At 44.6% G+C, this 1,153,433-nt stretch overlaps 1 protein-coding gene and 2 long non-coding RNA genes across 6 annotated transcripts; 2 read left to right on the forward strand and 1 right to left on the reverse strand.

Moving 5' to 3' along the window:
* Positions 1-157,174: 157,174 nt before the first annotated feature.
* Positions 157,175-879,505, reverse strand: NCK1 (NCK adaptor protein 1). Of its 4 annotated transcripts, XM_078665865.1 has the most exons (7): positions 879,245-879,505; positions 737,192-737,311; positions 622,664-622,741; positions 520,416-520,461; positions 405,748-405,994; positions 206,172-206,881; positions 157,175-157,801 (listed from the first exon to the last, which is right to left on the reverse strand). In XM_078665865.1, the coding sequence occupies exons 5-7, from the start codon at positions 405,974-405,976 to the stop codon at positions 157,607-157,609; spliced, it is 1,134 nt and encodes a 377-aa protein (XP_078521991.1). In that variant the 5' UTR covers positions 405,977-405,994; positions 520,416-520,461; positions 622,664-622,741; positions 737,192-737,311; positions 879,245-879,505; the 3' UTR covers positions 157,175-157,606. The 4 variants fall into 4 exon arrangements, with proteins under 4 accessions (XP_078521991.1, XP_078521992.1, XP_078521993.1 ...); XM_078665866.1 differs by lacking the exons at positions 737,192-737,311; positions 879,245-879,505 and adding an exon at positions 687,431-687,697; XM_078665867.1 differs by lacking the exons at positions 622,664-622,741; positions 879,245-879,505 and having other exon boundaries at positions 737,192-737,250.
* On the forward strand, positions 836,966-856,141 carry LOC144792724 (uncharacterized). Its single transcript, XR_013602615.1, has 3 exons — positions 836,966-837,049; positions 845,275-845,404; positions 855,927-856,141. It is a non-coding gene; the product is annotated as an uncharacterized LOC144792724 (long non-coding RNA).
* Positions 879,506-1,142,499: 262,994 nt separating the features above from the next.
* LOC144792727 (uncharacterized) lies at positions 1,142,500-1,142,909 on the forward strand. Its single transcript, XR_013602616.1, has 3 exons — positions 1,142,500-1,142,576; positions 1,142,665-1,142,754; positions 1,142,847-1,142,909. It is a non-coding gene; the product is annotated as an uncharacterized LOC144792727 (long non-coding RNA).
* The last annotated feature ends 10,524 nt before the right edge of the window (positions 1,142,910-1,153,433 follow it).

Consider the following 1,153,433-nt stretch of genomic DNA (forward strand, 5'->3'; position numbering starts at 1 on the left):
ATATATATATATATATATATATATATATATTTATTTATATATATATTTATATACATATATATTTGTTTAAGCAAATTCCTTCATTCTAAGTAGAAGACCAGCACTCTAGAGGTTTGTTCCCCTCAAATGTTTTATATTTTTTCAGTGATGGCATTTATTTACGCATTTCAGCTGCCGCCCGCAGCCTTGGTCACGATATTGAGCCACATTTTTTTCTTTTTGGAAATACATACATCTTTACCCGACAAAGGAAGGGCAAAGAGCAGGAAATTAACATAGACAGCGGACATTTCCCAGTGTGAACGTGAGGTATTTGAGTTTAAATATTCGGGCGCCATTTTGGAACATGTTTACTTTGTTTACAGCGCTGCTAAATAGTAAAATACTTCCACATTCCTTTTACATATACTTAAAACTTTTCACAAAGGATTTTTTTTATCATACTTTGTAAACAGATTTTAAAAGGAAGTGCATTATTACACTGTTGATATGATATTTTAAAAAACAAATTTAAAACTTGTAATTAATAAATAAATAAATAGACATGGGACAGTTACCCTTTCCCCATAAGGTGCTTTAGTGCTTCGGATTCAGAAACATATTTATTGCACATATTACAGACATATTTTATATTTAATATCATATCATTCCAATCATTCTCCCTTATCTATGTTTAATGTATCAAAAAACATCAGGAGTGTGAGCTTATATTGTTAGGAGCAGGACGGGAAGAGAAAAATATCAAATCCTGTTCTCAATAAAGTGCGTTAGCGCTGATTGTTCCTTAAGCTGCCTTAGTTTTTATACTCATTTTCTTATAGTGTTAACCTCATTTTCATACCTCTCGTATATAAAGTGCTACTGACTAATTAATGTATTTATTTCATACATATGTATCTCTTTTTGTTTTTTCTTTTATATGAATGTTTTTTCCTTTTTCCTATTGTAAGTGCTACTGCTTTCTAAAATACTAATATTAATAAAGTGCACGTGCTGTGCTAAGTATATATGTATATATACATGTATGTATTAACAAAATAAATGACACCTAGATGCACAATAATACAATTAAGTCCAATTGTGACAATTGTCCACAAAGTTACACTTACTGTTTGTTATCATTAAACAGTTGCACGTGCAATGTGCAATGGTGTTCACAAATGAAAAGAACACAGGGGATGGCAATATTGCCAATCCTAAACCACTGGTCGTGATCCCTAATTAATCGTAAGCACTGGAAAACATATAGCAACCTCAGAATATTAAGGGCGGATGCTGAAAAAACATAAAACAAATTTCTAGCTCAGTAATAATAAGTGTTTCAGGTAAAGGACTGGAAAATATGCAATGATTATTGGTGTATGATTAGGGTTTGATGGACCCTAGAAAAAAGGATCTCTCTTTAGGTGGTAGAACGACTATAAGTAGAGTGATCAGATTTTGAGAAGCAAAAACTGGGACAGATCAGACATAAAGTTAGGACTAAAGCCTTTAGTCTAGGGTGACCAGATGTCCCGGATTTGACCCGGACAGTCCCGGAGTTTCGATGACTGTCCTAGCATCTGGACACTTACTGCGAAAATAACCAAATGTCGTGGGTTAGAGAGAGGGTCTGGTGATCGTGCACATTTATCACTGTGCTGTGAAGACTCATGTTCACACTGGCCTTTTAATAACATCAGTGACAGATTTTTGTTAAACAGTGTCTCCTACTGTGCTGCATGACTTAATGCAGGTGGTACAGCAGGATTTAATGAGGGGTGAATGAACCCCTGCAGAACTCTTCACCAGGATCACAAGCTACCCTTGCAACACACTCCACCATGGCCAAGGAAGTCTTTCATTTTCATGCTACAGAGGTCATCAGGGCTGTAAAAGTAAAAAAAACATAATAATAAAATCCAATGCATTCTCAAATATGACAATAAACATTATACATCATGAAATATGATTAGGCCAATTTTGACTGATAAACCAATCATGTATTTACACCTTCCTATTTAACAATCTGTAATCTCAGAAAGATCTGCCTACATAACCCAGTGCATGTATAATACACCCAAAAAAATGTGTAAAACGAACCCCCACAAGTTATTGAACGTACCTCTTATAGTTTGAAAATCCAAATTTGTAGTGAATACTCTACTTTTTTAAACGATCCTTTCTAGGTGGCAACATTTCCTTCCTCCCAAAGTATTGTGTAAAATCTACGAGAAAATATACATTTACATCAGGGACCTGTATTGGAATTATATTTATATGTTAATTCTTGCTGCCTGCCTTGCTTTCTCAATTATCTAATGGTTAAGCCTCTCACCTCAAATGATTAATCGTGGTTCATTCTTCATCTTAACCTCCCTTATCTCTGACAATATTACGTAATCTCCAAAAATATTCCTATCTGCAAAAACCAGCTAAACAAATAAATATGATATATATTTATTATATCACAAAAGTTATCTCCTAAGGGGGGCTTGGGGGAGGGCAGCCGACCCCTGGGAGGTCTCCTCCCCCGGGCTGTTTGGGAGGTTTGGGTGGGGGCCATTTTGGAGCAGTCTCCAATTTTGGGCTCCTTTTGGGCTTGTTTTGGTGTTTTGGAGCCCAGCCTATAAATGTGCTGGGCTCCTTTTTCCGGCCACCATTTTAGGCATAGGTGACCTGGTGGCTGGTTGGTTTGCAGCTAGTTTTTGTCAGTAGTTCTTGTAGGACAATTTGTTAACATTTTGTCTAGTTGTTTGTGTATTTGGAGTTTGTGATGGCTGGCGAGGATTATCGCGTGCTGGAAGCGATACGCTTGCTTAGCAAAGCGGGACGCTTAGATTTGGTCCCGGGTGTGAGGGCTCGGCGGGGGAGTGGTTCGGGGCCCTCTGAGTCTGTGGGTGCGGTAGGGCTTGCTGTGGGCGGTCCTGGGATGGTTGGAGAGCTTCAGGCTGCGCCGGTTGAAGTACCGGTAGCAGCCTTGCGTGACAGGGCGGCTTCTGCTCCAGTTTTGCGAGGTCGTCGTGCATCTAGGCAGCGCGGTTGCACGCGACGCTCTGCCTCGGCCTCCGTGGTGACGGTTGGTGATGTCACTGGCGGGGGAGGGGCGGAGGCCGTTTTAGAGCGCGAGGCAGTGTTTTTTAGGCCAGTGCACAGCGGGCAAGTTACTCCTATGTCTGAAGGGTTTTCACAGCAGGGTGGTCATAGGCAGGCTGATTTTTCGGCGCCTGTGGCTTTACAGGGTGAAAGTTTTCTTACGCCTAGGCGCATACATAGAGAGTCTTTGCCTGTAGGTCATGAGATGTCTGATTTATCTGGGGATTTTGGGGGTGCTGGTGCAGACATGGGTCATTTTAGCCCCTTATTGTTTTCTCCTCCGGTTTCAGCGAGGGGTGAGGTGTTTTCAGTGTGCAGTGGTTCTGTGGGGGAGGGTGAGTGGGCTCAGATGGGGGGTCATGAAGGTTCTTCTTTGTTGCATTCAGGCCTTGGGGAGGAGGTGTTGCTATTTTCACAGGTTCCTTCTGTTCCTAGGGCAGTGGACAAGGGTGTGGAGGGGTCTTCTTCTGTAAGGGGTCAGTTTAGTGAGCCTCCCTCAGGGGTTCGGGTTCGGTCCTGGGGGGGTCTGGATATTTTTCCATCTTGGGAGGAAGGGCTGAGGGACGCTGCTAACTTTCAGAAGAGGGGGGGTCATGGGGGTCTGGTTGCAATGTCTGGTGCGGTGACTTTTCCTGGTTTACAGGTAGGAGGGAAGGGTAGGGTTTCAGGTGCTTTGGAGGAGAGTGTGGTTCAGGGTTCACAGGTACAGGGCCCGGCATCCAAGTTTCTTCAAGAGTTGTTGGATTGTAGTACTGATGAGGAGGTGTGCGGCCCTTCCCCCTCTCCCCCTCAGTTGAGGGCTGTTCTTGAAGGGAAAGACCCTGTTGGTTCAGTTGTTTTCCGGGAGAGTGGTCAGGGTTTTAGTAGGGCAACAGGTGAATTGTCTTCAGCTTCTGGTGTTTTATGTAGTGAGGGACCCGGCACATCAGTCCGGCCTTTTTCTTTGCAGGTTAGAGAGCGGTCTGGAGCAGCGGACTTGGTAGGGCGGCATGCAGCCCAGTCGCGCCAAGGTGAAGGGAGGGTGGAGCCTTGGGCGGCACGTCCCGTACCATCGAGGGATCCCGTCGTGGCTACCACAAGCAGGTTCAGTGCGACCTCGGTGGCCCCAACGAGGGAAGTCACCACAGGCAGTGTAAGTAGGTCAAGCGCGACCTTACTGGCCTCATCGAGGGATTACAGCGCTGTTCATAGGAGCAGGTCCGGCACGACTTCTCTGGTGCCTCAAGTTCTTCAAGGTCATAATTTGGTTTTGCCCATTGACAAAGGTTTTGTGGTTGGTAATAGTGGAGGAGGGTACCGGCGAGTACAGTCGGCCTCCCCGCCACGGTCACAGTTAAGGGTTGGTAAGGCCCGTGGACGTTCACATACATTGGAAAAGGTTCAAAAGAATGTGGTGTTACATGCTCCTCCCCAGTTAGAGGAGTTGTTAATTCTGGATTATGATGAGGATAGCCCGGAGGAGGGCGAATTGCGGGACGTGGCGTCTGGGGGGGGGCATTCTCATGTCTCTTGTAGTTCGTTACAGGCACCGGTGGTGCAGAGTCATGCGGAGTTGTCCAGACCACGAGTGCTCGGCCCCTTGGTGAGGGCTCCTCGGACGGCAGATGATGTTTCACATGTGGCATGGAGAGCGGAGCCGAGTCGGCCTCCTTTGTTACGTCCAGGTGAGATTGTGGTGCCTCGGGCTAAAATGGTATCTGTTGGGATTGGGGAGGATGTCGTTTCTAAGGGGTCTGACGGTAGGTTATACAAGGGTCGCTATGTGAAGGATCAGAGTGTGGGTACTGACGGGGTTGATACGGGGGTGGCTGCTAAGGTCGACAGTGGGACTTCTACAGGCGGGGTGGAAACGGGAAAGGTTTTACATAGTAAAGAGCTGAAAATTAAAAAGTTGCCCTATATGGGCGTCACTAAGCCATTGGGGGCTCATTTAATGTTGAGCACTAAGGAAAAAATATGGAATGGTGAGTATGTGGAACTTTTAAAGTTATTGCATAGGGAGGTGCGTGCTAAAGAGGGTTCCAAAGAGGAGGAGTACGAATTAGCTAAGCGCCCTAAAGTCCCTTTGACCATCGAAAATTGGACAGCGGCCTTTTTGATATATGCCAGTGTATACTGTGAGAAGTTCCCTGAGTGCTGTGTTTCACTGTTTAAGTACATGGATGTGGTCGTAAAGCGCAAATCACAAGGAATGACTTTGCATGGGCGCAATATGATGAAGAGTTTAGGGCGCGTATGGCTTGGGATCCTGAGGCGAAATGGGGGGAATTGGACACAGACCTTTGGCAACACACTATGGGTGCTTCAGCGAGTGGTAAAACAATCTTTACAGCAAGCGGTTTGCCTTTACTTTATCGCCCCTTTCAGGCGCGACCCACCCGGGGGGGGTGGGGTCAGTTACATCAGCGCAGCCTAGTGTGGGGACCTGTTGGGATTTTAATCGAGGGACATGCAATAGGGAGTTCTGTAAGTTTCGGCATGAATGTTCCCAGTGTGGGAAGAAGAGCCACCCTTTGTCGAGATGTTGGGGGCTTAGGCCTCCGGGTGGGCAACAATGGTCACAGCAGGGTTCGGGACATCACGCCACAACACAGCCACCGCAAGCTCCCAGGGGAGGAAAATCTTCATCAGGTGTTGGGCCCAAAGTCTCATTAGTGTTATTCATTTGTCCGAAGCATTACAAGGTTATGGGTCAGCTGAGTTGCGAGAGTTTTTGGTGTCTGGTTTTAGAGACGGTTTTCATCTAGGTTATGTGGGGCCTCGTGTGAGGCGGTGGTCGAAGAATCTTAAATCAGCAGGTGAGCATAAGGCTGTCGTCCAGGAAAAGTTGAATAAGGAGGTGTGTGAAGGCAGAATGGCAGGTCCGTTTGATGATTGGCCTTTGGAGAACTTAATAATTTCACCCATTGGAGTGGTCCCCAAAAAAGAACCGGGGCAGTTTAGGCTCATACAACACTTGTCGTGGCCAGAGGGTGGGTCAGTGAATGACTTTATCGATGATGAAGCGGCTTCTGTTTCCTATTCTTCTGTTGATGTGGCTATGTCATTGGTAGTTGCTGCGGGCCCTTCTGCGTTAATGGCAAAATGCGATATTAAATCCGCATTCAGATTGCTTCCAGTTCATCCTGAAGATTGGCCTCTTCTGGGTATCCATTTCCTTGGGAAGTGGTACGTGGACAAAGCATTGCCAATGGGCTGCTCCATGTCATGTGCGTTGTTCGAAACGTTCAGTACGTTTTTACAATGGTTCTTCACTCAGAAATCTGGTCACACTTTGGTCACACACTATCTGGACGATTTCTTTTTTGTGGGCGCTGCTGATTCTTTGGACTGCCAGAATGCTTTGGTTACGTTTCAAAAACGTATGGTTCATTTGGGTGTACCATTGGCTCCGGAGAAGTCCATGGGTCCTTGCGCGACCATGTCTTTTTTGGGCATTGAAATTGACTCTCAGTCCATGCAAGCTCGTTTACCCCTTGACAAGAAAAGGAACATGTTGGAGTTGGTGGAAAAGATGTTACCTAAAGAGAAAGTCATGGTGCGGGAGGTTCAAGTCTTGCTGGGTCACCTTAATTTCGCATGCAGGGTGGTCAGGGCGGGCAGGACTTTCTGTAGGCGTCTGGGCAGGGCTCTGTCTGGTCGTTACTTGCCACATCACCGGATTCGTTTGTCTGCGGGAGTTAAGGAGGATTTGCGTATGTGGGTCACCTTTTTGCATTCCTTCAATGGTGTTCCACTGTACAGGGAAGTTGATTGGACCTGGGATGTGCAGATTTTTTCTGATGCGGCTGGTAGCGAGGGTTTTGGTTTGTATTGGCAAGGGAAATGGTGCGCTCAACAGTGGCCTGAGGCTTGGAAGAATGGTGGCCGGAGCATTGCCTTTTTGGAACTGTTTCCAGTTGTTGTGGCAGTTACGTTGTGGGGCAGGGATTTGGCTCACAAAAAAGTTCTTTTCAGGATTGATAATCTGGCTGTGGTGCAGGTCATCAATAGACAATCTGCGAAGGATGTGCAAGTTCTGAAATTGCTCAGGGTCTTTGTGTTGGGATGCCTTAGATTTGACATCTGCTTTAGGGCCCTGCACATTCCTGGTGTGGACAATGACATTGCGGATGCTTTGTCTCGTTCGCAGTGGGAGAGATTCCGTGGGCTCGCTTTGGAGGCAGACGAGGAGCCGACTCCCATGCCGGAGCATCTGTGGACGGTAGGCAACACAGGGTTGTTCAACTGGTTTTAGGTTCTTTGGCCCCCTCTACTAGGGTGGCATATGAGTTGGCTTGGAAATATTTTTTGTATTCAGGAGCTTGTAAGAGGGAGACTCTTGGGCAGAGGTCTGAAGATGTGGTTCAGTTCATGTTGGGTTTAATGGATAAAGGTTTATCCAGAGTCACAATTGCTGGGAAGTTAGCGGGTGTTTCTTTTATGGGTAAGTTGTTATGGGGCTATGCTCTGTCGGCTGGGGAGTTGGGTAGAAGAATGTTGGAAGGGTGGTCTCGGGAGCGGGGCAGTGTCCATGCGCTGAGGTCCCCTTTGTCTTGGCAGAAGCTGTTCAATATCATATCAGTGTTGCCTTTGGTGTGTACTGATAGGGTGGAAGCTTGTCTTTTTGCCACTTTGATGGTTTGGATGTTTTTTGGGGCGTTCCGGGTGTCTGAGTTGTTGGGAAATAAATTTTCGAAAGGTATTTTGTGGGGGGATGTTCAGTTGTCAGTTAGGGGAGTTCATATTTGGCTGTCTCATTCTAAGACGGATCAGAGGAATAAAGGCAAAGGTTTTTGGTTGGAGGCGGTTTCCCCCCCGGAGACTTGTCCTTTGAGGTGGGCCAGATGCTGGTGGGAGGTTTCGGGTGGTGTTGCTGAGCATCCCGTTTTTCAACATCTGGATGGTTCTGTGGTGACCAATTATCAGTTGGGCATGGTACTGCGTAAAGCGCTGCGTCATCTTGGCCTTGATGAGTCTTTATATGGCACTCACTCTTTTAGAATTGGGGCCGCAACTGAGGCTTTTAACAGGGGTTGGTCGAGGGAAGACATTATGAGCTTGGGGCGCTGGACTTCCAATTGCTTTCAGCGCTATATCAGACGAGAGGGAGTGCCTGCGTCTTCTTCTGTTTTGCCTCTCTGATACTTCTTTCTTTTTCAGGTTCCGTGGCTGGTCCTCGCGCTGAGTTCTTGACTATTTGGATCGTGGGGCATTCATTCATAAAGAGAGCGCAACTTCAAGCTCGCCTGCTTATTTTGGCTCGATGTTGGGATTTAATGAACGTTTATTTAATATTGTTTGGAAGGAAAAGGGGGGTATGTTGTGGAAAGACTTGATTCCAGCCCTTAATTCTTGGTTGGTAGGTGGGGTTTGTCCAGATGTTTTGGTTCTGCATCTTGGGGAAAATGATTTGGGTCTGGTTAAGGGTGTTGTTCTTCTTCGAGCTATGAAAAAAGATCTTTCTTTGTTGCATCAGCATTGGTCTGGGTGTCACGTCCTGTGGACTGAATTGGTTCCTAGGAGGGTTTGGAGGAATGCGTTGAAACCTAAAGCCATTGATAAGTCTCGTAGGAAGGTCAATCTGGAAGTTTCTAGGTTTTGTAGAGATTTAGGGGCAGATTTATGTCGGACTTGCGCCACGTTTACGCCGCCGTTGCGTCACGCAACGGCGCGGAAACGTGGCGCATCCCTGCGACCTATTTACAATGTGACGCATCTAGGCAGATGCGTCACGTTGTAAAGCCCTGCGCCACATGAAACCTGCGTCAGGTTTCATGTGGGCGTTCTGTCGCAGGGTGGGCGTTCCCTCGTAGGAAAGCCCCGTAAAACTGACGCAGTGAAATCTACAAGATTTCACTGAGTCAGTTTTACGACGCTGCTGGGTCAAATCCTTACGCCTGCTTGAAGCAGGTGTAAGGAGTGACGCACCACGTTATGTATGGGTGGCCTCTGTACATTGCAGGAGTTGCGTCGCACTTGCGACGCTACTCCAGCAATACGCCGCCCGTACACCACAAGATGCGTCACGCATCTGCCCTTCCTTGCACCATGGTGCGCCGCATTGTAAATGCGGCGCATCTGTGGTGCCGCAAGGAGGGAATTGCATGACGCATCAGTTCCGGCGCATCCCTGCTGATTTGCAGAGATGCGCCAGAACTCATAAATCTGCCCCTTAGGCTTTGGTCGTATTGTCCATAGTGACATTCGTTACGATGCTGTGGAATTCTTTAAGAGTGATGGGGTACATTTGTCTGGAATGGGGATGGATTTATATCTCTTGGAGCTGCGAGAGGTACTGTCTCGCTGTTTGACGATTCAAAGTTTCTTGGGTGAGTAGTGTTTCGTTTGGTGGTTTTTCTGCTTCGATCTTAACCCTTTCCCCCCCCCCCCCTGTGGTTTGGTTTCTTTGTGGGGGGCAGAAAGGTGGGGGTTTTCGGTCTTATCCCCCACTGCTTTCTGGGTGGCGGATTATTTTGGTTTGCCAGTTTTGGGCCATGATGGGAGCTTATAGTTTTTGAATTTGGATTTTGTTGGGGGAAGTTGTGCAGGTTGAATTTGTGTTCGGAGACATGGGTTGGGGGATCTGGATTGGCTTGAGATGTAATTGGGGTTTTGAGTTATGGCTTTGGGAAATGTGGAAGTTATAATGTTGTTGTGGGATTGTTGTATGGTTTATTATGTGATTGGGTATGTACGGGTGGGGGCGGGTTTGATGAAGGGTGAGGGGCGGGGCGGGTTTTTGGGGGGTTGAAAACTATACAATCATTTGGTAAGGTTTAGATTGTTAGGCATTTGCCGAGGTTATGTTGTGTAAATGTGCACCTGTTTCATTAAAGCGGCCTTTTTCACACTCTAACTGGTTTCTTGGTCTGCTCACTCTCCCCCACCCCTCCCTCCCAATCCGTATTGTTGCTCCTCCTCACTTAAAATAAAGCACGCAATCTTCACCTCTATCCGGCTTATTCCTTCTCATCTATTCCAATCCTCTCAATCAGCAAAATATTACACTTTTCTTGTGCGTAATCCAAATCTAAATCCAAAAAAGTATATTAAAAAAACGGGTAAGATACCCTTAATATATATCTTTCGAATACTCACACTCTAATTACCCCTAGTAGTATGCCTGCTTCCTAACTTACCTTGCACAAAGGCTATGGTCTGCCCCCAAAGTGACGCCACATCAACAGCCAGTCCAATAAATCCACTGCGAGGCGAAACTCCTGCCACTGCCACTTTTAAATCCTACACCCACCAATCCAGTCAGTGTGTTTTAAACCACACCATTTGCATATGTAATTACCTGTCTCCTATTCAGTCCACTGTCTGCTTTCCTGTCAGAAACCATGACTACATGACCGTATCGCAAACAACCAGAAGTCACATGTGAGAGTCAATCCAATCACAAGACAGACAAGTATGGATACCCTTTTCCTTTACAGTCCGCTCCCTGTTTTCCTGTTACTGTACTAACGACCCATTTATACCCAGCCAAACCGGAAATACTATGATGGCCTACCATCCAATCATATTGTAGACCTACTCAAGCGGTTACTGTTTTTTCCAATCAAAGAACGTGTGTTAGGATAACAGTTTCCTTTTCAGTCCGCTAACCAATTTCGTATCAGCAACAACTTAACATCCTGTCTTTGCCTTTCGAAAAACGGATGTTCTACGACAGTATTGTCAACTGATCTTATGCAAATCATCAAACTAATAGCACCAGCACGAAAAATAATTATATCAATAGCTAGCCGCTATCAGTAGTATTCTAACCATGTTTTATTACCTCTCAGACTTATGCCATTGTGTGCCCGAAACCAATCACCGAACCTGCATCTAAGAATGCCCGTTTCCCTTTTCCGTCCACTATCTGTTTATCCGATTGGAACACCTAGCTTCCCAGTCCATGCCCTGTGAAAAACGGAAATACTATGATGGCGTGCCACCTAATCATTATGAGAGTTTTCACGCTGTCTATATTTCTTCCAATTACTAAACTTATATGTACCGATAACAGTTTCCTTTTCCCTGTTCTTCGCTTACGAGAACCTAATATACTTAGATGGAGTTACCAACCACTCATATTAAACCTTTCAAGATATTAGTGCAAACGTACGCAAATCACTGTATACATTACAGTCCACTATCCATTGCTAGACAATATTTTGCTACCTCTCAAACACCTAACATCTTGTGTCTATCCTTGATACGTATTTATTCCACAAGGTTCCTCACATGCTAATCGTTGTACCAAGAACACCAACATAAAATAGCCCCAATTCGGATTTCTTAATTTACTGAATCCATATTTACCAATCTCAGTTTCTTACTCCTATTACCTACAATCATTATAGTGCTCCGGAGTGACTATCACTGTTGAACCCATATCCATAGTTTTACGATGCTATGTTCATCAAACAATAATCCAACATACATCCAAACTAAAATATATTAAAAGTTTAGGTAAAAATACCATATCCTCACATGAAATAATGAAGGTGTTTCTATAACTCAACTTCAAAACGAAATTGTTTTAAGAAGTGATGGAGTTCCGTGTCTCTGTGCAACCCTAGAGCAACCCCTCTACACCTACATATCCATCTAGCTTCTTGTTGTCTGATCATCAGTTCCCAATCCCCTCCTCTGGTGGTTCTGGGAATAATCCTTTGGATACCATGGAACCTGATATCTTTCTGCATGATATGCTTTTCCTTGATATGATGATATAAAGGTGATCTGATGTCCTGATTTGTGATAGAACGTTTTTGTTCTTGAATTCTAAGTTTTAGATTTTGTTTTGTGCTTCCAATATAGATTTTTTTGCAATCACAAAAAATAACATACATTTTTCCAATACTGTTACAATTAATAAATTCATTAATGGAGTAACGCTTATTCGTGTTGTATGTGAAATCTTTTCTTCTGTTCATACCCAAATTACAAACATTGCATGAACCACACACATAGAATCCTTTTGGCGGTTGTGGTAACCAACTAGAATCCCCTGTTCTCATGGGTTCTATGTAATTCCTTGTTACCATGTCTCCTATTGTGGGACTTCTTCTAGAAATCACCCCTGGTTTATCACCAATCAGGTCCACCAAACCTGGTACTCCTTTCAGTAAGTTCCAAATTTTGCCTCAAGCTTTGATAATGTTGTCCTTCTGTAAACAATGTGTAGTCACAAATGCCAATCATTCTATGGAATGAATTTTGTCCTTCTGCACCAGAGTGGTTTCTCTCTTTACCCTCATTACTCTACATCTGGCCTTTTCCAAATCTCTCTTCCTATATCCCCTACACTGTAACCTGTGTTGAAGATTATCTAGTTCAGTTCTAAAGTCCTTTTCTGTGCTACAGTTCCTACAAATTCTAATCATCTCCCCAAAGGGGATTCCTCTAATCACCGACTCAGGGTGAGCGCTGTCAGCCCTTAATATGGAGTTAGTTGCAGTGCTTTTTCTAAATAGCCTACTCTTGATGGAATCACCGTCTATAAACAATTCCACATCTAGAAAATCAATCCTTTCAGTATTATGATTCATGGTAAAAGTCACATTAAAATCATTCTGATTTAAGTAACCGAAGTATTCAATCAATTCTGTATTGGAGCCTTTTCATATCATTAAAATATCATCGATGAAGCGACCCCAAAATAAAATAAGGTCCGTCCACTTCGATGCCCCTCGGCTCCAGGCATGCTCCCTCTCAAACCACCCTATAAAGAGGTTGGTATAAGAGGGAGAAAATCTGGAGCCCATTGCTGTTCCCCTAATTTGATGGAGCCATTCATCCTAAAAGGGGAAGAAATTATTTTTCAAAACCAGTGCACTCATTTCCACAATCATTTTCGAATGGTCCCGTAGGCTGGCACTGCAACTCCCCAAAAAATGGTTCAAAGGCTGTTCTCCTTTCTCATTATTGATACACGTCTACAATCCAACCACATCTAGTGTGACAAGACTCATCCAATGCTCCCATTTACCATCTTGCAGTTTGTTCAAAACATCCATGGTATCCCTTATGTAGGATGGCAAATTAGTCACCAATGGTTTTAAAAATATATCGACAAATTCTGATAAATGTTCAGTTGCACTTCCAATACTAGAACTATGGGTCTCCCGGAGGGTCAGACCTAGACTTATGAACTTTAGGCAAAGTGTAAATGAAGGGAAAAGTGGGATTAATGACATTTAAATATTTGAATTCTGCCTCATCCAACAATCCTTCTTCTTTCCATGAAAAAAGTCTCTGAGTTATTAGTCTAGTAGCCTCCCTGATAGGATTCCCCTGTCACATAACAGTTTGTGTCACTAAGCTGCCTGGAATTTCATTACAGTAATCAGATCTATTCATTACAACAATATTCCCGCCTTTGTTGGCTTCTCTAATTACTATGTTGTCGTCCGTTCTCAAATTATTCAATGCTCCCTGCTCTTCCTGTGGCAAATTATCCATCTCTCTAAAGCTCTACTGCCCCTTACGTCCTTGATCCTCTAATCTATAGAATTCTTCCATAGTTTTTTGGACATATACATCAATGGCTGCAAACTGTGCCCCCTGTGGTGTAAATTTTGATTTAGCTCTTAACCCACTCGTGCAACTGTAATCAGTTGGAACATTCAACATAGTAGCAATATCATCAACCCCAAACCTTTCACCCTCAGTCAAAGACATAAGTAATTGTACATCACATATTTCTGATATAGTAATTTCTGAACCTTTTATGGCTGTTTTTACATTCACAATGTTATCCATTGTAGAAAAAAAACTTCTCAATTTCAATTTCCTAGAGAATCTAAACAAATCAATTTCCAAATCTGTGAAGTTACAAAATTTTCTAGGTCAAAAAGATAATCCTTATTTAAAACTGTTAACTCATGTTAATTCAACTCTCTGTTTCAAAGATTAATCATCTCCAATTTCTCATCTAGCACACCACCCATGAGCCTAGTGTCTTCTCTTCCCCATCTATTTCCTGACTTTGTCTTGGATGCGTGTCCCCATTCTGATATTTCCTGTGGTTCCGCCTCCATCTTGTTCTCCTGTAACTTTTTTCCTGCCTCTTTTTACCCTCAAAATCTCCTCAGAAAAAGACAAGCTTTTAGCTGATTTTCCTCCCACTGCTCCCAATGTTGGTGGTTCATCCCTAGATGAAATGCTAGAACTACTATAATTCACTGAGCTCAATTCCCCCTGTCCTTCTGTACCTGCTGATTGTTTAAGTTTGGGAACCTCATCAAAGCCTTTCGCGAATGTGAAAACTCTTACTTGGTTATAATCTCTCTCGTCCCTTCTGATTTTACTAAATGTTTTATCTTTAATCTGCAACTGATGTCTATTGATGGCTTCCTTTAAAATACCATAATGTTTATCTGTTAACTCTGTCAAATTCATATCTTTTATTTCCCTTTCCAAATCTGCAATCTGACTTTTAAGTTTCTCCACTTTATATGCATCATCGTGAAAGAAGACGCATACAAGTTCTCTTCCCACCTCATCGAGGTCATCAAAGGTGGGAAAAATCAATATTCTGAGTCCTCTTGGTACTCTTTTGGTCAATATAATTCTTGAGTCACCCCTTCCCACCATTTAGATAATTCTAATTTTTTTAAATTTTTCAAATTTCAAGAATTTATCCCTCAAACTGTTATTTGGTCAATCTTTCCTAGCAACTGCACTAATTGTCTTACTCTGCTGGAATAATTCTGCTGCCAGTTTCTCTCGATCAACCTCCATTATAACTCCAAAGTATATAGACTGTACACCACTCCTGTGCCACACACCTCTTAGGAACTAAATACCAAATAACGATGAGGGTCAAACCTTGGTGTGCACTGGTGAGTGTTCTTAAAAGTCTGATACTGTTACTATTTCTAGATTGAAACGCTTGACTTCCTATGGCCCACCGTCAGGACCACTGGCATATCAAAGAATGTAAATATTAAATGGCCTGTTCCAACTTTTGCATAGCCTTATAAATAAAACAGAGAAGAAAGAAACAGTGAAGAAAGAAAAAAACTTTTCCCTTTTTATAGATCTGATTTTAAGTATAATGGAGTTTTTTTAATGCAAACAAATGTTTTTTTATATGCTTTTTAATAGTACTTTCCCTCAGGGGAATTTTACTGTTATTAATATAATTGTTTTTAATGTTTGCACTATAATTATACTACAACTGATCTATTTGTATATATTTCGTATTGCACTTTATATTTGCCTTTTTTGCACAATATGCACTATGTTGCACAAGAAATAATTTATGGATTTTTTTGCTGCTCATCACATATGCACTTTAATTCAATGTCACATATTGGATTTATACTAAAAAAAAGTCTTTGACAAGTAACGTCAACTATTGCATGTACTATGTGGATTTGTCCAGCAATATTCATGTATCTGAAGAATATATTGTCTATTTTTAGATTTAGCAATTTTTGCACATATTTAAGACATTAACATGCATTAAATCTAAATCTGTGTCTTACTTAAAATATACAAATGAATGCCTCACAGATGTTTTCGGCTTTTTTTTAGATGAACTGCCGGTCAAATCGAGTCTTTTTTCTATGACTATGGGCATGTGACTTGCAATGGTGAAGGGGGTGGTCACTAGAGATACTAAAAAATGCACTGGCGATTAACTAAGACTGCATGAAGTAGTGTGGCTCACTGGTTAGAGGCGGCAGACCCGAGAGCAGAGGACGGCCCGGGACCAGGGTTCGATTCCCGGCGCGGCAGGTTTCTGGACCAGGGTCAGCGGACTCGATAATTCTCTCGCCTCGGTGCCCACTCTGATCAGCGTTCACACTCGGCAACTCTGGGCATTAGCTTGCCTCATCTTCACTAACGGCCCCACCAGACCGCCGGGGATGCCTGGTCTCACCCTGGAGATACCCATTAAGGGACCATCTCTCAGGGAAGCCAGGAAGGGTTTCGCAGCGGTCGAAGCGCCTTGGGACCCTACGGGTAAGTAGTGCGCTATATAAATGCCTATACAAAATGCCTATACATGTGAATAAGGGCTCCTGTGGCCCGAAACGCGTTTTGCGTGAGGTTGTTTTTTACAAAATAAAACATCCTGCCTGAAGTCCTGTGGGGTCCGAGTCTCCTTCTTCACCGCCGCCGCTGAGTGGGGTTGGAAGTAGCGGGAGCCGAACTATATATGTATGTATATATATATATTGTGATCAAGGCTTGGAGAAGCCGAAACGCGTCATGTCGGACTGGTGTTGGGTCTCTGAATAAATAGAAATTCTGCACTACTTATGGTCTTGCCTCGTCTTTCCAGGTACTGGTTTTTGACGTCTCTTCATACCGCATATATATATATATATATATATATATATATATATATATATATATATATATATATATATATATATATATATATATTCACTGAAAAAACCATAGGTTTCACACATGGTATAGTTAGCTGGACATTTCACTCATACAAGACCTTTGAAATTCCCCCGTTATAGTTAGTTCAGCTAACTATAACTCGCGCGCCCGCAATGCACTGCTGATGACGTCACATATTACATCACTCATGACATGGTCAGTGACATCACTCATGACATCACTGATGACATCATCCAGTGAATGTGTGTTTTCCTGAAAATTTAATATGTTTTATATATGTATATCTCAAGGTCGATGGAAGAATAAATGGGTATATAAGTGTCTAAACAGATGAGTATATCCTTAATGTAGGGATGCCTAATGGAAGATGAACTACATTTGCCTAATAGAAAAGCGAATTTAATGGCATGTTCGATTTGTCAACTACATTTCCCAAGTAGCTAAGCAATTGAGGCAGTCACGTGATACACTTGACATGATTTGCCGTGACCGTGCTAACACTCGATTAATGTTGTGATAACTGAAAAATTAATGTAGTGAAAACTGAACAATACATCCAACATTACCTTGGGCTCCAATTGAGATAAATACTAATTTTCGATTTCGATTACATCGATAAGCATGCAGCCGTTTGAAGGTTACAAACTACAATTCCCAAACAGCTAAGCGATAGTCACGTGATACGCTTGACACGTTCTGACAACAAAAATGGCTCCCGTGCACAGCGTTTCACCTCCCCAGACAGCACGGAGGGACGCTAAGGAGAACCGACGGACAGGTTGGTTCTCGTACAGATGTTATTGTAATGCATTTAGCAGACAACGGCATGCGCGATGGTTTGTGCTGTTGCGCTGTGCACTCTACTGTTCAAACATTGAGAGGAACATGCGTGTGCCAGCGCGAATCACGAGCAATTAGAAGCCAGACATTGTTTCTCTTGCCTCTTTTGAATTGGCACTGGTTTTGAATTGGAACAAGTAATCTGAATGCGGTGTAACTCATTGCAGATGGCATTGTTCATTTTTGCGATGACTGCATTTTATGCTAAATAGAGTGGACACTAACTTTATCCTTTTTTTAGCATAGGAACCTAATTTAAAAATAATACCACAGCGCGAGGTACTGTGTCAAGCATAAATTAGGCAGTGACACACGTACGGTCGGGAATGGAAGGTTTTGGAGATACACTTTACTTTCCTTTGAAAACTGGAGCGCAATGAAATTAAGCACGACCATAATTATCATCGAGAGTGTGCTTGTGACTAAAATGCCTGGTTTCAAAGGACATTAAAGAATATGGGACCCATACTATGAACAATAGAGTTGTTTTGTCCATAGGATACATGACTTACTCATAAAATAAGCATACAACACCATCTTCTTATGCTCTGATTTGTCATCCCTATTGTTTTTAATAGAGCGGTGCTCCACTTACCTGAGCTGCAGCCAGGTGGGGTGATGCGCTATCCTTCTACTAATTAGGTAAGCGGTTTCTTTTGACGAAGTAATGGGTCTTTGCCCATACTTTATTTTGTGACAATCACGTGATAACAAAATGTACAATTATCTTGTTGACATTTTCGTTTTGTTTGTCCCTTTCTTGTCTTTTCCTTATTTACTGTCTCTGGTACGACAACTCTTCTGATCTGAATATTCATCTCTCTGGAGGATTTCATACATGATCAGGTGACATGGTTTAAATTTACTTAGTTTCACAAATTTGCAGTAGCAATTATATGGTCCTGAAAAAAGCAGTGGAAAAGATTTGTCCACAAATGCTGAAACATGTCGACCGTTAACCTTTAATTAGCAGATATATAGTTACTCTGCTTAATGTTTGCACTGTTTTTAGATCTTGGAAGAACTGAGAGATACTAATAAATCCTTTTTCTACTCTCTGCTCTCCAATTTTAAACATTTCACTTTTTCACTCACACTCACTTATGCACTGCAAAACAGTTACCCTTACACATATATCTAGGTACTCCCTACAAATACATATGACTATCAATGGTTTGGCGACAGCCTCTATAACATCTTGAGGCTGCCAGCATACTCTCCTAGGTATGAGGAGAACCCATATGATGACTAGGGCGGTACCGAATGGGAACTGATGGGTACTTTTTATACCCTGGTGATGCCATGCTGTATTTTGTAGTCCACACTAATACACGCATACTTTTTCTTATCACTCACGAGTCTTGTTTTGATAGTTGTGTCATGAACAGGAAATACAGTTGAATCATTAGACCCATAGACATTCTTTGTTGTTACAAGATAATGGTCCACCAGCCCGATGGTGGACCGTAGGATTGGCTACGGCGGTGACTACTCTGTCACTGCCATAGCCGAAGCTCTCCGATGGCCCTTAGTCCATCGGGAGAAATGGCTATTTGCCCGCACACCTGATTAGGTTGGGAGGATATATAGCCATTTTTTACTGTTCGTCACTGCCAGGCAAAACTTAGCAGTAATGGACAGTAACAAAGGAATAATACCCCCCACCATGGGAGATTACTCTTATTGCGAGGGGGCATTCTATTCTTTATTTTCAAAAAAAATTATTTAAAAAATGTTTTAAGTAAAAGAGAAAACTGTTTGAGGCAGGTTCTGTCATTTAGCCAGAGCCCTACACCAAATAACGAAGAGCACTGACAGGAACTGCCATGACGGTTCCTTCCAATGCTTTATACATGACCTCCAGTTTGAGAAATGTGCTAATTTATACAGAAATGTCTCCGGTTCTCTTCCTTATGTGGCAATTTTATAATAGCTGCCTAATCAGATGTACTTAAAATTAAAAAAATGTGTACATTGGGTTTTAACACTTTAAATACAGTGAAGCATAAAATGTTTCATTCTTGTGTTACATGCACAGGTGTAGTTATAAATGTCCTGGATAATACTTGTTTGTTATTGATGTGCCTAACATTTTAAACAATGTTAGAATATAAACTATTCCTGTAGGTCGGGTTAAATATTTTTATAAGTACTACTAACCAGCAGGCCCCTAGTGAAAACATTAAACCTCAAACTATTGCTCTGTTATCAAAGGAAAACACTACTGAGCTAAGGTACTCTTCCAGGTCTCTAAGTCACCACTCAATTTTTGCATGTTAACTAGGCCTGGGCTGGGTTCTCGGATTCACGCTACGTGGATCTCCGTGAAGTGCCAGAAAAACTCCAGAGTTTTGCAAGTGGCGGAGTCCGGTACATAGGCCTGTTCGTGCTGTTTTTAGTGCCAGGAGTTTCTCCCGCTCTATATAATCAGCTCAAACTGCATCACACGGAACGCTAGAGGCCGCTGCTTCTTTCTGCCACTCAAGTAGATGTTCTACTCAAGCGGATGCTTCCTCAATGAGAGTCGCAGCTTCCTCAACGCAAGTGGCAGCTTTCTCAGCGCAAGTGGGAGCTTTCTCTATGCAAGCGCTTGCGACCTGCTGTGACCGCCCGCGTTTAGAAATCTCTCTGGAGGTGGTCTAGCTTGCAATTTTCTCACTCGCCAACTTAACATTGACGAGCCACGCGAGAAAAAGAAATCTGTTCTGCATCTCTTCGCTGAGTTTTTCGTGCAGAGTGGGCAAAACTCCACTACTTATGAAGGCAGAGCAGAACTCTTCGCCCACCCCGACTGTTAACTGCACTATTCCATTCATTTCTGTACCCAGGACAGGCTCTGAAGAATAGTAATTTTTTCACTACTGACCAACATTATTGAACGAGTACGGTTCTGTTAGATTCACTTTGCTTTGGTTCTTAAGATATTAGTTAATTAACCTTACAGGGCTTCCGGGGGCGTGGCTTGGAGCTCGGCGAAAATGGCTGCACTGTAGTGCTGCTCCACCAGCCATCGAATTAAATCCGTCATTATCCTTGCTCATATCTCCCTAAGTGGAGGAATTACACGTAGGAGTGCACTACCGGAGCCCTGCAGACGCCGGAGAACTGTGCAGCGCTGCAAAAGGTGTCGGGAGCGGAGGTTGCTGATCTGCGCCGGGGACTGCGGAGACCTGCTGAAAATGGCGGCGTGCGAGGTGACGGAGTGATGGACCGGAGCAGGGGCGACTTGAAAAACGGCGCTTGCTGGTGAGCGGATGACTGGTTGCCACACATACCTCCTGACCGGCGCTCACCTCGCTAGTGCGTTAGAAGCTGGGAAGTGAGGTATCGAGAGAGGAGACAACGAAGCCGGAGATCAGCGGCGGCTGCTGAGGTGAGCTGGGGACAGATTAACGCGAGGTCCTGGCGCAAGGGACAACATTAGGCCGCAACTGGAGGTGAGGCTCCGTGCGGACGGGAAAGCGTGCATAAGACAGGCGCGCTATAGAGACACCTGCCCGTTGTCTTCTGTGACCTTACGGCGAGGGTACTGCCCCCCCCATGCGAGACGAGAACGAACGCACAATTAATAGAGGGTAACTGGAGGGCCTATCATCAGACTGGCACGGAGCGGCCTAGCAGCGGCATATACGAGGGGCTACAAGACACACGAGAGGGCTAGCTGGGGATACAGAGGACGCTGCACTTTAAAAGATCTGCTGGCATTGCACGTGATACCGCACAGATACTGACACGGCAGGGCGCAGGGCGGAGGTCAGTTGAGTAAAAAATAAAAAGAAAGTGCGACGGTGCATTACATGGACTCCCCACATTAGCCACAAGTATCAGGCCAATTTGGAACCGAGTAGGCGTATCATAGGATATGTGAGCCGCTTGAGTGCGCCACGTGACAGCGACACCAAGATAGCGGCGAGGGTGATATGAGAAGCGACTGGTAGACACGTTGGCTGGCGTTTGCAGGGCACCTGCTAATAAAGTCTGCTTGGCTGCCACGAGGTGTCTGTCCTGCTTAGTAAGCGAGATATACTATCGGGGCCCCTGGTGCACTCTGGAGGCGGCTGGCGGTGAGTGGAAGTGAGAGATCTTCGGCACTACACAAGGAGTAGACACCTGTTTTACTACTGCAGCCCCCCCACAAATTGCCCCCATGGGGAAGCCGGATAAAACTCAACCCAAGCTCACGTTTGAGCTGCGGAAGGGGGGGCGCCCAGGGCACATCTCGACGTCGGACGTCGGACACAGAACAAGATGCAGCCACGACGCCAACCACTGCTCTTGAAAAAACTCTAGCTGCCATACAAAATAGCCTGCAGTCCATAGATGGAAAAATCGAGGTGTTAACAGGGAGGATGGACCAGTTCTCCTCGAAACTTGACAAACATACAGCTCGATTAAATGAGGCGGTACAGCGAATATCAGATGCGGAAGATGGTCTGCAGCAAATTGCGGATAAAACGGAGGTATTCGCCAGGCTATTGGAGGTCATACAATCTAGGAGTAAGGATAGTGAAGCGAGATCCCGCAGGAACAACATTCGCATAATAGGGCTGCCAGAATCCACGAATGTAGGAAAGATGGAGGATTATGTTGAGACCTTATTACAGGAAATATGTGGTAAGGACAAACTATCCCCATTATTTGCAGTCGAACGAGCACACAGATCACTGGCGGCACGTCCTCCACCGGTTGCACCTCCGAGGCCCATAATCGCCAGGCTGCTAAATTTTCGAGACAGGGATACAGTACTGCGCATCTCTCAGCAAAGAGGCTCCATTACCCACCAAGGGAACATGTTATCGTTCTACCCGGACTTCACTCCCACGGTGCAGGCGGCGCGTAAGGAGTTCCGAAATGTCAAGAAATTCCTGCAGAAAGAGCACATACCGTATGCAATGTTGTATACGGCGAGACTGCGTATTGGAACATTTGAGAAAGGTAAAATTTGCACGACGCCAAAGCAGGCCATGGATCATGCAAAGTCACTACGGCGCCAACAGCAGCAGTCCTCTGCCTCTCCGACATCGGAGATTGACGAATGACCAGTAAGGAAGGTATATTGCTCGATTGTAATGCCTTTACAATGTAAAGCTGCATGCACAGACTGGTCTGGCGTATAACACGAACCATATGTTACGGCAGGCAGACTTGATTATGGGTGGGTACACATCTGCCACCATGGGTGAGATATACGGGAACAAAATGGACTCGATGGCTCCCCTCCCTCTGGATAACTGGGAGTGGTGGAAGCCACCATGACCCCCAATGGGTGATCCCCACCTTGATTTTTGGGTACTGAAGTTGTTGTATGTTAGGGAGTTAAATGGGGGACTTGTCTTTAGCGATTGGGGTGTGCTGAAGTGGGTGGGTGGGGGGAAGGAGGGGGATTGTTTATTGTTCTTTTCGATCAAGGGCACTTGAACCTCGAAACGATGCCACTCATTCACTATGTGGAAAGCTGCACTCACACACTGACACTACTGATAGACTCATTGCCATGTCACTGATATCACCATGATGGGCACCACGTATAAGGCTATATCGTGGAATGTACGTGGGCTTAACACACCGCAGAAGATACGACAGGTATTGGCGCATCTGGATAGACACAATGTCACACTAGCATTGCTGCAGGAGACCCACCTCACCAAGATATCGGAGGAAAAAGTAGCTAAAAAATGGGCAGCATATAGACTTGCCACTTCCTATTCCTCATATGCAAGGGGTGTTCTAATTTTAATAAAGAAAGGGGTACATTTCCAGATGTTAGACTCTGCTATAGATGGAGAGGGTAGATGGGCAATGGTATTGGGGAAACTGGGGCATGTATCGGTGACGATTATAAGTTTTTATGGCCCAGTGGTGGATGATACGTCGGCGTATGGAAACATGTATAGAACATTACGCACATGGCCAGACACAGCGATAATCTGGGGGGGAGGACTTAAATACTCACCTTGATCCTAAGATGGATAAATCGAACCCGCATGGGGCTAGGATGGTCAAAGTTGCTGCCTGCGTTAAAGATGGCATGATGGAATTCGGGCTGGTAGATGCCTGGCGACACAGACACTCAGAGGCACTAGAGGGCACGCACATCACGCCAGCGACAAAAGGATGGTCTAGATTAGATTACTGGCTGGTTAGTGACGAGGTCAACGCTTGGGTGACAGATGTCAGAACGCTGCCGAGAACACTCTCCGATCACAACCCGATCTTGCTTACAATGCCTGTCCCTCAGAATCAGAGACCGCCGTTTACATGGAGGTTCAGAGCAGAGGCACTGTTAGATCCCACGTATGCAAACACGATAAAGGTTGCCGTTGTGCGATACTTTGAGGAGAATGTTGGCTCGGTGGACAGTCCGGGAGTTTTATGGGAGGCCGTCAAGGCCACGATCAGAGGCACATGCATTAGCACGTCAGCGGGAATATTAAAGGATATGCGAAACAGACTGCACATACTAGAAGGCAAACTGAAGGAACTTGAGACTCAGTATGACACTGGACACGACACAGAGATATTAGCAAGCATACACGAGCTCGTTGATGAATACAATGAGTTGGCAGAATCGGAAGTCAAGTACATCTCCAAAAGACATGTGGCTAGGAGATATGGAGAGGGCGGGAGGCCGAGCAGATCATTGGCAGCTAAGCTCTCATGTAGGGCTATGCAGCCTCCCATTGACCGTATAGTAGACAGTAATGGAGGAATACACCATCCCCCAAGGACATTGTAGAGCAATTTCGTACCTTCTATAGTACACTGTACACTTCTAGTGGGGAGACCGACAGGAAGGCTTTACATGAGTATCTAGACGATATCGCATGTGCGTGGCTCACTGATGTCCATAGGAAATTCCTTAGCTTGCCGATAGATGTAGATGATATAGTGATGGCTGTCAAGTCGCTCCCAAATGGGAAGGCACCGGGGCCTGAGGGGCTGACAGCAGAATTTTACAAGGCACACGCTACGATCCTTGCACCTCACATACTGGAGATGTATGCAGAGGCTTATGAGGCAGGCAAACTTCCCCCGTCGCTACGCCAGGCCATGATTATCACACTACTAAAAAAAGACAAACCCCCAGAAGAATGTGAATCCTATCGCCCCCTATCCCTTTTCAACCTAGATGCCAAAATATTGTCGAAGATTTTGGCCAAGAAGCTGCAGCCGTTAATGCCCCTCCTGGTCCTGCCAGACCAAGCGGGGTTTATCCCAGACCGTTCTACGTCTCTGAACTTACAGACCATATTCGCAATGTTGCATGTCTTAAATCCAGACCTACAGGCCGTTGCGGTGTTATTGGACGCCGCAAAGGCTTTTGATTCCATAGAATGGTGTTACATGATACAGATACTGCATAGAATGGGCTTCCCTCCCATGTTTATCAACTGGGTTCAATTGCTGTACACAGAGCCTTCTGCCAGAGTGCGGATTGGTGGGGACACGTCTGAACCACTTCAAATAGAACGAGGCACAAGGCAGGGATGCCCGTTATCCCCGTTATTATTCGCCATTGTGCTGGAACCTCTGGCGTGCAAACTGTCAGATTCATAGGGCGGCGGCGCTCAATTTTCATAATAGACCGGTGGGGATTTCGCTTTATGCGGATGATATGGTTTTGTACGTCCGTGAACCATCAACGCATCTGTCTCCCCTGCTTCGGGAATATGTAAAGTTCAGTCTACACTCAGGCCTACATATTAACTGGCAGAAGTCGGTGATAATTCCGCTGACTGCTGTCACCAAGCCCCCAATAGTGGAATACCCGCTTGTTTGGTCCGCCGACCCGGAGAAATACCTAGGAGTGTGGCTACACAGAGACCCGGAAGTGGCCATTGCTGAAAACTTTGGGGCGGCCTATGCCTCCCTAGTCGCCCAAGTTGACAAATGGCTGTGCCTGCCACTATCAATTACGGACCGGATAGCGGTTATAAAGATGGTGATATTGCCAAAGTTTTTATACTTGTTCTGCAATGTCCCTGTTCCCCTGAGAGTTCACTTTTTCAAAACAGTCCAAACACAATTACTACTGCTTGTATGGGGAACCAAACAGCCGAGAATAAGCTGGTGCACACTGACACTTCCGTACGATCGAGGTGGCTTCAAGGCGCCTGATCTATACATGTACTATCTATGCTGCCAAGCACAGTACGCTTACTTCTGGTTTAAACATCATGCGTTCACGCCACATGTGGCGGTGGAACAGGGCGACGCTGATCCTATACCATTGAAGGGCATTATAGCACATTCCCGTAGGCACACTCCAAGAACAGAGATTAACACAATTGATGTCACCACTGCGGCATGGCAGGCGATTGGGCGGAAGACTCACAAACTCCCCCTTTATGCCCCGTCGCTGCCCATTGAAAGACATGCTGCTCTATCGGTTGCGCAGGACCAGGGATCAATAAAGGCCCTCAGGGAGGTCGGGATCGTGACTATGGGTGACCTATATGTAGAGGGAACGTATATCTCTGGGGAGGACCTATCTTATATTACGAACCCATCGCAGTTGTTTAATTTTACCTGTTATAGACTGAGACGGGCGGTAAGAGCTCACTATACTGATTTCCCAGCAGAGCCTGAAATATCGCTGCCCCTCCAATTGGTAATAACGGCCCCTACAAAGAAGAAACTGGTCACTAAGCTATAAAAAGCTGTCCAAGCTGATGTGCCACAGACGGTAGACGCCAGCCTAGTGAAATGGAATACTGTACTTGATCCTCCGTTGACGGAGGCAGACTGGGAGTGCATCTGCTCGGTTACTGGGCGACTGACCCCCAACAGTAATTTAAGGATTATACATCTAAAGTTTTTACATCAGACATACCACACACCTTACAAGCTGTGGAAAATAGGGTTACGCGAGGAGGGGAAGTGCAGAAGATGTGGATTGGATTCTGCTGGGTTTTTACATCTGGCATGGGAATGTGGTCATGTGCATGCATATTGGGATGGTGTGTTGTCGAGTATTGGAAAAATGACAGGGGTTACGCTGCAAAATACTTCGGCATTATGTTTGTTAGGACATGCTCCACAACTGAAAGGTGTCACGAGTAGACTAATACAGGTGGCCTTACTTTTGGCGAAAAGACGTACTCTGTTTACATGGGACAGCAAGAAACGCCCCAAAATCGAGGGATGGTTGAAGGATATGGTATACTGCAGGGACCAACTGAAGACATATGCAGAAGAGTTACCCATTACATCGAAACCCAGAGACATTTGGGCCCCCTTGAGAGAATACTTACTGGCATGCAGTGAAGGGCACTCTGAGAATGAGTCATAAATTGATGTGTAGGGAGGGTGTGGAGTCAAGTCTCCTTTAATAGTGTGCTGCTGCAGTGTTAAAGCCAGGTGTCCGATTTACATTGAGGCGACAGGCTTAGGAGTCGTTTAATATGTGTGAGGCACTATTTGAAATGGAGATTTTCTGCCCTTTGATTGCGTTTATGTTACAGTTACTTGGTTGTTATTATTTCTGGGAGAGTACAATCATAATGACTCGCAAATGCGATCAACACAGCTCGAGAGTATGATAATTGTATAAGGCATATTGACATGAAACGCGGCCGGCCCATAGAGGTTGTAGGCGGCATGCTGTGTTAAACTGTGATACTTATGCGAAGTCATCTGCTGCTAGATGCCAGAAATAAGGAGCGGCCGGCCAATCTTTGGTTGTAGGCGATAAGCTGTGTTAATCAATGTCAATCGCAAATAAAGGGTTTTTTTTTTAAAGAAAAAAAAACCTTACAGGGCTTCCACATATGCAAGGTCAGCAGCAGAGGGATTTCAGGTTTGCAGAGTTTCAGCACTGCATCAGGTTTATTCATAGCCTTGAGGAAGCACACAAAATGCAGCTCCACATTCAAAAACCTCCACAGCAGCACACATGCACTTATTCAGTGTAGATCTCCGATACGCCAGGGAGTAGCTTTACCTTAATACACTGTCCTTGACTGTTGGACAATAGCCTGATGCCTATTAATCTAAGTGCAAACTAAGAGTTTGAAATTCAAACCAACCAGGTTGCGCATAATTTTCCACCTCAAGGGGGATTTGGGGTAGAGCAAGCCTTGGTTGTTTGATCATAATATTGAATCAAAAATATCTTGGGACACAAATATTGTAGAACGGAATATAGAAGGTAAGAACATATTTATTTAGGCACTTTGTATCGTTTTTTTAAACAATCGTAACTATTTTATGTTAATTGTGTGTAATTCTTTGGTGATTGCATTTCTCATTTAGAAATATAGTGATCGATTTTTTTTATTGTATTTGAATGTATTTCTTGGCAGCGTGTTGAGTTTAGGGGAATATTGTGGAAAGTTATTAATAATATTGATTGTTTGTTTATAAATATTTGTTTTATTTTTTGGTTTGTTAAATTAAATATGCAAAATATTGTATCTGCAAATTATATAGTAGATAATGTTGAATGAAATAGTAAATAATTGTTTTTAATTTGTTAATTATATTATTGATTTCATGGATTTTAATAATTTGTATATTTTTTCATTAACTTTTTTTAGTATTATTTATTAAATAATGTCTGTTCATTTATTTCAGGTATTATTTGAATTTGGTTTGCGGTTGTTGGATTTTTGAGGTAGTAGTTTGGAAAGGGTTTTAAATATGTATATTTTACAATGTTTTTAATGAGTGGGCATTTTAAGTTTAATTTTTCTAATCTTAATTGTTAATGTAGGCTGATATATGCTATTTAGGGGTGGGAATAGTAAATGTAAGCTTTCCAATGAACAGCACTTTCCGTACTGTTGCTTACATTAGAGTGGGACTAGCAAATCTGACTGCCTCCGAAGTGCAATGGTTTCAATATTATTGCATATGTTGGAAAAGGAATAATAAATCTGCCCGGCCAAAGTCCAACATTTTCCCAACTATTGCTTAGGTTAGAGTAGGGATAGTAAATCTCAACATTGCAATGTCCAACAATTTTCCTAAAGATTCTCAGATTGGAGTCGGGATAGTAAATCTCAACCCTCCAATTTCGAAGAATTCCTCTTCTATTGTTGATGTTGAAGTAGGAATAATAAATCAGAGCGCTCCAAAGTCCCAAATTTGTCCTACTGTTGCTTACTTTGGTGTGGGAATGGTAAAATTCAACACTGCAAGTTTAATATTTTCAAATGGTTTTTTGTTTTAATTATTTAAAGTGTTCTATTTGTGATTTTATTTAAAAGGTATTGAAAAGTATTTTTAAATGATAAATATTTTTATGTTTGAAGTAATGTTTTTATAATGTTATTGTGGATGTATTGTTAATAAATCAAAATTAAGGAGGAGCATGCTAATACAAAGCTCTGTGTTATAATTCAAAATATCATATTTACAAATGAGATCCCAAAAACGATCTTCCAGGCGAATGTTGTGTGATTCTTTTTCTTTATTTCAAACCATGTGTTGCTGTCAGTCAGCTCAATGTATGTTTAATACAAAGTTAACAGCCGAGTCGTTTTGTCCCCTCCTGGGACATCATCAGGGCTGTAAACAAGGAAAAAACAAACGATCACCATTTGGTAGTACATTATGTGCATCCTAGACCCTTATTATAAAAAAAAATTACATTTTTCAATAGAGGCAACATCGTGGTGATGAATACGACGAATTATGTTGAGGAAATTCAAAGACAACTTAGCGACTCCAGTTGCTATGTCAAAATACTGGGGAATCTGATTAAAGATGTAACTAGACGGATTTCTGAGAGACTTTTCACATGGAAGGAGGAGGGTTTGATAGATGAAGCGGAATATAAATATCTGAATGTGACTCATCCTACCTCCCCTTTCATTTACATGTTACCCAAAATACACAAATGCAAATTGAACCCCCCTGGAAGACCAATTGTCTCTAGCATTGGAAGCCCGACAGAACATTTGTCGGAATTTGAGGACGGCTTTTTAAAACCACTAGTGGTGAATCTTCCATCCTATGTCCGTGAAACCATGGATGTTCTGAATAAATTACAGGACTTTAAATGGGAAGAAGGAATGTTATTGGTTACTTTAGACGGGGTGGGACTATATACTTGTATCAACAATAACAGGGGTGAAGAGGCATTGAACCACTTTTTAAGTAGTCGGAGTGCAAGTTTACGGCATCACTCGAAAATGTTGGTTGATATGAGTAATTTAATTATGACCAACAATTTTTTTTTATTTGAGGATGAATTGTACCACCAGGTGAAGGGCACAGCGATGGGTTCCAGGTTTGCTCCCTCTTACGCCAACCTATTTATGGGTTGGTTCGAGAGGGAGCATGGCTCTGGTTGGACGGATCTGGTCTTATTTTGGGCTAGGTTTTTAGATGATATTTTAATGATTTGGAGAGGCTCAGTGACAGAATTGCTGGAGTATTTTAATTATCTAAATTCAAATGACTTCAATGTAAGGTTCACCATTAGTTTCAGTACTAAACAAATCGAATGTGGAACTAGTAGTTGAAGGTGATGGGATCATTAGTAAACTATTTAGGAAAACTACTGCCACTAATTCAATACTACGGGCAGACAGTTTCCTCCCGGTCGCAGTGATTTCAGGAATTTCTTATGGGGAGATGGTCCGGGCTCGTAGGAACTGCAGTCGGGATTGAGATTTCAGTGATGAATTGGAGAACTTACAAAATAGATTGAGCCGTAGGGGTTATACGATCAGTAATCTCGCAAGAGCCAGAGAGAGGCTTTTAAAAATCAAAAGAGAGTCCACCTTAGTTCAGAAAACCAGATCAGAACCAGGTAGAAGGATAACTTTTGTTACCACTTACTGTGCTCAGAAAGATTAAATCAGGAAAGCACTAGGAAAAAATTGGAATTTGCTTAAGGGGGTACCTGGTTTGTTTGAACTGGTAGGCGACAAACCAGTGGTGACTTACAAAAAGAGTGTGACAATTAAAGAAAACGTTTCTAGAAACTACGTTTATCCAGATAGTCCTGCAACCTTGAATTTGTTGCCACCTCCTCCAAAAGGTTTTTTATGTTTGTGGGTCATGTAATGTGTGTGCTCTTGGTGTTAATAAGATCAAAAAATGTGTGTACAATAGTAGCAAACGTTATTGGATTAATTAATTCATTAATTGCAACAGTGTGGGAGTCATTTATCCTATTATTTGTGTTTGTGCAAAGGTATATATTGGTAGCACCAGGAGGTGCCTGAAAATAAGGATTCAGGAGCACAGACGAACTGAAGCCAACTGAGACATTAGATCACCTCTGTTTGTACATATAGCACAGTACACATAAAGAGTTCAGATTCCATGGAATCAAGAAGGTGAACCAAAACAATAAAGGTGGAGATTGGGATCTCAGAATTAGGCAAGCGGAGGCCAGGTGGATTTGTAAATGCAGGTCGTTGACTAAGGGTTTGAACATTGATTCGGACAGTGATATGGTTTAGCGCAATATATAGAGTTACCCTTAATGTTAAGGTGGCAAGTATATGAGTGCCATACACAGAATTTCTGAAGCTCTTTTTATTGTTTTTTTTGGTGTTGGTTGGTAGGCAAATTTATTGATCAGGAAATGTTATGTTTCGGTCTGAAGCTAGATGAATGAAGGGCTTTCAGGCAATAATCTACTCCAAAAAAAAAGGGGTTTGATGTTTTTGAATGGGCAGCTGCACTGGACTTAATGTTTAATACCCTGAAGCAGATGCAGGTGGAGGCCAGGGCAGAGAGTCGGAGAACCAGACAAGGCACGAAAAAGATCCAAGCATCGCTCAGAAAATTGAACAAGAAATACGAAGAAGTGGAGGAAAGAGTGGCTCAAGTGGAGGAAAGAACTGGCAGACTTGAGGATGAGGTGACGGACTGGCAGACCTTTAAAATGGAGCAAGGGAAGGTTGTGGAAGACCTTCAGTGGAAAATCGAAGACTTTGAAAATCACCAGAGACGAAACAATGTGAGACTGCTGGGACTGTAAAAGGGGGTGGAAGGGCAGGACGCAAGAGGGTATGTTATTAAGTTACTAAAAGGCGCTTTTCCTGAGGCTCAGTGGCAATGGGAGACGGAGGTCCAAAGGGCGCACAGATTCCCATTGACATTGAAGAAAAATCGGGGGAGAAATCAAGACACTTTGACTAGGGCAATGCTTGTGTTCCTAGGGAACTATTTGGCAAGACAAGAAATAATGGAGAGAGCCAGACCAGATGCAAAAAAATCATGTGACGGGGTTACCTTCTTCGCAAGACCGGACTTCTGTCATGTGACAGTTGAAAGGAGATGGAAACTCAGACAACTAATCACTCCTTTCCAGCGCCAAGGCTCAGGGGCATACCTAATGTTTCCAGCAAGATTAAAAGTTATCACTGGGGGACAGACTAGGATGTTCTTTTCAGAGATTAAGGCAGGAGAATTCCTAGCAGAGCTTACTGAGAATCGCAGGGGGAAACACAACAGAGGGAAAGGCCCTTCCAATATCCCATAGGGGTAGCTTTATGGCAGGTACATAGCTGACATACAGGATAGATCATTATTGGGTAAGGGAAGGAGAGGGAGGCGACTCTACAACATATAGCAGTCACACATAGGTCATGCATGACCTATTTGCCTGTAAAAGGGGGGTGTGAGAAGGCAGGGGGAGGGAGGGGGGTACGAGGGGTTGGTGATGGTTGTTTGGTAACTACAGCACAAAAGAAGAGGATACACAGACACATTTTTGCACTAGTTACATTAGCAGAGGGGAGGACCAATTGGGTATATAGTAAGGAAACTTTCAACAAGTATAGATGGCTTTAAGGATCGCCTCTATAAATATTTGTGGCCTAAATGATAGAGGGAAAAGGCAGAAGGTGGCTGCTATGCTAAGACTATTGAAACTAGATGTAATCTACCTACAGGAGACCCATATTGAGGGAAATAACAAATTTTTGCAGGATCAAATGGGGTTCGAGGTCCTCGCACACACAAAGCAAGGAACTAAGACAAGAGGGGTTGCCATATTAGCAAAGAAGGGTCTTTTGAGAATTAAAAAGAGAAAAGAAGATCAGTGGGGGAGATGGGCAATGATTGAAGGAGAAACAGCGACTGGCGGTTGCACAATCGTCTCTGTGTATGGGTCTACTGATGATGAACCAGATGTTTTCGAATTTCTAGACTTGGAACTACCTCTATGGACAGAACCCGTAATTTGCTGCGGGGATTTTAACATCAACGGTCTGGCGGGCTTGGGTATGACTTGAGGGGGTGTTTACGGGGGGGCGGAAGAAAAGAACATGTAAGGCTATCTGCAATTTAGCGCAACATAATGCATTAGTGGATGTGTGGGCCCAGAACAATCCATCAGGGACAGGTAGTACCTTTTACTCCGCGCCTTATAGGTCGCTGGCCAGGCTAGACTATTTCTTGATTTCGAGCTCCTTGCTAAGTGGCAGTCAGGTCGAAAGGCTCCCAAGGATACTCTCGGACCATAACTCGCTTGTGCTAACCCTGCCACAGGTTAGCAGGGGGGAAAGAAAGACCTATACATGGACCTTTGAGAGAGGGCTTTTAAGGGAAGAAGGCTATATCAATCAGATGCAGGATTGGATTGGGCAATTCTGGGAGATTAACAGGGGAACAGCTTCTGCGGGAATGGTCTGGGACGCATTCAAGGCCGGAATTCGGGGAGAAACTCTGAGCTACACGCTTCAGAGGGCTAAAAAGGAGAAAACTGCACTGGATAAAAGGTTCAGGGACTTGACAGAGCTAGAAGACCACTTAATCCACGCCATTTCTAATCAAGATTCAATAGAGGAGATTCTAGTAAAAATAGAACTAAACAAAGCAGAGGCTAGTGAAAGTATGGTAGGAAGAGCGGCAGGAAACTACCTGGCTAAAAAAGAAAAATGCTATGAGTATAATGAGAGGGTAGGCCACCTTCTAGCAATCCGCACCAGACAGAACATGGCGGCAGGGAAAGTAAAGGAAATTAATGACGGTGCGGGTGGGGTTGTAAACAAGGTAGAAGAAGTATGGGAAGTTTTTAGGAAATTTTACGCAGCCCTATATGATCACAAACCTCTTAACAAAGACTTAGAAATTGGGGTATTCTTGGCGGACATAACACACGTAACGCTAAACGAAGAAGGGAAAGAGGCACTAGACCTTCCACTGACTTTGCAGGAAATACAGGATGCAGTTGTTAATCTCCCTTCTGGGAAAGCTACAGGGCCTGATCAAATCCCGGCAGAATTCTATAAAATCTTCTGGGGCGCACTGGGGAAGGACATGCTGGAGACTCTTAGACAGGCGCAGTTAAGGAACTCAGTTCCACATTCCTGGGCGGGGGCAGATATTATAGTGATTCTCAAAAAGCATAAAACTCCGTTAGAACCTGGGTCCTACAGACCAATTGCGCTCATGAATGCAGACGCTAAAAAAAATTCTAAAACACTGGCACAGAGGTTAAGTAAGGTAATTGAGAGCTTAGTTAGCATTTCACAGCACGGATTTATTCCAGGGAAAGGGACCACACAGCACACAAGGCAAATGATCACCATTTTAGATGCCACAGAGGTTGCAGGAGACCCTGTCGCGGCTGTATTCCTGGATGCGGAGAAAGCCTTCGACAGGGTTTCCTGGGACTATATGTGGAAGGTACTGGAGTGGTTTGGCATTGGCCCAGGGTTTATTAAAGCAATCCAGGCCCTATATGTTGACCCGACCGCGAGAATAATGATTAATAAAGGCTATACAGATGTAGTGCAGATAAGACGCGGGACAAGACAGGGCTGCCCGGCCTCGCCCCTCCTGTTCGCATTGTATTTAGACCGTATTTTACGAAGGTTCGAGGGGAATGATAACATCCTTCCGGTTAAACTGCATGAAAAAGAACATAAAATATTTGCGTATGCGGACGACATAGCTATTATTACACCAAATCCAGGGAGAGCTATAGCAGAAATTGAGCAGGAAGCAACAAACTTTGGGGCAGTATCCGGATATCTGATAAACAAGGGGAAGACACAGATCGTCAAAAATAGATTTGTAAGATATCATGACATCAGAGTGGTAACGGAAGCAGTATATCTGGGGATAAAGGTTACAGCTGATTTAGATAGACTGGTGGAGCTAAATATGGGACCCTTATTAGCAAAAGTAAAGGAAAATACTGAAAGGATTCACAATTTACACCTGACTCTGATGGGCCGTATAAACGTGATTAAGATGATAACGTTCACAAAATTCCTTTACATCTTTAGAGCTATTCCGTTGTTTTTTGACCACTCATGGTTCAACAAATTAGAAGCAATACTTAATAGACTCATCTGGGCACAGGGGAAGACTAGAAGAGCTTATCGATATCTCACGCTACCAGGAGAAAAGGGGGGCTGGGGGGCCCCAGACTTCAGGCTCTACTACTGGGCAGCAGCTTTGCAGTATTTTCAGGGGCTGATAGGGGGCGGAGGAACGGAACAAATGGATGGCAGATTTGGTTTCACTAATGTATATACTGCACTGTTAGGGGATCAGGCTGAGAATAGCTTCCTAAACACAATTGATTTCAGTTATTTTAAACATACAAAGTTTAAGACACTAGGAGCGGCTTATAATATCTGGAAGGCGCTCTCAAAACAAGCATTTGCAATGCAATAGGTCTCGCATTATGAAAGTTTGAGCTATTGGTCTTGTAAATGACAATTTTTTTATTTATGTGTTGATTTTGAAAATAGCTAAATTAATAGCTTTGTCATTTTCAATGCCAATAGTTATAATTTTCGCACATGTGACGACTATAGCATTTGTAATGCAACATGTTTTGTATTTACGTGACTTAGATGTATTGATATTACAAATAGCAACAGCTTTTAATTTTTTTTAATAATTAATACTTAAATAAAAGTGATTGTAATTTATATTGGCAATAGCTTAAACTTTTGTAAATAATGTTTGTGAAGATTATGTTCAGTGTATTTTATTGTGATGAAAATCCAAGAACAGAAGTGAAATAACATCTTTTTGTGACATTTGTAATAAAGCTTGAAACATTGAGAGAACATAATTGAACCAGTTGTTGTTGAATGGTTGCACAGATTGATGCTGTGGTGGTGCTGAGTGATGCTGTGGTGGTGCTGAGTGATGCTGTGGTGGTGCTGAGTGATGCTGGGATTGCGCTGAGTGGTGCTGTGGTGGTGCTGAGTGGTGCTGTGGTGGTGCTGAGTGATGCTTTGGTGGTGCTGAGTGATGCTGTGGTGGTGCTGAGTGATGCTGTGGTGGTGCTGAGTGATGCTGTGGTGGTGCTGAGTGATGCTGTGGTGCTGCTGAGTGATGCTGTGGTGGTGCTGAGTGATGCTGTGGTGCTGCTGAGTGATGCTGTGGTGGTGCTGCTGAGTTCTCTCTGCAACTGCACTCTGTAACTGCACTCTGCAACTGCACTCTGCAACTGCACTCTGCAACTGCACTCTGAATCTGCACTCTGAATCTGCACTCTGAATCTGCACTCTGAATCTGCACTCTGCACTTTGAATCTGCACTCTGAATCTGCACTCTGAATCTGCACTCTGAATCTGCACTCTGCACTCCTCACTCTGAATCTGCACTCTGCACTCTGAATCTGCACTCTGCACTCTGAATCTGCACTCTGCACTCTGAATCTGCACTCTGAATCTGCACTCTGAATCTGCACTCTGAATCTGCAATCTGCACTCTGAATCTACACTCTGAATCTGAATCTGCACTCTGAATCTGCACTCTGCACTCTGAATCTGAATCTGCACTCTGAATCTGCACTCTGCACTCTGAATCTGCACTCTGAATCTGCACTCTGAATCTGCACTCTTAATCTGCACTCTGCACTCTGAATCTGCACTCTGAATCTGCACTCTGAATCTGCACTCTGAATCTGCACTCTGAATCTGCACTCTGCACTCTGAATCTGCACTCTGCACTCTGAATCTGCACTCTGCACTCTGAATCTGCACTCTGAATCTGCACTCTGAATCTGCACTCTGCACTCTGAATCTGCACTCTGCACTCTGAATCTGCACTCTGAATCTGCACTCTGAATCTGCACTCTGCACTCTGAATCTGCACTCTGAATCTGCACTCTGAATCTGAATCTGCACTCTGAATCTGCACTCTGCACTCTGAATCTGCACTCTGAATCTGCACTCTGCACTCTGAATCTGCACTCTGAATCTTGAATCTGCACTCTGAATCTGCACTCTGAATCTGCACTCTGAATCTGCACTCTGAATCTGCACTCTGAATCTGCACTCTGCACTCTGAATCTGCACTCTGAATCTGCACTCTGCACTCTGAATCTGCACTCTGAATCTGCACTCTGAATCTGCACTCTGAATCTGCACTCTGCACTCTGAATCTGCACTCTGAATCTGCACTCTGAATCTGCACTCTGAATCTGCACTCTGAATCTGCACTCTGCACTCTGCACTCTGAATCTGCACTCTGCACTCTGAATCTGCACTCTGAATCTGCACTCTGCACTCTGAATCTGCACTCTGCACTCTGAATCTGCACTCTGCACTCTGAATCTGCACTCTGCACTCTGAATCTGCACTCTGCACTCTGAATCTGCACTCTGCACTCTGCACTCTGAATCTGCACTCTGCACTTTGAATCTGCACTCTGCACTCTGAATCTGCACTCTGCACTCTGAATCTGCACTCTGAATCTGCACTCTGAATCTGCACTCTGCACTCTGAATCTGCACTCTGAATCTGCACTCTGCACTCTGAATCTGCACTCTGCCCTCTGAATCTGCACTCTGCACTCTGAATCTGCACTCTGAATCTGCACTCTGCACTCTGAATCTGCACTCTGAATCTGCACTCTGCACTCTGAATCTGCACTCTGAATCTGCACTCTGCACTCTGAATCTGCACTCTGAATCTGCACTCTGAATCTGCACTCTGCACTCTGAATCTGCACTCTGAATCTGCACTCTGAATCTGCACCCTGCACTCTGAATCTGCACTCTGAATCTGCACTCTGCACTCTGAATCTGCACTCTGCACTCTGAATCTGCACTCTGCACTCTGAATCTGAATCTACACTCTGAATCTGAATCTGCACTCTGAATCTGCACTCTGCACTCTGAATCTGAATCTGCACTCTGAATCTGCACTCTGCACTCTGAATCTGCACTCTGAATCTGCACTCTGCACTCTGAATCTGCACTCTGAATCTGCACTCTGCACTCTGAATCTGCACTCTGCACTCTGAATCTGCACTCTGCACTCTGAATCTGCACTCTGCACTCTGCACTCTGAATCTGCACTCTGCACTCTGCACTCTGAATCTGCACTCTGCACTTTGAATCTGCACTCTGAATCTGCACTCTGCACTCTGAATCTGCACTCTGCACTCTGAATCTGCACTCTGCACTCTGAATCTGCACTCCGAATCTGCACTCTGAATCTGCACTCTGCACTCTGAATCTGCAGTCTGCACTCTGAATCTGCACTCTGCACTCTGAATCTGCACTCTGAATCTGCACTCTGCACTCTGAATCTGCACTCTGAATCTGCACTCTGAATCTGCACTCTGCACTCTGAATCTGCACTCTGAATCTGCACTCTGAATCTGCACTCTGCACTCTGAATCTGCACTCTGAATCTGCACTCTGCACTCTGAATCTGCACTCTGAATCTGCACTCTGAATCTGCACTCTGAATCTGCACTCTGAATCTGAATCTGAATCTGCACTCTGAATCTGCACTCTGCACTCTGAATCTGCACTCTGCACTCTGAATCTGCACTCTGCACTCTGAATCTGCACTCTGCACTCTGAATCTGCACTCTGAATCTGCACTCTGCACTCTGAATCTGCACTCTGCACTCTGAATCTGCACTCTGAATCTGCACTCTGCACTCTGAATCTGCACTCTGAATCTGCACTCTGAATCTGCACTCTGCACTCTGAATCTGCACTCTGAATCTGCACTCTGAATCTGCACTCTGCATCTGCACTCTGCACTCTGAATCTGCACTCTGCACTCTGAATCTGCACTCTGCACTCTGCACTCTGAATCTGCACTCTGCACTCTGCACTCTGAATCTGCACTCTGCACTCTGAATCTGAATCTACACTCTGAATCTGCACTCTGAATCTGCACTCTGAATCTGCACTCTGAATCTGAACTCTGCACTCTGAATCTGAATCTGCACTCTGAATCTGCACTCTGCACTCTGGATCTGCACTCTGAATCTGCACTCTGCACTCTGAATCTGCACTCTGAATCTGCACTCTGAATCTGCACTCTGAATCTGCACTCTGCACTCTGAATCTGCACTCTGAATCTGCACTCTGCACTCTGAATCTGCACTCTGCCCTCTGAATCTGCACTCTGCACTCTGAATCTGCACTCTGCACTCTGAATCTGCACTCTGCACTCTGAATCTGCACTCTGCACTCTGAATCTGCACTCTGAATCTGCACTCTGAATCTGCACTCTGAATCTGCACTCTGAATCTGCAATCTGCACTCTGAATCTGCACTCTGAATCTGCACTCTGAATCTGCACTCTGCACCTGCACTCTGCACTCTGAATCTGCACTCTGCACTCTGAATCTGCACTCTGCACTCTGAATCTGAATCTGCACTCTGAATCTGAATCTGCACTCTGAATCTGCACTCCGCACTCTGAATCTGAATATGCACTCTGAATCTGCACTCTGCACTCTGAATCTGCACTCTGAATCTGCACTCTGAATCTGCACTCTGCATCTGCACTCTGCACTCTGAATCTGCACTCTGCACTCTGAATCTGCACTCTGCACTCTGCACTCTGAATCTGCACTCTGCACTCTGCACTCTGAATCTGCACTCTGCACTCTGCACTCTGAATCTGAATCTACACTCTGAATCTGCACTCTGAATCTGCACTCTGAATCTGCACTCTGAATCTGCACTCTGCACTCTGAATCTGAATCTGCACTCTGAATCTGCACACTGCACTCTGAATCTGCACTCTGAATCTGCACTCTGCACTCTGAATCTGCACTCTGAATCTGCACTCTGCACCTGCACTCTGAATCTGTACTCTGCACTCTGAATCTGCACTCTGCACTCTGAATCTGCACTCTGCACTCTGAATCTGCACTCTGCACTCTGAATCTGCACTCTGCACTCTGCACTCTGAATCTGCACTCTGAATCTGCACTCTGCACTCTGAATCTGCACTCTGAATCTGCACTCTGAATCTGCACTCTGAATCTGCACTCTGAATCTGCACTCTGCACTCTGAATCTGCACTCTGCATTCTGAATCTGCACTCTGCACTCTGAATCTGCACTCTGAATCTGCACTCTGAATCTGAATCTGCACTCTGAATCTGCACTCTGAATCTGCACTCTGAATCTGCACTCTGCACTCTGAATCTGCACTCTGAATCTGCACTCTGCACTCTGAATCTGAATCTGCACTCTGCACTCAGAATCTGCACTCTGCATTCTGAATCTGCACTCTGCACTCTGAATCTGCACTCTGAATCTGCACTCTGAATCTGAATCTGCACTCTGAATCTGCACTCTGAATCTGCACTCTGAATCTGCACTCTGCACTCTGAATCTGAATCTGCACTCTGAATCTGAATCTGCACTCTGAATCTGCACTCTGCACTCTGGATCTGCACTCTGAATCTGCACTCTGCACTCTGAATCTGCACTCTGAATCTGCACTCTGCACTCTGAATCTGCACTCTGAATCTGCACTCTGCACTCTGAATCTGCACTCTGCACTCTGAATCTGCACTCTGCACTCTGAATCTGCACTCTGAATCTGCACTCTGAATCTGCACTCTGAATCTGCACTCTGAATCTGCACTCTGAATCTGCAATCTGCACTCTGAATCTGCACTCTGAATCTGCACTCTGCACCTGCACTCTGCACTCTGCACTCTGAATCTGCACTCTGCACTCTGAATCTGCACTCTGAATCTGAATCTGCACTCTGAATCTGAATCTGCACTCTGAATCTGCACTCTGCACTCTGAATCTGAATCTGCACTCTGAATCTGCACTCTGCACTCTGAATCTGCACTCTGAATCTGCACTCTGCACTCTGAATCTGCACTCTGCACTCTGAATCTGCACTCTGCACTCTGAATCTGCACTCTGCACTCTGAATCTGCACTCTGCACTCTGCACTCTGAATCTGCACTCTGAATCTGCACTCTGAATCTGCACTCTGCACTCTGAATCTGCACTCTGCACTCTGAATCTGCACTCTGCACTCTGAATCTGCACTCTGCACTCTGAATCTGCACTCTGAATCTGCACTCTGAATCTGCACTCTGAATCTGCACTCTGAATCTGCAATCTGCACTCTGAATCTGCACTCTGAATCTGCACTCTGAATCTGCACTCTGCACCTGCACTCTGCACTCTGCACTCTGAATCTGCACTCTGCACTCTGAATCTGCATCTGCACTCTGAATCTGAATCTGCACTCTGAATCTGCACTCTGCACTCTGAATCTGAATCTGCACTCTGAATCTGCACTCTGCACTCTGAATCTGCACTCTGAATCTGCACTCTGCACTCTGAATCTGCACTCTGCACTCTGAATCTGCACTCTGCACTCTGAATCTGCACTCTGCACTCTGAATCTGCACTCTGCACTCTGCACTCTGAATCTGCACTCTGAATCTGCACTCTGAATCTGCACTCTGCACTCTGAATCTGCACTCTGCACTCTGAATCTGCACTCTGAATCTGCACTCTGAATCTGCACTCTGCACTCTGAATCTGCACTCTGAATCTGCACTCTGAATCTGCACTCTGCACTCTGAATCTGTACTCTGAATCTGCACTCTGCACTCTGAATCTGCACTCTGCACTCTGAATCTGCACTCTGAATCTGCACTCTGAATCTGAATCTGCACTCTGAATCTGCACTCTGCACTCTGAATCTGCACTCTGAATCTGCACTCTGAATCTGCACTCTGCACTCTGAATCTGCACTCTGAATCTGCACTCTGCACTCTGAATCTGCACTCTGAATCTGCACTCTGAATCTGCACTCTGCACTCTGAATCTGCACTCTGAATCTGCACTCTGCACTCTGAATCTGCACTCTGCACTCTGAATCTGCACTCTGAATCTGCACTCTGAATCTGCACACTGCACTCTGAATCTGCACTCTGAATCTGCACTCTGCACTCTGAATCTGCACTCTGAATCTGCACTCTGCACTCTGAATCTGCACTCTGCACTCTGAATCTGCACTCTGCACTCTAAATCTGCACTCTGCACTCTGAATCTGCACTCTGAATCTGCACTCTGCACTCTGAATCTGCACTCTGAATCTGCACTTTGAATCTGCACTCTGAATCTGCACTCTGCACTCTGAATCTGCACTCTGCATTCTGAATCTGCACTCTGCACTCTGAATCTGCACTCTGAATCTGCACTCTGAATCTGCACTCTGCACTTTGAATCTGCACTCTGCACTCTGAATCTGCACTCTGCACTCTGAATCTGCACTCTGCACTCTGAATCTGCACTCTGAATCTGCACTCTGAATCTGCACTCTGCACTCTGAATCTGCACTCTGAATCTGCACTCTGCACTCTGAATCTGCACTCTGCCCTCTGAATCTGCACTCTGCACTCTGAATCTGCACTCTGCACTCTGAATCTGCACTCTGAATCTGCACTCTGCACTCTGAATCTGCACTCTGAATCTGCACTCTGCACTCTGAATCTGCACTCTGCACTCTGAATCTGCACTCTGAATCTGCACTCTGCACTCTGAATCTGCACTCTGAATCTGCACTCTGAATCTGCACCCTGCACTCTGAATCTGCACTCTGAATCTGCACTCTGCACTCTGAATCTGCACTCTGCACTCTGAATCTGCACTCTGCACTCTGAATCTGAATCTACACTCTGAATCTGAATCTGCACTCTGAATCTGCACTCTGCACTCTGAATCTGCACTCTGCACTCTGAATCTGAATCTGCACTCTGAATCTGCACTCTGCACTCTGAATCTGCACTCTGAATCTGCACTCTGCACTCTGAATCTGCACTCTGAATCTGCACTCTGCACTCTGAATCTGCACTCTGCACTCTGAATCTGCACTCTGCACTCTGAATCTGCACTCTGCACTCTGAATCTGCACTCTGCACTATGCACTCTGAATCTGCACTCTGCACTTTGAATCTGCACTCTGCACTCTGAATCTGCACTCTGCACTCTGAATCTGCACTCTGCACTCTGAATCTGCACTCTGCACTCTGAATCTGCACTCCGAATCTGCACTCTGAATCTGCACTCTGCACTCTGAATCTGCAGTCTGCACTCTGAATCTGCACTCTGCACTCTGAATCTGCACTCTGAATCTGCACTCTGCACTCTGAATCTGCACTCCGAATCTGCACTCTGAATCTGCACTCTGCACTCTGAATCTGCACTCTGAATCTGCACTCTGAATCTGCACTCTGAATCTGCACTCTGAATCTGCACTCTGAATCTGCACTCTGAATCTGAATCTGAATCTGCACTCTGAATCTGCACTCTGCACTCTGAATCTGCACTCTGCACTCTGAATCTGCACTCTGCACTCTGAATCTGCACTCTGAATCTGCACTCTGCACTCTGAATCTGCACTCTGAATCTGCACTCTGCACTCTGAATCTGCACTCTGCACTCTGAATCTGCATTCTGAATCTGAATCTGCACTCAGAATCTGCACTCTGAATCTGCACTCTGAATCTGCACTCTGAATCTGCACTCTGCACTCTGAATCTGAATCTGCACTCTGAATCTGCACTCTGCACTCTGGATCTGCACTCTGAATCTGCACTCTGCACTCTGAATCTGCACTCTGAATCTGCACTCTGAATCTGCACTCTGAATCTGCACTCTGAATCTGCACTCTTCACTCTGAATCTGCACTCTGCACTCTGAATCTGCACTCTGCCCTCTGAATCTGCACTCTGCACTCTGAATCTGCACTCTGAATCTGCACTCTGCACTCTGAATCTGCACTCTGAATCTGCACTCTGAATCTGCACTCTGAATCTGCACTCTGAATCTGCACTCTGCACTCTGAATCTGCACTCTGAATCTGCACTCTGCACCTGCACTCTGCACTCTGCCCTCTGAATCTGCACTCTGCACTCTGAATCTGCACTCTGCACTCTGAATCTGAATCTGCACTCTGAATCTGAATCTGCACTCTGAATCTGCACTCTGCACTCTGAATCTGAATCTGCACTCTGAATCTGCACTCTGCACTCTGAATCTGCACTCTGAATCTGCACTCTGAATCTGCACTCTGCATCTGCACTCTGCACTCTGAATCTGCACTCTGCACTCTGAATCTGCACTCTGCACTCTGCACTCTGAATCTGCACTCTGCACTCTGCACTCTGAATCTGCACTCTGCACTCTGAATCTGAATCTACACTCTGAATCTGCACTCTGAATCTGCACTCTGAATCTGCACTCTGAATCTGCACTCTGAATCTGAACTCTGCACTCTGAATCTGAATCTGCACTCTGAATCTGCACTCTGCACTCTGGATCTGCACTCTGAATCTGCACTCTGCACTCTGAATCTGCACTCTGAATCTGCACTCTGAATCTGCACTCTGCACTCTGAATCTGCACTCTGAATCTGCACTCTGCACTCTGAATCTGCACTCTGCCCTCTGAATCTGCACTCTGCACTCTGAATCTGCACTCTGCACTCTGAATCTGCACTCTGCACTCTGAATCTGCACTCTGCACTCTGAATCTGCACTCTGCACTCTGAATCTGCACTCTGCACTCTGAATCTGCACTCTGAATCTGCACTCTGAATCTGCACTCTGAATCTGCAATCTGCACTCTGAATCTGCACTCTGAATCTGCACTCTGCACCTGCACTCTGCACTCTGCACTCTGAATCTGCACTCTGCACTCTGAATCTGCACTCTGCACTCTGAATCTGAATCTGCACTCTGAATCTGAATCTGCACTCTGAATCTGCACTCGGCACTCTGAATCTGAATCTGCACTCTGAATCTGCACTCTGCACTCTGAATCTGCACTCTGAATCTGCACTCTGAATCTGCACTCTGCATCTGCACTCTGCACTCTGAATCTGCACTCTGCACTCTGAATCTGCACTCTGCACTCTGCACTCTGAATCTGCACTCTGCACTCTGCACTCTGAATCTGCACTCTGCACTCTGCACTCTGAATCTGAATCTACACTCTGAATCTGCACTCTGAATCTGCACTCTGAATCTGCACTCTGAATCTGAATCTGCACTCTGAATCTGCACACTGCACTCTGAATCTGCACTCTGAATCTGCACTCTGCACTCTGAATCTGCACTCTGAATCTGCACTCTGCACTCTGAATCTGCACTCTGAATCTGTACTCTGCACTCTGAATCTGCACTCTGCACTCTGAATCTGCACTCTGCACTCTGAATCTGCACTCTGCACTCTGCACTCTGAATCTGCACTCTGAATCTGCACTCTGCACTCTGAATCTGCACTCTGAATCTGCACTCTGAATCTGCACTCTGAATCTGCACTCTGAATCTGCACTCTGCACTCTGAATCTGCACTCTGCATTCTGAATCTGCACTCTGAATCTGCACTCTGAATCTGCACTCTGAATCTGCACTCTGAATCTGAATCTGCACTCTGAATCTGCACTCTGAATCTGCACTCTGCACTCTGAATCTGCACTCTGAATCTGCACTCTGCACTCTGAATCTGCACTCTGAATCTGCACTCTGCACTCTGAATCTGAATCTGCACTCTGCACTCAGAATCTGCACTCTGCATTCTGAATCTGCACTCTGCACTCTGAATCTGCACTCTGAATCTGCACTCTGAATCTGAATCTGCACTCTGAATCTGCACTCTGAATCTGCACTCTGAATCTGCACTCTGCACTCTGAATCTGAATCTGCACTCTGAATCTGCACTCTGCACTCTGGATCTGCACTCTGAATCTGCACTCTGCACTCTGAATCTGCACTCTGAATCTGCACTCTGCACTCTGAATCTGCACTCTGAATCTGCACTCTGCACTCTGAATCTGCACTCTGCACTCTGAATCTGCACTCTGCACTCTGAATCTGCACTCTGAATCTGCACTCTGAATCTGCACTCTGAATCTGCACTCTGAATCTGCACTCTGAATCTGCAATCTGCACTCTGAATCTGCACTCTGAATCTGCACTCTGCACCTGCACTCTGCACTCTGCACTCTGAATCTGAATCTGCACTCTGCACTCTGAATCTGCACTCTGCACTCTGAATCTGCACTCTGCACTCTGAATCTGAATCTGCACTCTGAATCTGCACTCTGAATCTGAATCTGCACTCTGAATCTGCACTCTGCACTCTGAATCTGCACTCTGAATCTGCACTCTGCACTCTGAATCTGCACTCTGCACTCTGAATCTGCACTCTGCACTCTGAATCTGCACTCTGCACTCTGAATCTGCACTCTGCACTCTGCACTCTGAATCTGCACTCTGAATCTGCACTCTGAATCTGCACTCTGCACTCTGAATCTGCACTCTGCACTCTGAATCTGCACTCTGAATCTGCACTCTGAATCTGCACTCTGCACTCTGAATCTGCACTCTGAATCTGCACTCTGAATCTGCACTCTGCACTCTGAATCTGTACTCTGAATCTGCACTCTGCACTCTGAATCTGCACTCTGCACTCTGAATCTGCACTCTGAATCTGCACTCTGAATCTGAATCTGCACTCTGAATCTGCACTCTGCACTCTGAATCTGCACTCTGAATCTGCACTCTGAATCTGCACTCTGAATCTGCACTCTGCACTCTGAATCTGCACTCTGCACTCTGAATCTGCACTCTGCACTCTGAATCTGCACTCTGAATCTGCACTCTGAATCTGCACTCTGCACTCTGAATCTGCACTCTGAATCTGCACTCTGCACTCTGAATCTGCACTCTGCACTCTGAATCTGCACTCTGAATCTGCACTCTGAATCTGCACACTGCACTCTGAATCTGCACTCTGAATCTGCACTCTGAATCTGCACTCTGCACTCTGAATCTGCACTCTGAATCTGCACTCTGCACTCTGAATCTGCACTCTGAATCTGTACTCTGCACTCTGAATCTGCACTCTGCACTCTAAATCTGCACTCTGCACTCTGAATCTGCACTCTGCACTCTGAATCTGCACTCTGCACTCTGAATCTGCACTCTGCACTCTGAATCTGCACTCTGAATCTGCACTCTGAATCTGCACTCTGAATCTGCACTCTGCACTCTGAATCTGCACTCTGCATTCTGAATCTGCACTCTGCACTCTGAATCTGCACTCTGAATCTGCACTCTGCACTCTGAATCTGCACTCTGAATCTGCACTCTGAATCTGCACTCTGAATCTGCACTCTGCACTCTGAATCTGCACTCTGAATCTGCACTCTGCACCTGCACTCTGAATCTGCACTCTGCACTCTGAATCTGCACTCTGAATCTGCACTCTGAATCTGCGCTCTGAATCTGCGCTCTGAATCTGCACTCTGCACTCTGAATCTGCACTCTGAATCTGCACTCTGAATCTGCACTCTGAATCTGCACTCTGAATCTACACTCTGAATCTGCACTCTGAACTCTGAATCTGCACTCTGCACTCTGAATCTGCACTCTGCACTCACAATCTGCACTCTGCACTCACAATCTGCACTCTGCACTCACAATCTGCACTCACAATCTGCACCTACACTCACAATCTGCACTCTAAATCTGCACTCTGCACTCTGAATCTGCACTCTCAATCTGCACTCTCAATCTGCACTCTCAATCTGCACTCTCAATCTGCACTCTCAATCTGCACTCACAATCTGCACTCACAATCTGCACTCTGCACACTGCACTCTGAATCTGCACTCTGCACTCTACATATGGTATGTTATGCTTACATACGTTCCATGTATATGCCACATTTAGTTAAGAATATATGTTCTGTTAGTTACATTACTTTGTTTGTATACCCTTTTATGCTCCAGTTGAGGTGCACGTAACCTCCACTACCAGTATGCACTGTTAATAAAAACAAACTTTTTATCAGAACATGGTGTCTCTAATGATGTGGACTCACCTGGTAATGTGTATGCCTTCCGGATGCTTTTAATTCTGTTTGTGAAAATCCAGGTTAGTTCGGGTAATGAAAGGTCTCACTAAAGTTTCAACAAACCGATTGCGCAGTTTAAAAAAAAGACAAGTTTGATGCATGAAAGGAGCCGAGGCATCGAGCGACCATATGGAGAGGGAGGGGGTGGTGATTAGCGAGCGAGAAGAAAAGCCAGAAACACCAGGGGGGCGGAGAAGCCGAACCCTTTGAAGTAGTTCACGGCCTGGCGCCCGTGAAAAAAAAAAGCAAATAGGGGGGAGGAGAAGGGAGGCCAGCACACTGCGCACGCCAGGTAAGCCCTTTGATGTGCTGGGCTGGCCGTGAATGCGCGTGCTTGTTTGCTCACGTGATTCACGTAAACTCTAAGAAAACCGCAGTGCAAGAAGCCCTTAGTTTGACGAGGATTTCGAGCACTTGAATTCTCGATCCCTCAATGCGCTTGCGCGCATTGTAGGTCACGAGACCTAAAAACTGGGCTTAGGCAGGTACAATAGCTATACACGACTCTACACGAATCTCTCACTACCGGAGGATATTTTTAGGGACACGGTTTTGAGGGACTGGGATAAGAAGGGGATTATCAAGCTTGGGAACCTTATGGATCACCAGGGGGGTATCCTACAGTTTTATGAATTACAAACAAAGTACAAACTAGAAGGTAGTAGTTTCTTCAAGTACCTGCAGGTAAGAAGCTACTTTGCAAATAAACAGGGCGGCCCACTAGGTTTTGGTCATTGACGAGTAATGGAATATATAGAACGTTGTACTCACTGCACAATCAGGCAGCTATATGCAGAACTTTGCGCAGTTAAATGTGACGACAGGGGGAAATATGCAACAAAGTGGGCAGAGAAAGTGGGTACACAGCTAGAGGGCCTCCAGTCATCTCTGGATCTGGAACGTACTGTTTTATGCTCAGCGACACTACAATCGCAGCATTATAAAACACTCTACTCATTGTATCATACTCCGGCCAGAATCGCTCAATGGGGCGGGGTCTCGGGAATAACCTGTCCGCGTTGTGACTCAGGAAATGCAGATAGTGTCCATATGTTTGCAGAATGCCCTCAATTGTACTCTTTAAAGGTCGCTATCAAAAAGTTTATGGAGGGCTCACTAAGAATTGTGGTCAAACTCTCAGATGAATTAATAATCTTGGGGGTGGTGGAAGGGGTAGAGGGACTACCCACGGAGTTCTTGTTCATGGCGGCCGCAGTTTATCGAATATGTATAGCTAGGGCGTGGCTGGATAGGGCTCCGCCAACGTTCCAAATTTGGATTGCAAGATTACTCGCTACTTATAATTTGGAGAAAGCAATTTACAATAGAAAGGGGCGAAGAGCTAGAGCATTGGGGGGGAAGATTTGGCGACCTATAGATAAATGGAAAAAGGCAATGGATACGGGAGGTATGTCGGGTAATGGGCCCGGGGAAGTATCTTTGACACAAATGTCTATGTGCTGATGTTTATGCGCTAATTTTTGTTTATGTCGCTCTCTCTCCCCTCTGTGTACTGTACTGCTTGTTTGAAAATAATTGTGTCATAGCATAATATTGGTATAATCTGATTGAATGTGCTGTAACAGTCATCGGAACTTTTTGGAAAAATACAAACTTTTTAATAAAAAAATAAAAAAGAAGCGAGAGCTTATTTTGTGATATATGAGTGAACTTGGATTTACTAGTCATTGTTCAGAGGTGACAGCCTTACTCGGGAGTGCGGTATGGTGACCGAGTGGTTTTTATTTAGTAGGTCGTGAAAGTCTTGGGTACTCGAGAGTATGCCGTTAACAGTCATGTTAGTTAGGTTATTGTGTGTGAATGAATATTAACTCTGGTGGGAGACTATTGGGCATTAAATGGAATACTTAGGAGGATACGCCTCCATTCGGGTCGTTCACATTTAAATAACTTCTTCCTTTCACAACTGGTAAGGGCAGGTTTTATTTAATACTACCTTCAGGAAACGGTGTAGGGTTTTCATACTTGCGTTAATTGGTATCGATACATTTTTCGCCCGGCCGTTTGCTAGCTAATTAGATTGACTAATGAGTGATCATGTCAATACTTGAGCGTCAGGCTGGTATTGTGCCGAATCTATATAACACTTAACTTTGACTTAAACTCACTATTTTCCGTGACGCAACTTTTTCCGGTCACGTCTTCGACATAGGTTTTATTGACTACACGGCGCAAGCATATGATGCAATCATTGGGTCTCAACATGTATTGGGCTTTAAAAGACAGGAGGGACGCTTACTGATTTAGCAGGGGCCCGTTGCTACACCGAAGGTGGATTAAACCAACGACGAATAGGATGCTTTGATTGCCATCGCACAACCAATGGGCCGTAATAACATGTGCGGACCAGAGAGGGAACTAGGATTGGAACTGATCACACAGGAAGTTGCGCAACTTACCGGATGCCGGACCAGATAGGAAGCTCTCGGGTTAGGCGTAGGGCGTGGTTGTAGTGAGGATGAAGATAGGCTTCGCCTCCTTTGATTGGTGGACGTGGAGTTTAAAAGTACAGGTATACGGTACACCCTCACATTCCGGATTTATCGGACCGGAAGCGAGGGACATGGCGCTGTTCATGAAACATTGAGACGGTAAGAGATAGATTTACCATGGAGGGGAATACTCGGTTTGTGATTAACCGACTTGTGATAGAGGGGTATTTAAGCATGCTCTTGATTTTCTGTTGCAGCCTAACATAGGTGGAATGGAAGCACTGTGAGCACTTTTGACTTTGGAGCGATAAGATGACTGACTATGGGGGTATTCATTTGGGCAAATTGGCGGCAGGTCGTTTTTTGTAAATACTGTTCACTTTATTGTTGATTACAGGGGTGAAATAGCGTGGATAGAAGGAATCTGAATCGTTGTAAAGTTAATGAAAACCGGTGGGGCTATACTGTGGGCAGGGACTACTTGAGAGTTTTTTTTAGGTGAGTAAGGACACAAACTATTTTAATTTGGCCTCTGGGTACAGAGTGATTAGACTTTGTGTTTTTTAATAAGCATTTTCCCCGATCTAATGCATACCCTCTGGGGGAGTTGGGGGAGAAGTTCTTAATAACACTTGTTGGGGAAGGGGCTTCACTCGTCTGACCTGGTTGAGGGGCTGACCGTTAGTAAATTGATTTCCTTCTTCTTATTATTTGTATAAACAGGACGCATTAGGTTTAAAATATACCCCTTTCATTATATAGATTGAGGTGTGGACCGGGCCGAGGTGATACACAGTTTTGGTCACCTGCTGGATACTCGTGGAGTTTATAATACTTCTTTTTTATGTTGAACTACAACCATTTTTGATAAAGGTGAGCCATTCAATTAAGGAATATTCTTCCTGAGGGTTGGTAGCTCATCGGGACTCCTCATTTGATTGCAGTACTAATGTATACTGAATTATTGGGGTTTTGGGGATAGCAGACCTTGAAGCATGAATGACTGTTTTATTTAAAATTAATAATTGTTTTCCTTGCTGTGGAAATTGTCGGTTTTCTCCACCCGTTATCATGAACATTATGGCATGCTCTGAAATTGATGATTAGATTGTTCAATAGGCAGAAGGTGATCTGTTGTATTTCAAATATTGATTGGGTTGTATATCCCTAACTGATTACATCACCTTTAAGGATTTTTTCACTTTGACTGGAATTAAACAATTAAATAGTTTTTTGATAATAAGGGTCTAGGATGCACATAATGTATTACCAAATGGTGATCATGATGTCCCAGGCTGGGATGAAACGTGTTGGCTGTTGACTTTGTATTAAACATATATTGAGCTGACTGACAGCAACACATGATTTGAAAGAAAGAAAAAGAATCACACAACATTCGCCTGGAAGATCGTTTTTGGGATCTCATTTGTAAATGTGATATTTTGATTTATAAAACAACTGCTGAGGTCTTTTAGTGTTCCAGAGTAACTAGGCGCAACACCTGGATAACCGCTAGGTAATACATACAGAAAGTGAACAGTGTAGGCAATGGGGCGAGCGGTAATCCCTCACAACCACTCAAAAATGGACCAGGAAGCTGGTCCACAATTTAGAATATGAACAACTGTGCCCCTGCACTAAACACAATATATAATATTTCGATAGTATAAACTGAGTTATTCAAATACAATAGTATAGCTTAGTACAGCAATCTAAACATTTGGTAGAACTCCGAGACTCAGTATACATGAACAAAATTGAAAACGTCGGTAGATAAATAGTCTGTTCTTGGAGTATTCACTTCTGTTTATTGTTCCATTTCATAAGCCAACACGTGTTTCATCGCAGGGAACAAACTGCGAATCTTCAGGGCTAGATAGAAACATAAATTGGATCTTTACAAACATGTTCTATTTAGTCACATGTCAAGCAAGTGACTCATAGTGTTCACCGGAGTGACATGAGGCATGCCAAATGGGTGACTTGGTGTGTATGTGGTGAAAAGTCATTCGTTTGGTGACATATGTGACAAAGTGATTTGGATTGAGAAACGAAAGATGAAAAATATATACTGTATATACTGATATTAGGGACATAAAAACACTGGCCGGTTTGAGAGGTGAAGTAGTGAAGTGAAAAGTGTTTATTCTTGTAGAAAGGACGACATCCCATGTGACTTGTGTGTGATATTTAGAAAAACAAGGCATCAACGCAGCAAGAAATGGTAGTACCCTTTAACATAGACAAATATTTTATGCGTCTGACATAGTACACATTTCCTGTGTAATTAGTTAATAGACTGGCGTGAAGCGGTGATATTCTAATGTCTCACACTTGCAAAGAGGAAAGCATCAAAGAGAAATATAGATTTTTCTCCTTGTTAGGCCAAGGTCCGGTAGATACACCATTTTGGTGTAAACTTTGGTTTACATCATTATACATGGGTATATGCACGAGAACACCCATGCATCGCCCATCCTCCTCCTACCCAACAGTGAATAACGCAAGGCAGTGCAAGGAGGCACCCTGCATTACTTTGCAGGTGGAAAGTGACACAAGGGCACACAAATATCGAATTGCATGGCTTTGTACATAATTTGTGCAAGGACAATGCAAGTGTTTGTTAAATATGGCCCACTGTCATTAGTATACTTGTGACCGGGGGTGAATGTTTGCATTGTCCAGAATTCTGTCCATCAATTGTTTCTTTTGCATATGTTGCCCTAAGTGGGAAGGGTATGCCCAGACGTGGGTCCGGTGCTCAGTACACCACTGGATTCAAGCTAGCCTGGCTGAAGAAGGGTGATGCCCTGAAACCGGTCCCAGGATGCTTGTTTCCGGTCCAGGGAGGATCTGGCTTGGAAGTTCGGCTGGACTGTTCCCACAAGGAACAGGGTCAAAACTGATTTGCATATGGCTGGGTCTAAACTGGGGTGGTGTGGTGAGCAAAAGAAAGATGCATTTAACCCAGATCCTTGTGACTCCGGGTGAATGTTTGCATTGTCCAGCATTAGTGAATTACATGGTCTTTCTGGAAAGGCAACTTTAAAGTTATAACTCAAGCCTTAGAGGACCTCCACTATTAGTTAATGGAACTACAGCAACTCTTAGGGGTTGAGAGTGTGTGCTAACTTGAGGACCAGTGTAGACTGAGGCAACTGAACTGTCCATCCTCACCAACACATTGGAAAGAATCCAATGTTGTCTAAAGTGGAGAAAACCTTTAAATACTGCTGTTAACTCTCTCCAGTTCGATATCTTCAGTGACTGTACCAAAGTCCATCTTGCCTGATGTGACTATTTCTCTAAAGCTGCACCTTATTCCACAGCACTGGCATCTGTTGTTAGCACCAATAGGGGAAAATATCAGGAATGGCATGCCCTGGGAAAGATTGTCTGGCACCAGCCACCACTGAAGCTTCTTTCTTATATCCTGAGATACTGGTACCAAATGAAAAGCTGGTGTCCAGTGTTTCTGAAGGTGCCATAGTAAAGGTCTGTGATGCAAACTCACCCACTGAACCGTGAACACAAAGGCTGCCTTGAGGTCCTCCTCTCCAACCAATCGAAAGCAGTTGCTTCTGCCTTCTGAGGCATCTGTTGCAACAAAATATGTAGCCAATATACGGCTCCGTTGATGGTTGGCTCTGTTGAGGAGAAATCTGTGTAAGTCTAGAATAGTTATGCTCTGACATATTTTGTAGCCAATTGATGGGCTAATGATGCTAGCAACAACCAGTCATCCACGTACAGAAATAATGCTATCCCCTGCACTGCTGAAGAAGTAGAGCAATTAAGGGTACCACCATCTTTGTGAAGATTCTCGATGGTGACTTCAGCATAAAACAAAGGAATGATTCTCTACACAAAATCTCAGATGCGTCTGATGGGATTTCTCCTTCAGTACATGCAGACATTTCTCCACCATGTCCACATTTGCTAGGTAATGATCCTTCTGAATTAAAGGGACTACGTGGTGTAAGGTCTCCATCTTCAAGGAAATCTTTCTTGCAAAGTTGTTGAGATGTTTCAAATCTATAATCAATTGAAAACCTACACACAATTTTGGAAATCAGAAAGACTACTGAATATACTCCTTTCCTCATTTCTATCTCGAAGAATAGGATTATATCTTTCTTCAACCACAATGCTTGAATCCCTTCCTCTAAGGGTGCTTGCATCACTCATGAGCTCAGAACAGGAGTAGGTATGATTCCGGAGTCTAATGGTGCTGCTATGAACTCTAGCTGATATCCTCTCTTAATTACTGTTAGCTCCCATTTCTCTGAGACAGACCTGCCCAATATCGACAAAGTGATGGATGCTTCTGTTAAAGATTGCAGGGATTTGTTAGCATGAGCTGAAAGCCATTTTGTATTTGGCAGCCATTTTAGGTAGCCATGTGCTCGCCATGTGCTGTTTCCCTCTTCAGAGCCTTGCGCATGCTCAGAAGGGCCTAGCTAGTAGAATGCACCTGCTCCTCTAGTATAACTGTCAGGCAAATTTTTGCTGCTGTATGGAAAAGTAACTCTCCTCCCACTCTGAGCAAGCAGATCTTGTATACCCATATTAGGCATTTTGCATGCTTACATGTGCCTGGACCTCCCCTTGGTCTTATGCTGACTATGTAACCCTAAGCATATATAAGGCCTCTGTTTTCTGTACTCCTTAGACTGCCTCATACAGTTGCTAAGACTTCTGTGTGACGTAGTCTCCCTCATCTGAGGTGAATAAATGCATTCTTTTTATATTTCAGGTTCTGTGCCAATTTCTTCTTTGTTGGTTTAAACGGATCAAGTATCAGTGAGACCCCTCAGAAGGTTTCTATGCTCTTCACTTACACCAACCTCTAATCACTGACCATCTTTTAGGTGACTCCCGTCATAGTAAGGATCATTGATCTTTAGTCAGAATGTCTTGTCTCTGCTTCATCTTGTACTTGTGAGGAATGGAAGGAAGAATTGTGTTTAATAAATTATGATTTTGACTGCTTCCTAAAGGAGAAGTGTTTTTTCTCTGCTTGTCTTCCAACTCAGACCCAAAATAACTGCCACCTCCAAATAAAATTCTTAAAGAGCAGATATATGTACCCCCCCTCATCACAAAGTAATGATTGAGATGAGGAGAAGTTGGGCATAGAGTTATGAAGATTATCTGTAAGTAATTGGGCCATTTCCCATAAGACCGTACCTCCTGACCTTTTGGTGTGTACATTTTGGGTTTGCAAAACCAGTGATTGAATACAATTTAACAGTTTGCAACTGCAAAAGAAAGTTTTGAAATGTACTAAACCCTCTTAATGAGTATGAAAAGCCTTTTCCAACATCTGAAAGGAGTTCTGTGATTTATTCTGAATTGCAATTAGAAGAGGGAGTGAAAGGAGCGTGCTGCTTGGTTGCAGGCACCCAAGTTGGGGAAGTATCTGATTGGCAACTGTGAAGCTGTCCCCCTGGAATACACCCCAGAGTAGATGACTCTGTGTCAATCAGTGGATGTTTGCAAGGGATCTGCGCCTGTCCTCCGACTGCAGGATGCTCATGTACTGGGGGTAAAAACCAGAGAAATCAATTTCAAGCTACCTTGTGAAGACACAGAGAGTCAGTCTCACAGGATAATCATTGTGGGTGCACATCGTGTTCCTGATTATTGCTGATCAGAAAATACTGTAGATGTATTTCCATTCCTAGAGTCAAACACCCTCATTTGTTTCTATGACTAGATAAAATATAAGTGTACATATTCTTATGTTATGTTATGTTGCAGGTTCTTATAGAGCACACATCCCCCAAACGGTCTCTTGGCGATACTGATAAAACTTGTATTAATCAGCATAACTTTTCACTCATCACTTGCTCCAACATTCCAATGATGACATCACTGGTGGTATCAGCGCTGGTTGGCACTGGAACATTCTGAACAACAACATTCACTATTAAACGCTGTACAGATAAATAAACTCAGTCAAATGTGCCGCTAATCAGTAAACACAGAACATGTTGTTTGAATCCTGTTGTGGGTGACTGACACTAGGAACACTGTACATGCCAATACTGTTCTGTACATCCCTCCTCCAACAATCTACAGTACATGACTACTGCTAAATAATAATTCTGAGGCAAGCGCTTGAATTGTTGTCCTCGTTGGCACCGAATTGCTAAACTAGGGCCCTCATTTATGGGGACTTGGCATAGGGCAGAGAGCAAGTCATCTTGCTGTGCTGCTCTATGTCAAAGTGAAAGGGCAGGAATGGCCTGAATTTATCTAATACGGTGCATTCCTGTCATTTCCCCCAGCACTGGTTCCATTTCGCCAGCCTAGCGACATTGCAAGCAGGCTTGCACCATGGTGCAAGGGTGCCTGTGTTGTCAGCAGGGTTGTTTTTGTGCAAGAAGGGGCACCTTGCTGCACAAAACAATCTTGAGAGGTGCTTTCCTCTTTCTGTGTGTGCTGCAGAATGCAACACACATGGAAAGAGGAAACAACAAGGAGAAATAAAGTTATTTCTCCTTGTCACGCCTCCCCTGAGGAGGCATAATGTTTAGGCGCATTCCCAGGTTTACATGGTTTTGTAAATCTGGGGAAGCATCAAAATCCATGGGTGTTGCGTGGGAACACCCACCACAATGCCCATGGAATGCCTCCCTAACACAGAGTAAGGCAATGCAGCGATTTACGCAGCTTTGCCTTACTCAATATCTACGAGGTCATGAAAAGCCACACAAAGTAGCTTCGCATGACCTCATACATTTGATTTTGTGATTTGCGCCACTGGAGACTCACAAAAAGTGACGCTATGGTGGTGCAAGGGACTCATAAATATGCCCCTAAGATCATGCCAATAAACACCTTGTATGTTGTTAATCATGGCACAGTAGATCAGGGAAATAAGTAGGTAACTTTGGATAAGCACTTCAGGTGAGCTGACGCTGTCTTAAGAGTGTTTTAGATTATTACATTGCACAAACATGGATAATTTCTAAAATGCATAGTATTACATGGATGTCATATCTCTAAAACTCAAGTTGTCACAAATGTTGTTGACATCTCGCACATAAGCACACTGAATGGATGGTAATATCACATGTGAGCATACTTAATATTCCTCACCTATGAGACCTGTCTGGTAACTGTTGGTGGTGGCAGTTGTATAACTATTATGCACAGTTACAGCCTTGTCAAACCCCAAGCGCTAGCTCGAAGAAATCCATGCATTATCCTTTTACCCCCAGAGCGTACAGACGCTGAAAGTTTGTAATGTAAAGGGCGCAGGAAGTTCTATAATCCTTCAAGCAGGATCTCTCCCAGTTTAGACCTATTTATGCTGTTAAAGGCTATGTAGAGATCCATAAATGCCATGTAAATTGAACTACATTTAGCAACCATATAGTTGTATAAAACGAGATTTAAGTTCAAGTACTGCTCGTGAGTCTCTAAGCCACTCCTAAAACCATACTAAGCTCCCGTAAGTAAGTCACACTTTAAGTACCTTAACAAAAGCCTCTCCAGGACTACTCTCCTGATGATCTTTACTATTGAGTCCAGTAGGAATATTGGGTGACAGTAGCGTGGATCCCTACGGCAACACTTTTTGAAGACCTGTAGAATTATTGCAGCGTGCCAGAAATGGAGAAGTCCTGTCTTATATGTAGCATTTATAGCATTTGTCAGTAATGGGGCCCAAAGCCCTACATTATCTTTATACCCATTTTTACAGCATGCTTGGCTCAGCTCAGCCTCCTTTGGTCATAGACAGGCGCAGACAGCCCCATTAATGGCTATGTTTTTGCCAGGGCTGGACTGGCCGTAGTGGGCACCGGGCATTTTCCCGATAGACCAGAAGGGTAGGGGACAGTTCTGGACCAGTGGAAGCCAGTTTTGCAGCAGTGCTGCAATATCGGCCACCCAGTTTTGTAGCAGTGCTGCAATATCAGCCCCCGGTAACAAAAGCGCAGCAGCAGTGTTTCCATGTTTCCTATCAGCAACCCCTCCCCCTCCCCCTCCCCAAGCCGATTTGATGTCATTGAATTGCCCAGTCCGGCCCTGGTTTTTATCTCGGTGCACTCCATGCACGTCCTGGTCTCAGGAATGCTCTGAATGGTGCACAGACATAATATCGACTCCAAAATATCGTTTGGACAGAATATCGAGTTTGAAATATCGTTTGGACAAAATATCGACAGGACAGAATATAGACAGCCAAAATATCGTTTTTAAGGTAAGTGAAGTAATATCGACTGTAAATAATATAGAAAGTGAAAATATCCAAGTATATAATCTAGATAGTAAAAAATATCGTTTTTTAAATAATATTTAATTATTTATAGTGTTTTTTATGTTATAATATGTGTGAAAAGTGTCATTTTATGTTATAATTATTTTTAATTAATGGTTTTTTTTAAATTATTGTGTAATTTTATTCTGTTGTGGGTTTATAGGGGAATAGGGTGGGAAGTAATTTAATTATAATTAATTAAATATGTAAATGTATTAATTGGTAGTAATATTTAATTAATTGGTAATTAAATAATATTTGTTAATTATTTAAAATTTAATTGGTAATTAATTTAATTTAATTGATCAATTGCTAATTGTGTAAATTTAAATAATGTATTTCCTGTTGTGGGTTTATAGGGGAATAGGGTGGGAAGTAATTTACTTATAATTAATTAAATATGTAAATTTAATAATTGGTAGTAATATTTAATTAATTGTTAATTTAAAAATATTTGTTAGTTAATTAAAATGTAATTGGTAATTAATTTAATTGATTGCTAATTGTGTTAAATTAAAGGGGTATTTTTAGGGTTCAGGGTCAGTTTTTGGTTTTTGGGTAAAGGGGTATTTTTAGGGTTCAGGGTCAGTTTTTGGTTTTTGGGTAAAGGGGTATTTTTAGGGTTCAGGGTCAGTTTTTAGTTTTTGGGTAAAGGGGTATTTTTAGGGTTCAGGGTCAGTTTTTAGTTTTTGGGTAAAGGGGTATTTTTAGGGTTCAGGGTCAGTTTTTAGTTTTTGGGTAAAGGGGTATTTTTAGGGTTCAGGGTCAGTTTTTAGTTTTTGGGTAAAGGGGTATTTTTAGGGTTCAGGGTCAGTTTTTAGTTTTTGGGTAAAGGGGAATTTTTAGGGTTCAGGGTCAGTTTTGGGTTTTTGGGTAAAGGGGAATTTTTAGGGTTCAGGGTCAGTTTTGGGTTTTTGGGGTACAGGGGTACAGTGTAAAATCAAATTTACATTAAATTAATTTAATGAAATTTAATTAAATTATATTAAATTATTTTTAAATAATTTAAATTAAAAAAATTATTATATACTTACCAATACTTATGTTGTAATGGTAGTGCGTTGTAAAAGTTGCGTTGTAACGTCATATACCCACTGTTGCACTCTTTGGAGTGGGAATAGTAATTTTAACCCCTACGCTATCCAACGCTTTCCCTACTGTTGCACCCACTGGAGTGGGAATAGTAATTTTTACTCTTTTGTATTTGTACGTTAATAATATTGGCTATTATTTAATTACATTTTGTTACTATATATATATATATATATATATGTTTTAAGAAATATGATTAAAAAAATATTATTTTTTACTTTCATTAATTATTTAATTATTACAAGTTATTTTAAGTATTGTTAAGTATATTTTAGTAATTCATTTTTTATATTAATGTAATTAAACATTGTTTTTATTAAAGTCGATATTTTTTTACAACTATATTTTTGTAAACGATATTTTTAACTCGATATTTTTGTACTTACCTGTTTGTAGATAGAAACTCGATATTTTGTCTCTCGATATTTTGTCAACTATATTTTTGTTGGTCGATATTCTGTCCCTCGATATTATTTCAGTGATCCGCTCTGAATAGTGTTGCAGATAGGGTGCCACCTCCTCCCCTACCTCCTGGCACAAGGATATGGTCTTTGTAGTTTTCCAAGCCCCACAGAGTCCTTTTCTCCTGCTTTCAGTCAGTTTTGCCTAAAATACCAAGATTAGATATTTAAACTGTTTACCTTCTCAATTGAGGCATGCCTAGCTAAAACTGTTCCTTTTCTGTGGTTGCGCTTGTAAGGCTCCACTCAATTACCTTTCTTTCTCACATCTCTATTTAAGTTTCATTGGGTCTCCAGTGCGTATCTGTCATCACAATGAACTGCTAGAGTACATTGAAAGTTCTTGTGAGCAATGATGACCGGTTACTTATCGGTAATAATCATTACTCCAAGTCGTAGACCTCCCCGTCACAGTCCATACCGCATGAGCATAGCTCATCCCCCAGAACTTCTAAGCAAAACTCTTTAGCCCGATCCCTACCCTCCAGGCCACCCCCACGTCCTGTGGCATATAACTCATGACCCCCATATTCACATCCTGTAACCCCAAGCACAAGAAGCCAAATAGCGATGGAGGGATGGGAACCAGGACTGTGATGGGGAGGTCTACGACTCGGAGTAATGAATATTACCAGTAAGCAACCGGTCATCACCTAATCGTCAGACCTCCCCATCACAGTCCATACCACATGAGCAGATACCAAGGCAAGAATCGGCTTCACCCGGCAGCAGAAACAGTCTTTATTAGCACAAGCAGAAAGCCACACCACATGAACAGAATGCAACACTGGGTCCCCAAACACCGCAGACCCAGCCCCACCCACCACCAAACGATAATGTGACATAAAGGTGTGAGAACTCCAAGTAGCAGCCATGCAGATCTCAGCCATGGAAGCCCCCTGAAAACAAGCCCAGGAAGCAGCCACCCCTGAGTCGACCTCCCCTGCACCGACCCAGGCGCCAGAACCCCACAAGCATCATACACAGTCCCAACAGCCTACTTCAGCCACTGGCTGAGAGTAGCCCCAGAAGGCTTCAGTCCATGACCAGCCAGCCCAAAGGTCACAAAAAGTGAATCCACCTAACGAAAAGGTTTAGTACGCAGCAAGTACACCTCCAGAGCCCGCAGAACATCCTAACATTGCAGCCGCAACTCAACGTCTGAAAGAGGATTCGGACAGAACACAGGCAAAACCAGATCCTCCGAGCAGTAAAACGAGGAAAGGACCTTGGGCACAAAGGAAGGATCAGGTCGTAGAACAACCCGATCCGGAAAAAAATGCAAAAAGGGCTCCGAACAAAGCAAGGAGCCCTACTTCCCAATTCTGCGAGCCAAGTTAACAGCAACAAGAAAAAGTACCTTGATCGGCAAAGACACCCCAGAGGCTCAAAAGGAGCCTCCTGCACGACCCCCAACACCAAAGGAAGATCCCAACTAGGAGCAAAGGACTTAATTACGGGTTTCTGAACAAAACAACTCCTCAACAACCGGTACACCAAGGGAACCACAGGCCAAACCCATAAAGGACCTCACAGCCGCCCACTGAGCCCTTAGGGAGGACACAGCCAGCCATAAGTTGAAGCCATCCTTTAGGAAATCCAAGATAGGCACAGGGTCCACCTCCAAAGCAGACCAACCCGAGCGGTACACCAATCCAAAAATGATACCCAATGCCTGGCATGGGACTTGAGAGTAGAAGGGAGTCAGGACCCCTGGACAAATTCAGCCACAGAAGGAGATCACCACAAAACCACCAGATTCAGCCTTTCAATAGCCAACCCGCCAGCCACAAGTGGACCAGACAATCCCGGGACAGAGGGGGAAAACGACAACGGACAAGGAACCACCGGCAACCACCAGCAAGGACCTACCGCCAATCTCAACAGCAGAGAGAACCAAGGCCAACAGGAGCAAGCAGGACCCACCAGGACAATCGCGACCTGATCCAACTTGACCTTCAGCAGGACCCGCGGAATCAGGGCAATCAGGGGAAAGGCATACATCAGGTCCCTCTTCCACCGGAAGGACAGTGCATCCACCCTCCAAACTGACTCTGACCGAACCAGAGTACAAAACTTCTCCGGCAAGGCATTCCCCAGAGCCGCAAACAGGTCCACCACAGGGACCCCGAACAGGTCCATCAGATGCCCAAACACTTCCTGCATCAGGCACACGTTAGACAGGGGGAAAACACCAGCTCGGGCAATCCGCTTGCAAGTTTAAAACCCCCGGCAGATGCAAAGCTTTCAGAGATAACAAGTTCAACTCTGCCCTCTGGCAGATCTGCTGAGCCAACAAGTGAGGGAAGCCACCTTTGCACTCCCCTGGCGGTTGACATACCACACCAACACTGTGTTTTCTGACCGCACCATCACATCCCGCTGCAGGACCCAAGGAAGAAAATGAGTCAAGGACAACTGAACCACCTTCAACTCCCTCCAATTGGAAGACATCTCTTCCGCCTGAACTGATCAAATCCCTTGTACAGATTCATAAGCCAACACCACCCCCCACCCTAGTTCACTGGCATCGGTCATCAGTACCAACCTCTCCTGGGACACAAAGGGAGAGCCCTGCAAGAGGTTCCGCTCCTCCAGCACCAGAACAACTCCTCGGCGATGGCCACACCCCCCCGGAATCAACAGCTCGTAATCCTGAGATTTCAATGCCCCAGAACATGATTCACCAGGGGGTATAAGTGCAAACGGGCCCAAGGAACAATAATTACAGTAGCAGACATCAACCTCTGAACACGTAACTACTGCTTAGCCATACCAGACTGAGCACCCAACACCTCTTGCAGCTCGCGCACTAGAGTAAGTCTGGGGGGTTCTGACAGGAAAACCTTCCCCAACTTGGTGTTGAAAACCCCCTCAATGAACAGCAGTTCCTGAGCGGGGCAAAGATGGGACTTCTCCAAGTTCAGAATCCACCCGAACTGCTGAAGGAGCCTACAAACCTCCTGGGTATGCGCTTGAGCCTGAAGGAAAGAAGAGGAAGAGATCAACCAGTCATCAAAGTAAGGAAACGCCTGGATCCCCTGAGCATGCAACAACACCACCAAGGGTGCCAACATCTTAGTAAACACCAGAAGAGAGGCTGACAGGCTTGAACTGGTAATGCTCGACGCCCATACAGAACCGCAGGAACCTCCGAGAAGGCACATGAAAGTAAGCGTCCCTGAGATCCAGAGAAGCCAGGAAATCCCCCACCGACAGGAAAGGTATAATCAACTGCAGAGACACCATTTTGAAGGACCGATGAGGGATACACAAGTTTACCACCTTCATATCCAGGACAGGACGGAAGTCTCCATTTGGTTTCTGGATCAGAAACAGGATCGAGTAAACACCCAGACCCTGTTGACTTACAGGCATCCTCACCACAGCCCCTTTGGAAACCAGGTCCTGAACCCCATCCAACAGAGCCCGACACTTGACCCTAGTTCTGGGAACAGGGGTAGCTCTGAAAACATACACCGGAGGAACACCAAATTTGATCCGGTAACCCAGTTCGATAATCCGCAGGACCCACTGATCCCAACGAATTCCTCCCAGACTGGGAAAAAAAACACAGAGGTGAACCCCAACCGGTGCCACCGCCGAACCCCTTACATAGTCACGACTTGGAGGGCCCTGAAAAAGAGGAGGCACCCTATATTTGTATTTGAAAAAATATATATATTTATCATTTTTCATCATGCTAAATTCACTACAATTACAAATTTAAAAAAAGGAATTTGCACAAATAAATTGTGTTCAGTCATATGTCGCTCATTTGGAAAGGGTAGCATCTATTGTGAACATTGTAATATACTCTATGATCAAGCCCGGTCACAAGGCTATCCCTTATGCTCCAACTCCCATCCCCCTCAGCTCGGCGAATACCCTTATTTAAGCAAGCTAAGTGGACCTAACTCAACCCACCCTGGATGAGACCATGCCTGTAGGCTGCTGTGTGGAGGGGGGAGAACCTATGCTAAGCAGATATTCTTTGAGCGGCTCCCAAATATCTTTTGGCCGGGAGGCCTGGGGCTGTTTAGTAGCATAGAGTTCACTATTTGTGATACAAAATGTGAGCCTACAAAGCCAAGCTTTCACTGTGGGGGAGGCTCTACTGCCCCATTTGAGTGATATTTCTCTCTAACAGGAGGGCAATGGCAATGAATCTATGCACCTTCTTCAGCATATTATAAAAGTATCCCAGCAAGGTGACCTCGGGCATGGGATCAATCTCAAGGTGTGCCATCTGGGATACTAATCTAAAAATGGCTCTCCTATAGTCCCCAATCTTAGCGCAGTTCCAAGTCAGATGGGCAAAATCCGCCTGTGGGCCCCCGCATTTTAAACAGCTGTTTGAGCGGTTGGGGTCGATAGAAAGAAGTTTTGCCAGGGACATGTAGACCCTCCATAAATATTTCAAATGTATTTATGTCTGCTGTTCAGAGAGACCTCTCGAATCAGAGTACGACAAAACAACCAGTAGGAGTCTTGAATCGGGTGCCCCAGATCACGCTCTAACGCCTCTTGAATCTTGGTGTCATGACAAGGGACCATGGCCATGCAAGCCTTGTACAGCTTTGAAATCAAATGATCCCCCCTTTACTAGTACTAGTACTAGTAATTATTCAATTTTCAGAACATTAAATAAAATATATTGTGGGTAGCCACAGTATCCAGTAGGACCAGGGTTAGTTATGGGTGCATGATACAACTGTTTTGTTGAATTTAAACATCATTGAGGCCATGAATGGGCTGGGATTGTGCTGAATTTTGTGTTTTTTGTCGATTTTTTGGGGGGCTGCTGTTGTGACCTTTTGCCCAGGGGTAGTGAGTGGTGCATGGACTGAGTCTGCTTGTGGGGTCTCTTTAATGTAAACATCCTGGATGGCATTGGATTGTGGTGATTTTTGTGTGTTTTTCGTTTTTTTTGGGGTGTACTGTTGATGTGGACTGGCCATGTGGGTGGTGGTGGCCATTTTGAGTGCTTGTACAGGCAGGCCCTCCACATGTGCTTGGGGTGCAAGGGGCCATTTTGAAGACAGGCAGTGTCTGAGGCCTGCACCCATTTTGCCTAGCTTTCATCCATTATGCCCAGGGGTAGTGAGTGGTGCATGGGCCTAGTCTTTCTGTGGGGTGTCTTCTTGAATTTAAACATCATTGAGGGCATGGGTGGGCTGGGATTGTGCTGAATTTTGTGGTTTTTGTCGATTTTTTGGGGCTGCTGGTGGGGCCTTTTGCCCAGGGGTAGTGAGTGGTGCATGGACTGAGTCTGCCTGTGGGCTCTCACTCTCTTTAATGTAAACATCCTGGATGGCATTGGATTGTGGTGATTTTTGTGTGTTTTTCGTTTTTTTTGGGGTGTACTGTTGATGTGGACTGGCCATGTGGGTGGTAGTGGCCATCTTGAGTGCTGGTACAGGCAACATGTGCTTGGGGTGCACCCATTTTGCATAGCTTTCATCCATTATGCCCAGGGGTAGTGAGTGGTGCATGGGCCTAGTCTTTCTGTGGGGTGTCTTCTTGAATTTAAACATCATTGAGGGCATGGGTGGGCTGGGATTGTGCTGAATTTTGTGGTTTGTCGATTTTTTTGGGGTGTATAACTGATGTTCCTCTGTCTTCCATTGCTTTTAGGTGCACAAGAGAACCACCAGTGCCAGGAAGAAGTCCTGCTGCGGTGTGTGCAGCACAACGTCACGTGTGGCCACAGACAACTCTGCAACTTGTGCAACTGCGGCCTGCTGTTCTGAGTGACATCTGAAGAAGATGGCCCCAAAAAAAGTTCCCCGTAGCTCCTCTAGCAAGAAAGATGCCAGAAAGGAGCAGAAGAAGCAAGTTACCAAGCAAACTGGTGTGCCGCCCGCCACATTTTTTGGGAATAAAAAAAAAAGTACGCCTGCAGCAGCAGCGGGATCTGCTGGGGACCAAGCTGGGAGCAGCACCCCCGCTCCATTGGGCTCAGTGCCACCACCCCCACGCCAACTTAAGTCGAAGCCCTTGAGTGCTGCAGAGGCAGCCAGTCTACTTGTTCAATCACCATCGACCAGTGATGTTGGCTCATCGCAAGAAAGTAGCAGCAATGTCCCTCAATCAACACAGGTTGTTGTAACTCATCTGACGAGTGTTGAACAACCACAGCCGCAACAACAACCACATGTGCAAGTACAAGCCCAAGTACATGTGGAAGGAGAGGCGGCGCAAGGAGAGGAGCAAGCAGAGGTGCATGGAGGGGCACAACAAGTGCCCACAGTAGTTGTTCCTCCAGAAGTAGGGGCACATCTGGAAATCGACAATCAAGCCGAGGTATCATTCGAGGAAGCCACTCCTCCTGATGATCATTCATTGTCTTCCACATCCCGAGCAAGGAAAAGATCAAGGGTGGTGGTGTCTACATCTTCTTCAAGCCCACCTCATTCTGATGATATGGATCTTACTTGGGAACCAGCACCACTGCCGTCTGAGAGTGAGGCTGAGGCACACCATGATCTGACAAAGGTAGCTAAGCGTAAAAGGAAGGTCGTCGAAACTCTCATAGTTATGGAGTGTGATGACGCTCAACAAGAAGTGGCGTATACTCCTGCTGCTGAAGAGACTCACGACGACGACGCAGTCATCACTAACGTCACTGAAGCCCCAGCGGGCATGGAGCAAACAGACATTTTGACCCTAGCCCGACAAGCTGCTGAGCGTGATGATGAAGTCGACGAGGAGGCAACGGGAACACCACAATCATTGAAGTTAACTAGTACTCCACCACCTACCGCTTCCATATTTCTTCCTCGCCAGAAGGGACCTCCATCCACCTCGACCTCAATTAGTGGTGGGCAAAGTGCACAACGTAGTAAAGTTCAGCAATACACATCCTCCACTTCATCTGGCATTAGCAGCATGACCACCACCAGTATCGCCTCCTCCGGCCCCCACATACATTTCAAGTCCGCAGTTTGGGACTTCTTTAGTGTTTGCACAAAAAAGGAAAACCGAGCAATTTGTAGCATTGGTAAGCTTGCAGTTAGTCGTGGTAAGCTTGGTACCAACTATGGGACTGGAGGCCAGAGAGGTCATCTTGAGGGACAGCACACTGTCCAATGGTTTGCGCACCTAAAGGAGATGAAGGAAGCCCGAATTGCAAGTCGAGAAAACGTTTATGTTCCATCTGATGATGACGAGAAGGAAGAAGCGTCACACGCTTCACTTACACCCAGTACCCCTGTCAGCACACCCCCTGTGAGCCACACTAAGAGTGTGGGACAGAGTGAGACACCAATGCGAAAAAGTTCAACAGCGAGCGTAACTGGGTCGAAGAAGTCATCGTCATTATCATCCTGTAAAATGGTCCAGGGCAACATTAGAACATGTTGTTTTCAGACGCGCCATATGAACGCAACCACCCAAAGGCGCGTCTGTATAACACTAAGCTGGCTAAAATGCTAGCGCTGGATCTTCTCCCTTTTTCTAGCCGGTTCTATTTTGCCCGAGTTGTGGTTCCAGCACTACATGAAGATGTGCTGGAGGTGATTGGGGCAGCTTTGCAGAAGAGTGCTGTTCACACTATACATCTGACAACAGACATGTGGACCAGTGGCGCAGGCACTGATTACATGTGCATCACTGCACACTGGGTTTCTTTTTCAGGGGTTAAAGCAAAGCTAAACGCAGGTGCTGACCTGGACCAAGTTTTTAAAGCTGCTCGGAAACATGCAACACTAGCCATGTTTGGCTTGGAGAAACGTCATACAGCAGAAAACATTTTGAATGAGTTTAACACAAAGGTCTTTCACTGGCTGTCCCCAAAAAAATGCGAGATTGGTTATGTTTCCACGGATAATGGCGCCAATGTAGTTAAGGCCATGGATCTGGGTAACTATTTCAGAGTGCCGTGTTTGGCGCACTGTATAAACCTGGTTGTTAAAATCTTCTTGGATAAAGACAGTCCAGCATGCGAGTTAGTGGTCACCTGCCGAAAAATGTGCAACCATTTCAGCCATTCTTTTAAGGCCTGGAAGCATCTGAGGCGCCTGCTACATGAACGTCGAATGCCAGTGAAAGCACTCATCCAGGAGGTGCCAACACGTTGGAACTCAACCTTCTACATGCTTGAGCGTCTGTATGAGCAGTTTACGGTACTCAATCAGTATTTCTTAACACTGGGTACAGCTCAGAAAGCCCTTAGGCTAGATGCGGCGGAATGGGAGCTAGTTAAAAGCCTGACAGACATGCTTCGTCCTTTTGAGGTCTTCATGCGTGCAGTCAGCAGGGAGGACTGTAATTTGGGAAAAGCTATCCCATTGTTGAGCATGCTGGAGCACAAACTGAAGGCGGTGTCTAAGTTTCAAAAAGATGAAGAAAAGCAAGAAGCTTTTGTTTTGGCGGAGAAATTATTAGAGCGCCTACTTAGCGATGAACGTCTTCAAAATATCCACTCAGAACAGCATTACATTTGTGCTATTATTCTGCATCCACGCTACAAAAAGGCGCTGGCAGGCAGTGCATTATTTCCTTTTGGTGATGAAGATGTTACAAAGTACAAACATTGGCTAGCCTTGTCCGCCATGAGGTTTGAAAGAGAACGGCAGCAAATTCAAGGAAGAGACAGTACATCACCATCAGCAGGCCATCCCCAGTCAAAAGACTCCACTTCTGCACCTGTGGCTGTGGCAGAAGTGACCTCTCAGCCGTTAAAGACACCGGCAACCGGATCATCTGCACCAGACACAACAGAAATATCGGGTGATGATAGTGAAGAGGATTGGCTAGCTGAGATTGGGTTTGGTTCTCAAAAGGTCCGAGCAAAAAGTAAGCAAAGTGGAGGAAACGTGGAGAACCTTGAGTCGATGGTGCAGGACTATCTGAATGACTCAACAGAGGTCTATGTTAATGCTGACCCATTGGCGTAATGGCATGGGAAAAAAGAATTGTGGCCAGAGATCACCAACCTGGCTATACATTACTTGTCTTGCCCACTCGCAAGCGTGTCTTCTGAAAGTGTTTTCAGTGCTGCTGGTGGCATTGTAACTTGCAAACGGACCCGCCTCTCGCCCAAAAATGTGGAGAGGTTAACAATGATCAAGATGAATGAGCACCTCATACCACCAGATTACAAAGTACCAGATTGCACGACGGAAGAAGACGAGGAGGACAGCAACTTAGATGAGGGAATTTCTTCTGCGTTAGGTGACACTGACCTACTCCTGCCTGAATTCGCAGTGTATGAGGACGAACTCTTCTTCCCTGACACCGAGCCCTGAAAATGAGCCAATGAATCAAAAACTTTATTTTTCGTACTTATTCACTTTTATTCCTGTGTTTCTGTCTTTCTATGTTTTGCACAGTTAATATAATTAAAACTTTAATCACCTGTACTTTTGCTTTTTGGCTGTTTGGGGGTCTTCTACTTGTTTTCGCCTGGGTTGACGGCTCCGGGGCCATTGCTGGGAAGGTCTAATACCGGATAAAACTGGTTTGGACAACATCCATGAGGAAAAAGTTTTTGCATTTTCTGACATTTTGCTCAATGTAGCGTTTTTGGGGGCCTGTTTGGGGGGCTTCCTGGTGTTTGTGGGTGGGTTTCGGGGTCTGGGAGCACTGCTGGGTATGGATAGTTTTGATAGCAAGAGGTTTGAAGGAAATCCATGGAGGCAGAGGGGAGTTAGGGCCTAGCTGCAGAGCGCGCACTGAGTGATTTTGGAAATTTTCAGGAAAGTGACAAAGTCCCCATTTTTGTACTTTTGCTTTTTGGCTGTTTGGGGTTCTTCTACTTGTTTTCGCCTGGGTTGACGGCTCTGGGGCCATTGCTGGGAAGGTCTAATACCGGATAAAACTGGTTTGGACAACATCCATGCGGAAAAGCCTTTTGGCACTTTTTGTAACTTAGGGTTCGTTAGGGTTAGCCCTAGCAGCAGGATTGCATATGTTTCGGAATGTTCTTGATTTTTGCAACTGAGTTCTGGGGTCTTAGAGCACTCGTGTGAATGTGTAATTTTGGTTGCAAGTGATTTGAAGAAAATCCATGGTGGGAAAGGGGGGATCACTTACTCTGTGAGAGGCACTTAGTGTTGAAAACATTTAGCCATTTACGTTTAAAGGAAGAAAATGACACAGACTTAAGTTTCAGGAAAACAAACTTACTGTTAAACCCCCACCCACCAGACTCAAAAGCAGTAAAAAACAGGTATGCTCAGATAAAGTTTCAAAAAGTATATTTGTGTAGCCCTAACAAAATAATCTCCCGCAAGACCCTCCCTAACCCCAACGATTGTCCTTCAAAAGTCCCAAAAAGAACCCAAATCCCACCCCCCAAAAGTCACTAAAAAAGGGGCAAGGGCCACTACGGCAGGATGCTGTTCACTGTAGCGGCCAGGGCATCATACTCCTTGCGGAGGGTGGCATGGTCGGAGCGGAGGCCCTCCACCAAGTTCTTATAAGTTAAGACCTCCTGCTCCAGGTAGGACACTCTGAGGCATAAGCGGCGCTGGCGTGCCTTGCAACTCCTGTGGGGGGCAGCTGATGTCTTTGCTGCTCGGCGGTGGCGGTTGGCTTTGGTAGCCCGGCTCCGTACCGCTGGAGCACTGCGCTGGCTGGCAGCCCGTGTGGGCCCGGAGGAGGATGTAGATGTACTAGTAGACTGCGTGTCCTCCTCCAGGGCCAGCCGCCGCCGATATTCTGCGACAGTGGCATCCAGCCTCCGTTGCCGGGCCATTCGAGCCTGCTCCTTCCTTGATGGTTTTTTGGATTTGGAAGGAGCAACTATATAAAGAAAGAAAGACATAGTCTGTAACCAATGCTCTTAATATTAACACAAAATGATTGAGCAGAAAGTTGTGTCACAGTACAACTAGCAACTTGAAAGCACAGTACATAACTATTGAGGCCAGTATCTATCTAACCTCCCACTTCTTCATCCTTGCTCTAACATTAGTGTGAGTTTAAGGAACAAATTCTACGAGCACTATGGACTTCCATTACAGTCGACTATGACAGTACACCAGTCTTATTCTTCTTCTTCTCTCTTGTTTAGGGAAATTGGTACGTTATCTTCTGCAAGCCGGCATAATGCCAGCGCAGTGAACTTGCACCCGAGAAAAACAGACGCACACCATGATGAGTGAGACAGACTTGCGTTACTGTACCGGTACAGTACAAGCAGGTGGTGAAGCTCATATTTTTCTATTACAGGTGGCACTGAGAATACTCTGTTAAAAAGGCTACTGCTTAATTAATTTAACTTTCACCCTACAGTGCAAATGAGTACTAGAGAAGGAAAAAGAAGAAACTAAATAATCTGATTATCTATCACTTCACATGGGATGTATTTGATTACATATGGGATGACTTTAGGTGCTTTGCTTTTTATTGAGTGAACAGTGATACACCCACACATGAATGACGTACTACTACTAAACTAAAATTATTAAGAGAGGTAGGGAGGGTCCACCGTAATAACCGGATATATGCTGTGCTTGCAGTTGCAATACAAACTACTGCTACTATTCATGGTAGTATTTGGACAAAATTACAACTTCTTTTCCTTGCCTTTCCTACACTGGAACGGACGTGCGGGTGCGGTGTTACATGCTCTTCAAAGTAACACTTAGTTCATCCAGTGACCGTCTAATCTCTCTAGATACACATATGCTATCTAAGAGTCAGATAGTACCATGATCCAGGCATCCATCCATTCAAAGTATATGCACACATACAGTTTCTGTTTCACCCACCAAGGCTGTTCTCCTTCCACACATTCTTGCTTCATCATTCACCCAGCCATGCACCATACCATATTCTTTCCTTCCCAGCCACCTCGGGGACCAAGCAAACACATATCATTCTTCTTTACCAGTCATCATTAAATTTCTCGTCCTTCCACACTTACTTACACCCTTCTTTCGCTTTTCGTTCATCCCATCCATCAAGTTCATCTCAGATCTGATTGGCATTCTTCTCGCAAAAAACTTCACAGCTAAGTCGAAGTACATTTAGAGGAGGCTACTACCTGGTTGATTTATAATACACCCATGCAGAAAGCACACTCTGCAGTCTTCAATCTCAATAAGTAAGGAATATATAGCTTACCTCTGCCCGCCACCACCGTGTGAACCCTCACAGGCACATTGGTGTCGTCCGGCACTTGCACCGCCTCCTCCCCAGAAGTGTTGTCCTCCTCATCATCCAGCACCACCACCTCCACGCTGGCCCCGCCACCAGATGTTCCACCTACAAAGTACATTTAAGATTGTTAGAATACACCACTCACTACTATATAATATTTGGTCTAGGAATAAAGAAATGTGAAAAAAAAACAGAAAACAATGTAATAAATTTGTGACTGTCTAATCTAAAATAAAAATGTTCCTTTTTCCAGGGAAGGCTCAGTGCATAGAGCTATTGCTGACTAGAATGGGAGTCCAATGGAATTGCCAAATGTGCAATCTTAGTTAGCTACATAGACAGACTAATAAGAATAATCTAGTAATACCACAGGGAGTCATAGTCGAGGCAGGATAAGAATTTAGATACAGTCTACAAGAAGATCAAAGACGATTTAGAAAAAATCGAACGAGGAACGCTAGGAAAAAATAGGTACTCTATATTAAAATGAAAACTTACTGGGGCCAGCAAAGGAGCCCTCGCCTGGCCGATCCTGGTCTTCTACAGCAGCAGCAGCAACCACCACCACCTCCTCCTCTGTCCTCTTGCCCCTGGGGGGAGCTGATGTACAACATGAAAGAAAGAAAGACACGAAAACATGGATGATTGTTGTCAACCAAATCAAACATTTCAAAAGAACAATAACAAAATATTTTGGCGAAATAGAAAATAGACAACTATTCCACGGGATATATTGACCGATCCCATGTGGTCTACTACGTTATTAGTATTGCTTGATTTGCGGACCGTCGACTTGGAAAGTTCTTATGTAACTCACTAAACAAACTACTAAAAAGGTTCGCCTAGGACTGGCAGGCAGCAGTCCGCAGCACGCAAAGTGACAGACAAAGTCCATCGTGATTGCAGATCAGCGACAACACTAAAAAGTTTCCTACTACATTAACCAGTCATTAAAATACTCAAACTATCAATCCTCCATCACTATTTCTTCTTATCGCCATGTGTACAAAGGAAGGACTGGACTTGAGTCTTTAGGGGCTGATTTAGAAGCCCCTTGTGGCTCTTTTGCTCCATTGTTGCGTGACTTTTGTGACGCAGCGGCAGGACAAAAGAGGTGCCATGGTGCGGCGTATATTAACAACGTGACGCATATGGGAGATGCATCACGTTGTAAAGCCCTGCGCCATCAGGGGGCGTTCCGGCGCAAGGGAGGGCGTTCCTGCGCAGGAACGCATCCTAAAAGTAGCTGAGTGACATCTACAAGATTTTAATCGGTCACTTTGAGGACAATGATGCGTGACTCAAACCCTGCGCCTGCTTGAAGCATCCGTACGGCTTGACGCAGCATTGGGGAGATAGAGCACCCCAGAGCATTGCTGGAGCTGCACCATCGTTGCGACGCAACTCCAGCAATGCGCCGCCTTTACGGCACAGAAGCGTAACGCTTCGGTGCCGTTTTGGGCACATGGTGCGCCGCATTGTACAGACCCTCCAGGATATCGCGATTTCGCGATTTGCCGCGAAATCGGCATTTTTGTAGAAATCGCGGCATTTTTCGCTATATCCTGGGGGGTCTGCTTTATGTGGCTATCGCCCCACCTCCTTTCTTCACTCCGATGCTGCACCAAAGCTCCTCAGATACTCAGCAGCATTGGAGAGGCACAGCGGGATGGCGACCCTCACACCTCTAGCCCTTGATGACCTGTTAAGAGGTGCTTCGAAGGTGACTGAGAGGGAGGGGCTGCAGGTTCAGGAGCAGCGACATCTGTTCACATGCAAACGGCCCTGAATGCGTCATGTCTCTGCTATTTACAGGCGGGCTCACACATTCCATTTCTACCCAGGGCCCCAAACATCCGAGACTCAGCCAGATTACATCCCTGATTACACCGAGGCAGCACGTCGTTCTCTTCACAGAGCGTAATTACTGTCACTAAATTGTAAGCAAACCTCGGTTCTTCAAACATGCAGTCTATAATGTAAGAAAATAAAGAAATGGCACAATCGCACCCACACTGCTTAACAAAGTATGGAGGACAATCAGTTCAATCAGTTCTCTTAGAGTATCTCCTGTAAGTACTGTACATCACAGTGGGGGATGGCATTTTGGACAGAGAGCCTGTCTTCTCGTTGTCTTGTGCAGGAGGGGGCGAGGAGCCCAAGATGATACTAGAATACTGCATGCCCACCCCTGTGCCCACCCTGGTGGATCCTGTTCCCTCTCCTGTGATGGCTCCTGCCCTCCCCTCAGTGATGGCTCCTGTCCACCCCCCGCCTGTGATGGCTCCTGTCCCCCCATGTTGTGGCTCCAGTCCACCTACACCTGTGATGGCTCTTGTCCCCCCCCCCCTGTGGTGGATCCTGTCTCCGCCCTCGGTGGCTTCTGTCCCAGTCCTGGAACGGCCCCTGCAGCGAGGGTGAAGTTCTTGATGGGCCTCTCCTCAAAAGGGCTCAGCTCAAAATTAATATGGAAAGGTCGGCGAGTAAGTAAGTGAAGGGATGGGTGAATGGCTGGATGAATTAGTGAAAGGGTGAATGGATGAATGAAAGATTGGATAATGAGAGAGGATGGATGGATTGATGAGAGGGGAAGCATGGAGAGAAAATGTAAATAGCTGGATGTATGGGTGGAAGGGTAGCTGGATGATGGATGAGGGGAAAGATGGATGAGGGGAAGGATGATGGATGAGGAGAAGGATGGATGGATGGATGGATGGATGAGGGGAGGGAGGGAGGGATGGATGGATGGATGGAGAGGAAGGATGGATGGATGAGGAGAAGGATGGATGGATGGATGGGTGAGGGGAAGGATGGATGATGGATGAAAGGAAGGATGGATGAGGGGAAGGATGGATGGATGAGGGGAAGGATGGATGGATGAGGGGAAGGATGGATGAGAGGAAGGATGGATGGATGAGGGGATGGATAGAGGGGAAGGATGGATGGATGGATGGATGGATGGGTGGGTGAAAGGATGGATGGATGGATGATGAGGGGAAGGATGGATGATGAGGGGAAGGATGGATGGATGGATAATGAGGGGATGGATGGATGGTTGATGAGGGGGTGGGTGAAAGGATGGATGAAGAGGGGAAGGGTGGATCTTTTGCGCCGCCGCTGCGTCACAAAAGTGACGCAACGGCGGCGTAAAAGCAGCGCAAGGGGCTTGTAAATCTGCCCCAAAGTGTCTACATTGTAAAGAAACCAAATATACATAGCTTCATGTTGTTAAATAACTAAAAAAACTAAGATATCTGTGTTTGTTGTAGGAAAAATGGCCACATAAAATGCCGCAAAATTGCCACTAAATTTCCATATTTGTGCCGCTAAATTTCCATTTTTGTGCCGCTAAATTTGCTAATCCATGCCGCTATATCCTGGGGGGTCTGATTGTAAATACGGTGCACCATGGGTGGTGGTGGCGTGGCGCACAATTACTGGCGCATCCCTGCTACTTTGCAGGGATGCGCCGGTAATTAAATATCTGACCCTTAGTGTCTAGCATTACACAGTTCTTTAAACTACACTCATGCATAATTTCACAGGCCAATGAAATGAACACAAAATCGAAAACAAATAAGCATAGTAGCAGTGCTACTGAGAAGGAGAGCAGTGCACCTGAAATGCACAGAAGATTTTGAAATATAATTTACCTACAATGTAATCAGCAGCATTATTGCTCTTGGTAAAAAACTAAAATTTGCAAGATAATAACACACAGAGCAGGAGAAAACAGAGTAGTAAAGAAATAGCTACTACCACTCACCAAGCCCGGGGATCTCAAGGCCGAGCAGGTCCAGCAGATTGCGTTCCCGGTCCAGGATATACGTCCAACGGTGGGTGACTTGGTTGTAGGTGCGCCGGACCCGAGATTGTTGGTACATGGACCGGCACACCTTCTCCCACCGCTTCCGGCGCTCCCGGAGCCCGTAACCGCTAGCGATCTTGCCGCCTGCCATGATGGTCCTAGGGAGGCGCCGCTGAACATAAAAAACTAGTGCTGCCACCTCCTCCGCGCTGAAGATCTCCCGGGGCGCGACATTCTCCCCCCTCAAACGCCCGCACGGGAGCCGGGCACGGGGTGCGGGACCCTTCCCCTTCGCGGGCTGCTTCCCGACTCCCTTTGCCATGGTCTGGGCAGAAAGGAAGCTAAATAATAAAGAAGAAATAGAATAGGGAAGAAGAAAAGAAAAGAGTTTAAAAAAGTAGTTTAAAATTAACCAAAAGTAGCAGAAAACACAAAAATATAGAGCTAGAAAAATAGAGGGATAGATAATAAGTAAAATAGATTAAAAAAAACTTCAAACAAGCAAAGGATGGCAGAGATTCAGAGAGGATACAGAAAGCATGGCCATAACCATAGCAATGAATGAGAAACAAGATGGCCGCGCCCGTTCACAACCGCGTGGGTAAGTTCGCGCGAGATTTTCCTCACGATCACACGCGAAATTGTACTAGCAAGCTGCACACTTTGCGAGATTACACATAGCGCCCGGAAACGGAATTACGTCACGCAAACAAGATGGCCGCGCCCATGTACGACCGCTAGGGTAACTTCGCAAACCTGTGATGATGAACCAGACGTAGAAACAACATAGTCGCGGCCGTTGCGAGCCGACAAGTAAGTTCGCAATTGCGAACTGGTACACAAACCTCGCGAACTGGCAGAAACCCTTGCGAACACAAAAAAAAAAAATTTGCAGGAGTTTGCGGATTTTGCGGATTGCGAATCCGTAAATACGCAGGTTCGCGGATTGCCAATCCGCAAAATCCGCCCATGCTTAATAATCTCTCTAATGAGGGGATCAAGCTTTTCCCGGGGGTTACGGACATACAGGATAATATCATTGGCATAAAGCGAAATTAGGAGCAGACCTGTTTTAAACTGGAGAACTCTGTGCAAATGCCGCTCTTGGAAATGTCTTACCAGGGGGTCTAGTGGCAATATAAAAAACAGCGGTAAGAGAGGGCAACCCTATCTGGTGCTGCGAGTGAGAGCAAATGGGGAGGACAATGTGCCATTCAATCGAAGCCTTGCAATAGGAGCAGAGTAAAGTAGAGCGATGAGGTCAATAAAACCCTTGAGGATACCAAACTTCCTCATCACTGCCAAGAAGAAAGGCCACACAGTATCAAGCAGAACAGCAGCTGCAGGGACATCCGGTGATATTCTGTGTATTACTGCGAATAGGGTGCGCAAATTCAGAGCTATCGATCTATGGGTGACAAATCCCGAATGAGTCGGGGATATAATGCGGTCCAGTAGTAGTGCAAGTCTCAAAAAGAGGAGGCACCCTGTTGATCCCGGGATTGTGGAAGGAAGGGACACCCGGCCACGTCCCCTACCACGAAAGGGCTGGGCTGCCATTTTGCTTTGAAACTCATGCCCAATATCCTGCTTATATAAAGCAAACTTCTCTCTCTGCAAAGAGCGGACGGAGCCATCAACGTTTTGTCTTCTGCTGTGTTCTTAATCAAGGTCTCCAATGGTCCCCCAAACACTTTAGAACCTGTGAAAGGAAGTTTCATTATGGCAGACCGCTGTGCCGCCTTCGCCTTCCAAGGTTTAGGCCACAACTGTCTCCTAGCAGCCACCGAGGCCCAGACAGCCGCCGCTGCAGCACTAAAGGATTCAAAGGACAAATCCGCCAGGAAGCGCAACTGTTGTTCCAACAATGTCAAAGATTCAGATGGGTCCTCATTCTGTAAGAGCTGCTTAGAAATACCCTGACAGTCCTTCAGAAGTGACTGAACGAGGTAGCTAGTGTAAGCCACAGAACAAACTGCAAGGTTAGAGGCAGCAAAGGACCTCTTCAAAGCCCCCCTCAACTCGTTTGTCCCCAGGATCAGAGGGAACCGCATCTTCGGACATTACCAGGCTCTGAGAAGCCAGACCCACCAGCAGGGAATCCACCCTCACCACAGACGGAAATTCCTCCGAGAACCCCTGTAAAGGATATCTTTTAGCCAGAAACCGGGGAATGGTATGTTTGTCAATATCCTTTCACTCCCCTTCCAGCACATTCCTCACAGACTTAAGAATAGGAAGGCACTCAGGCTACCTTTTCTGATAATTGGAAAAAAGATCCTCCGACTCCACACCCTCCAAGGGACTAGGGAACCCCAAATTGTCTTGTACATGTTGCAGAACACAGTGAAGGTCCGCTCCCTGGACAAAACGACCCTTTACCTCCTCATCCGACTCCACATTTGGATCATTATCTGCTGAGGCATCCAACTTCTGCCTCTTAGGACCCTTGGGCTCTCTAGCCAGAAAGGCCGCAGACACTGTGACTTCAATCATCTTCTGCACTTCAGCCAGGGAAGGAGCAGTGGAAGACCCTGCAACCACCACCTCCTCCTCACACCTGAGCTCACTCATCTCTGATCGTCTACCTTCCATGGTGGACAAGGTCAGAAGAGTACACACAGCCCTTAAATATCCTTGACCAATCAACCAAGACCCCAAGGGCCAATCAGCTACAGCCCCAATGACCCACAGCCAATTACCAACAGGCCCGTAGGCTGCCTCAAAAACCATCCAATCAGAGACCTCACAAACCCAACAAAACTAACGCCCGAACCTGGCCACAGAGCATCACAAACCGGGATCCAGAGAACCAAACAGCCCACCCTGGAACACAGGTAAAGCTTCCAAAGCAACTCATGTTACTCCACGTCACACTCCCCTGCAAAGCCCCAACTGCGCTGGGAGATCATGAACACAAGCGTCGCCCTAAACAGCTACACCATTTAGCAAAGAGGGAAGCCAAGCCGACATGACCCCCACATAGCGGGCCCACACCTGGCCCCCGCAACGAAGCCCAAAGCAAATTCAAAGCGCCCCACAAGCACTACGCAGTGCAAACCGGCCTCACAGGCCGGCCGCAAGAAAGAAATGAAGGCACTAACCGGGCCCGGGGTCCAACGGAGCCGGCGCCTCGCCGACTGGCTCCGAACAACACAAATGGGCAAATGCGATCCCGTAACCACGAGATCCGAGCCAGTGTGGAGACACCCTCCTAGGAGGAGCCGCCCCGGCACACCCCGGTGCGCTGAGACAGCCAATGCCGCGCTTTCAAACATCCCCCCCCTCGGCGTTCCCGCTAGAGCAGGGTTTGAACCCGGAAGGGAGGAAGCCGCAGAGGGCCCGCCACCACTATAATCCAATGAGGCAGGCTGTACAAAAACCAATGATTCCCGGTAAAGCAGGGACTCAAAAATGTACCCTGGACCGGCACTTAGGCATTCAGCGTATGGTAAAGCTGACCGCCGCACACTTACAGCGAAACGGAACAGGAGGCATCAGGCACCCCAGTGGTGAGTCTTGCACGGAGTAGCTCCACAGAACTCAACAGGATGTGAATAGGGGGTCATGGTTTATATGCCACATGATGTGGGTGTGGCCTGGAGGGTAGGGATGGGCTAAAGAGTTTTGCATATAAGTTCTGTGGGGGTGAGTAGTTATGCACATGCAGTATGGATTGTGATGAAGAGATCTGACGAGGAGGTAATGTCTGCATGCTTAGGAACATCTTGCCAGATTTTCAATAACAGCTCGTTTTATATATGTTTAAAAGAAAAAGGGCATGCAAGTGCTAGTCCTTTACCCGGTCCCTGCTGGGAATTATTGACAGGCACACCCTTGACCCTTGTGTCAATGTTTAGTTCCTTTATTAGTTATGACTCTGTTGCAGGATGATGATTATGTGTGTTTTTCCATTGCTGCATTAAGAGCTACCATGCCTCTTGTCAATGAGTCCTCCCTTGGACATTTATGTATCAATGCTTCAGTTGTGGCAGAGAATTTGATAAGTCCCTTTACCATAATATTTACCAGTTGGGTGCCAACAGATTTTGAATGACACTAGCTGACACTTCTTGGTTTGCAGTGGATTGCTTTATGGCCCCCTTACACTTCATCAAGATAATTTCGAATGAAGGCTTTCGAATTTCGTTTTTCCATAACTTAAATATGTTTTCAGCCTCTTATCACTGGTCTGTTCTGTTCAGCTGGATTGCCTTTGCCGTAGGATAGTATTTGGGAAGGTATTTTGGGTGGGGAGGTGGCCTCTTTCCACCACTATTGAGTTTGTAGGGGTAAAGTAATCAGAAGTCAGTGACCTTGCTGGATAAGGTGTTTCCTTGACCTTTCTTTCCAATATGTGTGCCTGGATCTGGGGTGGCCCCTTTGAACAGCCCAATCTTGTCTGGTGGCTCAGTGGACTAATGTATCCACTCCAGGGATGTGTTTGACCTCATGACCAGAGGTTTGAGTCCCAGCGGGTCTACTCAGTCTTTCTTTTGTCAAAGCTCAATAAAATGAGTACCATTGATGTCAGAAATAATTTCAGCACCAAGATACCCTTCAGAGTGAAAATGGACTTTACAAATACACGTTCTGTTATGTCTTCATCACCATTTGCACCTGACATTCTGGAACTTTAGATCCAATATCACTATTAGAAATCTAACAAATCGGTTCTGGCTAGCAGCACATTGTTGGCTATGGTAGGGCTGCCTAGAGGTGACGACCATGGTGTCAGACCACTGACAAGTCACAGTGTCAGGCAGGAGTAACAAACAGGTATCAAGGGAGCTTGAGATGGTGCTGTAATAACTTGCAATCCTGAGTCACAATTTTATACCACAAGCCTGTGGGACTAGTAATATTTAAAACAAGCATTTGCAATGCAATAGGTCTCGCATTTGCAAGAGTTTGAGCTATTGGCATTGTAAATGACAATGCCTTTTATTTATCTGTTTTGTTAATTAACACATAAAAGGCATTGTCATTTACAATAGCTCAAACTCTTGTAAATGCGACCTATCTAATTTCAAAGAAGCAGCCGCCATTGTCCTGGGCTGTTTGGAAAGTGAAAGCACACATGGCACGCTGAACGTTGCAGGAAAGCATGTTGTGCCTGCAGTAGGAGAAACTCTTAAAAGAAAATAGTGCTTACAGGCTAAATAAGACATACCGTGTAACCACAGAAGTATAAGGGCCAGTCCTCATGGGAAGTTACAAATGAAGACAAGTCGGTACTAAGAAGGGACTAATAAGCCTATTAACGAATCAGAAGCCAGCATTTATGAAGGACAATGACACAAGCCAATGACAAATATGGGTGGAGAGTGGGTGGGGCTTCAAGTCCATACTCTAATACAGCATGCTTCGCAGAGCAGTGCATGAGCTGCCCAGGCTCGACCTAAAAAGGTACCTTCTTCTGCATTCTCACATCTGGGATAATGTATCTTCTTCTTCCTGTCAGGAGGAAGAACATGCACATAAATAATCCGCCCGTAACACAGGCACCATGGTGCAAGGGTACCTGCATTGAGGCTAGGCAGCCACAGGTGCACTAGCCAGGAATAGAGCTGAAGTGTGCCATACCTTAAAGCTCTTTCCCATTCATGCATCCCAGTGCAGATTTGCTGCACTGCGTTGCATGAATTTTTAATAAATTATCCCCTGAATGCTTGGGCAAATTTCTAGATACATATGCAAAGTATTGTATTCATTATATGCCTTAAGACTTTGCCAGAATACGGTTGATAAATTCGTCAAAATAGTTCACTGGTCGATTGATGAATTTCCCTTAAAATGCCTGCAACTTAAATGGAAACTAACCGGAGTTCCTTCATCTGGTTTGCACAATGAATGAATTTCTCAGAGCCAATCTTTCTCCTCGCTATGTATTGTATTGTATTGTAATTGCATTTATATAGCGCTTACTACCCCAGACAAGGCGTCGAAGCGCTTTTTCGGCAGGTAGCACGCTACTCCGGGACCCATAGAGGATTAGTGTTGAATTAGTATAGTGAAACATGCAAGTACATTTTAAGTGGTGGATAGGTTAGTCAGTTATTTGGATTTGCAATGATGGCAGAAGGATAGAGTAGGACAAAGGTTTGTATTTATTTATTGCTCGCTTGTTGATGCATGCTATTCAGGGAGCCTATAAAGGATTAGTGGTGAATTAATATGGTGAAATATGAGGTCATTTCAGTGGTGGATATTAGTCTGTTACTTGGAGTGAGAAGGATAGCGGATGGATAAAAGGGGAAGAAAGATTTGCATTGATATAGCACTTGTTACCCCTGATGGGTGTTGAAGCGCTTTTCTGGCGAGTAGCACGCCACTCCGGAACCCATAAAGGATTAGTGTTGAGAATTAGTATAGTATAAATATGAAGTAATTTGAGTAGTAGATATGTTATTCAGTTATTTGGGCAGTATATTAGTATAGTTGAATATGGAATATGGAATTTGAGAAGTGAACATGTTAGTCTGTTAATTTTGATTGAAAAAGCATGGGGGAGGGATAAAAGAGTGAAGGATTTTTGTAATTTATTTTTTTAAAGTCTTAGCAGTAGGAAGAGGCTTTTGGATGAGTAAAAAGGATTTTTGGAGGGAAGGAGTCAGAGGGGAGAGTTTAGAAATGTATATGTTTCATGCACCTGATTTGGTTGTGTGGTATTGTTTGTGAGAGGAGGTTGTGACGTAGAGGGGGTGGTGATGTGTTTATGTGTAAAGTGTATGTTGTGTGTAAGAGGGAATGAAGTAGAGGTGAGAGTGTTTATCTTAGACTAGTTTGTTTCAAGAGTTACAAAGTGTGGTGGTGTGCAGTGTGTGTGTTGTGTGTTAGTGTTATTATGGTACAAGGGAGAGGATGGTGTTTGTTGGACAACTGATGGAAGGATCATTATATATTTGTTAGTGATAAAAGGTGGACTGTTAGGTGTAATTACAGCAGGGAGAGTGTGTCTGAGTGGGATGTAGTTATGTATGGTGTTGATTGGCGTTGTGTTAGTAGTGAGTGTATTGGTTAGTGGTATAGGATAGAGTTGTGTACTGTTTGTGGGTGATGGTGGATATGTGTGGTAGTTGGGATAGTAGGGTGTGTAGATGTGGTTTGGTTGGGTTGGTGGTGCATGCTGGTACATTAATCTGTGCATAGTGTTGTGCGTGGTGTATATTTGGTGTGAGTGTGTTGCTCTGTTTGTGGTTGTGGATGGTGTGAGCTTGGTATTGTTAAATGAGAAAAAGGGCAGCATTTCTGGCCCTAGTACCGACCAGTCTCGACCAGGCTCAAACAGGCAACTACCCTTGTCCTCTCCGCCCGGGCTGAGACGCCCTATGCCTGGCCTTTTTTGTAGCCTTAGTAATCAGGTGACCCCTTCAGCCAATGGGAACCCTAGCCCTAACACTATCCAATCACAACACTAGCCCTAACATCTAGAACCAATAGGAGACCAGGACCTTGCAGCCAATCTTAACTCTAGTCCAAGCACCCAATCAGTTCAAAAACCCTGATCTCTATGTCCAATAAAGGCCTTAGCCCTACCACTAGTCCAAACCCAAGTCCGAGCAGCCAATGGTACAGGTAGCCCTAGTCCCTACTTTGAATAGAAAGTCTAACCCTACTCTTAGTCCCACAACTGGTCCAACAACCAATCACACCAGAAGCCCTAAATAGCTACTTCCAATACTTATGTATTTGTTATTTTTATAGCGCAAACCTAACCAATAGGACGCAGAGCACTGTATATGGTGAAAGGAAGCTTAAAGGCCGCGAGCAACACAGTGGCGGCTGGCAAGTATTTAGAGAGGTAGGGTAGATGGTACTAAAATAACAAATACATTTAAAAAACGGCAATTACCTTCCTGGTTTGCCGAACGATGCCCCCATAGTCTCTCCTCGAAGCTACAGAACCTAGGAAACTGCACTACCCAATCCTGGCACTGCTCTCATGCTGTTAAGCAGCATGAGAGAAGCGTCAGAATTTGAGGGAGCGGCCTCTCTCAGCGCACTTCAGAGCACTGGAGACCTGTGCTTTCTCTAACCCAGCTGTCTAAGACAGCTAGGTTGGAAGAGTTTAAAATGTGCATGTCAGGCTGGCTGTCCCAAGACGGCTGGACATGGAGACATGCGCACTTTAAACATAAGTGCACAGCTTCTTGCTGCCACTCGCAGCAATTGCCCCGACCTGACACTCGGTTCAGGACAGGCTGCTGAAAAATAAAAGGATAACAAATAAACTTTATTACCATTTTATTTGTCAGCTCTGGCGGCATTTTTTCTAGCTGGGGGTGGTCCTCTGCTCTTGTGGAGGAGCCGCTCCTGGAGTAGTAAGAGAGGAAGCTGATAAATTGATTGGTAAATGTTAAATGTGGGTGTGACCGGTGTGAGGGTGGGTCAGTCATCAGGGAAGAGAGAGCGCATTGATATGGCCCGACTTGTCAACTGCTAGGAAGTTTTTACCTGGTGCTCTTCCTAGGGCCCAGGACTAGAGTGGAAAAACGTAGGCTGTGTGTAAATGTTATTCAACATTAGGAAATCCTAGATATTCTCTTGAATATTGCAAGGTATGGGTCTGCTTGGAGAAAGAAATAGTCGCGATAGTGTTGTCGCTTGAGATCATCAAAAATATATCTTCTAGCTCAAGAAGACTATTTGATCCTTTGCCACCACCTCCTACCATGTTTGAAAATTAGCTGAGGCTCCTGCAACAGTGATTCAGGTTTTTTACCTAAAGAGGTTCCTAAAACCACAAACTTAACTTCAGAGGTACTTGGGAAGCATTCAAACAAGCTGTGTTAACTAGATTTTGGCCAAGGAAACTGAGCATTTCAGTGAAGAATTCTTCGCTGTATAACGCTTTCAGCTCAAGTATGATTTGCATTATTTCTAAGGCCTTTATTTAATCTGTGCCACTAGGTGGCTGCATTGCTTATTAATGCAATCAATTCTTTCTGTTTTTTGCTCAGTAACATAATTTAATTATTTGCCAATTCATACGAAACTGTATTCACTGTCCACTTGTATGTAGTGTGTACATTATGATTTTCTTTTACTAACTATTGAAATACAAAAGGTGGCACATTTAAATGGGTAATTTAACTGGGCCCGAGTGCATGGAAGCAATGCAGGAAATTGTGTTTTCCAGCTTTTGAGACCTGTGCTCCCAAGGACATCGGATCACTGAAAATTCCGCAAAGGATGCCTGAAGTCAAGAAGCTCTTATTGAACACAGTAAGGGCTAATGGAATCATCTTAAAATGGAAAATAAAACAATTGAAGTTATCTGACTAGAAGTTGCTTTACAACCATCTACCTCATGTTTATTTTATTTTTTACCATATTTGATGTGCAGGAAATGCCAGGTGTCCTGCTTCTAGGTGCAGCATGTATATGTCACAGAGAAATCAGTTTACCATGGTAGCAAGTTAAACATTCACAGGAGTAAACAACAGAAGTATCATTGGAGCAATCTGTTCACAAGAGGTAAGCACATAGGCAAAGAGGAGGAAGGTGGTGCAAGTTTAATATTAATAAACAATACAAGTTTCATTGTGGCAATCTGTTTAAAGGAGGGGAGGGCACAGATAGAGAGAAGGTAAACTGGGGCATTGATGGAGAACGAGGGGCATCTGTACAGACTGAATGAGTGGAGAGGTGATTGTGAAATATTATTGATTTTGTAGGACGTTGGCGCGTTCATAGGGTCATGCAGTAGAGAGCACTTGGGCGTGAGAACATACGAATGGATGCAGGAGGACCGGTTAGAGTGATCTGGTTTCTGACGTAGAATTGATGGATAAATATTGTTTTGAGAGTAGCAATTGTTTTAGGAAGTTTTTGAAGGACGTGTAATCTTTCAATTACTATTTTCTGGGAAACGGCCTCTACAACGAAGCCGTTTCCACGAAATCCTTAACCACGCATGCAGTACCACGCAAGCATGGTTAACACGAAAGCCTTTACCACGCATACCTTTACTACGAGGTTTGTAGTAAAGGCATATGTGGTAAAGGTAAAAAGTAAAAAAAGGGGGGCTTGGGGGGTCTCCCCCCCCCAAAAAAAATCTCACCTGAAGTCACGTCGGGTTATGTATTTAATCAGCGTCGTTTAAGAGAAATCGGAAAATAAACTTCTGCTTTCTCTTAACGACGTATGACGTCACCACGCAAGCATCCGAGGTAAAGGTTATGCGTGGAAAACTAATTCCGTTGTAACGCATGCGTGGTAAAGGCATGCGTTGCAACGGAATTCGTTGTAACGTCATACATTCCTATTTTCTATGGGTAGGTTGTTCCAGATTTTTCCTCCAGCTGCTTTTAGGGTTTTCCTCCAGCTTCTCTCAGGGTTTTGCCTCTGAGTGTGGACTGTGCCTTAGTAAGGGGCTGATTAGTCATTGTCAGCTGTGCACACAAAGAACATCTATATTGCCACAACAGGAGGACTGTGGATGTCCCTAGACTCAAGTAAACGTATCACTTTTTGTAATTTTATTATTATTTTATTTTAGCATGGGCATGTTGTCCAGGTTACATAGCTGGTTGTTAGGCTTTCTGGAGTTAGCATCTGGAAGCAGTGTTTACCGTATGACAGAAAGTGTTATGAAAGCTTTCATTGGGGCACATTCCAGGGTGAAGCAGCAGTAAAGAGCTGTGAGGTTCATCATGGAATGTTGGGTTGGATTTGACTGAACACAGAGGGGCTTGTTAACAAGCCCACGCGCCACCGGTACGTCACTTTTAATATGGGAAAAAGTGATGTAATGGTGGCGCAAGGGGCTTGTAAAGACACCCAAGAGTGTCTGAGTCGATTGCTTATGGCTGAGATATGGAAGAAGACTGGGAGGAAGCAGTGTCCAGCAGGTCTATGGTATACATTTTGCACAGTTCGCCTCAGGGTAGTTTATGGTCCAGGGACCCTTGTTTGCTCCTGGTGAGCTGGGTCCTAAGTCCTTGAATTGTTGTACCTATTTGTTAGATTTCACCTTTATACCAGTGCATTACAGATGAACCATACTGATCTGATTTCAGTTAAATTAAGTTATCCCCAGACACAAGCAGCAAGTAGACAGTACAGATGAGAGTGAGACTGTGGGTGACTGTTGCTCCCCTAGAATGTCTTTTATACTTAGTACTTCAGGATAAAGGCAAACAAGGCCTTACTCAGTGGCACAAGTCAAATAAAGTTTGGTTGCACCAAGAGTTAACCATTATAGGAAAGTCCATCATTTTGTGTGGTTGCCCCATTTTTTTGGACTCAGTACCTGGCATAATTGTGACCTCTGAACAGTGAGAGGTTGCTAACCACTTCCTGTGTTCTACACTTTAAAAATGGTAAGTAATTGTAAAATACTAACTGGAATATCTGACATTTTGGTAAGCCAAGATTAAAACTGTGCACAAGTGACTTAACTGTTGAATTCCCAGGAGAATAATTTTGGACCATGCATAATAAAGTTTGATGCAGAGGGCAATCCACCACAAGAGGTCCATTTCTGGATTGCCTTCCTTTCTTCACACAGCGAACCCACCAGTTGTTGATCATCAACACGGTACACACGTTTCCTATCAACTGCAATATTAAAAATAAGCTATGGCTCCAATTGGTGATGTATCTTCTCTTTAGCGGCATTCTGCGGAGAAAAAGAACATAAGGAACTTCGTGGAGAGTCCTACATGGAACAAAACTTTCAGAAGAAAAGATGCACAGGCCCCAAATACCAACTTAATAGGGAAAAATGTAGTACATGGAGACTGAACTGACAAGATCTGCAGTCTACTTATGTGCCACACAGAAGCGATGGCAATGGGTAACACTTTCAAGCTCACAGTACAACTGTGGACAGACTCGAAGGGAGAAACATTATCATTACAAAAGGAGTGTGGTGAGCATTTGTGAATGCCCTTTTAAGAAGTATATTACCAAGGATGACAGGAATTGTGAGTGCTAAACAGGCAAACAAAATAAGACCGGAAGGGCCAACAAGTAAACTTACCTGTGCCAACAGGCAAGCCTTGATGGGCAAAAAACAGTACAAACAAAAGACAATTAGACAGTTTTACCTATAAAAGATCAACCTGCTTCTCCTCACACAGTGACCAAATTGAACTCAACAGCATAAATAAAATGTTATCTTCTGTAACAATTGTGTACATAATCTTTCTGTAGTGTCTCACTTTATGAATACTTCAACCAGGCTCCTGATTAGTCTAGAAAATATTATTCCTAGATCCCCAACGCCAACTGGTGGTGCCATGAGGCTCCAAATCTGCTTCTGGATGGGATATATCAAGCACAAAATGGCATTAAGTTGACTCCTCATTTTTTTTCTGCTCCTCATGGAGGTGTGCGAAAAGGAAGTGAGAGCCTCGACTGTGGCAAACACAGTACACAACATATCTGAATCTTTATAATCACTACACTAGCTCATTGGGGAGGAATCTCAGGGAACATTACATATCCACTAGAAATATTACCGAAGGGTAAGTAATGTTTTCTTCTGAGGGATACATCTTCTGATAGATTCCTCACCTTATAAATGTGTCCCAAAGCAGTCCCTCCCTTGGAGGTGGGATTGTGAGGAGCCGATTAAGCAACACAGCTTTGGCAAAGTATCCATCGCTGACTGCCTGAGATGTGAGGCAGTAGTGCTTTGCAAAAGTATGCAAGGATGACCACGTGGCTGCCCAGAAGATGTCTGTAACCGAGAGGCTTTGGGAAACAGCTTTGTATGGAGCCAGACCCTTCTGGGAAAGAGCATGAATGTCTTCTAGAGAGTCTTCACCAGGGCATAGCAGATTTTGATACAAAGGATGACCCAACGCAAAATGGTGCATGTAGTCACTTCCATGCCAGTTCTTTTAATTCAGCAAAGCCCACCGATTGGATAGTTCACTGAATGCTAGAGAATGTGGTCAATGTTGTATAATAGTAACCTGTGTTGTGTTTATCTGGTTACTTACTTCATAGCTGCTCAGCCAGTGTGAATGTGATGCATGGAATGTTGGTGTGAGAGTCTTGAATGGAATGTTTGGGTGCCTGGATGCTTGAGTGTATCAGTTGGAGTATGGGCTGAACAGCAGGCATTCTGCTCCTGGTGGGGCTGCATCTCTACAACTCATCTACTTGCATCTGAACTTGATAAATCTACTTAAAACTACATCTTGGCTATGGACCTCATCACTACATACTGTACTTCTGGGATCCAGTCTAAGAGGTTGCTCATCCTCCTTGCTTTGATGCAGAGGAGAGACGAAAATAAGAGTGATAGTTTAGAGCTTATGAAAGGCCGAAAACATCCTCGCTAAGAAGGGTGGGCAGGTACAACGAGCCAAATGATCCAGATAGTAAACCATGAAGACTGGGCGAACAAAAAGGGCACGAGTTTCTCCAATCCTGCAAACAGAAATAATCACCACCAATAGAACTTACTGACCATGGACGAGGAGGAACATGGAAGCAGGTTAGAAGCGGGTCATGGGACTCAGCAGGGTTGTGCTAGACTCTCTCCCAGTGCACTGTACCTTATAGTATTTTTCTCTCTCCTTTAACTACATTACATCGCATCAAAACATGTATATATATATATTCCACAGTTGCTTACTGTGTCCAGATAGGAACAGGGTGCAGCAGTGGCTCTGTGGACTTCTCACCAGGTCCCTATTGGGTCCGGGCGCTTCTCTCCCTTAGGCACGGTAGACCGACTGCAGCGAGGGTTCTCCTCTGGGGTAGCACAGGCAGGTGCAGCATTAGCCAGGTTTGGAAGCGCGAAATGTAAGGCAAAAGTAATGCGGGTTTGAAATGAGGAGAGCACTGCTAGGGGGAGAAATTCAGTCATCTTTCAGAACATGTACACCCCAGAGGTATTTTAAAACCTGCAGTGAGTGCATTAGCTTCCCAGAGCAGGTAAACACTTAGATCAACCAGTGTAAACTTATAATTGAGGATGGCTGCATGAAGCCCTGTTCTAGAGGGGAAGGAACCGTGGCAGGGAATGTGATCACCATGAAAAAGAGGTCCTGACTTATTATAAAAAAAAGGAACCCCAAGAATAGACCCTCTTCATTGTGATAGCATTAGAAAGCCTTAAGATAATGTAGCAGGAAAGAGTTTGCTATTGCATCTCAGCAGAAGACAGCGATGTAACTAAGCAGGTAAATCAGAAGCAAAGCCAAAGAATGGAAGGTATGGGAGGGTGGGGGTGCAAGTGATCACTATACCCTGGTTCCAAGTGCCCCTACTGTCAATAGATTTGAGGTATTGCAAACTTTGAGCAAACAGGAGAGCCCTATTGTAGCAAATGTATCCCATGGAGATCAGAAAGGGCAGAGAGACTGCTGAAAGCACCGCCCACCGCAATGCCAGAAATGCAAGTTGTGCATTTGACAGTACAACGTGACAGGCACCGTGCGGTGCCTGCCACGTTGTACTGTCAAATGCCCATGTGCATCCCCCACCCCTCCCAGCGCAGGATTTACATATAAGCTACACAAGCTATAGCTTGGGGCCCCCAAAAAATATTATTTGTCCCAATGCTGCACGTCCGGGATGTCCAACACTCTTCACCTACTTTTTTTAGCGCGTCTTCTCGAAGAACAAAGCGCTATTTGCCTAGGGTAGGGCAGGGTCTCCAACTCCCCCCGGTCGATCGCGAGCTACCGGTAGTAGCTCGCCGACCCTCTGAGAGTAGCTCGCGCTGCTATCTAATTATTGAGACGTCATATAAGGCTTTATAATCATTGTATTTTGTAATCCTTCATTGTCTTTCACAGCTATCATCGCCCTTGCCCGCCCTCACACAAACTAGCTGCTCCAATTGGCTGAAGTGAGCTTAGCTGGGGCAGGGCGGGCTGAAGAACGTGATGTTCTTCCGCTTAGTCATTCGCCACCTGTCATTTCCGGGCTGGCTCCGCAATTTGCAGCCTGAAACAGTACATCGCAGCCTGGAACCGCACTTCGCATTTGTTTTCGATCTGGGCCTCCCGGAGCAGCTGTGAGTTGCAGAGTCTGTAAAATCGGGTAGGTATGAGGTAAGTGGGCCTCTAACTCAGCCGTAGCAGCGTTGATAAAATCGAAGGAATGCCTGAAAGGCCCCTTGATTTTAACGTTGGCTGCCTCTGCGCTTTAGATCTGCCTTCAGTAATAGAGCGCAGGGGCAGGCAATGTTAAAATTCAAAGTCCTTTTAGGTACTGGGCATCCGATGTTAAATGCAAGTTTCTTGCCTGCACTAATCCGCTTTCACTGACTTAACCACGCTTTCATTTGCTTTTGCGTAGTAGTCGGTGAAAGCGGCTCAATGCATGCAAGTACCTTGGATTTTAACATCGGCTGCCATGCGTTAAGAAATAAAGCATGTTGGAAGCAGAGGTTAACATCAAAGGTCCTTACAGCCAGGCACTTTCCGTTAACAAGGTGGCCGCCAATGTTAAATCCAAAGTGCTTGCCTGCTCTTATATAGCATATATATTTTTAAAGTTTTTTTTGTCAGTATAATAACAAATTGTAAGTTTAATATATACTTACAATTTGTTATTATTAAATATATATTTGAAAGAACTGCACATTAAAAAAATACATATTTTGTTTTGATTGTATTAAATTAAGTATTAATGTATATGTTACTTGTTTTTTTCTTCGTTAATTTAAATAATTAAACTAATATTAAAACTTGAGAGGATATTGTTAATTTTCTCTTTGCATGTTTATTTATTATAAAAATATCGCTTGCTGGTAAGTAGTGGTAATATCACAGGAAATTTTGAATGAAAAAAAAAGGTCATGCATTATATTACTTTTAAATGTAGTGTGTTTATAGTTATATTAAATATTCTGCCTACAGTTTGCAAGATGTCAACCAGAAGTTATAAAAGTGGAGCTCAAAAGAGGAAAAAGAAGCAGAGAGCTGAAGAACAGCTTAGCAAGTTAACAAAATTAGATAGTTTCTTAACAAAGAAGAAGATAGATATGGGGCCTGATGAACCAAAAGCCTCTACCACAGTGAGTCAGTCACGGGATATTCACCCTATTCCTGATACAGAGCCTGGTACATCTAGTTGTATAGAATCTACTTCAACGAATGAAGCAACAAATATTAAGATTTATAAACCAGAGAGTAGTACAAGCACAGAAGATTCAGCATCAAAAAACAAACAGAATGATGTTGGGGTATGGGGTGATTTAAGTAAAGATGAGATTTTATACTGGGTAGAAAAAGGTCCGTCAGAATGTCAGCACTCAAATGGCTCATTTGAAAAATCAAGGCAGCTTTTTGGTTCCAGGGATCTTTTCGATCATTTTGAAGAAGAAGCTAAGAACAAATTTCCTGATGTTGATTACAAGAAAAGAAGATATAGAAGAAGGCATATCAATGATGATGAAGATGATGCTTTAGAGAACCTTGAGCCAAGAGACAAGTTCAGAATCAAAATATTTATACCTGTGATGGATGCATTAGAGTCAAGTCTGGCACAGAGGGCCTCAGTATACAATGATGCTGCAAAAAAGTTTTCATTCTTAACAAAACTAGAAGCTACAGAAGAAGAGATTCATGAAGGAGTTAGTGCTTTATGCCAAACATATCCTGAAGCTGTGGACATGAATCTGTATAGGGTAATATTTAACAATCGTGTCCAATCAGCATTCCCTAATGTAGAAGCAATTTTGAGATTGTTTCTTAGTATGATGGTTGCAAATTGCTCTGGAGAAAGATCTTTTTCTCAGCAGAAGAGGATACAAAATGAATTTAGAACAACAATGACTTAAGATAAATTATGTTCCCTCAGTCTCATGTGCATAGAAAGCGACAAACTACGCAGTTAATCATTTGATGATGTCATCAGTGACTTTCCTCTGGCAAAGGCAAGAAAGAAAATATTTTAGTTTAATATAATTCCTTAATCCTTATAACATGAGATTAGATAATAAGCCTTTGTAAATTGTGCCTTTAAAATAACGTTTGTTTCTTTTTACCAGAGTTTGCATTTTTAAGTTTGTTATGAATAGAAATAAATTAAAAGATTTATTATTTCACTATCAATATACTTCTTAATTGTATTTCAGTTTAACCCTCTAGGTATCCGAAAATCATATTTGTCACTGACATAGTCACATAGAATATCTGGATTTATAAAGGGCCCCATATTTCAAATAGCTTAGGGCCTTATCAAGTCTAAATCCGGCGCTGACCCCTCCAGAATCCCTGGGGGCCCGCTACAAGCCCCCAATGCTGAGATCCGGATGCCTTTCCGTGGCGGCAACGCCGCCATGGAAAGGCTTGTCCCTGCATGTATGCTAATACGGATGGCAGTGTCTACCAGACACTGCCACCATAATAACAGCTTTAACGCACGGTTGATTCTTCGTCCGGGCGGAAAACCGGCAACGGTCTTTTCATTCGCCGGGGTCCCCCCCACCATGGTAATGTGGCGGGGGGAACTTTACATGTGGGTGGGGGAATATGTCGGGCGGTGGCGATCCGCCAGACATACTAATAGGGCCCTAACAGCCTGATTCATGTAGCCAAAAGCGCTCGCAAAAGGGCCAGATTCTGAGAATCTGGCCCTTTGCGAGTGCGATTTTTGCATTTGGTATTCATGATCCCAAATGCAAAAATCGCTATTTAAGAATTAGCAAATATGCGAGGAATAGCATTTAAGGAATCTCTATTAGAGATTCCTCAAATGCTATTCATGACACAATAAAAAATAGCGATTTTGCACTTTTGGGGCCGCTATTTACCGAGAGGTCAGACCTGTCGGTAAATAGCAAAAACTCAGAAAAATGCTTTTAAAAGCATTTTTCTAAGTTGCATGTTGCACACACACATGTCCTTTGGACATGTGTGTGCGCAACACCTGTTCAAATGTGCATTTTAGGGGTGCTACAGGGCGTCCTTTGGACACCCCTGGCACCCTTAAAATCGCTATCTTATTTGCGAGTAGCAAATTGCTACTCGCAAATAAGGGATACTCCCCATTCATTCCTATGGGCCTCTTGGCCCATAGGAATGAATGGGGAGTTTTTGCGAGTAGCAAATTGCTACTCGCAAATAAAGAACATGTAGGAATCGCTATTTAATTAGCAATTCCTACATGAATGCCGTTTTGCGTGTCCTCAATAGCGAATCGCTATGATTCGCTATTAGGGCCACGCAAAACGGCCTGTACATGAATCAGGCTGTAAGACTGCAAAACCTGCCGTTAACAAAAGATATTGAAAGATTGTAAAATCTCTGGGGTAATAATCTGAGTTTTTTTATTATACTAGAAGGATTTGAAGGTAATGACTTGAAGAGGTTTAGAATAAAGATTTTTCCAGAAGGAGTGATGAGAGGCAATACAGAATATAATTGAGAAGCTAAAATTCAGAGAATTCACAGAGACCTGTACAAGCATAATCCTAACCAGACATCCGGCTGGAAAATGGTGGGTAATTTTCATGCTTACAGTCTTAAGGAAAAGATCTTAGGGAGTGCAATAAAATAAAAACCATTAGCACATGAGAATTTCACTTATCGGATCAGATATTGGTAAAATGATTTTTCAGCGCCAATGGGAACTGAGAAAGCAGAGTATATGAATTCTAAAAATTTGGACCACGGTCCAATTAAAATTCCCAGATATGTTAAAAATTATGTGGAAAATTAAACTGTTTAATTTTAAGGAAGGAGAGTAGGTAGATGATTTTAGCAGGAAATTTAAAGAAATTAATTAACTAATGCATTATATTGAAGGGAGAGAGAGATTGTGTAAAGCACGTCCTATAAAAATGACTTTAGAGTCAAACCATCCAGCAAACAGTTCCTTAAGGGCAGAGTAATGCTGCCAGAAGATCAAGAAGGGGTTCCTCATGGGCATTGCACCAGGTGGGGAGCACAGATGGAAAACCAGAATGTTTTAAGAAAGTTTGTCTTAAAGTTTTAAAAGCTTCATTAAATGTATGGTTCTACATCACGAAATCACTAGTGATATGTTACTATACCAAGCTAGCGCTGATCTGGGATTCACCGAGGACCCCCCAGCTTATTAAACAACAAACGTAGCTTTCCATTAAGGATGGCAGGGATTAATCTCTGGAGAGTTTTGAGAGATCGGTCAGACCTTGTTACCTAGGAAGCAATGAAAGATTTAACATCAGAGACATTATCAAGGGTCAATTATATCAAGCTACATGCATCTGTGTCCTCCCACAAATGGTCAGAAGAAGACAATGGGGCTTTTGAAGAGAAAATTCAGGATGGGTTAACAATCAAGAATGAAGTTTCCGTTTAATACTCGGAGCTGGTTAAAGTGGAGAAGAAGACGAAGAAGTCATGGACGGTCTGGGATAGAGGCATGCAAATGATGTAAGTTGAAGAACATTGGCAAATATCTCTAAGCAGGCTTTACTCTATAGTAAAACTTGCTGCATTAAAGAGAAACCACTTATTCACACTTCACAGGATTTACTGGACGCCTGGGAAGATGGTAACATTTTCTCAAGAAGATCTTCTCTGTAGGAGATACCACAAATTGTGAATGAATGTTGAACATATGTTCTCTCTCTGGGTGTTGCTCTGACAAGGACCAAAGGTCCAATTCTATTCTTTTGCCTAGATGAGCCCCCAAGCACAGGAATGGTGTGATCTGAATCACCAGTAGACTGAGCCTCTGAAGGACTGAAAGAGCTAACCCCCAGGAAGTTGTAAGGGTCCATTCCCCAGTGAAGATCTTGAGCCACTGACTGGAAGATCTGTAACTGAGAGAATGCCTTGATGTTGCAGCCACTTCCTCTTTAGACACCACATTGGGGCCCTCATCCACCTTCTGGGGTGTTGCATGAGGCCTGTAAATCCAAATAAAGGCTAGCGTCAGTATAATTAGGCAGGCAAGAGGTGATCAGATTCAGAGTCATTGTCCTCCGTGCCTCCATAATCCTTATCCTCCATAGCCGAGGCATCTGAGTCTGAACCAAAAGGTTCCTCTAAAAGTGTGAAACTCTGGTCCCTGATTAAAGGTTCACATAGGGGTTCATCATTGAAGGTCGCTCTGAATGTTCCCCTTGCTACACGGATGAGTAGCTGCCACGTTTTTAGTTTGATTAGGTGTGACATTTTCGTGTTTTCTGTGTGACGTTGCAATGCCATATGTGTGGTCCTTTGAGTGACACTCCATTGTGAGTACAACAAAGCTGTTATGTCCATGTAATGAACAACCATGTTCCTGCAAGTAATTTGATTTTTTTATGCAAATGAAGCGATACAAGACTACAATCATAGAACAGAGCACGTCGTTAAATGAATACTGAAGACTTCGTCATAAATTTCTCAGCGACATCTGTCCGTGCATAATCACAAGCAGGTTTTTTTTGCTTCATCTCAGACAGATAAAAGGCTGAGTAGACCTTGCTGGGGTTGAAACTTGTAACCTCCACGTTTCATAACTGGATTTTATCTAATTAAATCTTTAGAAAATAATATCTCTTCAGATCTGATTGAAGGAATTAGCATTACCGCAGACCTCCTTGAAACAGATATCCATATATTAAGACAGGTCAACTCTAGAAAAAACATGGCACGAGCATGGATGTCATTTAGGGGTTTCCAGGGGTAGCAATTGTGACCTCTGGCTTGCCCCTTGCTACCCCTGTCTTTATGACCCCTGGCCTCAGAGTTTGCAGCATCAGTGACAAGAACACAGTAACAGCTCGTCATTTTGGAAATCGGTTGGGGCTCCACTCTTTGTTTTTCGTTAAAAAAAAAGTGTTAGATGAATAGTATTATTCACCATTAGTGTAATAAAAAATGGAATACAATTAACTGGTAATATAAAAGCTTTTAAATGTATGCTGTGTGTTTGCTTGTAGGTGAGAGTGTGTTTATGTGATTGTGTGTGCATGTATAAGCACTTGCGCGTGAGTGAAAGTAATGTCAAATGTAAATGTAAATGTAAATGTACAGGAATTTATATAGCGCAAATCACCAAGCGGTTTCTAAGCGCTTGCTTAGGGAACCCGTCCTGGTATTCCCCTGTGAGATAAACCCGGCAGGGTATCCGCAAGGTGAAAGCCAGGCATCCCGCCGCGAGGGGCCGTTGTGGAGATTAAGCAAGCTATTGCCCAGAGTCGCAGAGTGTGAACCCGTGAATCGAGTAGGCACCGGAGCGAGAATTGTCGAGTCCATGGACATTTTAGGACTCAAGACCCCGCCGAGCCGGGAATTGAACCCTGGTCCCGGGCTGACCTCTGCTTCCAGGTCTGCCTCCTCTAACCAGTGAGCCACACTTCTCCACTAATGTCACTTCCACTACCGCTGGCATTTTGGTTAATTGACATCCATGGACACGAGTTAGGTAGCAGACCTACTCCCCATGGGACAAGCTTTGAAATCTGCCCAGCCTGTCTTAACACAAAAGCAAAATGTACCTTGTTAGTGAGTCTTAGGATCAAAGAATAGCTGCCAAGTTGACCCCATGTTATCAATGTCAACTGCTAGTTCTGACATTTTTTGCAAAAAACACTTTGCATTCTTGGGCACATAGTTTTACTTTTCCCTTTTAATGCACAGGCTTCACAGATCAGTAGGCAAGCGGTATTGACATAAAATTCGGATCTGTATTTTTGACTCAGACGCCCAGCCTTTAAAAAACCTGAAAATTGTCCTACAGCTCTTCACAAAAAAGAATTGTTAATTATGCATACTTTACAGTTAATACAGCCCGCTTGACAATAATGAAGTTTGGATAGGGTACACATCACTTATGCAGCACACAGACATTCCACATATAAACAAATTAATTGGAGCCTTTAATGTTGATGATAACTTTATTTAGCACTGCACTGCCTAAAAAGCCATACGTACAATCATGCAATGTATTTTTTCAGGCTTAACGTATACAAGGCATCCATTTTTCCCAAAGAGCTGAACATATGTTATCTTTTTCTGTATTTAGTTCAGTACTTTTTCAAATTCTTTGCTGCGTCACCTTCCTTTCCTGCAGGCATCTTTTATAGAAAACGGGACCGGAAGGAAATTAAATAAAAAACAACCATTCTCCTCCACTTGGGAGCATCGGTTGCAGACTGTTGAGGATGCTTTGAATTGTAGGCAGGTTTTTGTGAAATAAAACCTGCTCGGATGGAACCTTCAGTGCCATTTATTAACAGTGTGCAGTGAAAATTATGCAGTAAAAGTGACTAACGCGAGGGAAAATGCTACTGCGCAAGTGCATACTAAAGTAGGAAGCAAATGCTTTTTGACTAACGAAAGTAAAAACTAATGCTGCTTTTGTGCGCATTATTAACGTTTGTTGGAAAAAAATATTTAACATGGGTTGCGCATGGACAGAAGTAGCACTGGGTTGGTGCGTAATGAGAAAATATTACAAGTGAATAATAATGCCTGTGTTTGTTTTCCATAGAAGCATAGTTTTCTTCTCTGCATGAAGTTATGGGGTTAATGGAATAAAAGAATAAAAGCTTGAAAATAAATGTTGAAAGCGAAAGGGAAGGTGGACAAAGATTGTCCTTCAAGAATCCCGAGTGCCTGCCAAGAAGTTTGCATGAAAAGACAATTTGATTCATCAAGCGGAGGAAACGCTTCCTCTGGAAAGGCACAAGTGGCACAAATGATATACAAAGTTTGCTGCATAACTAGCATGAAGTAAGACAATATTTTGATAGTGGCTTGAAGCGTATTTCCTTGTTTTGGATCCCTGAAGTGATGAATATATAAAACAATGGGACATTTAGTGAGATGGACGAGAGTGGTGTGACAATAGACCCCCTTCCTTATCCAATCAAGTGTAGAATAACCCTTCCTTAGATACAAGTGTGGGTTGGACATTTGGGTTTTAGGGTATAATTGAGGTGCCTGGTGGGAGGTGTTGTTCAGACTGTTGGGCAGACTGTTCGGGAGATCGTCGTTGTCGTCGGTTTGCTGTCCTACTTGTGTGGGGAGAGGCCTTGTTGCTGACTCCTATTCCTGAGCTGACTGTTCCTGTCTGCTGATTACTGACTTAGTCTTTGCATCTTCAAATCTTCTTGAGGGGGCTTGCTGCTCTCATGGCCAAAGAGTAGAATTCCTATTTGGGTAAGTATAAATGAAATCTGATTTTGCATAATCATTTGCAAATATATTTTGTCTCTGAATTTTTTGTCTCTGAATTCGGCCGGCCAACCCGTCGTGCGCACTTAGTTGCGCCCATCACCCCTCCTCCCCACTGTTGTTGCACATAGAGTGCATGGCCCGCCCTTTGATGCACTCGCTGCCAGCCGCAGGTAAGAAGAAAAAAAATGATAAGAAAATTGGTTTATCATCATTTTATTTTCAAGTGAAGTGTTTAACTCTGCTGCCATCTAGTGGGGCGACGCTCCTCCGCCATAACAGAGGAGCCGCCCCTGCCCTCCCCAAAACCTGACAGCTTGCTTGGGCTTATATCCTGCTTTTTCTCAGGGACAGGCATAGCAGCTGTGGGCGCAGCAAGCATTGTGAGTAGATGTTGAGGTGAAGAGACAGGTCGGTGGCTCCTCTGGCAAGGCTGGAGGCGGCAAGAACTGAATTGTGGGCAAAGGAGAACAGCCAAATTACTGTGGTCAGGCCACTAGGTCTTTCACTGCCTGATTACTTGCAGGTGCCATGGCTACATGCTGCATGTTTCTCCCGAATTCTAGACTTGGCTGCACAGCAGACTGAAGTTCGCTCTCGAAGCTGCCTGCCATTGGAGAACAAAGCGGTACAAAAGGGGGTGGTGATGGACGGAGCATCTGAACCAATCAAACACTCACACCCAGTCAACAGATCTGGGTTTAATCCATCACCATTCTTTAGCCCACTCTGCCACCCCAGTTCAGACATGGCCATATGCAAATCAGTCTGACCCTGTGCCTCATGGGAACAGTCCAGCCCAAACTTCTGGAGTTCGGCACTTGGTAGCAGCTCACATGGAGTGTGCATACCTGGCTGCATAGTGCCAGAAGTTAGGAGTAATAAGGGTAATCCTGAACTCTCCTCGGCCTGGGCATGATCAGCAAGCAGCTGAAGAGGTAACTAATCAGTTAACAAAGAGTAAGTCTCCATGCTCAGCTCAATGCACCACTGTCAAATAACCTGAACTGGCACAATAATTTTAATGACTGTCAAAACTCTAATTTGCGTGATAAAACATTTTACTGCAGGAATGTAGAATAGTAACTCATTTGTGTAAATGTAACCCCTGATGAGTGACACCTGGTAGAGCTGTGGATGATACTAACTCCTATCGACTCTGTGGCTAGTTTCAGAGACCTCTCTGTGGACAGCTGACCAATGAATCTAGGGTCAGCCTGGATTAAGGCCCCTACCAAATGGAGGATATTGACTTAGTCAGTTTCAGTTTCACCTGATGTGCAGGGCACAAGCCTATGAAGCCACAGCATTGAGAGATGGGAGCCACAGAAATCATCAAACCCTTAGGAACAAACCCTCCCTTGGGAGTACCCAAGACAATTGCAGTACTGTGCTGAAAAGACCCAGCACAGATAGCTGGAAGACTTCGACCTGTGTGGGGTCAGCCAAAGGACCGGGAAACTCCAGTCTCTAAGGTGAGGGGGGTTCTCCTGAAGTCAAGGAAGAGTCTGGCGAAGGATATCCTGACCCCGAATGGATCCTGGAGTTGGACCTCTTCTTCAAGGAACAAGCTGATTAATCCTTCCTACAGCGCTTTTGGTTTACAATGTCTTAAGAGGTGGCTCCTTGGGGGTGAATTACTCTTTGGAAAGTGAGCCGCCCACTTGGAAGGTTTTCACTGCAGGCTTTAGTGACCTCCAGACCACCACTGCAAATAATATGCTTTTACCATTAGGGATGTTTTCAAGGGAGGTATCTAAGCCACTGGCAGTTTGTAAGTCTAGGTATATCATCAACACAATAGGAGCTACAGGGGAGAGAAAGGCCAGGCCGCCCCCCACTCAACAGGTCATAAACAATAACTGGCCTGACCACAAATATACACCTGATACTACAGCTTCGACACTGGAGGGGTTATCAATACTTCACAACTCCCTCATAAGAGTGTGCATTACCACTAGTCAGAGTGTCGTGGTGTGTCAATTTATAAAAACCAATGTCATAGAACCTGTCCCACCCAAAGAAACAAAGCAAAAAGTGTGGGAAAGGAGAGAAGGCACCTCATGGTCGTAACACCAAGGGGGTTGCTGGCTGGTACTCACCAGCACACCCACTTATCATCATAGGTTACTCTCTCTCCGTGCAAAAATGAAAGGAAAAAATGTGAGTGCTGTCGTGATAATCTCAAACCCAATGAAGTAGAAAAAGACAGTGAAACCAAAGTGTAAATGAACTGTCAGTGCATATTGTCTTTACATGTCTAGGTACATACCAGCAACTCTGTAGTGTGAGTGTGTGTATGTGGGGGGGAGTTGGAGTAAATTATATGCCTCCCAATCATCATCATCATGCTGAAGGTCATGCAGTAGCAGCCAGAGTCTGTCCCAAAAATAGACTCCATAGTTCAGAAGGATCTGAAAGGGAGTCAACCCTTACATACTGTTGCTTTTGTTCTAATATATGACAGTGCAAACTCAAGCCCCAAGATGGATCCAAACGTGGAAATTAAACTAGATCCAAAAATTGCCCTGGTGGAGGCAAAACCAACGAATGGCTTAACTTGCAAGGCCTGCGACAGAGAAGCATAGCCCTGCACTGGAGCAGGTTGACATACGGGGTCATCGGTACAAGGACCTCATGGTGGAAGTTTAATCAAGGCACAATGGGCATGTGGGGCAGGGAAATGTGCTGAGGAAGCCAGTATTAGAAACTTTGCACCATGGCATCATTGAAGGCTGCAGCTTGCTGCAGAGATGATAATAGCAAGGGGGACTCTGGCACTGCAGCTCCAGGTTTTGCATTGCGGACCAAGGAGAAAGGCAAAGCCGAAGTTGGATTTTTCCAACACTGGCTTTGGGACCTCTCCTTACGGAAGCAGTGAACATCGAAGAGTCACACTTGCCGTTCCTATGTTTCTTTGATGAGCTGTCTTTCGACTTCACAGTCAACTTACTGATGAGGCAATCTGAACTGGTACCTGCCTAGTGATCTGGTTTGACTCTATTTCTTGTGATATAGTGGAGAAGTGTGGCTCACTGGTTAGAGGAGGCAGACCCTGAAGCAGAGCTCAGACCCGGGACCAGGGTTCAATTCCCGACGCAGCAGGGTCTTGAGCCCAAATGTCCACGGACTCGATAATTCTCGCTTCGGTGCCTACTCGAATCACGGGTTCACACTCTGCAACTCTGGGCAATAGCTTGCTTTATCTCCACTACGGCCCCTCTGCGTCGGGATGCCTGGCTTTCACCTTGGGGATGCCCAGTAGGGGTTATCTCACAGGGAAAAGCCAGGACGGGTTCCCAAAGCAAGCGCTTTGAGACCTTGCGGTGATAAGGCGCTATATAAGAACCTTTGACATTTGACATATCATGGACAGCTGGTTTCCTGCTCCATGATGGCTCTAGGGTGAATTTGTTACAGACCTTAGTATTTTGCATACCTGAAACAGAACTGGCATGACGTCTGCCTTTGGTCCTGCAGCAGCAAACATGGCTCTATTTGTAGCCTGTGATCTTTCGAAGTAACATTCCTTCACACTTCTAAAATAATCTAGATCCAAATTGAATTACATGGAAAAATAAGTGAATTCAACACACAGGAGAGGCACTTATAGACGCCTCTGTATTTTCAGGTCCAGATGTGTGACAGAGTCATGATGGGCACTGATCGTGCCAGCTGCCAGAAGGCGGGAGCTATTGAGAGTTTTCTGATCCAGAGAAGTGACTGGAGTGATAAAGTGAGGACTCTGCAGTTGGAAGAATTCATCAGAGAGGTTGATACTTTCACTGTTTTACATAGGCAGAAATTGTTTGCAGTGTATGTAAATAGTTTTCTCTGGCACCCAAACCTCTGGCTCTAAAAGTATGAAGTATGGGCATTAAGTGGCCTGCTTGAAGCACAATGGCATTTTGGTAAGGCTTCCCCGACTGTTGTCTCACTATCACTAAGATAAAGGAAAGATCATTACAAAAAATACCATCTTCAAGAACTCATATGGAATTTCAGGTAGTTGGAAGGAAAGAATAGGAATAGGGTAAAGTTTGGGAATCTGTCAGAACCCCCTTTCCAAGGGCTACACGACAAGCAAGGGATTCAGATGTGTGAGTTGTAGCCTTTTATTCCTGCTGTCCTGGGGCCGGACTTAATATGGACCATGAGTAGTGTTCCCTTTAATTGTTTTCCTCTGTATGCAACAATAAAGTACCTAAGAGCGCTACAGCCAAACCTTTTAGAGCTAAAGGCATGCAACAACTTACTATGCAAGTTAGTGTAGCAGGCAAGCTACCAAAATCATTGTTATTTGTCACTCCAAATAAGGCTGATGAGCAATGATCACTGGCAATGCAAGCAGGTATGCCAAGGATTCTTAATATGAAAGAAGTAAGTGTTGTAAAGAAGTATCTTGACACCAGGAGAAGGTAAGAACAATCTTTATTCTGTCACCCACTCTCCGGACTGCCTGGAGAAGCTCAACATTCTAAAGCAGCCTCCAGTGGAACACACCAACAGGTAAGGGTCCAGAGGGGGTCGGAGTGTACCATTGTGAATACATTAAAGAGTGAGAAAATTACAACATTGTGAATACAATACAGAATGAGAAGATTACAACAGTAAGATGCTTCAAATAATTTTCAGCAGCTCTTTTAGGTGGCAGAGTACACTGCACTGGTATGTCTGAGACGCTTCCCAGAGAGCCTACCTGTGCCACCGAAAACTGACTTGTACATTAGTCCTTTAACAGCTATGCATCCCAAGTAACAGTCCCACTCCTAACATGTATTCCCTTAATCTCCAGAATATATCAGGTGTGGCATGCTAAGGCACACACTGCCAAGTACTTTCACCAATGTTCATGCGACACCATGCACATCTTGCCGAAAGACTCCGAAACTCTATTATCTCCAACATTTCTATGAACATCCAAAGCTTCACACACCGATGTAGATAAATCAACTACTTTCTGTTATAAAACACATCTTTACATGGACATGAGGAGACATGCTTGGCACAGGTGGCAAGCAGGTAAAATCTCTCCTTTGTTCCACCTGCAGCACCTTGGTGCGGGTCTACCAACCTCAAGGTAAATCCCTCCATATGTGGAAATCCTTTGGACCTGGCCAGTGTCCTTTTGCAGGAGGCCAAATTCTGGCCCAAATCTGGAAACCTATCTTACATCCGGCTGGCATTTAGGATTTGGGGAGCCTTTGCTGGCTTCGGTCTCTCCACTCTCTCTTTTACACCATATTCTGTCCTTTTTAGGTTTTCACCATCGAGGACCCACAGTTAATGGATACTTTGCTACGAGGCCATACCACAGAAATGATCAAGCTGGTTTTCGCCCAGTCCATTCGACTGAGTCCGTGGTCCTTGCTGTTCTGGACGAGCTGAAGAGTAAGGCTGACTCCAACTCCCCCCAAGCCTTGGTACTTCTCGATCTGTCCGCTGCTTTTGACACGGTCGACCATTCCATCCTTCTCGACCGTGTCATGGCAGCGGGCATCCGGGGCTCTGCCTTCTCTTGGATCGCCTCATTTCTTCAAGGTCGGACACAGGCCGTTCGTCTCTCCAGTTTCTCTGCCCCCCCCTTGCCCGGTGCTTTGTGGGGTTCCCCAAGGTTCTTCCCTTTCCCCTCTTCTTTTCAACCTTTGCATTTATCCGCTTATTGTTTCTTTGTTAAACATGGAGGTCTCCGTATACAACTACGCTGATGACCTTCAGTTGGTTTTCTCATGATTCTGATTCTATTCTTAAACTTCACACCACACTTAACTTCATTGCTGGCTGGATGAATTACAACCATTTAAAGCTTAATCCGGACAAGACGGAGTTGGTCCTGACTGGCGGCTATTCGAGCCCCTGGACCTCTGCCTTTTGGCCTTCCACCTTTGGCCCACCCCCGGTTCCTTCTGCTTCAGTCAGAACCCTGGGAATTAAAATCAGTCAGGACCTCTCCCCTCATCCTCAGGTCAGCTCTGTCGTGTCATCTTATTTTTTTATCCCTCAGGATCATTAGAAAGATTTCCCGCCTTTTCTCCTTTGACGCCCTGAAAATCATTGTTTTGGCCATGATTCTTTCACGGGTGGACTACGGGAACTGCCTCTATGTGGGTATTCCCGCCTACGAGTTGCGGCGTCTCCAGTCCGTCCAGAACCAGTTCGCCCGCCTTATTTACAGGCTTCCCAAATTCCATCACACCACTCCCTTATTAAGATCCCTTCACTGGCTTCCCATCTTGCAGAGGACCCTCTTCAAGATGGGTTGCATTGTCTTCATGGCCCGTGCTCGTACGGCCCCTATCTTCATTAATTCCATGATCACTCACTACCTTCCCTCCCGTAACCTCCGTTCCTCTAGCCAGGCACTCTTAACCGTCCCTCGCTTCCGTAAGTCCAGAGTAGGCGGTACTAGATTCTCCATCCTTGCCCCCCCGCTTCTGGAATAGTCTCCCTCTGACCATTAGGTCCATTCCTGTTTACCTGCACTTCCGCAAAGCCCTTAAAACACATCTGTTTTCCCTAGCTTTCCCGTCTTAATCACTCCCAGGTGTTCCGTTCTGTTGGTACTGACTCAATCCCCTAGCGCCAGGAAGCCGCTTGGCCACAGAGCGCTCTATAAATATTTTAAACTTCAAACTTCCATGACCTCTAAGCACCTTTCAACATATTTCAAAATCTGAAGTGTGAGGGCTCTCTGAAATATAAAAAGTTTGAACATATTCCTCCATTGACTTCTGAACCAGTAGCACATTTTGTTCAAGGCTCATGTATGGTTCATGCTGCCATATAACCTAATGCCTCTGTCTCTTAGTTTTCCTGGAATACTCACTGTATGTTGGTGGTCACTCTCACAATGAGACCACACTCAGTCAAATCCTTAGCTAAACACCTTTTGCATATTTCAAGGCCAGAGAAAGCGTAGATCAAAATATGTCTGCTAGGAGTCTCTCTGTGAAGCAGTGTCTGTTCACATTAGTGGTACATCATGTATCCTACAGCTAGGGTGGGCACTACACAAAGCAGCTCCATACAGGAATTGTAAAAACAAGGGTATATTTTTCTGACAAATTCTGGCATTTACTGTTGCAGTAATTCTACACATACACAGAACTATGCGCAAGAATATGGGACCTTGGTGTATAGGGGTTAAGCCTTCCCACTACCTTAGTGCTCACAAACCCAGGACCGACTAACTATAGTGTCTCACTTGCTTTCCTACACACTCATGCAGAAGCAAATGATTAGAATCGCTGTAACAAGATACACCGTTTCGCTCACACTCTCGTACCTGTCCACAATAAGGGCAATTTAAGAACAAATAGCAGTGGTAATCAAGCACAAGTCAGCACCTCCGCACTATCTTACAATAAGTATTATAGTATATAAGTACAAGCGTGCTCAATGTAAAACACAGGGCCACTCAACCAGTGTTATTCTGTATAGAAAAAAGAGTTTTCTCTACAGATTTAAAGATAAACCTAAGTTTAGGAGCATAGCAACAATTTGATTTTACAACCGACCTTGTTGTCAGTTAGTTTTAATGAAAAGAGCACCTTGCAATATGTACAATAGATTATATAACCATCCAAGTACAGAAAGCATAAACATGAACAATCTTGGTTATGTTGACATGAAGTATGTACAATAGATGCAAACAGACAAGTGTTTTCGTTGTATAGACAACTTTTTCAAGGCTTAACAGCAAGCTAGTAATGGTGCTGAATACGTTCATATGCAATGCCGACAATGTCCCTATCAGCCACGTGACACCCTCCCCTTGGGCAGATTGTAGCAAATAGAAAAAAATAGAATGCAACTGTAAGCAGAATCAAACATTTTGGAAAAAAGGGCCAAATTAGAAAATGTAAAAATTCCAGAGTAAAAATGTGTTTAAGGCGAGTCCGGAAAATTCACCAGAATACGTGAACTGAGGAATGCAAGCCGTTCCAAAAGGTCATCCCTGTCTTTCATAGCAGAGAGGGACGCCATCCAGTTGAGCAGTTCAAAAGAACACGCATGCCCCTCATAATAAGAGGCTTCCAGGAGCATATCCGGGCAACTTGTTTGATACTCGAAACTCTGTTGCAAGAGGCTCTGTGCAGCCTCACAAGTATTCCAGTCTGCCAACACTCCAAGTACAGCCGCACGCATCGAACGGCCATCCCCAGAACAGGCCTGGTCATGGGCTGATAATGGACCCATTAACAGATTATAATCCGGGTCAGTGCCGGTTGCATTGAAGAGGCATATATCCAAGGCCCAATAGAAAGGGCACAGTCTGTAATAGAACACAGGTTGCACGCAAGTGAAGCAGGCGAAGCGTAAAGTTAGTCCATACCTAACACCAAGCGTCGCCAATGGCAAACATCCAAACAGTTGTTGCATTCGGTCACGGTACAGTTGCAATTGGCCGGAAGTTGGAATGGAAGGCCAAAGCGTACTATCTACAATCCCATGCGGGGTGGAAAAAGGACATTGCTGCAACTAGTAACACGTTGCAAAACCATTACTATATACGGGATGTGGGCCCGTAAGCCACAGCAATCATGGTTATTCAAAATAAGATGACTGCCATTTGAAAGCATCGTGAGAGCGGGAATAATAGCTGGGACTGGCGTTTCTTTAAGAAAAACAAGCCAGATTAGGCACGGACACGTTGCATGCGCTGTGCAATTTAACTTGTTTGCAAACTAGGGAATGTCCTACTGTGGAATCACAATTCTCCCTTCTTAGGAAAACCTCCTTTCTGTATCTAAAAGGCAAGGACCACAATTCATGAATAAAAGCACTGCCCAGGGGTTGACAGCAGCCAACTGGGAAGTGTTTCATGCAAGAGGTGCACCATATATTAACCACACAGCTGAATCAGTCTCTGCTACAGAAAAAGAGAACTGTTCTAATTGTTTAATGTGCAACAGTGTAAGTTGCGTCATTCATGGACATACATCTCTGTTTATCAGTCAAATTAAACAGTAAAATGAGCGCAGAAGCATTCAAATGGGAAGAGGTGTGGCGCAATGGGAAGTGGTGTGGCACAGCGGCCAGGGCGCCTGACTCCTTACTACGGGGTTCATGGTCCGATCCCCGGTGCCGGCGGCAGGTTAGTCCCGCACCATGTGACGCTGGGCAATAGCACGCTTAATCTTCCCGACGGCCCCCGAAGCCTTGACACCCTCGGGTAATCGTGCGCTTTACATATACTGGATTTCATTTCATTTCAAATAATCCCATGGAACTTTCCCCATTCTGAGCATTTGTAACGTCCATGCAAATTGCATTACAGAGCGCAATTGATTTTGCCCATGATACAACACAGAAACATCATTTTGTACAATATCAAATGTATTAATGCTATTATCTACAACTGCAAGGACTTTTTCCAAATTAGCTTGGTCAATTTGGCGCAGACGTACTGCAGCTTCCATCTGCGATAGTTTGCATAGTTCATTATAAGCTTCATAAATAAACCGTTTTGATCTAGATGATTTTGGTCCTAAAAGAAAATCAGCCAAACTGATCACACTCAACAAAAGCGACAGGTGTTGTTTTACTGATGACAGTGTGGAGTGTCCTAACTATTGCTGACACAATTTCCCAACCGAATACGTGGTGACTGAATGAGAGTGTGGGAAACGTGGATCAGGTCTAGTTTGTGTGAAACCTGTTGTTGAATTAAGAAAACGCAGGTGACATGCATTGGAACTTGTTGGCCATCCTAAGGGGTCGATGTCAGAACATTTACACTACCATTTATGAAAAGGGCGAGCAATACATCAATCTTATGAATGGTGTGAGTATGCAACGTATTGTACTAAGCTAATGAACGAATAGAAGAAACATTAAATTTTTGGGCTGTAGCCAAACCAAAACAATTAGTCCGCTGCACTGTATCATTTAAAAACAAAATTTGAGCCGAAATCAAACACACACGATGCAGAGCTTAAATACCTTGGACTTGCCAACCTTTAGTACCCCAAATTGATTTCAAATCAATGCTATTTTTCCAGTGTTTGTATCCATGCAAGGCTAAATCAGTCCTAAAGGAATTAGAATAAATCAATTTTATGTGAGCCAACACGAATTTAGATTGAGATGGTAACTTTAACTTATAGAAGTAGGACTCCGAAGTGGACGTATTATAATCAGAGAAGTATGTGAACTTACTCCGTAGAGCATTAGAACTCCCCTGTAAAGGAGTCGGACAATGCTCCTACTGAGTAAAAGAAAAAATCGGGCTTAATGTGTTTGTTTTATGCAAGTAATGATGGCCATAATGTTTCTAACAGAATACATTCGCATAACTGGCCGAATTCAAATACAAATCTTCAGCATCACAAGCAGCATAATATTTTAAATCAGAAAATAAGGAAGGAACTTCCTGAACATCTCAGTTGTCTGAGTGTATGTCCTGTGAAACCACATCTCCTAGTGAAACGGGGAACACGTATGGAATGTTCAAGACCTCCATCAGACCATGGATATCGAATGCAACTTTATCCCAACCGTTGCCATCAGCAACAGGGAAAGGCAAAATGTTCACGAGGGCTTGATCACGTTTCATAAATGGGACGATGTATGGGGAGCCAAAACTCCATCAACCAACTTCTCTGCAGAGCATTCAGGCAAATAATGACCATTGATCAGCAAGAAGACTGTCACAAACCCAATCCACATGAAAAGGAGGATAAGTGTGAGCACCTCCAGATGTATGTCCAGGGTGGGACCAGGTAAGTCTTTTTGAACCAGGAAAGAAAAAGGCTGGAACGTGTTAGTGGAGTTGTCACTGACATGGATAAAGAAGATGAATCGTAGGAGAAATTTGTGTGATCCATGTAATAACCATTGCTCCCAAACGCAACAACGGAGGCTGTGCAGTATCAGATGGATGATGTATAGCACTGTCAGGCATGTCAATGAGGACCTCAACAGAAGGAGAATCATACTTGATGTCTGCATTTGAGGAAGATGAAGGTACAACAGGCACAAAGTCAAGTGAAGTTTCCAACTCCCCCTGCATAACGCCGGTACTAGTATAAGAAGTTGAAGCCATCGGATTCAGTGAAACTTCTTGGCTTGGAATGCTGGAAGTCACACCATTTAGTATCGGCCATATGGTGTAGCTTGACATTATCAATAGAAATAAATCTGTTTTCCTTGCGACCAGGCAAAGAAGGTAAAATGATTGTACGGGTACCCTGCAATCCAAGAACTGGGACAGGTGCACAATAAGTGGAACCAAATTCTTTTTTGTTCTCCAGCTTTTCTCGTACCAGTTCCCCAACTTTAGGAAGCCAGCCAGTAACAGGAATCAGCACTGCCGCTTCAGTGGATGAGGGTGAATGATCTTTAGTCAGTGTGCCACGGGTCTTTTGTAGTTTCTGTCACATAGTAGAATGGTTATCTACGTCAAATGTTGCGGCAGCCGCCACAACGTCTAGACCATCAAGGTCTGGCACAAACATTTTATTGCCAAAGAGCATTTCGTATGGGGTCCTCCCACCCAGAGATCTTCTTGCGAGACTATTTAGTGCATGTTGAACCCCATACAAATGAGTCAGCCAACCCCTGCCTGTGCCTAAGACTCTAGCTGTCAAAGATGGCTTTAATGCACGTTTAATTCGCTCCACTATAGAAATGCCACCAGGCCTGTATTGAGATGAAAACTGCACCAGCAGCCCCAAAGACCTCACTGTGTCCTTGTATGCCTTAGAGGCAAACGCAGGACTTTGGTCAGAATGGATGGTGCCATAGGCAAAAGTCCTGACAAAGATACACACATCTCTAATGACATTTCGAGCGTCAACACTGCATTGTGGTCAAACCCAAAGTAATCTAGTGCACGAATCAACTGCAACTAAAATATGTTTATATGCAGTGTCGGAAGTCAAAGGGCCGCAGTGATCAAGATCAATATAACCAAACTGTTGATTAGAAATGTATAGCTGTGTATGAGGTGGACGTGCAATCGTAGATAGTTTAATCTGGTGACAAATGCCACAAGATAGTACATAGTTACGGGTTTGTTTGCATAAACCACACCACCAATAACGTTGCTGTAAAATAGAAACAGTCGCAGAAACTCCGGCATGTGCAGAAGCCATGCCTTCATGTGCATCTATGATCAAAGGAAGTCTGCGGTCCTCGTTGGGAATCAGCCTATCCCCAACGAACGGTATCATAGCAAAAGGGACTTGCTCTAGTGACGAATGATGAGAATAGTTAGAAGGAAAACCTTGTGGGAAGTCCGTCCCACCCTTCGTAGCAGCCATGGCTGCAAGAATATCCTTATCAATTTTAGTCATGGCCCTAGTAACTGCTGCTACTGAACATGTGGCTACTGCAGATTTAGCTGCCTCATCAGCCAAAGAATTACCAACAGCATGTGTTCCCACATGCTGATGGCCAAGAGTATGAATAACCTGTGTGAATGGCAGAAGTAAGTTCTGCCACTAGGACCCAAAGCATTTTATGCATTATTGTGCTACCTTTAGAGTCTCGATAGTCATTCTGAGAACAAATTGTCATTGAAATCCTGCACACAGTAGTAGGAATCGCACACAACAGGAGTGTTCACATCAGGATCTGTGAATTTTAGAGCTATAATCAAAGCACGCAGCTCCGCCAATTGAGCCGTACAATCCCCAAGTACTTGGGTATGAAATATAGAGAACTTAAATTCACCATTTACAACAGAAGCAGCCACAATAGTGCAAGCTGCCGTATAAGCATTTTTCGCCCTGACTGCTGGTTGAGCAGATCGGTCGTTATAGATAATTCATTTGTACTGATCCAAAGGAAGCAACAACAATGGAGGAGGATGAACACGTTCATATTGTAAAAACTCCTGTGTCTGCAATGAGGGATCGAAGATAAAAGTGACATCAGCGGATGTCAAAGAACTCGCCCATTGTATCCAACGTGGATGCAAAGCTTTAGAATTCGGAACACTTACCTTAGTCACTGCTTCTAAAGTAGGTACAGACAAAACTATTAGAATGTGTTTTCCCTGCGCAAGAGAGCGTTCCTTCCGAATCCCCATCTGGACCGCTGTCAAAAAAATGTTAACCGTGGAAAAGTGAATTTCCGCCAATGTGTATAGATGTGATTTATAAGCTATTGGTACTGTGTCACCTTCATTGAATGTCAAGTAAGTGAAACCTACTGTCCCTGGCACAATTCTTATGATCAAGTTCATAGAATTATCACATGTTAGCAAAAAGTTGGTTGAAAGCAGCTCAGACTGCAAAGAACAAAGAATCATGGTATGTTCAGGAAGCCAGCTGGCAGACGAAAAAGTGGGTTCTATCAATGCATAAAGCAGTTTGATGCGCTGGGCTTAATCAGGAATGTAAGTTCTCCCGAAATTCAGAAATCCCAGCAAAGATTGTAATGTTTTCAATGAAGACAGAGGCTGCAATTGTGCACACTGCTCCAGAAAGTGGGGGGCTAACCCCCTACCTTCATTGTTGAGCTTGTAACCCAAGAAGAGTACTGCCAAACAAGCGATGTGTGACTTGGCAAAATTACATTTGTAACCCAAGTCTGTAAAAGAGAGAATGATGCGATCCACACGCACAAGATGGTGGATCAATTTGTCATCAGTCAAATAAATGTCATTGACGCGAGGAGAACGCATCAGGGTCAATGTCGTGTAACAGAGACACAACATGCGCAGGCCCGGGACTGTTCTTATAGACATAGGCTAATGCGTGAAGCGCTCTTGATTGCTGACCGTGGTAAAGGCAGTTAAGTCACGGCTACTAGGATCCATTTAGTATTTTTTGCAAACAATATTATTATTATTAAAGCTTATAGAGCGCACGGCTACCTCCAACGGAAAGACAGGCAATAGGCTCTACAGGAGACCGAAGAGCCAAGTTTTTAAAGCTTTCTTAAACATAGATTCCGACGTGGACTTCCTCAGATGTCTGGCATAGAGTTCCATAGTGTAGCAGTTTTCGCCAAGAAGGCCCGGCCACCGATCCTGGCCTTTGCAAAGCGAGGGATAACCATTAGCTTCTGGTCATTCGATCTCAGTACTCTGGGGCAGAATTACAAGCCCCTTGCGCCACTTTTGCGTAATTTTTAACATGGGAAAAGTGACGCAAAAGTGGCGCAAGGGGCTTGTAAATCTACCAGTCTGTTCTTACTATATTTCTGAAGTCTCTGCCTCAAATACTGAGGGCCAGTATTGCTAATTGCTCTATGCGCCAGGGTCAGTGCTTTATATTCTATCCGTCTTTTTACAGGTAGCCAGTGTAGACTACGTAGATGGGAAGTAATGTGGTGTCACAATGGCACATTCCTAATAAGCCTTACGGCCGCATTTTGAATAATCTGTAACCTCCTTAGCAAATACTCAGTGAGACCTAGGTAAAGGCTATTAGCATAGTCGAGCTGAAAGGTGACTAATGCATGCACCACGGTCTTCTTACAGCCCATAGGCATAAAGTGAAGGAATCTCCTCAGAGCCTTCAACTTCCAGAAACACAATGAGGAAACATACAAGATTTCCGCTTTAACAATCAGTTGTGAATCAAACTTGAACCCTAGATTCCTGGCAGAAGCAACTGGGAGAGGAGGTGGATTTAACTCAGACGGCCACCAGAGTTCTGAACGAGGGGTGGTGGATTAATTAAAAAACAAGACCTCCGTTTTATCGGTGTTTAATTTGAGGCAGCTATCCGTCATCCATGACGAGATATTAAGAAGACACTGCTTAAAACTGGCAAAGGCTGTCTTATTGTGATCTCTAAAAGAGAACACCAGTTGTGTCTCATCGGCATACGAGACAACCTTAACCCCACATCACTCAACGATGGCTGCAAGGGGAGTAAGATACACATTAAAAAGCTTTGGACTCAGAGCCGAGCCCTGAGGGACCCCACACATATGGGGGCTGGAGGTGGAAACATGAGGGTGGAGAGTCACCTGCTGTGTTCGACCCTCAAGAAAAGAGCGGAACCATGCCAGAACAGTTCCCGACACTCCTAAGTGTTCAAGTCTGTTTAGGAGAATCTTGTGTGACACCGGCTTGCTTGAATCCTGATGGTGCAATGAGCAAGGGACTCACATCTGAGTATACCCTTCCACGCATATGGTGGACAAAATGATTCAGAAAAGGGGGTGGTGATGAACAGAGTGCCTGAATTAAGCAGACCACTCTTACCCAGTCCAAAGATCAGGGCTTGATCCATCACCGTTTTTTAGCTCACTGCACCATCCCAGCTCAGAACTTGGCTATATGCAAATTAGTCTGTTCCTGTCCCAGTGCATGATGGGAACAGGGCAAACCAAACTACCAAGCCAATTCTTATACTGGGAAGGAAACAAGCTTCCGGGGACCGGTTTCTGCCATTTCAGGCGTCGTCGGCCCGGCTTGCTTGAATCCTGATGGTGCAATGAGCAAGGGACTCACATCTGAGTATACCCTTCCACGCATATGGTGGACAAAATGATTCAGAAAAAGGGGGTGGTGATGAACAGAGTGCCTGAATTAAGCAGACCACTCTTACCCAGTCCAAAGATCAGGGCTTGATCCATCACCGTTTTTTAGCTCACTGCACCATCCCAGCTCAGAACTTGGCTATATGCAAATTAGTCTGTTCCTGTCCCAGTGCATGATGGGAACAGGGCAAACCAAACTACCAAGCCAATTCTTATACTGGGAAGGAAACAAGCTTCCGGGGACCGGTTTCTGCCATTTCAGGCGTCTTCGGCCCGGCTTGCTTGAATCCTGATGGTGCAATGAGCAAGGGACTCACATCTGAGTATACCCTTCCACGCATATGGTGGACAAAATGATTCAGAAAAGGGGGTGGTGATGAACAGAGTGCCTGAATTAAGCAGACCACTCTTACCCAGTCCAAAGATCAGGGCTTGATCCATCACCGTTTTTTAGCTCACTGCACCATCCCAGCTCAGAACTTGGCTATATGCAAATTAGTCTGTTCCTGTCCCAGTGCATGATGGGAACAGGGCAAACCAAACTACCAAGCCAATTCTTATACTGGGAAGGAAACAAGCTTCCGGGGACCGGTTTCTGCCATTTCAGGCGTCGTCGGCCCGGCTTGCTTGAATCCTGATGGTGCAATGAGCAAGGGACTCACATCTGAGTATACCCTTCCACGCATATGGTGGACAAAATGATTCAGAAAAGGGGGTGGTGATGAACAGAGTGCCTGAATTAAGCAGACCACTCTTACCCAGTCCAAAGATCAGGGCTTGATCCATCACCGTTTTTTAGCTCACTGCACCATCCCAGCTCAGAACTTGGCTATATGCAAATTAGTCTGTTCCTGTCCCAGTGCATGATGGGAACAGGGCAAACCAAACTAACAAGCCAATTCTTATACTGGGAAGGAAACAAGCTTCCGGGGACCGGTTTCTGCCATTTCAGGCGTCGTCGGCCCGGCTTGCTTGAATCCTGATGGTGCAATGAGCAAGGGACTCACATCTGAGTATACCCTTCCACGCATATGGTGGACAAAATGATTCAGAAAAGGGGGTGGTGATGAACAGAGTGCCTGAATTAAGCAGACCACTCTTACCCAGTCCAAAGATCAGGGCTTGATCCATCACCGTTTTTTAGCTCACTGCACCATCCCAGCTCAGAACTTGGCTATATGCAAATTAGTCTGTTCCTGTCCTAGTGCATGATGGGAACAGGGCAAACCAAACTACCAAGCCAATTCTTATACTGGGAAGGAAACAAGCTTCCGGGGACCGGTTTCTGCCATTTCAGGCGTCGTCGGCCCGGCTTGCTTGAATCCTGATGGTGCAATGAGCAAGGGACTCACATCTGAGTATACCCTTCCACGCATATGGTGGACAAAATGATTCAGAAAAGGGGGTGGTGATGAACAGAGTGCCTGAATTAAGCAGACCACTCTTACCCAGTCCAAAGATCAGGGCTTGATCCATCACCGTTTTTTAGCTCACTGCACCATCCCAGCTCAGAACTTGGCTATATGCAAATTAGTCTGTTCCTGTCCCAGTGCATGATGGGAACAGGGCAAACCAAACTACCAAGCCAATTCTTATACTGGGAAGGAAACAAGCTTCCGGGGACCGGTTTCTGCCATTTCAGGCGTCGTCGGCCCGGCTTGCTTGAATCCTGATGGTGCAATGAGCAAGGGACTCACATCTGAGTATACCCTTCCACGCATATGGTGGACAAAATGATTCAGAAAAGGGGGTGGTGATGAACAGAGTGCCTGAATTAAGCAGACCACTCTTACCCAGTCCAAAGATCAGGGCTTGATCCATCACCGTTTTTTAGCTCACTGCACCATCCCAGCTCAGAACTTGGCTATATGCAAATTAGTCTGTTCCTGTCCCAGTGCATGATGGGAACAGGGCAAACCAAACTACCAAGCCAATTCTTATACTGGGAAGGAAACAAGCTTCCGGGGACCGGTTTCTGTCATTTCAGGCGTCGTCGGCCCGGCTTGCTTGAATCCTGATGGTGCAATGAGCAAGGGACTCACATCTGAGTATACCCTTCCACGCATATGGTGGACAAAATGATTCAGAAAAGGGGGTGGTGATGAACAGAGTGCCTGAATTAAGCAGACCACTCTTACCCAGTCCAAAGATCAGGGCTTGATCCATCACCGTTTTTTAGCTCACTGCACCATCCCAGCTCAGAACTTGGCTATATGCAAATTAGTCTGTTCCTGTCCCAGTGCATGATGGGAACAGGGCAAACCAAACTACCAAGCCAATTCTTATACTGGGAAGGAAACAAGCTTCCGGGGACCGGTTTCTGCCATTTCAGGCGTCGTCGGCCCGGCTTGCTTGAATCCTGATGGTGCAATGAGCAAGGGACTCACATCTGAGTATACCCTTCCACGCATATGGTGGACAAAATGATTCAGAAAAGGGGGTGGTGATGAACAGAGTGCCTGAATTAAGCAGACCACTCTTACCCAGTCCAAAGATCAGGGCTTGATCCATCACCGTTTTTTAGCTCACTGCACCATCCCAGCTCAGAACTTGGCTATATGCAAATTAGTCTGTTCCTGTCCCAGTGCATGATGGGAACAGGGCAAACCAAACTACCAAGCCAATTCTTATACTGGGAAGGAAACAAGCTTCCGGGGACCGGTTTCTGCCATTTCAGGCGTCGTCGGCCCGGCTTGCTTGAATCCTGATGGTGCAATGAGCAAGGGACTCACATATGAGTATACCCTTCCACGCATATGGTGGACAAAATGATTCAGAAAAGGGGGTGGTGATGAACAGAGTGCCTGAATTAAGCAGACCACTCTTACCCAGTCCAAAGATCAGGGCTTGATCCATCACCGTTTTTTAGCTCACTGCACCATCCCAGCTCAGAACTTGGCTATATGCAAATTAGTCTGTTCCTGTCCCAGTGCATGATGGGAACAGGGCAAACCAAACTACCAAGCCAATTCTTATACTGGGAAGGAAACAAGCTTCCGGGGACCGGTTTCTGCCATTTCAGGCGTCGTCGGCCCGGCTTGCTTGAATCCTGATGGTGCAATGAGCAAGGGACTCACATCTGAGTATACCCTTCCACGCATATGGTGGACAAAATGATTCAGAAAAGGGGGTGGTGATGAACAGAGTGCCTGAATTAAGCAGACCACTCTTACCCAGTCCAAAGATCAGGGCTTGATCCATCACCATTTTTTAGCTCACTGCACCATCCCAGCTCAGAACTTGGCTATATGCAAATTAGTCTGTTCCTGTCCCAGTGCATGATGGGAACAGGGCAAACCAAACTACCAAGCCAATTCTTATACTGGGAAGGAAACAAGCTTCCAGGGACCGGTTTCTGCCATTTCAGGCGTCGTCGGCCCGGCTTGCTTGAATCCTGATGGTGCTCCATCAGGATTCAAGCAAGCCGGGCCGAAGAGGCTGAAATGCCAGAAACCGGTCCCCGGTAGCTTTGTGGAAAAGTAAATTTTGCCATGTTCTGTGTCCCTACGCCTCATCCATCATATGTTATGTGTGCATGACCAATATGCATATGTTATTCCCCATGTCCGATTAAAGGCGCAATTACAGTTGTGTCCACCTCTGATATGTCATTCTCCAGTCCTCGTGAATACTACGAATATCAGGCCTATGTAAAGTAATGTTGCCACGTTTCTCAGTGTGCACGTTATTCCATTATAAAGTCCCCGTTTCCAGGCCTCAAAAGGGCCCGGACCCTGGATTCAGCTTCTGTCTCCTGAAAGCCTCGCTGAGGAGCGATACAGCCCCCACCTGTATCCTCGACCCTTCACTTACTTCCTGCCTCGCAGTGCCCGGTGCAGCCCGGCTCTGCCTCTGAGTCTGCCAAAAGTATGTTATAGTTCCAGTTATCAGTTCAGTCCTCCTCTCTGCATTCCTAAGCTACTGAACTGTATCAATAGTTTCCGTCATTGTCTAGCCTTTTCGTCTCCACGTTAGAGAAATACTGTATTTAATGGTCATTTAGTATTCTTCATCACGCACTTCATGTAGAATAATGCATGGTCCAGTCTTAGAGTCAAGTTAGCTTTTCCCCTCATGACTTCTAGTTTATATCAACATGTTCCCTAAACATTAGATACCAGATAGGGTTTAGGTACATGTCGCTCCGACCCTCCAGACTCTAGTCTCTGCTCCTAGCACAGAGTTCGTAGCCCCCAGCTTCTCCTAGTAACACGTCATTGCCAGTTTTCGCGCACCATTAGGTTAGAGGTCCCGGCTCCTTAGGTAGCCCCCTCCTATGTTTCCGCCCATTCATGACATATTCTGTTACATTTGCATCACATGTCTATGTATACGCCCAGTTACACCTCTTTTTACTGTTATCTTTCGCGACTGCTACGCGTCACGCCTTCTGCTCCACCCACTGCTACGCCTACTGCAATGTAATGCTATGTGTTCGCGCTATGTATATATGCCTGTGTTTTGTTATTGAATGTTAGCGCGCTCATCCCAGACCTAGCCCCAGCAGCTGCTGGGCCTCTTTTCCCCTGCTGGGCCCCAGTTGTCCTGCTGGGCCCTGTCACTCTGTTCCTATGCAGGTTGTCCTGATCCTGTCCTTATGCTGTAATAAACCTGCAGAAACTCCTACTACCTCGAATCTTGACTCTTATTTTATTGAGCTATCTGTTATTCATTCATTCATCCAAAAATAGATCCGGTATTATTTATTTATATACCACATAATGGCGCCCGAATAGGGACTTGCCCTTTCCCCACGCGTCGGTGAAGCCACGCCGACCCCCTGACCCTCTGCAGTCGTGACGGAACTCTTCTGCGCAGTGGCAGATATTTCTGCTCAAGTATCCCTCAGGCCCACGGAGGAGACGGAGGAGGCGGTCCAGCATCCGAACGAGACGGTGGAGGAACGCGGCGAGTCCCGACCAGAGCCCAAGCCGAGAGTCCAAGGTCCGAGGTATCCGGAGGCCCACCTGTAACTGAAGTCTGAAGTCCGAAGTTCGTCGTCCGTCGTCCAGTCCCGTCCGAGGCCTTCCGTTCCGTGCTGCCCGGTGAGTACCATTGCTGGGGTAGTATCTAGACAGGACCAATCTAAATTGACTCCTGGTCCGTGGGTTGGTGGTGCCCAGACTCACAAACGAAGTGTTCACCTAGGTGGATACGGGTCTTGATGTGTCCCTTTATGGGACCGGTATGTTCCGTACTGTTACAGCAGTGCATCCAGTAATTCTAGTCTGTTCCGTTCTCGAGAAAATCTGTTCTATTTCTGTTCTCAGTATTCCAGGTAATATTCTGTTCGAACTGTTATTTATAATGTTCTTTATGTATTTTAATGTTGTGGTATGAGTGCGATGTGATTTCGTGTTTTTATTGTGTATTGTATTGTGTCCAGATTACAGTTCAGTCATGCCTATATTTTCCAAGTTACGTCAGTTAAAAACTAGAAAGGGTCTGTTAGAGGAAGCGGTTCCTGTCCCGCCTAGGGACAGTCCAGGTCATTTTATGTATCAGAAACATGGCATAAGCGCCATAATGTATCTAGATTTATGGGTAGAGTATACCAAACAGTTAGAAGAAAAGTATAGATGGCCCGTATCGGGTACATGGGATGCTGAATGTATCATGCGAGTAGAAGAAGCATTATGGAAAAAGAAAGCCAGACAGTCACAGAAAGATGCCATCGAGTTATGGCGTAAAGAGGCGCATAGAAGAACGGAAAAGGAAGTCAGAAAGTCAGAGTTAAGTAGAGAATCCCAAGAACGAGCTCAAGAAAGAGAATTAATCGAGATAGGTGAACAAGTCAAAGCCGAACAGTCAGACAGACAGAGGCATGCCCTTATTAAGGGTATGTATCCTCTTCTTGCCGAAGGAGTGCCAAAAGCGACCCCAGAGGCATCCAGTAATTTCCCGCCACCATTAGTTCCGACCAAGCTACGTCACAAACCGACCGCAGCTGATATTTTTATTTCGTCCTATTTGGACGACACAGTCCCCGAATATGCCAATCCTGTTCGCGCTCCGCCAGTCCCTGTAAACCAGGTAATTCATGTTCCTCCAGACACCGGAGTACCTGTTACGGTACCCCCGGTCCAGCCTACAGTTCCATTTCCCATTCTGCCAGGACGTAGAGCCTCAGTAGACGACTCCAGTTTAGGGGCCGCAGGAGGAGCTACTCCTCAAACCCCGCCGCCACACAAGCGTTTATCGGCACTCGAATTACATGCTCAAGCATCACAGCGTACTCCTAAAAGTAATAAGTCTGTCACAGAAATCAGGCAAGCCCTTAACGAATGTGTCTATGATCCAGTTCCAGGCGAATATACTATGGTTTTATATTCCTTACGTGTAAGGAGAGTGACCGAGTATCTAGTCACCTTACCGAATATGAAAGAAGATCTAGACAGAATATATCGTTTCATCCGTACAGGGGATGATCCAGAAAGTATTGGCGAGATTATGTCTCAAAGGAAAGCCGAGATTCAGCTCATGATATTAAAGTTCCTGATCAATTGTCTAATAAGAGAACAAGATTACCCGTCTAAAGATCCCGCCGAAATGAGAATCCTGACAAGGTGGAGTGATAATATAGCCGAGGGTAAGCACAAGACCGTCAGTGCCATGGAGAGTATGTACAAGAAAATTCGTAAAGAAATAATAAGGTTACACGACCAGCGTAAAGCAGCACAAGTAAGCGAGAAAGAAAGTATCTCTGATCCTGAAGAGGAAGAGAACGAGAATCCCGCCAGAATAGCGTATGTAGGAAAATCCAGATTTCCAGATCGCCATTTACGTCTAGAACCCAAGTCTATTTTTCATCATCTAGCACCAGAACAAGGTTCTCTAGAACAAGTATTTCAAGCTACCGATTACATTCTGAAATCACGAATCGGTTACAGTGAATTAAGTACTATGCATGAACAAGAACTAGCCCGATCAGCAGTCCGATGGATTACTGATTCTACCACTTTTCCAGACGAAATAGTGGTACAAATGTTTCTGAAACTGCCCCCAGCCGAGCAACGACTGGTGGGTATGTATATGATCCAGTACCTCATTACTCTGTATGAGGGTCAACATTCTGATCCAGGTCCGTTACACGATGTCCTGAACGAGTTACTCCAGTATAGATGGAGAGGTCTAGGTACCGATTTAATTAGTGTCATTCTAGAACAGCGCCACAAATATAGAACGTTCCTGAACCCGCATTTTGTTCATGTCTCACCCCCAGAAAGTAAACCATTCTACATAGACAGACAGAATCCGTTACGAGAAGTCCACCCAGTCCAAGGGGCGGGTGGCGTAATGCAACGAGTGTTTGTATACACTCCAATATCGAAGATGGAACTTCTGGAAATGAAGAAATTAATTCCCTGTCATGACAAAGATCCAGCAGGGTTCCATAGAGAATTAAAAGACATGCTCCGTATGGGAGAATACACTTACCCAGATATCATTAAAATGTTAAAGGTCCTGTTACCCGCAGGGGTGTATGAAAAGTTAAAGGAAAAAGAATGGGAGGTGGGAGAGAAAAAGATCGATTGGGCAGCTCTAGAAGCTGAAGACAAGGCACGAGTACCAGGTACCGGTCTTGGAGATAAATGTAAGGAATTACCAGAATTACTGATTCAAGTTTTACCCAGATTATTGACAACGAGAAAAGAAGACTGGGATGCAATCTCAGCCTGTAAACAGAAACAAGATGAAGATATTAGTGATTTTTATTCTAGATTTGAAAAATGCTTCAGTATTAATAGTGGTCTCAAGACAAGTAGTGAGTCATACCCTCATCTTTTCGTCACCAAATTAGTCGAGAATTCAAGCCCACAAATTAAAAACCGAGTTTTAAAAGTCGAAAGCACCTGGCAAGCAAATACTCCGTCCCAGATGCTCCAGATGCTCCAGTACCACCAGAATAGAATCAGAGAAGAGCAAGAACACGAAAGAAAACGTATGAAAGACACGAAAATGAAAGTGCTAGTTGCACAATCTGTTCCTCAAGACAGTCAGAAGAGGGGTCCGAATCAAGCCAGTCATCCTGCAGCTCCCGTTAAAGGGAACTGCAATTATTGTAAACAGCCAGGTCATTTTATAAACGAGTGTGCAGTTCTGAAACATAACATAGCTACTGGTAAGACTAAAGAAAGACCACGTCCGCCTAGACAAGAACAAGTTTCACAGATTCCTCAGCCACAGAATGCACAACAGACAGTTACAGTACCGCAGCCTATTGCTGCAACACAGCACGTTACATCACAGATGTACCAGTATGCACAGTCTGAGTATCCAGAGTACCAGTCATATTCATGAAACAGCCTAGAGAGGGAGGTAGGCTTGCCTCTCATCGAGATACCTGTAGATCAAGAAGGTCCCTATGTTCACAGTCAAGTATTAGGGAAAGACAGAAAGTTTTTGATCGATACAGGGGCAAGTAGGACCACAATTAGTCATGCCGAAGTTCCAGGGGCTCCGCTCTCAGGCTCAAGAAATGTTTCCCTTGGATTTTCAGGAAAACCAATAGTTAACGAGATATCTAAGCCAGTCACTCTAGAAGTAGGTCCATTGTCCCGTACTACTGATCTGTTACTTACTAAGTCATGTCCAGAAAATCTGTTAGGCATTAAGACACTGAAAGAATTAGGTGCAGTTATTTGCTGTTCCCCAGAGGGAATACGTCTGTTCCTACGTGACTTTAAGGGTCACTATGTATTACGAGATTTTGATTCAAGATTGTCTAATGTTCCGCAGCATTTATGGGCGCAAGGTCCAACTGATGTAGGTTACATGCAAATCACACCCCATCGTGTGACTCTCAAGCCAGGTGTAGTGTTACCACGAATCAGGCAGTACAGATTGCCACCTGAGGCTGTAGCAGCCTTATCCAAAATTATTGACGAGCTCATGGCTCAAGGAGTAGTTGTAGAAACTGACTCCAATGTATGTAATTCTCCGATCATTCCAGTCATGAAACGTACTGATCCGAATGCACCCCCAGTATATCGATTAGTGATTGATTTACGAGAGCTTAATAAATGTATTATTCCTCAGTACCCAGTTGTCCCAGATATTTCTTCCCTGTTAACAGCCATTGATTCCGAAGCCATGTTTTTCACTGTCATAGACCTCAAGAATGCATTTTTCAGTGTTCCAATTCATCCAGACAGTCAGTTTCTTTTCGGATTTTGTTTAAATGGAAGGAGCTATATGTTTACACGCGCTCCTCAAGGTTTCACAGAAAGTCCTAGTATTTATAGTCAAGCACTTAAGAGACAACTAGACAATATTCACATGCCAACTGACACTGCCCTGCTCCAGTATGTCGATGATCTACTGATCACTGCCCGTTCTGAACGTGACTGCGAACGAGCATCCCTTACAGTTCTGTATTTTCTAGCCGAGATGGGGCACAAGGTGTCACCTTCGAAGCTTCAATTCTGTGTCCAGCAAGTGGTATACTTAGGACACTTGCTGTCCAAGAGGGGTAGGCAGTTGACACCCGACCGTATCCAGTTAATAGCGAGTCTTCCCCAGCCCAGAACCCAGAAGGAGGTACGTGCCTTTATCGGCCTTACTTCTTATTGTAGACAATGGATTCCCCAGTATGCATTTCTAGCCAAGCCACTGATACAGTTAACGACACAGGAGGCAGCCGTATCGACTGTCCTCCCTTGGACATCTGAACATACACTTAGTTTCAACGAGTTAAAGAAAGCCCTATGTCAAGCTCCAGTTCTAGCTACACCGAACTACAGTAAGCCTTTTACACTTTTCGTTACTGAACGCGAAGGTACAGCATTGTCTGTTCTCACGCAAGATCAAGCAGGACAATACAAGCCCTGTGCTTATTTTTCTAGCACATTAGATCCAGTCGCCCAGGCGTTGCCTGCGTGCCTCAAGTCAGTTGCAGCCACAGCACTAGCTATCAGACAAAGTGATTCTATAGTTTTAGGACACTCCCTGACAGTACAAGTCCCACATTCAGTAGAAGTTCTTTTAAACCGAACACAAACACAGCACTTGACAATTGCACGTTTAACAGGTTATGAATTAACACTGTTCCAGCCACACATAGAAATCAGACGCTGCAACGTTCTGAATCCCGCTACACTGTTACCATCAGTTAATTCAAATCCAGACCCACATGATTGTGTGGAAGTAGTTAACATTACGACAAAGCCAAGACAAGACCTGACAGATATTCCGTTACCAGATCCTGACCTGACACTTTATGTGGATGGTTCATGTATGAGAACTAGTACAGGAGAACTAGTCGCCGCGTATGCAGTGACTACTGACACTGAAGTTATTGAAACACACCGTATTGACACCCTGTCCGCTCAAGCAGCAGAGCTAGTCGCTCTGACACAAGCCTGTATACATGCCAAGAACCTGAAAGTTAATGTTTACACAGATTCATGTTATGCATTCGGAGTTGTACACGACTTCGGAGTGCTCTGGCAGGAGAGAGGTTTCATGACTTCTCATGGAACCAAGATTCAGCATGGTCTCCTTATTCAAGCCCTGTTAGATGCCATACATTTACCGACATCCATTGCTATCATGAAATGCAAAGCACATACGAAAGTCACTGACATTATCTCCCAGGGTAATGATCTAGCAGACCGCACAGCCAAGCTTACAGCACAGACTCCAGATATTCCAGTTAATCAGACACGTACTCCAGATCTGATTACATGCATGACAGTTAAGGACCCTACACAAGATGTCATAGATATACAGTTACATGCTACTCCCGATGAAATCAAGAAGTGGTCTGAACAAGGAGGGGTCCAGACAGATCAAGGATGGTTAACGAAGGGTAGAGCCACATGGTTTCTCCCCGATTCTATGGTTCAAGTCATTATCAATACCGCACATAGTCCAGCCCATTTAGGAGAAAAAGCTATGTTAGACAGTATCCAGAACATTTGGTTCAACAAGCATTTACGAGCTGCAGCCAAGCAGAAAGTCCGTACCTGTATGATATGTTGTCAGTTTAATCCAGGTAAAAGTGTCCCGGTGGAACAAGGTGGTTTCCAGCCTCCTGACCACCCTTTTGAGGTCCTCCAGATGGATTATATTCAGATGGAGCGATGTCGAGGTTTCAAGTATGTCCTTGTAGTTGTATGCGCTTTGTCCAGGTGGACAGAAGCATATCCAGTTCCAGATTACACAGCCGCGACCACTGCCAAGCAGTTGGTTCGTGAATTTTTCCCTAGATACGGACTCCCTAGAGTCGTATATTCTGATAACGGCCAGCCATTCTCATCTGAACTCATGAAGCACGTTTCCCTTTTGTTAGGGTACCAGTGGAAGTTTCATTGTGTACGCCATCCTGAAGCAGCCGGTCTCGTAGAGAGACATAATCAGACTCTGAAAATCCGTATTGCAAAAGTCTGTAAGGACAAAGGTGTGGACTGGTTAGTAGCTCTGCCAGTCGCTTTGTTTTATATGCGCATGGTCGCACATTCCAGATCAGGTCTGTCCCCGTATGAGGTCGTATTCGGCCGCCCCCCTAACATGTGGGGTACTCCAAGGCCCCGAAGTATTACCGATGTTTCATGTAATATGCTGACAGATTACCTAGCTTCCTTGATGTCTGCCCTCAACTCATGTCGTTCACAGGTTGCCGCCGCATTTCCAGACAATACCGAGGTGGCACCGCACGAGATCGTTCCAGGCTCCCTTGTGATGATCAGAAATTTCGACAGATCAAGTCCGCTGGAACCACGTTGGAAGGAGCCACGTCAGGTCCTCTTGACCACCCGTACTGCCGTCAAGTTGGAAGGCAGGAAGGGGTGGGTCCACCTTTCTCATGTAAAACTTTTCAATGGATTGAAATCAGTCTCCAAAAACATTTCCAAGGATTTCCAGGATTCGAAAGATTGCCAAGACATTGTTTTAAAGGACTGTCCCGCACAAGACATTATTACAACCCCTCCCTTGTTAGAGAAAACTCCGCAACAGGAGTATAAGCTCAAATTAAGGTCTAGTAAAATAAGTCAGTCAGTTTGATTGTATAAGTCCTCCCCTAGGTGAAACGGTTAGACTGTTTCTGACATGTATAAAATAGACCCCCATAGTGAGAGAGTCAGTCGAAGTTCACTTCAATGTATCGTTTTTCTGAGTTTCATATTGTTTCTCAGCATAATGATTTCCTGCACTAGTTACGCACTTTTCCTGTGTTTTCCAGTTCCTCATGCTAATATGTCTACTAATGCTACAGTAGAGCACACGTTTAGTGATCTGCCTCCTCACGAATATTCATACCGCCTCGCTATGCGTAACAACACATTTATCCGTATGTTACATTATTCACACCAGACCAGCAATGCCACTAATTGTTGGGTGTGTGGTCGACTCCCCCCTTTCCAGACACCGAAGGGAGTTCTGCCACTGTTTCCTTATCCATTCTCACATAATGGTTCGTGTGGAGCATGGTCCACGTTAACGTCATCCTCAACAGATATGTCTTTTCTTAACAGTACATGTTTTTCAGACAAGCAAGGTTTCCCCCACAGAACAGGTTTAGATCTAGAAAACGAAGTATATAATTTAGGTAATTATTCGTCGAATTTCATGGTCCTGAATGTTCAGTCTGATACTACTCCAGACTTACCTGCTATTTCAGTACTACCAGTCAAAGGCGAATTATGTGTCCGTAGTTATGGTTCTGTACATGTAGGTCATAGTGAATGTACTACTGTTATCCAGTATAGTGACAGTGGGAAATCTGTTTTCAAAGCTTCACGTCATTCTTATTTTATTTGTGGTCAGACCGCATATGTCCGTCTGCCCCTCGATTGGGAGGGAACCTGTTACATTGCCTTCCTACTGCCACCTGTTTTTCTAGCCCCATCTGATTATCACAGAAACACACATCTAGTACACATTAGACATAGGAGGGAGTCCCCAATTGTCGATTATACTGAAACTACTCTAGAACAGTATACAGATTTCAATAAAGGTTTCTTCTTCTTTGTAGGACCTGTCCAGAATAGTAAACTGATCCGTAGGTTAACAAGAACCCTTGAAGCTGTAGTAAATGAGACTGCCTCTGCTCTAGGTAACCTAACCGAAGAACAATCTGCTATGAGATTTGTCGTTTTGCAAAATCGTCTCGTCCTTGACGTCATACTGGCCGATAGGGGCGGGGCCTGTAGAGTCATCGGATCTAGTTGCTGCATTTTCATTCCAAATAACGCGCCGTCTGTTTATTCAGCTATAACCAGACTCCATAAAATTGCCCATCTGTTACATCAAGATCCAGGCACCTGGACATGGTCCGGTTGGTTCTGGAATATAATTTCCGCATGGGGATGGAAAGTCCTGTCCTTTCTAGGTATTGCAGTAGCGATCATATTTAGCTGCTGCCTCTGTATACAATGTGGCCCTGCGATTTGCAGCATGTGTGCTACCTCTTGTATTCCTAGTCCCAAGCCCCGTTCTAAATCCCGTTCCCAGACAATTCGAGACGAGCAAATGGTACTGTATGAAATGATAGATGGTATCATGAAAATTGATGTTTCCTGATGGAAACGTAGTGACAAGGAGGGAATGTGGAAAAGTAAATTTTGCCATGTTCTGTGTCCCTACGCCTCATCCATCATATGTTATGTGTGCATGACCAATATGCATATGTTATTCCCCATGTCCGATTAAAGGCGCAATTACAGTTGTGTCCACCTCTGATATGTCATTCTCCAGTCCTCGTGAATACTACGAATATCAGGCCTATGTAAAGTAATGTTGCCACGTTTCTCAGTGTGCACGTTATTCCATTATAAAGTCCCCGTTTCCAGGCCTCAAAAGGGCCCGGACCCTGGATTCAGCTTCTGTCTCCTGAAAGCCTCGCTGAGGAGCGATACAGCCCCCACCTGTATCCTCGACCCTTCACTTACTTCCTGCCTCGCAGTGCCCGGTGCAGCCCGGCTCTGCCTCTGAGTCTGCCAAAAGTATGTTATAGTTCCAGTTATCAGTTCAGTCCTCCTCTCTGCATTCCTAAGCTACTGAACTGTATCAATAGTTTCCGTCATTGTCTAGCCTTTTCGTCTCCACGTTAGAGAAATACTGTATTTAATGGTCATTTAGTATTCTTCATCACGCACTTCATGTAGAATAATGCATGGTCCAGTCTTAGAGTCAAGTTAGCTTTTCCCCTCATGACTTCTAGTTTATATCAACATGTTCCCTAAACATTAGATACCAGATAGGGTTTAGGTACATGTCGCTCCGACCCTCCAGACTCTAGTCTCTGCTCCTAGCACAGAGTTCGTAGCCCCCAGCTTCTCCTAGTAACACGTCATTGCCAGTTTTCGCGCACCATTAGGTTAGAGGTCCCGGCTCCTTAGGTAGCCCCCTCCTATGTTTCCGCCCATTCATGACATATTCTGTTACATTTGCATCACATGTCTATGTATACGCCCAGTTACACCTCTTTTTACTGTTATCTTTCGCGACTGCTACGCGTCACGCCTTCTGCTCCACCCACTGCTACGCCTACTGCAATGTAATGCTATGTGTTCGCGCTATGTATATATGCCTGTGTTTTGTTATTGAATGTTAGCGCGCTCATCCCAGACCTAGCCCCAGCAGCTGCTGGGCCTCTTTTCCCCTGCTGGGCCCCAGTTGTCCTGCTGGGCCCTGTCACTCTGTTCCTATGCAGGTTGTCCTGATCCTGTCCTTATGCTGTAATAAACCTGCAGAAACTCCTACTACCTCGAATCTTGACTCTTATTTTATTGAGCTATCTGTTATTCATTCATTCATCCAAAAATAGATCCGGTATTATTTATTTATATACCACAGCTTGTCTCCTTTCTGGTGAAGAATTGGCTTGGTAGTTTGGTATGCCCTGTTCCCATGATGCACTGGGCCAGGGACAGACTAATTTGCATATAGCCAGGTTCTGAGCTGGGATGGGGCAGTGAGATAAATAACGGTGATGGATCAAGCCCTGATCTTTGGACTGGGTAAGAGTGGTCTGCTTAATTCAGACACTCTGTTCATCACCACCCCCTTTTCTGTATCGTTTTTGGCCACTATAGGTGTGGCAGGGTATACTCAGACATGAGTCCCTTTCTCACTGCTCCATCAGGATTCAAGCAAGCCGGGCCGAAGAGGCTGAAATGCCAGAAACCGGTCCCCGGTAGCTTGTCTCCTTTCTGGTGAAGAATTGGCTTGGTAGTTTGGTCTGCCCTGTTCCCATGATGCACTGGGCCAGGGACAGACTAATTTGCATATAGCCAGGTTCTGAGCTGGGATGGGGCAGTGAGATAAATAACGGTGATGGATCAAGCCCTGATCTTTGGACTGGGTAAGAGTGGTCTGCTTAATTCAGACACTCTGTTCATCACCACCCCCTTTTCTGTATCGTTTTTGGCCACTATAGGTGTGGCAGGGAATACTCAGACATGAGTCCCTTTCTCACTGCTCCATCAGGATTCAAGCAAGCCGGGCCGAAGAGGCTGAAATGCCAGAAACCGGTCCCCGGTAGCTTGTCTCCTTTCTGGTGAAGAATTGGCTTGGTAGTTTGGTCTGCCCTGTTCCCATGATGCACTGGGCCAGGGACAGACTAATTTGCATATAGCCAGGTTCTGAGCTGGGATGGGGCAGTGAGATAAATAACGGTGATGGATCAAGCCCTGATCTTTGGACTGGGTAAGAGTGGTCTGCTTAATTCAGACACTCTGTTCATCACCACCCCCTTTTCTGTATCGTTTTTGGCCACTATAGGTGTGGCAGGGTATACTCAGACATGAGTCCCTTTCTCACTGCTCCATCAGGATTCAAGCAAGCCGGGCCGAAGAGGCTGAAATGCCAGAAACCGGTCCCCGGTAGCTTGTCTCCTTTCTGGTGAAGAATTGGCTTGGTAGTTTGGTCTGCCCTGTTCCCATGATGCACTGGGCCAGGGACAGACTAATTTGCATATAGCCAGGTTCTGAGCTGGGATGGGGCAGTGAGATAAATAACGGTGATGGATCAAGCCCTGATCTTTGGACTGGGTAAGAGTGGTCTGCTTAATTCAGACACTCTGTTCATCACCACCCCCTTTTCTGTATCGTTTTTGGCCACTATAGGTGTGGCAGGGTATACTCAGACATGAGTCCCTTTCTCACTGCTCCATCAGGATTCAAGCAAGCCGGGCCGAAGAGGCTGAAATGCCAGAAACCGGTCCCCGGTAGCTTGTCTCCTTTCTGGTGAAGAATTGGCTTGGTAGTTTGGTCTGCCCTGTTCCCATGATGCACTGGGCCAGGGACAGACTAATTTGCATATAGCCAGGTTCTGAGCTGGGATGGGGCAGTGAGATAAATAACGGTGATGGATCAAGCCCTGATCTTTGGACTGGGTAAGAGTGGTCTGCTTAATTCAGACACTCTGTTCATCACCACCCCCTTTTCTGTATCGTTTTTGGCCACTATAGGTGTGGCAGGGTATACTCAGACATGAGTCCCTTTCTCACTGCTCCATCAGGATTCAAGCAAGCCGGGCCGAAGAGGCTGAAATGCCAGAAACCGGTCCCCGGTAGCTTGTCTCCTTTCTGGTGAAGAATTGGCTTGGTAGTTTGGTCTGCCCTGTTCCCATGATGCACTGGGCCAGGGACAGACTAATTTGCATATAGCCAGGTTCTGAGCTGGGATGGGGCAGTGAGATAAATAACGGTGATGGATCAAGCCCTGATCTTTGGACTGGGTAAGAGTGGTCTGCTTAATTCAGACACTCTGTTCATCACCACCCCCTTTTCTGTATCGTTTTTGGCCACTATAGGTGTGGCAGGGTATACTCAGACATGAGTCCCTTTCTCACTGCTCCATCAGGATTCAAGCAAGCCGGGCCGAAGAGGCTGAAATGCCAGAAACCGGTCCCCGGTAGCTTGTCTCCTTTCTGGTGAAGAATTGGCTTGGTAGTTTGGTCTGCCCTGTTCCCATGATGCACTGGGCCAGGGACAGACTAATTTGCATATAGCCAGGTTCTGAGCTGGGATGGGGCAGTGAGATAAATAACGGTGATGGATCAAGCCCTGATCTTTGGACTGGGTAAGAGTGGTCTGCTTAATTCAGACACTCTGTTCATCACCACCCCCTTTTCTGTATCGTTTTTGGCCACTATAGGTGTGGCAGGGTATACTCAGACATGAGTCCCTTTCTCACTGCTCCATCAGGATTCAAGCAAGCCGGGCCGAAGAGGCTGAAATGCCAGAAACCGGTCCCCGGTAGCTTGTCTCCTTTCTGGTGAAGAATTGGCTTGGTAGTTTGGTCTGCCCTGTTCCCATGATGCACTGGGCCAGGGACAGACTAATTTGCATATAGCCAGGTTCTGAGCTGGGATGGGGCAGTGAGATAAATAACGGTGATGGATCAAGCCCTGATCTTTGGACTGGGTAAGAGTGGTCTGCTTAATTCAGACACTCTGTTCATCACCACCCCCTTTTCTGTATCGTTTTTGGCCACTATAGGTGTGGCAGGGTACACTCAGACATGAGTCCCTTTCTCACTGCTCCATCAGGATTCAAGCAAGCCGGGCCGAAGAGGCTGAAATGCCAGAAACCGGTCCCCGGTAGCTTGTCTCCTTTCTGGTGAAGAATTGGCTTGGTAGTTTGGTCTGCCCTGTTCCCATGATGCACTGGGCCAGGGACAGACTAATTTGCATATAGCCAGGTTCTGAGCTGGGATGGGGCAGTGAGATAAATAACGGTGATGGATCAAGCCCTGATCTTTGGACTGGGTAAGAGTGGTCTGCTTAATTCAGACACTCTGTTCATCACCACCCCCTTTTCTGTATCGTTTTTGGCCACTATAGGTGTGGCAGGGTATACTCAGACATGAGTCCCTTTCTCACTGCTCCATCAGGATTCAAGCAAGCCGGGCCGAAGAGGCTGAAATGCCAGAAACCGGTCCCCGGTAGCTTGTCTCCTTTCTGGTGAAGAATTGGCTTGGTAGTTTGGTCTGCCCTGTTCCCATGATGCACTGGGCCAGGGACAGACTAATTTGCATATAGCCAGGTTCTGAGCTGGGATGGGGCAGTGAGATAAATAACGGTGATGGATCAAGCCCTGATCTTTGGACTGGGTAAGAGTGGTCTGCTTAATTCAGACACTCTGTTCATCACCACCCCCTTTTCTGTATCGTTTTTGTCCACTATAGGTGTGGCAGGGTATACTCAGACATGAGTCCCTTTCTCACTGCTCCATCAGGATTCAAGCAAGCCGGGCCGAAGAGGCTGAAATGCCAGAAACCGGTCCCCGGTAGCTTGTCTCCTTTCTGGTGAAGAATTGGCTTGGTAGTTTGGTCTGCCCTGTTCCCATGATGCACTGGGCCAGGGACAGACTAATTTGCATATAGCCAGGTTCTGAGCTGGGATGGGGCAGTGAGATAAATAACGGTGATGGATCAAGCCCTGATCTTTGGACTGGGTAAGAGTGGTCTGCTTAATTCAGACACTCTGTTCATCACCACCCCCTTTTCTGTATCGTTTTTGGCCACTATAGGTGTGGCAGGGTATACTCAGACATGAGTCCCTTTCTCACTGCTCCATCAGGATTCAAGCAAGCCGGGCTGAAGAGGCTGAAATGCCAGAAACCGGTCCCCGGTAGCTTGTCTCCTTTCTGGTGAAGAATTGGCTTGGTAGTGTGGTCTGCCCTGTTCCCATGATGCACTGGGCCAGGGAAAGACTAATTTGCATATAGCCAGGTTCTGAGCTGGGATGGGGCAGTGAGATAAATAACGGTGATGGATCAAGCCCTGATCTTTGGACTGGGTAAGAGTGGTCTGCTTAATTCAGACACTCTGTTCATCACCACCCCCTTTTCTGTATCGTTTTTGGCCACTATAGGTGTGGCAGGGTATACTCAGACATGAGTCCCTTTCTCACTGCTCCATCAGGATTCAAGCAAGCCGGGCCGAAGAGGCTGAAATGCCAGAAACCGGTCCCCGGTAGCTTGTCTCCTTTCTGGTGAAGAATTGGCTTGGTAGTTTGGTCTGCCCTGTTCCCATGATGCACTGGGCCAGGGACAGACTAATTTGCATATAGCCAGGTTCTGAGCGGGGATGGGGCAGTGAGATAAATAACGGTGATGGATCAAGCCCTGATCTTTGGACTGGGTAAGAGTGGTCTGCTTAATTCAGACACTCTGTTCATCACCACCCCCTTTTCTGTATCGTTTTTGGCCACTATAGGTGTGGCAGGGTATACTCAGACATGAGTCCCTTTCTCACTGCTCCATCAGGATTCAAGCAAGCCGGGCCGAAGAGGCTGAAGTGCCAGAAACCGGTCCCCGGTAGCTTGTCTCCTTTCTGGTGAAGAATTGGCTTGGTAGTTTGGTCTGCCCTGTTCCCATGATGCACTGGGCCAGGGACAGACTAATTTGCATATAGCCAGGTTCTGAGCTGGGATGGGGCAGTGAGATAAATAACGGTGATGGATCAAGCCCTGATCTTTGGACTGGGTAAGAGTGGTCTGCTTAATTCAGACACTCTGTTCATCACCACCCCCTTTTCTGTATCGTAACATTTAGAGCATAGCACATAAATTATGTAAATAAGGTGTGTTAAGCAATGCAGGAGTGTTTCAAACTAGTAACGATGTTACTAGGGGTTGACAATAAAATACGGTGAGTAACGGGCTTCACTACTATCACAAACAGCCTGAGCATGAGTTGAGTAAGTATTACTTTGCTTCAAACTAACATCACTAGTATTGGTGTAGGTATAGCATATCTGGTCTATAAATGATCTGAAAACAAATTGTTTGCGGCGGGCTGTCAGAGCTGTGGGCATCTAGCGTGATGTTGAGCAGACTAGTTATACAGCGGCTAAGGCTTCCCAATGTATGGGCAAATAATAAAGGTATCTGATGAATATTACCTACAAGAGCACAAAGTATTGTGCCATAGTGTACTCACGTTTTGCGAAATCCGCTAAAGGCAGGCCGGCCTACCCTCTTGTGCCAGGATCGGGAAGTGCCGGGACGTCCAGCAGGCTTGTTTAAATACTGTGAGTGACTCACGTGGAAATGGCGGGAACCTTCCGGTCGATTTACAGCCTGCACTAGACTGTTACAGCTTTTGCAGAAATATGTGGGGGCCATCTTGGAAGATGTGTAATCCTGGTAAAAAATGGCCGCCATCTTAGAATGGTTTTTGAGTTTACCCTATGGTATGGAGCGGTTAGTGTGATTCATTGCGTGTTATATTCTTATGTATGCAAAATATTTGAAAAACTTGGGCTGTGATCTAATCGTAAACCGATATTTGTATCAGTGGTGTGAGTCAATCGGTTACTGCGATTCATTGTGTGTTATATTATCATGTATGCCACATATTTGAGGAACTTAGGCCTTGATATAATCCATATTTGTATCAGTGGTGTGAATCATCCTATGGTTTCCTCATCACTGTTGCTCCGCCTTTGTCAGCTCTTTTCAAAGTAATGGTCGTGTCATTCGCAAGGGAATTGACAGCCGTCAATTCTGCTGTAGAGATATTGTTATTGTCTAGGCATCGTGCTCTTTTCTAAGTCCTTAAGTATGGCTTGCTCGAATGAGAGCTCCTCATTAGGAACCAACCCGCTGTTAGGAGTGAAATTAGAGGGGTTGCACAAACCTGAGTCATTTGTCTCAGGTGTTGGTTTCCCATGAAAGAAAGCCTTGAGGCGTACCTTGTGGAAGAAATTCTGAATCTCGCATTGCTCTCGAAATGTATCTGTTCGAGGGGTTGGTACATAACCTCAACCTTTTTGTAGGACTTGATTTTCAATGTCTGTCAATACCCTTTGAGAAAGATTAACTATTAAATGGTCCACTTGGTGGTCTTGCTGTTCCTAATATCGAGACAAGGGAATATCTTGACGAGAGAAAACTGGTTTTATGTGGTCATGAAGTCCCCTGAGTAGCGCTTGTGCTTGTCCAAGCCTCTTGTATTTGAGGTATATAGGTTTTTCAAGCTAGAATTTTAAAAGGTTCTTCTTTCTAAATTGCCCCGATTGTGTGCTATCGTTTCTTTGTTACTTTTAATGCTCTTCTTTTGGTGGTCACTATTGCAGCGCCTAACCACGCTGCAGTCACAGAATATTTGTCTCAGCATGAAGTCCCTGATGGAGGGGCTGGTTTTATTTTTGTAGTTGCGGCGGATGCAGCATACCTCTTCAAGGTTTCCTATTCTTGGGTTACCTTTCCGGCAGGGGATTGAAATGATAATTTGTTTCACGAATATACTGCCTCCATGGTCCTGCAGGATTATCGCCCTTTTAGATTCCTTGAAGTTCTTTTGACAGCTTGGCGGCATACTATCTGGTTTAATGGTGCCCTTCCTCACCCTGTTTCTGTGGACTGTTTAGGCCCCTTATCAATCCCATCATGTTCCTATCGCAGAGATGTGACAAGTGCATACATCGTTGATACATATACATAGAGCTGTAATACAGTTTGTCACATAATATTCAGGTGGCTCCGTCTGGAGCTGCTGCTCAACCACCTGGACATGGTAGAGGTCTTGTTATTAGTCCCATCGTGATTAATTCAGTTATGGGTAAACGTCCCCAGAATAGGGATGATTTCCCTTACTGGTTTTCAGAAAAATGTGAGCAACTCCAAGCTCTCTTTCCATATACTTCTCCTGTGGCGAAACACAGGATCCTTTCCATGAGTTTACCTAAAGGACTTATTCCCAATCTGGCTGATTGCACCACCTGGGGGAAAGTGTTAGCTGTGTTTTGGCACCCCCTCCATGACAGTTCCATCAGTACTTAAAAAGGTTCAAGATGAACACGGGGCAGAGGCTGCCCTGGAGTTGGGGACGAGATTGGAGGAAGTGTTCCCTATTGTTTCCAATATGATCCTTGCTAACATAAAGTGGGAAGAACGCCTAGAGGTGGTTGCTGACGTCGATAAAAAACGTGAATTGTCAAAGATTATTGCTAAAGTATACAAATCCTTAGGGCACAATAATCTGGAAATTAAGCCTTTTACACAAACGTAACAAAAGACCCTGCCTGAGAAGGATGGACATCCCGTCTTTCCTAAAAAGACGTGGAATAGAAATCAGCGGCAGCAACAACAGTAGCAAGGGTCGCATGCTGGATTGCCGACACCTGAAGCTTCTGAGTGTAGATATGATTTGTGTGACTGCTCTAAAATTAAGACAATGGCAAGGTTTCAAGTTCCTGATCCGCGCTCTCCTCGTTCTTTACAGGACTCATCAGATTCACAGTTTGGTGGTGGAGAGTGCCAGGATCACAGACAAGGCTAGACCTCTCAGCAGAGACGTGATCGGTCCCACCAGTTTGACACACACAGCTCTGCGTTAGTGAATAGCCCGAGATACAAGGGGGGAGGATGACGCAGCCGTGCAGCGGATGCATACAGTGGGTGCGCCACTGCCGCGCCAAAGGCAAGCCGGTCTGCACCCAGACCATGGCCAGCGCCAGCTATGATGCTGCCCGTGGTGTTTCATCAACCAGAACAGTTTGGTCCAAAGAGCAGCTGCTTGCTATCTCTACAGCAGGCTGCCCTGGGCCTATGCGTTTAGATCTTGGTTTGATGGGAAAAATGAGGTCGTGCCCGCAGAAGCTACTTTGCAGGTTTTTCTCATTTAAGATGGATAGTGGGCATGTGAAAGGTGTGAGCATATTGATTCTCCTGCAGCTGTGTCTATCATTGTACCCGAACCTCCCTCCAGGCCCACTATCAAGGCATGACTTATTAACTGTCAATCTCTCCCAAAACATGTGAATGATATCTGGCTTCCCCTAAAGACAAATGCTTGGGATGTCATGTTTCTAAATGAAACATGGCTGAGAGAGAGCTTGAACCCTGATATATCACTGGCTATTCCAGGGGGATACAGAATATCCAAGGCAAACCGGGCCGGCAATTGATTAGGAGGGGGCCTTGCCATGATTACGAGAGAGGGTTGGGCGATTTTGCACAAGAGAATTGAATGTACAGGGCTGATTGAGGCCTTGTTCTTTCGTATTAAATTCTCAACTGCTTCCTCTATGGCCGGACCCCAAACATACCGGCGGCCCAACTGCTGAAACTCCATGACACCATCGCTGACCTCTCATTGAAATACACAAATTTTACAGCTTTTGGTGATTTTAATATCCATAAGGACAATAATAATTGCCCCTTAGCTGTTCAATTGGCCGATAAACTCAAAGGGCTAAATCTGATCCAAAAGGTATCATCATCCACTCATGTGGCAGGTCACATGCTTGATTTACTTTTTACCAATGATCATACTCTACAGGTAGAGGACCCATTACCTGTAACTTGGTCGGATCCCTGGCCGATCCCATTCAAACTAACATGGGTTTCCTGTTATAAGCAGACTAGATCATGATTGGAGGATAGGAGAAATTGGGGGAAGATCTCATCTGAATCTATGGGCTGTGAGTTACAGAACACCCCCCCAGCTTAAAGGTGACATGAAGCTTCAGTCTTTAATTGCTGGGTCGCCTCAGTCCTTGATAGAATTTCTCCAATTAAGACCAAGAAACTGGCTAGGAGTAAACCTTTGGCCCCCTGGTTTACAACTGAACTCCGCATGGAGAAAAGCAAATGTAAGAGGCTGGAGGGTGCCTGGCGGAAAAATTATGAGCCTGAGGCCAAGTGCGCATATAAAGTTCCACCAGATACGCCCGTGTAATCCTCACGATAAAATGTTTGTGGCCCAACTTAGTAATTGATAATACTTAAATTTGGAGACAGACCCATCTGAGATCTCCTGCATTTTTTGCCAAGGGATTAGTTCTGCTCCTCCCAACAGTTGTCCCCATCTAAGAATTCCCTTTTCTTTCATGGGTACTGCAAGAGTCTTGTAGACAGGCTGGTGTACCATGTGATTTCCAAATTGGCGCATAGTGGCATATTTTGCATGCCGCTTGGAGAATCTTTAGTCTCACTTTTTTAAAGTATTTAGGGTCACCAAATTTAAAGAGAAAAAAACTTGATAGATCCGGTGGGCCATATATGAGTGCCCTGAACAGTGGTGAAAGGTCCGGAGTGTCTTTCAACAATTGCCTGAAAATTTTTAGGTGAAAAGCTCTCTTATATTGGAGGAGGTCTGGGCTTGCTTTGCCGCCATTTTCCTTTTTCTCCCTAAATTTCTTCCAGGCAATTCTGGGTCTTTTATTCCCCAATATGAAGCTAGAAAAAAGTCCTTGTACTTTCTTAATCGACTCCTTATTGAATTCCAAGGGAATAGTATGAAATATGAAGGTATATTTAGTTAGAATGGACATTTTCAAAAGGTTTGACTTGCCTAAAAAAGATAAAGGTAAGGAGTCCCAAAGCTGTAGTTGTTTCTTAACTTTGGAAGTAACCAGGTCGAAGTCGACTTTTGCTAATAATTCCAGATTTTGGACCACATGAATCCCTAGATATCTGAATTTTTGTCTTATTAGATCGCTCTGGTCATTTGTGTTCCATTGCATAATCTTGGTTTTCTGTTGATTAACAGCATAACCAGATATCTTGCCAAAACTCTCTAACGTTTCCCATATAGCTGATAAAGACAAATGCAAGTGGCCTGTAAAAATCATGAAGTCATCAGCATAAAGCACGATTTTCTTTTCCCACTTGTTACATGAGAACGGTAAAATATTTGTACATGCTCTTAATTTTATAGCCAATGATTCAATATACAAATTAAATAACAATGTAGAAAGAGGGCAACCTTGTCTGGTACCCCTACCAATTTTAACTTGTTTAGAGATGTTCCCGTTTACCAGCACTCTGGCCGACGGATTTTTGTAAAGGGCCTTAATTGCTAATAGAATAGTTTGCCCCAAATTAAAACGTTGAATAACCTCTTGAAGAAAGGGCCGGCTGACCCTATCGAAGGCCTTAACAGGGTCACATGTCCTCACCGTCCAGGGTTTTCTATATTCTATTGCCAGATCTATTGTGCCTAATCTGCGTGTATAGCTTATAGTCGCTATTAAGAAGAGAAATCGGTCAATACGACTCACAGACCCCACAGATTCTTTTTAGGTTTAAGCAAAATAATGATGGTGGCTAGCTCCCAAGAAGGAGGAAGGTCCCGATTTAAAATAAATACTGAGTTAAAAAGTGTAAGCAAAATCAGAGCCAGCTCTTCTTTCAGTAAAGAGTAGATTTCATTGGGTAGAGCGTTGGGTCCTGCAGACCTGCCCCTTTTTAGGCTGCTTATTATATTGCAGACTTCAAGTAATGTAATAGGGGCAGATAATTCACCTCTAGTTTCTTCGCTAAGGGAAGGGAGAAATAAATCCCTAAAAAACGCATCTAGCTGTTCCTTTCTCGGTTCTATATCTTCAGTATATAAGTCCTGAAAGAATTGAACGACAGCAAGTTCAATCACCCTATCCTCAGAGATAATGTTCCCAGTAACTTGGGATTTTACTTCTTTAATGACATTTCTGGCCTGATTAGCTTTAATCTTCCTGGCCAAAAGTTTGCCACACACTTCCCTATATTCATAATTGGCAAGTCTGATGGCTTCCCACTTTCTTTTCACCCTAACTTCCAAATAGTCTGCTAAATTGGCTTTTGCCTTTATCAGGTCAGCTTCTAAACGTGCCTTAGTAGTTATATGTGGGGTCTGCCCTATAATACATTGCAATGTTATAATCTGCTCTTCTAAAGATTTAATTGCCTCCTTAACCTTTTTATTTTGTAATGTACTTAGACTGGCTAAATTGCCTCGGAGGTAAGCTTTGTATGTGTCCCATACCTTGTTTAGGGGAGCAGAGTCAAGATTAAAGAAAAATAACTCACTTGTTGATTTTTTCAGGCTGTCAACTAGTGAAATTTCTGAGAGTAGAGAATGGTTCAAAGTCCAGCGCCGCTCCGGTGCTTTATCTGTGAACAAAATCTCAAGAGAGACTGCTGAGTGGTCAGATAGATGTTCTCGAATATGAGTGACTCTCTTGATGTTATTAGTGATGGCGGAGCCTACCAAAAAAAGTCAATCCTTGAACGATGTCCATGTTTTATGTTATGAAAAGTGAATTTTACCCCCTCTGTCCCCTTCTTTGAGCCCATAAGCTTCCAAATATCAACAAGACTGGATCCTGGATTAGTGTTTTAAGGCTTTTCTCATTTGGGTGCAGCTACAGTCGCCCTCCTAGAGGTTGAGTCCTGATCTGAATTTAGGAAGACATTAAAGTCACCACCCATGATAATAGGTTCATTTAAATCGACTAAATGCAAATATAGAGTGTAAGGGTGTAGGGTCACCGGATATGGACCGTAGTAACCAACAAAAGCGATCCATATGCCTTGAGTTCTTGCCTTAGCGATTACCCATCTACCTAATGGATCTACCAAGGTTTCACATATGATAATTTGAGAAGATGTTTTGAATAAAATAGACACACCTTTTACTGTGACAGATTGCGTAGTGCATATACAATGCTCAATCCATTGTTGACTTTTAATGATTTCCGCCCATTCTTCTTTCAAAAGATGGGATTCCTGAATAAGAATAACTTCTGCATCACTCAACTTCAAGTACTCTAAAATCTTTAATGGTCTGGGATTACCCGAGCCAGTCATAAGGGCAATTTATATACCGAGAAAAACCGGGACTTTTTTTTGTTTGCTTCCACATGCTCCCCCAACCAATGTGACTATTTTTCTGTTTTTTTTCTAAGTGTATATTTTTTACCAGAGACCCTTCCCACCCACAAACTAAGGTATACTAAGAAGACCTCATATGAGATCTCCTACAGTCTGGCGGTCGGCTTTAAGAGAGATTGTGCCTTGATCTGCTCTATAAAGACCCTCACCTCATTCGGGTCCCTAAAGTTGTGCATCTTGTTATTTCTCATGACTCTCAGAGATGCCGGAAATCTTATATTTGCAGTGGCGGCTAAATCTCTCAATTACTCAATAAATTGGCCAAGCTCCCACTGCCTAACCAAGGTAGTACGGGAGATATCAGACCTTATACGGAAATACCAATCGTTTTTCCTATATGATTCAGCCTTTAAGGCTCCAGAGAGGATTCTTTATTTTAAAGAGTAAGTTTTAAAGTTCACTAGGATCCTTCTTGCTGTTTTCCTGCCTGGTCGGGACACAAAACGGTCATGGTGGACTCTTTGTATGTCTTCTTCCAATGTGGTTTGATCAATATCCATATTAAACTCCTTTAAAAGAGCAATTACAAAGGCCTTGATATCCCCTCCTTCGAGGCCCTCAGGAACGTTTAGAATTCCGACATTCTTCCTCCTTGCGTTATTTTCAAGAGATTCTAGCTGGTCTCTAAGGTCCTGTTCACTGTTCCTCAGCTTCTGAATACCTTCCTGATTAGAGTCCACTTTCATAGAAATGTCCTTATAAGCTGTTTCCATAGCCCCTACTATCTACCAAACGGTTAGTTTTCTCCTCCATAGCTTCACAGTAACCTTAAATTTTCTGTTGGTTGAGTTCGGAGGTAGCAAATTTCTCCCTAACTTCAGTTAACAAAGTGGACAATATGTTTTCCAAACCTGGAGGGATAGTTAAAACCATATCACTCGAGGGGTCTCCTGACTTGACCTGAAACTGAGAAGCTGTAATAGGCAGGGTTAGAGCTAGAGGTTTGATTAGGGCTGATGCCGGTGTTAGCTGGAATAGGAGTTAAACTCTCATCCGCTTGTGCTAAAGGATTAAATCTGTTTTCTAGTGGTATCTGGTTTACCTTTGACTTGTTAGTAGCAGTTGCCATGCTTTCTCTCCCTTGATTAGGTAATATATTCCTATGGGGCTGCAGGGGGGCAGACTGCGGGTCTGTTGTTGTGACAGAGGCTCCTTGTACTTTAAAGTAGGAGCGTAACGAAGGAGTGGTTTTGATTTTTTTCAGGCTTTTTATTTTGCTTGTTTTATGTTGGTTTTATAACCAGTTGTTCCTGTGAGCACTTTTTTTCAATTTTGATGTAGACAAATTACTCTCAGGTTGCTCAATCTGAGTAGGTGGAGAGACCACTTGGACCTTTGGGGTGATAGGATACTCTCAAGAATGAGTGAAGCCAGTTCCCCCTTTCCCCAAGCACTTCTACTCCTTAATGTATACCTGTTCACTGCACTCTCTGTTCCTACTGACAAGCTTGAGCTCCCACTTTTCTTCCTGTTTAGCTGAGAAATTACTTTGTGACTGGCTCTCACTGTGGTGTTTTCAGTATCAGTATAAGAACAATCGTCCAAACAGACCCACTCCCTCCGCCTTACCAGGGTCATCAAGGAGTCTCCGAAAGCATCTCCCTCCTCTTGTTGACCTGCAGAAGCAAAGTTCAAACTGGGCCCTCCCCAGTCATTCATATCGCCTAAGAACTGAAGCCTGCCATTGCCTCTTAGCGGGAAACCGATCCTAGCAGCAGCGCGGCGGCTCCAGCTAAGCCGCGCTGCAGCCTCCTCCCACACTCCTCCCAGTGTTCCCCCGTGGTGCCTCCCTGGGCTGTATAGCCGGGAAACCGCCAAACACTGCAGAACGCTACAAAGGCAAAAAAGTAGCGGAAACGAAGAAACTCAGCCCGAATCCCTCACTCCAAGCAGACCGTGTAGCTCACGTTTGGAAAATCCATTGGAAAGGCACAAGTAAGTTGCTTTGCTTCCTCCGTTACCGGCAGCTTAGGAGAGCTCGCGACCAGTGCTAGCTAGTGGCCGCCATGTTCCCCCGGGAACACAATAGTCTTGTTTATACTGGTACATCTGATTCTAATAACTCTTTTATTCCCTTACCAGGTTGGTCATATGCTATCAGGTACTAGATACAGCATGTGTTAGGTTGGTTTAAAAGGGTAGATCACACCATACAACCACCCACATGTAGATAGATTTGATTTTATTAGGTCCTGACGAATCGCCACCAGATTGTTCAACTACCAGGTGAGAAACATGTTGACCACACAATAGAGCGCCCTACCTGAGACATAATCTCAGACATGCGCCTTTGTTTCTTTTTATCAGGGTGGGAGACCCATTGATTAAAATAGTCTTTGCTGGTACACCCTTGCCCGTTTAAAAATTTCTTTCAGGTTATACACCTCCACACTTTCATCTACACTAATTAGGCCCCTCACCCCCACGGCACCAAACAGCATTTGGAATAAAAGATTTCCGCCCAAAAGCCTCTCATAGGGAACCGGTCAGGCTTTCAAGCGCCGACCTGATGAGGAGCAGCCCATATGATGAAGCACGACACCTTGCCGGGTGTGTGAAGGACCTATAGTTCAAGAGGAGGAAACCTCATCCTCCTACACTTCATGACCAGATAAAAATAGTTTTCCCTTGTCTCGATATTAGGAACAGCATAACTTTTGTATCTTCATTATTGTTAGGGCATGTTCTGGACCTGTCTAAAAAGCCCTCAGTCACTCCTTTGAGATTGACTTGCGAATAAGTACCAGACCAAACGTTGGAGGTGCCATGTTGCAGGGATTCTGCATATACATAGAACTATGTGCAGGAATATGGGACCTCGGTGTATAGGGGCTAAGCCTCTCCACCATCTTGGTTCCAACAAACCTAGGACCAACTACCTATAGTGTCTCACTCGCTCTCCTAGACACTCTTTAAGAAGCAAATGATTAGACACCCCAGAACACAACACTCCTGGATCTACCAGGAATGGCGGTTAATAAGACACACCTTTTCGCTCACACTCTCGTACCTGTCCACAATGAGAACTGACTGAAACACAAATATAGTTTAAAATGTTTATTTCAACTATTGTGCTCTAAAACGCAGTATACAAGCCACAACCAGCAGCAAAATGCATAATATCAATACAGTTAGCATTGCAGCAGGGTCATATATCATAAAGGGAGATGTAATCATATAAAGACAGTGGCGAAAGGACTATAAGGCATAACCTCTCTTCACTTGGTAAGAATTAGTATTATAGAATAGTTCATCTCTGGGCTTTGTCAGCAGACTCCATACCTTAGTGCCTAGATGGTATATCTACATCATAGCATGGCTCATCTCCTTGGAAAGCTCCCTCTCCAAGTGTGTGTTTCCTAAACATGCATCCCCATAAGATCAAAGTACGAGTTTCCAGCAGCAGCTGTGTTAGCATGTTTTGTCTAGATGCTAGGGACTGACCAGAACAGAAATAACAAGGGACATTGTTTATTGACCTTGCTCACACTGTTGAGACTAAACTCCAGGAACAGGCAGAAAATAAACAAAGCAGATGGTTCTCATGTGAAAGGCATAAACAGAGAATTGCAAAAAAATAAAGCCATTTAGTAACGTGCGCAAAAGCAGCATCATGTTTGCAGGGCTGATGCTAACTTAGCGATGTCGACAATGTCCCTATTTGCCAAGTGACAATACCAGGTTCCTTGAGCTGATGGCTGGGTAACAGATCTAACCACAGCTCAGATTGCCTGGGGAGCGTAGTACTCACTTACACATTCCTGACGCAAGTGCAGCTCACTGATTTGGCAGCTGATCAAAACATTCATAAATTATCACTATGAGGTAGTGTCTGCTCCAGACAGTGATGAAGGCACACACAGTCATGGTTGATGTTGTAGTAGAAAACATTTACTGTAGAAACATGCTTTCTCAACTTTTCTTATTTCACTCTCCCCAGGTCTGTCAATTCTTCCTCACACCTCATTGCCTTGTTTATTATTCTTTCCAGAACCGGCTGTTTGTTTTTATATTTCAGCGGGACTGCAAAAAAGCACCACTGAGCAACTCATACCCAAATATTCATAAATGTATTGTAATGTTTCTTAGCATGTAAGGCTGATTTGGGGAAGCTGGAAAATAGAAAGGATACGTGACATGGTTAACAGCCACATTTCATGGTTTTCTTACCCAGTCCTGATTTCAACCCCAATAGCCCCAAGTATGATGGAACTTGCAAAATAATTATAAATAAGTATTGACCTACAAAAGTTGCAGCATGCTTAGCTGCTGGCTCAAAAAGCAAGAATGGTTGCAAAGCACCTTTATATTATGGTGGAAGCTGACAATGGGACATTTTAAATTAACTGCTTTTGTATGTTTCAGGGAATTCATGGATGTGAATAGGTTTCAGTCAAATTGTGTTTTCTGACACTAGGATAATGTCCTTCAGTTTTCCATTGTAATTTAATGCTTCTAAAATCACTGTAATCACAACCAAGGAGAAGAGGAATATCCAAACAATACTTTTACTGTAGTTTACCCAATTAAAACACAGGGCCAGATTTATCAAAGTTTTGCGTCGGCCTTGCGGCAGCGCACGGAGAACCAGGCTGACGCAAAACTTAAGTGAGATTTATCAAGCTACGCAAGGCCATCTTGCATGGCTTCATAAATCAGGAGTAACTCAAGGCAGCGGAACTTGGTGCAATGCGTTACTCTGCCCCAGGAAGGCCTTCCATGGGTGGAGCGTGGATGTTCCCCATGCATCCTCCCATTGATGGAAAAGTAAATGCAAATCTGGATGGTTGAACAAGAGGATCAATTTATGGATGAAAAGCTTTATTAATGGATGGGTAAGTCAAAGAATGGATGTATGGGTTCACTTAGCCATTTATATATCCTTTCACCCAGCCACACATCCACCCACTCGTCTATCTATACATCTTTTCTTCACACCATAATTCCTATCACCCTTCCTTACATTCCATCATCAAACCAGCTTTCTTTCATCCTGATACTTCCCCACTGTAGAAAGGGGGCGGGGATGGCGCAAGACCCCCTTCCATGCTCAGTAACACTTCAATAATGGGTCTGAGTCAGAAGGATGTCAGCAGAAGCCTTAGCCTGGATCCCTGTGCCTTGCTGGCCTCGTCTTTTAACATTTGGGCTTAAATAAAGGCGAGTCACCCTTTGTGGATATTACGATCCATAGTTTCAAACAAGGAATTGCTCACTTTTCCATGGAGCAACCATGCTCGCTAGTTAATAATCATGGCTCTAGGGTGCTCTGCTACCAACTGAGTTTTACTCTACAAACAATTGGCAGAGAAAGCGAAATTGACAGGCACTGGATTTTCCAGTCCTCGCAAGTCTTCCCAATTGTCCCCCACACTTCTGAGACTAAGTATGGAGCTGACAGAGCTGGTAAGAATCCCGTTCCAGCCCTTGATAATCCCCTTGAGTGATGATGGGAAAAGTCTAATCAGATGACAAGTCCCTCACCTTTGGCTTGTTTCCCAGTCGAGTTTAGTGCTTCTGAGCAGGGCCCCGCACCAAGAGAAACACTAGCTTTTATGCTAATGTTTCTCTCCTGGTGCCTGAAGCAGCATGCATGCTCCCAAAATGACTCTGGACGCTAGGAAAAAGAATGCTGCATGTAACCTGCAGGGAACACAGGCTGTGAAGAACTGGGCCAAGTATTACTCCTTCAGCATTTGTCTCTCAGTGATAGCACGGGTCGCACAGTCCAAAGGTGTTCAGTGCTAGGTATGTACAAGCTCAAAATACCCACAGTTCACCTCAATAATATGATTGTATAGTCCAATACTTACTTTTGGTAAGAAAGGCAGTATTTCTTTATACATACAAGCCACAGCACACTAAATGATCCACACATCAAATCTCTCAAGGCTGGTGCCCTAGTAATTGGTAGGGGCACTGTCCCTCCTGCAGGTGCCCCACACATCCTCATCCACTCTAACCACGTCACAGGCAGATCTTTGAACGTGACCCCATAGGTGCCGACTGCGTTAGCAGTTTGCATCCAATTCTGACTTTAGCCTTGACAGTTCTAGTACCTCTGGTGCTAACTTGCCAAGCTTGTGCAATTCTCAAATGGGCTTGCAGTCTTACCTGATCATGACCTTTGGATGTATTTGGTAGTCAGGAATGTCTTTTCATGATCTGGCGACTAACACCACACACAGCACCATACCGTGGGCCGGGCAGTACGTTGAGGCGATCCTAGACGAGATGGGTTTCGGGTGCAGCATCCCTTCTTCCTCATAGTTCCAGCTGGTACTGTGCAGGAGCAGTGAGAATGATGCAGTGTCTCCTGACCTTGATACTGAGCCCCTCTGCTGGTTGCGGGAACTCAATGGAGTAATCAGAGATCACACCTGGCTGCCAGCCTCCACCAAATATGCCTCACAAAAGTATAAAGGCCTAAGCCTTCCCCTCTATCAAGATTTCGTTATCAGTCTCATATCACTTGGACAACAAGCCTATGCTTCAGTGACCAGTAACTCTTCCTGGAATCGAGGACATCTTTGATGAGCATTGAGGATGCTCTGCACCCCTTGCCCTAGTGTGTTTCCCACTCAAGCCCACGTGAAGCCACATCTCCTGTCACAGTGTGCAGTCCTCCTACTAGCATTTGCAGAACCTGGGTTTCCAAAAAGGGACCCACAGGCCTCAATGTTATGTATCATATAAAGGCTCACGTTTCCCAGCACACACACAAGTATCACGCTGTGTTCTGCACTACACAATGGCAGAACTTTACATGAGTGGGCCGGTAAGCACCACTCCGGTGTCACATAAAAAGAAAAGGCCTGTTAATGCTACTGATTCTTACTTAATGTTGGAAGAACTTCATCTTGTCGATGGCTGGAGCCCTTGTTGAGAGTTGTTCAGAAGCCTCTCTTAACCATCAGTGGGCTGGTGCTATAAGAGATATTTCTAACGGTTTGTGAGCTGTAGAAGTGACCAATATGAAGATATTCAGCTTTCTATGGGGACTTTTAATGTCTTCAACTCTAGGAGGGCTGCTCTTGCTAATGGACTTGAAGAAAAGCATTTTTCTCTGTGCTCTTTTGCTTCTATTCCTCTTCCACTAAAGGGACTTCACCTCAAGCTCCCTCCCAGGCAATGACAGCTTTCATTAGCTTTGGCTCCCTGGGCTTCTATCCCGCGGAGGCTTTTACTCTTCTATAGGACCTTCGTGGCTGTTGAAAATAATCATTTCAGGGCACAAATTAATCTAGAAGATTCCTCCAAAAGGAAATACTTCAAGACAAAAACATGATCCAATCACAAATCAAAACGAAATCTTTAACCAAATTTGATATGGAACTTTTAAATAACAAAATTTCCATATCAAATTTGCTTCAAAAAGTTTGGATTGGAGGAACAATACTGACTGTGCTACTAGTCAGCTTGCCGGTTGTCTTTAACCACCCCAGTACCAACTTATTAACCAAGAACTTCCTATAATTAGGGTAGTTAGCCGGTACTTAAATGATTGTTCGCATTCTTTTGGCTATACTCCTTAGTAGGGCTAACCATAGGAGTGGTTCAACCCAGCTCCCCTCTCGGCAGTAGCCAGCATTTGCTGTACTGTAAATAATGATGATTTTTTTTTTCTGATCATCGTGTTCTCGTCGCAATTCAACATTGGGTCTGCTACATTTCAGTTAAAGCATATTTTCCTGCAATTACCATGGGTCTATCTGGTCCTTGGAAATATAGATTTAATATAGTTATTTAGTACTGAGCATGCAAGAGTATTTAAGAAGTTAATTCTCTGATGTTCTACCATCTCAGGGACGATGTGTTGGCATTTACTAAACACAAGGTTTAACCAATGTCCTGATTGGGTTTTAATGTGATGGTGTCAGACAGCAGACCTAAATAAACACCGATAATTCAGAGATTTGTACAGTATAAGGAATGTTTAAATTTCTGTCACAGACCAGGGAAATACAAGTGATTTTGTATTCACAAACCGTGAGGTGATGATCAATTTAAGAAAAGTACTAGGGGACACGTTTATAATGTATAGCCAAGGACAATAAATGGCTGAAAACGCATAACAAAGCTTAAGAAAGATGTAATCACGAGTTAACTCTGTAATCATTACCTGTTTGCCAAGCCTCATCCATCGGTAACCCCTGAGATGCTGGAAGATTTAGACCTGCAATTAGGAGTAGGCAACAGAGTGTCTGTTTAGGATTACAATGTGCTATGGTATGAATGCCACTAGATTTATTTTGATTACATATTCCGATATTGAATATGTAAACTGTTGGTGTGTGTTAAAAAAAACGGTTTTCCACACATATATAGGTTGCAGAGTCATTATTTTCGAAGTGCATGACAAGTCTTTTGTTCAGAAACCTCTCTGCCCATACTGCAAAGCATCAAGAAATTAGAGCCGATGGAATGATAGTAGAAGCAACTGAATATAAAGAATGTATTTTTTTCTGAAGAGCAGAGGAAATGATGGCATAAGCAACTGAATATATAGAATGCATTTTTCCTGAAGTTATCCTCTGATGATTGTTGGGCACTGAAACACTGCTGTTTTGGTATAGAGTAAACACAGAGCTCACGTCTTTTTAGCCTTGTAGCAATCAAGAAAATGAAGCCCCTCCTATTTCCAGTAATGCAGCATCATTGCCAATGCATAGCACATTTGTAGTCTTCTTCTTACCAGCGCCTATCTGCTACAGAAGTGTGTATACTACATATTATACCACAAACGCCCTAAATGGTGTGGTGGGTGTGTTAAACTCTCGATGGCATCATTCTAAACTCAAATGACACACATTTTCATCTTCTAAAGCGTGTGGATGAATCACTTGTACTCGATAAGAAGCCTTCCTTCTCGTGTCCCTCTTCCAGAACTCTGAAGGGTGTTAGGTAAACATGAAGTTTCGGGTTAAAACAAAAGTTTGAAAAAAAACGTATTGAACAAATTCGAGACAGAATTTTTCTGAATTCACAATACTGATTTCTGCATATGGTAGTCTCATAATCTAGAATGTTGTTCTAAATTGACAGTAGCAGCAAAATTAGTTTCGCTTTCAACATTTCTTTCTGCAGTCTTTTTTGCTCCCTCTATCTTCTATTGCCTCGTCAGGCTAATGAGGGAAATAACGCATTGAAAAACTGGGGAATCAAATGTCGGTCCAAGGCATTCTTTATAACTGGGGATGACAAGTTCCCACTGCAAGGCACTAGGCGCTATTTTAAAATGGTGTTTGTGAATACTTTGAGACTTTCAACACATGGAACTTAACTGAGTTTGAGTTGGTTTCTGGCAGAGACTCGCCTCCACTACAGTCTGCTTGGCACCAAAAGCATTGCTCCCCAGTATCAAGGGGAACCAGTGCAGATTCTCAAGGAATGCACTACCGCCTTGTGGTTCTGCAACAAACTGGGTGTATTGAGGTTGTGGGTTCTGTGTCGGTAGACCATGCGCCACTGGAAGTTGCTGAACTCCCAGGGCTCCCTGATTGCCCAGCACTTGGCAGATCTTTGGAGTGTCTTCTACTGGTCCAGGTGTGAACTGAAGAGTGGGTCTGAGGGACCTATTTTTAAACCTGAAGCCAGCTTCGAAGTAGAAGAAACCTCTGAAGTTTTCCTCACACAGATTTTTTTAGAATTTCCTTCCTCTCTGCCCAGGATCCAAGGAGCTTGGGTGACAAAATGCTAGTGTGAAGTTCTTTGTGAGTGGTCTGATGCAGCTCCTGTGAAATGTAAGTGGGGTCAGGCATGAGCTCCGCCCCTACAACCCTGGCAGATGGCCCATCCTGCCAACATCTATTCCACCTTTGTCTCTTTGTCTGGTAGAAATGCACAAAGGCGAACTGGCACTCTAATCACAGTCATGTGACCCACTCCATAGGATGCAGGCACCAAATGGGTAGGACGAGAAAATACCAACTTTCTTAAAGTGAAATTTTCAGAATTGAGACTTAAAACCCACCTTTACTGTTAAAGAGCATTTTAAATTGCAATTCTTTAGAGACCAAACATGACATTTCTTCTACCTGTTGCGAAAAACAAAAAAGGTATCACTTATTAAATGTAAAGAGGTAACTCAATATTATCCTATGGAAGAGGTAAGTCTCACAGGAGTCAAAACCAAATTAAGGGCCATATTATCAAGAATGGCGATAACATTATCAACTGCCGCATAAGGGGCTTGATAATATGCCCTTGTGAATTTCCATAGATTCCCAGGTTCTGGTAACCTAGGCTTCCATTGGAATTCACAAGGACATATTATCAACCCCCTTTTCTCCGCTTAAGCGGCAGTTTCCTGCCGCTAAAGCGGCGATAATGTTATCGATAATATGGCCCTTCGTTTTTTACTACCAGGACATATAAAACTTCAAAGTATGTCACATTTTTACACAGAATGCAACCTGCCCCATAGACTGTTTAACACCTATATTAGGGGTGACCTATCAGTATTAAAAAGGGAGATTTAGGCCTGGCAATTGGCCAGGTCGAATTGCCACTTTAAAACTGCACACAGGCTGCTATGGCAGGCTTGAGGCATGTTTTAAAGGGCTACTTAAGTGGAGGGAGAAAAAGTGCTGCAGGCCACTTGGAGAATTTAAGTTACATGTCCTGGGCACACGTTGTGCTGCTTTCCTGGGAACTACTAAGCACATTAAATGCGCCAATCAGATGTTGGACAATTGTACTATGTTCTTTGACGTGAGCATAAGCACTTTCCCACTGGCTAGAAGTGGTAATATGCAGCGGTGGCTGGTAAACTTTGAAAGTGGGAGAGCGAGCGGAGTGTCCCACTGCTTCGCAAAAAACGAAATAAACAACCCCTTCCTACAAACCCCCCAAATAAAACTACACTAACATTTACAATAAATACAATTTAAATAAAAGGTACTCACCCACTGGAGCACGTCCTGCTCTGAGTTCTGAAATTGCAGTCTGCTGTGGAGCTCCCCTAACTAAACAAGACGCTGCTCCCACAGTGTTAATCAGCACGAGAGAAGTGCCAGTATTTGATGGAGCAGGTTGGCCGGATGCTGCTTCATGCCCTGGAGGCCTGTGCTGGCTTGCAACCCAGCTGTCTAAGGCAGCTTGGGATGGAGAGCTTCAATGTCTGCATGTCAGGCTGGCCGTTGCAAGACAATCGGCCAAACTGACATGCGCACTTTGGAGCATCTAGCCAGCCACTGCTTCTGTCGTGCATGCTGCCAATTGGCAGCAGAGGAAATGCCTGCATGTCTTTTGGTTCGGGCACTGCTGCATACACATTGGGCAAAAATGTTTTTTTTTTTTTAATATATATATATTTTTTCACCCACAGCTCGCATGGGGGGGAGGGGGTGATGCTACACCGCCCTCGTGGAGAAATCACTGCTGGTGAAATGCACAGTACAAAAGTCAACGCAAAACAAACTTGAGAAGGGGAGTAGGCAAAGAGTTTGAGGGAAGACCGCCCTAAGGCTGACAGGTCACACAACTACCTTGAGAACTCCGTTCTGCAGACGTTTTGACACCATGTGTTCTCTGCATAGTGAATAGATTGAGCTAGGGTTCGTCCCATTGCTGGAAGAAGGCCTTTGTCACCTCTGTGCGCAACTGCCATTCGTGATTAGCAAGGCAAAGACAGCTGAATTGTCCGCTCGTAAATTTAAAGATCATGCCAGGTGCAGGGAAATCGGGAAGATGCCTCGAACGTTCAGTGACTACCAGAGCTGCAAGGCCTCCTGACACAGAACCCACAACCTCACTCCACCCAGTTTGTTGCAGTACCACAAGGCGGTAGTGTTGTCCTTGAGAATATGCACCTGTTCCCCTTGATACTGGGGAGGAATGCTTTCGGTGAAAAGTGAATCACTTGCAACTGCAGCAGACTGATGTGGAGGCAGGTCTATGCCAGAAACCAGAGCACTCTGATCTTTACTGCTGCCAGATGACAAACCCAGCCCAGCAAATGTGCATCAGTCACGACCCTCAGTGCTGGGTGGGATAGAGAGAGGTGTCTGCCGCTGGTCCAACTGCGGTCGAGCAGCCACCACTACAGATCTCTTGCAGACTCCTTCAACACCTGTACGGACTCGGACTAGTCTCCTTGGTGTTGAACCCACTGAGACTTCAGATCTCACTGCCGATCCTGAATGCATCACCTGGTGTGGTCCACAAGCAGGTTGCAGGACACTTAAGACAGCCAGAAGAGTTAACTCTCACTGAGAACCACATCAGTGGTTGAAATATCTGGATCATAACCCGAATGTCCTGAAATTATAGAGGTGTAGGGATGGCAAGGAAAACCACCATATCCAAAATGGCTCCAATGAAGTGGAACTGCTGTGAAGTCAGGTGTGACTTTGGAACATTGATGGAGAAGTCCAACAATGTCAACATGTTAGTCGTCATCTGGAGGCAACTTAGGGAAGTCAGGCAGGGGTGTGTCCTGACTCCCTTTCTGTTTACACAAATAGGGCAGAATGAGCAGTGATAAATTCTACAACAGACATCCCCATGGTAAATAGAATGCACATACCCATACTGTTATTTGCAGATGATGCAGTACTGATAGCTAGGACAGGGGTAGCTCTGCAAAGGCTTATTGATGAGTATGTCCGCTATAAGGCTTCATTGGACCTTTTGGTCAGTGAAACAAAAACGTATATTTTGATTACGAGGAAGCGACCCAGAAGAACTCCTCTTTCCAGGTTGCTGGTCGTAAGGTGGAAATTACTCACACTTTTCTATACTGGGTGTTTAAAGAAATACTACAATTCCGGACCAAACCTCTAGATGGCAGAATAATGCACAGCCTAGTGAATCCAGAAAAGATTCACGCTGCAAAACAGTATCATGGCAGTATTTTCTTTTATTAAAAACTAGGCTCCAAACCATTGGCGGTAATTCAAAAGATGTATTTAGCCAAAGTAATCTCAGCAGCTACCTATAGGGCAGGGATTTGGGGAATGGCAAATGAAGATACATTAAAAAGCATAGAAGATGGCTTTTACAAAAAACCTCTAGCACTACCTAAAAGCGGTTCAAATTTTAACCTCCATAAAGAGCTGAAATCACCCTATATATCAGTTTTAATCTGCCAGGCCTCGGTTTTGTTATGGCACTCGATTTGGAGAACGAATCTGTGGTCCTAACACAAAATATTATTAAAGATTGTTTAACCCATGATCAGGCACAGTGTTGCCTGGATTCAATATGTAAGAGAACGATTAATTGCTTTGGGAGTGCAATCCCTTCATAGGGAGACAGCCGATTGTCGTTGAAATTAAAAATCTTTTCCTAACAGACAGAATGACAGGTATGAAACAAATCATAACAAACCATGGTAATATTACATTCAGGGTTACCTTTAATCCCTTTTAATTAAAACTCTTACTTAGCCTTTGTTACTAATATGCGTCACTGCTTTGTATTGGTGAGATTTTGATTAAATCTAATTCCTTGCTTGTTGGGTTACCCAGCTAAAATCTATTCCCCAAACAAATTGCCAGTTTGTCCATGTGATGAAATCTCTCCTCAATCCAATTTGCATTTTATCTTCTTTTGTAAATTTTATGGGACACATCGCAAAAAGTTTATTGTTCCACTTGTGTAGAAACATACATTTACACAGTGCTGCCCTGCACTGTACGTTTGTCAAATGCTGTCTGATGCCTTTGTGTGCTACTGCTTGGCATTTTATCTTTGTCTGGCGATTACGACTAGGAGATCCATTGTATTTTAATAATAATTAATTAATCTATTAAATGGTCATATTATTTAAACTATTTTAGTTAGACTGTATATGAATTCTGCTTATTACGTTATGAAACAAATATTTTGGAGTCTAGCTAAGGTTGGCTTTTATCTTTTGTACAATTGCGGTTTTTTATCTTTTTCTTTTAATTGGCATTTTAAAATAATTATTAGTATATACACATTTTGACTTGATATGTTTTGAGAAATATGGCTGAATGTTATATTTGTGAGATTCCACTGAAAGATGCTTTGCACTTTTATGATCTTATTTTTTTTTTTAATTGAATAAAGTTATTTGAATATGACTATTTGAGGCTAGTCCACCTTCAGTAGCCAGTCGTCGAGGTATGAGAAGACTGGTATTTCCAACCTCTGGAGATGAACTGCGACCACCATGTTAGTTTGAGCCATGGATACTAGACTTGGACATCCAGCATTGAAATTTAAAAACTGGACCATTGTCGTAGCATGGCATTTTGTTTTGTCCTCTTGCCTGCTGTGGAAGAGATACATACCTTGAGGTACATGCATGGAAAGGCAGCTGAGAGACTAAAGACCCAGATAAGTTAAGAGGCCTGGAAGTGTGAGAAATCCTGAATACCAGATGCTTCCCTATATTCACCCATGTTGCAAACTGACCATACACAGTTAATAACCAGGTAATCCTGGGAACTGGTCATTCTTTGGAAGATTTACATAATTAACTTGTCCCTAGCCTGAAGTGTCTACATTCATATATGAAAACATGGAGTTCCACTTGAGAGATAATCATGAATCTACTGATATAAACGACGTTGCCCAATCTGCACTGTCACACATGAACGCTCTGAGATACCTGGGCAAATAATGTTGGTGCTACTGATTCTAGTGGATACATAATAAAATAACATTTTTGGCAACAAATATTCCTATACTTCCAGTAATAAGGTGGATGAAATAAAATCCACCTTTTCTGCAAGGTCATCACTGACATTTTGCGGACCTTATTTTTTACAAGTGTAACAACTCTGTGCTCTGTGACATTGCTGTTCAGTACCACGGTGTGCAAAATACTATTGATAAAATTGGTTCCACCCAATTGATCTATTGTGCCTTGTAAGCCAAAAAAGTACCTAGTATTTTAAAAAGTTGCAACTATATATTGAAAAGGGTGCCCTCAATCAATCAGGGGCTTTTAAATCGCACTACTCACCTGTGAGGGTCTCAAGGCCCTCACAGTGAATTAAGGCCTAATGGCAAGTTCCACTGTGTAGGCTCAGCTCAATGTTCCATAAAACTACCTTGGGTGTAATTAAAATATTTATTTTACATTTTAGCTTGCAAAATTGCTAGCTAAATCATTCAAAGCTATTTTCTACTTAGTTTTAAAATCTAATGTAACAGTGAAATCAATTTTTGATGAAGGGTTACTTTGTTAAAAATCTTGGCTCTAGCTTCAGCAGGACAGAGGGCCAATTCTGACACTGACAGATGGTGAGGGGACTGTCTAGGGGTCTGATTGGAGCAATTCTGTAGAGAAGAAGGCTTCAGCCCTGTTGAATTTAGGACTTCTGGTTATTTTTACAGTAAAGTGAAGAGAACGTGTTGAAAAAGAGGGTGAGAAAGTAAACAGGATTGGGTGGTGAAAATTCTCCAATCATTGGCCATCACACAGGATAAGGCTGGCTCTAGACCACCTCCTCGACCTGGCAAAACTACAACTGAAGTAGGGCCTGCTAGAAGAAGGAACCATCTGTAAATCCCGACGGCACCCAGATGCCAAGTGGTTAGGATCCTGGTATCCTGCTCGAGTGACAAACAGAAGCAGGACTACTGAGTCCAAGAGTATCCAACTGACCAGAGGACTTAGCTCTACAAGAGCCCCGGGTGGAGAGAGATGGAGTGCTCACAAGTCTGCTTTGAGGACCTGGGATGGGCAAGAGTGGACAGAAGGACCTTTTCCAGTATGTATCTAGACGCTTTTTGGGCATACGTTTAGAAATTTATCTCCCTGGATCCTCATACATTTTTAATGAACTGTCTATACTAATGCTTTCATTATTTTTCTAAATTAGTTAGGGCCTTATGTGCTTCTCTTTTTACTTAAACTTGTTGGTATAGCTTGAACTTTACACACACACGCACTTCTATAAGGATTGGCTGCTGCCTTTGCCATAGCTAACAGAATGTAAGCAGAGATTCTCTAAGAACTGTGTTTTGGCCTAAGCACACTGTTAATAAAGCTTGTACGGGCCGCCCACTCCTAAATTAATAACCAATATTTGATACTTCCCAGTCAAATTTCATAAGTGAATATTTAAGAGTAAGTACTATTTCGGGTGAAAAACATGCCCATGTTTATCTGAAATTTCTTAGGATGTTTGGGCATTCTTGTTTCATATTAACCCAATGAATAAGAGGTTTGTATTCCTATTTTCCCTTACTTCTAGTAAACAAAGCTTTCTGTGGAGGTAAATTACAAATATCATTATTTTTATTGAATTGGTTTGGGTATTTCATTCTTCATTCTCAATTTTGCCGTTTGCAGTGCTGCCATCTTGGCACATCACAATAACTGCGTTAAGACTTTGAGTAAGTCCTCAACTTTAGCTCGTGTGAATAGAATGTACCACATGGGCATATTTTAAATAAATCTTTGGTCTGTATCTGCAGACCTCCCCTGACTGGAAACTTGAAGTCATCCACGTGCATCTTCTGTCACTCATCTTCAACCTGTCAAGTGAATTCCAACAGTGAGACACAAGAAAAGAATAGTGTGAACTTTATTTCAAAGCAATAGACCTCACAGTGCTAGTTTTTGTTCTTTTTTTATTCCTTACATTTTGTCGATTTTGGAGAAGGGTAACGTGTAAGCACAGAGTCTGAAGCAAAGGAGTGGGAGGGAAGGTAGCGGTGGTGACAGTAGGAGAGGCATCGGCAACAAAAAGAAACCAGATCAACATGGCAAAGAGGCCAATAATTACCATACACTGAGGACAAAGAGAATACACAAATTCATAATAGAAAAAGAACATAGGTGCGGCTGTAAATGGAGTCATAGTCGATATAGTTAGACATGGCTGTCTCACTGGCTGCCAGGCCGGCAGTGCACTTAGTTTCCTGTCAGTCTCTGCTGAATACAGCCGCCAAGGTTTTGGCAAAGTTCGGTTGGTTTTTGCTCCCGGCACAGTTGCCCATCAGGACAGGGGCTTGACGAGGTAGAGCTTCTCGCCCTGCTCACTTGTGAAAATGGGTGCTTTTTTGTAATGTTCCACTAGCTCCTCCATGGTGCTGAACTTGCGCTGCCCGATGCAGTAGGTGCTGTCCTTCATCTGAACTTTAAAATGCTTGTTCTTGCCTTGGGCTTTCAGCGAGATGGAGAAGTCATGAGGCTGAAATGGAAAAAGAAAAACACAGATTGAGTATTCATGCTCGAAATAAATGTGGTTATTGCTTTTTATGCAGCATTGTTCTGTTTTGTAACAAACTGGTTCAAGATACCAAAATAAGCATGACCGTTCTACTTTTGTTTGCTCACTTTTATTGCCGCTTGTTTTTTAATGATGTGCAACACTTAAGTCTAGCTCTAAACTACGACAAAACAACCTAATTTTGTTTCACAGAAGAGAGATTTTTAGGTCGAGCCTGGGCAGCGCATGGGCTGCCCTGTGAGGCATGCTGTATTGGAGTATGCACTTGAAGCCCCACCCACTCTCTTCCCATATTTGTCATTGGCTTGTGTCATTGCCCTTCGTAAATACTGGCTTCTGATTCATAAAAAGGCTTGTCAGTCCCTCCTTGTCTTCATTTGTAACCTCTCACGAGGACAACCCCTTTTACATGTGTTGTTGCTCGGTAGGCTTTAATTACAGCCTCCACGCACTATTTTGCTTAATGGTTTTCTCCCAACAGGTTTTTATTTTTATTTTTTATAAATGCCCCATGCCGCACTTGCACTTTAATGTTGACCGCACTGCTCTTCTTAAACTTGTCCAGTCTAAGGAAAGAGGCGTGGTCACCGTTAAAGTGAAAGTGTGGTATGGGGCGCTTTTACAAAAAAATAAAACAAACGTAATTGTCAACTTGACAAATTCTTTTTTTGTAAAAGCGCCCCATACTGCGCTTTCACTTTAATGGCGGCAATGCCCCTTTCTTTAGACTCTGCTTGTCTAAAGAAAGGGGCGCACCGATATTAAAGTTAAAGTACCGCATTGGCGTTTTTACAAGTTAGCATTTGTAATGCAATAGGTGCCACATTTACGAAACTCATAAATGCAAGACCTACTGCATTGCAAATGCTTGTTTCAAAGCTGCAACCTCTACGAGACATCCTAAAAAATCATGTCCTCTGTAGCAGGGTAGCTTGGACGATTCAGATATATTTGTGATAGCTGGTTTCAAACTTGGGTAAATATGGAATCCTTTACTGCCAAATGGGGCTCAGGAGCTATTATGTGCCCTTGTTTTTTGGGTTCCACAGTAAATTGTCATGAACTATCAACGCTAGGATGGGGCTGGGGCACAAGTTTATATAAAATGTGGATGTGGAGTTTATCTGAAGCGAATCGGGATAGTCTTCTATTTTTTGGGGCAGGCACATCTCTTGCCATAATAAAGAGAAAGTTTACTTTCTGACAAACTTCTAAACGTTTGCTTTTCCAGTGCCTCTTTGTATTTTACCATATACAATGAGATTATCTGGAAATAAGGTCCATAAAATGATTTTTTTATCTGCATCCAATGATGTCTGAAAATGTCACTCCCAGACAACAAGATGCTGATTGCACTAAGTCCTTGGGGGCAAATTTATGTTACCTGGCACATCCTTGTAAATCAGCAGGGATGCTCCAAGAAACGTGCGACACGCAATGCCATGGATGCGCCGCATTTACAAAGCGGCACGCCATGGCGCAAGGATAGGCAGATGCGTGTCGCATCTGCCGGCGTAAGGTTGGCACAGTGCTGGAGTTGTGTCGCGGGTGTGATGCAACTCTAGCATTGTGCCAACCCGGCCTATCTTCCACATGGTGCGTCACACCTTACGGCTGCTTCAAGCAGGCACAAGGTTTTGACACAGTGGGGTTGGAAAAGTGACTGAGGGAAATCTTGTAGATTTCACTCGGGCACTTTTCTGAGGCGTTCCTGCGCCGGAACGCCCAACCTGCGCCAGTACGCCCACATGAAACCTGCAGGCGCAGGGCTTTACAACGTGACGCATCTCCCTAGATGCGTCACGTTGTAAATCCCCCGCAGCATGGCGCTAGCTTTACGCCGCCGCTGCATCACAGAAGTGACGCAACAGCGGTGCAAAAGTGGCGCAAGCGGCTTGTAAATCTGCCCCTTGCCCTGTTGTTTAAGGATACCAGAGAGTCCCACTGACTGAGGACGGTGAGTACATACCTTGCCAGAATCTGGGAAAGCACGGACTGGAGTAGAGGCAGAAAACTGCCTTTAGCAACTAAAGTGATTCAGTCACAAAATCCAGCACTTAAAACAGACACAGGTTTACACTAATTGACGAGGACCAGTGGTCGACTACATCCCAAGGCCTGATGAAGGCCCCTACAAATGAGAACCAGCGGGTCGAACTGTATTGACCATACTGAAGATGGAGAAGTAGAACAGTAAGACTAAACCCGCCAAAGTAGACTTGTGAAAACGAACCCTTATGGTACACACCGCTCTCAAACTCACAGTGCAGAGTGTGTATTATTTTTCCTCCAAGGATAGCCTAATTAAATATCCACCTTTGCACCATTTGGACAGTTTTCAAACATATTACAAGAGACAGAAAGTAATGAGATGTACAAGTTGTCTACATAGCACGGGCAAGGCGAGTGGCACAAATATTGAGCTAATGGTGATGAAGCAAAGCTTCGCATATTTTGCGGCTTGCCGAAGTCAAGAACCTCGTTTATGTGTAATAAGGTAACCAGTGTATGTTCTACTAACATTTACGTTTAGTTTGATAAGGATCGTGAAGCTTGCACATGTGTTTTACTAAATAATTTACTCGAGTCATCTAAAAATGGCCGCCGCTTGTATTTAGTTACTGCGCATGCGTCAGCCACACTCACGTGTCCTGACGCGTCTGCAGAAGTGGAGGGAAAGTTATGCGCATGCGTAATTCATAGCTGTGCTTATCATGTGGTACTGCTCGTGCCACTGCTCTTGTGACTGTGTCAATGTAGCTAACATTTAATACAATAGTTTTATTTCTTGATGATGAGTCAAAAGTACAAATCCTGTGATGTAGTTTCATAATGACATTATTATGTATTAATTTGTTTTTCGTTTACTTTTTATGTACCGCGGGGAATGGGGTTTGTCTGTGCCGAGAACCATTTTGGAGGTCCTTCTGCGCCTGCGCGACCTGCCAAGGCAGAGCAGACCTTGAATGATGGAACTCAGCCAGTTGGCAGTGATGAGCAAGATGCTCCTGAGAACGACCCGAAAACTCGGCTGAACCAATCACATGTGCTCACAGAGCAACAATGTTAAAGTTGCCATTGTATTTCTGCACCAGTTCTCATGAGAACCCCAATCTAGTTAGGCGGTACCCTATTATGCAAATGTGGGCTTGAAACTCTATGTCGTGATTGGTGTGTTACCCAAATCCTACCTTAGGACCAATCCAAATTGAAGGATTCTGACACTTTGCAACATTGGGGGGTGGTACACTGACCCAAACTGTATATCTACCCTGGGTTCACCTAGTGAACCGTCCGACTTGTCTGGTTTAGCTGACCTGTCACTGACCCAACGCACTCAATAGGTGACTGAAGATACAGAGCGCTGTGAAGCACTCTGTTCGAATTTGACCTTAGACTGAGGTTCTACTGAACCTTAAAGTGCCAGCAAAGCACTTAGCTGGGAGTTCGCTGACCCAATCGGGGTCTTGATCGATAGCTGCAGAGCGGGTGGAGCGCAGGCGTTGCTTCCGAACTGTGGGTTCCGGTCCTGTCCTGAAGAGGGTCCTGTCCTGAGGGTTTGCTGTCCTGTCCTGAGGGTCCTGTCCTGATTCCTATTCCGAGGGTATCCTGTTCTGTCCTGGGTGTCCATTCTGCACCTGCTGTCCTTTGAGGGGTATCCTTCCTTGAGGGTTTCCTGTCCTTAACTGACCCGTGGCCAGGGTTTGGTTTCCACACCTTTCTAGGTAAATATTGCTCTGAAACTCTTAAATCTTGCACCTTCTGAATTTCTAACTTTTGCTTTAATAAAGTTCATCATTGCAGATGTTATATTTTCCATGCCTTTCCGCAACTATTGAAAGTCAATTACATATTTTTCCATAAGGTCTTGTTCCTATGTCTTCTCACTGGTTAGAAATTATATTTTGCATTGCAGTCTGTAATTTTATGATATGGTCTAGAACTTCATTGCCTAGATTGTTCAAAGGCCCATTCACTTTAAGTGAAGCGTGTTATTCTTTATAGGCCCTCCCATAGTTATTCATGCATAAACCGTCCATGCTTAAACATTTCTGAGATCTTATAGTATTTTCCATCTGCATTTCATATTACATTTGAATGATTACCCTGTCATTATTTCTTTATGCCTATATAATTTACGTTATCTTGGTTATTGATTGCCTTATTTTACTGTACCTCATGCAAGAAAATAATGAATTTTAGATAAACATTTTAAAACTTCCAGTTGTCCGTGGTCATTTAAACAGTATTTGAATGTTATTGTTTGGGATTGCATTTTGCTGCCTTTCCTTTACAGCTAGCTCCCTGATTCATTGTGGTCATTAGGTACCCGCATCGGTGGATGGTAAGTCGGGTGCACTGAAAATTATTAGCAGGGAACACACACACATCAACTTGGTAGAGCTCGTGAAGTCACCCGATCGATGTATATGGTGATTTGAAAGTATATGGGCCCTGTAGCCGGAAACGGCGAAAACTATTGGTCGGGTGGCCTCGCGCGCTCTATCAGTTTTCTGGTAGCTAGAGGATGGTTAGGGACTAGTGGAGAGTAAGGCAGGGATTAGTTGGACTAGTTGAGTCGGAAGCTGCTAGTATATTGATGCTGCTAGAAGAGCGGCTGTTCTAAGAGACCTGATCATTCTCTTGTGAATACGCTGCTGAAACTCATGAATTTTTGCATTGTTATTATTCTTGTTCTTATATTACTATATGTATTAATCCATGCGTTTGTCAACCGTTTAGTTTCTTGTTGTCCGAACTCCCCGGGGAATTGAAAGGGCAAGTGGTGAATAGAATCCATTGTCCTGAGGTCACAGGTTCGAGGAAAGTTAGGTGCAGGTTAGGATAACCGGGAAGCACTAACTAGGGTTTTCTGAATACATGTGTGAATAAATGACAGTAACGGGGTTCATTGGCAAAATTCCCATAGTGGCGTAACCTAGTAAGGGTCACATCGGAAGAGTAGCAGGTTCCTCGGAGCTAAAGTGAAAGCAGAGGGGTCCGCTGAGAAACCTTAAACTCGGAATATATCCCGGAAAGAAGTGGATGAGTTTAGGGGAATAACAGGTTCACCGATGCTAGAGTGAAGGGTAGGCGGAAGAGATCTGCCCGCAGCGAGTGAAAAGTAAATGGAAGTAGTTTACTTGCAGTAAAACAATTCTTTCTCTGTCTAGACACTTGAGCACTGTGGCGAATGTGTATTTGTTGTAAAATAACCAAGCACTGAGCACTTTAAAAGAAAGAAAGTTTCCGTTACCTTGTGAAGGGAGGGAGTCAGTCGCGAAGTGCCTCTGACGTCACTCTGTGCCGCGCTGGGATTGGTAGAAGCAGCGGGCGGGTAGCGGAGCTGGAATTGTAAAGGAGGGGTGAGCGCCGGAGCGTGGGAACTGTCTCACGAAGGGTCCGCGCACCCATTGGCCGAGCTTATTTAGTGTCGCGCACCCATTGGTTGCACGAATTTCTGAAGCGCGTTCTGATTGGAGGTAGTTTGTAAACAAAGTTAAGCGCAGAAGTCGTATGTGGCACTCGCAGACTACAGGAACTCGACCTGATCCAAGGCACCTAGGGTTTGAAAGGGATCAGTGGAAGACTAATAGATACGATATTATGTACGGAACAAAGAGAAAAATGTCCCTTATAAGTAAGGTGAAAAATTATTTTAAAACGGACAAACCGATTAAATCTAGAGAAGGTGTTCTTGTCCCACCACCTAATACTCCTGCCTCATTCATGATGTTTGACCGAGGGAACAATACCTGTGTGTGGTTGGAGAATTGGGTGAAATACACAAAAGATGACGGAGTATTGGCTTTTCCGTTAGATGGTACTTTCAATGGTAGGATCCTATTTAATTTAAGGACTCGGATGAACGAATTGCATCCCAGACCGAGACTAACGCAGTATGAGGCATTAGAGGAATGGGAGATTGAGGCTTTTGAAAGAGAAAGACCCCGAATGGACAAGGGTTTGACCAAGTGGTACCCCAGGCAGAAACAGGAGTCCAGGGATAAAAGGATGAAACAGTGGAGGCAGAGCATGATTGTTGAGGGTCTGTTTCCCATGATGCCGGCATGTCATAACATTGGAGCGGGTGAGAAAAGTACTGAAAAATTTAAGCATTGGGGGGCCCTGGGGGAATCAGATGATGAATTGCTAGATGACATCTGTACCAGAAGTCCGCCACCTTACAATGAGGGAACCCGACCTTCTAGTGTAGGAGATGCTCCCCGACGCCACTTCCTAAAGGAAGAAGACAGGTCCCTGGGACTGGGAGGGGGTGGTCAAGTATTGCCCTATCCTGAAAAACCCGAACCGGCGGAAACAAGGGATATATATCCCAAAGTGCCCGCGAGCCAGGAAGAAAAATATTCACGTACGAAAATCTTTTTTCCCAGACCCTTGTATGAAAGCGAAGAGAAACCATCGAATTCAGGACTGCCTTTTGTTCAACCTCCCTGTGGGGAAGAGCGCAGGTCCTTTAATACTGGAACTTTATTCCCGAAACCAAATTATGGGGGAGGACCAAGTGAAACGCATCCTACTGCCCCGAGTTTTACTCCTCCATTAACCCCACAGATATTACATGACACAACTTTAAGAAGGGTACTAGTGGAAAAGGAGCAAGAGGCTCTAGCTAGACAAAGGACAGAAATAATTCAGAAAATTTCCCAGTTAAATACCAGTCCTGAGGCGTTGACTATTCCAGTAACTATTGGACCGGTGGTCCCGTTATACGGAAATGGTCAGGGAAATCCGATCACTCCAGTTATGACCCCAGTCATGGCAACCCCGAGACAGGAACCGATCATCATAGATGATCAGTCCAGTGAGTGCGAGTCTGAAGTTGCGTTCTTGGAATTGCCAAACAAACAGACTGGAAAGGGACTACAGCAGAGGCATAACCCTTTTAATACAAAAGAAATTAAATTAGAGTCAGCAACAGGTACTAGGAATGTCTCTCTGGTAACTCCGGATGAAATTGAGAGTTGGAGTCGTGAATTAGAGAAGCAGACTCCGCAAACGAAACCTTTAGACCTCTACAAGCTGAGGGTCGAAATAGAAGAATTAATGGCAGGAAATGTGGGGTTGGATCGATTGAATACCTACTCTGAAGAAGAATTGTCGTTCATATGTAAAAGCTTTACAAGAAACACCAGAGTGCTCCACGAAAAACTGACCGAAACAGCAGTTAGTATGGGGGTAGATATCTCAAAATCCAAGCCCTTACAGAAACCGTACAGAGCAGACTTCTCAGACAAGGATATAGAGCACCTGAATGTGACGGGAAAAAAGCTGCAGATTAAAGAATTAATGGGGGTACTGCAGAAATGGGGAGATGTGGAAAGATGGAGAAGCAGGTGGGCGAAAAAGAGGGAAGAGGTTCGCTCCCGACAAGCGACTCCTGAGTTTGCTTTAAGGGAGGTAGAAAAACCTGAGCAGCTATGCCCCATGCGCGAAGTTCCAGGAGGGAAATATGTGCATGTCCCCTGGTCTAGGCAGGATATTGTGTCCTTCACGAACGATTTTCCAAAATTACGAGAGAAACCAGTTGACTGGTACAGGCAGGTGGAGAGGTTCGTGAAGGTACAGAAATGTCTGTGGAAAGACCTGGATGGGTTTTTCGACATTGTGGTTCCAGTAGATTTATGGACCCAGTGTAAAATAGCCATAGACTGGCCCAGTGAGGAGTACCCAAGAAACAAGGAAATTGGGGAGCCATCAAAGGATGTCATGCGAAAATATGAGCAGGTAATTCAGCATTTGAAAGAAAAGGTGCCCGCAAAAGAAACTGATTGGACAAAAATAGATAGAACAACCCAGGAAAGGGACGAGACAGTGCACTCCTTCTATGAGAGGTTATTGCAGGTATTTAAAACATACAGTGGTATTGATAACATCGATTTGAAGGACATGACGCACTTTATTTACAGGTTTGTAAATGGTTTAAGACCTGAAATTTGTCAGTGGATAAAAGATAATAAAATCTGTTGGCATACTAAGAAAATGGATGAGGTCCTGCGGTACGCTAAGTACTGCGAGGACGAGATGGCAGAAAAGAAAAAGGCCCTTAAGGAAAAGGTGATGTGGGCTCAGGTGAAGCTCGCAGAACAGCAGGAAAAACAATTGAGTAACATGGTTAAGAATGCTGAGAACAAAAGTCCTGGGGGAGGGGGTGGAGGAAAGCCCCGGCCCAAATTTAGCAGGGAAGAGGCTATGAAGAAATTTCCCTGCCATCAGTGCGGCGAAATTGGACACTGGCGAAACGAGTGTCCCCAATTAGTAGATGCTAATGAAAAAACTCCTGATTTAACTCCACAGACGCAGAAAGAAAGACCAAGAAAGACTCAACCCCAGGTAAAAACAGTCCAGGTGCCTCGAGCACCCAAGCAGGTATACAGGGGAAGACAGGCAGAAGATGAAGAGATAGAGGTTTGGGAAAGCGGGGAGAACAGAAATACAGCAACTTCGCAGTATCTGCTAAATGATACCTTCCTTTGTAATGAACAGGACTGACGGGGCCTGAGAGGGGAGGACGAGGAGTGCGTACTTGGCGCTTCCTTGCCGGTAGACCAGTCTGGACCATATATTGAAGGAAAGGTTGACGGAAATGATGTCACCTTTCTGTTGGACACTGGCGCTACCCGTTCTACTGTAAGAACAGTGGACGTTCCAAACCTACCCCTCTCGGGAGAAAATATCCAAGTAGTGGGTGTATCTAATCAATTGATTAGTACTCCTGTTACCGAACCAATGGAGATTTCAATTGGAAATTTTAAACAGATGCATAGATTTGTCGTCTGTGACACCAGTCCAGTGAATCTACTGGGTCGTGATTTGCTGTGCAAAATGAACTGTACCATCTTTTGCACACCAAAAGGTGTTGAAATACAGACCCCAGATGAAGATGGCATTTATAAATTATTGTTACTTAGACCTGACTCAGAAATTAAAAGATTGACCCTGCAGGACTTGCCCCAAGAACTCCAGGAAGCCGTAAAGCCAGAGGTGTGGGATTTCACTGGAAAAGATGTGGGGTTGATGAAAGATGTGGACCCCATACAGATAGCCATCAAGGACAATGCCGTATATCCTAACACTAGGCCCTACCGAATGAATGCTGAAGTGAAAGCAGGTGTCACTCTGGAAATACAAAAATTATTAGAAGGAGACATCATACAGGAAGTGATGAGCAGCCCATGCAACTCACCGATTATGGGCATCAAAAAGCCTAGTGGCAAGTATAGGGTAGTGCAAGACCTGAGAAAGGTTAACAAAATTGTAGTTCCTTGCTGCCCTATTGTCCCGAACCCTGCAGTGATATTGTACCAGATTCCTTGGGATGCTGAATGGTTCACTGTGATTGATTTATGTCATGCATTCTTTTCGATACCCCTGCACCCCGACAGCAAATTTCTTTTCTCATTTGCCTTCGAAGGTCACGTGTATTGTTGGAACCGGGTCCCTCAAGGGTATACAGAGAGCCCCTCTATCTTTAATCAGATCTTGAAAAAATGTCTAGAGACTTTGATCTTACCTGGGAACTCTGTGTTAGTACAGTACATAGACGACCTTCTACTGGCGTCTAAAAGTCATAGGGACTGTGTAGTTGACACCATTGCCCTCCTAAATCATCTGTGTGAGAAAGGGCATAAAGTGGCCCCTGACAAACTACAGTTCTGTGCGAAATCAGTGAAATATCTGGGACACCAAATAGAAAAGGGTGTCAGAAAAGTCACATCAGAAAGAGTGAGAATAATTCAAAAGATGCAGTTGCCCCGTACTCAAAAAGATGTCAGAATGTTCCTGGGTGTACTAGGGTACTGCAGGCAGTGGATTCTGGGATTTGCAGCCTTAGCCAGGCCTTTGATAAAAATGACCACGAGAGGAATGCCAGATATTGTGGAGTGGGATGATGAAAGCCTAATGGCTTTCACAAGACTGAAAAACTGTCTGTGTACAGCCCCTGCGCTGGGAATGCCAGATTATTCCAAAGAATTTGCCTTATTCTGTGACACTCGCGATAATTGCGCATTGTCAGTCCTGACTCAAGAACATGGCACGACCAGAAGGCCCGTAGCATATTTCTCTGCCACTTTGGACCCAGTAGCTGCTGGGTTACCAGGCTGTCTGAAAGCAGTAGCTGCTACCTGTGCAAGTTTGGAACAGAGTGAGTCCATTGTCATGGGACATCCTGTGACCGTGTATGTTTCACATGGAGTGGTAATTCTATTGACCAGAACTAAAACACAGTATCTCACCCCTAGTCGGCTGACTAAATACGAGAGGATTCTTGTGGGTGCAGCAAATGTAAGCATTGTTAGGTGCGGTATTCTGAACCCTGCCACTTTACTCCCCGACCCCTTGGAAATAGAAGGTGGGGATGATGATGAACATGATTGTATTGACCTGACAGAGTTCAGTACTAAACCACGCCCAGACATAAAAGAAGTGCCATTGCCTGAACATGATAAAGAACTATTTGTGGATGGTTCCTGTCTAAGACATGAACTAGGAGGCTTGAGTGCTGCTTATGCAGTAGTCTCTTTCACAAAAATTGAAGAAGCAGGTTACCTATATAACATCAAGTCTGCACAAGTAGCCGAATTAATAGCTATGATAAAAGCTTGCAAAATTGGGAAGGACTTACGCATAACAGTGTATACTGACAGTCAGTACTGTTATGGAGTTGTGCATGACTTTGGCCAATTGTGGCTGCAGAGGGAATTCATGACTTCCTCAGGTACTCTCATTCGGAATGCAAAGGTTGTTCATGACCTTTTAGAGGCCATCCAGTTGCCCAAAGAACTGGCAGTGGTAAAATGTGCTGCTCATAAAAAGAGCATGGACAAAGTATCACTGGGAAACGACTATGCTGACCGAGTGGCCCAATGGTGTGCCAAAGATCGGTATATTGTAAATCCAAAACGAGGGGGGGCAGGAACCAGCTGCCAGCTTCAGGTGTTTGAAGAAGTGCCTACATGGGATGAAGTGAGAGAGTGGCAGGAATCGGCTCCTTGGCAAGAAAGAGAGAAATGGAAGGAGGATGGGTGTAGACCAAGGCGTGTGGATGGTGTGATTTTGGGCCCAACTGGTATGCCTGTGTTACCCCGACACTTGCTTGGCGCAATGGCAAGATTAATACACGAAGGTTCACACATTGGTAGGGATGCCATGATTCTGGTATTTCAACAGACTTGGTACAGTAAAAAGTTCAGGAAGGTAGCAGAGTCCCTCTGCCAGAGGTGCCTGTCATGTCAACAGATGAACCCAGGCAAGAGGACAATGGTTGAACTGAGCAAGATTGGGAGATCAGGGGGTCCCTTTATAAAAATACAGATTGATTTCATCACCATGCCCCGTTGTGAAGGAAAGCGATATGTCCTTGTCATTGTTTGTGTATTTTCAAAATGGGTAGAAGCTTACCCTACTCCCAAAAGTGACGCACTGACAGTAGCGAAGTGTTTACTAAAAGAACTGATACCTAGATTCGGCATACCATACATTATTGAATCAGATAAGGGTGGACATTTCCAGAATGAGATACTGGCTGAATTATGTAAGGCCTTCGGAATAAGGCAAAAACTGCATTGTGCATACCACCCAGAGGCTTCTGGAATAGTGGAACAAGTAAATGGAACTATCAAAAACAGACTAGCAAAGCTGACAAATGCTACTGGCATGACCTGGGTGAAGGCCCTGCCCCTGGTCCTGATGGGACTGAGAAGTGTTCCTGACCGCAAGACAGGCCTAAGTCCCCATGAAATCATTATGGGAAGAGTGATGAGACAAGCATGGGTGCCAGGAAGCAAACTGTTGAATATTACTGATGATTTGGTGCTTGAATACTGCAGAAGATTGGGTGATCAAGTGCGTTCTATCTCTCGCCAGATTGGAGACGACGGCTTCCTCAATCCAACGACTCCTCTCCACAGCTTGGTTCCAGGAGATTGGGTCAAAATAAAGAAGCACACTCGATCAAGCTGTCTGGCACCAAGGTGGGGAAAGAAACGCCAAGTAATCCTGGTAACAACCACGGCAGTGAAGGTCGCAGGTGTTCCCCAGTGGATCCACGCTGGACACACCCAGAAGGTATTACCAGACAGAGGATTTGAAGAAGAAGGGCAACCAGCAGAGGACCCTGAAGGAGCCAGACCAGAAGCAACTGACAACGAGCAGCCCAGCACCAGTCAGGTTGCAGGAACAGCAGACGTTGGCCCAGGAGTAGTTGACTACGAACTGCCAAGAATCCAGCCTGCTGAAGAGGTCCAGGAAACTGAGCCAGGAGTAGCTGAAGACGAGCTGCCAAGCATATGGCCAGAAGAATGGATACCGATGATTGATCTGACCGAAGATCCTATCAGAACAAGAGAGCGACTTAGTGAAGGTAGAGAGTGGACTAGTCAGGAAAAGCAAGGCACAGGCGAAGAACCTCAGCCGCTTGAGATTCACATCAAAACTGAGGAAGGAGAAGGTCAGACAGGGACAGAGCAGGTGTTCGATACACCACCACTAACACCTGATGCAGATAAAGGAGAGACTAGAAATAGAGTGATAGTTCGAGCAGAAGAAAATCAAGAGATCGAAGTGCTTGAACAGGATCAGAGAGGGTTAGAAGAACGGGTTCAGGAAACAGAAACAGAAACAGAAACAAAGACAATCGAAAGCCAAAAACAAAATATTCCTGAACAAGGCCAGATTAGCAACCAGGCAGAAGAATTTGATGCTAGCCCTGGAACTAGCCAGATAGGGGAAGTAGAAGAAGAAGAAAGTGGAGAAGAATTACCACAAGATAAAGAGAAAAAGAGAATAAGAGAAGAAAGTGAAGTCCAAGTACCGACTAAGAGACTAAAGAAAAGAAACAACCTTGAGCCTAGGTTTGTAAAAAGATTGAGACTAAGGATAAAGACAGTAGAAGAAAAACGTGCAGAAGCAAGAAGAAGTGCTCGGATAGCAGAGCAAGAAGAAGACTCTTCCAAAAGAAGGAGTGAACGAATAAAAAGACAAAACAAAAAGTACAAGTCTCCTGAATGGACACTGGTTTTGGAAGAACTTGAAGATCTTGATATAACTGACGTGAGCGACGGAGAGCCCGTCCCTGAGTACTCAGCTGAAGAAGAAGACGAACCACCGTGAATTTGCACAAAGTAAGCTAGTTGTGTAAAGCCAAAAAGAGGGGTCGAGAAACTCCTTCTGAGCCAAAATGTCTGATTCAACAGTGAATGGTAGACCTAGTTGCAGCCGTTTTAAGACGTGTTGCAAGGTGTGTATATGTAGTGTAGTAGTACTGATAGTTATCTGGATAGGATTAACAATTTTCATTCCCTTCGCTGTAAGTAAAGATACTAACATTGTCCCTACTGAAGTTGTAAATACTGACAGTGAGGAGCTAACAACACAGAGTGTAGCACGACATGAAAGAGCCCTGAGACAAACAAAACAGAACTTAGAAGCATCAGATGAGGGAGGACTACATTATCATGGAGTTAAGAACAAGACACACTTAAATGTTTTCGCAAACTTGTTAATACACTATGTAGAGACTATGGAAATTGAAGATTGCTATGTCTGCATGAAGCTACCTACTTCTGTGGCTGAAGGCGTGACATACCATCACCTGCCATTGACATATGGAATCTCCTGTAGCATTTTAGCTAGTTTATTCTACAAAAGAGGACCGTTACAGTATTATTACTCTAACAATGACGTGATCTTTTCTGAACTTCCTATACGTGGGAACTTGAATCCTGTACATACAAAAAGTGACACCATAAGATATATGGGAGACTACTTTCTGACTATAGGTAACATTGACATAGCAGACGCACACAGAGATAACTTGACTTGTTCTTTGCGTGAGCAGGAAAAAATGTTCCTGAACATGGCAGAGAAAAGAAGAATTAAAATTCAAAAGAAGGCTAATGACGAAAGTCAGAAAAAGCCAAAGTGGGCAGAGAACATAGAAGGCACCTCATCTGGTGGAGCGGGTCCTGCTCTGTTGCTGGATTTTGAAAAGAAAGGCAAGCTATGTCTTCACCGCGAGAAGACTAGCTATTATAATAATGTTTTCATTGGTTCCAGCGAATGCGAACATAATTACAAGGTAATTGGAGGTTGGGGTTTCAAAAATGGGTCAGAGCCTGTGTTTCCTGGAATTTATTATATTTGTGGGGACAAGGCTTATTTCAAATTGCCGGATCACTGGTATGGAAGCTGCTACTTTGGCATTGTCTTCCCGAAAATATACCATGTGAATGGGAAAGCTGGAAGCAATGAAGATACTAATGGCTTAGTGCGTAGTAAAAGAGAAAGTATAGGTGAAATTATGGGTAGTATTTTCAGTGCACTGATACCTGGAGTGGGAGTGGTTCTGAACACTCACAGAATTTGCAAATTGTCTACTATAGTGGATGTGCTGTCTACTGAAACAGCTCATGGATTTCTGCTGGTCAATACTGAAATGGTTGCGATCAGATCAATGGTTTTGCAGAATCGACTTGCTCTTGACACCTTATTAGCGAAAGAGGGCGGAGTCTGCCGGATGTTGAAGGCGCAACATTGTTGCACCTATATTCCGGATAAAAGTGTACAGATCAAAAGATATGTGAAAAACATTACTAATTTGGCAAAGGAACTCAAACCACTCGAGGTTGATAGTGCCTGGAAGAGACTGGTAGATGGTCTCTCAAATGTAGGTCATTGGCTTGCTAGCATAGGTAAAAGCTTATTGTTCAAAATTCTGATGCCAATTGGTATTATAGGTCTTATTATACTTTCCATTTTCTTATGCTGTAAATACCGCAAGCGCACCAAAAAGCACGAGGTAAATGCAAGAGGAGTGAAACGAAGTGTGGATGAGATTGAATTAGAGGAAGTGAATGATCAGATATACAAAAAGGTGAAGACTTCTCACCCTACTAAAACTGAGAGAGAAAAGTTAGAACGGTTGCTGGAAGAAATAGAACTTTACAAAGTGTGAAAGAAAGTTGGCATCTGGTTCCATTATAATTTGTGATGATAGTAAATATCATCAAAGAGGGGATTGATGAAGCAAAGCTTCGCATATTTTGCGGCTTGCCGAAGTCAAGAACCTCGTTTATGTGTAATAAGGTAACCAGTGTATGTTCTACTAACATTTACGTTTAGTTTGATAAGGATCGTGAAGCTTGCACATGTGTTTTACTAAATAATTTACTCGAGTCATCTAAAAATGGCCGCCGCTTGTATTTAGTTACTGCGCATGCGTCAGCCACACTCACGTGTCCTGACGCGTCTGCAGAAGTGGAGGGAAAGTTATGCGCATGCGTAATTCATAGCTGTGCTTATCATGTGGTACTGCTCGTGCCACTGCTCTTGTGACTGTGTCAATGTAGCTAACATTTAATGCAATAGTTTTATTTCTTGATGATGAGTCAAAAGTACAAATCCTGTGATGTAGTTTCATAATGACATTATTATGTATTAATTTGTTTTTCGTTTACTTTTTATGTACCGCGGGGAATGGGGTTTGTCTGTGCCGAGAACCATTTTGGAGGTCCTTCTGCGCCTGCGCGACCTGCCAAGGCAGAGCAGACCTTGAATGATGGAACTCAGCCAGTTGGCAGTGATGAGCAAGATGCTCCTGAGAACGACCCGAAAACTCGGCTGAACCAATCACATGTGCTCACAGAGCAACAATGTTAAAGTTGCCATTGTATTTCTGCACCAGTTCTCATGAGAACCCCAATCTAGTTAGGCGGTACCCTATTATGCAAATGTGGGCTTGAAACTCTATGTCGTGATTGGTGTGTTACCCAAATCCTACCTTAGGACCAATCCAAATTGAAGGATTCTGACACTTTGCAACATTGGGGGGTGGTACACTGACCCAAACTGTATATCTACCCTGGGTTCACCTAGTGAACCGTCCGACTTGTCTGGTTTAGCTGACCTGTCACTGACCCAACGCACTCAATAGGTGACTGAAGATACAGAGCGCTGTGAAGCACTCTGTTCGAATTTGACCTTAGACTGAGGTTCTACTGAACCTTAAAGTGCCAGCAAAGCACTTAGCTGGGAGTTCGCTGACCCAATCGGGGTCTTGATCGATAGCTGCAGAGCGGGTGGAGCGCAGGCGTTGCTTCCGAACTGTGGGTTCCGGTCCTGTCCTGAAGAGGGTCCTGTCCTGAGGGTTTGCTGTCCTGTCCTGAGGGTCCTGTCCTGATTCCTATTCCGAGGGTATCCTGTTCTGTCCTGGGTGTCCATTCTGCACCTGCTGTCCTTTGAGGGGTATCCTTCCTTGAGGGTTTCCTGTCCTTAACTGACCCGTGGCCAGGGTTTGGTTTCCACACCTTTCTAGGTAAATATTGCTCTGAAACTCTTAAATCTTGCACCTTCTGAATTTCTAACTTTTGCTTTAATAAAGTTCATCATTGCAGATGTTATATTTTCCATGCCTTTCCGCAACTATTGAAAGTCAATTACATATTTTTCCATAAGGTCTTGTTCCTATGTCTTCTCACTGGTTAGAAATTATATTTTGCATTGCAGTCTGTAATTTTATGATATGGTCTAGAACTTCATTGCCTAGATTGTTCAAAGGCCCATTCACTTTAAGTGAAGCGTGTTATTCTTTATAGGCCCTCCCATAGTTATTCATGCATAAACCGTCCATGCTTAAACATTTCTGAGATCTTATAGTATTTTCCATCTGCATTTCATATTACATTTGAATGATTACCCTGTCATTATTTCTTTATGCCTATATAATTTACGTTATCTTGGTTATTGATTGCCTTATTTTACTGTACCTCATGCAAGAAAATAATGAATTTTAGATAAACATTTTAAAACTTCCAGTTGTCCGTGGTCATTTAAACAGTATTTGAATGTTATTGTTTGGGATTGCATTTTGCTGCCTTTCCTTTACAGCTAGCTCCCTGATTCATTGTGGTCATTAGGTACCCGCATCGGTGGATGGTAAGTCGGGTGCACTGAAAATTATTAGCAGGGAACACACACACATCAACTTGGTAGAGCTCGTGAAGTCACCCGATCGATGTATATGGTGATTTGAAAGTATATGGGCCCTGTAGCCGGAAACGGCGAAAACTATTGGTCGGGTGGCCTCGCGCGCTCTATCAATGGCACTTGCTTTTGTTTAATATATATATAAATGAATATGCCAATAGACAGATATATCAATATGAACATTTAAATCAAAAATATAAATTGGTTTATGTCGTCTACACAATAAAACAAATCCACAAAGCTCAGATTAACTATTACTCAAATTTTGAGTTAGCCAATTTCTTTAAAGTAAATGTGGAAAGACAAGAAAGGCATGGTTAAACACACGAGCATGGAAAATAAATACGACATGGTTCAAAAATAATTTAAATGATAGTTTGATGACCCATATACAATACAATCGCCATTTTCCTAACCAACAAGAATCCATAAAATCCCTTTCAAATGTGTAATTGTTATTCACTTCCATAATGTTCTGTGCAGAATTGGCAACTTGGTGGAAATGTCCCTTGCATGGTAAATGGGTATATTTCCCTGCTCTAAGTACCCGACTGCACGTGAAACTGGTATATTGGCTTTTTGCTGGCTCTGGCGTCAATCTAATCCATAGTGTGGCCACAGGCCAAGACATCTCTCTGCTACTGCCAGAAACGAGTCTGTGATCTAGAGAGGTGTTCCAAGAGTGTCCTCAGTGGCACTTTCAGTTCAGTGTCCATAGTGTTGACAGAGTACCTTATTTTGTGAATCAGTAGTATGTCCAGACCCTTTTCTCGGTCTCACAAAAGACAAGCCTACTCGCTCCTTTCAAGTAAAGTTCCTCTGTTATGTGAAACCCTGAATCTCGCATTGACATTCCGTATGTGTGTTAAGTGCGAGTATGTGTAGTGAATGCGTGGCACATGTATGGCAGAGACTATTGTGAAAGCCTAAGTATGAGGAGCAGTGGGATACATTAAGATACCCCTGAATTAGCATGGCATAAGATGGTGGATGAACATAGCTTGCCCAGACAGTATGGTGCATGAATTTATGTGGCTCGAGGTTGAAGATCTAGACACTGAAGGGTGGAGATAGGGCTACCTTTAGCCACTTTAAGACTTTGTTAGCAAAGGGCTGCAGATTAGTTGTTTCAGAGCACTGAAATTTGCTAGATGGTAGGGGTATGGTGAAGTTTTTAGGCAAGGCCTGCTCTTTTGAAAGTCACAGATTATTGCTTTGAGAAGGCTAGTTAAAGCCCGTGCAGAGATCTCATATTCCATCGTTTTCAAGGTTTAGATACTTCTGCTTGAAGCCGACCTCAATGCTACTTGCAGTGAGAGCCATCACCTTGCTCAAAGGTTAGGTCTGAGGAACAAGGAGAATATGACAAATGGAAGGACTACCTCAAACTGGTCCTAAAACCTTGGGCAATAGACCTAGATCCAGTCAGGAACACATGTATAAAAGTGGGATCCAAAAAACCACACTTTGTTCCAAACCCATGTTCTTCGTGACCAAGGAATAATAAGTGGATGATAAAGCATTTGGTTACACCAGACGGTGTGTCCCTGCGCTGAGACCACGGACCTACAGAGAGAACTGATTGTTGATGAAACAGATGGAGACGAAGTAGTGGGAGAAACTGATAATTAGGAAGAACTGAATAACCAGGTTGTCAGTTTGCTTCTGAAAATTTTCTCAGAGTGTTCTGCTCTTAAGATCGTGAGGGAGTTTTCCAGATTTTGGAGCCAGAAAGAAGGAGCGAGCCCCTAGCACCCTGGCTAGTTTAGCTGTTGAAGATCTGAGAGAGCGAAAAGGGACAGAAGGTTGAATCAAGGAGCGAAGATATTTAGAGCCTTGCTGGTGAAGAATTCTTGATTCTTTTTGCTACTGGGAGCCAGTGACATTGGGTTAGGGCTGCCAAAGCGGAAGATCTTCTAGGAAGATTGAGTACTAGCCGAGCTGCTGTGTTTTCTACTCTTTGAAGCGTGCTCAAGCTGCCCTTGGTAGCACCCAGATACAGGACATTACAATAGTCCAACTGAGAGGTTATGAGAGCATGGACAATCGTTTTCAGTGATTTCAGCGGGATTAGTCCAAGATTTCCCTTAGGACCTTCAAGGTGCCAAAACATTTGCCCGCAGTGCTACTATTCTGATTTTAAACGGTAAGTATGGAGTCAAACCTCACTTCTAGATTTTTGACTTTGTGTCTGGGCTCCGGGGCTGGCCAACGGGGTCAGGCCACCATGCTGAAGTATAGATTGAGGGAGCTCTACCTTCTATCAGGATTTCAGTTTTATTAGCGTTTAATTTCAGACAGCTGGCAGCCATCCAAGTGGCGACCTCTGCCAGGCAGCATTTGAATTGATTTGCTAAAGTACCTTCGGATTCCAAGAGTGTGACAATTAAATGGTAATGGAGTGCTCAGCAGAGCACCCAAAGGACTACTGTGTAACCAAGGCTAGTGTCAGCATGACAGTCTACCAAAGGTAAGGGTGCATCATTTGAGATCTACATCTTTCTGCCAGGGGAATTAAAATGTATGCTTGGTGCCTAGAAGCCAGCCTGCCAAGAGAGGGTAGAAAAGGGAATGGCTCTGCAGGAGAGAATATTCAGGAGAAGTCCAGCATGATGTAATTGCAAGGAGCAGCCAGAGAAGGCTGACTGCTCTAGAGAGTGAAGCTAGGACACGTGATGTGAGGGAGTCTGCAAGTACTAGCACCCCAGTGTTATTTGGAAGCTGCTCCGCGTCCAAGAACTGCCGCTCCCAAGGCCAGAAAAGAGTAGCCATCTTGTTGCTGAAGCGGGATCTCAATCAACCTGGAATGCTTCAACTGCAGAAGTCCCAAATGACGTGCTTGGGAACCGTCTGATCACTGCAATGAGGGCAGTAAGTCCTCTAGACATTGTGGTGCTGTAAAGGACTTAAAATGCTGACTCCGCCCAGCAGCTACTATTCCTAAAGGAGCTGCCATGGAGGCCCCCATGAAAAGAGGCTGCCACTGCTATGAGCAAGGACACAAGCTGTGCCCGCCACACCACTAAATCTGCAACAAGCATATGAAGTAAGACTCATTTTGTGAAGGGAATAATGGAAAAATCACAAGCTTTTTTTAATGTTACCAAATTAGTTACCCTTTTTGTTAAAAGAAAAAAAAAACAGTTCCTGAATGGTTAATACAGGCCTCTAGTTACTGAAAGGGTGTTTTATTCCAATTTTTAGTGTTTGTCCTTTTTTCGTAAATTTTTTTCTCCGTACTTACCCATTTCCTGGAATGGTCTTGACCTGGAATGCTGGCACCGTACTGAAATGATTCAAGTATTCTGCGTTAGGCATCTACTTGGAGATTTGAGGACATGACGTTTTTAGGTTTCGCCTGTCGAAAGCTGCGCACTGCGCAGCTTTTCGCGCAGGCGAAATCTTATGTCTACAGTATGTGTGTGCTGTCCCGCACCTCTGTTCCATTGGCTAGCTCCATAAATGGAGATTAGCCATTGGAACAGAGATCTGTCCGTCAATGCCGGAGCAGATTCGTGGGCGTTGCCGAGAATTTTAGGCTTTTGCCCATGTCATGTGGCGGTAGGCGTGTTTTTTTTTTTTTTGGTCGTCATGTTTGGTCATTTTTGGAGTGTCTTTTGCAGGAGTGGGATGCGCGATTGTCGTCTCCGTGGCGTTTCCGTCTTTGTGAGCTCCTCAACCCCCCCCTCCCTCGTTGCTTGTGTTCAAGGATAGAGAGTGATCGCATAAGGCCTGCCTGCATCGAAAGTAGAATTATCTGTGAGGACCAACAGCGGGCAGGCTCTGGAAAGCTGTACCGATGGCAGGACGTGCTCCCTGAGCGGAGGGCGTTTCTAGATACGACACTTTAATGCGAGGAATGCTGCTCACGACCCAGCTCTCTGTACATAAGGAAGTGCCCTGAAGTTGCGAGGGTGGGGGGCGCCCCTCCCGGGATGCCGGGAGTTCTTGGGCTTTCAGCTGTACTTGCGAAAAGCTGCACTAATCCACTGGGAGGCTGCACTTCATTAAAGTATTTACAACAAGGGGTGGTGAGGGACAGAGTCTCTGAATTAAGCAGAATACTCTCACCCAGTCAAGAGATCAGGGCTAGATCCAACACCGTTTTTTAGCTCATTGCACCATCCCAGTTTCAGAACCTGGCTGTATGCAAATTAGTCTGTCCCTGGCCCAGTGCATCATGGGAACAGGGCAGACCAGACTACAAAAGCCAATTCTTACACTGGGAAGGAAACAAGCTTCCGGGGACCGGTTTCTGGCATTACAGCCGTCTTCGGCCCGGCTTGCTTGAATCCTGATGGTGCAATGAGCAAGGGACTCATGTCTGAGTATACCCTTCCACGCTTAGGGTGGACAAAAGTATTTACAACAAGGGGTGGTGAGGGACAGAGTCTCTGAATTAAGCAGAATACTCTCACCCAGTCAAGCGATCAGGGCTAGATCCAACACCGTTTTTTAGCTCATTGCACCATCCCAGTTTCAGAACCTGGCTGTATGCAAATTAGTCTGTCCCTGGCCCAGTGCATCATGGGAACAGGGCAGACCAGACTACAAAAGCCAATTCTTACACTGGGAAGGAAACAAGCTTCCGGGGACCGGTTTCTGGCATTACAGCCGTCTTCGGCCCGGCTTGCTTGAATCCTGATGGTGCAATGAGCAAGGGACTCATGTCTGAGTATACCCTTCCACGCTTAGGGTGGACAAAAGTATTTACAACAAGGGGTGGTGAGGGACAGTGTCTCTGAATTAAGCAGAATACTCTCACCCAGTCAAGAGATCAGGGCTAGATCCAACACCATTTTTTAGCTCATTGCACCATCCCAGTTTCAGAACCTGGCTGTATGCAAATTAGTCTGTCCCTGGCCCAGTGCATCATGGGAACAGGGCAGACCAGACTACAAAAGCCAATTCTTACACTGGGAAGGAAACAAGGTGTTGGATTTAGCCTTGATCTCTTGACTGGGTGAGAGTATTCTGCTTAATTCAGAGACTCTGTCCATCACCACCCCTTGTTGTAAATATTTTTGTCCACCCTAAGCGTGGAAGGGTATACTCAGATGTGAGTCCCTTGCTCATTGCACCATCAGGATTCAAGCAAGCCGGGCCGAAGACGGCTGAAATGCCAGAAACCGGTCCCCGGAAGCTTGTTTCCTTCCCAGTGTAAGAATTGGCTTTTGTAGTCTGGTCTGCCCTGTTCCCATGATGCACTGGGCCAGGGACAGACTAATTTGCATACAGCCAGGTTCTGAAACTGGGATGGTGCAATGAGCTAAAAAACGGTGTCGGATTTAGCCCTGATCTCTTGACTGGGTGAGAGTATTCTGCTTAATTCAGAGACTCTGTCCATCACCACCCCTTGTTGTAAATATTTTTGTCCACCCTAAGCGTGGAAGGGTATACTCAGATGTGAGTCCCTTGCTCATTGCACCATCAGGATTCAAGCAAGCCGGGCCGAAGACGGCTGAAATGCCAGAAACCGGTCCCCGGAAGCTTGTTTCCTTCCCAGTGTAAGAATTGGCTTTTGTAGTCTGGTCTGCCCTGTTCCCATGATGCACTGGGCCAGGGACAGACTAATTTGCATACAGCCAGGTTCTGAAACTGGGATGGTGCAATGAGCTAAAAAACGGTGTTGGATTTAGCCCTGATCTCTTGACTGGGTGAGAGTATTCTGCTTAATTCAGAGACTCTGTCCATCACCACCCCTTGTTGTAAATATAGCACTTCATTAAAGGGCACGAGCAGCCACGCGACAATCCGGGTCTATAAGCAAGCGTCTCATGCACGCTTTAAACAGCAGTCCTATGCTCTGCTGCTTTACGTTCCATTGCGATATGTTTAAAGCGCTAGGTTGCTTCACGGCACTTCTTGCAGTTGTGAATGCGAATGGAGGGGCAGGCTTAGTTAGCTGGGAAAAGTGATGCAGGAGTCGGTTGAGATATGGAAACGGTGCAAGAGAACCTATGTCTGGATGCACAGTATGCTCGAAGCGCTATAAGTGTCGAGTTGTTTATATCGTTTTTCTTACCAACCCGTAGCCCATTTCTGAACCTACTCTCCGTTTTCAGAATGGGTAGTGACTTATGGGAAGACAAATTACCCAAGACCACACAATGCAGCAAATGGGACACGGGATTTTAGAACTCTTGTTTCTTGAATACTGTAGTCATTGTTTTTGCAGTCGGACCAAACATGAAAGACATTGTCATCCTGCCATTTCTCCTTACGTCCTGAACAGGATAGTAAACCCCCCCCCCCAACCAATCCTGTTCAAAACACGCCCCACTGCCCTCCCCACACTTACAGTGGTGCCCTTCCCCCTTATACTCTCGCTGATAAATCACCACACTCGCGCAGACATAGTAGCACTGACCTTAAGCTGCAAAGACGCTTTGTGTTGAGCACGTCCCTTGTGGTACAGTAAGCGCCACGAGGGAACGACGAAAAGCGTATACAAACACAATAAAACAAAGGCAGACTCTGAGGAGAGCCGTGTCTGCAACGGAAGAGTGGTTGGATTTGGGGAATTAACTAAAAGAACAATCCCTGGTTTAAAAGGGGGCAATCCCTGGTTTAAAAGGGGGGGGGGGTCCTCGGACTGACCTTTGCAGGAGGCATGTTTTTTGGTATTTATTCTGGTGTAACAGCGACACTGTACACTAGCACTTGTGTCATCAGACCCCGGGAGCCCAGCTGTGTTTCATTCTTCCTTCAGGCGGTTCCTTTACTTACTACACCCCCCCCCACCCAAAAACAAACACCTTCATCCCGGTTTATCCCTCTCGTTTACTTTAGTTACAAGTTTTTGCTGCTTTCTAAGACACCTGGGACACTTTCCTGCAAGCTTAATACTTTTAGTTATTTGCCAACTACTTGCTGGCCAGCACGACTCCCACTCACGCGTAGCGATCTCCGCACCCGGAGACACCGCAACTGTGGCAGAGAACTCCGAACACCTAAGCATAAGGAGTCGTAAAACTCCGTATGTAGTTCCTGAACGCCTACAAGTATTACACTTACAGGAACGTGCACGTTTACCTTTGTGAATCAAGGGGGCAAAGTCTGTGATCCGATGTGTAGAATTGACGAGGAGCCCCCGTATCTCACTTAAGTTTACATGCTTTCCACCGACTGGAGCACCCCTGAAGGTTGCCTCCCCCGCCTTCCCTCGTGGGCTGCATGGCTATGCGTTATGTTCCTGGTCCCAGCCCTGAAAAGCGGTGTATGTACACCTTTGTACAGCGCAGCGCACACCCAGGTTGCTCTAGGAGCTATAGATACGAGTTTACTCAGTTAAAGAGACTTTGCACACGCGTGCTGGCTATTTATTGATCTTTATATGCATGGCACCGGTTGCAGCCTCTCGTTCCTCCCCCTTCTTCACGGTTTCTGCCTGTTTACCCTGTCCCGGTTTGCTTTCCCCAAACCGCCCTGCCCATGTTTGTGACTGCACACACTTTTACCTGCATCTCCGCTCTTCTCTATTGCCGACTCTTCGCGATGCCCGACTGCCCTCCCCCCCACCCCCCCCACACCTGTTCTCCCTCTCCCTATTTATTTCTGGCTATTCCTTGCCCTCTGGTCTCCGCCTTCTCTCCCGTGTGCTTGCATCTTCCTTTCTTCGCCCTGGGTGTTTTCCGTGTGTGTGCCTTTGTGTGTGTGTGTGTGTGGGTGTGGCTCTGTGTGTATGTGTGGGTGCAAATGCAATAGGTCTCACATTTGTGAGAGATTTAGCTAATGGCAATGTAAATGACAATGCCATTTATTTATCTGTTTTTAAAACTAACACATAAATACAAATTTTGTCATTTACAATGCCAATAGCTCTAACTTTTCCAAAGGCGAAACCATTGCATTGTAAATGCTTGTTACATGTTGTGGGCTCGTTGTGAAGGATTAAACCATAAAACTTAAAATCCAAAGGAAACCAGGTCCTTAGGAAAATCTGGCTATAGATTTTTCTGCACCTTTTAAACTACTACCTGGTGACATAATGTATTTAATTGTAATTGCTGAATATTTCTAAAAACGGCTGTACTTTTACTTTGTTGATTCACTTACTACCAAGAACGTGATCAACTTTTTGGAAAGCATTTTCTTGATTGAGGGGTCTCCAATGTGTATAGTGACAAATAATGGTACACATTTCATTTCTCAAGACATGCAAATGTTTGCAGACACATTATATTAATCGCCTTAAAGAAGCTTTGCATTGTCCAGCTCCAAGTGGTATGATGGATCGATAAAACTGTTTCTTTAAGGAGGGCATACTAACAGTTTTGTCTTCTGGCTTAATTATGGAGAGATTTTTGAGGTAAACGGTTTGGTAGTACTTTATATCGCCGCATTCTGTAACTGATGTATTTTCATTTAAGTTGTTGAGGGGAAGGGAACCTAAGAGTAAGTAATTACCCGAATGGTTAAAAACTTGCAAAAGAGAGAGTAATTCCTGTGAGAAGGACCATCTGAGAGACAAGAGTCTTCGTGTGTGCTCCAAACAGTGGAAAAGTAAATTGTATAATGATTCGAGGAGAAGAGCAAACGTTGGAGATTTGGTACGGATTAGGAAACCTTGTAAAACACCGAAGGGAGTGAACTCTAGGTACACAGGACCCTCACAAATATTGGAGGCTTCTATTTTATTGAAAGGGATGGTGGAATAAAAATAAAATAGCCTTATTCCTAACACTGTTGGCTAGATGAAGGTCATACAAGATCACAGACGAAATTTGAATCCTGTATGTTTCTCTAGAGTTGATTCTATTGTATCCACTGATGTCATACCAAGGTTTGTGTCCAGTGTTTCAGATAAGGAAACGTCTGGCGATGAGGCCTGTCAGGATATTTCTAGAGCAGATGGTTTATACACTAAAAGATGAGAGGCACAGAATGATTTGCCCTCAATTGGTTCTGAAACACGCACTGCTTTAAGCAAATCTTCTTGTGTTATAGTTTCAAACGAGGATATTAAAACTGCAGGAAAAAGAAAAACAGGAAGTGTTAGAAAACATTTGTACTTTCAAAATGTGTTGATTATATATGTCATAAATCAATGGATATTTTGTTTAGATTTGAAGCTTAGTTACTTCAGTGCCATAAATATTTCTCCTTACTTTGATATTTGTAAGTTAGGGGATGTCTGCTATATTCATCTTTTTAGTGTGTGTTTGTCTTGTATTTATTTCTGGACTCACCCATTTTCTATAATGGTCTTGGCCTTGCATGTCGGGCAGCGTTCTAGAATGATTCAAGTATTCTGCATTAAGAGTTAGAGATTGGAGGACGGATCGGTTTTTCAGGCTGTGGGCTCGTTGCACCTTTATACTTCAAATAAAACCAGCGTTTCCTGCTTATTTTGTGTTTCAATCAGACTAAAAAGTGTCTCCTCTACTGTGTCACGAGAGAACGATCAGACCAAAGAAGAAATAAGTCCATAGTGCCCGATGCCGAAAGAAAAGTAAATGTGTAGATTTGGTTAATCAGTAAGTAAAGGCTGCTTGGGAGACAGTATTGCCCCGACTGGTGATAGTCATTTGAAGCTTCATGGTGAAAGAGGTATTCCGTCACCAGGTCTGGAATGGAAACCTGCAAGAGCTACAGGCTGATCACCGACTATCCAGGACCAAGATTCTAAAAAACAACCCTCCATACAGACACACCTAAAACCTGATCGCAGTTTCCACCCATTTGTTGAATTTGAATTTATCTTTCATTTAAAGGTGTGAGCATGATATTTTATGTGCAGTTACCTGTGCGTGAAAGAACATAATCGTTACAGAAGAGTAGTTCTTTAATCTGGCCGCACCCTCACTGCCCCCCCCCCCCCCCCCCCCCGCCTCTGTTGTACTTAGACCACACTGCCCATTCTTTTTTATGCACCTCACCTGCCGCTCTTGTCCCATTTCCGTGTGTTTTATTTGGGCAAAGAAGCCGATTGTGACGCGCGCGCCACAGCAGCAAATGGCTGCTCTTCAGCCCCCCGAGAGGCGCTGATTAATGACAGCAGGCCCTGCGGAGGAGGGCGCCGGAAGGCAAACATGCGCTGCTACAGACTTCCGGATGCTTCATTTCCTGGCTTGAGATCGAGACAATAAGCGTAGGTGATTAACTGACGACAAGAGCTCATCAGGGAAGGCATCTTGAGACTCGATTCCCAATGTCTTTTTGCGGAGTGTGCTAAAGGTTGTTTTTTTAAAAACACAGAGACTCGAGCAGCTGTAAACTTGAACTGGAGTTCCAGATACTGAGCTTCCAGCCATGTTGTGACACCACCACACACAAATCACCCACACAAGTTGATAAAAGACCTAAAGTACTTGACGTGCTACTTTCGAGTGGCTCTATTGAAGCACATCAGGACTTCCAGTGCATTCAACAACAACTTCTGGCACTCTGCTTCCCGTGATTGCAAGTCTGGAAAGTATTGATGCGCTCTCATCGTGTAAGGGCGGAGGAGCGCCGCCCTCCTGCTGCCAGTGCAGCAATAGTGAACAATAAAACAGTAATACAATGAATTACTGTTTTATTTTTCACTGCTCCCAGCCCGAGCACTGTTTGGTGGGGAGGCATTGCTGCTGGCTGACAGCCGGGGAATGGTGCTCACTCTAGTTTACAGTGCGCATGTCACTTTGGCCAGCAGTCCTGAGGGAGCCAGCCTGAGATGCGCAGTGTAAACCTCTCCACCTAGCTGTTTCAGACAGCTGGGTGGAGAGCAGGCACAGGCCTCCTGTGCCTGCTGGAGACTCGAGACTGCCCGCTCCTGCCAATCCTGGCGCTGCTTATCTGTAGCATGAGAGCAGCATCGGGATGTGCATAAGGGGGTTGCCTGAGGCTCATGAGGAGCCATCGTGCGGACGGCATCCAAGAAGAAAGAAGAAAACACTGAGGAGAGAGAAACATGGAGGAGAACGTGGGTAAGTACATAACAAAAAAGGTATTATATTTTTGCCCCCACTGGGTTTGGCTCTCGGTTCCCTCGAAGCCCCTCCAGTGTTGAGGGTCACTGCCGGCCAATGGTAAGGGGCGGTCTTAGAACTGAGGTTGGACAGTCCAAAACTGATTTTTCCTCTAGGCAGAACACAAAGATTACTTGGGCATGCTTTGAGTTGTATGGCCTGGCAGTTTTGCCTGAATGTGTCTTGTGGGCTCTGGAAATGACAGATTTCAATTAAACATGCTAAAACAAAAGGACGGCAATGAGACCAATAGTACCTACCATTTGCTGAGATTAATTACAAAATTGCATTTATCACTTTTATAACTCCAGTTAGACCAGGTCTGTAAGATTGGGGGTTGAAAGCTTCAGATTTTCCAACTTTCACGCTGGCATGTAATGTTAAAATACATTATATGACAAGCAGGGCGCATGAGAGGGGCTTAAGGGGCAGTGGTAAGCGAGATGATTTGGGGATTGGTATGAGTACCAAGAGAATTTTTTTTGTGTGTAAAATAACCAACATTTTTTCAGTCTTTCAAAATAGTGAGAGGGAGAAGATTGTGTGTGTGATTTTTGGTCTGTGTGTGTGTAATAATTCCTAGTGAAATCTGACAGACACCTCACCAAACCCGACTGAAAGCACCTATACCCAACTACGTATTAGAAAATACATTTATTTACCAACCTATAGCCCCAGCTATAGGTTGCCTTAAAGGAATCACATTGATATATATCTTTTTGCTGATAATCTGTATGTAATCAACCAGTGTTATCATCCTTAGAAAATGATGCTTATTTCAACAGCATTGTAAATAGGAAAGGTGAATAGACCCACTGAAACTGTGAACTGAAGAATGCTTTATATCCAGGGCTTGAGTCGAGGTTAGACGCATGTAGACACCGTTCACCCACTATTTTCATCGTCTACCCAACTGCAAAGCTGGTCGATTTCAGTGAGGTGCCATGGTCCTTTCTAGGGGTGGGCGGAATTTGCGTAATCGCGTTTCGCAAATCTCCGCGTAAAGGTAAAAAAATCCCCGCGAACATGCGAATTGCTTGTTCGCGATGTTTTTTTACTGTTCACAATCGCTGTTTGCGTGCCCTGTGAAAATATCTCGCAAACACGCATTTGAGAACGCGAGCAAGCAAAAAATATCGCAAAGTCGCGGAACGCAGAATTTTGGGCAATTTCGCACTCTCCACGGAACGCAAAATTAACCAAATTCCGCATACAGAACGGAATTTACCACCCATGCCTAGTCTTTTCCTACTTCTCCCGGAATTCACGGAAATACGCTGAACTTGTCTCGGTGTAATGTCCTGACACCGGGACGCTTTCAGCAGTGCTTGCACGTGGTCTGCTTTTGTTTCGAGCAGCAGCGTGGAGGCGGAAAAGGGTCTCATCACATTCCAGCTTCACCCATAACAAAAGCCCAAGTTGCGGAGCCATTTGGTCTTGTTTGTTGGAGTATCCTGGGTGGGAGCTATGGGGAGCCTCACACCTAGATGTAATGGAGGGGAAACAAAGGCTCACATCTTATCACTTCACAGGTACTTAAGAAAGAAAAGCTTTCAACTTTGTTCAGTCCCTGTATATACGATACAAGTAATATGCACACTGTAAGAATGTCAGATGTGTTAATCGCCCCAGTATTTACACAAATAACAATATAAATACCACTATTTTGTTTTATTTCTTTTATAGTGCATTAGCACTACAGTAGTGCTAAACTGCTACAAAAGAAATAAAACATTAGTGGTATTTACATTATTTTTTATAAGTGTGATGTAAAACGCTGGAACACCCTACTCGGTGTCAGAGTGCTTTACATCACAGGTGCAGATACGTTGACAATAAATCATGTGTGTGTACATCAATATAAAGGATGTGTTATGTAAGACAGTGAGGGTTACAAGGTGTAGGTACCACATGTCGTCCTTACCTCACTGCGCTATATTAGAAGGATTACAATTTATGAACTGCAAGTAACAAAAGGATCTCTGTCTTGAACACAGTAGTAACCCGCTTACCCTTTTACATAAAATAAAAATCTGTCATCTGCGTGTTACATAATGTGCTTTGCAGGAGACATATTAACCCTCAATACGATTTTGATTCAAAACTAGGGCTAGGCAAAACACAGATCTCTCAAGCAAATACGTTATACTCCAGAGTTATTTTACCATTATTCTTCTTCCCTGGGATTTAGCTAGCACACAAAGATATCTGCAGCAGGTGCCTTAACCCCGTAAGATATTTTAAAATACAGACAATGCAATCAATTAAGCAGAACATGTTTACTGCCATGTTTCTCCTGGTTGCCAATTCTTTGTGGCTGGTTTTAAAAAAATGTATACTTTGAGGTCCAGATTTTGCATCATGGTTACGTGAATATTTTGGCACAACGCCGCAAAATCAAATCTGTTAAATATTGGAAGGCACTCAAATGCACTCATGATAGACCTGCTAAATATATGAGCGGTCTTAAGATCTGATATCACTTCCTGTGCATGTGTTGGAATGCCACAAGCAATGTCACTTCCTGCGACGTCATGCGCAGTGATGTCACACCCATTCTGTCTAACTCTGTTTGTCCCCCCCTTCTTTTTTAGGACTTAAGCCCTGCTTATATCTACCCATTAGGTACCTAACCTATAGAGCTTCCCTATTTTAAAATGAAAAAAAGAGACAGAGCATGATGACCCCTATATAGAAAGACTGATGAATGGGAGTCACTCCCCTTGTACATGATTAATACCGCTACTGGGGAAGGGGGTCTTACAGTACAATGGAAAACATGCTCTATGATCAATAGTTTGTTCATTGTTGCCTGTAGTGCGGACCTACATCCATCCGAGTTCCTGATCGCTGTACAATGTGGTGGGGAGCTGGAGATACTCAGACAGACGGAGCACGGTCGACATGAAAAACAGGAGACATTTTCTTCCAGCTGGGAGACTGGCTGGCATCCACATTTGCTGGCCATGCCACAGCCTTAGACAATGAAAAGCAGAACGTGTTGCTACTGCAAAGCCTCCTGTGAAATAACATTGCTTCAAATTCTCATGTGCGTTTAGTTCATAACTTGCAGGTCTGGTGTGTTAGGGTTTAAATCTAATGTACATATTACATTATGGAAGACTTGTGCTTTCGTAGATAAAGTATCCGATGAAGCGAGGACAGCTAAGTAACCGCTGGGAAGCCCACGGAACACAATTGATCATGGACAAATGTATTTCATGGTGCCTCGGTTATCCACTATTTATTGGGCTGTGGTTATCAACAGGGTTAGTTGTTATTAAGCAGACTGCTGTCTGAATAGGTGTTTTTCATTATTTTTGAGATGGTGGACTGTTCTCCACACACAAGGCATGAAAAGACTGATCTGGCTTGCCTTTTACGTTTGAATGGACATTGAATACTGGACTGACAGACGGGAGGTAAATTCAAAGGATGTGGATAGATTTTATGAGGATCTAGAATGCAATTAGCATAAATCAACTGCTTCAGTGAGATAGTCAATAAACTCTGCCCTGGAACCAATTAACAAGATGTCCCATAAAGTACAATGAAGGATACTTCAGAGAGTCACAAGAAGGCTTTCAAGCACAACACCTTACAATCTTCTACCTTCTTTGTAGTCTAGCTATGCAATACTCATCGTCCAGATCCTGTGGAATCAAGTTGCCACCGGTCTTGCAAAAACTGTAAATCTAATATTTTAGGCATTTCCTTCATGACACAGATGTCCTTGTTGCTGGACAAAACCAGCATGGAGGCTCTATTGATGACAGAGGGAATGTAATTTGCAGCAATATCAAGACTTCATTCAGACGATATCAGCAGACCAAGTAAATTCCACAGCAATCACAAGAAGTCTGCGGCTCATTTGCACCACCATGTTGACTGCAACCATTTTATTTGTGGATTGGCTTGATGGGAAAACAACGGATAACAAATTATAATACAACACTGCTCCTAAAAAACATAACCCAGTGAAAAAACTTGAGAAAAGTTGTGGTTGAGATCAAACAAACTGTTGAAACCAACCTGTGCCAACTGCATTTCTTGACTGCTTATGCTCATGTAAAGCTCTCTGATACCCCTGGGTCTAGATAGCGCTATATAAAACCTTTCAAATAAATAAATAAAATTGTCCAGCTGGCGCCATAATGCACTCACAATCATACACAATTGACAAGAACCATTATACTTCTGGTAATTTAGCGTGGTGAGGGTGTGGAGACCAGTTAGGTAATTTGTATGATTATTAAAAAACCATACACAATTCCACATACTAAAAATATTAGAAAATAACTTACATAAAAGGAAGATGCATGTTAAAACATACATATTAAAATATGGGTATGAAAACATACGTATTCCGATATGCATGGGTTCCCAATGTGCGTCAAGTGATTGAAGTGCTGTTGAATGTTGCTATGGCTTAAGACAGAGAAGCGTTTCAAATTACTGTATTTTTCAGCCACTCTTACCTTTAAATTGTAAATCGGATCTCAATTCAATTAAAAACAGATCTCAGGTACATTTCATAACACTTTCTATTAACGTCACACAGTAAATAAAGTGAAATCTGGAAGGCTAAATAGCAAACCGAGGGCACGTTACACAAGCCTCGCTAGAGCGATGTTAAACCCCGTCTGCATACAGTAGACAGATCACTATCTACACACTGCTGCAATGCAGATCACAAACACGAACCTCACTAAAGAAAACAAGCATTTGCAATGCAATAGGTCTTGCATTTCTGAAAGTTAGAGCTCTTGGTGTTGAAAATAACTATGTTTTTAATTGTTGTCTTTATTTGCAGTGTAGTGATTATATTTGCATAGTGCTATGGCCATTTGTATGGCTTTGTGGTGCAGGAGAACCTGGAAATAGGTTATGAGGGAGACAAGACAAGAGTGATATGCTGCCGGAAAAAAAAAGTAACAGAATCCTTGAAAAAGCAAAACACATATAGGTAATGCAAGATTAAGTAAAGCATGTGAAATGTAAGCAGAAACAAGAAGCTCTTCATAGGGAACCAATTTACCGGTTTGGATAGTTTCAGAGAAAGAATATTCCTAAGTCAAGCAATCAGACTACCTTGTGTTCACGTCTTTATACACATACACGTTATTGAGCGATTACTAAAACCCATTCACTATTGGCAGTAAAATACAAAAAAACTACAGACTGAATGTGTTAATCAGAGTAGCTGACCCTTGTATTGAAATTAGCATATGGAACTGTTAAAGCTGGGCTAAGCTATCCTTTATCCATGAATGTAATAAATCACTGACTAACCTGCAGGTCTGTGCTACTGGAGCAAGACATTACTGCAGTGTTTTAAACTGTAATGCCCATACGATTAAAAATCAGTTTTAAAGTGGTTTTACGAGGACACTATAGGACCGCGCCAGATACAGAAAACAAAGATACGATTCTGCTTTGTAGCAACAGATGTGTATGGGATGTCAGTTTTATTAACGTGTTGTCAAATAATTACACCTGCACACTGCTGTCTAAGAAAGAAAAGAGTTCACTATCCAAGGCACTAAAGAAGTAAATGTTCCATTTACTTGAAAAAACAAAGACGGCGTACCAAAATTAAGTTTGGGCATTCATTTTTCCGACAAAACTTTTAGCATTGGACTTGATGGACGAGATAACTTTTATTAAGGTGCAATCTAGGGCTGTCTTGGGGTCCTTGTTTTGCACAAACTTTGTAGAGAGGGGGATCTTCTTGGCGGGGCTTCTGTTTTTGGCGAGGAGAGGAGCACTGCACTGCTGGCAGCACTGGGGGGCACAACTCTAGGCATGGTGTTTCAAAGAAACACAGAGCTCACAAGCAGGATATGACCAACAGACTTCCACAAACAAGGCTGCTGGAGTTCACAAAAACGAAAGAAGGTCCCAAATTTTCTACTCAGTGCCCACCAATGTCGGTTTCTCGAAAGGGATGCGTAGATATAAATGAAGGACAACATACAGTCACGCGCTGCCAGTTTCTGCTAAAACAAATGTAAATAAAAGTACTGCTTTTATACAAATAAAGCAGTCCTTTTCATTAAAATTGGAGCACAACAATACATACGTGCTTCACTTTTGACTCCCGGTGCACATTGTATACTATGGAATTTCCAACCTGGCGATTAGGTGCACCCCAAACAATTTAAGACCGAACACCATCCTCTCGGACCTCTTTCATGCGCGAATGCCGAACGTGAAATTTAAGGAACATTTGTGAAATGACTCGAGGATGCAGGTTTGCAACATGGCTGTTGAACTTGGCCCTTTGTCCCCTGAATTTTTTCACTATTTTTGGTGGGAATTCACATGTTATGTTAATGAAAGTGGAGTACAAATGTTAAATGTGACGCAATGGTGTGCGCACCTGTAATTCCCCCATTGTAAGAAGGCACCTTGGTAAAATGTCGCTTTTAAAATGGATACCATGGTTTTGTGGTTGTGCCGCCTGACTGATGTGCGTTAGCAGTCTAGTTGTTTGTTTCCCAGCCATCCCAGCTTTTGGAGGGAAAACCTGGCACCCAGGGTGCTTTACTCCTCCCCCTGAGCCAGTTAGAACCAGTTTCACCAGATGCGTCTAGAAGCTTCTAGCACTGTCTGGTAGGTGGGGTGAGGGGCATATAAATAGGGGAGCTGTGCCACCATGTGCTCAGTCAGAATGTGGACATGAATGTGAGAGAACCTGCTGCCAGGAGGTACCGCCAACATAGACCTGTGTGCTGGACCCTGTACCCAACTGTAACCCCTCTGCTGTCCACAGGGCTAATGAAAGCCCCACTGCCGGAGTCAAGGCTGCTGTATCAGGAGGAGTGCCACGTTACAGAGGAGAATGGTTTCTAGGACCTACCGCCCTGTCCTGATGAGTGTCCACTGACTGCTGACCTTGCCCAGTAGTGCCTGCTGCTCTGCTACCTGGCCCCTGAAGAAGAAGAGCGCTATATTGGGCTGGACTGGACCACAAGGAGGTGAGGAGCGCTATCTTGGGTCCCTGAGGCTGCTGGTGGGACCTTGCGCCTCGTGAGCGCTACATGTGTAGTGCCAGGGGAAGAGAGGCGCCATGTTTGGATTGCCTGTACCCCCCCTGCCTGCTATCTAGCGCTTGGTGAGGGCGGCGCTAGCTACCGAGTGCCCAGGAGAAGGGGAGCCCTGTCTTCTGCCCCCAGAAGCTGGTGGTGCTGCCTAGCACCTGTTAAGCGCTATTCTTCATGACCCCAGGAAGATCTATTTTATTTAAAAGCGCCGCAGGAGCCAACCCCACGTGATTGCGCCCTTGTGCTGATTTAAATGGAAGCGGGTGCCTACCCCGCGTGAGGACGCTCTGCTGTCTGGAAATCATAGCGGGAGCCTACCCAGCAGTCTACTACCTTTCACAGGTGCCCACCCCGCATTATGGCCGCCACAGCGCGTGTGTGCCGCGTGGGATACTTAAAAACCCAGCGGGTGCCCACCCTGCGTATTGCTGCCAGGAATTAATCACCGCCGCACCCCGGGAGCAGAGAAAACCGGGCAGCTGTGCTGCTCGCAGCAACCCGGAAGCCAGGCAGGAGAGCGCCTGATTGGGGGTGTGGCCCGCCGGCCGGAAGAAGGAAGCGGGGCTCCCCGTGTGTGACTAGAGACCGGAGCGGCTGCCGACCCCGCTGGTCAGTGCCCCCGCCAGCAAGGCAGCACAGGAGGGGAGAGGAGGGAGGCCCCAGAAGCCGTCAGGAGCCTCGCGCCCGACGACTGAATCCCCGGGTCCCAGGAGGGGGCCCGGGTGAAGACAGGAGGAGTGCTGGTGTTGGCGGGGCTCTCGTGAGGAAAGGAGAAAGCCGCTGGTGTAGTAGCGCCTACCGGAAGCCGCAGGAGAGAGCTGCGCGATGCCTGCAGGGCTCCATGTGGTAAGTGAGCCCTGCAGCTATCACGGAGACAAGAGGAAGACGTCCGTGGAGGTCCTGGCAGAGCAGGGGGACAGTTGTATGCTAATGTTATTTATGGCAAATGTGTTGTTGCTTCCCCTAATGTGCCCGTTGGTGAGTTCATGCCTAGTGCATTGTGGCCTAATGAGATGCCCCAGGTACTTATGTTGAGGCTCCCACTTAAGCTTACCTTGCTTATGATTTATGCCTGTAAACTGTTTCTATGCCTCATGCGGTTCTACCTAAAGTTATGCTCATGCTGCTAATGGGGGTTTATGCTGATTGTCACGCATGAGGGGTTGTTAGGCATGCTCTGATGCCTCATGATAATGTCTCATGCTAAGGTCATGTTTTCGTTCTATGCCTAATGATCTTATGGCCACAGGTTGATGCATATGATGATACTTTATGTTTATGCACATTGAGAGGCCTAATAGGATGCTCTAGATTATGCCTGCTCTCAGAGGTTACTGCTTTTACGCTTATGGTGATGCCATGATGTTTCCCTTGCAGGTGTTCCGGCCTAGTGACTAATTTCACACCCGGATGTTTTTATTGCAGGATTGAGACGGATGGACTTTCCTTTTTTTCCTTTGTCCTTCGCAGTGGTTCTGGCAGCGGCCCGATTGGGCCTGCCATGTATATAATCCCCCTGTAAATATTGCCTTGGCGCCAGTTGGCGCAGTATAGAGATTACTGTGAATACTATCGTATGTTTGACCCAATACAAAAGTTATTCTTACACAACCTTGTGTAGCGTCTCTTTTTGGAGTGTGCCTTGTGTGTCGCCTGTGTGTACTGCGTGGATGCTTTACACATTTCCTCCGAAGTTTGGCCCGCCCACTCTGCACCATGCTATACGTTTCTAACAATGGCGATTACGCACACGCAAACATTTTGAGACAGACAGAACTTTGTCTTTTGAGTGTGCAACGTGGTATTCAAGAAAGATCTGTTTAAATCATCAGAGTTAATCGGACAAATCTAACTAAAAGGGAGCCTCGGGTGAATCACAAGCAGGATAGGAATTAAGTAGTCCGGAAAGGAACACAATTACCTACAGCGCAAATAAACTGTAGTTGGCCGGTGCTTCTTGGTAAAAAACGGAAATGATGTATCGGAGCACCGGCCAATAAGGAGCCAGGGAAAAAAGAGCAACAGGGGAGTGAACAAATGGCAGGCAGCAGTGGGATTACACTCTGTAGAGTGATTACCCCAGGTCTTCCAGACAGCGCATGTGCTGCCTAGGCTCGACCTAAAAAAGGTAGAATCTTGTTAGAATAGGTTGGGTTGAGCTGCGATTCTATGTCACAACAGAAAAATACGGGCCGGGCCCTCTGTTTTCTCAACTACTCATACCTAAAGACATAACTGCCACACAACGTATCAGCCTTGAAAAAAGCGTGTTAAAATGACTAAATGGGTCGACGGACATTCCAAGTTTGGTAAAGTTCGCTACTCTCTCAAATTACTTCCTTAAAAAAATCAGGAAAAACCAAATATATGCATTTTTGTTTCTCACTGAACAGCAACAGACAAGAGGAAACATTATTTTAAGTGGAAAACAGTGCAATATGACCTGGAAATCACACGGTTAGGCATGTCGAAAGCGTTTCTTTTTCATGAAGTGATAGGTTTACATGAAGCACAACTGCCTACCTTATTAATACATATTTTACAGTGCTGTTCCTTCACTCTCTCGGCCCACGACTTTAAATGTTTTTTCGGAGACGTGGGCGGTACTTACTGGCAATATATGTGTTACAGCAAATAATTAAGAGGAAAATGTAAAGGAAACCGGTTTTGGAGTGACTTGAGTGGCATTTTGTACAGGGCACATTCTGAAATGTCGCCTAGCTTAAACGTTCAGGGGACTGGAATGCAGCCTGGCAGGCCCACTGAATTAATTAAAGACTTTCGAGCTGTTTTCTTTTCTCCCCAAACATTTGCTACTGATTAACTTCGCTAAATATAAAAAAAGGCCTACAAGGTTTGCACAGCTCCCGGTCTTTAGCTAACTTGGGTCTTTCACCAGGCTTTGAGAGATTAGCATTATACAAGGATCTCTTTGTGTTTGTGCTTGTTCGCTTGCCTCTCTTCACAGAGGCTTCTCTTCCACTGCCTAGTATGTTTGTTTTCAATGGCCTACATTTCTCACCACAATATGCTACACATGGCAAGATGTAGCAGCGGTGAAGCAAGCATGGCATAAGCCGCAAAACAGGCAAGGAATGGCACGCTTGCTTCGCATGGCAGGAATACACCATTTCCATACGGACAGGTCGTCACAAGAAGAGACCCATACTAAGTGGTTTAAAAACTTTGTACCAGGCTCACTGGATCCCTAGTCCCTACACTTAGCCCTGTATGTTTTTTAGGTGTGTCTTGAAAGAGCTTTTACTTGAACCGCAAAAATAAACATCGACAAGAACTTGAGAAACACTGCTACAGAGTATACCATACGACCCCGTTCACTAGTCCAGAGCTTCGTGGCTTACGGACTGGTGAGTTTGTGGGTGTTGAACTGCATCTAGACACAGAAGAGGCCCCTGACCATGTGAATGTTCGGGTCACAGACTAATGACAGCGTGGCGGTGTTTGTGGTTAGCCGAACATGGGGGTCCACTGCCAATAAACACAGGCACTGCACTAACAACCATACATCAGCACCAACACTCTGAGGTTTAACGGACTACCTGCATAAAGAGCTCAAAATAGCTCTCCCAATAGCACCAACACGTCAAGTAAGTGGAAAATGCTATGCTATATTAAAAATGCATACATTTATTAATGCCCCCATCACTGTACTAGTATCTCGCAGCGTCTGACCAGAAGCCAAGAATCAATGTAAACTCCCAGCACGGCACTATCACTGTCACTAATTACTAACTTCACCACCGCATCACCATCTCCAACGCACAGACTTAGACTGTCACTAAACATTAAGGTTCTCATGCCTCACTACCAAGTAGAGCAAAATCATCCCACACACCTTTTATAAGCCAGAACTCACGGCTTACCTCACAGACTGAGGAACCCCATGCTACTCCCTACTAATCCTGCCCACTACATTAACACACTCCACTGAATGTCAACCACCAGCACGGTACACCCTCTCCCAACAACTCTCTACCACAAATCCCCAGTGCACGGACACGCAACACTGCCTTTCTCATACTTCCCTAACAATCTACGGCATTCCCGAACAAGCCCCCAGCACCATTCTTACTTACGAAGCACAGCACTACAATGCCACTTGTTTGACATCTCATAGTAACAGTCACTATTCCTCAAGGGATTGAAAGATAAAGCACATTGTAATGCACAAAACTATGTTCAGTATAAAAACCAGAGACATACTGGCATGTTCAGAATAGTCATATCTGAAATTCCCATTGTTATCTTCAGCAAACATCGTGTCAAGCGGCTGTCCAAGAGGGAAAGGATTTACAGCTGTGTTTTTTTTTCTTTCTGACTAAAAAGCCAGGCATCCCTGGACTTGCATCTACTAAATATGACCTCTTGGATCGCCATTTCCCCTTCGCCTTGCCATTTCAGTTCTTTCTTTGAGCCAAGGCTCTTTTCCTCTCTTGACATTGTCTAATAAGATCACATGTGTATTTCTAAAGTGCACGTTCACCCAAGGGTATGCTGGCGCTGAATAACAGATGTTTATTGTTACCCAACTCAATGGTACTCATTCTATCGTAATCAGTACGATGAAAGGCTGAGTGGACCCGCCGGGATTTGAACCTGTGACCAGGAGGTCGAACACAGGTCCCTACAGTGGATGCATTAGTCCACAAAGTCACAATACCCGGCTAATATACTTACACTTCTCTGTTATGCTGTTCAATCAGCCCCCTACTACTTTGGGCTCTGCCATTCTCTATTCTTTCTTTAGCTGTCTTTTCTTTGGTTAGCCCTGACGCCATGATTACAGCACTCACGTGTGTATTATTGGCAACCATTTAAGTCCTTTAATATATATATATGTCCAAAACACTCTTTCCGTCATCCAGGGCCCATCGAAAGGTGGTGCACTTTACCGGCGGAGTTAACCGGACACTTATGAATTACAACAGATCCAAACGAAAACGCATGCTCAGAGGGTATTACGCAGTAGTGCTGACGTTTATTTGATCTAGTAACGGGTTTTGACCGCAAACAGTTTTGCTCACACAGGGTCTTTTCGCAGTAGTGGAAAAAGGTAAAGCATAAGCGCGCCACTCTTCTTTCCTAACGGGTTACCAATGAACAAGCTACTAAGATCTGTTGCAGACCTTAATTATCCATTTTATAGCCACTACCAGTCTTCAAATGACTTAGCTGATTAAGACCACGCAACCATCTTCTCACCCCTACCTCTTCTGAACTCTTCCTGATCTCTCAACCTGTGTATTAAAATGTAATTCTACACAATGTCTATCTAAATGTGCATTTCCTACGGCCCTGGTTCATTAACTCTTAAATGAAATAATCTTCTTCCTCTGCACCTAGGGCTTATCTCTACTCCTTTAATACCCCATTTATTTGAGTATCACAATAAAGAATCATTCATGTTCAACAGCCTCTTGTTTTAAATTCACACACTTTATTTTCTTCCTTGGGCTCTGGCCAAAGTACGTCATTGTTGGTGTTAAAATACCCTTTGTTTTCTCCGTTAGATGGCACGGATAGGTCCTTTGATGTGGTCCAAAATATTCAATATTCGGTCTTATCCAACAGTTCAAATCAATGAACATTTATGCAATTATGAATAAATAATTCTGAAAGCGCATAAAAGCATAAATACACAGGAACAATATATAAGACTAAGATGTATTAAAAATCAGACACAGCGATCAAACCGATACAGTATTTCTAAAGCAAACATAGCCACAAATAAAATAATTCATCTCATAAAATTAACTCTAAAAGAACAGCAGACGTTCGTAGTACTGAGTGGCTACTTTTTTATAGGCGAATTGTGACACACACCTCGGGCGAAGAAAGTATTTACAAATATAATAAAGCCAGTATACATCTGTCAAAGACCAATTTTTCTTAAAAAAGGTAACACATTCCAACCTGAGAAGGGCTGATGGTATTTGCCAAAAAAAGTGAAATGCAACAATGTTTGTGGAGATATCTCAGTGAAAGAAAGCTGTTGCACACTGCGCCAGTGGAAAGAATATATAAAAGTGAGTAGAGCCCATTCCTCCTTTAGTAGGAGGAGCCCATTCCCATGCATGTATTACAGTATTCAGACAAGGTCCGACAGGCAGTCTGGTCTCAATGCATAGGCCTTAAAATGAGGCTTTTGGAGTTCCACAGCTTCCCTCTCCAAACGCCTGGCATCCATGAAATACTGCTTCATCCACAGTTTATCTTTAGCAGACATAGCCAGGGAACAGACATAAAGGTCTACCCAGTTCCGCTGTTGTAGTCATAATATAATGGAGTCTGGCAATTTTTTGGCCAAAATCACAGGCTGAACTAACTTCAATTTTGTCTTTGTTGAAGGATGCACACTCTTTACTGCCAGTGGCGGCTCTCCCATTGGGGCGTCGCCCCCACTACTTTCTCACGGTCCGAGAAGGCAGAAACAAACGGTGAAAACTACCATTTATGTTTCTGCCTTCTCGCATTGCGAGAAAGCAGAAGTGCCTCTGTGCGTGCCTGGTTGGGGGCGGGAGGGTGGGTGGTCCTGCTCGAGGACAGGGGGGGGTGGCTTACCCACTGTTGTGGGTATTGACTGTTTGGTCAGCGCTGGAGCCGACCAAACAGTCAGTACTCACAACAGTGGGTAAGCCACTCCCCCCCTGTCCTCGAGCAGGACCACCCCACTCTCCCTTCTTCTTTATGGAGAGAAAATGTCCTGGGCTGGGGCGCTCTCCTGCTGCGCCTACCATCACAACGCGCTTGCGTAGGGGAGGGAAGCTGTCGGCCGGCTGCTTCCTGTTAACACGTGGACCCGGCTGCTGCTGCACCAGTGCAGCATGACCGGCCATGAGTGGAGGCGGTGTTGTACCCGGCACTCAGGTACGTCCCCCCCCCCCCCCCCCCTCCATCGAGCATGCCCACCGCCGCTGCTTTTCTCCCGGAATTCTACGCGGCATTAATTTGAAACCATACAGTAATAAGGCCATGTTTCCGTGACTGACTCATTGGCAGCACCTTCCTAAAGCACAAGCACCTTCAAATTGGCGTGCTGTCATTGAAAGAAGGTAGACGTGTTAAAATGAAGATTTGACTTCGTTTCGGAGCCAGGTCGGGTATGAGCCGAACATAAACAAACAGCAGACAAAAAAGAGCTCAGGCATCGCTTTTAAAAACAGGTGCTGAAATCTTTATTGTAGCGCGTAGATGGCGAGTTCCTCGCTCCGATTTGTGGTTTATGCTTCCTGTCAATTCAATGCTTGCAGTTTTGCATAAGGCGGCACTTGTTGCTGGGTACTGGGATGCATATGCAAACCCACAATCATAAACTGCTAGATTAACGTGTTACTTTAATTGTAGCCTGTATAGACACTGAAAATATGCCCGGTGGATATCAGAGCGTTTCCTTGGAAATATGTGTTTACTTATGCTCCTGCCCTCAATAAACTCTTAAACCGAAGGTGTTCCTGGCATGCGTTTCGTATCCCCCTGAGATTTTGTGTTATTCCCACACAAACTCCACACTTTTCAACTGTGGCTGCAGCAGTACATGGAAATATAAAAGGAGCATAAACACATTAATACCCCGATTCCGACTTAAAATGTTGTAGAAAAATGCAAGGCTTGGCCTTATTTTTCTCCAGGTTTTCTGAGGTGAAAAACACATTCTAACCCTCCCAGAGAAAGTTAGGCTCGCTTGGTTTCCTCTCTCATTTGGTCCTGCGGGAGGTAGTATTCATGCCTCACCACTTTTGAAATTCACCAGCCGCCCCTGTTTACTGCAAAGCCATGGAGGAGCTAGTTTAATCGAATCCTCCACATAATTAACTGCTTCAGCGCTACCGCGTTTACCTGCTGTGCGCTGAAGAAGTATAAATGGCTTGTTTGTGACAAAGCCAGCTCGTCATGAGCGCAGGGCAGGTAAAACCCATGACGAGCTGGCTTTGTCATTAGCGTCGAAGGGGTTAATTCCCAGCTCCTCATGTGCAAAATAGATTGGGCTACTCTGAGAACATCCCAAAAGACACCTACAGAAGTGGTTTTTCTCTACCTGTATGCTTTTCACATCCGGATACCCCAAAATACCAGCGCCATATGTTGGAATAGGGAGACATCACATATTATAAATATCTAATAGCTGATAAATAGGCTTATTGTCAACTTAGGTGTAAAATAAACAGTGTTCCTACTGCTTGTGGGACGCACATCTTCTGTTGAGGGAGGAAAGGAAGCCAATTGGTGAATGAATTAAAGGTTACCCCGAAGTAACAAGAGTGCATAGCTTTGCCAATCGGTTTACCCTTCACTGTGATGTTCTGCGACTTGAGAACGTTTGGTCCACAAGCCATGACGAAGGTTTTGTTCAGGTTTGTCTCAAGATTCAAACGCTACCTAAAAAAATACGAATTCATCAAGGAGTTTCTTCCGGCCACTGGATTAAGAGATAAGAAAACAGCGTTGCCTGCCTACAAGAGCCTCGGCACAGTCTTTGTTCTCAACAAGTGGCACATTCTGCCCCTTCTCAATCAATATATCTATAGGAGAAATAGAATGGGTGCTAAAACACAACACTGACATACACCTCAGGGGAGCTTGAATGAGTTGCTACACTCGCCTTGCTCCGCAAGTTTTACTGTGGGAGATAAATCACAGTGCAGGGCACAGAGAAGATCCCCTATCCATGCTCATACTCTGGAGCACACCCCACAGTTTGGATCTTTTGACACTGTTGAATGCATTTCTTACATCCAAGAAAGTAAAGTGCCTCTTGCCAGCTTTTGAAGCCAATTGCAAGTCTGCAGACTGTTCAAATGTCCCCAGGCCCTCTAAAGCCATACTAAACTTTCTTAAGGATTTTGAAATCTTATGATCAGGTTCAAATTTTATCCAAAACAATTATACTGACTGTGTTTACTGTACAGTCCAAAATTGAACCAATGAATGAATAACAATGTTTCAGTTAAGCAAAACTTACAATTAAAATGAGTTTAAAAACTATTATCTTGTAAAAAGCCGCAATAAAAGTCCATATTTCCATATGTTTTTAACTCATCGGTGCCAGAGCCCGTAGCTCAGTCAGCTGCAATTGTCATAAGCGGTTTCTTACTTTTGTTACATGAAAGTGGGTTGTCAAGCTACAGTATGGGGGAACAATGGGCGGAGTGCGGGCATCTGACTGCGATAATTGTACCCGTGATTTTAATGCCGACTGAATAAATTGCATTTGCAGATTTTAAGGTAAGTGGGTGTAAATTAAACAAAGTGCAAAGCATACATTAGCTATAAGGTCAGTGCACAGAGCGGAAACTGCTGTTACAGATTACCAGATAAATAAACAGAGAAAAACAAAGTGCCTCAGTGCATTAGCCATAAATGTTGCGTCCTGTCACTTTAAATGTTGCTTAGCCAGTTTTCTTTCTGCCAGTGACATGAATTTCAAGATATTTCCGCTGAGCACTAAATCCATTCCTTGTAGACAGGCTATTACTTATTGCGTGTCGGCACATGCATATTCCGTTCCTTGGGAAATGGTGTTTCAAAGGGTCTCTTACGCCAAAAGGGAGAAAGGCCGGGAGCAGCTTGGATTGTTACAGTTGCACTTTTTAAAAATTGGTCCTTTAGTTAGAAGGTCGTAACACGGTTCTCCCAGGCCTCTTTACGGATTTCCTTCTTCCTATTTGCCAATAAAACCTTATATGTTAATCTACAGAGAGCGCTATTTATTCTATCACTAGGTTTACAAATCAGATATTTACAAAGTATTTTGTTTGCTTGTCTACAGACAGCATCAAACCATCCCCTGGGAAGGGGGCGGGGCTCAAGTACTGGCTGGCTTCAGTAATAGATTATTTGTGTGATTGCATCATTTGCTGAAAGCATTCATAATTTCCTTCGCGCTATGGTCAAAGGGTAAACATTGAACAATGTCTGCCACGTTTTCCAAGAAACTTGGTCTACTTTTTGTTGAAAAGGTAGGTAGCCCCACTTAAATAATTACTATTAAAGACCTAGGATGCTGCTAGGGTGGCAAAAAGAGGGTTTTGGTCCCTGTGAGGACTACCGTTCCTCCCCACAATTCCTACAATACAAGGCTCCCAGATGCATAAAAAAAAATACGGGCCCTTTCAAACTTTGCAGCCATCAAATAAAAACACATTTCATTAAAATAGGATAAGGCAAAACGCAGTTTATATATAGATATATCTAGCTGCTAGGCTGAAATTTGTATTTTTATTTGCAGCGCGGATATATATATATTTTTTTCCCAGGTACCTATGATGATTTCATTGTGACAGATTGCAATAGACTTATACAGGAAGTGAGGGTTTTCTACACAGGATACGCTAAATGAATTGTAAACTTTGGGATTTACTTCTACAAGAATAATGTAAGGAACATTTAGTTGAAAATGAAAAAAAGCCAAGCCGGAGGTAAGTGTGGGTATGGCACGATTTGGGACTCGGTAAACACTAATTATCAAAACTATGCCCTAGCTGCCTCAGCTCTTCCCTCCTACATTCTTAAAGAGACGGGCTGCAGATTATGCGTCATACAACCCGACAGACACTACTACTGAAATGTTCGTGCATCCACGGTATGTTGATTGTGCCTGGAAAGAGTTTAATCCCAGTCAAACAATACATTCAGCAGCTTCCTTGAGTAAACGCAGCCGCGCACAACACATTTGTATACGTACACATCCCATCTCCTAGCTCTGCTATTGAATCTTGTCTTTCTCTGGCTGCACTACAAAGATACAACCTTTCTAGAGACTTAACTCCTGTTCTTATGAGATATTTTTGTTTGTTCACTTATTAAGCGTTCTGCCACTCTGTACTTAAGGTCCTTACCTGCTGTGTCAAGATCTTAACCGCATGCGCGCTAGCGGTTTTCCCGCTGCGCGCTGCGATTTTAAAAAACCCGCGTTACGTGACGAGCTCAGCTCGTCATCCGCGTAGCGCAGGTTACGCCCATGACGAGCTGAACTCGTCATGAGCGTAGAAGGGGTTAAATAAGAAACGTACCATGATGTCCCATCGGTGCATAAGAGTGAAATAACTAGCTGTACAGCACTCACACTATGCGTCTCAAAAAGTGTGCGTTTCAGAGCTGAAGCCTTCTCGATGTTAGCCACCCGCAAGGCCCACGCTGACTGATTTGAAGAACAATTGTCAGGATTACAACATATGGACAGGCTGCATGGCCAAATTCATTACAAAAAGCACCTCATATTTATGAGGGTGAGCTGAAGACTCACCTATTTCCAAGTCCCCTCTCCTATTCAAGGGGAGTTGGGCACAGGGACCTATCCAACCTGCCGCCTCTGCTTCAGACAAAGGGCATTAGGGGTTACAGCATGAGTGGGGAAGAGTTGTTCTGAGAAGAGCTTCCAATCCTTGGGGCAACTGAATGGATGTTGGGGTTGAGCAGTCTAATGCACCCGTTGAGCTGATGCTTGGAGCGTTCAATTTGGAATCTGTAATACTGGCTGAAAGCTAGATTCTAAGAGACACTTAAGTTTGTCACAAATAACATTATAGTCAACAAATGTAGAGTTACTAGGGGCGTTGAGTAAAAATGCACATATGCTCTTTTCCACACAAGTTGATCTCTCGCGAGTCCCCTTTTGCAACCGGTCCAAATACGGTCAGAGGCAACGTAATGATAATGCTGCGCTCCCTAATCAGGGGTGGCTCACAATCCTCACCACCCATCTCACTGGCGTTGCGGTGGATCTGCACTTTGGCAAGCTCCACTCGTGATGATGTGTGTTGGGGCATTGATTGAGAACTGTTGCTCTGCCAATTTAATCGCTTTCTTTACGATCCGCACTGCACGCTATAAAAAACAGTTGAAGCTTCAAGCTATTTTTTTTTAGGTCTTCCTCCTGTGTTGCGAGTACACATTATATTTGCTTCATGAGTGGAAGAGACTTGGCCTAACCCAGTGTCCATGCCATGAAAAGATGCAGACAGGCTTGCTCTCGGCCCAGTCTTTGCCCAGATAGTGCCCAGCTGCGACTCGTGCGCGTCCCAAACTGCTGGAGGTGAATGTGTGCTATGTAGCGCTTCAGGCTCCACCTCAAGGTTTGGTAATCAGTAGGGCTTGTGGTCCTTGAAGTCCACAGCCCCTGCAAGCAGCAGTATCACTGTGTCCCACAATGTGGAGGTGGATGTGTGCTATATAGCGCTTGGGATACCGCCTCTTTTTGGTAAAAGGAAGAGTTTGTAAACATTGAACCCCATGTCCTCCAGTCAGAGGGGTCTCTCTTTGTCTTGCGCTGAAGGAAGTGAATACGAGCTACACTGCGGTTTGTGTCCTGCCTCTTCCTTTGGTAAGCAGCAGGGCTTGGGGGACTTCAAGTCGAAGGCCCACAGGCAGCAATATCGGTGTACCCACAGTTATTTAATTCTGTGCCTTGCTCTTCGGCAATTTGCATGGCATACACTACCCCAAAAGCTCAGATTTGCAGAGACAGGCATCTGCAACTAATAAGCTAGTAAAATAGCTCAGCGAGTTATGCACTGATGTCCTATATGTGTGTGTAATTAGGACGTTACAGCCTTGAAAACGCGACAGGTCATTTCTGCCTATCAGTCTCTGAGTTGGAAAAATTGGGTTCAATTAATTTGGGTTAATAGTAACACCTGATATTTACAGCTCTTTAAAAAAGAAAAACTGTTACAGAATAGGCCATAAAAAGGACACGTTTTTATTACTATGAAAGTCGCCTGGGGAATGCCGGTGCATCTTCTAATAAATAGAGCAACCTAATGGGAAATTTAAAAGAAGTGGGATGGCATAGGTGTACCACAATCCCTATACATTTCATTACATAGTTTTGTTTTTCACTTTTTAAAAACAGGAATAACCTTCTAACAGTTCATTCCAACAAGAGGGGTGAACTTTTGGGCTTTAAGCCCCCGGCCGTCATGCGTCACGGTGGGTGTGTGCGGAGGACGGCAGGGGTCCTTCCGAATCCCGCTCACTATTTAAATCGCCCACACAGGGCGAAAATGTACGCAGCGGCGAAGGGGTTAAAATAACACCAGTTGCCTGATTGCTCGGAAGACATTTTAAATGCTTATTTTGTGTACATTATAAAGAGAAGCCATACCAAACTATAGCCTATGCCGAACCGGTGACATCATATGACACTAATATGGCATAGGTGACAGCAAATCAACCTTTCCATGGCTGCAATTTGGCTGTTTGTATAAGGATTTCAAAAGCATAAACTGACACAATCAATTTCCGTTCTTATGTCTACACCAAATGTAATTCTTACAGTCCAGGAACTTGATGCAAAGTACAACTTACCGAAGACTCACTGTCACGGATGAGGAAGTCTCCCTCATTCCCCCGCTCGTTCAAGGCCATTTCTGCTTGGTGCCGCGTCACCTTCCCATAATACCAAGGGTTGCCAGCAAACTTGCCCATGCCAGAGGGACCAATGTAGTCGCATTGTGGAGGTGTAGGCTCCTCTAGGCCACCAATGGGCTGAATGTTCTGCATGATAGTAACGTAGTTCTTGGGAACAAGGCCCACTTGCTTGTTGCTTTTCCGACACTTCCACCATTCAGGGTCATTTTCTGGCTTCTCGATCACATCCATGACTTCCCCCTTCTCAAAGTTCAGCTCCTCCTCATTAGAGGAACTGAAAGGATAAAGAGCCTGCACAACATGCAGTGACCGCCCATTCATGTCATTCACTACTGCTGCAAGCTTCTCAGACAGGGTTCCAAGCTGGTCTCCTGAGGGGCTATCGCTCTCTTCCGTCACATAGTTTGAGGGGAACCAGCCCACCTGCCCATTGTAGCTGCCACGCCACCACCCATCACTGCACTTCTCCATGACTATGACCTTTGTCCCTTTGACCAAGGAGAGTTCATCTTCACGCTCTGCTACATAGGTAAACTTCACAAAGGCAGGCATGCTGAGGTCGTAGAGGCGCTCTGTGTCTGAGAAGCCATCGTCAGTGGGGCACGCAGAGTCTGGCATGCTGGGTTTTCGTTTCACCTTTCCAATACCTGTTAAAAAATAGAGGGTCAGATTAGCAGTGCATCTATGAAGATATCCTTTATTACAATAGTATATTACCTCAAAGACATATCCCCATTTCACCTACTGTTTCATGATGGAAATAATTGGGGCTTGGAACACACTGTGTTGGTCACTTGTTATACCACATGACAAGCCAAACCCAAATGCAGCACCCTGGAGTGCCCAGGTTTTTGAAGATTATGTTTAGGCCAATTTTACTTCAACAACTGTCATATCTATTAGCACAGACTTTTGAAGCACTGGGAAACTTAGCAATATAAATGCAGAAAAGCATATAGAATGCATAAGATGGCATAAAGTAGACATTATGCAGATGATGCTTCATCTCCAATGAATATGCCATGTTTAATGATGGATCTTGTGTGTACGAGGAGGCAGAGATCCAAAACCTATCATTCATATCTTGCCCTTGCCACTTCTTCTAACAGAGAACTCTCCATTCTTTGAAGGACTTTATCGCAAACCTACCACCATATCTTCAAATGCAACTCCACCGCCATTAGGAAGTGACAACAGAGTATGAGCACATTTCATGAGCCACAAGTAAATTGATGTTTGCGTTCATCCATCTTAAATCCCCTGCACACAAATTTGGAAAATCCTCATAATAAAATGCTGGGTATCCATGTTTTCTTATAATTAAGTCACCCGCTTAAAGAAGAAGGGTCACACATTTCCAATAAAAGAATGCAGGTTGGTGGAGAGGTGGGTGTCGATGAGGAACTGGGTAATGACAGACCTGTAGAGAAGGTATTGGGGAGGACAGGCCTTTAGAGCGTGCGAGTGAGATGAAAAATGTGGGGGTAGACAAAAATGTCTGAAGTAAGGTGGACTACGGCCCCCCGTGGCGGGATGCCTGGCTTTCACCTTGGGGATACCCAGTAGGGGCTATCTCACAGGGAAAAACCAGGACGGGTTCCCAATGCAAAGCGCTTTGAGACCTGGCGGTGATATTGCGCTATATAAAAACCCATCCATCCATCCATCCATCCAAATAATTCTTGAAGAAAGTTAATATCACTTAAAAGATGAGGAGGAAGATGCCCAAGTGAAGGGAGTTAAGACTCCTCAAGGGAGGAATCCAAAAGCCTAAACTTATGGGAGTGAAGTGAGCGAACAGAGTGTAAGAAGACACCTAAAGAAGGTGGGATTTAAGTGTTAGAGAGAAAAATAACATGTGAAGAAAAGTAAGAAAGGCAACTCTAAAACGTAAGCAGGACAACGCATCTGAAAGCAAAGTGACTGAGGAGCCAATATAGGAGGCAAGAATACCTAAAATGAACGAGGTAAATAAATAAATCAGAGTTAACAAATGCATCTAATTATCGAAATAATACATCTAAATGGAAGGGGAGGAAACAACAGAGGAAGGCATGAGAAGATGCAGAAAGACAAAAGAGAATTCACCAAAACTGAAGGAAGAGGGAAGGTGAGACGATCCCTTGGAGAAAGGAGAAACGCTGTCAATGTAGAAAGATGGGAGCAGACCTAAAAGGAGTGAAGAGGAACAATTAAAGGTATGGAAGTGGGGCACCAATGCATAAAGCAAGGGGATGACAACCTAAGTGGGAAGGTGGTGCAGACAACAGGTCGGACCGAAAACATACAAGAGATGAGGGCATGACCGTTAGACGGAGGAGATTATTCCTGGATCGATGGGAGACCCGTGGAAAAAGAGGACACAAAGGAGGGAAATACAAAACAGATGGGTACTGACACCTAAAAAGCGGAGAGGGTGGCCATGGTAAGATAGGAGGAGGATGCTGAAAGTGTATACTGATATGATCCTGAACGGTAGGGGAAAATGACATTAAAGGAAAAACCTATATCAAGGGAATGATTACCTGGGAGGTTGTGCGAGGACCTTGCCTGGTGGAAGGAAAGGGTGTATACAGTGCAAGAACAGAGAAGGGCAAGTTGTAGTCTGAATGGAAACCTTATTACCACATTGACAATAAAGACTGTCCTTTTACAGTTATTGACTACCAGTATTGGTTTCAGTTTTGAAAGACTGTCCTTTTACAGTTATTGACTACCAGTATTGGTTTCAGTTTTGAAATGGTGCTTATTAAAATACACAATTCAGTTGTTTTTAAATGCTAATTATGTTCGTCAGGCTAAGTCTATCTCTCTCTCTATATATCTGCTCTCTATATATCTGACCCCCCAATTTGACATGTCCTACCAAATCCGAGATACAGAAACGTAGACTATAAATGTTGAAACAAGCTTCTACGTATTTGCAACACCGGCTGCTTGAGAATGATACATGTTTAGAATGCTGAAAGTAGGTCTAAAAAGGTTACCATGCTGTGATTGGTTTCTTAACATAATACAACCACACCCACTATGACAATAGGGTATGTGTGACACCTAAAAGTTGAAGAGGCTCCCACCGGAATCTTGGAAGGTTATGACGGTGCCGCAGCTCCTAAATAGCTCTGATTTTGAAACGTGAATGACTGTCAATATACTAAAGAGGAGACCGACGTGCAGTGTTTGTCTAGTGGAGGGGCTGATGTGGTATGGTTGGAATGATTAACTTGTTAGACACTTCAAGCATTTGCAAACGCAAGACTGACACCAACGGACACTGAAGCAATGAAATGAAGCAGGCCAAAACAGACGCTGCTATGTATGCCTACCCAAAAGAGCATCATCCCGGCAATTAATTAAAGCAAATACACAGAAAATTAAATGTAAAGGACGCTTTTGGTCACAAACAACCTACCTAAGGGTGGCCTGTTCTCATACTTGCATAACAGGCATGAAATTAAAATTATATTTATAAAGCGTTCAAATGGCGCCGGTTATTGCTGGATCATTGTAAATAATCAGGATAGTGAGCAGAGGGTTGTTCAACGTGTCTGGCCATTTATTAAATAACCAGATTTTTAGAGTTCTCCTGAATTGAAAGAGGTTTGGCATTTCCTTTAGACTAAGAGGAAGGGTATTCCACAACTTGGCCGTGCAGATGGCAAAACTTCTACCTCACCAGGAGGATTTCTTTTAAATTGGGAACAGCTATATTCTTGGTCCAGGTGAACGCAGTAGCCTAGGGGATGTACCAAGAAAAACTGTTGCAAAAATTCAGAGCCTGAATTATGAAGAGCTTTGAAGGCAATGCACAATACCTTAAAGGCGATCCGCTGTTTTATGGGTAACCAATGCAGCTCTTTGAGTGCCAAAGATGCGGACTGATGATTGGAGATTCCATATAGCAGCCAGGCTGCCACATTTTGCAGTAACTGCAGTGTGTTGAGAAGCATTAGCTGCAGACTAGAATATAGCACATTGCAATATTCCAATTTAGAGAAGACTTGGGCCGTAAAAACTGTCTTTTGCTGGTCCTTTGGAATATAGGTTACATGCAACGAATTAATGTTTCCATGAATCTCTCTACATTTCTTCACCTAACTCAAAGGGCAAACCTTAACATTTCCAGTTATTCAACAGTATGTGTAGCTGAAGTTTGGTTTTAGAACACACAGCAATGCAGATTGCCCCGCATTCAAGTAACATTGACTGGCAATTCTATGAGGTATCGATTTTGGATCTCCAAAACATCACATTTTTAGGTTTTGCCTGGCGAAAAGATGCGCTCTGCGCATCTTTTTCGCGCAGGCGAAAACCTGATGAGAACTGTAGTGTGGGTTTGGGTTGGCCCTCGTCATTTATTGGCTGGCTCCATAAATGGAGCCTAGCCATTGGACGAGGGGCCTGTCCGTCAATGCCGGACCAGATTCGGGGGCGTTCCCGAGATTCTTTGGCTTTTGCCGACGTCACGCGACGTCAGCCGAAAGCCGGGAACGCCCCCGAATCTGGTCCGGCATTGCCGGCACCCGCCTTCCTGCTCGGGCCGGGGAGTTTCGTGAAAAACACCCAGAGCGCTTCATAGCGCTTTTCTTAGGCGGAACCAAAAATCCTCCAATTTGCGGAGAATCGGCAGGCGGAATTTCCTTCAACATAACATATATGAGAGAGAAACGCTCCGCGGGCTGATGGCGCAGCCTGAAACTCCCCGGGCGGGAAATAGCGGTGGGGGTACCGCCAGCTGTAACTCCGAGTTTAGATGGGTGTTGGGGGCGTCAGTAGCTGCATGGGTACAGAGGGGATGCTAGAGTGCACTTTCGGGTGTGAGAAGTGTGCTGGACGGGTGTTTGGGTGTACCCTCCCTGTGAGAGAGAGAGCACAGCGGCAGGCTGTGCGTCACTAAGTGCCGGGGTAGACGACTGTGGGTGCTTGTGAATGCTGGGGGCACCCCCCGTGGCTCCGGGGCGCTGGTAGAGATGCCCACTGTACCCCCAGGTCTGCAGCGAGGGCAGGTGGAAGTCTGCGGGTCTCTGGATGCTGAGAGGTGCAGGAGTTTGCATTTGCTATTCACCGATTACCCCCCTTTCCTTCTTCTCCCCACTCCTCCATCGCTGATCCTCCCCACAGCTACTCCCCCCTTATCTGCACCCCGGCCCTTCCAATGATGCCTTCTCCCTCCTCCTCTTCTCCCTCTCCGCCCTTCAGCCCCCCTGCTCCATTCCTCGCACCCGTCCCCAGATCTCCTCTCCCTCCTCCCCCCTTGCCCCCACCAGCCCTTTCCACATGCTTTCAGAGACACAATGAGGAAGGAGAGGGAGCAGCGTCCTTGTTGTCATGGAGACCGGAGGTTGCAGGCATGGAGGGGGCACCCCAGCCCCTCGCAGCCTCTTTATCCTTCAAGCAATGGCGAGCTCAGACCGGCGCTGCGAGGTAAGGCAGAGGGGCCGGGGAGGCGGCAGGGGCCGCCGAGGTCCCAGCATTGAGGGAGAGAAGGGGCGAGGCGGGTGAGAGAAAGAGGACAGCAGATGGGGGACCAGCGGGAGAGGTTTGAACACGAGAGGTGGGCAGAGAGCAGGAGAAACTGAGAGACAGACGAAGTGACGGAGAGATGAGGAGAGTGTTGAGCGAAAGACGGAGAGAGAAAAAACACACCTACACGAGGGAGAGGAGGAAAAAAGACAAAAGAGCATCAGACAGATAGGAAGATAGAGAGAGCGCGGGAGAGAGGAGGGTACCATTGGGGAGGGAGGCGAGCAGACGACGCAATGGAAGGAGGAAAAAAAAAGAGAGAACAATTAGGGAGTGCGAGAGCAGCCAAGTAAAGAAGAAAAACCGAACACGATAGAGACAGGAAGGAAGGTGTGGAGAGAAGGAAGAAGGAAGGCGGGTAAAGCGGGAGAGAGATTAAAGAGTCGGAGAGTGCCTGACAGAAAGAGGGAGAGAGAAAGGACAACACTGAGAGAGCGCAGGAGAGGGAGCAGGGGCGAAAGAAGATGCAGCAGAACAGCAACAGAGCGACCAAGGGTGAGGTGGGATAACGGCGGGATGATAAGAGGAGGAGAAAGGACGCGAGATGGGCGAAAGAGAGGAGGGAAGAGGAGGAGACCGCGGGAGATGTGACAGACGAGACACGGGGGGAGAAGAGCAAGAAGACAGACCGCACGAGAGAGTGAGCACGGAAGAGATCACAAGAGAGCTAGAAAGACGGAGTGAAAAGAGAAAGAGAGAGAGATCTGGGGAGATAGTGTGGGACATGTGCAGACCAAAGGAGGGAGACAGAGGGAGCACTGGAGGGAGGGGGGGGGGGGGGGACTGAGCGCGAGCTGAAGGGGAACAGAGATGGGGAGACATGGGAATGAAAAGGGCAGAAAAGAGCAGCTGGGGTGGGGAGAGAGGAAATAGGGACTTTGAGGGAGAAAACACGCACTAGTACTACTGAATCTGTCCTTCCCTCTCTACAAGTCTATTAGAGGGGGGGGGGGGAGAACACATGCAGTCAGTAGGAGAGAGCATGGCAGGTGGAAAAGACGGAGGAGGGCCGGCGGAGCAGGGGATAAGTGGAGAGATGAATAGGGCAGGCTAGGTGGGGTGAGGAGTGAATGGCCTGGGACAAAGAACAGACCTTAGCACCCAAAAGAAAAGCCTACCTCCTTCACAAAATGCAAATTAAGACCTTTCACGACACACTGCTGTATCTCGGAGGGAAGTTAAGTAGTCAATTGGAAATCATAGTGGGCCAGGGACATTGAGCAAAACTGGATAGAATGTTAAGGCATCTTCACAGAACAGAAACATCCACTAAAGAAATATGGGGGACATTTGTGGCTGGTTGTGCATTCTAATGGTATTTCAAAGAAAGTAAAAAGGCTAAGGATGTCGCCTGTCTTTCCCCCCTAGCCTTTTTACCTTACCTACGTTTTCCATGGCTCCACAAATCCATGTACTGGTGTACTCATACAGAAACCACTATTAAACGAACCCATATTGACACAAAACTGCTGTACTGGCCTTCTTTTGGCCAGCCCTTCTGGCTGTGTCCCACTTGCCACTTACAACAGTCCAAGCTGCAAACATCACACATTTACCGGACACAGGGCGGGCAAGTCCAGTACAGTACTCCCACCTTTGGCACGGGGTGCCCTGGTCGTTTACTGTACTTTTTACCACGTGGCCGACTTTGTATCCAGTAGTCGCCACCACGGTAAGACCCCCTGTCACTGTCAGTCATCACGCCGCTCGCACTCTCGTCCTCTGATAATCACCCCGTACTTTTTTTCTTTTCTTTAGTCTTCCGAAGAGAACCTGGACATCCACAGAGCGCAGCAGGTGAAACGTGCATCATTTTACATTCCTTCCGACTAGCGGTTCTTCCATGATTTCCTCCCCCCCCCCTCCCCCCCGCCATCCTCTGTTACTTGTATACCTTTGTGGGGTTCTTCTTGTGTTATTGACACACAATATTAATATCCTCTTTCGATGTAGACTCTCCCAGAGACTTTTTTTAGACCATGCACTACTTGAGCTTCTTACATGTTACTATATGACACTATATTACCTTCTCCTACCACTCTCCAGTGTCACCTGCGTAACTGCCTTTATTCATTCTCCAGTGCGTTTGTGTGCTTAATACACGTATCATTACGAACTCTCGTCCTTTTCATTTACGTGACCCCCTTCTATTTGCCTGTAACTACGCTTGGGCTCGGGCTTGCAGTGTGTGTGGGGGCTTGCAGTGTGTTGGGGGGGCTTGCAGTGTGTGTGAGGGCTTGCAGTGTGTGGGGGGGGGCTCGCAGTGTGTGGGGGGGGGCTCGCAGTGTGTGGGGGGGGGGCTCGCAGTGTGTGGGGGGGGCTCGCAGTGTGTGGGGGGGCTTGCAGTGTGTGGGGGGCTCGCAGTGTGTGGGGGGGCTCGCAGTGTGTTGGGGGGCTCGCAGTGTGTTGGGGGGCTCGCAGTGTGTTGGGGGCTTGCAGTGTGTTGGGGGCTTGCAGTGTGTGGGGGGGGCTTGCAGTGTGTGGGGGGGCTTGCAGTGTGTGTGGGGGCTTGCAGTGTGTGTGGGGGCTTGCAGTGTGTTGGGGGCTTGCAGTGTGTTGGGGGCTTGCAGTGTGTGGGGGGCTCGCAGTGTGTGGGGGGGCTCGCAGTGTGTGGGGGGCTCGCAGTGTGTGGGGGGCTCGCAGTGTGTGGGGGGGCTCGCAGTGTGTGGGGGCTTGCAGTGTGTTGGGGGGCTTGCAGTGTGTTGGGGGGCTTGCAGTGTGTTGGGGGGCTTGCAGTGTGTTGGGGGCTTGCAGTGTGTGGGGGGGTTTGCAGTGTGTGGGGGGGCTTGCAGTGTGTGGGGGGGCTTGCAGTGTGTGGGGGGGGCTCGCAGTGTGTGGGGGGGCTCGCAGTGTGTAGGGAGGCTCTGTGGGTGTGTGGGGGGGGCTCTGTGTGGGTGTGTGTGTGGGGGGCTCTGTGTGGGTGTGTGTGTGGGGAGGCCTCTGAGTGTGTATTGGGGGGGCTCTCTGTGGGTGTTTGTGTGTGTCATTTGCGAGAGATCAAGCTAGTGGCATTGTAAATGACAATGCCATTTATTTATGTTAAAAAAACCATAAATAAAAATATTGTCAAGAGCAATGCCAATAGCTCAAACTTTAACAAAGGCAAAACCATTGCATTGTAAATGCTTGTTATCTATGCTTCTACGTTCTAGTGACATAAGAAACATTCAACTTACTACCCGAGCAAAATTCTTGAGAATTATTAATGAACTGCAAATTTTGTAAAATCATTTGGCACAGAACACCAATGACCTGTGATTTGCTGGTTCCACGAGTTTACATTAAAATTAGGAGTAGAAGTGAACTGGCTGGACATTAGAAACTGGATTAAGTGCCATTACACAATGCTTTAATCTATTATCACAATACTTCAGGTACGAATTTGAGCAAAGTTGTGTCCTTACACAAAGGAGGATTTGCAGATATTTTTGACACATCGATGACATCTAATAAATAAAGGATTACATGCTGGTTCTGCAATGTGTAATGGTGTATTCTTCTAATGGAGAACTGGTGTGTAGACCCGAGTGACGAGAGGTCTTCGACTCAAGCAATGTACAATTCTAATATGAGCCAGAAATGGAGCGAGTGACTTATTGGTCTTAGCATTTTTTGGCACAAACAGGGTTTGTATTTTAGCCAAGACTGCTACCGTGCTTCCCCCCACCCACCTCCCTGAGGTAGGGCATTGTACCTGCAACTCCAACGGACTACCAACACGTACCAGCCAGAGCACAGCAGCTGGAAGCACGAATACCCAGAAAATCAAGCTGGTCTCTTTCAATTATTATATTATTAGGTCTCACCTGCAGAAGAGTTTTAGCTAATTCTGAAAGACTCTTGTGGACCATACCACCTACAATGGACTTCTGGCCAACTACCCAATGCTAACTTCTGCCGCATTGGCTCCCCCACTGCATCACCCACTTCTCCAGTTATAGTCCTCCTCATATATATATATTTTTGGAGCGTCCGGCAGCTGCCATCTGCTGCATGGCCGCTCACTTTTTACAACATGCTTTCACTCACGTTTAAATTCATTTTTTTTACTTACCATTCCAAGTGGAGTCAACCATTTTTGTTCCGTTAAAATTTTTTTAATGGGGGCGTGTCATGTGTATGTTTGATGACGCATGTGCACACATTCATCATCATCCAGAGCTGCCATAGAATTATGACGTGTATATATGCGTAAGCACAAACTGTGCTTGTTTTTAACTTTTATTTTACTATTTATTTTCCCCAATGGTGCCCAACAAAGCCAAAAAACATGTACCATATGTAAATGCCATGGCCAAATCCAAAAAGTTAAAAAGTTGAGATTTTGGGAGATTGCAATGTTTGTTAAAGTTTCTAAGAGAACTAAAATCCGTTTCGGCTACAATCCTCCAAAGCTTGTACAACTCTCCCATTGTTTACCATAAGGCGGTTCTTTCAAGCTTAACCTGTTGCCACATCTCAAGGTGAGAGAAAAAGCACTGTGGTTCGAAAAGTTATTTATAATTTCCTCAGTGGTTAACAAAAAAACTCTTGAATCGCCTGTGTCCACTCCTGTCTCACCCAAGATGTCACGGATTAAGACAAACAAAGTGATGGTAGCACAGCAATGGTGACTTGCAAACCTAGGCCCAGATGCATCAAGCTAAAAACCGCTCGCAAAGGGGCAGATTCTCAGAATCTGCCCCTTTGCGACCGGTATTTTTGCATTTGGGATGCATCATCCCAAATGCAAAAATCGCAATTAAAGAAATCGCAAAATTGCAATTACTTAAATTGCTATTGCATTTAAGGAATCTCAAATTGAGATTCCTTAAATGCAATGCATTAAAGGTAAAAAAAATTAGCGATTTCGCTAATAGGGGGAGCAAATTACCATGAAGTTGAACTTCATGGTAATTTGCAAAAACTTTGAAAAATGCACTAAAGTGCATTTTTCAAAGTTCCATTTTACACACAAACATGCCCTTAGGGCATGTGTGTGTGCAAGATGTACCCATATGCAGATTTCAGGGGTGCAACAAGGGTGTCCTTTTGACACCCTGGCAACCTTGAAATTGCAATCTCAATTTGTGATAATCTAATTGAGAATCGCAAATTGAGATTGTCTTCCCATTCATTCCTATGGGCCTCAAGGCCCATAGGAATGAATGGGGAGGTATTCCTTAATTACGACTCGCAATTTGTGAGTCGCAATTAAGGAATTTTAAGAAATCACAATTTTTTAAGCGAGTTCTTCATGCATAGCATTTTGCAATTCCTTATTAGCGAATCCTTATTTTTCGCTAATAAGGAATCGCAAAATGGATGCTTGATGAATCTATGGGCTAGTTTGAAAGACAGTGTGGGACGTTTACTATGGGTGCCATCAAGCGTGAGCGGATCATATTGAATTCAAACCCAGAATCAGCCGACTAAATGTCAGATATTTCAGAGTACCAACCTGCTCAGATGCTTAACGCTAAAAGGCAAGGAACCTGCCCCAACCCCGCCCACTCTTCCTGGGAGGTTTGCGCCCATCGCTGCAAAGCAGAGCTGTGAAATGTTGTCTGCCCAACTCACGTTTGAGCAAGATGTCAGGGTCTACCAAGGAGAAAAGGTTTGTTATGGACTCCCATACCTCGAATAAATTTCTGCACAAAGAACAAAAGCTGGATGTTTTTACACAAATCAAAATTACATTAACGAGCACCTGCTCTAATGGTTTTACTAACGGAGGTTACAACTGTACTTTGTTCTAAACTACGCAACATTATTAAGAAGGGCCAAGCCACGGAAGTTTACGTTCTCTCATGTCCGTGCACCTTAAAGATCCTCTGCTTTAAGGCTGAGGTAGCAGCCACTGTCCTAATCGCCGCGTTATGAAGCGCTGACACCGAGTGACAGAATGTCTCGTTTGTGCGGGACGGAGTCCGGGGTGAAGTCACTGTCTACACTGCAGGACGGTGCATGAACGCGGGCCGGACACGAGGCCGAGCACAGGGCCTGGACTCGCCGGTTCATAAACAGCCGACGAGGCGTCTGGCAGGCCCAGTTAACGCTCCTTCAAACAGGGACAATAGAAACGCAATCATGCTAACCATACTGCCTGTACTGCACGAAATCGGCTGTTAATTCTTGGAGACGTGGCCGCCCCCCCGCCAGGGACACTATTGAAATGTTTAAAGTGAGATGAGAACTCTTGGCAGGACAGCACGAGCCCCGCCCGTCCTCTCTGAAGCTGCACAGTAATGGCCGGGCTCTGTTCCCTCCTAGGATGATCAACTGTCGTTACCACTGCCAAGTCCGTTCGGCAGCATCACTTCCAGGGCGGGAAAGCCCTCAAGCAAACCTCAAACGATAAACAGTTTAAGAATCCGACGGCTGGCTCCTTTCTAAATTTAAATAAAGGCTTTGAGGCCTACGATATAAGGCTTTTTCGCGGGCCATAATGAAGGCTCAAGTCACCAGAAGGCACGGCCATGGGGTACTCATAGCTTTGAGACAAAGTCTAGGAGCTCCTCGGAGCATTACAGGTCTTAATAGCGACCGATGAGAGGAGCTGTTGCAATCATTGCATTTTATCCTTTTCTTTGAACAACGTCTTCCTCACAAGTATTTAAAATGATGCAAGGATAAATAAATCATGTTGCTGGAAAGATAGTGCCCGGAAATCTTGTGTGATGGCCTTGCAATACACAGTGAGGAAGTGCCTCCCCTTCTTTCTTGTCAATCCGAGGCCCTTAACACACAACTGGAAGCTCCACCAGCAACTTATGGAAGCCAAGGTGGCATGGTTTGAGTACTCAAGTTGGAGGCCGCAATCTAAGGGAAATTTGCCCCACTCAATAACATCCTCAAAATCCCTGCTTCCAACGGACTGTCCACCCAACATCGACAGCTGTGGGGTTGTTTGGGGACCTTGAGATTCACCTGGCTTGGTCAGTGTTGACTACAGCTGCTTGCTCTGTCTGCCTGCAAAGTCCAGAGTCATGCGACTCCAGGCGTGGGGTGGCAGAAGATGACCAAGTACAGCTATCAGAAGCCTCCAAAGTGGTGAGGTCAGGCCCAAAAGAAGCGGTCAAGAGGCGAACAAGCACCCAAGGTTCACCGCAAAGGACCTACCATGGGCCCTAAGGCAAGCAAATAGACTTAAGACCAGCTAAAGGTAAGAACAGCTTTGAGCCTGAATTCAACATCGTGGCCGCAGGGACTGGCAGGGACCTAGACAGCCGTTGAACAGTTACTGGAGAGGGAGCACACAGCATCCCGTGGGGCACCGTAAGCAGAGTGGTGACACAGGCACCATGCGGCTGTCAAGGACCTGAGGCGGACCGCATCAGCGGGGGCCACCTGTGCTGGGGTGCACAGAGACTTGGCAGCATATAGGACTTGCAGATTGCTGGGTTGAAGGGACGGCTCCTCCATGGACTCCCCCTTCATTTCCCTCATTCTTCCTTCTGTTCCCCTCACCTGCCAGCAGTTAATAAGAGGGTGCATGGAGGGGAGTGGGGCAGTGGAATAGGCACTGTAGGGCTGGACCTGCTGTGCTGGTAGCCACTTGCCTCCATCGACCACAGCAGATCAGGAGAAGAAATCTGGAGCACATATGACCCAGGACCTGCAGATCTGACTTGAAATCCAGGATACACATTCACCCAACTCTTTTGAGCGGCTGTTATCTCCCTGGTCTGAGACCCTTTGACTACACCTTAGAGAGTCTGGGGTGTGGGAGCCCCATCCATTATCCCCAAGGGGAAAGGATGGTGTGGGGGTGCCATGATTTCCCATACTAGTCAATGGCCTCACACACAGACAAACGAGGCAAGATTACCAAATTTACAAAGGTCATATATGGCCCAGTACCACAACTCTAGACTGCACAATTGAGAAAAGGGAAACTGAGTCCGCAACAACTGCTGCAATTTTTCAGGCCATTGCTCTAGAAGGTAAAATAAGTAAGGTGGAAATTGATATCCGCCTCCAACAAGAAGCCCTGAGGAATGTTGGGATTCTATAACTGAAGTGGAGGGAAGGCTATCTACAGATCAAGACATGTTCCACCCAGTCTCTAAAGGAAGAGGTCTCTTGCCTAGGTTAGCTCACCAAACGCAGTGACAGAAAGAAGAGAATGTGCAGGTTCTGCAGAAATAACCTTCGATTTGTGGTATCCTGGAGGGAGCAGAGGGTATGCACACAGTTTGATTCCTGGTGGCCTGTTTCCATTCCTGGGTTGCAGTGGAGTCATGTTTTTTCATCAATAGAGAACATAGTGTGCGGTGTAGATATCACCTCTGGGTGCCCCTCATCACCAGGGTGCTCAATTCTATGGACCACGACAACATCCTGTACATGGCCCTCCACATAGAAAACTGCTTCTTGATTACTCGCAGCTATATATTAATGAACACAGCCGAACAGGGAGTGTTTAGAGTAGGTAAATTATTATTTTCTCACTTGCTAGAGAGAGCCTGGGATTAGGCTGAAGTAAGAAAGAACATTCACTGTGAGGAATGCCCAGTTGTTGGGATGCCCAGGTCAAATGGGTACTGGCAGCTGACCAGCCTGAGAGGGTGCAAAAAAGACATGGATGATGTCAACATGTGCATGCTCGCAGATAAGACAGACCGCAGCAGTGAAGGGGATCGCACCTCAACAGACAAGAGTAAGGGCAGCCTGGGCCACAGGCCAACTAGAATTGAATAAGGGATAGTCAATGCTACAACCTGATGTACGGTAGCAGCAACATTTAGGACTTCTTTGTCGCTTTGCTGTCTTTTCTGTCTTTTTGGTGAGGTACAACCAGACCCTTTGGGATTCCTTTATCAGGTGGTACCGAGGGGCATTGTGTCTTGCTCCCTTTGTTTTCTTTTACAGCCACTTAATATGGGTTGTTTGTGAGGGTGGTGGGTCCTACAGAGAGCTGGGAAGACCGAGCGGTCACAGTATAAGTTATGTTATTGTTATAATTACCGGAGGGAGTTTTTTTTCAATGAGCAACAGATACTTAAACTTCAGAGATCTAAGTGTGGGGTGGGGGTATTTATGGGGATTGGTTTTATGAAGTCTGTATGGTTCAAAGTTTTAGTTTTGTAGACCGAGCAATAACAGCTCGCTATCTCACCTCTCAATAAGACCCAGGCTAGAGTCCTGACTAAATACCGGGTTGTATGTGAATGGTCTCCATAGTAAAGAGAGGGGCCACCCGAAAATTCACTAAACATCACTCCCTGGATGTGCTGTTTGGCACAGCCAGGGAGTGCCTTCTAGGCACACACTGCAGCTTCCTGGGATGCAATGGTTCACACAGAGGTTTCAGGTAGGCTTCACAATATGGTCTAGAAGGCTAAGAATATTCTTGCAAGTCCTTCCCCTTCATGGTTTCATGGAGGCACACTGATAAATTGAGGAGTTATTTACAAGTGACAAGTTCCCTTGAGGGTCTATATTGGACGCTCCTTAGTATCAATGCTCCACCGACACTTACTGAAGGCAAACTGCGAGCATTCACAGATCTCCTGGTGAACACCCTGCTGGGCATGACCATCAAAAGGGGAGACTTAAATGCCTCCATGGAAAGCACTGCATAGAGGAGAACTTGACTGCGTAGGGGAGAACCAATTTTCACTCTATATGGGCAGTTTCAAGGCGGCTGTGCGATGCCTGGCATACTTGGCACTTGGGGGGGAAAGATGTATACGTACTACTCAGCATCACATTGCTAATTTACTGTTAGATTTTTTCTTCATTCTGGCTCTAGACCACTTTAGAGCGGCGGGTGCACCTACTCCCGTGAGCTGCGCCTGTCTCGGATCAGAGAGTCCATTTGGGACATTTGTGCCAGAATTCTTGGTGGCTTCATAATGACAACTTTTCCTCATTGCTATGAGGGATAGCATACTTGGAATTGATGTCATAAGCAGACAGTGTTGAAGATCTTATATACGGTGATCTGGGGTAAGGCAATGGCCCTCATCGATTGGAGAGAACAGCAGTGGAAATATCATTGCACTACAAGAGAAATCTGTAAGTACTTGCAATGCTCGACGGTTGGAGGCAGTCAAAACTCACCTAAAACAGATCACTGTTGATACTGGCATGAATGGCTTCGCAGTGTCACCAGTATGGAATAAGGCAGGCAAACTACTGTACTGGATGGCATACAGCTTAAATGTCTCAGTGCACTTGTTTTATTAGAAAAAAGATTAAAGAAAAAGAAAAATTAATGGAAGTCTGGGGTAACCCTCTGCTCCACAAAGTGCTCTCCATTAATCTCGGTGACTGTGAATGCCTATATAACCGTTGTTTTCTAATGTCACTATGGGGACCATTGTCTGGTATCTCTTCACTATGTTTGCCCGGTCCCTTGTTTACAAACGTGTGCTTAAACAGATCGGCTACACATCCCACAGGGGCTGCAGAGCGGCAGCATCACTTCAAAGTAATGTAATGACATTAACAGTGTTGTGTGCAGCAGTGCAATCAATGCTCCTAGCCTTGAAGTTGGAAGTGATGAATGAAACATTTGGTAAGACCTCCTACTACGTGCTTTTGTGAGCTTTGGAATAAGTAGTTATTCGTCACACCAAAGCTTCCGAGTAAGTTTGCAGCACATCTCTGGGAATAAAACGTTCACATCTCTATTTGGGCGAATGAATGAACAGCTTTCTCTCTCTCCAATTTGCTGCAAGGATAACAAGCATAATAAATCTATACCAGCTCCCGGCCAAAGATGCCCAAGACTGGCATTCAAGTCTGTTCAGGTTTAGCTTCCTGGCCTTCAGAGAGCTAGCTTCTCTGTTATAAAAGTTGCAGTTCAGAATTATTCCTGCATGTTTGGATCCAAAGGTTTGTTGGACTGTTAGTCCCTACAACCATTCAGGCCATATGTCAAACCAATAATGACGAAGAATAAGACGCAGCTTCTTTATCCATGAGACCAAAAGACCATTGTTACCATTTCTAAGTTAAATTCATATTCAATTTGATTAGTCTTGCTCCTATTCTTTTATGGCACTGTGTTTGGAGGAGGGAATCTGTTATTCTCACCCAAAAGTTTATTGAAGATTGTCTTTCATTGGAGCAATTGCCCAGGATCACTTGGATTAAGTATGTCCATCCTAATTATAAACAGGCAGAAAAAAATTGCCCTCAGCCACACTGCCTAACTTTAAGATTAATACGGTTTCTATTGGGAAAAGCAACCAGTCACTCTCGCTCTTATACTCTCTCTCGCGAGCACACTTTCCACTTTTCTGATATAATTAACTCCAGATCTTCGAGCAGTTTTTTTTCTGTGCCTTTTCAATGTTTCCGTCACGGAATCCCACACTCTCCTCCTCTTCTTAGGGTGTCTTCTGCGTATACAAGTGCACAATCTTTATAGGTCTGTCGACGGCTCTCCCCCTGTTTTTCTCTCTTTCACACATACTTTTTAGGTCTTGCAAACGCTGCTTGGTTTGCGAGGCATGCTGTATTAGAGTATATTTTAGACGTGGGGCGGAAACCCCGCCCGACCCTATTTTCCATTGGTTGGCGTCATCGTCTATGATAAACGCTGGCTTCCGATTGTTAATGAGGCTTCTTAGTCCCTCCTTGTTACCGCCCTGTCTTTTTTGGGGACCACCCATCAGGACTGGATCTTTTACTTGCAGCGTTATACTGTCTCCTTCAATTAGTAGGTAAGCACTCTTTTTTTCATTGGTCACGAAGCACAATGCAAATATAAAAAAGCTTTTAGTAAGCAGCACCACAGGTGGCATGCTGAGCTGCTTGCTAAAAGCATAAAATATTGAAACAAGCATTGAAAATGCAATAGGTCTCGCAATAGAAGAGTTTGACATTTTTCGTTTTGCAAATGGATGAGTGGCGTTGCGTGGATGAGTGGCGTTGCGTGTGTGAGTGGCGTTGCGTGTGTGAGTGGCGTTGCGTGTCTGAGTGGCGTTGCGTGGCTGAGTGGCGTTGCGTGGCTGAGTGGCGTTGCGTGGCTGAGTGGCGTTGCGTGGCTGAGTGGCGTTGCGTGGCTGAGTGGCGTTGCATTGGCATAGCCAATAGGTCTCGCTTTTGGGATCTTATAAGTATTTAGCTATGCAGCACAATATCCTTGGTGCAACAACATTAACTGTTGCATGGTTAAACACTTATAAGGTCCCAAAGGCGAGACCTATTGGCTATGCTAATGCGTATTGTGTTTAACAGCCCGTGTGTATTTATCTGTGTGCTGGGGAGTGCACGAGTATGTCTGTATGACTGTCTCTGTGTGGGTGCGTGCCTGCGACTGTGTCTGTGTATGTTAGCTTGCATGCCTGAGCTCGTGTTTAAGGGTATGTGCTCACGGATGATTTGAAAGCCTGTGAAGGTACACGGCCCAGGGGTTGGCAAAGCCTGAAGCTGGGTGCTATGGAGTGCTTTTGAACTCTGAGGCGTTTGCTACTGTATGCCCAGCAAAACAACTTCCAAAATCCACCAGCCGCCACTGCCACAACCCCTGGCATTCAGCCCTTCATTGAGGAGCGAGGCTTCTTGGAGGGCAGTGTGCTGGGGTGTAAAACGCCAAAGGAATCCACAGATGGACAGAAAGTATACACTGGTACTGTTAAGGGCAGATCCAGTTAGAGACGCAAATGTAACTAGTCCTGAAAGGGAGTTGTAGTCTGAAGGATGCAGGTGCAAGTAAACTATTGTATGCCACTTGTGTACTAAGGACCAGCATATTAAAAATTAAAGTATAAAAAGTGCTTTCCTGGTCGTTGGGTGGGTGCTGTAGAGCATGTATATGCTTGTTGGCCCCCTCAGCACTTTTGATGTTCCTGTGATATTTCGCTAACCTATCTCGGAGCCTTCTCTTTTATGGCTGGTTACATTTTCATGCTTTTAACTAAAAGCGCACAAATTTTATTGGGAGTATTGTGTTTTGAATGCGACGAGGTTAAATCACAACCTAACCAAGCACTCCTTGTTCAAAGTTACAATGCTACACTGTAACCTAAACATTGTATAAAGGCAACTGCAACAAACACTGGCAAAGTCAATAGGTATCATCGTTGTGACTTATTGGCTTTGGCAATGGTTGAATACCACACTGTGCAGCATCATTGAAGCTGTGCAGCATGGCTGAAGTAAAACAAAAAACTTTTACATAGCAGTCTGCATCCTCTCTACAAAAATATTTTTTTTTTAGTTACTGTAGAAATTCAAATCAATAACTAAAAACAAAACACTTTTTTTAATTGGGTGTAAATGGAGAGGAAGCAACAGGAGCAGAAGTAATGGGGTGAAGCAACAGGGGGATCAGACTCAATATGGGGGCTGGTGTGGTCACTGAAGCAACATGGGCAGGGCAGACGGGCACGCAAGTAGCACAGGGAAGGCGGGGGACATGGATTCAACAAGTGGAGGGTGACACAAGGAAGCAACACACGGGAGGGCAGGGGGGCACAGAACGACAGGGGAGGGTGGAAGCAACATGGAGAAGTATACGGGCAAGTGCAACATGGAATGGGGTGGGGAGGCGCACACGGGAACAAGCAGCAGCACGAGAGGAGAGATACACAATGGAGAATGCTAAAACAAGGAAGAATGCAGGCTTTCTGCAGCGGATAGCTGGAAGGAAAGGCACATACTATAAATAACATAATACAAATAAAATCAAAATATCAAGCAATCAGTGTCTTCAGTTCCCAAGCTCACAAAAACAAGCATTGGCTGCGCGGCCGTGAAAGTGACGCAACCGCGAAAGTGAAACTGGCGTTCAGAACAAGCAGTAAATGGAATAGGGTCCTCTCTATTCACCCCCTTTGATCGGCGTCTTTATTTTCCCGTGGCAGTCATGTAAATAAACAAGTGATTGTAAATAGAGCAGAGGCTTGTTCCTGTGAAGCAGCCAGCATGAGGAGCAGTTGGGTGGAACTTCAGCAGGTCGCAAATTCCATGACTAGGCTGCGATGCCCAGATTGGGTGAAAGGGCTACCGCGTTCTGTTCTCGAGGCTTCTCATAACAAAAGACCATGCAGTGCCCCAAGCTGCACATCCGAGATTGTGAGTTTAATTAAATTGCCAATCCCTGCATGTTGGTTTTACTGTGTTGTGTACTGCTATTTGCAGACGTCCCTTACAGTCAAGTGATTACAAGTAGAGCAAGGGGGGGATTTTACATGAAGCAGCCTGCTGGAAGAGCCGGTGAGGCGGGCTTCGGTGGGACGCAAATTCCACAATAGGGTGCAAAGGCCAGACCGGGAGGAGTTGCCATCAAACGCTGTTCTTGAGGCTTCCCATGCCAGAGTCCTTGAATGCTGAAAAGAAACTGTGGGGCTCGTTGCTGAGCTAATAAAAAGGTGCGCAATGATGAGCAATGAAAACGAGCCCTGCAACAAAATTTCCAGCCCTATTTTCACTTGCGCTCAAAATGATGTGAAAGAGCAGCAGGGGAGAGGGCGTGAAAGAGCAGCAGGGGAGGGGGCGTGAAAGAGCAGCAGGGGAGGGGGTGGAGAGGAGGCTCTGAGGGAGAGTGACGACTAAAGGCCGAGAAAGAAATGCACAAGGCGGGCAGGGGAGGGGGCGGAGCGGGGAGAGCGGCATGTGGGTGTTAAGAAGCCGGGCCTTTGAAGTGAAGCTAAGCTTCACTTCAAAAGGTGTCGGAGGAATGCGGCTGACGGTGATTGCGGCTGTGCACGCGCTTTTAAGCTCAATGCACATGCGCATTGAGCTTAAAAGTCACGGGCACTGCAAGGAATCGCCACGATTCCTTGCTGCTTAGTTAAAAGTTGTTTACGCCGCAATAGGCTCGCAAGCTCGATGCGCATCGACAGGCGAGACCTAAAAACTGTCGAGCCGCGCCATTCTTTTACTCGGTGCCGCACTAAAAACACTGTTGGGCACTCTGCAAGCCCTGCCTCGCCCCACTCCAATGAAAGGCGCGGCAAACTCTATTTTTCAATATTTGATGCTTTTAATAAGCAGCGCGGCATGCTGCGCTGCTTTCTGAAAGCATCAAATATTAGAAAAAAAATAAAGAGTTTGGTGATTTGCGCCTTTATTTTATTTCTTTCGCCGGCGATCGGGGAAGGGGCTGGCAGACCGAGCAGAAGTCTTGTTTTAATCTCGTGTGTGCATGCTTCCTGGATTGTCTAGTTAATTCTGACGTCCAAAGAAGTGAGACCAGGGACTTTCAATGTTACCGGGTTAAAATATTGTGTTTTGAGTCCTAAGGCATGACGTTTCAGAGTTGGAATCGGTTTACAGAGTTATCGCTCCATTTTAAGGTTTGTAAATATTACAGTGATGCAAGTGGTTGATTGGATCTTTATAATTGGTGTGTAGAGTGTTTTTAATTTTCTGGTCTGCCGGGTGGGCTTCGTGCCTTGCTCCGCACACCTACGTTCCACACCCGCATGCTGCCTGCACCTATCGCCTCTTGTTTAATGCCCGCCAGCTCCTGCCCACGCTGATGCCGCCATGCGACATCTGTCGCTCACGTGCCAAAGTGTGCCTTCTGGCCCAGGTGACCAGAAGTACATTTTCACTTTCACAATCCTGCTTCTAATTTTGTGGCAGGGGACTTAGTGTCGCCGGGTCACCTTCCTGTGAGGAGTAAGGTGGCGCCTTTCAATCTGGCTGCTTGCGAGTGAAGAGGAGAGCAGGGGTCATGTGTTTAGAAACGCAAACAGCACCTAAATCCAAGTGGGCTTGTCCACTAGTATTCTGTCTCCCTTTCATTACAGCTGCTGTATTTTTAAACCAGCCGGCTTCCTGCAACCCCCGAGGTTTTACTCCGAATCGGCACAGCAACACACTGTTCGGTATTTTATAGTGCTTGTATCATCCAAAGGGTGACTCAAAGCATTGAAACTTCTCACTCCAAGATTAATTATGAAAGTAACATTTCATCTTGCATTAAAAGTATCCACCTGCATGTGCTTGTTTGAAATACCACAGTTTAATAGCTGTTTTCCTTTAAAAACAAGCATTTGCAATTAAATAGGTCTCGCATTTACACCAGTTTGAGCTATTGGCATTGTGAATGACAATGCCTTTTACTTATGTTTCAAAAACCAAAACATAAATAAAAGGGATTGTCATTTACAATGCCAATAGCTCAAGCTCTCGTAAATGTGAGACCTATTGCATTGCAAATGCATGTTCTGCGCCTCTATGTGAACTTTATTCACTACTTTGTGCACAAACTACCTACCCCCTCTATCTCTTCCCGTCTATCTATTTTCTGCATCTCTGACCCCTATCTATCCACCATGCCACATAATTCCGCTACATGAATCTTCTCTACACACTTCACACTGAGTCACAACTAACAATTCCAACCCAATACACAATTCCACTACAAACCACAAACATCCACTCCAAACCAAAAACATAGGTAAAACGCAAGCTCTAACTTTCGCAAATGCAAGACCTATTGGCATAGCCAATGCTTATTATCCTCTTATCCACATAAGGTATTCTACATTGCTCAACATAGATTAGTAAAACATTACCACTTTAACCATGCTATGAATCTATTTTTTTTTTTTAAAAGGAAACTTATTACATGATTTCCCAATGGAGAAAACAATAGAACATAGAAACTAACAGCTATTTAGGAGAGTTACTTAGATCCAAACTCAAGTATTAAACATTTATGCCCAGCTTTAATATGCAAGTAAATGTTTGTCCTACTTGTTCAAAATAGGTAAATAATGTGCACATCTGGAGTAAAACCTATTTACACACGTTTGTGTCCATCAACAGAATATGAATAACTAGGTGCAGGTGCAAAACAATACCAGATGATTGTTGTCCAGGTTGTGTACGTCCGTGTGTTCTTTCACTTGTTTTTACCCCTGGGTCTAAGTGAGCACAGTGGTGGCAACTTAAAATCAATTTCTAACAACCATTTCTTATCCATATAACAGAATTCCAATATACAATCTGTCACCCTGTAGTAAATGAAAATCTTCACGTGAGGTAAAAAAAAAGCCGAGTGTGCCGAGAGGTGAGATTTGTATAAAAAAACGATAGGAGAAAGGATTGAACCAAGCGAGAAAAAGAATGCTGGTGGAGAGAAATACCCAGAGAAAGGTTGGATGGTCAATAAATGTATCTGAGATAAGAGTGGCTGGTCTGTGAACAATTACATTTTAGGTACCCAGCACTTTAAAGTACTTTATTACGATGATTATGCTGCATTACATGATTCCTTCTTATCTCAAAAAGCCTCCATAATACACCTAAAAACCTTGCATGTGAAAACTGACCTTCGACTTAAAATGTCTGAATGTTGACTTTTGTCTTTGAATGAGACTCTTTTAATATCAATTGCTTGCTTCCTCCTGATCAGTTCTGCGGTCAGCACTTCCTTCTTCTTGCATAAAGCATGCCCCAAGTACTTGTTTCCTCGCACTTTTGGGACTTATTTTTTCTTTGTGTTGAGCCATTCTACAGAGTGCATCTTTCCTAGCTGGCTCGATCGTCTACTCCATCCCACTGTGTCTGTATTTGCTTGTTCCACCACCCTCTCATTTCCGTGCAGCCACCCTTGTTTATTTACCTTTCACCACTGTTTGTAACTGCATCTCGACCACATCCTTACTGAGTTTTTTATACACAATTTTAATTTGTCTTGGTTTATGGATGACTGTGAAGGGACCTTGCATGCGAGGGTTTGTTTATTCTTAGCTCAGGCACACAGGTTATCATATTTGGGGGACTGCTTGCCTGTTATACACACACTGTGTCGCATTCAGTTTCCTTGCAGAAAATGTGCTTCCCACCTCTCTTCACTTGCAATATTCAAGGAAAATTCTATTCATCCTCGTTACATGTGTATGTTAATTGATTTGCACCATTTCCTTCAATTTAAATTACATTATTTCATAACTTGAAATCAAGCAGTTCTTTCAACTAACCACAATGCATATTTACTATCAACCTACCCGTATTCCTTCAATTTAAATTACATTATTTCATAACTTGAAATCAAGCAGTTCTTTCAACTAACCACAATGCATATTTACTATCAACCTACCCGTATTCCTTCAATTTAAATTACATTATTTCATAACTTGAAATCCAGCAGTTCTTTCAACCAACCTACCCGTATCCACCTTACTTATTACCCACCACTACCAATTCCAATAGCTTTATTCGACGAGTTAAGTCATAAAAGCGTTTACAAAGTAAATAAAACATCTGCATTAGCATATCATAAAAGCTGGAAATGGCATGTGTACTTTTTAAAAGATTGTTAAAAATGTAATTACAATTTCGTTACAATAAAACATAATTTAAAACATTTTGAAATTTACATCTTTCCTTCCCATTTTAGACATCTTTTACCCTTGTTTTAGTCCTACATCTCCTCTAGTAGCTCAGTTAGTGAAATTAATCACTTCCTTGCTTATCCTCTCCTAAACGTAGGGCTTTAGACCCAAGTGACCATGACCACCCTAAATAGTTTGTCATGGCTATTACAATCATTGCTGATGTGTTAGACCGTAAGACTGTTTCGGCCTCACTAGCCCTTCTTGTATCCAAAAGCTTAGAAATTGGTGACAACCAGACACGACGTGGAGCGGCATAGCCAGCACAAACAAAAAGTACGTGAGCCATAGATTCGATGTCGGACTTGCATACCGAGCACACATCATCGCTAGGTTTATGCCACCCAAAGTCTTTCCACCCTCGGCCTAACTCCTCTATCTGAGCAAAGCCTACTGTAAATCGCATGCATGTTTGTCTTAATCTCTATTATGCTATTTCTACATATCGCCAACACCTCATTTCAAAGATCAAAACCTTTGCTTAAAAAGTCATACCCCTACAAACTAATAATACTTAAATTCCTGTAGCTAATCTATAAATTCCGCAAACTATTTGTATGAATTCACATCCCCTTCGCCCCCAACTAAAGAACACACAACTCCTATTATTTTGATCTGCCACATGGAAACTGGAGATAGTGCATGGAATGGTTTCCTTTAGAGCAGAAGACTAATCCCGATCACCAACAATACCTGAAAAAGCAACCACTAAACTTGAATTGTGGAGCAGTGTTGCTGCCTGGTATAAAGTAATTCAATGCTTCATCATGGATAGTAAGCTCTATATCAATGCAACTACTATACAATATGTAACCCCCTGACCCATAATAAAACTAATTTTAATATCACAACACTCAGCAGTTGGGAAGTTGATTGTAGTTCATGCAGGCTGCATAATAATTCCCTTATACTGCTCGACACGCTTACATTTGCAAAAGACAAAACTGAAATGGGTCATATCCATCCACAGTACCCAAACTCATCCCAGCAGATCTCTCCACAATGTCTCCCTTCTACCTATGCCTGCTCTGGACCATAACATTTAAACAAGATACCTCAGAATGGAAAACCCAGTGCAGTAACGAACTAAGTCGACCGTGATCATAAAAAATACCACAAAGAGGGATGCAGAGCTGTTCAAAGCTGTCAGCTTAGTGAACTATGAGCCTCTCCCACACTGCTGTATACATCACATGGCTAGACAGTGTGGTTCATAACACGATGACCTCACCTTGGTGGTCATCCTCTACACTGTCCACATAGGATCAAAGCAAAGTCAACATGCATCGATCCACTGTGGTGGATTTTCAGCCGGAGGGAAATAGGGATCCTGCCCCATACTGATTGTCTTGGAGGAAAAATCAGTGGATGACGCCTGCCGGGATGATGTGAACGCCTTTGACCACCACTGTGTTATCTGCCACAAAAAGTCTGCATTAGTTGCTGCACCGCTAAGAAGGTTAGCATTGCCAGTGAGCTAAATTTTTTGAGTAGCTACTGATCTTCCTATAATGCTTATTGAATTGGCAGGCTGGCAACAGTTAAACCAGGGAGTGTGCTGTGGCATAACTATCCCTAAATCGTTCTGGAACGAATTGGTTCTTTTCCCAAAATACAAAGAGCCATCAAAGGGCATGTCCATCAGGGATGCCTGGACAACCCCTGAAAATCCAACTGCTTACATCGATTTTGGAACTTGATCGGAGGTGAAAAGTACTGGGGAGGATGGGCCCTTTGATTGCTGGCCTCATGGCTTTTTCGCCTGAATTCATATGGCGATAGGGGGATGAATCTTGCTGGACTTTCTTGCACGTGTGGAATCTTTTTTTAAAATTAACTTCTGTGAGCAGAGCAGCAAAATGACCTGGTGAGGGAGAAATTGCTGCTTTGAATGCTACCTCTTATGTTTGGCGATGTAAAGCTTTGCTTCCACTTCCTGACAGCCTTCGGGAGTATCAGGGACACAAAAAAGTGATGGGCCGAATGCATGAATTAATCTTATTCATGGACAATTAATCGGGCCACATCCCAGCCATCATTTTTTTGCCCACCATGCTACCTCCAAGGTGAACCACCCATTTGCAAGTAGTCATTGTCCTTTTCCAATAGGATCATCCACGCCCGAACTGCCAAACCAGACACCCTCTGAACTGTAACACAAGAAACTCTTGACAAGTTTCATACAATTTGGGCCTCCTCAGTAGGTTGCAGCTTGGTTTCAGTGGCACACTATTGAACTATTTATTTCGGAAATCAGGCATCTATAAAAAGTTACACAATATAGTGAGTAAATCACACATAATAAAGAATTAAAAATATTTTTTTAGGTTATATATTTCAATAAAGGTATCATTATAAATCGATCTGCGATGTCCGGAAGATACCCTCTTCACAACATCAATCATCAATAAGTGATAACACGTTCCCAAGTCTAACAGCAGCTACTAACAAACAACTCTCAGAATACGAAACCAAATAGTGATTTGTGCGCCAATTTCCACGTTTACTCTTGGTGTGGGTTTTCTAGCGACACAGTGTACACCTCAGCATTCCTCTGGGTTTGAAAACCTCGGGGGTAGTGATTATGCACCCACGGTGCCCTGTGCCTAAGTCCCACTGAACATGGCTGAAAGCCACTAGCACCTGGTGTTATTAAGTACATCATGAAAACTGAAATTTAATTCACTGAAAAAAACTCAGTTAAGGTTCTGCCTTAAACACATAAAAACACTGAAATTCGCCAGTTATAGTTACGAACGCACACAACATGCCATGCTCAAAACAACAATTTGCCCATGGCACTGAAAGAAAAACACATTTTTTGGGAGAACAGAAAGGCAGGCAGCTTGAGTCGTGATGTGTGTTGTATGCTCCGATAACCATAACTAGTTCTATTGGATGCAATAGACCAGGGGTACTCATAGTACGGCCCGCGGGCCGCCAGCGGCCCGGCAAGCCTTCCTTGGCAGCCGCAGACATGTACCAGTTTAAATAAGAAATGTTTTCCAGAGTGTCAGTAAACACCGCTGGTTGATGCAGCCTGGCCTCGGAGAGCCTCTGCTCTAGGGGGGCCGGGAGATTCCCGCCAAAGAGTGGAGCTGCAGGGGCCTCAGAAGAGGTGAAACAGAACAAAGCCTCATTAACAATTTCATGGTCTTTTAAAGACCTGTGAAGCGGCTGTGTGCGCGCCAGGCTAGCTGTCTCATCCCGGGCTGTCACACAGGGAGGGGGGGGGGAAGGAGGGATTGTTGTTCAATTACAGTGACCAGGACAAACCCCGTGGCTGATTGAACCGAGCCGAGCATGAACTTGGAGATCACTCTGCGCAGCTCTTGCTCCCCGAGTAGCATTTATTTTATCAACACTGAAGGGATGAAAGTCTGAATCAGCCCAGCCTTATTTGGAATCTCTGCCCTCCGGATTACACCTGATCTCTGCTGCAGCGGTCCAGCCAGCTCTCGTGCACCCTCTACATTCGGGTGTCATTAATAATGTGCTGCAGATTTTGGGAAGGCTGGGGAAGGTGGTTCGATGTGTGCAGCAAATAGCTCTTGCTTCTCGTGATATTTCTAATAGAATTATTACACATCGCCTAGACAGAGATAGGGAGACAGGTGATGGAGAGAGAGGGAGAGGGTCAGGAGAGGGCGAGGGAGGGAGAGTCAGGAGAGGGAGGGAGAGTCAGGGGAGGGCGAGGGAGTGAGAGAGTCAGCGGAGGGGGGGAGGGAGTCATGGGAGGGAGAGAGTCAGGGAAGGGAGACACAGAGGGAGGGAGAGTCAGGGGAGGCTGAGGGAGGGAGAGAGTCGAGGAGGGCGAGGGAGGGAGAGACAGAGGAAGGGAGCGTGAGGAGAGAGAGAGGGAGGGATCGTGAGGGGAGGGGGAGGGAGCAAGAGAGTCAGGGGAGGGGGTAGGAGGGAGAGAGAGGGAGGGAGAGAGTCAAGGGAGGGAGAGCGTCAGGCGAGGGAGGGAGAGAGTCAGGGGAGGGAGAGAGTCAGGGGAGGGCGAGGGAGGAGAGTCAGGGGAGGGCACGGGAGGGAGAGACCGGGCAGCGCTCCAGGACGCGTACTTTTCGCGCAACGGAGCTTTGTGAAGCGAAGCTGATTGGTTCTCCGGCGTCTGTCAACATTCCAAACAGTCCGTAGCGGCCGCCATCTTGTCTCTCGGTAGGATCGAGAGACAAGAGGAGGCCAAAGCGAAGGGGCAAATGACCATAAGGGGGAATAGTAGATCCTCGCTGACCCCCTACGTTTGATGTGGAGGTTTTAAAAGGGCCCCGCGGGGCAAAAAAAAACCCAAAATAATAATAATCGAACGGCTGAATGGATTTGCACGAAACTTGGCAAAATATTAGGGACTGGTAGCCCGATGTGCCTTTGCTAGGTCTCAATATATGTGCTCCAGTGGATTTTGAGAAATTAACGTTAAAAAAAAGATATATATCTGTAACAGCGCTCCGCTTCGCGTACTTTTCGCGTTACGGAGCTTTGCGAAGCTGATTGGTTCTCCGGCGTCTGTCAACATTCCAAACAGTCCGTAGCGGCCGCCATCTTGTCTCTCGGTAGGATTGAGAGACAAGAGGAGGCCAAAGCGAAGGGGGAAATGACCATAAGGGGGCATAGTAGATCCTTCCTGACCTCTTAGGTTTGATGTACCATTTTGCCAAGTTTGGTGTAATTCCGTTCAGCCATTCAGGCTGTAGACGTATGTAAATGTCCTATGGAAAATTGCATGGGGAAAACACATTTGAAAGTGTTGAAATTTAGAACCAATTAAAATGTTACTTTGGTTTTGTATTTGTGTGTGATGAAAGTTAATTGGTTATGTATATATGTCAAATGAGAGGAAACCACAGCCATTTTGTGATACTACTGTCTGAGGTACATTTGTGAGGAATTTTTGGTGGTGAATTTCTGGTGTTTGATTTACACAGTACTAACACTTCTGCTACTTTTAAAAAGGTGAGTTGTTAATTTGTAAGGGGAACTATGTTGTACACTTGAAGATAATTTGAAAAATGTTTTCTGTTATTTATTTGCAGTCCTTCTGTTATACTAAATACTTGATAAAGTTAGTTTTATATTATGTATTACTAAAAACGATAAATGAAAGTGATTACTTTTTTCTGCAATTTACAGCAAGCAATTTCAAAATAAAATGGCTCACAATGAAGAGACCGTGGCAATTTCTTTTGAATTGTCCACTACATTGATTGAAATTGAGAGCACCAATAATGAAATATTGTCACAAGGAGGACATGACTTGTATGATTCCATTAGATTGATTGAAATGGACAGCACCAAGAATGAAATATTGTCACAAGGAGATGACTTGAATGATTCCACTACATTGATTGAAATTGAGAGCACCAATAATGAAATATTGTCACAAGGAGGAGATGACTTGTATGATTCCATTAGATTGATTGAAATGGACAGCACCAATAATGAAATATTGTCACAAGGAGGAGATGACTTGAATGATTCCACTACATTGATTGAAATTGAGAGCACCAATAATGAAATATTGTCACGAGGAGATGACTTGAATGATTCCACTACATTGATTGAAATTGACAGCACCAATAATGAAATATTGTCACAAGGAGGAGATGACTTGAATGATTTTTTTGATCAATCTCTTGATGGCGAATTTATCGAGTGTTTGGAGACCATAGAGTTACAAGAATCATCATTGGAGACTTTTAATGAGGACATTGCTGATGAGGACATGTTACTAGTTCTTTCAAATTTAGAAAATTCTGAAGAATAAATTTATATTTAGAAATCAAAAATTGTTTGAGACATTATTCATTTTTATTTTTAATTTATGAGGTTGTAGCGAAGTGATTGTAGTATAAAATGAGACTTATAGTATAGAGTGCAACATTTTTATGTTACATGGTAAGTTTACTCATATTTACTTCCCTTCTGCCACTATATTATCTCCAATGTGTATTTGACATCTCTTCTTCATCTCCGGCCTCCTTTCTCTCACTGTGTGTCTCCGATGCATCTTATCGCTGCTATTTTGTGTAATTACAGAAGAGAGTAAAATAAAATAGTTCGGAACGTGAAAAGGGGGCAAAGTAGAGTACTCCTCACCCCCTAGGCCTTTTTAGGCGGTCCCAAAAGGATCAGTTTCTGCTTTCCTGAGAGATTATGGTATGAGTTCCATATACCACAATAACTTGCATTACAACATGCAAGATATCTATCTCCTATTACCAACTTTTGGAGATATTCGCGCTAAGCGCGAATATCTCCAAAAAGTAACACCTGCCCTGAGCAGTTCTTAGCCATGTTATCCAATGGGAGGTGGATAACATGGCTAAGAGCATTAGCTCGGTAATGCATGAATATCGCTGAGTTTTTAGCGATATTCATGCATTGCGGCCGTTTATTATCGCATTTGCGATAAACCTTGATAATAGCAAGGTTTATCTTCGATAATTTCTGACGATGCTTAGTGGTAAAAAATTGGTTGGTAAGCATCGTTAGCGATAAATATCGCTTAACTTTGGTAATATGCCCCAACGTCTGTTAACGTTCGATTCGAAGGAAATGAGGAAGTGTTGAAAAACATTGTCTGCGCCATCTTGCCTTTTTTGAAATGCCACACTTTTGTCGTGCACGCAGCCATTTTAGATGTCTTGACCAGACCCACTCTCTGCACGCTGTCGATTCGTAGCATGGCTCCTCACCCACGCAAGCATCTTCCCTAGGCACTGGTCACCACCGCTCTCTGTCTTATGCATGGGCAATAAACCTCCCCCCATCTGCGCTGCTCTTCCCTGAGAATCACACTCTGTGCCCGCCCGACACCTCCCTTTCGCCCTATTCACTACCGCACCCTCTGACACTCCTCTTTCTCTGTGTCCGATTGTCCAGGCTATCAGCTAGCCCTGCAGATGTAGTTTATGGCCCCAGCTGTAAAGAATAACCCCTCTTCAAAGGAGTTATAGTAGATCAAGGCCCACACCCGATGAGATCCGTCACACCACACGTGTTCCTACTATCTGAAAACCATCCTGTATTGTGATTGGGGAGGGGACCGAGCCTGAAGCGGAAGATTCCAGGAATGACTCTTTGTACATCAAAGTTTTTACAATTATGTGTCACATTAAAAATATATAGCACTCCAACAGAGTAGTAGGAATATAAAACTTTAATAACATATAAATATATACAAGAAAACAAAAACAGTAAAAACATTTAAACAACGAAGAGACCGTGGCAATTTCTTTTGAATTATCCAATAGATTTATTGAAATTGACAGCACCAATAATGAAATATTCTTGTCAGTAGCGGTCTGTTGTGCGAATAGTTCCAAGGCAGCAGAACGCGCTGAAATCTAGATGGCACGAAAGTGATGTCTAGTAAGTTGCCGCCCAGCAAAAAACGGCGTGGGGCGCCGCGGGGGTGAGTGAGTCCAGTAGGCACCACAGCTATTCTTACCGGCATTGCAGAATTACTGCTGGGGACAATGCCTGTGCTGTAGCAGGGTCACAGCAGAAACAAAAAGGATTCTGTTGAAGATGTTGTTGGTTTTCAATTTGAAAACAGTTCTGGTGTCAACTGCTATGCTAATGTAGTGGTTAATGTTTTGTTTTCTCTAGAAAATGTAAAAGAGGGGGAGGCAGTCCAAAGTTCCGTTAAAAGGGCAAAGGAAAGGATCGGTGGTTTGAACTATCAGTCAAAAAGGGGAGGGGGTGCAATAATTTTTCCTACCGGGTCACACTGTGCTTTCACCGGAAGTGAGGTCTGCAGGATTCTAGTAATTCAAAGTGAGGCTGGCGCCAGCATGGGAGCGCCGACGTCCCGCGGATACAGTTTCGTCACTCCACGGGCGATCATGGCAGTCATTCCCCATCGGGGGTCGGAGACTCCCGCGGCTCCTCTAGAATCTTCAAGGTCGTGGAGGACTACGGTGGTGGAGTCAACCAGTGACCGGGCCATTTCTTTATGCTGGGCCCGCTCTTGCCAGGTCGACCGCCATTTTGAGAGTTCGGCAGCTACCGGCGATCGCGGGGTCACATGAGCGGACGGGCTCCACCCTGCCGGGCGAGACGTTGCAGCATGGCCACAGTGGAAGAACCCTTTTCCGGGCGCCTGGAGCGCTGAGGCTGCAGCTGGGAAGCCTCCACCTGGGGAGGCGGGAGAGGCCTGTTCGCACCGTCTCTCCCTCCCAGTGCACCCCACGGCGTCTCGCTTGAGATTTGTTATGGCCGGACCAGGCGATGAGGACGAGGGGGGGGGGGTCGGAGGCATGTGCAAGACATCCCCCCCCAGTGTTGTCGCAGCCATTATAAAAGAAAGAAGTGTCCCGTCCGTCTTCGGGCCGGGCTTCCGGTGGATGTCGGCCGGACGCCCCTGGCTCTGGCCCCATGAACGGGTTTCTTGGTTTATCGGCTGCAGCCGGATCCCGTCGGCCTCGGCCCCCCGACCGTTGGTGGTCGGACCGGAAGAGCATGTGGCGGGACTACCTGCAACTCTCAAGGGCCACCGCGGCCGGACTGGGAGAGAGAGGGGAGGGTCGAGGAGACATTCCCCCCCCCCCTGCAACTGTTCAGCGTTGTAAAGGCAATCCCCTGGCCGGGTCCCGCTGGCCTCGGCCTCTCCTCCGGCTACACCCTACGTTAGGATCTCCTGGCCGAGGCGTGGCAGCAGGACCTGCCTTATATGGGCTGCTCCCGGCTGGGCGTAGCCGGAACCCTGCCCCACCTTGGAAGTTTCCAGAGTGGGGGTGGATGTTCTACTGACTTGCATTTTCCCTAGTCTATCGATTTTTTTGGCGTGGCAGGCAGTGGGACAGCGAGGGGTGATTTGGTTTCTCTTACTGTTTTTCTGGTCTCTCACCACTGGCATATTTTAACGTTTTCTTGTTTCTAGGACATTAATAGGTTTTATCATTACGTTATGTTATCGTTTCTTTGTTCGTTGTTTAATAAAAGTTCATGTTCATCAGTGGCCTACTGATTTTCGTTTTCCTATTTTTTTCTTTCCAGGTTGTTTCATGGTAAAGTTTCTGTTAACAGGATACAGTGATCACTTCGTTATTATTGCATATGTCCTTTTCACTAGGGGTGCTCTCTGGTCGGGCCAGATGACGTATCTCTAGTAAATGGTCCGGGTGAAAAAGGTGCATCAATCAGTGGGGAGTAGATAGGCATGACAGATTACAACGGGGGAGAAAGGTCCGCATTACGTACCCTTTCACTACTTGCAAAGATTTTCCTACGTTTATTTGCAAACAGGGAATACCTCCAAAAAGAACTAATTCCCAAACAGTCAATGTTCGGACAATCAATCAATCAATGAGGAATGAAATGGTACGACGTGTTAAAGGCTTGCGTTACCTACCCTTCACTATCTGCAAAGGGAGAGAGAATATTCCTATTCTTCCTCGTTTGCAGGTAGAGAAGATGCTTAAGAGAATTAACTTCGAACAATTCAATGCTCGATTGAAACAATCAACAAGGGGTACTGTGAACACAAATGAACGCCGCTTATATACATACGCATTGCTATTTTCAACAGGTTGTTCCTAATGTTTCTATTTTAGCGAGGTCAAAAAGAGATCCCATTAGTGGCCTACTGATTTTGCTCGATTCCTTTTGTTTTTTTACACGATTTTTCGCTATCTGCAAAGACTAAACAGAGTATTGCGACTCTGTGCTTGTTTGTAAATAGAGAATGAACCAAAGAGAACAATCAATCAAATGGAGAGAGAAGCAGGCACGACGGATTACAAAGGGGGCAAAGGGCTGCGTTAACTACCCTTCACTATCTGCAAAGAGAGAGTACTCCTAATAGAAATGAGGGGTGGGGGGCAGCATTCAAAGCAGATCAGTGTGCATAAACACGAAAATGTTTTTACTTACCACGTACTTGACATTCGACAGCTTATGATATTTGCTATTAAAAAACCATTGAAATTCACTGAAAAAACCATAGGTTATAGACCATATATAGTTAGGAATTAGCATTTACAAAACCTTGAAAATTCACTGAAAAAACCATAGGTTATACACCATATATAGTTAGGAATTAGCATTTAAAAAACCTTATTTTACTCACACAAAACCATTGAAATTCCATATATAGTTAGTTGCACTAACTATATATCGCGCACCCGCAATCCACTGCTGATCATGTCACATATTACATCATTCATGACATGGTCAGTGACATCACTGATGACATCACTGATGACATCTCAAATGACATCACTGATGAGATCACTGATGACATCATCCAGTGACTGTGTGTTTCTGTAAAGTTTAAATATGTTTTACATATTGAAGAATGAGTAGATGTATAAGTGTCTGGACGAAGGATTTAGTAGGTGCATGACTGAATGTATGAGAGTGATTAAATGTGTCTCACTGAGTGCATGGGTTAGTGACTAAACTGTCTTAATTTGTGCATCATTATGTTTGTTGTTCTGTAAACTGCTGCATGTGTTGATCAGTAGCTATATGATTAACTATATGGGTTATTGATTGATTGTCCAAGTATTTGTATAGGAGACTGAGTGTGTGTGTGGCTGGCTGGGAGGTGTGTGACTCTGTGCAGATCAATGTGTACTTGTATCAATGATTGTATAAGAAAGTAAGTATGTGTTAGTATATGTTTGAAAATGTAAGGTGCTCTATGTTTAACTGTATAGACAAGAAAATGGAAGTGTGATTGATTCTTTACAGGACTGACTAGGTGTGTGAGTAACTCCATGGATGAGTGGCAGAGTGTAAGTGTCTGTATAGGTGTATGAGTGCATATGATAGTGTTGTAAAGATGAGTGATTGTATGTATGAATGATTGTATGGGTGAATGAGTGAATGTGTGTGTAGACGTAGGAATCAGTGAGTACGTATGTAGTAACTAGTATTGGTGTGTCAATGGTTTCAAAAATTATACTCTGTATTTAACACTGGGTGAAACAGAGGTTATATTAAAACGTGAGGAGATGCATTGTATTGTCACATGAATGATATCATCAGTGATGTGGTCATTGATGTCAAATGAGATGTCATCAGTGATCTCATCAGTGATGTCATTTGAGATGTCATCAGTGATGTCATCAGTGATGTCACTGACCATGTCATGAATGATGTAATATGTGACATGATCAGCAGTGGATTGCGGGTGCGCGATATATAGTTAGTGCAACTAACTATATATGGAATTTCAATGGTTTTGTGTGAGTAAAATAAGGTTTTTTAAATGCTAATTCCTAACTATATATGGTGTATAACCTATGGTTTTTTCAGTGAATATATATATATATATATATATATATATACACACATCGATACATACATACAGATATAAAATCATCTGTTGGGGTCTATCAATATTACCGACTAGGATACCTAGTTTACATCAATGCGACCAAGCTCGTGATCTGGCTGGAGAGTAAGGACCTATCAAGAAACTCGTTGATTCCTTTTTCCACAAGTATGAATTTGAAGGTGCTTTGCTTATTAGATAACGTTTATCAAGAAATCGTAGTAGAGGAGTTGTTGCATACACACTTTCTACCGGAAGAACAGGTTGAAAACTTTCTCGGTCACAAAAGATATTTGCCCACAACATAATGAGCTGTATGTAACTACTGGTCTTTAACTTCCCCAAGGTAGGGAAGATAAGCAGAACAAATGATGTCCTTCCACGAATACAATAATGATGCACATATAATGGATACTTGAGCGCTACTGGCTAAAAAGAGATAAGTAGATTAATGTGAGAGGAATACAACTACGAAATTGGAAAAACGATGTAGAGATACTGAACTGCTTCCTTTCCAACAGGTCACATGTACTGGAGGCTTACACATTCAGAATGAAATACAGAGCATCATGAGTGATCCAGTTTGGAGCCAACAGATTTGCATCAAATATAGCGCTTACTACCCCTGGCGAGGCGTTGAAGCGCTTTTTCGGCGAGTAGCACGCTACTTCGGGACCCATAGAGGATTAGTGTTGAATTAGTATAGTGAAACATGAAAGTAATTTTAAGTGGTGGATAGGTTAGTCAGTTATTTGGATTTGGAAATATAGCAGAAGGCTAGAAGAGGAAACATTGTATTTATATAGCGCTTGTTACCCCCTGTGGCAGATTATAAACATTTGTAAATAAGGAAATTAATGAAAAGATTCACATGCAATATGTTGGACAAAAGGCTCTCATTGACAGTTGAGGTATGAAGTCCCAACCATCTTCAGTTTTAACCTACATTTTGACTTTTGGCAGAGATAGAAATCTAGTAATCCTTAATCGCATTTGCACAACGTATCAGGATTAGCCACAAAGATCATGAGCCTGGCGAAAGCAATGCAAATGCGTCAGGCTGAGTGCCATCTGGAAATCGATGGCTGACCAAGAATTTGTTGTATTTGATGGCTCACATCTTCTCTGACAGAGAAGGGGCCATGCTCCAATAGATCGCTGGGGCAGCGACACTAAACAGAAGCAGTTGATTCATTCTGCAAGGAAGACCTGATTGGGGCACTGAAACATGCTCAACTCTGAGATGTGTCAACATGTACCTGATGCAGAGAGTATGTCTGAATGAAAGTGTTGAACAGGTAGGCTGTCCCTGTCATTCCCTAGGCTGAAAAGTGGGCGAGTAACAGTTAGACAAGTCAGTCAATCCGCTTTATATGGTTTTATACATTAAAAACTTAACAGTATGCAATACTGTAAAATGTATGCTAAAATCAAATATACAAGCACATTTTAAAATACTCTGTTTAACGAATCAACTTAATTTAGAAGTAAACGATAACATCCAAATTAAAGCAATTATACCTTAATTTCTGTAACTCTTTTTTTACGTGAATCACACGTCAGATATAGGTTGAAACTTTAAGCCAGACATCAACTGACTTTAAAGGTTGTAAAAAAAAAAAAAACAAAAAAAAAAAAAAACACCAATCAGGGTGTGTATTGTATCTTCTGTTATTCTCTCTTATAATGGGTTTGACAAAATGTGTTCTTCGAGTGTGAAAATAGCAGAAAAACAAAGCAGTGTTTGTCTTGTTGGGTGGTGCTATCACAAGGCAATCATCTTGATCAATCATTAAAACTCATCACTGTATCTAAGTAATTCTTGGCAGGAAGTAACACGCTTCCCATATCTCTCAGAACTCCCAATATGGCGCACAGAGATCTTGAAGCTCCAGGTAAGGTAAATCTTGGGTTTTGCTTTTTCCCCAGATATTGTGAGAGTGATTGATGCATAACATCTCTGCGAGAGCAGGTTGAACACAAAATGATCCAGTAGGCATATTTTATTTGACTATATATACTTTGCGAATTTTTGACAACAGGTTATACAGCCTATTTGAATTAAACATGCTATAAGCATGAGGTTAGATGCTATAAAAATGTTGTATGAGATGGCGTTTTTTAGATGTTCACCATTGCTATAGGTCGTTTGTTTAGCAGCAGTAAGAAAATGGAACAAGTAAGGATACTGTGTACATTCTGGATTTTGTTTGTCGGTGTTTCGTCGTTTATTAGGGTGGCTATTGCAAAAGTATTTTATGTATATTTTATTGTGACTTAGACTCTTTCTCTCCTATATCTTTGATGATGGTATCATGTATTTTAAGGGATTTTTAAGTTAAATACATTATGTATAAAAAGTCAATTTACCTATGAACAAGTCTACTGAGAGATTCAGTTTTATGATGGGTGATATGTGGCGCAAATCGGGATTTTATGACTGTATTATAACAAATATTTTCAGTGTGTCAGTGTTTATATGTGTGTGTGCGAGTGTGTGTGTATATATATGTATATATATATATATATATTCACTGAAAAAACCATAGGTTATAGACCATATATAGTTAGGAATTAGCATTTACAAAACCTTGAAAATTCACTGAAAAAACCATAGGTTATAGACCATATATAGTTAGGAATTAGCATTTAAAAAACCTTAATTTACTCACACAAAACCATTGAAATTCCATATATAGTTAGTTGTACTAACTATATATCGCGCACCCGCAATCCACTGCTGATCATGTCACATATTACATCATTCATGACATGGTCAGTGACATCACTGATGACATCACTGATGACATCACTGATGACATCTCAAATGACATCACTGATGACATCACTGATGACATCTCAAATGACATCACTGATGACATCACTGATGACATCATCCAGTGACTGTGTGTTTCTGTAAAGTTTAAATATGTTTTACATATTGAAGAATGAGTAGATGTAGAAGTGTCTGGATGAAGGATTTAATAGGTGCGTGACTGACTGTATGAGTGAGTGATTAAATGTGTCTCACTGAATGCATGGGTTAGTGACTAAACTGTCTTAATTTGTGCATCATTATGTCTGGTGTTCTGTAAACTGCTGCATGTGTTGATCAGTAGCTATATGAGTAACTATATGGGTTATTGATTGATTGTCCAAGTATTTGTATGGGAGACTGAGTGTGTGTGTGGCTGGCTGGGAGATGTGTGACTCTGTGCAGATCAATGTATTCTTGTATCAATGATTTATAAGAGAGTAAGTATGTGTTAGAATATGTTTGAAAATGTAAGGTACTCTATGTTTAACTGTATAGATTAGAAAATGGAAGTGTGATTGATTCTTTACAGGACTGACTAGGTGTGTGAGTAACTCCAAGGATGAGTGGCAGAGTGTGAGTGTCTGTATAGGGTGTATGAGTGCATATGATAGTGTTGTAAAGATGAGTGATTGTATGTATGAATGATTGTATGGGTGAATGAGTGAATGTGTGTGTAGACGTAGGAATCAGTGAGTGCGTATGTAGTAACTAGTATTGGTGTGTCAATTGTTTAAAAAAATATGTTCTGTATTTAACACTGGGTGTAACAGAGTTTATATTGAAGTGTGAGGAGATGCATTGTATTGTCACATGAATGATATCATCAGTGATGTGACCATTGATTTCAAATGAGATGTCATCAGTGATGTCATTTGAGATGTTATCAGTGATGTCATTTGAGATGTTATCAGTGATGTCATCAGTGATGTCATTTGAGATGTCATCAGTGATGTCATCAGTGATGTCATTTGAGATGTCATCAGTGATGTCATCAGTGATGTCACTGACCATGTCATGAATGATGTAATATGTGACATGATCAGCAGTGGATTGCGGGTGCGCGATATATAGTTAGTACAACTAACTATATATGGAATTTCAATGGTTTTGTGTGAGTAAAATAAGGTTTTTTAAATGCTAATTCCTAACTATATATGGTCTATAACCTATGGTTTTTTCAGTGAATTTTCAAGGTTTTGTAAATGCTAATTCCTAACTATATATGGTCTATAACCTATGGTTTTTTCAGTGAATTTCATTGGTTTTTTAAAAGCTAATATCTATAGCTGTAAAATTTATTCTTCTTTAAATCCAAAAATATATTTTATATGTTTATTAATAATTTTTTTAAATATTTTTTTTGTTTCGCTCCCGGTCCGCGAACCCGGAAGCTTCCCGTTAGCTCAATTTGATTCCGCGACCCGGTCCGCGAACCGGTAAGAAATCAACATAGTGACGGTATCGCGTTGCCGCGTAATCCGTCTTATGACGTACTGCGTTAGCGCACCCGGAAGTGCCCCGGGGCGCGGACCGAGGCGCGAAACGCAGCTCCCCGGAAGCGATCCGCGGCGCGAAAGCGCGACGTATCGCGTTGCCGCGAAATGCGTCTTGTGACGTATCGCGTTAGCGCACCCGGAAGTGTCCCGGGGCGCGTACCGAGGCGCGGAGCGAACCGGAAGCTAACCGGGGAGCGTTCCGCAGCGCGTAACATGAGCGTGAGAGGTCATGTGACTTGTTAATAAAACTTTTCATTGGTTCATTTCACTTTTGGTTTCATAATGATGGAAGGCTAGGTCAGGCGACTTAAAAATAACACTTTTCATTGGTTGAGAAGTATTGTTTTTTCCCAAATGATGAAAACCCCTCCTTCTTTCCTCACTCTGACTTTCATCATTGTGAGAGGAAGACCTATTTTGCTTGTTGGAAGACCTATTTTGCTTGTGTGAAAATGGCTTCATTGGTTGCTTCAGCTGGTGCACCCCCACCACCACCACCACCTCCTCATGGGAAGAAAGGACCACCTCCCCAGGTCCTTACCAACACTGAGGAGGAAGAGGAAGAAATGGATGAGGAGGGAGAAGAACCACAATTTTTAGAAGAGTTGCCCCGGGTTTCCAGAAAGAAAGCCAGTTTCATCTGGCAGTTTTTTTCAATACCTCGTGGGCAAAAAAAAGTCAACGCGAGGTATGTCACCTGCCTGATATGCAAGGAACAATTGTCCAGAGGGACGGACAAAAAATATAGCTTTGGCAATCACACTATGCACAGGCACATGACGAGGAAACATCCCCTAAATTACAGCCGGGCGGAATTAAGGGATATGCACGACAATCCCAGACCAACTCCTGTGGCCAGACCAACAATACCGGTTTCTCTATCACCAGAAGAGGCACGGGAAACTGTGCCAAATATTCAACAAAATTTTGGGCACATGATCCACTTATGTATGCACTGTCGTGCATTATTAGCTTGTGGCAACATGAGCATCAATGCACTGAACCTGGCGTATGAACACCATGATTGCCCTAACCGCCCCCAGTAATTTTTTTTTGCTCCTGTTGAGCCCTTTTCAACGCCTGTTTTTTGTTGTTTCCCCCCCCCCAAAAAAAACCAAAAAATATATAAAATCGTTCAAAAAATACAAAAAAAACAAAAAATGTTCAAAAAAAAAAATATATAAAACAACAAAAATATTAAAAAAAAAGTTCTTTTCAGAACTACCTTCCCTTTCCAAAAAAATTGCTAGAATGTTTAGCACTCTGGCAAGCTCTATTTCTTTTGGTTCGCTTTCGGGTTAGCTTCCCGGTACGCGGACCGGGAGCTAACCAAAAAAAAAAAAAAAAAAAAAAAAAAAGTGTAAGTATAAGGAAAGGAAACAGAGTGATGTTAAAAGAAAGACAGCTATAGGGAGTAAAGAAGAGATACTGTTTAATAGATCTATTTACCGAAGAAAAGACAGAAGAGGGTATAATTGTGAAAAACAAAATAGATAACGAAGTGAAAGAAAAAAAAAAGAGAGTATAACATTAACATAGAAGAGTTTCTTGGAGAATGTGAGTGAATGTTCAAAATAAGATTAAAAAATGAGGAATAACAGAGAGAAAAAATAGAAAACAGAAAACAAAAAATAATAGAAAAAGATTAATTGAAACAGCAAAGAAATGTAATTAACATAGAGCCATATCATCAACATAGGCAATAAAAGTTTTGCAGCTTTTATTGACAGAAATGTGTCGCTAAAGCTGCTTTTGTGGCAGAAAACTGCCACTAAAACCACTTTTGCACCAGTTTTCTGCCAATAAAAAGAGCAATAATTTTATTGGCTGTGTTCATAATATTACCCTTAGTGTGCTTCAACTACACAGAGAAAGCATTATGAACAAGTAGTGATAGAGTGATCAGTCAAAGACACTAAGAGTAATAGAGACGCAGTGAGTGAACAAGAGTGAGGAACTATGAGAAGAGAGGGACTGAGAAAAAGAGTGGAAGGAGTTGAGTAAGTAGGTAATAGAGAAAGGAATGAGGGAAGTAGCAAAGGCAGGAAACTGAGGGTTAAAGAAATGAAGCAGTGGAACTAATAGTAGTTAAATGTGATAGAAATGTAACGAAAACAGTACAAAATATTTACCTTATAATTGTCGTTAAAATACTCACTTTTTGTTTTTATACTTTCAATCTGTGAAAGAGAGAACAAACATTTGAAAAATATTAAAAAATGTATTTAAAAATTAGAAAAGACAAGGGAAAAGATTGAAGGTCAAACAGTTTTTCAACAACTTTGACACTTACAGAAGCTTCTGCTTCTCCAGGCCCCCTACACAGTCCTAAAGATATACATTTTAAACTAACAGTATCTTGATGCAGATGAAGTGAGGCCTATCTTAAAACATGGTGCATCTTTTGCATTGCTGTTGTTTCAGAAAAGTGTCGCAAGACACTAAAATTTTAAATAATTGCTTCAGGATGCCAATAAGATGTCTACTATCCAGAGGTTTGTTTCAGGTGAGGCCTACTCAGGGTTGCAGATGAGATTTACACTTGTTGAAGAGTACAGAGGAGATAATACATGTGAAGGTCTACCAATGAAGTGAGTCATGTCCACTGCACTCTTCAACAAAGTCCAAATCTCCTATGTTTCCCTGGACAGACCTAAACTTGATCTGCACAATGTGATTCATAATGATAGGAAACACAGGTGATGTAATTGAAATACGTGCAATTTATTTTGCTCATTTCACAATCACATCACTTGTGTTTCCTTTGCTTAGGTATCTCATTGTGCAGATGTAGTCTAGCATATGAAAGAATACGCAGAAGTGCAGCACTGCATGCAACACCTTTGACACTTACAGAAGCCTCACCTTCTCCATGCCTCCTACACAGTTCTACATATACATCATAAATGCAAACAGTACAGAATTAATTATACATGTTAAATGGTTTATTTTTGCTGTTCTCAGAATGTATCAAATTTCACTAAAAACAGTGACTTGAAGGTATTCATCATGTAACAGCGGGGAAAAAAAAACACAATCAAAATGATTGTGTTTAAAAAACCCATACAACATCAGAAATCAAAATTCAGAACTCGTTAAAGTTAACTTACTTTTCATGACGTCCAAGGATGTCCTATGAACAGCTTACATTCTTTTGTGCTGTTATTACTTTCAGCCCGCCACTTTCTGAAAGAAAATCTCCATCGTTTTTAAAAACACATTACATGCAATAAATGACTTCTTGCTCTCTACCACAATTTTCCACAAGGCCAAATCTGGTCAGAGCCATTTATAACTCTTGGATTTCTTGTAAGCCAATCCCGTCATTTGGCATTTCCGCAACTTTCAGAATTAAACTGTTGAAGATCATTTTCACAATCCTGGAATAGTAATATCTTCCCCTTCTTGCTCAGTCATGTTCTACATTTCCTATGACACTGATACTGCTTACTATGAAGCAGACTTACACTACCTCTATGACTACTACAATTATTTAATTCTCTACATCGCTTTTAATCACAAAGCAATGTAAAACAGTAGACAGCATTGCAGACTTACATTCCCTCTACTCCATGTTTTGATTGGCTGCTTCAATTAGCTTATAAAAAGAAACAGTTTTTCTGAACTCATTGAAAGTGCATGTATTTCTCCATGACGTCCAGTCCTATGGTTAGAAGTTATGTCTCTGAACTACACTTATCCTCAAGGCCAAATTGTGTAGGAGCCATTAGAACTTCTTGAAATTCCACAGAGCACATCCCAAGCTTATTTCCCTAAAATTTTGGTTTTAAAAACACCAGGTAAGAGTTTTTAAGGTCATACGGCAATTTTTTTTTGAAAATTAAAACAGAATCATTGCAGAATGACCAGCCATTTCTAGACTTTAAATAAGCTGTGTAATGTCCTGATGTTATTGAAGGGCCGTCATGATATATAATTGCTGCAGTTACAAAAGTCCTTCCTGATATTGACAACTGCGAAGCTACAAAATTTTTAATTAAAGTTGTCAATTTTGTTCCATCAGGCCTACATCGTTGGAACATTAAAATGACATACTGGCCATATGTTCGTATAAATAATGTGGACATCATTTCAGATTTACATTGGCTACACTCCATGTTGTGATCAGCTGCTTTTACTAGCTTATTAAAGGAGACTGATTTACTGTCTGGCAAAGTTAAATATATAAATCTTTCTGAGTCTACACTAGTAGTACTTGATACCATACAGTTCTCGCAGTCATGCTGCCATTGATAAGAAAGCCCAAACAGCTGATCTACATCTACACCTTCAGCATGCAATACATCAAGCATATACATTAAAAACTCCTGACAATCTTGCTGAATATTTTGAGAGAATTGTGTTTGGCCTGAACATCTGTCTAACAGATTTCGAATTTCAGACACACTTTCTATGTTTCTTCTATCAGTGGTACATTTCTCTAACACAGAATTTAACAAACTGCAAAATCTTTGATCAGAATTGACCACAATCTCTTCTTTTACATTTTTTAGAGAAAACAAAACATTAACCACTACATTAGCATAGCAGTTGACACCAGAACTGTTTTCAAACTGAAAACCAACAACATCTTCAACAGAATACTTTTTGTTTCTGCTTGTAATTTTAGGTTCATTGACTTTTTGTCTTTTTGCTACAACCTCCCCAGTATTGTTCTCATTTCTTCGTTTCCGGCCTACCACACGTTTCTCAAACAAAGGATACTGAGGCAAATGTGGCGCATACTCTCTTCTTAACCTATTGTATTCCTTAACACAATCTAGATCCGCACAAATGTTTGTGACATCACACTCAATCAAGTACAATCCCGATAAAGTTCTAACTCGTGACAATGCCACATATGCCATACCCTCCTTGAACACAGAACTGCCAATATTCACCAATGCACTGTCTACACTTAAACCTTGCGATTTATGGATTGTCACCGCATATGCCAAGCAAACAGGAAACTGCTTACGGCGAACATATAAGTCTTTTACAAGCAAAAATCTAGCAGAACAACGAGCAATTAGCTGTACTTCCTCAATGCCATCAAATTTAATTGTTAAAAATTCAATTCCATCTCTATTTCTGTATTTCACAAAATCAACAACATTACCCATTGATCCATTTACCAGACCTCTTTCAACATGTAAATTCCTTCTTAAAATTATACGGCAGTTCAAGCACACATTCAGAGTCTTTTCAAAACCTGCAGTTTTAGATATACTCTTCTCTAATGAATCCAATTTTGTTTTCAGATTCTCAGACAAAATAATTGTTGATCCCATATGCTCTACTCTATCAATAGCTTCCAGTTTCACAATCTCTTGCTTTTCTAAATGCAACATTTTGTTGTTAAATTTGGCACATTCTGCAAGAGTTGGCATCAAACATATTCCAGATTTCTTCTCAGTAATTTTCTGAAAAATATTCTCAGGCACAACATCTTGTTCTGGATATAAATTTGACAGTAATCGTGCATGTAAAGCTTCTTTCCCATGCTCGGTCACTTTTCCAATTCTAACATCTTGTAGAATAGTCTTGTAAACTTCATCCTTCGCCTGACGCATATTTTCATGCAGTTCAGCATAATTGAAGTTTAACCATATATTGACGTTGCCAATGCTGCCTAGGCACTTCCTGGTATCTTCATGCGTGAGCATTTTGAACACAGGTTGCCCTTTCACTGGTGTCAGCTGCAGAAGATCTCCGAAAACAATGATGTGTTTGCCACCAAATAACACATCATACTCTGTTTTGAGAACTTCTTGCATCCTCAAATGCACAAAGGCAAGCATGACATTGGAAACCATGCTTACTTCGTCAATGATAAGAAGTTTCATTTTCCTCAAGATTCTTGAAACTTCAAAACAAGCATCTCCAGATAGCTTGTGATATTATAATTTGTTGTCATGCTCCACTGGCAGCATCAGTAAACGATGTATAGTAATCCCTTTAATATTATGTGCTGCCAGTCCAGTTGGAGCAGTGACAACACAAGACAGCGATGACTCTGTCCTTTCCTGCAAATAGCATGAAATTGCTTTAATGAGGAAACTTTTTCCAGTTCCCGCTTCTCCACTCACGTACAGTCGGACAGGCTTCAACGACGTACATGAGCACTCTTTCTTATCATGACTTAATCCATGATCAATTTGCATGGTAACTTCGTCATATATTTTCCTCTGCTCAACGTTGAGTTGTCTTTCCAACTCTTCTAAGTTAACCGCATCCTCTTGAGCATGTGCCATGGCTCTTTCCACTTCATTCATAGCAGTGGCAGCTTCATTTTCGATAACAGGTCCTCCTAGTGGATCCTGACTCAATGAAGCAGAACTCTGACTGTCCTGAGAACTGTCTCTGGCAATCTCGGCTGCAATCGTTGCTTCCTGCTCAATTTCCGCATTCAACATTTCTACATATTTGGGAAAAGCAGGACATTCTATGGTCTCCTTGGCGGCATTGAAAGAGTCTTCGTAACAGAGGAAATCTCCAAGCAGTTCCTCTTCTGCACGCCAAGGCTTGAAAAGTTGCAAAAGTGCTAAATAGAAAAACTCCTTTTTTTCAGGAGATTCGCCACTCATTTTTCGATGGTTTACCAAGTGGCATTTTCTTTGCTTGACCAGACATCCCTCACTTCCTATTACAGCATACACTCCTTTCTCAGTATCTTCTTTGATGTTCCTCTTGAATATGTAATTTTGCAGAACCTCATACAGACAAACATTCTCGAGGTGACTGCTTCGATTTGGATAATATGTATCCAACATGTTTGTCTTCAAAATGTCGGTACTGTTTGGCTCCTTTTCCGCCAAATACTCAATTTCCCGCACAGGTTTGAGAACTCGATTACGCGTTGCTGCAAGACCAAGACTCGCCCAAACGATACTCCTGGACTTGGCATAGAGACTTGCTGAAGACAACCGGTCAGAACATTCGTACGCTCCGATTTCTCGATGCGACAACATCTTCAGACTGAAACTGTACAACTTCTTGCTGAGGCTCTTTTCATGGGAAATGTCCTCCCACATATCCTTCAATTCTGTCTTCTCTTTTTTGGTGATGTAAGACGTCACATACCGAGCCACAGCCATACAGTTATCAGCCACAAACTGTATATCCATGTTAGCATTCCACATGGACAAAATCACCGGGTTGTAGTCGTTGATGTACTTGGACTCTTGGTTCCTCTTCAAATTGTAAGTGTTTTTAGGTGATTTCTTCATGACATTGTGTCGCAGCGAAGACATCAAACTGTTTACTCTTCCTTTAGAAATCACCGGTCGTGGAAAGCCGAAACGACATTTAGTGTAGAACTTGTCCTTATTTCGGAATTTACGACGGCAGTACTTTCCACATCGATGGCTTTGGAAACGCAGAACTTTTTCTCTTAGGCTTTTCTTCTCCTTTGCGTTTGGAACAGCACACGTAGAATACTGTTGGATGAAACTCATCACTGAGTCTTCTGGATCCGTTCCAAATTTAGGTGCATCCTTGATCCACAGCAACATATGTATATGAGGAGCACCTCTTGCTTGGTACTCCTTTCTCCAGAAGAAATCCAACACCTCTCCAAGAGGTGGATTCTTCTTATTCATGATGAAAGACATCATAGCTTCAAATCTATGATTGAAGTACCTACATACATTGACTGGATCCAAAGAGCACAGTTCTCCAGGTGTCTTGAATTCGATGTTATCTACGTTAGCATTTGCCTCTCGTAGAAATTCAAGTAAGTCTTCCCAGCCATACTCGGCACAGCTCAGAGTGAGGAACCATGTGGGAGTACCTAAGTTCCTCAGCATACATTTTAAATCACCATGACGACGGTACCAGTACTCATTAGTACCACGCTGACACGCCATGAGATTAATCAGGTGAGAATCCAAAATACTGTCTTGGACATTGACTTTATCCATAAAGTCACTTGCCGAGATGTTTTGCATGTGTATACCACTTTTCAAGATGTGGTTCACTGCATATGACAGTCCAGACAGATCGCTTTCAAACAGGAGATGAAACAAATAGGGAATGCATTGTCGAAACCTAGCATCTCCTGCATACAATCGCAAAGTCCGGTATTCAGAAGCAGGAATTTGATGAGGTCGCTCATCATATCTTCCTCCCTGACCTGTTGGAAAAAGCTGTGGGAAACACCGAGCTTCCAAACTTTCCTCCCAAACACTAATGGGACTCCCTTTGGCTTGTTTCATTTGAAACAACTCAATAGCATTCCCCATGACTTCCTTGGAATGCAAAGGATGAACACTATAATGTTCATATATTTCTTCACTAGTAGAGGGTTCTACTTTCTCAATTTGACCAGCACACAAATCGCTATCCTCTTCCTCACTTACTTCCTCTTCTGCAACATATACATTCTTATAGTATTTATTATTTTTTTTCAAATACAATGTTGCCTTTTTAACTTTCCTAACATCTACTAAATCTTGCCATATTTTCTTATTCTTTGTCGGAACCCCATTAACTAAGATAACCAGAGGTTCCTCTTCCACTTTTTCTACTCCAATTGTGTTAATGTTTTTCTTCAAATCTAGAGGCAAATAAACAACTCTTCCCTTTAATCCTCTCTGTAAATCTGATGGAGGCAATTTCCCTGTCTTTGGCTCCATTCTTACAATAGCCTGAAAGGGATGGATACTTTGAATCAAAATAGATTCATAAGTATTTAAATCCTTCAATTCAGAAGGAATCTCAACCAATTCCAGATTATTATGAACTGCTCTAGCAGGCATCTGGTTTTGATTTAATTTGCAACAACAATAAGTACACACACGTTGATCCAATCCCAAATCAAAACAATTTTCTACCATCAAGTATGTTGCGAAATCCTTCCATTCACTATTATTTTCCCTTTCACTTTTTTCATATAAATCCACTAACTTAGTCTGATTCTTATAATAAGTGCGTCGACAACACACACAAGTGAAATTTGGCCTCTCACTTGATTTCACCTCAAATGTCGCAATTTCCCTCTGGAAATTATCTGTACTGGAAACCTGTACACTATCTTCCACATGACCCTCTTCTTCTTGCTCAATTTCAACATTCTCCTCTTTACTTCCAAAGTAACAAAACTCAATTTCTTCACATATATTCTTCACATCTATTTCAGAACCATGCAAAAGAGCAGCGCATAATTTTTTAAGCATAATTGCTGGACTCTTAGCATAATACAACATTCTAACTAATTTCCTCACTTTATTATGATGCACTGCTAGCATCCTGAAATGATGAAAAACACTCTGGCATACTCTCCTGGAAAGACAAGCCAGTGAATGACCATGCAAACCTGTCACTTCTCTCACTCTGCAAGGATCTAATTCTTGCAACAACCTTATTTTCTGCTTCAAACTTTTCTTATTAAATGACCGTACAAAATCACAAAGCAAATTGATGGAATCCTGTCGCACACTGCAAATACTACTACACTTCCAGGTGTACACAGGACCCTTAGCACGTCTTCCTAAAACCTCATTACCTAACACCTCTTCTGCCTCTGTTGTCACAAGTTTTTCTTTTTCAACTGGACAACCATCTTTCACTTCATAAGCACGACCACTGGTGTCAACTGCATGCACCAAATCATTATCCTGGAAATAACTCTCCTCATTAAAAAATGCCTCACAGCTTGAACTATGCATCCATTCTCCAGAAAAAACTTCACAAAAATTACTACGATTAACTATTCTCTTCCATCTACTATTTCTTTTGAAATCATAAATTGCCTTGTTTAGCTTCCTAATTCTATTGATTATCAAAATAAATAACTTACGTTTAATTTCAAATGCCTGATCAATAACTTTCTCAACTTTTTTTTTTCTCTTATAAAAAACCAGTTTCTGTTGACGTTTCTTAATATTTTTTAACAAATTGCCAATTATCCTGTTGCGGAACATTCGTTTACGAATCTCCCTAAACTGTTGTTTCCTTCTACTATCATGCACAGAGTTATCTCTTGCTCTAGCAGTAACATTTTTCATTGGCCTTTCCTTTCCATTTGATTTCCTTCTCGTTTTATGGACTGAAACATTTTCTGTAGTAATATTTTTTTTACTACACATATTTCTTATGAATTGTTTTGTGCTCTTACCCGGTGCTTTCTTCGTGACTTGACAAATCTTTTTGTTAGAGGACTGCTGCTTATTTTTTTTCACCTGCTGTCTTTGATGTTTTGCAGCCTTTCTCTGTCTTTCTATTGTAGGCATGGTGAAATCTTGAAATAATCTGCAGTTGAATCTGTGGTAAAATATATTAAAAAATGTTATTAACCATTATTACCAAACAGTAAAACAATAACAGTGATCTTCAAAATATTTTGCATTTCCTAAATAGCGAATTTTAAGGAATAAATAGCGATTCTTTACCATTCCTAATTTGCAATGAGCAAATTGCTAATTGCAAGTTACCCATTCATTTCCATGGGCTAGGAGGCTCATAGGAATGAAGGTTTAATTTGCGATTAGCAATTTGCTCATCACAAATTAGGAATTTTTCCAAGGGTGCAGGGGTGTCTCAAGAACACCCTGCTGCACCCCTGAAAAAGAAATTTGGGGGCATATGGCACACATACATGCCCTAAGGGCATGTGTTGGCGTCATATGGGACCTTTTGTTTTTTTTAAAAAAAGCTTTTTGAAAAGAATTCACAAATTACCACCAATTTACCACAATAGTTTCCAAATCCTTAATGTCATTTTTACATATTTTTTGTTTGATACATTGCATTTAAGTAGTCACAAAATTTGCAAATCCTTCAGTGCAATTGCAAAATAAGGAATAGCAAATTTTGCTACTCCTTATTTTGCATCAAACTTGTTTGATACATACCATTTGTCTAATTTACATTTGCAAAGGCCGAAATTCGTAGAATTTTGATCTTTGCGAATGCTAATTAGCTTGATACATATGGCCCCAAGTGAGGCCTGTCTTGCGACATGGTGCATCTTTTGCATCACTGCTGCATCGGTTTCATGTGGTACGTTTTTTTTACACCATGACATATCTGCCTAAATGCATCAATTTGTAATGTTGTCGCCTCATAGCAAATCTTTTCCACCGCCGCTGCATCATAAAAGTGACGCACAGTGGCAGAAAAGAGGCATACACCTATCATAAATCTGTCCCTAGCATTTTAAATGATTAATCCAGGATGACAATAAGGTGTGGCCTATCCAAAGGTTTGTTTAAGTTGAGGCCTACTCAGGATTGCAGATTAAAGTTACGCTTGATGAAAAATACAGAGGAGATAATACATGTAAAGGCCTACCAATGAAGTAAGTAATGTCCACTTTATTGCACCAGTCAACATAAATGTATCCCTAAGCTTCTTATCTTGTTACAGATGAACCACCATATGTACCATCAAACTATTTTGCATTTCCTAAATAGCAAATTTTAAGGAATAAATAGCAATTCTTTACCATTCCTAATTTGCAATGAGCAAATTGCTAATTGCAAATTACCCATTCATTTCCATGGGCTAGGAGGCTCATAGGAATGAAGGTTGCAATTTGCGATTAGCAATTAGCTCATCACAAAAAATGGAATTTTTTCAAGCGTGCAGGGGTATCTCAAGAACACCCTGCTGCACCCCTGAAAAAGAAATTTGGGGGCATATGGCACACATACATGCCCTAAGGACATGTATGGGCGTCATATGGGACCTTTTGTTTTTTAGAAAAAAATGCTTTTTGAAAAGAATTCGCAAATTACCACAAACTAGAAGTTGGTGGTAGTTTCCAAATCCTTAAAATCATTTTTTACATATTTTTTGTTTGATACATTGCATTTAAGGAATCGTAAAATTTGCAAATCCTTCAGTGCAGTCGCAAAATAAGGAATAGCAAATTTTGAATTAAGGACATTTTAAGTCATTTCCATATGTGCAGTGTTTTGAAATTATGATTTGAAAATCGTTTTTGGGGAAAAGTAATGGTTTGCAAATTTATGACAAGGACATAATGGTGTATGCTTCTCTATAAGGCATTTCAGTGTCTCTGATGTCATTTTTCCCATATTACATTATAAGACCTTTCCCCATGGAGCACATTCCTTGTAAATATGCTCCCACCTGAGCATGGCGAATTTAGATTTTGACTGTTTGAGTCACATAACCATGTTAAAAGTGACCCAAAAAAATTGCAAACGTTTTAAAAAAACACATTCATGTGTCTTAAGGACATTTTAAGTCATTTCCCCATGGACAGTGTTTTCTAAGTGGCGCAAAAGAGGCATACACCTATCATAAATCTGTCCCTAGCATTTTAAATGATTAATTCAGGTTGACAATAAGATGTGGCCTATCCAGAGGTTTGTTTAAGGTGAGGCCTACTCAGGATTGCAGATTAAAGTTCCGCTTGATGAAGAATACAGAGGACATAATACATGTAAAGCTCTACCAATGAAGTAAGTGATGTCAACTTCATTGCGCCAGTCATCATAAATGTATCCCTAAGCTTCTTATCTTCTTAGACATCAACCGCCATATGTATCATATAACTATTTTGCATTTCCAAAATAGCGAATTTTAAGGAATAAATAGCGATTCTTTACCATTCCAAATTTGCGATGAGCAAATTGCTAATTGCAAATTACCCATTCATTTCCATGGGCTAGGAGGCTCATATAAATGAAGGTGCAATTTGCGATTAACAATTTGCTCATCGCAAATTAGGAATTTTTCCAAAGCTGCAGGGGTGTCTCAATAACACCCTGCTGCACCCCTGAAAAAGAAATTTGGGGGCATATGGCGCACATAAATTTTAACAACATTCCTTTACCTCAAAAACGATTTTCAAATCATAATTTCAAAACACTGCACATGGGAAAATTACTTAAAATGTCCTTAAGACACATAAAAGCGTTTTTTGATTGCCTTTGCAGCATGTTTGTATCACTTTTAACATGGCTATGTAACACAAACATTCAAAATCTAAATTTGCCATGCACAGGTGGGAGCATATTTACAAGCAATTTGCGCCACAGACAAAGGTCTTACACTAAAATGGGAAAAATAACATCAGGGACAGTCAATTGCCTTATAAAGAAGCATACACCATTATGTCCTTGTCATAAATTTAAAAACAATTCCTTTTCCCCAAAAACAATTTTCAAATCATAATTTCAAAACACTGCACATGGGAAAATGACTTAAAATGTCCTTAAGACACATGAAAGCGTTTTTTGATTGCCTTTCCAGCATGGTTGGGTCACTTTTAACATGGCTATGTAACACAAACATTTAAAATCTAAATTTACCATGCACAGGTGGGAGCATATTTACAAGCAATTTGCGCCACAGAGAAAAGTCTTACATTAAAATGGGAAAAATAACATCAGGGACAGTCAATTGCCTTATAAAGAAGCATACACCATTATGTCCTTGTCATAAATTTAAAAACAATTCCTTTACCTCAAAAACGATTTTCAAATCATAATTTCAAAACACTGCACATGGGAAAATTACTTAAAATGTCCTTAAGACACATAAAAGCGTTTTTTGATTGCCTTTCCTGCATGGTTGGGTCACTTTTAACATGGCTATGTAACACAAACATTCAAAATCTAAATTTTCCATGCACAGGTGGGAGCATATTTACAAGCAATTTGCGCCACATAATTCATAATTTTCTCCTTAAAGCACACTATTCTCTATCTAAATTAAAGAAATATTTTCTCACCTTAGCAAATACTTTGAGTTTGAAAACAGTCTCAGAAACACACCAATTTGTCTTCAGCAGAGCAAAAGGTATGCACTCCAGAGTCTGCAGCTATCAAAAGCACAGAAATGCTGTAATTCTTCACACATATTTCTCATGTCACCCAATCAAAACTCTTCCCTCACTTTTTTTCAAATGAAAACCCTTCCCCCCTCTGCCCTTTCTGTCTTTTCTGCATGGCAACCACCTCTTGGAAGACTTCTGGTGTTTGCAAGTTCACACAACTTTGTTGCAATTGAACTCTGAACTCTCAGTGCACCTGCATATCCAGTGCATTCTTTCATTTAATGATTTTTTATTGACCATTCAAAATACATCTTTCAAAGAACACATCCGTGCACCCTAACTTTCTGTTTTCAGCAATCAAAATCCACCAATCACTGTTACTGCTTCATGAACACAGAAACTCCACAGTTTTTTTCATTTTAAACTCTCATTTTTTCAACTGCCATTTCATTGCCACACTTCATCTGACTGCAGGAGAACCTTCTCTCACCATGTTTTCTGTCTGGATTGTTGGACATAGTTATATTCACTGGGCTCAAAGGTACGTTGAAAACAGGAAATTACCTAACCTCAATTTACAAGATGTGGAAATTAAGTGGTTTGGCCACAGAGGATTAAAATGTCACCAATTGATACCATTGGTGAAAACCTTTATGCATTTGCCCAAACCTGACCTGTTAATTGTGCACTGTGGAGGTAATGACTTGGGCACTTTGACTGGTGTAGGTCTGGAAATGCTTTTAAAGGACACCTTTGAGCAATTAATGGCACTTTTTCCTCAGACTGCCTTGGTATATTCAAATATATGCCAAAGACAGAAATGGAGGTGGTCAAACCAATTTTGTCCACAAATTGAGAAGTCGAGGAAGCATGTAAACAAATCTGTTTCAGCTTACATGAGAGACCATGGAATGGGCTCCCTGTACAACAATAACTTGCGTTACTACATGCAAGATATCTACAGAGGAGATGGAGTTCACTTCTCAGATGAGGGCAACAGAGTTTTCACTCTGAATTTAAGAATGTGCATTGGTACCTACTTATAAGTACCTAAATGTACCATAAACCCAAAAGCTCTTCTCAGAGCTACCCTACATCTGATCACTCACAATTATTATTTTACTCTAACATTTTTCACTAATTTCCAACAAAGTACGCTCCCTGGGGCGCTACCCGGTACGCGAACCGGGAGCTAACCTCGCGAATTTTTTTTTAAAAATGTTTTTTTTTTCGCACATATAAGCCTCCTCAGCCACCCTCAGAAAACCTAGGGGGTCAAGATAACTCTACCGTGCCCCCTTCTACCCATTCTGAACATTATTTGCCCTCCATCTTGTATCTTAATTCGACCGAAACACAAAATGGTGGACTCCCGGAACGCTTAAGGTTCGCGAACCGGGGCGCTCAACGGTTCGCGTACCGGGTCGCTCTCTGGGAAGCGCACCATCAAAAAAGGTGGGAAAGTAGTTCACAGAAAAGCCACTGGAGACAATTTCACCAAATATAGATTAGCTCATACTACATACCAATCCCTACCATTTTCACAAATTTGATTGGAATTCCATTTAGTCATTTAGCCTGTAGACCTCTCTAAATACCCTGAGGTAAATTACTTCACAAAACACATCTGAAGTGTTGGAATTGACAACCAATGAAAATGTTACTTTCATTTTCTATTTTTTTTACCTGACATTTCATTGGTTATATACCTGAATATATATAAAGGAAGAGAAGAAAACACAGCCATTTTGACTACTACTTCTTGCTGTACATTTCAATAGTATTTTCACTAATTCCTTCAACTTCTTTCTAAAGGTAAGTTTTTATTTTTAAAACTGAAGTATATTGTGCACTATAAGTTAATATGGTAAACTTTTTCTGATAGATATATACTATCCCTCTGTAGTAGTTATAGATTTAGAGAGACTTCTCTGTTATAGTTATGGATGGAGTTAGGCTTCTCTTGTATAATTATGAATTTACTTACGTTAAATCACATACACATTTTTATATTCCTACTTCCACTCTGATACTATACACTGCCCAAAGATAAATTCACTGATAAAAAATGCCTATCTAAAATTATTCCCAACATTGCCCTATCTCTACTAATATATATTTTTTTAATCCAAATTTCAGGCAAAATGGAAGGCGAAAACCAAGTTTCTTTTGAAATGGACCTGCAAGAGAGCAGCCAAGAATTGATTGATACAATTGATCAAATTGACATTGAATTTTTCGATGAAACTTGGGACAATGAACTACTGCAATGTGTACAAGCAGTAGATAACCTCCTTGCAAATGAGGACATTTTACACCCTCAGAGACTACAATGTATATTCCATGATAATTATGAAATTTCTGACAATGAAATGTTAGAAAGTTTAATAAATTATGAAACACAATCACATTAAAAAAATGCTTAAAAAATAAAGAAAATAAAAAATAATCAACAAAAACAACAATCAATTAACATACAGCATTTGAAAAGTCTATCATTCATTTTTCATTGCAGTACGCTGCCCAGAACGCTTCCCGGTTCGCGGACCGGGCGCTCCCCACGCAAAAAAAAACAAACATTTTTTTTTGGTTTTTTTGCCCCGCGGGGCCCTTTTAAAACCTCCACATTAAACCTAGGGGGTCAGGGAGGATCTAGTATGCCCCCTTATGGTCATTTTCGCCTTTGTTTTGGCCTCCTCTTGTCTCTCAATCCTACCGAGAGACAAGATGGCGGCCGCTCCGGACTGTTTAGAATGTTGACAGACACCGGAGAGCCAATCAGCTTAGCTACGCGAAGTTCCGGTACGCTTAAGGTCCGCGGACCGGAGCGCTGCCCGGAGCGCGCTTACAGATATATATCTTTTTTTAAACGTTAATTTCTCAAAATCCACTGGAGCACATATATTGAGACCTAGAAAAGGCACATCGGGCTACCAGTCCCTACAATTTTGCCAAGTTTCCTGGAAATCCATTCAGCCGTTCGGGCTAAAAGTGAGGCCAACCGCCCTATGGAAAACTCAATGTTAAAAACACGTTTTGGGACCCCCCTTTTTTCTCGGCCCCCCCTGGACGAACACCCCCCAAATTTTCAGGGGCTGCTCAGAAACAAAATGTTCCATTTTCCAGAAAATTTCATCCGATTCCGTCCACAAACGCCAAAGTTATTAGACATAGAATTTTCAAAAATCCCATAGGGAAAAAATCCTAACTATATATACCTACTGGCGACCGCCAGTAGGTAATATATGTATATTGCGTACAGAAGTTGTGATATGGTTGAATAGGGCGTGGCTAAATGGACAAAGGTCCAGATAAACGTCTTTCCTCTTGGAAGAGAAGTAGGCATACATGCTTAATTTCTCTTCTTCCTACTTGCACTAGTCGTGGGGTCATCAAATGAAGTGTGGTTACTCTAATTTGTGACATAGTGCTCTAATGTTCCTGAGGGGAAACAGCCACTACAACGAAGCCGTTTCCACGAAAGCACTAACCACGCATGCTTTACAACGCATGCGTGGTTACCACTATAACCTTTACCACGCATTCCTTTACTACGAAATACGTAGTAAAGGAATGTGAGTTAAAGGTCGGAAAAAAGGGGGGGGGGGCTGGGGGGGTCTCCCCCCCAAAAAAAAAAAACGAGAGGGTTTCAAAAAAAAGAAAACTTACCTTTTAACACGTTCTCCTGTGCCTCAGTCCTTCATGGAAACAGCCTCCCTAACAGACGTGATAACGTACGTGCGTCTACTTACTGAATCAAAAATAGAGAAAGGACCACTTAAAGAGTTAGAAGAATAATACAGTCGAAAGAAAATGTAAGTATATTTTTTAATTATAATAATTTATTAGCTTAGGCTTAATTAAAAAAACATATATATATATAGATTTGAACTACATAATCAATCATGCAGTCGGTTTAACATGAAAATGCCAATATCATGCATAGTTAAACAACGAAAAACGTTGTTAAACTATGCGTAGTAAAGGCATTTTCGTGGTAAACCATATGCGTGGTAATGGCATTCCGTTGTAACGCATGCGTGGAAAAGGCATGCGTTGCAACGGAATGCGTTGTAACATCATATAACCGTTCCTGAGCCATGGTATGTGACTCGCACAATCAAGAGACAAGCAGTCCCATAGGATCTGTCTATTAAATAGTGCCTCCTGCTTTGTACATACCCTGTGCCACAAAAAGAGGTGTTGAAGCCTAATATCATCTTCTATAAATGCCACTCCTAGTTCGTTATGACACATTATGGAAGCACAGCTCAATTGTACTGATAATAACTTATGTAGTCATACAGTTGTCACCTTGTGGCTGAGACGTAAACCCATACTCCAGCCTCATAGTTTGCCACCCAGAGGCACTTTGCACAATAGACTTAATCCTCAAATTAGGTGAGAAGGCAAAAAGGGCATTATTAGCCTTTTCTAGCTGATCATTTCTCAGATAACTCTGCTGCTTCCATGTGCCATCCTCATCAAAAAGCACGTCCAAGTAGGGGAAAGTACTGGTCCATTTTAATGGCACATTTGGAGTAGTAAAATGACATGGGTTCACCTGCTTGTTTCCGATGATCTTTAACAAATTATTTATCTAGATTTACTTTTAGGTCCAATGCGCCCATAAACGAAACAAAGGTACTGGGCAGAGTCAGCATAGCTCTTGAAGTGCCGACCTTCAGCACCGCATCTTCCGCATACAGGATAGTGGGACAGTGCTGAGCCTAATCAGTGGCACATCCCTATACCTCTCCATCTAGACCCTGTGTAAATTATTGATCTACATGGTGAAGAGGAAGAGCACAATAGCAAACTCATAAGAACACTGTTTATTATCCGTACCTCACCCTTGCTGTGATCCCAGTATAGATGTCTCTAAGCAAATTATGGATGCCCACGTCTGTCCCCATGCGCTACATCAAACACCACGGCTTACAGTGCGATACACAACCAAATGTGCTGGACAGATCCTTTAAAGCAAGATATCAGGCATCCATTGTTGCAGCCATCTACTTGTTAATCGTAAGCGATAGATTTAGGCATTGTTCAACAGTGACTATTCCCATCCGAAACCCATACTGAATATCAGCCCGGATCTTATGTTCCTCCGCCATATCTTTCAACCTCGCTAGTATCTTCCCCAGGACCTTAACCAGGGATATCTGGCGGTGATAAGTTGGATTATTGTGACTGCACTTTCTAAAGATCAGAACAATTGAAGGTTATGACTAGGTTTCCAATTTCCCTGTTCTGATGCAGACCTCAAAACATTGGTTATAAGAAGGCCCCAGAACTCAATACCAGCCATAAATAAATTTGCTGGGATTTCGTCAGGCATGGACATTGCCATTGGGACATTTTGCGATGGCCCTGACCATCTCTTGTGGAGAGGGCTCAAATATCACATCATCCTCAGACGACAAGTGAGACCAAATGGTAGGATTATGGACTGCACGTCAGTCCTCTTACACAGATTTCCGGATACATATTTACAATTTTTACATGGCAGAAACTGATACGAAAGCAACAGAAAGTTCATATTGATTTAGTTTACATGATCAATAAACCCTTCTTCTAGAGAGGTCTCTATCGTAGATTCCCAATCCATAATCATTAATATTAAAAGAGGATAGTGCGGGTTCGGGTGCATCTATCATTGGTTCATGACACAAAGAGCAACTGAATCTTGGGCACTTGAGAAATAGCCATACTAAAAAACTAGTAATTCTGCAGAAGCATGAGAGAAATACTCTTGGACAGGAAGAACTGGGAGACTTGCCAACCTCTCTAATTGAGAAGGCAGACTTATTGTACTCCTGGTGAGGAGAGGGTTTGGGTCACAGCTGCGGAAATTCCTTTTTATTCCGAAAATGCTGAACTTGAATGCTGGAATGTTATGTTAATTGAGTATTAATTTGTTGAAGGCAAATTTCATCCAGTAATTGCATACTAATGCTAGACAAAATTCACCAGCACAACGGCGCCTTGCAGCAAGACAATTAGTGCTAAACTTCTGAAAATAAGTTTGTCAAATGGTTCTTGAAGTTGCGGTATGAGCATGCGAGTTTATTCAACAAAAGAAGGCCTTTGCATGCCAGGAAGCGTTATCGCGTTCTTCATTCTCAATTCTGTGCACCTAAAGATTATAGCACTAATTTAAACAAGGGCTAAAGTTCTCAATGCCTTTTTTTAATTGCATGTAAAAAAAAACTGAGGGAAAGTGTTATGAATTACACACCCACGCAGGAACGCACGCATACATACACACGCCTACACAACCTTGAACTGAATACTAGTCGCTCATGGCAGCCAAAGGAAAGAATGTACTCCATCGGAAACTGATAGAAACCGTGACAGATTCAACAAGGACCATGGGACTGCTGCTGGTAGCAAACACTGCTATTTTGTCAACATGTACTTCGGGAGAGCAGCAAGAATCCCCTCTGGCAATATGGACATGACCAGGGCCAACATTGAGGGAACCTATTGGAGATTCTCCAATCCGAGGTGAAGAGGGCTCATGAAAGCTCATAATATGGTTCATGATCATGAAGAGATGTTGCTACTATGGCTCCCAACTTGCAGTGGTTGCTCCCTCTGGTCCCTACTATTTATTCCATGTTTACTTGCAACTCCCAGCCTAGGATATTCATATGTTCCAACAGCAGCTGCAGATACAAACTGACGATGCCCAGATCGACCTCCGATTGCAGTATGCACCGGAGAGACAAAACGTTACTACAAACTGTATACAGCACAAGTAACACGAAAGCATCGGATTTGATACAGAGCTTTAATCCTTCTCCAGTAAATTTATTGCTACAGGAGATAACCACAGGCTCAAATTGTCAAGGAAGATACTACCCCATTGTTTTAAGCATTCAACCCCTGAGCTGATCAGCTGCCCTTGCCTTGTTGGTCTAGCGTAGTTTTGCACGCACAAATTGTTTGCCTGATTCTAGTGCCTATCAAAAGTGCAGAATATGACACTCTTTACAGGCAAATAATGTTGCTTATGTCTAGCGTCTTACATCCTCAAATTTTATGCACTCTAAAAGAACGTCCTCTAAATTTATAATCCAGCATGAAAACAGACTTGCGCTTACATTTTTTTTTTTTACTCCTCTCGTTTTTTCTTTTAAGTGACCCTCTTCTCCCTTTCCCGTCTTCTGCGTGCCTTTTCTCTCGGGGCATAGCCTTTTCTGAGACACTTGCATATTTGCCTAATCCCTATTAATGTATTTCTGCAATTCGCTGGAAAGATCCCAACCATTCCTTTTTAAAAGGCATGTGCCTGAAACCCAACAATATCTAATCTCCCCTAGATCATCTATTAGTCACGCCATAAATATACATGAACTCGCATACCTCCCTTACCCCACCCACTAAAGATAATGCCTAACTCCTTTTCATTTAATTAACAAAAAACTGGAGTAAATGCATGGAATGGTTTGCTTGAGCACACAAGATTAATCCCTTTAAAGAACAATAAGCAATAACGCTGGTCTAACCACTGACCTTGGGTTCTGGAGCAGAGTATTGCCCAGCGTAAATGACTTCAATGCCCCTCACAGGTAGGAAGTGCTATATAAATGGAATTACAAATATGATCTAACCAGCACACTAAGATAGCCAGATATGTTATCCAGTCAAAGCTCATCATCAGTAATATCCTTTACTTGGGTCTACCTAAAACACATGTCCAGAAATGTCAAATATTACAAACGTAAGAAGCCATGATGAGCATCACAGTTCAATGTACATTAGAAAAGGCTCTCAAATCCTCCATACATAATTTGTAATTACATCCTGGTTGAGCAAAGCACTAGCAAACAGACCTGTTCAAATATTCCTTTGCAGAGTTTTAGTACAACTACCCCATGCCAGACGGAAGCAGACCTCAACACTATCTATATAACAACCATAAGCACATTCACTCATCACCGCCATCTTTAGTCCATTAATGAATTTCACACTTCATCCCTACTTCAAACCATAATCTGAATTATAATACAAACATTCATAGTAGGCTCTCCAATGTCATCTTCGATTGATTGTATAAAACAAAGACACTGTGCCTAAACGTTATACACTGCATTCATAATTGAACTCTTTTGCCTCAGCACTTTAGTTTACCTATATTTTTCAGGCAACTCTTTACGCCTAAAGAGCAGCTGTAAAAAAAAATCCAGTACTTGTATAGCGCACGAATCACCCCCAAAGGGGTATCTCAGCACTGGGGCCCGTTGGGAAGATTAAGCGAGCTATTGCCCAGAGTCGCATGGTGCTGGGCAGACACCTGCCGCCGGACCCGGGGATCGAACCGTGATTCCCAGCGTCCAGCTTCAGTCGCCCTGGCGCCACACCTCTCCCCATAGCTGTCTTACTCTGCTACAAAATGTCATATTTACATTTTCAAAACGTACTTAAAACAAAGGGTTTCCTAGCTCCCCTTGCATCCCCCCAATAAATGTTACTCTAAATTTGCCTTTCTATGAGACAATTACTAAAAGGGAGCTCTTCTAACTGGCCAAATACACATTTCATTCTAGTTATTCTCCAAAGCTTTAGACCTATGATTAGCTTAAAAAAAAAACATGTGTTTGCTTTGTACCCGCAGAAGAGCAGTTTATCTAAGATCACCGAGCAGTTCAGATGCATTCAAAGCAATGCTGTGCACCACATATTGTTATCACAGTGCACCAGCCTGTACAGGCGTTTGTACCTGGAAGTTGAGTGAGATCGGTTCACTTTTCAATTAAACTTGACACCATGTCAAAGAAAGAGAAGGAAAGATATAAAGTCCTTTTATAGAGAAACGGCTAGTGCTCTATCAATTTCTGGAGGGGAGGAAACATCTTTAGACACTTAAGAGTCATTCTCACCAACACGACCAACTCAGCAGAGCAGGGCCCTCCCCAGCTGGTTTAAATTTAGAGCCCTGGAAAGGACTGAAGCATTCCATCAGCACTTACAATGCACTGTTCAATTTCCTGTTTTGCACACCAACATCCTGCCCCTCCACTCGGAGGCTTGCTTCCCTAATCAACTAAGGCTTGGCTTCTAGGAGGATGTGCTTTAAGAGGTCTGGAGGACACCCTTTTCTGGTAATGCTGATGCAGCGCGGGAGCAAAACCTCTTTTTGCACAGCACCAATAGTGGCCCTTAACTTTTCTGTCCTAAAAAATCTGCTCACAAATTCGATGAAATAACCAGCGAGCACAAAGAACTCGAAAACACAGCTGTTTAACTTTGTTTAGGAGACAGATGAATTTTTGCCTTTGCAAAAATGGATGGCCTCGGTGCACAATGATTTAGGTTCAAACCTATAAAACGGTATTCTCTTCGATACAGATAATGATGAATTATTGCTTTTTAGAAATGTCAAAATTGCAGTTGGCCAGGATCCAGAACTGGGACGTTTTCCAACAAGCATGAGGAATTGACAACAGCGAGATTAGCAGTCACCGAATGTGTGAAGCTGAAACCCTCTGGGTTGTTTTTTACAAGCAGCACGCATCTGTATGGCCAAATATAGATCACATGGAATTTGTTTTGCTGACGATGACATCAACCAGCAAAATAAAGTTCCACACTTTCACAGGACCTGGTAAAGTGATGAGCACGGTGGGTGAAGTTTAAGATGGTCTACTCCCGACGGTAGTAGCATTTGGCCCTCAATGGGAAGATTCTAGAGTCACAATGATTGGTTTCACTCGCACAACCTCTGTGAAGATGAGTTTCTTAGTTGTAGCATGCTCCAGGGCGCGTACTCCGTTTTGCACGAGAAATCAATGGACCTGCGTACCCCTTGATTTGGGGGACGTCCCCTGGTTACAGCCTATGTCCCTACTATATGGTTTCTTCAATTCTTCTAACTTTAATGGTGTTTTTCCAAATTACTTCATGAATCATGGATTTATCTTGCTGTTGTGTTTATTTACATTTATTCAAATTCTTAGGTTTTCACAAATATTCCATTTCTTCACAAATACTTCATTCCAATGCATTTCGGCTTAAACATAAGCCTTCATCGGGGAATGTATTTACAAACAAAAATTTGCCTTTTAATACACTAGATTCACATCGAACAAAGATATATGGACATTCTATACCATAATAATGACAGAGGTGCGATTATACTAGTAAAAGTCAGCATTCTAGTTGGTGCTGGGTGCTCAGTGCTAGCTTTCAATGAGGTTCTGTGGATAATACTGTGTCGGGAACAAGCATGGTGCTCTATCCGAGGTCAACAAAGCTCATGTGCCCGAGTGCAATCGAAAAGGAATAAAATAAAATAAACAGTGAATCATGTTAACCGCATGGTGATATAGGCACGCTCGTGATGTTCATATAGGTAACCAATTCTTATTGTGCCGGTTTCCGCAATCCTCTTAATAGTTAGGACGGAACATGCTTAGTGCTCGTATTTCTATTGCCGGTGGCCTAACGGACAAAATAAATTAAATTAAATCCAATCGGACGCTAGCTCATCCCGCTATCATTCCCTACATGCACTTACTTGTGTCGGTAGTAAATATTTACGACGATACCATCTCCGTGGTCTTCCTGCTGCTCAAGATTATGCTTACTATACCGCTATTGTAGTAGCTAAAGGTAACTGGTGAAACTCTCTCCAGAGGGGCTCACGCTAGAAGAAAACTCACAGATATATGAATCTTTCAGTATTGGAGTGGTGGATGTTTTTGAAGGCGGGAGGAGATACAGTGGCAGGTCGGTCTGCTCCCCAACAGCAGGAGAGTGACGTCTGGAGTGAGGAACGCCTTTATTATCTTACATTAAAGTCAGAGCAGAAGGTGATACATGTGATGGGTAAAGTGCACAGGGAGCTATAAAAGGAGCACAAGATCAGAAACAGCAAAAGGTGAGGTAGGACAGAACGACACAGAAGGTTTGGGGATCCATGGAACAGCATGTGACGTTCGAACCACAAGAGATACATTGGCAGAGGTGCGCGGAATCCAGATGTTGGAAAGGGAAGGCTGCAGAAAATTAGTCAGTAGCACTTCTGACCAGGAGTGCAATGAATTAGTAGCCTTAAGGCTAAAGCAGTCATCGTCGAAGCTGGGGAACCGGGTTCGAGTCTCGGCAACGACGCTGAACATCCTATGATTATGGACAAATCACTTAATCTCCCCGTGCCTAACACAAATGAATGTGTCCTTGTGTAACAGAACTGGTGCTATGTAAAGCGATGTGATACCAGATATTTCCGGGTCTAGCTCGCGCTATATAAAACTCTGGGGAAAAAATAAATGCTGTGTGCTGTGTTCTAAAAGTTCAGTAGCAGTAGGGAAACAAGGCGTTGCAGGCTGGTGGAGTGGTCCCTGGTTGCATAAATAGCAGTGGTGCTATGCAATGTAACAAATGTACCATAAAAGGTGTGGATACATGCACAGTGCTTTGCCATTGTATCGGTCATTCAGGTGCGGCTCCTCCGCTAAGGTTGAGGAGCGTCGCCCCACGTTTTAAGGTAGTGCAGAGGAAAAAGACAATGATAATAACGAAAAGCGTTATCATTTTATTTTTCCCTTTCTAGGCAAAGGGAGGGGTGGGGCTGGCCAGGGGAGGAGTGCTTTGCCCCTTCAAAGACCGCATGAATGTCTGACCGGCCGTCATGGGCTGGCCAAACATTCATGTGCTCTTTGCATGTTTCCCACCAGACTGCATTACACCTACTGGTGGGGAACATGCACAGGTTCCCTGTCCCAGTCTAAGCACTGAACCACGGTGCTCTGACAAATCACAATGCTGCATTGCAGCGATTGGCTTAGGGGCCCTGGGAATCAGGGTGCTTGACATGCAAAGAGGAGACTGGAAAGGCTGCAGAGAGACGCCGGTTGGCAGCGTGAGCAGCAGTTAAGTTTTATTTTAATTTTATTTTCTACCCCATCCAACGCCCCCCCCCCACACCTCCCCTCGTCGCAGTTCCCTACCGGCCGCCACTGCGCTCATCACCCATTTATGGCCTAGTATTTCAGGTCAGCTCAAAAATAGTTTCACTTCTTCCATTTCCACCAGCCTCTACCTCAGACCTTTATTATCAAACTGGAATATCTGGTGCACAGTGAAACAGTGCAGGGGATTTAATTAAATTTTGCACCTCATGGTTAAATCGTATAACTAAATCCCAAACTTGTGCCTTATCTAAAGGGCAAAGCTAAACTAGTACAGGATAAATATTTTTGTGATCCCACCCTGCACGCTCAATAGTCCTTGACGTCAACCCACCAAAGTCTCTTGGATGCCAGATAGATTGTTACCCCAAGTTCTCTTGTCTACACCATGAATCAATCAAGAGGATTTTAAAACGAAATTTGGAAACCGAAAAGAAAGAGGGTTGTGAAGGGACAGCATGAGGATATATTTCCTTTTACCTTTGCCTTACTGACCTGGCAAAATATATAGCTCTGGGTGGTGCTAAGCTCATGTATAACCATCTTCACTCAACATGCAAACTGTTTCTTCCTGCAGCCAAAACAGAAACGTCTAACAACCCAACTGGGCTGACAGAGAGCATCATGCCTGAGTAGCAGGTGTGGGAGTGGGTGGTGGTGTAGTGTCGGCTAACAGAAGATTTCTAAAAATGTTGTGACACCAATTCTTGATGACATTAGCCATAATTATTTGTGTTTTTTTACACAGACTGTTTACTATTTGTTTAACCTGTCTTGTCTCCCCCTACACTGCTAAGAATTCTGGAAATGTATTTTTAGGTTTCACCTCCCCTACCTGATAGGCGAAAAACCTATTGTGGACAGTACCAGAAACTTGCAGTAGCTTTGGCCCAATCCACTGCTTGCCATTTGCTGCCTTTGTTGTTACTCTTATTTGGTTGCTTTTTATTCATTGGCTTTCCCTGTCCATTTTGTGATTGTCCCTCCCCACCTACACTTTCTCCCTTCTCTGGAGCAAAGCCTCTTTACTATCCTTTTGATTGAATGACTTGTACCTTACACTGCTCACATTAGGGAACTACTTTTTAGATCTCGCCTGGACAGCGCATGCTTATAAACAAAATAATTTTAAAAGCGGTATAGAGCCCGCCCATTACTTCGCATTGGTTGGCTTCACCATTACTCTTATTTTCCTGCTTCTCATTGGTTAGCAAGCCCCCGTGTTCACTTCTTCTTTTTTGTGTTTGTGCATGGAGCAAGTACTGATGAATTTCTTTAGCAGTGTTCTTCTGCTACTCACGCTTGGATTGAGGCACTTTTTTTGTTGCTTTCCCAAATGGTAGGTTTCTCATCACCGTTGCTTGCCCTCGTTGCTTCCACCCACCTGACTCCCGTTTTTTTGTTGTTTGCCTCCCACCATCCTCCCGTCATTGCCTAAACAACTCTAATATTTATTTTTTACTTTTGTACAATGCACTTTGCCACTTCAATTAAAAACATAACGAACTGGAAAATGCATAAATAACAGCATAATGGATTGAGCGAGAGGGTTTCCATGTTTTTGCACCAAGAAGGCGGCTTTGTCAAAAGGAGAATTGCATATACACAAAAGAAAATGCAATCTTTGTCCGTCTTCTGTCTCAATTGTGTCCTCTGCCTCTGTTGGTGTGCGTCAACAGTAAGCTGAGTGAAGACGCCTCCTCCTGCCACTCCAAGATCTAGGCACTCCTGCGATGGGCGTCACTTGTAGGGTGAGTGTTGAGCTTTTTTCCTAGCTTTTTGCCATGCTGCACAGCAGCCTCCTTCTGTTCAACATGGCAAAGACATATTGACAAAGTCAATATCTCTCACACATGCGAGACCTCTTGGCTTTGCTGATGCATGTTTTCTTTATCTATCGGAACTCCACGACAGTGCATGTGTTTTCTAGCTCTCCCCCACGTCCACTGCTTCCCTCTCTGAAACACCATATTGTTCCCATAGTAAATACCCCCCACCCCCACAAAGGCTCTTCCATTGCTTTCCTTTAATCCGGGCCTCTCCCGACCCAGCTTCAAGGGCTTTCCTTGCCCCCTCCACACTCCCTGTTTGACCCCTCGCAATGCTATTTTTAATTTATTTGAGTGTATGTGTACGCCTATGAAATGACACAGCTGGCAGCAAACTTTTGTCCTCTTTTTAGAGGGTAATTTTGAAAAGCATTAGCAAAAAACACTAGCGAAACCTATTAGCTCTGCCAATGCTCGTTTCAAACAAAATCTAGGCAATTTGCAGCCAAAAACATGGTTTACCTATGGCATTGCTCCAAACGTAGGGATTCTGCAACCAGTTCAGCTCTCTCATTTGTAGGAATGCTAAAGAGCTACAGAACGGGGTATAACCTGCTTGGGTAGATGGCCCTTGACATTTTCAAGCTTTTCAGAGCATGTGGCCATAGACTCCCATCTTGAACTGGCCTCCTAGATCTTGACAAATGGAGAAGGCAAAATCCAGATAGTACGTTTGGAAGAGAGTTGTCTTGCTTCCATTTCCTCCTGGGCATAAAACATGATCTCCCACTTTATTTCAAAAAGTACATCAGTGGTAACAGCTGCTAATGGACCAGAGAGATTATGGTAATGCTCTTTGTCTGGGCATTACTTGAAACCTAATCCAACCACAGCATTTCAAAAAGCAGACCTGCGCTTGGTCACTGAAATTCGTAGTGCATCTATGGGCACATCATAGGTTACCAAAATCAGTACAGAATCCAATACAAGGCTCGGACCAAGGCTCATCAAACTTATCCTCGACGAAGTCCTCTGCTTTTAGTGGTGTAAAGGAAGCTTCACGCTCCCACTCTTTCGCTTTGGGCTGAAACTCAAGTAGTCACTTGATTTCAAAGAAGGAGAAGGTAAGTTAGAGCCTTCTTAATTACAGGCCCAACCTTTTGATACCCTACCTCTCTCCTTTTAACTTCTATTTAGCACTCTTACCCTTAATAGGCTGCTAAACGTATGGCTCTTGAATACATTCAAGGCTCTCAAGTTCCCAGAGTGCCACAAATCCAAACTGTCATGGACTTTGCTACGAAGAACTATGAATTACATTGCAAATAGAAGCTTGTTGTGCACCAAGGACCTAACGCTGCATACCAAGATCAGGATTTTTAACACCAACGCAAAGTTGGTCTTTTTGTATGGAGCAGAAACTTGGAGGACAACAGGGACCACCACAAACTAACAAAAGGCCCCAGACATAGGCGGCTGGAGAGTCCTGATTGGTGGCCTATACCCCAGGAGGGGCACTAGGTACAAGTAAGTAAGGCAGCAAAGACAGAACGTAAAATAAGTAGGTCACTACAAGTGACAGCATGAGTTTGGGCAATGCCCAGATATATGCTGAAACCAAGTAGTCGCTACAATATGTAGAAAAACTGACAAGCTTGGTAGTGCTGATGGTCTTTGCTGTCACTTTACGTCTGTGCAGCAGACACACTTGCACGGCATCATGAACCTATGACATTAAGCCGCCTCTCTTGGGTGGTTGAACAGGAAACTCCACATCACAAATCTTGGCCTAGAGATAGAGCAACTCTAAGGTCATTGCATGTTTTCTTAACAAGTTGTACTGGAGAAGTAAAGCTAGGTGGGTAGCAACCAACCATTTGTGATGAGCTGAAAGGCCCCCAAGTTACTCAGCCAAGGCAACCCACAAACAGTGGGAGGGGGCAGGTAACCACAAACACGAATGGATCACGGATACGGTACATCCCGGATGTTGTTTGTTGGTGCTACCACGAGTTGTGTGTTGGGGAAATGTTAACCTCAATTCAAGATTTGGGTTGATAACAGGCAGTGCAAGAGCTCTATCGGGCCCGTTCATCTGTGAATTTGGCTAAAAGATTTTTTTTCCTTTTAAACGAAAACCGCCGACAGACAAAATAGCAATTACGAAGTGCATGAACGGAACGTCTCCTCGAGGGCATATTTAATAACCAGTCAAGGCTTGTCATTGGCGGTTCGGTGCTAAGATAAGCGCAGTGTTTCTTCCTCGAATTCGGACTTTTCCTCCGCCTGTGGAAAGCCTACAAACAGACACATTCTATATTAGCGGCCATCTTGAGCGCGTGTATTTATAGCAGGGAATTCAATGTGCAACAACCTGACATCATGAGAACCGTAATCCCCTCCCTCTGGGCCCCCACAGGCCTGCAGATCCTCTGACCCCAGACCTCCGCCTCCCGGGAGGAAAGGGCACGCCTTTCCCATGTCCTTGCTCCAATCGCAGCTTCATGGGAACAAAGGCGCCTCTGTGATTTTCACATCACTAAATAAATCGGAACTTGCAGCATTTATTTCCTGGTTTGCCACCGAAGTTGTTCGAAAAGTGGACCGATGAAGTCCGTTCTTTAAATATTCACCTTTCAGACACACGCTCAAGGCTCGTAGTTGCAACCAACATTTCTCAGTATTTACAACGTGCGTTGCCCTACGATAAACAATTTCAGAGCAGTGCTTTGAATTGCCAGGTACACTAAGGTACTGCGTGCCAGCCTGCCCTTCTTAGCAAAAGGGCATTACACTTAATTTGAGTGACAGCACTTTTCAGTAGAAAACGTACTCCAGGATACGAAATACGGGCACTTATATATTTCCGTTTGAGGCACAGCTTTTGACTCCTCCACAAACAAACGGAAGCTATCTTTCCATTTGCAATGCTAACTTTCACATCGCAGACCAAAACGAATATGGCTTGCTCTTTCATTGATTTTTGTTCCGAATACGTCAGAGGCTCAGAAAACCTAACATCGTCCAGGGCCAACCACAGCTAACACACGAAAACTTAAACTCCAAAGTAAACCAAAATAAACACAAAGCGCATTCATTTAATTCATTTCGAACCATTCTCAACTCTACAGCTGATCCACAGTTCCAAGACTCTTTCTCCATCGCGATAGAAACTTTTCAGCGACAGAAGACATACTGTTCCTTCCAAGGGCTGGCAGTGATTGCTGCCCACGCAGGCAGCTTCTTCACCTCCTCTTTGCTCGCCAGAGAAGGGCAAAACGGTCTCTTTCCAGAACGGATAAGGGCAAAAGGAAGCCTTAGACGGGTACCAGGCACGCACATATTACCTTTGTATATATGAAGAGTCTCTTGGAGCTCACACTGTGGTGGTTAATACTGCACGACTCAAGGTACTCGTGTTGTTTACCTCAGGATGATAGAAGGTTGTGCTGCTGTCTCCGGGGCTCATACCAGTGGCCTGCAGACTGCACAGATTTGCTGCGAAAGGCAGTAGTTAATATTGTACGACTCACGGTACTCGTGTTGTTTACCTCAGAATCATTGAAGATTATGCTTCTGCCCCATGGGCTCATAATAGTGATCTGCAAACTGTACACACTTGCTGCGTCAGGCGCTCAACCAACTGAGAACTTTTTACAGTTTCATATTTTTTTTAATGAGTTTTTGCATACACCTGGCACACATTTCTTCAATTTGGATGTTATCACCAATAGTTTTGCAGCTGGTGTGCCTGCCAATCAAATGCAGTCCTTCTCTGCAGAACCTGCAGGATCATTCTCTAACCACATGGAGCGCACATCGAAAGATGCACAGGAAAGCAGTAGTAAACTTATCTAAGTGGACCGGGTCGGATTTTACCCGGGAGATGAATTTCCAGCCTTGGGATGAATGCATCCTGCTTTCCATGTATGGTGGGATGTTCTCTCCTGGTATCAGTGTCTTTCATCCAGCATCCAACCTGGATGGACAAAGAAAAAGTGATGGAGGGAATGCCTAAACAGGTGTCGGCCACAGCTGTTTTCCAGAGCCGAATTCCACTTTTTATTTTTTTTTCTCACTGTGCCACTCCAGTCAGGGAGCAAACATATGCAGATGAACTTTGCTTCAGCCAATGTCATGTGAACCATCAGGCCATGTTCCCTCTGAAAGCAACGCAAGTTATCTCAAACTGGTTTCAGCCTGGGTGGGCTTTGTTAAGGAGGCTTGGCTGAAGTCCTATGGCATAAGGAGATACAGGACCCATGCGGGAATACTAGGCACACTAATGGCATCATTGAGAAAAAAATGAGACCATCTCTTAGCCCTCATATTACCTCCCTTGCCAATCATCACAGACTATCACCTGGTACTCAGACCCTCAGCTAACTCAAATACATCTCAAACTAGACCCAAGCGAACCTCACAGATTTTCCAGAACTCCCATTAAACTGTCAGAAACCCTCAGCTGACACTCAGATCCTCCACTGCCCCTTAGTCACCATTAATTGCCACTCAGATGCACTCTGCCTTTATTCAGTCTGTAAAACGAATCTACTGGGTTTCAGCCTCCCAAGTGATGCACAATCTGCCTTCAGTGCACTACCCTTTATTGGCCTTAAGACAACACAAGAGACAGTTAGCTAGTCAAGGGACACTTAACTGACTCTCAGAAGTCCTTGGAAGGCCCTCAATTCCTAAACCAGCCCTCACGGACCCCCATCCCTACGCTGCCAGTCTCCAGAGCATCTGAAATGTCTTTCTGGGCTCTTAGAGCAGATCACACAGTCAAAATAATGCCAGCTTGCAGTTGGACCCGGTCTGCTGATCTCCAGGGTCTCACATACAATATCTAGCCCACAAGACCTCCTTTATACCCCAATACAATCACCTTTCCTCCCCTATGGCTCTCAGGTCCCTCCACAATCTCAAGAACTCATTCCATGGCCGGCACAGCCAACAAGACTATCTGCCAATATGGGCTCAAGACCCCAGTCAAGAGAGTCCTCCAAGCATTTGCATTCAGTTTGCAGACAAGACCTTCCCCAGTCTATAGCTCCTAGAGTACCCTCTACGCTTCAAGCAAAATCTTAGATGTAAGCTCTGCCCGCTTCCACACGGATGTGTCCGTTTGACGCTTTGTAGAGGCCACACTAATAGTGCTACTAAATCACAAGACTGCTTAGAAGTTTCATGTAAAACATGTATAAATGTGTGTACACACATGGTACATACATATATGTATCACATGCAACTTTGCCTACAGACTTTGTCCAAACACAACATTCTTACTCTGAGCCTGCCTACCAAAGCTACAAAAAATCCACGCCTCAACTTCCTATTTTTGAAACTACACAATTAATAATATCTTCTCTTTACACCCAAAATGAAAGGCAAATTTGACCCTCCACGTGTTACTGAGCTAAAGTTAGAAGAATTCTTCCTATTTCAATCATCAGAAGTAAACAATTACGGTTTCACACATGACAATACATTTTTGCTGTTATCCCACACAAACTGGCACAGGAATCTAAACAATCTTGTGTCCCCATTTTAAAACAAACAGTCATCCAGCTCTAATCACCTTTAGGCTAGAATTCAGAAATGCCTTCTGGCCAGAATCCTGCCATCCTTGCTCACATTGATCAAATGTGTGAACGCATCTTCTGATCCAAAAAGAACTCCAATGAGTTTATTTGGAAACCAGACACACATCTAAATCAATCAACTTTATTCGATTATTATAAAAATAATCAAAAAAAGCATAAATACACAAATAATAGTGCATAAAAATACAATAAAAAAGATTTCAAATGCGTTACATAAATAATTAATTTTATAAAATTTTAAAAATCATGAAAGTACTTTGAAGTGATGCAGACAAACACCACACAGAATAGCAACAAACTGCTTTTAGACACCATTTATAAGAAATAAAGAGCTTGTTTACGCTGATAGAATCTATCAGGTTTAGAACGGGTAGTAAATATCGCTCTTTAAGGGGTTCAAGTCAAGTCAAAAAGTAAGTTTATTTAGACCATTGGTCTTTAAACAGAGTAAAAACATGACATTTTGTGTAAATATTCTTAAATCATTACAAATTCAGCAACCAACGTCATTACAGAAGCCTGATTTCCAAATACTTCTTCTCAATTACACACAATTCTCCATGCGTAAGTCCTAAACACACCTGTATATAAACAAATAATTTTAAGAGAAATAAAATTCAGATTCTAACTTGTTTTTAATAGGTATTTAACCAATAAAATTTTCCAAAATCCCTATCCATCATAGCTTTTAATCTATATCTTACAGCCGACTATTTTCCTATTCGGTAAAATACCTTTTTACAGCCTTCATGTACTTCGCAATGGCTATTGTAATTTCAAGGTTTGGCATATCTGAAGGAGTTCTATTGGTTCGAGGTTCGTAATATTTACAAAAAAAGACAAAGCGACTTAATGTCCGAGTGGACGTTTCGTCACATGGTCCTATCAATACAGACAATGCATCTAAAAGTGGAAGCCTTGCTTAAAAGGCCATCCACATGAACAATCCCCTTATTAGGCCAGCTTCCTATCCATCTCCAGTGATCAACGGATGCTGAAGTACAGAGACTCATTGAAAAAGACACCGTAAAATTCCAGACATCCCAAGCTTTGGAACAGCCATTTACTGGACGAGCTGCCATCTCTGGTACTCTCTCTGCATGCGAGCAATTACTAACTCACCTTTTTGATAAGCACTTAAACTAGGTCTCTCTATTACAACTGCTCCCTCGAGACCGCTTAGCGTCCCTCAACTGGTCACGTTATCCAATTCCTTCCCCTAAAAGCAATCATCTCTTCTGCACTCTGCATGTCCTAATTAGAACACCAATATACTCACTGATGTTTAATTGTATGTTATTCAATTAATTGTACAGGTTGATTCCTCATGAAAAGCAGGCTCCAATCAATAGGTGCAACTGCACTATGCAATACTGTTAAATACGACCACACACACATTTGTACTTTTTTACGTGCTACTTGTTGCCACAATTTTTCAGTTCACTTTTTCGGGTATTGATGGTAATGAATTCTATACAGTTGGACAGTAAAATTATGAAGGCCAAAACAATTGAGGTTTGTTTTGTGTGCCATTAAAAGAGGAATTATTAGATTAGTTATACACTTCCATACACGATTAATGAATATTAATGAATATGCAATGCTGTTGCCCTTGCCTTCAACGAAAAGAGAATACAAACTAACTGCCAGGATTATAACAAACAGTTTAATAGCTTTATTTGTCTCTTGGCCAACCTGTAAAGTGAAACAAAGTGTGACACACCCTTGTTTTCCCTGATAAACCCTGCTGAAGCTGGGTGTGAGCGTCACAGCTGGGCTTCTCTAGTCAGCCCTTTGAACCCAAGAAAATAAAGTAATCGAAAGCAAATAAAGATGGCCGAGGTCTCACTCGCTTAATTAAGAAATTTCCATGGCTGCGCTTCAGTATGCATCATAGCCCTTAACACTGCAGCAAGCGGAGCAGCGTAGGCAGCTGGTTGTACGATGGTACAAGGCAGGCAATTACTTCCCATGTCTTTGCCAAGCATTTTTTAGCGCGCATGTTTTTACCTTAAATAAGCATTTACAATGCATGCCAATACCTCGCATTGTTTTTAGATTGAAAAACAATGTATTTGTGGGGGGAGACACCCCACCCACCCAACTTACCTTAGCCCCTTTGCTGCTTCTGTCGGCCAACGGCCGTCGCGAGCACTACCTCTGTAGTGCTGCGCACGTCCGTTGGCAGACGCGGCCCGCCCATTTAATTAAACCGCCGCACCGCGTATTAGCGGTAATAATATGCATGGTAAAAAATGCGTGGAAAGGCACAACGAGGTAAAAACCTTGTTGCAAAGGCTGGTCCCCTAGTCAGCTTGAATTTGTGTAGTGGATCTTGTGCCTCCAAAACGTGCTGCATTGTCATAGGGGTGCGCAGTAGGCCCAGAGTTTGATGAATACTCGTATGAAGTAATTTATGGCCTTAATTGCAGGAACATTGCAAGAAAAGTTACTGACAGGGTATTGCATCGAGAGATCACCTACTGTTGGGGCCCAGAAGATATGGGGTTTTCTGTGCTTTTTTGTTGGACTTCTCTTATCATTGGACGGAATTTACTTATTTCTTATTTGTCTTTGCATGTGGTTGGTGAACGGTTCCATTAAAACAGATTTCCTGCGTGGAGATTTTTTCTGATGCAATCCTAAGTGATATATGAAGTGACTCTACTTACACTTTTTGTTACGGTGATGGTTATATTGCTTCACAGTAGCAAGTGCGTTATTTCCCGCTTCCACTTTTAAGTGGTAGTAATTTAAGCACCTACGCGGTGTTTTTACAGTGTGGGTCGGGAATACTGAAGACAGAATATCGAAGGATCATGATATTGTGACTAGAATATCGAGGGGGAACACTTCGAAAGGTTATTTTGTTTAGATTTGCTACACCTACCTTCACATATACGTACCTTGGAGATATAAATCTTCAAGGTACTAAGATGTGTAGTTAAGAACAGTAAATCTATACCTCCCCCTGTGCACTTACCTCTTCAATATTTTGTCACTCAATATTCTGGTCACAACATTGTGACCCTTCAATATTCGGTCCTCAATATTCCCTAATCAAACTTTTTTTACATGGCATCTATCGCTTATTCAGTTGTTTGTTTTATACTGCGTTTGTTCTCAAAAAAGCATCTTGGCACCAAACAGAGCCAAGAATCAATGAGCAGAAGAGCTTGAGAAGACCAGAAAGCAGGGGTTTAGCAAAATAGCAATGTTTTGAAGGCTTTTCTAAAAGCAAGGGGGTTAGGCGGGCTTCTCAAATAAATCAGCAGGCTGTTTCAGAGTTTCGGACCCAGACCGTCTAAGGAACGACCACCTCTTTGACAAAGCGTAAAGTTCTGAACCGAGACCAGATGTAGAAAACTAGATCAAATGGGTCGGTGACCGGTTTATTTTGTCTTGAAGGCAAGTGTTATCAAGAACCTAGAAAATCCGGTGCATGATGCAAAGGACTGAAAACTTAACCCTCTGCTTAATGGACAGACAGAACAACTTTCTCTTTAGAGAAGACAAGGTCAAAACTGTTAAGGCCTCACCCTTTCCTGATAGGCAAGTTATTGATGCAATAAAGGGTCCAAAGCCCAAGCTAATGGAGGTTGCTTTAATCAAGTTATGAGAGAACACATGCTGAAAGGACTATTGATTCGAGGTTATTGAGTAGAAAATGCCGCACCCTGCTCAGAGAAATAAAAGTGAATGAACAGGCGCCAACCACAGCATTGATGGTATTGCATAAAGTCAAGTTGTGATTGAGCCGAGATCCTATAGACTATCGCTGGAGGGCCACCCAGAGAGCGCGGACAAGATGGAAATATACAACCTATGTCTATTTTTGCCCACAACTAACAACTCTGTTTTGTCCCTGTGTTGTCTAAAAAAATGCACAATGCATAGAAAAAACATTTTTGGGCATACTTCAGTCCAATTATGGATATTTTCAGTATGTCAAAGCTTAACCGCATAGGGTAAATCCATGGCTGTGTAGCCCAAATGCATGTCAGAAAGTTGGTTGTATGTTCGACTAAAGGCGGAATTTTATAAGTGGCAAAGAACAGTTTCCAATTGACTGAGTTCTTTGCCAGCATGCAGAAGAATAAGTGGGTTCTTTGTTTAGTTATGTCTAGGAGCACATCTGAATACCTACCACACTTAGAGTATGAGAATTCCGATGGAATACCAATTTACAACCTACAGCTGTGTTTACAGAGGCCAGAATCAAAATTAGCATTTCCTTTCCTGTAAAAAGAACATATTTTCACAGTTCTGGGGAATACCTCAGACGTCCTGGAAATATGTATACTCCGTGTGTTTCCTACCACTGATTTAGGACCCAGCAAAATCATTTTCAAAACAGGGTCTATGTATACAAGTGTGTGTGTGTAAACCTCAATGCTTATGGGAGTAACCAATATTTAGTTCTTGCAAGATCAGATGGACAGCTAGAATTCAAATTTGAGTCTAAAACCTGCCAGTTGACAACTCCACAATACAGATGCAACTTATTGTAAATCCATTATTGCTGTGGGTGGCGGAGAGGAGTAGACACCCTAGCCTGCCAACAGAGCCAGTGGGACCCAGCTGAAAAGGCAATTCTAAGCGGCCTCTCTTCGGAAGCCTTTGGCCATCGCTTAGGTCGGGTCTCCCGGTCACCAGAACCAGCTGATTATAACAAAACTAGGCAGTATTTGACTAAAAATCATCGAACATACATAGAAAGGTTTACATTGACACATTGTAGTAGATAACATCATAGGACCTGGTTCTCCGGCTTCAAAGCCACTGTGGATGGTCTTCAACCACGTTCAACAGGCTGTGGCTGCATGGTATGGATTCCAGCAATGTTCTAGAGGAGGTCTCACTCACACTAACGGGTAAAGCCTCTACCGACGCCTATCTAATTATGTTAGATACAATTTTTGGCGCATGTATGAATAGAAATAACATCTATGAAGCACTGTTACCCAAGTCAGGTTGTCACAGGATCATGCATACAAGGCTACCACTTTTCCGTTTTTATAGATTTTTACAGATAAATACAGACAGAAAACAATGTGTTTCCTGCCTGTATTTATTTTAAAACTCGAAAGATACAGACAAGTTGGATTCTTGTGAGTACTTCACTATGCCGTCTTTCACACATTTCAGGCCCACAGACGAGCAGATAGTATGGGGAGTTTAAAACAGGATGAGATTTCCTTAAATACAGGCATATGTTACCATGTATTTGTAGTAAAATGCGAATATGTTCACACAAGTATATTGTTTTATCTGTGGCTACTTAATTTGCTAAAACACGCGAGGCATCAAGATACAAGTCTATGTTTATCAGTTAAACAAAAGTGGAAATGTACCATTTTCCCCACTAGATTTATTCAAAAAAATAAATATGGATAAATTCCAATAAGATGGTCAAAAAATAAGTATGGATAAATACGAAGATAAATGTTAAAATAATAAAGGTCATAAAACTGGGAGCCCAAATCATATAGTGATTGCTGTATTGTCACTTACTCATTTCTTTAACAAAGTCACAAAAAGCACTCGAAAAGGTACAACTAAGAATTGGTGCTTTTTCACTCAAGCCTCAACACAGAGGACTAATTACAGTGTGGGGGAACAGCAAGAATGTGCATGGGGGAAGCAGTCTCCGCGAGAAAAGCCAAAATAGTAGTGTTAGGTTTAAGCTACAACAATGTTTAGGTCTAGGTTAAATTAACAGAATTTCTTCTCACTTCCCAAAGAGCCAGCTAAAAATATATCTTTTTCATTTGAAACTAAAGCAGGAACCTTGTGGTTGGTACACTTTACCGATCACATTTATGTTTACTAAATGATAAAAAGAGAGCCCGTTTGTGTCGCAGTACTATCGTATTTGACTTAATAACCTGATCGTTTTTCCTTCTTTAACAGAGTTGTAGCAGTATTGGACAGCAGTGTAACATATTGTAAATAGTACGTTAAATAACAGTTATTTTAAAAAGATAATTCAGTTTGTAAAATGTAAGAATGGAACAGCAATGTTCATTACTGGATCTTTTATTAGTAAGTATAGTAATATAGTAAAGTAACTGCTTAGGAGTCTAATACAGATAAAGGGTATGTGCATGTGGCATTACGGCCAGGGCTGCGGACTTTGGAAGGGGGTTCAAATTTCCGCTTCGGGTCAACATTCTGTGCTTCTGAGCAAATCAATTAATATCCACAGACACACAGACCCTTACAGGTAAACCTTTTGATGGCAAACCAGAAAAGTGAAATAAAATACCAAGAGAACAATAAGAACACTTAGGGGCCCATTAGGATCGTCATCCTGTCGTGTGGAGGGACCGCCCGCCATAAGGGCTGGGGTCCCGTTGGGGGCTGAATGCACCGCCCGCCGCAATGCTAAAGATACATGTTGTGCATTACAAAGCACAACGTGACAGACATCGCGCGGTGCCTGCCACGTTGTACTTTGCAATGCTGGGGGGTACCTGTACCATAGGTACCCCCCATGTGCACCCACCAGAGTCCATGGGGGCCCGCAACGGGTCCCCGCAGTGTGTCTTCGCATGCCTTTCCGTGTCAGAATTGCCGCCACGGAAAGGTATTTGAAAATGCCCATGCTAATATGGCTGGCGGTGTCTGATAGACACCGCCACCATATTAAACCTTTTCCGCCCCAGCCGCAAGGCGACCGGGGCGGAAAAGCGGCGGGCGGTCTTTCCGTTCGCCGCGGTCACCCCCGCCATACTAAAATGGTGGGGGGATTGCCCCCGCCAGGCCGGCGGTGGCTACCCCAAGCCTGGCCGGGGCGATCCGCCCGCCATCCTAATGGGCCACTTAGTGTCAATTTCTCCCAAAATATCCCAGAAACAGACAGCCTTTTCAGTCCGCAGAACTTAATTTCCCAAGTTCCTCATTATCAATTTGCAAAGCATACCATTTCAAGGAATTAAGTTAATTGACGTGGAGAACTTTTCCTGCACATTCCGCTCAATTTGGGAGGGAAAATAAAAATATATATATACATACATACATATATACATATACACATATATATATATACAAATTAGTTCATCCCCACCTTCTAGCCCAGTACAGCTCGTGTGTCGGTTGTCTAACAATATGACTTGAAGCTGATGAGGAAGAAACGAGGCAAGGAACTGGAGTTATTACTCTCGGTACACAATGTTTGAATAATGCTTTTAGGTATTGAAGGGGAATGCTACTCCCTCCCTCCTATTTCGACCGTTTGTTATTGGTATCTGAAATGGCTGGTTATCTTTTTCTTCATGGTATGGGCTTTCCGAATGCAGCACTGCTCTGAAATAAATATTTCTTTCGAGACAGCTTTCTGTAGACTATAATGCAACCATGGAACTTCACAAACTGATTTTAAAACTGCAAATGTGTTCGGAAACTGTTATTTTCAACTTCTCCTACCATGTTAAAAAGTACATTAATAATGCTATGCACTCCAATATCCAGACGACTTACACCAACCATACATTTCTTAGAGGTGGCGCACTATCATGCTTATTCTTCAGTTACGCTCTATTGCGAATTAATTATTTATGCCATAAAAGTATCTCCAGATGTGGAAGGTTAATGCAAGTCACCAAGGGGTTCTGCGACCATGTAGAGCATGGGTACTCACAAACTTTCTCTCGGGGGCCAAATTTACAGTATGGGTTGTGTCCGAGGGCCGCACCAGTGGGGGCGGGGTCAGTGGGGGAGGGGGCGGGGCTAGAGCAACAAAAAAACTGTGACCATGAGGTTGAACACAGGTCCCTGCAGCAGACGGCTTCATCCACTGAGCCACCAGACCCAGCAAACATACATCTCTCTCTCCCTTTCTCTCTTCCTCTATCTCCCTCTTTCAACCTCTCTCTCCCTCTCCCCCTCCCTCTCTCCCTCCATCTCTCCCTATTTCTCCCTATGTCTCACTCAGACTGTCTCACTCCCTCTCTCTCCCTCTCTCTCTCTCCCTGATTCCCTCTGTCTCACTCACTCTGACTGTCTCACTCCCTCTTTCTCTCTTCCTCTGTCTCTGTCTCTCTCTCTCTCTGTCTCCCTCTCTCTCTGTCTGCCTCTCTCTCTGTCTCTGTCTGTTGCTCTCTCCTTACCTCTCCCTCTCTGTCTCCCGCTCTCATTCCCTCTCCCTCTCTGTCTCCCTCCCTCTGTCTCCCTCCTCACTCTGTCACCCTCCTCCCTTTGTCGCCCTCCCACTCCCTCCTCCCTCCGTCTGTCTCCCTCCCTCTGTCTCCCTCCCTCTCCCTTTCTCTGTCTCCCTCTCTGTCTCCCTTTCCCTCCCTCCCTCGCTCTCCCTGTCTGCCTCCCTTTCCCTCCCTCCCTCGCTCTCCCCGTCTGCCTCCCTTTCCCTCCCTCCATCGCTCTCTCTGTCTGCCTCCCTGTCCCTCCCTCCTTTCCATCCCTCCCTCGCTCTCCCTGTCTGCCTCCCTTTCTTTCCCTGCTTTCCCTCCCTCCCTCACTCTCCCTCTGTCTGCATCCCTTTCCCTCCCTCCTTTCCCTCCCTCCCTCGCTCTCCCTGTCTGCCTCCCTTTCCCTCCCTCTCCCCGTCTGCCTCCCTTTACCCCCCTGCTTTCCCTCCCTCCCTCGCTCACCCTCTGTCTGCATCCCTTTCCCTCCCTACTTTCCCTCCCTCCCTCACTCTCCCTGTCTGCCTTCCTTTCCCTCCCTGCTTTCCCTCCCTCCCTCGCTCTCCCTCTGTCTGCATCCCTTTCCCTCCCTCCCTCGCTCTCCCTGTCTGCCTCCCTTTCCCTCCCTCCCTCGCTCTCCCTGTCTGCCTCCCTTTCCCTCCCTCGCTCTCCCTCTGTCTGCATCCCTTTCCCTCCCTCCTTTCCCTCCCTCCCTCGCTCTCCCTCTGTCTGCATCCCTTTCCCTCCCTCCTTTCCCTCCCTCCCTCACTCTCCCTGTCTACCTCCCTTTCCCTCCCTCCCTGGCTGCACGCGGATGCCATGTACGAGATTACCTGCCAGGTCATGTGGGGATGCTGTTGCTGGGAGAACGGGGTCACCGTCGTGATGCACTTGTGGAAAGTGCACATCACTCGGTGTTATCAGCCGGGCCTCGGAGTAGCGCAGCGCTCACAAATTGCCTCTGTTTTAACCCCCTGTTCCCCGGCCCTGCAGTGCCCAGCCTTACTGTCAATCAGGCTTCATCACTGCGCGCTGAGACTCTGCTGCTCTGTGGGGGCCCGGGCGATTAATTCCATCCATTGTCAGAGTGGGGCTGCAGGGGCGCTAAGAGGTGAAATACAAAAGCCTCATTTAAAAGACCATTTGTATGTTAATGAGGCTTTTGTATTTCACCTCTTAGCGCCCCTGCAGCTCAACTCTGACTATGGATGGAATTAATCGCCGGGCCCCCACAGAGCAGCAGAGTCTCGGCGCGCAGTGTTTGCAGACACTCGTAATTTTTTTTAACGTGGGTAAATTGTCTGCAAGGTCCGCGGGCCGCAAGGGAAGGCTTGCCGGGCCGCTGGCGGCCCGCGGGCCGTACTATGAGTACCCCTGATGTAGAGGAAGGAGGCTGAAGGCTGAGGTCTTATATAAGGTGATGGTACTTCGAGATAACTTGCACACCGTGATGTTGTACCACATGACTACCTGCAACGCTTTAGCTCAAGAACACAAAGTGAGTGGAAGGTAATGCTAGCTAGGGCTGTGCAGACTTTCAGTCAACTATAGTCTTAGCAGCTTTTTCACAAAAATACTCATATCCAAGGACGCAAAGCAGGTGAACATGACGCTAACAATGTTGCAAAATACAGAGACTATGATGTCTAGAAGTACCACCAGGATCCAGGAGACCAACCCAATTAACACTGATAATCTTACTGTGGCTGGAAAGAAGCCACCGTTTGCAACCAGTGAAATAACTTGGAATTTGGAGACTTAAACAGATCATCTCCTATAGCATGTAGATAAATCGTCCTATGAAGTGTCCATCGTCTACTGTGCATACTCAACAGCAATCGTTTTCTAGTTAACGACTTAACCGCGGAGGCAATTCTGCCGCGTTGCGGGTGTTCTATTGAGTGGGCGGGGCTGCGACGGCCGTTGGCAGCACTGGGGAGGGAGTGCCGACGGGAGCACGGAAGGGGTTAATAGAAGAGGTTCTTAGCTAAGTCACATAGAAGAGGACGTTATGAAGAACCAGCTCATGATAAAGCTTTTGAGACAACAAATCCATAGGTCTCCAATCAATCAAGCTAATGTGTTCGCAATAAACCTCATATCTTTGAAAGATTGACTCCTTATTCGAAAGTCTATATAAAAGGCTCACTGAACACTCAAGAAAAACCACTACCACCTTATGGATTGCCTCATTCCGGAACTTAAAGCATCCAAATGGGAAGCAGGGTTAACGGCGGATAGTAATCACCGTAGATGGAAATTAACACAAGGTTGAACGTTAACCCAGCTATGCCATTTAAGTGATGACAGCTTTCAATAAAACCAGGCATTAGACAAGACTGGAGGGAAACAGGAGCACAGAATCCTAGTAAAAGTACAATACGTTAAAGTTTGAACGCAGCAAATTCCACTGGGACACATCTATGTGATAAAGGTACAATTGGATCAGAATTAATGCATCATACGATGAAGAGAAAGGGAGCAAAGGTACATTGTCTTGTCTGTCAAATCAACTAGTCACGAGACCCAACTTCTACTGAAGCAAGTAGGATTCACCAAGGTAATCAGGTGTGATCTTGGTGAATTCTGAGAGTCAAAGGGATGGCCGAGGTTGTGAAAAATATATAGAAAATGGCTAGGCCACCAACCGTATGTAGTCATAGAAAAAAGTTGCTCCCTTTGATGTTATGACATTATATCATTTTAAAGCAAACTATACATTCTAATGATTTTTTTGGAGTACCTGAAATCTGGTAGTGACAAAATGATCATGGTGTTCGCTTTTAGAAATATTACTGTGAGCAGAATAACTCAGTTTAACGAGTTGTTCTAGAAAGTTGGCATTTTCTTTAAGGTTTAAGCATACCGGCTGCCAATTTCATATTTGTGCTCCTTGCACCGTAAAGGCTCTACAACAAAAATATTTTTAGGTAACCGGATATACTCTCAAAACGGAATTTGGATGCTTATTGTATCAGGTCTCTTGGAACACATGCACAATCTTGTTAAGGGCTCGATGTATTTATCAACAAGTCAAAAATGTGCATCCCCGTCTACACTGGTAACACTTTCAGAGAACATAGCTAGGGAAAAATGTGGTCAAACTTTCAGTGCTCAAAGTGTACCCCGTAGCCTTATACTACATTAACTGCAATCACTGAATCACAGACTTGCAGGCAGAATAAGTACCATTTCCAAAATCCAGCCTACAAGATACAAAAAAGCATTTATGACCAGTATTCGGAGAGGGTACGACAAAAAGGCAGGATGCTACTGAGGTGTCGGCTGGTAAAAGAAGCTTTTCGTGAATGCACAGGTGACAGAGGTTACAGGAAGAGCTCTGCCTCCAGAACACTCCGATATCCAACCAAACTGCGTTTTCAGGGAATACGCTCATTGATGACGTCAATAAATTCAGTATCTAGATAAAGGAGGCAGTCTAGGTTAAAATGAACTCTAATCTGGCGGGATTAAGATTCAAGCAAGTCTTTTCTGCAAATACTGTAGTGCAAGTCATGCAGAAAATACCCGAAACACATGGTGATGGGAGAAATGCTTGTAATTTGTCTAACCACTGGAAATCCCTCGGGGTAGCATCCCGACCCATTGTTCCTTTGCTCACCATTCCACCTAGGTCTTGACCTTGCTCCTCGTGGAAACAGTTGAGCCCGAACTACCAGGCCATGTACTCCCTAAACTGGATTACAAGGAACCCAGGACCGGTTTAACCCAAGTGGTGAGCTCATCAGCCAGGTAGAGGTTGGTCCTAGTGACACAGTGAGCATGGGGCACAAGTCTGGGCATACACATGCCACTGAGGGTGGTGAATAAAACACACAAAAGGTGATGGTAGGAATGGTTGCAATTTGCCTAACCACTGGCAATTGCTCGGGTAGCATCCCAACCCATCATTCTTTTGCTCACCATGCCACCTCAGTTTTGACCCAGTCACATGCAAATCAGTCTTGACCCTGCCCCTCAAGGGAACAGTCCAGCCTGAACTGCCAGGTCAGATCCTCCCTGAACTGGAACACAAACAACCCAGGACTGTTTTTACCCGAGATATGGCCTCACCAGATGGGTATAGCTTGGTTCAAATGACAGTGAGCTGGGACACACATCTGGGCATACCCATGCACTACATGAAACACACAAAAGGTAACAGGAGGAATATCCCATGTATTAAACTGGAATGACATAAAAAGCTATAACGAAGGTCTGATGGCAGTGCTTAAGTTTTCCAGATGTCAGTATTAATCAAATCTCGAATAACGCAAAAGATGCATAGCAACAGCTAAAGCAAATTTTTAAAACTTCACACATTTTGCATTATTTCTTGGTTTGTTAGACTTTCGTCATTAATCACTCCAGCATGAAGCAAACACAACGTATCCCAGGGTAATGACAACACTCTTGTGGATGCCCTTCATGCTTTGCTTCACTCACCACCATGCATGTTACCTGGTGAGCACAAGTTGTACCAGTAGCTCAACCCATTTTACATATTTGGCAGTCTACTGTGCAATCTGAGGGTAGGGCAAGGAAAGTAAATTCTACTGCAACATCCAGTGGATCTGGTGCGGATCCTGAAAGCACGCCTTCTGAATGAGCCATGGCCCCAGCATCCCAACTGTAACCATACTTGTCGATAGTTTGGAGAACAAAGCTCCAAGACACATCAATTACACAGGCACACAAAAACAACTCCAACCCTTCTATAACTGCTCCACCACATCCAAACAAGTTACTGGAGTACAAAGAGCACCCGTGCAAATGAATCGCAAGAATAAATATAGGGACTTAATAAAAGTAAAAAGAAAAGGGAAAGGGATGAAATGCCCGTTTTTGTCAATGAAGATAAATTTCAGTCCCAACGCCCATCCACAAAAGGGTCAAAGAAATGACCTTCATCAAATCCCTCGGTCAGAACCAAGCTCTCTGAACAAAGAAAAAATATTTTGCAGAGCCAGGAAAAAAGTATAAAGAGACACTAGCATTAGAACACTCACTACAATGTTGAAAGAAAGATAGCCAATCAAATTGAGCGGTTTACAGTCCCCTAATTACTATGACAGCTGCAGTGGATTCAATAAAAAGGTGATTTTTTTTTGGGGGGGGGGCGGTGGAGGGGGACACAAGACTGTTAGTAATTGTTGTTTACCTTCTCATGCACCCCCCTCATTTGCAGCTCGGGCTCAAAAACATGAGGCACAACCACTAGCGTACTGGGCAATGGCACGACAGTAGACTAAGACAAAACAGGAAGCGGAAGCAGAAATGGGGTCTTTTTTATGCATTAGCATACATACAAAACACAGGGACCCAATGAAAGGTGATAAAACCTTTCAATAAATAGAAGGAAAGCTGTATACATTTCGGAGAGTTACTCCTAGCGAGGGAGCACATGAAGAGAATTCCTCGTTATGAAGGGTCATGCTGTAAATATCCATTTTGGGAACCGGGTTTTGCGATTTGTTATTCATTTCTTATATTTCCACACACTTGTAACTGGAGGGTTTTATCTGAAGATGGCAAAATGAATCTAGGTGTACAAGGAGCGCACTGAATCTAAGTCTTAGCAGGCTGTTGTTCACTGAAAAAACACGATTCAAATTGATTATTAAGGCACAATATCATTGTTTGGAGTCCGATACACACCAAGCATAACTGAAGGCCAAGCCAAAAAAAACAGATGTCCCCATACTCGGAGGTTAAAAGCTCATTCTGAGTAATAAACACAAATGCTTGGTTTCAGGACTCCACCTGTGGGGACGCAGATGTGGTTATAGTATTTATCTTTTCAAAATACTACGGTCTGATCTGACAAATTTGGTAACGGTCACCAACGCAATTCGAAGAATCAACCAAACCTACTCTCTACTCTGTTAATGCAGATGTGGATTTTCGACATTGTACACTTTAGTGTTTTTGCTCTATAAATCTGTTGCTAACATATGCCAAAAGAACAGGTTACTTACCTTCAGTAATGCTCTTTCTAGCAGAGACACTATCTAGCCACAGATTCCTCACATTTGGAATAGTCCCAAGGCGTCAGTCTGGTTCCGGAAACTTTTTAGCAGGTAAGCAGCGATGTGCCCCTATGCACCGACGCTGTTCCACTCCCAGAAATGACAAGTGTAGTCTATATAGGCACTACTTGTGTGCCGTCATTAGATTCTATCAAGACTGTTCCCCCAGACACAGAGCTTCGATAGCAAATTGGTGCGATCAGTGTGCAGATTCCTAGACTTGAGATTTTATTAATGGATAGAGTCCAATCACATGAGCACACAATCCTTCGGAGGCTACTTTTTAGTCAGCAGATTTTAATACAGAGCACTCAGCAGATTTTAATACAGAGCACATCGAGCTGGAGATGGTTCTCTTCTGGACAGCCTTGCCTTTTTTCGCTCCTGGAAGCCTCACAAAGAGCCGATTGGCCACCCGTTAATCTTCGGTACGATCTATGTGAACGCTCAGCAATGTCCTGTGGTCGAAGCGCTGGAGTCTCTCCTCCTTAGAGAGGTGAGACGGAGCATAGACCACCAGCATGGTGATGGTGTGACTAATGTGGAAGAGCATCACAACTTTAGGGAAGAAAGAGGCTCGCGAGCGCAGAGCCAGTATGTTTGGGGGGGAAATGTGGTAAACCACAGCTCAACAAAAAGTTTGAAACTCAATCACCTGCAGGGCTGATGCAATGGCAACAAGAAACACCGTCTTGAGGGCCAGCAGCTGAAAGGGGCAGCTCTGAAGCGGCTTGAAGGGAATATAACTAAGGAACATGGGAGGAAACATATGATGCAACCCTTTTAAAAAACATATAACAACTGGAGACTTAAACAAAAGTCTGAACTGGCAACTGCAGAAAAGCTAATAGAGACGAAAGATAGCCTTTAACAGAGCCCAGAGCAAAGCCTTGCTGCTACGCGAATGCCAAAACAAATTTAAAGTCTGATAACGTGGCCTGGAGATTGGTCTATCTAGTGACAGAAGCACTTAACTACAAGTCTGCCTTAACGACAGGAGTCTATACGGTTTTAGTTGAGGGATGTCTGGCTGCCAAGATGAAGTCAACCACATCCGGAGGCAGATCAAAGTTGCTCAGCTGTCGGTGTTCCATCTCCAAGCATGATGGTGGAGACTGCGAAGACCCAGGTGCATAACCTGGTCCTATTGCTGTGACAGCAAATCCTCCCTGAGGGGCAGCGGATTGGAGGGCAGATGCTCAAGCCCAGGATTTCTGGTTCCGTGCTGTTCATGCCAAATTCTGAGCCACTAGGATGACTTGGGCCCAGCCCCGGTCAGTCCTGATGTTTGTGAGAACTCGGGCAGGAGTGGTACGGGAGGAAAGGCATACAGGAGTTCCTGTGGAGGCGGAACTTGTCGTAGAGTGAGAGAAGCCATCGAAACTCCAACATGAAAAAATGCAGACATTGCGCGTTCTCGGCAGTGATGGAGAGATTGAGCTAAGGATCTCCCCATTTGAAGAATAGACCTCATCGCCACCTCCAGATGTACGTGCCACCAATAATATACTAGGTGCCGCCAAGTGGGGCTTGTTGCCCTCCAACTAACAATCATGCCAGGTGGTTCCTCATGAGGAAGATCCCTTGGTGGTCCAGTCATTTCCACAGGTGCAGGGAAAACTTGCACAGGGTTCGTGATCCCACCCCTTCCGGTTTGTTGCAGTACCAAGTACCACATAGCGGGGGTGTTATCCATGAGCACCTGTACCAGCCTCCCTCTCATGGATGGTAGGAAGGCTTTCAATGCCAAGCAGATGGCTTTCCACTCCAGAAGGTTGATTTCGAGCCAGGACTCCGCCAGAGACCATAAGCTTCTGAGCCAGGACTCCGCCAGAGACCATAAGCTTCTGATCTCCACCTTTCCCAGGTGACTGCCCCAACCCAAAAGTGGTGCATCAGTCACCACTGTCAATTCTAGGTGAGATATGGAGAGCGGTCTGCCACTGACCCAATCACGATCTAGTTACCACTGCAGGTCTTTTGCGATCTCGTCTGATATCTGATGTGATTGGAGAGATCCCCCTGATGTTGGGCCCACTGAGACTACAAGCCCCACTGCAGAGTCTGCATATGCCATATGGCATGTTCAACCTGCATAATACAGGAGACCACCAGTCCCAGCAGCCTCACTAAATTACATAACCAAGGCTGAAAGATTAGGATTATAGCCAGACTCACTTTCTTTGGGGGGGGGGGAAGGTACAAGTCCAAAATGGCTTCAATAAAGGGGAGCATCTGAGAAGGAGCATGGTGTGACTTCAGCACATTCATAGTCGACCCCAAAGATGACAGGAGGTTCACCATAGTTTGGAGGGAGTGGATGACTGCCTGGGGTGAGCCTGCTTTCAACAGCCAGTCTTTGAGGTAGGGAGACACGAGGACCCCTGCGCTCTGAAGGTCTGCTGCTGACACCGCCAACACTTTTGTGAACACCCGAGGGGCAATTGACTGGAGGGCCTGAGCAAGGTTTGGCCCAACGCCTTAAAGAGATATCCATTAGTGCTTTATTGAAAGGTAAAAGGGACTCCGAAGAGGACTGCTCCTGCTGGAGAATATCTGTCAATACGTTCGTTTTGACCTCTAAAGTGTGGAGCTGGAGGTCAAGGACTTCAGCCACCCTACACATTAACATGGCATAGCAGGTGGATTCCTCTGTGGCATGTCCAGGGGTGAAAGAAGGCTTGTTTGAGGGGAGGTATTGAAACCACTAGCCTCCTGCAAGCCATTATACCAACTACTGTCTTGGTAGGGCAGTGCTAAATTATCACCAGCATAATAATCATTGTTCGAGTCTCTACCGAAAAGCAAGTGTAGGGTGTGTTGCCTTCCTTTTGGGGCAGGAGATCTAGAGGCGGGAGTGGTGCTTTAAGGGTCATCAGGCACAACTTTGGTTGAGGTCGGACCTGCTGCACCTTGGAGTTGGACAGAGTATAGGTACCTCCTCATCTGGTGTCAATGGATCTGGTGCTGGCATCAAAGTTCTGGAGGTGTCGCAACTGACTCAGAGGGTCCAATTGACACTGAGGGTGAACTCACCAGCAGTACTCCAGATGGAAGACCTCTCTGCTCCTTGGGGCCCGGAGGAGCGCCCAAGGGAATCGTCAAAGGTTTGAAGAGCTGGATTATGGCTGCACAGAACTCTTCAATCTGTTGTGGTGTAGCAGACCACTCTGGAAACTGAGTGAGTCAGAACCAGTTGCCGGATTGGCTCAGAATTTGGGCGACTTCGGGAGCGAGTTAGAGCCATGACGCCCCGTCGCGCCTGCTCAGGCAAATGAGAGTGGAGAAAGGGGGCCAAGTCCTACTTTGATTTCTTATGTTTCTTATTTGGGCTTACCAGACAATTTTCAACTGAATGAAGACAGACCTCTGGAGCAGTTTCAAAGAATTATGGAGAGGAAACTCGAGCAGTGTTGATGACTTCTAGAGTGGAAACTGGACTGGGATCAAACCATGGACTTGGACTTAAAATGGTCTCGGTGAGGAGTCTTTTGCTTTACAATGTAAAGTACCATCTCGTGGTCCCGGTTGGCCTTCGGCTTCATCAACATGCAGTCAAGTCACTGAAGGCTCGACTCCAGATACCACAGGCACATCTGATGGGGATCTGCCAGATATTTGTTAGTAACAGTCTCTACAGGGTTCACAACCTGTCGGTTTAAGGGATAACATCCCTTGCACAGTGTAGAAAAGATTTGGAAAAATCGAGGTAAATATATCTGAGACACAAGATAGAGAGCTTTAGATCCACATTTTGTGGCCGAAAAAAATGGAACTGACACTGGCTTGCAGGATGTTATTTTGTAAGCAGAACGGCTTCAGTGCGGAGCCACACAGCGCCAACCACCATTGCAGAGAGGTAATGCTGAAAAGTATTGGATCCAACCTGATACCAGGGGAATATTCAAAAGGTAAATCTATTGCTAGAAGTCTATCAGAATCAGGACTGACATGTTTAATCAAATACTTTTGAGCCATCCTATCCTTTATAGACAGTTTTTTTTTCTTCTTGAGAATTGAAAAACAAAAAAGAGACTTCTTTAAAATTGACTTTCTTCCAGACCACAAGATGCCTCAAGAAGCTACTGCTTTCTCACCGACCCTCTTCACTATCCGGGGGTGTTCTCAATGGTAGGAGTACCGAAAGTATCAGCTCTCTCCGGTCTGTAGACAACAAGGACCAGTGTTCCCAGCTCTAGCCAACCAACTGATCCATCACCCATTTGCTGGAAGGAGAAAGGGTTTGGCTTTCCTGGCAATGCATAGCATCAGCATACCACGGGCTCTGCCTAGGTGAAATCGAAGCCAATTGTTGGCATTCTTTACCCATCAGGGTCCATGAGAGACCAGGCCATGCCGTTCCCACTAGGGTTCTACAGCTGCCTTAAAGTAAGTATTCCTGTTCATTCACTATTTATCTGAACTTACCTTGAAAGGTGTTGGAACAGTATAAAGTGCAAGACTAAGTCCCTCTTCCACACTAGACAAAGGTGCAAACTAGCACGAATTGAATAACTTGTCACTTCTTTTAACACCTGATCGAAAGAGAGTAATGGGTAAGGCTTGGTGCACATGTGTGTGACAAGGAAATTATTGGCACTTCTAGCAAAGCCATCCAGATGATTGATGATTCTCATCCAGAAGTCAACAGAAGCTCGCAAACCTAAGTTCTAAGAATGCAACAAAGCCTAAAAGTTGCCTAAATTAAATTGTGACGAAATACAGAAAATAATGGATCCTATCTTTTCTGAATTCAGTGCAAGACTCTCCTGAATCGAGCAGATTGTAGTCCTTGCCCCCATACTATCCGGGAAGTGAAAAGATCTCTCATGTTTATCCTGCAACCCCACAACTCGTCTTTATACAACCAAAAGTCGCATGTGGAGAAGTATAATTTGAAAATGCCAAAAAGGAACAAGTCATATAGAAACTATACAACAGTAAAAAACACCCGGCTCCACATGCGTTTAATGCCAACAACACTCTTGTTCCTCCATGTGTTATTTTTTGATAAATAAACCCATTTTAAAAGTAAATGATACAAGTATAACTTGCAAGGCAGACAATAGCTTCTAACATGAGAAGAGGGGAACATTTAAAAGATTTGAAAAGTTGGGGGTATGTAAGGGTGGGTGATTTCGCAACATTAATTAATGGGAACTATACTCGGGGCCACTGGGATTATAGAGCAAGGGAGTGCCAAATTATGCCGCTGGGGGTTGACTAAATTATGTGCCAAAAAAAGCCACATTTTCTAGCGTAATGCGGCATGTTTTGTGATAGCATTACTTCATCATTTTCTCATTTACAAACGTACAAATAAATAAACAATCTTGCTTGTGGATTTCTGCGTCTTTTTTCTGTTAATGAGTCAGATGAACATTTTGGTGAAATAATCCTATGGTTACAGCGCCCGTTTCATTTGTTACCACCCACTGCCTTAAAAAACAATTGTTTTAAAAGCGGCACTTCACTGGCAAACTCCAGAAAGTGTGAAGCAGATAAAGTTGAGGCAGATAAATCCATGCGATCAGTTGGATTTATTGCAAGTGGACCAAGGACGCGCATTGTGACCAAACATATACATCTAAATAAATAATTCTTGCTTGAAACCATAGAGAAGAAAGCTTTTCGGAACAACACACACTTTAACCAATCAGCAGTGAGGGCGTGGCCAAACGCCGTAGAAGTGAATACAGTATGCCTCACAGAGCAGCGCATGCGTGCTGCTAGGCTCAACCTAAGAATGAAAAAAAAGGGAACCCGTTCAAAAGTGCTAAAGCATACTAAAGTGAATAATACAGAAAAACATGATTGCCCTACTCTTGCTGCAATGGCTAGAAAAGTATATTACAAAAATGTAGACAGTTATTCACATGATAAAAATACATGTTTCTCAATCCCCTAATTTTCCACATCTGGGGCAATTCTTACCAACTGTCAGGAACATTTTATTCAGTCTGACTGGATATTTTGCAGGTCCCACTAGTCTGCTTTCTCAATTTTTCTGGACAATATATTCAGGCTGGGAAGGTTGCCATGACACCCTGCGTCTTCACTGATAGTGAGTGACTAATGTCAACAGTTTCTTCACAGAGAAAACACAAATAACTAAATTTTCATCCATAGGTGGTTCCAGCATTGCATACTACATGATTGTAACTATACATCTCTTTAAAGGTTTGAAGTCTGATCGTAGTCCACCTAAAATGACAAATTAGGTACATAGCTCTCTTGTCACCCAAGGAAGGCCTTTCATAGAAGGCTAAAATGGAAAAACAGACGCCCATATGAATGACTCCTGGAGTCAAAGTACTCAATGAACATCTTTTTAGATCTTGACGGTTGTGTGATGGAGCCACGCATGCCAGTTCCACGCAATCTCAACAACGAAAGTCTTAACCAAGAATAGATCTTTACCACGCATGCCTACACAACGCATTATGGGTTGTTAAGGCATGCATGGTAAAGACGTATCCATGGTTAAGACTTGACAAGTAAGTCTTAACCCCCAACCCCTGCCTCCCAGTCCTAAAACTATCCCCTTTCCCTGAAAACCAAGCCCCCCCCCCGATCCCTAAAAACGTCTGTACTCCCAGTCCTATGTGTGGTTAAGGCAAGCGTGGTAGGGCTTGCAAAGTTGGAACACGCATGACTCTGCCAGTGTTGTTCTGTTTCCTGATCTCGACACACATGACCTTCACAAAACGGGAGATTCCCCAAACCTATAAGCCCCAATCACGCAATTCTCTAATATAAAGTGGTTTAATAAACCATGCAGTAATGCTAACAGGATACCACATAAAGTCTTAAAAAGCAACCCTCAAAACAATTAGAAGGCACAGCATAACAATATAAAATACCTCAGAAAAGCAAACAGTAGGAACTGCTTTTTAAAAGTGAGAACAAACCTCTAACTAATGAGTTAGGACATTTGAAACTAAATATATCTGCTATGTGGAATTGACATTTTCCAAATATGCAGTGAGCCCTGTGATCTTTCCTGCTCTTATGTTAAGGAACTCCTAGTCGGCATTCAGGTTTTTATGTTAGGTAAGGTAACTGATTCTATCTAATCTAGCCAACCAAACTCCTGTGGTTTAAATGGGGTCCCGTGGATATATTTAAATTACATGTAAACCCATGGGCCTCTTTTTAATTATAGTCCTAAATGGAAATGTGAGACAACTGATTTCTGACTCAAGTAATAGCATACTGATCTTTAACCCCATGCGCGCTGCGGGTTTTCCCGCTGTGCGCTGACTTTTGCGAAAAGCCGCGGTTCATGACGAGCTCAGCTCGTCATGAGCGTACGACAGGCGTAACTCATGACGAGCTGAGCTCGTCATGAGCGTGGAAGGGGTTAAGGAAGGACACTGTAGTGATAGCAACTGCACCAACCAATATAACCAAAAGATTCTTCACTAACAGTAGTAGGCAGAATGCTTTTCAAGTGGTTACAGGTATGGGGTCCAGCTAATAATATATTTTTAGAGGCACAATACAAGATTTGAAGCAGGGTTGGGACAGGTGAGCAAGTTTTCTAGTTGAAACTTCAGGTGTATAAACATGGCAAGATCAAAAAGGGTTTTAACACCATGACTTTACTTGACCTTTCCACGGTCTTTAATTGTGAGAACACGGCACAATAACAGCAGTGCCTTCGACACAAGAGTGCTCCCAATTTAAGGGGGAGACTAACGCTCCCAGATATTGAGGGCTACTATTGGGCGGCACACCAAATTAATATTAATGACTAGAATTATGCCCCTTGTGATCACCCGACATTTTGACTCAAACACGCCGGCCTGGGAAGGCGCTCCTATTTGCACTAGGGAAAGGTATCCACAGATTGGCACCAGCAACACAAGTGGCACAGACAGCCTGGGGTAAGGCGACAAAGACGTTGGGGTGAGAACATAAGATCACATAGGAAAGTCCTATGTGGAAGGTGACATGGCTTAAGGAGGTGACTAAGCTGTGGGGTTTTGGGACATGATATCACCAAGGTAAGATATATGCTTAAGGTGGGGAAAATTATGCCTTTTACTTTGGCACAACAAGTGTATCACCTTCACCAGTCCCAATTCTTAAAGTATGCAGAACTCCGTCATGCATGGCAGGTGGAGGGGCTGGGAATGATGGAGCTCCTAGAATGTGATCACAAAAAGTTGTATTGGGAGGCACCCTTTGGGAAAAAAGGAATGGGTCGATAATCGGCAAATAACAAAGGGATCCCTTTTTCTGGTTTTAATAGCAGCTAGGACTAGATGAATAGTCCCCCTACTTAACCTTATTCTATGGTGATCGTGTCAGAAAAATACAAATTAGGAGTGTTACCACACAGAATAACAAATTTACAAATCTAACATGATTAGACAATTTTTGAATGATTCTATGGCAGACTGTTATGGTACAAGTTCGGCAAAAAATGAGGTAAAGATAAGTTTTGCAATTGACAGTTTTTCTTGTTTTATATAAAATATGTTTTTTTTTTAAATGTGTGTTGAAATAATATGTAATGTTATGTTTTGAATAAATTGTATGAAAACTTGATTTTAACAATATGATGGCAAATAAGTAGACTAAAAAAATCTCTTTTTATAATAAATACTAAGAATTGCAAAACTTATCTTTACCTCATTTTTTGCCGAACTTGTACCATAACAGTCTGCCATAGAATTATTCAAAAATTGTCTAATCATGTTAGATTTGTAAATTTGTTATTCTGTGTGGTAACACTCCTAATTTGTATTTTTCTGACACGATCACCATGGAATAAGGTTAAGTAGAGGGACTATTCATCTAGTCCTAGCTGCTATTAAAACCAGAAAAAGGGATCCCTTTGTTATTTGCCGCTCCTAGAATGTGACCCTCTAGAGGGGCGTATCCGGATGGAGGACTTAGGTAACAACACATGCCGTACTCACTGCGCCACTTTCAGGAGCAGTGGATGCGGGACCTAGCCGACTTTGTCTGAGAAGCTGCACTGATGCACCCTTGGAGGTTGATATTAAGACACGCATACGCCTCATCCAATTTAAAATTCTGCATAGAGCCTATTATGACCATCGCCGACTGCATAATATGGGTAGGACTCCATCACCCACCTGTTTAAGGAGTGCTAAAGAAGAGGGTTCATACATACATATTTTATGGGGATACCCCAAAATACAGTCATCTAGGACTGGAATCACTCAGGAACTCGCACTATTCTTGATGCACCATTCCCACTCGACCCCAAAATACGTTTTGCTTGCCATTCCAAATCACATAGATCTCCTGCGTTTCAAGTTACTGTTTAGTGCACTGGGTTCAGTAGAGGTAAAAGGGAGACCTTGCTAGACATTGGGTGCTTCAGAAGTCCCCTCTATACACGAGTGAACCTCTACAAGGCAGCTGAAAACGCAATATATCGCAGTATAGGCTGCTCCTGAAAATGTCACAAGTTCTGGGGCTGGTGGAGGGCATATTATGGGCTGGACTCTGCACAACCAATTGTATCTGTGTCTGGAGTCCTAACCATCCAGATTTGACTTTAAGCCGCTGCCCAAATGTTAAGTGCATTTGATGCTACTGGACGACCATTAGCAAGCTATTGATCAGGTGTGTGGAGATATGAATCAGAAGCCATGGGAAGAGATCGGATGTTAAGGACTGCTGCTAGAGCTAGACAATTATTTTCCCTGGATGAGGAATTTAGAATAAGACCACCAAGTTAAATTAGCACCTGCACTGCTCTGGCCTTGGATCTGGTGTAATCCGATGCGCTAGTCAACCACAAAAATCCTGTATAACTGTTTCCAACTGGATAACTACAACAGAATCCTCAAACTAAAACATACCCAGGTCTGATTCTTTCACTGGCAGCAGTTTAAAACAAACATTGGCAAAAACAATATGCCTGAAAAGGCTACATTTTGTTTTGTAAACATGCGCGCAATTTACATTATATGTGTAACAGTAATGCAAAGCAAAAACACTAATATATAGAGGTGATGTGCATAAGTTTTTTTTTTTTTTTAAATGATTGATCACAAAGAAGTATTAAAAAAACATGAAATGAAAACAAAAATGAGAGCAGAGATTGCCCTACGGGCACGGACTCTGAAATGGTCTACTTTCTTGACACATGTGCACTTGTGTAAGAGCCATATGCTCCCACTCATGGTGTAGAAAACCAGTGGCTGAAGGAGGCTGACCCACTGCTCCACGTGGTAGGCAGTGGTGGATGGAAGCAAAATGTAAATGCCAGTGGAACAGACCAGTGATTGAAGACAAGGGTAAGGAGAGGGAGAGAGAAAATTCACATTTATGCATTTTATTTTGATTTTTTCGATACATATGAGGACAATGAGACAAATAAAGATAAAGCTATCTCTAGGCAAGACCTAAAAAAAAATATTAGGATGGCTCTGTAAAGCCTTTAGGCATTATAATCAAGCCAACAGAGATGGATGTGAACTTCGAAAGAGCTCTATTACAGCTTATTTTCTGTGAAAGCGGGACTGGTCTGACACTCTGTTTAAATTGGGTAAAAAAAAAAAGTGCTTGTTTTTTAGGTCTCGCCTGAGCCAGCGCATGCGCTACTCTGATGAGACATTTAGTAAGTGGGCTTTAAAAATCAGACCACACGCTTTTGCTAGTGGCCTAAAGCTTGCGGTTACGTGTACAGGCGCCATCTGGCTTTCCGTCATGGCTCATTAAGCCTTACAATCCTTACAGCGCGCAAATCACTTTCATTTCCATGCTCCTCCACCCCCTGCTCTCTGCTCTCGCTACCCCCTCCCTTCTCCCTCTACCTCCTCGTCAGTCACCGGGCTACAGCTTGTTCTCTTTCCTTCTACCTTTTCTGCTTTTTCATTTATCTTCCCGGCTCTCCCGCCGTATTTCCTGCAGGAATTCCTCCCGACCCATGTGTTTTAGCGCTTGTTTGGGTTCACGTTTGATGTTGTTATCTGTCTGGCTGTCGTTAATTGTTTGTTTACAGGACTGTTATATTCATAAATTTTGATAACTTATTCCAAGTTGAGTGAAAACTTTCTGGAAAACAAACCTCGACATTCCGTTGAGCGCGCACATGGTATTGGAAATAGTGGCCTAATGCATTTTGGAATGAGGAAAATGCGCGCTGGACATTCCATGTACTGAAAAAACAGATTGCTCCCAGCGCCGAGTTTTGTTATGCCTTGCTTGGTGCGAAGGCCTTTCCTTCAAGTACTTACTGCTACTTCACAGCTTTGCTAGCCGCATTCATATCTCTGTTCATCTAACCTTTGTCAGTGCTCTGTGTGGCATTTCGCACTTTGATGCCAAATCTGATTTCCCATATCATAATGAGTTCGTTAATACTGTCCGAGGCCCGTTTATCCCTTGTTTTTCAGTCATCAGCCTCTCTCTTTAGTGGTGCCGAGCTCAGCTTTTAGACTTGCTTTTCACTGTTCTTGAGGCCGCCGCTCTGGGGTTAGAGAATGTATTACAGCTTTGTGACCATTTGCAGTTTTTTGGATAAGGTGATCACGTGCTTTATTTGATTTTGAACTCGCTGATGCAGCGGTGCAGTTTGGTAGTGATGTACATGTCCGGTCTTGTTATCCCTCACCTCCCCTTACTTAGGTCGCTACTACACTGACGCAAGACCCCTGTTTGACCATCACAGGATTCGAACCCTAACTGACGGGTTTTAAATCTTTTCAGTCCCCCAGCACGGAGTGGTGTGAATTCAGTGCAGTGTCAGGTAGAGGCTCGTTGTTTGCTTTTTATGTTCCTAATTAACTAGTTCTCGTTTGGCAGGGTCTGATTAGCACATTCTGTTGTATCGTCAAGCGATTCAATGCAGTGGGCTCTGTTGGTGCAGTTTATCTTGACATGAAGTGCCCTGTGGGCTCTGCGATTCCTTATTGCACGCTCCTTCTTATGGAATAACGCATTTGTATTAAACAACAAGCATTTTCAATGCAATAGGTCTCTCATTTTAGAAACTTTGACCTATTGGTATTGTAAATGACCATGCCTTTTATTATTGCAGGTTTTTTAAACACGTAAATAAAAGGCATTGTCATTTACAATGCCAATACCTCAAAATATCGCAGTTGCAAGACCTATTGCATTGCAAATGTTCGTTTACTTTCTTGTTATGATTTGCAAAAACATGAGCGATTTAGTTTGTGATTTATTTTTTTATGTATGATTTAATTTCAACCAAGAAGGTGTGTACTATGCTTTTTCTGTTAACATTTTTCATATTTCGGAGTTAGACATAAAATACCGCTATTGAAAGTGTCTAGTTTTAGGAGCTGCAATCCGCCCTGTGCTCATCTGTTACTCCTATCACTTTTAATGTACCATATCATTCATAATTTTGTATCTCAAGTGTGAGGCTCAGAAACCATAACTTATCAAGTTGAAATTATTAAACAAAGACCTAGAGGCTAGAGGAGAAGGAGAAACTAGTTTTTAGAAATGATATTACAGGGCTATGACATATGGCTTTAGCATTATTGAAAGATTGGTTATACATCTTGAGTGTGGTTTTAATTAATTGTTTTTTAATTCTATGTGCTTTCTGTGTCAGTTTGCGATGCACTCCGTTTCTATTTTAGTTTCAAAATAGAAATTAACATATTAAACTGAAAAAAATGAGTTTGCCCAACAGATAGATCCCTTCGGTGCCTTGAAGTATCCCACTGTAAACGTAAACGTGGTTACTTATATAGCGCACGTATCACCCCCGCAAAGGGGTCTCACGGCGCTTGCTTAGGGAACCCGTCCTGGTATTCCCCTGTGAGATAACCCCGGCAAGGTATCCACAAGGTGAAAGCCAGGCATCCCGCCGCGAGGGGCCGTAGTGGAGATTAAGCAAGCTATTTCCCAGAGTCGCAGAGTGTGAACCCGTGAGTCGAGTAGGCACCAAAGCGAGAATTATCGAGTCCGTGGAATTTTTTTAGCCCAAGACCCACCGAGGCGGGGAATTGAACCCTGGTCCAGGACCGATCTCAGCTTCCAGGTCTGCCGCCTCTAACCCCTGAGCCACACTTCTCACACACTGTGACTCACAAAATTAACTACTTAAATAAGCGGATAAGCGCCACTTGAACATTTTGCACCGCTGTTTGTAATGATACGGATTAGTTAACTACCTCATTGTCACTTGGGCTGGAGGGGGTTGCTCTGCGCTTGCTGGTCCATTAACCGCTTCAGCGCGGCGCAGATTCCTGCGCTGAACGTTCTAATGAGCCAACGGGCTCATGACGGAACGGTTCCGTCATGAGCACAGGCCAACCGACACTCATGGCGGAACCGTTCCGTCATGAGCATCGAAGGGGATAAACCAAACCTTTTAGAGTTAACTGCAGCCAAGGGGGTATCCAGAGTAGTTTACACACTAATGGGCGGTGCTGAGCTTGAAGAAGAGTAGTCTGAGTTACAGAAGAAGAAATAGTGAATATTAGAATTGTTGGCTCCTTCAGCCTAAAAAGGAGTTAGAGCCTGTGAAACTTTTACACAGCACTTCTCTCTGCGATAGAAAAGTATGTATTAGAAGCCGTATTAGGGCAGGCTCGCTATTTCCTTTACCAGCACTGTCATTTCCAAGTTGTCAAAATTCCTTTCTTAGCTTCAATTTTCAGTTGGGTGGGGTTTGAGAACTTGATATAATCAGGTACTGTGTATGTGTGTTAAGGCTCTTTCTGTTGGCAGAACAGCGCCCCGTCCTCCTCACTGCCACAATGTGCAATGTGATTCTCTCCATGTAGGTGATCAGCATCCGACACCAAACTGCGTCCTCTCATGCTATTCCATATCCGCTTTTCATGGACTTTGAGGTCCCATTACGAAAATACTAAATGTTTCCAAATTAGAGGTGCACAAAATGCACATAATTTCTTATTGTATATGTACGCGAAATGCAAAACCAGATTAGTGCTATATTTTAGTGCAAAATAGATCCCCTATTTTGGATGTGAGAATGGAATACTGCTTAAAATTTTTTTTAAAAACAGCACAAGATTTCACTGAAATGCAAAATTCTTGACATTACATGACAACACCCAGGTATAATGGAAATTTGACCCGTGCCTACTCCAAATGTCAGAAACGTTAAGGGGGTGCCATACCTGCATTAAGAGTGTCTCACAGAGATCAGTGGAACCAAAGAAATTGAGAGGAAGGTTGTACAGAAAATGCACTTCCCTATGAATATTCCTTCAGGGTCTTTCGCCCTCAGTAAGATGGTAAGAAATCTAAGTCCTTGTTGCTGTTGGCCCTACCCTCCTCAGGCACGTCATTTCTTATTTGGATGCTCGATTGTGGGAAAGAACAATGAAAAAACAAAGGAAGGCAGCATTCAGAGACCAACTCATTGTTTTATGTTAAACTCAACAGGGCTGTCCCTTTGGACTGCCCACACATGGGTCTGGAGGTCAGGGTGTTCTCCCCCGTCCCCTTATGTGTCCTTTTGAAGGAATTTTTTACAGGAATTGGGGGGGGGGGGGGGGCAGGGGGGGGGGGGTCGTGCCAGTGTCCAGTAATGGCAGTCCCAACATTTTCCCTCACTTGGCACCAGTCAATCAGATCTTTTTACAGCTGCAGATCTTTCTCAAGATCCGAAATGGTGGACTAAAGAAATAGTTCTCCGTCTATACGATGGGACTTTAAAAAAAATAATAATAATTGATTCAGTGATATCACTAACATTTTTAGAAGTTTCATTCTTTCAAGCCAAAACTGAGCCCCTCGTTAAACAATGATATTTCAAATACTACTGAATCAAATTTACACAAAAAGTGCAACCCTTGAGTATTGGTGCAATTACATTCAACTGCTTTTCTGTTTCGAAGAGCAAAACTTCCTACAGAAATTTAAATGGTTAATAGCACTTTTGGTACCCTTGGCCTTTTTTTGGCACCCGGATCTGCATAAAATGTACTATGTGTGTGAAAGTTGTTTTTTTGTAAAGTTTCATGCAGATCTGTCGAAGAGTATCATATATATATATATATATATATATATATATATATGTATATGTATTCATTGGAAAAAAAAGGTCAAAGTAATGTCATGGTTAGTTGAAATGACAGGTAACTACGTTTTAAACTCTAAAAACCACTGAAATTCACCAGTTATAGTTATCTCAAGTAATGATAACGTGTGCCCCAAGGTAACTAACTCGAACCCTTAGCGTACACTGCTAATTATCTCACTCATGGCATCTTCTATGACCTGATTGATGATATCACTGCAACATTTTGCAATTGAATTATTTCTTTTGATAATCAAGTTTCTTGGTATTTTAGAGAACAAATCACAAAATACAATGGCAACATAATCAGACATGGTATATAGGTAAATTACATTGGAAAGAAGGACGACAGAGACTTGTACGATACTCTTGGAATGGATAAAACACTTGCACGTAAACATTCTTATACAAGACGCATTTGCGCCCCTCAGGGCATTAAGTTGAGCCATTTGCTCCATATCTTGCTAAAAAGCTCGGGCAACCCAGGGCCTCAAAGAGGGGCTCCTCTGGAGTTCCACACCAATCCACTCCCTGTCTCCATTTCTGCCTAGTGGGTGGCTGGGCCGGAGACCAAAGTGCCGCTATATCGCGTTTCGCCACCGTCATTCCGAGGAAGCACTTATCGGCCCGAGAACCATCGAGGCCTTCGAACACACCCAGGATCAGACGTAGCGGGTCATGGGGAACCTCCCACCCCAAGGTCTGTGTAAGCTCTAGCTCTACCCCCGCCCAGAATGGTGCAAGAGCGGGGCATTGCCATGCCATGTGGTAGATGTCCGCAGGAGCGTGGTTGCATCACGCGCAGGACGGGAATGGTCGCATACAGGCGCTGTATAGGCACGCTGGTGTTTGATATACCCTGTGGAGGTAATAAAGTTGGACTAGCCGTAACTTGCAATTAGATTATTAATGAGAAAACATTGCATGCAGGGGCACGAGTTAATGTTACCTTAGGGCATGAGATATAGTTACTTGAGATAAAAATAACTAGGGAATTTCTGTGGTTTGTAGAGTTTAAAATGTTAAGTTGTTATTGAACATTTCACCCAACTAGAACGTTCATTTAACCTTTGGTTTTTTTCAGTGAATATATATATATATATTTTTTTTCTTTCTTTTCACATACAACCAGACGGTTAGAGGCAGCGAGACAGATGTAGTGCCACACACTGCCTTTAGTTAAAGGACAAGCCCCAAACCGAGGGCAACACATCAGCTCTGCTGACATTAGTGATCCTAGCAAAAACCCAGATGGCCACCACACTAATCTTAAGTGTGGTCGCCGCCCTTGAAACAATGATATACTATGTACAATGCTGCTCCAAGATGTCAGACACATGCTAAACACAGTTCCTGAAAATCGCGTCTCTTGTCACATTTTTATTATTTGAAACTTGAAACTCCTTGTACTTTTTTAATTGCCTCACATTTATTTGTTACATGTATTTTTTTAAGCGGTTTTGATTCCACATCATTACATCAAAAGGCACATAGAAAAGTTGAATTTGTCATTCATCTTAACTCAAGCACAATAAACATCAAGAAATGCCGGTATTTACCACACAACTCGTCGTGGCGCTAAAGCAGAACCCATTACAAATTGTAGCGACTTAGTAATTAACTCGCAAAAAGCAGTGTGGATGTCACATCCTGACCCTTAACTCATGCCAATCTAAAGGAAACAGCTTAAGAAAGCTGAGGACAGAAGTACAGACACATGACTATTAAATTAGTTGGCGAGAGGGGTTACATTGAATCAGGCACTTGCACATACTCATCCACCCACAACAAAAGTCTTCTGAGTTCAGTTAGTGAGTATGCACCAGAAAAGGAATAATCAGTCAGCACTTCCCCTGGTTACGTGCAAACAAATCAGCACATCAGAAAACAATATACAAATATAACTCTAAAACCTACATAGAGCTCCTAACATCCACAGACAATAGTTACACCCTTTACCCACACACAATTACAAAGAAAGTAACAAGCATTCTGTGTTTCATTTTTTACAAGCATATGAAATAGAAATCAAAAGTTTAGAAGTAAAAACGCCGCTGTCGAAACATGACCTGCATATTTTTATAAAGAAAATGGAGTCAAAGTTACACTGCTTTTGAGGTAGTGTGCACGTGCAGATAGCTAAGAGATGAAGTGGGTTGACCCACTGCCACATGATGCATGCTATGGTTGCCACTAGGAACAGATCATGGATGAAGAGAGGGCCATAAGTCCCTTTATCGGTGGTTATGTGTACATTTTTATAATGAATTGTTTTGAAAACATAAGGCAGATATCAAAACTAAAGCTGCCTCTATGCCAGGCCTATAAATGGAATGAGGTAACAAAACAGATCGACATTCGCAGAACCCCAAGCATAAAAGATACAACACAAACTACACACACATTTTCATAATTACATCCACCAACAGCTCTCCCACAGACAGTGTACACTGACTTAGGCCACCAAATTCATATTTTGAGACACCCAGCCAGCACTGCAGAGTTAAATTCACTAATAACCTAGTCAGACATTTAGAAAGGAGATTGAAAGAAAATAATATCACATTTCAGCTCAGCCAGCTGTCATTGTTTGCAGAACCAGTTAACCAACAAGGTAATGCGGCTCTATCGGTCACTATTTCAATTTCCCAATCAAGTGCACTTACCCTTGTAAAGACATTCACCGTGTTTGAAGGTAAAATCAAAGTTCTTACGAAACGTAATAAAGAAGGACGACCAGTGGCGAAAGATAAAGTGAAGGCATTAGCCTGAAATACGAACACAGATAGAGACATTTGGAACATACAAAGGGGGAGGAGAAGCCATATCATAAATAATACATAAGGAAAGGAAAATTCAAAAACTGGGTAAAAACATAATTTTTTAGTTATCCGGTTCGCCACAAGCGATATAAAATCAATGCGCTCATTCTTTTTCTAACTGCCACCATTCTGCATAATGATAGTGAAGCTGAAATCCAACAAATCAGTGGTTCATTTACCCATACTCCTGGGGCCATCTCTGAACAAAGCAATCAGCTCCCACACAACTCCTCTTTCACCGCAAAGCAACGAAGCGTGAAGAAACCGTCGGATGAAAGCCTGGCGGCCAGCTCAAATCTCTCGTTTAATTTCTCTATAGTTGTGACAGGGCCGGTTCTTTCGCCTCTCAACAGCTGCTGTATGGAATGTATACCTTCTCCGATTACGCTGCGCACCGTTACTTTCCTCCTTTTGTCTCTTTTTTTGTTGTGTCTTACACGTTTGCCTATCTTATGTTTTAATCCTTTTTACATTGTCTCTTCACTCGTCGCAGCCAGTCCTCCCTATTTGTTGACTCGTTTCTAAGCTACGCCTCACACAACCTCGCACATTATTATTAAACAGATCACAGGTCCTAAAACAAAAAAATAATGATTAAAAACACTATTGGTAACAAAATACCGACCCTGAAGCACCTAAAAGTGACTTCAATGGTTATCCTAGAAGCCTGAATTTGTAATCTGTAAATGCGCAATGAGTCAACGCTAAACCCAAGACTAATGTGCACCCTAGACGGATGTCTAACACCAACCCTATGACTAAATCTGTCCTCTAAACTGAACCATAAAAATAACTATAACTCTTTACCCTGACACCAAGACAGGAAAATGTGATAGATAGAAATTGTATAATCCATCAGAATCACTGTCAATTACTGCTGGCCCGTTAAGACAATACTGGTTAGTTATGTCAGCCAAAGCCGGACTTACTGGCTTTAACAATGCTTGTTTTAGGTCTGGCGATAGCACAGGCCTTTTACTATTTCAAATATTACATGCATAATAAGCATATTGATAGGGGCTTTTAGCCAGCCCTCCATATCCATTGGTCTGTTATTGGGTCATCCACATTCTTCTTCAACCCACTACAACATACAGCATGAGGAACTGATTAGGCCACTTCAGCCATTGGCTAACTTCATGGCGAGTGTTCGCATTCTACCCATTCACAAACTAAGCAATTCCCTTCATTTCCAGTGACTACCTAGCAAGGCACGCTTTTTGACTTACATTTTTATTTTTGCTTTTAATCCCCACCCTCATTTTTAGGTCTCGCACTGCGAACCGGATCGCGAAAGCGATCCGTCGCTGCGAGACTTATTGTGATCATTTCATCTTTCAAGGGCTCAAGGGGAACAGACAGCGGACAAGCAATGTGAACGCGCAGCTCCTTGACTGGGATTAGGTCGCGCGCGTCAACTAAACAGCATGTCAGTTTCAGTTTTTACACGCGACCCTCTACAGTTTGTGCCTCATGCACTTCTCGCATACACACACACACAGCCACAGCTTTTCGCACTAGCACGCACACACACACACGAGCACACACACAGAGAGACACACGAGCGCACATGCACGCAGACACACACACACACACGAGCACACATACCGCCCGCCTGCCGCCGCCCCCACCCGCCCAGGGGTGAGATTTCCCCCCCTCTTTCCTCACACTCACCGGAGAGGTCGGCGCGGGCCCCGCCGAGCAGCAGGAGGCAGGCGGTGAGCAGCAGCGGCGGCTCCATGGCGCTCGGTCCGTCCGTCTTTCTGACTGACTGCTTCTAATTCAACGTTTATTTTCCCCCTGTAATGTCCGTCCTTATTCTAGGCCTCCGAGGCGTCGTAAAGGCCGGAGCGGGAGCACGCGCTCGCAGCCCCGGGGCGCGGAGTTTGGTTAATGGAACAGACGTCGCCGTCGGCAGCGGGTGACCTTTGAACCCCCCCCCCTCCTCCCGGAGCCTGGCAGACGCCGCCGTCCTCGCGCTAACTAAAATGGAGGAAATGAGGCCTGTGTGCTGCGTTTTTTTTTGCAGTTTTATACAGCGCGAACTTGACCCGAATCGGGTATCAGGGCGCTTTACATAGCACCAGTTACGTTACATGAGAAACATGTTGACTCCGTTTTTCAGAATGAAGGATTTCATTTGTGGGAGTGAGGGGGGATAACGTACATTTGCATTCATCAGAACGTAGTTTTTTTTCAAAATAACATTGTACACATTTACAAAAGGAGGCGGGGCGGCACTACCTGGAACCATGATAGTGTTGCCCACGTTATCTCTAAATGTAAATAGGGCAAGAATCAGTATACTGATAACAAAGTAAGACAGACCGTCCCCCCAAATATACAACCAATGTTCTCCGAATGCGGAACACAAACACTGTTGGCAAGAGACATGATAAACATCGTGCTGATCAGACGTCATTAATTTTCTCCTGATGAGGCCCTGTTTACTTACAATATAATTACTACATCAGCCCTAAATGCGCTGATTTTATCTTTTAAATTGTGATGTATTTTGGTTGTGAATTTTTACTAATGTGAAATATTGCTTTGCGATTTTTAATCAACAAAAAGGGCAGTAGCGATGCATGAGTAGCAAAAAATGTACTCCGTGCCAATGGTTGCAAATGAAATGTCATACACCTAAAAGTGGAAAGACTATGCTGGTTTTATTGCATGAAAGTGAACGCCCCGGCGACCTGGATACTGCTGCCCAATCTAACCCCTTAAATGAAACGCAATGCGACCTGTTAAAGAATTATCAAGGCCCATTGGGGTACTTACAAGCTAGAAACGCTAGTCTCTAGCTTTCATTGTGCCTTATGGGAGAAGGAAAGCATAAAAGGTCACAGGTATTTTTTTTTAAAGAATTAAACAGTCCTATCTGTTTTTTGAGCGACAAACAGCACAAGTGCGGCGCTGGGACTCGAACCCGGGTCCTTGCAATTAAAAGAGCAGGTCTTGTCGCTCAGCTAATTAGCCCCGTCACTACACAACTAGAAATAGCCTAAATGTATTATTTTCCAAATTCCATTCTCTGCTTCCCACTCACTTTTAAGCAGGTATACCTGAATAAATCGTAGGTGGACTCTCAGAAACTCAACGCACATCCGGTAGTGCCGGAAGTGACGTCATTGTACTGCGGCTCCATCGGAATGCCGTGAGGGTGCAATGGTGCATGATGGCGCGTACTCGGTCTCTGTTTTCCAGGGGTTTGCGCACATTTGCTGGCAACGGGAAACTGCATTAATTCCCGCATCTCAGGTAAGCTTGGGCATGCGGTGCCGTTTTTGGGAAAATTGGGTCTGGGGTTCATGTGTGCTTCTACTCGACTGGTTGTGCGGGCATCATTTCAAAAAGGCGAGCCTGACCTCCTAAACGAGGGAATGGCTCAGATTCACTTTGTGGTGAGAAGGGTTGCTTTCTTACCCCAACTGCTGATTTAGTTATGCATGTATTCTCGCTACACCGAGGTCCCAGAGTAGCACCAAGCAGCTGACTTGCACCATCGCCGGGTCCTGGAACTAATAAAGCTGCAGACTGCTGGCACCCTTTGCTCCCCAGCTGCCATCCCTCAAATTGAGGATGAGCGCTCTGCATCTCCCAAAGGGCCCAGTGCTATAGACATTTCGTTCTAGATCAAGAAGAATGTGCAGTGGTGGGCGAGATCCTGTTCCCTGCTCGTCCTTCCCTGGGGGAAGACAGAGCACCCACGCTCACTGCCTGACTGAGCCACCCCCTGCACTAACCGTCCCTGGTACTGCACTTTCTTTGTGAGGGCACATGCAGTAGCGGCCTAATGGAACATGTCCTCACCCAAGCCTGTATAGGGGAGTCCCTCATTAATGCTCCACGAAAGGATTGTCGTCAGCACCCTCCTTTCGCACCCACAACTACGGCGTGGGTACAGGGATAGCCAAAGCCGCTCTACATAGGAGAGTGAGATAGCCGTGGGAAGTGATGCAAAAGCCGCACTAACTAGCCTGAAAGACGTGTCACAGATTCGATACCACACCTATTGGCTGCGTCGTGGCAAATTATAGCTATCTAACCCCCAGTGCGGTATGAATAGGAAGGTGCCTCACCCGGATTTCCATCCATAGCGCAAGGTGTTATCGACGCCTGGTGTGCAATTCTAGTACCTGCATTGATGCAGTTTTGCCTGCTGATAGTGCTATCTCTTGGGAGGAGTGATCACTGCGGGAGGGTTAGGCCTCTTTGTCTGGCAGGGAACCAGGTTTCTGTTCCATAGCCATGACTTCTGGGCGGCAAAATACTTTAATGCAAGCCCTCTTGAATACTGAATTCTGTTTTTCATCCTGCTGGGCCTAACCAGCCGTCCATTCTTCAGAGGTGGATGCAAAATAACAATTTAATCGAAACCAAGGCCTAAATGTTAAAAGTTCAGCAACGCAGATTACAATCTATTGTTTATTATATCCCTAAGGCTTGTAAGATATATTTTAGAAACTTTTTTTTCTTTTTTACGAATAAAACATACAGTTGACTTGAGTATACAATGACTGAATGAACATGTATGCCACGGGGAAAAAACAACAACCCAGGAATAGTCAAGATAAAAAAATACAAAAGAATCAAGTTTTTAGAACAAAGTGTTATTAAATCTACTTATAAAATAAAGTGCTCAGTGGTACATCAGTGACCTTCAGCTCATGAGCCTGAATCCTTGTGAGGCTCACTTATCCTTATGTCTTTCAGATGTCTGTAAATTAAGAATCATGAACCTGGATAATGCTACCACTCTAAATTTACAGCGCTTGGAAAAACTCAGTGAGGCACGACGCTCTGTATTGTCACGCTGTCTGATAATGCAATCCTAGTCAAATTGGAACCTTTAATTAAGATACTTTTGTCAGGCTGGATGAAAATACAGGAATATGCTAATCCTGAAACGTGAGTCACTAGAGAGCAGTGAGCGAAGGGTGTTTCAGTAAGGCCTCACATCCATGGTACATGGACCAGAGCGCACAGGTAATTAAGTCAGCAGAGCCTGTATTGTATTGTAATTGCATTTATATAGCGCTTACTACCCACAAGGTGTCAAATCGCTTTTTTTAGCAAGTGGCACGCTACTCCAGAACCCGTAAATGATTAATGTTGAGTTAGTATAGTGAAATATGAAAGTAATTTGAGTGGTGGATAGGTTAGTCAGTTATTTGGATTCAGAAGGATAGAATAGAAGAGGGAAAAGGTTTGCATTTATATAGCGCTTGTTACCCCTGATGGGGCTTTGAAGCGCTTCCTTTTTTGGGCAAGTAGCACACTACTCCGGAGGCTTTAATTACAGTCTCCAAACAGTATTTTCGACATGTTCTCAACTTTTTTTATAGCATGGGCTCTGGCATTGGAATGCAATAGGTCTCGCATTTGCGGCAGTTTAAGCTATTGGCATTGTTAATGACAATGCCTTTTATTGATCTGTTTTAAAAACAAGACATAAATAAAAGGCATTTTCATTTACAATGCCAATAGCTCAAACTCCGGAAGATATGAGACCTATTGCATTGCAAATGCTTGTTTAATTTAGTACAAATTGTAGTGTAAACAGTACTTCAGCAGACACTGCATTTTATTGTCTGCCCATTTGACATTAAGTGGTATTTGTGTGGTTTATGGAGCACTTTTAATGTTTACAACGTGGGGTATCTTTGTTCTTGATTGGGCATTACAATAAGTTGGGCGCCTGTTGTTGTCTGGTGTGCAACATCTTGAGTTACCCACGACGGCCTGCATGTAAGTCTGCCTCCACGTAAACGTATGTTTACCCGACACTTGCACTTGATACTACGTTTTGTTGTGTTAACTTTGCTCTAGCCTTCGTTGTATTTGTCTACTGACCCCTAAGCAACGTATGTATATTGTGCACCAGTGGTGTCTAGTTTTTATTCAGCCTCCTTTCACTTTGTCGTTAACGAGAATGCCTCTGAGTTGGGCAGTAGGTGCGTTGTAGTGTGGTTGTGCTTTTAGTGGGCAGTTACCAAAACTAAACATCCTTTCTGGTACGTTTTACAATCTCCAATTTAAGGAAATGAGCATTGGCCCACGACTGCTTTGCTTTCGTCTCATGCACGTGGTAGCTAAATCTTATCTATAGCAGCGCTTCTTAAACTAAGTTCTAGGGATCCCCCATTAAATGTTTACTGGGCACTGAGCCCCACTTAAGCAATTTTCTGCTATTTTAACCTTAATACTGTAGACACGTGTACATTGCCTTTTATTAAGTTAAAGCCATTTGCTTTGCTATACAATACCATTAGCAAAGCAAATGGCTTTAACTTAACCAAAGGCGAGACCTGTTGCATTTTCAATGCTTGTTTTTTATGATTGTGGAAGGCCTGGCAGCTTCCCCCACAATAAAAGTTTGCAAAACCATAACAAAAGAGCACATCATTGACAAAAGCCAAAAGAATGGCAGAGACATCCAGGCCTAATGGCTTTGCCAGTGCTTGTTTAAATGATCTAGGGCATTAAGGGAATAAACTAGCCCATATGCAAATAACCCTTTGTCCTTCACTAATAGGAGTAGTCAAGATGGACCACCTGGCCACGAACCCTTTTAATGGAAACCACGCAACTCCAGACATCTTCTGGCCTTATTGCACCTTCAGTGAGGTGCTGCTTGAAACTATGACACAACACAGTGAGTGCACTCTATGATCCAAGTCTTGTCATACCCACCTACCCACCACAGCTGACGTGACAGACATGAAAAAGCACAAGGGATAGGAATGTTTGAAGTACATTTGAGGACTTTCCAAAACAATCAATGTCACAATGGGACTTAAGGTACGTTTTACTGATCAGCCCCAATTCAGCCAAAATGCGCTGGAGTTACTTGTATTCTCCATCAGGACTGACATGGCCTAGAAGTTCGGTTAACGTAAGTCCAGAGAAACCGGGACAACTTTCGTGGCACATTCAGGGACGCATGCGGTTGGATACAATCTGTAAGGTCACCACCAGAAAAACGAAAGTATTGCAGCACCGTAGAATTGCTACCGGTTGAGATTTATTCAAGCATTACTTCCACCAATGACCAAGCCTCTTTCTAAGCCTAAACGTAGCCATAAGTTTAGGACGAGCAACAACCATGTGTCTGACCATGACACGAATGCTAATGGCAACCGTAAGGTAGAGCTAAGCACAGTGCTATGACACTAAGAATATTACCCCCAAGGTCAAAAGCACAAGCTTAATGCTAATCAATCAACTTTTGGCAAATTCAGTAAAAAAAATTTTTTTAAAAAGACAATGTCGTTTTAAAATTACAAATACGTCAAAATGAAAGTATTCTAACTGAACATTTCCTGTAATTGCGTTTTTGGCCTACACTGTTAGCATACGTATCGGCATACATTCAGGGTAAACAAATATTGTAGCAATTTGGAATTATATCTGTTGGCTTGTCACCTCTTTTCTCGGTTCTACTGTCTAGCTGAAATATGTATGGTTTTAGATTCAAACAAATGGATTCTATTAGTTTGTTGATGCTTTCCCATTCTCTTTGCAGTAATTAAAATCAATAGTCAACAAGGTCTTGTTGAAACATCCTCTTAAAGAAAGGTCAGCTTCAAATACCTAGCAACAAGTACCCCAATGTGCATGCTACTGGTCTCCAGTGGATGGTAGGTAACCAATGGACACATGCTTCACTTCCTGGATACCAATGTACACACAATTTACTTCCCTGAAACGTGCCAGTATAATATGACATCATCTGCCTGCCACAAAGAAGCCAAACAATATACAAATGGGAAGATACGGCCCTTTTTAGACCAGGAGCGGTTGTGAAACTTTCATGGATTATTATTAATAAGCATCTGTTTATGTTTTGCCCTATATGAAGTATAACTGTTTTCAGTTTGCTGATGGAGTGGGCAGTGGAGAAATGCTAATATGAGCACGGTACAATCTCTTATTGACTAGCAATAGCTCAGGTAGTGTCTGGGTGGTTACCTTGCCAACTACTCTGTTTATCACCTTTCATTTCCTCTTTAAAGGAGAGGTCATGTGATTATGGGTATGTGGGAGTCAACCTAAAAGCAATATCTCACTTTGGCATGACCGGACCACTGATTGGCCAGCTCAGCTTTGTTTTTTGTCCTTGCAGCCTATAACAATCCCAAAGAGATCATAATAAACTTGCCATAGGTCTGCACAGAGACCATACAACCACCTCAATAGAGGAAACTGAGCTTACACTATGAATCGTTTCTTAAAGACATGATAAAGGATACCTCAAAAGGATGCTCAAAATACCCTACTCTCAACATTCCAGAAAAAATTATAACTGTTGTACACTTTCCCCAGTAGTACCTCTAAAACCTTATGCGACAGCTGTGGTAGGGTCATGCTATTTAGACCTGCAATGGGACCATTCCACACATCACCTCGGGATAGCAGTTCAAATGTGGACATATGCTGCTTCTATTAACGCGACTGGTACTAGAACAGGTAATGGACAGACCGGTGTGCCCAGCAGGCACCAGACTCCCGAAAGCACTTTTAAAATAATAGCAAAACATGGCAATGTTAGACAACATGAAACGAAAGATAGGATTGGAAAAATCCAGTAATTGTGTTTTTTCAGCATCTACAAATAACCATGTTCTGTGTGCAAAAAACCCCCCAAAAAACGATACACAATCAAAAACGAAAAGATAGCGACGAAAGGAATGATGGGAAATGCAAACTTCTCAACTTGTTTCCTTACAGTGATGATGCCTGTGTGTGTCTTATGCCACAAAACAGAAGCAAAATAAATAGATAATAAACCAGAGTAATGCCAGACTCTGTCCTCCATTCCATGGAGGGCAAATACTTAAATTGAGAAGATATTAACTCCTCACCCTAAAAAAAGCGTCTTTTTGCCCTAAAAAAACAGGTGAGCTTTGGAATATGTTCATCTAACAGTGCAGATGCGGAGTACACGTGTACGGGCTGACCAGCGTTGCAGACTGCACCACTGACTCCAGTGACCGACACACCCTCTCAAGGACAGCTTGCACAGAAAACTCCGAGATACAAAACACTGTGATGCATTAAAGTAAATAAACAACACGAAAGGCCTTCAGCAGAGACAGAAATCAATCTATTTAGGAGCCAATGTGATAAGATTAGATGCAATGTTGTATCAACCCATTAAATGACGTGCCCGACCATCACAAGCAACTGAACAAGTGATAGCTCTGTGTACAACGATTTTAGTTTCCAGTGTGGTGGGTTGGGGTGTTTTTGTGTGTCATAAAAGGAATCTAATTAAAAATACTCTTCACCTCAAACTAGCTAAACAAACTAAATAACGGACAAGCCTTGAGAGCTTTCACAAACGCGCAGCGAGAATAAACAGTGCCCCAAACTTAAAAATTAAAAAAAAAAAATTGAAAAAAGGAAAGTACTTCAATGAGAGCTGGAAAGAAAGATGATCAAAACGCTTTGGCAATAGATAAGATGGACACAGGGTTCAAAACAGAGAGCGAAACCTAAATGAGATGCTAAAATACCAACGACCTAGCCCAATATACTTACACGATACAAATCTTTCTAATACCATGACTCAAACCGTGAATCAAAATATTGCAATGCAATTTCACTATGTAGGATCTGGCCCCATGCATGCACTTCTTACAGAAGCTCTTGTTTGAGGAACTTGCGCTATATAAATGCTAACCTTTTTCCCTCCACTATTCTTCTCAATCCAAATAACTGACTAACATATCCTCCACTTAAATCACTTTCATATTCCACTATACTAATTTTCAACACTAATCCTTTATGGGTTCTGGAGTAGCGTACTACTCGCCGAAAAAGCGCTATATAAATGGAATTACAATACAATACAATTTCTCTTTGCATAATGTCTCTGCCAGACCCCTGTGTCCTCCTAGTGCACAACCTTGCTGTGCTTTCTTCCAGTCCTGTCTGGGCATTTGCTCTGATTTCACCTACTGCTTTGTGGCACTTCCCCTGTCCCTGAGAATATGCTTTGGCCGGTATTAACCAGATCCTACATTGTGCCTCTGCTCAGTACCTTCCTCATGTCTCTGATCGCCAGCTCTTGGTCTTTTCTCATGTATCTGCTCTATCAATCTGTTGCTTACTTTGTGGGTTCCTTTGTTTGCTCTTTTCTCTTAACTCTGCTGCTTCCAGCTGTAAGTTGATTGATTGAATAGCTTTATTCGATTTTTCAGGAAAATCCGAAAAGCAACAATGCAGCAGATAATAAAAACGCCTATCAGCAAAATACAATTCAAATACTTAAAAATCACAAAATACAGTAATAAAAACATTGATCAGCATAAAAATAAATAACAGACAAATTATACACAACATAAAACACCAGGGTCACAAAACGTCATAGCCCCTGAATGACCCCAGATAAAAAAACAAGTCAAATAAAAACAAACAGTGTGGGATTTTAACAACTGCAGAAAAAGAAAGGCAGGCCTCACTTGTGTGAAGTTCATAGGCAGGAGGAGTGGGTGAATGACTCGATGCCTAAAATGGCTAAAAATGAGACTAACCGTGACGATATCAAATGTGTCAGGAATGGAGATATCATCACAAAAAGAACCCGGGAGTCCTGAAATTTTACACCAAGATCCTTTGGACAGTGTGAGCCGATGAAAAAGATTAAATCTAAAATATGCTAATAATCTACAATGAACATTATACATCTCCAAAGCCAGATAAGGTTCCCCTTCAGGAACTGGTTTTATCATTACAAAATGACGAACAAACGCTCTAAGAGGGCCCTAGGCCTGCAGCAACCATGTCATGAAAAGCCTGAGTAAGCCATGGTATGTCCCTCCCAACTTTAGCTTCCGGGAGCGTAAATAACTCAGGGCAACCCAATGACTGAAAGCCCCGCCTAATATAGGCAAACTAGGGGATTCTCCACCTGCCATCCAAGGCCAAGCAGTTTCTTATAATTACCCTATTCAGAGACAGGTCCTCCTTGAGCCAAATAGACAACCAAAGTAGCAAAGGGCGAAGTCTAATTGAATCTCAGATATACCACATTTCTACTTCCTCATGCAGAATCTCAGAGGCAGTGCTCACTGGTACTTTCAGCAAGCTTCTCAAAAATGAGCTTTAACTTGCATTCTTCGCCTAACCTTCCAGTGTCCCTGATATACTCCGGTCTTGTCGCTCCAGCTTTAAGTGTCCGTCTGCTTCACCTACGGGTTTGCTCTCCAATTCTGAGTTCCCTACTACAGCACCAGAAGCGTTGTCATATCTCCTGTCTCACGATCTCTTGGTTCAGACTTTAATGTTGGCCTCCATGAAATTTTAATTGCACCACCGGGATCCAAGTCATTTTGCGTAACTCTTATGATGCCAAATTACAAAAAATTATGCTATGGCATGCACTTGTGTAAAGCTCAGAAACAGAGCGCAAGCAGCTGCTACTCGTAGAGCACGAACAGCAGCTGCTTGCGCTCTGTTTCTGTGCTTTTACAGAACAGAACATTGCAATATATTCTTATAGCAAAATGCATCTTCGGTCCATTTTGGATGTAAAGGTGAAAAGAAAATAGCGTTAAATGCAGAGATGCACTCGTTCATGTAATTCTGCGCAATCGCACAGAATTTACACTACACTAAATTACAAGTTGTTAGGCCCCCCCTACTTTCTTGTTTCTTGTCTACAGCTTGCTTTAATCCTACATCAAGTATGTAGTGACTTGTTGTAGCGTGCAACTAGTGTCTAGTCCTTCGCTGTAGCTTGTAACACCTGGCTCTGCTCTACCAACTTGTTGGGTAGAGCCTACCCCACTAGCGGCTTTCCACAAATTACTGCTTCTACAGGTCATGCTTCTCAGAAATAATTTTACAGTTTTGGAAAGAAACCATTGTGGAGACATCTGCACCATTCTATTTTTTCAAGGAATAACTGCTAAACGATGCACAATTTTCCGGCTGATGCACTAACTACAATCCAATAATTGACGCATCCTGCGGACAGAGAAGTGCACTTAACACCGTCAGAGTCCTTTTAGGTAGGGAGATAAACAAAGGCCCAGAGAATCAGAAAAGCTAAATCTCTCTTTACCTGAAATCAGCAAACGGTATTGAGATGTAAATGTAGAATGTAAATGTAGGCGTATTTATAGAGCGCACTGATACTCAGGAGTGTCCTGGCGCTGTACTCATACCGCTAGGGAACCCATCCTGGCTTTTCCCTGTGAAATGTCCACTCCTGGGCATCCCCGGGGTGCAACCAGGCATCCCCAGCGCTGTAGGGGGCCATTGTGGAGACTAAGCAAGCTATTGCCCAGAGTTGCAGCGTGGGACTCGTGCTCAGAGTAGGCACCGAGGCGAGAAATCAGGTCAGAGGAATTATGAGCCCAAGAACCACCGAGATCACTGAGATCAGCCAAGGTGGGATTTGAACCCTGGTCCCAGGCCAGGCCTCTACACCAGGGACTGCCGCTCTAAGCAGTGAGCCACACTTCTCCACCAGATGTAATACAAATACAATATCTTGATAGAGTGGGTACATTGGCACCAATAAGGAATAGGGAATTAGAGGTGGTGACATTAAAACAAGGGATATAAGGGCTATCGAAGAAATTAAGCATAGTGGGACAGATATGCCTACTCCACCCTGAGTGCAAAGAGTAAAGGGCAGAATATAGGAATATGGGTATGAAGCTCTCAGCTCTGAACACAACAGCTCAATAATTCTGCAAGCAGCAAAAATATATTCTGTAATATGGAGAAATGTGAGATGGATGAACACTAAACTGACATTCTACTCAGTAGAAGCCTTTTAATAAGGTAAAACATTAAGGCCACATAGGTGAAAGTAGAAATATCAAACATACCCTGTCTTCAAGGAAGCCAATGGCTGGTGTAAGTACTACTGGAAGTGGTCTGGGTAATAGGGTCTCTAATTTGCCAATCACTGTATTATCTAGATGCCCCTGCTAGGTCACACAATTATACACAATATGGATGAACTTGTAAACACACTCAATTATATCAAGCAGAAGAGTTTTGAGTCTTGTTAAAAAAATAATCATGAATGATTTATTTACCTCCCACTGGGGTTACAATCTAACATGTTATCACAAATTTTAAAAAGAATTTTTAAAAAACCTCATACATAATTATACATAAAATAAGTCAGAATGTAATCAAAAAAACAGTCGACGCAGCGTTTCTGTGCTTTTTCTCTTTTACACCTTCTTCAGGACTTTACAACATTTTGACTCCAATGTTTCTCTATATCTGAGTATCTCTGTGTTCTCTATGCACGGAGGAGCCACCATCAATCAAGGCCAAACTTCATATGGTTTTTTGTTACACCACCTTATTGTATTTTTTGCCGGTTTGAAAATAGGTTTTTTCGGCCAATAGGTATTGCGTAGCCCCGCTGTCAGGATTTCTTTCAGGAAGACGCTGCTACGGAGGAGCAGGGAGGCCACTTACAAATCCCAAGAGATCTGGATCCTTGACGAAAGAAATCCTGACAGCGGGGCTACGCAATACCTATTGGCCGAAAAAACCTATTTTCAAACCGGCAAAAAATACAATAAGGTGGTGTAACAAAAAACCATATGAAGTTTGGCCTTGATTGATGGTGGCTCCTCCGTGCATAGAGAACACAGAGATACTCAGATATAGAGAAACATTGGAGTCAAAATGTTGTAAAGTCCTGAAGAAGGTGTAAAAGAGAAAAAGCACCGAAACGCTGCGTCGACTGTTTTTTTGATTAAATTTTGACTTATTTTATGTATAATTATGTATGAGGTTTTTTAAAAATTCTTTTTAAAATTTGTGATAACATGTTAGATTGTAACCCCAGTGGGAGGTAAATAAATCATTCATGATTATTTTTTTAACAAGACTCAAAACTCTTCTGCTTGATATAATTGAGTGTGTTTACAAGTTCATCCATATTGTGTATAATTGTGTGACCTAGCAGGGGCATCTAGATAATACAGTGATTGGCAAATTAGAGACCCTATTACCCAGACCACTTCCAGTAGCACTTACACCAGCCATTGGCTTCCTTGAAGACAGGGTATGTTTGATATTTCTACTGTTTGAACCCCCCTCCCTGTACAAAAGCAGGGGTACCTCCAAACTTTTTTACGGACACATAGGTGAAAGACAATATATAATTGACTTGTTAGGTAGCTTGCATTGTCAAAGCCAATGGGTTTGGCCTTTTGGCTTTTTATATCCAGACTTATTGCCTTTGTAAATGCACATACTTTTCGCAGGTGCTCTACTGCATTGGTAACAATATTTTTTTTCAGTGTGATGATGTACTTGTTTGTGCCTGTGCCATCATGCAACAGAATGTTCTTTAATATTTACCAATCCAAGTTGGTAGATGCCAAAATGGAGAGTGAGGGAAAGCAACGCAACAGACCAGTTAGGGGGTGGTACAGAAACGCAGTAAGGCAGGTGTGTGAAAAAGGAAGGAGCACACAGTTAAGATAGTTAGAAAAAACATGCCCTCCCGTGGGGAGCTAAAAGAATGGAGGACTTTCCATAATTTAATACTGGGCGGATACACGTCGAATCAAAAGGATGGCAAAGACAATATACTTCAGGGGAGGCACAAAAACAAGAAGAGGAATCAAAGCTTCGGAATAAGAAAAATGCAAATGAGATTGATAAGAAGCCATCAATTTATAAGAAATTGATAGACCCAAAGCCCACGGTAAGAAGAGGGATTATCCACAATAGGTCTTTCAACAACAGACAGTAGACGAAAACTGAAAATGGAACCTTGCTTCTGAAACAGTTCTATTCCGTGGCGTGAATTTCACCTGTTGATTATGGCCATTATAGAAAGTCAATATCGTGAATATCATGTTCAAAACCTGGTCATTCGTGACAGAGAAATTGAAATCCTGTCTCTACAGGCAAAGATGGGATAAGACCTTATTTGCTGCCTCCCATGGGTCTAAACACTTGAAGAAGGTGGTGGAACTGTAGATTACATTCCACTGTCTCTCAGGTCTCTGCAGACCCAAGGTAGACAGCAGAATTCTCTCTATGCAGGTAGTGGATCATTCAAAGTCGCTGTCAGTACAGTACTCTATTTAGGAAGGCAAAGGAAGGCCCAGAGAATCAGTGGTGACACCAGGGTAAATGTAAATGTAAATGTACAGGAATTTATATAGCGCAAATCACCAAGCGGTTTCTAAGCGCTTGCTTAGGGAACCCGTCCTGGTATTCCCCTGTGAGATAACCCCGGCAGGGTATCCGCAAGGTGAAAGCCAGGCATCCCGCCGCGAGGGGCCGTTGTGGAGATTAAGCAAGCTATTGCCCAGAGTCGCAGAGTGTGAACCCGTGAATCGAGTAGGCACCGGAGCGAGAATTGTCGAGTCCATGGACATTTTATGACTCAAGACCCCGCCGAGCCGGGAATTGAACCCTGGTCCCGGGCTGACCTCTGCTTCCAGGTCTGCCTCCTCTAACCCGTGAGCCACACTTCTCCAGGGTATTACATCACTTTCACCTGGAAGGGGCCCCCACTCATTAGTAGGGCTCCTAACCCCATAATGAAGCGCTTGCAGCATTAGCTAAAGCATGCAAGGGGCATTCATATCATACTTTTCTCTGTAACACATATCCCCATACTTTGCTAGTCATGGTTTGTCTATCCCTGTCTTTTACATTATTCTACAATTGTAATGCTGCCCACATATATTCAGGTGGTCTCGTGCCCTGATCTGAAATTGGTCTCTGTCTACCTTCAGTTAGTCCTGCAGGTGGTGGTTGGGAAGAGTGGCTGAATCTGAAATGTGTTTTTTTTTTTACATATTGTAAAGGAATGATAACTAGATGGCTGAATAAATTAAACATGCATTGATGAAAATGGTGTGATCTTGAGGTCCTGAGTTTGAATCCTGGCAATGCCAATTCAGCAAGGTTGTTATACTGAATATCATTAACAGTTAACAGTAATACATGCTATTTATATTTCTTAGAAGTAGCCATCTGAAGCATTACATAAAATTCAATGTTTTCTCCCTTAATACATTATAAGGGGAAGGCTGAGAAGATTAGGTGTTTTCAGTGTATGTGTTTCCTATGACTCTTCCCCCTGAAGTGCTGATCTATAGGACAAGCTTTAAGAGACGGGTGTGTTTGAGAGCAAGGCCATACACAACAACGATATGGATGGTGTAGTTACCAATCACAGGGAGCGATTAACATCCGGCTTCCAACTGATGACTGAAATATCGAGCTTCATTCTTGTTGCCCAGGATTGTCACTTGGAACCCAAAAATGAAAATCAAACCTCTTATTTATAGAAAACTATCTATCATGTTAGTTTCACCACAACCATCTAAAAATCACATCAACCAGATTTTAGCTGGAATCGGAGTAATCTCTACCATCTAATTCTCTTCAGTCACCATAAAATCAGGTTCAGATTAGAGCCCCACAAATCTCTATCATATCCGAAAGTAAACAACTCAGAGCAATTCATTTTTGCAACCCTGAATTTGGTTAAGCAACTGAAGTTATCCTTCCATCAGGATGGCACTAGGAGTGTAACTGTCCCGTAAACCTGACACTTCTGACGCTGGGGTTTTCTCCAATCTGTAGGCATCTCTACCCACATAAGATTACGTCAGCACCTGAGATTCTCACCTTAAATCCTTAGAAATGTTTCTACTGACATCAGGGGATAGGCTTCTGCCAACTCAGGAGGCTCGTGGTTATTCTCTTCAAATCAGCAGCTGAGCAATTCCCACATCTGAAGCAGTGTTAATCCCCAAACACAGGGCGCCAGAATCCCCAGAATCCATCACATTACCAGGACCTGCGCTTCTGGTGTCCACTCTTCATCACACAGCAGGACCTGCCTCCATCTGAAGATGAGACCATACCTCAGCGGGATAATGTCTCCCTCCAATCCGAACCTGACCCCCGAGTGAGTCTGTTCATCTCAAGCCGCATCATGGTCTGGACAGGCCCCTCCCCAAGCACCAGGGGTTGGTATTCCTCTGCCACACCGGTAGCGAGTTCTCTCATTCTCTCACTTGGGGAGATGGGCTCATTTCCCTTCCATCTGCATGCACGCATATGTCCATATCCAGACCTGGCATTCTACTCGACATGAGTTGCAAGCGCTCCTGGTCCCACGGGAGAAGAGCTTTTCCCTAAAGACTTTACCCGATGCATAATTGGGAGCTGGCTTACTCCCGGAATCAGGGCTTAAAAGGCACGCATCTATTAACTTCGTATCCACAATCGACGTTTTGCTTTTGTCTACCCTTTATCGGCAGATCACGTACCAAGGGGGTAGTTCCTTCAGCACATCAATACATCTACATTGCGACTTAATGTCCCTACATCCACATCCACTCGGAGTATAAAGTCTACCACCCCCCCCCCCCCAAACCACACACACATCACCCTCTCCGAATCAAGGGATGGCCCGTCACCCATCCCAAATCAGATGCGGACCTCCCCCCAAAACCCTGAAATCCGAAGACTACATTAAGCGACATGCAGAAGAACCTGGATGTCCGTCCGGCTCCATTAGGCAGACGAACCCGCCCCAAGTTGGTGCAAAGGGCCCCGTGCAAACAACCAGGGCCGGTGGAAGAGGCGAGAAGGGATGGGGAGGGCTGGCACAGACCGGGCATGCACCTACCCCCGTAAAGATCTGACGTGCCCACTTACTGAAAAAGTGCTTGAAGAGGTTGGGGAGGTCCATGGCTCCCCTCGCTGCAGGGCTCCGCGGGTGTAAATCAACACTGGAGGAATAAAATTCCTGCAAACTTCCTGCTACCACTCGGCTGCCTGCTCGGCTCCGCTCCCCGCCTGCTTGCATTGCGCCCTCCCCTCAGCACGTGACCTGGCACCGGGAGAGCCATCATGGCCGCCTCCCCTCCCTGGGAGAAGCAGGGGACCTGCCCAGGGAGCGCTGCAGGGCTTTGCCATGGCAACGGGGGTGGGCGGGCAGTGGGAACTGGAAGGAAGCGGGCCTTCCTCACTCGGAGGGAGCCGAGGAGCCCAGGATTTCCTCCAGAATGCACTTCAAAGGCCTCGGCGTGTGTGCACACGCCTGTTTGCGCCTACCGAGGGGCTAGGCTCAGGCACACACCAGACAGAGCCTGCAAAGTAAACTACCCTCCAAGGCCACTCAGCTGTACAAAGGAAGGGACCCTCATTTGTTGGGAGGCACGGCCGCCAAATGATTTTATTAAAAAATATCGGAGACCTGGCGCATGCATGATAAACATGTTCAACATTTTTTAACTTAAACGTGGGTGATTCTGTTAAAAAAAAAAAATCAAAAAAAAAAATCGTGAGAATATATTTTTCCCATTGATTTATATTAGAGCGGAGGCGACTTTAGGAGGGACACAGCTAAAATAAAGCCAGCCGTTTTTGGCTTCTAAAATCGGGAGTCTACGGTCTGAATTGTGTCTGTTGGTATATATTCTGGTGTGACACTAAATGCATGCGCCAAGTATAAACATGAGCTGTTCAAGTTGGAGGCGCCGCGCGTTTATATCAGCGGATCTCACTGAACTTTGACAAGTGAAACCTACTTTAGTCAAACAGCCCCGGACTCTGATCACTGGGAATTCTCTCTCACCAACGCCCATGACAATATCACCCCCGCATTAACTACACGGTCTATGTAACAACTGTCTCTACACAGGGCGGACGCTATGTATGGGGAGTGGGGGCAAGTGCCAAGGCAAGCACTGAGCCCACTGACATGGGGGCCTGCACTAATACGTCGGCCAGGCCTCGGCACACCTGTCCTCTTGCTCATCAAATTGAGAGCAAGGTGTCTCATTGCAATTGTACCTACGGGAAGGGAGGGGGTGAAGGGAGGCGACGTTGGTCACAGCTGAAGGAGACACAATCTGCAGGGTTCATCTACGATCCTACGACCGTGCTGCCCATGCAGAGGTACCACAGATACCCACTGTCTTGCAGTTTAGTGCCCCAGCAGTTTTAACCCTCTCTGTCTACAAGCACATTTCACATATTCATCCGTTTATGCAGGGCTTTAAGTGGGATGAAAAAACTGGGGGGTCTCTCAAAGGGGCGTGGCCCATGTAATTAGGGGCGTGGCTTTAAATCACTTATGTGCCGCCCGACTTGTATTTTGCTGTTTTTTGTCATTGCATCTAGATATGGGAAACAACAAGTAACATCATACTTACAAGTACGTACTATTGGCTTTGTCAATGGTTATTAGTTGCATAAGATAAATAAGCTGCAACTATGGCTTTTTACATATAATTTTGAAAAAGCTTGCAGTTAAAGCCCTGGTGACCCTACCACAATGTTGCTGCTCTTGCGTTACATAAAGAGAAGGGAAATCCATAAAGAAAGTGACTATTTAAAGGATTTCCCTTCCCCCACAGCGCTCACCTGGCATGGCGTCATGCCATAACTTCTCCGCTAGTGAGAAGTGAGGGCAGCACACATCCATGTACTTGCTGTCTCGAAACGGGTCTCTATCGGGCTGTTTTGCGCTCTGGCACTTTGTTCCAGACTACAGTGACAGCAGACTGCAGTCCGGGAAAAAAAAGGATCACCTGTGCCAGGGCTCAAAACAGAGCCCGATAGAGACCCGTTTCGAGGCCCCCATAAAAAAACTGCCGGTGCTCAGACCCCTGGAGACCCGGCCCACTTAAAGCCCTGCGTTTATGAGCTGTAAAATCAGTCCTACCGTTGCTGAGAGGAAGGGGCTGCAGATCGGGAGGGGTCTGCATAAAGAAGCTTCAGGAGCAGGGTCATATAGAAGCAGGGCACAAGTCCTAAAAAAAGAAGTGGGGGAACTAACCTAGCGCGACATCACGTCGCACGACATCACGGTGTATGACATCAGACATTGGATCACAAGAATTTACATCATAGAAAGTGGCATCACAAGCCACAACTTTACAGGACGTGGCATCACAAGAAGGGACATCAGATCTAAAGCCCTCACATATATGTTTAGCAGGTCTATCATTTGTACGTTTGAGCGCATTGCGAGCATAATAGCACAGTGAGCTATGGAAGATGATATGTGAATTCTACACCTTGCAATCCCCCAGTTTTATGTAACACATCCTGTACATTCATTTACAAACGTATATAATGTATTGTACATGTAATATACGCGTGTTGACGTAAAGCGCTCTAACACCCTGCATTGGGATGAGTGGGGCTATACAAGAAACAAGCATTGAAAATGCAATAGGTCTCGCAATAGAAGAGTTTAACATTTTTCGTTTTGCAAATGGATGAGTGGCGTTGCGTGGATGAGTGGCGTTGCGTGGATGAGTGGCGTTGCGTGGATGAGTGGCGTTGCGTGGATGAGTGGCGTTGTTTGTGTGAGTGGCGTTGTTTGTGTGAGTGGCGTTGTTTGTGTGAGTGGCGTTGCGTGTGTGAGTGGCGTTGCGTGTGTGAGTGGCGTTGCGTGTGTGAGTGGCGCTGTTGTGTGAGTGGCGCTGTTGTTTGAGTGGCGCAGTTGTTTCAGTGGCGTTGCGTGTGTGAGTGGCGTTGCATGTGTGAGTGGCGTTGCGTGGTTGAGTGGCGTTGCGTTGTTGAGTGGCGTTGCATGTGTGAGTGGCGTTGCGTGTGTGAGTGGCGTTGCGTGTGTGAGTGGCGTTGCCTGTGTGAGTGGCGTTGCCTGTGTGAGTGGCGTTGCCTGTGTGAGTGGCGTTGCGTGGCTGAGTGGCGTTGCGTGGGTGAGTGGCGTTGCGTGGGTGAGTGGCGTTGCGTGTGTGAGTGGCGTTGCGTGTGTGAGTGGCGTTGCGTGTGTGAGTGGCGTTGCGTGTGTGAGTGGCGTTGCGTGGTTGAGTGGCGTTGCGTGGTTGAGTGGCGTTGCGTGGTTGAGTGGCGTTGCGTGGGTGAGTGGCGTTGCGTGGGTGAGTGGCGTTGCGTGTGTGAGTGGCGTTGCGTGTGTGAGTGGCGTTGTGTGTGTGAGTGGCATTGCGTGGTTGAGTGTCTCGTCTTCATAAACGTTGGACAGAGTAGCGGATTGCCTCGTTGACAAAGGCCACATAAATTAGACAAACGGAAATCCAGGTAAGCACACACTGACACGGGAACTGAACAGAAAAAGACAAGCATGCACATGCATTAAAGGACATACACACAAGCCTATGAAAACACATACAATGCTAAACTAAAGCACTAGTTAGTCAGATGAGACGTTATGCAAACCTTCTTTACACAGTAATCCCGCACCAAAATTAAATAGCAGGGCTAGATTTTCCTAGAGGTTAGAGAAGCTATGTGGCCTTTAATTGAGATAGATGGCCGCGTATGACAACTCCATGTTTGTTCTGGAGTGGTTTATTGTCCCAGGAGAGCCGCAGAGTCTCATGTGAAGCAGAGGGTTGAGGAATGTCCGCATTTTGGCAGCCCCTTTATAACAAGCATGAGATGGGACCCGAAAACACTGGAATGAGAAGGGGCTGAAAGGAGCTCGTGACAGAGTTCAACTGGAGGAGAGGTGGGCAAAAACAATGAAAAGGTGGACAAGGGAGGAGAGAAGGAAAGGTGACAGAGAACTGCTGGAGGAGCAAAGAGGAGAAAAGAAATGCGACACGGCGGGCAGGGGAGGGGGCGGAGCGGGTAAAAAAAAAAACAAGACGGAGGGAAAGGCAGATAAGGGGAGGGGGGAGGAGAAATGCGACACGGCGGGCAGGGGAGGGGGCGGAGCGGGGAGAGGGTGTGAACAAATATGTTTACTCACAAGTTAAGTAATTTCACTCCATACCTTCTGGTGCTAGCACATACAATTACATTAAGAATATTACAGTGAGTGGATTGATTTTGTTACGGTAATTTTAGCAACATATCATCTTCGAGCAGCGTTTTCACTAGACTTTAATGGAATTAACAATATTTGAGGATTCTGTCAATTATTCAATCGTTTTAAGGTCTGTTTCTTTCTGATGTAAACAACGAGAACACTAGCAAAGGAGTAAAACGTGATGTGTGCGAGTGATTAATCAATGCTTGTACTGCGTCTGTGTGGTGTTTCCTGGTGCGTGTCTGTCCGTTTTCCCGTGCATTTGCAGGCAAAGGGAGCTTAACCCCAAGCATGAGATGGGACCCGAAAACACTGGAATGAGAAGGGGCTGAAAGGAGCTAGTGACAGAGTTCAACTGGAGGAGAGGTGGGCAAAAACAATGAAAAGGTGGACAAGGGAGGAGAGAAGGAAAGGTGACAGAGAACTGCTGGAGGAGCAAAGAGGAGAAAAGAAATGCGACACGGCGGGCAGGGGAGGGGGCGGAGCGGGTAAAAAAAAAAAAACAAGACGGAGGGAAAGGCAGATAAGGGGAGGGGGGAGGAGAAATGCGACACGGCGGGCAGTGGAGGGGGCGGAGCGGGGAGAGGGTGTGAAAGCAGCAGGGGACTGGAGTGCGGCTGAGGGAACTGATGTGCACGCGCTTTTAAGCTCAATGAGCATGCGCATTGAGCTTAAAAGTCACGGGCACTGCAAGGAATCGCCACGATTCCTTGCAAGTTAGTTAAAGAGTGGTTAAGCCCCAATAGTCTCGCAAGCTCGATGCGCATGCGCATCGACAGGCGAGACCTAAAAAATGGTGGTACTTAAATTATTTCAACGGCTCCTCAGGTGTAGTAAGTTCTATATAAATACAATTTGCTGTGTGTAAATACTGGGAAAGACCAACACATCTGACATTCTTACAGTGCATGCATATCACCTAAAAAGGCACTGAACAAAGTGAAAAGCTGCCTTTCTTAAGTATGTGTGAAGTGTTAACATTTGTTTCCCCTTCACTGTATTTGCTTCTAGGCGTGAGGCTCCTGACTGGTCCCAGCCAAGAGACTCGCAAAAGGACGCCTGATGACCCCTCACATTCGGGCTTTGTTATGGGCCTAGCAGGAGTCTTAAATAAGAAAGCACCGTCCCTGCTTGCACGTTGTTGCAGATGGAAAGCAGACAACATGTAGGCGCTGATGAAGGTGTCCCGGTGTTTGGAAATTACACCGGGATGAGTTCAACACATTATTCAGTGGGGCCCAAATTCTTGGCAGGGTGGACGCCGTCCACCCGCGTGTACCCTCGACTCATGCCCTGTCTATAAGTATAAAAACATCCCTGAATGTCTCACGTTGTATGCAAATTAGAGGTGGCCTTCACATTCCCTTTCTGTGGTGAGGGCAAAATCCTAGAATCCCCAGTCTCTACGTGACGCTTATACTCGTCACAGATTCTAATACTTTTAGTACAATGCAGGTATTATCATTATTAGCATTTTAGCCGCGGCCGTTTTTTCGCGGCAGTGCAGTGGTTCCGCAGAGTGGGAGGGGTCGCGTCGGCCGTTCGCAGCACCAGCGAGGTGGTGCTCGCGACGGCCAAAGGCAGCAGTTAAAGGGTTAAATGCACTACCTACCTCATAAAACAATTGTGTCATTTTTGACTGTCACACTATCTAAATTAGAATGTGGATATACTACATTTTTTCTCCTTTACTGCCATGGTTACAATGTAGTTATAGGAGTTCAAGGCATACACACAACATTAAGGTAGTGAAATGTAACTTGTTTTTATGGTCTGGGTTGACAGCACAGCTGTCACCAGAAAATAAAGTAATAATCACCAGGAGATGGGCTTTGGCACTGCCCCCAATATTGCAGATCAGCCATTTTTAGGGGGTGGACGTTTACAAACCACCAGGGCTTGTTTTGTTGTTGGGGAAGTGACCCCTTGGGGGCATTCTTTTTTGTATTCCAAACCTCCAAACCACCCCCCAGAGGGCAGATTGGCTGTTAAGGCCGATCTGCTCTCAGGGGACAGAAGCCACTAGACACCAGAGTGGCTCCCCTTTTAGTGGGGCACTTATTTTGCCCATTTCTGCCTGCTCCTGGGGGCAGATAGGCAATATGTTTAGGCCGATTCTGCCCGAGAGGGGGGGTTTATGTGTGAGCACTGGAGTTTGGCTGAGGGACTGCATGCACTGGCGTTTGGCTGTCTCTGTGTACTGGCATTTTGCTGGTGGTGTGTGGGGACTGGTGACTGGCCGGCAGTGTGTGTAGACTGGCACTTGGCTGGCGGTGTATGTGGCCTGGTGCTTTGTGTGGAATGGTACTTGCCTGGCAGTGTACGTGGACTGACGTTTGGCTGGCGGTGTGTGGGGATTGGTGCTTGACTGGCAGGGTGTGTAGACTGGCAGTTGCCTGGCGCGGTGTGTGTAATGGAGCTTGCCTGACAGTGAGTGTCGACTGGCGATTGGATGGCGGTGTGTGTAGAGTGTCGCTTGGCTGGCACTGTATGTGGACTTGCACTTGGCTGGCAGTGTGTGGACCGGCACTTGGCTGGCAGTGTTTGTCAACTGGTGGTTGCCTGGCGTGGTGCGTGGAATGGTGCTTGCCTGGCGGTATGCCTGGACTGGCGCTGGTCAGGCGGTGTGCATGGACTGGCGGTAGGTGCGGACTGACGGTTGGCTGGCAGTGGGTGTAGACTGGAGCTTGGCTAGCGGTGTGCGTGGACTGGCGTTTGGTTTGGCTGGTGGAATGTGGACTGGCACATGCCTGGCATTGTGCGTGGACTGGCGCTTGGCTGGCAGTGTGCGTGGGCTTGCGATGTGGATGGCCTGGCGCTTGGCTGGCAGTGTGTGTGGACTGGTGCTTGGCTGATGGTTGGTGTGGACTAGCGCTTGCCTGGCACTGTGTGTGGACTGGTGCTTGCCTGGCAGTGTGCGTGGACTGATGCTTGCCTGGCGGTGTGCGTAGATTTGTTCTTGGCTGGCGGTGTGCGTGGACTGGTGTTTGGCTGATGGTGCGCGTGGACTGGCATTTGGCTGGTGGTGTCTGTTTGGCTGTGTGTGTAGACTGGCGCGTGGCTGGCAGTGTGTGTGGCCAGGCACTTGGCTGGCAGTGTATGTGGACTGGCACTTGCCTGGCAGTGTGTGTGGACTTGTACATGCCTGGCGGTGTTTATAGACTGATGCTTGGCAGGCAGTGTATGTGGACTGGCACTTGCTTGGAGGTATGTGTGGACTGGCATTTGAATGGTTATGTGTCTGACTGATGGTGTTCTATCTGATAAAAGTATTAACAATTACATTTGTGGATTTTATTTCGTAAAGTCATTGGTGAATACATTTTTTTTTAATGAACCATTTACTGACCCTTGTGCCAAATCCAACCAGTCAGCCTGTGATTGACTAATGGATGGGTGTGCAATAATGTTTTGGTGTGTTTTGCTTTTTACCATTAGTGCATACTCTCCCTGAAGTGAACATCTACTGCCCTCGCATCTTTTGGTAAACTGGTCACTAAGTGAATTATATGTGGTATGTTTTGTGTGGATCCCACAAGGTTTACTTACCCAGAAGCACTTGTAAATTTGATTCATTGACAAAAATTTATTTTTTCCTCACATTTCTGTGTGAAACAGTTGTGGGATGACTGGGCCAGCACAATTTTCCTACCTTTCAGCATTCCCCCCAAAATGGTGCCTCACTTGTGTGGGTGGGCCAAGTGCCCCAGATAGGGAAGGGCCCAAAATGTATTGTGGCAACATCAAAATTATCTATTACAAAACAATTTGTTTTTTCAATGGCGACACCTGCGTTTTTGGTCCCGGTCTCGTCAGCCATCTAGGGAAACCTACCAAACCCAGACATTTATTAAAAATAGACAGGGAGTCTAGGGAAGTGTGGTTTGTGTGGATCCCCAACGTTTTCCTACCAACATCCCCTGCAAACCTTACATTTAGCTAAAAAGTCACATTTTCTGCACATTTCTGTGTGAAAAATTTTTGGGATCACCGGGCTGGACTACTGCAAAACCTTTGCTGACCTGCCCGTGGATTGCTAGCGGGATCGCTGCCTGTCTCCTGCTGTCAGCGCACCCTTTCCTGGACGCTGTCCCGCCACTGGAGCCTCCTGTCTGCCTCCCACTGCCTCGCTAGCTTTGCCATCACGCTAGTGCGGCCGCCGAGTGGAGAGCGGGCTGGGGACTACATCTCCCATCAGCCCAGCCAGGAGGCGCTTAAAAACCGTGTAAGCCCCTGCTGAGTGGGGAACCTTTGCTGACCTGCCCATGGATTGCTAGCGGGATCACTGCCTGTCTCCTGCTGTCGTGGTACAAAAGGGCGTTGGTGATGGACGGAGCATCTGAACCAATCAAACACTCACACCCAGTCAACAGATCTGGGTTTAATCCATCACCCTTCTTTAGCCCTCTCTGCCACGCCAGTTTAGACATGGCCATATGCAAATCAGTCTGACCCTGTGCCTCATGGGAACAGTCCAGCCCGAACTGCCAAACCATGCCTTCCCTGGACCGGAAACAAGCTTCTGAGGACCGGTTTCTGGCATTTCAGCCGTCTTCAGCCCGGCTTGCTTGAATCCAGTGCCAAAGTGAGCAAGGGACTCACGTCTGAGCATACCCTGCCAACTTATGGCGAACAAAGTGGTACAAAAGGGGGTGGTGATGGACGGAGCATCTGAACCAATCAAACACTCACACCCAGTCAACAGATCTGGGTTTAATCCATCACCCATCTTTAGCCCACTCTGCCACCCCAGTTTAGACATGGCCATATGCAAATCAGTCTGACCCTGTGCCTCATGGGAACAGTCCAGCCCGAACTGCCAAGCCATGCCTTCCCAACAGAGTGGGCTAAAGAACGGTGATGGATCAAACCCAGATCTTTTGACTGGGTGTGAGTGTTTGATTGGTTCAGATGCTCCGTCCATCACCACCCCCTTTTGTACCACTGTCTCCTGCTGTCAGCGCACCCTTTCCTGGACGCTGTCCCGCCACCGGAGCCTCCTGTCTGCCTCCCGCTGCCTCGCTAGCTTTGCCATCACGCTTGCGCGGCCGCCGAGTGGAGAGCGGGCTGGGGACTACATCTCCCATCAGCCCATGCGGCCCACGCATCATCTAACCGCGCCAGGAGGTGCTTAAAAACCGTGTAAGCCCCTGCTGAGTGGGGAACCTTTGCTGACCTGCCCGTGGATTGCTATCGTGATCACTGCCTGTCTCCTGCTGTCGTGGTACAAAAGGGGGTTGGTGATGGACGGAGCATCTGAACCAATCAAACACTCACACCCAGTCAACAGATCTGGGTTTAATCCATCACCCTTCTTTAGCCCTCTCTGCAACCCCAGTTTAGACATGGCCATATGCAAATCAGTCTGACCCTGTGCCTCATGGGAACAGTCCAGCCCGAACTGCCAAGCCATGCCTTCCCTGGACCGGAAACAAGCTTCCGAGGATCGGTTTCTGGCATTTCAGCCGTCTTCAGCCCGGCTTGCTTGAATCCAGTGGCAAAGTGAGCAAGGGACTCACGTCTGAGCATACCCTGCCAACTTATGGCGAACAAAGTGGTACAAAAGGGGGTGGTGATGGACGGAGCATCTGAACCAATCAAACACTCACACCCAGTCATCAGATCTGGGTTTAACCCATCACCCTTCTTTAGCCCACTCTGCCACCCCAGTTTAGACATGGCCATATGCAAATCAGTCTGACCCAGTGCCTCATGGGAACAGTCCAGCCCGAACTGCCAAGCCATGCCTTCCCTGGACCGGAAACAAGCTTCAGAGGACCGGTTTCTGGCATTTCAGCCGCCTTCAGCTCGGCTTGCTTGAATCCAGTGGCAAAGTGAGCAAGGGACTCACGTCTGAGCATACCCTGCCAACTTATGGCGAACAAAGTGGTACAAAAGGGGGTGGTGATGGACGGAGCATCTGAACGAATCAAACACTCACACCCAGTCAACAGATCTGGGTTTAATCCATCACCCTTTTTTAGCCCACTCTGCCACCCCAGTTTAGACATGGCCATATGCAAATCAGTCTGACCCTGTGCCTCATGGGAACAGTCCAGCCCGAACTGCCAAACCATGCCTTCCCTGGACCGGACACAAGCTTCCGAGGACCGGTTTCTGGCATTTCAGCCGTCTTCAGCCCGGCTTGCTTGAATCCAGTGGCAAAGTGAGCAAGGGACTCACGTCTGAGCATACCCTGCCAACTTATGGCGAACAAAGTGGTACAAAAGGGGGTGGTGATGGACGGAGCATCTGAACCAATCAAACACTCACACCCAGTCAACAGATCTGGGTTTAATCCATCACCCTTCTTTAGCCCACACTGCCACCCCAGTTTAGACATGGCCATATGCAAATCAGTCTGACCCTGTGCCTCATGGGAACAGTCCAGCCCGAACTGCCAAGCCATGCCTTCCCTGGACCGGAAACAAGCTTCTGAGGACCGGTTTCTGGCATTTCAGCCGTCTTCAGCCCGGCTTGCTTGAATCCAGTGGCAAAGTGAGCAAGGGACTCACGTCTGAGCATACCCTGCCAACTTATGGCGAACAAAGTGGTACAAAAGGGGGTGGTGATGGAAGGAGCATCTGAACCAATCAAACACTCACACCCAGTCAACAGATCTGGGTTTAATCCATCACCCATCTTTAGCCCACTCTGCCACCCCAGTTTAGACATGGCCATATGCAAATCAGTCTGACCCTGTGCCTCATGGGAACAGTCCAGCCCGAACTGCCAAGCCATGCCTTCCCAACAGAGTGGGCTAAAGAACGGTGATGGATCAAACCCAGACCTTTTGACTGGGTGTGAGTGTTTGATTGGTTCAGATGCTCCGTCCATCACCACCCCCTTTTGTACCACTGTCTCCTGCTGTCAGCGCACCCTTTCCTGGACGCTGTCCCGCCACCGGAGCCTCCTGTCGTCCGCGCTGCCTCGCTAGCGTTGCCATCACGCTAGCGCGGCCGCCGAGTGGAGAGCGGGCTGGGGACTACATCTCCCATCAGCCCATGCGGCCCACGCATCATCTTACCGCGCCAGGAGGCGCTTAAAAACCGTGTAAGCCCCTGCTGAGTGGGGAACCTTTGATGACTTGCCCGTGGATTCCTAGCGGGATCGCTGCCTGTCTCCTGCTGTCGATTCAGAAAAGGGGGTGGTGATGAACAGAGTGCCTGAATTAAGCAGACCACTCTTACCCAGTCCAAAGATCAGGGCTTGATCCATCACCGTTTTTTAGCTCACTGCACCATCCCAGCTCAGAACTTGGCTATATGCAAATTAGTCTGTTCCTGTCCCAGTGCATGATGGGAACAGGGCAAACCAAACTACCAAGCCAATTCTTATACTGGGAAGGAAACAAGCTTCCGGGGACCGGTTTCTGCCATTTCAGGCGTCGTCGGCCCGGCTTGCTTGAATCCTGATGGTGCAATGAGCAAGGGACTCACATCTGAGTATACCCTTCCACGCTTATGGTGGACAAAATGATTCAGAAAAGGGGGTGGTGATTAACAGAGTGCCTGAATTAAGCAGACCACTGTTACCCAGGCCAAAGATCAGGGCTTGATCCATCACCGTTTTTTAGCTCACTGCACCATCCCAGCTCAGAACTTGGCTATATGCAAATTAGTCTGTTCCTGTCCCAGTGCATGATGGGAACAGGGCAAACCAAACCACCAAGCCAATTCTTATACTGGGAAGGAAACCAGCTTCCGGGGACCGGTTTCTGCCATTTCAGGCGTCGTCGGCCCGGCTTGCTTGAATCCTGATGGTACAATGAGCAAGGGACTCACATCTGAGTATACCCTTCCACGCTTATGGTGGACAAAATGATTCAGAAAAGGGGGTGGTGATGAACAGAGTACCTGAATTAAGCAGACCACTCTTACCCAGTCCAAAGATCAGGGCTTGATCCATCACCGTTTTTTAGCTCACTGCACCATCCCAGCTCAGAACTTGGCTACATGCAAATTAGTCTGTTCCTGTCCCAGTGCATGATGGGAACAGGGCAAACCAAACTACCAAGCCAATTCTTATACTGGGAAGGAAACAAGCTTCCGGGGACCGGTTTCTGCCATTTCAGGCGTCGTCGGCCCGGCTTGCTTGAATCCTGATGGTGCAATGAGCAAGGGACTCACATCTGAGTATACCCTTCCACGCTTATGGTGGACAAAATGATTCAGAAAAGGGGGTGGTGATGAACAGAGTGCCTGAATTAAGCAGACCACTCTTACCCAATCCAAAGATCAGGGCTTGATCCATCACCGTTTTTTAGCTCACTGCACCATCCCAGCTCAGAACTTGGCTATATGCAAATTAGTCTGTTCCTGTCCCAGTGCATGATGGGAACAGGGCAAACCAAACTACCAAGCCAATTCTTATACTGGGAAGGAAACAAGCTTCCGGGGACCGGTTTCTGCCATTTCAGGCGTCGTCGGCCCGGCTTGCTTGAATCCTGATGGTGCAATGAGCAAGGGACTCACATCTGAGTATACCCTTCCACGCTTATGGTGGACAAAATGATTCAGAAAAGGGGGTGGTGATGAACAGAGTGCCTGAATTAAGCAGACCACTCTTACCCAGTCCAAAGATCAGGGCTTGATCCATCACCGTTTTTTAGCTCACTGCACCATCCCAGCTCAGAACTTGGCTATATGCAAATTAGTCTGTTCCTGTCCCAGTGCATGATGGGAACAGGGCAAACCAAACTACCAAGCCAATTCTTATACTGGGAAGGAAACAAGCTTCCGGGGACCGGTTTCTGCCATTTCAGGCGTCGTCGGCCCGGCTTGCTTGAATCCTGATGGTGCAATGAGCAAGGGACTCACATCTGAGTATACCCTTCCACGCTTATGGTGGACAAAATGATTCAGAAAAGGGGGTGGTGATGAACAGAGTGCCTGAATTAATCAGACCACTCTTACCCAGTCCAAAGATCAGGGCTTGATCCATCACCATTTTTTAGCTCACTGCACCATCCCAGCTCAGAACTTGGCTATATGCAAAGGAGTCTGTTCCTGTCCCAGTACATGATGGGAACAGGGCAAACCAAACTACCAAGCCAATTCTTATACTGGGAAGGAAACAAGCTTCCGGGGACCGGTTTCTGCCATTTCAGGCGTCGTCGGCCCGGCTTGCTTGAATCCTGATGGTGCAATGAGCAAGGGACTCACATCTGAGTATACCCTTCCACGCTTATGGTGGACAAAATGATTCAGAAAAGGGGGTGGTGATGAACAGAGTGCCTGAATTAAGCAGACCACTCTTACCCAGTCCAAAGATCAGGGCTTGATCCATCACCGTTTTTTAGCTCACTGCACCATCCAAGCCTAATTTGCATATAGCCAGGTTCTGAGCTGGGATGGGGTAGTGAGCTAAATAACGGTGATGGATCAAGCCCTGATCTTTGGACTGGGTAAGAGTGGTCTGCTTAATTCAGACACTCTGTTCATCACCACCCCCTTTTTTGAATCATTTTGTCCACCATAAGCGTGGAAGGGTATACTCAGACATGAGTCCCTTGCTCACTGCTCCATCAGGATTCAAGCAAGCCGGGCCGACGACGCCTGGAATGGCAGAAACCGGTCCCCGGAAGCTTGTCTCCTTTCTGGTGAAGAATTGGCTTGGTAGTTTGGTCTGCCCTGTTCCCATGATGCACTGGGCCAGGGACAGACTAATTTGCATATAGCCAGGTTCTGAGCTGGGATGGGGCAGTGAGCTAATTAACGGTGATGGATCAAGCCCTGATCTTTGGACTGGGTAAGAGTGGTCTGCTTAATTCAGACACTCTGTTCATCACCACCCCCTTTTTTGAATCATTTTGTCCACCATAAGCGTGGAAGGGTATACTCAGACATGAGTCCCTTGCTCACTGCTCCATCAGGATTCAAGCAAGCCGGGCCGACGACGCCTGGAATGGCAGAAACCGGTCCCCGGAAGCTTGTCTCCTTTCTGGTGAAGAATTGGCTTGGTAGTTTGGTCTGCCCTGTTCCCATGATGCACTGGGCCAGGGACAGACTAATTTGCATATAGCCAGGTTCTGAGCTGGGATGGGGCAGTGAGCTAAATAACGGTGATGGATCAAGCCCTGATCTTTGGACTGGGTAAGAGTGGTCTGCTTAATTCAGACACTCTGTTCATCACCACCCCCTTTTTTGTCTCCTGCTGTCAGCGCACCCTTTCCTGGATGCTGTCCCGCCACTGGAGCCTCCTGTCTGCCTCCCGCTGCCTCGCTAGCTTTGCCATCACGCTAGCGCGGCCGCCGAGTGGAGAGCGGGCTGGGGACTACATCTCCCATCAGCCCATGCGGCCCACGCATCATCTAACCGCGCCAGGAGGTGCTTAAAAACCGTGTACGCCCGCCTCGCGGGACGCCGGGCGAAGCCCGGGCAAAGGGCGGGCCCTCTGTGGCCCTCAGAGGCCGAAGTAGGCTGGGCCACCCCCCCTGACTTGCTATTCACGGCCAGGACTATATGTGCTACGCCTACGTAAGCAGACATTTTCATTACCATTTGTTTAATACCACTTTCGGAAATCTATTCTGTGCATTTATTTGTTTAAACATACTTGTAAAGTTCAGTGTGGTTTAACTATCCTTTCACAAACTCAAGAACACACTATGACTTTACATCTTTCAAAGGGTAAATCCTCAGTGGTAGGAGGGGTAAATAGAGGAACGTTAGATGACTATGTTATAAGGGCCACTGCAGGAACTGATAGGGAAATTGCCCTTGCTGAGCGACGAGCTGAGCAGCGTCGCTCTGTTGAACTTATTAAAAATAAGCGCTCATCTTTAGGCCCGATACAGCTAGCCACTTCGCCACCTACCAGAAATCAAATTGTAAGCGAGAGCCTAGATGTATCTAGTAATGACAGTATCCCATTACTTTTGCGAGATACAACTCCCTCTTTCAATATAAATAACATAAATAGTGACTTGAACTTAAATGTTTCTGCTTCCTTTTCTAATTCTATACCAGAGGTAGAAGTTCTAGTAGACACGCCGTCACCAATAGTGGTGACTGACCAAAGGAAAAATCTTAATACATCCAAATGTCCTCGAGTCCCAGGCCCACCACCAAAAAAAAGGAGAAAGAGGAGTGGACCACAGAAAAGTAAGACTATTCGAAATGATTCTGGCATTTCTAAAAACCCTCCACTAAATGTACCAGTGATACCTGCCGTAATCACACCACCACATCACACAGTGAAAGAAACATCTAGTAACGACTAATTGGGTAGTATCGAACAGTTACTTAGATCCTTTATATTACCGTTAATTGAGAGACTGAAACAAATAGCACTTCAGCTGGGCACTCTGGAACAAGTAATTGGGGGAAACAAAGAGCTGATTAAGGACTTACAAAAGCCGACTCTAGTGCCCTTAACTCCTGTACCATCCTTAAAACCCACTGTTCAAAAGGAAGCAAATATTAATGGCCAAACTAAATTAAAACCCCTGAAACCATTGCCTCCCAAAATAACACGGCAAAACGATAAAAATAGGGATAAAGAGGCTCAGACAGGAGGGAAACTTAATCTCCCAGGAAATGTACAAAACCCGAAAGGCCTTGAAAATTCTGTTAAGGCAATACAGACAAAGAGGCATAGAGTAGAACTGCCACCGGAATCAGTTCAGCTCGTTGTGGTTCTTACGGGAGTTCCGTTGCTAGAGGACGGTAAGAGAGAAGGCTATCATCATTTAAAAAACAAAGCCATGTTTTGGCTCAGACAAAACCGACCACTTCCCCCACATATAAACGGCGACATCCTAAATGTTAGGCGTCTTTCCTGGCTGGGACAGAGAAAAAAAGATTTAATGGGGGATATTATTGTAATTAATTTTAGAGACCACAGGGCAGTCAGATATATCTTAAACTGCCCCTTAGAGAACGGTACCAATGGCATCATACCCCGTGAATTGACCTATTTTTATCCCAGACCCATGATGATACCCATAATCAATCCCAGGCTCCCATCTTGTTACCAGGAAGATCGTTTCATACCTGTTTATAACTGCTATGCGGCCTTAACAGGCATGGAGGGAGTGGACTGACTTTGTCTACGGAGCGCAGCGGAGGATATCGGCCACAGTCCACAAAGTATGTCACATACAAACATCAAGTTAAGTCCGAATCACAATGTCCCTGTGTCCCAGTCAAAACATACACAGAATCAGGTCACAGATGTTGACCTATTCCCAAAGTCCACTGGGTCAAATCAGGCATACACTGTTCCGGTTTCTGACCAGAATTTAAATCATAAACCTGCCAATAGACCTTTAACAGGTATTGTGAGATGTAATGGGAAGGGAAACAAAATAAAACAGAATATTTCTGTTTTGTTTTGGAACATAGCAGGACAACGCGCTAAGGTAACAAATGACGAATGGGAGGCTTTTATTCCTAAATTCGACATCTTAGTGCTTCAGGAGACTTGGACCCTTGACGCAATTCACATAGAGGGTTTTAAAACTTATTTTACACCCGCCCATCCATCTACATCGGGCAGAGCGAAAGGAGGTCTAACCATCTATGTTTCAAACCTCCTCAATGTATTGGAAGTGGACCCCATAAGATTGGACCCTAACTTTCAGATACTTAGCTTACGTATAAGTAAAAGGGACAATTTCCTCATAGTGAATTTCTACCATAATTTTTCAGACCTAGAGGCAGTGAATGTGGCCTCTTCGATTCGCTGTATACTATTATCTAAAACAAGGAAGATAGATAGGGAGGAGGTAATTATTTGGGGGGGACTTCAATCTGGGACCATGCCTCGCTGGTAATAATAACATCTGTGGTATCCTAGAGGAGAGTGAAAACCCCATCCTACACTTTAGACACTCTAATCTAGGTAATTCTTTAAACGAAATTTTGTTTGAGCTAGACCTGACTCAAGCTAATAATCTGAACAATGAAGAGTTACTATTGGCCCCTACATACCACGGGAGAGGACACCAAACAACAATAGATTACATCCTGGTCTCAAATGGGGAGAGGATCTAAGATACAACATTTACCAGACATATAAATGCGTTGAGTGACCATTATCCACTCAGCATTTCTTTACCAGTGTCTCATAACCCGAAAAAAAATCTTGGCACTATTTTAGCACAAAATAATATGGAACTAAACAGGCTAAATGGATATGCATTGAAATGGGGGAAAGTAGATCCAATAACAATAACAAAGACAGTGATAGAAAGGGCTTTCCCTTCCATCATGAAATGTCTTGCCTTAGATACGTCAGATCTAGAAGTTATTCATAACTTTGATATGATTATCAACGTGATTAACGAAGCTCTGTGGATAGAAATAAAACATAAAACAAAGAAGAGGAAAGGATGGTTTAACCACGAGTGTACGGCTGCTTATTCAAATCTAAAAGCTGCTCTGAGGAAATCAAATAGGATTGCACATGAAATAATAACTCTTAGGAAAATATATAATTCCGCATTAAACAGCAGGAAAAAAGAGTTAAAGAATCAACTATGGGCCCAACTCCATGAAAGCTGCACCCACAAAAACTCGGTGGCTTTCTGGCAAGTAGTAAAGTCTCCCTTCTTAGTTGATAACACTGACCATCCAAAATTAGAGGTAGCAATAGAGAAAAATCACTGGGTCCACCATTTTTTAAAGATTTTTTCAATTAACACAGAGGCTGTTAATCCTGAGGAAACAAACCCCCAGAACCCTAAGCCTCAAGATGATTTAGATAGTCCCTATCCCATTGACCTTTGGATTACAGTGAAGCAAGTTGCCTTGGCTCTGAGTGCTAGCAAAAATGGGAAGGCACCGGGCCCAGATGGCGTCCCCGTGGATCTTTTTAAAGCCCAGATGGACCTTTGGACCCCTCTTTTAACCAGAGTCCTGAATGCAACATGTACCATAGGCCTAATGGAATCATGGTCCAAATCCATACTAGTCCCCATTTTTAAAAAGGGGGATCGGGGGTCGGTAACCTGCTATCGCCCAATCTCTCTTTTAGACTCCCTGGGAAAAGTGGCGGGTCGAGTCATTTTAGAGCAATTACAGGATTGGGTGGATGATGGCAGGATTATCTCAGATCTCCAGTATGGATTTCGCCAGGGACTGGGGACCATTGACCAGGCTTTAAACCTGTCACTCTTGATAGAAGTATGTTCACATCAAAAGAGGAGACCTGTACATGGTCTATGTGGACTTATCGTCTGCATTCAATTGCGTCTCCCATTCCAAACTTTGGGCATTATTGGTGGATATGGGGGCACCATCGAATCTGGTCAAGTTCCTGAGGGAACTCTATTCAAATGCCACAGCAAGGGTGCGTTACGGGGTGGGGGGAGAGTTGACGGCAGAGTTTGCTGTAGAAAAAGGGGTTAGGCAAGGATGTGTCCTGGCCCCCTTTCTCTTTACATTATATACCAACCGATTGGAAAGAGATGATCAAGGGGTGCCAGGACCTCCCAATGGTGAACAACCGTCCAATACCCGCCCTGCTCTATGCAGACGACGCCGTCATACTTGCCCGCACCCCCCTTGAACTACAAAGGGGCTTGAATAGATACAATACGTTTATGGCAGATCTTGACCTAAAAATTTATATTACGAAAACCTTTGTTATGAGGGCAGGTACTGGCCATAAAAGCAAAATGAAAGGCATCCATTTAAATCAAGAGAAAATAGCAACCACACAGAAATACTCATATTTGGGCATAACGATAGATCATAAATTATCCTGGAAACCGGCAGTAGAAACCAGAAAACTTTTATTTATAAGAACTACTACAGCCCTTGTAAATTTTTCCAGGAAGTTGGGTAAGAGAGCCCCCCCTGAAATTGTTATGATCTATAAAGCTAAATGCCTTTCCGTGGCATTGTATGGGGCAGGTCTCTGGGGCTTTGTCCCTACGGATAGCATCCAGAGGGTGGAAAACTCTTTTTTGAGGTATCTACTCGCAGTCCCTGGGAGTACGGGCACTTTTGCCTGTCATACAGAGTCGGGACTCCCATACGTGACTGACTTAGCGAAGGTGGAACCCCTCTTATTATGGCGAAGAATCTGGATGTCGGAGAAAGCAACTCTAACTCAGTCCATTCTCTCTGATTGCTTAGCCAGGGACAATGTGCATAAATCTAGATGGTTGTGGTATATCAGAGCATTTTTACGATTTGGGATGGGATAAATATTTTCATAAACCCTCCTCAATTCGTGAGATTCCGAGGAAGGTTTTTAAAGCGAAGTGTCTTGCACATCTTGAAGAGCTGAGATTGATGAGTGAGGTCACAAAACCATCTGTTATCCACAGCCTGCTCATACAAACGGTACCTACAATACAACCGTACCTTACATATAACATCAACAGTTATGAGCGCTATTTGTTGGTCAGGTTCAGGATGAATTTATTTCATCGACTGGTTGCTTTCCCCACTCGAAATAATTGGGTTAAAGATCTCATACTTTGTCCCTGTGATGATATCTCTTTGCAATCCACTCTGCACACCATTCTTTTTTGTAAATTTTAAAAAGATCTCAGGAAAAAATGCCTTGTTCCTTTGCTGCGTTACACTGGATATAGACAATGTCGTCCGGCTTTAATTTTTTTGCAGCTTCTAGAAGGGGAGCATATAGTTTTTATAATAGTTAGTTTTCTTAAATGTATTGTTCATCATCGAGCGAATCTAGATTAAATACTGTATAACAGCCAGCTCTGACTTATATTAACAAAATTAGGGAAACATTTTTAACTGATTCATTTTGCTTGTAATTAACCGTTTTTAATTAAGGGATAATAAATTGTATTGTGAAAATCTTTAATGTTAACTTTGTAAATAGATCCTGTATATTTATATGATTGTTTTAATGTATGCTTTTATGATTTGCAAACCTAAATCGAAATAAAGCAAATTGAATTGAATTGAATACTGCAAAAGCCCACGCATCTTGTCACTGAGCACTTAGTAACACACACAGTCAACATCTAGCTGAACTGGTCCAAAAAGATGAGTGGTATTATTTTGCTGTTTTCCTGATCCTGTCCTTTTGAAGTAACAAAAAGAAGACAAGCAGCTCTAACCCATACAATCGCTCTTCTGCCATCACTAAAACTAACAAAGAAAAGTGGGAAGTGGATTGCACATAAGGCGCCAAAGTTATATCCAACAGGGGCACATTCATGTACGTCAGCGGTTATTCGGAAAATCTGTAATATATCTAGCCGTTCTGGTCCTCAGTTGGATACCCACGGTTTAAAAAATAGTGGAAAGAAAAGCATGAGACTATGTAATAGCATGAACCTATGTAATCTATGAATCACTGTGGTGTGGACATATTTGGGCACTAGCCATTTTAAAGTAAGCAGTTATTGTGCATAGCACTAAAGTATCTATGAGCATTAAACAAAATAGAAATCAAATGTACTACCATTACCAAACTTGGTAGCAATCGAGACTGGAGATTTAAGAAGTAACCAGCTATGAACAAATAACAGAGAAGTTACTGACTTTCAGTAACGCTCTTTCTGGTAGAGACTCTATTAAGCAGCAGATTCCTCAACTTCTCTGTAAGTCAGACTGGATATGGGAACCCTTCAGAGCTACCTCTGCACACCAGTAGGTGGTGTCTTGTTGCTCTGCACTGACGTTGTTTCCTCCGGAAAGTATGTGCGCAGCCTATATATCTACTGCGCTAATGTCAGTTGTTTTCGACACTATCCATGCCCCAAAACACAAAGCCTCAAAAGCAAAGTGGTGTGACAAAAAAGTTACTTACCATCGGTAACACCTTATCTGGTACACACTATCGAACCGTAGATTACTTACCTTGGAATTATCCCCAGACGTCAGACTGGATCCAGAAAGTTTTCTTGAGCAGTACCCCTGTGCACCAGTAGGTGATGTTGTTCGGCTCCCTATGACGTCGTCAGCATTGCCCGCGCCAGAAGTGATGTGTGTGGTGCCTAGATAGGTGCCACCCCAGCGTGCTGCTGTCAGTTATTTTTGCGGCTTTCCATACCAGAAGCTCAGAGGCACGAAGAGTGCACTAACCACTAGTGTGGAATACTAGGGCCCTGAAAGGGGAAAGCCCTGTACCTTGAAATCCATTTTCACAGCAGGAAGGATGGGTGGGTCGGTAAGGAATCTGCAACTAAATAGAGTCTCTACCATATAAGGAGTCACCAAAGGTGAGTAACCTGTTTGTCTGATAGAGACTTCAAGCTGCAGATTCTTTACCTCAGAATGGATACCCAAGCAATACATCCCAGGAGGTGGGTCTGCAGACCAATTTTACTTGAGGAAGTCCTGCAGGACAGAACTGGCAAAAAGCTCATCTCTAAGGACCCGACTGTACAGGCAGTAGTGTTTGGTAAACGTGAGCAAGAAAGTCCACATTGGCGCCTGGCAGATGTCCAAGACCGGAACTGCGCGTGCTAACACAGTGGTTGCAGCTTCAGCTCTGGTGGAATAAACATGTAAACCCTCAGAGGGTTGCTTTTTAGCCAATGCATTGGAGATCTTTACACAGATGCGTGGCCCATCCTTCCTTCGCTCCGACATACCCCATAAAGAGTTGGTCATCCATCCGGAACTCTCGTGTGCAGTCAAAGTAGAACGACAACGATCTTTTTGGGTGCAGACGGTGCAGTGCTGCTCTTCTTTGGAGGGATGATGCGGAGTGTAAAACGTAGGCAGAGTGATGGTTTGGCCTATGTGAAATGGAGTGATCACTTTTGGAAGAAAGGAGCCCCTCGTACAAAGCACCAGTTTGTTTGGGTAGATGTTCAGGTAAAGAGGCTTGGATGGCAAGGACTGAAGCTCACTGACCCTCCAGACATACGTTATTGTCACCAGGAAAGCCGTCTTGATGGTAAGGAGCCCGAGAGGACAGTTGCATAAGGCCTCAAATGGAGCGCACTTCAGGAACGACAGGACCAGATTAAGGTCCCAATGAGGAGTAATTAAGGGAGAAGGAGAAAACATATATTGCAAACCTTTCAGAAACCTATGTACAAAAGGGGATTGGAAGAGGGCAGGTTGGTTAGGCGACCGCAGAAAAGCAGATATAGCAGAAAGATATCCCGTAACAGTGCCCAGAGCAGAGCCCTGCTGGGTAAGGGAAAGATCAAACAGGAGACCCTGAGAAAGGGGAGCAGAAAGAGGGTCAACTTGTTTCTCTGCACACCATGCCACAAACTTGCTCCAAAGGCAGGCGTATACTGCTTTGTTGGAGGGACGCCTGGCTGCCAGAAAACCATTGCAGACTTTGGGCGGAAGGTCAAAAGCTGTCAACTGTTGCTGCTAAATCCCACTAAGAAGGCGGACTGTTAACAGGTTAGGTGGAGACCATCCCCGGCTGCTACAACATAAGATCCTCCCGAAAGGGCAGCCTGATCAGAGGACAGATGGCCATGATCAACAGCTTGTGATACCAGACTCTCCGTACCCAGTCTGGGGCCACAAGGATTACTTGGGTCTGGTCGTACCTGATCTTGAGAACTCTGGGCAGGAGTGATATGGGTGGAAAGGGGTAAGGAGGCCTGAGCTCCACTCAAAACGAAAAGCGTCTCTAAGAGAGAGCTGCCTTGGAACCTCCAGCATGCAGAACTGCTGACATTGTGAATTCTTGTCGGTGGCAAACAGATCTAACCAAGGCTCTTACGACAGCTGAAAGAGACCTTGCATCACCTCCGGATGGAGACGACATTTGCGATCCACTAGGCATCTTCAGCTGAGTTGTTCAGCTCTGGTGTTCATACAGCCCGCCAGATGTTGAACCACCAGGGGTATGCCCTGATGTTCCAGCCATGTCTAAAGACGCAGGACCGCTTGACTAAGGGTCCAGGACCCCAAGCAGCCCTGTTTGCTGCAGTACCATATGGCAGTGGTGTTTCCTGTGAGCACCTGTACTTGTCTTGAACACGATCTGGGTTGTTGGGCCGTTGCACGTCAAACTTTCTGGGACCTTGAGGGATCTCTCCCTCAAGGCCTTTGGTTGCATAGTGCGGCAAACAGAGCAGGTTTTGAGGTCATGGTAGCGCTCAAGGCACCCAGGTTGCAGGTCCATTACGGTCATCGAGTGGTGGTAGGCGCCGCAGGGTTTGAAGCTGACCTTTTTTTAAGACGTTCCTGCCACACCAGGAGGAAAAAAATTCAAAACACTTCAACAAAAGCTAGAAAAAAATGTAATCAAATATTGATTACGGGGTAGCTCTTCCCGGATCTGCGCTGACTAGCACTGAAAGAAAAGACCAGACGTCAGCGCGCTGGGGTGGCAACTATCTAGGTAATGCGCACGTCACTTCCGGCACAGACGACGCCACGTGGAGTCAAATGACGTGACCTGTCTGCGTGCAGGGGTAATACTCCAAAAACTTTCCTGATCTTATTTGATGCCTAAAGATAATTCTTAGGTAAGGAATCTGCGGCTAGAACACTATCAGATCAGTGTACCGATTCCTAGACTTGGGATCTTATTAATGAATAGAGTCTAATCAAATAATGGGTTGGATCAGTGAGGAATCTGTGGCTAGACACAATGTCTACCAGAAAGAGAGTTACCGAAGGTAAGTAACTTGTTCTTCTGACAGACTTCTAGTTGCAGACTTCTCAGGAATAGATACCAAAGCAGTACCTATTTGGAGGTGGGGTCTCTGGGTGGACTTAAACCAGAAAGTCCTGCAGGACCGAGCGAGCAGTCTACTCCCTAACCTGAACATGGTCGGAGCAGTCCCCTTGATGGTGGTCCCACTGAGACATCAGGTCCCACTGTAGAGCCTGCATATGCCATCTGATGTGCTCAAACAGCAGAATACATCAGGCCATCAGCCCTACCAGCCTCACAGTCAATCTCACTGAAATCTAGGACCAGAGCTGAAAGATGGGGATCATAGACTGAATGTCCTGGGCTATTTCCTGGGGAAAAGGAACGAAACAGACCTGTGTCCAGAATGGCTCTGATGATAAGGAGTGTCTCAGTAGGAGTCGGGTGTGACTTCGGCACATTGATAGTGAACCCCAAAGTTGACAGGAGGCTCATCCTTATCTGGAAGTGTTTGAGGACCAGTTGTTGAAGTAGGGGAAGAGTGGTACCAATGACCTTCAAAGATGTGATGTCACAACCGCCATTACTTTCGTGAACTCCCAAGGGGTACTGGTCGGATGAAAAGGCAGCATAGGAAGCTCACAATGCTTCAGTCACATCACCAACTGCAGGTAACGCTGATAGGTCTACAGGATGGGTATATGGAAATAGGCATTCTGCAGGTCCGACCCAACAATCCAGTCTCCAGGGTCTAGGGCAGACAAGATCTGGGCCAGCGAGAGCACTTTGAATTTCTCCTTCCGGTGGAAGGCCTTGAGAGGGCACAGGTCTGAAATAAGACAAAGCCTTCCATCCTTCTTAAGCCACAGAAAGTACCAGGAATAATAACCATGTCATACCTCTGGAGCTGGAAGACTTTCAATAAACCCTTTGGCCAAAACGGCATCCATTTCCTACCTTAAAATGGAGAGATCGTCCTTCTTCAATTGTTGGGGGTCAGCAGAAGGTGAAACAGTGAGAAAATAAAAGGTAGGGTATTGTAGTAATGCTTATAATGTTATTTTTAGAAGTGCTTCTTTAGCAATGATAGAACTGTTGTAGGTCATGCATAGAATGTGTGTATGTCACTATGCTTGTGTGTGGAGTGCTGGTCAGTCTGGAGTTCGTTTACAAGCTGGCAGCACCTTTTTATCTGTACTGCATATCTTGAGGAATAAAGAAGATTTATTACCAAACTTGGTGGGTATTCATTCACTACAAATTTGGCGACGAGGGAAACTGGCAATTTTCTAATGAAATTGATATCCTGCTTCATACAACTCTACATTTGTTATCCTGGATTCAAGAAAACTCTTCGTTTCAAAGAAAACTATTCGTTTCTCTTCAAAACAGCTGTGCCTTAGTGCGGTGAGACTTTCATTTATCTTTTCAAAAAAAAAAATGAAGAAAACCACTTTATTTTAGCTTCCTACCCACTCTGCATCTTTCAAACGCCACCGTTTCACAAACCGCTACAGCGTGTTAGCTCCCGCTCCAGTGAGTTTGAACGTCGCGGCATCTTGCAGAACCTTCCTTTGTCATCGCGCGTCAGTGCACTGCTCATCACTACTACATGCGCATGGAATTGTGGGTACTCGCGCATTGAATTGTGGGTACGACCCCACGTAAGGTCACGTCGGCGGCCATTTTAGATTGGTTTTATGCCGATTTTTCTTCATTTTCATCGCGTTTCACACCGATTTGATTCTGGACGCTGGCAATTGCTGTTTTCTGGTATTTATAAACGTTTATCAGTATTATTTATTTTGACAATATCAAATTCAAGTAAGGTGCTGCCTGCAATAATTTTTGTATCTTTCCTCAATAAGATAAAACAGATATACATTGATATTTACATATATTATTTTTTTTCTGGGTTTGTGTCATTATGCCTGACACTAACAGTGCCATTTCTTCTGGTGAAAAGCCTGTACATGGCCTGAACCTAAATGCTCCAAGAGAATTTTTAGTTGTTCCTGGTGATCCTCCTGTTGCTTGGTTAGATTGGAAAGAATATTTCTTGAACTATGTTGCAAATCTTGAAGATGTTAGTGGACCTTTCACTCCTGAAAGAAAAAAAAGGATTTTATTATTAGGTCTTGGCCCTGAAGGATTAAGAATCTACAATCAGTTGGACAAGACTGATAGATCTGCTGGTGACATTGATGTTTTCAATTCAGCACTTTTGGATATCGATGATTATTTCTCTCCTTGTGTTTGCATTGCTGTCACCAGACATTCCTTCTTTCAACGCAAGCAAAATAAATCCGAATCAGTTGAGGATTACGTTTCCGCACTTAGAAAATTAGCTGTTAAGTGCAAATTTGCTCAACTTCATGATGATCTTATTCGAGATCAAGTTGTCATGTACACTAAAACTAAAACCATTCAGAATAAACTATGGGTTGAAGGTGATGGAACTTTGAAAGAAATTATCGCCATGGTTAAAAAAGCTGAACTCTCAGAACGTTGCGCAAAGGCTTCTCTTTCCAGTGAGAAAAAAGAAACTGAAATCGTAAACAAAATTTCTGAAGGGAAATCTTTTATTAGAAGTAACAAAGATTTCAGGTCTACTAATGCTAAAAAAGAAAATTTTGACTATAAGAAAACCTCTGAACCTGTGTGTTATAGATGTGGTAGTCATTCTCACCTTGCTCATTATCCTAAGTGTCCTGCTAAGAACACTAAATGTCTGAACTGTGGGGTTATGGGGCATTTTGCTAAGGTCTGTAAAAGAAAAGTCTTTAAAAATTCAAAAGGTAAGATTGCTTGCATTCAAGAGGTAGCACAGGATTGTACCTCATCTTCTGATGAAGAAGTTCTACTTGTACAAAATGCAGTTAAAAAAAAGGTAGTATTGAACATTTCTGATATTGATTCTAGTAAACCCTTATGCCAAGTCTCATTAGGTGGAGTCATGACGCAACTTGCTGCAGATTCTGGGTCACCCTATACTATTGTGAACAAGAATGTTTGGGATCAGAAATTTGTTAACCAAATTGGAAGTTGGTTGGAACCTTCTGATATCTCACCTGTTAGTTATACCGACAACACAATAGAGATTTTAGGGTTCAGACTACTAATTTTCAAGTTTAAAGGTATGCATGCCACTTGCAAGTTGTATGTGTCGAAGGATGGTCCTTCAGTGTTGGGTTGGAGGGATCAAAAAAGTCTACACATAATTTTGGATCCCAATAGCAAGGAACAAGTGTTGGTTTCCTGCATAAGTGAAGACACCAAGAAATGGGTGATTGATGAGTTTCCTTCTGTATTTACTGGCACTATTGGCAAGCTGAAAGGTTTTACACATCAAATCAGACTTAAAGACAATGCTATTTCTAAAATTCACAAAGCCAGGAATATTCCTCTCATCATTAGGGATGAGGTTAAATCCGAACTTGATAAATTGTTAAATGCTAATATTATTGAGACTGTTGAAGCAGCTGAATGGGTTTCGCCATTGGTCGTCGCACGCAAGGCCAATGGCAAGGCCCGTTTATGTGTGGATTTGAGATATTTGAACAGTCAAATTTTGGTTGATCAATATCCACTTCCACGCATTGATGAAATGTTGTCCTTAACCAAAGATGCAAAAGTTTTTTCCACTTTGGACCTATCAGCAGCTTATCATCAGGTTGTTCTTGATCCAGAAAGTAGACATCTTACATCATTTGCTACTCCATTTGGATGTTTTCGATTTAAAAGAATGCCGTTTGGCTTAGCCTCTGCTGCGGCAGTATTTCAGAGGCTAATGACCAACCTTTTTGGAAACATCAAAGGGGTAATCTTTTTCCAGGATGATATTTTAATTATGGGAAAGGATAAAGATCACCATGACAATCTCCTGAGAAAAGTTCTTAAGGTTTTAGCTGATAATGGTTTGGTTGGGGAGCTCAGCAAGTGCAAGTTTTCAAAGAGCTCTGTTACGTATTTAGGTCATGAAATTTGTGATGAAGGGATAAGACCTAAAACAAAATTAGTTGAAGCAATAGTGAATTCACCTGAACCTAAGTCCAAGGATGAACTCAGATCATTTCTTGGTTTAGCTGAATTTTACTCTAAATTTGTTAATCAGTTTTCACAGAAAACATTTCACATGCGTGTTCTCATGAAGAACAAATCACCTTTTGTTTGGGATGAGAAATGTAGTGCTGCATTTAAAGAAATCAAATATGCCATAGTGAATGCGCCTATGCTACAAGGTTTTGACCCGTGCGCCAAAACTTATTTGACCACTGACGCTAGTGGAGTTGGTTTGGGGAGTGTTCTCTCACAGATTTCTCAACAAGGTGATGAAATTGTCATAGCCTTCGCTTCACGATCATTGTCACCTTGTGAGGAAAAGTACTCTGTGATCGAGCGTGAGACGCTTGCTGTGGTATGGGCAATGGAGCATTTTCGTAAATTTATTTGGGGTAAACAGTTTATTTTACGTTCAGACCATAAACCTCTGACCAAGCTCCTCACTACGGAAGGTTTGTCCAGAGCTTCAGCCAGGATTGCTCGTTTATCCATGAGACTCCAAGATTTCATTTACACTATTCAGTATGTACCTGGTGCAAAGAATGTGGTCGCTGACTTCTTAAGTAGATTACCCTTACCAATGAAGGAAATTGATTTGAACTCTTGGAATGATTGTTGTGTTGCTGGAATTTTTTCTGATCCTCATGGCTTATCAAAGGATGAGTGGAATTCAGCTTCTGGCAAGGATAATGTTCTTGAAACAGTTAAAATAAAAGTCAACCAAGGTTGGGTTGTCTTAACTAAAACTGACAGTCAATTGAAGCCATTCTGGGAGGTCAAAGATGAACTCAGTCTTGACGGTGATTTCTTATGTCGTGGTGACAAACTCATACCACCGTTAGGAGTACGCCAAAAAATTATCTCTTTGGGCCATGAGGGACATCCTGGAATATCCAGAACAAAAAGAATTATAAAAGCCTTGTACTGGTGGCCAGGCATTGACTTGGAGATCGAAAGGTCTGTTCGAGACTGTGTGCAATGTGAGTGTTCTGACAAAAGTCAAAAAACGCTTAATCCCCCAATGTCCTCACTTAGGTGTCCCAAATTACCCTGGGAGGAATTAGCATTAGATATTATGGGACCTATTGTGTGGCAAGATGATTCTATCAAGTTCATCTTAGTCTTAGTAGATCTATTCTCCAGATGGATCGAATTGAAAGTAGTTAACAGAGTCAACACTGAAACTGTTATATCATTTTTGGATGAGTGTTTTATCAGAGAAGGTCTTCCTGCTTCTATTCTAACTGACAACGGCGTTCAGTTCAAATCTGATACCATGAGGGTATTTATGGAATCATCTGGTATCAAGCAAAGATTTTCTGCTGTTTATCATCCCCAAGGCAATTCTGTTGTAGAAAGGGTCAACAGGGTTATTAAAGGAACCTTGCAATTAGCCAACAAGAACAGAAAAAATTGGTATGGCGAACTTGACAAAATGTTATGGTCTTATAGAATCACTATTCATGAAACGTGTGGTGAAAGTCCATTTGGTTTAATGAGAGGCAGATTTCCGTATTCCAAATTAAATCCTGTGTGGATGGGGAGAAGCAAAGAGTATGCTTGGAATTCTGACAAGGTCACAGAGAATATTTGCAAATCTCAGGATAAAAGCAAATTGTATTATGATAGAAAACATGGTACTAAAGATACTCACGTTGAAGTTGGCCAATTGGTTAGAGTTAAATCTTCCAAGAAAATTGGGAAGTTACAACCTAGATTTTCTGATCCCAAGACAATCACTAAAGTAATGCGTAATACCGTCTTGTTAGATGATGGTTCCATTCATCACATGAGTAAGATTGCTTTTGCCAGAGGGTCTGATCCTTGTAAAAACAAGAAGGGGGATGTGTGTGGTGACTTTTGGTGGTTGACTCCAGTTGTGTCCTTGGATTCCAGCACAGATTCTTCTGACGGAGACAATATTGTTAGTCAGTCTTCAACTCCCTCTGACGGTGACAATATTGTTAGTCAGTCTTCAACTCCATTTCCTGGATCTGAGTCTTTGGTCGAAGAACCTCAGAACGTTGGTAAAGAGCCTAGTTCTGTGCCATCTTCTTCTCTAATTCAATGTGATCACAATCCTCCTGTCGCTGAGAGTTTGCAACCTCTTGTTCTTACCAGAAGTGGTAGAAGTGTTGTTACTCCAAGATTTTTAAATGATTTTGTCTGTAAATAATTCTTTAAGTTGATTTTGTTTTTTTTATTATTTTAGGAGGAGGATGTGTAGTAATGCTTATAATGTTATTTTTAGAAGTGCTTCTTTAGCAATGATAGAACTGTTGTAGGTCATGCATAGAATGTGTGTATGTCACTATGCTTGTGTGTGGAGTGCTGGTCAGTCTGGAGTTCGTTTACAAGCTGGCAGCACCTTTTTATCTGTACTGCATATCTTGAGGAATAAAGAAGATTTATTACCAAACTTGGTGGGTATTCATTCACTACAGGTATATTCCCTGCCGAACAATTTGCAGAACCCACCTGTCTGATGTTATGACCTGCCAACCTGGCAGGAATCCTCGGATCCTGTCTCCCACCATGTGGCTGTGCTCCACTTAGGGGTGTTAAAAGCCTTTGGCAGGTGGGATTGCAGGGGGTAGGGTAGTGGGTAGCCTGTTGACCTGACTGAGAGGTACAAAAGGGGGTGGTGATGGACGGAGCATCTGAACCAATCAAACACTCACACCCAGTCAAAAGATCTGGGTCTAATCCATCACCATCAAGCAAGCCGGGCTGAAGACGGCTGTAATGCCAGAAACCGGTCCTCGGAAGCTTGTTTCCGGTCCAGGGAAGGCATGGCTTGGCAGTTCGGGCTGGACTGTTCCCATAAGGCACAGGGTCAGACTGATTTGCATATAGCCATGTCTGAACTGGGGTGGCAGAGTGGGCTAAAGAACGGTGATGGATTAAACCCAGATCTTTTGACTGGGTGTGAGTGTTTGATTGGTTCAGATGCTCCGTCCATCACCACCCCCCTTTTGTACCGACCTGACAGAGGGCGGTGGGCACCAAGGCCTGGACCACAAAAATGCTGATTGACTTTTGGAGGTTGGTATGGGGTACCCCTCCTGAAGCTGTGAAAGGAACGGAAGGGCTGATGAAGCTGGTGGGGTGCGGATGGTACGCCTGTGGAGTGTGCTGTGACCCTACTCTCCTCAATCAGCTCGAGAGCAGAGTCTGCCATGTCCTCAAGCAGGTGGTTCAGTCGAACAACATGTCTATGAGGGATGATCAGACCACCTGAAAAACGGATGGACCGCAGCCAAGCATGGCGGCGAACGGCAATGCGAATGCCAATGGCCCACCCAACGTAATCTGTGGTGTCCAAGCCACAACGAACTGTGAACTTGGCTGTGTCACAACCATCCTATATAGCCTGGTCAAGGTCAGATCGGAGATCTTCAGGAACAGCTAGGAGGACATAAGACACCAAATCCCACAGGGCGTAGGAATAGCATCCCAGTAGACAGCTGGCATCCTCAAATCACAGTGCCAAGATGGTGGACAAGAAGACCTTTTTTCTGAATGTCTCCACACTTTTTGCCTCCCTATTGGGGGGAAGTCATCTGGAACATTTTGGGTTTAAGATTTTCTAGTAGGCGCCTGACCCACAAAGCTTTCAGAGGGGTGCTGGGATAAAAAATACGGGGTTGCCTAGACAGGGCAGTGGCATTGTGCAATCTTGTAGTTGACCGGGGGGACCAGAGCAAGGTTTGGCCCATGCCCCCAACAAAGTAACTTTACGGGCATCATTAAAAGGTAACAGGGGCTCAGTCTATGTTTGCCCCAACTTAAAAACGTCTGTAGAACATATGTCATGTCCTTCAAGGTAGATAGCTGGAGGTTTAGGACTTTGTCTGCACTACGCATTACCATGGCATGAGCATTACTCTCTTTGGCAGAACCAGGGGGTGATATGTACCCTCTCTCAGTGAAGGTGTCAAGGCTACCAGCCTCTTGCAATTTGTTATACCAATTCTCCTTAATGTATGCTGGCCAATCTTATCATCCACATCTTAGGCATTATCCAAATCTATGCCAAATAGGCAAAGCAGAGTATGTGTTCTCCCTTGTGAAGGCTCAGGTGGAGAAAGTGACGTCTCAAGAGTGGCCAGGCGCTGCCTGGGTTGAGGTCAAACAAGCACCAACTGAGCCAGAGAAGACAATTGACACCATGTCTTCTCTGGTCGATGAGTCGTCATTGGTGTCAGAGCCGGGATCAGGCGTGAACCTTGGTGCCGGAGGTGGAGTCTGAAATGGAGACAACCCCACAATGGACTCAGAGGGTCCAACTGGCGCCAAGATCAATTCTACAGGCGGTATTTAGATGAAGGGCCCCTTGGGTCCAAAGGCATGCCACAGGGAGTCGGCAAGGATTCTAGTATTGAAGCATGGCCTTGCAGAATCTTTTGATCGGTTTTGGTGTAGCGGACGGTCCCTGGAAAACTGGTTGTGCCGGAAACAGTTGAGAGATAGGCGTCGCATTGAACGACTTCGGAAGCGAGGTCAATTAGTATGGAACCGCCCCAGGCCATCTCAGGAGAGTGAGAGTGGCCAGAAGGGGTTGAGTCCCGCTTAGACGTCTTGTGGTTTTTTGTCTTCTTACTGGACTTTGATTGAGACAAAGACCAACTGCTGAAACAACTCCTGCTACTTGTAGATCTGAAACAGGACTGGCATCGAGCTTTCAACTTGGTGCAGGTCCGTCGAGGAGTCTTTCGGTGCTTGGTGATGTAGAGTTTTGCCTCCTGGTCGCTGATGGCCTTCGGATTCCTGTATGCTCAATTGCTGGTGAGGATCTGTCAGGTTTGTTTGCAACAGTAGCTACAAGGTTTAAAACCTGTCATTTTAGGAGGTGATCTTTTCCTGCACACAGTTTTACAATTTGATGAGGTAATAGGAGTTTCAAAGATGTGAGTGCGCTCCAGATCCATGTCTGGTGGCGGCAAAAAAAAGGAAATGATGTCAGCTCGCAGAAGTGTTGCCTAGACACACTCTGCATATCGTTTCTGGAGTAGACCGGCTTAAGCGCGGAGCTGCAATGTGCCACCTACTGGCACACAAAGGTACTGCTGAAAAGTTTCCAGATCCAGTCTGATGCCTGAGAAATATAAAAAATGTGAGGAATTTTTGGCAAGAAGTCTGCATTAGAACGCCATTTATTTAACTTCAGGACCAATTCAGCAAATGTGTACCATCAAGAGTTCACAACAACTTGTGCAAATGTGCCACCCTGCTATTTTCCCTTTCTCATTTCCACTTATTCGTCCTCTGTTCTTTGTTTCCAGGGTTGTCTGGGAGAAAACTCAAATGGTGTACCTGGTCAGAGGCATGTGCACCATGAAAAACACATTGCATGCTATAGAAAGGATTATACAAGACTACTCTCTGAAGAAGGTAATTGTGATCTCAACCTGACCGGCTGAACCCTTTAAATCTGGAGGATGAACTTTGACTGCTTTTGGGACGTGGCTCAAAAGCTTCAACTCGGACATATAAGCAAAGCTCATTTCCAGCTTCTTGAACACCTCTGGACCTGTAACTACACAGACAATGCTAATGTTGGAGCTTCCAGAACATACCTGTTACTCTATAACAGTGGTTCTTAATCTTTGGCATGTGGATCCCAGGCGGTCCGCAAAGCTTACTCAGGGGATCTACAACTCCTTAGAAATAAATATTCGCCGATTTAATGGGTATATAAATAAAGAAGCACAACGTAAATCCGAAAATTGGAAAACATTCTGTAAACGAGAAGGACTTTGAAGTAGGTGGCTAAAATAATTTTGTATCCTCAGATTGATTCATGGGAGCAGTGCAAGTACATTAAAAAGAATATAGTATGGAGGATGAGTGACTTCAATTGAATTTAGGCAAGTCCCAACCTTTTAATTAAAATTATTTTATTTTTTATATTTGTTTATGAATTAAATAAAATATTCCCTCATTTGTGTATGTTTTGATGAATGCGTGTTTCTGTTTTTGTGTGTACTGTTTTGCTATTCAAATTATCGAAACTTCTTAGGCCCAGGTCCCCTGCTTCCAGTAATAAATCAGTGGGGTCCTTGAATTGCAATAATGATTCAGTGGTGGTCCCTGGGTTTCAGCAATAGTTAGGTGGGGGTCCACAGAAGTCAAAATTGTTAAGAAGAACTGCTCTATAACAAGCCTGAAGAGCACAGCAGAATCTCTGCTGACCTGCCAGGCAGTTGCTTACTACCCTACCAGCAAGGAAGGCCCAGCAATCCAAAGCATTTGAGAGATGTGCATGAAGTTTCTTGAAGTTCGCCTCACCTTTCACCAGAACCTGGACGAGGATTCCCCAAGAAATCTTCTGCCACAGGTGCAAGTGAGTTGACTGGTTACCCCGTCTAGCAAGCCCACCCTCAGTGACCACCATATTTACATTTTTTCTTTGTTTCGCTCTGCTTCTTATTTATTGGGTCCATAACTGGATGGCTAGAGAGCTATTTGGATACTGAAAACCCCCAGAATGGGATAAAGGCCTTTATGCTTTTAAACACAGATCTATTTAAGATTTATGCATTATTTCCATGGTGTGTGTTCTTTCACGGATGAGGAGCTGCTGACATAGAACATCTATGGCCTCCGGGTAGCAAAATATCCCCAGTCTGCAGGATAAAAACCACAAACCCTAAACCCAGGTGGTAGGCCCACCTTCCTGGAGTCAGTAAACTCATTTTCTTAAGTGTACGACGATGACCATTTCTCTTTTGCTGATTACCAGGGACGGTGTCATTTGCTGTGGTTATGTATTATTTTAAGTATTTGCAAACACTGAGGTTGTGAACATTAAAAGCTACCAACACATAACAGAGTGAGTCCATTTTGGGTTCCGTACCCTCCATTTTGCAGAGTATTGATCACCATAAGTTAGTGATCGCAATTAACATTATGAACATTTGTTTTACTGCATTTTAATGATAATGTGCGTTTAACTGCAAGATTATGTCGGTGTTCGTAATAATTTTGTGATTGCGAACACTGTATAAAAAACATAGCCAGGGACCTATTTTTGCTGCCATATTATATAATATTCTTTTTTTAATGTGCCTTATGTTGTGTCCTTTCCATAATTTAAGGAACCTTTAGTACTGTGAATATAACTATATATATCTTAAGTGAGTAGTTCGGTACTCACAGCTCTAACTGGATGTTCATATCTTTTATTGCACATGTGATAACTGTTTTGCATCATCCCCGCTCTTGTCCAATCATCTTCGAGTTAGGCCATGACTACCATTCATGAAAAAATGGATGAGCAAATGAGACTTAGTGAGACCAGCTGTTACCCGGTTCTGTGGATGGCCACATCAAAATAATTGTACTTTTTCAGAGAACTTGGTGGCCCCTCCAGTCGCGGGCCCCTGACAAAACACAATACAACGTGCCTCAAACCGCTTCTGTCCGTTATTACTCAACAGTATATGAGATCAACTTTCCAACAGGGGACACATCTATAAAGGAAAAAGTACAATCCCTGACACTTGGAAAACCTTTTGATCAGTACTCTCCAAGGGAGTAGAGGGTTTTCTTTTTAAATGTGCTATTATCTCTACAGCTTTGATCAAATTATTTTTATGCATCTTCTTTTCCTGTTAGGGCATTAGGATCGAGTTTGACAGTGGCAGTGCCAGTGATATTTGGGGCACCCCATTTTGTTGTGCATAAAAATGTAAATGTAAACCTAAAAGAGAGTAGGACGACAGGTGCATGTTTACAATTGGACTTCATACTCCGAGTTAGATCATTAAAATCGAAAAAATAATTTGTTACTAGACATAGAAGCAGGTCTATAAAAGGTTGAAATTTCCCCGAGAAGCTCGAATCGTTCAAGAAGGCATTCGTCAGCTCTGTAATATAAGACATCCACAAGGAAGAACACCGTATATTTAGTAGCAGGATCAATTGTTGCAGAAGAATGACTTGTGTTAAAAAATCAACTACTTCCGTAATAGATATGTGCTTAAAAAAGATGGTACGTGACAAAGCACATTCATTTCAAACCAGACAGACGAGGCGGTAGGTATCAGCCCTCTGCCCTCTTTAATCTTAAGCACGCAAAGTAGTATTATTGAGACAGCCAAAAAACTGGGCTAAAATCTGAACGAAATACGGTTTTAGCACTCAACATATTTCCATTTCCTTTTTAGACTTACAAATAGCTTTTGCAATCTTTTTTTCGCCCTTACTAGTTTTATGGTTACTAGTTTTATGGTAAAAATATAAGCTGAAGCGAACAAACTTTATCAACTCACAGTACAATGCAAATAAAATCGTACAAGAGTAAGTTATGTACACTGTAGGAATAAGTTCTGGAGAAGTTAATTTTAGGAATTAGTAGCAAAACATTGCATACGATATTGTTTTTCAAAACTGGCATCTGAATGGATAACAAATACTTTTTTTCAAAACACAAAAACACACGACACTTCTTTGAGCCTTCAGAACGAGACACGCTTTATTTTCTTGAAGATCCTGAGGCACAAGCTCAAAGTAGTATAGGTGAGGGCTAGCTACATCTAAGTAGACACATTCAAAAGTGTGTAATTTTACGTGGGTTTGGCGAGAGTGCTGGTGGCTAACCTTATGGGAAGACACAAGGAGTACTGAAAATAACTAAATAACTCCGTTTTTGTAGTTGAACACGGATTTTATCAAATATGATGGTGCTCTCTAATTAATCATTTTTGTTACTGTGTCTGATCAACAGGTGGCATAGTGAACAAAAAAGGAACAAAGTTCTGAAGATTATTTCGATCACAGATTCCTCACTTTTAGAAGATTCCCCATGCACCTGACTGGATAGGGAATATTTCGTAGCAATGCTCCCCCACGTCAATAGGGGGTGCCATGCAGACTCACATTGACTTCCTTCCGCTCTGAAAGTGAGGAGCCACATATAAGCGCTACCTCACTTGACAACATCAATTCCTTACTTTCAGTGCTTTAGTACGCAAATTCGGAGCTCTGCTCCCTTTTGTCAGTTAACACATTTTTTCTACAATTACTTTCCAGCGTGAAAGGGACCAGTGTTCCCACCATAGGCTACAAGGTTCCCACCAAATACTGCAAGCTTCAAACTGTGTTGTGATTGTTGGAAGCAGATGGAAGTGACAGTTCCACATGAGATCTGCCTCTGATGCTTGGGTTCAAAACACAAGTCAATGTGCCCTTGGACACTCGAAGGTGATCCAGGATCGTGAGTTAAAGCTGTATGTCGCCGAACAGCAAAAGAAATCTTGGACCTCAAGTAAGACCTGCTTCATGTCAAGGGCACAAATTGTTTCCACTCTCCAGGCCGCTCCCACAATAAGTCCTCTTCACGGTCGTCCAGTAAGTCAAATCAAGCAAGAAGTCGAAATGAAATCGCCCTCATATTGCTACTTTTATTCCAAAGACAAGTTGGGAGTGCATCAAGGTGCCAACAGATCTCTGTCTCTCGGCCCCAGGTTGCAGAGCAGTTATCAATTGATCCTGTTGTCCCCCATATTTCCTGGGTCATTGGCAACACTGCAGTGGTTGAGGCCTTTAAGTAGGCTATACTGCATGCCTTTAACATTTCTCTGCCTCCCTCTGGCGCAGTTCCGGTCCTCCAGTCAAGTTACTGCCTGCAGATCCAGCTTCAGTGCTACCTCAGGTTCTGCACTGACATCGGGTTGACTTCTCCTCTGGCTCCAAGATCTGTGCCAGTCCTCTTTTCACTGACGCATGCCCAGACGTTGCTGACAAAAGAGGATGGACCCCTGCCAACTCCAGTATCCAGCCTCATCCGTTTCAACTTCGACCAAAGCTGCACCTAGACTCCACTCCAGCGTACCTAATCCCTGTATGCACGGAATCTGACAATACTTTTCCTTTTCCGTGAAGCATCCCTCAGAGGCTTGATCCCCATTTTGGGTCAGATTATAATCAGTAAAACAATGACGACTAAGAGGAAGGGGATGATTCAATCCACAATATGATGTTGACATTGACATGAACTTGTAAGGGGAAAGTGGGCTGGATACCTTGGAGGTTACAGGGGATAAAGGTTTGATGTTGCACACTGGAATCGCTACAGAAATTAGTACAACATTTGCTCCTGTCAGGATTAGATGTGGAGTTTAAGTCCTAGATTTACAGTCATCCTCAGTGGGAGTGAAAACCAATGTACCAGCTGAAGTTTTGCACCCAGGGGCGGCTTCATTTAAGTTTAGAGCAATGACTATAGTACCTCTCCCTGAAAGGGGAGAGTTGAGGAGGTGAAAAGCTGTGTTTGGACTTCGTGTTTTTTCTTTGATTTGTCTCATGATTTCTTCTTGAACTTATCTGAAAGATGGTGAATGGGAGCAGGGTCGGGAATGACCCTTCAATTGGAGTGGGAACCAACCTTTTTTCTTGTATTTGCTGATGCAGAGTTTAGCTTCCTGCTCCCTGGTGGGCTTCAAGTACATCAGAAATCATTTGTTGCATTCATCATGTTTGGTCCTGAGGCACCAAAGAAGTAGTACATCATGCTGGTCTGTGACTAGGGTGACCAACTGTCCGTAATTTCCAAGGACAGTCCGTGAATTTACAGTTGTGTCCGTTGTCCGTGAAGGAAGTTTCCACGGACAGCATTTGTCCGTAATTTTTGCTTCGGGGCAAAGGACAAATGTTCAGCAGTTGAGATGGTTCAGCTCAGGCAGAAGGGGGGTCTCCCTTGCAGTGATTCAGAGGAAGGGGCAGCCAGGGTGCCAGGCTGCTTCAAGGAAATGTAAATGTGGGGACTGGTTAATCTGGAGATGTAAAGGCTGCTTGAATGAGAAAAAAATGGTGTTAATTTACCTAAGCTGCCTGAGGTTAAAGATTTCTTCTTTTTCCATTGTATTGTTAAGGTGTTCCAAGCTGAGCTGTGAAGTGTTTGCTTTGCAACTACAACTGAGGTCACAAACCACTGTTACATTACATTGCGACTCACAAAGAGGATGCGAATATCTCTTTCATGCCGTCTCATGTTAACAATTCGGAAGGTGTTGCAAAATCAGGTGTTGCAAAATCCCTTTCACAATTCAGAAACTCTTTCCCCACTCTTAAAACAGGTTCTTTGCATTGTAAAAAGATGTTTCGCTATGGAAGCGTGATTCAAAGAATTTGCAACTAAAAAAAACCTTTATGACTTGCGGCCCTTCTTCTTGCATAAAACAGGATTTTTTTCTTTTTGTGCCTTTCACTGTGGAAATGTAGGCTCTGGACAGTGGTGGCATATTAGCTGCAGCAAATATACATATATAAATGTCACCTTGCAACTAACATAAAAAAAAAAATCACAGATGGGATGTGATATTATTGTGTGTGCCGGTGCCTCATTAATCAGGATGCTTAACCAAGGCAGGGCTTTAAGTGGGCCGGGTCCTGCCTGTGATCAGCGCCGGGTGCAGTTCTAAAAAGCAGGTGCTGAGATGGGTCCCTATTAGGCTCTCCATGTTTGCCCTAATCCTCAGGGTGGAAACAAAATCTTAACTCTGCGGCAGTTCCACCCTTCACTGCCTTTGATGTAACTCCATAGAGACTGGTTACAGTTCTTTCAGTCGCATAATTTTGGAACTGAAGTATTTTCAATATTATTTACAACCAAGCCAAAGTTGTTGCTTATTTGTCGTATGCACCTAACAACCATTGACAAAGCCAAAAGACCTGGCTTGTCCTAGGTGGATTGTTACTTATTGTGTTACTTATCTGGATGCACTGACAGAAGCAGCAAATTTACCAGTCTGGCGGCAAAATATGCTAAGCACAGATCTCTTAGCCAACGTGTTTCTAAGCCACACCCTTAGTTATCGGCCAAGCCCTTTTGACAGACCCCCCCCCCCCCATTTCTTTTTATCCCACTTAAAAGCCCTGTACTAGGTACTGTACATAGGACTCTCCTGTGGCTCTTTTTCAGCATTTTACAACAGCAGTCAGCAGAAACATATCATGCACCAGTTGAGGTCATTTGTGTCCTGCAAGCTACAGTCAGTGGAGACGTAAACCTTAGGGGTTTGCATGATATCATCATCATCACAGAAACTTTATTTCGATCATGTATATCTAAAAAGTACATATCACTTCAGTAATTCTGCTGACACATAAAAACAGCTACACATGAGGGGGCATGACACTTTAGGTTACACTGCCCCACCTGTGAGCCTCATCTTCTTGGTATAACTATACTGCTCTCCTACCTTTACCCTGCTTTCGTCCACTCTTGTTGCTTACGCTCAGATTTACTAGTGTATATCTTGGTGGCATCTTTTTGGGCTGGATTTGGTTATACTCTGGACATTTCAATATCTCAAGGTAAGCACTGATCAGGCAATTCCCTTGTCATGCTTTCATGTCATACACCTTCTGCACATCTATGTAGACATGTTACTATGATTACCGTTTCAATGCTAAAGTGATCCTTCTAAATGTTAACTCCTGTTATGACAACACTTTATATGAAGCTCCGCACATTTTTTCTTTGCACTCCTGCAAAGTGTGCTGTAATAGTTTCATCGTGTGCTCCCCCTACCCTTCCATATTCCTTTTACAGATCCCTCAAGCCAGTTTGAGTGGAGGCTGCACAACTGAAAAAAAATAGACTTCTAGGCTAGATATTTTACAAAGAGAATGTCCGTGTTTCATTTTTCCCAAGAGTTGCTTTCATTTTCTCATGCACAATGTATGGATTTAAGACAAAGCATACTTTCAGTGCTCTGGAAATAGGAACACACGGCAGGAGAGATGTGGTACTATCCTTGTACTCTCTTCTGCTGTATATGCGAACAACAGCAGTTCAGTGACTTGGTGCAATTTTCATATTTCAAACTGGGGTGCAATGTCATCATCATTAACAGCAAATGTACATGCCCATGGATGTTGGCATTATTTATTAGGTCTCACATTAGCCAAGACCTTTTGGTTTTGCTAAAATTATATGTATAATATATTTATCTGACACAAAGCTGGTCACTCAGAGGATTGCACTCTAGTCCAGCAGTGCAGGATCCATTTAGCTGCATCCTATGTGTGCTGCTTTACATCTCACAGTGCAAACACAAGGAGATGATGGACGGAGTGCTGAAACTTTTCAGACACTCACCCCTGTCACAGATCTGGGCTGGATCCATCATCATTCTTCGCTCACTTCGCCACCCCAGTTCTAACCAAGCCATATGCAAATCAGTCTTGACCCTGTGCCTCATGGGGACAGTCCAACCCGAACTGCCAAGCCAGGTCCTCACTGGACCGAAAACAAGCATTCTGGGACCGGTTTTGGGGTATCACCCCATATCAGCCAGGCTAGCTTGAATCCAGTGGTATCCGACACAAAGCTGGACACTCGGAGGATTGCACTCTAGTCCAGCAGTGCAAGACCCATTTAGCTACATCCTATGCGTGCTGCTTTATATCTTACAGTCCAGTCTTTGAAATGCTACAGTGCACACCTTTTCTTTAGAATGTTAGTCCATATTTCAAAACTGATGACTGTTAAGCGTGCAGCACAGGCTACGTGATCCACCCTGGTTCACGTTGTAGTTAAACTTCAAGAATAGGAGCGTAGTTTCGTTCCTAAGCCGGCGCACAGCATTTCCTTCACTTGACACTTTTTTCCTTTCTTTCTTTTTTAAATTCAGCCAAATTAATCCACGTACTCCTAGATATTGTGATTACTATATGCTATTCCAAGCCTTTTTCTGGGGCACGCCTGAACATATCAAACATCCTCAAAAGTGAATCATGTTAACCCAATGCATTTCGAGCTTTGAAAAGTTCTTCCTCAGGGCTTTCACTACAAATGAAAACATAAAATAAATATCAATATGTTATCACTACGGACTGCTCAAACATGCATTATGTGCTGGTACATTTTAAACATCAAAATCCATGCCATGTCTTACATCTGAACCGTATGCAGCGTTTTCCCTCTAAAATCAAAACTACTTGTTTTAAAAAAAATAGCCTGTGATGTCCCATTCATCAATTAATTCACCCTAGCTCTTGTGACCAACCTTCTGAAAACTGTCATCCACATTAATATCCACCCAGGTTCCTCTTCTACTACCCGATATTTAAACTTAAAATTAGTTTTTCAAAAAGTACAATTTTCCCAACTTTTTTAAAAAAATTCATTTTCCTGTACTTTCAGGAAAACAAGTTTCCCACTAAGAACGTGTCTGTTTCTTTTTAGGACTAAATCAATTTAAAGTTGACCAGGTGAACTATAAATGATTTTTGTGATCCCCGATGTTAGTGCTTGCTCTATTGTAATGGTGTCCTGGGGCTCTCTCCTGTGGCCCCCATGAAACGGATGGGGTAAGTGTGCAGAAAGCACTCATGAGAAGTTGAAATAGATGCTTATGTCAAATCAAATAAAGTCCATTTGCGAAAAAAGCACCAAGACTCAAGAGATTGTTAAGTACTTTCGGCGGCTGAAAATCTTCTGTGAGTGCCACAAATTCCGGGAAACGATTCACACCCACAAGGGAAAGAACAGATCCTTGAGCTAAGGCGTTTACAGAGATCAAGGCAGACTAAGCAGTTAATGTTTGTGTGTGCCCTTTGCCAAACAATCTCCTAAATGTTTTCCACCATTCCAGAATAATAAGTAACAAACAAAGCCTTAACAACCTCGAAAATTACTGATCTCTCCACCCATTGGTGTATTAGTATTTGTTCTACACACTTTGTAAGAGATGAACAGCCCTTCTAAATTCTATGTAGATGTATTTCATTTGAACAGGACGCTCGCAAAGCTGTCAAGTTTACAGACAGTAAATTAAGAAATGTAGCCTTAATTCCCGTAAATCAGGTCTTTAATGTTTTGGGAGCTCATCTTATCAGTTTTTGGTAAGCTTTTGTAGCCCAGGTTTCTTAATGATGCATACAATGTTGAACGTGAGATCTAAGATCACTGTCAAATTTGGAAGTAACTACAACATTGAATTCTAGTGCAAACTGTATGCTACTTGTAACTTCAAAAACTCTTCTCGGGTAGCACCTTCCAAATGAGGTTAAGACCTACCCTCTTCTGCTGCAGAAAAGGGCCAGCAACTTACAACCTATTTTCGCTTATAAAACAGCACTTTTATATGAAGGAAGGATGAGCAAACATCATCTTGGCCAGACACACCAGGATCTTTGCACCAGGCTCACACTGACCATGTTTGAGCCCCAGGGCACTGTCTTGAATCCAGGCCCAGTTATTACAGAAAGGACCGTGTGAGAGCAGCTGTTGCACCTCCTCCCTCTGCTCTAGACTGAGAGGGCAGGATGCAACGCACACCTGGGTACCAACCTCATAACAAAGAACAGTGAGGCGCAGTGTTCTATAGCGTTGACAGGGTCATTTTACGGAGCTACGTAAAGCACGGCCTAGGCCTTGCGGGTATAATACTGAATATACAAGGACGATGACAAGAAATGAAATATAATATCACAGATCAGATTAGCAAGGAACACTTGGAACAGGTAGCTCTAATGCAAAATCCTAAAGCAAAAAAAAATACAGCCTATATCAGGAGCATGTGGACAGAGCTAACACAGGCAACAGAGTGTGCTAGAGGTACCCAACCGGGGAGCATAGACCATGTTGGGGTGGCTGGCAGCTGAGTTGGTATGCTTTTGGGGACAATGCTGATACAGAGGTTGTGCATGACACAGTGCTCGCTTTTAAAGACTTGTAAAAATAAAAGGCAGGCTGGAAGACAAAGAACAGGAATGGTGATCCATGTGAAGTGCATACATTATCAGCTTGTACAAAAGGGGGTGGTGATGGACGGAGCATCTGAACCAATCAAACACTCACACCCACTCAAAAGATCTGGGTTTGATCCATCACCGATCTTTAGCCCACTCTGCCACCCCAGTTCAGACATGGCTATATGCAAATCAGTCTGACCCTGTGCCTCATGGGAACAGTCTAGCCCGAACTGCCAAGCCATGCCTTCCCTGGACCCGAAACAAGCTTCCGAGGACCGGTTTCTGGCATTACAGCCGTCTTCAGCCCGGCTTGCCTGAATCCAGTGGCAAAGTGAGCAAGGGACTCACGTCTGAGCATACCCTGCCACACTTATGGCGGCCAAAGCGGTACAAAAGGGGGTGGTGATGGACGGAGCATCTGAACCAATCAAACACTCACACCCAGTCAAAAGATCTGGGTTTGATCCATCACCGTTCTTTAGCCCACTCTGCCACCCCAGTTCAGACATGGCTTTATGCAAATCAGTCTGACCCTGTGCCTCATGGGAACAGTCCAGCCCGAACTGCCAAGCCATGCCTTCCCTGGACCGGAAACAAGCTTCCGAGGACCGGTTTCTGGCATTACAGCAGTCTTCAGCCGGGCTTGCTTGAATCCAGTGGCAAAGTGAGCAAGGGACTCACGTCTGAGCATACCCTGCCACACTTATGGTGGCCAAAGCGGTACAAAAGGGGGTGGTGATGGACGGAGCATCTGAACCAATCAAACACTCACACCCAGTCAAAAGATCTGAAGCCATTCCTTCCCTGCTTGGCAGTTCGGGCTGGACTGTTCCCATGAGGCACAGGGTCAGACTGATTTGCATATGGCCTGTCTGAACTGGGGTGGCTGAGTGAGCTAAAGAATGGTGATGGATTAAACCCAGATCAGTTGACTGGGGTGAGTGTTTGATTTGCTCAAACGCTCCGTCCATCATCCCCTTTTGTATTGCTTACATTATCAGCTTGGCGTGTCCATTTTGTAGGAGAGTAGGGTCTGCTTCCTATGGTTACCCCCACTTTTTGCTGTGATTCTCTGGTTTTTCGACTTTAGTCTGGCTGTGGCTCTGCTAATCAGGCCCACAGCCTAGCTGTTCTCTCTCTAAATTAATACCATGTACTTTAGGTACATACCAGATTTGTTACTGGGTCACCCTTGTGAGCCCCTGGGTAGTGTACCCTAGGTACCCAGGGCATAGGTGCACCCTAGGCCTACCAGGGGCTGCAGCATGTATTGTGCCACCCCTGGTTTGCCTTCCAAACTGACACCACATGTCTGTTCACACAGCCTGGGTAAGGTGGTGTAATCACCCCTTACTTAGATATATGTGTCTATATATAAATATATAGACTCATATACACCTATAAGTCACTCCTATGGCAGGCCTTGACAATCCTGGAGGCAGAGTGCTTGGTGTTATGCGAGAGGGTGGCCTAGCATGAGCTGAGCCCCTCTGCAGATTTCCGAAACATCTCCTTATAGCTGTTCTATGATATAGCCATACCATATACTCTTAAGTGCATTATAATCCTAGCGGTTAATGCTAACTTTGGTTTGGCTTTATCTGCCTTATCAAAACATGTTGTGTAAGGTGTCAAACACTTTGGAATAATACCCCCCGCCAGTCCTAAAGGCGGGGGTAGCATTCAACCCTTCTAGAGTGAGAAGACATGTAGTTACTGGTAAACCCGGTTAAAGTTAAACAGAGCTTCAGCATCACAAAAAGGATGCTGTTGCCACAGACACGAGTCTGCCCTCCTGGTGCTGGACGAAACTCCGGCAGGGGAGGCCTGGACCATAGATTTCCTGTCCAGGGAGGTGCTGGCACCTCCCCAGACAGGTTTTTGTGTATTGAGACAGGGAGGGCTGCATTCAGTGAATGCTTTCCAGACACTGCCTGGGGCACACTAGGTGCTCCATGCATTTCCCAGTTCAAACCGGTTGCTGGGGCACTCTGCCCCAGCTCTGGCACGAAACTGGACAACGGGAAAGGGGTGTAACCACCCCCTTTCCAGGCCCAACCAGCTCCTAAACTTAGTATAAGTATAGGATCCTAGTCCCTAGAACTTTAGATTACCCTGGACAAAACTCTGAAACATAAATCCTGACCTTCGAGATTTCATTTCGACAGGAAGACGGAAGACATCTCCCTTGTGGTCAAGGAGTGACCACCCTGTTCAAGCAGGCACCAACAGCAACTTTGCCGGTCTGCATTTTCGAGGCTCTGGCCGGATCCCGAAGAATCTGCGACACAGGACACGGACTTCCAGACATCTCTGACCCCGACCTTCGATCAAAGCAAAGCTGAGACCCATGGCGGACACAAGAGACGTGGGACCGGAACTCCTGGACACCCTGCCTTTTGCAAGCTGCACTCACTTCCCGAGGTATCCCAAAGTTGTGCATTGGGGTGCTTAAAGCCCCAGACCCGAGCACCATTTGCGCCAAAGCTCAGAGGCCCACACTCCACGAGTGTCCAGTGGGCCCTGCTTTTGCATTTCAGCTCAACGCATCTTACCGGTTCCTAGTCCGTTGGTTAGTGAGCCCCCGGAAGACTTCCTTTTGAATCTAACTTGCTTTCCTGGTTGCTCCAGGCTTGCTCCAGCTTCCCTACAAAGGAGAAGCGTCCCAGACCTTGCTGGTCTGCAACGAATCCAATCTCGACATCCTGCGTGGATTGCGTTTGCCAAGGCTTGTTGGGTCCAATCTGGATACCGACACCGCAGTCAACTAGATCCTTTGTGGAACAGCTCGAATCCAGCTCCTGGTCGTCGTCGCGCCTCCTGGACCTCGTGGCTGAAGAGACAAGCTTCACCTTTTCACCTGAAATCACCAGACATTGGCTGGCAGCTTTCCATCCCATCTTGGTTGGTCACTGGCAAGTGACCCAGACTCTGTCCCTTCTGCTTTCAGGTTCTTCAGATCTTTGATCCACCCTTGGATTCACCCGGACACTTGTCCTCTGGTCGCCTGCAGCACTTCTTTGCAGCTCTCCATTGAAATTGACGACGAAACCAGACATCAAAAGACACCTATGCACCCGGCTTCCGTGGGTGAGGTAACACGAGTGCTCTGGTAATCTCGAGGGTATTGGCCCACCTAGTGTCTGAGTCTAATAGAGTTCCATCGTAGTCCATCAGGAAGTATCCTTAACTTGTAAAATTGTAACTTGTTTTTTTCCCATAGAAAGTCAACGGTAACCCGCGGCTGTGTTTAGACACTGCACGCATCTCCCGTGGGCCTCCTACTTCCTAACCCTTGGTTGTTCCTAGAAGCCCCAGCGATGCCTTATGCCCTAGGCCTGCTTTCTATCTCAGACGTGGTTCTTATACCACTATTTTAGAATATGGTTTGTGAGGCCCCTAGGGCAAAACGTATACTGTGCAACTTATCGTATGCTAATTGAGATCCTTGTATTGTACTTTTACCTCTGACCTCATAAAGAGTACAGAGGGGTTGTGTTTAGAATAAATACATATATATTTGATATATACCTTGTGTGGTGTACTTTCATTTGGTACTCAGGGGTTTATACTTGGTAAAACAACTTGCTTAATACGCTCTCTGAAGTCTTAGCCTGATGACTGCTGGTCCATGCTACCACTAGGATAGCTTTCAATAAGGTTGACTTTACAACCACCATCAATAAGGGTCGATTAGAGTGGTGCTAGAACTAGTGGACATCATATGCCAGGCAGGCTAACTTCTTACACATTTGTAGAGTGCTTGCACAGCCATATTAAACACTGGGCAGCAGGGAATATGGCAAGTAAAAAAGGTGGTGGTGCCAGGGTAACAACTGCATAAAACAATGCCTTGCACCGCAATTTCGAAGCAGGTGGGCATAGCAGGACATAAACTGGTGAGCTGTATACAGACGGGCAGAATAGAAAATCTCAGAGTGGGCAGGTGGAGGTAGTGTATTTGCAGAGCCTTAGCACCATTTAGAACTTGTATACAGGAACCCCATGGGGTGGGGGGAAGCACACAACAGAGAGCTAACAACACAAGGGAAACAGCAACATGGAGCATGGGGTGAACACTTGGCATGGGGGTGACAAAGCACACAAGAGAGAGAGTTAGAAAACATAAGCACTCTTTGTGGAGTGCTAAGGCATACAGAAAGAAACAAGTTCCCTAAAAGTAGGCAGTGGAAGGATACAAGTCAGCAAAGCCAAACGATGGAAAAGAGGCTTTCCTCCAAGGGAGGAACAAACACAAGATGGAACAAGATGGATAAGGAAAGCCGTTAAACAAGAAGTAAGCAAACAAGCGTGGCAATAAAGCCAATCAATGGGTAAACAATGAGAAGGCTGTAAGCCTACTGTAAATTCTTGGTAGGACCACAATAGGTCTTTTCTAATCAGTTTGCTCTGTCTGGTGGGCGGCATCTAAAAAGCAGACTTTTAATGGTTGGAGAAACAGGGTGGAAGTTCGCGCACTTTAATCAGCAGACTTTTTCTTGGTATGCTGTTAAAGAAGATAGTGAAGAAATCATAAAATGCACCTCTTTAGGTGCTGGATGTTTTTTGGAGGCAGGTTATCTGTCCTATGGATGATGTTTTAGGGATGACTTAAAATGTCATACCTGAATTTATGAGTTATGCTGGAGAAGAACTTGGCGAATTCACAGTTTTTTGCAGAACATTTTGTGGAACATTTTCAGACATTAGGCCACTCACCAGAAAGCATGAAAGGGGCTGTTCTGGAGCAGATCAAACTGGGCATTAGGGGCAGGGACATAAACTCAGTCCTCAATGTCCGTGAATGTAAATGGATGCATTCCATAAACACTGCCCACGATGATCTAAATGAACTGGAAGTCACTAATACATAATTGGCTTGTTTGAATAATGAAGGGACTGTCTCCCAACAGCCCAAGCTTGTGCCTACACAGCGGATGAATGGCCTGGTGACTTGTCCCTCACGGGTAGCCCCCGCTGCATTGTCCCCTCTGGCACGTCATGCCGTCACCAGCTTTGACTTGCAGCTGAAGCCTGTTGTGCTCTGCCTACAACACGTCCTCACCTCCTCCAGAGCCCCTGGTATTGCATGCAACGATCTGCAAAGGAATCTGCCAGACCCCAGCCCCATGCTCCACCCGACACCCCACTGCAACTCACTATTATCCCCCAATTGGAGCCCACTACCCCCGTCGACCTCCATCCATGTGGAAGTGGAAACACTTCTACGCCAGAACTTGCTACTGTCTACCTATAATCTCATCCTGCGAGTAGCTTGAGTCCTTATGCCTACACTGTTATATCAGGCCTATATGCTTGTTTGCTCATTCAATGTCAACACTGATGTACATTGTTATTATAGGCCTATATGTTATTATATGTTTTTATGCTTTCTTGCTCTTTCCACACCAACTACACACACTTTTACCTAAAATCGACATGCCCTACCGTAACTACCTCAGAACTATATCATCCACATATCCTACTATTGTAGACCTTTTATATACAGTGTTGCCTTATCTCTGAGTTTACCATATGATATATTTGTACCTACTCCATTTCTAGGTCTCGCCTAGCGTTGCAGCGCGCATGCGCTGCTCGCTCTGGAAGGCTTTTGTAATCGAGGAGATGTCAGAAGTGGAGTTTAAGCCCCACCCCTTCTTTCCATTGGCTTGCATCATCGTTCATACTAAACTCTAGTTTTCGATTGTAAATGAGGCTTCTTAGTCCCTCCTTGTTACCGTCCTGTCTCCTTTTGGCCCCACCCACCCGGACTGGATCTTTTACTTGCAGCGTTACACGGTTTCCTTCATAAGTCTGTAAGCACTCTTATTTTTCGCGCTGTCCGCTTCGGCTGCGCATGTTTTGTATTTGCAATGCTGCTGAGCGAAGCTCCCGCCTCAGGGACACCATGCTTGGTTTATTTATTTAAACTTTAACACTGCGCGCGTCGCCCGCTTCAAGGTAACCGCGCTCATTTATTTGTGCCAGCTAAATGGCTTGTTTATTCTGGGTTACCTCTCGGTACATTTAGCAGCTACAGTGGGCGGGGCAAATGGAGCTGCCGCAAGAGCCCCTTCAAATTTCCAAATACTTGATCAGGAGAGCCGTGAACAACTGTAAACTGAAATCATTGATTGCACCCGGAAGATGCGTCACTCTAGAAAGCTAGTGAAGTGCATTTTGCATGTCGGCGTGGTAGCCAAGTGGTAAGGCGTCGGTATCGTAAACCGAAGATCGCGGGTTCGAACCTCGTCCTTTAGGACATAGTAACAATGCACCCTCGCTCGATGGACACGTGATCGTGGCACACATCAGCGAGCGCTCAGCTGCACTTTGCAAAAATAAAAGGCATGGCGGAGTTTCTATTACCAAAGGAGTTTCTATTACAACATTTCTGTAAACTCAAGGCATGTACGGTAGCCCTTCTCTGGTATTACACTGAATATTGTACCCCCTCAAGTACAATCTGAGGGTAAATCACATTGTTCTTCAGGGGCTGCACCAATCTTCTCCGCGTTTTATAGCCTATAGCTGTAGGAACATTAGTCCATGCATGTATTAATCCAAAATACTAACCCTAATAAAATTAAATGTGTCCCTTTCCAACAAAAAAAGAAAGAAAAGGCTTGTAGCCTCCTTTCCATTCATTAGCAAATCCCGGCTCTGCTTGAAGACAGTGACCCTCAGCAGCAAGCTATAACCATCAGTAAAGGCCCTCACCCTTAGCTCTCAACACATGGATTTTCAGAAGAACAGAAGCAGGAGTCGGTGAAAGACCTGGCACACAAGTACCAGCAGTATGATTACTGACGGTGGAGACAGTCAATAACATGTGTTGTTGTTCAATACAGAACTCGGGTGCCCTAGCTCAGTGCCAGTCACCCTTTCTTCTACTAAACGTTCTCTAAATAGACCTTACGAAATCATGCAAATCGTCTCCCCCATTTCTTCTGCGATTACTAAGAAATTCAAAGACTTGTTCGATGCTCAAGCATTTCATTTAGACGATATGTTTCTATCTTCGAACTGCCATGCCAGCGAGCTGCCCAAAGCCACTGCTTCAAGGTAATACTTCTGTTAAATACTTGGGGGGGGGGGGGGGTTACCTGGTGGCTAAAATACTGACCTTGGAACTAAGCCCTAGAGTTCTAATCCCAGATTTGGAACTGGACCAAAAACTGTTTGATGTTGGGCAAATCTCACAATGCCTTAAGCTCCGTGTGTAATGGTAGGCTGTGATGGGCCGTGGTGTAGCAGTGCCCCAAATAACTCTTCCAGCCCCATGCCTGCGATTAGCTCAACCGGACCCTGGCAGTAATTCTCCACGTTCCTGCTACAATAAAAATCCACTGTGTAAAGTGCCCCTTTGCTCCCTGGAGATAGCTTTGCACGATTTCCAATAGGTATATAAAACAAGCATTTGCAATTCAATAGGTCTCGCATTTACGCAAGTTTGAGCTATTGGCATTGTAAATGACAATGCCTCTTATTTAAGTTTTGGTTTTTAAAACATACATAAAAGGCATTGTCATTTACAATGCCAATAGCTTAAACTCGCGTAAATGCGAGACCTATTGCATTGCAAATGCTTGTTAACTTGTGCAACTGTGACTGCTTATAGTTTACTTCTTGTATACACTGCAATTCTATTTACCGATATGTAACTGGAAGTGCAATCACACATGTAACTCGTGCAACTGTTACCTTGCCAACTATACCTCTGATACCTTTGGATCGAGTTCGCGCTATAAAAAACACTATAAATAAATAAATAAAACTTGCGGCTGGGCTATATTCAGATGGATGGAGGGATAAACGTAGGTGTCTATATGTGCTCAAAAAAGAAAATCCGCATTTCCCCACCTGGCAAAAGATTTATCCAATGGGAATGTAATTAAAAAAAATACTAAAGTTGAACATGACTAAGCTAAAATAAAATGTAACAAAGACAACAAATGCAGCTCAAATGATGGCCTGCGTCATTCTCGGGTCAGGAGACAGATGCCTCATGGTCAGCTCAAAGACACTACTCTGATTCACCTTTACGCTTTCCCAAGCAGCTGCAGTGATTATCAGGAGCCTGTAATTATACGTGGACTGAAGCCAACGCACAGGTAGTGGCGTCCCACAGCCCCCATTTGTGCGACTAGACGCTGGCAATGTTGCATAAAACCGGCCGTCACCACCGACTGGAAAGACAGGGGAGGATTATCAAACTTAGTAGAGACGTATTTTAGAACGAGAATCAAGCGTTTGGCCTATTAATTCACGTCTGCGGTACAGATGCAGCAAAAGAAATACGGAAAATAAAATGGAATGCTCCGTGAATTATCTAATAGACAGCAGCTCTTCCATACAATGACCAAAACTAACTAGCAAGGCCCCACCCCTCTCAATTATTGCCCATACACTGACTAAATCCTAGGCACAGGGAGTAGGGATGTAGACGGCGCTGCAACACCACTAAATATTTTATATCCATGCTGGATTTCTGAAGATGAATGGGCAATAAAGATGCCTTGAAATGTTGTTTTCATCTAGTCACATCTGCTGGGCGTTCAAAGACCGAGGTCCAATGTCAGGTTATGGCTTCTGTCCAATTGCTCCTTATTCTTTTAACACTGCGAGTGAAATCTAATTTCTTTGTCTGACTGCAAAGTGAGATCATTTTCAAAAGTGAACTATGAGACCGTCTAGAAGGAGTGTGAGAAAAAAAGGTGTAGGATGTCAATTTTTTCTAACACAACAATATTTGAATATCTGTAAATTATTTTTACAATTTATTCCACATATCAGCAGTTAAAGGACAAATTAAGCACTTTTTTGTAATTCTGCAGTGTGACAGAAACATAGCTTTTAAAATTAACAAAACAAAGATTTCGACACATATCTGTGAGTCTATAATTCTATCAGTAAAACAGAATCTCTGTGTAAATTTAGAGGCCATGTCAATGTAAAATGTGCTGTCTGTAAATCACTGCGCGCTACTACAGCATGCTTGAGTAATATGTGTGTGTGACTGCGCTCCAGAGTGCACCACCAGCTATATACCACACTCTCACCACTCCCCTGTTGAATGGGTGTGGCTCACTTGCTACACTTGTTCTTAGTGTAACACATGAAATGTCACCATTCCTGACTTCAATAAAAGAACATTGAAGGCAGTACCCCTACTCTGAACTGTTCCTGCAACACAACTTTCCTAGACTGAATCCCCCAGGCCCCCAGACATTGACTTAACAACCTCCTAAGCAGGCATCCCACACGCCATACGATAACCAGCTCTTTATTCTGATTTCTGGGCATCCAAAGCGAGCCGTAACCAACCTTAACGGGCAGCTGGTCTCCTTCCCATTGCCACCACTCCAGCATCCCTAGTCATTTGTTCAAAAACCTTTAACTCTTCCGGTCAGAAAGAATGTAAGAAACATTTTTTTTGTCTGTGCTGGTAAAATTTTTCCTTCTTCATCAACTGTTGCTATTTAGTTTAGAAAATAAGACTTCTATTCTGCCCATTTCATACATGGAGTACTACCAGCTGGCACAAATGGTTGCGGAGGAGCCAAAGAGAACTCATGTGCACTCATGTTAAAAAGAGAGGACTAGCTCACTGTACCAACATTTATTACAGAGTCCTTTCTTCACCTCACAGGCACACTGATGACTAGTTCACTGAGAAATACATTTCTACAAGTGTCTAGTCTTCCCCTTAGTGCAAGATGGTAACTTGAGATATATCTTGAAAAGTAGAACATATATTATTACCCCAGATCCGTGGGTGCAGGAAACAAAACAATAACGTCCACAATTGCATCACTCACATGTGCCACACAGGTGCTCTGAAATATGCGTGATGCAACTCAAACATGTATGACTGCATCTTCTTTGACATAAGTGCACAAATGGGGTCTTATATTTGAACACCAGCCAAAAGGTACACTCATCTTTCGTACAATTCCTCCCTCCAACTGTCACTGGTGCAGCCACAGAACTCCAATATAGAATGGGAGACTGGGTAATTTAGCAACACTGTGACAGCAATATTCTTAAAGTTACGACACAATACATGTTTTTAAATGGGAAGATAAAGTGTAAGTAATTAAGGCAGTGAATTAAATGCGTAAACTAAATTTGTGATTTTCATAATGTGCTATCCAAGCGGTATTTTGGTGCCTCTCTGATCTTTCTATTAATACATCCACACATATCTATCTATCTATCTATCTATCTATATATATCTATATATCTATATATCTATATATATATATATATTACCTACTGGCGGTCGCCAGTAGGTATATATAGTTAGGATTTTTTCTCTATGGGATTTTTGAAAATTCTATGTCTAATAACTTTGCCGTTTGTGGACGGAATTGCCTGAAATTTTCAGGAAAATGGCACATTTTGTTTCTGAGCAGCCTTTGAAAATTTGGGGGGGGTTCGTCAAGGGGGGGCCGAGAAAAAAGGGGGGTCCCAAAACGCGTTTTTCCCATGTTAATTTCCATAGGGCGGTTGGCCTCACTTTTAGACCGAACGGCTGAATGGATTTGCACGAAACTTGGCAAAATTGTAGGGACTGGTAGCCCGATGTGCCTTTTGTAGGTCTCAATATATGTGCTCCAGTGGATTTTGAGAAATTAACGTTTAAAAAAAGATATATATCTGTAAGCGCGGACCGGGCAGCGGCCTAGGACGCGTACTTTTCGCGCAACGGAGCTTTGTGAAGCGAAGCTGATTGGTTCTCCGGCGTCTGTCAACATTCCAAACAGTCCGTAGTGGCCGCAAACAGTCCGTAGTGGCCGCCATCTTGTCTCTCGGTAGGATCGAGAGACAAGAGGAGGCCAAAGCGAAGGGGTAAATGACCATAAGGGGGAATAGTAGATCCTCGCTGACCCCCTAGGTTTGATGTGGAGGTTTTAAAAGGGCCCCGCGGGGCAAAAAAAAAAAATTATAATAATAATCTTACGGCTGAATGGATTTGCACGAAACTTGGCAAAATTGTAGGGACTGGTAGCCCGATGTGCCTTTGCTAGGTCTCAATATATGTGCTTCAGTGGATTTTGAGAAATTAACGTTCAAAAAAAGATATATATCTGTAACAGCGCACCGCTTCGCGTACTTTTCGCGTTACGGAGCTTTGCGAAGCGAAGCTGATTGGCTCTCCGGTGTCTGTAAACATTCCAAACAGTCCGTAGCGGCCGCCATCTTGTCTCTCGGTAGGATCGAGAGACAAGAGGAGGCCAAAGCGAAGGGGCAAATGACCATAAGGGGGCATAGTAGATCCTCGCTGATCCCCTAGGTTTGATGTGGAGGTTTTAAAAGGGCCCCGCGGGGCAAAAAAAATAAATAATAATAATAATCGAACGGCTGAATGGATTTGCACGAAACTTGGTAAAATATTAGGGACTGGTAGCCCGATGTGCCTTTGCTAGGTCTCAATATATGTGCTTCAGTGCATTTTGAGAAATTAACGTTCAAAAACAAGATATATATCTGTAACAGCGCTCCGCTTCGCGGAGATAAAATTATATCTGTATTACCTAGCTGTTGCTAACACCAGTTAGCGACGGCTAGTAGGAGATAGCGACCATCTTGGGCCCCACTTTGCATGTGAGTGATATTTATCACTAATGACATGCAAAGTGGGCATGCCAAGATGTTAGCGACTGGAAACAGTCGCTAACATCGCTATCTCCTATTATCAACTTTTGGAAATATTCGAGATAAGCGCGAATATCTCCAAAAAGTAACAGCTGCCCTGAGCAGTTCTTAGCCATGTTATCCTATGGGAGGTGGATAACATGGCTAAGAGGATTAGCTCGGTAATGCATGAATATCGCTGAGTTTTCAGCGATATTAATGCATTGCGGTCGGTTTTTATCGTATTTGCGATAAACTTTGATAATAGCAAGGTTTATCTGCGATAATTTCTGACGGTAAAAAAATCTTTGCAATGCATCGTTAGGGATAAATATCGCTTAACTTTGGTAATATGCCCCAACGTCTGTTAACGTTCGATTCGAAGGAAATCAGGAAGTGTTGAAAAACATTGTCTGCGCCATCTTGTCTTTTTTCAAATGCCACACTTTTGTCGTGCACGGCAGCCATTTTAGATGCCTTGACCAGACCCACTCTGTGCACGCTGTCGATCCTTAGCATGGCTCCCCACCCTCGCAAGCATCTCCCCCAGGCAGTGGTCACCCCCGCTCTCTGTCTTATGCATGGGTAATAAACCTCCCCCCATCTGCGCTGCTCTTTCCTGAGAATCACACCCTGTGCCCGCCCGACACCTCCCTTTCGCCCTATTCACTACTGCACCCTCTGACACTCCTTTTCCTCTGTGTCCGATTGTCCAGGCTGGTCCTAGGGTATCAGCTAGCCCTGCAGATGTAGTTTATGGCCACAGCTGTAAAGATTCACCCCTCTTCAAAGGAGTTATAGTAGATCAAGGCCCACACTCGATGAGATCCGTCACAGCAGAAGCGTTGCTATTATCTGAAAACCATCCTGTATTGTGATTGGGGAGGGGACCGAGCGTGAAGCGGAAGATTCCAGGGATGACTCTTTGTACATCAAAGTTTTTACAATTATGTGTCACATTAAAAATATATAGCACTCCGACAAAGTAGTAAGATTATAAAACTTTAATAATTTATAAATATATACAAGAAAACAAAAATAGTAATAACATATAAACATTTTTAGGGAAAAACAACGAAGTAGCGGTCGGCTGTGCGAATAGTCCCAACGCAGCACAACGTCCAGATTTCCGGCGTGGGGCGGGTCATCAGTAGCAAACTGTTGTGCGAATAGTTCCAAGGCAGCAGAACGCGCTGAAATCTAGATGACACGAAAGTGATGTCTAGTAAGTTGCCACCCAGCAAATAACGGCGTGGGGCGTCGCGGGGGGTGGGTCTTCAGTAGCAAACTGTTGTGCGAATAGTTCCAAGGCAGCAGAACGATGGCACCAAGGTGATGTCCAGTAAGTTGCCGCACTGGTTTTGGTATCCTACAATGCTGCTCCGAATAACGGCGTGGGGCGCCCCGGGGGAGGCGGCGTGAACGGGCCTCTCCAGGTGGAGTGTCATCTGTTGTAGTGGGGCGCCCCTTTACCGTTTCAGTTGCCATTCCGTCCGTTTTTGGTCCACTGTGTCAAAAGCCGCAATTCAGCTGAGTTGCGCCCACTCTTGCGGTGCAGCGATAGGCGGCTGTCACAGGACTCTCAAAATGGCGGCAGGCTCTTTCCTTTTTGGGCCTGGTCCACTGAAATGGCCCTGGGACACCTTGGAAATCGGACGCTTGTCTGCTAGGTCTTGGACCCCATTCTCGAAAGCGTCCCCTCCGCCTTGAGAATTCATCAAAAGTTTTGGGGGCCCCGACTCCTGCAGGCTTCTGGTGGGGAGCGGCTGCCATGATTGCTCGCGGAATGACTACGACGGAGCTACGAGATGGTGGTGCTCTCATGCTGACGCCAGCTTCAGTCTGAAACATCCAGAAACAAGGTGGGGCTTTCATCGTTTGGAAAAAAAAAAAGTTTTCATCCAATGAAAAGTGTTGTTTTTAGGTCATATGATCAAGCCTTCCATCATTAGGAAACCAAAAGTAAAATGAACCAATGAAAAGTTTTATAAACAAGTCACATGACCTGTTATGCGGCATAGGGTATAAAATGCGGAGAAAATACGTTGGCACGTGAGGCGGCGTCAGTAGCGGACCGATGTGCGAATAGGCCGAAGGCAGCACAACGCGCCAAGATCCGGATGGCACCGAGGTGGTGTCCAGCAAGTTGCAGCACTGGTGTGGCCATCCTACAATGTTGAAAGTCGGCGTGGGGCGCCCCGTTGGCCTGTGAGTTTGCGTCAGTAGCGGACCGATGTGCGAATAGGCCGAAGGCAGCACAACGCGCCAAGATCCGGATGGCACCGAGGTGGTGTCTAGTAAGTTGCCGCACTGGTGTGGCCATCCTACAATGCTGAAAGTCGGCGTGGGGCGCCCTGTTGGCCTGTGAGATGGTGTCAGTAGCGGACTGATGTGCGAATGGGGCCAAAGGCAGCGCAACAATATTTTCTGACGAGAAGACACCACAAGGCGCTGAGATGCCAAGATCCGGATGGCACCGAGGTGATGTCTAAGTTGCGGACTGATGTGCGAATGGGGCCAAAGGTAGCGTAACAATATTTTCTGTATGGAAGATACCACTAGGCGTTGAGATGCCAAGATTCGGATGGCACCGAGGTGATGTCTAGCAAGTTGGTGTGGTCATCCTACAATGCTGAAACTCGGCGTGGGTCGCCCCATTAGCCTGTGAGATGGCGTCAGTAGCGGACCGATGTGCGAATAGGCCGAAGGCAGCACAACGCGCCAAGATCCGGATGTCACAGTGGTGGTTTCATAGTTGAGAGGCACTTCATCTGCAGTGGGGCGCCGAGATCCGGATGGCACCGAGGTGATGTCTAGCAAGTTGCTGTACTGGTGTGGTCATCCTACAATGCTGAAAGTCGGCGTGGGGCGCCCCATTAGCCTGTGAGATGGCGTCAGTAGCGGACTGATGTGCGAATGGGGCCAAAGGCAGCACAACGCGCCAAGATCCGGATGGCACCGAGGTGGTGTCCAGCAACTTGCCGCACTGGTGTGGCCATCCTACAATGCTGCGCCGAAAGTCGGCGTGGGGCGCCCCGTTGGCCTGTGAGTTCGCGTCAGTCAGTGGGGGCTGTTTGAGGATCTGACTGCATTGGAAAGCAATGTGATGCTGTGCGTCGCCCCCAAGATGGAGGTTCCTCGGCTGCAGTGGGGCGCCCCTTGGTGTTTCACTCGCTATGCAGCTGAGTTGCGTGCGCACTTGTGGCGAATAGGCCGAAGGCAGCACAACGCGCCGAGATCTGGATGGCACCGAGGTGGTGTCCAGCAATTTGCCGCACTGGTGTGGCCATCCTACAATGCTGCGCCGAAAGTCGGCGTGGGGTGCCCCGTTGGCCTGTGAGGTGGCGTCAGTAGCGGACCGATGTGTGAATAGGCCGGAACCAGCACAAGGCGCCAAGATCCGGATGGCACCGAGGTGGTGTCATAGTTGAGAGTTCTGAGCAGCGCTTGTAACACTGTCTGAAGCTTATTTGCACCTGCTGCAGCTTCACTATTGCCCTGGTGTGGCCTAAGATCGCCCATGACATAGGCGGCCACCTCCCGGGGTCCGGCGGAACTTTTTTCCTTTTCCTTTCTGCATCTTGTCCCAAATTCGTTTGACCTGAAGACACGACCAGGTCCCTGAATGTGTGCAGGGGGACGCTATTGATTGAATCAAAATGGCGGCTTCACACAAAGCTGACTCAAGCGTTTTCTGGTGGTTTCATAGTTGAGAGGCACTTCATCTGCAGTGGGGCGCCGAGATCCGGATGGCACCGAGGTGATGTCTAGCAAGTTGCTGTACTTGTGTGGTCATCCTACAATGCTGAAACTCGGCGTGGGTCGCCCCATTAGCCTGTGAGATAGCTGTTCTTTGGATTTGGGCCTGGTCCACTAAAATGGCCCTGGGACACCTAAGAACTCGAACGCTCGATTTTTTTTTCCTTTCCTGTACATGCAAAAAAAGGTAAATGCCCGGTATGTTACACGCTTCATCTGCCACGATGAACTCTCCAGAGGAAACGAAAAAATATATAGTTGTGGTAACTATACCATGCATCGTCATATGGAGAGGTGGCACCAATTAATTATAGTGCTGCATAAAAGAGAGATTTGGAGGAGAACCCCTGACCTGCTAGTACATTCATCAAAGAAGTGGCACTGAGAGCTTCAGAGGCAAGGGAAACGGTCCCAAATATTTAGAAGAACTTTGGAAAGATTAAAATGACATGTTTAGATTGTGGTAAATTAATTTCATGTGGGCAGATGAGTGTTACTCTAATAAATACAGCATATGAACATCATCATAGTCGATGGTTGGTAGAGACATTTTGACTATATCCTGGACCTGCCCGTCCTCGCCCAAAATGGCGCCGGAATAAATGGGACTCGTAACTCCTTGTTGTGTACTGGTTGCAGAACCTTGAAATCACGAGATACGTATGCAGTTTTGAAGCACATGGCGGGCGGGGACGAGAATTGATTGAATATTTCGACATCCCTATTGATATTAAGTTCTGATGTGTTATTGATTACTGTACTGTTGAAAGTTCGAATTAACGTCACCCATGGTACTTGCCCGCAAATGTATATCTAGATAATTTTATTGTAACTGGCCCTGTCGTATTTTAATTATAAAATGTACGTCCACCGATTCCATAACTGTTAGACACCTTAGTTCTTGCAACCTAATGGCCCGCCCGTTACGTTCCTCTACAGTGTAAATGTCTACTCATCACATACGATTACAGTTTGCTCCGTGGCCGGCCCACGTGGTTATAGGCTCGTATTTGTATAATGAAATTTTCACAATAAAGGTTTTTAAAAGAAAACATGGTAGTAGTATATACATTGGTAAAGTTTGTGATAATAGTCACTGTTTTAGAATCATTAAAAGGCAAGTGAAATAAAGCAGACCAATTACATGAAGGGTAAAAGGTATAATACGAAGGAACGCAGTAAAGATAAATGGTCAAGGGCTGTTGTGTTTTCTATTCCTGCAACATAAAGTGATCGATAAGAATCTCATATTCAGGCGTATCGGCGACTAAGACAGCAGGTCGACCCTCTTTTGCTCAACGGCTCCATCATGGGACGAAGAAACGCTCTTTTTCTCGAAAAAAGAATATATTTTACTTGCAGGACAGTTGTAAAATTTCCGGGAAAGTACATTAGCCTGGAACATTATAACATATATTTAAGAAAAAATAATGTTCGGAAGTAATGAAAAGCGTAATTTTTAGGTCATATGAGCAAGCCTTTCATCATTACAATAAGAAAAGTAAAATGAACCAATGAAAAGTTTTATTAACAAGTCACATGACTTGTTATGCTTACGTTACGCGCTGCGCGCCCCGGATGACTTCCGGATGCGCTAACGCGGCGCGTCATATGACGCATTACGCGACAACGCAGGTCCAGAATATAGTCAAAATGTCTCCACCAACCAGCGGTCGGAACACAACCCCTTTCAGCAGGCTAAATAGTTCTGTTAAATGAGAACAGAAGGGACAGGCAACAAGAACCATCAGTGAAAGAGGGGAGGGCTAGTTCTTCTCTACCGGGTTACATTGGGGCGCTACCGGAACTGATCGAATTGGTAGTCTACAGTGTTTCTGGATGTTTCAGACTGAAGCTGGGGTTAGCATGAGAGCAGCATCATTTCGTAGCTCCGTCGTGGCCATTCCGCAACCAATCATGGCAGCCGCTCTTTATCGTTATTTTGGGCGGGGTGGGTGGCGGAGCCGAGCTGTTTTGCAGCCATCATTGTGTGGAGTTCAGTTCATCTCACTAGTTTTGTATTTGTCATGAGGGGTTGTTCCTAATGTTTCTATTTTAGCGAGGTCAAAAAGAGATCCCATTAGTGGCCTACTGATTTTGCTCGATTCCTTTTCTTTTTTTTTACACGATTTTTCGTTATCTGCAAAGACTAAACAGAGTATTGCGACTCTGTGTTTGTTTGTAAATAGAGAATGAACCAAAGAGAACTAATTCTAAAACAGTAAATACTTGGATAACAATCAATCAAATGGAGAGAGAAGCAGGCACGACGGATTACAACGGGGGCAAAGGCCTGCGTTAACTACCTTTCACTATCTGCAAAGAGAGAGTACTCCTAATAGAAATGAGGGGGGGGGGGCACCATTGAAAGCAGATCAGTGTGCATAAACACGAAAATGTTTTCACTTACCACGTACTTGACATTCGACAGCTTATGATATTTGCTATTAAAAAACCATTGAAATTCACTGAAAAAACCATAGGTTATAGACCATATATAGTTAGGAATTAGCATTTACAAAACCTTGAAAATTCACTGAAAAAACCATAGGTTATAGACCATATATAGTTAGGAATTAGCATTTAAAAAACCTTATTTTACTCACACAAAACCATTGAAATTACATATATAGTTAGTTGCACTAACTATATATCGCGCACCTGCAATCCACTGCTGATGATGTCACATATTACATCATTCATGACATGGTCAGTGACATCACTGATGACATCACTGATGACATCTCAAATGACATCACTGATGACATCACTGATGACAACATCCAGTGACTGTATGTTTCTGTAAAGTTAAAATGTGTCTTACATATTGAAGAATGAGTGGAAGTATAAGTGTCTGGACAAAGGATTTAGTAGGTGCATGACTGAATGCATGAGTGAGTGATTAAATGTGTCTCACTGAGTGCATGGGTTAGTGACTAAAGTGTCTTAATTTGTGCATCATTATGTCTGTTGTTCTGTAAACTGCTGCATGTTTTGATCAGTAGCTATATAATTAACTATATGGGTTACTGATTGATTGTCCAAGTATTTGTATGGGAGACTGAGTGTGTGTGTGGCTGGCTGGGAGGTGTGTGACTCTGTGCAGATCAATGTGTACTTGTATCAATGATTGTATAACAAGGTAAGTATGTGTTAGTATATGTTTGAAAATGTAAGGTGCTCTATGTTTAACTGTATAGACAAGAAAATGGAAGTGTCATTGATTCTTTACAGGACTGACTAGGTGTGTGAGTAACTCCATGGATGAGTGGCAGACTGTGAGTGTCTGTATAGGTGTATGAGTGCATATGATAGTGTTGTAAAGATGAGTGATTGTATGTATGAATGATAGTATGGGTGAATGAGTGAAGGTGTGTGTAGACGTAGGAATCAGTGAGTGCGTATGTAGTAACTAGTATTGGTGTGTCAATGGTTTCAAAAATTATATTCTGTATTTAACACTGGGTGAAACAGAGGTTATATTAAAATGTGAGGAGATGCATTGTATTGTCATATGAATGATATCATCAGTGATGTGGTCATTGATGTCAAATGAGATGTCATCAGTGATGTCATCAGTGATGTCATTTGAGATGTCATCAGTGATGTCATCAGTGATGTCACTGACCATGTCATGAATGATGTAATATGTGACATCATCAGCAGTGGATTGCAGGTGCGCGATATATAGTTAGTGCAACTAACTATATATGTAATTTCAATGGTTTTGTGTGAGTAAAATAAGGTTTTTTAAATGCTAATTCCTAACTATATATGGTCTATAACCTATGGTTTTTTCAGTGAATATATATATATATGAAACACAACAGCTGCTATACACCTAAAACCAGCCATGACTATTGGCTTTGTCAATGGTTGTTTGCTGTTTAAGATAAAGAAGTAACAAGATTGATTTTGATTTAAATATTTATTATTGAAAATGTTTTAATTCTGAAATTATGAGACTGTGAATCAAACATTACTGGGTTTGTAGAAGGGGTATGGATGCTCAAAGTGTCCTAATCACTACCGTTATGTACACTCAATGTTGGAGATGTACGTCCTTTTCTCTCCACATCTCCTTCACCTGCAAATCTTTCACCTCATCCTTTTGCTCTTCTGCACCCTCTTTTTACTCTTTCCTTAATGTACTTTCTCACAACTCCTTAACTTCACCATACTCAAACACACAATGCACACAATCACCTGTAAGCACTGCATTTTCTTTTACTTTCGCCTTGTCAATATATAGAAAAATGTGTACCTCCTGTACACTAATTTGCACCGAATCACAACTGAAACTGGAATATATGACCACTGCTTTGTGCGCTCTGCTGAGATGCCATGGATTGGATGACCATGTGACCATGTATTTCTGAACACCTTTCTGACCCACTGACAGGCACTGTGAGAAACTCGCCCTGCATTCAGCCTCCATTCCAGAGCTCTCAATCATGGGCCAGAATAAACAGCTGGAGAAGACTTAGTTCAAACTACTGAATAATACAAGAGTAATATGCTACATGAAAGAATACAGAAACACAACATCCTGGAAATAGCAAACACTCCTAGGGAATACAAGATTAGGGAAAACATGTAAACTATATATATGTACCCCTGCCATACATGATAAGTATACCGCAAGTCATCTTGGAGTATCATGACTGAGTACAAAAAAGAAGCCTGTTACTATAACTATCTCCTTCCTGCTTGTCACTAGTCAGCTAGAAAAAGAGACATTTAATTCCTTAAACAGCTGCATTAATTATGCTCACTGGCCCGGCCCGCCTTTCTCCTCAGCTGCTGGCTGTGGCTGCAGGTATTGTGAAGTCAGATCTCAACTGTAATAAGTTATTACAGTTGAGTTTGGATGTAATTTCTTTATAATAGGCAACTGGGTGCATCACAAATCATATATAGTAAAAGAAATTAGCGACAGGTTTTTATACAGGGATTGCAAAATCCCATGTATTATAAAAAGGAATTAAATCACTGACATAGATTATGTCAATGTTTTTTACATTCATTATTCAAAAATAAATTAGTATTTTAAGGACATGAATATAGAGCCCAACAGGGACATGTTACAATCTACATTTTTAATTGCTATGGGGCCTGAGACCCAGAAGAACATGGCCCACTTAAAGCCCTGAAGTTAGGTAAAGTTCATTGTGAACTTTGATTGTGCATTTTGTTTCAGGGAAGGGAGGGGGGCGGGAGGGGGGGGGAAGACCGACTGTGGTTCATGTGTGGGCCCCATGAATAAACTAGTGTACCCCAACATTCTGGAGCCTAAAGGGCCCATGTAGAATCTCAGAAGAGCCAAATGAAGTTAGACCACTAAATTGAGGATTCTAGTGTCTGTCTGAACTCTGGATATTTTTCAACTATATTTCTTTTGAAATAAGTGTTTGATATATGGCTTGCTAAAGTAATAACAATGTTATGTTGTGCAGATTCTCAAAAGATAATGTTTGGAATACGAGGAAGGAGTACGAAATATAAGGAGAAAACTGAAAAGAAGCTAAGTAGTAGGACGAGCATTATCAATTTTAACTCCCTGATGGAGTCATGTGATTTTTTAAAATCACATTTCCTTTAGGATGCAAGTCAAATCTAATCTCTTTAGGCTATTCCTGAAGTAACTAGTCTGCACTTAAAGCCTGGTTCGACAGTGCAGGTATATGACAACCTTATTGGATCAACAGAAAAAAGAGCTTTCAGAGTACTACTGAGAAAGGGACTTAGACTCCACCCACATGTTGGTCCCCTCAGTACAGGATTTAACTGGGTCGAAGTTGTGTGCTTCCACTGGGGAAAGTATTTGCATTTCACTTTTTGACTTTTGGCAAAGCTTATACTCATCACAGCAGGACTGAATTTGGTTAAACCAACAATCATAGTAGTAAGCCTGATATGTTTATTATGGAATGTTATGATAAAGGCAGCTGATTATTAACTGTGAAAAGCATATGTTAATTTATTTATTTATTGTTTTTGTAGAGTGCGTCAATCATCCTCAAGGGGATATCATAGTGCTGAGATGCTCCCTTTAATTTGGTTGAGGCACTAAGCAGAAATGAAAAGATAGCAATAAGCTCTAAACAGCCAGGTCTTTCGTTTTTTCCTGAACCCAAAATAGTCTTCAGTGAGGCGCAGCTCCAATGGTAGCCTGTTCCACTGAACTGCCGCCAGATGCGAGAATGAACGGCCTCCTGATCTGACTTTTCAAATTAGTTTTGTTCTCGCCAGTGCAAGATTGCATGATCTCAGATCAGGTCTTGGAGCGTAGAATTCTACTCTAGCTTGTAGAATTAGTGGGCCTGTGTTATAAAGTGCTTTGTGCGCATGATAAAGAAGTTTAAAATTTGCTATTTGGCGCAAGGACAGCCAATGCAAGGTAGCCGGACATGCAGAGGCAGAACTATAGCTGCCTTTATTGGAGAATAGTTTGGCTGCTGAATTGTGTATTACTTGGAGTTGCGAAAATAAGTAGTCCGCCATGCCCACATACAGTGCATTCCCGTAGTCCAGTCTACTTGTTATAAGAGCCTGGACTATGGTTCTTCTCCAATTGCCTGGTATCCAGTAGAAAAGTCTACCTTAACAGTATAAAAATGCCGAAGCACTTGCCACAAGTAGAACCAACTTGTTCCTGCATAATGCATTTCTCCTATTGATATAACATACTGTGTATCATCAGCATATCAAAGCCCCATCTTTTCACAATCTTTGCAAGGGAAAAAACAAAAGTTAAAGAATGTCGGGCTCAAAGACAAGCCCTGTGGGACTCCTCATTTAGCTTCTGGGACGTAATCTGAAGGAGCCAAGCTGGAGTTTGTGTTCCATTTCTTACAAATTGAATACATCATTGCAGGGTTTTAGAATGGAGTACGAGTTCATGCAGTTTTTTTATCAGTAGACTGCGCAAAACGGTATTGAAGGCTGCAGAAAGATCTAGTAGTATGAGGGCAGCAGCCTTGCCCTGATCTACCAGCAATATAATATTGCCCAGCTCGGCAAAAAGGGTAGACTCCGTGCTGTTTTTAGCTCTGAAACCTGTTTGAGAGGAATCCAAGAAATCATTGTTCTCCAAATAAGTAGTAAGCTGACCATTTACATTTATTTTTAGTATTTTGGATAAATAAAGGAGCCGAGATATTGGCTGCTAATTAGAAAGTATAGAAATATCAATGCGAGATTTGTTTGTCCACAGTATTACTATTGCTCGTTTCCAAGAGTCCAGATATACTGCCTCAGGTAATGACTGATTGTATGTCTGTGTCAGATAGGGTCTCAATGTGGAAGCTAGCCGGGAATAGATAAACATCAATCAATTGAAGGGTGGATTACTATTCTGGTAGGAAAGCCTACAGAGAAGGAATTTGTTACATGGAATCTCAGTTTACTGCAGCAGGCAAGTGTTTTGGTGTTGGTTACCCCTTGACAAACCATGGATATAGATTTGGTCTATGAGAATCAATGTTAGGCCCTCTTAGAAGAGATAGTATTTTGCTAAGCCAACTGTAAATGCATATACTTTTGTAATTTTAGGACTGTGGGCCTAATGCTTGTCTTGTTGGAAAGCTTTCACTCAAAACAGTAGGCCTGAGTTGGTTTTGATAACAAGCTATAGGCCCGACTGATGAAATGGGAAAAGTTACGTCTGGTGCCATACCTCAGTTGTGCTTATTATGAAAAGTTATGACAAAGGCAGAACACCTTATTTATTGTGAGAAGCATTTGTTACAGACAGTAGGCCAGCGGTTCCCAATCTGTGCGTGACGGCACCCCGGTGCAGTATCATAATGTGCCTGGGGCACAAGGGCTAAAACACCAACATCATACATCTGCAGAGGCCAGACAACCCATTGAACGATCTTGTCATGAACAATAAACTGCAGAGACTTATGAAAACATGAACTTTCAATGATTAAAGTGGGCAAAACTACGTAAACATTTAAGTATTTATTGTCTAAAGAATATCTACGTGCAGAATTCGTTATGAGTTGCACTTAAGTTCCAACCTAAAGCATTGAAAGTTCAAGCAACAATTTGAGAAAGTGCCTATACAGGCCGTAACAATGAAGTATTCTGAAATTAAATTAAAAAGAAGATCCTTGTTCAGAGTAAGCACGACCATATTTTCCAAACTCAAGACTGTTCGATGGCTTACATACCTTAGAAGGTGGTGAGAAATAAAGTCACAGTGGAGCGGAGGCTGTTGTGTATTGCATGCAGAGCAACTTGGGATTGGCACTGATGGGGTACCTGCAGGCCACCCACTCTCTGGTGAGGGGCCTCCACTCTCCTTCGTGAGATGCCATGCTATTCAGAGCACCGACCTAAATAGCAGATACGAGCTCGGCTGGCCACTTGTACAGACTCAACCGGAGGGAGGAGCGCCCTAGTGTGTGATCAGCAAAAGGTCAGTGCAAAGAAGGGCGCTGCAGGTACAAAGCAAAACCACAGTACATCAAAGACCCAGAACCTCACCTCCCCTAACCCCCCCACCCCCAAGCCAGAAGCAGCGAAATCATGTTGACACAGAAAGGACAAAATGTACTTTCTGCACCAACACTTTCGCCTTATCCGTATTTGAGCCAAGGATTTACAGATAGCATGGGCAAATACTCTATCCCAGACATCAAAACAGTTAAGGTTGATAACTGTTTTATTGGACACGTTTTTCACCATGGACTTCATTTAATTTTTGATGTTTTCTTAAAAAATTGTATTTTAGGCGCTCTCGAGCGCTAGTGGTCGCAGGCGGGTGTCAGAGCCATTTCAGAACGCGTGGCTAAAAATACAAGTTTAAGGAGATACATCGCAGGGGTATCGTACGTTCATACAACATTGCAGGAACTCCTAGATGCCATGACTCCCTGTTGTGTGGCACCTTCAGCCTGTCTCTTCAAATTAACTTTTTTTTTAAATTTAAACTAACCATAATGCTTTGAATGGCAAAAGCAGAACTAAACCTAAAACTAATAGTTCAGGACTGAACAAAGGGTGTAGTACGTCGTTTACTTGACACCTTGCAGTTCAAGACAAAAGTATTAGTTGGCGGTAAATGAATAGCTTCCAAAGGTGGCACATTGCGTCAGTGGACACAATTTCATGGCGGACAGCTTAAGCGTCATAGCTTTTTAGCCAACAGCACATTATGCCTTGGATTTTTGAGCCGATGCTTACCATGTGAAAAGCGAAACTACGTATGCTACAAAGGCAATGGTGGTATCTAAGGGGCACAACATGCCCATATATTTTATTTTAGAAAAGAAGTTACCCTAGTTTTTTCTGTGAAAAGACTACCGTCCCAAGATGGTTAATTCTGACCGTTGAAATGCTTCAGCTAAAATGTAATGCAGGGAGTCTCGTGTTCTATGACACAGAGAGGGCCAGGCAGGCAGCTAAACATGCCTTCTTGCCAGGGTGCCTGCTTCCCTGAAAGAAATGTAAATGTACACAACTTGCCAATATGCAAATGTAAAGGGTGCTTGGAAATCGTTATAGATGGAATCACTGGAAGCTTCCTGATTACACAATCATTCTTAATAATAGATACTGTAAGGGAGCTACCAGCTAATCTGTGAAGTTTGTGCTTTTAAAAGAGAGTTATAAAACAATTGCACTATATTCTGTATTACTATAATCTATATTTTGGAAGCACATTTTGTAGCAGCCTACCTTATACTTTATGTAATGTAGTTTAAAATAGAGACTTGTATACTTTGATGACGATGCCATCAGTAAGCATGACATGTCAGTTTGTCATGATATATATGGCCATACTTACTAATGCATGTGAGGCGTATTTCAGTTAAAACAAATCAGAGGTTGGTTTTTGCATAGCGTGCACCATAAACAAACTTACTTCATGACCCTTTCAAATTAGTTGGCCAAGGAAAATGAGAGAATGAAGTAAAGTGATTTGCCTGAAATTTCTCTGTCCTGTTAATAGTAGGTGCAGGAGATGCAAGAGAGGCTGAACTCAGATTACAGCTATTCAACCGGACAAACTGAGTGTTCAATACATGATCTTCATTTGATTTCCAGTTTCCACTCAGCTGTTCTGCATTCAGTGTTTTTTTTGTTCAAATCTGTTTTTATTGTGAACACAGCGATAAGCCTACAACCCCTTTCCGGGGCCGGCCGCGCATGGAAGAGCCAGTAGGTAGAACTAAACAGGGGAGATGGAGTTATTAACACAGCGCCCTGCCTACAACCCCCGGAGGGGGGGGGCCGGCCGCGTGGCTTAGGGGAGAGCAGAGCAAGAGGTGGCCATAAGCTGGCAATGCGCCGTTGTGTGGGGTAGGCACGTATGTGAGGAATAGCAATGGTGTCACATTTTCAACAGGCCCAACAGGGACCTAACTGCCCCAGAGAGGGGTGGAAGCCAGGGTGGCAAGTAGGAAGGAAGTAAAGTCAGGAAAGGAGCTAGCAGTGACAAGGTGAAGTGGAGGTAGAGGGGCGCACCCGTGGCAACAAACAGGGAGTGCAGAGCACAAAGCGGCGTTGGGGTTAGCGGTTAAGAGTCTAGTCTGTTGGGGTCAGCAGGGATGAGGGCGTCCTCGAACAATTGCAGAGCGCGGAGCCTGGGAGGCATGTATCGGGCATAGCTAATCGAGCACAAGAGGCGCACTAGGGGTTCCCACACTGCCTTGAAGCGCACCCCCCTGAATTGTATCCGCGCTGTGAGTAGTTCCATAGTCAGGATCTGCCAGAGGCGCACGAACCAGGATGCTATCGGCGGCGCCTCTGTTCGCTTCCAGTACAGGGCAATGAGCTGTTTGGCAGCACCTAGCATGTGGAGGGTGAGGATCCAGTCGCTGCGCGTGAGGGCCCTAAGTGTGGGGGGTCGGATGCCCAGTAGGAGTGTGCAAATCTCTTCAGGGAGGGGGAAACCCAACACCTTCTTGATGTGACTGAGGACCTCCTTCCAAAAGACAGCTAGGGTAGGGCAGGACCACCAGATGTGTACGAAGTCGCCAGTCGCAGTTCCACACCTCCAGCACAACGGCGAGGTAGTGGGGAACATTTTGCTGAGTCGCAGGGGGGTGTAGTACCATTGCGTCAGCATTTTGTATGCGTTTTCCCTTTGCGGGATGCTGCGGTAGGTTTTGGGGATGTCGTTCCAGAGCCGAGTCCATTGAGAGGGTGTGATGTCAGCGCCTGTCGCCGACTGCCACTGTTTCTGATAGGGGTGTACAGGTGGGGCGGTGGGGTGTTGCAAGATGTTGTAGATCTGGGAGATGAGCCGTTTCAGCCCCCCGAGGGATCGTGCCAACTTCTCAAAGGGGGTATACGTCCTAGTAGCAGCTTGGTACATGTCCTCCCCTGAGGTCCAGTGGCGCAGCTGCGTGTACTGTAAGTGGGCGGTGGGGGGGAGCCTGAATTCCTCTTTGCAGTCTAGCCATGTTTTAGGCGATCCGCCAAGAAAAAGGTCTCCTGCAACTCTGCAGTCGCCTTGCGTCCAGCTCTCAAAAGCTCGGGTCCGGGCGGCTGGAGGGAAGTGCGGGTTACCCGCAATGGGAGTATGCGGAGAGGGAAACGTGGTGAGACCCTTGGCCACTGCCACCCTGTCCCATATCTCAAGAACCGTCCTCGTGGGGACCGCAAGATATGCACTTCTGGAACGCGCCACTCGCGGCAACCAAGGCAGGTCCCATATGGTGCGCCCCGTAACCGATCGGTCCATGTGGAACCAGTGCTTGTCGCTTTCGCGTGCACCCCATTCGATCACGTACCGGAGGTGCGATGCCCAATAGTAGTGGAGGAGATTCGGGCAGGCAAGACCGCCCCTGTCTCTCGGTTCCATCAGGACTTTCTGCGAGAACCGGGGTCTTTTGCCCCCCCATATGAAGGACGTAAGGTCGCGTTGAAGGTTTCTGATGCAGTGAATCGGGATCGGGGTGGGGAGGCACTGGAAAACATACAGAATGCGGGGAAGGACGGACATCTTGACAGCGTTGAGCCGCCCCAGCCAGGAGACCATCAAGGGTTTCCATTTGCGCAGGTCAGCCAGGACTTCCTTGCGGCAAGAGGCCCAATTCCTCGAGGACCACGAGTCAAGATGGGGCGCTAGATCTAGGCCCAGGTACTGAATATGGCTGTCCGCCCAGCGATAGGGCGTGACCCCCTGCAGGAAAGATATCTCCTCGTCTGGGACGGTGAGGTTAAGCGCCCAGGACTTGGCATGGTTGATTTTAAGGCCGGACGCCTGTTCAAACAGGGAAAGGGCTTCGTGCACCGCGGGGAAGGAGACCCGAGGGTTCGTGAGGGTAAGAATCAGGTCGTCGGCGAAGAGTGCTACCTTATTGGTGCGCCCTCCGAGGGGGACACCATGAATATCAGGGGTACGCCTAATCAGCTCCGCCAGCGGCTCAACCGCAAGGGCGAACAAGAGCGGCGACAGCGGGCATCCCTGTCTCGTACCCCTGTGGACCGAAAGCGGCGATGTCAATTGGCCATTGACCCGAATTCGGGCATGCGGTCCTAGGTAGGGGGCCATGCACCTGGAGATCATGATAGGGCCAAGACCTAGTTTCTTGAGGACCGCCCGCAGGAAGGTCCATCGATCCGGTCGAAGGCCTTTTCTGCGTCCAGCGAGAGGAGACAAGCCGGTAGTTTCCAGTGGTGCACCTTTCCCACCAAGTGCGCCAGCCTGCGGACATTGTCGGCTCCCTGGCGGTCTCGGATAAATCCCACCTGGTCCGGATTCACCAGGCCCGGCAAGTGTGGGTCAAGTCGTTTTGGCCAAGACCTTGGTGTAAATTTTAAGATCAGTGTTAAGGAGGGCGATGGGGCGGTAGGAGGCGCACAGGTCCGGGTCTTTCCCAGGTTTGGGAATCAGGGCTATTTCCGCCAGACCCATGTCAGGGGAGGGGCCGACGGTGTCAGAAAAGGAGCTGTAGAGTCGTAACAGATGTGGGCGGAGCTGGGTCAAGAACAGACGATAGAAGGCCAACGGTAGGCCGTCTGGCCCCGGGGTTTTCCCCACGGGGAGATCCTTAACAGCCTCCGTTATTTCCTCCTCCTGTAAGGGGCTCTCCAGCGAGGCCGCACATGCCGGGGGACAGGATAGACCCCCCATAGTCTGCGAGGACGGCCTCCCGGGCCTCCGGGAGGTGGGCTCCTCGGCATATAGGGAGGAATAGTAAGCAACAAAGGCGGCCTGCTTGGCCCTCTCGGCAGTGGCGCAAGTGCCGTCCTGCTGCTTGACGTTGGCGATGTGGGCCCTAGCGGTACGTGCCCGCAGCCTGCCGGCCAGTAGGCGGCCAACCTTGTCCCCACCCTCGTAATATCGTTGCTTGAGTGCTAGCAGGGAGTGTTCCGCCTTGTTGGTGCGCAGGGTGCGGAGTTGCCCCCGTAGGTTAGCTAGAGCTCTCTTTGACGCCCGCGAGGGGGAAGTCCGGTCTCGGGCCTCCGCAAGCTTGATTTCGCTAGCCAGGTCGGTTTCCATCTTGAACTCCTCCCTCCTCCGTGCCGCCGCAAGGGAGGTGATGTGACCCCGAATGGTGGCCTTGAAGGCGTCCCAGATCGTGTGGAACGGCAGTTCAGGGGTATCGTTAACGGCGAAGTACGAGTCTATGGCGTCACGGATGCTGGCTACGTCGTCCGGGTCCCGAAGGATCCTCGGGGGGAGCGTCCATCGGCGTTCACGAACGGCGTGGGACAAGGGGTCCTGCAGTAAGAGCTCCACGTGAGCGTGGTCTGACAGGGAGATGTCGGAGATAGTAGCAGCCAAAGAGTCTCGGGCCATCTCAAGGGAGGCGAAAAGATGGTCGATTCGGGAGTATGTCCTATGAGAGTGTGAATAGAAGGAGTAGTCCCGGATCCCCGGATTGTGGTAGCGCCACACATCCACAAGTCCCAGGTCCCGTAGCTGTGATTTAAGAGTGGAAGACATTGCTCCCGCTCCATTAAAGAGGGCTCCCGCCCGATCTAGCTCGGGGTCCCAAACAAGATTGAAATCGCCGCCCAGGATCACATTACTATCGCCCGATGGGAACTGCTCCCGCAGGAGTGTCTGGAGGTATTTGTCCTGCGACTGGTTGGGAGCGTAGACACACCCAAGCGTGAACTGCGCACGGCCCAACTGTACCGTGGCTCGGAGGAAGCGCCCGTCAGCACTTTTGAAAGGTTTCACGGATCCCCGCCTAATGCCAGCCCTGCATAGGATTGCCACCCCCGCTGTCTTGGTGTCAGAGGATGCCCAGAACTGTGTAGGGTATCTAGGGTGGGCCATGCGTTTGGTGTCTCCCCTGAGAAGGTGCGTCTCCTGGAGGAGGATAATGTCAGGGGCGTGGTGTAGGAGGTAGCACCATACCTGCTGCCGCTTGTTGGGGGAGTTGAGCCCTTTGACGTTGAGAGAGAGGACTTTCAAGGGTGTAGGGATGTTCGCTGTCATAGCACTAAGGGGGAGTAGAGTCGCGCATGACCCAGTGTAGCAGACCCTCCCGTAGACAGCACAGCGGCAGCCGCTTCTCGCCTCCAGCGCGGCAGCCCCCGCAGAACCCACCCCTCCACCCCACCGCAGGCGCGAGAGGGGCAGTATAAAAGTAAAGTAGGAAGAGGAAAGTGAGAAAAAAGAAGAAAGGCACAAAAAAGAGATCGAATCAAAACAGGCCAACAGGGCCAGCATACAATGTCCCAGGTATCGGACATCCTCTACCCGAGGGTTTGGATGAATCCAGGAATGTCACTTCCTACAGGACAAGGGGAGGAAGCGGAGTTCCGGGCAAGTAGAGTAGGATCAAATCGTCTCAGAGCCCGTCCACCCCGCTGCCCAGAGGTAGTCCGGGGGTGTGTCAGGCTGCGGGGTCACTCAGTCCGTTTAGGCGTCAGTGGGGCGCAGGGGCCCTGCGATGAAGTCCATGACCTGAGGGAGGCAAGGGGCGTCATCTTTTCCGCGAACAGTGGGGGTAGGCCATCATGAAGCAGGGAGACACGCTGAGGTGCCTAGAAGGCGAGCGTGTGTACGGGGTAGCTGGAGTCACAGTGGCAACGTTCAATGGTCAGCCGGAGTTGAGGGGCGATCCCCACCCTCAGAACCTGAAGCAGGGGGCTGGGAGGCTCGCTCCTCGCGATCGCCCTCGAGGGAGCGGATGTGGGCAATGATGTCCTGCGTAGTTTGCGAGGTAGAGAGTGTGTCCACCGGAGGGGACCGCCGTCGTCTGCGCACAGTGGACCATTCAGAGCGTGGAGGAGCCCTCCCCGAGGGGGGAGGGCGCGTCGGGCTGTGATCTGGTGACTCTGGCATGTCCAGTAGTTGTGCCGCCTCTCGGTAGGATCTAAGTGACCTGCGCTATTCAGTGTTTTTTTAAATCTTTTATCAACTACATTATGGAAGAATAGTCTGGGGTGCTGGGTCCAGCTCCATTTAGGGTCACTAGGTCCATTGGCCAATGGCAGGACCAGTGTAGATATTCAACTGGAGCCATCTTCTAGTCTTGCCTGGCCAGCTCATCTCTAGTTTGAAGGAACTAATGGAAGGAAGATAACGCTACAGGGATCCTACAGCACTCAGGGGCCTCGCAGTGCTAAAGAGACAGAACTGACAGGGCACAGCTGGTAGAAAGCTGACTCTGCTAAGTCCTACATCAAAGACATGATGGTAGAGGAATCTAACATTTCTGGAGTCCTATGGGGTACACCAGAGAGAGATCACTGCTACAGTATTACCACTCATTGGGCACTGCTCGGGAAAGGTCATATGACTTGAAAGTGTCCTCTGCATCAGGCATTCTATACCACAAGCAATGTCTGCCGCTCATTCAGAACTGGATATTTAGCACCGATCTGAAGCTCAAGCTTGCCAAGAAAAACAAGCAATAACTAGTACAAACCTTAATAAGCGGCGTGAACCGGGACCAATTCAGACCTAAACTTTCATACACCAAGTTACATGGATTCACCTGCAACACCAACCTCAGCCTCAAGGACCACACTACCACAGAAACAAGGACAGCCTGGTACCATCAGACTGGAGCAAATAATATCCGAAAAATAACAAGGACAGCCTGGTACCATCAGACTGGAGCAAATAACCGAAAAATAAAAAACTAGGTGGCAGACGCAGACCTTTTCTATCAAAGCACCCAGGATCTGAAACAACATCCTTGTATCTGTCAAGGCCTCACAAACCCTGCTCAGGAACGAGCTATGGACACACCTCTTTATAAAGCACTGCATCACAATGAAGTAACAGTTCAATTCTCCGAGAACCAGGTGTCCCTACAATCAGTTGTTGGCACTGCATGGGGCTCCGCAGTGGATAGGATAGGTTTATGATTATAATACCTTCATCAGCTTCATCCCAATTATGTTCATGGAGAAAAATGGAAATACTCTGAGGCCGTGCTAACATCCCCCTACCAGCCCCAAAAAATTTAACATAAAGGGAAACCGTGGCCAACGGCCAATAGGTCAAGGGAGCCGCGGGTCGAAAAAGTTTGGCAACCACTGTGGTAGGCCTTTAACAGAAGGTTGTTATCAGATGTGGTACAAGCTGTAGACAGATATTTTGTTACATGAAATGTCACAGTCACAGATTACAGTAGTAGGAAAGGGCTTCAGAGTTTGTCACACACTCTGACGCTCCACACGAATGTTTACTATGCTGATTTTTTTAGACCCTACCGAGAGGGATAATTTTTAAATTGCATTTTTCTACACATTTGAAATTTCATAACTGTGTGTATGATAGTTGCCAGTTTATGTGCACTTGAACAGGCCTGTGTTAGTTACGGATCAAGACTATGGTAAAGGCAATGTGTCTTATTTGGTCACTGGAGAAACTTAGGTCAGATTCCATAGGTTTGAATGGTTCATTATGAAATATTAGCATAAAGCCAAAGGGCCTAACTTACTTATTGCGAAAAACATGTATTAAATGCAATAGGTGTTTAAATATGAATTCTGATCACACAGTGCTAAAGCCAATAGGCAGCTATTTTGTTACCCTGAATCGGGTATCAAAATAGGCAGGGACCCCAATAGGGAGGGATTTTGGTGTTGGTGACTCACCCAAACAAACCAAGGGTTTAGATGACGTGGACTACAATAAACCTTATTAGATTCTCCTAGGAGGCGTTTTGTATTTTTTTACAACTATAACTGTGTAACATTTTTATGGTATACCTGACGGTTGCCTTGCAGGAAACCATATGCTTAACACAGTAAGCCTAAGTTGGTTATGGTGACAAGCCAATGATAAAGGTTATAGTCCTGGTTGTTTGTTATGAACATTTTAGGATGAATAAAGGCAGTAGACCTGGTGTATTTATTGTGACAAGCATATGTTAAATTCAATGGGCATTAACATGTGGATAGTTACTACTCTGTATTAAATTCTGCGGATACAAATTTTGTCATGAGCTATCTCAAGATTATCGTAGTAGGCAAGGGTGTTAATGTTGGCTAGTCACTCTGACAATCCATGGGGATAGAAGATGTGCACAGTGAGAGCACTTGTCAGACCTTCTTAGGAGGTATAGTATTTTGCTCTGCCAACTGTAATTTTGTATACTTTGTAATTTTATGATTGTGTGCCCGATGGCTGTGCTGCATTGTGGGAAAGATTAAGTTCAATACACAAGACCTAGGTTGACTATGGTGACAAACCAAAAATGACCAAAATAGGCCTGATTGGTGTGCTAGGAAACGTTATGCCAGATGTCATAAATGTAGAGTGTTTGTTATTTAAATTTATGACAAATGCAGTAAGACTGCCTTATTTATTGTGAAAACCATTAGCTAAAGCTAGTTTCAGTGGCAACAAAGTCAAACTACCGACTCTGCTGGCCTTCACCACATATAGGGAAACTTGAGTCAGGGTGTTACGTTGATCAAAGGAGCCTTGTAAAGTACAATAAGTATTTATTCTTATAACTGAACACCACCAACAGGTACACTCCTCCTTCGTCCAATTCCTCCCTGCAACTGTCAAAGGCGCAGAGAGAGAATTCCAATATAGAATGGGAGCTCGCGCCTTGACAGCACTGCCCTGACACTACTACTCCTAACGTTACAACACAACATTTCCCGTTAAACAGGTAGGGCAAGAACATGCAAAAGATATTGTTACGTAAAATGTTATGCTAGTAATAACTTGAAAAATACAAAGTAGCTCTAATAAATATAGGATACAAAAACGTGCACACACTTACTGGAGTGTCTTACTGAATTCCATTACAATCTACTTGCATCACGTTTCAAACTCTCCTCTGTCCTATTCATCTTCTAATCTACCTAGTCTCACTTTACCAATTTCCCTTCACTGTTTAAGTTCCACTTGGAAAACCAGCTAATATATGTACAATATTTGCGGATGTACAATATTTATAGAGACACTAGACCTACCAAAAACAATTTAGATCTGTCAAGGAAATAACTTGCTGGTAAAATTAGATATCATCACAGCATTTAATCTTTTTGCTTTATATTTTATCAATCTATTTCATCAATGTAAATGGCAATACCTTACAAGCACCAGCAATTTTACATCAACGCAGCTCAGCATTAGTATTCACTAGAAGATCCTGCAGGGCCTGCTTTGTATACTTACCTAATGTGTCCCGTAGGTTCTTTACAATTGAGGCTTTGCGGGCGCTGTTCTTGCGCTCAACGTAGTTTGAAGGCACAAAACCAGTCTTATGCATGGAGTTTCTCACCCTCCACCAAGACTTGGAGTCATCAAGTAGCCAGAGTCGTTCATTTTTCTTGATGTCGAGCTCCTGGTCCTGTTGTGCCACATAGTCAAACTTGGCCACCACCGTCACCTCTTCAGACGTCATCTTCGAGCGCCTGGGGCACTGTGAATATAAGCATTGTAATCTCAGTTGAGGAGCACAAGCAAAGCAAGACCAGGACAGCAGATGGCTCGGTAAAAAGAACTTTAAAGAAATAATAATGCAGCTAACATCAATCACAAAAACAACTTTGAAGCTGCTAGATCTAATGGAGAAGCTATACTTAACCATCGAATTCCTGGATTTAATCGATTGCTAAAGGGTCATTTACTACAATTCTACACAATTATTCATATACTCCAATGTACCTATATTACACAGTTCTATTCATCTAAATGGAAAAATACAAGATGTTATTACATGCAGGTGTAATCATTGAAAACATATCAAGCAAGTATGTTATGATGCTGCCTGGAGAAAATGATACTGAATACATTTATGAAGGCGCCAGTTGGTTCTTGAAGGTAAAGGTCTGATCATACATCCAACTACAATATTTTTGGCTTGCCATACACAGATTGGAAAGTCAGAGAGTTGATACATTTCAACCCCCAAGAATCTGGACCTTCATCAGACCTCAATTATTCTGGCTGAAATGTACCTTAGTCACTAGTGATGAAGAAGAACAGCATTACTCATACACTACTCACAAAATGTATAGAATGTCCACGAAATGTGGAGGTAATATGAACTGAAATGTTTAAAGGTATGATGCAGAATATATCGTTTGCTCAGGCTGGAATACTGGATTAGTCTGCAGTCGACATCTTAGGACCAGAAAAGGGGTTCAACACATTCTTTTGGACTCATGAAATGCAGAAAGCGAAATCCTGAGAAACACTTGCTTTGGAAATGCACTAGCCCAGTGTAAAAAACAAATTGTTAAATATTATGTGTGGTTCACAGCAAAATGTACTCCCATCATAAAAATTAAAAGATTGTAGAATAAACTCTGGATTTCCACGAATTATACCAAACCGACTGCACACTGAAACAGTAATTGGAATAAGAAAACAAACTTGAGTTTGGTTTTTTATCAACTCAAGTATAAAGCTAGGTGGACCAGCACCTCACTCCTTCCCTGCAGCACACGCCCTAGTATTTTGCCATTCCAAAAAAAGAAGATCTGCAAGCACATCTCAACCCTTTACTGGCACCAACCTATCCTATAGCTCTAGTTTGAGGTTCACACATCCATTAATGCAATGCAGAAAAGTCATACAGCCAATTCCTCATTAAGTCTGAAATTATTGTTTACGCTTCATTAAAACTATACAAAATAAAATACTTTAGGCTATTATAACACAGCTCCGTAACAATTTATCATTTTTATTAGCCTGGTGAGCTATATTCAGCTGTTTTGCTCTCATAGATGTACTTCATACTATGACCAACAATTTTAGGTAAGATTCCCTTAAAACAATATAAAATTGCTTCAGTAACATGTTATGGAGGAAATTCAATATGAAAACAGTGCAACAGCAGAAAGCGTCACACGGCTACACATGGTGAAAGAGCAGTAAAGATCTAAAAACGTGATGATGAGAAAGAGGGGAAGAGTTTATTTGAGAACAGAGTGCATGACCTGTAAGGTCGTAGTTAAAGGAAAACTTGTATTGGGCAAGCTTGAAGGAATTTGTGGCCTTAGAAACAGGCACACCGGCATGTATTCTGTGATTTCAATAGATTGAAACAGGTTTAAACAATAGGAGCAGGAGACTCAATCAGACAAGAACACATGGAATCTAATAAGGGGTCTTAGGAGCACAATGATAAAGCACAAACACAGATACAAATACATTGAACCCAAATACACATGCATTCAAAAGTAGAATACTTACTTTGTTAAGCATTGTTAGAACTGCAATAAATGATGTGTAGAGAATTAGGTTAACGTTTTGGGTCAGAGGTGGATTCATGTTTTTCCACAACCAATATGTAACTGCCTAGTAATTAATTGTTTCGACTTTTGGTACAAGCATTGTCTGACTGTGTATACAAATAGCTGCCTGTGAAGCAGCAAACTGAGACTAGATGTTAATCTATGTGGAGACGGTTGCTATCCCTGCTGCGGCAGCAGTAAACAGCTGTTTTTAAATTGCCAAGAGGAGTGTGTCTTTTTCTTTATTTTTAAGCAACCCTGCAACGAACAGACCATCTGTCTCCTGAGCGGAAAATGAGTTTCAAGTATTTTCTGCTTAAATAGGTCCGACGCTGCTAAGAATGTGTTTTTGAAGGTATTTTTTTAAAGTTATGTAATATTTTAAAACAATTGGCAAACGTAAAAATATTTTTAAAAAACAAAGGAGTGACCAAACGTCCAAAGGTAACCAGCTCTGGTCGTGAAGTTCATTTCTTTTTAGGTGGCTATGAAGAATACATGTTTAAGCAAAATGCTGTAATTCACAGTGCAAGACAACCAATTGATGAAGTGGGCTAACCCACCGCATATTGCTGTTTGCTATGGTAGGCAGAAGCAAAACATGAATGTTACCAGAAGAGACCAATGAAGGAAGCAGGTTTGCCGAAATGTGAATGATACCTGAACAGATCAATGGAGGAAGAGAGCTTACTATCAGTCCTTGTACTTAATTATATATATGTATCTTTTTAAGACTGGATTAGTTTTGGGAAACATAAGGCAGGAAAAAGCACGGAGAGTATTTTGAAAAGGTTCGAATGATTTCATTTAAAACGGAAGGGGGCGCAACTTAATCAGAAGTGGCTTGCCCAAAGTGAAATCTCCCACTATCCCAACAACTTCTGAAGGATCTCTATTGCTAGCAATGTGTCGAGGAAGTTGCCACCCAAGGCACTAATGAGGCTCTGGCATCTTGTGAAATTGCAAATGTATGGAGTTAAGACTATGTAACTCCATAAAACACCATGTTCAATGTTATTTAATTCTAGTAGTGCAAGTATTTATTCACTACACCACGAGCTCCATGCACGTCCAGAAGTGGAGGAGGCCAGATTTAGAGGATCATCACAGACTATGTAAATGAGGTACAGGTACACTTCAAGTATACAATTGCATCACCCTGAAAAAGTGTCCATTATTTACACCTCCCAGGCCTTTGTGTATTACCCCGGAAGCATTTGACTGTTTACCAGACACTATATTCCTACAGCTGAAAAAACATAACAGTGTCAAGCTACTCTAATTTGTAACTTGCCTGTAACTGTGGAAGAATTAAACCAATTGTCCAAAAGCTTACAACATCACAATACATCACAGTACAAGTCAAATCTGATGAGGATGTCAATTTCCTGAGGAGTTAAAATACAAACGTCTCTTTAATGATCGGTCCACTGAACACTGATCGACCACCACCAAAACAAGAGTGCCTCCAACATCGACATTGAACTTGTTTTAATTAGTAAAAGTATCTGTCATTTAACATTTCATTAAAGGGACCCAACTGCATTCCAAATATCAAAATCCACAAAAAAGTACAAGGATTAGGAACATCTCATTCATGTTCACAGAACACCACTCATACCATAACTGGCACACATGGAGGATACGTAATTGTGTCTCAGAATATTCTTCTGGCACAGTCAAATGTATCACCACAAAGATTTATTTCAAGACCTATCACTCAACTTATAGAGCTTATCTTGTGTTACCAGTTTTATGGCAAAGTGATGGTTGATATAATACATTGCACTCTTAGTATAGATATCTCTCATTTCCTCACATCCTGCTATGTTGAAGTGTCCCACGGAATAAGTACAAGTTATAGGGGCAGTACACTGTGCCAAACGCCACATACAACCAGTCGATGTCAACAGTAATGTGAGCTAGAGAGGTAACTGAAGGTGTGGGATAGGACTAGCAGGGTTAGCCAGAGGAGGGTGAGATCATTGTAACAGTACCAGGTCCAAGCTGTAATGCAAAAAAAAAAACCAACAACAACAGCAGGTAAAGGCACACGACGAGGAAGATACAAAGAAGCTCAAAGCGGTGACCAACCTTCCTCCAGCTCATTATGGACACTGTCTCCAGCCCTGAACTTTCCCCTACAAACCACTATTTTCAGATGAGTTAGTCTAATTAGTTCAATGGAAGCATAGCAAGACAACACTACAACAGCTGAGTGAACTGGGATATGACACAAAGGTCCACGAATGGAGCATGCCCGTAGTGACTTCAATGTAAATTGTCACACTAACACAAAACCCATTTCGAGCAAAAGTAGCTGGTTCCCTCAAATACCCCGAAGTTTCAAGGGCACAGCAGCTGGTTTATTCAAACCTCACATCCAGTCACAAAGCTTCAAACTGGACAGAAGGGAGCACGTTTACACCATATGCAACAGCCAACCCCAGATAATAAATACATCTACAAAGAAGAAAAATGCAACCTACCCATGCCGTTACAAGAAAAGATTAAGTTGTGGAATGTGATACAGGCTAGCTAGTATGAACTAAACATTCCCTTGTCTAAACAGGTTACCACAACACAAGGTGGTTCACCACTGAAACATGCCTTAATGAACCCTGCGGGAAGGAATGCTTCCATACTCCATCACAGCCGAATATTCTTACATAACCTAGCGAATTACAGATCATTAACTCCAACTATATGTAGGGTACCTGCAAAAGAGCAGGACACTTAATGTGACAAACGAGCATACATACTCATCTGCCGAACATAACACATTAAAAACCCAAGATACTGAAAATATCTAGGTACGACGACTATGGAAAAAGTGTTTGTACTACATGTAGGCAGTCACAAATAATAAGAATAAAATGAATTGCAACCAGTCAGACAATAATTGGAGCAGTCAGAGCACGACAAGAGATAAGTGGAAAAACTCACACCACTAAATTGCATGGAGCGCTCCAAAATATATAATTCAAATTGGCTTCATGATCAAAGATGTGCCTTTGTGGGACACGCAAGCACTATCAAGAGGTCCAATTATGAGGCTTCAACTGGTGATAATACAATAGACTGCAAATTGGATACAATCGGCAATGAAAGGAACAAAATAATAACAATTATCAAAATATTCTTGAAGTTATTGCTTATTTCATTTGAAATCTCAGTTGAAGATAAAGAACTTTAGTGCGGAGGTGTAGTAAAGATTTTCAATGTGTAGAGTGCGCTTGTTTTCCACAAGAATATCTCCGCTTATCCACGGTTCATGAAGGGCAACCTTCACTTAACTCTCCTGAGGCTACTACGCTCATCTGTTCTCTTATCTTTCCTCAGTTCTTTTTCCGACTCACTTTGCTCATTCATGCTTTTCTTCTGATTCACACGTCTCTACTCCCAATGCACACTAATCTTTTTGTCTTCTAGTCTATTTCTTTCACAGATCCTTCTTCCCCAAGTATCACTCAACATACTGTGCATCATTTCCAATCCCATGTACTTCCTTTCACGAAACCTGTCTCACAGATTTATCCAAATTTCCAATCAGGGTTCTATCCCTTCCTTTTCTTCGACCCCTCCCAACAGCCGCCCCATCAGTTCCTTTTCTCACCTGACTTCCCATGTCTCCCATTGTTGAATCCCAGTCACCCATTCCAATAAATATCAACCTCTTCTATTTCCAGCTTAACACATATTTGTGGTTCTGTTGGTATTTGAATGTGAAGCTGCCAAGGAGTCCCAAGACTATTGAAGGGTAGGGCCTAGTTTAATCGTAAACTATTCCAGCAGAACGAGTGAGAAAAGATACAACCTGTGTTCAAATAGGAGAACTTTCCTTTGGTTGGCTCCTGCTAGGTTACATGAGGGTAATGTAGGAGACCGCCAACATATATATTTCAGAGGGACTAATGCTCGTTAACAAGAAATTGCTTTGCTTTGGTGGTTACTGCATGGGCCAATATTTTAATTCCTGGAACAGACCAATTTATTTGCACAACAATAGCTACTCCATGTTAGGGTCCAAGTACCAGGTGCTAAGGTCTGTCCCCTAGTCTTAACCATCTATTTTATACCTAAAGCTAGAGAAAAGTGCTGCAGTGTATAATTGTGTTGTCCTCTACGGTACTTAACTTAAATCCAGTCTCCAGGCAACCAGCTCCACCACAGTCTAAGGACAGGCGTCTCTCAAATAGCACACCCCACCCCTATGGCATCTTCAATTTGTAATTTCACAGTCGGGTTGCTTCCTTGTTTAACATTTTTCTTAATCTTGGAATCTTTAGCTAGCAGGCGAAGGTTTCTGGGTTTTTAGGATTCTCATTTTGCCATTTTTTATCCCTTTAGTTTTTTTCTTATCGCCTTTTTCTCTGCTTCTCACCATTATGAATTGGTTGGGACAAATTCAATTCATTGAAATGATTGGCGTAATTGAACCGACATGCAAAGACAGGATTCAAGCATTACGAATGGACATTATAAATAAAATTCTGGAAACGGTACCCAAGTAGCTATCTCCCTACAAACTTTAGGAGTGTTCTGATTTCAGTTATGGACAGGTTCCTTTAAAAAAAAGGCACATGTTCTCCTGCCAGATTTACAGAGCAGCTAAAGCTTGGGAAGAAGATACCACATATTAACACATTATTACCCTCATACCTAATCTCTTAAACTAGATACCATTTAATCTCTTACGGGCAAGTGGTAGATATCCACTGTAGGGTTAAAAGCACCGCCATCAAGCACTGTCAAGGTTAGGCAGAGCAACGATGGACAAAGGGATGTGAAGACAATCACTAGTAGTACATGTCAAACATAAAGGTAGGTTCAGAAAAATGTAAATTGAATTGAAAACTAATATTGTGGGATGAATCAGCCATTGCTATAGTGAATACGTAAGTAGGGCATCGAAAAAGGAAATTGGACAGTTAAGGTAGTCAAGCCCAATCTCTCTTCTAGGACTTGAATTCACTTACAATCTAGGTGAAATAACTAGAGACAGTTTTGGGTGTGGTAAAAAAAAATTAACATTCTTTTTCAACTATATGGATAATACTGACTTCACCCAAATGAAACTACACCACTAAAAATAAGACTGTCTTTGTGGTAAACAGAGACGTTAATTTTCTAGGTTATTTGAAGCTAAGTAGAAAACCAATCCAGGTACAAAAAGAAATCCTAACACTGTGATAGACAGATGCTGTACGATGACCTCGCAGCTTAAATGGCCTGATCCACAAATAATTAAGCTATAATTTAAGTAAGAACAGTAAGATAGGCTCAATTTTTATTAACGTTTTCACATGACTAAATGCCTCATACAAACATGATCAACAGTACGCTTGAATTACATCAATGATGTCATTTAAAGTCATGAGAGATGTAATATGTGACATGATAAGCAGTGCATGGTGGGTGTAGGGCATTTATTTATTTATTTTCAGGGTCCCTAGCGTTGATGGGGAATTTTTCTAACATTTATGACTAACAATGAAGATCCTATGATGCAGAACAGTCACCAGAGTACTTCTGAACCCAAGGGTGGTTAGCGGAGTGTGCACACAGTTTCTGTTCTTTTTTAACTTCAAAATGTATTCATTCCAGAAGATTATCTAGACTGATCTACCAGTGTATTTTTTCCAACACTGTACTTGTTATCTAACATATCAGCGTATCCATGTTCAATCAGGAGGATTTACAGTATATCAACATTTTCAGTGAAGGTATTACCACTGAAGGTGGCTTTAACACGCTTTACTGAAAAAAATTAGGTAATATCAGTGGTAAAAAAAGTGGTAACATAAATGGCTGAGAATGATTAATATCTAGAAATGTCATAAGGAAAGGATGCGAACTGCAAAGATCAAAATAGACTAAGATTCAGGGATGCCAGAGAAAGGTTTATCTGTGTGCCATCAGCATATAGACTGGCTTTATAGACCATGATAAATTTCTAATTTCTAATTTCTAGGTTTGGTAAAGCGCAACAGCTACCCCGGCAATGGGGTGTCCCGGCGCTAGGAGACAAGCTGACTCCTACAGAACGGGGAGGGGAGGATAAGGACCCTAGAGAGCGGGAAAGAGGTGGGTCTTGATAGCTTTGCGAAAGGCCGGGAGACAGTCTATGGAGCGGATGCTGAGGGGGAGATCGTTCCATAGTTTGGGGAAATGATCATACTAATGGCCCCACATAAACAGTGTACTACAGAGGAAAACGCATTGACCACTGGAACATCACAAAGGGCTGGTGCATGGGAGACCCGTGTCAATTTGTTTAGAGCTCAATTTCAAAACAGATGTAATCTGCTTCTCCTACTCCATGGAGTCAAATTAGAATATGGCGCAGCACCAATTCTGTGAAAGGTTATTAAATGGTCACATTTGACTGCGCACGAAAGGCAACATCTGACCACAGGTTACAGAAAATCATCAGGTACTCCGATCAGGCTAGACTAAGCCCTAAGGCCAACTCTGAACCAAGATAGGAGAAAGAAACCTAGTTGCTCTGAATAGCATTAGTTCTAAAATGATCACATTCCCCAAGATCAGAGTAGCATGCCAAAAAATCCACAAATAACTAATGTTTCCAAAATTACAATGACAATCCACATAAAGGCTATTCCAGTGCCACTTGTTTCCGGAGCAGGAGAGCTGTAGTCTAAGGATAGCGGACCCGAAGTACTCTATGTTCCATGGTGCCACAAAAGACAGCAAGCTTACAGACTTTCCATGTAATCTTCAACAAGAACATGTCCCGTTTATTGTGTTTTGATAAAATGCTGGAACATTCGGCCATCTCAACTTATAAAGTGATCTCTACCAATAGCCAATTCTGCCACTGCACACAAAAGCACAAAATCAAGAAATTCTAAGTAGGAAATAAAAGAAAAGAGACAAAAGTAAAGTAGTCAGAAATAAACAGTTTGAAAGTCTTCTTGAAAAGAACACTGATAGGAGGGAACCACAGACAGGATATATGGTTGCCAAGCAAATGCCAAGATTATGACTCATTAAAGAAATAAAAATAGTGCTTAACATGCAGTAGAAAAGACTTGTCTGAACCACATGCCTTAAACAGAACTTTAACAAGCATTTGCAATGCAATAGGTCTCGCATTAGGAACGTTTGAGCTATTGGTATTGTAAATGACAAATATTTTATTTATGTGTTGGTTTTGAAAACAGCAAAATGAATAGCTTTGTCGTTTACAATGCCAATAGTTTTAACTTTCGCAAATGTGACACCTATAGCATTTGTAATGCAATATGTGTTGTATTTACGTGACTTGGATGTATTGATATTATAAATAACAATGGCTTTTTAAAAAAAATCATCAATACTTAAATAAAGTTTTTGTAATTTATAATGGCAATAGCTTAAACTTTTGTAAATAACTGTTGTGAAGATTATGTTCAGTGTATTTTATTGTGACGAAAATCCAAGAACAGAAATGAAATATTAACATCTTTTTGTGACATTTGTAATAAAGCTTGAAACATTGAGAGAACATATTTGAACCAGTTGTTGTTGAATGGTTGCACAGATTGATGCTGTGATGGCGCTGAGTGATGTTGTGGTGGCGACGAGTGATGCTGTGGCGTTCAGTGATGTTGTGGTAGCGCATAGTGATGTGGTGGTGCCCCTGAGTGGTGATGTGGTGGTGCCCCTGAGTGATGTTGTGGTGCCCCTGAGTGATGTTGTGGTGCCCCTGAGTGATTGGTGCTGAGTGATGCTGTGAGCATGCGATAGATAGAGTCAGTGTGATAGATAGATAGAGTGAGGGCAATAGAGTGAGGGCAAAAGATTGATAGATAGATAGATAGATGGTTGTGTGTGTGGGGGGGTTTCTGTGTGTGTGGGGGATTGTGTGTGTGGGGGTGTGTGGGGGTGTGGGGGGTGTGTGTGGGGTTTGTGTGTGTGTGTGGGGGTGTTTGTGTGTGTGGGGGTTGTGTGTGTGTGGTTGTGTGTGTGGGGGGTTGGGGGTGTGGGGGTGTGTGTGTGTGGGGGGGGTGTGGTGGGGTGTGTGTGTGGGTTGTGTGTGTGGGGTGTGTGTGTGGGGTGTGTGTGTGGGTTGTGTGTGTGTGGGGTTGTGTGTGTGTGTGGGGTTGTGTGTGTGTGTGGGGTTGTGTGTGTGTGTGGGTTGTGTGTGTGTGGGGTTGTGTGTGTGTGGTTGTGTGTGGGGTTGTGTGTGTCGCGGTGTGTGTGGTTTGGGGTTGTGTGTGTGTGGGGTTGTGTGTGTGGGGTTGTGTGTGGGGTTGTGGGTGTGGGGTTGTGTGTGGGGTTGTGTGTGTGGGGGGGGTTGTGTGTGTGTGTGTGTGATTGTGTGTGTGTGTGGGGGGGGTCTGTGTGTGGGGGATTGTGTGTGTGGGGTTGTGTGTGTGGGGTTGTGTGTGTGGTGATGTGTTTGGGGGGTTGTGTGTGGGGGAGGACGATCAACAGATGAGAGAGAAAGGAGAGAGTGAGAGAGAGGGAGGAGAGATAGAGAGAGAAAAAGCCATTTGTTTTGCTATACAATACCATTAGCAAAGCAAATAGCTTTAACTTAATCAGAAGCGAGACCTATTGCATTTTCAATGCTTGTTTTCGTACAGCTATCAGAAATCTTTCATCTGCATATCTAACATGTCATGTCCTTCATCATCACCACTGTCTTCACCTCATCTTTCTGCATTACTTCCTTGTGTCACAACCTTCTGCATGTTCACTCAATTCTCTCTCTCGTCTCCCCTATAAATACAGCAGTATTTAGACAGCTGTGTATCTCCTTCCCATAAAATAATAATTACAATTGGCACGTGTGACAGTCGGTCTATGCACTCTGCAGAGAAGCTACAGATTGGATGAGGATGTGGACGAAATAACTTTTATGACCTACCGAGGGGTACTGTAAGAAAAGTTCTCTAACGTCAGCCTCAACTCCAGAGTTACCAATTGTGCACTAAATTGCAACCCACCTATAATCTGAACTCTTCCAGATACCTAGAAGCAACTTTGTTCACAGTATGTACTATAAAATTATCAGATGTTGCACGAGAAATAAACTACAGAAACACTTCTGGAAAAAGGATTAACTTAGGAAATGCAAGATCAGGTAAAATGTTAAATATAAACAGGAACTGCATAACTTATGTGGATTACCATAAGGCAAGGCTTTACCATAATATGTGCTCTCTGTAAGGAGGCCAAAAATTGGATGAGCATGTGGTATGATCACCTTTATGAGCCAAAAAAAGGCACTGTAAGAATCTCTCACTGCCTTAATACTCACTCCACAGCTTTTCAGTCATGCTTCATAATTAATGCAACCACCCATAAAGTGAATGCATGCAGACATATAGAGGACCCGCTGTTCTCTTTTCATGCACTATGCAAGGGTCTTATGTGAATGGAAATACACTGTAGAAGCAGCCAGTATATATTAATATGCACAATGCTAGATTAAGTAAAGCAGGGGTGGACAGGGTCAGGAAATGGGCCCAGCACCAAATTAAAAGTGGCACCCATAGGCGAATCAGATAGCTTAAAAAGTGTGCACGATTTTAAATCGTGGCAGTCTTGAATTTACAAAGGCACGCTGTATACTTGGTTTGAAAGGTATGGGAGACTGCATGTTCCTATGCTTGTTGCAGTCAATGTTTGTGGTAAACATGAGGGTAATCAACACTAACAAAACATCCTTCCAGAAAATAGAAGAGGCCCACAAGCAGCTAAAAAAAAAACGGAAGCACTTGTTTTATGTATGAACAAAATGAGTATGATGTCACTTCCTGCCATCTGCCAAACGTAAGCAATAAAATAATGCGCGAAAACATCCTAACCTGCCAGGGAGGTGTTCATTTGCAAATATTTGCTTTTCCCAAAAACGAAAGACATGCTTTATAAATACTACAACATTTCCCCAACTTCTAAGCACCCTTTTATTCTGAAGAAGGAAGGTGGTATTTTCATTTGGTAACATGTTAAGTTACACCTATCTAGCATACTGTGGATATTATAAGTCACAGTTCGGTTTTACAGCTGCGGACTGTATGAAGCACCCGGGCCTTTAGTCGTGTTATTTATATCTCCCAAAATTCCTTGGTGATGTGCAATATAATAATTAACTGCTGGTAGTATGTTATTCTAGTTGTATTACAAAGGGTTGCATTATTATATAGGACCGGTTTTAGTTTTGCCTTTCAGCCCATAACAAGTGTTAGTACTCCGCCTGGTCGTACTGGTTTAGTGTACCTCATGAGTATACGAGTCTGTGAGGTGGGCCCCGAGTTTTCTAAGTGAGCCCTCTAACTTGTTAATAAATGTATTTAGGACATTGCAAAGGTACAAGCAAGCTTCGCCATTGAACCACGTTAGGGAAACAAACGTATGATCGAGACCATTCTGCCTTCGCCAGACATGTAATAGAAAGCAATCACCCTGAAAGTGCTTAGTGAGGGGGCGGAAGTGTTGGTTAGAGCTGGTGATTCCTTGCATGGCTTGTGAGGGGGCGTGTGCATTGTGTCCGGGGCTCGAGCCGAGCTGCACCTATTGATATGAAAATGTAAGCAGCTGTCAGAAGCAGCGGGATTCCTCTCACACTCTCCTGTGACTCCCCCCCCCTCGGCGGCGAATGCCCCATGATAAACATTAACTGGGTTGGAATTTTGTAAATAGCTCTTAACCACAACTGAGTAAAGCAGTTCTACATTACAGACTTTCAAGGTTGTATTTTATCGCGCTTAAAAAACACAAGAAGCACGGGAGAAGAAACTCATCTGCGGCTCAGTGCTGGCTGGCTGCAGTCTCGGGTGCGCGAGCCAGTCTTCTTCATACCAAAGGAAGCAGTGACGCACGGGAACCCACAACACGTGCTAACAAGATGTGCGCGCGCTCATGAAAACGGAACTTAGCCTGGGGGCAGGACTTCTGACTTGTGCGCGAATCAGCGCCCACGGAGTTCCTGGCCCGAGTAGCAGTGGTGACGCGGGGCTCCCATGCCCGAGGGAGAGCCCCCCGGAGGCTACAGAACACCGGATTGGCGGTAAGTGGGACTGTATTCGGGAGCGGGGGGCGCGTGTGTGTATGTGTATGCGCGCGTGTGGGTATGTGTGCGACGGCGGGGGTGTCTCTGTATGCGTGCGTGTGTGTATGTGCGCTCATGTGTGTGTCTCTGGTGAGGTAAGGGGGGAGCGTGTGTGTATGCAGTGTGTGTGTGCACGTGTGTGTGTATGCGGCGGCGGGTTCTCTGTATGTATGGGTGCGTGCATGGGTGCTCGTGTGTGTGTGTGTGTGTTTCTGGGTATGCGCATGCGTGTTGGAGATTCCGAGGCAGGAGATGGGCACGGCGCCGTGCGCGCCCACGAGGTGCAATCTGCGCTCTTGCACCCTCTCTTGTCCACATTCCCAAATACGGGCCACAATAGGTCTAGAAGCAGACAGCAATCAAAGCTTCGCTTTGAATGCAGGTCTGCTCGACCTAAAAACGATGCTTTCCCAAGACTGCTACCTGCAGAGGCTTGGAGTATGCGAAAGTATATAATAGTTTTAGCTTTGATAATTCAATAATAATCCCAGAAAGTCAAACATGTTCAATATACCTTTTTCGGTTTATTAAAACCATATAAATTAAAACAAACAATATTTAATACCATATCAGAATAAAATTAATATGGTTACAACATGGGTTTAATAAAACTTATCATAAATATGTTCTTATGTAGATCATCCATTAAGAAAAAAAATCAATGTAGATCCTACCAGTACCCATGTTATGACAGAGTTAAATGAACAGCAATGTTTTCAACAGCTTCCTACAGCTTAATTAATCTTTGGTTAATAGGCAGCGAATTCCATAATTTAGGAACCAGGTAGGCAAAATAACCTCCCCTCCCCCACCCACTTCTTGATTTATTGACCTTAGGAATGGTCAGTAGACACAGGGCAGTAGATTACCACGTTCTATTGGGAATGTAGGGACAGACCAGATGTGTTATCACTGGGCCCTTACTGTGCAAAACTCACTGAGCTATGCATAGGGCCTTAAACTGTATTATCTTAGGAACAGGTAGCAAGTGTGAAGAGGCCAGTGCTGCTGAAGCAGAATTATGTTTAGGTGGTTTCATCAAAAAACGAGCAGCAGCAGTTTGCATCACCTGAAGTCTTCTTACAACCTTCTGGGGGCTTCTAAGATAAAGAGAGCTCCCATAGTCTAAATGCGATAGGACTAAAACTTGTACCACCAGTCTCCGAGCGAACCTTCTCTAAGGTTCTAAGTGACGTCAGCAGACCAATGTAACTGGCAGCTGGCTTCGTCGTATGTACCTGCAAGGAGAGCTTGTCCATCCATACCCACAAACTTTTTACTGCTGATTTGGGGTACGATGTCCATCTAGTAGTTCTGGCAAGTGCAACATGAACCAGCAATTAAAATTACTACCAACCACTACCATCTCAGTTTTGTCTTCATTGAGCTTCAGACAACTGGCTGACATCCATACTACTACTTCATTCAAGCAAGAATTAGGCTGACCAGAGTCTGCAACCATATCAGGGTAAGAGAGAACAATTGGCATAGAACACTATTGAGAAAGTTAGACTTAGTGAGGAGCCCTGAGATACTCCACATTTTAAGGAATTGAATTCTGAATAGAAAGGTTCCTCCTAGACCTGGAAGCTCCTTCCATCTACAAAGGAGAAAAGCCATTTCAAGGCTAGGCTAACCACTCCTGCCTGTGTAATAAAATAGAATGTTATAAGGTACTGAAAGCTGCGCTGATGTCGAATATCACTGCAACTGACCCACTTTGATCTAGAATTTTTCTCAATTCTTACATGACAGGTGGACGGAAGCCTGTTTGAGTAATGAGAAATATATCATGCTTTTCCAAGAATAAGGATAACTGTTGATTGACAAAATCTTTGAGCACCTTACTTATACCTGGTAACAGGGACATTGGCATGCAGCTTCTCGCTAATGCAGGATCCAATTATGGCTTCTATAATACTGATTTTACTACAGCGTGTTTTAATGAAAGCGGCAGCATACTGCTCTGAAGCGATAGATTAAGAATCTCTACCAAGACAGGGTAGGTTACATTTTCCCCTTGCGTAAAGTGCAAAAATTGGCCAAGGCGGGAACCCAACTTAACTATCTTCACCAAACTTTCCACATCTTCCTTATGGACAGGAGGGAAGGCAGATAAAGTATCATGCAAAGCAATGCCAAAATGAGACTGACCAATATATGTCTTATAAAGTTCTACTTTATCTGCAAAAGTAGCATAGATCTCATTAGCTTTCCAAGGAAGAACTTGGCCAACTTATTGCAACAATATTTGGAATGAGAGGGGTAAAGTGCACATTTAAGAGGGATTTATAAAGAGTTTAACTATTTTGATTAGCCCCTTAGCTGAATTAGATGCAAAATCAATCTGTGTAGCATAATATGTGGCGCATGCTTCGCTAACAGCGTAATGGTATCTTTTTACTGCTTTCTTATAGTTTGGTTTGCTATTTGAATTATATGCTTTTTGCCACTTCCTTTCCATCCTTTTACCTTCTTATTTGAGCTCCAAATAAGTGCTGAATCAGCAGGCCCTTCGCCCCTATCAGCCCTTTTTATGAGTCTTAAGAGGAATAAGCTTGTCCAACGAACACTTGATCCAACTGCTAAAGATTGGAATTTCCTCTGATATTTCACCTTTTAATTCAGGTGTAAAATTTAACAGGGTATTTTCTCAATTGGCAGGGGCCAATTATGACCAACAGCAGCGTCATCTCTATGATCGGGGATGAAAATGACTCCTCCCATGGTTAGTGAGGATAAAGGGAACAATATAGTAGTCTGACCACAAAACCGTAATGGAAGTTCTTGTCCACATAGTTTCTAAATTAGTAAAAATTGGGTCAAGAATGTGTCTTTTTTATTGTGTTGGGTCCTCCACCAGCTCCATGAGTTGGATAGCTGAAAAGTCCTGAAGTAAGTTCCTTGTATTCTCACAACTGAGGTCATCAAAACGCATGCTTAAGTTTCCTAAAAATGTGAAATTGGCCTTATGTTGAGCCAGGTCAGCCAGAATGTCAGGTAAAGCTTGTGAAAACCAGAGATTGGGCCAGGTGGACGATAAGCCAATACATCTGAGAAGGTGAAAGTAGGGGTAAAGTTGATAGATAAAGAGAGAATTTCTCATCCTGGAATAGTTAGAGGAGTAAACACACCACTCAAAGTTTTCCTTAAAACCTATAGCAAACCCAACCCCCATTTTGTCTGGCTGGTCTATTGTATATAGCTACAGTATATCCAGTTGGAAGAGCCTGCACTACATTTGACATGGACTCTTCGTGAAGGCAAGTTTTGGTAATAAACAGGGCCTACGGCGAACACTCCTCAAGGAGAGCAAACACATTTAATTTGTGTCTCAGCAATGACATACAGTTAATAAGGTACATCTGCCACGACTCATTCCTATCAGGAGTAAATTCTTCTGCACTTTGCTGAGAAGGTGTATATTCAAATCCAAAGTTGCGGTTACTTGCATCTCAGAGCAAAGATACATAGGAGCAATGGTATGGTGACATCTCGTATTCATACCCACAATTAACAACTGAAGCTGTTTTGAAAAGTATGGTAAAGAACATTATGTCGCACAACCAGGGGTTTCTGGTTCCGGCCAAAAGCAGATGGGCTAGCCTTTGGCGTGCCAACGGAGCACCCACTACACATCCGTGCCCCGGCGTTCATTTTATGGCGTGACCAGGGATGGCATCTAGAGCACAGCAATGGACACTGGTGTTAAGCACAGCCAAGTGGCAAAATCGAATTACAAAAAAAAAACCTTCTGTTCCCTAATAATGCAATATCTACAAAATCAGTCTATTCAGTTGGCTTCCCAGTTCTTATTTATCACTCCAAGAGCAGTCAAAATTACGGGCTTAAAAGATAAAGTACTGTACTTTGATTTCCTCATTTATGAACTGTAGCAGCAGTTCATGACTGGCTTTGAGACACAATCACATAATAGAATCCCCCATGACTAATTAAAAAGAATGTGTAAAAAGACCACTAAAATCATCTAAAAATTAAGATAGTGAAATTATATGAGTAGTACGATTATTGTTAAAAATATCTTTATGAAAATTCCAATTCGATAAAAAAAAAAAATCTACGGTGGAGCAATACAGCAAAAAAATAAGCGTTAGGAAACAATTCTGAACTCTTCCAGATGAAGGAGTGAATGGATGGAAAAGGAAGTAGACCTAAACGGTGTTAGGATTATCCGAGTTTCCTGTAAGGATATGAATTCAAAGTTTCACAAGAGGACCAGTCCACATGGTCTTCTTCAGAATGGTAGCCCGCCATGTTCCATGAGAGAATATTTAAGTTCTTCTTAGAACAAGAAAACTTGGAGGGCATGTTCGACTAAGTCACTTCCGAATGAAGCAGAAGTAACATAGCAATCGAAAAGTGTAGTAAGAGTAAATTGTTACAGCTCATCATGTCCAGAGGGGAAACATGTTTGAAGTAGGGAAAGAATAGATAAAGTTCTTAAAGGTTATCTCCATGTAGCAAATTCCGGGGATCAGGGACACGGGGAGTAAACATTGGAGATCTAAAAAAGAAATCAAGTGTGAGGATCGTATTTCTTCTGCAGGGAGACTGAAGTTGGGAAATTTAGTAAAGAATGTTGGCAGCCAAATGTTTGACGGAAACTAAAAGTAATGCAATCACACTCCCATAACTTTGGGCTGCTACCTTTCCAGGGAACCTGTTTTTGAACAGGCTTTGCATATCCGCCCCCCTCCCCAATATAGGAACCGAACCAATGGAAAAGCTTGATTTTAATTGTTCAGTATTTTCATCTTAAGAATCGAGAAACAAAGACATCAGAAAGAATCTGCATATTTAGAGCAGCCAGAGGAGACAGTTCAAACGACTGTGGATTTAAGAGTAAAGGAGAGGGAGAAGAAATACTCTCCTGGAATTGTAAGGGCCCATCTACAAAAGGCTCAATAGGGTGGTGGGGCATAAAAGTCACTGCAGAGTAATAGTGTTAAGTGGGGGGGGGGGGGAATAATACCTTCCATGAATGTGTGAGTTGAGAGAGGTGGAAACAAAGAACAGGCCACAGTAGCTGAAAATAAAGAACTAGCGCGCAGTGGCCAATTGAGGAAGGTTAGATACATCTGTACTGGAATCAGTCAATCAATCAGTCACTCAAACAGCATTTGTAAAGCGCAACACTGTCACCCCTAGGGGTATTTGGGCTCTGTGTCTCCATCAAAGAGCCAGGTCTTGAGTCTCTTTCTGACGTCTGCCAGCAAGGGAGCTGTGTGGAGCTCGAGAGGAAGGTTGTGTGGTGATGCAAGTCTTTGCATTTGAATGTCTAGATCTCAGAATGTGTCATGAGGTCACTGTAGCTCTGTATTCCGATTGTTAGCAGTTGCTCAAGTGCCCCTTCATGAAGAAACGTGCCTTGTTGAATAAACATAAGAAAGCCATCATTGACTGTTTGCACCGATCATTATCAGAGGTCGTTCTAGGTCTTGGCAGCAATATAGGAGAAGGAGCACAGACCGCTGCAGATGCACCGAATGAGTGGTGTGTATGCGAACGCAGGTATCTAGAGGGATGGTGGGAGTTTAGTCGATGGTTGAGGTAGGCACGTCCTAGGTCGTGGAGGGATTTGTAGGCGTGCGTGAGGAACTTGAACTGGCAGATGGATTAACACTTTTTTTTTTTACATAGGATGGCTGTAATATACAGGGGCAGCTGCAGTTAATTTTGGAAGGTAAATCATTAACTAAGGAAACTAACAAATTAATTGTGTTTTCTTCTAAAGAAAGCCTATTATGTCATTGGTCATAGAGGAACTAAATCATCTTTTTGGAGATTAATTATTAGGGCCAGTGACTAACACAGTAGGTCTTTAGAAAGATTTTGGGTTTCCTGAAGTTTTCCCACCCAAGTAATTATTGCTCAACTTGGTACCTGCGTTGGAAGAGATCCTGCATTGGTCATTTTCCAATCAATTATTTGGCAGGTAGGGAACAGGAGGGGTTCTCGCTGCCACATTTGGGAGGTTTATGGGTAAAGGCCTCAATGGCCAGTGGGGTATGTGAAATACACACAATTTTTGCCTTCTAATGCCAGAGTGTTGTGCTCTACCAACAACTGGAAAGGAGTTCGGTTTCTCAGGAAGTTTGTTAGAACAGTTGCCTTACTCCTTTTTTACTAAGGCAATCTCATCATTAATAGCACCAACCATGCTAGTTAAAAAAAAGTTACAATAATGGTGGTGGACGATCAGTACTTCCTCTCACAGTATGTGGTTGGTGCTTTCCATTTCCCCAAGAGTGGTGCCCCAGCCCAGTCTCTTACAGGCTTCTAATGGGCGCAGGTGGGCCTGGGCACGTTGCACACAGTGGGAGGAAGTTGGAGCTTTATAGCGCTTCGGTGTGTTTGTTGAGGCAGGTGGCAGTTTCCCCTTCTCCACCTCAGCCCCTGGGAAGCCTGGGAGATGAAATCTTGCCATCCAAAGATCGCAGTCAACAACAAAGGTGTACTAGTATGTTCTGCCTAGAGGGATAGAAGCTGGAGCTTTATGGCACTTCAATGACTTTGTGCTGGTCTGTTTCTCAAAAAACAAAATCAATGTCCTGAGTCACAATCATATAGTTATGCCAAAATAAGTCCACATAGTAGACTTCCCAAGTATTCTTCTTGTAGCTTTATTCCAAATCTTGTAAAGTATGTACTTCAGCTTTTCTTCACAACAACAGATAGCCACAGATTTAGCCAACACAACGTCACGACGGATACCAAATGGTGGTTTGTCGAAGTCCACCTGGGCCACAAAAAAAAAAAGAGAAAGAAGACTACAATTCCGGACCCAACCACTAGATAGCGGAATAATGCACAGCATAGTGAATCCAGAAGGATTCACGCTTCAAAACTACTTAATTGTGGCTCAGGACATTGATTTTGTTTTTTGCTATATGTGTGTGTGGACATGGTTTACACTCAATCAACAACGTAGGGTGGTCATTGTTCAATTTCCTTCGAGCACTTTCATAGAAAAGAGAATTAGAATTGATGAGTTTTGAAATATACAGTCACATTTCCTTGAGCAGTCTATACCCCACTGCCCCCTCATCTTTGTTTCTGGTTTGTTACTCCTCCACCTTTGGGACGCCTGGGATGTGAAGTTCTGATCCTACTAGGCATATAGCCTCTAACAAAAGTAAACAAAGTCATATTTCAGAGATGCTTAACAACTATCAATGCCTTTCCTGGTTTTGAAACAAACATGTTGGAAAATGGGTGAAAACGATGGCCTGGAATGCTGTCTTCGTGATACCCTACAGATTAAATTAACTGAAGTATTTCTACCATTACTTTGTTGCTTGTTTCCTGTTGTTCAAGTCGCGTCTGTCAACAGCACATGCGCTGTCGCTATGAGGGTTATTAGTTTCTTTAAGGGGCTTGGAACCCAACTATTGCCTACCATTCCTTGACTTTGTTGTCACTCTTCTTTGCTGCCTCCTAATTGGCCAGTCATTGATGGCTTCACTTTCTGTTCTTTCGTGTGGAGCATGGACCAAGTACTGATAGATTTCGTTTGATTAGTGTCCTTCTGCTATCTAGCAACTGCTTAAACTGTGATTTAGGCAGAGGTGGCTGCTAGCAAATCAAATTGATGCAGCGAATATTTGGACATGCGGACAGGCATTGATAGAACCTAGCAGTGCCCTTAGGCTTAACACCAAAGCTCCAAATCCTGTTCAGTTTTGAACTGTGTTTATAAAGGGCCAAAATTATGAGCCCTGGAGTGCAGACACAGTGCCTGTCAGTAAGCCAACTTTTAAGTAGAAAAGAAAGAGTACTTACCCACTGCCTCAGTGTTCCTCTCTATTCCGGCAGTCCATGACTCCCTGCGCAGGTCCTGGAAATGAAAGGACTGGACTTTGCTTTCTGTATCCTGCTTCCAAGGTTTTCCAAGGGCTTGTGTGTGCTTGCGTCCAGTTAAGAAGTCTCAGGAACATCAAAGACTTCACCTACCAATGCCTGGGCTATTCTGCTGAGAGTCCTGACTTGCCAAGGTGCGCCAAATCCAGTTCCTGGGCCCTTGGAAGTAGAATCTGGTGATCTAAGAAGGAAAATCCACGTATCGGCTCCCAGCGCAACGCGGCCAAAGAGTGACGCAAGTCCGCTGTGCGGCCGAAAAATTGATGCAGTGCCTGCTGTGCAGCCGATAAATTGCCGCAGTATGAGTCCTGAGCCCTGTGTCACTGACGTCCGTGGCACCCGCTCCGACTCTGCACAGCCTGTTTGCAGCTGTGGAAACGACGCAGCACCTGCTTTGTTGCTTCTACATTGATGCAGTGTGTAAGCATTTTTGATGCATAGTTCTTGGGCGCCGATTCTTCATCGACACATCATCTCCTCTACTAGCAAGGAATCAATACTTCACCTCCCTTGTCAGCAAAGAATTGACACATCATCTCCCCTGCCTAGCAGTAAGGAACCAACGCATCACTTCCTTTGCAGTAAGGAACCGACGCATCACCTCCTCTGTGTAGTAAGGAACCAATACATCACTGTGTTTTCTGGTGCCTCACCTTCCCTGCGGCCCGCAACATCTTTGCTTTTGACACATCTTGGGCACTTTGTGCTAAAGCACATGCATCTACTGATTTCTGTGGATTAAAACCTATTAAACCTTTGAAAAGTGTTATCTTTACTTGTGTATGTTGGATTTTTGTTGTTTTGGTCTGGTTTTATTCAGATAAATATTGGCTATTTTCCTAAACTGGTGTGGACTCATTTTGAAGGGTTTTCACTGTGTTACAGTGTGTGTATGTAAAAATGCTTTACATATTGCCTCTGAGATAAGCCTGACTGCTCATGCCAAGCTATTAGGGGGGTGAGCAGTGGTTATCTTAGCTGTGCGATCCCTTACCTGGACTAGAGTGAGGGTCCATACCTGGAAAGGGTGCAAACAGACTGCCAACTAGAGACCCCATCTCAAACAATCAGCATGAGGAGCTCAAGGATTGGTTGGAGTTGGTTGGCTCAACACTCCTTTAGGCACTGGAAGTCTGTGACAGCTCTCCACCCAGCTGTCTCCACAGCTTGGTTGTAGATGTTTAAAGTGCTTACGTCAGACTGCGCGTCACAAGACAGCCAGCTAAAGTAACATGCGCATTAAACTGAGGTGCCCACCACTCCTCCTAATCAGCAGCAATGGCCCGCCTTCAGACTCGGCTCTGTGGCCAGCATGAAAAATAAAATAGTAATACATTAATGCACATTAGCACTTGTTAGCAGTGGTAAATTGCCCAGAGTCCTAAAGCCAACAACAACAGGTCAGAAAAAATAGGAGGAAGAAGGTAAAAGGGTTGGGGATAACCCTGCAAAAACAATACAATATTTTTAACAGCATGAGAGCAGTGTAGGGATTGGTTAGGGGAGCTTGATTTTTATGTGGCATCAAAGAAAGAGTCATCCCAACTGTGCCCCTTAGCTGACGGTTCTCAGCCCAAGGGACTATGAATGCTGAGAGGGCCTTTTCACAGAAGTTTACATGGGAAGGAAAGTGCAAGCGCACATTACCAAAGACTCACTGAAGAAGTATTGTATGGTGTACTACAATAAGATTAATTTGCAAAAATCTCTTTGGACCTCATATACACTATACGTACACTGTCTATATACCATGTTCTTTCAGTGCAGAAAGTAAGCAATGATAAAAGCAAAACGTTCCATAAACATCGGAAAAACACCTTTTCTGTTGTTTTTAGTGGCGTGAAAATGTGTAACCACTGATAACAACTGTTTTTTAAGATATTGAAAACACTGGAAAAACCCCACCAGAATTTACCAAAAATAGAAACTTAAAACAGGACAGCCTAACTATAATATACTCGGAGTTCTGCATGCCAGTCAATTGAAGAGCACACTTAAAAACACCCTAATCATATGCCCTGGATTATATTTGTGTGTGTGCTCACGCAGCTCTACTGAAGTCATTCAGTTTTTATTGCAGCATTTGCTCTTGTATGCCACAGTATGGATAATTTAAGCGTATCCCCACAGGCTCAACATTATAGCAACAAAAATGAACTAATGAAATTCATGTGTTGTTTCTTAGTTTGCTGTTCTTAAATGTGTTTCGCTCGGCTGCTAAAAATCAAGACTGAAAAAAGGCAAAGCACGATGGTTCAGTGTTATGCTGGTTGGAGGGGTGGGGCTTTAAATTATATGAAAAGTGTCAGCTGGAGAACTGGACACCTCCACCAGTAACAAAAGCCAGGCCGAGCTCTGCATGATTTCAACAGCTGCCCCCTCTGCACAGAGGTTGAGGTGCAGGTGCTTGTCTGGTCACTGTGTTGCAGGGATTCTGTGTGTGTACAGAACTGTGCGTAGTAAACCAGGACCTCAGTGACTTGTGGTGTACCAGAAACTCACCTGAGTACCCAGAACCCCTATCCGACTAGCATCAGTGTCTCATTCGCTCTCCGTCCTACCGCGAAGCTATCAATGATTAGACAACCCAGAACAAGCGACTTAGAATACTCTCAGGAATGGTGGGAATCAAGAACAGTCTTTCGTTTGTATTTCTCATACAAGTCCACAACATGAGTAAGCAGAGACACAATAAAGTTTAAAATATTTATTTCAACGACGTGCTCGAAGATGCAGTATTTTGGCGAACATAAGCAGGCATATGAGAAATAAAACAATCAGCATTGTTACAATTCCATAAAACACAAAGGGAGAAATCATATTATACTGATAGTGGAAACAGGTCATATAGCGCCTTGTGTACCACCCTCCCCATGCTCAAAGCTAAGTTTTATAATAATAGAAGTTCTCTAAGTTTCAACTGGGAACCCGATACCTCAAAGATCAGCTTAGGTGAATCACATCAAAGGATCAGCCAGCTCTCTTGTAGAAGGGAAGTTTTTTCTCCAAGTGCCTGCAAACCTGCATGCAGTGTAATATTAAAGGCACTCGAATTTCAGCTTCTTGCAGCTGGATGCATATTATGTCTAGAGTGTGGGCGATCACATTGAATCAACAGTATACATTGTTTTTTGACCTTGACGCTGTGAGCACAATCTGTACAGACAGAGGCTGCCATGTAAGTCTAGGGATGTGTAAAGCAGAAAGTTCTCATGTGAAGAGAATCAAGCAAGTTAACTTACAACAACAGATATATGTAGTGTCTTGTGCAAAAGCGGCAAAGTTGCAAAATTGTGTTTAAACTTCAAATGTGGTTATGCTAACAAAGCAATGTGTGCAGGCACACATTGGTCTTCATTACAACTGGTACCTCTCTCTTTTGTTACTATCCAGTTTGTGTTGATATATGTTGCGAGTGTCCAACCCTCTGCGTCCAGGTCCGAAGGTGCATGTATGGAGAGCAGCAAAATCCCTGTTTACTTTTTATCCCCAGAAAAATACATGGTTGTCATTTAAAGCAGGGCAGACACCGTGCCGAGTTTTACACCCCGTTTCGACATGAAGCGCATGTTTATAGATGTTTTGTTTTCTGAACGAGCACCTCTTGAATCGAACAAAGGCTTTTACGAGCCTCAGCGCAGCCTTTCTGCCAGTGACGTGTAAGTGAGGCGGAGTAGATTTGTACATTACAGCTTCAGTTCTGTGAATGCGTACATTACATTTATACATGTGTCAACTAAGCTGAGTATGTATGGATGACCGTTTTACTTTCATATAGGGAGCAATGATATGAAGTGTGCATTACAGTTTTATTTTTGTAAGGAAGCTCAGCTGGGAATGATGTGTCCATTACAGGTTTACTTCTGGTAAGAGAGCAGGAGATGTCCACATTACAATTGTGGTTTTATACAGCAAGCAGAACTCATGCCAAGAAAGCTGGTGTAGTGAGTACGAATACAATTTCATTTTTGCAGAGTAAGCAGGCAGTTTACTAGTGTAAGGTACCGGGAGAGATAGGATATGTACATTACAGTTTTACTTTCATAAAGGACGCAAGGACACTGTGCACATTGCAGCTTTCTCTTCAGAAAGTGAGCAGAGAAAGTGTATTATATATATTTACTTGGGTAAGTTATGCAGGAATATGAGATCTACGCTACAGTCTACCTATGTGAAGTAACAGCTGTCTGTGTCGCTTCTTTCCCTCCCACCCCCAATTGTCTTGATTTCTACCTCCTCTCCAACCCTTGCTCGTCAGTGTTGCTTCTTATCCCCCTTGTCCATGTTATTTTTCCCCTTTCACCCCATCTTCCTGTTGACTATCCTACCACCCACACCACCTCGTGATTGTCTGTGTTGCCTCACCAGCCGCAATAAGAAAACTCGCTGCCTTACTGTAACATTTTTGTCAAATGTTTGTCATTGCTTCCTATAGGCCATATTTCTTCCTTTTTTCTCCTTGTTTTTCTCCTGACAGGCACAAACATGTTCTGAACCAGGCAAATGTTATTTTCTAGTCCTGATGATGATCCCAGTTTACCATGAGCAAGGGATCGAAACGTCAACATTTATAAATAGAACCACAAATGTCCATTGCGCCTAACTGTTGCATCTATTTCTGGTCAAAACTTGCTGTTATTTAAACCTGAATGCAGGTGGCCAAAGCTCAAAGTCTTTGCCTGTATTTCTGTTTTGGTTCGATTTTATGTATTGTTCCCCCATTCCCCCACACTTCCCGGTTCTTTAAAGGTACAGGCTTGTGCCTCACTATTTATGCTGTTCAAAGTATATCTGACTTTATTCTCCGCATTGTAAAAATAAAACTCCATTGTCCGGCTGGACACTGGATGGCTAGAGTAACCCATAGTTGGTTATATTCTAATTATTTTGTGTACATTATTATTTGCTTAGGACCTTTGTTCCTTGAAATAGAGCAATAAGAAAACAAGCATATGCAATGCAATAGGTCGCGCATTTACGAGAGTTTGAGGTATTGGCATTGTAAATGGCCATGCCTTTTATTTATGTGTTTTTTTAAAAACACCTAAATAAAAGGCATGGTCATTTACAATGCCAATATCTTGGACTCTCACAAATGTGAGATCTATGACATTGCAAATGCATTAGGAGAGAGATGTCCTGCCTTTAGAAAGCTCTGGAGAAAATAGTGCCGGGAGTCTGTGATTAAAGCCTACTGAGCAACAACACACGTAACAGGGGATGTCTTCATTGGAGGTTACAAAATGGGAAAAGGTGGTACTAAGGAGGGACTACTAAGCCTATTGACTGATGAAAAGCCACAGTTTACAGTGGACAATGATACGGGCCAATGAAAAAACTACGCGGAAGGGGGGGGGGGGGGGAGATTCATGTCCATACCTTAATACAGCATGCCTTGCAGAGAAGCCCATGCGCAGGCTCGACCTAAAAAATTGCTATGACATGCACAGCGATGGCTGCATTATAGCTCTTTTTTGTAATTTTACTTTTAGCCATGGTGCACAGCCTCGATGCTGAAAAACGTGCAAACATTGACAAAGAAATCATTTTCACAAAGGCAAAACCTATTGGCTTTGCCAATACGTTTTTGCTTGGTAGTGGATTTTATTTTAAATACTAAGAGAGAAATCGAGCTAAAATGCTGGCTATTTCCAAGTTCAGTTAAGTAAAACAAACAAAACATCCACCGTGACGTACAGTAATAAACATTACCAGTGATCCTCTCCACATTCCCTACTAGCTTTTATTAAAGTGTTGCTTTGTCTGACTCAAAACAGTAACAGTAGCAGAGTTGGCACATATCTTCACAGAAGACTGCGCTTTAATGAATCATTAAACATCTGAGAGTAATGAATGTCACACAGAAGCCTACACTTGACAGCTGGACAGTGTACTGTTCTTCCAGAGGGTTGTTTAATGCTCTCATTGCTCATCAATGGCATAAGGCACTCACGTCACGAATACATATATGATGCAGCAAGGAGAAACAGGTCACTTCCCCATGTCTGCTGGGGACTTTGGGCCCTAGGCAGCCTCCCTGGTTTTGAGGGAGGCATTGCCGGAAATAGAAGAGTCTCCCTTTTTCAGCGATGCCGTTCTCAAAATATAGCTTGCTCTGGGATAGCAGGAACCATTACACACCAGGGATTTTCTGTTTTTGATGGGGTTTGGCTCCCTTAGAACATGGGACGACCCCCTTCCGGGGCAATGCATTTTTTTCCTCAGAGGAAAACAATATGACACTAATCTACAGGACCACCCGGTAGTTTGTGAATCCACGTAGTTGTCATGTTGCCCCAAAGTTGAGATGTGGGCTACTTTTTATCTGCGGCCTTGATTTCAGTAAATAAATAAGACGCAAACTTACAAAGATTTTCACACAATGCAGATTGCTGTTTTGCCTTGAAATTCTTTACATCAGGGAGGCATTCCATGGGTAGTGCATGGGTGTTCCCATCCATCTACCCTTGCTTTTTGACGCATACCCATATCTACAAAGACTTGTAGACATGCACTTGCGCCATGCCTGAGGCTGGCGTTAACGAGGAGAAATATATTTTCGTTATTTCCTGGTTTTTTTTCTAAGTAGTTCTTTATTGTTTTTAGATCCTGTAAACAGTGACGTATAATAATAACCATCAAAGTCAACAGTAGCACACAGGTCCACTGCGTCTTCACATGTACATTTCAAAGCGCCCTTTGAAACTTTAGCAAACAATTGTCTAGGTCGGTATAGTACTGTGCATTCTCAGAATAACAGCAGTAAGCCAACAATAGCAAGAAACACTCAGCAGGACACCGCCCATGAAACAGATTTAACATCTGGTAATGCTGTGAGTAGCATCCCTGTAAAGGAGGATAGATGAATTGGGTAGAGGGGTGGGCCTAATCTACCCACACCACCATTTTCGAATGTGTATATGGGCGGCAGTGGAGGTGAAGGGCCCAACCCTGGACCTAAAGACTGTATGGGAGGAAACCACACATAGGTGGTCACCATAACTACCTCTCCATGGTGACCGCTTTGGGGAAAATGTGAAGCGGATTGCACTGCGGTGGATGGCCCATAACTTTGGACAATACCTGAATGGCTTCCCTCCCAGAGGTGGGCAATCACCAGGCAGGCCCAAACCATATGATAACAAATCAGCCTCTGTATAGGGACGTCTCGGGGGGGGGGGGGGGGCAAAACCCGGTAAAATACAGTGAAGGTGCACCGGGGTCAGGTAGGTCTGATGGAGGTTAATTAAAGGGGCATGCGGGACCGGGCCGCAATGCAGGATCACATACCGATCCCGTCAATATTTAGCCACCCTGATCAAAAGCCCAATCTGCCTCATATCCAGTCTAGGACCCATAAGCATACCCAGGCTATCCTGCCGGCCCAAATCACCTGTTCAGGTGTGGGGCTCAATCCGAGCCGCCTCTTGGGCCAATGCAACTCAGCAGCTGCAAAAAACATCTTGTAGCATGGTGCGCCTAAGCCTCTCTAGAGGGGCAAACAGCTTCTGCAATGTCACTCTTATCCTCCCGAGACCTCAGATTAAGGTGGTAAGGAACAAGTCCCTGAAGGAGCGCAGGGGCAGGAAGACAGGTAGGTCTGAAAAGTGGTAAAGCGACCGGGGCAATACCAGTATCTTTGCAATATATACCCTGTCAGTCGGGGAGACAGAAAGTTCCAAAAAGTCAACGAACAACCAGCACCAGCCAGGGCCTTACCCAGGTTGCCATCCAAAAGATTGTGTTCTGCATGATTGATGTTGACGCCAAGGTAGCGAAAGGTGTCAAGCTGCCACACCGGTCTGGAGTGGCGGGTTCCCCCACATTCCGCAACCCGAACATCAAGGAGGAGAAGAGACAGGATTTGGACTAATTCAGCCACAGGCCCGAGGCCCTACTGAAACCATCAGCACCTTCATCACCCCAGGCAAGTCACAACAGAAGTCCGGAAGAAATATTAACGCGTCGTCTGCGTAACGAGTGATCACTTCACACAAGACGCTGCTTCGTATGCCGCACTACGGCTCCTATCACCGGAACAAGTCCACCAACGGCTCCAAAGCCAGGGTGAAGAGGCGGTGGAGGCCTGTTCTATTACTCCTTCACAAAGGTAATAACTCTTATGTGGACAACTTCTACAAAGGGGTTAGCGCTGTTCAGCAAGCTTACAAAGCTGGCACTGTGGCATGCAGTACAGTTCGATATTACCACAAAGGTTTTCTGCAGGAGCTTGTTTGTAAGAACCTCCAAAAATTCCAGTCCATTGCGATACATTTCAATGAACTGCTCACAATCAAATTCTCAGATAGGCAGGATGTGAACGTGTTAACTACAATCCATGATGAGAGCACTTTCCTGGTCACGGTTTGTGGTCAGTTGGCTGAGTTTCACAAGCCCACCTGTATTCTTGATTACAAGTACATGAGCAGAGTGGATGAGAATGACCATGCCATTCAAACGTATAACGCGGGTGGTAAAACTTGCACTTGGGGTACGGAGTTGTTTAACCATCTGATCCAGTTGGCGATATACAATGTGTATGTTGCTTACCATCAGACGACCACAGGAAGACCAATGTCTTTCCTTGACTTTCAATTGACCATCATCAACGTCTTACTGTTGCAGAAGCAGTAGCGTCTAGATTATCTGCTGTATAGGATGCTGCAAGGCTGCAGGATCAGCACTTTGCTGACTGTGTTCTTGTAACAGAGAGAAAGACTCGACCGTGTCGCTGCTGCAGAGTCTGCTCTAAGCCAGGAAAGAGGGGGGAGAGGTGGTTATATTGCCCTCAGGTCTATATTTTCCAACTTGCTTTAAGTTTTACCATACAGAAATAATTATTGCGACACTGACTGAGGTGCAGATACTCTAGTATAAACCTTAAAATGGCTGTGCATAGATGTAGACCTTCACGGGCCACTACTACAATAATCAAGCAGCCTTTCTAATTGTTCCTCTAGATGAGAAAACCTTGGTCTTTGTTAAGGCATGCCTGATACCTTTACCTGCCGCCGGAACACAGCAGATGTTTTGTTCACCGTACGATAAGTGCATTACTGTCGCTGCACTGCACATAACAATGGACTAAACATAGGTCTTGGAGTACCTTGTGCAGTAAAACCTTTAGCAGTTTTTAAGGGGTGCTTTAGAGAACCTAGGACAGTCTTCTCAAGCATGTTTTTCTTAGTTCAAAAGGTAGATATGGTCACTCAATTCGAGGAATCTAGGCCCGAGGCACCGTCGAACACCCACCAACTCATATCCACAAAGGAGTTGGATTTAACACAGCAAGTGTACTAAAAGGTGCATGAAAGATGTTGTTCTGCGCTTCAGATGGCTGCCATGGAAGGTGTTACTAAAGGTTCACTTACGAAGGACTTTGAAAGAGACAGACATGAACAGGTAGGAAATGTTTAAGCTAGGTGTACTTTCAATGGGCTATTGCACATGTAGAGGCAGATAGTAAAAGTAGTAGAGATACACATGCATTCACTTCGTCTTCACTAAAGGACAGAATCTCTTCCGCGCCTGACTAAATGATACTTAATGACACCCCCACTCAACTAACCAGATTAATTAAAAACATGCAGAAAGCAGCAGACAGGCTCACTCTCAACCTCCACCTACGCACACATTACCTCGCACCTCAAAGACCATCAACGGCTCCTCATCCACAAGCAAGCTCTCTTTAAACTCCTCACAAACACATTCAAAGCCTTACAAAATAGTGCTCCAGCATACCTCAAAAACCGTCTCAGATTTTAGAAACCATCCAGGCACCTCCACTCAGCTAGACCCCATCTCACACACATCCCATGCACATGCAGCACCAGAACAAGTGGTTGTGCCTTCTCCTACCTTGCTACGAAGACCTGGACAAACCTGCCCCAACTCCTCTGTGCCGCCTCTTAAATTCCATAAGATGCCGAAGATTTTACTCTTTAACTAGGCAAGTTCATGGGTAGGCCCAAACTACTTCTGCATCATGATGCCCTCCTGAGAGATAGTGCACGTTATAAATACACATAACATTATACATAGCTCAGCACACAACACTACTCATATGGCTAATTCTTTTTGTCTGCCTATCATGTTCTGTTGGCTGTATAACTAATGCCTTAAAGTCATTGCACTGCACATAATGGCGGACAAATGTCCTATGTTCCTCACACGTCTCCTGATACAACAATACCACACTTGTAGGGGTTGGCCAAGAGACTGCAACATAATTGGTCCTAAAGCAATATGTGGAGAGATCAGTGATAGGATTAACTGTGGTATTTAGGGCTAGGTTCAGTCGCCCCATAGACATTTTGAAAAAGTGGACACAAGGGGGATTCCAGGGTGAAGTGGCTTGTGTGGATCCCACATGGTTTTCTTATCCATAATACCATGCCAACCTGAAACCTTCCTCAAAATAATACATTTTCCTTACATTTCTGTGATGCTAACTTCCAGAGTCAGCAGGAATGCTAAACATGTCTATCATCCAGTGTTACCCATATTGTCCCGATAAAACATTGCCCCACTTGTGTGGCTGGCCATAGTGCCTGAGACAGGAACGGATCTCGCAAGGGTACAATTTTTATCTGGAGACTTGGGGGAAAGCTGGGTGGTTGGATATTTTTTTTTTGTAAAATCTTTTTATTAACCTTGCTCACAGGTACATGAAAAATATAGCAGCGTACATTTAGCAGGAGATAGCCAGCAGTCTCTGATTCACACAGTAGGCAGGTTAAAACATTCCCAACGACCACCCCACGCTTCATACCCCACCAGCCTCCCCCCGGATCCTCGGTATTTTCGCCAGGGGCCCCAGACCTTCCTCCACTTCTTCACACACCCCCTTGTCTTGTAAATCGTCTCCTCTGCCCTTTGGCACCAATCCAAGTCTCGCCTCGATTGGTCCCATCGTGGAGCCTCCTGCTCCCCCCACCCAAGGGCAATATTCCTTTTCGCCACCCCAGCTGCCAGGGCCAGCCAGATCTCTTTGTATCTTGTCCAAACAGGATGGTTGACATTTGTGGGTCCCCCCAGATTCCAGAACTTTACCTTACAGAAATGTGAGTAAAATGTATGTGTTTAGCCAAAGTTTGTTTTCAAGGGTTTCTGGGTAGAAACCCTGAGAAGAGTCATGCAAGTCATGCCACGCTGGACTCTTTCGAGTGTCTAGTTTTAAAAAATATGCATGTTTGGTAGGTTTCTCTGGGTGCTGTCTGTGCTAGGGCCCAAATTCCACAGTCACCAACATTGCAAAACCGTGTCGGTTTTTGGGTGGAAAAGTGAGATACCATTTTTATTGTGAGATGGGACAGAATGCTGTGTAGTAGGGAATATGCAGATCCCTGCAGATTTCAGAACTTTCCCTCATAGAAATATGAGGAAAATTTGTCTTTTTAGGCACAGTATGAGGTTTGCAAGGGCTTCTGGGTAAAAACACCTTGTTAGAACCACACAAGTCATACCACCCTGTACACCCAATGGTGTCTTGGTTTCATACAATTCTGAGTATGGTAGGTTTTCCTGGTGGCAGTTGAGCTAAAGCCCAAAATCCGCTGCTACCCACGTTAATTTTTTGTTTTTGTTTTAAAGCATTGATTCTGCTGGGCAAAATTTGACGTCTCCAAGTCGTGTTTTGGGATGTATTGTGTCATAGGTGCTAGGCCAACCAAACAAATTGGGTACCATTTTATTGGGACACATGTGGGAACACAGAATAGTAGAATATTTGCTATTATCAATTAGATTTCTTTGCATTTGTGCTGTTGAGCCTTCCAAATGTAGGACAGTGAGTAAGAAAGAAGACAATTTGCAAAATGCCCTCTGAATCACACGCTAGTATAGGAACCCAAACATTCAGAGATATACACTGCTGCTAAACTCAGCATCTCGTGTAACTTACTAAAACATATAGGTTTCCTGCACACCATTTTTCACTGTTTACTTTAACATATTATATCTATATTTTACCATATAAATTGTTCTACGCTCGGTATACAATGAAAAAATGTTTAAGGTGCAGCTCAGTTGTTGGCTCTGGGTAACTATGGATCTTGGAGAACTAACAAATCCTATATATATGCCCAAGACCAGAAGGGTCTAGCGGATGCAATGGTAAATTGTTTTTGTAAATTAGTCATCGTGACAAAAAGTTACTGATGAAAACGCCACAAATGGCTTTATATTTCAGACGTTCATTCATTTGGGAAACTTCAATGGATCTACACAAAGAACCCCTTGCTGAATTTAGAATCAATCATGGGTTTCACACCTGTTTCTACCACAAACTGGAAGCAGGTCGATAGGAGAAATGGAGTATTTATAAAAAAATACCAAAACTATGGTTAAAAAAATAAATAATTGTGATATTGCTCTGCAAGTTCCTGAAAACTGGTAAGATGATGATTTTAGCAAAGCAAACAATTCGTTAATGCCATTTCAAGGAGGGGGAAATCACATCAAAACAAAATTTAGCTATAGCGCCTATTTTCTCAGTCAGCTCTAGGGGAATCCACAAACCCTAGGTACCTTTAAAATGTGCATGATTAGAAAAATGGATGCTAATTTAGTGTGCATACCTTTGTAGTAAAAATGTGATGGAGGTGTAATGGTCCAAAAAGGATTTGGCACTGGGGCGGAAAAGCCTCAGCAGGTAAAGGGCTGCAAAATAACATTTCTGGGGATTTAAAAAAAAAAAAAAAAAAAGAGTTCAACCAAATGGCGAACTTATTAGCTTCTAATGCCTACACATAAATAAAGCATTTCCCCCTAATCTAAGCAGCGTTGCAGTAGATTTTGCTTGGGTTGGAGTTTTTAAATGGACTCTTTGGGGTGCTGGTGTTGACTTTATTTATTTTACTACATTTATAGCCTTCCCGCTACGCACCAAAGCTCTTCAGGGTTCAAGGTTGAGCTTTAGATGCAACATAGGTGGGGCAAGTATCAGCATCAAGAGTTGGAAGTTAGAGTTCCTTACCACTGAAGTGATTTACTGAAAGAGAGCTCAGAGTCTAAACAAATCCGAGAACTCTTAATGTGTTCACTTGTGTTGGGTCGTATTCCAAGGTTTTAGACCAACTGAATGGCAGGCCGGGATCTGTGGGTTTCCCCCTAATTATAAACTATGTTTTTGGAAACATTCAGGGGTAAGAGTATTTTTTTCATCCAGACACTAACGTGACTATGACAGTTTGCGCTCTCACCCTGTTGGGGTCTTGGTTGTTTTTAAGTCGAATATGTATTTGAGTATCATCAGCATATATTTTGAATTACTGCTGATTTTGGGATATCTCTTGCACTACAAGTCAGAGGTATATATTAAACAATATCGACTGGGCTGAGCCCTGAGGAAGTTGTGTTGGATAACTTTGGTTGATGAAGTGGAATTGTTAGACAGGAACAACCTGATTCCCTGTAAAGCCGGGCCCATTATGTTGCCCAACTGATCTGGGTGTTGCATCTCTTGGTACACTATGTAGACGATGGACAAGAATCCAGAAACGTGCATCCAGAGATACAAGCACTAGCTACAACAGCACATGGTGGACTCTTCTTGTGAGTAACTGAAAGTGACTACATTTGAACTGCATCTACCATAATGCATCTGGGACAACTGGCGCTGTTAAGCTAAGCAATGTGCTCCCTTCCCTCTTGAGTACCGTATGAGTATTCTCTGAGGCATTGTGTTGTACACTGCTAATAGATCTAGGAGAATGGGGCCTTGACGTTGCTTTGCGTCTAGAGATAACAAGATGGTAGTCTGCGATATCCACCACGGTGGATTTCGCGGACCATTCCTTACCCGAAACCTGACTGATTGTCATGAAGGATGACGTGACCATCCACAAACTTTCACAGCTGAAAAGTAGATTCAACTCCCAATATCTCCCCAGGAAATGTAACACTGGCAATTGTTCCGTACCCCCTCTTTAATAGGCGGGAAAGAATCATAGGGGTTAAGGCATTCAGGCACAGAAGCAGCAAACAAGAATCTGTAAAATACTGTGATGGACTTGCATAGGATAACACAACTCTACTTCCCATTCACTCTATTCAGAGCCATACATACCTACAGCTTCAGCAGACACTGGATTAACCCCTTCAGCGCTAATGACAAAGCCAGCTCGTCATGGGCGTTACCTGCGCTACGCGGATGACGAGCTGGCTTTGTCATAAACAAGCCATTTTTTAAATTCCAGCGCACAGCGGGAAAACGCGGTAGCACGGTAGGGGTTAACGACACCCCAGGTAACAGTAGCAGTCATATTCACACGCCAAATGTACGAGTCTCTATCGAAAACACCAGCTGGAAACCCGTTTAGAACATACCCATCTTCTTGAGCCAGGACAATTCACATGGCCTGATAATGTCGCTGGTTTTATACTAGGTCGACCTAGGTCTGTCTGCTGTAAGTCACCATCCTGGATTGGAACATGTTGGGTGGTGGGTGACATTTACCTTTTTAGTATGGCCAATGTATTCTCTGACAGTTAACCAAACAGACTATTCCCTCTTATGGCTGTGGTTTGTTCTCCATACCCAGCCACTATTGTTCTGGTCATTTTCACCAATGCACCACTGACCCAGGGGATTCTGATAGGTTGGGGTGCCCTGCACTCCGAGTGGTGTTGGCTGGTCCTATTGTACCCAGCAGTAGGCAAAAAACAACATTGTGATCGGGCCCTTCTGCGGGCACTAAAATGAGCATGTTCATAGGCAGCGCAGAGAGTCTAAAGTGCAACGATCATAGCCGGGATCAATGGCCATGTGGCAAAAAACCACATTGACCTACTAGCCTAGACAGCGGCCTGCAGCAGCATAGAAAAGGAAATCAAGAAAAGGAAATCAAGAAAAGCCACGGGCGTGTGCCAACACAATTTTAAGGCTATATTTTATGTTTATGTACTCACAACTGACACAAATCCTAACTGCTTGACATCATAAGGGATTATTGAATGGAGCCCTCTACCACCTAATTTACTGCTAGAAAAGGAAGGGCAATCTGGCAAGAGCCAAAGAAAGCCTGAAACGGCAGACAACAGAAAATCAAATATGCATGGGATAAATGTGCACATTATGCTTGGTGACAAATATCAAAGTTAGAGAGTAAATAAAGGTACTTGAAAAATGAAGTAAATCCAAGATTGTGTTCCTCTCCAAGGACAAGCAACAATGAATGTTGCCAAAGTACAGGCGATAAAAAGACTTTGCAGCAGATGTTTTAACATACGAGGAACTTAAATAGACAGGTACTGTCAAAGCAACCCGCTATCACTTTAACCTTCTGATTTACTAAAGCGTTCTTACTGCAGTCTTAATCTGTTTTCAGGTACTGAAAAAAATAAAACCAGAATAAAGAAACCCATTTTACAAGTAGGAAGAAAATTAATGCAGAAGTAGAACGGATGAGGAGTGAAGGATGCAACTTTCTTTAGTGGCCTTCGACTTCACTGGATTACTCTGTAATGTTAAATGTCCTTCCTTAAGACTCTTTTTCATTCAAGATACTGTCTCACCTATAATATCACATTATCTCACTTACAGATGTTTCCTTGGATATGTAAACTAATGGGATTTAAAGGACCCTTTAAGTGGCATCTTCTCGATGACCTTCCAATCAGCCATAAAACTGGTGAAATCCATGCTGACTGCCCCTTTGTTGAGCACTGTGGGATCCCACAGCTCAGCAACCTGCTAGGATTCCCTTTATAGCTCATCCTTGAGTTGGGATTATTTGTGACCATTCTTCTCAGTGGAGCCACTAGGCTGTTTGCTTTTCAGGCTTATACTCCTAGGACAAGTAACTCTTTGCTCCTTCTCCAGACAGTGGCGTAAAGCAAAACGATGGGACTGGATTGTGGTATGAGCCCCTCCAGTCTCCAATATCTCAAAAATATTTATAGGCTTTGGGTTGAATGGGCGGCACCCTGAAAAGTTGGGGACCCCTGCACTGTAGGGGCCGCTGGGGCCTGTTTTACGCCACTGTCTCCGGAAATGCCTCTTATCAAAACTGGGGTCGTCTTTTTTTGCTCTTTAGCCGTTGTCTCTATCAGTGTTATTAAGTAACCCAGCACCCAGTATCCAGGCTTCTGACTCCACCAATGGGGAGTAAGGAAAACTACTGGATGCGCAGGAATCTCTTATGGCCGCTGGAAAGTCAGAAGATACCTGCAGAAATAATGTTCACACCCCAGGGAGGGGCAGTAAGTTGAGAAGTGCAGCCGGCATCCCAGGTGGAGGGTCAAGGGCCAATGGGGTGCTGGGGAAACAGAGGAGGGCAAGAGTTTTTAAATGTAACTTTAGTTTTACGAACTTATCACAAAATCAACCTCGACCATAATATATTTACAATGGGCTATATTAGGGTTATCTATTCTCTACAAATTCCAGAAGGATGGCTGGGCTTTCCTTGCAGAGTTGCCTCCTGACGTTTCATTGTTCGCATATATATTCATTTTGGGCAAAAGTTCATGGGGAATTAAATGAGGAGTGGGACATGTTTAGCTTGAATGTGAAGTGCCCAGGGAAACATACGTCTGGAACATGGACTAGGTCATAGAAGTAGTTTAGTTATGGCAAGGAAAGGTTTTATGAGAAAAAAAAGTAGTTCTAACAATTACATGGAAGCGGGAGGTACCTCTGATGCCGCAAAATGTTGGGTATCTTGCAAAGAGCGGAAAGAGAACAAGGGTGACGATGTGAAAAGTAGTATTACAGAGCAGAAAAGGGGAAGCAATTCTTGCATAAGCGTGTTGAAAGGACTGCAGTGAAAACCTTAAACAGGGAGACTGCAGTCCAAGCTGATGGTGGTAATTTTCTGTCCCTGCTTTGGACAATTTAGGAGAATCTCTTACCTTTGTGCATTAATTAAATATACACCGATTATCTTAGTGGAAGATTACCTTTACATATTTTTAAAACAGCCACCTAGTTGTGCTACATTTTCAGCCTATTACATTTGTTTGTTATGTCCACAGGCACTAATATGTTTTGCAAAAGTACTTCCTACACGTTTTTCATTAATTAGATGTAATTGTATTCACAGACGCGCTTCTCTTCTTAGAACTCTGTCTTTACTGTATGGACAGGCACCTATAGTTCCATGAAAAAAATGTGGTAAATGCATCATAGCTAGTAGAAGTAAAATAATAGGTTGGAATTTGACACTCTCCTATAAGAAGGGCATTACTATTTTACCAATATGGGTGACAAAAAGTGTGCAGTAAACTATTGTCTAAGTAAAGTGGGCAGCAGACTGCCAGTAAGCAGGTTTATCTGCATTGGTCCTGGTAGGGAGCAGAATATGAAACTTTGGAGTGGATCACCACTAAATCTTCACTGAAAGTTGAGACTGTGTTTCAAAATGGGTTGAGAGTTCAGTAAAAGTAATTTAATGGAGGCCACTTGGGAGTGCTGTTGTCAGATGGACAGGGGGCAGAGGTTAGGGATGCTCACTATCTTAAGGTGAAGTAAGCTAAATTAGAATAAATAGTCAGCAAGCCTTTTGGTCATTTTGGTATCAGGCTCACCAACATGACTGATTTATTGAGTACGCTTTGGTTATAGTGGCGGCAGCTATGAGGCCGTGGTGGAGAGGCGGGTGGGGGGGCAGGCAGGAGGGAGGTTAAAAAAAGAAAGAAAACAGCACTTACCTGGCTGCCGCCTTTCCTCCGTTCTTCTTCAGTCGAGTACGCTGCAACAGGAATCTCCCAGGCTCCCAGTCTGTCCCAGCCAATAACAACGCTGCTGGCACAGTGGTTCAGCGCTCAGAGAGGGAGTGGAAGCATGGGCATGTTCTCTAGCCAGGTTGTAATGCAGCCTGGGTGAAAAACATGCAAAGTGCGCATGATGGTTTCGCCGCCCGAGATGGCCGGACAAATCATCATGCGCACTTTACATACCACTCCTCCCCCTGCTGGCTGACAGCCCGCCCTGCCCCCCTCTTAAAAAACTTGGGCAGTACCGTAAAAATAAAATTATGATAGCGTTATGTTACTATCATTTTAATTTTCGTGTGTGGCGTGGCTTCTCCCCTTTAGCGGAGGAGCAGCCACTGTTTGGGTAACACTACCCCTTTGAGGAGTATTCCACTTGCTAAGAAAACAAAGCAGAGAGAGTAATGGCTCGCATGGGAGCCACCAAAGATAGATAAAGATGAATAGGCGAGACTGATGAAAACATTTCAATGCACCAAATTGGTAGGTTGAGACCGAAAAATGTCAAGCAGTCAACATAAAGCACCTCATTTTCAGTTCGTGGCCCTGTCCACGATGCAGTAGGAAAGATGAAGACCTCACTTAAAAGGCTACAAATCAAATGCTTAGAAATTAAACAAACTAGTGCATGCACTTGAGAAGAAGACCAAACCTGTGATTGCTGGTCTTATACAACTTGATCTAAATGTATGACGCTAATCTAGAGAGCAGACAAGCTAGACAGAAATGTTTAATTCTACAATAAAGGAGATCAAGTATATGTAATCTAAATGACAGCCCTGGAAATTGGATTGAGATTGAACAGGGAGGCACTTGTGGCTTCGGTGGGTATAAATGTGCATGCTCGAATGTTTCATTTTTAACTCAATGGAACTCTTTCACTTGGGTGTCAAGGATCACTCCATCTACAAAGATATAATGATTATTGTGCCACATCAAGGTCACGACTACCAGAATGAATCAGAAATTAGTTTGAGGCACTAGGTTTATTTACCAAGCTCGTGTGCAAGTGAAGTGTGGATCCTGGTGGCAGCAAAAGACATGGCAACACTGCGGTCTGGTCAACAAAATTTAAGTATTCCCCACCTTGGAACCACTAACAATGAAAAAGATGGAATGGCCTTATAGGGAGCCGAAGGGGGTATAGGAGGTTGTTTGTGTGTTTCAAACATTTTTAAGTATCAATAAACTTGAGTTAACTTTAACATTAAAAATTAGCCTGATGGCAGATAGTATACATCAATCCGCTTTGCTTGAAACCTGAATTTGGCAAATTACTAAAGAAAACAGGAAGCGCTCTTCGGGTGGATTACGATTTTCAATCTCTTGACACAACAGATTTCCCTTCTTTTTCAGGGAATAACGCTTCCATTAGCTTCGAAGGAAAAACGATTACATCTGCCTGGTTTCCTGCATCTCCTCGACAATGCTTAAACAGCGAATACTCAGGAAACACGGCTTGGTCTCTCAACAATTCAACTTTAGGACAGATACTACGCACAATCACAAGCAGGGAAAAAGAAATCAGAGCCCAACTATTTTTGGAATAATACAGCGTCAGTTGCTTCAGCAAAAAAAAAAAAAAAAACGCACACACACACATATATATATATATGTATATATGTATGTCGGACCGTAGCCTGCCAGCCAGGTTGGGTTGGAGAATAAAGATTCCAATTTTACTGCCAAAGTAACAATTTTGATTTATTAGAAATTCTTGCAGAACTTTCCACAACGTGAGAGGAAATATTACGTTCGCTCAAACTGAAAGTAATGGAATATGGCTCCACAGTAACAGAGAACCAGAGAACCATAGTACCAATTAAATTATGCCACTTCAAGAGTTACATGTGTCCTCGCCCCCTTTCTAATCCCCTTGCCACATCCTGCAGCAGGACTCTTCTAGATGCATAGGCATGGCCTCAACTGAAGAGGAAAAAAGCTACTTCCAAGGCCTGTCCATAACTGACGCTCAGCAGTCCACATTAATAAAGGAAGTATATAAGGGCAGGTCTATATTTATCGAAGGGGCACTGGAAACCGGACGGGAGACATCAAACATGCTGCCACAGATCTTCTGAGATCTTCCTCTAGGTAATGTAATTTACCCAGTCAACAAATGCATTTTGGAGGAGTCGGCACCCGTCCATGAGGCTGACATTTTGGGAGACCCGGACCCTAAATTCGTGACATGGCCCCCCATGTGGTGTTTGTACTTTGGAGATTTCTAGTTAACCATCTTGTTGTAGGAAGGTGTCCCCTTCATTCCCCACAAACTAAACAAATCAGCCAGGTCTGAGGAGAGACAGCTGAAGAATGGAAAAGGTGGATTAAGACACAGACCACATGTCCGCAGAAGTTACAATGATCATTCTCGCGTGGTAAAGAATCAGCCACAGGTGGGGTGAGCGTTGCACTAATTAATATTTATTTAGCTAATTGTCATCAAAAATAGTCCTCAAATGATACTCTATACATACTGGCATGCAGTGGCAGCTCCTCCATTGGGGTGGAAGGGTGTCGTCCCACTGCTTTCTCGCAGTGCGAGAAGCAGAAACATAAAATGGTAAAAAGCGAAATGAAATGAAATGAAATGTGAAAAAGCAGATGTGCCTGGTTGGGGGCGGGAGGTGGGCGGTCCTACTCGAGGGCAGAGGGGAGTGGCTTTCCCACTGTTGTGAGCCCTCACTGTTTGGTCAGCCCCCTGGAGCCGACCAAACCAGTCATGCGCACTCTCCCTTTTTAGGTCTCGCCTGTCGATGCGCATGCGCATCGAGCAAGGCGAGAGTATTGGGACTTATCCGCTCTTTATCCACACTGCAAGGAATCGTGGCGATTCCTTGCAGTGCCCGTGACTTTTAAGCTCAATGCGCATGCGCATTGAGCTTAAAAGCGCGTGCACGTCCGTCTTTGTTTACCCGCTCCGCCCCCTCCCCGCCGTCTCGCATTTCCCCTGTCGCACTTCTCCTCCCCCCTCCCCTCTCTTCCCTCCGTCTTGTTTATTGTACCCGCTCCGCCCCCTCCCCTTCCCGCCGTGTCGCATTTCTCTTCCCCCCCTCCCCTCTCTTCCCTCCGTCTTGTATGCCACTCGCAACGCTCCCTGTCTCACACAGATCCGACATTAGTTCATGTTAACTTTGTATGTGGTCATCGATTCTTTAGGATGTTAAAGTTCACAAACTGTTCTCCTGCTTGCAATTGACAATGTACATAACATGTACTGTATTGCGCAAAACACATCCTGCTGACAAATTAGTTAATCCCTAAGCTATAACACGCAATTCTCTGGACTACAAGTTTTTACCCGCTCCGCCCCCTCCCCTTCCCGCCGTCTCGCATTTCCCCTGTCGCACTTCTCCTCCCCCCTCCCCTCTCTTCCCTCCGTCTTGTTTATTGTACCCGCTCCGCCCCCTCCCCTTCCCGCCGTGTCGCATTTCTCCTCCCCCCTCCCCTCTCTTCCCTCCGTCTTGTATGCCACTCGCAACGCTCCCTGTTGCTGTCTCACACAGATCCGACATTAGTTCATGTTAACTTTGTATGTGGTCATCGATTCTTTAGGATGTTAAAGTTCACAAACTGTTCTCCTGCTTGCAATTGACAATGTACATAACATGTACTGTATTGCGCAAAACACATCCTGCTGACAAATTAGTTAATCCCTAAGCTATAACACGCAATTCTCTGGACTACAAGTTAATTTCAACAGGTATGCTCGAGAAAACCTCCAGTTCCAGGTTTTAAACTCAGCGCCATACACAGGTTAGAACGTGCATGCTAGCACGTTGGCCACGCCACGCAGTATTTAAACAGGACCTCACACGCGGCACTTCACGCATCACCAGCCACATCAAGAAGGAGATAGACCCTTGCAGCTCTGCTCGAAATTAAGTCTGCCCCACTTTTGCTCTCGCTAGACGGCAGAAATCACCATTTTAAACAAGACACCTTACCGGCACAAGTCCACGAAAGACCCGTATTAACAGCTCACGGTTTGTTTAACTGATTGCACCCAATGTTTATGAGGATAACAATTACCGTTGGTCCTCTCTTTAGACACTTCCTGAATCACGCTAGGTAAAAAGAACTCCGCCCGCGCCTACTATAATGACGCTTATTCTGCATGTTTATTGTTTTCAACGAGTGGCACATATGGCCGACCAACTGCATTATGAGCTACCTGAGACATTCTGATGTTAGGTTTTCCTATTCTTTATCCCCGCAGGTAATCGCTTTCGCTGCACTTAACCCCCACCCCCCCCATTTGCAGCAGCCCTACTGTCCTGTACCTGTACTCACAGTGCAAGCACCCAGTGCAGCCCAATCCAGACTTGCAGCAGCCGTACTGCCGCTGTACTCGTACTCACACTGAGATCAAGCAGTGCATCTTCTTAATCCCTACTTGCACAACTCCCTACTTTTTCATTACCAGGACACCAAGCAGTTGTCCAGCCTTGCAACCTGACCTGCAGCGCCCCCTTATGTCCCAGTACCGAAGCACACACACATACAGTCCCGTCACTACCCTAACTGTCGGACGCGTCCCAGCATCACTAGTTTGTGGCACTCACCCTAGACCCCCCGAAAACAGCAGCGCCGTGTCCCGCTGCTCGCATTCTTCCCTGACAGCACCGCGCATCTTGCCCGCCTTCGGCTCGAAGGAGATTATCCCCCACAGCTGCCCCGGAGCGTGGCGGGAGGAGGGGCAGGGACCAGATAGACTCGCCGCCTCCCTCCGTCCAATCGCATCGTCTGCAATCTGGTATCAATAATTTAATTTATAGGCACGATAAACGCTCCCAGCTCTGGCCGGTGGGGGGATTTGCTCAGCGTTTTTGCATCTGTCTAATTTGATGTGGTGTAATTGGTTATTTAGATCCGCTCACCCACACTCACCCTCACTCACCCTCACTCACCCTCACTCACCCTCAACCCCTCACCCTCACTCACCCTCACCCACACTCACCCTCACTCACCCTCAACGCCTCACCCTCACTCACCCTCAACCCCTCACTCACCCTCAACCCCTCACCCTCACTCACCCTCACTCACCCTCACTTACCCTCAACCCTTCACCCTCAACCCCTCACTCACCCTCACTCTCACTCACCCTCACTCACCCTCAACCCCTCAGCATCACCCTCACTCACCCTCACCCTCACTCACCCTCAACCCCTCACCTACCCTCACCCTCAACCCCTCACCCTCACCCTCACTCACCCTCAACACCTCACTCGCCCTCACCCTCACTCACCCTCAACACCTCACCCTCAACCCCTCACCCTCACTCACCCTCACCCACCCTCACTCACCCTCAACCCCTCACCCTCACTCACCCTCACTCACCCTCAACCCCTCACCCTCACCCACCCTCAACCCCTCACCCTAACTCACACTCACCCTCACTCACCCTCACCCTCACTCACCCTCACTCACCCTCACTCACCCTCACTCACCCTCAACCCCTCACCCTCACACAGTGCAATAGGTCTCGGAGCATTTGAGTTAGAGCTTTTAGAAATGTTTATGGCTTTTTTTTTTTTATTCTTTAGCATTGGCTACAGGAAACAAAAATGCTAAAGATTTACAAAAAAACCCAAAAACAATCCTAAAAGCACTAACTCTAATGCTGCGAGACCTATTGCATTTCCAATGCTTGTTCTCTAAGTAGACTGCGCGGCCTACATAGAGAAAATGGCCTCCCTACAGGCGCCAGGCTGGGCGCTGTCCACACCAATCACAACGCTGCCATTGAAGCGCTGTGATTGGCTTAGGGGAGGGAGGCTGCTTGTGGAAAACACAGACCAGGAGCAGCAGGAGCTGAGGCAATGGCGTGTGACCCGGGGGGAAGGTACGTTTTTACAATTTTTGAATTACCATCTCGCTTCACAATCACACACCCCTGCAAACCCGCGTGACTCTCCCCTCCCTCCCCCAGCCCGTCGTGCCGGCTGCGACTGGATCATCTCTTCACACACATCCAGTTTTTAAGTGGTCCATTTTTGGTTGGTACAGTAAAATAGTCTGTTAGTGGTTAATAGTTATGCCATTGGACGGATCGCATTTTTGTGCATCAATCCTTATCAATTGGAATCAAGATGGATGCTGAACCAGAGCAAATATGTAGCGCCCTGAATCGGCTTCACTGAGCTACATGTTGAGTGCTAGATGCAATGAAAATCCTTCAGCCCACTAATCGGAATTGGCGGGGTTTCCATAGTTTGTGAACCCCAAAATAACCTGCAGCTCGGCCGAAAGCTTCAGTAGTCAGCAGTGAAACTAGCGGGCCCTGCAACGCGTCGCCTGGCCTGCCAGTGAGATGGCTGCGGCGGTGTTCAGGGAAACTTCAAAGGTGTGCCGGAGACAGCAGCCCGAGATGCGGTTTACATAATGGAGAGACAATTGGCACCTTATTTGTGCGCCTCTTTCTTCCAGTTAAAAGGCGTGACATCTACAGAAAACAGTTCCCGAGGTTTGAAAGTACACATACGAAACGAGACAGAACACTTTGTGTATATTTTACATTCGTCTTAATATGCAGTTACACATTGTCATTTTAGCCACCTGCAACGATTGTCACCAACTGCACGGCGTCCAGTAGATTTTCTTATTTTTTTTCCCCTTCTTGAAACTTAAGATCCTGTCTGTGAGCAGTAAGTTTGTATTTTTGCTTTATAGATTGTGCATGAGCCAAACAACTAGGTATAGAGGCTGCGAAGCTCTTGCGTGCTTATGATAATGCACAGGGGTCTCCGCGCCATTCCTACGGGGAGAAATAACCCGCGCATTACTTCCATATTAGTAGGTGGCTTGGATAACTTAAAAAGCAGTGGAAAAAGGTAAAAGGGAGTCAAGTACACATGAGAGGAAGGCCCTTTACTGGTGTTAGGGGAGCTGTTTGCAAAAAACATTTCTGCTTTTACAGAAGAATTTACAGGGGTCTGTCTCTGCTTCTAGCTGCTTTATGCATTTTAACCCCTTCCATGCTTGTGACGGAACCATTCTGTCATGAGTCACGGTTGGGCTGTGCTGATGACGGAATGGTTCCGTCACAACCACGCCCGCGATTAGAAAGTCCAGCACAGGGCTGGAATTCCCACCGCACGGAAACGGTTAATGGTGGAGATTACGGTATAAAGGTTACACTTGTGCCGGGAGAAGGTTTTCTGCTAGAATCTGAACAGCTCTGCCAGGCGTTTCCTACGTCGTTTATTTTTAAATCCCGCCTGCTCCACCATCTAGTTGCCTCATTGCAGGGTATGACAGGGCGTTAGATGGAATTTAGGGGACAGGTGTTTGTGGTAAAAGGGCAGATTACATATACGATGTACTTTAGTGTTTATTTCCTTTGTAGAGTGTGTGCGCGTGTCATGGGAAGCTGCCAGGGTTGAGTCTCTGGTTTACCTTTGAGTTAAGGTGGGACAGTTGAGTTTGATGTTGGGCAAGATGGAAGCACTTTGGACACAGCACTGCGTGAGCATGGGTCGCTGTGGAGTTGGGTGAAGGTACAAGAGCAAAGCTGTGTGTGGGGAGGGGAGGTGCAGTGACCGTTCTATGTTTATTAGGCCCAGCACTAATTGCTTTATCAACCTTCCTGCTTCCTCAAATTTGCTTGAAAATGCATTTGACCACTCTTCCAAAATTTTCTTGGGGGGAGGACCCCCCAAAACCCCTGTAGGTTGTTTGGGCCATGTCAGGGGCGAAACTTCGATGAATATATGTGGTTCAGATCAATCAAATCTCTGGTTGTGAAATCAATAACCTAACCTGCTGTTGACCAGAGTTATTGCCTACCTTCATTCTGATCGCATTCTATTCCCCTGTGTAAATAATTGTCCATAATATCACCATGTATATATGCACTGCACCACTACCACTGAGCACTTAATGTCACCGTAGCACATGTCACTTTGCCATTATTTCCTGTATGGACAGCCCTCTGATTACTTGTAAAAATTGATTAATTAATTAATTGATATAAAAGAAGAGTATTTTGCAAGCATTCATTAGTAGGGGGTTTTGCTTTAATCCGTGTTTCTACGTCACTTGATGTGCGTTCCAAAGTTTTTTGAAAATACGTTTAATGAATTAACCAATGTAAAGGTTTTACTTGTCATACTTATTTAATAGGTATCAAGCAACTCTTCCTGTTTCTTCAAAGCAATTGGGATGGAGATACAAACAAGACATGTGGCACAGTCTCCTCCTGTTCTGCGCAATGGGGCCAGTTGCCGTTATCAGAGTCTGCCCACTTTGCCAAAAAAGACTTTACAGGGAGTGGCCCAACTCCAAATTGGTGATATAGTTTCCTAGCTAACGGGACAGTGAATAAATCCCAGTACATCTTTAGCTCATGCATTACTTTAAAATTCAAACATGCACCGTCAGAGAGGTGCCTACCACATTTTGTTCCTACCTCAAAAGATTACCATGACCTAATGAGACCAACTGCTTCTTGTTCGAACACAGCCAAGATATTGTTAAAAATCTGTCAGCATTGATAACATCTTGTAGGGCAGCAGTGTAATGGCTCAACTCTGGAATTACCCACATTCTTCACCAAAACAGCAGGGCACGTAAGGGGGCTTTAAGGGCAACCTTTGTAACTCCTAAATCCCAAAATAGGGGGTACAACGGGGTACTAGTTAGAAGGGAAACCAGAGCACTCCAAAAAACATTTTCTGACCGTTCCAAAATGGAGACCTCTCCAAACACCCACAGTTCAGCACCATATAACGCGGCACCAATAGCCTTGGCCTCATACACCAGGAGAACTGGTTTTACTGGATTGATATGAGAAATACAATGGTCTTCTAATATAGCTCCAGTGATCGGTCTGTACTTTACACAAGCCTTTTAAATGTGTTTGGACCAGGACATATAGGTTGAAAGTTTGATTCCTAGATATTCAAATGAGTCAACCCTCTCTAGGAACCCATCTTCCAGCCTCAAATTGCCCTAAATCTTTTTCGCGGTGCTAAACACCAAATATTTAGTTTTAGTTGCATTCATTTCCAGGGCACAACCCTGGCAGAAAGCACTACATTTATTCGGGAGCATTGAAGGCCACCCAGTCTTTTTGAGATTCGAGGAATGGCGTCCGCAAACAACAGCGTTGGGGTCTTAGTATTCGCTATGGTTGGAACATCCGCTAAACAGTCAGAGATAGTCCAACACCCCATTCAAATATAAAGAAACAGGGTGGGAGCCAATACACACCCTTGTTTTACACCTTTCGTCACAGGTATGCTAGCCGTCAGTTGACCGTGGGACCCTCCCATCTAACCCTACCAAAGTTGTTCACGTGACACGTGATCAATAAAGCTAGAATTCCATGGGCCAAGCCCATCTCCTGCAGAACCTGCCACAGCCTTAGACTTGGGACCAGGTTGAACACAGATTTAAGATCAACAAAGGCAACAAACAAGTCGCCCCTGCTGATGAAAACAATCTTCCAGTAGATTAAAACAAACTGGAAGACATGGTCTGCGCTAGATGTTTTGGCACAAAATGACGCTTGGTGTGCTAATAATATCCCTTTCAGATATCCATGCTTGAATTTTTACTAAAATCATATCAGTGAAGACCTTTTGTATACAATCTATAAGACTTATAGGCATATAGTTAGCTGGGAGCGGCGTATTCCCTTTATTGTATACCGGAATCATTTCCCCTCCCTGACGTGATTCTGGAATAGGGGCCTCTATTGCAAAAGCATTACATAGAGCTACTAAGTATTCGGCCCAAATATCACTGTTGTGTACTAGCATGTTTATGGGCAAACCATCTGGGCCAGGAGCCCTCCCACTCACAAAAGAGGATAAGGAATCTATAACATCCTCCTTTGTGAACGGTGGGATACTAAAATTCTGGAGGCTACTATTCATCAAAGCACCCTCACTGGTTCAAATGCTCTCCTTGTGATACAATGCTGAAAAGTGCAAAACCCAATCTGGAGCTGGGACATGATTTACTGGATCAAGCCCTGCATTGATCCCCCACTGGTAAACAACCTCCAAAACCGCGTATGGTCTCTGGCTATACAAGCCTTTATTATCTCCCTCCATCTATGGTTATCCCACTCTGTCTTATCCCTCCAACAAGATATGCTTATACTCCTTTCTGCCAAAAGCAATCATACTTGGATATTTTAATGTAATCTCCTTCGCCAGAGTGTCTTGCTTCCCTACACTCCCTATTAAACCATGGATTGCTCTTTTGGTGGATGGGCAAACTCGCAGCGGTAGAGGAAATTGCAAGATGGGCTGCTATTGCCTGCAACAAGTCTTTGTGTACCTCAGCTAAATTGATGGGACTGCTCTCATGCTCATACTGTTTATAACCATCTGTAATGCCCCCTGCACTTCTTTGAGAATATTTGTAAAAATGTCTGGTTTTGTACTGACCAGGCACCATGTTAGCCGTCGCCTATCTGATGTATGTACTACATTATTAGTATTAGTTAGTATAGCGGGTTCTATTACATATTTATCAAAGAGTAATAAGACACAGGGGGGTGTGGTCACTCTCAAGCCTTTCTAAGGCTTCCATGTCGTCAACTGGAGACTACAGTCTTAGGTCAACGAAAATATAGTAAATGCGACTTTTTGCCAGATGGTTAATAAAAGTGCATGCCCCTTTGATGTCAGATTTAGTGCACCCATTAGTGGCCCCAACTCCCAGTTCGCTAGAGAGAGCTTTCTACTGTAGGGCAGCAGGATCTACCAAGCAAGGAATAAGTGAAGACATGGCGAGAGACTATTCAAATATGCTTCAAGAACATACATGGTTCCTGATGGTCGAGCACCCCTGACCCCTTGAGTGTAGATGTTAAAAAGCATCACCCTTTGTACTTTTGCTCGTTCTAATTCTATACCCACTATATCCGAGCAAACAATGGTTAATAAAGAATCTGTCATTTTAAGGATGACCTCACCCATATTATGTCTCCAATAGGTCTTCCGAATCTACTTGGTATGGCTGGAATTTGATACGCTAGGTATCCCACTCTAAATAATGGTAGGCGGTCCAAGTTTCCTGAAATAGGCATACATCATACTAATCAAGAAAACCACACCATGGTGTCTGTGTCACCTTAGCCCTAAGTCCAGCCACATTCTAGGAGACTATGGCAGTCAAAGAGCCATGGGGTAATCTACTTGTGCCCACTTGTGTGGTGATGATGATGAGGCCATTCTGCATCAAAACTGTACTACCACCAAGATCGGAGTACAAGAGATTGTCAGTCATTGTCTTTTAATCTAGACAAGACCTGGTGCCTGTTTACCTGTCATACATGCTCCTTATGTTGTGGACAACTAGAGGGATAAGCATAATTACATGTCCTGTACTTGGGGGGGAGGGGGGGGGGGGAGGGGGGGGGCTAAATGTTTGTAAAAATATCCTAATGGCACAAGAGGTATGCACCCTACGAAAAACCTCACCGGCTACCTATGGCCTCCGAAAATTAATAATAATGCAGATCCCTTGATGTTGTCTCAGTAATGGCCCTAATCCCCCTACTCTCCGGACCAAGATAATTTCTTCTTACAAGTTTCGTCCACTTCACACATTCCTATGTATCCACTGGATTACCTTATTCTTTAGTTCAGAGGTCGATTCAATTTTACAAGGAGCGAAACGGGGACATTAACTAGAACGGCCACATACAGGCAATCAGCAGGGGGTAAATCAATAACAGAAAGGGAGTCTTCTCGTATTGGAGTCAACGGCTCTCATGGGCACAGTGACTATCCCTGGCTGCTTCGCTTCCCCGGAGAACACTCACCTTTGATACTACGTGCCTTTGTAGGAGCATACCACGGCCTTCCTCTGTACCTAATCCTCCATTGGAGGTTTCAGAAAGCATGCCTCCCCAACTTTCTAATGTTACTCAAAATACTCTTGATGGACATAAGTGCCATATATAGGGCGGATTTTCCCATCATGCAGCTCAGATTGCGGCCCTTTAATAGCATCCCAAATAAAATCCTCTTGTCTACAGGGGCTTACTGTCTCCAGATTGTAAATTCGTGGTGGTAGTCAAAGGTTAGAAAGTTTTGCCTTGTTGTTTGGGGGGCCCCCTTCCTTTGTTTAGCCACAGGACTGGAGTTTGGATGGGTATATCATCATTACGCCTGGCTTGAGCATTATCCTCGCGTGACCCATTCTCTCCATTTGTGTGTCCCTGTGGCTCTCCCTCCCTGCTGGGGGCCCATTAAGTTGTATTGTGTTTTTTCCACCTGACAGGATCTTTGACAGTCCACCCCAGATGGCAATTGAGATACAGTTGGAGATAAGCCTGTAGAATGTATATTTACTCTAAGTATACCATCGGAAGTAAGGAAAAGTCTTCTCTCGGCTAGTTGTATTTTTCATTTGCAATGATATCAACCGCTCCAACAAAAAAACGGTCAATGGTGGTACAAGATGGAGCCTGTGTAGAACCTGAAGCAGTTGCTAAGCCTTTTTGCTTGCCCAATATCCCCCGCTTACACTCCACCACACACCACTTAGAGATGAAAGAACTTCTGTGGGATAAATCTCACCTCTACTAGGGGACATGCTTTCCCTAAGTCATAGTATCAAAAAAAGTCAGGAGTGAAAATCACGAGGGATGACCCAGCCCAGCCTCTTCTGACCGAGAATTCCCAGGCACAGCCTGCGCACGTCCCACGCTGCGAGACTGCAGCGCGCCTTATGAAGCGCTCGTGATACTAGTCAGCTGTGTGGCACAGAGGGAATTCTGGACTATTGAGTCCCCAGTGGTGTCTGTAGTGCCCACAGCAGCTCTCCCCAAACTGGGCTGGCAAGGTGATAACAAGAAGGAAGCCAACTGTAGTAAATATGTCCCAATCAGGGTTTCTCCAGATTACAATTGTAGCACGTCTCAAGGAACAAAAAATGGCCCCCTGTCATTTGTTATTGCCATTAAGCAGGCTACTCAATAATTACTACAGATACAACTTTATCAAGATTGACAAAAATACATTGTAAAAATAAGTATGTGACAAATATAGAAACACTCCTTCAATGAACATCACCATCCAAAGAAGAATAATAGATTAGATTGGTACCAAGTGTAATTTGCACTGATAATACAGTGGAATGCGCGAGTATGAATGAAGATCGCCTGTTTGAAAGATGTGCATACATTTGCTTTTTAAATATTCTATGTGAAAAATATAATGAGCCCAGCTATCAAAAATGTAAAGGATAGTGCATCAAAACTATGTATGAAAGATAATTAAATATACTGAAAGGAAATAAATTGGACATTTTGTGTAAGGAGTTTTGATTTGTTACAACAGAAATAGGTCATAAGTGAAAAGGGCATTCATTAAAGATAAGCAATTATTAAGGTAACATATTGAGAGTTAAAGTAATTAGAAAGATTCACTTGAAATGGAGAAGAATTAGTATAAAGTGGCGCTTTGTGTGTGAGATAGGACTGGTGTAAGCAAAAAAGAATTGCGTTTACATCCCCTCGTGGAGGCACTCCAAGACGTTCATAGAAATGACTCTATTGCTTTTTTCAAAACTCAGGTTTATTCCAGATTTGTTTTAAACATTGTAGAAGAGTTTTCTCTGTTTCATAGGTTAATAGATATTACATCATATCCATGTGGTGAACAACCATATTTCTCCAATGCATTTCGGGCTGCACGCCCTTTATCAAAGAGAAGCTAAAAAGAAGAAAAGATAAGCCCGAATCAGGGTGGGGAATATAACAAGGAAGTCGTAATGAGCCAAGTAATGGTTTAATAAGTGCCGATCAACAAGTGAGGTGACGTGACGGTCGAGGGCAGCATAACAAACAATAAACTAAAAACGGTGTGCAAATGTGACAGGCGCGTGTAAAGATTACTGATCAATAGGGGTCGTGTGGGCGATATAACGAAAAATAACAAGAAACGTGTTCTATTGATGAAAATCATTCCGGTGTGCGAACGCGGCAAGCGCGTGTGAAGTTATAACGGTGTGCAAAACACGGTAAGCGCGTGTGAAGATTAATCTCCCCTAAGAGTTACAAAGCGAATAAGTTACTTACTTGGTGGTTTAACGCCGTGGCGGTCAGTAACGCGACGGTCTGAAGATGCAAGGGAGTGCATCGAGGGTGGGATACATAAGTGCAAACATGAAAGACGGACTAGAAAATAAAAAACGGACTAACAAATTAAAATACGAAGGTAGTGGCTGTGTGTGTGAGCCCAGATACTCTTCGTAATAAGTCAACAAGTACTTTAAAAAAAAAAAAGAGGAAAAAAACTTACAGGTTTCCACCCACATATTCCAAACATATCTATCCACAGACCACATGGACCAGCACAGGAGGGAAATCGGGAAAAATAAAAAAACACATCCTGAATCAAAACGTATTTCTTCTACAAACGCTCTAGATAAAACCAAAAAACGCTCCAAAGAGCTCTTCAACATCATCAAACAACAAACCCCCAAGCCAGCCATAAGAAACCCTCAGATATCCAAAGCATGACGTGACAAATTCGACAATTTCTTCAATGATAAAATCACGAAGAAACCCTCCTCACAGTAAAAAAAAATGTATATCAAGCTCATGGATATCAAGTTCTCTCTCAATTCACGGCCACCCTAGCAACAATCAGCTCACAGGACAACAACGGGTGAATCTAAGGACCCAACATAACTCCTAGAAACGGGAAGGTAGTCAACCCACTCCTGGAGACGGACATATCTGTTCTGTTGGCTATGTCCAAGCCCTCCTCCCACCTTGCGTATCCCCTTCCAGCTTCCCTGGCCAAAAACTCAACCACACCCTAACTCCCGTCTGGACTATGATAATAAACAGCTCCTTGATGAGTGGAGTGATGCCGGACTGTCTCAAACTTGGTCAAGTCACGCCACCGCTTAAAAAAACCAAGGGCAGACCTGAACGACCTCAATAACTTCAGACCTGTCCCCTTCTTAGCCAAAACTTTAGAGAGATGTGTTATCTCACTATTAAAGCAATACAGACAACAACAATCTCCTGGACTCTTATCAATTGAGCTTGTGAAAAGGATGCATAAAGGAAACAGCTATTCTGAACATAATGGATGACCTACACAAATCTCTGGACACCGGCCGATACTGCCTGCTCATACTCCTAGACCTATCGGCAGCTTTCGACACAGTGGACCACAAGCTTCTGTTGTATTCCATCCAAAAAAGGATTGGTACGGATGGGATGGTTCTACGTGGTTCAGATCTTTTCTGCAAAACCGCTCTCAACAAAGAAAAATAAGCAATCAGACTTGTGATAGAACTGCAATAACCAGTGTGTCTGTCCTCACGCCTTCTATATTCAATATCTACATGGAACCCCTCACCATCATCCTCAACCAAGCAAAAATCTCCTTCCATCTTTATGCAGATGACGCCCATCTCTGCATGGAAATCTCCTCACTAGATGACGTACACCAGTTAAATGCCACCCTCAAAGAAGTCCAATACTGGCTATCTCACTACCACCTAAAACTCAACTAGGATAAGACGGAAATTTCATGTCAAGATCGGAGGCTAGCATTATGCATAACCTTTTATTGCTATTCCAACTGCAGAAATTTAAAGCAAACTTCGACCACACTTAAAAATCTAGAATTAGAACCCTTACAGTCCCTATATACCAAAGTCCAGCGGCCATCCTCCTCGTTTATTTGCTGCTCCTTGTCAGTTAAGTATTTGTTAGCACTACTTTATGATTATTTAGGCTATATTTGTGAACATCATGTGTTTTTTAGACTGCTATTTTATTATGCATGGTGTTTACATGCAAGTAATATGTATTAAAAGTTTGAAGATTTAATTTTGTAAGTTCTATAGTTTCCAAATGTACAGGACATGTTCATTTTGTGACTGGTTTTGATCAGGGGAAGAGATTTTCAAAATGAAGCATGTTTTTTTTAATAATAAATAGAAAGTATGTTGTACTCTTGCCTTATTGTCCTTGCGCGCTGTTCGTATTAGCAGTGCATCAAGGGTAGAGTGTTATATTCCATATAGGTACCCCAATATCGGCTTAGGTACTACATGCACCTTTAACCTACATTGTCTTCATATTGCACTACATAACGGTTCTTAGGACTGACCTTTTACCTAGTTGAGGTAATGACTAGAGGACCTGGGGATTTCTCCGAAAGGCCTAAGCCTCATTCGTATGCATGAGGATTCTTGGAATCATAGCTGGACAGCAGGCCGAACATTTCCAGCATAAAAATGATGTACAAAGGTCATTCTTCTGTCATTCTAGTTCAACATGACACAGCGAGGTATATCCCCAGGGGGGTATCACTTTGGGTGTATATATACACCATCTCTTGCTAAGGTAGAGAGAGGAGAAAAGGACTTCCATTTCGACGCACTGACGCAAGATGCTGAGGCTCCTGCACGCAGACACTCCAGCTCGCAGTGGTCTGACATCCCTTGCGGGGGTCCACCTAGAGACCAGGACGGGGTCCCACAGTCTCTCACTTCAGGTAATGGGGTTTACTTTATCCTAGAGGGATTCTTGGCTCTACACCCACATCCATGCTAGGTACATTCAGGTACATCCAGTTAGGGATGCAACGTAGGAGCACGCTTTTATTACTGTCATGTATTTTATATACTTGCCTGTATTCATTGTTTTAGCATGATGGTAGAAATCTACGATTCTTTTACTCTGTTAGTGCTCATCATCGTTTATATCTGTTACTGTCTAATGGTTGTTTCAGCATACCTCTTTTACACTAGAATGATGCTGGTTCAATAAATACTTATTGAGAAGCGGCCACACCGTTTATTCTGTGTATCTCTCTCCGAGACAAAGTGAGCACGAGTGACTGAGCAAAAAGCAACATTGTTTCCACGATTCCTGATGGGACAGAGTTGTCATGTTCGATAGTTGCCAAGAACTATTCTCTCCTTGGAAAGAAGGGTTTCTAGTGGCACTGTGAGCTAGCTGGTATACAGGCTGACATACTCGGTGGGGGTGTCCGGAATCAGTTTGGACACCAAGCACGCAGCGTATACTATCTAAACGTGCAGATCTTATATAGGTTTATAGGAACTACACAACAAGAGGAAACAGTCCCAGTGCAGGGTATTTTTTCAGGAAGGCCTCGCCCTAACGCTCTGTCGTGGATTTGGTTCCTCCAAGCGCGAGCAAGTGATCCCTGTAGCTAGCTGTAGTTTGTGGTCCCAGACGGCGGTATGTAGTGCGTGGAGCGCACGTCACGATGTCATCAGATCAGGTGACTATTTTGTGGAGAATAACAGTTGCCGTGGGAATTGTAGTTGCCAACCAGCAATTGTGTGAAGAAGTAGCACGCTTTCCAATACAGTGAAAATGGTCCACTTTAGGCAGCGCTTTAGTAATAAGGGGTAGAGAGTTTGTTTTATGTTTAAGTTATGGATAAAGAGACCTTTGGAGAAAGAGGCATGGGCAGTGATGAGGACTGAATGCTCTCTTCCAGTGATTGAGAATAAGGCATTCATGACCAGGGATATAGACCCTGATCTGATTCGTTTCCTTTTTAAGATGGATCTCGACCTCAGGAAGGGTCTGCACTCAAACAGTGCCAGGATGACTACTAGATGTTATTGGTCCACTCGCAAGAATATAAGATATGGCTGAGGAAGCTAAGTCAAAGTCAGTTTCTGTGGATACCAAATGTTGAGAGGTTGGTCGCAAAAAGCAGTTTGTTTCCTGGAGAAAGGCAAATGAGGTAATAATGGTGGAAAGCAATCCTAAGGCGCATTAGCCCTACGTTAGGGGATTTTGCTAAAAAGGAGCCTAAAGAGGACCCAAAAGGATTTTTATTTGGTGAAGGCTTAGCGAAAGGTGTGGGGAAATAAGTTTCTACTTTCACATGCCTCGTTAAGGCACAGAGTTCTTTGAGAAGAGTTTTTGGAGGTCATGTTTTTGACAGGAACATTTCTCTGGCCGTTCTTACTCAAGGTCCCATTATCAATTTTAAGGACATGCATCCTTTAGAAGATTCCAGGCTGCCGCCGGTTTCTATCCTCAGAGAGGAAGAGGTATCAGAGGACATCAGTACAGAGGAAGAGCCCTTTTCTCACAATGAAGCCAAGGTAAGTAAAGGATGATTTCTGGTTCTTTCATAGAAAAGGTAGGGGAGTTTGTGAACAATTGGAGCTGTTTAACTGGGGATCAATGGGTCCTCCAAATGGTAAACGTGTGCACAATAGAGTTCAGGGATGTACCTGTTCAGGGTCTGGAGCCAATGGAGATGATATTTCAGGTAGACCAACAAAGGTTAGTGGATTTAGAAGTTCAAGTAATGCTAAAGAAGGGAGCAATAAAGAGATATCCAGGAAAGTAGCAGGTTTTGTGAGCACAATATTTTTATTTAGTCCAGAAGGACAAGGGTTAGGGCCCTGTAATATATTTGGGAAATCTGAACTGGTTTTTCATTTAAAGACCTTTCAAGATGAAGGGCACTCATCTTTTAAGAGATATTATGGAAAGGAATGATTGGTTGGTAAAACTGGATTTGAAAGATGCCTATTTTACCATTTCAATAACGGAGGAGAGTAGCAGATTTCTACAGTTCAGATGGTTAGGAGACCTGTATCAGTTCACTTGCCTACATTTTGGACGGGTATCAGCATGTTGGTGTTTTACAAAGGGGTTGAGGCCAGTGGTGTCTTTTCACACAGAGAGAGGAATTTGAATGATTATGTATCTGGGCAATTTCCTTTTTATGTCTCAGGATCAGGTGGAATTGAGAGTACAGCTGTCTGTAGCTCAACATCTGTTTGAGTCTGTGATTTTTGATCAATTAAGAGAAATCAGTGATAATTCCTTGTTAGGAGACAGAGGGCCAGATGTATCAAAGGGTTTTACCCATTCTGTCTTTATCGGAAAATATGTTCATACATATGGCCCCCAGTTCCTTGGATTTCAGGTGAACGTTGTTCATGCGATCTTGTGTTTACTGGAAAAGAAGGTGGTGAAAAAAGGTACAGGTGAAACAGATTCTGAAGAAACCTTTCATTACTCTGAGGTCATTAGCACAGGTTATAGGTTTGTTTTCTTCAATCCATGCAGGATTTTTTTAGGCCCTCTTCATTTCCGAGGTTTACAGAGACTGAAGGCAGAAGGACTAAGGAAGGGTTTATAGTATGGGGAACAAGTGTAGTTTACTTCGGAAGCGCAGGACGGACCGAAATGGTGGCAAGACAAATTAGAAACAAGGAATCGCAGAGCAAACTTTGGGATAGGGCCAGATTTCATACTTGAATCAGCAGGAGACAGGTGGCAGATGATCTTGGGAGGAGAGTCACGGCCATATAAATGGATTAGAGATGTAGAACGGTCTTTTGGCACTGAAAAGCTTTTAGAAAACTTTGATTTATTGCAATGTTGTTAAAGATGGACAATGTGTCAGCAGTCCATTATATAAATTGTTTGGGGGGCAGCAAGTCAAAAAACTTGAGCCAGGTTGCAAAGGAGATTTTGAGTTTTTGTCAAGAACAAAAAATAGGCTTATAGGCAGAGTACTTGCCGAGTATGATCAATACGACAGCAGATTGGAACTCAAGGTATTTCCGAGATTACAGCGATTGGAAGTTGAGTGTGCATCTATTCAGGAGAATTCAGAGTGTCTGAGATCCTTTAGAGGTGGATTTGTTTGTGTAATGGTTGACTTTCCAGTTGCCCCAGTATTTCAGTTGGAGACAGGATCACCAAGCAGAAGCAGTGGATGCTTTTCTGCAGGTTTGAGGGGGTGGGAGAGGGGAGACTTCAAGGGGTATGCATTCCTTTCTTTCACGATGATTCAGAGGGTGTTGTTGATGGTGGGGAGACAGAAATATCACATTATTCTGATCACTGCTTTTTGGAAAGCTCAGCCTTGGCTTTTTGGGCTGTTGGAATTAATAGTAGAAGAGCCTTTTTTTATACCAATTTTGGAAGACATGTTAACAGGTCCAGGGGGAAAGCTTCATCCTTAAATTTTGGAAGTGGCTTTGATTCTTCTTGCTTGGAAGATTACAGGGGTTGAAAACATTTTGAAGGACTTTCAGAACTGGCTCAGGACTTGCTCGAAGAATGACTGGCACCTGGGACAAGGAAATGTTATCTTGGAGCATGGAAGAAATTGGTTTGTTGGCGCATGGAGAGAGATGTGGATCCCTGGGAGGCATCTTCCATAGAGTTTTCAAATTTGTTATCATCTTTATTTGAGAAAGGTTTAAGTTACATAACTATAAAGTGTTATAGGTCAGCTGTGGCTGCAGGGTATGCTCCAGAATGAGGTTTCTTTCCATTGGATGAGGTGTTTTGATTTGCGGGTAATAAAAGGAATAAAGTTGCAAAGGACTCCTAGGCCAAGGTACGGACATTTATTGGATGTGAATTTGATTTTTACAAAATTGGAGAGTTGGCCAACTATAATGTTTTTGACAATACGGCAATTGTCTTGTAAGTTGGCAACTTTACTGTGTTTGATATCTTTCAGAAGAGTTTTAGACATACGTACCTTGGAGGTGAGGAAACGTTTCTACAACCCAGATGGGGCGATTTTTGAAATTACAAAAGAACTAAGCCAATGTAATCTTCAGGGTCTTACCCAAGGTTTGATGACTATCCGAAGCAGCATTGTTTTAAAGAATATGAGAGCAGGATTGCTGAATTCAGTGGGGTGAAGTATCACAGTTGTTAATTCCGTATGTGAGGCTTTTAATCCTGTGAATTCAGCGACTATTGCATGTTGGGTCTCGTTGAATATGTTTGACGCAGGAGTGGATTTGCAAACGTTTGGTGCACATTCAGTAAGAGGAGCAATGGCGAGTAAGGTTTTGACATCAGGAGGTCGTCTTAAGGAGATTCTGAAGGCAGCAGACTGGTCAAATGCTGGTGTGGTTGCAAGGTTTTATCTAAAACCTATGTAACATCAATCATCCGTTGTATTATCACAGGGGAACATGCATAATACTAGTCTCAGGTCTTGACATAAAATGTAGATTCTCCTAGTTTTATGATCAGAGAATCTGGATCTCATTAAAGACATGGAGGCTAGCATTATCCCGTCCTCCATTCCCAGGCAAGGTTGCATTAAAGGGAGAGTGAGGTTTTAGTAAATTGAAGTCTTGTTAATGTATGGTGAACATTATATTTTACAACCATTGCTATGCTGTTTTGCAGAAAGTTCAGTTTACATTCAGTGTTATGTTGTTTTTTCCCTAGAAAATTAATAAAGTTGGAGATCTGGAAAATAGAAGGGAAGAGTGGAGAAATGGATATATATGTTATTTTTCGGTATTCAAGTTCAAGACAGTTAGCCTCAGAGCAGCTTTGGTGTATATATGGACTGTATGGGGTTCTAAGTCTAGAATTTTAGGTGTGGTTGAAGTTTGCTTTAAAGTGCTACAGTTGGAATAGCAATGAAAGGTTATGCATAATGCAAGCCTCTGTGTCTTTAATGAAATCCAGGTTCTCTGATCATAAAACTAGGAGAATCTCCATTATCCTCATATCAAAGACAGAGCAGCCCCCCTGATGCAATAATGGATGAACTCCATAGGCGCTCTTAACCACAGTTTAACCCTAGCTGACTCCGTCAAATCACTAGGATTCACACTGAACCCGAAACTGATTATGAAAGATCATATAAAGCATAGTGCCTTCTACAACCCGACACTTCTGTACTAAATCAAACTCTACCTACCACTGAATGAGCTTAAATCTGCCATGCAAGTGCTGGTGATGTCCAGATTAGAATACGGAAACGGCCCTCACGGGCACTGCGAAATAATACTTTGCACACCCCTTAGAACCACTTTCAATAGAGCAGCCAGAATGGTCACAGGAATCAAATAATATGACCATACCTCCCGTGCCCTGAAAGAATCGAACTGGCTTCCGATTGCAGCTCTCTGCAGCTTCAGAACTGCTTGCCTTACTCACAAAAGTCTTCACACTGAGAAACCAGCTTACCTCGCCTCAAAACGGCAGGTAAGACGAGAAACCTAAGAAGCTCAAACACACTACTCCTCATTTAAAAAATACTGACATGCTCATTTTCGAGTAATGCTCCTAAAATCTGAAACTCCATACTAGTACATAACAGGATGAACCTCTCCTTCTTGAGCTTAAAGAGATAGCTAAAGTATCTCCTCCTTAACCAGCATCTCAACTGGAGAGACTTCAAACAAGCAATGAGACAGGATCCTGTAGTGCTAGAGGAACTCTTGTGGTTTGACACCCAGTGATGACCTTTGACTACCATTATTTTAACGGACTTTAGTGTGTTATTTTATCCAAGCCTGGATGTTCGACGGTCCTGCATATGCCTTGCTTCTCTTTCTTGTAATCTTGCTGTCTTTCAGTGGGAGCTGTCACGGAGTAGAACAGCCTTGCCAAGAGCAGAGCGTGTGGGATGTGCCTTTGAAAGCATGAGAGGGAGAGAGTTGTGGAATGTACTTTTTGGTCTTGAAGTGCAGTGTTGTGGGCAGTGATGCGCACATGTGCTCGGTGTTGTATGAGAATTATGAAGCTCTGACTATTGGCTTTGACATGGCCTCATGTCATCCTTTTTTCCTGGCTTTGCCTTGCTTCAGCTTTTCTGCATGCACAGCAGCGCTTTCAAGTTGCTTGGGTTATTCACGTTCAAGGTCTTTCTGTTTTTGTGAGGGATTGTTTATGTACTCTGAAAGGCTTTTGTGAGCTTCGTCAAGATGGAGGCTGGAATATGCGAGATTTGAAGAAGGGGACGTGAGAGCTTCTTCCTGCTGTGGGAATGCTTGCTTGGAACCTGGCCAGTTCTAGCAAGATGCCTCTGGCCCAGGGGGAGTTCTTTCTCAAACCTTTTAAAGTGTTTAAAGCTGAGGGTTATGGACTTGGAAACCGGGAGTTTTGGAGTCCGAGCAGGGACGGACGCGTCTATCTCAGAGCGTGGACCCTGGTTGCTGAGGCTCTCAAACCCCGGCTGTTTAGCTTCCCCAGTCAGGAGTGGGTGAGATGCGGTGTTTGCACCAGGTGATGTATTGAGTTTTGGTTGTTGCCATTGTGATGTGAGCCAGTGGCTATGATCATTTGATGAGTGACTGAGTGTGTTTTCTTTGTGATGTGTAAGTGAGTCAAGGTGCACCTCTAAAGTACTTATTTGATGTATATAGAGCTTTCTGATCTCTTGCAGGACGTCCAGTATATTTGCATGAGTCTAATCTCATATCATTTGCTGCTTGCTTATTAATCAGTATTATTCATGCATTTAGGTTATTATTGCTTGCATATAAACATATACATATCTCTTTGTATATATGAATCTTTTGCATCTGGGAAAGCCTTTCTGTTAGAGAGCATAGTGTAAAATAAAAACCCAAGCCTCATTCTAAAGAGAAAGTCCTTGCATTTTGTAAAATAAAACCCTTTTCTAAAGGTTCTGTGTTAAAGTTTTTGGCTGCGCCGGGTGTTGGGATACCGTGTGGAAGATTCTGTGTTATCTGATGGGTGCAATCAAAACAGATCCCTACCCCCCAGTCTCCCAGTACCCCCGCCTTGTTATTTTTTTCTCCACTGTGCTCAACCTTATTTGATTCGACTTAGCCGTTCTGGCTATACTCATTATTTTGATATGAACATGTACTTATGTAAAGCGTGCTGATACAAGAAAACATTTGCTAAAAGCAAAAATACTTTTTGCCTCAAAAAAGCACACATTGCCATAATAGTCCCTGCCATTGAATGGAGCTAGTTTGTGAGCGGATGTGCTCATTGTCAAAAAGAAAGCAATCCCTCACAGTGAAGTTAGCTAATGGCTGAAGTTGGCTAACCCACTGCCCCATGCTGAACATACTGTATTGCAAACAGAACAATGATGGACAGAATGTTGAACGATGTCAAACATTAACCCCAGTACAAAGATCTGGGCCTAAATCCATCATTTTTTTTCTCTCCATGCAATTCCAGTTTAAACCCAGCCATATGCAAATCAGTCTTGACCCTGCTCCCTATGGGAACAGTCCAGCCCGAACTGCCAGGCTAGGTTCTCCCTGGACCAGAAACAAGCATCCTAGGACCGGTTTCGGGGTTTCACCCCCTCTTCAGCCAGGATAGCATGACTCCACTGGCATGAAGAGCAGGGGACCCACGCCTGGGCATACTTGACCCACTCGGGTGATATACTGTATTGGGCAGAAAGAACATTTGAATGAACACAGACCAATGGATGAAGAGGTTTGGCTGAAAGCCCTATATCTAAATAATACTTTTTTTTCCCAGTAAATGCAAAAGGTCTTGGTTAACGCAAAACTAAACAAGTACTTGTAAAGGCAACAGGTCTGGCACTGTTTGCAGTCTCTACGATTTGTCAAACCTTCTTTTGGTTTATCATGTTTTTAAATAAAAACTTATTGTTGGAAGAGCTGCCTGGCCCTCACAAATAAAAAGAAAATGGCAAAATGCAGGCTAAAGGCATATGTATTTTTGGTCAAGAAAGCACACATTACCAAAGGAGTCCCAGCACCCAAGAGACTACTTGCTGTCTGGCTGTGCTTTGTGGGAGAAGGGAATGCCAACACTCACAGCGAAGCCTGCCAATGGCTGCAGTGAGCTCACTGTTCCCTCATGCTGTTTGCTGTAATGGGTGTAAGAAAAAAAGTGAATGGCACAACAACAAAGCAATGGATTAAGACTGTTGGCTTAAAGCCCCTGTAAGCAAGTGCATTATAGAAGTAATGTTATTAAAATCAAAAGGCATTGGATAACGTCATACCCAAAGTGCACTCTCCCCAACATCAGGTATACAAGGTTATTGATTTACGGCTTGTCAGATAGTGCAGACCCAATGTACAAAATGCCTTTAACCCTCACAAAGCCTGGTCTGAAGAAAGAGCCAATGCAGTTACTGTGGTTCCTTGCGAATTACAAAAGAAGGCAATGAGGTATTCTTGCTGTGCCTGGTGATTCACAGGAACACAGGGCAATCTTCTGCAGCTGGCTACCCACTGCAACTATTGCTATTTATCACTTGTAAATCGCTCTTTCCTCAAGTTAGACAGTGCCAGAAGACTGACAGCACAACAAATGCCCTGAGAATTACAAAGAGAGAAATAAACACGTTTTCAGTGACTTTTGAAATTGCAGCAACTTTAGGTCCCTAACAAAGTGAGGGATGGGGCGATCCAGCGCCTAGAAGCGGCCAAGGTGAAAGCCCCTTCACCCATTCTGACAAAGTTGTCAGAACCCGCATTAAGGCTCAATCAGCATGCAGGCCTCAAGGCTCAATTGTGAGGGGGGGCATTGTGAGACGAGACAGCAGTTGCAGGCCACCTCAGATATCCCTTTCACAAAGTGACACTATTCTTCTACATTGCAACCCAGTTCCTTTTAAGGCACAGTGGCTGCAATTCTGGAAACGTGTGAACGTAGTGATTGAGGTCTGTAATTGCCATGCATTTGCCTCATGAATAATTTAGGTGTCAGGGTTTTAGTTATCTTGTTGAACAGCCTTCTGATGGACTGATCCATATAGCACGGGAAAAAGAATTAGCCCAGACACATCGCAGACACCATGGAAACAGCACAGCAAGGCGGCCTGGCCAATCACATCCTTGACCTTGTGTTCTGGTTAATTGGCATTTCTGCTGTGCACTTTGCCGCTAGGGTGGCCCCTTGTCCTTGGGGTGACTTTTCGATAGAGTTCCGAAGCTCCCATCACAGACCGGAGGTCCACTCGGTTGGAACAGATACGTGCCTAGTAGAGCGCGAGATGGTGGCCTTGTCGGTACGTTGGTAGTTTGAGTTGTGTCACATGCCCTTCACGCTGCACACATCTGGCTTTTGTGACACGCGAAATGTAACTGGTGACTTGTAACTTGTTTAGAGAGATGGCTGTCAGATTGTTATGTACATTTATTACGTTTGACTGGAGTTTAAACAAGCATTGGAAATGCAATAGGTCTCGCAGCATTAGAGTTAGTGCTTTTAGAATTGTTTATGGGTTTTTTTTGTAAATCTTTAGCATTTTTGTTTCCTGTAGCCAATGCTAAAGAATTACAAATAAAAAAAGCCATAAACAATTCTAAAAGCTCTAACTCAAATGCTCCGAGACCTATTGCACTGTGTGAGGGTGAGGGGTTGGGGGTGAGTGAGGGTGAGGGAGGGTGAGGGTGGGTGAGTGAGGGTGAGTGAGGGTGAGTGAGGGTGAGTGAGGGGTTGAGGGTGAGTGAGGGGTTGAGGGTGAGTGAGGGGTTGAGGGTGAGTGAGGGGTTGAGGGTGAGTGAGGGGTTGAGGGTGAGTGAGGGGTTGAGGGTGAGTGAGGGGTTGAGGGTGAGTGAGGGTGAGTGAGGGTGAGGGTGAGTGAGGGTGAGTGTGAGTTAGGGTGAGGGGTTGAGGGTGGGTGAGGGTGAGGGGTTGAGGGTGAGTGAGGATGAGTGAGGGTGAGTGAGGGGTTGAGGGTGAGTGAGGGTGAGTGAGGGGTTGAGGGTGAGTGAGGGTGAGTGAGAGTGAGTGAGAGTGAGTGAGTGAGTGAGTGAGAGTGAGTGAGGGTGGGTGAGGGGTTGAGGGTGAGGGGTTGAGGGTGAGGGGGTGAGGGTGAGGGGTTGAGGGTGAGGGGTTGAGGGTGAGGGGTTGAGGGTGAGGGGTTGAGGGTGAGGGGTTGAGGGTGAGTGAGTGAGGGTGAGGGGTTGAGGGTGAGTGAGTGAGGGTGAGGGGTTGAGGGTGAGGGGTTGAGGGTGAGGGGGTGAGGGTGAGGGGTTGAGGGTGAGGGGGTGAGGGGGTGAGGGTGAGGGGTTGAGGGTGAGGGGGTGAGGGTGAGGGGTTGAGGGTGAGGGGTTGAGGGGGTGAGGGTGAGGGGTTGAGGGTGAGTGAGTGAGGGTGAGTGAGGGTGAGGGTGGTGGCCCGATGGGAGAGAGCAGCCAGGATGGGAGAGAGTGTGAGAGAAATGGCAGGATGAGAGAGAGATGGCAGGATGGGAGAGAGAGATGGCAGGAAGGGAGAGAGATGGCAGGATGGGAGAGAGAGATGGCCGGATGGGAGAGAGTGTGAGAGAAATGTCAGGATGTGAGAGATGTCAGGATGTGAGAGAGATGGCAGGATAGGAGGATAGGCGAGAGGGCGTCAGGCAGACAGAGAGAGAGAGTGGGAGGAGCAGTGACTCTGTTACAGACAGATCGAGGGAAGTAGGGAGAGAGGTGAGGGGAGGGAGAAACGACGGCCGCGATTACTGACACTTCAGGAGAGAGGGCGCGTGAGGAGAGCTGAGAGTGACAATGTCAACAAAGGACGGGAGGGCATGAAGAAAGGAGACCCCCTTGCAGAGGTGACGGGCAGAGAAGAAGAGACAGCGACTGGTGAAGGGTCATAGACAGAGGGCAATGGGAGAGAAAGGCGACATTGGCAGGGAGAGAGAGCAGTGATGGAAACACAGTTCATTAGACAGGAAGCGTAAAGGGTGTGAGGCTGGAGGGGGTACCAGGTGCGGCCCCCGCTCGGGGAAACGAGGTGGAAACAGAGAGAAGCGCTCCACAGCCAGAGGCAAAAGACGGGGTCCGGGCACAGGCGAGGAACGAGGGCACATTGGGTACAGGCAGCATTCATAACAGGGCGCGCTGGTGAGCGCCAAGCCTTCCTGCCCCCCAGGCCTGGAGAACAGACAGCAAGGCCCAGCTGCAGCCGCCCTGGCCTCCCGCCAGCCCCAGGAGATCAGCCGCCTGCAGGAGGAGTGATTCACCGCGGCGGCACAACGGAGCCTGTGTGCAGCGGCAGCGGCGGGCCGAGGGCCTGCTTGTTTTGGAACAGACGTATTGCATTGAAAAAATAAAGTTTACGAGGGCTTGAACCGGAGCTCAGCGACCGCTGCTCTATTTTAAGAAGCGTCTCGCGCTGTCACATAGACGCAGGCAGCGCGAGGCGCGTCTTTGCTCGCTGAAATGGTTTGCGAGATGTTTGTCACGAGCAAATGTAGCGCCTTGAAATAATAACGGGACACTGCGCAGAAATATTGTGTAAATCAGTGTGCATAAAAAAGGTGGCGTTCTGAATTGAAAATGTACATACTGGCTGGTTTGTCACTCCTTGATTCTGGTGGTGAAAACCCTAACAAGACGAAGAGAGCGAGAGTGAGCTGGCCCTGGAAACGCCTCCCCTCCCTGCTGTTTGTTTCAACAGAAAGAGGAGAGGAAGCAGCGCTGCTTGCCAGCACAGCCGCCCATAGGCAACAAGACGGAGGGAAGAGAGGGGAGGGGGGAGGAGAAATGCGACACGGCGGGAAGGGGAGGGGGCGGGGCGGGTAAAATAAACAAGACGGAGGGAAGAGAGGGGAGGGGGGAGGAGAAATGCGAGGGGGCGGAGCGGGTAAAATAAACAAGACGGAGGGAAGAGAGGGGAGGGGGGAGGAGAAATGCGACACGGCGGGAAGGGGAGGGGGCGGAGCGGGTAAACAAAGACGGACGTGCACGCGCTTTTAAGCTCAATGCGCATGCGCATTGAGCTTAAAAGTCACGGGCACTGCAAGGAATCGCCACGATTCCTTGCAGTGTGGATAAAGAGTGGATAAGTCCCAATACTCTCGCCTTGCTCGATGCGCATGCGCATCGACAGGCGAGACCTAAAACTGATGGATTCAAAGTTTTACATTTATACCACAAGAGGGCGCAAAAGTGACCTGAAGCAAAGTTAAAACCTTAAAGTATAAATAAATCCAAACAGTGATAATGTTGGTCGATCTCTCTTAGAACGGTTTGATTGCACACAGTATTGCACCTATTGGCCTTCCCAGTCCACTAGTCGAAGAATAGCGGATCTCTAGATCGTTACCAATCACCCAAGAAGGCATCTTCTCTGATGCTTGGTTCTGCCTCAGGCCTCCTCCAATGATATGCAGCTACCAAGCGATTCTTTTAAGTCCTAGAGTGGGGAGAGGGGATGATAGTATTGCACTGCACTGTGGTTGCAGTGATGTAGCGCTTCACCCCCTGTCGAGGTGCTGATGAGCATTTGTGAAAGTTCAGCACGCTTCTCCTTGGGGGCACTATGGATACAAGACTGCATCTGTCATGGTAGTGTTTTGAGTTGTGCGGTAAGATCAGAGTTGGGTTTATATCATGTTTGATCGTTCACTTATGTGTGAGTTCTAAGTGAAAAGGAATGAGTGATAGATAGTTCACCATTTGATGAAAGTGTATTAATTGAGAGAAAGGGTGCGAGGGCAATGTGGCCAAAGGCGAAAAGTGATTTGATGCCCTGGATGACGACTGACTGCTCAAACCATGTCTTAGCAAGTGTGTTGTTACATTTAATGGGGAAGTTAATTTTACTGAACAGCTAAGTCATCCTCCGGGTGTAGAGCAGGGCAATTTTTAGCAACATGTTGGAGGATTCGATTGGATAAGCAGTTTTTTTTACCAAAATAATATCGCACATGCAGCATTCGTGAAGATTCACAACATGCAATTTTACTAAAAATCGAAGCAGCAATTGCATTATTTTCTGCCATTAATTAAATGTTATACCATGTCCGCCAATCTGTTGAGCAAGCTGACATGTATTTAGTCCTATTGGGCTTAAAGGCCCCAAATCCCACAAAAAATAAAACACTGCATCTGTACATGCCAGAATTCATGAGGAAAAAACAAGAGTCGGCTATTCTTGCCCCTTGCATGAAGTAAGATAATTGAAACCTTATATCAGTTAGTATTGCTCTACAAATGGACAACATGGTTCTACACATCACAATTATATGTACATATTTGAGGAAGGCAGAATGCAAATGTCACTTTCAGAACACTTTATGTAACACCAGCAACGTCAATTTTATTAAGATCACCTAGACAACCATGCACATAGAGTTATGTCTCAATGTGTACTGAACTGGGAAACATTCCATCTTACTGCTTTCCATTATAATTCGAAAGTGGATTTCTTTTGTAAAAGTTGGGATATGTTACATATTCTGGTAAGTATTTCTAATGCGTACTATAGTCTGATAGTGTCTACAGATAAAAAGCATCTTAAAATATATGCATATTTAGAACAGAATCTGAACACAAAAGACAAAGAAAAGACTGGCTTGCTTCCCTGACTATGTTTGTGCATATTATGTGAGAATTATAACAAAAGTATCACAATTGCAAATTGAGCAATAATACCACAGAGGCTAGATATATACATCTCAGGTTATCTGGTCAGGCCTCTCTAAAGACAATAATAATACAGAAGTTCAAAACCTGTCATTTATTAGGTTGAACCCTACCAGACAGCGCAGCGTGTGGGCATACTGAAAGCTTCCAGGGGAATGCATCCCGCCCATTTCTTATCATTGGCTTTGAGGCTACAACTCACATTTTCTGGCTTACTTTTTGCTGGCTTTATTTATTTTAGGCTGTTCAGCATGTCTTCACCCCTCCCATGGAGCAAAGTTTGTTCACCATCGCTTCTTGTATTCTTCCACTAGTCCTTGCCTTCTGTAAACAGGACTGTTCAACTTGGCCCTTTTTGGCAGTTTCACCCCTGAACTTTTTGCCTTAAGTTCTACCATGGTGGTAGTGATTTTTTTAGGCCTCTGAGGACTTTAGCACTGTGGCCCAGTGTAAAGTGCGCGCGCTCTCTAAGTGCGTGTGGTGAGATTGGCCTGCCATCCCATAGGAATGCATGGGGGATAAGTGTGTCCATGGTAATTCCGGTTATGAAAAGAGTGCAGGGTCGAGTTTAGTATGTATGTATGTACTCGTGAGGATAAATGCTGTGCAATGGTGTGCGCAGATTTATGGTGACTGCTGGAGAAATGCCACTTTTAGAAGTTGGCATTTCTGTGTCCTGTGTGTCTGCCTGCCTGATGTGAATTGCATGTCTGGCTTGTGACTGACAGGAGCTGAGAGGTGCGGGTGGCTCCAGGAGGGGCAGGGTGAGTCAGTTAGGCTGAATGGGACACCTGGGCTGAGAGTGGTGGGAGGAGAAATCCCCCGACTCTGAATAGGACTGTGCCCAGGCTGTACAATGCTGGCTCCGCCCCCTGTGGTGTGTCTGATCACTGAGCCCCCGCCTGACAAAGGGGAGAGGAGCTGGGCAAAACAAAGTGCTCCAAATCCCCCCTAAACCAGTTCTGACTGGTATCCCCAAGCCCTGTGCTGAGACACAATGGGATTTTGTAATATAAATATAGGGGCTGTTCCTGCTGGGGTGTGCTGCTGCTGGGGCCCAGGGGGGACTGCCTTGAGGGTTTGCCTCCCTGGGCCTTGCTTTGCCCCTGGAAGACCTTTTTGGGACCCTTCTGCTTTGCTTTTTATTCCAGGACCTTACAAAGACTTTTGCAGCACTTTTGCACCCTGGGAGCGCTGTGCTTTATTTCTTTTATTTTCCCCAATAGAGGATAATGCGGGGCTGCGCAGAGTTGAGCTGCAGCCCTTGGTGAGGGAATACCCATCATAGGGATTCCACCGTTATGCCTTTTTCGGCGGGTGCCCACCCCGCTTTAATGCCGCGATTATCTGTATTTTATGCGGATGCCCACCCTTCTTATGGTTTGCTTTATGCGGGTGCCCACCCCGCTCTGTGACTAAATTGAAGCGGGAGCCCACCCCGCGTTTCACCACCGCAGCCCGAGCCGCTGTTGAAACCTTCTCTGAGCCGCTACCTGTATGACCCGGAAGACAGGCATAGTTGCCTGGTTGTGGGCGGGACTTCCTGCAGACGGCCGGGGAAGGCAGAAGTCCGGAGATGCCCGGCGGGGCTCCCGTGAAGCTGAGGGAAGCCCCGCGGTCACCGCCAGAGAAGAGGATGAAGGCAGGCGGGAGCCCACCCCGCCTGCGTGCTAGCTGCAGAGTGCAGCCAGATCCCCAGCGAGGCTCTCATGAGAGAGAGAGCCCAACGTGCTGCCCGCGGGCCGCTCCAATGACGGGGCACATATTTGTTTAGAAAAGCCCAGATCGGCCCAGGCCCCTACCAGTTTGGCCAGTCCTACAGCTGCCCTGCTTGCTAGAGGGCAGCTGCAACGTGGGTATAAATATTTCCAGGGCCCCAAAGTGCCCGTGCCTACAATTCTGTGTACTCCCAGCTGCCCTGCCTGATAGAGAGCAGCTGCAACGTTTTGCATTGGTTCAGAGAGCATATTGAGAGCCCAGGCCCTCCTTTGATATTTACAGCTGCTCAGCAAGTAGTGGGCAGCTGCGACGTTTAGGCTATTCTTACCTTGGGGACATGTCTGTTGAGTTGGGAGTGAGATGCACTCCTTTGCCCCATACCTTCACAGCTGCGCAGCACTTAGTGCCAGCTGCAACGTTTAGGCCTGCGCAGAGTTAGCACCCTTGACTTCTGCTGAATTGGCAGCACGCCCTGACTTTGGGACATAGGGCATTTGAGCCCCTGAGAGATGGCCAGTTGGCCAGGGGGACTGTTGGGTTTATAGGGCGCTAGGCCCTAATGTGATTTATGTGGTGCTAGGAAATGTGATTAGAATGATTTACGCACCCTGTTTGATGCCCCTAACTGTGGTTTAGGTATGAGGTTATTTGCATAATATGTTTTATGCCTAATGTGAGTTATGCTTAGGAAGTTAGGGTCTAATGCGTCTAGACTTATGAGAGGATTGCATAATATGTTTATGCTGGTGGGGTTGGTGGAGAATGTAACTTGTGCCTAATGTGATACTGTGCACAATGTAGTTTATGTTGCAGGCTGATGCTGAGTACAGTGGTTACCAGTGATTACTGGTTGTATGTTTATGATATGTTTTACTTTTACTAAGTTCATTCTGTGATGGTTTTGATAGTGGTCCAGTGGGCCCTATCAGGTGTATCTAATCCCTTGTAGATATGACCTAGTGCCAGGTGGCACCATGTATATTATGTGTTTACTAATCAATCAATCAATCAATCATAGACATTTATAGAGCGCACTACTCACCCGGAGGGTCTCAAGGCGCTTGGGGGGGGGGGGGGGGGGGGGGGCTCAGTGCTGCTACTGCTCGAACAGCCAGGTCTTGAGCTTCTTCCTGAAGGAGAGGTGGTCTTGGGTCAGGCGCAGGTCGGGAGGGAGGGAGTTCCAGGTCTTGGCGGCCAAGTAGGAGAAGGACCTTCCTCCTGTTGTCGTTCTTCGGATGCGGGGGACGGCGGCGAGGGCGTGACTGGTTGATCGGAGATGGCGTTTGGGAGCGTAGAAGTTGATGCGGTTGTTGAGGTAGCTCGGGCCTTGATCGTGTAGGGCTTTGTGTGCGTGGGTGAGGAGACGGAAGGTGATTCTCTTGTTGATGGGGAGCCAATGCAGGTCTCTCAGATGTCCGGAGATGTGGCTGTGTCGTGGGATGTTGAGGATGAGTCTGGCTGAGGTGTTCTGGATCCGCTGGAGTCTCTTCTGGAGCTTGGCGGTGGTTCCGGCGTAGAGGGCGTTGCCGTAGTCCAGTCGGCTGGTGAAGAGGGCCTGGGTGACCGTCTTCCTGGTCTCGGTGGGGATCCACCGGAAGATCTTCCGTAGCATGCGCAGGATGTTGAAGCACGACGAGGAGACGGCGTTGACTTGTCTGGTCATGGAGAGGGAGGAGTCCAGGATGAAGCCCAGGTTGCGTGCGTGGTCTGTTGGTTTGGGAGCGGTGCCCAGGGCGGGGGGCCACCAGGAGTCGTCCCAGGCGGAGGGCGAGGAGCCCAGGATGAGGACTTCAGTCTTGTCCGAGTTCAGTTTCAGGCGGCTGGTCATCATCCACTCGGCTACGTCTTTCATCCCTTCGTGAAGGTTGGCTCTGGCGGCGGCGGGGTCGTTGGTCAGGGAGAGGATCAGTTGGGTGTCGTCAGCGTAGGAGATGATGTTGAGGTTGTGTTGGTGTGCGATGGCCGCGAGGGGGCTCATGTAGACGTTGAAGAGGGTGGGGCTCAGCGAGGATCCTTGAGGGACGCCGCAGATGACTTCGGTGGCCTCTGACTTGTACGGTGGTAGGCGGACTCTGTGTTCTTCCGTCGAGGAAGGAGATGATCCATTCCAGTGCCTTCTCCTGGATTCCGACGTTTCTGAGGCGCTGCACAAGGGTGCGGTGGCAGACAGTGTCGAATGCCGCGGAGAGGTCTAGGAGGATGAGGGCCGCTGTTTCTCCGTTGTCCATCAGGGCTCGGATGTCATCGGTGGCAACGATGAGGGCGGTCTCGGTGCTGTGGTTGGCTCGGAAGCCAGACTGTGAGGGGTCGTGGGATCCATTTGTCTCGAGGAAGGCGGCCAGCTGTTTGTTGACGGTCTTCTCGAAGACTTTGGCTGGAAACGGGAGGAGCGAGATGGGGCGGTAATTCTTGAGTTCGGTGGGGTCCGCTGTTGGTTTCTTTCGTAGAGCGCTGAGTTCGGCGTGCTTCCAGCTCTCCGGGAAGGTGGCGGTGTCGAAGGAGGTGTTGATGATGTCCCGCAGGTGGGGTGCGATGACAGCGTCGGCCTTGTTGAAGACGTGGTGAGGGCAGGGGTCGGTCGGAGATCCGGAGTGGATGGAGTTCATCGTGCGGACGGTGTCTTCGGTGCTGATCGGAGTCCAGGCGCGGAGGGTGGTGGTGGGGGGCGGTGGTTCGGTCGTGGCGTGCGTCGGTTGAGTGCTGAAGCTGTTGTGTATGTCCGCGATCTTGTTGTGGAAGTAGGAGGCGAGGGAGTTGCAGAGGTCTTGCGATGGGGTGATGTCGTTGCTTCCGGCGTTGGGGTTGGAGAGCTCTTTCACGATGTTGAAGAGTTCCTTGCAGTTGTGTCCGTTGTTGTCCAGCCGGTCCTTGAATGCAGTTTTCTTGGGTGGCGCGGATCAGTTGGTGGTGTTTCCGGGTGGCGAGCTTGAGGGAGGTCATGTTGTCCGGTGTTGGCACCCTTCTCCAGGCTTTCTCGAGGGCTCGGCAGTTCTTCTTGGAGCTCGTGAGTTCGTCGGTGAACCATGGGGCCTTCTTGCTGCCGGGTCTGCTGGGCGGGGTCCTCAGTGGGGCAAATTCGTCCGCGCAGTTGCTGATCCACTTCGTGAGGTTGTCGGCGGCCCGGCTGGGGTTCGCTGAGCTGGTGGGAGGGTGCTGGCTCAGGGAAGCGGCGAGCTGGTCGGCTGTGATCTTGTTCCAGCTTCTTCGAGCAACCTGTTGCTGGTGGTGGTGGATCGTCGTTCTTCTGAAGGTGAAGTGGACGCAGCTGTGGTCCGTCCAGTGGAGTCCAGTGGCGTGGCTGAAGGCAATGTCTTTGCTGGATGAGAAGACGGCATCGAGTGTGTGTCCGGCGAGGTGGGTGGGGGTGGACACCAGCTGCTTGAGTCCGAGGTTGGCGAGCAGGGTGGTGGTGTTGCGGTCGTTGTTGTTCTCCAGGTGGAAGTTGATGTCCCCCAGGAGGATGTAGTCAGCGGAGGGGAGGGCATGCGGGCTGACGAAGTCGGCGATGTCCTCGCTGAATTGTGTGCGTGGTCCCGGGGGTCGGTAGATCAGGGTGCCTCTGAGGGTGGTCTTCGGGTCGGTGTGGATCTGGAAGTGTAGGTGTTCGGCGGTAGTCAGGGTGTCGTCGGTGTTGGTCGTGATGTGGATGGTGTCCCTGTGGATGATGGCGATGCCTCCTCCAGTCTGGTTGACGCGATCTCTCCGGGTGATCTTGTATCCCTCTGGGATGGCGATGGCGATGTCGGGCGCTGAGGATTCGTTCATCCAGGTTTCCGTGAGAAAGGCGACGTCAGGGGCTGTGGTGTCGAGGAGGTTCCAGAGTTCGATGGCGTGTCTGTGGACGGAGCGGGTGTTGAGTAGGATGCACTTGAGGTGGTTGCTGCTGGTGTTCGGCTTGGCGGGTGCTGGTGCGGGGCAGGTCCGGATGCAGGTGAACTTGCAGGCGTGGCAGCTGAAGGGTCCGTGGGTGCGTCTCGGGTGGCTCGGTAGCATCCCGGGACTCGGCCTGTGTTGAGTGCATTGAGGGTGGCGGCGGTGTACGTCCGGCGGGTGGGCTGGGGCCCTCGGGGGCCAGGCGTTGGAGCGCTGGGGGCGGTCCAGGCGCGGACGGGCACAGACCGGCTTACCTTTGGCACGCCTTCGGCGTGCTTAGGGCGCGCCCGCTGCGCGAGCACGCTGCGCGTTGGCCACTCTGTCATATGAGGAGAGTGGGGGGGCGGAGCGAGGGAGGGGCCGCTGGGAGGGGGAGCGGGGGGGCGAATGGGGATGGCGAGCGAGGGAAGGGGGCGGGGCCGCAGGGGGGCAGCGGCGAGGGGGTGGCGGGAAACGCGGCCGGGGCTGGTCGAGGAGGGGGGAGCACTGGGGGCTAGGGAGAAACGGCGGGGAAAGAAAGCAAAACGGCAGCGAGGCAAGCAGGTGGCAGGGGGCACAGGAGCTCCGCGGACCAAGCGGATCCGGCGGTCAGGCCCAGCCAAGGGCACAGCTGGTGGCAGGAAGCACTGGAGATCCGTGGAAGCGGATCTGGCAGAGATGCGCAGGGCACAGGGCACAGCTCAGGGCAGAGGCAGCACCAGGGGCCGGGCTCACTCACGGGGAGTGTGCTCGGGGGGTGACCTGCCTGATGTGTTATGAGAATACAAAGGCTATTTTTGATATAACCTTGTGTGGAGTTCCTTTGGTGGTGTGCCTGGGATGTTGTTGCTGTGTGCGTGCGCAAATGCTTTACACACGGCCTCCTGGATAAGCCCGACTGCTCGTGCCAAGCTATCAAGGGGGTGAGCAGGTGTTATCTTTGGCGTGTAACTCCCTTGCCCTGACTAGAGTGGTGGTCTCTGCCTGGCTTTGGCACAAGCCTTAGCCAACCAGAGATCCCATTTCTAACAAAGACATTGTGTTTTTTTAGCATCATGTTATATTTGCTGTGCGGTCAAAGACAGAGGTCAAATGTCAGGCTGTCTTTGAGGGAGCTCGGTGTTTACTTTTTCTTTTTCCAACTTCAAAGTGAGAGAATTTATGTGACAATCTTGGCCGGTCCTGGGAAAGAAAATGTTACAATTTAGCACACAACAAAATTTAAATGTCTAAATGAACTGTGCAAATATTTCAGAATATATCAAAATTATGAAAGCACAAATGAAGCACTTTTTTTGTAACTCTGAATTGTGGTGGGAACAAATATTTGAATACAATTAAAACAAATCAGTAGAATAGGTGATGCCTTTCCACACATTATCGTTTGTGTGCTCTATAGTTTTATCAGTAAAACTGCATGTGCAAATGTAATGGTCATTTAAATTGAAAATGTGTTGTGTGTAATGGCAGTCCACTACCACAACAAGCATACTCCACACTACGCCACTTCACTCTACACCACTCCACTCCTATGACATGACACTTCACTATATGTCCTGCCACTCTACAACACTGTATGCCTCTTTATTCAACTCTCCGCCACTCCATGCCTCTTTACTCCACTTTAGCCACTTCACACTACGATACTACATGCCACTCCACACAGTGGTGCACAGCATGGCTATAATACATTGGCAAAGCCTAGAGCTCTTGCATAGGCAAAACCTATTGGCTTTGCCAAAGCTTGTTATTTTTATTTTGGAGAGGGTAAGTGGGAATAGACACAATAACCTTTATACACAATTAACTAGTCAAATTCTGGCCATGTACTCAAGTGAAATACCAACAGACTCCTGCCTAGCTACATCTGGGATGGTGCGACAAAGTCTTCAGCATATATGTTTTCAGACCTTTTCTGAATTTTGACAAATGAAGAGCAAGTCTGTTGTGTTGGGCAGGATTCAACCTTGATGATAGAGAACTCCCTCCAAACCACTGGTGTTTAAAAGGTAAGCTACAAGCAGGGTCAACTATGCAGACTTAAGGTGTCAGTTTTACTGGAAAACCCAGCTAACACTCCCCAAACCTATGCCTCAAACACCACCAATGTTCCTCCACTTAATAGTTTCAATATCCTCTCAGAAGAATTTCAGAACATTATCATCTGAATCATCGTCAGACCCAATAATGGCATAAATACCACCCTCCTGTGATGTGGCTTAAGGAACTCAATGCCACTTCAAAAGAAGTAAGAAACCTAGTAGTAACCTCGGTTTAAGATCTATTCTTGTTAACATGTCAATAAAATCAAAAAGAGGAAATTCTACACCACAAAACACTGCAACGCAACCTCATACCTTGGATACCAACGAAATCTATAACCTATCCTCACATTTGTAATCTCCATGCTCTACTATGCCAACCAACAGCCTATACCCTGGCGCCCCCAGGTCCATCTTAAACACAATACAATAAGTATAAAATGCTACAAAAAGACTCCTTCTCCACCTTCACCCAAGAGAACACACTATGCTGATACTACAAGAACTCCATTGGGTAGCTGTAGCGATTTGGGAAATATTCAAGGCACCCTGCATTATCCAAATAGCCTCTCAAGGAAAAAGACCACTATATCTACACATAAAATTCAAGCAAAACGAACAAAATAGGGCACTGTGCTCCAGGCTTGTACCAGGGATCATCACTCCGCCCTACTATAAGAAAGTCATAGGAGGCACTGTTCTATCAGTACAAGTTTACAGGCTCTGGAACACACTAACAGCCAGATTTCAAAGTATACAGGAGCGTTTACGGTTCAGAAGAGAGGTGAAAACATGGCTGTTTCCAAGTTACAACTGTAAACAAAAATCCCAAGACAGAACCCAGAACAGTAATCGTTCCTTCGGGTCCACATACATGGAAGATATAAATGGAAAGGCCGGCCATCGCCTATGAGGTGGGGACCTCTGCGCTTGAGCTTGCCCGCTGTCTGAACCCCAACACACTGCCTCCACCACAGCACTGCCGGCATCTCCACCCGCCAACATACATCCCTCCACTGCACAGACGTGACCTGCCGCTGCCACCTCATTCATCCGCCCTATCCCGCCCCAGTTCATGGGTTTACCCCCAGATTGTATTAATGCGGCGGTACTCTCTCCTCATATATATTGACTCATTACCCGAGTTTGCGGCACTTCGCCATTTCACATGCACGTATTTCCGTGTTTTAATTTACAGTGTACTATACACTGCTGTGTTTTGTCATCCTGATAGACTGTCAATTTTAACTGTTGTTCATTAAGGAAAACCTAACTTAATTTTTTTTTTTCAAATGAACAGCCGAAGAGTACAGTCCCCTCATGCTACTAAACAGTAACTTGGTATGACCCGGAAAATGATGATTTGCTTCCCTGTTTCTAGCCTGGGCATTAAACAATAATATAAATTCATACATGAAATGAAGATGATCAGTCCAATAATTAAGGAAGATCCTTTAGATGATATTCTTGCCATTGCACGCAAAGCAGAAATGTCTGGCAGATGCGCTAATGTGATAAAGAAGGATAATAGTGCAATGTCTAATGATGTAGTTTGCAAAGTTAATGCTACTGATAAAAAAAGGTATAACTACAATTCTAGGCAGTCTTTTAGTTCTAACAACAAATTTTCTTCAACTAAACTTAAATGTTACAGATGTAACAGTTTAGACCATTTGGCTGATTTCAAAAGTTGTCCTGGGTTAAAAACCAAATGCGCTAGTTGCGGTTTGAAAGGTCATTTAACGAAAGCATGTAATAGGAAAAAGAGAAGCAAAGTAAATTTCGTAAATGACATTGATGAAGAAGAGAATTTTGAAAATGATGTTGAGGACAATCTTGTGATGAATGTTCATGATAAGTTAGTGCTAAGAATAAGAGATGAGGATATGGTTAACAAACCTATTTGTACAATGAGTATTGGTGGTGTAATTGTAAAAATTTATGCCGATTCGGGCTCACCTTATACCATTGTTAATGAAGACATGTGGAAATCTTCATTTATTCAACATGTGGGGGAGAGATTATTACCATCGGATATCCACCCTGAAGGTTATTTAGGAGACCCTATTTCCATCTTGGGTTTTCGCTGGTTTGTTTTCAGGTTCAAAGACAGGGAGTGTAGAGGGAAACTGTACATCTCGAAGAAAGGACCACCTGTTTTAGGATGGTTCGACCAAAAACAACTCCACATCATCTTAGATCCTAATAGTAAAGAACAAGTCCTAGTAGTTGATGATTGTTCTATTGTTACGGATAGCATTTTAAAGAAATTTCCAAAAGTTTTTAGTAAAACTTTGGGGAATTTAGTTGGTTTTGAACATAAAATCATACTAAAGGATGATGCCTGTCCAAAGGTCCACAAGTGTAGAAATGTGCCTATCTTAGTGAGAGATGAAGTCAGTAAAGAACTGGACAAACTTGTGTCTACAGACATCATAGAACCTATTGAGGCGAGTGAATGGGTTTCGCCAATTGTCGTCGCAAGACGTAGCAACGGCAAAATCAGGTTGTGTGTAGACCTAAGGTATTTAAACAACAACATAGTGGTTGATAAATTCCCACTTCCCAAAATCAATGAGATGGTCTCTAGTGTTGGTAATGCCCAATGGTTTTCTACCATAGACCTGTCATCTGCATACCACCAGATTTCCTTATGCCCTAATTCAATGAAGTTTACGTCCTTCGTGACACCTTTTGGTTGCTTCCGTTATAAACGCATGCCATTTGGCTTAGCCTCAGCGGCTGCTGTTTTTCAACGACTTATGTACCAATTATTTAAGGGAGAAAAAGGTGTCCGATTTTTTCAGGACGATATTCTGGTTTTCGGAGATGATGAAAATGAACATTTATCAAGGCTACATAAAGTTTTGAATATTCTTGAAAATAAAGGCCTTACTATTGAACATTCAAAATGTAAATTTGCTCAGAAAAGTGTAACTTACCTAGGCCATATCATTGACGCTGAAGGGGTTAAACCCAAACCCTCTTTGGTTTCAGCAATCTCTGAAGCTCCTGTTCCTACAAGTAAGGATGACATCAAGTCGTTCTTAGGAATGGCTGAGTTTTGCTCTAAATATGTTCCTAATTTTGCGAGTGTCTCATTCAATATTCGGCAACTTTTAAAAAAGGGTGTGAAGTTTGAATGGTGTAAATCTTGTAATGAAGACTTCATGAATATCAAAAACGCTATTGCCCAGACCACTGCTCTACACAGTTTTGATCCATCTTTAGACAATGTAATTACTACTGATGCTAGTAACAAGGGTCTAGGAGCTGTTTTGGTGCAAATAAATGAGAAGGGGAAGGAAAATGTAATAGCCTATGCCTCAAGATCTCTTTCTCCTTGTGAGGAAAAGTATCCTATTATAGAAAGGGAGGCCTTAGCCTGTGCTTGGGCACTGGATCATTTCAAATCTTTCGTATGGGGTAAAATGTGTTTATTACGCAGCGATCACAAGCCATTGGTAAAAATTTTGACTACCGAAGGAGTTATCAATGCTTCTGCTCGCCTGGCTAGAATTTCTATGAGACTACAGAACTTCATTTACAAGATTGTTTATGTGCCGGGCAAAAGCAATGTCCTTGCAGATTTTCTATCAAGGATGCCCGTAATGTTAGAGGAGGTTGATAATAATGAGTGGAATGAATTACAAATAGCATATGTTCATGATGAAGGCCTATCAGCTTTCGGCAAAGAAGAATGGAATAATGAGTACATGCTTGATGAATGTTTACAAAAGGTAATTTCTTACACTATTGAAGGTTGGCCAGATAAAAAAGATATGTTGGACGATATGTTTAGACCTTTTTGGGAAGTCAGGTCTGAACTCTCTGTTGCTCACGAGACTTTATTAAGGGGTGAAAGAATAGTTCCTCCTGGTGGTTTGCGTGAAGGGATCATTGAACTTTGCCATGAAGGTCACCCCGGGATTGTGAGATCCAAATCCTTGGTAAAGAATTTATTCTGGTGGCCTGGTTGTGATTCTCAAATAGAAAAGATTGTTAGAGATTGTGTCATTTGTGCTTCTGCAGACAAAACCCTACGTACCCTTCGCCCTCCTATGTTGGAGTGTTCTCCTCCTGAATCTACTTGGGAATCTGTCGCTGTGGATATTATGGGTCCTATTCAAGATCAAGATGGTTCTAATCGGTATTTGATAGTCATTATTGATTTGTTTTCGAAATGGCCGGTTGTTAAGGTTGTAGAGAGAGCAGATACTGATTCTGTTTTAAGTTTCTTGGATGAAACTTTTGTTACGGAGGGTATTCCTTCTTGCATTCTCACCGATAATGGTGTTCAGTTCTTATCTGTTAAGGCGAAAAGATATTTCAGTAAACTTGGTATTAGACATAGAACCACTTCCCTCTATAATCCTGGTGGCAATGGAGTAGTAGAACGTTTTAACAGAGTTTTGAAAAACACTATTCAACTTTCATCATTTCACTGGCGACGGGATTCGAAGAGCAGAACCTACGCGGAAAATTCCTTTTACCTGCTTTGGAAAAATTTTTTTTTTTTTGGAGGAAAGAACATTTACTTCTCAACAGACAAGGAAGGATTTTCCTGTTTGGTGATTATACCATTTTTTTTATTGACTAGTATGATTTGACTTTCGTGTGCTTGAGCCTGTTATTGAACTTATTGAACTCCTTTTTCTTAAAATATTCTACGTTTAATTTGGCAAGCGCTTTTATATTTTGGATTATTGCCTTTAAAAAAAATATAAGAAGAACTTTACAGCGACCGGATTTTGAATAGGAGTGGAATTGTTGATTTTGTGTGACATTAGTACTATGGTAACGAAGGATACGAAGCATTTTACCGTTACCGTTGTACCAACCTCACGTCACAGCTCGCAATCATTTCTGTTCGCTCAACAGCTCGCACCATTCTTATTTTAAAAGTAATCACCTTGCGCCTATCCTCCGTGTTTGCCGTCAGCTTCTTCCTTCGGATTCCACCTTCGAAGAACAGAATGCTACGCTCTGAAGTCTAATGCTCTGTTTTGCATTCTGGGACATTTGCGTGTGGCGTCTGACGCTCCGTTGCATTGTGGGACTATTGCGTGTGACGTAACACGTTGGCGGCCATCTTAAGTAAACTGGAAGTCAGGAAAGATACGAAGTCCTTCGTGAGAGACTTAAAAGGGGGAGTTTTACGATCGGAAAGAAAGTGACATCTTTATTCATCAGCGGTGATTCGCACACCTTCCTCACTCTCATCAGCGAGTTACTACCTACGGTGATTCGCACACCTCTTCATTTTATTATTTTTTTTGAATTATTTATTCAGGCAGTTTTTGATAACTTAAATGAGCATTTAACACTGTTTTACCGCTATAAGCATATTATATATTTATGCATTAGTTCTTTTTGCTATTGATATTTAAGTACTGTATCCAGCATTTTTATTTTGATTGAATTGTCTAGGTTTCACATTTAGAATGACTCAACCTAATTATAATATTAGTCCTCCTCAGGCATTTTGGGTTTCAGCTAACGAACCACCACTTAAATGGTTGGAGTGGAAACCATATTTCTGCAACTATATAGATGCCTTAGATGAGGATGGAAATATGTCTCATGCTCAAAAAAAGAGACTTCTTCTTCATTCCTTAGGTCCTGTGGGACTAAAAGTATATGAAACCATGACTAAACCCTCTTTTCCTGGAGACTTAAATGTTTATATGTTAGCGCTTTTACATTTAGACACTTATTTTGCTCCTAAAGTGTGTATTGGCGTAACGAGGTATAAGTTTTTCTCCAGGAAACAGACTAAAGAGGAAAACATTGACCATTTTCTTGCTGATTTGAAGAAATTGTCTTTGGATTGCAAATTTGGTGTTCTACAAGAAGAGTTAATTAGAGACCAAATTGTTATGCATTCCTATAATACATCCATACAGGATAGGTTATGGATAAATGGAGATTCTCCTTTAGATGATATTCTTGCCATTGCACGCAAAGCAGAAATGTCTGGCAGATGCGCTAATGTGATAAAGAAGGATAATAGTGCAATGTCTAATGATGTAGTTTGCAAAGTTAATGCTACTGATAAAAAAAGGTATAACTACAATTCTAGGCAGTCTTTTAGTTCTAACAACAAATTTTCTTCAACTAAACTTAAATGTTACAGATGTAACAGTTTAGACCATTTGGCTGATTTCAAAAGTTGTCCTGGGTTAAAAACCAAATGCGCTAGTTGCGGTTTGAAAGGTCATTTAACGAAAGCATGTAATAGGAAAAAGAGAAGCAAAGTAAATTTCGTAAATGACATTGATGAAGAAGAGAATTTTGAAAATGATGTTGAGGACAATCTTGTGATGAATGTTCATGATAAGTTAGTGCTAAGAATAAGAGATGAGGATATGGTTAACAAACCTATTTGTACAATGAGTATTGGTGGTGTAATTGTAAAAATTTATGCCGATTCGGGCTCACCTTATACCATTGTTAATGAAGACATGTGGAAATCTTCATTTATTCAACATGTGGGGGAGAGATTATTACCATCGGATATCCACCCTGAAGGTTATTTAGGAGACCCTATTTCCATCTTGGGTTTTCGCTGGTTTGTTTTCAGGTTCAAAGACAGGGAGTGTAGAGGGAAACTGTACATCTCGAAGAAAGGACCACCTGTTTTAGGATGGTTCGACCAAAAACAACTCCACATCATCTTAGATCCTAATAGTAAAGAACAAGTCCTAGTAGTTGATGATTGTTCTATTGTTACGGATAGCATTTTAAAGAAATTTCCAAAAGTTTTTAGTAAAACTTTGGGGAATTTAGTTGGTTTTGAACATAAAATCATACTAAAGGATGATGCCTGTCCAAAGGTCCACAAGTGTAGAAATGTGCCTATCTTAGTGAGAGATGAAGTCAGTAAAGAACTGGACAAACTTGTGTCTACAGACATCATAGAACCTATTGAGGCGAGTGAATGGGTTTCGCCAATTGTCGTCGCAAGACGTAGCAACGGCAAAATCAGGTTGTGTGTAGACCTAAGGTATTTAAACAACAACATAGTGGTTGATAAATTCCCACTTCCCAAAATCAATGAGATGGTCTCTAGTGTTGGTAATGCCCAATGGTTTTCTACCATAGACCTGTCATCTGCATACCACCAGATTTCCTTATGCCCTAATTCAATGAAGTTTACGTCCTTCGTGACACCTTTTGGTTGCTTCCGTTATAAACGCATGCCATTTGGCTTAGCCTCAGCGGCTGCTGTTTTTCAACGACTTATGTACCAATTATTTAAGGGAGAAAAAGGTGTCCGATTTTTTCAGGACGATATTCTGGTTTTCGGAGATGATGAAAATGAACATTTATCAAGGCTACATAAAGTTTTGAATATTCTTGAAAATAAAGGCCTTACTATTGAACATTCAAAATGTAAATTTGCTCAGAAAAGTGTAACTTACCTAGGCCATATCATTGACGCTGAAGGGGTTAAACCCAAACCCTCTTTGGTTTCAGCAATCTCTGAAGCTCCTGTTCCTACAAGTAAGGATGACATCAAGTCGTTCTTAGGAATGGCTGAGTTTTGCTCTAAATATGTTCCTAATTTTGCGAGTGTCTCATTCAATATTCGGCAACTTTTAAAAAAGGGTGTGAAGTTTGAATGGTGTAAATCTTGTAATGAAGACTTCATGAATATCAAAAACGCTATTGCCCAGACCACTGCTCTACACAGTTTTGATCCATCTTTAGACAATGTAATTACTACTGATGCTAGTAACAAGGGTCTAGGAGCTGTTTTGGTGCAAATAAATGAGAAGGGGAAGGAAAATGTAATAGCCTATGCCTCAAGATCTCTTTCTCCTTGTGAGGAAAAGTATCCTATTATAGAAAGGGAGGCCTTAGCCTGTGCTTGGGCACTGGATCATTTCAAATCTTTCGTATGGGGTAAAATGTGTTTATTACGCAGCGATCACAAGCCATTGGTAAAAATTTTGACTACCGAAGGAGTTATCAATGCTTCTGCTCGCCTGGCTAGAATTTCTATGAGACTACAGAACTTCATTTACAAGATTGTTTATGTGCCGGGCAAAAGCAATGTCCTTGCAGATTTTCTATCAAGGATGCCCGTAATGTTAGAGGAGGTTGATAATAATGAGTGGAATGAATTACAAATAGCATATGTTCATGATGAAGGCCTATCAGCTTTCGGCAAAGAAGAATGGAATAATGAGTACATGCTTGATGAATGTTTACAAAAGGTAATTTCTTACACTATTGAAGGTTGGCCAGATAAAAAAGATATGTTGGACGATATGTTTAGACCTTTTTGGGAAGTCAGGTCTGAACTCTCTGTTGCTCACGAGACTTTATTAAGGGGTGAAAGAATAGTTCCTCCTGGTGGTTTGCGTGAAGGGATCATTGAACTTTGCCATGAAGGTCACCCCGGGATTGTGAGATCCAAATCCTTGGTAAAGAATTTATTCTGGTGGCCTGGTTGTGATTCTCAAATAGAAAAGATTGTTAGAGATTGTGTCATTTGTGCTTCTGCAGACAAAACCCTACGTACCCTTCGCCCTCCTATGTTGGAGTGTTCTCCTCCTGAATCTACTTGGGAATCTGTCGCTGTGGATATTATGGGTCCTATTCAAGATCAAGATGGTTCTAATCGGTATTTGATAGTCATTATTGATTTGTTTTCGAAATGGCCGGTTGTTAAGGTTGTAGAGAGAGCAGATACTGATTCTGTTTTAAGTTTCTTGGATGAAACTTTTGTTACGGAGGGTATTCCTTCTTGCATTCTCACCGATAATGGTGTTCAGTTCTTATCTGTTAAGGCGAAAAGATATTTCAGTAAACTTGGTATTAGACATAGAACCACTTCCCTCTATAATCCTGGTGGCAATGGAGTAGTAGAACGTTTTAACAGAGTTTTGAAAAACACTATTCAACTTTCCATTAGCAATAATTTGGATTGGCCAACTCAAGTTGGGAAAGTTGTTTGGAATTATCGTATTACTGTAAATGACTCAACTGGTGTTTCCCCATTTGTCTTAATGAAAGGTAGGAAACCACGTTCTAAAAGCATCCCTACTTGGTTGTTTTCTGGTGGGATTGAGCCTTACTCTAATGATCTAGTTAAGGCACGATTGGTACAGGTCCATGACAAAAGTAAAAAGTATCATGATTTGAGACATGGATCTAAAGAGGTCAAGATAAGTATTGGTGATTGGATTCGAATTAAAAAACCTTTTAAGGTACAGAAAGGCGAATCTACCTTTTCTGAACCCTTTCAAGTAATGGAAGTTTTAAAGAATTCCGTTAAACTTAGCAATGGGAAAGTCTGGAATTTAAGTAGAGTTGCCAGATGTAATCCTAATCTCCTAAAGGTAGATTCGCCTTTCTGTACCTTAAAAGGTTTTTTAATTCGAATCCAATCACCAATACTTATCTTGACCTCTTTAGATCCATGTCTCAAATCATGATACTTTTTACTTTTGTCATGGACCTGTACCAATCGTGCCTTAACTAGATCATTAGAGTAAGGCTCAATCCCACCAGAAAACAACCAAGTAGGGATGCTTTTAGAACGTGGTTTCCTACCTTTCATTAAGACAAATGGGGAAACACCAGTTGAGTCATTTACAGTAATACGATAATTCCAAACAACTTTCCCAACTTGAGTTGGCCAATCCAAATTATTGCTAATGGAAAGTTGAATAGTGTTTTTCAAAACTCTGTTAAAACGTTCTACTACTCCATTGCCACCAGGATTATAGAGGGAAGTGGTTCTATGTCTAATACCAAGTTTACTGAAATATCTTTTCGCCTTAACAGATAAGAACTGAACACCATTATCGGTGAGAATGCAAGAAGGAATACCCTCCGTAACAAAAGTTTCATCCAAGAAACTTAAAACAGAATCAGTATCTGCTCTCTCTACAACCTTAACAACCGGCCATTTCGAAAACAAATCAATAATGACTATCAAATACCGATTAGAACCATCTTGATCTTGAATAGGATCCATAATATCCACAGCGACAGATTCCCAAGTAGATTCAGGAGGAGAACACTCCAACATAGGAGGGCGAAGGGTACGTAGGGTTTTGTCTGCAGAAGCACAAATGACACAATCTCTAACAATCTTTTCTATTTGAGAATCACAACCAGGCCACCAGAATAAATTCTTTACCAAGGATTTGGATCTCACAATCCCGGGGTGACCTTCATGGCAAAGTTCAATGATCCCTTCACGCAAACCACCAGGAGGAACTATTCTTTCACCCCTTAATAAAGTCTCGTGAGCAACAGAGAGTTCAGACCTGACTTCCCAAAAAGGTCTAAACATATCGTCCAACATATCTTTTTTATCTGGCCAACCTTCAATAGTGTAAGAAATTACCTTTTGTAAACATTCATCAAGCATGTACTCATTATTCCATTCTTCTTTGCCGAAAGCTGATAGGCCTTCATCATGAACATATGCTATTTGTAATTCATTCCACTCATTATTATCAACCTCCTCTAACATTACGGGCATCCTTGATAGAAAATCTGCAAGGACATTGCTTTTGCCCGGCACATAAACAATCTTGTAAATGAAGTTCTGTAGTCTCATAGAAATTCTAGCCAGGCGAGCAGAAGCATTGATAACTCCTTCGGTAGTCAAAATTTTTACCAATGGCTTGTGATCGCTGCGTAATAAACACATTTTACCCCATACGAAAGATTTGAAATGATCCAGTGCCCAAGCACAGGCTAAGGCCTCCCTTTCTATAATAGGATACTTTTCCTCACAAGGAGAAAGAGATCTTGAGGCATAGGCTATTACATTTTCCTTCCCTTTCTCATTTATTTGCACCAAAACAGCTCCTAGACCCTTGTTACTAGCATCAGTAGTAATTACATTGTCTAAAGATGGATCAAAACTGTGTAGAGCAGTGGTCTGGGCAATAGCGTTTTTGATATTCATGAAGTCTTCATTACAAGATTTACACCATTCAAACTTCACACCCTTTTTTAAAAGTTGCCGAATATTGAATGAGACACTCGCAAAATTAGGAACATATTTAGAGCAAAACTCAGCCATTCCTAAGAACGACTTGATGTCATCCTTACTTGTAGGAACAGGAGCTTCAGAGATTGCTGAAACCAAAGAGGGTTTGGGTTTAACCCCTTCAGCGTCAATGATATGGCCTAGGTAAGTTACACTTTTCTGAGCAAATTTACATTTTGAATGTTCAATAGTAAGGCCTTTATTTTCAAGAATATTCAAAACTTTATGTAGCCTTGATAAATGTTCATTTTCATCATCTCCGAAAACCAGAATATCGTCCTGAAAAAATCGGACACCTTTTTCTCCCTTAAATAATTGGTACATAAGTCGTTGAAAAACAGCAGCCGCTGAGGCTAAGCCAAATGGCATGCGTTTATAACGGAAGCAACCAAAAGGTGTCACGAAGGACGTAAACTTCATTGAATTAGGGCATAAGGAAATCTGGTGGTATGCAGATGACAGGTCTATGGTAGAAAACCATTGGGCATTACCAACACTAGAGACCATCTCATTGATTTTGGGAAGTGGGAATTTATCAACCACTATGTTGTTGTTTAAATACCTTAGGTCTACACACAACCTGATTTTGCCGTTGCTACGTCTTGCGACGACAATTGGCGAAACCCATTCACTCGCCTCAATAGGTTCTATGATGTCTGTAGACACAAGTTTGTCCAGTTCTTTACTGACTTCATCTCTCACTAAGATAGGCACATTTCTACACTTGTGGACCTTTGGACAGGCATCATCCTTTAGTATGATTTTATGTTCAAAACCAACTAAATTCCCCAAAGTTTTACTAAAAACTTTTGGAAATTTCTTTAAAATGCTATCCGTAACAATAGAACAATCATCAACTACTAGGACTTGTTCTTTACTATTAGGATCTAAGATGATGTGGAGTTGTTTTTGGTCGAACCATCCTAAAACAGGTGGTCCTTTCTTCGAGATGTACAGTTTCCCTCTACACTCCCTGTCTTTGAACCTGAAAACAAACCAGCGAAAACCCAAGATGGAAATAGGGTCTCCTAAATAACCTTCAGGGTGGATATCCGATGGTAATAATCTCTCCCCCACATGTTGAATAAATGAAGATTTCCACATGTCTTCATTAACAATGGTATAAGGTGAGCCCGAATCGGCATAAATTTTTACAATTACACCACCAATACTCATTGTACAAATAGGTTTGTTAACCATATCCTCATCTCTTATTCTTAGCACTAACTTATCATGAACATTCATCACAAGATTGTCCTCAACATCATTTTCAAAATTCTCTTCTTCATCAATGTCATTTACGAAATTTACTTTGCTTCTCTTTTTCCTATTACATGCTTTCGTTAAATGACCTTTCAAACCGCAACTAGCGCATTTGGTTTTTAACCCAGGACAACTTTTGAAATCAGCCAAATGGTCTAAACTGTTACATCTGTAACATTTAAGTTTAGTTGAAGAAAATTTGTTGTTAGAACTAAAAGACTGCCTAGAATTGTAGTTATACCTTTTTTTATCAGTAGCATTAACTTTGCAAACTACATCATTAGACATTGCACTATTATCCTTCTTTATCACATTAGCGCATCTGCCAGACATTTCTGCTTTGCGTGCAATGGCAAGAATATCATCTAAAGGAGAATCTCCATTTATCCATAACCTATCCTGTATGGATGTATTATAGGAATGCATAACAATTTGGTCTCTAATTAACTCTTCTTGTAGAACACCAAATTTGCAATCCAAAGACAATTTCTTCAAATCAGCAAGAAAATGGTCAATGTTTTCCTCTTTAGTCTGTTTCCTGGAGAAAAACTTATACCTCGTTACGCCAATACACACTTTAGGAGCAAAATAAGTGTCTAAATGTAAAAGCGCTAACATATAAACATTTAAGTCTCCAGGAAAAGAGGGTTTAGTCATGGTTTCATATACTTTTAGTCCCACAGGACCTAAGGAATGAAGAAGAAGTCTCCTTTTTTGAGCATGAGACATATTTCCATCCTCATCTAAGGCATCTATATAGTTGCAGAAATATGGTTTCCACTCCAACCATTTAAGTGGTGGTTCGTTAGCTGAAACCCAAAATGCCTGAGGAGGACTAATATTATAATTAGGTTGAGTCATTCTAAATGTGAAACCTAGACAATTCAATCAAAATAAAAATGCTGGATACAGTACTTAAATATCAATAGCAAAAAGAACTAATGCATAAATATATAATATGCTTATAGCGGTAAAACAGTGTTAAATGCTCATTTAAGTTATCAAAAACTGCCTGAATAAATAATTCAAAAAAAATAATAAAATGAAGAGGTGTGCGAATCACCGTAGGTAGTAACTCGCTGATGAGAGTGAGGAAGGTGTGCGAATCACCGCTGATGAATAAAGATGTCACTTTCTTTCCGATCGTAAAACTCCCCCTTTTAAGTCTCTCACGAAGGACTTCGTATCTTTCCTGACTTCCAGTTTACTTAAGATGGCCGCCAACGTGTTACGTCACACGCAATAGTCCCACAATGCAACGGAGCGTCAGACGCCACACGCAAATGTCCCAGAATGCAAAACAGAGCATTAGACTTCAGAGCGTAGCATTCTGTTCTTCGAAGGTGGAATCCGAAGGAAGAAGCTGACGGCAAACACGGAGGATAGGCGCAAGGTGATTACTTTTAAAATAAGAATGGTGCGAGCTGTTGAGCGAACAGAAATGATTGCGAGCTGTGACGTGAGGTTGGTACAACGGTAACGGTAAAATGCTTCGTATCCTTCGTTACCATAGTACTAATGTCACACAAAATCAACAATTCCACTCCTATTCAAAATCCGGTCGCTGTAAAGTTCTTCTTATATTTTTTTAAAGGCAATAATCCAAAATATAAAAGCGCTTGCCAAATTAAACGTAGAATATTTTAAGAAAAAGGAGTTCAATAAGTTCAATAACAGGCTCAAGCACACGAAAGTCAAATCATACTAGTCAATAAAAAAAATGGTATAATCACCAAACAGGAAAATCCTTCCTTGTCTGTTGAGAAGTAAATGTTCTTTCCTCCAAAAAAAAAAAATTTTTCCAAAGCAGGTAAAAGGAATATTCCGCGTAGGTTCTGCTCTTCGAATCCCGTCGCCAGTGAAATGAAGATGATCAGTCCAATAATTAAGGAAGATCCTTTATTCAGTCGAAGAGCATAGTACAAGTAATCCAGCAAGATCAGCATCCAAGAATAACTGACACATACAAAGGATGCACATAGCTATGACATGTATAACATTCTACATCAATGATGACATAACTAGAATGTGTGAGGTTAAAGGAACAGAGCATAAAGTAAGCAACACAACAATACATCAGCAGTGATACAGTCTATTGTAGTTCAAACAGGCTGCATAAAAACTCCCGTACACTGCGCCTTCTTACGCTCACGTGAGTTGAAACCACTACAGGCCGAGTCCATCTCGCAGTACCGCAAGGGTACAAAGCAACACACTGCCCTCCACCAGCTGACATGGCATGGGATAAGTGGAAAGATCTGCCCCTTCCGCTGAGCACCAGAGGATTCTAACCTATTTGTGCACCGCAGGTCTCAACCGCCATCCTATGACGCCTGTCTGAGGTCTCAATGACATTCATATCCGGGAGGACTGTAACAAAGCCCATCCGAGTCTATCTCCTGAGAATCCCTCGCTCCAATCTAAGCGTGCCCAGGACCACAAAAATAAATAACGGACAATATTGTGGGGTAACCAGTGGAGTATACTGTGACTGCAAGAAATACGAAAAGGGACCTAAAGAGCAGGGCAAAGCTTCCAGCTCATTGAAAATCATTAACAGCGTGCCGGTCTCCCACCCTCATTTACCCATCACACACACCGCATCAGATAACACCACAATCGCACTTCGGTGGCCATCGCACACAACATGGAAACACAAACAGGACACCCCCCTTCGCCGTGCGCAGTGCGGAGGGTTTCAGCTTCGCGTGCTCCCTCTGCTGGTGTGCATGCGAGCTCTCGGGCGCTTTAAACATTCGTTTCCGCATGCATGAAGCAAATGACATGTTCACCCTGGAGGCAGCAGACAGACGGCAGAGCCACATATCTGAAATTCTTCATGGCCATCCTGACAGAATACTCGGTCTCAAAGGGCAAAAGTTTATTTCCGTCTTTCTTTGCAGAAAATATTTATACGTTTGAGCAAGCAAATGAGGCCTTCTTGTCTCTTCGAGGAGCTGGGATGGAGTTTACTTTATGGAGCTGGTTATTGTGAAAGGCATAAGTAACATTCACCACTTGCACGAACTTCACCTCTGTGCCACACCACGTACATTCACCGCAGCCCGCGGCGAGGTCTGCTGTACCTGTCTGAGCTTGTAGGAGCTACGTAACCAGGGATGCGCTCTTGCTTTCTAGAACATTCGCCTGTGGTCACCTCTGCAAAAACTCCAAGTGCTGACAAGTACCCGAGGAATACTAACGAGCGGCTCTGCTGTCTAAAGCCTACACAACTATAGGGGGAGTCTATGGTCTAAAACATGTATTGGTTTCATATTTGGAAGTCAATCTAAAGGTGTTGCCTCAAGAAAGCGGCATTACATGTGCCCTTCCCCAAGAATGGCTCTGAAGTTCACCCCTTTAAAATGCATTAGTCCAAAAAACAGTTCTGTTTGAAAGACTTCGTCTGTAAACTCTCTCGAGGATGTATGTAGCTCAGCAGTTTGTGCATGCTCGGCACACACACAACTCTCCGAGCGCCCCCTAGTGGAAGCAGCAGCGGTCTCACTCTACGGTAGTGGGTGTGAGTGAGTGTGCTGGAGCCCAATTCTCTGGGCCAAGGAAAATTAGTTATGAAAGGACTTGAAATCCCCAAAAACAATGACATTCCCTACTGTGCTCTCCAAACAAGTCGGAGCCAGCAGACAAAAGCTGCTCCGCGACGTGTGAAAAACCTAATTCTGCCGTCAGCAGCCACTGGGTAAGTGAGAAGCAAAGTTGGCATTAGCAGGTGAGCTTTGCTGTCCTTTTGATCATCAGATGCAGAACCCAGGATGGCACGCGGTGCTCTGTGTGTGAGGACATAGAGGGGCGGCTGGCTGAAAAGACTCAAAACAATGTGCATTTTACAACAATGCAGTGGGGAGAGAGCCAGGCATGTGTCTGACAACTTTGCCTTGTATTTTACATGAATGGCCATGTGAAAAAGTACAGCAAAATGCTACATCCTCGGGAACGGACATTGCAGGGGTGCTTCACACATTGGTTAATGTGAAAAATGGCATGGTAATGTGCAATTCACATACTGGGGAAATGTGGAAACTAGCATAGGGATGTATGTTTTATATACATCTCTCTCACCCTAATAAACTCTGCCCCTTGCTAGCTGGAACAGATGCCAACCACTTTCAGATGTTGGGTATTTCTATCACTGATTTGAGACCACAGTAAGTGTTACAAACCACGAATAATTATCGTTGCTAGCAACGAGGAAGGTGTATGCCCAATTCATGCCACTTTATCCTCTTATGAGCTGCAAGGACTCATGATGAGGACAATTCCATTTGTGACTCAATGTCTATTTGTACATTACAATGTCTATTTGTACATTTTGTGCGCCACAGGCTTTGCGAGTGCCAACACTTTGGAACATTCTAGGTACATATTGGATTTTTGGAGAATATGCTAAGCGCATTATGGTTGAGAACCCCCCAAAAAAACAAGCACTGACAAAGCCAATAGGTTTTGGCTATGCGAGACCTATTGGTGTTGTAAATTTTTCTTTCAAGACATGTTACACAGCAGTGTGGGCCTAAAGTAAAAACAGTGCCAGAGCACAGCCAGCATTGACGACATCATATCACTTTTTTTGTTTACTTTAAGCCTGTACTGCTGTTCTCCATCTTTAAAAATATTAATAAAGCCAAGAGTTACTAGGCTTTGTTACAGATTTTTTTTTTGTGGCGAACGGAGTGGCCAGAGAGGACATTTTACAAAAAAAGGCACAAGAGGGAGGTGCAGAGGGTAGAGGGGTAGTAGCAAGAACAGACAGCGATAGAGGGCGCACTGCAATCACTCCATTGGGTATCTGTAGCTAGAAGGGAAATATTCAAGGATCCCTGTATCATCCAAAGAGCCTCTAAAGGAACAGGATCACTATATCTACACCAGGGGACTCCAACCATTAGCTCGTGAGCAACTTTAGTTCTTGAGCTAACTCCGAGTAGCTCACCTGTGTGCAGACCAGCTTATTAAATTAGAAAGATTTTGCTTGGTTGAATTAATATACATATAAAGAAATTGAAATTATACTGCACTAATAATATTAGTAGCTGTTATTGTGTTTTATTGAACATAAGTAGCTCTCAATACAGAAAAGGTTGGAGACCCTTGATCTACACATTAAATTCAAGCAAAACAAACAAAATAGGGCACTGTGCTCCAGGCTTGCACCAGTGCTCATCACGCCACCTTAGTATAAGAAATCCATAGGAGGCACCATTCTATCATTACATGTTGCCCCCCCTTGCTAGCTCGCACCATCTTGAAAAGCAGATGCATCATCTTCAAAGCCATCATGACCAGCACCATCAACATCTTTAAAAACATTAACAAAGCCAAATAGCTCTGCAAGAATTATGCGGGTTTGTTACGGATTTATTTTATGGTGAGAGATGGCCAGAGAGGGCATTAAAAAAAGGCACACGAGGGAGGTACAGAGGGGAGAGAGGCAGCAGCAATAACAGACAGCGATAGAGAGGTGTAGTGCTAGAGGCACTCCCATGTATTGAAACCATGTGATGAACTTTGACTACCATTATTTTAATTGACTTTATCCTAGCTTGAATGTACGACAACATGTTTCCTGCATGTGCCTTTTTTCCTTGAAGATTTCTTTCGTGTCTCTTTGTAGTTTTAGAGTGGGAGCGCTTGCACAGAGTAGAATAGCCTTGCTAGGAACAGAACGCGTGGGATGTGCATTTGAAAGCACGAGAGAGAGAGGTGTGGAATGTAATTCTTGGTCTTGGAGTGCAGTGGTGCTCAAATGTGCATTATGCTGTACATTGGGAGAGAAAGTGTGTGATGCTATAGGCAGTGGTGCACAAATGTGCATTGTGCTGTACATTGAGAAGTATTATGAAGTTCTTACTATTGGCTTTGACATGCCCTCATGCCATCTTGAATTCTGACTGTCTGGCAAGAGCTTTTGAGCACACAGGCAGGCCCAGATTGCTCAAGTTTTTTTTAGGATATTCATGTTCAAGGTTGTTTTACTTTTGGAGATTGCTTTCTGTACTGTTAGAGACTTTCGTAAGCTTCGTTTAGACAAGAGGCTGAAGGAACGTGAGAACTCTTTTGCCTTTGGAATGCTTGCATGGAGAGTGGCCAACTCCAGTAAGTTTCCTTGGCGCAGAGGAGGGCTTCTCGGAAACTTCTAGTGCTTTGAGATTATAAAACTGGAATTTGCTGACTTGGAAACTGGGATTTTTGAAATCTGAATATGGACAGATGCGTCTACTTCAGTGGCAAAACCTGGTTTGCTGAGGCTCTGAACCCCGACTGTGATCCCCCAGTTTGGAGTGTGCTACGATGCAGTGTTTGCAGCGCGTGAGGTGTTTAATCTAGGAGTATGGACTTTGTGATGTGGGAGTGTATCTGAGTGCACATTCAAGTCTCCAATGGTTATAATCATCTGAGGTGTTTTCATTGTGATAAGTAAGTGTGTCTGTGGGCACATTCAAGTCTTCACTGCATGTAATCATATGATGTATTTAGTGCATATATCTTTCTGATTTCTTGCAGTCGTGTCCATCATATTATTATCTGCTCGTATTTCATTGTATATTGTTATCTGCTTCTATTTTATTCCATATTATTATCTACTTGTATTTCATTTCATGTATTTTATTCCATGCATTTAACAGTTGCATTGCCTACTTATAAGTGTGTTATTATTGCTTGCATATATATATATATATATACATATATATATCTCCATATACATTTGAATGTTGTTCATTTACCATCTGGGAAAGCTTTTTTGTTAGCAAGTGTTGCACAAATAAAACCCATGCCTTATTCTGAAAACAATCTTTGATATGTTTCATTATATAAAAGTGAAATCCCTTTCCTGGTGGTGTTTGTATTGCTTTGCCGTGTTAGTGCCTCCGTGTGGGAGGGTGGTGTTTTCTATTATTTGGGAGGGCAAAGCAATACAAAGGGGGTAAACGAACATGAGGGTGGTGCGCATGGACTTCGATTCACCAAAATGCCTGGGGTAGCAGAAGGGACATCATATAGCCTTTGAACTTCATGATGTCACAGGAAGTGACAACACAAGACCTTTGACCCGGCATCATCCCAAGAAGTGATGTCACATAACCTTAATCCAGATGAAATCACAATAATAAACATTGCAGAAGTTACATAACACACAAGTTACTACTTGTGTAACGATATATCTGTAAGAGACATTTAGTGATGGATTCTAGTCCAGGCGTAGGACTGGATCCGGAAAGTTTTGCTAGCGCGTCAGTAGGTGGCGTCGTATGCCCAAGATGACGTCACGGAGACTACCCATGTGCGCTGACGTCAGTTCTGTACATGACTTTCCGCGCCAGGAACGCAGAGCCATGCAAGAAAAGGACCACTGATGCCATGAAACTAGGGCATTGAAAGGGATGTCCTTAACCCTAGTAATCAGTTCGCAGAACGGGGAGGATGGGTGGGGCGGTAAGGAATCTATCACTAACTAATGTCTCTTACAGATATATCTTTACACAAGTACTAACTTGTGCATCTGAAAGAGACACGTTAGTGATAGATTCCTTACCTTAGAATAGATACCCCAGCAATACCAACCCTGGTGGAGGGTCTGCGAAAAAGATTACACCAGAAAGTCACAGAGAACAAAACGGCCGAAGAAGCCGTCTCTCCGGACTTGACTGTCAAGGCAGTAATGCTTGGTAAACATATGCAGCGAGGCCCACTTAACTGCCTGACAAATATCCTGCAAGGGAATGCCGCGTCCCAAGGAAGTAGTGGCTGCTGTTTTCCTGGTAGAATGGGCACGCAGCCCCACAGGAGGCTCCTTCTTATCCAACGAGTAACAGGCCTTGATGCAGAGAATGACCCACCGAGAGATGGTCCGTTAGTGCACGGCCCGACCTTTTTGGCGCTCACGTAGCCAACAAAGAGCTGGTCATCCACCCGGAACTGTTGTGCGCGGCTCAGGTAGAAGGAGAGCGCACGTTTTGGGTCGAGACGGTGGAGCCTCTCTTCCTCTTTGGAAGGATGCGGAGGCGGAAAGAAAGTGGGCAAAGTGATGGTCTGCCCGATGTGGAAGGGCGTGACAACCTTTAGCAAGAAAGAAGGACAGGTCCTCAGAACCACCCTGTCCGGATGAACAGAAAGGAAAGGAGGATTAGAAGAAAGAGCCTGGAGCTCACTCACTCTTCTGGCAGAGGTGATAGCTACCAGGAAAGCCGTCTTGAGAGTGAGAATACGCAAAGGACAGTTATGAAGAGGCTCGAAGGGAGAGCAAATCAGATATGTCAAGACAAGGTTTAAGTCCCATTGAGGCATGATGAACGGCATGGGAGGAAACGTGTGTGTAATGACTTTCAGAAAACGGTTAACAACCAGGGATTTAAAAAGAGAAGGCTGATCTGGAAGCCGAAGAAAGGCAGAGATGGCAGAAAGATAACCTTTGATAGTGCCTAGAGCAGAGCCCTGCTGGGCCAAAGTAAGAAGGAACAGAAGAACCTCGGAAGGAGGGGCAGACAGGGGATCCACAGCCCTCGCTGTGCACCATGCCACAAACTTGTTCCACCTGTAGGCGTATACCGTTTTAGTGGAGGGACGCCTGGCAGCCAAAATGACATCACAGACTTCAGGAGGAAGATCGACAGCTGTCAACTGTCACTGCTCAATCTCCACGCATGGAGGTGGAGGCTGGGCAGGTTCAGGTGTAGGACCGTTTCCTGCTGCTGCGACATAAGATCCTCCCGAAGAAGCAGTCGGATCGGGAGGGTCTATCGCCATGCTGGGTAGCTCGGGATACCAGTATCTTCGTGCCCAATCAGGAGCCACAAGAATGACTTGGGCCTGGTTGCGCCGAATCTTCTTCACGAACTGAAGCTGGTGAGTTTATCTAGCGGTAAACAGGCAAACTGTGAGAGAGTGTTTTCCCAATCTTAAAGTGTCCTTTAAGTACAAAAGCTAAGGTAAATAAGTAAATACAGTGAAGTACAATGTGACATATACGTATTCTTTCCACAGGAAGGCCCCCGAAGAAGGGACAGGGTCCCGAAATGCATCGGGCCAATTAAACCTCAATCGTCGGTAAACAATTGTTATGGGCGGTGTTAAAGTGTGAGCTAGATCACACCAAAGATTAATTGTACATGAACTGTATATTATATGTTATGATATCTATATGAAGAAAAGATAAAAAAACATAAAAAATAAGAAAAAGAAGTGTTTATCACACAGAAAAACAATATGAAGAATAAAACCAAGAGAAAATAATGAATAATTGAGTAAAATTGTGTACATTATTCAAGTGATTAGTTTAGATGAGTAGTTGAACGTAGTCGAGCTGTGCATCAGGTCAGGGAGTAACAGATGTTTACTACCCGCTTCCAGAATGTTCATAGCACATAGGGGATAGGCAGCCCCATGACACCTGATAGCACGCAATAGGTGAATAAAAGAAGGCAAACAACACAAGAATTATAAAAATTAAGATAACAAGGTGTGCCAAGGGCCAATTTGATTTTGAAATTCAGAGAACCTGCCAGGTGTTGAACCACCAAGAAAATGCCTTGATGTTCCAGCCATGTCCAGAGGCGCAGAGCCTCCTGACATAGGGTCCAGGACCCCACCTGCCCCGTTTGTTGCAGTACCACATGGCGGTGGTGTTGTCCGTGAACACTTGCACCACACTTCCCCGGATAGAGGGAAGTTATGCCTTCAGTGCAAGACGGATCGCCCGAAGCTCCAAAAGGTTCATATGGAGCCGGGACTCCGCCGGATACCAGAGGCCCCTGATCTTCGCCTCTTCCACGCCATCCCAGGAGTGACGCATCCGTCACCACTGTGTGCTCTGGTTGGGGAAGGGAGAGGGATCTGCCACTGACCCAATCGCGATTTGTGAGCCATCACTGCAATTGTCGTGCAGTGCCCTCCGAGATCTGGACGTGATCGGACAGGTTCCCCTGATGCTGTGCCCACTGGAACTTCAGGACCCACTGCAGAGCCCGCATATGCCATCTGGCATATTGTACTAGCAGGATGCAGGAGGCCATCAGGCCCTGGAGCCGAAGGGTCATCCTGACCAAAACCTGGGATAGAGGCTGAAAGATCGTAATCATAGCCTGAATATCCCGGACTTGCTGTTTGGGAGGATAAACCCAAAACGGCATCGAATCCAGAACTGTTCCGATGAAGTGGAGCTTCTGAGAAGAGCTCAGGTGCGACTTCGGCACGATGATGGAAAACCCCAGCAAATGCAAGAGGTTGGCCGTAGTCTGGAGGTGGGTAACAACTGGCTGAGGCAAGCCCACCTTCAACAACCAGTTGTCGAGGTAGGGGAAGACTGAAACCCCTGACCTTCGGGGATGAGCTGCGACCACCGCCAACACTTTCGTGAACACCCGAGGGGCACTGGTAAGGCCGAAGGGGAGCACGGCAAACTGAAAATGCTCCTGGCCTATCGTGACCCGCAGGTAATGCCGGTGGGCCGGCAGGACGGGGATGTGAAAATAGACGTCCTGCAAGTCCAACGCTACCATCCAGTCTCCAGGGTCGAGGGCAGCCAAGACCTAAGCCAGAGTCAACATTTCGAACTTCTCCTTTGATGTTCCTGAGGTCCTAGATGGGTCGCAAGCCCCCCTTGCCTTTCTTCGGGACCAGAAAGTAGTGGGAATAACAACCACGCCCTACTTCTGGCCCAGGAACACACTCGATGGCCCCCTTGGCCAAGAGGGCCATAACGTCCTGCTGGAGAAGCGCAAAGTGATACCCCCGACATGCGGTGGAACTGAGGTGGCATGGCCATTTGACTGAACAAGCGGGCAGGTGCGCCCCTTCCCTGGCCACAAAAGGAGTGAAAGGTAGATGTGGCCGGACGCATGGCGGAAAGGCCCAAGGACTTGGCGGTAGCCCGAGAGTCCTTAAAACGCTCCAGGGCACTGTCGGCCTTATCACCAAACAGGCGAGTGCCATCGAAGGGCATGTCCATGAGCGAGCTGTGGACATCTGAGGTGAACCCGGTAGATCTCAACCAGGCGTGGCGACGAAGTGCCATGAACCCGGTAGATCTCAACCAGGCGTGGCGACGAAGTGCCACAGTCATGGAAATCGCCCTACCGAGCGAGTCCGCGGTATCTAAGCCACAACGAATGGCAAATTTAGCCGCGTCCTTACCCTCGGCCACGGCCTGGGACAGCACAGCCTGGACCTCTTCAGGACACTGGGGCAACACCTCAGCAACGGTATCCCACACCGCGTGGGAACAACGGCCCAATAGACATGCAGTGTTCTCCGAACACAGCCCTAGGCTGGCCGACGAGAACAACAGCTTGCCGAACTGCTCCAGCTTCTTGGAGTCCTTATCCGGTGGCCCCGTGGGAAAGGCACTCTGGGACGTCGAAGCTTGAATGACCAGGCTCTCGGGTGTAGGATGAATGGTCAGAAAGGCAGGATCACCAGGCGCCGGGCGATGACGCCTGGCGACATTCTTAGCCATAGGCACCCCTGTGGCTGGCCACGACGAAGACATCAGTGAGGGCGTCATTGAACGGCAGCAGTGGCTCCGGTGAAGTTGGTGCCGACTAGAGCACTTCAGTGAGGATATTAGTTTTCAGGGCCACCGTAGGGAGTTCAAGGAAAAGGACCTCAGCTACCCAACGGAGCACCACCGTATAACGAGGCACCTTCCTCCATAGTGGACGGGGGAGAGGCAAACCCCGGGTCAGAGGAGACGTAGAGGCCGCCGGTCTCCTCCAAGTCGTTTGCCCAATCCTGCTCGGAGTCGCACTGACGACCAAGAGGGTCCTCGGACCCCTCCCAGTCGAACTCGGCCTCCGCCGTGTGCGGCGCAGCCCGCGGCGGTGGTGCAGGGACCGGGGGAGGAACTCACGGTGTCTGAAACAGCACATGGAACGGCCCCGGCCAGGGTCGAACCGGCACCATGTCCCAATTCGGATCCCAGGCGGGGCCAAAACCGTCCAGGAACCGGGGCAGAGGCGGAACCAACCGCATCCACTGCGGCGCCACAGGCGGAGATGAGGGCGGCGCTGGGCCCAGAGCCGGCAGCGTAGGACCTCTTGGTGTCATAGCAGACGGCGCAGGATCCTGCGGCGCCTGAGCAGCCGGGGGTGTTGATGGCCCAGCAGATCCTGACACGGGACCGCGGGGCCCAAAGGCACAACGGCGGGGCCCGGGGCCTAAACAGGCAGTCCATGGCAGCAAGAAACTCTTGCACTTGTGCGGGAGTCACCGACGGACCCGGGTAAGGCGGGTAGGCTGTTGGACTCTCAGGCTCCAAAAGGAGCCGCAGGGGCGGAACCCCTGTTCCCCTCGTCCGCATCCGAGGACCGACGGGGGGACGTCGGAGAGCAAAAACGCATCTTCGACTTCTTTTTGTGTTGTCTCTTACCCAAATCCGAGGGTGAAGACTTGGAGCCCGAGAAGCGATGATGGTGGCCCTGCGACCATTCACGAGAGCGGCCCCTGGACCGCGAGCGGCGCTGGGACGAGTGCCGAACTTCAAGCAGTCCAGACAGGACCGGGAGTCATGGTCGTGCTCCAGGCAGTAGAGACAGACGTGGTGGGGGTCCACCACCGACATATTGCGACGGCAGGCCCCAAAGGACTTCAAACCGGGCATCCCTACGCACCGGAGAAGACCAACAAGAGACAAAATTCCCCAAAAAGATAGTCAAAAAGTGACTAGGGTATGTACTCTAACCGGATCTGTGCTTACTGGCGTGGAAAAAGAAAGAACTGACGTCAGCGCGCATGGGTGGCGCCTAAATAGTCTCTGTGACGTCATCTCGGCGCATACGAAGCCAGCAACGGACGCAGAGCCACACAACGCCACCCACTGAGGCGCAGGGGTACTGCTAGCAAAACTTTCCGGATCCAGTCTGACGCCTGGGGCTATTCTATGGTAAGGAATCTATCTAAGGTAAGGAATCTATCTCTAACGTGTCTCTTTCAGATTGCATAATTAATATTATATATTTTTCTAGGGGAGAATGAAGGCTGGGGGGTTTCTCTTCCCTGAGAAAAGTTTGGCTTTACTGGTGCATTTTAATGCACAATTTTCACAAAAATTTGCTAAAAAACCATAGGCTCTAAAAAAATATTTAAAAAACGCTAAATATTCATATCTTTTCATGGTGTGCCAAGCTACTGAAATCTGACAGCCCCCATGAGCTCACCCAATTATGTTTTTTAAATGTCCTACGTGTCCCCCCTTATGTACAAAAAGACCTCCATTGCTAGGACCAGCATTTTGCCATGGTGGCCCTTTTGCCCAAACATTACATTCAATATGCCAGTGCCAGAATTTTCCTAATACTGCTTCTCTTGCGCTATGGAGGGCCCTTACGTCAAAGGTTATGTCTAATATGTTATGGGCCACATTTTGTCATGGATGGCCGCATGACCTTGCCACAGTTGTCTTCCCATATGCCAAGAATTTCCTCCAATGTGCCATTACAAGCAATTTGCCACCGCTGCCAACAATTCCAAGAATTTCCTCCAGGAGGCCATCGCTGGCATTTTTTCATGGGTGCTCCATGTCAAAATGCACCTACAGAGTGCCAGAGTAGCATTTTGCCGAGGGTATCCCATAATCAAGTATTGACTCCAGTATTACAGTGCCAATATTTTTGCAAGAGTGCTTCTAAAAGCCAAGAAGCTTGCTAGGTCCAACAGTGAATCTGCAAACATAACAACTCATGCTCACTTACATTCACTTATTCACACTCATTCTATCATTAGCACTGACTTGCACTCATTAATTTTCACCTACTCTTGTGCACTCAATCTCACCATGAATCACTAATTCGCACTCTCTCACTCACTCTTACTCTGACTCACTTATACTTGCTCACTCATTCTGACACATACACACACATCCACGATCCCATATACAAGCATACATGCTCACACATACACACTCTCACCCAAACTCACTCTCACCCAGATGCATACACACAACATACATTAAAACCATTTTAATTTTCTTACATAAGAAGCTTGTGAGGGTCCAGATCTTGCTGCACCAATTTTTATTACACTTATAGTGAATAATAAACCATTATTAACCAGTATTGTAAATGACAATGTCTTTTACCCAAGTGTTACAGAGTGTAGGTATGTGGTGTGCAGTGGAATTATGTGGGTTGGATTGGAATGGTTAGTTGTGGAATTGAGATGTGGAGTGGATCTGTGTAGTGGAATTATGTGGCATGGTGTGCAGTGGAATTATGTGGATAGTAAATGTGTTATTGAGTGTATTGGAATTATGTGGAGTCGAATTTTGTGTTATGGAGTGTAATTATGTGGAATGGTATTTTGTGTTGTGGTGTGGAATGTAGTGTTGTTTGTGTGTTGTGCTGTTGACATTTGTGGCATGATGTGTAATTGTTGGGTGTGGATTGTATGTATGTGATGTGTTGTGTAATTGTGTTGTAGAGATTAAATATGTGGTTTGGTGTCAAACTATGTGGTGAGTGGAGAACAGGGAGGGATCACATGGTCGGTACATATCAGGGACACAGTGGAAAGTAGATGTGATTTAAGAGTTAAAAGTTTCTGCATGTTAAAGAAATACTCTTCTATGAATTTTGAAGGGACAGTTGACAAAAGGCTCAAAGGGAGCAGAAATAAGAAAAGTGAGGACCAAATTAAGGTCCCACTGCGGCATAACAAAGGGAGTGGACGGAAACAAGGAGGCACACCTTTCAAAATCTATTTACAATTGGAGACCTGAAAACAGAGGGTTGGCCTGGCAGCCACAAAAAAGCAGTTAAAGCTGAAAGATAACCCTTAAGAGTACCCAAAGCAGAGCCCTGCTGAGCAACGGTTGGAATGAATGGAAGAACAGTGGAAAGAGAAGCAGAAAGAGGGTAAATGGACCTTTCTGTACAGTATAATACAAACTCTGCCAACAGCAGGCATATACTGTCCTAGCGGTGGGCCACCTGGCCACCAAAATAACACTGCATATTTCAGGTGGAAGGTTAAAAGCCATCAACTGGTGCAGCTCAATCCCCACGCATGGAGACGAAGAATTGACCGGTTCGGGTGGAGGACCCTCTACAGCTAATCGACAGAAGATCCTCCCGAAGGGGCAGCCTGATTGGAGAATTGATGCTCATTTTCAGAAACTCTGGCTACCAGACTCTCATTGCTAAGTCCAGGGCCATTAGAATGACTTGGGCCCGGTTGTCCTGATCTTCTTCAGAACCCCGCGCAGGAGTGGTATGGGTGGAAAGCGTATAGCAGGCCTGAGCTCCACTCAAGATGAAAGGAGTCGCTGAGCGATATCCGCCTTGGATCTCCAGTGCGCGGTATTGCTGACACTGCGCTTTATCTTCGGAGGCGAACAGATCTAACCAAGGATAGCCCCAGTGCTGAAAGAGACCTTGCGCAACCTCCGACTGGGGACGCCATTCGTTATTCGCTAGGCATCTTTGGCTGAGTTTCTGCATCCTGGCGTACAGAGAAACTGTCAGGTGTTGAACCACCGGGGTTATTCCCTGCTTTTATAGCCATGTCTAGAGATGCAGCGCCTCTCAACAAAGGGTCCACGACCCCACCCGCCCTGCTTGTTGCAGTAGCACATGGCAGTGGTGGTGTTTGTGAACACCTGCACTAACTTCCCCACGACAGAGGGAAGAAATGCCTTCAATACAAATCGAATTGTTCGAAACTCCAACAAATTGATGTGCAACACAACTCTGCCGGTGATCTGTGTCCCCTGATGTCCACCTCTCCCAGATGGAAGCCCCATCCCAGAAGTGATGCATTTGTCACAACTGTGAAATCTAGTTGGGGAAGGGAGAAGGGCCTGCTGTTGACCCAATCGCATTTAGTCATCCACCACAGTTCCTTCCGAGATCTGGACCACGTTGGTGAGATTTCCCTAATGCTGTGCCCACTGGAACTTCAGTTCTCACTGCAGAGCCCGCATACACCGCCTGGCATGCTTTACCAACAGGACGTAGGAAGCCATGAGGCCCAAAAGCCTCAGAGTCAATCTCTCCGAAATCCAGGATAGAAGAACATCGGAATCATAACCTGAATATCCTGGACTGGATAGGCCCGAAATTGCACTGTGTACAAAACAGCCCTGATAAAAGGGAGCGTCTGAGAAGGAGGTCCAGACCCCGGTCCCGATCGAAGAGGAGGAGGTCGCGGGACCTCTCCCGGAGCCCTAAATGCTCTTCGTCCCACTCAAGTTTACCGGAACACTTGGGGAAGAGGAACATAAAGAAGTCCAAGCGGACTTCATCTTCACCTCAACTGTCGTCTGCCGACAAACGAGGTAAGGTGCACCGACGTGCTAGGCATGCTTCTGTAGAGCTGGAGCCAAGGTTGACTTTGTGCTTCCCTCCCTTTTCGGGTGCCGGAGCGACCCATGCTCAAATTAAAGATTTTTATGAGGCGATGCGCTGCATATTTGAGCAGGCTGACCCCTCTGGTGAGCCCCCTTGTCCGCGGGGTCGGAGGGGCCCCATCGAAATCAATGCCATTGGCTCCGGCCATAGTGCCAGTAAGGCCTCAGAAATCCTATCCCGGATCCGGGACACCGCTAGTCATGCCAACGCGACCTTCTCCAGCATCGGACCTGAAGTCGGTGCCACCTGTGCCCACCGGCGGTGCCAGCGCCATCCTTATCCCCGACGACACGAACATCGATTGATGCGGATTCCGACAGAACCAGGGGTTCGATGATGTCGCCTGAACATTTTGAGGATGTTTTAGGCTCAAGAGAGGAATGGAAGGGGTCTATGGAACCTTTAGAACACCAGTATGTTTCTGCAGAGCAGATTGGTATCAGGAACTTGGGGGAGCCAACGGACTGGACACTTCCTCATATACTGGCATGCTCTCTCCGCTTACTGTGGCTATGGAGAAGGGGACATCATATGCCATGGTGGTTAAGAGGGTTGCCAAGGTCCTCTGACTGGAGTAGCCCTCTGTGCAGGTCAGGACTAATCCTACCGAAGTGCTTCAACCTGGGGCTTCCACCTCTGAACCCCTTTTGCTCTTCAATGAGGCACTTACTGATGTCCTTCTAGGCACGTGGCTCACGTCTAGCACAGGGGGGCTCCTGTGAATATGACAATTGCAGGCCGCCATCGCCAAGCTCTGGGCAACCCAAAGTTCTTCGCCAACACCCCACTCCTGAAAGCTTGGTGGTGCAAGCTTCTACCTCCCACGGAGAGTTGCCTTCCGCCCCTTCGGGTAGGGAATCAGAGGCTGGAATCACTTGGAAAGAAGATGTTTTCTTCCTCCATCCTGGCATTGCGGTCGGTGAATACCCCATGCTTATTGGGCCGTTTGTCCCACTCCTTTTGGAGACGGCTGCGCAAGTGCTGCCACAAGTCCCGGAGGAGGCCTGGACTGTGCACTCTCAGGAGTTTAAGGACAAAAGAGATGCAGCAAAATTTGCCATAAGGTGTGGCTTTGACACAACTGATTCACTGGGCAGAGCAATTTCATCAACAGTGGCATTGCTGCGCCACGCCTGGCCTTGGACAACTGGCTGCTCTGGCGATGTCCAGGCAAACTGAATGGACATGCCGTTTGATAGAACCCGGGCAGTGAGGAGGTTCATAGTCCGCTACCGCAAGGTCTTCAGAGCCATAGCCCGACAGTCTGAGCACAACTTCGAATTGTTGTCACGCTGGAGACACCAGAGACAGACTAGGTAGGGGGTCAGTAACTGGCATCATACGGTGACAGGCACCACACGGTTTGAATCCTGTCTTCCTCAAAGATATCCGTGCACAAAATGTTGAAAAAGTTCCAAATTCAACAAAAAGACGAAAAAAGCACATCAAAAACAGACAGAGAGGTAGCTCTTCCCGGATCGGTACTCAACTGGCAAGGAAAGGAAAGAACTGACATCTGCGTACCTGGGTGTCGCCTATGTAGGTGACCGCAATGTCTTAACCGATGCTAACTACGCTGACGTCGCGCAGAGCCGAATGGAGTCACCTGACAGCGTGTGCAAGGACTATCGCTCAAGCAAAGGTTTCTGGATCCAGCCTGATGCCTGGAAATTCAAAGGTAAGGAATCTGCAGCTAGAAGTCTCTATCAGATGCACAATCTACATGGCAAACATTTTCAGGGCTCAGCTCTGTGCATCTGCGTTTGTGAAACCCTCACTTGACACAAACGAATGAAAGCCCAACATTTGTTTATGCGGGCACAGGAAAAGCAAGTGCCTCGAGGCAGAGTGCGAAGGGAAGACGGGCGAGAGAGACAGAAGGACAAGCGTGCATTTTGAACTTTTTTTGCAAATGTGTGCATGGCTTAGGAAGTTGAGCACTAGCTGCTGGGGACTAGGGCAGGCCAATGCACAAGAGTTCGAATCCAGGCATTATGTACTCTGCTGTCGTGCTTCTCATGTTCAGAATTTTCAAATTATCATTAAAAAAGAGGGCAATTACACATGCAATTAATAGTGCTAAGAATCAAGAGATGTGAGATATGAAGAGCTAAACAACAAGTTATGAAACAAACCTTCCTCATCCTACACTTCCCCCTCACACTAAAAACTGAAAAGAGCTGTTTATAGAATGCTCCTTTCCTTCCCTCCCCACTGACCTGCTGTTTTGTGAGATCACCAAACATGACACCAGTATTATTAGGCTGACAAGTGTTCTTTAGTCAAAGCAGTGTTTCGTTGCAGCTGCAGGCAACAAGCGTAGCACATAAAACAATAGAAAAACCGAAAGAGTGAACCTGTCATTGTCAGATCCGCAGAGACTGGCCGCTGAAGAAATAACATTTACTCATCTTCAGCGTCTGAACATTTATTACATAAATATCCACTCCGAGTGCCTGCATGGGAGTTCGTTTACTATGAAAAGCATGGAATGCAAGTTTTAGTGTTCTTTAATTGCTAGCTGGAGCCGGCTCATAACAATTATTAGTCTTTAAGAATTAAAGGGGTGAAGTGGCAATCAGAGGGCTAGGCACCTTTGTACCAACGAACAATGCTTCGAGACCTGCTCTGTTTCAGCGTCTGGGAGGGCTGTTTGCTCGGCGAGTTTGATGGTGCGGATTTAGCTGGTCAGGAGTGTAAGATCGCACCGGGTCCGCTTGTTATGAGCATTTCGTGCGTCTGTCAAGTGGCAGATTACGTTCTTGCTGTACGTCTTTTTATTTATTTATTTATTTGAAAGGTTTTATATAGCGCTGGCTAGACCCGGAGGTATCAGAGCGCTTTACATGAGTATCAGACCATAGTTGCAGGTTACATTGTTACAAAGTTTACACAGTTATTAGAGCGTAGCTACATAGTTACATGTTAGGTCGAGACAAACAATAAGGACATATGCGTAAGGGAAATAGCAGGTACAGAGAGATTCAGGGGAAAGGGGGTAGGAGCAGGGGAAGTAGACAGCGAATGAAGGAGGGAAAGAGGAGGGGGAGGGTGAGGGTGAGAGACAGCATGAACGAAGAGGGAGAGGGTGACAGGGGTACAAACCGGTAGACGAGTCATAGCTTCGTCCAAAGTCCAGTAAGCTGTGATCACAGGGGAAGTGGTATCATTCCCCCAACTCCGTTGAGAGAGGCTCCCTTTACGCAGTGGACTCTCTCAGAGGGGTCTATGGGACTCCAAGGCCTACCTACTGGATCCTTCCCCAAAAAGGGGAGAGGGAATGCTTTGGCAAGGGGCGCCATACCATACCTCAACTGTGAGTGACTCCCTTGGTGCTGTGGACTCTCTCAGAGGGATCACTGAGACTCCAGAGTATAAGTAATTGGATCTTTCCCCAACAAGGGGAGAAGGAGTGCTTAGTTAAAGGGCACAAGGGACAGGGGGGCTAGGCTGGCGTAGCAGGCAAGGGGAGAGATTAAGGGGAGAGGGAATAGGAGCAAAGGAAGTAGACAAAGAATGAAACCGGGAAAGCGGTAGGGGAGGGTGAGAGAGAGCATGAAAGAGGGGGGGGGGGTGAAGGGGGCACAAACCCGTAAACAGGTAAAAACCTCGTCCAAGGTCCGGTAAGCTGTGATCCCAGGGGAAGTGGTTTGATTCCCACATCTCCGCTGCGTGAGGCTCTCTTTACGCAGTTGACTCTCTGAGGGGTCTCTGAGACTCCAAGGCCTACCTACTGGATTCTTCCCGAACAAGGGGAGAGGGAGTGCTTTGGTAAGGGGCGCATACCATGCCTCAACTGTACATGGTTCCCTTGACGCTGTGGACTCTCTCAGAGGGGTCACTGAGACTCCAGAGTAAGAACATTGGATCTTTTCCAAACAAGGGGAGAAGGAGTGCTTAGTCAGAGGGGAACAAGGGACAGGAGGCTAGGAAGCAGGTTGGAACAGGCAGGTCAACAGAGGGGGAACAAACGGCAAAAGAAAATCACATTAATTACAGAAAGATAACACATTCAATACCAGGGTAAATTAGCGATCCAGAAAAAGACAGGATCCACGAAAGGCAAGGGTCACAGAGGACAAAGGAAGGGAGCCAGCAAGTTGAAGAGTCCCACAAGGAAGAGATACGGATAGCAGAAAAGGAAATGTATACGTTGTAGAGTCACTCAGGAGAGAGATGCAAACAGGAAAGCTCAGAATCACAAAATAGTGATATAAATTACAAAGAACTACAACATATACTAGTGGTTAGAGTTGTAAGTATGCCAAATAGTAAATTCACTCAGAGTTCCATTTTCACAACGATTAGGCTAAAAATGATTGTATATTACTTTTCAACAGAGTGAACGGAGAAATAAGATATCCAAGGGGGCAGAGAAAGGGAGGGGAGGGAGATGAGATAGGTGATAGGAGAGACGGTGGCCTAGGGGGGGAGAAAGAGATAAGGCAGTCCAGCCGAGGTGCAATGTCTGAGTGCAGGTGCTCTGTGAAAATGCATTTCATGTTGGTATATGGAATGCGTTTTTGCAAAGCCTTTCCATTTGTGCTTGAAAAGCGAAACAGCAATTCATTGCTGTCACAACACAAATGCAGAATACACGAACTCCTGAGCCAAGACAGGAAACAATTGAAAACAAGCGGGAGGGGGAAGTGCACCTTGGCAGCGTCTGCTGAAATGCTGTTTGTGCCAATGCAGCAGGGAGGAATTGCAGGAACAGGAGCCCTCTGAAGCATCTAATGTAAGTCTGAGTTGGGGGGGAAAGTGCCAGCTACGACAAAAAAGTGATTAACAAAAGAATGCCTTGAAACTAAACAAAACGTACAGAGTAATGTTACATGTAAAAGGGGCTGTAACAGAAGACATGGAAGTGTTAAACAGGAAGGAGGAACTAACAAAAGAATCCAATGAAATTAAAAAGAGAATTCTGAAAGACACAACAAGAAGCCAATGAAATGTATGGGCAGAACATGGGCGGAGCTTAATGTCCATATCCTGAATAAACTGTTGTATGTTATATGTGTTGTTTAGGTCATGTTATGTTCTTGTCTAAATTTATGTTTCACAATGTTTCTTTGAAAATTGTGGTTGTGGGTTTGTAATAGTCTAACTGTGATGCTTGTATAAATTGATGAATGTTTTGATAAAGAAGTGAAGTTTTAAAAAAATAAAACAAAGTAAAAATTGAAACTGACATTTCTGGGTCACGTTGGGTTTTTAAACGTGTGCCCTAAGGAAAACCCGACTAAAGGAATAGCAGTATTGGCATGTTTGTTGTTGCTTACATATCCTGAATACAGCAAGTCTCGAAGAGACAGCGCAAGCGCTGCCTAGGCAATACCTAAAAAAAAAATACCCAGAGCTAGCGGTAAGTGGAAGGGCACTGGCCGCAGACAGGAAGCGGTACTTGGTCCATGCCCGATGGTAGGCATAACGAAGCCCCGGGAGGGAGGAAGCAGGAAGGAGCAGGAGCCGCTGATCAAGTAGAACAAAGGAAACAAGAGTGACATGGAGGCAACAAATGGTAAGTAACAGGTGGGTTATAAACCCATTTTAAGATTTTTTTTGTTTACAAGAGATTTTACAAGCACTGTGGAGGTAAAACCTAAAAACACCTAAGTTTCCGACTGAAGAATTCAATGGTCCTGTGTTATGTCATGTCAGCAGTGAAATCACCAATGAGGTCCCTTCCGAGGACATTCATGTACTTAGAGCAAAAAACTGTTGGAATTAAACTCAATAAGCCTCGATTACATGGTCTGTAACTTGAAGGCTACTAGAGCTCTACAACGTGCAGTTGTTCACACTACGGATACTTACAGAAACAAGAATGCATTTCCACTGTCTGCAAACAGATGGGGAAAAGTGCAATTAATTGTGGTTTCAATATCGTCGTTGATGTTATTTGATAAGTCGTCTGTAAACTTCTGTAGAGTCATGAGCAATGCATTTGGCGAGGGGAGGTGGGGAGGGTGTGTTTCTGGAACCAGTGAAATTTTGGAGTTTTAGGTTTTCATTTATTATCCTAATGCTCCGTCATATTAATTTCTATTGGTTGATTTCTATGCTACTTGTTATCAGAGAGGCAAACTATAACCTTTTCATAATAGGGTAGTCATTGATAGTCACACACCTAAATAGTTCCAGCTGAGTGTGGGATCCAACACCACTTTAAGATTGGACCAATGTAATTCTGAACGACCACAACATTTTTAAATATAGATAAACAACACTAAATGTGCCAAATATTTTGATACATAGCCAATGTAAGCTAAAAAACTAATAACACATTAAAGCAAAAAAGAGCATTTTAAAAACTAACTTTGTTGCTACTATGTAAAGAAAAAGCAAAGAAAAATAGCAAAATGAATCGAGGAAGACAGTAGCTCTAAGAAATTAAAATTAAACACTAATCATTTAAGGACACCAGTCTCTTCTGTGTAAGGTGCCTTTAGTCACTGTGATGCCATCTAGCAAGGCGTCAACTGTACATCGGACATCTTGTAGAAATCATCCTAAAAACTAGCACATCATCTGATACAGACGTTTTCTCCCCTATGAAGGTCTACGTCAGACATTAGTAGAACCATACGTGCCAACATTTTAAACCTGTAAAGTGGGAGTTGTAAAAAAAAAAAAAAAAAAAAAAAATAACACAGGAATGTATTTTCCTCATTGACTTCTCTTGAATCAGAAGCCATTTTAGACTGGAGACAACTAAACTAATGCAATTTTTGGCTTTATAAATTGGACATCACCCATCTGAATCGGGTCTGTAGGCATGAACGGTAGAACTACACCTAATTTAAGACCTCAAAATCATCTACCTCCAAAAACCTACTGAAAATTCTATCTTCAGAAAAGGGAGCTAGCTACATGCAAAAAGGAAGAGAAATCTCCGGTATAACAGACAACAACGAGAAAACATGCTCCTGACATAATTATGACTGATATAAATCAAAGTCTTTTACTCCATTTGGAGAAACGCTATAATAATAGAGCTGAAGGTTCCCAGACGGCAGTTGCAGGTTCTTTTCCATTCTTATGCCAAGCAAACGGGCTGGTAAATTCAAGGCTCTGGGAAAGGCTTTTGGGAGAATATAACTTTCTACTTTTAGAGCGTGACGGTGAAATGTCTTCTCATTGGGTAAAAAGGGTAGTACTGTTTTAAGTGGACAAAAAACTTAAAATAAAAATAACAATTTCAATTCTAAATCTAGGGCATTGCAGAACAGAATCCAGAAGTTCTACTACAACCCAGCACTAATTCATACCTCAGCACATTACAGCAATAAAAGGCAGACAAATGAGAGCCGGGGACGGCGTTGTGACCCTGAAAACCAATTGAGAAAAGTACATTCAAGAAAAAATTATAAAATGAAACTACTATGAAAATGCAAACGTGCAGCCTGATGGAACAGGCAGTATCCTGAGGCAAAAGACCTGGCAAAGCAAACCTAAACTCGGACAACTCCAGATGTGCACATTGGGTGGGTGGGGTGGGGGTACCAAATTCACTGTCCTGGACTAAAGACACCAGTGACTAGAGGACCCACCAAAGAATAAGACAGCATCAGGCCAACTTTGAGAGGAGGACCCCACTAACGAGTGCTGCAAACACAAGGTGGTGATGCTGCCTGAAGGGTTATATCTCCACAAGGGCTTGAACACAGATGCCAAGAGAGGAGGAACCAGCACAGTTGGGCAGCGATAGAGCATCAATAATTCAGCAGGGAGAAGATGGAGCACAATTTGCTATGTAGTCAATGATGACTCCTGAAACTAGGGACCCATCGGCTCCAGAGTCAGTGTATCATTCGAAAAGAAAGATGACGTCAGATTCGGAACTTCCTCTGAAGCAGGAGTGGCTGGATGTTGAACAGCTACGTTTGTGCTTCTTAAAACTTTACTTCAACCTATCCTACATCTTTGCCTTAGGGTTATCCAACGAGGGGACCTGGCTCGGGATCCAACTTGTTTATTAAGTTCAGGGCAGCAGAATTTAACTTCTACTTCCTGAAGGCCCTGGGTGTGTCAGTGATCATTTGTCATGGGATTTAGAGTTGTTCTTGGGACCAGGACACCACCTACAAAAAACATGTGGCTCTGTTACAGACATCTGTTTGCAACAAGGTAAGAAGCATGTCATCTTTGGGGCAACAAACCTTCAGCTAAAAAAAAAAAATCCATGGGATCAGAGGTCCAGGTATCAGTATGGCACAAATAAATATGCAGCTCCATGTCTACACGTCTAAAGGCAGGACAGAGGGCATTGGTGCCCCTTGCCAGAAAGCAGAGGCTTGCAGACCCATTCTGGCACCTGGGAAGATTCACAATATGAGGAAATTACTGGCTGGAGCTATTGTCGTGTTGAAGAACCCAAGCACACAAATATGGACAGAAGGGAGCTGTCCTGGAAGATACCACTGACCTCAAGTCAGAATAAGGAAAAGGAACTCATAGTCAGCAAAAATCAAACAAAACATAAAACTGAAAAAAATGGTATTTTATTGGGCAAACAATCATTAATGGCCCTATGAAGTTGGCTAGCCAAAAGGCACACGCCAAATAGAATCCATAGCTTCTCCAGTTACTAGAATCACATTTACAATTTGGGATATGATAGGGATTATATAGGGACAAGATGGGCATAGGTGAGTGGGAGGTTAATACTTTCAGCAAACTGTTAGGACTATTAAAGCAAACCCATAAATTCATTCCAGCTTTAAAGAACACAGGATTTGTGGTATCGAAAGACAGGGCAAATATCAGAGCTAACTATTGGGGGCACAAAGCCCTTTGACTAATCAAGAACAATTGAGGATTGTAAGACAACAAAAGGTTCAGTTACAACCTGATAATACTGGGAGTCCACACATCCCTCAAAGAATGGGGCATTAACCCTGTTTTAGCATCGGATGGATAAGAGGGATCTAAGCAACCAGCTAGCTTCAGCTATTTATAAGTTCCTCACCCAAGACATTGGGTCTACAAAAAATAAATACATGGTAGAACATTAAAAAACAAACAAGGAACATGTGTTTATGAGCGGAATGGACTGGCATCTTCGCAAAAGCAAATATCAATCAGTTATGCTGCTTGGCAGGAGACGAGACACATTGTTTCCCAGCTGATTTCACACTCCTATTACGCAATTAAAATGGAATGACAAAATACAGAAGGTGGAGAAGCTGTGGGAACAAGGAGACATATTTTTGGGAAATGACGTAAAAATGTAAGCATTTGTAATTTAATATCAGGAATAAAAAAATAACATTTCTTCTCCTTCCTCCCACCTCCAATGGTTAACCCCACCCACGTGACCCTCTCCCGTCCATTAGTTCTCCTCCTAGCTGCGCTCTGTGTTGCTTATCCCCATCTAGACCCTCTGTTTGATTTTTAGCCATGCTGCACAGCAATATTAAAAATCATTGGTAAAGCCAATAGATCCCAAAGGCGAGTTGTATTGCCTTTGCCAATGCTTGTTAGTAAAAGTCTTGAGAGAACAGAGCAACCAGATTCAGATCATACCTGGCACTAGAAGTTCTAACATAGAAAACAATGAATAAGTGTTGCCAGATTTACACATACCTCCGCCACATCAAATCTGTCAGTTTGAAAGATGTCCAAACTTTATCTGAAAGTAAAAACAACAGCTATAAGCCTTTTAATGAATAGAGGAAAATGCTGTATATTTATATATTTTCATTGAAAAAACACAGTTCAAGGTCAGTAGGGCGGCATGACAAAAGCTGAAATTCACAAGTTATAGTGTGCAATACAATCCACACCATAACTCATGTCCATCCCATATTTGGTTCTTTGTAGGTTGAAGACTTATGTTTATTTTTTTATATGCCATCAGCAAAAGGTGCGTTGTGCATGGCAGGGTGTGACTAATGTCATGGATAACTGGCGAATATCAGGACTTTTTCTGATCTATGTTCGCCGAGTTCTAATTGGCCTCCAACTAAAAAAAATTCACTAAATTAGCGTTTTTTAAAAAAGATATCCGTAATTCATCAGCTATGTAAGGGGTTTAACTAAGACACCCTGCGTCCTTCAGCAGTTCACAGCGAGGGCTGTTTGCAGTGCTTGCCTAGCCTGCACTGAGAATTTCTTGCTGCCAAACTGCATGCAGATTCACCAAATCGCTCTAAGGTTATTAGTGAAAGTATTTATGCCCCCATTTATTTTTGCCTGCCCACCATGACTGATCTGCTTAAACCTGGCATATCCAACAGAAAGCTAAATAGGCTCAAATTTTGGCCGGTTTTTAACTCTTCAAACTGTGCCAAACGTCTTAGCAGATTAACGCTCCTCTGACACCCGGCATCCTTGACATCTGTTCCACAACTTTGATGGACCTGTATGATACTGAGAAACACTAGAGTAGGCTAAACATTCTAAATGTCTTCTAAATTTTGTGCAGATCTATAAAAAGGTGGCAAAGTAATTGAAAAGATTTGACTCCTCTCCCAATCCTCACCGATATGCACAAAAACTGAAATCCCAACACTGGATGCAACTTGCTGTCTTCCACATTTCATGCAAAATCATCAAACAGCGCTTAAGTTAAAAGCAACTGACCCCCACTCCCCATTTAACATAGCTTCTCTCTTTGATGGATTTGCACAAAACCTGACATACCAATAGAGACCTAATCCTCCAAAGCCGCTGGCAGATTTTATGAAAATTCTTGCTGCACATTCAACAAACATCTTTTCAAATGACATTATCAACATCTCAAAAACGAATCAACAGCTTTACATCAAACCAACTAAAGGACGCAATGTTTTACTTTCATTCCATGTATGATAGAAATCAGTTCAGTAGTTTTTGCTGCAGGTGCAAGCAACATTTCTTATAGGAGCTAAATTGGGAAAGCATCCCCCACATTACCCTTTTTCCCAGCACAGAACTGCACGGAATTTGGTATGGCAGACCTTTATTGACTAGCTAAGCAATTTGCAATGTTTACTTTGACGATTTTACTGATGAAATGATGTGCACCAAAGGTCAATCAAAAAATGCCTTTTCAATTCAAAATGAGGCTTAATAATTACATTCCAGCTGCTGCCATTGTGTTTTATCTCTCTCTCCCTTTCTAGGACGTTAAGGTATGATCTATCAAGCAGTGGGTGGGGAAAAAGGGGAGTCCCAAAATGTATTTTCCCAATGTAAATTCCTATAGGAATTTTAAGATACCATACAGATGAACAGAATTACATAAAAGTAAACAGAGAGCTAGAACTTTCTTTCCTCAGAAAGTGTGCTTTCATGATTTGGGTGTAAATTTGTTCACCATTTTTGAGAAATTAAGATTAAAAACGTTGTGATATTCGCATAGTTGGTACCGCAAGAGTACCATGGTGCCATGCCAGTAATGTAAATTTTAAAAATACAGCATTATGATTGTCTAAAAGAGACCCCCCCCCCACTCCCACCCCATCGGCCGCCTCGGTACTGTGGAATGTATCAGTCCCGGGACACCAAGCAACCTGATTAGCTGGCAGCAACATGAACGGAAATGTTGCGCCTGACACTTTAGGACTCCGTTACTCGGTCCCTTTGTATTGCACTTCAAAAAATATCAAATAAGATATAACGAGACAAGGAAGAGGTATCCTAACATTCTGGCCAGGTGGGAGGGGGGGGAATCTCTGAGGCCAAACGAAAAAAAAAATCTTCACACTGCGCGTCCTGGGTTACTTCCATAGGATCCAGTGAGGCTTCCCGTGAGGTCCAGCAGAACCCAGTTCGCCCTCCCATGTGGGTACATTGACACACATGGTAATGCTTTTGGAATGTCAGCAATGAGAGTGACCTTTGTGCAACAGCATTCTGTAATAAACAGAATTCGAAAAGTACCCACTGGAGGTAGTGGTATAAAAACACAGACTACGAGGACCAGCATGCTCTTCTATGAACAACTGAATTAACTAATTAACAAATCATAATAATTAAAAGGTCACAGAAAGAAAAAGACTCATTCACACCCCTGATCAAGGTCCAATGAGGACCGAAACGTGCAGGGTTTAATTGCGGTCTGTGTAATCTACAATTAAATATTGGCACCTGAAACGGGATTGTGGCTCTATTTCTTGTCACCGTAGTGACAGAGTCTGGTGAATGTTAAGGCGGCATGGTCCTGCCACAGGAAGATCGCATCATTACCATTAAGCACACTACTATTCCAGCACAGGACAAACTGTGTTTCCACAGATCGATAGATAGATTGATCGATGGATAGATAGAGGGGCGTCAGTAGGGCACTTTTGTAACCTTTCTTTATTTCAGTGGATTTGTACATTTTTTTAAATTTAAGTCATTGTCAATACAGAAAAGGCAAGCCTATTTGTTTTATCAAAAAAGATAATTGTCAACACACATTTTAAATAGACAAACAACATTAAACGAATTTCAGAGTCTATCTTTTACTATCTTCAAGACACATAATGCATAAGACAAACCAGAAAGGGGTCCCTCCATTCCCAATGCTCAAGAGCAAAAGCTTCAACTCTGAGAATGCGCTAAGATATCAAGTTTTCATGGGGTCATATTTAATAGGCCCCAGGAAAAATAGGGTTCATTTATTTTTTACGTATTTCTGGGAGCAGCTGTACTCTGTGCACCAGTACACAACCACTTACAAATTTGCAGGTGAAGCCCCTAACAGATTTGGAAATCCCCATGCACCAAAATATATTTAAATTAGCCCACGAAGAGTTTTATGGGACACTCCTTCCAGAGAGCAGTGAAAACTTAAATGCGCGTCCCTGGCTGATAATTTATCAAACATTCCCTATATTTTTTTATTCTTTTTTGGGTGTGTCCCAGACCCACCCAGGATACCCACAGCTTTTGTTTTGTTGGGGACTGTGGGAGGATCCCCAAGGACCCGCTGCAACTATCAGTTCCCAGGCCAGTACCCCCTATTGGTGCTGGCAGCAGTTGGACACATTATGTATTTGGTGGGTATTGTGGTGTCCACCTCTTTAAAATATGTTGGAGACCGAGTAGGGAGCCCCGGGGTTCACATAGCCCTTGCTGGTTTCCCAGCCAGCCAGTGGGTGCCAACAGGAGCCAGACTCTTTTTGTCTTCTTGGCGGGTGTGCCGGTGCCACCCACATCCGCAAAATACATTGGGGGCCGCAGGGTGAACCCCAAGACCCCGTGGTCCCTGCCGGATCCACAGCCATCACTAATCCTGGTTTCTGGTGGGAGCAGGTCCCAACTATGCTCCTGCCATAGGGAGCAGATCTGCTTCCACAGCTGGAGCAAACATTCTTCCACATCCAAGAAGAAAAATAAATGATTGATCGTGCCTTGCGGGAGCATTGCTGCTCTTGCCAGGCTTGGGGCGGGGGCTGCATACCCCATCCAGTAAAATTAACATCAGCGCTGTGGGTTGGGGTTCCAGTGGCCTCCAAAAAGCTCAGGGAGTGAGGCTAGGGGTCCAATCCAAAAATATGATTTAAACTATGGTTATCGACACAGGTTACTGATACAGAATGTGAAATATCCCAGCATTCACAACTGAAAGTGTTCAGTTTTATTTGGTTCACAGAGGCAACGATTTTTCTACTTGATAAAGAGTTTGGTTGCATGATAGAACTCCTTGTATTACCAAAATATTGTTTTTCTTTTTTCCACCAAACGTTTATGACATTAATGGATTCTTGCATTAGGAGTATTATTTAACCGTAAAGGGTTTAAGGCTGATTTACGTTCCTCAACTTCTTTCGTAAATTAACAGAACCAAGAACAGTGACAACATAAAATGATTCATCTCTTCAGCTTTTTGTTGCAACGAAAGAGGATAATCGAGAGCACAAAGATTTTAAGTCATGAGCCATTTGTTTTGCAGGCTGTTTTCAAGCTTGATGCTTTTCAGAATTATATTGGTTATTTGGGGAGATTGCAGCATTAAAACAGTAAAGGATAACCATAAATCTCATCTCCTTCTCCTTAATGGAAGTGCAGACTTTCAGTTGGACACAGAAAATTTTACATTCACTTGTGAGGAACTGCCTGCAGTGAAGTGCAAAACACAAGCAGGAATCTGCTTCACGAAAAGGATGGCAGGGGCAACATTATTAAAATGTAGGAGTGAGTACGCAAACCAATGAGAAGGTGAGTGTCTCCAGAAAAATGAGGAGCAAATGAAAAGATTCACCGCAGTAGCAAGGCACAACTTCTCAACTAATGATTTATAAGAACTGATGCTCATTATTAAAAAAAGAGCAGAAACATTCGTGGTACATCCAATAACATTTGAAATTTCAACAGAAAACTATTTGGTATGTCTTTAAAATCCTTCTTATTTATGTCACTTTCTATTACAATCTGAAAGCTTTAGAGGTGAGCCTCCATACAGCGTGCACTGTCGAGCCAGTTATGGGGTGTCTCAAACTTGAAAAACAGTTTCTTTTAAAAGGTTTTTGAGCATCGTTTTAGATCCTGGTGGTACAGTGCTGTGTTTTATTTGGCTACCATATCAAGTTGGGAGCTGGCGATGTAAGGGTTGCATTATCGGGGAACCAGGTCACTACAAAAAACCCCATTGGTATTATTGTATAGGTATTTCTGCTTCTATTTCATTTTGCAATTAGTGCGATTTTGCAAGTTATAGGGGCTGGGTTTTGGACCACATTCTTGTCAACTTTAGACTTGGGCCCGGTTGTGGAAGATGTTATGTCTTAGGCATAAGTGAACAAAACAGAACATGTTAAATTGTTTGGGGTGGACTATAAAGATTTTTGATGGTTCGCTAGATCTGACAGAGGGAGATGCGCAGGGCAAAGCATTAAATGGTTTTAAGGTTTGTGTCAAAACGCAAGATTAATGCTACAATGCTATTAATGTACTCAACTGTAGGTGCATAAATAATGAAACTAGGGAAGCCCAATTAGGGTGCTGAAAGTAGCTGCCTCAACCCGAAATACCAGACATTTTGAAGGGTATTGGCATACCACACGGAAATCACTTCTGTGTAGGACATTAAGGGGGAGAGAGAGCCTTATTTAAGTATCTTTGTATGTCTTGTTTCAATATGTCAGTGTGGTGACATGCTTAATGAGGACACTAGGGATTCATTTATATTGCGTTACAGCCAGTAAAAATGGGTGAGAAACTCGGGTGAAGGTTGAGCTTCTGTCGGAGGTAATAATGGTAATCAGAGGTTCAGACAAAACGCTCACGTGTGTTCAAAAAAAATATCAGGAACTGGGTCTGAGTGCAAAGCGTGACCTTCAAGAGGTGAGACGAAAGGTTAAGTAAGTAAAAGGTTTATATTGTGTAAAAAGGTTACAATATGTGTTACAAGTGTGAGTATAACATACAAGTCATTGCAGCAGCCTGGACTTAACGTAATTTGCCAAACCTGTCGTGGAAGAGGCCCAATTCTGTGGTCAAATATGAACTTTCAACGATACGGAGTATACAATATCAACTACCACAGTCTCATAAAGGTAAATAGATGTTTAGTTAAAAAAAGTAAAGCTTTACTCCGCTATAAATTCTTCCATTGATAATATATTGATGGCCAATACTGTGCTCTCAATATTGGTGTACTTGATAGTGTGACTCACAGCGCCCTCTCAAAAATCATCACCTCTCCCAGTGTTCCAGGAACTCAGGAAAAGGGTCAAGTTGTCACCAAACTAAAAGAAAATCAGCTTCAAATAGGTATACGCAAATTGGACGTGAAGGTCCTTTATGGTAAGCAAAATAATTCATCTCACAGTCATGCACCAATAAACATGTACATTTCAGATGTTATTTGACACATAGGCAGCCTATATCATGATATAGCCTGAGACTTTTCTGAAGATTTTTTGGGTATTGAAACTCAGAGCAGCATTCATAAGGGCCTGCGATTATGGAGACACCAGTCAATGTTGAGATCTGTTTTATACTTCTTTATTGTTCTGCATTCAGCAACCTATAACGTTTGCACACAGCAATTATTCTGAGATAAAGCATATTAGAGTGGTAAAAGAATACATCGTGTTTGTCAATTCACATTTTCTACAGCACTGGGGCTCTCATGTTCATTATATCTGTCCCAAAGAGTCCTCAATTAAAGTTTTGAATTAGGAAAGAAGAACAACAGACTTAGTCCTATTTGCGAGCAACGACAGCATACCTGTTGTGTCCATCGCCAAAATAGCCTTATGCTGATAGCAGTGTTTTGTTTTAAGGGGTGAGGAAAAATGAGCAGCAGTAAGCCAGCCTGTAATGGGCCATCACTATCTTCTTTGTTATTTGTAGTTTATATCCTAGCTGGGAAAAATGGTAACAGAATTTAACCATAATGTTTAAATATGTCTCATGTTTAAATAAATTGAGACATATTTAAACATTGCCAGTTTAATAGAATAATTGGTAAAAATCTGAGGGGGGCCCGATTAATTTATTTCTTTACTGGGGGCGTGGCATTAAACAGTTTTAATCCACTGATGTAGATACACTTTATGATGCTAATAAGTTTTGTATTACGAACTCAGTTAATCCGTTTGCTTGGTCTGCTATCTGTTTTGGTTGAAAAATGGATGGCGCTCGAGTGCACACAAAAACTGATCCCCAAAAAAGGGCTAGAAATTGGCGCAATTTAAAATCTATCTTTAATCACTGCCCCCATAGATGGTGCTAAATAAGGATAATCCTGAAAGACTACTTATAGCCAACAATGATACACGAGTAAAGAAATAGAAGCCCCATTTCCTAGTATACTATTTCAAAGTGGGATTAATAACAAATCAAATAAATGCCTTATCAAACAATTGATGTTTTTAAAAAGACAACTTCACAAATTAGAACGTCGTTTGCATGGGGATGGCTCGTCATCTGTAAAACAATGACTGTCAAACTCTGAATAATTGCAATTAAAAAGCTGTAAAGATTGCTACAGCAAAATATTATTCGGAGCAGATTTTAAAGGACTCTAATATTTGGAAAAAACCTGTTTCAAGTAACAGGAGAGGTTAAAATCCTTACTCGGGGCATAACGAAAGGCTATCTAGTCATTAAAAGTAATACATTGTAACAATTTTTCCAAAAGAAAATTGAAAATATCAATGTACAAATTGATACAATTCCTCACCCCCCCCCGGATTACAATTCGAAACAGTAAAACCTCAGGAATGACATCGCCTTGTTCAGTTCACCGCAATAAGTAAGACTGTCTGGTACAAATTTCTGGCTCAGCGCGAACATCCTTTTGGCCAAATTGCACAAAGTATTAATTGTGTAGTCACAAGCTATATTCGTGATATCATCAGTTCATTGTCAAGTGCCGGCTTGGTACCACGGAGCCTAAAAGCTGCACGAGTTTTCCCACTACTGAAAAAAAAAAGCTTTGTTGGAGCTAGATCGCTTAGAAAATTACAGACATGTTTCCAAATTACCTTTTAGAGAAACTCTTTGAATGAGCCGTTTTAAATCAGACATCGAGCTTCGTTGAATTCCAGGCACATTTGCAACCTTCACAAGCATGTTTCAGGGTGCGATGATCACTGAATCTGTGATTACAGCGGCTGCCGATCTCTGGACGGGGTAGATCAAGATAATCCACTGGCACAGATTGTACATCTCTATTGACAGATTTTGACACCGTGAACCACTATATCTTGTTGGATCGGTTGAAGGCGCTAGAGCATTGGCTTCAGAGTCAGCTTTGATAGATGTGTGGCAGTGTTGACATTAGGGAGAGTGTGGGCTGGAAGCAGCTGTGACGAGTGTTCACAAGAAAGAATATCTTGTGATTGAGTTTGCTTCCAGGTTATTGAAGGAAGTACATATAAGTTATTCAGTCATTAGAAAGGAAGGGCTGGCCATTGTCTAACTGTGATTAGGTGAGGCAACTTTCTCGGTGGTACTTGCTTTGGCATCCAAATGAATCGCATGTCTTTAAAAGTAGCCTTCATTCCAAAGCGTAGGATGAGACTTCTACTAGAAGTTTTTAGATGTCTGCTTCAACTGCAAGCCAATCCTTGCAAAACTGATTGGGTTATGCAACCAAACTGCCAATTGTCTTTCAATGCTTTCTCTTCTGGACGTCATGGAACTTAAGGAAGCAGAAGAAATCAGAAGGGGATAGTTGTGATTAGGACCAGTGTGAGCAATAAGGGAAGTGGAAAGGTAATGCAAGCTAGATCAAGACTAGACCTATAAGATTCCGTACAAATTCTTTCCATATCTTAACTCTGATCGGGAGATTCCTATGGGAATGAAGGAACCCACAAACACTATAACAGAGGGATCGAAGCTGCAGACATGGTATTATATTGCACATCCCACCCAATAATTGAAAACGAATGGCTTATTAACGCACCAACAGGCCCCGCGTTAACAACTGAGAAGTGGATCATGGAGGAAACACACCATTTATTTTACATTATAGTGGGAACTTACATCAGTTTTGCTCCCTGCAAAAAACACAAAAAGATTATGGTGGGAGACCCTGTGCAGCAGAAGGTGGCAGAATAAACAAACAAAAGAAATGCTGCTATGGTTGGGAAACATGCAGCCTTTCATACACATCCTTTGAGGCTTCCCTAAGTAGCAAGCCATCGCATATCCAATGTTGGTGACCTGATGTCCGGCACCACAATGTGCTCATTTTAAAACCTTCAAACTGGCTACGACATGCACAAACACCAGTTTTTAAACATTTACAGCTTAGACACAGCCTGCGTCCTCACATCAAAGATCTCAATAACCTTGCCGACTTTAATACCGTAAAGACAAAGTTACTACTGGGAGATTATTAATAATGGGGATACTGTAAAGGTAGAGTCGGCCCTGCCACTGATCTGGTCAGATCATTTTCTTATTCCCTTTACGGTGGAAATAGATACGCCCAGACCGGTTATGAGTAAATGTACCTTTATCAAGAGACATTGGAAAAAGTTAGTCCCTGAGGCTATGGGCCCGGCCCTGGGCCTGAATAAACCTGTTTTAACTTCTGATAGCAATACTGATGCGCAACTATTTAATAACTGGATCAAGAATATGGTGGATTCAGTTGCACCCGCCAAACGCGCAACATCACAAAGGGAGTCTCCATCGGCCCCCTGGTTCTCGAGCGATCTCAGAGCCGAAAAGAAGGCATGTAAAAAATTACAGAGGTTATGGCGAGTAAGGTATGGGGATGTAGAAAGGGACCGATATAAGGATGCACTAAAAAATCTGCAGAAGGCAGTGAGAAGGGCCAAGAAAGCCTTCTTTGCGACCTCTATCCGAGAAGCAGAGCACTCAAGTAAGGACGTTTTTAAAGTGGTGCAATCCTTTTTTAAACCTAGCTGTATAGAAAGGGAGGTTCCCCCATCCCTGTCATTGTGCAATAGTATCTCGGAGTTTTTCGAGTGTAAGATCCAAAAAGTTTACGACTCCTTTGGCCCGGAGGTTAGAACGGAGAAATCAGATATAGCAGCAAAAATAGGGCCAGTGGTAGGACTTGAGCAGTTCCTTCAGATAGACTTGGATTTAGTCATTAAGGAGCTCCAAAAATGTAAATCGGGTTCCCCAGATGATCCCTGTCCGCCCAAACTCTGAAAATCTATAACTGAATTTATTTATTTATTTATTTAATTTGTAGCACCCACCCTACAGTCCATCTGGAATGGGTCCATTACCTCAGGGGTATTTCCGGAGGCATGGAAGCATGCCACTCTCCTCCCGTTAAAGAAAAAAGCAAATGGTGATCCGTTGGACTTGAGCAACCTACGGCCAATTTCTTTGCTGGCGGCCCCAGGAAAAATGTTTGAGAAGATAATCCAGCGCCAGCTTAACAAATTTATTGAGGACAATGATGTCTTACATGAGACTCAATCAGGTTTTAGACCGGGCTTTAGCACGGAGACTGCACTCATTGAAGTAGCAGAATCAGTGAGGTGGTCGATGGATGCCGGGGAGTCAGCTATGCTGGTTCTCCTGGATCTGTCGGCCGCCTTCGATATGGTGGATCATGGTAGGCTCCTACAACGGCTGGCAGAGATAGGGCTAAAGGACCAAGCACTGGGATGGGTTCAATCATAACTGTCACAGAGAACACAGAAGGTGGCATTGGGTCATATTGAGTCTAAACCCACCAAGATAAAATGCGGTGTTCCCCAGGGGTCGGCTCTGAGCCCGCTACTATTTAATGTTTACTTGGCACCTCTGTTTACACTCATTGCAAACTGGGGGGTCAAGGCAATATCCTATGCAGACGACACCCAGCTGGTGTTCCCATACTCGGAGGTGTCGGAAGACGCATTTGCAAATTTTAAGGGGTGCCTCCGAGATGTGGCCAGCTGGATGAACGTAAACAAACTCAAATTGAATGCTGAGAAGACAGAGATCATCTTCTTTGGCAAGGGATCGCCCCCCTGCAGAGTTCTGGTGGCCGGTGGAAATGGGGATGCCCCCGTCGCCGAGCCAGAGTGCTAAAAACTTGGGAGTCCGCTGGGATAATAGTCTCTCCTTTGCTTCTCATATTCAGCAGGTAGCAGGATGCTGTCTATCCAAGCTGAGGAATCTGCGCAAGATCCTTAGACTTCTACCAGAAGAGTGCCGTAAGACTGTAGTCCATGCCACAGTAACATCGAGGCTGGACTACGCCAACGGACTTTATCTGGGTCTTCCCCAATACTTAATCCAGCGCCTACAGACGGTGTAGAATGCGGCTGGGAGACTGTTGAGGTGTATTCCTTTTAAGCACCCAGTCTCTCCGCATCTTCGGGCACTGCACTGGCTTTCTGTGGCCAGTAGGATCAAGTTCAAAACCTTGACGCTGGCCTTCAGGTCCCTGTATGGCACCTGTCCCAATTATTTGAGAGCCAGGCTACCCAGGTATCATCAGTCGAGGACCCTCCGCTCCAATGGGCGGGTGCAGCTCGTGGTCCCTTGAGCGCGAAGAACACGGTTGGGTGGAAGAACCTTCTCGGCCAATGTGGCGGGGTTATGGAACTCTCTCCCTCCTGCCCTACAACAGGCCCCTTCTGAAACTTGCTTTAAACGACTGCTAAAAACCTGGCTTTTCACTCCACTACGCTAAGATTTGCCACCTGTTCTCACAGCGCCGAGACACGTCCTTGTGAGGTAGCTGTTCGCGCTCTACAAAACCCATTATTATTATTATTATGTGGGTTGGCAAAAGATCTCTGCATTACATCGGCTACTGGTGATCCACACCCCAAAGACATTTTATCATTTCAGTGAGGCACGGGAGGGGAAGTAGGTATGCTCAAGGATAGAGTGGCAGGAAACCAGGATGGCACTCTGAAGTGGGCTCAGTGACCACATTCTGCATCATTCAACTTCAACCTGCACTTAACATATCTCACGCAACACAAATAATGGCAATTTTGGAGAACTACATCCTTAAACTGCCTACGCTATGGGGAAGAGACAAGATACCTTATTCATATCATCTGGCAGTGTAACTAAATCAGATCCTTTTGCAGGTGCATACCGAAGTGCCCTCAAAGAAGTAACGGGCTGGGAAATTGACAACCCCAAATTAACACTTATGCATATATTCTCTGTCTTGGACACAAGTAGATATAAACTAGTGTTGATCCACATCGGTTTAAGGTACTGCAAAAATAGAGATTGCTGGAACTTACTCAAAATAAAGAGCCACCAAATCTGGCAGCACAGGCACAGAGGGTGGACACGGACATTTTAAATCCACATGTATCAATCTAGAATATGCCCCCGAAAACATGCGAAGATCTGGGGTGATTGGATGTTGTATTTGGAAATCGGAGCAGAGCTGGGTTTTGATCATGGTAAACCATGTGATACTGAAACACAGATTTGTGAAATATGCAGTACAGTTGGTGCTGTAACAGAGTTTAGTCCATATTTATAACTGTTAATGCTAAAGTGTGTTTAAGTCACAAAACTGAACAATGTATGGTTGCTGTTTACTAAATGGCGATAATTTTTTTTTTTTTAAACTAAAAAAATACTACAGATAGGTCATCTCGTTTGTAGCCAAAAGGGGGCCAGATAAAATGTAAATCAAGCACAGCCCAAATAAATTTTGCAGCGTAGAGAGGATACAAGATGGAAGTACAAATTATACCTATGTGACAGGGTGATACGATCCAAAGGTGTTAACAAGTGTTTGGTGCAGGTTCATCTTGTAGAACCAGTATCAAACAAAGTGGAGGTAGAAGGGAGAGACAATGATTTTGTGTTAATGAGCAAGGTCGTGATGAGGTTGGTAAGAGAGCAAACTGTGTTTTGATTGTGGTAAAGGCGGTCACATGACTACCAGTTTTTTTTTAAATTGATATCAGCAGCAGGTTTGCCATGGGATAAAGTGGACTTGGAATTTGTAGACCCTTTGGACGTGTGTGGTACAACGTTTTTCACTATATTGCTGGATAATAGTTCTTGATGTGCAGATGGTCCAGATGTAGGCTTTGTTTCAGAGGTCATCAGCTCGTTCAAACCATGGAACAAGCTTTCACTATAGAGGATTAGCTTAGTTGCTGAATGACACATTGATGCAAAAACATCAGTGAGGTCAATTGTTAGCTCTCAGGAACTATTAATGTGCATAGGACTTGACCTTTTAATTCTTTTGAGAACAGTGATGTGGTTTAATGCTTTATCTGTAAAATTCTAGGGAGCATCAGGTTAGCTTAAAGCGAGTCAGGATTGGAACGAAGCAGCCAAATTGTTAGGCTGTGAACTACTACTTGAGGCTTTGAGCCACATGCAACACCTAGTAAAATTACATTCCATGAGATGTGGGAAACCTAATCACGATTGTGTCCATGATGACTGCAGATTCCAAAAAGCATAACGTCTAAAGAAGATATTGTAAGGGAAAGAGCGGGCGCTTGGCCAAAAAGGGAAAGGGAGTGCACGCACATCACCGAAAGAGGTGGAATGGAGTGGATTGGATACGTGAGAAGACACCAGTGTGGAAGGGGGTTAGAATGGACATCCTCTTCTCCAAATCGGTGAGTGTTGGTCCACCTGAATGACTATGTTTAGTTCAGCTTTTGCATAATGAGGTTATTGACCAGCTAATGTCCACTCCATAGGACCAGTCATGCTCCACCAGACAATGGCTCTTGTTTGGCCTATGCCGTTTTCAGATAACTATATATCTCCCCGAAAGCACTGGCATCGCCTTTCCTCTTTATCCCCTTGTTAGTACCTTGCTTGTGGCCCAAGCATGCGTATGTCCAATTGACTAATTTTTAAGCTTGGTCACATGTTGTCAAATAGAGGTAAACACTAGACCAATTTAAACACTTTTGGTCCAGATATATGTTCCATATCTATTTTAATTCCTTTGACAAGCCTTCATCAAAAATTTAAAAATATATTTTTGGGCACAATATAGAACTACTTGACAGGGGCGATGTTTGCACACACAGTGTTAACATCGCGTTCCCGTTTTTCGCTGCTATTGCGCATGCGCGAGATATTAGTGACTTTCACTACGCGCCTGCGCACGTCCGGGTCCGCATTCGGGCTCATGGACGCGGTCTACAGCTACAGTTTTCAAGTCTTCCCATGGACTCGTGCGATCCGGTTTTTAAACGGGTGACCCTTATTCTCACAGCCGATCAAGGCGTGTTTTTGAGACCCAGGTGGTTGATTTACTTCCTGCCGCCCGTTATAAAAAGAAAGAGGGCGGTATCCTCCACACCTCCACTTCCGCTTGGTCAAAATGAGGGGCACCGACGGATAGGTAAGATGCCAGACAGCCTCACTGCTTCTTTTTAGTCGTTTTTTGAAGTAAACTGATGCAATCTAGCCCAGACAGGCTGAGTAAATAACACTGTGTTTACAAAACGCTTTCTGCTTAAGGGGTTGGTACCATTAGCTATTTATAAAGTTTTTGTTGGAGCCTTGCTCTAACCTCTGGGGTTCTTTTCCCAAACTTTAACAGCAGTAATGTGTATCTAAGATCATACATAGACTCGTCTCATGTATTGAAAATGAATGTCCTACAGTGGATGTTTAGGCTCACGAGTCAGGGGCACATTTTAGCGCCTATAATGTGTCTTGGAACAGGGGACACACCTTCAGGTGTATGGGTTTTAGTTTTTGGTCGGACAGATAAGCGTCTATCACACGTTTGTTGGGTTTCTGTGTAGAGCAATTTGGCTATGCACGGTTAAGTAAGTTTGCTAACTGTGACTTATTTCTACACTACAGAGCGGGGCCTCATTCTCCCGAGCGGTTGCCGGGTGAGGTGAGGTCTTCACCCACACAAAGCTGGGTGAGTATCACTGAGAGGAAATGCCTCTGTGTGATTAAGCTATTATGCTAGTTGTATTATGCGGAATGTAAATTATTCACGCAGGCGTGTTTAAATGTATGGTGACTGTGTACTTATGCAGTTGTGTGTGAGCAATCTTGTATTGCTAAGTTATTAGTATATACTTTTTTGTGTTTCATGACAGGAACAAGTTACATCTTTGCATCCAGTGAACATTGGAGTATCAAGTTCCGGGTAGATATACACCCGTTATGTTATTTGTGAGTCCACAAATCATGGTTAGTTGCAGTAGCGATTCTACACTATAGGTCCTGAAGAAAGCCGGGGCAGATTCCCCTATCGGCTGAAACATGTCGACCACCTGCACAGCGCCTATGAGTAGCTTCAATTTTTAACTACTCGGCGTGCTTTTAACCTTTGACACTTAGACTTCAGTACGAACATTCTCTGAGTCCTAGTAGTTAATTTTATTTATCACCATCACCCCAGCACTGCACTCTATTTTCACTTTTCACTGTCTGATAAGTATCATGGCTAGAATTTTGGCTTTGATCCCCGACACTATATGGTTGGGTGAGGTCTAAAGTGACCACCACCTCCCACATGATGAATAACCACCACGAGGGTGGTCTGATGGGACTTGTTCGAGCTACTGACTGAGCTCTAGTTATGCAATGACATTTGCTGACACACACACACCTGACTATTGCACGGTCTCCGTCATGGTTACACGCCATTCCTTGACCTGATCTGCTCTTGTTGTGTTTTATACTGTGATTAGGGGTACGAGCAGACAGGTCATTAAATAATTCCCCTTGACCCTCCACACGTTTTTGTTTTGAGTATTGACCATGAGCCATGTAGGACATATGCCCTTAATGCAGGGTCACACAGGATGTGTCTGTCTTTTTGCTGAACCCTAATTTTGCTGGCTATATAATTTTGTGCACTTTACCCCAGCTAATCAGCGGTAAAGTGCTTGTGCTTCTCTTTTCAACATGATGAAAATGTTATACACCGGATTGTAATATTTAAAGTACCCAGAAGTCTGTAGTATATTGTATCAACATGTACACAAGGCCTGAAAATTAAAGGCAGAAGACTACAACACCCATCGTATCATTCTCTATGATGACAATATAAACAGGACTATATGCCTACCTGTGAAGGTTTTTGTGTTCAAAAGTTTTTATTCGGAGCATATAAGATATACAGCTGAACAAAATATATTAACAGAATAAAGGATACACACATATAGGGTAAACAAAACAATAATAAAAGTTGGTATATGGATAATACACCGGAGTTGTGTCCGTATTTTACAGTAAATAAAGTAAATCATGAGTTATGCATTACATTGAACGTACAGGTATGCATAGGGAGAGTTGCATCTATTGTTATATGACGGTAGGCATACATAGTCATAGAGGGATAAGATTACCACTACAGCATGTTAATTAGGAAGGTGGAAGTACGGGATGGTCTCTAGACTGACATGTATCAAGGGGGCTTGTGTAGATCAAAGTATTCATCTAGCGAGGCCCAAAGTTTTCTGAGTGGCAGGCGCCACGGGGTTGAGGCGAGGGCTATTTTGTCAGCTCCTCTTAAGTTGGAGACCTAGTTAAGCCAAAGGGGGAAAGAAGCTTTGCTCGTGCTTTTCCAGTTATTGAGTATGATTTTAACCGCAGCCGTCAGCAGTAGGTCGAGTAGGGCTTTGTCATTATCATTGAGTGTGTCGGCTTTGGCGAATCCGAAGACGAGCGTTGAGAATTCCCTTGGGAGGGTGATATGTAGGGCTTTTGAAATGAGATCAAAGATTCTGTCCCAATAGGAGGTGACGCATGGGCACCTGAAAATCAAGTGTTCAAGGTCCCCTCCTTCACCATTGCAGTTCCAGCATTTGTCATCGTCCCTGATTTTGTGCTGAAATAGCCTCCTAGGTGTCCAGAAGGCCTTATGAAGTAGCCAGAACTTGGTTTGTGAGAGTGTAGGGCTTATTTTGTGGCGAGTGGTGGACTCCCATGTTCTGGCCCATTCTGCCTCTGAGGTAGGCGTGGTTGAGAACGAGTCCCAATAAAGCTGGAGTGGTTTGGTTAGGGGGGACGTTTGTGGGCGAATAAGTTTATACATTCTAGAGACTTGGTGGCCAAGTTTGTTAAGTGAAGTGAGGAATCCAGGGAGGGAGGGGGTGACATCCTTCAGGTCCACTTTCGCTAGCGCTACTTTGATATGTAAAAAGTTATAGAATTCTATATGGTGTAGGAGGAATCTGTTCTGCAGGTCACTGAAGGTTAGTGGTAGTGAGTTTTCGGCGAGTTGGTGGGGGAAGATTATACCTCTTTCTATCCAGGAAGAGTAGTTTAGGGGTTTCCCTTTGTATGTTAAGGCGGTAGTGTGCCAGAGCGACTCCCAATTTGAATGCCGGAATTGATGTGGTAAGTGTTTGCTAACTTGGAGAAGAGCCATTTTGGTGTTTTTGAAGATAGGGCCTGAGCCTAAGTTGGGACGGAGTTTAATGGTGAGCAAGGCGCAGGGGTTGAGACCTTGTAATATGGATCTTTCTACAGAGAGCCATACTGGGGTATACTCCGTCTGTGAGGTTAGCCAGTATGATCCTTGTTTGGCCAGAAAGGCAATTTGATATAGTTTGAAGTCCGCCAGGTTGACTCCCCCTAAACTTTTATCTAATCGCAATTTCTTTAAGCTAATTCTGGCTTTCTTGCCCTGCCATAGAAAGGAAGAAATCAGTTTGTCTAATTTACTGTGGAATTCTTTGGAAAGCATAAGTGGAAGCATAGTGATAAGGTAGTTGACTAAGGGGGATATCATCATTTTTATGGTTTCTATACGACCCCAACAAGTGATGAACCGGGGGGACCAACCGTCAAGCAGTCGTTTGATTTTGGCCAGGGTCGTGGTCTCATTATATATATATATAATATGACTTATAAGGTCATCAGTAAATTCTATCCCCAAGTATTTAATCACGCTAGTTTGCCAAGTCAGTCCAGAGTCGCCTAACACTTCCCTAGATGTGTGGACATTTAGAAGTTTTACCTCGGATTTATCTCTATTTAATTTGTAGCCGGATAGGGAGGAGTATTTATCAATCGAGGACATAAGCCCATCGATGGAGTTAGTAGGGTCTTCCGTTGTGATTAGGATGTCATCTGCATACGCTGCTAACTTAACTTGTGTGTCCCCGAAGGAAACACCCGCAATGTCTTTATTATTTTTGATATCTGTGAGGAGGGGTTCAAGGGCTAGGAGGAAAAGAGCTGGGGAGAGAGGGCAGCCTTGTCTGGTTCCCTGGTGTAGACGGAACGGGTCAGATAGGGAGCCGTTTATAGCTATCCTGGCAGATGGGGCAGAGTATAGGGCCATCACCATTTTGGCAAAGGAGTCGCCGAGGTTGAATGCGTGCATACAGTGCCGGAGGAAGGACCATGAGACCTTGTCAAAGGCCTTTTCCGCGTCCAAGGTTATCGCTACAGTTGGGGCGGAAGAGGCCTTTGCTTTCTCCAGAAGGTGGCACAGCAGTCTAGTGTTGTCGTTGGACATCCGTTTTTTTAGGAAGCCAACCTGCGAGGGGCTAATTAGTTTGTGGAGGACAGAATTTAGTCTGGTCGCTAATATTTTTGCATACATTTTACAATCAAGGTTTATCAGAGAGATGGGACGGTAATTTTTAGTGAGGAGGGGGTCTTTCCCTTCTTTGGGTATTACTAGGATTGTCGCTTCACTCATTGATGGGGAAACACTGCCGCTGGACGCTGTGGAGTTAAACAGGTTAAGGAGCAGAGGGCTAAGTTGATCTGTGAAGGCCTTGTAGAATGATGCCGTGAAGCCGTCCGGTCGCCTTATTATTCTTTAGTGTGGTAATTGCTGCCCTGATCTCTGCGCTATTGACTGGGGAACCTAGGTGAGACATATCTGTTTCTGAGAGTTTGGGGAGGTGAAGCGATTCAAGGTAGTCAGTGCAGGCTGATACATCTAGTGGGTTGTCATTTTTGTATAAGTCTTCATAAAATGATTTGAACGTGTCAAGGATGCTAGTTTGTTTGGTATGAGTGTTGTTCCTAGTGTCTTTAATGGACGTTATGGTGGACAATTTCTGTTTATGATTGAGATAGGAGGCCAGCAGTTTCCCTGCTTTGTTGCCCTCGCAGAGTTTTAGGGCCTTAAAACGGTTGATCCATACCCCCGCTCGTTTGCTGGTGATGATGTTGTATTCGTACTTTTTTTTGGTTAGTGTTTCTAGTGTTTTAGTGTCCAAAGGGTTGACTTATGTTGGGATTCTAGTGCTCCAATCTGTCGTTCTAAGGATTCTAGCTCTTTATTTAGCGTCTTGTTCGTCTTGGCTCTGATGTTGATGATGACCCCTCGGATTGTGGCTTTCAGAGCATCCCACAAGGTGTTAGGTGTAGTGTTGTGGGTGTCATTTAAGGTTATGTATTCATCAATGGCATTAGCTATTCTTAATTTGTTTGCGGGGTCTGATAGGGTTTCATCATTGAAACGCCATCTCTTGGGTGGAAGAATCGATTTGGAGCCAGCCAGCTTGGTGCGAATACAGGCGTGGTCAGAGACCAATTTAGGGGCTATTTCAGTTTCCTCTATCAGGTGTGTGAAGGGGCTTGAGATCAGAATGAAGTCGATGCGTGAATATGATTTGTGTGGGGAGGAGTAAAAAGTATAGTCCCTACCGTCTGGATTTTGGAGGCGCCAGGAATCTTTCAGACAAAATCTATCACAGAGGCGAAGGAGGGCGTCGTGCGAGCGGGATGGGTGGAAGGAACATTTGGATTGTCTGTCTAGAATCGGGTCAAGGGGGAGATTGAAGTCGCCACCCACTATCATCAAGTCGTCTGGAGGGATGGGTTCTAATGAGCGGGAAACCGAGTCCCAGAATTCGAGGTCATCAGCATTTGGGCCGTAGATATTTATTACATGAATGGGGTCATCCTCCCGTAGTAAGTGTGTAACGGAAAGTCTACCATCTTCGTCATGAGAGTGCGAGACTAGTGTTAGATTAGCTTTTTTCGCCAGTAGGGTGATTACCCCTCCTTTTTTATGAGTCGCTGGTGAGTTCAAAATGTGTGACGCCCAATGGATGTTCAGGAATGTAAATGTAAATGTTTTTGTACTTGTATAGCGCACAGCTACCCGCAGTGGGTTTCCCGGCGCTTGTACGAATACCACAAGGGAACCCTTCCTGGCTTTCCCTGTGATGTGTCCACTCCTGGGCACCCCCATGGTGCAGACCAGGCATCCCTCGCGTTGTGGGGGCCGTTGTGGAGACTAAGCAAGCTATTGCCCAGAGTTGCAGCGCGGGACCCATGATCAGAATAGGCACTGAGGCGAGAATATCCGGTCAGGGGAATTAATGAGCCCGAGACCCGCCGAGGCAGGAATCAAACCCTGGTCCCTGGCCAGAGCTCTGCATCGAGGTCTGCCTGCTCTAACCATTGAGCCACACTTCTCCACACCGTAGGACTTCACCGGAACCGTAGGTCCTCTTCAGATAATTTGGTTTCCTGGAGTAATATAATGTCCCCCTTCGATTTGGTGAGATATTCAAAGACTTTCATCCTCTTTACCGGATGGTTGAGGCCCTTAACATTAAGAGAGATTATCGGGAGATCATCGACTAATGATTTAGTATTAGACATTGGATTGAGGTATCATCGCTGAGAGGCTGCGTGGTAGACGAAAGATACCTGTGTGTAGTGCCGTGTGCTGGACACAGTGTGGGTCAGTGTGTGGAGATACAACTTTAAGGGCAGGGCATAAGATATAGCATTGAAAAAGGATTATGGAATGCAGTGAGAGATGTGTGTTGTACCTGTAACAAATGAACATAAGCAAGAGACAGTACAATACAGAAAGAAAAACTGAAATTCTTTGACTTATTTTAGCTCCATTTCCCCCCCCCCCTGTCAGAACTACCCTCCAATCCCCCCCACCTCTCCCTCCCCTCCCTCCCTCCCCTCCCCCCAAATACGTACATAGGGAGTACGACGACAGTACCGTGCTAGGTGGAAGCAGGAGTACTAAGCTGGTAGTTTGTATAATCCCTAAACATCGAAAATAGCATATTATCAATCAATCTGAAACTTGTCTTACCCGTCAAGACGATTTTGCGGCTGAGAAAAAGTACCATTAAATATAGCAGTAAACATTGGTAGTGGCGTGAGAGCATAAACAGTTCATGCTAAGGCGAACTGAGTTAACGGATAGCATTAGTGACTAACAGTATTGAATAACATTGGTGAATAACAATGGTGCGACATTGTGTTGAAGCACAAGGCCTGCATGTAGAAAAGTGGTATAGACCTGCAATCGCAGAGTTGCAAACTGTATAGGAAACAAATGACAACTATAAGAACAGTAACTCACGATACAGGAGAGTGAACATGTGCGATGAAGAACTGCAGAGTTCAAGCGGATATTATCCGAATACAGAGCATGGGGCTAGCACCATAACAAGCCTATTAAGGACCCGGCAGGGCTTGTTGGCATAGCGTAACAGTAAACAATTTGGTGACTTATAAGGTGGATGAGTTCATGTTTTCCTTTTGTTCGAGAGGCCGGACGATAGATCCATTTCTTGTTCGCGTCGATCTTCTAGTAGGTCTGCAAGGGCTCCGGGGTCCGTGAAGAATCTTGGGTGACCATTCATTACAATTCTGAATTTCGCCGGGCCGGCAAAGGAGAATGCAATGTTTTTGGATCTAAGTTTGTCTCTGAGTTCCAGGAAACCTTTACGGGTCGCCACCGTATCTTTTGAGAAGTCCTGCGTAAAGATGATTCTATGACCTTCCCCTGTGATGGAATGATTTTTCCTTGCGAATTGGAGGATCATCTCTACATGTTGAAATCTGAGTGGTTTGCATATCAACGGTCTGGGGCCTTTGGGGTTCCTGGTAGCGAAGGTAGGGATCCTGTGTGCCCGATCTAGTTCAAGGCCGTGTGGGAATTCTATGTTGGTGATCATAGGAATGGTAAAACACAAACAATTGAAGAAGGGTCTGAGGGAAATTTAAAGACCTGCCCAGTTCGTATCCCCCTAACTGTAATCCTAACAACAAAAGAACTGGGGGTCTATAACGGAGCTTCAAGTACTCCGAGCTGCTGCAAAACTCCTACATAAGTGAGTTAGGCGCTAATAGAGCTACATAAGTCTCTATATCAGAATGTGTGCCAGGACAAACCTGTCGAAGGACCTACTGAGATTGTTGGATTCCCATCAAATAGGTATGTAGATCAAGTGTTCTCATTTGGTCATCCAAAAATGGGGTGGTATGTCTCTTGATCAATGAGACCCATCCATCGCCCTTACTCAATTGGGTCGCACCATCAATCGCTAAGGTACCCATGAACAAATGATAAAGATGGGATCGAGTGCAGTGCAAAAATCAAAAGATGTGCGAGTTAAAAACAAGGGGTAAAAGGATCAATAGGCGAAAAACTCTAATGTAATTTGTCCTTTCCCTCAAACAAACAAGAACAATTCAGAGGAAGCAGTCTAAACATATAACTGCATTTACAAGGCCAACATGTTTCAGCCGGTAGGGACAAGATCCCATGGCTTTCTTCAGGGCCAGAGTTCTAAGCATTAGCTACTGCATACATAAAGTGAACGTAACGACAATCTGTAAAGGATATACATAAATAGTCCAAAATCGTGTTCCTCTGTACCAAACGGTGTCTCTTACATCTGTTAACAAGAAACAAGAAATAAATTGTAGTAAGTCCTATCAAAACAGGAAAGACCTGGCACTGGCTTCTACTAATTAAGCCAATTTATTTTACTAATGTTACTCACCTGAATAGTACAGGGAGTGTTCCTCACCTCTCCTGGAACCCAGCTCAGGAAAAAGGAGGCCCCGCTCTGTGAAGGCAAGGAAGGGGTAATGAACGGAAGGGTGGACAGTACTACTCTATCTCTCCCTCCAATACATAATATAGCCCCTATAACAGTCAAGCTTCACAGAGCCACAAAAAATCCTAAGGGTGGAATAAGTCACAGAGCCCATAAAAGTCCCAGGTTCCCAAGATCCATCACTTAATGTAAAAAGCTTTCCTCTAAATATGAGTGTCCTAAATAGGATGGAGCTAAACTGTAGCAGGTTTAGATCTAGGCTAGCAAAAGTTTGACAGACCAAGCCTGGTCTCATATCCCAGAAACATAGGTGAACCAGTCTATGCCACCCCAAAAGAAAAAAGGCCAAGAATAAATCCTAATGAGCCACTAACCTGTCCGGCGTTGTCTCATCGCAGGACCCGAGCTTGGTGGAAGGCAAAAAATGGCTGCCCACAGGAAGCTTATAAAGGAGATAGGGGCGGAGTATCACGTACTCTCGCGGGATTCGATTGAACTACAGAGTGATGTCACAATCCACTGTGTTGTAGTTCACCCAAGAACTACAAGATGACATCATTACGGCCATCTTTGTAGTTTGAACTGGTTCAAAAATAAAGGTGCTTTATTTAACCATAGCGCAAGTGTTTGCAAGCGCGAAATAGTCGACCGAACTGATGTCTATTTATAAAGATCCATCAAAGTGGTCTCTGATAATGATCCCCAAATGAACCCAAAGAAAGGTAGCCAATGGTTCGGTCGACTATTTCGCGCTTGCAAACACTTGCGCTATGGTTAAATAAAGCACCTTTATTTTTGAACCAGTTCAAACTACAAAGATGGCCGTAATGATGTCATCTTGTAGTTCTTGGGTGAACTACAACACAGTGGATTGTGACATCACTCTGTAGTTCAATCGAATCCCGCGAGAGTACGTGATACTCCGCCCCTATCTCCTTAATAAGCTTCCTGTGGGCAGCCATTTTTTGCCTTCCACCAAGCTCGGGTCCTGCGATGAGACAACGCCGGACAGGTTAGTGGCTCATTAGGATTTATTCTTGGCCTTTTTTCTTTTGGGGTGGCATAGACTGGTTCACCTATGTTTCTGGGATATGAGACCAGGCTTGGTCTGTCAAACTTTTGCTAGCCTAGATCTAAACCTGCTACAGTTTAGCTCCATCCTATTTAGGACACTCATATTTAGAGGAAAGCTTTTTACATTAAGTGATGGATCTTGGGAACCTGGGACTTTTATGGGCTCTGTGACTTATTCCACCCTTAGGATTTTTTGTGGCTCTGTGAAGCTTGACTGTTATAGGGGCTATATTATGTATTGGAGGGAGAGATAGAGTAGTACTGTCCACCCTTCCGGTCATTACCCCTTCCTTGCCTTCACAGAGCGGGGCCTCCTTTTTCCTGAGCTGGGTTCAAGGAGAGGTGAGGTACACTACGTGTACTATTCAGGTGAGTAACATTAGTAAAATAAATTGGCTTAATTAGTAGAAGCCAGTGCCAGGTCTTTCCTGTTTTGATAGGACTTACTACAATTTATTTCTTGTTTCTTGTTAACAGATGTAAGAGACACCGTTTGGTACAGAGGAACACGATTTTGGACTATTTATGTATATCCTTTACAGATTGTCGTTACGTTCACTTTATGTATGCAGTAGCTAATGCTTAGAACTCTGGCCCTGAAGAAAGCCATGGGATCTTGTCCCTACTGGCTGAAACATGTTGGCCTTGTAAATGCAGTTATATGTTTAGACTGCTTCCTCTGCATTGTTCTTGTTTGTTTGAGGGAAAGGACAAATTACATTAGAGTTTTTCGCCTATTGATCCTTTTACCCCTTGTTTTTAACTCACACATCTTTTGATTTTTGCACTGCACTCGATCCCATCTTTATCATTTGTTCATGGGTACCTTAGCGATTGATGGTGCGACCCAATTGAGTAAGGGCGATGGATGGGTCTCATTGATCAAGAGACCTACCACCCCATTTTTGGATGACCAAATGAGAACACTTGATCTACATACCTATTTGATGGGAATCCAACACATCTCTGTACGGGTCTTACCAACAATCTCAGTAGGTCCTTCGACAGGTTTGTCCTGGCACACATTCTGATACAGAGACTTATGTAGCTCTATTAGCGCCTAACTCACTTATGTAGGAGTTTTGCAGCAGCTCGGAGTACTTGAAGCTCCATTATAGACCCCCGGTTCTTTTGTTGTTAGGTGATCATAGGAATCCATGATTCGAGGAAGGCCACACAGGAATCCGCGTCTTTTTCGGAGTTCTCCGGAACGCCAAAAATTCTGATGTTACCTCTCCTGTTCCTATCTTCCAACTCCGTGTTGTGGCGTTTGAGTTCGTCCGTGGCGTTTTCTAGGCGTTGGATTTTGGAAGCTGATTGTCGAGCCAGGTCCTCCACGTCGCTTATACGTTGTTCGGCTGCCCCCGAACCTGTGTTTATTGTATTCATATCGGCTCTGATCGCTGTGAGTTCCAGATGCATAGAGTCGGTATTAGATTTGGTGGATTTAGAAAGTTCGTGGAGTTCAGCCAGTTTCTTGAGGATCATTTCCATTGTGGCAGCCATGTCTGATTTGCTCTTAATGGGGGAGTCCGAGATAAGTGGGTCTGGCTTCACCTTTTTGATGGTGTTTCTGTCCTCTCTGTTAGCCATCGCAGATTATAGTAGTTTAACTGCTGTAGGAAGCAGGGTGTGCTCCTGTAAAGTCGGTAAGAAGACCCCGTGTAGTGCTGATGCTGGTCACCTACGCCAGTAGGGCAGGGATGCTGACCGTCTGCTGATTTTGGCTTCGAGAGTGGTCCGTATAGCCTGCGAGAGTTACATTGAAGGGCGGACTCCGTGATACACTAGGCTGTGGTCTGTGTGTCATCGACCATGTGGAGACACTCAGTGGTGAGGTGGAAACATGGAAGGCCACGTGGTAGGCAACACTGGGCAAGAGCAGTTGTTTCCATGCATGCCAGGGCAAGGTGGAGTCGTTCTGGTGCAGTAGAGACCCTCTAGAACTGAAGGATTAGCATTGAGAATGCAGCAGGAGCACACCTTATGGGCAATCAGAGTGTTTATGCTGGAATCGGCGTCGCCATTTTGGGGTCAGGCAAGATGTGCCGAATTTCAGCTGCCGAGTCGTCTGCAGGGCATCTTTTCCCCCGTGATGGCTTTAAGGGGCGCTGTCCATTGACCGTTTCACTTACCCAGCGTGTGGTGGGCGGCTGAAGGCTGTGGTAGAGTCTTTTCAGTGCTCGGCGTCAGGCAGTGGAGACGCGACCGGGCGCCGCCATTTTAGCTACAGCTCGGGTCTGAGCGCGCTCGTCACCAAAGTCCGAGAAGTACTGGAAGCGGCAGCATCAGGCGGCTGTCAACCAGTCGGAGGACTCCTCCTGAGTTCAGGCGCTGGGACCTTGGGTTTGGCCCGTGTTACAGCAGGGAAATAGGGATAACTAGCGGCGTCGCTCTCCCGATCCACGGAGCTCCTGGTTCAGGTGGCCATTTCCCCTGCCGTCCAAGCCACGCCCCCTACCTGTGAAGGTTTTAACTACAATTTCGACCAGTCAAAATAACCTCTTCTTACAAGCCTGAACGTTCTTTATAAATATGTATAACTCACTCCTAAGTAGGCCTTATTGCCCATAAGGAAGGGTGCATGGTTATTAAAATTCAGACATGTAGACGTTTTATGTTTAACACGCACTTCCAGTGAATAGCCCCTTAAAGCTAGTTCCACTGTAGCAAGGCTGACTGGTCAATATGAAAACACAATATTATACAACAATACTGTAGTCTAAAAATTGGACTACCTATTTTAATAGTTGGTAAAAATCCAATTCAATGGTGATGTTGGATTTTTTCTAAATAATATGGAAAAGTAACTCTTAGAATGTTACCTTTGCCCTACTTGAAGTCACTAGAAGCTAAATCTACTTTTTGTTCTCAAACTTCTGGCAGACAAAAATTAGCTTCTGAATAGGTGTCAATTTGTTCCCAACTTGCTCCCAGGAGCAAACAATTGGCTGACATAAATGGGCAGAGATGGCCCATCTGAACAGAACAGGCATGGGAGGCTGGGAGGTTCCATTTTGACATTAAAGTGTTAAGTCCTGCTTGAATGTCTCAACAAGCTTGACAATTATGCTGGGGTTTTTCATGTGTCACTTGGGGTCACTTCAAAGAGGACTTCAATGTAACTGGCAAATGTTAAATGACACTTGGAGAGGGCCCTTCTCTTTTCCCTTCAAGCAGTCATGCCCGATCACAGTCGGATGGGTTTAAGTGTAATATTTGGAGTGAATTTCAAAGGGAGGGGGAAGCAGGACGCCACAACAATAATTGTGTATCCCATAAGGTTCCTGACAAGTTAGCTTTGTTCTACCCGACCTCTGTCTCGGAGGGTGCTGTGGGTGCAGAAACTGCATCATATTGAATGTTGGTGTTAGTTGTGGAAGGATATTAGCATTACCATAGTACACTTCCCACACACAACCACAGCCTTCAGAGCCCAGGTTCAGTGTAGCCTAAGACTTCTGCCATCTTGAAAATGCCCAAAGTGAGTAGGGAAGGCCACAGGAACCTTTATCCGTTTGTGATGGCATTCCAGGATGTCATTCCCGCCCACTAGCTCATACCTGGCACAAATGTGAAACATCAAGGCACCCATCTGAGAACACTCTACTGAACCTGCTCTTGGTGACCTGAAAAGAGCCTACAGGGCTGGATATGCTTTTCCTCTTGTACCCAGAACAGGACTCCAAGGGTCACAAGGCTGTCCTCCTGTTAAAGTTAAAAGGAGACAACAAACTACAAGAGGCCTATTCCTGCAACTGACCAGTGGCAACTGAAGCTAATGAACCCTCCTGTTTACCTTGACTTACCAGCCTGTGAGTCTCCAAGTGCCTTCCCTGAAATACTGGGGAGCTTTAGAAACGTACTACTGTGGTGGATTAGAGCTTAAAAGGCTAGAGTCAGAAGATAAAAAATCTTAGATCAGGACGAACCTGGTTAGTGCATCTGATCCGTACTCCATCACAGTCAGTGTCAAATTGCACCCAAGTCCTTTCATATCGCAACCATTGACACTTTGAGCTTCTTGGTGCTATAAACTTAAGCATATAAACTTTAAAAAAATCATATTTCTAGTTCCCCTTAATGTATTTGTGTCCCTTTTGTTTCCTTTTAATCAAACTTACTTTAGTTTTCTAATTCGTTTTGGGATTTTTAAATATTTGTTTTGCATTTCGACTTCTCTACTATTTTAGTATTGCATAACATATTGCCTCTACATTAAGCCTGATTGGTCTGTACCCTAGTTAACAGGACGATGAGCTCATGTTAATTAAGTTACTTTAGTTATTCGTCCAAACAAGGATTGTGGTTATTATCTGAAATGAGCACCTACTGCCCTCAAATAATACCACAATTTCTTACAAGCCTTCTCTTGACAATGTGTCTGCTGTAAGTTTCCTATTGTCGTTCTCTTTTCAGGTCCTTTGTGTTTGCATATAAACAAGTAGGCATGGGCTGTCTCTTGTGCTTTACTTTAAGTATAGATTCCTAAAACGTTATTCACAAGGGGTTTCAGATTATAGAAGTAGGTTCGTGAGCTGGTAAGGAGTTAGATGTACTGGTGTTTACCACATTCTTGATCGTGCCTATTGATCATGCCTTACATTTCTTACATCTGCGTCAATAACTTACCCATATTTAACCTCATAGGGCGTCTGTCTGCCATTTGCCAATACTGGGGAGGTATATAAAGGCCCCTCTGAAGCACTGCACCAGAGAGATTCCTGTATTTTACTTTCGCTTGGGAAAAGTTTCCCGAGCTGCCCGAGTATTATTTTCTTTGCTGTAATGATGATCGTCGCGCAGACGTCACTGCAGGAAAGTACAAGTAAAACGAGCGGATGGGCTTGTTTTACTTTCACTGAATCATTGCTCGGGGCATATCTCAAAAGGGATACACCCCCTAGACACCAAGATTTGGGGGAGCAGCCCCTTAGGCAAGGGCTTCTGCTGCCCCAACCCAAATGATTTTAGCCTCCCCAACCCCACCGATAGGGGGAGGAAGGACACGAGGATCTAATATAAATGTAAAGCTGGGGGTTAACCACTATTAGCATGGCCAATCCCATATCCCCCAAAAAATCTGGTGAGAAGCTTTGTCACCCCCAAAGGGCGGATGGGGAGATTACCCCAATCTGCTCCCCTCAGAGACTGCATTTATGCAGTATTATTTGTGTAGCAGGTATGGCCCTCCTGGGCATGGGCCCATGGTCTCCTCCATTCTGTGGCCCTAATGGAGGTGGACGTTAGGGGGTGGTGGATAGAGGTATTCACCCCAATCAGCAGAAAGCGGCTAAACACCTGGCATTACAAAATTTCAGCGAAAACAAACAAAACGAGGTTGCAGACTAGAGTTGCATCATTTATTTATTTATTTTTATTTTATAAAGTTATATTTAGCGCGAACTTGACCCAAGAGGGTATCCGAGCGCTTTCCATTTAGGATCGTTACGTTAAAAGTTACATCAATAATAAAAACCTGAAGCCCCAATTGGACAGTTTTAAACGGGATGTAGCGGTGTGCGCAACCTCCCACTAACGCTGCTGGGAAGGGCAGCGCTTTATAAAATGATGGCGCTGCCGCGCTTCCTTTATGTCCTTGAAAATACTCCATTCCTGGTTCCCCAAACTTATTTTTAGACCATAGCAGCGGAGGTCGCTGGCTTACTGTGGGGAAATAAGCCGGCGCGGATCGCGCAGGGTAAGCTTGTGCGTAGTTGGTACGATGGTGGAATAGCGCTTCCGAACCTGCAGCTGTACTACTGGGCGGCGCATCTTAAGTTAATAAATTATTGGTTGCACGCCCCGCAGGATGAACTGGCATATCGGGCAGATAGGTAAAATTTGGAAGAAAGGGGTCTGATGGGTAATCTCTACCGGCGCCGGAAACCCTCGGGGTTGATTGGCCCTACTGAGCATACAGTACATATTTGGTACCAGGCGCATGCGCGACTGAAATGTGCAGGATCACACTGATGACGGCGCTATGGGACTCTCAACAGTTGGGTGTCCTCCGTAGGAGTAAGGGCTTCCATAATTGGGACAATATCGGCCTTTCAGTGGTAGGAGATCTCTGGAAAAAGGAAGCGGTGGTCAATTTCCAATATCTGTACACACAATATGGCATGACACAGACGGAGAAATTCCGGTATTTGCAAATCCGTCATGCATTACAGGCAGCCATACCGCCGGGCACCTCATTGCAGGAGTCCACTCCACTAGAGGATAGGCTCCTGACGGAGCATATGACAGACAAAGTGACCTCCCTAACGTACCGAAAATTGGTTAATAATTTACCAGACCCCACGTCTAAGTTGAGACAGACCTGGTCCCGGGAGGTGGGTGACTTCGAAGATTCTGAGTGGCAGGAAGCCCTGTCCTCGCCCTGTGAGACTGCAATCCCATCCCGGCTCCGACTGGTCCAACTTAAAGTGCTACACCGCACGTACTACTCCCGGACAACTCTTCACGTAATGGGGGCGACGGAACATAAATATTGTTTACGCAGATGTGGAGGGGAGGGTACATTCTACCATACTATTTGGGATTGCCCCCACATTGGAGCTTACTGGATAAAAATAATGCGCACTATGTCCCAAACGTTGGGCGTCTCAGTCCTCCCGGAACCGCGGCGCTGCCTGTTGAATGTTTGGGAAGCGAATGATCTTAACCATCAGGCACAAGATTGGGCCATGCTTGGTATGAAGGTGGCGAAACGGAATATTGCTATGTTGTGGGGCTCGGGGACGTTACCTACGCTCCGTAAATGGTGTAAAGATATGGACGAGGCGATGGTGGCTGAAAAGGCGGTCTTTATACACCGTGGCTGCCCGCAAAAATGGGGGAAGGTGTGGGGGGCCTGGAATACGTTCAGAGGAGATATTTGCGAACTGCCAGAGCTTGCTGCAGATACTCTCGACTTATGATGGACCCTTTGAGTTGGGGATGGCGGGGGGGGCTGGGTTGTGGGTGCGGGTTTGAGTTGTAGATTTCTGTACGCACTGCACTGCTTTTTAATTCCTGGTTTCTATGTGATTGCAGACAAGGATGTGTATTGTTTAAATGTATGATGACCCTGCTTTGTGCCTCAATAAAAAATAAAAAAAATAGGAAAAAAAAAAGGATCGCTGCATCGGCTTTGGGGGCAGGTCGTGCAGGAGTGATTCTGTTTTTGGGTTTGTCCATGCGCGAGTGGTCGGCACGTGATCCGGTTGGTGCATTGGGTGGTTTTCACAGGAGCGCTTTTTTGTCGGGGGCATGGAGGGGGTCGACGCATGCCACAACTGGGGGGTGGTGTGTCAACAAATTACACACGTCGGTGAAATCCACCGTGGCCTCAGCCTACAAGACTAGGAAGGGGCACATTTAGAGATTCTAGTCGATCGAGGGCCAAAAGGTGTTTAACGTAAATGTTGCAGAAGAGCCCTTACCTCGAAGAAGATTATTTCCTTCTTTTTGCGGACGAGTCCACTAGCAACTGCTTCGATGACGCGCGCCGTACCCGGGAACAACTCGGGAATACCTGGAATGCTGGGAAACGTAGTTTTATATCTGCGCCAATCACGCTTTTTAGAAAATGAACCACGTGATCACGCCGGTCATCTTGCGGTTTCATTTTCTCAATAAAGTTGCATAAACAACAGACTGGCTGCCTCGCTCTGGGTGTGTGCTTTGTGGGGGCTGGGTCTCGTGCAGGCAGTCCCGTTGGGTCGGGGTGGGCGGCGTGCGCCGGGTGTGGCTTTTTTGTGTTTTTGGAGTCAGTTTTTGGGGAGTTGTGTGTTTGCGAGGGTGTTTTTGTCCTTTTTCAGAGTGTTTGTGGTCCTGGTGGGGGCCGGACGGGGGGTCTGGTTTGGGGCGCGTCTGCCTTTTCCATGTTTTCCCTGTCGGGGGGGGCGTTCTTGTGGGGGTCGCTTGGTGTGCTGATTGGATCGTGTGTTGGTGTTCGTGCATGGATAGACCTGGGAGTGGGGTCGTTCCTGCACGTTTTGCTTTCGGGGTTGATGTAGTGATTTTTTGACGTGGGATTTAGTTTCAGTTTTTTACTGGATCAGGAGTGACTGGTTGTGTTGTTGTGTTATTGAGAAAGATAGAATGATTGGTTTTAATGGAATGGAGTGGTAGTATTGGTGTTGAGTGAGAGAGCAAGTTTGAATGGGGGTGTCAAAGTGAAGTATGCATTATGGTTAGTAGGATTTGTTTCATGTGATATTGATTGTTTTCGTGTTTTACACATCTATAAAGTGCTTGTGTTTTGTTTTTCAACTAAATTCTAAAAAGTTTGTAATTTAATAAAACAAACATTGACGGATTAAAATCCCCCCAAAAAATAGTTACATCAGTTACAAGAGCATAGGAAGGTACAGTAAACAAAAATAATGTTGCAAAAATTCGTAGGACGGAGGGAAGGAAGAGTCAGAAGCAGGCAGACGAGGAGGAACTGTGCCCAATGTCCAGCTCGGTAGGTGACGGTCAGGGGGAAACCAGGGCCCCTCTCCTCAACAGTCGTCTAGCAACTCCACCGGATATCAGCCATGCTGCTCCGGTCTCAGCAATCAGGGGAACCAGTTTTGAGTTTATTTGATTTGATTATAAAGCACTAGCTAGACCCAGAGGTAACAGTGTGCTTAACCAGAGGATCGTTGCATTACAAGGTACATCTACAAAGAGTTTATATAGCGCTGACTAGACCAGGAGGTATCAGAGCGCTTTACCAGAGGAACTTTGCGTTACAAGCTACATCAGTTACCATAGCGTAGTAACCTAGTAAGGTACAGTAAACAAACAACGAGGTTGAAAGAATTCATAGGAAAAGAGGGGAGGAAGGAGCCATAGCAGTGAGACGAGGAAGAACTGTGCCCAATGTCCGGCTGGGTAGGTGACAGTCGAGGGGGAAACCAGGGCCAATCTCCTCATTAGCTGTCTAGCAGCTCCACCGGTCATCAGTCATGTTGCTCAGGTCTCAGCATTCAGGATTCAAATAGCTTAGACCCGAAGGTATGAAAGCGCTTTCCATGACATCCTTATTGTTCCAAAATTACATCAGTTGCAGGGAGAACAGATAGAGATCTTTGAGGACGAGGTCTGAGGAAACGTAGAGGGTTAAGGGGTGGGATAACAGGGTAGGGGGTAGATACGACCTAAAGACGAAGGGAAAAATCTGCCCAAAGTATATCCCTCCTACTCTTCAATTAACTATAAATTAGCCACAACAAAATGATGACCGGTCCTGAGGAGCTGTTGGTGGGAGGTGTGTGTGTGTGTGTCAGGGTTATGAGAAATATATAGCACTGGCTAGACCGGAAGGTATCAGAGCGCTGTACATGAGGTTCCAAAAAGTTACAAAATTCACATCAGTTAAAAAGTTACATCAGATACTGGTAAAACATTTAAAGAAAATAGATGAATCACATATTCAGTGACATGATAGCCGATCCGTGTGGGGGAAGTTGGTGGGAGAGCATCCCTAGCCTGCTGGTGTAGGTTCGGAGAGCCAGTCCATGTGGTCTGGTGTGGTTGGAGGGCCTTCACTCTTTGCTGCAGTCCTGTGGAACGAGAAAGGGGTGGGTGGAGGCCAATTTGGTGGTGGTCGACTGCAGGTAGGTCCGCCATATTAAGGTCAGGCATCTGAGGCAGGACGGAGGTTGGTGAGGTGAAAGGCTGGATAGCATTAGACAAGGAAGAAAGCAAGAAAAGGGCCTACCTGGATCTCTTTGTTAGTAAAATAACTGCTTGAAGATCAAGATCGCCTGTCATACACAAAGGCAGTGATAATCATCACGGTGGAATCCGCCATTTTAAATACGGCGTCCGGGTCAGGGGAGCCAGGCAGGACGGAAGTCTGCCGTGAGGTGAAATAACACCCTAAGGACGAGGGAACCAAGGAATCAAATAGAAAGTTTTTTCCGGCAGGTGAGTCTGGTCAGCCGTTTGGGGCAGATAGTGGGAGCTTTAAATTTAGACTCTCGATCGGGGTCAGACTGAAGTGGAGAGAGACACCGTCTCAAGACGGCGGTCAGCAAAATCCTCTCGGAGCGGTCACCAAAGAGCCATGCCCGCCCCAGATCTCACCGTCAGTTGTGCTCTGGCCTCGCCGAGCTCCGTTACGCCTCTCAGGACCGCAGCAAGAGCGGAGGTCCTCTCGTTATCAAATGACATGTAGCAGCTTTTTTCCAAGTTTATCTCCTCCCTCTATCCACGGACTTTAAGATTGAGCGATCCGGAGATAGCGAGGGAGATTTTAATGTTGAACTTAGAGCCGATGATGTCCATACCAAGAATACGGAGAGGCCATGTCGACGCAACTCCTGCACGGCTCGCTCTCGCGGGTTGGCTGATGGGCTCCGATGAGGCCGAGCCGAGCGTGGTAGGCCTGTCGATGGTTGCCCGGACTCCCGCAGGTAAAGGCTGAGCTTGTCTCCATGAAGGCCTTCCGTTATGCCGGGATCAACGGCATAACCCAGTCCCAGAAGGGCAATAGTGAACCCCCCACTCCTGGAGAATGTATGAGGTTACTCCAATTAGGGAAGATGCCCCTAATATGGGATGGGTAGAAAGCCCACTTGGCGCCAGGGATCTTGCCTTTGGAGCAAAAGAAAGTGGTGCGGGTGAAAACTGGTTTGTCCCATTTATGGTCCGGGATATAACAAACCACGTTTGGTGGTGGGGAGCAGGGGGGTTAAGGGGGAAGGCTAGTGGTTAAGGGGTTAATGTGAACATAGAAAACATTCTCTGGATATTTTACTTCGATTATCATACTGGCAAGTGTATAGTCTCAGACATGCATGTTTTAGTTCTTGCAGACTGGTAAAAAAAAGTGTTGATTTAAGCTTCTCACAATCATTTTGCAACTGTGGATTTATTTTCTACTTTAAAACTGGAACGCTGCAATAATTATGCAAGGGAGCTGTCAGGAAAATCTATGTTGTGCTTTTTAAGTAAATGTAGGACTAACTGCAATGAAAAACATTCCATTCACAAAAAGAATACCAACAGTCTGTTATGACACACATCTTCGTTCTGCGGTTTACAGAGGAGCTGAGCGTTAGCAGAATTCTTTTTTAGTGTGAAATATCTATTTGTTCATACAACAGACTGTGCAATGTTCAGACTACAACAGAGGCTGAAATACATCTTCACTTAATGGCACCCATTACACGTGCAGCTTAACCTTAAGAAGCAAGTAGGATGCTTTCATTTTGCTCTAGAGGGGCACGAGTAAAATAGAGCTGTGCTCATAAAGCAGAAACTGGCTTTGGACCGAAAGGAAAAACTGCAAGTGAGGAAGCCAACTGTTTCCCCAAATGGAATAGAGTATGCTCATACCAGACACCACTGCTTCATAGAGAAAAGGAGCAGGTGCACAATAAAAACATGCACTGAGAAAACCAACTGGTCTTAACTTTGCTGCCAGCTTTTGGATTGGTCAGTGCTTGTTTATTTTTTTGTCAGGGTTTTTGTAAACTTGATGTTGGGGAAGCAGCTGGGTCCTCGCTAAATACAACAAGCACTGGCGTTGCCAATAGGTCTCGCAGTAGGAAAGTTGGAGCTATTGGTTTTGTAAATGACAAAGCCCTTTATGTTTTTAAAATGAAAACAAAAATAAAAGGCATTGTTATTTGCAATTGTAATAGCTCAAACTCTCGTGAATGCGAGACCTATTGCATTGCAAATGCTCGTCTGTATGGGGATTGCTGAGAAATGTACACCGTACGCTGGTTTAGGTGTAAAAGAACACACGTGCACCTCCACAGTGGAGCATCTATCCCCAAAGCCAAGATGTATTGTTATGAACGACCTGGCACTTAAACTGTATAAATCTACAAAAGGTGCTTTAAAAAACACCTAAAGAAATATTAGTGCCTGCTTTGTTCATGCACCAAACAGAGGCCTTGAACTAAAGAAGGGTCAACAATACAAGGAGGCAGCTGAGCGGTGTGTACAGCCCAGTGTAACTAGACACCCTCAGAGGCGCCGGTGATCGGTTGGGGCACTCAAAGGCATACTCCTTGGGGAAGTCCTTACAGCGTCAATCACCGGGCTGTGAAGACAGCGCAGCTCGAGTAGAATGAGGGAATAAAGGCGCGCGTCTCGGCTCAGTGTGACCGGCCGAGGTCAGGGAGTGTGTGGTGCGTGAGTCACCGGCAGGTCAGGTCGTGCACGCGGGAGGAGGCAGAAGGCTCACGAGGGTACTGTGGGGACTTCATTTCACCGTGGTGTTTTAGCATCCACGGCCCCTGGTGTGCACATTTGGTGCTGGCAGATAGCGCCCACATGACCGCCCACTTACTTCAAGGAACTCAACTCCTGGGAGAGATATTAGTCAGTGAACGAGGGTGGCGATAGAACTGAAACCTAGATGGCGGAGATAGGACTTCTAGATCAGCATGAGGGGAGAATTTAGTCTGACGTGAACGGAATGCGAGTAAAGGTGAAGACATGGGAAATTTCGGCGAGATAGAAGGGGATTAAACATAACGGAAGAATTGGGTTTAGATGAGTAACCGGGGGTGGGATGGAAGTGGACAAAGAAAAGGATAGAGAAGCACAAGGGAGAGCAAACGATGTGAAAAGAGACGAGGGGGAGCCACGGCAGATGGAAGTGAAGGGACTACAGGAAGAGGAATGGAAGTAAACAGATGGTTGGAGACGGGCTACGGGGGATGAATTGATATTGGCAAAAAGACAACAACAAGATGCGCGGCCGCCATTATAACATAACGGAAGAATTGGGTTTAGATGAGTAACCGGGGGTGGGATGGAAGTGGACAAAGAAAAGGATAGAAAAGCACAAGGGAGAGCACATGATGTGAAAAGAGATGAGGGGGAGCCACGGCAGATGGAAGTGAAGGGACTACAGGAAGAGGAATGGAAGTAAACAGATGGTTGGAGACGGGCTACGGGGGATGAATTGAGATCGGCAAAAAGACAACAACAAGATGCGCGGCCGCCATTATAACATAACGGAAGAATTGGGTTTAGATGAGTAACCGGGGGTGGGATGGAAGTGGACAAAGAAAAGGATAGAAAAGCACAAGGGAGAACAAACGATGTGAAAAGAGACGAGGGGGAGCCACGGCAGAAAGAAGTGAAGGGACTACAGGAAGAGGAATGGAAGTAAATAGATGGTTGGAGACGGGCTACCTGGGATGAATTGAGATCGGCATAAAGACAACAACAAGATGCGCGGCCGCCATTATAACATAACGGAAGAATTGGGTTTAGATGAGTAACCGGGGGTGGGATGGAAGTGGACAAAGAAAAGGATAGAAAAGCACAAGGGAGAGCAAACGATGTGAAAAGAGACGAGGGGGAGCCACGGCAGATGGAAGTGAAGGGACTACAGGAAGAGGAATGGAAGTAAACAGATGGTTGGAGACGGGCTACGGGGGATGAATTGAGATCGGCAAAAAGACAACAACAAGATGCGCGGCCGCCATTATAACATAACGGAAGAATTGGGTTTAGATGAGTAACCGGGGGTGGGATAGAAGTGGACAAAGAAAAGGATAGAAAAGCACAAGGGAGAGCAAACGATGTGAAAAGAGACGAGGGGGAGCCACGGCAGATGGAAGTGAAGGGACTACAGGAAGAGGAATGGAAGTAAACAGATGGTTGGAGACGGGCTACGGGGGATGAATTGAGATCGGCAAAAAGACAACAACAAGATGCGCGGCCGCCATTATTTAATGTTTAAAAAAAAGACAAGTAGGAAGTAGTGCTTGTGAGAGCACAGCGCTCTAAAAAAAACAAGCGATGCGCGCTCTGTGCTGGGGGAGGGGGAGGGCCATTAGCCTGTAAGAACTCGCGGCAAGATCAAAGGAAGGGTGGGAGGGACATTGGGGAACAGATGGCCATGAAAGTTTATGGGCCAAAAGCGCGTGCCTGTGGCCTCGTGAACTCGAAGAAAACCGCACGAAAAAAGCGGTGGTTTCACGAGGATTTTGAGCACTTGAATTCTCGCCATTTCCCATTCCTTCGGAATGGAAAAGGCGAGACCTAAAAAACAATTGGTTAAAAGCAAAATATTTGTGGGTGTTTCAAAAAGCACACACTGATGCTGTAGTTCCTGGGACAAATATTTCTTTGTGTGAGGATGTGCTTCTTGTGAAAGAGCGGAATGCAGTCACTCACAGTGAAGTAAGGTAATAGCTGAAGTGGGCTGGCTCATTGACCCACACTGTATGCTGTAGTGTGCAGAAGGAAAATACGAATGACAACAGATCAAAGCTAGCTGAAAGCCCCTAATGGTAGGCATATTATACATACTTTTAGTAAAATCAAAAGGTCTTGGCAAACGCCAGACCTAAAAATGTTACGTGCAAAATACTAATTAATCAGCTACAAAGGTTGCTTGAAGACAGCACAAGTAAAAACAAAATCACAAATCTTACTCTAGAATAACTCGGGTTTTCAGCAATAGAGACTGCGAGTAATAATTAGAAGTTTGCCACTGACTTCTCCATACTCTGTTTTAAACGGCTAAGGCGCTCGACCTCGGACCTGGGGATCTGGGTTCGAGTCTTGGTAACGACGCCAAAAACCCCCTGTGATTCTGGGCAAATCACTTAATCTCCCCGTGCCTAAAATGAAAGTGTGTCCTCATGTAACGTAACTGGTGCTATGTAAAGCGCTCTGATAACTGATTCGGTTCGGTTCTAGTTCGCGCTATATAAAACTCTGCAAAAAAAAAAAATGTTCTCATCCTTCCTAAATCTCGTGGACTTGACCAGACAAGGAATAGGCACAATAAAGAAATCAACTTGTTTAATTGGCATTTATACAGTATTTTGTGCCACAGAAGAGGCTAGGAAGTGGTTTGATGGTAACTGAACCCTTTCGATGTGTATGAATGGATGAGTGTGAGGTTTTGTAATGTGGCGTTAGACTCTTCGGGTGTAGTGTGTGACGTTCGGATGATGTAGAAGGCACCACTGGTAACTTGATTTAGTTGTTCATTACAAGAGAGGATGGACCAAATAATTACTCCCAAATTCACTACTCAAGTTGTAGGGGTTGAGTAAGTAGGTTTGACCCCTGAGAACTTTCCACATATGAGTATCTCAGTTTTCAAAAAGTGTTTTTGCAGTGACTGATTAGCATCCAGTGTTCAGAAGCTTGCAAGCAAGCGCTAAAGTCACAAGAGTGAATATCTGCCAAGTTTACAAGCTTTAGAATGACTTGGATAACATTGATGTCGTTTTGGCATGTGAGGTCAGAGGGGGTACAATGTTCTAGAGAAGGCTGCGGCATGCATCAAACAGAAACAGGGAGGTGAGAGAACCTTGCGGCGCGTCGGCTATTTATGAGAAAAGCAGTGAAAGGAATTGAGGAAAGGAAACGATTAGAGTGATGTCTGCCATGTAGGAGGAAAGCCATTCCAAAGAAGTACCTTGTATTCTAAACTATCCAGTCTCTGTGATAATGTATGGTGATGGTCAGCATCAATGGCAGTGGAAATGCCTAGCAGCTGGAGAGCAACGGCTCCTTTCAGTCAGCAGTGATTGTCATGTCATCAGAGGTGCCAATCAAGGTCGCTTCAGAGACATGGCTAGGATTGAGTACAGTTTGGTAATCAGAAAGAAGATGGTTACCTTCAATGATCATTAGATTCACAGTGTGGGCAGTGAAGACATGGGTGGTTAAGGAAGGAAGAGGGTTTCTGAAGATAATGGCTAAGCCTAATTGGACAATTTACTATTAAGAATTGGTAGCCTGTGGGATGGCTTTCTGTAGAGTAGGAACAATGTCCAATCTTAACCAGGTTTTAGTAATGGCTCACAAAGTGGAAGAATCATCAATCTTTCACAATGCCCTTCTCTCGTCAACTTTGAAAGCACATGCAAATGTGAATGCGCTGAGCTCTACCACCAGGGCTCAGCTCAGGATCTTGCTGTGCCCCATGAATTTCTATATTTCAGGCTGGGCATCAGCTTTAATAGCAGTTTTGCAAGCGTATCTCAACAGAATAGATTCAGCCCCGCTAAAATGACAGCTTTTTGGGTAGGCTTGCTTCAATTATGGTGACGGCCTTCACAGTGTGAATTGCTTCTCTTGAATTAGGTTTATTGAAGTCCCTCTGTCTGAGCCCTGTATTCCCTCCTCTTCCCCTCCTCAGCTACATTGCCACCCCTATAATCCCACTCATTTTTCGCCATGTCAATTACACCTTCTATTGCCTTATCCGTCCTCTCTCCAGTCTTCTTTCCCTTACTCTCTTATCCTTGTAAAAGTCGGTCCACTCATGTTGGCTTGATATCAGTCTATAAATCTTCCTTCAGGGGTTCCATTTTCTGACTTCCCTCGCCTGTCACCCAGCACGTTAGCATTATCATGAAGACCATCAGTCTTCCTCCTTCTTCTCTCATTGTTTGATCTATGCATCACATAACTCCATCATCTCCATCCTTAGCTTCGTCTTACAGTTCAACTCTTCCCTCTGTAACACCTCTATCCCATCCACCTCCTTCCTGCTCACAGTTCACTAACTCCAGATCCCTTCTCATCCTAACTACATGAAGTCACATCTCCATATGAACCCACCACGCCCTTACTTCTGCCCTCCAGTCGTCTTCTTCCACTGTACACCTTCTCTGATCCTTAACCTCTACCCACCATCTTCTCTGCTGCCTAATGACAGGAAGAGCAATGAATAAAACCGTCTGATCATCTACGGCATGGTATCAGTGTTGTCCCCTACCAGCACTGAATCAAATAAATAATCAAATCAAGCGGTCAGTCAGCTTTATTGTGTGATTACTTAAAATCATTACAAAGATAATAAATATGACATAAAACAACAATACCGATACATCAGCTTGAGGGATTAACCTCTTCAGCGCGACCGCATTTCCCCCTCCGGTGCTGGGCGGTAATAGACACGGGCGTGGTCATGACGGAACGGTTCCGTCATGAGCACAGCTCAACCGTAGCTCATGACGGAACCGTTCCGTCACGAGCATGGAAGGGGTTAAGATTGCAGTAATTACATTTAAAACATTAACACCACAAGGCTATAAAACCTAGGACAAATCATATTTATCACGTGGGATTTAATAAGTTTGCAAGGGGCGCGGATGCACGTGCATAAAATTAAATGTCAAATAACCTAGTGCGCAACTGTGCACCGGCAAGGCCAGATGTAACCAGACTATTCAGTAAAATGCCCAGAGAAAAGACACTTGCACTGGATTCCACCAAGTAATCATACCTTGGCTTGTCATTCCTGTTCTCAAGATGGAAACTTTCAGCTTAAGATGCCACGTGCTGGTCATAAAAGTTTAGTAAGCATGCAGCGTGATGAAGTGCAGTTGACCAAATAAAAAACTTTCTGCATTCTTAAATATCCGGGAAGCAGGCTATTTGTTTAAAGTACCACGGGCTGGGGCAGAAGTGCATACAGGACATACATATCAATAAAGTGCGACATGTCCTATGGTTAAAATGTCCCATAAGAGCAGTAAGCTATTTACTGGAAGTGCAACATGGTATACCAATAAAGTGCGTAGAAAACGGACATGAAAAACTGCGACATGCCCTATGATGATACTGATGAAGCAAAGCTTCGCATATTTTGCGGCTTGCCGAAGTCAAGAACCTCGTTTATGTGTAATAAGGTAACAAAATGTATGTTTTACTAACATTTATTCTGTTTAGGCAAAGTTCCCGAAGCTTGCCTATGTGTATTTCTAATGAATTTAATCCGTGTCCTCTAATATGGCCGCCGCTTGTATTTTAGTTACTGCGCATGCGTCAGCCACACTCACGTGTCCTGACGCGTCTGCAGAAGTGGAGGGAAAGTTATGCGCATGCGTAATTCATAGCTGTGCTTATCATGTGGTACTGCTCGTGCCACTGCTCTTGTGCCCGTATCAATGTAGCTAACATTTAGATGCAATAAGTTTATTTCTTGATGATGAGTTAAAGGTACAAACCCTGTGATGTGTTTTCATAATGACATTATTATGTATTAATTTGTTTTCGCTTACTTTTCATGTACCGCGGGAAATGGGGGTCTGAGTGAGAGGAGAGCCATATTGGAGGTCCCTTCTGCGCCTGTGCGACATTCGGCAGCACGAGGGACCTTGACAGATGGAACACCGCCAGTTGGCAGTGATGGGCAAGATGCTCCTGAGAAAGTCACCTCTGCCCTGCGAGAACAGCGAATGTGGCTTATTATATGTTACAATGTAAATGTATTGCTGCTTGCCGTGTAGTCTCTCATGGGAACCCCTATCTCAATAGGCGGTACCAGAAAATGTTAATGTGGCATACAAATAGACTGTTCTGATTGGTGTGTTACCCAAATCCTACCTTAGGACCAATCGAAATTGAGGGATTCTGACACTTTGCAACATTGGGGGGTGGTACACTGTCCCCAAACTGTATATCTACCCTGGGTTCACCTAGTGAACCGTCCGACTTGTCTGGTTTAGCTGACCTGTCACTGACCCAACGCACTCAATAGGTGACTGAAGATACAGAGCGCTGCGAAGCACTCTGTCCGAATTTGACCATAGACTGAGGTTCTACTGAACCTTAAAGTGCTGGCAAGCACTTAGCTGGGAGTTCGCTGACCCAATCGGGGTCTTGATCGATAGCTGCAGAGCGGGTGAAGCGCAGGCGTTGCTTCCGAACTGTGGATTCCGGTCCTGTCCTGAAGAGGGTCCTGTCCTGAGGGTTTGCTGTCCTGTCCTGAGGTCCTGTCCTGATTCCTAATCCGAGGGTATCCTGTCCTGTCCTGGGTGTCCATTCTGCACCTGCCGTCCTTGAGGGGTATCCTTCCTTGAGGGTTTCCTGTCCTTAACTGACCCGTGGCCAGGGTTTGGTTTCCACACCTTTCTAGGTAAATATTGCTCTGAACCTCTTGAAATTCTTGCACCTTCTGAATTTCTAACTTTTGCTTTAATAAAGTTCAACATTGCATATGTGATATTTTCCATGCCTTTCTGCAACTATTGAAAGTCATTTATATTCTCCATAAGTTTATTCTTATGTCTTCTCATTTGTTAGAAATTATATTTTGCATAGCAGTGTGTCATTTCCTGATATGGTCTAGAACTTCGTTGCCTAGATTGTTCAAAGGCCCCTTCACCTTAAGTGAAGCGTGTTATTCATTATAAGCTCTCCTATAGTCACCCACACTTAGGCTATCCCTGTTTAGATAATACTGACTTGCATAGTATCTTTTCTCGTTACATTTTATTAGTACTTTGATGATTACTCTGTCATTATTTCTTTATGCCTATGTGATTTACGTTATCTTGGTTATTGATTGCCTTGTTTATTTGTACCTCATGCAAGAAAATAATGAACTTTAGATAAACATTTTAAAACTTCCAGTTGTCGGTGGTCATTTAAACAGTACTTGAATGTTATTGGTTGGATTTGTATTTTGCTGCCTTTCCTTTACAGCTAGCTCCCTGATTCATTGTGGTCATTAGGTACCCGCATCGGTGGATGGTAAGTCGGGTGCACTGAAAATTGTTAGCAGGGAACACACACACACAACTTGGTAGAGCTCGTGAAGTCACCTGATCGATGTATATGGTGATTAGAAAAGTATATGGGCCCTGAAGCCGGAAACGGCGAAAACTATTGGTCGGGTGGCCTCGCGCGCTCTATCAGTTTTCTGGTAGCTAGAGGATGGTTAGGGACTAGTTGAGAGTAAGGCAGGGATTAGTTGGACTAGTTAAGTCGGAAGCTGCTATTATATTAATGCTGCTATAAGAGCGGCTGTTCTGAGGGAACTGATCACTCTCTTGTGAATACGCTGCTGAAATTCATGAATTACTGTATTGCCATTATTCTTGTTCTTATATTGTTATATGTACTAATCCATGCAATTGTCAATCGTTTAGTTGTATGTTGTCCGAACTCCCCGGGGAATTGAAAGGGCAAGTGGTGAATAGAATCCATTGTCCTGAGGTCACAGGTTCGAGGAAAGTTAGGTGCAGGTTAGGATAACCGGGAAGCACTAACTAGGGTTTTCTGAATACATGTGTGAATAAATGACAGTAACGGGGTTCATTGGCAAAATTCCCATAGTGGCGTAACCTAGTAAGGGTCACATCGGAAGAGTAGCAGGTTCCTCGGAGCTAGCATGAAAGCAGAGGGGTCCGCTGAGAAACCTTAAACTCGGAATATATCCCGGAAAGAAGTGGATGAGTTTAGGGGAATAACAGGTTCACCGATGCTAGAGTGAAGGGTAGGCGGAAGAGATCTGCCCGCAGCGAGTGAAAAGTAAATGGAAGTAGTTTACTTGCAGTAAAACAATTCTTTCTCTGTCTAGACACTTGAGCACTGTGGCGAATGTGTATTTGTTGTAAAATAACCAAGCACTGAGCACTTTAAAAGAAAGAAAGTTTCCGTTACCTTGTGAAGGGAGGGAGTCAGTCGCGAAGCGCCTCTGACGTCACTCTGTGCCGCGCTGGGATTGGTAGAAGCAGCGGGCGGGTAGCGGAGCTGGAATTGTAAAGGAGGGGTGAGCGCCGGAGCGTGGGAACTGTCTCACGAAGGGGCCGCGCACCCATTGGCGGAGCTTATTTAGTGTCGCGCACCCATTGGTTGCACGAATTTCTGAAGCGCGTTCTGACTGGAGGTAGTTTGTAAACAAAGTTTAGCGCAGAAGTCGTATGTGGCACTCGCAGACTACAGGAACTCGACCTGATCCAAGGCACCTAGGGTTTGAAAGGGATCAGTGGAAAACTAATAGATACGATATTATGTACGGAACCAAGAGAAAATTGTCCCTTGTAAGTAAGGTGAAAAATTATTTTAAAACGGACAAACCGATTAAATCTAGGGAAGGTGTTCTTGTCCCACCACCTAATACTCCCGCCTCATTCATGATGTTTGACCGAGGGTACAATACCTGTGTGTGGTTGGAGAATTGGGTGAAGTACACAAAAGATGACGGAGTATTGGCTTTTCCGTTAGATGGTACTTTCAATGGTAGGATCTTATTTAATTTAAGAACCCGAATGAATGAACTGCATCCCAGACCGAGACTAACGCAGTATGAGGCATTAGAGGAATGGGAGATTGAGGCTTTTGAAAGAGAAAGACCCCGAATGGACAAGGGTTTGACCAAGTGGTACCCCAGGCAGAAACAGGAGTCCAGGGATAAAAGGATGAAACAGTGGAGACAGAGCATGATTGTTGAGGGTCTGTTTCCCATGATGCCGGCATGTCATAACATTGGAGCGGGTGAGAAAAGTACTGAAAAATGTAAGCATTGGGGGGCCCTGGGGGATTCAGATGATGAACTAATAGATGACATCTGTACCAGAAGTCCGCCACCTTACAATGAGGGAACCCGACCTTCCAGTGTAGGAGATGTTCCCCGACGCCACTTCCTAAAGGAAGAAGACAGGTCCCTGGGACTGGGAGGGGGTGGTCAAGTATTGCCCTATCCTGAAAAACCCGAACCGACGGAAACAAGGGATATATATCCCAAAGTGCCCGCAAGCCAGGAAGAAAAATATTCACGTACGAAAATCTTTTTTCCCAGACCCTTGTATGAAAGCGAAGAGAAACCATCGAATTCAGGACTGCCTTTTGTTCAACCTCCATATGGGGAAGAGCGCAGGTCCTTTAATACTGGAACTTTATTCCCGAAACCAAATTATGGGGGAGGACCAAGTGAAACGCATCCTACTGCCCCGAGTTTTACTCCTCCGTTGACCCCACAGATATTACATGACACAACTTTAAGAAGGGTACTAGTGGAAAAGGAGCAAGAGGCTCTAGCTAGACAAAGAACAGAAATAATTCAGAAAATTTCCCAGTTAAATACCAGTCCTGAGGCATTGACTATTCCAGTAACTATTGGACCGGTGGTCCCGTTATACGGAAATGGTCAGGGAAATCCGATTACTCCAGTTATGACCCCAGGCATGGCAACCCCGAGACAGGAACCGATCATCATAGATGATCAGTCCAGTGAGTGCGAGTCTGAAGTTGCGTTTTTGGAATTGCCAAACAAACAGACTGGAAAGGGAATACAGCAGAGGCATAACCCTTTTAATACAAAAGAAATTAAATTAGAGACAGCAACAGGTACTAGGAATGTCTCTCTGGTAACTCCGGATGAAATTGAGAGTTGGAGTCGTGAATTAGAGAAGCAGACTCCGCAAACAAAACCTTTAGACCTCTACAAGCTGAGGGTCGAAATAGAAGAATTAATGGCAGGAAATGTGGGGTTGGATCGATTGAATACCTACTCTGAAGAAGAATTGTCGTTCATATGTAAAAGCTTTACAAGGAACACCAGAGTGCTCCACGAAAAACTGACCGAAACAGCAGTTAGTATGGGGGTAGATATCTCAAAATCCAAGCCCTTACAGAAACCGTACAGAGCAGACTTCTCAGACAAAGATATAGAACACCTGAATGTGACAGGGAAGAAGTTGCAGATTAAAGAATTAATGGGGGTACTGCAGAAATGGGGAGATGTGGAAAGATGGAGAAGCAGGTGGGCGAAAAAGAGGGAAGAGGTTCGCTCCCGACAAGTGACTCCCGAGTTTGCTTTAAGAGAGGTAGAAAAACCTGAGCAGTTATGCCCCATGCGCGAAGTTCCAGGAGGGAAATATGTGCATGTCCCCTGGTCTAGGCAGGATATTGTGTCCTTCACGAACGATTTTCCAAAATTACGAGAGAAACCAGTTGACTGGTACAGGCAGGTGGAAAGGTTCGTGAAGGTACAGAAGTGTCTGTGGAAAGACCTGGATGGGTTTTTCGACATTGTGGTTCCAGTAGATTTATGGACCCAGTGTAAAATAAACATAGACTGGCCGAGTGAGGAGTACCCCAGAAACAAGGAAACTGGAGAGCCATCAAAGGATGTCATGCGAAAATATGAGCAGGTAATTCAGCATTTGAAAGAAAAGGTGCCCGCAAAGGAAACTGATTGGACAAAAATAGATAGAACAACACAGGAAAGGGACGAGACAGTGCACTCCTTCTATGAGAGGTTATTGCAGGTATTTAAAACATACAGTGGTATTGATAACATCGACCTGAAGGATATGACGCACTTTATTTACAGGTTTGTAAATGGTTTAAGACCTGAAATTTGTCAGTGGATAAAAGATAATGAAATCTGTTGGCATACAAAAAAAATGGATGAGGTCCTGCGGTACGCTAAGTACTGCGAGGATGAGATGGCAGAAAAGAAAAAGGCCCTCAAGGAAAAGGTGATGTGGGCTCAGGTGAAGCTCGCAGAACAGCAGGAAAAACAATTGAGTAACATGGTTAAAAATGCTGAGAACAAAGGTCCTGGGGGAGGGGGTGGAGGAAAGCCCCGGCCCAAATTTAGCAGGGAAGAGGCTATGAAAAAATTTCCCTGCCATCAGTGCGGCGAAATTGGACACTGGCGAAACGAGTGTCCCCAATTAGTCGATGTTAATGAAAAAACTCCTGATTTAACTCCACAGACGCAGAAAGAAAGACCAAGAAAGACTCAACCCCAGGTAAAAACAGTTCAGGTGCCTCGAGCACCCAAGCAGGTATACAGGGGAAGACAGGCAGAAGATGAAGAGATAGAGGTTTGGGAAAGCGGGGAGAACAGAAATACAGCAACTTCGCAGTATCTGCTGAATGATACCTTCCTTTGTAATGATCAGGACTGACGGGGCCTGAGAGGGGAGGACGAGGAGTGCGTACTTGGCGCTTCCTTGCCGGTAGACCAGTCTGGACCATATATTGAAGGAAAGGTTGACGGAAATGATGTCACCTTTCTGTTGGACACTGGCGCTACCCGTTCTACTGTAAGAACAGTGGACGTTCCAAACCTACCCCTCTCGGGAGAAAATATCCAAGTAGTGGGTGTATCTAATCAATTGATTAGTACTCCTGTTACCGAACCAATGGAGATTTCAATTGGAAATTTTAAACAGATGCATAGATTTGTCGTCTGTGACACCAGTCCAGTGAATCTACTGGGTCGTGATTTGCTGTGCAAAATGAACTGTACCATCTTTTGCACACCAAAAGGTGTGGAAATACAGACCCCAGATGAAGATGGCATTTATAAATTATTGTTACTTAGACCTGACTCAGAAATTAAAAGATTGACCCTGCAGGACTTGCCCCAAGAACTACAGGAAGCCGTAAAGCCAGAGGTGTGGGATTTCACTGGAAAGGATGTGGGGTTGATGAAAGATGTGGACCCCATACAGATAGCCATCAAGGACAATGCAGTATATCCTAACACTAGGCCCTACCGAATGAATGCTGAAGTGAAAGCAGGTGTCACTCTGGAAATACAAAAATTATTAGAAGGAGACATCATACAGGAAGTGATGAGCAGCCCATGCAACTCACCGATTATGGGCATCAAAAAGCCTAGTGGCAAGTATAGGGTAGTGCAGGACCTGAGAAAGGTTAACAAAATTGTAGTTCCTTGCTGCCCTATTGTCCCAAACCCTGCAGTGATATTGTACCAGATTCCTTGGGATGCTGAATGGTTCACTGTGATTGATTTATGTCATGCATTCTTTTCGATACCCCTGCACCCCGACAGCAAATTTCTTTTCTCATTTGCCTTCGAAGGTCACGTGTATTGTTGGAACCGGGTCCCTCAAGGGTATACAGAGAGCCCCTCTATCTTTAATCAGATCTTGAAAAAATGTCTAGAGACTTTGATCTTACCTGGGAACTCTGTGTTAGTACAGTACATAGACGACCTTCTACTGGCGTCTAAAAGTCACAGGGACTGTGTAGTTGACACCATTGCCCTCCTAAATCATCTGTGTGAGAAAGGGCATAAAGTGGCCCCTGACAAACTACAGTTCTGTGCGAAATCAGTAAAATATCTAGGACACCAGATAGAAAAGGGTGTCAGAAAAGTCACATCAGAAAGAGTGAGAATAATTCAAAAGATGCAGTTGCCCCGTACTCAAAAAGATGTCAGAATGTTCCTGGGGGTATTAGGGTACTGCAGACAGTGGATTCTGGGATTTGCAGCTTTAGCCAGGCCCTTGATAAAAATGACCACGAGAGGAATGCCAGATGTTGTAGAGTGGGACGATGAAAGTCTAATGGCTTTCACAAGACTGAAAAACTGTCTGTGTACAGCCCCTGCGTTGGGAATGCCAGATTATTCCAAAGAGTTTGCCCTTTTCTGTGACACTCGCGATAATTGCGCATTGTCAGTCCTGACTCAAGAACATGGCACGACCAGAAGGCCTGTGGCTTATTTCTCTGCCACATTGGACCCAGTAGCTGCTGGGTTACCAGGCTGTCTGAAAGCAGTAGCTGCTACCTGTGCAAGTTTGGAACAGAGTGAGTCCATTGTCATGGGACATCCTGTGACCGTGTATGTTTCACATGGAGTGGTAATTCTATTGACCAGAACTAAAACACAGTATCTCACCCCTAGTCGGCTGACTAAATACGAGAGGATTCTTGTGGGTGCAGCAAATGTAAGCATTGTTAGGTGCGGTATTCTGAACCCTGCCACCTTACTCCCCGACCCCTTGGAAATAGAAGGTGGGGATGATGATGAACATGATTGTATTGACCTGACAGAGTTCAGTACTAAGCCACGCCCAGACATAAAAGAAGTACCATTGCCTGAGCATGATAAAGAACTATTTGTGGATGGTTCCTGTCTAAGACATGAACTAGGAGGCTTGAGTGCTGCTTATGCAGTAGTGTCTTTCACAAAAATTGAAGAAGCAGGTTACCTATATAACATCAAGTCTGCACAAGTAGCCGAATTGATAGCCATGATAAAGGCTTGCAAAATTGGGAAGGACTTACGCATAACAGTGTATACTGACAGTCAGTACTGTTATGGAGTTGTGCATGACTTTGGCCAATTATGGCTACAAAGGGAATTCATGACTTCCTCAGGTACTCCCATTCGGAATGCAAAGGTTGTTCATGACCTTTTAGAGGCCATCCAGTTGCCCAAAGAACTGGCAGTGGTAAAATGTGCTGCTCATCAAAGGAGCATGGACAGAGTATCACTGGGAAACGATTATGCTGATCGAGTGGCCCAATGGTGTGCCAAAGATCGGTATATTGTAAATCCAAAACGAGGGGGGCCAGGAACCAGCTGCCAGCTTCAGGTGTTTGAAGAAGTGCCTACGTGGGATGAAGTGAGAGAGTGGCAGGAATCGGCTCCTTGGCAAGAAAGAGAGAAATGGAAGGAGGATGGGTGTAGACCGAGACGTGTGGATGGTGTGATTTTGGGCCCAACTGGTATGCCTGTGTTACCCCGACACTTGCTTGGCACAATGGCAAGATTAATACATGAAGGATCACACATTGGTAGGGATGCCATGATTCTGGTATTTCAACAGACTTGGTACAGTAAAAAGTTCAGGAAGGTAGCAGAGTCCCTCTGCCAGAGGTGCCTGTCATGTCAACAGATGAACCCAGGCAAGAGGACAATGGTTGAACTGAGCAGGATTGGGAGATCAGGGGGTCCCTTTATAAGGATACAGATTGATTTCATCACCATGCCCCGTTGTGAAGGGAAACGATATGTCCTTGTCATTGTTTGCGTATTTTCAAAATGGGTAGAAGCTTACCCTACTCCTCAAAGTGACGCACTGACAGTAGCGAAGTGTTTACTAAAAGAACTGATACCTAGATTCGGAATACCATACATTATTGAATCAGATAAGGGTGGACATTTCCAGAATGAAATACTGGCTGAACTGTGTAAGGCCTTTGGAATAAGGCAGAAACTCCATTGTGCATACCACCCAGAGGCTTCTGGAATAGTGGAACAAGTAAATGGAACTATCAAAAACAGACTAGCAAAGCTGACTGATGCAACTGGCATGACCTGGGTGAAGGCCCTGCCCCTGGTCCTGATGGGACTGAGAAGTGTTCCCGACCGCAAGACAGGCCTAAGTCCCCATGAAATCATTATGGGAAGAGTGATGAGACAAGCATGGGTGCCAGGAAGCAAACTGTTGAGTATTACTGATGATTTGGTGCTTGAATACTGCAGAAGATTGGGTGACCAAGTGCGTTCTATCTCTCGCCAGATTGGAGACGACGGCATCCTCAATCCAACGACTCCTCTCCACAGCTTGGTTCCAGGAGACTGGGTCAAAATAAAGAAGCACACTCGATCAAGCTGTCTGGCACCAAGGTGGGGAAAGAAACGCCAAGTAATCCTGGTAACAACCACTGCAGTGAAGGTCGCAGGTGTTCCCCAGTGGATCCACGCTGGACACACCCAGAAGGTATTGCCAGACAAAGGATTTGAAGAAGAAGGGCAACCAGCAGAGGACCCTGAAGGAGCCAGACCAGAAGCAACTGACAACGAGCAGCCCAGCACCAGTCAGGTTGCAGGAACAGCAGACGTTGGCCCAGGAGTAGTTGACTACGAACTGCCAAGAAACCAGCCTGTGGAAGAGGTCCAGGAAACTGAGCCAGGAGTAGCTGAAGACGAGCTGCCAAGCATATGGCCAGAAGAATGGATACCGATGATTGATCTGACCGAAGATCCTATCAGAACAAGAGAACGACTTAGTGAAGGTAGAGAGTGGACTAGTCAGGAAAAGCAAGGCACAGGCGAAGAACCTCAGCCGCTTGAGATTCAAATCAAAACTGAGGAAGGAGAAGGTCAGACAGGGACAGAGCAGGTATTCGATACACCACCGCTAACACCTGATGCAGATAAGGGAGAGACTAGAAATAGAGTGATAGTTCGAGCAGAAGAAAATCAAGAGATCGAAGTGCTTGAACAGGATCAGAGAGGGTTGAAAGAACGGGTTCAGGAAACAGAAACAGAAACAGAGACAATCGAAAGCCAAAAACAAAATATTCCTGAACAAGGCCAGATTAGCAACCAGGCAGAAGAATTTGATGCTAGCCCTGGAACTAGTCAGATAAGGGAGGTAGGAGAAGAAAGTGGAGAAGAATTACCACAAGATAAAGAGAACAAGAGAATAAGAAAAGAAAGTGAAGTCCAAGTACCAACTAAGAGACTAAAGAAAAGAAACAACCTTGAGCCTAGGTTTGTAAAAAGATTGAGACTAAGGATAAAGACAGTGGAAGAAAAACGTGCAGAAGCAAGAAGAAGTGCTCGAATAGCAGAGCAAGAAGAAGACTCTTCCAAAAGAAGGAGTGAACGAATAAAAAGACAAAACAAAAAGTACAAGTCTCCTGAATGGACACTGGTTTTGGAGGAGCTTGAAGATCTTGATATAACTGACGTGAGCGACGGAGAACCCGTCCCAGAGTACTCAGCTGAAGAGGAAGACGAACCACCGTGAATTTGCACAAAGTAAGCTAATTGTGTAAAGCCAAAAAGAGGGGTTCGAGAGACTCCTTCTGAGCCAAAATGTCTGATTCAACAGTGAATGGTAGACCTAGTTGCAGCCGTTTTAAGACGTGTTGCAAGGTGTGTATATGTAGTGTAGTAGTACTGATAGTTATCTGGATAGGATTAACAATTTTCATTCCCTTTGCTGTAAGTAAAGATACTAACATTGTCCCTACTGAAGTTGTAAATACTGACAATGAGGAGCTAACAACACAGAGTGTAACACGACATGAGAGAGCTTTGAGACAAACAAAACAGAACTTAGAAGCATCAGATGAGGGAGGACTACATTATCATGGAGTTAAGAACAAGACACACTTAAACGTTTTCGCAAACTTATTAATACACTATGTAGAGACTATGGAAATTGAAGATTGCTATGTCTGCATGAAGCTACCTACTTCTGTGGCTGAAGGCGTGACATACCATCACCTGCCATTGACATATGGAATCTCCTGTAGCATTTTAGCTAGTTTATTTTACAAAAGGGGACCGTTACAATATTATTACTCTAACAATGACGTGATTTTTTCTGAACTTCCTATACGTGGGAACTTGAATCCTGTACATACCAAAACTGACACCATAAGATATATGGGAGACTACTTTCTGACTATAGGTAACATTGACATAGCAGACGCACACAGAGATAACTTGACTTGTTCTTTGCGTGAGCAGGAAAAGATGTTCCTGAACATGGCAGAGAAAAGAAGAATTAAAATACAAAAGAAGGCTAATGACGAAAGTCAGAAAAGGCCAAAGTGGGCAGAGAACATGGAAGGCACCTCATCTGGTGGAGCGGGTCCTGCTCTGTTGCTGGATTTTGAAAAGAAAGGCAAGCTATGTCTTCACCGCGAGAAGACTAGCTATTATAATAATGTTTTCATTGGTTCCAGTGAATGCGAACATAATTACAAGGTAATTGGAGGTTGGGGTTTCAAAAATGGGTCAGAGCCTGTGTTTCCTGGAATTTATTATATTTGTGGGGACAAGGCTTATTTCAAATTGCCGGATCACTGGTATGGAAGCTGCTACTTTGGCATTGTCTTCCCGAAAATATACCATGTGAATGGGAAAGCTGGAAGCAATGAAGATACTAATGGCTTAGTGCGTAGTAAAAGAGAAAGTATAGGTGAAATTATGGGTAGTATTTTCAGTGCACTGATACCTGGAGTGGGAGTGGTTCTGAACACTCACAGAATTTGCAAATTGTCTACTATAGTAGATGTGCTGTCTACTGAAACAGCTCATGGATTTCTGCGGGTCAATACCGAAATGGTTGCGATCAGATCAATGGTTTTACAAAATCGACTTGCTCTTGACACCTTATTAGCGAAAGAGGGCGGAGTCTGCCGGATGTTGAAGGCGCAACATTGTTGCACTTATATTCCGGATAAAAGTGTACAGATCAAAAGATATGTGAAAAACATTACTAATTTGGCAAAGGAACTCAAACCACTCGAGGTTGATAGTGCCTGGAAGAGACTGGTAGATGGTCTCTCAAATGTAGGTCATTGGCTTGCTAGCATAGGTAAAAGCTTATTATTCAAGATTCTGATGCCAATTGGTATTATAGGTCTTATTATACTTTCCATTTTCTTATGCTGTAAATGCCGCAAGCGCACCAAAAAGCACGAGGTAAATGCAAGAGGAGTGAAACGAAGTGTGGATGAGATTGAATTAGAGGAGGTGAATGATCAGATATACAAAAAGGTGAAGACTTCTCACCCTGCTAAAACTGAGAGAGAAAAGTTAGAACGGCTGCTGGAAGAAATAGAACTTTATAAAGTATGAAAGAAAGTTGGCATCTGGTTCCATTATAATTTGTGATGATAGTAAATATCATCAAAGAGGGGATTGATGAAGCAAAGCTTCGCATATTTTGCGGCTTGCCGAAGTCAAGAACCTCGTTTATGTGTAATAAGGTAACAAAATGTATGTTTTACTAACATTTATTCTGTTTAGGCAAAGTTCCCGAAGCTTGCCTATGTGTATTTCTAATGAATTTAATCCGTGTCCTCTAATATGGCCGCCGCTTGTATTTTAGTTACTGCGCATGCGTCAGCCACACTCACGTGTCCTGACGCGTCTGCAGAAGTGGAGGGAAAGTTATGCGCATGCGTAATTCATAGCTGTGCTTATCATGTGGTACTGCTCGTGCCACTGCTCTTGTGCCCGTATCAATGTAGCTAACATTTAGATGCAATAAGTTTATTTCTTGATGATGAGTTAAAGGTACAAACCCTGTGATGTGTTTTCATAATGACATTATTATGTATTAATTTGTTTTCGCTTACTTTTCATGTACCGCGGGAAATGGGGGTCTGAGTGAGAGGAGAGCCATATTGGAGGTCCCTTCTGCGCCTGTGCGACATTCGGCAGCACGAGGGACCTTGACAGATGGAACACCGCCAGTTGGCAGTGATGGGCAAGATGCTCCTGAGAAAGTCACCTCTGCCCTGCGAGAACAGCGAATGTGGCTTATTATATGTTACAATGTAAATGTATTGCTGCTTGCCGTGTAGTCTCTCATGGGAACCCCTATCTCAATAGGCGGTACCAGAAAATGTTAATGTGGCATACAAATAGACTGTTCTGATTGGTGTGTTACCCAAATCCTACCTTAGGACCAATCGAAATTGAGGGATTCTGACACTTTGCAACATTGGGGGGTGGTACACTGTCCCCAAACTGTATATCTACCCTGGGTTCACCTAGTGAACCGTCCGACTTGTCTGGTTTAGCTGACCTGTCACTGACCCAACGCACTCAATAGGTGACTGAAGATACAGAGCGCTGCGAAGCACTCTGTCCGAATTTGACCATAGACTGAGGTTCTACTGAACCTTAAAGTGCTGGCAAGCACTTAGCTGGGAGTTCGCTGACCCAATCGGGGTCTTGATCGATAGCTGCAGAGCGGGTGAAGCGCAGGCGTTGCTTCCGAACTGTGGGTTCCGGTCCTGTCCTGAAGAGGGTCCTGTCCTGAGGGTTTGCTGTCCTGTCCTGAGGTCCTGTCCTGATTCCTAATCCGAGGGTATCCTGTCCTGTCCTGGGTGTCCATTCTGCACCTGCCGTCCTTGAGGGGTATCCTTCCTTGAGGGTTTCCTGTCCTTAACTGACCCGTGGCCAGGGTTTGGTTTCCACACCTTTCTAGGTAAATATTGCTCTGAACCTCTTGAAATTCTTGCACCTTCTGAATTTTTAACTTTTGCTTTAATAAAGTTCAACATTGCATATGTGATATTTTCCATGCCTTTCTGCAACTATTGAAAGTCATTTATATTCTCCATAAGTTTATTCTTATGTCTTCTCATTTGTTAGAAATTATATTTTGCATAGCAGTGTGTCATTTCCTGATATGGTCTAGAACTTCGTTGCCTAGATTGTTCAAAGGCCCCTTCACCTTAAGTGAAGCGTGTTATTCATTATAAGCTCTCCTATAGTCACCCACACTTAGGCTATCCCTGTTTAGATAATACTGACTTGCATAGTATCTTTTCTCGTTACATTTTATTAGTACTTTGATGATTACTCTGTCATTATTTCTTTATGCCTATGTGATTTACGTTATCTTGGTTATTGATTGCCTTGTTTATTTGTACCTCATGCAAGAAAATAATGAACTTTAGATAAACATTTTAAAACTTCCAGTTGTCCGTGGTCATTTAAACAGTACTTGAATGTTATTGGTTGGATTTGTATTTTGCTGCCTTTCCTTTACAGCTAGCTCCCTGATTCATTGTGGTCATTAGGTACCCGCATCGGTGGATGGTAAGTCGGGTGCACTGAAAATTGTTAGCAGGGAACACACACACACAACTTGGTAGAGCTCGTGAAGTCACCTGATCGATGTATATGGTGATTAGAAAAGTATATGGGCCCTGAAGCCGGAAACGGCGAAAACTATTGGTCGGGTGGCCTCGCGCGCTCTATCAATACCACACGATGAAACCAAGTGCTTCAATTCATAGCTGTCATAAGCATTCACTCTAAGTTTCTGAGGGCTGTTACCCCACGTCCGCCCCTTGGTTGGCGAGAAGCACGCAGGGATCTTCCAACTTCAGCAAAGAACTTGTCAGTCAGTGCTAATTCCACTGGGACATAGTTGTATAAATATACCTTAGCGCCTCTTTGAATGTCCTTATCCCTTTTTTGCAAAAAGATTGTTCTTAGGAGCACTTGCCTTTGGCGATTCAGGGCAGGGCAACAGCAAACAATGTGCACAGCCGATTCAGAAAGGTATTGACAAAGGCAGCACCACTCATGGCCTACAGTAATGTTTTTCAAATTTAGCCTGCATTCCATTATGGGCCGGGTCAGAAGCCTGGTCTGTAGTATGTTCTGTAGGGCTAGTCTTCCCAGAGCAGCTTTCACATATGGTTGGCACGAGTTGTCCACGTATGATCTGGCAAGGCCCTCTGCACCCCGGGTGTTTCTAATTTGTTCTATATCCTGTTCCCTAGATAAGCACTTGCCTTGCACATTTGCCAGGTTGTCCATTGTTATTGATGGATCTGCCGTGCACTCTAGGGGCAAGTTTAATGAGTTTCTGGCACTGCTCAAAAACTTTGCCCAGCTGCTCTTTGTGTCCCAGAATATCACATTCAGTGCCCCTATCACTGAATCAGGATCCGTCCGGGACACACGAAAGTGATACTTGATCAGATCTTTTTTTACATTCGATGTCCATATTCACAAGACTGAATTCTAACAGGATCAATTTGCGATGAGTTGATTATGAAAACTAAATATTTTCCTATATGCAGCTATGTGGCATCACTCTAGTGACTCAATGAGCATGCCAGGGAAAGCCAGATGACCACAGATTATCGTTGGTAGCAGTTTCACCTGCAGGACTTGTCGGATCCACTCTGCTGAATGGCATTGCAGCTTATGATGTAATTGGCATAATGCATACGTGTTCTTGGCTGCTTTATACACAAGTGCCTTAGCTTGCAGGGTGTATTTATCTGTATCGCATGGCCAAACACCTAGTTATATTTGAGGGCTGTGCTTATTCTTAGCGGGCTCAAATGACATTCCAGCTGATGATTCTTGCTTCTATGGCCAATTATCAAGACTTTGGTTTCCATTTGCAAGCAGAAAATGATTTGTGTAGTACGTCCAAAGTCCTCTTCATGCCAATTCTGATTTGAGCCAATATCACCAGATCATCCGCAAACTTCATAATGGGGAGTCTACTGGTACCCAGCTTAGGTGGGAAGGTGCTTCCTTTCAGTGATTCCACACCTAAGTCCGTCGTGTATAAATTGAACAAAGTGGGAGCAATGACTCATCTATGTTTTAACCCATTAAAGGTGTAAATTTTTTCTGCAGCATGGTTATGGGTGATAATAGTCCGGACCCATGTGCCTGTGTACATCGCTGTAATGGCCCCAAGGAGCTTCATCGGTATTCACCACTTAGCCAGTTTTGACCCAAGGATGTTACAGTCAATGCCATCAAAAGTAGGGCTGTAGTCAACAAAATAGGCATAAAGTGGTGGTGATGTCGTTTTTCTAGCCTTAGTTGCAAAATAGCAAGGAGAAATAGTGTTGTCCATGGTGGAAGAATTTTATCTAACTGCAACTGGTATTGAGGTATGATGTTATTCTCACTGATCCAAGCCTCCCACTCGTTCAGAATTACTTTCACGAAAGTCTTATCGTCAATGTCCAATAAGGCAATAAGCCTATAATTTTCTGGACGGGCGGCGTTTCCCTTTTTGTGTATAGGATGCAGAATGGAACCTTTCCATGAGTACTTAAAGGCTGATGTTGAAATGCATGTGCTGAACAGGCTATGCATGTAGGGAGTCCAGTAATCCCGGTCTTCATTAAAGATGCTGCCCGGTAGGCCATTTGGTCCAGGGGCAGATGCTTCCGAATGCTCTTCAAAATACTTGTTGTCTCCTTTTCGGTTACTATCAATCGGGACTCCTCCAAACCTTCTAGGTTATTTTGAAGTGCCTTCTTGACGAAATCCCTGGATTTATCTGGGTCGACATAAGAATATTCTTGCATAGGTCACCCATTCATTTGCTGAAACAGCATTGTATTTGTGTGCTCTGCTTGTGAAGCTGTTAGCATATACCCAAAATACCCTGGTCCTACTGGGCACTAACAGGGAGTATATACATTTCCATACCTCCTCTATTTGTTTTTGTTTTTATTTCTAGGCAGTTTTTTGTGCGATTTCCTTGCCTCTTTCAACATGCTTTCCATTTGTGAGCTTTTGTATGTAGGTGCTCGGCCAACAGCACTTCCTTTTATTTCTTCAAATGCTTTATTGTCAAAATATTACAAGGGCCTGATTCTAGTTAGTGCTCTTTGTTAGTTTTAGAATTGCGTACAGTCAAGGCTTCATATAGCTTTTCATTACTGCTGCCCAATGTTTCTGATTTCCCATGGCCTGAAGAGGATACGCCCATGCCTACCTTCATTCTTGTGAAGTAATTATGTATGGGGCTATTAGTTGTAACCGGACCACAGGCTTGGACCAGTGAGCCCCTGGAGAGTTCATGGACTGCTACCCCATGTTTTAGCTTGAGTCAGACTGCTCTCTGGGGTGCAAAAAGACTGGGACTTTGACGAACTTGTGTCAACCAGGCGTACCACTCCGTTCCCCTTGTAGCTTCGCCCCTTCTGCTCTAAAGCCTAGATCCGAAAGGTCAACTTTTCGCTGAGCCGTTCTTGTGTTTGTAATGTATCTACGGTCTTCAAAGACTCTATGAGAGAGTTTCCTGTTAGCGCAAAAGGCTGATACCTCCTGCTGAGTCTTGCATATCCGAACTGTGGGCCTTATTTGCACTGACGAGTACATCCAAGGGCATGCAGTTGCTCGAATTTTCAAGCTGACATGTTCGGCTCACTATCTGATCTGCCTTGCACTAGCTTACTGTGCTTTACTTTGCTTTTAGCTTACTTTTAGTTTGCTTGCTATTTTTGATTTGAGAAGCTTTAGGTTGCTTGCTACTCACATTTGGAAGCCTTGCCTTGTGATAGAAATTAATGCTCTTGCTGCAATCACAGGCACACAGTAACGCGCCTGGTAATCGTAGAAATGGTATGGAAGTAGTGTTACCACTTGGCTGGGTTCACTGGTTTTGCTGGCACATGTGCTCTAGACTGTTGGCTTATCAATCGTTTTATTTACCCCATTCCCGAATTATGCAGGCTCAGAAGGCTCTAGGGCTGTGAGGCTATGGTGATGAAATCCTCTGGGTTGCTATCCAATAAGATGAGGGTCCACAGTTCAAACCGCTATTGCGCTATGGAGTCAGTTAATGCTGTTGTGGTAGTTATAGCTGCGGCTGTTAAGCGCTTCTTGGTCCCTTTCTAAAGCAGCTCTCTTAGCGAGGAGAGTACGTTTTGGGTGGTGGGCAAGAAGTGCACACGCGGCCCCCCGTGTAGAGGCACAAGCAGCACTGGCCCACTGTTGGTCGCTTCTGCACCACAACCAGGGGTTACAACCTAATGCTTGTCCCCTGCCTCGCTCTCACGCCGTCCTGATCCCGTCTCATCTTTCCTCCTCTCCATACTTGGCTGCACCTGGCTCCGCTGGAAGGAGGGAGGGAGGGATGGCAGAGAGTCCAGTAAGGGCCACTGAAGGCCTGGAAGCTAAGGGAGGTCCAGTCGCCCCGCCGTTGGTACACCAAAGTCTGCGCCCAGGACAAGCGGGGCGTGCCAGGTGAGATATGCGATGTACCTCCATCTATCAGGGTGTGCCACGGGGCCTAGGGCATGCCGCCCTCACACCCAGTCACAACAGCAATACAGTAGTCTCCCTGCAGCAATACTCCTCAGCTCGGTGGAGCCCAAACACGGCTCTGAGCTCCCTGCTCCTTATGCCTCGATGCTCACATGCCCGTGCCCTTCAAATCAAGCAGCTGGACTGCATGCACAGATTGCAATATTCCACCTGGAGGCAATCTTTTTTCTTTAGATTCTGCTCTTCGCCATTGTCTTCTTTCAGGTTTTTTTACATCAAATTATTATAATAATAAAAAATAACGGCTTATAAAAAAAATCTAGAAATAAAGAGGGCTTAACTCCTCGACAAGAAGGATAGAACAAGTAAACATGATAAAGTTCTTGTTTCTTAAGCAACAGGTGATCAAGCAACAATGCGCTTTTTACAACTTTACAACCGAGAACTATGTTTCTGGACTCACAAAGTACATGCCTTAGAAACAGTACTCAAGCAATGAGCTTTATATTAAATGCTGCACACGTTTCACTAGTTATCGAATACATAACCACAAAAAATATAGACCCTCACTTGGTCCGACCTGAAGGGGCACCCATGAAGTCGTACCGGCACCAAAGTGGTTTCTAAATCAGGCACCTGAGGGCGTGCGCTCTTCACACACCTTTTAACATCCAATTACACAAACAAGCTTTGCCTCTGGGCATCTGGTCACTGGAGATTTCTATCTTAGCTGAGCTGCTCAATTGTCTCCTAAACGAGTCACTCATATCTGACGACCTTGAGGGGACAGACGCCCCCCGCCTGTCCGTTCTGCTCGACTGGTGGATTCTCTCATCACATTTGGCGGCAGCTTGGAAGTATCAGCAGAGATCAGAGGTGCTGAGGAAAGCTCATTTGCAGATGGCCTGTCATCATTCTTGTGGCAGTTTCATAACGAAACCGGTAGCCAGAACAGTTCACTGCAGAAACCTCGGTGTCAGATATGAGAAATAAGAGACTCCTTACATTTTTTTTTTACATTTTCTTACGCACTTTAAAGCATTTTCTCTACCAAATGCCATGGTTTCATTTCTATAACCGCGCGCTGAGATAGCAGGAGAGGTTCAGAAGAGATTCGAAGAGAACACTGCTTAGCAATGCGTCTAACGGTGATGGAAACGTGCCTCCACATTTGAGAGGAGGAGAAACCACAAACGCACCGTTCTCTCCCACAGTGAAGCGTAATTAACACCTGTGCAAGCAGTCCTCACCGCAAACCTGTTTAAGGACCCCTTTCTCACACAAGCCTATAAATATCGGAAAATAGATTCATATATTTGAAAAACAGCAATCGTCAAAGTCTAAGAAAAGCTGTGCCAAAATATTTTTCCATTTATTTTTTTATTTTAACAAGGTTTCAGCTATTCGAAACACATGCTATTTCTCATTAATTTAAAAGCTCTAATGATAGTGAGCTAATCAAGTTCCCTTTCTATCTTGGGATGGAAAAATTACCTGTTCCGTGTCAGCGTCATATGCAAAGACCGTAGGCCCGAAACCCATTATTAAGTAGTCGAGCCTTGCTGTGACTTACTTTCCTTATCTCAATGAAGGGGGGATTGGGGGGCAGCCCAAGGTTATGTATTGGGGGTTAGTGCTGGCCCAGCCACCATTTTAGGTTCTGGTGACCTGGTGGCTGGGAGCGCTGTAGGACAGGTTTTTCTGGCCCCGTCCACCCTCCCTGGGCTTAAGGTTTTTGTGGGAGGCGATTAGGGGAGGTTTTTTGGATAGGGGCTTCTGTTGGAACAGGTGCATAGGGGTTATGTTATTGTAATGTTGTCGCTTGGAACAGGTGCTGGCGGAGTTGTTTTTGAAGTTGGCCAAGTTTGGCTGGCATTTGGTAGTTTATCGTTAAGTTTGGGGGTTGGTGAACAGGAGCAGGGAAAGGTTAAGCAGTTTGGAAGTTTACATTAGAGGTTCGTTAGTTACAGTTGCAGGAAGGCAGATAGGATTGTAGGTCTTGGGAGAGTAGGAGTTCTAATGTTATGTGATAAGATTGTGTATTATTTAATGTATTGGAAGTTATGTATTGTATGTTGCAGGGTGGTTTTTTATCATGTGGGGATCGTAGGGGTTGTGGGGAGGAAATGTCAAGAGGTCAGGTAATTCGATGTTTAGGGAGGTTTTAGTTTTGTAAGGCAAAGTGCCAGTTTTAATAAAATGTGATGTGCACCTGTTTCAATAAAGCGTCCGTTTAAACACACAAATGGTTGTCGGTACGGCTTGCCCCCTTTCTCCCTCCCAAGGTCTAAATGAACAAGTACGGACAATGCCAATAGGTCTCCGTCTTTTTTGTGTGCCATTAATAAAATGTTTTATGCATGCGTGCAAATTGAAGAGACACTATTACATAGTAGTGTAGTGCAAACCCTTTGGGGTGCTACTGTGGGGTTATTGATTGGTTTAACAGCACTGTGAGCAATGGAATTATGGTGGTGGAAGGAGATAATGGGTTTTAGTGTTGATGGTTGTATTGTGGAGGGTGATAATGTTTTAGCGATGAATCGCAAGAAAGGATTGTGGGTGCTAGTGTTAGTATTAGTGTGGTGCTTGCTGTTGGTTGGTACTGCTGTACAGCATTGGGTGGTAATGTGGTGTGGTGATGGTGATATTAACGCACCGGCCTGGAGTGTTGAGATGGTAGTGATGTGGTAAAGACAGATTAGACAGGTGCCACTATGCTTTAAACACCAACATCTGCTAGAGATAGAGGAACTTACCATACATATTAACTTTGCCCGTTTTGTGAAACCCATGGATCTAAAATAACTTGACGTCTGTTATTTGGACCTTTCGGTTTGATTCAGAGGCAGTGCCAATATGTTTAAACGCAAACAACACTACCTGCCATAATGCAATTTAGAGACTGCTTTTTTGTAAATACGATTGCACTCATAAAAACACATACACTCTTTTTCAGCCTCTCTCTTTAATAATATCACTGTGTTTCTCTGTGGATTGTTTTAAATATTCAAACAACAGCGATTACCCATTCCAATATGGCTTCCAGACATGCGCACTGGAATACTTCCGGGGTTGCGACCCTTCCCACTTGATTCTGCCAAGTAACAGCCCTTTAAAAAAGGCGTCTTCTCCGCCCGGCAGAATCTTTTGGGAGAAGCAGAGGATCAGGGTAGGTGCGGCAAGCCGCTTGCACTCGGAAACCGTGAGTACAGGGACATACACCAATTTGTACATACGAGCTACCAGCTCACGCTCGGCAGTAAACAATGTTTATAGGTAATGTTACCGACTTTATGTTTCTTTTCCACCCTCCATCCCCCTTCATTACAGTTTAGTACGCCAGTGCGCGGTTCCTCTGCCTCATCCCATGTTTTTCCTTTTTACTCGCAGCCTTAGGTAAGGTCACTCCTCTCTTGTATTAATAACACGCCAAACGGGAAGCATGATTAATCTTCCGATTTAAATATGCCACAACCACTTCTATTTACTTTATCACTCACTAAGGTGGCATGTGGCTATCACTATCAATTCATGTTTCACCTGGCAATATTTAGGAGACTTTGCCGTGATATTGGTTGAACGACTGAGGTTGATACAACTTGGGATGAGACATTACAAGATAAAATATGCCGGTATGCGTGCGCACGGTGTTATTTTCTTCACTTTCATATATGTTGTATGTGTATTTGCTTGTCTTTCTAAGTCTGGTGGCCACTTCGGCTCCAGACCCACATATTAGTCCATTTGGCTCAATAAGAAGGTCCTATGCCACTAACATGATGACTACGTTGTTATTTCTTCATGTACTATTTCCTCTTTTTCTAAATAGGTTAGACATCCAAAGTCAAGACAGGTAGGTACCACTATTAGGATACTTTTTTTCAACACAATTGTGGGGTAGGAAATTCACCCATATTTATTGTCCTGAAGAAGTGACACAGATCCTTTTTGACCACTAGGTGCGCGAAACATGTTGACCAGAGTTTAACCCTATTAAGGGTGCAAAAATAAGACTACTAGGGTACACCCCCTTAGTAGCACTAACCTATGAGTCTTTTTAATCTGACAGGGCAATCCAGGTATTAAAGGTTTTGGTGATATCCCATTTTAACTCAAATAACAGCACGCTCAACACCACCCCCCTTAGATACTACTTGCATTCATCAAACAGCAAAAGACAAAAGATCTCTGCTAAAGAGACCCTTCGGGGACCTGAAGGGCACTTCAGCGCCGGCCCGATGAGGACCAACTGACCTATGATGAAGCATGACATCCCTCGGGATGTGTGAGGAAAACAGGAAACAATCTCGTTGACTGCCCCTCACAATCTGTCCAACTTCTAGATAGTTCTTTCACCTCCCCCTTTTTAGGAACAGTGAACCCTATTTTAGAATTTTTCTTTACTTTCAGCTACGTTGCAAATTGGCTAAGAAACATGGACAAAGCCAATGGAGCTCACATAGGTGAGACCTAGTGGCTTTGCCAATGCCTTTTAGTTTCGGAGGGCGGTGACAGCTTGTGATGTAAGCAGCTGGTTTATCGGTGTCAGATGTAATCGTATGGGTAAGTTAATGCAAGCGCTAAAAAAGCGTGGCCCATCAAGAAGCAAACAGAACTACAAGAAACCGTGAACAAAAATATACTAAATCACATATGACAGACTCAGTTTGACAATCGGCCCAATAAAATGTGCATACCTGTAACGGCTAACGTAGCATTTCAGCGAGATTGCAGACTATAGCCCTTGTTTTCCCTTACACTTATAGCAGACATAGGCGATACATGCCAAGCATTTCGAGTGTTTCATTTTTCTGAGATTACTCGCTTCTAAAGATAAAGTTAATTTGACTAATCGATGTCCTTGGGCCTCCAAGGTCCCTTTAACTGGAGATGCTAAGTTATCGCTGATATTTGGGAGTGCTGCATCGTCCTACAGTCTACTTATTGAGCCTTGAAAAGGTTGTTTTTTCGACGAAACACTTGTCGGCTGATTGCGGTGATCAGATACCGACCTGTGTGTCAACAGAATTTGTGATGTTTGTGCAAAATTAAAAGCTGGATCTGCCACATTGTCATACCACAAAACTTAAAAATGTGGGTAGTGCTCTGAATTTTAAGTATGACTCCTTCATTCGAGCCTGCGGGGCTCGTGGGAGCGCCGGCAGGGTCTGGCTGCCCAAATACGGCGCAATAAAACTCTAAGTTGGGCGGAGGTCACTCCCGGCCCCCGGAAATGGAGGGAAATGCAGAGCTGACCCAGGCACCCGCTCCACGGAGCGGGGACTCGAGCTCCGAGGTTCCTCTGTCTTGTCGCACGTCAGACAGGGCAAAGTCGAAGCACGCTTCGACCTCTTGTACTTTTTGTGGTGCCTCTTACCTGACCGTGACGACTTGGAGGAAGAGGACCTTCCTCTTGACCGAGAAGGGGACCAGGATTAAGACAGACGGGACTACCTCAGAGCCGCTGGCCTTCAATTAGCTTCAGGGACCGCCCCCTCAAAGCTTACGGCGCCATGGCCCGGCTATCGGAGCATGACTTTGTGTAGTGGTCACGCACCAGGCACCAGAGACATACCAAATGGAGGTCCGTGATTGACAGGGAACGGTGACTGGCGCCACACGGCTAGAACCCAGAGGACTTCTTGCTAGACATCCCTAGCACACCAAAAGGAGTCAATAAAAAGACTAAAAAATCTGTCAAAAAAATGACAGGGTGTAAGGTCTCCAACGGATCTGCACTGGCTGGCACGGAAAGAAAATAACTGATGTCAGCACACCGGAGTGGCGGTTATATTAACGACACGGACTTCACGACGAACACAATGCCAGCATGTGAAGTCGACCAACGCCATCTACCGGTATGCAGGGGTACTGCTAAGAAAAATCTTACGGATCCTGCCTGACGCCTGGAAATTCAAAGGTAAGGAATCTGCGGCTAGAAGTCTCCATCAGATTAGGTATGACCCTTTCAGTCCTGGCTTCTAAAACCAACAGTAACTTTTCATAATGTAATTTTGGAATAATATCCCGCTATAGGTACACGCCCACAAGTTACAGAATACAAGTCTAACCGGACGATCCTATCGGGTTTCCACTCCCCCGTTTCTATCCCAGGAACGACCTATTGAGCAGGGGGTCCCTCAGGGCTCGGCGCTCAGCCCCACTCTGTTCAATCTCTATGTTCAGCCACTGGCTGCAGTCGCCAAGCAATGGGAACTTTCAATGGTCTCATATGCGGATGACACGCAGCTAGCGGTTGCCCTGGCGGATGATTCTACTCTGAGCGCCTCCAGATTTAAGAATGGTCTGAAGGTCATGGCAAACTGGATGACCGCTAATTACTTGCAGTTAAATGTGAGTAAGACAGAAGTCTTGCTAGTGGGTAAAAACGCCGATCTCTGGGGTGAACAGTGGTGGGGGAATACACTAGGTAAAATTCCGGATCCCAAGACTGAAGTTAAAAATCTTGGGGTATGGATAGACTCCTCCCTCAGTTTCTGCACCCACACCCAAAAAAAATATTTAGAAATTTTTTGGCATTCCTACCCGCCAGCTAATACTGCAATCGACTATCCTCTCTCGCCTGGATTATGCTAGCTCCTTGCTGCTAGGGGCTAACCAAGCAGCGATCAGGAGGATGCAGCGTATTCAAAATGCGGCAGCGAGAACTCTAGTAGGACTCCCACGTTTCCATCCTATTGCTGATACTATTAGCAAACTTCATTGGCTCCCTGTGGCAGAGCGTATCCAATTTAAAGCTCTTTGTCTTTCTTTTAAGATCCTAAAGCTCGCCACTCCACCGATGCTCGGTACGCCATTGATCCCGTATGTTACTCTGCGAGCACTGCGCTCCTTGGGGCAGCACTTGGTAGCGGTTCCATGGGTGAAACGCTCCGGGATGGGCGGTCGCTCGTTCCACTATCTTGCTGCTAAACTATGGAACGCTTTGCCGATCCAGATCCGTGGCTTAGAAGATCTGCTGACCTTCAGAAAGGCCATTAAGACCCATCTTTTTCCTGCAAAGGAAGCGCTAAACAGTTGTTATGTTGAATTTTGTTGTGCTTCCTGTTTGGGGCAGTCTGCCCTTCTTGTTAGTGACAGCGCCGGAATGCCCCTTGGCTGGGGCAGCTGAGCGCTATATAAAACCATATAACATAACATAGCAAAATGCTAGAACAGGCTGAAGGTAAAAGACGCAATATATGGACACTTCACAGTAATGTATGCAAGACACTACATATTTTAGGACTATATTTACTCACTTATGGTTTAAATCCCTAACCCTTCTTGTGATTCTCTTTAATGAACTTTTTTTGTTTTCAGCATGTGCACATTTTGCTAGAGACCCATATGGAGGATTCCACAATCCTGCCTTGTGTGGTACTTATCACTACCTTAAAATTCGAGTCTGTGTAGCCCACGCAGTTTTGCTACAGCTGTACTCATGACCAGAGAGATCGTTCTGAATTCTGCAAACTAGTGAATTACTTGAGGTGCACTGTGGGTAAATACTCTCCAGTCATGTACATAAATGCAAAGCTGACGAACTGCCAGCTGTTTAACAGTGACAATAAACCCCGAGTGAAAGGGCATTTAAAAAATATGTATGTCAATTCCCCATTAGTTCTGCAGATCTACTTTGAACGTCCCGTTCAAGACAGTGCGCGAGAGTGTTTTAGATTTTGCGCTTATTCAATCATTGGCCTCTCTAGTAAAGCTAGCAGCAAAGGTGCCGTTGTAGAACACGTAATGGGCATATAGCTTCAAAATTCCTTACTGTCATCTGTGATACCCCTCCCCCATAGTAAAACACTTTAGGTAGGCCTAGTTTGTAGGTGAACAGCACTTCACATTTAGAGACTTAAAGTTTCGCTTTTCCTATTACACAAGTGCAGTGCTGTTGGCTAAAAAGCCAATATTGTCTCACATGACATGCATCACATTTGCTAGACAAGGCTATGATTGTGCTTTATGAACATGACGATATTGACAGATTGCCAGCTTCAATTTCCTAATGTCTATTTCTGCATGGTGGACAGAACTGAAAACAAGACTGTACTTTTCCCCAACAGCAGTAGTCTAGACGACTGCCCAAACTGCAGGGGAAGCACATACCCCAGTCCTAGCTTTCAATTCACATCTTACGCTTTTCAGGATTGTTCAACCAAGCAACGTGAACCAAGACTACAGCTCCTTGAAAGCACTAGGTTGTTAGACAGTAGCCCTTGGTTACAGTATGTGGACTGCGGAGAGCAGGTGCATCAGTCCTTCATAGTTATCAATGAACTTTCACTTCATCTCATCAAGCAGTGCCCGCCCCGTGGCCCTTTGCTTCTGATAAACACGAGCCAAGATTTAGATACCGCAGCTCCAGAGGGGTGAAGATCATAGTACCAGAGGCTAATGCTACTGAGAGAACTTGAAGTCTTTTTTAGTGCTCCAATCCGTAATGCATTCTGGGACTTTTAGTCCTAATTCACTTCTGTTAAACATACACACAATCTCAAAACAATGTGTAAAAGAAAAGCACAGAACTGGTTCATAGCATCACTGGTGACCTGGAGACGTCTGAACCCCATTCCTGAGGCAGTTCTCAGCTCTGGTGTGTTCACCCCTTCCAAATGTGTCTGTAGCTAAAGAAGAAAGTGTCAAGAGCTCTCCCCCAGCTGTACCCCAACACTTCACAAAGCTCAAGCATAAAGCAGTGATGAGCTATTTCCTGGCGCTTAGTGGTGGTTTTCATTCTGAAATTAGCATGAAAATACGAGTTTGAAATTGAAAGTTGCACACAGCCCCACGGAGTAGCCACCTCTTCCATTGATTATGCCACGTGACACTTAACAGGTCAGTTCTGGCTTTTAACTACCAGAACATAGTTTTGCTTCATTGAGAATGAAATTCCGGCATATAATGCCAGAGGTGGCTGAACACATTATATAGATGGCATGGAGGCCTACTTCTACTAACACGATCCTACAATAGCACCAGTCCTCGTACCACACTGACACGCACTGCCTAAAGAACCCAATTCATAAACTTTATTCGACAGTTAAGTCATAAAAAAAAGCATACATAAAACCCACATTTTTCAATATATAAAAACAAAAAACAGTACAATAAATATTTAAAAATAGATTAAACTACTATAGACTATTGCCGAATATCAATCTTAACGATTTCGTAAAATTCTAAAAATCAGAAGGAAATCCATCATTTTTCATACAGAACAGGGAATATTGCACATAGCTCATGTAAAATATAGTGTCCCACATATTTATACATAGTTAAGGCTGGTATGTACTTAATAATCAGAGCCCTTCCACAATTAATTGCATACGGATGACCCAAGCCCATTTCAGAAATTTAGCCATAGCAATGGCAATTGGGGGGCTAGGGTCAGTACATAGGATTCTTAGGGCCTCTGCATGCTTACGTGTGCCAAGCAATTTGCAAATTGGCTTAACCTACTTGGCTCTAGGGGCAGTATACAAGGGACAGAAAAAGAGGAGATGACTTATTGTCTCTTGCTCCTCTCCACACATAGGACATTTATCCATGCCGTTTTCACCTGCCCATTTAGCTGTAAAAGACTTTACTGGAAGGGAGTCTACTCTAAGTTGGAAATAGAGTTTTCGATCCTGTTGTTTCTCTATGGCATCCCAATATATTTCCAGTTTCGGTTGGGCCTTGAACTCCAGAAAGCGACCTGTTAAGTGTGAGGAAAGGCCGTTTGTACAGACATCTGCAATTACCATCTTCCAATAATTTTCTTTCAAGTTGTTCTTGGAAGGGAATGCAGCATTTTCCGGGTCATCCCATAGTTCCCTCAATCCCATCCTGAATAGTAGGGACCGAATGGACTTAGGCCAGTGTATTTTTAGGCAACCATCCTTCCTCATTATCTCCCTTACTCCCTGGGCGTAGTGTTGAAGCTCCTCTGTGGTCCATAGGCAGCACCAATACAACAAGGGCCGCAAAGAGGCAAGGTCTTGAACCATTTTTTTCCCAGATCCCACATGAGAGTTGTTAATGGAGTACTTATAGGAACGCTAGTTGCCTTTCGCAGAAATTCATTTTCTGCTAGCGTCTGGTTTCTTAAATTCTGGAACCCCCAAAGTTCGGCACCATATAGTGTCGAGCTTAACACCTTCATTCCGTAGACTTCCAGTAGTGGGCTAATGGGCTTTGTTAAAGACGAGCTAAACCTTTTCAGAAGAAATCCAGCCTGCTGGCGGTGTTTTAACACCGCAATATCTAATTGGCTGGTCCACCCCATATCTCTCTGGAGTGTGACCCCCAAATAAGTAAAGGCGTCGACCCGCTCCAGCGGGGCGCCGTTCATATATATCATCCCTCTAAAAGGTTTATCTAACCCAGTCGATGTACGGCCATTAAGAACCATAAACTTTGTCTTTGCCGTATTTATTTCAAAACCCCTCTCCAGACAAAAATCTTCAAAGCCCACTTGGCGTTTTTGACATTATCAATGTATCGTCCGCGAACATGAGGATCGGGACCCGCTCACCACACATCGCCGGGGCATCAGTCGGGGTCAGGGAAAGGAACTCCGCCACCCTGTGCCTAAAGAACCAATTCATACCAAGCGTGCAAAAGGAAAGTGGGGGCCGCTCGGCCCCCACGCACGTATGGCGGGGCCCGGCTCTCCCCTCCCCCGTATCCTCGATGGTGGGGCGTGCCCCCACCCGTTGCGGGTCGCGCCTTGATGACGCGATCGGGGGGCGCCCCACCACCGATTGGTGCAGGCCCCCAGCGTTGACCCGGAAGCGGTGGAAGTGCTTCCAGGTCAAGGGGAGGGCCGGGTGTGCTTAAAAGGCCTGGGGAGCGCGGGAGGCGCCCTCTTTCACCCGCGCTCCCCAGGCTCGCTCCTTGCCCCTCTGCTGGGGGCAAAATAATTTTTTGCCTTCTCTTTCAGGTTGACGCTGTGCGGCAGGAAGCGGCATTCCTGACCCCCCTTTTTACCGTGGTTGCAGTAGTCGGGAAGAAGGTTATTTAGCGGGCGCGGCGCACGAGGTGGTCACCGCGTCGGCAGCCGCAACCCGGGCGGGAGGAGTCTGCGCACGGCATCTGTGACGTGTGAGGAGCGGGGATATTTCAAAGATCAGCAGGCATACATTCAGAGGTCGCTGCGGACGGAGGTGCCGGAGAGTGTACGGTGGACGTTGCGATCCGAGGACACGGGCAGGCCTGCATTTCACTGCTTCTGTCGGGCCGCCGGGCTAGAGTGCGCTCGCCCAAGCACCCAGGCTAGCTGGTGTGTTGCGGTCACAGTTGCGTGGTGCATACGGCCAGCCTGTGAGCCTCCAACTTTGGCGCACGTACAAGGCACATAGTACCCATAAGTGTCATTTTGTGCAGAGTAGGTTTGTGATTCACTGAGAGGGAATGTGCGGTAGGCGGGGTGCAAGAAGTTCCCGCATGGAGCTCATGTTTCAGACCATGATGCGCAGAATGTCAGCGATGGACAAGAGATTAGGGAAAGTGGATCGGTTGGGGAAAACCGTGGCAGAAATGGGAGAGAGGCTTGAAGCTTAGGCAGGGCCATCAGTCAGACCCAAAAGGGTGGTTGTGCCCCCTAAGCCCAGGGGGGAACTAGATGCTTTACCTAAGGGTGGGAGAGCCAAGAGGAGTTATAGTCGGCCTCCCAAGTCACGGGTAGTAGGGGGGTCCCCTGGGCCGGTCCCTGACCGAGTACCTGAGGCTCCCACATCAACTCCACCAATCCCGTTAAGTGTTAACTTAGTGCCACCAGTGGTCCCACCTGTAATTCCAGGGGTACACCCGGTGCCGTCCACGGTGTCACCATCCCCGGTCAGGGAACCCCCTGGGATTGGTCAGATACCCCCTGAATTAGCGGCACAAATAGCGGCAGTTCTCCCCTGGTTGGGTATTGGGGGGATGTTACCCTCCTCGGCTGATCCCTCGGCGGAGGCGCAAAGAATGGTAGCCAAAATAATGGTGGCTAGGGGTGATGGTGGAGTGCCAAGCGCACCAATTTCTCCCCAAACAGGTTCGGCCAGTGATGTGGGGAAAGACAAGACCTTAGAGCCAACGCGAGTCGCTGAAATTGGTAAGGAGGTTGCTTTGCCGGTATTAGGCGAAGGTGCTATACCCTCCAGGGGGGAGAACCTGGCTCAACATGTTTCGCAAGGAGTGAAAGAACTGATTTGGGCTGACAAATATGTGAATATATTTTCATTGTTGATTGATAACAGGGAGTTGGAGTATGCCAAGTGACAAAAAGATTTGATGTTTACTAGCGAATGGCGGTCTCAGTTGTCTAAATTCAGGGTGGAGGAGACCCTGATTAATTGGATTCGAGCCTTTTCTGTATTTATGGCAGTCACCGTTAAACGTTCACCCAACTTACAGGCAGAGATGGCTTGTTACCAAAGTAGAATTACAATGTTCAGTGAGAAGCATGGGGGGGACGGATCGAAAGAATATGACATTTCTTTCAGGAAAGCTAGTGAATTTGACCGATCGTTGGCCTGGGACAAGGTAGATTCCATTTCCTGGCATGGCCAGTTTTCAGGTGGTCAGTCTGCAGGGGTTGGCACAAGCTGGAACAAAGGATATTCGCCCAAGCCCCAGCAGCCCTTTCGGCCAGCGCAAGAGGGGGATGTGGCCAGTAAGGCCAGAGGCAATGGAGGTGGAAAAGGCGTGTGTTGGGACTTTAACAGGCGCACATGCACCAGGGCAGCGGGCACTTGCAAATTCAGACATGCATGCTACATATGGGGCCCCTCATCCCACCCAGAAACAGCATGCCGTTCAAAGGGTGGTACCTCAGGCAACAGGGGGAAAAGGAAACAGGAATAGGGGGGGATATCTGCAAGTCGCCCACTCACCCATCGATGTCCTGGCTATGATTCCTTGGCTGAACAGGTACCCAGGATATCCGCTTGGTCGGAAGGGTGCGGGGGAGGGAGTAACGCTTTCCTTGGGCTGGTAGCCACCCCACACATACACTATGACGTCATAAAGTGGCGCGAGTGAAAGGGCCCTCCTTTTTGGTTTAATGGAGTTCACGGAGCGTACGGGGTAACCAGGAGAGGGACGTATTCTCCCGGTAACCGGGACCTGTTGCGCATGCGCACTCATACGTGAGGGCGTAGCTGGAAATAAGGATCTGACACCGGTTAACGACCTTGCCGTAGGCCCAAAAATGTTAGAATGCAAAATTCATACGTAGGATGTTAGATTCGGTTAGAAACACGCTGTATTAGACATTTGTTAAGGTTAGCCCTTCATACCGGTCTACGTTGCTGTAAATCTAATGTCAGAATTTTGCATATTAATAATTGTGTAAATAATGTTTATTTTAACGAATTTTAATTTGTTTTCATATTTCAATAAAGACGGCCGGGGGGTCATGAGGAACAAAATAAGGTGCAGAGGGAAGAGGACCTAACCTCAGAGCAGGCCTGGGTTGATGAAATCATAGAGATACACAGTACAGACCACTCGTTCATCTGCAGAAAGTGAAATCCCAGCTGCCTTAATCTCCAGAGGTTAAAATAATGACCAGCAACCTTGGGTGACCGATAACCATGACAATAGTAACGAAAATGATTTGACGGACTGGGTTCTCCCAGTAAATGGATAGATATTGACAATGTATCAGTAAAATTAGAAGAACGACACACTGGGGATGGACCCATCATATCCACCAAAATATGACCCAATCTACACAGCTTTGATGGTAATAATGCCACAAGAGCTAGAAACTAAAAGCGCATACCACAGAAGGATTATACAAGAAAACGATTTCATATGGAAGACATCTAAAATTTCCCATCACAAAAAATTCTGAAAAGTCTACAAAAAACAAAAGAACATGATTTAAGTGTACAGAATAATAAGAGCCACAACTCTATTAGGGGTGAACTGGGTTGGTGGGAAGCGATGGAAAAAGCTCTAACAACTTTAATGCATGCAGATAAACTAGAACTGTAAATAATAATTTTACAACCATTAGCAACTTATCAAGGGTTCTGTTAAGGGTTTTCACGTATGCAGGAAGTACGGCACCTTAAACTGGTAACGGTGGGTAAGCAAAAGAAATAGAACGGTGCTACAAGGTCAGAGGAGACCCCAAAACCTATGCAGAGAGTGGCAAAGGCCCACTCGGTACAAACAACGAAAGTCCTGTGCACAAGTTATGCGAGGTGTATATAAATGTCAATTAGTAATACAATGAAACAAGGTAGACACATTTGAGTGATTATTTTTCAAAGAATTGTATTTGACCTTCCTTTCTGGAAGGGTGACATCATAGAAAGCAACCAGCCTCTTATTAGCAACTTATGTAAGAAATATTAACAACCGGTTGGACAAATTAAATGCGCTGAACATTAAAGCACAACAGTCTACTGATAAAGTCTCGGACTCATGTTATTGCTCCCAATTGTTAGAGAAAATATCTGCCCTTTCAGCAATAATGTCAGAACTGGTGTAAGACTGTACAACCATATATTCCAAAACGAGCCCAAGAGACAATGTCGGTATTCATGTTATACACGATAGGGAGGCACCTCTATCAAGTGCCCATTTCGTGGTGGTCTAACGGAGCGAATTGATGATTTTCTGCATATTCAAAACCAGCACCAAGACAAAGTAGAAAAAATTCTTCCAGACGAAGGTACATCGAGCCCAACTACTGTGGACGTAGTAACAAATAAACGTTCAAGGAAAAAAAACGTTTATGGAAACTAAATAAAAACTAAATTTTGGACCAAATGCAAACTTTTTGTAACCTGTGCTTGATCCGTCAACGACGCCGTCGACGATGCAGTCGACGATGGGAGGTGCCGGATAGTGATCGTCGTCGATATTGGATGAGGAGGTGATTTAAAATCTACTGTCGACGGAGCTCCTGTCGAAGGGACGTCGACAAAGTCGTAGACGTGACCATAGAGGTATTGACTGTTATCGTCAAAGCAGTCGATGATGCAGTCTACGATGAAATCGTCGTCACTGTTCTCGTCGACGAGGCCGTCGACGAAGCGAATGTCACCACAGAAGTTGGAGATTTTGAAGACGATCGGGACTACGGGTCCGCCAACGGTGTTTTCTTCCTCGACGAAGCCTGTTTGAGAGGGGTGACAGGCAGAGATGCAGCAGACAACTTCTTTAGGCCTGTTTCCTTTGGCTTAACAGCAGTTTTCTCGGCAGTGGAGGATTTTTCTGCCTTTAGTTTCTTCACATCAGCCTTTAATGAGGTAGAGCCCTCATGTTTATGCTTCTTCTCAACAGAAGATGGCCCATGGCTCTCTAATATCAGACCCAGATTCTGATTTTAATTTCTTCTTATGGAGCCATAACAATAACCTGGCTTCTCTATGCTTCGAAGTTTTAGCAGAAAAGGTTCTGCAGTATTTACAGTCTTTTGCCTTATGTTTAGGATAAAGGCAATAAAGGCAATCCTTATGAGGATCTTCAGAGAAACGCCTTGCTTTTCCACAGGATCTACAGAGCCTGAAAATCCTCTTCTTAGAACCCTCAGATATCTTTAAGAAAAGAAGGTTGAAAACACAATACCTTGAGGTGAAATCAAACGAGGTCAAAAGTTCACCACTGGAAAACTGAGCAGAGCTCAGGGAGACTACTCCCTTACAAATGACGTGCGGTTAGAAATCTGAGGAAGTGTGGCTCTGACTGGGGAGCTGAGGTCTAGAGCTGGTCTGTGATTGGCCGAAGTTTGGGTCTAAATAATGAGGATGAAGACTTCCCAAGTTTGTCACTCCTGCAGGATGTTTCTTATGTACTTCTAGGGAACTTCTTTTCTAATTACCGCAAAACTTCCACCATGACGACGGGGAAGATACAAGTATGTGATTCTATGAAAGATTGAATACTGGAGAACCTACCCACCACTATCTTTTTGTTAAGAGCTCTTAAGTCAATACAGAGCTTAATGGCTCCACTCACTTTCCTGGACTCTAAAACAGGAGCAAACTTCTGCATGCTTCAACTCGAGCAGTCAAACCAGCCAATGGTACTCTTTGAAATTCTTTTGTACATTGTTCTGCACACTCATGGGCATTTTACAGACTTTACACACAATAAGGACTCCACCCACCCTAAGTTTAAGTTAATGCACATAATTTGACACGTTCTAGCTTACTTGTGAAAGAAAAATTTAAATTTAGCGGCACAAAAATTTAAATTTTGCGCCATTATTGCAGCACTTTATTTTACTCGCAATCATTCCTTTTCAGCCTTAAATCAATGGAACCTGTTTTAGCAGAGTATTCCACTTTGAAATAGTCATGTTTAAAGTTTCTGCAGCTCTACGGAAGCACAGCTCTAATCCTAACCTCGTGGGAGGGGACCGTATTTCTCCCTGGGATGTTCTAGCACCCATGTATGCACCCCTGCATGGGCACAACTTACACCACTCCCTGGTTTCAGTCACGCAGCCTCCTCCACTCTCTGGTTTCAGTCACAACGCCCGTTCACTCCCTGGCTTCAGTCTCTGCTTTGAGGCACACAGCCCCCTTTGCCCCCGGGTGCAGTTACACAGCCCCCACCTTCGCTCCCTGGGTTCAATCACAAAGAGCTCTTCTCCTCCTAGTTTTAGTCACAGAGCCCAATTCACTCCCTGGCTTCAGTCAGTCTCTGGTTTGAGTCACACAGCCCCCTTTGGCCCTGGGTGCAGTTACAAAGCCCCCACCTTCGCTCTCTGGGTGCTTTCACACCGCCCCCTCTCGTGTCACATGCACAGACTCCCTATCCCCTCCCATGCCTGGTCTAGGCACTCTTCATGGCCGCGAAAGCTTTACAGGGTCTCTCAGCCCCCCAACCCCTGATGCAGAGTCTGTAAGGGGGATCGAGCAGGCAGACAGTAAGTTTGAAACTTTCACCCTCTGCACCACTGATGGAAAGTGAAAACCCCCTCCCCCCACTGCACCACATGCCCCTGTCAAAACACTCCCTTGACTACTCCCTGCTGATGCTTACGTGATTCCATCGTTTAATGTCATTACCAGGCACCCAGAATGTCTCTTGAAAAAGGTAAACAGATGAAAATGAATTAGGGTAACACTAACTCCGATTAGTGGTGTTGTCCCCCAAGCTTGTCTAATTGTCCCTATAAATGATATGCGCACAGTACATCATTTCTAGCCTTTACCAGTGCTTTAAATGGGCCGGTACTGTCCGGTATGGAGTACCGGCACTTTTTTATTTTGGGAGGGAGAGTACCGGCACTTCTCAAGAGAAATGACTTTTAATTGGAGAGTACGGCACATCTCCAAAACAAGCAGGTACGCTGCTACAGAGTTCCTGCACTTCTATTTTGCCATTTCAAGCACTGGCCTTTACAGAGTTTGGCAGCGAAGCGCTACTTTAGTTTTCTTGCATTGAATGCGGCAGAGGAAGCAAGCAGCTATTATGGCTGTAAAGCACCAAGTAATGACGTAAGCACGTACAGGTAATCAAATGCCACCATTTTGTTAAATGTCTGTTCGAGGCCTTTTTATGCGGCATAAACAATACATTTTGCGGTCAGCAAGTTAGTCGGCTGATTTTGCAATTATTTCACGCATCGCGAAACCCTTGAGGGTATATTTGAAATGCTGCCTCTTTGTGACAAATTAAGTGAACCAAAACAAATTTACTCTACAATGTATCCCTGTTGCCAATTTCCTTGTGGCAGATTTAAAAAAAAAAATTCAAGTTGACGGTTAGACTCCACTTTTCATGGCTGTTCCTCTAGTCACTCCACCCCCTTTCAGCTGCCACACTTTAACACCCAATGTATAGGTTCCGGGAGAATTTGTTTTCTATGTCCAGCATTGCATAGATTCAGCCCTCTTGGAGATGCTCAGGACACCCCTGGCCTAAGCGATAGTATGATGCCTCAAAAACTGTCAGTAGCAAATTACAGACAGTATTATCTCCTGGGCCTTGATGGATATACATACATCTCTGCAGCATTAGGCTTTAACAACCTAAGCTACCTTATAAAGGAGGTCTGTTTGTGACCAATACAGTAGGAAAAAAAAGGAACGTACTTTCACATTGCTCCGTGTTATTTCTGTGTGGGAGAGAGTTTATAAAAAATAATGCATATGTACTGGTAGCCCTTAGGCTGACTGTCACGGGCATTAACCTGGTGACACCGTTCTTCCCAGCTCCATCCCTTATGACACCTCGCCCTCAAGTACTGGGCTAGTTAAGTACATTTATTCCACTTCCAGCATTGGTTCTTTGTAAAGAAAAGCAGCGCCCGCCCATAAAGTTTTGGAATACGAAAAGATATAACATGTTTATGCATGTAAAGGACGCACTTTTCCCTCTAGTGGTGACAAACTTAACAGTGCAACAATTAGGCCCAATGCTTGGTCAGTGTGGTATAGATTTTTCCAGTGAAGCACTACTCTTGTTTTCTCGTCGTTCTTTCAACAACACTGTAATGCGGCGGAGGAAGCAGGCAGCTTTTTTGTGGCCGAAAAGATACAATTTGCGGTCATCGCACTAATCAGCTGGTTTTGCAATTGTTTTGCGCATCGCAAAAAAACTTAGAGGGTCTGCACAAATTCAGACATTAGCAGTTTGAGCGAAAATGTTTTGATGGCACTTGTGGGGAGACTCCTTAACAAGCATAGGCACAGCTCTCCATTGTTGCATAATGATTTTAGCCATGCTGTACAGCATATTCAGTGTCGCGCAGAAAGCAGATATGGAGGAAGCACACGAGGGCAGGCTCATCACAGGGGGGTGTGGGGAGTAGCACTCAGGCAGAGACAGGAAATAAAGCCTACAGAGGCGAACGCATACGGAGCAAGAAAATGCTACTGAAGCCAACCAATGGTAAGCAATGAGTAGGATCTAAGCGCACTGTAAGCTGACAATACGTCTCATAACAGACAACGCATGTGCGGTCTATTAGGCAAGACCTAACAAGGTGGGCAACATGGTATCAACATTTACAACACACTGGACAGTACACTAGATGGCATATCCAAAGGGGTCTCTGATGTTGAGGCAACAGTCTTGTCCCTGGAACAGGCCAAAGTTCAATTCTAAGCTTTTGCTGTGACATCTGTAAGTTCACTGAGAGACAGAATTGAGAAGCTGGAAAACAGTAAAAGCGCTGCCAACCTCACACTTATTAAAAGGTTGGTACACGAGACAGAAGACAACCTGGAGGAAGTGCTTGGAGTTTTTCTGTATAACAAAATAGCCTCAAAGTGCCACCAGCTGATTTATCTGGGAAGAAGTTCAACACTGCCCAAGTGAAGGAGAAGAGGAACTACCAATTATCATAGTATCGGACGGGAAACGGCCACTACAACGCGGCCGTTTCAACGAAAACCTTAACCACGCATGCATTACAACGCATGCGTGGTTACAACGAAAGCCTTTACCACGCATACATTTACTACGAGGTACGTAGTAAAAGCATGTGTGGTAAAGGGTACAGTTAAAAAACAGGGGGGTGGGGGGTTCCCCCCCCCCCAAAAAAACCCCACTAACCTTTAGTGAGATGTGCAGGCAATCGGCGTCGTAGAGGAAGGAAACAGCCGTTTCTTATTTACTACGTATGACGTCACCACGGAAAAATACGTGGAGAAGGATAAGCGTGAAAATAGCATTCCGTTGTAACGCATTCGTGGTAAAGGCATGCGTTACAACGGAGTTCGTTGTAAGAACATACAACCGTATCGGACTGGTGACTCTGCAGGATGAGACCCAGTTTGAAGGTGTATTGTCATTGGAGCTTAAAAGGATGGAGGTCATGTGCATGAGTAAGCACCGCCCTTTCTTTGATGTAAGCGATCAGACAGTTGCAAACATTAATTTAAGGCATGGAAAACCATTTGTTGAGAAAGGCACCTAGGACAGTATCCAGCAAACCGAGAGCGCTTGCAGGTGAAAGTGTTTCACATGTTACACAATATGATGCAACCATAGTGAATCGAGAAAGCCAGAGTACTTGAAAATCTTACTCGATGTGACGTTAATGCTGAGATCAGAGGTTTTCTTCCCCTGTAGCTTGCTTGCTGACGGTACTTCTAATCCTATTTCTGAATGACAGTTACGACTTGCTTTGCACCTCTCATAATTTGCGTCCCAGTTTGTTAGCCCTGGATTTCCGAGAGAAAAGTAGTTGCTGTTGATGTATGTATCACTGTCTGTCTTCATTTGAGAATTCCATTTCCATTCCTACTTTTGAACCAGGCGTATTTCTGTCTGCAACTTTTCTGGTAGTGCTTCTTGCGTTTATTAGGGTTTCCAATATTCGGCAGTCATTACATTGTTTCGGATTTCTTAAATGAACTGCTCAAGCGTAATAACCCAATAGAATTTAAGAAATATGCACATATGATGCCTACTCTAATGATGCCAACTCAGTTGCAAACAGGTCCCCAGAGTTTTAAAAGAAAATATGAAAATATATATGGAAGCATAAAACACCACAAACTGGAAGGAGAATTCTCCTATGAAGCATAAATGAATTAAACCATTCAATGGCGAACAAGACTGCAGTACAGCTCTCGCATACCCGAGGATAGGCCATCTCCACCCTAGACAAAGGCCTCAGATCAGCATTAGATCTTATGGTCCAGAAGACATCACCAGTAACAGGACATCAAGTTCATGGTTGTATACGACGTTTTGAAACAAGAACATCAAATTAAATCTTACAAAATGCATGCAGGTTTGAGCTGAATATGATTCTCAAAATTTGCATCTATCCTCCTGGACCAGAAATACAAACACTTTTCCAGGGCCGATGACACGTTCTCCTGTCAATTGCAATAATTAAACCTTACTGAAGAGTCTACAGCCAATAAATACCACGGTGCTAGACAAATACTGCCCTATAGCTCCTTCCCACACCTCACCAAGACATCAAAATGTAAAGTTATCCGGGTAACATCACAACTATGTTCAATACCATAACCTCCTCCGGGCGGCCAGTCAGGATTGAGATTCATTGAGGAAATATAAATTCCACAAGTTAACGAGAGATCATACCCTCATCTCCTTCTCCCTGGACAAAGGCCATCATGTCCTACTGGTATGGCCCATTAGCCACTTGAGTCATTCTGCTGTCGAGACAAAAAGTGAACTAAACATAGCGATTTCGTTTTTCGGTACCAAGAGGGGAAGTTGTGGTTTAACAAAAACTGCTGTTCTGTATTGTCTGAGTGCGACATACCTCCAGAATGACGCAATCTTAATTAAGCAAGCAGCCGTGATGGCGAGGCCAAGGGAGTGGCCTCCAGCTGGCAGGCCTGGCTTTCCAATCACATCTACGTTGATAAGAGGATTTCTTGGCATCCTCTGCCTTCCTGCTCCCCGCTACGAAACAATTAGAGTGAGGTTCCGTTCAGAGCGGGATTTCTGTGGCAACAACAGTCATTTCCTGTAGCAAAGCCTCTGCTTTCCAAGCAGAGTTCAACAAAAAGAGAAACAAAGGTGGAAGGACGAGGGAGGGAAGTCCCTTTTCATGAGCGCATGGAAAAAATACAAACGTACGATCGCCGGGGACAAACCAGAAGCACATCAAGCAGGTTCAAAAGAAAGATATTTAATCATGGAGACCAGTCACAGTTTATGTAGAAATCTGGGATTTCCTTGCTTCCTTTGTAATAAGGCACACAGTCTACTTATTAACAATGTGCAGCTTGAGCCAAGACATCATATGGTCAAATTGTCCTTTACAGATTCAATTAGAAGTCGGCACAGAAGAAAAACAAGCATTTACAATGCAAAGGTCTCGGCATTGCAAAAGTTAGAGCTATTAGTATTGTAAATGAACGCGAGTTTAAGGTCTTGACATTGTAAATGACAAGGTCTTTTATTTATGTTTTAAAAACCAAAACATAAATAAAAGTCATTGTCATTTACAATGCCAATAGCTCAAAGTCGCGTAATGTGTATGCCAAACTACATTGACCGAGTGTGTGTTTACTACAGCCTGTCCGTGACCGGGTGTGTGTTTACCACAGGCTGCTCCTGACCGAGTGTGTGTTTACCACAGCCTGCTCCTGACCGAGTGTGTGTTTACCACAGCCTGCTCCTGACCGAGTGTGTGTTTACCACAGTCTGTCCCTGACCAGGTGTGTGTTTACCACAGCCTGCCCCTGACCGAGTGTGTGTTTACCACAGGCTGCTCCTGACCGAGTGTGTGTTTACCACAGCCTGCTCCTGACCGAGAGTGTGTTTACCACAGGCTGCCCCTGACCGAGTGTGTGTTTACCACAGCCTGCTCCTGACCGAATGTGTGTTTACCACAGGCTGCCCCTGACCGAGTGTGTGTTTACCACAGGCTGCCCCTGACCGAGTGCGTGTTTACCACAGCCTGCCCCTGACCGAGTGTGTGTTTACCACAGGCTGCCCCTGACCGAGTGCGTGTTTACCACAGCCTGCCCCTGACCGAGTGTGTGTTTACCACAGTCTGCCCCTGGCCGAGTATGTATTTACCAGAGCCTGCCCCTGACCGAGTGTGTGTTTACCACAGTCTGCTCCTGACCGAGTGTGTGTTTGACTGAGTGTGTGCTTACCACAGCCTGCTCCTGACCGAGTGTGTGTTTACCACAGGCTGCCCCTGACCGAGTGTGTGTTTACCACAGTCTGCCCCTGTCCGAGTGTGAATTTACCACAGTCTGCTCCTGACTGAGTGTGTGTTTGACCGAGTGTGTGCTTACCACAGCCTGCTCCTGACCGAGTGTGTGTTTACAACAGCCTGCCCCTGATCGAGTGTGTGTTTACCACAGGCTGCTCCTGACCAAGTGTGTGTTTGACCGAGTGTGTGTTTACCACAGCCTGCTCCTGACCGAGTGTGTGTTTACACCAGGCTTCTCCCGACCAAGTGTGTGTTTACCACAGGCTGCCCCTGACCGAGTGTGTCTTTACCACAGGCTGCCCCTGGCTGAGTGTGTGTTTACCACAGCCTGACCCTGACCAGGGGTGTGTTTACCACAGTCTGCTCCTGACCGGGTGTGTGTTTACCACAGGGTGCTCCTGACCAATTGTGTGTTTACCACAGGCTGCCCCTGACCGAGTGTGTGTTTACCGCAGCCTGCCCCTGGCCAAGTGTGTGTTTACCACAGTCTGCCTCTGGCCAAGTGTGTGTTTACCACAGGCTGCCCCTGGCCTAGTGTGTGTTTACCACAGTCTGCCCCTGGCCTAGGGTGTGTTTACCACAGTCTGCCCCTGGCCGAGTGTGAGTTTACCACAGGCTGCCCCTGACCAAGTGTGTGTTTACTGCAGCCTGACCCTGACCAGGGGTGTGTTTACCACAGGCTGCCCCATACCGAGTGTGTTTACCACAGCCTGCTTCTGACCGGGTGTGTGTTTACCACAGCCTGCTCCTGACCGAGTGTGTGTTTACCACAGGCTGCCCCTGACCGAGTGTGTGTTTACCAGAAGCTGCCCCTGACCGAGTTTGTGTTTACCACAGCCTGCTCCTGACCGAGTGTGTGTTTACCACAGTCTGTCCCTGACCAGGTGTGTGTTTACCACAGCCTGCCCCTGACCGAGTGTGTGTTTACTAAAGGCTGCCCCTGACTGAGTGTGTGGTTACCACAGCCTGCTCCTGACCGAGTGTGTGTTTACCACAGTCTGCCCCTGACCGAGTGTGTGTTTGCCACAGACTGCCCCTGACCAATTGTGTGTTTACCACAGTCTGCCCCTGGCCTAGTGTGTGTTTACCACAGTCTGCCCCTGGCCGAGTGTGTGTTTACCACAGTCTGCCCCAGTGCGTGTTTACCATAGTCTGTCCTGGGCCAAGTCTGTGTTTGACAAAGTCTGTCCATGTCTCTACCCCATTGTGTGTGTTTACACAGTATGCCCCTGCCCCAGAGTGTGTTTACCACGGCCTGCCCTGTCATAGTGTGTTTACCACAATTTTTCCCTGCCCCATTCTGTGTTTACCACAGTCAACCCATTCCTCTGCCCCAGTGTCTGTTTACCACAGTCTTGTGGCATCCTTGCATCTATATATATATATATATATATATATATATATATATATATATATATATATATATATATATATATATATATATATATATATATATATATATATATATATATATATATATATATATATATATATATATATATATATATATATATATATACGTATTCTGTTCCTGTAAAGAAGTCTTTGCAAGGCTGTCCCAGTGTGTTTACCTCCAGTGTCTGCTTATCACAGCCTGCCTCTGTCCCAGTGTATTTTCCACAGTCTGTTCTGCCCCAGTGTGTGTTTGCCAGAGTCTGTGTCAGCGTGATTCTGAGGAACAACCCTCAGGGGGAGGCAGGAGGGGGGGGGTCAAAGATTCGTCCACGAGTTCCATACCTCACGAGCGGCGGCAGCTGCTGCTCTGCCCTGTCCCGAGGCCGTGGGAATGCAACAAGCACTGGTGCTGGCAGGGAGACGGAGAGCTCCCCGGTCGGTGCCTAGAAGCCCCACGGCGAGCAGAGAGAGACCAGCGCTGCACCAGAGCAGGCAGCCACCAGGCCCCGAATACTGGGGTGGGAGAGGAGACAGCAGGACACTCCGCGTGTCTCCGTGACCCGCTCTCTCTCACGCTGCCTCCGTCTCCCATTGTATAACATTCTATAATCTGATAAAACAGCACCGAGCGGACTCCCTACTGTCTGATTTTTACTAAGGCTGCCCCAGTCTCCACCCCGCCTCTGTCGGAGCGCTCTCTAGGCACTATAAACTCCTACAACCAGATAAAGAAGATGGATGGGTGCGCGAGGGTGCATGCGCAGCAAACACTCCCGGAAGCGGCGTAGTGCCCTGCACTAACTGGTGTTTACCTCCAGTGTCTGCTTATCACAGCCTGCCTCTGTCCCAGTGTATTTTTCACAGTCTGTTCTGCCCCAGTGTGTGTTTGCCAGAGTCTGTGTCAGCGTGATTGAGGAACAACCCTCATGGGGAGGCAGGGGGGGGGGGGGGTGTCAAAGATTCGTCCACGAGTTCCATACCTCACGAGCGGCGGCAGCTGCTGCTCTGCCCTGTCCCGAGGCCGTGGGAATGCAACAAGCACTGGTGCTGGCAGGGAGACGGAGAGCTCCCCGGTCCGTGCCTAGAAGCCCCACGGCGAGAAGAGAGAGACCAGCGCTGCACCAGAGCAGGCAGCCACCAGGCCCCGAGTACTGGGGTGGGAGAGGAGACAGCAGGACACTCCGCGTGTCTCCGTGACCCGCTCTCTCTCACGCTGCCTCCGTCTCTCATTGTATAACATTCTATAATCTGATAAAACAGCACCGAGCGGACTCGCTACTGTCTGATTTTTACTAAGGCTGCCCCAGTCTCCACCCCGCCTCTGTCGGAGCGCTCTCTAGGCACTATAAACTCCTACAACCAGATAAAGAAGATGGATGGGTGCGCGAGGGTGCATGCGCAGCAAACACTTCCGGAAGCGGCGTAGTGCCCTGCACTAACTGGTGTTGGGGTGCATTTTGCCCTGGGCCGGCTGGTCCCTCCAGCCCGGCAGGTGTGACCTCTCTTCGCCCCTGAATCCTGGGGGGGACGGTCCTCTCATCAGAGGTCAAGGCCGGGCCTTGGGGAGGGTTAGACCGTGTGCCGAGGGAGCTGTCTCTCTTCAGGGCGCCTTGTGGCTGCAGATCACACCAGGAAGTGCAGCGTCTTGAGATACGCTGCCCACGTGTCACTGCCACTCTCACTAAAGGCACTCCGAGGGTGCATCAGTGAGCGGGACCTGCTCGGACTGCCGCAGAGCAGAGGCGAGCTGGAGGAGCAGCTGGGCTCGGACGGGTGAGCGACCCTCCCAGAGGCAGCAGGGCAGGCGCAGCTCGAAGTGGAGACGGGTGCCCCCACTGTGGGTGCAAGAGCGACAACGAGGTGGTGTCTGACGGTTGGCCTGGAGGGCTGCGTTCTCCAACAGGGATCCGTGCAGCCCGGCCAGGGGAGGCCCGACTCGAAAGCACGTGTTAAAGTGCAATCTTTTATTTGCTGCTATGAGTACCTAATGAACAAGTCAGGTCCCGGGCCGGCAGCCAATCAGAGCGCGGCCCGGGGAATGACGTCATGGGGGTGTCCCGGGCCTGCAGCCAATCACTGCGCGGCCCGGGGAAGGACGTCAGGGGGTTGTCCCGGGCCGACCGGCGGTGATTTTCACACGGCAACAGATGAGGGGTGGGCTCCCTCGAAATAAATAAATAACGGGACTAAGTAAATTAAAAGAAGCGCTCCTCAGCGCGGACCTCGGCGAGAGGGAGGGTGTGGGGGGCGGGACTTAGGAAAAAGAGACAGAAACGCCCATGGATCGCATCAAGCCATGGACCTCGGCGAGAGGGAGGGTGTGGAGGGCGGGACTTAAAAAAAGAGACACAAACGCCCCCGATTCGCGTTTTGAGGAGGAAAGAGCAATTGACAAACATCTCTTCCAATGGCTAGCCTCCATTTATGGAGCTAGCCAATTGAAGAGAAGGCGGGACAAAGCCCCACACTGTAAGATCATAAGATCTTCGGCTCCGCCCACTGCTTCGCAGTGCGACTGTAGCCTCAACCTAAAAACAGGGGGAAATTGTGTTGTTATATCTAATAGTAGGGATTCGCCATTTGTAAGTGAAGCTCTGCAATCAGTTTTACCACCTACATAAAGTAGGCACTTACAACTACATGCACAATAAAGTGTTTTAAAGTTGTGCTTACAGGACTTTACATCTTGTGGTAAAACGACAACAAAACACCAAAAAGTGTTAAAATTGCACACGAAGGGACAAAAACTGAGTAAAGACTTGGATAAGAGGCAAAGAGGTAATGATTTGGACAAATGCAAGTAGTACTAAGAGTAATGAAGGTTACCAGTACTTAAACATGTTGTTTCTCCTCAGTCACATAAGGTTTTTTATCCCACAGCTCTTTATTCATTTTTGTACATGTTTGTAGCATACATGCCAAGTCCTATTGCCTTGCCCATATAGAAGTACCATTTGTTACATGTTTTAAGAACCATACATTATCATATTCAACAAAACATTTAATATACTATAACACCAAATACTAGGTCCTAGGTATATGACTATGATCTACCTATGCGTTACAATGCATATGCTTAGCAAGGTTTACATAATTGTAATCGAAGATTATCATGTGTGAGCAAGAAGAAAAAATAAAAGGAAATATTCTTGGGGGTGGGGTGGAATAGGAGGAGGTAGAAAAATAAGGGAGGCAGCTCATCCCAAACCTCTCGTACTACTACAAACTACCAAACAACTCTTTCCATACTCTTCCCTCCTTCATCCAACTAACAGACCCACATGTCTACCACTCTCAATAACAATGTATATGTACTCCTACTTATCCACCTTTGGGCTCTGTAGTAGCGTGTACTCCCCAAAAAAGTGTTTCAACGCTTCGTCTGGGGTAGTAAGAGCTACACACATACAATTACAAAACGGCACAGAAACACATTGGTGCATGACAGACCTCTTTTTGCTTTCAATTAGTAAATTGGGGGAAAAAAAGAGTGCAAATAACCTAGCCCAAACGGAATTTGCGTAGAACTGCTTTGCCCCTACACTGACTGTCTAACACTTAAGGAGGTCGCGGGTGTCCCTAACAAGATACAACTTTTATTTTTTCTGCAGTATTCATGGTGAGGTTGTGGCTGAGGGAACCGGACTGTTATTTCAGCAAGTTATCTAGAAGCATTGCATTCCAGGACCAAGTCATAACTGGTTCGTGCAGAGAATCTGCAGTCATTCTGCCTCCATGATCATCTAGGAACTCAGATCTATGCTGGGCAATAAGTCAATACATGAAATGGTCACTTCAGACATACGCAGTGGAGAGTGAAGTATTCTGGAGCCAAATCACACCAATGGCTATTCGAGCCAAGCTCAAGTAATGTTTTGAGGATAAGGGTTTACTTCCACGCTCTCAAACTAGTTATAGTAAAGGTCCTTCTGCATCTATCAAACGTTTGGTTTTGTTGTTTGGTACAACATTTGGTTATTGGTTGAGCAGTATGGAACCATGATATTTACTTGATTCACTTTTTTTCCAATGTTTTATTGGGTACAATGTGAAAGGCGGTGTGAAATAATTACAATAATGTGGCATCTGCCCATCCTTCTGAATTTTATCCACCAGCTATATGCTTTAAACCCATAGAGAACTCAACAACTTTTGGTTCTCTGCATTTTCCAATTTATGTGAGGAAATCAAGGCTGTGTACAAGACCTGTTGCATTTCTACCTGCACAGAGCCTTCTTCAGGGTAGCTTTATCCACAATGAATGGCTTTCTTACTAAACATGCTGGAACGTCACCAAACCTAATATAATGTATGCAGACAACAAGATTTTGTTAGATAGAAAACCCATGGGGCAACATCTGATCTTAGATGCATTATAAATCTAGAACAATGAGAATTGTTTGGGAGTTAACTTAGGGATAACTGTGGCAGTGAAAGTTAGGATTTTTTAAATTGTAGGTTTAGGATTTTATATACATTTCACTGTGGCCATACGTTGTGGAACTTTATAAAAAATCTAACTGTTGAAAGGATAGTATGTTTCAGAAACTTACTTGTCTCACCTAGTGGCATGACACGTTATGGCAGTCTTCTCATATCAGCGCCCATGTAATAGCCTCTCTGAGTAGGTTAAGCCCATTATTATATCACGGTTTTGATTCTAGCCAGGCTTCAACACTGCCACTATTCAGCAAATCAACATGCAAATGCTGAAAGTAGGCAGGAAGCAGTAGTTCTAGAGTTTGAATTCACTGGGAACCTGTTAGAAAACACAACTTAAAAAAAATGTATTGAGTCTTACTGCCATAACCACCAAACAGGGTTTTATGGTTTTCCCTAAGGGTCATTTTAAATTCATACTATAATTTCCAAACTGAGCCAGAAAGTTGAACATCTATCCGTAACTAGGGAGATCTCAGATATTTGCATTATGTTTGCACCATTGATTACATATTGTTCTTTTTCCACACACGTTAATATCACTTTCTGCTGAGTCAGTAAATTATGGATCAAGCGTGAGAACATATAGGAATTGAGCACAGGGTTTGAGGGGTAGCTGTGGGCGAGAACGAGGTGGAAGTTGTCAGGTGTACCATTATTATCCACTTAGTTATGCTGTAGGGAGCGGTGTATAGTGGTGTGCTAAGTGGGTTCAAGGAGGTCTGCCATAGTCCTTTCGGTTACATTCATGAGTTTTGTGTTGCAATAAGCAATTTGCATGGGTTTACCATTCTGTCTTTGTTACTTGGCAACTGGCAGGGGCTCTGCTTAAGTCCACTTTTCCTATTCACTTCTCAACTGTATTAAGGTTGGTGGAATATCTGTATTCCACATTCAGGCCAGTTGTCTCTTTCAGGATGAGCACTAGATCCACACATTTTGCATTCATACTTCTTGTCAGTTCGGGTTATTTAGCCCAAAATGCAGGTTTTCAGAGTATGTTCTAATTGTAAAATTGCCTATGTTTCTGTTGTTTGAGTGAACTGTTCCCGAAGAGGGACTATTTTAGTCAAATCTAAAACACATATAAACGGTCAGCATTATTCATGAGGCATCTTTGGCATTGGTCAGATGGCATGTGATACATTCTGTGTTGATGACTTTAAGTTGGATATGTGCGATGTACTACACTGCGTTGCACTAGTTTACATCTAGAGTTTCTAAATACTTGTTGAAGGTATGAAACAATCGGTTTCCATTCTTGGTCTGATATGTTCTCATTCAGGTTCATTATCTATGTTCCTTTAGGCCTTGTAAGCTTGACTGTGTAATTGGCAGTAGTGCGGAGTATAGCCTGGCCACAGTATTTCCCGCATTGCCTCGTTCCAATACTATTTCTAATGCAATTGTTTGGTGGAGCATGTGGGGGAGATCAGGGGGTGGAGGGTAACCGTGCTATGAGCCAGGTTTTCTCCATTATACAGATCAGGTCATTGTATATTATGAACTGACCTGTTGGAATGGGATATTTTTGCAGTGAATCAAATGTGTTTAAGTTTGTGCCATCATACAAGTCACCTATTGTTGCAATTCCTGACTTTGCTCAAACTCGCATATTTGCACCCTGCACAGTTTGTGCAAGTTCAGGCATACACCAGAAAGTTAATATTGGGGTTGGGGTGCAGGTCGTCTTTTGTTTTGGTCTTGTGTAGAACACTTCGCTAGCGATGGTTTGCAAAAATTAGCAGTGTGCTAGCATCCTGCTCTCAGGATGCTTTTGAAAAACACTAGTCGATTGTGGCTTGCCGCTTAACATTTCCTGTGTTGGGCCTTAGGGGAGGGTGGTTCAGCAGCCCACTATGAAATCCATTGCAATTGTGCGGCTACGTAACCGTTTCCTGGGGTACCCAGCAGTTGTAGTTCAGTAAGGGTTAATCCAAGTCTCTGAACTTTCAGAACTTCACTGATGCACAGGAGTTAAGAGTTCATCAGATTTCAATCTAACAAATCTTTCTTCTGCTGGCAAACTCTAACCACCAGGTATTTGATGGTTTCATATTCCCATTTCAATGGGCGATGGATGCGGTAGTTAGTGTAGGCGTAATTAATTTAGAGATCTGAGTAGGTACATAAAAATTTCCTCCTGATCATATGCAACACAGACATTTTGCTAAATGTCTCAGGGACTCAATGCATTACCTAAATCCCACTCTAGATCACGGAAGTACCGTGATTCGTTCCAAATCATGAAATGCTGCTGCTAAGGGGTTCTTACTTAAGTGTGAACAGAAGTGAAGATAATGGGCAGCCTTTTCACGTACCTTTTTAATTTGTACTGGGTCTGAGAATATTTTTATGTTTTTAATTCTAGCTGTGGGATTAGCGAATAGGAGTTTGGTCCAATTTAGTATTTTTGGACCGGTGAAGGAAATGGATTTTTCAATCGCTCAGTATATTTTCGCATGTGCAGATGTGTGTATATATTTGCTCATGAAAAAATGCTATTCATACAAGTTTACTAGGAATACAGTCTCCAGGATTACATATGTACACTTTGCAAATCATCTGCAAGTCATAAATCTGCACCAATGCAGGTTCACACTCCTGCTGGTATACTTTTGTAACTTTCTTCAAGAATCAGGTCCCTATTTCATTTTAATGTTAACTATAATGATGCCCGTAATCATTTTACACCAACTGTCTATTAATAATCTTTTTTAAAACATTGACGCATATCAAACACGTTTTACTAAATGATGTCTCAGAGATGTGATATTTAAAGTTATCGCCTATTATTGAATAAGGTGTGCGGATCTTTTGTGTTTTTTGTCTGGCAGTAAAAAATTGAAAGTTGTACAGTTTCTACTATGAACAGCACCTACCGTATGAGAAGAGTGAAGAGATACACAGAAAACATCCAAAAGGTAAAAGAGTACTTGAACTTGAACAGGCCCACGAGGCCCGGATGCTAAACGTGACCTCAAAAGAACGACAAAATGAATCTATGGTGTAAGGAGTACAATTTTGATTTACAGGTTACACTGAACCTGTCCCTTATGTCCTCAATTGGATCACTCCCCCAACAACACACCGTTCCCACTCGGGGTACCCCCAGTCAATATTCATGCTTTTGAAGTTAAAAAAATCCAGCAGTGCGGGAAGCCTACTCCCACACCTTGTTTTTTATACTATACTTGGGTGACCAGGTCCCACCAGGAACACCCATAGCCTTTATATATTTTTTTCTTTAATTGCAGCTCGGGAAGCTCACTACCGACCTGGCGTGCCATTTTTTTACATTTTGTTTGGTGGGTGCCCCGGTCCCTCCCGGAAGAAAGTCCCATGGACCGCCAGCACCCATCCTGGGTGCCAGGGGGCGCCTCTGCTTTGCTCTGCCTCACGAAAGCACTTTTCTTACTGCTCCCACATGGCGGGAGTACACCTATGTTCCCTGCTTGGGAGAGCATGAAAGGGGGGTTCGTGTTCACTGCCTGGCATTTCCCAGGCAGGAAATAACAGTGTCCTGGGGAATGGGGTGCCCGGGACACTGCCTGACTTTGGGAACTAGGGGATGGGGCCCCTGAGGCCATTATGTGGCTCAGGGAGGTGGGCACCACGCCCCTCTTCCAGAATAAATATTACATTGGGCCCAGGGGGGTGGGTTCCCGAGGGCCATTACATGGCTCGGAGATAGAGGCTGCACACCAACCACTCCAAAAAATGTAAAATACTGTGCAAGAAACCAGGGGATCAGTTCCCCGCGGTCATTAAATGGCTCAGGGAGTGGGGTGCACATGTGCCCCTCCCCTCATAGAAATAATGCGGCGGCACCCAGGCCCTGGAAAAATCAGGGCCACATGCATGTATATGTTGATATGTATGTTTCCTTATTTTCAGTAGAGTGGCTTTCCTTTTGATTGTGTGTATGTATTACTCTAATGTTTTGATATGTACTTTATTAACATGAACATTTTAATGTACAGTGTGCAGTGACAAGATTTGTAAAACAAGAAAGAGTGAAATCAACATTAAAAATCTAATCTCTGTATCTAGTAATTAACACATCAGTCTGTTATTCACTATATGTACTTGAGTCATTGTTTATGTAACCTTTAGCCAACGATTTTGTAATAAAAATACATTTATATATTTTCTTAACTATTTGGTACATTAAGTTGATCTCTTTGTCAAAATTCACATTAAGGTCTGTCATTATTGGTTTTGACCTACATGTTGCCTAGTGATTCTGTTCTGCTGTTTGCATTTTACCAAGGAACGTTTATTAGTTACAGGGCATCCCAACTTTTGCATTATATCGACGCCCTGGACCATTCCTGGGGGGGTTCAAATTAATATTTTTACCATGGCATAATTACTACTACTGCGGTACAGCCAAATAAATCTGTTATTTGGCCTGGGGATTGGTGGGGTGTCCACCTTAAGGCCTAGGAGGTCAGGGTACCCATTCCTGCCCCGTGTTTTTAATTTATTGTTTTTTTCAGGACACAAGTCCCTGAGTCCTTAAATGGATGCCAAAAATCTTTGTTGATGTGAGACAACCAATCAGATCTTATATTTTTATCTGCGTGTCCCGTGGTACTACCGTAGCCTGATATATTTTGACCCTTAATTACTCAAAAAACACAGAACTAATTTACACCAAAACACAAAAAAGCAAGCTTTCTGCAAAATATGGTGCAATTGAGCAGTGTTTGTTGTAGCTTTGTCTAAAGTTCCGTCTAAAGTTCCTGGGAAAACTACAAGGGGAAAACACGTTTTAGGACCCCCTGTGTTTCTCGGCCCGTGTAAGCTACATCACCCTATAACTATCCAGGAAAGAGCTGAGGTGGATAAATCTTAGTTCTTGGGAAACTTTGTTTAGATTCCTCAAACGGCACCAAAGTTATTAGCAAACCAAAAATTACATTTCGTATGTAAACATAGTCCCAACTTTAACTACACAGTGGCGAACTACACTGTGTAATATACACAAACTTGAGCAACATATACCTATGGATATAAAGCTTGCTTTCATGGAAGATAATGCTATTTCACAGACCCATACTGTGGTACTCCAAACTGGCAGCCAAAGGGTTTTGGTCTACCGCTCCAGTGTTCCAAATGAACAGGAACATGAAAACTGACTGCATAGTTACATACTGCTTGGGAAAATGAGGAAGAACACTGTATTTGGGTTATATTCACAAATACAGGCAGACAAATAACCACGGAGTATGGTGTACATAAAAGTTCAGCCTATTTTCTTGGAAAGCACTAGGTGTGTGTGCTTGGTGGTAGAGATGGATTTACTGGTTGTTGGTAGTTCCTTCAGCATTGTCAGCTTCATTAAATGAAATTGTATAATTTACAACTGTGTAACTGGTTGTGCAAAGTGTTATGAAGTGGATGAGTCGTAGATGGCGTTTGAATTAAAGTAATTATTGACTTGCTGCTCAGCTCTGAGTAGTCCTGAGGTAGGGTACCTGTTTGGGTGCTGGTGTGCGTTTGGCTACTGGTGCGTGTTACGGTGTTGGCTTTAACTTTTAATTTTGTCTTTTACATTTGTTTAAGAATCATTGTGAGCTATTTTATGTTCATTGGGTCTGTATAAAAAGCATGTTCCTTTTTGGCTGATATCTTTACAAGCACATCTTAATTTTATTCCTTACAGAAATATCCAACTTGATAGGCAAGTTAGTTGTAGAGAAGCATTTTATATTATTTTTGTTTAGGTTTGCTCACACAACGTTATTGACAGCTACTGTGATACCTTTGGTGTGAAATGTAATAACATATCACTTTCTGGTGTGACATAAGTTTCTGTGAAGTCCTCCGATATAGCTCGCTAGATAAATGATCTATAAAATAAATTAAATTTGTCTCTCCCGTTAAAAAACGTTGAATACCCCAGATCTAGGGCTGAAGCCGATTGCTCATTACACCAGATGCAGGCCTTTAAAAGCCATATAATGATTGTAATGTGTGCTTCTGTCAACGAGTGGAATTAGTGCCCCCATTCCGAAGCCCCTAAAATGTCACTTTCCTATTACCAAGTAGTGAAGTAGTTTCAATTGGCCGCCATATACCTTCAGATCAGTCAATGAGTTTGCCTCGCTATGTACTACAGTAAACATCTATTTTATTAAGCAAAAATGGGGCACAGATTCACTGTCAGCTCTATGCACTGGAAAAATTCTGAAGGAAATGGCGGAAGAGGTTGTCCATTCTGTTACAGCCATTATTGTCAACTCTATGAAAGCTTATGTGACATAACTCCGTTATATAATCAACTCTAATTCTCTCCTATCCGGTTAGTTTGTGCACAATTTCTAAACAACCTTACTTGACTAAACCGACCTGCTGCCATCCAGAATAGCTACCCTGTTACAAAGCGTTTGCTGAACATTTACTTTACCTTAAACCTCGTCAGGAAGGTTATGGACCTGGTTAATCCAGAGTCAACATTACTAGCACTACAGATCAATCTTAGAATTACTACTTGGCCTTCATCCTATTACATTGTTTGTAGCTTCTGACACAACGAACCACCTCATCTTGCTTCGCTGGTGGAGGACTCAGAGTTGTGGTGATGGGGTCCTCGACAGTATCTCTTCATTCGACAGACACACCACAACGAGTGGGGCTCGCTTCCTTTAGTTCATCTCTAGTTAAACTGGCATGGGAAGTACCTAGAGGATCAACACTATGTCCCCTCCCATTTAATATGAATACATCTCTTCAACAAGCTTCTTTCAGACTTAAATCGTTGTGTCTATACTCATGCAGATGACACACAAATTCAACAGTGTACTGATGTGGCCAATGCCACCAGAGCACACACGCTGAAGTCCTGCCTTGCGTCTGTGATTCTCTGAATGCAGTCGAACTTTCTGAACCTAAACAGCAACGAGACAGAGGAGACCAGGCATCTTAGGCCTCAGCCATCTTGGGATATATGCCAACGATGAAGTTGGTAGTGAAGAGCCAGGGAATCCTACAAAATAAGTTAAGCTTTGGGAGTCCATATTGGGGCCTCAGTGATATAATACCACTTCCAATTGGAAAATGATACAGTGCTCATAACTAGTTCTTCCTGAATACAACCACTGCTTGGCAGGTGATCCTCCCAAGGCTGAATGAATGTAACGACCTGCATGTCGGAATGCCCAAGGTAATGATATATCAAATGCAGGGCCTACAAATGGCAACAGTCAGATTAATCACCAAAAGTTAATGGCAGGATCATATGTCTCTGATCCTGGCTCAACTTCACCGGTGGCCTGTGGAGAAAAGGTTTCAAATCAAGGTACTCTGTACTGTACACAGTGCCCGTCAGAGTACCTAACTTGCCTTATTTTTTTTTTTTTAACACGTACCTATCATATTGCTTTTGCGGAATTTATATTCCACCACTAAGAGTTTTCTTCGGTCTTTTATACTCCGCAGAGTAGGCATATGGGGTTAAGCTTTTGGGTTCCAATTAAGCAAACTGTGGAAGTCCATTTCTCTCAGGTCCCCGTTGGGTTGCGTCATCGACAGATGGGCGGTGGCTATTCTCATGTTAAACCAGGTTTTGTTACCGCAGGGATCACATATTCTGTTAATGGGTTCTGTTCTACACCTCCATGAGGCCTTTGGGAAAGACGGAAAGGATGGAAAGACGGTCTTTGAAGCATGATCTACATTTGACTAAACACACATAGACAAAAGAGGCTCCAATGCAAAGCACAGCGTCGCCTTTCCAATGTTAGCTTTTTCACTGCATATTTCTTACAAAAAGTATATTAAGGCATAGAAGTAGTGCCTGTAATAATTACAGATGCAAATTGAACTCGTGGTACGAGTTAATGCAAATGTCATATGTAAAATTCTTTTTGTGGGGGGGAGGGGGTGCTACCTAATTTCAAGAGAGTGAAAGTTTCACCAACCCAGGATAATGTGATTAATGTTACCATGGGCATTAGGTGAAAATCAGCCCAAGCAAAAATCTAGGTCACGACAGGCACAAAAAATCATTCTAAATTGTATGCAACATATATCCTCCAAAAGCCTTTGAGGGGGTGTCAAAACACAAATCAAACCAAAAGCACAGCCCTGCCAAGTACCAGGCATCAGGTGTTAGACTAACACATTATAATTTGGCATCCGCATCGCCACATTAAAGCGAATTATCACACATTTTAGCCGTGTTTTCCATCTATGCGCGCTGAGCCTGGTGAACTAAACAAGTAGTGACGGTAGTACAGCAGTGCGGCCTCTGAGAGACTGTACTCAATGTCGGGTCGGGGCAGGGCTGGGGCAGAGCCATGGCTGGCATGCGCCTAGGAGTCCTGCGCAGCCATTTGCCAGGACAGCTCAGATTGGGACAGGACTAAGCATGATGTGCACTGTGCAGTGAGGAGAGCCCTTGGCCCGGGAGGTCAGTCGCAGCCTTTAAAATGCTCAAAGTAGTGATCTTGCAGAGGTCGCTTCTAGCCTTAAGTAGGTTAAGTTCTGCCGGCACTGCCTGCTCCAAGCACCCCGCACCGGACCCTGTCACTGATTATGTACAGTACTGATACTGTCAGTGTCACTGCTGGTGCTGTGCTAAGCTCAGCGTACTACTGAACGTACGTGTGCAGACCGGCGTTTTAAAGTAATTTTAGCAGCCCGACTTGCAGATGCCTGCCAAAGAGAACACTGCTGACCAGGGTTGGTTTGGGATTAGACGCCGGCCCGGGCACACTAAAAAAAGTGGCCCACATTTACATATTGCCTTGCCTCAAAACACTGCTCCGGTGAAGTTTTATAAACACCTGAAAACAAGTGAGGCCACTTCTGCTCAGGCCCACTGCCCCCGCTCAGTATGCACACATTAATTTTCCGGCCCAGCGAGAGAAAGGTATTGACACCTCTGCCCGTTGATAAAAGGGAGGCAATGGATGCCAATCTACCTCCAGAAAGGCCACTTAGGGCCCCACTAGGCGGCTGGCAACATCTGAACAAGCCAGACACCGCCCAAATCGGCCCCCAAGCTGCCAAAAAAGCAGCCCACAGCTGGAACTTCGATACCGGCCCCTCAGCCATTGCCAGAGTGCCCGCCTTACCAATCCGACCCTTCTGCTGACTGCCAGTTTTATTCGAAGATGGTGCTACATCAAATTCTGTGTGCATGTGGAGGGGTACTGCGATGCTGCCATGGCACAGATGCTTTTTGGTGTGTGGTGCCCTTGCTCCTGGGCCCCAGAAACTCCTCACCCCAGACATTTTACATTTGTAGTCCGACTGTGATTTATTAATTAGGTTATTGACCCTGGAATGTGTCAACAACTATCGAGTATGCGTGCCCTCACCTTGCATAATGTACAGTGGGTCTGGGCTGGCGCGGGTGCACACTTACAAGTGCAGGCAGCGCACGTCTGCCAGTAGGGCTGCCACTTTTCCACGAGAAAAACGCTGACCATGGTACAATGCTTATTTTATAACGGAAGTGACACTCTCTTACATCCAGTAATAACTTTTTTGGTTTTTAACTGCGTGTCTTTGCATATCTGCAAAGAGCGCAAATAAAGTACTGCCTCCGAAAGACACGTTTATTGTTTAATATCATGGTTACACAATTGTTTTACATTACAATGAACTAACCTAGTGCCCTACCATTTCAACTCCTTTGTCGCAATTTTTAGGATCATACAGGTAGCTTCATCAAGCATTTTTGCGAGCGCCAACGGTGCGAATCGCAAAAATCGGCCGTTTGCGCCCGCAAAAATGGCATTTGGAATTCATCAATGGTTCATGAACTCGCAATTTGAAAAATCGCAAATAATTGCGATTTCTCAAATTGCGATCGCATTTAAGGAATCTCAATTAGAGATTCCTTAAATGCTATTCATGAACCTTTTAAAAATTGCGAATTCTCTATTTTTTGCCGCTATTTATCGCGAAGTCTGACTTCGTGGTAAATAGCGAAAACTTAGAAAAATGCACTTTAGTGCATTTTTCTAAGTTGTATGTTACACACACACATGTCCTTTGGACATGTGTGTGCGCATCATCAGTCTACATTGACATTTCAGGGGTGCTACAGGGTGTCCTTTGGACACCCCTGGCACCCTTGGAATCGCATCCTTATTTGCGATTAGCAAATTTGCAATTTGCTAATCGCAAATAAGGAAGCTGTAGGAATCGCAATTTTCTTTGCGATTTCTACATGAATCCCGTTTTGCGAGTCTTCAATAGCGATTCCTTAATAATCGCTATTAAGGACTCGCAAAACGGGACATTGATGAATCTGGACGTTAGTTTCTCGTTGCTCAAATGGGTGTAACTTCTGATATTTAACTGTTTCCATGGACTTCATTGCTTGATTTTGCTTACGAGAAAATGTCATTCATAGACGTTGAATGTCACTCATAAGTACACTAAAATTCTGAATATGTCATCCATAAGCAATCTGAAACCTTGGCAGCTATGAACGTTTTTTAGGGGGGGGGGGGGGTCAGAGAAGGTTAGTTGTAAAATCTATTTTAAGAAAACACAAACCATGATCATTCAAATACTACTATGGATAATATTCTAGAATTACCACAATTTCCAAAAACAAAATACACGTTCATACATGTATTTTGAATACAGTGACTAACAACACACACAAGACCTCAAGCAGACCATAAAACTCTGGTCTATTTAGGAAGAGATTGTGTAATCCCAGAGGTCAGAGGTCATGAACGGGGTGTCCTACCTCTGGCATCTCACCACGCTCCGAAGGCCCTGCCTGCATTGGTGAGGTGGAAAGGCAGCACACAGACACTCCAGTACATCAATCGTTGGATACTCCATTTGAGAATACAGGTTTTCCAAAAGGTCCTCGGTAGACAGTTTGGAGAGACTCAGTTGGAATAGTATCCAGAGTGTGGTTTCTGGTGCTGAAAAAGATTCCACTCAATCAAGCTTTACTGAACCGCAGCACTCTTGTAAGGAGTGGCAAGGCTCCCAACGACGGCACCTGCTATCTTGCACAGAACAGTCCGCAAAGGTTCAATATCCACCTAATAAATCCCTTGTTAAGGCAATAAAGTTTCGTCAGCCTGTCACAAAGTACGCACTATGGGGCAATTAGGTTAACTGTTAAACAGAACAGATATAGCTTTTGAGGAAGTACACGGGTAACGTTGGCCTTTGATAGAGGGGAGACGCATGTGAACTTTACACCCACCACAGAACACAGGACACATTTCCCTTTCCACTGTGGCTCTAGGAGTTTTCGATTTACGCGGCACATATATTGGCGATGGTTTTGTCTTTAGGACAAACAGTGGTACATTATAAGCACCTTAAAGAAACAGCGCTGTTGTATGGAACTTTTATATGTACACGTAATAACTAGATATCGAAAAAGGAGCAAAGTTTACCCTTCAACTTGAAAGAAAAAATGTACCTCATGGAAGTGAAACGATACACAAGAAACAAGGACAGACTAATCCTCAAAATGCCAAGAAAAGCAAGACTTCGAAACAAGCCTTCTAGTCCCCTCCCCCAAACACTTTGGAACTCTATTCTTACCGCATTACTAGTGGCATTTTGGTAAGAACCAAAAACTCACCTGTCCAAAAAATATGTCACTGACCAAGGACGTACCAATCTTTCCAGTAACTGCTTCGTTGATTACACTAACCCAACGTCGTATTCCCATGTGTTCGTATAATGTGCAAATATACCTATACTGGACGAAAATGTGGCGTGTGCAAAGCACTCGGGTGCCAACAGCTAGGGCGGTGCACTAAAATGCCACAGAGAGCACGCCTCTCGAATCACCTGTATTTTTGCCACGTATCAATCGCAGTTTGCGTCCCCTTCCCTGCAGCACTGGACACCATGTACTATCAGTTTGTCAGTTTCAGAATGGCAGTATAAGGTACAGTTATAGCGTGCCTGGTGTAAGCATAGAGTAAGCAGTGCCTCAATCAGTATAATCTTCTGATGAGTTCTGTTTATGATTTGACCTTGCCCATCAACAGCACTGGTTGCTCCTGGGATCAGTTACATCACTGGCTTGAATGACAAAGGAGTGAACGTGGATCAGCGAAGCTGGAGCACCGTAGCTGCACCCAGGCACTCACAAAATAGTTTGGAATGCAGGGTACAGGGCCCTGACAGACAACATTCAGCAGTCCTCCTAATGCAGAATCACCTCGGCACTGGAGGTAGGCGACAATGGGAGTGACTGCCACCTTAGGCATCTGAAGGCAGGGCCAAGACCATCCAACCATCTGCCTAGCCCTTTTTTTTAGCCAAGACTTGCCCCTGTTCCGATCCCTCGTCTAACAGTCCTCCTTTTTCCAATTTCACTCCCATCCCAATTCAATGCCACACCTCACCTCGTTCATGGTGACAAACATTTTCAAAGTTAAAAGGACTCTTTCCTCCTTAACCAGTCCCACAGATCACATTCATTATTGCACACCAGTCTTTCTCCACACTTGTCTTTCCCATCCTCAAAATGCATCCTTCCCTAGACCACTGACAAATCTCCAGCCCACCAAGCCTCCCAGCCCACCAAGCCTCTCATAGTCTATTTTCCCAAAGCTCTCATTCCTGTCCATCACCACCTCACGCGGCTCTATTTAAATGCCACACACCCTTCTATTCCAGACCGTCCCACTCCAGTCTCACGCCTCTCCTTCCACACGCCCTCTCACTCCTACTACCCAAAAGTCTTTCAGTGTCTGATTTAACAGGAGCCATATATGAACATTCGATAAACACGCAGAGTGTGTTCCATATTTTTGGATGCATACTTTACAAACATTAGATCACAAACTAAAATGATAGCTGAAGAAAATAAACTTCGGAGAAAAATAAGAACGAGGGCTGCTACATTCCCAAAATATCTAGGCTGAGGGGGCTGTAGAAAGCAGATGATCAGGATCTTTCACAAAAACAACCAAACAAGTTAAAATTAATTTTTTAATGTTCATAATCTTGACGACATTCCAGTTATTTTTCCAGTTCATACGGATTTCGTTTTGTTAATGCACTATTGTCCGTAATTAATGCTGCAGAGCGCAATCCCAACGTGAGGAAGCAAGCCCACTGGTAAGAAACGGGCAGACATTAGAGTGACCGCGGTACTAGTAAGAGGTTGTTTTGTGCTGAGTTTAGTGGCTAAGCAACACATGCTTCAATCTATCCACGGGCAAGCTATGGCAGCGCATGTCCAGCCTTTATCTGAAGGCTTCAAAGTATCGTCCATGGCAATATTATTTGCACTTGTTTTATGCTGGGGGCCTGCCCTTAGGAAAGGTGCAATTATCCGCCCACTTTCTGGACAATGGTCTCCCATAAGCAATGGTTGGTGAGGGTTGCCCACCCCACCCAACTCTGTGATGAGCTTCACTGAGGGACACTCTGCCCTGGGCACTTCAGGGCTTTAAACAGAGCGCCCATGCTTGAGTCTATCAGTGACGCTCCCCCTGGTCATGAGGGGATGCCACACAAAAGATTTTTCCGAAATAAGGGTGTCAAGCCCACCGGGCTGCAAAGCCTTCAGCCCGGCTATTTTTTAGTTCAGACAGCCAGGCGCCTGCACATTTAGTGCATGGACAGCACCTGGCTGCCTGACCAGAACATGAAGAGTGTTAGGACTGACCAACATGTGGTGCCTCAGGACAATAGATGGACAGAACTGCCAACTTTGGAACTGGGTAACCAGGTTCAAGTTACGGCGTAGGCTCAACATCCTGTGATTCCAATTAAGTCACTTGATCTCCCCATGCCTTAAAAACATGAATCTTGCCTTCTGCAACATAATGTGGTGGTCACGTAAGCATTATAAAACTACAAACATAAAATAAAAATAAAAACAGAGCATATGGCAATAGTTTAGACAGGTATAGCAGCTCTGTGTTCTGAGGCCTCACTGCAAGAGGCCTGTTCACCAAAAGAAATGTAGCCACCTACATTCCAAATGGGTTGACTTTGTTTTCTATTTTAATCTCCTAAACGGCACAAGTTGGACTATGAGCAGGACATGTATGCATCTCATTCATTGAAAAGTCCGAACTATGAAAATAAATTACAGGACGCATTATAACAATTCTTCGTTACGAGGCAATTTAAATTTAAAAACATTTTTTTTTCTTTTTTTTAGAAGATACAACCACTCATTCAAAGCTGTACTGAACCTCAGTGAGGTTCGCAGTTGTGCTCGTATTGTACTCACCTAAGTGCCCTGGACTCTTAGCTGTATTTTGTAAGCAGCCTGTAGAACAACCTGTTTAAAAGTGTCTTTTCAGTCCATCTGTAATTTAAACATTAAAAAAAAGTATTATTTCCAAGTTCTTATCCCTCAAACCCAGCGCACTTAGGGCGGCACATATAAAAAAATACAAGGTAATGGATGGAATGCTTGCATTAATCTCAGCCACAGACAATTGCTTGGGGTCACATCCCAATCCTTCGTTTTTTTCCAACCATGCCACCTCAGTTTGGACCCAGCCACATGCAAATCAGTCTTGACCCTACTCCTCAGGGGAACAGTCCAGCTCGCATTGCCAGGCCAGGTCAGGTCCTCCATGAACTAGAACACAAGCATCTGGGACCGGTATGGCCCTAGGTAGTGCTCTTCAGCCAGGTATAGCTTGGTTACTGTAGCACAGTGAGCCAGGAACCCACGTCTGGGAATATTCGGAGCACTTAGGGTGGCAAATGCAAAAAACAATGGATTACTTGAATTAATCTTATCCACTGGCAATCACTCGGGTCGCATCTTAATCCATCCTCTTTTTGCCCACCATGCCACTTCAGTTTGGACCCAGCCATATGCAAAGCTGTCTTGACCCTGCTCCTCATGGGAACAGTCCAGCCTGAACTGCCAGGTCAGATCCTCCCTGAACTGGAACACAATCAACCTAGGATCGGTTTTGCCCTAGTTATGGTTTTTCAGCATTATCTGCAGCAATTTGGTTGTCTTGAAGTATGTTCAGCTATGGGTTCATTTCGAAGTCTGCAGTACAATCATACAATTTAAAGATTTTCTAATCTGATCTGTGTTTTACTGATTGATAATGTATGCCTAAATTGCGAATATTCAAATTCTTGATTTTTTACGGTGGATTTAATGATATTTATGCTGTTTTTATGTATATGTATTTGTATCTTTTGTGATCTGTTTTTAAGTGATCGAATAAAGAGTACGGATTGTTTGATTGATAGGGACATTAGTTGGATAAAGTGGAGTGGTATTTAGTCTCCCTACTTTATCACAATTTTCCTGTACATTAACCAAAATCCGATCTACGGACTTAGCCCAAAATGACTTCCACACAAATCTTTAGCTTAAATCGCTTTTAAAATGTTTCCCCTGTTGCATGTGCCGGCGCTGTCTTCAAAGTGTAGTGAAAATGTCTTACTTCCTATATCTGTCACAATCTCAGTGCATGCCATTTCCTCCATCTGGAGCTAGTGTACTTTTTAGCCTACCAAGGAACACAGTTGCCTAGTTGAAAAAGACCTGTAGTTAGCTACCAAGAACTTACAAAGGGTTTAAAGCCCGCCTATTCCTTACCATCATTAGACTCGTTACTCATTTCCTTGAAACTTTTGCGATGGCTTGCCTTGTCTATCTTACGTGTGTCCTTCCCCTGGAGCACAGCACTTGTGTCTTTCCACTGCTCATTTTTAGGGAACTACTTTTTTCTTTTTGATTATGTACTCCATGATAGTGCTTGCGTTTTCCAGCTCTCTACCGTGTGTGCTCCCCTTACACGCACCCCAGCTCGTGCTTCTCCTCCTATGCTTCTTCTCCCCTGGCCCCCTCAACTCCATCATGTGATTCTCCCCCTACATTCCTGTCTCCCCCATTACCTTACAGGTTGCTGTCTCCCCCGTGCACGGTTACTGTCTTAGCTAATTTTTTTCTCTTTTATTTTTTTCTATTTCCTTCTATCCTTCTAGGGCCTTATCTAATTGTCTGATTCTTTTCTCCTCTAGAAATGGGTGCTCACCTTTCGAACTGCTCTGCCAGGGTTGAGTGTGCCAGCAGCCCTGTGTTACTGAGGGGAAACATCCTAAACCACGATGTTCGAGCAACGACTCACCCGAACAACGACGGACGAAACCACGACGGCCGGAACCACGACTTGACGCCCACGTCACTTGTCAACGATGTCTTCCGCCTACCATCCCTTTAAGCTAACTACGATTGGGCTATTGGAGTAAAACGTCACTCATCTCTGCCCAATCAGAAACATTTGTCTAACGCAATAGGTTTAGAAAAAAAAAATGAAATTGGCATCGTTTAGAATGCACCCTGGTTGGCGTAATCGGTTGTACGAGCATAGAACATGACAAAGGTAGGTCATATCTTAAAAAGAATGTAATTTTAAAAACATATAAATATTATTTGGAGTATTATTTAAAAAATGAGTTGATAAACATTAGTATTTAAAATAACGTATAAACACTTTGACTTCAACCAAAACGATAATAAGGGAGCTTTGGGGGGTTTACCCCCCAAAAATAATGACTGAATAAAGGATTTTCGTTGTACAGAAAGTCGTACTAAAAAAAGGAGTTGAAATGAAAAGATCGATGTATAAACTTTCGTGGTTTAGGAGGTCGTGGTTCAGGCAGTCGTGGTTCAAACAGTAGTGATTAAGTCATACAACCGTTACTGAGGGAGAGAAGTAGGAGCCCTAGTGAGAATAGATAGGTGTGAAGTCTAACACTCTGCTCCCATGCAAATTGATTAAATTGAGGCTTTATGATTAGAATGCCGCATGTATGCTTGGGTCACGGTCGGCAACAGTGCAAGCAGGACTCCTACAGACATGTACCAGGTCAGCTGCAACAGTCGGAGGCACACACACACTCATACCATTCCATGTGCAGCTCCGTCAGGGTTGCACAGTCAGAAATAGCAGCAATGTATGGAGTATGCAGCACCTTTAGGAATTTGTTTATGGAGCAAGCAAGCTCCTACTTTGCGGAGTGAGCTCACATGTAAAAAGTAAATGCATTCCGGTTGCTATGTTAAGGGTGTGGAATTCATATAGCCCGAAGCCCAGCACATATTGTTTGGGGTAAAGGACAATAAGTATTCATATTTATATTGTCCTTGGGACAAGAAGGCCAAACCTCCTGCAGCACAAACCCCTTTGGCTGCTAGTTTACAGTACCACATATGGATCAGGGAAAGCCATTGTCTACATTTAAGGTAATATTTGGGTCCATCTGTTAATGTTGTTCGAACTTGTATTTATAGTTCATTAATGCAAAGACTTCATTATTAGGGTGAGCACTCGAAGGAAATGCTGTTCACTCTGACTGCACTACTGACAGCGGTCCCAGTATATAAATGTGTACACACGTTTGCAAAGTTAAAAAATATGAGGCTACATATAATGCTCCCACAGTGGTTTCTGATAAGATGCAAATATTTACAGAAGGTTGAAAGCAAGATTGAGAAGTCTTTGCTTTCAAAATAAAGTGTCCATGAAAAATGCAAGTAGGAAAAAGAAATTGCTAAACTACTGGAACATTTTAGGTACTATTTCTTTGAAGCATCATTTAGTACAATGTGCTGATGTATACTAGTATTTCCAAAAACTATTCCTTATGGAAAATAAGTGTAGCCAATTCCAAAAACATTATGTTAAACATGAAAATAAACATTGGCAAATCCAATAGTGCTGACATTAGTGGTCAGCCTTTTGATTTTATCAATGCATGTCTTCTTTTGACATCATTTTTGTAAAACTTTATTGTTGTGGGAGCTGCTGAGCCCTCATCATTCTAACAAACATTGGCAAAAAGCAAAAATATTTTTTGGTCTCCAAAACCACACATTGCCGCAGTAGTTCCTGGCACTGAACAATACTAATTTGAGTGCCAATATGGTCCTTGTGGAAGAGAAGAATGCTGTTATTCACAGTGAAGCTGGCCAATATATAGATGAGCGAGAGATAGAATATTAATAAAAACAAAAGGTCGTGATTAATGTTAGACCTAATTAGGGGCACAATTCCTAAAGAATTCACAAAATTGCACCCATGGTATATGTCCTTGCATTAATGCAGATTTAGGGCTTTCATGAATTCACAAGAATTTAGAGAAGTAGGCAGGTAATCATACTCCTAGAAAATGTTTTAGCTGTATTTTAGCACATTGAAATATGCATTAGTAGTTTTGCTCATGGATCTGTTGTGTTTACAAGCTCACTTTCCCGCCTACCACTTTTTTTCGAACCCTGAAAGAAGAAGTGTTACTTCTGCCCTTGTCAGAAGTACATTTCCAACCTTTCTAAATATGGGAAGAGAATAGAGAAGAGCTAGTGAAAACCCCTAAAACATGCAAGTCAGTAGGTTTGCCTTTATTCAAAAGGGCTTTTTAACCATGGAACTATTGCTTATCGCTCCATCCATCCCCATTATGTAGATCTGCGGAAAGGTGGCAAAATAAGGGAATTTTTTGTTTTTAAACCCTACTATAATATGAGCTATGGCATAATCAGATAGGGTATTATCAGAGCTGCCATAATTTGTCGCTGTGCTACATGGCACCAAAAGGGACAAGTGGATTTTGTTACAGGACAAGTAGATTTAAGAAGCAAACTGTCCCGTGGAATAGTAAATATTTTATTAGAATTCACACCACCCCTGTATGTTTCCTTTTAAATTACTGCTTTATGGTTCACACTGCTGTCCTGCATCAGTTGCAGTCTTCGTTGGGCATCTGATTCATGAGGACAGGCTTAGCGTAGGTTCCTTGTTTATTACCTTCACAAAATAAATGCTGTACTTTTCCCCATTTGGCTCCCGAAGTCTCTATGTAACACATGGTGATGATTTAGCCAAAAATGTGAGACTTTTGAGAATTTGAAGCCAAAAGCGTACTCCAGATAACCCATGCTATCATCTGTATCATTTCACTCATCTAAGCCGATACCCGTGGAGTGCTTCTCCTGTACTTTCTGTAGACCTCACAGCCCAAGGCTACTTTTGGGCTATTTCGACTGCAGCACCGCCCACTTCTTCATTTCAGCTCTGAGTGCTCGCTTCTTCATCAACACGGATGAGCAACTGAGCCAGCACAGTGCTGTATATCATTTCTTCAGTTTACATGCCTGTCGTACAAGTCAATACTTAGCTGCACGTGCATATGTTCTACTGGCACTAACTTTACCTGCCTGATCTGTTTCAATCATCGATGTTGTGCCAATATGCTCATATTTCAATGCCAGTGCTACATTGCTTTGGATATTTCAAGTTTACAGCAACATTTCTTTATAACTTGAGAGTTTTTGTTTGAATTGCCTCAAGTGAACTTGGAAATACTTACTGACCTCTCAGAATTGTGCAATTAACTGCATCAACTCATCATTGGATGGTGGCATATTAAACAATTTTTTTCAATGGCTTCTAACAATTTAGCTCAGCTCTCCCCATTTCTTCAACTTCCTGGCAAGTCATTGTTTAAGTGGAATGCGTGGTTAAGATCTTTTAAGAACTATTTAATCGCAGTTAGAATATATGGCGTTGAACCTAAAAGAAAGGCTGCTATTTTTAATAGTCATATGAAAAACGAAGGGCAGCACGTTTTTAATAATTGGTCTTGATCTGCTGCCACATCTGGATAATGCAAAGATTCTAATGAGTATTCAGAAGTAATTACAATACTTGGAGTCAAATTCTCAGAACAACCTAGTGTTCTATTGGGGAAATTAATGTTTTTCAAGAAGAAACAAACAACTGATGAAACGGCTGATGAATTTATATCAGCATTAAAGAGACCTTCCATTGTCAGGGGTTGTTGATGTGGCCAAAAGCATTGAACAATCAATAATCTCCAGCCGCATGATGGCTAAGAAATCCACTCAGACATCTTCTCCATTTGTTAGTGCTGTGGGGTATTCTGAACACATTGATGCTGTAAAAATTAAGGGCAAAGTTTTTAAGAAAGTTCAACATAACATTAACACTTTTTGTTTCAGGTGCGGATCTAAATCCCATTTAAACAATTATATGCAATGTCCAGCAGTAGGTAAACAATGCAATAAGTGTACGAAATTAGGTCACTTTCACAGTGTTTGCAGATCTGGTAAACACCAAGTAAAAGTACACAGAGTTGACTTAAGTGACTGGGCCTACCTTGTCAATCTATCGAATATAGTCCTGAGCCTGGAGATTGACTCCTTGCCTACTAACAAAATTAAGGAACATTTATGTTAGGTAATTCTAGGTTCCAGAGTAACTCTTAACATGATGTGTGACTCAGATGCACTTATTAATATCATATCTTTACTTTGCCAAAACGGGGGGGTATCATGTTATCCTGAGCACACTGGATATACATCCTAAACCTTATGGTGATCAGGATATTAATATGGCTTGGTTCTTCATAGACACTGTTCCTTGCCTTCACAGGTCAATGTCAACTAAATTCTATGTTGCAGTCAAGGGTAGAAATATAGTTAGCTGGCAGGACCTTGCAAAACTTGTTATTATGCTTTTGCCTTGTGCTGATCCACTAGTCAGGCTAGCTGGTAAGATTGGGCTCATTCAGAAATATGTGCACACAATTAAGTTAAAGAGGCAAGTTATACATAAAGCATGACCGGTATCCTGAAGTGTTAGAGCTGAATTGAAAAACCTATTAGTAAGTTAAATGGAGATGACATTATCAAACCCACTAGCTCTTCTGAATGGGTAAGCTCCATTGTAAATGTGCGCAAAAAGGATGGTGAGATTTGCATGTTCGCTGATCTGCGCAGTCTCAACAGGAACATTGTGATTGATTGCCATTACCTACACAAGGTTCAGGACTTACCTGCCAACATTGGAGACTCTAAATGTTTCACACTTTGGGACCTCAAACCAGCTTACCACCAGATCACATAAGATGAAAGGTCCCAAGAGTTAACCACCTTTGTAACTCCTTTCAGAGCATTTACGTTTTGCAGACTCCCTATTGGATTGGCTTCAGCAGCTAGTGGTTTTCAGGGCCTCATGGATAATATATTGGAGGGTGGGGGTGGGGTACAAGCCTTTCAAAATAATGTGATGTTCATTGCAAAATTTTAACCTGAACATAATCACACTCTTGAAACAGTTTTCACTAAATTTAAATAGTTTGGTATTGCTCTTGGCACAGATTAATGCAAATTCTTAGCAGAAAACACACAACTTAGGACACTATCACTCCCAATGGTATATCTCCAAAATGTTCATTAATTAAAGGTATTGAAGATGCACATCCACCCAGTGACAATGATACACTTCACACCTTTCTCAGGCCAAGCGAATACCATTCAAGGTTTGTGCACGGTTATGCTTTTATTGTGCCGCCCTTGAGGAATTTACTTGAGAAAGAAGTGAAGTGTATCTGTTCAGACTACGTGCAAGAAACTTTTCAGAACATGAAGAATCTAATTTCAGCTGCAGCTTTATTTGTAGCAGGCAGAAAGTGTATCATAACTATTCATGCCAGTCAAGTTGGATTGAGAACTATGCTTTCACAGTCATGTCAGTACAAAGAAAACATAATTGCCTTTGCCTCTTGCTCTATTAGTAGCGCGGAAGGCAATTACAGCATCATTGAGAGCGAGAGAGAGACCGGCATGCTGTCGGGCGGTGGAAAAGTTCAAGACTCATTTGGGGTTCCCATTTTGATCTATTCACAGACCATAAACCATTGCTTCACCTGTTGAGTGTCAATGGTTCAGGGAAACCATCCACACAATTGGTCAGATTGTTATCAAAGCTGCAAGTAATTCATTTTACAGTGAAATACATAAAAGAAAATAAGAGCGGAATGCCTCTCCACGTTCTCCATCAGAGGTGAAGAACCCAACACACTTCAAGATAAGGATATTGTGATTGCGTTTGTGGAGGATATACTGTGGAACGAAGGGGTGATCACACAAACACTGGTTAGAAACATTCAAACAGGATCCTACGTTACAGTCTGTTTTTAAATTCATGACAGAAGGTTGGCCCAAGGAAAGAAATGTTGGGACCTATTGTACAGATATCAGATAACATATCAGTTGTCGAAGGGGTGCTAGTATGGAATGATATTTGTGTGCTTCCTTTATCAGATGATATTATTAAGGAGGCATACAAGCGTCATTTAGGGGCACACAAGGGCCATTCAGGGATCAGTAGCACATACAAATATATAAGACAATTGTAATGGTGGCCTACATCGAAAGCTCAAGATTCTAAGTATATTAATAACTGGTAGCTGATAAGCACTGGAAGATATATGAGTCACCTATTCATATGGTCCCTCTACCAGAGGAAGCTTGGCAAAAAGTGCCACTTGATTTTGAGGGTCCATTTGAGTTATTGCCTGTTAACAAAAAGATACATGATGATTTTAATTGATTATTTTTCAAAATGGGTGTATTTTGGTTTTACCTCTGTTCACAACACTGACGATACAATAAAAGTTAAAAAAAATGTTTTTGATGTAGAAGGAGCACCCAAATTTTTTTTTTTACCAACCACAGCACCCAGTTCACATCAGCGCGCAAGGACTTCACTGAGGTTTTTCACATTACTCATATAAGAGTTGAGCTTTACTCTCCTTCTGCCAATAGTTTCGTTGAACGCATGAGTACGTTTCTAAAAGTGGGTGGGCTAACAGCCTCGACTATGAGTCTTAAGGTCGAAACGTTCCTCAAAAAGAACGTTTGGTCATATCTATAACTCCACACAGTACAACAGTTATGTCCCCAATTATGATGTTAAGCAAAAAATTTCCAAGGGCTTCAGTTTGTCCTGACTGGGTGAGAGAGGTAAGCAAAGAGAGCACACATGACTTGCAGACTACTGCTTCCAGAGTTGAAGCAATGCAAAGTCAGTTTAAAGATTTTTTTTTTTTAAAAAGACACCATGTCAAAGAATTAACATTGAAAGCAGGGGACTGTGTTCTGATCAGAAATCGCAATAAGGTCAGGAAGGGTTTATTAAAAGTTTCAAAAACAGTTTGTGTTCATAGTGTGTCTAAAAGCTCAGTACTTATTAAGGACAAGGCTGATGGAGTAAGAGAGATCTGGTTAAGATTACCCAGGCAGCCAAAATTCAAGCTGTGCGAGGCTATGATTGCTCTCTTATAAGCACTTGGTGGGAAACAACTCAAGAGCATTAAACTGACCGTAAACGCTCATCTCAGATTGATAAAGTGAAAGATTTGTTACTTGCACAAAGGCAACCTTTAATTAAATGTAGTGATTGCATTATGTACCATAACACCACAGCTGTACGCAATACCACTATGCCTTCTATATGTAAGGATTACTATGTCTTTTAAAACAAATAGATGTAAATATTGTATGTTTATTTTAGATATTTTTATTTTACATTTTTTATACGAATTACGTAGCTCTTTGTTTTCAAAAAGGGGAATGTGTTGTATCATAAGTCACTGCAGTAATTAGAGTGTGCAGTACCTTTAAGATATTATGAGCGAGTGAGCTCCCGATTAGTAAAGCGAACTCACTTGTCAAAAGTAAAAGCATTCTGTTGCTATGTTTCCTTTTAGGTTACTACTTTATAGCCCACGCTGCAGTCCCGCATCGGTTGCTCAGTCTTCGTTGGGCTCCTTAATTATTATCCTGTACTTCACAAATTAGACGCTGTACTTAACTCCGCCTGGCTCCCGAAATTTCTATGCAACAGTCAGCAATAGTGCACATATACTTTACGCTGCAAGTTTCATTAAGGAAGAATAGCAACGAGAAACACAGTAAAAGTGCAAACGTCATACATACAGAGCAATTAAAGCTCGGAAAGCAGTACAAAGTTACTTCTTACAAAGTCGAAGTAAAACACAGGTTGCAGCAGTTCAACCCTCTCTAAACCCAAAGAACAGGATCAGCATAGACAAACAGCTGCACAATGCAAATACAAACAGAGCTGGTAATACATGGATGGCAGTGCAGGCTTCACTAAGGCATTGAACAATTAAAGCACTGCTAATAGTCCAAGCTTCAGCTTCCCACATTCACACAGAACAAGCACAGAACAAACTCACTGCAAGCTGTCCTCAGACCGAAGTTAAATAATCAACATGCACTGGCAAGATAAAATTACACACAGCCATGCTAGGAGAAAAAAAAACCTGGCAAATCTGTTAAGACAAAATAGAAACTCTGGGAGTGTTTAAAAAAGAAATTACACAAGTAGCCCATACTTGCGGTAATTTAGAAACAAAACCTATAAAATGCACCCATGAACCATCCAAAGGTGCCACAACTATTTAAGTCAGTATGTGTAAAACTAATATGGAAAAGCATTGGTAAGCCCAATAGATTTTGCACTGACAAAATATATAAAACCTGCTGATGTGGAAAAACGGATCGCTTTGTAAACAGAATGCATTGATGAGATAAATAATTAAATGTGCAATAACAGTTTGTCCTTCTAAAATATTCCAAAGAAGGTGGAATGATGCAAACAGAAAGCCAGTAGAAAGAAAGTACAAATAAAATATTCCTTTGAGCTTGTTCAAAAATCTGAAAGACTAAGTCTCGAGTCTATAGCTGAAGGTTCCTGAGCCAAATAAGCCAATTGCTGAAGGAGGCTGAACCAAAACTCCTCAGATTATTTATAGAACATAATACGTTCGCCATGCACAGCGGTCAATTCGATCAAACCTAAAACAACAGCATCGGATTTGCAAACCCAGAAAAATATCATATAATGTCTGACTTGCCCTATTGCCAAGCGTTTGGAAAGTATCGTAATGGAATATCTTCTGAAACAGGGAAATTAATAATTTACTACAACCTACTGCACATCTGTACAATCTGGGAATGGAGCAATGGTGCAGGCCTCTACATAATTGAACGCAGTAGTAAGTAATCTTCAGAATATTCAATTCCATCCACCTTCAGAGGCAATGGACATGAGGATTGAAGACCAGGTTGTGGATAGAAGGTTGATCATCAGAATGAAAGCAGAGTGTATCCGAATGCAGGCTACACACCTGTATGACACGCAATCAACAATAAAACAAAATATAACCAGAAAAAGTATTGTGTTCTGCTTGGTGTAGCGTATGTTTTCTACAGTTACGCAGAGGGATCACAGTTCCAGGTGAAGGAGGGCTCAAGCAATCAATCAATACTTTACTTTATTTCACATTATTTCAATGCATAAAAATACAAACAAACATAAGTTAAAATATATTATATACATTAGAATTCCTCTAAAAAACATACATCAGCCTAAATAGAAAATATATTCATACATTCGCATGTTCAAAGTGAAGACCAGAATAAGAACAGTGTTAAAACATCTGGAGAGATAAACGTCTACGCTTAGCCATAAGAAAGATGCGAGAGCATAACACACATAGGGATCTACCAACTGTTGAATAAAGTGCAGTGCAGGTCTACATCGAACACACATTTATATTTACGCAACATAGGAACTAAAAAGACTTTCTTTGGGGGCCATAGAATGTACAGAGGAATAAAATATGTAAAAGTGATTGAGCTGCTTTCCCATTACAGGGGCATGGCGGTAAATCGCTCACCGAATGGATATTAGCCGGAAAAACAAACATTGAAGGAATGTAATTGAGTAGAAACCTAGTCAAGATGTACCAGTAGTGGGAGTTCTGTACAAAGGACAGAAACAATTGCAATACATCCATTACTGGGGGAAGCAAGCTATAAGCAATTACTGTACTATTTGTTGCATTCCTTTCCCTTCTGTCCCCTGCAGATTTTGCTAGGAAAAACTTTAATTTAGTTTTTGGAAAATTAGCACATAACATTAGAGGGTCGAATAAAGGGATCAAGTCAAAAGAAAGCAACAGAGACTGCTTTCTCCAGTGACCAGTGGATTACTCAAACTCAAATCAACCACAAAAAGATCTTGTTCTGGGTGCAGAGGAAAAAGAATTGAGATGGGACTCATGGGCGAACTCGTTTTGACCATATCCCCCAATAGAAATGAAGCGAAACAGTGAGTATGTTGGTTTTTACCAGCATTACCTCTTAATGAAATCCAGAAGCATGGATATAAAGCATTTTTCTACCTGTAAGAAAGAGTGACTGACTGGCAGGTACTAATGGAACTATTGCACGCATGATGCTGTACATTGCCATCTGTTAAATTCCCTTTCCTCTCGTTATCTATTCTCTTGTCTCCAGCTTGAGGCCACAATTAGAAGGATGGCAATTAACAAAAGTTATCATTCTCATCAGACGGCAATACTACTTAAGTTTAGCATGTCAGTTCCTTCGAGCCTCCCAAGAATCCTTTGTCAATATGGAACTAGGCCTTAACACATCGCATTCAAACTGCCCTTATTATGTTATGACGCTCGATATGCACAAATGAAAAACCAGCTCTCAATCGAGCAATAATATAGGACTGTTTAAGTCTAGATGAGGCTCACAAAATACTGTGGCTTAGTTACATCAAAGAGGCAGCTGAAACTCATAAGGAGGCAGGATTGCTTCTAACCCACAACTTTTCACTACCATCACGAAATCCCAGCTAAAGCAGGAGTTTTTAACATTTTTAGCGGAGCGTATGGAAGGTATGGAACTTAACAAGAAGAGTGTAGCCGATTATCTCCCCTTGGTCAGCACCGAAAGAATAGAGCCATACCTTTTGGTCCCTTTTGGACACTCTAAAAGATCCTATCTTACCAGATTTAGATTCAATATTGCTCACTTATGTTTTCTTATCCCAGCAGAGTATATTGTGACTCTCACCTGAGCCTCTGCTCATACCTGCCCATATATTGTGACTCTCACCTGGACCTCTGTCCAACTTATCTCAGAATATGCTGCATTTCCTTTTTTTCTGCCAACTATATTCTAAACCACGAAGATAAATTATTCCACTATTGAGGGTCCCGAATATTAGGAAATGTAGGCCAGCATTATTTTATCTTCTGCTTCTTCAAACCGAATACATATGTCAAATGATTTATAAATTCATCTCTGCCGCAGTGCGATTAAGGAGTTTAGTAGGGAAATGATCAATTTTAATTCGGTACTGCATTTTATGCAAAAAAAATTGCACACACAGACTATACTTTTTTAAAGGTCATTAATTTTTAAACAATACGGTGACACTTTGCACTCTAAGTGTCTTAATTTACTTTATATGCCAGATGAACCGTAAATCATACTCTTGTCGCTGTCTAAGTAAAAATTGTATGTAACTTGTATAATTACAATTTCGTTTTAAAACATTAACTGAGCACTGGTGCTCACACATTTGGAGATTTTAACACCTACTTTTAATGTATCCGATTAAGGACATCACATTTTAGATAATTTGACATGGTTAGTGCATAATGTGTGTAATGATTTTCGATTATGTCCATGTCTTTTATGTACTTTACGTATTTTGTGTGCTACTTTCATAGTTGTCAAACCGAATAAAGTTTGTTGACTGACAGTGTAGAATGCCCATGGGATTACTGGTGTCTCAATATTCTAAGACACTGTTTTAAGTTGTCCCCCTCTCCTAACGCTTCAAATTTTGATGCCGTTTAGTTCTTATTTTTAAACTGCGAACACTCATATTTCAAATCGTTAACTGACAAGAACCAGCAGTTTTGGGGATTTCCTGATCTTGGACTAAAATGTTGATGTAATGGATAGAGAACTGCTTGCAAGCAGTCAAAAAAGACTAATACCAAGGAATGTTTATCTTCGTTTACATCTGTACAGAAAATACATGGCGCCAATCAAGCCTGATGTTACAGATCCTCCTAATACCATATTGCACCTTCCTAATCTTTCCAATCATTTGAATTACAAGAATGCTGCAAATCATTCTGATGTTTTTCGAGACCTCATTAGCGCTCTAAAAATAGACCTACAAATAAATAATGTGATATTGCACATCTAACTAAACTGATACTACACTTACGTCCTCATTTGCGCACAAGAACATTGTGAATAGAATTGAGGAGGGTGATGTGCACTGGAGGGCTCACTTAGGGCTCGTCCACCAGAGAGCACAAGCTTGTGAATTATCTACTGTGGCCTTTCCAAAAACGTTGTAGGGTGACTCTTGCTTACCATCTGTGGTTTTATCATCATTCTCATTTGCTTGCCTCCCATTAGATGGCTTGCCTTCTTCTCCATCTGTTTTCCGTGCCCCAGAGCACAACTTTTAACCATCTAAAGCGCTACTTTTATCTTCTAAACATTCCATGAGAACACTTATTTTATATCTCCCTCACTCGTGTACTGCTTCGCTCCCACAAACACACGCCTTGCCCACATGTATGCTTCATATTTCTCTCTTCTGTGTATGCTGCGTTTTCTCTTGCGTTCTTCTCAGCTGCCACTGCCCTTCAGGTTACTCTCTCCCTTGTGTGCTGTTCACTCTCTCGTCTGCTTCTCCCCAGTCTTGTGTTCTGTGTTGCTCTCTCCCTCAAGTGCTGCTTTACCCTTCCTCCACACACCCAGCTTTATTTTTATTTTATCCCCCAACCACACTGCTTGCCCTCTCCCCACTCTTTCCTTAATACCACACCACACACGGGCAATTATTTTTCCATTTTCGGTAGAGCCAGACTGCTATCATTTGTTCCCAGGGGCTCGGCTACTTGCAAAAGCGCTTTTGAATGCCTACCATATTGCAATATTGCATCAGCCATCTTAGATCAGTTATTTTTTTTTAAAGATTTCTGTAGGCATGCATGTGTGGTTCATACGCGCCTACAGAAGGATGGAACTAGCAAAAGCCATTGCACCATGCCCATCGGGATTTGAACCAGTGACCATAAGGTGAACCACTGATCTCTGGAATGGATGCAATACTCCACAGAATCTTATCAATGAGTAGATCCTCATGTCAACAAATACAGGTGTGCAGTGTCACCATGTTGTCACCTTAGGGCATCATGCAACCTGACCCAGGTGTCCTATTTGTCCAAACCCTTTAGGAGTAAGAAGCTCTGAAAAAGGCACTGCATATTACCATTAGTTGATATGCTGGAAATCACAGCGTGGGCTTAACATTATGTAGTTTGGTGGTTCCAAAGTTGGTAATTCTCTGAGGTAAGATTAGTAGTGGCACTTTCATGTATGATTGTTGTCATACTGTGTGAATCTGCCCCTTTTTTGCACACACTGACCATCCCTCTACTCCATGTGCCATTGAGCTAGTTCTGCCTCCACATGATTCACTAGAGGGCGGTCCGCTGCTGTGGCCCAGCTTCTCACTACGCATGGTCTGTACCTCCACTTCGCTGCTGGCACATCTGTCCATGAATCTACCACTCGCAAGAACCAGAGCATGAATAAGGTAGATAATTTTGTGCAACAACAAAATGTCACTGCTGTCATAAAGAGAGACCTTAGAAATGGGACACCATCAGAGCCTGATCCACCAGAAAAATCTGCAAACTGGCCTGTTTTACTCCCCCAAATTATATAAGGAGCATCAGCTAGATAGCAGCCCAGTCAAGTGTCTATCCGCGGTGCCAGGCGATGTGCCCAAACCAGTCACATCTGTAGAGATTAGCAACATGAAAATGGACATTTAAATTTAAAATATATCTTTTCATTTTTGTGATTATCCAACTACAAAGAGATCCACTTAAATGATCATTCGGAATGAAAAATTATTTTTTTAATCTCTGAAAAATCATTTTGCGCCTAACATTGTGGATTTAAATCCTCCTACTTCAAAAGCTTGCCGTAGCTCTGGTATGCTTTTGCTTAATTCTTATGTGGCTTGAGCTATTGTCTGGGTTATGTTATGTTACATTTTATATATTCTGTAAAAGCGTGTATCTACCAGAAAGGTGTCTTGGCACTGTGTCTAAGAGAGTGTCACATCACAGGCAAAAAGAAAGACCTGATCAATGGACAGCAGGGAATAACCAGGTTTATATGAGCTTACTCAAGCTAAGCAGGTTTTTCTGCGCTCTCAGCTGAACAGGCAAAACATTCTACTGAATGTAGGTATTGTAAGAAAAGCTTTTTCCTCCCCAGGTGTCTTTCTTTATCCTGTGAACCACCATCTTATTAGCAGTTGGGGATCAGAGGTTGCGCATAGGTATGTACTAGTTGATTCTTGATTGTAGGGAGAGAGGGCCAACTCTGTGAGAGCAACGGATTGACCATCCGACTTAATGTTCAAGCATTTCTATTTTAAAACCATTTCCTAACGGCGAAGCACTAGAGGTGGATAATCTTTGAAGTAGCATTATCCTCACCTCTGGTCCTGACATTGAATATAAAACGTTATAGCTTTCACAACCTAAAGTTTCAATTCTATAAAGGACAAGGAGGCAAGGACTATCCCGCCAGGAGTCGAGGACCGACTGCCCATGGCTCTGCCAGCTAGTGGCACTCAAACTCATTCCTGAGCCCACGCGTTCTCTACACCCACCACCTGACATCCTCTAATGTCCATTAGTTTCTTTAACCATCTATATGCTGAGGAGACCCAGATATTTCTTATTTTTCTAACCCCACTTCCAGTCATGCATACCTGTATCTCACAGCGACTCAACACTAGCTTGCTTTACATAACTCATAGAATTCTTCTAAGACTAGAGACTTAAACTTTTCTTCCTTCACAGTGCCATCTCCTTACCACTTCCCATCAAGTTTTCCTTCTCAATCTATCATCTGCTCGATCTGCAAAAAAGGAAGAGTCCCCCTCAATCCAATCCTGCTGGCTGACTTCCAGCAAAAATAGGGCCCTTTAAAAGTAATTAACGTTTGTCCTTAAAGAAGCTTAATCATTGCTTAGCATGTGGCTACCTTTCTTAAAACATTGCCTTCAATAACCTCTATCGGGGCTTAATTTGAGCCAGTGGTTGCCGGTGGAGGCAACCACCACCTTTTTGGGATCAGCGCTTATTTTCCAGCAACAGACATTTCCCGAGAGCAAGAGTGATAAAAACAGACAAACTGGAAAGACGAGGAAGAGAAAGATTGAACACTGTCAAAGGGAGAAAGCAGGAAGCTGCGAGAGTGAGATATTGAGGCAGGGAGTTTCTGGTAGTGATTATAGAGGCATGAGGTGGACTTAAGACTACCAGCCTTGGTATCTATCTGCCATGCCCACATTCATTTATACCACCCACAGGCTTCTGAGCAGAGCTAAGGACACTGGCACTCTTTTTAGGTCGAGCTGGAGCTGCATCCGATAGGATGCTCCAGTTCGACAACTTTAGTCAGCCGTCTCGGGGGAATTAGGGACAGGAGGGTGCCACGCGCTTCTGTTGCCGATTTTGCTGGATTTGGGTGCGTGAACGCGCACGCTTTTGCGTTGGTGAACAGGCACGCACACACACACGCGTGCAGGCAGGCAGGCACACACACACACACACACGCAGGCACACAGACATACAGGCAAACACCCCCCCCCTTACCAGGCTCGCACCACTGTGGCCAGCGTGTCCAGGTCTTCCAGCCGGGCGGCGGCCGCCGCCGCGCATCCACACATAGAGAACCCACCAGCAACAGCAGCCGAGCAGCAGCTGGGGATCCAAAAGCAGCGTGCCGTCCAGCATTATGGCAGTCGGGAGCGGCTACGTGTCCAGCCCCGGTCGCCGAGGGAGCGGCTACGTGTCCGATCCCAGGAGCGCGAGCCTCTGACGAAGCACGGTGGGTACGGGCTCCTGGCGCACGCCGAAACAAGCGCAACCGCAGGGTGAAATAGCTTGAAAACAAGCCGCGTCCCTAGCGTGACGGAGAGGGGCAGGAGCCAACCGATGTGCACACTCTTATTGCTGCCGCTGCTTCTGCTAATCAGTCTGGTTTTGTTTAGGGCCGGGACATTAAGAGATTTGCCCAGAATCACGTTATGCTTGTCCCTTGAGTTGCTCCATTAGAACCATATACAGATAAACCAGCATTGGCAAAGCCAACAGGTCTCGCCTATACAAGAGCTATTATTGGCTTTCGCAATGTGTTTTTGTGATGTTGTACACAGTGTTTTTTTCTGATTCTAGAATCAATTACGGGCGTGATACAAGCTAACAGTTGGTATACTGAAATGAATGAAGGAATGAATGAATAATTTGTACAAGGTGAATATGTTCTCCAAGGCGTGTCCCAGCGCTCAGGGTGATGGGATGTATAACATTTTGCAATATGGATGAAGGTGCTTGAATAAAAAAGTTATTTCTTGATTGTAGGGTATCTGGACTTGGAGTTTGTCCAGAGTGGTTTAGCTTTGGGGCGGCTCCAGACACAGGTCAGCTTCTAGGGACTCTCTTCTAGCCTTGAGATTCATACCACAGGTACAAGCCCTGAGATGGGAACTGCCAGGGAAGTAAGTATTGTCCATGTGACAAAACCCACAAAAGACACATTGTCACGGATATCACAAAAGACCAAAAAAAGCAGCCATCATTTACTCTGCCATAGACAGTCCTGGCCCTTGCTGCTCTGAGAACATACTCCTGTTGTCGCGCCACCATACTGTGAAGGATGAGAAAACACCAGGTGGGGTCTGAGATTACAAGACCTCTTGGTCTATTAGCCTGGATAAGAGGCAAGAACGCCATGCAGGGATGCTGCTGCTTATTCCAGCGGTCTGTCAGGAGTAATGAAGACTCCATGACAGGGGAAGAATGGCACTACCACGCATTTAGTAATGCACAAAAGGAGGCGGGTTCTCTACTCAGACATCGCAAGAAAGACCAAACAAGCCTTTGCAATGCAAGAGGTCTCGCAGTTTACACAAGTTTAAGCTTTTGGCATTGTAAAATACAATGACTTTTATTTATGTTTTTAAAAAGAAAACAAAAATAAAAGGCATTGTTATTTGCAATGCCAATAGCTCAAACTCGCGTCAATGCGAGACCTATTGCATTGTAAATGCTTGTTTTTAATTAAGCACTCCCTCTAGTCATAACCTACGATCTGCAAACCTCAGTCTTATAGTTTCATTCAAGTCACCCTGAACTAGACCTACATGTCCATCCATCAACCAAACTAAATCGTGTCTAAACCTGCCTGATTACACTAATCTCGCATCAGTTCTTTAATTACATTGTTTCACATAATGTACATTTAAGATACCGACCTAAAGCATTTCACATGATTATTTCTACAATCACATGTCTATTACCTGAAAGAAAGCTTTTGCCATTGTACCCATCCTTACTCTCTACCTCCTATCATTAGGGCCAGTCCCTATATCCAGTAATTCATATCTGTTCTACAGTCACCTCTTGGCACTTAAAGTGAAATGGTTTGCTGATATCTCAACAATTAAACACTATAAACATGTTGATGAATGATTTAGCATTTTTGTTATGTCTGCTCGTTTGTAAAAAAAAAAAATATATATATATATATGTATATTACCTACTGGCGGTCGCCAGTAGGTATATATAGTTAGGATTTTTTCTCTATGGGATTTTTGAAAATTCTATGTCTAATAACGTTGGCGTTTGTGGACGGAATTGGCTGAAATTTTCAGGAAAATGGAACATTTTGTTTCTGAGCAGCCACTGAAAATTTGGGGGGGGGTTTGTCAAGGGGGGGCTGAGAAAAAAGGGGGGTCCCAAAACGTGTTTTTAACATTGAGTTTTCCATAGGGCGGTTGGCCTCACTTTTAGCCCGAACGGCTGAATGGATTTGCACGAAACTTGGCAAAATATTAGGGACTGGTAGCCCGATGTGCCTTTGCTAGGTCTCAATATATGTGCTCCAGTGGATTTTGAGAAATTAACGTTCAAAAAAAGATATATATCTGTAACAGCGCTCCGCTTCGCGTACTTTTCGCGTTACGGAGCTTTGCGAAGCTGATTGGTTCTCCGGCGTCTGTAAACATTCCAAACAGTCCGTAGCGGCCGCCATCTTGTCTCTCGGTAGGATCGAGAGACAAGAGGAGGCCAAAGCGAAGGGGCAAATGACCATAAGGGTGCATAGTAGATCCTCCCTGACCCCATAGGTTTGATGTGGAGGTTTTTTTGGTGGGGTGCGCCCGGTTAGCGTAACGGGAAGCGGACTGGGGAGCGTACTACAAGGAATGAAGAATGATTGACTTTTAACTTATTGTATGTTTATAGACTTTTTTTAAACTTTTTTTTCTGCTGAGTGACGTCTCGGCCTATCTTCACGGGATGCAGTCCCTACCATCTCGGCGTTTAAGCCCAGGGGGACCGGTAGTGTGGGAGAGATAACGGGGCATATTATCAAGGGGGTTTATCTCCGCTTTTTTGGCTTTAAAAGCCAAGAAAGCGGAGATAAAATTATCTCCGTATTACCTAGCTGTCGCTAACACCAGTTAGCGACCGCTAGTAGGAGATAGCGACTATCTTGGGCCCCACTTTGCATGTCAGTGATATTTATCACTAATGACATGCAAAGTGGGCATGCCAAGATGTTAGCGACTGGAAACAGTCGCTAACATCGCTATCTCCTATTACCAACTTTTGGAGATATTCGCGCTAAGCGCGAATATCTCCAAAAAGTAACACCTGCCCTGAGCAGTTCTTAGCCATGTTATCCAATGGGAGGTGGATAACATGGCTAAGAGCATTAGCTCGGTAATGCATGAATATCGCTGACTTTTCAGCGATATTAATGCATTGCGGCCGTTTTTTATCGCATTTGCTATAAACCTTGATAATAGCAAGGTTTATCTGCGATAATTTCTGACGATGCTTAGCGGTAAAAAATTCGTTGCTAAGCATCGTTAGGGTAAATATCGCTTAACTTTGGTAATATGCCCCAACGTCTGTTAACGTTCGATTCGAAGGAAATCAGGAAGTGTTGAAAAACATTGTCTGCGCCATCTTGCCTTTTTTCAAATGCCACACTTTTGTCGTGCACGGCAGCCATTTTAGATGACTTGACCAGACCCACTCTCTGCACGCTGTCGATCCTTAGCATGGCTCCCCACCCTCGCAAGCATCTCCCCCAGGCACTGGTCACCCCCGCTCTCTGTCTTATGCATGGGCAATAAATCTCCCCCCATCTGCGCTGCTCTTCCCTGAGAATCACACCCTGTGCCCGCCCGACACCTCCCTTTCGCCCTATTCACTACCGCACCCTCTGACACTCCTCTTCCTCTGTGTCCGATTGTCCAGGCCGGTCCCAGTCTATCAGCTAGCCCTGCAGATGTAGTTTATGGCCCCAGCTGTAAAGAATTAACCCTCTTCAAAGGAGTTATAGAAGATCAAGGCCCACACCCGATGAGATCCGTCACACCACACGCGTTCCTACTATCTGAAAACCATCCTGTATTGTGATTGGGGAGGGGACCGAGCCTGAAGCGGAAGATTCCAGGGATGACTCTTTGTACATCAAAGTTTTTACAATTATGTGTCACATTAAAAATATATAGCACTCCAACAAAGTAGTAGGATTATAAAACTTTAATAACTTATAAATATATACAACAAAACAAAAACAGTAAAAACATTTAAACATTTTTAGGGAAAAAGAAGGAAGTAGCGGTCGGTTGTGCGAATAGTCCCAAGGCAGCATAACGTCCAGATTTCTGGACGGCACCCAGATGATGTTGCCTGGGTGCCGCACTGATTTCGGTATCCGGCGTGGGGCGTCGCGGGGGGTGGGTCATCAGTAGCGGTCTGTTGTGCGAATAGTTCCAAGGCAGCAGAACGATGGCACCAAGGTGATGTCCAGTAAGTTGCCGCCCTCCGAATAACGGCGTGGGGCGCCCCGGGGGGGGGGGAGGCGGCGTGAACGGGCCTCCCCAGGTGGAGCCTCGTCTGCTGTAGTGGGGCGCCCCTTTACCGTTTCAGTTGCCATTCCGTCCGCTTTTGGTCCACTGTGTCAAAATCCGCAATTCAGCTGAGTTGCCGCCCTCCGAATAACGGCGTGGGGCGCCCCGGGGGGGGGGGGGAGGCGGCGTGAACAGGCCTCCCCAGGTGGAGCCTCGTCTGCTGTAGTGGGGCGCCCCTTTACCGTTTTAGTTGCCATTCCGTCCGCTTTTGGTCCACTGTGTCAAAATCCGCAATTCAGCTGAGTTGCGCCCACTCTTGCGGTGCAGCGATAGGCGGCTGTCACAGGACTCTCAAAATGGCGGCAGGCTCTTTCCTTTTTGGGCCTGGTCCACTGAAATGGCCCTGGGACATCTTGGAAATCGGACGCTTGTCTGCTAGGTCTTGGACCCCATTCTTGAAAGCGTCCCCTCCGCCTTGAGGATTCTACAAAAGTCTTGGGGGCCCCCGACTCCTGTAGGCTTCCGGTGGGGAGCGGCTGCCATGATTGCTCGCGGAATGACCACGACGGAGCCACGAGATGGTGGTGCTTTCATGCTGACGCCAGCTTCAGTCTGAAACATCCAGAAACAAGGTGGGGCTTTCATCGTTTGGGAAAAAAAAATAGTTTTCATCCAATGAAAAGTGTTATTTTTAGGTCATATGATCAAGCCTTCCATCATTAGGAAACCAAAAGTAAAATGAACCAATGAAAAGTTTTATAAACAAGTCACATGACCTGTTATGCGGCATAGGGTATAAAAAGCGTAGAAAATCCGTTGGCACGTGAGGCGGCGTCAGTAGCGGACCGATGTGCGAATAGGCCGAAGGCAGCACAACGCGCCAAGATCCGGATGGCACCGAGGTGGTGTCCAGCAAGTTGTCGCACTGGTGTGGCCATCCTACAATGCTGAAAGTCGGCGTGGGGCGCCCCGTTGGCCTGTGAGATGGCGTCAGTAGCGGACCGATGTGCGAATGGGGCCAAAGGCAGCGCAACAATATTTTCTGAATAGAAGACACCACAAGGCGCTGAGATGCCAAAATCCGGATGGCACCGAGGTGGTGTCTAGTAAGGTGCACTGGTGTGGCCATCCTACAATGGTGAAAGTCGGCGTGGGGCGCCCCGTTGGCCTGTGAGATGACGTCAGTAGCGGACCGATGTGCGAATGGGGCCAAAGGCAGCGCAACAATATTTTCTGAATAGAAGACACCACAAGGCGCTGAGATGCCAAGATCCGGATGGCACCGAGGTGGTGTCTAGTAAGTTGCACTGGTGTGGCCATCCTACAATGCTGAAAGTCGGCGTGGGGCGCCCCGTTGGCCTGTGAGATGGCGTCAGTAGCGGACCGATGTGCGAATGGGGCCAAAGGCAGCGCAACAATATTTTTGGAATAGAAGACACCACAAGGCGCTGAGATTCGGTTAGCACCGAGGTGGTGTCTAGCAAGCTATGCAGCTGAGTTGCGTGCGCACTTGCGGCGAATAGGTCGAAGGCAGCACAACAATGTTTTCTGAATAGAAGACACCACAAGGCGCTGAGATTCGGTAGGCACCGAGGTGGTGTCTAGCAAGTTGCCGTACTGGTGTGGCCATCCTACAATCCTGCTCCGAATAACGGCGTGGGGTGCCCGAAGGGGGGGGGGGGGAGGCGGCGTGAACGGGCCTTCCTAGGTGGAGGCTCGTCTGCTGTAGTGGGGCGCCCCTTTACCGTTTCAGTTGCCATTCAGCTGAGTTTCGGCCGCTCTTGATGCTACAGCGACAGGCGGCTGCAAGAGGACCCTCAAAATGGCGGCCTGTTCTTTGGATTTGGGCCTGGTCCACTAAAATGGCCCTGGGACACCTTAGAACTCGGACGCTCGAATTTTTTTTCCTTTCCTCTACATGCAAAAAAAGGTAAATGCCCGGTACGTTACACGCTTCATCTGCCACGATGTACTCTCCAGAGGAACCGAAAAAAAATATAGTTATGGTAACTATACCATGCATCGTCATATGGAGAGGTGGCACCGATTAATTATAGTGCTGCATAAAAGAGAGATTTGGAGGAGAACCCCCGACCTGCCAGTACATTCATCAAAGAAGTGGCACTGACAGCATCAGAGGCAAGGGAAACGGTCCCAAATATTTAGAAGAACTTTGGAAAGATTAAAATGACATGTTTAGATTGTGGCAAATTAATTTCATGTGGACAGATGAGTGTTACTCTAATAAATACAGCATATGAACATCATCATAGTCGATGGTTGGTAGAGACATTTTGACTATATCCTGGACCTGCCCGTCCTCGCCCAAAATGGCGCCGGAATAAATGGGACTCGTAACTCCTTGTTGTGTACTGGTTGCACAACCTTGATATCACGAGATACGTATGCAGTTTTGAAGCACATGGCTGGCGGGGACGAGAATAGATTGAATATTTCGATATCCCTATTGATATTAAGTTCTGATGTGTTATTGATTACTGTACTATTGAAAGTTCGAATTAACGTCACCCATGGTACTTGCCCGCAAATGTATATCTAGATAATTTTATTGTAAGTGGCCCTGTCGTATTTTAATTATAAAATGTACGTCCACCGATTCCGCAACTGTTAGACACTTTAGTTCTTGCAACCTAATGGCCCGCCCGTTACGTTCCTCTACAGTGTAAATGTCTACTCATCATATACGATTACAGTTTGCTCCGTGGCCGGCCCACGTGGTTATAGGCCCGTATTTGTATAATGACATTTTCACAATAAAGGTTTTTAAAAGAAAACATGGTAGTAGTATATACATTGGTAACGTTTTTAATAATAGTCACTGTTTTCGAATCAGTAAAAGGCAAGTGAAATAAAGCAGTCCAATTACATGAAGGGTAAAAGGTATAATACGCAGGAACGCAGTAAAGATAAATGGTCAAGGGCTGTTGTGTTTTCTACTCCTGCAACATAAAGTGATCGATAAGAATCTGATATTCAGGCGTATCGGCGACTAAGACAGCAGGCCGACCCTCTTTTGCTCAACGGCTCCGTCATGGGACGAAGAAACGCCCTTTTTCTCGAAAAAGGAATATATTTTACTTGCAGGACAGTTGTAAATTTTCAGGGAAAGTACATTAGCCTGGAACATTATAACATATATTTAAGAAAAAATAATGTTCGAAAGCATCATTAGAATAAGAAAAGTAAAATGAACCAATGAAAAGTTTTATTAACAAGTCATATGACCTGTTATGCTTACGTTACGAGCTGCGCCCCGGATCACTTCCGGATGCGCTAACGCGGCGCATCATATGACGCATTACGCGACAACGCAGGTCTAGAATATAGTCAAAATGTCTCCACCAACCAGCGGTCGGAACACAACCCCTTTCAGCAGGCTAAATAGTTCTGTTAAATGACAACAGAAGGGACAGGCAACAAGAACCATCAGTCAAAGAGGGGAGGGCTAGTTCTTCTTTACCGGGTCACGTTGGGGCGCTACCGGAACTGATCGAATTGGTAGTCTACAGTGTTTCTGGATGTTTCAGACTGAAGCTGGCGTTAGCATGAGAGCACCACCATTTCGTAGCTCCGTCGTGGCCATTCGACAAGCAATAATGCTAGCCGCTCTCCACCAGAAGTCTGCGGGAGTCGGGGGCCCCCAAGACTTTTGTAGAATCTTCAAGGCTGAGGGGACGCTTTCGAGAATGGAGCCCAATCTCTAGCAGACAAGCGTCCGAGTTCCAAGGTGTCGCAGGGCAATTTTAGTGGACCACGCCCAAATCTGAAGAGCCGGCCGCCATTTTGAGAGTACTGTGGCAGCCGGCTATCGCTGCACCGCAAGAGCGGGAGCAACTCAACTACATGGTGAGCGAGACGCTGTAGTCGAAAGAGCGGGCGGTAAACAGCTGAATAGCGGAAGAGGCACAGTGTAGCAAAAGCGGGCGGAATGGCAACTGAAATGGTAAAGGGGCGCCCCACTACAGCGTGTCTTTAGGTGAAACGGATTGTGGGACAAGGTCAAGAATGGAAGAGTTACCAAAAGGCAAAAAGTTCCGCTTGATCCCGGGAGCCGGCCACCTATGTCGGGGGCGATCTTAGGCTACACCAGGAGAACACGACTTGGGGAGGGAGCCGGAGCCAAGCGCCCCCTCCGAGTCCGCGCCATCACACCGTCCCTCGGGGGCCTCCGTCAAGCGGTTCAGGGTGGCACCGCATTACATTGTTCACAAATGCAGTCACGTCCTCAAACAGTCCCCACTTTACTTTGACAATAGTGAAGCTGAAGCAAGTGCAAATAGGCTTCAGACAGTGTTACAAGCACTCCTCAAAACTTTGAACCATCAGAGTGCATGAGTTTCATGCTCGATCGATTGAGCTAGCCGGATCGGGCAACAAAAAGTATAAAATAGTTATGTAAATAGTTGTTTAATAAAATGTTTTACCCTGTTACTTTGCTGGTGTGTTGTATATATTTGTAATATTTGCATAGAGTTTATCGTTATTTTGGGCAGGGTGGGTGGCGGAGCCGAGCTGTATTGCAGCCATCATGGTGTGGAGTTCAGTTCATCTCAATAGTTTCGTGTTTGTCATGAGGGGTTGTTCCTAATGTTTCTATTTTAGCGAGGTCAAAAAGAGATCTCATTAGTGGCCTACTGATTTTGCTCGATTCCTTTTGTTTTTTTACACGATTTTTCGCTATCTGCAAAGACTAAACAGAGTATTGCGACTCTGTGCTTGTTTGTAAATAGAGAATGAACCAAAGAGAACCAATTCTAAAACAGTAAATGCTTGGATAACAATCAATCAAATGGAGAGAGAAGCAGGCACGACGGATTACAACGGGGGCAAAGGCCTGCGTTAACTACCCTTCACTATCTGCAAAGAGAGAGTACTCCTAATAGAAATGAGGGGGAGGGGGGGGGCAGCATTCAAAGCAGATCAGTGTGCATAAACACGAAAATGTTTTTACTTACCACGTACTTGACATTCGACAGCTTATGATATTTGCTATTAAAAAACCATTGAAATTCACTGAAAAAACCATAGGTTAGAGACCATATATAGTTAGGAATTAGCATTTAAAAAACCTTGAAAATTCACTGAAAAAACCATAGGTTATAGACCATATATAGTTAGGGCTTAGCATTTAAAAAACCTTATTTTACTCACACAAAACCATTGAAATTCCATATATAGTTAGTTGCACTAACTATATATCGCGCACCCGCAATCCACTGCTGATGATGTCACATATTACATCATTCATGACATGGTCAGTGACATCACTGATGACATCACTGATGACATCTCAAATGACATCACTGATGACATCACTGATGACATCTCATTTGACATCTCAAATGACATCTCAAATGACATCACTGATAACATCATCCAGTGACTGTGTGTTTCTGTAAAGTTTAAATATGTTTGATATATTGAAGAATGAGTGGATGTATAAGTGTCTGGATGAAGGATTTAGTAGGTGCGTGACTGACTGTATGAGTGAGTGAATAAATGTGTCGTACTAAATGCATGGGTTAGTGACTAAACTGTCTGAATGTGTGCATCAGTATGTCTGCTGTGATGTAAACTGCTGCATATGTTGATCATTAGCTATACGAGAGGCTATATGTGTTATTGATTGGTTGCCCAAGTATTTGTATGGGAGATTGAGTTTGTGTGGGGGTGGCTGGGAGGTGTGTGACTTTGTGCATAGATGTGTGAGCAGTTGATTCACTAGGTGTATGAGTTCAAGAGTGCATGTGGAAACAGCTACATGGGCGGTTGACTGTGTGCATGAGTGTATTGATGAGTGAATGGATATCTCAATGCTACATGTCATAGTAAGTACATATGTAATACACAGTACATGTGAGAGTTGGCATATATAAATAACTGTGCATGAGAGCCACTGAATGTGTGAGTGGCTGTATGGATCATTGTGAACTTGTATCAGGGATTTTATAAGAGAGTAAATATGTGTTAGTATATGTTTGAATAAGTAAGGTGTGTATAACTGTATAGTTGAGGAAATGGAGGTGAGATTGTTTCTTTGCATGACTGACTAGGTGTGTGAGTAACTCCATGGATGAGTGACAGTGTGTGAGTGTCTGTATACACTGAGTGTATCTAAGGTTATATTAGAGTCTGAAGAGGTTTATCGTATTAGCACAAGAATGATGTCAAATGAGATGTCATCAGTGATGTCATCAGTGATGTCATTTGAGATGTCATCAGTGATGTCATCAGTGATGTCACTGACCATGTCATGAATGATGTAATATGTGACATCATCAGCAGTGGATTGCGGGTGCGCGATATATAGTTAGTGCAACTAACTATATATGGAATTTCAATGGTTTTGTGTGAGTAAAATAAGGTTTTTTAAATGCTAAGCCCTAACTATATATGGTCTATAACCTATGGTTTTTTCAGTGAATATATATATATATATCAGTAGTTCTGAATTCTTATTTCGGCACGCCTCAGCGTCGTTCATACTCAAACAGTGTGTATTTACTCACATCACAACGTGTTAACTATCCACCCACTTAAGAGGCTAAATAAGTGTACAGTTCTGTTTGTAATGTTATTAATCTGGGATGTAGTTATATAGATCATGTTCTGCAGCTAAATAAATAAAATACATTTCGGATATAGAAAGGGAAGTGTGTCATTGGAGAAAGGAGAATGCAGTATTGAACTAAAATTGCATTTATACAACGCTTAGTACCCCTGACGAGGCATTGAAGCGCGTATTGGGGCACTATTTTGTGCACAATGTCGTAGGGGAAGATAAAAAAATTTGATAAGACTTTGAAAGTATGTTGGTTTGCTACAGATTTAAGTCAAGGACAGCGCGTGGAATGAAGATACTAGGTTATCTTATTTTTGTGCATTTAAGCAGGTCTGCTTGCATCGTAGTATTCGTGAATCAGATATCTGGCACGAATCATGGTTGAGGGCTCAAGGTGGTGGCCGAGGAAAATGCGCATATGATTGCATAAATCAAATTCATACATGCTTCAGAGCTTGGAAGTGGTCAAATGATGTGGAATATAGCAAAGGTGTGAGGTTGCCAACCACTTTTTTTTAGGAAAAGAGAAGGGGGTACCTGTGAAATGTTTTCTTGTAGAACTAGGGAATCACACCATAGTGCAGGTGGTCGTTAGGGATAGTGAACAGAAGAATAGTAAGATAGCACAGTTAGAAGAAGGATCATAATCGGTGGGAAGAGTGTTAATGTGCTGGAAATAAGTACGAGGGTCAAGTGTTTCTCTCAATCACGTTTGGATGGAGAGTGTGTAATTGTTAGAGAGTGATCTGAAAGAGGCTGGGGGAACAGAGTCTTCTGTAAGTGGTTGCTGAGGTTTAAGTTAAGGTCTGCGAGAATTTCGCCAGGAATGGTGGACTCTACTGATTCCTATTAAAAGAATCTAATTCCTTAAACAAAGAACCAATGATACCTGTGGAGATAGTCTCTCCAAATATGACACTTAAAAAGCCTAAAAATTAAAATGAAAAAGAAAGAGCACACGAAATATGGCCATTTTTGGGTGACTGTCAGAGATCCTGCAGTGGAGGAGGCATTAGTCAGCTGATCTTCCTCATCACAGCCATCAGGTGACATCGCTAAACAAAAACAGAACAACATCTTCGATGGAGCAGTACATCTCCTGCCCTAAATACCAAGAGCTGTCAGGTAATTACCAGAGGATCAGGTGAGAGTGCAGAAATTACAGGTCTGCCATACATGACTAATGCAGTACTTAATAACCTCAACTTCCCAGGATCCTTGCGACGACTAATGTCTGAAAGTTAATGCCAGACTCGGAAATCGTAAGTCAGGGTTTGAAAGAAATAAGTTGTCCGTTTTTAGGTTTTGTGCTCTACGGCTTCCCCCATTGGAAAAGAGAGAAGACGTCAGCTAAAATGACATTCAACTTAGGCTGGGATGGATTACCTAGATAAAGAGGTAAGTTGGCAAAAAATACCCTGTGGAAACCTGTACTTAAATCCAGCTGCAAATCCGGAGCAAGGAGGCTTAGGCGAACAACTCATAGGAGTCATATTTTACTTCCCTATCATCAGGCAGGATCTTGGCAGGTCGCCTACGGTGTCAAACTGTTCTGTGCTGTTGATGACGTTTCTATTGCTCCTGGTAATTATCATGAGATGTATAACTACAAACACCTATGAATTATACCACCTCTTGAAATGCCAGTGCTACATATAAACTTAGTTGGTTGAATTCCGGAAGAGAAAGGAGCTTTAAAAATGGCTTCCTGATGAGCTTCTGGTACCATCGAACCCTACAGCAGTAGATGTACAAATGTCAGACGATAGGTGAAGGTTGCATTTTCATGGTATAGCATATCACATCTTAGTACTACTCCCGTTCTCAATTTCGGGCTACACTAACTCGGTTCACTGATCTCCTTGATGAAGAATCAATACACCATTACTACATTAATGCACATTTAGCACGGCATTCTTGGCCTTGCCATTCATCTGAAATTAGCATTTCATGCTTCTAATCCCTAAATGCAGTTGATATTACTAATAGTATCACTAAATATTTCATTTTGTAGCTTGCTTATCTATAAGTAAATTCATAAACGTTAATACTGTGCGTGGAACGCTTGCAAAATTTGTCAAAGGGAATCATAGTTGACTATACTACAGTGAATGTTTGTCAGTTCAAAGTTCATTAAAGTAAAATTAACCACTACAATGTGGAGGACGACCAGCTAAACTTCACAGTGCTGCCTCCGCAGATGTCTCGATATGCAATAAATAGAATAACTGGCAGGAAAGCTAGATTAGCAGCAAATAAAGTGACAGTGCAACAATACTACATCCATTGGTAGCGGCAAGGAGGTGGATGAATAAATATGTATAAAAATTAGCATCAGTAATGAGCATATAAAGATTCTTTCTAAAAAAGTTATTATAAAAAGAACACTAAAATACTTTTTGAGACAATAATTTGCGGAAATTGATATCAGCAAGACATTTAAAAAGGCATTCCAAATACAATAATTACAGAAGTCTCTAAAGTGCATTAAGTATCAGAACATCATACTCTTTCTTTTAGCTAAAATGCACTTCAGGAAACTCACAACTGCAATGCAGACATTACAGTCATTAAGTTGCTGTAGATAATAAAGAGCCGCTTTACACTTGGAAAATGTATGTCTGTGCAGTAGCAGTAGTAAGAACTTCCTAGTAAATGGGAGATAAAATTGGCAGAAAAAAACAAAATGTAAAATAGTTTGACTGGACTGCTCATCACATGGACAAATGGCAACAGTTTCAGCAGAGTACTGAGCTAGAGGGTGAATCTTTCCAACAGGTTTCTTCCATAGACATTGGTCACATATCGTAGATACGGAGCAATAGTTGGGGTTGCTCGAATGAGAATAATCTCGGACTGAAACTTTAATCACTTCCGATAGTTCCCTGGAGGACTGTCTGTGCTTGCAAAAACTATCCAAACCCCACTTTCTGTCCCCTTTTCCAATGGACTCTGGAAGCTCAAAAAAATAGGCACAGTCAAGTGCCGAAAAGCAAGTTTTAATGTATTGACGCCAAGGGATGGTGCGGCCACGGGTGCAACTTAAACAGTCTCCAATGTCAGCCCGGTTAAAATCAGCTTCTTTATTAGACCAGATTGAACACCAGAGGGCTAATGTGGCAGCATTATTGTATCTTGGACATAGTCCATGCCTAGCTCCAGATGGAGGGAGAAATGCAGAGACTAGGGGGGAGCCCCTAAAACTCGGCGGCAGGATCTGTTCTCCTCTATCTGCAATGGTGAGCATCCCTAAAGCACAAGATACCCATTCCATATGTTAAAATCGGCAGGCATTTGCGATTATAGATCTATAAAATTGGAGCGATGGGCTTTTTACCAATACTCATTGCAAGCGAGAAAGTGGCGCTACAGCTTTTGTACATCGGTTATTCAGTTTTTTACACTGGTAAGCCACGAACAACCTTAGTCAAACTCCGGGCCTAGGTAAGGGAAGGAGCTTACCCTCTCCAGGGATTTACCCTCTATGTTTATACTACGAGTTTTAGTAGGTTTTGAGCCACATATCATTTTGAAGGTTTTCTTGTAATTTGGCTCCAAGCCCAGGCCCTTCATAACACAGACATATCTGACGATAAGTTTCTTAAGACTGTTCGCAGTCCTTGCCAGAAGGACTGCATCGTCAGCATATAACATAGCGGGTACGGCCTTATTCTCCACATGTGGGACGTCAGCCCCAACCGAAACTAGTGTATTCCGCAGATTGTTTGTATAGCGAAGGAAGAGGATTGGGGCAAGGACACATCCTTTTCGCATCCCACGCTTGATGCTAAATGGCTTTGTACATTCACCAGCACCTCCAAACCTAACTGAAGCAGAAAGGTCATGATGGAGAGGTCTTAGGAAAGTAAACAGACCCACATCAACACTCATGCTCTCCAAGATGACCCACAACTTTGAGCGAGAGACATAATCAAATGCACTTGATAGGTCCATAAATGCCACGTGAGTGGAAGCACCTTTGGCATATTTGTAATTTGCCACAATGAGGTGGAAATTACGGCACTGTTCGATTGTTCCAAGCCCCTTTCTGAACCCGTACTGGCTAGGAGTAAGTATGCTGTTTGCATTAATCCAGTCCAGTAGGCGGTATAAAACGACTCTCCCAATAATTTTGACGGAAGAATCCAGAAGAGAAATCGGGCAATAACATTTAACATCGTGCAAATTTCCTGCTTTAAAGACAGGCACAATTACAGATGAGCACCACGACATTGGCACCCTCTCGCTGCAGACAGAATTGAAAACTAAAGTGAGGACCGGTGTCCAGAACACAGTGACTTCCTTGAATAAGTCAAGTGGAATGCCATCAGGCCAGTAGGGCCCTCCTGGTGCAGAGGATCCAGCCCCCTTGCAATCTGTGCTGACATCCAAATTTTGACCTAGCTCCACGGGACGAACATAGGCCTGTGAAACAGCTGAAGGGCTTGTTACTATAGAAACACTCTGCAGCGGTGACGGCTCAGAGGAGCTTAGATTGATGGACAAGAAGGACAACTAAACAAAGAAAGAACAAGAGGCCCGACTCTCAAGGCGTGAACATGGGTAAGAAAAGTGGGAGTAAAACAGAACACAGTACCCTTTTCCATGATGGCTGCTTAAAAGGCTTAGACAAACACACAAGTCGATGCATCCTGAAGCCGGACTTTGGGGGGGCAGCATTGTCCACATCTGCGGTGGCCCTTAACTGGGGGAATACCCCACAGTGACGATAGATGGCTCTTATTGGGGTGGGTAACACTACATGTTCCCTCACGTTTCTGCCTTTTTTTAAAGCAAGTAACGGAGGTGGCATACCGTCCAGCTCGTCTGAAATCAAATGCCAGTGCTTATTCAAGATCTTTTTGATGGTGTTACTTTTGGTGGAGAAAGTAGTAACACATACTATGCGCGGTATTCCCCCAGTTAAAGGCAACCGCAAATGTGGACAATGCAAAGCTTGCCCTTTGGTGAAGGAGGTTAAACAATTTACTCACAACAATCACACCCACACATTGCAAGACCATAGTAACTGTAATTCGCCTGGGGTTATTTATGCCATAACATGCCCTTGCGACTTCATGTACATTGGTCAGACTACCCAGACTATCAAAACGCGAACTTTGCAACATTGTAGTCGCACACGCTGCCAGGTACAGGGCGCACCTCTGGTGGAGCATTTCACTACATTTGGAGACACACCAGAAAACCTACAGTGGTGGGTGATAGGAAAAGTCAAGCCCAACCCTAGGGGAGGAGATTTTTCCAACATCTTAAACACTCGTAAGTGTAGGTGGATCCACCATTTTGACACAAGAGCTAGAGGCCTGAATGAGTATGAGGAAATAAACAAACAAGTGTCAGTCCTCAATAACGGGTGAGGCACCACTATCCCGCACACTCTTTAATCAAATTATCCACCGCACACTGTTTAATCATACCACTGACCGCTATAAATTGTGTATATATGTATTATGTTAACTGTCCAATTACCGAAATCCAAGCAGGACAATTTATGTAAACATATGCATGTGTACAGTCATTCTTGTATGATCCGATGTAAATATTTCCCAACCATGGCTTATGTTCTCCTGACAAAGTCACTGTAGTTTTATGTGTGGCACATTCACTATTGTAATGACGATGCCTCATGTTCTCTTGAAAAAGTCACTGTATTTTAATTGCGTCGCACATTCACTATTGTAATGACGATGCTACCTAGCCGTTTGTCACGCATTACCAATACGCCAATTATGCTACTGTAATTCACATTGTGTAACCATATGAATCCCCTTGACACCTGGAGAAAACGACCTTCACCTATTGGTTACCTCCCGAGACTTTCTCCACACTAGATTGAGTCTTTCCTTTAGCTTTTTCCTTTAGCTTTAGCGGCACGATCGTAATCCGCTCGACTTGCCCGCCCTGCGTGAACGTCACGCAGACACCACGTCAATTGTACGCCCTCGCGGTTGGCTTCAAAACAGCCTCTGCGTCTGCGGCAAACTCCTTTGCAATCCATACGCTGGAGAAGACTAAGACTGAGGGTAAATTGCCTTGCCCGTTTAGTTGTTAATATACCAATTGCCCACGAAACTCAGCATTGTCACAATTTTTTTTCCTGATTTGCGTTTTTGTTTTATTTTATCAGTTTATCGCATTGAATGCTCTTAAGAGGAATTGATCTGATCACTCTCCATTACTTGGTGCATGGGTGAGTGACCCCTCTTGGCCTCTACCTCAAGTTTTTGATTATCATCATCACCACTGGCCCGGACTAGCCTTTTATTCACAGATGAGAACTAGAACATTGATTAGGATACCTTCCCCCGTCCCGCAACTACTGCGGGTAAACCTGAATAAAATTTGAGATGTTACACAGGACCACTCAGTGATCCCGCTGTTTTTAAATAACCATGTGCACAACCCTCTTGGAACCCCGCTTTTTCATTTAGGTGTAGAACTCTGACACCACTCTTGGTTGCCACCCCTGTCCTGAAGAAGATCCGTAGGCCGAGGCCCCAAATAGCCCTCCTTGCCACAAGTCGGGTTGAAACATCGACGCACACACTTTTCAAGCCTGGACCACTAGCCCCCTACTCTACCGTGCAAAAAAAGACGATACATCTCTAACTATTGAAAATTTGTATATAGTCATTGTATATTATATTTGACCAATTGTGGTTAGGCAATCAAGACTGACAATTTGTTATCAGTCCAACTTTTGAACTGTTTTAATTCCTTTCCCTGAGCACCTTTTGGAATTCTTACCAGCCTTCACCTGAGCACACCTATTTGCATGTTCCCCTGGAGCAACCTTCTTTCTTAAATTCTTCACAATCCCGTGAATGCAGTAAGACACCTACTGCCGTTCCAAGTATGAGCAAATAAAAGTATGTTGTTTTGAAATCTCTTCGGTTGTTGCACATTACTCATTTGACTGGTTTTTGATTACCCAGAGCTGATAAGTTTACATGCTCAGACTTGTTAAAAAGATTAATGGAGCTTAGATTTATACTTTCTCAAAACAAGGTTTAGGACCATTGTTTTCTATATCGATTCACAGCCCAGGCCTAAGACTTGAATTGGGTTACACCATTTTCATAATGGTTACAACTCAACAGAACAATTCTTATTTGGGCTTAACAGGGATGGCATCTTTTAAAAGCATAATATTGTGTAAAATAAAAAGCTCACCCTACCCAATTCTTTGTGAAACAGATGTATCTTTTTATATGAGACTCTCAAGAGCTTCATCCTGTTCAACCATGCAAAAACCTATATTCCTGTTTGCGTAAGTTCATCCACACAAAAAACTTGGCATTTGGCATTGGGAATGAGAGAAATCAAAAACTGGGTATTTGGCACTGGGAGTTAGAGAAATCTCCATTCTACCCTGATGCCGCCATGCTAAACCAGATAGAAAAAAACAGGTAGACCATCAACAGTGACATAAACTTTACCTAGAATACTTCTGTCTTAGAATCGAATTATCATGATGAAATACCCTAGCATGTCAATTCTATTTCTACCATACCCTTAAACACTGATACCATTGGGATCTAACTTGCTGCCGTCCCATTATTGGTTAAAAAAAATAATGGTAAAGAGTGCGAATAAGTTAACTAAGACCTCACCATCTTTACCATCAATCTGAATAACACAGGCTGGGAGGATTGCAATCTTCCTTATCAACACTCAAAATGCTTATGGTACGAGATACATCTGCATTAAATTTACCCGTAACAATGTTGCAAGTCGAGTTTGAAACAGAATATAGCACCACGACCTCCGAAACATGACCATCTTCCATTTTATGCCCACGTGTCACATCCACAATGATACCTTAAACCACGTTTTCTTTTGAGTCTTCAAGAACTGTCTTTACCTGCATAAGTGGAACTTTCTTAGAAACAACACTAGATCTCATATAAATATTGGAGAAATGTTCCTGTTTGCCACACATGAAACATGTTTTACCAATAGCTGAACAAGAATTGAAAGAATAGACATGTTATCTTGAACCACCACTAGTGCAACTATTTTAGAACTTCACATTTGGAACACTTACATTTTTTTCTCTATACCTGTCTAATTTATATTTCTATGACGTATTCCTTGAAATGGCTGCCACTTCGCTAAATCTAGACTCTACACTCAGAGATTAAATCAAGTAGTAGAATGCTCCACACCTTTAGCAGTAGTTATTGTTTACTGTAGAGAGGGAATACAAGGTCTTGAAAGCTGAACCTTATTTTTGGAGAAACTAAAGAGGAATTGATCATGGATATAGACATCCATTATAGGATCACAATTTACAGCCAAAACCCTAAGAGTAGCTATGTGTTAATCATTTGATTCATTGATTTATTATTGACTGGTGTAAAAATAAATCGATCCATCAGAACTTCAGGATCCTCAGTAAAGTGGGTTTAAATCTATCCATGACTTCCGTAAGACAACCATGTCTAGCATCAACCCCTTGCAGAGCAAGTAGAAGTGGCAAATGTTCAAATACCTCTTCACCTTCCATTCCCAACAAGTTTAAAAGTATGACTCTTATCCTATGAGAGTCAAAGGAATTACCATCAATGGCAAGAAAAAAAGTTTTCAAATTATCTTAACCACTTCTCCCATTTCATGGTGGATTGCCCTGGCTCATTAAAAAATACTCAGTTACAAAACCAATAGGTCTTTCCTATGAGAGCTATTGGCTTTGTCAATGTTTTGTAGAGCGGCTGCTGGGCAACATGGCTAAAAGTAATAGATAAAAAAGCAATATGACACAGTAAGAGCTGGCAGCGTCATATTGCTTTTAAGATTTTCTTTTATTTCTCTATGGAGGCAACACAGCGGGAGGGAGGGCTGTACGCAATATGGCAGGCGGGAGATAAGGATGCAGATGGGGGTAGGAACAAAAAAATTAAAACAATGCAATGATGCAGCCAGCTCTGGCGTTATTACTCGCCTGAAGCAACAAAGAGGGGTGAATGGAGCGACAGAGAAAGGGTGGGAGGCAACATTGGGAGACGGAGACAAGAAGGTGGGTGGGAGAGCAGACAGACAACGGAGGGTGTCCGAAGGGTCTTGGAGCAAGCAGATGGACAAATTAGGGGGGCTGAGAGAGGTTAAGGAGAAGAAGACGTACAACATAGGGTTAGAGAGAGGTGCTGGAGGAAAGCAGATCGACCACTGGCAGTGGGCGGTCTGCAGGCAAGCAGGACACGAACGGGAAAGCAGTACAAAAGATGCACAGCTAAAAAAAAGCACTTTAATAGGTTGCTTGAAGAAAAATAAAAAAGTAGCATCTGAAAAATGTGCAGTGGAAAGACACAAGTAATGTGTCCATCTTCCAGGAGAGGGGCAAACACACAAAGAGGAAGGACGCCTATGGAACCTGACCATTAAGAAGCAAGCAAATGAGAGTGTCAATGAAGCCAATCAAAGATATGTAGTGGGAGGCCTCTAAGCCCCCTGTAAGATAACAAAAGGTCTAACAAGAGACACTTCATGAGCTGTATTAGGCGAGATCTAATAAGGCAGGGAGGAGGGGGGGGGGACTAATTACCATACTGCATGGTTGCCAAAACAGAACTATTATCAATGAACAAACTTGAGTAACTTGCAACATCCACAACAAAAAATATACAACAAAAATTATACCTAATGAAGATAAGGTATGCACATCATATTGATGTATAGGCAAAGAATCAGCAAGCAAAACTTAATTGGAGCGCTTGCAATAGAAGGCAGTAAACTGTTACCACAGACAGCAGTATGACTACATATAAATCAATGGATGATAGAACGAAGTACAATATGGCCGCCGTAATGCTCTCAGGCTATTGGATACGTGCTTTCCACAAAAAGTTGGGTTAGTTCACCAATTTGTGTGGTTTCTCAACACAAACTCCTCACTTTTCAACCACTGCTCGAACGTATGTGCTCCTGACCATGAAAACACTCCAGAATGCCGCACTGTCAGCATGTAAGGAAAAGAACAATGTGTGCCACTGCAGCCTGCATGCAGAGAGAATGTTGCTGTTTAAGTAAAAGGCAGATGCTCTGAGCTAAGATAGATGAGGTGTAAATAAATGCTGCTCCTAAGTTAAACTACAAACAAGGTGTTTGCTCTGGATCAATTTGCCTACAGAAACATGTTTTTAAGATGTATATATAGTCCATTACTTAGAAACCTACATTACTGCTCCTAAGGAACCCACTACACAGTACTATCGTTGATAAGTAGCAGTCCACAACGTCTCTTTTGGATGTATACAAATCTTGTTATTTAAACTATCAAGTGAAACATACAGGTCAAAAGTTGTGCTGGACCCAATTTTTCATCTTTCATTTCTAATTTAGTGATTTATTAAAAGTAAACCAAAGTGGGTTAGCCCTCCAACTGCAACTCCGTACATTTTCATGAAATGTGCCCTTGTAATGTTTGTAGATACCAAATAACGTGACCAAAACACAAACAAATAATCATACCCCATTGTTTGGTGAAAGTACCACTAGATCAGTAGTTCTTAGCCTAATTTACTTCTGTGGCCCCTGCTCGATGATTACTGTAACAAGAGCACCCAAATCTATTATTATTTCATTTTTTAAGTAATCCCGGATCCCTGCTTCATAGACACCCATAGGTCTCCAGATTACAGGTTAAGAAACACTACCGTAGATTATATGTGAACATTCTCCCTTCCACTGCGGTGAACATTCTCACTTACTGTGTAAAACAAAGACTGCCATAGCTTCCTCCTTTGACTTCCTACTTGATCAGGAAGGACATTTTTCTGTAAACCAGACATTTTGAATCTTATGCCGCTTTTTATAAACATACACCACTGTCTAGCAAATCCACAGGACTATGCTCTCATCTTACTAGTCAAACAAGGGAAGAAGGAGATTCCTTAATGCTCCCTGAAACTGTGGATTCGTCCCAGTTCACTGGAGTTATGATTTACCTCAGTGTCTGCAGGGATTCAAGACAGAAAAGTAGAGTGGTTTATGGACCCCCTTTACAGTTTCAGTATCCTTGGATCGGTCTCATGGTAGACCTGCGAGAGGCCCTAAGTAGCTCTCAAAATATAAGCTACCCAAGGCGCTACCTGGACAAAAGCTTGTCTCGGGTTACCTGTATCAACATGCATCATCTGGAGCCAATCCCTTCTTGGGTCAACTCATGACATATTTCTTGTCCTTTCAGATCTCAACTGCCTGACTCACATGTTCACCTCACCACCGGCTCCAACTTTCCTGTGATGACAACAAAGGAGATTCTTCTCTGGCCGATGGTGGAACATTATGTATATAGAGCATATACACTCATCAGTTAAACAGACATGTAAACAGAAAAAACACTGCGAAAAAAAAATCATAATCGACAAGAAAATCTGCCTGGACTAAATGCGGAATGGCTAAGTAGCTGGGCAGCATTGCTCCTGCAGAATACAACTTTGAGGTTTTTTAGACTAATCCAGAATTACTGGGCGCACTATCCTATTATCCGCTTTGTTATAGAGATGAAAGTCAATGGGTTGGGCAAAGAGGCGAGCGGAAATTACCTCCTAACCGCTCATTGTCGGCTAGTAAAATAGCCTATTGCACAAGAATAACTACAATGCCTCTGCACTACAACACTTAGTATCACAGGTATAGTAAAATCCACAACCAAATATCTTATGTAACAGTTACAACAGATAAAGACTCTTTGAGAAAGGTAACAAACACGTTGTATACATATGTAGAGCAAAAGTCTCTTTGTTTGTGTTTTCACGTTCGTTTATTCGTTCCAAATGACAGCCGACACGTGTTTCATCGCAGGGAACATATATACTACGATTCTTCAGGGCTTGATCCGTGTATGGTCAATACAAAGTACGGTGGATCGATTACTTGTATCAGTATAAGGACAAATGGTGAACAGGGTGTCCTGATCATAACAGATTTTCGTGCCTGAAATCCGCACATTTTCCAGACGTTTTCTCCTCCCGGTATAATACCTAACATAGGAATAAGAAGATTGCCTTACTTCCTGTTTTTCGTTTGGATAACTCGCATAGAGCTTCAATTACATACGAACCCGGATGGGTTGTATTCCGCACATATATTTCTCTTGAACGGACTGTGCGGATTTCAGGCATAAACGAATAAAACGAACGTGAAAACACAAACAAAGAGACTTTTGCTCTACATATGTATACAACGTGTTTGTTACCTTTCTCAAAGAGTCTTTATCTGTTGTAACTGTTACATAAGATATTTGGTTGTGGATTTTACTATACCTGTGATACTAAGTGTTGTAGTGCAGAGGCATTGTAGTTATATTAGCATTGCTCCTGCAGACAGTATCCATTCTAAGCAGGTTGTAAAATTGATGTCCACCTGAGCACTACACAAACATTACGTGAGCCTGGTCCAATCGCTTCATCTCCCTGTTTCTAACATTATAAATCGGCAAGTCAGGCAAAATATTGAAACCACATTGCTTTTTAGTGATATTCCAGATACATATTCTTGCCTTAATCACCATCACATCCTGGTTTCTTTAAAATGGCCCCGAGAAATCAAGCAGTTTTAGATCTAGAAATTCGATGCTGGGTGAGAACAATACTGTTCTCTATAAAATGCCCCATTACTTCTTGAAGAGATCTGCAGTACATCAGAGAATACATATTTACCCCCTGTAAAGAAGTACCGCACTTCTGTTAGACGGGTGAATAATTTCAGACACAAAACACAAATAATTGGCTGCATCGCCTTCCATTTTCCAGGCTAGGTATGCAAACGAGTCAGTTGCAAAAGGTTCACATATGTTGTTGCTGTGCCTGCCACAGAACAATGCTTTTCAGAATGCGAAAAGCAAGTTTTTAGTTGGAGGCGCTTCCAAATGCACCGAACCAACAGCATACACTTTTCATGTCAGAGCTTTTCCTGTAAGGAGTCAATTATTTTAACTTTCACTTTATAATCTTAGAAAATATGTTGTTTCAAATGGCAAATCTGATCATTTAAGACTGGCTGCTATGCACATCTATCACTCAAACCCTGCCCCGTGCTAAGCTCTGTACGCCCATGACATAGAAGTCAACACTGTATGTAGGTACTGGTATTTAAACTGGGAACTTAGATGAGAAGCAAAGAAGCACTGAACAAAGATGTCTACCTGAAACAATGCAACCACTTCGAGGAAGCAGGCAACAACAGAAAATGTTAGTGTGCTGCAGGTAATGTTTTTTTTAAAAGAAGGGTATTTGGTTTCTTCATGATTTGCAGGAGTATTTGAGCAGTTCTAATGTCAGTGGGGATATTGTTCTTCATCTGTGCTGCACAGATGGAGATTGAGTATTTTCTGTTAGCTTTCTTCCCTCCTGCATCATTTGGTCTCTAGTCTGGCCGAATCCTGTCTCAGGTGTGGCCAATCCACCTAACGAGGTTTGTTTCTTAGCCAGTCAGGTGAAGGTGACATATTGATGGCCTAGCACGAAACCAACAGATCTAGAAGAGCATACTGACCTGCAAATACAGTTCCTTTGTAGTCTGTGTTGGAGTCACCAAGTAGGTTTTAGTCTCCACGAAACATGGAATGGGACTTTGAACGGAGGTGGAGTTGATGGTTGGTTGGTTGATGGCTTTATTTCGATATGCATATATCATAAAAGCATTACACAAAAATATATAAAACAGCACATCGTAAAACATAGACTGCACATTAAAAACATCAGGTAAAAATGACTATTAGACATAATAAATAAAGTTAGAAAATTAAAAAGGCATTAAATGGATATAGACAGTCTTTTTAAGCGGATCAACCAAGCCCATTTTAAAAATTTAGAAACAGCACAAACAATGGGAGGAGCTGTATCAGTCAATAAAATACGTAAAGCCACCGAATGCTGACGAATACCCATCTCTCTACAAAGTGGTTTGAGCCAGTGGGATCTGGGGCGCATATAATCCGGGCATTCAAGGAGGAAGTGTGCCACGGTTTCAGGTCTATCAGTACATAGGGCACAGTTGCGTGATACCTGCTTGTTCAAGTTCCATCTGGAAAGGAGATCCGCTAGGGGTAAGGTCCCTAGTCTAAATTTAATATATAGGGACCGATCCATTGGGATGGTAATAATGTCCAAAAAGGGTTCAAAGGCAACATCTTTTATTCTCAGGTAAGCTGCGGTGGAATTGCAGTGATGCTGATTGCTGATTAGCTTTGAGGAAACCCATTCCCAATATATTTTTTTCAGAGTCTCCTTCGGGGGAGCTGAGTATGTGGACCAGCAGGAACCCAATCCCAGGTCCCCAAGCAGGTGTTTAATGTCCCTAAGCCATTTAATCTTCTGCCAGCCATCCGAATGCATTACCTCTACCAGCCCGTCTGCATAAGATTTTAGTTCCGGGGCCCTCCACAGGCGAGCCCATAATAAGAGAGGCCGGAGGCGCGCCAGATCCTTGATTGGTTTACAGCCCGCGTCCATGAGCACCGGAACTGTCGGGGTACTCATCGGGATTCCCATTAGGTCCTTAATAAATTTATTCTCAGCCTTAGACAAAGACTCCATGTTACCCAGACCCCATAACTCTGCTCCGTAAAGTGATGCGGATACTGCTCTAGCCTTGTATATATCAATTATCGGAGCTACACAGTGTTTAGATGAATTATTATACTCCTTTAACAAGGCTCCCCCCACCCTTTTGTGACCCAGAGTCATTTTGTTAATGTGGGGAGACCAGTTCATAGCATCACTCAAACGGATTCCCAAGTAATCAAATTCTGATACTCTTTCAAGAGGGATGGAATTCAGGATGGGGGGGCGGCCAAGTTTCCTAGGGGGGTGCATGACTAGATACTTCGTTTTGTCCACATTTATGACAAGTCCTCTGTTTACACAAAAATCCTGAAACCGGTTCAGGAGCTTCTGGAGGCCTTGGGGGGTTTTCGAAATGAGAAGGGTGTCGTCGGCAAACAACAGGGCTGGGATCTTAACGCCACCCAAGGTGGGGGCGTCTGCTGGTTCTTCAAGCAGATGCTCTACCACCCCATTCACATAGAGCGAGAATAGGGTGGGAGCTAAAACGCAGCCCTGCCGGACACCCCTCTCAACCCGGATCTTATCAGTCTTCTCCCCATTCAAACCCCATCTAACCTGAGCATAGTTGGCGTTATGCAGTTTTATGAGGAGGTTTAAGATGTAAGGGGGCATCCCAAGACCATACAGCACCCTCCAGAGTTCCTCCCTAGGAACTAGGTCAAAGGCAGTCTTCAGGTCTATAAAGGCCAGATAAAGACTGCCTTTGCCCAGCTCCACCACCTTCCAGTATAGTAACAGGAGTCTGAAGACTTGTTCGATTGTTCCTGTGCCTGAGCGAAACCCAGCCTGCATCTCAGACAGTATGTGGTTGTCATCCACCCATGAAAGAATCCTCCCCAGAATTGCTTTTCCCGCCACCTTCTGGGTCGAGTCTATAAGGCTTATTGGCCTGTAATTTCCTGGTAAATCCCGGCTACCCTTTTTAAAAATTGGGACTACCTCTGCCCATTTCCAGGACTCTGGCACAGATCCTCCCTCAATAATGGCATTTAAAAGTGCAGAGACCAACATCCCCCATTCACATGGATAAGCTCGAAGAAGGTCCCCTGGTAGCCCATCCGGGCCAGCTGCTTTTAGTGGAGTAAGAGTTTTGATCAGGTTCGTGACCTCGCGTGCAGAGAAAAGATCCGTGTCTCTGTCCAGAGTATAGGGGGAGGATAAAATGATCATTAAGTGTGCCTTCAATAGCACAATAGAGAGCCAAAAAGTGATCAAACCACGCCTTGGCGGTAATAGTACAAGTCCTCAGGGTGTCATCAGGACGATTCCTACTACCCACCAGGTCCCAAAACCCTTTGGCATCTCTCCCTCGACTGGCAGTCAAAAGATCCTGCCAAAAGTTATCCTCCCATTCTTCCTTAGCCGTTTTTTGGCAATGAGAATATAACCTTCTAGCCTCCCTAATCCTGATTTGAGATTTAGATTTAACTGCGTTAACAAGCAGGATCTTCGCCTCCCTGCACTTACGATTAAACCAGCCTTGTCTAGCCCGGGGACTTGGTCTCTTCCCCTTGGTGCTGCCTGAAACAATAAAAAGCTCGCTAAGAGCCAGAGTTAGGTTGCGAAACCTGGCCGGCACATCCACCAACCCATCCCCCAAAGGGTCAAGGTTTTCTAGGGCTGCAGCTAAAAGCTGCGTTATAGAGGATATTTTCGCCGCTGAGAGCGACAACTTAGCCCACTTTAGCCGTCGACCGCAATTGGATACTACCGACATGTCCGAGACGGGAGGACAAAGAGTTCTACTACCTATACCGTCTAGGCACCTATGGGTCAGGGTGAGCGAAAGAAGATTATGGTCACTCTCTACAGAGGGTATAATAACCATATCCTTTACCATGCTCCATAAGTGGGTGTCAAGCAGGAAATAATCAATTCTAGACGTATGCGCGGGCCTATTATATGTGTGGGCTCCTTTTTTGTCAGAACTAGTCCTACCATTAAGGGCCCTCAGGTCAAACTCAACTGTTATGGAATTAACCTGGAGCACAACTTCCGTCCATTTTTTAATTGGGCTAAGCTCTAGGGCGGGTATGCCCCACCTATTATCGCCGACCTCTTGATCCTGTAGAACTTCAGGGCCAAGAGGCTCGAAGGTGCAGTTAAAGTCGCCCGCAACCAAGGTGCGGTGCTTATGTGGAGAGGATCTAAGCAGGGCCTCCAGGCGGGCTATAGTGGGGGATTCTCTACCCCCTTCGTACCTCGGGCATAAATATTGAAAATATTTAAAATAACCTGAACCTTTGGATTTTTCAATGTGATATTAAGGAGGTCCGGACACTGGGTATCGTGCTCCTCCACCCTACAATTAAGTGCAGTGGCTACCCAAACAAGGAGGCCTCCCGAGGGACGACCTCTACCAGTCTCTAGTTGTACTGCCGGTATATGGTGGGATGAATAACCCGCCTTATGAGAGGGCTCCCTGCACCAGGTTTCCTGGAACAGGCATATGGAGTATTCCTCCACAAGAGCGTTCCAGTCAGGCAGGGCCAATTTCCTGTCCAGGCCGGCCACATTCCAACTGAGAACCCTAACAAATGGGTCCGTCACAGCCGAAATGCTACCGGGCTCGACAGGGCCCACCAAGTCTGCATCTCCCGTTGGAGGGCAGGTAATGGTAGGCGCAATTTGGACCATCACCACCCCTGCTTCCCATGTATCACCTGGAGCCACATGCTCCCCTGAAGTAGGCAGTAGGTCGTTTCTTAATACAGAATTGGAATTACTGAAGTTAGATGTTACATCCACTCTATTAATAGTTATACTCCTAATATTTTCCTGGTGATCAAGGGATTGTCACCATCCCCTCCCTAGATCTTGCCAACCACCCGAAGCGTTAGTAAACGGGACAGTAGTATGATTATAGTACTGTGGGGGTGGGACTGCTGTAACAATCCCTGGCCACAAACAACTTAAGGGGCCATTTTGCTCGTTAAGCAAACAGGTCGAAACACTAGTAGGACGTGGGTAAAAGAAAGTAAGGTCAACAATACCAATTCCTCCTTTACTTGTGCACCAGCCCTGTCTTGTTAGCCATCCTACCACCCTTGGATCTTGAAAATTGACCACAATGCAGTCCCCTCCCAGGATTTTGACGGTGGAGCCTATCCAATCTATTCGCCTCACTCCCAATATAAGACCATCAACTTCCCCTGGTAGAGGCCGGTTTACCCTTAACCAGTGCATAGCCTTGTTTTTGAGCATCTGGAAGGTTTCTCTCTGTCCCGGTGAAAGTGGTGGGACATTTATTAGGACTGCTACAAAGGGGAAGGAATCTGGGGTGAGGTTCATGGGGGGGTTTCTTGTGTGGTAACCTTGTCGGGGGTGGTACGGACGGTCTGGGGACAGTAGGAACAGGGCGGGGTATAGATTTATTCGCTAAAGGTTGATTACCAGTAGGTAGGGCAGATAAGACAGTACCCTTTCTAATGCCCACAACACCTCCTGCTACTACAGTGGCTAAAGTTTTTATGCTAGGCGACGGTTGTTGCGCCGCAGTCTGGGCAGGTACTACAGTAACGGGAGGATTTGGAACAAGTCCCAGCGATACTGAGTTAGGGGGCTTCAGGGGTTTCTTCACTGCCGCACTATCAATCTTTGCAGGTAATGGAGAGTTGGATTGTTGCCTTTGACCCTTAACTTGTGATGAATAGTGTTCTGGCAATTGCTGCTTCCATCCAACCTAGCCTGAACTTTTATCAATGCCTTGGTAGAAAAGAAATTGTCTAATGTTGCCTGCTCAAAATGGTCTAAGCGGTCAGAGAGTTTACTAATGCGTACCTCTAGTGGGAGCAATATAGACCGTAACAACCTTTCTAAGTCAGGGAGCAAACTGCTCAAAGATGGCTGTTTATCTGCCGTTACCATCCCTGTATCTGTAGGAATGGTAGAAGTAAGATCAGAACTATCTAGTGTTACAACAACCCCCTCTTGCATAGCTTCCCTCCCACGGCTTACTTCAGAAGCAGCCTTACTAGAATGCATACTTTTGTTAACTTTTCTAAGTTTATGGGGTGGCTTAGCTGGAAGGCATTTCCTGGTTAGAGTGATGCCTTTTCTTTTAAATCCTGATTTAGGTTGGGTCAATGGAGGATGTACTTCAGCTGTACAGGTTATAATCTCTGTGTGACTCACACAAGAAGAAATCAAATCGCCCTCGTTACCCTGGTTCTCCTTATTAGTAGATACATCATGAGCTAAATAGGATACGGCAGGTAAATTTAGTGAAGACAGAGGTGTAACTAGTGCAGGATAGATTTGTGCAGAGCGCTTATCCACAGGATTTTTTAGTAGTTCGATAGATAATCTCCGCTCTGCACGCCTCTCAGCAAGCGATATTTCTTTGTCAATCAACTGAAGTGGGCGATTAAAGAATTTATCCAAGGGACCAACAACTAGATGCCCGGCATCGCCCGGTGGTGTCATCATGGCGGTGCTACTTGGGAATTCCGGCATTCTTTGAGGTTGTCAGCCCTTTTTCACCACTTACTGGTAAGGACTTGTGTGGCACAGCAAAGCACTAAGAGATATGACGATCGTTTGGGATCAATGTCAGTGGGGTGGCCCAGCCCGGCCTCCTCCGGCCCCGCACGGCCACAGACGATCCCGCCCTTGTCCCGGGCTTCTCCCGGGCGCGCTCCCGGGCGCGCTCCCGCGCAGCGGCACGATTAGCTCCTTTAATAATGGGGGGAGAGTTAATGGGCGGGAGGGCGGGGCCAGCAGGGAGAGCAGCCCAGGTGTTGTGAATTGGGCTCGCAGGGACTCCTGGTAGGTTGAGTCCCTGCCTCCACGCTCGCAACCCTGCCGGCAACTCCACGCACCCCAAGGACCTCAGCAAGCCCAGCTCCTCTCCCGGGTCAGCTCCGCTTCGATGAGGGACGCGAAGCGGGTCCGGCGAGGTGTTGGCTCCCCACAAGGACAAAGTCAAATGGCCAGCAAAGAAACAGCAAATCCGGTAAGGAGTTGATAAGAACTGACACTTCTTCTGTGATGATACTATGGGGTCAGAAGTGTATGATTGTGGATGACCTCCAATCACTCTCTTGTGGTTGGAGTGCAGTCTATGTGTTGAATCTTGTACCCTACAGGGATGACGATGTGTGTGTGAATGTAAACTATGTTTCTGTAAGGATGAGTGCCTCTAGTTTATGTTGTGTGATAACGTCAGCTATGTCTGAAGTGATCTAGAGGGAGTATTTGCAGAATGTTGGGTGATAAGCGTGAGCTGGCGGCCCAGTGGTGTGAGTGATGTCTCTGTGCATATCAGGGGTAGCTGGAAGTGGTGGTTGGTGTTAGAGGTACAAGGCATGTGTTGGTGTGGTCTAGGTGAGAGTATGGTTCAGGAGAATGCTGCCCTGTGAGTGAGCACATGAAGACTCACCTGAGGGACAAGGGATTTTATCCTTAAGACATTCCCGCATCAAAAGGGTAAGGCACTGTGTTTTAATCCTGCTTATTTAATTATATGTATCCCAGTTTACCTATGTCCCTGCTGTTCAGCCAGTGTGAGTGCTGAAATTGGAATGTTGGTGTGCCTGTAATGCTTGGAATGTTTCCGTGCCTGGGTGGATGAGTGGTGACAGTTGGAAGATGGGCTGAGCAGCAGGCAGGCTGCTCCTAGTGCGGCTGAAGGGACAGATGTACATGGAAACCAACTTATTGTACAGGAATACCATCCTGCAACCTGATCTTAATAAATGAACTTATAAAATACAACTCAGATACATCTGGTGAAATACAACACACTGGTATTTATTCCCCATCTGCTAAGGGCAGTGAGATGCCTTGGAAGGCCAGTGGGATGTCCAAGGGGCCTGTGACAAGTAAGGTGCGCGGATGGGAGAGGGGTCTCAGACTGGCAGGGAGGAGACACTGAGGTGGCAATTCAGTAGCCAGTCGGGCTGTGTGTCAGGCTGGAGAGCCTCGTTAGCCTAGTAAGTGAAGTAGTTATTTGAAAGGAAGGTCTGACAGGAAGATTGCTTGGCTTTAAATGGCGGAGGTGAGGCGCTGATGCAGCAAGTAAGCAGCCAGGCTGTGGGGCAGGCTAGGGCGCTTCTTTCCCTTAGTAATGAGTACAGTTCGCTTTAAGAATAGTAACAGCTCATCATCTCTCTTTAGACTATATGTCTCTTCAGAATAGCCATCCTTTTCTAAATATATAAGTAAGCACATAATTAAGAAGAAAGAGAAATGATTACTTGAGGTAATGAGAAAGAGTCAAAAGAAAGAGTCAAAAGAACGAGTCGCAACGTAAGGAAGGCCAAGAAGGCTTAAACATACATCCAATCAAAATATTATATGAATGAGCAAACTTGGAAAAACTGAGATAACCACCAAAAATGCCTTTATTGGAATTTTGTAAAAACCTTCTCCCAGCAAGCAAATGAAACAAGATCCTTAATCCATGTATCCATATACAGATTCCAATTTCACCTTGAATGCACTCTGTTTTCCTTCTCTGATTGAAGTATTACATGCTTTAATTAGAACTGAATTGAGTGCCTAAGTGTAGTATCTTCATGTTGTGTTATTATGTACTATGTTATCTTGTTCCTAGCTGCCCAGCCAGTGTGAGTGTTCTGTGTGGAATGTTGGTGTGTGGGCCATGAGTAGAATGTTCTAGTGACTGGGTATGAGTGGTGACAGTTGGTGGAAGGGTTGAGCAGCCAGCAGGCTGCTCCTGGTGGGGCTGCTCTACAGAGCTTAACTACTGCTTTGTGTAACTTTAATAAACCTTCTTAAACTACATCTACCAGTGTGGACTACGTTACTAAATTTATTTTGGCAACAAGTTGGGAGACTTGCTCACGCTCTACAGTGAATGAAGCGTCAGACAACACAAGGAAATATTCAAACTAAGTCTGGGTCACAGGAGGCAACACAGTAACAAAAGAAGCCACGAAGAAAACAAATGAAAATGGAACAGCACGCCTTGCAGCCCCACCAGTGTCCATTACATCGGACAGCCCCAGCTCAAGCATGCTGTACTCTCTTCATCTGTCAAATTTTGACAAGAACTGCGACTTCAAGGGAAGTAAGCATTATCAACCTAGACTTTATACAAGCCATCTATAAAATGAATGCTGCGCAGTTTGAGATGTTAAGGACATGCCTACAACAAGTACCGTATTTTCTGGCGTATAAGGCGACTGGGCGTATAAGACGACCCCCTACTTTTCGTTTAAAATATAGGGTTTGGGCTATATTCGCTTGCTCATAAAATGACCCCGGCGTATAAGACGACCCCCAACTTTTGAAAAGATTTTCTAGGGTTAAAAAGTTGTCTTATACGCCAGAAAGTACGGTATTGGTAACATTTGATTTTGACTTGACAGCGGTTGGTGGCAGGTAAACGGAGTGCACTGTCTGCAAGCATGTCTACTTCACAGTAAACGGTCAGCCTTCTCTGTTATCTACATGTTTGCGCCAGAAGGAAGATGCCTGTACACATCGTAATGCTCACCGGTTTTTGGGACAAAGGTTAAGTCATTTTGCAAAGCAGAAATGAAACTATGCTCTCCTTTCACAGATGACTTTGAAGTGATTTAATTTAATATCTGTTCCTTTCAGGCAGCACCGGGGAAGGCCGGCTGCATGCTAGCAGCAGGAGGAAAACAGAGTGAGGAGAAGGGCAGGGTGAAGGTCCTGCCTCGGCTAATGTTATATAACATAGCCATGTAAATGCGTACATATGTGTGTGTGTCCGTGTCTGTAACTATCACTCCAGCCCTCACCATGCACTGCTAATTTACCACATCTTACATCACTCAAGATCTATGACGTCATTGATAATATTACTGCAACATTTATTGTAGAATTATTGATGAGAAAGCTGTGCATGGCGGTGGCACGAGTTGTAGTTCCCTTGAACACGAGTTATAGTTCCTTGAGATAACTAACTAGACCTGTTTAAATCATCATTTTGTATTTAAATGTAATAGTCAAAAATCATAATCCTGAATGAGTGCACTTATTACTGCAAATAAAACATTTTATTGAGTAAAACCTATGCTTGTGTATAGCCATCAAACTGCAATTATTCCAATGTGACACTGTCTAGGGTCTATTTTATGACATTACATTGCAACCATACACTTGGCCGCAGAGAGTTTTTCAGCACATGTATTTTTTTCAACCACCATCAGTCAATAATGACTGTAACCATACTCATAGCCACTAGAGGAGCCTTGGGCGTGCTAAAAAATGTGAAGAAAATCCTGGGGAAGTTATCTTTTTAGGGGTCCACCCAACTTAGGGTGGGGACCAAGGAAATTTGTTTAAGGGGAAAGGCTGCGTCCTCCTGACATCGCTGGTAAAAAACATTTTGGCCCTAGGCGGGGTCCCTCTGGGAACCCACCACCAGGCCTAAATCACTGTATTTCTACCCTGCCCCCTTGTCTTTTTTGTAATGTGTTTTCTTGATACTCTGCTGAGTCCGAGTCTCAAGATGGTTGCCAACACTTCATTGTTGAAGTGTTGGCAGCCAATCAGATCTCACCAAGGGATGTATGTCATTACATCGCAGACTAATACCACGCGTGCCATTACAACGCGGGTATTACTATGCAATGTCAATGACAATGGCATGCCATTACATCGCATACTTTTACCATGAGCATGCCTTTACCACACATGCCATTACAACGCAAAGGCATGCGTGGTAAAGCTATACACGTGGTTAAAGTTTGCACGGTAAGTGACAACCCTACCCCTACACAGCACACTACTTCCACCCCTACACTACCTCTAAAACACTACTACACTACAACATTACCCACACTACTCCCACCCCTATACTACCCAAACCCTACAACACTACCCACACTACTTACCCCTACACTACCCTAAAACACTACTACACTACAACACTACCCACATTACTCCCACCCCTACACTACCCCTAACCCTAAAACACTACTACACTACCCCGACACTACCCTAAGCCCTAAAAAACTACTACACTACCCAAACTACTCCCACCCCCACACTACCCTAAACCCTAAAACACTACTACACTACAACACTACCCACATTACTCCCACCCCTACACTACCCCTAACACTAAAACACTACTACAATACAACACTACCCACACTACTCCCACTCCTACACTACCCTAAACCCTAAAACACTACTACACTACTCCCATCCCTACACTACCCTAAAACACTACTACACTACTCCCACCCCTACACTCCCCTAAACCCTAAAACACTACTACACTACAACACTACCCACACTACTACCACCCCTACACTACCCTAAACCCTAAAACACTACTACACTACCCTACCATAAACCACTACCCCTACCCCAAGCACAATCAGCCTTACCTCTTTCCTCGTGGTTCCAGTGTCGCCGTCTCTGCTCCCGGTTCCTCCTTCCTGCGTCGTCAGAGGTCCACGTCATTGTGAGTAAACAGCCTCCATTTCCTCACAACGACGTGGATAGCCATTACATCACATGCGTTGTAAAAGCGCATGCGATGTAATGGTATGCGTGGTTTTTACCACGCGTTGTAACATCGCATGCGTTGTAATGCATGCGATGTAATAGCAACGCGTGGTTAAAAAACGCGTTGTAATGGTTGTTCCCCCTCACCAAGAGATCTGTGCGGAGTCTCTGCACAGATATCTATATTTCTTTTTTCTTTAACACCTCCAAAACTACAGAATGGAATTACACAAAATAACAGAAAGGTCTCTTTCTGAACCAAGAGCGAGCATTCGACCTAATTTGGTGTAATTCTGTTCAGCGAATCAGGATGTAGTCTTATCAAAAATACCTATGGGAAATTGCATGGGGAAAACGTGTTTTCGGATCCCCCCCCCCATCTTTTTTAGGTCTCGCGACCTATCAATGCGCATGCGCATTGAGCGGAGCGAGAATTCAAGTGCTCAAAATGCTCGTGAAACCAAGGGTTTCACCGTGCGGTTTTCTTTGAGTTCACGTGAATCACGTGACCAAACAAGCACACGCGCATCAGCCTCCCTCCCTCCCTCCTAATTGCATTTTTTCACGGCCGCACAGCACATCAAAGGGCTTCTACCAGCGTGTGCTGTGCGGCTTCTCCTCCCCTAATTATTCATGGCTGGCCGGTGGCCGGCCGTACTTTCAGTTTCCCGGCCGCTCTTGTTCCTAATGTCTCCCCCTTCATCGACTTCAGTCTAATTGGAATAATATGTGTCTTCATCCTCTTGGCATTCCACGTTTTCCCTTCTTCATTCCACGGCTCCCACTTTGTCCCTCCTTTTCCCCCTTCCTGCCTTCGTTCTGTACTTGTGCATCATTGTTTTCCTCATCCTTCATCTTCCACTTTCTCCATTGCCTTTCATTAATTTCCTCGTCATGTCTCCATATATTCTCACCTCGTTACCTATCTGGCATCGCATTTTTCCGAAGTCGCCACACATCTTCCATTTCCTTCCTCCTTTCTTTCCCTTGTTCCTGGCGCACTTCTCTAGTTTTTCACTTCTTTCCTTTCTCACGTCTTTCAAACTTCCTTCGTCCACCCCTCCACTTCTGCCTGCACGTCCTTCTTTCTTCTGCCAAATGCTGTGTAATGCCCCAGCGTCTGCAGTCTCCTCCGGGTGCCTAACTATCATACAGAACTGATTTTCATCCGTGCATTAATAGAACACCTTTGTAGAAAGTAAATTCCTACTTAGATCGACGGGACAATTGTGCATGCATTAGATGTGCATACAGCGCTAGGAGACACGGAAAGGGCCGCGCCGCCGCTAGTTTGCGAGTAAAACAGCGCGGAAATAACAAAGCTGTGTTTTATTGCTGTGGAGTCGAAGTAACAATGCTTGAGTGGCACTCAGCCCTCACACTGTGCTCGCATCTTTTTCTTCTTTTCATGTGCTTGTTGTAGCTTTGGCGGCCCCCTCCCACAGTCTCACAAGCCGAGCAGCACTCCTCAAGCACAGCGGGCAGACGCCGCCACTGGGCACGAGTTTGCACAAGAAACACACATGTAGCATACTTCTAAGTGACAACGGCATCTGCTCACTGGACCACATTGCCATGCTGCCAGTGTTTTGATACCGCCTTGATCTCCGCCGTTCACAGTGATATTTTAACTTGATTCACCCCGGTCTGCGCGCGTTAAACTAAGGAAGTGCACAAAGCACGTGCACGACGCACTTCCAAAGATCACCGGTGAAACAAGTCATATTCTGCGTCCCGCTCCAAATGCTGTGTAATGCCCCAGCGTCTGCAGTCTCCTCCGGGTGCCTAACTATCATACAGGACTGATTTTCATCCGTGCATTAATAGAACACCTTTGTGAAAGTAAATTCCTACTTAGATCGACGGGACAATTGTGCATGCATTAGATGTGCATACAGCGCTAGGAGACACGAAAGGGCCGCGCCGCCACTAGTTTGCGAGTAAAACAGCGCGGAAATAAAGCTGTGTTTTATTGCTGTGGAGTCGAAGTAACAATGCTTGAGTGGCACTCAGCCCTCACACTGGGCTCGCATCTTTTTCTTCTTTTCATGTGCTTGTTTTCTTTTCCACCTCCTTTCCCTTGTAATCTATTGCTCATTTTCTGGTTCTCCAGCACCGCAAAGCTATACAAATGGCAATAGCACTATAAAAATAGGATCACTCCACTGCAAACAAAACTAGCATTGGCATAGCCAATATGTCTTGCCTTTGGGACCTTATAAGTGTTTCGTTTTCCAGCACAATATCCTTGGTGCAACAGCATCAAGTGTTGCATGGCTAAACACATATAAGGTCCCAAAGGCGAGACCTATTGGCTATGCCAATGCTTGTCTATGTTCCCACGTAATGAATCATCCCGAAACTTTCCAAACAGCTGATGAAGTGATTGGCGTACTACTTTTGAAAATTTCATGAAGATTCGTCAAACTTCACCAAAGGATTTAGCAACACAAAAAAATGCTTTTTTGTATAGAAACGAGGTCCTAATTATATACACACACACACACATACATTTATACACATACATACAGATATATATATATATACACACACACACATACACACATATACATTCACTTACATGGCTACATCAAAACCAGGACATGCCAGATATAAAAATAACACGAAAAACGTTAGTCCTACTTTTATGTCTGACCGGTCTCTGTTTTTTGCTTCTCAAAATCTGCGCAATCTACCAAGGAGTGCTGAAAACAAGATGAAACAAGCATTTACAATGCAATGGTCTCGGCATTGTTAAAGTTAGAGCTATTGGCATTGCTCAGGACATTATTTATGTTTTTGTTTTTAAAACATAAATAAATGGCATTGTCATTTACAATGCCAATAGCTTAATCTCTCGCAAATGCAAGATCTATTGCATTTGCAGCCACATAGAGCCACCAACACAAAGCCACACACACACACACACACACATACAGAGCCACCCACACAGAGTCACCCACACACACACACACACACACAGAGCCACCCACACACACACACACACACACACACACACACACACAGCCACACACAACTCTCTGCCCAGTAACGCTCTTCCGCCACCAAGGCAAACATTACACTGGCTCCCTACGGCCAAACAAACTGCCTTCACGTCCCTCTGTACGGTCTTCAAGGCCATAAATGGACTCAATCCACTTTACTTGCAAAACAAGTTCCAGTTCCATTAACTTCCGATGCAGCTTCGATCAGCTAGACTGGACAGATCAAGAGGCCAGATTTGATCAGACATCAGCTAAACTCGAACTCTCTCCCGCTGAATTGAAGAACCAAAGCTAATCAGTTTTCCTTTTGCCACATATTTGAAACTGGATTGCTCTAAAGACCTTAACCCTGCTATTGCGCAAGCTTGTGTACCAGTTCCAGCGCCAGGACACCTTTTCTCAGTATCCACACACTTAATAAAAACAAATATGCCTCCTTTTGGGCTGGAAGCGATGGGCGGCAGGGGGGGTTCCACGGGCGAGGGATGGCCGGTTCCCTACTAGATGCGCTGCAATTCATTATTTATTTACGAGTCCCGCTTCGATTCCAATATCACCGGAGCATCTTTTGAAGTCCCAGGGGGCTGCTGACACCGGGAGCGCATTGGGCCATCGGGAGCACGCACTGGACAGTGCAAACTGCTGTATGCTGGTGGCTGCGGGGTCGGGAGCACGCGAGCACGGGACTCCAACTCCCAGGAGTCCGTGCATGCCACACCTGTGCACGAGACCGCCCACCCTCTCACCGGACAGTTAAAGCATCTCGCGGAACCCGCTGGCGCGGGTCCCGCTTCGATTCCAATTTCACCGGAGCATCTTTTGAAGTCCCAGGGGGCTGCTGACACCGGGAGCGCATTGGGCCATCGGGAGCACGCACTGGACAGTGCAAACTGCTGTATGCTGGTGGCTGCGGGGTCGGGAGCACGTGAGCACGGGACTCCAACTCCCAGGAGTCCGTGCATGCCACACCTGTGCACGAGATCGCCCACCCTCTCACCGATCCGTTATTTCAGAGCTAAGGGTCCGCAGCGCGGGACAAGCCCGGGACAAGGGCGGGGCCATCTGCGGCCATCAGAGGCCAGAGGAGATCGGGACGGGGCCACCCCCCTTGGTTTTGATCTAAGAGAGGAGGAAAAAATAACAAAGGTACTTATTCTCTTTGCCTGCCCCCCGCTTTCTCATAGGTCCTTCCCATTTGTCTCCATAGTGGACTCGTTGAACTGTCCTATTTATGTGCAGATGATACTGATATGACCTGCAAGGGGGATACCAGAATATTCTCCCCCCAGAGTGACTTGTTCAGGGGAACGATGGATCATTACATAAAGAGGGTAACGCTCCCCATTGCCAGAGAATTAGAGAGAATAGAGCGATCCCCAGTCATGGAAAGCCTTCCTACTATGTGCTCTCCCTCACAGACCGCCAATGTTGCTCAAAATATATCACTACTGGATGAACTAAACATAATATGCAAATCCACGAATGCTCCTGTGGAACCAGACAAAGTACAATTTGCTTCCCCTATCCGCGCTATAGTAACAACTACTTCCCGATCTAACAGTCAACTTCAACCAACCCATAGCACACAGGATACTCCCCTTTTAACACGACCAAAAGAAAAATCGCTATCTGCAGTTACCCCTCAGATCATTATTGCTAAAAGGAAGAGAGATGGGGCTAAACAACTGGGGAGTCAGGCCAAACATCAAAAACTAAACCCAAACCCCCTATCGCACAACACTCCTAGCAATGCCATATCGAATGCCTCTATCCATGCTTCTTTAATGGCCTCGATTGAAAATATGATTAAGTCTATAATATCCCAGCTGATTGATAAAATGGCAAGCTTAGGGGACAGGCTCACGGGTGTTGAAGAAGCAATCAAGGCCAATTCACTTCTTGTAAAAACTATGGCAGTATCCACTCAGCCACAGCGCCTAGCCCCCATAGAAACCTTTGAAACCTTCACACAAAGTAAGACCTCCCGCAACCAACTAGCAACCCCACATGTGAAAACTTTTAATCCTCCTACCTCAACTGTACAGAGATCTTACCCTAGAGTAGGGCCAAACAGAGAATTGACATTACATAAAGGAAAAGCCGTTACTCATGATAATATGTTATTTAAAACCGAGCATCTACACTTGCCGCCAGAGGCCGCTACTATTGTGTGTGTCCTTTCGGGAGTACCAGAACTTATAAAGGGGAAACACGAAAGTCATCTGGACCTAAGAAACAAGGTTGTGTTTTGGCTAACCAAAAATAGACCCCTACCACCCAACATCGATGGCACCATACTAAATGTCAGAAGGGTGGGTTGGCTAGGACCTCTTCCTAAGGATATAGCAGGCGACTTGGTTCTTGTTAAATTCAGATCTAAACACGTTGTTCCATTTCTCCAATCCTGGCAGCCACAAATAGGAGATGGTCCTATATCTATCTGCAGCATAAGTGACTTTTACCCTAGATCATTATATGTCCCGCCCAAATGTCAAAAAGCAGAGAGCAAGCTTTTGATGGGCAGGAGTGGTTTTGTATCGAGTGGCCGTATCATCTCCACGTCTAACCAATTTGATTTATTATTTCGCTCTAAAATGATTAGCGGATTTATTTTATCGACTTGATTTTATTGTAACATAAGTAATTTTGATGAAATGTACTGATGTATTTTTATGTACTGTTGTTGCTTTCATGATTTTTATATTGAAATCGAATAAAGCTAAGTAAGTAAGTATTTACTTATGCGTATGTGTGTGGCGCCGACTTTACCCGAAGGTGTCGAAGTGCTTCGCAGTAGGCGCAGGAAGGATACAGGAGGAGAGAACTACAAGTGAGCAGGTTACAAAAGGACAAGGTTGAGTTACACGAGGCAAGAGGGACAATTGTCAGCAAATACAAGAGGTAGCAAACAATACGATACAGGAGGGAAAGGTTACAAGAGGCAAAAGTGGGGGGGAATTGTGACCCGGGTGGCGGGGGGGGGGAGGGGGTTAAAGGGTAGTAAAGGAATTCTGGGGGCGGGCGGAAGAGCGCAGGGAGGAAGGGGGCCTTAGGTGGGTGGTTCCTCAGGGGAGGGGGGACCTCGAGCCTGGGTGTTTTTATATAGCGAGGACTTTAGCCGAAGGTAGCGCTTCGCAATAGGAACAGTAATGATACAGGAGGAGAAAGTTACAAGTGGGGCTTGCGAGGAATGTGGAGGAGCGTGGAGGGTTGCAGTGCCAGGCACGGGTGAGCGCTGCACCCACGGGTGGGCCCCGGGTGAATGGGAGTGAAAGAGCGGTCTGTGGGGGAGGAGGAAGAGGCGCTATACAAGGAGCAAAGCCTTCACAGTTAGTAAAAGGAGACACGGACAGCGGGAGGTGGGACAGTAAAAGGAGACACGGACAGCGGGAGGGGGGCAGTAAAAGGAGACACGGACAGCGGGAGGGGAGGCAGTAAAAGGAGACACTCCAGCGGAAGGGGGGGGCGGGAACTGAGACACGGACAGCGGGAGGGGGGCGGGAACAAAGAGGGGTTAAAGGGTAGTAAAAGGAATTCGGGGAGGGGGCGGAAGAGCGCAGTGAGGAAGGGGGCCTTACGGTGGGTGGTTCCTCGGGGTGTCGAGCCTGGGCGTTTTTATATAGCGAGGACTTTAGCCGAAGGTAGCGCTTCGCAATAGGAACGATAATGATACAGGAGGAGAAAGTTACATAAAAACTCCCACTAGAGTGCTTGAGAGCGAGAGTGGAGATGGGAGACAGCAGGGCAGAAACCCCCCTACTAGAGTGTGCTTGACAGAGAGGGAGGATGGCAGCAGGGCAGAAACCCCCTACTAGAGTGTGCTTGACAGAGAGGGAGGATGGAAGACAGCAGGGCCTGGGAGAAAGCAGGGGAGGAACCCTCCCACTAGAGAGTGCTTGAGAGAGAGGGAGGATGGGAGACAGCAGGGCACGAACACTCCCACTAGAGAGTGCTTGAGAGAGAGGGAGGATGGGAGACAGCAGGGCACGAACACTCCCACTAGAGCGTGCTTGAGACAGAGAGTGGAGATGGGAGACAGCAGGGCACGAACACTCCCACTAGAGAGTGCTTCAGAGAGAGAGAGAGCGATAGGATGGGAGACAGCAGGGTGAGAGCCCTCCCACTAGAACGCATCTGAGAGAGGGCGGACGGGAGACAGCAGGGTGAGTGCCCTTTCCTCTGCAGTGTGGGGACGGCTCCAGTGTGGGCAGGGGCTCGCCTTAGCATGTGCTGACCGTAAGCCACAGAGTTAGTCATGCACCCCACACTGAGGTGTCTGTAATGTACAAGATGGCCGTGAAAGGGATAGCAGTGAAAGGATGTGGCGTAACCTTCGCCTTTTGTACTGTAGCATGGACTGCAGTAAATATGTTTGGAACTGGAAAAGGGAAATGCAGAATCTCCGCTCCATTTCCAGGCACCCCTTCCGCCTCCTCTCCATCCTTTGTTTATATGCGGTAGCGTCCTTGTGGCATTATGCAAGATATTATGTAAGCTCATTCTTTAAAAGTGCTAAAAGCATGACCGAGCTCATTCAATACACTCACCACGTCACAGGCCGAGCAAGATAAAAATCTTAGAAGACATGAAAGGAGAAAGGAACACAGAGACAGACAAGCATTTACAAGTGGGGCTTGCGAGGAATGTGGAGGAGCGTGGAGGGTTGCAGTGCCAGGCACGGGTGAGCGCTGGGTGAATGGGAGTGAAAGAGCGGTCTGTGGGGGAGGAGGAAGAGGCGCTATACTGGGAGCAAAGCATTCCCAGTTAGTAAAAGGAGACACGGACAGCGGGAGGAGGGCAGTAAAAGGAGACCTGGACAGCGGGAGGGGGGGCAGTAAAAGGAGACACGGACAGCGGGAGGGGGGCAGTAAAAGGAGACACTCCAGCGGGAGGGGGGGCGGGAACGGAGACACGGACAGCGGGAGGGGGGGGCGGGAAAAAAGACACGGACAGCGGGAGGGGGGCAGGATACAACGGGAACGAGGACAGCGGGAGCAGCAAATAGCAAACAAGCACTCACCTGAGGACGACTTCTACCGGCGGCGGTGGGCCTGAAATGGCTGCCACAAAGCTCCAACATTTTCGCATTCGGGGGCGTGTTTTTGCAGTGACGTCAAGATTAAATAACAAGATTAAAAAATTGCAAAAACACGCCCCCGAATCCGTTCAAGACGGGGCTTGAACTGAGTGACGCCCCTGTCCTCCAATGGCTGGCCTCCGTTTTGGAGCCAGCCAATGTAAGAGAGAGGCGGGTTCAAGCCCCAGTACTGTGAAACATAAAATCTCGGACTCTGCCCACTGCGTGGGACGCTAGTCCTAAACCTAAAAAGCAGTTCTCTGAATGTAAACAAAGTTAGTTAAGTCATCCAATCAAAAGGATGGGAAAGAAGCTATTCTCTGGGGAAGGACAAGCACAATAAAAGGATAGGAAAGCCAACGAGGAAGAAGCAAGCAAATGAGATTGACAAACAAAATAAAAAAAATAAACCAACATACGCAATGGGCAGACTCAAAGCCCATTTTAAGTATAGTTATTGTACACAATAGATCTTGGACGACATAACAGCTAAAAGCTGCCTATAAGCGAGACCTAAAAACGAAAGTGAATCTCGTGCAAGCAGCAAGAGAGGAAGTGGTTCAAATGGTACTCAGACACATCTCTTGTCTCACTTGCTCATAAAAAGAATGCAGTCTAAACGTCTGCACATGTGAATGGGTGATGTCTCTGGGAGAGGGTTAGGAGCAGTTTTTGTGTGTAGGACTGCTACCTTGTGAACACATGCCAGCTTCTCTGAATCCTATGGCCAATCACTTCTCCCATGGCATTTCAGAACAGGTTGGATGCCAGTTCGACCCAAGCTTGCATCTGGTTGGTCAAGATGTTAACAGTGCCCACGTTAAGTAATCTGGCATTTAATTAGGGCATACTTTTTTTATAGTAAAGGTTACACGAATTATACAGCAGTAGAGGATGAAATTACACTGAGAGCTGTCTAAATATGTGGCAAGGAAAGCCGAATTTTGACGGGATATTGTGAAACTAAAGACAAATTATGTTGCAGTTTGTTGCATTATCATGTAGTTACTGGTATAGCCCCCTCATTCAAAAGTGAATTCAGTGCTAAGCACAAAACAGATTTTAGAAGGGAGAAATCTGTAAACAGTCACCAAATAATATTCAAAATGTTGCTCACCAACAAGGAGTACGTTTGCCTTACATCTAAGACTAGTACCATCATTTTACTAACACTATTCGTCCTACCTACCAGAGAAAACCAGATTGTATTGCGCCTGCAAAACTTTGTATTCAACAAGTAGACATATAATAAAAGGTGTACCACAATAATAGGAACCAGGGTGGCAATGGAACAATGAACATAAAGATATGTAAGAATATCACACTGGGACAGGAGTTGCGTTTAAAAGAGGCAGACAATACATTTGTCTCAGACTGGGACAGGGAGACACTGGCAACGCACAGGTTCCATATATCTCACTTGCAGGCAGTGGCGTAGCTAAGGGGGAAGGGGGGGGGGGGGGGGTGTAGCCTCCCAAAAAACCCCAAACCCACCCCCCACCCCACCCGCTTTTACCGGCCTTTTCGGGTCCCCTGTAAATGTTTAGCTTCCAAAATTCCTTATCGATACATGACAGCCATTATAAAAGCCATCACCCAGTGCTTAACTTAGTAATTTATTTACATTTATTTTCTATAAGAGATGTATGCTGCGGTATGGTTGGTGATTTAATGGGGCTACAAAGAGATAGATCTGTCTCTAAGCAATAATGAAATTCATGCTTGCTAGTCACTCATTGAGAGTGCTCTGAATCTTTACCTGTAGATGCCCAGTTTTGAGCTGACGAAAAAGCTTTGAAACATTTAAAGGTAAAGCCCCGTTTTAATTAAAGCATTTCCCATTGGGTACGAAAGCGGTGCGTCGATCCAAGACTTCTGCCTGAAACGACCGGGTCAAAAGAATTTGTGGATACTGGCAATGGCACAACTGCTGATTAACAATAACAGTAACAATCTGTACGTACTTCCCGCTCAAATTAAAGTGTATGCATTGAGTGAGGATAATTGGCCACTTACGTTAAGCCACTCCTCATGTAAATTGTCGCTCTTGCACCATTCAGAATGACAGTGCTTGTTTTGTAGAAGTTTGCAAAGACAACTTCTCAGAATTTAATGTTACAGCATATAAAATGCTATTGTGCATGCATGTGCTTCGATGCATTGCTAAATTAAAGTCAGATATATTTGCAGCTACAGAGAGAATGTGTGTGCGCGCGCACACACACACGCACGCACACACGTCGTGACCTTCTGATCCAAAAATAGATACCGAATTCAAAATGTCAGTTGCAGGAAAACTAACAGCTTAAACGGACTCTATCTTGCACAACTGGGCAGCACAAATACTGTATGTTGGGTGCATTCTATGGCATCAGCAAGCAGACAGTATGTGTCATTATTAACCGGAAACAATCCGTGCAGAAAAGCCCAAGACAGACATAGGCGAGTACCGAAAGACTGCAGGCACTATTTGACATTACAGATAGATAGTGCACATTCACCAGTGACATCAACAGCAGCCCTTTCTGAGAAAGTGTGCGAGTGATGACTGGTGTGCTCAAGTACTATCCTAGGTTGCTTACAAATCGAGAGTAATTGTTCTTAATGGCCTAATCAGATAACCATGTCCACACACTACATGAGGCTTGCACTGCCGACATCAAAGCATACTTCCAGCCTTCAACACCCAAAACAAGCCCAGAGAACTACAACTCTTTGTATGTCCGTAGCCGCGTTCCTGCCAGGTGTGATCGGAAGTCTGTCTGACCACATGGTGAAGGGGGAGGCGCGGCAGCGCAGGGCAGTGCCAGAAAGCAGATGCTGCATGGAGCCCGCAACACAGCTAGCACTGAGCTGGCGTTGGAACATTAGTCCCAAACTGCCCCATTCTATGAGCTTCTACGACATACTGACCCATTATATGTGTCTCAGACATACTGCCCCATTCTATGACGGTCTCAGACATACTGCCCCATTCTATGACTGTCTCCGACATACTTCCCCATTCTATGAGCTTCTCCGACATACTGCCCCATTCTATGACTGTCTCAGACATACTGCCCCATTCTATGACTGTCTCAGACATACTGCCCCATTCTATGACTGTCTCAGTCATACTGCCCCATTCTAGAAGTGTCGCATACATACTTCCCCATTCTAGGAGTGTCTCAGACATACTGCCCCATTCTATGACTGTCTCAGACATACTGCCCCATTCTATGACTGTCTCAGTCATACTGCCCCATTCTAGAAGTGTCGCATACATACTGCCCCATTCTATGACTGTCTCAGACATACTGCCCCATTCTATGACTGTCTCAGACATACTGCCCCATTCTATGACTGTCTCAGACATACTGCCCCATTCTATGACTGTCTCAGACATACTGCCCCATTCTAGAAGTGTCGCATACATACTGCCCCATTCTATGACTGTCTCAGACATACTGCCCCATTCTATGACTGTCTCAGACATACTGCCCCATTCTATGACTGTCTCAGTCATACTGCCCCATTCTAGAAGTGTTGCATACATACTTCCCCATTCTATGACTGTCTCAGACATACTGCCCCATTCTATGACTGTCTCAGACATACTGCCCCATTCTATGACTGTCTCAGACATACTGCCCCATTCTATGACTGTCTCAGACATACTGCCCCATTCTAGAAGTGTCGCATACATACTTCCCCATTCTAGGAGTGTCTCAGACATACTGCCCCATTCTATGACTGTCTCAGGCACACGGTCTCATTCTAGGAGCGTCTCAGACATATTGCCCCATTCTATGAGCTTCTCAGACATACTGCCCCATTATATGTGTGTCTCAGACATACTGTCCCATTCTATGACTGTCTCAGGCACACGGTCTAATTCTAGGAGCGTCTCAGACACACGGTCTCATTCTAGGAGCGTCTCAGACATATTGCCCCATTCTATGAGCTTCTCAGACATACTGCCCCATTATATGTGTGTCTCAGACATACTGTCCCATTCGAGGAGTGTCTCAGACATACTGCCCCATTCTAGGAGTCTCTCAGATATACTGCCCAATCTTTGACTGTCTCGGACACACAGTCTCATTCTAGGAGCGTCTCAGACATACTGCCCCATTCTACGACTGTCTCGGACATACTGCCCCATTCTAGGAGTGTCTCGGACATACTGCCCGATTCTATGACTGTCTCGGACATACTGCCCCATTCTAGGAGTGTCTCGGACATACTGCCCGATTCTATGACTGTCTCGGACATACTGCCCCATTCTAGGAGTGTCTCAGACATACTGCCACATTCTATGACGGTCTCAGACATACTGCCTCATTCTAGTAGTGTCTCAGTCATACTGCCCATTTTAGGAGTCTCTCAGACATATTACCCCATTCTATGACTATCTCAGACATATTAAACTACCCAGAAATCAATGGGAGCAGAGCAGCCAAGTAATACAGAAAGAGGCTGAATCTATCCAGAACACACTGCTTATGCCACATCCCAAATATCATGGAGCGGAAATCTAAACCTCGTGCTCTGGAAGATGTGAATGAATAACACAAAGACTACCGTCCATCGATCAAAGAAGCGTTCAAAAGGCTGTGGGGTTGAAAACATTCGTTAAAAGACCGTCTTACCCGATCAGAGCGACGTAGGCCCACATTTGAGGTTGACATTATTGCCCCTTCCATGAGTCTGAGCTTGGGAACCGAGAGATGAGCTTTGTTGTTCACCAGATCGGGGCAGCAGCAGCCAGCGCCTCATTCCAGCCCCACACTGAGTTAAAATGTATTTTCCTGCTGCAAGCCCAGACCTCGCTTCGCTGGTGGGTGAGATCACCCTGCAGCTCGGTACAAGCTCGGCGCCACGAGCCTGCCGCCCTGGTGCAGCCACCAAGACTCTGTAATACCACAGGGCACGCTGCGTGACCTGACGTAACCAGTGCCGCAGCTATACAGGAAGCAGATGTCTTGTGCAATAGAAAGACAAAAAAGCCTTATGGCTGCAAGGAGCCAACAGAACGACCGTGCAAATGAAACCATTGTAGGGAAAAGCAGACACTTCGAAGTAAATAAAGTAACTGTGGCGAGCAAATACCACCTCCAGCATATAACCACTGGGCGTTAAAAAGATGCTGAACTTTATCTTTACCTGTGGGTGGGCGTTGCCTGCTCGTATCTCTGGTGCAACGGCAAAAACTCTGGGTCTGCTTGGGCCAAGGAGAGACAGCCCACGTCTCTGCAATGGCGCCGTCCTGACAGGATGAGAATCTATTCATTCAGGAAGCCCCAGGGAAGTAGGAAGATGCGCCTCAATCATGACCAGTGGCTCGGATTAATTAAACAAGTACTGGCAAAGGCAAGCCAATAAGTCTCGCCTTTGCAAGAGATATTTTAGCGAAGTTGTATACCAGCTTGGCAGCCGTTCAGCATGGCTAAAAGTTAGTGGCGTAAAGGAGAGTTGGGTGGCGTGTTGTAAAGTAGCGTGTCGTGGAGTAAAAATGGGGTGTTATATAGTGGCACAGGGAGTTGTGGTGTAGAGTGGACTGAAAGGAAGTGGAGTCGCACAAAGTGGAGTAGCATTGTTGTATGGAGTGTCGTGGAGGGAGTAGAGTCATAGGGTGGAAAAGCATAGAGTGGAGTAGAGTGTTGTATAGTTCATTGGTGTAGAGCTGAGTGGAGTGTCAGACTAGAATAGATTACTAACCCTGGGCGTAGTTCACAGAGTTTTGCTACACGGAACTCCGCAAAGTGACAAAAAACTCAGCAAAGTTCCGCAAGTGGCGGAGTGCAGTGCAAACTGCCGTTCGTGCTGGTTTTCCTGCCGCTTGGGTAGAAATTGTACCCGAGCAGCAGGTCGTAAACTTACCGTTCACGAGTGGGGAAAAACTCTGCTGCACTACGCAAAGCTGAGTTTTCTGTGCTCCACGGAGTGCAAAAAACTCTGCAAACTCCACGAACGGAGCGGAGTCCACCGCTCAGGTCTACAGATTATCAGAGTGGAGTGCAATGTCGTAGAGTGGAATGGCAGAGTGTTGTAGAGTGGCGTGGAGTTGAGTGTGGTAGAGCAGAGAGGTGAAGAGCAGAGTACAATGTCGTGGAGTGACAGAGAAAGGAGTAGTGGAGTAGAGTGGAATGGCATAGATTGTTGTGGAGTGGTGTATAGAGTGCGGAGTATAGTGTTGTAGATTAGAGTGGCGTAGAGCGGAGTACAATGTCGTGCAGTGGCATAGAGTGGAATAAAGTGGAGTAGCACAGAGTGGCATGGAGTGGCATAGAGTGGAGCACTGGAATGGCATAGAGTGGAGTAGTATGTTGTAAAACAGAGTGGAGTAAAGTGGCATGGAGTGGCATAGAGGGAGTTGAGTAGAGCGTCGTGGAGCAGTGTCGGAGTAGCAGAGAGTGGAGTGGCATAGAGTGGAGTAGAGTTTAATGGAATAGAGTGTCACAGAGTGGAGTGCCGTAGACAGGAGAGAGGCCTACAGTGAATTGGTATAAAGTACAGGGGTGCAGAGTAGATTGGCATAAAATGTAGTGGCTAAGAGTACATTAGTTCTGAGTAAAGTGGGTACAGTACATTGGTGTATAGGGCAGTGGCGCAGAGGGGTGCAGGGTGGATAAGTGCAGGGCGGAGTCGAGTGCCGTAGAGTGCAGTTGCATAGAGTGAAGTGGTGCAGGGTAAAGTGGAGTGGTGTAGTGTAAAGTGGAGTGGTGTAGTGTAAAGTGGAGTGGTGTAGAGTAAAGTGGAGTGGTGCAGTGTAAAGTGCAGAGGAGCACAGTGGCATAGAGGACAGTTGAGCAGAGAGCAGTGGCGTGGAATGCAGTGGTGCAGAGTAAAGTAGAATGCATTGGCATAGAGTGGTGCAAAGTACATACAGTACAGAGGTGTAGAGGGAAGTGGCGTAGAGCCCAGTGGTCCACAGTAGATTAGAGTGGCGTATGATGGAGTGTGGTAGAGTTGTGTAGAGTGGTGCAGTGGCATATACTAGAGTGGTGCAGAGTGCTGTGGCGCAGAGTAGAATAGTGTGGCATAGAGTGTAGTGGCATTGAGTGGCGTTGCAGAGTAGTGTATAGTGGCATGAAGTGGTCTGGATAAATTTTTAGAAAAAAGTTGTAGCGTACAGTAACAGAGAAGTGGCGTAGAGTGGAATAGTGCAGAATGGATCAAAGGGGAGTTGAGTGCAGTGCAATACAGTAGATTGTTTAAGAGTAGAGTGAAGCGGCAGAGTGCAGTAGCATAGAGTAGAGTGCCATCGAGGTCAGTATTGTAGAATGCAGTGGTGTAGATTAGAGTGGATTGGCGTAGAGTGAAGTGGTGCAGGGTAGAGTATAGTGGCATAGAGTGCATTGATATAGATTTCAGTGGTTAGAGTAGAGTGCAGTGGCGTAGAGTAAAGTGGTACAGAGTAGAGTTGCGTGGAGTGGTGCAGCTTAGATTGCAGTGGCATAGAGAGCAAAGACGTAGTGCAGAGTAGACCATTTCAGAGTAGAGCGAAATGGCGTAAAGTAGAATGGTGCACAGTAGATTGGGATGGTGCAGAGTAGGAGTGGCGTAGAGTGAATGTCAGAGTGCACTGGCATAAAGTAATATGACAGAATACAGTGCGTCGGAGTGGTCAGAGTGGAGTGATGAAGAATGGAGTGATGAAGAATGCAGTGATGAAGAATGCAGTGATGAAGAATGCAGTGATGAAGAATGCAGTGATGAAGAATGCAGTGATGAAGAATGCAGTGATGAAGAATGCAGTGGTGCATAGTAGAGTGCAACGCATTGGCGTAGAATGATGCAGAGTAGAGAGGCGCAGACTGAAGTGGCATAGAGTGGAATGATGTAGAGTGCAGTGACACAATGTGAAGTGGCGTAATGTGAGCGGTGCAGAGTAGAGGGCAGTGGCATGGAGTGGTGCAGAGTGGAGTGGGATAAAGTAGAGTATGCATGGAGTGGTAGCGCACTGCCATTACAGACAACACATCTTCAATTGAAAGGATTATTACATTTAAAGAGACATGCAGTTTTACTGCTAACAGTATACAGCACACAAACTATAATGTGTGGAAATGTCATCACCTAGTGTATTGATATGTTTTGATGGTAGTAAAATGTCTGTTTACACCACACTTCAGAATTATTCCCAGTAGCCAGCATTATTGTCACATAAACCATCTCACTTTGAAGTCAAAGAAAGAAAAGTAAACTCCAAGGTCCCTCCCTCCCCACCAGAAGACGGAGCCTCACATTTGACCTTGTTCTTTCAAGGCACAGCAAATGCGTCAAGATAAGAACAAGATTTAACAGCCCAGTTACAGAAAGGGAGAACTCAGAAGAACACTGTAAAAAAGGTTTGGGGGAAGGGATGAACTTGAGCTGGACAGCCTAAAACAAATAAAGCCAACAAACAGAAAGCAAGAAAATTTGCATTGCAAACCAAAAGGCCAATGGTAAGCAATGGGCTTAAAGCAGTCCCAGGGAAGCTTTCCGAATGTCCCCAAATGTAGTTAGCAAACCAGATAGCTTGGCCGCCTGGTAGGTTTTGAATTAAAAATGTCCACCTGCGCTTTCAGAGTCTATTTCAGATACATAGATGTGCAGTGCTTAATTTGAGCAGGTGGTTTCCAGCGCTCAGCACCAGCACTTAATCATCAACTCCAGTGCTTTTTATGAGCACCAGTTAAGGACAATTTACGAGGAGATGAAGTGATTTGTCCAGAATCACAGGTTGTTGAGCCAACACTGAGACTTGAACCTAGTTCCCCAGCTCAGAAGTCGGCAGCTCTGGCCATTAGGAACATCTTCCCCCCACTTTCTTCATGGTTAGTAGTTGGTTCTGCTTTAGGGGCCAACTAACAGGATGGGCTGGTAAAAGCTGCCTCCTGACGAGAAACCCGGCATTTCTATTTTATTTTTTACAAATTAACCACTGGTTTGCACATACCGCTTCAAAGCTCGCTGTAATAAAGCACACAATCTGCATCCCACTAATTGGTCCATATTGTTCCATCCATCAAATCTGTAAGACTTTGCCTCTTAAATGCTCAAATCTACCAAAAAGAAAATCACACTCTACTCTTCCGTGTGTGTATAAATGATCTGTCTGGGTGTTTTTACTGCACAAAATCTAATTAAGACGCCTATTTCACAGAGAATCATGAACTATGGAAAGTATTACATGGTGCCCTAGGAAATATGGTTCTCATCATCATAATACCAGCACTCAAACCACTCTGTAGAGCTCAACCACTGACAGGTCTACTAGGATATAAAAAGCAATGGGGAACCACATTATGGAACAAGATTAGTTTATGGACAAGAACATTCTAATTATGCAGCACATTCACTGGCAGTATGACAGGGCACATGGGAGTAAACACATCATTATTTGGTAAATGCTATAGCCACAGAATTACTTAAAATCACTTCCACACACCTCGGTTTATAGTTTTACCAACAGTCTATTAATGAAAAGTAAACAAAAGCATAATATTCTAATTTGAATTGGTGCCTACTGTTAGCTGCATTTTGACGAGAATAGCTTTTTCAAGCTAACTTCCCGAAAACAAACGTATGAAACAATACACAACGGGGAACCAGTGTAATTAGGTCCTATATTGCCATTTCGGGTCCAGCAGACATTTACAGGTCATTTGCCTAATAGTTTAGGATTCACCAAAGACAGAATTATACCATGCAACACTCTTATCCATTCAGCATGAACTAGATAACTCCCAGTTGGCTCTGTGTTCACAATTAACAAAACTTCATGTGGGGTGCCAGTGCTTAATTTGAGCTGATAGTTGCAGTTGGGGCCCGAGGCGTGTCCGACTGCCAATTGACTGCCAATTGAGTGAGCAGCGCTGATCTGAGCTCCGATCGGCTGACTCCCCCCATCTGGTTCCATACTGTCATCTCATGCCGAATTTGGGGATCCCTGTGAACCCCTGGGGAGGAGCAGTTATTAATATACCTGCGGGAGCTGCCATCAACCATTTCTGAGACCACAAATACTGTGCGGACCGAAAGCTGCAGCCCGAAGCCAAAAGACAAAATAGCGGTGCCCTGATGTAATGGGTTTGTATTTAATGTTTTTTGGGAATGTCATTAGCGGCTGGTGACATTTGAAAGGGGTGTGTCGCAAACTGATTTGCATACTGCACCGTAGCGAGCGAGTCTGAACCCCATAAGGGGGATTTGGGGGGGGTTACCCCCCCCCCCCCGAGAAAATTTTTTAAAAAGAAAAATCGTGCATTTTCAAGCAAATTTGAGAAAGCAGGAAGGTTAATAAAGCAATTGTGAAAGTGCAGTTATCAAATTAATAGATGGCATAACAAAGGTAGCTGCTTATTCACTATAACCACAGAACTTCATACATTCCGTCCTATTACGCCCAGGTGCTGAATTCAGACTATAAGACTTTCATGAAAATCTCAGCTCTAAGAGTAGAAGAAGTTGCACAGCAGTTGGGAAACAGCCTTCACAAAGCATTGGGAACCACGGTCAGGTGTACTCTTTGGGCATGGAAGACCCTTGCCAAGCATGCACAGAGAGAAAATATATATGCACCAGACATGCGGATTTCTGCACACCTTGGTATCACTGTGGCGCAGGAGCGTGGGGACCTAGCTGTTCTACAAAATGCAGGGGTTACCAAACTTGGCGACATATATTTGAATGGGTCCTTTTTTGTCACTGGCTGATTTTCAGGCTGGTCACCAATACTATGCAATGCTTGGGTCCACAAACACCAGACTGCGCTTGGCAGTGCGATCCTTATACCTCAAGTTCCCTACAGAGCCCAATATTCTCAAAGCTCTACAGTCGATTTTAACAGGAAGGGAAAGTAGAGGGCTGATCACCAGACTATAAAGCTTTACAAAGGGAAAATGACTGGTCGGACTCCTCCTCATTCGATGGAATGAAGAGCTTGCGGTCCACTTGACATGGGAAAGCTGGGAGTCCTGCTGCAAAGTGATGGGGTGCCTGACTCCCAATTGTAATCTTTCATTATACATTTTAAATACCTGCATCATTTGTATTAGACCCCTGTGCAGCTATTGAAATTTAGAATGAGGCAGGATGCTGGTAAAAAAGATTAAACCATGCAATAGACGTACTGTTGCCAGTGACGGCTGGTGCATTTTGAATGTGGTGGCATAACAGTTGGGGATGAGTGTAATGTCGCAAGTGAGCAAAGCAAACAAGCCCAACTGAGAAAATGTGGGCTGCACCTAGCCCCCGGTCCTCCAGAAACCTTTGAAAATAAAAAGTGTTAATAGCGAGATGAGAGGATAGGGTGCGAAGGGGACATTTTGCTGTGAAAAGATGTGGCGACAGGGAGGCAGCAGTGTTTGAAGGAGGGGAATATAAAGTGAAGATGGGAGAAAGCACAAATGTAAGGAGAAGAGGGGTGAGCAGGAAGGAGGAAGAAGTGCAAGTGATAACTTTGCAAGCATCATGGGCCGAACCTTCCATGGCAGCTGCTACCAATGGTCTTGTGCGGACTCGCTCCTGTTACCAACTGCCACAAGCTGCACCCTCTGACAACCTATCCCTCCTGATGTCAAAATGTACTCCCACGTCCATGCGGTTGTCTGGACTGACCCAGACTGAGTCAGCCCTCGATCCTGAGAAAGGTATGGAGGAGAGAGCAGAATGTAGACAAGACACACAGGCACAGGGCCCTTATGTTAATAGGTCAGGGCTGGCAAGGTTTCCTTTCAAGCAGGGAGGCATCAAGGTAGGTGTTAAACCAGCACAACAAAGCTGACTTCTGTATCTGCTGCAGTGCCTCCTGATAGTGCTTACGTGTCTCTCTTCAGCACTACATGCCCGCATGCTCTCGGAGCTTTGCGGGCAGATTCCAGGACTCCTCATCTCTCCACCTGTGCCTCACTGACCACTGGCAGGTACGGAAGCACAGAGCAAAGCATCCCCCCCCACCGCCCTTACCTGCTCCCACCTGCATGTGCCGCGTGGCTGATCAGACACAAAGCATACTCAGAACTATAGTATGCAATACCACAACTATATTAGCAATGGTGCACGCTAAAATGCACGCAAAATAAAGACAGTGAGAATCAGCAGTTCCTGGCACAGTGCAAATCTCTGTGCTTGACTGAATATTAATTGCCCTTATCCAGCTTTGTGTCACCATGCCGACTCAGGTACAGCATTTGTGCACACAATCAGACTGTGTGCAGCTTTGTGCACATGCTCAACCTTGTACAGTATTACCCACACCCGCATGTGCCAAGGAAACGGGTCTAAAGTATTGAGGCCTCATTCACAAAGGGCCTCTGCACTTGTGGTGGACGCCCCGCAGCCCTGTGTATTCATTCAAGGAAAATACGTGTGTACCTCTGAACAAATGTGGAACCAACAAAGGTTCGGGTGAGCAACTGCATACTTTTGTGTGCTACAACTTTCATTCACTCTCTTATACACTTTTCCATTGGGAGCAAAGGTCATAATGGTGGTGCAGAGGTCAACAAACTAGTACTGACACTAGTTAGGTAACATTTAAAAGAATAAATTGCATCGTAGTGCTAGACAAAAAAAACATCCCGCCCAAAAATCAGCACCTCAGCACAACTCCCCGTGTGACACTCCTTAATTTGGGTTCAGCTCAGGTGTTTTCAAAGCCCCGTGTTTTTTTTAGAAACATCTTAACTGATGCATTTCCAAGTGCTTTATTCTGCGTCCACTAAAACTTACTCGCACTAAAAACTTTACATCACCACCAAAATTTCCCATTTTCGGATATTTATATTCCTGTCCTCCATGCCCATAAACTGCCTGGGCCGCTGGAGCTGATAGATGGTGGATGCGGGGTAGGGGTGGTGGTGGTGGTGCGGAGTGGCTCAGTCTGGTGTTGGGTTACAGGGAGCGCTAACGCTGCGCTGCAGTGACTTAGACAGTCTGGGCTCAGAGACAAGGCTGACTGACCAGGACACTGGGAAGGGAAAGCGCCTTTGAAACAATATAGCGCTGCGCTTTCCATGAGTCTCGAAGCACTTCAGCGGGGCAGGTAGGGGAGGCAAAATGATCAAAAGATAGTATACACGATCATATAAATACCTTTCGTTGCACAAGTCGTGACGTCGGTGAGGGTGAGGCGCCTCAGGGAGTCCGAGTCAGTCACGGTGACACGGTCCGGACACGGTCTCTCTCTGTGCTGTGCACGAGGTGTGGCGAGGACGACTAACCATGCACTACAACCAGGCCAGCAAGAACCTCAACCGACGTCACAGCAGCGCAGACATTCCGGCGAAATGGCCAATCACTGCATGACTTCACATGAAGTCACACAGTGATTGGCCATGTTAAACCTGAGACGGGTCAGGGACAATCGGTATTTGCCCGGCGGTATTGCCTCTGTGACCCTCTAGTTATTTAATCAATGAAGAGGCAGGCGCTGGAGACTGGAAGGCAGGAAACAAGGTATTTTATTCTCTCCGGAGGAGAACACAACAAAACGGGCAGAAGGTATCGTTCTGAGGTGCTCTAGCTACATTTCTGAGGCCTGGCCTCTTATACACTGTTTTATGACTTTATTGCAGATTACATATTCATGTTAAAGCTTTGATGTATGGGAAAGACATTCCCGGAACTCCCCTTTGGGCCCGTTTCCACACACATTTACAGTTGAAGTCCCCACCCTAGTCACAACAGGTGATGAGTATCGCGCAGCTGGATATTCCGCCGATTCACGGAATGTGGGGGGTTTGATCGGATCTCATGGAGTGGGGGCTTTGATCAACCCGGGGATCCTTTGGTGGGGGAAGCTTTCTATTGTACGGGGAGGGGCAAGGAATGGTATCGGCAGTGCTGGGTGTCGGCCTGGGAACGGGGAAGACAAACGGGCACACGGGGAAAAAGGGGGTTTGCATCTAAGGGCCGGGGATCGTGAAAGGGAAGAAGGGAGGTGTCGCGCTGGGAACAGGATGAGGGCCTGGGGCAGAGCAGCGCCGAAGAGGGGTTTATGATTCAAGGCAGGTGCAAGCAGGGGGTTGGTCAGCGTGCAGGCTTAGTGAGGGCGAAGGGCTATATCAGGGGCCAGCGGCATGCAAAAGGGTTCGCTCTGATCAGGGCATCTTAAAATGGCGGGTGCGCACGACAAAAGTGTGGCATCAGGGGAAGAGGCAAGATGGCGCAGATAATGTTCACCAAACCGTACTAATTTTCAACAGTCCTCCCTTTAACATATTCAAGACATCTTGCTGGTTCATTTTCTACTCGGTTCTATTGTGGTGGGCATGAGAAAGAAAACGGTAGGAACCCTAGATGAAAAGAGTTGTAAACAATACATTTTAACATTTCTAGTTTTAGGAGGTGGACCTATTTGATAAACTTTGATCAATTTGTTTTAGCAGGAAAGTCATAGAAATGTAATACAAAAACGATTCTGTAGCGAGAGCAGCAAGTACATTTCATAACGTGGACTGGTAGGTTATTACATATATCAGATTCGGATTGGAGCATGATCAATACAATGGTGACTGGGAGAGAAATGAGGCATAGCAGAAACGGTGATTGAGGATGTCAAATGTTCGAAGTTAACGAGTTCTCATTATTCTTTGTTGTCTTTCGTTGGCGCTGTGGAGCACCGGCGGTGGAGCTACAAGTCCAGCTCTATTCTAAGTTCTGCGTTGCAGGGCACGACCCTTTCCTCGCGTTTCTGGTCGGAAAGGTCCTTTTCGCCCTGTGTCCTTTGAGGTGATTGTCAGAAAGTTCAGATGGAAGAAGAGCGTACAAAACAGTCCATAGGGTAGGTCGGAGAAAAAGGGGGATGGAGCAAGGCCAAATTAGGAACAAACTAGGGGAACGAGAGACTTCAGGTGGGCGGGCTCATGACCGAGTCTGGAGAGCGGGGACCTTTCGGCACACATTCGAACATAGAGCGGGGGCATCAGTTTAGCCCTTTCTTCTCACTTTGCTGGAGGTAGTGCCTCGTCCTGTAGCTCTGTTCTGTCGCGGTCTCGCCTTGGCCCATGTCGTAGGTGTTCCATAGTCTGCAGTCAGGCCTCGTGCTCCCACATCCGGTCCTTCTCTCTCCTGACAGCCGTACCCTTAAACGATTTTGAAAAGACAGTCTTTAGAGAATTTGCAGAGGAAGGAAATCACAAAAGTCTATTTCTCTCCCAGCTTCAGATAGAAATGAAAACGTCCGTTATTTTAGGGTTCACAACTAACATATAAATGACCGATGACGGGCCTGTTGGAGGTACTATGGCTTTCCTTCATAATTATTTATTACAGTTTCGACAGTTTATCTGATGGAGACCCACCTTCGTAAGACGGGCTTGACAAAGTTATGCCGTTCTCTAGGGCTTTATATTTACCAAGGGTACTGTGTGCTATCGACATGGTACTAAACAGATATTTTGCTGAGGGACGAACATAGGCTAAACAGTTCTTTTTATCAATGCGTCCTGTTTTTCAACTAAACATTTTTTTTTTTACTTTCGGCAGGGTTCATTTCAACGACTTCTTCACTTTGGTCTAGTCTTTTAACCTTGTAAAACATCATTCTGGTTCCTACGTAGCTTCCTACGGCCTGAGTACTTAATCAGAAAAGACAGGGGTTTTATGGGAGACAACTAGGGACATAGAAACTTGTGGTAAGGGCGTAAATCGACCCATTCCTCACAACCGGGAATGAGGGGTAGTTTCATAACTCCAGTTTGGAGCGGCTGATACAGGGGATGTAACAGGGGTGATCATTTTTCCTGTTTGGGTATTGCGACAATTCGGGGCGGGGAGGGTCGCGTATTCTGAGGTCCTTGTTTTATACCATAGGAGCCGTTGACATGTAGTTCCCTTATTACGGGCCAGATTAGGGAACCTCTGTCGTCTTACCTGTCCTTTCCCTTACGGCCCAACCTCGGTTCATTGACTTCTAGCGGAAAAGGAGAGGTAATGACACGGTCTCAGGGTGATTGTATTAAAGACAAGTTTTTGTGCAAATACTGACGGTATTTGAAGCCAATTAGGTGGTGCGCTAGGGGTGGCAGTCTGCCAATTTCGGGGCTAATCGCTCGGAAGAGTGGGAGTGCAAAAATAGAGGGAGAGAGAGAGAGAGAGAGAGAGAGAGAGAGAGAGAGAGAGAGAGAGAGTGCAACGGCAGGCTAAATAGTACACGTGCAACAGAGAGGGTGGCAGTGTATTCAAGAAAGGCTATTTAGTGCATTACACAGTAAAGGACATTCACGGGTCTGCGTTAGGGTCTTGTAATCATGCAGTTTGAGTATTAGACAGGGTAGAGGGGACGTGCCTTGAGAAAAGGAAAGAAGAAAGGAGGTACCATTTTGTCGCACTTTCTCGCATTCTCGGTCCTTCGACCAGTTGGGTCAGCGCCTCGGTCACACACACACATTCTCTCATAGTTTCGCATCATACGTGACATGGGTTCATTCGTCCGGTTTGGTTTAAGGGTGATCACTTTCTATCAGGTCGTGCTAATTTTTCGGGTTTGTTCGATACGTGAGTAGTTTGCAGGCGTGCTTAGGCACCACCTTGCGGCGCTAGTCTGCTTCGTGTATTAGACATGGCAAGGCTTCAGATCTTCGCCACACCCCGGCTGTAATTTCTGATGTAACCTGCAGAGGGAGGAAAAAAAGGGGGGAGGGGAGGGAACAGCATTCGCGCATATTTAAATACATGTATTCAAGAGTCCTTTACTCACCTCTTACTCGTCTTCCCTCCTCGGGGCAGAGTCCCCGGGGATATGGTTTCTGGAGTCGGGGGGGGGGGCAGTGTGTCCATATAGGTCGTGTGCGGGGAACGTGAAAAGGAAACCAGAGGTGCCTAGTGCGAGGTATCTAGTCAAAGGACGTATCTCACTATCGGGATCCTTAAACCTCCTTCAACGCTGTGGCGTTCTAAGGTTCTTCGGTTCTTGGGTCAGCTCCGTTCCCTGATACCTTGGAACGTTGTACTTTATAACGTTTACATCATTTCATTTCACCCTCCTTTTACATTCCCTCATTTACACCGTTCGTTTTACCCATCCTTGGAAGTCAAGGTCTTCCTCCACGCGAGAGTTCATGAGTCAGTCGCGTACTTTGAAGGCAGAGTGTCGTGTTGTCGATCCGATCCGTCCTCCAGGGCTGGGCAACCATCTTCTTTCAACCTTAAAGAGAGAGCAGAGTAGGGTGCACAGAAAAGAACTTTCCCACCGATCCCACATTTTTAAAATAAAGCATGCAATACCCGTCCATAGTTTCGAAAACCTTTATTTCTCGGAATCATTTCAGTACGTGGATGATGAGGGTGCAGTCGTATTTGGTCGGACATGGCAATGGTTAAAGCGCGTACAGTGGGAGTGTCGTCTTGCGGAAATAAATACATTGGAAAGTTTTATTCATTCATTTGTAAGAAACTAAAACGTCTATTAATTGGCTGGGGGTTCGGGGGCATTTATTTCATAATTTAGAAGCATAATCATAATAGTTGCAATCAGATTTCCTATATGCATACTGTATGTGTGCGTCGTAGATGAGGTTATACATCAGCTATAAAAATATAATACATTGTACATTTGTAATCAACATTTTTAACGGGATCCTTTCATACTGTTCGTCGAGTGAGCTCTCCTTGTCTTTTCTAGCCAAGTGTACAAAGGATCATATAAAGTCTCAGAACATCAAGTTTATATTAGTGCGAAGGAACACCACGAGGTGTTCGCAAGTCCCTCTTGATACCGGCGCCATTTTGGGCGGGGCCGGCTCAGTCCGGAAGTAGCATCAGGGGGAAATGTTTCCCATTACTGGCAGTTTGGACCAGAGTCCTTTTCGGCAGTTCTAGAATTCATGCTAACAGAAGGAGTGGCAATGTCATGTTTATTTCGTTGGCGGTCAAGGCAGCCGTCCCTTACCGGAAACCTGCAGAGGCCGAAGGTTCCGCCGGGGACTTTTGTAGGATCTTCAAGGCTGCGGAGATGCTGTCGGAGATGGGGGCTCGTGCCCCAGTGGGCAAATGTCCGAGTTATATTGCTGGTCAAAGTTACTCTAGTGGCCGGGGCCCGCCTTCCAGCGGACCCAGACGCCATTTTGAGGCCCTACAGGGGCCACTCTCGTCGAGTTTGCAAGAGTGGAAGAGATCCTTCGGAGTGAAAGGAAGAGGTCCCTGTTGTGTGAAGGCGGGACGTTCGGCTGGGGTGCAGCTGTGATGCCCCCACCTGGGGGGGCGAGGGAGACTCGTTCGCGCCGTCTCCTTCTCCCGGTGCACTCCATGCTGCTCTTTTTCATCGCCCCGCATGAAGGTCTCTCCACATCCGGTGTTCCCCAAGTCTTGTGCTCAGTGCTGTGGGAGTATGGCCACCTGTGGCGCGCATTCGGCGCGGCACGAGTATCGGTGCAGTCATTGCAGGTTCGGTGTTCCGAAAATATGGCCACCATTGCACGTTCGGTGCTGCGCAAATACTGGGGTGCCACCATGGTGTGTTCGGTGCTGTGCAAGTATGGGCACCATCGCCTGACTGGGGGTGTTCGGCGTTGGGCCGGGGGCTGGGAGACCTCCTATCGGTGGAGGTGGGAGAGGCTCGTCCGCGTCGCCTCTCCCTCCCAGCCCGACCTGGACGCATTCCTGCAGGGGTATGGACAGGGCATCCGCCGCCCAGAGCTGCTGCGGCTGTTGCGGAGGAGAAAAGGAAGAGGTGCCTCGCTCTTCTCTGGACATGTGGCGGGACTACTTAAGTCTATCCAGGCCCGTTGCGGCTGGGCCGAGGAGGCATGTGGCGGGACTACCGGCAACTACCTAGGGCCGTTGCGGCTGGACTCCGCTGGCCCCTGCCTCTCCTCCGGCTTCCCCATATGTTAAGATTTCCTGACCAAGAGTTGGCAGCGGGGCCCGCCTTATATGGGTTGCCGCTGGTTGGGCGTAGCCGTAACCCTGCCCTACTTTGGAAGGTTCCAGAATGGGGGGGGGGCGAATGTTCTGTTTGACTTTCATTTTCTACAGTTTACCGTTATTATTTCTTGTTTGCTGTGTTAAATTAAAAGTTCAAGTTCATCAATGGTCTACGGATTTTGTTGTACCATTTCTTTCTTTCCAGGTTGCTTTTATGCTAAGTTTCTGCTTAACAGAGGTTGAGTAACACGGAAACACGTGTAGAGGGATGACGCAGATTCGTACATTACATACACACAAACTCAGACGGGGGGGGGGACAGTACAAGTACGACATACAAAGACCCAAGACGAATATAAAACAGTTATTGGTCATAATTATCTCTTTCCGTTTGTGAATCTTAAAGCGTGGCTGGGTTCCCGTCTTGACGTTGCCCGACCTAGGAGAACTTGAGCATGCCGCTGAAATTGTCCTGGCGAAATCTGTGCCATCGGGCATAATCAAACGTGGTGGTTCTATCTGGTCTGTCTATGTAAGTCGGGTTCTTCTTTGTCTCGCGCTTTTTCTCATACTGCCGATCTGTCGTTCCTGTCGGCCCTTTGCCTTTACTCACGCTCAGTAGAGTCGGGCATTGGGCTTTCCAGTGTCCGACATATCTACAAAAAGCGCATTGGTCTGGCCCTAAGTCTGGTCGTCTTTTGCGTAGTGTCGGGGGATAACTTGTGGGTAGCGGTGTCCTGGGGTTGTCCTGTCGGTATATTTCTCTACTTGGTTTGTCCTCGTCTTTTCTCTGTCGTTGCATAGCCTCTCTGCGCCACATACCGAGACTGTCGAGCATAATAGGCGTTGTCTTATTATTTCGAAGGGCTATTTCTAACGTTTCTATTTTATCAAGGTCAAAGGATCCTGCCAGTGGCCACTGTTTGTCTTGACTTTCTTTGGTATACCTGTGCCACAATTTATTATAGGCTATGGTAACTAATCCATAGTTTATGAACATGTCCTTATTAGGGGTGCCTTCTAGTGGAGCTATATGGTCCACCTCTAATACACGGTCCGGGCTGAACCAATTATCAATCAATGGGGAGAAGACAGACATGACGGCTCGTAACGAGGGACTAATAAGTCAGCAGTGCCTATCTTATCACTAGGTGCAAAGACTAGACAGAATATTCCTATTCTACGTTGTTTGCAGGCAGTGAATACCTCATGAACAAAAATAAAAAAGAGTAACCAAGAACGCGGAACAATCAAGCAATTAATAAATAAATAAATAGGATAGAAAAAGGACAATGGGGAGAGTAAGTAGGGCGCAAAAGTCTGCGTCCTCTACCCTTTCACTAACCGCAAAGAGGAAGCTGTTGTTTCCGGTTTGCAGACAGAGAATCTCCAGAAGACAATCTGTGAACAGTAGTTCGGGGTTAAAGAACCCAGTTTATCAGTGAGGGAGAGGGGAGTCTCCCAAAAACCGTTAAGAAATAATAGAGTCAGTGGGGGAGAAAGATAGGCGCGACGGTTACGTCACCTATCCTTTACCGTTTGCAAAAGAGAAGGAGCCTACTGTTTCTCCGTGTGCAGACAGTGAATCTCCAAATAGGTCAAACAAAGAGTAATACTAGTATTTTATAAATAATCAAGCAATCAAACAATCAAACAATCATTTCGCAACTTGTCGTGATTACACGACCTTACCCGGACCATGTGGACAGTTTCTTGTCTTCCGAATCCAGCGCCCGTTCGTCCTCTTTTTCTCGTATTTCTCACGGCACTCCTAATGGTTCCCAGTCAGGATCGTAGATCACTCGAGAGAGGTCTGTTCGGAACTAGTGAAGTTCGGATGATCGGCTGCCAGACGAGGGTCTATTGGGCAAGAGCTCTCCCGATCGTTGCAGTCGTTCACTCTGTCGTCGGGACCTCTCCCACTGGATCCACGAGTCGCTGATGGGCCCCACGCTTGGGACGCCAATTGTTAAACCTGAGACGGGTCGGGGACAATCGGTATTTGCCCGGCGGTATTGCCTCTGTGACCCTCTAGTTATTTAATCAATGAAGAGGCAGGCGCTGGAGACTGGAAGGCAGGAAACAAGGTATTTTATTCTCTCCGGAGGAGAACACAACAAAACGGGCAGAAGGTATCGTTCTGAGGTGCTCTAGCTACATTTCTGAGGCCTGGCCTCTTATACACTGTTTTATGACTTTATTGCAGATTACATATTCATGTTAAAGCTTTGATGTATGGGAAAGACATTCCCGGAACTCCCCTTTGGGCCCGTTCCCACACACATTTACAGTTGAAGTCCCCACCCTAGTCACAACAGGTGATGAGTATCGCGCAGCTGGATATTCCGCCGATTCACGGAATGTGGGGGGTTTGATCGGATCTCATGGAGTGGGGGCTTTGATCAACCCGGGGATCCTTTGGTGGGGGAAGCTTTCTATTGTACGGGGAGGGGCAAGGAATGGTATCGGCAGTGCTGGGTGTCGGCCTGGGAACGGGGAAGACAAACGGGCACACGGGGAAAAAGGGGGTTTGCATCTAAGGGCCGGGGATCGTGAAAGGGAAGAAGGGAGGTGTCGCGCTGGGAACAGGATGAGGGCCTGGGGCAGAGCAGCGCCGAAGAGGGGTTTATGATTCAAGGCAGGTGCAAGCAGGGGGTTGGTCAGCGTGCAGGCTTAGTGAGGGCGAAGGGCTATATCAGGGGCCAGCGGCATGCAAAAGGGTTCGCTCTGATCAGGGCATCTTAAAATGGCGGGTGCGCACGACAAAAGTGTGGCATCAGGGGAAGAGGCAAGATGGCGCAGATAATGTTCACCAAACCGTACTAATTTTCAACAGCCATAACAGGGCGGCTGAGGCAGTGTGTGCCACCCCCACGCGCGGCATCCAATGATGGATGCTGCGCGGTGGACCAGCCAATCCTGGCGCTGCATGCAGCGCCAGGATTGGCTAGGGGGGCACATTTGCTGCTCGCCCAGTCGCCCTATGTAAACCCCGGGGGCTGCGGCCGGCTAAACGAGCACCCCTCTAAGGGGAACCTGCAGTGCGCATGCTCGGGCAAGTTTCTCACCAAATTGCACTTGCGCACTACGGTCTGCTGCAGCCTGAGTGTGTGAGACTGTCTGTCTCTCAAGCTGCAGCAGGCTGATGCCACACCCCCCTGCGCACTCCGAAATCGCCGGGTGTGTCCCGGATTGTAATTGAAATATTGCTATAGTAATGCGCGATGCACATTGACGCCGCGCGACGCCGCGGCTGTGGGTCCATGTGGCTGGTGGGGCTACGCCCCTACGCCCCAATGGACGCACCGCGGCTGCTTCTATGTTCTGTTTGCCACTTGCTTAGAGTGTGCGTCCTTGGGGATTCGATCAACTGCTGTCAGTTCTGATAGGGATCCTGAGGGTTGCGCCGCTCCTTGCCTTGGCTGAATTCGTATACAATAAAGAAGACATTTATTATAAAGCCTCTTCTATGTTGTGGTGAATTCCTAACTTACCACATTTGGCAACGATCGGGAGACAACTTCAGCCAGAAGAAGAAGCCCACGCAGCAGAATCTACTCGTCACTGCTTCTACGAGCTTCTAAGTCTACAGCCGGAATGGGATTTCTGGCTGTGGCTGCCACGCACCTTTCTTCATGTGTCAGAAGAAATCTGATAGGATCCATTTTTAGGTTTCGCCTGGGCCGGAGCACTAGCTCCGCCCAGGAGAAATCTTATGTTCCTACATATGGGGCTTTGTTCCGCCTCGGTCTCCCATTGGCTAGCTCCATAAATGGAGGATAGCCATTGGGAGACAGAGGCTGTCAATCACGCTTTCCCGTGAAAACGCGATTCGGGGGTGTTTCTCGGTCTTTTTTTAAGTCCCGCCCCTTTGTCCTGGGCCGCGCTGTCATTGGCTGCCGGCCCGGGACACCCTCGTGACGTCATTCCCGGGCCGCGCTGTGATAGGCTGCCGGCCCGGGACACCCCCGTGACGTCATTCCCGGGCCGCGCTGTGATTGGCTGCCGGCCCGGGACCTGACTTGTTTTTTTATTTTGGGCGCATTTGTTTTGATTGCTGCCGGCGACTGTTTGTGGCTCGTGCATGGCTTATTGGTTGCATGATCAGGATTTGAGTGTTCCCAGGAGTGAGAATGTGAGTCTATCAGCTGGGGATCCTGTTAGAGTGTTAAACGGTAATTTGGACAAAACTGTACGGGGATGTTGCAGTAAAAGGCTTCCTTCCAGGTTTAAGGATTTTATTACATACTGATTGTCAATATCTTTTCTTTTGTGTTAGGGGGGAGGTGATGTAATGAGTTTGTATTTAATGTTTTGCTTGGAATGTCATTACTTCTATGTTCTGTTTGCCGCATGCTTAGAGTGTGCGTCCTTGGGGATTCGATCAACTGCTGTCAGTTCTGATCGGGATCCTGAGGGTCGCGCCGCTTCTTGGCGTGACTGAAGTTGTATACAATAAAGAAGACATTTATTATAAAGACTCTTCTACGTTGTGGTGAATTCCTAACTTACCACACCTGAGACCGCGGAGGCCTGGCAAGAGAGTGCTTAAGGGCGCCCACCCTCCGATGCGGGGCCTCTGCGGGGAACCAAGACGCAGCAGGGCTGAGCCCTGTAAAGATGGGGCCCTAGGCTCAATGTTCATTGTTACACTACAAGCCCGATCATCAGAGCGGAGGGAAGGGCGTGCTGGGAGGACGCCGATGTGGCAGGGATCAGCAGAGGTGGGACCCCGATCCTGAGAGGAGAGCCAGTGGATGACCAGGCACCTGCTGACCATGGGGGTAGTGAGGAGAGTCCCACCCTGGCCCCGGGACAAGGCTGGGCTCTGTGTGACGGCACGTGGGCAGAGTGAGGCAATGAAGCGGGACGGCTCAGCGGTGGAGTGCGAGAGCTGCTGTCTTGACAACGCTACTAATAGACGGTGAGTAGGGGTAGGGCTGGACCCGTTCGGCCTGTGTGTCGGCAGGCACCCTGGGGGGCAGCGGGCAAGAGAAGGGCGCCCCTGCAGCAGCAAGGGAGGTAGATACAAGCGGCCTGCATGACCAGTGATACGGGTGCATAGAGGGCCTAGTTAGCCAGACACACATGACTCAGACTCCCCTGGCACAGATTGGAGAGAGAAACTACCAGGGGGGCTGTTGAGCAGTGACTGGAAAACAAACAACCTGGGACTCATAGTCAAACAGCTACTCAAAATGACACGACACAGGAATTGTGTTCACCCTACATGAAAGTGGCCAAGGACGAAGAGTGAGTTGGGGGCCGGCTGAAGTGCTGATCCTGCTGGACCCTCCTTGGGAAGTGACAGGGTAGTAGTGGCGTGGCAGGACAATGGACTGAGAGATCACTGGTTAGAACCAGCATTGCAGGTGCTCCAGTTGGAGGGTGTCAACCTCAGAGACTCAGCCCACTGCCACTAAGCAATCGTCGAGGCACAGCGCCGGGGACAATTGCGTACTCTCTGTGACCCTGGAGAGCCGGCTTACCTGGGTGACAAACCCACTGCCGGCAGCAGCAATGGGCAAAGCTTCCCATAGACCAGACCCAGACCCAGACCCTGAGGAAATGCAGGGGCCACAACAGAGGATGAAGGCGCACCGCTTTCTCTGACAATGAGGGAAGACCCCGCACTGTCTGATATCTCACAGGCGATTACCGCATCCAGAACCCCACTCTGAGCAAAGATTGACAGCCTGAGTTCTGACCTGGGCCTCCTGCATGATGACCATAAGCACTTGGTGGAGAGAGTTACAACCACGGCACGTACACTGGCAGAAATACCACCCACACTTGCTACAACATAGGATACGGCTTTTGAGTTCTAGGATACACATTTTGAATTCCAGATCAGAAAAATGCAGATAATCGCTCACGTCATAACAACATACAAGTGGTTGGAGTGCCACAGAAAGTGGAGGAAGCCAGTATGATCACATACTTGGAGCTGTGGATACAACCAGAAGTAGCACAGGAGGGACTCTCTTCTTTCTTCACTCTTGAGAGGGCAAACCGGGTCCCAGCACGGGCACCCATGCCGGGAGTCCGTCCGAGACCGGTGGTGGCCCACCTCCTGCACTACAAAGACTGAGATCACATTCTGGCCCAAGTTCGCCACACAGGGGAACTCTGCGTGGAGAACACCACTGTCTCGATATTCCTGGACCTTTCCCAGGAGGTACAATGACAATGGGTCTTGTTCCAAGAAGCCAAAGGACAATTGAGCCAACTCGGCCTCCCATATGCAATGATCTTTCCGGCTAGACTGCAGGTGGTAGCGCAAGATGGCGTTAAATTCTTCCAGACACCTCACGGCCTCTGGCTGAAACAGTGCCCACAACAGGGGCCAGCACACAGGCAACAGCACGCATGTCGCTCTCATTATACACGCGGAAAGACATTGCGAAGCTCTGCGGCACCATCACAAGCTGAAGCACTAATGGGACAACCGAGCGTAGTGGAGGTGGTGGCGCAGATCAGTGGAGGAGACACAAGTCCGTCAACACCGGAAGGAGCGAATGCAGCATGTGACTTGAACTCCGTCCGTGGCTGGACCAGCTCTAAAGTATCGACCCTCCCGCTCCCCAAAGTGGCCTCGAGATCGACCGACGACATCATATGATTCACTGCACACCAACATACATATACAAAGTGGGGCCACTAAGAACTACTGAAAGTACTATGGGGCTATGACTAATAAAATACTTTTTCTTACTTAGGGCTACATGTAGGTATCCTTTGGACTTCACTGGGTGGATGGAAGAATGCCAGAGGAGACCAACTGATCCTTTCCCCTCCCCTGTCTCCCACTATTAGAACAGTAGAAGACCTCCCTAGATTTCCTAATTCCAGGTTATTTGTTTGGATGGTAGGTGACTGCCTACTTGTCCTGGGGAGTGGGTGTTTGAAGAACTTGTTCTCTCTGTTGGGGAGTTCTGAGTCGTACCACGTTGCACACTGAGTTTATGATACTCGGAGGCTGGTTAACTGATGGCGGGGAGAAAGGAGGGTGGGGAACACACTCACTGCCTATATTACACTAGCAGATGGCAAGACTGCTAATCTACAAATACATGTCCTGGAACATATGCGGTATGCGATACAAAGTGTTCTCTAACCTCAATAGGAGAGGAGTGCAAATTCCACTCCTACAGGAGACACATCTCATGGAGAAGGAGGGGGAAGGCGTTACAGAGATGATGGCATGGCCAGGCCTTCTACACCACATACTCTGCATATGCTAGAGGGGTGCTGACGTGGATCAGGGCAGGAGTACCATTCCAACATATAGACACCTTGACAGACCCAGAGGGTCGCTAGATAATGGTATGAGGATGACTGGAGGGTCTGGCCCGATCTATTGTGAATATATATGCCCCTAAAGTTGATCAAACCACCTTTCTTACACATGTAACTTGCCACCTGGCTCCATACCCGACATCCCCATCACTAATGGGAGGAGACTTTAGTTGCGTAACGGACGTGCAGTTAGAAAGATCACACCCACCGTTGCGGAACTCACAGATGGTGCACACGGCCGGGCCTTTGGGGACTGGCGAAGACACTGCTGATTCCTGGGGAACCCTAAACCCTCATGACCAGGACTGTTCCTTTTCTCTGCATTGCACGAGGTCCATGTTCGCCACGACACATTCCTCTGTACTGCAGATGTGCAATGCTTGGTCCAAACTGTTGCATACTTGACCCAAACAATATCCGAACACAAGCTGGTCCTCCTGTGCTTGAAGTGAAGCCCACCCCAGGCTCTCCATTCCTACCCAGAAAATCCAGTAGAACCTTTGGAGGACCAAACTTTTAGGGAAGTGATTAGGGGAAAAATAACCCAATACTTTACAATACCAAAAGGTACGGTTTCCTCCCCCGGGTGGAGCGGTATGCCTTTAAGGCAGTCCTGCAGGGTCAGTGCATCTCGGAGACTAAGTGGGTTAGAGATACGCCCCTGACTAAAGTGATGGCAGAGGAACAAGGCTTGAGACAGGCTGAGCTGAGGCGACCGGGACATCCGGAACTCCAATCTAGGCTCCAGGACGCTTAGGAGGAGGTAGCGACGCAGACGGAGAGACTTCGATTTCAAACAATATATGGACCGAACGCATGCCGACCGTTACAAGTCTGGGCCTTTGCCAGCTTGGCTAGCAAACCCGACCAACCGAGGCTCACCAATAGTTGAATTAGAGGAGGCTCGGGGGCGCTGACTTACAGTCAGGATGGTATCAATGATTTTTTTGCTCAGTATTATTCCAACCTGTACCGCAGTGCTCCGACACACAACACCACAATAATACGAGACCATTTATAATCATTGTGTCTGCCACTCATTGGAGAAGAGAAAGCGGAGGACCTGGGAGAGGACATCACTCCCCAGGAAGTGAGAGTGGCCATAAAGCACATGCCGCGCAACAAAACTGGGCACAGATTCCCAGCAGAATTCTATGTAGCCTTGTTAGAAGAATTGGCACCACGGTTGGCACCCCTGTACACTACGGCTTGTAACACAGGGTCACTACCTGACAACATCAGAGATTTTAAATATGGATTACAAAATATTAAGTAAGATGCTAGCGGCCAACCTACTGCCCCTCATGCCCAAACTGATCCGACAAGGCAGGATTCATACCTGGCCTGAACACAGCCACAAACGTCAGACGATTCCTGGCCACACTGGAAGCCGACGGTTACGATCAGACGACAGCAGTGGGTGTTCACGGTGGATAAAGAGAAGGCATTCGATATCCTTGCAGGGCATTTTCTTTATGAGGTGCTGAGGCACATGGGACTGGGCAGAGGTTTCCTGACATGGACTAGACTTCTATATACAAACCAAACAGCCAGAGTGCGTACCAGGAAAACTCTCCCCCCCCCCCCCCCAAGTCAGGGGGTGGAGCGGGGAACACAACAGGGATGCCCCGTCTCACCTGTTCTTTGCGTTGGCTATGGTGCCTCTGGCCAGCCGCACGTGAATGGGGCGTGATTATCGGGGACTGGATATAAGGGGCTCACAACACCTCATTGCACTATATGCGGACTATCTTCTGATATTCCACCAGGATACTGGGGAGGACCAAAGCCTAAGGTTAGCCAGGGACATGTTGGAGCGCCTAGCCTGCTATCGGGGTTGAGGGTAAATTGGCAGAAATCCAGACTCTTCCCCATGACGCCACACAGAGTCCCCCCCCCAGTCGAACTAGAATATTTATAGTGGGAGACCAACTGCCTGACGTACCTCAGGGAAAAGATATACCACGATACCGCCAACCTCTGGGAGGGTAACATAGGTAAATCGATCCACTCCCTCCGCTCCTCCATGGAGTTTTGGAAGACACTGCTGCTGTCAGGCCAAGTGGCCCTCCTGAAAATGGTGGCACTACCATACCTACTATACTTCTTTGGCACGCTACCAGTTTGGATCCCCGACCAATGTTCCAAGATCTGGACTCCCTGGTTATATCATTTATTGGGGGGAATGGCTGCAGACGAGTAGCTCTGGTCATGGTCCAACACACCACGATGACTGGGGAACTGGCGGTCCCTGACTTTAGGACGTATTATATTGTGGCGCAACTGAACTGGCTGATCCAGTGGCTGGTGTCCAGGAGGAACCCAGACAAGACCCTGGCCCCATTCAAGCCAGCGTCATTTGACCTTGTAAAAGTGTTGTTACAAATAAGACATCCGACTACGGAGGACACCGGAGAGATCAGAATCATAACTCAATGCTGGGCTAGAAATATGCAAAAAATGAGCAGTAAGATCCCGTACTCCCTGGATCTGCCTCTCACTATGTTGCAACACTTGCCACACAGCGGATGCTGGGCAGACTTGATGTTTGGGCTGGGGGAGGGGAGACTACAGTGGGAGATTTATTTCGAGACTCTGAATTACTCGTGTTCGAAGAATTTCGTGCTGAATTTGACTTGCCTCAACGCCATTTTCTACTGCACAAGACCCTTACCTCGGCGTTCAGGACACACTGGGGCAACGGATCTTCAGAACGCTGGCTCTGAGTTGCTGTCGTTATGTGGCCCTATTGGCGGGTACAGTTTAGAGGGTCTCATGTCTATATAAAGTGATATACAGCGATCTACAACACGCAATGAAGCCCCTGCGAGTGCAATGGGAGGAAGGTCTGGGGATTCCAATCCCTGCGAAGGACTGGGACACCATAGTGGAAAGAACACCAAAGGTCTTGAGAAATGAGTGCTTTAAATGAATTAACTACTACATCCTGAACAGTTCGTACCTTATCCCTGTGAGAATTAGAAGGTACTTCCAGGTGAATGAGGCAGCTTGTCCCAGATGTGGCAAAGGAAATGTACATATATTGCATATGATCTGGGAGTGCTCCACCCAGAACGCCTACTGGGAGGAGATCACATCCATAGTCGATGCAGTCATTGACAAGGAGATTCTGTGCACCCTTGGTCATTGTCTATTGGGCTGGTTTCCCCACACAGCCAAAACTAAAGCTACTGGAAAAATCCAGGATCTCTCATATGCCCTGGCTAAGCAAGAAACTGCCAGAAAGTGAAAGTCACGGGAAGGCCAAGATTAGCTACATGAATGAGGGAAATGAAAAAGTGGGCGGGATGCGAAGGGAGAATACTTCTAAAGGGAGGCTAAATGTAGCATAGGCACACTAGACACAGCCAGGGCGTGGGAAGTGCTGTTAGGCGGGCTAAATGCACTGGACTCAGACACCCCTGCAACTTTGCCTGCAAGACTACAACCTCTAGAACAAGGGTGAAGCATACTGAACTCTGACTGCAACTCTGACGGCCCCTCTCTGCCCATACCCCCGGCCACCTATACCTCCGGTCACATATATATTAGCACACAGAGGCCTCTAGAGTACATGGCAAAAGAAGGGAGTCCCTATGTTCCACAAATGTGGGAGTATTTATGTCAGTACCACTCTTTTAGAAGCACACAGAACCCGCATATGTATCATGAACAGTTTCTTCAATAATGCAAATACACCATTATATAAAATTAAACCTGTTTGTACAGTTTATTAAAAATATCATATTTTCTTTAGCACTTAGTGCTCACAGTATTTAAAAAATGAAACAAAAAGAACACAATTGATAGAAGAACAAAAATAATTGTATTACAATTACTAACAACAATTGTCGGTTTACACCAGTTAGAAGAACAGCAATAATTATTGCACATAGGTCAGATTAAAAAACAACAGTAGTTGTTGCACACGAGTCACATGGGTCAGTTAAAAAGCAGCAATAGTTGTTGCACACAAGTCGACGCAGCGTTTCGGTTTTATTTTTACACCTTCATCAGGACAGTTTTCTTGTGATTATCAAGAAAGGGAATAGCCAGGAGTCCTCTTTAATCAATTCGAGGTAGTCAGTTGTCTCGGGCCATTCGAATTATACACTGGTATCAATACAAAGTGTAAGGGGATCTTTGTTTTTATAATATGCAATCCTAACATCTGAGGGTCGAGGGAGCCACCGTTTTATTTTCTTCGGAGTCTCTTTGAGAGATGGATGTTCATTTTGGAGTAGAAGAACATAAGAATGGATGCTCTTGACAACAGCTTTATCAATTGCAGTGTCCGTCACCGATCAGTCGTCCGTTTAGAAATACTTTTACCGGTTAACGAGGGTGTCGAGAGGAGCAGGGAGGCCGACTTGTACACAAAAGATCCGGATGAAACACGGATGTAAAAGTATTTCTAAACGGACGACTGTTCGGTGACGGACACTGCAATTGATAAAGCTGTTGTCAAGAGCATCCATTCTTATGTTCTTCTACTCCAAAATGAACATCCATCTCTCAAAGAGACTCCGAAGAAAATAAAACGGTGGCTCCCTCGACCCTCAGATGTTAGGATTGCATATTATAAAAACAAAGATCCCCTTACACTTTGTATTGATACCAGTGTATAATTCGAATGGCCCGAGACAACTGACTACCTCGAATTGATTAAAGAGGACTCCTGGCTATTCCCTTTCTTGATAATCACAAGAAAACTGTCCTGATGAAGGTGTAAAAATAAAACCGAAACGCTGCGTCGACTTGTGTGCAACAACTATTGCTGCTTTTTAACTGACCCATGTGACTCGTGTGCAACAACTACTGTTGTTTTTTAATCTGACCTATGTGCAATAATTATTGCTGTTCTTCTAACTGGTGTAAACCGACAATTGTTGTTAGTAATTGTAATACAATTATTTTTGTTCTTCTATCAATTGTGTTCTTTTTGTTTCATTTTTTAAATACTGTGAGCACTAAGTGCTAAAGAAAATATGATATTTTTAATAAACTGTACAAACAGGTTTAATTTTATATAATGGTGTATTTGCATTATTGAAGAAACTGTTCATGATACATATGCGGGTTCTGTGTGCTTCTAAAAGAGTGGTACTGACATAAATACTCCCACATTTGTGGAACATAGGGACTCCCTTCTTTTGCCTTGCTAATTCTCCTTGTCCCTAAACTGGAACTATAAGGAGACCTCCCTTTCATTCTTTGACTCTAGAGTACATGGACACACCGCACATACTGGCAATTCTGAAATGTGGCACAGACTCAAGGGGAGTGGGCCGGAGAGTAGGAATGGGAATGTTTGCCTTGATGAGGAGATTCGAGAAAGATATCTGAGGCATCAATGGCTCGATTAACTGTATTTAAGGTACCCCTGTGATGCGCTGTTCGTGTATAAAACCCCAACAAAATCTGTGTTTTTTTAAAATGGCTGCAGGTGGGGCCCATCGCCACTCATTTTTGGGGATCAGCACTTTCTTTTTTCCCATCAGACTTCGTCTCAGAGCAAGAAAGCGAAACACAGGCACAAGTGGGGGAAAGGGGGCAAAGAGGAAGATAGAAAAACAGTGACAAAGTAAGCGGGATGAAAAAGAATCTGAAACAATGAGTGAGAGATGTAGGGACTGCCTAGTGGTGGATTAAAGGAGAGCGTGGTGGAATCGAGACTGTGCTGTGCTTCTGAGTAATGTTTTGTACCGGGCATTTATTCTTTAACAAATTAAGTGCTGGGGTGTGCTTGCCCAGGAGAGAACAACTTCTGAAAACAATTAACTGGTATCAAGCTATTTGTTTGACATAGATAGACAAAAGGACAGACAGAAGATAGATAGGTACTTTTTATTTAATCAAAGACTGCATGTAATAATTACTGTACTTGAAAACAACTCTAATAGTTAGAGTTCTCTTTAATCTGATTTTACCTTACTGCACAACTTTAACCATTTGCATTCTGGCTTTGGTCAAACACCTTATGCTACAAATACAACCACGTGAAAAATTATCATGGCATAAACCATATAGGTAGATGATAGTACCACTTTTGAGGGTGGGAAGGGGCATCATGGCCCACTCAAAACTGGCTCCTACAATAGTAAAAGATATTCACAATGGCAGTTGCCGAAATGTTCATTTACTTGCTAGAACTTTTGCACCTTGGACAGATTTTCACAAAACTTGCCAATCTAGTAACTCCATCAGCTAAGTTTCGGCCTGCCAAGTTTTGTTAAACTCTACCACGGGGGAAATGTAAGCAGGGTGGGGGGTGAAAAAGTTGATACATTTCCATTTGAGCTCCTATAGGACGTTTTGACAAAAGATGGAACAAAATTACTGAACGGATCTACATCCTAGTAAGCATTACAGTGCCACTTTACACAGAAAATGTGATTTTTTTGATCTGGGGTAAATACACTCAATAGTTTTTTGAAAGACTCGCAATCAAAAAAGGTGCTGGGCAGAATTTAAAAAGTTCACACTTTGTGCATCTGTTTAAACTCGCGAGTCAATCCTATCAATTACATGGCAAGTCAGTGCTGACTCGAGTTCTTTGTGCTGTGAAAAAATACATTACCACCACTATTTAGGGCCAGCCCCAAAGTTGACCGGTCTATGGCAGTGGTGAGGGGTATCTGAACCTGTGGAAAATATAAGGCACTCCAGAGAAAAAAGTGCCACTGCGAGTCGGAGCAGACTTGTGAGCTCGCCAGCGGCTATTTTAAGAGCTAGATTCGACCACCATTTTGCAACCTTTCTCTCAAGTCGGAGAGCTGCCCACAAATTTCATGCAGTGTTAAAAAATAAAATACACTAGCTAAGCCAAACGTTGAAATGATTGGCTATACTAGAAAGGCAGATAGGCGGTATGGCCCGGGGCCTGACCGCAGACCAGTCCTTATGACCAAGGGGGTGGATGTTTTGCCATTGTGCAACATTCCGTTCATCATCTTGTGTATTTTGCTGTTCACCCTATGTGGGAAGGGTATGCCCAGACGTGGGTCCCGTGCTCACTAGGCCACTGGAGTCAAGCTATCCTGGCTGATGAAGGCTGATAGCCAGAAACCGGTCCTAGGATGCTTGATTCCTGTCCAGGGAAAAGATGTGGCTTGGCAGTTCGGTCTGGACTGTTCCCATGAGGCACAGGGTCAAGACTGATTTGCATATGGCCATGTCTGAACTGGGGTGGCTTGGTGAGCAAAATAACGATGGATTAAACCCAGATCTGTGACTGGGGGTAAATGGTTTGCCATTGTGAAACATTCCGTCCATCATCTTGTGTGTTTTGCAAGTTCTGCTGCAGCACCCTACGGCAGGTTCGGTGCGGGGGCTGGCTACAGGCCAAGCCCTGTGGCCAATCTAATCTGTGCACAGCGGAAGGCCATATGTAGCAAGGACTGAAAATTAAGAATATTACTACAAAAAACGCTAAATGCAATTCACATAACAAAAAAACAATTACACAGCATGGTATCCCGATAAGTCTCTCAGCTATTTCTATACCTTCGCCAAATTGATGTTTTGAACATGGTGGGTTGCACGAGTTATAGTACATGCTGTGTCTGTTGCTAATATTTTCCCCGCCACTCTCCCTTTTGGGAGACTCCGCAATTCTGGAAGAAATCAGACATAAAGCGTACTAGAAGAATCATTTCTCTGGAATTAGAAACCCAACCTCAATACTGCTCCATACCTAGGCAGGCCCTAACAAATATACGACATTTCACAGATGGTTTATTCAGCTCAGCCATCTTTTATTCTTGAGCACTACATTGTTGAACAGTGCAGGAACATTCTCTTATTAGGATGGCAGTATTGGATCAGGATGGTGATAAGACACATATGTTGAGAAAACTTGAAGCATCATGGATCACGAAACTTAGGGTGGTTGACTTCGGCCTAAGTATAGACAGGCAACTGTTTGATTTCTAAAAGATTGAACTTAAAAAATATCACACTGGGGTTTAGTCATTTAGTACTATATTCTGAGATTAACATGTTGCGATCATTCTCTGAATTAGGGTACTATGTTTGTGGCACTTGATGCTGAAGCTGCTTGGTACGAAACCGTCTGTGTATTACAGAGATTTTCAAATGTAAATGTATATTGATGATTCATGCCAATTTACTTTTTTTTATCAAGTTTGTATCTGTATGCCTCTCTTTAGTTTGCTTACTTTGTACCGTATGTCTGACCTCAATATGAGGCAATATGTGAATGCATGTAAAATATAAGAAATATACAAGACTGTATGTGCATGAAAAAATAACATGTTTAACATCACACCAACACATTATTACGTAGATCAATTTCCTCTCTTCACGTCTTTCTCTTTTCCTAGGCACTAACTTACACTCTGGCCGTGTTTTTCTTTTCTTGATATCTAATTTTAGTATGGTATTACGTGCTTTCATACTGGTACGAATCTTTATAGGGTTACTGATTTTTTATATTCTTTTTAGGTTATTTACAAGATTTAAATTTTTCAGGTACACTCGTTTGGTTAGAGAATTAACTCTAACCATTCCAAAATGGAGCTCATAGTTGGGGATTCGGCCGTTCAATACAGACCACTTTCTATGTTACCCGCGTGCCCACTTCAACTTTAAATAGTTGAAGTCCCGCGATCCAGGGTAGGCGCATATATTGGGAGATTACAGAAGCCGCTACGAGTGAGTTTTGTGCTACATAGTTTAGTTGAGCCTCATTACGGGTGGAGTATTTATGATCTTTGGGATGCTCTGAACTTATGAATTACTTACTAAGGTCTGTGATTTACTTTACAGGCACGTCTACAGATAGGCCCGACTCTAAGCCTGGTCTACAAAGCCCCCCTTTACTTGCATGGGGAATGCTACCATTACACTAGGTACGTGCTAATTAATTACACTTCAACAGAACACGGCTGCAGATTGTGCCTTTTGAATACCCCTACCTTATAATAGAATCAGAGTTGAACTAGGTCTCTCGCCAAAAACAGTGTGTTGACTACATGACGTCTTGGCTGTAAATATTAAAATACCCATTTTTTTTTTTTACTTATTGCTGATGGTACTTGGTGGGAAGTTGGATGGCATCCCGATCATATAGGGACATTCTGGGGCCTTAATGACTTAGACATATTCAGATTCTCTAGTCCAGTTTTTTTCGATTTCCCCTGAAGTTTTTTATTTATAAAGTCTGGTTACAATAATTTCTTTTTGCTTTGGCGATCAATAACATGAGATTTTGTTATCTCGAATCTTTGATCCTCCTGATCTATTGCGTTTACTCTTTGCATTGTTACAGAATATTTGACCCATAGGTAATAGGGAGAGAAGACATAATTGTTTTGGATATATCTAGTCTTTGGCACTTTGATACGGTATGCATCTAATTGTTCTGCCTTGTTCGGTAGACATATGAGGCAATCTCCATTCAGGAGCACGTCTTATTCACAGATCAGTTTATACATTCTGGTCTTTGATTTTGGGTTCTTTCTTTTTTGAACACCATCTGTATGCAGGCTATAAGATACATTCTTATCATTACTGGAAGGGATACACTTTGTTTCTAATTGGGTTTGGTCCCTTTCTTTTCTACTGCTCCCTTCGGGTTCTTTTCCTTTAAAAACTATTTCGGTGCGAATCAAGGACATTATAGATATATACTTGTACATGGCAAGAACTTTTCCAAGTATGTCTCCATATGTTTTTCTCTGCACTATTTGGGTTCTAGTTTTTTTTTTTATAAGAATAGGATATAAAAATAATGAACTTTCCCAAAGTATTTATTTCAAACGTGATGAATGTTTTTTTAATTAACAGCCGTGACAAAGTCGTCTTTTCGACGAAACACTTGTCACCTGTTGTTTTCCATCTGATACTGACCAGCGTGTCAACTAACTTTGGATTCTCTGAAAATTAAAGGTTGGATCTGCTACATTGACAGACCAAAAATACAATATTTGTGTTGTGCTCTGGATGTTGTTAATAATTGTATCAGGACGTCTAAAAAACCTTCAGCACTTAGTTTACTTCAACGTGACACTGATATGGTCTAGCCAAGGTGTAGTGTTGTGTAAATAAGGAATGACAGAACTCTTGGTTCCCGATGGGCTTCGCAGACCTGTGACGTAGGCATTGGAGTGTAATGAAGTGAATGCAGGTTTCGAAAGTTGACTTCTTGCTTACACACTGAAAAATAAAGACATGTACAACTACTCTCCGTGTGTGGTATAGCCATTGGAGAGTGCCCGGGCTGGGTAGGATACTACAAAAGGTACCCCGTTAGTGGTACTGATGGCAGTATATCTATCAGGAATCCTCTTGCTAGCTCAGCAAAATGAGTTCCTACTGCATTAAAAAAGGTATAGGCTGAATGAGGTATACCAAGAATACATGTAGAACATTTATGGCATGCCCGTAAAAACAAATGTGGACAAAATTAATAAGTCGCTCGTAGAAGCCTAGATACAATGGCTTTACAGAAAGTACAACATGTACTTATGAGGCTTACTTAAGGATATTTTATGTCACTGCACACATTTAACTCCTTACACACGGATTAAATACATTTGGTTTTAAAGTCTATACAGAAAGCTTCCCTCAAACATTACAATCAGATTATTTATGCGAGCATGAGCAGCGCACTGGAGTAGAATTATGGCTTTGAAGCTCACCATAAACATCAAATTTCAATGACTGTATTCTAAGGCTTGTAGTCTCAGTATAGACTCTGTGTGTGCACATAAGAAAGAAAACCACAGACAGGTGACTTCACAGAAGAACAATCAATACATCGTGGTAGAATTCTATGTTTTGGTCTCAGCTGGGATCATGTTTAAATTACTTCGTTCATAGCCATACATATTACAAGTTTGGCTGTTCTTATTGTACCGGTAAATGCATCCAGCACATTACAGCTTAGAAAAGCTTTGCCTTCTACAACGTTTTTTAGCTAAGCTTGTTTCTTCTAAAACTCTTTATTCTGAACTATATAATTGAATATTTTTCTCTTTTTGTTTTACTATAGACAAGCAAATAGCATAGTCCAATATTTAACTTGGCGTTTTAATACACACTTCTCGTCTTCAACAATTTTCAAGCAAACATTCACAAAATAAACACCAACTTAAAACGTACATAATGGATAATGGTATTTTCATAGAAAGTCTATGTGCCTACAAATCTTTTCTTCATGAACTAAAACGCTGCTAATCCAAGTACTTGTTATCAGGACATCAAAATTAAATAAATTAACGCTGAAGGACGATTAAAGAATTGTGCAGTGAGTGTGTATAAAACATGCTAAAGCACCCACCTCAAAAATCTATTACAATATCTCAGTACAATCAATAAGTATGTAAAAGAAAACACACTGGCTCACATGTCACATTTGCAGTCTAACAAAAGGACGAGCTGATGTCCTATCACTAAAGCTGAAATGAAATACAAATTGGATAATGTAACCTTCCCCAAAAAGCAGTGGCCTTAACGGGCAGCCTCTCCAAGCAATAGTAAAGGAAGAAAAACACGCCAGGCAATAGCTGCCTGTGGTTGACCCAAAGCCTGCACTATCTTTTTTGTTGTGCTTATTATCCTATTTCTTTAAAAAATGTATGACATGAGGGCATAATAAACTAAAGCTAACAAAACCAGACCTAACATATGAAGGTAAAATGGTGGTTGCACATATATGCTTTGGCTCTGCAGAAAAAAAAGCCTTTGGCATTCTGGATCAGTAGGAGCACAGCTTGAAAGTGAGACTTGCTACTACAGAGGACAGAAATTGAGCTGCAAGTTATGCTCTCTCAAAATATGCACTGCTTACCCCGCCTACCGCGTTTATAGAATGTACATGTAATGTAGTTTCTTTGCTGTTTTTATGTCCATGTATCTCTTATTCTTGCACTTTTTGGTTCTAATGTACAAAGGCTACAGTTTGCTTCTGAGCAAACCACAGCTTTTCAGGCTGCAATCAATTCAAAGATTTACAACCTCACACCTATTTATGTGGCTGTTTAAAGGTTGAACCGGCCTGCAGCGAAAGTTAATTTGTTTATTGACTGAATGAAGCAAGGGCAGAGCACTGCCAAGAATCAAAGAGAAAAGAAAATAAGCATTTGCAAAGCCAATAGGTCTCACCTTAGAGACCTAGAGGCTGCATCAATGTATTCCCTTCATGCTGTACAATATAAAAGCAGATGCGTTTTAATCAAGCATTGGTACAGCCAATAGATCACGCCTTTGAGACCTTTTAAGTGTTTAGCCATGCAGCACATTATCCTGGGGGCTGTGCTGCCAGGGATTGAAGAGCTATACAGTTGTTACACACTGGGTCATGCAGTGTGATTCAGGAATACATGCTTGCCTCAGGAAAGATTTATGAACCATTCCAAGGCTTTGTAATGCATAGACATGAAGACAAGTGCCTTGATGCAAGTCAACAACACTATAACGTTTTGTGCAACTGCATCACTATAGTATTGAACAGCCTATGGAAAAAAAAATCTGTGAAGTACTTTCAAATGTCTGAGATGTCACATCCCTCCTCCCTCAGGCCTCTACTCACCAGGCACCCTTCTCCAAAGCTTTCAATTCAAAGCACTCCTCAAATCATCCGTTTACCAGTAAGCCCCATCCCCACCTTCTGTCCCAGCCCCCTGGGTATTAGAGCACTGGACATAGCAACAACAACAAAATGCTCCCTTTTTTCAGGAAGAGGGGAAATAATGAATAAACAGGGACAGCGTCTGCATCACTTAATCTCCGCACACCTAAATTAAAAACAAAAATTAAAAGAAATCAACCTGACCTTCTATAATGTAACTGGCGCTTTTGTAAAGCGCTCCCGTACCTTCGGATAAGTCGAGATTGCGCTCTATGAAAATGCCCCCCAAAATTATTCTGACCTTGTGTAATGTAACTAGAGCTCATGTAAAGCACTCCAACACCTTTGGGTCACTCAAATTCACATTATATAAAAGGGTGGTGCGTCCCCTTAGGGCGGGGGGCATTGCCCCACTCATATTTTGCCCCCCCCCCCAATTACACATGCAAGTATGCAGTATCTGTATTTCAACAACAGTGAAAAAACAATTCAATTTTGTAAACTTCAGCCTCTGTAGAAGTGGCCTGAGGGGGTGGGGCTTATATATGACAGACAGACTCACTCCAGTAGTATGAAGTTAGCCAGCGCGGTGCGCATCTGGGTTCAAGTGCACATGCCGGGTTGGGCGGCAGCCTTTCTCCGGCAAGCCTGATATGCGCACTAGAGGCACCTCTATCTACCCATTAGTGAGCCGGGGTGACTCAAAGCCGCATCCCTCGGTTTCAGAAATGAGCAGTGTTTTCTCCTGCCCCAACCCAATCCTTGAGCTGCTGTAACAGCAGGAGCAGTGCCAGGATTGTCTAAGCTTAGCGAGTGAGATGGCGGTGTTGGGTTGAGGAGGCCAACAGAGATAATAGCGACCTGGGTTCTAGGGAGAAAAGAGGGTGGGAGGTAGCTTAGGGCATGGACTTAAATAATGTCTCATGTGGTTTCTCTCAAATGATTGTCCTCAGCACTCACAATGCACAAAACATCCCAACGAAGAGACCCAATCTAGAAGTCTCTCGGGCCTCTGACATCACTTCAGGCGAATCTCACTCACCCCAAGATGAGAGCAGCAGAAGTGCTTCATGAGGCAAAAACGTGAGGCACAAAGCGAAGAGATCAAATGATGGTGAAAGAGAACATTTTCTTGAGAAGTATTTTTGTGATGCTGAGATGCACAATGCACATCCACATTAGCATTAGCATTGAGGGCAGAGAGAAAGTGGGCACTGAAAACCAGACTCCCACCTAGTAAGAATTCTCGGGCGTCTGCGCTGGCTTTCAAGTATACAGCTCTGAATGGTAAAAATGCAAATTTGTTTTTTGTTCCCCTGACCGGATTCGAATCTGTAACTTGGGTGGTTCAGAATTATCTCCGTAGTTCTTGCATTAGCCAACTCCATGATCGCACTGTTTTTGCAGTGCACGTGGAGAGGGAGAAAATATTGCTTCGAAGGATGCGTTTATAATAAACGCTGATCTAGCACACCCCATTAATAGAATTGCCTCTTGGTGCTCAAATTCTTGCCCCCATTAGTTTATTGGTATGTATGGGGGGTAACTGTAAAGTGCAGGACATGATAGGTTCAATGCAGACGTGTGCTCATTGTATGGACCTCAGAACAATGTAACGATATTTGGGTCCATTGCCTACAGATCCATTTTCCCAGAGAGAAGTATTAGATGCCATCTCTAAATTATTGCCAGGGAAGGCCCCAGGCCAAGATGGTCTTCCAGGGGACTTGTTAAAGTATGAACCGAATGTGTGGGCTAAATACATTTCTAATCTGATGAATTTGATACAAGCTGGTCATCCAGTTCCCGATTCCTGGAAAGGTGCTGAGGTAATAACCATTTATAAAAAGGGCGATAGGGACGACCCTTCCAATTACAGACCGATAAGTCTGATAGACACAATTCAGAAGGTGGTTGGAAGGGTGATCATAAACCGTACAGAAGTATGGCTTGTGGATAAGAGCATTTTGTCCCATTTCCAGGCCGGGTTTAGAAGCAATATAGGTGCAATAGACCAGGTATTTAGATTCTGTGCAGTCTGTTGGAAGTCAGTGTTAATTACTAAGGGTAGTTTATACCTGGCTTTCATAGACTTGAAGACAGCATTTGATGTGATTCCACGGAATAAGCTCTGGTCGGTCCTATCCGATATGGGTTTTCCTAGTTACCTCCTACAATTCATTATTAAACTCCATGAGGGGAACTATGCCAGGATCCGATGGGGATCCCAGGGTCAACTGACAGAGAAGATCCCGGTAAATAGGGGAGTGAGGCAAGGGTGTGTGATGGCTCCAACCTTGTTCTCCCTCTTTATTAATGGGGTTGTAGCCCATCTGAGGGAGGATCCTGCTGATGCCCCCGTCCTTGCAGGAGAGAAAACACCCACTCTCCTCTTTGCCGACGATACTCTGCTCATGTCAAAGTCCCCCATGGGTTTGCAAAAACTACTCGATCGTTTTTGCAGTTTTTGTATAGATAGGGGGTTGTCAATAAACACCTCAAAAACAAAGCTGATGGTGTTATCTAATAAAAAGAAACATAGGAAGGTAAACCTCAGGCTGAATGACACCCCGTTGGAGGTGGTAGAGGAATTTGATTACCTTGGGGTGAGACTTTGTAATAACCTGAGCTGGTCAGCCCATATCGCCAAAATGGTTTTAAACCTCAAAAGGGTTGCAGGAGTAATTCTTAAGAACCAGCGTCGATCTTTTAGTCGCCCCATAGCCCCAACCCTGGCAATTTATGAAGGGAAAGCATTGGCAGCGGCAGTTTATGGTTCAGAACTTTGGGGGGCGGAAAATACCAAAGTTTTAGCGGTAGCTGAGAATAAGTTTATTAGAGATATGGTCTCGCTACCCTTATCGGCCCCTCTGAAACCTCTTTTTCTTGACATGGGTAAAAAATCGGTTGTTGATCTAGTGCAAATTCGTCCCTTGTTATTCTGGGTTCGTCTTAGAAGGACCCCAGAACTTCATAATTATGCTCAGGTTCTGGATGAGCTGATTAGTTTAAACGTAGCAAATAAAATCAAATGGCTCAATAATTTAAAGAGGCTTGTTAAATCAATAGGTCTAGAAGAGAGTTGGACTTCGCAACTGCCACCCCCAAAGGCAATTGTCAAAAAACTTTATTGGGATTGGGTTGTTGCCAAAGAACACAGGAATCCAAACTGGGGTCACCTAACTAGTACCTTTCTTGATCACAAGCCCCTTAGGAAGTTAGAGCCCTTTTTGGATTTTATCCAGGTCCCTCGTGATAGAACACTGTTTTTGAAACTCCGATATGGTATTCTACCCCTTAACACATTCAAGGCAGGTTGGAAGGGATATAGAGGAACAGAGCAGAAATGCCCAGGTTGTCCCTGTCCAAAAGAATCCTTGGGCCACTTCCTATTTGCATGTGTAGCCTATAAAATACCTAGAGGAAGGTGGTTGAAACCTGTTTGTAGGAACCTAGGGGTGAGGGATCATAGATTAGCTATGCGTATTTTTTTAACAGATGTTTCTTCAATGCATATGGTCTGTGGGGTGGCTAAATATGTGGCGAATGCTTGGTTCATTAGGTCAAAACTCGTACCCATTGTCTGATTTGTTTTATGCTTATGATTTGTTTTACGTACAGTTATTATGGATTTATTATGGATACTGTATATGTACTTTTATGAAATTTTGTTTCGAATAAAGTATTTTCAAAGGTAACCCATCCCTCTCGGCAGCAGGCGCGAACCCCAATGAGGTACTTTAACTCTTCGTGCGCCAAGCGTGCCCGCGCTGCCTGCCGCTGCCAGGAGGAGAGCACAGCCTCCTTTGTGTCTTACAGAATGGTGTGTGCATGCACTGCACGTCCGCCGCCATGCATGGCTTTCAGGTTGCGATGGCTGCCAAGTGCTGACTGTGTACGAGGGCCTTACGGCTGAGCAAGCTCGAGGACACGAGGTGCTGCGGGTGCACATCTGTGTGCAAACATGGGCATAGGTCTACATGGTTATATTACATTATACTATATAACACGTAGATACCTATCATGCCTGCCCACAACGGGCAAGATCTCCACTCTACAGTGATCAACACTGTGCTGTATGGGCTTGTGGTACTCTATTCTTCTGTGCTATGCTGCCATAGTTTGCTCCTCAGTCGGATGTCTGGTTAAGACTCAAGGGATAGCCTGCGCTGCTGGAAACGCTCCTTAAGTGCTTCTTGCACCCAATTTCCACATTAAGCAAGACAGTTCTGATCACTTTGTATAAGGGAGACAGGATCGAAAAATAGCACACCACTCTTCTTTACCAAGGCCGCCTGAACATTGATCCATGGTGGACCCAGGACACACTAGGTCAGTGCTTAATTTGAGCCTGTGGTTTCCGGTGCTGGGCACCGGCACTAATTGGTTTCCGGTGCTCGGCAGCAGCACTTAATTGTCGTCACCACACTTAAGACACACTGCGACATGGTGGCACCGTTCATCTAATTTAGAGATGAGCAGAACGGTTGTTTATGAATACAATATATATTAAACAGTACTAATACCTGCCTCCCCGGCCATTCCTTTAGCTTTGGGGACCTGGAATAATCTGAACTGTCACACTTGCAGGCGAGAGAGATGTTTAGTTTTGGTACCTTCATTGGCATTGATGGGGCAGCGGATGGTGCAAGCTGCTGTGGCTTCCTGGTCAGGGCCCTGGCACGTATGTTTTTTTACAAATTAAGCACTGCACTAGGTACAGTAAGCATTACTGTCCTGTACTGTCACCACAGAGACTATGACATAGATACACGATATACACTATGTCAAACACTTGCACTAGTCGGAAACACATGAAAGAAAACACCATGTGTTTTTGCTTTGATTCATCCTTCCACTCCACTTCCTTGCACTTTTCTGTCATCCCAACTTCCTTTTCTTGCAAACTCGCAGCTTAACCCCCTACTTAAAGAAAGGTCACTTCCTGTTCTCACAGAGTGTCTATACAAGCACCCTTCCTTCCCTTTATCCAGGCATCCTTCCTTCTCTTTGGGTATCCCAGCTGGGTATCCCAGCTGGCCATCCCTGTGCCCTTCCAAAACTACGGGCCCGATTCACAAAGGTAAACTTAGACTTTTGGTCTAAACTTATACAAAAAGTCTATGTTTATGACTTTAGGTATTCACAAAGGGCATTTCAGAGTAGTATCCTTACGTCCGCACTCGGTCGGAATCTCAGAGATTCCTCCAGAGTGCGGATGTAAACATTATGCCCCACCGCTTTCAGAGTTCACCACTGGTTTTTATAAAAAAATGTTTCACAGTCCCAGGGGAGCAGCTTGGAATATACATTGAAATTAAAGCTTTGAGAGGAGGAGGACAACAGGAAGAGGCAGCGGGGGGCATGCATCGACATGGGAGGGGAAGGGAAGGGGGGGACAAATGCTGCTCCCCATTTGTCAGGTGGGAAGAAATAATGAATAAACAGGGGCGGCGGCAGCATCTCTTAATCTGTGTGCACCTAAAAACAAACATTTGTAAAGCGCTTCGAAACCTTTGGGTCAGTCGACTTTGTGCTCTATAAAAATGCCCCAAGAAATATATCTGACTTTGTGTACTGTAACTAGAACTCATGTAAAGCACTCCAACACCTTCGGGTTGCTCGAGTTCACAATATATAAACAAGCGTCAGAGAAAATGAGACAGGAGTTGCCCAAGCCTTGCCCTTAATTGTGCTGCAAGGTTGGGCTGCTGAATGTTCGGTTACCGAGGCTTGCTAAAGCAACAAACAGCAAAGCGGGAGGGGTTTGGCCAAAATCCCTGCCCTTTGAAGTTAGAGAAAGTTTAAAGAGGGGATTTTGAAAACAGCATCTGAAGCACCTGACATTTCATCTCAGCATTTGACTGGGACGGGGGAATTACGTGATCGGCGCCATAGCTGAACCACCAAAGATTGGCAAACAGTGACACAAGCAGGAATCAAAGAAAAAATAGTCCCGCAAATGAACACAAACACAGAAGCGCAATGTTAACAGTAATTGGGTGGTGCTCTGGGGAGGAAACCAAACACAAAAAGGAGGGGCAAAGAGGAAGGATTAACCAATAGCAAGCATGCATTTTTTAACAACATTCGAAGGGACAAATAAAAAGGCAATGGGCGGGCTGTAAGCCCACAGAGTGAATACAGCATATCTCAAAGACAGCGCATGCGCTGCCTAGGCTCGACCTAATAAAAAAAAATGAGCACAATAACCGGGCAATGGGCCGTGTCATTCTGTAAGCACCTGAAAGCTTTGAACAGGCATGCAAGCCTACAAAATGACACAGCCCGAGTGTTCCAGACAAGCCAATCTGTTTCCGATTGTATATACAGGTAGTATATACCGAAATACATAATAAAGTAATCATCCCCTTCTTACCTAACATCAAACAAATATGTTTCTGAATGTTGTTTTGGTTTATTAACTAATGGCAAGGAGAAATTTGTGGGTGTTAAATGGTCATACGAGGCTAGATTTACTTACTGTTCAGAATCTTTGAGGAATATAGGAGTGTCACATATACATTTCGTCTCAATGGCCGTCAGAGATAGTAGCACTGACACCAACCAAGTGGCAGGAGCTTATTTATCCTCGCCCCAGAAGTGGGATGGGAGGCCAAGCTTAATTATCAAGTCTGCACAAATTAGTTAAACATGGAATAACATCATGCAGCGTCTTTGTGTACACTTACTTACACGTCCTTGCCACAGCATGGATATCCTTTTAGTCAAATCTGAAATCCTCATATGCACGCGTAGCGCATCAACAGGCGCTTTCTGATTCTGGCCATGGTCTTAAAAAATAAAGAGGTGGTCGCTGGAGTGTCTGTGCCTCACTTACAACACGAAACGCCTATGTACACCAACTAAAAACAGGGAGGCAGAAAAAGGATGATGTCACGGTTGCGCAACAGGACTGAGTGCAAGACAGATGTTTGCGGTCTGGGACAGATTCTATTTCCTCATCTTTTTTCTAGAAAACGGGAAGGAAATCTTCCGAAACATGCATTTCACAACGGAATGGTTTTTATTGGAAAAGGTCGATTGCACAGGCGCTAAAGTGATCATAAAACCTGCCGCATTTCTCTGAACCGCAGCTTCTTCCACTGAACCCCCTGCGCCGATTAAAGAACCAGCGGCTCCGTGAGGCGCAGACATTTAACTGGAATCGAGCTCGAGAAAGCGGTGCACGAATCTAAAACTGTCACTGACAAAACGCAGCTCAACAATGGGCGTTTTTACTTCCGCGAAGTGCGATGCACGTGTTTGTCATTCCCCGGCGGTCATTCAGGCTTTCAATGCATGCACGGTCACGTTCATCAGCCGCGTATTTTCTCGGGTCACGTTTTTCCCGTCACTCAATTAAGATCCCAGAAGCTGGCTGTCTCTAGTAAGGCCTACCGGGCTTTCTGGTTTTTCACGGGTCTTAGGGCGGACACTTTCTTCTCTCGTCTGTATCATGCACCCTTTCAAATGCGCTCGTGTACCTGGTTTTACACAAGGCTTTGAAGTGGGCCAGGTCCCTCCGGGTTTCGAACCCGGCAGTAATTATCAACAGAAATTGAAACGAATCCATTACGGGCCCTGAATTCTCGTCCTTAACTATACAGCCAATCACACTGATCGATTTATGAAAAATGACTGTCATAAATGTTAAGGTGATTCATGTCGTCCCGTTTATATTTCAATGCTTTACTTGATCTTGCATTCCCTAAGAGTGTTTGCTTTTTCCAGGATGTTGCTTTACTATATTTTTATTCGGGCAGCATGCTCCTCTTGCATAGGGCATACTTTGAACTAAGTCGGCTCCAGGTGTTTATAACAAACCATGATTGAGAGCCATGGAGTTGAAACACAAGGCAGTGCGAGTTTCTTGCACTAGCTTTCAGCGAGTCAAAGGGTTTTCTGAATACATGGTCATCCAATCTTTGGCCTCTCTGCAAAGCACACTAGCAATGATCATGTATGCCAGTTCCAGTTGTAATTCTATGCCAATGTGTATGTGTAAGAGGTGTACACATGTCAAAATAGTGACAAGCAAAATTAAAAGAAAATCCAAGGCTTACAGGTGACTGGGTGTGTTTTATGTTTGGGGGTGATGTTGAAATGAAGGAGATGCAAGGAAGTACATGCAGGAGAGAGTTCAAAGAGGGTTCAGAAGAGGAAAGAGGAGATGTGCAGATGGAGGATTTCAGAAAGATGAGGAGAGAAAAGGGACTTGCGTGTCTAACCGCTTGCAGAGCAAAGTTGTGCAAAGGGAAGAAAAGTGCAACTGAGCCACTATGAGGACATCTACTCGTTTCATACCAAAGTAGTGTTCATTTCACAGTTTCAGAATTTCAGAAATAAAACCTTTCAATATTATTTACAAAAAAATCATTATTGTAACTCAATTATCTTAAAAAAAGCTATCAACCAATGACAAAGCCAACAGTCCTGGCTTGTTATAGGTGCATGTCAGTTGTGTTATATACCTGGATGTGATTACAGAAAGCTCAAAAAGGCACCAAAATATTGGTTGATGGGCACGCGATTGGAAGCACAGAATTTTAGTTTACATGTTTGAGTCACACCCTTTATTACATTGGCTATGCCTTTTAGGGACCTCCACTTTTTTCATCCCACTTAAAGTCTTGAGCTTTACAGTTTAGGAGACCCGCACTTATCCCAGTTCTAGTCTCAAAAGTGCTGAGCGGATAATGTAAAAGACTCCAGACTGTGGTCTGTGCAGAGACCCTGGAGACCAGGTCACAAAGCTCCCGGTATCTGAAACAGACACACTGAAAGACCATACAAATCTCAACAGAGCGCAATACAAATCTCTGTTAACAACCACTTATGAATTTGATTTTGTAGAATTCAGGGTTGGCAATCTCTTTTAACTATAAGTCAGACAACACTAGAACATTACCGACACTACTTGCAGGTAAGGTGCACATGCTGGGCATAGTTTTGCCACATAACTGCTTATTGACTGTAGGTACCTCAATGGCGAGTATTCAGAGCAAATTTGTTATTTACTTGAAGTGGGGTCCTCCGTAGACCCAACAATTTGCAGTGGTTGAAGGTACTTGTGCCAATATTCTCCGCCATCATTATGCCTTGATATGTATTTAATTTCAAGGCATATCATGCCCAAAACGATAACAGCTGGTATATGAAACTGAACACAGGATTGTAGCAGTTTCTAAGTTTCAGAACACCTTTAACTGGGAGACAGTATGGTGAGTGAGACTTCACGAAACAGCCATAATTGAGTGGAGCTTGACCACAGATGAAGACAGCCACCTCGGGCTGATGCTCTGTGGCGCCGCTCAGGAACAGCCCAATTCTAGTGAGTGAAGGCATATATCAGTGACTGTGGCGGTGGCCATCGATCTTGGACATTGCTCGCTGCAGGGTTGAGGTCCTTGTTGGAGCTCAAGGACAGCACATTGCATGGACACCACTCCCCACCAGACAGTGCCACTGAAAGTTCTACTGGCGAGCTATTGTGACTGAAATTGGGTGACAACCAACCAGCTCCTGCACAAATGTCACTGGGACACAGATTATGGAAAAGCGATGAGGAGAGTGATTAGCCACATGCACCTTCTTGTACAGGGAGGTGTCCCATGGACAAATGAACCTGCATCTCTTCACCCACCTGACTTGACTGATCGTAGGCACTGTGGCTAGTTGCCGGAGGCCCCACACATACCACATCCATGCGGACACTGCCTCAGACCCCAGATCGCGGAGCGACAAACAGGAACTGCTCACAGTCAGCAAGTTCCAAAGATGAAGTGTTGACCTCCCAGTGAGACTAGGGGCGCACAACTTCTTGTAGTCTGTGCCGCTACTATAAAGGAGGTAGTGACTTTCTCTTCATAAAGAGCTCATTCTTGCCTCTACATTGAGGTACTTTTTCATCTCCAAGTTCTATAACATGTCCAAGTGGCTCTGAAATATAAAGCCTGTTAATTGACACTTTCAAAGTGGTACTTAAGGGGGGGGATGACCTCTTGTTTTGTGGCCCTTCAGCCCACAGTGTATTTATCAGCAGTCAGGAGACGTTGTTTTGAATAATTTCACACGCCCCTCTCCAAAGACTTTCCCTGAGCTGGTGTTGACTGCATTTATGCAACCAAATTATGTGGCTCAAACAGGGTCCACAGAGACAAGAGATGCTACCTAAGACAGAGCGATTTACAACATCCCTTCAGTGACAACATTCAACCAGTCATGCCACTGCTGTCATCCTAGAGCAACAGATCCTTGCTACCTACCCATACTGCTACTTGCACACAGAAATATCATGTCATCTACGAACATCTCAAGGTGACCACTTTTTATAAGGCAGTTGGGGGAATAAATAGACTACATTACTAACAGCAATGCAACATGTCATCACCCATTACACCATAACAAGGGACATCCCAGCAGTTGGTGCAAAACTGGGCACAATCAACGCTAGGATCATGAAAATGACTTCTGGAGTCAAATCAACAAGGTCTTACATGGCCTCTTTTCATACTAGGCTGGAGGTAGTAGAGAAAAGTATGGATGATCGAGAAAACTGTTTGAAAAGCAGTCCTGACTGGGCACTCAACATCTGGCATTAGTGGCAGATCATCGACCAGAAAGAGAACATTTTAAAGGACTGTATGGAGAACCTGCTGGAAAACATGTTACCTTGACTGCTGAAGATAAATACCATTTACACCCCACCTGAACTGCAAAAGTCCCAAAGCATTTGCCCTCGTAAGCCATTCACTCAAGATTCGCAGCAACCCAGACCATTCACAGCGTGATTTTTATGCCACAAAGCCCAATAAATAATCCAAGCAGCTCCCCAAAATATCTTTGCTGCTTTCTCCCTTGGAAGCAAAGTGAAGAGAAATAGGCTTTTTGCCTCTGAGGCATATATTCCAGTAGTGGGACCTAAAAGTCAGCCTACTGGAACCCTTCATGACGTGGATCATAATGAAAAGGAAATCTTCTGAGAACACTGAACCAGAGGATCTTGCACAGTTCATGACGGTTTAAAATTGTGCCACATGGAAATGACAGGTGTGGTTAGTAGCCCTTAGAACACTACACCGGACCTATCTTCTACCTCTTCACGGAACCGTCATGGATGTAACAATAACCGATCCTTTCTCACACACTAGCAAAGACAGTCAGATTCGAGTGGTGCCAGAGAGGACCAATGACCAGGAAAGGGACAAGTCCAGATCCCCTCTGAAGCCAACTGCTTTTTCTTGCACTACCTGGAACTCATCTATCAAATCTAGATATTTAATATAAGTGTTGACTAGGCCTAATTATACATCTATGATATTGGACAATAGTAAATTCCTAATTTGACACACTTATTTACCGAGTTCCCTCACAGCCACCAACAAGGGACACAAGAAGTATACCCTCTGCATGTATACACTGTCAAACATTCACCCACTGCTCTGTCCATCATCGTTTTGTGTTGCAAATTTGCCCTAAGGTGGAAGGGTATACCCAGACGGGGGTTCCCGTGCTTGCTACTCTACTGGTATCAGGCTAGCCTGGTGGACGAGGGGTGATGCCCAGAAACCAGTCCCAGGATGCTTGTTTTCCAGTCCAGGGAAGACCTGGCCTGGCAGTTCGGGCTGGACTGTTTTAATGGGGAGCAGGGTCAAGATTGATTTGCATAGGGCTGGGTCTAAACTGGAATGGAATGGCAAGCGTAATAACAATGGATTCAACCCAGATCTGTGAATGAGGGTGAGTGTTTGACAATGTTCAACATTCCGTCTATCATCTTTTTGTGTTGCAATTTTACCCTAAGTGGGAAGGGTATGCTCAGATGTGTGTCCCATGCTCGCTACACCACCAGATTCAAGCTAGCCTGGATGATGAGGAGTGATACCACGAAACCGGTCCCAGGATGGTTGTTTTCTAGTCCAGGGAAGACCTGGCATGGTAGTTCGGGCTGGAGTGGTGTCCTGGGGAGCAGGGTCAAGACTGATTTGCATATGGATGGGTCTAAACCTGAATGGTGTGGCAAGCAAAATAATGAAGGATTAAACCCAGATCTGCCACTGGGAGTGAGTGTTTGACAATGTTCAACATTCGGTCTATCATCTTTGTGTTGTTTACATTTTGTACACATTTCATACTCATGAATGCCATAATTGTTTTCCAGTGGTCCCCTTTTATCACGTTCCCACCTTAAAAGCTTTAATGTGACTTGAACGCATAGTTTCCTCTCCCAGCTCTTTCTGCTTGTTCCTACATGCCTAGTCTGTAACACTTTGCTTGATTATTTGCACCGTCAATCTACATCCAGGAGTTTTTTGCCCTCCCTAAGCCACATGCGGCTACCCCCCACTGTTGTACCGGGGAGGAGCGGTCTTTTCTGCTCTACGATCTCCTTTACTTCTCTCATTCTCTTACCCCAGACAATCACTGTGTGCATTTGCTACATAGACATTCACACCAATCTTTTAGTGTCACGAAACCTCCTCAGATACCGACTCAAAAAACAGATACCTCTAAGAGGGCTAGAATACATATGGCCTGCAATCCACGAGGGTGGATGAGAACACCCACAAAAGTTAGACTGGTCTTGGGTCCAGATCCACTAGGCACTATCTAACCTGTTCTTCCTACTCCCACTTCACTTACCCTCCTAAGCCCCTTGACCTTACATCCAGTGTTTGGTGGTCTGATCACACTGCCCAGAGCACAAAAGAGTTTGATCTCTCTCCCCCTTCAAGCCAACACTATACTACGTTGTTGCAGTATCAATTGATATAATGTACCCTTGAGCCATGCTATAGACCTACTCCCAATGCATACTCTGTGGACCTTGAACTTACCTACCCAACAAGATACCTGCATTGTATATGATTCCCTAACCACCATGGCAATAAATCCACTCACAAATGCCTTTCAAAAAGTAAACGTAATAGGTTCAAGGTTAAAAACACTTTCCTACCTTGCTTCAAAGCATGCAGACATAGCACTAGTACACGAAATGCACTTTTCACCAACAGAATCCCAAAAAACTGGAGAGAGATTTGGTTGTTGTGGAGTATTATTATTCAGAGACAGTTTACCACTTTTTACAGGTCCCCCATCTACCCATCCTGCCTCTCTCAAAAAGTGCTGAGTGTCTACACTAGTCAAGAAAACACTACGGTGTGTGGTCAAAAAGGTGTTCATTGACACATAAGGGTGATACATATTTGTTAACTACTAAGGATGATACACATTTGCTAACTACTAATATGTGCCAGAATCCGTGTACACTTCAAATCTCCCCCAACTGCCTTTTCATTCCCAATTATCCAGTCTTTTCTGGGATTTTAGTACAAGGCAGGCACTTGTAATAGGGTTACTGAAATGTAGCCCTAGAACCAATTTTAAACAGAACTGAGACTATGGAGGACCAGTCAAATAATGATAGGGCTTTCACAGGTGAAGTATTGAAAGACAATGGTCTCTTAGATATTTGGAGACTCACTTACCTAATAAGACAAATAATGTACTTTCCTCTCTTGTACCCATGGCACCCTGTCAAGAATAGACAACTTACTCGCCTAGCACTAACTGTGTTACTAGCTTCAAGACCTTGGAAATACTCTCCTTCATACCATACTCTGACTTTGTTGCAAGTGGAATGGGAGCTAGTCCTTGCAGAAAAACATGACACATTATTATTTCTCGCTACAAGTTGCCTGAAGAGAAAGCTCATCTGAAAATCCACAAAAGAAGCAAAATGAAAGAAAATATTCATTCTGTTGAGTCCCCACAGGTATTGTGGTCGTCCAGTAAGGAAACTAACATAGGCCAAGCAATGAGAGATTCTGCTACTATGAATAAACACAGGAGAGAAAAGTAAATGACCGGTTCCTAAGCTCCATAACCTGCCAATGATAGTAGGATGGACCTAGAAAAGGCTAAAATGGCCCTTAAAACTTTTTGCATTTTAAAGGCAGAATATGCACTACACCACTGGAAGGGTCATTATTATGAGAAAGAGGAAAAGGCTGGCAGGTTTTTGACTGCCCAACTTAGACAGGGAGAGGCAACAACCGCAATCCCCACCATTTAGGAGAGAGTAAACCTTGTCAGACTATTTTTCAGCCTACAGCGAATGTCTTTAGTGTTCTGAATCCAAGAATGACCTAAACGAAGTGTTAAAGCTGAAATGAAGTAGTCTTCAAATAATGGAGTAGTCAGTCATGGGGCATTTCCAGTATCCTATTCTACTGCCGCTACAGCAGTGGAGTCTCCGAGCTTTGCCAGAGTCTGTTTAAGCTTACAAACTACTCAGCTTATATACATTTGTAGTCACATATATATATAATAAAGCACAAAGGTCCTTGAGACAGCTTGCCAGTTATCATTAATAATAGTTGACTGGTTTCCTTCCTTTCTCACAATGTCTGGCTACACTTTAAACAAACCATTATTCACAGACCATGATAACACAATAAGGAGTTTCTAGTATCTAGAACTAATCTTAAGAGTACATCTGTGCAGCATCCACTTTTAACCGGCTCACAGGCCCTTGTGACACTATACAAAACTAAGTGGGAGTTAAATGCTTTCCTTGAGTGATCTTTGAACAGGAAGGGAAACATTCTGCAGGCAAAGCTTTTCCTCAGGCACATAATTCAACTAACCTTTCCATGAGCCCAGCTGCACTCATCAAAACTAGATAAACATGCTTATGCCGGGAATAGGTTCACATAAAGGATACAGAAGAAAGAAAAAACCACTATTAACAAGGACAATCTCTCTCAGAAGATGAGAATATCTTCCGAGTATCATATTCTCCAAATTAACACAAGAGAGGACAGAGCTTCTGGAAGGAGACGTCACGAAGGATGAAGTATCTGCCACTATTTTTAACTTGTCATACAACATATCAATCAAGTAGAATGGATTGCCAGTAGAGTTGTTTTATATGTTGCATTTAAGCTATGTTGCCTATTAGGTTCTTAACATGGATAAACAACTTGTTTCAAATATCAGGTTACAAAGTGCACTGGGACAAGAGCGAAGCAGTGCCAATGTCCAGAATAACAACACTGGTATACATTGGGGCCTTTAACTTCCAGTAGAGAAGATTGTCTCAAATACCTGAGGGCTTTGTTAGCAGAGGCCTCAAATGCATGGTGAAATATAACCTAGCTTGGCTTAATATCAAAGCATCTAATAACTACTTGCGTTGTTCACAAGTAAACTGTAGGAGCATAAATGTGATACCGAGCAACTGTTCTTCCATGTTGTGTCCTCACAGTGATTTCATGAGCCATGCAGCTGCACAAACGGCTTCTGCACGTAGACAGAAGGAGGGATGGGTAAAGTCAGACCTATTTATGCTTGTTAGAATCCCCTTTGTTTTCAAAAACTGAAGGAACAGGTAGATAAGTAAGGACGATAACAGTAGATGTTGAAACCGCATCTGTCCCCCCAGCATGCAAATGTATTCATGCTTTGCTAAGATTCCTGTTCGTATAAGCTTAACTTACGAAACCAACCGTCTGCACACACACGTCTGACTCAGCTATTTCAATGTATGTCAATGTAGTTCATACACTATAGAAAGATTGCAACAGCTATGTCTGGCAGAGCATACTTGGAAGCTGACCACTTTGTATCTTTTAAGCTTGAGCATAAATATACATACCTTCATGACTGTGTTCGATTGCTGTCTCTCATTAGCAGACAGTTGTACCCGATCCGTTCTTTCACAAACTGGGGGCTCGTCCGGGATCCACCAAGTCAATTCAATAAATCTTTATTTGATCTTAAAAATAACACAAAAGCAGAATATAAAATAATGCAATACGATAAATACATAAGATCAATGTCACAACATACTGATGTCAGTGGAACACAGTAAATAAAAAAACTCTAATACAAATCAAATACAGATTATACAAAACATAATTAAAACCAGTAAAAGACAAAGTAAAACATAAAATGTAGAAAAGACTGTTCCGCCTTGCCGTTACAGGGACATGGAGGGAGTTCCTTACTACATGCACCTTCCAAATCATAAAAGCATACTAGACGCCAAACCAACCCAACCAAAATCTAAATAGGAAAGGCCTCTCCCATCAGGTTAATTTTAATATAAGATACAAGGCAATTTCAACCCATAGCAAACTTAGAATAATAATGGCAGAGAGAATGCTTACTAGAAATCTCCTGTAACCGCAGGGAGGAAATGTGTTCTGCAAAACTCTGCTTAACCACTTTTTTGGTGGCTTTACTGATCGAGCCTGGGGCACTGAACAGTTCTGGAAGGCCAATATCAACTAATGATTTAAGCAGGTAACTCAACCAAGGTATAGAAAGTCCCCCATCCATATTCAAGCAGTCAGCAATAACTGACCTATTAAAACAAGCCTGCCTATTACTCCTGACATTAACCCAGAGTATCAGAGGGCCAATCTAATGCTATCCTGTATGTACTCTAGATCCAATTCGGAGTGCAGAATAAAAATTGGACTGGAGTGAGGAAGCTTCAACAACCTCCTGTATATTCGGTTTTCTTACACCTGAACTTGGATGGCATTATGAAACTCCCAAACTCCAGCTCCATAAGTAGCAGTGGGAGCACATTACATTTTGTAAATTTTAAGAAAAGGGGAGATACTAATCCTAACATGCCTCTTATCTAAATTAAAAGGCGAGCCCACTGCCCTCCCAAGTCTTAGCGGCGCAGTATTTACTTGTGACTGCCATGAATTATAAGCATCAAACACCAGGCCTAAATAACAGAAACTTGAAATTGCAGTTAGCTGCTTTCTGCCCAGGTTTATTGCAGACAAAGCTTCCTTATCAGGGCCACATGCCATAATATGAGATTTCTCGTAATTCGTTTTCATATTTAACGTATTCATGAAAGGCACAAATGATTCAATCAAAAGGCAAAGGGTACGCGGTGTTCTGGTCATCAACACCGCGTTGACGGAATATAGCAAAGCCGGAACAGCTAAGCTTGCAAGAGCAAGACCCCTGACCATCGGTCAGAGATCTGCTCTTCCTCAGCAGCTCCGCCGTGCCGTGCACTGCCTCGGGTCCCACCCAGGCAGGCTTCGAGACCGCACCTGGCTGGTGCTCATTGCTGCGTTGCCCCTTGCTTGCCGGTATTTCGTTTGCTCTCCCTGCATCGTCGCACTTACTGTTGTCACTTTTTTTTTTAACGCTGTTAACCCTGATATTTTAATTCCTTTTCGTTTTGTTCTTTAATTCTGTTTGCTGTTTTTTAAATTCTGTCTCCCCGCTTTTGCCGTGCCCTTCTGATTTTCTGTTGTGTTCCCGCCGAAGTCTCTCACCTTACCCTCCCCCGCTCGCACCTCCCAGCTGCAAATCCCTCCCCTACTTAACGGTGGCCGCTGCGCGGTCGCGCGCAGAGGGCGCGCCAAGCCCGTCTGCGTCCGTCTGTGACCCAACCGCTACCAGCGCCAGGAACTCTGGACCTCTGACCATCCGCCACTTCGACACTACCACCCTCCTCGCACTCAACCATGGGAGATTCAGGAACTGCAAACAGGCTGCACCGAACATGACCCATGGCCAGTACTCCTGTCTCCACTGCCACCAGACCTTCACCACCACCCCGGCCTCCAACACCCCCAACTCTAGCACCAGAGACACCCTGAGATGCATCCTCAACGTGAGCTCCGTGCACAAACACACCAAAGAAATCTGGAACCTATTCAACTCTCTCTCGCCCGACATCGCCTTCTTCACGGAAACCTGGTCCAATGCCTCCTCCGCCCCCAACATCAACAATGCAATACCGGACGAAACTCGTATAAACCAGGCTGAGAATGTTCAGAAAGAAACATTCAAAATATTAACAGAGTTGAGCAAAAAATCTGAAAATACTGAAACAACAATTAGTTGTAATATGTTCCAAGACTACTTTCTGGAAAAGGTGGAAACCATCCTCTGTAATATTAGGAATGGTACTGTGACTGGATCTATCATGTCATAGGATGTCCAGACCCATTCGGAAGTCCTTATTTAAAGTTCCCATTGTTAGATCCGGTGAGTCTTGAGCAACTTATGAGCAAAAGTAAATCAGGCTCTCCAGCAGATCCATGCCCCCCTAGTGTTTTCCGTTAGGCACGCCCTATTCTTGAAGATCGCATCATCTCCCTTTTGAACAACTCATTGGAAACAGGGCTGTTACCAGCCAGTTTCAAGGAAGCACGAGTGAAGCCTCTGATAAAGAAGCCAGGAGCCGACCCCACTATTTTGAAAAACTATAGGCCTATTTCCCAACTCCCGTTCTTGTCCAAAATCTTAGAACAACATGTGCTGAAGTCCCTGGCCTCGTCTCTGGAGTCACACCATCTTCTTCAGGAACGTCAGGCAGGGTTTCGTGCACATCACAGCACCGAGTTGGGGATGCTCTCGGTGCTGGATGAGCTCAGAGGGATGGCTGACAGCAAGAAACCGAGCGCCCTGATACTTTTAGTTCTATCAGCGGTGTTCGATACTGTCAGCCATACCCTGCTCTTGGATAGACTGGCCAATTTCGGGATTCGGGATACAGTCTTTCAGTGGCTTCAATCCTTCCTGTCGGGAAGGACACAGCGGATTCAGCTGGGGGACAGTATATCGGAGGCGGGTAACTTGACGTGCGGAGTCCCACAGGGCTCCGCACTATCCCCATTATTGTTTAATCTTTATTTACAACCATTGATTAACTCCCTGGCAAATATGGGTTGCCGTGTGTTTAATTACGCTGACGACACCCAGCTGCTACTTAGTATAGACAATACGGTCTCCGCGCAGAACTACGCGCAGGACATTCTCAGATATGCAGTCAGTTGGATGACTGCAAATCTGTTGAAAATTAATCCTGAAAAAACTGAGGTTCTAGTGGTTTCGACTATAAGTTCCCCCTGGAGTGATCTATATTGGCCCCAGGAATTAGGTCCCACCCCAACACCATGTGACAAGGTGAAAAGTCTTGGTATCAAGATTGACTGCGAACTGTCAATGGCCAGCCAGATTTCCTCCGTTGTGGGGACTTGCACTGGTCTAATTAGACAGTTGCGTAAATTAGCTCCTCTTCTCTCCCCGTCCATGCTTCGCACGGTAGTTTCTGCTACAATCATCTCGAGGCTGGACTACGGGAACGCTCTCTATTTAGGTCTGCCGAAAATCTTGACCAATAGATTGCAGGTTGTCCTGAATGACGCCGCACGACTCATCTTCAGGCTCCCGAGAAGATCCCACGCCTCTCCTTTGTTACAGAGCCTTCATTGGCTGCCCATCAGGCAACGGGCAGAGTTCAAAAGCTTATGCACGGCCCATAAAGCAATCTATGGGCAAGCACCTGCCTATATTAAAGAATGGTTGGAGGTGTATAAACCTGAACGAAGGCTGAGGTCTTCTGAGGCTCAGTTGTTAGTTTGCCCACGGTTTAAACTAGCAACAAAGGGTGGGAGATCCTTTTCTGTTCTAGTTCCCCAAATCTGGAACAGACTACCCGAGTCCCTTCGCAAAGAAGACAACCTTCTGCGTTTTAGGAAATCGTTAAAAACACTTCTATTCAGGGAGGCTTTGGGTTCAATTTAGACCGCATTATGTTACTGGTCTCTCCGATCTGCTAATAGTTGTTCTGTCCTTCGGTCATGAGCGCCTCGAGACCTGCCGGTGAGTTTGCGCTATACAAACCGAAGCTAACAATAACAATAACAATAACAAGATCCAGAGGAAAGAGTGGACAAACCACCCAGTGGGGGGCCTCGCCATCGCCCACAAGAGCACCCTCCGCCTCACCACCACCAGCGAAACCTTCCTCGCCGCCTAACACCTGCACTCCAAGATCCAGACCACCCCCAACGCCACACTCCGAGGGACCCTCGTCAACAGGCCACCCGGACACTCTTCGCCATCACCAACTTTATCGCACCCCACGCCATCGCCTCACTGAACTACATACTCATCGGAGACCTGAACTTACACCTCGACAACCCCAACGACCACCAGTCCCACCACCCTCCGAGACACCTCGCCGACATCGGACTCAAACAACTCGTCACCACACCAACCCACTGAGCAGGACACACCCTTGACCCCCATCTTCGCCGCAGGAAACAAAGTTCACTTCAGCCACACAACACAACCGCCATGGACCAACCACCACTCCGTACACTTCACCATCGACAAACCCAAGGCACCCAAACCTGTCCCGCGCCCTACGCAGAGGAACTGGAGCAAGGTTACCGAGGATCAACTCGACTCCACATTCACCCAAGGAAACCACACCTGGGCACCCGACGCCAACAGCGCAGCTAGAGGACTCCACACCTGGATCTCCAACTGCGCAGACAAGCTCGCCCGTTACGCAACCCCGACAAACAGATAAGCCGACTGGTTCACCACTGATCTCCAGGAAGCCAGGCGCACCAGCAGGCGCCTGGAGATGAACTGGAGAAACACCAAAACAACCGAAAACCACGTCACCTACAAGGACACCATGATGAACTACCACAACCAAATCAGAACCACCCAGAGAAATTTCCTTCACAACAAAATCCTTGCCAACTCAACCAAATCCAAGGAACTCTTTAGTGTCATTCAGGAATTCACCAACCCACACAGCAAAGCCACAGATGTCCCCCCATCGCAGGACCTCTGCGACAAACCTGGAACTTACTTCCACCGAAAAATCAAAAACCTTTACGACTACTTCATCGACCACCCACTAGATGTCACAGCCGGACCACCGCCCCCCCAAGGGACATCAGCCAATCCACCATCACCAACTGGACACCCATCACGGCCGAAGACAGCGCCTCGACCATGAAAGGCATCCACTCCGGGGCCCCCACCGACCCCTACCCTCCTCACATCTACCATAGAGCCGCCATCGCACCCGAACTACAATGAGCCATCAACACCACCTTTGAAACAGGAACCTTTCCCAGACTGCAAACGCGCCTAAGTCAGGCCCAAACTGAAGAAGCCCACAGCGGACCCCACCGACCTCAAGAACTACCGGCCCATCTCACTCCTCCCTTTCGCAGCCAAAGTAGCAGAGAAAACAGTCAACAGGAAACTGACATGATTTATCGAAGAGAGTACCATCCTTGACCCGTCCCAATCCGGATTCCGAAGCAAACCACAGCACCGAGACCGCCCTGCTTGCCACCACAGACGACATCCACACCCTCCTGGACCAAGGCCACTCCGCAGCCCTCATCCTGCTCGACCTATCGGCAGCCTTCAACACTGTCTCCCACGGCACACTAGTCGCAAGACTACACAACGCCAGCATACAAGGCACAGCCCTGGACTGGATCAGATCATTCCTCACTGGAAGAAGCCAAAGGATCAGATTGCCACCCTTCCTCTCTGATCCAACGAAAATCACCTGCAGAGTCCCACAGGGCTCATCTCTGAGCCCAACCCTCTTCAACCTCTACATGGCCACCCTCACGACCATCGTCTGTCAACACGGCCTCAATATCGTATCCTACGCCGATGACACCCAGGTCATCCTCTGCCTCACCAAAGACCCCGTCAACGACAAACTCAACTGCCTGAAAAGAATGCAAGACTTCGCCGTCTGGATGACCAACAGCTACCTGAAACTCAAAGCCAGAAAACAGAAGTCCTCGTTCTGGGAACCACCCCCTCGGCATGGGACTACACCTGATGGACAACTGCCCTTGGAAGCCTACCTACCCCCACAGACCACGCCAAAAACCTCAGCATCGTACTGGACACATCACTCACCATGAACTGACAGGTCAACACCGTCACCTCCAGCTGCTTCAACACACTCTGCATCCTACGCAAGACATTCAAAAGGATCCCCCCTGAGTCAAGAAAGACGGTCACCCATGCACGCATCACCAGCAGACTGGACTACGGTAACACCCTCTCACCGGCATCAACAAATAACTACCCCAAAGACTACAGACAATACAGAACTAATCTGCCAGACTTGTCCTAGGCCTCCCTGGCACAAACAAACCAGCCAACACCTACGAGGACTCCACTGGCTCTCCGTGGAGAAAAGAGTCACCTTCAAGATCCTCACCCACGCCTACAAATGCCTACACAACAACGGCCCAAAATATCTAAACGACAGTCTCAACTTCCACGTACCCAAAAGAAACCTCCAATCCACCAACCTCGCACTGGCCGAAACCCTGCGCATCCACAGAGCCAGAGCAGGCGGAAGATCCTTCTCTCGCATTGCAGATAAGGCGTGGAACGAGCTACCGGCAGACATCAGGCAAGCTCCCTCCCAGAACACCTTCAGAAAAACCCTCAATGCCTGGCTCTTCCGCTAAACACCCAACCCCCCTGCCCCCCTACCCTCCAGCGCTTTGAGACTCTCACGGGTCAGTAGCGCGCTTACAATCCCCTGATTGATTGAAATTTGCAATTTTCGGCACATTCTTAGTAGAGTCTGAAAAAAAACACACCCAAATGAATATACAGGATAAAATGTAATGGTGCTAAAACACACCCTTGGAGCACGCCACTGAATAATAATTCTGTTCAATTGACGGAATCAAAGGCGATAGGATGATCCATAAAGGCTAGGTACAGCGGACAGCGCCTGGCGACAGTGTATTACTTCCTATCAAATGTAAATTCAGGCACGGATCCACTGTACCCAGCCTAGGTTGAAAAGCAGATTGATATGTAGATAAAAGTTTGCAGTCTATGGCCCATGTCTGCAAACGCTTACAAATGACCCTCCCCAATATCTTTACAGAACTATCCACCAAGGAAATGACCGCCTATAGCATTTGAGTAAACCCCTATCTCCTTTCTAAAAAACTGGTACAAATGTAGACACGGCCCAGGACTCTGGGCTCTTATAACACAGGGAGTTATTTAAAATGTTCACAAAGAGGGGCCCCCGTAGATCGGAGTTCCATTTAGAAAAGATCAATGTGGAGCTATGCAGGCCCGGAGCCTTACCACCGGCACTAGCTCGTATGGCCGCTTCAACTTCCTGAACAGTTACCTGTAGGGGTAAGGGAGGGTAAGAAGCTGCTTCAGTGCACTTTCACATTCACCATCCATCTCTAGAGAATATCCCTATAAAAGGCATCACCCAATCCTTTGGAGAAATATGACAAAGTATTAGGGCGTTCAGGGAGGTGTCGCACAAAGATGGCCTATTAACTGTTTCCCTAAATGTCTTACTCATATTTTGCATAGCGGCGTGTTCAAATGTCTCCCGGTCCTTGAGAAACAATAAATGCTTACTTTCTTTAAGAGTTATCCTATAGAACTTCCTAGCCCCACGGATCGCCCCAATATCTCTGGGGGAGCTGGCTAACACCTTTTTCAAATGGCGATTCGCTGTGGAACAATTCCCATTGAAACATCGAGAGTGGTCAATCACACGTATGAGTGGTTTCGGTGGGGAGTTCTTAATAATAATATACAGTTGTTGCTAGTGATAAAACAACTCTTCAGTAGTTCCATTAGACAAACAGCTAAGGAAAGCCGTAAGATTCTTCTTTAATAAGGCATTTAATGGTGCTGAGGGATCTTTGAGATGCCTTAGCATCCTTAATCCATCTTTAGAGTGCTTATTAATACCATCATTTGAAAGGGGGCTCATGAGAAGGCTCCTTCAACAAGAAGGGCATTATGGTCACTCCATTGGATTTCAATTACAATACTTCACCGAAATCCTTTGCAAAAAATGTTTAGAAACAAACATAAAATCAATAATGGACACTTGATCCGCCAAGTTAATCTATATGGACCATAAGGAGCAGCAGTCAACTGTCCGGTTGAAAAACCGCCTGACTTCGAAGTACATACCCACAGAGAGGATTGAGTTTCCCACAGTTGCAGTCTGAGAGAATCACTGGTACCCTGAGACACAAGGTTGACTTTGCTGGATCTAAACGAATTCAGTGGCAACACAGTCGCCGATACTGGTAAGAAGTACCATGGATGTGTGTAATGATATGAGAGACGTGCAAGGATAAATGTGGGCAGTGCGTTGAACGTTGATATGTGATGGTTCTGCTTGTTCTTGATTTTTAGTGGCTAGTGGTGTGACTAGAAGCATTTGCATTAGAAGACTCACCATTACTGCACTAAAATAATTATTTTTTATAGAAGTAGTGAAAAATGGGCAGTAGTTGTAGTAAATTGTGTTGTGTAAATACACATTATGTAGATGAAGTGCAGCCATGTCCAGTAGAAGGAACTCAAGCATGAGAGATAATGACTAAACAAGGGGTGGAGATTGGTTTGTTTTTGCATTTATGGTATGAGTATACTGAAAAAGATCCCTCATTATAGTTTCTATTTAAAGGCACTTTGATTATGATAAATTGAATTATATAAGGAAATGCATGTTTGAGAAAGGAAAGAGCTAAGTGAGACTGTTGCACTTCGATGTGCTGAGTAGGTGGGAAAAATACACCATGCAAAAACATATGAAGGAAGTAATGAAGACGGAAAGGGAGAAAGCAAGGGAATATGACAGAAAGAAAATGGCTAATGAATTTGCTGAAGAGATGAGAAAACATAATTTGAAGGAGAGTAGAACATTTGTGGTATATAAACCAGAACAGATTGCCTCAGCTCCTTCCATATCGGAGGATTCTACAATTGAACACATTTTTACTAGAAGACTGCACCGGCCACCCTATCAGGTGGCTGCTGATCGGTTAAGGTAAACACAGGCCATTTCAGAAAACCTCGGTTCCGAAATGCCTGCATTAGAAGAGCAGCGAGACCCAAAGGAGGAGGACCCTGCTCTCTGTCCTCCGCCACCCCATTTTCTGCATGCGTTGGGAAGCTACTCACATTATGAAGAAGCACCATATCACCAGAGATGCAAGATCAAGTTAAAATGTTCTTTCAGAGCTGCATGAAACATGGCACTAAGCAATATGCAGATAAGGAGGATAGGAATTTGAAAATTTGTGAAAATGCTGTGAAAAACACTACAATACAATACAAGAAACAGGAATGGTTATACATTCTTTATGCATCAGTTATAATTCATTAAGTTTTAAACAAAGTCAGCCACAGGACCTGATGCTGCCTACTCATTTCACCCATTAAGACAGCGGATCGGATTCGTTTGGCTAAACGGACGCTGAATGCAATACTGCGTGTGCCCTATATTTAAATGGATTGATAAGTACCAATCATATTGTGGCTCTATGATGGCCCCTATGCAAGAAAGTACCAGGTTTTGACACCAATCACACTCATTATCATGTACATGTCCCCTAGACTAAAACGGAACTTACTGCCTTTTCCAAAGACTACCCTGATATAAGGGTAAACCAAGATGAATGATATGTCAGGACATAAAAGATACTGTGCATAGGCCAGTTAACACTGAAAGACATAGAGCAAATGTTTTCCTGCATTTTCCCACCTGATATATGGAAGAAGGGCAAGAAGTAAAACTGATAAGATGTCAACTGGACCAAAATTAATATTACTGGAGATGCCTGGAAAGCGGATGGTCAAGTGACTGATGAAATTGCAGCCCTACCAGGCAAATTAATGGTTTGATTGCAAGAATAAATGCTTTGTAAGAGAATAGATTAAACAAAATTGAATAACTAAACAAAAAAGGACGAAAATGTAGCAGCCTTCTTCTTCCAAACACAAAAGGTGTTACCCGCCTATACTGGAATGCATGCTGCTGACGAGGGGGCCCAACAAGCCCTCTCTAGTGGTTTTGTAAATGACCTTGAAGAATGTATAAGATAATATATCCATACTTTTGAACCAAAATGGGGAGTAAAGCTACTAACAGGAGTACTGGCCATTGTCCAATACTGCTCTGAGAGACAGGTACAGGAAAAACAGAATAAGGATAAGAAACACAAGGAGTTAAAGAGTAAAGTGTTGCTTCAGGAACTACAGCAAGAGAGAGGCAGGGCCACATCCCTGGGACAACGGTGGGGAATAAGGGCATACTCTGCACCAACGTACAGACCCTAGAATGCCCAAATAGATAATGAATGCCACAATTACAAAGACACTAATCATTTGTTTAGAGAGTGCCTGTTACTACGGAAAACAAACAGGGGGCACTCCATTTCACTAGGACTGTTATATGGCCATTAGGGACATAGTCGACATTGCTAAGTTAGCATGAACTTTGCCGCCATGATGCTGCTTTTGCGCATGTTACTACATGCCTTTGTTTTTTGCAAGACTGTTTGTGCCTTTCACATGAGAATGGTCTGCTTTTCGCGTTCTCTGCTTTTCCTGGAGTTTATTTTGAACACAATGTGCAAGGTCGATAAACAATGCCCCTTGTTCTTCCGTTCTGGTCAGTCCCTAGCACCTAGACATAACATGCTAAACATAGCAGCAATGCTGGAGACTCAGGCTTTGATACTATGGCGTTGCATGTTGTTTTAATTGACTTGGAGAAAGCCTTTCCATGGAGAAGAGGTCCACTGTTCCTATGGTGTAAACCTTACATCCAGGCTTTAAGGTATGGGGTCTGCTGTCAAGGCCCATAGATCTTCCTTTATATAAATAAACTTCTTCCAGTCAAGGGGAGGGTGGATAGGCTTTATTGTCCTTTTTCCACTGTCTTTATATAATGACTTCCCCCTTTGTACTTTATGGAATTGTAACAATGCTAACTGTTTTGAGTTTATGCATTTTGCTGCGGGTAGTGGCTCGTATACTGTATTTTAGAGCACGATAGTTAAAATATACATTTTGAACTAAGTCAGTGACTCTGCAAATTCTTATTGTGGACAAGTAAGAGTGAGTGAGCAAAAGAGTACATCTTGCTCCCACGATTTCTGAGAGAGTCGGGAGTGTTGTGTTCTGGGTTGTCTAATCATTTGTAGCACCATGATTTTTGGAGGAGAACAAATGAGACTCAATAGCTAGTCAGATTTGGGATTTTGGGTACTAATGTGGCAAGTTGGTACACCCCTATACACTGAGGTCCTGTTTGCCTGCGCATAGTTCTGTGTATATGCAGAATCCCTGCAACAGGACATGCCCAAGGGGAAAACAGAAATGTTGTGTCAGAGGGTCACAACAATATAATGATATGCCCAATGACGGATTTTATAGTAATGACACCACTTACCAGGACACGTAAAAACTACTTTGATAAACAGGCTTAATGGATCCCAGATGGGAACAGTCCCCTTGCCCGATTATGATTTTATCCAATAGGAAAGCCCAAGAGGGTGTGAAGAGCGGGTGGAGATCTCAGTAGATCAAAAGGGCCATATATTGAAGGGATGGTAGAAGGACAAAAGGTTAAAATTCCTCCTGGACACTGGGGTCACTAATTCCTTCATTTCTCGAAAGATATTCCCTCATGCACACCTCTCAGGAAGGTACAATACATATATGGGTTTTTCTATTGTCCCCATACATAGCTCTGCCTTCGGCCCATTGGCCCAATAACTGACAAACATTCTTGTGGGTTAAGAGATAAATGCACACTTAATTTGTTGGGCATTGATTTGCTTTAAAAATTGAACGTCACTATAAAATGTATTGCCAATGGCATATGCCTCGACTGTACATAAAACTCTCCTCCTCATCCGCGCTTACGCGGTCAAGTCCCAAAAACGACACCACAATGGATGTTTGGTGGAGTTGACAAAAATGTCTGGGCCTCTGTTCAAAATGATGTGGGGCATTGTCAACAGCACCTGTACTTATAACGGTTGAACAACATATTCCCCTACCACGAAAACCACAGTAAAAACTAGATCTGGAAGGTGAACACGGAATGGAGATGGTTATACAAAATCTCTTCCGGAATGGGATACTAAAAGGAGGTATATGGTTCTCCATGAAATAGCCCGATCCTCCCTATATTAAAAAAGACTGATGCACACTAAGGAAGATGTATGAAGGTTTGTGGTTGACCTTCGCGAGATTAGCAAAAAAGTAGAACTACATTTCCACGCTGTACCTAACATTGCCACTGTGTTAGCTGACATTCCTCCAGATGCATGTTACTTTTCTGTCACTGATTTGAAAAATGCTTTATTTTCCATTCCATGCATGAAGACTCCCAATACCTATTCATGTATTTATTTAAACATCACTTCTATTGCTTTACACATATTCCTCCATTTATTCACAGGCACTAATAGCACAACTAGACACCTTTCAGTTAACACCAACAACCACTCTCATACAATTTGCTTTGCGATGCTCCTGCAATTCGAATGCCTCACTATACTAAATAATTTCATCTTTTTGTATATAAACATTATGGGTGCACACTTGTTGCTCTTACACAACAGGGGAAAAGGAAAGACCCTGAGCTTCTTTTTCCACCATCTTAGACATAGTTGCTTGAGGCTTACCACGATGTCTGTGTGCAACTGCAGCAGCGTTGGTTTCCTTAAAACAATTAGAAATGCTGATTCGTAGACACAAAGTGCATCTGTATGTCCCTCATTCCGTAGGTATATGGTTAAACAAAACGCAAACTCAACATTTGACAAAGGCTAGACTAACACATGAGGTATGTGTGTTCAGTCCCCACATTATCATACATCGATGTAACACACTTAATCCAGAGATCCTCTTGCCCCTTCTCCAGAATGATACTGACACAATCTTTTACTGTGGACTGAACACAGAAAAAAAGACCAAAGGAAGAATAGATATACAGGACACAATAGTAAAAGAAAGAGATGGTGACTTATGGGTTAATGATCCATTGTCAAAGGTAATGCACACAAAAAATAACAGATGATGTGGGTAAGGGAAATGCCTTTGCTGATGAAACAGCCGTACAGCACAGCAGATCATGTCATATTGAAGAAAAAGAAAGCAATATGACTTCTGTGTTGACGGCAAAGCAGATTAACAAATCCAAGCAACTAAAGAAAAATTGCAGAAATGGCAACAATATGGTATTCTGGTGACTGACTGTTGGAAGGATCAACATGGTTATCGAGTTATGCTACTTGACAAACTGTGATATCCTATTACATGGATGCAGCACAGCCCTTCCAATTTGGGCAAAGATGGCATTGTAATCAGCATGAAACAGTTTTGGGAAAACCCAATATACAGAAATTTGCTGAGAAAATATGTAAAAAGTGCATGGTGTGCACACACCATAATACTGGTAAAGGAATTCCTACCCCTACAGGACATTTTGCACCTGCGGAGGCACCCTTCGCATATTTGTAGATAGATTTTATTGAACTACCTCCTACAAATAGGTATCGGTATGTACGGACTGTGATATGTAGGTTCAGCAAGTGAATCGAAGGCTACCCTACTAAGAGATGCTTGCTGAAATAATTATTTACTCGCTTTAGTTTGCCCCAGATGATTTCAAGTGACAATAGGGTGCCCTGCATCTATAAGGTAATGGTATTGATCTGCAAGGCAAAGGGAGTAAATCAGAAGTTTCACGGTGTATATCACCAGAGACAGCTGATGGTATTAAAAGAAGAAATGACACCCGGACGGCCAAGGCAACTAAAACAAGCATTAGAAATGCAATCGGGCTCGGATTTATTTGAGTTTGAGCTAATGGCATTGTAAATGGTAATGTATTTTTGCTAAGTGTTATGGAGTGTGTTATTGTGGTGGTGGTGGTAGTGGTACTGGTAGTACTGGCGGTGGTGTTAGTACTGTTAGTGGTGGTAGTGGTAGTACTGGTGGCTGTAGTAGTGGTAGTACTGGTGGCTGTAGTAGTGGTAGTACTGGTGCTGGTAGTACTGATAGTGTTAGTACTGGTGATGGTGGTGGTACTGGTAGTGGTAGTACTGGTGGTGGTGGTACTGGTACTGGTAGTGGTAGTACTGGTGGTGGTGGTACTGGTGGTGGTACTGGTAGTGGTAGTAGTGGTAGTACTGGAGGTGGTGGTACTGGTAATGGTAGTACTGTTGGTGGTAGTACTGGTGGTGGTAGTACTGGTGGTGGTGGTACTGGTGGTGGTGGTACTGGTGGTGGTGGTACTGGTAGCGGGAGTACTGGTGGTGGTGGTACTGGTAGCAGTAGCATTGATGGTGGTGGTACTGCTGCCCGTAATACTGGTAGTGGTAGTACTGGTGGTGGTGGTACTGGTGGTGGTAGTGGTACTGGTTGTGGTAGTACTGTTGGTGGTGGTAGTACTGTTGGTGGTGGTAGTGGTAGTGGTAGTACTGGTGGCTGTAGTAGTGGTAGTACTGGTGGCTGTAGTAGTGGTAGTACTGGTGGCGGTAGTACTGGTAGTACTGGTGGCGGTGGTACTGGTAGTACTGGTGGTGGTGGTACTGGTGGTGGTAGTAGTGGTAGTACTGGAGGTGGTGATACTGGTAGTGGTAGTACTGTTGGTGGTGGTACTGGTAGCGGTGGTACTGGTAGTGGTGGTACTGGTGGCGGTGGTACTGGTGGTGGTGGTACTGGTACTGGTAGTAGTGGTAGTACTGGAGGTGGTGATAGTGGTAGTACTGTTGGTGGTGGTACTGGTGGCGGTGGTAGTGGTAGTACTGGTGGCTGTAGAAGTGGTAGTACTGGTGCTGGTAGTACTGGTAGTACTGATAGTGTTAGTACTGGTGATGGTGGTGGTACTGGTAGTGGTAGTACTGGTGGTGGTGGTACTGGTACTGGTAGTGGTAGTACTGGTGGTGGTGGTACTGGTGGTGGTACTGGTAGTGGTAGTAGTGGTAGTACTGGAGGTGGTGGTACTGGTAATGGTAGTACTGTTGGTGGTAGTACTGGTGGTGGTAGTACTGGTGGTGGTGGTACTGTTGGTGGTGGTACTGTTGGTGGTGGTACTGGTGGTGGTGGTACTGGTGGTGGTGGTACTGGTGGTGGTGGTACTGGTGGTGGTGGTACTGGTAGCGGGAGTACTGGTGGTGGTGGTACTGGTAGCAGTAGCATTGGTGGTGGTGGCACTGCTGCCCGTAATACTGGTAGTGGTAGTACTGGTGGTGGTGGTACTGGTGGTGGTAGTGGTACTGGTTGTGGTAGTACTGTTGGTGGTGGTAGTACTGTTGGTGGTGGTAGTGGTAGTGGTAGTACTGGTGGCTGTAGTAGTGGTAGTACTGGTGGCTGTAGTAGTGGTAGTACTGGTGGCGGTAGTACTGGTAGTACTGGTGGCGGTGGTACTGGTAGTACTGGTGGTGGTAGTGGTAGTACTGGAGGTGGTGATACTGGTAGTGGTAGTACTGTTGGTGGTGGTACTGGTAGCGGTGGTACTGGTAGTGGTGGTACTGGTGGCGGTGGTACTGGTGGTGGTGGTACTGGTACTGGTAGTAGTGGTAGTACTGGAGGTGGTGATAGTGGTAGTACTGTTGGTGGTGGTACTGGTGGCGGTGGTACTGGTGGCGGTGGTACTGGTGGCGGTGGTACTGGTGGCGGTGGTACTGGTAGCGGTGGTACTGGTGGTGGTGGTACTGGTAGCAGTAGCATTGGTGGTGGTGGTACTGCTGCCCGTAATACTGGTAGTGGTAGTACTGGTGGTGGTGGTACTGGTTGTGGTAGTACTGCTACTGGTAGTACTGGTGGTGGTGGTAGTACTGTTGGTGGTGGTAGTACTGATGGCTGTAGTACTGGTAGTACTGGTGGCGGTAGTACTGGTGGCGGTGGTACTGGTAGTGGTAGTAGTGGTAGTACTGGAGGTGGTGATACTGGTAGTGGTGGTACTGGTAGCGGGAGTAATGGTGGCGGTGGTACTGGTAGCAGTAGCATTGGTGGTAGTGGTACTGCTGCCCGTAATACTGGTAGTGGTGGTACTGGTGGTACTGCTGCCCGTAATACTTCTACCACTCCGCACTACCACTCCGCACTACCACTCCAGCCCGAAGCACCCACCACGTTGACCCTGAAGTATCACCTCACAGGGCTATCAGTGCTCTAAAACAAACTCGCTTTACATTCCGTGTTCAAACAAGGAGGTGCAAGCTAGCTGAAAACTGTAAACCTTTTATTCCAAACAAACATTTTTAATTTCGGTAAAAGCATTTCAGCTATTCAACTACGCCTCTGCACTCTGCACTACGCCTCTGCACTACGCCGCTGCACTACGCACTACGCCTCTGCACTACGCACTACCACTCTGCACTACGCCTCTGCACTACGCACTACGCCTCTGCACTCTGCACTACGCCTCTGCACTACGCACTACCACTCTGCACTACGCCTCTGCACTCTGCACTATGCCTCTGCACTACGCCTCTGCACTACGCCTCTGCACTACGCCTCTGCACTCTGCACTACGCCGATGGCATTCTGCATTACGCATCTACACTATGCACTACGCCTCTGCACTACGCACTACCACTCTGCACTACGCCTCTGCACTACGCCTCTGCACTCTGCACTACGCCTCTGCACTACGCCTCTGCACTACGCACTACGCCTCTACACTCTGCACTACGCCTCTGCACTACGCCTCTGCACTCTGCACTACGCCTCTGCACTACGCACTATCACTACGCACTACCACTCTGCACTACGCACTACCACTCTGCACCACGCCTCTGCACTACGCACTACCACTCTGCACTACGCCTCTGCACTACGCCTCTGCACTACGCACTATGCCTCTGCACTACGCCTCTGCACTCTGCACTACGCCTCTGCACTACGCCTCTGCACTACGCACTACCACTCTGCACTGCGCACTACGCCTCTGCACTACGCCTCTGCACTACGCACTACCACTCTGCACTAAGCCTCTGCACTACGCACTACCACTCTGCACTACGCCTCTGCACTACGCACTGCCACTCTGCACTACGCCTCTGCACTACGCACTACCACTCTGCACTACGCCTCTGCACTACGCACCACTCTACACTACGCACTACCACTCTGCACTACGCCTCTGCACTACGCACTACCACTCTGCACTACGCACTACCACTATGCACTACCACTGTGCACTCTGCACTACGCACTACCACTCTGCACTACGCCTCTGCACTACGCACTACCACTCTGCACTACGCCTCTGCACTACGCCTCTGCACTACGCCTCTGCACTACGCCTCTGCACTACGCCTCTGCACTACGCCTCTGCACTCTGCACTATGCCTCTGCACTACGCACTACCACTCTGCACTACGCCTCTGCACTACGCCTTTGCACTACGCACTACCACTACGCACTACGCCTCGGCACTACGCACTACCACTCTGCACTACGCCTCTGCACTACGCACTACCACCCTGCACTACGCCTCTGCACTACGCCTCTGCACTACGCACTACGCCTCTGCACTACGCCCTACGCCTCTGCACTCTGCACTACGCCTCTGCACTACGCACTACCACTCTGCACTACGCCTCTGCACTACGCACTACCACTCTGCACTACGCCTCTGCACTACCACTCTGCACTACGCCTCTGCACTAGGCACTGCCACTCTGCACTACGCCTCTGCACTACGCACTACCACTCTGCACTACGCCTCTGCACTACGCCTCTGCACTACGCACTACCACTCTGCACTACGCACTACCACTCTGCACTACGCCTCTGCACTACGCACTACCACTCTGCACTACGCACTACCACTACGCACTACCACTCTGCACTACGCACTACCACTCTGCACTACGCACTACCACTCTGCACTACGCCTCTGCACTACGCACTACCACTCTGCACTACGCCTCTGCACTACGCACTACCACTCTGCACTACGCCTCTGCACTACGCACCACGCCTCTGCACTACGCCTCTGCACTACGCCTCTGCACTACGCACTACCACTCTGCACTACGCCTCTGCACTACGCACTACCACTCTGCACTACGCCTCTGCACTATGCACTACCACTCTGCACTACGCCTCTGCACTACGCACTACCACTCTGCACTACGCCTCTGCACTACGCCTCTGCACTACACACTACGCCTCTGCACTACGCACTACGCCTCTGCACTACGCCTCTGCACTATGCACTACGCCTCTGCACTACGCACTATGCCTCTGCACTACGCCTCTGCACTACGCACTACGCCTCTGCACTACGCCTCTGCACTACGCCTCTGCACTATGCACTACGCCTCTGCACTACGCCTCTGCACTACGCCTCTGCACTACGCCTCTGCACTACGCACTACCACTCTGCACTACGCCTCTGCACTACGCACTACGCCTCTGCACTACGCACTACGCCTCTGCACTATGCACTACGCCTCTGCACTACGCACTACGCCTCTGCACTACGCAGTACGCACTATGCCTCTGCACTACGCACTACCACTCTGCACTACGCCTCTGCACTACGCACTGCCACTCTGCACTACGCCTCTGCACTACGCACTACCACTCTGCACTACGCCTCTGCACTACGCACTACCACTCTGCACTACGCCTCTGCACTACGCACTACCACTCTGCACTACGCACTACCACTACGCACTACCACTACGCACTATGCACTACCACTCTGCACTACCACTCTGCACTACGCACTACCACTCTGCACTACGCCTCTGCACTACGCACTACCACTCTGCACTATGCCTCTGCACTACCACTCTGCACTATGCCTCTGCACTACGCCTCTGCACTATGCCTCTGCACTATGCCTCTGCACTACGCCTCTGCACTCTGCACTATGCCTCTGCACTATGCACTACCACTCTGCACTACGCACTACGCCTCTGCACTACGCCTCTGCACTCTGCACTACGCACTACCACTCTGCACTACGCACTACCACTCTGCACTACGCACTACGCCTCTGCACTACGCACTACGCCTCTGCACTACGCACTACCACTCTGCACTACGCCTCTGCACTACCACTCTGCACTACGCCTCTGCACTACGCACTGCCACTCTGCACTACGCCTCTGCACTACGCACTACCACTCTGCACTACGCCTCTGCACTACGCCTCTGCACTACGCACTACCACTCTGCACTACGCCTCTGCACTACGCACTACCACTCTGCACTACGCACTACCACTACGCACTACCACTCTGCACTACGCGCTACCACTCTGCACTACGCACTACCACTCTGCACTACCGCTCTGCACTCTGCACTACGCCTCTGCACTACGCACTACCACTCTGCACTACGCCTCTGCACTACGCCTCTGTACTACGCCTCTGCACTACGCCTCTGCACTACGCCTCTGCACTACGCCTCTGCACTACGCCTCTGCACTCTGCACTACGCACTACCACTCTGCACTACGCACTACGCCTCTGCACTACGCCTCTGCACTACGCACTACCACTCTGCACTACGCCTCTGCACTACGCACTACCACTCTGCACTACGCCTCTGCACTACGCACTACCACTCTGCACTACGCCTCTGCACTACGCCTCTGCACTATGCACTACGCCTCTGCACTACGCACTACGCCTCTGCACTACGCCTCTGCACTACGCACTACGCCTCTGCACTATGCACTACGCCTCTGCACTACGCCTCTGTACTACGCACTACCACTCTGCACTACGCACTACGCCTCTGCACTACGCACTACGCCTCTGCACTACGCACTACGCCTCTGCACTATGCACTACGCCTCTGCACTACGCACTACGCCTCTGCACTACGCCTCTGCACTACGCACTACGCCTCTGCACTACGCCTCTGCACTACGCACTACGCCTCTGCACTACGCAGTACACACTACGCCTCTGCACTACACACTACCACTCTGCACTACGCACTACCACTCTGCACTACGCCTCTGCACTACGCACTACCACCCTGCACTACGCCTCTGCACTACGCCTCTGCACTACGCACTACGCCTCTGCACTACGCCCTACGCCTCTGCACTCTGCACTACGCCTCTGCACTACGCACTACCACTCTGCACTACGCCTCTGCACTACGCACTACCACTCTGCACTACGCCTCTGCACTACCACTCTGCACTACGCCTCTGCACTAGGCACTGCCACTCTGCACTACGCCTCTGCACTACGCACTACCACTCTGCACTACGCCTCTGCACTACGCCTCTGCACTACGCACTACCACTCTGCACTACGCACTACCACTCTGCACTACGCCTCTGCACTACGCACTACCACTCTGCACTACGCACTACCACTACGCACTACCACTCTGCACTACGCACTACCACTCTGCACTACGCACTACCACTCTGCACTACGCCTCTGCACTACGCACTACCACTCTGCACTACGCCTCTGCACTACGCACTACCACTCTGCACTACGCCTCTGCACTACGCACCACGCCTCTGCACTACGCCTCTGCACTACGCCTCTGCACTACGCACTACCACTCTGCACTACGCCTCTGCACTACGCACTACCACTCTGCACTACGCCTCTGCACTATGCACTACCACTCTGCACTACGCCTCTGCACTACGCACTACCACTCTGCACTACGCCTCTGCACTACGCCTCTGCACTACACACTACGCCTCTGCACTACGCACTACGCCTCTGCACTACGCCTCTGCACTATGCACTACGCCTCTGCACTACGCACTATGCCTCTGCACTACGCCTCTGCACTACGCACTACGCCTCTGCACTACGCCTCTGCACTACGCCTCTGCACTATGCACTACGCCTCTGCACTACGCCTCTGCACTACGCCTCTGCACTACGCCTCTGCACTACGCACTACCACTCTGCACTACGCCTCTGTACTACGCACTACGCACTACCACTCTGCACTACGCCTCTGCACTACGCACTACGCCTCTGCACTACGCACTACGCCTCTGCACTACGCACTACGCCTCTGCACTACGCACTACGCCTCTGCACTATGCACTACGCCTCTGCACTACGCACTACGCCTCTGCACTACGCAGTACGCACTATGCATCTGCACTACGCACTACCACTCTGCACTACGCCTCTGCACTACGCACTGCCACTCTGCACTACGCCTCTGCACTACGCACTACCACTCTGCACTACGCCTCTGCACTACGCACTACCACTCTGCACTACGCCTCTGCACTACGCACTACCACTCTGCACTACGCACTACCACTACGCACTACCACTACGCACTATGCACTACCACTCTGCACTACCACTCTGCACTACGCACTACCACTCTGCACTACGCCTCTGCACTACGCACTACCACTCTGCACTATGCCTCTGCACTACCACTCTGCACTATGCCTCTGCACTACGCCTCTGCACTATGCCTCTGCACTATGCCTCTGCACTACGCCTCTGCACTCTGCACTATGCCTCTGCACTATGCACTACCACTCTGCACTACGCACTACGCCTCTGCACTACGCCTCTGCACTCTGCACTACGCACTACCACTCTGCACTACGCACTACCACTCTGCACTACGCACTACCACTCTGCACTACGCACTACGCCTCTGCACTACGCACTACGCCTCTGCACTACGCACTACCACTCTGCACTACGCCTCTGCACTACCACTCTGCACTACGCCTCTGCACTACGCACTGCCACTCTGCACTACGCCTCTGCACTACGCACTACCACTCTGCACTACGCCTCTGCACTACGCCTCTGCACTACGCACTACCACTCTGCACTACGCCTCTGCACTACGCACTACCACTCTGCACTACGCACTACCACTACGCACTACCACTCTGCACTACGCGCTACCACTCTGCACTACGCACTACCACTCTGCACTACGCCTCTGCACTCTGCACTACGCCTCTGCACTACGCACTACCACTCTGCACTACGCCTCTGCACTACGCCTCTGTACTACGCCTCTGCACTACGCCTCTGCACTACGCCTCTGCACTACGCCTCTGCACTACGCCTCTGCACTCTGCACTACGCACTACCACTCTGCACTACGCACTACGCCTCTGCACTACGCCTCTGCACTACGCACTACCACTCTGCACTACGCCTCTGCACTACGCACTACCACTCTGCACTACGCCTCTGCACTACGCACTACCACTCTGCACTACGCCTCTGCACTACGCCTCTGCACTATGCACTACGCCTCTGCACTACGCACTACGCCTCTGCACTACGCCTCTGCACTACCACTCTGCACTACGCCTCTGCACTACGCACTGCCACTCTGCACTACGCCTCTGCACTACGCACTACCACTCTGCACTACGCCTCTGCACTACGCCTCTGCACTACGTACTACCACTCTGCACTACGCCTCTGCACTACGCACTACCACTCTGCACTACGCACTACCACTACGCGCTACCACTCTGCACTACGCGCTACCACTCTGCACTACGCACTACGCCTCTGCACTACGCCTCTGCACTACGCCTCTGCACTATGCACTACGCCTCTGCACTATGCCTCTGTACTACGCACTACCACTCTGCACTACGCACTACGCCTCTGCACTACGCACTACGCCTCTGCACTACGCACTACGCCTCTGCACTATGCACTACGCCTCTGCACTACGCACTACGCCTCTGCACTACGCCTCTGCACTACGCACTACGCCTCTGCACTACGCCTCTGCACTACGCACTACGCCTCTGCACTACGCAGTACACACTACGCCTCTGCACTACACACTACCACTCTGCACTACGCACTACCACTCTGCACTACGCCTCTGCACTACGCCTCTGCACTACGCACTGCCACTCAGCACTACGCCTCTGCACTACGCACTACCACTTTGCACTACGCCTCTGCACTACGCCTCTGCAATACGCACTACCACTCTGCACTACCACTCTGCACTACGCCTCTGCACTACGCACTACCACTCTGCACTACGCACTACCACTACGCACTACCACTCTGCACTATGCACTACCACTCTCCACTACGCACTACCACTCTGCACTACGCCTCTGCACTACGCACTACCACTCTGCACTACGCCTCTGCACTACACACTACGCCTCTACACTATGCCTCTGCACTACGCACTACGCCTCTGCACTCTGCACTACGCCTCTGCACTCTGCACTATGCCTCTGCACTCTGCACTACGCCTCTGCACTACGCACTACCACTCTGCACTATGCCTCTGCACTACGCACTACCACTCTGCACTATGCCTCTGCACTACGCCTCTGCACTACGCACTACGCCTCTGCACTACGCACTACGCCTCTGCACTACGCCTCTGCACTACGCACTATGCCTCTGCACTACGCACTGCACTACGCACGCCTCTGCACTCTGCACTACGCCTCTGCACTACGCACTACCACTCTGCACTACGCACTACGCCTCTGCACTCTGCACTACGCCTCTGCACTACCACTCTGCACTACGCACTACCACTCTGCACTACGCACTACGCCTCTGCACTACGCACTACCACTCTGCACTACGCCTCTGCACTACCACTCTGCACTACGCCTCTGCACTACGCACTGCCACTCTGCACTACGCCTCTGCACTACGCACTACCACTCTGCACTACGCCTCTGCACTACGCCTCTGCACTACGTACTACCACTCTGCACTACGCCTCTGCACTACGCACTACCACTCTGCACTACGCACTACCACTACGCGCTACCACTCTGCACTACGCGCTACCACTCTGCACTACGCACTACGCCTCTGCACTACGCCTCTGCACTACGCCTCTGCACTACGCCTCTGCACTACGCCTCTGCACTACGCCTCTGCACTACGCCTCTGCACTACGCCTCTGCACTCTGCACTACGCCTCTGCACTATGCACTACCACTCTGCACTACGCCTCTGCACTACGCCTCTGCACTACGCACTACCAATCTGCACTACGCACTACCACTCTGCACTACGCCTCTGCACTACGCACTACCACTCTGCACTACGCCTCTGCACTACGCACTACGCCTCTGCACTACGCACTACGCCTCTGCACTACGCACTACGCCTCTGCACTACGCACTACGCCTCTGCACTACGCCTCTGTACTACGCACTACCACTCTGCACTACGCACTACGCCTCTGCACTTCGCACTACGCCTCTGCACTTCGCACTACGCCTCTGCACTACGCCTCTGCACTACGCACTACGCCTCTGCACTACGCACTACGCCTCTGCACTACGCACTACGCCTCTGCACTACGCCTCTGCACTACGCACTACGCCTCTGCACTACGCCTCTGCACTACGCCTCTGCACTACGCAGTACGCACTACGCCTCTACACTACGCACTACCACTCTGCACTACGCACTACCACTCTGCACTATGCCTCTGCACTACGCCTCTGCACTACGCACTGCCACTCTGCACTACGCCTCTGCACTACGCACTGCCACTCTGCACTACGCCTCTGCACTACGCACTACCACTTTGCACTACGCCTCTGCACTACGCCTCTGCAATACGCACTACCACTCTGCACTACCACTCTGCACTACGCCTCTGCACTACGCACTACCACTCTGCACTACGCACTACCACTCTCCACTACGCACTACCACTCTCCACTACGCACTACCACTCTCCACTACGCACTACCACTCTGCACTACGCCTCTGCACTACGCACTACCACTCTGCACTACGCCTCTGTACTACACACTACGCCTCTACACTATGCCTCTGCACTACGCACTACGCCTCTGCACTACGCCTCTGCACTCTGCACTACGCCTCTGCACTCTGCACTACGCCTCTGCACTACGCCTCTGCACTACGCCTCTGCACTACGCCTCTGCACTACGCCTCTGCACTACGCCTCTGCACTACGCACTACCACTCTGCACTATGCCTCTGCACTACGCCTCTGCACTACGCACTACGCCTCTACACTACGCCTCTGCACTACGCACTACGCCTCTGCACTACGCACTACGCCTCTGCACTACGCCTCTGCACTACGCACTACGCCTCTGCACTACGCACTACGCCTCTGCACTACGCACTACGCCTCTGCACTACGCACTACGCCTCTGCACTACGACCTACGCCTCTGCACTACGCCTCTGCACTACGCACTACGCCTCTGCACTACGCCTCTGCACTACGCACTACGCCTCTGCACTACGCACTACGCCTCTGCACTACGCCTCTGCACTACGCCTCTGCACTACGCACTACGCCTCTGCACTACGCACTATGCCTCTGCACTACGCAGTACGCACTACCACTCTGCACTACGCCTCTGCACTACGCACTACGCCTCTGCACTACGCCTCTGCACTGCGCACTACGCCTCTGCACTACGCACTACACCTCTGCACTACGCACTACGCCTCTGCACTACGCACTACCACTCTGCACTACGCACTACCACTCTGCACTACGCACTACGCCTCTGCACTACGCACTACCACTCTGCACTACGCACTACGCACTACGCCTCTGCACTACGCCTCTGCACTACGCCTCTGCACTACGCACTACGCCTCTGCACTACGCACTACGCCTCTGCACTACGCCTCTGCACTACGCACTACGCCTCTGCACTACGCACTACGCCTCTGCACTACTCTTTACGTAGATCTTAAGCATTAAAGAGTAAATAAACCGGGGTAGGAAAATCTCGACATTTGCGCTTTTGCAGGTGATAGGTTTGTTGAGCTTCATATAACGCTGCATGCCACATGGGATTGATTGTCTGATGAAACACATTCTAATTTATGTTAGCAACTTGGTAAAAGTATATCATGGGGCCTACCACACAAGCAATGAAACGCCCGACAAACACACTGCTAGATGGTGAACGCGAGCACACCATCTGGAATGCATTACACGGCCACCCTGACAGCTCCTAATTAAGATTAATGCACTTTCGAGCACATAACCGCACGAAAAATGCCCAAAATGGCGCCCGAAAATTACAACTGCCCAATAGCATCAAGACTACTAAAAATACATCACCGCAACACCAATGACCATTCAGATAATAAAAAAAATAAGGAATGTGTCTTTCCCGAGCCCTTAACACACTTTTTTTTCTTTCTGTACTAATAGGATCTCGGCGCTCCGCCCCGAGCCCTAAAAAGCACAGATGCCACATTGACTTTGGTCGATGCCTTGCCTCTTGCCCTTATGAGTACGCGAACTACCCCAGATGCTGAAACACGTCTCAGCCTACATGAAATAGTGACTGGACAGCCCCTCGCCTTTTAGGGGGGGGGGGGGGGAGGTGTTAAAAAAACATTGCTAACAAAACAAATAACTGATACACTACTCCGGGAGTATTGTGTTGAATGGACAAAACGTGTTTCTACCATTACTTAACAGATTAAAAATGCCTTGCAGTTTGCCTCTGCTGTGGACACAATCTTCGATGATGGTCAAGAACTTTCAGAGTTCTAACTGCCTACAGCCATGCTGAAAGGGTCCCGTACAAGTTCTGCAGGCAACACAAATAAGCGTGAAGTGTACAGGATATAAGAAATGGATTCACGCCTTAAATGTGAAAAGAGCTCCCTTCTCACAGACCTTGCCACCCGGCGGCAGCACACAAGTTTGCCACAATGACTGTGCTATCTCAGCCCATCAAGAATGCTGTCCTTTGATAGAACCTGCGCCCACGACCATCTTCTTGACCCACCCAACGATAGTGTACTATCGGGTCAAACCGCAAAGTACTGTTATACTCTCACAGCCAAGTGATGGTAAAGAACAAAGGGGCCCAAAGCTCAGAAGGGGACAAGCAGAAAGGAAAGAAACCATTCTGACAAAGAAATTGTGCATACCATTTGCTCTGTTTATCATTACTACCCCACCATCTGGTGGCATCTACTTGCATGATCCATACTGCACAAAGTTACTGGGTCAAAAGAATACTAGGCTTACTGAAGATCTGCACAACCACCATTGCAAAGAGTACCATGAAAATTTTGCCTTTCAAGGGATGAACGCCTATTACAAGGAACTAAATGTCTCAGATTGTTAGATTTGTATTGAACGTTCTTCTGTAACACAACATGGGATGCCTTTGTTGCCTTTGAGTTTGACGCTTAATGGTCCTTGTTATAGTTAATTTAAAGCATCGATCATATGGTTATCTGGCCCAAGGGTTATTGATGCCAGATGCTAATAGAGATGAAATAGTGGTATCACTGGGTGTTTCGTCGGATAGAGTCATGAGTAAAATATATAAACAATTTGTCCTAGGGAAGAATAGTCAATTTATAACACCTATGCCTCGTTTAATAATCCTCAGGCCTCATGGGCAACAAGAGGATACAGGCAATTATGTGTTGCATCAAATGGATCACGAGAGATGGGACGGAGTAACTCAATGTATTCAGTTGTTCCTGCGCCTCTTGGCCCTCTAAGGAACATGTTAGTAAATATCTGCAAACAAACAGTATAGCTAGAGGAAGAAGAGAGGTGGAGCAGATGGATACGGCAGACCCGTAAGCAGAGAACGGCCGGGGACCAGGGTTCAATTCCCGACGCGGCAGGGTCGTGGACCAGGGTAAAAAAAACAGACTTGTTAATTCTCGCCTCGGTGCCTACTCTAACCAAGGAACACACTCGGCAACTCTGGGCATTAAGCTTGCCTCATCTCTACAATGGCCCCCCACAGACGCCAGGGATGCCTGGTTTCACCTTGGAGATAGCCAGAAAGGGACCATCTCACAGGGAAAACCAGGACGGGTTCCCCAGCGGTCTTCAGCGCCAGGATACTCCATGGAGTCGCAGCGCGCTTTACAAGTACACCCACATACCTCTGCTCAGAAGTTCGATGATTTAGTGCTATGGATACTAACTATGCTAGGGGGTAGAGATTAATTCTATAAGGATTAAGCAATTAGGCTGTTTGTTGGAAGCAATAATTACTGAAAGAACAAGCGTCCTAGGTAATATTGCAGTAGAAATGGTAGCAATGAGACATGCAAGTCCAAAATTGTATAGTACCTTACATGCTCCTCACAGACGAATGGGGCATTTGTAAAATAGTACACACTGAATGCTGCACGTTTATCCCTAATAATGCCCCGAAAGTTTATATGACCAGAGAGAATTTACAAGTGATACTTTTGCTGAACGAACACTGTGAGATGATATTTCATCACAATTTGGAGCCGGGGGTTTGACTATATCAAAGGTAATAATAGTTATTGAAATATTAGTTGAATGTTTATGTGGAAATATGCTTTCTTTTTGCCGTAAGGCATGTACCAAATTGTGCATTCCCACACCAAGTAATGTTCACATTTCAAGTGTAATGATACAGAATGGAGAAGAAGCTACCCTAATATAAATAAATATTGAATAGCAGAGTTATAACATGTTGAACAGTTGAGCAGAAGGAGGGGTGAGTAAAGTCAGAACTGTTTATGCTGGTTAGCTTACCCTTTGTTTTCAAGAACTGAAGGAACAGGTAGATAAGAAAGAATGATAAACAGATGTTGAAACCGCACCGGTCATCACCCAGTGAGAATGTATTCATGCTTTGCTAAGATTCCTGTTTGTGTTTGTATAAAGCTCAACTTACTAAACCAACTGTTTGCACAAACATCTGGCTCAGCTATTTCAATGCATGTCAATGTAGATCAAACACTATATAAAGATTGCGCCAGCTGCGTCTGGTATAGAATAATGTGAAGCTGACCACTTCTTATCTCTCAAGCTTCAGCTTAAATAAACCTACCTACACAACTGTGTTTGATTGCTGTCTCTTATTAACAGACGTGTACCTGATTTGTGCTTTAACACAACCTGCTCTTATGAGGCAAAGACCAAGCACATAAACATGTGGTAGCCCCCAATATTAACTATGTACGGGCAATGGTTACAATGATTATATTAAAACATTTTTTTACAGCTAAATATGGGAACTATTCAAATTTATCACAAAATTGTCAAAAGGGCACGCACCAAATTCTTTGCAGATAAAATTAAAAACAGTAGAAAGCCTTCTAAGAAAATCCACTCTATTGTTAACAACTTGATTAAGCTGGCAGCCACTCCTGGGCTGATAGAAGCATCAAATAGTCACTGAACAAACGTACATATCATTCAGTTAAAGTTAATGACATTTACTCTCCTTTGAAGACAAATGATGAAACAGAAGAGCCGGCCTCTTACGATATTATGATTAACCCCTTCCACGCTGATGACGAGCTGGGCTCGTCATGGCGTAGCCTCCTCGCACGCTGATGACGAGCCCAGCTCGTCACGTAACATGCGCTTTTAAAAATCTCAGCGTACGAGCGGAATTCCGCCCGCACGCATGCGGTTAATCACTTACAAAGGGCAGGCTTAGAAGAGTTGACCCTGCTTGATGATGATTCTCTCTCTACCTTGATGCACTAGGTTAAATCAAGATCTCCCAACGACCTGTTAAAACCAGAGTATATTTAAAAATTTCAGGAGACAATTAAACCTATCTTTCTGGAACTGGCCCATCTTCCTCTAAGCACATCCGTGGTGCCAATGACGTGGAAACATGCCACGTTCATTCCAAGTTTGAAAAAGTGTTCACTCGATGCTGCACAAACGGAAAACTATCTCTTCCATCTCTCTGCTGCCGTTTTTAATCGAAGGTACTAAAAAAACATGTGAATAACCTTTGGACTCATTTTCTAGAGCAGAACCAAAATTTAGATCCTTAACAGAATGGTGTCAGACCTTCCTATAGTACTGAATTCCCTCTTGACAGTAACTGAGACCTTATGTTGTGCTGCAGGTGCCTGCAGCTCTCAGGCACTGATTCCATTAGACCTAAGTGCTGCTTTTGACACGGTCTCCCACACAGTGCTGCTGCACCAACTCCATGAATTGGGCGGTATGTGGCAAAGCCCTGGCTTGGTTTACCTCCTTTTTAAGGGACTGTTCTTTTAAAGTCATATCTCCCCCTTTTGCTTCATCTCAAAGAGTGTTGGTACACGGTGTTCCCCAAGGTTCTGCGCTAAGTCCTACTCTCTTTAACATCTATGTCAGATCATTAGCTGATGTGGTGAAGTCGACACTATCTCGTTATCTGCGGAGTCGACGAATTGTAGAGCTGATCTTCAAAATTGTCTAACAGCTGTAACCAGCGGGAAGCATGACAACTGATAAAAGCTGAATGCTTACAAAACTGAGATCCTTCTGCTGGGCAGTCAAACCCACCTTTAGTGAGATTACTGGTGGTCAGAAGCGCTAGGGCCTCCCTCTGAACCCAAATCTGTGGTACAAAATCTGGCATATGGCTGGATGATTCGTTGTCGTTCTAGGCAAGTCAGAATCCTAACTGGTTCATGGTTAGGCACCTTGAGAAGTCTTAAATCCATTATGGGATTTTTTGCTCAACACGTTCACAAACTGATTACACAATCTCTTATCTCACGCTTGGATTATTGTAACATTCTATAGTTGGGCGCTAAAAGACCTATCTTGTATTGGCTACAAGATCTCCAGAAGCAGCGGTCCGATTACTCTTTTCCCTCTCTAAATTGTGCTCTGTTTCTCGACTCCCTCACAAATTTCATTAGCTGCCCATCAAAAAGCGTATGCAGTTCAAAGCTTTATGTATCTCTCAGAAGATCCTTTACAAGCAAGAGGCACCCAGTTTGGCTGCCTTGATACAACCATATCTGCCTTTTAGAGCCTTAAGCTCAGCAGACTTGGAATACCCCGCATTAGAAGAGCCTGGCTCCAGCCTTATGGAACTCTCTGCCTCCAGTTAAGAAAGAGCCAAAATCACATGAGCTTTCAGAAGCAGTTAAAGACCTGGCTGTTCTCAGCCTAGGCAGCATCTGTTCTCCCCCTACGGTGCATTAGCATACTTTTTGCTGCTTTTGTCACATCAGTGATCAGCGCCGGGAAGCCCCTCTCCTGGGGCAGCTGAGCGCTTTAGAAATTCACATAACATAACATAAATCACTATGGTTATTCTTAACTACAGACAAAAGTGTTAGATCCCTTGTGCGGGTTAATATGAAACCAAGACTAAATCCCTTCATGTTGACTGCGATCAGACAGTTCGGCAGTCTGGGCTTGCCCAATGTAGAATACTGTAATGAGGCACTGCAATTGGCACATTTAGAATTGATGCTCCCCACGTGCTAGAGAGATGTCACTGTGGGTAACACTGTAATGTGATTTAACCAATGGTATGACAGATCTTTCCCCCCCTTTATGTGTTTAAAACTCCTCTATAGCTGACTGAGATCCCAGTCATCCAGTCCATGATTAGAGTGTGGCTAACTGTCCATAAAGGAGTAAGTGGACATGTCAAGGTCATGGTGGACAACCTTTGCTCCAGACCTCTAGGAGACAATTGACAGCTTAATCAGCACACACTCCTTGACCATGTGTCAACCAGACAAAGACTTACAAACCCCAACAGAAATGTAATCACTTCAAGATGCTGTATGACTGGATCTCGAAGAGGCTTCTCAGTGTCTGGATGGTCAGGAATTCCAAAAGTTGTACTTTTTCACAACCTGACAGTGATCTGCCTAATAGTCTGTGGTACTGTATGATTCTGGCCAAATAGTGGGCATAGATCTGGGACATTCAATCACTCCACAGATCATCCCCCAACTCCCTCCAAATGACTGGGCCTATTACATGACATGGCTAATATACTAGACATTTCCTGTGACAACAGGTGGTGGTTACTGACTGACAAGAGATGTGCAATGAGACACTCTGGCTCAGCTAATTCACCGACAATCAAGCAATTACTTATTGAAATGCACACAAAGGGCATCACATTAACAAACTGTCTAAACTCCAAACAGAATGTCCACGTGCCCTGGAATATGGTTGGTGACCCTTCATCGACGCAAAGGAAAGTAAATGACGGGTCTACAGTGCTTGTCGAAAAAAGGGGATAGCCAACCTCACATTTCTTTTATCCTTACAATTGAGGGAAACAAACCGCAATTACTCTGTGATCCGTTTGGTATATCTACTTGATACCTTTTTACTTTTTATTCCAATATTTTTAGATAATTGTTGTTTGAAAAGAACACAGACACATTTAACACTTTAAACATTACGGACAATTGAATTCCACATTACAACACTTTAAACATTACGGACAATTGGATTCCAAATTACATATATATACATTGGGTATTTCGTATCAAATTTTATCAACAATACATTCGTATTCACACAATGGTCTCTAATTTTAATTAGAACCAAAAGACAAAATAGACATTTAGGTACTTATTGTTCAGTATATAGCTGATCTAATTTCAAATATCGTTTTTATATACTGCAATTTGACGCATTCTTGTTTTAATGCCGACGCGTTTCAAACCCAGTTCATTACTCTGTGGGTTCTCATCAGGGCTCTGTCTCTTTTGTGTATCTACAATATATATGTAAAACAAAACAAAAAAGTTCTATTTTAGTTATATTTGTTAACTTTTATCTCTTTTTGCTTATCCATTCGCTTTTGCCACTACTTGTACCTGAATCCCAGAATACAGCCAGTCGTCTGCTTTATATTTCAGTTGCTACCTCGTCTATTTCTTTATCTACAATATAAGTTATATATTTTAAGGACTTTTGTTCGCCTGTTCTTTGTAAGCTCAGATGATCGATTGCAAAAGCATTACAAGAGCCTACCTTCACGGAAAAAATCCTCGTGTAGGCACCCTTATCACTTTTTTAACCTCTTCCACGGTGTGTTCAATGGCTGTAAATAATATGAAACACCATGTTTTACTTTTCTCCCTTTTATGGATTTTAGTCTTTTTCGAACATTTATTTTGAAAAAACCGTACCTGCTCTCAACTCTGTGCTCTCATGCGCGGGGTGCTGCACGTCTCGGCTTGTAGGAGTTTTTATCTGTATTTTATCTGTAAATTATGAAAGATACTTTTTTGTAACCCAAATGATATTTTCCTTATTTTTTACTCATATCCGTTAACTTCCGAAAGGGCATACCTGATTTTTTTCCATTTGCGCGATCCCGCGCGGATCGCTTTGCTCGTCTGTGCAATGCTCGTTTTATTTCCTCACTTTCCGTTCATCGTCGCTAGACGTCTCCTGTGAATGCACAGAAGTCAAGTTTTGTTATACTAATCTCTTAGATTTATCGCTCGTTGCCTACTACTAACATGTGCATACCTGTTTCTCCTGTGTGCCGATTCTTTCAAGACACCTTCGTGATCCGCTAGGCATTAGTGGTTGAGTTTGTCCACTCTGGTATTCAGGGAACCTGCCAAGTGTTAAACCACCAGGGATATGACCTGCTGGTACAGCCATGTCCAGAGACGCAGGGCCTTTGGTCAGAGGGTCCACAACCCCAGCAAACCCAGTTTGTTGCAGTACCACATGGCGGTGGTGTTGTCCATGAACATCTGCACTAGCGTTCCCTTGATGGAGGGTAGAAAGGCTTTCAATGACAGTCAGATCGCACAGAGCTCCAGCATGTTGATGTGGTGTCCAGATTCCACCGGAGACTAGAGCCCTCTAATCTCCACCTCTCCCAGATGGCTACCCCATCCCAGAAGGTCGCACCTGCCACTCCTGGGAGATCTGGTTGGGAAAGGGAGAGGGGTCTACCTCTGACCCAGTCGCAGTTCGATAGCCACCACTGCACATCCTTTGTAGTTCCCTTCAAGATCTGGACCATGTCTGAGAGATGGTGGGCGTGGCCGGGAGCCGATGAGACTGGGAGTAAAAAGTTAGGTTGTGTCCAGTGCGGCCCTATACAGTACCATCCTGACCCTCTAATTTGCCCCAGGGGACATCTAAATAGGTCCTGGTGACTGCGTAAACCCACTGTACTACCTGCCGGTTTGAGTTGGCTAGTGCAATGCAGATCTAGGACGATACCAGGGGCGCAGAGACAGCCTCGGTACGAACACAGCAAAATGGTGGTACTGGCACTCCAGCCCCAGGACTGTGACAGGCCTGGTCGGCACCCTGGGTGACCCCTGCTCTGAGAGAGACAGAGAGTCGGGGGGAGTGGGTGGTCCCAGGAGTTGCTGGGGTAGTTGATCGGCCCCAGAGACCTGCTTCAAGTGTCTGGGCGGAGCAGCGGCCTAGCTATATTAACAGAATAGGGTCGCTAGACCCTCAAGACATCCTGAGGCAGCGACAGAGAAGCCAGCTCATGGGAGGGGGGTGCTATGCCGGTGGCAATTTACATTTGGGCCAGCGCACTGGAGGTTAATCAGTGACTGTGTCGGGCGACGGCCAGGGCCCACTGACACCGCAAGAAGGAATACTGTGGCGGTGGTTCAGCATCTGGGTGGTGCAGTGGCACGTAAGATCTGGTGCCGCAACAGGACGAACGCTGTGACCTGCATGTCATGGCTAGAGACAGCTGAGAGCGCAGGGACCAAGCTGAATACAAGAGCGGATTCATAGAGAGGGATCCGGGGGCTGCCTGGAAGCTGGGTGCCATTGGACAGCACAGCACGACCTGGTGGATTCGGTGGGAGCCCTGGGCCTAGTCAGGCTCCTTCACGGAGGACTGTTCGGCCTGCTGAAGTTGGCTTCAGATCTCTGCCTTAAATTTGTCTGAGCCTTTAAACTTGAGGGTGGGCTTGGGCCTGGTGGAGGAGCCTTGCTGTGGCCCAGAGAGCTTGAGGGGCCATTGGGTGATCATACTGCAGGAGCAGCTTCTGAAAATCTGACTGAGCATAGTTGATACTCACACTACTGGCTAAGGCACATACATGATTGCTGGTAATTGTTTTCTGGCTTGCTGTTGTCCTGGCTGACGGATAGTCATACTGTTGACGGGCTGGCTGGCTTTTGCTCAATATGGGTCCATTGCACCTTCCTCCCATGTGCTGTGAGGGAGCTCACTGCCGACTTCCTGGGGTGGCCTGCTTAGCCCTTGGCCTGCTGGGCTGCCAAGGCTGCGTGCGGTGATCATACCCTAGCAAACTGTGTCTGATCCCTGGCCCTGTATGAACTGCTATGCTGTCCACAACGGATACACATGGGACCTGCAAGAGAGTTCTGCAGCAGGAGTACATGCCAACTAGCCGCATGAGACTTTTCCAAGATCATATGAGGCTGGCAGAACAAGTCACCACTACTAAACGTGAACTTGCAGAGGTACCCCCGGCTCTCACACTAGTTAATGAGAAAATAGTTATTATGGAGTCCAAGATCCAGACACTTTAATTAAGGGCAGAGGATGCTGAAAACCGCTTCTGCAGTAATAACATTAGAGTGAGGGCCTCCCTGAGAAGATTAAGGGTGGTGACATGCTGGCCTATCTAGTGGTGTGGCTTAGAACAGAGGTGGCACCGAAGGGCTTACCCCATATTTATGCCCTGGAAAGGCCTCATAGAGTCCCAGCGCGGCCACCTCCCCCTGTAGCTCAGCCGCGACCTGTTATAGCCAAGCTGCTATATTACAAAGATCGTGACCATATCCTGTTGCAAGCCTGATTCAAAAGAGACATTGCAGTTGATAATAAAAAGCCCAAATCATTCAAGATTTCTCCAGAGACGGAGATCTACATTTCTGGATGCTAAAAAATGACTCTGGCAACTGGGGATCCAGTATGGAATGTTGATCCTGGCCAGGCTTAGAGTGGTGACCCCCTGATAGAGTACAGTTCTTTTTGCAGGAAATATGGGCTTGGCTGGATCAACATGCGCCTCCGCGATCTGGCCGGGAAGCAAGGGGCAAGCGACAAAGTAGGGACAGGTCAAACAGTAGAGGAAACTGATGGCAAACTCATGTCCCCTCCCAAACAGAGATGATTCAGGCACGACGAAAAGTTGTGAAAGCGGTGGTGTCCATGAGTGGTACAGGCAAGGGCCCTTCATCGCCAATGGATGAGAACACTGTGAGGGACTCGTATTCAGACTGTCCATCCAGTGCTGCTGACTTGTCCAGTACGGAGTTACAGCTTTAACTTCTGGAACTTCGAACGACATCATCTAACATCGGATTGCAGGGGTAAAATGCCTTAGGACAACTGTCCAGAGCTTGACTAGCTTGTGCTTTGGGATGTCTCAGAGTAGTACTGGGAGTAGTGATATACTTAATCCCCTGGGTTCTGATTACCATTATATGATACTGATGCTGGGTATGTTTCCCTGGATAAGACGTACTTCTCCTTTGTCCCATACCCAACACTGTAGTTACTCGTGTGTAAACTCACAGAAAGGTTTGTTTTGTACTAGTTTGAATGGGGGCTACAACCTACTCGTCCTGTGGACTGCAAATTGGGGTAGTTGTATAAGGCTGACTTACTGGGCACCCAATAGTTGTATGGCCTTACGAGGTACACCCACTGCTTTCTTATTTTTCAGTTACTGCAGAGATGAAGGATCGAGGGTAGTCGATTGCGGGGATTACTGGTGTTACCTAATGACGCGCTGCATGAAGTATACATTTCCTGGAATATCAGTGTGATGCACACTATGTTTAAACGTTATAAAGTGTTCTGCTACTTAAAGAGGAGTGGTGTTCAGATAGCATTACTTCAAGAGAAACACTTAACAGCTAAAGGGGGGGGGGCTGAAGAGGCGTTCACATGGCCAGCTATACCACACAAACTACTCTGCTTATGCTAGGGGGACTCTGGTTTGGATTCGGGTGGGCATACCTTTCCAATACACTACTCGAATTGTGGATTTGGAGGGCCCTTAAGTAATCACTAGATTAGAAGGATGCAATATCACTATCATCAGTGTATATGCACCCAATTTGGATCAGCCCCTCTTCTTTGAGACCCTTTCAAACTCCCCTGCACCTTATTTCGTCAGTACTTATGGGAGAATATTTCAACAGTGTCGCAGAACCCCTGATTGATAGGTCCCATCTCTGCGCCCATAGTCCCCCACACACAGTGCGGACTGAGCGTCCAGGGACTGGCAGACACAATGGGGGATGGTTGATTCATGGAGAGTAGCGCATCATCATGCTAGTGATTATTCCTTTTTTAACGAATCACATGAACTGCATGTGCGATTGAATGAGTTTCTGGCCACCCCTTATATTCACAGCTTTGTACTGGACAAAGATTATTTGACCCGCACTATTTCAGACCATAACCCTCTCCTACTCAATCTATGCTGGGCACATCCTGTTACATGTGTACCCTCATGGAAGCTGAAACCTGAATCCCTGGAAGAACAAGTGTTTTGAGAATCCATCCGTGACACAATAGTAAAATATTCTGGCAAAAATAGTGTCTCTGCATCTAACCCTAGGAGGAATGGGACAGTTTTAAGGTGACAGTCATTGTACACCTATGGACATGTCAATGTCCATAGGTGTACGGAGCACCCTGTTGCAAGACATCTGAGGCGGAGAAGGCACTCCGAGTTTTAGAGATGCTTAGACCCAAATGGGAAGATTTGGAGGGACCCTTACTGGAGGTCAAGGAGACAGTAGCCTCTCGGGTAGAGCGACTCCGGAACTTTGACTTTAAGACATATATGGATCGCACACATGCAGAATGTGATCGTTCTGGTGCACTGTTGACCTGGTTGGCCAGCCCAGCCAAAAGGGGTTCATCTATCCTAGAACTAGAGGTAGAGAGGATGGGCAAAATACATGGCCAGGAGGTCAACAATTATTTCTACCAATACTATGCAGAACTATATCACAGTACCACATTATTCAACACAACTCCAATACAGGAATACCTTGCGTCGGTACAGTCGCCGTGGCTCACTTAGGAGGAGGAACTCGGTGAGGATATTACCTCATAAAATAATAAGACAACAATAAAGCATATGGAATGGGAAAAACACTTGGAACAGATGGGTCCCGGTGGAGTTTTATGAAGCCTACTCAGAAGAAGTGACCCTCGTGTTGGTCAAGCTTTATGGAGCGGCCCAAACTGATAAATATCTACCTACTACCACCAAAGAGGCCATAGTGGGTCTGCTCCTAAAACCTGGAAAGCCAAACGATCATAAAGCGTATAGACCGCTGCTGATGCTTAATATTGACTATAAGATCTTGAGTATAATTCTGACAACTAGACTTCTTTCCTACATGGCCAAGTTGATACACCCTGACCAGGCTAGGTTTAATTCCGGTCGTAATACTGCGCTTAAAATTAGACGCCTCCTGTCGTTGTTAGGGAGCGGTATCGCTGGAATGGATGAAGCAGCAGTATTCGCTGTTGATAATAAAAAAGCTTTTGACAGCCTAGAGTACGAATATTTATATGAGGTCATGTCTCATTTGGGCTTAGGAGGGAGGTTTGTTGCGTGGACCACACTACTCCATACAGACCCGACAGCACGAGTTAGGATGGGCAAAACCGTCACAGAGTGGTGGATAGATGGGCGAGACCGGGATGCTCTGCTATTGTGCCTAATTCTTGACCTAGCCAAGGAGCCTTGGCTGGCTATACGCAGCTTGGCGTGGCTTATCAGGGATACAACTACAAACTAATTGGCACCGCATTGTCCTACATGTGGATGACCTTTTGCTTTTTTTGCAATATGTGCAGGGGGATGTGTCAGGGGCAATTACCATACTTTGGACCTTCAGGTACTTGTTGGGCCTCACAGTAAATTAGCAGAAGTAGAGATTGTTCCTAGCTTCTCCTGATCTTGCGCCCCCCCCGTGGGACCCGACACCTTGCTGTGGGGGCCCGATGTCTTCCGTATATGGGAGTAAAAATATATCATGATTACAGAGACTTATTGGTGGGAAATGTGGGATCGGCTCACAGATCACTTAGCTCTCATATGATCTTTTGGAGGACGCTCCCGCTGTCAGTGATCGGGAGAATAGCAGTGCTGAAAACAGTTGCATTGCCAGATCTCTTCTACTTTTTTGTCACGCTCCTGCTCTAGATTCCCAGAGCTATACTCCGTGAATAGGAATCGGACTATAAAATTAATATGCGGTAAGGTTGGAAGAAGAGTGGAACTTGCAATGATGAGGCGTCCAACCAAGTTAGGTCGGCCGATCACGGAACGTGAATCCTATTTCCTGACAGCCCAACTACAGTGGTTTGTTCAGTGACTTCCATCCCATAGGCTACCAGGGGCGGTCGCAAGACTGTTTGTTCCAGGGCCTAGGGACCTTATTAAGACACTATTATGAGTGTGACACCCATCTGCTGAGGACTTCCAAGAGTAATTATAAAATGTCGTCAACGATGCCTACAGAAAACAGACATGAAAATCCCAAACTCCCCAGATTTGCCCATAGAGATGCTGCACAAGTTCCACATGCTTGGGGGCAGCTGGAGGAGTGGGCTGTGGAGGAAGCTTCTACGGTAGGAGACTTGTTTAGAGAAGGGACATTGAGGCCCTTTGAGGAATTCTGGTTGGAATATGGTCTCCTGCGTGGCCACTTTCTGCTGCATGGGGCCATTACACCCACACTCCGGAAACACTGGGCCATGGGTGCAGCAAAGCCACTCACACATCAGTACTGTCACTATATGGTTATTTCTTCAGGCAAAGTTAAAGGTCCACCTGGGAGGAGGATTTGAGCACCTCCTGCCATCGGTGGCCTGGGCGAAAATACTGGTCAGGATTCCCAAAGTGTCCCGTAATGCTTAGTTTAAATTAATTAGCCTCTATGTCCTCCATAGAGCATATCTTACGCCTGAGCATACTGAGCAACACTTTCAGGTACAGGGGACAGCCTGTCCCAAATGTGGAGCCCCAGGAACCAATTCGCTACATAGGATTTGGGCCTGCCCTTGAATAGGTGAGTTCTGGCATCTACGCTCACAGATGGAGAGGTTTCTTGTATCACGGGGCCTGGTCTACTGTGCTGGTTCCCCCGTACCTCTAAAAAATAAAGTGACCAGCAAGTTCCAGGATCTGGCCTTTGTGCTGGCCAAGTGTGAAATCGCCCTAAATAGGAAGTCGCTACGAGGTCCTAGGTTATCCTTTTGGTGTAGAAAATTGAAAAAATGGGCCGGTTGTGAGGGACGTATCCGGTTGATGGAGGCCAGTAGGGAGATCAGCATGATGGAGGGTGATCGGAAATTTTTGCTTTTGCCAATGTTTGTTATAGTGGTGAGGGCCTGGCAGTTCCCACACCAATAAGGTTTTACTAAAACCATGCCAAAACAAGTCACACACGGACAAAACTAAAAAGCTGACCACCAATTTCAGACCTACTGCGTTGCCAATGCTTGCTCATTTTTGTTTCCCATAATCTTATTTAAACTGATTACACTGATTTTCCATTATAAATATATTTGGGAAATACTAGCATGTTTCCAAATGAGGCTGCAAAGAAATGGTACCTGGTACCTAAATAAGCTAAATGTTTTTTTCTTGCTTTATTTTTTTTAGGAACATTTTATTTTGAAAGCATTAATCATCAATCTGGATTTCAATCTTCTGCAAATATTTGCTTCAAATCAGAGAGCATTCTGGGAGTATTATATATAGCCACATATTGCTAAACTTTGAAAACATGTTTACATATTTATATACTGGAACCACTGTCAGAAGTGCAGTCAGAACTTACAATATTTACTTAGAGTGCTCACACTAATAATAAAGGCTTTCAATTAATGAACCATAAATACAAGTTTGAACAGCATTAACATATGGACAAAAATATGATCTTTCCTGATCCATATAATGTGGTGCCGCAAACTCGCAGCCAAAGGGTTTGTGCTGCAGGGGGTTGGGCCTACTTGTCCCAATGAAAAAATACACATGAAAACTTGTTGTCCTTGACCCCAAACAATATGTACTGGGCGTACGGCTATAGTAAATCCACATCCCTGTGTGCCGATATGCTTCTTGTGAAACAGCAGCATGCGCTCACTCACAGTATAGCCAGTTTATACAGAGAGAGATAGAGGGATAGGGAGATAGAGAGACAAAGAGAGAAAAACAGTATTTTATTTAAAATAACATTTATTGGTTAAAGCCAGAACTAATTAGGGGCCCGATGCTTAAAGAAATTCCCAAAGTGCATCCATGGTATATGTCCTTGTATTAGTACAGATTTAGGGTTTTCATGAATTCACAAGAATTTACAGAAGGAGGCCAGGAAATTGTGTTTCTAGAAATCTTTTGGGAACTCTATTTTAGCACAAGCAAATATTCATCTATAGTTCTACTCATGTAAAAATTTGTTGAGTGTTTACAAGTTCACTTTCCCTCCAACCACTTTTTTATCCAACTCTGGAAGAAGTTTCACTTCTACTCTTGTCAAGAGTAGATTTCCAACCTTTATCAGTATGGGAAAAGATTAGAGAAGAGCTGGTGAAACCCCTTAAAACATACAAGTTAATAGGTCTGCACAGGCTCAAAAGGATATATCAACCCTGGAACAATTCCTTACCGCTACCCCCAGCCCCAGTATGTAGATCTGCAGAAAGGTGGCAAAATAAGGGGATTACTACTGTTCTAACCATACTACAGTTTGAGCCCTGGCATAATCCAAGCGGCTATTATCAAAGCGCTTATATAATGATATTCCTGCCATAATTTGTTGCCACACTGTGTGCCACCAAGGGGACAAGTGGATTTTTTTTGCAGGACAAGTAGATTTATGAAGCCACCTGTCCAATGGACAAGTAGACAGTTAATCCAATTCCACACCCCTGTAGAACGTTTAATAGAGTAAGGAAAATGATGTCACAAGCTTTTCAGAAGTGTCAGAAGGAAGCAAAGCCTTGAACTAAGAGTCAACAGCAGGTGTTTCCTAAACTCTGGGTCACGACCCGCTGGTGGGTCACAAGCTGGTATTTGGTGGGTTGCAAAAGCCCAAACAATAAATAAAGATACCTTTAAATTCGGTCAGTCAAATAATCTTTATTCAGTTTAAGTAACCATAAAAGTTGTATACAAATACATCAATTTAAATAAAACAGGAATAAAAAGGACATTGCATGTTTAGCACTAGCTACTTACTAGCCATTTAAACTATATAAAAAATCATTATCAGCATTCAAGGGGGTGCATAGGTAAATCTAACAGCATCGGATTTAGATCTCAATCAATTTATACAAGATATAAATTTATGTAAATTGTGTTAAAACTACATTAAATAGACAATGAGGGCCGAATAAAGTAGTCCATATATGCAGAGCAAGTCACATTAAAAATTAAAAATTAAATGCTAATGTGCAACCTGAAAATGCAATCTTAGTAAAATCCTCAGAAAATGCCATGCTGACTAAAAATGTGCATCTTACATCTGACCATTGTTAAACAAGCTTTATAAAGTTATCATGAAACGCTATGCAATAGATTATAAAAAAATCATTTCCCTACTACATTGCTTAAATGCACAGCAGTAGAAATAAATCTATATATCATTAGACATATATATTCTGTTTTAAGAAGCTGGAGGTAAAACAAAGCCGGCCTGCATTTTCTAATATTTAAAAATCCTTAATAATGGAATAATAATAAATACTTTTCGTGATTCAGAGAATACCTGACAGAAAAAAAAATGCAGCAAATTCTGAGGTGAACTAGAGTCACATGGATAAGGGTCAAGGAGGGAGTCGTAATATACTCTGATGGGGTAGGAGACCAATAGATGTGCAATACTGAACCTAAATATAATAAGATAATACCTGTTAGAATGACAAAAAGAAAACAAAAAGGTATGGCTTCAAGTATTTAGTAGTGACAAGAGGCAAGTATTCAACCAATGTCTTCTTGCTCAACTCCATATGTTCTCTGTGCTCCCTTAACACAATTAGTATATCCTGCTTTAACTGGTATTTCTAAACATTTGCAATACGTCGTGGGTTACAGAAACAGTCCACTCTCCCCCTAAGTTTAAGCTGCTTTTTGACATAACTAAGCCATGGCATTTTATGAATCTGATTAAGACTCAAACAATCCTTGTCCCTACTCTATACTGATCTCACTGCGTCGGTACGGGTTGCGGGCTCGGTTTCCTCCACCTTTCCTCACTAACTGGGCACCCGTCAGGGCTGTCCGTTGTCCCCATATTTGTTTGCCCTGGCGATGGAGCCTCTGGCAGCCTGGGTCCGTATGGACGTGAAGGTGTCTAGCTTTGAATGGATTGTCGGACCGTATTGCACTATACGCGGATGATGTTTTGTTCTTTGTCACCGATGTTGACCGGACGGGGCCGCGATTGCTTCGGATTACGCAGGTCTTTGGTGAATCTTCAGGTCTCCACATGAACCCCAGTAAGTCTACCCTATGGTCTCTTAGTGATGCGTCGGGACTGGGTGCCTGGGCCTCGTCAGTGGAGGTTGTTACCGACGGGATGAAATATCTTGGGGGGTTTTTAATCGGACTCCCTCACCGTGGCGTGGGAACGGAATTTGGCCCGGTCTGGGAGCGCGTCCGGGATGATCTTAAGACATGGTCCCATATGTCGCTGTCTATCTATGGTCGGTCGGCCATCTTCAAGATGGTCTCTCTTCCCAGTTTACTCTACCAACTGCAGAATCACCCTTATCCGATTCCCCCGAGATGGTTTAGGCAGGTCAATGCAGCATTGGGCCAATTTCTGTGAGTGCGAGGAGCAGTGAGAGTCGCCCTCCAGACGTGTTTTCTCTCGACGTACTGTGGAGGGCTGGCGACTTCTGATATATTGTCATATTACATGGCTTCCCACTTATTGGTCTTAAATGAAGGGTGGTATGGGGGCAGAGATGACCCTGCTTATGCTGTGGAGCAGCGTCTTATGGGGACTTATCCCTAAATATGATTCTTTACTCAGCACCGGCTCGCAGGGCCCTGCCGCCTGTGACTCGAGTTGTTTTCCAGATTTTGTGACAGGCCCTGCAGAGGATGGGGTGGTGGAATACGCTGATGTGGGAGACCCACCTTTAGAAGGAGGGGATCCTGATACATACGATCTGACACTGTCTCTCCTTGTCACAGTTTTTGAGGGGGGTACTGACCTGCCTCTCTGAGGTACTGGGCTGGGATCTGCCCTATTCGCTGAACTTGGTGGTATAACATATCATGGAGGGGATTGGGGGCTATATTTATAAACAACACCTTATGCTTCTGGGGTTTACTCCGGCGAAGAGGGACATTGCTAGGACATGGATGGCATTGGTGCCGCCTTCAGTGTTGGTCTGGAAGAAGGGTTTGGAGTTCTGTATTGCACTGCAAGAGGCTGCCCACGGAAACACTATAAGATCTGAAAGCGATGGGCTGACTACCGGGGTTTGCCGCTGGAGCCGGATGATGCAGCGGGCCCTCCGTTTGGTCTAATATTACCCTGAAGGTGCAAATTGTAGTTTTCTCCTTCTTCCTTCAGAGGAACGTGTGGTGGTGGTGCAAGGGCACAGCTAGATCTTCGATGAGAGACCGTCAGTGCAAATGGGGGGTGGGGGTTTTCATTGGGGTTGTTTTATTTCATCTGTATTGCTTTCCAGTTCTTCTGGATTGTATTTTAAAAATATCAAAGTCAGGAAAGCTTTGCATTTTTTGTGCAGATGTCTCTGGATTACAGAGTCCTGATGCATACGTGTCATTTGATGAATACAATCTGTTTAAGACTCAAACAATCCTGCATTATTAGCTCAGTTAAATGCAGGTTCATCTTTCGACCAAAAAGAACGCCATTTCAATGGGAAATGTGCTCTTTGTAAATAACAGTGCCCTACCACACAATATTTTTGTTACATTAAAAAACTGCCTGCCTCATGTCCATTAAAGCTGGGTGGCTTGGCAAAGTTTGTCGCCCTAAAAATAGGGTCATGGTTCTAAAACATTTGTTAACTCATGGTCTAGAACATAAATGTTCTGGTCCAGAGCTGAACATGGTGAAAGTACAGCAGATGGCAGAGGGGGGCAATCAAGATAATTGTGAAGGAAAAAAATAATTTGCAATTGAAAAGCATGCCACAAAGCTTAGTGTGGCTGTGCCGATAGAAAACCCTGAGACCAATCTTCAAATCTTTTTTTGCCAAATGCAACTCATGAAACAAACACGCGATGGCAGCGTGGCTGGCTCTTCTGCCCTATCACCAACAGTTTGTTTGAATCCATTTTTTTACATCAAAAATTGGCTCAAACACACAGATGATCGTGACTGTATGGTTTATATATGCCATGAATTCAATGTATCTGATGCACTAGGTTACATAATATATAGGGACGTTTAGGGTCACTAAGCTTAAATTCAGGGTAGTTCTATATGGACTATTCGTAGGCCTAGAAATGCCGTTCCTTAGAAATATTGAGGGCCGGACACCTCACATAGCTTCAGCCAGGTTTTGTCTTTGACCACGTCATCGTACATTTAATGAAAATCAGGTGGAGAAAACCTAGAAATAAGTCTGCCTAACACGCCAGTAAGACGTCTAACTCCCCATTTCACTTTTTTCTTATTTTGGAGTTTTATATATAGCATGACAAAAGAGCTGAATGGGTATTAAAGTTAACAATACATAAGCAATTAAGGTTTGATACATGTTATTATGCAAAAAGTGAAAAAGGAAGTTACAATTCGACGTGACAGGAAGGTTGAAAAATAAATCCTTGGCTAACAAGTAGAAAAAACCAATATGGTGAAGGCGTTTAGAGATTCCGTTTGTCCCTTGTAGCAGGGTTTCTGTTCTCCCACAGAACTGTGCACAGAGGATTGGAACCTCAGCGAATTAGGGTGACCCAAAACTCACCTTAGTACCCAACAAACCCCTTACCGAGCTAGCTACAGTGTCTCATTGGTCATAACAAACTCCCAATGTTTAGACAAACCAGAACATGAGCTTACAATACCTCAGGTTACGTGGAACACATGAGCACTCTTTCGTTATACAATCATTTCAAACCAGAACGTGGAGTAAATGAGGACACGTGAACATTTGAAATATTTATTTACCAATGCCGTCTTCTCAGGCGCAGTATCTTAGATAATACAAGGAAACATATTATCAGAAGCAAAGTTATCAGCATAGTTACTAGTCCATAGAAAGCAAATGGTGACAGCATGTTAACATGCTGTAATGAATAAGAGTTAACAACACTTTTCTCACCCTCCCTAACACACATATTATATTAATAGCTAGGAAGGTCTCTTTGGGTTTGAATTAGGGTGGGCCCATACCTCAGGATCCTAGAATGAAGAGATCACATCAGCATACACCAGCTCTCTCTGCATGCGAACAGCATCAAGTGTGTTTGTGTGCTTCAAGCAAAGCAATATAAAACCCGCCTAAAGCCCAAAGTTGGCAGAAGCTGCACTTATGTTATGTCTATGAAGGCGCGAAGATCAGACCTCATAACAATTCAGTATCTTGTTGTTCCTGAAGCTTCAGCACTCTCTGTACAGACATAGTTTATTAAGCAAAGCTGATATCAGAGTAATAACATATTATTCTCATGTAAACCACAACGAACTACTAGGTTGAAAGCTAAATCAACAATTAAGTGTCGTGTGCAGAAGCAGCAAAAGGAAAAATGGCGATTAAACATGTAATGTGCCTATGCTAACTTAACGCATTATAAAGATATATAGTAGCTATATGACACCCCCCCATGATCCGAGGACGGATAAGATAAGATAAGATAAGGGCAACTTCATGAAAGCAGAGTTCAAGAACCATGAACAACCTTATAATTATAAAAAACTGCAGTAATCAAATCAAAATATAAAAAATTCCACAGCACTCAAGCCAATAGACTGGGAGGTGAAAAAATGCAAAAAAGTGGGGCATCATCATAAACCAATAAGGTCCTTCAAGGCAAGACCGAATATGCAAAATATGCAGCAACAGCTTTCAACAGGAAATCACCGTCTTCATCCGAAAACAGTTCAGGCATCCAATTCAAAAGAGGAAAAGAACAAACGTGTTCACCCAATACTGGAGCCTCTATTACCATCAGAGGACAACTCGGTGGGTTTTCAAGATAGCTCAGTGCCAAGAAATCTTGCGCTGCTGTAAGAATGTTCCAAGGACCCATTAGTCCATGCATCGCTGCTAAGGCCATAATCCTGTCGCCAGTACAAACCAACTCGTGAGTAACGATGGGACTCATCAGCTGATTAAAGTCGACTTCAGGAGAAAACGGTCCGCAGAGACACAAATCAATGGCCCAATCGAAGTCACAGCTTAGGCAGTGAAATACAGGCTGGACACAGGTGAAGTAGGAAAATCAAAACGATAATCCATATGCCGTGCTTAAAATCGCAAGCGGCAGCGTGCCATAATATTCAAGCATCCGGTTGCGAAACAGCGCCAGGAGGGGCTGGGCTGCTCCTTCCACATGTGGGGCATCCATATTTCAGGAAGCAAACAATCACTAGAACGGCTGCCGCTAGTGCCAGGATAACAGGGAATCCACCAAACAAACTCGAAAAAATGGAATGGAAGAAAGCAGGGATGACTCCAAAGATTTTTTCAAATGAAGTTACAAGACCACTGCTAACAGATTTAAAAAAATGCGCCAGGCCAGTTGTGGAGGACGCGTTAAAGATAGAATGTACCATCTCGCTGAAATGCAACGGTAAATCAGTATTTAAAAGGGCCTAAACCTCAGTTCGGGTGTTATTATGTGAAGAACGAAAGTCTCCCTAGCCGAACTCAAGGCCACTTCTTTCTGGGACAATAGAGCCCTTATTCTGCTCATGCCGCTGAATTCTGCTTTCAAGGTTGGGATGCGTGGCCAAATGGAAACCTCCCTATTTTCATGTGTGGGTGGGTACAGGACATTTCTGCAGCAAACGACACGCTCAGTTACGGTTACCACATAAGCTACACCTTTAATCAGACCGCAACAATCTTCATTATTCAAAAGTAAATAGCTTCCGTTCCCCAGTAAGGTAAAAGTCGGGGTGATTGCTGGTACAGGAGTCCCTTTCAAAACACAGGCTAAGTTCGGCCTGTCCTGGTTGCAAGAACCGTGCAATTGTATGTGTCTACACATTAACGAATGGTCCGGTGTTTCTGTACACTCCTCCCCATTCAGATAAACCTCCTGTCCGTCTTTCAAACATCTATAAGTGAAAGGAAGGGACCAGACTTCATGGAGAAATGCACTACCTAAGGGCTCATAACGACCTATGGCAACATATCGCATACAATTTGTAAATTTATACAATGCAAAAGGTAAAGTTATTAAACCGTGGATAAGCCACGTTGCAGCGTTGGCCTCTGCCACCGAAAAAGGCAAGGACTCCAATCACTCAATATGTAACATAGAAAATGAAGCATCTTGCATGGAAAGCAAGCGCTGCTTGTCAGTCAAATTAAAGGGGGCAAAGAGAGAAGAAACATTCATGTAGGTCCATGGCACCTTGCCAGCTTTCAACGTTTGCAGGGTCCATGCAAATTGCATGATAGAACGTAATTGATTTTGACCATGGTACAACACAGACACCTCATCATGCACAATATCCACTACAGAAGACACAATATTATCTAAAGTGTAAATGCGGGAAGAAAGCATGTTAATACTACTATCAACCACAGCAAGCACCTTTTCTAGATTGGCTTGATCTATAGCTCTAAGGCGTGTCGCAGCCTCAATCTGTGATGTCTTCCAGATTTCATTGTAAACAGCATATATCCATCCTTTTGATCTACCACTAGCCGGGCCCTTTATGAAATAATTTAAATCTACATCATCATTCAGTTTTGCAAGATGTAATTTAACTGCAGACAATGTTGAATGTTTCAGCCAATTCTGACACAATTTGCCCACAGAGTAAGTCGTGACAGAATGCTCAGTATCAAAACGTCGATCAGGTCTAACCTGTGTAAAGCCATCAGATAAACCCAGAAAATGGTGCTGGCATGAATCCGCACTTCTGTGCCACACTAGCCAACCTTTTGGATCCATACTGGATATGTTAAAGGACGAATTCAGCAATAGGGATTGCAAGTCCCTAATCGAAAACGGAGTATAATTACTCCAGCCAGAATATTCTTCTAACTCCGGGATGGTTGGAGAATTCAATTTTTTAGTAGTAGCCAATCCAAAGCACGTCGTTTGTGAAATAGAGGAATTCAAAAACAACATTTGATTCGGGATGAGACAAGCACGGTGCAAAGCCTCAGTGCCTTGTACCTGCCAACTCTTAGAACCCCAAACAGATTTTAAGTCAATAGTTTCTTTCCATAATTCATAGCCGCCAATAGCCAGCTGATCAAGAAAGAACTTCGAATACAACAATTTGGTATCGGTAAGTCTAACCTTGGACATAGGCTTCTGTGTCATTTCGAAATAAAAGGACTCGGGATTAGACTGATTGAAGTCAGTAAAATAAGTGTACTTTTTTTAAAAAGTACTCGAACTGCCTTGTTTAGGAGCTGGGCAATGCTCCCATTGTGTATAATTTACAGTATTCCTTCTGGATGCTGTTTTATGTAAGAAGTGATTGCCAAAATGTTGAAAACAAAACAAATCACCATAATTAGCAGATTCTAAGTAAAAATCCTCAGCATCAAAGCCAGCATAGTATTTCAAATCAGAAAACAAAGACTCTACGGCCTGAACATCCCAATCATCAGAACGAATGTTTTGTTTCACAACATCCCACATGTTAACCCTAAGCACATTGGGGACATTAACAACCTCGGTAGGGCCATGAATTTGAAACCTAACGGCATCCCACACTATCCCATCAAGGACAGGCCAAGCAGTGATGTTAACAAATGTCAAGTCTCTTTTCAATCTGTGTGCAGAATGCGATGAGGAAAGGGGGGCCAAAGTTCCATTTAGATGTCGAATGTATGTTCTTTCTTCGACATAGTGTCCATTCATAAGACGGAAAAAATAAAACACAAACCCAATTGACATAAAAAGGTAAATTGAAAAAAGCACCAGCCAAATATATGTCCAAGGCGGAATCAAAAAATGTTTTTTAAACAAGCTGGCATAAACTGCAAAACGTGAGGGTTTCTTCGAGGCATTGGAAACAGTGTCAAATGAAAATCTGGAGTCTGTGGCCAAACGGGCTTGCAGGTCAGGCATGGACAAGTCAGTGGGGTAAGTATAGTCTATTTCAGCAAGGTCTGTACCGGGTAAAGTACTTAATAAAGGACTGGAAATAGCAGGCAACTCGATTGCCACTTCAGTTTCATGATTAGAAGTAGTGGGCAAAACAGAATTTCTCACAATGGAAGGACAGGAAACAGCCGGTGTCATGCTAAGAAGAATCGGCCACTCTGTGTATCTTGACATTGTCAATTGAGATAAACCTGTTTTCCTTACGACCAGGAAGTGGTGGTAAAATGACTGTTCTTGTGCCCTTCACTCCAAGTACTGGAACCGGAGCTCGATAGGAAGGACCAAATTCTTTCTTGTTGTCGATCTTCTCTCAAACCAGTTCTCCAACTTGGGGTAGCCAGCCGACTACCGGGATCTGCAACGCAACATCCGACGTGGAGGGCAAATGATCCTTCGCAAGACTGTCTCTGGTCTTTTGTAGATCCTGTAATACATTACAATGTTCATCTACGTCAAAGGTAGTGGCGCGAGCCACGCAGTCTAGACCGTCAAGGTCAGGGATGAACATCTTGATGCCAAAGAGCATTTCGTATGGGGTCCGCCCACCCAGAGACCTTCTAGGGAGATTATTAAGAGCACGCTGCACGCCATAGAGGTGGGCTAGCCAGTTTCTGCCAGTGCCTATAACTCGAGCTGTCAAAGATTGCTTTAAATCACGGTTCATTCGCTCCACTACACTATTACCCTCAGGTCTGTAGGGAGACGAAAACTTGACTTGGACCCCCATCGAATTCATGGCATCCTTATACGCCTTAGAGGCGAAAGCCGGACCCTGATCCGAATGGAAGGTACCACAGGCAAAAATCCCTACAAAGATGCGCAAATCTCTAATGACAGTCCGTGAATCAGCGCTGCGATGGGGCCAGACCCACACAAAGCGTGTGCATGAATCAACTGCAACTAAGATGTACTTATACGCAGTATCAGATGAAAAAGGACCGCAGTGATCTAAGTAAACACAACCTAGCGGTTTATTAGAAATGTACAACGGTGTCTGTGGCGGACGCGCAGCAGTCGAAGGTTTAATCTGCTGACAAAGTCACAAAGAAGGACATAATCACGCGTCTGTTTGTACAGTCCCCGCCACCAGAAACGTTGTTGTAATTGAGTTACAGTGGCTGAGACGCCCGCATGCGCAGACGCCACACTTCATGAGCTGCTGTAATCAAGTCTGCCCTGCGATCCGAGTTGGGAATCAAACGTTCACCAACATCAGGAATTTTCACAAAAGGAACCTTTTCGGGACTTAAGTGGTATGTGTACTTCGAAGGGAACCCCGTAGGATGTTTACCTCCCTTCTCAGTGGCAGCAACATCCGCCAAGATGTCACTATCAACCTTACCTTTGGACCGTGTAACTGCTGCAACTAAGTATGTAGACACCGCTGATTTCGCTGCTTCATCAGCAAGCGAGTTACCTACAGCGTGGACTCCAACACGCTGGTGGCCAAGAGTATGAATTACAAAAACGAGCGGTAACGTAGCCTTAAGCTCCGCCACTCGAACCCAGATCATCTTATGTTTTATTGTGCTACCCTTGGAATCATGAAAGTCATTCTGAATCCAAAAGAACAAGTTTTCATTGCAAGACTGGACACAGTAGAAAGAATCACTTACAATAAGAGTAGTAACACTAGGATCCGCGTACTCCAACGCTAGTAAGAGAGCACGAAGCTCTGCCAATTGTGCGGTGCAATCTCCCAGTGGCAACGTGTGCACTTCCCTGGAGATTAACTCATCGTTCAACATAGCACCGACCACAATGGCGCATGCGGAAACGTAGGCATGTTTAGAGCCATGCGCAACCTGCGCCGAACCATCAGTGTAAATAATACAATGGAAGTCCTCCAAAGGTCGCATAGCTAGAGGAGCAGGATGAACAAACTCATACTGCAAGTACTCTTGCGACCGCAACGAGGCGTCAAAAATAAACGTGACATCCGTGGACGTCAAGGACGCAGCCCACTGAATCCACCGAGGGTGCAAAGCTTTTGAATTTGGTACACTGGCTTTCGTGACTGCCTCTAAATGAGGACAGGGTGTAACAACCAACATGCGTTTCCCCTGTGACAGAGCCCGTTCCTTAAGAATAGCCATCTGCACAGCTGTTAAAACCTTTTCCACAGTGGGAAACCGCATCTCAGCCGAAGTGTACAAGTGTGACTTGTAAGCAATAGGTACTGTGTCTCCTTCATTAAAAGTGAGGTACGTGAAACCCACTGTCCCCGGAATTATTCTTATCACCAGGTTGGTATGGTTATCACGAGTCAGTAAGAACTTAGAAGCGAGCAGATCAGCCTGCAAGGACTGCAAGATGGCTGAGTGCTCAGGCAGCCAGCATGATTTTGAAAAAGTTGGTTGTATCAAAGCATACAAAGGCTTGATATGCTGGGCATATTCCGGAATGTATGTCCTCCCGAAATTTAAAAAGCCCAGTAAAGACTGTAATTTTTTCAGTGTAGTAGGAGCGCGCAACTGTGCGCATTTCTCCAAGAAGTGAGGTGCCAAACCTCTACCTTCATTGTTGAGTTCATAGCCCAGAAACAACACTGTGTGTTCAGCAATGTGCGATTTTGCAAAGTTAAATTTGTAACCCATGTCTGCAAAGTTACAAATAATAGAATTTACACAACACAGATGCTCCCAAATTTCGTCGTCTGTGAGATATATGTCATCCACTTACGAACAAGCATCCGGGTCGAGTGCCTCCAAAATAGAGACTATGCGTGCGGTAAATATACCAGGACTATTCTTATAGCCCATTGGGAGACGCCGGAATTGTTTTTGGACTCCAGCGCATGTAAAACTGGTCCATTGGGAGCTAAAGCTGTCCAATCGGTGGGCATAGAAACCGTTGGATATGTCAAGCGTTGTTTTAAAACGCTTACGCACGAGACCATCCACTAGGGCAGAGCCGTGAGTATTCTGTACTGCACAGTTACGGCAATGCGAGTTCAAATGCCGGTAATCCAATACCAAACGATACGATCCGTCAGGCTTGGTCACAGTAAAAAGAGGATTATTCATCGGTGACACACACGTTTCAATAACTCCCTGATATTCCAATTGTTCAAGGATTTCCGCGACTGAAGCTTTGGCTTCACGCCGAATGGGATATTGAGGTTGAGGCTGCGGCTGAGACCGCAACGGAATTTCGTGGCACGGGGATAATTTGTCCCAACCACATTGGTTACGGTACAGAGCCGGCGCGAGAGCCCGAGCCCACTCTTCTGCAAAATGCTGCGCATGCTCTGTCGAGACAGTGTTCGCGAAACTGGGGAGGATCACCTCCTCCCCTCGCGGCGCCGCGAGCACAAAAGGTGGGGACCAGTCAGCCTCCGAAAGCAAAATATCATACGTAGAAGACAGATTTTCCCAAAATACCCCTTTGACGGTACGCTGTATGTCACCTTCAATTAACAGGACAATTTCATAAAGTCTTTCAAGGGGAGCAAGTCTCGTATCGGCTGTTTCTATAACAACGTAGACATCAGTCGCTGTCACCCTCAGTAGTGGACGCAGCGCCTCTCTCACTATGGTAATCTCCGCCACGCTGTCCAGCAAGGTCAGAGCCCACGTCAGATTCCAAAGCCGCGTTCTCACTATCTGTGGCATATCGATGCGCTGTTAAGGCCGCGACTTTCTTTTTCACAAACTGCGGTCTCTTTGGCGTAGAATCCTCCTGCTTCGCTGTGCCGTCTGTCTGGCGGGACTGGCCACGTCCTTGTTGGCCACCACGTCCCCTACCGCCTCCTCCTCCACCGGTCTTCGGGCCGATGAGTCCTGAAAGGAACGAGGCGAGCGTTGTTCAGAAACCTGAAATCTATCAGGTGATTTAATCATCACGCGATCACGCAAATCATATACTCTCTCTGTCGGCGCAGGAACTTGTGGCGCAGGATATGAATCCTGAGTCTGCTGTTGTTGCTTCCCCTGTTTCTGTTTTTTCAGGCCAATTCTGTTTATTGGACTTGGGCTGGACATCTGCTGTCGGCAGACTGCCCCTGTGGTTGTTTCTTCTCCTTGATAGGAAAATATTTCAGACCTTTACTTGTGCGACCAATAGTTTTATATGCGGCCACAACAATCTTCGCTAACTGTCGGGGTTTTTCGGCATCGGGTAGAGCAGCCAAAGCATTCAACACCTGAAAGTTCACCGCATCTCCCTTTATATTGGAGAGGATGAGATCGCTAACAATCTCAAAAGAACCACACAGGCGCATACCCAATTCAACCGCTGCTTCTGGTCCGTGATCATCCTGAACACGCTTAACGATCGTAGGCAGTACGGACATAGACGGGGTGCCGAAACACCTCGTATAAACGGCCGCAAAAGTTTTCCCCAACTTTCACAGTCAACGAGTTCAGGAGTTAAATCCTTAGGCAAAGTAATCGTCAACATTCTATGTTTATCAGCAGGAGTAGAATTTGGAAACACAGCCTCCAGTTGGTCAAATTTCTCGGCAAGCCAGAAAGGAAAATCATCTTTATTATCGGGTCGCTTACCAAAAAACGAATTGACCATAACCGGATTGAGTCTTAAACCGCCATGTTCCGTTTGAACGGCCGGACCCCCCGGGGGACCTCCCGGGAGATGACTACCTATGTATTGCACTAATGCACGAATCACGGCAATCGAGACAACATGTAGTCTGCGAATATCCACAAGGGGACAAGCGCCGTGATTCGGGTGCGGGGTGAATCCACCCAATGCAGGCCAATTTGTGCCTGGAATGGACAATGGACCCAACCTCGCAGCGGACATAGAGTGGGGTAGGGCGCCATCAAACAAAACGCGATGGTGCCAATGATCAATAGGTATTTCCAGTGCCCTGTACGGTGTATATTCAGCCAGTACAGGTGAGGGTGTGTAGGTGTGGAACACATTAGAATTAGCATCCACTTCCGGAAACGTTACCCACGAATAAAACAGTTCGAAAGGGTACGCCGGATCTGCACACACCACCAAAATCACAGCCAAGCCATCTAACGGGACTTGGTAAGCCTGTAAATGGTTGCGCACCGCAATGCGACTATGCTGCGGGATGACCACAGCCTGCGCCATGATTGCACCGGAATAACAGAAAAAACAAAGGAAACTTTGTAGCACAACTGGGTAGTAATTCAAAGAAACCGTTTTAGATAGAATCAAGCTTGAAAATACCTATTTCAAAAATAGGTAGGTTTCACCGACACCACCGTTTTCCGGAAACGATAGTGAAGGGGTTAAGGTTTGAACGACATACTACTCGAGTGTCATGATATAAGTCCACCAACGTATGGGCGCCATGTAGCAGGGTTTCTGTTCTCCCACAGAACTGTGCACAGAGGATTGGAACCTCAGCGAATTAGGGTGACCCAAAACTCACCTTAGTACCCAACAAACCCCTTACCAAGCTAGCTACAGTGTCTCATTGGTCATAACAAACTCCCAATGTTTAGACAAACCAGAACATGAGCTTAAAATACCTCAGGTTACGTGGAACACATGAGCACTCTTTCGTTATACAATCATTTCAAACCAGAACGTGGAGTAAATGAGGACACGTGAACATTTGAAATATTTATTTACTAATGCCGTCTTCTCAGGCGCAGTATCTTAGATAATACAAGGAAACATTATCAGAAGCAAAGTTATCAGCATAGTTACTAGTCCATAGAAAGCAAATGGTGATAGCATGTTAACATGCTGTAATGAATAAGAGTTAACAACACTTATTTCTCACCCTCCCTAACACACATATTATATTAATAGCTAAGAAGGTCTCTTTGGGTTTGAATTAGGGCGGGCCCATACCTCAGGATCCTAGAATGAAGAGATCACATCAGCATACACCAGCTCTCTCTGCATGCGAACAGCATCAAGTGTGTTTGTGCGCTTCAAGCAAAGCAATATAAAACCGGCCTAAAGCCCAAAGTTGGCAGAAGCTGCACTTATGTTATGTCTATGAAGGCGCGAAGATCAGACCTCATAACAATTCAGTATCTTGTTGTTCCTGAAGCTTCAGCACTCTCTGTACAGACATGGTTTATTAAGCAAAGCTGATATCAGAGTAATAACATATTATTCTCATGTAAACCACAACGAACTACTAGGTTGAAAGCTAAATCAACAATTAAGTGTCGTGTGCAGAAGCAGCAAAAGGAAAAATGGCGATTAAACATTTAATGTGCCTATGCTAACTTAACGCATTATAAAGATATATAGTAGCTATATGACACCCTATTGTGACATAAAACCTCCCTTTGCCTTGGAGTCACTCCCATTATCGATCCATGCTCCCCTGCCTTATAAAGTGTCAGTAACAAAAGGTAATTTAACCGGGCCCTCAGAGTTGCCTCTCCCATCAATCCAGCACAAGGCGGTCTCATTCACAAATATTTATCATGTATTTTGCAGAATCAACTTCAATATTTATCTGAAGCATCCAAAATTGCGATGAAGGTGGGTGGCGGCATTTTAAATCCCAAAGTGGTCGCTGCTCTTAATTTAATGGTGTATGTAAGCATGCTAGTTGTAGGAAGTATCCAGCATAAGACGGATGCCACCAAAAAACCCACAAGGTCTATTTTCAGAACGTTATCTCCCTGGTAGACCACAAAGCAGATCTTCGCTTCCCATGGACAGTGTTTGCTCTATCCTCTCTGTGATTCAATGCAAGCGTGCTGAAGCTGGACGCAGTCCGGTCTCTGGGTGGATCACCAATATCTGGGAATCCATCCAGATTCATCCAAGAAGTGTTTAATGTTGTGCCACGTATGCCATCTTTGGACACGTCTGCTGGGTACATTGATTAAGAGGCAATCTTTATTCAGATCTTAAGGCAAGTCAACAGCTGCAGCAACTCCAGGAGACCAGCAGGTCTGAGGTTGATCGTGTTGGAGATTTCTGCAGCATTTGACGCTGTAGAGCACCCTCTTCTTTTCAACAGAGCTCATAATTGGGGATTTGGTCAGGAGGCTGTCGAATGGATGTAGACTTTTCTTTCTGTACTTCGACATTCCTCGCTCACCTGCAGCTTCGGTAAAGTAGGATGCGCCTCAATGGTCAATTCTGTCCCCTATTCGGTTTAATATTTACATGATCCCATTCGCTCACTATCTCCAAACGCTAGGCACACAGTTTTATATTTATGTGTACACAGAACAAGTTTTTCAACTGAAATCCAATCGTAGGCATCTCTCAACCAACACCCACACACTTTTCCATGCTTACAGTTCTCAACATTGTGCGTGTTTAGATGGCTCGAAAACTGAACTGCCTGGACCTAGAAACGTGCTGAGCAACTGGGATCATAAATTTTGCCCTGCAACAATTGGTCACACACCAAGGCTAGCATGCGCAATAAAAAATCAAGATGCAATTATTTATTCAAACCTCTCCTTGGAACCTCGCATGGCTAAGGTATCGAATTCTTGCTTTTGGTACCTCAAACTTTTAAATAAGATTCTACCTTTTGTGCCCAAAACTTTCACAATCAGGAAACTACCACACTAATGCAAGCTCGCCTGGATCATGACTGGATCTCTCCAAGAAACTTCTTAAGAAACTGGAATTAGTCCAAAAAGCTGCAGCTCATTTAAATTTCAACTGTTTGTATTAAGACCATATGTTACCCATTCTTTCTCCCTTCACTTGCTTCCAGTATAATAAATACTTTTAAAGTCTATGGTCACTATGCATAAATAAGATTTGCACATACGCTATTGTGGTGCTTTTCTAGTTGTGTTTCCCAATGTTAATACCTCAACCTAAGGACAACAACTTTTTCAGTGGCGACCGCCCCAAAAAAAATGAAACTTCTCTATTCCTATTCAACAGACAATTGAAAACCTGGTGTTGGTGGAAGCTTTTAATTTCGCTTTAGAAAGCCATTTGTCTGTAGCAGGTACAGTAGGTAGCGGAAGCTTCAGCCACATCGGTTGCTGGAGCACTGTGGAGACACACCAGACACCTCCACCAACATCTTAACCTTAATCCTACTTGCCTACAGTGATACCTCCAGAGTTCAGGTCACGAGATTGAGCAGTTTATTATGGGTACGTTGAAGGAAAATATTGATGGAAGCTGTATGCCTGCTCACAATACAGTAAAAAGAGACGTGTATTTTCACTGTAACATAGGATTCTTTTAAAAATGTGATTATATTGCATGACCAAAGTGGATGTATGACATTACAACGCATGCTTTTACCACGCATGCCTTTACAATGCGGTTTTTACAACGCATGCCTTTACAACGCATAGCGCTTTGGGGTGCTGGATAGTGAATAGTTTAATTTACTATTCCAACTCCAGTCCCCGTGGACTCTAGGGAAGGTGTTGGATAGTAAATTAAATCTATTCCCTATCCTAGAGCGCCCCCCAGCGCAATGCGTTGTAATGGTTTGCGTTGTATAAGTTGCGTCGTAAAGGCACTGCGTGGTAAAAGTTGCGTCGTAAAGGATGTTTCCCGACCAAAGTGCCCAGAAACGTCCTTACAACACGGCAATGCAACAACACCATGGCACAGAGATTCCTCTACTACCAGTAAAAGAGTTGATGGGTCAATGCATGACCAACAGGGAAATGCAAAGTTTCCCACAGAAAACTACCCCACAATCGCCTAACACACGAGATAAAATATTGTCGCCCATTAGGAGAACACTACACCAGATAAGGAATATCTCTGAATTATTCACACTAATGTTATGTTATGTTAAAGAGACTTGTAAAGCGAATGGCTACCTTGTCAGGTGCTGGCCTCCTCACCAAACAATAGTGCTCAATCTGTTAAATCGCAATGCGGTGGAACAGCCAAGACTTGAAATTATGCTGGTACATTATATTATGAAAATGGAAACAGCTACATCTTCAGTTTCTTCCGAAACACTGTGAGCGAATGACAAACTTTCAGTGAAAGTGGCAGGCCATTCCACAATTCAGGGCCAAGATATGTAAGGGACCAACTGCCCTACCGGGACTTTCTGATGCTGGGGATCATGGCCAGGTCTAATGGCTTGAACACCGAGCGCGGTAGGAGCGTATTCGGACACCAAAGATCATAAGTACAGGGGCCCTGTATCACCAAGGCACTTGGACCCTCTGCTCAATAAGGAGCCAGTGTACGGTACAAAGCAAAAGGGCTGTAGAAGTACTCCTAGATGGACGGAGAAGCATACAGTCTGCCACATTATGAACAATTTGAAGCCATTTGAGCAAGGATTCAGCCAAATATAAAAAGGTTATGTAGGTCCATTCTAGATATCACGAAGGTCAGAACTACCATTCGTCGGGCCAACACCGGTAGACAAGCCACAATTTTTTTTCAACCATTTAAGATACCGAAGCATGTAGCTGGAGACTCAATGACAGTTTGTCATCTACGCATACTCCCAGAATTTTAACCACCTGCACTGGAGAGGAGGTTGCGCCCAGAGAAGACGGCTAAAGATGGCGACTCTAAAAGATGTGGTGGTTAACTACTAACAGGATCACTGTTTTGTCCCTGGTAAGTTTCAGCGAATTGATGTTCATTCAAGCTGAAACTTGGGCCAAGCAGGTGCTAAGGGCTTACGCATTTTGGTTGTATTTCGCGGATAAGGTCACCACAATTTTTGCGTAATAGGTATATGTAAAAAAGTCAACCCATGGGACTCCACAAAGTCAGCAAGGGACCTAACATATAGTTTGAACAGGAGAGGACTCAGTCTAGAACCTGAAACACCCCAGATGGGATTTCAACCTATACAGAGGTGAATGTACCTGAAAGGTGTGATTAGGCAGCAAAGTTCTAAGCCGAGCCAAGGCTGTACCCTGCACTCCCATTCCTTCCGGAAGACCCAGCAGAGTGGAATGATTCACAGTGTCAAATGTGGCATTGATATTTAACATAATCAGTGCAGCTGAACTGCCAGAATCTAATTGGCCTCGCAGATATTCCATGACACCAAGGAGTGCTCTAACCCACCCTGAATCCTGATTGCGATGGATGCAAAATACCATTGGCTCCACATAGGATGTAAGTTGTCGATTTACATGCCTTTCCAGGACCTTGGCTAACGTAAGCAAAAGAGAGATTGGCCTGTAAATTGACCATAAAAGAGGGTCAAGATCGGCCTTTTTTAGTAGGGGCGTCACTAGAGCCTGCTTCCAAGCTAAAGGCATTCTACCTTCATTTAGGAAAACATTCAGAAGCTGGCTGAATGTTATCATAGTAAACACAGCTACCTTACTTATAGAAGGGGGGCATGCATCAAGCTTAGAGTCAGACAACCTGATGGCAGACAACAAAACTTGTCCTACAATTACAGTGTGAGCACTTTTGAATTGTTACCACTTGATCTAAGTTTGAAAGAAGGGAACAAGCTGTATCTGGAGAGGGGAGGGGGGTGGTCGCAGAGCACACAGTTATACATCATAGTAGGTGAGCCTACCTGGGTTGTCAGAGGCAGCATCCCTGGCCCCTGGTCCCCCCGTTTGCGCGCAGTCGGGCACTGAAGGGCTTCCCTTAGGTGCACCAGTGTAGCATTTACTCTGGTGTGGTGATGCAAAAGAGCGCTAACTAAAAGGAAATAACGTAAAAAAATGCCAACCCCAGTCAAATATTTCACACCCTCGCAAAATTCCGAAACACAATAAAATGCAAAAAAACTATTAAAAACACATCGGATTAATCACATTTTACAAAGAAGTCACAGACTCAAGCACCTAATAATCTCATCGACAGTTTATGCAATGCACACCATAAGCTGCACTGACCTCTTGGGGACAATAGTTATCACCAACACAATTGTGATTATTTTATTGACCTTTTAAAACTAAAGGAAAATTTGCCCGGTCAGTATTTGCGCTTAGCTCTTCTGAATACAAATATATACAACATGGCCATTAACCCACTGAGCTACAATACCAGCTACCTTCCCAGATAATCCTTAATGAAGGCTAGAGGTATCACGGCAAATACATTTGGTGTCTCAGAATCAACATGGAAACAGTTAACCTCCCGAAATTCAAAAGGAGGGATGGAACGGGTTAAAGCCCCTACTGGTGAGCACCAGGATGCACAAATCAATACAAAGCTGTTAGCTGAAATATATCTGAAGCTCGAGTTCCTGCTAGCAAGTGCCTCAAACATTTCAAACAGAGACATGCATGCCAGCAACGCAGTAAAGATTACAGCAACACAGGTGCCCCAGCTAGCTAGGTCAGAGCTTTGCCACATCCTGTCACTGTGGAGCATGAAGCCCCACCTACAACACAGACAACTTTGCCATTTCAGTTGAAATACAAATTGCGCAGTCCTAGAAGAGATGGTTTGTTCTTGTTTCCGGTAACTACATGTCGTACCGTTCATGGGCATTCTAGTTTAATGCTTTACCCACATGCATGAGCAGATATTTCGGCAAGGGACCCAAAAGCAGGACGGGAGTTTAACGAGCAACAAAGTGCACTGTAAATTAGACTTGGCTTTTAATTTGTTCCGAGTATCTGTTTAGCACTTCTTTAGTTGCATCTCGTCACCACCGGCAGTGGATTTATGGATTTAGATGTTATTGTATAGTTAATAAAAACCATTACAAAAGGATAAAAACATCGGTTAAAAACTAATCAATATACATTCCTGATTGAACTTTGCAACATTTAAGAGTAAAATTAAGTCAAAAGTGTCCAGTGCCAAGTCAATTTATTTATACATTGTCCGTTAACTAGTTGTGGGGTAGTAAGTTAAAATCGAATTCATCCACTGTATCCGTTGACTGGCTGGGGAAAATGGTAGATGCAACGGAGTAAGATCTATTCTTAGTTTTCAATTTTGTGCGGTGACACCCCTTTTGCATTCCGACTTCATGACAAATTTAATGAATCTGCAGATGAATTGCGGATCCGCTGCACTCAGGATTTGTATAGTGGCGGAGCGACAGGTACGTATTCCATACTCGATGAACTTTGCCTTTAACCAGTACCGTCGTTCCTGAGCCAGTGCGGGGCAGATGCAAAGTAGGTGGATGAGGTCTTGTTTTGAGTTGCCACATAGGTCACACTCCTTAGTGTCAGGTTTCCTCCAGTCAATATATATCAGCGTTTGTCGGCAGATTTCCCATCCTTAAGCTGAGGTATTTTGATTTGATATATGGAGAGAAAGAAAACCACCGGCAGTGAAGACACAGATATTTGCGTTTTCCTTGTATTCATATTCCTACTTCCTTAGTCACCATTTTCAGGAACATCTTAAGAGAGGAGTTTCTTTTGCGAACACATTGAACACAATCCTTAATAGGTTTATCTGACAAATTTAGTTTGTGAATTTTATCACTTGTGAAAGGTGCTGGATTGAAAGCACCACAACCTCTATTTAAAGAGCTGCGCGAACTTCACAGGTTGCTTCTTTTTCCACCAGCTTAACGTCTATTTTGGTTCCGTCATAAAGAATGGAAGTTCTAAAAAACATTTTCCTCAATTCAATTGCAATACCTGAAAATTAAAAGCAGCGGGAGGTGGTTCAAATAACATCTGGACATTCACTCACTGGAGCGGTAGGTGTCAAGAAATCAAAAAGCAGGTAGAAAGTAAAGTTTGGGAAAGGTTTGGAGTCTTTTTTTAAATAATCATGTGCAAAGCACAGCAATCCTGCAAGTGCCACAGGCACAAGTTCGGGCTGGACTGTTTCCATGAGGCACAGGGTCAGACTGATTTGCATACGGCCATGTCTGAACTGGGTTGGTGGAGTGAGCTAAAGAATGATGATGGATTAAACCCAGATCAGTTGACTGGGGGTGAATGTTTGATTTTCTCAAGCACTCCGTCCATCATCCCCTTTGGTACCGCTTTGTTCGCCCGGAGTTGGCAGGGTATGCCCAGACGTGGGTCCCTTGCTCACTCTACCACTGAATTCAAGATAGCCTGGCTGATGAGGATTATGAATCCGAAACCGGTCCCAGGATGCTTGTTTCCGATCCAGGGAAGACATGGCTTGGCAGTTCGGGCTGGACTGTTCCCATGAGGCACAGGGTCACCCTGATTTGCATATGGCCATGTCTGAACTGGGGTGGTGGAGTGAGCTAAAGAATGATGATGGATTAAACCCAGATCAGTTGACTGGGGTGAATGTTTCATTTGCTCAAGCACTCCGTCCATCATCCCCTTTGGTATCGCTTTGTTCGCCCTGAGCAGGCACAAACGTAAGCATGCAATGTTTAGACACACATAATGCAAACTAAATGTAAATGTAATGTAAATGTAAATAGATTTATTAAGCGCGGTTGCTGCCCACAGGCGTCCAAGCACTAAGTAAGACCAGAGATGAAGCGGAGCAGAAGAGTTAGGACTCAAAGGATTTGGCAAACAGTAAGGTTTTCAACTGTTTGCGGAATGAGAGCAGGTTCGAATTGGACCGGAGTTGCAGAGGAAGAGCATTCCACAGCTTTGAGGTGTTCAGGAAGAACAACCTACCTCCGGCCCTTGCTCTTTTTACTCTGGGGATCGCAGCCAAGAAAGCTTCTGTGGAGCGCAGGTTTCTATTTGTGTGGTAGGGAGTGACTAGATTGTCGTTGATCGCTGGGCCTGTCTTCCAGAAAGCCCGATGCGCAAGGCATAATGCCTTAAAAGCCACTCTCTGCCTTACTGGCAACCAATGTAGTTTTTTTAATCCGGGTCTGGCTGACTGAATTCGCGGGATCTGTAACAGGGTACGGGCTGCGCAGTTCTGTACCACCTGCAACTTCCGGAGAGTCATCTCAGGGGCCCCTACATATAGGGCATTGTTTGAGTCCAGGCGAGACTGGATTAGGCCTTGTACTGCCACCTGTTTTGCTTCCAATGGTAGAAGCGGGAGAACCTTCCTCAGGGTTCTAAGTAAGCCAAAGCAAGTGGCAGACAGCTTGGTGGCCTGGGTGGAAAAGGAGAGCTTTTTGTCCAGCCATATACCCAGGCTCTTTACACTATCCTTAGGGGTGGGGGGGGGCCCAGACAAGGGGGCCATAAGGAAGTGAAAGGCACTGGCGAGGCTGGTCCTAGGAGCATGAGCTCTGTTTTTTTCTCCATTTAATTTGAGAGAGGACTTAGTCATCCACTCCTTGACGTCCTCTAAGCATTTCAGCAGGCCTTCCGATGTTTGCCTGTTGTTCTCCTGTGCCAGCGAGACCACTAGCTGGGTATCGTCGGCGTACGATACAATTTTAATACCGTATGGTTCTACGACCCCAGCCAGTGGTCTCATGTATACATTGAATAGCGCAGGGCTCAGAGAAGAGCCCTGCGGTACTCCGCAGCTTAAGGGTTTGCTAGATGATACTGTGTCCCCGTCAAAGATCTGAAAAGATCTATTGGTCAAAAAGGATTTAAACCACCTCAATGCGTCGCCTGATACTCCGATGTTGTAGAGACGGTTCAGCAGGGTGGCATAGCTGACCGTATCGAAGGCGGCACTTAGATCAAGGAGGATCACTGCCACTGATCCTCCCTGATCCAGTACCCTTCGTGATTCTTCGGTGACCGCTAGCAGGGCGGTTTCAGTGCCATGCTTCGGTCTGAAGCCTGTCTGGGACGTATCTAAGAGTGAGTTGTTCTCAAGGAACTGGACCAGCTGGGCGTTAATGTACTTCTCCAGCACCTTGCTTGCCCAGGGAAGGAGTGAAATGGGGCGATAGCTGGAGTGATCATCAGGGTCCAAGTTGGGTTTTTTTAATAGCGCCCGCACCATGGCTTGCTTCCAAGTGGAGGGCACTGTACAGGCGGAGATGGAGGAGTTCAGTAGCTCCAGGATTACCGGCAGGGTGGCTTGGCATGCCTGCATCAGAACTTCTGGTGGAGCTGGGTCACGTGGGGAGCCAGATTTAACCTGGCGTGCCATTTTGCCAAGGGTGTCAAGGTCCAAAGGAGGAAAGTGGTCAAGAATTGGCTGATCCCGGGGGAGAGGGGGCATTGGGGGAAGTATGCCAGTTGTCTCAGGAATTGTGGCTACTGTTGAAAAGGTGGCATAAATTTTCGAGACTTTGTTGTGAAAGAAATCAGCAAGCTCATTACATTGTTCCAGAGATTTAGTCGGGGGAGGAGCAGTGTTGACTCTGGTACATTGTTTTATTATGTGGAAGATTTCCTTTGGCTTGGATTTTGCTTCCAGAATTTTATCCGAGAAGTAGGTTGCCTGGGCCGCCCTGATCCCTTCTCTGTAGGCCTTGATCGCCTCTTTATAATAGACCTTTTTTTCCGGTTGGAAATCTAGGCGCCATGCTCTCTCTTTTTGCCTACAAAGGCGTTTTTTTTGTCTTAGAGACTCTGAGAACCAGGGTGCTGATTTGTGCATTTTCTTTGAATAGGACCTGCGAAGAGGGAGGATCACATCAAGCGAATGTGTAATCCAGTCTGCGTAGTTTGAATTTGCCACATTGGGGTCTTTGCAGGGGGGTGGACGGCTGGAGTTCAGATTATCTGTCCAGGGTTCCATGGGGAGTTTTTTCCAGTTCCTCTTTGTTGTAACATAGGGGGTCGGCTGGGGGGTTTTGTATGTAGCCCAGGTGAACGGGATTAAAAAATGGTCTGACCAGGGGAGAGGAGAGGGTGGGTCTACAGTCAGATCAATGCAATTACTGAAGATTGGGTCAAGTAGATTGCCCTTCTCATGCGTTGGAGCTGTAACCAGCTGGGATAGTTGGAGAGCTCCTAGGTCATCTATTAGATCCATAGCGATATGATCTAAAGGGGAGTTAAAATGGAAATTCAGATCCCCTAAGACCGTGTGATTGGCAGAGGTCAAAATTCTTTTTGCTATGATTTCTGGGAGAGACCTATGGAACAGTTTTGCTGGTTCTGGGGGGCGGTATATTAATGTGCCTGAAAAAGAGCAATTTGCGTTAAAATCAATGCTAAATTCTACACTCTCGCACTCAGGAATGGTTTCCGCTGTGATTCGGCAGCGGTACTGGTCCTTTAGTATGATAGCCAGACCTCCACCTCTCCCTTCTGGCCTGTCCAGTCGGAGGATTTGATAGCCAGCGGGTAGGGCAGAGACTATGTCTGGCTCAGATTGGGCTGTGAGCCATGTCTCTGTCAAGAAGATAGCATCTGGCTTGTGCTCCTCGAGCAACAGAGCCATTTGTGTGCTATGCTTCGGCAGTGATCGGCAGTTTAGCGAATACATACGGTATTTCTGTGATGTGGCCAGCGGGGTGGTGTTGCGAAAGGAGTGCTTGCAGTCCAGGCAGCGAGAGGGGAGCTCCGTTGGTGCATAGATGTGAGTGCACTGCACGGGAATTGTGCTTCCTATATTGTAGATGGCTGCCGAGCTGTATGTCATGCCCTGAGTTGTAGGGGGGCCAGGGTTTCTGGCCCCTGGTCCCGTCTGGGCGCGGACGGGCTCAGACGGGTTTGCCTTCGGCGCGCAAACGGCGCTCCCGCTGCGCTCGTCCGCTGCGCTTCCGCCATATGCACATTATAGCGTGGTTGTTTGAGGGAGGGGACAGGTGGGGGCGTGGCCAACAAGTTTTAAAAAAGACAGATGCAATGCGCTATGCGCTCTCCCGGCTTCCGCCTCAGGATTCTGATCAATGGCTACCTGGCGCTTTTCGTCAGCGTTATGTAGTCGTCGCCGTGGGGGGCGTGGCCAAACAAGTGGGCGTGGCCTGAGTCCTCGCGCTGAGAGCGTCTGAGGAGTGATTTGATTAGGGGTCAGCCGGCAGCGATAAGATCCGCTACCTGAACTGAATAAAGTGCTCGATTGCGTTAAGCAGTGTGCAGAGTTGCTGTGGTGAGTTAAAAACTAGCACAATCAATTCGTGACAATTTACAAGTTTTAAAAAAGACAGATGCAATGCGCTATGCGCTCTAACCGGCTTCCGCCTCAGGATTCTGATCAATGGCTACCTGGCGCTTTTCGTCAGCGTTATGTAGTCGTCGCCGTGGGGGCGTGGTCAAACAAGTGGGCGTGGCCTGAGTCCTCGCGCTGAGAGCGTCTGAGGAGTGAATTGATATGGGGTCAGCCGGCAGCGATAAGATCCGCTACCTGCACTGAATAAAGTGCTCGATTGCTTTAAGCAGCGTGCAGAGTTGCTGTGGTGAGTTAAAAACTAGCACAATCAATTTGTGACAATTTACAAGTTTTAAAAAAAACAGATGCAATGCGCTATGCGCTCTCCCGGCTTCCGCCTCAGGATTCTGATCAATCTAAAATATCTCAACATCAATCACAGACACATAATCATCAAGAAACTGATACCGACCCATCAATTTATCACAAATAAAAAGTATAATTTTATTCTGTCCACAAATGTAGTCTTTTTACCTTTAGGCAACCTCTTACTGATGTTTATTTGACAAACCCAGAACAATCATGCCGAATGAAAGAGGGATGTAAGTGGTCTTTCCTCCTCGAAAAGAGCTATGCATCCATGTCATCACCCAGTGTTTCAAAGGAAGTTGATGTGCAAAAAAAAACAACAATTCAGTCTCTTTCAGACAATTCTCGACTCTACCAACATAAACACTCGGACCAGAAAAAAAGTTTATTTGTATTTACATTTAGCATTTGTGTTTTTAGAGCACAAACTCCTGCCAAATGAGTTTCAGAGCGCTGTACCGTTTAAGTTTAAACAGTCAAGCGCATATTAATTTTAACTAATCTGCAAAACTTTAGTATTATTCAAAGAGTAGTTAAAGCTCCAAGACAAGGTGGTCAAGTCCATATATTCATACATAACAATGAAGAATTGTAACAATCTAAAAGAAAGCCTTTTTTCAAGCATAAGCAGCAATGTCTATAGCGGTTAACAGAGCATATCTACTCGGAGAGAAGGAAAAATATTTCAAACTGAGTGATGCTGCATAACCCATATTAATTAAATCAAAAAGCAGCAGAGCATACCAAACAAATACACTGTTAAACTCATTCAGCTAATCATTAGTAGTACTAAAATACAGCATTAATCAACCCAGATATGCTAGGTTATGTTTAATCTTATGTCCCTGGCTGCAATCCAAAATATACGTTCACCGATTTTTTTCCTGTAAATTGCCTCTGAAGACACCAGTGGAAGGAAGGATTACTGGGAGCTGGATTCAGGTGAATTTGCCGCACAGCAAACTTTAGACCTTGACCAGCAACGACCTTGTGCGTGCTGTGTATATAGCTATAACTACTAATTATAAATTGTTTTATGACTGATCACTGCATTAGGAGCAATACAGCAGTGGAAGACTTCCTATTCAAGGCAACAGAGTGTTGAATCAGACTGCTCCTATCGGTGCCAGAATCTCAGCTGCTGACAGAGCTACTTCACTTTTGGGGGGGATCTTTCAAAGGAGGAACACTTTAAGTAAGGCTTAATCCACCTCTTCCACGTAGATGAGCATCTTCCTACAATGGACCGTAAAAAAGTGAACTGCAGAACTATTTAATGAACTGAGACTACTGGTCCACGATTTGGACAGCTGACATTAGGGGCCGGACATGCCTGGCCAGTGCTCAAGATCTTGAGGCAAAAATAAGAGTCACCAGGGATGGAAGGTGCACGGAAAGTTTTAAATCTGAAAAAGGGGTGCGCCAGGGCTGTATCTTGGCCCCCCTTCTTTTTACTATTTATATAGATGGCCTGGAGAAACATTTAGAAACAGGATCGGCGGATGTCCCACGTGTAGGAGGAGTGCAGATCCCAGCCCTCCTATACGCGGACGATGCCGTCCTGATAGCCCGCACAGGGATTAGTTTACAGATCCTTTTGGACCGTTTTGGTTCTTTCATGGAGAACCTAGACTTGAAAATTAACGTCTCCAAGTCCCATACTATGATTATTGGTCGCAAAGTGAATATGTGCCAAAAAAAATCTTTTATTTGCAAAGGGGAGATTCTTTCTAGGGTTCCAGTCTTTCCTTATCTGGGAGTCCTTTTTGACCAAAGAGGGTCTTGGGCCCCCCAGATTAAAGCAAAAAGTCTTAGTCTAGCACGATCCACATCAGCTGTGTTGGCTTTTGCAAAAAGACTGGGAGCCAAACCATTGGAGGCGCTAATCAAAATATATAATAGTAAGTGCGTCCCAATTGCTATGTATGGATCTGCTATTTGGGGCTATGTAGAGACGGCTAAGTTACAAAGGATAGAAAATGGCATCATTAGGAACATCTTATTTGTCCCTGACTCCACACCCATTTTTTCTATTCATGAGGAAATAGGCTTACCATATATCTCTGACAAATTAAAATTAGCCCCCCTCCTTTTTTGGGTCAAAACATGGTTGAACCCCGAGCTAACTTTAAACCACGCCATCCTTAAGGACGTCATCGCAAGGGATAACGCCATGAGAATCCCCTGGCTAAAATACATTAAATCTACATTATTTATGCTGGGGAGGCCGGAACTTTTTAATGACCCAACTAGTATTAGGAGGGAGGATGTCAGTTTGATTAAGCAGATGTTTCTGGAAAGGGCTTGTATGGATAGAGAAGAATTGGAATTGAGGAAACCCATGGTGAGGGCACACATTGCCCTAACTATTTCGCCCACCATGGAACCCTATTTAAAAATTGTGGCTAATCCTCTCCATAGACTTCTCTTAACTAAATTTAGGATGAACTTAATTCCGTACTCTCTAGGAAACTTTCCGGTGTGGTCAAAACCTGATGATGGCCCACCATGCGGATGTGATCAATTTTCAGTCCAAGACACCCTCCATTTTTTATTTTTTTGTGACTTTTTTAGTAGTGAAAGGAAAAAATATCTATTCCCTGTGTTGAAAGCGGCGGGCTTTTCTCAAGTTAGGCCAGCGTTAATCTTTCTCCAAATGCTAGCGGATACTTACACTATGTTTAGTGTTGCTAGTTTTTTAACTGCTGCATTTAGATCGAGGAAAAAAAAGATTACCCCGGATAGACCATTTTTAAACTTAAAATTGTTCTTAAAGGATACTTTTTAAAATTTGTAAATATATTTGTATTAGGAAGAAATAACCTGAGGAAATGTAATCAATATGTAGAAATCTGTTTTTTACTATGACTGTGTAATGTTATAATAGTAATTGTATTTGTGTGTGTTTTATGTCTTTTATGATTTTAACAAAAATCGAATAAAGAGTATTTTGACTGACTGAACTAGGAATGTCATTATAATAGTCACTCAGCAAATCTATATTTTTCTTCGTGAAGTACAAAAAGGTCCTTTGCTGAATGTGTTTACTTCCTACCATCTCATATGCACACATATCTGACTTAGGAATACTACACAAGGGACCAAACTGTGAAATCTAATTGAACTTTTCTAACATATCAGTGTTCAACTATTTAGAAGAAGGCAGGCAAAGAGAAATATTCCATCAAGAGATACAATGCCTCTACTCCACCCACCCACAAAATGAGCTGCATTTGGACATCCGAATTTCACTCCGGCAAGTCGATGAGGCTTCTGGCCGACAGATTAGTCTAAACCACAACTGATCGATTCAGCGGGGTGCTAGAAACTGGGCTTTTTGCCAGGGAACAAAAAGATGCACTGTCCGACAGGATCTGTAAAGCAGAACTCAAAACAAGCAAAGGCAATGCCAAGCGATCTGGCTTCAAATGTTCTGCACCCTGCACAAGCACACCACCTCAACTTGCACCTTGAGCAGATGCTTTTCCCTCTTGCGTACTAGGAACAGGAGCAAAACATGAGAATCTGTATGCTCTGAAGCGATGAACACTGGCAAAACTGAAAGCCCATGAGAAGAGAAACAAAGCATGTGAGAGCACATAAGACTGAAGCTGAGCAAGTTCCTCGTGCCCCAAGCAAAGTGTCTTTAACAAGATCGGTTTATTCAATTGTGGGGGAAATTTAAGTGGGATTCAACAGAAGTGTGCTGAGATAAATAACCATCGCACCTGCATTTTGTACAATGGGGCTTTTAAGTGCAATTCAGCTGCAGGAATTATGAGTGACGTAAAATCAAACCTAAAAACAAAATGTTCAATAATACTCATACAAACAAATGGTAACTTTATAATACAAGAAATGAATGACATGAGGTGAAGTGTCAGGATCAACAGGGAATAATACATGAACGCTGAGACATAATTTATATATAATAAGAAGGAGGGGATTTGGTCTGTACTATCAAGACATGAGACAATTTGAGATCTGACTGCTATTTTCTGTGTTGACATGCAACGAGGTACTTAACACAAAGGATCTGGCCTCTTTCTCAAAGAAGGGTCGTCGAGTTAAGCAGACACTGCTGACATCTGGGTGATGGGCAGGTCACAAGTTTAAACTCCAGAAAGCTCACCTGAGCTTTTTATCTTTCAGAGGTTGAAGAAATGGATAACTATTACATTCTGAAATAGTATCACCTGCTATTTAGAGTGCTTAGAAACAGCAAAGAGTGTTGGGTTTTAAGGGCTACAGAAAATATATGTTCTTTATTATTCTTACCACTTCAATAACAAAAATACACCCATTCCTCAGAGATGCTCATGCCAAAAGACAAAGCCAATTCTTAACAGGTGTGTATGATTTCGATGAATTGGCCTCTCCCATTAAAGTCTCTGCACACCGCACAAGAAATACATTTCTTCATTTTGGAGACAAGCATGTGACATGTTCAGAAGGAACAAAAATCGGGAACTAACCCGAGAGGTCTCTGCAATTGCAATAACCAATGACCAATGACTACTTGCACCAGGGTGTGGGATTTTTATAAAATATTTACTTGTCTATGGGACAGATGCTTCAGAAAATCACTTGTTCTGTTAAAGAAAAAAAATCAATTTGCACCATTTGGTGCCATGCTGTAAGGTGACAAATTGTATCAGCGTTCTCATTATATCAGAGTTTTGATAATAAACTAGGGGATTATGCCTGAGCTCCTATTATAAAAATATTTGTATTCTAGCAGGGCTTTGACTTTGCCACCGTTCCGCAAATCTACATACAGGGCTGGAAGTAGATGCAAAGTGATAGTTCCAAAGTTGGAATGCACTGCAAGTCTGTACACACACGCAACCTTTCATGTTTAAGGTTATTCGCCAAAACGTCTCCAATATCTGCGATCACGTAAAAGGTGTGATATGTACTTTTTATAACTTACAAACCAAACTTTTTCCAGGTTTGGTAAAAAGTAGACTTAGGGAAAGCGAATTTTAAATCACTCAGCATATTTTTCACATGAGCAAATATGCACGTACATAGTTGTTCATACCAAAATGAAATTTTAAAAAAAGGTTGCTAGGAGTAGGGTTGGCAAAACAATTTCGCTTATATTTAGGATACAAGTTGAACGAGACTAAAACCCAGATATTATGTACTGGACAAGTTGACATCAGGGATCAAAGGGTTGTGGCCGATGTGGTGTCCCTGGATGTTAAAATTCTTACAGGTCCGAGATTTTTTTGATCAGGAAAAAAAAGGACATAGGGCAATACGCATGAACACATTTTCCCATAGACACAGAATGAGCAAAACCCGTTGATGCATCTGACCCTTAAAGAGTATGACTAAGATCCCCTTAAGAGAGTCAGTGAGCCACAGCTATAGAAATATATATGATATGTTGAAACACATTCAAAGGGAAGATTTGGAGGCTCATAACCTCAAAGGGATGCTTAGACTTGAAAAGGAGGGGTTGCTTCTCCAGGAGTCACTTGAACGGGGAGAAAAGCTTTAACTAACCGCTAATCTAAGGGCCCAAAATTTGAAGATGATTTTAACTTATATTATACCCCGGCCAGAATTTATAAATGGGGTGGAGGTTCCAATAGTAAACGAAAGAGCTTTAGAACAGATCAAGAGAAAATTCTTTATATATTTTTCGCATGTCCAAAGATAGAGCCTTTACTACAAGGTATCGGCGTATTTCTGAGTCGTATTATAAGGGCAGGTTTTTCTTAACCTTTAATGATGCTATTGGGGGTAGTAGATGACTGAGAGAACAATATGATGCTAAAGAAAGAATTTTGCCTAATCTTTATTGCTACTGCTGTAGCTCGGTTATGCATTGCATCTGAATGGCTGAAAATAGATCCCCAACATTTGAAATGTTGAGTCGGGTTTCTGGTAATATATAATTAGGAGTTACGTTTATATAGACTTAAGGGGCTTAAGAAGGGATGCTGGGGCGGGAGAAGGTTTGGTCGGCTATGACTAACTGGGTGAAAGATTAAAGTATTTAGCAATACTTGTATCAACAGGATTTTGGGCAGTAGGCCCTCAGCTGCTAACATTTGGGTAGGACAATTGGCTCTGTATGGTTTCCTAAAAGAATCCAAAATATCTCCATATTTTTATGCGCTGGTATCTCTGGCATGATCTTTAGAGCTGATCCTTTTTCCTTTGCACATTAATCCATTGTCTGCACTTTTGACAATGGAATAAAGTAATACAGTATTGTATATAGGGTTGCGTATTTGGCTATTAGATGTGCTCCTCTTTAGACACTGTATTGATTAAGGTTTTTAACCAGGTTATTGAGAAAGCTTTATTTCATGAATTAATGCTTTTCAGCAGTATTATTGTATAATTAATGCAGAGATGCTCGTTTTATTTTTTTCTATTCTTTTGTGGGTATTTGATACTGCCTATTAACATGTTTTGTCTTGGATTGAAACGTAAAAGCTGAGATACGGTTTGGAAATCAATACAAAAAGTTATAAAAACAAAACAGAGAGGTAGGGTTTTTAGGGGTACTTCTATAAACCCTTGTAAAACTGCACCAACGGAAGGACAATTAACAGCAAGTACATTTTTGTGACTTTAAGCATTGGAAGCTAAATGTACTTTCATGTTGCCCATAATGGTTTTACAAGATTCGCCAATATGTTTGTATGTATATATATATATATATATATATATATATATATATATATATATATATATATATATATATATATATATATGTGCCAAATTTATTTTTTATTTTTAATACTGGCATGCATTAAACACATTTTAAAATGATGCCTCAGAGAAATGATATCTAAAGCTGAACAGTTCAGCAAAACTATTTTCCCTCATGCTGCTATTGTTTTTATACATGTTTATTTTGAAAGTGTATTGCATTCAGTCTTCTGCATGCATTTGCATGTTATCACGGAGCAATCCAGGACCACTACAACTCGTCTCAATTTACAAAGATACGGAAATGTTTTTAGGACGCTCAACCCAATATTAAAGGTTTTGCATTATTGAGCAATATATGCAAGTTTGAACAAGTTATAGAGTATACGTAACAGGGAACCAGGTAATACAGTCAAATATTGCCAGCAAGGGGTGTGGTGACATCTTAAACCATAAGGCTGAAGCCCGGGTGGTTTGTAAATGTGAGCAGAATCCACAGTTGGCAATATAGGACCATATCATATGTTATCTATTTTATTTTCTTTATATCACATGCTACATTTAGGATAGTTATTTTGAAAAGGCTGTTTTCTTCAAATTGCAGCCAACAACGTCCAACGACTGCAATACGAATGTTTAGGCGTATCCTTAATGAATAAACTCCAGCTAAAACAACAGCTACATTAACTTAATGCATCCTGTGAATCTGTACTTAGGGCTACCCTTTTATACATATTTGTCTTCCGAGTATACACATGCAAACATTTCTGTTTAAATGTTTCAAATAACTAAACGACTTGCACGCTAGCGGTTTTCCCGCTGTGTGCTGGATTTTCAAAATCAACATGTTGAGTGACGAGTTCACCTTGTCATCCGCACAGGGCAGGTAAAGCTGATGACGAGCTGAGCTCGTCATCAGCATGGAAGGGGTTAAACAAAAATCATGTAGTTATATAAATCAACTAGAGAGATTGCACAGTGTTGCCATTGTGCAACTCAAAGACACCAAGCATTACCTCTGTAGTAGCAGAAATGTGATACTGAACAACTGTTCTTCATGTTGGTGTCTTCAGTGATTACATAAACCTTGCAGCTATACAAATCCTGCCTTTTGCAGTTAGGCCCTGGACCTGTTTATTCTTGTAGCATTTCCTTTGCTTTTAAGAACTGAAGGATGAGGTAGATAAGAAAGGACAACAAACAGAAGCTGTTGAAACCACACCTTTCCCCAACACTGAGCGTGTATTCATTCTTTGATAGGATTCCGGTTCATGATGTTCTTCAGCTTAACTTTCATATTTTGGTGCACACGTCTGACTCACCTATTTCAATATAAGTCAATGATATTTAAATGGATTGCACCAGCTGCATCTGGCAGAGTATACTTGGAAGCTGAAATGCTTTAAATCTCTCAGGCTTAAGCTTAAAGCACTCCTCTGTTTGAGGGAGATTGAAGCGCCCCCATATATTTTGCTACATCGGTGTCTTGTTTTCATTTTTCCGAGCGCCTGGCCAACTTCAGGGCCCAAAAGAGGTTTCTTGTCAAAAGGTATGTTGAGAATGAATTGCTGGACTTCAGGTTTGAAACCTGAAATCAGTAACCAGGCATGTCTCCGAAGTAGGATGCTAGTATTTGCCTCTCTAGCTGCAGGTTGGCAGCATCTAGAGCGCATCTATAGAAGTGTTGGAAATCAGTTTACCTTCTTGAACTAAATCTTGAGCTTTGGCCTTATGCTAATCTGGGAGAAACTCTAGTAATTGCTCTATTTCATTCCAGTGGGCCCTATCATTACTTGCTAGGAGCCCTTGGGTGTTAGCAATACGTCAACGATTAGCTGATTGATGCTTCTGGCAAACGTGTTGCTGCTCAATCAGTTTAGACTCTTTATCTGGGGGAGGAGCATCCCCAGACGCTTGAGAATTAGCTCGCTTTCAAGCGTTGGATACTATTACAGAGTCAAGTGGTAACTGAACTTTAATGAAAATAGAGTCTGTTGGGGAAGGTTTGTGTTTCTTATCTACTCTAGGAATGAGGATTCTATCACATACTGGATATTTAAAGGTGTCGTCTGTATCCCTCAACATACTCTTAAGCATAAGCAGTGTCTGACTGGACTTATGTGTTCCTAGAGTTTTCAAAGAGAAAATCCTCCTCTAAGGATTCTTTATGGAGCTCCACCCCATGGTACTGTGCAGCTCTAGCAATGAGCTCCTGATATGACAGATTGTCATCGGGTGGAGATGGTCTGGCAGGGTAAAGATCTGGGTCTGTATTTTGTGAGGATCAACTGTATAATCCGTCCAAGGATCTATTGGTAACTGTGTTTTATCATCATCATCATCATCATCATCATCCGTATCACCTGCATCAGGGTGAGGTAGAGGAGACTGACTAGGTGTAATGTGTAAAGGATAAAGCTGTGGTGGACAGGGAGGAGGAGATAGAAATGTGTGGAAAGGACTAGTACCCACATTATTCCTCTTCAATGGAATCTTAGAAGAGCTGTCATCATCAGGAAGCTTGTGTTTGGATTAGCGTGAATATGCCCGGTGTCAGGATTAATATAGAGTTTCTTCCTTTTCGGACCACACTTAGGTGGTACAACGTCCATGTCTGGATCCGGTTGTGTTACGGGCAGCTCTTTAGCTTTCAGCACCAAAGCTTTCGGAGCAGGGCTGGAATGTCCTTTCGGCGCTGAAGATTTCGGCTTGGAGGAATGTTTCTTTGGTTTCGGTGTCGAAAGTTTCAGGTCAGAGCCCATTTTGTGCTTAGAGCCTGAAGGTTTCGGCTCAGAAGTGTGTTTTGGCCGCCTTGGTCCCAAGCCGAGTGTTTCGGTGCCGAGCCGGGAGGCGGAATGTTAGAAACCTCTTCTCGGTGCAGACCTTGGCCTCGAGGCAGAGGTGGTGCCGAAACCTTACATTTTTTAGGGATGGTGTGTGGGTTGTGTTTGAGAGGTCTTCTGTACTCACGTACCCTTGTCCCTGCGGCGCATTGTCGTCCTCGAGGACTATCTGCAACTCTGATTCGGAGTCAGACACCGCTGAATCCTTTTCTTCTTGAGCCGCTGAGACCTCCTCTTGCTCTGAGTTTTTGCAGAAGAGATCCGATGTCTCGTCCATCTGCTGCCGCTGTATCTCTCGACGTCGAGCATGATGTCACAGAGAGTTTTCTTTGATCTGAAGGATCGGCACACGTCGCAGTCTTGTTCTTTGTACTTTGGAGACAAGCACAAGTTTCACACCTGATATAAGTCCGTACCCGGATACTTTGCGTGGCACAAGGGGCAGAATTTGACGGACCAACGCGTATAGGTCGGAAGGTCGCCTGCAAATTTCCGATCAAATTGGAGATTTCTAGATGGTCGAGTCGAACCGCGGAGAAAAGGAAACGCATTTGAAAACAATACCGTAGAGGGTAGACTGGATTGCGCACCGAGAGGAACCCAAGGACAGATTCCGAAGCGGAGCACAGCAATACGCATCCGGACCCAATGGCGGAAAAAAACAAACAATGGAGTCGATGCCCAGGCGCACTGTCACCCAAAGGAGGAGTCACCTTACCTCATCACTGGAAAGACTTCTTCGAAGAAAAACAACTTGCAAACATCGGGACCCAACACTAGATGGTAGGAGTATGCAAAGCATGTGATCTACAGATCACATGACTCAAACATAGTGTTTCTATATCTTTAGCATGGCTTGTCATCGCTACTGGCTTCGCTAATCCCGGGGCATCATAAAAGCACCAAGTATTGGCAAAGCCCATAACAGTGACCACGAAGCACTGGCAAAATGAGAACTATTGGCTTTGCCAAAGTTTGTTGAACTGTCTGGAACTCAGCTCAGTGGCTGATTTCTAGTTAACCTGCATATGATTGGTGAAGCTAAAATAGTCCATCACACAATTGAACTACAGTCTTATTTCAATGGGGTCCATACCTCCACATACGGATCCTACATATGAATCTCACAAGGTAAAAGTAAAGAGACATATTTGCAATCGCCAGCAGTTACACTGGTTTCCTCAGTGGGGAAGAGGAGATTGGGGGATGAAAAGGAGAGAGAGGGCAAGAGAAAGTTACGGAGAAGAGTGTGTGTCTAAAAATACAAAAGAAAATCCACAGACTACAGGAAGGAAGGTAGGAGCAAGAGTGATGAGATTCATAGAGAAGAAAGGAAGCTAGAAAAAAAAGACTAAGAAAAACAAGGAAACCGGAGAGTATTCTGCTGGACACATTTTATCGAGCTGCAAGAGCACGTTCATTTCCGCGATCCTGATAACACAGAATATTTGTTTTACTCCAATACACAAATATTTTAATCTATGTAATTCGCCTCACAATCGGAGTAAAATTAAGCTCCTGCTGAGAATTCATCAGGCAGTGAAAGAATTTACGGTCGTTACCCAATTTCTTTTTTTTTTTTTTTTTTTTTTTTTTAACAGCTGAAACGCGGCTTTACTGAAAATAAATAACAGGTTTGCTGTGTGGGTGTCCATATTTTTAAAAGCTGTTTACAATGATGCAATGTGAAATTTGCAGCTTTCCCACATTCCCCAGTGAAGACTAATGCTAAATCTTGCCAGGCAAAGCCACAGAGACTACTATATTTGCTGAATACACAACACTGGACCAACAGGCGCTGCAAAACAGGACACAGGCTCTTTATGCTTTCCAACCGTTGGGGGAACCTCTTTATAGACAGGAACCATATTTCCAAAAACAGAGAAGACTGGCAGTCAAATCAACAGGCATGAAAACCTGAATTAAAGCCTTACCAGTCTTTTCGGATACCATGCATCACATATATAGAGTTTCTTTAGTTTGTTTTTGAAACAAACTCTTCCTAAAATAGAATTTAAAGCACATTCTGCAATCCTCATCTTAAAATCTACAATTAAGGAGGAGATGTATATGGAATAAATTAGGTTGTGGGGGAGCTGGGAAGAACTATGACGGTGGCAAAGGATAGGACACACATTTCTTCTTCTGGGCTCCCTAAAGATACGTTTTGCACTTTTCTAGAACTTGCAACATTTCGGCAATAGAAAGGTATATGCCATCCATCCAACGTTTAATAATGTGCCTTATACGTTTCCATGGTCATACACTCATATGTTGAATAATATTTCATTTTTAGGGTTGAAGAGACTGCGTGTGTAAAATGGTGAAACCATTCTCTAACAGTCTCTCTCACATTACATCATGAAGGACAATATTTTCTTACGACAGTTTGGAGAATCAACATAAAAAGAGAGAATTCTGCCATTCTTTGGAACTGAGGAACATTTAGACTTCTGCGGAACTTGTGTCTTTCTTTGAAGTCTACGACCTGAGAACACCCTAGCTTCTCATAAATATAGACTGCAAGCATGCTGCTCAGTGCTGTCTGCCTTAAGCTTTCAAATATGCAGGAAATGGGGACCACTAACAAAGGCAAATATTTCAGTGCTAATCACCATTGGACAGGTTTTATTAACTAAGGGGCTCATTTAATGTAGAATTGTCTGTGTTCAGTAATAATTACTTTTTGTTCATTTACAATCACTATATTTAATTTACTAATGGCTATAATTTTACATTGCTTTGCATTAGATTGCATATAAATAAAGACTTGTATAATAATGTTTCCAAATTCTTGATTGCACTCAATCAGGGCAAGGGATAAAGGGCGTACTTTCTTAAACACTCTGGTTTTTTGACAGCTACATTACTGCTACATTCTAAACACAAACTTTCTCAGAGTACGTTCAGCAGAGATTTGTGAGATACCACCTGTGGGTTTTCACCACTGTGAATGAATGGTACGTTTTTACATCTGTGATTGTTTTAAGCCAAAGGAAATTTACAGGGTGTAATGGTGAGGTCAGGATTAACCCCACACCTTCTACAACAAACACTCAACCATCCCTCGGACCTCAAGTTATCATATTCATTTTAGGTAAACATGTTCTGCAAGGGAAAACTTCAATGGAAATGCTGGAGATGTGGAGCGAATTACAAAGAGATGACAACAATGCTTTACGTGGTCAGAACAGAGATACTAGTTCGACTCCAGGTACTCTTCAATAAAGTAGATGAATCCATAATCGAAATTAGAGAATTTACAATGGAGCACTCAATTTCTATCCAAAGAAGTCTCCAAGGATCTATGTAGTCAAGACCCATGAGAGAAGTATATATAATACCATAAATGAATAAATATTACTGTTGAGTATCACAGGCTCCACTTTATTTAGCTATATTCTTTAGGAAGCAGAAATTGGACCCCAATGTATTACCTACAGAGATTTTTAAAGGCATGTCCTTGATAATAATACCACACTTATGGGTGGCGAGTCAGGAGCCAGTGAGCCTGGGACTCTCTTGGAACTCCGCCACTGATGCTATTATCCTGAAACAAGACTGCTTGACTGAGAAGTACAGATCTTACTAAATGATTTCCTCATCAATTCTGAAGATAAGATATTTGCCAAAGCCATGGCCATTTGCCTAGTCAAGACAATCTTTACCCTAGTCCCTCCCAATCAAAATGGGGTCATATCTTTAAGCGCAACTAGGCATTATCTGAGGAATGTACATTTGCCCTTGCCCAATATACGTAGATGTCAAGGCCTTCTGCAATTTTATCAGTTGACTTTGAGAAGGTCTTAGATGTCCTGTCTTGGCACAGCTTGCACAGCGTTCTTGAACAAGCAAATTTCAGGCCAAAATTCAGAGCCTATGCTAAGAGCCTATACCAAACCCTTGCATACAGATGCTTTAAAATGATATGATGTATTATTGGATCTTGCCCTGCCGGCCGATGGATGTAGGCAGCTGTGCTGTGTTAAGCGACGCTATACTGCTCAATAAAAATGATTGATACTAAAATGGTATGATGGCGTCTGTGTTCGGGGCAGAAAAGGGTAAACGCCAGGGATGTCCCTTATTCCCCATACATTTTGCAATTGTCAGTGAACAACTCACAACCTGGATTAGAATGGACAATTTGGTGCAGGAACTAGATTGTTTGCGGGGGTGAAAGAATGTGCCTCTCTATATGCAGATGATTTATTGCTATGAGCCAATAACCAAAGATGGACAGGTCAGAAATTTATGGATATTCTTGACAAATCTGGGATAATCTCAGGTCTGATTGTCAACTAGGATACATTGGTGATCAACCACTTGAGGGGGTACCTTCAGCTCTCAATTGGCAAACCCAACTAAAGGTGGCAGGCAAATGTTTCAAGTTTCTAGAGATGTACATCACTAGAGACCCACAGCAGGCATGAGATATGAACCTACTACTTCTTCTATTATCTACATGTAATGATCTGATTTCTTGGCATGCGATTCCTATACCAATTACAGGTAGAGTTGAAATATTTAAGATAATCTCCCTCCTACAACTGTTGTATGTACCCCAGGATTACTTCTGAAAATCTCCCAAGAGTCCTATAAGAAAATCCACAAATATTCAAGGACAATCAAGTGGGCACATACATCCCTTACATTAGCATATGTCAGCACGCCTGCTGTTAATTAACAAATGGCTGTTTGGACAATAAGGCAATCCAGCTGCAAGACCACAGTTGACTGATACAACGAAGTCAGCTCTATTCCATGTCCTTTCTGGAGGCAGAACATGCACAGCCACATCTCAGATAACAAAAGTATCTAGTGATAGATTGCAGATACAAGGCCCTCCAACAGCTGGACTGGAATCGCCGAACAACCTACGAAACTCCACTCTAGTTAACCTAAGTAAATCAACCGAAGAGGGTTCAAAGAATGGGACACAATAGGCATATCTAAGGTGCGTGATACATGGGCATGCGATCACATGAAATCCTTCTCTGATTTAGTAGAAAACTTTGACATCCTTAGGACCCAGTCCTTTAGATGTCTCCAAATCAGGCACATGTGAGAAGGACAGGAAGAACAGTAGAAAGGAAAGATGTCCCAGAATATAACCCATTAGAAGCAAGACTGACCATGGTGAGAAAGAAAACAAGTGCACCAAGCCCTCAATATCTAAATTTTGAATAAAATTCAGGTAGTTAGGAATGCATTGCCTCGCCAGATGACAGTCATTGGGTGGAGACAAAGATGGTGAATAGAGAATTGACGATCTTGTCAAATCTCCACTTAATTCAATTTAATTACAAAAACCGGGATTATTTTACACCAGATCCCTAAGGAAAATAAATAAAACTCCCTCTTCACAAATTCTCTCTCCATCATGCATAGTAACCCTAAAGGAGACTTCCTACACATAACCTGGGGAGGTATATTGGGCCATTATATGCAATACACAGGTGAGCACGCTTCAACTCTGCATTGCTTTGTCCCCAAATTGACATTTGTCCCCCAAGTTTACAAGGTTCCAAATTATGGATGGAGCAGGATTCCAGAGGAGTGTGCTTACGCTCATTGGCCTGGGGTTCTTGATGGCCAAAAGGGATATTGTAAAACCCTGGAAATCTCCCTCTGCTCTTCCTTTCTAGTGTGATTGCGGAGAAAGGAGAGATGCACCACATTTGAGAAACCCTTCATGAGGCATGGGGAGGTGCCCAAAAAAGTTACCTATATCTGGGAACAATCGCTAGAGCACTTTGGGTTCAAAGTATGAATAAGACCTCGAGGAATGGAAGGAATTTATTCAATTCGATTCATTATATGTGGATAATGCAAATACATGCATAGCTATTATGTCATAAATGTCTTGAATGTTAAAGTGCCTAAGTGTATGTGAAAATGATCAACTCTGTTTGATGAACAAATGCCAATAAGAAGAGTTAAACAAAAACAATAAAAGAAAGCAGGATTGGAGCTAATTAATCCAGATTTAGTGCTGATTGTTATTCCTGCAAAATTAAACCAGGATACCTGCCTCCCTGTGGAGGGGGAACTTCCCAACGAATGTGTGTTCTGTGACAAAATCATATATGAATACGCTACTTTCTCAACACCCTATATTTAGTTAGATATGGTTCTAATGAAACACATGCACCTGTTTGTTTGAGAGTGCATGAATGGTGAGTGTTCGGACTGCATAGCAAGTTAGACGCAAATTCCCCCCTCTGCTCAGCAGTGAAGTGCAGTGCAAAGAGGAGATGGGGCTGAGACAGCAAGGTACTTTGTGGAGTTAGCTGGATCTCATTGTGCCATCAGCACAGACTGCAGACTGTTCCGACCCCCTTCTACCCACCACCCTCTGTTTTTATCAGCTCGTCTCTGCTGCCTTCCTCGGTGTTTCTCCATGGCTGCCCACTGCTAGCATCAGTGTCTGCCTACTACCAGAAAGACAGAAGAGGGTTCATACCAGGCATGGAGATGGAATGTGCAATTTCATGCGGTCCTTCAGAAAAGGCAAGTGGGTACAATCCCATATATGCCACTAGCTGGTCCTTTCTGTTCAGAGTCCCATGTCGCCAAACCAGGGCAGTGATTGTGTGTCACTGACGGAAAACAGAAGATGGCTGTAATCAGCAGGGGACAGACAATCACCAACCCTCTAGAATTCACTGCAAAGGGCGCAGGACCTGCAACAAGGGCAGAGATCACCAGTATTACATTCCAGATAGCACCATCTAACACAACACAAATCTAGAAAAGGAATTTTTTCAATCACAGATTCAAATGGTCATACTCACAGCAACCGAAAGACAAAATTCTCACAGCATGTGCATAATACAGCACCATATATTAGACAAAGGGTGGTCATGAAGCAAACCAACATGCATCCTACTAAACAAGCAGATTGTGTTATCATACACAAAACAACCCCCTTGCACACAGCACAGCATTACAGGACACTGACTGGGCTTGTGAGGACTATAAAAAAATCTATACACTCTTTTGAGCAAAGGATAAATGACAACCACAACTGAGAGGAAAATATAAACTCAATCGGCACATCACTTGCACAAAACCCCACAAGAGTTTCTAAATCAAAATCACTTAACTGCCACACTAACTCTTACAAGTTATTTCAAATCTAAACATTGCACAAACTATCTACTAACTACATCCAACCATACACAAAGAAAGCAGTCACTTTCAAACAATTGTTCTTCCAATCATACTGATGGCACTCTGAAAACAGACCATAACCCACTAAAGAACATTCTATCTTGTGACAAAATTAATAAACCTACTGCCAGATTAGCAAGACTTTCTACCAAACTCCTAGAATTACATTTTAAGGTACAGTACATTGCAGGCAGTACGAATGTAAAGGCAGATGTATTTGTCTCATGTCTACCAGTAATTGATGAAACACAACAGGATCTGGCTGAGAATGACACCGAAGAATACATTTTTGCTATTGTTGATGACAAAATCGTTTGTGGAGACATGCGTGATTGGATCATGAGATCCAACTTTAGAGGAAGTGTAGAATGTGGTTTCTTCAGGTAGGCCAAAACAAAAAGTCAAGGAGCTTGTACCATCAACTATATTGCACGATTTCTAATAAAATTTCTGTGGAAAGTGGTGTTTTGGTGAGAGCAGATTAGCTGAACCCGCCGTGTAAGTGAAGATTGAGAATTCTAGAGGCAGAACATTTAGGCATGTGTGCCACTAAGCGAAGAGTAAGAAGTAACTTTTGGTGGCCTTGTGTAACTAGAAAGGGTGAGGTTGTAGTGCGTAGTTGTGCACAGTATAGTCTGTGTGCTAAACACTTTGGTACATCTACACCTACAGCACAATCCGTGGAATGTCCTGGAAAAGTTGGAAAGAGTGGATGTTGATTTTTTTGGACCCATTCTGTGCATTTCGCAGCAACATGTGAGTTTATAACGCTAGATGACCATCAATCTAGATGGGTAGATGTCAAGGATGTGTCTGAACCTACTACAATGAATATTACCAGTGTTTTAGAGACACTTTTACAAGAGAAGGAACTCAAAGTGAAATTTTGACTAATAATGGTGTTCAATGAAAAATGTCCTAGTAAACATGAAGGAAAGTTTCAATTCTATTAAGGACACAGAGGTGAGGATTTTACTCTACTTTCTTTTATTTCCATTCCAGCAGACTTCAACGATAAACTTTTTTAAAAGAGTAGCTTTCCCAAGCTGCACTGGTAAAGGTCAACATAGATCAACCAATCACCAGTCCAGGAGAGCCATTAAAGTAGGAATCCCCTGAATAGCTACCGCTTTCTTTTCCTGCTTCCAGCAGTTGAGTGGTCATTCCATTACTCTGGATTCATTTTGCTTTGTAATAGATTGTATTTGTGCTTATCCTGCATTCACATGGCTATCACGCCGCTACTTGTGGGGGCCTCGGGAGCGCATCTCACGGCTTGATTTGCGGCATCGTGTAAGTTTTGGACCTCGTGAGTGCAGTGAGGTCAGTCGCCGCCGGATGGCGTGGGAGTACTAGAGCGCATCTCATTGCTACGCAGGAGGAGAACTTTAGTCAGCTTTGATGTAATTGAGGATCTTGCGGCCTGCAGAGTTTGTGTCTGCCCACGTCGCCTGGAAGCCTCAGATGCAGTTTCCATACGGGTCTGTCCCTTGTGCCCACAGCGTTCATACGCACGCTGTCTCAGTGCTCCTCAAGCAGTTGCCCGGCTGTTCAGGGCAAGGCCCAGGCATAGGGACACCCTCGAGACACTCCACAGGGAGAGACAGCCACAGGGCAAAGCCCGGTTTGCTGCGGGCTAAGCACGCCCAAATTTAGACGGTCACTGGTTGCCAACCTGAGCCGTAGGCTACCCATATACAAATAGATCCGGCATTAAAGCCAGAGTGAGCGCACCTAAATTGTGCAGCAGGTACATCTGCTTCTATATAAAAAAAACTTAGAATCTAGTGGTGCCATGGAGGAGGAGTACACTGAAGAAGAGTCCTTGCAGGTCTTTCCCCTAGGTGACGAATTTTGTGAGGCAGTAGATGCCTTCATCTATCATGCATTCGCGGCTGCCATGGGGCCCTTTGAGCACTGCCTTATGGAAATGGCTTATGCCTGCTCTGCCCCACAATCAACGCTGGAGGATACCCATCAAACACAGAGAAAGAAAGAGGGGGGCATTCGCTCGATAACATCTGTTATGGATGGACACACATGGGGACTGCAGGTGGAGGGAGGGAGTATTTGAACCGGCCGGCTAAGCCCTCCTGCTCCTATCCTTTTGCAAATACAAAAAAATAAAAATAAAAAAGTACGTTGGCTTGGGTGAGGGTGTCTACGAAGAAGATGGGGTTGGAAGGGGATATAGGAGAGTGTGTGGCACAGGGAAAGAAAAGCACATTGGAGGTTCCCTCAAAGTGAACAGAAACCCTCACAATAAAAAGAGAAAGCCTGCCGCCTTCTGTTGAGACTTTTTAGAGAGAGGGAGTATTTGAACCGTAAGAAAAGCACTTACAACTTCTGTTGTGGATGGACACGATAATGTTTGCTTACAGGGACCAGACACACACACAGCGTTTCCCTTGCGGGAGCGAGCAACGGCACCATCTGTTTTGAAGATAATTACAAACAGATGGCGCCAATGCTCACTCCCCGCAAGGGAAACGCCAAACGTGCACGAGTTGCAATACAAAGCAATGCAAAACGTGCACCCGTTTAAACAAAAGTGGTGATCGATTGCAAAAGGTCCCCTCCTAAGCAGCGCTTGCGCGCTGCATAGGCGAGACCTAAAAATGACTGGAGTAAAAAAAAAAAAACATTTTTTTTCAAAATCACAGGTAACACAAAACATCTTCACACTTGGACCAAGCGGTTGTCAAAAAAAGTTAGTGATTTTACATAGGACTTTTTCCCACAAACTAATGCCTGGCCTGCTCCAACACATTTAATCATCATTGCCAAAAGGTTTACAGCTGACTGCCTGAATAAAACAAGCATTGGCAAAGCAATAGGTCTCAGCAATGCCAGAGGTATGGGCCCTGTTAATGTGAATGTCTTTTAACTATGTAGTCTAGCAGCATATCTGCTATTAAGCATGGCTGAAAGTTACTGAAAGCCTAGAATCACAGGATGTTGAACAGACGCAGAGTCTCTTCACCCACATGTTGAGTTTATGCCCTGTCCCTCCTAACACAAAAGGCACTATTAGGTGTCCTGCACTAGCCGCATCATAGTGCTTTTTTTCAGTGACTTTCAGCCATGCTGAACAGCAGACGTCCTGCTAAACAACACAGCTAAAAGACATTCACCTTTACAAGACCAAAACATTGGGCACTGCGGAGATCTATTGGCTTTGCCAATGCTTGTTCGGTGCTGACGGGGTCTTGATGAACAAATGTGATAGTGGAAAACAGTTGAGGAGCTTTGAAGTGAATCGAGGAAGTGGCGCAATGGCCAGAGCTGCCAACAGGGGAACTCGCAGGAGTCGCCTGAACAATTTGTGATTCTGGGCAATTCACTTCCGCTTTCCCCTGCCTACGCCAATGAATGTGTCAATGTGTAATGTAACTGGTGAGCACTGAAAGCACTCCAATACCACTGGCTGGTGTTAGCTCTATGGAAAGATAGAGAACAGAACAAGCGCTCCAATATCATCAGATCGTGCAAATTTTTAAAAAGCAGCATCGACGAGGGAGGTAGTGGGGGAACGGATCAAGTAGGTAAGCAGGAGGGGATGGGGAGATGGCCAAACAGATGACGGAGCAAGTGCTCCAATACCATCAGATCATGGAAAACATAATAAGTGCTGTTCGTGTTTTAACGTTTTAAGAACTGTATTAATTTATATACAATAGCATGCATTTTGGTGATATGTGTGTATCTATACAAGTAGATGGCCTGAAAACACAAGTTCTCCTATGGAGAGCTTGAAAACAAAGAAAAAAATAGTTCCGCAAACTGGAGCGGTGTAACGAGACATGTGCTTGGCCTATTCACAATGCGAGGACCAAACACAAGAGAAAGGCATGACGCCCGCATGCATGACGAATGACATCAAAGAAAATGAGAGCACTGGTAGAGATGGGCAGCGAGTAAGCCAACAGATAGAACACAACGTGTCTCTTTGAGACAGTGCAGGCGCTGTCTAGCCAAGACCTAACAAGCATTTGCAATGCAATAGGTCTCGCATTATTAAAGTTAGAGCTATTGGCATTGTAAATGGCAATGCCTTTTATTTATGTTTTTGCTTTTAAAACATAAATAAAAGGCATTGTCATTCTATGCTAATAGCTTAAACTTTCGCAAAAGTGAGACCTATTGCATTGCAAATGCTTGTTTAAAGGACGCCCCAGACACTTCTTCCCCAACCTACCAACCTTCAGCGATAGGACAAAAATGCAAGCTTATCTTAGCAAGTCCATACCTTAATACAGCGTGCTTCGAAGAGCAGCACATGCGCTGCTCAGAATCGACCTAAAAAGTCTCTGTTTTAATAGCATTATACAATATGCTTGGGTATACAGGAAAGAGCTGGCAGTGTTGCATAGTTGTCAGGGGCTATTCATTTGTTTTTGTGTTAAGCGCTACACATGGAACATTGTTTAATGTAATTGATACCTAGTGTTAATTTGTCCTTTTTTTCAGTGACTTTGTGTGCATGCGTGTGTGTGCATATATGTATGTGTGTGTGTGTTTATGTGTTTGGGTTTGTTTGTGTGTGTTTGTATGTACGTATGTGTGTGTGTATGTATGTGTGTGTGTGTGTGTGTGTATGTATTATTATTATTATTATTATTATTTATTTTGTAGAGCGCATAGTCACCCAGAGGTATCCCAGCGCTAGGAACCCTAACTCTGCATTTCAGCGGGCCATGGAGGAGACAGAAAGTGAAAGGGGGGGGGAGGGGTGGAGGGGGGGGGGGAAAGAGAGTCGGAATAGTGGGAGGGCAAGAGCACTAGGGAAAGAGATGCGTCTTTAGCTGCTTCCTGAAGCGCAGATATTGTGATTCACGTCGTAGGTCGCGGGGAGCGAGTTCCACAGGCGTGCAGCTTGGACCGAGAAACGTCTTCCTCCTGATCGAGCTTTCTTGAATCTAGGGGTGTTAATAAAGTTTTCTGTGTCTGAACGGAGGGATCTTATAGCTTTATAGGGGATGATGAATTTACTAAGAATTGGGGGGCTTTGATTTTGCAGTGATTTATGGACTAGGCATAAGGCCTTGAATTTGACTCTCTCCTTTATGGGGAGCCAGTGGAGGAGTTTGAGAGCAGGTTTAGCAGAGGTTCTGGCAGGGGTATTTGTGATAATCCGGGCCGCAGTGTTCTGAATTCTCTGAAGCTTGTTAAGAGTCGTTTCAGGAGCGCCTAGATAAATCACATTACTGTAATCAAGCCTCGATATTATTAGGCCTTGGATTAACAGTTTTTGTGAGTTGAAGGGTAGGAGGGGGAGGACTTTCCTAAGGGATTTCAGGAGTCCAAAGCAAGTCCCGGCTACCTTCTTTGCCTGTATAATGAATGAAAGATCAGTGTCGATCCACACCCCCAGACTTTTTACCTCTGCTTTTGGGTCAGGGGGAGGACCTAAACAGGCTGGCCAGATGTTCGGGGAGAGTGAAATTCCTTTCGGGCCAAGAAGAAGGACCTCGGTTTTCGTCCCATTTAGCTTTAGGGCTGACCTATTCATCCAGCAATGAACCTGCGTGAGGCAGTTATATAGGTCAGCTGTATGTTGTTTGGGGTGGGACAAGGACACCACTAGTTGTGTGTCGTCGGCGTAGCTGACGACGCTCACTCCGAATGGGGTGATGACCTCCTCCAATGTGGACATATAGATATTAAATAATGTGGGGCTCAGGGAGGAGCCCTGAGGCACACCACATTGGAGGGGCATTTCGGAGGAGCGGGCGTTCTTTTCCCAGATCTGGTAGGTCCGTTGGGATAAAAAGGATGAAAGCCAGGATAGGGCTGGGCCTTCCACACCAACTCTTTTGAGTCTTTCAATGAGGAGTTGGTGGTTAACGGTATCGAACGCCGCACTTAGGTCGAGGAGGATCACTGCCACTGATCCTCCCCCATCCAATAGTGTTCTGGCCTCCTCTACCGCTGCCAGGAGGGCGATGTCAGTGCCCTTTCCTGGTATGAAGCCCGTCTGGGAACTTTTTAGTTTGTTGTTGACCTCCAGAAACTGCGAGAGCTTCCTGTTGACCAATTTTTCAGCAATTTTGCTGACTCCTGGGAGTAGGGAGATGGGCCTGTAATTAGCTAAATTTTCAGGGTCAAGGGATGGTTTCTTTAATAAAGCTTTTACGACGGCCATCTTCCAACTCGGGGTACAGCTCCTTGTTGGAGTGAGGCGTTGATCAGGTGAGTAAGGGAGGGGATGATCGTGGGGGCTACCTCCTTAAGGATCCGGAGTGGGACGGGGTCTCTGGGAGATCAGCTCTTCATGGATTTAAGCGTGTTTCCTACTTCTTCTGTTGAAACTTGACCCCACGAAGAGAGACAGGTGGGTGAAGTAGGGCACGAGAGAATGGTTTCTTCACACGGACTCGAGGGGGGAATTGAGTCCAGAATTGTTTTGATTCTGTCATGAAAGAAATTAGCCAAGAGTTGGCATTTCTCCTGATCGACTTTAGGATCGGAGGGGTGTCCCGGTCCCTGTTCTGGAGTTTTTAAAAGCTCTTTAAGGATGACATAAGATTCCTTGCTGGAACATCTCGCTTTCTCTATTCTCTCCTGGAAGAACACGCTTTTGCGTTTTCGGATGGCAGTTTTATAGGCTAGAAGAGACAGAGTAGATGTTTTTGTTAATTTCCGATTTGTCTCTTCTCCAGGAGCGTTCCGTTTTCTTGCACTCCTGGCGCATAGCTTTTAGCTCTGGGGTGTACCATAAAGCAGAAGATAGTCTTTTAGGATGTTTGAAGGTCGCAGTTTTTGGGAGCAGTCTGTCTAGGGATGAGGTGATCCACTCATTAAACTGCTTGTCCGCCATAGTAGGGTCGGAGGAGAGCTCGGGGATGGAGTCTGTAAGGGCGGCGGCCAAATCTTCAGGTACCAGTTTGCGCCATCGTCGGTCCATTACCTGAATTTTAGAGGTTAGGGGAGTCGTATTGGGAGTTACCCAGGAGATTGGGACCAAAAAATGGTCGGTCCATGGGAGGGTCACAGGTGGTCTAGTGGTCATGGTTACTATATTGGTGAATGTATGTGTGTATGTATGTATGTGTGTGTGTTTCTCTGCAGATTATAGGTTCACATCTCTGCTGGGCAGCCTCTGTACTGGCATGGCATGCCCCTTTTACTCACACGCCCCTGCGGCTGTAGTCATTTCAACCCATGTACTCACACACACCTATGCCGGTTGTACTCACATGCACCCCTGGGATACTCACACACCTCTCCGGCTGTACACACATGCCCCTTATACTCACACGCCCGTATCCCCATTGTACTCACATGCCCCTCTGGCTGTACTCACAAGTCCGCTGTACTCACAAGTCCCTTATACTCACACGCCCCTTTGGTGGTACCCACACGCCCCCTCTTAGTAACAACTTATTCCAGAGGACTGGGGAAGTAAAACAAATTCAGAGGTCCCTCCTTCATGAACATTAATGAGCTTGCAGAAGGACACGGGGAAACGGTGGCCCACGAAAGCGCCTCCCGTCTAAAAAGGAACGTAAAGCAGAGGGAACGTGCACAGCCCTGAGGCGGCCAAGCAGACCAGTTAAAGCTCTGCTTATGAAGCGGCATACCGGCCCCGAAGCGTGTTGGCTACACACAAAACCGTTACGTGGCAATAGCCCTCTGGTTTTAATTAAATCTGATGTACTCCGAATCTCGGTTCCATTTTAGCCCCGAGGCATCATATTTCCGACCACCAGTTGGCGGTGGAATGTTTGGAAGTTGGCGCGCGTTCAGGGATTTCGGAGTAAAATGATCGGCATTCGTTGCTGTCATTTAAAAGCAGACTTGATTTCTTCAGCCATCTCCCACTGCCTTTCTGATGCATATTTGCATGTTAAGGTCACAGAGCAGCCTCCGCCTGTCTGCACCAAATACCTTAATAAGGGTAATCTGACCGGGCAAAGTGCTACTGAACGCGGCTTTAGCACAGATTGGCATCGGGACCTTCCAAGCTAAAATATCAGCAGCTTTTTATTAATTTCTTTCGCTCGAAGACCCTAAAACAAACACACAATGCAAATCAACATCGTTAACGCGTTTCAAAAATGAATCCAACGTCCTCTGAAAATGTTAGAATCTGGTCAAAATTAAATTGCAATGCAAAAATAACAAACGCGAAGAACGAACGGCCCACCCACCTTCACCACTCGCTTCCCAACACCACGCAAGTATTCACAACAAATATGATCTATCCATTCCAATGCAATCCACCCTCACGCTTATGCACTCACCCATGCTGTCTCGGTTCCTGCTGGCGCACTGGGGAATTCGCTACACATCTCCTTTCGTTAGGAAACCGATATGTAGAAGACCAGGAAAGCCCGGACATCCTAGATGTTTCATTATTCGTTCTTCTGTAGGTCAGTCGGTAATACATGTCTCGTCACTGCGCATGCGCGTTTGAGCCTTTGAGTTCCTTGGGGCGGGCGGGACTTCCGTCTTCGGAAGTCCCGCGCACGCGCCCACGGACTGCCTGAAAGCGGGGCTCCCATGCCCGAGGGAGAGCCCCGGCTACAGAAGTCCCGAATGGCGGTAAGTGTGGCTTAGTTCTAGGGGGGATGGGGTGCGCTTGTGTGTATGTGTGTGTGTGTGTGTGTGTATGTGTGCGATGGCGGCGGCGGGGGGAGGGGGGTCTTTGTATGTGTGCGTGCGTGCGTGTAGGTGCGCTGGTGTGTGTGGGGGGGGTCTGTGTGTGTGCGTGTAGGTGCGCTAGTGTGTGTGTAGGTGCGGCTGCGACGGGGGGGGGGTGTGCCTGTGTATGCGTGTGGCTGTGTATGCGTGTGGCTGTGTATGTGCACATGCGTGAATGTGGGTGCGCGTGCACGCAGTGAAATCCACAAAAGAGAAGTGCATGGCACCCTCTTGTCCCTCCTTCCCCCGAGACCGGCAACATGAAGTCTCCAGCTGGACGCATCCTTCGGATGCAGTACCAGCGAGACCTAAAAATCACAGGAAGGAAAACCGAAACTCTGTGGGAAGAGAATAGGAGTTAGAAAACACAATGGAAAATTGGGTGCCTCTGCAAAGACACACTAGCGGTCTGTGGCTTACAAAAAGGACCCATCATAACAAATGCAACAGCTCTTGTTTCCAATTCTTTGGTCAGACAGATATGCCCCAAAGCAAAGACCTCAGGCACCAACAAACATAAATCAGTTTGCAAATCCCTAACACAAGGAGATATAACGGCACCTCTAAACAGAAATCAGAATAGACACAGCCAAGGGAGTCTCTAGGGAAAATCAGTTTGTTTTTAAGAGAGAAGTGCTTTTAAGGCGTCTGTAGTTTTGTGTGTTACTTTTCTAAATAGTCACTTCTCTAGCCTATGGTTTTCACACCATCTGTGTGTTGCTAAACTGCGGTGTCCCACCATTAATAATTCTTAACTATAAAAAACACCCTTTCCCCCTCTGCAACCTACATTTTTGGTCAGATCGCCTTTGCTTGCCTTCCTCTTCTAGGTTTCTTTCATGTACTTTATGAAAGAGATTCCATTTTTACTTCTTATAACCCAGTATTATCTATGTCCCCAAGGCTGAATATCTTCGTTTTCTCATGCTTCAATGACACTACTTCCCCATAAAACTGAATAAGGGCTGGTACACTGTACATGAAAGGCTAGGTTTATTCGTTAGGTTAGTTTTTACAAGCAGTGACTGATCTCAAAACTTTTTCTGGAGTCGTGGGTGCCTCAATTGTGCACTGAATTACTATTCTTTGCACCTGTAAAATGGCTTTCACTTGGTGTTATCGTAAAAGCCTACACGGAATGTAAATTGTTCCTTGTCTCGCCTGCTGCAACTGAAACGGTTCAGTGCACAAGCAACAATGTATGCATCCATGCATGGTTGATAAGGTTATGTATTTTCATTTGAAGGAATGGGTTATTTGGAACTCATGCTGCTAGGACCCTAACCAAAGTTGTGTGTGTTTCTATTACTTCCAAGAGATATGCTAGTAAATGCTTTTTAGGCTGTGCCTGCAGACAGCGTGCACGCACAGCTGTAGCTTGGCAACCTATTGTATCTATAAAAAAAAAATTTTAAAAGGGACTTTTCAGTCACCCATTGCTTACCGTTTGTTGGCTTCCTTATCACTCTTTTTAACTGCCTTCTAATTCAGCAGCTCGTCCCAGACGTCAGTTCCTGAGTCACATCCATTCTGTGTGTAGACTGAGTGCAAATTGTGTCAGCTGCTCGCGCTGTGATTGAGGAACTATTTCTTATTTTTTTTTAAATGTTATAGCTCGAACTCGAAACAAAGGTATTAGAGCTTGAGCAGAAGTTGCATTACACAAGTCACATTCATTTTTTTTGGGGGGGGGGGCAAAATTGTGCAAAGACGACCCCTTGAAAATGCATTTTGTTTTGTATGCCACAATACTACACTCCACTCTGCAGCACTCCATGCCACTAACTTATAGCCATGTTGAACAGCAGCCACACTGTAAGTAAGTAATATTTATTTGTACACGATAAATTAAAATCTTTACAAAAATATAAAACACCAATAGAGACATTAAAACCAATTTTTAGTTAAGATTAAAAAGAACAAAGTTTGCAATGGTCAGATCAAGGTTGTCCTCAGGTACTAATGAAGAACTTCAAACGATATCAAGTCTTTTTCTTATTGAGTCAAAGAACTTCACGACCTGGCAGTTAAATTTTGTGTTACTAGAGGTAAAGCATAGTTTGACTGCCTGCCTGCAGGTCCGAACAGCATACTGGTGTATCACATGGCTAAAACACTTGCCAAAGCCAATAGCTATCGCATAGGCAAGACCTATTGATCTAACCAATTCTTGTTTTGTGTATGGCTCGAATATGCGTTAGCTATTTCAAAGTCTCTAATGCTACGATAACAGAAAGGTGACTCACCCGAACAACCTTGAGCACTCTACTCCAAGCTCTCTCATGCAACATATATGTGGGTCTGCCTGCTTTTACACGGTAGTGCAGAAAGTGCACTGTATACCTGACTGCACTAAGAAATGGGTACAATTTTTCAAGAGAAATAAGACCAAGACAGACTCATTGATGGCCTAGTAAAAACTTGTTTTAAGACACCTGAGGTAGTAACTGCTCTATACTTTTCTATAATCATACTCAGTCTAAAGGTCCCATGATCGGTTCCTAACACTGAGTTTTTTTTACTTTAAAATTACATCACTGAAAGCAATATTTACATTTGTGTCCAACAATAAATTAATGTAGTCACAAACTATACTCAACTCTAATGTGCTGCTGCACGATTACAAAGCATGAGTGTCCAGCGGAAGTCCAGGATGGCCAGAACCGTTACTGATTTGCAGCATAGCCACTAGGGGTCTGAATTAGATTTTGGCGGACTGGTTACTCTGTCACAACGGTGACGGATATCCTGTCCTGCCGAAAATATAAATCCCATAGGATATTATGAGATTTATATTTCGATATTTCGATATTTCGGGGATGGGCTATCCGTCACTGTTGTGACGGAGAAACCCGTCCATCTAAATCAGGCGCCAAGTAAAAAAAAAGTCTCCAATCCCATTCATTGTATGTAAATGCATCTTATGAGGATAGTTTGAAAACCTTGCATAGGTCCTGCCCTCTGGACTTACGGGGGACACCGCAGTGGTTAAGGAGTGGAACTGCCTCAGATACCATCTTCTGAGAGAAACATGCTGCCTTAGTGTGCCTAGTACCATCCTGTGGAAATATATATATATATATATCACACAAAGGGCTTTAAATCTGGAAACAATTATTCAGGCAAGACCGTGTAACCTTTTTGGGTTTTTCAAACACATGCTCAACAGAAGTCAGTCAGGGAAAGATGGGATTACACTTTGTTGTGGTGGTTCATGTGTTCAGTTCTACAACAGTGCCTCATTAACATTGTGATTGCTACAGGACATAATAGGGGTAGTGGTGCAATGCATATCCTCTCTGTAGGGCGACTGGAATTGTGTGGCAATGAAGGAACAAAGTGTGTAAGTAAGTAAAGGTTTATTGTGTAAGTTAATTGTGAGAAGTTGGCCTGATATATGAGGTTTCCAATTCTGGAACCACCTTGTATCAGTCCAAACAACCCTTATGGTGTCTGGTTGTAAGTCAACCTTAATAGACAAGCTATCCTAGGGGTAGCATGGACTAAGCAGCCTAAAGGCTTAACTTAAGAGGTCGTGTTAAGCGAGCTGTTTTACCACATACAATCCTGTAATATCAAATGAAAGGACACCACACAAGTATATATTATAAAAATATATGTATGTATTACTAAAACAATCCCCAGTATTCTTTATGAATAAAGGGGCACAAGCGTTAAATCAAAAGCACAGTATAACATACAAAGTTGCACAAGTTTGGATGAGGCCAAGGGGCCACTCAAACCATATACTAAAAAAATGGTATAAGAGAGACCATTCGATCAGTGGTTAGGCCTAGGGCCTAGGGAATCGCTGGGAACAGTCAGGACAAGCAATGCTGAAGTCGGGAAAAGCCCGCGGGATTCGGGTGCAGTGCAGAAAGTGCACGCATGCATCAATGTTAACCAATGGTGCGTAAAAGTTACAAAGTTAGAGTTTAAGGACACTTCCGCTGAACCTAGAGGAACAAAACTTAAGACACAGACCCTAGAGGTGTGTACCAGTGTGGGAACACCGGCGTTGCAATGTTACCTCACCCACAGGAAGTGGGTGCACAGGGTCGAAATTGAGTCGGGTTTCGTCACCCAGGCTCTTGGTGCTTGGAGCTGAAAGGGCTGCAGGCGAGGTGAAGGAGAAGTGGCCGGTGGAGTCCAAGGGTGGACTCGAGTCGAAAAGTACCTGAAAGCAGAGGGGACAGAGTCTGGGTCACTCAGCAGTGACCAGGGTGGAACCAGGACGGAACCAGGCAATGTCGGGCGCATTCAGGTGGTTGTCGAGGAGCTTCTCTCCGCTGTCACGTGGGCTCTGGGGCATCTACGAAGTCCAGGAGCAGGTCACGATCTGTCCCACGCAGGCTCTCGCCGTCGGCGCTGTCGGCTTCAAGATTGGAGCAAACAACACTTGGCAAAAGCAATCCACGCGGAACTGGAAGATTGCTTCTCACTCGGACCAGGAGGGTCAGAGTGGGGGCTCCTTTTCAGGGGAGCTGGTGCAAATCTGGAGCAACCAGAATCACAAGTCGAATTTCAAGTTTCGTCGGCACAGGGGCCACAAGCCAGCTGGCAAGGGACTGGCCAACGCGTTGAGCCAAAAGAAGCAGAAGGGCCCCACGCAGCACTCGTCGAGTGTGGAGGGCTGAACTTCGGTGCAAGAGTGGCTCAGGGTTGGGGCTTCTCAAACCCCGGTGTACAGCTTCGAGGGTCACTCGTGGGCTGCACGGTCAGCATCTCGTGGTCTTTCCAAGATGGCGTGCCCCACGCTTCCGGTCGCCTCCACGGGTCTCAGCTCTGCAGGGACTGTGGATCGGGCTGTTAGAAGGCAGGCAAGCTTGATCTTGTCGATCTCTGTCGCTCGAGTTCCGGCGGGAACTGCAACAAAGCAGACGTCGAGGGCTGGATGGTGCCTGTTTGCACAGGGTGGTCACTCCTTGACCACAAGGGAGATTCTTCAGTCTTCTACGTTGAGTAGGATGTCGAAGGGTCCAGAGTTTCGTTTCTTATGTTTCATCAGGATAATCTGAAGTGCATTGGCACTGCTCCCACTCTTATTCGAATCTGGGGGGCTGGATTACCTGCTAGGTCCCCTCCTATGGGTGGGACCCAGGAAGTGGGTGGATACACCCCCTTCCTTTGATCCTGGCCGCGCTGGGACGGGGGCTGGAGTGCCCCAGAACCGGTTTGGCCGGATTATGCAAGGGGCAGCCTTGTGCTCCCCAGGCAGTGTCTGGTTTCTTTCAAACCTCCCTGCTACAATCCACTATCTCCTGTCTGGGGGGTTGTAACACCGCCCTGCGACAGGAAACCCTTTGTCCAGGCCCCTTGGGCTGAGTTTCGGTCAGCTTCAGGGGGTCAGACTCGTGTCTGTGGCAGAAGCATCCATTTTGTGGATCTGAGGCCCTTTTATAAATTAACCGCATTTAAGTAAAGTAACATGTCTTACCCCTCTAGAGGGGTGGAATGCTATCCCCGTCGCCAGAACTGGCGAGGGGATAGTTTTCCAAATCGTATGACACCTTACACGACATGTTTTGATAAAGCCAAACCAGAGTTGCTATATAACCGCGAGGATTATAATGCAATTAAGAGTATATGGTATGCATTATCCTGAAACAGCTTAGGGATTTGTTCCCGACGGCTGCAGACAGGCTCAGCTCATGCTAGAGCTCCAGCTCACATTAAACCACGCACTCTGCCTCCAGGATTGATGAGGCCTTCCATAGGAGTGGCTCACAGGTTTATATGTGTCCAGATATAGGTTTAGATATAGGTATACTATATCTAAGCAAGGGGTGATTACACCACCTTGCCCCAGCTGAGTGATCAGCCAGTTGTGTCAATTTAAGAACCAGCCAGGGGTGGCAAAAGATATGCTGCAGCCCCTGGTAGGCCTTGGTGGCACCTATGCCCTGGGCACCTATAGTGCATGGTACAGGGGCTGACAAGGAGTCCATTTCCAATTGTGGTATGTACCTATAGCACATGTATCAATAATTTAGAGAGAGAGCAGCAGGCTGGGGGTCTGATTAGCAGGCCCACAGCCTCAGTTGTCTAAAACCAGTGAAGCAAAAAGCAAAAATTTGGGGTGACCATAGGATAGCAGACCCTACTCTCCTACATTAATTAAAACCAATTACAACAATAAAGTCATAATACTAAAAAGATTCCCAAATAAAGAAGTTACTGTGAAAACTTCCTAAAAGAGCAAAACTATTTTGACAATTCATAAACTGACTAATAGAGTTAACAAACATTCTGTTTCGCCTATCTTTTAGCTTTGTATTTTTTTTAAATGTTGCACAGCGGTGCGAGCTGCTGTGCAACATACCTTAAAGTAAAAAAAGATGAAGCGATATGACTTGGTCAGACCGTTTCATATATTGTAAAAAAAAATTACTTTAAGCTATGCACGTATAAACAAGTTAAAATGGTTATTTTCCCTATACTTATTATGCAGTTTATATTCTTGAACACATGCCAATTACAGTTATCAGTGTGTCAATGTGTAGCTAGCTGGAACACTGAGCATGGAGGGGCTGTGGCGTTATGGACAGCGCTGCAGACATTGGAGCTGGAGAACCAGATTCGAGTATCGGCACCAGCACAAAATCCTGCGATTCTAGGCACATCACTTAATCTCCGTGTGCCTGTAAAAAAGAATGTGTCCTTGAGTATTGTAACTGGTACGCATGTAATACGCTCAAAGTCTTTCCGGTCGATTTTGTGCTATTTAAAACAAGCTATGCTGGGTGGGGAAGAGGCAGGCAGTACCAGGAATGAGGTGGTGGGAGAGACGGGCCAGCAACAAATGGGGAAGAGAATGCTGAAACGGAAGTGAGATGGTGGTAGGAACGGGCAATCAAGTAACAGAATACAGACGCTGGAAAGTAAAAAACAAAATTGCACATACAAACAAGTTAAAATTGTTATTTTCTCTATACTTAATATGCAGTTTATATTCTTGAACATATGCCCATTGCAGTTACCAACGTGTCAAAGTGTAGCTAGCTGGAACACTGAGCATGTAGAGGATGAGGCGTTACGGCCAGCGATGCTGAATCTGCAGCTGGGAAACCAGGTTCGAGTATCGGCTCAACATCCTGTGATCCTGGGCTAATCACTCAATCTCCCCGTGCCTGTGAAAATTAATGTGTCCTTGCGTAATGTAACTGGAGCTCATTTAAAGCTCTCCAAGTCGTTCCAGTAGACTTCGTGCTATATAAAAAGAATAATGATGGAGGTAGGAGGGAGGCAATAAGCGATGGGGTGGGGAAGAGGGCATGCAGCGACGGAAGAGAGGTGGTGGAAGGGAGGGGCAAGCAACGAACAGAATGCGGACAGTGGAAAGTAAATTTTTTTTAATGAAGTATGTTACAAGTGAGAGCCCAGTGGAAGGACAAAGGGTGCCGGAAGCAATACTTAGTCCAAGCTCCACAGCAAGAACGAAGACGTGAAGCCGAGCAGGAAGCTGGAGGTAGGATGAGATGCTGACCAACACAAAAAAAGAAAAAGAAAGTGACATGGTAACCAAACCAATAATTAGTAAATGTATATAATAGGCAGACTAAGCTCCTTTTAAGATTTTTTTGCGGGTTACAAGAGATTTTGCAAGCTGGTTATAGGCAAAACCTTAAAATGTTATTGCAAAATCAATATACCTATTTGTCGGTCTACTGAAATAGAAGAGGGTAGCCGAACTCCACTTTCCCCGATTATAGGTCTTAGGAACTTTCTCCTTATGTCCAGCAGTCAGGGGGACAAGCATAGAAGGTGCTCTGTCTCTCCTTGACACTAAATAAATAGCATTTTCCTTCCCTGCAGGTAGGTTGTAACCAAGACCCTTCAAACTGCAAAAGAGGGATTCAGAGCAATCTACATATAGGGAATGTTTTGTTTTAATTTGTGAGCTTTTTTGGTTTGTATGAGTTTTCCGTATTTCGTGATTTTGTATATGTAGTTACAGACCTTTTGAAAGCGAGAGAAAATGCTGAATTTATACTTCCCTATATTAAGAGTTTCCGTGCCTGCTTTGTCATTGTTACAAGCGAGAGTATCAATGGAAGGTTACTGTATTTGAATAAGTCTTTTAACTCATCATAGGTCATTACGAATCATTTTCCGGATGATAAACTTAGATTTTCATTTATTATACATTTCAGGGCGATTGAATCAGACTTAAAATAGGGATCCAAGGTTTTAAATGAAGGGTTTTCGTTTGATGAATAATGTATCCAAACTGGCTAGAAGTACAGGAATAATTTCGTCTACTTCAACAGTAATTCTAGAACCAATTAACCCCCACCATAATTTTCTCGAGAAACGCACGAGGGCTTGCATAGCTATCATAGATCTGTTACTTAGCTTCTCCTCATGTGATGACCAATTTAGTTTAGAAGCAACTTCACTCCAAGATAAGCATAATACAATTGCACATTTTGAGTTCGTTTTTCATCTTCCAAACGTACCTTGGCTTGGCACATCCAAAAGACGTTGCTTTTGTTCAAACTGATTAGTAAACTATCTGCTTGTTTTTTCTTCTAAAACCTATGGAAGTTTACAGTCCAAGAATAAGCTTCGCTTAAAATTATTTTTGCGTTCAGCTATAAACTTTAAATGTTCTAAATGGCAGTAATAGCTATAAACTTTTACTAAAATGCTCACACATTTAAAGAAATGTACTAATATGGGTGTTTGAAATATTGTTTGTAAATCCACTGTCTGAGGCAAATAGCACCATGGTATATTAACCATGCTCCACCTGACAAGCATCCCTCAATCTGGCAATGTACAAACGTTGCCACTAAACTACAACCCTGCCTTACTGAGGTGCCAACACTGCAAAGGTGTTTGTTAAACTCTCATTAGTTTTCATAAAATTGCTACTTAGGAAGTAAAATCATCTGGTTACAGATTTAACTTTGTGCCCATTACAAAGTCCGTCTTACACCTAACCACTGTGACAAGTAAAACGTGGGGAAAATCCCGCTTCTCCTAATGTGGACCAAAAGGAAACATGAAAGGCAGTGAGCTGATGGGAAATTGAACCCGAGAACAGAAACCGTAACTGAGAACACAAGTGCAGTCCCAAAAAATTAATTCATGCTTGGAAAAAACTAAAATTCTTAACTATTTGGTGATGGAGGGTACAGGAAAGACTATGAAAAGTGGTCATGTCTGGAGTCCTCGTAAAAGAAGAGGACATTCAGGCTAGCCAAATATGACTAACCGCAATGATCTGAGGAGGAACGGCAGCTGTCACTCATCAGTCTTATCGGCCAAGCAGTATCCTTACCTGAACTTCTTCAACACATAAAAGTAAATTAATCAGTGAATCGGCACATTAAACTCCACACTGCGACAATGGTTTTCACTCTAAAAAGTGCAGCTTTGTAAAGGGCAAATTGAAATCTAAACATGTGCTGAACATATTTGTTTTTCAAATGCAAGTTTACATAGGGTTATTGGGAAATTTGTCCGTAAAACATAACCAAATACAATACAATTGTATATGTGAATAAAAGTGATGGAGTATACACATGGCTAAGCCAGTATGCAAAATCAAGCTTGACAAACCAATTGGTCTGGCCTTGGAAAGCTGGTGAGTTGTTTAACCCCTTAAGCGTGTGTGTTTGCCAATGGCCAACACACGCACTACCTCCCTGGAGCGTGAAACAGCCACTGGCCGAAACCAGGGAGGCCTTCTCAAAATCCTCTGGTGCAAAGAACCGCAGGTTTCTTTTCTTTTTTTTTTTAAAACCCAGGGAGACGCGGAATTGCTTTTGCGCATCTCCCCGACCATCCACCTACCAATCTGTGATGACACACATCACAAACGGGCGATGGAGAAGACTCCAGCTAAGAGCTTGCTTGGTCATCATCAGTGGGGTTTGGGGGTGCTGCAATGCCTCCCCAGATATCAGGGAGGCAAGGTTGGAAAGGGGAGTCTCTTCCCTTTTCAACAATGCCTTTCTGACACAGTTTCCTGGTCGTGTGCCACGATCCACGGCCAGGAAACGACCTTAGACAGCAGGGAATATGTATGGGGGTAACCCCTCATGCAAGTGGGCCAGGCCCCCATTAGTTGGCACATATATATTATATATTTTCAAATCAATGGTTTTCCACTAGGTCAGCACGATCACTCCCCAGGATAAAACTGGCAGGGGGTCGCCCCTCCTGGTCAAAGGCTCACCCCCTGTGGTGGCCACTTTTTTTTTTATACAAGTGTGGTTTCCCTGGGGGCTGAGATCAGCACCCAGGGAAACCACACACATATAAATAAATAAATAAACTGATATCTATCCAGCTCTAAAAGTATATGGAGCGAGATATATGTTTTTCCCTAAAGAGTGCAGATGCAGAATCACTTCTGCCCTTGAGCCCCCTCCTGCCCATCTAGGACTACAGCGCACCTCACAGCGCACTGGCGTCACAAACCCCCACCGGAGCAGAGAAGCAGGCAGGTAAGCGCGCTGCTGCCTGGTCTAGTGGAGTTTCCGCCAATTAGGATGCCTCCCCATGTTTGTGGGTTACATTGTTGGAAAGGGGAGAGTCTCCCCTTTCCAGCAATGCCTCTCACAAACCTATTCCTGCTTGTGTATTGTGCTCATGGCACAATCCACGAGCAGGAATACCACTAGGCCACCAGGGACCAATGTTTAGGTGGGGCTGGCCCTCATGGTTTACCAGCCAACCCCCGTCCACTGCGTGGCGTCTTTTTTTTAACAATGTGTTTTCCCTGGGAGCGCGATTGTGAGGGCTGTGTGTGTGGACTAACGCTTGGCTGGCAGTGTGTGTGGACTAACGCTTGGCTGGCGGTGTGTGTGGACTAACGCTTGGCTGGCGGTGTGTGTGGACTAACGCTTGGCTGGCGGTGTGTGTGGACTAACGCTTGGCTGGCGGTGTGTGTGGACAGACGCTTGCCTGGCGGTGTGCGGGGACCGACGCTTGCCTGGCGGTGTGCGGGGACCGACGCTTGACTGGCGGTGTGCGGGGACCGACGCTTGCCTGGCGGTGTGCGGGGACCGACGCTTGCCGGGCGGTGTGCGGGGACCGACGCTTGCCTGGCGGTGTGCGGGGACCGACGCTTGCCTGGCGGTGTGCGGGGACCGACGCTTGCCTGGCGGTGTGCGGGGACCGACGCTTGACTGGCGGTGTGCGGGGACCGACGCTTGCCTGGCGGTGTGCGGGGACCGACGCTTGCCTGGCGGTGTGCGGGGACCGACGCTTGCCTGGCGGTGTGCGGGGACCGACGCTTGCCTGGCGGTGTGCGGGGACCGACGCTTGCCTGGCGGTGTGCGGGGACCGACGCTTGCCTGGCGGTGTGCGGGGACCGACGCTTGCCTGGCGGTGTGCGTGGACCGACGCTTGCCTCGCGGTGTGCGTGGACCGACGCTTGCCTCGCGGTGTGCGTGGACCGACGCTTGCCTCGCGGTGTGCGTGGACCGACGCTTGCCTCGCGGTGTGCGTGGACCGACGCTTGCCTCGCGGTGTGCGTGGACCGACGCTTGCCTCGCGGTGTGCGTGGACCGACGCTTGCCTCGCGGTGTGCGTGGACCGACGCTTGCCTCGCGGTGTGCGTGGACCGACGCTTGCCTCGCGGTGTGCGTGGACCGACGCTTGCCTCGCGGTGTGCGTGGACCGACGCTTGGCTGGCGGTGTGCGTGGACAGACGCTTGCCTGGCGGTGTGCGGGGACCGACGCTTGCCTGGCGGTGTGCGGGGACCGACGCTTGACTGGCGGTGTGCGGGGACCGACGCTTGCCTGGCGGTGTGCGGGGACCGACGCTTGCCGGGCGGTGTGCGGGGACCGACGCTTGCCTGGCGGTGTGCGGGGACCGACGCTTGCCTGGCGGTGTGCGGGGACCGACGCTTGCCTGGCGGTGTGCGGGGACCGACGCTTGACTGGCGGTGTGCGGGGACCGACGCTTGCCTGGCGGTGTGCGGGGACCGACGCTTGCCTGGCGGTGTGCGGGGACCGACGCTTGCCTGGCGGTGTGCGGGGACCGACGCTTGCCTGGCGGTGTGCGGGGACCGACGCTTGCCTGGCGGTGTGCGGGGACCGACGCTTGCCTGGCGGTGTGCGTGGACCGACGCTTGCCTGGCGGTGTGCGTGGACCGACGCTTGCCTCGCGGTGTGCGTGGACCGACGCTTGCCTGGCGGTGTGCGTGGACCGACGCTTGCCTCGCGGTGTGCGTGGACCGACGCTTGCCTCGCGGTGTGCGTGGACCGACGCTTGCCTCGCGGTGTGCGTGGACCGACGCTTGCCTCGCGGTGTGCGTGGACCGACGCTTGCCTCGCGGTGTGCGTGGACCGACGCTTGCCTCGCGGTGTGCGTGGACCGACGCTTGCCTCGCGGTGTGCGTGGACCGACGCTTGCCTCGCGGTGTGCGTGGACCGACGCTTGCCTCGCGGTGTGCGTGGACCGACGCTTGCCTGGCGGTGTGCGTGGACCGACGCTTGCCTGGCGGTGTGCGTGGACCGACGCTTGCCTGGCGGTGTGCGTCTGACCGACGCTTGACTGGCTTGGCTGCTGGTGTGCGTGGACGGACGCTTGGCTGGCGGGGTGCATGTACTGGTGGTGTATTGGGGGCTGGTAGCCAGTATGTGTATTGACTTACTTGAGGTATGTTTGTCAGTTGTTTGGTGTTTCGGTGCTTGGTGGTGTGATTGGTGTGTTAGTCCTGTTGGTGTATAAGAGTGATGGGCCCTTGAATGGTGCGGTTTGTAAATTTAAGTGTTGTACCGTGTTGGAACAATGGCTGGGAGCGTGAATGGTTTTCTGTATGTAACACACAAAAGGGGTGTGAATGGACTGTAAAGCAGTTGGTGCCTTGCCGCAGCTTTACAGCTCACAAACTATAAGTCAGTGGTGCTCTGATATGATGTTGAAATTATTGACAATGACTTTTCCAGTCTTTATTTCGTAACGTCATTGGTGAATAAAGTTTTTTATGAACAATTTACCTCGTGCCAAATCCAACCAGTAGGCCTGCGACTTACTAGTGGATGGGTGTGCAATATTGTGTTAGTGTTTTTTTTGCTTTTCACCATCAGTGCATACTCTCTCTGTAGTCAACACCTTCTGCCCACACATCTTTTTAGAAACTAGTCACTGAGAGGATATGTGGTATGTTTTGATTGGCTCCCACAAGGTTTACTTACTGAGAAGTCCTTGTAAATTGTATTCATGGACAAAAACATTTTTTCCTCACATTTCTGTGTGGGACTTATGTGGGTTGACCAGGCCGGCAGAAATGTCCTACCACCCTGTGTTCCCGATAAAAATGGAACCTAACATGTGTGGGTGGGCCAAGTGCCCGGGACAGGGAAGGGCCCAAAATGTATTGTGGGCACATTAAAGTTATCTATCACAAAACACCCTGGTTTTGAAGGGTGGCACCTGCGTTTTTGGTGCCAGACTCAGCAGCCATTTAGAGGATCATTTTTATCGGGAGACTGAGGGGAACGCTGGATGGTAGGAAGTTTGTTTCGGTGTGTTGATTCCACACAGAAATATGAAGAACATTTAATTTTTTAAATCTAAATTTGAGGTTTGCAGGGATTCTGGGTAAGAAAACTTTGGGGGACCCACACAAGCCACACCTCCCCGACTTCTCCAAGTGTCTAGTTTTCAGAAATTTAGGTTTCCCTAGGTGGCCACCGAGCACAGGACTAAAAATAGGAAAACCTTGAAGGATATACACAAATGACCCCTTGCTGTATTCAGAAATGTGTCTAGTTTTCAGTAATGTATAGCTTTCCAGGATCATCTATGGATTGCACACCCATTTCCACCACTAACTGGAAGGAGGCTGAAAGCACAAGAAATAGGGAAAATGGTCTATCTTCCAGTAAAATGCCAAAACTGTGATGAAAAATGTTTTTCTGATTGAAGTCTGCCTGTTCCTGAATGCTGGGAAGATGGTGATTTTAGCACTGCAAACCCCTTGTTGATTCCATTTGCAGGGGGGAAAAAACAGACACTTTCATCTGCAGCACTTTTGTCCAGTGTCGCCCCCCGCCAAACATTTAGCTGTATTTTGGCTATTTTGTCGGCCCCCTTCAGGGAAATCCACAAACCCTGTGTACCTGTAGAATCCCCATGATGTTGGAAAAAGGAGGCAAATTTGGCATGGATACCTTATGTGGACATAAAGTTATGGAAGCCTAGGTGCGAACTATCCCAAATAGCCAAAAAAGGGCACCGCACTGGAGGAGAATAAGGCCCAGCAGTTAAAGGGTTAATTTTTTTATTGGAACCATAAGTCAAACAAATAAGAAGAAACATAAGCAATGGCAAAGCCAATAGGTATGTGCCTAATGCGCCAAAGAATACATTAGAACATTAAAGCGAGACACATGGGTGAGAACCATCAGGAAAGGAAAAATTGCTATTGTTGTAAAGTAGTGCTCCATCGTGAAGTTCAAAGCAAGTATTCCAGCGGATGCAAAAAACAAAATACATCCAAACAGCCAATAGCATTAGGTCATAGATGAATACTCGACTTGTCTGAGCCAAGGGGTAAAGGGCAAGTTTAATGTGCTAACACATGCAGTGTCAGCACATTAAAAGAAGCACTGGGGAAGGAGTCAGAAGGACAGGAAAGACAGTGCTATTTTTGTAAAGTACCCCCTCTTCAATTCAATGCAAGGACTCGAGTGGAAGTGGAAGGATAAACCCAACCAAACAAACGGTAACAGGTGAATACTCCACTGCCCTGAGCCAACAGTTGACGGACAAAGTCTCAATGGTTGAAAGAAGATGGTTGGAGAATGCCAACAGTTGGAAGAGGCAGACGACCCTTAGCCCACTCTATGTATATTGTTGGTAAGAGGTATAATTGACAGCTGAGCTGTCAAAACACAGAACTAAAAAAACATGTCCCCTGTCTAAACATGATCGCCATAGGCTTGCTCTAAAAATCTCTAATTAAAATTAATTGCTTCTATATTTTAATAGAACTGAGTGGGTGCTTCCTAGCTTGCGGAACCTAGAACAAATATAGAAGCTCTTTTTTCTTTTAAATCACATCACAGGAAAATATGTTTTTTATTTGCACAAGGAAAACATAAGATTGGCTTCGAATTACTGTAACATTAAGGTATAGCTTTAACACACAAGGATGATAGAACAGGCTATAGAATGGAATGGAACAAACACTGGCAAAGTACAATATTAGCCCACCGACCCTAGCCATAATGTGTGCTTTTTTTTAAGCTCATGTGCACATGTGATCAGGCAAAGTGCAAATGAGCCAATGCCTGAAGTGGGCTAACTCACTGCTCCATGCGGTATTCTGTATTCTGTAGTCTGTAATATGTGGTGGGCGGAAACAAAATACAAAGGGCAGCACATCAGACCAATAGATGAAGAGGGCTGAACCAAAGCCCTTCTGTGTATTTTGCTTTTATTTATGTATTTATTTATTTATTTATTTATTACATGAGGCTGGGGAGTCAACTAAAGTGGTCTCTAGGCCAAGCCTCAAAAGAGACAGGGATTCTGTTGAAACTGTGATTCACCATCCCGGGGCATACTTTTCCTATAACCTTTTAAATATTCTACAATGCTGGGAAATGAGGAGTGTGACATCAGCCCAAGTAACCAGATGCACTATATGCATAAGCACTATGAGCCGGAGAGAAAACGCCATCCTGACTTGTGGGAGTACTCACCAATAATTTTTTGTTTTTTAGGCGAGTCAGATGGGAGATGAAAGGGAGTAGGCAAGTCATGCACACTACACCACCAGCTAAGTAGGTGTTTCCAGAGGCCTGTGCTGTGGGTTGTGAAGTGAAGGATTTCCCCCAAGGTGGGGTCAAGCAGGTGAGTTGGGTCAGGTTGTCTTCAACATGTCTCTATATCTTGGCAGTGGATCATGTGCTCACTGGCTGCGAGTTCGTCTTTGGTGAAGCTCCATTGAGGTGCTTTTTGTTTTTTTAAATCTTCCTAAACATCCAGATCACTAGGGTGATTGCGTTAGACACAAGACAGTTTGGTTTGGCAATGTTTTCAACATCAGTGCATGTGTCAACACTGGGTAGTGTGTTCAGTACTTACCAAATCCATATAGAATTTACATACAAATTGGAATTTGTAATCAGGTGAACATTGGGTCATCCCTTCTGCAACTGTAAATCCATGACTCCTTTCCACAGTCTAACTCTCTTGTGTCTGAGATTTTCAATCCTTCTGAACCTCACCCCCCCACCCCACCCCCAAGCCGAACTTCATGTTCCAATGGCAGGCTTTCCATTTCCCTGTTTAAAACATTCCACGTATCCGTTTCCCTATTACAGTTACAGTATTTTCCTATTAAATATACCAGTTTGTTGGTCAATGGTGTTTGACCTAACGGAGGTGACCATGTGGACGCACATATGGGCATCCAAGCAGTGTACTACTAAAGTCAGTGTGTCACTGCTACGCCCAGTGTAGACCAGCTGGTCAGTGGCAGTGGGACGTAAGTGAAGTTGTGTGGCATTTACCCTTTTATTGGGGATGTAATAAGCAAACGTAAGGAAATATACAATCAATGCCTTCTATGCACTATTACTGCCACTACACTTTATCGTTTTGCTCAGCTATAACCTATATATGAGACCAGTGAAGGGCTCTGATTTACCTCTGGCATACATCTCTTCCATATGGACAGTGCCTGTGAAGTACCAAAACAAGTCCATAGGCTCATCATTGCTCCAGGTAGCAAAGTCAGCGCATGGCCACCACCGGAAGTAACTCAACCAAAAATGGAAAAACTGGGGGCCTGATGTAATGCGACTGCACCAATGACACGACTCTGAAGGCTCAGCAGCCTTCTAAGATAGACTTGAAAGACAGTCAAACCGCTGACCCGGGGCATATCGACATCCACAGCCTTCATGCATCACACAAGATCCCGTCCTTCAGCATGGAAGCTAAGCCTCCATTATGGCCTTCCAAGCAAGCCGTTGTCCGCACCTCTATGGGCCAAATGACAACAATCCGGGGAATGCCCTTTAAATGTCCTAAAAATGTACAGTGAACCACATGGATGCCACAGAGGAAAAGTAGCGTTTTGATGCATAATCTTTGGCTTGCCTACAACCTGTAGATTTCTAGAAATATTAAATTGTTTCGTAAGCTCGAGAGACAGAGAGAGAGAGAAAGAACGTATTGCCAAAGGCACAGAAAAAAGGCAGCCGTCAGTGGATTCGAAGAACAAAAATATGCTACTTCCTGGTTACAAAGACAGGAATCTGTCCCTGGAGTCCGCAACCACACATAGAGTTACGAGCTAGAAGCAGCCCGAGGCTTCTACTTACCGGACGAGAAGAAATTGGATGCTGAAGTTGGACAAACGTGTGAGGGGCAACATTGCACGCCTCATGCCACAAAGGGAACAAAAGAGGCGCCAAGGTCGTCAGCCACTGAAGAGGGATTCAGTTATGGCAGACGAGGAGGGATTTCCATGCCCTGATCTGGCGTGTTCATTAGAATAGAAAGTACAAAACATTTGGCTGACTGAGACAAATTAATCAACATAACAATAAGTCCGGTTTATAGGAGGTACATTCCAAATGCTACGAAGAAAGCATGCTTTAAAATTTTCTATTGTTAGAAAAAGAAGCATACATTTTTGTCAGTGGCCTTTTAGACGAGGGAGAACGAACACCTGATCTCTTTGTCGTTCAATTATGTGTTACTACAATGCAACTCAAAAATGCCTTCTCTACTGACATTGGAAGGATAAATAGTTGATTGGACCGGTTGTAAATTGAACGTGTGGCCTACAGGTTACATGTACTAATCTTTGCAGCACAACTGAATGGGTTATCTTTGCAGTGTGCAAAGATGAAGAGTTCCAGAGGGTCAGATTGGGTCTAACATTCATATATATTAAAAAAATTATGACCAAGCCAGTATTCTTGTGTTGAAAAAGCGTCTGTGTAAAGAGTAACGCCATCTATTATAAACCAGTTCCATTTAAAATGAAGCACTATATACTTTCACATGCTCTTCCCAGAAAGCCATACGCAGGCGATGGTAGGAGGCGCTTTTCCTTGGTACTTGCGATCGAAGAAAAAAATTAAAATGTAATATAAGGAATCTGGCAACTTCTTCACCCACATCTACTTTCAACAAGGAAAGGCATTATTTAAAATAAAAATGTAAAGAGAGTACAAGGTTCTTACATTTTTCTTCATGAGAACAACACATTCCCGCCATAGTGGGACAATGAAGGTCAGAAAATAAACAGGGTGCCAGGGGATATTTCAATTTCACGGAGACAATATATGGGGGGGGGGGGGGGGGGGGGAGAGATCCGCTTCAAGTCTTTCCCTTGTTACAAAACTTTGATACCAAGACACAAAATGAGACCGTCCATGGTTCTATATTAAGGAGCAACGTATTATAACTGGTACAGATGCTGCTATTTAATGGGGGCACACTGGACACATACCAAAAAGAGTGCTTTTATAAGTGGAGGCACACAGAATCTGCACAGCTACAGCGAGGAGCAATAAGCAGCAATAGTCTTGACCAATTGAGAGATTCAACACATGGGATATGATGCAAGGCTATGCGCCAACTGCTTCGACCACAGGTCATGCCACTGATGGCCATAACGTCCAACAAGGAGGCACCTATAACATGGTAGCCTGCACCTAGGAGGGTTCAAGAGACAACACATGAACAGATTAGAGAGGCACGTTGACCAGTGCAGAACTAAATTGAAGATATGCTCCCAAGCTGAAAGGCTCCCTTTGTGCTGGAGTGATTGCTTCCTCAGAGACCAGTTAAGGGCTCTGATTTGCCTCTGACGTACATCACCAACAAGATGCACAAGGCTATCGGACCTAGCAGGTTTAGGATTTGCAGAACCAGGATCTCTGTTGAAGTCAGAAACATCTGAACCATATCACAAATATCAGCAACAATCAGAGAAGAAGGAAAGGGGTTCATGGGTTTTGTGTCCAGCACTGCATCAAAGGTTAGCATATGTGCGAGAGTGATACGAGACTTCTAAGCTTTGATGGTAACGCCCAAGAAGCAGAGAAGAATCATAGTACCAAGAAAAGGTTTCTTCACAAGCCCCATCACTAGCCAGTCATCCAAGTACAAAAACGATGACCTCCTGGTCTACATTATGAAGCTGCCACAACTGCCAGCACCTTCATAAAAAGACACGGTGCAGAATCTAGATTACACTTGAGGATTTGTTTTGAAGCATTCAAACTACCTCTGACCAGATTTGAAAAAGGATTTCTTCATGTGAAAAGGGAAATAGATGAACAGGTCTGGCAATACCCTGTGTGGACATGCCCCCACAGACATCTAGCATTAACTGAGTTGCAATGAAGACTGCCAAAATCAAGGATTTTTGTCCCACAGCTTGGAGCCCCTTGGACTTCTCTTCTGGGTCATAGCAAACGTGTTTGAATTTAATTTAGTAGATCGGGATTGGACTACTACGCGGTCTGGTCGGAGATAACACAACAAAAATTTCAGATCACATTCGGCAGGCATGTAACAGCTGGCAATTTGTCTGTGGACTGCAGATCAAAACAAAGACTTGTACCAGGACTTCAAAAAAGACCCTTTAAAAGGCATCAGAAGTTCTGAAAATACAGAAGAAGGCTGCACTGTTTCAGTTAAAATGTTAGTTTATCATTCCAGGTGACATCGCAGGGTCATCACATCTCTCATCACATTATCACAGATTTGGCCTCCCAGGTGCAAGTTGTGTTGGGGAGTCTTCTCTACTTTTCCTGCTGCTTTTCTCATCACTGAAGTGAATGGAGAAACTTTCTCTGACAGAGGCCCATGAGGTAGTGAATATTCTCTTCTGGAGAAGTGTCCATCTGGATTTACAGAATGCAGATCGTTTGAAGTACTGCATAGGCTGACTTTGAGGGCTTCCAGGGCAGCATATGTGGCATTGAAAACATGAAAACGACTCCCTGGATGGCCCAGACCTCATTGATGGCTCCAAAGGCGGAGTCTAAGGAGGATGAATTCAGGCGGAGTCCTAGTCATGCAAGGCCACAGGATCAGACCCATATTTGAGAAGTGACTTGTAAGTGCAGGAGAAATCCTGAGAAGATCCAGCAAGGCTAGATGGAGGGCTCAGGTTTGAGGTGTGCAGGGTTGGCTGACTGAGTGGGAAATTCTAGATCCATTTTTTATTTACTTATTTTACATCGGTATCAGAACTAGCAATGACAAAGAAACCAGTATTGGGGAACTGCGACAGTCCAGGAGTCTGAATTTATCCCTGATGAAAAAGAGGATTGCTCCTTCCGATGGCACTTTTTTTTGTGTGTGTTTTTTTAATTATGTGGGAACATCTTTTGGGCGATTGTTCCATGTCAGAAAATATAACTAAAGGAGAACGGGAACACTTTGACATTCCTTTAGGCCTGGCCAATGACCTCCAGCTCCCCGATTTCATACAGGAGCATTGAGGAACAGGAGCTGCAGGCCAAGGGGTTCCATTCTCATGCAAGACACCAAAGCAGGTGCCATGTGCATCCAACAACATCATCTTACAGCATTAGCCACAGGGATTATATCTGTAAATACTGGGAAATATTTGACCTAGTCACTCCAGAAAAACTGAGGATTGTCTGTTAGTGAAACACCAGTAGCCGCTCCACACTCGTGTCAATAAAAATAAAAAACAGGAACTTGTACCCTGTAGCAGAAATGCGAATGTACCTGTATCAAAACTCAATAAAATACTTTGAAACCATAAAAAAACTTTTTTTTTTTAAATGACAGACTCCACCATTCCATTTTTATCAAAGGGAGACGAACAACACCTAATGATCTTTCTTCTTACAAGGTACCCTGTACTGTTAAAGAGGTAATGGCTAGGAGAATCTACAGAAAGACTTCTTTACTTCAGAGGTGATAGGTTTTATGTGCTACTTAGGTACTTGAGGTAATCTGGTGTTGTATGAGGGGACAAAGCTAATCTTCGCAAATGGCATCAGTAGCCACATTTCAAAAGTTGGTAACCAAGGGTTCACTTTCCATGAAATAAAAGAGATGCTACAATTACTTCATATCACCTGATCCCCTACTTCTAACAAAAACACACCTAGCAATCGGTTAACTTGTCACTCTATAAGCCAGGCCACTGTATAAAAGATCTGGGACAGAAAGACACACATAACTGTGCCATTTCACAGTAGCACTGTCTTTAATTTAATGCATACGAGTAAAGGAACGCAATAACGATGATATGACAAAGGGCAACATGGAACAGTTTAATGAAAACAAAACATTGACAGGCTGGGAGCAATTTTGAAGTTTACAAGAATAACATCTGACAGCCACTTGCACCGCTCTTCGAGGATCTCTCCCCTGCCTTTCAATTCATGTTGTCCACTTTAGAGAGGAATACAAGCAGCTCCTAAGTTCTAAACAAACATATCCCTTTTGCCTTTGTTTTAAGCCCAAAACTGGCATTCTAGATTTCCTACAGACTTGCCAAACACAAGCAGACCCTATTGACGCTGCTCCCAATGTCCATCTAGTTCCACGGAGGTTGCGGTCACATCTGCACAGACGAAAAACCCTGATGACACTATCTGCTCACCGCAACAACACCTCAGTCACTAAGCCCTTACTTAGCCTTGACGAAACCTTTGGAATGCATCGAGTAGGAAATAAAGATGGCCCAGCACTATCCCACAAAAGAGTTTTCGATCCTCTCAGTGAACATAACATGGGTTTTCAACGCACAAATTAAAGCAAAAAACAAGCTACCAGGGTGTGAAAGACCTCAAGAAGCAAGCGGGAATTCCAAGATGACCGCCACCATGCTCTACGGGGGCCCGACGGAGCAAGTCTATGTCAGGACCGGAGGCGAGGATTATGCAGTCCTTTATTCACTTTTATTAATTAGCTGATTCAAAAGGTGAAAAAAATACAGAACACTTGCACAAAACAACATCTCCCATGAACCTTAGGGAGCAACCATGGTAACCAATAGTCCAATCTTGGGCCACTTAGAGCACCAGCGAGGGGGCTGCCCACATATATTATTACAGGGCATTTTGTTCTTGGTGCTCTCACCTCTTGAATACATATGCAGTCACAAAGAGACCATGACTATGCACCCTCTTGCACAGGAGGAGGTTTGTCCCCCTCATCAAAGCATTCCAGCAGAGGTGGACAGGTTCCTTACCCAGGCTATATCTCAGGCGCTTGCCCCTCTGTAGGAAACTGTTGCCAAGCTGCCGGCCCAGGTGTACAAGGGCATTGGTACACTGGGAGATGGGGGGCTGGGCCTAGTGGGGTGATGTCATCCCCACACGCAAGGCCTACAAAGGTGACGCGGGGGACCTGGAAGGCTTTAGCAGTCTGGCTGAAGTCTTCCATAACAGTGCGCACAAGTTAAAGAACAAGCCCTATCCAGAGGAGGAAACACCCGGGATAATGAGCGACGATGACACAACAGACTTCGACCCCCAGGAGGGAGTTTCCCGATTTGGGGGAAGGGTGATCTTGAGGATGACAAAGCCTCCTCTGATGAGGCCCAAGACTCTGGTATATTCTGGTGCCCGCATTCCACTGGTTCAGACTCACTAGAGGGGGACACTACCCATAGCGACATGTTTGACCCAGAGGGGCTTCACCATCCATGCTCTGCAGAGTGGATCCGGGAGAAGAAAGTGGCAGACTACGTGGCGAGAAAAATCAGCTAACCCCTCAGCAAAGACGTTAGAACGTGCCTACGGGTGGAATGTCCCACACCATCCCTGGGTGATAGTGTGACAGCGACCCCACTGATCGACCCTAAATTACGTACTTTCTTCTCCGAATACAGGAATGATCCAAAAAAGGGAAAACAGGTCTCGGCGAGCGTGTCAGGACAAGCTCCAGGATGGGTAGGCCCTGGCTAAGATCATCGAGCTAGCGGAACAGGCCAGTCAGTCAGGGAATTTCCTGCCCACGGACGATGTCGCTGGCTGGGCGCAGAGGGCGATCTGCCTCCTCTGCAACGCCAACTGCGCCCTCTCAGCGGAATGTCGCCGTTCCTTGTTGATCAAAATTGATTCCAAACTGGGGGGGGACTTTTCAGCGACCCCTTCGTTAAAGAGCTTGGGAAGTTTGTTGCCAAGTTCCCGGCCCTAGACAAAGCCCAGTCTTCGATGAAAAAAATCTTTCCCGTGAGGGCTTTTGAAGGGGCTGGAAGAGGTAGGGGTAGCTCTTTTGGCTGCCAGTCCCACCAAGGCCCTAATAGAGCCCAGGCGAGGATGAATAATGGCTGGCATGATTGTCATCAAGGCTCCTTCTACCCTTTAAGCTGTGTCGGCCGAGATAAACACAACCGATCTCATGGATACAACAATGTATACAGCGGTAAGGTAGATTCTTGCAGCATCTCTCCGGTTGGGGGGGTACGCGCTTGCGCTCACAAGTGGGCAGAGATAACGGCAGACCCATGGGTACTGGAGACCGGCCAGGGGTATCACATAGAATTCTACAGAACCCGGTGACATAAAGCAAGGGCCCGTCCTCTAACCTTCACCGCCCATGAGATGTCCCTAATAGACCAAGAGGGATAGGAACTGCTCTCCAAAAATTCCATATGCCTTTCCCATCTGCATCCCGGGGGTTTCCTAAGCAACTTGTTCCAAATAGAGGAAAGGGATGGAGGCTTCCGGCAAGTGATAAACCTCAGGTCCTTCAACAAGTGAGTAGTATATCGCCACTTCAAGATGGAGGGTATCCACCTCCTCAGGGACATGCTACTTCAGGACGATTGGCTGGAACGCCTGGACCACAAGGATGCCTGCCTGTCTGACAGTCCCCATCTACTCACCTCATTGCAGGTACCTCCAATTCGAGTGGAGAGGACCAATATTAGAGTTCCGGACTCTCCCATTCGGTCTATCTTCAGCACCGTGGTGCTTCACAAAACTACTCAAGCCAGTAATGGAGTATCTTCGGACCCTGGGCATCAGGTTGATCATCTACCTGGAAGATATCCTGTTGATGGATCAGTCACAGAATCGCCTTTTGGCCCATCTGAACACCACCGTTCACCTCCTTAAAGACTTGGGATTTGTCATAAACCAACAGAAGTCGGATCTGGCGCCCCAGTAAACTATGACCTATCTGGGCTAATTCGGAGGGACAGTATTTCCTTGTGCCAACTGGCCAGGACTGTTGAGTTATTATCATCCTCGATACAAGCCATTTTCCCGGGTCCATTGCACTACCTTGCACTCCAGAGGTTGAAGGCAGCCCACCTTCTGAGAGGCCTTACCTATTTGGAGCTATTTACTCTGAGACCGGAGGCCAAGACAGAGATGCAATGGTGGATAGACCATATGGAAGCCTGGTACGGGAGAGCAATATTCCGATCCCGTACAGATCAGTTGCTAGAGTCGGATGCCAGCTGTCTGGACTGATTCGCCATGTGCGGCTCGATCGCCATGGGAGGCAGGTGGACGGAAGAGAAACTCTCTCTACACGTCAAGGGCCTCAAATTTCTGGTGGGCTCGTTGCTATTAGAGCCCTTACTAAGGACAGGATCTCCTGCTGTGTTCTGTTGAGGATGGACAACACCACAGCGGTGCAGTATCTCAAACGGTTGGGCGGTACCCGCTCTCGAGCGCTGGCGGAACTCGCAAAGGATTTCTGGCGCTACTGCCTCCAGTGTCAAATATCGGTGACAGCGGAATACCTACCGGGGTCGTTGAACTCGGTGGCAGACTGGAACTCCAGATTCCTCAGGGCGCCAGCGATTGGAGGCTCTGCCCAGCAGTATTTCAAGCTCTCATGTCAGTGTGGGGTCCGAGCCATGTGTACCTCTTTGCATCCTGATGGAACTCGCAGCTCCCACGCTATGTCAGCTGGACACCGGACCCAGAAGTGGTGGACGCCTTCCTACAGGAATGGCCGGTGACTCAAGCCTATGAATTCTCACAGTTCTTTTATCCAGCAGGTGGCGGCCCATGCTAGACATCAACGGGCCCCCCTGGTACTGATCACTCAGATATGGTGCTCACAAGCGTGGTTCCCTTCCCTATGGAACTTGCTTGGGCCTCGCCATTTTGGCTCCCAACTGTTGCAGAGATCTTGACAGATCCCCTGGGCCAGCCCCATCCCCTGGTCCTAGAGGGCCTTCTTCACCTCATGGCATGGCGGATTTTAGGAGATGCTGGTAGGACCTCAGACTTTTGCAAGGAGCTAAATACCTCATCCAGCTGGTGTGGGCCCTAGGAACTACCAAGAGGTACAAATCGGCTTGGAGATGATGGGTTTGTTGGTGTGCGGCGAAACACCTGGATCCCATGGACACTAGCGTTACAGATGTCGTGAACTTCCTGGTAGAACTGTTTCAGGAAGCCATGGCATATTGTTCCATCAACTCCTTCAGGTTGGCTATCTCGGCGGGCCATTCTCAAGTGAATAATGCTCCGGTGGCGTAACACCCGTGGTAAGTAAGCTCCTCAAGAGCAACAGGATGTCCCGTCCCCCAGAGCCCCGGTACGCGGGCTTGTGGGACGCTAATCTGGTTCTATGTTTGCTGACCTACTGGCAGGACAATCAATACCTTTCCAGGAAGGCGATCTCAGCGAAGTTGGCTATGTTGCTCTGCCTCATCTCTTGCAAGAGAGCTTGGGACGTAAAAGCTTTAGACCTCTCAGCTAGAATTTTTACCCCGGAAGGGGTCACCTTGAATATCTTCAGGAGTACAAAGACGACCAGGTCGGTATCTTACCCAGCCTTTCCCAAGAAACCTAAGCTGTATGTGGTTAGATGCCTTAGACCATATGAGGACATGACATTGGAGGTTTGTCCTCCGGGAGAACGGCAACTCCTGATTGCCATCAAAAAGCCTTACAAGACTGTGTCATCTCCGACCATTTCCGATGGGTGAGATGGGTTATGGCAGAAGCCAGTATTGGCATCAGCGATTTCGGAGCTCATTCCACCAGGGGAGCTATGGCCTCCAAGGCTGTCCAGGTAGGGGGCAGACTGGAGAATATCATGAATGCGGAGGACTGGTCCCTCCCTGGAATATAAATAGGGGCGTTTAAGTCTACACAGTACTGCACTCTCACGAACTAGAGACCTGTTGTATAGAGAAGTATTATTGATATTAACTAACTGCAAATGCAATACTTGGGTTCATGATTCTGAATGCAATGTTTTTTCCTTTATATGACAACTGTTGCACTATATAAATGTTCCTGAAGGTTGTACTTCACTAATAAGAAGTTGGTTAGTTACCATAATGACTTTTATCTATATGATTTTTTTCTGGCATTATAACATCTGCTCATACCTAATTCTGGGTTATATTTGGGAATCTCTAACGTTTCTCCACATATCTTCTTAGGCTCGGAGTCAAAGACGGAATGAAGGATAACGCGCATAACTTCCGCCAGTGAAGAAGAGGAAGGACTACGTTTCATTATGTGATTTGTAGAATGTTGGACTGTGTCTGGATTGAACAATTGGTTACCAAGGTTGCTCCCTAAGGTTCACGGGAGATGTAGTTTTGTGCAAGTGTTAATGATTTTACCTTTGAACCTGCTAATTAATAAAAGTGAAGAAAGGACTGCATAACCCTTGCCTCCACATCCTTAATAGAATTGAAACTTTCCTTCATGGCAACTAGGAAATTTTTCATGCCGGTCTAGTCTTTACAGGGTTGGACAACGAAGCGCCACTGGAGGACAACAGCTGAAACACAAGCAGGAGAATGGAAAAGGAGTGCAGAGGCAAAAACTGGGTGGAGAGACCCAGATGGAGAGAGAGAGAGACGGTAACTGAGGCGGAGCATGACCAGGAAGAGACTGAGTGGAGTGCAGCAGGCGACGACACAGAGAGCGACCCCAACAAAGTGACCAAAGGAGAGGGTGGCAGCAGCAAAGGCGGAGGCGAGGAGCAGACCTCGTGGGATAGGGATTACAAACCCAGCAGTGCAGAGAGGCAGAGGGACGCTTCGGGTACCTCCTCCATGGCTGTGGCTACAGGCATGTGTCACTTTTGCAAATTCATTCAATTGTGGTGGTGGTGGTGATGATGAGGATGATATGGGGAGTAAGAGAGGGAGAGCACCTCACAGTGTGGGGTGGGATGAGGGAAGGGAGAAGTGCACAAGTGATGAGGAAAGAACCACAGAGTAAATCATCTCTCAGGAAAAAGGTGGTGGGCAAGCACTAAAACAGAGAAAAACAGAGAACACCTACTGATAATACTATTGTGTGGTTTGTCCCGGGGACCTCTAACCTACTGGTGACTGGCCTTGGAAGGGGAGAAGAACAGGAACATTACAGGGACGAGAAACGAGAAGAAGGGGAAGAATGAGAAAGGACATCAGCTGGCAGGGGCAACATTGAGTAAAGTGATAATAAAAATCACAAAAATGTTAACAAAAGAAAAAAACGTCTGAAACACTCTGATGATAGTTCATATGCGCCACGAGCCCACACAGGCATACACAATCTCTTGTTGGGAAACATCCAACTTATAACAACTTCAAGAATTGTTTACAAAAGTGTAAAACAATGTAAATCTAAAGACATTATAAGTATATTTCATTGCTAACTAACGATAAAGCACTCTGGCATGCTCCAAAGACGTAAAACATGACTTTGGTTGTTATTTACTATCATGAGAGGTCAGGCTATGACAGAAAATCGTTCACAGCATAGGCACGAATGTCACTTGTACAGTGCGTTTTATAACTGTCAACACTCTACTTGTACTTCATTCTCTCGAGAGACTGAAGAGCATTAAGCCAGTTTACTTAAAGAATTGCTACACATGCTTCAGCTGTTCATTCATTTAATTATTCCAGGTGAAACTGTATTTAAGGCTGAACTCCCCTATGACTGATATCCTACATACTTGCACCCACAGCACAATTAACTGAATTGGTGTGTATATCGATCTCACTGGTTGCATTATTAATATAGCCCTTTATAGTTTTGGCGAAGTCGTGAAGAGAAAGGAGTTCTATCCGTTTCCTAAGCATCCTTCAGGGGGGATGAAAGGGTGTCATTTGTGGTCTGGTCTGTATGCGACATATTGGCGAAGTCTAAGGAAGTGGTGAACGTACAGCGCACTGAATGCCACTGTTAATGCACGGAAGTACAAACGTTACAGAAAGTGAGAATAGACAAAGCCATACATGAAACCACAGTTGATGTGCTTCAGTGGGTCCATTATGGTGTGGGATGGGCACTTAGTTATAGGCATTGTTGAACCTCCAGGGTGTCTACCCAGAAGAGACAGAAAAGCCACCCATTTCAGGCACTGTTGTGCTGACAGGAAGCATTATAGGGTGCCATGCACCCTCTGAAATGCTGTACTCAAATCAATCTCGCAACTTCCTAATCAGCCAGAAACCTAAGCAGACTTTTCAACTTGTGCGTGGGAATCGTAATCTCAACAAACAAAGTTGCAGGACAGAACGCGCAGAAACTGGGATCATCACTCCCCACACTCCACAAACCTGAAAGATTGTTCAATGACCTAAAAATAGGACAATAGATTGTATCAACATTTTTTTGTTCGTAAACCCAAATACAAATTTGAAGCCCTAAAGCTTTCACTATCTCAAAACAGACCACCACCTCCCAATACTGGGATCAAGTAGGATGGCTATTGGCTTACAAAAAAGCAACATCTACCATTGAGCATGCTTCCAGACAATCTATTGAACTTTTTTACATACCCCACCAATAAGCACTTTCATTACAACCCTGCTAGATAGAGGGCTGCCAATCAACACCTCCTTTTCAGTCCCATACCCCAATGCGCAAACTGAGATTCAGTTAATTCGGGCATTGCTTCTGCAAATCTGTACTCCGTTTCTGTGCACAAAGCTTCTGTTTTGTGATCCAATGTATGAGTTTCTCAAAACATAAACTAAGAATACAACAACTTCTGAGAAGTACCTTTCCGAGTAATTAAAGCAAGGAAAATGTTGCAAAAGAAATGACCTGCCAGGGCTCGAAAAAATTCACTCGACCTCTCGTATTTGCGAGTCAGAATAATTCAGGACCAGCTATTTTTGGGACCTACTCGCACTTTTTGGCAAGTAGGAATACAAACTGACACTTGACCTCTGCCTCTGAAAGCAGGGAAAATGTGACAAGAGAGCAACATTTAAAGGCATCTTTATTGCTCACAAAGTAAATGAGCAATAAAAATGCTTTTAAATCTTGTTAACTTGTCACAATTTCTCAGCTTGAATCAGAGGTCAAGTGCATTTCAGTTAGGTCGAGGAGATTTTGTAGGTTACTAGACCTGCAGGTCTAGTGCATTTTTAATGATTTTTCGAGCCCTGCTGCCTCTTCTTGTGTGATCCAGCGCTTACCCAAAACCAATCCAGCCCCTCATCACCATATTACCCCCACCAGGCCAAACATGGGAAGGTCCAACCATCTGTAAAGCAATGGACAATTCTTGGGAATGGTTTCTTCTCGAGGTCGATCTCCCATAAATATTAGTTTACAATTCCATACAATTATACATGTTTACTTGTATAAAGCTAAATTCTGCTGAAAAACAACATATTGTAAACACGGAACTAATATGTAGACTCCTAACAACACTATTTAGGAGGAAGGTAATGGAGAAACAGATTGCCATGCCTAGACTCTTCATTTATTTCACCCTTGCAAAAAAAAAAAAAAAAAAAAAAAATCATCAACTGTTGCATGGCTAAACATTTCTAAGGTCCCAAAGGCAAGACCTATTGGCTATGCCAATGCTTGTTCTACTAGTTATATGAAGTCCAAAGTACACAGCCCACTTACTGCATTTGGATCAAGAAGACGTAATTTGCAAATTGGTAAATTGCATTTACACTGACGGTGAATGAAGCAACCTCAGGGAGTAATAGTAATCCTTTGCAATTTTTGTAATAATCTGTTACTTTATCACTGTTTCAATGTACTATTTTTGTGCTTTAAATGAAATAAAATTGACATTTTTGTTATAAAAGCAGTTTATATCACTGGTGAGGAGACGGTGAGATATGATTGTGCCACCTTGCTAGATTCTGGAAGGGTTTATAGATTGCATTTCTCGTGGTGCAATTATTACCAGACATCCCAGATCTTAAAGATTATACTAGGGCCAGTGCACTTTTGCACCAACATCTAATAGACTATCTCGCAAGTGCATAAATTGCATTTGGGCCACTCACAAATGCACAAATAGCACTTAATGTTGGGTATAACTTCCTACTGCATGTTTAACGTCCAATTGTAATTAAAAGAATGAGTTTACATATGGCTTTTCAAAAAGAAATGGAAGTATTTCAACACAAGAGGGGGGTCAGGAGTCAGCATGTATTCTCCCACGTGGGAAATAGAGAGGAGGGGAGGGAAGGGAAGGGGACACGGAAACCCTGTTTTAGCTGCAGCCCCTGTGGTAACAAACAGAAAGATAACTGCAAAACTAAGAGGTGGCAGACATTGGTCTCAAAACCGGGCGGCGAGGGGTATAGCGCAACCACAGTTATAGAAGTAGTGCAACTGTCAGTATCAGGAAGTGATAATGCGTGCGACTCGGTGAGCAACATATGAAGGTTATTTTGTCTCTTACCAGCGTACAACAGACTGTTTCTTAGGGATTCTTCAAATTGTGCTGCCCCTCCGGACCTTCGATGACTCCGCCAGAATTCATTCAAAGGAGTAAAGGAACTGGCAGTATCACTTCCGGGTTCAAAACAGCGCTTCCGTTCACAGGACAACAAGGGGGAGTACATGAATCCAATAAGAGTGAACAGCTCAGCACTTCTCGTTTAAGATTGGGTGCAAGAAGTCATGTTACAAACCTCACAGCTGCTATATCAACTGCAGAATGTTGCATTTAAAACATGAGCTATTCTATACAAGGTCTTTATCTAGCCCCAGACATGCGTGCCCGCTCCCAAGAGCTTCTCAGAGCCAAGAAACAGCGGTATGCTTGTTTACTCAAAGTATTGGCGTCTCACGCTCAAACATTACAATGTTTTTCAGAGACAAACGAGCTTGGCGCATGGGTTAAATGGATAGGGTGCTGGTTACTTAAGAATTCTGCCGGCACCTAGACCATTTAAGAAAAGGGTCAAACTGAACTCCTGTGCCCGCTTGTTGTTCTTCATCCAAAACAGGCACATTTGTTTCATACCGACATAAAAATTAAGCATGGGGAATAGTCCTTTTTTAATATATAACAAGCCCGGATACCGTGTAAAAAATGCAGATTTTTAATCCAGTAGAAACCATGTGTAACGGGTCAACCGGATTTCCAGCCCTTTATTCGGTATTAAAAGCACAAACTGGTTACACGGAAGCTGAAGCGTAACCTTGAAATGCACATTGCTCGTTTCTCAGTGATGCACAACAAGGAGGACATTTGGTGAAAACCGTACAACGATTTGTTATCCACGAGGAGCAGGATTCAAGGCAAACACCAACCCAAACAAGCCAGTGCGCGCGTATGCCACACCGAGACATGTGTTTTGAATTATCACACACGCATCTGTGCACGATAATTCAAAACACATGGCGCCCATGCGGGTAACCGCAACCCAATAGGCCATGGGCACCCGCCTTTGGCCAATTGCGTGCTGTCTTTGTTAAAAAGACACATGTAAAAGCCAATAGCGTGGGACATAACAAAAAGCATACGCACAAGCGTGTGCGATTGTTAGGTAAGTTTTTAAAAGCCCTTACATGAAGTCTTCGCCAGAACAGCGCAAGCGCTGTTGCAGGCTCGACCTAAAAATCATGAAAGTATTGGGCACTTGAAGCATATAAAACAATTGCAAATGTATGTGGATCAAGAACATTAAAAAAAGCCATGAACATATATAGCTTTCCAAACATGTTAAACAATGACGAGTGTATCCAACTACAGGAGCATTAAAAATCAACTGATACTAAAAGTGTAGAAAATGTACTCTCCAGTACTTAGCTATGGTAACTTTTATGCAGTTAAAGCAAGATCTTCATTTTGTTCTTATTAATGTCAGATCATTTTATTATAATCATAAATTGCTTAAGTTTCAAAGTAGTGAAATATAACCATATTCAAGATTTGTAGTTACTGACCTCATATGAACGGAGGTTGAATCAACCTGTTAAAATGAGTATACCATTAAGACCTATGAGTACTTAACTCAAAATACCGAATCTCACAATCATCCATGAATGACATTCAATATTTTAGCAATATAGGCACATCGACTTGATTCTTACGTCAGTCATTAATTGTTTTTCAAAGCATTTTCTTTTACTGAAATCAGAAAGGGTTTGGAACCAACTTAAGGCAAGCAGGGTATAGCAAGGAATCAAAGCCATTGTCCAAGAATGCCACAAAAACAAAGTATACAATAAAAGTTTCTGTTAAGCATTCACAAATACTGAATTAGAAGATATTATTTCAAGTGCGCAAGTAAACTCCTGTTCGAAATTGGGTCTCTAGCTGGGAGAGGTTGACACCCTGTCCAGGTAGGGACCACCATTAAAAGGTTACTTATGACTGCAGACCAGCTACAGCACCCAGACAAGTCACGCTGAAGAAATACCTTAGATGGAGCTATTGTCGATGTCGAAAGTCTACTGCGTAGTCATCGAGCCATGCAGGGAGGTGCCCCAGTCGTCATTGGCTTCATTTAAGTGAATGCAAAGCTTCGTCGCACAGCCTCTGTGCTGCCGTCGAGCTGCGCAGGCTGTAGATTCTTTGCCATTGAGTAGCCTCTCCATCGGCGTCTAAGGATGATGCAGCAGAAATTCTCACACAGTTGAGGCAATGCTTAGGTTTTTGCAGAACTCAGCTGCAGAGCCCACATCTGAGGCTAAGGACTGAAGCGGGCATCTCAAACAAGGGTGGGACTCACAGATGGCAGAGACTACAGAAAACAGGAGGCAAGACAGCAAGCCCTGGAAATCACTCTGTTCAAGCGAGAGGGGTCCAGTCCATGTCCTCAGCAGGGCAGTTATCATTAGGCAGCAGGGCAGCTCAGCAAAGCAGAGCAGCAGTTTTTCGGAACAGCCATCACAGCAAGGTGGCAATCTGTTCAGCACAGCAGTCTTCACTCCAGCAAAGTTCTTCCTAGGTCCAGTAGTGTACTTATTTGGTAGGGCCAGAGCCCAAGTAAAAAATGCCTTGGTTGTAGGGATTGAATTCAAAAGATACTTTTGAAGTGCACAATGATCCATTTCAGATCAGTCTGGGCTACTCCACGATCTGTGAGGGGTAGTCCGCTCCTTTGTGTGAAGACAGGGCACAGCCTATTGAGATGTAAGTGTAGGTCACCTGTCCCCCTTCTTGCATAGGAAGGCTATCAGAATACAGATGAATCTCCTGTCACACCCAACCCTTCCTGTGTTGTGGCTGTCTAGACGGAGTGTACAAAGTGGTCATCATACAGCCCAGAAGTGTATTAGAGACAGGCTGCAGGCACACAGAGCAAAATTAAGAGCAGATAAATGTCCACTTTCTAAAAGTGGCATTTCTAAAATGGTAATGTCAAATTCAACTTTACAACTAAATATGATTTATCACCACCATTCCAAAGATATTAAACATGAAGTAGCTACTCCTTTCCAATCAAGAATTACAGCTTAAGTGGTATTTTAAGAAATCCCCAATACTAGCTTATGAAAGCAGTAGGCCTTCCAGCAGTCAAAAACAAATTTAGCCATTTGTCGCTACCAATGTAAATACAACTTAAAAGTACATGTCTTGCCTTTTAGTTACATAGCACCTGCCCTTAGGGTCACTTAGCACCTACCTTAGGGATGACTTATGTATAAGAAAAGGAGTTTAAGGTTTGGCTAGTGGTTTTAATTGCTTAGTCAAAGTGGCAGTAAACTACACACACAGGCCCTACAATGGCAGGCCTGGGGCAGGTTTGTAAGGTTACTTGTGTGGGTGGCACAACCAGTGCTGCTGGCTCACTAGTAGCATTTAGATTACAGACCCTTTGTAAATGGTTTACTACTTTACAAGGAACCTAAAAGTAAACAAAATATGCTAATCAGGTATATACTAGTGTCAACATGTTTTAGGGGAGAAGTACATGCACGTTAGCACTGATTAGCAGTGGTAACATGCTCAGATTACTGAAACCAACAATTAGATACAGCCAAAAATGTGAGACACAAGGTTAGTGGGGAAAGACCACCCCAAGAATGTCAAATCCAACAGCTCCCTATCAGGGAAGTAAGGGAAACGGCCAGACTACTCATAATGTGTCAAAAACAGTCCTACCTACTCCGCTATGCTCAATGCAGCACAACATATCCAGAATATCATTACTCTGAGGAGACATACTCAAAGGCAGATGACACGCCACCCAGTCAGAAAGATAATTTAATTGAAAATTCAGCACACACTGCATTACTCTTCACACTAGCCCGGAAGGTCCTAGACCATCTCAGTAAGGAGTATTTCTTCCCAAAATGCTCCACTCTGAGCTGCAATGGATGGGAAGCCTAAAGGTAGACATGTACAAATCATTAAGTTATTTTCTTCACAATCATGGCTACCCTACTCCTCAGGATTACATAAACAGTAGTTTGTATCATAATGTATCTTTCATTGATAGTTCGGAGAAAAAAAATTAGTAATCAAAATACATACCACAATCACGGTAAAACCAATAACACATTTTTTCAAGCTGTGCAATTAAAAAAACAGCAATAAGAAGACTAAAAACAAATATACAACAACATTTTATCGGAGGTTCTTTCACAGCTCATCATGCCTTTATCAAATCCAATCCCCTATGTTGATAAATCTGTCCTGCCACCAAATAGTGTTTGCCTCACAGACCATGCTGTATGCAGGAACTTAAAACACTGCCACTACCACTAGCGTTGACGTGTCACTCTTACAGATTCTATAAGTCTCTCCTCTTTCTGCAAGATTGAGGAAACGACACAGGGGCACTAACAACCTGCTCCTGGCTTTGGCATAGATAGGGCAGAAGTATAGCAAGTATTCGCCTGTTTCTGCAATGATTTTACAATGGGAACAGAAACGTGACATTGGGTGCGCACTACCCCAATTGGCAGTGTAAGTTGCTACTGGCAATATCCCATACCTAAATTGTAGAAACACAACCCGAGCGCGGGCTGGTCGTGTGTAGTGCAAGAAATCCTCAGTTCTGTTTTTAGACTTATGTTGCAGGAAAGTACCTGCCAGGGTAGCTGTGGTGGTTCGAAGTTCCCTACGTACGTCTGGTAACTTTCTTGTAGACCAATTTTTTTTACTAGTTGTGCATCCCCTGGCTGAATGAAGCATGGCTCCTCCCAGAATTTTTCCAAACCCAGATCAATCCAGGCCTTTTTTATGGAGCCTACCCATGGTATCTTTGAAGCTGGGTTCATTCTTAGAATGTCTTGGAGACCATCTCTGTAGTGGGATAGTTCACTAGTGCTCCAGATAAGTACCCAGTGTAACACTAGTCTTAAAGGAGCCAAGACTGCTATTTCATGGATGCCTAAGTACAGGATTAGGGGTACCCCTCTCGGAACCAGGAAGGGATCTAATAAAGTGGCTTTCCACCACATTCAAAAAGTTGATGTTGCCATAAGCCCCCTTGCTTGGGCTTTACAGCTCTAGGGCTGGTAATAGGGGGGGGGTCCAGTTAGTCATATTTGCAAATTAGCGTATCCCCACCGCTCTGTGCTTCACTACAAGTGTGCTTTTTAGAATCTGCGGTTCCCATGTCCTGGTTTCAGCTAATCTGATACCTAGCTAGTCGAACTCTCTCGCTTTTTCCAGGGGTTCATTCCCCACTTTGATCACTAGGTCATGTTTTTAGCTCTGGGGGTATTAATTTCAAGATCAAACTCTATGCAGAACTGGTTGCATCTGTCGATCAGGTTTTGCAGACTTCTTGTGGTTTTGTACAACTAAAGTACGTCGTCCGCAAATAGTAGCGCCGGGATTTTATCCCCTGCCAAGGAGGAAGAAATGTTATCAAAATTCAGGAGATAGCAGACACAGTTATTAATTTATGAAAATCTGCGTAGTATAGAACAGCCATCACCATTCCACCTAAAAAAAAATTTACGGATTGCAGAATATCAACGATACTTTCAAGCCTCACTACTGCGTTTTCTCATGGAATTGAACCGTCCAATGACGGAGAAGCACTGGGTATTTATGGACCGGACAGTAGCTGGCCACCACATCTGGAGGGAAGCCTGGCTTCCTAGGGTGTCTCGATCCTGGGGACTTTACTCTTCGCCTATCACACGGCCCACCATTTTAGTTGGGACTGAGTGTAAAGCTTACAACGTTCCCTTCGTCCATGTCCCCCATTTTTCTCAATCCTAGATTCCCACCAGGGATGGATAAGAGATCGGATTCGCGATGGTTAGCTGGCAACTACAAACGTCTGGGGCACTCGTTTGATCTCCAGGGGCTAATCCCCTTCTAACAGCTTCCGAACGCTACCTCCACGTGCAAATGGTACACTGGGTGTCTGGGTCTCTAGTCCGCCCTCTGGTTGTTAGACCAATGCTACAGTTTGAAAGGTGGCTTATTTTAAAAAAAAAAAAAGATGATTGTAAACTTATCTCTGAGATATAGGTTTCTTTCTCAGGGCCCGAGTGGGGTCAGGACGCCCGGACAATGATGATGGGAGGCGGAACTCGGACTAACTTTCTCAGGCAAATAATGGAAAGATATTTTTTTATAGGGCCCACCACACAAGTCTCATTCCATGGGCCACACCGAAACAGCGTTCAAAATTGTATCTTATTGGTACTACACTCCGGCTCGTTTACTTAAGTGGAGCTCACGGTGTGATGGCCTCTGTTGGCGGGGTTGTGGGAGCCCGGGCACCCTCATTCACCTTCTGTGGAACTGCCCAAACTCATGAGATACTGGGACAAGATCCTCGATGAGATTGACAAAGCTTTCGGCACTACCATACCCAGGCTCCCGGCATACACCATCTTAAGACTGGCCAACGCCCTGACTTTTACCTTGCGTTCTACCAGGGGCAGACAGATCTCCCTAGCGTTGAATGCTGCGCACTGGGTGCTTTTAGCTCATTGGAAATCGGACAGAATCCTGGACCACACACAATGGTTCCACCAGTTGTGGTCTCTTTTGGGCATAGAGAATCTCTTAATAGCTACATTGGGGGACAAATATAAATATGCTGAGATATGGGCTCCCTTTAGTTCCATCCTCTCTACAGAGTTTCGGGAACTGACATGCCCTGCTTACTTTCCAATTCTGAAACTAATCCCCAAACACGAGGGGAATTGCTGAAGCCTGACTGCGGCAGATGAGCACTAGGGACTAGAGGCAGGGAGTAACTTTCATATCGGACCATGTCCACGCGCATTTGTACGTTCAGTGGCTCACCAGGAGGGGGGGGGGGGGGTTGGAGGGTCTTGGGTTTTTGTACATTAGTTTTTTACATGTTTCTACTTTTGTGACTCTTGCCTTCCTTAAAAGCAGGCTTTTGCGCCTTGGGCATGTTACAATGAGTCCTTGGCCAATTGAGCACCAGCTGGCTCAGCTTTCTGCTGGCCCTTTCCAACGTTAGTTCCCCAAGGCTACCAGAGCACTAAGTGTTTTTTTTATTGCTGAACGCGGCTGCCCCGGGATAGGTTGTAGGCGGCATGCTGTGTAAACTGTCTACTTGTCCAGCCTGTAATTCCTTGGCTCCTATGGGTTCTCATGTCTTTTTGTAGACGGCCCGCTGGGTTGTAGGCACCGATGCTCTGCACTGCTATGCTATGAGTTCTGCTAATAAAATGTATTTAATTCTAAATACATTGAATTGATTAAAACCTTCAAACTGTATTAAATAAAATAGTTACAGCACTTCAAAGGAATAACCAAGAAAGGTACCAGAATACAATATTCAAGCACAACATTAAGTTTATATGAACACCTGTGGGGAACAAATCTTTGGACCTGGCATGTTTGTCAGCAAGAAGGGACAGAGCTATATCTTCTATGGCCAGAGATGAAGGACTTGCAATGAGCAAATAGCCTTGCCATACATGAGAAGGGAAAACAATGTCTTCAGAGAAACCCTATTGCTGGGTTGTGGGATGTGATGATATCAACATTTGAAACAGTGGAGGCACAAGCGGAGGTGGCAGCTGTGTACAGAATGTGAATACCCGAATACAGTCCCACTAACATGGCACCAGGAGTGGGCTAGTGCACGGACACATAATATTACATGGCACCCCAATGCGTGCTTGTGAGTCACTGAATTTAAAGTTCCAACCACACTAATTAAACTCACAACCCCTAGGCACTCATGCTCACACCACTACTCAACGCTGAGGATTTAGCTACAGGACTGTCAAACAGTGTACTGTGTTCTACCTTAGTTTAATCTGTGTTCTTTTTCTCAAAGCAAAATATGCTGTACATAATTGCACTGGTTTATAATAACATCTTACTCAACACCTCTTGGGCGTGTTTAACGAAGCCAAGATGGCGAGCCAACTTCCAGCCTCGATCTGAGACGGCACAGATTGTGGTTCTCTAAAAGCCAGGCCATGACCCCTTGGATGTTCGTTTCTACTTCCTGCTCTCCTTTCTGAATTTGGATTGTAAGACACTGGGGAAGGTGCTAGCTAATCAGCTCATACCTGCGATACACTCTGGTCCACCTGGATCCATCTGGGTTCTTACTGGGACGTCACGCAATACTTTCCTCAATGTCCATCATCTGCTATGCCTCATACTAGCTGCCCTGGCTTGGGCTCCTGGAAAGACAGCGGTATCCCTGGACAAAGAGAAGGCATTTGACACCCTAGGGTGGGTCTAATAGTGGGCAACTTTAGGGAGAATAGGCTTTGGGCCAAAATACATTGGGTGGATCGCTACCATCTACAGCTGCCCCACAGCGAGAGTTCGGACGGGTCAAAAGATCTTGGGCAGTTTTATGATACGGAGAGGTACCAGACAAGGCTGCCCCCTTTCGCCCGTGATATTTGCCACAGCCATGGAGACCCAGGCCTGCAAACTAAGCCATTGGGCGCAATAATGGGGTATCCAAGCACAGGATACAAACCACATATTTTCACTCTATGCGGATGATGTCATGGTCTTTTTTTCAGGATGTGTCAGACTTCCTCCCTGATCTGAGGTAGTTACAAGATGACTTTGGGCCTGCATCAGTGTGACCTGGCCAAAATTGTGCCGGTTTCCTCTGTCTCCGGTCCTGGTTCTGGACAGGAGTGCTCTCCCAGGCTTCCGCCTTACTTGGTGTTACGATAAGGTTAAATACTTAGGGATCCAGGTATGCCATGCAGATAAAAACCCTACAAGAGGGCAATGTTGGCAGGGCAATTGGTTCGATCCGCAAATACCTCCCTTTCTGGCTGTCTGTTCTTGCCTCTATCTCCAATGGGTCGCGTGGCCTCACTATATTGCCCCCCCCCCCTCCTATATTTCTTTGCCGCTCTCCCGTTTCTACTCCCCAAGCGATTCTTCGTTCTCCTCCTGGAACTGATATGGTGGGGGGGGGGGGCTGACGCCAGGTGGCGTTATCCGAGCTACAAAGCTCCCTGTTAGAGGGGGGACCCGTTTCTCCCAATTATGAACTGTACTTTGCGGTGGCACAGCTGGAGTGGCCCTGCACTGGCTAGGCATGAACCCATGCCCCGAGCAAACAGACATCCTCCGGATTCTTACAGGAACTAGCATTTATACATGGGTGTCCGACCTTGGTGATCACCCCTACAAGGGGAAAACGCAGCAGAGGACAGTAGCGCCTCCGCTGGATACGATATGTATTCGGGAGGGGGCGGCTCTCTGCCATACTCCCCACAAATCCCAGTGTGGCAATTGCAGAGCTGTTACACTGGTGTACTTTCAAATACAGTTGAGTTAAAAGCGAACCAGCTTAACAGCTCTGAATATTGTACACAGAAGATGGAATCATTACTAAGTTAATCTTTGGTCGCCTTTTAAAAAAATTGTGGAAACCAAGCTGTACACGTTACATGTTTTTCACTGTTGTTTGTTTTAGGATTCCATTTCTCTTCGGGACACAAAACCACTATTGTTTTTTTCTTAGTCTGCGTATATATCAATTTGAATTTTACAAATTTGATAAAAAGAATTAATGTGAACATAACGTCTGCAAGGCCCTCTTTCTTTCTGACATCACCTTAACCCGTTTCTGTGATTGCGATTGTGCATTTGATTATTATTATAGATTAGCCTAACTTTCCACTGGAACCGTTGTTTCTGTTACACACACACCGCCATACAACACGCGATCAAGGCCACAGGGGGTCAGGGTGGGGCGGAACCAATGCAGTCGCCAACACTACACATGCTCCGGTCTGGTGACTGCACCGGACAAGCAATCTCGAATTTATACACAACAGTAACCACTAACACATTTGGGATAGCCAAGCGGGCATGTGCTTAATGTGAGGCTGCTCTTCCACAACCACTGACAGAAAAGAAATGGTGCCAAGAACTCCAACATGTGAAGGAGATCTTCAGCAACCCTCTTCCTTGATTCACACAGTTCAATTATTTACATCATGCACACCTGCTGCCATCTCAATGGATCAAACACACGTTTCCCATGGCAACTCCAAGTGCCCTAGATGAAGACACTCGAGGCTGGATTCTATCATGGTCTGGGTCTGTCCAGTATCACAGAGGGCCTGGGAGGAGGTGCCAAACATCACTGCTGAAATTGCTAAACATGCTTTAATACTATCATCAGAGTTGTGTCTTCTTTGACTTCGGCCAAGGGAGACAAACATTTCCATAGATTTTTCAACCTCAATTTTGTCCTATTCAAAAGTCAGATCTCAATGTCATGGAAGGCACCCTCAGCCCCCAATATCCGTCAATGGCTGGCCACCTTACTGAAGTGGTCCCGTGCAGAAATAGATACCATAAAATTACTACGACCACGCGTTGGTGGGTGATGTTTGCTGGGAGATCTGTATTAGGAACATAAAGGCAAGGAATGATGCTCGCCCACCTTGAACGACATCCTAATTTTCCAGCCCCTTACCACGCATAACAAGGACAAGCCCATGTGGTCTTAAGATCAACCCCCCATCAGACTAGCGTGGCACTGCTCACTCACCTGCGCATCTACACCACTACTGCAGTATGCACTTGAATCGCATTTTGAACACATTATATGAACCTTCAACTGTCTAGTGCCACACTACACTTACCCTGCAGACTCCAGAGTTAAAGCTTTTTCGCTTTCTGTTAAAATATGTTTTATATGCATCAGTGATAACAAAGTTTCAGAATTATGGTAATAGATTGTTGATGCTACTGTTACCTGTAATGGGACTACTACTTGATTTGCCCTGCATGAAAACACAAAAAACGTGCAAAAAAAGTGTATTCCAAGTCTTCCTATGCTCATGGTAGTTTGTATGCCCTTTAGGACTGTAACATTTTATTTTCGATAAAGGAAAAGAGAAAAGAGAAAAAAATCCAACAGCCGCCGCCGACATCCAATGACCAGCGAGTGTATGCCCTTTAAAAGCTTTTACGGGTGGACACCAAGCTACCTGGCATCACAATTTGAACGTAACCACTAATTTTGATGTTAGACGTAAAAAGAAGAGCGATGTTTGGGGCGGTTTCCAACTGAAACTGCAACAGCACACTTAAGAAAAAAGTTAGGCAAAGTGAAGTTAGTTTTGAAATTAGTATGGAAAACGCGACTGGGAGTGTTAGCAAATGTCCAAAAACAAATTTTACTTTGTAGTTGTACCGAACATTCACAATAACTACCCCTAGCCTTCTTGTGGGCACTACTATATTCCCTCCGAAACTCAGCGGTATGTATGAAATAGACTGCATGCACACTATCCAATCCTAGCGAACGATTTTGAGACATGCCTATGCCAATGTGCCCTGAGCTACACAGAGTGCAAATGAGTGAGCCAGAGCTACATTTTCTACCACAGCCAGGAAGCATACGATTTATGTGACATAACCAGTCTAACAGGAAGGGGAACAAAACAAACGGTTCCCCAACAATTCTTCACTCTTGTCATTGTTGATCATGTTGTATTTGCTCTACTTAACCCCTTCGCTACGGGGGTTATTCCCCCGCTGTGCTGGGGGGGGGGAGAGGGCGCGCACAGCACCCCCCTGCTCATGACGAGCTCAGCTCGTCATGAGCTACGGCGCTCATGACAAGCTCAGCTCATCACAGGTGCATTGACTCCCGTGGAACGCTCAGCACAGCAGGGGAATTCTCCCCGCACCTGAGCGTTCCACGGGCCATGACGAGCTGAGCTCGTTATGAGCACCGGAGCGCCGTGGCTCATGACGAGCTCATCTCGTCATGAGCGTCGAAGGTGTTAACTAAACTCTGACCAATAAAGAATGCCTCTATGTATTTGTGCGTGACTGTGTAATAATCTGCCCAGGGAGTGAAAAACGAAAGCAAAATCAGCCTCAAGCATAAAGATACACCCACAAAAATAAGTTATGGAGTGGAAGAAGAAAGGCTGAGAGGAATTAAAAATATGTGTGAATGTTTGCAAAAGTCTTCCCAGAAGGCCTATCACACAACGTTTGATGTATAGGTACATGAGTGTAGGGTACCCATAGCAGAGCAGAGCACATTAAACAGGGAGACACATGTAAGTTGAAGCTAAAAGCGGGAGAGAGCAAGTCTCACCGAGCCTTACCCTACAGGTGGTGATATGACTTTTCCATTGTCAGAGTTCACAGAACATGTTGGAAGGAGTGAAAATGAGGAAAATGAATACCAAGAAATATGCAGGCCCGACAACGGTGATACCAATAAATACAATTTCAACCTATGCCACAACCTGTGCCTGCATGACCATGCCAATACTCTTCAATGCAATGTCAATGTATGTCATAACCAGTACTCGCACAGCAGCGCCGACACCACAATGACAATATCAATGTGTGTCATAATCCATGCACAAATTACGCTACTGTTACTAGTAAGACCAATGTCAATGTACGTTATGACTTAAGCAAACATAACCATGTCAATACCAGTAAGAACCGAGTCAATGTAGGCTAGGACAACTGTATTCACAATGTTAAGGATGTCGATAAAAATTATACCAGTGACTGCCATATTATTTTCAGGACTTCTAATGAACTCACATCATTGCTGTTGGATTTACCCAAGGTGACCTCACCATTAACACTGAGTCAGAGATACGTGGTTAGACAAGTCCTACGACCCACATCCACACCTATCGAATACCAGGTCACAGGCCTCTCTTAACCTAAAGACAAAAGTGCACGGAGGGAAAACCCTGATTGATCCCACAGATAGTTGCAAGCGGTATCAAAAACAGATATTTATGTATCAGTTCATTTTGATATGCGCTGAAAAATGGCTGAAAGCAAGTGCACTAAAAGTGGCGGATAGATCATGTTTGACTCTGTTTGCAGACTTTAATTAGTTTAGTGTGTATTTTGTGCAACTCTTTTAAAAGTATATGCAAATAATAAGGTGGCCATTGAGCACACGCTATGTATATTACCATTCATTTTAGCACAGATTGGGATGATTATTAAAACCAAGGAGAAGCATTCCGATTGGTTATGTGTTATTCCCCCCCCCCATGTTTTATACAGCTAACAGGCAATCGCGAGGCATTTCAATTGGTGGCCCATGCTGCCTTGCCTACAAATGGGCAAATCTCTACCTGGCTTGTGTGAAACATATAGGAGAGACTGAAAAATGAAAAGGGTATGTTTACACTCCACTCTCTCCCCCACCGCACTCTGTACTGTGGCAGTAGGTCAATGTGTTTTTTACCTGGCTTTAAATTCATTGGAGTGTTCAAACCAATCTACCAGGCCATGCCGAATAGTCACCCAATTGAGTGCCGAGCTCTTTGCTACCTTGATGGCCAGGGGCTATCTTCAGCACGTAGTGCCATAAGACGAGGGCTTTTTATTTTCAGAGAAGGGCAACCTCAGACACTTCTGGGCAGTGCTGGGTCCTCTACTTGTTATGGCACCTATGAGCACCTGAAGTTTGGTAGCCTTTACTTACGTAGTATTGGTAGCAACCACACAGCACAGATTGGTTGTACCACAGTCACACTGTCTACGTTCTTGGGCAAACACAGCAGTTCCCACAATCAGGCACTTATCCCAGTTTTGAGTCGCCCAACCTGGCAAACAGCTCCTGGTGTCTTGGCAGCAATGACTGTGATAATGCACAGAGACTACCCAAAACAAGTGGGCAGTGTTGCAGCTCCTTCAACGATGTCAGACAAATTGATGGCCCCTATCTCGTTAGTAGAATCTGTTGGAGAGTCTCTTATGGAAGGACCCTTATGCCAGGGTGAATTACTGTAGTCTTCTCTTCAGTCAGCTACTCCTGCATGACTGGCACGATTCATTGGTTCGCAGGAACAGTTCAGCAATTCCTCTTTCATATCGGACTCCAGGTGATGTTCCCTAAATTCTGGGGAGTTGGTTCTCAGAATGACACCAACTCGTTGTTGCACAGTAGTCCTTTGAGTACTCTGTAGAGTACCCTCTATCCGGTTGAAAAGAAGATGGAACAACAAATGAGTCAACAATTCCCACTTTTCCCCGATTTTCGCAGGCAGAGGATGTGAATTCCAAAGTTGCCTATATCGAACCGGTCTGGGTTTTTTCTCTTTCATGTGTCCCAGCAGGCAATCTTTGCGACCCAGCCATTATCTCAAGTGATGCTGTTCACAACGGGGCTGTCTCCCAGTGGATCACCCACCACAGAGGTACAAAAGCTGTGTGAGCAGACTGAATTCCGGACATTTACAATCACATCTGACAGAGAAGACTAATTAATAGCCCTGTTGATCAGAAAGGACCTAAACAACTTCTAAAGGAAAGGTGCTGGTCTCCTTCGTCTCACTTCAGAGTCCAGCTACCCCCCCGCCCCACCTGCATAAATGTCAGCAATACACTTCTGCTGTCTGGGAAAAGCATCTCCACCTCCCACTTGTACACATGCCCAGGCTAGGCATCACTCTGGCTCGTTCATGCACATGTACTTCATACTATCACAGGTACATGCTCAGGATCTCGGCACTAGGAATCCGAGTTTACCGTCAGAAGCAGAACTTTCAGATGAAGGGACCGGTATAGCCACGTTCACACGATTCACCACTGTGCAACACTCATGAAACCCATAACAGGGACAACAGTCCTCCTGTCACTACAAGTGGCACCCACAACAGAGGCACAAAGAGGTGTGAGATTTCTGCAGTCGGCTGTCCAACTGAAGGAGTAATCAGGAAGGGGCGAAAGGGAAAGTCTCACTAAAAACGTCCTCACTTCCCACTAAAGAGACTCGGTCCCACCTCTCACCCCATCATCCACCAATGGCAATGTTCAGCGAGACTAATCCAGGAGCTGCTTGCTAACAAAAGGCCTCATGTAATTTCTAAAAGGTAGCATTTCACCATCATCTTCACTTCAGTGTGTGGGACTCCTCCCTCCAGCAACAGGAATGCAGACTACATACTTTCACTGAAGCACAGTCCTCAACCTCCATCCTCCGCTGTCAGGCCAGGGACATCAAAAAAGGATCCCACTGGTCTCCATGACACAGTCTCACTCATACACACAACTTATTGCCATGCATGTGTTATTTACACTACACATGAACACATATGTGACATATGCAACATACAAAAACAGGAGGGGGAGGCAGAGTAAATATAGAATGATTCTTACTCCTCAGACTTACTTTCATAAACAAAAAGAATCCAACTAAAGGTCAGAGTGAAGTGTTCAACACAGTGGTGTTGGAGCACTTAGTGTTTTGTAAAATACCCCTCACACACCAAAAGGCCCCTTGGTGTCATGCTTCATCATCGGGGTCTTCGCACCCCTCTAATGGAATGCGGCGTGCTACGACCTACGACTACGCGGGAGCACTTTTTTAGTTATTGTTGACTATATGTGGTGCATGTGTATGGGGATATTTATAAGTGAGTGGTGGGACGTGGTGAAAGGTACTTTTTCATTCCTTACACCAAGGGGCCTTTTGGTGTGTGAGGGGTATTTTACAAAACACTAAGTGCTCCAAAACCACTGTGTTGAAAACTTTACTCTGACCTTTAGTTGATTCTTTTTGTTTATGAAAAAAACATATGCAACATATGCATAAGATTTCAGCACTAGAATATTACAAATATTATATTTGGACTTTACAAAGAAGGGCCAGTAGGTCTCACTACCAGTGACACATATATAAAGGTTTGTCACATGGCTGATCTCTGCTTTTTAAACCATTCCGAGGACTAGGACAGTAATCCATTGCCCACAATGAAGGCATGCTTGGAGCATCCCTTCAGGTCACAGTAAAGGTCCAGGACCTCACACAGGCCTAGGCCTCTGCATACAGAATTAGATTAGAGTGAGACCAGCAATAAATTGAAACTCAGGCTACCATAAATGAATGCAGTTGGGCCCTCAGGGCAGGGGAACACGCCTGTATACCATGCAGAGGACATTCCCATCCCAATAATAAATTATATATGTGCGTACAAGTATCAGATCCACAGCAGGCCTTGAAAAATCATTAAAATGTTACCAGACCTGCAGGTCTAGTAACTTAAATAATGTACTCCCCCCCCTAAAACGATTTCAAATTGTAAAAGCCAAGGAAAATATTTGTTTTTACAAAGTCATCTTTTTCTTCATTATCACATAGGAGAGAACATTCAAATATGTGAGTTTAGCATTTCTGCTGTACAAAAACTATTTTGCTTGATTTAATAGTCTGAACTTTTGCTCCATGTACAATGAAAATCTAGCCCACATATATGGTACACATGGCCCCTGACTTACCTCTTAGTTCACTAATAGAATTGCCATCAGGGCAGGGCGGTTTCCAGTGGACGTTTCAAAACTCACTTTAGAACACAGTAATTTACAGACAACAAATTAAGATAATAACAAGATTGAAAAGCATCTGTTGCTCATTCGCTTTCTATGTAGAACACAAGTTATTTTTCAGCTTGCCAGAATGGGCCAGTAGGCACTAAAAATGGCTTGCCCTGATAAAATCTGACTCGCCACAGCAAGTGAACAAGTAGATTCCTGGAGGCATACATAGACTTGATGCAGAGAGAGGGTTACATGTAGGGCATACTATGTGTTCAGAAAGATACAGAATTACTAGTTTGTAGCCAGTGAAATAATAATCTTAATGCTTCTGTGTGCCTTCCTAAAACTGTAAGAGGAGCCTGTCTTTGCACAAATTTAAAATAATGTATTTCTCTTTTTCGCTACTTATTGCAGGTTTCTTGTTTCTAAGCACAGTAAATAACATGTGCTACTATTAGCCAATTTAATACTACTCATGCTCAGAATCATGATGTGCTGAGCTGCTCTTGCTAGCATTCAAACTTATGATCTTCAGATCATATTAGATGTGAGTAGTGAACACTCAATTCACTGAGCCACCATGCCGCTAGACCAATACGATTGGCATATATGCATGTAAAAAGCACTAAGTGCAGCCAGTGCAACATGTGAACTTTGGCATCCAATTCCAGAGGTTCTTCAACCAAAGGTGATAACGATGCGGTCCATAAAACAATATAGTTTGCAAGCCAGGAAAAGAATGCAAGCGAGTCCTTGATTAAGAAGGCAACTTGAGTAATGAAGAACATATTCTTCCTGTGGCAGGTGTGTGAAAAACCCCTTGCCTGATACTCTTGGCATTTTGTTTGAGATCAAAGGCAACAAGTTATCATGTTTACTTAGTCCAATGGCCAAATAGGCCCAACGCCCTCAAATTACAAACCTTTGGGTGCAAATGTACCGTATGGATTTGTGAAAGATGGTCTGCCATTAAATTACAAGAGGAGTATTTTATGTGTAAATGGTTTGAGCTAGTTTAATAAATGCAATGTTGTTACTAATAAAGCCAGCACTGTAAGGAAACACAGTGAGCTCAGCATGTATTATGTGTACACGTTTTCATTAACAATTTGAGGCTACTTATAATGCTTCAGAATGCTCTTGTATGACACGCAGAAGTTAGAAAGTATGATAGGTGTATTATTTTTTTTGCTGTTAAAATAAAATGTACACAAAAAATTCAAATTGAACAAAGTCTTTTACTAAGGGATAATCAGTGTAAAACCATTGTAGATAACATGAATATTATGTAGGGGCCAGATTAGGAAAGACACACAAATAGTGTACCCATAGAAATATGTCACTGCATTTGAGCAGATTTACAACATTCAGGAATTCTCAAAAGTTTACCGAAGTATGCCTGGAAACCATACACCTGGAATACTTCAGTGAACTAGATATTCTCTTGAGCAAATATGCATGGTCACAGGTCTGAAACCCGGATGGTCCATTTCATCTGTCCAAGGTCAAAAACATGAGTACCATCGAACTGGGTAAGAATCATCTGTTAATTCGACGCCAAGAGACCCTGAGGTAACGGTGTGATTTACAAATATACGTTCGATTATATTTCTGCTCATGTGGAAATCTGCTGAGCAATTGCAAATTCATTTTTTGTACACCTAAATGGTTTGCACGCACTCATACAAAATCTACTCCTGGTTTTGTCAGCAGTAATCTTCAAACCTTTTCTAGTGTGGAAAAGGCTGCAAAGGAGAAGGTGAATACCCTTCACCATCTAATTTAGTGGGTGTGCACAGATTCATAGGGCATTCCAACCCTCTTAGTACTGCTGCTCACCTACTTCCAGCCCCTTTACATAGATTTGTGGAAATATGGGAAATTTAGAGCATTGCTAGAATCCAAACACTGATAGAGCATAAAAATCAATTGAGCGGGTTTTATCACAACGTTAATATAACAAGAACGCTGACATAATTTGTCATGTCACTGCATGGCTCCAAATGCGACAAGTGAATAAATGGTATAGGATAACTAGATTTCTGATGCATCTCGTCTCTTGGGCAAGTAGGATAAAACTCCGCACTCCTACGGTGGGTACTGCCAGACAAGGGTTGATGTCAACCTGCAGGATGTGGAGTCACAAGTTTCACTTTCACAGCTGGGAAATTAAAGAGTGTGCATGTCTACCAGGGAAGGTCGGTGCGAGATATGGATCAAAAAAGGCTGAAGATACTGTCAAAACGTTACACTGAATGGACATCCAAATGAGAAATGTTGGTCCACTAGGATTTTTTAATTGAAACCCAGACTGCTTGGGGGAGATTATGTATTTTCAAGGCAAAGTAATTCGGCTTAAAATACATCTTGTGTGCAGTGGGAAGAGTAACTGCAAGAAGATTTGTACTCAACTACCTGTGGGGGGAAGAACAGACGTGACAAGGTTGTACAAGGATTACGTAACTATCAAGGTTGGGGAACTGTACCCTAAAGCAATTTGTTGGACGTTACCAAGACAATTCAGGGCTGTGCATTCGGGAGAAATTAGGAGTCCAAGTGACTCACCGAAAAAAATAGATTTAAAAAAATATGCACACATCGGATACATTGTCATACATAAGCAAACAAAAAATGTCTCAGCCATGACATTCTTGACGTAGTTCATTACAATCCGAACTAATAATAAAATGCATCCATATCTTTTAATATCAACATAAATTGTCTGATTACTGTATCTAAGACAGCATCATTGAATCAAGAAAAGATGCAGAGGCTGAAGAAACCAGCCCCGCAGGGGCATCGGTACTGGATTAACCGCGTCACACTCACCGTTGAAGCAGCAACTCCGGACGACCGCACTCGCCCGAAGCGGGTTGTAAACCCAGGTTGGTGACAGTCGGTTTGCGCATACGTGCAGCGCTCCGCTGTGGTGGCACGGGGCGGAGCCTGTGTCCGAGCCGTGTTCCTAGAAGGAGGGGCTATAGAGAAAAGACTTTGTCATTACGTATATGTAGGCCGGGTGGTTCTCGGTAGCGGGTGGCGCAACAGAAAGAGCTGAGCAATAGAGTCAGATTTGCCATTGAGAAGAGTGTCGCCACAGTCAGGCAACCACAGAGCCCGCCCACTCACAGAAGGGAGGCGCAGTACAGTCAAATTTTGTGGAAAAGGCACGTGCACTCTCCAGGGTAATCAACCAATCAATAGGTCGCCAGATTTTCCGCGAACCAATCCCAGCTCTCTATACATATGAGAGCCCTAAAGCCAATGAATGAGAAGCTCTGCAATAGCCAAAACCGAAAGCCTCTGCTCCCAACCAAACCCAAGACTGTATAACTCGCTTATACCTTTACTACAATGAGCTTTATTCCACGCAATTTGTTGCTGCTCTTGTAATGCTTTTTCTCGGCTCTAAGTCATTTCTGACACAGAACCTTGATATTGTAGCGTTGCGACTGGCACCGGATTTCTTCCTCAAACAGTGCCGGAAATGGAAAAACATTTACTCCGGGAAGACATGGATTTAGCTCTGTTGGGAGTAGCCCATCCCGGTCAATAATTTTTTATGCAGTGCATCCTGGTACCCGAAGTCCTAATTTGATATTAGAGTAAATATGACTACATATCCCAGAATGCAAAGTCAAAACTTGGACTGGATGAATTACTGTTGTGTATATATGGTTGCTATGTAACTCAGCACGGACCCTTCATTCTCTATTTCAGTGTTCTTCAATCTGTGGGGCGCGCCCCACTGGGGGGGCGCGACACCTTCCCAGGGGGGGCGCGCACTCCACGCTGACCTTTGTTCCCTGCCTTCTTGGAGGACTTCGGTATTTGAAAGGGGGAGGGAGGGGAGTTCGATGGCATCTTTTGTGTTGCTAAGTCTCCCAGGAGGGGGTTAATTTGTAGGTGCCATGCTCGAGCTGCAGTGGGAGGCAAGCGTAGCTAGGGGTGTGGGGGGGGGAGGGGGAACACAGTTCTTTTACTGGGAGTAATTACAACCTGGGGTACAGGGAATGTGCGAGATAATGCTGGGTAAGTAATTGTTATACTGTAGCTCCTTATCTATCCATAGCTGCCAAGGCGTCAGAATGCTATGTGTGACATTTTCATAATTTCAGTGTTATTTCGAGTGACATATCAATAAATACGAGTGACACTTTCTCACAGACCACACCTCACCCTGTGACGATCTGTGAAAGGGTGGGTTTAGGAAGCATGCGAAAGGCGCCACAGACCAAGCTATTACATCAGTCTGTGGCGTCAATTTAGGCTTGAGTTATTGTGTTTACGGCCATCCCAGGACGGGCTCTTTCATACTTAGTGGCAGCTTGCATATTTGAGAATTCATCCGATACTGCACTGCGAGCTGCCTGAACACCATAAATAACGGAGGCAAATAAATGTGGGAGCTGCCTCACATAAAGAAACGGAACATACAGCGGGACAGACAGTGCAAGAATCCCATTACATTGAGGGGAGTTCTATGTAGAGCAGGTTTGTCTGAGGTGAAAAAATGTCCAAACCTGCATTCTGGACGTCTTGGTTTAGTGAAGTTTATCAGGCTTGAAACCGTTTTTTCATCTTTATATCGCACCACACAAAAAGCTGTAAATTTTGGAAATATTCATAAAGGTGTGATGAAAAGACTGTGGAACTGGAGAGCCTAGTTAGGGTCAGCTTAATTAACATTCTGTGATTCTGGGCTAATCACTTAGTCAGTCCCACCTAAAAAAAACAACACAAATGTGCTTGTGTAACATAACTGGCGCTCATGTAAAAAGCCATAAAACCCCTTTGGGTCAAGCTCCTACTAAATAAAAGTTAAAAAATGTAAAAAAAGAAATCCTGATGAGTGTGAGGTAACGTTAAGTTTTCAGGTAAAATGACCGGATAAGCAGCTCCTTCAAAAAAAACTCCACAAATAAGCTGGAGAAAAAAGTCAAAGTCTATTCCTTTCTAACTGCTGTGCTGTCTTCTCTGCAGCACAAATGGGGTCAGTACAAAGCAACCTACTGTTACAACTACAGATGGTTCTTTTATCTCATTTGCAGATCAAATGTGCTTAATGTTGTGGCAGTAGACATTGCTAGATGTAATCTGCAGGGAGAATAAAACAGGCACTAACAACGCCACTTAGTGTAGCTTTTTATTAATGAAATTGTTGGTTACTCAATGGGTGATGTTTGGTGTATGAGAGTGTGAATGGGTGAGTAACTGAATGTGGGGGTTGACTGTGTGGGCAGGTAAATTTGACGACTGGTTGTATGAATTGGTTGGATAACCATAGGAAGCTTGATACGGATGGGTGAATATGAGTAAGTGTATGACGTAAGGTGGGAGAAAGTGAAATAATTGTTGGATGTGGGTAGGTAGGTAGGGCAATGATCTTAAGTGAGTAGTTGAGTGAGTAACCGGGTGGATGACTGTGAGAATGATAAGGTGGATAGACAAAAGCTTGTTAAAACACCATGAGTTGACTGAAATTCAACCTGCTGTCTTCAATAACCTATTTTAATGACTGAAAATATAACAGTGAGTGGGAATGGCAATGTGAATTAGGTGAATGAGTGGAAGGGTAGTTAGATGAGAATGTATGATTGAGTGAGTGAACAAGTGTGAGTGGGTGAACAGTAGAATGGGTGTTAGTAGCCTTTGACCGTGTCATGTATGTGCATGTAACTTGCATGATCGAGGTAACTATTAGCGGCAATACTACGTGTCTCTCGGACATCTTTCCAGGGGCCCCTTGATAGAGACAGTTCTGTTTTTTCCCTGATGGACTGGAATAATTCCTAAACAAATTCTTGTACATACCGTTTTGTTTAATTTCTTTTTAATGTAATTGATGTGAGGGAGTCTATTACTATTTGTAGAGAAATGTTTGCTTCATGCAACAACCATAAAAAACGTATTGTATTGAATGTTATTCGCTGAATATGCCCGGAATGTGCGCGTGGCGGTCGAGTCCAGAAATTTCTGTCAGGTGGTGGGGGGGCCCAACATCTAAAAAAATTCAGCTGGGGGGGCTCAACCTACAAAAGTTTGAAGACCTCTGCTCTATTTATTCTAGAGTGTATGCATACATGCCAACGTTTTAGGACAGGGACGTGGGAGATTTAAAGTAAAACATCGGGAGAATGACAATTCTCCATTGACTTCTATTGTAGAAAATGCAATTTCAGGCGGGAGACAGCTGAAATAAAGCCATTTTTGGCTTGAAAAATAGGTAGTCTCCTGCCTGAATCAGTTCTATTGGCATGTATGTGTATGGTCCGTGCTCGTTGGGACAGAGTACGTTGGAGATTGATGGCACTGAATGCTTCCCGGTGGTGCTGTTATATTCTTGGAATAAACTACTTTTACTTCCTATTCTGGTTGCTGCATTACTTAACAATTGACGACGGAGGTCGGTGCAGCATCACCCTGCGGTCCTACGTGTGAATTTTGGATATCTTTTATTTCAAATTCTTCGACAAGCATTTTATTTGACCACAAACATTTTCATCTCGAAGATTTTTGGTCAATGTATGCCAACTTGTGGAGCAGCCGTGTCCAGTGAAGCTACGCTTTGATATATATATTTTTTGGTGTATTTCCAAGTTGTGTTTCTTTCTATCTTCTTTTCTGCATTTTTCGGAAGCTTACCGTTGCACTTGGGAGGAATGGATGACGCCTTCGTAATCCTGTGCTACCGTGGAGTCTGGAGTTGCCCACATTGTGACAACGCTTCCCTCTTCCATCTTCAGAATCCTGTTCCAACACAGAATCTGATGCCGAGCTCTTTGGGACAGAGTATGTTGGAGATTGATGGCACTGGATGCTCCTCGGTGATGCTGTTATATTCTTGGAATAAAATACTTTTACTTCCTATTCTGGTTTCTGCATTACTTAACAGTTACTAACGCACGGAACGTTACTTACTAATAAAAGCTTATTTCTACCCAAGCAAACCCTTTTTAGCAAAATTAGGATACTGAAAGACTGGGACCAGAGGCAGTGATTATCCTTCTCCACCTTCACTGTATAAAATGAACAGTAGCCAATTAAAACACTACAAAATAAAAAAATAATGAGTATCCCATAAACCTTTAGTACATAAGCATACATGTCCAACATGAAGAACAATCTCACTGTGTGAGGATGGTGGGGGGGCCTAGAAGGGGCAGGGCCTCGTGCGAAAAGTAACTACAAGGCACTTTTGAACCCCGCCCTCAAGCCCCCTCCTCCACAAAAAGCTTCCTGTGGCTGGTGCTGATGTCCTGGGGTGTTTTCACACCCCTTAATTGACTTGGGCAGTTCAAAGCCTCTGAAAACATGCTTGAAAACCACTATTTAATGTGGTTTCCAACTCGTTTTCCTTGCCACCATTTGATATCGGCTCTTCACAATAAGACTGTGTGATGAGAGCCAATACCGTCACTCAGTGGTGTGAGAAGTTAACCTGGCATTTGATGTCCACTATTCTAGTGGGCACCTTGCACCAGTCCAAACGACCCTTATTGATGGTAGGTTGTAAAGTCAACTTTATAGAAAGCTATCCTAGTGGTAGCTGTGGAGAGCAGCCTTCAGGCTAAGACTTAGAGGCGAGGTAAGCAAGTTGTTTTTACCAGTTATAATCTCTTGAATGATCAAATAAAAACACACCACACAAGGTATATATCAAATATATATGTATTTATTCTAAACACAACCCCTCGGGACTCTTTATGAGGTCAGAGGTAAAAGTACAATGCAAGGAACTTAATTAGCATACGATAAGTTGCACAGTATACGTTTTGCCCTAGGGGCCTCACAAACCATATACTAAAATAGTGGTATAAGAACCACGTGAGGGAAAGAAAGCAGGCCTAGGTCCTGTAGAATCGCTGGGGCAACCAGGAACCACCCAAGGTAGGGATGCAGGAGGCCCACGGGGGACGCGTGCAGTGTCTAAACACAGCCGCGGATCACCATTGACTTTCTATGGAGAACGAACAAGTTACAATTTTAAAGAATAAGGGCACTTAGAGGTGAACTACGTTGGAACCCTTTTAGACTTCGACACTTCGAGAGTCAAGACCCACGGGAGCACCGGAGTACTCGTGTTAACTCACCTAGGGAAGCCGGGTGCATAGGTGTCTTTTGGTGTCGGGTTTCGTCGTCGATTCCAATGGAGAGCTGCAAAGAAATGCTGCAGGCGACCAGAGGAAAAGTGTCCGGGTGGATTCAAGGGTGAATCGGAGATGTGAAGAACCTGAAAGCAGAGAGGACAGAGTCTGGGTCACTAGCCAGTGACCAGGATGGCGAGGAGGAGATGCCAGCCGATGTCAGGTGTTTTCAGGTGAAAGAGGTGAAGCTTGACTCTTCAGCCACGAGGACCAGGAGGCGTCGACAACAACCAGGAGCTGGATTCGAGCTGTCCCACGAAGGATGTCGAATGCTGCAGCGTCGGAATGCGGATTGGACCCAACAAGCCTTGGCAACAGCAACCCACGCAAGATGACAAGATTGCCTTTGGTTCAGACCAGCCAGGTCTTGGGGACTCCTCCTTTGAAGGGGAGTCAGAGCACATCTGGAGCAACCAGGAAAGCTCAAGGAATCAAGGATTGGCCTTCGAGGGGGCTCACTAGGCAACAGACTAGGAACCGCAAAGGCGCCTTGAGCATAAATGCACAAATCGGGCCCACGGAACACTTGTGGAGTGTAGGCCTCTGAGCTTCAGTCCAAATGGTACTCGGGGCAGGGGCTTCAAAAACACCAATGCACAACTTCGGGATACCTCAGGAAGTAGGTGCAGTAGCAAAAATGCAGGATGTCCAGGAGTTCCGGTCCCACATCTCTCGTGTCAGCTATGGGTCTCAGCTTGCTGGGATCTCGGGTCAGCCTCAGCGATGTCTGGAAGTCTGTGTTCTGTGTCGCAGATTCTTCGGGAGCCTAAAAAATGCAGACCTGTAAAGATGCTGTTGGTGCCTGTTTGAACAGGGTGGTCACTCCTTGACCACAAGGGAGATTTCTTACGTCTACCATGGTCTCTGGAATGTCGAAGGTCCAAGATATATGTTGCAGAGATTCGTCCAGGGCAATCTAAAGTCCTAGGGACTGGGCTCCTATTCTTTTAGTAAGTTAAGGGGTTGGACTAAGTCTAGGGTCCCACCTATGGGAGGACCTGGGGTGGGGTGGTTACACCCCTTCCCCTTTGTCCAGTTTCGTGCCAGAGCTGGGGCAGAGTGCCCCAGCAACCGGTTTGAACTGGGAAATGCATGGAGCACCTTGTGTGCCCCAGGCAGTGTCTGAAAAGCATTCCCTGAATGCAACCCACCCTGCCCCAATACACTAAAGCCTGTCTGGGGAGGTGCTAGGACCTTCCTGGACAGGAAACCTATGTCCAGGCCTCCCCAGCCGGAGTTTCATCCAGTAGCAAGAGGGCAGACTTGTGTCTGTGGCAGCAGCATCCATTTTGTGAAGCTGGGGCTCTGTTTAACTTTAACCGGGTGTACCAGTGTGTACATGTCTTTTCCCTCTCGAAGGGTGGAAGGCTACCCCCGCCGCCAGAACTGGCGGGGGGTAGTACCCCAAAATGTTTGACACCAAACACAACATGTTTTGATAAAGCCAAACCAAAGTTAGCAATAACCACGAGGATTATAATGCACTCAAAGCTGCAGAGGGGCTCAGCTCATGCTAGGGCACCCTCTCACACAAAACCGGGCACTCTGCCTTCAGGATTGTCAAGGCCTGCCATAGGAGTGACTTATAGGTTACTATGTGTCTATATGTAAAGGTAGCTATAGGTATACTATATCTAAGTAAGGGGTGCTTACACCACCTTACCCAGGCTGCAAGTACAGACATGTGGTGCCATTTTGGAAGGCTAACCAAGGGTGGCATAATACATGCTTCAGCCCCTGGTAGGCCTCTGGGGTACCAATGCCCTGGGTACCTAAGGTACCATGTACAGGGACTCACAAGGGTAACCCAGTAACCAATGTGGGATGTACCTAAAGTACATAGTATCAATTTAGAGAGAGAACAGCTAGGCTGTGGTCCTGATTAGAAGGGCCACAGTCATACTAAAGTTAAAAAAATAGTGAAACACAGCAACAAGTGGGGGTAACCATAGGAAGCAGACCCTACTCTCCTACAAGTGGCACCGTGTGAGTTGGCAGGTATGCCATAAGTAGTCACATGCTACAATCCCCGATCATCCAGTCCTTAAAGAGGAGGCACCTCCATTTTTCAATACTCTTTCTTTTCTGCTTCGCAGCACGTTAACTCTTAATGAGATCGGTGTTTTGATCTCATTAGATTGAGATCATCATCAGGACGAAAAAGGTGTGAGCAAGTAGAATCGGGGTCTGGGGTAGTGCCAGGGGGCCGAAGAGGGCAAGAGGAGGATCAAATCCGAAGTAAATCAGAAGACAACCAAGAAATTGTGGGTCCGCTTGAGTCGGGTGCAGAAGAGCGTCGGTTGAGTCAGAGCACTTCCTCATGAGTCGGGTGTGGAAGAGCGTTGATTGAGTCTGAACACTTCCTCATGAGGAATCTAATGAGATCGAAACGCCGTCGACCCCTTTCTACAACAAAAACTCCTGCATTGCATTATTTAATTGGAGTTTTGTTTACTGTTGTCAATGTGATGTATTTTTAACTGTCACCAATCCCTCACATCACGCACCTTCACTATATTTGTGTGAGCACCAAAACTACCACCTGAATGCAAAAAGTGATACTCTATTAACGCTGTTAATAAATGTGATATAATTTCAACCTTGTGTCCCTTCATATACTGTGTAGCAAGTCCCCCGCAGACGTATTCTCTGTTTCTTTTGACTAATGCGTGTTTAAGTAGTAGTAGCCTAGACTACCCGAGGACCCAAGTGGCCTCTATAGCACCAGTGTTCATTTCTATAATACAGGGTAGTAAAATTGGCACAGGCTCTGCCTAGAGTGCTCTGCAGGCGGCTTCCTCCATGTTTTATTATCTGAGTATTCGCCTACTGGAGGTTAGCACTCCCCCGACCCTAGTCCTGAGCTATCCTGATTTGTGGTACTTCTTCTACCTTATTGGCCTCTTAAAGTGTGCAGTATGGCCCAATTTGAACCATTTGAGGATGACGAATATTATTAGGAGGACATGTAGGCCTCTTTAGAGGAGATCCTGGTCGACAACCTGGACAATAGTGTCTAGATATTCGTTAAAAAAGCCCTGGCCCCCCTCCCTCACCAGTTTAAGGGTTTCACCTGTCATCAGGGTTGGCTCACTCCTCACACACCGTTGGAGGGTTCATAGGCCCCTCTGGGCAGGCCTGGTAAGGGGACAGCTAAAGCAAAGAAATGGGCGCATACAAAGGCCTTCCAGAAGCTGTCTACGACAGTCAGGGATGACCCTGGTTATAATGCCCCTTAGCCCTGTGAATTGAATGATTTCCCTAATCCTTCTGTCCTAACAGTTTCAGACTCTTCGTCCGCTGTCCCCAGTGATAGCGATCACAAAGATGCTCCTGGGCCCAGACTCTTTGTCCACTGACCCCAGTGATAGCGATCAGAAAGATTCTCCTGGGCCCAGGGTTCAGGAAGATGCTCCTGGGCAGACATCGGAATCACGTTCCAAGACCTCAAAGGTGTTAACCTTTAACCCGGGGGATATTGTCCATCTTCGGTCCTCTAGCTGGACCCTCCCCACCCCCACACGATGTTGCTGAGGAAATTCAGGGCCATATCAGGCAAAGTTTTGACAATGATATTTGCGCCAGGTTGCACGGTAAATACCCTAGACCTGGCCTATCTGGTAAGGTCACAGATACTCCAGAGGTGGACCCCACCATGGTAATGTTTATGAGGAAGTGGGCCAAGCACCCTACGAAGGGCCTACACAAGGCCTGGCATAACTGCCATGATTGTTTTGTTCTGCATTCCGTCTACTATTTGTGTGTCTTTTGCTTTCTCGCCCGAAGTGCGATGCGAATGCCCAGACGTGGGTCCCGGGCTCACTGTGCCACTGGATTCAAGCTTGTCTGGCTGATATGGGGTGAAACCCCGAAACCGGTCCTAGGTTGCTTGTTTCAGGTATATGGAGTACCTGGCTTGGCATTCGGGTCTGGACTGTTCCCATGAGGCACAGGATTAAAACTGATATGCATATGGCTGGGTCTAAACTGGGGTGGCATTGTGAGCAACAGAACAATGGATTTATCCCAGATCTCTCGACTGGGGGTGAATGTTTTGATTTGTTTTGCATTCCGTCCATCATTTGTGTGTCTTTTGCTTTCTCGCCCTAAGTGCGCCAGGAATGCCCAGACGTGGGTCCCGGGCTAACTATGCCACTGGATTCGAGCTAGTCTGGCTGATGAGGGATGAAACCCCGAAACTGGTCCTAAGATACTTGTTTCCAGTCCAGGGAGGACCTGGATTGGCAGTTCGGTCTAGATTGTTACCATGAGGCACAGGGTTAAGACTGAGATGCATATGGCTGGGTCTAAACCGGGGTGGCATTGTTAGCAAAATAACGATGGATTTTGATTTGTTCTGTATTCTTTCCATCATTTGTGTGTCTTTTGATAAGCTGCTGGACATATCAGGCCCTTGCAAAGATCCTAGAGATGGCCTTTTAGGCAAAAGAAACCAACTCGACCATAGATCTGGATGTCCCGCTTGGGTGGACGCAACGCATGGTCTGCCAGCTGGGAAAGGCCAATGTGGCCAGCGCCACCGAGCGCCAGCATTCCATCTTGATGCGATTTGACCAGAAGTTAAACAAGGTGGCACAGGGCCTCCTATTCTATGGTCCCTTTGTAAAGGATTTAGCAAAGTTTGCATTGACTTTCAGCTCCCTAGACAAAGCCCAGTTGTCCCTGAAGAAAGTTCTATGCAACACCCTTTTTCTCAGGGCCAGCCGATTTAGGGGACGATAGTTGGGCCGCAACTACTATCAACGTCCCCAGAGAGATTCTCCTACCATGGACGCCGCTATGGACAGAACCAGTCAGCTGACAATACCTTTTACCCCATCCGGGCTTGTGCTGGACAACAGCGTCTCCGCAAAGGGTACAACAGAGGACAGCAAGGAGCCTCCCAAGATCCAGGTTACGCAGGTGAGACTTATTCCCCTTTCCGATGTAGTTTTGGGTGGCAGGACAAAGACGTTTTTAGAAAATTGGCAACGCCTGACCCAATACCTATATGTCTTGAGTCTGTCAAAGGCTGCAAACTAACTAGCGTTTTACAGCACACCCTCTCAACTGCAGCCTCTTCAAGAGCTATATTTTTCCCTATGAGAGCAAGAGATCATCTCAGCGGAAATGTTGGCGCTCTTGGAGAAAGAGGCTATCCGTCGTACTTCCCCTCATCCAGAGGGTTTGTCAGCACCATTTTTTGGGTCAACAAGAGAGGGGGTGGTTCCCGCCTAGTCCTAAATCTGAGGGATTTCAATGCCTGGATAGTGTATGGACATTTCAAGATGGAGGGGATCCATCTTCTTCAGGATATTTTGCAAGAAGGTTACTGGTAGTCCATTTGGAACTGAAAGACGTGTACTTGACGATCCCCATCTTTTCCTCACATTATTGATTTCTCCAATTCACTTGACTCGGTTGCTGCTTTGAGTTTAAGATCCTTCCATTTGGTCTCTCCTCAGCTCCATGGTGCTTCGCCAAGGTGATGAGACCCATCATAGAGACTCTTCGAGCCAAACGAGTGAGGTTGATCATCTAACTTGACAATCTGATTCTCTTGGCCCAAGACCCTCAATGGGTGAATGTGCACTTGTCCTGGGCAATTCAACTTCTCTAAGATCTGGGGTTTGTCATCAATCAACCAAAATCTTGCCTGATCCCTTCATAGCGCATGGAATTTTAGGGATTCAAGATCGATTCGGTGATGCCCTGTGAGAAGGTGCCGGTGGAGAACAAGTACTCACCTGTTTCAACCGCGGATTTCCCACACGCAAACATGGGACTGAAAGAGTTAACAGTAAGCTCTCCCTCCTCTCTGCAGGAAGCTGAGGATAAGGAAGGGAATGCGACCCAATCAGAGGGAGGAAGCTCACCAGAGGAGGAGGGACAACTCTCTTTATGGGAGCAGACGCTAGAGAAAACGAGGAGCAAGAACCCGAAAGAAGCCGAGGAGTGGGAGACGAAGGATCAACGGGACAAGAAGAAGCTCCAAGGGACAACGACAGAAGAAGACACTGACGGGGAGGACGTGGAGAGCTGGTCCGAGGACTGGTGGACACCCCCGGAGATTGCTGAAAAGCCGCCGCAACTCTGGAGAGTTACGGCAGGCGCAATGAGTGTAGGAAGAAGGGAGGGGAGGGAGGGAAAACCGGGTAGGGGCACAGGTTATTGGTTTCTGCTTCTGTATGCTCACTGACCCGTGAACTCCCGTAGCATGCAAAACCCCTCACAAAGTATTTTTCAAACGACTTCGTTGGTGTTTTCTTTTTGCTTTAAGAAGCCTTTTGTTGACTGTAAGAAGCCTATGTTTGGGGAACCCAAACGGCGGTAGTAGAAATGGAAAACTTATCATAACTCAGCCGCCGCTAGTGCTTCCAGCCTGATAAAAGGGTGTTAGCAAGCAGCTTTCCTCATTTTTTCCGAGTTTCTTTCCTCTGTACGTTGATACACTTCGGGTGTGGTGACGGTAAATCCCACTCAAAACCTCATACAGACCACTGACCGCTCCTTCTTTCTTTTTGAGCCTTGAGTGTTCTGGGACAGCGGTCTCCCCACCTGGACCACGAGAAGGGAAAAAGGAAGAGTCGGACCAAGGCGACGTACCCCACAACCACCTGATTATCATCCCATCATCCCAGCCACCTGACCAACCACTGGACTATTCATCCTATCCGTTAGATTCTCTGTTCTGTTCTTTCAATAAAACTCACAATTCAACCCACACTCCGGCCTCCTAGTTTCCATTTCCGCCCATCCCTCCGACATGCCCCAATTGATTTTGCCTGCCCAAAAAATCCAGAATATCAAGAGTTAGAGCTACATTAGTCAGCCCGACAATCACGTTTAAATCTGTGGCATGGATTGTGTCTCTTAGCGTCTTCCATCCAGGCCATTTTTCCGGGACCCCTCCACTTAAGGGCTCTGCAGAGACTCAAAACTCGACATCGGCAGAAGGGCCTGTCGTACTCAGATCAGGTTCATCTCTTGGAGGAGGCCAAGACAGAGATGACGTGGTGGCATGACCTAGAATGGCAAAGCGATCTTTGGCAGCTCCCCGGACGTCATTCTGAAGTCAGATGCCAACAGATGGGGCTGAGGGACCAGGTGTGGATCCCTTGCCACAGGGGGGGTTGATGGTCTGAGACCGAGCTTCAGTTCTGCATAAACTGTCTGGAGCTCCTTACAGGTTCATTTGTGATTAAAGCCTTTCCCCCTCTCAGATTGTTGCATACTGCTGAGGATGGACAACATCTCAGTAGTTCGCTATGTCAACAAGTTGGCTGTATGAGGTCTTGGCTGTTGGAGGAGTGCCATGAACTTGTGGCACTTTTGCTTTCAACACCGGATCTTGGATATAGCTGGGTACCTGCTCAGGGAGAGAAACTCGGTGGCAGATCAGCACTCCCATTTTCTCAGAGATTTCAGCAATTGGAGACTCCAGCCGAAGATTATCTTCAGTCTCACTTGCAGGTGGGGCCCTTGTTCGATGGTTCTTTTCACCTCCCTTTTCAATCAGCAGATTCCCCTCTTTTTGAGTTGGAGGCCAGAACCAGAGGCAACAGAGACAGATGCATTCTTACAGGACTGGTCTCTCCATCTGAGGTATGTTCCCCTGTTCAACAGGATCCCCAGAGTCCTATCTCAGGTGCGTCATCAGAAATTGGAGATCGTACAACTGACTCCGCTCTTGAGGGTGCAGCCGTTGTTCCTTTAGGCTCTACAGTTGTCGTGCAACACTCCTCTCTTGATTCCGGCTCGCCAGAACCTGTTGCTGGACGCAGTGGTACAGCAGCATCTGCTGACCCTCTTGAGAATCTACGATTGGAAACCTGGAGGGTTTCTGGTGTAGATGGCATGTGCCAGGCATTTCTCCACAGGCTTCTTTCCACATCAACTAGGTATGGGCTTTTAGTACCCACAAGCATTATGCTTTGGCATGGCGACAATTGGTTCATTAGTGTGACAAACAGAATGCCAATCCCACTGGGACAAATCTCAGCATGGTAATTAACTTTCTTTCTTCTTTGGCACCTTCTGATATGGCTTATAGGTCCATTAACAATTATAGGTCTGCCATATCTGCGGGTCATCTCCCCATTGCGGGGAAACCTGTTGGAGAACATCTAGTGGTGTGTAAGCTCATGAGAGGCATTCGCTTGTGTAATGTCCCTCAAGCCAAATATTCTTTGCCTTGGGATGTTAATGTGGTCTTAAGTTTTTGCAGAGATGGCCAGAGAGGAAGTACCTTTCCTGCAAGCAGCTGTCTGCCAAGCTTACTATGCTACTTTGTTTAATATCTTGTAAGAGAGTATCTGATGTCTGTGCTTTGGATCTCTTGGGCAGAGTTTTTCCATTTTTAGATAAACTAAGGGGCATATTAGGATGGTGGGCGGACTTTAGTCCGCCCGCAACCTTAGCCGTGCAGGGACCGGCCGCCAGTGGTGTGGCGGTCCTGCACCGGCAGTTAGGATGCCACCGCCACTGTGGCAGTGGCATCCTCCATTCCCTGCATTGTGGCGGGTGGTGCTCACAGCACCGCCCGCCACAATGCTGGGAATGCACGTGGTGCATTGTCATGCACAAGGTGACAGGCACCGCATGGTGCCTACCACCCAGTCCATGACAATGTAGAGGGGTACCACCCATGTGCACCCCCCAATCCCCTAAACCCTGGGGGCCCGCAACGGTCCCCAGTGAGCAAACTCCGCATGGCTTTCCATGGCGGGGTCTCCGCCATGGAAAGCCTGCACCGCTTCCCATGCTAATATGGATGGCAGTGTCTAGCAGACACCGCCACCATATCCAGCCCCTTTTCCGCCCAGTCGACCGGTGGAAAACGGGTGGACGGTCTTTCCATCCGCTGGGGTCCCCCTCGCCATACTAATATGGCGGGGGAATTGGGTGGCGGGTGGGGTGTGTTTTAGGGCGGATCGCCATCGCCTTGTGAGCGGTGGATATCCCCCTACATCCTAATAGACCCCAAAGTGTAATACTAGGACCATGTCTTACCCAGCGGTCATTAATAACACAATATTGTGTGTGGTGCAATGTCTTAAAATGTACGAGGCTGTCACCAGTAAGTTTCAGGTAGACCTGGGGGTGCAAGTGCTCATCGCTTTGCAGAAGCATTTCAAACCCGTGGTGGCTGGCATGTTGGCAAGGTGGATACGTTGGTTGTTATCCGAAGCCAGTGGGGCTATGGCCTCCAAGTCCTTTGCTTTGGGTTCACGTTTAGTAGATATTTTTAAGGTAGCAGATTGGTCCTCTGAGTGAAACCTTGAAGTTGTTTTATTAAAAGCTGATTGTTGATGGTGCTTCAGTGGTGGCGGCACAGCTTTGAACAACCATAATTGCAGTCTGCGGTCCTGACATAGAATAAAAAATGTTTTAGCTTACGAGATAGGAATTTTCAATTCTATTAAGGACACAGAGGCAAGGATTATCCCAGCCTGATGTTTTGTGTCTTACGCATATACGTAAGGTCTAAGTATAGTTCTTCTGTTATAATATTGTTGATTTGGGGTTTCACACCCTTTATGTGATGTTTATCCTAATGTGCTTTCTCCTGTTCCTTTGCCTGTAAGTTCCTTCTGTGGTATTGATATTATAACTTAATTTTTTGCTTTCCAGGAAATGACCAGAAACAAACCTAAGGTAGACTGATACACACAAGTTGTTTCTTGAGCATGAGTTCCTGTCATTGTGAAAACTGCCTCGTTCCTCATCGCAAGTTTTGGAAACCGCCTTGGGGGTGCTGTTTCACTGCCTCTCCAGTTGAGAGGGTTGGAGGATATTCCTCCAGTTTTGGACATGGTTTTAATTCCACAATGTTTGTTTTGATTACAAGGAAAGAGGATTCTAAAATGGAGGTGCCTGTTCTTAAAAGACTGGGTGATCGGGGCTTGGAGCATGTGACTACTTATGTACTAGAGGTTGATGGGATATGTAGCTTTTTCATTTGTAGTGTTTCGATTGGCTTCTGTTAATTTTAGGCAGTTCAGAGAGAGAAGCATAATCCATGACACTGAGTCCTTAATAGAATTGAAAGTTCCTATTGTGTAAGCTAGACATTTTTTTATTGTAACTTATGAACTAACTGCACAGTAACAAAATAAGTTTAGAACTAGGAATATAACTCAGGTGGTATACACTTGCTGGTGCGGAATTCTGTATCTCAGTCTTCAAGTGTAATCATTGAATGACCCACTTTCTAATGTACATCTCATTTTTATATGTATTTATATCTTACCTTGGTGATGAAATTGTGTTTATAGTCTATATTTATGCAAACTGTAAGGTTTTCCTTTTATGTTCTTTTATGGTCTATATTTGACCGAATCAAGATGTATTGAATCGAATCAGATCATTAAATAACCCACGCCATTGGTCATATGGACCTTTGTTCGTCGAAAAGGAGAATTGAGAAGGAGCAATCATTTGCATCAATAACCATGAACAGTGAAGTTCAATAATCAATTAAGAGAGTTGGTGTGAGTTAAAAGCGTGTATTTTTAATTTATTCAAATGTATTTATTTATTCTGCAAGTATTGATATCTAGTCATCATCAATTATAGATTTAAAGAATTCATTTGTCTGTATTTCAGAACAAGGTATAAAACCACATTAATAAGGATTGCAAATAAATACAGAGAACATACATAAAGTGTTAACCTAGGCAATTTGTTCAGTAGGCAAGAGAAGTTGTCAGTTCAGAAACCCAAATGAAGAGTTCTACGAGAGAAGGAAAATGTAGAAGTATGAAGGCTTGAACTTTACCAATAGAAAATTTGTAAATCTAGAAATTATTGTCCGCTAGAAATGACTCAGTCTCTGGGAGAGAAAGGGAAGGGCTCAGATGGGGTCTCTCCTGAAAGAATTCTACTTTGCTCTAAGAACAGACTAATATAAATTTGCTAAAACATAATTGCAACAATTGACACATTTCCCGTACCCAGCGTCCAATCATCTCTCAGGAAACTCTGGGAACAGATAAACTCCCTGGTTTCTTACATCTTCATATAAGACTACAGAATAATGTTCTTGAAACAATACATCATCCACATATTGCGTTTTAAAGAGTTCTTTCCACAAGTCACATTTCCTGCCATCTCCTCTCTTCCCGGTGGGAACCTCTATCAGCTGTGTAATATATAGCAGGCTAACAGCAGGCTTCTGGAAAGTTACAGCCTCTGCAGTGGTAGGGAAAATGTCTTGTGCAAAACAACAGTTTATTGCAAAAACAGGCCTTTTAACCCTTACGTATGCAATCAGCATTAATATGGCATGAGTGGTCAGGCTAATTTTAGTCAGTACATTATGTTACTTAATTTGTGCTTGCAATGCCTATGTATAATTACCGTCTTCAAAAAATTGCAATTTTTTATACGTGTTATTCAGTAAAAAATGTGCACTTTTTAGTTACATTAGTTAAATTTGCAAAATAGGGCAATTTGTCCTATCACTTGCTGGACCTATCTGTGTAACATCTGGTCATTGGTGTAACTCATTAAATAGTTAATGGTTTAAGTGTCTGTTTCAGAGAATTTCATATAATGTATATGGTTTTTTTTTACGTTTCTCCCAGGTTTGTCCTACGATGGTTCTGCAAACTGAGACAGTGCAGCCTTTCTACCCTTTACTCTCAGCGTTGCTGGGGTGAGCTGTCAAAAGCTTCTCAGAGAGAAAGTGTGAGGGAAATAGCTCAGAACTTAACAGTCAACAAATAACCTATTACCCCTACATCCCTCAGCCCAGTCATTATTAGTGAGGTGTCTGTCACCTCAAATCAGAAAACAAATCTGCAGGTTCCAAGGAAAGCTGCTAGACCCACCCATCCCATGTGGGTACCTAGAGAAGAAGCTTCCTTTGTTTCCTGTCCCTGGGGAAAGGATTACGGGAAATTTCTGCTAGGCTTAGACCACCTTGACTGGTTGTTACCTTCCTTGGGAGTGAGCACCCCTCTGATGTGCAATGATGATGAAGCTGGTGCAGGAGGCTTTATCTTGCTGCCAAGACTTATTCCTCTTGTGGTTTTGCATAAAAGTCAGCAGCTGCTATGATTCCCTTTAGTATGCTGGGTAGCAGCCTACGGAGTGGAAAGTGTCTAGGGCCGCACGTGATCTTTGCTTTTGGTTTGGGCATGTGCAGTTTGTCAGTTTTAAATGCACATGTGTGCATTTCTTTTTTGACGTGCTTGCAGTAGCAGACATCAGGGGGAATACATCAGAAATGCAGGTAAAAGTTCTTGAGTAAATTGTGGCTCCTGCTTTGTGTGTTTCTTGCTTGTGGTGTGCTGGTGCCTTGCCATTTTGAGGACTTGCAGAAGCATTCCACTGAAAGAAGGCATGTGTCCCCTTCTCCTTCTTCGGGCTCTTCACATTCTCCATACCAGTCTCCCTCTCCTCAGTATAGTAGGTCTTTGAAAGAAGAAGAAGAGCAGAGAATCTGTAGGATTGTGCTGCAGACTCTTTTCTCACTAAAAGGGAGGAAGCTTTTAATAAGCAGAAGATGGTAGTGCCTTCGGATTTTGGTGAATGAGACAGTGGTGAGCAACTGCTAATCTATGCTGATCAGAAGAGTAAATACATTTGTAAGGATGCTTTGCCAGATCTATTGGCCCACATTAGAGATAACTTGAGTTTTCCTTTACTTGAGACGTAGGGTACCGCTGATGATACCGACAGAGTGTGGATGTTATCTTGATCCATCTTTACCAATTCCTACCTAAGAAACCAATTTTCAACACTTATTTAATGGCTGAGACAAGACAATTATACGTTTACCTACTGAGAGAAATTTCATCTGCAAAGTCATGTTTCAGATACTGTATCGTAAAAGCCTGCAGAATGTTAGAATAATGATTATATGGCAACGATAAGTTATGTTAAGAAATGAAAATTTCATGCAAAAGCATTTAGGTGTTTATGAGAAATGATGAAAAACAAACAGTAACCTAGAGAGTTTATAATGAGAATATTTGAACGTGCATTAAAATGAATGTATTTAATTTAACTGGAATTTAAAATGTGTATTGACATTAATGAAGTGTAGAGAATGCATTCAACAGAGAACTGACATAGACTCTTAGAGGTTTTTCTGTAACATATATAATGAATATGTGCATTGAAAAGTAACCTGCTGAAATAAACTCACCTGATAACGTATAAAAATAATACTGATATGCCACTTGAAAGATGAAAACGTTTAGTAGTGCTTAATACTGTCTTGTGTTTCAAGAGAGAAATGTGTTTGAATTAACAAGAAAAGCTAAAGCGTTTAGAAATGAGTGATGTTTATTATTAATATTGTCGCGTTTCAGCTGTTTTCTATTTAGACCTCAGAAGCTTCTTTCCTTATCTAATGTATGTGAAAGCTGTCCCCCAAGTCCTATGAGAACTTTCTGTAAAGTTTCCACTTGTGTTCTAGTCAATCAATGCATTCACTTCTTACTTGTAGCACACTTGATAGAAGTTTGCACATATCGTGTTACATGCCAGAGAAATGTGCCTGACAACAGACTGACGACAGATAAGTAAAAGAACCTCCTACTGCTGAGGATGTTACAAGGCACTAACTAAATGGAATATAATGATCTTAAGGAAAAACGTGTGAAAAGAATGACATAATTCTTCCGGATTTGTATATTTTACAGATCACCACATAACAGCTCATCGCAAACAACCAACAAAACCCCATGGACTGATGGAATTGATTCTTTAAGAGGTGTAAACCTGGAAAAATACCGGAATATAATTGCCCAAATTAAGGAGGAGTCACGGGCTGGCTGTTCTCACCTTTTTGCGTTCCCTGACTAGCATGCTGTCGTTTGGTCCATCGATCCACTTATGTTTGCTTTGTCTTAAGTTTTCTTTCTCTCTTGCCCCTTTCCACTCATTCTGGGTGGAATAGACTCTAAAGAACGGAACCCTAAGCGGACTGTGACTTAAACCTGTGCTATTGTCGGCTGGCAAATGTGTGCAGGGAATAACCTTTCGAAAAGAAAGGTTACATGACTCCTGCTGTGGCAATCGGTGCTGCAGAACAGATACACACTGATTTACCTGAGGACAGGACCCGAAACGAACTACATTGATTTGGTTTGTATACTCATCAACTGAACCTGTAATTTCATGCTAAGTAGGTTAAGTCTTTCTTGGATGAGGAAGACTGAAATGTGCTGTGTGGTTTGCTTTGCACTAACAATCTGTTAATAAATCTGATCTCTAAATGTATTTTTGCCCTTAACGTGTTCTTGAGCCTTTAGATAAATGTTTTTGCAAATTATCTTTACCGATTCTATCTCATTCTTCGGGTAATTTTCTTTGTCTCAAGGAATCTTTATTCATGGCTGGTGAAAGTTTTGAGTTAGGTTGTACATTTAGGTTGTGTTAATAGTTATGTATTCCAGGTCCTCATAGGATAATTCTTAATTCCCAGAGTATTCTATTCCCTTACAGCTCAATCAAAGATCCATTGGAGGACCTAAGAAACGGTAATGGTAGTTGTTTTTTGAGGTGACTAGGGATCTTGATCGAAGTAAAGATATGTTAAGAAATGGGCCTAAAAATTTGAATCAAACTTGTGATATAGAACATTTTCTGAGAAAAAGCTGCAACAATACCCTGCTTAGACGATTCAAAACACCTCCTGGTGTGGTTGTACCCGTTCACCAGTTCTTCTTAGATGCAGTCAAGCAAGAGTGGAAGGGTCCAGATAAAATGATTCTTCCAAGATTAATGACATAGATTTATATTTTTGGGAAAATATGATTACAGTATTGCTGTATAGCATTCATGTGAATTCTGTGGTGGCTAGCTTGGTGGGTTGCATTCAATGACTGAGGAGAACATTTTGAGGGACCCAGCAAATAAAACGGTGGGTTCTGCCCAAGAGAAATTCTTCACGGGATCCCTTGTTACCTTGAGAGCTGGAATCTATGGAGCTTACACTGTGCAGTCATTGATTTCGGATTTTCAGGCCCCTTTTAGGTCTCGGTGAGACAACGCATGGGCTGTCTCAAAGAGATATGTTGTATATAGGTTGTGGGCTTCTGGCTGCCCATAGGCTTCCCATTTGCTGGCTCCACTCTCGCTCTCCCATTCTTTCTCCTCATTTGTCCATAGTATCCATGTGCCTTTCCTCAAACTGTGTTTTTCCCTCTCCAACAGCATTTACCAATTACTACTATCCATCTACAGCTCCCATTTTAGCAACTGTTTTTAGGAACTACTTTTTAAATAGATTTTAAGCACTTCACACGAGTGCTCGGGCTTTCACGAGCTCCGTTTCTGGAAACAGGCCTGTAAATCTTGTTCTTATCTTGTCCATTTTGCTGTGCATTCAAAAACCTAAGTCAAATGTCTCGAACTCCCTACTGCTTCGCTGCTTGCTTTTATTTTATTAGCTAGCTAGAACTCCATATGAGCGCAGCTGCAATTCATCTTCTTTCCTCCCAGGTGCTCGGGGTGCAAGCCTGCTTAAAACAGCCTGGAAATCTCCTCCCCCTATTTTCTCCACTGTCTTTGGTTTTAACTAAGCTGCTGGGTTCAGCATTAGCGCTTTTTGAGCTGGAGACTATGTTGTTGGTGTTGTGCCTGAGTTGCTTTTTTCCTCAGCTGAAGGTGGGTGTTAGCACAGGAGAGGAATACTTGAGTTTGAAAACACCTGCCCTGCAAGGTGTCTCTGGCGACATGGGAAGGCTCTCCATTCACACATCTGCTCCCCCTGCCTTTAGATTTCAAGCACACAAGCGATAAGGGCGAATTTAGCCTCGATCGTCTGAGAACCAAGCACTCAGTACACAAATAAAGCAGTGCAAACTTGTTGTTTAATTGACACAGTTTATGTTCCTTCTTATATATCTCATTAACAGTATTGCCTGCACCTATTGTCTTGACATTGAAAAACTATTTTAAAACATCTGTACCCTCGATTCTAGACCGGTTGTATGATTTTATGTAATGTTTTATGCTGAACATTTGTGAAAATTCTTTTTTAAAATAAAGTGGAAACTTGCATTTGTAATCATGTCTACTGCACTGTTTATAGCAGCAATAATGGACTCGCCCAGCGTGGCAGAAGAAGGGCGCTGAAGGTACGTTTTTACTTAAATCCCACTCCCCCTCCCTTTACCGGATCTTGGTAGGGGTGAAAAGCTAACGACAGCACGTCCCTCCTTTGAACTTTCTGATTTTAGAAAGTACAGAAACACCATGCAGCTGTGTTGTTTATCATCAAAGAAAAAGTTGGTCTGTAACTCACACCCAAGCTACGTAGATCTTTGATTTTAGACTGATCAGCATTTTTTGAATGTTTGTGCAAAATGTTAGTGAAAAGTAACTGGAAACTTGCATTTTGAATCCTGTTTACGCACTTAAAAAAAATAGAAGTGCTGCATTTTATTTTGCATGCGCATTTGGAGATTTTAAAGCTGCAAATGACCAGCTTGGTGTTCTTCGTGTATTTCAAGGGCAAGCTGTATATTTGTATTACCAATCTACCATGAACTGTTTCACTTAACACATTCAACCTGAGGCTTTGACCAAAAACATGGGCATCGCCTCTAAAATCAAAAACTTCAACATTGTTTTTTCCTTGATAGAAGGAAAAAAAGTAATTTGAGTATGTTACCAATAGGGTTTTTTTCCCCTATAATCTTGAGTTTCTTTTTTGGGTTGCCTACAGCGTTAAAATAGCATGTAATTGTCAATCCTATCATTGTTCTTTGTTTGTTAATACCTGCTCATGTTCTGATGGCACTGGGATTCTCCATTGCCATTGATGGTGCAGTTCCTTTTTGCCTCTAGGTTGACATTTATTCAGTTTCGCCTGTTATGTTTGGGCGTCAGCTGGCATGTGATTTTAACACAGATTTCTTTGCTGGAGGCGAATATCTGATATTTTTAGCATTCGCAAATGAATTTTAACATACTTTTTTGTAGATCTGGTATCTTTTGGATTTTAATGGGGTGAATACTTCATTATATCAATATATGTTATTGATTCACCAAGTTATAAACATGCACAATGTCCTGCTCCAGATTTTTCAAACTGATTACTTTTCAGAGCACACATGGCTAAATTAGTAATTTACCCATTAAAGCAGACTGATTTGACTTCTGGTTTAAACATGCAGCGGCTCAGCAGCATCGGCCAGGGACGAAATACAAATTGAAGGAATCAATGTGTGCCTTCCCATGACTTTGGAAATTCATCCTATCTTCCGCTTTTATTTCTCTCAGAATTAGTTTACCTATAGCACTAACCTGCCTTTTCTCTTCATCTTGCCGCTATTTTCTGTGGATTCCCCTTCCGCCTCTGTTTTTTATGTCACTTTTTTTTCCCCCGTTCAACTGATCCGTCTGACCTCCAAGTCTCAAATATCCTACTTTTTCACTCACTCAGTATTCCCTCCCTCTCTCCACCTCACACCACATTTTTCCCCATCTCCACTTTACAAAAAATTAAAAACAATATGTGTAATACAAACCTTAAACTATAGCAACATGTGCAACTGTGTAACATGTAAGAAAAGCATTGACAAAGCCAATAAATTTCGCATAGGTGGAACCTATTGACTTTGCCAATGCTTGTTTTGCTCTCATCTGTACCGCTGAACAACATGGCTAAAAAACAATCGTTCACAAAGGCAATATATATTGGATAGGCAAGATTTATTGGCTGTGCCGATGCTTGTTTCAACTAGTCAGAATAAATCAGATTAGTTACCTATGCTAGAAGGGTATTCAGACAAAATATTGAGTCAGTTATATCAACTGACACAATTGTCGAGTTGTAAATATTGTGTAGAAATGGCAAAAGACTTTGTCCCTTTCCGTCTCGTCGTGGATAGCACTGTGCTAATCCTATGCTTAAAAACTTTGATAGAAAAGCAGACATTTTAGGTGAGTAAATTTCAAGTGTCGCTGGTGTTGAGAGTGCTCTGTATAGGAGCTGCCTTCCACCTAAACTTGGGAACTACCCAGAGTTCTCTGCTTCTTTTGTGTGTGTGTGTGTGTATATATATATATATATATATATATATATATATATATATATATATATATATATATATATATATATATATACAAAACTGTTCACTCACCAACTTCCATCTGGCAAATAGAGAGACACAAACCACTGGAAGGTATGGCTTGGATTTGTTTATTCCTTAAAGATGACGCGTTTCGGACTCCACTAGTCTTTGATCACATACAGAGAAATGACGTTCGCCACGTTTTTAAATATGCTTGGCTAACCACCACATGACAAATGAAAATAGAAAAAATACTTAGCACACTTAGCAGCTCACATTTCATAGTCTGTTTCCCGATATTGGCTTATCAGTAATCCATATTATCATGACACAATTGATATCATGGTATAATAACACATGGTAATTCAATAAAAATGATATTCGAATAAATACATAAATATTGCAATAAATATATACATTTTCTTAAGCACAGAGAATAGATAGAGGGCAGGACCATGAGTCAACATAGGTTAAAAAACATAGTTAAAATACTGCCTTCTAAAACTGGTAAAAAACCCTTATTAGAGCTTCGAAGAATAAAACCAGACGCTATCTAACAGTACTTGATACCAATTATAACAACCTCATGTGCAAAAATCGCAATAGACCATGTAAACCATAGAAAAGTGCAGAATGTTGCTGAAAATTTGGGCCCATAGTTGGAAAACATTTCCTGTGTAAATACAATGTACAAATTGGTCACAGTTCCATATATCGCCATTGGACCAATCTGTATGTAGAGGGAATTATATCTGCATGAAATGCAAATGTTAATATTACCACTATTTGCATAAAAATAGTGAAAGATCCAACAGTCCAAATATGCAGATATTTTGAAATGTGCAAATGCTACGATTATAAGTAAAGTGCAATATGCTAAAAAAGTGCTTCTACAGGTCATCTAAACCAAATAAAGTGCAAGTGCTACCTAAAAGATATTAAAAACTCAGCACACGTGGAAAAATAGAATATCATAGTAAAACTATAAGAGGGAAGCGTGAAAAATGTAAACTTCTATGCATAATGCATAAAAATGCCAAAGTAGAAGAGTAGGAGCAAGCACTGGTGGGCCATATTCACAAGGGGAAGAGGACAACTTTACAGAAAAAATTATATAGTAACCCCCAACTTGAGTTAACTATCTCTATAGGAATGTATGTCCTCAGTTTTGTTTAACCCGTTGGGTGCCTTAATGTCCAGTTCCAGAATTGTTTTCGATTCCAATTGTCGCAGCATTCTTTCCCTGTCCCCACCTCTACACAGTTTGGGTACTGCTTTGATGACATAATGTTGCAAACACTTAAGATCGTTATTGTGTTCGATTTTAAAATGTTGTGCGACAGGGTACATAGGGTCATTATTTACAATAACACATGGGTGTTGCAATATTCTGACATGCACCTGTAGCTTGGTGCTCCCAACATATCTCAAACTACAGGTGCATGTCAGAACATATGTGAGAAGTTGGCCTGATGTATGATGTCTCCAATTCTGGGGGCACCTTATATCAGTCCAAACAATCCCTTATGGTGATGGTTGTAAGTCAACCTTAAAGACAAGCTATCCTAGAGGTAGCATGGACTAAGCAGCCTAAAGGCTTAACTCAAGAGGACATGTGAAGCCAGCTGTTTTACTATATGCAATCCTGTAATATCAAATGAAAGGACACCACACAAGTTATATATTATAAAAATATATGTATTTATTCTCAAAATAATCCCCTGTACTCTTTATGAGTATAGAAGCACAAGCGTTTAAACAAAAGCACAGTATAACATATGAAAGTTGCACAATTACGGATGAGGCCGGTGGCCACTCAAACCATATATCAAAAAAGTGGTATAAGTATCACTATTCGATCAGTGGTAAGGCCTAGGGCCTTGGGAATCGCTGGGACTACACTGGACTAACAGTAGTTAGTACGGGAGTAGCCCGTGGGAATCGGGTGCGGCGCTAAAAGCACACGCATGCACCAATGCAAAGTCAATGGTGCATAAAAGTTATCGAGTTACAGTTTTAAGAGTCTTCCGACTGGACTAGAAGGACAAAACTTTAGACTTAGACACTAGAGGTGTAAACCACTACAGGAGCACCGGCGTTCAAGAGTTACCTCACCCACAGGAAGCGGGTGCACAGGTGCAAAAGCGTGTCGGGTCTCGTCGTGTAGATCTATGGAGCCTGGAGATGAAGATGCTGCAGGCGACCAGATGGGAAGAGTCCGGTGTGATCCAAGGGCGGATCGAAGATGTAGAGTACCTGAAAGCAGAGGGGACAGAGTCTGGGTCACTAGCCAGTGACCAGGAAGGAACCAGGAAGGAACCAGCAATGTCGGGCGCAATTAGGTGGTTGTTGTGAAGCTTGTCTCCGCTGCCACGTGGACTCTGGGGCACCGAGGATGTCCTGGAGAGAATCACGAGCTGTCCCACAAAGGCTCTCGCTGGCGACGGTGTCGGCTTCCGGATCAGAGTCAACAGGCCTTGGTAAATGCAACCCACGCAGGATTCAAAGATCGCTTCTTACTCGGACCAGCAAGGTCAGAGCGGATGCTCCTTTTCAGGGGATCGAGGGCCAGTCTGAAGCAACCAGACTAGCAGAGCAAATTCAAAAGTTCATCGGTACTGGGGCCACTAGCCAACGGGCAAGCGACCGGACCAACGCATCGAGCAAGAAAATGCAAAAGGGCCCCACGCAGCACTCAATGAGTGTGGAGGGGTGAGCTTCAGTGCAAAAGCTGCTCGGGGCTGGAGCTTCTCAAACTCCAATGCACAGCTTCGAGGGAGCCTCGGATGCTGCACGGTCAGCCCTTCGTAGTTTTTCCAAGATGGCCGGCCCAACGCTTCAGGTCACCTCCACGGGTCTCAGCTTTGCAGGGACTGTGGATCGGGCTTTTGGAAGGCAGGAACGCTGGGTCTTGTTGATCTCTGTTGGTCGAGTTCTGGCGGGAACTGCAACAAAGCAAATGGTGACATGCTGGATGGTGCCTGTTTGCACAGGGTGGTCACTATTTGACCACAAGGGAGATTCTTCAGTCTTCCACGTCGAGTGGGATGTCGAAGGGTCCAGAGTTTCTTTTCATAAGTTTCAGTCAGAATAATCTGTTGTGCATCAGCACAGCTCCTACCTTTATTCCAAATGAAGGGGCTGGATTACCTGCTAGGTCCCTCCTATGGGTGGGACCCAGGAAGGGGGTGGTTACACCCCTTTCCCTTTGTCCAGTTTCGTGCCAGAGCTGGGGCTGGAGTGCCCCAGAACCGGTTTGACTGGATTTTGCATGGGACACCTTGTGTGCCCCAGGCAGTGTCTAGTTTCTTTCAACCCTCCCTGCTCCAATCCACTATCTCCTGTCTGGGGTGGTGTAGCACCTCCCTGTGACAGGAAACCCTTTGTCCAGGCCTCCCCTGCCAAGTTTCGGTCAGCAGCAGGAGGTCAGACTTGTGTCGGGGCAGCAGCATCCATTTTGTGATGCTGAGGCTCTGGTTAGGATTAACCGCGTTTTTAGTAAAGTAACATGTCTTCTCCCTCTAGAAGGGTGGAATGCTACCCCCGTCACCAGAACTGGCGAGGGGGGTAGTATTCCAAAGTGTATGACACCAAACACGACATGTTTTGATAAAGCCAAACCAAAGTTAGCATTAACCGCGAGGACTAGAATGCACTTAAGAGTATATGGTATGGCAGTATCACTGGAACAGCAGTAAGGAAATGGTTCAGAACAGAGCAGACAGGCTCAGCTCATGCTAGAGCACCATCTCACATAAAACCAAGCACTCTGCCTCCAGGATTGTAAAGGCCTGCCATAGGAGTGACTTATAGGTGCATAGGTGTCCAGATATAGGTTTAGACATAGGTATACTATATTTAAGCAAGGGGTGAGTACACCACCATGCCCCAGCTGTGTGATCAGCCAGTTGTGTCGATTTAAGTGACCAGCCAGGGGTGGCAAAATATATGCTGCAGCCCTGGTGGCCTTGGATGCATCTATGCCCTGGGCACCTATAGTGCACTGTACAGGGACTGATAAGGTGTCCAGTACCAAATTGGTTATGTACCTATAGTACATGTCTGTGAATTTAGAGAGAGAACAGCAGGCTGTGGGTCTGATTAGCAGGCCCACAGCCACATTAAGTCGAAAACCAGTGAAGCAAAAAGCAAAAATTGGGGTGACCATAGGATAGCAGACCCTTCTCTCCTACACAACCCCCCCCCCCAAACGCAGGGACATTAAACTTAACCTTGACCAGATAAGTCTTCATGTTCTAAGTGGAAGTACCTGGAGAGACCATCTGCATTACCATGGTCATTCCCTGGTCTGTGCTCCACTGTAAAGTCCATCCCCTGTAGGGAAATGGCCCACCTGAGTAGTTTGGGGTTTTCACCCTTCATCTGATTGAGCCACATGAGGGGCTTATGGTCTGTCAGAATTAGGAAGTGAGTACCAAACAAGTATGGCCTCAACTTCTTCAGGGCCCAAACCACAGCAAAGGCCTCCCTCTCAATGGCTGACCAACGTTTCCCTCTGGGGGTCAGCCTTCTGCTAATGAAAGCAATGGGCTGGTCTTGACCATCTACATTAAGTTATGAAAGCACAGCTCCCACCCCCAACTCAGAAGCAGCTGTCTGAACAATGAACTGTTTGGAGTAGTCAGGACTCTTAAGGATTGGTGCAGATCACATGGCCTTCTTCAGGTCATCAAATGCCCTTTGACAGCTAACTGTCCACTGAACCTTTTTGGGCATCTTCTTGGGTGGCAGATCATTCAATGGTGTCACAATGGACCCATAGTTCTTTACAAATTTCCTGTAATACCCAGTCAGGCCCAAGAAGGCTCTGACTTGTGTCTGGGTAGTTGGAGGAGCCCAGTCCTGTATGGCCTGGATCTTGCTCTCCAATGGTTGAACTTGACCCCCACCTACTAGGTGGCCCAAGTACACAACCTTGCTCTGCCCTATCTGGCACTTGGTAGCCTTGATAGTCAGGCCTGCCTTTTGCAGCCACTGGGGGTAGAGAACGCTGTTTTGGCCTTAGGCTCCTCAGCTAACCTGATTTGCCAATAGCCAGCTGTCAAATCAAATGTGCTCAGATATTTGGCAGAAGCCAATTTATCAATGAGCTCATCTGCCCTTGGAATGGGATGAGCATCTGTCCTAGTGACAGCATTGAGACCTCTATAGTCCACACAAAATCTCATTTCTCTCTTTCCATCTTTGGTATGAGGTTTTGGCACAAGGACTACTGGGCTGGCCCAGGGGCTGTCTGATGGCTCAATCACTCCAAGTTCTAGTATTTTCTGCACCTCAGCCTTTATACAATCCCTGACATGGCCAGGTTGCCTGTAGATCTTGTTCTTCACAGGCAGACTGTCACCTGTGTCCACCTCATGGGTGCACCAGTTAGTTTGACTGGGTGTAAGAGAAAACATATGTCTATGGGCCTGCAACACCTGTCTGCAGTCCATCTGTTGCTATTCAGAGAGGCTGCCTGCCAAGGCTACACCATCCACTGAACCATCATCAGGGTTTTGGGATAACAAGTCTTGGAGAGGGTCACTCTCTTCCTCCTGTTCCCCATATGTAGCCATGAGTAAACCCATGTCTGCCCTGTCCACATATGGTTTCAATCTGTTTACATGGAGCACCCTGTGGGGGCTCCTAGGGGTGCCAAGGTCCACCAAGTAGGTGACTGGCTCCAACACCCACACCTTCTGTCCAGGCTGGTACTCAGTCAGGACAGCCTTTTGGTCATGCCAAGCTTTCTGTAATTCTTGGCTGGCCTCCAGGTTTTTGGTTGCTTTCTCCATGTATTCAGCCATCCTGGAGCGGAGACCAAGTACATAGTCCACAATATCAAGTTTAGGCTTTTTGAGAGGTAACTCCCATCCTTCCTTCACAATTACACAATGGACCCCTCACAGGGTGTCCAAACAAAAGTTCAAAAGGGCTGTAGCCAACCCCCTTCTGTGGGACCTCTCTGTAAGCAAAGAGTAAGCAGGGTAAAAGGACATCCCATCTACGCCTGAGCTTTTCAGGTAATCCTTTTATCATTCCCTTTAGGGTCTTGTTGAATCTCTCCACAAGCCCATTGCACTGTGGGTGATAGGGTGTGGTGAACTTGTAGTTCACTCCACACTCCTTCCACATTGCCTTTAAGTATCCAGACATGAAGTTGGAACCTCTGTCTGAAAGTACCTCCTTTGGAAAGCCCACTCTGGAGAAAACTCCAAGTAGGGCCCTTGCCACAACAGGAGCTGTTGTGGTCCTCAGGGGAATTGCCTCGGGGTACCTGGTTTCATGATCCACTACCACCAGGATAAATCTGTGCCCAGATGCTGTTTGGGGATCGATTGGTCCAACAATGTCTATCCCGACTCTCTCAAAGGGCACCCCACCACAGGTAGAGGTATAAGGGTGGCCTTTGTGGTACCACCTGTTTTGCCCCTGGCTTGGCAGGTGTCACAGGAGCGACAAAACTCCCTGGTATTCTCTGACATGTGAGGCCAGTGAAAGTGTGGGACAAGTCTTTCCCAAGTCCTGTTCTGGCCTAGGTGTCCTGCAAGGGGAATTTCATGGGCCAAGGTAAGAAGAAAGCCCCTAAATTGCAGAGGTATAACCAACCTCCTGGTTGCACCAGGCTTGGGGTCTCTAGCCTCTGAATAAAGGAGCCCATCATCCCAATACACTCTATGGGTACCTTGAGCATTCCCAGCAGCCTCAGCAGCAGCTTGCTGTCTGAGGGGTTCAAGACAAGGGCAAGTTAATTGAGCCTGCCCCATATCTGCCCTTGAGGGCCCCCCTGCCCCAAGAAACTCAACCTGATCAGGTTCAAGCTCTTCTGGGACAGTCTCCTCTTGGATCTCAGAATCATCCTCCTGTGAGGTCTGATCCTCAACCTGGGACAAGTGGGAAGGCACTGCCTTGACCCTCTTGCTCTTTCTTTTGGGTTGTGGTTGGTCTATTGTTTGAAGATCCACCACAGGTTCAGGTATGCTCTTCTTAGCCTGGGACCTGGTTACAGCAAGGAAATGTGCAGAAATCCCTAGCATTTCTGCATGAGTCCTGTACTCCACTTCTGACCATAAGGATTCCTCAAGATCATTGCCCAAAAGACAGTCAACTGGGAGGTCTGCACTAACAACAACTTTCTTGAGGCCAGTTACCCCTCCCCAGGAGAATTTAACAACAGCCACACTATGTGTAGTAGTGGCATTGCTAGCATTGGTCACTAGGTAGTTCTCACCTAGTATCATCTGGTCAGGGTCCACAAAGTTAGGTGTCACCATAGTGACACTGGCACATGTGTCCCTGTAGGCCTGAGCCAGTTTCTCATTGATTAAAGGTGTCTGCCTGTATTTGCCCAAAGTATTAGGACTTATAGTAGAGGACATAGCTATGTCCCCATCACAGATCAGAATTGCCTGAGTAGGGATTCTGACTAAGCCAGACTCCACCTCAGTTCCCAGGGTTAACCCTACTATCCCTTTGGGTTGTGCACTACCACTGTTAACTGTACTAGGGGGTGCAGGTGTCTTAGGGACTACAGTGATAGGTACTGGATTTTTCTTGGTGCATTCACTTCCCCAGTGAGAAGTGCAGTTACAAGTATTGCACCAAGGTTTCTTTGGGCCATCAACCTTCTTTTTCTTGTTTCCATTTTGGGAACCACCCTCCTTATTAGAATTATTTTGGGGGCCTGTAGAAGACTTCTGGTCTTTTTCTTTCTTATCTCCTCCCTTCTGGTCTGCATTCTTTTGATCACCTCCTTGGTTCTGGGGTTTCTGCTTAACCCTTGTTCTGACCCATTTGTCTGCCTTCTTACCCAATTCTTGGGGAGAGGTCAGATTTGAGTCAATAAGGTGTTGATGCAATTGCTGGTTCTGACAGTTATTGACAGTTATTAAGGATCTGTTCTCTCATTATAAGATTGTACAATCCTGTATAGTCTGAGACTTTACTTCCCTGCAACCAACCCTCCAGAGCCTTAGTGGCACAATCAACAAAATCAGTCCAGTCCTGAGTCTGTGCTTTTTGGGTGTCTCTGAACAACAACCTGTATTGCTCAGTGGTTAGGCCAAACCCTTCAATAAGAGCACTCTTCAAGACAGAGTAGTTTTTAGCATCCTCAGGTCTAACAGTGAGGAGCTTATCTCTCCCTTTCTCAGAAAAGGAGAGCCACAAGATTGCTTCCCACTGATCTTGAGGGAGATGCTGTACCATGCAGGCCCTCTCCAGAGCAGTTATCCATTTGTGGATATCATCCCCATCTCTGTAGGGGGGCACAATCTTACTCAGGTTTCTATGTTCATAGGACCTGTCTTTATCCTTAGGGATAATGCTGCCACCAGTGGGTGTCTCCCCACTTAATCTTTGTTCTCTTGCAAAGGCAAGTTTAGCTTGGGCCAGGGCTACTTCCTCCCTCTCTATCTGGAGTCTAACAGCTCTCATCCTGGCCTTATGCTCTTTCCTCTGGGGGGAAGTCATTCCCCTCTAAGATTCTCTTGAGGCACTAGAAATGTGAGAATCCCTGGAAGGAGATCTTTCTCTTCTATTGCCTGGGAGAATTCTGCTATTGGGTCTGGGAAAGTGATTCCCTTCTCCATTCCCATGTAGGACCAAGTTGACTTGGCTAAGCCTCCCAATTGGTATCTGGTTTTCCCTCTGATCCTGATCTGACTCTTCACCTTCTGATTCAGGGTCCACCTCATCATCTTCTGGGGTGGTGTTCTCAGTATCTGGGCGATTCACTCCTTCTCCTGACCCTGAGGGAACTTCTCTAGCTTTCTCAAGATCATCCTTCTCCAGGATGCCTATCAGGATGGGAATGGTAGGGTTGTGACACATTTTCAGCTTCCTTGCAGTGCACAAGGCACTCAAGTCTCTATGGCTGAATTTGTCATAGCTGGAGGTTGCCTGTGGAAGGTCAACCACCACAGGTAGAGAGAGAGCTGGGAGCTTCACCTGTGCCAGACATGACTCTAGTGAGGTGTAAGTGATGCACTTACCTACACTAAGTGTTTTCCTACTGTACCTTGCTAGTGAGTTGTAGTCAGGGTGTGCTAAGCCCTTTTATCTACAACTACTAAGTTCAGTAGAACTTAAATATGCTAAGCTTTGTTTATATGTACCTATGGTACTTAATGTGATCTTTCAATTTGATAAAAGATTGCAATGGTAAAACAACAGCAAGCTCAAATCCGCACCGCTGCTCACCAATGTGAGAAGTTGGCCTGATGTATGATGTCTCCAATTCTGGGGGCACCTTATATCAGTCCAAACAATCCCTTATGGTGGTGGTTGTAAGTCAACCTTAAAGACAAGCTATCCTAGAGGTAGCATGGACTAAGCAGCCTAAAGGCTTAAATCAAGAGGACATGTGAAGCCAGCTGTTTTACCATATGCAATCCTGTAATATCAAATGAAAGGACACCACACAAGTTATATATTATAAAAATATATGTATTTATTCTCAGAATAATCCCCTGTACTCTTTATGAGTATAGAAGCACAAGCGTTTAAACAAAAGCACAGTATAACATATGAAAGTTGCACAATTATGGATGAGGCCGGTGGCCACTCAAACCATATATCAAACAAGCATTAGGAATGCATTAGGGCTCGGGTTTGTTTTAAGTTAGAGATAATGGCATTGTAAATGGCAATGTGTTTTAGGCACTCTGCACTACCACTCTGCACTCTGCACTACCACTCTGCACTACCACTCTGCACTACCACTCTGCACTACCACTCTGCACTCTGCACTACCACTCTGCACTCTGCACTACCACTCTGCACTACCACTCTGCACTACCACTCTGCACTACCACTCTGCACTACCACTCTGCACTCTGCACTACCACTCTGCACTGCCACTCTGCACTACCACTCTGCACTGCCACTCTGCACTACCACTCTGCCCTCTGCACTGCCACTCTGCACTACCACTCTGCCCTCTGCACTGCCACTCTGCACTGCCACTCTGCACTGTCACTCTGCACTGCCACTCTGCACTACCACTCTGCACTACCACTCTGCCCTCTGCACTACCACTCTGCACTACCACTCTGCACTGCCACTCTGCACTGCCACTCTGCACTACCACTCTGCACTCTGCACTACCACTCTGCACTGCCACTCTGCCCTCTGCACTACCACTCTGCACTGCCACTCTGCACTACCACTCTGCCCTCTGCACTACCACTCTGCACTGCCACTCTGCACTACCACTCTGCCCTCTGCACTACCACTCTGCACTGCCACTCTGCACTACCACTCTGCCCTCTGCACTACCACTCTGCACTGCCGCTCTGCACTACCACTCTGCCCTCTGTACTACCACTCTGCACTGCCGCTCTGCACTACCACTCTGCACTCTGCACGGCCACTCTGCACGGCCACTCTGCACGGCCACTCTGCACGGCCACTCTGCACTGCCACTCTGCACTGCCACTCTTCACTGCCACTCTGCACTGCCACTCTGCACTGCCACTACGCACTGCCACTCTGCACTACGCACTGCCACTCTGCACTACGCACTGCCACTCTGCACTGCCACTCTGCACTACGCACTGCCACTCTGCACTGCCACTCTGCACTGCCACTCTGCACTGCCACTCTGCACTGCCACTCTGCACAGCCACTCTGCACAGCCACTCTGCACTGCCACTCTGCACTGCCACTCTGCACTACGCACTACCACTCTGCACTACGCACTACCACTCTGCACTACGCACTACCACTCTGCACTACGCACTACCACTCTGCACTACGCACTACCACTCTGCACTACGCACTACCACTACGCACTACCACTCTGCACTACGCACTACCACTCTGCACTGCCACTCTGCACTACGCACTACCACTCTGCACTGCCACTCTGCACTCTGCACGGCCACTCTGCACGGCCACTCTGCACTGCCACTCTGCACGGCCACTCTGCACGGCCACTCTGCACTGCCACTCTGCACTGCCACTCTGCACTGCCACTCTGCACTACGCACTACCACTCTGCACTCTGCACTACCACTCTGCACTACGCACTACCACTCTGCACTACGCACTACCACTACGCACTACCACTCTGCACTACGCACTACCACTCTGCACTACCACTCTGCACTGCCACTCTGCACTGCCACTCTGCACTACGCACTACCACTCTGCACTGCCACTCTGCACTGCCACTCTGCACTGCCACTCTGCACTGCCACTCTGCACTACGCACTACCACTCTGCACTGCCACTCTGCACTACGCACTACCACTCTGCACTACGCACTACCACTCTGCACTCTGCACTACGCACTACCACTCTGCACTCTGCACTACGCACTACCACTCTGCACTACCCACTACCACTCTGCACTACGCACTACCACTCTGCACTGCCACTCTGCACTGCCACTCTGCACTACGCACTACCACTCTGCACTGCCACTCTGCACTACGCACTACCACTCTGCACTGCCACTCTGCACTACGCACTACCACTCTGCACTCTGCACTACGCACTACCACTCTGCACTGCCACTCTGCACTACGCACTGCCACTCTGCACTCTGCACTGCCACTCTGCACTCTGCACTGCCACTCTGCACTGCCACTCTGCACTACGCACTACCACTCTGCACTACGCACTACCACTCTGCACTACGCACTACCACTACGCACTACCACTCTGCACTACGCACTACCACTCTGCACTACCACTCTGCACTACCCACTACCACTCTGCACTGCCACTCTGCACTACGCACTACCACTCTGCACTGCCACTCTGCACTACGCACTACCACTCTGCACTGCCACTCTGCACTACGCACTACCACTCTGTACTACGCCTCTGCACTACGCCTCTGCACTCTGCACTACGCCTCTGCACTCTGCACTACGCCTCTGCACTCTGCACTACGCCTCTGCACTACGCCTCTGCACTCTGCACTCCGCCTCTACACTACGCCTCTGCACTCTGCTCTACGCCTCTGCACTACGCCTCTGCACTCTGCACTGCCACTCTGCACTACGCACTACCACTCTGCACTGCCACTCTGCACTACGCACTACCACTCTGCACTACGCCTCTGCACTCTGCACCACGCCTCTGCACTATGCCTCTGCACTCTGCACTACGCCTCTGCACTACGCCTCTGCACTACGCACTACGCCTCTGCACTCTGCACTATGCCTCTGCACTATGCCTCTGCACTACGCCTCTGCACTACGCCTCTGCACTACGCACTACGCCTCTGCACTACGCACTATGCCTCTGCACTACGCACTACCACTCTGCACTACGCCTCTGCACTACGCCTCTGCACTACGCACTACGCCTCTGCACTCTGCACTACGCCTCTGCATTACACACTACGCCTCTGCACTCTGCACTACGCCTCTGCACTACGCCTCTGCACTACGCACTACCACTCTACACTACGCACTACCACTCTGCACTACGCCTCTGCACTACGCCTCTGTACTACGCACTACGCCTCTGCACTCTGCACTACGCCTCTGCACTACACCTCTGCACTACGCACTACGCCTCTGCACTACGCCTCTGCACTCTGCACTACGCCTCTGCACTACGCCTCTGCACTCTGCACTGCCACTCTGCACTACGCACTACCACTCTGCACTGCCACTCTGCACTACGCACTACCACTCTGCACTACGCCTCTGCACTACGCCTCTGCACTCTGCACTACGCCTCTGCACTACGCCTCTGCACTACGCCTCTGCACTACGCCTCTGCACTACGCCTCTGCACTCTGCACTACGCCTCTGCACTACGCCTCTGCACTACGCACTACGCCTCTGCACTACGCACTACCACTCTGCACTACGCACTACCACTCTGCACTATGCACTACGCCTCTGCACTACGCCTCTGCACTACGCCTCTGCACTACGCACTACGCCTCTGCACTCTGCACTACGCCTCTGCACTACGCCTCTGCACTACGCACTATGCCTCTGCACTCTGCACTACGCCTCTGCACTACGCCTCTGCACTCTGCACTACGCCTCTGCACTATGCACTACGCCTCTGCACTACGCACTACCACTCTGCACTATGCACTACCACTCTGCACTACGCCTCTGCACTACGCACTACCACTCTGCACTACGAACTACCAATATGCACTACCACTCTGCACTACGCACTACCACTCTGCACTACGCCTCTGCACTACGCACTACCACTCTGCACTACGCCTCTGCACTACGCACTACCACTCTGCACTACGCCTCTGCACTACGCACTACCACTCTGCACTACGCCTCTGCACTACGCCTCTGCACTACGCACTACGCCTCTGCACTACGCCTCTGCACTACGCACTACGCCTCTGCACTACGCCTCTGCACTACACCCTTGCAAGAGGAAAAAAGACGCGACAGCATTACTGTAAACACACGAGAATACTAGTGTCATTTTACACTGCTCTGTTCCACATTTCTTAATACCGCATGTTCTGGAAAAGCGTAGTTGCGAGCTAGAACTATGAGTAACTGCTTGGTGTCTAACAGCCCTGAGATCAGGACCACAGGCTTGTGGTTAGACTCGAGCAAGGGTTTTCTTAAATGCTCGTCTTGCAAAGCATGTAGAAATGGAGTTAGTCGGACAGAATATTCTACCCCTTTCAGTGTGACTTCAACCTCCATCAAATATAAACTGACGTGTTGCACGGAGTACGCAGTGTATGTGCTGGAGTGTCCCTGTGGTTTACGTTATGTGGGCAGCACAAGACCACAGGTACACAAACGTATTCTCCAGCACCTCAGGGCCATTACCAACGGCGACACTGCGTACCCGGTTGCGAGACACTTTGAGGAGGCACATAACAAAAATTCGGCTGATTTGCGGTATTTTGTAATCGACACAGTTCCTCCTCAGAGGAGGGGCGGTGACTGCGAACAGCTGCTACGGAGATTGGAAACCCGACATATAATTCTTTTAGACACCAAGACACCTAATGGCCTAAATGCGGGGGAGAACTGTCATACGTATCTATAAGTACCATCTATGATAATGTTAACGGTCCACATGGGAATACAGTAGCTGTCTCAACCTAAAATAATGTTTACAGTAATTTTTAAATTCACTTTTATGAAACTCACATTTTATAGGGTAGCACTCACTTTTAACTTATGCCAATATTTATCTTGTTGTGTTTTCACTCAAGCGTTTTTTTGCATATTTGTAAGGAGTAAGTCTTTCAGGGCCCACTAATAAGCTGGTGTGCAAATTCTTGGTTCAGTCTTAATTAGGGGTGTCAGCCATATACTATGGTGTTTTTGCTGCATATGTGGAAAGTATAATTAATTGTAAACATTTTTTTATTTATTTATATGTTTTGTATACTATTTTTCCTTTTGCTGCTATATTTATGCTAGGTGTATTTATATATTTATTAATATTTATGTATTTATTTATTTACATGTCTTTGTTGCGACAAGCACCTTCTCTGGACTACCTTTAGTTGAACCAGATGTAACATAAAGCAACTCTTACAATTGTGCTTACCTGCATTTATGCAGTCATTGAATTTTGAAAGTATGTCTTCTATGTCTTTTGTGAAAGACAACCCACTACTGGCACTTGTCACTTTAAAAGGAGCACTCCCGCCCCATAACGTTGTCATGTGATCAAGGTCTTGTTTGACCGAAACACGTAGTGGCGGTGTGGTGAAGAGCGAAATAAATCACTGAGCACTACTACCTGGGTTTGCCTCGTCTTTAGTTGCTGCGTGACTGCTGCATGACGTCCTTCTGCCGAAAAAAAAATAAAAAAAATAAAATATATATATATATATATATATATATATATAGATATAATATATATATCCATAGATATATATTATCCACTGGCGGTCAGTAGATAGTTATAGTTAACACCTAGTTTCCATAGGAAAATCGTTTTTTCTTTTCCCAATAACTTTGGCGCCGGTTGACGAATCTTCGCAAAATTTCCCAAACTAGTGGAGTGGTCTGGTCAGCTGCTGTCTTGAAAGTTTCGGGGTGATTCACCAATCGGGGGCCGAGAAAAAAGACGGGTCCCAAAACGTGTTTTCTCCAAGGTATTTTCCATAGGAAACTTTAGACACAAACTGCTGAATAATGACACCAAATTTGGCAAAAAGGTAGCCCTTTGGTTCATAAAGAGCCCTTTTTGTTGAATCGTGTAAATCCGTTCAGTAGTTCCTGAGAAATAAAAAAAAAGAGGTTGGATTATCAATTTTCCATAGGAAACTTTAGACACGGCTACAGCTCGAACTGCTGAACGGAATTACACCAAATTTCGCAAAAAGGTAGTGCTTGGTTCAGAAAGCAACCTTTTTTAAAAATGGTGTAAATCCGTTCAGTAGTTGCTGAGAAAATAAAAAAATTAAAGTTTCGATATCTTGAGGCGCGGTGGATCCGCAGACCCTCCCGACAACGATCTTTAATCTAATTGACTGTCAACACTCGAAACCAAGAAGTGTTGGCAGCCATCTTGTGACTCGGTAGAACCGAGTCACAAGAAAAGAGGAAAACAAACGCGAAAAGCAAGAAAAGGGGGCAGGGTAGAAATACCATGATCCCCTAGGCCTGCTCAAGGGGCCCCCCAAGGACCCCAAGGGCGAAGAAAAGCATTTTTAAAAATAAAAAATCTGCTGAATTCGCGCTGGGTGCACGAATCCGGGCTCCCATGCTTCATTGTATTGAAGCCCCCGGGTGTTCAGGTCCCAGGGGCACTGAAAAAATGTGTGGGGGGCCCCAATCCCACCCACACTGCCCGGGAACCGCCACCTCCCCATGACTTGATTTAAGAGTTGGGCAGCCCCCCCGCAGCCCTGGGGACCACCACGCCCCAGGGCTAACTTTTAAATGTATAGCGGGCCTCCAAGGCCCCCCCAATCCCTGGGGACCGCCACCCCGTGGCTTATATTAATTATTAGCAGGGCACACGGCCCCCCGCTGCCCCAGGGACCGCCACCCCCCGGGGCTTTTAAAATAAATATTTAATAAACCTGTGTGGTGAGCCTCAAGCCCCCCACACGCCCCGGGGACCACCACCTTCCCGGGGCACCAAGATGCAAATGTGGGGGTCCGTAACGGACCATCGAGCGCCGGGGACCACCACCTCCCTGGGGTTGTGTACTAGGTGAGAGGGGGGCCGCGCGGCCCCCCTCCTGGAGCCTTCCATGGCCCTTGGGACTGCCCCCGGGACACTGCTGTTTGCTATGACAGGGCGGGAGCCGTGCGGCTCCTGCCCTATCATAGTAAACTGTGGTTTGGATTTTGTAAGCGAGAGCAGGTTCGCTTACAAAATTCAAACCACATTGCTCTTCCACAAGGGGAGCTTACAGTTAGTTACAGTTAGTACAACTAACTATAACGGAGGAATATCAATGGTTTTATATGAGTGAAATGTCCAGCTAACTATGACACCCCTGGAACCTATGTTTTTTTCAGTGAATTCCTAAGGTTTTTTAAATGTATTTATTTATTTATTTATGAGATTTATTAAGCGCAAACAATTGCCCTAGGGCGTCTCGGCGCTAAATGATAATTCCTAAATATAACATACCTGAAACCTATGGTTTTTTCAGTGAATTTCAAAGGTTTTTTAAATGATAATTCCTAACTATAACATACCTGAAACCTATGGTTTTTTCAGTGAATTTCAAAGGTTTTTTAAATACTAATTTCTAATTATAATGTTAATTAAGCAGATCTGTTTTTTCTGGCTATTTTAATTATCATCCCATTCTCAACCTAGTAAAAACTGCAAATATCACCACTCTTCCCTTGATACATTCCGCCAACAAAATCACCACAAACCAGCACCACAACTAACGTTAACAATATACAAACTAGGCGTTCCCGTAGAAAAAAAACAAAAAAATACCACTTCCCCATATTTTCAACAACAAGCCAAATCTGCAAAGCTACCAAAAAAACCAGGCGATAGTTCCACTTACCACTTAACATTTAACTAGTGTAAGGGGGTCGGCTATGTACTGCGTGAATTATATCCAACTCACACCCATATTTAAAGATGAACATGTGATTGAGGTACTAATTATGCACCTCTGACAACCCAAAAAAATCACAACAGCCAGCGCCACCACCACTACAACCACCCCTCCTGACCCCTCCCCCTCTACTACCTCAGAGGCAGCGCAAAATAGGACAACAAACCTTCCCAAACTAATGTTTCCCCTCAACAGCACACGAACTGAATGTTCAGAGATGTGGCAACCAACTATGTCTAAGGGAGGGAACTCTCACATCAACAATAATTTACACAATGCTAATACTACCGGTGATATGCTATACACAATTCACTATACAAACCAAAAACTTTTCCGTGTGTAGATATAGCATTGATACGTGTAGTGTACTACACAGTGGACGCAACCATATTATCTCTGACACTGGGGAATATCTCGGTCATGTAGCTGTGTTGCCCCCCCCCTTGGAGCAGAAGCGGATTGGGCTGGTCCAACGTACGCAACTCCAGCGTAAGAGTATAAATACATTGGCAACGCCTTGGGCGTGGTTCACTTGTGCGAAGACAAAAGACTCTGCCACAGCGAAGGTCCTTACCCTGCCACGTGGCTGCCGCCATGACCACGTGCCTCCTCGATACAGGCCCATTCCGGAATCAGCGCCACAGCACCACAGACTTATATCTGTATCGACTACTGCCTTCGATCTACACTGTTGACAGCAGGGTTCACAACTTGAATTCAGATTAGGATCTACACTACAGACAACATTGAATTAAGCCTTTCTTTATTTAATGCAGAGACAATTGTACTATATGTCTTCAGATTTTGTTAAAGGATGTGACAAAAAGCATTCCTCAATGTTTGTGTCGACTACTGCCTTCAATCTACACTGCGGACAGCAGGGTTCATAGCTTGAATTCAGCTTTGCATCTACACTACAGACAGCATTGAATTTAGCCTTTCTTTTTTTAAGGCATAGACAATTGTACTATATGTCTTCAGATTTTGTTGAATGATGTGACGAAAAGCATTCTTCGATGTCAGTCGTGACTACTGCCTTCGATCTACACTGCGGACAGCAGGGTTCACAACTTGAATTCAGCTTTAGATCTACACTATGGACTGCATTGAATTTAGCCTTGCTTTCTTTAAGGCAGAGACAATTGTACTGTATGTCTTCAGATTTTGTTAAAATAAGTGACAAAAAGCATTCCTCGATGTCTGTGTCGACTACTGCCTTCGATCTACACTGCGGACAGCAGGGTTCACAACTTGAATTCAGCTTTGCATCTACGCTACGGACAGTAGGGAATTCAGCCTTGCTTTATTTAATGCAGAGACAATTGTACTTTATGTCTTCAGATTTTGTTAAAGGATGTGGCAAAAAGCATTCCTCGATGTCTGTGCTGACTACTGCCTTAGATCTACACTGCGGACAGCAGGGCTCACAACTTGAATTCAGCTTTGGATCTACACTACGGACATCGTGAAATTCAGCCTTGCTTTATTTGAGACAGAGACAATTGTTCTCTATGTCCTCAGATTTTGTTAAAGGATGTGACAAAAAACATTCCTCAATGTCTGTAATGACTACTGCCTTCGATCTTCATTGTGAGGGCTCACGATTCAGGTGGAATGGCGATTGCATATGACGCATTCCAGTAAGCAAGAGACATACCAGTGCGACCCGCCCAAACTACGAATCATCGCAGGGTACGCACAAGCTGAGTTCTTCAGGTACCACTAAATCACTGCACCACAAGTCATCTTCACGTGGCCTTATTAAGGCAGAACTCACAAAGCAAAAACATTGCTACCAGTACGGCCCCCCCGGACCACGCATCATCGCAGGTTACGTCCACGCTCAGTGCCAAAGGTACTACTAACTCAGTGCACCATAAGTCATCAACACGTGCCCGTATTCAGGCAGAATTCAACAGACAAAAGACATTGGTCCGAATGCGGCACCCCTGGACCACGCATTATCGCGGGGTACGTACAAGCTCAGCGCCAAAGATACTACTAACTCAGTGCACCATAAATCATCGCAAAGAAGAGTGAACAGTTTTATGTCAGCAATGAGGCATACTATCATTTTTAAATCGAATTGATGCAGAATTCAATAGTCAAAAGACATTAGTCTAATTACTGTCCCCCCCCCCGACCACGCATCATCGCAGGGTACGTACATGCTAAGCGCCAGAGGTACTACTAACTCAGTGCAAAATAAGTCATTGCCACGTAGCCTTATTAAGGCTGAATTCAGTAGGCAAAAGACATTGCTACCAGTGCGGCTTGGCCGGAGCACGCATCATTGCAGGCTCCACTCAAACCGCCCCTACCTCAGTGCACCACAACTCATTAACCCTTTACGATAGAATCTTCTGTGTATTATTTCACATGTGGTGCTCCTACCTTTGTACAGCAGAGTCATAAACCATTTATGATGGAATATCTGTGTATGATATGATGATTACTATTGTACTTGTTACCAATAGCAACGTAATAAAATGGAGTCAAGCCCGTGTGCCCGTACCCACTTCATCTATCTATCTGTGTCTGTGTATTCATTATGTTTGTAAAATACCACATTATATTGTGCTGTAAACAGCCTATGCAACCATCTTACCTCTGGCAGTAACAAAAACTTTGGTTATATAACTTTCTCTCGCACATTCTACAAATACGAACGTAGAAACTGGATCATTACAATACTGCAAGCAAAGTGTATAGTAAATTTATAAGTGTGTGCTATTACTCGAGTTTTTTTAGTTTTTTAAGCTAATTTATATAGTGCAAAGTCGACCCAAAACTATGTCAGCGATTTACATGAGCACCGTATTTACAATACATTTTCAGGCACGCGTAGATTACGTCATTTGTCTTAAGTAACAGGATGTGGACGCGATTTCCAGCACCAAGTTTGACACTATATCCGAATGACCACATACGTATATATATTAGCTGCCCTTCATGTGCCAAACACTGCAACCTAAAGCTTTCATAGCCCTGTATTCAGGGCACAAGTCCTATAAAAAGAAGTGGGGGGACTGAGCAAGTAAGACAATATGCAAATGCTCCCATGATGTCACGACGTAGCACTACAAAAGAAATAAAATAGTGCTAAATGTAAATCTTAAACCTCTGCACACTATTCGTGCAGGTGCTTCTGAACGTGTCCCGGTGTCTGAAAATTACACAAAGACAAGTTCAGCATATTTCAGTGGGGCCCAACTTCTTGGCGGGGCGCGGCGTCCACCCTGTGAAAAGAGTGGGGGGACGCCGTGTACCTGCGTGGACCCCGACTCGATCCCTGCCTGTATTACTACAGCTACAACAGTCCACTGAATGTACAACAAACATTCATATTCGCAGAAATGCGTCATGTCCACCATCTTTTATGTGTGGAACTATGAATGAATGTAGGATCAGTGATTCCCCTGGACCTTCCATGTTGGCCATGTTGTGAGACTTCACAGACATAATGACACATTTGCGTTTAAGACCCAGGTGACGGCAGCATTACAACACAGACACCCGAACAGTGAATTTTTAATATAACTCACGACAGAACCACGCCCATAGCTCCGAAGTCATTGTTCACAGCCTCGCACAGCACTGGCATACGTCAGGCCAGCCCACTCCTCTTATGCTTCCAGGAAAACACAACAACGCTACATGGCCCAGATTTACATTGTAGTGATTTCTTAGTTCCAGGTCTAGTTGTCAGAATCGCACACACACACACACACACACTCCCTCATGGCTGGTATACACTCACACCACACCCATCCAGCACAGGCGTCACAACACACGTGACCCTACCAATAAAAAAGACTGGGCACATGTGCTCTACGCCATTTTAGAGTTGCTCCCATTGCAAGCGCTGTGATGGCCTGTCCTGGTGGTTTGGAAACCTCATGTAGGCCCGAACTACCGAACAGGGGGGCCCACTACCACGTGCGTGGCCTCTTTGGTCACTGAGTAGGGGTACCGCAAGCACTGAGCAGGTGAGGAACCTGTGATGAGTATGTCCTTTAACATAGCGATATCAAGACTCAGTAACAAATGTGAGACTTCTTGGTAGCAGGGCGGGCTGCATGATGTAGAAGGTGCTTTGTCCGCAAAAAGGTGAGCAGTTATTCCTGGGTGTGCACCGGAGGGAGTAGATGCGATTCAGCAGACTGGATACAAAAAAGCGACGCAGCAATTCAGGCGTACGCAGTCCTTCATACCCTATCTTATTGCATTTGTATTTTTTTTCCTATAGCAGAAAAGTTTTTATAGTCGGTCAAATGTCTGTCGCTCCCACATGCGTAGCAAAGTAGATGAGTTTTTTTTATACTATGTACACTGAAATTTATCATCATATTTTGACAACCTTTCCTTTCTCAATTCATTCAGCACTCGCGCCTTCGTTACTGTGCGCAGTACAGCTCGTGCCTTCGTTGGAGTGCACAGCACTGCTCACGCAGCGCGAGACATTTTCTATATGAAAAAACGGGAATATGAACCTAACCTACGAATCGCACACGCTTGTGCATTTCTGTTTCCTTCTGTAATAAACCATTGGCCTTTGCGTGCGACTTATTCTAAAAGACTGCACGCAATTGGCCATTGCTCCGTCCATGGCCTATATTTTTTTTTTTTACAGAGTTTTATATAGCACGAACTAGACCCGAACTGAATCGGGTAACAGAGCGCTTTACATAGCACCAGTTACGTTACATGAGGACACGCATTCATTTTAGGCACGGGGAGATTAAGTGATTTGCCCAGAATCACAGGAGGTTTTTGGCGTCGTTACCGAGACTCGAACCCAGATTCCCAGGTCCGAGGTCGAGCGCCCTAGCCGTTAGACCAGCTCCTCTCCCTATTGGTATCTATTACGCGCTGGCTGCGCGTAAAAGATTCCAATAGCACATGGGGTTTCAATTATCGTGCCCAGACACGGGCGTGATGATTGAAACCACTTGTATGACTGCGCACCACGTGTTTTCTATAACCGGATGGGAAAAATTACTACTCAACTAATTGTTTATAAATCGAAGCCCATTAAACAAGTTGGAACCGTACAAATGGTTGTATTTGTAATGGGGGAGGGAAGGTGTGTGAAAGGGCGATGTTATTCTACTCCATATTAAGATAGTGGCAACTACCAATCATAACATCTTTCTTTTACTATCTTTTAGATGTGGAGCTTCAGGGTTCACTATGTCCTGGCACTTGGTGGAAAACACACCGGTGACAGAAAGGTGAGCTGCGAATATTCTTTTCATTCACTCCCTCACTTCCACTCTCCTTTGATGAACAAATGATGCACAATCTTATCTTCCTTTTTATCTACCAGGTTGTGTTTCACAATTTGTCACCCCCCCCAACACCTCCAAAGCTCAACGTTTGAGGATTCTGCGATGATGTGTGGCAATCGTAACAACGCATAGGAAGGTTGCTTCGACACGATGTGGACCCTCTTTGAAACACACCAATGGCACAAGGTGAGCAGCAGAGAAGCTTGTTATAGAAACAACGAGAAGTCACCAGTGAGCTGAGAGAGTGGATAGTGTGCAGCAACTTGAGTGCGTAGGAATGTACAATCACCTCCGGGCAGTGGGAGTGGATAGGTTGCAACAGTCTGGGTCCGCAGGAAAGGGCACTCACCTCCGGACACTGGGAGTCAATGGGGTGCAGCAGTCTAGGTGTGCAGTAATGAGAACTCACCGCTATGCAGTGGGAGTGCATGGGGTATAGCACACTGGGAGTAAAAGAGCGCACAGATACCTCCTTGCAGTGTGAGTTGATGTAATACAGTACCCTGGGTGTGCAAAGGTGTAAAGCAGAAATATACGTGTGCAGTTGTATGTACTCTGCAATTACTAATTCTATACTATCTTTCAGAACACTAAATTTGAGGGTGCACTATGAACCGGCACGTGGTTGGACACACACCGGAGACAAAAAGGTGAGCTGCAAAGATTTTCTCCAGTATCAACACTAATTCTCCTGCTCCATCCATTACTTTCTCTCTCGCACACTTTCAATGTCTTTCTTTCTCTCTTTCTCTCTCTCCCTCTCTCCCACACTGTTTCTCTTTCTCTTTTCAAGTTATGAACGCTGCGGTCCACACTGCAGATAAAGAAATCAAGGCTGAATTCAATGTTGTCTGCAGTATAGATCCAAAGCAGAATTCAAGTTGTGAGCTCTGCTAAAAGCAGTGTTTGCAAAAGGTAAGCAGAGCGGCCTAGATACACAATGCTTCCAATTAAACTCGCTGCGGACAAACGATATTTTCCTGCATAATTACGTGATCTCTCACCTCATTCTGTCTCATCTCTGAATCATTTTAAAGACCTGCTGGACCATACTGTAGATCTGAGCCAGCAGGCACTTCCCTACAGACACCTCTTCACCGCGGGACTACGGGATCGGTGGGATGTATCAAGCACACTGCACACGTGCGAATAAGCAATATTGCCAAGTGTTGTGTTAATTTGTGATCTTTGACCTCATTCAGTCACATCTCTGTCTCATTTTAAATACCATCTATACCATAAGATAAACCTAAACCTACAAACAGCGCTGCCCTACAGACTCCTGTTGAGGGCGATTCTGCTGGAGGGGTGGGGTGCACTACCCTGAGTGTGCAAGTGAAAAAAAACTATCTTGCCTTTCGTAATGATGTAATCTCTCACCTCATTCAATCACAACAATCTAACTTTAAGGACTTATGTTTCATTTTTGTTTTGCAGTGCTATCACTGGAGTCCATCTCACATTTTGTTTATTATACTCTTAAATTAAAGTTACGTTTCTATTTGTTTATTTCTGTTTTAATAAAAGTTATTTTAAAAAATAATTAGTGTATACGTCTTCTTTTTCTGAAAACATTTGACTATTATTTAGTTTGATAATCATCTGCTTAGACAAGATTTTAAAATGAAAACTATTTAACATTACAGTGCACCTACAAAAAATAATGTAAGTAACTCTTAGGCACATAAATCCTGAGTAATTATACAACTACAAGAGTTCTATGAGTGTATCACTTTATAACAGCATAAGTACTGTCGGTCTGATTATAAAACAAAGAAGGCACTGCCTAGCACCACCAAGGCTTCAGAGACTGCAGAGGAACACCCTGCATATTAAAATAAAGATCCTGAGTATGACGATACCCGGACTTAAGTTGCCTCAAACTCCTCGAACAATTAGTAAATAATTCTCGGGAAGGTGGCCGTCTCCTAGACTACAAAACTTCTCTGTACCCTTCCGCACCCAATTTACATGTGACATTAACACAGTACTTGGAGGCATATTTACAAGGAAGCCGTTAAAATTATACCCCTTAATTTGTAAAAGAATAACTGACGGGGCTCAAAGTTTTACTAAGAAAAGAATGTTGTTTATAACTAGAAGTGTAATACAGAGGCTAACTCTTTACCAACTCTTTACCAGAGGCTGTAGCTGCGATTAACGGTTCCTATGGAAACATTTTAAAAGTCCAGCACACTTACTGTTTGGATTAGCAACATTGTGTGCTGAACATGTGACCTGTGTGCTCAATTGAGTGTTCCATGAACTGTTACTATGGTAACAGGCAGTAAGCAGTTTGGGGGTAGGGTTCAAAGGTGCTGGCTGTACAGAAACAGTCATATTTACCCAAAGTCCTCTACATAACACAGCACAAAGCAAACACAGACAACAGAACACTGTGCACATTAGGAGGAAAAGAAGTACACAAGTCTTCAAAATAACCTCAAGAGAAGATGCGAGAAATAGCCACAGGCGTTACAAAACCCCATATACAATTTGCCTACTCTATACTCAACAATGAGCAATTCTTTATCGATCCCAATCACACACTGCTGCTTCACGTTTCACAGACTGCACTTCACTCAATACTTTGTGGCTATTTAAAAGAAAGATGGGATTATCAACATTCCAAAACTTAGGGGCATATTTACAAGGACGGCGTTCAAATTATCGCCACTTCAGCGGCAGGAAACTGTCGCTAAACGACGATAATGTACTTGAAAATCCTTTGTCGTCTTACTGGAAGATTTTTTCTACACTTCTGTTTGCGATGGCAGGGGGTGAGCCGAAGCTCCCGCCCTGCCATAGCAAACTTGGTTTGGATTTTGAAAGAGAGAACAGGTTAACCTGCTCACTCTTTCAAAATGCCAAGCAGATTGCTTTTCCCCACGAGGAGATGCATATTAGCAGGTCCCCGTGTAGAAAAGTGATGACGACTTCAGAAGGACGCGGGGAGCTGGCTAGGACCATAGAGACATTGGGGCTCCACCCACGGTACCCAACATTGTATATACGACTAAACAATAAACAAGGAGATATAATTTTCACCACATTTTTGCCTTTTTTTAAAAAATGCGGCAAAATGGCCCTTGTTAATATGCCCTCAAGTTTGCTATGCTAGTTTAGGTGAGATTAATCTCATCTAGTTCGCACTGTTCACCACGTGTTATCCAACACTTTAAATCATAATCAATATTAATACAATAACAAAATTGAACTTCAGTTATTTAATTCATATACTGATTCATTCTTAATCATCACAATGTTATAACCAAGTACAATCCGAATTCAATCGAACACATTATCTTGTAGTACTCAATGTTCTAAAGAAAACCAACATATTTAAGTTCATGTTGTAACCACACAAATTTCATAGCACTTAATTTTCATATTCATGCCCAATGCATTTCGGCACTACATTGTGCCTTCATCAGGGGCTGATCTGTAAAAATAGAAACAATGGAACAAGTGAGTGTGTGATATTGATTATGTGTCATGGGGGTATATATATTAAAGAGATGTTTTTTCATACCTCTAATGGAAGTCAGTCTGTTCAGTGAACTGAAAAAATAAAGACCAGCGATAAATGGAAGAATGAAACTTTATAAACCATCTGAGATGGATAAATAAGGGGACCGCTTACCTAAGTATATCTGGGACTTGGTACCCTGCGAAAACAATTGACAGTCCAAACATTTGGTTCGTGAACATTCACGTAATACATTTTAATCACTCGCCAAATGATGACAAAAAATATAACATAATCAAAAGGTCCTACCTGATCTGGCTACTATGACAGAGCGGGAACCTCGACTCCCACCCTGCCATACCAAACAGCAGTGTCCTGGGGGTGCGCACCCCGTATACACCCCGAGACACAGCAGGAGCCGGTCCTGGGGGGTGGTGTTTCCCAGGGCCCTCGTCTGCTCCAGAATAGGGGCCACGTGACCCCCCTCCCACAATTTAAAAAGCCCCGGAGGGTGGTGATCCCCGGAGCTTAGAGGGACTTTTGAGCCCCCCCACCAATTTATTTGAAAGCCCAAAGAGTAGCGGTTCCTGGGGCTGGAGAGGGCCTTTAAGCCCCCCCCCACCCAAGTATTTTACTGGGGGTTTACCTTTGAGCCCCCCACCCGTTTAATTTGAATCACTGAGGGATGGCGGTCCCCTGACTACAGGGCCCCTCTGGACCCCCATCAAATGTAACATTTTACGCCCTGGGATTTGGTCCCCCCGGTAGCTAATTTTTAAACAAGCACAGGAGCCCGCGCTTCGTTTTAATTTTTTTTATGGCGGATCCATGCACCCAGCGCACATTTCTCAGTTTAAAAAAAATAAAAAAATTGGGGGGGTCCCGAGGGGTCCTTGTGGGACCCCTAAGCAGGTCTACAGGGTCAAAATATTTCTAACCTGCCCCCTTTATACGTTTTGAACACTTATTCCACTGATTCCTAGACCCTCGCTTCTACTGAGGCACAAAATGGCTGCCAACACTTCCTGGTTTCGAATGTCGACAACCCCTTGACAGCCAATTAGCATTCAGCGCATGATCGGGATGGTGTGCTTAGGGTGCGCTCAGGTTGCGCGGATCCACCACAGCCATAGACATATTAATTGTGATTTTCTCAGGAACTACTGAACGGATTCACACCATTTAAGCAAAAGGCACGAGTCTCAACCAAGGACTGCCTCTTTGTCAAATTTGGTGTAATTCCGTTCTGCAGTTCGGGCTGTAGCCGCGATGAACGGTTAATATGGAAATTTGCATGGGGAAAACATGTTTTGGAACCCCCCTTTTTCCTCATCCCCCGCTTCACGAATCACCCCAAGACTTTCAGGGTAGGAGCGGACCGGAGCGCCCCACTAGTTTTGAAAATGTTGCAAAGATTTCTCATCCAGAGCCAAAGTTATTCCAAATAGAATGTTGCAGATTTCCTATGGAAAATAGGTTGTATACTATAACTATAACTACCTACTGGCGACCGCCAGTAGGTAATATATATATAATACAGCCTTTTCCACTTACCTGCGTCTGCATCAATCCAGCACTCAAGAAGAGACACAGTGGCGCAAGAAGGAGAAACCTACCTGACATTCCGAAAATGATGAATGCTGGGAGTTGTGGTTCGCCGATGCAGCCACAGCGCAGTTCCTAATAATCAACTTGGCCCACCTGGATTGCCACCAATGGTAAGACGACTTGTATCATTTAAAAGTGGATTGGCAGAATGCACGTTGTAACAGGCATTTGAAAAAGACATTTCCGTCGAAACGCGTCATGCCACACATTGCCGAAATTAAAGCCTTTCCTGGAACCCCGCTGTGTCCCTCCGGTTTTTCATTCAAGGAATCGTGTTGTTTATTCAAATGCGTGCTAAGCCCCGGGTGCGCTGGAGGAGACCCGTCTTTGAAGTGGCCAGAAGCATAAGGGCAGCTACGGCAATCTTTCAAGTTCCAAGGTATTGGAAGCATTCTGTGCCCACCGCATTCTCGAACAGCAAGGCATCCGCTGTGACTGAGCAGTCTGTGACTTCATGGCGGAGCCACGATCACTGCATCTATGGCTCTGGGACATGCTGGAAGAGTTATCTGCGGTTGAGACGTCCTGGGGACCCGGGAAAGGAATTTGTTTCAGCCACAACACAGCCTTTTCCACTTACCTGCGTCTGCATCAATCCAGCCCTCAGGAAGAGACACAGTGGTGCAGGAAGGAGAAACCTACCTGACGTTCCAAAGGTGATGAATGCTGGGAGTTGTGGTTTGCCGATGCAGCCACAGCATAGCTAGTTGGGCCCCAGGGACCCTCAGATTCAAGGGGACTTAATTCCCCAACTTAAAACGCACCACGGGGCGCGTTTGCACACTTGTCACATCAGGTCCCACCCCGTCCGTTCACCACTGTGCAAACGGGCCCTCTGGCCCGTTGTAAGTTGGGGTATTGAGTCCCCTTGAATCCTGAGTGTCCCTTGGGTCCAACTAGCCCACTAGGTACCTCCAGTAAGTGCCACAGAGCTGTGTTGCTGAGAGGTGTAAAAAGGGACCACCTCTCTGCAACGCAGCTCTGTGGTGCTTACTGGAATTACCTGGTGGGCTGGTTGGCCCCAGGGACCCTCAGGAATAAAGGGGAATCACAGTGGTGAAGAGAGGGGGCGGGACTGATGTGACATGCGTTTACTTATTCAATCACTCCGCCAAAACCCAAGCACTTGTAAATTCACCATGCACTCTCCTTGCAGTACTCTAATCATCCAGTCAGTACCCATGCACTCATGCAATGACCCATGCACTAACACATGCACTGCTACAATCCCCTAAGCACTTCCCATGCAGACCTCTAACCACCTACAAACTACTGATTCACTCCTCCAATTACCCAGGTAGTACCCATGAACTTCAGAAATACCTCTGTCACTAACCATGCACTCCTCCAATCACCCAGCCATCACTATGTACTTACCCAATCACTCCGCCAAAACCCAAGTAGTTCTAAAATCACCATGCACTGTCCTTGCAGCTCTCTAATCATCCAGTCACTTCCCATGTAGTCATGCATTGCCCCAGTCACTAACACATGCACTGCTGCAATCCATTGAGCACTACCTATGCAGTCCAGTAATCTTCCTGGTACTACCTGTACAGTCCTCCAATCACACAGCCAGTCCTGTGTCCTTATCCAATCACTGCACCAAAACCCAAGCACTTATAAATGTACCATGCACTCCACTCTCAGTACTCTAATCATCCAGTCACTGCCCATATAGTCATGCAATGATCCAGGCACTAACACATGCACTGCTACAACCCTTGTGTACTACCCATGCAGTCCTCTACCTCCTACACACTTCTCATTTGCTCCTTCAATTCCCCTGGTAGTACCCATGCAGTCCAGCAATCACCCTGTCACTCCCCGTGCAGTCCTCCAGTCACTCAGCCACTACCATGTACTAATCCAAACACTCCGCCAATACCCAAGCACTTATAAATTCACTCAGGCACTATCCTTGCAGTATTCTAATCTTTCAGTCAGTAGCTATGTACTCATGTAATGATCCAGGCACTAACTGATCACTGTTATAATCCCATATGCCTTACCCATGCGGTCTGTACCCACTTACACATTTGCTCCTTCAATTCCCATGGTAGTACCCATGCAGTCCTGCAATCACACTGTCACTCCCTGTGCACTCCTCCAGTCACCCAACCACTGCCATTTACTAATCCCAAAAATGCCTCCAATACCCAAGCACTTAAAAATTCACCACACATTCTCCTTGCAGTACTCTAATTATCCACTCAGTACCCATGTACTCATGCAATGACCCAGTCACTAACACATGCACTGCTGCAATACCTTGAGGACTACCTATGCAGTCCAGTAATCTCCCTGGTACTATCTATGCAGTCCTCCAATCACCCAGCCAATCCTATGTGCTTGTCCAATCACTGCGCCAAAACCCAAAGACTTATAAAATCACCATGCACTCTGCTTGTAGCATTCTAATCATCCAGTCACTGCTCATGTACTCATGCAATGACCCAGGCATTAACTTGTGGCAAATACAGAAGAGCTCATGCTAATCACAGGGGTAATCACAGGGGTACCCCAATGCATAGCGTTCCCTAGTGTATGTAGGTGTTTTCACTGTATTCTAAGTATCGTTTAGGATAGCACTGGCTCTAGGCCTGGTTAGTCGGAGTCAGTTAGCACCAGTACCCATCTGCAAACAGTTGGGGGCACAGGAGGACTTTCCTCTCCTCTGTTGGTTCTTTCTACACATCTCATGTTCTTCCTGCACTTTTCTTCATCTTTCTGGACGTCTGTTGCCTCTTTCTGCATTTGTCTTGCTTCTTTCTGCGTTTTTCTTACTCTTTCTTCACATGTCCTACCTTTGTAGGCATAGTTAGAAATTAGCATTTAAAAAAACCTTTGAAATTCACTGAAAAAAACATAGGTTTCAGGGAAATTATAGATAGAAATTTTCCTTTAGAAAACCTTTGAAAGTAACTGAAAAAACCATAGGTTTCAGGCACGTTATAGTTAGAAATTAGCATTTAAAAAACCTTAGAAATTCACTGAAAAAAACATAGGTTTTAGGGAAATTATAGTTAGTTGGAGATTTCACTCATACAAAGCCATATAAATTCGGCCGTTATAGTTAGTGGACCTAACTATAACTCGCGCCCCCACAATGCACTGCTGTTGACGTCACATATTACATCACTCATGACATGCTCAGTGACATCACTGATGACATCTCAAATGACATCACTGATGATATCACTGATGACATCATCCACGTGATCATCTGATGTACCTCCTCATACCCTAATAAAACCCTTCATACACCCACTCTAAAATACAGACCACTAATATCGAAACCATAGACAGACTAATAGCAGTTAGTACATTCCTGCCTCAGTGATTGTATTGTATTGTATTGTATTGTATTGCGACTTATATAGCGCACGTATCACCCGAAGGCATCAAGGCGCTTGCCTTGGGAACCCGTCCTGGCTTATTCCCTGTGAGATAACCCCTACTGGGTATCCCCAGGGTGAAAGCCAAGCATCCCGCAGCGGGTGGGCCGCCGTAGTGGAGATTAAGCAACTATTGCCCAGAGCTGCAGCGTGGGACCCCATGATTAGAATAGGCACCGAGGCGAGAATTATCGAGTCCGTAGACATTTTGGGCTCAGGACCCTGCCGCGTCGGGAATTGAACCCTGGTCCCGGGCCAGACCTCTGCATCAGGGTCTGCCGCTCTAATCAGTGAGCCACACTCCTCCTGATTCATACGTCAAGACACACACATCCACCCACTAACCCATGCAGTCACTCATACACACATTCATTCATCTACACAGCCACTGATATATCTACTCATACACCCATATAGACTCTCACACACTGCCACTCACCAAAAGAGTTACTCATACGCCTGGTCAGTCATGCAAAGAAACTATCACACACCCATTTCCTTGCTTATACAGTCATAGATACACCACCGCACTTATTTATACAGATACTAACACATACTTACTCTCTTAAACAATCACTCATAGAAACACACACTCATCCATACAGATATTCTTGCAATCACTCACTCTCACATATAGTCATTTATATACTCCAACACTCACATATACTGCTTTAAAACATATGTAGTTACTCACACATGCACCACTGAGACATCCATTCACTCCACCCACCTCGAGGACAACAACATCCTGGACCAGTCGCAGTCTGGATTCAGACGGAACCACAGCACCGAGACAGACCTCATCGCCGCCACAGACGACATCTGGCGCCAACTAGACAACGGCGAAACCTCAGCCCTCATCCTCCTGGACCTGTCTGCCGCCTTCGACACGGTCTGCCACCGCACACTAAGATCACACCTTCAAGAAGCCGGAATCCAGGAGAAGGCCCTGGACTGGACCACATCCTTCCTCTCCGGCAGAACCCATAGAGTCCGCCTCCCTCCCTACCGATCCAAAGCAACCGACCTCATCTGCAGCATACCCCAGGGCTCATCCCTCAGCCCGACCCTGGTCAATGTCTACATGGTCCCCCTCGTAGAAGTAGCCCACCAACACGACCTGAACATCATCTCCTATGCCGATGACACCCAGCTCATCCTCTCCCTCACCAAGGACCAGCACACCGCCAAAACCAACCTCCACCAGGGAAAGAAGGCTGTCGCCGAGTGGATGAGGAGCAGCCGCCTGAAGCCGAACTCATACAAGACGGACGTCCTCATCCTCAGCCCCACCTCTTCGGCCTGGGTCGACTCCTGGTGGCTGACCACACTAGGAACAGCACCAACACCCACGGACCACGCTCGCAACCTGGGATTCATCCTCGACTCCTCCCTCTCCATGTCTAAGCAGGTCAACACCGTCTCCTCCTCCTGCTACAACACCCTCCGCATGCTTCGCAGGATCTACAAGTGGATCCCACCCGAAACCAGAAGAACGGTGACCCAAGCCCTCGTCAGCAGCAGGCTGGACTACGACAGCGCACTCTACGCAGGAATCCCGACCAAACACTGACTGCGACTGCAATGCATCCAGAACGCCTCAGCCCACCTGATCCTCAACATCCCTCAAGGCAGCCGCATCACCCCCCACCTAAAAAACCTGCACTGGCTCCCCGTTAACAAGAGGATCACCTTCAAGCTGCTCACCCGCGCACACAAAGCACTCCACAACACCGGACCAGCCTACCTGAACAACAGACTCAACTTCTACACCCCCGCCCGCCAGCTCCGCTCCGCCAGCCTCGCCCTCGCCACCGTCCCGCGAATCGAACGCACAACGTCCGGCGGCAGATCCTTCTCCTTCTACGCCGCCAAGACCTGGAACATAGGCAGACCCAGGATCTGCTCACTTCCAGGAAGCTCCTCAAGACCTGGCTCTTCAAGCAGTAGCAGCAGCCCCCTCCCCTCAGCGCCTTGAGACCCTCACGGGGAAGTAGTATGCTTTACAAATTCTATGATTGATTGATTGAATGCCGGTCTTTTTTCTTTTTTTTTTGGTCTAAGAAGGGGGGCTGTGTGGCCCCTCTTCTTTTCCTAATATTTTGGCCCTAGGGACCCCATCTCCCAGGGTCTGCCCCCTAATTTTTTTTTTTAATAAAAAGTTCGGGAAAGGGCAGCATGGCCCCCCTCCAGAGGCCATAGTGAATAGGTGTATTAGCGAGTAATCTTTAAATATTTAAATATCTGTATCAGTGTCTCACTTTGTATATAAGTGGCTGCATGGGTTGGTGAGTAGCTACATCAGTGTGTATATGGGTTATTAGTAGCTTTTTTGAGTACCAAAATGAGTGTCTGTATGGTTCGGTGGGGAGTATTACTTAGCGCACAGATGCATGAATGACTGACTCACTGTTTGTATGTGTTTTGAAGACAGCATGTGTGCAAGACTGTATGGGTGGATGAGTGTGTGTATGGGTGTGTTAGTGAGTGAATGACTGTCTCAATAGTATCTTTATGAGTAACTACATATGTTTTAAACTAGTATATGTGAGTATTGATGTATATAAGTGAGTATGTCAGAGCGAGAGATTCTAAGACTTCCTGTATAAATAAGTATGAGTTTCTATAAGTGATTGTTTAAGAGAGTTAGTATGTGTACGAATCTGTAGAAGTTAGTGTAGGGGTGGGTGTATAGCTGTATATACAAGGAAATGGATATTTGATAGTTTATTTGCATGTGTGAGTATGTGTGTGAGTAACTCTATAGATGAGTGTCGGTGTATAACAAGATGTATAGGTGTATGAGTACATATGATAAGTGAGAACATGTATGAGTGACTATATAGAATTGTTGGTGAATGAGTGGATGTGTATGTAGATTTTGGAATTACTGAATAGGTTATTCTAACTGAAATTGGTATCTTCATTTTTTTGAAAATTTTAGTTTCTATTTTTGGTCGTGTGTATCAAAGGTTATATTACAGTGAGAGGAGGTCTGCCACAAGGATAATGTCATCAGTGATGTCATCAGGGATGTCATTTGAGATGTCATCAGTGATGTCATGAGTGATGTCTCTGACCATGTCATGAGTGATGTAATATGTGACGTCATCAGCAGTGCATTGCGGGCGCGCAAGTTATAGTTAGCTGAGCTAACTATAACGGAGGAATTTGAAAGGTTTTGTATGAGAGAAATGTTCAGCTAACTATAACGTGTGCAACCTATGGTTTTTTCAATGAATTTCTAAGGTTTTTTAAATGCTAATTCCTAACTATAACGTGTGTGAAACCTATGTTTTTTTCAATTAATTTGCAAGGTTTTTTAAATGCTAATTCCTAACTATAACGTGTGTGAAACCTATGGTTTTTTCAGTGAATTTCAAAGGTTTTGTAAATGATAATTTATAAATGTATTAATTATTATGTCTTTCTTTTTATACTAATTTCTTATATTTTTAATATACATATTTATATTTATTTTATTTTTTAGATTATATTTCATATTCTTATCATAAAATAATAACAAAACTAAATTGCAAAGAAATGTTTGGATTAATAATTGCTTGACGTCGGTTGCAAGTATAACACAGCTCCACCAATGCTCTTGGGGCCCTATGCTCACAATGCTGTATCAATCCTTACACCCGCTTCAAGCATGTGCAAGGTTTTGACGCAGAATAAGCTCAAAAGTGACTGAATGAAATGTTATACATTTCACTCAGTCACTTTTAGGAGGCGTTGCTGCACCCCCTTCTGCACAAGAAAGCCTCTTCTGGCGCCGCGCTTTACAATGTAATACACCCTCCAGATGCATCACATTGTTAGTAGCACACACCATGGCACATCTTTTGCACCACCGCTGTGTCACAAAAGTGATGCAACGGCTGTGTAAAAGAGGCACAAGGGGATTGTAAATCCGCCCCTAACACATACAAATTCACCCAGGCAGTTTCACGAGCAGCGCAAATTGAAGCATAGATTTGTAACATATTTATGTACATATGTTACATTCAAGTGCTTCGGACATACTACAGTATACTATAGATAAACACCTTATAGATTTATGCTGTAGCAGTTCCTTATAGTCCTGCACTTTCACATTCTCCATACACTAGTAACATATTCATTCATTCATTTATGAACTACACATTCATTCTGACAAACTTTTACACACTAACATAGAAATTTAGGGCCAGATGTAGGTCGGTCGGTAACGGCCGAAAATACAGATTTTCGGCCGTTACCGAGCGGAATCGAACCATCGGGATGTAGGAGTCCGTAATCCGTCATAATCGGTAAATTACCGAATCGGTAATTAAACCGAATCGGTAAAATACCGATTCGGAAAAAACACAGATTCGGTAATTTTACAGAATCGCTAACATACAGAATCGGTAAATATACCGAATCGGTAGTTATACCGAATCGGTAAAATACCGAATCGGAAAAAACACAGATTCGGTAATTTTACCGATTCGCTAACATACAGAATCGGTAAATATACCGAATCGGTAATTCTACCGAATCGGTAAAGTTACCGATTCGGTAAAATGCCGATTCTGTAAATAAGAAGTGTGAAAAATGAAGAGTGAGATGTAGGTAAGCTCAGAAATACCGAATTTGCCTAAAAATCGGTATTTAAGAGTCTGTATTTACCATGGATTGGAATCAGGTGGTAACCAGGTGCAACCTATAAAAACGGACCCAAAATGCAATTCTTCTTGCACTATGGCGGCATTTTATGTCATTGCAAGATGGCTACGGCTACAGGAGGAAGGAGAGAGGGAATGGCAGAGAGAGGAGCAGGTCTACAGGCAGAGGGTGACCCTGTGCATGCTCACAGAAGCAGAGATACTTCAGAGGTACAGGTTGGCCCCAGCCACCATCACTGACCTCTTCAGGGACCTCCAACCACTGTTGGACCACTCCACCCCAAGGGCACACGCAATCCCAACACAAGTGCAGGTGCTATGCAGCCTACACCTGCTTGCGTCTGGCAGCTATCAAAGTGTAGTTGCTGTGGCAGGAGGGGTGACCCAGAGCAGCCTGTCAAGGTTTCTCCACAAATTCCTTGATGCCATGATACAGAGGATGGACCAATACATTTCCTTCCCTGCAACCCATGCGGAACTGGTACAAACTAAAGCAGACTTTTATCAGATGGCAAGATTCCCCCACATCATTGGCTGCATTGATGGCACGCACATTCCGATTTGCCCCCCTGCTGACACAGAAAACATATACCGTAATCGGAAGTCAACGCACACCATAAATGTGCAGGTGATTTGTAATGCTAAGTGCGTCATCACAGACCTGGTTGCAAAATTCCCAGGGAGTACCCACGACTCCTACATCTTCCAAAGCAGCGGCATCCATGCACGGCTGACGGCAGGGGAATTTGGTGAAGGATACCTCCTAGGTGAGACACATTGTCAGACCCCCATAACAAAAATAGCAGTGTGAAGTACATGTATGCATGTGAGTAATGTTACCCCTTTTTCTTCTAGGCGACAGTGCATATGCCCTCCGCTCATTCATACTCACCCCCTACCTCAACCCCTCAACACCCAGCCAAAGGAGGTATAACCGGGCTCACAAAAGCACAAGGAATGTGGTAGAACGGACCTTTGGCATCTGGAAAAGCAGGTTCAGATGCTTGCACAAGAGTGGAGGTGCAAGGCAGTATACCCCCATCACCTGCTGCAAGATGATTGCTGTCTGTGCAATGTTGCACAACCTTGCGGTCAAGAAGGGCACTGAGGTAGAGTTGTCAGACTACGAGGACCATGACGACGACATTGCTGTGCCACAAACCCAACCTGCTGGAGTGTCAACACCAAGTGATGGCAGATACAGACGGGAGGAAATAACAGACAACTATTTCTGAGTGAGTACAGATGAACACACAGGTTATGGATGTGAAAAAAAACTTTTTTTAATGTTGGAATAACGTTCAAGCACTGATGTGCAACAAGTGAAAATATGAAATTGTATGTGGGGACTGGAAATGCCCCGGGTTGCCTCACCCACACTGGCAGAGTCATTTTCTGAAGCGCTTCACAGTGCCACTGGGATGCTGATCACCCCCTTCAGCATGGCCTGCTGCCTCTGCGGAGCGCCTGCTGCTCCTGCGCGGCTCTGACACAGCGCTAGCCGGGCTGCTGCGGCTGCTGCTGTCCCCAGCCTCGGCCACGACCAGGGCAGGATTGACCACTGTATTAGATATGATGAGGGCCTCCATGGCACTGGTGATCCTGGCCATGCCCCTGGTCACCTCCGCAGTGTGTTGTGTCAGGCTCTCTTCCAAATTTACCCCTCGGCGACATAGCTGGGACGCTGCGGCGGCAAGCCGGTTAATTGCCCTGTTTTGGACACGGGCATCCCTGCGCCTTGTGTGCTCAGTATGTTCCATCTTGGCATAAAGCTGTGTGATGGCGGTTGTCATGCGTCCCATTCCTGTGGCAATGTCTCTGTTTGTTTGTGCCACCTCCTTGTTGCTTGCCACCAACTCACCAAAGCCCTTTGCCATTTCTACCATTTGCAGGTTGTGTGCACGCAATTGGCGGTGGCATGCCAGGATGGATTTTGCCTGCAGGCGCTGGATTCGCACCATGCTCCCCTCAAGGCCTTGGAACACTGTGCCCTCTCCTGATGGACATGCACTCCTGGGAGTGCGTGGGCGGCGATTGGTGCTGGCCTGCTGGGTGGGCTGCTGTGCTACAGGTGTCGCTGGTGTGGGTGCTGGTGCCTGACCCGCAGCTCCCGCCATGATTGTCATTGGGGTCACAATACTCCTCCTGGCTGGTGATGTGGCAGGTGCTGGCTGGGACCGTGAGGGGGAGTTCTCAGCTGAGAACACCAATGGGGGGGATTGTGATAATTGGGGGGAGTGGGGAAATACGAGGGCATGTACAGGGTCGTCCTCATTGAACATGGCACTGCTGTCCTCCTCCTCCTGCGAGGCATCCATGGTGCTTGGCCCTGCCACCACACTCTGCGCCGTCGCTGGAGCTGTCGCTTGTGCAGCTGATGCTCCACTGCCTGCACTGCCTGATGTTGCCCCTAGGTACAAAGAAGCATTTGTGAACTGAGTGCAAATATCTTACAGTCACTACAATAAATGCATTGCACATGTCACTTTCATTACTCTGATTCATTTTTCAAGTGCCTTGCAAATTAATGTGCACTGACAAATGTTCCTACATTAGCTGACTACATTTCCCATTATGCATTGCTCATGTATGGTGCTAGCAGTACTGGACTGGGGTTTGACTGTACATTGAGGCTATAGGGGAGGTGTCTGGTTGGGTGTGTCATGCTGCGCATGCTTCTTACCTTTTGCTGTAGCTCTGGTAGCTCTGGCTGAGCTGTCCATGTCCCCTACTCCCACCACACTCTCCGTCTCGATGGTCGTGGCCACCAGTTCCTCCAGGTCAGTCAGGGGGGGCGCGGGGTTCCTGCCTCTACCAGTCAGACCTGCCTGCTTGTGGAGCTCTGACAATTTCCTCTTGGTGAGGCTCCGGATGTCATAAAACCTCTTCTTGAGGTCCTCCAGGCTCCTGGGGGTCACACCAACAGCAATGACCCTCTCACTTATGGCGCTCCACAGTTTCCTCTTGGTCGACTCTGGGACTGTGAGGGACAGCCTCCCATAGAGCTGCCTGTGGACCCTCGCCACCTCCTCCACCAGTACTTGCAGCTCCATGCAGCTAAACTTCACTTTGTGCTTCCTCTCAGCCTTCTGGCTCTCTGAGCTGCTTGCCATTTCCACTGTCTGCAAAATCAGCTACCACTCTCTCTGCTGCTCCCTCTCACTGCTCAGCTCTGGCTGCCTCTCCAGAAAGTTTTGATGAGTTGCACCTGCCTGGGTAGCCACTCCCTGGTAGGGTGGGGGAGGGTGGTTCCACCTCATTGGCTGTTTTAATTGGTTTCACTTTTACTTGCTTGCCGATTCCGTATTTACCGAATCGGTATTTACTGAATCGGTATTTGCCGAATCGGTATTTGCCGATTCGGTAAATACCGATTCGATTTTTCCAATGCATTCCTATGGCCCTTTTGGCCCATAGGCTTGTATTGTCATTACCGATTCGGTATCTACCGATTCGGTAATTACAGATTCGGTAAGTATCAAAACACGCTACCGATTTTTACCGAATCGGTATTTTACAGATTTTTTTTCTATACATCTCATTTTCCCATTTCAGAATACCGATTCGGTAAAAATCGGTATTTTAAAATCGGTAAATGACTTTTACCTACATCGGGCCCATAGTTCTTTCTTTGACCAGTGAAGGTAGTTCTAAAAAGAACTGGTTTTTTTGGTTTTAATTTTTTATGTGTTTTCTCAACAAATTCCAAGCGGAACAAAAGAATGAAAAAAAGAACAACTAATGTCTAGGACAGCAATGATCCTGCATCCTGCGTTTCATCAAGTCTATAGACTGTTCCCCATAACACAAAAGTTTATCGCAATAAATGCATAGAATTTTAACTTTAGCAAAGTCAGAATCAATATGTGGGTGTGGACCGATTGCTGAAAATCCTGCTGCCGCAGTTGATGTGCTTGGTGTAGCAGCAGGTGGGTTCTCGTGCAACCTCCGTCTTGCAGCTTGAGCAAAGTTCTTGGGGTACAAATTCTTCACATGTCGCACCATATTTGCTGTGCCAAAGGAGTATTTTTTACATGGATCACCCCTTGAAAGAGTTGTTTCGCAAATTTTACCGGTTATTTTTAGAGCATTAACCTTTTTTTGACCTTCTGGAAAAGTGAAAAACTTCCAAATTAGAGCTTCTTTCCTCTTCTTTGGACGTTCTTCAGGAATGAAATCTCCCTCTAAAGAACTGCTGCAAGATGACTCCATTGCTCTTATTATTGTGATCTTCCTTCTATTTGAGAAGATTCTCAGAACAAATGCTTCTTCTTAGAAAGTCAAAGTCGAATAATTATAATGGGACGGAACTTTCAACAGTCGCAATAGGAAAAGTTATGAACCAATCAAATCTCAACTTATTAAGTCACATGGCTTTGCTTACGCTTATGATGCGCTTGCGCAGCTCTTTCAATATGAGTACGCATGATGTTCTACCGCGATTTGTGTAATTCTTTTTTAAAGTAATATATGATTATTACAAGTATTAAAAAAATTCATAGTTATCCCAAATGTCTACCCTTAGTATGTACATTAAATACTTACATGTTTTAAACCAAGTAGAAACATTGCCCCCTTTCGCGTACAGAACGCCGTACATGACGTCACACCAAAGCTTTAATGCGACGCGTAACGTCAAAGCATATTTGTACCGTATGCGCGGGTACACGCTGAGTATGATAAGCAGTACAAACTATGGTGCGATCACCTTCCAGTGACAAATTAGAGCCCCGGGCGCGCTAAGGAGAATGATTAGAAGTGCTGACTCATTGCAGATCCGATTCTGGGCCTGCCTCTGCGTACATTACAACACCGCCCCCATCTCTCTCTGTTGTTAATTGTTGGTGCACACACTCATACTTGCACATGCGCGGTGCACGCCCACCCACACTACCCACATGCCACCACCAAGCAGGCTTGCTATCATTTAGCCTGGAAACCAATACATTACCCAATGGCATGTCCCCCAGGGCCATCATTCTTATAGACCGCGAAAATGCTACCAATGACGGCCCTGGGCTTGGTTTGGCAGCCCCCGCGGTTCCCATATGATGCGGGCACTGACGTGAGCACGCTCTCTTTTGCCTGCCTCTGCTGCGATGACAGACAGACTGTTGAAAACACCCCAGACTCAGCGAAACCACAGCCTTTCAAGACACGACAAAAGACGACAGAAACAAAGGTAAGAGAAGACGTCATAACATCAGGCTCCACTGTAAATTGTATATGCATAATACTATTTTTGTATCCTTCATATGGCTTTCCTACCCCTCAATGGTTTTAAATAGTACTTACATAATTGAAATATTTCTTTATAAGTCACAAGGTCCTATACACCTCTAATCTTAAAAATTGTGCGTGCATAAATTTCTGTGTCGCATTTCTGTACTACGCCACGTGCTTAGGCCTCTATTATTATTAATTGTGCGTCCATGATAGTATTTTTTTTTCTGCGTCACGAGGCCGTCCCAGGCCTTTATTAACTTATTGATCTTCCTTTGTTTGCTGGAGCTGCAACAGTCTTAACTACGGAATATTAAGAACCCACATTAAAATTCACTTTTGATAGTAGTTACGCAACTCATTTTCAATGACTAATCAAAATGTCCTTTTGTTTCCTTCACCAAACTTCGTTCAGAAGCAACCCCGGCCTATCGAGCAACAGCAATGGAATTCTCTGCAACGTATTGAATATACTTTGACGTATAGAAGCAGAGTTCTAGTCGAGTGGTGAACTCCGCACTCTTTATAAAAGGTAAGCACAGCAGCCTAGATCTACAAAGCCTTCATAGCAATGCATTAAAAATAAGTCGCTATAACGGGCATCAGCAACGCAGTAGTGTAACTTTTATTTATGAAAGGAGAGAGGTCCATATTATCAAACCTTGGCAACAAAATGATCGCCACTTTATCGGCAGGAAAGTGGCGATAATGGGTTTCATAATATGCTCTATGGAATTCCAATCGAAGCTCATGTTAGATGTGAAGGACATCTAATATGAGCTTTGATTGGAATTCCATAGCGCATATTATCAAACCCATTATCGCCACTTTAGCGACACTTTCCTGCCGATAAAGTGGCGATAATTTTGTCGCCCAGGCTTGATATTATGGCCCAGAGTTTTAATGTTTTCTCTCTCTCTCACTCTCTGGGACATCATTTCTCTTTCTATCTTAAACTTAGACACTGCTGTCTGATTGGACGTGTAGAAGAATCGTTGAAATTAAGTTGTGAAGTCTACTTCCTTATGTGTTTGGCCGCAAGGTTTATACAACGGTAAGCACAGAGGCCTAGATCTAGAAATAATTCGGCATAACGGGCGTTAGTAACGCAGTAGGCACTTCCATATAGACACCACTTGAACGTGGCACTATAACAAGTAAAATGTACCAGGTACACTGCACTCGTAAAACTGTAGTGTTAACTTTATTTGTGAAACGAGAGAGGGCCATATCATCAAGCCTTGGTGACAAAATTATCGCCACTTTATCTGCAGCAAACTGCTGCTAAAGTGGCCATAATAGGTTTGATAATATACTCTATTGAATTCCAATCGAAGCTCATGTTAGATGTGAAGGACATCTAACATGAGCTTCGATTGGAATTCCGTAGAGCATATTATCAAACCCATTATCGCCACTTTAGCGACACTTTCCTGCCGATAAACTGGCGATAATTTTGTTGCCCAGGCTTGATATTATGGCCCAGAGTGCGTAGTGTACAGCAGCTTCTCTGTAAAATCTATAATTACCTCTGAGCAGTGACAACAGATATGTTACAACAGTCTGACAAACAGGTACACAACCTTATTACGCCACTTTTGAGTCATTTCTAATATGAGTAAAGTGACGCAAGGAAAAAATCTCAACTCCAGACTGTGCGACACAGTTTTAATGTTGTTTTCTCTCTCTTTCTCTCTCTCACTCTCTGTGACATCATTTCTCTTTCTCTCTTAAACTTAGACACTGCTGTCTTGGACGTGTAGATGTGTAGAAGAATTGTTCAGAATAAGTTGTGACACCAACTGCCTGAAATGTTTACCCGCAAGGTTTATACAACGGTAAGCACAGAGGCCTAGATCTACAAAGCCTTCATAGGAATGCATTAGAAATAAGTCGCCATAACGGGCGTCAGTAACGCAGTCGGCACTTCCATATAGACACCACTTGAACGCGGCACTATAACAGAACTGGAATGTACGAGTCACACTGCACACGTAAAACCGTAGAGTTACCAAAACTTGTAGGGGCATAGTATCAAGAACGGCAATAAAATTATGCCCTTGTGAATTCCCATAGTAGCCCAGGTTAACACCAGAACCTGGACTGCTATGGGAATTCACAACAGCATATTATCAAACCCATTATCGCCCCTTTAGCTACAGTTTCCTGTCGCTGAAACTGCGATAATTTTATTGCTGTTCTTGATAATGTGCCCCGTAATGCTTCAGCTCATTTACTCACTTCTACATAATTCTTAACTCTAATTTTCTTTTTTCTTTTGCAGATTACCAATCGGACACCTTTTGGAATCCATTTCACAATTTGTTTATAACATTGTTTAAGTTATTCTTCCAGTTCTAATATAGTTATTATTGAGTTTCGTTTATATTTATTGTTTAATAAAAGTTAATTAAAAAAACGACATACTTCTTTTATTTTGTGGGGGAGGGGTATGACGGCCCACAATAAAAATAATGTTGAAGTACTATAGTAAGATATTCAAGAGTAGGATTGAAAACTACTGAGTTCTAACTAACAGATATAATAAAAACATCGGTGAGAAACTACTAAAATGGCGGTGGACGGAGTACGTAATCTACGTTTGGCGCCTCGGAACTACCTTTCAAATAAATATATAAAAAATATGACTATTAATACTGTACAAAAGTACAGCAGCGGTTGACACACACAAACCGGGAAAAGAAAACGACAGATTTACTAACTGATATAAAGAAAGGTTTGCTTGTTGCACTTGAGGAAAAAGAAAACGTGGGCTTCGAAACGACGCTCAGCATGCGAAGAGAGTACAAATGCTACACCAAAAAAAAGGGAAAGCTTTACATAATATCATAGAAATGAAGGAGCATATTATCAACAAAAGGCGATACATTATCGCCGCTTTTATCGACAGGAAACTGCCGATAAAGCGGCTATAATGCGCTTGATAATAGGCCCTTGTAACTTCCCATAGCAGTCCAGGTTCTGGTGTTAACCTGGGCTCCTATGGTTATTCACAAGGGCATATTATCAAGCCCATTATCGCCGCTTTATCGGCAGTTTCCTGCCGATAAAAGCGACGATAATGTATCGCCTTTTGTTGATAATATCGCTCATTGCTCTTTTTTTGACCAGTAAACTTAGGTGCATATTATCAAGGACCGGTGTTACAATTATCACTGTTTTATTGGCAAGAAACTGCCGATAAAACGGCGATAATGACCATGATAATACGGCCTTGTTATTTTCCATAGAAGCCCATGTTAACACCAGAACATAGGCTTCTATGGTAATTAACAAGGACGTATTATCAAGCCCACCCTACCAACATTAATAAAAAACCATAGACACATGTAAATTCCCATAGCAGCCCAAATTTTGATGTTAACGTGGGCTGCTATTGTTATTCACAAGGGCATATTATCAAGCCCATTATTGCCGCTTTATCGGCAGTTTCCTGCCAATAAAAGCGACGATAATGTATCGCCTTTTGTTGATAATATGGCCCATTGCTCTTTTTTTTTACCAGTAAACTTAGGTGCATATTATCAAGGACCGGTGTTAAAATTATCGCCGTTTTATTGGCAGGAAACTGCCGATAAAACAGCGATAATGAGCTTGTTAGGATTTGGGGTCCAGTCCTCTCTCTTTGACCATGGTCGACCATCACATGATTTGCCTGGCTGGGAATATAAGCAAGTCCTACCTTCTTTTCCTTGCTTGTAATTGTGAATGTGTGGGTTCCTGGTTCCAGTGATTTGGTTTTTCTTGCAGTTCTCTCACAGGCTTGTGAGTGCTTCCTTGCTCTTTTTCTTATCCCATTTTTGTGTCTGCCAGAATTCCCTTGTGTTCATTGTTTTTGCCCTTCCCCTTCCCTGCTGGTCGTTTTATATAGTTCAGCCTTAGTTTAGTTAGGCTTCCCTTCTTTGGTTTCCCGATTTTCCCAGTGCCCGTTTTTGTATTGTTGGGGGGGTCTTGGGGCTCCAATTCCCCTGCCTTGTAGGATTTAGTGGTCGCTCCACTTGGGGCAAGTGTAGAGCTTAGAAAACGCGATTAGAATACGAGTGTTTTCTTCGTTTTCTTCCGCGTTTTGTGTAACCGCTCCACATCGTTTTGTAGGCGGAATGACGTTTTGGGTCATTCCGCGATGGAGTTTCTAGCCGAGTCGGCTTTGTTTTGCTTTAGGGGACGAGCTGAAGCCCTTTCGATAATTAATACGATAAGGGGGTTTTTTATGCCCTACAAAAGCTTTTTCCCCCCCTTTATCCTGAAGTAAGACACCCTTATCTTAAGAACACTGTGCCTTTTGGTGTTCGTTTTTGTCTAGCTTCCAAGAGGTGTTATCTTGGATTTTGACTACTGCTACTGCCTAATTATTCTCCACGAAGCCAAGCCTGCATACCTGCCTGGTAAGAGTAATCATAGTGTGGTGGGACATGGTCATTGAGACAAAGAAGGAGGGGCATTGGATTGAGTGGCTATTTATATTTTGTGTTTGTCCCTTAGGTGCAGAAGCGTGGAGGCTGGAGTAGTGATTCAATCGAAATTTTTGGGTGGAAATAGACGTGGTGTCTTGGGATATTCCACCCCCTTTTCTGGGTCACCTGCATACTCATAGTTTGTTCTATTGTGAGTGGCAGTTGGACTGGGGAAGAGGACTGGACCATACTCCGTTCCTGCAGTGTATGGGCAGAGTGGACGGAACTCAACAGAATTACAAGCCCAAGTTTTATTACACTGCCGGACGGGTATGGAGGACGAATCTGGGGAGGGGTCACTAGGTGGGGCCACTAGCCTTCCGACTATGCAGGATGTAATGGGCGCATTGACGGCCTTACAAGCCCAGGTTCAGGACCTGCTACAGGAGAATGCAGGTCTTAAACAGGAATTAGGGGCGGTGAGGGCCAGAGAACAGTCACAACAGAGGGGACTGGGACCGGTATTACAACCTGCAACATTTCATTATGGAGGTAGCGGGTCAGGACAGAGTACCAGTGCTGGTGGGGTCCCTCTAGCGGTAACGGTTAACACTCCTCTCACTGTACCCTTGGCTCCCCCAGAGAGGTTCACAGGGGATAGTGAAAAGTTCGGCACATTTATGAATCAGTGCCAATTACACTTTATGTGTAAGCCGGGTGCCTTTCCTGATGACTCGGCCAAAGTAGCCTTTACCATATCTTATTTGGCTGGTACCGCTGCCCAGTGGTCTATTCCCTTAGTCGATAGTGATGACCGAGTATTGTACAACTATTCGGCTTTCAAGGAAATGATGAGGGGACTGTTCGCTAAACATGCATTTATGCAGGCTAGTGATGCGGAACTTTTGAAGCTACGGCAGGGCAGGCAGGATCTGTTGGCTTATGTTTCTACATTTAACAGATTGGTGTCCGAGACTCATTGGCCTATGGACAAGAGAACTTCCTTGTTTTATCAGGGTCTTTCTGAGGAACTTAAGGATGTGGTATCTCAGGTGGTGGATCCCCCTGAGGATTGTGCGGCATTCATTTACCTGGTGGTTAAGGTGAACCATCGGTTGTCAGAGAGACGAGGGGAACGCAATCGGTTTCAGGTATCTCGGGGCAGCTATGTTAAATCTGAAGTCAAACCCCTTGGGGAACACAAGAGTGTGCCTGAACCGATGGAAATAGGTGGGGTGAGAGGGCCTTTAACCATGGAAGAAAAGAAGCGGAGGAGGGATTTGAATCTTTGTTTGTACTGTGGACAAGGAGGCCATTATGCAAGGGAATGCCCTGTGAAGCCTTCTGGAGTTGGGTATGGCAAGAAGGTGGCATGTACTCAGGGGAATGGGCGCCAGGTTGAGACAGTGGAATTGAAAGAAAAGTATGAAGTAATGGGGGTTCTGGACCAGGTGCAACGGCATTTCATTATAACCACTCATCTCTTGCTCTCTGTAAATAACCGAGTGCCTGTGTCTGTTCTTTTGGACTCAGGTGCTACAGGTAATTTTATTGATATTACTCTGGCCGACAAATTGTTGATTCCTTGTCGAGAGAAAGAACAGCCAGAGCCGGTAAGGGCTATTGATGGGACAGAATTAACATCGGGTTATATCACTCGCCAGACTGAACCCCTAGGATTGTTGTGTGATAATGGACATTGTGAGACTGGGATCTTTGACCTGATAGATGCTCCTTCTTTTGGCTTGGTGTTGGGGGTACCATGGTTGCAGGAACACAATCCTAAGATTGATTGGGTTCAACGTTTGGTGACCTTGGACTCCCCTCATTGTCTTCAACACTGTTACAATGAGGCTAGTACTCAGAGACCCCCTTTATCATGTGCTGTGACTGAGACGTGTTCTGTTCCTCCACAGTATTCTGCCTTTAAGGGAGTTTTCGATAAGGGTCAAGCTCAGGGTCTTCCTCCGCACCGGTCTTTCGACTGTAAAATAGACCTGGTGCCGGGTGTTCCTTTGCCGTGCAGTCGTGTATATGCACTATCGGAACCTGAGGAGCAGCACCTCAAGGAATATATAGAGGAGATGTTGAGGATGGGTTACATTCGTCCCTCTTGTTCGCCGGTGTCTTCAGCGATCTTCTTCATACCGAAGAAAGAGGGGTCGTTGAGGGCATGTGTGGACTATAGGGCCTTGAATAAAGCCACAGTGAAGAACAGGTATCCTCTTCCTCTCATCCCCGTGCTGTTGGACCAGCTTCGCAAAGCCACGGTATTTACCAAATTGGATTTGCGGGGCGCTTACCATCTTATACGTGTCCGCCCCGGGGATGAGTGGAAGACGGCTTTTAAGACCAAGCACGGATTGTTCGAGTACTGTGTGATGCCGTTTGGCTTATGTAATGCGCCTGCGGCATTTCAATTCTTCATCAATGAGGTTCTCAGGGAGCATTTGGATAGGACTGTCATCATCTATCTAGATGATATTCTCATCTTTTCTGAAACTGGTGCAGAACATAGTGCCCTATCAACTAAGAGCACAGATAATTCCAAATTATTCCACCATCTTTAACAATCAATTGAAAATTATTTCTTGGAATGCAGCTGGGATACATAGTAGTCCAGAGAAACTAGAGTTTTTATTCTCGCTGGGAGCAAATGTGATTTGCATCCAAGAAACATGGTGTACTGATAATATCTATGTAGGGAAGGATTACTATGTGTTGGAAGCGCCGGCTGCCCCATCCAAGAAAGGTCATGCCAAAGGGGGAATCGCTTGCTTGTTATCTAACAAACTGCACTGGAGATTCTCGCATTATATTGACCCAAGTAATCTCTTTCAAGCTATAACAATAGCAAATCTCCCCAGCTCTCTAAATAAGTCTGCTGTCGTAATCATTAATGTGTACATTCCTCCCGAAGAGCGTTTTAATATTTTATTGAAGCATGTATTTCAGTATATCGGACAGATCAAAAATGTTTATTCTCCACCCGAAGTTATCCTAGTTGGAGATTTGAACTGTAAAATTTCTAATGCTAGTTTAAATCTATTTAGAAATAAACCCAAAGAAGAGGCTTATTTTATTCCACAATCCCTCTTTCCAGACAAAATAATAACTAATAAAAGAGGGAAGATTCTGCTGGAAGAATTATCGGCAGTTGAGGGGCTCATTTTAAATGGGAGATTTCCCTCTGATGTGCCCGCGAAATTCACTCATAGGTCCCCTTTTAGTGCCTCAATTCTCGACTATGTGATCTCAGATTATGACATTTTCCCATGTATCCAGGATCTCACGATAGCCCCTACATCCTTGAGTGATCACAGCATAATCATTATAACTCTTTCCTTAAAACCTCCGCCCACTGAGTCTTGGTCCTTCAATAACAATGATGTTACTTTCCATGGATCTTCGGGTAGATGCTTTTGGAACCCAACTGCCATTATAGGTGTGCATGATACTCTATGCAAAACTATATTAGAATTAAACGACTGGCATGGTTCCGAAATTGTTAATTTTGAAAAATTTATGAGGAAGATCATTTTAGATGTAAAAAAGGTTAGTTGTTCTAGGAAAAAGGTAATTTTTCCCAGTGCATTGCGCATCCTGAATAAGGAAATAAATAAATTAGTGCGAGAGCAATTTTTAGGTAGATCAGGTGAACTAGCTAAAGAAATATCGAGGTTAAAAAGAAGGAGAACTAGATTAAAAGCGAAACTAAAAAAGGAGAAGGAAGACTCAGTATGGATAAACTTGCCGGAAGCAGTTGCGCATGGCAAAGCCAGAGAATTTTGGTCCCTAGTTGGGAAGGGATGTGGTACTAGAACGAGCCCTCTCCCCATCCCCATTTCTGAAGAAGTATGGTCCTCTTACATCCGGAAGCTGTATGCAGGGAACGATACATCGGCTGCAGATAGTGACCCTGACCTAACATCTGAGGGTCCGATTAATTATCCTACAGAGAAAACAATAGAAATGGCCATAAAGAACATGCGCTCCTCTGGCGCAATGGGACCTGACGAACTGACACTATGGAGTAAGATTCTTTACCCATTGTTTAAATCCTGCTTTGATACTAAAACGGTCCCTGCCTCTTGGAGGGGAAGTATATTGGTCCCTATTTTTAAGAAGGGAGCTAGGGATAGCCCCATGAACTACCGTCTGATTGCTCTCCTCGACTCAATCGGAAAGGTCTTCGCTAAATGTATTCTAATTTTACTTGACAATTGGATCGAGGAGAATAATATTTTACCATTTGAACAAACTGGATTCCGTAGGGGGCACGGTACATTAGACAATCTCACCACCCTACATGTGATTTCTGATAAATATACACATGTGAAAGGGGGGGTGGTGTTTGCTGCTTTCATCGATTTCTCCACGGCGTTCGATAAAGTTGATCGTCGAACGCTGTGGAGAAAGTTAGCAGCCCTTGGTTTACCACCTTATTTATTGGATCTTCTACGTGCTCTCCATACGGAAACTTGGTGTAGTGTTCTCCAAGGGGGCGAAAGGGGACTTTCGCACAGAATCCCATCTTTGAACGGCCTTAAACAAGGCTGTCTTTTGTCTCCATTATTGTTCTCCTTATACACTGTAGACCTTCCTGCTTCCTTGACAGCTTGTGTGGGTATAGCTCCGGTGGTAGGGGGGACCCATATTTCGTGTTTGATGTATGCCGATGATATTCTTGTTTTAGATTTAACTCCCAAAGGTCTCGCTAATCGGCTGCAAGCTTTACATGCTTTTGCTGATTCCCATTTTATGAAGATTAATACATCTAAAAGTAAAATTATGTGTATTGCCGGGAAAAAGAAGTGCCGTTCTGAAAACTTTGGATGGTTTATCGGTGGCCAGAAATTAGAGGTTGTTAAATCCTATACCTTTTTGGGTAAAATAATTGCGGCCAATTTGAGTGAGAGGCCCCATATCGAGCATAGTTCACGTAAAGCCCTCGCTCATGGCAAAGGTTTAAATTCCCTCTATCTTGCCACTGGAAAAAGACACTTCGCCCGTTTACTTGAGGTGTATAGGGCAAAGATTCCTGCTACGATATTATATGGCATAGAACTCATAGAGCTGAAGCACTGGGATTTTTGTCACAAAATTGAAGGGAAACTCTTAAGATCCCTATCTACCCTCAACACCGCGTGTTCATTGGCCGCATGTAGGCTCGATTTCGGTCTTAGGAGCAGCTGGGTTCAGGGACTATGTGCACTGGTAAGATGGGTGGTTTGCTTGGCTAGAGCCGAATCGGGGTCGATGAGAGCCCTCCTTAAAAATGAATTGTTGGGCAACTTTAAAGAGTTCTCACGAATAGTAAGGAACTTTAGAAGAGCTGTGTCACTTTTAAAGTTAGATGAAAGTGTTTTGTTCCTTCACTCACCGACACAGCTAAAACTCCTGCTAAAACAGGCATCGTGGGAACTATGTTTTCAAACAGATAAGAATACAATACAAGAAAAAGGGAGTTGTGACCTCCTCCTTAATTCTTATTCTATGAAGTTGGCCCAACCCTATGCCACATGGAATATGCCACATGGTGTTTGCAGATTATGGTTTCTTTTACGATATGATTTACTGCCCCTAAATCTACTTTTATCCAAATGGTATGGAACCTCTCCTATGTGCAATTTTTGTAACTTGAGTATTCAGGATCATATGCATGTCTTGTTGATTTGCCCTGCACTCCGCCTATTGCGGCTTAAATGGTTAAAACCAATTTGTCTCCGACTAGGTATCTCTAATGTGAATATTTCTCTACAATTTCTATACTGTCCTCCAAATGAAATGTTTTGCTTCCACATTTTTTATTTTTTTAAAGGTTTTTTAGCTATTTATTAAGGTGTTTAGGAGAGGTCTGACATTGCTTTCTCTTGTTTATTTGTCAATGGATGCAATTAGTTTCGTGTGTGTTGATTGAATTTTTCCTTCGGTATGTAATTTGTATTGTGAATTTTATGTGGCCCTCGTCGAGAGCCAAAACATAATAAAATAAATTGAATTGGTGCAGAACATCAAAACCACGTGACACAAGTACTACAGAAATTACAAGAACATCATCTGTATGCTAAGCTAGAAAAGTGTCAGTTTAGTACCTCTACCTCTACGGTGGAGTTTTTGGGATTTATTATTTCTGCAACAGGTATTCAGATGGACCCTAAGAAGATACAGACTATTGTCACCTGGCCGATACCTTCTACAGTGAAGCACATTCAAGTGCTCTTAGGATTTGCCAATTTCTACAGGCGATTTATTTCCCATTTCTCTGACATCGTAGCTCCTATGACACGCTTGTTGAGGAAAGGGGTTCCCTTTGTCTGGTCATCTGAGGTACAGGACGCCTTTCAGTTGTTACTTGGGAAATTTACATCAGCGCCAGTATTGGTGCATCCTGATCCTGCCCTGCCGTTCTTTGTGGAAACGGATGCCTCATCGTGTGCAGTGGGTGGGGTGTTATCGCAAAGGGATGAGGGGACTGGCCATATGCATCCCATTGCCTTTTTCTCCAAAACCTTGTTGCCAGCTGAACGCAACTATACTGTGATAATAGGCCCTTGTAACTTCCCATAGCAGTTCAGGTTCTGGTGTTAACCTGGGCTCCTCTGGTTATTCACAAGAGCATATTATCAAGCCCATTATCGCCGCTTTATCAGCAGTTTCCTGCCGATGAAAGCGACGATAATGTATCGCCTTTTGTTGATAATATCGCTCATTGCTCTTTTTTTGACCAGTAAACTTAGGTGCATATTATCAAGGACCGGTGTTACAATTATCGCTGTTTTATTGGCAAGAAACTGCCGATAAAACGGCGATAATGACCATGATAATACGGCCTTGTTATTTTCCATAGAAGCCCATGTTAACACCAGAACATAGGCTTCTATGGTAATTAACAAGGACGTATTATCAAGCCCACCCTACCAACATTAATAAAAAACCATAGACACATGTAAATTCCCATAGCAGCCCAAATTTTGATGTTAACGTGGGCTGCTATTGTTATTCACAAGGGCATATTATCAAGCCCATTATTGCCGCTTTATCGGCAGTTTCCTGCCAATAAAAGCGACGATAATGTATCGCCTTTTGTTGATAATATGGCCCATTGCTCTTTTTTTTGACCAGTAAACTTAGGTGCATATTATCAAGGACCGGTGTTAAAATTATCGCCGTTTTATTGGCAGGAAACTGCCGATAAAACGGCGATAATGAGCTTCATAATACGGCCTTGTTATTTCCCATAAAATATGACTATTAATACTGTACAAAAGTACAGCAGCGGATGACACACACGAATCGGGAAAAGAAGGCGACAGATTTACTAACTGATATAAAGAAAGGTTTGCTTGTTGAACTTGAATAAAAAGAAAAAGAGGGCTTCGAAACAACGCTGAGCATGCGAAGAGAGTACAACTGCTACTCCAAAAAAAAAGGAAAGCTTTACATACTATCATAGAAATGAAGGAGCATATTATCAACAAAAGGCGATACATTATCGCCACTTTTATTGACAGAAAACTGCCGATAAAGCGGCGATAGTGTGCTTGATAATAGGCCCTTGTAACTTCCCATAGCAGCCCAGGTTCTGGTGTTAACCTGGGCTCCTATGGTTATTCACAAGGGCATATTATCAAGCCCATTATCGCCGCTCTATCGGCAGTTTCCTGCTGATAAAAGCGACGATAATATATCGCCTTTTGTTGATAATATGAATGATTGCTCTTTTTTTGACCAGTAAACTTAGGTGCATCTTATCAAGGACCGGTGTTACAATTATCGCCGTTTTATTGACAAGAAACTGCCGATAAAACGGTGATAATGATCATGATAATACGGCCTTGTTATTTCCCATAGAAGCCCATGTTAACACCAGAACATAGGCTTCTATGGCAATTAACAAGGACGTATTATCAAGCCCACGCTCCCAACATTAATAAAAAACTCCAGACAATGCAGGTACCCGGAGCTGGAAGGTCATTTTACATATCACTGCCCCAGAAATGTGGCGTTCCCCGCGACGTGTACGGGGAGAGAGAGGGAGACCTCAAAACATTTTTTTTTTTTTAAAAGACCCGAGGGGTGTCGCTCACCGAGACTGCTGGGAGTAGGACCGTAACCCCCCCATACTTCAAAATAAAACCAGAGGAGTTCCGTTCCCCAGTGCTCGGGCACCTTACAAGCCCCCATTATGCATAAAAATTGCCCCCGTAATTTGCCCCCCCGGGCCCTAATGAATAAAACGGACTTCAACTTTTTTTTCACCTTTTCCACCGCGTACAAATACTGCACGAGTACCCCGCCATTTTCTATTTAAAATAAAAATTAAAATTGAGCCTAAAGATCCATGTACCACCCCCTGACCAAGACTATAGGCTCAGAATGTTTCTACCCTGCCCCCTTTCCTTATTTCTCAACTTTGTTTTACTGTTTTCTTGTGACTCTGCTCGCCCGACAAACAACATGGCTGCCAACACTTCCTGGTTTGGAGTATTAACAGCCAATCAGCATGCAGCTCCTGCTCGTAATTATACGTATTTCCATACACGTACGCCGCGATTTTTCTTTAAAAATAAATAAATAAAAAAATAGAGCCTAAACATCCATGTACGACCCCCTGAGCAAGCCTAGAGGGCCAGAATGTCTCTACCCTACCCCCTTCCCTTATTTCTCAACTTTGTTTTACTGTTTTCTTGTGACTCGGTTCTAGCGAGGCACAAGATGGCCGCCAACACTTCCTGGTTTTGAGTGTTGACATACAGTTCACAGCCAATCAGCATGCAGCTCGCGCTCGTAATTGAACAGATTTCCGTACGCGTGCTGAACTCCGTCTCTAGATATCGCTATGATTTTACTTGCAATTTTCTCAGAAACTGCTAAACGGATTTACACCATTTAACAAAAAGCACAATCTGCAAACAGAACTCTACCTCTCTGCCAAATTTCGTGTAATTCCGTTCAGCCGTTCGGGCTGTAGCCCTGGCTAAAGGTCCCTATGGAAAATTGTATGGGGAAAACACGTTTTGGGACCCCCTTTTTTCTCGGCCCCCACTTGACGAATCACCCCCAAACTTTCAGGGAAGGAGCGGAACCGAGCAGGCCATTTTCTTGGAGAAATTCACGATGATCCTTCCACCAGCGCCAAAGTTATTCCAAATAGAATGTTGTGGATTTCCTATGGAAACTAGGTCCTAACTATAACTACCTACTGGCGACCACCAGTAGGTAATTACCTACTGGCGGTCGCCAGTAGGTAGTTATAGTTAGGATCGTTTTCCATAGGAAATCCGCAACATTCTATTGAGAATAACTTTGGCGCCGAATGAGGGATCTGCCTATAATTTTCCTTAACTTCGCCTCGTTGCGCTCCGCTCCTTCCCTGAAAGATTCGGGGGGATCCGTCAAGCGGGGGCTGAGATAAAAGGGGGGTCCCAAAACGTGTTTTCCCCATGTTAATTTCCATAGGGCGGTTGGACTCACTTTTAGCCCGAACGGCTGAATGGATTTCCACCAAACTTGGCAAAATTGTAGGGACTGGTACCCCGATGTGCCTTTGCTATGTCTCAAGATATATGCTCTAGTGGTTTTTACAAAAATTAACTTTGAAAAAATATATATTGGGCTACATTGGGCTATATATATGTTAGAGCCCAAATGTAGCCCAATGTAGCCCAATGTAGCCCAATGTAGTCCAAAGATGGCCACCAGAGACAAAAAAAACAAATGTAGCCCAACTATCAGCCAGATGTAGCCCAACTATAGCCCAATGACAGAATGTCCCAGAGTGTTCTAAAGAACAACTAGAGCGCTAACAGTCTTACTTATGACAAAAGTATGGCACACCTGAAGGCATCTTGATTGGAATAAAGTGTTAACACCTAAAACATTTAATTTGCAAAGGAACAAAATGAGGGGGTTCATTTTGCCATAGAAATTATGATTAGTGCTGAAGAAAGAAAAATTAGGGCACATTTTGAGTGACTTCTCAAATCCTCTTATATTTCATTAAAAAAATTCTGATATGCAGTCTCCCAAGATGGCCACCAGAGACAAAAGAGCCCAAATGTAGCCCAAATATCAGCCAGATGTAGCCCAACTATTGCCCAACGACAGAATGTCCCAGAGTGTTCTAAAGAACAACTAGAACGCTAACAGTCTTACTTATGACAAAAGTATGGCACACCTGAAGTCATCTTGATTGGAATAAAGTGGTAACACTTAATACATTTAATTTGAAAAGGAACAAAATGAGGGGTTTCATTTTGCCATAGAAATTTTATATATATATATATATATATATATATATATATATATATATATATATATATATATATATATATATAACTATACACCAGTTATAGTTAGGAATTAGCATTTAAAAAACCTATTAAATTCACTGAAAAAACCATAGGTTTCATACCAGTTATAGTTAGGTGGAAATTTTACCTTCATAAAACCATTGAAATTCCCACGTTATAGTTAGTTGGACTCACTATAACTTGCGCGTGCAATGCACTGCTGATGACGTCACATATTACATCACTCATGACATGGTCAGTGACATCACTCATGACATCACTGATGACATCTCAAATGACATCACTGATGACATCATCCAGTGAATGTGTATATTTCTGAAAAAGAAATATTTTTTATATATGTATATCTAAAGGTTGATGGAAGAATAAATGGGTAAATAAATGTCTAAATGGATGTTTTTTTGTGTAAAATTGATTGGTTAACTGACTTATTAAATGTATCTTAGTGAATACATATATTAGCGAGTAATGTTTAAATATTTAAATATCTGTATCTGTGTCTCACTTTGTGTATAAGTGGCTGCATGGGTTGGTGAGTAGCTACATGAGTGTGTATATGGGTTATTAGTTGTTTTTTTGAGTATCAGTATCAGTGTCTGTATGGTTCGGTGGGGGATATCACTTAGAGCACAGATGCATGAATGAGTGACTCACTATTTGTATGTATTTTGAAGACAGCATGTGTGCAAGACTGTATGGGTGGATGATTGTGTGTATGGGTGGGTTAGTGAGTATGTGTTTTTATAATTGATTGTTTAAGAGAGTAAATATGTTTCCGTTTCTGTAGAAGTATGTGTAGTGGTGTTTATATAGCAGTATAATCAAGTAAATGGTTTTTTGATAGTTTATTTGCATGTGTGAATTTGTGTGTGAGTAACTATATGGATGAGTATTAGTGTGTAACAGGATGTATAGGTGTATGAGTACATATGATGAGTAAGTACATGCATGAGTGACTATATAGAACTGTTGGTGAATGAGTGGATGTGTATGTAGATGTTGGAATTACCTAATAAGTTGTTGTAATTGGTATTGTTTTCTCCTTTTTTAAGAAAATGTTAGTTTCTATTTTTGAATGTGTGTGTCAAAGGTTATTTTATGCTGATAGGAGGTCTGCCACTTTGTCACAAGGATGTTGTCATCAGTGATGTCATTTGAGATGTCATCAGTGATGTCATGAGTGATGTCACTGACCATGTCATGAGTCATGTAATATGTGACGTCATCAGCAGTGCATTGCACGCGCAAGTTATAGTGAGTCCAACTAACTATAATGTGGGAATTTCAATGGTTTTATGCGAGTAAAATTTCCACCTAACTATAACTGGTGTGAAACCTATGGTTTTTTCAGTCAATATATATTACCTACTGGCGGTCGCCAGTAGGTATATATAGTTAGGATTTTTTCTCTATGGGATTTTTGAAAATTCTATGTCTAATAACTTTGGCGTTTGTGGACGGAATTGGCTGAAATTTTCTGGAAAATGGAACATTTTTTTTCTGAGCAGCCCCTGGAAATTTGGGGGGGTTCGTCAAGGGGGGGCGAGAAAAAAGGGGGGTCCCAAAACGTGTTTTTTACATTGAGTTTTCCATAGGGCGGTCTGTCGCACTTTTAGCCCGAACGGCTGAATGGATTTCCACGAAACTTGGCAAAATTGTAGGGACTGGTAGCCCGATGTGCCTTTTGTAGGTCTCAATATATGTGCTCCAGTGGATTTTGAGAAATTAACGTTCAAAAAAAGATATATATCTAGAGCCGCGCCTGGAGCGCTCCCGGGTACGCGTACCGGTGAGCGCTCCAGGCGCGCCCGCGACTTGCGCACGGCAAGCTGATTGGTTCTCGGGTGTCTATAAACATTCGAAACAGTCCGCAGCGGCCGCCATCTTGTGTCTCGGTAGGATTGAGACACAAGAGGTGGCAAAAATCAAAGGGGGAAATGAGCAAGAGGGGGCAGGGTACACACCCCCTGACCCCCTAGGTTTCATGTGGGGGCCATAAAAGGCTCCCGCGGGTGAAAAAAAAAAATAAAAAAAAAATCGATTTTCGCGGGGGTGAGCGCCCGGTACGCGCACCGGGGAGCGTACGGGGGAGCGTACCATGGAGATTAAAAATGACAGACTTTTAAAAAAATAAAGCTTCTTTTTAAAAATTGGAGGTAGTTCTGAAAAGAACTTTTTTTTTCATTTTGTTGTTTTATATTTTTTTTTTTGTTTTTGTTGTTTTATATTTTTTTAGACTTTTTAAAACAATTTTATATTTTTTTTGGATTTTTTTCAAGGGAAAAACAAAAACAAGGATTCAAAAACTGCTCAACAGGAGCAAAAAAAATTGAAAATTTAGGGACTGGAAGAGCAGCGGTGTTGCTGTTTCTTTAGGGCAATCAGTTCAACACTCTGCTCCCCATAGCAGAGCAGTTCGTCACACTCTGCGCACAAAAATTTGATGCCCGCAAACACCGGCTGAATGTTAGGGATCATTCTTCCACGGGGTGGTCCCGAAGGTGTTGCTCCACCAGTGGAGGTGCTGCCGCCATCTGTAGGTACATTCCGTGCCAGCTCTCTGACACTCTCCCTGGCAAAGTTGTTAGGGTGTCTTCTTTTGACATGCCGGATCAAATTGGCATTGCCAAAACTATATTTTTTCAGAGGATTGCCTCTGGATAAACTACTCCCACATATTTTGCATGTTACTTTGGGAGCATTGACTTTTTTCTGTCCTTCTGGGATGTCGTAAAATTTCCAGATGAAATGGTTTTTTTTCTTTTGCTGAGGAGGGTCCTCATCTAAAAATCCCTCTGAATCACTGCTGTATGACTCTCTTGCAGCCATTGCTGGAGATCAGAAAAGTAGGAGATAGAGTAGACACAACAGCTCTTGCTCTCTCCAAGTACAAAGCAATAGTGAGAGAAATGGGTGGGTTTCACACAATTTGGAAAAAAAAAAGTTCTGAACCAATGAAAAGTGTTATTTTAAAGTCACATGGTTTGACGCGCTTACGCTACGCGCCCCGGGGCGCGCCCCGGGCGTGTATCGTAAGCGCATCGGGGCGCTTACGTTGCGCGATCGTATGCGCTTCCGGGTGCGCTTACGCGGTGCGTCATAAGACGCATCTCGCGGCTACGCGATACGTGTCTTATGACGCAAGGCGTGGCGGCTACGCGATACGTCACGATGTTGTTTTCGTTCTCGGCAATAGCGCTTCCGGGACGCGCATTAGTACGCGCCCCGGGGCGCGCCGCAAGATTGCGCTTACCCGTGCGTTCACCTGTCCGCGCCCCGGGAGCGCACTAAAAATAATATTAAAAAAAAATTAAAAAAATTATAAAATATAAAATTAGATTTAAAATGTATTATTTTTATAAAGATTTGCTATTAAAAAACCTATGAAATTCACTGAAAAAACCATAGGTTATAGACCATATATAGTTAGGAATTAGCATTTACAAAACCTTGAAAATTCACTGAAAAAACCATAGGTTATAGACCATATATAGTTAGGAATTAGCATTTAAAAAACCTTATTTTACTCACACAAAACCATTGAAATTCCATATATAGTTAGTTGCACTAACTATATATCGCGCACCCGCAATCCACTGCTGATCATGTCACATATTACATCATTCATGACATGGTCAGTGACATCACTGATGACATCACTGATGACATCTCAAATGACATCACTGATGACATCACTGATGACATCTCAAATGACATCACTGATGACATCATGACACAGCAATACCAGTTACTACATACGCACTCACTGATTCCTATGTCTACACACACATTCACTCATTCACCCATACAATCACTCATACATACAGTCACTCATTATTACAACACTATCATATGCACTCATACACCTATGCAGACACTCACACACTGCCACTCATCCATGGAGTTACTCACACACCTAGTCAGTACTGTAAAGAATCAATCACACTTCCATTTCCTCATCTATACAGTTAAACACAGAACACCATACTTCAGTGACATCACTGATGACATCTCAAATGACATCACTGATGACATCTCAAATGACATCACTGATGACATCATGACACACCAATACCAGTTACTACATACGCACTCACTGATTCCTACGTCTACACACACATTCACTCATTCACCAATACAATCACTCATACATACAGTCACTCATTATTACAACACTATCATATGCACTCATACACCTAGTCAGTCCTGTGAAGAATCAATCACACTTCGATTTCCTCATCTATACAGTTAAACACAGAACACCATACTTTTCACACATATACTAACACATACTTACTCTCTTATACAATCACTGATACAAGTACACATTGATATGCACAGAGTCACACACCTCCCAGCCAGCCACACACACACTCAGTCTTCCATACATCCACTCATTCTTCAATATGTAAAACATATTTAAACTTTACAAAAACACACAGACACTAGATGATGTCATCAGTGATGTCATTTGAGATGTCATCAGTGATGTCATCAGTGATGTCATTTGAGATGTCATCAGTGATGTCATCAGTGATGTCACTGACCATGTCATGAATGATGTAATATGTGACATGATCAGCAGTGGATTGCGGGTGCGCGATATATAGTTAGTGCAACTAACTATATATGGAATTTCAATGGTTTTGTGTGAGTAAAATAAGGTTTTTTAAATGCTAATTCCTAACTATATATGGTCTATAACCTATGGTTTTTTCAGTGAATTTTCAAGGTTTTGTAAATGCTAATTCCTAACTATATATGGTCTATAACCTATGGTTTTTTCAGTGAATATATATATATACATATACAAAAACATCCCACTGCACTCCGAAGCAGAAACGGGACACAGACTTTGTGCTGATTTTCTTTTCTTTCGATCACCAACATGGCCATATATATATATATATATTCACTGAAAAAACCATAGGTTATAGACCATATATAGTTAGGAATTAGCATTTACAAAACCTTGAAAATTCACTGAAAAAACCATAGGTTATAGACCATATATAGTTAGGAATTAGCATTTAAAAAACCTTATTTTACTCACACAAAACCATTGAAATTCCATATATAGTTAGTTGCACTAACTATATATCGTGCACCCGCAATCCACTGCTGATCATGTCACATATTACATCATTCATGACATGGTCAGTGACATCACTGATGACATCACTGATGACATCTCAAATGACATCACTGATGACATCACTGAAAACAACATCCAGTGATTTTATGTTTCTGTAAAGTTTAAATATGTCTTACATATTGAAGAATGAGTGGATGTAGAAGTGTCTGGTGAAGGATTTAGTAGGTGCATGACTGACTGTATGAGTGAGTGATTAAATGTGTCTCACTGAATGCATGGGTTAGTGACTAAACTGTCTTAATTTGTGCATCATTATGTCTGTTGTTCTGTAAACTGCTGCATGTGTTGATCATTAGCTATACGAGAGGCTATATGTGTTATTAATTGGTTGCCCAAGTATTTCTATGGGAGATTGAGTTTGTGTGGGGGTGGCTGGAAGGTGTGAGACTCTATGCATAGATGTGTGAGCAGTTTATTCACTAGGTGTATGAGTTCAAGAGTGCATGTGGAAACAGCTACATGGGCAGTTGACTGTGTGCATGAGTGTATTGATGAGTGAATGGATATCTCAATGCTACATGTCATAGTAAGTACATATGTAAAACACAGTACATGTGAGAGTTGGCATATATAAATAACTGTGCATGAGAGCCACTGAATGAGTGAGTGGTTGTATCGATCATTGTGAACTTGTATCAGGGATTGTATAAGAGAGTAAATATGTGTTAGTATATGTTTCAATAAGTAAGGTGTGTTTAACTGTATAGTTGAAGAAATGGAGGTGAGATTGTTTCTTTGCATGACTGACTGGGTGTGTGAGTAACTCCATGGATGAGTGGCAGTGTGTGAGTGTCTGTATACACTGAGTGTATCTAAGGTTATATTAGAGTCTGAAGAGGTTTATCGTATTAGCACAAGAATGATGTCAAATGAGATGTCATCAGTGATGTCATCAGTGATGTCATTTGAGATGTCATCAGTGATGTCATCAGTGATGTCACTGACCATGTCATGAATGATGTAATATGTGACATGATCAGCAGTGGATTGCGGGTGCACGATATATAGTTAGTGCAACTAACTATATATGGAATTTCAATGGTTTTGTGTGAGTAAAATAAGGTTTTTTAAATGCTAATTCCTAACTATATATGGTCTATAACCTATGGTTTTTTCAGTGAATTTTCAAGGTTTTGTAAATGCTAATTCCTAACTATATATGGTCTATAACCTATGGTTTTTTCAGTGAATTTTCAAGGTTTTGTAAATGCTAATTCCTAACTATATATGGTCCATAACCTATGGTTTTTTCTGTGAATTTCATTGGTTTTTTAACAGCTAATATCTGTAGCTGTAAAATGTATTCTTCTTTAAATCCAAAAATATATTTTATATGTTTATGAATAATTTTTTTTTAAAATATTTTTTTTTCTTCGTTCCCGCTTCGCAAATCGGGAAGCTTCCCGTTAGCTGACCTTGATGCCGCGAAATAGACCGCGAGCCGGTAAACGTTTCTTTACCGCAAGTGCCGCGTTACAAAACAACATCGTGACGCCTCCCGTCCGCATGACGTTTCACGTTGTCGCATGATACGTCATATGACGTACTACGTTAGCGAACTGGTACGCGAAGCGAGTCGCAAAGCGCAGGTTTCTGGAAGCAAACCGGGAGGCCCTGCAAAGCGCTTAACGTAAACACAGCAAGTCATGTGACTTGGTAATAACACTTTTCATTGGTTCATTTCACTTTTGGTTTCCTAATGATGTAAGACTAGGTCATATAATCTAAAATTAACACTTTTGATTGGTTGAGAACTCTTGTTTTTCCCAAATGATGAAAATCCCTCCTTCTTTCCTCACTCTGACTTTCATCATTGTGAGAGAAAGACCCTTTGTGATCACTGAGCAATGGCTTCTTTAGTAGCTTCAGCTGGTGCTTCCCCACCACCTCCACCACATCCAAGGAAGAGTGGACCACCTGCTCAAGTTATAATTCAACAAGAAGAAGAAGAAGAGGAACAGGAGGACGAGCACGAAGAGAGGCAGTTTTTGCCTGAGCAGCCCAGGACGTCTCACCGGAAAGAAAACTTCATTTGGCAATTTTTTAAAATTCCCAAAGGTCAGAAAAAAGTAAATGCAAGATACGTAACTTGCCTTATATGTCAAGATAGACTGTCCAGAGGGACCGACAAAAAATACAGTTTCGGAAACTACACAATGCATCGCCATATGACTAGGTGGCATCCTAACAACTACAGTGCTGCACAGTTTCGGAACGACCTAGATAATCTCCCTATTATGGCCAGAAGATCTGTTGTACCGGAAGTAACGGGACCAGAGGGCAGGGAGATGGTGCCAAATATACAAATGAGATTTGGTGAAGTAAAACACACCTGCGTATTTTGCGATGGATTCATTTCCTACGGAGAAAGAAGCATCACTCTGATCAACAGAGCTATTGACTATCATATGCAAGTTTGTCCGAAACGCCCAAAATAATAAATACTTCTTTTTTTTGTTTTGTTGCTCCTGTTGAGCCCTTTACAATGAATCGTTTTCATTGCCCCCTCCAAGAAAACCCCCAAAAAATATAAAACTGTTCCGAAAAATTCAAAAACAGTAAAAAAATGTTCAGAAAAATAAAAAAAAAAGTTCTTTTCAGAACTACCTCCCCGTTATTAAAAAATTGGTACAATATTTGGAACTGTGCCAACCTCTATTTCTCTTAGTTCGCTTCCTAGTTCGCTCGCCGGTACGCGAACTGGAAGCGAACCAAAAACAGTAAGTATAAGGGAGGGAAACACACACTTATGTTAAAATAAAGACAGCTATAGGGGAGTAAACTAGAGATACTATTACCCGTAATCCACTGCTGATGATGTCACATATTACATCATTCATGACATGCTCAGTGACATCATCAGCAGAGGATTGCGGGTTTTTTGACAACATGCCTTATCCACGGTTTAATAACGCTGCCTTTTGCTTTATATAAGTTTTCAAATTGTATGAAATATATACCAATAGGTCGTTATGAACCTTTAGGTAGTGCTTTTCTTCATGAGGTCTGGTCGCTTCCATACACATACAGATGTTTCAAAGATGATCAAGAAGTTTATCTGAATGGAGAGGAATGCACTGAGACGCCAGATCATTCACTAATGTGTAGGCACATACAGTTACACGGTTCATGCAACAAACACCGACCAAATATGGCTTGCGTGTTGCAAGGCACGCCAGTTCCTGCTATCATCCCCACGTTCAAGTTGTTGGAAAATGGTAGTTATTTGATGCTCAATAATGAAGATTGTTCTGAGTTAATTAAAAGTATTCCTTTTATCGTAACAGTAAGTGAACGGGTTATTTGCTGCAGAAATGTTCTATTTCCTCCCACACATGAACATAGGGAGTTTTCAATCTGGCCACAAATACCAACCTTGGGACACGTTTCAACGGCATGGCAAGAATAAGAGCTCTTTTGTCTCAGAGAGAGGTGGCCTTGAGTTCGGCCCGTGAAACTTTCGTACTTCACATAGCGAACACCCGTACAGAGGTGCACACCCTTTTCAATTAAGATTTGCCTTTCAATTTCAGCAACATGTTTCCGACTATCTTTAACGCATCCTCCACAAAGTCCCTGACACACTTTTTTAAAGTTGTTACCAGTGGTCTCGTGACTTCATTTGAGAAAATCTTTGGAGTCATCCCTGCTTCCTTTCATTGTATTTTCTGCACTCTGGTTCGTGGATTGGCATTTTTACTTGCATTACCAGCGGACGCTCTTGTGCTTTTTTACATTTTTAAATATGGATGTCCCTCCTATGCAACCTCCGACCCTGCAGCTGCTGACACTGTTCCGCAATCGCATGCTAGAATATTATGGCACAATGCCGTTGGCGATATTAAGCACGGCATATGGATTATCTTTTCGGTTCTCCTACTTCACCTGTGTCCAGCCTGTATTTCACTGCCTGACCTGTGATTTCGATTGGGCCATTGATTTGTGTCTCTACGGACCGGTTTCTCCTGACGTCGACTTTAATCAGCTGATGACTCCTATCATTACTCACGAGTTGGTTTGTCCTGGCGAAAGGATTATGGCTGTGGCATTGATGCATGGACTACTTGGTCCCTGGAATTTACTGGCGGCAGCACAGTCTTTCTTGGAAGAGAGCTTTCTTGAAAACCCACCGAGCTGTCCTCTGATGGTGATAGAGGATCCGGTGCTGGGAGAGCACGTATGTTCTTTTCCGCTTTTAAATTGGATGGCTGAACTGTTTTCGGATGAAGACGGTGACTTCCTATTGGAGGCTGTTGCAGCTTATTTTGCATACACAGTTATGTCATAGACCTTTTTCATGTTTGATATGCTGAGTACTAGCATTTCATTGACAATTCATTGACTTATTTATCAAGTTTTTATTATTTACCTTGCCTATTGGCTTAAGACTCGATAAAGTACTTGGCTGTTTTATTTTTCTTTAGCATTAAATTTTCCTAGTTTTTAATGCTTTACCTTGCGGACCGTCCACATATAAACTTGCAATCTGCTCTCATGAGATGGCACTTCTATTATCTTATTCAGTTCGTTTCCGGATCATGAGGAGGTGTCATCTAGGTCCTGGATATCTTTACACCGTGTTAAGTTAGCATGGGCTCATTACCGGTTTAAACGCCATTTTTCCTTTTTTGCAACTTCTGCACACGACACTTAGTTGTTGCTTTAGCTTTCCACCTAGTAGTTCATCGTGGTTTACATGAGAATAATATGTTATTGGTCTACTATCTGCTTTACTTGTTAAACTATATCTGTACAGCGAGTGCTAAAGTTTCAAGAACAACACGATACAGAATTGTTATGAGGTCTGATCTCCACGACTTCATACTCATAACATAAGTGCAACTTCTGCCAATTCTGGGCATGAGGCGGGTTTTATATTGCTTTGCCGAACACACATACACAACAGTTGATGCGGTTCACATGAAGAGAGAGCTGGTGTATGCTGATGTGATTCCTTCAAATCTAAGACACTAAAGTATGGGCACGCCCTAAACCAACACAAAGAGACCTTCTTAGCAAATAATATAATATGTGTATTAGGGAGGGTGAGATATAAGCAGCCGCGGGCCGTGGAGGGAGTTACGATGGGGCAGGGAGGCGGGGAGGGGGAGAAGCAGGGTGGAGCCCTCTCTACCTTGCCCCTCCCCCTCCCCGCCTCCCTGCCCCACCGTAACTCCCTCCACGGCCCGCGGCTGCTTATAAGTGTTGCTAACTCTTATTCATTTACAGCATGTTAACATACTGTCACCATTCGCTTTTTATGTACTAGTAACTATGCTGGTAATTTTGCTACTGATAATATGTGTACTTGTATTCTCCACCCTGCTTCTCCCCCTCCCCGCCTCCCTGCCTCACCGTAACTCCCTCCACGGCCCGCGGCTGCTTATAAGTGTTGCTAACTCTTATTCATTTACAGCATGTTAACATACTATCACCATTCACTTTTTATGTACTAGTAACTATGCTGGTAATTTTGCTACTGATAATATGTGTACTTTTATTATCTAAGGTACTACGCCTGAGAAGACGGCATTAGTAAATAAACATTTCAAATACACATCTGTTCTTCTTAACTCCATTTTCTGGTTTCTAAGAAATCTATAACGACCGACTGTTCATGAGTTCCACGTATCCTGAGGTACTATAAGTTCATATTCTGGATTGTCTAAACATTGAGAGTTTGTTATATCCAATGTGACACTGTACCTAGCTTGCTAAGGAGTTTTTGATTACTAACGTGAGTTTTGGGACACCCTAATTCGCCGAGGTTCCAATCCTCTGTCCATAGTTCTGTGTGAGAACAGAAACCCTGCGACAGGGGCACCCCCGACCCTTGCTGGAGCTTCATCACACTTGCGATACAACTCCAGCAATGCATTCGCCGAGGTTCCAATCCTCTGTCCACAGTTCTGTGTGAGAACAGAAACCCTGCGACAGGGGCACCCCCGACCCTTGCTGGAGCTTCATCACACTTGCGATACAACTCCAGCAATGCGCCACCTTTACGGCACAGATACATCACGCATCTGTGCTGTTTTTGCCCCATGATGCGCCGCATTGTAAATGCAGCACACCATAGGTGACGGAACAGCGGCACAGAATGACTAACACATCCCTGGTGATGCGCCAGTCATCATAAATGTATCCCTATGCTTCTTATCTTGTTAGAGATGAACCGCCATATATATCATCAAAGTTTTTTGCATTTCCTAAATAGCGAACTTTAAGGAATAAATAGCGATTCTTTACCATTCCTAGTTTGCGATGAGCTATTTGCTAATTAGCCGAATGTAGCCCAATGAAGCCCAATGTAGCCCAATGTAGCCCAAAGATGGCCGCCAGACACACAAAAAAACAAATGTAGCCCAAATATCAGCCAGATGTAGCCCAACTATAGCCCAGTGACAGAATGACCAATCAGCTTCGCAAACCTCCGTTACGCGAAGCGGAGCGCTGTTACAGATATATATCTTTTTTTGAACGTTAATTTCTCAAAATCCACTGGAGCACATATATTGAGACCTAGCAAAGGCACATCGGGCTACCAGTCCCTACAATTTTGCCAAGTTTCGTGCAAATCCATTCAGCCGTTCGATTATTATTATTATTTTTTTTTTGCCCCGCGGGGCCCTTTTAAAACCTCCACATCAAACCTAGGGGGTCAGCGAGGATCTACTATGCCCCCTTATAGTTATTTCCCCCTTTGTTTTGACCTCCTCTTGTCTCTCGATCCTACCGAGAGACAAGATGGCGGCCGCTACGGACTGTTTGGAATGTTGACAGACGCCGGAGAACCAATCAGCTTCGCTTCACAAAGCTCCGTTGCGCGAAAAGTCCGCGAACCAGTGCGCTGCCCGGTCCGCTGTTACAGATATATATCTTTTTTTAAACGTTAATTTCTCAAAATCCACTGGAGCACATATATTGAGACCTACAAAAGGCACATCGGGCTACCAGTCCCTACAATTTTGCCAAGTTTCGTGCAAATCCATTCAGCCGTTCGGGCTAAAAGTGAGGCCAACCGCCCTATGGAAAACTCAATGTTAAAAACACGTTTTGGGACCCCCCTTTTTTCTCGGCCCCCACTGGACGAACCCCCCCCCAAATTTTCAAGGGCTGCTCAGAAACAAAATGTGCCATTTTCCTGAACATTTCAGCCAATTCCGTCCACAAACGCCAAAGTTAGTAGACATAGAATTTTCAAAAAACCCATAGAGAAAAAATCCTAACTATGTATACCTACTGGCGACCGCCAGTAGGTAATATATATATATATATATATATATATATATATATATATATATATATATATATATATATATATATATTTATATATATATTCACTGAAAAAAACATAGGTTATAGACCATATATAGTTAGGAATTTGCATTTACAAAACCTTGAAAATTCACTGAAAAAACCATAGGTTAGAGACCATATATAGTTAGCTGGACATTTTATTGACATAAAACCAATGAAATTCCATATATAGTTAGTTGCACTAACTATATATCGCGCACCCGCAATCCACTGCTGATGATGTCACATATTACATCATTCATGACATGGTCAGTGACATCACTGATGACATCACTGATGACATCTCAAATGACATCACTGATGACATCACTGATGACATCTCAAATGACATCACTGATGACATCATCTAGTGTCTGTGTGTTTTTGTAAAGTTTAAATATGTTTTACATATTGAAGAATGAGTGGATGTATGGAAGACTGAGTGTGTGTGTGGCTGGCTGGGAGGTGTGTGACTCTGTGCATATCAATGTGTACTTGTATCAGTGATTGTATAAGAGAGTAAGTATGTGTTAGTATATGTGTGAAAAAGTATGGTGTTCTGTGTTTAACTGTATAGATGAGGAAATCGAAGTGTGATTGATTCTTCACAGGACTGACTAGGTGTATGAGTGCATATGATAGTGTTGTAATAATGAGTGACTGTATGTATGAGTGATTGTATGGGTGAATGAGTGAATGTGTGTGTAGACGTAGGAATCAGTGAGTGCGTATGTAGTAACTGGTATTGGTGTGTCATGATGTCATCAGTGATGTCATTTGAGATGTCATCAGTGATGTCATTTGAGATGTCATCAGTGATGTCATCAGTGATGTCACTGAAGTATGGTGTTCTGTGTTTAACTGTATAGATGAGGAAATGGAAGTGTGATTGATTCTTTACAGGACTGACTAGGTGTGTGAGTAACTCCATGGATGAGTGGCAGTGTGTGAGTGTCTGCATAGGTGTATGAGTGCATATGATAGTGTTGTAATAATGAGTGACTGTATGTATGAGTGATTGTATGGGTGGATGAGTGAATGTGTGTGTAGAGGTAGGAATCAGTGAGTGCGTACGTAGTAACTGGTATTGGTGTGTCATGATGTCATCAGTGATGTCATTTGAGATGTCATCAGTGATGTAATTTCAGATGTCATCAGTGATGTCATCAGTGATGTCACTGACCATGTCATGAATGATGTAATATGTGACATCATCAGCAGTGGATTGCGGGTGCGCGATATATAGTTAGTGCAACTAACTATATATGGAATTTCATTGGTTTTATGTCAATAAAATGTCCAGCTAACTATATATGGTCTCTAACCTATGGTTTTTTCAGTGAATTTTCAAGGTTTTGTAAATGCAAATTCCTAACTATATATGGTCTATAACCTATGGTTTTTTCAGTGAATTTCATTGGTTTTTTAAAAGCTAATATCTATAGCTGTAAAATATATTCTTTATTACGTGACGTATCACGTAGCCACGTGAGACGCCTCATGACGCGTCGCATAACCGTGACGTATCGGCTCTGCAGCGCAAACAAAACCCGTAACGTAAGCGTGCCGGAGCACGCTTACAGATATATATATTTTTTTTAACCTTAATTAGACAAAATCCACACGTGCACATATCTTGAGGCCTTGCAAAGGCACATCAAACAAACAGTCCCTACAATTTTGCCAAGTTTGCTGGAAATCTATTCCCTTCATTTTTTTTTTACTGTTTCTCTTGGTTTTCCCCTTGTTACGCTTACCAGGACGCTACCCGGTACGCGAACCGGACGCTCCAAAAACACAAGATGGCGGACTCCCATTACGCTGCCGGTTAGCTGCCCGGTTCGCGTACCGGGAAGCGCCTCTACCGCGAAAAATCGCGGGGCACTTTAATATCCCCCTCATCAATCCTAGGGGGTCAGGAGGGGTCTACCTTGCCCCCTTTCCTTCATTTCCCCCTTCGTTTTTCACCACATCTTGTCTCTCGATCCTACCGAGAGACAAGATGGCGGCCGCTCCGGACTGTTTAGAATGTTGACAGACACCGGAGAGCCAATCAGCTTCGCTTCGCGAAGTTCCATTACGCATCAGGTACGTGAACCGGGGCGCTAACCGGAGCGCTGTCACAGATATATATATTTTTTTAAACGTTAATTTCTCAAAATCCACTGGAGCACATATATTGAGACATAGCAAAGGCACGTCGGGCAAACCATATCTACAATTTTGCCAAGTTTCATGTAAATCTATTCAGCCGTTCGAGCTAAAAGTGAGTCCAACCGCCCTATGGAAAAATGAATGGGAAAAATGCGTTTTGGGACCCCCCTTTTTTCTCGGCCCCCCCTTGACGAAACCCCCCCAAATTTTTAGGGGCTGCTCAGAAACCAAATGTGCAATTTTCCTGAAAATTTCAGCCAATTCCGTCCACAAACGCCAAAGTTATTAGACATAGAATTTTCAGAAATCCCATAGAGAAAAAATCCTAACTATATATACCCACTGGCTATCGCCAGTAGGTAATATACATATATAAACATATATAATCTGCATATCTATATAAATATAAATGCATGCATACATATACATATATGCATACATATGCATGTTATTTACATGAAAGTTTTAAAAACACTAATAAAAGCAAAGCTAAAAAGCCACCTCATTACAAACAGAATGGCTTTAACTTAAACGAGGGCGAGATCTATTACATTTTCAATGCTTGTTTACTTTGGTTCTATCAAGAAGGCATTCAGATGTGTCACACATTTGCCATAAATTCTGAATGTTAGCACTCTAGTTGCTCATTAGATCACTGTAGTAAAGCTAGTGCTCACCAGGGAAGTCTGCTGCTAATCATGGTTTGCAGCCATTTTCCCGCATTTTTTATCCCGCAGACTTTCAGTCCGCATACCATTATCCCGCAAGGTCATTGACCTCGCATACCATTATCCCGCATTTTTTCAAAACACATGTGCATTTATCGCGCATGCCTTTACAAAGAATTACGTTTTAAAGGCATGTATGGTAAATGCATTTGCGTTGTGAAAACCACGATGACGAGAGAGGTAAGTGGGTTTGTGTTAATTTTTTCGTGGGTTAGTGATTGTGTAGTGTAGTGTTGTGTAGTGTAGTGTTGTGTTAGTGTAGTGTAGAGTTGTGGTGGTTGTTTAGTGTAGGGTCATGCTGGGGGTAGTGTTTTAGGGTTTAGGGTTTAGGGTTGTGTTGTAGTGTTTGCTTAGTGTAGGGTAAAGTAAAGTCCACATTTGTAAAGCGCACAATCACCCGTAAGGGGTCATGCTGGGGCTAGTGTTTTAGGGTTTAGGGTAGTGTTGTAGTGTTTGCGTAGTGTAGGGTCATGCTGGGGGTAGTGTTTTAGGGTGTAGGGTAGTGTTGTAGTGTTTGCGTAGTGTAGGGTCATGCTGGGGGTAGTGTTTTAGGGTTTTGGGTAGTGTTGTAGTGTTTGCGTAGTGTAGGGTCATGCTGGGGGTAGTGTTTTAGGGTTTAGGGTAGTGTTGTAGTGTTTGCGTAGTGTAGGGTCATGCTGGGGGGTAGTGTTTTAGGGTTTAGGGTAGTGTTGTAGTGTTTGCGTAGTGTAGGGTCATGCTGGGTGTAGTGTTTTAGGGTTTAGGGTAGTGTTGTAGTGTTTGCGTAGTGTAGGGTCATGCTGGGGGTAGTGTTTTAGGGTTTAGGGTATTGTTGTAGTGTTTGCGTAGTGTAGGGTCATGCTGGGGTGTAGTGTTTTAGGGTTTAGGGTAGTGTTGTAGTGTTTGCGTAGTGTAGGGTCATGCTGGGGGTAGTGTTTTAGGGTTTAGGGTAGTGTTGTAGTGTTTGCGTAGTGTAGGGTCATGCTGGGGGTAGTGTTTTAGGGTTTAGGGTAGTGTTGTAGTGTTTGCGTAGTGTAGGGTCATGCTGGGGGTTGTGTTTTAGGGTTTAGGGTAGTGTTGTAGTGTTTGCGTAGTGTAGGGTCATGCTGGGGGTAGTGTTTTAGGGTTTAGGGTAGTGTTGTAGTGTTTGCGTAGTGTAGGGTCATGCTGGGGGTAGTGTTTTAGGGTTTAGGGTAGTTTTGTAGTGTTTGCGTAGTGTAGGGTCATGCTGGGGTGTAGTGTTTTAGGGTTTTGGGTAGTGTTGTAGTGTTTGCGTAGTGTAGGGTCATGCTGGGGGTAGTGTTTTAGGGTTTAGGGTAGTGTTGTAGTGTTTGCGTAGTGTAGGGTCATGCTGGGGGTAGTGTTTTAGGGTTTAGGGTAGTGTTGTAGTGTTTGCGTAGTGTAGGGTCATGCTGGGGGTAGTGTTTTAGGGTTTAGGGTAGTGTTGTAGTGTTTGCGTAGTGTAGGGTCATGCTGGGGTGTAGTGTTTTAGGGTTTTGGGTAGTGTTGTAGTGTTTGCGTAGTGTAGGGTCATGCTGGGGGTAGTGTTTTAGGGTTTAGGGTAGTGTTGTAATGTTTGCGTAGTGTAGGGCATGCTGGGGGTAGTGTTTTAGGGTTTAGGGTAGTGTTGTAGTGTTTGCGTAGTGTAGGGTCATGCTGGGGTGTAGTGTTTTAGGGTTTTGGGTAGTGTTGTAGTGTTTGCGTAGTGTAGGGTCATGCTGGGGGTAGTGTTTTAGGGTTTAGGGTAGTGTTGTAGTGTTTGCGTAGTGTAGGGTCATGCTGGGTTTAGTGTTTTAGGGTTTAGGGTAGTGTTGTAGTGTTTGTGTAGTGTAGGGTCATGCTGGGGGTAGTGTTTTAGGGTTTAGGGTAGTGTTGTAGTGTTTGCGTAGTGTAGGGTCATGCTGGGGTGTAGTGTTTTAGGGTTTTGCGTAGTGTTGTAGTGTTTGCGTAGTGTAGGGTCATGCTGGGGGTAGTGTTTTAGGGTTTAGGGTAGTGTTGTAGTGTTTGCGTAGTGCAGGGTCATGCTGGGGTGTAGTGTTTTAGGGTTTAGGGTTGTGTTGTAGTGTTTGTGTAGTGTAGGGTCATGCTGGGGGTAGTGTTTTAGGGTTTAGGGTAGTGTTGTAGTGTTTGTGTAGTGTAGGGTCATGCTGGGGGTAGTGTTTTAGGGTTTAGGGTAGTGTTGTAGTGTTTGCGTAGTGTAGGGTCATGCTGGGGTGTAGTGTTTTAGGGTTTTGGGTAGTGTTGTAGTGTTTGCGTAGTGTAGGGTCATGCTGGGGGTAGTGTTTTAGGGTTTAGGGTAGTGTTGTAGTGTTTGTGTAGTGTAGGGTCATGCTGGGGGTAGTGTTGTAGGGTTTAGGGTAGTGTTGTACTGTTTGTGTAGTGTAGGGTCATGCTGGGGGTAGTGTTTTAGGGTTTAGGGTAGTTTAGTTGTTTAGTGTATGCTAAAGGCATATTCGTTCTAAAAGTTTTCGTTATTTTAATTTGCGGCCTAATAGTACATGCAGGATTTTTTTTGCGGACTGATGGTATGCGGGATTTCGTCATATATTCGCTAATCATACTTTCTATGGCAAAATGAACCCCCTCATTTCGTTCCTTTTTAAATTAAATGTTTTAAGAGTTACCACTTTATTCCAATCAAGATGGCTTCAGGTGTGCCATACCTTTGTAATAAGTAGGACTGTTAGCACTCTAGTTGTTCTTTAGAACACTCTGGGACATTCTGTCATTGGGCTATAGTTGGGCTACATCTGGCTGATATTTGGGCTACATTTGTTTTTTTTTGTCTCTGGTGGCCATCTTTGGGCTACATTGGGCTACATTGGGCTACATTGGGCTACATTTGGGCTCCAACATATATATAGCCCAATGTAGCCCAATATATATTTTTCAAAGTTAATTTTCGTAAAAACCACTGGAGCCTATATCTTGAGACATAGCAAAGGCACATCGGGCTACCAGTCCCTACAATTTTGCCAAGTTTGGTGTAAATCCATTCAGCCGTTCAGGCTAAAAGTGAGGCCAACCGCCCTATGGAAAATTGCATGGGAAAAACACGTTTTGGGACCCCCCTTTTTTCTCGGCCCCCCCTTGACGAAACCCCCCCAAATTTTCAGGGGCTGCTCAGAAACAAAATGTTCCATTTTCCTGAAAATTTCAGCCAATTCTGTCCTCAAATGCCAAAGTTATTCGACATAGAATTTTCAAAAATCCCATAGGAAAAAAATCCTAACTATATATACCTACTGGCGATCGCCAGTAGGTAATATATAAATATTACCTACTGGCGGTCGCCAGTAGGTATATATAGTTAGGATTTTTTCCCTATGGGATTTTTGAAAATTCTATGTCTAATAACTTTGGCGTTTGTGGACGGAATTGGCTGAAATTTTCTGGAAAATGGAACATTTTGTTTCTGAGCAGCCCCTGGAAATTTGGGGGGGTTCGTCCAGGGGGGGCCGAGAAAAAAGGGGGTCCCAAAACATGTTTTTAACATTGAGTTTTCCATAGGGCGGTTGGCCTCACTTTTAGCCCGAACGGCTGAATGGATTTGCACGAAACTTGGCAAAATTGTAGGGACTGGTAGCCCGATGTGCCTTTTCTAGGTCTCAATATATGTGCTCCAGTGGATTTTGAGAAATTAACGTTTAAAAAAAGATATATATCTGTAAGCGCGCTCCGGGCAGCGCTCCGGTCCGCGAACCTTAAGCGTACCGGAACTTCGCGTAGCTAAGCTGATTGGCTCTCCGGTGTCTGTCAACATTCTAAACAGTCCGGAGCGGCCGCCATCTTGTCTCTCGGTAGGATTGAGAGACAAGAGGAGGCCAAAACAAAGGCGAAAATGACCATAAGGGGGCATACTAGATCCTCCCTGACCCCCTAGGTTTAATGTGGAGGTTTTAAAAGGGCCCCGCGGGGCAAAAAAAACAAAAAAAAAATTATTTTTTTTCCGTGGGGAGCGCCCGGTCCGCGATCCGGGAAGCGTTCTGGGCAGCGTACTGCAATGAAAAATGAATGATAGACTTTTCAAATGCTGTATGTTAATTGATTGTTGTTTTTGTTGATTATTTTTTATTTTCTTTATTTTTTAAGCATTTTTTTTTAATGTGATTGTGTTTCATAATTTATTAAACTTTCTAACATTTCATTGTCAGAAATTTCATAATTATCATGGAATATACATTGTAGTCTCTGAGGGTGTAAAATGTCCTCATTTGCAAGGAGGTTATCTACTGCTTGTACACATTGCAGTAGTTCATTGTCCCAAGTTTCATCGAAAAATTCAATGTCAATTTGATCAATTGTATCAATCAATTCTTGGCTGCTGTCTTGCAGGTCCATTTCAAAAGAAACTTGGTTTTCGCCTTCCATTTTGCCTGAAATTTGAATTAAAAAAATATATATTAGTAGAGATAGGGCAATGTTGGGAATAATTTTAGATAGGCATTTTTTATCAGTGAATTTATCTTTGGGCAGTGTATAGTATCAGAGTGGAAGTAGGAATATAAAAATGTGTATGTGATTTAACGTAAGTAAATTCATAATTATACAAGAGAAGCCTAACTCCATCCTTAACTATAACAGAGAAGTCTCTCTAAATCTATAACTACTACAAAGGGATAGTATATATCTATCAGAAAAAGTTTACCATATTAACTTATAGTGCACAATATACTTCAGTTTTAAAAATAAAAACTTACCTTTAGAAAGAAGTTGAAGGAATTAGTGAAAATACTATTGAAATGTACAGCAAGAAGTAGTAGTCAAAATGGCTGTGTTTTCTTCTCTTCCTTTATATATATTCAGGTATATAACCAATGAAATGTCAGGTAAAAAAAATAGAAAATGAAAGTAACATTTTCATTGGTTGTCAATTCCAACACTTCAGATGTGTTTTGTGAAGTAATTTACCTCAGGGTATTTAGAGAGGTCTACAGGCTAAATGACTAAATGGAATTCCAATCAAATTTGTGAAAATGGTAGGGATTGGTATGTAGTATGAGCTAATCTATATTTGGTGAAATTGTCTCCAGTGGCTTTTCTGTGAACTACTTTGCCACCTTTTTTGATGGTGCGCTTCCCAGGGAGCGACCCGGTACGCGAACCGTTGAGCGCCCCGGTTCGCGAACCTTAAGCGTTCCGGGAGTCCACCATTTTGTGTTTCGGTCGAATTTAGATACAAGATGGAGGGCAAATAATGTTCAGAATGGGTAGAAGGGGGCACGGTAGACTTATCTTGACCCCCTAGGTTTTGTGAGGGTGGCTGAGGAGGCCCATATGTGCGAAAAAAAAAAAAATTTAAAAAAATTTCGCGAGGTTAGCTCCCGGTTCGCGTACCGGGTAGCGCCCCGGGGAGCGTACTTTGTTGAAAATTAGTGAAAATGTTAGAGTAAAATAATAATTGTGAGTGATTAGATGTAGGGTAGCTCTGAGAAGAGCTTTTGGCTTTATGGTACATTTAGGTACTTATAAGTAGGTACCAATGCACATTCTTAAATTCAGAGTGAAAACTCTGTTGCCCTCATCTGAGAAGTGAACTCCATCTCCTCTGTAGATATCTTGCATGTAGTATCGCAAGTTATTGTTGTACAGGGAGCCCATTCCATGGTCTCTCATGTAAGCTGAAACAGATTTGTTTACATGCTTCCTCGACTTCTCAATTTGTGGACAAAATTGGTTTGACCATCTCCATTTCTGTCTTTGGCATATATTTGAATATACCAAGGCAGTCTGAGGAAAAAGTGCCATTAATTGCTCAAAGGTGTCCTTTAAAAGCATTTCCAGACCTACACCAGTCAAAGTGCCCAAGTCATTACCTCCACAGTGCACAATTAACAGGTCAGGTTTGGGCAAATGCATAAAGGTTTTCACCAATGGTATCAATTGGTGACATTTTAATCCTCTGTGGCCAAACCACTTAATTTCCACATCTTGTAAATTGAGGTTAGGTAATTTCCTGTTTTCAACGTACCTTTGAGCCCAGTGAATATAACTATGTCCAACAATCCAGACAGAAAACATGGTGAGAGAAGGTTCTCCTGCAGTCAGATGAAGTGTGGCAATGAAATGGCAGTTGAAAAAATGAGAGTTTAAAATGAAAAAAACTGTGGAGTTTCTGTGTTCATGAAGCAGTAACAGTGATTGGTGGATTTTGATTGCTGAAAACAGAAAGTTAGGGTGCACGGATGTGTTCTTTGAAAGATGTATTTTGAATGGTCAATAAAAAATCATTAAATGAAAGAATGCACTGGATATGCAGGTGCACTGAGAGTTCAGAGTTCAATTGCAACAAAGTTGTGTGAACTTGCAAACACCAGAAGTCTTCCAATGAGGTGGTTGCCATGCAGAAAAGACAGAAAGGGCAGAGGGGGGAAGGGTTTTCATTTGAAAAAAAGTGAGGGAAGAGTTTTGATTGGGTGACATGAGAAATATGTGTGAAGAATTACAGCATTTCTGTGCTTTTGATAGCTGCAGACTCTGGAGTGCATACCTTTTGCTCTGCTGAAGACAAATTGGTGTGTTTCTGAGACTGTTTTCAAACTCAAAGTATTTGCTAAGGTGAGAAAATATTTCTTTAACTTAGATAGAGAATAGTGTGCTTTAAGGAGAAAATTATGAATTATGTGGCGCAAATTGCTTGTAAATATGCTCCCACCTGTGCATGGAAAATTTAGATTTTGAATGTTTGTGTTACATAGCCATGTTAAAAGTGACCCAACCATGCAGGAAAGGCAATCAAAAAACGCTTTTATGTGTCTTAAGGACATTTTAAGTAATTTTCCCATGTGCAGTGTTTTGAAATTATGAATTGAAAATCGTTTTTGAGGTAAAGGAATTGTTTTTAAATTTATGACAAGGACATAATGGTGTATGCTTCTTTATAAGGCAATTGACTGTCCCTGATGTTATTTTTCCCATTTTAATGTAAGACTTTTCTCTGTGGCGCAAATTGCTTGTAAATATGCTCCCACCTGTGCATGGTAATTTTAAATTTTAAATGTTTGTGTTACATAGCCATGTTAAAAGTGACCCAACCATGCTGGAAAGGCAATCAAAAAACGCTTTCATGTGTCTTAATGACATTTTAAGTCATTTTCCCATGTGCAGTGTTTTGAAATTATGATTTGAAAATCGTTTTTGGGGTAAAGGAATTGTTTTTAAATTCATGACAAGGACATAATGGTGTATGCTTCTTTATAAGGCAATTGACTGTCCCTGATGTTATTTTTCTCATTTTAGTGTAAGACCTTTCTCTGTGGCGCAAATTGCTTGTAAATATGCTCCCACATGTGCATGGAAAATTTAGATTTTGAATGTTTGTGTTACATAGCCATGTTAAAAGTGACCCAACCATGCAGGAAAGGCAATCAAAAAACGCTTTTATGTGTCTTAAGGACATTTTAAGTAATTTTCCCATGTGTAGTGTTTTGAAATTATGATTTGAAAATCGTTTTTGAGGTAAAGGAATGTTGTTAAAATTTATGTGCGCCATATGCCCCCAAATGTCTTTTTCAGGGGTGCAGCAGGGTGTTATTGAGACACCCCTGCAGCTTTGGAAAAATTCCTAATTTGTGATGAGCACATTGTTAATCGCAAATTGCACCTTCATTTATATGAGCCTCCTAGCCCATGGAAATGAATGGGTAATTTGCAATTAGCAATTTTCTCATCGCAAATTTGGAATGGTAAAGAATCGCTATTTATTCCTTAAAATTCGCTTTTTTGGAAATGCAATATAGTTATATGATACATATGGCGGTTGATGTCTAACAAGATAAGAAGCTTAGGCATACATTTATGATGACTGGCGCAATGAAGTAGAAATCACTTACTTCATTGGTAGAGCTTTACATGTATTATCTCCTCTGTATTCTTCATCAAGCGTAACTTTAATCTGCAATCCTGAGTAGGCCTCACTTTAAACAAACCTCTGGATAGGCCACATCTTATTGTTATCTTGATTTAATCATTTAAAATGCTAGGGACAGATTTATGATAGGTGTATGCCTCTTTTGCGCCACTTAGAAAACATTGTCCATGGGGAAATGACTTAAAATGTCCTTAAGACACATGAATGTGTTTTTTTAAAACGTTTGCAATTTTTTTGGGTCACTTTTAACATGGCTATGTGACTCAAACAGTCAAAATCTAAATTCGCCATGCACAGGTGGGAGCATATTTACAAGGAATGTGCTCCATGGGGAAAGGTCTTATAATGTAATATGGGAAAAATGACATCAGAGACACTGAAATGCCTTATAGAGAAGCATACACCATTATGTCCTTGTCATAAATTTGCAAACCATTACTTTTCCCCAAAAACGATTTTCAAATCATAATTTGAAAACACTGCACATGTGGAAATGACTTAAAATGTCCTTAATTCAAAATGTGCGATTCCTTAAATGCAATGTATCAAACAAAAAATATGTAAAAAATGATATTAAGGATTTGGAAACTACCACCAACTTCTAGTTTGTGGTAATTTGCGAATTCTTTTCAAAAAGCATTTTTTTCCAAAAAACAAAAGGTCCCATATGACGCCCATACATGCCCTTAGGGCATGTAGGTGTGCCATATGCCCCCAAATTTATTTTTCAGGGGTGCAGCAGGGTGTTCTTGAGACACCCCTGCACGCTTGAAAAAATTCCTATTTTGTGATGAGCTAATTGCTAATCGCAAATTGCAACCTTCATTCCTATGAGCCTCCTAGCCCATGGAAATGAATGGGTAATTTGCAATTAGCAATTTGCTCATTGCAAATTAGGAATAGTAAAGAATTCCTATTTATTCCTTAAAATTTGCTATTTAGGAAATGCAAAATAGTTTGATGGTAGATATGGTGGTTGATCTGTAACAAGATAAGAAGCTTAGGGATACATTTATGATGACTGGCGCAATAAAGTGCACATTACTTACTTCATTGGTAGGCCTTTACATGTATTATCTCCTCTGTATTCTTCATCAAGCGTAACTTTAATCTGCAATCCTGAGTAGGCCTCACCTTAAACAAACCTCTGGATAGGCCACACTTTATCGTCATCCTGGATTAATCATTTAAAATGCTAGGGACAGATTTATGATAGGTGTATGCCTCTTTTGTGCCACTGTGCGTCACTTTTATGATGCAGCGGTGGTGCAAAAGATTTGCTATGAGGCGACAACATTACAAATTGATGCATTTAGGCAGATATGTCATGGTGTAAAAAAAACGTACCACATGAAACCGATGCAGCAGTGATGCAAAAGATGCACCATGTCGTAAGACAGGCCTCACTTGGGGCCATATGTATCAAGCTAATTAGCATTCGCAAAGATCAAAATTCTACGAATTTTGGCCTTTGCGAATGTTAATTAGACAAATGGTATGTATCAAACAAGTTTGATGCAAAATAAGGAGTAGCAAAATTTGCTATTCCTTATTTTGCAATTGCACTGAAGGATTTGCAAATTTTGTGACTACTTAAATGCAATGTATCAAACAAAAAATATGTAAAAAATGACATTAAGGATTTGGAAACTATTGTGGTAAATTGGTGGTAATTTGTGAATTCTTTTCAAAAAGCTTTTTTTAAAAAAAACAAAAGGTCCCATATGACGCCAACACATGCCCTTAGGGCATGTATGTGTGCCATATGCCCCCAAATTTCTTTTTCAGGGGTGCAGCAGGGTGTTCTTGAGACACCCCTGCCCCCTTGGAAAAATTCCTAATTTGTGATGAGCAAATTGCTAATCGCAAATTAAACCTTCATTCCTATGAGCCTCCTAGCCCATGGAAATGAATGGGTAACTTGCAATTAGCAATTTGCTCATCGCAAATTAGGAATGGTAAAGAATCGCTATTTATTCCTTAAAATTCGCTATTTAGGAAATGCAAAATATTTTGATGATACATATGGCAGTTCATCTCTAACAAGATAAGAAGCTTAGGGATAGATTTATGATGACTGGTGCATCACCAGGGATGTGCCAGTCATCTTGCGCCGCTGTTCCGCCACCCATGGTGTGCTGCATTTACAATGCGGCGCAGCATGGGGCAAAAACGGCACAGATGCTTGACGCATCTGTGCCGTTAAGGTGGCGCATTGCTGGAGTTGTATCGCAAGTGCGATGCAGCTCCAGCAAGGCTCAGGGGTGCACCATCTCCACAATGTTGCGTCAAGACCTATGCCTGCTTCAAGCAGGCGCAGGGTTTTGACACAGGTTTCTCCTATCTGATTGTAAATGCGGCACACCATGGGTGGCAGAGCAGTGGTGCACATTAACTGGTGCATGCCTGGGGATGTGCCATTTAACATAAATCTGCCCCTTTACATTTAAGTATGTGCAGGGGACACAGAGTCGGTGAGGCTTATCCAAGGTTAAGAACAGATGAGTCCTGTTCAGTGAAAAATTAGACATAGGCTTCACCTGCTCAGCATCGCTGGACATGGCTAAATAATAGCTGCACAATTTTACTCTTGTTAAACAATTTTACTATTATAATCTGTGAGATTTGTCTCTTACTCTGCAACATCTCATTGTTGTTATCTTTCTTTAAAGATAAAGACAACCTCAACATGAGCGACAATCTGCAATCAGTTGATTTTGACCTCATCCTTGAACTTGTAATTGAAACATCAGTGGATGTTGATCCATTGGATGATTTAAATCATGAGGATGAAGAAGAGCGTGATGAGGATGCAGATTTGTCCGAATTATATGATATAGGATGGGAAGCTGACCTGCTTGAGCCTTAGGAAATATAAACATTTATTTTTAAAATGTATAATTAATAAAAAGTAAAAAGGTAAACCGTTTAATTTAAAAATAAAGACACATTCAAAAGCAGGTTATGTGTAGTGTCTTCAATAAAATATTAAAATATGCTCATAAAATTAGATCAGATTCACATATAAAATAGCATAGGTAACATAAATATAAATGTCATTTCTTTTCTGGTATTTCTGTATTGTAAATTTGCCAACGACTAAAAAATCTTCTAATTAAAATGTCAAGTAGTGTGTTAAGTTTTTTATCACTGTTACTGATTTACTGTTTGGTAATAATGGTTAATAACATTATTTATTATATTTTTCCACAGATTCAACTGCAGATCATTTCAAGATTTCACCATGCCTACAATAGAAAGACAGAGAAAGGCTGCAAAACGTCAAAGACAGCAGGTGAAAAATAATACGCAGCAGTCCTCTAACAAAAAGATTTGTCAAGTCACGAAGAAAGCACCGGGTAAGAGCACAAAACACTTTATAAGAAATATGTGTAATAAAAAAAATATTACTACAGAAAATGTTTCAGTCCATAAAACGAGAAGGAAATCAAATGGAAAAGAAAGGCCAATGAAAAATGTTACTGCTAGAGCAAGAGATAACTCTGTGCATGATAGTAGAAGGAAACAACAGTTTAGGGAGATTCGTAAACGAATGTTCCGGAACAGGATAATTGGCAATTTGTTAAAAAATATTAAGAAAGGTCAACATAAACTAGTTTTTTATTAAAAAAAAAAAAAAAGTTGAGAAAGTTATTGATCAGGCATTTGAAATTAAACGTAAGTTATTTATTTTGATAATCAATAGAATTAGGAAGCTAAACAAGGCAATTTTTGATTTCAAAAGAAATAGTAGATGGAAGAGAATAGTTAATCGTAGTAATTTTTGTGAAGTTTTTTCTGGAGAATGGATGCATAGTTCAAGCTGTGAGGCATTTTTTAATGAGGAGAGTTATTTCCAGGATAATGATTTGGTGCATGCAGTTGACACCAGTGGTCGTGCTTATGAAGTGAAAGATGGTTGTCCAGTTGAAAAAGAAAAACTTGTGACAACAGAGGCAGAAGAGGTGTTAGGTAATGAGGTTTTAGGAAGACGTGCTAAGGGTCCTGTGTACACCTGGAAGTGTAGTAGTATTTGCAGTGTGCGACAGGATTCCATCAATTTGCTTTGTGATTTTGTACGGTCATTTAATAAGAAAAGTTTGAAGCAGAAAATGAAGTTGTTGCAAGAATTAGATCCTTGCAGAGTGAGAGAAGTGACAGGTTTGCATGGTCATTCACTGGCTTGTCTTTCCAGGAGAGTATGCCAGAGTGTTTTTCATCATTTCAGGATGCTAGCAGTGCATCATAATAAAGTGAGGAAATTAGTTAGAATGTTGTATTATGCTAAGAGTCCAGCAATTATGCTTAAACAATTATGCGCTGCTCTTTTGCATGGTTCTGAAATAGATGTGAAGAATATATGTGAAGAAATTGAGTTTTGTTACTTTGGAAGTAAAGAGGAGAATGTTGAAATTGAGCAAGAAGAAGAGGGTCATGTGGAAGATAGTGTACAGGTTTCCAGTACAGATAATTTCCAGAGGGAAATTGCGACGTTTGAGGTGAAATCAAGTGAGAGGCCTAATTTCACTTGTGTGTGTTATCGACGCACTTATTATAAGAATCAGACTAAGTTAGTGGATTTATATGCAAAAAGTGAAAGGGAAAATAATAGTGAATGGAAGGATTTTGCAACATACTTGATGGTAGAAAATTGTTTTGATTTGGGATTGGATCAACGTGTGTGTACTTATTGTTCTTGCAAATTAAATCAAAACCAGATGCCTGCTAGAGCAGTTCATAATAATCTAGAATTGGTTGAGATTCCTTCTGAATTGAAGGATTTAAATACTTATGAATCTATTTTGATTCAAAGTATCCATCCCTTTCAGGCTATTGTAAGAATGGAGCCAAAGACAGGGAAATTGCCTCCATCAGATTTACAGAGAGGATTAAAGGGAAGAGTTGTTTATTTGCCTCTAGATTTGAAGAAAAACATTAACACAATTGGAGTAGAAAAAGTGGAAGAGGAACCTCTGGTTATCTTAGTTAATGGGGTTCCGACAAAGAATAAGAAAATATGGCAAGATTTAGTAGATGTTAGGAAAGTTAAAAAGGCAACATTGTATTTGAAAAAAAATAATAAATACTATAAGAATGTATATGTTGCAGAAGAGGAAGTAAGTGAGGAAGAGGATAGCGATTTGTGTGCTGGTCAAATTGAGAAAGTAGAACCCTCTACTAGTGAAGAAATATATGAACATTATAGTGTTCAGCCTTTGCATTCCAAGGAAGTCATGGGGAATGCTATTGAGTTGTTTCAAATGAAACAAGCCAAAGGGAGTCCCATTAGTGTTTGGGAGGAAAGTTTGGAAGCTCGGTGTTTCCCACAGCTTTTTCCAACAGGTCAGGGAGGAAGATATGATGAGCGACCTCATCAAATTCCTGCTTCTGAATACCGGACTTTGCGATTGTATGCAGGAGATGCTAGGTTTCGACAATGCATTCATTATTTGTTTCATCTCCTGTTTGAAAGCGATCTGTCTGGACTGTCATATGCAGTGAACCACATCTTGAAAAGTGGTATACACATGCAAAACATCTCGGCAAGTGACTTTATGGATAAAGTCAATGTCCAAGATAGTATTTTGGATTCTCACCTGATTAATCTCATGGCGTGTCAGCGTGGTACTAATGAGTACTGGTACCGTCGTCATGGTGATTTAAAATGTATGCTGAGGAACTTAGGTACTCCCACATGGTTCCTCACTCTGAGCTGTGCCGAGTATGGCTGGGAAGACTTACTTGAATTTCTACGAGAGGCAAATGCTAACGTAGATAACATCGAATTCAAGACACCCGGAGAACTGTGCTCTTTGGATCCAGTCAATGTATGTAGGTACTTCAATCATAGATTTGAAGCTATGATGTCTTTCATCATGAATAAGAAGAATCCACCTCTTGGAGAGGTGTTGGATTTCTTCTGGAGAAAAGAGTACCAAGCAAGAGGTGCTCCTCATATACATATGTTGCTGTGGATCAAGGATGCACCTAAATTTGGAACGGATCCAGAAGACTCAGTGATGAGTTTCATCCAACAGTATTCTACGTGTGCTGTTCCAAACGCAAAGGAGAAGAAAAGCCTAAGAGAAAAAGTTCTGCGTTTCCAAAGCCATCGATGTGGAAAGTACTGCCGTCGTAAATTCCGAAACAAGGACAAGTTCTACACTAAATGTCGTTTCGGCTTTCCACGACCGGTGATTTATAAAGGAAGAGTAAACAGTTTGATGTCTTCGCTGCGACACAATGTCATGAAGAAATCACCTAAAAACACTTACAATTTGAAGAGGAACGAAGAGTCCAAGTACATCAACGACTACAACCCGGTGATTTTGTCCATGTGGAATGCTAACATGGATATACAGTTTGTGGCTGATAACTGTATGGCTGTGGCTCGGTATGTGACGTCTTACATCACCAAAAAAGAGAAGACAGAATTGAAGGATATGTGGGAGGACATTTCCCATGAAAAGAGCCTCAGCAAGAAGTTGTACAGTTTCAGTCTGAAGATGTTGTCGCATCGAGAAATCGGAGCGTACGAATGTTCTGACCGGTTGTCTTCAGCAAGTCTCTATGCCAAGTCCAGGAGTATCGTTTGGGCGAGTCTTGGTCTTGCTGCAACGCGTAATCGAGTTCTCAAACCTGTGCGGGAAATTGAGTATTTGGCGGAAAAGGAGCCAAACAGTACCGACATTTTGAAGACAAACATGTTGGATACATATTATCCAAATCGAAGCAGTCACCTCGAGAATGTTTGTCTGTATGAGGTTCTGCAAAATTACATATTCAAGAGGAACATCAAAGAAGATACTGAGAAAGGAGTGTATGCTGTAATAGGAAGTGAGGGATGTCTGGTCAAGCAAAGAAAATGCCACTTGGTAAACCATCGAAAATTGAGTGGCGAATCTCCTGAAAAAAAGGAGTTTTTCTATTTAGCACTTTTGCAACTTTTCAAGCCTTGGCGTGCAGAAGAGGAACTGCTTGGAGATTTCCTCTGTTACGAAGACTCTTTCAATGCCGCCAAGGAGACCATAGAATGTCCTGCTTTTCCCAAATATGTAGAAATGTTGAATGCGGAAATTGAGCAGGAAGCAACGATTGCAGCCGAGATTGCCAGAGACAGTTCTCAGGACAGTCAGAGTTCTGCTTCATTGAGTCAGGATCCACTAGGAGGACCTGTTATCGAAAATGAAGCTGCCACTGCCATGAATGAAGTGGAAAGAGCCATGGCACATGCTCAGGAGGATGCGGTTAACTTAGAAGAGTTGGAAAGACAACTCAACGTTGAGCAGAGGAAAATATATGACGAAGTTACCATGCAAATTGATCATGGATTAAGTCATGACAAGAAAGAGTGCTCATGTACGTCGTTGAAGCCTGTCCGACTGTACGTGAGTGGAGAAGCGGGAACTGGAAAAAGTTTCCTCATTAAAGCAATTTCATGCTATTTGCAGGAAAGGACAGAGTCATCGCTGTCTTGTGTTGTCACTGCTCCAACTGGACTGGCAGCACATAATATTAAAGGGATTACTTTACATCGTTTACTGATGCTGCCAGTGGAGCATGACAACAAATTACAATATCACAAGCTATCTGGAGATGCTTGTTTTGAAGTTTCAAGAATCTTGAGGAAAATGAAACTTCTTATCATTGACGAAGTAAGCATGGTTTCCAATGTCATGCTTGCCTTTGTGCATTTGAGGATGCAAGAAGTTCTCAAAACAGAGTATGATGTGTTATTTGGTGGCAAACACATCATTGTTTTCGGAGATCTTTTGCAGCTGACACCAGTGAAAGGGCAACCTGTGTTCAAAATGCTCACGCATGAAGATACCAGGAAGTGCCTAGGCAGCATTGGCAACGTCAATATATGGTTAAACTTCAATTATGCTGAACTGCATGAAAATATGCGTCAGGCGAAGGATGAAGTTTACACGACTATTCTACAAGATGTTAGAATTGGAAAAGTGACCGAGCATGGGAAAGAAGCTTTACATGCACGATTACTGTCAAATTTATATCCAGAACAAGATGTTGTGCCTGAGAATATTTTTCAGAAAATTACTGAGAAGAAATCTGGAATATGTTTGATGCCAACTCTTGCAGAATGTGCCAAATTTAACAACAAAATGTTGCATTTAGAAAAGCAAGAGATTGTGAAACTGGAAGCTATTGATAGAGTAGAGCATATGGGATCAACAATTATTTTGTCTGAGAATCTGAAAACAAAATTGGATTCATTAGAGAAGAGTATATCTAAAACTGCAGGTTTTGAAAAGACTCTGAATGTGTGCTTGAACTGCCGTATAATTTTAAGAAGGAATTTACATGTTGAAAGAGGTCTGGTAAATGGATCAATGGGTAATGTTGTTGATTTTGTGAAATACAGAAATAGAGATGGAATTGAATTTTTAAAAATTAAATTTGATGGCATTGAGGAAGTACAGCTAATTGGTCGTTGTTCTGCTAGATTTTTGCTTGTAAAAGACTTATATGTTCGCCGTAAGCAGTTTCCTGTTTGCTTGGCATATGCGGTGACAATCCATAAATCGCAAGGTTTAAGCGTAGACAGTGCATTGGTGAATATTGGCAGTTCTGTGTTCAAGGAGGGTATGGCATATGTGGCATTGTCACGAGTTAGAACTTTATCGGGATTGTACTTGATTGAGTGTGATGTCACAAACATTTGTGCAGATCTAGATTGTGTTAAGGAATACAATAGGTTAAGAAGAGAGTATGCGCCACATTTGCCTCAGTATCCTTTGTTTGAGAAACGTGTGGTAGGCCGGAAACGAAGAAATGAGAACAATACTGGGGAGGTTGTAGCAAAAAGACAAAAAGTCAATGAACCTAAAATTACAAGCAGAAACAAAAAGGATTCTGTTGAAGATGTTGTTGGTTTTCAGTTTGAAAACAGTTCTGGTGTCAACTGCTATGCTAATGTAGTAGTTAATGTTTTATTTTCTCTAAAAAATGTAAAAGAAGAGATTGTGGTCAATTCTGATCAAAGATTTTGCAGTTTGTTAAATTCTGTGTTAGAGAAATGTACCGCTGATAGAAGAAACATAGAAAGTGTGTCTGAAATTCGAAATCTGTTAGACAGATGTTCAGGCCAAACACAATTCTCTCAAAATATTCAGCAAGATTGTCAGGAGTTTTTAATGTATATGCTTGATGTATTACATGCTGAAGGTGTAGATGTAGATCAGCTGTTTGGGCTTTCTTATCAATGGCAGCATGACTGCGAGAACTGTATGGTATCAAGTACTACTAGTGTAGACTCAGAAAGATTTATATATTTAACTTTGCCAGACAGTAAATCAGTCTCCTTTAATAAGCTAGTAAAAGCAGCTGATCACAACATGGAGTGTAGCCAATGTAAATCTGAAATGATGTCCACATTATTTATACGAACATATGGCCAGTATGTCATTTTAATGTTCCAACGATGTAGGACTGATGGAACAAAATTGACAACTTTAATTAAAAATGTTGTAGCTTCGCAGTTGTCAATATCAGGAAGGACTTTTGTAACTGCAGCAATTATATATCATGACGGCCCTTCAATAACATCAGGACATTACACAGCTTATTTAAAGTCTAGAAATGGCTGGTCATTCTGCAATGATTCTGTTTTAATTTTCAAAAAAAAATTGCCGTATGACCTTAAAAACTCTTACCTGGTGTTTTTAAAACCAAAATTTTAGGGAAAGAATCTCGGGATGTGCTCTGTGGAATTTCAAGAAGTTCTAATGGCTCCTACACAATTTGGCCTTGAGGATAAGTGTAGTTCAGAGACATAACTTCTAACCATAGGACTGGACATTATGGAGAAATACGTGCACTTTGAATGAGTTCAGAAAAACTGTATCTTTTTATAAACTAATTGAAGCAGCCAATCAAAACATGGAGCAGAGGGAATGTAAGTCTGCAATGCTGTCTACTGTTTTACATTGCTTTGTGATTAAAAGTGATGTAGAGAATTAAATAATTGTAGTAGTCATAGAGGTAGTGTAAGTCTGCTTGTATCAGTGTCATAGGAAAAGTAGAACATGACTGAGCAAGAAGGGGAAGATATTACTATTCCAGGATTGTGAAAATGATCTTCAACATTTTAATTCTGAAAGTTGCGGAAATGCCAAATGACGGGATTGGCTTACAAGAAATCCAAGAGTTATAAATGGCTCTGACAAGATTTGGCCTTGTGGAAAATTGTGGTAGAGAGCAAGAAGTCATTTATTGCATGTAACGTGTTTTTAAAAACGATGGAGATTTTCTTTCAGAAAGTGGCGGGCTGAAAGTAATAACAGCACAAAAGAGTGTAAGCTGTTCATAGGACATCCTTGGACGTCATGGAAAGTAAGTTAACTTTAAGGAGTTCTGAATTTTGATTTCTGATGTTGTATGGGTTTTTTAAACACAATCATTTTGATTGTGTTTTTTTTTCCCCGCTGTTACATGATGAATACCTTCAAGTCACTGTTTTTAGTGAATTTTGATACATTCTGAGAACAGCAAAAATAAACCATTTAACATGTATAATTAATTCTGTACTGTTTGCATTTATGATGTATATGTAGAACTGTGTAGGAGGCATGGAGAAGGTGAGGCTTCTGTAAGTGTCAAAGTTGTTGCATGCAGTGCTGCACTTCTGCGTATTCTTTCATATGCTAGACTACATCTGCACAATGAGATACCTAAGCAAAGGAAACGCAAGTGATGTGATTGAGAAATGAGCAAAATAAATTGCATGTATTTCAATTAGATCACCTGTGTTTCCTATCATTACGAATCACATTGTGCAGATCAAGTTTAGGTCTGTCCAGGGAAACATAGGAGGTTTGGACTTTGTTGAAGAGTACAGTGGACATGACTCACTTCATTGGTAGACCTTCACATGTATTATGTCCTCTATTCTCTTCAACAACTCGAAATTTCATCTGCAACCCTGAGTAGGCCTCACCTGAAACAAAACTCTGGATAGTAGACATCTTATTGGCATCCTGAAGCAATTATTTAAAATGTTAGTGTCTTGCGACACTTTTCTGAAACAACAGCAATGCAAAATATGCACCATGTTTTAAGATAGGCCTCACTTCATCTGCATCAAGATACTGTTAGTTTAAAATGTATATCTTTAGGACTGTGTAGGGGGCCTGGAGTAGCAGAAGCTTCTGTAAGTGTCAAAGTTGTTGAAAAACTGTTTGTCCTTCAATCTTTGCCCTTGTCTTTTGTAATTTTTAAATACATGTTTTAATATTTTTCAAATGTTTGTTCTCTCTTTCACAGATTGAAAGTATAAAAACAAAAAGTGAGTAATTTAACGACAATTATAAGGTAAATATTTTGTACTCTTTTCGTTACATTTCTATCACATTGAACTTCTATTAGTTCCACTGCTTCATTTCTTTAACCCTCAGTTTCCTGCCTTTGCTACTTCCCTCATTCCTTTCTCTATTATCTACTTACTCAACTCCTTCCACTCTTTTTCTCAGTCCCTCTCTTCTCATAGTTCCTCACTCTTGTTCACTCACTCCGTCTCTATTACTCTTAGTGTCTTTGACTGATCACTCTATCACTACTTGTTCATAATGCTTTCTCTGTGTAGTTGAAGCACACTAAGGGGAATATTATGAACACAGCCAATAAAATTATTGCTCTTTTTATTGGCAGAAAACTGGTTAAAAAGTGGTTTTAGCGGCAGTTTTCTGCCGCAAAAGCGGCTTTAGCGACACATTTCTGCCAATAAAAGCTGCAAAACTTTAATTGCCTATGTTGATGATATGGCTCTATGTTACTTACATTTCTTTGCTGTTTCAATTAATCTTTTTCTGTTATTTTTTGTTTTCTGTTTTCTATTTTTTCTCTCTGTTATTCCCCATATTTTAATCTTATTTTGAACATTCACTCACATTCTCCAAGAAACTCTTCTTTGTTAATGTTATACTCTCTTTTTTTTTCTTTCACTTCGTTATCTATTTTGTTTTTCACAATTATACCCTCTTCTGTCTTTTCTTCGGTAAATAGATCTATTAAACAGTATCTCTTCTTTACTCCATATAGCTGTCTTTCTTTTAACATCACTCTCTGTTTACTTTCCTTATACTTACACTTTTTAAAAAAAAAAATTTTTTTTGCTTAGCTCCCGGTCCGCGTACCGGGAAGCTAACCCGGGAGCGAACCAAAAGAAATAGAGCTTGTCAGAGTGCTAAACATTGTAGCAATTTTTTTTGAAAGGGAAGGTAGTTCTGAAAAGAACTTTTTTTTAAATATTTTTGTTGTTTTATATTTTTTTTTTATTTTTTTTTATTTTTTGTTTTTTTTGTATTTTTTGAACGATTTTATATTTTTTTGGGGTTTTTTGGGGGGGGGGAAACAACAAAAAACAGGCGTTGAAAAGGGCTCAACAGGAGCAAAAAAAAATTACTGGGGGCGGTTAGGGCAATCATGGTGTTCATATGAAAGGTTGAGTGCATTGATGCTCATGTTGCCACAAGCTAATAATGCACGACAGTGCATACATAAATGTATCATATGCCCAAAATTTTCTTGGATATTTGGCACAGTTTCCCGTGCCTCCTCTGGTGTTAAAGAAACCGGTATTGTTGGTCTGGCCACAGGAGTTGGTCTAGGATTGTCCAGCATATCCCTTAATTCCGCCCGGCTGTAATTTAGGGGATGTTTCCTCGTCATGTGCCTATGCATGGTGTGATTACCATAACTGTATTTTTTGTCCGTCCCTCTGGACAATTGTTCCTTGCATATGAGGCAGGTGACATACCTCGCGTTGACTTTTTTTTGTCCACGAGGCATCGAAAAAAACTGCCAGATGAAACTGGCTTTCTTTCTGGAAACCCGGGGCAACTCTTCCAGGAATTGTGGTTCTTCTCCCTCCTCATCCATTTCTTCATCTTCCTCCTCAGTGTTGGTAATCACCTGGGGAGGTGGTCCTCTCTTCCCATGAGGAGGTGGTGGTGGTGGTGGGGGTGCACCAGCTGAAGCAACCAATGAAGCCATTTTCACACAAGCAAAATAGGTCTTCCAACAAGCAAAATAGGTCTTCCTCTCACAATGATGAAAGTCAGAGTGAGGAAAGAAGGAGGGGTTTTCATCATTTGGAAAAAACAATACTTCTCAACCAATGAAAAGTGTTATTTTTAGGTCACCTGACCTAGCCTTCCATAATTATGAAACTAAAAGTGAAATGAACCAATGAAAAGTTTTATTAACAAGTCACATGACCTCTCACGCTCATGTTACGCGCTGCGGAACGCGCCCCGGTTAGCTTCCGGGTCGCTAAGCTTCGCGCCCCGGTCCGCGCCCCGGGACACTTCCGGGTGCGCTAACGCGATACGTCACAAGACGCATTTCGCGGCAACGCGATACGTCGCGCTTTCGCGCCGCGGATCGCTTCCGGGGAGCTGCGTTTCGCGCCTCGGTCCGCGCCCCGGGGCACTTCCGGGTGCGCTAACGCAGTACGTCATAAGACGCATTACGCGGCAACGCGATACCGTCACTATGTTGATTTCTTACCGGTTCGCGGACCGGATCGCGGAATCAAATTGAGCTAACGGGAAGCTTCCCGGTTCGCGGACCGGGAGCGAAACAAAAAAAATATTAAAAAAAAATTATTAATAAACATATAAAATATATTTTTGGATTTAAAGAAGAATAAATTTTACAGCTATAGATATTAGCTTTTAAAAAACCAATGAAATTCATTGAAAAAACCATAGGTTATAGACCATATATAGTTAGGAATTAGCATTTAAAAAACCTTATTTTACTCACACAAAACCAATGAAATTCCATATATAGTTAGTTGTACTAACTATATATCGCGCACCCGCAATCCACTGCTGATCATGTCACATATTACATCATTCATGACATGGTCAGTGACATCACTGATGACATCACTGATGACATCTCAAATGACATCACTGATGACATCACTGATGACATCTCAAATGACATCACTGATGACATTACTGATGACATCTCAAATGACATCACTGATGACATCACTGATGACATCTCATTTGACATTACTGATCACATCACTGATGACATCATTCATGTGATAATACGATGAACCTCTTCAGACTCTAATATAACCTTAGATACACTCAGTGTAAACACAGACTCGCAGATTGTCACTCATCCATGAAGTTACACACACACCTAGTCAGTCATGCAAACAATCAATCACACCTCCATTTCCTTAACTATACAGTTAAACACACCTTACTTATTCAAACATATACTAAACATATTTACTCACTTATACAATCCTGGATACAAGAGCACAATGATCCATACAGCCACTCACACATTCACTGGCTCTTATGCACAGTTATTTATATATGTCAACTCTCACATGTACTGTGTTTTACATATGTACTTACTTTGACATGTAGCACTGAGATATCCATTCACTCACCAATACAGTCATGCACACAGTCAACCACCCATACAGCTGTTTCCACATGCACTTTTGAACCCATACATTATGCACAGAGTCATACACCTTCCCAGCCACCCACACACACTCCCAGTTTCTCATACAAATGCTTGGGCAACCAATCAATAACCCATATAGTTACTCATATAGCTACTGATCAACACATGCAGCAGTTTACAGAACAACAGACATAATGATGCACAAATTAAGACAGTTTAGTCACTAACCCATGCACTCAATGAGACACATTTAACCACTCACTCATACAGTCAGTCAGTCATGCACCTACTAAATCCTTCATCCAGACACTTATACATCCACTCATTCTTCAATATGTAAAACATATTTTAACTTTACAGAAAAATACAGTCACTGGATGTTGTCATCAGTGATGTCATCAGTGATGTCATTTGAGATGTCATCAGTGATGTCATCAGTGATGTCATTTGAGATGTCATCAGTGATGTCATCAGTGATGTCACTGACCATGTCATGAATGATGTAATATGTGACATGATCAGCAGTGGATTGCGGGTGCGCGATATATAGTTAGTACAACTAACTATATATGGAATTTCATTGGTTTTGTGTGAGTAAAATAAGGTTTTTTAAATGCTAATTCCTAACTATATATGGTCTATAACCTATGGTTTTTTCAATGAATATATATATATATATATTGTGCTCAGGTGGTCTGCTCGAGTTGTGGGGTCTCCTATGCCAGTGATCAAGGGCGCTGTGACGCCCGAAACGCGTTTGGCAATATTTGTGCGCTGGAACCAGGCTGATGCACTCTTCGGATTAAATGAACTAAACACGCTGTGTTGTGGCTTCATCTGTTGTGGGCAACTCTGGTTTTGGATATATATATATATATATACATATATATATATATATATTACCTACTGGCGGTCGCCAGTAGGTATATATAGTTAGGACCTAGTTACCATAGGAAATTCCGAACATTCTATTGGGAATAACTTTGGCGCCGATTGAGGGATCTGCCTGTAATTTTCCTTAAATTTGACTCGCCCCGCTCCGCTCCTTCCCTGAAAGTTTCGGGGGGATTCATCAAGCGGGGGCCAAGAAAAAAGGGGGGTCCCAAAACATGTTTTCCCCATGTTAATTTCCATAGGGACATTCTGACAAGGCTACAGCTCGAACGGCTGAACGGAATTACACCAGATTTGGCAAAATGGTAGGGACTGGTATGCAGCAGTGCCTTTTGTATGTTTGGTGTAAATCCCTCCAGTAGTTCTTGAGAAAATTGAATTTGAAATTTTTCAAATGGCATTTTCTATGGGACCTTTAGACACGGCTACAGCCCGAACGGCTGAACGGAATTACACCATACTTGGCAAAATGGTAGGGACAGGTATGCAGTAGTGCTTTTTCTATATTTGGTGAAAATCCCTCCAGTAGTTGTTGAGAATTAGAATTTGAGCAAATTATATATCAATATGCGCTCAACATTCTATTGGGAATAACTTTGGCGCCAATTGAGGAATCTGTGCGTAATTTTCCAGAATTTTGGCCTGCTCCGCTCCGCTCCTTCCCTGAAAGTTTCGGGGGGATTCGTCAAGCGGGGGCCGAAAGGGGGGTCCCAAAACATGTTTTCCCCATGTTAATTTCCATAGGGACCTTTAGACACGGCTACAGCCCGAACGGCTGAATGGAATTACACCAAACTTGGCAGAATGGGTAGGGCCTGGTATGCAGATGTGCCTTTGCTATGTTTGGTGAAAATCCCTCCAGTAGTTCTTGAGAAAATTGAATTTGAAATTTTTCAAATGGCATTTTCTATGGGACCTTTAGACACGGCTACAGCCCGAACGGCTGAACGGAATTACACCAAACTTGGCAAAATGGTAGGGAGAGGTATGCAGTAGTGCCTTTTCTATATTTGGTGAACATCCCTCCAGTAGTTGTTGAGAAAATTGAATTTGAGCAAATTATATATCTATATGCGCTCATCGTACGCGCACCGTACGCGTACGGTACGCGTACCATACGCGTACGTGCGTGTACCCTTACGTGCGCGAGCGAGTTTCTGATTGGCTGGCAGTCGACTGTCAACCTTCCAAACTGTCCAAACCAGGAAGTGTTGGCCACCATCTTGTTTTTCAGGAGAACTGAGGCACAAGAGAGCCCAAAACAAGAGTGGAAAACACGAAAAGGTGGCAGGGTAGAGACCCCCAACCCTCTAGCCCTTCTCAGGGGGTCCCAAAAGGACCCCCAAGGGCAAAAAAAAAGAAAAAAATCAAAAACATCGCGGGGTACGCGCACCGTGCGCGTACCTAACGATTTTTAAAAAAAAAACATTTTTTTTTTGCACTTGGTGGTCCTTCTGGGACCCCCTGAGAAGGGCTAGGTGGTCAGGGGGTCTCAACCCTGCCCCCTTTTCACGTTTTCTACTCTTGTTTTGTGCTCTCCTGTGCCTCACTTCTCCTGAGAAACAAGATGGCTGCTCTGGTGGTCCCAGAAGGATAATAACATATATAAACGTTATCCGCTAATAGAATTAGCATTTACAAAACCTTTGAAATTTATTGAAAAAAAATATAGGTTTCACGCCTGATATAGTTAGGAATTAGCATTTAAAAAACCTTGCAAATTCACTGAAAAAACCATAGGTTTCAAGCCTCATATAGTTAGGAATTAGCATTTAAAAAAACCTTGCAAATTCACTTAAAAAACCATAGGTTTCAGGCCTTATATAGTTAGGAATTAGCATTTAAAAAACCTTGCAAATTCACTTAAAAAACCATCGGTTTCAGGCCTTATATAGTTAGGAATTATCATTTTAAAAACCTTGCAAATTCACTTAAAAAACCATAGGTTTCAGGCCTTATATAGTTAGGAATTAGCATTTAAAAAAACTCATTGAAATTGCTCCTATATAGTTAGTTGTACTAACTATATTTCGCGCACCCGCAATCCGCTGCTGATGATGTCACATATTACATCATTCATGACATGGTCAGTGACATCACTGATGACATCACTGATGACATCTCAAATGACATCACTGATGACATCACTGATGACATCTCATTCGACATCACTGATCACATCACTGATGATATCATTCATGTGATAATACGATGCACCTCCTCACACTCTAATATAACCTTTGATACACCCAGTGTTAAATACAGACTACCATTCTTGAAACCATTGACACACCAATACCAGTTACTACATACGCACTCACTGATTCCTAGGTCTACACACACATTCACTCATTCACCCATAGAATCACTCATACATACAGTCACTCATCAATACAACACTATCATATGCACTCATACACCTATACAGACACTCACACACTGCCACTCATCCATGGAGTTACTCACACACCTAGTCAGTCATGCAAAGAATCAATCACACTTCCATTTCCTCAACTATACAGTTATACACACAACACCTTACTTATTCAAACATATACTAACACATACTTACTCTCTTATACAATCACTGATACAAGTACACAATGATCCATACAGCCACTCGCACATTCACTGGCTCTCATGTATAGTCATTTATATATGCCAACTCTCACATGCACTGTGTTTTACATATGTACTTACTTGGACATGTAGCACTGAGATATCCATTCACTCACCAACACAACCATGCACACAGTCAACCGCCCATATAGCTGTTTCCACATGCACTCACTCAGTATGTTGATTTCTTTTTGCAGGGTCAAGTCAAAGAGTTACCATCCTATGTAAGTGATACAAGCGATTTCCTGTACAAGATAAAGGACATTGAATGGCAGGACGACTATTTATTAATAGCACTAGATGTATGCTCACTTTATACAAGTATTGTACATGCTGATGGATTAAGAGCACTTGACTTTTACCTACAGAAATCCTTATTGAGCATGACAAAACATAGACTTATGCTAGTGGAGATGGTGGATTTCTGCCTACATAATAATTTGTTCATGTTTAACAATTTGATGTATAGACAGCTACAGGGTGTTGCCATGGGGGCCAGTTTCTCCCCCAGCTACGCGTGTCTTCACATGGGCTGGTGGGAGGAGCTGGTCCTCATGATTGAACATTCAGAATCTATGGAATTGCATGTAATAACATGGTTACGATACATAGATGATCTGTTTGTGATTTGGAAGGGGGATCAGGAGTCAGCAGAAAAATTTGTGCTAGACTTGAATACAAATAATCTTAACCTACAATTCACAGCCACCCTCAGCAAAACATCTTTCACTTTCTTGGACACAGAGGTATTCATTGATCATAATCATATTGAAACTAAACTTCACCGTAAGTCAACCGCGGGTAACTCTACGCTGCATGCGAGTAGCGCATATGTCAAACATCTCATTAATAGTATCCCGTATGGCGAGATGTTGAGACTCAAACGCATACACAGCAGGGAAAAAGATCTAACTGAAGCCCAACAGGAAAGTAAAATGAGATTCATGGAGAGGGGTTACTCAGAATACATAATTGAGGCAGCCATCTCTAAATCTGGGCAGAAAAACAGAATTGAACTTTTAACCGGTGGGTCAGATATAGTAACAACCAGGGAGGACATCCCAGAAACCAAACCTGAGTTCAGAATCATTGTGCAATACAGTACCCAGCTCAAACAAATTGAGTCGATCATCAACAAAAATTGGCCTCTGGTTCTAAGCGACCCCATAATAGGAAAAGACCTCCCTAAAAGACCCGCTGTAACATACAGTAGAGGGCAATCCATGAAAGATGAACTCGTCAAAACCAGTCCAGAGGTTCTGGAATCTACCAACTGGCTTCAGACCCACGCAGGCTTTTTTAACTGTAAAGTTTGCAAAGCTTGCCAACAAGCGGTGAACAAAACCAGCTACCTTTCACCGTTTGACTTAAAAGAGCACAAAATTGATAAAGTACTCACGTGCAAAACGGAGTTTGCCGTGTATGTCCTGCTATGTCCATGCAAATTGCTCTACGTGGGAAGCACTAAGCTCCCCGTACATAAAAGGATTCTGCAGCACCTGAGAGCGATCTGCAATCAGGACAACACATATCCTGTAGCAAGACACTTTAAAGTCAAACACGGGTCTAGAAGCCAAGAATTAAAATACTTTGAAATTGACTGTGTCCCGGCGAGTCGACGAGGAGGCAATAGGGAGGACAAATTGCGCCGCCTTGAGACCCGTTACATATTAGAGCTTAACACCAAGCATCCTTCTGGTCTTAACATCACAGAGGATCTGTACACATGCTTGTAATGTGTTACCTCCCTAAGGGTCAGAGTTGATGGATTCACCCTGCCAATAGGGAATGTAGTATTGAGTTTAGTAGCATTTTAGTGGCTTTTAAGACAAATATTTATTAATTAATATTTATTTCCATTTTAAACTTTTACCCAGTATCCATATTTCGACTATGCGATGTATATACTGTAACAATGAATTTATTCTTTTAGCCATTATTTAACCATATTAAGGTTTTAATTGTTTGGCGTATTTATGAAATATTGATTGTCTATGTATGTATATTTATGGGTTGTATGTTTATGAGGGTAAAGTTTACGGTCTTCAGGCCACATAGCAGTTATTTGCACAAACTCAAGACTATACCCCCTAGGTCTGGTTGGACTTAGGTTTTACTAGAGGGACTCCCAATAGGTATTCATACCGACATTACCCAAACATGTCCACTCAGTACTTGGGAGGGCGAGACCATGAAGCATGGGCTAAAACTGGTATTTACACCACTAATAAACCCTGCTTTTCCTCACTGGGGAGGTTGTGATAAGGAAACATGGCTCCAATCTGGTATTTATACCGCTATTCGGCTTTATGCACGTTGCACTTTTGAACGGTCGCAGTTCTTTTTACCATTAAAAATAGGAGTGACAATGGAGCTCCATTGACACACGGATAGGTCCTTACCTGTTTTCAGAGACCATGGGCCAGATGTAGGTAATTTCGATTTACCGACTCTTAAATACCGACTCATACCGAATCGGTATTTAAGAGTCGGTAAATTGGAAGGAGGTAGATGTAGGTAAAAAATGACCGATTCTGTAAAGGTCGGTATTTACCGATTCTGTAAATACCAAATCTGTATTTCCTATTGATTCCTATGGGCCTTGAAGCCAGTAGGAATCAATGGGAAATACAGATTGGGTATTTACAGAATCGGTAAATACCGAATCCTGACAGGGGGAACGGGGTGTCACTTTGACACCCTGTAGCACCCCAAATGCAGGCTTGTGTGCCATGTGGCACACAGACATGCCCTAAGGTTCCATAGGTTTAAAATATCATTTGACAAAGCAGATAACAAGTAAAACAGAGGGCATCACTAAAACGAACATTTCCAGATGGTACAGATCAACCATTGGGTAGCAGTTTAGATCTGGTAAGCCAAGCGCATGTCACATATTTGGCGACCCCATAGACAATGTACATAGAGGAGGTGTTAGTTAGAATAATACGCAGGGCTGTTCTATAGTCCCTAACTCCAAGCTCCCTACAAACAGGTTTCAACCATTTTGATCTAGCTTGTTTATATGCGGTGCAAGCAAACAAAAAATGGCCAAGAGATTCTTTCGGACACAAGCAACCTGGACATTTTAAGTCGGCCTCCCTCCTATCCTTCCACCCTTCCTTGAAAGTATTAAGGGGGAGGGTTCCGTATCTTAATTTAAGAAACAAAGTTCTATCGCGGGGAGTCTGGATAAAATCTAAGAATGACTCTAACTTCCTGAAGGGCTTGTGTTCAAGGAAGTTATTCATCAATGAACCCCATTTCGAATTCTTTAGTTCCTTTGCCTCAACCCAATCCCAGTAGAGTTTTTTAACAGTTTGTTTCGGAGGGGGGGATTGGGAGGCCCAGGACTCACCCAGTCCTATAGATACAACCAACTTCTTTAGATTATTAAGCCATTTTATTTTGTTCGCTGAATTCAAACTAAGAAGCTCCTCCAGTACTAGTGCATAATTAGATAATTCAGGGGTCCTTCTAAGGCGTACCCAAAATAACAAGGGGCGAATTTGGACTAAATCAGAAATAGATCTTCGGCCCATGTCAAGAAATAATGGTTTTAAGGGGGTCGAAGAAGGTAGCAAAACTATGTCTCTTATAAACTTATTTTCGGCCACTACCAATGCTTTGATGTTCTCAGCACCCCAAAGTTCAGAGCCATATACTGCCGAAGGTAGCGCCTTCCCCCCATAGACTGCCAAGGCGGGAGCTACAGGTCTACTAATGGAGAGGCGCTGATTCTTTGATATCGCTCAAGTACTGTTAACATCTTTTGTCACACTGAGGTAGGCTTAGAATTTGTGAGTGACATCATCCATGTCTCCCCTTTATTGCTACAGGTCTACTAATGGAGAGGCGCTGATTCTTTGATATCGCTCCAGATGACCTTTTAAGATTCAAAACCATTTTAGATATATGGGAGTTCCAGATCATGTTATTACTAAGCCTCACTCCGAGGTAATCGAATTCAGCCACTACCTCCAGGGGGGTGCCATGAAGAGAGAGGTTAACCCTCCTGTTCTTTTTATTGGCGGACAACACCATCAACTTAGTTTTGGTGGTGTTGACCGTCAATCCTCGATCTCGACAGAAGGTACTAAAACGATCGAGTAGTCTTTGCAAACCCATGGGGGTTTTAGATAACAGGAGGGTGTCGTCTGCAAAGAGGAGTGTTGGTGTTTTCTCACCGGCAAGGACTGGGGCATCCGCAGGGTCCTCCCTCAAATGGTCCACCACCCCATTTATAAAGAGGGAGAACAAAGTAGGGTCCATCACACATCCCTGCCTCACTCCTCTATTGACCGGTATCCTCCCTGTCAATTGACCCTGGCTTCCCCAGCGGATCCTTGCGTAGTTCCTTCGTGGAGCTTAATAATAAGTTGCAGCAGATAACTGGGGAAACCCATATCAAATAGGTCCGACCAGAGTTTGGCACGTGGAATAACATCGAATGCTGTTTTGAGGTCTATGAAAGCCAGATATAGACTACCTTTGGCAATTAACACTGACTTCCAATAGACTGCACAGAATCGAAAGGCCTGGTCCATTGCACCGACATTGCGCCTAAACCCTGCCTGGAAGTGAGATAGAATATCCTCGTCCATAAACCATGATTCTGTTCAATTTATTATGACCCTGCCAACTACCTTTTGGATGGTATCTATTAAACTTATTGGTGTGTAGTTGGCAGGGTCCTCTCTGTTGCCTTTCTTGTAAATAGTAACGACCTCTGCACCTTTCCAGGATTCTGGAACAGGGTGACCCTGCTGAATAAGATTCATTAAACACGCTATAAAATCTGCCCATAATTTAGGATCATGCAGTAGTAAGTCCCCTGGAAGGCCATCTGGGCCAGCCGCCTTCCCCGGTAATATTTTGGAAATGGCATCCTGTACTTCACGCCGGGAAAATTGGTCTTCCGTGGGGCCTTGCTTTGTGCCGTTCCTGCTTTGGGGTTCGATACCTGGAGAAGTTGTTGTGCCTTTAAGACTATCCTCTCAGTATAGATTTAAAAAATGGGAGAACCATTGCTGTTCTGTTATGTGATTTAAAATTGGCTCTGCCCCCCTTCTATCAAGAGCATTGATCAATTTCCAAAAAATGATAGAGTTTTTCCCGCTGGCTGCAGCCTTAAACTGCTGCCAGTGCTCCTCCTCCCAATCCTTTTTGGCTGATATTATACTGCTGCAGTACTCTTTTCTAGCCTTCGGACTGCTACAGGGTCCTTACTTTTTATCGCTAGAGTAATAGCTTTCCTTTTTAACCTGCAGTTTGCCGTATACCAGAGATTACTTTTAGGTAGGTCACGATTTAACATGGGGTTCTCCTGGGACCTTTTACAGAAAAAGCCACCTACTTTGGTTATTAGATCTTTGTAGGAGGTTTGCAAATTAAATCCGGGGGGGGGTTAGCTGGTGCTAAAGCCGCTCCCGTGAGGTTACAGGTTCCAACTGAGACTATCTCTTTAATACATTTAACTTTCTCCTCTTCACACTTGACCACATTCCATTTTAGTTTCCGAGTGCAATATGTTGGAAAAACCTCTTTGGTAATCATCTCTGGTTTTTCACTTGTATCGGTCCCATTTAACCATTGGATTACCATACATAATGGATTTTGGTCACTATCCGAAGATTGCCTAACCTCCATGTCAACTAGGGCAGGCCATGACTGTGTATCTAGAAGGATATAGTCAATTCGCGAGGGGCAGCCTAACTTATTGTAGGTCATCGCCCCCTCACGATCTGACGCCGTCCGCCCGTTAAGAGCCCTTAAGTTGTGATCTAATACCAGAGCGTTCAGCTGGATTGCTCTGGCTGTCCATTTCTTAATGGGAGCCAGAGCTAAGGGAGGTATGACCTGTCTCCAATCCTCTATGTTGGAGCCCAAAGGTTCTTCGTCGTCTAGGTTTTCAAATGTGCAATTGAAATCCCCTCCTACTAGTATTTTAGATCTGGGAGGAAGGTCTGATAACATCCCATCTAGAAGCTCTATAATTGGTGAGGCTAGTCCGCCCTGGAGGCCTCTAGCATAAATACAAAAGAGTTCAAACTTAAAACCCCCTGTCTCACTCTTAAGTGTGATATGCAGAATGTCATTACAAACAATATTGTGGGTGGTAACAACACAATTCAAATTCACTTTGACCCAAATAAGCAAGCCGCCAGACGGGCGACCTTTCCCCACCGTAACGGCAGGGATAAAAAAAGTAGAATAACCATTTTTGTATTGCGGAGTCAAACACCAGGTTTCTTGGAACATACATATATGGAAAGTGTTAATAAGGTCATTCCATTCGGGATTAGCAAGATTTTTCTTTAATCCTGCTATGTTCCAAGACAGGATGTTAATGGCTTTTGAAGCTACAGTTGGTTCCCTAGATGTGATTAAGGTACTATGTTCCAATTCTCCTGGGCGGACTATACCATCCATGATTAAATTAGGTTGATTCCCTGAGATGACTAACACTTCCCTCTTTCCGGTTGGTTCAGATGACTGGGGAGGGAGTCAATCAACTCCCTCCAGACCATTGAAGCGATTATAACAGGGAATTGGATAATTGAGCTGTGGGCCAGACCATTCCTCATTAAACTGGTTGCGACAGGTAAAGGGTCTCCCTAGATCGTTTCGCACAATGTTCCAACCACCATTGCCATCGCCACCCCAATTAAAAGGGTACTGCCCCATCCTGGACTCAGGTCTTGTCCTACCTCTATCATTGGTAGGAACCCTAAACCAACTCCATCTATTATCATCATGCCCTGGGGACGAGAAGAAATATGACAGGGGCTTTACCGTGATCGTGGAATCGTTCTTACAGCGAGGCCCAGAGCAAATGTATTCTACTATTCTTGGGTCTTTAAATGTTATCACGACACAGTCTCCCTGTAAGCTTTTCTTATTCTCCCCTACCCATGGGGCTCTCTCCACCATTAGCATTTTGTTATTAATGTTAGGGGGAGGAGGGTAGTTCCTATTCAACCAATGGCAAACTCTGTTCTTAAGTGCCCAAAAGGGTTCAGAAGTGGTAGGTTCAAGCTCCGGAACGCCTGTTAAAACCAACACAAAGGGACAGGCATCAGGGGGTAAACTGATATTCCGCCGTGCACTGGACTTCTCAGGAAGGGAGGGAAGGGGTTTGGGAGCTGGGGTGGAGGAACCAGCCGCTTTCTCAGGATGAGAGGGAAGGGGTTTGGGAGCTAGGGTGGAGGAACCAGCCGCTTTCTGAGGTTTTGTGGGAGCTTTAGAAACTGGCTGTGAAGAACTACCCATGTTACCTTTATTAGGAGCATTTTTAGGAGGGCATTTTTTGGAGATGGAATTGACCCCTACAGATTGAGTCTTAGCTAAAAGTAAAGGTGTTGCAGAGGGAGTTGGTTTGTCGGGGGCCCCTTGGGCAGTATTTTCCCCCTTGGATTTTAGTTCCTGACAGAGGGCCTGGAACAGATGTTCTATGCCTTGGAGTTTGGTTTCCAAAGGCACGAGTAAAGACCTAATGAGGACAGTTAAAGAGCTTAAAAGTGGAGCATTCTGGTCTACCAGGTCGTATAAAGAAACATCCTGGCTACTATTTTCAAGAATACTAGCCAGACTGTTATTCGAAACTGTGTCGTCCGGGATACCCATTGGTAAGGGGTGAGAACTGTGCCCTTTCTCTCTCTGCAGGGGATCCCAGGGAGACCCTCTCTGCCTTGTTAGTATCACTGGCACAAGCCTCGGTTCCTATGGAACCCAACATATCTTGGTTGATTGTAATTCCACCAATCACGTGCGGAGGTGATTGGTCAAGATTGTGCGTTACACCTTCTAGTGGCCCTTTATATGGGTTAGACTCGCTATGAACAGTGGCAGATATGACTATTGTGTTAGCAGCAGGGGGAATCGGGGTTGGGGAGGTTAGTAGGGGCACCGGAGATAAAACTATAAGGGGACAATGGGGCCCAGTAGTGCTGGGAATCGCAGGAGTCATGGGATCAGCCTGCGTAAAAAGGGGAACAGAATTGCTCAAGGCTTTGTGTGGGGTACGAGCAGAAGCTATACTCCCTAGTGACGACCTTTTGGCATGTGCAAGATCTTGTGAAACTCTCCTTTCCATCAGGACGATACCCTGGTCAATTAGGGAGTTTGTACGTAGGATAAAGTTATCTAGTGTATTAGTTCGTTTTTTGGTTTTATTTTTGGCTCCTGCCGCAGCCTGGCTGCGAGTTTCACGGGCAGACATAACTTTGGGCCGATAGCGAGTATCAAGTAGAAGCACAACAACTTAATAAAATCAATAACAGAAGAACTTGATAGTACTAGAGGATAGAAGAATATCAGCTAACCAAGAAAAATAAAAAGGAACATCTAATACGGATCTTTGCTAAGTAGAGGGAATAATAATGTCTAGCGGGCTTAAGTGATTTTACCAATAAGGGGCCTTGCCCAGTCCAGTCTCTACAGTCCACGGAGGGCCACAGAGGGCCCGCCCTTGTCCCGGGCTTCTCCCGGGCGATCCCGCGCGCTCCCGTGCGGCGGGATTGGTAGATTGTAAATATAGGGACTTAAATTAGTGGGGCGGGGCAAGCAGGGAGAGCGGCCCAGGTGCTGGTAATTCGGGCTGGCGGGCGCTCCTGGGAGTTGAAGTCCCGGACGCGCTGCTCGCAGCCCTGCCTGCCGCTCGTACGCCCACAGTTGATGTCCACCACGAACACTGACCTCACAGCTGGCAATGGGCTCCCACGAAGCGGGACCCGCGGAGCGGGTACCGCGAGGAGTAGCACAAATAGACTAGCGCAAAGAGACTAAAAACACAGTGTCCCAGCAGGTCACCAAGTTTGCAGCAAAGATGTGCATGTACACTGGAAATCGGTATTTTACCACCCAATAGGATTGGGTGGTAAAATAAGAAATCCTAAGGGCCTGTGGCACTGCAAACTGTGCCACCTACATATGGATTTACAGAATCGGTATAGTTTACGATTTGGAAAAATACCGAAGTGGTAAATTTACTGAATCGGTAAATATACAGATTCTGTAAATTCCGACCCACCTACATCTCAAAAGCCAAATACCGGTCGGTAACGGCCGAAATCGGCCGTTACCGACCGGTATTTGGCTACCTACATCTGGCCCTGTTAAACTGCGTATAAACTGTTATCTAATGGTTTAAATTACACTTTTCTGCCCCAAGCAAAGTGATTGAAATTTGTAGCGCTGCACTTTTTACAAAATTATGTAATGTTTTAATTTTGCACACTTGTATTGCACTAGTCACCGTTTTTTAATTAGGACAGGCTCTCAGATATTTAAATGCAGTAATTTGCACATGTTTGAGGTCACATCACAAACTATGCTCTTTTTACTGTGTTGGAGAAACATTAGAAATGTGTTTTTGCAGTCTTTCAGTTGCAAAACTCTTTTGTTTCTATTGAAGTTGTATGCAATAACATGTGACCCGCAAACTAATGTATTTAAACCAATGTCCTAAACAGAGCCTTGTCATGTGATCAAGCGCTCGTGGAAGCGCGAAACGCGTCATGGCGACTGGGAACACCAAAGAATAAAAATACACTTGCACCTACTTTTGGGTCCGTGTCCGTACTTGCAGTCGGGATTGAATCTGTGCCTTCATCGGATTTTCCTTGTAATATATACATATATATATTCACTGAAAAAACCATAGGTTATAGACCATATATAGTTAGGAATTAGCATTTACTAAACCTTATTTTACTCACACAAAACCATTGAAATTCCATATATAGTTAGTTGCACTAACTATATATCGCGCACCCGCAATCCACTGCTGATGATGTCACATATTACATCATTCATGACATGGTCAGTGACATCACTGATGACATCACTGATGACATCTCAAATGACATCACTGATGACATCACTGATGACATCTCAAATGACATCACTGATGACATCATGACACACCAATACCAGTTACTACATACGCACTCACTGATTCCTACGTCTACACACACATTCACTCATTCACCCATACAATAACTCATACATACAGTCACTTATTATTACAACACTATCATATGCACTCATACACCTATGCAGACAGTCACACACTGCCACTCATCCATGGAGTTACTCACACACCAAGTCAGTCCTGTAAAGAATCAATCACACTTCCATTTCTTCATCTATACAGTTAAACACAGAACACCATACTTCAGTGACATCACTGATGACATCACTAATGACATCTGAAATGACATCACTGATGACATCTCAAATGACATCACTGATGACATCATGACACACCAATACCAGTTACTACATACGCACTCACTGATTCGTACGTCTACACACACATTCACTCATTCACCCATACAATTACTCATACATACAGTCAGTTATTATTAGAACACTATCATATGCACTCATACACCTAGTCAGTCCTGTGAAGAATCAATCACACTTCGATTTCCTCATCTATAGTTAAACACAGAACACCATACTTTTCACACATATACTAACACATACTTACTCTCTTATACAATCACTGATACAAGTACACATTGATATGCACAGAGTCACACACCTCCCAGCCAGCCACACACACACTCAGTCTTCCATACATCCAGTCATTCTTCAATATGTAAAACGTATTTAAACTTTACAAAAACACACAGACACTAGATGATGTCATCAGTGATGTCATTTGAGATGTCATCAGTGATGTCATCAGTGATGTCACTGACCATGTCATGAATGATGTAATATGTGACATCATCAGCAGTGGATTGCGGGTGCGCGATATATAGTTAGTGCAACTAACTATATATGGAATTTCAATGGTTTTGTGTGAGTAAAATAAGGTTTAGTAAATGCTAATTCCTAACTATATATGGTCTATAACCTATGGTTTTTTCAGTGAATTTTCAAGGTTTTGTAAATGCTAATTCCTAACTATATATGGTCTATAACCTATGGTTTTTTCAGTGAATTTCATTGGTTTTTTAACAGCTAATATCTGTAGCTGTAAAATTTATTCTTCTTTAAATCCAAAAATATATTTTATATGTTTATGAATAATTATTTTTTTAAATATTTTTTTTTCTTCGTTCCCGCTTCGCGAATCGGGAACCTTACAGTAAAAAAATGTTCAGCAAAATAAAAAAAAAAGTTCTTTTCAGAACTACCTCCCCGTTATTAAAAAATTGGTACAATATTTGGAACTGTGCCAACCTCTATTTCTCTTAGTTCGCTTCCTAGTTCGCTCGCTGGTACGCGAACTGGAAGCGAACCAAAAACAGTAAGTATAAGGGAAGGAAACACACACTTATGTTAAAAGAAAGACAGCTATAGGGGAGTAAACTAGAGATACTATTACCCATAATCCACTACTGATGATGTCACATATTACATCATTCATGACATGCTCAGTGACATCATCAGCAGAGGATTGCGGGTTTTTTGGCAACATGCCTTATCGACGGTTTAATAACGCTGCCTTTTGCTTTATATAAGTTTTCAAATTGTATGAAATATATACCAATAGGTCTTTATGAACCTTTAGGTAGTGCTTTTGTTCATGAGGTCTGGTCGCTTCCATACACATACAGATGTTTCAAAGATGATCAAGAAGTTTATCTGAATGGAGAGGAATGCACTGAGACGCCAGATCATTCACTAATGTGTAGGCACATACAGTTACACGATTCATGCAACAAACAGCGACCAAATATGGCTTGCGTGATGCAAGGCACGCCAGTTCCTGCTATCATCCCCACGTTCAAGTTGTTGGAAAATGGTAGTTATTTGATGCTCAATAATGAAGATTGTTCTGAGTTAATTAAAAGTATTCCTTTTATCGTAACAGTAAGTGAACGGGTTATTTGCTGCAGAAATGTTCTATTTCCTCCCACACATGAACATAGGGAGTTTTCAATCTGGCCACAAATACCAACCTTGGGACACGTTTCAACAGCATGACAAGAATAAGAGCTCTTTTGTCTCAGAGAGAGGTGGCCTTGAGTTCGGCCCGTGAAACTTTCGTACTTCACATAGCGAACACCCGTACACAGGTTTGCCTTTCAATTTCAGCAACATGTTTCCGACTATCTTTAACGCATCCTCCACAAAATCCCTGGCACACTTTTTTAAAGTTGTTACCAGTGGTCTCGTGACTTCATTTGAGAAAATCTTTGGAGTCATCCCTACTCCCTTTCATTCCATTTTCTCCACTCTGGTTCGTGGATTGCATTTTTACTTGCATTACCAGCGGACGCTCTTGTACTTTTTTACATTTTTAAATATGGATGTCCCTCCTATGCAACCTCCGACCCTGCAGCTGCTGACACTGTTCCGCAATCGCATGCTAGAATATTATGGCACAATGCCGTTGGCGATATTAAGCACGGCATATGGATTATCTTTTCGGTTCTCCTACTTCACCTGTGTCCAGCCTGTATTTCACTGCCTGACCTGTGATTTCGATTGGGCCATTGATTTGTGTCTCTGCGGACCGGTTTCTCCTGACGTCGACTTTAATCAGCTGATGACTCCTATCATTACTCACGAGTTGATTTGTCCTGGCGAAAGGATTATGGCTGTGGCATTGATGCATGGACTACTTGGTCCCTGGAATTTACTGGCGGCAGCACAGTCTTTCTTGGAACACAGCTTTCTTGAAAACCCACCGAGCTGTCCTCTGATGGTGATAGAGGATCCGGTGCTGGGAGAGCACGTATGTTCTTTTCCGCTTTTAAATTGGATGGCTGAACTGTTTTCGGATGAAGACGGTGACTTCCTGTTGGAGGCTGTTGCAGCTTATTTTGCATACACAGTTATGTCATAGACCTTTTTCATGTTTCATATGCTGAGTACTAGCATTTCATTGACAATTCATTGACTTAATTGTCAAGTTTTTATTATTTACCTTGCCTATTGGCTTAAGACTCGATAAAGTACTTGGCTGTTTTATTTTTCTTTAGCATTGAATTTTCCTAGTTTTTAATGCTTTACCTTGCGGACCGTCCACATATAAACTTGCAATCTGCTCTCATGAGATGGCACTTCTATTATCTTATTCAGTTCGTTTCCGGATCATGAGGAGGTGTCATCTAGGTCCTGGATATCTTTACACCGTGTTAAGTTAGCATGGGCTCATTACCGGTTTAAACGCCATTTTTCCTTTTTTGCAACTTCTGCACACGACATTTAGTTGTTGCTTTAGCTTTCCACCTAGTAGTTCATCGTGGTTTACATGAGAATAATATGTTATTGCTCTACTATCTGCTTTGCTTGTTAAACTATATCTGTACAGCGAGTGCTAAAGTTTCAAGAACAACACGATACAGAATTGTTATGAGGTCTGATCTCCACGACTTCATACTCATAACATAAGTGCAACTTCTGCCAATTCTGGGCATGAGGCGGGTTTTATATTGCTTTGCCGAACACACATACACAACAGTTGATGCGGTTCACATGAAGAGAGAGCTGGTGTATGCTGATGTGATTCCTTCAAATCTAAGACACTAAAGTATGGGCACGCCCTAAACCAACACAAAGAGACCTTCTTAGCAAATAATATAATATGTGTATTAGGGAGGGTGAGATATAAGCAGCCGCGGGCCGTGGAGGGAGTTACGGTGAGGCAGGGAGGCGGGGAGGGGGAGAAGCAGGGTGGAGCCCTCTCTACCTTGCCCCTCCCCCTCCCCGCCTCCCTGCCCCACCGTAACTCCCTCCACGGCCCGCGGCTGCTTATAAGTGTTGCTAACTCTTATTCATTTACAGCATGTTAACATACTGTCACCATTCGCTTTTTATGTACTAGTAACTATGCTGGTAATTTTGCTACTGATAATATGTGTACTTGTATTCTCCACCCTGCTTCTCCCCCTCCCCGCCTCCATGCCTCACCGTAACTCCCTCCACGGCCCGCGGCTGCTTATAAGTGTTGCTAACTCTTATTCATTTACAGCATGTTAACATACTATCACCATTCACTTTTTATGTACTAGTAACTATGCTGGTAATTTTGCTACTGATAATATGTGTACTTTTATTATCTAAGGTACTACGCCTGAGAAGACGGCATTAGTAAATAAACATTTCAAATACACATGTGTTCTTCTTAACTCCATGTTCTGGTTTCTAAGAAATATATAACGACCGACTGTTCATGAGTTCCACGTATCCTGAGGTACTATAAGTTCATATTCTGGATTGTCTAAACATTGAGAGTTTGTTATATCCAATGTGACACTGTACCTAGCTTGCTAAATAGTTTTTGATTACTAACGTGAGTTTTGGGACACCCTAATTCGCCGAGGTTCCAATCCTCTGTCCACAGTTCTGTGTGAGAACAGAAACCCTGCGACAGGGGCACCCCCGACCCTTGCTGGAGCTTCATCACACTTGCGATACAACTCCAGCAATGCGCCACCTTTACGGCACAGATACATCACGCATCTGTGCTGTTTTTGCCCCGTGATGCGCCGCATTGTAAATGCAGCACACCATAGGTGACGGAACAGCGGCACAGAATGACTAACACATCCCTGGTGATGCGCCAGTCATCATAAATCTATCCCTATGCTTCTTATCTTGTTAGAGATGAACCGCCATATGTATCATCAAAGTTATTTGCATTTCCTAAATAGCGAACTTTAAGGAATAAATAGCGATTCTTTACCATTCCTAGTTTGCGATGAGCTATTTGCTAATTAGCCGAATGTAGCCCAATGAAGCCCAATGTAGCCCAATGTAGCCCAAAGATGGCCGCCAGACACACAAAAAAACAAATGTAGCCCAAATATCAGCCAGATGTAGCCCAACTATAGCCCAGTGACAGAATGACCAATCAGCTTCGCAAACCTCCGTTACGCGAAGCGGAGCGCTGTTACAGATATATATCTTTTTTTGAACGTTAATTTCTCAAAATCCACTGGAGCACATATATTGAGACCTAGCAAAGGCACATCGGGCTACCAGTCCCTAATATTTTGCCAAGTTTCGTGCAAATCCATTCAGCCGTTCAATTATTATTTTTATTATTTTTTTTTGCCCCGCGGGGCCCTTTTAAAACCTCCACATCAAACCTAGGGGGTCAGCGAGGATCTACTATGCCCCCTTATAGTTATTTCCCCCTTTGTTTTGACCTCCTCTTGTCTCTCGATCCTACCGAGAGACAAGATGGCGGCCGCTACGGACTGTTTGGAATGTTGACAGACGCCGGAGAACCAATCAGCTTCGCTTCACAAAGCTCCGTTGCGCGAAAAGTCCGCGAACCAGAGCGCTAACCGGTCCGCTGTTACAGATATATATCTTTTTTTAAACGTTAATTTCTCAAAATCCACTGGAGCACATATATTGAGACCTACAAAAGGCACATCGGGCTACCAGTCCCTACAATTTTGCCAAGTTTCGTGCAAATCCATTCAGCCGTTCGGGCTAAAAGTGAGGCCAACCGCCCTATGGAAAACTCAATGTTAAAAACACGTTTTGGGACCCCCCTTTTTTCTCGGCCCCCCCTTGACGAACCCCCCCCAAATTTTCAAGGGCTGCTCAGAAACAAAATGTGCCATTTTCCTGAAAATTTCAGCCAATTCCGTCCACAAACGCCAAAGTTATTAGACATAGAATTTTCAAAAAACCCATAGAGAAAAAATCCTAACTATATATACCTACTGGCGACCGCCAGTAGGTAATACATATATATATACACATGCATTTATTTGTTATATTTTTATTTAATTTTTAAATTATAAAATACATTAAAATGATTAATTTAATAACTGTTTTAAAGTAAACATGTGTCAATATATATATTAATTATTATATATTTGTTTAACTTTTTTAAATTAAGTTTATTTGTTGTATTTGTCAAGATGTATATTAAATCACATTAAAAAAAATAATGTTACTATTTAATGTATTTTATATATTATTTTATTTTATATATACCTAAAAAACTATATTTTGTACAACTATATTAATGACATCAATATTTTTTCCCTCGATATTTTTGTACTTAGCATTATAAATATATGATGTTGATATTTTTGACATCTATATTTATGACACAATATTTTGGTAAGGGGATATTTTAGGTGTTGATATTCTGTCAGTGAACCGTTAGAAGAAATGGAGCATCAAATAGAATTCCTTTCAGACATTTTATTTGGTGTAAGGAGAGCAGCTGCACTGCAGGGGGTGTTTTAATTGCTGTTAGAAGGAATATATGTCTTATAATTGGAACACTGACGCTTCTCAAAAGTCCACTGTTTTGAAAATTCCATTAGAGGGTCCCAGAATGCTTGGCCCTGAACTTGAAGAAAAGGACCTATGTATCTGTAAGGAGAGAAAGCATTCTTCTTCTTTACAGCAGCATTCGGTAACGGGTCCTAGCTCATAGAGGTCAAAGTCTTCCTTTCACCAACCATCTAGGAGGCAGCAGTCTCAGAACCAATCTTACAGATTTGCGGGACAGTCCTCTTCTTTCAAGTCCTACAAGAGACAGAAGAAGGATTCAGGACCAAAGGTCAGCAATCCTCACTATGCTGGGCCAGAGGATTCTTCCTTAGAGGTCAGTGTAGGAAGCTGGCTTTTTATATAGTGGACCAATGTAAGGGCTCACCATGCAAAAAGTCCAGACGACTCTTATTGGTTTACAGGGGCTTACTATAATAATCTCAAGTGCTCTATTTGTAGCAGTGTGGTCGAGCAGTTTAGGCTAATCAGAGGGGAGCGTTAGGCATTTGTTACACACACAGAGTCAATAAATGGTACACGCACTCAACAAGAAAGACGAGACCAATTTATAACAATAAAACAGTTTTTTATATAATTTTAGACACCAAGATCATCGGAATCAGGTAATAACTTTTGGAGTTAGGAATTTTACAAGAATAATGTTTATTTTTAGTTATGAACCTCAAATGCAGTAATGGTATGCTACGGGAGGAAAGACATAAACTGCAAATATATACGTGTAGTCGAAGTTCGGGGATGCCCTTTGGAACTTAAGGTGCTAGGGGACCAAGGTCCAAAGAACCACCAGCAGTTGTAGGTTTCCTGCCCTGGCTTGTCTGGGTACAGGGGTGCTGGATGGGTTGGTAGCCTTGAACGCTACGCCGTAGAAAGCAATGGTCACTTGAAAACAAAGGCTGCAAGGGGGATCTTGAGGACAAGTCCGGCAGAACCCAAAGGGGTGCTCGCTTGTGAAGGTCTTTAGAACAAGGGGTCACAGTGGGTTGTCATGAACCTGGGATATGGGGCTTGGGTGCAGAGGTGTTTGGCCAGCTGGCCACTGATGTTGGAGTTTCTCACGGTTCTTGGTTTGACCTGTAGAGGTAAGGAAACAGGACAGCAGGGCGACTCTCGATGTAAGCCTCATCAGTCTTGAAGTTCCTCTTTGTGCAGGTTGGCTTTGACGGTGGTGGTGTCCAGGTTTGACACTAACAAGCCTTGGTTGCTGCAAGTGCTCCGGTACCCAGACTATTGGTACATGGGGGCTCCTGGAGGGTGTAGCGTCTCGAAACTCGGTATAGAAACGGGGCTGACCTCTTAAAGCCACAAATATGTCCTCCTAATGTCCTGTTCCCTTGCTGGGACTAATGGCCAACAACATGTGCCAGACAAATGCAGTCAGTGCCTGCAGATGCAGGGGGATGGCTCCTCTACCCCAAGGGAGTTGCTAGATGGTTGGCGAAGTGATGTACAGTCCTCCATGTGTTGGAGAGGATGCACAGCTTGTGGACAAATTGGGTGTCTGCAATTATCGAGGTACCAGCAGCCAGGCAGAGTTTGGTGCCAAGTTGGATGTAGGTCCTCAGTTTTGCAGTGACAGCTCTTTTTTGTCCTTCTTCTGTTCCCAGGTAGATGAATCTGTCAGTCGGCTGTCGGGTAAACTGCTAAGTACTCAATTTAGGGGCGTTTATGGAAGTATAGGGTAGTAGCCAAAGGCTACCTGTCACTGGGGTGAATACACCTCCTATTTGACCACTTCCTGCGGGGATTAGGCATAACCTTGACCTATAATTCTCTGTTTTCACCATCATCAAGATGATAAAACTCTTCTCTGTCTGTCCACTTCAGGAAGCCCACCTGAGGGGTATGACTAAGCTGTCAGTGAAACATACCTCCTGAATATCAAATGTGCCACCTGCTCTGGTGCCAAATGGGCCTCAGGTGATGGCATTCCCCAGGTCTGGGGGGGAAGCCAGGTTTGCATTTTGAAGGTGGTAGAAGCTTTGAAGTCTCTGGCCTTGAGATGCTAATCTGCTGGTGTAGGAAAGTAGGGTCTGCTTCTTATGGTTACCCCCACTTTTTGCTGGATGTTACACTGTTTTTGACTAGTCTGACTGGCATCATGCTAACCAGGATCCCAGTCTATCTGCTTTCTCCCTAAAATGATGTGCATGTACTTAGGTACACTCCAGATTGGACACTATGGTACCCTGATCAGTCCCTAGTATACGGTACCCATGTACCCAGGGCATAGGTACCCCAGAGGCCTCCCATGGCCTGAAGAATGTATTGTGCCACCGATGAGAAGCCATGCAAAATGGAACTACAGACCTGCCATTGCAGCCTGTGTTAGCTGGAGCTTGCACCACTTACGATAGATATAGGTTTACTATATCTATAGGTCACTACACTTAAAACGTATAAGTCCCCCCTATAGCAGGCCTTGACAATCCTGAAGGCAGGGTGCTGGGTTTTAGCCCCTCTGCAGCCTTCGGAGACCATTCTCCTGGGTTGTCGGTGACATAGCCAGACATATAGGTAGAAGTGCATTATATGCTCGCGTAAAATGCTATCTTGAAGACTGCTGCAACAAAAGGAGTCATGTTTGGTGTCAAACACCTTGGAATCATACCTCCACATCGGTAACCGGTGTGGGTGGTATGATTCCAACCTTCTGAAGCGAGCTTCGTGGTGTCACCGGTCTTTCCGGTACCAGCCTTCTCGACCCGGTCAGCACAAAATGGTTGCATTTCTGCCCTCCTGCTGATGAGCCAAGCTTGAGCAGGGGAAGGCAGGACAATAGGCATTCTGTCACAGGGAGGTGTGACCACCTCCCAGACAGGATTTAGGGCCATATGTAGGTAAATCCCAAATACCGTTTCTTAAATACCGAATTGTAACAAATTTTACCGAATCGGTATTAAGAAATCGGTATTTGTGATATAGGTAATAATTCGGTAAAATTTACAGAATCGGTACAATTCGGTAAATAAATACCGAATTCCCAACACCGATCGGTAAATACCGAATCGGCTATTTCAAATCAGAAAAAAAACATGATACAGCCAATCAGGTGCAACCATCACTCCTCCCAACCAGACAGGTGCAAGCAATCTGAAGCTGCTGGAGAGGCTGTGAGCGCAGAGCAGAGCCTGTGAGCCACTGGAAAACTTTACTCCTGGAAAAGTGAAAAAATGGCAAGCAAAGACACAGAGAGTGAAATTGCAGAGAGGAAGAGGAAGATCAAATTCAGCAGCATGGAGCTGCAGGTCCTGGTGGAGGAGGTTGTGAAGGAGCACAATAAATTGTTTGGGAAGCAGTCCCTGCTGGTGGCAGAATCTGCCAAAAGGAAGATTTGGCTGGCAATACAGTCCAAAGTTAATAAAATTGGAGTAACCACAAGGGAGATTGACGACCTGAAGAAGAGGTGGTACGACCTCCGGAGCTTGACAAAGCGCAAGATGGCTGAGCTCCACAAACAGGCAAACCTGACTGGAGGAGGGAAGTACAGGGCACCTGCCCTGACTGAGCTGGAGGAGCTGGTGGAGTCCACCATCGAACCAGACAGCGTCTGTGGACTGGGAGATGTAGCCAGCTCAGCCTGAGCTGCCACCAGAAAAGGTAAGAAGCATGCACAGCAATCACCCCATCCCCTTCACTCTCCCCTTCCCCTATGTGGTAGTGTTAACCCCACTCCAGTACAGGTAGCAACATACACCAGCAATGCATTATGGGAAATGTAGTCTATGAAACATCTACCATGTCAGACAGCACACCAAACAACAAGGCAGGCACCACATATCAGTGATAAGCAAGCTGAGGCAATAGCAACAGTGTTTCAGAGATCAGAATTTAATTGTATAAGCAGGGCTGCAGGACCACAGAGCTAATGTATGGATTTGTGTCCACAGGCGAGACATCTCGCAGGCGTACCAAGGAGAAGGAAGGCAGTGCACCACAGAGGGAAGACACACAGGAGGCAAGTACACGTGCAGGGAATACCACCCAGGAAACTGCTGCACTACCAGCACAGCCAGCCTCCCAAGACCTTCCAGCGTCACCGCAGCTGCAGGCCTCCCCAGAGTGTTTTGGCTCCCCTCTACTCCTGTCCTCATCTGAACTGCTTGCGTCACTGGCTGTCACAATGCCTGCAGTCCAAAAAAGCAAGAGGCATGTAGTTGCCACACTAATAGAAATGGAGTCATCAGCAGGAGACACGGTGGGGGTGAAACATCAACCGTGGCCGGTGAGTACAGCACTGTCAATCAGCAGTCCAGCGCCGAGGGGGCCCACACAGGTGTCAGACGCCGCAGGGCCAGGGACAGCAGTGAATTGCCACATGGTGAGGGTCCCAGTGTCTTCTGTGGCTTGGAGAGTAGCATGGTGAAAGTACAGCGCATGCAGGGGAAGGCCATCCAGTCAGTGCAACGCCAGAGGAGGCACCTGAATGAGAACATCACAAACATAGAAAAGGGCATCAGCTCAATGTCGGAGGGGAGTAGAGAGATGGCTGCGGGCATGAGAGAGATGGCTGCGGGCATACGGGACATGTCCCAGTCTGTACTGCTCTTGTGCAGCAAGCTTGACCAGGACAGGGCAGCAAGGCGGAAGGAGAGGCAGCGGGCAGAACAACATACAAGGGCAGTCAACCGCCTGGCCACTGCCACTTCCCTGCTTTGCAGGTGATGTGTAAACATGCAGGAGGGACTGGCACACAGCAGCAGTGAAGTCTCCAGGGGGCTTGTGAGGGTGACAAGTGCTGTTGAGGTGCTGCTGACTGCGCAGTCGGCACATACTGTTGCTCTGGATGTGGGTGAGAGTGAGAAGTGCACCAGTAGAAGCAGCATGACAACCCCCCCTATTCCTGACACACGGAGGAGCAGCAGGCTCCATGGGGATGCCCCTGCCCATGCACCCAGTGAGGCCAGCCAGTCAATGTCATCTCGCGGGTAGGCGTGGCCGCAAAAACTGATGCTGCCCACACTCCCTGACATGGAATGGGTGAAGTAACCCAGGACTTCCAGAATGGATGCCATACAATTGGTCTTGCACATATGTTCCTTTGTGTACTGGTGTAGTGCCAAAAAATTAAACTACGTTGTGTACATACTGCACCTGGCTGTGTCTCCTTACTTACTTAGAAGTAGTTGCGTGTGATCTCTGCCCGTCTCTGTCTCCCATCTGTTGCTGGTGCCACTCATGCTGTGTTGGGCTCAGGCTGTGCACATTCATCATTGTGGTCCTCATAATCACTTAATTCCACTTCTGTTGCTTTGTTTGTAGCAAGGTTGTGCAACATTGCGTAAATTGCGATGATCTTACAGTGGAGTGGTGTGGCTCACTGGTTAGAGGCGGCAGACCCGGAAGCAGAGAATGGCCTGGGACCAGGGTTCAATTCCCGACGCGGCAGGGTCGTGGACCAGGGTCAGCGGACTAGACAATTCTCGCCTCGGTGCCTACTCTAACCAGGGATCACACTCGGCAACTCTGGGCATTAAGCTTGCCTCATCTCTACAACGGCCCCCCACAGACGCCGGGGATGCCTGGTTTCACCTTGGAGATACCCAGAAGGGACCATCTCACTGGGAAAGCCAGGACGGGTTCCCCAGCGGTCTCCAGCGCCGGGACGCTTACGGGCAGCTGTGCGCTTTACAAGTCCAACACATTTACATTTACATTTACAGCAGATGAGGGGTGAGTACTGACGTGGACCTCCACTTTTGTGGAGGCAGCGGAACCTTCTCTTTAACAGCCCAAAGGTGCGCTCTACAACTTTGCGAGTAGATTTGTGTGCCACGTTGTATCGTCTCTCACTCGGGTTGATGGGTTCAGGTAGGGTGTAAGGATGAACGAGCGGACGGCATATGCGCTATCACCTATGGGGAAATGAGAGAGCCATTAATCACATGAACAACAAAACCTACATCTGCAATATCTATCAGGGTGTGTCACAGTGTCTTACCTAGCAGGTATCCTTCTCCGAATTCCCCCGCTGTCAGGCGTGTGTAGCTCCCACTGTTCTGAAAGATGTAGGAGTCGTGGGTGCTTCCTGGGAATTTGGCCACGGTGTCTGTGATTATGTTGTTGGCATCACAGATTAACTGCACATTTATTGAGTGGGTGGACTTTTTGTTCCTGTAAATGTATTCTGTGGCTGCAGGTGGGCATATTGGGATGTGTGTGCCATCAATGCAGTTGATCACATGTGGGAAGTTTGTCATTTGGTAGAAGTCAGTCTTGGTCTTTAACAGCCCCGCATGTGTGTCAGGGAAGCTGATGTAATGATGCATTCTCTGCATCATGGCCTCCAGGAACTTCCTGAAGAAATGGGACAGGCAGCTCTGGGACACCCCACCTACCGCAGCTATCACCCCTGGTAAATGCCAGATGCAAGCAGGTGTAGGCTACAGGGCACCTGCACATGTGGTGGTATGGCGTGCGCCCTTGGTGTTGGGTGCTCCAGGAGTGGGTGCAGGTCCCTTATTAAGTCCAGGGTGGTGTGGGGGTGTAGCCTGTACCTTTCATGGATCTCTGCCTCAGTACGTTGAAAGAGTGTGATCCGCTGTCTGTAGACTTGCTCCTCCCGTCTCCAGATCCTCTCTCCTGCTGCCTGTAGCCGTAGCCGCCTTGCTATCACATAGAATGCCGCCATTCTGGTCACACTGTTGCATTTTGGGGCCTATTTTATGGCCTGCACCTGGTTACCACCTGCTTTCAATCCATGGTAATTACGGACTCTTAATTTAATGCAATTCGGTATTTTAGAAGTTACCTACATCTCAAATCTCATCTTTACCGTTTCTTATTTACCAATTCGGTAAATAAGAATTCGGTAATTACCGATTCGGTATTTCTGGTTTGGTAAATATGAATCGGTATTTACCAATTCATATTTACCAAATCCTTAATTTTGGCCTCCATCATCTCGAAGGCCTAAATACCCGTCGGTAACGGCTAATTTAACTAATTTCGGCCGTTACCGACCGGTATTTGGCTACCTACATATGGCCCTTAGTGTATTGGGGCTGGGTGGGTGCACTTCCAAAATGGCTGAAAGTCTGCATCTGGGGCACACCTGGTGCCCCCGTGCATAGTCCAGTTCAAACCAGTCCTGGGAGCCGTTTGCTCCTGCTCTGGCACCAAATTGGACAAAGGACATGGGAGTATCCTCCCCACTGCCCTGACCCTCCCCTGGGAGGGTCCTCTAAACCTGTCCAACCCTCTCCTGTGGGTACAAAAGGGCTTACCTGGCCGTAGGACCCTAGATTGGATAAGGACAAGATTCTGAACAAGAAACCACTAAACTTCGACCGTCTGGACACTATGGACTTCGCTGGACTTCGACTGGTCTCGACTTCTTCTCCCTCTCCGTCCACAGCATTGCCTATGCCCGTGCACCATACAGGCTCCATGCAGGACCTGTGAAGCATCAAGGACGTCTGAAGAATCTCCCTTGGGGTGAAGGAGTCACTCCCCTGAATTTGCAGGCACAGAAACGCAACTGACTGGTCTGCTGATCCTAAGCTCCTGCGGACTCCGAAGGCTTCAGCAACACAGGAGGTGGGTTGCTATGTTCTTTGAGGTTGAGCTGATCTCTCAACGAGTTTGAGGCCAGTATGCCTGAAGGGGACCTCATAACCCAAACCCCTGTGCACCGCTTACTTTTGCAATTGCATATGCTTGTTGGTGTTTCCCTATTAAGTGCATTGGGCTATCAATTTTTTGCAATGCCCTTTTGGGATGATACTTCCCAAAAGGCCTTTTCCCATTCGCAAATGGGCATTCTGAGAATCGGCCCGTTGGCAAACGGGAAAAGGGCTTAATACATATGCCCTTAAAACTGCAACCACGACTCTCCCATTGAATTGTACGTAGCACGTGATTGTGTTCTAACACTGCACCCATCCTCCGTGGGGTCCCTGCTCTTTCACCTTGGGTGGTTCCTGCAATTCTACAACCTCTAGACCCTGTCTTGACTCGAGTCGACCCCTGACCCTGCTTGCAGGCCAGGTCGCTCCCCACGCCGTACAGCTCCACCAGTTGTGTCTGTGCCTTCCCCCCTGCTGCCTCCTGCCTTGTGAGTTCGCCGCTGCTGTGCTGTGCTGAGCAGCTCTGCTGGCTCTGCCATACTTGTAGTTTTGTGGTACTGTATGGTATTTGTACTGTATTCTGGTTCATTGCCCTTTGTCTGTTCCTTTTATCGCCCCTGTTTTCCAGACTCACCCCCTTCTTGCTTTCTGGACCCCTCGCCTTGCCCCCGTTCCCGCCGCTGCTCCCCTGCGGCCACGCCCCCTTTTTACTTTCTGTATCCCACTCGCCGCCCCGCTCCCGCCTCCCAGCTGCTCCTCCATCCCACCTCGCCTTAAATGGCAGTCGCTGTGCGGTCGCGCTGCTGGCGCGCCGGAGGCGTGCCAGAGGCAAGCTGTGCCCGTCCGCGCCTGGACCGCGCCCAGTGCCAGAACCCCTGGACCCGACAACCGCCACTCCACCGGACTCCGCTACAACTCCAGCTCCCCCCACGCCCTCAATGCTCGCCGAAACCACCGCTGCTTCCAGGCCGCCCCGAATCGCACCCACGGACCTTTCTCCTGCCGCACTTGCAGCTTTACCTGCGACAGAGCCACCAATACTCCTAAGACCGGACCCAACCACCTTCGCTGCATACTCCTCAACGCCCGCTCCGCACACAAACACGCCGTCGAGCTCTGGGACCTGCTCGACACCACCAACCCAGACGTCGCCTTCCTGACCGAGACCTGGTGGAACGACTCCTCGGTGCCCGACATCGCCATAGCCATCCTGGACAGCTACAAGATCACCCACAGGGATCGCGCCAACGGAATCGGAGGAGGAATAGCCATCAACCACAATCCACCCTCAAGGTCCCCACTCACGCAGACGACACCCACAACACCGCCGAACACCTGCACTTCCGGATCCACACCGACCCCAACACCACCCTTAGAGGAACACTCATCTACAGGCCCCCCGGACCCCGGGCACAGTTCAGTGACTCCATCGCCGACCGCGCCAGCACCCACACACTCACCTCCACGGACTACATCCTCCTCGGGGACCTGAACTTCCACCTCGAGAACAGCAATGACACCAACTCCACCACCCTGATCGACAACCTCGCCAAACTTGGCCTCAAACAACTCGTCACTACACCCACCCATGCCCCCGGACACACACTGGACCCCATCTTCTCCACTAGCACCCACATCACCTACCACCATACCACCGAGCTCCATTGGACCGACCACCACTGCATCCACTTCACCTTCAAGAAACAAACCACGCACCACCTCACCCGACTGCTGCCCCACCGCCGCTGAGGCAATGTCACCAAAGAACAGCTGACCTCCACCCTCGCCCAGAACCCACCCACCGACCCCACTGACCCAGACGCCGCCGCCCGCAACCTCAGACAGTGGATCAATGACTGCGCCAACACCCTCGCACTGCTCAAGAAACCCTCCAACAATCACACCAGCAAGAAAGCCACCTGGTTCACCGACGAGATCCAGACCTCCAAATGCGCATGCCGGACACAGGAGAAGAAATGGCTCAATGAACACACACCGGACAGCCACGCAGCCCACAAGGACGCCACCCGCAGACATCACCACCTCATCAGACTAGCCAAGAGATCCTCCTTCAAAGAGCGCCTGGAGAACAACACACACAACAGCAAAGAGCTCTTCAGCATCGTAAAGGAACTCTCCAACCCCAGCGCCAACACCAATGACATCCCACCCTCACAAGAACTGTGTGACTCACTGGCCACCTTCTTCCACCGCAAGAGCGCTGACATCCACGACAGCTTCAACACCATGACCGGCCCGACTACGCCAGACTCCAGCCCCCCTGCGAACACCACCCACACCAGCCGTCTGACCTCCAGGGCCACCGTCAATGACGACGAGACATGCAAGGTCATGAACTCCATCCACTCAGGAGCCCCGTCCGACCTGTGACCTCACCACGTATTTAACAAAGCAGACGCAGCCATCTCACCCCAACCACGAAAGCCATCAACATCTCCTTCAAAACAGTCAGATTCCCAGAAAGCTGGAAGCACGCCGAAATCAGCGCCCTCCTCAAGAAGCCCAAAGCAGACCCCAAGGACCTCAAGAACTTCCGGTCCATCTCCCTACTCCCGTTTCCGGCGAAGGTCATCGAAAAAATAGTCAACATGCAACTGGTCCACCACCTCGAAGACAACAACATCTTACACCCCTCCCAGTCCGGATTCAGACAAAACCACAGCACCGAGACAGCCCTCATCGCCGCCACAGACGACATCAGGCGCCAACTAGACAACGGCAAAACATCAGCCCTCATCCTCCTGGACATTTCAGCCGCCTTTGACGCGGTCTGCCACAGCACTCTAAAGACACGCCTCCAAGAAGCCGGAATCCAAGGGAAGGCCCTCGACTGGACCACATCCTTCCTCTCCTGCAGAACCCAGAGCATCCGCCTCCCACTCTTCCAATCCGAAGCCACCGACATCATCTGCGGCGTCCCCCAGGGCTCATCCCTCAGTCCGACGCTGTTCAACGTCTACATGGCCCCCCTCGCACATATGGCCTGCCATCACGACCTCAACATCATCTCCTACGCTGATGACACCCAGCTCATCCTCTCCCTCACCAAGGACCCACACATTGCCAAAATCAACCTCCACGAGGGATTGAAGGCCATCGCCGACTGGATGAGGAAGAGCCGTCTGAAGCAGAACTCGGACAAGACGGAGGTCCTCATCCTCAGACCCACCCCCTCAGCCTGGAACGACACCTGGTGGCCGACCACGCTGGGAACAGCACCCACACCCACCGACCACGCACGCAACCTAGGTTTCATCCTCGACTCCTCCCTCTCTATGTCAAAGCAGGTCAGCGTCATCTCCTCCTCCTGCTACAACACCCTCTGAATGCTCCGCTGGATCTACAAGTGGATCTCGACCGCAACAAGAAGAACAGTGACACAGGCCCTCGTCAGCAGCAGGCTGGACTACGGCAATGTTCTCTACGCAGGAATCCCAGCCAACCACCTGCGTCGACTACACAGCATCCAAAACTCCTCCGCCCGACTGATCCTCAACGTCCCCCGCCACAGCCACATCACCCCCCATCTAAGAGGCCTACACTGGCTCCCCGTCGACAAAAGGATCAACTTCCAGCTCTTCACCCATGCACACAAAGCACTCCGCAATGCCGGACCAGTCTACCTGAACAGCGGAGTCAGCTTCTACACCGCCACCTGCCAGCTCCGCTCCGCCAGCCTCGCCACCACCGCTGTCCCCCGCATCCAACGAAAGACCTTCGGCGGCAGATCTTTCTCCTAACTCGCCGCCAAGACCTGGAACACCCTCCCGACTCACCTACGGCAGACCCACGACCTACTCACCTTCAGAAGGCTCCTCAAGACCTGGCTTTTCAAGCAGTAGCAGCTCCCCCCTCCCCTCAGTGCCTTGAGACCCTCACGGGTAAGTAGTGTGCTTTACAAGTACTTGATTGATTATACCACTATTTTAGTATATGATTTGATCTCCCCTGGAGCCCACTGTGTATTCCTGCTACTTATGTTTGCTACAGTATTGTGTGCTATGTGTTTATCTGCTTGTAGAAGATACTGTGAGCTGTTTAAGGTGTGTTATGATAATAAATACATATTTGTATAACTACTGTGTGGGGTCCCGCATTTCAAGGTCGCAACATGCTTTACCTGCCACTCTGAAGTTAGTGTCAAGAACGGTCCGAGGGGACCGCAACGCTTGCCTCTTCTTTGGGCCGACAACTTACAACCAGTGCACCGGACACCGGACAACAGGGACTACAATTTCCAGGATTCCTGGGGCGGCGTGCGACACCAGCGTCACTAAGGAAGCGCCAGGAGGCACGTCAAAAGCGGGCGCGGCATCCCGCTCCTCGGGTCCCACATTCCAAGGTTGTAACCTGCTTTACCTGCCACTCTGAAGTTAGTTTCAAGAACGGTCCGAAGGGACCGCAACGCTCGCCTCTTCTTTGGGCCGGCAACTTACAACCAGAACACTGGACACCGGACAACAGGGTCTACAATTCCCAGCATTCCCGGGGAGGCACGCTGACACCAGCATCACCAAGGAAGCGCCAGGAGGTGCTTCAAAAGTGGGTGCGGCCAGCCGCGGCCGGTAGTGGAAGTACCGGCCAGGCGGTGACGTGGGGAGGGGGAGGGCCAGGGTGGGGGGTAGTAATGTATGGAATCCAGACCTTAACAGGTAAGTAAACATAAAAATAAATAAAACAAATTTCGTTGCATGCACTGCATCACCAAATGCAATGCAGTGCGCGCAACGAAATTCGTTTTTATTTATTTTTATGTTTACTTACCTTTTAAGGTCCGGATTCCATACATTACTAGCCTACACCCTGCCCCTCCCCCTCCCCACGTCACCGCCCGGCCGTTACTCCCACTACCGGCCGCGACTGGGTGCGGCATTCGCTTCGCGCGACACACGCTGGAGCGCCCGGGCCAAGGGCGGGCCCGTCTGTGCCCGTCAGGGGCCGGAAGAGGCAGGGCAGGGCCACCCCCCTTGGCTGCTGTGTTTGTGATGTTGATGTGCCAGCGGGTAAGATTTAAGTCCATTTTTTGTGCCCAGTCTCATTGTCACAGCATCCTTTGAGACAATATTGACATCAGAAAGAGCCCCTATTGTGAACTATGAACTATGGAGTCCCAAGGAATTGAGTACTGTTTTGTTATTCATATTAAACAGAAATCGGACTCACTAAGCTCTGCACTATCTGCACTTCTTGCCTGCGAGCACGCTAACTTACCGCCTCCTTTGATTACCGGTCCTTGCAGCAGACTAGGTGCTGCTTAGGGTCGCATTGGGGGTGAGTTGGACATCTTGGGAGGACCGGCGGGTGCGGACTAGTGTTGCAGCAGCCCCGCCCCCCGCCATTACTTAAACCGCGCCAAGAGGCAGCGCCGGTGGACACTTTCAGGTATTCTCCTTCCCTGAGGCGGAAACCGGGGAATTAGGCCAGTCTGTTTTTAAAATCTTTTAACTCACTAAGCTCTGCACTATCTGCACTTCTTGCCTGCGAGCACGCTAAGTTACCGCCTCCTTTGATTACCGGTCCTCGCAGCCGACTAGGTGCTGCTTAGGGTCGCATTGGGGGTGAGTTGGACATCTTGGGAGGACGGGCGGGTGCGGACTAGTGTTGCAGCAGCCTCGCCCCCGCCATTACTTAAACCGCGCCAAGAGGCAGCGCCGGCGGACACTTTTAGGTATTCTCCTTCCCTGAGGCGGAAAGCCGGGGAATTAGGCCAGTCTGTTTTTAAAATCTTTTAACTCACTAAGCTCTGCACTATCTGCACTTCTTGCCTGCAAGCACGCTAACTTACCGCCTCCTTTGATTACTGGTCCTCGCAGCCGACTAGGTGCTGCTTAGGGTCGCATTGGGGGTGAGTTCGACATCTTGGGAGGACGGGCGGGTGCGGACTAGTGTTGCAGCAGCCCCGTCCCCCCAGGGTAGATATGGCATTAATCATCCGGCAGCGCAGCGAGCGCGCCGAAGGTGCGCCAAAGGTAAGCCCGTCTGCGCCCGTCCGCACCGGACAAGCGCCCAACGCCCCTACCCCTGCCCATTCCTCTAACATCATCTACTCTAGAGAAGCACTAGCTAACTTAAGGCCCAGTATCTGCCCACATGTGACTCTATTACACGATAACGGCATGTTGGAACCTCGTAACTGTAACTGTTCCGCCTGCGGTTTCAGGCTATATGGAAAGTCCCTGAGTTCCCCCCCTCAGCCTGCAGAGTCAGAACATATCGGCCGGCAGGCCTAAAACTCTATACCGGGGTATGGGAAACCGACGCAACTGTAATACTTGGACTCTAAAAAACATTCTCATAAATGTAAGATCGATGCCCAAACACAAGCATGAAATAGAAGCTTTAATAATTGATAACGCGGCAGATCTAGCTGTTCTAACTGAAACCTGGGCCTCTGAAGCATCAGGGCCTGATTGGAATATAGCTGTACCCATGGGTTACTCCGTGACACATGCTGACAGACTAGGAGCCACGGGCGGTGGAATAGCAATTATTCACCGGTCACACCTTAAAATTAGTACCCTCCCGCAAACTGGACTTGAGGCTGAGTCCCTATCCTTTACAGTCAAACTTAGCAATCAAATAGTATTCTCAGGCCTTTTGCTTTACAGACCCCCGGGGCCTAGGGGTCCTTTTACCAACGCCCTTCTAACCTTCCTGGAATCTACCCTAGACCTAGCAACATTTATGGTACTGGGCGACTTCAATTTCCACCTTGAGGACAACAATTCTGCCGAAACATCCACTCTATTAGAGAACTTCCGCTGCTGTGGGATGGACCAATTAGTAGCAGGGCCCTCCCACATAGTCTTCACCAATAACAAACATATAAAGGTAACCTCAATCATCCCCATGCCATGGTCCGACCATGCAGTTATCCATTTTGATCTTAAGACAACTTCTGCAAACATTAGGCGAAGAGATCTTTCCCTCCCAGTAAAAATTTGCCCATGGAAGAAGCTCAAAGCCGCGCAATTTGCGAGCATTCTATCAAGAGATCCTCCCTTAGTTGAGTGCTGTGACAGTAACAACGGAGCCCACAATTTCGACACGTGGCTTAGCCATGCTGTGGATGAGCTAATCCCGGAGAAAACCAAGAAGCCCAGGAAACGCTCAGCCACCTCGCAGTGGTATACCCCGGAGGTGAAATTAATAAAGATAAAATGTCGACGCCACGAAAGGATGTGGCGCGCCGACTACAGTTCTCATTCCAGGAAAGAATATACAGCAGCCCTACAGGAATATAAGACAATCATAGAGCAAGCTAAGGCGACTTTTTACTCCAATAACATTTTAGAATCTTCTAATTCCTCCAAAGAATTGTTTAAGACGGTTGCACATCTAGCCAAAAGCCCTAGGGATACAATCTTCACACCCGACCAGGCTTTTGTGGAAAATATAGCACAGCAAAAGGTCCAGGCGGTTTATGACGACCTGCACTTTACGATTGTCAGTACGTCAGCCCCTCCCACAACAGACCTAGCACCTAACACCTCTAGTCTCTCGCAATTCTCGCCACTGAGCAATACCCAGGTAGCCAGACTGCTCTTACAGACCAAATCTGGATCACCGGTGGACCCTTGTCCCCCTTATATCTTACATCAAGTCCCAGAAATAATCTGCCCGGTTCTCACCCCGCTCCTGAACACTGTGCTTAGCTCCGGTCTCTTCCCCGGTAGGTGGAAGAAAGCATTCATCAGGCCCATTCTCAAGAAGGAGACATTGGATCCAACTGAATCCAAGCATTATCGACCAATATCCTGCCTCCCTCTTCCAGCCAAGATCTTGGAGAGAGCCATGAACCAGGAGCTTACAAAACACCTAGACCACAACCATCTCTTAGACCCCACGCAACACGGTTTCAGGGCCTGTCATTCCACCGAATCCGCGTTGATAGTAGCAACAGAAAACATCTGCAGGACCATGGACGATGGGGGAAGAGCCGCTTTGATCCTGCTGGATCTGACAGCGGCGTTCAATACCGTTAACCATGAGGTCCTAGTGAATAGATTGAGGGCGTTAGGCATCATAGACACCGCCTTAGTACTTTTTGAGTCCTTCCTAAATGCCCGTACACATCAAATCCACTGGGGTGGGATTCAATCAGCAGAGTTCCATCTTCCATGTGGGGTACCCCAGGGGTCGGCCTTATCACCCACCCTATTCAATCTGTATGTCACCCCACTTGCCTCACTAATAAAATCTCATGGCCTGCTTTTAGTGTCATACGCCGACGACACCCAATTAGTGGTGTCACTCTCTCAATCGGTGGAAGCTACAGCAGCCAGTTTCAGAAGCTGCCTGTCTGATGTAAAGAACTGGATGAACGCCCACTTCCTAAAGCTTAACACCGAAAAAACGGAAGTGATCGAGTTCGGACAAAAACCTTCCATCTGGAGCCACCTATGGTGGCCTCCAGAAGCGGGCAGCTGCCCTGTGCCAGCCAAGAAGGTCAGGAACCTCGGCTTCATAATTGACAAGGACCTTACCTCTACTGCACAGATAAGTCAGGTTACCTCGGCATGCTTCTTTACATTGAAGATACTTAGGAAAATCCTACCCTACATACCGCTCTCACTTAGGAAAACAGTAGTGGGAGCTTTGATCATGTCCAGGGTGGACTATTGTAATGCTCTTTACTTAGGAGCAGGTGAGAACCAGCTGGCCAGGCTCCAGTCCATCCAGAATACAGCAGCCAGGGTCTTACTCAACCTCCCGAAAAGACATCCTACTTCTAAAGCCATAAGAGGACTACATTGGCTCCCAGTCAGGCGTAGAATTCAATTCAAGGCCTTGTGCCTGGTTCACAAATCACTTTATGGGAACACCGCCGCGGAGCTCTCCAACCTCCTCCCCCGCTATGTGCCAGCACGCGCTCTAAGATCATGCAGCCAAAACCTAATTCAAATCCCCGAAATAAGGAGAGTCCGGTGGGGCGGTAAATCCTTTACCCACCAGGCCCCCAAGCTGTGGAACAGCATGCCTATCACACTGCGATCGGAAAGCAACAGAGCCAGTTTCAGAAGGGCATTGAAGACTTGGCTCTTCATGATGCTGTAACAGCCTGATACCTCTTTTTTGTCCCACAGCGCCAAGACGCCTCGGCATAAGAGCGCTTTAAAAATAATTCACTCACTCACTCACTCACATTAAGGTGGGGGTGATCTCAGGGTGGTTAGTATCACGTCTCAGTCCTGTGTAACTTGACCCCTTGCGTAGTAGGCAATAGTCCATAGGTGATAAAACAGGTGTAGCTGGGGTGCCTGATCGACAATAGGCATAAATATTAGAGACTGGAAGAGGCCGGAAGGACCACCCCTTGTGATATTGGGGCTGTGATATAACTGTTTGGAAAGATTGTAACAATAGTCTACTGTTTTTTTTTCTCTCGCTTTCTTTCTCAAAGCTTTATATCCCTGTAGTGCTGCTTAGCTTTCTTCATTTATTTCTCTCGTATAGTTGACCCATAGAGGTTTACATAGATAAGGAGTATGAATAAAAGTAAAGGTGCAGCAGGCACCTTAGATGCCTTTTTAACCAGAGCAGAATCTCTGCTGACATATGAAATCCAATTGACAGAAAGGCGATTGTCACTTGACCCTATGCAATTTCCGATGTATAAAAACGCAAATATGCCATTAACACCTAGAATAATAGTCCAAAGTGGACCTGAAACATCCGCCCTGCCAAACCCAATTCCCATATCCCCAAATTTAGCACTAGATGATGATAACAGCCTAAGTATAGGAACCAGGTCCCGAGCCTTAAAACAAATAGAAAAAGCCAAAGGGAAAGCTCCTAGAACAAGGCAGTAGCGTGCTACGGGGGGATCAGAACCCAAGAAAATAAGGGGTCCAAGGTCCAATGCCCAGATAAACCACCGAGTAGAGGAACAAACTGTAGTATCGACAAAAACTTCTAGTACACAGACGGAAACTGATATCGTTCTTATCCCTGAGATAGCAGAAGAAAGTCCTGAGGCTCATGAGCGTGTAATTAGCATGTTACTGGAAACAGCTTTTAGATCTATGTTAATACAGATAAACGATCTAATAGAAAAAAAATGTGGCTTATTGGACCAAAAGATTGATCAGCTGAACACCATTGTAGGTAACTTGAGAGATAAAAAAGATAGTACTAACCTCGGTACTATAGAAAGGGGGGGTGATCTGAGGCATTTAGAGGACTCTCGTCCCCCGAGCATTGTTGGAATGAGCAGTAGGACAAAGGACACTTTTATGGCTAAACCAATGACTCAAAGAGACAGTAGAGAAAGAGGCATACGGGAAAAAGCGCATAATAGGGATGACATAACGAGGGGAACACACGCTATGGATCATAAACATGAAACCCCAAATCTACCCAAAAAATGATTAGGCCCTGATACAATAAAAAATTCACAAGACACAACTTTGAATCCAAGTTCCGCTACTCTAGGATTACCACCTGCCTCATGTCCTTATGTATTAATCTTATCAGGGGTTCCGGCATTAAAAATCGGACAGAGTGAATCCTGGATGACTCTGCGAAATAAGACAGTCGACTGGCTGACAAAATATAAAAACTTTAGACCACGAAATATTAATGAAATTTTGATGGTCCGCAGAGTAGGATGGGTTGTCGACTCTTTTAGGAACCTAGACGGCGATTGTATAATAGTTAATTTTCGTCGCCCGCAGATGGTTCGATCGCTATTAAATATTAGAGAGGAAACCTTCACTCAAAACACTTGTATCTGTGCTCTCCCATTGGGGTATTTTTATAAACCACATCCGGGCCATTAGCTCATGATGACGCTCCAATATTATCCCCAAATAGGTTCCAGGCATTATCTGTTTTGGATGCCGTGAATTGACAACCAACTCCCATAGCCGGTGAAATACTCCTTCCTGTAACCGATGAGACAAATAGTAGTATGGAACAAATTCACCCCATAAATATACATCATCCAGAGGAGGTGCAGGGGGAGAACGCCCCTTATAATGCATATGAGCTACACGCAACTGCTGGGGTGGAGGAGCAGCAATGGTCATTATTCATGCCCATGGACGTTTCTTCTGACTCGGTGAATAGCCCTTACAGGCCAAATACAACAAACTCAAGAGTAAACATTCGGAAAGCAATATGACTTACATCCTGGAATATAGCAGGATTAAACAGGAACCATAGAGATACGGAATGGGTGGAATATACATAGCAAAGCGATATTCTTCTCTTACAAGAGACCTGGGCTCTAGAAACCCCCATAGGTTAGGGTTTAAGACCTTCAGTGTAAACGCTATTCAATCAACGAGAGGTAGGCCTTCAGGGGGTCTTATCATATGGATTAGAATAACCCTCAAAACTGAATCAACTGCACTGTACATACCATCTTAGGATTTGGTTAGTGTAAAAATAAAAACACAGGATAACAAAATTAATATATCTAATTAATATTTACAAAAGGCCAAGCCCAACTACAAAAGAAGCTCTAATAATAAATCAACTTGATCCATCTCTGAACCTAATAGAGGCTGGTGCAATGGTAATTGTCATTGCAATTTCAATTGTAAGTTTGAACCGGTGGTAGGGTTTGACAATCTTTTTGAGGATGAAGAGACAACGAATAATATTCCCGCTCTTGAAAGTAGTCCGACAGTGCACTGCACTATAGCAGTCGCACAGATCATTAAACTAACAACAGGGCAAGGTCTTAGAGCTTGCAATGGCCGGTTACCTTTGGATAGACCGAACACTCCAACCTTTTGTAGAGGTAATTATAGGAGTAGTATCGATTATATATTGGTTTCCGTTGAGTTTTGGCCTAATGTATCAGATTTGAAAATAGACGATAGAACTGATAGCGATCATCGTCCCCTACACTTGTCACTAATATCTTATCTTTTCCTTGGTATAATTTTGGACAATGAAGAAACTATTCCCTCCACTGACGCTAATATAATTAGTAACAACCGCCGAGCTCTAAAATGGCCGCACATATCAGGAAAGGCTGAATTCATGACACAGATTTATAACATCTTTGCAGATACTGTTTCACTTCACTAAGATTCACCAGGAGTGGAATTTTTGATAATAGCTGTACATCAAGCTTTGCAGGACGCACTGGCACCAGTATTGAGTAGATTACCAGGGGAACATAGCAGAATAGGTATAAAAACAGGAGCTAACCCATGGTATAATAGGGAGTGTCGTGAGGTAAAGGCTGACCTCATACTGTCAATAAAAGGGAACAATGTAATAGCTATAAGGGAGAAAAGAATTTAATATAAGCAAACTATTGCCCATGCAAAAAAATGTGGTATGACAATACTTGGACAGATTTAATTGAAGCGGCCAAATCCTAAGATCAAGTAGGCTTTTGGTGTTTAATAGCAAAAGGCAGAAAGACAAGTGGGGATGATAAGGACCTTTTACTTGATGCAAAAACCTGGGAGGACCATTTTTCCAGACTCTATGCGGATGCACAACTGGTAGAGACATCTTATACTGCACTAGCAGTGTTCAACCCTACTAATAATCTTCATTTTAGTCTGGAGGAAACATTACTGGCAATAAATGCAGTCAAGTCAGGGAAAGCTCCAGGCCCCGATAAAATACCTGGAGATTTACTGAAGCATGATTGCAGTGTTTGGGGGCCCTATATTAATCATTTATGTAATGCAATTGCTGCAGGCTCACCAATACCTGAAACATAGAAAGGGGCGGAAATTGTTACATTTTTTTTAAAAGGCAATCGCAGTGACCCTGCAAATTACTGACCAATTAGTTTAATTGATATTTAATAAAAAATTTATTCTAGGCATATTTTAATGAGATTGAACGACTGGCTTGAGGAGAACAGTGGGATCTCAAAATTCCAGGTGGGGTTTAGAATAAAAACAAGCACAATCAATTAGGTTTTTAGATTTTTATGTTTATGCTGGAAATACATAAATATAAAAAAGGGCCATTTGTATATTGCTTTTGTAGACCTAAAGGCCGCTTTTGTCCTCGTACTTCGGAACTTACTTTGGGAATCATTGAAACATCAAGGCGTCCCTGCTGAACTAGTCACGCAAATAATATTACATGATGGCAATTTTGCAAAAGTAAGATGGGGCCCGAAGGGTACAAGAAGGGGTGTACATCAAGGGTGTGTCCTGGCACCCACCCTATTTTCAAAATATGTTAATGATATTCTAAGTCATCTACTTGGGTGTACACATGACTCGCCCAAGTTGGGTGGGGACCTGATACCAGCTCTCTTATTTGCTGACAACACCATACTGAAATCGCAAACCTCTAAAGGTCTACAATCTTTATTGGATTCTTTTAATATTTATTGCCAAAAAAAGGGCCTTGAAATAAATTCTGGGAAAACAATGTACATGGCAATAAATCCACAAAAGTCTTTTAAAAAGAATTTAGCAGTGAGTGGCCAAAAATTTGAGTATGTACATCATTTTAATTATTTAGGTATAACTTTGCGATACAAAAGGGGATGATGGACGGAGCGCTTGAGCAAATCAAACACTCACCCCCAGTCAACTGATCTGGGTTTAATCCATCACCATTCTTTAGCTCACTCCGCCACCCCAGTTCAGACATGGCCATATGCAAATCAGTCTGACCCTGTGCCTCATGGGAACAGTCCAGCCCGAACTGCCAAGCCATGTCTTCCCTGGACCGGAAACAAGCATACTGGGACCAGTTTCGGGTACATAACCCTCACCAGCCAGGCTATCTTGAATCCAGTGGCACAGTGAGCAAGGGAATCACGTCTGAGCATACCGTGCTCTCCGTGCCACTGGAATCAAGCTATCCTGGCTGATGAGGGCTGAATGCCCGAAACCGGTCCTAGGATGCTTGTTTCCAGTCCAGGGAGGACTTAGCTTGGCAGTTCCGGCTGGACTGTTCCCATGGGGCATAGGGTCAAGACTGATTTGCATATGGCTGGGTTCAAACTGGAATGGCACGGTGAGCAAAAAAACGATGGATTTGCCCAGATCTCTGTACTGGGGTGAATGTATGACATTGTTCTGCATTCGAGTCCATCAACTGTTGTTTTTGCATTTGTCACCCCGAGTGGGACGGGTATGATCAGACGTGAGTCCCGTTCTCTCCATGCCACTGGAATCAAGCTATCCTGGCTGTTGAGGGCTGAAAGCCCAAAACCGGTCTTAGGATGCTTGTTTCTAGTCCAGGGAGGACTTGGCTCGGCAGTTCGAGCTGGACTGTTCCCATGGGGCACAGGGCGAAGACTGATTTGCATATGGCTGGGTTCAAACTGGAATGGCATGGTGAGCAAAAAAACAATGGATTTAGGCCCAGATATCTGAATGACATTGCTCTGCATTCTGTCCATCAACTGTTGTTTTTGCATTTGTCACCCCGAGTGGGACGGGTATGCTCAGCCGTGAGTCCCGTGCTCTCCATGCCACTGGAATCAAGCTATCCTGGCTGATGAGGGCTGAAAGCCCGAAACCAGTCCTAAGATGCTTGTTTCCAGTCCAGGGAGGACTTGGCTTGGCAGTTTGGGCTAGGCTGTTCCCATGGGGCACAGGGTCAAGACTGATTTGCATATGGCTGGGTTCAAACTGGAATGGCATGGTGAGCAAAAACACGATGGATTTAGGCCCAGATCTCTGTACTGAGGTGAATGTATGACATTGTTCTGCATTCTGTCCATCAACTGTTGTTTTTGCATAGGTATAACTTTGGACACAAAGTTGTCCTGGAAGCAACAGTTAGAAAAAAATAAGATTATCCAACTTCAAAACGAGTTGCCAATAATAAAGAAGCATGGGAGTAGTATATCGAAGGCGTTGACTCCTGCTCTGGAGGTTTTCAAATATAAAGTACAATCAGCTTCTCTTTATGTCGCTGAAATTTGGGTACCACACTGCAAAAGGAGTTTTGAACTAGGAGAAAATATTTTCTTTAGAAGGGTATTAAGCTTGCCAGTGAGAACACCCTTAATTCCCATTTTATGGATTTAAACGTCAAACGAACGGATCACAATGCAATATTAAGAACCGTATCATTCTGGGTAAGGCTCTGGTCAACTCCTGAATTGACCAGTTACGAGGACGGTCTACAGGAGATTTTAGAAATTGACAAGAGCAGGGGTACCCCGTGGATCAAACATGTTTTTTCCTGGTTTGAGAAACTGGGCTTGAATCATTTTTGGGAAGCTCCGACACAGTTGACTTTGTCTAGTAAAAAATGGTTAAAATCCACTTTCTAGACCCATATTCAAAATAATGTGTTACATTGCACAGGCAACGGTACATTAACAACCATGTTTCTTCTTTTCAAGGAAGTAGCGAGTTTCGAACCCTTTTTGGATGAGATACATCCACCACTAGCTAAAGCCTTGTATATGAAGTGCAGGTATGGTGTGTTACACATCAATGTGAACACATTAAAATGGGCAGGAAACTATGACAGAAATAGTAATGAATTTTGTGAACTATGTCAAAATGCACCAAAGGAGAATGATCTACACGTATTATTATTTTGCCCAGCATATGGCAAACCGAGGAATAAATGGATTAAACCCATTTGCCGTAATCTGAATACTCGAGTTTGCATAGAGGCAGGAAGAATATTGAAAACAGACACATCCCCAAAAATTGTTTTTGGTGTCAGTGTCAGTAGGTTTTTATTTAATGTGAGTCTTATAAGAGCTAAAGTTGGATTAAGACTGTAATTATGCACATGCACTTTATGGCCTTAACGCTAAAATTAAACTATGAATTTACCTTTGTATAGGAAATTATTTGAGTCGGTATGACCATGTGGAAATAACATTGAATATTTTGCCCAGCATATGGCAAACCGAGGAATAAATGGATTAAACCCATTTGCCGTAATCTGAATACTAGAGTTTGCATAGAGGCAGGAAGAATATTGAAAACAGACACATCCCCAAAAAAAATTTGGGTGTCAGTGTCAGTAGGCTTTTATTTAATGTGAGTCTTATAAGAGCTAAAGTTGGATTAAGACTGTAATTATGCACATGCACTTTATGGCCTTAACGCTAAAATTAAACTATGAATTTACCTTTGTATAGGAAATTATTTGAGTCGGTATGACCATGTGGAAATAACATTGACATTTTATATAACCATGCACATGCTCAGACTAGGATAACAAATAATGACTCATATGCACAGTTCATTAATTCTTTAAAAAAATTATATGTCTAGGTTTTAATGTATTTAAATATTTTAACAGGTTTTTTTGGTACAGAAAATGTATTATTGATTCAGATTTTCAGCCCCTACCATACTGAGGTGTTACTATCTATATACGAAATTGTCCCATTGTATATTTATGATGCATCTTTTATGGTTTTATTTTGAACCAAAATAAAGAATATATGATAGGAACTTCTGTGTGGTTCTCCTTTCATTTAACCAATACATTAAGGTTACATTCTGGTCAAACAAGCTGCTTAACATTCCTTCAAGACTAAACCTGAAGGCTGCTCTCCCAAGCTACCACTTGGATAGCTTTCTAAGGTTATGTTTGACCTCTTAAATCACCATAAGGTTTGTTTGGACTGGTGTAAGGTGCCCACTTTAATTAGTGGACATCATATTCCAGACCAACTTCTCACATTTGTGTCCAGGGAAAGGGATTCAAGCCTGTATTGTTTTACCAGATACATATTTGTATTGATTACCGGAAAACCACTAAGTACTAGGCACATATAATACTAGATTGGATAAGTAAGTTCTACTGAATGTGGGGTTGGGTAAGTTAAGGGCTTAGCAGATCCTTTCTCCAACCTACGAAAGTTTAGTTTCCCACTAGGTTAGGTAGGTGCATACACCACACCATACTTAGTATGTCTACTAAAGGGTAAGTCACCAGTGGATCTCTGCCTTCTAGATACACTGAGCTTTCATTCCAAGAATTGAAAGCCCAGTGTGCCTCTAGAAAGCTAAAGACGGAGGAGTGCCAGCACTCAACGTCTCATTGAGGTAGTACTGTTAGGTGACCTTAGGAACACCTTTGGGTCAGATGAACAGGACAGAGTGGGTGGGACAGGGAATGAAGACAGGTCAGGAGGTGAAACCTTTTCTGACCTAGACTCAAACCCTAGCCAGGAAGACCAAGATGGGTCCCATCTGGACAACTCAGATCTTCAGGGAGATGCTGAAGAAGGCCAAAATGGCCCCCTCTTCAGCCCTCTTGGAAGAGTTCAGAGTTTACCAAGGAGATCTAGATCTCCCTCTGCAGAATCGCATCACGTAGGACAGTTTGTACAGACCTCTATTATAGCAAGAAGCACCACTCTTTTGATAGGGAATACCAATTTCTTGAACTTGAGAAAGCTAGGCTTAGGCTCAGGTAAGAGCAATTGACCCTTGATAAAGAGTCCCTAGAAGTCCAGAGAGCTAGGAAAAAGTTGGGACTAGAGTCCAATGGTGGCAGCAACAGTGTCCCTGGAGTTAAGGAACATTCTTTTGATAATAGGAACCTGAGCAAGATTGTCTCTCTGTACCATGTTGGGGATGACATCCATAAGTGGATAACTGCTTTAGAGAGGGCCTGCAAAGTACAAAGGGTCCCTCAAGAGCAGTGGGCAGCTATCTTGTTGGTCTCCTTTGCTGACAAAGGTAGAGATAAGCTCCTCACTGTTAGATAAGAGGATGCTGACAACTATTCAGTCCTGAAGAGTGCCATAATTGATGGCTTTGGATTAACCACTGAACAGTACAGGATTAAGTTCAGAGGCACCCAGAAGACACAGAATCACTACTGGGTAGACTTTGTGGATAGTACCATTAAGGCTCTGGAAGGCTGGGTACTTGTCAGTAAAGTGAATGATTTTAAAGGAATGTACAATTTAATTATGAGGGAGCAGATCCTTAATAGTTGCCAAAATCAGTTGTTGCATCAATACCTGGTTGACTCTGATCTGACTTCTCCCCAAGAATTGGGAAAGAAGGCAGATAAATGGGTCAGAATCAGGGTGAAGCAGAAAACCCAGAACAATGGTGGTGACCAAAAGAAACAGGATTCTAAAACCTCGGATAAGGGTGGGGACAAGGGTAAAGAACAAAAGTCTTCATCAGGGCCCCAAAAATCTGCATCTGGGGTGGGGGTCACAGTCCAACAAAGGAAAAGGCAAAAGGAAACGTTGGTGTTAACCCCAAACACCACTGCCCCTAAGGCAACTGCCCCGACAGTACAGTTTCAAGTGGTGGTACAGGGAACAATGGATTAGTAGGGTTAACCTTGGGCTTTGAGATGGGTTTGAGATGGGTTCTGGCTTAGTCAGAACTCCAGTTCAGGCTGTACTCGTCTGTGAAGGTGGCATGTATATTTGTCAGTCCCAGTAACCTGTGCAAATACAGACAACATCCTTTGATTAAATGGTAAGGATGCCATGGCATACAGGGACACAGTTGCAAGTGTTACTATGGTGACAAAAGATCTTGTGGGCCCTGACCAGATCATACTTGGTGAGATGTACCAAGTGATCAATGCTATCAATGTCAGGAATGGTCATTCCTTGGCAGTTGTTTATGTCAGCTGGGGAGGGGTAACTGGCCCAAAGAAAGTTGTGGTTAGCTCAGACCTTCCAGTAGAAGGCTTGTTGGGCAATGATTTAGAAATTTCAGCCTAGGCTGAAGTGGAACTAAGGATTCATGGATCAATACTGGGTATCTCTGCAGACTAGGCCACAACCAAACTGATGTCTACTGAACAGGTCCTGGATTCTGGAAAAATGGACCAGGTGTCCTCTAAGAGAAGGAGCAGGAGGGGTGAGGCTGTGTCTCCCCCCCCCCCCCCAGGCTCAAAGAGAGGATCTCAGTCCCTGGGAAGGAACTGTCCCAGATGAACTGGAACCTAATCAGGTGGAATTATTGGGCAGCTTTGAGTCAGGAGCAGCAAACCTGCCCCTCTTTTGAACCCCTCAGACAGCAAGCTGCTGCTGAGGCTGATGGGAGTGTCAGTGGATCCCACAGGGTCTATTGGGATGAGGGACTCCTTTAATCAGAGGGTAGAGACCACAAGCCTGGTGCCACCAGGAGGTTGGTCATACCTCTGAAGTTTAGGGGCTTCCTACTCGACTTGGCACATGATATTCCCCTAGCAGGACACCTAGACCAAAGTAAGACTTGGAACAGGATTGTCCCTCACCTTCACTGGCCTCATATGTCAAGGACACCAAGGAGTTTTGTCACTCTTGTACCACCTGTCAAGTCAGTCGTAAGTCAGGTGGTACCACAACGGCCCCCCTCATGCCACTACCTGTGGTGGAGGTTCCCTTTGAAAGGGTTGGGATCGACATAATTGGCCCCACGAACCCTCCAACTGCATCTGGGCACAGGTAAATACTAGCAGTCGTGGACCACCACAGCTCCTGTGGTGGCCAGGACCCTCCTGGGATTTTTTTCAGAGTGGGGTTCCCTAAGGAGGTCCTAACTGACAGAGGTACAAACTTCATGTCAAGTTATATTACTGCTATGCGGAAGGGGTGTGGAGTGAACTACAAGTTCACCACACCCTATCACGCACAATGCAATAGGTTAGTTGACAGATTCAACAAAACCCTCCAGGGCATGATCATGGGCCTCCCGGAAAAGCTGAGGCGAAAATGTGATGTCCTGTTGCCCTGCCTTCTCTTTGCCTATAGAGAGGTCCCACAGAAGGGGGTTGGCTACAGCCCTTTTGAGCTTCCGTTTGGGCATCCAGTTAGGGGTCCCCTGTGTTGAGTGGAGGAAGGATGGATGTGAGTTACCTCTCAAACCACCCAAGCAAGACATTGTGGACTATTTACTTGGTCTCCGCTCCAGAATGGCTGAGTACATGAAGAAGGCCAGCAAAAACCTTGAGGCAACTCAAGAATTGCAAAATGCTTGCCATGACCAAAAGGCTGTACTGACTGTTTGGGTGTTGGAGCCTGTGACCACAGCAGCCCTCCAAGACTAGTGGAGTGGGCCCCATACTATACTTGAGCAAAAGGGAGAGGTCACCTACTTGGTGGACCTTGGAACTCCCAGGAGCCCCAATAGGGGGCTTCATGTAAACAGGCTCAAACAGTATGTGGACAGTGCAGGCATGGGCCTGCTCATGGCTACTTATGAGGGACAGGAGGAAAAGAGTGACCCACTCCCAGACCTCCTCTCACAGAACCCTGATGTAGGCTCAGCTGATGGTGTCGCTTTGGCAGGCAGCCTCACTGAGCAAAAGCAGATTGATTGAAGGAAAGTCCTGAATCAATATAGGCATATGTTTTCTTTGACTCCTAGTCAGACCACCTGGTGTTCCCATGAAGGGGACACAGGTGAGAGCTTACCTGTTAAAAATAAGATTTACAGGCAGCCTGACCATGTCAGATATTGCATCCGGACTGAGGTCCAAAAGATGTTGGAATTGTGAGTGATCAAACCCTCAGAAAGCCCTTGGGCTAGTCCACTGGTGCTGATACCCAAACCTCATACCCAGGTGGTAAGAGAGAAATTAGGTTTCATGTGGACTACAGGGGAGCTCAATGCAGTCACTAGGACTGATGCTCACCCTATTCCTAGGGCAGATGAACTCATTGACACTTTGGCCTCAGCCAAGTTCTTGAGCACATTTAACCTCACTGCTAGATATTGGCTAATCAGACGAGCTGAGGATGCCACACCCAAAACAGCATTTTCAACAACACCTAGTGGGCATTATCAATTTATTGTAATGCCCTTTGGTTTGAAAAATGCACCTGTCACATTCCCAAGGCTGGTGAATAAATCCGTACAAGTCTGGAAGCCTATAGTGCAGCATATCTTAATGATATAGCTGTCTTTAGCACCACCTGGGAGGATCAACTGGTCCACCTGAAGAATGTTTTGGAGGCTCTGCAGAAAGAAGGTCTCTCTATTAAGACCACCAAGTGGCAGATAGGGCAGAGTAAGGTTGTGTACCTGATCCACCTTGTGGGTGGAGGCCAGGTTCAACCATTGCAGAGAAAAATCCAGACCATCATGGACTAGGTTGCTCCCACTGCCCAGAATCAGGTCAGAGCTTTCTTTGGCCTGACTGGGTACTTCAAAAGATTTGTAAAAGGATATGGGTCTATAGTGATTCCCTTGAATGATCTTACATCAAAAAGAATGCCCAAGAAAGTTCAGTGGACAGTTAGCTGTCAGAAGGCATTTGATGACCTCAAGCAGGCCATGTGCACTGCTCCCATTCTGCAAAGCCCTGACTATTCCAAACAATTTAAGGTCTAAATAGATGCATCTGAGTTGGGGGTAGGGACTGTGTTGTCACAACTTAATGCAGAGGGTCAGGATCAACCAGTAGCTTTTATTGGCGGAAGGTTGGCCCCCCAGAGAGAAACGCTGGTCAGCTATTGAGAGGGAAGCCTTTGCTGTGGTTTGGGCTTTGAAGAAGCTGAGGCCATACTTGTTTGGCACTCACTTCATTGTTCTTTTTTTTTTTAAGTCCTCAATGGAATAAGCATCCTCTCGGTCTTAACCAACCCAATTGCTTACGTCTTGGGGTCTGATCTCAGCTGATGTTTCTGAGGGGATCCAGCCCGTGCTGCACATCGTGAGCTGACCAAGAGGTGAAATCATTGGACACTTTTGCCAGTATACCAGCTACTCAAAGTATAATAGTTTCCACAATAGCCCATTGTCATTCCTATTTTTATAGGAATTAACCTTTTGGTCTAAGTCTCTAAAATATCTTACTGGGTTCCACCAACCCCTCCAAGTCGGGGGGTCTGCCTGGCACCAGTTCTTGCAAATTTCTCGTCTTGCTAAGAGAATGAAATAAAACACAAGTTTACTCTGCTCACCCATAAAGTCCGCCTCACCCTCCAAAGGTTGTACAGTGCCAAAAATAATTAAATCAGGGCTTACCTCCAAGGGCTATCTGAGGGTTTGATCACTCACAATTCCAACATCTTTTAGACCTCAGTCCGGATGCAATCTCTGACATGGTCAGGCTGCCTGTAAATCTTATTTTTAACAGGTAGGCTCTAACCTGTGTCCCCTTCATGGGAACACCAGGTGGTCTGACTAGGAGTCAAAGAAAACATATGCCTATATTGATTCAGGACTTTCCTTCAATCAATCTGCTTTTGCTCAGTGAGGCTGCCTGCCAAAGCTACACCATCAGCTGAGCCTACATCAGGGTTCTGTGAGAGAAGGTCAGGGAGTGGGTCACTCTCTTCCTCCTGTCCCTCATAAGTAGCCATGAGCAGGCCCATGCCTGCCCTGTCCACATAGGGTTTGAGCGTGTTTACATGGAGCACCCTATTGGGGCTCCTGGGAGTTCCAAGGTCCACCAAGTAGGTGACCTCTCCCTTTTGCTCAAGTATAGTATGGGACCCACTCCACTAGTCCTGGAGGGCTGCTGTGGTCACAGGCTCCAACACCCAAACAGTCAGTACAGCCTTTTGGTCATGGCAAGCTTTTTGCAATTCTTGAGTTGCCTCAAGGTTTTTGCTGGCCTTCTTCATGTACTCAGCCATTCTGGAGCGGAGACCAAGTATAAAGTCCACAATGTCTTGCTTGGGTGGTTTGAGAGGTAACTCCCATCCCTCCTTCCCTAAACACAGGGGACCCCTAACTGGATGCCCAAACAGAAGCTCTAAAGGGCTGTAGCCAACCCCCTTCTGTGGGACCTCTCTATAGGCAAAGAGAAGGCAGGGCAACAGGACATCACATTTTCGCCTAAGCTTTTCTGGGAGGCCCATGATCATGCCCTTGAGGGTTTTGTTGAATCTGTCAACTAACCCATTGCATTGTGGGTGAAAGGGTGTGGTGAACTTGTAGTTCACTCCACACCCCTTCCACATAGCAGTAATATAACTTGACATGAAGTTTGTACCTCTGTCAGTTAGGACCTCCTTATGGAACCCCACTCTGAAAAAAAATCCCAGGAGGGTCTTGGCCACCACAGGAGCTGTGGTGGTCCACGACTGCTAGAATGTACCTGTGCCCAGATGCAGTTGGAGGGTTCATGGGACCAATTATGTCAATCCGAACCCTTTCAAAGGGAACCCCCACCACAGGTAGTGGTATGAGGGGGGCCTTTGTGGTACCACTTGACTTACGACTGGCTTGACAGGTGGTACAAGAGTGACAAAACTCCTTGGTGTCCGTTGACATGTGAGGCCAGTGAAGGTGAGGGACAATCCTGTTCCAAGTCTTACTTTGGTCTAGGTGTCCTGCTAGGGGAATATCACGTGGCAAGTTGAGTAGGAAGCCCCTAAAGGTCAGAGGATTGAAATAAAACACAAGTTTACTCTGCTCACCCATAAAGTCCGCCTCACAATCCAAAGGTTGTACAGTGCCAAAAAGAATTAAAGCAGGGCTTACCTCCATTCTTATGCCCAATGCGTCGGTCAAGGTTGATAAGCGTGGCTCAAATCCACCCGAGTGACTTACCGCACTCACCTATAATTACCAAATAATAAGTCAGCCGGACAGTGGAGAAGAATAAACAGAGTATTTTATTAGGCCACAAACTCCCATATGAGAGGGCCCTGTCCGACCTCACCCCTAAGAGTGCGCCGAGAGGACTGACCCGTCTCATCACAGCAATAAATTATAACATGGTACAGCAGAGTAAAACACGCCCATACTGGAAAAGTACTGGACCCTAGAGAGGGTGAACAATGGCCTCACACAAGAGGCATCTGCACCTGCAATAGCAACATTTGTTATCTTCATCCAAGGCCGCAGAGCCAGGCCTCAGCATCACTAGCGCATGAGAAAACTTCTGATAAGAAGTTTTGCTATTAGTTTCGATCACAGTTAGCCAAGAAACGAAAACTGCTGCATTCAGGGTTTTTTCTATTCCTACGGGAGGGGGTGAGCAAGTGCGACTCGCACGCAGAGAGAAGCACTCCAAAATGGTGGCACACAAGCTAAGCTAGGAGAACTGAATAATGTCATACGCATAAATGAATAACGAAGTAAAGAATATAAACGTAAATGCAAAAATGATTATATCATTAGTTAGACACATTATGCTAACTCATAAGCGTAAGTATAAGTGGGCGGGGCATCGGAAACTGAAACCTATCAGACCCTCCTTTTAGCATTATGTGGCTAACATGAGCGCAGCCTTTATTAACCAAAAGGTAGGGTCTTCACACAATTCTCTAAGGGACAGGGCACGATATTAATAGAAAATATCATCACCAATAAGCATCAACCAGTGAATATCGTGGAGCTCAACATCATTGGAAACAGGATATTGGCGTGTTGGTCTTTTAGAAACTCATAAATTGCTGGCACACATGGAGCAACAAGGAGGAAGGCAATAAACACACAGGCAACAGGTCAGTAATATACCAACAACTCCTACAACACCCATCAGAATCTTCCAGCCCCAAGAGGAGAAAATGCCCCACAACCATGTCTGCAGGGACCAGGTACCCGTGTCCTGATGAAGTTCAGCCGCTAATTTATGGAGTTTCTGTACAGCTAAGTTAACAGTCGGGCCAAGTCAGGAATATACACACAACAGGACGTCCCGATGACGCGACAGGCTCCACCCCTGTCTGCAAGGATGACGTCAAGCACCATCCTATTCTGGATCGTAAATAATCTCATAGCCTGCATCTCAACGGTCATATTAGTAGCAATGTCAGCCTCAGTATTCACCACCTTTTCCATCACCCTTGACAGTCTCCTAATAGCTCTACTATTAAAGATGGGACCCCAGAATGGCAGTAAACCCTTAGAAAAATCCGTCCATTGCTGCACAGAAGTGTCGGTCTGGTCTACATCCTCAACTTGAAGAGCCCTCCTTCTACGCTGCCCAGGCATTATAGCAAACCGTCGATGAGTTTTATGATAATCTGAGGGTGACACATAGACTGGAGAAGTAAATAGGCCAGATAACAAACTCCACCCCAACCCTCAGGCAACCACAGATAGCCATTGTCTCCACAAACAAAGTAAATATTCGGGGGAGTGACCAAAGAAGGACTAAGGGGTAGGCGAACAGAAGCTGTCACATTGCAGGAACTTGTCCCAAACTTTATAGGGCCCCTCCCTTGGATACAGAAAAATGGTGAGGGTCCAACAACTGCCAAGGGTTCCAAAGAATGACCACTACTATTTGTCGAAGGAGGGTGTCTATAAGCTAGGGAAGAGTTCATATGTAGAAAACTCTCCCTCACTTTATCAGTGTCGTTAGGGGTCATAAATCGTCCTACTTTCCTCGAACATGTTTCCAGAAATGTCTGATCAAAACGTCCATCAGTAAACAACCGTCCAAGAGAAGAGGGGGGCATAGGGCGTATTTGCATCTTCAAAGTCGACCCTGTACTAGGCAATCGAGGGTCTAGAAAATCAGGCTGTTGAAAATATTTCACCATACCAATTAAGGTGTACCAACCCACACAGCTATTTACAGGTGTTAAAGGAAGTGCCAGCAATCTATCCTTTTTATATGCCGCAGAAGGGAGCAACCCACAAATCCAGCAATCTGTCACATTATACACGGCATGGGCATGATGTAGAGTATTGATAAAAACATTATCCCGATAGCCCTTACGCATACATTGTTCACCATAATCAACAGTAACCATATTATGCTCAGGAAGGACAGAAGGGGTAGGGATAAACTTGTGAACAGGGTAGGCTTCATCTAAGAAAAACATTATTCCAAGAATTATCAGAAATATAATGATGAATATCACAATAACCACAATCTTTCCTTTTCGGGACAGAGCAAGCCATGGGGAATCTGGTTCTGGTCTACGAGGAGCTGCAAAAGGCTGCTCCTCCTCAGGGATGGGACGGCCAAAGGGGTACATATTCCTTAGCTAAAAGTCCAAAACTAAACTAAAAGAGTATTCAAACAGTTCCAGTCACTCCGAAACCGGCCAGAGGGGTTCTTTACCCTTAAAAGGGATCTTCTCCCTGTGTCCGTTAAAGCCTCACAGGCAGGCTTCTATTGTTCATTCCCTAATCCCTCGACGGAGTCGCACTACTGCAGCAACTTTGGAGCACCGAATCTGTGCCCAGGCGCAATTCTAGTGTCCCATTTGACAATGTTTCGACAATGCACCAGGGCTCTTACCAGCAGTCCATCCCTGACACTTAACTATTCTTCAGCATTGTTCACACCTATCCCCTATCTCAGCCCTTCTTCCAGTGCTCACTTCTTCTTCTTCTCTTTTATGGGCCGCAGATTATAACGGGCGCTCCCTCGCACTTCAGGATCTGTGAACAGAATAGGGGGCTCAATGGCAGGAGACGTATCCTCTGGTGTTTGCTCACTGTGATCAGGATAGGCCTCACCACTTGCAATCAGAGCCGGCCTCTTTTCTCTTTTATTCGGCTCCTCACCCCTCAATGAAGCATCCGAGAAGGGTATGTACCGAGGAACCGTCTCGCATTCGTGATCAGCAACACCGCCTTTCACCCATTCGTCATATGGCAGTGGTAGGGGGACGCGTTTAACATGGGATGCGTGCGTCCATGCTTTTCGGCCCTGGACCCGAAGTGCGGTACGGGTGGTGAGGAGCACCTGCCTTGGCTCCGACCATCTGGGTTCCAAGCAGGACTTCCGTTGGTACTTCTTCACGACAACCCAGTCCCCGGGTTGTATGCTGTGGCCTGGCCCCTCCGGCAGCGGCTTCAGGGTGTCTGCTACCTGCTGATGAATAGAACGGAGATCTTTAGTCAAAGCATACAGGTAATCTATCAACAAAGGATATTCTATTTCAGAGAAACATTTTGGTCTAGGGACACCCCACACGTTGGCCGGGCGGCCAAAAATAACCTCGTAGGGTGAGACACCTGTCTTGGTATTGACTGTCACTCTAGTGGAAAGCAACGCTAGGGGAAGTGCATCTGGCCAACGTAACCCAGTACTCTCTTGTATCTTGGCCATTTTTAACTTCAATGTCCCATTGAACCTCTCTACCAAACCCGCAGCTTGGGGGTGTTGTGCTGCATGAAACTTTTGAGATATCTGCAGTCCCTTACATATCTGTTTCATCAATTCAGCATTAAAAGACGTGCCGTTATCGCTGCAGTCACCCGGGGCAAGCCATAACGGGAAAAATACTCCTTTATCAACATCTTAGCTGTTGAGATAGCCGTACAATCCTTAGTTGGGAAAGCCTCCACCCACCTACTAAAGGAACATACCCCCACCAGGACATATTTGAGGTTATTGACCCTCTCCATTTCAATATAATCCATCTGAATCACTTCAAAAGGGAAAGAAGGAGGGGCAAAATTGCCAACTGGAACAGGTGTTCCCTTTCCAGGATTATGTCTTAAACAAACCATGCACTGCTGCACTAAATGGGTTGCCACCTTGGAAATGTTCTTATTGCTCCACACTGGGTCTAGCAATTTACAAATCCCCTTTGCACTAATGTGAGCTGGCCCATGAGCCATTGTCACCACTGGGAGCACATATGCATCCGGGAGTAACCATCGTCTTTTGTCTGTCACATCCGTCCAACACTCATCTGAGTCCAACCGTCCCCCACCATCCTTCCATGTTCTGAACTCATCGTCAGTTGCTTTTTCTTTAAGTTCCGCACACTTTGTACAGTGTTTGCAAACATATTAACGTCCGGTACCCACCTAGCTGGCCCTGCCACAAACATTCGTGGGAGTTTTGTCCTAGCCGTCTCCTTAGCTGTCTGGTCTGCAAATGCATTTCCCCGTCCTACATCATCCACCACCGCTTTGTGCGCACTACATTTGATCACAGCCAGTTGTCTGGGAAGCGTCAATGCTGTCAATAGTAGTAATATCAATGGACCATTCTGAATCCTTTGTCCGTGTGATGTCAAAAATCCCCTTTCTGCCCGCAGTCGCCCATAGCTATGAGCCACGCCAAAGGCGTATTGGATGTCAATGTAAATATTCACGTCCAGTCCTTCACTCAATTCACACGCTCGCATCAATGCTATTATTTCTGCAGCTTGGGCCGAGTGGTACGGGACCCTAGATGTCTCCACCACTGTTTTCAATGTTGTGACTGCATATGCTGCTGTTGAGGTACCATCCGCAAGTTTAAAACAGGAACCATCAACATACAGCTCCCCATCGGGATCATCAAAGGGAGTGTCCGTTAAATCTATCCTTCCCTTCGTCTCTTCCTCAGTCCGAAACAAACAATCATGGACTTCATTGTCCTTTTCATCTGAAGGGATGGGTATCAACGTGGCCGGGTTCAGAGTGGCACATCTTTTAATCGTAACATGGGGTGCGAATAATGTCATCTCATAACCAGTAAGACGAGCACTTGTTAAATGCTGCATTTGCGTCCTGTTCAGTAAAATATCCACAGCATGCGGTACCATCACTGTGAGATCTGAACCCAACACGAGCCCCGCCGATTGTCTTATTGAGACCGCAGCAGCCGCTGTAGCCCTCACACAGCTCGGCAACGCTCTCGCCACATTGTCAAGCATAGCAGAAAAATAAGCACAAGGTCTTTGTTTCCCTCCAAAACATTGGGTTAGGACAGATAACGCGCAACCTTCCGCCTCGAGTACATAAAGCACAAAAGGCTTCTGGTAATCAGGAGTTCCCAAAACAGGTGCAGAACACAAAGCAGTTTTTAGTAACTCAAACGCTTCTTGACATGCTGGAGTCCAGAGTAGGGGTTCGCGCACCCCTTTAGTAGACAAATACAAAAGGGGTTTGGTTAGTAAGGCATAATTAGGTATCCACTGGCGACAATACGATGTTATGCCCATAAATGCGCGCACCTCTCACTGCGTGTTAGGTACAGCCATGTTAGTTATCGCCTTAATGCGCTCCGGTGTCAACCTCCTCCCCTCCTTCGATAGGAGATGACCTAGGTAGGTAACCTCCTGTCGACAGTATTGGAATTTAGGAAGGGACACTTTATGTCCCTTGTGAGCCAAATGGTGCAATAATTTAACTGTAGCGTCCCGACACCCCTCTTCGGTATCAGACGCTATAAGAATATCATCTACATATTGCAACAGAACATTGCCCTCGGGGAGTTCCAAATCGTCCAATTGAGCCTTCAAAGCCTGACTATAAATGCTGGGGCTCTCTGTATAACCTTGGGGAATTCTATAAAATCTAAAACTTTGGCCAGCCAATGAGAATCCGAAAAGGTAACGGCTATCAGGGTGTACAGGGATGCTAAAGAAAGCATTTTTTAAGTCCAGAACAGAAAAATATTTGGCTGTGGGGGGTATCATAGTCAGAATCGTGGTAATGTCAGAGACCACCGGATATTGGGGCTCAACCACCTTATTAATGTGGCGTAAATCAATTACAAATCGATAGACATCAGGTGCACCATCACTGGCATCGGCTGAGGGTCTTTTAAGGATCGGGAGAATAGGACTATTGCAACTGTAAGAGTCTGTCTCTTCCACTACACCTGACCGTATCAACTCCTGTATTATTTGTAGCAAAGCCTTCTCTCCATCCCTAGATATCTTGTACTGAGGTATTCTTGGCAGTCGGGCTCCCACTTTAACCTTGATGGACACAGGGGCAATATCCATTTTCCCACATCCGTATCACTACTGGCCCACAAAGTCTCTGGGATCCCCACAAACTAAGCCGGGAGAGGCTCATCTTTTGAGAAACACTGCTGTGCATGCGCGACAGTAGGACCCAATGTGAGGTACACACCGTCTGGAGAACAGTAAATGGTAGCATTCAATCTCTTCAACAAATCCAAACCCAGCAAATTTTCGCCACAATTCGATGTCAAAAGGAAAGGAGAGTCAACAGTGAAGGGACCAATCGTAATAGCAAGAGGCTTAGAAATGGGCTAATCACCGGAGTACCTGAGAACCCTACGGAAATATTATTCTTGCCAGACAGAGCCGCCCCAGGGACCTGAGAATGTGCCACAGAGCTTTTCGTAGCACCCATGTCCACCAAAAATTTCTGAGGGGACCCCGACAAATCCGCAGTCACATAGGGTCCTCGTTGATCAATATCCACAGAAACCGGTCCCATGCTCTGTCCTACGCTGTCCTAGTTATGAGAGAATCCAGTCATGTCGTCCATAGCATATGCATCGTTGTAGTACTGTCTATCTCGACCATCGTCTCCCTCTCTTTGAAAGTGTTGTCTATCCCTTTCTCCGCAAAGTAATTCCTTCCCGGTCGCCTGCCTTCGTCTGACTGTCTGTCATCCCTACGAAACTCACCACGACCTCTTCCCCTGCCTTGTCCAGCATTGGACCGAAGCTCCGGACAATCTCTCCACCAGTGCCCCTCCTTTTTGCAGTTGGCACACTGATTCTGTCCCAGACGCTCTCTCTTTTCTCCCCTTCCATAACTACTTCCACCTCGACCCGCTATCATAGGTGGGGCTCCCCGTCCCCGGCCTTTCGACACCTGCTGCAGTAGCACTCTTGTCTTCAAATCCTTGACTTTCTTTTCCTGTCTGTCTTTGTTCTCATTCTCTCTATGTTCGTAATACTGAGCCATACTCAGAATACCAGAGGGGGTGGATGTCGTCCACGTACTCTCCGACACCTGCAATCTAGCCGATATTTCCGGTAACAAATTAGTTACAAATCTATTAACGAAAAGTCGTAAGCCTCCATCTTGAGATAGGTCCTGACCACTAAAATCCATGAAAGCCTCCTCGAAACGAGTGAAAAAATCTGAAACCGCTTCATCCTTTTTCTGCTTACATGCAGTCAACTTATCCCAATCCACTTTCTTTGGAGGAATAAGGGAGTGCATATATTTTATTATTCGCCCTGGTAATGTTAAAATCTCAGCCTTCGGCTTCTCCCCTGGCTTCCGCTCCTTGTCCCAATCCTTAAGTTCCTCCCAAGTGCCACCCAATTCCTCTGCATGATCTGTACCCTTTACCTGTCTCCACACATCCACCGGAACCAGTAATCCAAAGAACAATTCTATGTCTGCTAAAGTCATGACTGTCGAGGAAGCTGCTTCCGTCAGCTCTTTGTAATAAGTGGTCAGATTTTTTCTTGAGTTGGGCAACTGAGCCTTCAGCGCTAACACCTCGCTCCGCTTCCAAGGCGTGTATACCCACTGTTCTTGGAAATGAGCATCCACACGAACCCTATTGACATTATGAGTTACTGGGTCTACCACTTCAGGCACTTCAGGGTGAAAAATGGGGTGTACTTCACGCATTGGATGCACTCCAGGAAAGTGGGGCTCTCCTGCCGACGGCAACTCATTTCTATATTCCAACAAAGACCGCAAACTGTGTAACACATCCCTTATCCCAGTATTAGCCCTATAGGCTCTGTTCTTAATGTCATGAAGAACCACAGGTGCCGCTCCGCCGTAGCCCTGTTCCCACAACGCTATCAGTGTCGTTGACATATGCCATAAAGCATGCTGTTGCATCAGGGGCTCATAATCTTTCATTATGGACCAAATGTCTTCGAGTGAGTAAATATTATTACTGGCCCACTGACAAGCCTGATTAGCCACTACCGTTTTTTCATCCAACCCAACAGTAGAACGCGTAAGCAATTTTCGTACCTGAGTAAATAGCCCACTTCCCGCACCTCGAGTTGGGGTCGGCAATCCACCTTGGGGGGTAGCGCCAGCAGAAACAGTGGGAAGTGCAAGAGAAGCCACAGAGGGGGCAGGTGAGCTCGCCGAAAAAAGAGAGGCCAAGGGCGTAGTCAATGAAGAAGTAACAGAAGACAAAGCTTGTTCGACATCTCTCAACGAAGTAGGGGCCAAAACAGAGGAAGTGGGGGTGCCAGACAAGGGAGGAGCAACCGTTTGTGGAACTGAAACCACCGCAGAGGAAGCAGAACCCGTCAACACGGGGTACAATGATTGCGGAACATACGGGGGAGGGGGCCGAGCATTCAAAATGTCCTCCATCTCATCTTGTTCCTCCTCTCTCACCACATAACTTTTATTGTCTTGTAACCTATAAAGTCTGTCTGCGCGCTCAATCCGTTTCTCATTCTCTTTCTTAGTATGTTCTCTCACCTTCTGCGCCATCGTCTGCGCCGCTCTCTTCTGAGCTACCTTCTCCTCTCTTAGCTGTCGTTCCTTTACTTCCTTTTGCCACATCCTCAGGGAGTCGAACATACTCTGGCGACTGCGCCTAGCAAATAATCTGTCTTGTAAATAATCTAGTTTTGTCACATCGAAAGAACCAGTTAAGGGCCACTGCAAATCCACGTTTCCCTTGGTATATCTGTGCCACAAAGTATTAAACAAAATTGGAGTCAATCCATGTTTAACATACATTTCGAAATTAGGGGAGCCCTCCACTGGGGCAGGTTGGCTCTCGGCCAATCTAGTGTCCGAGGCGCCGCAGCAGCACCCAAGACATCGTAACTTACTGAAACACGGCATCTCCACTCACTCAATCACTCACCAACACAAACATTTCCACTCACCCTCTCACCGACTCCCAGACAGCACAATCACTACTAAACACCCACACACATATATATTCACACTTCTTATACGTCAAATCCCTGCCAAACACGTGTTACCAAAAATGGGACAAGGCCTGTCGACCAAGTCCTGGGGAACCTGGACCCTACCGCAGACCGAACAGTACACACACCGTTCTGAAATTGGGGAACACATCCGCCTACCGGGCGGCACTACAGACCGTTGCGCACTTCACCACCTGAGACCCGGGACCCGCTCCCAGCGAACCACACACTCTAGGGGTTCGGGTAAGTCCCAGAATCCGTCCGCAGCGAGTCACGCCTCGACCGCAGTACCACCCGGTCGGATGACCATATACAAATGTCCACCCAATCTCCACCAAGTCTGTCAGAGCACCACTCGCACTCTGAGTTCCCCGGAGCACCCTAGCCCCAGGAGCACACCGGCTCCTCCAACCACTAGAGACACACCGGTCTCGGAGACACACTGGTCTCTTGGAGCATCCCAGCTCCCTCAATCATCAGTCGGACCACTCACCTTCTATACGCGGTACCGACCTCTACCGTTCTCCACCGCCAGCTGCCAAGACCAACACGGTCAGCTCCAAAGTTCCGCCTTCCGGACCCCGGCGCAGGATCATGAACCAGGAGCTCTCCCGATCAGCAGGGTGGGGCAGCGCTGCGAGAACCAAGCTCGGCATCAAATGGGTACCCGGGCCCACCGTGCCAACCAGAGGGTCCCCGGTCTTCTGCTACCCACTTACGGGTGAGAAAGATCCTTATCGCGGGGTCCCTGTTCGGGCGCCATCTGATAAGCGTGGCTCAAATCCACCCGAGTGACTTACCGCACTCACCTATAATTACCAAATAATAAGTCAGCCGGACAGTGGAGAAGAATAAACAGAGTATTTTATTAGGCCACAAACTCCCATATGAGAGGGCCCTGTCCGACCTCACCCCTAAGAGTGCGCTGAGAGGACTGACCCATCTCATCACAGCAATACATTATAACATGGTACAGCAGAGTAAAACACGCCCATACTGGAAAAGTACTGGACCCTAGAGAGGGTGAAAAATGGCCTCACACAAGAGGCATCTGCACCTGCAATAGCAACATTTGTTATCTTCATCCAAGGCCGCGGAGCCAGGCCTCAGCATCACTAGCGCATGAGAAAACTTCTGATAAGAAGTTTTGCTATTAGTTTCGATCACAGTTAGCCAAGAAACGAAAACTGCTGCATTCAGGGGTTTTTCTATTCCTACGTGAGGGGGTGAGCAAGTGCGACTCGCACGCAGAGAGAAGCACTCCAAAATGGTGGCACACAAGCTAAGCTAAGAGAAGTGAATAATGTCATACGCATAAATGAATAACGAAGTAAAGAATTTAAACGTAAATGCAAAAATGAATATATCATTAGTTAGACACATTATGCTAACTCATAAGCGTAAGTATAAGTGGGCGGGGCATCGGAAACTGAAACCTATCAAGGTGAAGGTCTTACCCACATTGTCCCAAAACTCCTTCAACAGAGGGTGTAGAAAACATATGAAATCACCCGCCTCTTTCAAAGGCTGAGATAGGGCATCCTGCAGGCCCTCAGGGATACCCGGAGAGTCCCATACTGGGTCCCACTCACTGTAATATGGGATGCCTAAGATTGAGCGGCAGTCAAACCATAATTTGACAGCAGTAAATAAAACCTCGGGCGGACTTAAAAGAAATATTTAGGGGCACCAAATTTATACATGAAACTCTTGTGTGAGCTATCCGGCAGCATAGCCTTGAATAAGCTACCGATCAAAGTATCATCTGGCCTGAGAAGAAGCATCTTGTAGCTCTTTAATTGGTATGCCCAGCAATATAGTTGCAAATCTGGCAAACCCAGGCCACCGTGTGAAAGCTTCTGTCTAAGCTTTTTCCGCCATAGTCTGATCCCCTTGCCAGCCCAGATGAAAGTGGAGATCTTTCCCTGGATTTTAACTAAGAGGTTTTTATCTAAAGTCAAGGGGATATTATTAAAAAGGTAAGCAAACTTGGGCTAAACACTCATTTTAATCAGGTTTGTCCTCCCATAATGAGTTAGTGGAAGATTCTGCCATCTCTTCAAAAGGATATTAACCTCGCTAGAGACTCTGGCTAGATTTATTTTGGGCAGTTCATTTAGCTCCTGTGTAATGATTATACCTAAATATCTTAACTCCTTTGAACCCCTGAACCCCTGTACTGGTGAATTCGGAGTCATAAGGCTTGATTGACATTGGATGTAAACAGGATCATAAGCACCTCTTATGGCTAAAACAGATGAAGGGTAAAACCCCCAAACTTTTGAGGTGGTCCATTTTCCTACAGGGGATGGACTATACAGTAGAACATAGACCTAGGAGTAACCATGCCAATGCAGATGGACTTTCCAGATATTTCCACTTAGAACATGAGGACTCAACTGGGCAAGGTTAGTCTCATCTCCTTACGTGTGGGGGGGGGGTTGTGTAGGAAAGTAGGATCTGCTGCTTATGGTTACCCCCACCTTTTGCTTGATGTTAAACTGTTTTTGACTAGTCTGACTGGGATCCTGCTAACCAGGTCCCCAGTCTTTCTGCTTTCTCCCTAAAAGGTTATGCATGCACTTAGGTACACTCCAGATTGGATACTGGGGTGCCCTTGCCAGTCCCTAGTATATAGTACCCCTGTACCCAGGGCATAGGTACCCCTGAGGCCTCCCATGGGCTGAAGCAAGTATTATGCCACCCATGAGAGGCCATGCAAAATGGAACTACAGGCCTGCTATTGCAGCCTCTGTAAGCTGGTGCTTGCACCACTTACAATAGATATAGGTTTACAATATCTATATGTCACTACACTTAAAACGTATAAGTCGCCCCTATAGCAGGCCTTGACAATCCTGAAGGCAGGTGTGGTAATGTTTTCTTTATGATAGAACTGAGTGATGCAATATGCTGACATCACGGGAGGTTCCAGAGAAAATCAGTTGTTATGCTGGAGGTTACTGAAGAGCTGTATCTTGTATTCCTGAATAAGCAAGCTTACAACTATACAATTTAAGTGTGATTACTACACTTTTTATGGTGACGAGTTTGGGATGAGCTGCGCAGGGGGCAGAGTGCAGTGAGATGCAGAGTAACCTTCACCCCTGGAAATTCGAGGAGTTACACTACCCTCTAGACCAATTTGTTAGGACGGCAACATCAAAAAGATCTAAATATAATTATTAATCCCAAGAGTCAAGAGCCAGTAATTGTTGTAAAAAAGATGGATAATATTGATTTGGGCACATCGTGTGACTTCTCAATCTGTTACTGGAGTTTCCCCGTTCATTGCCCTGAAGGGCAGGGAACCTGCAACTAAAGAGTCTCCTATATGGTTGAGGAAGAAAAATCAAGTTTTGGTAGCTCATGAGTGTATTACTGAATAAATTAAGGAGTCTCATGAACGTAACAAGAAAAGGTATGATAGAAGGAAATGTGTGAAAGTTGTTAAGGTAGAAAGCGGAGATTGGGTTGTAGTGAGAAAGGCTGGATTTGTCAGAAAAGGAGAGAGCAAGTATTCTCAACCCCTGAGAGTGATTAAGGTTATGGGATCTGTGGTGAAATTGGATGATGGAAGAGTATGGAGTGTGGGTAATGTGTGTAAGATCAATCCTCGTTCTTCAGAATAGTGGTTTTATTGGAGTATGATGTTTTTGTGTTTTTCTTCCTTTGTGGTAAAATTCATGTTTTTTGTATTTATTATATTGTAATTGCATTACATTATATTATCATTTGTAGAATAACGATTATAAGGGGGAGATGTGTGGTAATGTTTTCTTTAAGATAGAACTGAGTGATGCAATATGCTGACATCACGGGAGGTTCCAGAGAAAATCAGTTGTTGTGCTGGAGGTTACTGAAGAGCTGTATCTTGTATTCCTGAATAAACAAGCTCTACAACTATACAATTTAAGTGTGATTACTACAGCAGGGTGCTGGGTTTTAACTGAGAGGGTGCCCCTGCATGAGCAGAGCCCCTCTGCAGCATTTGCAGACCATTCTCCTGGGTTGTCAGTGACGCAGCCAGACATATAAGTGGAGGTGCATTATATGCTAGTGTAAAATGCTATCTCGAAAACAGCTGTAACAAAACATGTCGTGTTTGGTATCAAACACTTTGGAATCATACCTCCACACCGTAACCGGTGTGGGAGGTATGATTCCACTCTTCTGAAGCCAGCTTCGTGGGGTCATTGGTCTTTCCGGTATCAGCCTTCTGGACCCAGCACGACAAAATGGCTGCTGCCGACCAGAGATACATTTCTGCCCTCCTGCTGCTGATCCAAGCTCGAGCAGGGGAAGGCAGGACAATAGGCATCCTGTCACAGGGAGGTGTGACCACCTCCCAGACAGGATGTAGTGTATTGGGGCTGGGTGGGTGCACTTCCAAAGTGCCTGAAAGTCTGCATCTGGGCCACACTTGGTGTCCCTGTGCATAGTCCAGTTCAAATCAGTTCTGGGAGCCGTTGGCTCCTGCTCTGGTGCAAAACTGGACAAAGGACATAGGAGTATCCTCCCCACTGTCCTGACTCTCCCCTGGGAGGGTCCCCTGAATCTGTCCAACCCTCTCCCATGGGTACAAAAGGGCTTACCTGGTTGTAGGACCCTAGTTTTGATGTGGACAAGATTCCTATTAAGGACTTTGGCCTTCTCGCACTCTGTCCTGCAAGCTGGGACTTTGTGAAACTGCTAGAGGTCTCTCGCAACTCCTGTGTCATTGGCCTGTGGGTCCATCACTAATTTTCTTGGGCTCTCCTGGTTGCTCCAGGCCTGCCCTGACTCCCATTGCTGTGGTGGATCTCCTGGTCCTTGCTGGGCTAAACCGTGACCTTCCTTGACCTTCTTTGTGGGTTGGCACTGCCAAGGCTTGTTGGTGCTGCCGCCGGACACCAACCCCTCCGCACTCGACATCTTTCGTGAGACAGCTCGCATCCTGCTTGTCCTCAATGTCTCCTGGTCCCCGTGGCTGCAGAGTCACAGTCTCCCTCTTCACACCTGAAGCACCCGACACCGGTGGGCATTCGTCTACCGAACCCCTGGTCACTCCTGAGTGACCCAGACTCTGTCCTTTCTGCTTTCAGGTTCCTTCCTTCAAGAATCCACCTGTGGGTTTCACAGGATACTTTTCTTCTTTCCAGCAGTGGCATTTCTTTGAAGGCTCCCATTAAGAATGACTGTGGTTTCTAACGCTACTTCGACCCTATGCACCCGGCTTCCCTGGGATAGGTAACTCTGGTACTTCAGTATACACGGGTGGGGTGGCTTTCCAACCTTCTATGTTCCAAAGGATTTCTTTGTAATCCACTGAGAAGGGTCCTTAAACACTAAAACTGCAACCATGACTCTCCCATTGAATTGTACGTAGCACACGGTCGTGTTCTCACACAGCACCCGTCCTCTGTGGGGTCCCTACTTACTCACCTTGGGTGGTTCCTTGGGGTCCCAGCAATTCTACAACCTCTAGATACTGTCTTGATTCGAGTCGTGATTCTTGTACCACTATTTTAGTATATGGTTTGGTCTCCCCCTGGAGCCCACTGTGTATTAGTACTACTTACGTTTGTTTCTGTGCTACAGCATTGTTTGCTTTCTGTTTATCTGCGTGTAGCAGATACTGTGAGGTATTCAAGGTGTGTTATAATAATAAATACATATTTTTATAACTACTGAGTGGTTCTCCTTTCATTTAACCAATACATTAAGGTTACATTCTGGTAAAACAACCTGCTTAACATTCCTTCAAGACTAAACCTGAAGGCTGCTCTCCACAGCTACCACTTGGATAGCTTTCTGAGGTTATCTTTGACCTCTTAAATCACCATAAGGGTTGTTTGGACTGGTGGAAGGTGCCCACTTTAATTAGTGACAACACAAAAGCCAATACTGCCAATTCTAATTTACGCAAGGATTTACTCTATACCAAGAACTAAACTGAGTGCAAGTGTGGACAGGTTTGTCAGGAATAAATCTTATTTATTATTCACCAATTTTTCAACATATGTGTTGGTTAGGGTTCACCAAACAATTGACAACAATTTATCAAAAGACAGACACTACAAAATACAAATTGCATAAAAATGACATTTACATTAACAAGTTCACATTAGTGAGAAATTAACAAACAACCATAGTTGATCAACTTCCACATTCGAATCTCACTCTCTCTCACAAACCATACATACGTGAAGAAATATTTACAATTTCAGAAATGTCACAAAATAAATTCTCAAAAACACCAAAGGGATCTGTTTGGTCAGTTTGTAATATTTTGTCTATTCAAGATAAGCTATCTGATGAATAGCATCCTTATGGTGTGCATAGGCGGTCTACGCGTTTCGAACCCCAATTGAATGCGGGGGTTCTCATCAGGACCTCATAACTGTGGGGGAAGAAATGAGATCGGGATCACTATCAGTGAAACAATGCTAAGAAGAACAAGCTGCCACCTCTAGGAGAGCCTCTTACCTATGGTATGAGTGTGCACCATTGAAATTTGGAAAGGAGACACCGGACGAAGACCAACTGTGGAAAAAGTTAACAAAAACGCCAAGTCATCCCCTATGTGAATTTCGGTTCTATCTGCAACGCAGAAACCGTTTATGGAAAAGGTGAAATCCTTTTTAAAGGACACTACTGACTTCATAAATAAAATCAGTGAAATCAAATTTGAGCAGCATAACCACTTTTTAGTAACAATGGACGTAGTGTCTTTGTACACTCAAATACCTCAAGAAGACGGAATTCATGTACTCGAATACTATTTAAACACAAGACCACATCGGGTCCCGACTGAGTTCATTCTCAAGCTGGCAAGTTTTGCCCTCAAGAAGAATTATTTCAATTTTGACGGAGACTTTTACTACCAAATAAACGGAGTGGCAATGGGTTGCCCATTCGCTCCGGAGCTCGCCGTATTGTTTATGGCATCATATGAGGAGACTTTCATCTACAAAAATAACCCCTACCTCAAATATATCGAACATTGGAGTAGATATATAGATGATGTATTTTTCGTATGGACTGGGCAGGAAGATCAACTAAAAGCATTTCATCTATGGCTCAACCATCGCACACAAGAGATCCAATTCAGTCTGAATTTTTCGAAATACAAGATGCCCTTTTTAGATGTGGAGGTATACCCAGCGGACGGAGGACTGGTAACCACCTTATATAAAAAGGAGACGGACCGCAATAAATCTCTCCATTTCAGAAGTAACCATCCGAGGGGCATGAAAGACAACTTGCCTTATGGACAATATTTACGGATTCGCCGCAACTGCCATTTCAAGGATGAATTCTTTGATAATGCAACCAAATTGACAAATAACCTGTTGGAACGGGGATACCCCAAAAAATTGTTGAAGAGATCGCTCAAACGAGCATGGTGGACACCACGAGAAAGCCTGTTAGAACGTAAAACAAAAAAAGAAACAGACGGAATAGTGTTCGTCTCGACATACTGCCCCAATTCGAATCTGCTTAAAAAAGTGGTAGCCAGCAATTGGCATTTGATCAAGAACTTGCACACAACACTCAATGTGAAGCCATTATTTGCCTTCCGAAAAAATCGGACGGTAAGCAATCATTTAGTTCGGGCAGCCATGCCACAGAAAAAAGCGATGTCATTGAGATCTTATGTTGGTCTACCTCCAATAGTAGGTTACAGGAAGTGTGGAAACTGTCTATGCTGCTCCTCCACAGAAGAAGGATCCGTCTTCGAACATAAAAACATATATTGGAGACGCAACTCTTTCACCAACTGCAAATCACGAAATGTGATTTATGGGATCAAGTGCCCATGTGATCTCCTTTATATAGGAAAAACAAATCAGGAAGTCAGAACGCGCATAACTCAGCACAAATCGCGCATAAGACTGAAGACCCTGACAGCACCATTGGTTAATCACTGGCAAACTTTTGATCATAAGGAATCCGATTTGAAATGGACAGTGATATTAAAGGTTGAGAATGACCAAAGAGGCGGCGATCTAGATAAAAAACTACTTCTGCGGGAAGCAATGCTCATCCTGAAATTCAATTCGGCAATTGAATGTCTGAATGAAATGTCCGAACTGTACCGGCTCACTTAGGCCAGTTCTTTGGTACACGCATCATTAGTGTAATGAATTCAGCCCCGAGACAACCGTGGACACGAAACAGCTAGCTGATACTACAATCCCCAGACACACTGCTAGCCGGAACTACAATTCCCAGAAAAGCCGTAACCAGGAAGAGAGGCGGCGTTCTAAAATGTTTTCCCCAAGCCAGTGAGTCTGACACTCGAGCCATTGATCGCCGAGACGAACCAGACACTGAAGGATTCAGGACGCCCTTGAGCGCAAGGTAAACACGGCGCCGGACCAGGCAATTGAGCCCCACAAAGCGCTCCGCGAATGAAACTTCTCACACCCGTGCTCTTCTTTTTCAGACCCGAGATTGACTCGCGCCTAACTAAAGTGCCCTCCCCGCCCGAACCTTTATCAAGTAAGTCCTTTCCTCTTCCCGGCCCCGCGTTGAAACACACATAAAATACACACCATCACCATCAGAAACTGACTGGCTCCTTCTTCTTTTTAGAATTGTAGTGTAGAGACCACGCTCAAGTAAATGTAAGTGTATTTTGGCTTTCTCTTTGTACTTGGGAGTTGCAGATAGAACCGAAATTCACATAGGGGCTGACTTGGCGTTTTTGTTAACTTTTTCCACAGTTGGTCTTCGTCCGGTGTCTCCTTTCCAAATTTCAATGGTGCACACTCATACCATAGGTAAGAGGCTCTCCTAGAGGTGGCAGCTTGTTCTTCTTAGCATTGTTTCACTGATAGTGATCCCGATCTAATTTCTTCCCCCACAGTTATGAGGTCCCAAAGAGAACCCCCGCATTCAATTGGGGTTCGAAACGCGTAGACCGCCTATGCACACCATAAGGATGCTATTCATTAGATAGCTTATCTTGAATAGACAAAATATTACAAACTGACCAAACAGATCCCTTTGGTGTTTTTGAGAATTTATTTTGTGACATTTCTGAAATTGTAAATATTTCTTCACGTATATATGGTTTGTGAGAGAGAGTGAGATTCGAATGTGGAAGTTGATCAACTATGGTTGTTTGTTAATTTCTCACTAATTTGCACTTGTTAATGTAAATGTCATTTTTATGCAATTTGTATTTTGTAGTGTCTGTCTTTTGATAAATTGTTGTCAATTGTTTGGTGAACCCTAACCAACAAATATGTTGAAAAATTGGTGAATAATAAATAAGATTTATTCCTGACAAACCTGTCCACACTCGCACTCAGTTTAGTTCTTGGTGTAGAGTAAATCCTTGCGTAAATTAGAATTGGCAGTATTGGCTTTTGTGTTGTTGCTTATTGATAAGGAGGCTTGGCCTTACTGTGGGAAGCCCACACCCAGTGTTGTTTTCTCACTTTAATTAGTGGACATCATATACCAGGCCAACTTCTCACAGCTAGCCATACTGCTGGAGGAGGTGTAATCACCTTTTGCCGGGCAGGTATGTGAAAAGAAGATGAAGACACAGGTATGATGTGGAGCTCTTCTTTAATGTTCCCAGTAGATCTCTGTCTCGGCAGCAACTGCCGTCTTCACATCAAAACATTCTATGCCAACGAATCCTAAGAAATGCCACACGCGTTAACACTCACGTTACTTCAGAATATAAGTAAACATCTTAACACATCCCCTTTCCTTCATTTAAAATAAATAAATTCACAACTTTCCCTCCCCGACAAAAATTGAAAAATAAATAAATAAATAAATAAGAAAATAGAACTAATGCATCATGTACAATAACATAAATTTGTTCAATATGTAATGAAATTACGATACTTGAATGGAACAGATTTGAATCTAGTAGAAATGCGCTGAGGCACAACAGAAGACTTACTTGGATCAACAATAACATCAGGCGAAACTTGGGAACTAAGACCAAATTTGTTTTTTACAAATTCAACCTTAGACTTAGGTACTATTGAAATGCAAGATTTATTCCAAATCTTCCCATTATCAAGTATCACAACATGATCTTTTACTTCTTTAACTTGTGCAGGAGGAGAGAATCGAGCTTGACCTTTGCACATGATCACAGGCTTTTTGATTCTTACCCAATCACCTTGGGTCACAGGAGATGTTCTGATGCTTTTATGCGCATATTTAGCTTGAGCACCACCCCTAACATCAGCTACTTTACCAATCTTGGTTACATCAACTTCCTTCCTCAGCATCCAATCCTTGTTAAGTTTAGAACCTGCTACTCTACCCCTGAGCAACGTGAACGGTGATCACTGACATGAGGAGTAGTTCTTATAGCCCACAGCATATCAGAAATTACTTTCTTCCAATGTAAACCATTAATGGAAGCTAATTGTAATTGATCCTTAATTACGTGATTAAAGCGCTCAACTAAACCATTGCTGCAGGGATGGTAAAGAGAAGTGAGAACATGTTTAATTCCATGTATTTAAAAAAAATCCTGCATTTCCGCAGAAACTAACTGGGTGCCATTGTCAGATACTAACTCCTCCGGAAAACCTTCCAGGAGAAAAACATCCAAGAAAAAATTAATAACAGTAGCAGAACTGATGCCTTCAACAAATCTGACTTCAGGCCATTTTGACATGTAGTCAATCAAAAGCAAAGCATATTTGGGAGTACTGCCTAAATCATTGAATGGACCAGCTACATCAAATGCTAATTTACACCAAAGTAATTCTGTCACTAAAATGGGATTTACCGCAGACGGACAAGTAACTTGAGTCTTGTCGCTCAAACACATGCACCACAATCTCAATCTCGAACACAGTGTTCAATGGCACGATATACACCTGGCCACCAAAAATCTTCTCGCACTCTCCGTTTCATGGCACGAATGCCCAAATGACCAACATGAGTTAAGTCCAAAACTGTTTTGTACAAAGATTTAGGGACAACCAATAAACCCCCCCTGCGCAGAATTCCCTCAACCAATGATAATTCATCACTAATCCTTCTGAAAGGAACTAATTCTGAAGGTAGAGATTTGTCATTAGGCCACCCATGAGTTAGAAAATCAATCACCCTACACAAATCATTATCCTCAGACATCGAAGTTTCCAATCAGCTTCAGATAAAGCAGCACCAGTTTCAATTACAGAACTGAGAGCGCACACCATATCCAGTTGGTCGCATTCCTGTTCCAAATCCTTGTGGGGAAGGGGTATCCTAGACAAACAATCAGCTACATTGTTTTTCACACCAGGTACATATTCTAATTGATAATTGAACTCAGCAAGTCTGTACTGCCATTTTGCTATTCGAGGTGTGGCTCTGCCACCGCCTTTAGTTGTGAAGAGGTCCACAACTGATAGAGCGCGCAGGTCACCCGACTATAATTTTACCATATACACATTGGGCCCATAAATTCAGTTCACCATATTTATTAATCGGGTAACCTTACACTCTACTACCAGTAACCCAGTTCCTTCCTATTTATTTCCAATGTACCCAACTTACCAATCCACTGTTACGGGTACCTATGATCACAATGGATCAGGGAGCTAGCTGTAAAAGAAATGCAGACACAAAATACAAATACCATTTACTATGTTTGCACTCATATAATAACCAGAGACACGGGACGTTTTCAAAGTTTTTATCTAATCTTCATTAGGGTCAGAAAGTAAAATGTTTACAGCAATCAAACTATCAATAACCAGGAGCATGAATATCGTGTAGCTATGCAGAAAATAAAGTATGCCCACCATTTAGAATTCTAAAGGAAAGGTAAGAACAGGGAACATACTAATAAGAACTTTCAGAAATTAGACTTGATACGGAGTGACTAAAGGACGGGAAAAATAAGGCACATACTAGAATCTCACAGTTGAGTATTACCCCTTGAAGGAGGGTAGGGAAATAGAACTTTAATTTGTACTGCGGACATTTTGAGATACCATGTAGCTATAGGAAAGGTAAGATTGGAACATGCTAATATTTAGAGTAATTACTTTAATTCAGTAAGGGTGGGTAAAGAGAAGGAACATCTATTCATTCAGAGACAGTATTTATTCACCTATAAGGTAGGGGAAAAATGGAACAAGCTAATGATAGCACTTTCACGATTTCAGTAATTTATAAAAAGGTAGCGTAAGAACAAGGGACATAGGCAATTACAATTTAGCAAAAGTTCAGGCAAAGATGAGGATAAAGAATGCAAGTGTGTTTCCCTAACAGCTTTATATTTACCTAGCACGGTGTGGAGACCAACCCTGGCCACGGGTCAGTTAAGGACAGTAGGAACCCCAGGAAAGACAGTCGCCAGTAGGCCACCAGGTGCAGAATGGATACCCAGGACAGGACAGGAAAGCCAGATTAGGATCAGGACAGGACCACCAAGGAAAGACCAGCACCCGCAGTTCGGTAGCAACGCCTGCGCTACACCTTCTCTGCAGTTATCAGTCAGAACCCCGATTGGGTTATCGAATTCCCTAGCAAAGTGCTCCGCCAGCACTTAAGGTTTCCAAAACCCCGATTGGGTCTCTGGAAATTACGGACAGAGTGCTCCGCAGCACCTCTGTTATTGGATCAGCTATTGAGTGCGTTGGGTCAGTGACAGGTCAGCTATTCGGACAAGTCGGACAATTTCTCTAGCTAAACCTAGGCTAGTTATACTGTTTTCGGGCCAGTGTACCACCCCTCAAATGTTGCAAGTGTAAGAATCCCCAATTTCAATTGGTCCAAAGAAAAGACAGGTCATCACACCAACTAGGATTTGACTTTCTCAAGCCTACAATTTACATTTTTGGGACCTCCCATCGAATTTGGGGTTCCCATGACATGTGCTTTTCACCTAACAATAGCTAATACAAATTTCATATACAATTGTTTCAAATGTAGTACAGTTCAGCTTCGTCTTGCTGGGTTACAGGTCGGTTCCCAGGAGCATCTTGGCTGTGGCAGCCAGCTGGCTGGGTTCCACAGGTACAAGGTTTTCTTCCCTCTGCCAGGGTGACATGCGCAGTAGGGACTTCTGAGATGGAGTAGTAAGCACCTCCCAGGCCCAAAAGATTCGATACATGAAAAGTAAAGGAAAACAATTTAGAACACAGAAATAAATGATTACACTGTATACCAGGAATCCCTACATGACTCCCATTACTTTATAATAACTATAGCATTAGGATTAGTGCAAGGGCAAACAGCACAGCAAAAGCTGCAGGGCAAGCTTCGGCATGTGAGAACATAAAGCAGCCATCTTATTGCCAATGCGCAAGCGCAAAAGATTCCCACCAGAACTGCGAGTACGTCACATCACATGGGTATGACCGACGCATGCGCAGAAGAAATTCCCGCATAGCAGCAGCCATTTTAGTGGCAAGCGTTTTAGGATGAGTAAACACATAAGCAAGCATCACTGGGACACCCCGTGTAATGCAAAATGTGCAATATTAGTAACACAAACAGGTTGATTATATTTTATTGACATTATTTGAGGTTCTTGATACAAGCAAGTCGCTTTACGTGCGAATCCTTGCTCCATCAATCCCCTCTTTGATGATATTTTATATCATCACAAATTAATGGAACCAGATGCCAACTTTTCACATTTTTCCCAGTTCAAACATACGGTTCAGCTTTTCTTTAGTCTCTTTATTAGGGTGAGAATTTTTCACCCTTTTGTAAATCTGATTATTCATTTCCTCTAATTCAAGTCCATTCACATTTCTCTTCACTCCTCTCTTGTTCACAGTGTACTTCTTTTGGTGTTTGCGACATTTGCAGCAGATTGTTTTGATAAATACTGCTATCCCTATACCCGCAATTGGCATCAGTACTTTACTCAAAAAACTTTTACCTAAGTTAGAAAACCAATGACCTACGGCGGAGAGACCATCAGTAACAGCCTGATTCATGAAAACCGGAATCTGCGATTTTCCAATTGCGATTAACTGCGAATCGCAATTTAGAAATCGCAGATAGGTATTCAAGAATTTTTCCGATAATAAAATGCGATTCGCACGCGGCCGCAAAAAGCGTTAGCGAGTTTCGAAAATTGCAGATTAATCGCTAAGTAGGTGTCCTTCCCCAAAGTCTCTCCTGGCCAGTCGTGTGTGGAGGCCGCTGTGCCGGAATATGAATGAGTCATGGGTACTCCCTGGGTACTGTGCCACTATGTCCGTGATGTATGTCTTAGCATTGCAGACCATCTGGATGTTGAGGGAGTGGTAGGACTTGCGATTGCGGTACATGTACTCCGTTGCAGCTGGTGGGCAGATGGCGATGTGGGTACAGTCAATGCATCCTATCACATGTGGGAAATGGGCAACATTGTAGAATTGTAGCTTGGTCGAATCCAAATCCTGTTGGCTGGTGGGAAATTTGATGTGTTGGTGTAGCTGGGTCAGCATTGCGTCAAGGAAACTCCTTAGGCAGCGGGACATGGTGGGCTGGGATAGCCCCCCAGCAACCGCTACTATCTCCTGGAAGCTCCCAGAGGCCAGGAGGTGCAGGCTACACAATACCTGGACATGTGTAGGCACGGCATTGGTCCGCCTTGTTGGGTGCTGCATCAGGTGGTCAAGGTCCTGTATTAGCTGGATTATCATTTCCCCATTCAGGCAGTACTTTGCATATATTTGCTCTCTGGTTTGGCCTAGCAGGGTGACCCGCTGGCGGAATATCCTGTCCTGGATTCTGCGTCTCCTCCGTGCTGCTCGCTATACCCTTCGCCGCCTGACCACCATGTACATTCCTGGCATTGTGAGACTCCAAATGCTGCTGTTGATTCTCCTTATGTGTGTTTGGTCAGGCCTGCACCTGTTACTGATTGGCCAACGGTTTTTCAAAAAAAAAATTCAATGGCTTTTATGGTTAGCACCTGCTTTGGGTTGTCCTTAATTTGCACCTCGCAAACAGCGATTTTGGTTTTTTTCGCTATTTGCGATTTTTCATGTTTACCGATTGTGATTGTATAGCGAATTCGCAATTTTTTTCGCAGTATCCGTGGTTTGTCGCATTTTCCGATTCGCTAATGCTCTCCTGCCGGGATTCTGCGAATCTATTTGCGAATTCGCTATTATGTGTTTGCGACTTCGCTATTGTCGTGGTGAATGCCGATTGGGGAAATTGCGCCCGCAATAGCATTTTCGCAGCTATTGCGAGCGCAATTTTGCTTGATGAATCAGGCGGTAAGTCTCTTCCAGGCACTGTCAACCTCAAGTGGTTTGAGCTCTTTTGCCAAATTAGTAATGTTCCTCACATACCCTTTGATCTCCACACTTTTGTCAGGTATGTAAGTGCAACAATGTTGCGCTTTCAACATTCTGCAGACTCCGCCCTCTTTTGCCAATAGGGTGTCAAGAGCAAGTCTATTTTGTAAAACCATAGATCTGATCGCAACCACTTCGGTATTGACCATCAGGAAACCTCCAGCAGTGTCAGTTGATAACCGATCCACAGCTGTTGACAATTTGCGAATTCTGTGTGTATTCAGAACCACTCCCACTGTAGGTATCAGTGCACTAAAAATATCTCCTACTATTTCACCAGCACTTTCTCGCTTAGTACGCTCTAATTTATTAGTCTTTATGGTGCTTCCAGTGATTTTCCCCACATGGTATATCTTTGGGAAGACAATACCAAAGTAACAGCTCCCGTACCAATGGTCGGGCAATTTGAAATAAGCCTTATTTCCACATATAAAATAAATTCCAGGAAACACAGGCTCTGACCCATCTTTGAAACCCCAACCTCCAATTACCTTGTAATTATGTTCGCATTCACTGGAACCAATGAAAATATTGTTATAATAACTAGTCATTTCTCTATAAAGACAAAGTTTCCCTTTCTTTTCGAAATCCAGCAACATTGCAGCGTTAGCTCCACCATTTGAGGTGCTCCCTATACTCTCTGTCCATTTAGGAACTTTCTCGTTCTTGTCTTTGGCTTTCTTTTGGAAACTTTCTCTTCTCTTTTCTACCATATCCAGAAATTCTTTCTCTTTTTCATGTAAAGAACAGGTCAAGTTATTTTTGTGTGCGTCATCTATATTTATTTTTCCTACAGTTAGAAAATAATCACTCATGTATTTAGCTACGTCTCTAGTTGTATGTACAGGGTTCAGGTTTCTTGGAACAGGAAGTTCAGCAAATGTCACGTCAAGGTTTGAGTAATAATACTGTAAATGTCCTCTTTTATAAAAAAAACTAGTTAGTATACTACAGGAAATTCCATAGGTTAAGGGCAGGTGATGATAAGTCACACCTTCAGCCACAGAAGTAGGTAGCTTCATGCAGACATAACAGTCGTCTATTTCCATAGTTTCTACATAATGTACTAACAGGTTTGCGAAAACATTTAAATGAGTTTTATTCTTGATTTTACTGAAATGTAACCCTTCCTCATCTGGTGCTTCTAAATCTAACTGTGTTTGCTTAAGACTAAGTGGTTTGTCTAGTGCGTCTACTCTTCGTGGTGTATTTCTAGTATGTGATGCTACAGTGTCATCAGGTAGATTATTATTCGGGTAAAGACTCGGGTTTTTACTCATCATAGAAGGAATAGTTACAGTTAGTCCTATCCAAAGTATCAGTACTATTGCTATACTACATAAATATACTTGGCAGCATGTTTTACAACAACTTCGTCTCGGTCTCCCATTCACAGAAGAATCAGACATTTTGGCTCAAAAGAAGCTTCAACCCCTCTTTGTAACTCTGCACAGCTTGCTTACTCGAGCAACTTTTCAGGTTGGTTCTGCTTCTTCTTTGGTCTGTTCAGCAATCAATTCTTCATCACTTTCGTCACTTATTTCCAGATTCTCAAATTCCTCCAATACAAAGTAAGTCCACTCAGGACTCGGGTATTTGCTATTCAGCTTTTTGATACGAGCACTACTTCTCTTAGGCTTTACCACAATTGGATCAGTCTGACTTGAGACCTCATTTATCTGTTCAGGCTCTTCGTTTATCGTCTTTAGACGCAATCTCAGTCTTTTCACAAATCTAGGTACTGAGTCACCTATTCTGAGTCTTTTAACTGGCACTGTGTCTTGGCCTTCTTTAAACACTCTTTTGTTTTCGTTTAGTTGTGGCACATTGGGATCAAGTTCGTGCTCTGTATTATTTCCTAACTGACTAGGTCCAGGTCTTTCATCTGTTTCTTCTGCCTGGTCCCTAAACTGTCCTTGTTCAGGTGTATGCTGATTTTGGCTTTGATCTGTTTCAATTTCTTCTTCCTGAACACAATTGTCTAGTCCTATCTGTTCCTGCTCAAGCTCTTCGAACTCTTGAATTTCTTCCGCTTGAACCTCCGCCCTAGTCTCTATCTGTCCCTCTTCTGGTGCAGGGGTTCTTGGTGGAGTGTCAATTACCTGCTTTTTCCCTATCTGGTCCTCCTCAGAATCAGATTTAACGTGGATTTCGATGATCTGAGTAGCTTCTTCTTCACCTGTCTCGTCCTCACTATTCCACTGTCTATCTAAATAGGTCTGTCTTCTGGTTCGTATAGGGTTGATTGTCAGATCGATTATTGGGACTCAATCTTCTTGACTGGAGCTCGGTTGTTCTTCTTCAGCTACTTCAGGGCCGATATCTTGGGATCCTTCAGCTGCGCAACCTTCAGCCTCAGTTTCGTCAGGTTAAGTCATTTTCCTCGTGTGTCTGGCATGGATCCAGCGAGGTACTCCTGCACACTTCAAAGCTGTGGTGGTTACCAATATCACCTGTCGTGGCTTTCCCCACCTTGGTTCAAGGCAACTTTTCCGAGTGTGCTTCTTTATTACGACCCAGTCACCTGGATTCAGGTCATGTGCTGAAGTCATCGGCCTGGCGACGGCGTCTCCCCCAACCTGGTGAGAGATAGAACGCACTTGGTCAGCCAGCTCTTTACAGTATTCCAGTACCAAATAATCAGATATGCTTATTATTTTGTATCCTGGTACCCATGCTTGCCGCATTGCTCTTCCCATCAGGATCTCGTGGGGACTCAAGCCTGTGTTCCGATCTGGAATACTTCTGAGTCCCATCAACACGAGAGGCAGAGCATCTGGCCATTCCAATTGAGTGTATTCCCACATCTTTCCCAATCTTGCTTTGATTGTGCCATTCAGTTGTTCTACCACGCCAGAAGCCTCTGGGCGATATGCACAGTGCAGTTTTTACGTGATTTTGAATGCTTCACAGACTTGTTTAATTATTTCATTCTGGAAATGACTTCCTCTGTCTGATTGGATTGTGACTGGGAATCCGTACCTAGGTATTAGTTCCCTGAGTAATAATTTGGCTACTGTGATGCTGTCATTTCTATGGGCAGGGTAAGCTTCCACCCATTTTGAAAACAGGCAGGCAATGACAAACAGATATTTCATTCCTCGACAAGGGGGCAACTGAATAAAGTCAAGTTGTAATCTAATAAAAGGGCCCTCTGCCTTTCCAATTTTTGCTGGTAACACTACAGTTTTCTTTCCAGGGTTAAATTGTTGACAGATCAAACACCTCTGGCAGAGTGCCTCTGCAACGTTTCTAAACTTCGAATTGAACCATGTCTGGTGGAACATGCGAATCATCGCATCTCTGCCTATATGTGTGTCTCCATGTATTAACCTAGCCATAGGAGCAAGCATACAGTCTGGCAACACAGGCATATCATCAAGCTAAACAATGACACCATCTTCACTTCTCCTTCGACAACCAAAGTTTCTCCATCTTTGTTTTTCCTGTGGCTCTGCTGCTTCCTGTAAGTCTCTCACTTCCTCCCATGTATTCACTCCCTCTAGCATCATATGTTGGCAGCTGTTTCCGTTTCCCCCAACCTTTATATTGATTGAAATTCAGTACCCTGCACAATGTTGGGCTAATTGGTCAGTATATCGATTACCTGCTGTCACTTTGTCATCGCCAGATTTGTGAGCAGCACACTTGACCACAGCCAATTCTTTTCGTAACTGGATTGATTCCAGTAAATCCTGCACATATTTTCCATTTCTGATAGCGGTGCCCGAAGAAGTCAGGAACTCCCTTTGTAGCCACAACTGGCCAAAGTCATGCACAACCCCATAACCATACTGGCTATCAGTATTTATGGTTATTTTCGAGTTCCTCCCAAATTTACAGGCTTTTGTCAATGCAACCAATTCAACTATTTGTGCAGACTTGACTCCATGTAAATAAGATGCTTCCACTGGACCTCCTAGAGTGCACACAGAGTAGGCAGCGCTTGCTTAGGCCACCTTCCTCATGTCCCATGCATGAGCCGTCTACAAGCAGCTCATAATCTTCACTAATCAGAGGGTTCTCTTTTATGTCTGGGCGAGGTTTTGTACTGAACTCAGTCAAATCAATGCAGTCATGTTCAATTTCTTCCCTTACCTCTGCTGCGAATGAGCTAGGTAGTAAGGTAGCTGGATTCAGAATGTTACATCGTTCGATGGTCATGTTCCCTGCACCTACAAGGATTCTCTCATACTTAGTCAGCCGACTAGGAGTGAGATACTGAGTCTTTGTTCTTATCAGTAAAATTACAACAGAATGTGGAACATACACAGTTACCCGATGTCCCATAACAATGGACTCACTCTGTTCAAGACTCATGCAGGTTGCAGCTACAGCTTTCAAACATCCTGGTAATCCAGCTGCTACTGGGTCCAATGTGGAAGAAAAGTATGCCACTGGACGTCTGGTCAAACCATGAATTTGGGTCAGGACTGCAAGTGCACAATTGTCTCGTGTGTCACAGAACAGTGCAAAATCTTTTGAATAGTCAGGCATTCCTAATGCAGGAGCAGTACAGAGACATTCTCGCAATTTTAAAAAAGCAGTCATGCTTCCATCATCCCATTCCACAGGATCTTTTGCTCCTTTCTTTGTCATTTTTATCAATGGTCTTGCTAGGACTGCAAATCCCACAACCCACTGCCTACAGTACCCTACAACTCCAAGGAACATTCTGATTTCCTTCTGGGTATTTGGTAATTCCATGTTTCGAATTATCCTGATTCTTTCGGTGGTGACTTTCCTAATACCTCTCTCTATCTGGTGCCCCAGATATTTTACTGATGTGGTACAGAATTGCAGTTTTTCTGGTGACACTTTATGTCCACCTTCACCTAAATGGTTCAGTAAGGTAATTGTGTCAGTCACACAGTCTTTTCGACTTTTAGACGCCACCAAGAGGTCGTCTATGTATTGCACCAGGACTGATTTTCCGGGCAATATTAGGGTTTCAAGGCACTTTTTCAGAATCTGATTAAAAATTGAGGGGCTTTCTGTGTACCCCTGAGGGACACGATTCCAAACGTAGACATGACTGTCAAACTCAAATGAGAAAAGAAATTTGCTGTCTGGATGCAATGGAATTGAAAAGAATGCATGACATAGGTCAATGACGGTAAACCATCCAGCATTCCATGGAATTTGATATAGAATCACTGCAGGGTTTGGCACAACAGGACAACAAGGAACCACAATTTTGTTAACCTTGCGCAGATCCTGTACTACCCTGTACTTACCACTAGGTTTCTTTATGCCAATTATCGGTGAGTTACAAGGACTGCTCAACACTTCTTGCAATATTCCTGCTTCTAGTAACCTTTTTATTTCAATAGCAACTCCTGCCTTTACTTCTGCACTCATTTTGTACTGTTTTGTATTTGGGTGGACTGCATCTTATTTTATGGCTATTTTAATTGGGTCAACATTTGCCATTAATCCTACATCTTTTCCAGTAAAATCCCATACTTCCGGTTTCACTGTCTCTTGGAGTTCTTCAGGTAAGTCTTGTATTGTCAGTCTTTTAATTTCTGAGTCGGGTCTTGCTAACATTAATTTGTATATTCCGTCTTCGTCTGGGGTCTGAATTTCGACGCCATTTGGTGTGCAAAAGATAGTACAGTTCATTTTACACAACAAATGTCGTCCTAGAAGGTTTACGGGACTGGAATCACAAACAACAAATCTATGCATCTCTTTAAAATTTCCAATTTTAATTTCCATAGGTTCTGTAACTGGGGTACTAATTAGCTGATTAGAAACGCCCACTACTTGGATCGCTTCTCCCGAGAGGGGTAGGTTTGGAACGTCTGCTGTTCTCACAGTAGAACGGGTAGCACCAGTGTCCAACAGAAAGGTGACATCATTTCCTTCAACCTTTCCTTCAATGTATGGCCCTGACTGGTCCACCGGTAAGGAGGCGCCAAGCACGCACTCCTCATCCTCCCCCCTCAGGCACCGTCAGTAGGTGTCATCACAGAGAAACGTGTCATTTAACAGAAATTGTGAAGTTGCTGCATTTCTATCCTCCTTTCCTTCCCACACTTCGGTGTCTTCACCCTGTTGTGCTTTGCTCCTATAATTTGGCCTAGGTGCACAAGGCAACTGATTCTGTTTTACCTGCTGCTGGGTCTTCCGTGGTTTCTCATTCTGCATCTGTGGATTTAAATCATTGATTTGCAAATTACCATTTTGCACAGCCTTACACTCGTCTCTCCAGTGCCCTATCTGTCCACACCCGTGACAGGGGAACTTCTTTTTGGCCTCCTCTCGGCTCATCTTTACTCTGGGCTTTCCCCCACCTCCGGGGCCTTGATTCTGATTACTAGTTAATTTATTTAGCTGCTGTTCCTGGTATTCTGCTAATTTCACCTGTGCCCACATGACCTTTTCCTTTAACTCTTTCCGTTTATCTGCCAATTCATCCTCACAATACTTAGCATACTTCAGGACCTCATCAATTGGTTTAGACTGCCAGCAGATTTTATTGTCTTTTAAAATCTGCGAAATCTCAGGCCTTAACCCTAGCACAAATCGATAAATGAAGTTGGTCATGTCCTTCATCTCAATGTTGTCCAGTCCACTGTACGTTTTGAACACTTGTAACAGTCGTTCATAATAGGAATGCACAGTTTCATCTCGATTCTGGGTAGTTCTGTCTATTCGGGTCCAATCAGTTTCCTTTGCAGGCACCTTTCCTTTTAGATGCAATATTACCTGATTGTATTTTTTTATTACATCTGCTGAAGGAGCCCCTGTCTTTGGGTCCCTCGGGAACTCATCTCTAGGCCAATCAACAGCAATTTTACATTCTGACCATAGATCTACAGGAACTACAATGTCAAAGAACCCGTCTAGATCTTTCAGGAGACATTTCTGCACTTTCACAAATATCTCGACCTGTCTGTACCAATCTACAGGTTTTTCTCGTAATTTTGGGAAGTCATTTGTAAAGGACACAATATCCTGTCTGGACCATGGAACATGTACATATCCTCCACCTGGCACTTCTCGCATAGGATATAATTTTTCTGCCTTGTCTGCTTCTTTTAAGACATACTCAGAAGCCATCTGCTTGGATCTAATTTCCTCTTTTTTCTTTGCCCACCTGGCTTTCCATTTTTCTAATTCTCCTCATTTTTGTAACAGGTTTAACAATTCTCTGATCTGTACCCTTTTCCCTGACACATTCATGTTTTCCAAATCTTTGTCTGAGAACTCTGCTCTGTAGGGTTTTTGCAACAGTTTAGATTTACCAATATCTATTCCCATACTAGCCGCAGTGTCCATTAATTTCTCATGGAACACTCGGGTATTACGGGTGATACTTTTGCAAATAAACAGCAATTCTTCTTCAGTAAAGGTGTTCAGTCTGTCCAAACCCACATTTCCAGCCATCAGTTCTTCCAATTCTATTCTCAGTTTGTAAATATCTAGTGGTTTCGGCTGAGAATTTTGCTTTTCTAATTCTCGGCTCCATCTTTCAATTTCTTCAGGAGCAGTGTTCCCAGTAACGTGCGCGGCCGCGCGGGCGCCCATGTCTGATCCCCCGAGCGCGCAGTGCTGCGTGTGGAGCGCGCATCCACAGCACATCTCAGAAGAGCATTCGCGCCGCCGCTTTCAGAACAGGAGCGGCGCGAAAAATTGTAATTTAGGCTTCTGGTGGCTCCTGTACTTGCTGCGGTTTTTCCTTCTCAATGGAGCGCAGCTGGGGGCTGTTTGTGGACCATTGTGAAAATACTCCTGTTAATTGTAGCACCGTAGTGTGCTGCAATTAACATAAATATTTTCACAATGGCCCTCAATCAGCTCTCAGCCGCGCTCCATTAAGAGAAGAAATGCAGCAAGTCCAAAAGCACGACGTGTGCTTTACACGTCGTGCTTTTGGGCTTGATGCATGTCTCCCCTTAAATGGAGCGCGACTGAGAGCTGATTGAGGGCCATTGTGAAAATATTTATGTTAATTGCAGCACACTACGGTGCTACAATTAACAGGAATATTTTCACAATGGTCCTTAATCAGCTCTCAGTTCGCTAGCGGCTCATGTTCACATCTTTGGCGTTTCATGTTATTGCTTGAGTGTGCTGTTTGGCTTCTGAACCTGAAGACTAGAAAGCGATATCCATTTGAAGATTTTAGTTTAATTTGCCTAGCTGTATTTTTCTACTGTGTTTCAACCAAAATGTGTGTGTAAAATATAACTATTGTGTTATGAATAATCTTTATTGCCACTCTGCATTAACCTGTTTGCTAGTGTGTCCGCCAGTGGCCGGCAACTGAGCACCCTTCCTAGCGCTGGTGTCAGCCATAGGCAGACACTGGGGAGGGTTAGAAAGGGTTCCCAAGCTGCTGTTTTGTTGTTGTTGTATGTAATGTCTATCAGCGCGAAAAGCACACTGATGTCATTACATACAAAAGTGAACGTTTACAGAGTCAAAGGGCTCATTTGACTTTCTGAATCTGTGCCCAGTCCCCTAAACACCAATTTTAAAGGGAGAGGTGTCCCTGGAAAAGGGGGAATCTCCCCTTTCTGCCGAGTGAATCCCTGCTTGAAGATAGCCGCTTAAGAAACCAGGGAGAGCGGTACCTTAGGCAAGGGCTTGCCCTCCCCCTTAGTATATTATTTAACTACAGTCTTTCGGCCGCCCTGGGGGTAGATCATGGGGCAATTACCCCTGGTCTGCCCCCTGTGCTAAAAGCCCACTAGGCGCCAAGGATTTGTTTTTTACAAAAACAATTTAGGGGCTGTGGCTGCCCAGTATGGTCATGGGCACGCCACCACCCTAAAGGGGTGCCTAACAAAAATTAATGTGTGTACTCATGTAACGTAACTGGTGCTATGTAAAGCGCTCTGATACCCGGTTCGGTTCGGGTCAAGTTTGTGCTATATAAAACTCTGCAAAAAAAAAAAGAAAGACATACAACCAGCGCAAAAGAACGAAGTGTAAAGCACACATTGGGCTTTTTGGCTTGCTGCACACCTTTTGTTAATAGAGCGCGGCAGATTGTGTGCCTTTTTAAAAGTTTTCATGTTAAATGCAGCCCCGTGCATCAGTATGTCGTGCTCTGCAATTAACATGAAAACTTTCCAAAAGGCACATAATCTGCCGCCCTCTATCATCAAAAGGCATGCAGCAAGCCTAAAAACATAACGTGTGCTTTTACAATCACTTTTATATGCTAGTGATTCTAAAGGCAAACGTCCTGCTTCTGGACTTCCAGCATGCTTTTTGTTAATAGAGCGTGGCTGCGGGAAGATTGTGTTATGAACATAAACAGACTAGAAACCTAGGAGGGGAGACATGAAGAATTTGTCCAAATCTGGGAGCAGTATCTGAAACCAAATAAGTGAAGTTCTGATTTGATTTTGCATTAGATTGTATATAGGTTTTCTGATTTGAGATCAAGATGTGGGGAGGAAAGTAATGAGTAATAAACAGGACTACTCTTGTAACATTTTAGATTAATTAGCTATTCCATTGTATCTTATTTCCACTCTAGAAAAACGTATTAATCAATGATAGATTGCATAAATGTAAGACACAATGGGAATGTGGCAGTGTTGTATAGTTTTAGTAATTAATCGTATTTATTGATACTAAGAGTGCCATTTATACATAAGTTGACAGCACAGGCCACATTTACCTGCACCATAGTAGACATGTATTTTACTATATGGAGGTGCAACCTAGATTTTACTCAACCTCCTTCAGCCTTGCTACTCTCTGCCATGTTCACCACCATGTTTATAGCAGCAGGGCCTCCTATGCTGATGTTACAGTGACGGGACAAACTAAAAAAAGTTGCCCCGTCCCTCCCGAGTTACGCTGTTGCTGATGCCTGATGAGTGTACTATATACTACACCTAAAGGAATCTTGTACTGTGTATGTGGCTGTGGTTTGCACAGTTGCTGCTCCAAAGACCAAGTGTGCACTCTAAGCGAGACCACATCATTCCATTCCCTTCAAATTTGAGACCATATGAAGCCTATCTGCAGATGGGAGCATAGGGCACATAACATAGCATGTACAGCGGGCAGGACCATACATCAGCAATTGTGCACCACGGGCAGAACCATAAAGTCCTGGACATGGCAAAGAGTACAACAAAAAAACAAGCCCACACTTTAGATAGGATCAATAGTGCATGAAATCCCATGACAAGGAATGCATACGTCAATCTGCATGGTTGGCCTGACCCTATCATAGCTAGCAAACATGGGGTCCTATGTTTGGAACCCTGTGACATCACGCATGCACTGTGGGCTGCAGTTAGTCTGCACAGTGGGAGTACTTCAGCGCTTCAGCCTTGCAAGAGCCTGTCTCTGCAAACTAGAGGTGGTCACCTCAACAAGCAAAATAGCTTGTTCCTTTAGAAGTTTTCCAACACACTGGGTACATTACTGTCACTAGCTTACGTCAGCTATAAACATGGTCTCATCACTAGAGGTTGCCATAGCGCAAGGTGGCACTGCAAGGCTTCAGCCCTGTGCCAACAATTGATTACTCCTCCGAGTTATGAGATAATGAAGGTTGCAGATCCGCCTAGAAAGGGATGCAATGGAGGGAGTGCACGTGACCGTTCCTTGTTAGGCAGGGTCTTGTATACACACAGGGATCTCAAAGGTCTCCGAAGGCTGCATTGATGATACCGACAGGCTGTTCAGCTAGGAGCAGAGCATGAGGGTCATGGAGATTCTCAGCAGTAATCTTGGCTAGGACAGGAAGGTTCCCATCTGGTGGCAACTTACACCAGCCCCCTCTGGAGGTTAGAGGCCTCAAATGTAGCAAATGCCACTTATAATTGGTCACTTACAGGCTTGAAAGTTGAACCAATGGTTAAGCGAGACTTGCAATTGTAGCCCATGGCTCGCCAAAGCCCAGAACACTCAGATGGCTCAAGTAGAGTAACCCCCAACCGGGCTTGCCCTGATAACCTTGAATAATTCTTAAACAGATTGCAAATAGCATTCTCCTTTCATTTTTATTAATCTGGGTAATGTGTGAGATTGTATTATAGACATTATTTGACAAATGTGTTTATTTTAGATTTAAACAGGATCTCGGATATGAGAAATGGGAGGATGTCACAGTGATTATTTGCAGTAGAATTAGTGGGTTTCTACTGTGTTACAATATTGGAAAAATGCATCACTATCCCTGAATATTAACTATAAACACATTTGGAATTTGAACCAGTGTGTCTGTGCACTGTTTGTGATCTGGCCAAAAGGACATGAGAAACTGGATCATAAATTCAAAGCTGATCCGCACAGAGGCCCCCAAAATACGTTTGGCAGAGGGCGCTCAAAGTCCTTAAGATGTCCCTGAGCCGCCACTGTGTAGTTACTTAGTAAAGAAGAGGTTCACTGGCACTGTGGAATGAGGCTGGTTGCCCCGTTTTCCTAATATGTATATATTTGTGTAGCTTTGTCGAGGTTGCAGATGCTCTGCACTGCACTCTTTCATTTCGAACATGACACAACCATTGTACGCCAGTCACCAACACAAAGGCCACCCTCCTGGCTGGACTGGCCTTAGCAGGCATCAGGCGTTTGCCTGGAAGGCTGGGGGTCAGTTTTGTAGCAGTGGGGGCCAGTTGTGTTACTGGGGGCTGTTTTGCAGTGATGCCGCAATATGGGCCCTCAGTAACAAAAGCACCAGTGCTGGGGACCGGGTTTAAGTAGTAGTGCTTGACACTTGGCACACCCACCTCCCTCCACCCCACCTCTGGTGGGTGGGAGCCAGTGCAGCAAAATTGCCAGCGCTACTTTTTTGGGTTTCCCAGTCCGGCCCTGCCTGCCCCATCAAACAGGCCTCCTCCTTTCTAGTACCTAGGTCATTTATCTGCACAATCAAGCAGGAACTCCAGTGTCAAAACCCCTGTTGCTGCACCCACACACGCTGTCGGGTTCTTGGCGCACATTGCTGTGGCTGGAGCGCACAGAGACCTCACACTGCCGCACACAGAGGAAAAAAATTAGAGGGAACATTGTTCAGGAGTCACTACCGTGGCACTTCTAGTACTCGTAGATTACTCAATCTGTACTTCTCTTGGAGTGAAAGGAGTGTTCTTCCTCTGTAAACCCCCTTCTGGTTCCCTTATCGGTAAATCCATCAAGGAAATCACAGATTCACATTCACTTGCCTGATCATCTACAATTAAGGGCTCTTTTCTTGGCTGTACTACAGATGGGGTAATAATTGGAGTCTTTGGACTCCCCTGTTTATCCCCGTACAAAGGAACAACTGGTCCAATAGTTACTGGAATTGTCAGAGCTTCATGACTGGTATTCAGTTGGGAGATTTTCTGAATTAATTCTGTTCGTTGTTTAACTAAAGCTTCTCGTTCTCTATCCTGCAGTACTTTTTCCATGGTTGTTTCGTGCACTATTTGCGGAGTTAGGGTAGGAGTATAATTCGGGGCAGTCGGATGTATCAAACTCGGTCCTTCACCATATTTAGGTTTCAGGAATGGATTTCCCGTACTTAAGGGTCTCGACTCTTCCTGATAAGGAGGTCTTAGACAGGTGTCTCTCGCACTTAAGGGTCTTGATCCCTCATTATAAGGGGGTGGATTCTTCATTAACAATTCCTCCAGATAATCATCATCTGAATCCCCACTGGTCATCAAATGCTTTGTTTTCTCTGTCCTTTTCTCTCCCAGGGGCACTTCTACTGTTATTACAGGGCACAGTCCTTCTACCATCATATTCTGCCTCCATTCTTTCATTCGTTTCTCTCGGGTCTCTCTATTTACTTTCGGGTAAAATTTTGTTAACCCTTTGTCATTTCTGGGTCTGTCTCGCTCAAAAGCTTCTATTTTCCATTCTTCTAAGGCCTCATATTGCGTTAGTCTGGGTCTGGGATGTAAATCATTCATTCGGGTTCTCAAATTTAACAAAATCCTGCCATTAAATGTACCTTCTAATGGAAATGCCAAAATTCCGTCATCTTTAGTATATTCCACCCAATTTTCCAACCATACCCAAGCATTGTAGCCTCTGTCAAACATCATAAATGATGCGGGAGTATTAGGCGGTGGAATGATAACTCCTTCTCTAGTTTTGATAGGCTTGTGTTTCTTGAAATAATTATTTACTTTGTTTACAAGAGTCATTTTCCTCTTGCTTCCGTACATAATACAATTTCTAGATGTTCTCCACTGATCCCTTACAAACCCTTGATATCTAGGATCTGGTCGGGACTCTGGATGTCTCGAATACCACATATACCTTTTTCGCAAATTACTTTTTGTTTACAAATAATCACTTCCAATCCAAATGCGTCTTCTATTTTCTCTGCAGCCAACCAACTGCGCGATTTCAAAATAATTCAATCAATGGGTGGGCGGCGTCTCTCGTAAACGAGTTCCCACGCTCCTGTGCTCACCCCTTCTTTATAATTCTGTCTCAGCCACACGCCAGTACCAGCGCTGCACGGAGTGACGTCAGCGCAGCTCTGCAACCAACTCTCTCCTTCACAAGGTAACGGAAAAATCAATTTCTACCTTTAAAATGCAAGTGCTCTGTTTAATTTACAACGCTAACACATTCGCCACTGTACTCGAGTGTCTAAAAAGGAAAGATTTGTTTCACTGCAAGTAAATCTCTTCCGTTTACTTTTCAAATACTGCGAGTAGAACCTTTCTGCCTACTCTTCACACTAGCATTAGAGAACCTGCTACTCCTTCGACTCATCCACTCAGGGATATATACTAAGCCAAAAGTTTCACCAGTGAACCCCTTTGCTATCACACAAGCTCAGCCGAACCTGCTACTCCTTCCGTGTGACCCTTACTAGGTGATATCACAATAGAAGTTTTGCCAGCGAACTCTTTGCTATCATTTACTCATACATTTATACAGAAAACCCTAATTAGTGTTTCCAGTTCTACCTAACCTGCACCAATTTTCCTCGAGCAACTGACCTCACTGCGAGGTGGATTCTCCTCACCACCCGCTATTCTGCCCCCGGGGATTCAAGACAAACATGTAACAATCACTAACGAGTGTATTAGTACATATATCAATATAACAGCAAGAAAAACAATTTAAAACATTTCATAATTTTTCAAAGCAATAAACTTTTACATTTGATCGATCAATACTTTTAGCAGCAATAAAATGTTTACAGTTTGCAGCAAATAACCTATCTACCTATCTTAACTAGTCCTACCTAATTTTAACTAGTCCCTAACCATTTCCTCTGCTACCAGAACATTACTGATAGAGCGCGCAGGTCACCCGACTATAATTTTACCATATACACATTGGGCCCATAAATTCAATTCACCATATTTATTAATCGGGTAACCTTACACTCTACTACCAGTAACCCAGTTCCTTCCTATTTATTTCCAATGTACCCGACTTACCAATCCACTGTTACGGGTACCTATGATCACAATGGATCAGGGAGCTAGCTGTAAAAGAAAGGCAGACACAAAATACAAATACCATTTACTATGTTTGCACTCATATAATAACCAGAGACACGGGACGTTTTCAAAGTTTTTATCTAATCTTCATTAGGGTCAGAAAGTAAAATGTTTACAGCAATCAAACTGTCAATAACCAGGAGCATGAATATCGTGTAGCTATGCAGAAAATAAAGTATGCCCACCATTTAGAATTCTAAAGGAAAGGTAAGAACAGGGAACATACTAATAAGAACTTTCAGAAATTAGACTTGATACGGAGTGACTAAAGGACGGGAAAAATAAGGAACATACTAGAATCTCACAGTTGAGTATTACCCCTTGAAGGAGGGTAGGGAAATAGAACTTTAATTTGTACTACGGAAATTTTGAGATACCATGTAGCTATAGGAAAGGTAAGATTGGAACATGCTAATATTTAGAGTAATTACTTTAATTCAGTAAGGGTGGGTAAAGGGAAGGAACATCTATTCATTCAGAGATGTTGAAAGGTAGGGCCGTATTCGACCAAGAACCCTTCAGTATTTGCCCGGCGTTAGCCGCCTCTCATACCATTCGAGATTACCAAACAAAGAGGCAGGCGCTGGAGACAGAAGGCAGGAAACAGGAGTTTATTCCGACGGAGCAGAACACGTCAAATCAGACAACAGGGTATCTTCTCGAGGTGCTCTAAACGCATCCCTGAGGCCTGGCCTCTTATATACAGGTTTATTGCTTTATTACATGAAACACATTCTTGTCAATACTTGATGTACGGAAAGACATCCTCGGAATCCCCGCTTCACCCCCGTTCCCACACATATTTACAGTAGAGTTCCCACCTCGACCTCAGCATGCGGCGGTTGTCGCGCAGCTGGACATTCTGCTGGGAACGGGAAAGGGGGCGATCGGTCGGATCTGGAGGTGTGAGGGTATAGATTAACCACCGCTCCTTTGATGTGAGGCGGGGCCTTACGGTAGGGGGCAATAAACTGCATCTGCCGGGCTAGGTGATGGCCTGGGATCGGGCTGGACAATCGGGCAGGGAGGAAGAGGTTATCAAAGAAGGGCCTGTTCTTTGAATGAGATGAAAGAGCGAGGGGGTTCAGCACGGGAGGTGGCTCGGAGACAGGGTCGCGCTAGAGGTGCGCTTATGGTCCAAGCAGGAGAAACCGGGGGCTGCCGGGGTGCGGGGGAATGCTTGCGAGGTTGGGGTGTGAGGGGGAGAGGCGCGCAAGCTATTGGCAGTGGGCAGAGAGGTCGTGACACAAAAATGGCTGCCACCTACTTTCGCGATGGGGCCTAAAAGGGACAAGATGGCGTGGCTACTGTTTTCATGATTGTCGCTCTACTTTCAACAGTGGCTGTGGTGAACATAAATGAACGCCGCTTATGTATACCGATTTTAGTCATTTTCCACAGTCCCCAGTTTTTATCATGAGTAAGTTCATTTCTGTTCATGTCTGAGGTAAGGACGTACAAGCTGACATTTTAGTTATACTAATAATATGTGGCTGGGCTGTCTATTGAGGTCTTTGGTAGCCCATATGCATTACGGGCAGATAGAAATAATCCTACTATAAATGTTGACAGAATCGTACATAACCACAGGTAGTCAATGCGATAGGCGAGGAGGCAGTGCATATAAAATTACATTAGCTGTGTCATACGTCAGACCTTGGAGACGGGGACATTATTTAGACGATACAGGAAATTCGTTCGAATACAAGCATGATGTCATACAGAAAATGTTCTGGCAGAATAAGGGCTATTATCATTTGAGGTCTGGGCTCCATGGGGATCAAAACAAAACAGCATGTTCATGTGCATAACTGGTGTTCTACAATCATCAAGGTATAGAGTTAATGCCTTCTTAGTTATCCTTGTACAATTGAAAAGTGACCCATGTAAGGTTATGAAAACTCAATTGGGTCGTAATCAATATGAAGCGGTTGGGAAAGAAATTCAACTTGACAAGGGACAGTCAAGGGGTGGCAATGTTAAAAAAAAGGGTTCGTCTGTCCAGTGTCTTTTTACAGCGAGCCATCACTGGTAGGCTCTCATCGTTCTTCCTCTTTCGTTGGCGCTGTTGAGCACCGGCGGTGGAGCTACGCGTCCGGCTCTACTTCAGATCTCGCGTGGCAGGGTGTGGCCATTCTTTGCTCTTGGACCACAGTCCCGTGTTTGTCCTCAGAGTCAAGTTCAAAAATTCCATATGGAAAAAGGGGGGTTATGGGGGCGTGCTTTGTGAGGCCGAGGGAAGAGAGGGTGGAGTGGGACCAGATCTGAAACGGACCAAGGAGGGCAGAAATTTCAAGCAAGCGGGCCAATCAATCGGGCACAATGGGCTGGGACTTTCGACACAAGCTCATCAACGTGCAGGGGCTTCTGGGTGGCCCTTCTTTCCTTCACTTTCCACGCTGAGAACGGTGCCTTGTCCCGCAACTCTTTGCTTTGCGGCTCCCCCTAGGTCGAGGTCATAGATTTTCCCCGATCTGCAGCCATGTTGTGCGTCACATCCGGCCTCTCTCCTCCCGACGACTGCACGTTATCCTTGAATGAGTATAAAAAAACAATTTTTAGAGAATTGGCAGGGGAAGATGTTTACACACTTTAATTTCTCTCCCAACCCCAAGTAGTTGGGGAAACGTTCATTGGTCACGATAGGGTGGATGCTTAGTAAACCTTACATCGGTGTATGTTGTTAACTCATGCACCATTGCTGTAGTGCAGGTTGGCAAGCATTTTTTATTTTCAAACAACACGTCTGTCTGGTGTTTTACTCTTGTTATAGTTGCGAACGTGGCAAGAAGTCTGATATCTAAAAATTACATAGTTTATCGAATTCAAACCGGCTCCTTCAGTAGAGACTCGCGTTTGTCTACAACAAATCCTGTTGAGCTATATGTTTCTTCAAGGTCTGCTAATTTATAAAAAATTTTGAAATGCTGTTATCATGGGACTATAGCTACAGTCTTTAAGATTTTTCTGGGACGGCTGGTACAGAACTAGGACCATTCTGGAGGAACGGGGACGTATCGGACATTCTATTTTTGTACAATGGGCAGAGGTAATCCGAACGATGAGGGTGGTGTTACCAAAGTACTTAAGAAAAAAAGCCACTGACATATAGTTCCCTTATTAAGGGTCAGATTAGGGGACATCAGTCGTCTCACCTGTCCTTTCTTTCTCGGCCAATTAAGTTTAATCATTTTACAGAAAGGAGAGGCAGTACTATGGCAAAAATACGATCGTTTTGTTCCTGTCAATTTGTTCAAACACTGTCGTGTCTAAGAGCCAATTATTCCCGTACCGGCGAGGTACAGTGTCGTCATCTATTCAAAAGGAAGCGAGGGAGCTCTCAGAGGGAGAGAGCGTCGTGCGTACCAAATAGGCTATTAGTACACGTACAACATAAAAAGAGGGAGAGAGAGGGAGAGACGTGTACAATAATAGGCTATTCAGTGCACACACATATAGATCAGTACGGGTCAGTTTCACGTAAAAAGAGAACACAAGCTGAGGGAAAACATAAATTCATAGTTTGCGTAAACACAAATACCAGATAGGGTGCGACAGTACATACATCAAGTACAAAAACTTAAGATAAAACAGAGGGCTATTTTTTGGCGAAAGAGCCTTTTCATGCGTGTTGCATATTTTCAGTACTCCATATAATTCATTCGGGGGGTCGAGCTCTTCGTTCTCCTTCCTTCCTAATAGCAAACAATTTCTGTGGGTAACCTTGCTTCAATAAATACTTACTCCTTTTAATTGGCCGGACACTGGTCCAGTTGTGCTTATACTCACGGTGACTCTGTCCATCACCACCCCTTGTTGTAAATATTTTTGTCCACCCTAAGCGTGGAAGGGTATACTCAGATGTGAGTCCCTTGTACATTGCACCATCAGGATTCAAGCAAGCCGGGCCGAAGACGGCTGAAATGCCAGAAACCGGTCCCCGGAAGCTTGTTTCCTTCCCAGTGTAAGAATTGGCTTTTGTAGTCTGGTCTGCCCTGTTCCCATGATGCACTGGGCCAGGGACAGACTAATTTGCATACAGCCGGGTTCTGAAACTGGGATGGTTCAATGAGCTAAAAAACGGTGTTGGATTTAGCCCTGATCTCTTGACTGGGTGAGAGTATTCTGCTTAATTCAGAGACTCTGTCCATCACCACCCCTTGTTGTAAATATTTTTGTCCACCCTAAGCGTGTAAGGGTATACTCAGATGTGAGTCCCTTGCTCATTGCACCACCAGGATTCAAGCAAGCCGGGCCGAAGACGGCTGAAATGCCAGAAACTGGTCCCCGGACGCTTGTTTCCTTCCCAGTGTAAGAATTGGCTTTTGTAGTCTGGTCTGCCCTGTTCCCATGATGCACTGGGCCAGGGACAGACTAATTTGCATACAGCCGGGTTCTGAAACTGGGATGGTTCAATGAGCTAAAAAACGGTGTTGGATTTAGCCCTAATCTCTTGACTGGGTGAGAGTATTCTGCTTAATTCAGAGACTCTGTCCATCACCACCCCTTGTTGTAAATATTTTTGTCCACCCTAAGCGTGGAAGGGTATACTCAGATGTGAGTCCCTTGCTCATTGCACCATCAGGATTCAAGCAAGCCGGGCCGAAGACGGCTGAAATGCCAGAAACCGGTCCCCGGAAGCTTGTTTCCTTCCCAGTGTAAGAATTGGCTTTTGTAGTCTGGTCTGCCCTGTTCCCATGATGCACTGGGCCAGGGACAGACTAATTTGCATACAGCCGGGTTCTGAAACTGGGATGGTTCAATGAGCTAAAAAACGGTGTTGGATTTAGCCCTGATCTCTTGACTGGGTGAGAGTATTCTGCTTAATTCAGAGACTCTGTCCATCACCACCCCTTGTTGTAAATATTTTTGTCCACCCTAAGCGTGGAAGGGTATACTCAGATGTGAGTCCCTTGCTCATTGCACCATCAGGATTCAAGCAAGCCGGGCCGAAGACGGCTGAAATGCCAGAAACCGGTCCCCGGAAGCTTGTTTCCTTCCCAGTGTAAGAATTGGCTTTTGTAGTCTGGTCTGCCCTGTTCCCATGATGCACTGGGCCAGGGACAGACTAATTTGCATACAGCCGGGTTCTGAAACTGGGATGGTTCAATGAGCTAAAAAACGGTGTTGGATTTAGCCCTGATCTCTTGACTGGGTGAGAGTATTCTGCTTAATTCAGAGACTCTGTCCATCACCACCCCTTGTTGTAAATATACTCACGGTGGGGCCTTCCAACATCTAACAAATGTCGACCCGAGTTGAGGTAAATGAGGGGTGTCTGTCGGATGTGCGATGGTGCAATTCTGACTTTTCTATGAGGATGGAAGAAGAGGGGGTGAATCTAAAACATGACAATATCCCTAATTTCTGGGCTGAGGGGGGATTTTAGATGAATCCCAACCCGGGGTATCCTTAACTTTTCTCATCTAGTCTGCACATTAAGTTGACTCACTGGTGCGCGTTATTTAGGGCGTTCATTTGGGATATCGGTTGGGGTCCGAGGTACTACAATAACCCTTCAAGTTTTTGGCGTAGGCCATTCTCCCATTCACTAGCTCCAGAGGGGGAGAGAGAGTCGTTCCTAGGTAGGATAAGTGCTATATTCTTTCTCGTCTTTCACATGTAGGTACCATGTTCGGGCTTGTTTTTCTTATTCCATTAACCGCTCGATCCATACCTCAGTCATACAAAAAAAAGCATTCGTTCGTCAACCCAGACGTGCGCCACACATGAGCATTCATACAACACAAATCGGGGCCCACGCGTGCATTCATACCATACAATTCTTCTTCTTTCTGCGTGTAACACAGTGCATTTTGGGTTGGGTCTTCTCCATACTCCAGCTGAAATTCCGATATTAACCTGCAGAGAAAGAAAGGGGGGGGGGGGGGGGTGACAGCGTACAAAGCACATCAGCGCGCAAAGACACGAAAATGTTTTTACCTACCATGTGCCTAACTTATCTTCTGTGGGAACCAGTACCTTGCATCTCGGCATTGCAGCCCAGAGGGACTGGTCTATCATCCCATTCATAGATATATCTAAATATCCGAGCCTTTTACCTATTGCTTATGCTGCAGGAATGCAAAAATACGACAGATCTTGACTATTCTTTTCGCATTGTTCGTATGTACCATGCCTTTCTAATTTTTCATAACCAAAATTGCTTCATTTTATTTGTAAAAACTCAAACGAGACAAATGGTTGCAGGATCAATGAAGGTTGATTTTATAATTGAAAGTAAAACAAGATCAGTTACAATAAAATCGTTTATACGCATACCATGGGCGAGCATCATGAGTAGCATTACTTCGAAAATACAATAATCAATAGTGAATAAGAACCAATATCAGCAGGGTTGTCCGCATGCCCAGTCAGTACCCTTCCCCGCCCGCCACGTGTTCAAGGACCGTATACATATCCCATAATATCAAGGCTACGCAGCTAAAACGTCATAAGGAGTTGCAAGTCTCGCCCATACTGGCGCCATTTTGGGGCGTGGCCGGGTGGGTCCAGAGTACAGTTCAAATGCCTCCGACAACTAGCGGCCGGACCAGAATCCCTTTCGGTAGTCCAAAAAGTTCGTTAGCGCCAACAGAGAGGACAAGCGGCGTGGACTGCGGCTTAAAGGCGAGGAAGGCAAAATCTTCCCTACCGGGTCCCGCTGAGGTCCCACCGGAGCTGATCGAGTTTGGCAGTACAAAGGCCGGTGTCAGCACGAGAGTACCACCATCTTGTGACAATGTTGTGGCCACTCCCGAGAGCGGGCCAGCAGGTGTATCCCTCCGCCGACACGTTGAATCAGTCTTTCCTCCGATACCAGATGTGGACAAGGTGGCAGTCGCCCGGGGCAGTGTCATATCCATGGGGGATAGTCGAGCAACAGTTGCGGTGGCCCTCCACCGGAAGCCTGCGGGAGCCGAGGGCCAGTGACTTTCGAAGAATTTTTAGAACTGAGAGGATGTCTTCAAGAGTGGGGCTCATGCCCGAGCAGGCAAGCATCCGAGTTCCAAGGCAGCCCAGCGCCACTCCAATGGACCAGGCCCAAATCCGGGGTGTCAGCCGCCATTTTGTGAGTTCCGTGGCAGCCGCCTGTCGCTGCACCGCGAGAGCGGGTGCAATTCAGTTGGATGGTGGATGAGACACTGTTCCGCCAGAGCGGGCGCAACTCAGCTGGCCGAGCGGGGCACTGTGCCGCAAGAGCTGGCGCAACTCAGTTGGCCGCGCGAGGCACGGTGCCGCAAGGGCGGGCGCAACTCAGTTGGCCGGGTGATGCGCTGGGGTGTAGGTGAGGCACCTCCACCTGGGGAGGTGGGGGAGGCTCATTCGCGCCACCTCTCCCTCCCGGCGCACCCCACGCCGTCCGGATGCCACCTCAGGGCGGATGGATGGGAAGGCCCGTACAACGACATCGTGGCCGTGGTGCTTCCGGGCCAACCACCCGACGACCTCTTCGGCCGATGGAAGGCGGGACAGGAACAGCTTTAAGCAGACGGCGAATGCGTTGGGTTTGTTGTTGCAGCCGGCTGAGATGTAAATAGTTGTTTAATAAAAAGTTTTAAATAGTTGTTTAATAAAAAGTTTTAACATGTTACTTTGCTGGAGTGTTGTATATATTTATAATGCTTGAAACAGGGTTTGTCGTTATTTGGGCGGGGTGGGCGGTGGAGCCGGGCTGTCTTGCAGCCATCATGGCGTCGGGCTCGATTCTTCTCATTAGTTTCATATTTCTCATGAGGGGTTGTTCCTCTAAACGCATCCCTGAGGCCTGGCCTCTTATATACAGGTTTATTGCTTTATTACATGAAACACATTCTTGTCAATCCTTGATGTACGGAAAGACATCCTCGGAATCCCCGCTTCACCCCCGTTCCCACACATATTTACAGTAGAGTTCCCACCTCGACCTCAGCATGCGGCGGTTGTCGCGCAGCTGGACATTCTGCTGGGAACGGGAAAGGGGGCGATCGGTCGGATCTGGAGGTGTGAGGGTATAGATTAACCACCGCTCCTTTGATGTGAGGCGGGGCCTTACGGTAGGGGGCAATAAACTGCATCTGCCGGGCTAGGTGATGGCCTGGGATCGGGCTGGACAATCGGGCAGGGAGGAAGAGGTTATCAAAGAAGGGCCTGTTCTTTGAATGAGATGAAAGAGCGAGGGGGTTCAGCACGGGAGGTGGCTCGGAGACAGGGTCGCGCTAGAGGTGCGCTTATGGTCCAAGCAGGAGAAACCGGGGGCTGCCGGGGTGCGGGGGAATGCTTGCGAGGTTGGGGTGTGAGGGGGAGAGGCGCGCAAGCTATTGGCAGTGGGCAGAGAGGTCGTGACACAAAAATGGCTGCCACCTACTTTCGCGATGGGGCCTAAAAGGGACAAGATGGCGTGGCTACTGTTTTCATGATTGTCGCTCTACTTTCAACAGTGGCTGTGGTGAACATAAATGAACGCCGCTTATGTATACCGATTTTAGTCATTTTCCACAGTCCCCAGTTTTTATCATGAGTAAGTTCATTTCTGTTCATGTCTGAGGTAAGGACGTACAAGCTGACATTTTAGTTATACTAATAATATGTGGCTGGGCTGTCTATCGAGGTCTTTGGTAGCCCATATGCATTACGGGCAGATAGAAATAATCCTACTATAAATGTTGACAGAATCGTACATAACCACAGGTAGTCAATGCGATAGGCGAGGAGGCAGTGCATATAAAATTACATTAGCTGTGTCATACGTCAGACCTTGGAGACGGGGACATTATTTAGACGATACAGGAAATTCGTTCGAATACAAGCATGATGTCATACAGAAAATGTTCTGGCAGAATAAGGGCTATTATCACTTGAGGTCTGGGCTCCATGGGGATCAAAACAAAACAGCATGTTCATGTGCATAACTGGTGTTCTACAATCATCAAGGTATAGAGTTAACGCCTTCTTAGTTATCCTTGTACAATTGAAAAGTGACCCATGTAAGGTTATGAAAACTCAATTGGGTCGTAATCAATATGAAGCGGTTGGGAAAGAAATTCAACTTGACAAGGGACAGTCAAGGGGTGGCAATGTTCAAAAAAAGGGTTCGTCTGTCCAGTGTCTTTTTACAGCGAGCCATCACTGGTAGGCTCTCATCGTTCTTCCTCTTTCGTTGGCGCTGTTGAGCACCGGCGGTGGAGCTACGCGTCCGGCTCTACTTCAGATCTCGCGTGGCAGGGTGTGGCCATTCTTTGCTCTTGGACCACAGTCCTGTGTTTGTCCTCAGAGTCAAGTTCAAAAATTCCATATGGAAAAAGGGGGGTTATGGGGGCGTGCTTTGGGAGGCCGAGGGAAGAGAGGGTGGAGTGGGATCAGATCTGAAACGGACCAAGGAGGGCAGAAATTTCAAGCAAGCGGGCCAATCAATCGGGCACAATGGGCTGGGACTTTCGACACAAGCTCATCAACGTGCAGGGGCTTCTGGGTGGCCCTTCTTTCCTTCACTTTCCACGCTGAGAACGGTGCCTTGTCCCGCAACTCTTTGCTTTGCGGCTCCCCCTAGGTCGAGGTCATAGATTTTCCCCGATCTGCAGCCATGCTGTGCGTCACATCCGGCCTCTCTCCTCCCGACGACTGCACGTTATCCTTGAATGAGTATAAAAAAACAATTTTTAGAGAATTGGCAGGGGAAGATGTTTACACACTTTAATTTCTCTCCCAACCCCAAGTAGTTGGGGAAACGTTCATTGGTCACGATAGGGTGGATGCTTAGTAAACCTTACATCGGTGTATGTTGTTAACTCATGCACCATTGCTGTAGTGCAGGTTGGCAAGCATTTTTTATTTTCAAACAACATGTCTGTCTGGTGTTTTACTCTTGTTATAGTTGCGAACGTGGCAAGAAGTCTGATATCTAAAAATTACATAGTTTATCGAATTCAAACCGGCTCCTTCAGTAGAGACTCGCGTTTGTCTACAACAAATCCTGTTGAGCGTTATGTTTCTTCAAGGTCTGCTAATTTATAAAAAATTGTGAAATGCTGTTATCATGGGACTATAGCTACAGTCTTTAAGATTTTTCTGGGACGGCTGGTACAGAACTAGGACCATTCTGGAGGAACGGGGACGTATCGGACATTCTATTTTTGTACAATGGGCAGAGGTAATCCGAACGATGAGGGTGGTGTTACCAAAGTACTTAAGAAAAAAAGCCACTGACATATAGTTCCCTTATTAAGGGTCAGATTAGGGGACATCAGTCGTCTCACCTGTCCTTTCTTTCTCGGCCAATTAAGTTTCATCATTTTACAGAAAGGAGAGGCAGTACTATGGCAAAAATACGATAGTTTTGTTCCTGTCAATTTGTTCAAACACTGTCGTGTCTAAGAGCCAATTATTCCCATACCGGCGAGGTACAGTGTCGTCATCTATTCAAAAGGAAGCGAGGGAGCTCTCAGAGGGAGAGAGCGTCGTGCGTACCAAATAGGCTATTAGTACACGTACAACATAAAAAGAGGGAGAGAGAGGGAGAGACGTGTACAATAATAGGCTATTCAGTGCACACACATATAGATCAGTACGGGTCAGTTTCACGTAAAAAGAGAACACAAGCTGAGGGAAAACATAAATTCATAGTTTGCGTAAACACAAATACCAGATAGGGTGCGACAGTACATACATCAAGTACGAAAACTTAAGATAAAACAGAGGGCTATTTTTTGGCGAAAGAGCCTTTTCATGCGTGTTGCATATTTTCAGTACTCCATATAATTCATTCGGGGGGTCGAGCTCTTCGTTCTCCTTCCTTCCTAATAGCAAACAATTTCTGTGGGTAACCTTGCATCAATAAATACTTACTCCTTTTAATTGGCCGGACACTGGTCCGGTTGTGCTTATACTCACGGTGACTCTGTCCATCACCACCCCTTGTTGTAAATATTTTTGTCCACCCTAAGCGTGGAAGGGTATACTCAGATGTGAGTCCCTTGCTCATTGCACCATCAGGATTCAAGCAAGCCGGGCCGAAGACGGCTGAAATGCCAGAAACCGGTCCCCGGAAGCTTGTTTCCTTCCCAGTGTAAGAATTGGCTTTTGTAGTCTGGTCTGCCCTGTTCCCATGATGCACTGGGCCAGGGACAGACTAATTTGCATACAGCCGGGTTCTGAAACTGGGATGGTTCAATGAGCTAAAAAACGGTGTTGGATTTAGCCCTGATCTCTTGACTGGGTGAGAGTATTCTGCTTAATTCAGAGACTCTGTCCATCACCACCCCTTGTTGTAAATATTTTTGTCCACCCTAAGCGTGTAAGGGTATACTCAGATGTGAGTCCCTTGCTCATTGCACCACCAGGATTCAAGCAAGCCGGGCCGAAGACGGCTGAAATGCCAGAAACCGGTCCCCGGAAGCTTGTTTCCTTCCCAGTGTAAGAATTGGCTTTTGTAGTCTGGTCTGCCCTGTTCCTATGATGCACTGGGCCAGGGACAGACTAATTTGCATACAGCCGGGTTCTGAAACTGGGATGGTTCAATGAGCTAAAAAACGGTGTTGGATTTAGCCCTGATCTCTTGACTGGGTGAGAGTATTCTGCTTAATTCAGAGACTCTGTCCATCACCACCCCTTGTTGTAAATATTTTTGTCCACCCTAAGCGTGGAAGGGTATACTCAGATGTGAGTCCCTTGCTCATTGCACCATCAGGATTCAAGCAAGCCGGGCCGAAGACGGCTGAAATGCCAGAAACCGGTCCCCGGAAGCTTGTTTCCTTCCCAGTGTAAGAATTGGCTTTTGTAGTCTGGTCTGCCCTGTTCCCATGATGCACTGGGCCAGGGACAGACTAATTTGCATACAGCCGGGTTCTGAAACTGGGATGGTTCAATGAGCTAAAAAACGGTGTTGGATTTAGCCCTGATCTCTTGACTGGGTGAGAGTATTCTGCTTAATTCAGAGACTCTGTCCATCACCACCCCTTGTTGTAAATATTTTTGTCCACCCTAAGCGTGGAAGGGTATACTCAGATGTGAGTCCCTTGCTCATTGCACCATCAGGATTCAAGCAAGCCGGGCCGAAGACGGCTGAAATGCCAGAAACCGGTCCCCGGAAGCTTGTTTCCTTCCCAGTGTAAGAATTGGCTTTTGTAGTCTGGTCTGCCCTGTTCCCATGATGCACTGGGCCAGGGACAGACTAATTTGCATACAGCCGGGTTCTGAAACTGGGATGGTTCAATGAGCTAAAAAACGGTGTTGGATTTAGCCCTGATCCCTTGACTGGGTGAGAGTATTCTGCTTAATTCAGAGACTCTGTCCATCACCACCCCTTGTTGTAAATATTTTTGTCCACCCTAAGCGTGGAAGGGTATACTCAGATGTGAGTCCCTTGCTCATTGCACCATCAGGATTCAAGCAAGCCGGGCCGAAGACGGCTGAAATGCCAGAAACCGGTCCCCGGAAGCTTGTTTCCTTCCCAGTGTAAGAATTGGCTTTTGTAGTCTGGTCTGCCCTGTTCCCATGATGCACTGGGCCAGGGACAGACTAATTTGCATACAGCCGGGTTCTGAAACTGGGATGGTTCAATGAGCTAAAAAACGGTGTTGGATTTAGCCCTGATCTCTTGACTGGGTGAGAGTATTCTGCTTAATTCAGAGACTCTGTCCATCACCACCCCTTGTTGTAAATATACTCACGGTGGGGCCTTCCAACATCTAACAAATGTCGACCCGAGTTGAGGTAAAGGAGGGGTGTCTGTCGGATGTGCGAAGGTGCAATTCTGACTTTTCTATGAGGATGGAAGAAGAGGAGGTGAATCTAAAACATGACAATATCCCTAATTTCTGGGCTGAGGGGGGATTTTAGATGAATCCCAACCCGGGGTATCCTTAACTTTTCTCATCTAGTCTGCACATTAAGTTGACACACTGGTGCGCGTTATTTAGGGCGTTCATTTGGGATATCGGTTGGGGTCCGAGGTACTACAATAACCCTTCAAGTTTTTGGCGTAGGCCATTCTCCCATTCACTAGCTCCAGAGGGGGAGAGAGAGTCGTTCCTAGATAGGATAAGTGCTATATTCTTTCTCGTCTTTCACATGTAGGTACCATGTTCGGGCTTGTTTTTCTTATTCCATTAACCGCTCAATCCATACCTCAGTCATACAAAAAAAAGCATTCGTTCGTCAACCCAGACGTGCGCCACACATGAGCATTCATACAACACAAATCGGGGCCCACGCGTGCATTCATACCATACAATTCTTCTTCTTTCTGCGTGTAACACGGTGCATTTTGGGTTGGGTCTTCTCCATACTCCAGCTGAAATTCCGATATTAACCTGCAGAGAAAGAAAGGGGGGGGTGACAGCGTACAAAGCACATCAGCGCGCAAAGACACGAAAATGTTTTTACCTACCATGTGCCTAACTTATCTTCTGTGGGAACCAGTACCTTGCATCTCGGCATTGCAGCCCAGAGGGACTGGTCTATCGTCCCATTCATAGATATATCTAAATATCCGAGCCTTTTACCTATTGCTTATGCTGCAGGAATGCAAAAATACGACAGATATTGACTATTCTTTTCGCATTGTTCGTATGTACCATGCCTTTCTAATTTTTCATAACCAAAATTGCTTCATTTTATTTGTAAAAACTCAAATGAGACAAATGGTTGCAGGATCAATGAAGGTTGATTTTATAATTGAAAGTAAAACAAGATCAGTTACAATAAAATCGTTTATACGCATACCATGGGCGAGCATCATGAGTAGCATTACTTTGAAAATACAATAATCAATAGTGAATAAGAACCAATATCAGCAGGGTTGTCCGCATGCCCAGTCAGTACCCTTCCCCGCCCGCCACGTGTTCAAGGACCGTATACATATCCCATAATATCAAGGCTACGCAGCTAAAACGTCATAAGGAGTTGCAAGTCTCGCCCATACTGGCGCCATTTTGGGGCGTGGCCGGGTGGGTCCAGAGTACAGTTCAAATGCCTCCGACAACTAGCGGCCGGACCAGAATCCCTTTCGGTAGTCCAAAAAGTTCGTTAGCGCCAACAGAGAGGACAAGCGGCGTGGACTGCGGCTTAAAGGCGAGGAAGGCAAAATCTTCCCTACCGGGTCCCGCTGAGGTCCCACCGGAGCTGATCGAGTTTGGCAGTACAAAGGCCGGTGTCAGCACGAGAGTACCACCATCTTGTGACAATGTTGTGGCCACTCCCGAGAGCGGGCCAGCAGGTGTATCCCTCCGCCGACACGTTGAATCAGTCTTTCCTCCGATACCAGATGTGGACAAGGTGGCAGTCGCCCGGGGCAGTGGCATATCCATGGGGGATAGTCGAGCAACAGTGGCGGTGGCCCTCCACCGGAAGCCTGCGGGAGCCGAGGGCCAGTGACTTTCGAAGAATTTTTAGAACTGAGAGGATGTCTTCAAGAGTGGGGCTCATGCCCGAGCAGGCAAGCATCCGAGTTCCAAGGCAGCCCAGCGCCACTCCAATGGACCAGGCCCAAATCCGGGGTGTCAGCCGCCATTTTGTGAGTTCCGTGGCAGCCGCCTGTCGCTGCACCGCGAGAGCGGGTGCAATTCAGTTGGATGGTGGATGAGACACTGTTCCGCCAGAGCGGGCGCAACTCAGCTGGCCGAGCGGGGCACTGTGCCGCAAGAGCGGGCGCAACTCAGTTGGCCGCGCGAGGCACGGTGCCGCAAGGGCGGGCGCAACTCAGTTGGCCGGGTGACGCGCTGGGGTGTAGGTGAGGCACCTCCACCTGGGGAGGTGGGGGAGGCTCATTCGTGCCGCCTCTCCCTCCCGGCGCACCCCACGCCGTCCGGATGCCACCTCAGGGCGGATGGATGGGAAGGCCCGTACAACGACATCGTGGCCGTGGTGCTTCCGGGCCAACCACCCGACGACCTCTTCGGCCGATGGAAGGCGGGACAGGAACAGCGTTAAGCAGACGGCGAATGCGTTGGGTTTGTTGTTGCAGCCGGCTGAGATGTAAATAGTTGTTTAATAAAAAGTTTTAAATAGTTGTTTAATAAAAAGTTTTAACATGTTACTTTGCTGGAGTGTTGTATATATTTATAATGCTTGAAACAGGGTTTGTCGTTATTTGGGCGGGGTGGGCGGTGGAGCCGGGCTGTCTTGCAGCCATCATGGCGTCGGGCTCGATTCTTCTCATTAGTTTCATATTTCTCATGAGGGGTTGTTCCTAATGTTTCTATTTTAGCGAGGTCAGAAAAGAGATCCTATCAGTGGCCTACTGATTTTACTCGATTCCTTTTGGTTTCCCTAACGATTTTTTATGTTTTTGTTTGCTAGCACGATACAGCGGCTAACCCGCAGTTTTTTTTTAAATATATATTCATGTCCTTTTTATTAGGGGCGTCCTCCGGCGGAGCCGGATGATCTACCTCTAATAAACGGTCCGGGCTGAACCACCTACCAACAAACGGGGCAAAGATAGGCATGACGGGTTACAAAGGGGACAAAAGTCTGCACTACCTATCCTTCACTGTCCGCAAAGACTAAACAGAGTATTGCGACCCTGTGCTTATTTGTGAATAGAGAATAACCCAAAGAGAACCAATTCCGAACGATCAATGTTCGGTCAAACAATCAATCAAATGAGGGATAAAAATAGGCACGACGGATTACAACGGGGGCAAAAGCCTGCGTTACCTATCCTTCACTATTCACAAGGACTAAACAGAGTATTGCGACTCTGTGCTTTTTTGTAAATAGAGAATGATCCAAAAAGAACCAATTCCAAAACAGTAAATGCTTGGATAACAATCAATCAAATGGAGAGGGAAGTAGGCACGACGGGTTACAACGGGGGCAAAGGCCTGCGTTACCTACCCTTCACTATCTGCAAAGACTAAACAGAGTATGGCGACTCCGTGCTTATTTGCAAATAGAGAATCTCTCAGAAACAATCAAATGAGTAATACTAGTATTTTCAAACAATCAAACAATCAATTCGCAATTCGTCGTGTTACACGGCCTTACCCGGACCACATGGACAGTTTCTCGTCTTCCGCTTCCAGCGCCTGATCGTCCTCCGTTCTCCGTAATTGCTGTGGCACTCCTGATGGTTCCCAGTCAGGACCGTAGATCACTCGAGAGAGGTCTGCTCGGAACCGGTGAAGTTCGGATGATCGGCTGCCAGACGAGGGTCTATCGGGCAGGAGCTCTTCCCGATCGTTGCAGTCGTTCACTCTGTCGTTGGGACCTCTCTCACTGGATCCACGCGTCGCTGATGGGCCCCACGTTTGGGACGCCAATTGTTGAAAGGTAGGGCCGTATTCGACCAAGAACCCTTCAGTATTTGCCCGGCGTTAGCCGCCTCTCATACCATTCGAGATTACCAAACAAAGAGGCAGGCGCTGGAGACAGAAGGCAGGAAACAGGAGTTTATTCCGACGGAGCAGAACACGTCAAATCAGACAACAGGGTATCTTCTCGAGGTGCTCTAAACGCATCCCTGAGGCCTGGTCTCTTATACACAGGTTTATTGCTTTATTACATGAAACACATTCTTGTCAATACTTGATGTACGGAAAGACATCCTCGGAATCCCCGCTTCACCCCTGTTCCCACACATATTTACAGTAGAGTTCCCACCTCGACCTTAGCATGCGGCGGTTGTCGCGCAGCTGGACATTCTGCTGGGAACGGGAAAGGGGGCGATCGGTCGGATCTGGAGGTGTGAGGGTATAGATTAACCACCGCTCCTTTGATGTGAGGCGGGGCCTTACGGTAGGGGGCAATAAACTGCATCTGCCGGGCTAGGTGATGGCCTGGGATGGGGCTGGACAATCGGGCAGGGAGGAAGAGGTTATCAAAGAAGGGCCTGTTCTTTGAATGAGATGAAAGAGCGAGGGGGTTCAGCACGCGTGGTGGCTCGGAGACAGGGTCGCGCTAGAGGTGCGCAAGCTATTGGCAGTGGGCAGAGAGGTCGTGACACAAAAATGGCTGCCACCTACTTTCGCGATGGGGCCTAAAAGGGACAAGATGGCGTGGCTACTGTTTACGTCGCAATCTAGATTTTAACAGTCCTCCCTTTTCAACATATCTAGCCAGCTTGTCAATTTATGTCTATCCCCATCATATTACGGATTTCTACATTGTACAAAGCTTTCATACGTTCAGCTTCAAAGTTCGGAGTCTTAGGGCACACACAGTTAGCAAATAGTGAACACAGAGGTGGCAAGCATTGAATACCCAGGCAGAGTCCGCATATTACAATGATAGGTATCAGTGCAATCATGAGCAACCTCCATCCCCAGTCTTTTACAGTATTCCAGAACCAACTCCCGAGCGACCATCCTTCTTGTTCCTGGTGAACTTCTGAGGAGAGTCTGTGGAGGTGTTCGATGGCTTTGTAAACGGAGGGTGAATTGTCTGGTATGAAGGTACAACAGCTGGACCCGATGATACGACATGCTCCTCCACGGTCCGCCAGAACCACATCCAGAACAAGACGGTTTTGAAGAGCCACCAGACGGACCGCCTGAAGCTCGGCTGTATTGTTTGTGAGGATACCAGCTGTAATGTTCATCGTTGTCTCGACTGCCTGGGATAAATGTCGAATGGCACGACTGTTCGCCATCGGACCCCAAAGTGGAACGAGCCCTTTCATTGCATCCAAGAATTGTGCTCCAGTGGAGTCGGCCTGCTCGATGTCCTTTGCTCGTCTCTGTCGGTGATGGTTTGCCGGAGCCACATAGGTTGGAGGAAGGATGAAGGCTATGTAGCAAGTACCCCCCAGCCCTTTGGGAGCCAGGTGTAGGCTTTTGTACCACAGACGAAGTACATGTTTGGAGAGGTGACAAAAGAGGGTGGGTCGGTTGAGTACAAAGTTCTGGTGATGCGGCAAGTGCTGTGGCCCACCATTTGTGTCCCACGGCCTGTGATGCATACGAGGCCTGAGACATTGACGACAGATAGGGCCACAGTCAGGGTGGCAGCTGTTCGTTTCCGGAGTTAGGAGAAGGTGGGTCTGGCTGGATTGTTGAATATTTGCATCTCCACCCTTTCTTTGGCGGGGATGTCCATGTGAACAGAGGCATTGGAGGATAGAGGGCAAAAAGGAGCAGCAACTCTCCCGATTTTTTTCAGCCAGACTCCATGATAAAAGTGTGACATAGTTTCGCTGGAAGTGGCGTTGTCTCTGTAGCTCTCTTGCAAGAGGATCGGCCAGGCAAGGCAGGAGCCGTGAACAGAGAAAGGTGAAGGGATGAAGGGAATGGAATGTCCGGTGGCATGTGGTATCAACCCACAGATCCAGCAATTCGTGGCATTTGCAGCAAGGTTGTCTTGGTGCAGCAACTGTACGAAGGAGTTGTTCCAGAACTCCTTACGCCTTTCTTGGATTTGAGGTGAAAGAGAGACCAGGTAGTGTTCTTTCATGGTGGTATGCTGCGCAGTCGTTAGAAATGTCTTATGAGCCGGTGCGTTCTCTTCCACGATCCAGAAGGTAGTCATGAGGAGGAGGCAAAAGAGAAGAGTGATAAGAAGAGCAATAGTCTTTAGGCTGTGCAAACTGTCAGTTTTCGGGTTCCTGTAGCGGGTCTTCGGATGTCCGGTTGCTTCCATCATCTTCGTATCGGGCGCTTCCATCAACTTCAAGGTGCTCGGTAGTGGGCAGAACCACAGACTTCGTTTGGTCTCTCTCCTGGCAGCCTTTGTTGTGTTAGGCCGCCGCTCTGAGAATGATAACTTAGTCAGTGGTCTACTTAGCCGAAGCTCCCTCCTTTCGTCGCAGGTTATACCCTTCTCTGGATGGCACAGTGGGATCAGGGAATTTCGCCAATTCGAGTGTCTCTGTCTCAGGGTAGCAGCTCCGGGATGGTCGGTCTTTGTTCAGGAGCTCTTCTTGGGTGGTCACGTCTTCGGTCGACGTCAGGGTCGGAGAGATTTTCTTGCAATGATGTGCATGCAGCCAATTTCGCTTCCCCTCCACTCGAAGAGCTGTTCGGGTGGTGATCAAGACTTGCCAGGGGCCCGTCCAGCGAGGTTCCAGACTCTTCTCCCGCTGGAAGTTCCGAATCAGGATGAAATCTCCAGGCCGGATGGCATGTCCGGGGCCCCTGGAAGCATCGGGGATGGCCTGCAGCACCTGATGATGAATAACAGACAGTGTTTTAGTTAGGTTATACAGGTAGTCAGACATTAGGACGTCCGGGACGTCGTGAATAGATGTTGGTTTGGGTGCGGACCAGATACTCATGGGTCGGCCGAAAACGACCTCGTAAGGGGTCAAGTGGTGTTTGGTGGGGGTGGAACGCATTGACAGCAATGCTAGGGGAAGAGCGTCTGGCCATTTTAGTCCTGTGGTAGCCACTATTTTCACCAGTTTTAGTTTCAATGTGGCATTGTGCCGCTCGACCAGTCCAGCAGATTGGGGGTGGAAAACTGCGTGGAATTTCTGTCGTACCCCCAGTCCTTTCAGGATGAGCTGGATAACCTCGGCTACAAAATGGGGGCCATTGTCACTCCATAAAATACGGCAAAGGCCGTAGCGAGGGAAGAACTCTTTCAGTAGTACTTTTGCAGTGGCAATAGCAGTGTTGTCACGCGTTGGGTAGGCTTCCACCGATTTGCTAAAAGTGCACACAACAACAAGTACATACTTCAGTCCTTGACATCTCTCTAACTGGATATAGTCCATCTGTAGGACTTCAAATGGATGGTTGGGGACCCCAAACCCTCCCCGGGGTACGACAGTTCCTTTCCCAGGGTTGTGTTGCAGGCAGACTAGACATTGTTGGACTAATCGTTTGGCCGAGTCTGTAATTCTGTCGTTATGCCAAACTCGTGAGACAAGTTCGGCCATAGGGGCAGATCCTATGTGTGCAGGGGAATGGGCCATCGTCAGTATGGGGATCAGGTACGAGTTGGGTAGCAACCATTTGTTCGTGTCTTTTGTCCGCCAGCAGCCTTCATCATCTTTTAATCCCACCCATGCCCATTCAGTCAATTCTTGTGGTGAGCTGGCCATTTGGATGTCCCTAATAGTTTCCCTAGCGTCCGTCCATTTTTCTGTTTGTGACCTAGTCACGTACATGCGAGTCGTCGTCCTGTTCTCAGCTGTGGTTCGGGCAGTGATGTCGGCCAGTGCATTTCCCTGCCCAATAATGTCTGTCACCTTTTTGTGTGCTTGGCATTTGATTACGGCAAGTTGTTTGGGGAGGAGAACCGCTTCAGTCAGAGCGGAGACTAGATCTCCGTGCAGGTTGGGTGTACCATGAGATGTCAGAAATCCCCTCTCAATCCATAAGAGCCCAAAATGATGAACCACCCCGAAGGCATACTGGCTGTCCGTGTAAATGTTTGCTGTCGTCCCCTGTGCTAGGATACATGCTCGTGTGAGGGCAATCAGTTCTGCCGCCTGGGCGGATCGTTGCGTGATGCGGGCGGTTTCAACTACAGTTCGGGCTGTGGTAACTGCATAGGCAGCTGAGGTGGTGCCGTCGGGGAGTTTAATGCAAGAGCCGTCCACCCATAGCTCTCCGTCAGGGTTTGGGAAGGCAGTGTCTCGGAGGTCAACTCTACTCCTAGTCTGTTCGTCCGTGAGGGTCACACAGTCATGTATTGGGGGCACATCGGGATCGTTTTCAGGCAGAGGCAGCAAGGTGGCTGGGTTCAGCGTGGTGCATCGTTTCAGCGTGATGTGAGGTGCGAGCAGTGTCAGTTCGTACCCAGTCAGTCGCGCGCTGGTCAGGTGTTGTGTCTTTGTCTGGTTTAGGAGGGTGTCAACAGCATGAGGCACTAGTACCGTGAGGGAATTCGAGAGTACGATTCCCTCACTTTGTCGGATAGAGACAGCAGCAGCGGCTACTGCTCGAAGGCAGGCAGGCAAAGCTCTTGCTACAGGGTCAAGAGTGGCAGAGAAATAGGCACATGGTCGTTGTTTGGGGCCAATGGACTGAGTCAGGACAGACAAAGCACATCCCTCCCTTTCGTGAGTGTAGAGAGAGAAGGGCTTTGTATAATCAGGGGTTCCTAGGACGGGCGCTGAACAAAGGGGTTCTCGCAGTTCCTTGAAGGAGGATTGACATTCAGGGGTCCACGGGAGCGGAATGGGGACATCTTTAGCCAGTAGGGAAAGTAGTGGTTTCACAATGAGGCTGAAATTTGGCAACCATTGTCGGCAGAAGGAGGTGAGGCCCATCAAAGAGCGGACTTGCTTCGGGGTTTTAGGGATAGGGGTCTCTAGAATAGCCTGTATTCGATCGGGTGTGAGCTTTCTCCCGTCTTTGGACAAGAGGTGGCCTAGGTAAGTGACTTGAGGTTGGCAGAATTGCAACTTCTTCTTGGAGACCTTGTGGCCATTTTCCGCGAGGAAGTGCAGGAGTTGGATGGTGGCTGTGACTGCAAGTGGAGTGGTGTCGGCCGCCAAAAGGATATCATCGACGTACTGTATCAACACCACTCCATCCGGCAATTGGACTGCATCCAGCTGTCTCTTGAGGGCCTGGCTGTAGATGCTGGGACTTTCAGTGTAGCCCTGGGGTGCTCTGCAAAATCTGTATGAGCGGGATTTTAAAGTGAAGCCGAAAAGGTAGCGGCTGTCCGCGTGAATGGGGATGGAGAAGAAGGCGTTCTTGAGGTCGATTACCGTGAAGGTGGTGGCAGTGGAAGGAATCAGGGTCAGAATGGTGGTGATGTCTGAGACTACAGGGTACTGGGGTACAACCACTTTGTTGACTTCTCGTAGGTCGATGATGAAGCGGTACGCTTTTTCATCTCCCTCACCCTGCTTCTTCACAATGGGTAGGATAGGACTGTTGCAAACATTGCTAACTACTTCTTCTACCACTCCTGCATCTACCAGGGACTGGATGATTTTTACCAACGCCTTCTCGCCTTCGGGCGATATCCGATACTGCGGGAGTTTGGGGAGTACTGCGTCCTGTCGAACAGTTATGTGTACAGGGTCTATCATCATGCGTCCTACGTCCGAGTCAGTCTTTGCCCATAGGTACAGAGGTAGGGTGTCGAACAAGGACAAATCAGTGTCAGTGATAGAGAACATGCGTTGTGTGCGGCAAGATCTGAGCAGTGTTGGGTTGTCGTACAGAATGACTCGAACTCCGTCTTGTGAACACCTAATAGTAGCTCGAAAGTGTTTCAATAGGTCAAGTCCCATAATGGCGTCGGGGGTGTTGGAGGAGAGCAAAAACGTCGTGTCAGTGGTGTTATTGTCCAAATTAAAAGAGATCGGTGTGGACAAGGGATTAGTGGAGGGCGTTCCATCAAAACCTATTGATGTCACATGTGAGCCAGACAAGGGTGCCCTGGGAATCAATCGCTTAGACAACGCACTACGTGTTGCACCAGTATCTACCAGAAATGGAGACTTCGTACCTAGGACCTTAGCGGTGACATAAGGGCCTTGCTGGTCAACATAGAGCTCGACTGGATCCCTTCCTTGCCCTTGGCAGTCCTATGCAAAGTCGTGGGCATTGTCGCAGTCAGACTGTTGGCACTGATTCTGTCGGGGACGGTCAAATGTGTTCGGTCTACCAGGCCTGTCATTGTTGGTGTCGTTTGGGTGCCCTCGTCCCTGTCCTCTATTTCTCGGCCCGCCCGCTACGTCTCTCGTGTCTTTATTTCTGAGTGCTTCTAGTAGAACTGGACATTGAGATTTCCAATGGCCATATCCTTGGCAAAACGCACACTGATTCTCATCGAGGTCTGTTCGTGGAGCGCCGGGTGCGGGTGTGCGGTCTCTAGGGGGTGGATTTCTAGGAGCATTCGACTAGTAGTTCCCTCTATACTGTTCCCTTCCTATAGTCACCCCTTGCAACTGAGCAATCATTACCCTCTCTTTCAAGTCCTTTTTCTTTTTCTCAGTCGCTTGATCGTTCTCGTTCTTTTGTCGCTCATAGTATTGAGCCATCTGAAGGATAGCTGCGGGCTTGGAGGCCGCCCAACTACTCTCACTAGTCTGTAGTTTCTGCGAGACTTCTGGTGTCAGGCCTTTCACATAGTTCTGGACAAACAAGTGATGTCCGGTTGCAGTGGTCATGTCCTGGCCGCTGTAATCGGAGAACACCGTTTCAAACCGGGAAAAGTATTCTGATACGTCTTCCTGGGGTTTCTGGCGACAGGCCGTTACTACTGACCAGTCCACTTTCCTTTCTGGGACTAAGGTTTTTAGTTTCTGCACGATCTTGTCTGGTAGGTCTAGAATGGCTTTCATAGGTTTCTGTCCTGGCTCTCGCTGTTTATCTACATCACCAAGTTGTACCCAGGTATGTCCGAACAGCTCAAGGTGGTCGACTTTCCGGATTTGCTTCCACACATCAGCTGGCAGACATAACCCGAAAAACAAATCGATATCCGCTAGGGTCATAATCGTTGAACCCAGAGCGGTGGCTAATTCTGTATAGAAGGCTGTGGGGTTCTTTCGCAGATCAGGCAAGGACTTTCGGAAGGTCAGGATGTCTTGCCGATCCCATGGTTGGTAAACCCAGTTGTAAACTACCCTCCCTCTCGCATCTTGGTGATTAATATCGTCGTGTGTTCCCAGTCCTCGTGGGGGAACCCAATAGGGGGCGGCCTCCTTTATGGGCATCATGGTGTCAATTTTTTCTACTCTGGCTTCAGTCACTGCAGGAGTCGTGGTGTTAGTTTCTGGTTTCAGTTCCGTGAGGTGGCGAAAAACTTCAAGCGTACGCGTGAAGAGGTTCGTCACATCACACTCGTCCCCATCTCCGATATCAATTTTCCTATACAGAGTCGTTAGGTTTTCAGGGCCTTTTCCTTGGTAGCGGTCTTCGTAGGCATTAAGGGTATGGTAACAAAGGCGTACGACAAAGTGTCGCCTGTGGCTATTGGCATATGTATGGTACATATCCGTTATATAATCCTCATTCTCCTTTCGTACCACCAGTGTCTTTACGATCTTATCGATCCCAGCTCGTTCGTCCTTGCTTAATCTATTCGATCTCGCGGGGTCTTTCCTCCCCGCTTCGGGATCACCTGAAGTTGCTGCCTGTGCTGCGCTGCATGCAAGGGATTCGGTCGGCGCAGAGGCCATGAGGACCAAGGCTCCGGCACTACTCTCGCCTGTCGTTGGGGGTTGCGGGTGCTGTGCTAAGGGTTGGGAAGGGGCGTATGGAGGGTGCATGTAGATGATCGGGGGACCTAGTAGTAAATCATCGTTTGTTCGCTGTTTCGAAGGTAGCTCGGGGTAAAGTGTAGAGGGTGTCCTGACGGGACACTGGCCTGATGATTCGGAATCTTGTTTTAGCTTGGTTTCCTCTCTTTCTTTTATTTCTTCCTTTAATTTGTTAGCGGCCAGGTGAGCTGCCTTGCGTAATTCCTTTTCTAACCTGACCTCATTTCTTTTATTTCGTTGTTCTGTTTCTTTGCGCCACATGCCGAAGCTATCCAGCATAGTGGGTGTTGTCTTATTGTTATAAAGGGCTGTTTCCAGCGCGTTTATTTTGTCGTTATCGAAGGACCCTATCAGTTGCCACTGACTTCCCTGATCCTTTCTCGTGTATTTATGCCACAGCTTGCTATAAGCCACGGTGACTAGTCCATATTTAGTAAACATGTCCTTATTAGGGGTGCCCTCCAGTGGAGCCGGATGGTTCACCTCTAATAAGTTTAGATTTACCAATATCTATTCCCATACTAGCCGCAGTGTCCATTAATTTCTCATGGAACACTCGGGTATTACGGGTGATACTTTTGCAAATAAACAGCAATTCTTCTTCAGTAAAGGTGTTCAGTCTGTCCAAACCCACATTTCCAGCCATCAGTTCTTCCAATTCTATTCTCAGTTTGTAAATATCTAGTGGTTTCGGCTGAGAATTTTGCTTTTCTAATTCTCGGCTCCATCTTTCAATTTCTTCAGGAGTCACTACCGTGGCACTTCTAGTACTCGTAGATGACTCAATCTGTACTTCTCTTGGAGTGAAAGGAGTGTTCTTCCTCTGTAAACCCCCTTCTGGTTCCCTTATCGGTAAATCCATCAAGGAAATCAAAGATTCACATTCACTTGCCTGATCATCTACAATTAAGGGCTCTTTTCTTGGCTGTACTACAGATGGGGTAATAATTGGAGTCTTTGGACTCCCCTGTTTATCCCCGTACAAAGGAACAACTGGTCCAATAGTTACTGGAATTGTCAGAGCTTCAGGACTGGTATTCAGTTGGGAGATTTTCTGAATTAATTCTGTTCGTTGTTTAACTAAAGCTTCTCGTTCTCTATCCTGCAGTACTTTTTCCATGGTTGTTTCGTGCACTATTTGCGGAGTTAGGGTAGGAGTATAATTCGGGGCAGTCGGATGTATCAAACTCGGTCCTTCACCATATTTAGGTTTCAGGAATGGATTTCCCGTACTTAAGGGTCTCGACTCTTCCTGATAAGGAGGTCTTAGACAGGTGTCTCTCGCACTTAAGGGTCTTGATCCCTCATTATAAGGGGGTGGATTCTTCATTAACAATTCCTCCAGATAATCATCATCTGAATCCCCACTGGTCATCAAATGCTTTGTTTTCTCTGTCCTTTTCTCTCCCAGGGGCGCTTCTACTGTTATTACAGGGTACAGTCCTTCTACCATCATATTCTGTCTCCATTGTTTCATTCGTTTCTCTCGGGTCTCTCTATTTACTTTCGGGTAAAATTTTGTTAACCCTTTGTCATTTCTGGGTCTGTCTCGCTCAAAAGCTTTTATTTCCCATTCTTCTAAGGCCTCATATTGCGTTAGTCTGGGTCTGGGATGTAAATCATTCATTCGGGTTCTCAAATTTAACAAAATCCTGCCATTAAATGTACCTTCTAATGGAAATGCCAAAATTCCGTCATCTTTAGTATATTCCACCCAATTTTCCAACCATACGCAAGCATTGTAGCCTCTGTCAAACATCATAAATGATGCGGGAGTATTAGGCGGTGGAATAATAACTCCTTCTCTAGTTTTGATAGGCTTGTGTTTCTTGAAATAATTCTTTACTTTGTTTACAAGAGTCATTTTCCTCTTGCTTCTGTACATAATACAATTTCTAGATGTTCTCCACTGATCCCTTACAAACCCTTGATATCTAGGATCCGGTCGGGACTCTGGATGTCTCGAATACCACATATACCTTTTTCGCAAATTACTTTTTGTTTACAAATAATCACTTCCAATCCAAATGCGTCTTCTATTTTCTCTGCAGCCAACCAACTGCGCGATTTCAAATTAATTCAATCAATGGGTGCGCGGCGTCTCTCGTAAACGAGTTCCCACGCTCCTGTGCTCACCCCTTCTTTATAATTCTGTCTCAGCCACACGCCAGCTGTTTCGACCAATACCAGCGCTGACGTCAGCGCAGCTCCGCAACCAACTCTCTCCTTCACAAGGTAACGGAAAACTCAATTTCTACCTTTAAAATGCAAGTGCTCTGTTTAATTTACAACGCTAACACATTCACCACTGTACTCGAGTGTCTAAAAAGGAAAGATTTGTTTCACTGCAAGTAAATCTCTTCCGTTTACTTTTCAAATACTGCGAGTAGAACCTTTCTGCCTACTCTTCACACTAGCATTAGAGAACCTGCTACTCCTTCGACTCATCCACTCAGGGATATATACTAAGCCAAAAGTCTCACCAGTGAACCCCTTTGCTATCACACAAGCTCAGCCGAACCTGCTACTCCTTCCGTGTGACCCTTACTAGGTGATATCACAATAGAAGTTTTGCCAGCGAACTCTTTGCTATCATGTACTCATACATTTATACAGAAAACCCTAATTAGTGCTTCCAGTTCTACCTAACCTGCACCAATTTTCCTCGAGCAACTGACCTCACTGCGAGGTGGATTCTCCTCACCACCCGCTATTCTGCCCCCGGGGATTCCAGACAAACATGTAACAATCACTAACGAGTGTATTAGTACATATATCAATATAACAGCAAGAAAAACAATTTAAAACATTTCATAATTTTTCAAAGCAATAAACTTTTACATTTGATCGATCGATACTTTTAGCAGCAATAAAATGTTTACAGTTTGCAGCAAATAACCTATCTACCTATCTTAACTAGTCCTACCTAATTTTAACTGGTCCCTAACCATTTCCTCTGCTACCAGAAAATTACTGATAGAGCGCGCAGGTCACCCGACTATAATTTTACCATATACACATTGGGCCCATAAATTCAATTCACCATATTTATTAATCGGGTAACCTTACACTCTACTACCAGTAACCCAGTTCCTTCCTATTTATTTCCAATGTACCCGACTTACCAATCCACTGTTACGGGTACCTATGATCACAATGGATCAGTGAGCTAGCTGTAAAAGAAAGGCAGACACAAAATACAAATACCATTTACTATGTTTGCACTCATATAATAACCAGAGACACGGGACGTTTTCAAAGTCTTTATCTAATATTCATTAGGGTCAGAAAGTAAAATGTTTACAGCAATCAAACTATCAATAACCAGGAGCATGAATATCGTGTAGCTATGCAGAAAATAAAGTATGCCCACCATTTAGAATTCTAAAGGAAAGATAAGAACAGGGAACATACTAATAAGAACTTTCAGAAATTAGACTTGATACGGAGTGACTAAAGGACGGGAAAAATAAGGAACATACTAGAATCTCACAGTTGAGTATTACCCCCTTGAAGGAGGGTAGGGAAATAGAACTTTAATTTGTACTACGGAAATTTTGAGATACCATGTAGCTATAGGAAAGGTAAGATTGGAACATGCTAATATTTAGAGTAATTACTTTAATTCAGTAAGGGTGGGTAAAGGGAAGGAACATCTATTCATTCAGAGACCGAATTTATTCACCTATTAGGTAGGGGAAAAATGGAACAAGCTAATGATAGCACTTTCGCGATTTCAGTAATTTATAAAAAGGTAGGGTAAGAACAAGGGACATAGGCAATTACGATTTAGCAAAAGTTCAGGCAAAGATGAGGATAAAGAATGCAAGTGTGTTTCCCTAACAGCTTTATATTTACCTAGCACGGTGTGGAGACCAACCCAGGCCACGGGTCAGTTAAGGACAGTAGGAACCCCAGGAAAGACAGTCGCCAGTAGGCCACCAGGTGCAGAATGGATACCCAGGACAGGACAGGAAAGCCAGATTAGGATCAGGACAGGACCACCAAGGAAAGACCAGCACCCGTAGTTCGGTAGCAACGCCTGCGCTACACCTTCTCTGCAGTTATCAGTCAGAACCCCAATTGGGTTATCGAATTCCCTAGCAAAGTGCTCCGCCAGCACTTAAGGTTTCCAAAACCCCGATTGGGTCTCTGGAAATTACGGACAGAGTGCTCCGCAGCACCTCTGTTACTCGATCAGCTATTGAGTGCGTTGGGTCAGTGACAGGTCAGCTATTCGGACAAGTCGGACAATTTCTCTAGCTAAACCTAGGCTAGTTATACTGTTTTCGGGTCAGTGTACCACCCCTCAAATGTTGCAAGTGTAAGAATCCCCAATTTCAATTGGTCCAAAGAAAGGACAGGTCATCACACCAACTAGGATTTGACTTTCTCAAGCCTACAATTCACATTTTTGGGACCTCCCATCGAATTTGGGGTTCCCATGACATGTGCTTTTCACCTAACAATAGCTAATACAAATTTCATATACAATTGTTTCAAATGTAGTACAGTTCAGCTTCGTCTTGCTGGGTTACAGGTCGGTTCCCAGGAGCATCTTGGCTGTGGCAGCCAGCTGGCTGGGTTCCACAGGTACAAGGTTTTCTTCCCTCTGCCAGGGTGACATGCGCAGTAGGGACTTCTAAGATGGAGTAGTAAGCACCTCCCAGGCCCAAAAGATTCGATACATGAAAAGTAAAGGAAAACAATTTAGAACACAGAAATAAATGATTACACTGTATACCAGGAATCCCTATATGACTCCCATTACTTTATAATAACTATAGCATTAGGATTAGTGCAAGGACAAACAGCACAGCAAAAGCTGCAGGGCAAGCTTCGGCATGTGAGAACATAAAGCAGCCATCTTATTGCCAATGCGCAAGCGCAAAAGATTCCCACCAGAACTGCGAGTACGTCACATCACATGGGTATGACCGACGCATGCGCAGAAGAAATTCTTGCATAGCAGCAGCCATTTTAGTGGCAAGCGTTTTAGGATGAGTAAACACATAAGCAAGCGTCACTGGGATACCCCGTGTAATGCAAAATGTGCAATATTAGTAACACAAACAGGTTGAATATATTTTATTGACATTATTTGAGGTTCTTGATACAAGCAAGTCGCTTTACGTGCGAATCCTTGCTCCATCAAGGGGTTTATGATCAGTTTTGAGAATAATGTGATTCCCTCACAAGAAATTCCTGAAATATTGTACACCCCACCACAAGGCTAATGCCTCATTTTCGATTGTGGAGTAAGGTCCCTCAGCACCACGAAGAGTTCTTGAAGCGAAGGCAATCACTTCTTCTCTATTATCAGGTCTTTTCTGCATTAAAACCGCTCCCAATCCCACATTTCTGGCATCCGTAACTACAATGCATTGATCATTAATGTTGAATAGCTTGAGTGGACGTGCCTTCACAATTGTATCTTTCAATGAATTGAACTCTTGCACACATTGATCTGACCATACATATTTCACATTCTTTTTCAACAAATTGCGTAAACATACAGTTTTATCAGAAAAACTTTGCACAAATTTACGTAATATTCAACTAGACCCAGGAAAGGATGCAATTGGTCTTTGTTCTGGGGTTCAGGTGCATTCTGGATGGCTTCTAACAGTTTCATTTTAGGTTCTACCCCCTTAGCAGAAATGTGATGACCTAAATAGTCTACACCATCTCTGAGAAATTTGCATTTGTCTTTTCGTAATGTCAAACCATAAAACTTTATGATATCCAAGACAGTTTTGACTCTCTCATTATGTTCTTGAACTGTCTTCCCATGTACAAGAATGTCATCTTGAAAGATGACGACCCCTGCAGTGTCCTTAAAAAGATTTCCCATAAGGCGTTGGAACACTGCAGAAGCCGACGCCAAGCCAAATGGCATTCTCAAGTAACGAAATGCACCCTCAGGAGTTACGAATGACGTGAGATGCCTAGAATCTTTACATAATTCAATTTGGTGGTAAGCAGAAAAAATGTCAATAGTTGAAAAATACTTAGCACCTTCGAGAGTGGATAGCATTTTATTAATATTAGGCAATGACTGTTGATCAATCCATATACAAGAATTCAAATCGCGTAAATCCACACACATCCTAAGAGATTTGTCAGCCTTGCGCGCCAAAACTATGGGAGATAACCATTCTGACCCTTCAATTGGTTCAATCACTCCAAATAGACGTAGTCTTTCAAGTCACTTTTCAACTCATTGCGCATGCTTAATGGTACCTTGCGAACCTTGTGTGAAATTGCTTTGGACCCCTCTTTCAAAACAATACGGTGTTGAAAACCCTTGAGCTTGCCCAGTTTATCATTAAAAACCTCAGGAGAATTTCGCACCCATTCATTCTCACCCAATGTGGTCAAGGAGTGTATAGACCCAACATCTGACAGAGTAGCGTAATACTGTTTGGCTTCTCGCCTAGATAGAACTATATCCACATGATTGGGATCAAGAATGATATCAAGTTCCCCTTGCTCATGCCAACCCAATAGATTGGCACCGTCCTTGACGACATAAATAGCACAGGATGTGCAATCACCCTTGAATTCTAGCTTACCTTTACATTTTCCTAACACTTCTACTCTTTTCCCACCATAAGCAAACATTTTAATGGATGATTGTGGCAAGGAAATTCCACCCAAAGTATCAAAATCCTTCACGTTAACCAAAGTGAAAGGAGAACCAGAATCAGCAAGAAATTTGATGCAGATACCATTCAAATCTATGACACAGGTAGGAGATTTTCTCCTTCGAGACTCATCGAGAGATGCAATCTCCACTACACCTTCTGCTTCCATGGAAGAAGCTGATAGCATTAACAATTTTATAGCATGTGTCGTCATCATAACATTCTACACTGTGATCCTCTATATTCTTTACAGTATACGATAGCCCCTTTTGTGTCATAGTAGCCTTGCACATGCGTGCTAAATGACCCTTCTTCCCACATTTAAAACAAGATTGATTAATAGCAAAACAAAATTTGAAATTTCCCAGGTGTGATCTACTTCCACACCGATAACACGACAAACTTTGTGCCTCATTCTTTGGTTTGTTGATTGAAGTGTTCAAAGAAGAACGAGGAACATTTGTGTTGATGACCTTGAATTTCTTTGACGATGATTTAGAAGTGACTGAATTAACTTTGGCAGTCGCAGATAGAGGAACAGAAGTTGATGCAGGTGTGCCTAGTTCCTTCATACAGAACTGAGAATGTTTAACAGATTTTGCTAGAGTTAAAGCAGTCTCCAAATCAGGATCATCTGAAGACAAAAGTTTCTCTCGCACTTTTTTGTCACATGTGCGTTCAATCAACTGATCACGAATGATCTCATCTCTGAACTCTCTATAGTTGCAGTTCACAGCTAAAATCCTCAAAGCTGCAACAAAGTCATCAATGGACTCCCCAGGCATTTGTGCACGTTGTAAGAATTTATGACGTTCCAAAACAATATTGCGTTTAGGATTGAACCTCTTATCAAGCGTTCTTATTAATGAAGCATATTCATCAGTGACTAATGAATCACCATCCTCATGTGAATTATTGAGTATTCTCACTTCCTCCAGAGGCAGCCTTTCTAGAATGGATCTGCCTTCGGCCCCCAGATTGTACACAAGAAGTGCCTTTTTTTTTTTTTAAAGTGAATATATCGCCATCAATTGCATCAATGTAAGCTTCAAAAGTGGCTTTCCATTGCTTCCAAATCATGGGAGGAGGACAAGGAGTTTGCAAAAAGGGAGGTGGTGTCGCTACTTTATCCATTTGCGTGGGTGAGTTGCTGCCCCAAGTAAATAAAATAAATAATAACTTTATGTGAATCACAACACCTTAAAATTGCTTAATTGCCATACACATCTGAAATTCAAATGACAGTTTTCCCTTGTGTGCAATACAATACTGTCAGCCTTAAATTCAAAATGTTTTTTAAAAAAAAAATGTTTAAAATGTCTTTATTCCTTAAATGTTGAATTCCTTAAAATACCTCTTCAGCGCGTATGAATAGAAATACCAAGCGCACATCGAGGACAAAATGTTAAGCGTGTGTCTTTCGTGGAGTGTTGATATTACAGCTCCATGACAACGCGCAGTGACGCAGAACACACGCCGAAGCAGCGCACGCACCGTGGCAGGCTCGCGCTGAGGCTTGCGCTGAGGCTCGTGCACAAAGCATTGTCAGCGTTGATGAAGGACAAAACAGCAACACACGGCAAAATTGAAATAAATCCTTGGCAGAGGAACTCACTACTTGAAGTCACAGACAGGGAAAGTTCAGAAATGCGTCCGTCGGCAATATTTCAAAAATCGGTGAATTTTTTGCCCCGACGTCGCAGTTGCCTCGCCGTGAAGTAGGGATGATTTCAGGGCGTCCAGCAACACCAATGAGAGCAGGGAATACTGCGAGTCCTTGTCGCCAATGAAAAGAAGATGAAGACACAGGTATGACGTGGAGCTCTTCTTTAATGTTCCCAGTAGATCTCTGTCTCGCCAGCAACTGCCGTCTTCACATCAAAACATTCTATGCCAACGAATCCTAAGAAATGCCACACGCGCTAACACTCACGTGCTTCAGAATATAAGTAAACATCTTAACAGTATGTTTCCTCACTTCTGAGAGGGCAGGCTCTCAACTGTAGGGGTCAGAAATGTGTCTCTGGTGGCAGTCTGGACGGTACCAGTCCGGCATCACACTAAGTGACTAGTAAGGATACAGGGGGCACCTGTAAGGTGCCATCTAGGTGCATGTCTTCATAAATCCGATACTGGCATCAGTGCAGATTTATTAAGACAAGATGTTTTATACCAAATATCAGTATTTTCAGTGAAGCAATTTGTAGCTGGGTAACTCGTTATGAGCAGTGCCCAGTACATACCTTTAAGTTGGCTTCCTGATCACTTGCAATGCCTAGCAATGGAACTAGGCATCACAGGGGCATATCTGCTCGTGAAGTTGTGCCCTACCATGTCCTATAACGCACCCTGCCTTAGGGCTCTAAGGCCATTTGTAGGGATGACTTACATACAGGACATGCAATGTCTCACCCACTATCGTCCAGTTAGACCTCTAAGATCAAGTGACAAGGCTTTGCTTACTGTCCCTCGGATCAGAAAATCGTGCATGGGTGGCAGACCCTTCTCCTACCTAGAACCTATCTATTGGAATCAGCTGTCTTATAACATTCGTAGCTGCACTGATCATGCCAGTTTCAGGAGACAGTGCTGTTTCTTCCCTGCCTGTGTCTCTGCCTTGCACTGAGATACCCCTCCAGGGGTGATTCATGCGCTCTATAAATTAAACCAATAAACTAATAATGTACTTTGGCATTGCACACAGGGAGTGGGCAATGTTGCGTTTTCAGAATGGCTTGCGCCATTTCATGTTTACTGCAATGGCAGTATGCATGCAGTTTCTATGTGGGTCCCCTTGAGTGCATTAATACATGCTGTAGCCCTTAGTACCCATGCCCTGGGTATCAGGGGTACCATTTACCAGGGACTTACAAGGGTACTAAAGTCCTTGCCAATTGGGTTACAATTTAGCATTTGTCTTGTTTTTAGGGGAAACGCCCTAACACTGGGGCCTGGTTAGCACTACCAATGCACCAACAGTGCACTACCAATCAACAACATCAGTACCAGTGAGCATAAAGTGGGGGTGATCATGTCAAAAAGTGCACTCTCCTACAACCCCCCGAAATGAAAGCGAATTAAACTAACCTTTCCCAAGAGATTCTTCATGGTCTAAGTGGAAGAACCTGGAATTAATCTGCATAGGGTCGGCCAGTCCCAGTTCTATGTTCCACTGTAAAGTCCATTCCCTGTAGGGAGATGGACCACTACACCACTTTGGGGTTTTAACCTTTCATTTGCATGAGCCATCTGAGAACTCTATGGTTCGTTTGAACAAGGTAGTGAGAACCAAACAGGTATGGTTTCAGCTTCTTCAGGGATAATACCACAGGAAGGATTTCCCTCTTAATGGCACTCCAACACTGTTTTCTGGGGAGTAAGCTCTGCTAAGAAAAGCAACAGGCTGGTTCTGGCCATCATCATTGGTTTGGGATACGACTGCCCCTATACCACGCTCGGAGGGATACGTCTACGCAATTAAGTGCTTTGAATAATCTGCAGCTTTTAGTGTGGGTGCTGAGCATATTGCTTCTTTCAGGGTGTGAAAACCCTCACAGTCCAGTTCACTTTTTTGGTTGCTTTTGGGAAGTCAGATTTTTGAGGGGTGCCACAATAGTACCATACCCCTTTACAAACATCCTGTAGCACACGCCTAAGCCAAGAAATGCCCTTACTTGAGTCTGGGTTGTTGGACCCTCCCAGTCCAGAATTTTCTGGATCTTGGACTGTAAGGGTTAATCGTGGCCTACACGCTGGCCCAAGTATACAATGTATCACTTTCCTATATGGTACTTACTTGCTTTGATAGTGAGACCTGCCTTCTGCAGGGCCTTAAGCATCCTTCCAAGATAGATCAGGTGATCCTGCCAAGGGGAGCTGTAGGCAGCTATATCATCAAGACATGCTGCACTGAACGACTCAAGCCCAGCCAGGACTATGTTTCCGGTCCAGGGAGGACCTGGCTTGGCAGTTCGGGCTGGACTGCTCCTATAAGGAACAGGATCACAACTGATTTGCATATGGCTGGGTCCAAACTAGGGTGGTGTGGTGAGCAAAATAATGATGGATTAAACCCTGATCCTTGTGAGTGGGGGTGAATGTTGTCCAGCTTTCCGTCTATCAATTGTTTCTTTTGTAAACCTTTCAACAAGGACATTTTTTTGTGGGTGATAGGGGGTGGTGAACTTATGTGTCACCCCACACTCATCACCCCACACTCAGCCCACATTGATTTCAGGTAAGCAGACATGAAGTTGCTCCCTCTGTCTGAAAGCACCTCCTTAGGAATTCCTCTCTAGAAAAATACTTAAGAGAGCCATGGCAACTGCAGGAGCAGTGATAGTCCTAACGGGAATAGCCTCAGGATTCCTGATACCATGATCTACTACCACCAGAATAAACCTGCTGCCTGAAGCCGTTTGAGGGTTAAAGGGGGCCAACATTGTCAGCCCCTATCATTTCAAGTGGGCCTTTGGTTTGCTACCTGTCTTGACACTGGCTTGACAGATAACACAGGAGTTACAAAACTTTTTACTTCCTGGGACATGTTTGGCCAATAAAAGTGGGCAACCAACCTACTCCCGGTTGTAGTCTGGCCAAGATGCCCAGCTAGGGGTATGCCCTGGGCCAAAGTTAGTAGAATCTCCCTGTACATCTGAGGGACTCCCACTCTCCTAGTGGCACCAGGTTTGAGATCTCTGGCCTCAGTGTATCGGAGTCCTTCATCCCAATTGGTCATGTGTTAACCACTGACATCACCCTTTTCCTATGCAGCAGCTTGCTGCCTCATGCTTTCAAGAGTAGGACATGTTATTTATCCCTGGCATGAATCTTCCCTAGAGAGCCCCCTGGTCCAAGGAGATCTGCTGTTTAAGGCCCACGTTCTTGGGGCTCAGTTTTCTCAAGGGCTGACAGGTCTTCTCCTTGGGGAGAGGAGACCTGAGCTTGTGTCTTTTTGGAAGTTGCTTTCCCAGCCTTATCACCTTTCGTTTTGGAGGTTTGGGCCATTATTCCAGTTTCACAGACCTCTTTTTTATTCCTTGGCTTCACTTTGTGCTCTTGGTTTTACACACACCCATTCAGGTCTTCTCTACATGGGTTCTCATTTTCACCTCAGCTCATGCAGAGGTCTCCAGACCATTCCCTAGCAGACGTTCAACTGGCAGAGGACACAACCACCTTTTTTCCCAGTAACCCCTCCCCACTCCAAGGTCAACATAGCCATTTGATGAACCTTGGTAATGTTATCAGCTTTGCTAACTTGATAGGTTTGTCCAGTTAAGTATTGTTCTGGGGATATCAGTTCTTCAGTCAACATTGTGACACATGCCCTTATATCCCTCAGTGCTTCTACTTCAACCCCATTAATGAGTGGCTTCTGTCTGTATTTCTCCAGGTTACTGGACCAGACAGCTAGGGTAGCCATATCTGAGACTAACATAGATCCAGTGTGCTCCTTGGCCTGGTCGGGGCACACTAAGGATCCCATCTGGAGACATCCATGTGGGTGCTGGACTAGTGGTAAACCTTTTGGGACAAGTAGAGCCCCCAGTTTGAGGACCATTCTGTTTACAGAGATGGCATCAGGCCTTCTTTGTATCACAGTTTTTCCCTGGTACCCACTCTTGAATTGGGAAGAGTCTCTGGACCCCCGTCCTGAACAGGTTCTTAAGGGCCTTTAGAAGACTCCTTGGGGTTTTCCCCTTTGTGTCCCTCATCTTTACCTTGGGGAGGAGCAGTAACCCCTTTCTTTTTTAGTCACCCCCACCCTGGGTGTTCCTAGACACTGTTGTTTCAACCCGATGGTCAGCTTTCTTTCCCAACTTCTGGGGAGAGACTAACCCTACGTCCACTAGATACTGATGCAGTTTTTCAGATGTACAGTTACTCAACAGATGCTCCTTCATTATCAAATTATAGAGGCCATCATAATCTTGCATTTTAATGCTTTTCATTTAGCCACCTAGTATTTTGACTGAGAAGGCAGCAACATCTACACAGGAGTGACTCAAGGTTTTGTGAGTCTAGCTGAACTTGATCCTGTACTCTCTAGTGATGAGTGCAAAGTCCTCAATCAGGGTATCCTTCATGAGGTCATAGGACTCCATTTCTTCCTCATTAAGTGCCAGGAGTCTATCCCTGTGCCTTCATGAGAATAACTCCCACAGTAGAGTGCCCCAGTGTCTCTGGTCTAACTTTCTTATTTTACAAGCCCTTTCAAAGGCTGTAAACCACTTTGTAATGGCATCACCCTCAACATATTTTGGAACAATGCCTTTAGGATTGTTTTAGTCAAAAGTTTCCTCTCTCTCCCTATTTAGTCTGTTTCTGCCACCATTCATGAGTTCTAGACTTATTTCAGAGCTCTCTCTTTCTATAGCCAGGACGTTTGGCTTCAAGGGCTGCTCTTATGGCTAGTCTTTCAAGATATAAACCTTGCTCATCTAGCTCTTCTATGTGCCTTGAGTGGCCTGACCTACCTGAGAAGGAGAAGGCACTCCAGGTAGATGTTTCAGATAGAGGTTCCTGTTTGTTTAGAATGGGGGTTTAGGCCCTTGAGTACTGACTACATTCCCCTTGTCACTGTCCCTCACCTCCTCAGGAGTGCCAGGACGTTTTGCCATTTGAGCTGCATCAAATTCTGCAAGGGCCTCATGAAGGCTGGTTTGCTTTTGTAGGGTTTGAGCCAGTTGTAATTTTACTGGCTTTACAGTGGTTCCTCAACAGTTGCATACCAAGCTGCAGATAAGGGGTCAGGTTTAGTTCCTACACAATTTCTACTGAGACAAACAGGTTTAGCAAAGTTGGGACCTTTTTAGAAAACTTCACAACATTCTAAAAGTCTTTTTAAAAGGCCTAACTGACTATTATACTTTTTAAAATTCTAATACAATGGAATGGGGGACTTAACACAAAGCAACAATTCCATTTTAGAAAATGTACTAAAAACACTTTGCACTTTGGATCCTGAGTTATGGAAATCTTTCAAATGTGTGTCTCTTTTAATTTCATATAGCTCTTCTGGGGCTAATTTGCAAGCATATGCGGAGGACAGGTTGCATGCTGTTTAGCTGATTATGACTTATCTCAAACCTTTGAACTCACACCAGGATCTTCTCTGATCTATCCACTGTAGAATTCCTACATAGAGGGATCGGCCGCCCACTTTAACTGGGACTGTGCATTTGCATCCTTGGTCTGGGCACGTGCTCTCAAGCTCCTGAGCTACCATCTTCAGGAGTAGCAGTTGATCAGTTGGTGATGCAAGCTTCAGAGGTCGCTCCTTGCCAGCAGGAGCAATGGTGAGTGATCTGGACCATATTCTCTGCAGTCAAATAAACATGAGACCCAGAAACATATTGGTGTTTAAAAGAGATTTTATGAAGCTCACTGTAGTATGGCATATGGTATATAAAATCTCCAGGGATTACTACAACCATGACACCAGAAGGAAAGGGTTGACTTGGGCAACCAGTATTTAGATTTTCCATATGCCTTGAGTTGACCTCAGAAATATGGCTGCATGTGTCGAGACTGTTCTTTTTCAGTGTCTAGCTGGAGTTAAATTTACGCTGGTGTTTTTTTGCCGCCACAATTCTGTGTCTGTGATGGGCAGGGTTCTATGATGGACTGTGTCATGCGCTGCTAAGATTCTGTCTGTGATAAGCAGGGTTCTTCATCTGAAGACTGTGCTGCAATCACTCTGTATTTGATGGGCAGGGTTTTTATCTTCTGAAAAAAGTGTATTGGATATTGAGACATAGATTCTATAGACTGTTTTTTGTGAAGATTCCTGTGCAACTTCTAAAGTGATGTTAGATCTGAGATGATGCTGCTTCTTTAATGGATCTATTCAAACTGACTGTGATTTATGATGCATTTAAGTATTTTTTGATGAACACTCTGGAGTCTTATGTATATTTTTTTGTTGCTTTTAGTCGAGGAGAAACTTATTATGAGTTTAATAACACAGATTTAAGTTTTGTTGTACACATTTTGGGTTCTATACAATATAGGCCCATAGTGGGATGGGGAGGGTTGGATGGAAAGAATTGTATAAAAGTCTGTCATGTCATTTGTATTTGTGGTTTGCCTTCTTCTCTTCCTTTTAGAATTGTCTGAAGTGCATAGTTTCAGGTGCACAGATGGTGTGCTCCCTGCACCAGATGGACCCTCACCTTCCGGCAATCATAGTTAAGGTAGTAATCTAGGTTGAAACCCCAGAGAAAATGACAGAGGCAGCGGGTGCCCAATTGTGTTATAAAATTATATTCCCCAAATGGATGCCCAAAGCTACACACTGGACCTGCAGGTGAAGGAAGCACAAGCACCAGACAGGAAAACCCTCCCACTAAAAGCAGCACCAGTGCAATGAAGCCTGATAGTGACAAGACCTTTGGGACCAAGGAGGAAGGAACTAAAGGTGCCCGCTCAGCCAAATCTGATGGGGAAGGGTCAGGCAAGGTGGAGGCAAAGCAGGGATAAATGTCTGAGCCCTTCAGTGTGACTACCCTGTTGAAATGGCCCTTCCAAACAATGAGATGGGAAGTAAGAAAGAGTGTCTGGCTGAACAAGATCAGTTCCTAGACAAGTTTGTGACAGCAACAGGCATCCCAGGATCAAATATACTGAGTTATTAGGCTTGAGCACCAAGGCTACATTTCTCCTGTGACCGTTACACTGGCCCCTGGAATTCCTGTGCAGAGGTTCAGGGTGCACAGTGGTGTGCTTTCCGCACCAGATGGACCAGTATCTCCTCTCACCAGGTAGCCCTCAGATAAACTAGTAATCCCAGTGGTAATCATAGATAGGCTGGTAAGTTACAGTCGCAGCTGGCATGGCTGGTGGGTTGGGGCGAAGGGGGGCGCAGGGAGGGGGGGTCACGTGGGTGGGGCTCAATTTAACAATATATATATTTTTAATTAAACTTACCTTTCTGCCGGCCGGGTCCAGAGTCTTCTCTGATCCTGCTCTCCTACCACCGGCAGGAACAGGAAGCAGGCAGCCATGCTCCCTCCCCTAAGCCAATCCCATTGCTTCAAACAGCGTTGTGATTGGTTGGGATGCCACACAGCCAGGGGTTTATGGGGAGGCCATGTTCTCGATGGGGGGTGCATAAGGGCACATTGCGCATGACTGTTTTGGGCGGCATTTGAGGGCCGACCAAACAGTCTTTGCGCACTCATTGAATTGGCACACCACTCTTCCCTGCCCTGCTCGCAGAGCAGCCCCACCCACTCGCCCGCCCGCAACCAAATATAAAATGGTAATAACTGAAAGATATTACCATTTTATGTTTCTGTTTCTCGCACTGCAAGAAAGCAGTAGTGCGACACTCCACCGCCCTTGTGGAGGAGCCTCCCCTGGTAAGCTAGGTGGAACCCCAGGGAAAATTACACAGGCAACAAGTGCCCAATTGTGATAGAAACGGGTAAACTGGTATTCCCCCAAATGGGTGTCTGAAGCCACACACTGAACCTACAGGCCAAGGAAGTGCTTGCACCAAACAGGAAACAACTCCCAACAAAGGCAGAATCAGCTCAGGGAAGGCTGGTAGTGGCAAGACCCTGGGGACCAAGGAGGGAGGACCTGAAGGTACCAGCTCAGCAAATCTGACGGAAAAGTGGCAGGCAAGGCAGGAGCCAAGTAGGACAGAACATCCAAACCCTTCAGTGGGAACTCCCTGTTGAACTAGAGCTCCCAAGTAATGAGATGGTAAGTGAGAAAGTGTGTCTTGCTGGACCACGACCTGTTCCTGGACAAGGTGTGACAGCAGCTTGCATCCCCAGAGCAAAAGTACTGAGTTACAAGGCTTTGGCATAAAGGCTAATCTTTCTCCAGTGTTTTGTCATAGAGGCACTATTCAGAAAGTGCTGGAAACTTTTCCAGTCAAAGAAGGGTGAGACCCTATACAACAATTTGACATCGAGTTCAGATGGGAACTCACATCAATGGAGAAAAGGGCCATGGTGGAGATAACCAACCTCTACATACCAGAACCAGACATAGCAGCTCTTCTCTGAAAATACAGCACCTTCATGAAGGGACCACCCAAAGTCCTGCAGAAGAAAGGAATCTGGAACACAACCTTACAAGCAATCCTGAGGCTCGTACACAAGCCAGAGAGAAAGAGCGGCCCAAGGAACCTACCATCAAACTTCGACCTGGGAACAGATGAAGACAGGATTAGGAAACAAAGACACATCACCTACTGGAAGTGCAATACTGAAGGAAACAAGACCGAAGGCTGCTCAGAACAGTTCTGCTAGATCTGCAAGACACCTGAACATGAAGCAACCTGATGCTCAGCAAAGAAGATTTGTAACCTCTGTGATGCTGAGGGGCACATATAGTACAGATGCCCAGAATTATAAGAAAGAAGACATATGAAGCAGCAGGGACTCCAGCTACAAGTACCCCTGGACTCTAGCTGGACATAGAAGGCAATGCAAGGCCGGACGCCAAACCTGAGAGCATCAAGCAAAGGCATAGGAACCAACCATGAAGAAGGAGGCAAAATGGCAACCAGACTCTTTAGAGTGGTGCCACCTACTGCCACAGGTGCATACAGAGATGACACAATCACTTGTAGTGAAGAGTGTGACGTACTATAAAAATAACATAAGGAGCTATACCTACCAATAGCCCCAATATCATTCTACCAAAATAATCAGTCAGTTGGCAGTGAAGAAAAATCAATTGTTTATTAACACAAAATACTCTATAGAGGAGCCTCTCCATCATCACCCAGCCGGAGCGCAGAGAAGACTGCCGGTTCATAGTCAATACATGGCGTATATACCTTTATCATGATGCATGAGATCACCGTACATGGAAAGATACTAATTGGCACTGAAGCCAGAAGGAAAGACCATATATGGCACACAAGGCTAGTTTGAAAGTCTGCTTCTACTATTATTGGGGCGGGTCAGGAGGGGTGACTCCCTTTCGTCTCGGTGCCTGGGAGCACAGGCACGGCGCCTTCAGGAATGCGCTTATCACCTCTGAAGCCAGATGCGACCTTGGGTCTCAAGACGAGAAAGAATAGTGTGCTTTCAGCTGCTTCTTATAACTCAACTAGCAGGGGCCTACTGACTACTTGGAGGACAGCACGTGACCGCTGCCGATCCTAATGTGTGTACAAACAAAATGGCATCTGTCTGGTTTTCGGTTCGTGTTTAAGGAATACAGAAAAACAACGGGTAAAGGAATTCCCTTTCAACTTAACTAGGTAGATAAAAGCTATAGAGAATAATGGAGATTACACATACAGATAGATACATCATGCTAACAAAAGATTACTGTGATTACAGGAAAATCGGTTCTATCCCTCAAGTGACCCAACAACAGAGAGTCCAGCCCAGACACAACAACTAGGAAGAAAGTCTCGAAAGAACCACCAAGGAAGCCGAAAAGGATTCTACATTGGAGGCAGAATTTGAATCAACACCCGAGACAACAATCAAGCTAAGACAGCAGAAGAAGGAGAAGGAAGAAGGTCAGAAGAATGCAGAGCAAAGGGACAGTAATAATGGGGAAGAGTTGCTAGAGGAATGGAATCAGATGAGATCACAGAACCTACATGCCAAGTGCATGGAGGAGAGTGGACAGAAGAGGATGACACAGAAGACAAGCGGTGCTTCCCAACATACGCAGCCAAGGAGGTACTGCAGAGGTTGCACCTGGATAGTGATGGGCTTTCAGGAAGTGGGAAAACAGAGGCACATAGATCACATTGATTGAAATGCTCGAACCAGAAGAAGAAATCTTCATTGGGCTCCTGTAAGGATTAAAAGGAAAACAGGAATGTCAACAAACAGTGGACAAATGCCGGTCATTGGGGTGTTTTTCTCTTAAAGTAATGGAACATGGACACTGATAGCTGTTGTTGAGGCAATGACCATGTCTTTGTTAACCTTAAATGTCAGGAGCCTGAAGGACCAGCTCAGGTGCATTGCCCCATACACTTCCTTGCTGCCCAGAATTTAGACTGCTTTTTTTCTGCAGGAATATGGAATTCCGTACACCCAGCTGTATTGACAATTCAAAAGACAGTATACACACAGTCCCTTTTTCTAGTCAAGAGGCAATCACTGCAAATCCTCAAGAATCAACATTCTGATGGAGGGAAAGCACTTCACAGCTGAGATGGCTACCTAGCAGGTTAACATCAGAGTTCTAGTCTTGGACGGAACTCTGCTGTTCTGTTCTTTGATCAGAACTCTGCCTTTAATCTCCTCAATTTGTCATTAGTTTTTCTTCTCCGGGGAGAATACACACTTTTAAGCCAGTGATGCTCATCAGTGTGTATGCTAACCCCTAGAGAAGAATGACCAGCTCGACATGTAATTGGTCCTTAGATTATATCTCATGCCTTTCGGGCCATCTTGATTGGAGGTGACTTCAACTGCACCATAGAGACAGATGGCCGCGCTGGAGCAGACTCTGTAGAGACTGAGGTAACATCCAGGCAGCTTGTGGAGATGGTGGGCGATGTATCTGTGTGGGATGTCAGCAGGTACACAAACAAGAATGGCAGAAACTTTTACAGGAATCTCAAGATGGCTCTGTGTGTTCCTGGATTGACTTCCTATTAACCTTCATAGCAGTGTATTATTTGTAGCTCCATGGGCCCTATTTGCTTCTCTGACTAAAGAGCAGTCAGTTTCAGAGAGAGTTTGCAAGGAAGTTCCCGCTGGCCCAGGTTCCTAGAAATTGCACTGCATATGGTTAGGGAATGAGGAATTTATGCATACATAAAGTGGAGTAGCATGAAGGACTTTTTCACTCTACTAGAGAGTGGTGGGAATACATGAACTGAGATTTCAGACCTTCTTCCAGCATGGAAGCAGAGCTGCTGCACAGGAAAAGAAGAGAAAGTTCAGGGGACTGTAAAGCCAACTGAAGCAATTGTATGACCTGGGACTCAGGGGATGAGTTGTGGGAGAAACCCTGAAAGAAACCCATAGGGGCATGCTTAGAACATCAGGGGAGAATCTGGGAAAGTCATATTCCAAACTGAAACCGAGAACCATTAGAAGGACTAGAAATACAACTAATTTCTCTTGAAGAAATTTTACTCTGACAACACCTTGCTGGTGGAGCTTCGTGACTCAGGGGGAAACTTCCTTGAGTGGGAAAGGGCAAGTTATGAGAGTTGTTAAAGACTTTATGCTGAACCCTACTGACTAAAGGTGCTTGAGAGAGCAAAATGGGCAGTTTTCTAAAAGACATCTTAAAGACACGCACTCTGACATTTCCAAAACGCAGGGATGCACCGTATTTATAACAATATGGTGCACCCCTGTGTTTTCCCTAGCACTGCCGCTAAAATTAGCTGCCTAGAACCAACGCACAAATGCAGGCACCCTTGCACCATAGTGCAAGTGTACCTTTGTTGCAGGGAGGGATTGTTTGTGTGCATGAAGGGGTGCCTTCCCGTACATAAACAATCCATATTGACGATTTGTTACTTGTATGTGTGCTGCATTTTACAGCACACATAGAAGTAGCAAATCATCATTATTTAATGATTGTTTATGTGCAGGAAGGGACACCTTCCTGCACATAAACAATCATGAGCTGCAGAATGCAGCACACAAAGAAAAAGAAAAATTGAGGAGAAATAAAAATATTTCTCCTCGTTGCACCATTCAAATGCCTGCTTTTGCATGCTGTTAGTTTTTAGTGCTGCCTTAGATTTACACAACCTTTTTTATTTTATTTTAATTCTTTTTTATTAATGCACACAAAATGAAATCATAAACACATACAATAAATACACTGGGTTGCATCTTAACACGCATTACATATATAGATGTCCTCCTGATCAAAGAAATACAGCAGAAATTACTACATATGGGTTCAGGGGTACTCCGACATTACTGGATCGTCCGGTGCGGCAGGAGGAGCGCATATATCACCCCTATACATATTCCAGGGCCCCCAAATTTTACCCCATTTCTTGGGTCTCCCCCTGGCCACATACACCACCCGCTCTCTAAACATACACCAATCCAAATCTTCCATCCATTTCCAACAGTAGGCGGCTGATTCGCCCCCCACAATTGAGCGACATTACGCTTGGCAATACCGCTTGCCAATGTGGCCCACACCTTTCCATAGGACGAGAGGTCAGTTGGATCCCAAACATTCAGGAGACACCGCTGTGCCTCCAACTCAAAGCTCACTCCCCACACCTCATGTACCTTGGCATGAATAGCAGACCAATACCCCCAAATGAGAGCACAGTCCCATAACATATGAAAGAGCATTCAACCTCACCACATCCTCTCTTGCACGTGTCGCTCGCAGCCAACCCCATTCACACCATTCGTGGGCCAGTAACATAGCAGCGATGGAGGATCTTTAATTGAACTAGCCGGAGTCTCATTTGGATTGCAACGACCCACGGAGAGGCCACAGCCTCCCTCCAGTCTTCATCATCTAGGATCAGTCCATCAGCTTTCCATTGGGCCCTAGGAACCACCAGGGGATCCTCCGTGTGATTAACTAGTTTTTTATAGATCAAGGAGATCGTCTTTGTTGGAAGATGACCCTCCAACCCTCGATCCTCCAATGGGGAAGCCTCCGGGAGCGTCGTTTCCTGGGTAATACCAGCAAGCAGTGCATGCCTAATCTGGAGGTAACGAAACCTCTCACTCCCTTTCAGTTGATACCGTTCCTGCAAAGTTTCAAACGGAAGGTTGCCATCCTTACCCCAGAGATCTCCTACTCGGGAAGTCCCAATGAGGTCCCATTTGTCAAAACCCTTGGACTTCCATAAACTTCCCAAGCATTCAGAGTTCCAGAGAGGTGTAGCCAGTGTGATCTTCCCCTCCCATTTAAGGGAGCGGTTAGCGTTGTGCCAGACCTGAACAGCAAATGCCGCTGGTCCCACCGGGGGAAAACGTCCACGCCTAGCATACAGTGCCCTAGTAAACTCCCCCCCGGGAACCTGACCGCGGTCCATAGCATAGCCGGGATCCAGCGGTGAGCCATAGATGGACTGATTAACCGCCGCCAGTTGTGACGCCCAATAATACTTACCGATATTAGGCAGACTGATACCCCCGTCATACCACGGCAAAGTCAATTTCGCAAATGCGATTCGGGGCCTACCGTCCCAAAGAAGCTGTCTCTGGAGAGACTCAACCTCCCTGAAGTACGACGGGGGAACCGGGTCCATGGAGTTTTGGAGCGCGTATAGGAAATGAGGAAGAGCCATCATCTTAAACAGAACAGCACGACCGAGAAGGGAGAGCGTAAGCGATTTCCATCGGGTCACATCACGTCTGAGCCGAACCTGGGGCGGCAACAGGTTATTGGAGTACCTACTCTGAGAGTCCAATTATTTAAATCCCTCCATTTCCAGTTTAACCGGGCAACCTGGAGGAACCTCCGGGGGATCACCACTCAAGACAAAAAGGACCGACTTCGTCCAGTTAATGGCGAAGCCGGAATATCTTCCAAACACCTCCAGAACGTCTAAAAATACTATGAGCGAAGTCCGAGGGGAGGTCAAATACAACAAAATATCATCCGCATAAAGCGATATCTTATCCTCCCACTCGGGCGTCCATCTAAGCCCCCTAATCAACCTGTCCCAACGGACCCAAGCCGCAAGCGGCTCGAGTGCCAATGCAAATAACAGTGGGGAGAGAGGACATCCCTGCCTGGTGCCCCTCCCCAACGCAAAATTAGCCGATCTATGGTTATTGACAACTACTCGGGCCAGTGGACCGGAGTATAAAAGGCGGACCCAAGAAACACACTCCGAGCCTATGCCCATCTTGCCCAGGATGGCAAAAAGATAGGGCCATTCCACTCTGTCGAATGCCATGGTGGCATCCAAGGACAACAAAATCGTTGGCTCATGTATTTGAGATGCCTCTCCAAGAACCCAATGTAACCTGCGGAGATTAAGAGCCGTATTCCGGCGGGGCATAAAACCTGACTGATCTGGGTGAATAAGCGTTGTGATGACCTTTACCAGACGGGTCGCCAACAGTTTTGCCAAGACTTTTGGTTCGGCATTTAACAAGGAGATCGGCCGGTATGAAGAACACTCGGTCTTCGGCTTGCCTTCCTTGTGCAGGACTATGATATTCGCAACACGCTGATCATACGGAAGCTGACCCCTCTCCCTACTCTCCACAAACATGTCTCTGATGAAGGGAGCCAACTTATTCACGTTTACTTTGTAGAGCTCAACGGGGAGCCCATTAGGGCCAAAAGCCTTACCAGAACGAACCCCTCTATTCGCCTGCGCCACCTCGTCATTTGTGAGGGGAGAATCTAGGAACTCCCTGTCCTTGTCCGACAGAGTGGGCATCGGAATGTCACCGATCAAGTCTGCATTCTCGGACTTCGAGTATTTACATCCGGCCGCATACACCTTCCTATAATAGCCAGCAAACACGTCCACAATCTCCTGCGGGTTCGTTATTTTATCTGTCCCAGTCGGCTGCAGTACCAGAACCAACCGCGACGCCCAATCCCCTTTCTCCAACCAGGCTATCAGCTTCCCGGCCTTATCCCCGTGTTCGTTCACCCTACTCTGGGTATCTGCCAATTGTGACTTCGCGTTATCCCGGGCCAGGCTCCGGTACTCATCCTTAAGGAGGCGCAAACGATGTAGTCCCTCCGACGTGGAAACAAGCGACACCTCCCACTCCAGCGCAAGCAACTCTGATTCCACCCTATCAATCTCAGCACGCCCCACTTTCCTATTTCCGGAAATATACGATAGCAGTTCCCCTCTAAGGACAGTTTTATACGCTTCCCATAGGGAACATTTGGAGTCTTCCGAGTCTACATTCTCTTGAAAATATCTATCGGCCACACGCACAATCTCCTTCTTTGCCGCTGGGTCTCGGAACCGCCAAGCGCTAATAGGTGCAACCCGGGCCACATCACGCCTGCCAAGGTCTAAACTGATCCAAATAGGTGATTGATCCGAAACCCCCCTAGCCAAGTGCCGCACCTCCCGGAGCCACGCAGCCTGGGCCGCAGGCACCAGTACATAGTCTATCCTGGAAAGGGATTTGTGCGCAGCTGAAACATGAGTGTATTGAGAATCCCTGGGGTTTTTAAGCCTCCAACCATCAACCAGACCAGTAGTGTCCACAAAATCAGCCAACTACCTCCAGGACGGCAACAACTCCCGAGCCGGGCACCTATTAACCTTCCCATCTATAACTGCGTTAAAATCGCCAATAACAATCAACAACCCAACAGGCAACGTCAAAAAATCTTGCACAGATCGTGAAATGTATCCGTCTGAAGGGCCGGAGGAACATAAACAGACAAAAAAGTTACAGTTCTCCCCTCCCACAACCGCGAAATGCCAGCATATCTACCCCTATTATCGGTCCATGTGGCCTGTATGGCCAGCGGGAAGGTGTTCTTAATCAAAATCCCGACCCCTCTCGACCCAGTCGTAAAACCAGCATGCGCAACCAACTTATAGCCCCCTCTGTGGAGAGCCATGCACCGCTTTCCCATTAGGTGAGTTTCCTGCAATAACACCACATCTGGGGAGTGTCTCCAAATCAACTGGCCAACCATACCTCTCTTAATCTTATCCCCCAGCCCATTCACATTCCAACTCAATGCGGAGATTCCCACCACCCCTTTAACGGAGGACATCACCATTCCAAGAAAGAACAGGATGGCATGATGGCACCCAGTGTGAAAAAACCTCACATACAATAATACAAAATACAATGAAACGTAAATCCACCCGGGACCCCCCTCCAAACCCCTCCCTACACCCCTGCATACAGCTTTCGCTCATCCCCAACTAGCAGTGTGCCTGTCGCCCCCAACTAACCTACGAAAATCTAAAAGTAGAACACAGAGGAGGGCCTACAAATCGACCCACCAACCCCCCGCCCGACTCTTTGCGGACACCCCTGCACCCTAAGATTCCTCAACGACATCATGCACACAATTCTGCAGGAAATCCAATTTCGAACCCCGCTGAAACACCCCCCGGAACAACTATCCATAGCCCCCTGCTGAACTCACGCTGAACCGGCCGCTGGATATTATCCAACCAGTCCGCAGCCACCTCAGGATTATCGAAGAACCAGGCATTCCCATCAAGTTCCACTCGAAGACGGGCAGGAAACATCATGGCGTACCTCATGCCTTTGTCTCTCAGTTTCTTCTTGATCGAGACAAACCCCTGCCTCTGTTTCTGCACCGCCTGAGTAAAATCTGAAAGAACAGGAGCGTTGCATTCTCGAATTCCAAAGGATCCGCCGCACGAGCCACCTGCAGGATAGCGTCTCTGTCACGAAAATTAAGGACTCGGGCAATGATCGGTCTGGGATTCGCCCCAACCCGGGGCCTGCCGCCCGGCACCCTATGGGCTCGTTCCACCGTAAAAAACTTACTGAGGCCCTTTGGCTTGAGGTGGTTAAGGATAAGGTTCTCCACAAAAAGATCCATGGCCTGCCCCTCTGCCTTCTCAAGGACACTCAGGATGCGAACATTATTGCGTCGGGCCCACCCTTCGTACTCATCCAGCCGCCGATCGATGCTCTCCCTAGATGTCCGAAGATCACGTACCTCCTGCTGCAACTGGTTCACATCATCAATAAGACTCGTTGTCTTCACCTCCAGCGATTTAACCTTCTTGTTCGCCTTCGAGAGGTCCGCCCTGATCAGCCCCATTTCTAGCGACACGGTATCAAGCTTTGTATCCAGAGTCTCCATCTTATGGCCCAGGGACGTCCAGACCCCATTGATAGCCGCCATGAGGTCTGTTAAGGTTGGTTCCTCCACCGCGGAACGATCGTTGGCGCTGCCGCCCAGTCCCTTCTTAGACTCCTGAGGTGACCCCTTAGGCAAGGTATACCTGTCCAGCTTATTAGACTGCACCTGCCTGCCTCCCCTGACGGTCTTAGGCAGCTGTTTTTACGAATCCGTCTTTGTCGCCATCTTGTCGCACTCCAGGCGACCTCCGTCGGGATCCGAAATGAAACTCGGGGGTATCCAGCCGATCAGTGCGTGTACCGTCTCCCCAACAGGGGGCCGACCCAATCCAGTTACCCAGGTTCAGTCGCTCAGCTGTCGATACCACCGAGGCGAATATCCTCCAGGACCACCTGTGCCGCAGTCAGCCCCTCCAAACGACCCAGGCGAAGGCCCACCGGAAATGCAGGGCTGGCCCAATTCAGTATCTCTCACCTGCGGGGCTCCGCATCAATCCCGGGGACCCCGTGTCGTCGCAAATGACCCCCGGGATCCATTGGGCACATCCACCAGGTTATGGCTCACCTCCGGGGCCCCCAGCACACAGGGTGAGACCTGTCGTCTCCTGCCCTACACCACTAAGAAATCCGAAATTGCCGCCTCAGCGGAGGCGTCTCCAGGGCTCCACAACAGGGACCCTCAGGCAGGCCTCCGTGCAGCCCCGGACCCAGCCACAGCAGCGACCGCGGGGGCCGACAACCCCACCAGACCGACGTCCGAGGCCTGTAAAGGGACCACCACACACCAGGTCTTTATTTCAGGGACCCCCCTTCTCCAGGGGGGCCCAGGGAAGCAGGCGAGGCAGCAAAAGGGCAGCAGCCAGCAACCCCCACGACCGCCGACCGGGCCGACACAAGGCCGCCCCGGCGGCCGATGTTGACAAACTCTGGCCGGGGGCGCTGGAAATCGAGGTCCCGGCTTCCTGCAGCTGCAGGCCGCGATCTTGCAGGTGGCGCAGCGCGGTCACCGGGGCACCAGGAAAGACCGGAGATGTCTCTGCGAGCTCTGTTTAAGTTCCCCCGCCCGAAACGCGGGTCGGGGGACAGGATAGTCAGCAGGATGGCGAGCCGGTGGAGCGGGGCCGTCCAGAGCTGATCTTCAGGCGGCCATCTTGGTCACCGGCTCGGCTCCTCTCTTACACAACCTTTTAAATCTGGGGCAGCGTCAAAAAGCAATGGGTGTTGCAGTGACACGCCAACAGCAACACCTATCGCTTGCCCTAAAAAATTATGCTCTGGTGGCGTGAAGGGCTTGTACATATGCCCCTGAGTCTGAAAGAGAGAGAGGGCCTGAACACAACTTTCACACTGGATGAACTTACCTAGCAGTAATGACCTCCAAGCGTGGCAAGACCCCGGCAGTGATGGCCTCTCAGTTGAACTCTGTGTCAAACTGCAGGACCTGATTGGCCTGGACTTGCTCGAGATTTAATGCTTTTGTCCCAAAGCAGAAGGGAGATAGAGAAGTCTTCAAAAACTGAGAGCCGATCTCGCTCTAGAATATGGACGCCAGAATCTTATCACAGGAAAGGGCTAATAACCTGAAGAAGGTAATCTCAAAGATAGTCTACCCAGATCAATCATGTGGGGAACCTTGACGGTAAATCACGGATAATTTAGCACTGGTTCGGGACATGATTAAGGATGTCAAAAACTGGAGGGCCATGCAGACTTAGCTCTTGATTGAGATCTTGGTGGCCAGAGTTACACCATCACAAACGTGACGGATATCCTGTCTGCTGTATTACAATTCCCAGCGCTAGTGGCAGTTAAGGCTGAGAGGGTCTGCTAGTAGTTGATCTTCTGAAAAAGCCATGTTTTAAGTCCCTTCCGGAAAGGGAGATGAGCCGTTTCATGTCGGAGGTTGTGAGGGAGGGAGTTCCACAGTCCCGCTACATTGATTGAAAAGGACCGGCCTCCACTTTGTTGTCTATTAATTTTAGGGGTGCAAGCTAAATTTAAGTTTTCTGAGCGAAGCGATTTCTTGGGAATGTATGCGGTAATCAGGGACTGATTGATTCAGGGGCCTATGCCTCTGAGGGTCTTATGAGCAGTCATAAGGCCTTAAAGGAGATCCTTTTCTTTATTGGCAACCAGTGGAGGGCTTTCAGACTGGGGCTAGCAGACTGCATGCTGCTGCAACCTGTCAGAAGTCGTGTAGCACAGTTCTGGGCAACCTGGCGTTTCCTTAAGGTGGACTTTGGGGCTCCCAGATGCAGTGAATTACTATAGTCCAGCCGCGAAAGAATCAAGGCCTGGACTACTATTCTCTTGGCTAAAGGGGACAATAAGGGAAGGACCTTCCGTAGCTTTATTTTTATTTATGTATTTATTTATATTTAAATTTATAATGCGCAACAGCTACCCGCAGTGGGTTTCCCGGCGCAAGGGATAGACTGAAGAAGAAAAACAAACCACTCAACGTCACCATGAGTCAGCAAAGAGGCATAAAGATCATAGGAAAAGTATAGTTTTCAGTTTTTTCCTGAAACAGAAAAGGTTGGTCTCTGATTTCAGGGTGATGGGTAACGCGTTCCAATATTTGGGGCCTAGATGGGAGAAGCCCCGACCCCCCATCCTTACTAGCTTGAATCATAGGACAACGAAGTCGCAATTGGCAGAAGATCTGAAAGTGCGACTAGGCTTGTAGGGTTGAACCAAACTCTGCAAGTATTTTGGAGCCGAACCCTGCTTAATTTTGAAAAGATAACATAGGGCTTTGAATTTAATACGGCTAGAGACCCTGAGCCAGTGTAGATCACGAAGAGCCTGTGAGGCCGATAATCTCCTCGGGATGTTACAAAGAAGTCGGGCCGATGAATTTTGAACAACCTGGAGTTTGTTAATGGTAGCAGCGTCGGCACCGAGATAGAGGACATTACCATAGTCCAGGCGAGATGTTACTAACGCCTGGACAACGGTTCTCCTGGTAGCATGAGGCAGCATCCATAGAATTTTCTGGAGCCATCGCAAGGTGGGAAAGCAGATGGCGGCCACCTTAGTGGCCTGCTGTCTCATAGAGAGTTTGTCGTCTATGAGAAATCCGAGGTTGCGGACCACAGAGGTTGGCTGGGGAAGGGGTCCCATGTCACTGGGCCAATGTTGGGGGCCCCACAGATCTTTATGCTTCCCTAAAATAAGGATCTCAGTTTTGTCACCGTTTAGTTTAAGGAGATGCCTCTGCATCCACTCAGCTATACGTGACAATCCGGTTTTCAGGATCGATGCACTGTTACACTCGCTGCTGGAAAGGGAGAAAACAATTTGGGTGTCATCGGCGTATGAAAAAAATGGTCAGCCCAGCGTCCTCCGCGATGGTGGCCAGGGGTCTCACACAGATGTTAAACAACAAGGGGCTGAGTATAGACCCCTGCGGAATGCCATACGCCGACGGACATGTGGCAGATGTGGCTTTAGTGGAAAAGAGCGCTCACTTAGAAAGGAGGCAATCCAGGCCAACGCCGGACCGTCCACTCCCAGGGACCGAAGAGAGTTCAAAAGGATGGAATGGGACACGGTATCGAACGCTGCGCTCAAATCCAAAAGGATGAGAGCAGATGTTTCCCTGCGGTCGATACCGTGTCGTAAGCTCTCCGTCACCCCGAGTAGAGCGGTCTCGGTGGAATAGTGCACACGAAAGCCAGACTGGGAAGGGTGTAAAAATCCCGAACTTTCCACAAGATGGTTTAACTGAGTGTTAACATGCCTTTCCAGCACTTTTGAGAGAACAGGCAACAAGGAAATGGGTCTGAAATTGGCGAGATTAGACACATCGGCTCCAGCTTTTTTTAGGAGAGGAACAACCATTGTGTGCTTCCAGTCCTGTAGCACATGACACTCTATTAATGATGCATTTAAGAGTCTCATGAGAACCCGCCGAGGTTCAAGATCAAGTGATTTAAGAATTTTTGCAGGTACAGGATCACGAGGTGAGCCAGATCTTACACTGCTTAGGCAGGAGAAGAACGAGGTATCATCGAACAATTGCCAATTTGTAACCTTCGCCATTGGAAGTGGCTGTTCGATACCTACCACCTGTCCCGATTGATGTTCATTTGCTGTCAGGGAAGCGCTCATAGAGTCGTATATGCGCTCAACCTTGGCAATGAAAAATTTCACAATAGAGTTACACTGGGCTTCCTCTAAAGCTGGAGGTATCGGGATAGTGTCCGCTCCTGTCAATTTTTTGACAACTGAAAAAGAGTACGCGGGCAATTCTGAGCTTGCGTCACTGTACTCACAGTGTGGGCGGCTCTCGCAATTTTACATTGTGAGTGGTATTCCTTTAGAGCCTCTTTGTAAACAGTCTTCCGTGAGACCGAATAAGAGTGCCTCCATTTCCTTTCTAGGGCCTTGCATTTGGTTCGTAAGGCCTTCAAGTCGGCAGAAAACCAAGGTGCTGGGGGGCGGTGGGACCTAAGATGTTTCGGGGTTAGCGGAAGGAGGGTGGTTGCGGCATTGGTAAGCCAGTGGGAAACAGCGGTATTCAGTTCCATGACTGAAGCCTCACTATCCTCAGGGCGGGTGTTCGAAAGGTGCTGGTTCAAATTAGTAATATCAAGTTTACCCCACCGGAATGTTGATTCACCCCTATCGCGGCTACTCTTTACCAAGTTCTTAGTGTAGAGTAAAGAGAAGTGGACTGCGAAGTGGTCGGACCACTCCAGTGGGCGGGCACTCTGAGAACAATCAAAAGGAAGATTGGAAAGAATAGGATCCAATTGATGTCCAGCAGAGTGAGTGGATCCAGAATTAAGCAGCGAAAGGTTGAGAGCCTCCAGATCAGATAAAAAGCGCTTGCTGTTGGTACATAATGGATCTTCTAAGTGCAAATTAAGATCACCAAGAATAGTGAAATTTGCTGCCCTAAGAAGTAAGGGAGCTATGGTCTTGGCGAGTGAAGATATCCAAGTGAGGGCATTGCCAGGGGGGCGATAGACCAAGAGGCCCGATAGAGTAAGTTGGGGGTTAATTGCTAATTTAAAAAGAGCGGTTTCACTTCCGGACAGGGGAAAGGCTTCAAGCTTACAGGAATAAGTAGACTTGAAAATTATGGCAATACCCCCTCCTTTCCCAGAGTCTCTATCCAATCTCACAATAACATAGTTGTAGGGGACAGCAATGGCGATATCAGGACCAGAGCTTTCCTGAAGCCAAGTTTCAGTAAGAAACAAAGCGTCGGGCTGCTCTTCAACAACAAGAAAGTCGTAGATGTTATGCTTGTGTTTCGGGAGAGACCTGCAATTAATACTCCAGAACTTTCAAAGAATGCCGTGACAGGCCCCTGTTACTGCCACTGCCTGCTTGTCAAGTTTAAGTGCTGTACACAAAGAAGGGTTAACCCAAACAAGTCACTGGGACCTGGGTATCTGGCATTAAAGAGAAGGGGTCCCAGTAAGGTAGACGTCTAAGCAAAATTAAATAAAACAGTTGAAACGTAAATACATCTATAATGTTTAATTCACATTATAGGGAAAAGAGCAAAGCAATTGCACAAATTACAGTTGTATTGGTGCCCCTGTTGGGTGAGGAGGGAACGTGCAAGTGTGGGGATAGTGTGGAAGGGATAGTGATATTAAAAAACACGTATAATTCAAACAGTAATATCAATTCAATGTCAAACAGACCAACAAAAGAGTTCAGAGTACACATGCCCCAATGTCCATACTGAGCATAAATTATGGGTTGGAGGAGGCTGTGTTTCAGGGTGAGGAAGTCGACGTTTCGACCCAGGAAGCGCAGGAATGATTTAAAAGTCCTTGCTAGTGGGTCTTCATCAGGACGAGAACAGGGGTGGGGCAGACAACCTGAATTTAAATAAATAAATAAAGTAAGTATATCTAAATTGTAATAGGCTAAATCATAGTGCATAATAGGATATTCGCATTGTCACAAAACACATACCTGGTTAGGTCAGTGCTCGTCATTGATAATTTATGAAGAGTTTAATAGTGGATAGGCAATCCTACAAGGACAAAATCAAAATGAGGCCAATCAGGATGGTGGTTGATATATACATGTACCTGAAAGGCTGAGCGAAAAAGGTCAACGACTTACTTGGGAATTAAAGCCCAATATCCCAATGGGGTATGGCGAAGTGATCCAATCGCTGGCAACCGGATGGTGGGGGGGGGGGCACTCAGTATATCTAATCAAAGGGAACAGTAATTAGATCGATATGTCCCGGGTAACAGTATCAATGGAACTGCTCAAAAGCAGTAACCGGTACAACTCACCGACTAGCGTAAATTGTGTGCTCTGTCCCCGCCGTCTCAGGCACTGCGGGATAATTTGCCCTTTGGACAGTTCCTGCGCATCCGCAGGAACTGTTCAACCAAAGAACACTATTTCCAACAATCAGAAGAACTATCTGACCGCCTGAGAATACGTGGTTACCCCAAACGACTGGTGACCAAGGCTCGCAAGAGAGCCTGGTTCTACCCAAGAGAAGAACTTCTGAAAGGCAAAGACTCTATTACGGGCCCGTTGGACCGCATTGTATGCGTCACCACGTTTACCACGAAAAGCAACCAAATCAAGAAGATTGTGAATCATCATTGGCAACTGGTCGCAGATGATATTGGCCAACCCACTAACCCTCTCCATGCGTTCAAAAAATCCAAAAGTGTTAGAGACTATGTGATACGTTCCCTCCTACCCACCAAGCCGGAACCCACCGTAAGAACACTCTGGAATCTTCAACCAGTGACAGGACACTTTAAATGTGGCCACTGCAAAGCCTGCGACAGCACGACGCAAACCAAGGAGTCTCAATACAAACAGAAGAAGATCCAACTCAAAACTCTTACAAACTGTAACACCGCTACGGTGATATATGCCATTGTGTGCCCATGCAACATGATCTATATTGGCCAAACCCAACAGAAGATCAAACAACGTATCTTACAACACATGAGCAGAATAAGATGCGAGGTGGCTGGTGCCCCGCTAGTAGATCACTTCAGATCAGCTGCACATCCACCTGAGAGTCTAAAATGGATTGTAATTGAAAAAGCCACTCTAGGCCCCAGGGGTGGGAATATTGCAACTATATTAAACATCAGGGAACTAAAATGGATGTTCTTTTTTAATTCCATCCAGTCAGGTTTAAACGAACATGATAGCTCCTTCTCTCAACTTGCAACACTACCCTGAATATCATTGACTTTATGTTCTGAACCGTAACAGCAATTAATCATCCCCTCGGGACTGATATTGCTTTACCATCATGTGTGAGGTACGCATTGGCAAAAGTTTTGTGTGTTTACCTAGTAATTACCTTGCACCGGTACTATACATTGCAGTTAATTAATGCGTTGATACATGCATGTTTGTCGTTTTTCCACTGTGAGTAACATTGTGTTTCTAATGTAATTTTATTTAATTGTGATGTACACCTTGAGATGTTTTTCACAGTCACTGCCTTAACCATCATGTGATAGGTTCGCAGTACTACCACACTGACTGGATAAACTCACCACGTATACATTGTTTAATCCTTGACGACACCTTAGGTGTCTAGGCGCCCAGAGCTCTCACCTCTGCTTGTTAATAATCGGTTGGCCACTCACTATGAACTTGATCCCTCATTATGGACTTATGACCCCGTTTTTCAATTTCCTTTAATTGATTTATTGACTTATTTGGCTGTTTTATTCAGTTTTATTCAGTCTTGCCATTCAATTGATCATTTCTCCCGCAGGCGTCACTATGACTACCAGTGACGCCTCCAGTCTTTCTTCAATGGCCACTATCACGTGACCCCCCCCGTTGCTATGTCAACGATGACAACAGGAAGACCGGCGTTCTCCTCGAGGCAGCCGAGAGAGACGCCTTCATTACCGCCGTACCAACAGACCGGTAAGCCTCCCTGCTCCCAAAATCGGCTCGCTTTACTTGTTGTAAACTTTCAGTCCAGACAAAGCATGGGATTGACACCATCTCCTCCTGTCCCTCCCATTAGGAATCTGATCTGATTTAGTCGGACGGCTTCTTTTTACCTGAGACGGCGGGGACAGAGCACACAATTTACGCTAGTCGGTGAGTTGTACCGGTTACTGCTTTTGAGCAGTTCCATTGATACTGTTACCCGGGACATATCGATCTAATTACTGTTCCCTTTGATTAGATATACTGAGTGGCCCCCCCCCACCATCCGGTTGCCAGCGATTGGATCACTTCGCCATACCCCATTGGGATATTGGGCTTTAATTCCCAAGTAAGTCGTTGACCTTTTTCGCTCAGCCTTTCAGGTACATGTATATATCAACCACCATCCTGATTGGCCTCATTTTGATTTTTTCCTTGTAGGATTGACTATCCACTATTAAACTCTTCATAAATTATCAATGACGAGCACTGACCTAACCAGGTATGTGTTTTGTGACAATGCGAATATCCTATTATGCACTATGATTTAGCCTATTACAATTTAGATATACTTACTTTATTTATTTATTTAAATTCAGGTTGTCTGCCCCACCCCTGTTCTCGTCCTGATGAAGACCCACTAGCAAGGACTTTTAAATCATTCCTGCGCTTCCTGGGTCGAAACGTCGACTTCCTCACCCTGAAACACAGCCTCCTCCAACCCATAATTTATGCTCAGTATGGACATTGGGGCATGTGTACTATGAACTCTTTTGTTGATTTGTGGTTCTACTAATGTCTGTTTGACATTGAATTGATATTACTGTTTGAATTATACGTGTTTTTTAATATCACTATCCCTTCCACACTATCCCCACACTTGCACGTTCCCTCCTCACCCAACAGGGGCACCAATACAACTGTAATTTGTGCAATTGCTTTGCTCTTTTCCCTATAATGTGAATTAAACATTATAGATGTATTTACGTTTCAACTGTTTTATTTAATTTTGCTTAGACGTCTACCTTACTGGGACCCCTTCTCTTTAATGCCAGATACCCAGGTCCCAGTGACTTGTTTGGGTTAACCCTTCTTTGTGTACAGCACTTCGTGCAGACGCTGTCTGCGAGGTTCCCTATATAGAATTCAATTCTATACCCCAGGATATTCCGCAAACCATGGTCGAACGTGAACTATTGTCCTATTCTGAGGATTACATTGACCGACTCCTCGAAAATCCCGACCATAATTTTCTAGCCAGTGATATATCTACCATAGACTTCAGTCTGAAGGATAAAATTCAACGCCTTGAACGCCTAGAAAAGAAGCTGATCCGTACCCGCTGGCACGGACACCTACTCACGAAATATCTCAAAGAGAACATTATTCCCATTGGCCTACAGATAATGATCGAACCAGCTATCTTTGTGGAGGTGCCCAAATTCAGGGAAGGGTTCAGCCATATATCCAACAACTGCTCCCGCCACTGGATGGTGCTTGGGGTAGAGACGGCTGCCCACCAAATCCAGCTACTGACCAGTGAGATCAAGTTGCTTAGAGCCGAAATCGCAGCAGATGCGAACCTGGCAGGCGCCAAAGAAACCCTCAATAATTTGGAAGCTACCCTAAAAGACTTCGACCTCACCACACAGAATAAGAAATTAGAGAAACTTGTGAGAGATATCAGACTCTATGATAAAAAGAAAACCTACCCATATCTCCAAGACGATTATTACAAGCAAGACCAACAGGGCAGATTTACCAACAGGGGCAGAGGAAACTTTCGTGGTAGGAGAAACTACACTACCTTCTCCGATTCCTCCTATAGCTCCGAAGGTGAGCAGGATTTTGCCGGCCCAAGTCGCCCATATAACTATCCGGATTACAGCTACGATCAGCAACAATACGCTCCTTTTTTAGGACCGCGCCCTACACGATGGCGCCCCCCGAGAGGGAGAGGGAACTATTTCAACAGAGGCCAAACACGTGGGCAGAACCAGAACAACACCAACTGGGACACCGGACGGGGCCAAACACCCAAACAGGTTCACTTCCAAGAGGAACAACACGGGGAACGAACCACCCGGAACAAGACCTACCGGTGGTAAGGGATTCAACCACCACCAACCCTATTGTAAATATCTCGCAGTATACCCTTAATGAAGATGAAATACGTGCTTTAAGTAAAGGGCTATCATATGTACCCACCAGCAAACCAGACCCTTTCACTGTACGGACGGAACTTTTCAAATTCTTTAGAAAAGTCAGACTCAAATATTTCTTCAGAAACACTGGACCCTATAGAAACCCTTCACTTACGGGGCTCAGGATTCCCTCCACCTTTGTGCCCCCTTCATGTACGATGACCAGCAAAATCCTAGCTTATGAAGCGGTTGTGTGGCGAGATGTCAACTCTACTCTGCTCAAACACACATATACTAAATACAATACTAGCAAAATTGAAAAAAACGCCCTTCAGTCATTGGCAAATAACACAGAGGTTGTGATTAAACCTGCCGATAAGGGCGGAGCAATCGTCATCCAAGACATCAAGAAATATGAGTCTGAAATCCAACATCAATTAACAGATGGCATCAGCTATAAGAAATTGCGGTCCGACCCCACTCAAACAATAGCACGTGAGATTTTGGAGATAACCAAACTAGGACTTGACCAGGGTTTTCTCTCCAAAACTGAGTATGAATTTCTTAATCAACAGCACCCACGTCTGGCAACCATTTATACTCTGCCTAAAATACATAAAGACATGACAGATCCACCTGGACGTCCGATTGTGTCTGGGTGTGGTTCTATTCTAGAACCACTCGGACGTTATGTTGACTTTTTCCTAAAACCGTTGGCAGAGTCAACACAAACGTACTTGAGGGACACTCTACAAACTATCAACTTGGTTGAAAACTCACCTTTTGATCCGTCAACTCAACTGTTGGCCACCTGTGATGTGGTGTCTCTGTACACCTCCATCCCACAAGAAGAAGCAATAGCAGTCATTACTAGATATTTAGACTCACGCCCGATGCCCACGCAAGTTCCCACCGAATTTATCATAGCATTATTGCGCATTGCGATGACTATGAACTTTTTCACATTCAAGAATGAATTCTTCTTACAAATCAAAGGCGTGGCGATGGGGGCTCCCTTCGCCCCGGACGTAGCCATCCTGTATATGTCTGCCTTTGAAGATACTAACGTACTCAATATTCTCAACCCGTTTCGAGACCATCTGAACGTGTGGGTTCGGTATATAGACGACATCCTAATAATCTGGACCGGCGACCTGACCACATTCACTGAGTTTCACGCCTGGCTCAACCAACAATCACCCCATTTACAATTCACTGTCAAATCTGACAATCTAAATATTGACTTTCTTGACATTACCATCTACCACCAACAGGGTCTACTTCAAACAACTCTTTATCGTAAACCATCCGAGAGGAACTCCTTACTTCAATACAGCAGCCATCACCCCCGCGCACTGCGGGATAATTTGCCCTTTGGACAGTTCCTGCGCATCCGCAGGAACTGTTCAACCAAAGAACACTATTTCCAACAATCAGAAGAACTATCTGACCGCCTGAGAATACGTGGTTACCCCAAACGACTGGTGACCAAGGCTCGCAAGAGAGCCTGGTTCTACCCAAGAGAAGAACTTCTGAAAGGCAAAGACTCTATTACGGGCCCGTTGGACCGCATTGTATGCGTCACCACGTTTACCACGAAAAGCAACCAAATCAAGAAGATTGTGAATCATCATTGGCAACTGGTCGCAGATGATATTGGCCAACCCACTAACCCTCTCCATGCGTTCAAAAAATCCAAAAGTGTTAGAGACTATGTGATACGTTCCCTCCTACCCACCAAGCCGGAACCCACCGTAAGAACACTCTGGAATCTTCAACCAGTGACAGGACACTTTAAATGTGGCCACTGCAAAGCCTGCGACAGCACGACGCAAACCAAGGAGTTTCAATACAAACAGAAGAAGATCCAACTCAAAACTCTTACAAACTGTAACACCGCTACGGTGATATATGCCATTGTGTGCCCATGCAACATGATCTATATTGGCCAAACCCAACAGAAGATCAAACAACGTATCTTACAACACATGAGCAGAATAAGATGCGAGGTGGCTGGTGCCCCGCTAGTAGATCACTTCAGATCAGCTGCACATCCACCTGAGAGTCTAAAATGGATTGTAATTGAAAAAGCCACTCTAGGCCCCAGGGGTGGGAATATTGCAACTATATTAAACATCAGGGAACTAAAATGGATGTTCTTTTTTAATTCCATCCAGTCAGGTTTAAACGAACATGATAGCTCCTTCTCTCAACTTGCAACACTACCCTGAATATCATTGACTTTATGTTCTGAACCGTAACAGCAATTAATCATCCCCTCGGGACTGATATTGCTTTACCATCATGTGTGAGGTACGCATTGGCAAAAGTTTTGTGTGTTTACCTAGTAATTACCTTGCACCGGTACTATACATTGCAGTTAATTAATGCGTTGATACATGCATGTTTGTCGTTTTTCCACTGTGAGTAACATCGTGTTTCTAATGTAATTTTATTTAATTGTGATGTACACCTTGAGATGTTTTTCACAGTCACTGCCTTAACCATCATGTGATAGGTTCGCAGTACTACCACACTGACTGGATAAACTCACCACGTATACATTGTTTAATCCTTGACGACACCTTAGGTGTCTAGGCGCCCAGAGCTCTCACCTCTGCTTGTTATTAATCGGTTGGCCACTCACTATGAACTTGATCCCTCATTATGGACTTATGACCCCGTTTTTCAATTTCCTTTAATTGATTTATTGACTTATTTGGCTGTTTTATTCAGTTTTATTCAGTCTTGCCATTCAATTGATCATTTCTCCCGCAGGCGTCACTATGACTACCAGTGACGCCTCCAGTCTTTCTTCAATGGCCACTATCACGTGACCCCCCCCGTTGCTATGTCAACGATGACAACAGGAAGACCGGCGTTCTCCTCGAGGCAGCCGAGAGAGACGCCTTCATTACCGCCGTACCAACAGACCGGTAAGCCTCCCTGCTCCCAAAATCGGCTCGCTTTACTTGTTGTAAACTTTCAGTCCAGACAAAGCATGGGATTGACACCATCTCCTCCTGTCCCTCCCATTAGGAATCTGATCTGATTTAGTCGGACGGCTTCTTTTTACCTGAGACGGCGGGGACAGAGCACACAATTTACGCTAGTCGGTGAGTTGTACCGGTTACTGCTTTTGAGCAGTTCCATTGATACTGTTACCCGGGACATATCGATCTAATTACTGTTCCCTTTGATTAGATATACTGAGTGGCCCCCCCCCCACCATCCGGTTGCCAGCGATTGGATCACTTCGCCATACCCCATTGGGATATTGGGCTTTAATTCCCAAGTAAGTCGTTGACCTTTTTCGCTCAGCCTTTCAGGTACATGTATATATCAACCACCATCCTGATTGGCCTCATTTTGATTTTGTCCTTGTAGGATTGACTATCCACTATTAAACTCTTCATAAATTATCAATGACGAGCACTGACCTAACCAGGTATGTGTTTTGTGACAATGCGAATATCCTATTATGCACTATGATTTAGCCTATTACAATTTAGATATACTTACTTTATTTATTTATTTAAATTCAGGTTGTCTGCCCCACCCCTGTTCTCGTCCTGATGAAGACCCACTAGCAAGGACTTTTAAATCATTCCTGCGCTTCCTGGGTCGAAACGTCGACTTCCTCACCCTGAAACACAGCCTCCTCCAACCCATAATTTATGCTCAGTATGGACATTGGGGCATGTGTACTATGAACTCTTTTGTTGATTTGTGGTTCTACTAATGTCTGTTTGACATTGAATTGATATTACTGTTTGAATTATACGTGTTTTTTAATATCACTATCCCTTCCACACTATCCCCACACTTGCACGTTCCCTCCTCACCCAACAGGGGCACCAATACAACTGTAATTTGTGCAATTGCTTTGCTCTTTTCCCTATAATGTGAATTAAACATTATAGATGTATTTACGTTTCAACTGTTTTATTTAATTTTGCTTAGACGTCTACCTTACTGGGACCCCTTCTCTTTAATGTCAAGTTTAAGTGACAGCCACACACCGAGGCTCTTAATCTTGGACTTCAGGACTGGGGGACCCAGGCACAGAGGCCATGACAATGCGGGGGTTAGCTTGGCCGTGTTGCCCACATACATAATTTCTGTTTTTTCTCCGTTCAGTTTGAGACAGGAGTGTTGCATCCAAGAGGCTTCTTTTCCTAGGCAGATCTCCAAATCTTCCGGGTCAGTTCGTGGATGATTTAGAGATATCACCAGCTGAGTGTCATCCGGGTAGGTGACCACTTTGATCCCATACGGCTGGATGACCTCAGCTTGTGGCCTCATGTAAATGTTAAATAACGTTGGACTCAGGGAATATCCCTGGGGCACTCCATAATTCAGAGGGAGAGGGCTGGAGATGTAATCCCCTGCAAAGACATGGAACTTTCTGCTTTGAGGAATGATTGGATCCAGGAGATGGCACTTCCAGCAACCCCAGCTCTCTTTAGCCGGTCAATGAGAATATTAAAGTTGACCATGTCAAAGGTCGCGCTGAGGTCCAGAAGAATGATGGCTGCCACTCCTCCCTGGTCCACTATCCTCCTAGCTTCCTCAACCACAGCCGTGAGAGCAGATTCCGTGCCATGTTGAGGGCGGAAGCCCATCTAAGATTGATGAAGTAACTCATGGGTTTCTAGGAAGGCTGATAAGGTGGAGTTTATGTGTTTTTCTAAGATTTTACTAAGTAATGGAAGGAGGGATATGGGATGGTAGTTACTTAATGCTTCGGGGTCCAGGCTGGGTTTTTTGAGTAGTGCTTTTACCATGGCATGCTTCCAAATCGGTGGCACATGTCCGTTGATGAAGGACATGTTAAACACCTCTTGGATAACTGGAAGAATCACATCTTTGACCTTAGATAAGATGTGCGGAAGGGCGGAGTCAGTGGAGGATCCAGATTTTATTTTGGCAACATTTTTTGCAAGAGTCGCCATATCCAGGAGAGGAAATTTCTCCAAGGTGGGAGTAGCCACTACCAGTGCCCCCTGAACAGTTACCTCCGTCAGAGGGATATCGAGATCACTAGGTATTGGGTATACAGGGAGGGACTTATAGATGGCTTGTATTTTTCCCTGAAAGTGACTTGCCAGTTTGTTACAAGGTCCTTGGAATAGTTTCTAGAGGTGTCAAGGGGAGTGGGCTCCAAGAGAGATTTGGTGATTCTGAAGATTTCTTTGCGTGCGTTAGATGCCGCCTTAATCTGATCCTCATAGTAAGATGACTTTGCCCTTTTGATTTCAGCTTGATATCGCTTTATGGCTTCTCTATATGTATTTTTTGTACTTTCACCGAAATCCTTCCTCTAGATCCTCTCTAGTTGTTTGCATTTTGGGGGCGAGTACCATGGGGAGATATTTTCTCTCATCCTATGATTAATTTTTTTAACCAGAATGACTTCATCCAGTATGGATTCCAACCACCGGTTGAAGAACTTGGCTGCCGAGAGCATGTCAGTCTCAAAAATAGGTTTTGAGTTTATAAGTTGTGTTGACCATGCCCCAGCGGCAAGTTTATACCATGGGCGGATTTTCATCGACTTATACTCCTTGGGCTCACTATGAAGGGGTGCTTTTAAAGAGAAAGGGATCATTAAAGGATCAGTCCATGGTAGCGGAATAGGAGTTTCTACTGTAAATTCCAGGCTATTAGTGAACACATGGTCCAAGGTATGACCTTCTATATGCGTGGGTGCAGTAACTTTTTGTGTAAGTTCTATAGCGGCAAGATCTGGTATCAGCTCAAATGCGTCTCTTTTACTAGGGTCCTCAAAATGGAGGTTTAGGTCCCCTATCAGAGTGAAATTGTTGGCTGACTTTGCAAGCGCTGCAGCCACTTCCGGGAGTGAGCTAAAGAAAGGGCCCCCTGGGCCCGGCAGCCGATAGATAAGAATTCCTGAAAAAGACAGATTAGTTGACAGGGAAAGAGAGAAGAAAAGACTCTCCAAATTAAGTACTAGATTGGGTTTGGTCCTACAATTAAAAATATCTTTGTAGATTATGGTGATGCCCCCTCCTTTTTTCCTCTCTCGGTCATTGTGCTGAATATTGTAACCTGGGGGTAGAGAGCAGACCACATCCGGGGCTGAGTCTTTGTGCATTCAAGTTTCTGTTAGGAAAAGGGCATCTGGTTTCCTGTCCTCAATGAGTATACCCGTGTGTTTAGGAAGAGACATACAATTAAGTGGAAACATTTTGTAGGTTGTGTATGCTGGGTCCTCTCTGTGGATTTCCAGATATCTATTCAGTGTGGAAGGACATGTAGTACACAAGGAGTCCCCACGTCCTAAGGACATTGAATGGCGGCAGTCAGTTTTATCACGGTCCCTCAGCTCTATTAGTTGTGCAGGGGTATAGATAAGTTTATGGGAGGACTGTGGTGCAGGGGTTCTGGCCCCTGGTCCTGGTCGGGCACAGACGGGTGCAGATGGGCATGCCTTCGGCATGCCTTCGGCGTGCCCGCTGCGCGCGTCCACTCTCCCCCATGCCTTTTCATGAGTCCACCCGAAAGAGTGTGAGCCTGGCCCCGACCCACCCCGCCTCCTGCTCCGGCACCCCCTCCACACAAACGGAAACCGCGGTGAGCCGGGGGGCATCGGAAGAACAGAGCAAGTCCCCAGTGAGTAAGAATGATAACTGAATTCTCCAGTAAGTAAGATTTCTAAAAAGATTTTAAAATCAGTGTTAAAAGCAAGACTCTAAAAGCAGTGTCAAAACAAATAAAACAGTTACTGCTCGCAGGTTAATACAGGGTAGAGCGCAGTTCAGTCACTATCTTTCAGCCCGTTTGCTGCTGCGTGTCCGCTCTCCCCCCTGGCTTTTCATCAGTCCACCCGGAAGAGCGTGAGCCCGGACCCGCCCCACCCCGCCTCCTGCTCCGGCGCCCCTCCACACAAACGGAAACCGCGGTGGACCGGGGGCGTCGGAAGAACAGAGCAAGTCCCCAGAGAGTAAGAATTATAACCGAATTCTCCAGTAAGTAAGATTGCTAAAACGATTCAAAATCAGTGTTAAAAGCAAAACTCTAAAAGCAGTGTCAAAACAAATAAAACAGTTACTGCTTGTAGGTTAATACAGGGTAGAGCGCAGTACAGCCACTGCCTGTCAGCCCGTTTGCCGCTGGTTTGAACCAGGTATTGCAAACAACGTCTCACTCTATGAGAATCACAATAGCCTCCACTTCATATTCAGGGTCGTCATCAACCAAAAGGTGGGGGGTGGTGGGGTTGAACATGTAAACTTGTACCCTGCACCCCTGGTTTCAGTAACAACACATGGAAATCTGAGTGGGTTTTGAGAGAGGGACGGAGGTCCAATTTCAAGGCAACCGGATTGATTACCTTTACAATGGTATAAGGATCTATGAAATGGGGTTTGAACTTTTGTGTTACCTTCACAGCTATGTTATGCATGGATAACTATACCCCGTCTCCCATAGCATAGTCAGGGGATAGCTTTCAATGGAGATCTGAATTCTCCTTGAAAATGCTTTTAGCTTTGGATTGGATTGGATTGGATTGGATGTGCATTTGTAGAGCGCGAATTGCTGCCCGGAGGCGTCCAAGCGCTAAGAATACCGTAAGACCAGACTGAGGCACCCGTGGGGAGAAGGGGGGGTAGGTTAGATTGGGTGAAATAAAAAGGTTTTCAGCTGTTTGCGGAAGGCTAGAAGGTTAGGGTTGGCTCTAAGATGCAGCGGAAGGGCGTTCCAGGCCCTCGCGGCGTTATGTGAGAAAGACCTGCCTCCGGATCTGGATCTCTTTATCCTGGGAACTATTGCCCGGAAGGTCTGACTCGAGCGTAGACTTCTATTGGGTGTGTAGTGGGTTATTAGATCTTGAGTGATACTGGGGCCAGTGTTCCAGAAGGACTGATGAGCTATGCACATGGCCTTGAACATAACTCTCTGGCGCACTGGAAGCCAGTGAAGGGTTATCAGTCCGGCCCTAGCTGACTGTCTGCGAGGAATGTTGAGTAGGATGCGGGCTGCGCAGTTCTGGGCCATCTGAAGCCTGCTCAGAGTGTATTCCGGGGCCCCGAGGTAAAGTACATTATTAAAATCGAGGCGCGACTGGATTAGACCTTGGACAGCTGTTTGTCTGGCCTCCATAGGAAGGAGAGGGAGGATTCTCCTCAGCATCCTCATGATGCCGAAGCAAGTTGCTGAGAGTTTTGTGGCCTGCGTACTAAAGGACAGAGATCTGTCAAGCCAGACTCCGAGGCTCTTGATGCTATTTTTAGGGGTAGGTGGAGGGCCCAGACTAGGTGGCCACATGGAGGTGGGGAGACTGAGGTCTGGGGGCCCGAGGAGCATCAGCTCGGTTTTGTCTCCATTTAATTTTAAAGATGAGCGGGACATCCAGGTTTTCACTTCCTCCAGGCACTCTCTAAGCCTGCCCTGTGTTGAAGAATTGGCAACCTGCGTCAGGGAGACCACTAGCTGTGTGTCGTCCGCGTAGGAGATGATCTTAATCCCAAAAGGACGGACGACATCCGCCAGTGGCCTCATGTACAGGTTAAAGAGTGCAGGGCTTAGAGAGGAACCCTGGGGGACTCCACATTTCAGGGGCCTGCTAGTGGAGACAGACTCACCGTCAAACACGCGGAAGGACCTATCCTCTAAGAATGACTGGAACCAGGACCAGGCTTTGTCCTTAATGCCGACCTGGGACATACGATACAGCAGGGTGTTGTGGCTGACCGTATCAAAGGCCGCGCTGAGGTCAAGGAGGATCACTGCCACTGATCCTCCCTGATCCAGAATATGTCTAGCTTCTTCGGTGACCATGAGGAGAGCGGTCTCGGTCCCGTGTTTCGGTCTAAAGCCTGTTTGAGTTGGGTCCAGTAGATGATGAGCTTCTAGGAAG

The sequence above is a fragment of the Lissotriton helveticus genome, chromosome 11 (genome assembly GCF_964261635.1).
Source record: "Lissotriton helveticus chromosome 11, aLisHel1.1, whole genome shotgun sequence".
Lineage (NCBI taxonomy): Eukaryota > Metazoa > Chordata > Amphibia > Caudata > Salamandridae > Lissotriton > Lissotriton helveticus.

What these genes read in the sequence shown, in the direction of transcription:
- NCK1 (XM_078665865.1), bottom strand. Translation starts at nt 405,976, where the DNA reads ATGACGTCTGAAGAGGTGACGGTGGTGGCCAAGTTTGACTATGTGGCA. An exon ending in GAACCTACGGGACACATTAG is followed by an intron (nt 206,882 to 405,747) that starts GTAAGTATACAA and finishes ATTTTTTAACAG; the next exon opens with GTATTGGAAAGGTGAAACGA. An exon ending in TCCGTGACAGTGAGTCTTCG is followed by an intron (nt 157,802 to 206,171) that starts GTAAGTTGTACT and finishes TTTCCATTTCAG; the next exon opens with CCTCATGACTTCTCCATCTC.